This window comes from Lepidochelys olivacea (assembly GCF_965140295.1).
Source record: "Lepidochelys olivacea isolate rLepOli2 genome assembly, chromosome: 11".
NCBI classification, from domain to species: domain Eukaryota; kingdom Metazoa; phylum Chordata; order Testudines; family Cheloniidae; genus Lepidochelys; species Lepidochelys olivacea.
Window position 1 is genome coordinate 16,886,961 of NC_140421.1, and position 1,009,250 is coordinate 17,896,210.

Consider the following 1,009,250-nt stretch of genomic DNA (forward strand, 5'->3'; position numbering starts at 1 on the left):
TTTTGCCTTCCTCACAGCACCATAGAACAGCTCAGGTTGAAAGGAGTAAGAATAGGAACATATTGCATGCAGGAATAGAGGAATGTTCAGTCTGCTGCACCATGTGGCCGACATCCAATGTAGAAGTAGGTTAAAAAGGCCAACTCCCAGCAATAAATGAGACCTGGACTATGGCTGGAGAACCTTTTGACCATGAAGAGAAGCGGAGTCCTAAAGTCTTCACAGACTAAGGTCCCCATTGGTTCCCTCAGTCACCTCGTTGAGGGGGCATGCAAGGGGATTTAGAAGTGAGCTGAGGCCTAGGGGTTAGGCTGAGGAGGATCAACCCCAAGTTGTTGGTTATATGGTGTGAGCCCTTTAAACACCACACAGGACCCAATTAAACGTACATGAGGGGGGGATGGCTAGATAACAATGGATAGGGACACTAAGTTAAATACACTTAAATCATCTGGGTCCATCTTTCATGCACCTGCTTGTCCTGGAAGTCTGGGTACCTGCAATAAAAATCCGATGGCACCGTGTCTGAGCATCAATACTGCAATTTTACAGCCCCACAGCCAGAGCCCCATGAACCTGAATCAGCTGACTCAGGCCAGCCATGGTTGCACCAAGGGTCTTCTATCTACATACCCTAAATCAACTGTGTGATTAATACAGTGGTGTAGGGGAGACCATCAAAAAATGGAGTTTTTATTTAATGTGTGTTTGGCACTACATTTCCTACCTTAAAAGCAATTTCAGATTTCTCACACACACTTTACTACACTGGGTATTAGGCGATGTGTAAGGCACTTGTTGATGAACACATTAGACCAATGGTGCCCAACCTTATCACGCAGGAGGGCCACATAAACCTAAGAATGAGCTTGTGTGGGCAAAGCAAATTCTACATATTTTCATAAAATTTGAAGTCACCTGTACTGATTTATATTTTAAGTTCAGTTTGTTTCGTATGTATTTAGACAGACAATACTGTACATAGGTTGTTTCTATTTACCCTCTTGTGTAAACCAAAATGATGCAAACATTGACACCAAAACACTAATGAATTGGCTGTTAATATAGTGTGTTGAAACAGGTTGCAGACCTTATGAAATGCTGCTCTGGTGTGTCATGTACAGGCTGCAGGTTGGGCCCCCTACATTACACCACTTGTTAGCCTCTTCCTTTTCTCAGGGGGAGGGATTTCTGCTATTTTTCAATGCAGAGGTGTTAAGAAATAGATATTAATTTAAGCAACAGTAGTTTATTTCCTGAACCCAATTCAGGCAGCATATCCATCTTAACAGTATTCTGTTATTGGCTGGATGGGTTTCAGGTAAAGTATCATCCTTGTTTGCAAAATACAGTAAAATAAAGCCTCAAAAGCTACAGGCACAACTGAACTTCACTTTTCCGCCAGACAACAGCACAACTATAGCTGTACATACAGCTTTACCTTCAAGACTAGACTGACTGAAGTGTGCAACTTGCTATTTCCCTGCTGCTGCAGTAGAGAATGCAATTCTAGAACACTTGGCACTCATATGTAGGGCCCTACCAAAATTCACATAAGAACGGCCACACTGGGTCAGACCAAAGGTCCATCTAGCCCAGTATCTGGTCTTCCAACAGTGGCCAATGCCAGATGCCCCAGAGGGAATGAACAGAAGAGGTAATCATCAAGTTGTCCATCCCCCTATCACCCAATTCCAGCTTCTGGCAGAGACTAGGGACACTATCCCTGCCCATCCTGGCTAATAGCCATTGATGGACCTATCCTCCATGAATTTATCTATTTATGAATTCACAGTCCATTATGGTCAATTTCATGGTCGTAGGATTTTAAAATTGTAAATTTCCTGATTTCAGATATTTAAATCTGAAATTTCATTGTTTTGTAATTGTAAGGGTCCTGACCCAAAATGAGTTTGGGGTCACAAGGTTATTGTAGAGGGGGTTGCGGTATTGCTACCCTTACTTCTGTGCTGCTGCTGGCGACGGCCCTGTCATCAGAGATGGGCAGCTGGAGAGCAGCAGCTGCTGGCCAGGAGCCCAGCTTTGAAGGCAGAGCCACCACCAGCAGCAATGCAGAAGTAAGGGTGGCATGGTATGGTATTGCTACTCTTACTTCTGCATTGCTGCTGACAGGGCGCTGCCTTCAGAGCTGGGCGCCTGGCCAACAGCCACAGCCATCTGGCTGCCCAGCTCTGAAGGCAGCACAGAAGTGGCAATATCATGGAATCATAGAATATCAGGGTTGGAAGAGACCTCAGGAGGTCATCTAGTCCAACCCCCTGCTCAAAGCAGGGCCAATCCCCAATTAAATCATCCCAGCCAGGGCTTTGTCAAGCCTGACCTTAAAACTGTGACCCCTCCCGCAAAATAACCTTTCAACTCCCTTTTGGGTCAGGACCCACAGTTAGAGAAATGCTGGTCTCCCCCCATGAAGTCTGTATAGTATAGGGTAAGAGCACACAAAAGACCACATTTCATGGGGAGAGACCAGATTTCACCGTCCATGACGCATTTTTCACGGCTATGAATTTGGTAAAGCCTACTCATAGGGCACTTTACTTCTTGAAAGTGCTGCAGAACATTAATCCTTATAATATACATGAGATGTATAATCCATAATTTTATAGATTGACAGAGTAGTTAAGAGACTTTCCCAAGGACAAACACTGAGTTAATGTAAGAGCTTGGAATAGAACTCAAACTTCCATCTCCAAGTACTATGCTCCAGCCACTAAGTCTACCTTAGAAGCCAAGTGCAATGTTTTTGCACTGATATTAACCAACAAACAAAGCACAATGAAATTATAGCAGTTGTCAGGAGAGAATAGGAATCGCACCTAGAGTTTTATTTAAAAAGATAAAGATAAATTTATATCATGATTGTTTAACAGTTTCTTATTTTGCTTCAAGGTTCTGTTTATTTTTAGCTTCTGCACAAAAAATGTCTTAGTAATAGTTGTAAAAATGCCTTTCCATATTTATCCTCGTTTTCTGGAAAGAATGGTCTCATTTGTCATACTCTCTCTTCTCTTTCAAGTGACTGAAAGATATCACATCTAAACGTTCATCTCTTTCCTCTACCCTTGATTTCTAGTGTCTCCATTTTTCATTTCAGTTGGGGGGAAAACTCAAGTAAAATATCTCCCTCTTGTGGTCTTCTGTGTAAACTGGTTTAACTAAGTTTGTGAGTCCAGCAGAAAATCTCCGGCTGCACATTCTTTAGAAAGATTTCCCTGTATTTTCTGTGTTCAAACATTAACAGCAATTGCAGATGATCACATTAAATACATCCAACTTCTTTCTAGAAACTATAAAAAAAACTTGCGCTTCACTTTACTTTTGCACATAAGCTATGAAAATTGAAAAAAAGGCAATGCTGTCCCCTGCAAACCACCACAGGAACTAAAATGAAAAAAAAAATTTAGTAATAAGCTATGGAGATGAATAAAACCAAATACTGAGATGTATAGACTGATTAATTTAGATGATGCCATACAAATTTCAGTTCTAAAAATTTCACTTTAGTTTGAGCAATGCACATAGCGATCTCTATCTTGCAAACCAACTGAGGAGTGTATGAAGACTTCGTGCAATGTGATCAACAAAGCCTCACACAAATATAAAAAGAAATGGTGTGCCTTTATTGGAATGGTGTTAGGCTTTAAAAATATACCACTTCTGATAATCAGATTATTTGTTTTTTAATTAGAAATGACACTACGGAACTGCAATACTGGTCCAACAGTCTTGTCTTTACTTTTGTTTTTTTAAGCAAGAAATAGAATGAAAATGCACCGAGTAATCAGAAAGCACTAGCAGGCATCGGTTAACCCAAGATACTAGCTTCTTCGTTCCAAAAGCACTTGCAAAGTTGGAACCGAGGGCTTAGACTGGTCATAATTTGCAATAACTAGAGTCACATGAGTAAGTTTCATGTGCCCTATATATATATTTTTTTAAATTTACCATTAAGGTGGTCACTGGTATTTTTTCCTCAAATATTACAGTTTTTCTTTAATTGATATTTTTCCTCAAAGTATAAAAAAGTATGAAATATAAACAAGTTCTTGCGTTGTACACATGTAAGAGTACAATTGAAGCATTAGAGAGCTGACTATCTACACACCGTCAAATCCCATCAAATCTTGGATAATTCCTTAATATACAAAATATCAGGGCACAGAAAGAACTAAAACCCACTTCTTTGTTTTGTTACGCACAGGTTCAAATATTCAATCTAAAGAAAAACACTTAATTATTTTGGCTTTCCACTATATCCGCATATTGAGACACTTATTAAAATATTCCTGTTTAATTGTGTTTGGGCTTTTTCTTATTGTCAAGTCATGTTTGTTATCTTCAATAGCCGCCATCCAGACAAACAAGTAATCAGAAAGACCCTCTTTCCCCCCCTTCCCTAGCCCTGACCCCTCTGAGGTCAGTTTTAAGACATGACTCCAAACACTGGGTTGTGACGACAGATGCTAGGACCAATCTCTTCATAATCTTTTTTGGTGTGGCATACTTGGTAGAACTCGGGCTGGAAAAGAGGAAAACAAAAAGTCAGATGCTCTGCTTGCATTTCAACTATACGTAAATCTCAATAATAACTGGGAAAACAAAGGTTTATTGAATTTGGAAACTCTGTACTTCGTTCTGAATTACTGCTAAACAAATCCATACAACAGACCTCACATTTGGCCATAAAGCCAAATATAGTATTCGATAAGAATACTCATTCAGAATCGTGTAACTATTATAAACAGATACATTTCATGACACTTGGTTGTCATTTGCTCCTTTAAATCTCTAAAGTCTTCATTGGACTCAAAGGTGTTTATATGCGCCTCCCCAAACACATCAATAGGAGTTATGAATGTGCATCAAGGACAGAATAGGATTCCAAAGTGTACCTAGAATGACTGAACCATGTTAAGTTTTATAACCAACTTACTGTGGAAGCCAGCATTGATCCTCCAAACCAAACTGCATATCTTTGCATATGATGAGTAATGACTTGTACATCAATAGGTTTGGGCTACAAAGGAAAACAAAATGAATACAATTAAAACTTGCTATTACTAGTAACACTCAAGAGTGTGTACGTTTTTCTTTACAGATCTAAGTTTAGTGCTCATAATTAAATCATTTCTTAAACACAGCATGTATATTTGCACTACGCTATATTTACACAACTACCACACACCTACTATTCTCCCAAATAAAAACTATTTTTAAAAAGTTAATTTTTAAAATGTCATGTGGTGATTCCACCTACATAAACACAATAAAAACCATGAAATTCCTATCTCAGACGTGTGTCATCACTTCGCAATCTACAACCATAGCTTTCTTTTTCTAAATTGGATCACCTACAAAGCAACATCTTCCTCTCTACATTCACACAAAACAGAAATTGTAACACCAAACTTAGAGTGGTTAGAAATGGATGTTTCCTGACTGTCTGGAGTATTGGTGTTGCAGGCAACAGTGTGTATGATGTAGTTTGATAATGATGGGTATATTTGGGTGTGTCGTGTGTGTTGGGTGTGAGTGCATGAAGTTGACTGAAATTTAGCGAGTGTGGTAGGTAACCTGAAGAAATAAGATGTGTGTGAGGGAAAGATTTATTGGAGGGAAGCGAGGTGCTGTGGTTCTGCGAGTGTTTCAAGCAATCACTGCAGATAAGTTTCATCATTTTGAAAGGTTATTGTTTGCAACTACTAATAGTGTTATTTAAGGTGATGCAATAAGGAAGTCTGATGTGTTTTGATTTTTCAGTAATTGATTTACTGTTGGGGAGAACAAAGGGCCTAGGTAGGTGGTCTGGGATGGAGTCCTGTATCGGTGCTGAGGCAGCCGTGATTGAATGGATGCACTAGGACATTAAAAGCAACAGTGCCATGGGGACATAGGACCTGCAAGATGGGAGGGTCCCAGATCTTGGTCTGCAGCCCAAGTCCTAACATCTACTCTGCAGTTAAACAGCCTCCCGTTAGCCCGAGCCCCAGAAGCCCAAGTCAGCTGGCATCGGCCAGCCGCGGGTGTCTAATTGCAGTGTAGACATACTCAGAGATTTCTACAGCTCATGAGTGCAGCAAGGGATGGGCAGCCCAGCTGTGAAGCAAGGGAAGCAGCACCATAGCGCTCTATTACACAATACTTGTGTTGAGATTATTCTCAGGAGCCCATTACAGTATATTAATCCTTGTTAAAATAATCTAGAAAATCTTTATATAAAAGAAGAATCAACTTTAGTTCAAAATGACAATACAAACAGAAGAGTGTCATTGCAGTAATTTCTTGTTACTTAAGACCTAGAATTTTCAGTAAAAAAAAGCATAATAAAAGAGATATACATGAGTCATGAACGTTAGTTTAATGTATTGGCTAAGGAAACAAACCTTCAGTCTGCCACCACTCAGTTCCTCACTGAGTTTCAGTCGGGCATCAACAGTTCTTTTCAAATCTCGTTGTAAACGGCGACCAAAGTCCCTGAACATGGTCGAACCTCCAGAGAGGACAATATTCTATAATGAATATGCATATACATTAGAAATAGGTCATTAAGTAATTTTAAGACCATCAAAAGTTAGATATTAGTCTTTGACGTAAGAGTGAAGACAGATGCTGATTATTATAATTATATTAAGGGTGCTTCCTGTTTACAAGGACTCAGACCTAAATTTTTGACTGATTAGTGATTTCAGGGGCCTCCATTTTTGGGTACTCTATAGGAGAGACGTTACCGGGGATTGATTTTTCAGAACTTGGATACTTGGCATGACTGAATATCAGACCTCTTCAGGGTTTCAATGTGGGCACCCAATATTGAGGCATCAAGAATTACTAGTCACTTCTAAAAGTTAGCTCCTCAATATTTATTCAGCCCTGGACATGGATATTCAACCTATGGTCACCAATTTGACATGGCATTTTAAAGTTATTACACAGAATGTTCTAAATTATTTAAATTTTAAAACGTTAGATAAAGTACCACACATAATTTGGGCTGTTACTCTTAAGAAAAGTAAATTGTTTACAAAAAGGTTTAAAATTCCCTTTGATCCCTACCATCATCTTTTCTTTCCCTCACAATTTTTCCTCATTTTTAACCCTTTTCCTTTTTTTAAACAGTACTACGGTCCCGAAACATTAAAATAGATTAAAATGTTCAAATTGCAATTCTGGTTAAAATTAAAGGGTTAGTGAAAATTTCTTCACTCTGAGTGCTCTTCTGTATGTTAGACCCAATGACAGTGCAGTTTGCTTTTAATCAAAAATCTACCACCAACTGTATAAAAAGATGACATCTATATCTAGTAAAGGACATACATGTTTGGACCCCACTGAAACAAAACTATTTTAAAATAGCTTCACTGTTACTGACCTTATACAGAGGACGTCTAACATCAATCGGACAATTCTGAATAACTTCATCTACTACTTCTGAAATGGGTTGTGTGAAGTCAGGATTAGCAAACTAAAATCAGAAGTCAAATTGGATATAAAAAACAGCAGTCATTAGGTAGCTAACATCAAGATTTTAAACCAACATACTTCAAACAATCTTGTACTTTTAATTCGAAAAAGAATCAAAGTGCAATTTGAAACAGCAGTAATTCTTTTCTGCGTTTTAGAAGCAAAACCCTTTTTCTTGACCTACTATGCGTACACAGGTTACCCAGGGGATCCCAGGAAAGTGAGAAAAGTAAGAACACAATTAAACTTGAAAGAGAAGAAAGCTCATTAGTAGTAGGGAGTCGGAGTACTTGAGATCAACATGTAATAGAAAGAGAGAAAGGAAAATTCAAGATTAATCCCAGACACGTCCTTAATTGAAAAAACAGTGTTAGTACATGCAGGAGTAATAGGAAGGATGTTCTGAGGGTTTTCCCCCCCTTCCCCCTCTCCCGCACATTCACAAATGGAAAACGGTCAAGTCAAATGCTGCACAGTTTATACCAAACAGAAGAGGGGAGAAAATAAATGAAGCAAGCCACCTTATTGCACTACATGTGCAACCATTAACTAATACTGGAAACAGAAACCTGAGTATTTTAATGGCCACTTAATAATAATCTTAATTATAATGGCCACTTAATCACTTAAAAAGAAAAAAGTGATTAGATTTTTTTTCCCCATTTTGCCAATTGTTCTCTTGTACTGCTTTTGTAACTTTAACGATTCTTTTGCAACAGTTCAAAGACCTCCCACCCTTCTCAGATGCTCGGTACTGAAGCACACAGTTTAACTCAGAATGAGGAAGTGGCCATGACAACAGAAAGAAAGAGAAAGAAGAACGAACGAACTGAGGAAGAAATAGAGTTATTCCTATCCGCTTTTCTAAAATGACCCTGAAAACAGGACTAGTGGCACAGAATTGGAAGTGAGGGGGAAAATTTTTAATTAAATTAAAATTGGTATTTTAAATGACTGGACAGAACCATGCACGACCACGGGGGGGGGGGGGAGTAGGGGGGGAAGAGGAGGAGGAGGAGGAGGAGAGGACCAATAACCCATATTAGCAATACAATTCTTTAAAACATTCTAGGGTTGTACTGTTTGTGTCTGCTCAAGTGCTTTAATTTGTATACTGAAAGGTTACCCAATAGCAAGAAGTAAAACTCACTCGCTTTTTACAGCAGCATTTATCTACTTTAAAATATAAACAGAGAGGCAAGTTTTCACATCTTTCAAATGCATTTAGATTTTAGTGTACCAATTTTAAACTGCTGTTCTACAGCTTGAATTGAAAAAATCTGAAGACCATTATAATTCACACCAATTTACCTCAGGATGAAAGAAGATCTCCGGCCCCAGGAATCTCTCATAGCCAACATCAATGGTGAATTCTTTCTTTGAGATTGCATTGATTCCGGTATACTGTTTAATCCATTTTGTACCATCTGTGTCATACTTGTTAAATTCTTTTACTAAATCAGGGCAGACATAACTAAAGCGCTCCTGAAAAATTAAATACACACATTTGTAGAAATCTTCCCCAAAATAGTAGGAAAATGATGGTATGTACTTACAATATGGAGCTGTTTGAACCCAATTACATATAATACAAATAAGGGGCCTTTTAAAAAAAGGTCCAGGCTCTTGGGAAGAGTTGGAAGCTGGTAAGTAGCTCCATAGTAGAGTACCAAAAAAAAAAAAAAAGTTCAGCTGACACTATGTACAATTAAATAATAAACTTTGCTTCTACAAATCATTTCTATGCATCACTGGGAGCAAGTTGGTTTTGATTCCATTTTTCCCTCAAATTCTATGGTAATGAAAAAGGAGTACTAAATGTATAATGTATTTCATAGATGAACATCCTTCAGTGGATCAGGTATAACAGATTTGTACTGCAGGAAAAAAAAGACAGCTACCTATGCAGAAGAAGTCATAAGGACATAAGAAACGCCATATTGGATTAGTATCTTGACTTCAGACTGAGGCCAACGCCAGATTCGTCAGAGGGCAATTATTGAGTGATCCATTCCCTGTCGTCCAGTCCCATCTTCACAGGCTTTGGGGCAGTCAGAGCATGGGGTTGCATCCCTGACCATCTTGACTAATAGCCACTGGTGGACCTATCCTCCATGAAACTAAATAATTTATAGTTATAGTGTTGGTCTTCACAACATCCCCTGGCAACGAGTTCTACAGGTTGACTGTGCATTGTGTGAATCAAAAAACGATAAGCAATTATGGCTTTTCATTTTACAGATAGCACCAGGAGAGTTTCCAGTTAAGTATTACAATAGTTACTCTCAGGGGAAAAGATGGTTCTAGACGGACATTGGTATATTAATATTATGTTATATTTTAGGTATTTAAATATCAACATTTATAGTCTCATTTAGAAAAAGAGTATCATTAAGAAGGGAGTTATTTTTAATATGATTTTAATATAAATGTATATTGTGGTATAACTCTGCCATTCATGAATTCTCATTTTACCTTCACTGCTTTAGCGGTTTCCAAGGATTGCTCAGGAGGAATTCCTACTTCTCGCTCTCTCAGCAGTTGCTGAATGAAGTATGTTATATCTCGTCCTGCAATTGGAATATGTTTGATACAGCTGCCAATCACATAGCCTTCAGCCTGGAAGTAACATTAATTTGGAGAAGGAGAAAAAAATGCCTTTCATCAGCTTCAGAAAAAAATAGTTACTTATTGAAGCATATAGAGTGCAATTCTGAAAATGCTTAGTCACATCCTTACATGATCGGGTCTTCACTACCACAATTCAGATTTATCAGAGTTACACTTACACACACAATCCCTCTCATAATCTTGCACCCTTGATGGAGTCCTAAGGACATTCCCGTTATTCATAGCTCTTTACGCTCCATTTCTGAGGCCCTGCATTTGGTTACCATTCTTACAGGCAACAGGGACCAGACACATCCATTCTGTCAGCACTTAAACATCTTACTCTCTATTTGCTCCTTAAGTCAGAGAAAGTGAGTGCCATTGAATGATGGGAGGCATTCTCTCATCCACTACTGTTCAATAGCACTCAAGAGTTGTAGGCACTTAAGTATGCAAGAGTTTACAATCTATACGGGCAAAAGAGATGAGAGGAGGAGACCAGCAAAGTCCAGCAAAGTGATCAAAATGGCATTTAGCACATCACATTGGTCCATCATTTTTATCATTTTTCATTCAGCAAGTGGAGTACCCCAGGGGTCGGTCCTGGGGCCGGTTTTGTTCAACATCTCTATTAATGATCTGGATGATGGGATAGATTGTACCCTCAGCAAGTCTGAAGATTACACTAAGATGGGGGGAGAGGTAGATATGCTGGAGGGCTGGGATAGGGTCCAGAGTGATGAAGACAAATTGGAGGATTGGGCCAAAATAAATCTGATGAGGTTCAACAAGGACAAGTGCAGAGTCCTGCACTGAGGACGGAAGAATCCCATGTACCACTACAGCCTGGGGACCAACTGGCTAAGCAGCAGTTCTCATAGAATCATAGAATATCAGGGTTGGAAGGGACCCCAGAAGGTCATCTAGTCCAACCCCCTGCTCGAAGCAGGACCAATTCCCAGTTAAATCATCCCAGCCAGGGCTTTGTCAAGCCTGACCTTAAAAACCTCTAAGGAAGGAGATTCTACCACCTCCCTAGGTAACGCATTCCAGTGTTTCACCACCCTCTTAGTGAAAAAGTTTTTCCTAATATCCAATCTAAACCTCCCCCACTGCAACTTGAGACCATTACTCCTCGTTCTGTCATCTGCTACCATTGAGAACAGTCTAGAGCCATCCTCTTTGGAACCCCCTTTCAGGTAGTTGAAAGCAGCTATCAAATCCCCCCTCATTCTTCTCTTCTGCAGGCTAAACAATCCCAGCTCCCTCAGCCTCTCCTCATAACTCATGCATTTTTCTGCAGAAAAGGACCTGGGGATTACAGTGGATAGAGAAGCTGGCTATGAGTTAGCAGTGTGCCCTTGTTGCCAAAAAGGCTAACGGCATATTGGGCTGCATTAGTAGGAGCACTGCCAGCAGATCAAGGGAAGTGATTTTTCCCCTCTATTCTGCAGTGGTGAGGCCACATCTGGAGTATTGCGTCCAGTTTTGGGCCCCCCACTACAGAAAGGATGTGGACAAATTGGAGAAAGTCCAGGGGAGGGCAACAAAAATGATTGGGGACTAGGGCACATGTCTTACGAGGAGAGGCTGAGGGAACTGGGCTTGTTTAGTCTGCAGAAGGGAAGAGTGAGGGGGGATTTGAAAGCAGGCTTCAACTACCTGAAGAGGGGGGGGTTCCAAAGAGGATGAAGCTCGGCTGTTCTCAGTGGTGGCAGATGACAGAACAAGGAGCAATGGTCTCAAGTTGCAGTGGGGGTGGTCTCGGTTGGATATTAAGAAACACTATTTCACTAGGAGGGTGGTGAAGCATGGGAATAGGTACCTAGGGAGGTGGTAGAATCTCCATCCTTAGAGGTTTTTAAGGCCTGACTTGACAAAGCCCTGGCTGGAATGATTTAGTTGGTGTTGGTCCTGCTTTGAGCAGGGGGTTGGACAAGATGTCCTCCTGAGGTCTCTTCCAACCCTAATCTTCTATGATTCCACCCTCCCTATCCTCACCTGTCATAAAGAAGGATAGGGGAGGCAGGTGTTTAATTCTATCGTAAGTGATAGGATATTGGTGTTCATGTGGATTAACTTGTAAATTGCATATGTTTTAACAGGAGATTAGGTTCCTCAACCTTTAAAAAAGAAGATCAAACCAGAAGACTAAATTATTCTATCATCAGATATACTGTTTGTACAGCATATGCAGTACTCTTTACAGTATTTAAAATATTTGAAAGGTCTTAACTATTTCAAGTTCTGCATGATCTCTGAAATTTTAATAATGAGCTAAAACATTTTGTAAGTAGCAAACCCATACTTAAAATGTGTATTTTTAACTAAAAATGATCAAAATGAATATTTACATGTATGTCTGTCTCATTGCGGAGACTACATTTTCATCTATCAATTCCTTTTCATCTACTTACATTTTTAGTACTTCATCTATTGCATTACATTAGAGTATAGATGGGCATTTGACCCGTCCAAAAATAATTAGTTAACTGACTGGTCAAATAAATGTGAAAACTGTCAAATACTTTAAAGCACTAATTTCTTAGAACAGTAACCAAAAAAAAGAGTAAGACTTTATGGTCGCCAATAGGCTTAGCCTAAGATAGATACTTATGCCTAATTACACACATAAAAAGTACTTTTAACTAAGTTATTTCAACTCAGAGAATTGTGAAACAATGAAATGAAGTTCTAAAGAAAAGTGAAAGAATTACAGAAGTGAGTGATCAAGACAGTTCAGTAGGCTAACAGATGGCACCCTCATGCACCCAAAAACGTAGCTGCTGCCTACATCAGGGCAATTTTGACGGAATATTTGACAAGAGTCAAGTATATGGTCAGCTGACCAGTCAATTGGCTGGTCCAAGCCTACATCCTGGGTATTTGCTTTAGTATGCTAAAGGTTGAAAAATGCTGGAAATAAGAAACTCCTTTGTAAATATATCGTCCCCTAACTGTCCAAGTGATACCAAAAAAAATTACGTACAACCTGTTCATCTATTTAAGTTAAAATATTAAGAAAGTTCTGCTGTCTTTTAATAGCCATTTAAAACCGATTAAGCATAATAAAAATAACCTAACTTACCATTACAAGAGTTGAAATTTCAGTAATCTAATAAGCCTTAGCAGAAAAACACCATCTCTAATAAGAGTCTAATCTGAAATATTTTACATAGTATTTTTCACTGAGCTGAGATGAAAAACTGTAAAGCACATTTAGATCATAACCAATGTAACTTTCCAATATAATGAATCAAGCAAATGAGCGTACTGTTAATTTACAATTAGTAAGCTCATTTACATAGTTCTTTATTTTGTAAGACTGGTCCTACAAAACACCAGATACCCATTTTCTCCTCAAAAGACAGCTATGAAAAGAGATGTATTTCCATTCATCTGGAGAAGAAAACTAGTATATACTCCAATTATAAAACTTTCAGTGTGCAATTCTGTAAATTGCATTGCATGCCTACAGCAAAAACAACACTTTGACATTTAATAAAATTATACATTAGTTATAAAATAAAATAATTATATGTTCTATTTTTAAGATCTTATAAGTCTGTTAACCAACTTTATTATTTGAGTCATGTAGGAATTTTCCTACCTGTTTGATCTTTGCTGTATGATAACTAGAATTGTAATTTTTCTGATTTAACAGTTTGGATAAGTGGAAGTTCTGACCTTAATATAGAACATTTGATGTACATGAATATTAGGGTTCTAGTTTACAGATGACAAAATTGATTCAGAGTAAGGGCCAAGTTCTGTGAGCTTCTGAGGACACTGAACTAACACTGACTTTTAATGAGGAAACGAGAGTGCTCTGCAGTTCTCAGCACCTTAGCATAGGAGGGCTGCAGGTGAGAGTTGCCAGAGGTCATTCAGTAACAGTCATGTTTTAACTACAACAAAAGCCACCCATATCAATGTTCACTTCAGCAAGGTTACAATGCGTGATATAGCATTACATTATGCGGCTTTGATATTTTGATACTTACCACAGGAATTACATGAGTAACACCATCTCCACTGTCTATAACTGTGCCAGTCAATGTCCGTTCTCCTACCTGTCTTGATGTCCAAGATGCAGCTAAGGCAAGGACAGCCTTGCAAAAGAGAAAGCAGAATTTGAACCTTAGTTTTACATTGATGCATAAAGCCTATACTGAGGTTCCTCTACAGCTGATGTTTTATACCCTTTGAATGAAGATACAAAAAAAGCCAAAGTGAGCAAAGTCTATTTAAACACAACTGAAGCAAAATAACCTAAGCCCTCAATATTTGAACACTTTTCATTTTTCCCTTACAGCACAATGGAAACAAAACAAGTACATCGTATTTTGACACTAATGTAGCATAAATTACCATGTACTGAAAAGGGAATTGAAGATGTATTGCATTCTAAACAAAAGTACTAGAATTATTAGAGTTTGGCATTTAGTTAGTTTCCTTTTATAGGCAAATACACTTATAAACTAAGGGGCAGATCTGTGGTTTTCCACCTTTTTTCATTTGTGGACCCCTAAAAAATTTCAAATGGAGGTGGTCCCAAGGGGTCCATGAACCACAGATTAAAACCACTGTTCTATGGTAACAACCATCTTTCACAGACCTCTGAGACATAGTCTGTAGACCCCTAAAACCACTAGGCTAGATCCTCTGTTGGTGTAAGCTGGCATGGTTCCACTGATTTCATTGAAGGATGCAAGTTTAAACATCAATTCTTGTTCGAACCTCCACTTAAGTGATTTACACAAGCAAGGAACATCAGATTGTATTTCTACTATCTGAAGCGTTGGAGGAAATGAACTTCAAACTGTTAGGAGACAAAATACATCATCCTCTGTATTCCTCACACACTAAAGACTTTTTTTTTTTTTTTTTTTAAATGTTCGAATTGGAGAGCAGGACACTACTGGCAGAAAATAACCATATGATAGGTGCCACTTGGAGAGGTCTACACATTTATACAAATGAATGGTAAATGCATGTTTGAATATCAAGGTCGCTGCCTGACACGGTACTAAGAAAAACATCTCTCCAAGGAAGCTTGAATGAAAGAAGTGGAACATCCACTTTATATTTTGGAGGAAGGGGATGGGTCTAGACCCGTGGATGAACAACTAATAGAAAATGTGAAGGAATCTAGATGAACCTATATGTGAGTCAGTATGATTTCTCCAATGGCAAATTAGTACCTATATATTTATTTGCATATTTGATTATACACCAGGATAGAAGAAAGAATTTGTCCAGTAGTAAAAAGCATAATCACAAAATTGAAACTGATTTCTAAAGGGAATCTGCTTAAGTGCTATTGTGTTCCATCTCCTTAAACAAATATAAACTATATCATGCTCCCAAAACAAAAATTCCTAAGGAAACAGCATCAATGCTTTCTAAAAATAAAATTTTTCACTAAAGCTCAAGTTACAAATCTCTCTCTGAATAATCTTCAGTGTAATTCACTAATTTGTGTGCATTAGTACAATTTATGGATTGGAAAGTAACAGTGGAGTGGTGGAATATCTATATAAAACAGCTTTCCCAAAACAAAAACCAACAAAAAAAAAAAGTATTGATAGTTCCTGTCCCTAATGTTTTCTAGCCACAGAACAGGCACAGCACAGAAATACAGCAATGCAAGTTCTGCAAAACAGAGATACTCCCATCCAAAGGGCTACCTCTAGACATGAAAGACAACTTTCTGTTCTTGGCCTATTGCTACTTATTATGGTGTGTTTTCTCATGTGAAACCTGGCCTTCACAAACTGAGTTGAAACCACCAGTTAATTTTACATAATATCATTTGGCTGCTAGCTGGAGTACGTATTTTTGACCACTAGACTGGATTTGAGCCAGTCACCCCATGAAAACCTCTGACCCAAATATCAAACTCCAAAACGTCTTCCAACCACTAGAATTATGCACAATTTTTTCATTGGGTTTAAAGATTATTTAAATTAAAGTTGAGAAAAATCATCCTTCCTTCCCTCCACTTAACAGTTGCCTTCTCACCTGAACAGCAATGTACAGCCCTGGAACGTTGAAAGACTCGAACATTATCTCAGCAGTATATTCCCTATTTTCCGGAGTATTTAGTGGAGGTTCAGTCTGTATGACAGAAGTGATTTTTAAAATCAATTCAAATCCAATAGTTGCATTTATTCAGATTTTAAAACACACCAAGAAAAGTTTTCAGGTTGTGAGCTTAATAATTTACCCGGAGTACAAATAGCAGGCACTCACACTGTGCTTTAAAAAGCAAACTGTTTAATTTAGTAAACCTGTCAATTCCCATGAAGGCTGAAAGACTAATGCAAACTGCACCATAGGGATATACCACTCTATGTGACAATGCAGGAACACAAAGTGATGTGAAAATTAATTCTTGCCGCAATTTACCAAGATATATTGGTGTCCTCTTATCTTGGTTATTTCACTGCAACATTGTATCCATTAACAGAATATAGCACTATCATCCAAAAATAGGACTGTTGTATATTCCAACTGTTTTGATACCCCCAATTACAAAAAGGCTATTTTTTCCTCAGCAATTCATCTAACTGAACATAGATATTATGTTCTATTTTCTTCTCAAAGGCAATATCTGAAAAAGATCGTCTGTTACCATCTGAATGAATTATATTAAAGAGAGACTGGGACAGAATACATATGATGTGCTACTATAGTGAACTTGGACTTATTACAAACTATAGTTCTCTTTGTTCTTTGAAAGTATGCATTCTGAATGTTATATGAGTGAGGCATATTTAAACAAACAAACATAATATTTGTTGCTACCAGTTGCTTTTGTGTAGGCATACACTACAGTTCCAGTAGAGGAGGAATACGGACTTCAACCTGCAACCCTCATTGAAGTGCCACTGATTTCAATGAGATTCAATGTGGTTGGTTAGTGGATGCAGATTCAGGCTCTATATTCATGGAACAAACTACGGTTGTGATACTAAAGCCATTTTCTGCCTTTACCTTTTTTTTTTTATAAATAAGTAGGGGAAATTTTCAAGAAGAGTTATAAATTGGTCATGAATAAAATTTAAGCTGAAAATTAGAAGAAAGTTTCTAACCATCAGAGGAACGAGATTCTGGAACTGCCTCCTACTAAGAGGAGTGGGAACAATTGCTTAGCTGGGTTTAAAATGGAGGTTGATGAATTCATGAACAGGATGAAATAACAGAGCGGCCTGTGATAGCAGGGGACTGAACTTAATGATCCAGAAATTTCTTTCCAGTCCTATGTTTTTAACTTCTATATGTGGACATTTCTTTTTTAAAAAAAAAAAAAAAAAGAGTCTTGTAAAAAAAGACTGAAGTTGTGGGCAACTTGACAAGTTAATTGTAACTAAATTGTGTAGCAAATTCAACTCTCAAAATCCAAGAAAAAGCTTTCAGCAACAGTTGAGGAATTAAGAAGGCTCAGAACTTGCCCCAAATCCAACCATAAAATGTCAACTACTCAAAGCTGCAAAACAAATCCCACTGAATAGACTTACAATCCATGTTTCCACAGGCTCTGTAAAAAGAACGGCAACTGAAATGAAACTTTCAGCAACTGCATACAAATGATACAGTAATTGTTCCGTTTTAATACAACTGCTATTAACACAGCGCACAGACTGCTACTGCATCACTGGAAAAATACTTACCTAAAATGTAGTTTCCATGACATCACTATTCACTTCAATGGAGAGCTGTTGCAACAGAGAAAGTTTGGGGCAATAGAAATAAAAGGAAGAACAGGAGTTTGTAGATCAAACACTCCTTTGCTTTTAAAGCTCATAAAAAATAAAGCAGCAACATATAGAGAAGCAGCCAGACCATCTTGGCTTCAGCCAATGCACATAACCTTTAACTTCCTACACAGGTGGCGCAGCTTAAAGATTTATTTACATAAAAGGATCTTTGTGTAATAAACACAAAATTCTTACATATTCTTTCATAAACAGGAAGTAATTTGTACTCACCAAAAGAAAGTAATGATCTTCTGGTTCTGCTCTTAGATATTTAAAGATAACTTGCTCCATAAACCTCTCCATCAAGTCCCAGTCTTCAACTATACCATGGCGGATAGGCCACTGTTAAAACAGATGCATCAGTATGTATTTGGAAAGTTTAAAATAAGAAGTCTTATTGATTGTAAGTGCAGGAAAAAAAATTCACTGAAAGTGGCGACAAACTACACAGTAAGAACACTGTGCTGTAAGTTCTTCCTACCGCAGAATGATTAATAATTTGAAATTCTGAAGTCTTTCTAAGTACTCATCTATGCTGGAAGATAGACAGTAAACAAATGTGCTTCACTCTCCAGTGTTACTTCAAAGAAAAAAATTAACGTACTTTTTTTCCCAAATGAAGACAAAATGTTTTGAAAGTTACCAGAACTGGTTGACTATTAAATCACATATGAATATCATTTTCTTTTAAAAAGTACATGTTAAAAATGGAAAAATAAAGAGTTCTTTACAGTTAAGGATCAATGAGAAACCATTTATTTTACAGTGGATTTTTTAGAAGTATTAAATTCATAAAGAAGAACTATCCTTTAATACCTTTGTTGCATAAGTTGGTTTTTCTATTGCTTCGTCCCCAATAAAGAAGTCTAAATCATCCACACCTTTTGTAACCCTCCTTTGTGCTTGATCAACAACTTTTGCCGATTCCTTGATTGCAATACCTTTAATAAGCAACAGATATACAAATGACATTGTAGATTGTACATCCTGAAACTTCTGTCATACTTCAAAGCTTTATATTCTGGATTAAAACATTGCCACCTGGAAATAGTTTACCATTCCTAGCTTCGGTGCAGGTACAATGAGTCTGCATAGAACACTTAAAAATCCCATTTGAAAGGCCACCTATAATGAAACACTATTAGGATTGAATAATACAACACAGTCATGAAAAACAAAATATGAACATGGTGCAATGCAAAGCATACAATGCAGAAAGAGAGGTTACTTACTTTGTGCAGTAACTGTGGTTCTTCAAGATGTGTGTCCCTCTGGGTGCTCTACTTCAGAAGCACATGCACCTCTCGAGCCCTTGATTGAAGATTTTCAGTTAGCATCCATTTGGCCCATGCCTCCTCATGCAATATAGGGGTGTGTGGGTGAGCTGTCCTCAGTTCCTTCTCTACCCAAACACCCCTAAGGAACAGTCCAAAGCAGAGGGGAAGGAGGGCGGGTAGTGGAGTATGCATAGGGGGACACACCTCAAAGAACCACAATTACTGTGCAGAATGAGTAACTTTCTTTGAGTGGTGTCCCTGTGGATGCTCCACTTGAGGTGACTTCTGAGGGACGAGGAAGGGAGGGTGTGATATAAAATGTATCGTGTAGCCTAATGCTCTGACCTATTTATCTGAAGTGACCCACCTCCAGGCATGTTGGAAGTAAGCAGGGCAGTCTCCAAAGTGCAGGGAGGTGGGCTAGTAGGAGCAGCTGTGAATACAAAAGTGCGGGAAGATTCAAATCCTTGACCAAGCCAACGAAAATGTTGCTTCGAAGATGGCTAGGTGGTCATGGAAGGCAGTTGGGCAGCCCTCTTTTTCTTAAACTTACGCCTCTTTCCAGGGCGTTTGGTGGATCTATGGGACCTGGAAAACGGAGCAGGATGCAGTCTCTAGGTAGTCTGTGACCTCCTAAACCTTTTCTTATTTGTAGGTGTATATGTGCCCAGGGATTGAAAAGTAGCCCTAGAATTTGTTAGAGTGTTCAAGAACTCATCTGTGGTTTATAAGAACAGCTTGCAACTGTTGAAGAGGAGCTCCTCCCTGGTGTTCTGTACTTCTCTTGGAAACCCCAAGAAATGACCATGATGCCTTGTGCATAACCACCGTCATAAAGATGCAACTGGTAGCAGTGTATGAAGCATCAAAGGATGTTTGAAGAGTGGTTATGGCCACCAACCGCCTTTCTGAGATGGACTGGAATTGCTCCCTATGATCTTGTGGGAGATGCTCAATAAAAGCTGTGAACCGGTTATAATTTGCAAAATTATATGTGGGCATGACTGCCAAATAATCACAATCCTGAACTGGAGGAATGCTGAAGAATAAGCCCTTGGCCCAAAGATATCCAGCCTTTTCTGGTCTGTGTCATATGGAGTAGACTTACTGAAATACTGACTACCCTGCTCATTTACCACATCCACCACCAGAGAATTAGGTGTGGGAGGTGGGAAAACAAAAAGACAATAATACTTTTCATCTTCCTGTTTACATGTGGGCAGAATAATGTCAGGTGTCTGCCATGGAAGTATAGCTGGATCCAGGAGTACCTCATTGATGGGTAACTATTCTGGGGGTGTTGCTGACTGCAGGATAACCATCAGTTTTTGCTGTGAATTCTTGACACCTCTGAGAGGAATCTGAAAAGTGTCAGTCACTCTCTGAGATCATGAAATTACTGGAAAAAAAATCATCAGCTGTGGATGGTGGCAGAACCATAACCATCTTGTCCAGAAGTGAGGATGAAGTAGGAATTTGAGAGGTGGCCTCCTTATCTGCCCTAGCCTCCTGCTCCTCAAATATTTCCTCCTGTCTGGGGCTGGCTGGGGAGGAGAGGGCTATACAACTCTGGCCTCCCTATGAGACGGTACCAGTGGTCTGGTAAATTGTCGCCGATAAGCAGCCCGGGGGGGGGGCGCGGCGGCCTCACTGGAGAATCCTGTGGTACTGGAGGACGGTAGTCCAGAGATCAGAGTCTTGGTACCAAGAGACCCTCAGTACCCATGAGGAGCAGAGACTCTGGTTAATCTGTTATCAAGAGGTCCTTAGTATATCTGAACTCCTGCGGTACTAAATAGGAGATCAGTACTGAAGCAGCAGCTAAGGCCATGGTTGCCGAAGCTGATCATGGGCTCTTATTATACAATTATTAGAAATATAGAAAGCCAAGGCATGCTCAAGTTGGACATACTCGGGCTCAGTCTAAGGCTGAGGCAGTGGAGAAGGAACTGAAGGTGGTTCACACCACACTCCTACATAGCTTTGGTGTCTGGCATGAGGAGGCAAAGGGTGCATACGCAGGTCGAATGGACACAGCTAACTGAAAAATCTCTGATCAAGAGCTCAAGAGATGCATGAGCGCCTGAAGTGGAGCACCCCTAGAGATACTACTCAAAGAAGAAGTTAGTATTTTAGCAGAGTCAATAAACTCGCTGTTAATTCCACCTGTTGAAGACTTGCCTCAACTGGCAATGGACTACTTTACCTCCACATTCAACTAACGACTCAGCAGCCAGAAAGACAGGAGAAAAAAGGAAACATCTGTTCAATGTGCACCCACATTCAAAAAAAAAACAGAGAAGATACTAAAAATGTATAAAGAATGGGATAAAGATATTTTCAACACCATGCCATTATATAAATGGATGTTTCGTTCTGATTGAACTCGAAGTTTAGTTTTAGACACCTCATCATCAAGACATTAACAGACCAAGAAGGGATTCAAAAATGCAATTAAAGTCTGGGGAGAAAAGATTTCCACAAAGAGAGAGATAGGAATATTAAGATTCTTTATCTTTTAGAGAGGGGACATGAGGGAGATATACAAAATAATGAATACTATTGAAAAGATCGGTCAAGTATTCTTCTTTACCTTCTATCACAACACAAGAATGAAAGTTAGGAAGACACTTTCCCTTATAGCACCTTCTTTATTTATTATGGGGGTTTTGCACACTGAAGCTTGAGGTACTGGCCAATATCAAAAACAGGATACTCGGTAGATGGATCATTGGCCTGATCCAGTAAGGGTACCATGCACCTGACCTTCGCCTCCAATCTTTTGCAGCTTGATTTGGCTAGTTGGGTTAGCGAGTGCCTGGTAAATTTTTCAACCCTGCAGATCAGGAGAGGGTTTAATTTTAAAGGTGAAGTCAGGTGTCATATACACTTCCATATGTAAGTCAAAAGGTGTTCAATTATTGGTCAATACCTAGACCTGTGAAGGTATTGACAAATAATAGTGAAGGATGCTGAAGCAACGTGTGAAAAATCCTAATCCAACCACTTGGGGATAGTGACTTTTGCTAATGAACAGAGGATCTTAACTGAGCACTTGCTCGTCATAAAAATCCTAAGCATTTACTACTGAATCCTACTTTGCTCCTCAGAGCAGTGAAAGAAGACAAATCAATTATCAACAGAGACAGCAAGAACCATAGAAGAGCCAAGACTGAAACTAAGAGTGAGACAGAAAGAGATGAATGGTATTATACATTTATAAATTATAGTAGCTTACTCATAGATGGTAAGGGGTACAGGGAGAAAAGCACCCAATAGGAGTAGAACTGAGCAAATAATTCATTTTCTGTTCTGTGGCTGAACTGGGGGGGAGGGGGGGGGGGGCGATCTCTAAAATATTCAGTTTGTTTCAGACCCAAAACGGATTGATTGTTTTTCTTGCCAAATAAAAAAATAAAAATAAAAAAAATATCTTTCAGGTTGAATGAAAGGCTTTGAATTTTGTTTCAAGAGCAAACATTTTATTTCAAAAGTGTTACTTCCCAAAAAAGGGGGGGGGGGCATATTTTTTGGCAGATTTACTCTCTGAAGAAAATTTTGTCCAACTCAAATAGGAGGATGCAAGACAATCTTGTGCTACACATAAAAGGAAGAGTTGTGCCAAGCATTTTTAAGAGCTCTATTATAAAGCTCTTTGATACTTTAGGTTAAGAAGGCTCTTGCTGCCCAGCAGTGACATCTTAAAAACAGTTTTGAGACAGACACCACCACTTGCTATAAACCTCCAGAGTTTTTCCACTTAAAGTGATTTACCATTGCTCCAACCTAAAATAGGATGACTCCATATTTCTTGTTGAATGTGAAACTAGCCTACATTTTGGGCAACATTTGAAAATAAAAAAAGAAGCAATTTACAAAAGCAGCACATTGTGACAATACAAACTGGAAATTAAATCTGAGTAGTGAAAGAACTAGGTTACCATGGTGTTCGAAGATGGGAACTTCTGCAGCAGTATCAGAGAGCAGTTGGCTTTGGTTGTTCAGCACAAGATTGAAAAGCTTTTAGAAGAAAGAGGATGTATTTGTGTCATACTGACTTTTGTGCTCAAAAACTGATGGGGCCATTTGTTTTAAATATAACAACTGGAAAAAGAAGAGAATGAGTCTTTAAAATTTGTGTTCATACAAAAAATATTTTGATATGGACACAAGAAACTAGGAGTGCTTGCTCTGGAGGGATATCAATTACTTGATATTTTGAACATATATCGCACAGTAAAAATTAAAGACAAGAAAGAAGAAGGTTTGCTGGACATTAACAAATAGCTGGGAGACAGCAAAGAAAGAAAATGAACCACTGAACTCCAACAGGGACAAAACAGTCTTCTTGGCCAATGCAGTTGGCCTAATATTTCACATTTACTTAATTTTTCTAGCAAGTTTCCTTGTGCAGTACAGATGCATATTCAGAATTAAGCAGGAAATCAATATAAAGGAACAGTGGGAGAGAAAAATATTCTTTGAGAGTGGGAGATCAGGAAAGAGAAACAACTGATCAAGAGGGAAGGAATGCTGCTCAAACTGGTTATATAGTAAGCATTTTTCCCCCCTAAAGAATCAGAGAGCAATAGCCAATATTTAAAGTCAAAAGAAAAAAAATTAAAATAGCAAAGGTGGAGTGAAAGAAGCTAAAAATATAGAAGCTTTTAAGAAAGCCTCGCTTATTTCAGTATGATTTTATGTATATGTACTGCTGAAATTTATCTAATGTTGATTACTGATTCTATTTTACCCCATTTTGGGTGGTGGATTAGTTTATTATGCAATTAGTGTAATTATTATATAATTTGGCCTAAAGGACAGATGACGAAATATTTAATTTCATCAAATGATAGTGTTGCAGACTAGGATACTTTCAAAAGCAGTCCCATTTAGACTGCAGCTATTTCCACAGTATGGTAATTTTTGTGTTTGATATACAAATAACTGAACTTATTCATGGATATTTAAAAACCATTATTTCCTCAAAGATTTAACATATATATGTGCCACTATCCTCTTTTCTTGATGACCGGTTACATAATTTCCCTGCTTATCTCTTAGGTAATTCCCACTCCAGTATTTAATGTCTAAAGCAGACCATTATGATCATGTTAGAATTACTAGCAAGGAAGAAGAGATGCATGAAGAATAAATAGAAGAAACATCTGAATATCTGGGAGTGTACAAATACAAGTTTTAAATATTCTAATCCATGTAAGTAGATTTATGTCCATATTTGAAGTGAAAAGTCTATCTTTAATATTATAATGCAAAAAGAATGACAAGTGGATTATTCAGTTAAAGGCATTTGTTCAGCAACATTTTCTGTAAATCCAACATTAGCTCCTAAATACTGTTCTCAATGTCCTGTTGAGAAATAGCAATTTCCACAACACACTTAACATTAAAATTCTAAAGGGAAGTAACTGGCTAGCAGTTACTAGTTTTTGGTGAAATAGGCAGTACTGACAAGGCAACATCGAAAGTGAAGGTTTAAGGGGAAAAGCAAAACTGAGGATAGTACACTGGAGAGGATATATCAAGTAAACATAAAAAAAGCAAAAATGATCAAAAACAAAACAAAAAAAGGTGGATAGTTCAAATTAAAAACCCACATAGAAAAGAAATGGATCTATAGTACTGGAGTAAATCAGGGGAACAGTAAGAAATATTAAATGCATCAAGTTTAGTTTCCCATACAAGTATTTTGTTGCCAAAGAAGCAAGACAGCCCAAACTAGCCACAATATTTATTTTGCAACAATAATTTTTAAGCACTACTGCTTCTTATCCTGTTTCCATTTGGTACTCATTCAGTGAAATTCATTTGTGCTGATTAGTTTTTTCTACCAAGAATTGATACTTGATTGATTTGACCCAGGTGATCAATGACATAGTGCCAAATCTTTTAACCTTCTAGATGGACTTCCAAAAGGAAATTAATTGAATTCTACATTCTACTCCAGTTTGGCAACAATCACCGGGAACCCCTTCATGAAGAGGATGGAATAAAGATGTAAATTTTACACGAAAAAAGAAAGTTAAAAAAAATCAGTTTCTACAAGTACCATTTGCAAAACTTAAGTTGGGAAACTGTTAATGGAAACACTGAAAAAGTCTGGGGAAAATACATCAGGTCAAAAGAACTGAAGATATGAAAACATACCAGAAAGTTGTAAATTAGGCGGTTTTCTCCAGTTATATATGGTCACAACTTGAAATATTTACATGGTCTCTTGAAAGGTGAACCATACCTGTGCTACTGTTACTTTAAAGTCAGCCTCCTTTACCAGCCTTTCTACCTCAAAGGCTAGGTTTTGTTTTGCTTTTAAATGAAGCTTACTTTCTGCATAAATTGAGGCTATATTTTCAGGAAAATTACCTAAAGCCCAGGGACAAATGCTTACGTTCCACTTCCAGCCCTGTGCATGGTGATTCTGTATTCCTGGCCACCTTTCTAATTTTAAAAATAAACAGACCATGAACTTTAGTGCATGTGTAAACAAATGCTTACATGAAGGAATGATGAACTGTGGTTCTGTATTTCCAGCATATCCCAGTTTTGTATACCTACAAAACAAAAAGCAAACGGGTTATGTTATTAATATTCCCATCAATAGTGAGTCTAAGATACTATGTGATGATTAATGCCACTGAAATATTGGTTAAATACCTTTCTTAAGAGTAGTCTTAAAGGCACAAACTGAGACTTCCAATGGAGTTGAATCACTTAAATCAAGCCTGAAACTGACAATGTTTTTCTAAAATATCTTACTGTTTAAAGCACAACCCTAACCTTATTTATGTACTTCAGGGAAAAACATCCTCATGAAAACAGAAATATTTACAAACGCATAGCTGTGTGCATGAAAGGAATGTGCAATATTAAACCCCACCCTCCTATGAGCATCAAGAGAGAAACTACAATTTCTTAAAATTTTAACTTTTCCTTAAATTATATTTATCACTGTTGACGAATGGAGTCAGCCTTTCGCAGCAAGTTACTGTAAGTTTGCTCTTCTCTGTCCAACATTCACCAGTTCCATAAGAATATTTTTTATGAAATAAGAAAACAAGTTTTTAGGGCTATGTCTACACTACGATTTATGTGGTATAAGTTACGTCCCTTAGGGACGTGAAAAAGCTACCCCTGAGTGACAAATTACACAGAACTTTTCAGAGTCACACATGGAATATGCAGATTTTAAAATATTTTTACTTTACATAGATGAGGAAAACTATGCATCCATACTTCCCAGATTCAAGCCCTATAGTGTCTTTTGGACATTAACGTTATTCAGTGTACCATACATCACTTATATTATTGCAATATGGTGAACTTCAGATATATCAAATATCAAAATGCCTGAAAATATAATCTGATTCTACTGAGTTCGCGAAACTGTAACAAACATCTTGGCTTAAAAGCATGTAAACGATTTGCTACCACTGAAAAGTTAATTACGATATTCTTACTTTTGATGTATTGGACCAAATGATAACCACACTGTAAAATTAAGACCTAGCTGTAACACAGATGAAGTGTTTAAATTAGTAAACTAACTATGCACTACACCTAAACATTGCAGGCTATGTACCTATTTATCAATATTTAAATAAGGGTGCATCCAAATTTTCTCAGTTTCTCTATACAGTCAGATGGTTTCATTGACTATATAACAATCAGTTAAAAGTATAACACATATGCAGCAGCATACAGGCATCTCTATAGATCTGACATTTCAAATACAGGCAGTGGGGCAGTGGGGCTGTTTGATTTCTGTGTATACTTCTGAGCCTGGAGCCCAAACCCCATGAGCCCAAGTTGGCTAGCAGGGGCCAGATGCGGGTTTTTCTTTGATGTGTAGACATCTTTATTTCCAAAGGGTGTTTGGACAGTGGGTGAGCCTCACTTGTCCAAACACCAAAGTTTGTTGTAAGAAACGTGTGATTCCCAGCATTTATGGATTTTATAACACGCACATTAAAAGATCTTAAAGTTGTGTCTGTTTAGTTTTGTTTTTAAACACAAATTTAAATTACAGAACAAATCTGAACCTAAAGCTGTGCTGTTTACTTCCATATTCAGTTGCTGAGAGTTCTCATGAGTTTCCCAACCACGCTTTATTGATAACTGAGATTCTACTGTATTCAAAAAGTAATGACCACCACATAATTTGTGTGCTTCCTTAGTAACTACCTTGCATACATTTAGCGAATGGTATTCAGTCTCATGGATCTCTTACCTCCAAATGTGAAATTATTTTACAGATGTATTCAAACTTAGAGTAGCATGGTACTCCTCTCTGCATGGACAGCTCTCATTAGAGCAGACAGTGTCCTATCTGTAGTTAACTGTATCCCTATATTCATACAGGTTCCAAGACTATTTTGAGGCTTTTCCCCCCATACCTAACTCAGCCTCATTTCTTTCCTTGTACTATAATTTCTTCTCCTTCAATGTGTCCTTGAGAGTTCAGATTGCTCAGAGATTTACTTTATAGCACAGGTTTCAACTTGAATTTCAATTTCCAGTTAACTGTTTAATACAGAAATTATTTGTATTATACTAGTTTGTGTTATTCTACATTACTACTCTGAGTTCACATGAAGGTATTAATATGATAAGTAAAGGCCTGTTACTGGGACTATATCATTTCTCTCACCTCCAATCATTTTTACATCTTCCCAGTTCCCTTCAGTCTAGCCCTTATGTTCTCTCCTCACTGACCCAAAGACCCACAGCAGCAGTGAAGCATCCATTATGATCACACCTATTAGGCGTTAAAACAACACTACTACAAGAGAAGCACAGGCTTAATAACAGTATCCAAAATTGCTGTAGTGCCCAAATAGGTTGAAATTCACTGTGTTACATTGTGATTTTTTTTTCTGGCTTTGAGTCTTGAACTCAACACTATTTTAATGTAGTTATATTTAATTACATCCAAGCTAAGCTTTAAAGAGAAAATATATATAAAACAGAATAGCAGTATTGGCCTATAAGAATAATAGTGCTGTTCAAAGGAGCAAGTTTCACATGCTGAACAATGTATTCTTAGAATTGTTTAATAAAACATTCTTAAAATGTACATATAGTACAATTATATTGGCCTTTCCGTTTTGGAGCTCCATTCAGGTCATAAAGGAGGATTTATCTTTTCCTAGTCTCTATTTATTAGAATCAGAGTACTCACTCCATCTGTCATGACAGGAAAAAAACTATCCTTAAGAGATGTCCAAATCCAGGTTAGCATGGGTGTTGCTGATCGAACAGCACTAGAAAAGTAGCGCAAGGAAGTTTGTATATTACCCGTCTGACTATGGCTAGTTAAACCTACTGTTGGACAGTCTTTTAGCAATGTTCACTCAAAAAAAGGGAATATTAGATATATGTATTATTAGAAAAGCTAATTAACACTTTAAAGTTAACTGCTAGTATTTTCTAAGGAATGTGAAAATTGTAGGGTTATGCACTAATGCCCAAAACAACAAGTATAACAGCAGTAACCAGCACTCGGTTTTCTTTTAAGTTTTTATAAATTACTTCTGTGCAGAATGCCCATTTTACCCTTGCTTTTGGAGGGCATTCAGGACTTAACCTTATAATTAGCTCATTTTACTTAAAGACTACTTGTTGCTCATGTTTAACTTTTCACATCAAGGATGACAGGTTTCAGAATTTTATAATGCACTTTGAATTACTGTTGGAAGCTTTCATAACTACAAGCGGTAAAAATCAATTAAATGAGTATCTACAGCAGGGGTTCCCAAACCTGATTTGTGGATTGTAAGGGGTACGCCCCTGGCAAGGCACGAGATGTTTTTTTACCTGTACAAGCCTTCTCACATCAGACACTCCTAGTGAATGTCTCATCAAGAAGTGTGGTATGACTGACAACTAAAAAAGTAGACAGAAGAGGCAATGTGTCTACTAGTTAGAGCAGTGGGCTCAGTTCCTGGGATCTAGACCTGCCTCCTATTTATGCTGTGTGACAGGGGGTCGGGCCAGATGGGTACAGGAGAGTAATAGACAGCAGATATATTAGCCCCAGGCTAAGTAGGTCCCTTTTCCCTGGGTAAGATAAGAGGGAAGTTTCCAGAACAATCAGGAACCTTCTGGAGACAATTAAGACAGACAGGATGATTAGAACACCTGCAGCCAATCAAGAAGCTGCTAGAATCAATTAAGGCAGGCTAATCAGGGCACCTGGGTTCAAAAAGGAGCTCACTTCAGTTTGTGGTGTGCTTGTAAGGAGCTGGGAGCAAGAGGCACCAGGAGCGGAGAGTAAGAATGCATACTGTTGGAGGACTGAGGTGTACAAGCATTATCAGACACCAGGAGGAAGGTCCTATGGTGAGAATAAAGAAGGGGTTGGGAGGAGGCCATGGGGAAGTAGCCCAGGGAGTTGTAGCTATTGCACAGCTGTTCCAGGGGGACTCTAGACAGCTGCATTCTACAGGGCCCTGGGCTGGAACCCAGAGTAGAGGGCAGGCCCGGGTTTCCCCCAAACCTCCCAACTCCTGGTCAGACAAGAGTTGACCTGGATTGTGGATTCACTAAAACGGCCAAACTGAGGGCTGCCGTGAAGCTCCAAGGCGAGCAAATCTGCCAATAAGCACAAGACCCACCAAAGTAGAGGAGGAACTTTATCACAGCTGATACCAGAGAAAAAACACAATAGTGGAACTTCAAGGTTGGATACAAGGAAGATTCTTCTAACTGCCAAACACACACACAACCCTGAAACTTGAAATCAAGTCTCTGATTCTAAGTTTTTTTTAAAAATGATTTCACCTGTATGAACACTGGGCAGAAGCTGCACCTACAACTGCAATTTACTAACTAGTCTGCTGGTAACGTGAAAATCAGAACAGAATCCAGCTCACTTTTACATAGGAGAAAAAATGGACTTCTGCTTAATGCAGCAAACTGGGACTCAGGAGAACTTGTTACTATTTCCAGTTCTGGCACAGACTGCCGCTATGGCCAGTTCCCCATTTGTAAAACAAGGAAAATATTTACCTCACTAAAGTGAGGAAGATTAATGTTTGTAAAGAACTCTGAGATCACTGGAAGAAGTTCTGAATAGTAGTACTTCTGGGAATAGTGTCAGTAAGTGCTGGAAAATTATACTCCGTCCTGAAAAAGCTAAAGCCTCATCAAGTGCAACATCCAACACAGAAAAAAGCCAAGAAGTGTCCCAGCATATAAAAAGAGTTAAATAGTTTTATATCAAACTCAGCAGATTCTAAGAAAAACAAAAAGTAAGTTGTTGCAGATAGCAACATGCTGCTTAGTAGTTTTGTGGTGTAGGAAACAGTCCAGTATACACACACACACTCTGAAAACTGAAAGAAAAATATAGCCAGATGAAAGATGTATTTTCAATAAAAAGGCTGCATTCAAAGCATACAGATCAGCAGATCTAAAAATACACAATGCTTATTCAGCTAGAACACAGCAGCCTGACTCCTAAAAATAAAAATAAAGGTTGGAGTTTTGGTTTTTTTAATTGTTAGAACAGAAACATTCATTCTACTTTGGTCTCTGAGGGCATATCTACACTACAGCTGCTACATGTACAGAGCTGCAGTTATGCTCCTGCAGCAAGGTAGTGTAGATGCTTCCTACATCAATGGAAAGGGTTTTTCCATTGATTTAGTAAATCCATCTCTCCAAGAGACAGTTGGTAGGTCAATGGAAAAAGGTTTCTGTTGACCTACTCACATCTACTCTGGGGTTAGGCTGACCTGACTATTGCACTCAAAAGTGCAAAACAGGCCTGTTATCAGATGTACTACCAATGTAGTCTCTTAAAGTGAGGATTCACCTTTAACAAACTAGACTAGACTTAAAATACTATTCTGTAAGCTAACACGGAGTGGTCAAAAATTGAGACATCAGAGAGGAGGGGAAGGTAGAAAAGTGAGGAAGAAAAGAGAAAAAAACAGGGGAAAAAAGTCATAATGAATAAATTTTTAATGATTACTTTTTATATAACTAATAGCACCCTCTAGCTTTGCATAACTATTTTTCAAATTTACCAGATCTACTCATCCAATGCTGATGTTAAAATTGAAAGATTCTACTCACTGGAAAAAAAAAAAAAAAGTGACGCCTTAAGCAAAAAGTGACGCCTTTTACAAATTCCCTAGTGCTGCTCACATAAACCAAGATGTGTCTGACTAATGTATGAATCAATGAAGTATGAGACACACCCTGTCTTCAATCCTATTTGCACTAGCAATTGAGTCCCTTTCTCCATTACTGAAAAGATCCCAATACGAGAAAGATTGCAGAAGAGACTACTGATATAGCACCACTGATTACAGATTACACCCTAAAGTACTTTCTATAAATTTGAAAAACCTTATTAGATTTGGAGACCTCTCTCAGTCAGGACTGACTTACAGGGAGGAAGGGGGGCACTTTGAGTTCTCTTCCCCTAACTTTCCCGAACAGAATTCTGTACTACTAATAGCATATTACACATTGCTCCAATCAAGTTATATTGTTCTATAACATTCTTCTAAGATGCCACAGTACCAAATCCACACAAATGAATGTAAAACATAATAGGGAGGTAGATCACCTTGTATGACCTGAATTACAGAACACTATTATTAATGGTTTTCAAGTTTCTAGAAGAGAAAAATAATCTTATGATCCTCTTTGGTCAAGCTGTCATTAAGATAGTTTTCTCCAAATTCAGCTACCTATTATTAAATGTTCTTGTTGACCTACTTATTTTTCTTCATTAGAAGAAGGGAAAAATACTAAGATCATTCCTGTGAAAGACAAGACGGGTGAGGTAATATCTTTCATTGGACCAACTTCTGTTGGGGAGACAGACAAGTTTTCAAGCTTACACAGAGCTCTTCTTCAGGTCTGGGAAATGAAGACCTTGTCTACACTAGAACTTACTTCAGAATAAATTTAATCACTTAGGGTGTGAATAATCCACACCAGAGTTACGCCAACCTAAGCGCCAGTGTAGACAGTGCTATATCAGCAGGAGAACTGCCTCTTGTGGGAGGTGGAGTAACTATGCCAACGGGAGAGCTCTCTCCCATCAGCTTAGAACTTCCTCACCAGAAGCGCTACAGTGGCGCATCTGCGTTGGTGAAGCTAGACCGCTGTAGCACTTCTAGTGTAGATGCAGCATAACTCAAACGGTCACTGCTAAACATAAGATTTGACACGCTTGTTTACCGTAAGTAGTTAACACATTTCAAGGGACTATTCAAGGTGAAGTGGCCAATTAACACCCGTCCAGTCACAGGGAAGAAAGAGGGTGGGGGGTTGTTAGTGGGTTAGATTGTTGTAACAAGCCATAAATCCAGTATCTCTATTCAGTGTATAGGCTTGTCTACACTGGCAATTTACAGCGCTCCAACTTTCTTGCTCAGGGGTGTAAACAAAAACCAAGCCACCCACCTGAGCGTAGCAAGTTTCAGTGCTGTAAAGCGCTAGTGTAAACAGTGCACCAGCGCTGGCAGCTGCGCCTCTCGTTGAGGTGGTTTTTTTAAGGGAGCTGGGAGAGCTCTCCCCCAGCGCTGCGCCGCGACCACACAAGCCACGTTAAAGCGCTCCTGCAGCAGCGTAGACTAGCCCTAAGATTTTTAGTGTCTAGCAAAATTATGAATTTAAGCTCACAGGGTTATCTTTTAAGGTGTTGTGCACCTTTCCTTTGACGATGAGGACTGAGAGGTCAGGTATAGAATGATCGCTTTGTGAAAAGCGTTCACCCACAGGCGATAGGGTGTTTTTGTCTTTTATCATTTTCCTGTGTGAATTCACTTGAGAATCGTAGTGATTGTCTGGTTTCACCCAGTTGCTATTGGGGCATTTAGCGCACTGGATGAGGAACACTACAGGTTGTGACAGGCATGCGTAGACCCATGGATCTTGAAAAGTGTGTTGTGCAGGGGTTGATAACTGTAGCAATGGAGATTTGTCTGTAGATTTTGCATCTATTGTTGTGGCAGGGTCTTGTACCACTTCGAGTTGGTGTATCCTGGTCTGTAGGGAGCTTGCAAGCTTGTCTTTTTCACCAACAGAAGTTTGCCCAATAAAAGATACCTCACCCATCTTGTCTCTCCAACATCCTGGGACCAACATGGCTACAACAACACTGCATGCAACAATTGTTCCTATCTGGTCATTGGTCAAACTGGACAGTCTCTACGTAAAAGAATAAATGGACACAAATCAGATGTCAAGAATTATAACATTCATAAACCAGTCGGAGAACACTTCAATCTCTCTGGTCACGCAATCACAGACATGAAGGTCGCTATCTTAAAACAAAAAAACTTCAAATCCAGACTCCAGCGAGAAACTGCTGAATTGGAATTCATTTGCAAATTGGATACTATTAATTTAGGCTTAGAGACTGGGAGTGGCTAAGTCATTATGCAAGGTAGCCTGTTTCCTCTTGTTTTTTCCTACCCCCCCCCCCTCCCAGATGTTCTGGTTTAACTTGGATTTAAACTTGAAGAGTGGTCAGTTTGGATGAGCTATTACCAGCAGGAGAGTGAGTTTGTGTGTGTATGGGGGTGGGGGGGATGTGAGAAAACCTGGATTTGTGCAGGAAATAGCCCAACTTGATTATCATGCACATTGTGTAAAGAGTTGTCACTTTGGATGGGCTATCACCAGCAGGAGAGTGAAATTTGTGTGGGGGGGTGGAGGGTGAGAAAACCTGAATTTGTGCTGGAAATGGCCCACCTGATGATCACTTTAGATAAGCTATTACCAGCAGGACAGTGGGGTGGGAGAAGGTATTGTTTCATATTCTCTGTGTATATATAAAGTCTGCTGCAGTTTCCACGGTATGCATCCGATGAAGTGAGCTGTAGCTCACGAAAGCTCATGCTCAAATAAATTGGTTAGTCTCTAAGGTGCCACAAGTACTCCTTTTCTATCTGGTAATCAGAATCTTAGCATTTACTTAAAACAGCTAACATTACCCAAATTCAGTAGGGAGCTGCTACTTACAAAATAATAATTCAGCTATCACTACTCCAGGATGTGATTATGTAAATCTGGCTAGGCAAGTGGAGTAAAAATGTTCTTGGCATACTATATACAAATATTAAGCAAAGCCACAGGGCGTAGATACTAACATGAGTAACTACAGATCAAAGAGAAAAAGAGTACTTGTGGCACCGCAGAGACTAACCAATTTATTTGAGCATAAGCTTTCGTGAGCTACAGCTCACTTCATCGGATGCATGCAGTGGAAAATACAGTGGGGAGATTTTATATACACAGAGAACATGAAAGAATGGGTGTTACCATACACACTGTAACAAGAGTGATCAGGTAAGGTGTGCTATTACCAGCAGGAGAGAGAGAGAGAGAACAAACAAAAAACAAAACAAAAAAAATCCCTCAGCCTGGACCAGTCCACACAGGAGATCCATTTCCTGGACACGACAGTGCTAATAAGCAATGGTCACAAACACCACCCTATACCGGAAACCTACTGACTGCTATACTGACCTACACGCCTCCAGCTTTCATCCAAACTACACCATTGTCTACAGCCGACCTCTACGATACAACCACATTTGCTCCAACCCCTCAGACAGAAGCAAACACACACCTACAAGATCTCTCTCAAGCGTTCTTACAACTACAATACCCACCAGCTGAAGTGAAGAAACAGATGGACAAAGCCAGCGGAGTACCCAGAAGTTACCTACTACAGGACAGGCCCAACAAAGAAAATAACAGAACGCCACTAGCCATCACCTTCAGCCCCCAACTAAAACCTCTCCTGTGCATCAACAAGGATCTACAACCTATCCTGAAAGACGACCCATCACTCACACAGATCTTGGGAGACAGGCCAGTCCTTGCTTACAGACAGCCCCCCAACCTGAAGCAAATACTCACCAGCAACCACACACCACACAACAGAACCACTAACCCAGGAACCTATCCTTGAAACAAAGCCTGTTGCCAACTGTGTCCACATATCTATTCAAGGGACACCATCATAGGGCCTCATCACATCAGCCACACTATCAGAGCCTTGTTCACCTGCACATCTGCCAATGTGATACATGCCATCATGTGCCAGCAATGCCCCTCTGCTATGTACACTGGCCAAACTGGACAGTCTCTACGTAAAAGAATAAATGGACACAAATAAGACATCAAGAATTATAACATTCAAAAACCAGTCGGAGAACACTTCAATCTCTTTGATCACTCGATTACAGACCTAAAAGTCGCAATTCTTCAACAAAAAAAACTTCAAAACTAGACTCCAACGAGAGACTGCTGAATTGGAATTAATTTGCAAACTGGACACCATTACATTAGCCTTGAATAAAGATTGGGAATGGATGTGTCATTACACAAAGTAAAACTATTTCCCCATGTTTATTTCCCCCACCACCACCGTTCCTCACACATTCTTGTTCTTGTCAAGTGCTGGAAATGGCCCACCTTGATCATCACTACAAAAGGGGTTGTTGTTTTTTTTCTTTTCTTTTTTTTTTCTTCCAGTTTCTTCTTTCTTTCTTCTCCTCCTCCTCTCTCCTGCTGGTAACAGTGCACCTTACCTGATCATTCTTGTTACAGTGTGCATGGTAACACCCATTCTTTCATGTTCTCTGTGTATATAAGATCTCCCCACTGTATTTTCCACTGCATGCATCCGATGAAGTGAGCTGTAGCTCACGAAAGCTTATGCTCAAATAAATTGGTTAGTCTCTAAGGTGCCACAAGTACTCCTTTTCTTTTTGCGGATACAGACTAACATGGCTGCTACTCTGAATACAGATCAAATATTTGATCTTCTCAGGTATTATCAGAAATAAATCCCCATGCCAATATGGACTTTACTCCAAAGTATTACCCAATTCCAAACGATAATTGAAAGTAAATGGAAGACAGTATCCTCCTTTTAGCCTATGAACTACTGAACAACCACTTAAAATCATTAACAATTACTAAACAAGTTACCATTATTATATGCCATGACCAATGTGGGAGTGCTTAGTAATAAATACTGATCTGTCCCCCCAAATGTTTTAGGTGTAGGATTTCTGATATTACTGGAATGTCAGGGAGAGTATAGATTTCAGCACATGTCCCCTTAGTCACAAGACTTGCAATTGCAAACCAGGAAGCCTGAATAGGTCTAGCTACCAAATAAGGAAGCAAACATCACAGCAACGTTCTCTCAAATGGCCTGACTAGCCAAGTGGAAAAAAACAGTGAGACAAAAGGAAGACTTCACACCTAGGCCCTGTAATAGAAGCCATTGAGAAAATGGTAACTGGGCTCAGACATACACTGCAATAAAACACCCACTGCTGGCCCATGTCAGCTGACTCAAGCTTGCAAGGCTAAAAATTGTAATGCAGACATTCAGAGCCTGGTCTCCAGTCTGAGCCCAAATATCTATGTTTATAGTTCTGCAAGCCTGAATCAGCGGACGTAGGGCAGCCACAGTTTTATTGTGCTAACAGGGAGTGTGGTTTCCACTGCAGTTAAACCAGTTAATATAGTCTGGGTGGAATATCCCCACTACAAAACTGCTACCTGTGCCAGATTTACATAACTGCATCCAGTGGTGCTGTACTAGTCCGTACGCTGGGATGGAATTCTGATGAGATATCCCATAGTTCTTAGCAGTGCAAGAAACTGGGCTGCTCTATGAATTCATTTGCAGGGTGCTCTCTCACACCTAGCATGGCGGTGCTGTCTGTGGCAGTGACACGAGAACAATACTTCATGTACATAACTTCCAAATGGAGTTATTCATTATTAATGCAGACAATTCTGAAGAAAAAAAGTAAACATTTGGCAACAAGAACTTTTAATGCGAATGTCATTAAGGATTTCAATCTGCAAGCTAAGTGATTTGTGGCACACCCGACTGACTTATATACACCTTTCAGTTTCTTTCCTGTCCACTAAACATAAAAATGTTCTTTTGGGTGTATTCCCCCAAATTATGGGTCCTACTTATATCACACCAGCAGAATACTGGTGTCAGCTTCCAGGCAGCACGAGAAGAGAATTTATTGGATGACACCTCTGTTCAAATGCTGTGGAAGCCCAGCAGAAATGGAGCAGGCAAATCTCGGGTTAAATGCTGAGGCAGCACAGGTGATTCCCAGTGTAGAGTAAGGGAGGCAGACAAAGCGCAGCTCAGGGGGAACTGGAGGCTAGGATTGCAGGACTCATAGCACCTGGGTTTAATTAGCCTAACTCTTCATTCTCACTGCAAAGTAGGCGGGCTGCCAGCCTGGTTGAAGCAAAAACTGACCCCAGCCAATGCCCTTAAACTGTGCTTGAGACTCCCTCAAGCCCCGGCTAAAGGGTTTTCCTGCATGGATAGAAGCAGGGTTAGTCTGAAGCCTGACCTAACCCGGCAGCAAAGACATAACCAGAGAGACTCTGAGAAAAGAAGTTTCAATCAGAGGAGGGAATGGATGAGGGGACACTCTGGAAGGAAAACTGAGACCAGGCTGGGTCCCAAGAACCACCGAGTTCCTGAAAAGAATACAAGTTGGGTCTTTTCTTTTCCTTTAACTCAAGAGAGGAGAGAGTATTGAGAAATTCAACCCAAAGACAGGTAAGGGTGGTAGTGACAACGGAGGCCTGGCAAGCCTACCTCACTAGCAACTCAAGCTGTGAGACAGCAGATAAGTTTATGAAATGTTCCAATTCTATAGAATGATAAAAGCTAAAAACCACAATGCTGCCTGAGCAAAAGAAGGGGAAGGAGTAAGCTTCAACAAAATGGCAGCTACCTCCACCATCTCCAGGGACCCTGAGATCAACTGTGACACCACTATGACTGTCATCCTGATCCTGAGACATATCCTGACCAGACTGGTCCAAGAAGAGGAATCCAGATGACAATGCCACCTCCACTACTTCTAGCTAAATCCTGAACTCCATCTGGGGCGTGAGACTTTGTTGACACTGGGTAGGGAAACAGGACGAGACTTTTCCTTCCCACCTTATTTCTTTTCCCTCTCTTTTTTTTTCCTTTCTTTTTTAAATAAGAGTCTGGCTTAGCCAGCCAAAACTGTATATTCTACAACACTGTTGTAAGGCTGCGACCAAAGAGTCATCTAAAAGCAAAACTCTTAATAGCCAAATGCTGCAAATATTTGCCAGGTCTCAGAGTGGCAGATATTGAGACCAGACGCCACGTCCGCACTTCAACAGTGAGGTTGCAAGTGAAAGTCAACTCCAGAGACAGAAGTGCTTTTTTAAACCTGGGTTGTTGTTCTCTCTCCCCCCTTAGGTATGTTATATCCAGGAAACGGGATCGGACTTTAAAATGGCAGCAATAACTGCTCCAGCCCATCTCACCTAACTTTTTCTCCAAAAAGGACAGTTATCATCTAAGACCATCAAACAAGGGGGTTCTTTCTAAAAACTCTCCCCCGCTAGAGTGAAAGGGAACACAAGGATGTTGTTAAAATGACAAACTGTACTTAACACTTAACATTTCAGATGCTTTAACTGTTTTTCCTTCTTGTCTGTATCTTTATTAAAATATTAAAAAAGATTTTCAATAATGTGGTTGCCATGGTATTAAGCATGCTAGAGGTCTCTGCATAACAAACCCTGAACCTTGTTTAAAACTGTTCAATGTTGGGCAGTTTCAGGGTCATGTTAAACACCTTTAACTCTTTGGGCCCATATATTCCATCTAAATTAATACACCACAGCACTAGACCTAACACCTCAGGGGTGTACTCAGAGAGACCAGAATTGGGACACAGGTCCAATCAGCCATGTAACCGTGACATATGCAAACAGGACATCTTCAAAGGGGTAACATTAAACAAAACAGACAGCAGTTTGAAAATTTTCTTCACCACTTACTTCTCTTAGAAATCACAAGGTTTTACCACGACATGACCAATTGTTCATAAGCGATATGGTAAGTGAATAATTAAAATTAAAGCTGCATATTTTGGATTAAGCGCAGGAGGGAAAGGAACAGAGAATAAAACTGAAGCAATGCCTCATAACTGCATGAAACAGTGAATAATCTGTGTAACTTGCTGCCTCCTACACATGAATTGTCTGCATTACTGTGGCCTGCAGAACATTCTCTCCCTTCCCTTCAAGTGATATCTCTGATACAGAGGTTGTCAATTTCCGCCTTCCTTTTTTCTCAGTCACAACACAGCTGCACAGCTTCCACTCTCCTTTGGATACCAGTCCATCTAGCAACATTTCCAACGTAGGTGGTTCTCTTTCTTCCTCTTCCTGGTTTGCCTGCAATCTTGTCTGATAGTATGAGTACTGAAATTGAGTCACTCTGTGATAAGCGAACAATATGTCCAAAAAGATGATATTCTTTTACACAGGGTCTCTAATAATTATGCTCTTTTTAAATTCATCCTTCTCATCACCTCATCATTCATCATTTTGTTGATCCAGCTAATTTTTAACGTTCTTCTATAACACCACAACTCAAAACCTCCGAGTTGTGTCTGTGTCCTTTTTAAGAGCCCAGTTTCCACATCTGTACAGCAGGGGTGACCAAATGTAGCACATCAGCAATCTAGTACGGATATGCAGTTTTAACTTTTGGACTACACGGAAGTCTTTGTATGTTACTGAATACATTTTAGGTAAGCTGTATCCTGATCTTGGTTTTTTTTTTGTTTAATCGCATCTTCTGTCTGATGTTATTAGACTCCCCAAGTAGGGGAAACTATTCACTTGTTCCACAAAGTAGGAACTGAAGACAAACAGTAAAATGAAAAAAAGAGCGCCATTCAATTACATCACATGAAAGCAGACAAGTAAATATAAAATTTGTCAATAAGTGCTTGTATACAAATGCTATAATTTTAAGTACTATGATAAGTGAACTTGAGTGTGTGATAGTAAATGAGGATATTGATATAACAGGCATCACAGAGACTTGATGAAATGATGATGATGATAACGATAATAATCAATGGGACATGATAATACCAGAGGAACAAAATATATAGGAATGACAAAGTAGCTCGTGCTGGTGGGGAAGTGGCATATATATTTGAAAAAGCAGAAAGTCAAAAAAAGTAAAAATCTCAAATGACAAACTGTATCAGAGAATCTCAATGAATAAAAATTCCATGTTTGAATAAGGGTATAGGTAGTAGGAATATACTACCAAGCAGCTGACCATAATGATGACAGTGATTGTGAAATGCTCAGGGAGATTAAAAAGTATATACTAACAAAGGATTTCAATCATCCCATATTGGCTGGGTACATGTCACCTGAGGATGGGATGCAGAGAATTTCTAGACACCATTAATGACTGCTTCTTGGAGCATCTAGTCCTGGAACTCAAAAGGGGAAAGGCAATTCTTGATTCAGTTCCAAGCGGAGCACAGGATCTGGTCTAAGAGGTGAATATAGCTGAACCACTCAGTAACAGCAGCCATAATATAATTAAATTTAACATCCTTGTAAGTGGGGAAAATACCAAAGAAACCCACCACAGTGGCATTTAACTACAAAAAGGGGAACTATAAAAAAAAGATGAAGTTTGTTTCTTTTAACTTCTATTTAACTATCACAAGAGCAAAATGCCTTCACTCTGCATGGAAACTATTTAAAAACCACCACAATAGAGGTTCAAACTAAATGTATACCCCAAAAAGTAAGAGAACCAAAAACATGCTACCATGGCTAAACAGCACAGTAAGAGAGGCAGTTAGAGGCAAAAGGCATCCTTTAGAAGGCATATCCTACTGAGGAAAATAGAAAGGAGCATAAACTCTGGAAAGTCAAATGCAAAAATGTCATTAGGAAGGCCAAAAAAGAATCTGAAGAGAAACTAGCAAGACACTAACTGCAGATTTTTTTTTTTTTAAGTATATCAGAAGCAGGAAGCCTGCTAAACAATTAGTTTAGCCAATGGATGATAGTGGTGCTAAAGGAGTACTCAAGGAAGATAAGGCCATTGCAGACAAGCTAAATGAATTCTTAGCATTGGTCTTCACTGCACAGGATGTGAGTGAGATTCCCACACTTGAGCCATTCTTTTTAGATAACAGATCTGAGGAACTGTTCTGGATTGAGATGTCAACAGAGGTGATTTTGGAACAAACTGATAAATTAAACAGTAATAAGTCACCGGGATCAGAGAGTATTCACCCAAGAGTTCTGAAGGAACTCATTTGAAATTACAGAAGTACTAGCTATAACCTATCACTGAAATCAGTCTCTGTACCATACGACTGGCAGATAGCTAATGTGAAGTTGAATTTTTAAAAAGGCTCCAGAGACAATCCAATTGCAGGCCAGAAAGCCTGTCTTCAGTACCAGGTAAACTGATTGAAACAATAGTAAAGAACAGAATTATCAGACACACACATGAAACAATACGTTGGGGAAGAATCAACATGGCTTTTGTAAAGGAATATCATGCTTAACCAATCTATTAAAATTCTTTGAGGGTCAACGAACTTGTGGACAAGAGTGATCCAGTTAATACAGTCTACTTGGAGTTTCAGAAAATCTCTGACAAGGCCCCTCACTAAAGGCTCTTAAGCAAAGTAAGCAGTCAAAGGATAAGAGGGAAGGTCTTCTTATGGATCAGTAACTGATTAAAAGATAGGAAATGAAGACTAGGACTAAACGGCCAGTTTTCACTGTGGAGAAAGATAAATAGCGGGATCCCCCAAGGTTCTGTACTCGGACCAGTACTGTTCAACATAGTCATAAACAAACTGGAAAAAGGGGTAAACAGTGAGGTGGCAAAGTTTGCATATGATACAAAATTACTCAAGATAGTTAAGTCCAAAGCTGACTGTGACAGTTACAAAAGGATCTCACAAAATTGGATGGATGGGAAACAAAATGATAGATGAAACTCCATGTTAATAAATGCAAAGAAATGCAGACTGGAAAACATAATCCCAACTATACATACTAAATGATGCAGTCTAGTTAGCTGTTACTACTCAAGAATAATCTTGGAGTCCTCTGAAAACATTTACTCAATGTGTAGCAACAGCAGAAAGAAAAAAAAAGTGCTAACACTGTTAGGAACCATGTATCCCTTTACTAATAAGACAGAAAATATCATAATGCACACTATATAAAGCCATGATATGCCCACACCTTGAAACCTGTGTGCAGTTCTGGTCATTCCATCTCAAAAAAAGATACATTAGAATTAGAAAAGGTACAGAAAAAGGCAACAAAAGTGATTGGGGTATGGAACAGCTTCCATTTGAGATATTAAGAAGAATGGGACTGTTCATTTTAGACAAGAGATAACGGGGGGGCGGGTGGAGACAGAATCTGAGAGAGGTCTATAAAATCATGACTAGCATGAAGAAAGCAAATAAGCAAGTATTATTTATCCCCAAGAACCAGGGATCACCTAATGAAATGAATAGGCAGCAGATTTAAAACAGACAGGAGGAAGTACATCTTCGTACAGTCAACCTGTGGAATTTGTTGCCATGCAATGACGTAACAGCCGGAAGTGTAAGTGCATTCAAAAAAGAATTAGATAACTTCATGGAGGATAGGTCCATCGATAGCTTTTAGCCAAGATGATCAGGGATGCAACCTCATGCTCTGGATGTCCCTAAGCCTCTGACTGCCAGAAACTGGGACTGGATGACAGAATGGATCACTCAATAATTGCTCTGTTCTGTTTATTCCCTCAGAAGCATCTGGCACTGGACACGGTCAGAAGAAAAGTTACTGTGCTAGAAGGACCATTGGTCTGACCAAGTAGGGCCATTTTTATGTTATGTTCTTAACTTGAACATTGAGGTATTGGTGTTGCCTACCTTGTGTGCTACTGTTTACTTAGCATACTCTTTGTCTTTCTAATGTTGATCACCATTCCGTATTTCTTGCTGGCACTGTTCACGGCAATAAGCATGTTCTCAAGTTCTTCCCTTGTGAAAGAGATGGGTAAACTAGGTCATTGGCATATCTAATGTTGTTGATGTATATGCCATTGACTGATATGCCCTGGCTGGTGTCTTCAAAACTTTCCCTCATTATATCTTCTACATATATATTAAATAGCTGTGGAGTAGGATGTAACCGTGGGGTAACACCTTTTGTGATGCTGCCGGACTTAGATATTTCACAGTTCATTTGGATTGCTGCTTTCTCTCCTCATTACAGGTTTTGGAGGTGGGCTTTTTGTGGGTTTTTTTGGACAAATTGTAGGTCTTGAGACAATATTATATTCTGTAGACCATTACCTCCACTATTTAAAATCCCTTTTCAAAAAAAAAAACAAAAAAAAACACCTTACTTCTTCCATAATATCTAGAATAAAATTTACTATTTTGTATTTTTATCTATAGATAATTAATTTTTAAAAATGAAGGAAAACTTCAAGTACTACTCTACTCGAATGCCCCTTCCAAATTGTATCTTATTTAAGTATGTCTCCCGAGCTGCTGTTTGACACACTGACACAAATAATGAAACTAACTTCAGAAGGTTTCAGAGTAGCAGCTGTGTTAGTCTGTATTCGCAAAAAGAAAAGGAGGACGTTCTTGTCAACTGCTGGAAATGTCCCACCTTGATTATCACTACAAAAGGACCCCCCCCCCCCACGCAGCTGATAATAGCTCACCTTAAGTGATCACTCTCATTACAGTGTGTATGGTAACACCCATTGTTTCATGTTCTCTCTGTATATAAATCTCCCCACTGTATCTTCCCCTGAATGCATCCGATGAAGTGAGCTGTAGCTCACGAAAGCTTACGCTCAAATAAATGTGTTAGTCTCTAAGGTGCCACAAGTCCTCCTTTTCTTTATTCAGAAAGCGCCATCAAATACACAAAACAAAATGGATAGAAAATTTTTTTCCTGTAATCTTTTAGTTAATGAAAACTTAAGTGTTACATAGAGTGACGGTAGGTACAAAATGTTAAGACAAGAGTGATTACGTAGCTGTCCTTAATGACTGGTTACACAATGTAAAATGGATAAAACTAATAAGGACATTCAAGCCAACTGGAAGTTTACAGACTAACTCCCTCGCTACTCTACATTGTTACTTTTTCCACATAGCATATATGCAAAATATTATGTGATGCACAATTTATCAGTGAATAAAATCTACTACACATTTCTACAGTCTTTCATCATTAAACTGCAGAATCACCACACTCTGGATGAAACAAGAGTCTTCAACATTCATTTTACAACTGAAACAATTATACTCAAATTACATCTAGTCCACACAAATGCTGCTGCTTTTTACTTCCTTTCAGGTACACTCTCAGTAGCAGCTTTTACAACAACAAACAGCACAAAATACATATGCTAATGTACTGTTTCATTTGTTTCAAAGTTTACAATGATGTTCAATGACCAGCAATATTTGATGGATTAAATCATCCAAAAAATGGCCCACAACTGGTCCTTTCCAGCAAGGAGACCTGGAAAATCTGCAGTCCAGTAATGTCTTATCTACAGTAGAAAATTTTGTACTAATTTTTCATCAGTTGTTCCTGGTGGTATTCTATTTAGGGTTTTCATACTGCACTCAAAGCAGTATCAGAGGTCTTTCCACAGTTAAGGAGGACATTTACAACAGTGCAAGCACTATGTGGACAGGGATCAGCTGTTTTTAAAGCATTACAAAAACTCCTTCGGCACATCACTGCTAAAAAATGAGAACATATTTAGTCTTTACATATGTATGTTGAAGTGACCACAAGAAGTGTGGACAAAGCTGTGGGACTGTTGAAGACTAATTTCAGTCTTTTATGTTGTTGCTGTATTTGATTTAATATGGAGATTCAGGACAGTTGGAAAGCCCAAGAAGAGTATTTTTCATTTCTCCCGAAGAGAAAAAAGGAAAATAAATTGCAAACCCTCTCCTGTAAGACAGATTTTGTGCTACAGCTGGAGCAGATAAAAGTTGGTCAGGAAGCAGTGAAGCCTCTAGAATCCCCTCAATACTTGAATTACTGCGAAACGACATGGGAAGAAAGGGCTGTTCATAGAAGAAATTAATTAGCCTAATATCTCTTCTCAAATGTTCTTAAGAATCAGACATGGGATGATAAGTCTAGGCAAGAACTGAGACCATCAAACTAAAATTCACAATTTGCTGACCAGAAAACTTTCAGTGGGCACTGTTTCTTCAGTCCAGTGCCCTGAAATTCTGTACTAGTGAAGTTCTAATTATTAACTAGTATTGGGACTGGTCTTTATCTTAAGAATTTTGATTTTTTTTTTTTTGGTTTGCAACTACTTTAATCATAAATGTTGGGTTTTAAATAACTTTAAATTCATAGGACTGAATTACTACTAGTCAAAAATGGAAACTTAAAATTGCAACTGAAGGAGAAGCACACAATTTCAAATTATCCCAGACAAAATACTCTGAGGATGCAGACTAGACAAACAGAGACGGTAGTCTAAAAGTGTTTCTAGACACAGGGGATGTTATGGATGGTGCAAAACCAGACCACTGGACCAGGCAACTATTGCAACACTGGATATTTGAGAGGATGCTGTAGAACAGGATGTAGGGGTTTAAAAAAAAAACCCCAAAAAACAAAAATCCCATTTTTCCCCTAAACAGAGACTACTGCAAATTCACTTTGGTGAATATTTTCACTGTGACAATACATACCTGCCTTAAGCCATTAATATTAAATAAGATCCTGATAAAATGTAAAGTGCAACCAGGGAGTTATAGCTGTGTAAAGAGAAAGAAAGCTACCATTTATTTTGACAATTGTCTAGGTATCTTGGAATAGAAAGGAAAAAAAAACTTCTAAACGCTGATTTACATTTCAAAGTATTATTGTTTTTCTTGTATTTAATAAACAGAACTATGATTTATCCAAATTCTGCTTTTATCTGTGTCTTTCTTCCTGAATCTGAGTAAACCTGTACAAATGAAATAGATTCTTAAAACAAATCCAAAATTCAGAAACTTAACTACTATAAAGCATTCGCTATATGGGGAAGTTCACCAAAACATTCCCATTCATTCTACTACCACCAGTTGAACCAGGGGAACCAACTGAACCACTGTGAAAACAATTAGAAGCAGCAGTGCAAGCAAACCTCCTGTGGCCAAATCCATCTTATCACAGTTTCAATTAAAATGGCAATTTTTAAAATTATGGCATAGGCCACCAGAACCTTGTTTAAACTGGGAGCTACAGTATAGACACTCAGCAGAACCTGTGGGACTGTTTTGGTCAAATTTTCCCAGTGTAAACATAGCTAATGAGTCTATTGCTACCATGTTATGATTGATGGTAGCAATAGACTTTGGTAGCTAGCTTATGAATAGTTACTATTAAGGATGCTTGGCATTCACAACAGCATGATAAACCTGTCCAGGATCAACCTTTTTATAATAAATTCAGATATTGAACAGTGTCTTGACCAAAATTCATAGTGCCATGAAGCATCCTCCAGAGACTCCAGTCTCAAAACTCCCACCCTCTTCTGATATCTTGGAGCTCCTAAGATATCAGAAGATGGTGGGAATTTTGAGACTGGAGTCTCTGGAGGATGCTTTATGGCACTATGAATTCCAAACAAATACAAATCAAGCCCACAGATCTGAACAGTTTCTGAACAAAATTAGGATACCACAGTGTTTTTTCTCACTTGATGCTGCTGTTGGTGGTATAGCACTCTCCTAAAAAAAACACCACGAGGAGTGACCTCTAACACAGTCTATGGCAAGGGCGGCCAAACCATGACTCACAAGCTGCATGTGGCTCTTTTACAGTTGAAATGAAGCTTCTTGTTGAATATATCATATCTAGCAGCACTACACAGTCTAAAAACTGTTACCAGAATACAACACGTGGGTGGAAGAAAGTGCTTTGGGAATCTATTTGCCAGTGGCCAGAGGGAAGTTGTTCTTGGGGAACGTAACGCTAGTCAGTGTCTACTATGCTTAAGTTTTCAGTAAATTAAAACCTATCCAATATGCCAGGCTGTCATGGTTGGTAAAATAAGTTTCCTACTGGGAACAAACAATCAGACTGCTGTCTTTGAGTCAGCACACTCAGGTTTTATGTGTGGTACTACTTATGGCTTTGTTAAGCAGCAGCAGAGTGAAATTAACAACTTTCTGGTCAGTCTCACTGCTGCCATTCAGAACCCTCTAGGTAGCAATAAAAATTTCAAGAATCATGTCAATTTCATGGTGCAGCACAGAAAAACCAGAGCAGCAGGAGCCACACACTGGGGTTATTCATAGGTGATAACACAAAAATGGAGACTAGAAGAGAGGTAGAGTAGCTGAGACCTGTTCCTCCTGAAGCAACCAGGAGACTCTGGAGTTAGAAACGTAGTTTCTAGCACCGGGAGGGGCGAAGAAGAGAGAGACATGGTGGGGGAAGAAAGGGAGGATAGAACTCCAAATTAAGATACCTATATTTTGAAGCAGATATTTGTGTGAACACAAACTGTACCTATCCAATTCTTTGGGTGTCTCTGACAATCAAGATACGCTTGTGGGTAAAATTAGTTATTTTCCCCAAACTGGATAAAAATGATTTCCTTAATTTTATATTTCACATATTAAATTAAGATATGCAACAAAATTGCCAATTTTGATAAAGCAAACTAGATGTTGTGTTTTAATTCTCTGGAGCTTAAAAAGTTCAGTAGAAATACTGGAGGAAGCCATGGGTGCTTACAGTTTCTAATGCCGTTGCATTTAAGAAGAACGTTCTGTTATATTGCTGTTGTGAGAGCTGCTAATATAGATTTTAACGTGTCCAAAAAAAAAAGGCAACAATAAAAAGATCACAATTGCTATATCAGCTAATTTTTACTCAGATTTGGGATAAAGATATACAAATGAAAGCCCAATTAAAATCAAGTTTTCCATGCTATGTCATTTCAGCACCTACCTTAAGATCAGGTCAAGCAGCCATCAGCACTATGGCAGCTACTAGAAAGGTGTCTCCTCTAACTGTTCAAACTGGCTTGGGTACCTAAATATAATTTTCTACTAAGTTAAATTCGCAGGTATTCAAGGTTCGTAAAATAACTGCAGTAGTGACTTGACTCTTTAGAAATTGTATCTTTATATTTAAAAGTTAGAGCGGATGATAAGATGCCATTTAAAATTATACCATTGCTCAAAACTGGAACTTACTCAGAATCTCCTCAATTTATAGTTTAGCCATTTCTATATAAAGAAGATAATATCTGTAAATGTTATATCATAGCAGATTAACAAAGCCAAATAGAGGCATGACTACAAGCACTTATATATTACCTTACCACCCTGATCTAACTTGTAATTCTGAATCCATTTGCTTTCTATTTGTGAAACTCCTTCTAAGTAATTATTTTTAAAATGCTAAAAATATATATCTTATTTGAATGCAGTTCTCAAAAATAAGAAATGGCACATGGCTTTGAATGTTTACATTTGTATTACAAATGTAATTTGTGTTGGCATTGACAGAATGCTCCCTTTCTCCTACCACATCCTTTGGGACCTGCACATTCATTTTTGAGTGTCCTAACAGTATGCCTCTGTATTTCAACACACAAGACAGAGCTGGACATATGCTGTATTGCTAATTGGTCATTACTTTCAAATTCATCCACATAATCTACTTATCTTAAAGAAAAACATTAAAATGCACTTTATATTATAGCTAATACATGTGAAAGTGTGTCCAACTAAAGGGTAAAACAAAATGCCCTAGAATTTTGGAAGAGATTTTAGCATACAGGTATGTATAAAATTTCGTAACATACCACTACACAGACAAAGTCAACAAATCAGGCCCACCCCCTAGAATAGGCCAACAGCTTTCCAACATCCATCAGAAGAAGCCTGAGAGAAAAGATTTGTCATCTATTAAGCTCTGAAGTCAACTAGCTAGGAGTCTGCTGGGCAGAGAGAAACAGCAAATTCCAAAGTCAAGTCTTGCACTTGAAGAAAACCCTGCTGTTGGCCACGGGACACACAAGACTACCCCCACTGACTTCTGCTTTTGTGACAGTACACAAAGGAAAATTAAGACACTTTACCCACATCGATCATGACTTGCTAAAGATTTTCCCCAATCTTTTGGGGATGTAAAATGTACAGCTTTTTAACTGCATTTCTTCCATATAATGTGATGCAGGCATTCTGCCCAACGAATAAAAATGTCCAGAGCATCATATGCATTTGTGCTGGTTTAACCGCTTAACATATTAATTTAAGGAGGTAACCAAGTGGTGTTTGTTTGTCAAGAGCAGACTTGCATTAAAATACCAGTTTACATAGTCATGTTGCAACATGTTTCTACTTCAGGATAATGTTTAAATTAGAAGCAGTTGTCTTCTGAAAAAGTATCCTACTGAACTGTAGACAAAACATGCCATTAAATCTTGTCTTAATAAAAGCTAGTCTCATTTAAGATTTTTTTTTTAAAACCACATAGGCTCAAGTCTGACAGTAAATATACAAGGGCAGTGATATTTCTGAAATCTCTTGCAGATGCTGAACATGGAGATAAATCTAAGGCAACTCATGACAAAAAAAACCCAATAATAAGTATGCAACATTCTCAGAAACAAAACAATCAGAGATATTGCATCATCCAAATAATTAAAACTGGAATCAGTCCAGTGACAGCATGCACTGTCTCTCACTCCTCACAGTCTAAGTTAGTCCACATTACGCAGCTGTAAAGTTCTAAGCACCATGCAATGACCACAAGCGGGAAAAAAGGAGCCTCACAAGAAAGGCATCAGAATAAGACACTTCCCACACCTAAACGCTAGTTTAGAATCAAACAAAATGGAGAACCCATGTTCAGATGAGAGAGAAAAATAGAATGGTGTTCCAGCATTAAAAAAAAGGTTCAGAGATTGGTTCAATAACATTTTCAATTGAGGAGGTATCATCTTCTTTGACTTATTCAATTATTTCTCAAAAACAATAAATATTGGCAAGATGTCATGTGTACCACCTAAAATTCTAGTAGTACTTGCTTCCCTTGGTAGCTTATATAAAGATTCCTGAACCAGGTACACATTCCAAGGCCTACTTTCAGACTAGAAACGTTTTAGAAAGGTAGCTTGTCCAAGGATAACTTGCATTTCCTGACCCTTTTTGATTAAGTAGACTTACCATGGCATTCATATAGTCGATTTCTTTTTTCTTTTTCTTCACTTTTGATAAAAAAGAAACTGCTCATACACTAAGTCAGTGGTGTCAAACAGCTGACCCATAGTCCCACCTAACTATTTATCCAGCCCACATGACAGATTAGATTCTCAAGCTTTCATTTTGTTAAGAAGTTAGTTTCTAGCCCTTATGGTTCTGAAAAGAAAACTTGCATTCAGATCATGTTTGGAACTGTGTCTTTCTGAACTGACAACGTGCCAGTGCCCCATATTGATGATAAATAGGCCCATGAGTCAAAAGCCCATAACTGACAATTGCTGCGTTTCTTGCACCTTCCTCTAAATCATCCACATAGCATTGCACTAGACAGACCACTGGTTCTGTGTTCCTAAAAGCCAAATTTTCAACTAATTTTGGTGCCCAAATGTACATCTCATCTGCATATTTACCACATTACCTGTGTGGTGTGGGCAACTCAGATATTAGCATGGGCAAATGGCAAAAAAACCCAAACACCAAAACAGAAGCTGAATAGTACCCCGCATAGTTTCTCTCTCATTGTATTAATATTTCTCAAGTAGGCTCAACTAAATGTTAGTTACTACTATCAGGGCCATATTCTCCCTTGATCTTTGTGCAAGTTTTCCATCTGGCCAGTGGACAATATAAAACTGATTTGATCCTCTTTTTAGAATTAGTTTGATTCTCCAATCACTTTTCTTCAACAGGAGGTTTAAATGACAGTAGCAGATTGAAAAAGCAACTGCAATGGCAGCAGCAACAGAAAAGTATAAATTACATTATTTTTGATGAACTGTGATGTGTATTTCAATGAGACACTTTTAAAAGTTGTGTCAACAGCTGGAGAGCTGTATATTTTAATATTGCAAAGTGGGCTAGGATTCACTAGGCCCTTCTAAAAGTCCATGCAGCTATTAAGTATTCATGGGCAAAAGTTATTTTCAATCTTATAATAAAAAGTTATAAGATTTAAAAATACTTAAAAAAAAACTTTAAAAAAAAGTTTTAAAATTTTCAACTCCACCTCCAAATCTAGCACAGAGCCTATTCACACGTGAAGCATAGAGGGCACCCTTCTGTCCCCACCAGAGTTACTGGCAAGCAGAAAAGCCCTTAAAATCCTGAAATGGTATTTTTCCCTTTTCCATGAATGAGTGGCTCAAGAGATTTTGCTCATGCTTCCCCACACACACAAAAAATCAATTCTAAACGTGGAAAATTTAACCCCAAAAGGAGAATTTTTAATATCAAAGCATATGAAAACTGGGGTTATAAAGAAAGTCTCATTGTAATCTTAACTATTAAAAAATATACTATAATTAACTAAGTTATTCTAAATAATAAAGATGATAGTTTAGTGCAGTAGTTCTCAACCAGGGGTACAAGTACTTGTGGGCGTACGCAGAGGTCTTCCAGGGGGTACATCAACTCATCTAGATATTTGTCTAGTTTTACAACAGGCTACATAAAAAGCACTAGCGAATTCAGTACAAACTAAAATCCCATACATACAATGACTTGTTTATACTGCTCTATATACTATACACTGAAATGTCAGTAAAATATTTATATTCCAAATGATTTATTTTATAGTTATATGGTAAAAATCAGAAAGTAAGCAATTTTTCAGTAACAGTGTGCTGTGACACTTTGGTATTTTTATGTCTGATTTTGTAGGCATGTAGTTTTTAAGTGAGGTGAAACTTGGGGCACACAAGACAAATCACACTCCTGAAAGGGATATAGTAGTCTGGAAAAGTTGAGATCCACTAGTTTAGTGGATATAAATGAAAACTGGCAGGAAGAGTCTCATAATTAGAATGTCAGTACAAGACTCTCTAAGTACATTTTGTGGGGCCTACAAACACCAAAGTATCAAACAAATAGAGAAACAGAACCCTCAAGACCTATACATGTCTTTGCTGAGTAACCACATTACTGTAATAACGAACGGTTTCAGAGTAGCAGCCGTGTTAGTCTGTATTCACAAAAAGAAAAGGAGTACTAACCAATTTATTTGACTAACCAATTTATTTGAGCATAAGCTATGCATCCAATGAAGTGAGCTGTAGCTCACGAAAGCTTATGCTCAAATAAATTTGTTAGTCTCTAAAGTGACACAAGTACTCCTTTCTTTTTGCACATTACTGTAATCCTTGTTCTATATATTCTCTTACTCCCCTATTTAAAGGTAGGCCCCAATAATAAAAAGGGATCCTTTACTCCTGTACAAAGACCTCTATAAAAAATGGAAATTCATTGCAGGTATAAGTAATTCTCTTTACAGGCTCTAGGCTTGTAAACTCTTCAGGGCAGGGGCCATGTATTCCCTTGTAGTAGGTGCTTCACTGAAACACTTCATGCTCAAAAAAAAAAACAAATATGACAAAGCGATCCCTATCTAATACATAAAATGTGATATACAAAAGGAAAGAGTACATTCACACTTCATATAAATTCAAGATATTTATTCCTGCTGTAACTCTAAATGCAACCTTACCTATGACAGGTTTCAGAGTAGCCGTGTTAGTCTGTATTCGCAAAAAGAAAAGGAGTACTTGTGGCACCTTAGAGACTAACCAATTTATTTGAGCATAAGCTTTTGTGATATACAGCTGAATTCCACTGAATGCATCTGATGAAGTGAGCTGTCGCTCACGAAAACTTATGCTCAAATAAATTGGTTAGTCTCTAAGGTGCCACAAGTCCTCCTGTTCTTTTTGCGAATACAGACTAACAGGGCTGCCACTCTGAAACCTGTCACTTAACACAGTCACTTTCCCTAGAGAAGAGGGAGGAGCTAGAACCACTACAAAAAAAATCTTTGGATAGATGCTACAATAAAGCCTTCTGGAATGTTTAAAAATAAATCATTCCATCTTTAAAATCATACACTAATCAGTAGCTCACAGGAGGAAAAAAAATCCTTGCATTTCCTCAGTACACTACTACCATCCTTCCAAGTTCAAACTCAGTCTTTACTTCCTACTTTTACCCACACGGTCTTGCACACAGTGGGAAGACTAGGAGCAGCAAACACAGACAACAACTGAAAGGAATTCTGAACCTCTGTCCCTTCCATGTATTTGCATTCGCTATCACTGGTACTTTCTCTCTACTCCTCGTCATCGGGTAGTTGCTAAATACAAAATAGTTTCTAAAAAGGATTTGGTTCAGGTTTGACACTGAAAACTGCCTTATAAGGTATAAAAGCCTGAAAGCAGGAAGAGGCTTTGACAAAACTAAGGAAGTTCCGCTGCGCTTGCTCACTAGAAGAGGGGGGAGGGTTTCCCCTATAGAGAAGTAATACCGAATAAATTATTTGATCCATATATTAAAAAAGAAAACCCATGGTATTTAGCAATAACCCGTGAGCTCAGAATATTTAATGCACACAATTACATGACTGAACAACAGAAATAATGCTTTTTTTTTTTATCATTTTGCTATCCTATCTGGATTCTGAGTAGGGTCCACCCTAACCTCAGCAGCCCGTGAGCAGGAGCCTGCTTCCTTCAAGACACAGGCAGCAAGCTTGGTCTTGAGAGATTCTCAGTCAAGGGTGGGGAACATTGCTTCCTGAATGACCGAGACAGGAAGATTTCTAGAGCAGAATGAATGAGATTAGGGTAGAGAGGAGACCCTACAAAAAAAAAAAACCCAAGAGGGCGAGGGGAGAATGCTCACCTTAGGGTGTAACCCTGCCCCCAGAGTCAGACTGATTTTTGGAGGGTCAGAGCAGACCCTGCCCCTGCACAGTCAGCCCAAAATAAACTGGGGGCGGGAGACGGTGCTACTTGGGGAGAGGCCCACTCCCACAGGGAGTCGGGGGGTGGGTGCTGAAGTCTGGGTGGGAGCCGGCGCCCACCCAGATCTGGGGGAGGGGGGTGCTCCCGGGGCGGGAGCCCGGGCTCACAAAGCCATAGGCGGAGGAGGGAAGGAGCTGCGCGGAAAGGGGAGGAGGGAGAGAAACGGGGAGGGGGGGCACTTCAACCCCTTCCCCCGCTTTCTAGCCTCCTCTCCCCGCTGACACCCCCGCCCCAGCGGGGGCTATTGTGGGGCAAGACACGTCCCTGCAGCCTCCCCACCAGGGCGGGATCCGGGGGGTGAAGAAGATACCCCACCCCCCACGGGCACCCACACGGGAGGGGGGGCACCCCCCCCCCAGCCCTCGGTGCCTGGTACCAAACTGTCAGCAGTCTCCCTGCTGCCCATTCATCGCCGGCTCGCCGCCCCCGCGCTCACCCCGTGCCGCAGTCCACCACGCAAGCCGGTAGCCGCCCTGCCATCCTCCTCGCTAGAGATGGTGCCGGCCGGGGAAAGGTGGGGGGCCCTGGTCTCTCCTTCTCGCCGCTCTCTCTCCACGACGGGGGAGCGAACGCGGTCACTTCCGCAACCCAGCCAGTCCCTCCCCCGCTCGCTCGCTCACAGCCCGGGCGAACCCAAGATGGCCGACTCCCTCGTCCCTCCCAGCGCAGCACGGCGAGGTGGGAGGGCGCAACAACCGAACCATTCAGTGACGTCCAATTTCTCGTCCTCGCCCATACGAGCGGGTGTGAAGTAAAGCGGGCGGGCTCCTCTCCGCCTACTTATTTTTCTTTAAAGAGCCTTGGTTTCACCACCTGATTCTTCAAGGTCCTTTTGAAGGAGGATCAATTAAAAAAAAAAGATCTGCCAGTTATTTGAATAAAGAGGCAGAAAGAATTATTCGCCTTCTGTTATTTGGGAAAAGACGCAGGGACAACTGAGTGTTGGATGGAGGGAGGAAGAGTTGCAAAGATTAAACCACAATCAACCAAATTCCTGTAAATTTGGCCCTGTTGAAATAGTGGGATTGGGGAGGAGGGCTGCACGCAATGTTCCCTCTAATTTTTGACAGGCTGTGCGTGGAAAAAAATTATTCAGTGCAAATTGTTGTGTGCGCAGTGTTTCGCTGTGTGCGCGGGGTTTAGGATCTGTGTGCGTACCCGCACTGCTTAGAGGGAACAGTGGCTGCAGGCACCACCAAACTCAATTCCCAGTAATTAGGGTCTTTTGAAATGGTGGGATGAGGGAGTACTCAGTTTCCATATAAATATGGATTACGCATTAAATGCAGAAGTGTATACTGCTTGGTTCTGTCTCTGAAGCGTCCAAATGCAAGAGCAGACAGATGTAGCTGTCTCCCAGGAGTACATTTTGTGAATCATGTACTCGTTGTGGTAGCTAGTATATGCATTTTTTTCCATTGGTAAAAAGCAAGTAGCTCTTCTTACAATAAAAAAATCCCCTAAAAATAAGTGGGAAAATAATAACAATAAGACCTGTTTTAAAAAAATTGGCAGTGTCCTTTTATTAATTATTTATAGCACTGAGAAATGTGCCATATGCTTCACATGAGACATAGAAGGACCATTTCCCTACCCCCTACACCCAAAAAAACTGTACAATCTAAGAGGTCGGGGGTCAATTATGGCAGCTTTGCCACAAGCCCTGTGTTTTATCACCATCGTCCGCAAATCCCAAAGGGATGTGGCCTCCTTGCACATTGAGCACCACCTTGATCGATCTCTGGCAAAGTACTTAAGGTGGCCTAGTTGTATATTCAGTTTATAACCATCACTGGCAATTTTCTCACACCACCAAAGCTTTTGACACCCACATGATTGCCAGCCATGTAGACACATTCCTTGGTACACATGCTTTGAAATTCATTGGTCTGTCATTCTAATAATATGTCCACCCCAAGAAAACCTCTAAAACCAAACCAGTGCTGATTAAGTCAGTTGCTGGGTTCGGTTTTGAATATCCTCATTTCTAATCCTGTCCTGCCACTTGATGTGGAGCAGCTGATGAAAATGACAAGAATCATCCATCTGGGGTTCTTCAGCCCTCCTCTGTGCCCACATTTCACTTCTGTACAGTAGAGTTGGTGTAACTGTGGTTCTGCACATCTACAGCTTTGTAGCAAGCTTGATGTCATGACATCGCCATGTGGGAGGAATGTTAACTGGGTTCAAATAACAGTTCTGGGGAGGATTTGGAGGTGGGAGACAGCCTGGCCTAGTTTCTGTCTCATTCAGGGCCTCCTGAAGGTATGGTTCAATGGGACCCTGTGCAGTGGTTTGCGGATGGGGAACCTATCCCAAGTGTCTTTCCTACCTCACTGCTACAGCTGCTTTCATAGTTCCCATGTGTTCTCAGGACAGTGTCCGCTGCTGCTTCTTTAGAACATTTGGGTGCTGCCAACATTTTCCTGAAGAAGGCAAGTAAAGGGAAGGTAAAATTGAAGGTTTTTAAGGGTTAATATCTCAGAAAAAGCAGAATGGAATTTCATGGGATAAAGAAAAGGCACTTCTATAGCCTGAGTGCTGTCCTCCTTCCAAATATCAAAGGAGACTGTGACTCAGGGAGCAAAACAGTATCTCTTGCAAGTACTTGATCACATTTTGCTGTAGGGACTTTTGTCCAGGAAAAACAGCGAAAGCATGATAACTGACTAATAGCTCTCTAGCATCCAATATCCTAACATAATGCTTCTGATTAGTCTACATAACGCACTTTAGAACTACAGCTGAAATGGAGAAGAAATAATAAAAAAGCTGCTATAAGAGTATATTGATTATTTCTTTTCAATAGTAGTGCCATTTACTAGTAAATGTAAAATCAAACCCACAAGCACTTACTTTAATGCAGAATATGGAAAACGTCCAGTAGTTTTCTTCTGTTGGTCTAAGCATTTTCTGTGGGTTGACAGCACAAAGACAAGGAAAAAGTAGAGTAGCTTATGTGGAAAGTGATACAAATGTAGCAAATAATTCCATTGCCGTCCTTTCCTGTCAGTTTATGTGTTGTTTCTCTGGTCTGAGTCTATATTAAAAATGACATTGCAGAAGAGCAATGATATTGCATTTTCCGTTTTACTAAATGACAATGGGATTTACATGCAAAAAGCCAAAAGCACAGATTTGATCTGTGTACTGGGATGTTTTCGTGTTTACAAATAGAGTATGTGTAATTTGCAGCATTTTCCTCAGTACCTTGTGATATATTGTAGGTTCCTCTTTTTGGAATACAATGCAAAGTAGGGGTTGGAGTCCTGCAGCTCTTGCTCAGGCAAAACCTCCATTAAAGCCAATGAGAGCTTTTCCAAGGGAAAAGGCTGCAGAATTAGGCCCTTCAGCTGTGAGTTGAGTTCTCATTTTTTATTTAATCAATTCTTCAAAGTTTTGAGCACTCTGGCCCCAATACAGCAAAGAATATAAGCATGTGCCCACCTTTTCAACTTTAAGTCCTGTATGGTTGTATAGTAATAGCATGATTTTGATGTTCAGTGCCAAAATCCAGACGGACCAAGCAGGACATAGTTGCTGGATATGTGTTTTTGTGGCAGTGTTACGCCATGATACAGTGGTATCTAGACTGCTTTGGTGGACAGGGAGAAGTTACATATATACCAACTTTAGATGGTAAAAATGGATGGTATTTAAACAAAAATTATCCAGATTTAGAGGGATTTTTGATGCCAAATTAGAGATTTTGTATACCAGATGCGTTCCAGACCAGATTTTTGCAATGTAATAGCAGAAGCAACCCTTATTTCTGTTTTGATGGTACAATTTCGGAAGTTTGTCCCAGGATTTTGCAGGATCCAGATACCAGAGCCAAACTTTGGCAGTGTTGATGCCATTACTAAACTGGATGGGATGCTTTTCAGAGTCCCAAACATGCTGGGCCATTCCCCTCCAGCTACTGACCTCCTCTCCCAGATACAAAAGGAGTAGCTATGTGTGTCCAAATATAGATTGAGGCCCAAAGAGCAAAATGAAGAGAAAGATGCAATGAATGGAGAAAAGAAAGGCATTAGAAATGTATTCCTGGAATTGCACTTTGTGTAACAAGGTGCCACTGCTGGATGGTGGGGAAGAACTATGCAGATACACATGAATGATACTTTTTGGAGCACGTATGTGTACCTCTTATGATCCAACAGAGTGCTAGCTCAGAATTTAAGAGGCCCAGGTTCAGCTGGCTCTGCCATTGACTTCCTTTGTAACCCTGGGCAAGTCACTTAGTCTCTTAGGGTATGTCTACACTACGAAATTAGGTCGAATTTATAGAAGTCGGTTTTTTTTAAATCGGTTTTATATATTCGAGTGCGTGTGTCCCCACAGAAAATGCTCTAAGTGCATTAAGTGCATTAACTCGGCGGAGCGCTTCCACAGTACCGAGGCAAGCGTCGACTTCCGGAGCGTTGCACTGTGGGTAGCTATCCCACAGTTCCCACAGTCTCCGCTGCCCATTGGAATTCTGGGTTGATATCCCAATGCCTGATGGGGCTAAAACATTGTCGCGGGTGGTTCTGGGTACATATCGTCAGGACCCCATTCCCACCCTCCCTCCCCCCGTGAAAGCAAGGGCAGACAATCATTTCGCGCCTTTTTTCCTGAGTTACCTGTGCAGACGCCATACCACGGCAAGCATGGAGCCCGCTCAGGTAACCGTCACCCTATGTCTCCTGGGTGCTGGCAGACGCGGTACGGCTTTGCTGCACAGTAGCAGCAACCCATTGCCTTCTGGCAGCAGACGGTGCAATACGACTGGTAGTCGTCCTCGTCGTGTCCGAGGTGCTCCTGGCCACGTCGGCTGGGAGCGCCTGGGCAGACATGGGCGCAGGGACTAAATTTGGAGTGACTTGACCAGGTCATTCTCTTTAGTCCTGCAGTCCTATTGAACTGTCTTATGGTGAGCGGGCAGGCGATACGGACTGCTAGCAGTCGTACTGTACCATCTTCTGCCAGGCAGGCAAGAGATGAGGATTGCTAGCAGTCGTATTGTACCATCTTATGCCAGGCAGGCAAGAGATGAAGATGGCTAGCAGTCGTACTGTACCATCTTCTGCCAAGCAGCCATGAGATGTGGATGGCATGCAGTCCTTCTGCACCGTCTGCTGCCAGCCAAAGATGTAAAGGATAGATGGAGTGGGTCAGAACAAGAAATAGACCAGATTTGTTTTGTACTCATTTTCCTCCTCCCCTGTCTAGATCACACTGCAGTCAGTCACAGAGAAGGCGCAGCGAGGTTAATCTAGCCATGTATCAATCAGAGGCCAGGCTAACCTCCTTGTTCCAATAACAACGATAACTTTGGTGCACCATTTCTTATTGGAACCCTCCGTGCAGTCCTGCCTGAAATACTCCTTGATGTACAGGCACACCCTTTGTTGATTTTAGCTCCCTGAAGCCAACCCTGTAAGCTGTGTCGTCAGTCGCCCCTCCCTCCGTCAGAGCAACGGCAGACAATCGTTCCGCGCCTTTTTTCTGTGCGGACGCCATACCAAGGGAAGCATGGAGGCCGCTGAGCTCATTTTGGCAATTAGGAGCACATCAACCACCACACGCATTATCCAGCAGTATATGCAGCACCAGAACATGGCAACGCGATACCGGGCGAGGAGGCGACGTCAGCGCGGTCCCGTGAGTGATCAGGACATGGACACAGATTTCTCTGAAAGCATGGGCCCTGCCAATGCATGCATCATGGTGCTAATGGGGCAGGTTCATGCTGTGGAACGCCGATTCTGGGCTCGGGAAACAAGCACAGACTGGTGGGACCGCATAGTGTTGCAGGTCTGGGATGATTCCCAGTGGCTGCGAAACTTTTGCATGCGTAAGGGCACTTTCATGGAACTTTGTGACTTGCTTTCCCCTGCCCTGAAGCGCATGAATACCAGGATGAGAGCAGCCCTCACAGTTGAGAAGCGAGTGGCGATAGCCCTGTGGAAGCTTGCAACGCCAGACAGCTACCGGTCAGTTGGGAATCAATTTGGAGTGGGCAAATCTACTGTGGTGGCTGCTGTGATGCAAGTAGCTCACGCAATCAAAGATCTGCTGATATCAAGGGTAGTGACCCTGGGAAATGTGCAGGTCATAGTGGATGGCTTTGCTGCAATGGGATTCCCTAACTGTGGTGGGGCTATAGACGGAACCCATATCCCTATCTTGGCACCAGAGCACCAAGCCGGCGAGTACATAAACCGCAAGGGGTACTTTTCGATAGTGCTGCAAGCTCTGGTGGATCACAAGGGACGTTTCACCAACATCAACGTGGGATGGCCGGGAAAGGTGCATGATGCTCGCATCTTCAGGAACTCTGGTCTGTTTCAAAAGCTGCAGGAAGGGACTTTCTTCCCAGACCAGAAAATAACTGTTGGGGATGTTGAAATGCCTATATGTATCCTTGGGGACCCAGCCTACCCCTTAATGCCATGGCTCATGAAGCCGTACACAGGCAGCCTGGACAGTGGTCAGGAGCTGTTCAACTACAGGCTGAGCAAGTGCAGAATGGTGGTAGAATGTGCATTTGGATGTTTAAAGGCGCGCTGGCGCAGTTTACTGACTCGCTTAGACCTCAGCGAAACCAATATTCCCACTGTTATTACTGCTTGCTGTGTGCTCCACAATATCTGTGAGAGTAAGGGGGAGACGTTTATGGCGGGGTGGGAGGCTGAGGCAAATCGCCTAGCTGCTGGTTACGCGCAGCCAGACACCAGGGCGGTTAGAAGAGCACAGGAGGGCGCGGTACGCATCAGAGAAGCTTTGAAAACCAGTTTCATGACTGGCCAGGCTACAGTGTGAAAGTTCTGTTTGTTTCTCCTTGATGAAACCCCCCGCCCCTTGGTTCACTCTACTTCCCTGTAAGCTAACCACCCTCCCCTCCTCCCTTTAATCACCGCTTGCAGAGGCAATAAAGTCATTGCTGCTTCACAGTCATGCATTCGTTATTCATTCATCACACAAATAGGGAGATGACTACCAAGGTATCCCAGGAGGGGTGGTGGAGGAGGGAAGGAAAATGCCACACAGCACTTTAAGCACAGCACTTTAAAAGTTTACAACTTTAAAATTTATTGAATGACAGCCTTCTTTTTTTTGGGCAATCCTCTGTGGTGGAGTGGCTGGTTGGTCGGAGGCCCCCCCACCGCGTTCTTGGGCGTCTGGGTGTGGAGGCTATGGAACTTGGGGAGGAGGGCGGTTGGTTACAGAGGGGCAGCAGTGGCAGTCTGTGCTCCAGCTGCCTTTGCTGCAGCTCAACCATACACTGGAGCATTCTGGTTTGGTCCTGCAGCAGCCTCAGCATTGAATCCTGCCTCCTCTCATCACGCTGCCGCCACATCTGAGCTTCAGCCCTGTCTTCAGCCCGCCACTTACTCTCTTCAGCCCGCCACTTACTCTCTTCAGCCCTCCAGCTCTCCTCCCGGTCATTTTGTGCTTTCCTGCACTCTGACATTATTTGCCTCCACGCATTCGTCTGTGCTCTGTCAGTGTGGGAGGACAGCATGAGCTCGGAGAACATTTCATCGCGAGTGCGTTTTTTTTTCTTTCTAAGCTTCACTAGCCTCTGGGAAGGAGAAGATCCTGTGATCATTGAAACACATGCAGCTGATGGAGAAAAAAAAAGGGACAGCGGTATTTAAAAAGACACATTTTATAAAACAGTGGCTACGCTCTTTCAGGGTAAACCTTGCTGTTAACATTACATACATAGCACATGTGCTTTCGTTACAAGGTCGCATTTTGCCTCCTCCCACTGCGTGACTACCCCCTCAACCTTCCCCCCTCCCTGTGGCTAACAGCGGCGAACATTTCTGTTCAGCCACAGGCAAACAGCCCAGCAGGAATGGGCTATACTGAGTGTCCCTGAAGAAAAGCACCCTATTTCAACCAGGTGACCATGAATTATATCTCACTCTCCTGAGGATAACACAGAGAGATAAAGAACGGATTTTGGTTGAATGCCAGCAAACATACACTGCAATGCTTTGTTCTACAGTGATTCCCGAGTATGTGTTACTGGCCTGGAGTGATAAAGTGTCCTACCATGAAGGACGAAATAAGGCTGCCCTCCCCAGAAACCTTTTGCAAAGGCTTTAGGACTACATCTAGGAGAACCGCAAATGCCAGGGCAAAGTAATCCTTTCACATGCTTGCTTTTAAACCATGTATACCATTTTAAAAGGTACACTCACCAGAGGTCCCTTCTCCGCCTGCTGGGTCCAGGAGGCAGCCTTGGGTGGGTTCGGGGGGTACTGGCTCCAGGTCTAGGGTGAGAAACAGTTCCTGGCTGTCGGGAAAACCGGATTCTCCGCTTGCTTGCTGTGAGCTATCTACAACCTCCTCCTCATCATCATCTTCTTCGTCCCCAAAACCTGCTTCCGTATTGCCTCCATCTCCATTGAAGGAGTCAAACAACACGGCTGGGGTAGTGGTGGCTGAACCCCCTAAAATGGCATGCAGCTCATCATAGAAGCGGCATGTTTGGGGCTCTGACCCAGAGCAGCTGTTCGCCTCTCTGGTTTTCTGGTAGGCTTGCCTCAGCTCCTTCAGTTTCACGCGGCACTGCTTCGGGTCCCTGTTATGGCCTCTGTCCTTCATGCCCTGGGAGATTTTCACAAAGGTTTTGGCATTTCGAAAACTGGAACGGAGTTCTGATAGCACGGATTCCTCTCCCCAAATAGCGATCAGATCCCGTACCTCCCGTTCGGTCCATGCTGGAGCTGTTTTGCGATTCTGGGACTCCATCATGGTCACCTGTGCTGATGAGCTCTGCATGGTCACCTGCAGCTTGCCACGCTGGCCAAACAGGAAATGAGATTCAAAAGTTTGCGGTTCTTTTCCTGTCTACCTGGCCAGTGCATCTGAGTTGAGAGTGCTATCCAGAGCGGTCAGAATGGAGCACTCTGGGATAGCTCCCGGAGGCCAATACCATCGAATTGTGTCCACAGTACCCCAAATTCGAGCTGGGAACGTCGATTTAAGTGCTAATCCACTTGTCAGGGGTGGAGTAAGGAAATCGATTTTAAGAGCCCTTTAAGTCGAAATAAAGGGCTTCACTGTGTGGACGGGTGCAGGTTTAAATCGATTTAACGTTGCTAAATTCGACCTAAAGTCCTAGTGTAGACCAGGGCTGAGTTTCCTGTCAGGAAAATGGCAATAACAGTACTTTACTACCTCATGAGGTGTTGTGAGGATAAGCACATTTAAGATTATCTGGTGCTTAGATACTATGGTGATGGAAGCCAAATAAGTACCATATGTAGATTTTGAGAGCTACTTCATACAGGTCCAGAATTTGTCCTCTTTGTAATAAAAATAAAGTAATTAGCAGGAAGGAGAGCAGTTATTAACTTTATTATTGGTGTGTCCACATGTGGAATATTTAAGGTGTATATCATTTTGGTGTCTAATCATCATTTAGTAGTTTGTCTTGGATTTAGAAAAATCAGTTATTGTTTAATTCCATCAGAAATACATGCAAAATTTTTACAACCCACAAATTAACCTTCATGCAGGGATATGTTCCCAAAAGACGACTGAATAAATTTCCTTGCTAATCTACAGCTTTGCTGTTTGTATTATTCCTCTGCAAGCTCAATGATTTGCAATAGTGGAGAACTGCTGGGGATCGGTTTGACTGAGATCTCCAGACAGAATGTGCAGTTTGTGATCACTGAAATCAAAGGAACAATGTCATTGGGTTCAAATGCAGTCCTAAAGACAGGAATATTTCACTACATCAGCAAAGCAGAAATATGTTCTTTCTGTTATAGAACCTCACTTTTCCTGGAACATTCGAAAATAAAACACCTTCCTTTTTATTATTAGTTTATAAGAAAACATGTATATACAGCTAAATATTTACACAGTGCCATGTGCATTTTGTCTTTCTAAAACAAATGTTGATGAAGCCAATAGATTATTTCTTCCAAAATATTTAAAATTAAAAATGTTTAGTGTGTGTGTGCATACATTAGAGAGCAGGGAGGGTGTGTGATCAAATTTTACTGAAATTCATACTATTTTAAAAAAATTGAATCTCATTTTAATATACTTCTTTCCATAGTTGCTTGCCTTTAGTGACGGATTGGACTCTTTAGAAATCCCCATTAGTTTTCTGATCATACCCACTTTGAACTAAAATTCCAAAGGCCCAGATCCTCAAAAGTATACAGGCATCTGACTCCAATTGAAATCAATGGAAGTTAAATGCCTAAATAGAGAATCTGGGACAGATTTCCTATATGATGCAAGCAAAGTCACTTAATCCAAACTTTTCACAGGTGGTCACTAACTGAGTATTCCTGATTTTCCTGGGTGTGTGATTAAGATACACTGGGGTCTGACTGGCAGGAGTGCTGAGCACTCACAGCTGTAAGTGAAGTAAACAGAAACTGTGGTTTGAACATATAAAGGATTAATGTTAAGTCTTCTGAAAAATCAGATCCTGTACATCTCACATTGGGCACCCAATATTAGGTGGATACTTTGGACCTTAATCTTTCTCTATCTCAGTTCCCCTAATCTTGCAAGGGCATTGTGAAAATGATTGCATTAATATTCGTGAAGCAATCAGATACTATAGTGCTGAGAATCACAGAAAAGCCCATAAAGGAAATTAATAATTCTTTCTTCAGAGCAGGGTTTGAACAGTAAATAAGGCACTGGGCCACATATTGCCCAATTAGGAGAAAACAAAATATTGGATTGCTGAGCATTAAGTGAGCACTGTCCACTCTGCACACTGAATGAGGTAGAGGTTTGTGGGGAAAAAAACAAAATGTGATCATGTAATTAAAGACTGCATCATAATACGTGTGTGCAAGGGAGGGGCGAATTAAGGTTGCACCGGTGACCTTAACTCTGGCATTTCCCAATTTTTGAGTACTTGACTTTGCATCCTTAATAATGTTCTTTTAACATAGATTTGTGTATGTACGTGTGCATAATTGCATATCATCTGGACATTCCGAATATAGGAACATAACTGTTTCTAGACTATGAGTTGTAAGACATGCCATATATCACTCAAAAGATAATTTCCCCTAGATTTACAATAAAGTCTAAGTCCTAAATTTGTCCTGTCACAATGATTTTCTCTTTCTTATTGTGCTTTCTCTAGTCTGTGAGTAAAAATACTTTATTAACAAAGCTTATTGGAAATTAGGCAATCTGTAATATCATGAAGAAGCAGAAAAAAAGCAGCAACAACAGCTAGAGTTTCAAGCCAGCCAACATAGGAACGTTAGCAGCTAGAGGAAAGTGAGAAAAGGGCCCAAGCCCTTGTCAGAACTTCTGGCAGAGGAGAATCTAGTACATTGGACATTGTCATTGCTATTGTATCAAAAATTGTATACTTTAAACAGACGATCAATTACGTGCAGCCTGGAATTTCAAATGTGATTGCTTCCTTACATGGCAAGAACCTAAAAAATAACATGCAAGGTTTATGTTACATTTTGCTGCAAATACTACATGCAGGATAGCTAGACATCCAATCGTGAGTTTTGGAAGAAGTCCAAAGACCCCAAATAGGGAAGTGGCGAAGAAGAAGAAGTTGATGATACACTTAATCATGCAAACTTAGAAAAACTACATGTGAAGAGAATTTTCTTTTCACTTTATTCCTCATGCAATCTTCTCTCCAGTTAATTTCACAGAATATTTAAATAGCGAAGTTTTAATGACACTGTGCTCATGATTCACATGTGTGTTTGTTGAGACAGAAGGAATCTGCATGCCACTATATCTTTATTCCTTTAACAATGTTGTCAGCTAACAGATAAGCCTGGACAATTGGGATGTCCCAAAATGGCTATCAGTTCTTCTCCCTATCTCTGCAATTTTGCTGGCTGTCATGTGGTATCCTTATGGACCCTATGTGGAGCTCTTTGTTCTGTACATGGAGTTCCTTCTGTGTCAGCTGCTCAGACTTGCAAGGGAGAAGAGAGAAGTTCTGTCTTCCCTGATCACCTCCTCAGCTGCACAGACCTAATGCTACTCTCTTCTCTCCTTGGCCTGCAGTTCCTACCCTGACACTTTCAGTGGAGCAATGGTAAAATAATATGCCATTTTGAGTCCTAAGGCATCACAGCAACTAAAGATACATCATTACAGCATGGAGAATGAGAGACACAATGGTACACATAGCGCCTTGCACAACCTCCCTCAATTACGCTCCACTCCTAAATTTAAAATCTGGAAAACCCACAAAACCTTGTGACTTCCCCAGTCTTGGCATAACACCACTAGATTCAATATTGTCCCACAATTAATTCCTTTTTAAAGTAAACCTTTCTCTTTCCAATGCTAGGAAACCAGTTATGAATTAGCTGATACTCTATCCCAGGGGTCAGCAAACTTTGGCATGCAGCCCATTAGAGTAATCTGCTGGCAGGCCGCAAGATGCTTTGTTTATGCTGATCGTCTGCAGGCACAGCCCCCTGCAACTCCCAGTGGCCGCGGTTCACCGCTCCCGGCCAATGGGAGCTGTGGGAAGCAGCGGCCAGCACTTCCCTGCAGCCTGTGCTTCTTCCCACAGCTCCCATTGGCTGGGAATGGCGAATCATGGCCACTGGAAGACCGTGCTTGTGGACAGTCAGCGTAAACAAAACGTCTCACGGCCTGCCAGCAGATTACCCCGATGGACCGTGCTGAAGGTTGCCGACCCCTGCTCTATCGCATCCGCAACAAAGAACAGAGACCCTGAATTAGTGTCCAAGTATGCCCCTTTCCTGAGATTGGCCTTTATTGATAACCAAAAAAAATAATAATACAATATAACCCCGGTCTAAGGTTCCGCCCCAAACTTGTTTTATTGTGAGAAAGTAAGGAGTATCTACTGCTACTGTTATGGTACAAATTTGAAAATTACATAAGTCAGAGCTGCATTGGTCAGCTCTGACTTTCATCGCTGATATTTATGTGACATTTGCTGATTTTTCCAAGAAGAATGCACCTGCAAAATGCTGAAATGCTACTGGTTGATCTGGGAATAACTATAGCAGCAGTCACAGAGAAGGCATATGGTTTAAAGGTGTTGTGGGTGGTAAAACAGCGAGGAATCCTCGGGATCTCATTCAGTATGGTCATGTTCAAAGTGCTCACGTTTAGAGCAACAATGCAACAAATAATGAACACAAAGATAACTAGATTCCTCTCTGTCGTGTCCTTACAAAGGGTAAAATTCACCCCTGTGCAGAGAGCCAGCACAAACACTGTGTACCACCTAATTCCCACTTAAGACTTCAAATTTTCATTCCATTTCATTAAATGTAGTGCTTTTACCTTTATGCTGCCACCCTGTGATTGCTCATAGCAAATATACTGTTTGTTGCTCATGTATAAAGTTCCTGTCAGTGAATAAACAGAGTTGCTGCTGGAATGCTCCCAGCACAGCAGAAGGGTGCATGTCTCTTTGCTTTTGGCTGTCTCCTATTTATAACAAATAGACCCCACTCTGTCCACACTGGGAGCAGACTCATATTAGTAACAATCATGTTTACAGTTTGGCTGTGATCAGACAATCGACATCTTCTTATGCAGCAGAATGGCTCCTTGTGAGTATTCCGAATTATGTCTTATTTCACTGGCAAAAATAAGCTTGCACTACTACTTGCCTGGTTAGTCTTGCAGAGCCTAAACAGCTACGAAAGACTGAGCTAGATACTATTGTCACCCATGCATCAACAGAATTGCAGAATCTTTATTACTAGTTATGATGCACAAGCAAGCAAGGCTACATCTTGACTTTCAAGATACTTTCAAGTTTCCAGGTAGAGCTTCCAGATCTGGCAGTCAGAAAAAAATGATTTGGCTTGTAAAGTGAGCAAAACTGACATAGACTCATTAAAGGACTAGAAATATATAACCTTATGATCAGGGCCGGATTTACACTTTACATGCCCACAGGCACAGCATCTTCAACAACCGCCCGGCCTACAGCAACCTTTGTGTTTTCCATAAAAAATGAAACTCTCCCCTGCCTCTGCCTCCCCAGCCCCAGAACTGGCCCTGTTCCTCCCCACAGCAGCCCCTCGAAGCAGGGATGCCCGCCCCTAGCCCCCATCTCCACGGGTGGAGCAGCCCCAGAGCAGCAGGAGTGGCCAGATCACAGCCTCTCCAGGAATGCACGAGTCCTGCCACATATGGCGCTCCCAGCCCTAGCCGGGGCACAACCCACCTGCCCCAGGCAAGGCGCAAGGGGAAGACTGTACCTCTCCCCATGGCAAGCTGTCCCCAGGTATCTTCCGTCCCTCCTGCAGCCTGGCACAGCAGCTGCGCTCCGGCTCCGCTTCTGCAAGTGAATGGCTACACCTCTCCCTCTAGCTTTCCAGCACGGGGTGGAGGCAGCAGGGTGGCCGAGATTGGGAAGGGGCTGGGACACTCCCAGTATCTTCAGCAGCCACCCCGCCTGGCTGAGACTTACAGTGCCCCCAGGCAGGCTGACTTGGATGCTCACCCTGCTCCAGCCCCACACACTGGGCAGACACCAACCCATACCAGGAGCCTGGCCAGGCCGCCCACAGGGGAGCTGTGCCCCCCTGTAAGGCAGTATGAAGGGACGTAGCAGGATGAAGGGAGCATCTCTTTCCCAGGGAAAGTCACTTTTAACTGCATATATATTAACTTTTTAACTTTTAACCTAACTTTTAGGTGCCCCTAGAATGCCAGTGCCCCTAGGCACATGCCTACTGTGCCTAATTGGAAATCTGGCCCTACTTTTGAAGGTATTTTTAGTGTCAATTTTCAGAATATAATGTCAGCGTTAGCATACATGCTCCTGAAGGATTCTAGATGGTTTCTCTAAATGGTGTTACCTAGGTTATTTTGGTGATTAACTGTGTAAGAATATTTCATAAAATCATGCTACACAGTACTTAGAAAGAAGTAGCCTATGGCATAATTGGGCTAGGACAGTTCTCAGAACAAAATTTCTGGTGGAATTTTTTTTTCAGGGAAATTGTGCTAATACCCTTCTAGCAATAATTGTATTTAAATATAGTTGAGGCTAGAATAGTTTTGCTCCCAATCTTAGCAAGATCTTAGAAGTTCCCTTTTTATATTGGTATGATGATGAGAAAAGAAAGGAAGATACATTTCAAGGCTGTGTCTACACTACAAAATCTAACCATATTTGGCAATGGGTGTCAAACTTGGCTCCCAATTATCCATGCCCTAGCCCCCTTCAATTAATGTTGACAGTACTGTAATTGTATTTCTGGTGAGAAAAGTTCAATCAAGTTCAACATCCATTGTAAGAAATCATAGTTAACCCCGATAGAAATGTTTTGTCAAAACAGGAGTTGAACTCAGTTTATCCTGTCTACATCAACAGGAAAACCACTGTCTGAGTTGGTTGGAACAGCCATATTTGATTCTAGTTGTGAAACACAGTAGGATTTTCTAATGTAGCCTAAGCCATATTGTTGAGGCCTTTTAAAAATTAGATATTCTAAATCGTATTCTTACATGCTGCATGATAAAAATAATGTTAAATACCCACAATAGAAAGGGTTTGTATCCCCACTTGTACCAAAAATAAATCCAAAAATAAAAGGAAATCCAAAAGGATAAAAGATATCTAAAACAAAGTTAGATGTTTTTAAACTTCAGGAGCAGTCATTTACCATAAGAAAACCTCCATTGCATGTTGTGTTGTTACAGATTGTCATAAATAAAACAAAATAATGGTGTCTCCAGACACAATTTACCATTGTCCTATTGGGGCCTGTGGTGGGGGGTGCCCCACCTCCCAGGCAAGATTGGGCTACAACAGGCCAGAGAGGCTGTGCGGAACGGCAGCCAATCAGCGAAGACCTGTGGGGGAGCCAATCAGTGCCGAACTGAGGGCAGCCAATCAGGGCCAGTCTAGGCCCTATATAAAGGCTGTCCAGGAAAGACACAGTCAGTCTTTCCCAGATCTTCAGAGGGGAAGGTCTGTCGCCTGAGCACAGCACAGCACAGCACAGCACAGCACAGCACAGCACAGCACAGCACAGCACAGCACAGCACAGCACAGCACAGCACAGCACAGCACAGCACAGCACAGGAGAGGAGAGGAGAGGAGAGGAGAGGAGAGTTCCAGCCTGATACCTGTTAGACTGCAGGCCTAACAGGAGGAGTGGAGAGGCTGCCACTAGAGGGTTCCTGGGTTGGAACCCAGAGCAGTGGGTTGGCCTGGGTCCTGCCCTTTCCCCTTGTACTGCACCTGGCCAAGGAGGAGTGGCCGTGATAGACTGCAATTGGCCCTTGAGCAGAGGAGCTAGACTTTAGGGGTTGTGGTTGGCCACTGCAGCAGGGGTGAGTTGGAAGACTGCTGTTTAACCTGCCCCCCCCCACACACAAGGGGATGAGGATGGACTAAGGGGTACTGTCAGAGGGCAGTGACCAGAAACAGCTGTTGCTGAGCAGGGAGCAACGCGGGTCCCAGGGCAGCAGAGCAAACGATGAGGCCAGACACCATGCATTGAGGGTGCTCCGCAGCGGTCGAGAGCTAATTCCTCGAGTGACTGGTAGGAAGTGCCAGTAATGTGAGTAGAACCCTGTCACAGGGCCCAATAAGTGAATGACCAGTTTAATTAACTTTAGAATGTTCTTCACTAATGCCCTACATCTCTTTATAATAACTCATTGCTGGAGCTGTGGGAATAAACATAGAAGTGTGTATTCCTTTGTTTCTCGTGTTTATAAGCCTTCCTTCTGAGGATACTTAAACTATCCTGAAACATCTGCACCTACACCAGGGGTCAGTTACCAATAACTGAGGGTTCAGATTTTGATTCATTTTGAGTAATACAGTATTTGCAAGTAGTCCCAATGGGACTAATCAAGGAGTAACATGCTCTTCATCATGAATAAGGGTATAATAATCAGGCCCTCCAATATGCCTCAGAAATATAAGGTCAGATTCTGCATCCTTACTTATCCTGTAAATAGCCCCATTCACTTATATGGGGCTAGCTACAGAGTAAGGTACTCAGTATGAGTAAGAGGATCAGAACTGGCCTCTAATCTAAGGCCTGGTCTAAACTATGGGGTTAGGTCGAATTTAGCTGCATTAGGTCGATTTAAAAATGACTGCGTCCACACAACCAACCCTGTTCTGTTGACCTAAAGAGCTCTTAAGTCGACTTCCCTACTCCTCCCCGACAAGGGGAGTAGCGCTAAAATTGACCTTGCTGGGTCGAATTTGGGGTAGTGCAGATGCAAATTGACTGTATTGGCCTCCAGGAGCTATCACAGAGTGCTCCATTGTGACTGCTCTGGACAGCACTTTGAACTCCGATGCACTAGCCAGGTACACAGAAAAGTGCTGGGAACTTTTGAATTTCATTTCCTGTTTGGTCAGCGTGGTGAGCTCAGCAGCACAGGTGACCATGCTGTCCTCCCAGAATTGTAGAGCGTAGAATGTTTTTATGCTCCCCCTATCATCTCCATCCCTGAGGTTATCGCAGATTAGAAGGCGAAAAAAATGCACTCGTGATGACACGTTTTCCAAGCTCATGCAGTCCTCCCGCACTGATAGGGCACAGCTTACTGAATGCCTCCATGCATTGGCAGAGGCCAGGAAAGAATTAAGTGAGCATGAAGAGCGGAGGCAGGACGCGATGCTGAGGCTAATGGGGAGCAAACCGACATGATGAAGAGTCTGTTGGAGCTTCAGGAAAGCCAATAATAGCACAGATCCCCACTGTATAACCACCTCCCCATGTTCCATAGCCTCCTCACCCAAGAACATGGCTGGGGGAGGCTCTGGGCACCCAGCCACTCCACTCCAGAGGATGGCCCAAGCAACAGAAGGCTGCTTATTGTAGCCACACTAAAAATCAAACTGTTTGAATGACCATGTGGCCTTGTCCTTCCCTCTTCCCCCCGCCACCCCACCCAGGCTACCTTGTCAGTTATCTCTCTCTCTCTCTCTCTTTTTTTTTTAAATTAATAACGCATGGTTTCAAAAAAAATTGTCACTTTATTTCGAAGGGGGGAGGGTGATTGGTTTACAGGGAATTAAAATCAATAAAGGGGGTGGGTTTGCATCAAGGAGAAACACACACAACTGTCACACCAAAGCCTGGCCCATCATGAAACTGGTTTTCAAAGCCTGTCTGATGCTCAGCACGCCTTGCTATGCTCTTCTAATCACCCTGGTGTCTGGCTGCTCAAAATCGGACGCCAGGCGATTTGCCTCAACCTCCCACCCCATCATAAATGTCTTCCTCTCCCCCCCTCCCCGACTTACACTCACAGATATTACAGAGCACACAGCAAGCAGCAATAACAATGGGAATGTAGGTTGCACTGAGGTCTGACCTAGTCAGCAAACAGCATCAGCGAGCTTTTAAATGTCCAAAGGCACATTCTACCACCATTCTGCACTTGCTCAGCCTATAGTTGAACTGTTCCTTACTACTGTCCAGGCTTCATGAGCCATGGGAGCAAGGGGTAGGCTGGGGTAGGTGCTGACTGCACGGTGCTGCCAGCTGGGAGAGCAGCCTGAGGCAGAAGCTTCCAGCTCGCATGATATTCCAGGCAGGACTGAATTTTCATGAGATGAAACTTAAAGAAGAGAATGACCTGGAGTCTCTGGCTCCCATTCGGTGCTCTAAGACGAGAATAGCCATGTTTGTCCAGGCACCCCTGATCGACCTCACCGAAGTCTGCCAGGAGATGTACAATGGCTATCAGTCCTACTGCACCATCTGCCGCGAAGGCAAGGAGCTGCTGCTGTGTAGCAATGCCAGCAGCACCCAGGAGATATACGGTCACCATGAGCTGAGCGGACTCCATGCTTGCCGTGGTATGGCATTTGCACGGGTAACCCAGGAAAAAAAGGCACGAAATGATTGTCTTCCATTCCTTTCACGGAGGGAGGTAGGGAGGAGGGCCTGACGACATGTACCCAAAACCACCCGCAACAATGTTTTTGCCCCATCAGGCATTGGGAGCTTAACCCAGAATTCCAATGGGCAGCGGAGACTGTGGGAACTATGGGATAGCTACCCACAGTGCACTGCTCTGTAAGTCAGTGCTAACTACGGTAGTGAGGACGCACTCCGCCGACTTAATGTGCTTAATGTGGCCATACGCAATTGACTGTATAAAATCGGTTTCTAAAAATTGACTTCTATAAAATCAACCTAATTTCGTAGTGTAGACATACCCTGAGACCAGATTTTTCTCAAAACAGTGATCCGTCACTCATGTGAGTAGTATCATTAGCTATAATTAAACTACTCGAGTAACTTTTCACCAATGTATGCAAGAGACTTAAAATCTGGCCCACAGATTGTAGGTAGCCCAATTTTATGCTCATTCCCACAGACTGTGGTTTTTACAGATAGCTTTGTAAATTCTGGATTCAAAGTATTGTGAATGTCTGATTTTTTTTTCATTCATTTTTAGTTTTGCATGGTTAAGCTTTTGGTTGGTTTTTAAAGTTTTTTATTTATATACTGAAAATAATTGGATGGCAGCAATGTCACTATATTTTCAGTTGTGGAAAATCCATTACCAATTAGGATACTTGTTTTTCTTACATACTATAAATCAAGAGTAAGGAGACTGAGGCGACAAGTGTGATGTCGCTTTATAATAATACTATTGACTAATGTTTGTTAACTGTGTTCCATAGCATGCAGCACAGCATAAAACACTCTCAATCCTAGTTTCATTTTCTACAGTTATGAAGATTGAGTATCAAGAAAGCTAATTTTGTTTACTAATCCCCATGCTTTATGCCTCAGAGAAAGCTACGTAGCCAAAACTGTTTGCGTTGCTTCTTGTGTGTATTGTAACATTTTCCTTTGTTGCATTTCATGGTGAGCATTAGTTTTATTTAAAAAAACCCCCGCCCACACATTTTTGAGTAATGATGTTTCTTACCACTTTGCAGTGTAAGGCAAAACAGATAACCTGTACCCAATTTAACACAAATCAGAACCTGGGAACTCTGAAAGGTATACCAAATCACCTGCAGTTTTTTTTTCTTTTTCCATTAGGGTTGATAGGTCAGTGGACGTTAAGCACATATTGAAGTGCTTTACTGAACACAGATGGAATTATTTACATGCCTTTTCCACAATTTCCCGCAAAGTACAGAAAAGTTCTTACACAATTGACAGGGAAAGAATCCTGGAGTGCATCAGTAGAAAGAACCATGGGATATGTCCCCAGACATATATGGACAAGTGCAGAAACAGCAAGGACACAGGAACGGCTTTGCTGTGGGGATTCTTACATCTGGGCTAAGATATCCTGGGTGCTCAGACCTGACTGCCAATCACCCAGATTAACTATGCAGGGGAGATATACCTTAATGCCCTGATCCAACTCCCACTGAAGACAACTGCAGAACTCTCATGAATCGAATCAATAGGAATAAAACCCATCACTTTTTATTACTATTAAGATAAAATTTTTGTCATTCCAGTTTCTAAAACTCACTCTTGATAAAGGTGTTTCCATTCATACAAGGATTGTAGTGGTGTTGTGATGTAGAAATACTTTTACCTTGGCTGGATATACAGTAGTGTTTTTGTTTTTATGTTTATCTCTAAAATGTAATCAAATGTTGTTCACAGTTAAATACGAAGTACACAAAAATGCAGTACAGAAAATACTTGGAATGTACATGAAAGGAGGGCAATTTCGCCTCCCAAGAATGCTATTCCCCAGTCTTTAATTCATACTCGGCTAAAACTGAAATAATTTTATAAAGAAGAAATGAAGCATTCAAACAATTTTAATGCAGTTTAGACATCATGTGAGATTTTATGATGGAAAGCCAAGAAGCTAAAAATGCAGCCAAAGTCCTGTGACCTCTCGCCGGGTCAGCGGGCAGTGATCGATCCAGCGGGGGTCAATTTATCAGATCTAGTCTAGACGCGATAAATTGACCCCTGAATGCTCTCCCGTTGACTCCTGTACTCCATCGGCACGAGAGGCGCAGGCGGAGTCGACGGGGGAGCAGCAGCAGTCGACTCACCACAGTGAAGACCTTGTGGTGAGTAGATCGAAGTATGTCAACTTCAGCTACGTTATTCACTTAGCTGAAGATGTGTAACTTAGATCGATCCCACCCCCCTAGTGTAGACCAGGCCTTAGTTGCAAACAAATGCAACAACCGTTTGACCCATTTTTTTTTTTCAACCCCCTGAAGAACCACAGCTTAAGTGTTTCATCCTGTGAAGGGGAAAAGTTTGGCACTGCAACTCAAACTGTAGTTTTCTACTCTTTGCATGCCTCTCAGACAGAGTTGTTTTAAAACAAAACATTCACAGGTTTGTTTCACCCCTGCTGCTGCAGGGCAGTGCAAATTGCATACCCTTCTGAAACCCTGACAAGGGAACACACATCTGTGGAATGACAGGTGTTCTCATCATTGATGCCTCCACTGGGATTTCTATTATGAGAAAGGCAGCTTTAATTTATGGCTGAGGTTCTGCAAGGTGGCTAATCAGAGGATGCTGAGAATACGCTAGAGCAACCTTCTCTCCAGATGCCTGGCTATGCCCTTGTACTTGCCAGTGCCACTCAGTTTAGCCACTGTATTCACCAACTGCAGGGCACATGGCAGAATAGTACCTGTGGATCTTATGCCATGACAACTCACCTTCCCCTACAGGTGAACTTTCCACCACCAAAGTCCAGGGCACCGGGGCCTTCCACCACTAGTGGTCAGCTATGGGAGCTTCAAAACAGTGGTACAAAGCTACTGCAGTGCAGCTATCTGGTCCCCTACTCTTCTTTCTTAGAGTGTATGCACCTTGATTGTGATATAGTTGAAATATTCATCTATTGTTTTAATAGATATTATGAGTAATTTCAAAGTATCTATAGTATGAAATAGTAAAGATGACATTAGGCATCACTATTAACAGGCAGTATGTCTAGTGATTAGATCAGGAACTGTGAATCTTAACTCCTTGGCTCTACTCCTGGCGTTGCTTCTTACTAACCTTAGGTGAGTCATATGCTTTCTGAACCTGAGTTTTTTTCCTTCTCAGGTTCCTTCTCAGGTTCAGGTTCCTTCCTTCTTTTTTCCTTCTGTAAAAAGTTGTAAGGATCTGTGCAAAACTGGGAAAAAATGCTTTATTAAAGTAGATGCACATTTTTTGTCAGCTCATTTTACATTGTTTTCATGTTCTCACAATTTCACAAAAAGCACCTTATCAGGAGTCCACACTTTTTCCAGATTGCCTTGGGAAATTCACTTCTAAATCAGTGTGCATGCAAAATTTTGAGCGGTCAAAATTTCATGTGAAAGTACCATCCCAGTCATTTTTGGTAATTGTGTCTTGAAGGAAGAACACAGTGGGGGATGGAGCAACAGACAATCATTCAGCCACACATTTTAACTACTCAGATTATAATGACTGTGGATGTAACTGAGAACATAATTTGTTGCATTTATCTCTATTATTTAGATTGTAATCAATCAGGGACTGTCTCTTGCTATGTGTCTGTATATCACCTACTACAATTGGGTTCTATCTTGTTTGGCACCTGTTGGTGCTACTCTACTACAAAATAATAAGTTCAGAAGTTTTTCCTAAGTAGGAAATAAAGGATCAGGTGAATAAAATGACAGTTTGACTGATACTGAAACTTTTTAAATGTCATTTCTTTTTCTTTTTTTTCTTTCTACAAAGTGGTTTTAGTTTGTATACAGGAAATCATTCAAGGTCCACAATAACATGAATCCAGGAGGCTATTTTGATCAAATGTTACTTTACATCTTTTAATTTAAAATTTGTATATAATTGTAATAGTTAAACTGTAGGAAAGACAAAATAGATTACTATTTCAATAGCTTGTGAAGTGTGGATGATCTGATGTTCACTTTTACCACCATGCAATATGCATGAAATTAGCTTTTTGAAAAATTGTCAGTAGCAATTCCTCCCACCCATGTACCAAATTTGAAATGATTTCCTAGAAGATTTTACAGTTGCCTTTGCCTTCCCACTCAATTTGCTATAGTTAAATTTTTTAATAAATTACATTTTTTTAAAATAAAACTAACATCTTGTTCAGGATTCCATTAGTCACTTTCCAATCCAACTGTGTGAGGTTATCACAGTGTACATGCTGTAAGCCCAGTTCCTTTCTACAGTAAACCAGTAATAACTCATTCTAGTCATTGCAGATTATCTATCGAGAGAAGAATCTGGCTCTATATCTAACTCTATGCTGGTGTACTTTTTTTAAAAAGGACAGACACTTTGTATTTTTAATAGTTTCTGATGTTTCCTTTTGTGTCTTGTCTAGAAGGTGCATTGGCTAGTGGACAACTATATATATTTGAAAGCTAAACTTTAGGTTTCGGGCACACTGGCATTTGTACTGATAATTAAACAGATGAGTCCTGTAATATTTTGAGGGGGGAGTTGTTTCTTTGGTTTTTACATTACTTTAAATGTGTGGTGACTTGCAGCTCACACACACATTCAAGTCCTATCTTTCTTCTCTGGTCCTTCTGTCTGTAAACTGTCCCGCTTCTCTGAATTTTCTGTTACCTCTTTTATTTCCCTCTGCTTCTCACTCATCTGTATCTTTCAATATAACACTATTCTGAAAGGATTATGAAAAGGACCCATGTACTGGTTCCCATCTCTTCCATCAAAGCTACTTGGTTCATTCTTTTGCTGAAAGGTGGTCAAAGCAGACTAAAGAGCCGGTCAGCTTCTACTGGGAGCCAGAGGTATTGCTGCTCTGTGGGAGTTCACAACACAACAGTGCAACAGAAGCACAGGCAGCTGACCAAATCTCCTAGAACTGGTAGGAATTATAAAACTTTCTCTCCAAACCAGGACACTCCTGATAAATCCGGGCTATATGGTGTCCTCCTAATTCAGTTTCACAAACTGTCATAAATATAAAGGAAAGGGTAAACACCTTTAAAATCCCTCCTGGCCAGAGGAAAAACCCTTTCACCTGTAAAGGGTTAAGAAGCTAAGATAACCTCACTGGCACCTGACCAAAATGACCAATGAGAAGACAAGGTACAATGGGGGGGAGAGGACAAAGGTTCTCTCTGTCTGGGTGATGCTTTTTGCCGGGAACAGAAAAGGAATGGAGTCTTAGAATTTGGTAAGTAATCTAGCTAGATATGCATTAGATTCTGTTTTGTTTAAATGGCTGAGAAAATAAGCTGTGCTGAATGGAATGTATATTCCTGTTTTTGTGTCTTTTTGTAACTTAAGGTTTTGCCTAGAGAGATTCTCTATGTTTTGAATATGATTACCCTGTAAGGTATTTACCATCCTGATTTTACAGAGGTGATTCTTTTTTACTTTTTACTTCTATTAAAATTCTTCTTTTAAGAACCTGATTGCTTTTAATTGTTCTTAAGATCCAAGGGTTTGGGTCTGTGGTCACCTATGCAAATTGGTGAGGATTTTTATCAAGCCTTCTCCAGGAAAGGGGGTGTTGGGTTTGGGGAGGATTTTGGGGGGAAAGACGTTTCCAAGCGGGCTCTTTCCCGGTTATATATCTGTTAGACACTTGGTGGTGGCAGCAATAAAGTCCAAGAGAAAAAGGAAAATAGTTTGTACCTTGGGGAAGTTTTAACCTAAGCTGGTACAAATAAACTTAGGAGGTTTTCATGCAGGTCCCCACATCTGTACCCTAGAGTTCAGAGTGGGGAAGGAACCTTGACACAAACATAGAGGGCAGACTCTCTGGTCCACTAAAGCCCCCTTTTTCCCTGTAAACATTGTAAACTGGCATTACATTAATGGATAGCCTGTGGAGAATTCTCCCAGCACAGGGGAATTCTTAGATTCCAAGGCTAGAAGGAATCATTGTGATAATCTAGTCTGACCTTTTATATAACATAGGCCATAGACCTACCCCAAAATAATTCCTTGACCAAATTTTTTAAAAACACATCCAATCTTGATTTAAAAATGGTCAGTGATGAAGAATCCACCTCAACCCTTGGTAAACTGTTCCAGTGGTTAATTACTCTGTTAAAAACACACAGCTTATTTCCTGTCTGAATTTGTCTAGCTTCTACCACCTGCCATTGGATTGTGTTATACCTTCCTCTACTTGATTAAAGAACCCATTATTCAATATTTGTTCCCAATGTAGGTATTTACAGACTGTAATCAAGTCACCCCTGAACCTTTTCTTTATTAAGCAAAATAGACTGAGCTCCTTGTGTTTATCGATGATTAAAGGATTAGAAAGCATGCTTTACATTCTTGTGGCTCTTCTCTTAACCTTCTCCAATATATCAACATCCTTCTTGAATTGCGGACACCAGAACTGGACACAGTATTCTAGCAGCAGCTGAACCAGAGCCAAATACAGAAGTAAAATATCGTCTCAACTCCTGTTTGTGTCTGAGGATTGCATTAGCTCTTTTGGCCACAGCATCACACTAGGAGCAATGGGAACTTTGCCAGCAGAAGCAACTCTATTGATTCTTGTACCTGCCGTCCCCCTAGCTGTCTTAAAGATTGTGTCAGAGGGAGACTGTTGGCAAGACTGGTACTAGGGCGGAGGCATGGTGGATTAGAATTCCACTACACCTAATTCTAATCTAGCATGTCATGGTTGACTCTGAAGTTCTAACTTGTGCCGGGCCAGGCAGCTCTGAATCAGGGAACTACAACTGTTCCTCTGTGGCTCTCCCATTCAATTCTGCCTGGAGTTTGGAGAGGAGAGAAGAGGCTACATCCTCTAGTGTTTGAACTCTTGGAACTAGTCTTCTAATAGATGGGTAAAACTGCTGTTTGCTACCATTTCCCATTTCAAGATTGTCTAGATTAGAATTTAGGCTCATTCTCATTGCTAACATTTCAGTATAGTACTGAAACAGGGTGTAGAACTGCTGGTTGACACAATAGCTTTCAGAGAAGATATTAAGTCATTGTTCCTTTTGCCTATCTTAGTTGGCATCCAAGTGGAAATCACGGATCATATGAAACTTGAGTAGGAGATAAGACTAATGTCCTGGCCAACTTTCCATCTCTCAATAAGAAAGGTTCTAATGTTCCTGCTTGCATGAGCTGTTGCTGAGTACATAAAGATTGCTCCACTTGTCAACATGACTGTTGCAGTACTAGTATTTAAAGAATTGAAATATCTTGATTACAAAAAGTGCTATATCAGTGGGTCAGAAAAACAAATTTCAATTTTTAAATCTCTTACATTATGCTATTGTTTCTGCTCTCCCTACATCTCTGACTTGTTAATACTCTATTTCCTTGCTTGGTCAGAGGACTTCTAAGTACAAGGATTGTTCACCATTCACTAGTTTAACTGGAACATCTTTTATTAGGGGATTCTCTTGCTATATGCTAATAGCCCAGTTTTGCAAACGCTTGATACAAATTAGGTCTTAAGTACGTTAAAATCAGCAGGACCACTCAGTCTTAAATCCCTAATAAGTATTTTCAGCAAGTTTGTAAAGCACATTGACTGAGTAGTATTCCTGATACCATAAAACAATGCCTTAAAGGCAAAACTTTTATTTATTTAAATTTATAAAGCACCTATCTTATAAATCTAGTAAAGTTATATTGCTGAACTAGGGTAAGGACTGAGTTATGTGTTTTGTACAGCATCTAGAATAATGGGAGTGCAGCAACATAAAATTAATAATGAAGGTAGAGATTGGAGGGAAAAAAATGATTCGGTCATCTAGTCTATCTCCCACATATTGCAAGGAAGTGCATAAAAGCATATGAACTGAAGTTGTACTGTATCTCAATTTTATTTTTATTAGACTTCGGGTTATACTGTTAATATTTTTTACATTTATGTATTTATTAAGCTGCTCCACTACAAAAGCAATGAGCAATGCCAGTTGCATTCTTAAACGCCACAATACATAAAGAAATGGGCACGTTTTAACAATAAAATACAGTTCTTCCACATATTGGGCTGTAAATGAAATCTGACATCAAATTGCAAATTACCAGTATAGTTGTTTGTAGTATAACCATTTGATCCTGTTATAGCTAGTCTTTGTAACTTACACTACCCTTCCCAACAAACTTTGTCTACAGTGGACGTATTTTCTTAAGATCTCCCACCATGGTCACTATACATTCAACTTTCCTGGAGTTCGCAACAGTAGGAGAACTAGCTTTTATTGGAGAGCAGCACAATTAGCAGCTCAGACCTTTTCTGAGCTGACAGATGCCATGGTGACTTTTAATGCAGGTGGTCAGATGTGCCATTGCTAGCATCAGTGCAACTCCACTGGTGGTAACAATAGTGGAGAACTATCAGGAAAAAGCCTACTCTAGATGTCCAAAATATCTCTGTGTAGTCATCTTCACAAGAAAAAAGTAATGGCATGATCACACAACAAGGTAAATTGTAAATAATGTTTCAGAGTGGTAGCTATGTTATTCTGTATCAGCAAAAACGAGGAGTCCCTGTGGCACCATAGAGATTTAACACATTTATTTGGGCATAAGCTTTGAAGTGGGTTTTAGCCACAGCTTATGCCCAAATAAATGTGTTAGTCCCTAAGGTGCTACAACTACGCCTTGTTGTTTTTGTAAATAATATGTGCCCACCAAGCAGCAGAATGAAAAAGGATGAGCTTTAGCTAGCAAAAAACTGTGAATAAAAAAATTATTAAAGTCTCTCTTCTTTTCAAAGGGATTTTTCTTTCAGGCCTCAGGGGCTGCCCATAAATTACAGAATTTTTTATGGAGGTGGGGGGGGGGGTGAGTTTCAAGGCTCGCGCCCACCTTGGCCATAGGGCCTAACGCTGAACCAAGCACACACCGCGTTAGAGGACACCCCGCCCCATGCCTTACGTACTTTACAGCCCGCTGAGCGCAGATCTGGCCTGTGCTCTCCATGGGCCCGGGCCTCCGCCGCCGGCGAGTCACTCGCACCCCTCCCACGCTGCCTCCCTTACTCCGCCCCTCTTTCCCTTCCCCTCTGCACAGCCCCCTCCGGCGCGCGGCTGCCTCTACCGGCGCGCCCCCGGCACCGTCCCCTTCCCCGCTCCCTCACACCCTTCACTCGCCAGCCGCGCCCCTTCCGCCTTCTCCTCCCCCCACTTCCGCTCCTGCCCCGGCCGCCGCCAGCGCCGCCTCTCGCCCCCCGCCGCCGCGTCGGCGTCTCTGGGAGCGGCCGCAGGCCGGCGAGTGGCTCTCCGAGCAGATCGATGGAGGCCCGGCGCGGCTGGCCGGTGGGGGGCGCTGGCTCTCACTCGCTGGCTCTGGGATGGATTTGCCGCGGCCCAGCTGCGACTCCGGGCCAGCCACCATCTTAGAGGAGAGGAGCGGGCCGCGCAGCGGGACGGAGGGGTCCTGGGGCCGGGCCCTGCCGCACACAGGTACCGGCGAGACCCGAGCAAGGGCTTCCGGCGCGGAACCGAACGGGGAACTGATGCCTCGTGTCCGGGGCGCCCCGACTAAACCCTGGCCCGGGGTGTCAGTGGGGGAAGGGACCAGCCTCTTCGCCTTCTCGCCCCCCTCGTCCGTGAGGGAGGGTGGGGGCGGTGCCCAGCCTGCCCAGGTCGTCTTCCCCTGACCAGCCTCCCTCTCCGTGGGGGGAGACTCGCCGCCTTCCCCCACTGTCACCTGCGTGTGAGGGGGGAAGCCCTTCCTTCTGCCCCCGGGATCCACTGGGTGGGGGGCTTAGCTTCCCCTGCACATCCACTTTTCGTGGGGGGGGGGGAGCTGTCTCCTCTCCCTCACCACCAGAGTAGGGGGTGGGGAATGGGGGCCTGTCTCTCTCTCCCCCGCATCCTCGGGGGGGGGGGTGCGCGCGCGGAGGAAGGGAGGCTATCTCCCCTCCCCCCATCCCCAGAGTGGGTGGGGAGGGGGCGGAGGGCTGTCTCATTCTCTCCCACCTGATCCCCAGAGTTGGGTGGGTGTCTGCCGAGGAAGGGGGCTGCCCCTGTCCCTCTTCCCCATCCCCGGAGTGGAGGAATGGCGCGGGGGAAGGGGAACTGTTGTCTTTCTCTCCCCGTCCCAGCAATGTGTGTGTTGGGGGGAGGGTCTCTTCCTTTGCCTCCCAACTGTAGAGTGGGAGGTTTTTTTTTGGGGGGGGGGGAGGTGGTCTCCTATTTCTCTCCCCCATCCCTAGAGTGAGTGGGTGGAGGGGGAAGGAAACAGAATCCAACCCCTACCCTGGAAGCGTCTCTCTAGAAGTGCAGCATTGTGCCTGTTCCCGAATGTGTAAGGCTACCGCAGTTATGAGGGTGAGGAGTACTTCTGGAGACTGTGCTGGACTTGATCTCACCACTGCTGTGTAGTTGTCTACCCCGCTGCAAGCTGATTTCTTTTGATCTCCTATTAAGAAGGATTGGACAGGTGATTTCCAAGAAATGCTTATATGTTTCTGATAATTCAGTAGCTGATATTCTTCCGTGTGTGTGTATTAAATGCATGGTCCAGCATGTTATTCGGGGACACCATTGATCAGATGAGAGGTAAAAGTGAGGTCCTGAGCGGTTATTAAAGATTCCCTAGTACTTTTCACAGTTGTGGGTGAAACTGCCTGATGTTTGGGCCAAATTCCATTTGGGTAATTTATGTTCTTCCTAACTAAAATTCCTCTGTATTAATTTTATATTGTACATGTCATATTCAAAATTGTTGTGTAATGTTACCAGTTGTCTGTTTTGCCGCAAAGGTGTCTGCCCTTCAGTGGTGGGTGAAGTTATATGTGTGTAAGGTTTGTCAGTTAGACAGTAAAGTTTTAGGATTCTTCCATATGGAAGATGCTACGTAGACACAAGTGTTCTGTGTGATCTCTTCGTAATGTTTGAACTTGTGGAGTTCATGGTCGGTTTATTCCAGTAATTGTCAGTTAATAGTTAAACACACCATGTAATATATCATTTCTATTCACACTTGCAAATTACAATATAGCTGAAAATTTATGTTTCTGACACTTGTATGAGAATTTAGATATATATTTTTTTCAAGTATTCCTCTTATTCTTCAGATCCTGGGAACCAGCTCTACTATTATTTATATACAGAACATTTTGATGTCATGGAGGTACTGTTTTCAAGTGAGTATTGCCTTTTGTTGGACTCCACATGTCTCATGAGATAAAATAAATGAGATATTTTAGCTAATTCAAAACAAAATGCTTTCTGTGTGTATTTTGGTCTTCTATTTTTTAATTAATTTTTATTTGGGCTGGTGTGGTAGACTAGTGACAATACTCAGCACCAGCATATGAGACTTGGGTTCGATAACCTGTGCTTTACTTCATGATACGGGGATTTTTGTGGAGGAGTCTACTCTTTTTATGGAGTTTTCTTTGAGTAAGGACTGTGGGATTAGACCTTGAGTGATGGCAATATCGCTCGGAAAGTGTGCCACCCATCTGATTTAAAAATTGCCGTTGTCTTATTTGAAGGAAGTCCTCACCACCCCCACCTGCTATTCCTATGTAGTATGGTGATTAATTGTTATGGAAGTGAATTCTTGAGGTAGTAGAAAGGACAACAAAGAAAACCCTATATGTTTTCAAAATTATTTGCACAAAATGCACCGGTTTGTTTTGCTTTTGACTTTTGTGCCATCAAATGAAAAACAGTGAGACACGAGTTAGTCAATACAAAGGCTGACCATTTCTATATAACCTCCCTGAGATTGGTACCCTCATATTTTTTTTATACGTTTGTCCTGGCTGACTAATAGGTATTTCTAGAATTGGAAGGATGGCACTAAAATGATTAGTCAATCCACTTCTATTCATTGTCTGGTTGTAACTAAAACATAATTTCTGTGTCTTCATCATATGACCCATATACTTCATGGGTGTGAGTGAAATAAGAATCCACTGAGGCCAGTATATTTCAAGTCTCTTTTGACACATTCCCTTATGAGAACAGGCAGTGTTCAATTAGTCAGTACATTTTAAAGTTGTTTTCATGTTGGCCCAGATTGTGGTGTGGGTGCAGAACTGTGAAGACTGGGAAAAAAAATTCAATCTGTTGTGATTGAGCTGCTGTCCAGGTGCCTTTGTCATGGACTAGCTTTTACATAGAACGTCTGCAGTATATACACTGGTTTAGCAATTTTTGTGTTCATAAAGCGGTTTCCCTTATGATCAACAAGCTATTTGATTACTTCATATTCTCAGAGATATCATATTGTCTGCCTTCACTATTAAATTGTATTATAAATTGAGAATAGTGATAATCTGTAGAGAAACATGTGGTGCTAATGTGGCTTTGCTGTCAGAGATGATTGGACTTCTTGCAAATGGAACGACACTTGTAGGATTACACATACTTACTACCCTTCTAAATACACTTTTGGCATATGTATCTTAGTAAAAATGGTGTTCTACATTTTGTGAATTAGCATAAGGCCATTCCAGCCCATTGATCCAAATGTAGGTAGCCAAGTGAAAATACATGTGAGATCATTTTAAACGTCCAGGGATTGGGGTAGTATCTTTTATTGGACCAACTTCTGCTTAAAAGTTTCTCTCTCTCACCAACAGAAGATGGTCCAACCGAAGATACTTCACCCACCTTGTCTCTCTAATATCCTGGGGCTGATGCAGCTACAATAACACTGCATACAATAAAGGCATTTATGTCTGGGAATATCAACTGTTAATGAAGAGTATCTCTACCTAAAATTAAGTGATTGAGAATAGTTTAATGTGGGTGGGAGGGGGAAAGACACCACAGAGTTGGGATTTTCACTCTTCACAAGGTGTTGGAAAGGGGTGTTCTAAAGTTTTCATTCCTTTTTGGCTTTCTGCAGAAGGCCTGCACGTAACTGGCTGAAAAAAAATGGTTCCACAAGATGACAATCTCAGCCCTAATATGGTCTAAATGGTAAGGAAAACTATTTTGTGTCTAGGCTACTATCAGCCTCTGTTGAAAAGTGTTTATTAACAAAGGTGGTTTTGAAGCATATTTAACTGTTATTGTAAAGATGACACATAAAGGAATTCTGATTTTTGTTGCTGATGCAATGAACCAATGTCTGGAAGTTGAAAGCTAGACAAATTCAGACTGGAAATAAGGCGTACATTTTTAACAGTGAGAATAATTGTAACAACTTACTAAGAGTCATAGTGGATTCTCCATTACTGAAAACTTTAAAATTAAAATTGGATGTTTTTTCCAAAAGATATGCTCCAGGAATTATTTTGGGGAAGCTCAGTGGCTTGTGTTATAGACAGATGTTATACATAGATGATCAGTGGTCCCTTCTGGCCTTGGAATCTGTAAATATGTCTTAGACAAGCAGTACGTTTTGCCTCAAATAACAAAGAAAAGAGGGACATTCAGCACAATTTTGAAGTATATCTTTTGTTTAATTGTGTTCGGGTTTAAAAAAACAACCAACCAGACAAAAACCATATGATCTGTTGCATGCTGTCACCTCCATCTCACAACATGCATACACCACAGGAGCTTGCACATAACCGGGCAGGAATGTCAGACACATTCTGTGAGAGGGCTGCAATATATATTTAATCTTTGTTCTTGGTCCTGATGTTCAAAGGTAGGATGCTAAATTGTCTTCAGATTCCCACTGACGATAATAGGCTTTGAATGGAGTTGTAAGTGCTCAGAACCTTGTAGGAACCTAGCTCAAAGGCAGGTTTGCACAGTGATAGAGGGTAGAATACGGTCCTTATGCAGTAACTAAATTGTAGCCCAAATTCTGTACTGTAGTACATGGGGTACAACTCCTATGCACTTAAATGAGAGCTAAAGCTGTATAACTGAACAGAATCTACCCTTAGAAAAGTAAACTGTTGCATTCAACTTCAATGGGTTGTGGATGGAAATGATAGAGGGCAGTTTTGGGACCAGTGTCTGTTTTCCCCCTCTGTTTGGTCGCTGGTGTGTTCAGTTACAATTACTGCTATTGTGTGCGTAAATCACATAAACATAAAACTGCACCTGTATTTATTTAGCTTTAAAGTAGTAGATGTATCATCCTAGCTGTATAAATGAGGCAGTTCACACCTCTCAAATTTATGTAAGGGGTCCATCCACAGTGCAGCTGAGAGGTGAATTCTCATCTTGGGTAGAAGTACATGCACTAGTGTTGCAGCGATGGCGTGGGTGGTGACTTGGGCTACCTGCTTGAGTTCAACCTGAACCAAGATATGCACTTGGTTGGCTAGCTAGAACTACCACCTCTGCCATTATGGCCTCACTGCTATTTTTAGCATGCCAGCTCAAGCAGAACTGGGGTGTTTACTTCTGCCTGAACTGGGAATTACACCTCCCAGCTGCAGTGTAGACATAGTCTAAGACAGGTATGTCAAGTCATGTTCTGCAGAGTCTGACTTTGTTATGCGTCTGGAAAAATACTTAAGGTGGGCAAGATGTTTGATACCAATAGCATAGGTTAATGTAGTTCCTGCGCATGTATATGTGTATAATTATTTTAACCTATTAAAAAGATTTTGCTTTCTGAAGTGCCAGCCCCTGTCTGCCACAGGGTTTCATAGTAAATGTAAAGTGATCAGCAAGTATAGTGTGCATGCTAGGTCACTGTGGGTAGCAACCTACAGTGGATCTGGACTCTCTGACCTCCAGAATGCATAAACAAATAAGGCTTTCATCTTCAAAGTATGCTGCAAGTGCCTCTTAGCCTGGCTTATTAGAGTGATTCAGCATACGTTGCATGTCTTATTCCTGGGGGAATTCTGTGCCAAAAATTAAAAATTCTGTGCACAATATTGTAAAATTCTGCATATTTTATTTGTCAAAATAACAGGACAGTTTCAATTATTTTGGTATTTTATTTCAAAATATCTGTTAGCAAGTATGTCTGTAACAATACACACAACAAAAAAGATTTAGGAAATGTTTTTGACAAATAGATTCCTTACTGGACATACGAATACAGAACTTTGAGTAATAATTAGGGCTGTCAAGCCATTAAACAAAGTAATTGCGATTAATCACGCGATTTAAAAAAAGTAATGGAATACCATTTATTTAAATATTTTTGGATGTTTTCTACATTTTCAAATATATTGATTTCAATTACAACACAGAATACAAAGTGTACAGTGCTCACTTTATATTTATTTTTCTTACAAGTATTTGCACTGTAATAAACAAAAGAAATAGTATTTTTCAATTCAACTAATACAAGTACTGTAGTGCAATCTCTTTATCATCAATGTCTAACTTAGAAATGTAGAATTATGTACCAAAAAACCCTGCACTCAAAAACAAAACAGTGTAAAATTAAAGCGCTTACAAGTTCACTCAGTCTTACTTCTTGTTCAGCCAACCACTAAGACAAACAAGTTTATTTCAAGGAGCTGACTGAGGAGATATCTGAGCAATTATCCCTGAGAAATCGTGGAAGACCGGAGAGATTCCAGAAGACTGGAAAAGGGCAAATATAGTGCCTATCTATAAAAAAGGAAAGAAGGACAACCCAGGGAATTACAGACCAGTCATCTTAACTTCTGTACCCAGAAAGATAATGGAGCAAATAATTAAGCAATCAATTTGCAAGCATCTAGAAGATAATAAGGTGATAAGTAACAATCAGAATGGATATGTCAAAAACAAATCATATCAGACCAACCTGATAGCTTTCTTTGACAGAGTAACAAACCTTGTGGATGGGGGGAAAGTAGTAGATGTGTTCTAACTAGATTTTAGTAAAGCTTTTCTTACTGTCCTGCATGACATTCTCATAAATAAACTAGGGAAATGCAACCGAGATGGAGCTACTATAAGGTGGGTGCAAAACTTGTTGGAAAACCGTTCCCAGAGAGTATTTATCAGTGGTTGAGTCATGCTGGAAGGGTATAACGAGTGGGGTTCCCCAGGGATCAGTTCTGGGTCTGGTTCTTTTCAGTATCTTCATCAATGATTTAGATAATGGCATACAGAGTACACTTTTATAAAGTTTGTGGACCATACCAAGCTGGGAGTGGTTGCAAGTGCTTTGGAGGATAGGATTAAAATTCAAAATGATCTGGACAAACCGGAGAAATGGTCTGAAGTAAGTAGGATGAAATTCAATAAAGACAAATGCAAAGTACTCCATTTAGGAAGGAGCAATCAGCTGCACAGATACAAAATGGGAAATGACTGGCTAGGAAGGAGTACTGCGGAAAGGGATCTGGGGGTCATAGTGCACCACAAGCTAAATATGAGTCAACAGAGTAACGCTGTTGCAAAAAAAGCAAACATCATTCTGGGATGTATTATCAGGAATGTTATAAGCAAGACATAAAAAGTAATTCTTCTGCTCTACTCCACTCTGATTAGACCTCAACTGGAGTATTGTGTCCAGTTCTGGGTACCACATTTCAGGAAGGATGTGGACAAATTTGGAGAGAGTCTAGAGAAGAGCAACAAAAATAATGAAAGGTCTAGAAAACATGACCTATGAGGGAAGATAGAAAAAATTGAGTTTGTTTAGTCTGGAAAAGAGAAGACTGAGAGGGGACATAAGTGTTCAAGTATGGAAAAGGTTGTTACAAGGAGGAGAGAGAAAAATTGTTTTTCTTAACCTCTGAGGATAGAACAAGAAGGAATGGGCTTAAATTGCAGCCAGGGAGGTTTGGGTTGGACATGAAGAAAAACTTCATAACTGTCAGGGTGGTGAAGCACTGGAATAAATTGCCTAGGGAGGTTGTGGAATCTCTATCACTGGAGAAATTTTTAAGAGCGGATTAGACAAACCCCTGTCAGGAAAGGTCTAGATAATACTTAGTCCTGCCACGAGTGCAAGGGACTGGATTAGATGACCTCTTGAGGTCCCTTTCAGTTCTATGATTCACATTTGCAGGAGATAATGCTGCCTGCTTCTTGTTTACAATGTCACTTGAAAGTGAGAACAGGCATTCTCATGGCAGTGTTGTAGCCGGCCTTGCAAGATATTTATGCGCCAGATGCTCTAAAGACTCATATGTCCCTTCGTGCTTCAACCGCCATTCCAGGGGACATGCACCCATGCTGATGATGGGTTCTGCTCTATAAAAATCCAAAGAAGTGCGGACCGACGCATGTTCATTTTCATTATCTGAGTCAAATGCCACCAGCAGAAGGTTGATTTTCTTTTTTGGTGGTTCAGGTTCTGTAGTTTCTGCATTGGAGTGTTGCTCTTTTCAGACTTCTGAAAGCATGCTCCACACTTCGTCCCTCTCAGATTTTGGAAGGCACTTCAGATTCTTAAACCTTGGGTCGAGTGCTGTAGCTATCTTTAGAAATCTCACGTTGGTACCTTCTTTACGTTTTGTCAAATCTGCAGTGAAAGTGTTCTTAAAATGAGCAACATATGCTGGGGTCATCATCCGAGACTGCCATAACATGAAATATATGGCAGAACGCAGGTAAAACAGAGCAAGGGACATACAGTTCTCCCCCAAGGAGTTCAGTTACCAATTTAATTAACGCATTTTTTTTAACAAGCATCATCAGCATGGAAATATGTCCTCTGCAATGGTGGACGAAGTATGAAGGGGCATATCAATGTTTAGGATATCTGGCACGTAAACACCTTGGAACGCCAGCTACAATAGTGCCATGCCAACGCTTGTTCTCACTTTCTGGTGATGTAAATGAGAAGCGGGCAGCATTATCTCCCATAAATGTAAACAAACTTGTTTGTCTTAGTAATTGGCTGAATAAGAAATAGGACTGAGTGGACTTGTAGGCTCTGAAGTTTTACATTGTTTTGTTTTTGAGTGCAGTTATGTAACAAAAAAAAATCTACATTTGTAAGTTGCATTTTCACAATAAAGAGATTGCACTTCAGTACTTGTCTGAGGTGAATTGAAAAATACTATTTCTTTTGTTTATCATTTTCACAGTGCATATATTTGTAATAAAAAATATACACTTTGATTTCAATTACAACACAATACAATAGATATGAAAATGTAGAAGAATATCCAAAATATTTAATAAATTTCAGTTGGTATTCTATTAACAGTGTGATTTAAAATTGTGATTAATTGTGATTATTTTTTTAATCAAGGTTAGGTTTTTTTTAGTTAATCGTATGAGTTAACTGCGATTAATTGACAGCCCTATTTCATAATTTATTTAAACTACAACACAGAAAAAAATTCCTGCACCCATCAGAAGCCGGGCAAAGGCTTAGTAGTGTCAGGAGTAATGGAGGAGCTGAGGGAGAGGGAAGTAATTGCTGGAAAGGAGCCTGGGAGTGAACCTGGAGGGCAGTTGGGTATGGGTGGGAAAAAATAAGGAACAGTTTTTCTGGGGGGGTAGGGGAAGGATTGTTAGGGAGTTGGGGACCCTCCCCCATGCTGACCCCAGCCTCTCCCATTTAGTGCCTTTGTGTCCCTGCACCCCCACTCAACCACTCTTCTTCCCCCTGCCCATGTGTCCCTGTACCCTCTCTCAGCCACCCTGTCAACATGTGACCCACTCCCATTCAGCTCCGCCCTGTCCTCCCACTAGCCCTTCTGAACTCCAGTCTGTGACCACCCCATGTGACTCCCATTCACCCCATGTGCTCCCCTTTGTAGTCTCTCCCCCCCCACCCCCCAATATTCCATGCCTCCTCACCCGGATCCGCTGTCATGGCGCTGTAAGGAACGCAGCCTCTCTTCTCTGTCACCTGCTACAAGGAGTCCGTTGCTGGTCTGCTCTAGTGCCACAATAGTCCCTGGTGGGGAAAAGGCAGCTCCTCTCCAGCAGAATGTATTTTCTGTGGAGGAAAAGAAACCCTGCAGGTCTAAGAGCCTGAACTTGCACAGTGCTGGGCAGTCAACTTCGATGAAGTGTACTGGGAATTAAAGGTGTTACTTGCTTTGCAGGATTGAGCCCTAATTTGTGTTGATTCTTCTTTATTCACTTTTAAAATGTAATTTAGAGTGCTTGGAGAGCATCAGTTAAACTGCGAACAAGAAAGAACAAAAGCTAGTAGGCCTTGCTAGCTAGGGGGTACACCCTTGGCAGGTATTAAAGGTGAAATGTAGAGTTGGAGGGAAAAGTTTGCTCTTCGCTGCTCTCTCTTTTTAACACACAATCGGGGACATTCATTGACACAAGGTATCATTGAAGCCAAGAGCTTAATCGGATTCAAAAAAGGATTATGCAGTGACATGGATAAGGAGAGCGTTAGGTAGGATAGAAATACATATCAATACAGTCTCTGCACCAAATGTAAGACCCAAAAAACAAACCCCACTAGGAGAACCAGAGGAAGGAGCCAGTGTAATTAAACTTTTTGAGAAAACTGAGGTATTGTTTCATGGTCTCTGTGTGTATATAATGTCTTCTGCAGTTTCCACAGTATGCATCCGATGAAGTGAGCTGTAACTCATGAAAGCTCATGCTCAAATAAATTGGTTAGTCTCTAAGGTGCCACAAGTACTCCTTTTCTTTTTGCGAATACAGACTAACACGGCTGTTACTCTGAAACCTGTTTCCATTTGTGGATCATTAAGAGAGATTTAAATAAGCGAAGGGTTGTGCTCCCACACCTGATGCTGTTTCACCTTTATGCTCTATATTACTAATGATTTTCAAATAAATCATTAAAATATGGACTGAATTGTTAAGATTGTTTATATTTGCATCTGTAACATTTAGGCCTTGGGAGTTTTGATATTGCAATATAATTTATTGTTTTCTGTTTAGGAAACTTATTGAATGAACATGTATATATTACACAGTATTTCATATTTTATTATTTTTTTTTTTTTAGGAGACAGATTTCATCTTGACAATGGCAGCTTGAAGTCTATTAAAGTCCAAGCATTTATTTTGTTTTTAAAAATTACTGTGCAGGTATGTAAAATATAAATCTCGGGAATTATTTTCTCAATGTTCTTCTTTATTTCAGCATGTTGTTCTCAATGTGGGGAAACAAAATACTGCATATTTTCACTTCCTTTTTACAAATATTCATGATTTAAAATCTGTTTGCATATTGTGAAAAAATTGAAATAGTACAACAGTTTAAGATATCCAGAATCCTTATTTTCTCTTCACACAGTTTGCATTCCATATTAAATTTTACAAACTTTAATAATGCTGTGATACATAGTGCTATAAGATGTCTTATACCGAAGATTTAGAGAAGAATCATGGGTTTGATATTGAGGATCAGAACAGATACCCAGGACACTGTCAGCTTTCAGTCTAGTCAGTATTGCACCTGTCTTGTGTGCAAACTGAGACTTCACAATCACATTTTCCTATTAAGCTTTTTTTTCTTGTTGCAGCCTGAAACACAGAAAACAAGAAACTGGCCATATAGGGGAAGTGGAGATGATAAATACACACATTGCTGTCAAATGCACAAGAAAACTGAAAAGATAAATATTTTTTCCTTAATTTCTTAGTTATGGTGATCTTGGCTGTTACTTTTAATAAGTATTGAAAAAACCCTTCAGACATAAGTGGTTTTTTAGTTGGTGTCAGTTAAAATGACTAACCATGAGTAAAAAGCAGTATAATATGTATTAAAATGTATCCATAAAATATAAACCAATTCAGAGAATTTGTGATCTCTGAAATATTAGATGAGTAATTTTAGGGGGAAATCCTGCCCTCTATTATTCTCTCCATCAGATTCCAGATGCAGGAGAAGTGGGGTGGGTCTGATACGGAAGAGTAGGGCAAGAGGTCAAGAGACTATAGGATGATCTGTTCCAGCTGTGTGCTTTGGAGCAGCAGGGGGATCTGGGATATGACTAAGTAGTATGATGGCTGAGGGGTCAGTGGCTCCACCATTTAGTGGATTTACTGGTTGTTCCTAACCCCAGCAAAGCAGGCATGTGGGAGCCTTAGGCTACAATAGCCTTCAGGCTGCACTAGAAGCTTGAGAGCCACTCTTTTATTAGTTGTCAACCTGGGTGTGGGAGAAAATTCCTTCCCTCTGGCTTCCTTGAATTCTTTCACACACAAGTCCTGTTTGGCTTATCCATTATGCAAAGGGCTTGGCCCTAGAATATTATTTAAGATCATCTTCTTGGCCCAATGTTTTCAACATGTATTGTTTTCACCTCTTTGAATTCCTCAATTATTTTCTCCTTCACCACCCACATTTAAATAAAAATTTCTGGCCCTCATCAGGTCCTTTGTAAGTGGGTTCCTACCTGCTTTATCCACATTTTCTCTCTTTTGTGTCAAGCCCTTCCTTCCATCAACCATTCCATTCTTTATTGTCTTCCAGTTTGCTTCCATCACAAACAACTGCATGCTTTTTTCAGCCATCCTTTTTGTAGAGAACACCTATCCTGATCTTCCCTGGAAATTCACTGCATATCTCTTGGATCCTTCCTCAAGGCCCACTACTTATGGGGAAATTGTCAGTTAATAATGGCTACATGGATTGCCATCAGGGACTTCTGATATTTATCTTAATTAATTGTCTGTCTTAAATCAACAAAAACATAACTTTCTGGCTGGGCACATATCTGATCTATTTAAAAGCATGTTCTTACTGCATCATCTTCACTTCCTTATTACTTCTGCTTATTTGTTACACCCATTTTTTGCATATTAATTAGATGTTAAGCTCTTTGGGGATGGGAGAGCCTTTTATTCTCTTCACCTTCTAATGTGATGAGGCCCCAATCCTGACAGGAGCTTCTAGGCATTACTATAATACAAATGAATGTTTTTAATTATTTCTGGGAGCACTAAAGTTGACTTTCCAAACAGGTGAAGAAATGATCCATGTCTTGCTGACAGTCTAAAGACAGACATACAAACAGAGGGTAGGGGAAAGGTATACAACTTGTGCTGGCAACAGATACAGTATAAGTGGGGCTGGTAGCACTGCTTGTTGTTTAAGTTACCCAGCAATTCCCGTTATTAGACCCTGGTTTCAGTTGCTAGGTCTAGGAGCCGGTGAAGGAAGAACAGGGTGCGAGAACAGGGGATTGGGAGAATTCAGATTGGATGAGGATTGGAATGGGGGAGACTGGGACTGGCAGGACAAGAGTAGAACTGGAAACCAGTGGGGTAGAGGCAATATATAGAGGTGAGGGAAGACAGATGTGGCAAGGAGCTGAGATGCGTGGGAGAAATGAAACTGAATAGGCAAAGGGACTGGCATAAGTAATCAGGGAAGCTGAGGACACTGAGGTTGGGTGGGAAGCCTGGGGAGAGGGAGCCAGTGGGTTGGGGGAATGTGGGCAGGTGATGGGAGGCCAGAGACAAGGGGGAGAGACCAGGAAGTGGGGGAGGAAACTGGACTGGCTGGACAGGAAGACTGGGAGCAAGGAATTGGGATGGGAGAAGATTGGAAATGCCTTGACAAGAAGACCTGGAACTGACAGGAGTTAGAAGGGTGGGGCTAGATTTACTGGGAAGGGCGATTAGTATCAGAAACTTGAGGAGTGGAGACTCAGTATAGCTTCAGTGTCTCTCACCAAACCTCAGTCTCTGGCCTCTCTAGCTGAGGTTTTTTTGCCCTGCTTCATTATCAGCCCTCACCTGGAGACATCAACAGGGTCACCACTCCATCACTCTCAGCCTTCAGCTCTCTTTGGCTCTACCGCTCAGAGAGCCAGGAGACATCTCCCTTGGCTAGTGTCAATCTTCAGCCCTCTCTGGTCATGGCTCTTACAAGTTTTGTAAGTGACCACCCAACTGCCTTCCTGCTTTCTGCTATCACAAGCCTTATCGGGGTCCACTGCACAGCTTGGGAACTCTTTCTAATCCGTCTTTCAGGGATATTCCCTGCCTCATTCCATTTAGCTTTGCTCTTCTCCTGAGTGCTGTCTCTAGAATTTGGATTCTGAACTCTTGCCTTTGGCTGTCACTCATTTAAAACTTCCAGGGGCATCCCTGCCCTCCTCATCACACCAAATTAGGGCACAAGGCTGGACTGAAATTGGAGAGGGGCCAGCTACCTTGTTTCACTATTTCTTTCAGCAAAGCAGGTTGTCTTGGTTTATTCCAGAATCAGGATTTGCTACATAAAAGTTAATGAGTTGTTAGATGAGTTCAAGAAGGAATCCTTACTATTATAGCTTTTTATTCTAACAAATAGAAAAGAATTTTAGGTATTCCATGACTAAATCTCTTAAATACATTTATTTTCAGAATATGTGTATATAGAAGTGCAAGTAGAAGCATAAAGCTTGCTAAATCAATATCTCTTACCAAGGTCCACTGGCAAGTACTTAACTTCTTTCTGGCATTAATAGCCTGTGGTATTAGACTTCTAACTTCCTGTTCAGAATCTAAAGAAAACATTTTGTCATCCTAAACTAATACTTTTTTTAATCATAAAACTTAAGGTCTTGCTGAATTTCAGGTCTACTGATGGGCAGTCTTAGTGCCCCATATGACTATAGATTTAGTTGCATAATAAACTTGAGTCCCCTTCTGCTCACCTTGGTGAATGTACAAATGTGTGTGTATTGCTGGCATGGTCAAGATAAGACTTTGTTTGGAGTAAGACTAATGCAGCTTGTGATTTCAAAGGCATCTGGAGCAAGGTTTAGAAAAGGTGGGTTGATTTCACTCTCCCTGCCCTTTAAAAGACATGTATGATATTTTCCAATATACCTTCTTCAACTTCAATATTTATTATATACAGAAAAACTGTTAAAAGAATGTTTCAAGGGCTTGACTGTGAAAGGTAAAGTTAGGAATTCGCAATGACAGCCTGGGACTGGCCATGCAATATTTACTCTGTTGCCATGTATGTCTATCCTGTGCACTGAATGAGGCAGGGTATTGTGGGGGGAAAAATAGTATGTGATCGTGTAATTAAAGATGGTACAATGATGCATATGCCCAGGGCAGCAGAAATAAATTTGCGTGGGCAGCTGTATATCTAGCATTTTCCGACTGGATTTTGCAGTCTAGATAATGTTTTTAATGCCCTTATTTGATCAGCATGCTCCTTCCTGTGCATATGAGCAAGTATTGCCATAGTTCAACATTTTAAACCCTTTTATACTTTTGGCATTCTAGTAATTTGATCATCTCTTCCTTATACTTAAGTCCTGATAAGGTAGATCTTGTCAGTACCAACTTGGGTAGGGACTTTTAAAATTGCCAGAGGTCCTCTGTGTGTTAACCTAAACTTTGTCTTGAAATTTCTAGTAGACATGTCTGCATGTTCTCCCGTTGATTTTTATTTTGTTTTAAATACATCTGTACATAAGTCGTCTTAATGTCCTTTTATATTACACACCTAGCTGAAAGCTAGGACACGTCTACAGTACCACTGAAGTCCATCTAACTTATGTCACGTGGGTGTGAAAAAGACACCCTTCTGAGCAATGCAAGTCACAGTGACCTAAGCGCTGTGCATTCCAGCGCCATGTTGGCATAGAGTGTCTTCACCAAACGTGCAGCTGTGCCGATGTAGTACTTCTTTCTAGTGTAGACCTGCCCCATGTCTACAGTGGTTGTTTTGATAGCTAGGTATTCAGTATTCATGCCATATGAATAACTGACTTTTTTTTTTTTTGGTTCCGGGGAAAACCCAAACTGGAATTTTTGCTGCATTGAAAAGTTGGAGGAAAAAAAATACAGTTTGGGTCAATTGAAACATTTTGTTTAGATTTGGGGCATTTTCAACTTTTTGTCTTATTAAGAGCAAAGGAAACTTAAAAACAAAGGGTCTAGATTCACAAAACCATTGAGACTGTGGGGCCCCTCTTATACCTTATAAGCCTAGGATCTGGGAAACCTGTTTCAAGTCCCTGCTCCAGAACAGTGACTGTAACCTGGGTCTCTCAATAGCATATTACACACACTTAATGTCTGTTAAATGCTACTGATGGCTTTTTTCTTACTTTCCTTTATATTGATATATACTATATTTATAGTCACTGTCTATAATCTGTATTTTGTTTTCTTTATTGATGTTTAATAGGTTACAAATGGTGTGGGTTTTTATCATGAACCGAATGAGCTCCCAAAGCAGTTCCTCCACTCAGCGTAAGCGAATGGCTCTTGGAATTGTCATTCTTCTACTTGTTGATGTGATATGGGTTGCATCCTCAGAACTCACTTCAGTAAGCATTGTTTTATGCTTCTTCTTTTTAAAAAAGGGGAGAATAATATTACATTTATACAGAGTTTTACTTGACACATTTTTTTTAATCTTAAAAAAGGGCGAAAAATATCTGAATCCTCCAGGTAGCTAATCAATACTATAAGCTATGTGAACTGAGAGCCATGAGCCAGCATAATGTAAGAGCTATTATTTTAACTATGGAGGGTATTGTTTAATCTAGAAATTGTCAGTATCTTGAACCAACAATCATCAGAGGGGTAGCCATGTTAGTCTGGATCTGTAAAAGTGGCAGAGTCCTGTGGCACCTGATAGACTAACAGACATATTGGAGCATAAGCTTTCGCGGGTGAATACCCACTTCGTCGGATGCATGACTGCATGCATCCGACAAAGTGGGTATTCACCCACAAAAGCTTATGCTCCAATACGTCTGTTAGTCTATAAGGTGCCACAGGATTCTTTGCCACTTGAACCAACAAGTATTTTTATTTTTTAGTTAGGGAGTCAAAACCTGACTTCTTCTTATATCAGTGAAAAGAAAATGCCAAGTGTTGCCACAGGGAGCAGTTATATCCTTAAAAGTTAGTCTGTATAATGAACCTGTCATTCTAGCTTTACATTTCAGATTTTATGAAACTACTGCCTGTAGCCTGTTAGGGAAAATTATTATGGCTATATTTGTTCCCATACTGAAAAATCAGCAATGTTGCTGTTAATAGACTAAACACTAATATAAGTAGTTAAAGATCACTATTGCTTAATTGTGGTTTTTAAACAATGCCAGCATGTTTACAAATGAAGATTGATTTAATAAGCTTTGAAACTTTACCATGAGGAAGAAAAATGCTGCTTTTAACCATCTTGATTTAAATGAAACAAGCACAGAAATGGTTTCTTTACCTTGTGAAATCTTTTTTTTAACTTTTTCTTTGTTTTAGTAGTTTAACACAGTACTGTACTGTATTGGTGTTTTTGTTTTTTGTTTTGTTTCCTCTGCTGCTGCCTGATTGTGTATTTCCGGTTCCAAATGAGGTGTGTGGTTGATCGGTCAGTTCATAGCTCTGGTGTTCATAATTCTGAGATTCTATCGTATGTGTTTTGACTTCAAGAAGACCTGCTGGGCTGATTTGGACTTGAAAAGCACTGATTGAGAAGTCACATGACTCATTAGTAATTATGAAGACTGTAACTATTTATTTTCATTCCGCAGTACGTTTTTTCGAAGTACGAGAAACCTTTTTTCAGTACCTTTGCAAAAACGTCCATGTTTGTTCTATACCTCTTGGGATTTATTGTTTGGAAACCATGGAGGCAACAGTGTACACGTGGGTTTCGTGGAAGGCACGCAGCTTTTGTAAGTATTTTTCAATTTAATAACCTAAATATACACAATAATTCAAAGTTTTAAAGGGGGGGAAATTGAGGGTTAGTGTATATTACTTTGCTGATAGTGATATTGGCAAGGCCCCCTACTGGAGATGCCCATTATGCCAGAAAATATTCTTTACCCAGCGTAGTTAAGCCACCACCCTGAACATTAGTTTTACTGGCAGAAATAATTTTGACATTATAAGTTGCATCTACATGGGGTTATTTTTGCTGTCATATCTGTGTCAGTTAGAGGTTTGGTTTTGTTTGTTTTTCCTCTTCTCCTTGTCTTCCCTGTCAACATAGCTTTACTGGCAAAACTTTGTAGTGTAAACCTGGCCTTACAATAACATAAGCTAAACTCCAGATGTTAAGTGAATCAAATACTGATTTCATTAAAATACCATTACAAACTGAACAGACAGAAATGGTAATTACAGGTTGTACAATTGAGTCTAAACCTGGAACTCTGTACTCTAACATTATGATTTGTCACTTTTTATATCCAGTTTCTTCAGATTAATTCTGACTAGCATGTTTAGAGAGACTACAATCACTCTCTTTTTTTTTTTTTTTTTTTTTGAGATCACGTTCAGGAACTTGTTAGAATGAGTTTTAGTTTTGTCACCAACTAAATGTATTTGTAGGGTTTTATGTTGTTAAACATCTTTGTGGACAAAGACTCTGCTCACATTATGATGGGCATATTCTACACTCAAATTTGGTGTTTGATATTAAATTCAGTGTCTAAAGCAGGGGTGGGCAATTTTTTTGGCCCGAGGGCCACATCAGAGTGCAAAACTATATGGAGAGCCAGGTAGAGAAGGCTGTGCCTCCACAAACAGCCTGGCCCCCACCCCCTATCCGCCCCCTCCTACTATATGTGCCCCCCTGAGATCCCACCCATCCAACCGTTTCTTGTCCCCTGACCGCCCCCTCCCAGGACCCCCGCCCCTAACCACCCCCTGGGATTCCACCCCCTATCTAACCTAACCTCCCATGCTCCCCGTCCCCTGACTGCCCCCCACACCCCGAACCTCTGCCCTATCCAACTGCCCCCTGTCCCCTGATGATCCCCCCCAGGACCCCACTCCCTATCCAACCCCCCCCTTGCTCCCTGACTGCGCCCCAGGATTCCCTGCCCCTTACCAACCCCCCGGCCCCCTTACCATGCCACTCAGAGCAGCATTTCTGGGTGCCACACCGGAGCCAGACACACTGCCACGCTGCCCTGCATAAGCGCGCTGCCCGCGCGGCGGCATAACTACAGGGGAGGGGGGACAGCAGGGGAGAGGCTGGGCGCTAGCCTCCCGGGCCAGGAGATCAGGGGCCGGGCAGGACGGTCCAATGGGCCATAGTTTGCCCAACTCTGGTCTAAAGACTCAACTCTCATGAAAGGCTTGGAACTAACCTCATGTTACAGAGGCATAGAAGCAATTCCAGGGGAAATTTCAGAAGACTAGAAGAGTGCTAAAAAAGCAGGCAGAATCACCTGGGTAACTGTATGTCCATTAGCCTGACATCAATCGGGGCAAAACAATGCAAAAGCAATACAGGATTCAATGGATAAAGAATTAACAGATAGGAATATAATTAGTGCTAGCTAATATGGTTTTGTGGAAAATAGGTCTTGTGAACCCTGATTTGAGTCTTTGAGATGACAGATGTGGTTGATAAAGGTAACAGCATAGATGTAATGTACTCAACTTTTGTAAGGTGTTTGACTTTTCATGCAACCTTCTGATTAAAAACAACTGTACTATAGCAAGAGAGCACACATTAAAGAGATTAAGAACTACTAACTGATCTCTCAAAAAGTAGTTGTCAATGAGAATCATCTTTGAATGGGGTTACTTTTGGTGGGGTGCTGCAAGGTTTGGTACTAGGTGTGACATTATTCAACATTTTTTTTAAGTGATCTGGAAGTAAATATAAAATCACTGGTGATAAAATTTGTGGATGACACAAAGATTGGCAGAGTGGTAGATAATGAGGACAAAGCAGTCATACCTATTCATCCGGATGGCTTCGTAATCTGGGCCTGTTCCAAAAAATGTATTTGAATATGGCCAGATGCAAAGTTATGCACTTAAGAGCAAGGAACACAGTCCATAACCTGCACAGTGGGGAATGGTGTCTTGGAAAACTGATTCTGAAATGGATTTAGGGGACATAGTGGACAAGCAACTGAACACGTGCTAATTCACGTTAGATCTTTTTGCCAGATCCGTGACTGTAGGAACAGTGAAGTGACTTTACCTCTGTATACAGTGTTGGTGAGTCCTTAATAGGAATAATACATACCATTCTGGTGTCAACATTTTAACATGTTGAAAAACTAGAGAATGCTCAGAAAAGAGCCACAAAAGTGAAATGAGAGCTGGAAGAAGTGCCTTCCTTAAAAATCTCAATCTACTTAGTTTATTGAGAGGAAGATTTGAGAGGTAATTTGTCTATGGTGTACTTTCTTGGGGAGAAAATGCTGGATCTGAAAAGGCTCTTCAGTCTCGTGGAGAAAGGCATAATAAGAACTAATGGATGAAGCCAGACAGATTCATTTTTAACAATGAGTGTGATTGATTATTGGAACAAACTACCAAGGGATGTTGTGAATTGTTCATCTCTTGATGTTTTTCATATCATGACTGGATGCCTTTGTCGAAGATACGTTTTAGTTCACTACAAGTTAGTGGATTTAGTGCAGCAGTAACTGACCTTTGATACACAGGACATCTGACCAGATGATTTAATGATCTTTTCTGGTTTTATAATCTATGAAAGAAGTAAAAATAGTGCGTAAATCTCTCTCAGATTATGTAAACTTGAAGAGTAGGATTTGGTGGAATAGTGTAGATCAGGGGTCGGCAACCCGGCACGCAGCCCATCTGGGTAATCCGCTGGTGGGCTGTAAGACGTTTTGTTGGCCATCCACAGGCACGGCTCCCCGCAGCTCCCAGTGGCCGTGTGCCAAATGTTGCTGACCTCTGGTGTAGATCTAGCTAGAGTTCTTCAGTCTTTCTGGCTGTTTCCTCTTAGATATAGGGAGGGTCCAAGAGAACAATTTCATTTATTTGTTAAAAACACAATAGATTTTTATTAGTTAGGTAAACAATACTTTCCATTGAGTCTGGGAAATATAATGTCTTTTCGGGCTTTTTATGGTTTTAAAAAAATTGGTGAAAAACATTCAAAAGTTTTGACACTTGCTTTCTGGGTGCTTTTTTTGAAATGTGCTCTGTATACTGTAACTATTCATTTTTCATCACTCATTTTAATAATGTGTAGAAAGGATCTAGTGCTTGGGAATTAGTTTATACTTGAAGATAGGATAGACTTGATACTCTGAAGTGAAAAATGACTTGGCTAGTTTAGAAAGCCATTGGTGGCAGCATATTTCCGAAGTACAATGTAGAGATAGGATTATTGCATTAAGTTGGGGGTGAGGCAAGTTTTTTCTTAGGAGCAGGGGAAGAAGGTTGTTTTGTAACTGTGTAATTCCATATAAACATCTTGTTACCAGGGTGGATTTGATTTAAATCAAATTGATATAAATCACTAGTCAGGAAGACTTGATTTAATCATGGATTTCTACGTAAAAGTGCATTCTTGTCGGTTGTTATAACCTTAATACATATTCTTCACAACTCAGAGATAGCTGTAGATTTCATTTTTAGAAGGTACCCACTATACATTTTCAAAGTGATTTATTTTGAAAATTTTTCAAATTAGTTTTACAGCTATATCAGAAAATGAATGATTGTTTGGTTATTTCATTTACCAAAGGTAATTGAAGCAGATAGTTCACCTCCCAATGACTTCATAAATATCTCCAATTCAGTAGTCATTATTTTGGAGGATTTTCTTGCCTTCCTGTATTAGGAGGAGAACATCACCAGACAGACATTTAAATTGTTTATTTAACGATAACAACATTATGTATTCTGGATTTTTTTTCTTCAACAGCAAACATAATATTTTAATAAAACAAGCATATGAATTTAATTAAACATTAGTTTTTTTTTTAAATCAGGGTTGTTGTTTTTTGTTAAAATTGTTTTTAACTAAAACAGTTAAATGAAATTTAAACAAAAATTAAATAGACTATGTCAGCCAGGTCAACATGAAAAATTTAAAATATTGGCTTCTGCAGCAAACTTCACCTTCATTTTCCTGTTTGTTGATAATCTGGAAAAGAAGAACAAGCTTTCCTGCTTTTTCAGGTCCCAAACGATTTCTCAATTTGGAATTAATTAATTAACTAATGGGAGCTGCTGGAAGTGATGGCCAGTACGTCCCTTGGCCCACGCTGCTTCCAGCAGCTCCCATTGGCCTGGAGCAGCGAACCGTGGCCACTGGGAGCAGTGATCGACCGAACCTGCAGACGTGGCAGGTAAACAAACCAGCCCTGCCCGCCAGGGGCTTTCCCTGCACAATGGCGGAACAAGTTTGGGAACCACTGTTCTAGACTGAGCACTGAGTCCCATTGGGTAGATAGAAAGATTAACCTAAATAATCTCTATAGAAGCCCGTGGAACCCCCTAAGATTGGGTCCCTAATCCATGAACTATTGGAACTCGTTTACAAAATTTTTCTTAAACATTACGTGAATATATTGTCTCATACTATAGAATTAGCATTCATAATCCCTATTCCATGATGAGATATCTTTGAGCTATAACGTGTCTTAATTAAAGCTATCTTTAGATAGGTTTTTTCCCTCAAAAAGCATTTTATCAAAAAAAATCCAATAAATAAATAAAAATCTGACTTTTTTTTATTTTTATCCACCCTGCTAAAAGATTACTATTAGACATTTGAATGTTTACTGTTACTAAAAGATGTGCTATTAGACATTTGAATGTTTTAAAACAATGTTTTAATGTTTAAAACAATGCACCAACCTTAACCAATCTAATATATTTATAGACATTCAATTCAATAATTCCTTCAGCATTTCTGATAATAAACAGTTATATATAGATTGTGTGTTAAGCCAGTAGGGAATTGCTCTTTGCAGAACAAGACCTGGTTTTACTGTTGCTGATCTTCTCTGCTGGCTTGTGAAATATTACTAACTTTATACTTATTTTTCTTTTCAGTATTTTGTGACTAAACTATGGTAGACTACAATGTAAACATTTTTTACTTAGGATTTTATATAATATTTTACATTGACTTGTTAAAGTTTTAAATGTAAAATCTCTAATTAGTTTGCAGATGCTGAAGGTTATTTTGCTGCTTGTACAACAGATAACACTGTAAACAGTTCTTTGGTAAGTCCCTTCATTTTTTTGTATGATTAAGACACCACTATGTTTGTCAATTATTTCCATCCTATTCTGAAAATTGTACACTTAAATTTGCAGGCATCCAGGAAATAAGATGAGTTACATTTCTCCTTTAATCAAAATGACTGAAAAGCATTTAGTTAAAATGGCAGTAATGTGTCATGCAAGAAATAGTGCTACTCACAGTGGGAGATGTGGGATCTCTCTGAAATAAAACATATTAATTGAATTTAGATTGGACTATGAAATAAATATCAGTGTGTCATACAAGGGAAACATTCCCAGGTTCAGCTCAATTTTTGCAAAGCCAAATGTGGAGAGGCAGTGATAAATCCAAACAGCCTTCAAATCCAAGGCCCGTACAACAGTGATTCAGCTGGAGGTGAACACATTAACATATCATGATCTCATCTTACAACTTGAAAGAGAAATAAACTCCAGCCAGGTTTACCATACAAGTGATTTTTGTCAGTCTTCATTTTTAAATCTTGTTGGGACATGCATGGTAGTTGCTATATTTGCACTGGTCTAAAATATTAACTTGTTAGAAGATTTAAAAAAAAAAAGGGGTTACTTAACGGATTTAAAATATATTCTAAAATAGATTGGTCATGTATTTTTATATGTGTACTAGAAAGTTGAAATATCTTAGTAGTAGTGAAGAGACTTGGTAGAGCGATCGTGATACTGCTTAAAAATTCTGACTGTCTTGCTATTTCATGGAACTTGTTTTTCCTTTAGTATTTTGTTTCCAGGTATCCTAAGATAACAGTTTTGCTGACAGTTTCAATGTTCTTTTTAACTGCATATGCTACTTGTCCTGCTGCATTTCAGAGTGAACCTTTGTATGTTCCTGTAAAGTTTCATGACTTACCAAGTGAAAAGAATGGCAGTGCTAACAGTGATACTGAAAAAAGTGAGTAAAGACTTCAGAATTTCAAAATGCTCTTTGGTACAGGGACTATTTTTGTGTCTGTATTGCCCCTGTTGTGGTTGCAGAGCTAGCTCCACCACTATCCTGTTCCTGATCTCTGTGAGCAAATCCCCTCAGGTGTCTGGCCTTATTCCTTGCCTTTCCTGGGATGGAATTTTGGGATTTCCCCCCACACTTTTAGAGTTGATCTAAACTTAAAAGTTAGGTTAACAGCTACATTGGTCAGGGTTTAAAAAAAAAACAACATTTTAATGGATAGCTGTGCATATTGTCACTACTACAGTAATAGGTGCTATAGAAAAACCTAAGACACTGTTATAATTAGTATTGTTTTTTTTTGTTTTCATTTAATAATCTAACTCTTTTTTGTATATAAAAGTTTCCTGTCTGATGTAACTATTAGATTCTTTGACCCATTCTCCAAACCTGAAAAATCCTCCAGATTCCTACTGAAACTTTGAGGATCTGTGTAACGCTCCTACCCTCAGAACGCTATATTGCAACCATCCTTTTCTTACAGTTTAGCATAACTGTATGGTGTACTTTTTACTGAGAAACACTAGCCAGACTCTTCAACAACACAAGATAGTTTCTCTTGCCTAGGGACTGTTTTTGTTGCCTCTGTATTCCCTGCTTGTCTAAAGAGCAAGAAATCAGGTGAAATCCTGGCCCCAGGGTGAAGTCATTGACTTCAGAGGGGACAGGGCACCATCACAGGACTGGAAAATGGAAGTTCAAATCATTATCACTCTGTCACTGAGCTAATTCTTTTGTTGTTAACTTAACCACTACTTGTGTTGTGGAATCTTTTTATTAGTTTAAATTGGTACAGGCAACATTGTAAGATCAAAAACATAACTTTAATTTTCCCATGTATGCAAATTTGTGCAACTTTTAACATCTGATAATTTCTTTAAAACAAAATCATTAGAACTTGAGCTATTGTGCATTATTAAAAATACAACGTGCATACAAAGTAGTGGGGAAAAATAAAGTAACAGGCTTCATTGTCAAGTTTCAAAGGAGTCACTCTGAACAGACCGTAATAATTATTTAAAACAATTATGAGGTCCTTTTTTCATAAGTACCCTATCAAGTGGTATAAATACTATTTTGTTAAAAAAAGAACTAAAGCAAATCTTTTGTTGGAGGGAGAAGCTTCATGTCATGATTTGTGAACTGCTGTAATCAATGGGATCAAACATCACTTCTTTTTTTTTCTGTGTAATAGAGTGAAAAGTTGAATGATCATGTGCCACTTTGTTTTTTCCTTAAGCTCCCAAAAAGCCTCGTGTAAGGTTCAGTAATGTTATGGAGATTCGACAACTCCCATCGAGCCATGCACTGGAAGCAAAGTTGTCTCGCATGTCATATCCAACTGTTAAGGAGCAGGAATCAATATTAAAAACTGTAGGGAAACTCACTGCAACTCAAGTAGCAAAAATCAGCTTTTTCTTTTGCTTTGTGGTATGTCCTTTGTTCTTTAAGAAAATTATTATGTATAGCTACAAATATCGAACTGTTTTACATAGTAATGAAAATGAACTTGTATTTAACGTTGGAGTGTGGTCTGTTTTTTCAGTGTTTTTCTCATTTTATGTATATGCTAAATACAGTATAACCTCTCTGATCTGCACTTCCCTAAAACGCAACTCTGAACAGTACACTGGGTTTTCAGTGGCTTGCATTTAATTGTAGCAGAGGTTCTACTGCTGGCAGGGCCATTGTAAATTATGTCTTACTCCACTCTTCAGAATGGATGTGGTAAGTCACTCACTAGTCTTTCCCGGGCAGAAATCCGGGGTTACTTAAACAACAGCTGTTGTTTCTTCCTTGTATAGAGGAGTGGGGCTGAGCCCTGACTGTACCCACAACTTTGTGGATATAGCATGTAGAACTGCCTTTCAGTTTCAGGGTGGAGAAGGAGAAAGGACTTATAAATGCAGCTGTTGCTCTGCTCTTTTTGTGGAACCTCTTGAAAGCTGCCACCACCTTGTCTGTCTCATCCTGTGGCATTATACACAGCCATGCAGTGATGTGAAGATGTTTGGCTTGTGACAGAGGATATCCTCAACTCTCCCCAATGAGAATAGATAGGGCCGCAAGATGTCTTTATCCTCATCAGCAGACTGGTCATCTTCACATACTTCTGCAGCAGTTCTCAATGTCATGGAAACACAGAGGTGAGAGTGGCATGTTTCCTAAGAGCCAGCACTGAAGAGGAGGGTAACAAAGCAGTGGTGGCCCTTCCAACAGTGGCCCCACTGTACTGCTAGAGACGTTTTATTTAAATTTAAATTAATCTGGTTAAGAGCAAGCCACACATAGCTCTTAGGCCAGCAGGAGATACTTCATGGGTATAGCAGCTCAGGAGGTGGCTTTAACTGGTGCACGGACCAGAGGAAAGTGATCTGACAACTGGAATTTCTTGAGATGGATGCATATATTGAGAAGATGTCCACAGAATTTAAAGGAAAACTAGTTGTATATTTCATGTATATGAAGGAGATTATAAAGTAACAATCTTTTTTAGATTTATTTTCTATTTTTGCACATGTACTTAAAAACTGTCTGGAATAAGATTATTCTTTCCTTTTTGTTTACAAACAAATTAAATGATACTGCTCTTGCTTTTGCAGTTGCTTCTAAAAGGTACCTTGGCCGTATCTACTTCTGTATTTTTCTTCTTGGGCATCATTCAAAAAGTAAAATCTTTTTGAAATAATTTTTGGGAGAATGGTAGCTTCACTAAGAACATCTTTAGGATAACATTATTAATGAGGTCTTGCCCAAGACATGATCTAATATTTACTGTTTTACAAAGGATTTTACAAACATTTAATCCTCACAAAATACCTGTGAGATAATTGGTCTATGCATTGTATTATCTCTATTTTGGAGATGCTTGTTTGTTTATGTACTTAAGATGTTTTAAGACTCCAGTATATGAATCCGTTTAAGTGAGATGATGATTAATTTAACCTTTTGAGATTTATGGAAATAAGTAGTTTCTCTTAGTTTTTGAAAACCGTTTCAAAATGATGACTTCAGACTAAGTTGTTAGCTTTTTGGTTGTTGCTGACTTGCAGTTGCCATTTCACTGATTATCTCTAGTGTGCATTTTTTTAAAGTCTGCAGTAATTACTTTATTGTAGACACCTCTGAAACTGTTCATTTTGCCTGTTTCACCTCTGCTACTTTATGCCTCTGTCTCTTCTTAATAACAATTAGAAAATGATATTGTTATTTATAAGGCAAAAGGACTTGTGTGAAAGCCTTGTCCTGATTGATTTTTTTGTATACTGGTTCAAGTGATATCTCTGGTAAATATAAAAAAAATCTAAAAATTGTAGGAATTAATGCACAGGCAAAACAGACTGTTTTAATACATTTTGTGATTATCCATTTATTCATTAAACTACTTTCCTTGTTCTGCAGTGGTTTTTGGCAAACTTCTCTTATCAAGAAGCACTCTTAAATGCACAAGTTGCCATAGTTAATATCCTATCTTCAACCTCTGGTAAGATATGAAATGTGCATTGTAAGAGCTAGTGAAATAGCTGTTTATAAATTAAAGCTCTTTTTGTTATGCTAGCACTAGTTCATTAAATTGACTATTATGTGTATCTTTGAGAAGCGTAAAGTTTAAAAAACAAACATGATAGCTTAGACACATTCCCTATATTGTTGGAAATTATTTTACTACCCATGTCTTACCACTTTGCAACTTGCATTCTTTTGTCTGTATATAGCTCTGCAACTACATTACATTTTTATAGTTAGGATACTTTTTGGACTTTAGTAGTTGCAAGGAAAGCTGACCTTTTAGGTGGCTGCAATTTACTGTTTAAAAAAAAAAAATCCTTCACATACAGAAGAAATTTTTTGTTTTAAAAGTGAGCTACTTTTCTAGGATGCTCAGCCATACCTGAAATCGATGTACTGAATGCCCCTGACTATGAGAGGGGTATTTTTAAAATTTTAGATTTATTACTTTTTTCTTCAGCAGCTCTTATGAAATCTAAATTTGAAATAATGCATTGAACAGAACCTCCAGCATGTGCTGAATCTGAAACCAGCAAAATTTCCTTGGGTTTTTTGTCTTTAAGCTGATCATGATTGCAGTTTCTATACAACCTTAAGTTTTAATTGGTATGAGAACAATAATAAAATTTACAATGTATTTTTTTTTTAAATGGGGAAGGGGAAAGCAGTATGCCCCCGTAGACTATATGTAGTGAGTATTGTGGATGTGATCTGAACCAAATGGCACAGCTGCTGTGCTGCAAAGAGCTGGTGATAATATGAGAGGTCTGGACTACAATAACCCAAAGAAGGGTGGGAGTGAAAGTAATTTCAATGAAGGCTCTGCTGTATACCCTGATACTGGTCACTGGAAGCATTAAGGACATAAATCTAATTTTAGTTTTGTGAATTTTACACTTGCAGATCTCCTTTTAAGAAAAAAAAAATCCGCTTTTGAACTGCAAACAAAAAAAATCTAGCACCCTTTCAAGTTTGCAACATAAAAACAAAGGTTTCTTTTACACTGGAAAATTTGCAGGGGATTTCATAATTAGAACCAATCAATTCCACTGTTTGAAGGGGTGAGAAGAAGTACCAAGCTACAGTGTTTTTAGGAAATGGTTAGTTCCGCCATTGAAGTGTCTTAATTTAAAACTATATGAGCGCTTTTTTTGTATCTCATATTTCTGTTGACCCAAAAACCATAATCTGTCCCTACTATGGACATCAAGTTCTCTAAATAGGTTTTTTTTTAACATGTTCAGTGAGACTGTCTAATTTTATCAGAGCATGGCAGACACTAATTGCTCCCCAGTTTTGCTTTAACATGTAATTAGACTTAGTCTTTCAAAGTTGATGCTTACATTTATCGCAACCCAAAAATAGCGCACTGCTTTAGTTACTGCTATTTAAAAAGTGTAGTTCCAATATACACTGGTTTTGGCATGGGCTGATATTTTTTTTTAATATATATATATATATATATATATATATATATATATATAAAAAAAGACTTAACAGAGTTTATTTCCTTTGCATGTTTAAGTTGCAATCTTCATTTTTGTTAAATGTATTTTTACTTGTCAGGGGCATAGATTTTGAATTTCAATTTAGACACTGTCAACATTTCAGCAATACAAGAAAATTAGAAACAAACTGACATACCAATTCGGTTGCAAAAATTCAGATTAACAGTATGGAAACTAAGCTGAAGTGAGCAGCCAACATTTAAGTTAAATCGAGGTAGTGGTATAGTGGTAGTACAGTTTATTGAACAGGGGAGTAATACAGCTTGAAAAGATATTACACCTTTTTATTTTCTCTTACAGGACTTTTTACCTTAATCTTAGCTGCCGTGTTTCCAAGCAACAGTGGAGACCGGTTTACCCTTTCCAAACTGTTAGCTGTTGTTTTAAGGTAGGCCTATGAACTCTTAATCTCCAGCACCCCTTCTCTGACCCTATCCCTAAACAAGCTGGTATTTTTTTAAACTGTTAGTTCAATTTATTTGGTGAAGAATGTTATTTCAAGAGTAGCAGATCTTGGCAAGTTTTTTAAAGAAAATAAAATGTAGAAGAGTGCCTGCTTAAAATTTCACTTTTTTTGACAACTGCTCTGACCAGGAGTCTCCTCCCTCTAAATCAGTGGTTCTCAACTCTGGTCCACCGCTTGTTCAGGGAAAGCCCCTGGCGGGCCGGGCCGGTTTGTTTACCTGCCATTTCTGCAGGTTCGGCTGATTGCGGCTCCCACTGGCCGCAGTTCGCCTCTCCTTTTGCAACTTGCATTCTTTTGTCTGTATATAGCTCTGCAACTACATTACATTTTTATAGTTAGGATACTTTTTGGACTTTAGTAGTTGCAAGGAAAGCTGACCTTTTAGGTGGCTGCAATTTACTGTTTAAAAAAAAAAAAATCCTTCACATACAGAAGAAATTTTTTGTTTTAAAAGTGAGCTACTTTTCTAGGATGCTCAGCCATACCTGAAATCGATGTACTGAATGCCCCTGACTATGAGAGGCCAGTGGGGGCTGCAGAAAGCGGTGTGGGCTGAGGGATGTGCTGGCCACCCTTCCCGCAGGCCCCATTGGCCTGGAGCGGCGAACCGCAGCCAGTGGGAGCCGCGATCGGCTGAACCAGAGGACGTGGCAAGTAAACAAACCGGCCCGGCCCGCCAGGGGCTTTCCCTGAACAAGCGGTGGACCAGAGTTGAGAACCACTACTCTAAATATAAACCTTTCGTTAATAGAATTCCCTATATGCTAGTTGCTGAAGACTAAGTAACCGAGGATTAAGGTTAAAACACTGCTGGAGCCTTGTGGTGTTACTACTCTGCTGTGGAATGACTTGTTTTACTATATATTTTCACTTGAACCCATTTTTGGGTCAGATGACTTTGGTGTGCAGCATTAGGGAGCTAATTTGAGGTTCAGCTAATTTTGACTTTTTAATGTTTGTGTCTGAAAGTTGTGTGCATGATACTTAAGTAACTTCTAAATATTTAGATGGGTTAGGAAAAAAGATGCTATGATATATGGGTAATCTGGTTAGTTTCACAGTTTTGTTCTGCTATCATTCAAAACTCTCAGCTGTCAGCTTTTATAGATCTGCTCTGAACTCACCCCTCCCCCCCTTCTCCACTATGTCAGTGGAGTTTTGGGAAAGTATATAATGTGTATACAACAATGATGATATGCTTCAGATTCTTTTGTTTTATTAGTCAAAGTGAATCTCAACTGTAATGGGCAGGGCATCTTTAAGCAATTATATTTTAGTGGTCATTTTAACCTAATTTAAGATATAAGTATAGGATTTGGTTATAAAATTATTAGATAATAAATACTAACACTTTTCTTATTGCTAGTTAATTTTAGATTTTGTTTTAATGCAGATGGAAAGCATTAGATGTTTAATGAAACTTAATATCTCATGTCAGCTTTGTTCTCACAAAGGCCTGATCCATAGTTCAGTGAAGTCAGTGCAAAGAATCACATTGATTTAATTGAGCTGTGGAGTAGGCCTTAAAGCACAGATTCACCAAAAGGTGGGTTCAGTCTAATTACAGATATCTAAAAACTGGTGTCTTTATTTGTTGTTGTGCGTGTGCGTGAGATTTAATTTAAAAAAATAAATCTGTGGTATGCCTAATAGTTGATGATGTTTTTTCCTAGCATTGGCGGTGTAGTTCTTGTTAATCTCTCTGGGTCTGAGAAATCTCCAGGAAGAGGTACAATAGGTATATTAAATATTTTTAAAATTTTATTCTGTAAATTGAAATACCAAGATAAATGTAACATGTTGGGGTTTTTTTTTAACTGCTCAAAACTACAGGGTGGGAGAAGGAAATGTTGTATAAATCTGTCATGTATTAGACTCTGTAAGATTAACTGCTGAAAGTGGCTTGTTTTGAGGAATGCTTTTTATTAAATACCCTTTCAATATATGCATGTAGAGGGTCACATCTTCATAAGTTTAATTCATTTTATATAATAATGGATTCTATAGTAAACTATTACAATTAGAAAATTGCCCAGTAGAGGGAATTAAGTATGATAGTCAGATTGATAACACTATGCCTAACCCATTTGTCTTAAAACAATATTTTTCATCTTTTACAGGTTCCCTGTGGTCTCTTGTAGGAGCAGTGCTGTATGCTGTCTATATAGTTATGATAAAAAGAAAAGTAGACAGAGAAGATAAGCTTGATATACCAATGTTCTTTGGTAAGAACAGCAATATTGTAATATAGCAATGACTATATTGAAAACAAAACTTTCATTTACAGAATGACTAAATTCCTTGCTCTTCAGGCCCCAATCTTGTAAACACTTAAACATGCATGTAAAGTTAAGCATATATGTGTCTGCAGGTTTAGGGCCTTAATCTTTGAGTATTCTCAGTACTAGTCCATTCTTAGGTCCTGATCCTGAGGAGTATTGAGCAGCAGCTCTCACTGTAGTCAGTGGGAGTCTCAGGTGCTTGACACATCTCCGTAAGGCCATCAGTGACACAGTGACCCTCTGTTGATGATTCCTTTTTGTGATGTATTTTTATATTGAATAAAAACTGGATGGGTATGCTGAAATTTTTGTTGTAGTGCAGGTTTTGTAGTGAGCAGTTCAATATGGTGTCTCCACTTTGCAATGCCATAATTTCTGAAGTCCAAATTGTAAACCAGAAGCCATATATTGTGCCATAGAGCCTTACTAACCTTCAAAAATGTAGTGTTCTGTCCCTGCCTCTGAGCAGACTTAATAGCAAAGTGCTTCTGGGAGTTTTCATATTAATAAAATTTCAAATGTACTAGTATATCATGAAATATAAATAAAACTAAATGATGAAATAAATGACCATAGTACAATTATGTTCAGTTGCTTGCTAATTCACAGAAATCAGTAATTTGCAGTGAGTCTTCCAGTCTTTGTGCTAATTAGGCTTTAAGAAACTATCTGCAAAATCAGTAATCTGCAAAAATATCTACAAAAAGTGGAAACATGGATGAATTACAAAGGAAATGGACAAAAGAATGTTATAAGCATATGGGACAAAATTAGAAAAGGGAAGGCACAAAATGAGTTACATCTAGCAAAGGACATGTGGCAATAAGAGGAGGTTCTTTCAGTACGTTAGGAGCAAGAGAAAGATGAAGGAGAGTGTAGGTTCGCTACTTTGAGGGGAAGGAGAGCTAACTAATGCCATCAACAAGGCTGAAATGTTTTATGCCTCTTTTGCTTAGTCTTCATTAAAATGGTTAATTGTGACCAGATACTCAATATAATCAATATTAACAACAAGGGGGAAGGAACGCAAGCCAAAATAGGGAAAGAACAGGTTAAAGAATATTTAGCTAAGTTGGCAGGGCCTGATGAAATTTATGGTAGGGTACTTAAGGAACTAAATGAAGCAATCGCAGAATTGTTAGTAATTATCTTCAAGAACTCATGAAGGACAGTTGAGGTCCTAGAGGACTTCAGAAGGCCAAATATAATACCTGCCTTTTAAAAGGGGGAATAGAGAGGTCATGGGAAATACAGACCAGTCAGTCTAACTTTGATACTTGGAAAGATGATAGAACAAATTATTAAACAATCAGTTTGTAAGCACCTAAAACAGGGCTAGTCAATAGGCAGATCGTGGGCCAAATCCAGACCATCAGATGCTTTTGAACGGACCCTGAAATCATTTTACTTATTATTTTTTTTATTATTATTATTTTTCTCTGGGGTCTGGACTGTGACTATACGTTCACCAAGAAATTTGGACCTTCACTAAATATAGGCTACTCCTGCCCTAGAGGATAAAAGAGTTAAAAGGTATAGTCAACTTGAATATATCAAGAACAAATCATCCCAAGCCAAGCTAATTTCCTTTTTTCATAGTGTTACTGGCACAGTGGATAGGGGGAAGCAGTAGATGCGATATATCTGAAATTTTCGTAAGGCTTTTGAAATAATCCCACATGACTTTCTCATAAGCAAACAAGGGAAAAGCAGTTTAGATGAAATTACTATAAGGTGAGTACATTTAGCGGGGTCCCAGAGTCTGCTACTCTGCTACAGTCCTGGGTCTGCTACTGTTCAATATTTGCATTAATTACTTGGATAAGGGAGTGGAAAGTGTGTTTATAAAATTTTTGGATGATACCAAACTGGGAGGGTTTGCAGGCACTTTTGAGGCCAGGCTTAGAATTCAAAACTACCTCACAAATTGGAGAATTTGTATGAAATTCAATAAAGACAAGTGCAAAGTAATTTTAACAGTTGGAAACAAGTAAAGCCAGCACCATGTGGTCATCTACTTTTTCCAGACCCACGAGCAAGTTGTTGATTGACCAAGTTCATTCAGTGGTTCATGCACCATGGTTTGAAACCCACAGTAGTAGTGCTTAACCTGGAATTATTATTATAAATTCCCGATCTTTTTTTCCCCAAAGTTTGATCTTTTAGTTCTCTTTTCACATGTAGGCACTGACAACCTATTTTCTCTGACCCATGTTTTCTTTTTATAACTCTTGTGTAACTGTCCAATGCATCCCTGTTTCAAATGGACAGTTGGATTCAGGCAGGAGCTCTTACTGACCAGTGTCACTTTTAAAAAGTCCATGATAGAGCTTTGTTGTTGTTGTTGTTTTTTAAAAAAAACAAACATGTTTTATGCCTTGTTACTAGTCCAGCTTTCATACTGTGACCCTATGTTGGAATTGAAAAAAGCTTCAGGAGTCCCTCCCAATAGTTCTAGGACCATCTAGTCATTAAAGATGATGGTGGTTGTGACACCCTGGATTCCCTATGCTCTAGATCATCCCTATTGCTAGTGTAAATTCTTTCTTGTTGGAATCTTTAAAATGGAAGATTGCTTTACTTGTGGAAAGCCAAATACGCATTCTGAACTTGGGGAACTACTAAAAGCCTAGAAGTGTCACATATTGTAAATATTTAAAGTATTGCTTGCCATTTTCAGTTAAAGATTCCTGTATTCCTTTCCCCAGGAATAGGAACAGCCTATTAAGATAGTTTTTCTGCAGCTTTTGCCAGACATTTAGACTTTAGGGGAAGCCAAGTAAGGGGAGAAGGAGGTAAATAAAAAATTATGATGAAACTGAAAGGAAACCAACATTAATTTGATTTTTATGTTCAGGTTTTGTAGGCCTCTTTAATCTGCTGCTGCTTTGGCCAGGTTTCTTCCTACTTCATTATACTGGATTCGAGGCCTTTGAATTTCCCAATAAATTGGTATTGATGTGCATTGTCATTAATGGCCTTATTGGAACAGTTCTGTCAGAATTCCTCTGGCTGTGGTATGTACTGTTTACTTCATATAAGTTGTCCTCTGATACATTACTTAAAGACTGTGAGCTGCTGAGGTGTCAAAATGATTAGGCTGTGTTTTTGTTTTACAGTGATCTGTAAAGGCAGTCTGAGTTGGAGGAAGTCATCTGATACATCATAAATTATGGTTTAAGAGCAGTTAGCCTGATAATTGTAAAGAGAAAATGGCTCGAGATTATAGAAAGAAACAAGTGTACATATTATTTAGAGCTAAGAAGAATAAACTCGGTAGTTATTAATTTTGTATATTGTTCGCCAATTATAAAACTATTAGAGGAAAGATGACGAGATTTTGAGGATCCTGTTTATCCTGAAATTGTAGTTTTCTTGTGCTGATTTCTGCTGAAACAATACACTTACCAAAAAAAAAGGTGAGCATTAATCATCTTGGATTATGAGTTTACATAAAAACTATTATTTAAATTCCAGACTCTTGCAATATCCTGGCAATGCAAGAATCATATCCAGTAAATTACATACTTCCATAGTTTAAAAGTTTAACTAAATTAGATTTTTGAAAAATGATTGCACTGGTATCTTATTAGCTTGCATTAATCACTAGGAGATGAATTACGAATTAGCAAGTCAGTAAACAAAGGAAATCTGGGATAATGTGTATTATGGGTGAGTAGCAGTAGGAATTGGGTCAGTAACAGTAGGAATTGAACCTGAGACTTCTGGGTTTAAGACCATGGTCCTCTACAGCATGAGCAGAAGAACTAGGATCAGAGGTTCTTCTTTGAGTACTTTTTCATGTCAATTCCAATTAGGTGTGTGCGTACCACATGCACAACAGAGGGAAGATTTTTCCCCTAGCAGAATCGGGAGGGTTGGCCTGGGCACGCCCTGGAATTGCGCCTTCATGGCACACAATATAGCACCCTGCCAACCCGCCACCCCCTCAGTTCCTCCTTACCGCCAATGATGGCTAGCTGGAACTTCCCTCACTCTTGCTTCTGCAAGCTAGTGTCCCATTGTATTTTGTATATAGTTAATAGTTTTTGTCTTAAGTTAATACTAGTAGTGGCGTTACTAGGCTGTTTTCTTTGTGGAGGTCCCCCCGCTTCTTTTCTCCCCCCACGCCTGGGGCATGCCTCGGACTCTGGGGTTCGAACCATGTGAAGTCTGCGGAAAGTTGATGCCAAAAAGTGGCCTGCACACTTCTCGTTTGAAGTGCCTTGGTGAGAGTCACCAAAAGGACAAGTGCCGCATTTGTAAAGCGTTTTGGCCAAGGACCCTGAAGGATCGCGAACAGAGACTCGGACATTTTCCTCATAGAGGCAGCCCTCAGCCCGCAATCCGACCCTGGGTCAGCGGAGCCCATGGCAAGCTCCGCCTCTTCTGTGTGCAGCACACCGATGGTGCACAAGTCGGCTCCTAGAAAGGAAATTAAGGACTCCCGGCACCAACACAGCGCCGCACGTAAGACTTCTGGTAGGTGCCGATATGTATTCCTGGTGACCCAGAAGAAAAAGAGGCAGGAGAGAGGACGCTCTCCCCGTCCTAAGCCTAAGGAGACAGCGGCAGGGAGACCTTAGCACACCCAGCCTACTTTGGGTCTGGCAGCTCCCAGAGTCCCAGGGGCTTGTCGACTCAAGGCACTGGTAATAGCCAGACCGCCTGTTCCATCTAGAGGCAAGCCAGCAATGATGTCATGCTGCTCACCATCTCCAGCACGCCACTCCCCGGTGCCGGCCGCCCACGGGGGGAAATTGCATCAGTCTCCAGAGGCTTGGCACCGCTCTTCGGCACCATCCAATACTGTTCCTCTGTGGTCTTCTTTTTTGGAGACCTCGGAGTCCAGCAGCAGGAGGTCTAGATCTAGGCAACACCGCCAGCCTCCTCCGGCACCATGGCCACCTCAGTGGCAACCACCAACTCAGTAACTCTTTTGGGCTCCCTGGGCTAACCATCAGGCTAAGGGTCAGGACCAGGCATAGAGATCCAAATCGACATTGATCGCGACGGCAACTGGCACCGGGTCCATCTCCAGCAACGACTCCTGCCTGCCGCTTTGAGCTCGGCGCTGGCAGCCTCAGCACCATTCACACGAGGACTGCCACCCTCTTGGCACCGAGGGCAGTGATGAGGGCCATGGGCCAGTGTTTTCGTCCTCGTCCTCCCCAGATGACCCTGTTGTGGGCATGTCAAAAGCCCCGGCCTTGGAGGATAGTAGGGTCCTGCAACAGCTGTTGCGCAGGGTGGCCCAGAACCTGGGGATCCAGGCAGAGGAAGTGGTATAGGATGAGGATCCCATGGTGGATGTCCTCGCCCCCTCTGGTCCCTCGTGTATCGTGCTACCACTTATTAAAACTATAAGTGACAGCACAAAAACTTTGTGGTAGACCCTGGCCGCCTTGCCCCCCACTGCAAGTAGGAATGAAAGAAGCTATTTCATCCCCTCAAAGGGGTACCAGTACTTGTACGCTCACCCTCCACCCGACTCCCTGGTGGTGGATGCTATGAACCAAACGGAGCGCCAAGGGTTCCAGGGACCCTCTCCTGAAAACCGGGAGGCCAGAAAGGTTGACTTATTTGGGAGGAAAGTATACTCCATCTCTGGTTTGCAGCTCCAAATTGCAAACCAACAGGCCTTCATTAGTAGATAATCCTTTAACACCTGTGGAGCGATGGACAAGTTTGCTGAGCTGCTACCACCAGACTCCTGTTCTGAATTGAATGCCTTGGTGGAGGAAGGCAAACTCATTTCTAGGGCTTCCTTGCAGGTGGCTCTTGATGGCTTGGATGCAGCCCCCGTACCATGGCTATGGAGGTGGCCATGAGGAGGTCCTCTTGGCTACAGATCTCTGGACTACCTCACGAAGTCCAGCAGACCATCCAAAACCTACCTTTTGAAGGTCAGGCATTGTTTTCTGAAAAGACAGACAGAAGACTGCACAGTTTAAAAGACTCGAGGGCTACCCTCAAGTCCCTGGGTATACACACCCCCACCACACAATGCAGGCATTTCAGGCTGCAACCTCCTCCGCGGTTTTACCAGTAAAACTGACAGGGTGGTTCCTGGAGGAGGAATAGAAGCAGCAGGAAGTGGCCGTACCTGTCCTCAGGCCAGGGCTCTGCCCAAACCAAGCCTTCTGCGGGCCAGAAACAGGCCTTTTGAAGGCGCGCACGAGGATGTCATACCAGATCAAGAACTGGATCTGCCCCGCCTTACCTTTTCATCCCAACTATCCCCTTTCTATTGTGCATGGTCCCGTATCACTTCAGACCTCCGGGTGCTCCGCACAGTAGAGAGGGGATACTCCCATCCAATTCTGTGCATTCCCACCCTTCCACCTCCCTTCCCCATCCCTCTTCAGGGACCCTTCTCATGAGCAACTCCTTATACAGGAGGTGCACTTGCTCCTTTTACTAGGGGCAGTGGTAGAGGTTCCTCAGGAGCAGAAGGGCAAGGGCTTCTATTCCTGGTATTTCCTAATACTGAAAGCCAAAGGAGGGCTCAGGCACATCCTAGATCTGCAAGAACTCAACAAGTTCGTGAAGAAACTCAAATTCCACATGATCTCTTTAGCCTCCATCATCCCTTCACTGGATCCAGGAGACTGGTATGCCGCCCTCAACTTGAAGGATGCTTACTTTCACATAGCGATAACTCTGTCCCACAGAAAATACCTCAGGTTTGTGGTGAACAACACCCACTACCAGTTCAGTCCTTCCATTTGGCCTGTCAGCTGCACCTCGAGTATTCACAAAGTGCATGGCAGTCGTGGCTGCATTCCTGCGCAGGCGACAGGTACAGTGTTCCCGTACTGTAACAACTGGCTGATTAAGGGTTGACGCAGGGCTCAAGTAGAGAAGTCCCCTTCATAAGAGCATCTTACGATGAATTGGGCCTGCTACTGAATGAGGGGAATCAAAGCTGACCCTGGTTCAGAGGATAGAATTCGTAGGGGCAGTACTGGACTCAACACAGGCCAGGGCATTCCTTCCCGAAGTGAGATTTCGAGCCCTAGGTGATAGCATTCAAGGTCGCAGGCAGTTCCCCACCACCACAGCACAGAACTGCCTGAAACTTCTAGGACACATGGCTACTTGTACCTACGTAGTACAGCATGCCAGACTCAGACTTCGATCTCTTCATATCATGGCTAGCGTCAGTGTATGAGCCAACCCAGGACAGTTTGTCCAGGATTGTAACCCTGCCTCCTCCAGTACCCCTGTGGTGGCTCACCCTGCAGGTAGTATGTGCAGGGATCCCCTTCACCAGCCCTCAGCCATCCATCAGAGGTGTCAGACTTGGGCTGGGGGGCACATTTGGGAGACCTCAGAACCCAAGGCCTTTGGTCTCAGACAGATCTCGCTCTACACATCAACGTCAGAGCTGAGAGTGGTACGCCTGGCATGCCAGACTTTCCAAGCCCACCTAACAGGTAGATGTGTATCAGTCATGACAGACAACACCACAGCGATGTTTTATATCCACAAACGGGGGTGCACGCTCCTCTCCCCTGTGACAGGAAGCACTCATGCTGTGGGACTTCTGTGTAGAGCACTTGATACACCTGCAAGCATCGTACCTCCCTGGAGTTCAGAACGAGTTGGCAGATCATCTCAGCAGGTCATTCCATCGCCACGAGTGGTTCCTTAGGCCGGACGTCATGAACTCAATCTTCCATCAGTGGGGCTTTTCCCAGATAGACCTGTTCACAACGTAATGTAACAGGAAGTGTCAGCAGTTTTGCTCCTTCCTGAATCACAGCCCGGGGTCCATTGCAGATGTGTTCCTCCTCCCCTGGGGAGGCCATCTCCTATATGCATTCCTGCCCATTCCTCTCATTCACAATGTACTCCTTGAGATGTGGAGGGAAGAAGCTTCAATGATATTGATAGCTCCAGCCTGGTCCTACCAGCATTGGTGCACGTCACTCCCGGAAATGTCCGTGGAAGCTCCAGTTACCTTGCGGCTTTTCCCGGACTTACTAACTCAGGATCATGGCCGTCTCTAACATCCGAACCTTGAGTCACTCCACCTCACAGCATGGAAGCCCCTGTGGAGCTTTCTTGCTCTGATCAAGTCAGACAAGTTCTCCTTGGCAGCAGGAAACCCTCCACGAGAGCTACCTACCTTGCCAAGTAGAGGAAATTTTCAGTCTGGTTGGCGCAGCACCATTCGGCTCCGATGCTCGCCTTGGTGCTACTTATACTGGACTGTCTGTGTCGTCAATAAGGGTTCACTTGGCTGCCATCTCTGCCTTCCACCCAGGCTCAGAGGGACACTTGGTCTTTGCCAACCCGTTGGCCAGCCATTTCCTTAAAGGTCTCAACAGGTTATACCCGCAGGTCTGACAGCCTGTTTCAGCTTGGGACCTCAATTTGGTCTTCTACAGACTTATGGGGCCGCCATTTGAGCCTTTGGCGACGTGCTCCTTGTTCTCTCTCTCATACAAGGTGGCGTTTCTGGTAGCGATAACCTCAGCTAGGAGGGTGTCTGAGCTCAGGGCCCTAACATCAGAGCCTCCTTATACTGTATTCCATAAGGACGAGGTTCAGCTCAGGCCTCACCCGGCTTTTCTCCCGAAGGTTGTCTCCCAGTTCCACATCAACCAGGACATCTTCCTCCTGGTGTTCTATCCAAAGCTGCACTTGACTGGCAGGGAGCAAAGGCTTCACTCATTGGATGTCCACAGAGCACTAGCTTTCTACATCAAGAGAACTAAACCATTCCAAAAGTCCATCCAGTTATTCGTGGTAGTGGTGGACAGAGTGAAGTGTCTTCCTGTCTCTTCTCGAGATTTTGTCATGGATCACATCCTGCATCTGTGAGTGCTACAACCTGGCAGGGGTGCCTGTCCTTCGATCACTGCGCACTCCACCAGAGCTCGGGCCTCTTCAACAGCATTCCTGATGCAGTCCCCACCCAGGAAATGTGCAGAGCAGTGATCTGGTCCTCCATACACACTTTCACCACATGCTAAGCAATTACCCAGCAGGCCAGAGATAATGTGGCCTTTGGAAGAGCAGTGTTCCAATCAGTGAACTACTCCACCCCACCTCCTGAACTTGGGCTTTGTGAGTCACCTGATTGGAATTGACATGAACAAGCACTTGAAGAAGAAAGAATAGCTACTCACCTTCTCGTAACTGTTCTTCAAGATGTGGTGTTCACGTCCATTCCAATACCCATCCTCCTTACCCCTCTGTCGGAGTAGCCGGCAAGAAGGAACTGAGGTCGGTAGGGCCCTCTCTTGGGAGCCAGGAAGTTGCGACTCCAGGGGGCGCCCAAGCCAACCCTACGGATGCTGCTAGAGGAAAAATCTTCTGGCTGTCGTGCACGCACCTGTTTGGAATGGTCATGAACAACACATCTCGAAGAACAACAGTTATGAGAAGGCGAGTAACCGTTTTTGTGTCAGGCTTCTGAATTGAGTGGCCTAGTCACTGGACGGTGACTGAGCCACACTGTGAAGGTTCACCTGCATCACAGAGTATAGGCTCTTAGTATTTTGATAAGTTTTAGTTTTAATTGACAGGATATTTTGGAATATTATACACCATCTTGCTAATAAGAGACATCTCTCTAGTGACGCTATTAAATCATTTGCTGAAAAATGAAGCAAGATTGCTAAATTGGAAAAAAATAATAATTGCCAAAGTGTAGATTAGAAAAATATTCTTGTTGTAACACTTGTTTGAGCTGAAACCATTTAAATGTTGAGATCCCAGCTCCTACATTAAGCTAGTGATTTCATGGCTATGCAGTGAATGAGAAATCTCATTTTGTCCCCAAACTCTCCCTAAAATATTTCTAAACCCAAAGAATCATAGGATTCTTTGAGTTAACATCAAACGTCCTTTTATTCATGCAAATAGTCCCAACAAGACCACAGTTGTTTTTTGTTTTTGCTTTTTTAATTACACTTTGTGCGTACAACGACATAAAAGCATAAGCTGAAGAGCCAAGTGGCAGATTTTGAGTCTTAATTATTTGTTTCTTCATATTTGTAAGTTTGAATTAAACTTTGTACTCCTAAATTTCTGTGTGGTTGAATTACTTCTGTATTTGGAAGAACTTAAAGTGGGGTCATAGAAAATACCTACCAGTTAAAAGTGTTGTGAACGGGAGCTGGAAATTTGGATTTGTGCATTTAATTCTGGGGGAGTGGAGAGTGCTTTTTTGCTGCTTTTGCTCTATAAATAAACAAGGCCTAACATTTGTTTGCTTCCTCTCTCTGCCCCCATCACCCCTGCTCAAGTATTTTTTCTGCCCCCCCCCCCTTTTTTTTTTTTGGGTAAAGTTTACCAATATAATGTCCAGTCTAGTCTTTGTTTTGCTGGAAGTCTCTCTGAGAAGGACCCAGTGGCTTGGATTGGGGGTTCTCTCATTCCTTAATTGAAGAGGCATGTGCATTAAATCTTTAGCCAAAAGACTTTTTTCCAACTGTTTGTTCAAACTGTTTGTTTTATTTTTGTTAACACCTATTAAGTTCAATCTTGTGATGTGAATAAAAATCACATCCCCTTTCAGTTAACTAGGTTTCATGTGCATAGCTTCTGTGATGTCACTCCTACTAATTCTCTAGTTATCCATATAATTACATAGGAAAGACTTAACTGAATTTTTAAGAATAGAATAAAAAAATTGATATTCTTAAATTTAAGGTCTTGTTTAAAGTTGGTAATTAGTATTGGTCAGATAACTGAGGGAGAGGGGGTTGTTTTCTGTGGAAAACTTCAACATTTTGGCCAAAAAACTGAAAATCTTAAGCTGAAAACAGAAAATTTTGATTTGGTAATGTCACTATGGTACATCGTAAGAGATGTAGTCTGTCTAGTAATCTGGCCCATAGAGGAGAATGGGGTGGTGAGGCACTTGGACTACATCTCCGTTGAGGTGATGTGGTAGCATTTCTGAATAAAATCTTAGCATTTTTCAACCAGAAACTTTATTGGCGTAGAGATTGGTTGGTTGTGGGGTTTTTTTGGGGTGGTAAGGGTAAGGTGGTTGTTGTTTTTTAACAGGTCAGTCTGTGGAAAGTTATTGGGGTTTTTTTGTTTGATATTTAGTAGAAAGGTCAATTTTCTGTTGAAACAGTTTTGATGGAAAATTTTGACCAGCCCTAGTAATTAGGAAGTTAAATTAAAATAGAAAAAATATATCTGGTGCCCTCTTTGTTCCTTGATGATGGAGATAAAGAAACAAAAAAGGGGAGTAGTTCTGTTTTTTGTTTTTTTTCCAGATTACCTGTAAAACTTCCTAATTACTGATTTTGATGGTCCATCAGCATCTAATACCATTAGACTCATGAATAAATAGGTAATTTAGTTTAATGAACAGTATTGACTGGAGTAGGAAAATAAGCATTTACAGAGTTATTAAATCAGTGATTCTTTACATGACAAAGCAGAATACCTCTTAGGAAGGTATCTGTTGTCAAGCCTGGTTTTACATTTGGGATCATTGACTTGATGGATCATAGTGTCTAACTTACAGCCTTTCTTAATATCTTAGGTGCTGTTAACTTGATACCGAAATGGCTCACACTAGGCAAGCCTTACCGTAGATCTTTTGTTGGGCCAATAATTCGTGAACTAAAGAATACTTCAAATTCACAGTAATTTCATGAAATGTCTTATTTAAAAAATATATATATTGTATGGCTCAGTCACTTTCACATTGAAGGTGTCCTGCAAAGAACTTTTGAAAACAAACCTTATGGCTTTACACTTAAAACAAACCTTAACTAACAGATAACCTTGATTAAATCTCTTCTGTACTTTAAAGTATTTGTCTTAATTTTTAAATAAGACTTTTATATTTTTTAGGGGCTGCTTTCTTACCTCATCACTGATAGGCACACTTGCGCTAAGCCTTACAATACCTCTGTCCATAATAGCTGACATGTGCATGCAGAAGGTAATGTACACTTGATTACTGATAAGATTTGAGCATTATTAACAGGCCTAAGTAGGTATCTTTTAATGCAATGCCAGTGTTAAAGCTGAATGTACACAATGTACAGTATTTTCCTATTACTGTTAATTATCAAGACTGAATTGTCTGTCATCCTTCCTGTATGTATCTTAATCTTGTTTGTTACTGCATACTTTATCTCACTGAAATACAACTTCAATGAAAAGTAATTTAAATCACCAAACTCTCCCACTTCAGTTCCCTTACCTGGTCTAATCATTTAACTAAACCTGTAGAACATCATGTAACAGCATCCTTAAATAGCAACTTAATAGTGTAAAATCCTGTATGTGGCCTGTATATTTTGAAAATATTCGGTTAGTGATGTAAAAAATCTGTAGGTTAATGTTTGCAGAAGATGGACAATTTAAGGCTTAATCCTAGATTTTTATGAATACAATAAACATTAAATTAAATTTGTAAATGAAGCGGTCCCAATTAAAAAAAAACACCTTATTTCGATGGATATTGTCATAGAAGTTAATAACTGTGAGAGAGCACTTCATGTGATTAAAATAAATATCTGAAAATAGTGTGTTTAGAACAGAAATGAGCCACAATTTTTCATTTATATTCCCCCTCAAACTAAATTGTCTAAATTTTTGTTGAATATTCTATTAAAATTAGATCATTTTTGTCATGATTTTCATATAAAATTTAGCTGTCTTTCTGAATGTTTGACTGTAGTATTTTATCAATGGCAAGGAACCCCAAATTCTTAATTTGTTTATATGAATTATAATCTGGATTTAGTGTTCTCATAACACAGGAATGAGGGGTCACCAAATCAAATTAATAGGCAGCAGATTTAAAACAAACAAAAGGAAGTATTTTTTCACACAGTGCACAGTCAACCTGTGGAACTCCTTGCCAGAGGATGTTGTCAAGGCCAAACTGTAACAGGGTTCAAAAAAGAACTAGATAAATTCATGGAGGATAGGTCCATCAATGGCTATTTGCCAGGATGGACAGCGATGGTGTCCCTAGCCTCTGTTTGCCAGAAGCTGGGAATGGGCGACTGGATGGATCATTTGATGATTACCTGTTCTGTTCATTCCCTCTGTGGCACCTGGCATTGGCCACTGTCGGAAGACGGAATACTAGGCTAGCTGGACCTTTGATCTGACCCAGGTATAGCCGTTCTTATGTTCTATGTATAGTAACACATAATACATTCATACATGTTGAGTACTACTTTGTCTTCATTTTCATTCTTGCTTTAATTGACTCAAAGCTCTCCGTCTTACAGGTTTGTTTTTCTGTTTGCTAAGATCATGGGCTCTTAAAACTTTGCTGCTGCTCCTAATGTTGGAGCAAATAATTATTCCGTTTTGCTGCAAAGTCTAACTATAGCAACTGAGATCACTTGATCTGTCTCTACAATACCTGTTTAACTTTTTGGAATCGCTTTCAAAACTAGCACAAGTACTGCTTGTCGGGGGAGGAGAAAGCATACATTTGTGCATAAGTGAGGTGCCTCACAATTTTTGAAATTAGTGTATATGTTATCTTTCTCACCTGTATCGTTAATTCTTCTTTGTATTCACCAAAAAAAAAAAAAAAAAATGGATATCGATCAAGTGCATTTTGTACTTATCAAAGGCAAATCATGAAAGCTTCCTTTATGTTCTGACAAATTTAAACAAATGACAGCAATGACTAATAGTTAGTTGTATGTTGCTAAATAAATCGGAAATCCTCCTTTCCCTTAAATAATATTGAAATGGTTAAAGTTCTTTGGTTTAGATGGTAAACCCTAAAATGGATCAGTAAGCAATACAATAATTTAAAAGCAGCTTACACTTATAGCAATTCGCAGCTTAGAGGATCCGGACTCACTTTGTAGACTGGATTCCCTTCACCCATTGATGGCATGCAGCAGCTGTTAAATGCAACAAAATAGTTTGGCAGGTCAGGAAGTGGACGTATACTCTATTCCATGGGTGGGCAATCTTTTTGGCCTGAGGGCCACATCTGAGTACGGAAATCGTATGACGGGCTATGAATGCCCACGAAATTGGGGGTTGGGGTGCAGGGGGTGAGGGCTCCGGCTGGAGGTGTGGGCTCTGCGGTGGGGCCAGAAATGAGTTCAGGGTGCAGGAGGGGGCTCCGGGCAGGGGGTTGGGGTGTGAGTAGGGGGGTGAGGGCTCTGGCTGGGGGTGCAGGCTCTGGGGTGGGGCTGGGTATGAGGGGTTGGGGATGCAGGAGGTTGCTCCAGGCTGGGACCGAGGGGTTCGCAGGGCAAGAGGGGGATCAGGGCTGGGGAAGGGGGTTGGGGTGCAGGAACGGGTCAGGGGTGCAGGCTCCGGGTGGCGCTTACCTCAAGCATCTCCCAGAGGCAGCGGCATGTCACCCATCTGGCTCCTACGTGGAAGTGCAGCCAGACAGCTCTGTGTGCTGCCCTGTCCGCAGGCGCCACCCCTGCAGCTCCCACTGGCCGCGGTTCCTGGAGCGTGAATTGACTTGCACAAGGTCAACCAGCAAATTAGTGGCAGTGCCAGAAATTAACTCAGTCTGCCAGTTGCTGATCACTCCCACCACTCTCAATGGCATTTCTTTTCTTCTGAAGTGGGGTCTTTAATCCAACTTGACTCTGGGTAGTTTGTAAAATCTCAAAAGATCAAAGCTCAAGCACAAAGATGATACATAAAAGTACACTAACAATTCCTTATGGACCTCACAAGAAATATTACTTGGATCAATTTATACATCATGTAGATGTCTTGAGTGAACACACAGGTTTCAGGTGTTACTTATGGTTGTTCAGTTTACACTACATTTTTAGCGCAGGCTTATTTTAAAAAGTAATTAGCTCATTAGATAACTTATTACAGTAGTTCATTAAATTGCAGTTTTTTACATTACTTTTGAGATATTCTTTTACTTGCTTGTAGAGGGTCTGTCCCCATTCTGATACTTAAATGTGGGGAGACTAAAGCTGATCACAAATTTTTCACAGGGAAAATTTCCATTCTGATGAACAATTTTTTTTTTCTATGTGCATTTTTTGTGCATATTATTGTTTCATTTTGATTGAATGTCCCTTTGGGATTTTTTAATACACTGAAAAGCTTTGTTTTTCTTTTTTTGGACTTTAAGGGTTCCCCTTCTCCCCCCCCCATCTTCTCACTTTTCCCCTCTACTGAAAAAAAGGGGTAGGAGTATGTTGGTGGAGCGTGAGCCAACTTTACCTGACTGTGTTTGAACACTTTTTTCCCACTCTTTCCAGTTGGAAAACGAAGTGGAGTTGTCTTTTCCTGCTGAGGAGGGAAGAGTTCTGAAATGTGTGCAACCTTTTGAATATCACAGTGCTGTCACCTTGTCTTCAGAATAATTACGTTGTCACTATAGTCTTGGCAGACCATTCAGGTGCACAAGGATACGTGCTCACTCCATCTTTATGCAGAACACAGCTCCACATCTCTCTGCTGCCTCGGACACCCCCACTCCTTCTATCTCTGACTCCCTCATTTCCCTGGTCTCCATGCAGAGCACTCACCCTGACCCCACTAACATGCTGACTTGCTTCCACTCCACAAGTAGAGCATCCAACCAAGCACTCCCTCCTGTGCCTGAAACCCTGAGGGTAATCTTGCCCAAGGACAAAAATGTAGTTCTCAGTGAAGTTTGTAGTTTGCTCAGTACAAACAAAACTTAGAGGAAACATTGCTACTGTCATGTGTCTCGTTAAAATGCAGGTCTTCGCCTGGCTTTCTTGCCTTATTTTTATGCAATTAATGACACTTTTTAGTGGTTATTTCCCAAAATACAGTATCTTCTGGAAGCTGCTAAGCATTCTGAAGACTGGAATCAGTTTTTATTTTGTTGTTTTCCATTATATCACGTAAGGCTGACTTTTCCCAAATCTTATTTTTTGGACATTGGGTTCAGCAACATCTGTATGTGTTGTGAAGTCTGTTGTAGTGACATTTTATGTGGGCCACTGTTTTTGTGGTAAGCTATTTTTAAAAGGCCTTTCTTCATGTGAAATGCCAGTCGCCACAAGAAAGAAAATGACAAGCATTAAGATGGCTGAATTCAAACCTGAATAACAGTAGTGGAAGCAGACATGAAATATGATATATTTTCTATTTGGTAGAAAGTGAAAATGTTTTCAGCTTTAGGTGTACAGAAACTACAACTAAAATAAATTATTTCATGCGAATAAGCTAAAGCTTAAACAAAACAAGCCTAGTTGTCTTGGCCTTGAAACTTAAGCAAGTCATATAAAAGACATAAACATTGTACCAAGAATATAAAAGTAAATAAAAAGTTCCTCAGTGAATCAAAGTAACTCTTCTCCACAAAAACAGGAAGAATTTCACTCCAGTGCATGTAGGCAGCGATATTTATATCTTTGAAGTGCAAACGGCTCACAAGCTTTTTTTTATTATTATTTTTCATATTCTGAGGCAATTTGTTTAAATTTAGTCGCGGCCATGGTTGAATGAACAGGAATCCTTTTTCGTAATTCCCAGAAAACTGGAACGGTTTCTTCTCTGAACTATAAACCCAAATAGACTCTCAGCCCAGTCCTTTAAATAAATAGAATTTATTCTGTATAAGCAAAAAATACACAAAATCACTGCAGCATCTGAAATGGAAGAGACAGCATTAAAGCAATGTTGTGTGACAGATGCGAGGCACACTAATGCAATGGCAACACAGTTTCTTTTAACTTGCTAATTATTTTTATGGCACTCATCACAATAATCGGAACACTTGTACTGTATCTGTTTGACATTTATTATAATAATAAGCCCAAAACATTTAATAACAAATCTCATTTATTTTACTCACTCTCATCTCACTTGCTCTTTCTTCTTTTCCTTATTTTAATAAATCTTTATCTACCTCTGCTTTCTCCGCCTGTCTGCTGGCAACATCTGTCTTAATCCTAGTCCTCTGCACATATCCACTCCTTTCCTCCCTACCTTCCCTAACCCTTTTCATCCTTCAGGCACAACACCCTCTTACCTTTTTCTTGCTCTTCTTTTCTTACTCCTTGTGGATTTTCCTGTTGCTTTCATTTCTGACTATTATCTCTTCACTCTCACTAAAAACTGCTGCTGCCTCTAGAATCTGCCTTTGGTTACCCTTTTATTAGCAATCTGTCTCCTCCTCCACCTCCCCATAGACATTGCCACTGAGAAACGTGGTAATGGTGTAGGGGTCTTTTCAGCTTCAAATTGCACACTTTCTGGTTCATTTTCTCTTCACATGGCTGTCATCTACCATCCAGGTTTCTGTCTGCCTGTCTCTTTCTCACACTAATTAACACCATTCTGATGTGACCTAGGCAGGCTAGGTCTGTCTTTGGTTTTGAACTTGTGGCTGGATGAGTGCTGAATTCTTCCCTTCCTTTCCCTTCAGTGCCTTTTATAATTGAGCTGGTCTGGATAGAACTAATCAAGGGAGCATTCCCTCTGAAGCTGGGTGCTTCAGGTTGGCTGTGTTCCCCAGGAGATTTGCCTCTTCCCCTAAACACAGAAGCTCTGAGGAAAAGGGAAAAAAAGGGAAAAGTACTAAAATATAAGACATGTGCATGCTTTAGACCTTACAAGTCAAACTTGTTGCAGCTAGTAATACTAGTTAGTATAAAGCACTTTTCATCCATAGATCTCAGTTTGCTTTAGGAAGGAAGTCGGTATCATAATCCCCATTTAACAGATGGAGAAACTGAGACACGGAGCATGAATAGACTTGCACAAGGTCAACCAGCAAATTAGTGGCAGTGCCAGAAATTGAACCCAGGTCCTCTTAGTCCTAGTCCAGGTGGCTGTCCCCCATGTTTTTAATGCACCTTTTAAGCTCATTTAAACATTTATTTCAATTGTTTGAAGCTAGGCTCAGTTAGAAATTAATGTGGACACTAATCAGTTCTAGTAACTGCAGATACAGATTTCTAAGAATGAGGTGTTGTCCATACTCATTAAAACCCCAAGATTTCCTATCACTGTATAAGACTTTATTTTTTTTCCACAAGGGGGAGCCTTGTCTATGGTTAATCAGCTTTTTCCAGCTAAAAAGAAGCTTTTTACAGACCTTGTAATTTCTGTTTTGAAGCTTTACATATGTAGTAGACATTCCAGATGCTCAGGCTAACTGTTACTATCCTAGAGTCAGGTAAAATCTCGTTCATCTAATTTATGGCTCACTTTCAAAACAGGTGAGCAAATAACTTAATAAAAAGTGCTGTACTTCCCTCCCCACACACACACAACACACACTCAGGAAGAACAAATTCTTGTTACTTCCAAAACTATTAGCTTCTCCATATGCTTTATTTGGCAGACAAAAATCAGAACTTCTTTGCTAGGACCACGTCCAAGGATTTTTCTCTTCAAATATTGTTTGTTTTTATTTCTTTAATGCACACATCTCTGAATATCTCTTTAAATGAGAATTTGGGGGCACAAATTGCCCTGAAATATTTGTGTTTTTTTCATCTAAACTGTTGGTCAGAAATTCAAATCTAGGTGGAGTAGGTATGTTGTTTTGTGACATTTCACTTGGGTTGTCCATACAGTTGTTTCAGGGCTTGGAAAATTCACTTGCCTCCTCATCTTTGGAAATTAAACTTTCATGGATTAGTGCCGTCAACTTGTACAGGTGGGTGGAGAAACAAAGAAAGTGCTTCCATTTTTCAGCAACCAGATGTAATTTAGGAGAGGGGAGATGCATGCGTATTTTCCTGAGACTGTTATGGAAGATGAAGTCCCCAAAAGAGGGTTTAAAGACCGTACCCTAGTATGAATCCCAGCGCATCTCTTTCCATGCCTGGGAGGAGTGTTGGCTTCTCACCTGAATGTGGATCCACATCAGCTTTTAGCTAGAAGATGTAGTCTCTTGATCTTCTGTACCTAGTAATCCTTCTAAGGTCTATGAGTGAATGAGTAAGGATGAGATCATTTGAGAAACTAGAAAAGAGAACCATGTTACCGGGAAGAGAAGGGGAGGAAAAACATAGGTCCCAATGTAAGGAGGTAAGGAAAAAAGGGAGTTGAACACAGCGGATGACTGAGGATACGATGAACCAAGAGATCTTATAGAAAATGTTAAAATGCAAAAACTGTAACATTGTTCAGCATTCAAAGGAACTGAGACCCAACACAGTTTACAAATAGATTTTATTTTTTTTCTCCAAGTGGAAATGTCTCTTAAACACATATCCTAACACTATTGTAGCAACAAAGGAGGTAATAAATTACAAATTCAGTTATCTTTACAATCTTGAAGTTAGACACTTTTAACAATAACAAAAGTAGACACTTCTCAATTTTATGGCAGTTGTCACAAAAGAAAAAAGTCCAATGTTAAAAGAAATTACTATTGCACTTTGTTACATGATAGATAAATTATATTCATGCTCTAATTCCAGGTGCAGTTTTCCTGGTTATTTTTTGCAGGGGCAATCCATGTATTTTTCTCATTTTTCATTGCAACTTGCTTATGCCATTACAACAACTGGGATCCAGTGATGGTAGGAATCAGAAGAATTTTTGCCTTTATCTGCAGAAAGCATCGAATTCAGAGGTATGATCACCTATTGTAATTTCCCTAACTTTTCATTCTATCTTCCCTATGTATCCTACCTATTTCAGAAGCCTCAGAACTCTCACCCAGGGTTTTTGGCTCCCTCCCTTCCCCTTCTTTAAGAGCACCTCATTGACTGTTTGATTAGGTACCAGTGTAATTCTTTATCTCCATTCTTTGCCCTAATATCCAGTGAGGGCAGAGACAAAATTATAAAAATCCCTGTGACAGGATTGTCTGTCCTTTAAGGGCCAGAGGTCTGGGTCCTGCCAACCCTATTCATTAATCAGATGCAGCTGAAGGGTGGACATGTGTTCCTTATAAAGAGCTGGGCCATCAGGAAGGAAAGGTCGGCAGAGCCTGTAGGGAGTCCATTGGGGGGGAGGCAGTGGGGGGAAAAAAGCCTCCTGGGAGAAGCCCTGGGAAGAGGTGCAAGGAACGAGGAGGAATCCTGCAACAGGCCTTGAAGCAGGACGGAATGAGAGAGGCAAAGGGGAAAATCCCCTAGTACTTGTAGCCCCGTGGGGGTGGAAGAACTGGTTTTGTTTTGTTTTTTTATCTATGTTTGGAAAATAAAACTATGCCTGGAAAGAGACTTTGGGTATGGGAGTGGGGTTTTCATGGGCCGGGGGACAAGCCACCATCTTAAAATCCCATTGTACTAAAAAAATTTTCTGCAGTGAATATTCTTTACAGTTTTGGTTTTGCCTAATTATTGTTACCATAGTATTTGCTGTATTGCCGAGACACCAAATGGCTATCTATAGATCTTAATTATGACGACTCTAGTACAGTATATGTAATTCACTTAAGTATTTAGTTTTTTAATGAACACTTCTCAAGAGACTACGTAACTCTTTTATATAGCATTACCATCCTTACTATTCATGTCTCCATGTCACAATATAACCAGTCTTAGCTTTTCTGTAATTACAAAATGAATTTGATATCTCTTTCAGAATGCCAGAGGAAAGTGAACAGTGTGAAAGCCTCATCCCTATGCATAGTGTTTCTCAAGAAGGAGAAAGCTGCTGTTCATAGGCAATAGGTATGTCTAACATGTAAACTTCAAAAGATAAAGTGAATACATTCAAACTCTAAGTAAATTTTTTCCCTCTTGAGGTTAACACCTTACAATGGACTTGCTAATTATTCCATTACTTTCAGTAGCTTTACCTGTTTTATTAACTCTCATTTCCATGAATTAAAGAAGGAGCTCATATATGTTAGCAGTCTGCCATAGAGTCATGGAAATTTACCTGTGCAGGCACAACATTTACTCACTTGCCCTTTATCATGATTGATACTCTCCCTTGAAATAAATAAAGCTGCTCTCCCTGACGAGGGAGTGTGGAGAATTTTGCAAAGCTAAAATAACTAGAAATGCAAGACTTAGAAAAATGTGGTCATTTTTTCCATAGTCTAATAATACCTGTTTGGCCTCGAAACAAAATATAGCCCAGCTCTATAATATATTTGCAATCCATTTTTCACCATTCTGCATGCGCAATTTCAAATACGTTTAATACTAGGACTGGAAAAGGTATGGAAAATGGGAAATATAGGATCAAAATCAATACAATTAATTCCTAATGCATAGCATTAATAATTCTGTTTTCATTTTTTTCAGTTTAAAGATGGATTCATACTCAGCAAAGAGACAATCTCCTGGAAAGTCCATAAGGAACCATATTTCAGTGCCTATTCTACATTTGGAAAAAAAGTTTCAGTTCTTTTGAAACTCCTAAACTTTTATTTTCCCATAATTGCCTGTCTTCATCTAGTTCTATCAACGAACAACTTCACTATGTGCATATCACTACAACTATAGGAAATCCCAGTCCATCTAAACTACCAACCTGCCTTATAGAACTCAACTTGAAATTACTTGACATAATCAAGAAAGCAAATGCTGGTCTGGTGATTTATTTTTTGTTTTTGTCTTCACATTTTTGTTAAATGCTGGACAACAAGTTGTTCAAAAATTACTTTAAAAAATGAATACGTTAATAAGTCTGCAGGTTGTCATTTCTTACAGGCTTTCAGATTGAAAAAGCTAAATATGTAGGTTACTTGTAATAGGTACGGATTAACATTTTTGTTCTATAAAGTCTATTTGCATATTAACACATAAAATTAGAAAAATATCTTAATTTATTAAATAAGTACATTCTTGCAACTGTCGGAGCAAGACATATGCAGGTTTCTGGAACACTGCGTATATTGCTTTATCCCATTTTAAAAAACTTTGTAATAGGAAAGGGTGCTTTGTGTTTAAAAATCTGTTATGACCTAACAATCTGAAACTTTTAAAGAAGTGTTAGTATAAAAAGGTTATGTATTTTTAAATTTGGCTGGACAAGCACTTGATGTAAACGTTCATAATTCAGAATCAGTCTCTTTTTGAAAACTTAATAGTCAAAATTATTTAATATGTAAAATTGTAAATAATTCCAAGATGCCATGTGCGCAGCTGCTTATTTGAGGGGGGAAAACATCAAGTAGAATTCTAAATTTTGTAGTTACTATCTTGTCTCAACTGAAATCTTCCAAGCAATTTTAAAGCTAGAGATAATCAAGTTGACTTGGTTTTCCTAATGAAATTATTGTGTAATGGCTAACTTTCACTGTGACCTGAGTTTTCTTCCCTACTGCAATGCTGCTGTTCTGTTTGATGCTGCAAGGTAATGAATTAATAAATATATTCACAAGAATCCTGCCAATAGTCATTGCCCTCTTCAAAAAGTAAAATTTGGTAACTTTGGCCCAGGGGTATTATTTACTAATTCATTTTGTCTTTTAGTGAATTGTAATGCTTATAAAGAGTACAGATGGACTTTCAGTCAAGGTGACTAAATCCTCCAGATACCTACAAAACCTACAGTAACATTGCAAGCTTTCTCCTGCTGCTCTGCAATTTGTCTCAACCCTGTTCTGGAGGAACTGACATTTTTCTAGGGATAAATGTCCATTCAGTCTTTGATCTCTATATTACTCCCACCAATAAGGATACTAATTGTGGAAATGGTGGTGGTGATTTGGTGATGTAAAGAAAAAACTAGTCTAACTAGACTAAACATTTATCCAAGTCTGTGGTCTTAATATAGAAGGATTAGATTTTAATTTATTCAACCCCCAAATCAGTAGATGTAGGGAGAAGTCCATTGTTAATTGAAATTTATGGAGGGTAAGTTAAAACATAGGCTATTGCACTTGCAGGCAAATATTTATTTCTTTGTTCATTTTTATCAAATACAAATATTTTTCTGAATTTTATATCAACGATTGGTCACTAAACTATGAACAAAATTTATCTGAGGCCAACCTTTTTCAAAGTAGGGGCATGAAGATAGGACCTGAGGTTGGGATTTTCAAAAGATTTATAAGCACAGTCCCATTTGAAGTCACTTAGTTACTTTCAAAAATCCCATTTTTTTGGTCTCAAGTCCATATTTAGTCACCTGTCCTTTATACTCCTATTTTTGAACACTTAAGCCAGAGTTCCTGATCTCTTGTAGAAATGGAGGTCAATAAAAATTGGAAAGAAATACTGATGATGTACATCAAACTGAATGAAAAATAACGTTCAGTTCTACCAAACTGCATTAGTTTTAAACGATCTTAACTAAAAGTGAATGTCTCTGTCTGTCGATTACTTCAGCCGTCAAGTACCCATGAGAAGACAGGAACTTTAAATGCCGCAGTTGAACTATTTTTATATCTGATCTTGGGTATAATTTTTTGGCTGTTTGGCAAGAGGAGAATTCTCCTGATAAGGTTAAAAATGGTTTTTAGGAAGCAAGGTAACTCCGGAGAATTTAAGCAGAATCCTTACTAAGAAAAGCCATTAATTAAGGCATAGTGGCAATGGAATGCAAATATTTGTTCCCTTAAATAATTATTACATCTTCAATTAATATTTGGCTTCTGTCAAGTTTGCGTAATTAATGCTCAACACTAAATCATGTTCTCTGTAGTAGCGAGAAGGGTAAGGATTGTGGCATCTGCAGAGATAAGCCTAGCAAAGCTAATTTTGCTTTCCAACAGGCATATTGCCCTGTTTTCAGAAGAAAACTAAGGTTCACTTTTGAAATCGATTGCCCATGACCCATAGTTGTTGTAGTACTGGGCTGTAACATGTAACTGTGGACCAGAATCCTTATTTAACATTACAAAACATGACAAAGATGTGTGATCTATCATCAAATCCTTGGTTAGTTTATAGAGTTTTACATAGCAGTTTTAAATTGTGTAGAGAAATACATTGTGCTGGAAAAAATGAACATTAATACATAGGAGAACATCTTATCTCTATGCCTCCGAAGGACATTCAAATAACTATATGTGTAAACAATTCAGATGCTGGGACCTCCTCACTAATTTTCCAAAAAATATATATATATATATTTATATTTATATATATAAATAAATATTTTGAGAAATCAGATTTGTTTAGTGTCATGATATAAGTGTTAGATACCATAAATGACTTCAGCAATCTTTTTATTAATGTGAGGCATTCGGGAGAATGGAATGTAAAATACAAAACATATTATTTCCCTGAAAGGCCTTAAATTTTTAAACAGTTGTGCCCCAGCATTACAAGAGATATATGTATTAGAGTATTAATTACTAAAGTTATATATTGTCATATTATACCTGCATTTAATAAGAGGTAATGAGGTTTTTCTATACCAACCTGTGATTTTTAGTACAAGAACATCTTTTATATCTTTTTTGTTAGAAAAGTGATTCATGGAGCTTTCTATAATGGTTGCTAGGTAAAGGCACAAGAGATTTAGCTTTTGAATCTCAGGTACCGGTGCAATAGTGGCAACATGTTGAATATAATACTTTTCTTGTTTTGTTTTTCGGTTTTGTTTTTTTTCATGACATGATGTGCAACTGGAATCAGTTTCTTGTTACAGTAATGTGAAGAAGCTATCTCTCCTGGTAGAATTCTCTTTACTGATATGTGCTACCATAACTTGTTTTTTTACTCTTTAATTGGAATGTCTTGATTTTGATTTATTTCCTGTAGGAAGTGTGTACACCATAAAAAAAAAAAAATCTTCTCTAACTTTTAAATTAATCATACTTTGAATGTTGTTTCATATTTAAAGAGCAGTGATTTACCACATATACCTACATTATAGAAAAACAATGCCATATATATAGTGTTGTCCAAAAATTAGCTCATTTATCGCAGCATCCTTATGAGGCAGCTAAATAGTTATCCTCATTTTTACATATGGAGAGACTGATGCAGAGCAAAGTTAAGTGCTTTTCTGACTGCCCCAAAATAAGTCTTGGAACTCAAGAGTTGAATGGGAGTAACAATTAGTCTGCTACACTATACTGTGCAGTCCAGTAGACAGTAAATAAGGGTTTAATTCTGGCTATATTCAACTGGATCTGTTAAATACAAAAAACTGCATTAACCCTTTTACTGCTAGTGGCTGCTGCAAACTTTAGCCTAAATCCAGAAAAGCACTCAAGCACTTAACCTCTAGTAGTACTCTAGTAATCCCATGATAGTTACACACAGATTTAGGTGCTTTGCTGGATTGGGGCCTTCAGCAGTATTTTCCTTAGAAATGCTAAATGCCCTTCAAAGGACAGTTCAAACCAGGGTATTGCATGTGATGGAACAAGGTGAAAGTTCTTAACTCCAAGGTGAGTTTATGCAAAAAAACGGTGAATAATTATTTTTGCTAGGCATTTCTTTAGGTGTAGTGAAGTAGTGGCTATTTGAAAATGCCATTTGAAGAAGACCCTCCTGGATCTTATGTAGCAACCTGAGCAGGCTGTAAGCATAGGTGGCAAGTTTATATGGGCCCACGTTGCCCGTGCTCCACCAATATTCAGGAACGTGGGTCCGGCTCTACCAATGTTTGGGCTTATATTTTCAGAACCGTCCCGTCCATAGGACGGACCAGGGCCCTACACTTCAGAGGGACGCGGAGTCCAGAGCAGCCTGGGGGATTAGTGGGGAGCCTGGAGCTGGCAGCAGTGAGTGACCCGGCCCCAGCCTGTCCTGCTCTGCCCTGCCCCGCCTCTTCCCACCCCTACTCCACCCTCTGCTTGGACCCATTCTGGGCACCACCAGAAATTATACAAACCTGGCACCCATGGCTGTAAGTGCATGGCATGCATCTGTGCACATCTGCATAATTATACAGTTTTCTTTAACAAGCATTGCTGGTCACAGACGGGCTAGTGTCTCTTAACTCGTGATCCGGAAACTTTTCTGTTTTCTGAATTTAACACAAAGAAGACAGGCAAATGCAATGCAATCCCACCCCACCACCGATCATTAACGCAATGCTAGTACTGAGAAATAAGATACACAAAAATCAGAAAATAGCAGAAGTTAAGGTTTCTTTTGCACAACTGAGTTATATGACCATATTGTGGTCCTGTTACTTTTTCTCTCACTTCCAGTGTAAATCCTCACTCTATTGTCAGTTCGGTTAAGTACTGCATAACTGAATATATAGTTGTGCAACTTGATAAGAGTTATTGATGCAGCGAAAACCTTACCTTTTGATATTTCTTTGGGAGGTTTTTTGCCTGTTTATGTTGTATTTTTTGTTGGTTTTGGTTTGGTTTTTCCAACCTTGTGTTGCAATAACACTAGTTCTTCGCACTTTATATAATATCGTAGCATGATTTCTCAGGGAAATGTGGATGATCTTAAGCAGTTTATATCCAAGGAGGTGATTTGAAAATGAAGCAGCAGCCCTTTGTAGGCTTTTATTTGAACATGAAATATAGTTTTCATATTTTGTTTCCTTTCACTTAGCTCCTTCATCCTGGTTCTTTGGATAAGGATGACATTACAAGTATACTTCCCTATTGCTCTGATTTTTCAGAAATATAATTCCTCTGTTATACTTACCCAGTTTTCCGACATAGTTATACTGTGCATCATCTTTACTGTATGAAATTGTATTGAAATAGGACTCTTGCTCTGTTGATTTCAAAGCTGCCCTTTTATCCATGGTAGTATCGTGATGCCTAGCATTGAGGGTTAAACAGCTCTACTGTATCACGTACCTAGTTGAGTTTTGTGCTCTGATTTCAGTACACAGTGCTAGCATAACAGTATTTCCATGAATATGTTCCCTACAGTCAATGGGGTTCTTCTTCAAGTGCTTCTTCACGTCCATTCCACATTAGGTGTGCATGCGTTGCGTGCATGAGCGTCGGAAACTTGTGCCACGTGCCGGAAACCTGTGCCAGTTAGTGACCCCCACGACTCATGTCTATGTTGCTTGGGGGACGGACATCAAACTGAACAGTGTAGGATTTGCAAGGTGTTTAAGCCAAGGACAAGGAAAGAGACTTCCATCTAAAGCAACTGTTGATGGAGACCGCATTGCAGCTGCCAGGCCCGGAGTGCCCGATGCTGGCTCAGGCTTTCTCGGTGCGTAGTGCCCCGGAGCCGTCGAGAGACCCGGCACCGGCTAAGCACAGTAAACTGTCGGCCCCAGAGTGCTAGGCTGGGCCCTGGCACCGCTCGTCCTCCCCGGTGCGGCCCCCGGCGCAGCTGAAAGGAAGGCACGGTCATTCCCTGCACAGGAAGCTGGCGCCTCCCAAGGCCCCGAGCGCTGATAAGAGTGGGAAGGCTGCGGTCCCAGCAGCACAAGCCCTACCGAGCCCAGACCTAAGCGAGCTCAGTGCAGACTATGGGCTCGAGGGCATAACGGAGCAGCTCTCTACGCCTGGCACCTTTTGAGGCTGCAAAGGACCTCATCGAGCTGTCGGCGGCGAGCCCCTTTCGTATGGGGAGAACCCTCCGACACCCATGCCTTGGGTGCTATTGAGGGGTAAGCCAGCAATGGTGTGCTGCTCGAGGACACCATCCCGGCACTGCTCCCGGAATTGGTCCCGGTTGAGCTCCGGCGCCTCACACTTACCAGCGGCCCAGAAGGAGATTGCGGCACCGGCAGTGGGTCGGCGCGAAGAAGCACCGGAAAGGGCATGCCGCTCTCCGGCACCACCCAGAGACTGGCACCGGGAGGAGTTGAGACGGCTCTCGCCAGAGGACTCCCGCAGACCGTCCAGATCCCGGTCCCGGGGATACCAGTACCGCTCCCGCTCAGCCAGGAGCCGCTCGGTCTCCCGCCGGCGCAGATCATTGGCACTGCCATGGCCTTCGCGATTGGCGTCACTGCAGTCCGCCGCTATAGCTACCTGCACCGGGCCCCGGACAGCAGGGACCTTTAGGGGAGCTGGCAACCCCAATGTGGGCTGCCAGGCCATTGGCTCTTCTGGACCCCCAGACCCATCAGGAGCGCCAAGGGGCACCATCCAGGGCAAGTTACTCGGTGCAGGGGTCCCGGTCCCTGCACCTACGCCAGACGGTGCCGGAGGTTACAGTATCCAGGCCTCCAGTATCCCCCCAGCATAAACCGGAGAGACCGGCACCGAGCCCGGTGCTGTCCCACGGACTCCCACCCCGGCCTGAGCCAGAGGCCCCTCCCATGGGAGAAGGGGAACAGGAGGACCAACCACAGGGGGTCGAGCAGCAGCTAACTTCCTCGTCTTCCCCTGATGAGGTGGTGGAGGGTACAGAGGTGTCCGGTAATTTGCCGATAGACCATAGAGCCCACCAGGAATTGCTGCGCAGCGTCACCCAAAATTTGGGGTTGCAGGCCTAGGAGACAGTTGAGCAGGAGGACCCCATGGTGGACATTTTGAGCCCCGAAGGTTCATCCAGAATAGCGCTCCCGCTCATTAAGACCATTCAGTCCAACTATAAGGCTATATGGCAGACCTCGGCCTCCTGTGCTCCAACGGCCAAAGGAGTGGAGTGTAAATACTTTGCCCCATCTAAGGGCTGTGAGTTCCTGTTCTGTCACCCGAGTCCATGCTCCCTAGTGGTCTCAGCGGTAAACAAAAGAGAGTGCCAGGGACAGCAGGCCCTGGCCCCTAAGGCCAAGGAGGCAAAAGGCTGGACCTTCTTGGCAGAAAGGTGTACTCATCTGGGGGCCTTCAGTTGAGGATTGCGAACCAGCAGGCCATCCTCAACAGGCACAATTTCAACTCCTAGGTGGTGGTGGGGAAGTTTAAGGACAACCTACCGCAAGGTTCCCAACAGGAGTTCACGGCCCTGGTGGACGAGGGCAAGGCAGTAGCCAAGACCTCTCTCCAGGCCTCCCTGGATTTGGCAGACGCGGCGGCTAGAACAGTCGCGTCAGGGGTGGTCATGAGGTGCTCAGCGTGGCTCCAGGAGTCAGGCCTGCCGCCCGAGTTCCAGAATACACTCCAGGATCTCCCCTTCGAAGGGTCCGGGCTCTTCTCGGACCAGACAGATACAAGGCTGCATAGCCTCAAGGACTCGCTAGCTATGCTTAAGTCGCTGAGTATGCACGCCCCGGCGACCCAGAGGAAGCTCTTTAAGCTGCAACCTCCCCCTCAACGCCAGTACTAGCCTCGCCATAGGCATGAGCCTTACCACAGGCGAGGCAGGGATAACAGGCCACGGCACAACAGCAATAGTAACAATAATGTGCGAGGCCAGAACCAAGGCCAGCACAAACCCCAGCCGGGCACTAAGCCAGACTTTTGAAGGTGCGCTTGAGGACAGCGTACCAGACCAGTCACTGGATCCATCCCTTTGTTTCCTGAACTGCCTGTCCCGTTTCTCCCGTGCGTGGTCCCCCATTATGTCAGACCATTGGGTCTTATGCACGGTGCGGAACAGGTACTCGCTGCAGTTCACCTCCCTCCCCCCCTTCCCACCCCTCTTCCCCGTCCCTCTTCAGGGACCCCTCTCATGAGCATCTCCTAGAGAAGAAAGTCCGCTCGCTGCTAGAGGTGGGAGCGGTAGAGGCTGTGCCACACAGCCTGAGGAAGAAGGGGTTCTACTTCCAGTGCTTCCTCATCCCCAAGGCCAAAGGGGGCCTTTGCCCCATCCTAGACCTGTGCGGGCTCAACAAGTTCCTGATCAGGGCCTGGTTCCGCATGGTCTCTCTGGGCACCATCATCCCTTCTTTGGATCCGGGGGACTGGTACGCTGCCCTCGACATGAAGGACGTGTACTTTCATATCGCCTTCCACCCAGCACATCGCCGGTTCCTACACTTCACCGTGGGCCGAGAACATTACCAGTTTGAGGTTCTCCCGTTCAGTCTAGCCGCGGCCCCAAGGGTGTTCATGAAGTGCAGGGCAGTGGTGGCTGCCTCCTTACGGAGGCAGAGAATCCGGGTGTACCTGTACCTTGACGACTGGCTCCTGGTGGGCCGATCCGAGGCGGAAGTGCGGGGCCATGTGGAGGTGGCCCTGAGATTGTTCTGCGAGCTGGGGCTCCTGGTCAATGTCCCCAAGTCCACGCTTGTACCCACGCAGAGTGGAATTCATAGGGGCGATCCTGGACGCGGTGCAGGCCAGGGCAAGCCTTCCGGTATCCCGATTCTGGGCTATCCAGCAAGCCGTGGCCTCCCTGCGCCAGTTTCCAATGACAATGGCCAGGTGCTGCTTGCGGCTGCTGGACCACATGGCAGCGTGCACGCATGTGGTCAGGCGTGCCAGACTGAGACTCAGGACTCTGCAAGCATGGCTCACTTGGGCGTACCGCCCAGGCAGGGACCCCCTGGACTTGGTCGTGACAGCCCCAAGGGACGTGCTGGACTCCCTGCTGTGGTGCAGTCCCAGCCTGTGGTTTGCGAAGGCATCCCCTTTGCCGCCCCACAACCGGAGCTGACGCTGGTGATGGACGTGTCAGACCACGGATGGGGGCTCACCTGGGGGACCTCATGACGCAGGGGTTGTGGTCCGGAGCAGAGCGGTCGCGCCATATCCATGTGAAGGAGCTCAGGGCGGTTCGTCTCGCCTGCCAGACCTTTCCCGCCACTCTGAGTGGTCACAGCGTGACCGTTCTGACAGACAACACTACTGCCATGTTTTATATAAACAAACAGGGTGGGGCTCATTCCTCGCCACTCTGTCGCGTGGCTCTCCTCCTCTAGGACCTTTGCATAGCCCATGCAATTCACGTCGAGGCGTCCTATCCCCTGGGGGTACGAAACGAGCTGGCGGACTCCCTCAGCCGGTTGTACCGCATGCATGAGTGGATGCTCAGGGCAGACATGCTTTTGCTCTTCCACAGGCGGGGGTTCCCCCGGGTAGATCTGTTTGCCAATGCCCAGTGCCCACGGTTCTGCTTGTTCCAGGGCCACAGCCCAGGCTCGCTCACGGACACGTTTGCGGTCCCATGGAGAGGGGGCTTGATATATGCCTTCCCCCCACTCCCCTTGGTGCACAAGGTCCTACTCAAGGTGTGCAGGGACAGGGTGGTGGTGATCATCACCCCAGCCTGGGCCCACCACCACTGGTGAACATCGCTCCTAGAGCTGTCGGTGGAGGCCGCAGTAGTCCTGCCCCTACACCGGGACCTCATTACACAGGACAGTGGATGGCTTCTCCACCCCAACCTACAGTCACTTCACCTGACAGCGTGGAGGCTCTGTGGCTAAATGCCCTGGAGAGCCAGTGCTCCCTTCCAGTGCAGCAGATTCTGCTTGGCAGTAGAAAGCCCTCTACGAGGGCAGCCTATATGGCCAAGTGGAAAAGGTTCTCGTGTTGGTGTGAACCCCGACAGGTGCGGCCGTGCCAGGCCCTGGTGCAGGCAATCCTGGAGTACCTCCTGCACCTCAAGCAGCAAGGTCTAGCCCCATCCTCACTCAAAGTGCACCTGGCGGCCATCTCCGCCTTCCATCTGGGGTTCTCGGGGGGCTCGGTGTTTTCCCACCCAATGGTGGGATGGTTCCTTAAAGGGTTGGAGAGGGTGTTCCCCTACTTCCGCCCACCAGTCCCTCCATGGAACCTCAACCTGGTCCTCTCTAAACTCATGGGACCTCCTTTCGAGCCCCTCGCTTCCTGTTCCCTCCTCCACCTTTTCTGGAAGATGGCATTTCTGGTTGCCATTACCTCGGCCAGAAGGATGTCCGAACTGAGGGCCCTCACCTCTGAGCCACCGTATACAGTATTTCACAAGGACAGGGTGCAGCTCCGGCCATACCCCAAGTTCCTCCCTAAGGTGGTCTCCCAATTCCATTTGGGCCAGGTCATTTGTCTGCCAGTGTTGTTTCCGAAATCCCATATGGACCCAAGTTACCGCAACTTGCACACCCTGGATGTGCATCGAGTGCTGGTGTTCTATTTGGAGCGCACCAAGCCCTTTTGCAAATCCACACAGCTGTTTGTAGCTGTAGCCGAGAGGATGAAAGGCCTCCCAGTATCGGTGCAGCGGATTTCGTCTTGGATTGCAAACTACATCCGGGCTTGCTATGAGCTTGTTCCGGTTCCGGCCCCGGCGGTCATGGCCCACTTGACCAGGACACAAGCGACGTTCCTGGCACAGGTCCCAATCCAGGAGATCTGCAGAGCAGCCACCTGGTCCTCTGTGCACACTTTCACGACCCACTACGTGGTCAACCAGCAGGCTGGAGAAGACGTGGCAGTTGGCAGAGCGGTCCTCCGAGCGGTTGTTCCGTGACTCCTACCCTTCTCCAGAGGTAAGCTTGTGATTCACCTAATGTGGAATGGACGTAAACAAGCAATCGAAGAAGAAAAAACGGTTACTTACCTTCTCGTAACTGTTGTTCTTCGAGATGTGGTGTTCACATCCATTCCACCACCCACCCTCCTACCCCTCTGTTGGAGTTGCTGGCAAGAAGGAACTGCAGGGGGTTGGGCTGGCGGGGGGTATATATGCATGGTGGAGTGGCACCATTTGGGGGGTCCTGCCAGCCCGACGGGAGCCGCTAAGGGAAAAAGTTTCCGATGCTCATGCACGCGGCGTGCGCACGCCTAATGTGGAATGGACATGAACAACAGTTACGAGAAAGTAAGTAACCTTTTTTTTGCAAAGTAAAGTACAGTCAGGTTGTACTTTCAATTTTTCCTTCAGCAAAGTTTCTTCCCCAACTAATTTAAGCCCTCTGAAGTAAATGGCAGTCTTTCCATGGTTTTCCAGTGGGTTTTGAGTCAGAATTTTATTGAAATAAGGCTCTTACAAGCAGCTTTATCTTTCTTAGTACACAGTATTTACATGTGTAATATTGTTGGATCATATTAAAGAAGTTCTGTATTAAAATCACAAATGAGTTTGATTCCCCAGAGTTTAAATTCCAGGGTATTACTAATTAAGAGGTCTCTTGGTTTTCGGTACTGTTTCTCTCCCTCTATGTGTGAAACTTGCAAGCTGCTAATTGTGTTAGTACATTCTAAGACAGAGTCTGTTCTCGAAGCAATTCACAGAGAGAGAGACTCAAAGCAATACTCTAACAACAGAAACAGCACCCAGAAACTCCCCACCCTTTTGTTGTATTAACAATTGTGATTAAAATAGAGATAGAGGATGTTTGTGGATGGATGCTTGGTGTGGATAATAACTGAATGATCAGGGAGGTGCCAGCCTAAGAATCCAGTGTCCATTGGCTGAAGAAGGCGTCAAGTGGAAATAACCAGAGGACCCCCAGAGGGCAGACTGGAATCCACCCAACAGCCTCAAGGATGGGAGAACCAAAGAACAAGATAACATCTTGGAGCCGTCAGGAATGTGCTATCTGCTGATTGATTCAGCAACAGCATGATGAAGCAATTCCCATAGACTGGCATAGGAAGAAATTCCTATAAAAATAGACTCTAAAAAGTGAGAACTTTGGGGTCTGATTCTGCAAACCAACTTCAAGGAACATCAGATGAGCATCTGACAAGGCCCTGCTCCCTCCTCATGTCCAGGCCACCTGACCAGTGGCTTGGCATGAACAACTCTAAGGCTGGTAACTATGATAACAACCTTGCAGAACCTGTGTGTGTGTGTGTGTGTGTGTGTATGAATGAATGTGTGAATAAATATGAGATTGAATAGAATGTTATGGCTGTAACTAACTGCTTACTATGATTCTTTCTGTATTCACAATAAATGTGGTATTTTGTCTTTTTCCCTTTAATAAGATCCTGCTGGTTTTTAATTTATTGGTATAACAATATACCTCTGGAATAGTCTTACTTTAATAGGATTTTGCATAGTATCCGCCAATGGGACTTGATGCAGTAAAAAATGTAGTGACCCTAGCATTCTAACTGTTCACTCAAGCCATTATTCTCTTGTACCCAAGACAATAGCAGTTTTATTATTTAGAGTCTTAGGTGTCTTTGGTTCCAGTTGTTATAATGTCGGGCTCTAAATCAGTGGTGTAAGGGATTCTATCCATTTCAGTAGGATTTATCATTTATTTTTAGAAGGATTAATTGTCAGCATCAACATCAGTATATGTGCGCTTGTGGACTTGAGCTTCAAGTCCCTCTTAACAGATTTCCCAGTATGGCTGCTCTGTTTGCACTTGGGTCAGTATGCAGCAGGAAGTTTGCTCGTTGGTTTATGCTACTGAGATTGTATTGTGCCTGCAGCTGTTATCTTTGCATTGGCTGCCTATAGCAATGTGACTGACTGACGCTACTGGGGTTCTTTTAGATTTTAATCGTGTGACCCTGGTTGCATTCAAGTCTTGACCAGATGAACATCTGCATTTGCGCTACCTGCAGTTTAAGGATCCCACCTTTGCATGTGATGTTGTGCTTTTCTTGTGATGGAAAGGTTCTTATAGAATGGCAAATGTTAATCCTACATTTATTACTTTCCTTACCAATCCCTGTATTTCCCTTTTAAAAATTACTCGGTGTATTCTTTTTAGGGCCTTAAGCATATTGGCAAGGAGTGTGGTATGACGTAGTTGCTGAATATGCCATAGAGTAAATATGGCTGTCCATTATTATAGAATGGTCTCTGATATTAGAATGAAGGGATGTTTGTACAGTTACTGATCCACAATCCTACAATTATTTCTCGATCATACAAATACCTATTCTCAGTCTGAGGGGAATTAGCCAGTCAGCATAGTGTTACATCTACAATATGCAGTCCTTGTGTTCTCATTGCCATAGCTCTCAACATTTTACAGCTTTAGCCAACCACCTTGGCTGCTTCCTTTTCCGATCCCCTCCATTCTTTTATCCTACACACTGCTACTCTAGTCATATAGCCCTGACCCACTGCCTATTGCTTTAGAGAAAGGCTTGAGACTCTTGCACAATGAATAATTGAATAAAAATATTAAATGAGGTTGGATAGCTTCCTTTCCTTCAGCTTGAGAAACAGCGGTGCTAACAGTAGAGTGGAAAGTCTCCTTCTGGATGTTGCAAAATGGGAGAGAAGGAATGAAGGTGATCATTTAAAATAATATAAAAACAGCACATTCATTGGAAGGAGCAAAACCTTGTTGAGCCGCGGGAGAGTTAGGGCTAGAAATTTCATTTAACTAGAAAATGTACATGGGAAGTTTTTTGTGTTTATCTGATTGAATATGAAATGATTAGGATATAAAACTGTGATCTAGTTTCTAATAAATACCATGCATATTAAATTTAGAAGTTAATTGCCAGTTGTGATGCAATCTAGACACAGCTATATTAAAAGTAGTCATTTTTTGGTCACAGTGTTGCATTGACTTCTGCGTAGAACATATTGAGTTCAGTGGGGAGTTATGATTTTAAAATTCACACAGTATAGCACAATGAGTCTTGGAAGAGATACTTTGATACCCGAGGCTTTTGGGGTGGAGGTTTATGGGGTGGTCTTTAAACAAAAATATGTTTTGGAAATCATTATTTTGTCTATAGAGGTTGGTAGGTTTTAAAAGTTTAGGATCTAAAGATGAGAAAAACCCAGGAAATTATTAACTGTAACATATAATGTTAATGCTCATTAGAGCATTAACATTTTGTACTAAATTTCAGCGCTCTTCATCATGAAATGAATTCAGAAACCAGGATTCTAAGGCAGACAGCCCTGCAAAACTATAGTGAAACCACTAGGTGTAACTGATGAAAATAGTGTATACTTGTACAAAAGTGCTTAAAGTTTCCAGACTCTTTCTAATAATTCAAAGCACAGCAAGTTCCAGGGATACATCTTGTATGAAACATTTATGTGTTGCAAAATTTTTTAACCCATTTTCCTTTGATGAGACTAGAGCCTCAATTGCTGATCACTGATGCATATTGCATTTGCACATAAATAAATCCCGGTTTCAAAGGGTTTTAAATCTTGATCTGTTTTTGATAAATAGAAGTGTAGCATTTTATCTGATTTCCATTCAATAACAAAAATATGCATGCAGAAAAGAACATGTAACCATGATTTCCTGAGTGATTATAAATCCAAGAAAACATTCTAAATATTGCCAGCAGATCGAGGGACGTGATCGTTCTCCTCTATTCGACATTAGTGAGGCCTCATCTGGAGTACTGTGTCCAGTTTTGGGCCCCACACTACAAGAAGGATGTGGAAAAATTGGAAAGAGTCCAGCGGAGGGCAACAAAAATGATTAGGGGACTGGAACACATGACTTATGAGGAGAGGCTGAGGGAACTGGGAATGTTTAGTCTTCAGAAGAGAAGAATGAGGTGGGATTTGATAGCTGCTTTCAACTACCTGAAAGGGGGTTCCAAAGAGGATGATTCTAGACTGTTCTCAGTGGTAGCAGATGACAGAACAAGGAGTAACATTCTCAAGTTGCAGTGGGGCAGATTTAGGTTGGATATTAGGAAAAACTTTTTCACTAGGAGGGTGGTGAAACACTGGAATGCGTTACCTAGGGAGGTGGTGGAATCTCCTTCCCTAGAAGGTTTTAAGGTCAGGCTTGACAAAGCCCTGGCTGGGATGATTTAGTCGGGGATTAGTCCTGCTTTGAGCAGGGGGTTGGACTGGATGACCTCCTGAGGTCCCTTCCAACCCTGATATTCTATGATTCTGAAATGAAGACGCATGTCTCCTTAGTCCCCTACTTTAGCACCAACTTGTGCTTTTCATTTCACTAGTATAAATCTGGAGTAGAAAAGACCAGAACTCAGTCATTTGTTCATGGCAAGCAAATATTAGCTTTAACATGGAATTCCATAGTCTGACACTTTATTCATTTTCTTAGGGGTTTTGGTGAAGTAAAAAGTATAGCATAGTATTTTTTAATCCACAAGAATTAAAAACAGATTAAACAATGAAATATTTTAGAACTTGTACAGGCCTAAAACACAGACATTATTGGCATATATTAGGAGTTTCAGACACTGCTAATATATTTTTTAAAAAATCAGTACATGTGTGATTATTTGAAATATATATATTATGATGAAAATGGGAGAAAATAGTATTGATAGAGATTTACATTTGGATTCTTTTTAATATCCAGTACCAAACCTTATAAAAGGGCTAATGAAAAAGAAAAAATCATGTATTCTAATGAACTGCTTATGTAATACCATCAATTGGTGTGAAATTTTTGTCTTGTATCTTTCATATTTATTGTATGTCTGTAAAAACAAATTAAAAATTGTCTTGTTTTCTTAACAGAAATAAGCATTTGGTTACAATTTGCCTTTAAAGCCAGAGTTCCCAAACTGTCAATGTCCATGATCATGGACATCAGGCTAGTCATATGATGCTAGCTCTGCTTTTTTTCCCTCCCAAGATGTCAAATCGCATTACAAGTATCCACATTAAAAATTTGATAATACTGATTTTCCATATAAACAATTGCTGTGGGTAGCACAGGTTGTTTGATCATTACAAGAAAGGAGGTAGTTTTCCCACTGATAAATGGGAGGGGGAAGGTAAAGTGGTCTGTGAGATGTAACTTTCAAGGTGTGTTCTAAGTCTTGAATAAGCTTAATAAGCTCTCCTTAAATGTGTTTCTACAATCTGAATCTCTGGATGAAAGTTACATTGCTGAATTAGACCCTTCCATGGCAGTTGTTCCTTAGACCAGGCCTGAATTTGACACATCTTGGTTAAAGTTTTATAATAAGGAAAATTGGCACCCATCTTAATTATCTATGTACCATAGTCTGGGTTCCAATATAAATGATTTCTCAAGCTTAATAACACCTTTATCTCTAGAATTCAATATGACCTTTCAAACCGCAATTGACAGTATTTACCAGCAGTAAATTAATAAAATTCCAGAGTCCATTATGAGTTTTAATGGGTCTTCTTTGAAGAATATCATAGTGAAAAGTTGCGGGGCAAACTATACATGTCCACTTAATTACTTTTTTTAAAAAAAACAAAGTGAATCAGAATGTCTTGATTTGCTCTGAGTCAATCAGGATCCCATATGCTTGTAATTGGGTCTCAAACTGGACTGATAAATCAGGTAGCAGGTAAATTGTTACTTTCTCAAAATTTTAGCCAGTTTTCTGTTTATATCATGAGATGGAAGTGCCCCTTATGCTTTCTTCAATATCATGGTTGGTCAGCAGGGGGAGTTACTGTAGTACATATCCACTATTTGTTCCAGTTTTCTGAAAGTCACCTACACAAGAAATTAGACAAGGTGGGTGAGGTAATCTTTTATTGGACCAACTACTATAGTGCATACTACATAAATGACATTAGCAGTACAAAGATCATGACTCATCTGTTTCTGACCCTTTGTTTTGAAATTAATCAGCACTACATGCTGAGCTTCCTCCACGGAGTTGAGCTTTCATAGATTTTAATTATTTCTTAAATCTTTTGTGGATTGTAGGCTTTTACCTAAACATACTAGAAAAATTAATCATTAAAACTGTTTGCTTTTTCTAAACTTACTGAAATACTCAGGGCTGAATTCAGGCTTCTGATATTACCTGTACCTGCACTCTTCTGTACCTGAAGTCAATTTTGTTGCAGATTTTGGCATTAAGATTAAACCGGCGTGCTGGAACGGGAGTCCAACAGGCCATGGCTCTCCCACTTTTTGCCACAGGCCCAGCCCCCTGCTCCTCCTCTTCCCCCAAGGCCTTGTGCCCCCCCCCCCCCCGTAGCAAGGCCAGAAGCTGGAGCCCAGGCCAAGTAACAGTGGCTTGGGGAGCTGCAGACCCTTCATCTGCCCAGGGTGGGGTGGAAGGGCTGAGAGCAGCCCCCGTCTCGTGTTCCCACTCCCTGGGTCTCCCACCCAGGGCAGATGGAGGATCTGCAGCTGACCACAGGTGACCAGGCGGCTCTTTGGCCCCCGAGCCTCACCCCCAGACTGGAATCTGGAGCTGGCTTGGGGTAAGAGCCTTGCAGGCAGCTGTGAAGAGCTGCAGACCCTCCACCTGCCCTGGGTGGGTCCTCGGGGGCCAGGGACACAGGCCAGGAGCTGCTTGTGATAGGTTCAATCACAGAGACCCCCCTCCCCCCTTGGGACTGTCACCTGATGTGCAGAAACTACCTCTGAGCCCGTTTTCTTTGCCAGCTTGGGACTCCAGAACCCTGTCTTGTTGAGCCAGACACACAAGCCTGCTGCAACACAAACCCAGGGTCTGAACCATGCCCCCAAAGTTGCAGACCTAACTGAAAACAGCTCAGCAAGTACTCCTGTCTCCAGCATCCAGCTCCCAATGGGATCCAAAACCCAAGTGAATCTGTTTTACCTGTATAAAGCGTATACAGGGTAAACTCATAAATTGTCCGCCCCCTATGATACTGATAAAGAGATATGCACAGCTGTTTGCTCCCCCAGCTATTAATCACTTACTCTGGGTTAATTAATAAAAGTGATTTTATTAAGTATAAAAAATAGGATTTAAGTGGCTTCAAGTAATAACAGACAGAACAAAGTAAGCTACCAAGCAAAATAAAACAAAACATACAAGTCTAAGCCTAATACATTAAGAAACTGATTACAGGTAAATCTCACCCTCAGAGATGTTCCAAATAAGCTTCTTTCACAGACTAGACTCCTTCCTAGTCTGGGTCCAATCCTTTCCCTGGTACAGTTCTTGTTAGTTCCAGTTCAGGTGGTAAGTAGGGGATTTCTCATGACTGGCAGCCTCCTTTGTTCTGCCCCACCCCCTTTATAGCTCTGGCACAAGGCAGGAATCTTTTGTCTCTCTGGGTCCCCACCGCTCCTAAATGGAAAAGCACCAGGTTTAAGATGGATTCCAGTTCAGGTGACATGATCACATGTCACTGTAAGAGCTTCATTACCTAGCTGGAAGAAATGTACCGAGAAAAGCTTGTAGGTAAATAAACCCATTCACAGTTCATTGATTCTGAAGCACCCTTAATGGCTTCCACTTAACATGTTTACATTATTCAGAGGGGTAGCCCTGTTAGTCTGTATCAGCAAAAACAATGAGGAGTCCTTGTGGCACCGTAGAGACTAACACATTTATTTGGGCATAAGCTTTTGTGGGCTAGAACCCACTTCATCAGATGCATCCAATGAAGTGGGTTCTAGCCCATGAACGCTTATGCCCAAATAAATGTGTTAGTCTCTACGGTGCCACAAGGACTCCTTGTTGTTTTTATGTTTACATTCGTAACACGTTTATCTTATTCTTCTAACTCCAGACATAGAAATAATACATGCAAACAAATAGGATGAACACACTCGGTAGATCATAAGCTTTGTAATGATACCTTACAAGAGACCTTTCGCATGAAGTGTATTCCAGTTACATCATATTCACACTTATAAACATATTTCCATAAAATATATGGAGTGCAACGTCACACTGCTCTTGGAGGGGCCCCCACCCGAGGCAGGTGGAGGGGTCCGAGCTCCCCGGCTGAGCTCGGGCTTCCAGCTTGACCAGGGGGCAAGGCCTCAGGCAGAAGGGGGGGGCAAGGGTTGGGCCACAGTGGGGGCAGGGCCTCATGGTTCCCTCACTTTGAGGAAGAATCCATCGCCCCTGGATTAAACTATACTTGCTATGCCATAAATGCGTAAGTATGTATTGCCAAAATTCAACATAGATGGCACAGATAGCAATGCCAATAGTAAGGGCCTGACATCTTCCATTATAAGACCCTATTGTCAGTTGTTTGTCTCTCTGCCAAACTTAAATGGTTCAGGCTGAAATTTTCCAAGCCAGGTGTTTGTTCCTGGAGCCTTAGGGTGAAAAGGTGTGTATTTTCACACTTCGTCTTGAAGGGTAAATTAGCACTGCAGGAGTTTTGCTTTCCCCAAGACCTTGCTGTGTCCAAGACACCCAACTCACCATTGCTCACCCACTGCAAATTCGTGGCCCTACCCAACATATTCAACACAATCCAGATCAGCCCTCAAACCCCAGTCAAGAACTGTCTTCAGCTGTTGAGGCATATGGCAGCTTGTACTTTCTTATAGACCAAGCAAGACTGCAAATACATTACCTTCTAGAGTGGCTCAGGACTGTTCTGTTCACCTAACAGACGCAGTCTAACTACTATTTTCCATGCCCACCTTCATAAAGGAATCTCTCAGGTGGCGGAAATACTCTCACAAGGTTTGTGCAAGAGTCTCTTTTGCCTGCCTTCTCCCAATGTCATAACGACCGCTGCATTCCTGTAGGACTGGGGAACGCAGCTAGACACCCACATAGCCCAGGGCAGGTGGATGCCTCAAGAAACCATTCTGTACATCAACCTCCTGGAACTCAGGGCAGTCAGATACACCTGTCTCTCATTTCTAACGTTAGTTGGTAGCAAATACATAAAGGTTCTGATGGACATGTCATGCTTGTTCTATATCAACCAGCAAGGAGGGGCAAGATTTCCCTTCCTCTGTACTGAAGCTGTCAAGCTTTGGAACTGGTGCACACTTGATCAAATTGTCATTACAGCTGTGTACCTTCCAGGAGTTCAGAATGTGTGACCATGGACATTCAGCAGGCACGTCTTTCAAGACCACAAGTGGGAGATAGATTCCATCATATTTTACCACATATTCTAGCAGTGGGGCACCCCTCGAATGGACCTGTTTGTCACGGTGATAAACAAGAAATGCACCCAGTTCTGCTCCAGAGGTGGTCAGGGTCTCACTGATCCGTGGAAGATGCCTTTCACTTTCAGTGATTGTCAGATATACTGTGTGTTTTTCCCCAGACTCCTCTAATATCCAAAGTTCTACTCAAAATATAAAAGGACAAAGCCAGAGTTGTTCTTATAGTTCTGACCTGGCCTGGACAAACCTGGTTTCCTTACCTGGCCATTTACTCACCAGTCACTCTTCAGACTGCTCCTCATCTCTCTTCGGAAGGCGGGAAGATCCTTCACCCCAATCTCAGAGTTCTTCCCCTCAAAGCATGGCTGGTTGATGGTTCACGGGATTAGAAATGACCTGTTCAGAGGAAGTAAAAAGAGTGCCATTACAACCATCTAGACTCTACAATTACTTACAAAATGGACAAGATTTGCCTGCTGATGTGACCTCAAACACATTCCACCAACCTCATTGCTATCAGATATGCTGGACTGCATTTTATAACTAAAAATAATTCTGGGCTGTCGCTGAGCTCCATTAGAATCCATCTGGCAGTTATCACAGCTTTCCATGCTCCACTAAAAGGTTATTTCATATTCAACCATCCAATGACAATGAGGTTCCTCAGGCAGCTCAGAAATCTTTCTACCACTCAAATGTCCTACCCTTGTTTTGGAACCTCACTCTGGTTCTTAAATACCTTAGCCATCAGTGCAAATAGAGATCTTGATCTGCTCACTCCTCCCTTTATTGATGAACACGGCATTTCTGGTAGCCACCACGTTGGCTCAAGTAGTTGGGGAAATAGGGGCCTTTATGGCATATCCCCCCTTCACAATGTTTTTTTAAATGTTTTTCAAAAACAAGGTCCTATTACAACCAGACCCCAAGTTTTTACCGAAGATATTTTCCACTATTTCCAGTGTCCTCTTGTGAAATCATTTGTAGTTGTCGGCACCCTAGTGTTTACCCTAGTAAACACGTATGTTTAAAGAGACAAGGTGGGTGAGGTAACAGCTTTTATTGAGCCAACTTATGTTGGTGAAAGAGACAGACTTTCAAGCTACATGTTTAGACACATTTTAAAAGTTTATCTCCAGCCTGTTGACTCTTACAAGAGGTGTATAAAAACTAGCAACTGGTTACCTAGCCCTGCGTCTCTTTCTCTGAGGCATCTTCTGTCTCCCTGTTGGAATGAGGAGGGTTCTCTCATCTTTTCACTCATCCTCCACCTCTGTGAACCACATTTCATCCCTGACACTACTTCCTTTGCAAGAGCCAAATGGCCTTTGTTCATAGGTGAAGTTTTCTCAGAACTTTAAAACCTTTAAAAAATATATATAGGGGTTCTGGAAGAGAGAATATGTATAGAAAACATTCTTGTCAATTTTTAGCTATATTTATAACCCAATAATATCACATTATATTGATTAAAAAACTTGGCAACTCTTAACATTTCTAAAATAACTGGTTTATTGCCTTGGACTAAACTGATTTTTTTTTCTTATTAGAAGCTTCCACTTAAAGTAAAAATCTAGAGCTCTGTTTAAAATTAATTTAGAATTTCCTTTTTGTAATTTTATCTAGTACATTACAATTTTGCTGTGACATGAAGATGGTTATACCATAAAAATTAGTTGATTACTTAAATTAGCTATACTTTGTGGGAAATGTGCTGCATCATTTGCTGGGATTATTTGGCTTAATTACTAGAATTATGCTGTTAACGGTGATGAGTAAACTCCATTATTAAACTGTGCAACTGTAATGTGTTTGTTTACACAATGCAGGGGGAGTATTATTTGCGTCATAATATGCTAAAATGTACTCTTCCTCCCTGTAACATTCAGCTTTCCCACCCAGAAGGCCCTCCAGAACTCAGGTACAAGTCTACTAGTCGAGTTCTTTTGTTTAATGTATCTTTCAAACAAAGACCTTCACTCTGATCTGCTGGAGCTGTGTGTGGTGCTAGCTTGTGTGACTGTGATGAGGATTCAAGTGTGTAAGAGAGAGACTCACACAATGTCGGGCCTGATCTCTTACTCACTTGAGTAACAGCTGCAGGATCAACTCCATGATATGGGACTGTGGTGTCTGCTGCTGTTGGGTGTGGACTGATCTGGAAGGGAGGAGGAGGAAGCGATTTATCAAGGGAAATCAGCAAATGGATCCTCTTGTGGTACACCCTAGCCTCTCAACAGGCTCTCCTGGCCTCATGTACACTTCCCTACCCTCAATTAACACATCCAAAAGGAAAGTACAGTAAAGCATCCACACCCCTCTTTCTCCATCTACAACATTGGGGCGGGGGGGAACCCTCAGGGCTTTTGCCCTGTGGTGGGGCTAGGGGCTTCTGCCAGAGATGACTGGTGCCTGTTGAGAGTGGGGAGACACAATTTGAAGATTTGCCCCCGCCCCAACAGCTTGAGGCATGCCCCCCGCTTACCCTCAGCAGTCCCTCCTTGCAGCTCCCAGCTGTTTGCTGCTGCCTCTCCTGCAGCTCCCAGCTTGCTGGCTACAGCAGCTGCCACGCAGGGACGGGGCCCGGTGGTACCGAGCGGAGCCAGCAAACCCGGACAAAAATTGGGGGTGGGGGCCACTTCTCGTGCCCCTCCACATGTCTTCTGTGGCTTCTTCCCAGCGGTGAGGTAGCTCTCGGGCCTTCAGCCCCACGGGGCACACCTGCCAGGGCTCGGGGCTTTAGCAGGAGCAGGGCTGAAGCCCCGAGCCCCAGCAGGCGCTTCCCACAGGGATGAAGCCCCAAGACCCCCCTCCCTGAAGGGCAGAAGCCCCTAGACCACCACCCTGCCACAGGGCTCAAGCCCTGAGTTCCGGCAGGGATCTCCCACAGAGCTGAAGCCCTTAGATCCCCCTCCTGGCAGGGCTGAAGCCCCGAGCGCGGGCAAGAGCGCCCCAGCTCTCAAACTTCTGAAGATTGTCCTATGCAACTGGCGGGGTCAGTACGTTAGGCCACCCCGGCCTATGGGGAACATGCAAATACGTCATTCCAAGAAATGAGAAATTCCTGCCCTCTGCAGGAACCAGCCTCTTAGTCAGACTTAGATTGCTGCTATTAGTAGGGAACACAAAGGAAATGATGCATAACCATTAAGATCCATTCATTCATTTGTCAGTGCTGGAAAGTGTGAAATGAAATGTCTCCAGCTACAGAAAGGGTCTGAATGGCCAAGCTTAAAGCAATTGCTAGAGAGAGAGTGGAAAGAGACACTGTCCACTATAGGCACCTTTTCTAAGGGAAAGGGTCTGAGAGGAACACTTACTTCGTTTGGAATAGAATGGCTGGGAAAATATGATGATGTGATGGAGGTTGGACACACACCAAAGTAGGATAAGGTGGATGAATCCTTCCGGTAGCTTGCCCAAGCTGCTGTCATCCTGTCTAGAGTGAGGGAGGAATAGCTTTTCAAAAACGTGAAGAGAGATATAAAGCCAGTTTTCAGAAGCCAAAGCATAACAGAGAACCTGAGCTGTTTGGGGAGGAGGCAGCCCAGGCTCAAGATGGATCCAGTGTTGCTGCCTGTCATGATATTTGGTGATTGTCTTAAAGCCCCAGCTCCTGGGCTGGGATGGTTCTGAGAGAATCTTCACTTCCGTTTTAAAAAAAAAAAATCTAATCCTTATGGTTGCAGAGCAAAATGTGGAAATGTGACTCTTAAAGGCTCAAATGCCAGAAGGCAAATAAAAAGAACCTCAGTCATTGTTTTTAAAAAAATGATTTTTACACCTACATCAAGATTGGAGGGGGGGAGGGGCTGGCTCATTATTTTGAACGTTTTGGGTTAGTGATCCTGAGATTCCTTCTGCATGAAGCAGTGTCAGCAGTGGCTGTCTCTCTGCCAGGGTAACTCCTAGAGATGGTAACTTGATGCCTTCAATATTTCCTTCTCGTATCTTGCAGGTGCTTTATAAAAATGTCTCATGTCTCCTTTTATAAACACTTTTATTTTTGTTTTTTCTGCTCAGTGTAAATGATATTGTTTCAGTTCTGATTATGTGCTAATGCTAAGCACCGTACAAGTTCACAGATACAGCTAACCCCTTCTCCAAAGAACTTACAATTTGAAATACAAAAAGAAAAGGAGGACTTGTGGCACCTTAAAGACTAACAAATTTATTTGAGCATGAGCTTTTGAAAAGTCCTCCTTTTCTTTTTGCGGATACAGACTAACACGGCTGCTACTCTGAAACCAATCTGAAACACAGACACACATAAGACAAACACTGGGAGACCTCGAGAAAGGGATTCATTTTGAATATTTCTCTCATCCCTGCATGCAGTTTTGGGGCAGGGGGGCAGTTAACTGATTTGGGTTGGTGTTTGGGCTTTCAGAAGTGAATCTTTAAGAAGGCTTTTAAAAAGGAGACAGATCCCTCTTGTTTTCATGATCTGGCTGAAACTATGCTGCTCTATATAAAACTGGAGACCCACAGTACTAGTCTTGATTGCCTAGCTCTAGTTCCAGAGTTGGAAAATAAGGGCTGCTATGTGGCTGCTTGGAAGAGAAAAAGGACTCTGGGGCAGAAATAGTCTTAGAGCAAATATTCTGGTGTTGCCAGTGAAAAGGACACAGACCAAAGGCCAGATACTGAAACATTTTCATACTGACGTTGCTGATGCCCCTTACCTGCACAATGTCAATGGGCAAGTCACTTCACCTTTGTGTGCCTCGGTTTCTCTAGCTGTACAATGAGGATAATGATCACATTCCTTTGTAAAGTGCTTTCAGCTCTGAAGAGGAAAAATACTATAGAAAAACTAATTACTACGACTTTCTATTAGAAGGACCACTGTATATGAAGCATTTGGGACTGTTTTCAGCCCACACTGCCGTAACCTGTGCTGACCTCTGGTTGTCTTGTTTCCTGGATTTCTCTCCTGCATCCTGCTATTCCTCTTCTCCAATCCCACCTGCATTTCTTGGGCAATCAGCCCAGTTCCCAACGTTCTTAATGAGTCCTGACTGGAGATGCCAACAGTAATACATCTCTGCTGTAGCTGCTCTCACTGCTCAGCCAGGTCCTTTAATATTGATGTCTCTCTGGTGGCAGCAATGAAGATTAACTACCATTTGTTACTTTTAAAAAATAAGCTTTCTAGCTATGTTGAGGCAGAGTGGCATTGTTCCAGATAGCTAAATGACTTATTTTTTCAATATAACAAATGGGCAGTTTATCTTCATTGGTGCCACCACAGAACCATGTCAGTATCAAAGGGCCTGGCCCAGCAGCGGAGAGGTGTTTAGGGCTAGGCCTCAAAGTGCTTGGAGAATTGGGCTGTTTGCCCAAAAAATACACGTGGAGGAGACCAGAACGAGGAGAGGATAGAGCAATAGCAAAGGCAGAGAGAGTAAAGTGATGAGCAGGAGGTGGTCAGGGCTGACTGTGGACGCAACTAAAACGGTAATGCAGGCCCCACCCATCCTCTACTCTGGTCTTGCTTCTCAGGGAAAGGCAGTAGCGGCACTGCGGTCCTGGAACTTAGGAAAAGATGAACAACTGTCTACTTGCTTTAAACGTACAGCTGTTCAATTTAACATACAGCAGCACAGAACCCAATCTACCAGCTGAGGACCACTTTGCCGCTCGTGGTCTGTGTACAAAGACGATCCGTAAGCAAGGCACTGCCCGTTTGGGGAGAAGGGGTATTTGACCATGCTCTAATATATAGCACTTGCCTATTGCCCTAAGAAGCCAATCAAGCACCTGGGAATGTTAACCTGCAAAGAAATATTAATCACAGACCTTTTCCTCCAGTCATGTCCCTAATGCCAGTGACCTAGAACCTGTAATGGCAGTTTCACGACCGTGAGACTGCATGGGGAACCCTTAAATGTTTGGATCTGCCAACCTCTAGGTAGCAGTGCAAAGCTGTCCTAACATACAAGAGAACCGGACCCAGCACTCACACAAGATGCTTACATCATCCATTCCTTCTAAAAATTAACCGTTTCTTTTAAAAATTCAATTTTTTTAAAACTTCAGTGGCATCCTCATCTGATGCATCAGCAAACTCAAGTTTTATCGATGTATTTTTCTGACTTATAAAATACATCCATCCTAAATCCTTGGTGCACATACTGTATAAACTAAATAGGTACAAAACCAACCCCTAACAATTACAACATTTCATCACCCTCCCAATCTACCAAGGCCAGCAATTTCTCCTCCCACTTAGCCACCTGTACCCTCCTAAACACATCCATCTGCTTCTCAGAAAGCCTTGTAGCACTGGTCTAGCAGTTATCAAACTCAGGGATTGGTCCAACAGAGTCTCTATCAGTAAATATCACCCACTTCTGTATTATTTAATTCACATGGTGCCTATTACAATCTCTTTCCATTCCTCCTCCTCCCCCACCCCCTGCCCCATACACATACCCTCCCCTCCTCCTTAGAGAGAGATCCGTGGGGCTTTCTCTTTCTGGTCCCCAAGAGTTGAGAGTCTGCTGGGATGCATATCTCCTGAGAAGAGATAATTACTTTCTTGTAATTGCTGTTCTCTGAAGATAGACATCTCAAAGGATTACCTCTTGCCCACCCCCTCACCTCCCTACCGAGCTGCGATTTTTGTAAATTGTGTATGTGTTTGTTAATGGTTTTCTTCTTTTAATTTGAGGTGATATAGGGAGGATTTTCATCTTCCACTACAAAAGGAATGGATGCTTGGAGAGTAGAGGACAGCTGAAACCTCTCAGCAGGTGTAGCATTAAATGACTCCTGCTATGAACAATGGCTTACAACTTTGAGATGAGAGAGGTCCCACTGAAACTGTTTGCAGGTGCACAAATCCCTACTCCTTCCAAGAATGGTACAGACCAGATTGTCATCTGATGTAAACAGGCATAGTTCTGTTTGCTGTATGGAGCTATAACAACTTTCATCAGCTGAGAATCTGGCCCTATGGGTAATCTTCAGTTAAACACAATTACAGGTAAGCAGTTTCCTCTAGTATTGCCTTTTTTATTTCCTATCAACTTCATCTCTTAACAATTTATTGGGTTTTTGCTCAGCACATAGGAAGGTGTTTGGGCATTCTGATCAGTCCAAAAGTTAAGTAAATCAGCAAGGAGCATGTGGACTGTGATTTTTGGTGCATCAACAATTTTTACATCCAGTTTAGCTTTTTTATCCACGAAAAAAGACACTCATATTGAAAATTATACCTTTTAAATCTCTGTATATTTCAATTAGTGCCTCAACTCTGTTGTGTTTTGTATTTGGAACCTTCTCTTTCAAATCTTATGTAAGAAAATTGTTTGTTCGTCAACAATTTTCTTTAAATGTAGTAACTAAATTATACTGCTCCTTGTTCTTAGGAATACTGTAGTCTATATACTTGTTATAAATTTCAAGATGCAGCTTAGTAAAATATACCAAGAGAGCAGAAGGGCAGATTACACTTCACCTCTATTAGTATTATTGTCAGTTTTTCCTGTAGGGGCTTAAATTGAAAAGCCATCCTCTTTATCCTTTTGTAAAATAAGTGGACATGTGCTGCTATTTTTGACTTTCCTATCAGCACAACCTTCTTTCAGGAAGATTTACTCAGAATCAGAAAATTCTATTTGAAACAGTGTTTACTCTTAATTAAATGTGCTAACTTAGTCAGGGCGATTACTAATGATCCCTTTCTTGAGAGTCTACTCTTTAAATTCAAATCCAAGGTTGGCTCGATTTCTTTGCCTGTGGTTATTTGAGACAAAGGTATATAACTAATTGATCCCCATGGCTGTAGTCAGTGACCTATAAATTTTGTATCTTACTCAAACATAGCAATATAGGATTTTCTTCTGCTAATAGCCTTGTCCAATATTTAGATTCTATCTTTATTCAGTCAACTCATTTACCGTTTGTCTTAAATGCGGGAAAGATGAAGGCATCACCTTGTAAGAAATTATGCCACAAGATTAAGGATGCTGATGTATTGGGTATTAAATTACAGTTTAGTTTGACTCTTTCACAGTCTGACATTTCAGGTTTAGTGTATAGGTTTCATCCAGAGATTATATGATCAAGCATATAATGATCAAGCATACACTATTTGGGCCTGATATATTTAAACAGTAATTAGTATGTGCAGTATGCACTAATGTTTGATAACCACACAAAAGCTCCATTGTTCTTCTGGACTTTTTACAATAGAGAGTATGATCCTCTCTTAACAGAGAGAAGTTGCATACATTATGTTAACATAATCTGTAATACTGAAGTACAGTTGATGAATAAACTGTTTATAGAGAATTATGTAATGGTATATTGGCAAAATAAATATTTTCCTAATGGCATGTGATATTGGTCAGTGCTGTAGGATTAAATGGTTTAAGATATAACTAGGGCTCCATGATTTCTATGGTGACCAGTGTGGCTGACCCGAGGGCTCCCAAGCAGCTGGCTATGGGGCCAGCTGCTCAGGTGGCCCCCGGGACAGCCACACCAGACGCTGCTGGAGCAGCTCTGCAGCTGGATGCTCAGGTGGCGCCGCAGCTAGCTGCACCAGCCGGGGGACCACCCGAGCAGTGGCCGGTGTGGCTGGCCCTGGGGACCGCTAGGAAGGGTCCCAGGGGCAGCCAGAGCAGCCGCTGTCAGCAGACTGCATCAGCAGTCCTGGGGTGGCCAGAGCAGCCACTGCTCAGAGGCCCCCAGCAGCAGTCCCCTGGAGCAGCCACAGGCAGCAGCCCCTGGCAGCAGTCCTGGGGTGGGCAGAGCAGCTGCTGCTCAATGGCCCCCAACAGCTGAAGCCACTGCCCCACCCCAGCAGCAGCCCCCATCCAGCGGTGCCAACCCTCTCCTCCCCCTCCCCCCCCCAAGATTTAGTCAGGGGGTATTTATAGTATAAATCATGGACAGGTCACAGGCCATGAATTTTTGTTTGCTGTCCATGACCTGTCCATGACTTTTACTAAAAATATCTGTGACTAAATTGTAGCCTTAGGGATAACACGTGATTGTGCTGTGTTAAATGTGCTATGGCAAGTTCAAAAATATCTTTCCTATTGTTAGGGTATGTAAACATTTTCCCTCCAGAAACACACTCCTATTTTACCCCTTTCAACAGCCATGTTGTCCTATGACCCTGCAATCACAGCTGTGTAACCGCAACATGCTTTGCCATGTTTTGCCTATCACCTTGACATCCTAAAATGGTTCCCAATGACTTGCCAAGACATCAGTTTCCCTTGACCTTGCAATCCTAATCTTATTAACATAAGTGCATAATGACACTGTTTCATTTTGATCCACTATGTGGTCTCCACAGACTTGCTTTGACATTGTATTGCCCTCATTTGGACATGGTAATATAGGCCCTTAATGAAATTATTTTACCATTAACTTGCGTGTAGTGCCAGCAATGTACAACAGGTACCATAACATCATTTTTGATAATCCATAGTCCCACGCAAACAAATGGGAGCCAGCCTGGCTGGAGAAGTACCATAAAATGATTTGTTCCATTTACTGTGCATCTCTCCTTATAGGTAAGGAGCTATACTCCATCCACGCACTTGGCAGTGAATGGTTTTGATTCAGTGGGGAATGTGTCGACTGTCCATGCCTTGTCAAGAACTCTCCTGACCTAACTGTCAGTGGGCTCTATTCCCAGTGTGTCTCTGGCACATCGCTTCTTGACCATTGTGCAATTTGTTGAATTATTTAAATGTTATTAGTCTAGGAGCTGCTGAAGGAGATGAGTCTGGCATTCTGCTCCAAAGGTTTTAAGCCTCAGCCTGATCAGAGAGAGCATTCAGCCACTGAGAATGCCTCATCCCCAAGCCCCATGAGTCTGAATCTGGGCTTGGTTGGTCAAAGCATAGCTATTAAATGAAGCTTCTATTGTGGCATAGGAAAAGGCAGTCCCTGAGGTAAGCAGCTGAGGTAGGCACAACTGCAATTGGATTATTAGGGTGTCCTCTGTTTACCCTGCCTAGTAGTTAGTTGGCTACTTGATGAATCATTTGTAGTTGCCAGATGACTGCATTAAAAAAAAATAGGATGGGGGGGGGTGGAGGTTGTTTGTTTATTTACTTATTTTTGCAAACTTTTGTTGGAATGTCAAAATCTGAAAATTTTACTTTGAAGTTGGAGGGAAAACAGAAGGAAACATAACTGAAAATGCAAAACCTTCAACCAGCTCTACTTCTGGGTCACTTTGTATGTCGCAGCAGCCTAGCCCTGAGGTGAGCAAAGCAGGTGGTCAGTTAGCGTCAGAGAGAGAGAGAGACTAAGGGTAAAATCCCAGATCCACTCAAGTCAAAGGCAAAACTCCCATTTACAAAAATGGGCCAGGAGTTCACGTCAAGTTTCCTGACAAGGTGGAGATGAAAGAAGGAATTGCTGAGCACCCATGAGTAGGAATGAGTCCATAAGTCTCTGTGGTTGTTCATCTCCTTGACAATTGAGAAACCCATGCAACTGAATGTGAACACAGTTTCTGCTAGTTCCTTGGAGGACTTCCCCTTTGCAACTTACATTAAAGTGCCTGTTACATGATTTTGGAATGGAATTAAACATCATACTCTTTAGAAATTCTGTACTGTTTTGTAAAGGGACCCATGTTTAGCTGACCTTTTAAAACTATATATTATACGGTTAGCCCAGCCTAATGTGTAGGTTAGTCTTTTTTACACCAGTTGTTCTGGCAGTGACTAACCACCTTACACTTAACAGTTGCTGTGGTTTTCATACAAAGCAATGAGCATGCACATTTCATTATCATACAGCATGAGCACAGCTTTCCTTATTTATAAGACCTTTACTAAGTGCCATAATTGTTTTTGTAATTATTCAGTCCTTCACTATGTACCATTTAAACAAAAGAACCACAGAAGGGTGGAATCAGAAGCACATTTGCTAAACACTGAGCATGGAAATGTCCTCCTAAGCTGTTTTAATGTCAATTCTGGTCCCCTCTTTAGTGCTTAGGCTTTAAACATCACAACCATGAAAAGAAAGAAGGAACACAATTAGAAAATGTACAGGAGCCATGTAGATGAAATTGTGAATTGGCATTTAATCATGGAAAGGGATTCTGTAACAGGGCCTTTTTGTTTTTTTTTTAAATTGGTGTGAGTCAATGAGCTTTTATGGTAGCAAAATTGCACAGTAGGCTTTAATTGTGCATAATTATTGCACTGCATGGTGCACAGTGATATATTCAACTGAATTCCATTAAGTATTTGATTGAACTCCAGAAAGGTGTGTACCTGACCGTGTTTGGAATACACTTGTTTAATCTGCAGGTCCTTCCTTGTTTTAGAAAAAAGAAAATAAATTTATAAAAAAGGGTGGGTTTTTTTTCCATTTCTCCAATCTCTATATGATAAATAGTCTCCATGGGCTGCCACTTTATCCTCCTGAAATTCTCTTGAGTTTTGCTTCTGACTTCAACCAGAGCACAAGCAGATACTACACAAATTATAACATAACTCTTACATGGCTACGAGCTGGTTTAGGTGTGTAACTTTAAGTTCCCAGGTTTGAAAATTTGACAAATGGCTCATCCAAGGTCACACAATGGGTCAATTGCAGAAATGGGACTAGACTCCCAGTCACCCAAATATTAATAATTAGGCCAGAGACCTAAACAATGTTTACAATTATTTGAATATATAATAAAGATGTTCTACTATATATTTCAGCTTAAAGTGGTGGAGTGCATGTCTGAAGCTTGGTGACATAATGAACTTAAGGGGTCTTCCACAACCTTCTCACTTGATTGATTTACAGCCATTTCTAACTTGTGCACATTCCCTTGCTGCATGATTAATTCCTGCTGATTCAATCACTTTATCTTGTAGTCAATATTGTAGAAACATCCAGCTTCTGATCCAAGACTAAGAGAACTTGACTTCCTCCGCTGTAATTATGTAAAGAATGTACATCATTGTAGCCTTAGCATTTGAAGCACCCCAGTGTTCTGTTGTTTGTTTGGTGTGTTCAGTTCTTTCTTTCTTCCTTCCTTTCTTTCTTCAGACAAAGCCTACTGCTATGCTTTCAAGGCTTCAAGAATGATCTGATTGTTTCCCATCTTTTCACAAGTAAAGGAGCCAATGCCTATTGATCTCCTGTTCAGTATCACAGCTCTCATTCATCATGAAGCCCAATTATGATGATTGTGGGATGTGACATTTCCATAGAAAAACAGCTTTGGGTTTGGGGTATTTTTCTGGGGGGTGGGGGATGAATTAATTGAGGCTGAAAATATTGTAATTACTTTTCCACAGTATTCTGTAGCCCTTTCACTCTCCCAGAGATGAAAGTACAGTGTAACAAACAATAGCTCTAGCAAAGCTTTCTCCTGTTTGTTCTGATGACCTTGCCATCATTATAATGTAGACAGCAAACCTTACAATCATCCTCTTTTTCTCAGCATCTTCCAACATGTAAGCCTCTGTCTGTAACCTCAAAGCATACGCTAAAGGAAGAATGAGTTTTGACTACTCCTGAGCAAGGGTTTTTTTTATGTATTATTCTAACCATACAGCAGTAGGAAGAATAAGCAGAGAGATAGTCTGTGTTGTTCCAAGAGGCTCAGAAAATGGTTGCTGGAGGAGATGTAGCTGAAGTTAGGCCAGGCAGGTATTTTTATCTCTTCACCCAGTACAGAACCAGCAATAGTTTTATTCACAGGGAGCAGATAATAATTCTGTGATTACTTTGCAGTTTTTCCCATGGACATTTGAACCACTGTATTCTGCCACTAAGAAAACCAGTCTCTTTAGCTATGGTGATTTCTGCTCTGCTACTTATAGCTATGGGAAGTAACTGTAGAGACACAAAGTCCTATCTAAATCCTCACTTTCTTGAGATTTCAGAGGATAATGCAGACAGAATAGGAGAATCCTTATACGGGGAAATAACTACATTATAAACTTAAAAACAGGAATTGTGACGGGAAAAAATTAAACACACTGTAGATGCTCTTGTTGACTGGCATTTGACTGAACAATTTGGGGCTGATTCTGACTTACAGTAAGGCCCCTTTACACAGGGTTGTGTAGAAGCTTATCTACATGCACTTTCTTGCACTTCTAGCATGGTGTGAAGGGGCCTTACTGTAAGTGAGAATCAGGCTGTTTCACTGTATGCTATAAAATTAAATCAACTGTGAATCTTTTATGTATAAAAATGTGAAGAATAAAGTACATATTTCTTCTTGCTTTAGGTTTTTAATAGATCACTGCTACCAGCACAATCAGAAGGAAAAAACCCACACACAAAAACCCCCTCCATTGAGTGCTTCACTTTTTTAGAATCTGGATATGTTCCCAGATTATACATCTGCCCCTCAATTTCTGTCTGAAATAATGTAAATACCAAATCGGACAGCTGTGTGCCAGATAGTTACAGCGGCATGCCCGTGTGCTACTTCTGCTGGTGCATTTACAGAAACCAGCATGAGCTTGCTCCTCTACTACTTAGCTTGGCAAGGGACGCCCATTAGCAAGAACAGGCTCCAAGCATAATTAAGGAAGCATGTGCTTTTTCCTTTCTTGAGATTTTTAACTCCTCTAGTTCCTGGCTTTATTTTTTCTCATTCACATTGTAGCAGCAGCGGTGAAAAGGCTATGTTGCAACCAGTCAAGTTATAATTTGGTACTATGTGGGTAGCAGGTAATTAATACTGGCAAATATCCATTCCAGACACCTCTTCTTAACCCTTTATTTTTCTCCCTTTTAGTGTTTCTTTTAAGGTAGTGGTAAGGAGCTAGGTTGATTTGAATAGAGGTAATGCAGAAATGCTCTCAGGTGTGACATTTCTTTCATAAAGCTTTGGGTCTCTGGCCAAGTAGATCCTTAATAGGACATGACATCTTTCACCTTGAGAGGTATGTCTACACTGCAGGGTAAGCCCAGGGTTAGTGGGACTTGAGTCAGCAGATAGAGGACCCAGGGCTTGAGCTTCTACACTGATTATAAACCCTAGGCTGAGAATTTTCTAGTCCAGGCTTGAACTCTGGGGCTCTGGTGTCCACACTACAGCATGCAGACCTGAGTTCAACCAACTCGATCTCAGATTTTCTAGTGCCCTTCAAAATGTGGTCATTCTAACCCTTTGACTGTGGTGCAGTTTGGGAAATCTTGACTTTTCCACCCTGCATGTTACAGGCTGTTTGAACAGCCCACCAACACAGCCTGCCAAGCACTCGTTTTGGTCTGTGTGCTCCCAGCAACCAGACCCAGAAACATAGAGGAGGTGCTTTTTGAAGAACTTCTCTTGCTTGTGCTTTCATACCTGTATCAGGAAATGGGCAAAGCTTCTGTGAGACGCTGGTGGTGTTTTCTGACCCACTGAAGGCGCCTGAGAGAGCTAATGGCCAGAACCAGGAGGAGGAGGAGGTCACAGACATGGCCAACTTGAACTGGCTGTTCATGACACTCGGTATAGCTGTTGATGCCCCCTACATAGAGTGGCACTTCAGGAGCAGGGACAAAAGCACAGACTGATGGGATCATGCAGGCCTGGGATGACCGGCAGTGGGCCCAGAACTTCTGCATGAAGAAAGCTACATTTCTGGAGCTTTGTGAGCAGCTTGCCCCCAAACTCCGGTGCAAAGACACGTGCATGAAGGTGGCCATCCTGGTACAGAAGCAGTTGCTATAGTCATCTGGAAGCTGGCTACCCTTGACTGCTACAGGTCCACTGCCAACCAGTTTGGTGTTGGAAAGTTGACTGTGACTAAAGTGGAGATGGAGTTTTCTGAGGTAGTCAGGCATGTGGTTTACCACAAGGTGGCAGACATAAAAGATATTCCTGAAGTAAATGCTGGCTTTGAGAGAATGGAGTTGCCAAACTGTGCCAGGGTCATTGATGGAACTCATATGTCCATAGTTTGCCCTCCTCAAGGAGCACATAGGTACTGCAAAGGGTAGTGCCCCATTGTTATGCAGGTCCTTGTGAACCTCAGAAGCCGATCTATGAATATCAATGTGGGCTGCCCTGGAAAAGTTCATGACGCCAGGGTTTTTCACCAATCAGAAGTCTACATTCATGGACAGGCTTGGACACTATTCCCACCAAATGCCATTGTTATAAATGGAGTTACTGTCCCCACTGTTATTCTGGGGGGGTGGGGGCGCAGGTATCCCCTTTTATGTTGGTTTATGAAACCATATTCTGATTTCAGAAGCCCTGGCAAAAGTCAGTTTAATTACACCTCAGCAGGTGTAGGACGTTTAGTTAAATGTGCTTTAGGGAGATTGAAATCCTGTTGGAAAGTCTATAGACTCTGTCTGTAGACTCTGCCAGGATGGGCAGAGATGGTGTCCCTAGCTTCTGTTTGCCAGAAGCTGGGAATGGACAATGGGATGGATCAATTGATGATTACCTGTTCTGTTCATTCCCTCTGGGGCAGGGCACCTGGCATTGGCCACTGTCGGAAGACAGGATACTGGGCTAGATGGACCTTTGGTCTGACTCAGTACAGCCGTTCTTATGTTATCAAGGCTGTCTGCACTATTGTGACTTGCTGTGCTCTTCACAATCTTTGTGAAGCCAGAAGTACACCATTTCACCCTGAATGGACCTATGACAGCAAGAGGCCACTGAATTGGTACACTCAGTCTGCCTACCACTGATGGAACTGGATACATCTGGGCAACATAAGTCAGGGATTCTTTGTGCTCCCACACTATGGGCTTGCATAGCCCAATGTAAGAGGGAGGAATAATACCTTTCTGAATGTGCTTGTGGGTGGGTGGGTGGAGCTGATTACTTGTGGGGAATTTGAGGGAGGGATGCAGGGGTTGCTTGCCATGCAGTGTACTTAAGAATGACCTGACTGCTTATCAAATTGGGGGAGAGGAGCTGATTCACAATATGGATTGATGTAAGGAAGTGATTCATGTAGTTAACTGTAATGAGGAATAGTGTTTGCATACAAATTCCCCATTGTCCCTGATCATGTGTTTACCTTTACTATTTGAAATACAGATTGTGTGATAGGAATCAGTGATTATAAATAAATCACTTTCTTTTATCCAGAAAGTTGATTGCTGACACTTATTAGAAAACTACAACATTAATCCATTTCCAGACAGGCCAGCAGCCATTACCACAAGAGAACCTTAAAAAAAACAAACCTCAAAGGGCATGAAGAAATGCCAACAGTGAAACTATGTACAAGACAGACATCCCCTACTGTTGCATGTCCCCAGGCTCCCCATTCTCCTTTCCCTTTTTTCCATGTTTGCTGAGCACTTGGTACTGGGGCACGGGGACGGAGGCATCCATGTGGGAAGCGGTCAGTATGGAAGACTGCATGGGGCAAAGTTACTTTACTCAGCTGCTCATGGGTCTGATTGCATGGGCCACCCAGCCATGGAGTCAGGCTGTAATGTGGGTTCATCAGGAGCCGGTACTCTTGTGGCAATTAGAGGTAGCAGCTGCTCAAACAGTTCTTTCTGCTGAGCTCTGTGCTCCTGCCTTAGCTGCTGTTCCTGTTCCAGGAACTGCAAAGCAAGTGCCTGCTCCAACGCTGAAACCTTGTCTTCATGCTGTGCAGCCAGTTGGAGCCTTTCCTCTTTCTTTCCTCTAGCCAGAAGTCCATCTGTCTTTGGTACTAGACCTGCTGGTTGGCTGTGTCCAGAACTTCAACCATAAGTTCATCACAGAAATGCTTCCTCTTGGAATGGTCTGTTGGCCCAGGATTCTACTACAATGTGGGTGAGCTGTGAAGGTACTGTAACCTTTAGAGGACAAGGGGCCTGGAACAGGACAAGACACAGGGTTAGTCGCTCAAATAGCTCAGTGCAGGAGTACAGAAAAAAATCTTTGTGGAATTTCAAGGACATCAAGTTTTACTTTTCCAAACTGAACTTATATTGAAAGCAATGTTTCAGACTCCAGAAGCTCCCTGGACATAGCAGGATTAATTGCAGTAAAAGAAGGTTTCAGAGTAGCAGCCGTATTAGTCTGTATTCGCAAAGAGAAAAGGAGTACTTGTGGCACCTTAGAGACTAACCAATTTATTTGAGCATAAGCTTTCATGAGCTACAGCTCACTTCATCGGATGAATTCCTTCCAGTTTTGAGAGCTCATTCTTAATCTTTCCCTGTTTGCTGTAGAGGATGTTGATCAGGTGGTTCTGTAGTTTCTTTGAGAGCGTGTAGCACAAGCTGTCAGCATAGTCTGTGTGGTATGTAGATTGTAATGGATTTTTTACCTTTAGTCCTTTTGGTACGATGTCCATCTGTTTTCATTTGGAAAGGAAGATGATGTCTGTCTGTATCTGTACGAGTTTTTTCACGAAGTTGATTGACTAAAACATAGCCTTAACTACATAGCCTTAGACTGAAATGGACTAGATGTGTAAATGGAGCGTATTTTCACCTGCTTGCTCACTCCCTAGTTCACTGTTTCCAGGTGGCTTGTTACACCGCTGAGTGGTTAAAACAGCAGAGTACTTACAGCGATGGCAATGGAAGGTTATTATTTTTAAGTAACAGGAATGCCCTAAAAAAATCGGCACCTTTCCCATAAATATTTGCTTTTCAAGGAGCTTTTTTACTGTTTGCATTTCCTGGTTGCCATTTTGAACTTCACTCCACATGCATGGGGGCGTGGGGGGGCAGGAAGGGGAGGAGCAGGTTGTCAAGGTGCTGGCATACGATCTGCCATTAGTGGACGCATACCGCTAGCCAGGGCTTCTAATAACTTTGGCACTGGTTCATAGAATGGAATTCCCTCCCATTCCTATATTAATGAACATTAAAATGGATCCAGAAACTTACTAGTCTCTAGGGCACTTCCGTGCCTTCCGTTTCTGCTGCCAGTTCCATGGTGGGCTGTTCGGGAGTAGGAGGGTGGCATCAAAAAGCTCCTTCAAGTATGCCCCACGATGTACTGCTGCTGTCCGGCTCCAAAGCCGCCTCTGGGACTAGTGTCTTCTGTCAGATCTCAACTGGACTCTGGGGCCAGCTGGTTCCATTTCAGCTGACCAGATCATCATGCACCATCGTTGGCCCCATGCTCAGTGCAGTACCCAGCACCCGGTCAAACTCCTCATAAAATGGCCATGATGCTGGCGAGTTGCCTGAGGTGAGGTTCTGGTCCCTGGTTTTCCTGTACTCGGTCTTGAGCTGCTTAAGCCACTCCCTACACTGGTCCCCAGTCTGGTAAATTTCCAGGGCTGCCATCTTCTTCTCTATTTGCTGGAATGCATGGTCATTCCTGATCCTCTTACTAAAATCCACAGTTTTGCTGGCATTGCACCAGAGATTAACCAAAATCTGGCTGTGCTTTTGTGTCCGTGAAGCAATGCTCTTTGTAAAGGACTTCTTCTGGTACATCTCCACTAGAAATGCAGAAGGTTCTCCAAAGGCGCGTTTGCAGCTCACCGGTCAAAAACAATGGAAGGGTTAAACTCTCATTCGCTGCATTGCTGGGCTACAAGGTCAGTTAATTCCATTTTCCTGGAGTCGATTAGTGATTCATGGGATGGAGAGGACAAAAGAAGTTGGCCCATGGGATAGTTCTGGCGGAATCCCAGGACCCAAGTCGGGGTGGGGCTGCATCTACACTGCAAAGCAATAGGGCCTGGGTCCCAGCTTGACCAGGGCTCGAGCAATGGGAAGTAACCACACAAACACAAGGTCCTACCTAAAGCCTTACTTCCTGTAGTACAGTTGTCAAAATTCAGTGGCTGTTTGGTGGTCTCAAGCCTATTGTTATGGGATGAGTACATATCACCACAATCCACACACTCTGTATTACTGCAGAAAAAGTCGGTAGGCGGCCTGAACTACTATGGTCATTGAACTGCTATGGCGGTTTTCACTGCAAAGATAACTCAGGGTATAGCTCAGTTGATCCTGTTGACTTGACCCGGGAACATAAATCATCAGCTGCTAACATGACCGCATTGTAGGGTGGACAAAGACTAGTAACGTTTCAGTACCGCTAGGTCTCCAATGCCATCCACAATTCCCCCTAGGCTGTCTCATCTTGTCATCTACCAGTTCCCTGCTTGCTGGACTGGAAGTCCTCTAGCAATTCATATAGGCCAGTTTGGCATTTGAACCTAATGTTTACACTCAACTTCCGAGACCAGCAACAACATTCTCCAACTCTGCCACAGAGCTCTGTCTGATTCTGTTTGAGAAGGGAGACCAGGAAAAGACATCTCAGCACACTGTCATCTGGCCCAAGGCTGACACCAAAGTTCTGACAGGTCTCTGGTGTGTGGCCATGAGGGACCATGATTTTGGGACCAAGTCCTGCAATGCCAAACTTTATGCTGATCGCTCCAGAGCAGGGTTGAGTCACATAGGTGAGGTATGAAGTAGAGAAGCTTGCACTGTCACTGCCTATTCTGTCTTCGCTTTTCCAGAATTGTCAGGCTAGCTTCTCTACTACTTTTAATAAGCACTGAATTCACTGAAGGAAGATAGAAAATATTGTTAGTCTGTTAAAGAGAAGTGAAGCTCCCGAGCAAGTAGTGTGAGTTGACAGGATTGAGAGAATGTTTGTTACCATTTTAATTATATATAGATTTTACTAACTTTTCTGACTACAGAAAAATTCCAGAAGGGAAAAGCCATTTATATTCAACAGATCATTCAACAAATAATCTCTTTTATAATGGAGCGAGAACACTGTGAAAGACATTCAATAGGTTTATCCTTTTCCAAAACAGTTCATTTATAGGTTGCCAGGTAACCAGAAGTCTTTGACTTTAAATAATTACTTCATTGGGATACAAAAAACCAGATCTCTCAGGAGCGGAAATGGCAGGAGCTATCTAAAATGAACAGCAGTCTTGCCAAATGCCCACTGAGTTGATCGTCAATACGCTCCCCCACAAAAGTGAAAGAAGGGATTTGATAAAATCTTCATTGGCCATATGAACCCAATTTCAGATACACACAGGAAGTATTTTGCTAGCAGATTATTAAATTGAATCTGCATATTCTCACTCAAGGTCACCCTGTCACTCAACAAGTAAATCATACTCTTGAGCTGCTTCAGGAAAAACAAGTGTACAAAGGAAGCGCTGCAAAGGAAAACTGTAAATAGGAACTATTGTCAAACTATTATCTGCTACTGAATCTTCTCTTTCTGGTTAATAATTAACTCTGCTGCATGAATTGTCCCTTTAATATTCAAAGGAGGGAAAGTGTCATTGGGCCATGGTATTTCCCTAAGTAGTACAACTCTTGCGGGCTAGGGATGCTCTGTTTTACAGTACCTGATTCTCTTCTCACTTTTAGATAAGTATATCCCCATGGGCTTCACTGAAGTTACTGCTGATCAGACTGTTTAAATGCGATCAGCCTTGGGTCCAGAGGACTAGATTCACAAGGGGATTCAGATGGCTCACTGTTGGGCACTTAACTCCAACATTTAGATGCCACTGGCCGATCGTTGACCTGCTTGACACATAACTCATGTTTAAACTCCAGGGGGATTCACAAAGTAGGCGTGCTCAGATTATGCCAACTCTCCATAGAAGACAATTGAGGAGGAACTGATAATGATGGAGATGCCCTTCTTAAACACAAATAGCTCAGTGGTTTGCACACTCACTTAGGATGTAGGCACCCCAGATCCAAATCCCCGTTCCGAATCAGGTAGAGTATTTTCCCAGCCAAACAACACAGAACCTAGCACAATGCGGTTCTGGTCCATGACAGGAGCCTTTAGGGGCTATGGTAATGCAAATAAATAAAATGTAATCTTATACCCATGTTTTCAGATCATGAGGACAAGAAATAAGGGGGCAGATTCCCCAAGGAGCCAGGGCAGTGCTTGGCACACCTGGAGAAATGGACCAGCACAGATGGCTTTATGCCACCTGTCTGACCCTAAGATTCTGGGGGCTGCCAAAGAATGAACCAGCCCATGATGCCATTTAGAACAGGCTCAAGGCCACTTTGACATGCACTGATGGATAGAAGCTCCCAGCGAGCTGCTCCACAAACCAAGCTTACCCCCAATCACCACCTAGACTGATGTGGGGTGGCGGCTATGCCAGCCTTACACCTGCTGAATCCTCCATGACTACCATTTTCAGTCCACTTTTGTTGCTGCAGTGGTGCAAAGGGGACTGACCAAGGACAAAGGATCTGGTTCAAGATTTTCTTTAGTTAATTTACTGCTCATAAAATGTTTGATCAACAGGTCTGGAGACCTTGAGGGTGTAGTAAGTTCTCTAATCAGAGGACAGGGACAGCATGGTAAGAGTCAGGGCAAACTTCTAGGTCTGCTGGTGTGCCTTTAATCTTGACTCTCAGGGACCAATCTAAGGGAGTGATAGTAGCTCAGTCTCTTTTTCAATTCAATTCTTGGCCCCTCCTGCCATTTACCAACTAGGGTATCCATTGCAAAGCAGAGTCCTGTCAACTAGAGACTGGGCTGAGACCAATGATTTACTTCATAGAGCCTCCACAGCAGTCCTCAGTGGGAGCAACTTTCAATCACTACTGGACTAGGTTTGTGTTTTTGTTGCAGACCTTTCCTACCACAGTCATAGTTTTAAATGTTCTCTTCATTTGAACAATATTTTGCTGCCATGACTTTTCCAGCATCACTATCTGCCTTTTCTAGCCAAAATGCTCAAACACAATTGGCTTTGTTTCCAGAGTTTTGTCACATCACCTTAGCACTGTGTTATACTCAAAAACACTTTAATAATAAGGTCAACCAATGTCCAAAGTTCACAGTAATCTGACAGTTTGCAACAGTGTCTATCGGAAAAGTCTTATCTACAACTCTGCACTGAAAGATGACCATAGTAAAAAGTATACTGTTTGGAATTCTGCTACACAATTTGAAATCCCATTTTGTTATTGTTTCAGAATTTGCATTAACAACTTCATTAGCATCAATATGAGAGACTCTTGTTTGTCATGCTTCGGGCATTCCAGTGGTTCAAGATCAATACTGATACGGAATATGCAACGTCTTGCATACTACCAAGACAACATTAATGATTATAGTAAAATGATAGGATGGCAAATGGAAGTGATTCAGTTCTTGGAGGTACCAGCTCCCTACTTGGAATTACCTGCAAAAATATGGATCAGATGTCTACTTACTGGAGTGATTTGTTGTCTTTAATTAATCACTTTAGAAGAGTGATGAAGGTGGGGAGGGTAGGAGCATCTGAAAAAGCTCCTCAGGGTAATCCGTAATTCAACGGGGGGTCAGATCCAAAGCCCAGTGAAGACTATGGAAAGATTCTCATTGACTTCAATGACTGTTGATGAAACTCATACTATACACAATTTCTATAGAGATGGAGAAAAAGGAACATAGAAATGTAACACTGATCTATTTGATAGCAATTAATTTTCCAGTTGAAGCATGAACTAAAGCTTACAGATCTTTTTCAAGCATTAGGCCCATTACTAGGGAGATGGTAAAATTCTTAATAATAATGCAGAAAAGTCAGAAGTGTTTGATAAATACTTACATTTTGTATTTGGAAAGAAGCAGGATGCTGTACTCTTTTCACAGGAAGATGATGAAGTACTTTCCAGTCCCACTAGCACCTGAGGAAGCTGTTAGACAACATCTATTAGGGATGAATATTTTTAAATCAGTAGGTCTACCATTCCATAGGAAATGACCCTTGAGGTTTTTTTTTAAAGTGATTCTTTTTTAAGTGGGACAATGTTAGCTAACAAAAAAATTCCTAAAAGTACTGAGGAGCTCCCTGGTCTGTTAATGTTGTGCCAATATTCAAAAAAGGCACGTGTATTCATCCAGGTAACTACTGGCTGGTTAACCTGACATCAGTCCCAGGCAGAATAATGGAAAAGCTGATATGGAATTCAGCGGATACAGATAGGGATATAACTGATGCCAGTCAACATGGTTTTTTGGGAAATAGGTCTTGTCAGACACACCTGATTTCATTCTTTGATGAGATTAGAAGTGTGGCTGATAAAGGTAATTGCATACATGTAACATACTTAACTTTTATGAGACATTTGATTTAGTATCACACAATATTTTAATTTAAAAACCTAGTACTATACAATATCAAAAGATTTTTGAGTCAAAGTGGACAAGCAACTGAACTTCCAGGGTGACGATGTGTCAAAAAGGGCCAATGTGATTCCTGAATGTATAAAGAAAGGAGTATGAGTAAGAAGCAGATTTTACCTCTGTGTATGGCACTGGTGAGATACCAATACTAGAATGCTCCACCTATTTCTGGTGTCAACATTTTTAAAAAGGCTGTTGAAAAATTGGGAGAATTCATGAAGAGCCACAAAAAATGACTGGAGGACATGCCTTACAGTGAGAGGCTTAAAGAGCTAAATTTGTTTATTTTATTGAAAAGAAGATTGGGAGGTTAGTTGATTACAATTTATAAGTACCTTCATGGTGGGGGAAGGTATAACTAGAATCAAATGTTGAAAACTGAAGGCAGACAAATTAAAAGTGTACACCTAAATTCTAACGTGAACAATGAGGGTGATTAACTATTAGAACAAACTACCAAGGGAAGCTGTGGATTCTTCATTTCTTAATGTTTTCAGATCAAGACTGTTTTAGATGTAACAGTCCCTTCTAGCCTTAAATCCTATGAATGAAAAAGTAAAACGTCCTTTGAAAACAGTTTAGATACTACTTGAGTGACATCTGCAGCATTTGGCTTTGTGTATGTAACAGGATATATATTGTTCTTGCTTTCTGGTACAAATCCTGCCCTCAGGTGTTGCTGTGTACATGCATCATATAATTCGCAAGCTATTTAATCCTTATTAGTGCACTATTTCACATTATGAAACCACAATATGGAAGAAAAAGAGAGAAAATTAGACAAACCTTTATGGGAAGAATCTTATGGAATTTAATAGGCAATTACATTCATGCTATAGAACTTCAAAACAACATGTGGAATTCTGTGGCAGGTGTATACGTCTCTGTTAAATTCCATCGGTTTAAAATTCTACAAAAGGATTTCAATCTCTATTTTCTGCAATAGGTTTTTAGAGTAATTTCCATGGAAATGCATGTCATTTCTAATCCTGGTGTATTGGTTTCATCCATTTATGTTCCACAGGGGATTCTAGTAGGGACAATTTTTGAGAATCATTGAGCTATTCAGCACTCACTGTACGTGGGGAAGAATTTCTTCTCTCCTCACCAGAGTGTCACCTGCAACATTAAATCTTTATTAGAGTACAAAATAGTAAACACTGAAGACAGATCTGGTGCTACAAAAGCTTTTGATTTAAACAAGAGAAGGGCAATTTTGTGAAAAGAATCCCATCTGTAGAAGTGAGCAGTAATTTCCAATGTTTGAATTTTTCCACAGGAAATGGCCCTGGTGGTTTTTTTTTAAAGAGGGACAATGTTAGCTAACAAAAAGCAATAGCACACGGGGCCCTTCTTGCACAGGGACTCCTTTGAGGTACGATCCTGCTCTGATGGAAGTCCTTGGCAAAGCTCCTATTGACTTCAGTCGGGGCAGGAGTATGCTACCTAAAGCAGCCGCAGGAAGGCGACTGCTTGTCAGTCCCAGCTTGGGCACTCTGGTTTTACAGCTTAGAACAGAGGTGGGCAAACTACGGCCCATAGGCCACATCCGGCCCACGGGACCCTCCTGCCTGACTCCTGAGCTCCTGGCCCGGGAGGCTAGCCCCCAGCCCCTCCCCTCCCCTGCTGTTCCCAGCGGGGGGCAGTCAGGAATAAGAGGAGGGATTAGATGGGGCTGCGGGGGGGGGGCAGTCAAGAGACAGGGAGGGGTGGATGGGGCAGGGGTCCTGGGGGGAGCCGTCAGGGGGTGAGAAGCAGGGTGGGGTCAGGCCACGCCTGGCTGTTTGGGGAGGCACAGCCTTCCCTAACCAGCCCTCCATACAATTTTGGAAACCCAATGTGGCCCTCAGGCCAAAAAGTTTGCCTGCCCCTGGCTTAGAACAAAAGGCTCAAATGATGTAGGGGACAGCAAGCTCATGAGCACTGCAGCAATCAAAAGAGAAATGAAACAGTGCTGCTTTGCACGTTGTGGTAATGGAGAAGGGTAGAGTCACAACACTGTATTCTGAAGCGTTTCCATGTGGGAGGCATGTTACCTCAGTCACAGCAAAGTGAGCAAATGAAACTTCATAATTTCACTTTGCAAGAGGAATTGGCTGCTCTGACCACATTCAATCACAGTTCACAATCCTCCACTGGCTTTTTACTGTGGTGTTTTTCTCCATAAGGATTGAAGAGCTTATGTCTAGCACTTAAAATTTATTTTTACTTAAACGTTGCATAATGCTGACACAGCAACCACAGCTTGATGTTAACTGCAGCCTGTAGCTCCCTGCTGTCTTGAGTCCCCCCCCTTGCCAAATTGGAGGATGACTGTCGGTCTTTGCAGCCATATCCAAGGACCTACCCAATCTCAATCTGATGTTGACTTTCAATAGAATTATTAATTATTATGATTAGTGTTGTCACTTCTCACGATTTTCTTGTAACCGAATTTTGGCTGGGCTAGAGCCAGCCTTATGATGATGCAAGAAGCTCTCCCCTCATAGGAATCTGAGCCCTGTCGGGGCAGAACTCCCTCTTGTTTGGCTGCTTGCCCCCCAAGCCTACCATCCGGGGCTGAGCAACCAATCAGAGCTGCTGTCTGAAGAGCTCTCTCCCTCTTCCTCAGCACCCTGAAGCCACTCTTACAGGACCGGGGGTGGGGGGAGAGGAGAGGAGGGAGCCGCAGAGGTGGTGGGTTTAATAGGCCAGGGGAGACTAAGCCTCCCCTGGAGCAGCCGCCGCCGACACACAGCTGGGCCGTGGTGGCCCTGTCTGCACTCTGCCTCTTCCTGTCCCTGGTCTTCCCCTTCCCTAAACCTCCACCGCCTGCCGCTGCCTGGCGGAGTCCCTCCGCTCCTCTCCTCTCCTCCAATCCACCCCCCGCCCCGTTTCTGGAGGTCCTCGCTGCTCACCGCGTACCTCCTCTCCTCCCCCCCCCACCCACGAGGCCGCTCCCACCCACTGCTCCCTCTGTGGGGGGGTGGGGGTGTCGGGGGGGAGGAGAGAAGGGACGCGGAGGGCAGAAGCGGCGGGCACCTCGGGGGAAGGGGTGCGTGGTGGAGCGGAGGGACGTGGGGAGTGGCGGGCAGCGGGGGCGTTGCAGGGGAAGGGAAGAGTCGAGGGGGCCAAACGGGGGAAGAGTCGAGGGGGCCAAACGGGAGTAGGGGCGGGACCCGGGGCGGAGCGAGGGTGGAGTATGGGCAGGACCGTGGGCGGAAGAGGCAGGACAGGGTGCTAGCCTCCCCGAGGGGAAGTTTCACCTGCCACCCATGGCAGGAAGAACCCAGCAGCTCCAGGAGGCTCCATTTACCCTCCCCTCCCCTCCCCTCCCCTCGTAGGAGCAATGGGGACAGCTCCTCTGCTCCTCTCCCTCCCTTCCTGCAGCATTTAACTTGGGAAGCGGGAGAGGGGGCTCAGCCCCCCTGCAGGCTTGGGTGTGGTGAAGAACACAAGGAGAAGCAGAGGGGAGGCTGGAGGGGCTGGGGCTGAGCCTGAACTGGTGGGGGGGGGGTGTCAAATTGATGTGGGGACAGGATAGATTTGTAGAGTGGGGGGTTGGAATTCATTGCTGGAGAGGAGATGGGCAGATGTGGAGGTGAGAACTCCTTCAACAGGGGCCGAAATCACCTCAGCCAATACATTCGGGAGGCTGGACAACACGAAGTCTCTCTCTCGCACGCGCACACACACACAATGGGCAGGGGGAGGTCAAACATTCGAGAGGGAGGGCATTGTCTGTCTTTTTAATGTTTTTAAAATATCTCATGGTTTTTAGGATCTGACTCATGATTTTTTATCTCTTATTATTTATTATTGCTATTGTTGTAGCACCTGGAAGCCCCAGTCATGAACCAGGACCCCTTTGTGCTAGGCGCTGTACAAACACAGAATAAAAAGACAGTCCCTGCCCCAAAGCCTTAACCTACTTAAGTGCTTGTGGAAATCCCATTGGGCACTTATCTGCATCTTTAGGCATGTAAATGCCTTTGTAAATCTCACCATAAGTTCCTGGGAGCAGTGACCTTGTCCTTATAGCTGTCTAACGCATATAGTATACTGTTGGATTGTCATTATACAAACAATAAATAACAAAGACAGAAACAATTGAGAGAAAGCAAGAGGCACAGAGAGCAGAAAGTGAGAACAGAGATAACGTAGAGGATTTCCACATGAACCCTGTGCAATTTATCCTACAGAAGTTATACAGTCCTAATGGTTTTGCTACAGCTGGTGTCAGTTTCTGTATCATTCCTACATATGGTAAAAGAGCTCCACTTCCATGGTACGTGAAATTACTACACCTTGCCAATCCCAGAATCTGCCCCAACAGCAAAAGCGTGCTATTTTTATTCCAGTAACTACCAGGCCTGGAAATGGTATCAAATATAAGTACGTATAAAAGCAATGTAGGGTTACATACCCAGTCACTGGTTGTGTGGGGCTTCAGCTTATTCAAGGGTCAGTTTAGTAGGCTAGTACAGTAACCAGCTTACTGAATCAACATTTAGGGGGAGATTTTCAAAGGCATAAATGCCTGTTAGGCACCTAAGGTCTCTGCAGGCAGAGAAAGTGTGATTAGCCACCAGTCAGAAGCAGAGGCTTTCCAGGGAAATATGACATACCTACACCAAACATCTTAAGTGCCAGCTCCTAGATAATGAAGACACACAGTGCTCTGAGTAGAGACTGGCTTACTTACATGTCTGCCTGCTATTAATTTACCTGTACTGACTTGACTCCCAATTACCAGTGTAATTGGTAATTAGGAGTCAAGCCTGTCATTTCCCATTAATAACATTTGCTTCTACAACTACATGTATAGTCCATGTTAATGTTTGCATCATTTACCTGAATAACCTTAAATATAGGCTATGTACTCAACTGCCTTCTTAACTGTCTTCCTACAACTCTAGTATAACTATAGTTTTACAACATACATAAATAGAGGGATTCTTTTTTAAAATCTGCTTATGATGGGGCCAATGACCATTCCCCTTTCTGTACTATGATTCTCACAAGCTAGTCAGGCTTCTCTGAGAAATCTCCATGGAACACTTCAGTGTTGCAAGGAAGGAAAGGGCACTACTCCTGTTACACCAGAACTGAACCAATGTTCCAGTTTGACAGTAGGAGATACATCTTCAATTCAGAGTTAACTCAGGTTCTTACTCAAGTGTTACCCCTAACTCCCCTCCCATTCACACATAAAAAATCTGTCACCCAAGTTGAGTGATGCTTTCAGACCAGGATATCTGGCTTTTCTGGGACTGTGTGTCTAATAGGCAGCAGGTTTAAAACAAACAAAGGGAAGTATTTTTTTCACACAACACACAGTCAACCTGTGGAACTCCTTGCCTGAGGATGTTGTGAAGCCCAAAACAATAACTAGGTTCAGAAAGAACTAGGTACATTCATGGAGGATAGATCCATCAATGGCTATTAGCCAGGATGGGCAGGGATGGTGTCCCTAACCTCTGTTTGCCAGAAGCTGGGAATGAGCGACAGGGGATGGATCACTTGATGATCACCTGTTCTGTTCATTCCCTCTGGGGCATTGGCCACTGTCAGAAGACAGGATACTGGACTAGATGGACCTTTGGTCTGACACAGTGTGGCCGGTCTTATGTTGTAGACGAGAGCTTGGGTACAGCTTTCATTCAGGCTGGGCACCCTCCTTGCCCCACTTTGCATAGAGGACACAGGCTAAACCATTTGAGCCCTGATAGTCCTCCAGTGTCTTCCCACAATTCCTCCTGTGTTCCCAAAAAGACAGACAAGTCCCCCCACAATTCACTGGGAAAGAATCATAGTGTGGCTCAACTTACAACAGCACAATGAGCCATGGGTTATGTTTTCAGAAGTTCTAGCAACATATGTGGGTGAGTATAGCATCAGTAAGGACACAGTAAGTAGGGCGAGGCTTTGCAATGTGGTTGTTAACACCCAGGCTAAACTAACCTGAGTGCTTAGACCTGGGTGATGAGCACCAGGATTAAGTCTGCAGTGAAGACAGACCCTGGAGGGTTTGTCTTTGGACTAAGACATCATTAATAATCCCATTGTGCTTTTTACAAGAAGGGTTGTACCTTCTTTGTTCTGGCCAAATTTCACCTCAGATATTTACATTCTTCTACTTAAGTTTCCCCAACAGTTCGGTTGGATATGGTATCCTCTACATGTGTAGAATTGCTGAGTTAAACAGCTGCTGTACTATACCCCAAAAGTGGCTGCATTATTTCTGCGGCAGGTGAAGCAGTCCCTATATATCCCTTACTTATTTCATAGGAGAATTTAATGTTTGAATTAGTCAATGGTTGTTAAACCTCTTGAAAGGAAAGATGCTATAAAACTGTAAAGCATTTCATTTAAATGAGTGGCAGAATATTTTGAGTGTAGAGATCTGATATTTATTGTAAATGAGAAACAGGTAAGATGAAATGTCCCTGTTAAAGTGACACAGCTGACATGATTCGCTTTCAAGTGGGCTAAAGAGCATCCTTCAGAATAAACCTTATCAGCTGAGTATTGAAATGTATGCAAAATGGCTGTATAACTACTCAGCTGGGCACATGAATTCAAGTACTGAAGATGACAAGAGGACAAATATGAGATGGACTTAGCAAGGATTTCATTGCTTCCTGTGGCAGAAAGCCAACTTAACACTGCAGCTATTATTTCCCCCCAAAAAAGCAGAGATCAAAGTGGACAATTTCCAGAAGTTGCACAGTCATATCACTAAAAAACAGAACCACTGGCAATTGTATGAATTGGAGCATTTTGGCAACATGGCTGGGAGGCTTGTATCCATGGATCTTCCAAGGAATTGGAACATTAATCCTGTAGTTTCATAAATGCAAGCTGTGGAGATGCTACGTCCTGCAATGATGCATTTTTGCAATGGTTCTATTATGTCTTGTAAGCTGAAGCCAGTCAGAGGAAAAAAATTCTGAAGTCCTGCATAGAGCTATAGTGCTATATGCAAAAGGATGAAACTCTGTTATAAACACTGGCCAAAACCAGTATTTTAATGAAAGACCTGCCGCATGCTCAGATAGGGGATGTTACAGGCACAGCTAACTGATGGGTTAAAAAACTGACAAAAAGCCTTGTATTTGAAAGCCATTAAATATTCATCTTGACAGACAGTTCAGAAAACAGGCAGTGATAAATGTGTCCTGCATGGGTGTGCCTAAGTTTGTGTTCCAAGGCTAAAGGTGGTAATTTTCTGTACTCTCATGACACTGTGTTTAAAGACACTTGGGATTCCATACAGATGATTTCAGAACAAACACTCTCTGTGCGGCCAGCTCACAGTTATATGGGACTAGTGGGGGTGGGGGGAGTATTGTTTTTAAGTTATAAATATTTCCTTTATCTAGAGGAAGGATATAAATAAACATGGTCCCTTGATGTTAGGGGGTAAAAAGTCCTCTCTAGTCCAATAGAGAGACTGCTTCTTGCCTGTCTCAACCACCAAACCCAACCCATCTTGTTTCAGGTTTTCTCTTTAATAAGTCATAGCTGAATGCCCTTCCTTCCATACATAGCAACTACTGCAGTCTCTGCGAGATGACACAATTCTCTTTCCTTGCTCCAGTGAAGGAGCTTAACCCTTTTACACACCGATGAGGGAAAGGCACACACAGCCTGTCACAATGATGCCTAACTCACTCCTCTTGTCAGGGATAAACACACTGGGTGTGCCCCGGGCAACACTGACTATGAAAAAGGAGGCTGTATATAGAACAAGAATATTTAATGTTCTCACATGTGGTCAGAGAGCAGGATTTGCTTTTTTAAAAACATAATTCCTGACAGCTATAAACCAGAGTAAAATTTGAGTCAGAGTAAAATGTGAATGTGTTTTGCAGCCATAATTGTATTTCAACTCTTATTAATTAATAATAAATATAACAGTCAAGGCAACTTCTGTGGAGGGGTGAGCTTGTTCCTCTTGAGTTTGTAAAGCTACAGGTTATTCTGTTGCTAATGTGAGAGTAGGAGAAAGAATAATCTTATAGGACAGGCAGCTGGCTGGAACTCAGAAGATCTGTGTTCAGTTCTCAGGTCTTCCATAGATTTCCTATGTGACCTTGTGTAAATTTATTACTGCCCAATCTATAAAACAGTTTGGGAGAAAAGAAGTTTTGTTATTCCCTTTTCTGTCTTGTCTATGAAGACTAAGTAATTTGGGGCAGGTGCTGTCTTTTATTATGCAACATACAATCTTGAATGGGGTTTCCTGATGAGAAAAAAATAAAATAATAATTATAATACGGCATTCACGAGATTGATATTGCATGTGATACTCTGACCTGATGGCACCACCCCAGAAAACACTGAGTAAATTGGTTATATTATGCTTCCCATGTCTAGCCTATTTCCAGAAAGGAAATCATCTAGTAGTCAATGGCAGAGCAGTTGTAATATATTATGGAAGACCTAGCCAAAAGGGTATTTAAAAAGCAAACATACAGTTTTAATTGTTTGGGGGGGAGGGGAGGAATCTTAATGATTTATTAAATATCTATTTTCTATTGTTTACTATAACTTTTTTTTTATTGACACAATAACATTAAGGAGGACTAAATAAACTGAGGTCAAAACCAGTAAGGAATGAGGTTATTAGATCTGAGAAAACTGGAAGCCCCCTCCAGTTACTGAGTAAAATTTTTAGTAGATATTTGAATTGTTAATGAAAAATAACTACAAAAACCAACATGAATTGTTGAAATCAATTTGATTTTTAAAAATATTTGAAAGCCTTTTGGTCTTTCCCCCATTTTCTTTGCCATTATTTCTTTATTCCCCCTGAACCCTCTCTGGTGTTCCACTCAGTGCTTTATGTTCTTGCAAAAGCTCTGCTTTATACTATGTCTGATTCCAGCTGGCTGTGCAGAACATCAAGAGCTTCACAGCGCTCCACTATTTTGCTCCAGGGGAGCAATTTTTCCTGTGCCACCAACAGGGCTCTTTCACTTGTTTTGGCCTGTATGTTTGTCATTTGCAACAAGCATTAACAGCTTCTTCAGTGTCACCGTTTATTTTATACCAGTGTAAAATACTGCTGGCCCGTCTCTTAGATTTTTCAATCCCTAAACATCTTCCTGTATTCTTTGTTACATATTTTTGTGTAGCAGCTTAGGAAACACCATCTTGGTGCCTTTCATCTAGGACTGAGAACTCCCGCTTCTATTGATTGTACTGTAAACGGGGAATATGCCATCCGAGTGGCACTGTGCTAACAGTCTTAATTACTTTCTGCAGGGTCTCCTCTTGGGCAGTAACTCTCGGAATCACTGTCCAAATTTTCTCTGAGACCAGAGAGGTCTCCGTTTTTTTGTTTTTTAAATCAGATTGATATGTACAACATCTATTTTTGGACTTTGCTCCACTGCACTTTGGTCAAACGCTCTAGACTGTGTATTTACAACCACCAACATAGGTGCTGAAACTAGGGATGCTGGGGAGTGCTGCTGCACCCCCTGGCTTGAAGTGGTTTCCATCATATACAGGGTTTACAGTTTGGTTCAATAGCTCTCAGCACCCCCTCTATAAAAATTGTTCCAGCATCCCAGGCCACCAAATCTCTCCCAGGTTGTGTTCAATTTTCAGGTCATGCATATCCTCTGTATTGTTAGGGGGCAGGTGAGTGAGGGGAGCTTTCTTACGACAATGACAATAAGTGGCTTATGGTCGGTGGCAGTTAACACACGAATCTCATAAATGAAGACGTGACACTTTTGACATCCTTAGACTAAGACCAAAGCCTCTTTCTGAGTGTATTGGCACTTGGTTTTTGTTAGCTGTTGGTCTCCAATTTTGACCATATTGCTTTAAGAGGACTGCGCTAATACGTTCCTGGGATGCACTGTGAACAACTTAGTATTGCACTTATTGTCATAGTACTTGGGCTCTTTAATTAACTGCTTCAGTTTCTCAAGCTCCTGATTAAGATTTCCATCCCAGGACCATTAGGCATCTTTGCACAGTAGCACTCTCACCTTGCTGGTTTGGGAGGCTAGACTGGGTGGAAATTTCCTTACGTAATTCACCATGCCAAGGAATCTTTGTACCCATTCCTTGTCTGCTGGGGTAGGAATGTTGCCAGTGGCCTCAAACTTATTGCGCTCTACCTGTACGCATTGCAGTGTTAACTTCTCTCCCAGGTATGTTATTTCCATTACACGGTATTTACATTTTTGTTTGTTTCGCTTTAGCCCAGCCCCTCTGCTTCTTTCCAAAGCTGCACGGAGCCTCTGGTCGTGTTCTTCTACTGTTTTTCCACTAAATCAAAACATCATGTATGTAAAACCTTAGTGCCCCCTGTGCCATCAAAAAATGTTGTATTTTGAATATACGCAGATGTGTGCTCTATTTTCCTAAGGGCACCTGTGATGCATCAACTCCAATGATGCATCAGCCATTTCCCCCAAAATTTCTCCCTTTGTAGATCGTGGGAAATGTTCCCTTTTTACATATGCGTATACAAAAAAGGAATTAAATAAGCAAAGAGTTCTATTCTCCCCCAGTCCCATACAGTGACCAACAAGGATACCCACTCTGTTGGTCCTTCAACTTGCCCTATGATTCCCTGAGCAGTGGGCCTATCCAGCTCAATCTTTTAGGGCACAGAGGAACTTTCCTAGAGTCATGAATAGTGGTGTGGTTTGTCTCTTTCACCTCTATTCTGTACTCTGAGAGTTTCCCTATTCCCTGGAAGACATCCTGAAACTCTTCCTTGACTGATTTGATTCCCCAGTCCCTCCAATGAATGCACCACCTTGATAACATCAAGGGCTTGCCACACTTTTAACTCAGTAATTGTTGTTTTTTCCCCTGGTACGATTACAAATTGTATCTTTTCCAATTTATTACCTATACATTCTGTTCACATACTCGCTTAGTGAGGATACACTCACCTCTATAAGCCCTGAGTTTTATCCATTTACCTTCTTCTACCCGTGGCATTTCTTTTAGTGTTACTAACAGCGTTTCTGGCAGCACATTGGCTTGTGCACTGGTGTACAATCTAAAATCAATAAATGTCCCATTTGCTTTCAGATTAATAGTCCAATCATCCTCTATTGCCATGTTGTCCGCTGCTCCTAAGAAGAATTCTTCTGGGGTAGTGGTGCTGTTGTGGTCCTCTTTGTCCATGCTGTGCACACTACGCTGGTATGTGCAAACTCTTGCAAAGTGATGTAATCTATTGCACTTTCTTTAGGGCTGTTGATTAATTGCAGTTAACTCACGCGATTAATTAAATTAATCGCAGTGTTAATCACAATGTTAAACAATAAAATACCAATTTAAAATTATGAAATATTTTGGATGTTTTTCTACATTTTCATATATATTGTATTCAAATTGTAATTGAAATCAAAATATATATTATTTTTTATTATAAATATTTGCACTGTAAAAATGATAAACAAAATAAATAGTATTTTTCAATTCACCTCATACAAGTACTGTAGTGCAATCTCTTTGTCATTAAAGTGCAACTTACAAATGTAGATTTTTTTTGTTACATAACTGCAATCAAAAACAAAACAATGTAAAACTTCAGAGCCTACAAGTCCACTCAGTCCTACTTCTTGTTCAGCCAATCCCTAAGACAAACAAGTTTGTTTACATTTACGGGAGATAATGCTGTCCACTTCTTATTTACAATGTTACCTGAAAGTGAGAACAGGCATTTGCATGGCACTTTTGTAGCTGGCATTGCAAAGCATTTACATGCCAGATATACTAAACATTCGTATGCCCCTTCATGCTTCGACCACCATTTCATCCACGCTGATGATGCTCGTTAAAAAAAAACGCGTTAATTAAATTTGTGACTGAACTTCTTGAGGGAGAATTGTACATCCCCTGCTCTGTTTTAGCTGCATTTTGACATATATTTCATGTTATAGCAGTCTTGGATGATGACCCAGGATATGTTGTTCATTTTAAGAACACTTTCACTGCAGATTTCACAAAACACAAAAAAGGTACCAATGGGAGATTTCTAAAGATAGCTACAGCACTCAACCCAAGATTTAAGAATCTGAAGTGCCTTCCAAAATCTGAGAGGGATGAGGTGTGGAGCAGAAGTCTTAAAAGAGCAATGCTTTGATGTGGAAACTACAGAACCCGAACCACCAAAAAAGAAAATCAACCTTCTGCTGGTGGCATCTGATTCAGATAATGAAAATGAACACGCGTCAGTCTGCACTGCTTTGGATTGTTATCTAGCAGAACCCGTCATCAGCATGGATGTATGTCCTCTGGACTGGTGGTTGAAGCATAGAATCATAGAATATCAGGGTTGGAAGGGACCTCAGGAGGTCATCTAGTTCAACCCCCTGCTCAAAGCAGGAGCGATCGCCAATTAAATCATCCCAGCCAGGGCTTTGTCAAGCCTGACCTTAAAAACTTCTAAGGAAGGAGATTCCACCACCTCCCTAGGTACCGCATTCCAGTGTTTCACCACCCTCCTAGTGAAAAAGTTTTTCCTAATATCCAACCTAAATCTCCCCCACTGCAACTTGAGACAGTTACTCCTTGTTCTGTCATCTGCTACCACTGAGAACAGTCTAGAGCCAACCTCTTTGGAACCCCCTTTCAGGTAGTTGAAAGCAGCTATCAAATCCCCCCTCATTCTTCTCTTCTGAAGACTAAACATCCCCAGTTCCCTCAGCCTCTCCTCATAAGTCATGTGTTCCAGTCCCCTAATCATTTTTGTTGCCCTCCGCTGGACGTTTTCCAATTTTTCTACATCCTTCTTGTAGTGTGGGGCCCAAAACTGGACACAGTATTCCAGATGAGGCCTCACCAATGTCGAATAGAGGGGAATGATCACGTCCCTCGATCTGCTGGCAATGCCCCTGCTTATACATCCCAAAATGCAATTGGCCTTCTTAGCAACAAGGGCACACTGTTGACTCATATCCAGCTTCTCTGTAACCACTGTAACCCCTAGGTCCTTTTCTGCAGAACTGCTGCCTAGCCATTCGGTCCCTAGTCTGTAGCGATGCATTGGATTCTTCCGTCCTAAGTGCAGGACTCTGCACTTGTCCTAGTTGAACCTCATCAGATTTCTTTTGGCCCAATCCTCCAATTTGTCTAGGTCCCTCTGTATCCTATCCCTACCCTCCAGCGTATCTACCTCTCCTCCCAGTTTAGTGTCATCTGCAAACTTGCTGAGGGTGCAATCCACACCATCCTCCAGATCATTAATGAAGATATTGAACAAAACTGGCCCCAGGACCGACCCTTGGGGCACTCCACTTGATACCGGCTGCCAACTAGATATGGAGCCATTGATCATTACCCATTGAGCCCGACAATCTAGCCAGCTTTCTATCCACCTTATAGTCCATTCATCCAGCCCATACTTCTTTAACTTGCTGGCAAGAATACTGTGTCAAAAGCTTTGCTAAAGTCAAGGAACAACACGTCCACTGCTTTCCCTTCATCCACAGAGCCAGTTATCTCATCATAGAAGGCAATTAGATTAGTCAGGCATGACTTGCCCTTGGTGAATCCATGCTGACTGTTCCTGATCACTTTCCTCTCCTCTAAGTGCTTCAGAATGGATTCCTTGAGAACCTGCTCCATGATTTTTCCAGGGACTGAGGTGAGGCTGACTGGCCTGTAGTTCCCCGGATCCTCCTTCTTCCCTTTTTTAAAGATGGGCACTACATTAGCCTTTTTCCATGAAAGGACATATGAATCTTTAGCGCATCTGGCACATATAGTTCTATGCAAACACCTGTTCTCACTTTCAGGTGACAGTATAAACAAGAAGCGGGCAGCATTATCTTGTGCAAATGTAAACAAACTTGTTTGTCTGAGCGATTGGCTGAACAAGAAGTAGGACTGAGTGGACTTGCAGGCTCTAAAATTTTACATTGTTTTATTTTTTAATGCAGTTTTTTTGTACATAATTCTACATTTGTAAGTTCAACTTTCATGATAAAGAGATTGCACTACAGCACTTGTATTAGGTGAAAAATACTATTTCTTTTGTTTTTTACAGTGCAAATACTTATAATAAAAAATAAATATAAAATGATCACTGTAAACTTTGTATTCTGTGTTGTAATTGAAATCAATATATTTGAAAATGTAGAAAACATCCACAAATATTTAAATAAATGGTATTCTATTATTGTTTAAAAGCACGATTCATTTTTTTAATCACGCGATTAATCACGACTCATTTTTTTAATCGCTTGACAGCCCTACTTTTCTTGCAGTTTTTTCTCATATGCTGGGCACTATCGTGGCTTGTGTGGGTTGCCACAGTGGGCGCAGGTCCATGTACTGTTTTTGCTGGACTCTGACTTTAAGCTCTGCATACCTTTCTGCCTCGCATCTCTTTTCTTGTAGTATTTTGGATTCTCAATCATGGCTCCCGTGTGAGAGCACTGTCCACCGTTCAGAAGCTTTATTTTGGACAGGATGGCTTTTGTAGACAAATTATAAATGCTTTGCTAAGGGTTAATTCTATGTCTTCCAGTAGTCTCCCTCTAAATTTGTTTGTTTTGTTCTAGAATCTGGTCATGAGCTAGTCTCTTATCAGGGACAGAGTTACCGCCCCCCCCCCATTGCAAGATTTTTTTTTTCACCCCCAGATCAGTCACATGCTGTACTATAGTTTCACCTTCCTGTGGTACCCTGCGATTAAAAATTATATGTCTCATTTTTCAATACACCTCACATTTCTGTACTACAGGTCCATCCCCTGCCTGAATTAACTGATAACTATTTAAACACAACAAATGCTTCAGAACCAGACACTGTCAATAATAAACTTCTTTCTGAATGTCTTCCTTTTTCTGGCACCCCTGGTTTGCAGATACAGAGTGAAGTGCTGTTTGAACTTTCTCCAATTGTCTTCCACGTGTCCTGAGAGTTTCAGCTTTGTTGGAGCTTTTAACTGCTCAATTTTTCCACTCAGAGTATGCTCTTAATTTCTTTTTACTCCTGGTGCCATGTAGGCAGTAATTACTCAGCGCTCAAGTTATTTGCAGGAGAGATTTAGTTTATTCTGTGTCTGGCTCCAACTGGCTGTGCATAACAACAAGAGCTTTATAGCACCCCATCCAGAATCTTTCTGGGAGCCTTAGCCCTTAAAGGCATAGTCCCTAATACCACACCCCCATTTCCTGCCTAGACAAGCCACTAAGACCTGGTCTACACTTAAAACTTAGGTCAACATAACTAGTGCTGATGGGTATAAAAAATCCACGCACTTGAGTGCTGTAGTTAAGGAAAGCCAGTCTAACCCCCCCAGTGTAGATGCAGTTAGGTCAATGGAAGAATGTTTCTGTCAACCTAGCTATCATTGCTCAGTGAGGTGCTGTTCCTACAGTGACAAAAAAACTCCTTCCTTCAGTGTAGGCTGCATCTACACTATGCTATAGTCCTCTTAATGTAGACATGGCCTATGACTTGCCTTCAGATTAACTCTAGTATCAATTTGTTTACCTTCTGTTTCAGAGGTGAACTGGGGAAGGCTGAGATTCTGCCTCTGCAAACAAACGAGAGACAAATGCATGACAATTATACTGGAGGACAAGAGGCCTGCTGTGATGTGGAGAGAAAACATGTGGTGGGAGAGGGACATGGGTCAGAAATATTTCTAACTTAAATAAACAAAAAGACTTTCACACCCTCGCTTTCTTTGCTTTTGAGCTTTCATTCAAGTTTTGGAGTTTTTCAGCCAGACGAAGTGAGGAGATGAGGTGTTTCTGCCAAGCACCTTGAACATGGGAACCAATCATAGCAGAGTTATTAGAGTCATTTAGGGCAGATTTGCATATTCACAACATGGCTATTGAGAAAAATTCTACAGAGAGATTGCAAATCTAATAATGGCTGTCAGCTATTCAGAACACAGTGATTAGCATAGTGTATGGTAATTGAGAAATAACCATATAATTATTATGCAAATTGGGCACCCATAACCAATCAGTGTGCCTGGAATTACACAGCTGGGAAAAAATGTACTTATGAGTCAGTAACTATATGGTATCCCTGCACACTGAAAGAGGATAATCTACAAATAATTTACATAAAATGTGATGGCATCTGTCAGATGAGTTTGTTGTTCCTAGATCAGTTCCCATTTACAATTTTTACCAGCTACCACACTGAGAGGTCTGATCCTGTGAACACTTTGTAGGATGGCCCCTTAACAAGACAGCAGATTGGCCAAGAACTGAATGGCATGGAAACTGCTCTGTCCTTGCACCTCTTAGATGCGTTGCCAAGGCAGCATGGGGGAAAGGTTGCACTGCAACTACCTGTGCAATACCTGTTATGTGGGAGAGAAGACTTTGCTTACCCGAACTATCAGTCACTCAACTTTCTCCAGAACTACGCCCTGCTCTACACGACAGTTAGGTTGACATCAAGTAGTTTATGTTGCCATAACTCATTAAATGTCTACACTCGAATGTAGCTCCCATTGATGTAACTCACCCACTGTGACACCAAATCCCATATTCTTCATAGAGATATTGTTATGATATGATTGATATGCATAACTATGATGTATTTTATACAAGATAGGTCATGTGAGATATCATTAAAAAGGTTATGATCTACTGAATATGATTATCCTCTTTGTATGCATGTAGCATTTTGGTATCTGAAGTTAGGAATATTGTCTGTGCATCTATTACAAATGTGCTTACACCTGGGGAATGTCCACTAGGCAGAATTCAATCAGTCTAGATGGCTGGCTGGGAAGGGCCATTACAGAAAACAATAGGCCTTCGAAGAAGTTAATCTCCCACTGGGGAGCCTTCCTGAGGATGCTACAAACAGCCTTCAAGTCACGGCTGCTATAATACTACAGGGGCATGTGACCAGATCACCTGGTACTGGACTCCATCTTGGAACACAAGTGTTTTTCCACTAAAAGGTGTGGGAAGCTTGGAGACAAAGGGTTCCCGCCATATGCAATAGCTATTTAAGGCAGGGGAGTGACATCACTGAGGTTCTTCACTGACTCCCCGCCCAAAGGAGACTCTTGGAAACACATGAGGAACAAGGAGTGAACTGGGGGGAAGTGCTAGACCCAGGCTAGAGGGGTTTCTAGCCTGTGAGAGGAATACCTGGGGTTTTTAAGCTGCAAGCAAGGTCAGCTGGCCCCTTTAGAATCTCTGCAACCTGCTTAAATCATCATTTAGGGTGAGAAGATGCTACTCATATTCAATCTCTTTAGTATATTAAGCTTAGATTGTGTTTTGTTTATTTGCTAGGTAATCTGTTTTGATCTGGTTGCTATTCCTTATAATCACTTAAAATCTATCTTTTGTAATTAATAAATGTGTTTTTGCTTTATCACAACCCAGTGTGTGGGAGTTATAACTTGGGGCAGAAAGCTGTTGTATATTCCTCTTCACATTGAGGGAGGAGGCGAATTTCATGAGCTTATGCTGTTCAGTTTCCTGTGCGGTGCAAGAGGGTATAATTTTGGGTTTACACTCCAGAGTGGGGTGAGTGTCTAAGTGGCTGGGAAGTTCCTTAGCTGAAGCCTTTCCACACAGAGCTGATCACAGCATCTGTATGTTTCTTCAGCTGGATGTGTCCCTACCCGTATGTGTGCTGGTGAAGGTGCAGACTGGAGCCTGGGAGAGGGCGTGGCAGGCTGGTCATAGCAGTACAGTGTAAAGGGAGCCCAGGCTGGTGGGTCAGGTGGACTCAGTGGTACCCCGGTTCCAGGTAGCACCCTGGGGGGAACCTATCACACCCACTACACCAACTTGATAATTTCACCTCTGCAAGAGGTGTAGCCTTGATGTAGTTAGGTCGATGCAGTGTCAGCGTGGACATTGCATTGCTTACATCAACTGTTGCTGCCTTTTAGGAGTTGTCCCACAATGCCCCACACTGACTGTTAAATTGGTGCACACGCTCCTGGTGAAGAGTGCACCACCAATACGAGGAGCATAGTGTGGATTTGCAAAAGCGATGTAATTATTGGGGTGGTGGTACATTGATGTAACCTAGGTCGACTTAATTTTGCAGTGTAGACTTGCACACAGAGTCACACAGAGATTAAAGCAGAAAGCTAACCATAGAAGAACTATTTACATAAGCATTACTCCAGCCACAATAATCTGTATTACCTATCTATGTATTTGTATGCCCCCGCCCCGCCCATTACTCGTAGTATCTTATCAAACAAATCCATGATAGATGACTTGTGCCTCCCCATAGTGGGGGGAGGCAGAATCTAAAGGGGAGGACATGTGACCACCCCATGTGTCTTCCCTGCCCAGTGACACACCTCCTCCAGCTCCCAGCCTGGGGCTACCACTCTGTCCCTGCCCCACATTGCCTGGGGGGGGCGGGGGGAACTGGGACTCTGTCTTTCTTTCCCTGCACCTTCCCCATGTGTCACCTCTGAACATTGCAGGAGTTAATGTTACCTGGCCAATGGAGAGAGCAGGCTGCAGGTAGAATGTCAGATCTGCATCTACCTTGCCTGCACTTAATATTTTTTTTTGAGCTTTTTTGCATTACCGTCATTGTCTGGTTGATAAAGTGCTGACTGCAGCCTGCCAGCACTGCTGTGTGCTATCTTACATATGTGGGCTTCTCCACAACACTGATGACTGGCCCCCAGTATGATCAAACTCAAGACATCAAAAATCATGAGTAAGACCCTCAAAAATAATCAGATTAGCCCAAAAAAATCATGACCAAAAAAAATCAAATATTTGTAGTCTGTCTTTTGACTTTGTAACTCCCCTCTATTCATTTGCCAAAGCATGCGTTATAATTTCAGATTGAAAAGTCAACCTTATTGAAAACAGTGGGAGGTGGCAGACAATTTCTTTATTAAGGGCAGCCTCACTTCCCTTTGCAGATAGACTGTAAGGAAATGGTGACCATCTTGCTGGCCTCAGTCCCATTGACAGTAACAGAAAATTGTGGCCATTTTGTGTAAGGGAAGATTCATGAGTTTCAGCCTTTCATCATGTTTTCATTAGACAGGTAAAAAAAAACCCCAACTCCCCTACCCCAAAAGCATAAGAGTTATAATAAAATTGCAAGAGTTGGTGAACTCTTGGTGACCAACCCATAGATCAACTGGGTGCTGTAAAGAACCATTTCTTCTTATACAAGAGCAAGGGTCCATCCATGGAAATTAATTTTAAAATAATAGAAAATTTGGAATACAATAAAAAATTGACCGGTGGAACTCATTGCCACAAGATATTTGTAAGGCAAAGAGCTTAATAAGATCCTCCAAAAGATTAGACATTCATGTGAATAATAATAATATAATCTAGTGTTACACTAATTAGGATAAAATATATGAGAGCCTTCAACCTTCATACTGCAGTCAACCATTAACTATCTGTGGTTAGGAAGAATCTTCCCATATAGGTATATTATTGCATAATTACCCACGATGGATATTTCAGACCTTCCTGAGAGGATCCTGGACTAGATGGACAATCATTCTGATCTGATATGGCAGTTCCTATGTACCTTCTTTTTTATGATCTCAGTTTATGGGCACTGAAATATTCTCTTTCCACTCTTATTCCCCCTGTGGTACTACAACTCTAATAAAGGGAATTAATAAACATTGTGTATATTCTAAAGATAATATTGAAAGCTGCAAAATTGCATATGCATTTTATAATTGGTGTGGAAAAAGGGGGAGATCTAATCCTATTGGACCCCCCCCTTTCTTCCCTTTGATAGCAAGCAGCAAATTTTAATTAGCTTCAATTCCATGATTCAGTCATGCATATGTAATCTTTGTTCACACTTTTATAAAGTAAAATTAAGTGAAAGAAATTGGGTAATAATAGAAAGCTTGTCTGAGCAGAACAAATTTGAATTATCAAGCATAAGGAAAGATGACTGGGGCTACAGGGCTTGAAGTTCTGCAAGGTTTGAGGTGGTTTCTCTGAAACAGAACTGCATAAATAATCCATTGAAACAGGTGCTGATTATCCAGTTATTGGCATTCTTTGTTCATTATGTACTTGGGCTGCCTAGGTGTAGAGATAACCACTGAATATGAGGAGGCTGCTTAATAATATTTTTCTAATGCTCCTCTTATCTTGAGATAAAATGTGACCTGAACTTTTCTAGTTAATAAAAATTACTGTTTGAACCCACTTTTCTTGGATTTAGTATTAGAACAGCTCATCATACAGGACCTAGCATGATTACAGCTGCTAAAGTTATTCTGCCATTTGGGGAAAAACAACTTGCATTGTACTGTGAAGTTCTCCTAACCCATACAACCCCCCTAAATCAATGGGCCCAGGGATTACTTCAGGAGCCTTTAGTGTCCTGGTGTGAAACTAAAACTAAAGAGAGTATTAAATTCAGTCCCTCTGGAATGAGGCAGGGAAGAGGGAAATACAGTCTAATCCCTGCCAGTCATGATTATTGGAAGGAATGAGCGTGATTAGGATTGCTATCTGTATTATTTTTATCTAGCAGGGGAAAAATGGAAAAGTAAAGAGATACTTTTAATCTGTTTATGCTCAGAGTCTGACTTACTTTAAAACTTGTTAGAATACCCTTTACATTCTAAATATGTATTTTATATGTCCATCAGCTCATCAACAATAATTTATTTACATTAAGAAACCTATTTGTCCATATAGGGCTGCAATCAAAATATTGGACTGGCTTCTCAGCTAGCATAAATCAAGCCAGCCCCCTTGAAGTCAATCAAATTATATCTGAAGCAAGGCTTAGGCCCACTTTATTTTGCTCTGCTGCATCACAACCATGCATGAGGAATGTGCTGATTAAAGGTAGTATAAAAACAGAGCAACAAAGGAGGTTAAAGTCAGCATAGAGCAAAAGCCTGAATCCTGCTCAAAGGAAAGCTACTGAATGAATCATCTCTCTCCAGTATCTGCCTTCCACACCAACCCCACCTTTATTTGTCTACTGGCTGGCAGGTTCAGGGTAAAGGCCTCTTACAACGGTAGGTATCTGATTTCAGGAAGTGGAGGCTGTTTGTTTTGAAAAGCTATTGCACTTTTTCCCCTACCCACCTGACTGCTGGTCAGTGACCATATCCTGTCTCTGCCTCAGCCAGTTAATGTTAAACGAGAGCAGCTGCACAAACTCTTATCTCATCCCCAAGTTTGCGGCAGTGAAAGCTTGGGTGCAAGGTGTGCTGCAAAGCAGTAGATAGCAGCAGTGAATGGAAGAGGTACAGCTCTGCAGTTCATTGCCTGGAGTGTCTGAGAAAACAGAACTGATTTCAGCAGAGAAGAGAGAAGGAACAATGAAAAGAAATTTGTTTCATCCATCATAAGAAAAGGGGAACGTATGCTGAGAACTACCCTATCTCCTTCCCACCACGCCTGTGCTGAATTATGGACGCACTCTCTGTAACTAACAAACCAGCTTTGATTCAGGTCAGGTGTGCCTTGTAGAGTCCCTTTCACTGCAGCCTGTTTGTACAAGCTTGTGACTGTGAAGGGAGGAAGCGGGATCTATTTACTTCTTTACTTAGAATATTGGAGGGAGTTGGTAAGCAGAGTCTTCTTCCTTGTTTTTCTGTGGACTTGGTCATGGCTCAGCAAAGTGGCCAGGCAAATTGCTCTCATGTGATTGATCACAGTCATGTCCCAGAGTTCGAGGTTGCGCTGTGGATCAAGATCACTCTTGCCTTCGTCTACATCTTTATCTTTGTTGCAGGGATCGTGGGCAACAGTATCACTATCCAGACCACCAAAGTGCTGCAGAGGAAAGGCTATCTGCAGAAGGAGGTCACTGACCATATGGTGAGCTTGGCCTGTTCGGACCTGCTAGTCATCCTGCTGGGTATGCCTGTGGAGTTCTTCAGCATTATCTGGATCCCCTTCTCTACCCCAAACGGCAACGTGGCCTGCAAGCTGTACTGCTTTGTCTTCGAGGCCTGCAGCTATGCCACCATACTTCACGTGGCCACCCTCAGCTTCGAGAGGTACATTGCTATCTGCCACCCTTTCAAGTTCAAGGCTGCCTCTGGACCCCATAAGGCCAAGATACTCATTGCCTTTGTCTGGGTCATCTCCATCCTGGTGGCCCTTCCCCTGCTCTTTGCAATGGGCACTGAATACCCCCTAGAAGTTGTCCAGGGTCACCGAGGAGTGACTCCCTGCATCACGCCTACCTCCAGATACCACTGGCCTAACCTGATGAGCAATGTCACTATATGTACAAATCTTTCTTCCAAGTGGATTGTCTTCCAGTCCAGCATCTTCAGCGCCTTCATTGTGTACATTTTGGTGCTGACATCAGTGGCCTTCATGTGCCGCAGCATGATGAAAACTCTGATGATCCTCAAGAAAGGGACTGTGATGGTTCAAGGGGTACAAAGTCACCAGGAGCAGTATCTAAGGAAAAATCAGAGTATGGAGGGCAAGAACTCCAGGAAACAGACCATCATCTTCCTAGGTAAGGGCATGTTTTATTTGTAGGGGTTGGGAAGAAACTTAGAGGTATCTCGTTCACCCTGCTTAGGCCCATGTGTTGCAGTATGGGATGCAGGTCCAAAATGAGGGAGGCCCTGGAATTTAAGAAAATTATTCATACAACTAAATAATTCTCTCTCTCTCCTCACTTTTGTGGTTCTTCATTCTTGATGACAATAACTTTTTAACAATTAAAGTGGTGTGGAATGTGGGACTGAAAATGAATAGCGTCTCTCAAATGGCACAGCTGAGGGCCGCGCCCAGAGGAACTGTTCTCATACCATCTGCATCCTCTGGCTTTCTACACAAAGGCGAAGGCTGGGTTTTTTTAGTTTCATTCCAGTCACCCCCCCCCCCCGCCATTTTTTTAAAGGGACCCTTTAAATTTTAAAAAATATATTTTAAAAAATCTGATTACCTGAGCTGTGTCTTATTAACATTCTACCATGTTAAAGCAATGGGGAGGGAGGTCACTAAGTAAAATCCAGTTTACTTTGTTATTTATGCTGCCTGGTTACACTCTGTGTTTCTTTCCCTGTGGACAAATGAAGCTGGCCTCACTGTGGCATACAGTGTTAGTCTGGTAGGCAGGGCAAAGAGATAGTGACTTGGTGTCAAACTGTTCCTGCTGGCATTTTTTCCCTTAAATTCCTGACTATGTGGCAGTTGCAAAAATTTGTTGTCTCACAAGATCTAAATCTCAGCCAGTTCTGATCCATGTCCTATTCAGAATGTTACCTAGCAAGTGTCCTGTGCTGAACTATGTCAATTGTTGCTATATTTAAGTTGAATGATTGATTGAAACTGGGCTGGAGAGTTCATTTGGTCTCACAGGTTGCTCTTGCCCATGTTTGTTTGTTTTTTCCTCTGGTCTTATTTGAAGGCCCATAACCTTGGAATTATGTCTGATTCTGATCTCTCTCACCACATTTGTCAGACTAAAACTAATCAAGTTGTCATTTCACCAACCCGGAATCTTTCCAGGCTGTGATCCATGTAGCCTCCACCTCCAGTTGAGGGTCTTAGAGGTGCTCTTAATCATGTCTTGCTTGAATTACAGCAAATCCTTGTTTTGCTGGCTTGCTTAATACAGTAGTGGCTACGGTAAATGAACAAGCTAGTGGATGAATGCATAGACAAAATAGGATTTCAGTGCAGCTTTTTGGCACTTCGATACCTCAGGGAAGGGGTTGACACAAATAGGCTCTTCCACTTAGAAAACCTTGCAGAGATTAACGCTAACTGTCCCATATTCTCCTAGCTAGTCATATTCTTACTATTATCTGCAACCCACCAAACCTTTTCTAGAGGCCTATGGAATAGGGGGAAAGAAATGGATTCCTGAACCAGGAATTCTAGCTATAGTGAAAAGAGACCTGGTCTTTCTCTGGCCTCTTCTGCATTATGTCTGGGTCAGAATTGCGGACCCAGTTAAAAGATACCATGTGGACAAGATCTAACCTTACTCCTGTAATTATGTCTCAGTAACCAGATTAAAAGTGCTGGATAACAGATGTGGCCAAATACATGCATAAAGTGTTCTGCAGGATTCAAAGGTGAGAACTGAAGGTTCAGGTCATACGCTTTACTTTGTCAAAACACTTGTCTGGTCCTTGTGTCTAAAGTGCATTTTTTGAGAAGAAACACTCTGGTTACTGTGGTTCTCTAATGATACTGCAAACCATTTTGAGATCATTTGGAATGAAAGGCACTGTATAAATATGATGATTTACATTTCAGTGGCACTGTATCTGAATTGCCTTCTGGGATGGAAGGCAATGACTAATGCACTTTGCACAGAGCAAGGGAGAGAGACTGTTTTGCTGTTTAAGGTCTTTGCTACAGTGGGACCTTTCAGATATCTGTGTAACTTGCTCCCCTCACAAATTGTCCACATCTACATTCAAATCCAGCTTAAGGCCCCAATCCTGCAATGCACTCTACGTGGGTGCAGAGGGGAAACTACTGTGCTTTTTCTTCCCATTTATCTCCTGTCACTCTGTCTGGAGTGGCTTACAACCTTGAGTGCCAACCTCAGGGCAGACTGTCAAGAAGGCAGGGCAGACGCCTCAAATGGGTGGTATGTTCTATTATTAGATTTCACCAACTCAGTAACAAGTGTGTCCTTCTAAAGCGCCATAACAACCTTACTATGGAATCGCAAACAATCCCATTGGACACTCCAGTCTATCTTGCCATCAAGGCAAGCTGGACTTAGCAATGGTTCATTGGTGTACACCAAAGGTCACACAATATTCAGGTTGCTGCCAGTCCCAAGAGACCAGTCACTCACCCCCATGTCAAATTTTACCTCTAATCTCACACCGAAGACAACACATTTAGCCAATCCTATAGTACACTAGCTAAGGATTAAGAAAAGAAATGAGAACTTTATTCCAGGTTAAAGTAGGCAAATATATATACACACAAATGAATTAGTGTATAGTGCCAAAAGATGACCAGGTTGTAGTAATCTGTCAGCACTGAATGTCTTTTAGGGCTAACCCAGGTCGACCCTGGGGATCTCTGTTTCTGTTTCATAACTCTAGCCCTCTGAGGGTCTCAACAGCAAAAGAGAGATGAAAAACTTCCTTCTTAGCTATTTTTAGTTCCTTCTTTCAGAATTCAAAATGAGCTCTTTTGTATATAGCCTCTTTGTGGTTGTGAAGGGGCAATTAACAAAGTCTTTGTATTGTAATATCCCACAATGGCCCCTTTAGTTTTGGTAGCCTTGATGAACAGGAGACAATCCCTCCTGACAGGGCTCACGGTTTCATAGCAAATACTTTTTTTACAGTTATGAAGCAAAAACTTAAATATTGCCTTATAGCAGGTGATACAGATATTACTGAGATTAATGCATGCAGCAATTTACAAGCATTTCGTAAAGTCTAAACACTAAACCCATGGTTATAAGCTCAATGCCCATCTTAACCATGCTGATACACAGCTGAAACAGACACTGTTCCAGCAATGAATTTGTCAGTGCTTGGCCAAGGCCTAAAGCCTTGGTAAGAGCTGGCACCTGGTTTGCCAGCCTCACAGCCCATATCTCCACTTCTTCATTTTCCTTTGACTGCCCAGTTGGAAGTGGGTCAGGACCAATGCTAAAAGCTAACTGAAAGCAATTGTCTGGTGCTTAATATTAAAGGAATTTGCCACTGATATCTAACATTTTCTGTGTGCGACCAGCATGCTGACAGTGTGGGAAAATGCTTTCATGAATTTCCTGAAACGATTTTTACAATGTATTTCAAATGGCTCTTAAAAATATGAGTCTCACTAATTAACTTGGGTTAGGAAATAAATTAATGAACTGAAGAGGAAAAAATCATGGCCTGCATCCATAAGAATAATACAATGCAATTTAATATGCGGATTTCATAAGAATTATGCTTGAAGGCAATTTTAACCAAGAAGAAACAAACATATAAATTGTTTACAAATTGCTTAATTTAAATATGTTGATTTAGCAGCCCTCTTTGTATTTCATTTAACAGATGGGTCAAATTAAAACAGATATTTGCTTATTTCCAACATATTTCACATTAAATGTGAAATGTAAATGACGGCGTATAGCAAGATGTCTTTGAGCATCTAACAGCAATAAAAACAATCTAGCATTTTCTTCCTCCAGTTGTTAAGTGATAACTTCTACAAAACAGAAATTCATAAATCTACCAAAGATGAGAAGAACGTAAGTAGAAAAACACAGAAGTAGAAACTGATGGTTTGTTTGTTTGGTTTTTTTTTGTTTTGTTTTTTAGTGCCTTATTATTGTGCCATGTTTGGGAATAATGAAAACAAATTGGGAAAGTTGACAGTGAGAAAATATTTCCTGCATCATTTCAGAATTCAGTAGATAGTTTACGGGAAGTAATCAAGATGCAGATGGGAATGGACAGTCATAGTGTAGAGAGAGCATGTGTTTGAGGGAGAATACAAAGGTAGATGCTACTGAAATATGTACAGAACCAAATTCTTCTGTTAGCATAACGGAGAGCAGAAATTTGGTTCATATTGTCAAGATGCTCATCTGATTTCCAGTCTGATAGTCTATAATATACTAATGTAATGGACCAGATTCTGGACTGTGACTGAGGAACACTTGATGCAGCTCTTGGGGGTGGTGGTGGTGGTGGCGGGGGGAATAGATGGTATAAAGGTGTATTTAAACCACTTCCCCAGTTCTTGTGGTGCTGGTCTAGTCCCTAGCTGGGCTAGTCTGAACCCCAGTTCTTCAGACTGCTTTAATTTACTCTAAGATCCAAAGGGGCTGCTCAGGCATTTGGAAATTTGCTGGGGTGCAGAGATATCTGGCCACACTCCTCTTCCTCCAGACCCAAGAACTATGCTGGCAGCCTGGAGGGGAGAGGTGTGGGAACCACAACAGCAATGCTGGACCCATAGTGCTGGTGAAATCCTTCGATATCTGGGCAAGCCAGATTTACGGTAGCTCTACACCAGTGGAGCTGTGCAAAGTTGCCCCAGTTTATTGGGAGATTGACTTGTAACTGTTAAGTGTAATGCCCTTCTAAGTAGCACAGTGCTGTTCCTTTCATATGTTACAGTGGATATAAGTGCTGTTGTACCTCATTGCTTACACAGCTCAAATTTAAGTGTCTTGCACTTCAGATAGACACACTTTAGGGGTTTTTGCAAGCAACTTTTCTTGTCCTTGCCTCAGTGTGTGTTTATCACTTGGAAACTGAACCTGCTCTTCTTAGTTGTATGGGAAACTGCATTCCCTGCAATGGGACTGCTTGTGTGAGTAAAGCAAGTAGAATTTGGTTTGATATGGTGTGGGATTTGCTTAAATGACTCATAATTGACTGTGCTTCCTTGTTCATTGCAAACATCATTCTATGGGGGAGGGATAGCTCAGTGGTTTGAGCATTGACTTGCTAACCCCAGGGTTGTGAGTTTAATCCTTAAGGGGGCCATTTAGGGATCTGGGGAAAAAAGTTAGGGATTGGTCCTGCTTTGGGTGGGGGGTTGGACTAGATGCCCTCCTGAGCTCCCTTCCAACCCTGATATTCTGTGATAAAATGTATATTGGGGCTGTTATCTCAGGCTGGTGTTATGAGCAGTAAGGCAAATCTATCTATTGTCATTTTGTCAGTGTAATATTGTATGATTCACGCTTGTGCAGTATTTTCTGTTTAAACTTCTTGCTTCATCTACAGCAGCAGAAGTTAGTGAAGTGTTACATTTTCAGACCTGTGCCCAGGAAAAGTGCTGGACTGGTAGAACTTGGATAAATGGAGGATAAACCTGGGCAACAGCAGTGCAAGCTTCCCCACAATACTCAGTCCTTCTGTGATCAGGTGGGATTGACCCTGAAGGTGGGGATCTAGCTTGTTCAGCTCCTGGCCTTTCTGCCAAAAGCTAAAATGGTGATAAAAGACCATTTATTGTACACTTGTCAGTATACACTCTGTCTGTCTTTGTCCTGAAAACGTTGAGATCTGTGGTCATCCTAACCTCTTATCTACTGTGGAAAGGAGTATCGAAGTGATGGGCCAGCTGCTGAGAAATCTGTATCCCCTGTTTGAAGCATGAATCAGCTATGTAGCTTCTCAGAGTATGTCTACACTGCAGTTAGTTGACGTGGGCCAGCAGCAGGTATCTGACTCAGGCATGCCGGGTTCAGGCTAAGGGGCTGTTTAATTACAGTGTAGATATTCAGGTTCCACCTGGAGCCTGAGCTCTAGGATCCTGTCAGGTAAGAGGGTCACAGAGCCCCAGCTTCAACCCATGCCTGGACATCTACACTGCATTTGAACAGTCCTGCAGACTGAACCCCGTGAGCCCAAGTCAGCTGGCATAGCCGATCAGCCGGTGTCTAATTGCAGTGTAGACATACCCTCGGTAGCTGCTGCTCCCAGTTGTTTGGCTGGAGTAGGGGCTGCAGCTCTCCCTCCCTGACTGTAAAAGGATCTGTGTTTACCCTGCCCCTCTCCCAACTCAACACAGCCAGGTCTGCTGTATGCACAGGGTACAGTGCCCCTGGCAGGCTGACAGCTCGGCTGTCTCCCGCTTTGGCAGAAGAACCGTAGTGTCAAATAAGCAGGAATAGGAACTTTTCATACAAGCTTTGTGTAGCTTCTCTATTAAAAGCAGTTACAATTTGGTGGCGTTTTTAGGGTTAATTTGGCATAGTGCTTACACAAATAGAATCATAGAATATCAGGGTTGGAAGGGACCTCAGGAGGTCATCTAGTCCAACCCCCTGCTCAAAGCAGGACCAATCCCCAATTAAATCATCCCAGCCAGGGCTTTGTCAAGCCTGACCTTAAAAACTTCTAAGGAAGGAGATTCTACCACCTCCCTAGGTAACGCATTCCAGTGTTTCACCACCCTCCTAGTGAAAAAGTTTTTCCTAATATCCAACCTAAACCTCCCCCACTGCAACTTGAGACCATTACTCCTTGTCCTGTCCTCTTCAAATATGGAGAGGTCTCTCTACTCAGCACTTTACAATGTACCAGATTTAGTGTTCCGCCACAAGATAGAGTTCACTTTGATCTTATTTGTATTCCAGCAGCACCAAGATTGTGCTGTATAGGAAGAGACAGTCCCTTCCCCAAAGAGCTCACAATCCATATACACAAGACAGGGGAAGGGGTGGGAGAAGAAACAGGCACTGAGAGCAGAGGCAACTTCCCAAACGTCACCCAAATCAGTGGCAGAGCCAGGAATTAATTGAACACAAGTCTCTTGAATATCACACCAGTGTCCTATCCCCTGAAAAACACTGCCTCTTTGATACCTACTGTAAAACTCAATACTCAGTGGGGACACACAGATGCCTAGCCCCACTGTGTTAATTAAAATAATCACAAAACATACTGCGGCCCATGTTCACGACTCATTAGCTTGGCAGTCGTTAATCTTTTAATTCTACACAATGCCAGTTTTAAACAAACAGGCGTGTGAGCTGACCTAAACAGTCAATTAAAGCTAAATATAACTACAGTGACCAATGCTAGCACTTTTCTTTAAATCGGAAATTAAAAAATGCCCCCCAAAACTGGAAAAGGGCACCTGATTTCCTCCCCTCCCCCCCCCCGTTTATGAACCATCTAGTGTTGGCAGATTAATGTGTAGCTCAAAATAAAGATACTGTGTATAGAAATCGCCTTTCAAAAGATCACCAAGGAAATATATTTTGTAAGGCACTTGGCAAATGGATTTTCAGGAGAACCGATTACTTCAAGTACTCTGCTAAAAATATGTGGTTGTCATCTAGAGATGACTCAGGTGCTGCAAAACTTGACAATGGTAGGACTTCTGTTACAGAATAATTAGACATTTCCTCATGGGCTGGAAATTGTCTGCTTCTTTTCCTTACAGCAAAAGGTTCAGCTTGGAGACAGAACAAAAACTGAAAGAACAACTTGGTTGATTAGGTTATAGTCCCCTTAGACTTTATTGGACATGTGCTTAAAGATGAATATGTTGTAGATTGGTGGTTATTTTCATGTGTGCTTGTTATATAGTTCCCCTTAACCATATATTTCCTGATGGGGCCTTCTTTGGAGAGGGCTATGATTACACAAGTCAATAAACTATATGTATCAGTAACACCTGGTGCTTAGATATTGTCAGATATCTCATAAATTTAGCAGGGGCAGCTGGATGAGTGTTTGGCTGGAGAATTTAAGGGAACACCTGGATAATCCAGGAAGTTGTGCTGGTGGCATCCACTTTGCTGTGGCATTGACTCACTGTATTGATGCTGTCTTTTGAATAAGACATAAAAGCAAATGTCTTGCCTGCTTGTTATCGCTAAAAATGCCTTCATTCATTCCACAAGAGTAGGGGGTGTTAACCCTGGTGCCCTGCCCAAATCTGGGTAATTGCATTCTGATTATCGAAAACTCCCCTATGTGTTCAGATGAATATGGTTCCTTCACTTCTGTCCCAAATAGTTCTGTAGTATTGCCATGTTCTGTCACACAATACTGGATTTCACCCAGAGGTAGCTGCATCTCATTGGAGGGTGGTTGACTCCTAAACAGTTCCTGAGACACTGTGGTCATTTTAGGTGAAAGTCTTTAGATAAAATATTAAAGGAACCATCAATCACCCTCCACTGAAATACAGCTACCTCTGGGTTGGAATGTATCATCCATTCTGTATCATCAGAGCTCCACGTTAATGATGGGAAGTGATTTAACATCTCCAAACAAAACTACAGCATGAACTTTTGCTGGATAGAATGTTGTTTCCCAGGGTTGAATTTGGGTTGGCAGTGGGTGGGAGAATCGGGGTTGACATATTCACAGTGCTGCTAAATATACTGATCTGGATGTGTTTACTGGCCAGGAGTAGTCAAAGCCTTTTTTTAAAAAAAAAACCTCAACAACAACACAAAGGAGCATTTCCAGCAGCGCAGTACTGGGCACACCACTAGCCAAAAGGGACGATTACACCTTTTTATATGAGCCTCCTTTTGTTACGGTGCTAGATGTAATAATTTTATTGCACAAACCTCAACAAATGGGAATTTAATAATATAGTGTTTAGGAGAGAGAAAGGTAGATCTGTGGTAATAACACACAAATGGGAACAAACTTTGGAATCTTAACCATACAGGGGGAAACTATAGCCACCCATAGCAACACACTGGAAATCTGGAATGCAAATACCTCTTACTGTTAGTCGGAACCCCAAATGGGTCGCAAGTTTGTTTTAACGGGGTTGCCAGGGCTGGCATTAGAGCAGACCCCTGCCAGTGTCCCTGCCCCCCGGACTCCCTGCCCAGGGCAGAGGGAGGGTCCATGACTCCCCACAGCTGCCTGCATGGCTCTTATTATGGCTTGGCTGTGGCTTTGAGGGCCCTCCTCTCTTCCTCCCCCCCGCCCCACCCCACAACTAGAGGCAGGTCAGGGACAGAGCCGGCATGGAGTTGTGGACCCTAGAACTCCACCTGCCCTGGGCGGGGATATGGGCTGGGCACTGCTCTCAGCCCCCACACACCGCAGGCAGATGGAGGGTCCATGCGGCTCCCTGTCCGGCCTCCAAGCTGGCCTGGCTGGAGGATGGGGCCTTGGTTGGGAGGAGGGGGAGAGGAGGAAAGGGAGTGGGGTCCAGCCGGGCAAAAAGTGTACTGGCCTGTCCCGTCCACTTTCAAAAAGTGGGAGGACCATGTTCCTCCCCCCTTTCCCAGTTCTAGCACCACTGTAATGGGGCTCAGGGCAGTAAACTGAAGCCCGAGCCCCACCATGAGGGGCCGAAGCCAAAGCCCAAGGGTTTCGTCCCCACGGGGCTTGGGCTTGGGCTTTCTGCCTTTGGCCCCGGCGAGTCTAATGCCGGCCTTGCCGAAGCCTGAGCCCCACCATGTGGGGCTGAAGCCCAAGGTCAAGCAACTCGCCTTCATGGGGACCCCTGTGGTGTGAGGTCATGTAGTAATTTTTGTTGTCAGAAGGGGGTCGCAGTGCAATGACAGTTTTCGGTTGGAGATTAGAGTGGGGATGGTGACTGAAAGATCTGTGCAGAAATTGCCTCTTAAAACTCTAGAAAAGGTAGAATAAAGCGTCCTAGGACAGCACCAGAAGGGAATTTTATTCCCAATATGGAGCCAAGCAGATGTGCCTGGGAGATGATTGTTGGGATGTTAAGAAATGTATCTTGTCTGAGATGTCTCAGCGTTCATGTGGCAGCCTGTAAACTGTTTCATGCTACTACATACAGCATGATTTTGGGAGATTAATTTTTAGATTACTAAAGATTAGTAATTAGTAATCTTTCCTTTTATAACCAACAAGTGCACATTTTGTGTGGGAGGAAGAATACAGTGTGTGTGAAATTCCGAATAAATATTGTGTAATAATAATCATTCATAAAATTAACACTCACCTCCTTTAAAAATTCATATGGACAATGTGAATGAGAATGGCTTTAATAATAAAAAAGGGGTGAGCGAAAAGTGTCAAACATGGGGCCAGAGAGAGCATTCTAAAACCCAACTTTGGGGGGAGCGAAAAAGTTGGCCCATGGATTTCACGTTCAGAAATAATGCTAAATCTATGCTTTTTCTCAGTTCCTCCTTCCTTTGTAAATGGTTATTTATACAAGTAAGAAACTATCAGCAGGCAGGTTTAGTCTAATAGTCAGTTGACCTTGATGATATGTTACTCTTGCGTCTGATTTAAAGGATCAGAAAGATTATCTCTTTCCCTCTTGGTAACCATGCAGATGAAGCCTAGCAGTGTAAATTGCTTGGGTTACCCTTGAGGAAAGTCTGAAGGGACATGTTAGAACTGTTTTTGTCTAGAAGGAGGGGGCTGTGGCACAGTTACATATTGAAATCTAAACTGGTGGTCTGCAGTGGAGATCATTGTTTTGAAATTTCTCCTGACTAGTTCTGCAATGGTATTAGCTGCCCAGTAAGACTGCAAGTCTAGGAATCCACTTGTCATAATGGAAGAAGAAGAATATAAGCTTTAGCCTGCTGGTTGTTGCTGTGCATTTAGTGCTGAGATTCTAATAGCTGCCTTTAGGAAGTCAAGGAGTTATGTACGATCAAATTGAAAGCTCCAAATGACTCATAAATTCTCTGATATTAGAGCTCTTTCATTAAAATTCACAGACTAGCAATTATTGTTTAAAGATAATGGTCTTGACATCAGCTAGAAAACAAAAGATTTAATTTTGTGAAATGTGGTATAATCGGAATTCAAAACAATAGAAGAATAGATAATGCACTTAATTTTCACAGGTGAAGACTTTAATAAATCATCTGTGAACTTGCCACAAATGAGTCTTATCTATTGAAACTGGGAGAGAGATGTGAACAATCTATACATGACTTGGAGCCTGGCTCGGGGGGTGACAGCGAGAAAATATTGCCAGAAGGGAATACTAATGCCTGGGATCATGGTATATTGTCCCTAGGAAGAGAATGGTATTCCAAAATTCTAGAGGTTGTCTTACTTAATCTGAGTGCGCTAGGTTATTACTGGAGGCACTGTGTTTTATTATTAACCTTCCTCAGCTCCACACACACCCCCAGATTGACCCTAAGCTACCAGCTCCTTGGAAGAAGTCCTTGAGGCCTTTTTTCCTTGCTCTCAGGAGCTATCTTTGGAGAGAGTGACACAAGATTGGAAGATTTCTGTCTACCCACAACACTTGAGCAGGGGTAAGCTTCAGAGATGGATGTTGGGTGGGCTCTTTCTTTCCTCCTCTCTGTTAAAGAACATACTGAGGGAAAAGTTCTGGGTACCAGCAGGCGCACTGACCTCTCAGCTAAAGGGAGATGGAGAGGAGGGTAATGAGACCGCCTTGTTGCTATTTTTTTTTTCTCCTATGTAAGAGTGGGGAATAAGAGGCTGAGGTTTTAAGGCCAGTGCTAAGAGTATTCTTAATGCTGCTGGCATTCTGAGGGGCTTTGGATTGGGAGAGAGCCAGAGCACTAAAGAAATCTCTGTAGTGCAACTGAGGGCTTCCTTGTGATGTTAGTGTTACAGCATGGAGGGGAAGAGGTGGGCATATCCTAGAGCTGTTTGTCTGGGTGGGAGAAAAGGTCAGGCTGATATAGGTGTCCTCAACATGTACTCTTTCTTCTGCTGTAACTGCTGTTTCCTTTTGTGTATCAATTGGAGGGCAATTGTGTCTGGATTCTCACTAAACCGAGGACCGGTGAAATGAACGGAGGATAAAGCATTCTTTAGAAATTCACAGATTCCACGGCTAGAAGGGACCATTGTGATTATCTGGTCTGATCTCCTGTGGAATTAGAATTGTCAGAGAATTGCCCCAAAATAATTCCTAGATCATACTGTTTTAGAACAACATCCAAATTCTTATGAGCCCTATTAGTGTATGCACATAAAGACAAAAATAGTTTCACCATCATCACATTTTGAGCTGACGCCACTTTGTTGGGATGGCAGAGGATGTAAATTAGTGATGACTCTAGCTTTCTGGCTAAATATTTTTTGGGCTACATTACTTTTAATACCCTGAACTTTTCACTTGAAACAACTTTAAGCACTCTATTGCAGTGTAATTACATTTTGCATGTTTTAATGAAAATGTAATAACCCCTTTAACACTTCGGTGACCTTTGGCCTCCTTTAGACTCTAATCTATCTAATCTTGTTTTCTGGGTTCCACTTTTCCATTCCCAGTGTAGGAAAAGCAGTCTAATTATGCTAAAAGTAAAACCTTCAATCACTTGAGAGGCCAATTAAAAGTGACAGTATCTGCAATAGTTGGTAAACTGCTTGCTGTACAACAGGGAAAAAATTACACTGGATTCTGCTTATTTCAGCTTTAAATTATAGCGTGGAAAGCCTAAAAAACCCATAAAAATGTAAACCATCTAATCTCTAGCAAGTACTAGTGTGTCTAAATATATATGTTCAACAAGAGTCCAACTAACTTTTTCTGAGGGTTTTAAATGATCATCCATAAAAGATAAATACTTGTATCATATTTTGCATCCTCAATACACAGCCTTTCCTCTCACCTCTATTAAATGGTGGATATAATTCCTTTGTTATTAGCATTGTGTTATTGGTCAAATTCTACACCGGAGCTCAGCTAAAGACATTGGATGGTATACAAACATGGGTAAACATTTTCAAAAGTGAAAAGCTGGTTGGCACTTTTCAATTATTATTTATTTGTAATTTGAAATAGTGGTTGTGGTTGTTTGTTTGTTTGTTTTGTTTAAGGCATGTTTTTGTCAAAATGGAATCTTCCATGGGTAATGTGTGTTTTTTTTTTTCTCAATTAATTCTAGATTTTTTGTCCCCCTCCCTCCTCCCACCAAAAACTGAAACCAGAAAAATTTGGGCCAAAATAAAAAAAACAAACAAACAACCTTTTGGGGGAAAAAAAATAGAGAAAACAAAATTCACGGTCATCAAATATTTTTGCAGGACCAAAACAACATTTTTCCACCCAGCTCTAGTGACGCATTTTTTTTTTTAAAAAATGCTTCAATTCTTGGATGCCCAATTGAGACACCTTTTGAAGGGCCTAACTTTCAGAAAATGTTCCTCTGAAAACCGAACTCTTAAAATATCTGAAGTTGGGCATGTAAGAATTGAGGTGCTCAGATACCATGGTAATGAGCAGAATATCAGAACCCATACTGAATACAGTAGAAGCACCAAAAATTACTAATTACTATTGAAAAATCTTAATCTTAGATAATTAAAATAGTGAGACTGTTTATAAAATTCTTCCTTTGCCCCATTCTGTGAATGGGTCCAAACCACATAATGCTAGCTTAGTACTAGGCTACATTGTTCATGTATCAAAGCAGGTTGACTGTGGCTTCTAATGTGTCAAATAAGAACCAAATCCTTGGTGGTTTGTCAAGGATAAATAGAAGTCAAGGGCAAGTGCAGTTGCCCAGCTGAATTGATTAGATTAGGCTTAAGACTCTGAAATAGCATCAAATGGTCTTTAGACTTTTTCACAACACAGCTTTATTTTCTTGATTTTTGTCCAATGAGACCTCTAAAATAGATTTAGGGCAGATTTTTCAGAAACACAAAGGGCATTTAGGTACCCAGATTCTATTGAAAGCCGGGGAGTTGGTGCTTAACTCCTATTTGTATAGCTAATAGAATTCTTATTTGGTCATAATTACTGTGGGTTAGATTATGAGCCGCTTTTACTTGCATTGGTGAGCAGTTAAACAAAGGAGTTGTCTCATGGTGCCAGATTTTCAAAGGTATTTAGGTACCTAAAAATGCAGATGGTGTCTAATAGAATTTTCAGAATTATCTGCCTGCATCTTTAGATGCCTGAATACAGACTTTTTTTTTTTTTAAAAAAAGGTAATGGCTCACCAATGTGAATAACCCAGCCCTATGCAATTGCATTGTTTGTATTGAAAACCTAAGCTACACATTCAGGTTTCTTAAACTAGACCATTTCTATCTGACTATAGTCAGATGTTTCACAAAGCAATTGAAGCTCAGGGCTTAAAGGCCCTCGGATACCATTATGATGAGTATGGTATGAAAACTTAGAAGCTGCCTCTAGGAAGGATTGGAGTTTATTGCTCTTTGATTTATGGCATTGTGTCAGTTTTTTTTATGGCTGACCCAGCAATGAGGTTGTTTCCTCTGACTGGGGACGGTGCGTGCAGTGTGGGTGTTTTTTATACTAGCAGAAACAGTTGACTATTGAGGTGAACTGGCTTATATATGTCATTTTATGAGCACTATGTGACTGCATGAACCCCTGCGGTGGGAGAGTGCTGGAGCCAGTGAAGGTGCAGCAGACTCTCTCCAGTGACGCTACCTGGCAGGCAAATAGCTCAAGTTTTCAGAAGTCAGGATAGGAAGAGATCTATTTCCAGCTGAAATACACACACAAATGGTTCTCTGCCTATGAGCTGCTTCCCATACAAGTTGCTTTGTGTCCTGAGAAGAGTAGGAAACGTTCACCAAAAGACCAAGGGTACACGAAGTTTGATGTGCTGCAATCCCTGTTTGATGTGCACTCGACTCAATTTGTCTGCATCCTGGATCCAAGACCCACCATAAAGTGTTCATTTATTTTCTACTTCCCTAGTGTCCCAGCTCAGTCTATGCCTTGGATGTACTAATCCATGACCTACTCAGTTGTGAGTCTCCTTGTGCCCAGTGTCTGGTACTTAAAAGCCTGTGTTGTGAATGCTTTCTTCCAAGAGAGAATTGGTCTAACCTTATCAGACTGAAGTGAAGTTTTAAAATGACTGGATGTTTGTTTGCTGACAGGCAGATGATGTCCTCTAGACTGTCACAGTGTGAACAAAGTGCTGTGAAACCAAATCATAACCCTTTGTTAGGCTTCAGTCAAACCACATGAAGCTTTGGCAACAAGGTGGTGTTTGAGCTGCCTTGGCCTTATGCAGAGCATTCTCATTTTGAAATCTTCTATAATGAAGAGATTTTGATATTTGCATAATTCAAACATGAAATCCTCTAACAACCACAGAAGACTTGATTTAATTAACTCAGGGCACTGCCATTCCCAGTCTCAGGCAAATGGCAAATACCTTTACTGTAAGTATACTTAAAGATTTACTTTTTTCTTTAATCAGGCAACAAAATCTTACCCAAGGGAACCTGAAATTGGCTTATCTTTTCCTCAGACTGAATAGTACAGACACCTTTTGGGTTACATGTAAGGTCAATCCTTCTTTGTGTTACAAATTAGCTGGAGGGGGAGTTAATACATTCTGCTACAACCCTTTGAAAACCTGTGCAATGTGTATGGTTTGCAAACAGGAGAAGCTAGATCCTCAGTGGCGCTCTGCCTAGTTATACACTGATTTCATTGGAACTATGCCCACTGACATCCACTGATGATTTGGCCCTAGATTTTTTTTAATCTCCCTTTAGAAGGTGTTGAGCACTGTAACTTGTGACACCCACTCTTTGGTAGAAAACCTGTCTCTTAGGTAAGTAATTATAACTTCCTTTAACTCTTTTCTCAATGTTGCAACCCCCGGGTGGAGGGAAGGGAGTTATTGGGCCAGATTCTCAAGCTTGGCTACAGCCTCTCTGTACAACACAAGTAGTGTAAAGGGGCAATATTCCACCCTCAACTCTGTAGCACAAAAATTCCACAGTGGAGGGGTCCTCCATGTTTGTGCATGCATGCCATTGCCCTTCGGGTGAAGGCATGTGTCAGGGCATGGCAAAGCTCCACCATACCAGTCTTCTACTGGTCCATTGAGGTTCCTGTGTCAGAGAGGCAAGTTAGAGGTATCTGGTGATAGCTCTAAGTGGTGGTGTGGCTGGACTTCAGAATCAGGAACCACAGCCAGGTGCCTCGTCTTCCTCTCATTCCCTGCACTGAGCGGAGCTCTGGTGCTGGGGTGAATCCTCCCCACTTTCTCCCCATTGTCAGACAAACCCTCATGTGTGCGGGCGAATGTGTGATGGTGGTTTTTGTTTTATATCCAAACGTGCCGTCTCTGTATCAAAGCTTTGGAGTTCATTCTCTCCCCTTCAAATATGTTTTCATTTTCCATTTTCTTATATCCGGGTAACCTGACCTCTTACCTGTTTCTGCTTCTCAGAAACATTCCCCTGAGCTTTATCAAAACCAGAGCACTCTCTACATTCTCATGGAGAGCTGAGCCTCTATATTTTAATATCTATATATTTTTTCTAGAGCTGAGTCGAAACACTTATTTCACTTTTCTGCCTCTGTTTTAGAACACAAAGCATTCATGGTGAGGGTTTCTTTCTTCAGGTCACTAATGAATTTAAGAAGTGCTCTCTGCCTCTATTTCCTGTCAGCTTCCCTGCCAAAAGAAAGTCACAACTTTTTTTGAGGAGAACTCTCAAGGGTACTCGGAATGTTGGGGTTTGACCTCTGGAAATGAAGGTGTCTCTATTATTGATTGTATATATTAAGTGACTTTTTTTTTTAATAAAAAAAAAGCATACATTTCTTGGCATTTCCCCTGCAAGACACTATGCTTGCCTTACTGTCCCCATTTCAATATCCGTTGTTGGCTACCTTTTACTAGCCTGCTCAAAGAAGGCTTCTAGTTCGGCAATATGGCTCTCGATTGCTGTTAATGAAGCAGCTCTAAGAAACAACTTACTCACGTAAGGTTAAATCCTGTACTTCCCCTTCTCACTCTTGAGTCATCTACTCCCTGTAGATATGGAAGTACCTACATTCAATTAGTAAGTCTCAGACCAGGCTCTGAAGGCACTATAAAGGAAGATTTTGTACATCTGCTTGCTGTGGGCTTTTCAATGGCAGTGGAAAAAGGTGGTTGTGAGTGTGGGAAACATTATCCACAGAGGCAGACACCCCGATCCTAATGCCCATTTATGGACAGGAGGTCAAACAGTAGCTGCTTGGCACTCTGTGCCTTGATGGAAGATTCTATCTCCTTGCAGAGATCATCTGAGTAGGGATGCAGAATTTGACCTATAGATATGCATAAGCTACATCATAGACATATTTGAATTAATTATGATACCCTTTGCTACCTTGAAAAATTGGTGTAGTCAACTTAGACTTACAATAAATGCCAAGAAGACAAAGTAGTTGCATCTTGGAAAAGGGACAATAGATAGAGTATTGAAATGAAGCAGTGGGGAAGTCCCAGAACAAGTAAAATCTTGTGTACCTAGGAAGTTTTATTGGTGCCAATGGGTCCATCAAGGATAAGATTAAAAGAAGATGTGCTTTAGCTATATGTGCTGCACAGAAGTTGGTGACAATATGGATAGATAAAAACATTGTTTGGTACCAAAGTGAAAATTTGTCTAACCAGTGTACTAACAGAATTACAATCTGGTCTGGAAGAAGCTGCCTTAAATGAAACAGACTGCTCCAGAAGGCTGGAGACAGTTAGAGATAAGAGTTCCTTGGAAGATGACAAGTGTAAAGTGGAATGATTTAAAGACAGATAGATAGTGTTAGGAGAATAGAATGTGAAATCAGGGTACAGGATTGGCTGCAGTTAAAAAATATTATGATGGCGTGGACACTGTAGAAGACAAACAGCTGATAGGATGCCAAAGATGAGAATGTAAATGCAGCCAGGGTCAGTCAGACTCTAGAAGCCAACCACTGACAAGATGGTGGGACATCAGACACAGGGACGTGACTAGGCTGGGCTTCATGGAGGAACAATTCATGGGTAGGAATGAATGGCAATACTGTGCTCCCCGTGTCTGTTAAGATGCTTTGGGATGCAGAGAGTGTGTGTGTGTGTGTGTGTGTATGTGAAAATTAATCTGGAGGCAAGGGGCAAGTCTTCTATCATTCTAACTGGTGTCCTGAGCATTATTCCACGGGCTGCAATTCAGAAAAGCATGTTAAGAGACGCTTTCCTGAATTGGGACCATTCTTCCTCATTCTCCTTCTTTCTCTTCTTATGTATCGACTCCACCATCCTCAAATCATAAGAGGAAGAGATGAAATTCCCTTAATGGTACTGGCTAGTTAGCAGTGACCGCTTTGCTGAGTAATGTAACTACTCCTAACTCATCTGGGGGAGGGTGAGCACTTTATGCTGCACTCCAATTCCTGTTGCTTTAGGAACTGAGAGTCTGGTCACATGGCAGCTTGGAGCCCTATGAGAAGGCAACGTGTTGCATTTTGCCTCATGAGTACCAGTTCATTTATCCACAAGTGTCACAGTTCAGGGCAACTGCACCTGTATTTCCCCCTTTATGGTCCAGCAAGGGCACCTGCTCTAGACTTCTGGTTCCCCAGCCGTCACCTTTCTTGGGTGGAGAGACAAGTGGCTCTCCCTCCTGACTGGGTATTTACAGCTCCCTGCCTAACACTCTGAAGTCCCCAGCAAAATCAGAGTGCCTAAACTTGCCTGCTCTACTTTTCAACTTAAAGGCTATAAATAGCGTAACTGCCCACAGTTATAAAGAGCTGTGTGGTAACTCATAAGCAAGCACAGTTAATTTTAAGGGCAAAGCGCTACAAAGAAAATGAATTTTGAACAATGAAAGAATGAATGCCTACTAATAAGCTTATCAGAGATCAACCCTCCCCCCTACTATGTAAAGCCTCTGGTTGGTGTCAGTCCTTCTAACTCTTCCCTCAGGATTGGGGCTCTCCCTTTGGAAGAATGTCTTGGCTCTTGCGGGATCAGAACAAAGACCCTGAGTCAGTTTGAATTCAAGCTGTTTAACAAAAAGTTTTTGTTGGCTGTAGAGAATCCAGTTTGAATCCGTATGTGTGAATGGTACTCTCCAGAACTGTTACAGCCTGAGTGAATTAGCCTAACTACTCCTGCCCCCCCCACACTGTTTAGGTCCAGGAAGGCTGTTGTCCCCCTTCTCCCACAGAATTACATAAAGTTTGTCCAGGAAATTGCCCTGTTATGAGGAGACCACCATGTCTTCATGTTCCTGGAAATTTGTGTTTGCTGAACCTGCTTGAGGATTCAAAGGTGACTCAGCTCTGACCCTCTAGCAATGGCAGCTTCATTCAATGAAGGTACCAAGAATTAAACAGATCCGGAGAGTGAATCAAGGTGCAAAGATGGCACTTATAGTGGATATCTTATTATAATGCCCACTAGGAAGTGGAATTAGTTCTTCAACGCATTTGAACAGCAATTAAACCATAATGACTCTCAAGCCATCCGGGGTCAGAAATAATTGAAATAGGCTCCATATCCTTTTATCTATCCCTGAGAAATCCAGTCTCCCGGAGCTGCAAATGCTCTTTAGTAACTACTTGGCTTGGTTTTCTTATTTTTAATAAAGTACTTTCAGATCACTTTTGTCCAATCTATTTTTTATGAAAATTAAGAAGAGCCAGGAGAACAGTCTTTTGTTTTCAAGTGAATATTGATGGTTTTTGATCTGAGGGCTGATGTTCTACAGGAATAGTTGAAACAATAATCTCACGATAACACCTATGGTAGCTTAAAATAGAAAAGCTCCCTAGTTAATGAATATAAATGAATTTACATTCACTTCCATTTTTATGAGGTTACTAAAGCTGATTAACGTTAGGTACCACAAATTTGTTTAAAGAAGTTGAGTAATTGTTCTGATTCCTATCCCAAGAACATGCAATTTATTTATTACTCTGATTTTTGACAGGTTTCAGAGTAGCAGCCGTGTTGGTTTATTTGAGCGAAAGCTTATGCTCAAATAAATTGGTTAGTCTCTAAGGTGCCACAAGTACTCCTTTTCTTTTTTCTGATTTTTGAATGTCCTTGAAATCACAGTGAGTCCATGGGTTTGTCTTTGGCAGAGTTTTACAAGAAGTAGTTTTATCATAGAAGGAGAGAGGCAAACATGAGTAACATTATACAAATTAAAGAAATTGTGGTGAATTGTTTGGCTTCGCGGTAAGAATTAGAACTGCTCTTGAGTGAATTCAGGTATCTACAATCTTGCTTAACATAAATGGAATTCTATATCCAGCACACATTAAATTAGACAAACTGGTATAGTTTCATCACAACAGAACAATAACTCTTCCATTAGAATATTTAAAATAAGTTAACTTGCTACATTTTTATTGTGATTCTTTCTGAGTTAGGGCCAGACTGACTTCAGTGAGACTACCTGTGGGTTAAGGTACTTCTTGCTATAAGAAGATTGCCCTTAGTTTTTAAATGTTGAGGGTCAAGACTAATTTTTTTTTTCTGTCTCAAATTTTTTAGTAATTAAGTGAGCTGGTGTGTGTGTGTGTGTGTGCGTGTGTTAAGGCTCCAAACTTGATGCTCTATAAACAGTTATGACCTGCTTAAAGGAATTCCCTGGATTTGAAATATCTAACTTTCTCCCCAATGATGTAGCCATGTTTTAACTGGTGAATGAAAATTGGCCTCTCGGGAGGCCATCAGAAGTTTTTTATCTCCCACCACAATTGCGCTCCTATCAGAGTTCTGCTGGTCTTGTGTATCAGGAGATGTTTAGCAGACATTGATCTGAATTGCCCTCTATGGCACATGAATGGTTTTCTCCCCTCCACCAGCCTACAAAATTGCCTTTTAAACTTATCTATAATTTTGCCCATAGATCTTCATGATTTAAGATATCCTTATTTGTGGTTAGCGTATTACAGCATTACCCACTGGAGTCTGTTTATGTATTTGGAATGCTTTTATTCCCTTTGCCTATTGTTGCCTCACCAGGCCATGTAAAATTGGTATTACTACAATTCTGACATCATATACAGAATTCTTAAACACTTAACATAATTTAGAGGTAAAGAGACAGTTTTAACTCCCGATTGCATATGAAAATATTTAAGGACAAAATGATAAGTGATACGCCTCTCTAGCCAGTATAAATGAAACTATCAACATGATTTCAAGCAGACCAGAGAGTTTCTGTTTTAGGGCTGTCCTTCCATTGGAGCATATGTGTAACTTTCATTAATATTTTGAATTCTCTGTGCACGGTAATAGGCGAACATATGCTATTTAAAAACAAGTTGGGGAAAATCAAAAAGCTCTTGCATTTGAAATTTCTCCCTTCAAGCAATTTAACTTATTATGGGCCAGAAAAAAGTTATGCATATGATGAACTTTATGGCAAAGTTACTTTTCATAATCAGTGCAGCTATAAAAAGACACTTTAAAAAATCCCTTGCACTCTGAAAGTCCTGTGACAATTCATGACTCAAAATTTGATTCTGTGAGTAACTTATTGGATGGCTGTATTAATAGAAAAATATCCAAAACGTATGTATACTGCTCAGTTAGGATTACGAATTTCTACTAAGGGTCTCACAATTGAAAAGACCATTGGCAGTTGGACATACCAGATGCTGGACTGTGAATTCACAACCCAAAATATTATTGTATTCCAGTAGAGCCTTGGATCCTGAAATCAGGACCTTGTTGTGTTATGCACTGTATAGACACATATGAGTTGTTGACACAAACAATTGGTTTACAGTAAGCTGGGGTGTGAATCTAACTCACACTAGCCTCCCATGCTCTAACTGTCCCTCTGAACCCTGCTGACACAGATTAATATTCATTAGTGCACTTTGATCTAGTCCTGTTTCAAAGAGGATAAGAAACAGTCCCTGCCCTAAAGAATTTACCATCTAAATCAACAAGACAAGCAAAGAATGGGAAAAATGAAGTATTATTACCGTTTTCCAGATGGGGAAACTGATCTTCTCTTAGCTTTAATAAGACAGCTATTGCGTATTAAAATAACTGTCTATGTAAGAAATGTCCTCGTTCATTGAAGTATAGTGGGTTAACTTCATCTGAGAACTATATAACATTTTACCTAACAGATTATGAAATATTGTATATCTCTTTTTTTAAAATGCATGTTTCAAAATTTTCCTTTAAATGACTGACTTTTCTTTAGGAGTTCATCTATCACTGTTTCCTAGCAAGAGCTCCTTTAACTGTTTTTAATTTTTTTTCCATTTTCAGTGCAGATTAGCGGAAGAAAATGAAGTGCATTCAATTGGTGGCTCCCCTCCCCCCTGTCTCATCTAAGTAGAAATATTGCTTGCAGACTCGAATTGTGAGACACACATTCAGTTAGTAATAGAAACTGAAGTGGATATTTAAATGTGTTAGTAGCTGCTCAGAGGGAAATGTACCTCTTCCTACTTGTAAAATAAACTAGGATCAGGCTGTGGAAAGCTATTTAACTTAAATTTGACAGGAATACAACTTAGACTGCTTTTCAGTATTTATTTTCCCCTTGACAGCATTTAAATATCGTAACTCCCTGGTCTATCTTTTGAAACCTTGTTGAATTCTTTTTATATTTAGTTCTTTCAGTTGCTCTTCGGTTAAGATTCTATGCTGCTTTTCATACTCTCGCCCTCTCAACCTTCTTCCCTTTCCACAGCTTCATTTAAACACATTTTTCATCTTGGGAGACTGTTGCTGCTGGTAGTCTAACTGGTTTGCTTTGATGCAATGTTTTCTTTTATCATTCATGTGTAGCTGTATCTCCAAATAAACTGAATAAAACTTCCCTATGGGGAAGAAGGGTGCATGGGGTTCTTTGCTTGTTGTTTGATTTATTTTAGTGCATTGGAACAAGAGCCTGTAGTGATTTCTTTGTAGCCCTGAGCATTCAGAGACAGCTGGTGCATCAGTTCCTGCACTTCATGCATTCAGGATGGCAGGTTTCCGGTGATATGTATGACGAAGGTTTATAATTTCTAATGAATCTGCAATATCATGGGCAAAAGAATTATATGGAGTATGGAAAGACAGAGAGCAATGAAGCTGTACAATTTAATTCAGGCACAGCTCAGTCCACAAGAATTATCATCCGAGTGACAGAAGTGTCATTTTTAATGCCTGCTGAACACACAAACAAGCAAACATTTTGGACATTTTCAAAGACCAATAGCTAATGCTGATAATGGGATACAATTTTGCAGACTTTTCTGAAGTCACTGATATCCAGATAGATTTTCATTGCTTGCATCAGGGAGGAAATTGTAGGAACGAGGAAGTGAAGTTGTGCTTTTTAAAAAAATAAATAAATTACTCAACCCTTTCAGTCTGTGCAGCCTGAAGTCCTCTGATATGTGTCTGGCGTGAGAGAGCATGCTGAAAAATTCAATCCAGATCCAAGTTTCAGGGCTGCTCCAATCTGGGACTCTGGTTTGGATCCATCTGATAAATAAGGCCTAAATTTCCAAAAGTCTAACTATGCGTGGGTGTTAATTTCAAAGGGCAGGCAAAGGATAAATATATGTAGGGTTTTTAACGTGGGTTGTTTTTTCCCTTGCATGTCCTCAAGACTTTACTTAGTCCAGAGGCAATTGTGAGTATCCTCATTGTTTTACCCTCTTAAGACCACTACAGTTTATAGTGCTCTTTCATAACTTCTTTACATTGATAAGCCTGAAGTGCTTGTTTGTCTCATGTTCACACAAGCTGCATCACTCCCTTGTACCCTAGCCATAATCGGCTCAGTTAGGGAGGACAATTGTCTCCTAGGCCAGCAGCAAATTTATCGTCAGGAGGCACTTGAATAGCATAATTGAGGACCAGCTCATGTTACCTACTGCTTTACTTAGGAGATTGGCCTAGTGCAGTGGTTCCCAAACTTTAACAGCCTGCAAACCCCTTTCACTAAATCTGTGAAATCTCGTGAACCCCCTCCTAAAAATGAATATTTCCAAGGATTTAAGTTTAAATTTTCTCCGCACTCCGTGGGGCTCCTGCTGCTGGATCCCGTTGACCGCTCTGGTCAACTGAGCTCCCCTGAGCTTGGGCTGCTCGTCCTGCTGACCGCCGAGGCTCGGGCTGCCAGCCCCAACTGCCCGGCCCCGCTCTCCCTGGGGCTTGGGCTGCCAGCCCCGCATGGAGCGTTGGGGTTCGGGCTGCCGGCTCCCCCATTCACGGGGGCAGGACTCGGGCTGCCAACTCCCACTGCCCTGCCCTGCAACCGGGTCCCACCTGCTACCTCCAATGCCTGGGGTCCTCTGGCTGCCACGAGTGAAATTTTTCTGGTGAACCCCCTGTAACGTTCTGCAAACCCCCAGGGGTTCGTGAACCCCGGTTTGGGAACCGCTGGCCCGTGAGAGAACTTTAAGCTCCCCAGCTCCGGGAGGAGCTGGCAGCATCAGAAAGATGCATTACTTGACTAATGTTGTGTGTGAACATGAGCTGCAAAATAACTATTGATGCCAAAAAGACATTAGGGTGGTTTGGAGGAACTATGTAGAAAGTTGCCTTTTCAGAATTAGTTCGTGATTGGTGGTGGGGTCTTGTATTTACTGGCTATGACACACCCAAATTTTATAATGTGGTTTAAACTCTGCTGAACTTTCTGTCTAGCTGTCCATCCAGGTTTCTTTTGTGGTCAGCCAGTTCTGCTTTCAGTTGTGAAAATTCTTTTCCTTGCTTTAGATTAAACACACAGTTTTTTACACACAGATTAAGATTTTCAAAAAGTAGCCTGCAGCTAGGTTCCTAAATAAATGAATGGGTGGGTGGGCTTGAGTGTTTTCAGAAGTACTGAGCAACCAGTTCCGTTGCAGTAGCTCAACGTTTTATGAAAACCGGCCACCTGCTTTTTTGAAAAATTTGGCTTCAGTTTGCCTGCAGTTCAGTGGCATAATTATAGTGACTTTGTGTAACAAGATTGATTCCTTGTACCTCTTGAAATGTTCGCTCGTCGTGGCAAAGCTGCCACCTGCTTTGTGAGTAGCTGAAAGAATTTTTCCTCTGTTGATGCGGTAAAAAATACACAGACTTCAGGCTGGAGGGGAAAAGCAATCACAGGAGGCAGCAATGACAGCCCTTAACACAATGGGTCCTACTCCATGACCAGGGCTCCTAGGTGCTATCAAAATATAAATTTATTAATAAGGCGTTCATTTGTAAGATTAAAAAATAAATTGCAAGTTCAACTGATATTGTTGGCAGATGAAATTTCATGTTGATAAATGCAAAGTAATGCACATTGGAAGGCATAATCCCAACTATATGTATAAAATGATGGGGTCTAAACGAGCTGTTACCACTCAAGAAAGAGATCTTGGTGTCATTGTGGATAGTTCTCTGAAAACATCCACTCAATGTGCAGCGGCAGTCAAAAAAGCGAACAGAATATTGGGAATCATTAAGAAAGGGTTAGATAATAGAACAGAAAATATCCTGTTGTGCCTCTATAAATCCATGGTACACCCATATCTTGAATACTGTGTGTAGATGTAGTTTCCCCATCTCAAAAAAGATACATTGGAATTGGAAAAGGTTCATAAAAGGGCAATAAAAGTGATTAGGGGTATGGAACGGCTTCTGTATGAGGAGAGATTAATAAGACTGTGACTTTTCAGCTTGGAAAAGAGACGACCAAGGGGAGATATGATTTGAGGTCTATAAAACTCATGACTGGTGTAGAAAAAGTAGATAAGGAAGTGTTATTTACTTCTCATAACACAAGAACTAGGGGTCACCAAATAAAATTAATAGACAGCAGGTTTAAAAAAAATAAAAGGAAGTATTTCTTCACAGAATGCACAGTCAACTTGTGGAACTCCTTGCCGGAGGATGTTGTGAAGGCCAAGACCATAACAGGGTTCAAAAAGGAACTAGATAAATTCATGGAGGATAGCTCCATCAATGGCTATTAGCCAAGATAGACAGGAATGGTGTCCCTAGCCTCTGTTTGCCACAAGCTGGGAATGGGATACAGGGGATGGATCACTTGATTACCTGTTCTGTTCATTCCCTCTGGGGCACCTGGCACTGGCCACTGGGCTAGATGGACCTTTGGTCTGACCCAGTAGGGCAATTCTTATTTTCTTATGATGGTGTGCAGGAAGCTTCTTTCAGGAGCATTAGTTTTTCAAAGCAGCAACAGTACAGATACCATTAAAACAACAAATACTTTAAGATGTACATTTCAAAATTACTATAAAATGTTTTTTGACTTCTTTTTATAATAGGTTTTAAGAGACAAATTTGTGTGAGCAGGCCTATCTATCCGTGCTGCTGCACAGATTGATTGATATGCTTGAGTAATAGAAATCTATAGGTAAATGCATTAAAAAGCAATGACAGTTCTGTAAAGCAATATTTCTCATGGAAAACATTCTTCGTTAATGATCGCTATCAAGTCGACTATCTTTAATACATTAGGTCTGAGTTCATTTTATTGCTCCATTGAAAGGAGGACATGTTATTTAAGACGTTCTTTCATTTTGGAGCAAACTTGGAAAGACAGCACTTAAACCTAAAGCAATTTACTGGGCTAGTCACTTTCTATATTCCCTTTGCTAATAAGGCATGGAAAAGACCTACTGAATCATGCAGGGCATCTCCCTTCCGATGCAAGGTTATTCTCTATGACATGTTGTCTAGTCTGGTTTTATGGGCCTCATCCTGGAATGAAGTCAATGGGAAATGAGGATATTTGGCATTCATAAGCACAAAAGTGAGGGGATGCTCAGCTCTAGAGCTTTTGAAAAATAACTTTTTTTTTGGTGGGGAAGAAAAATCAAAATCTCTTCCTTTTTTTTTTTTTTTTTTTTTTTTTGATTAAAAGAACAAAATCTTGACTCTTTTCCCCCTTTTCTCTTCTTTATTTCTTTTTTCCATTTTGCGGCATAAGGAGGGATGGGAGGGGTGGACAAATAAACTGAAAAAGCAATTTTTTTTTTCATTTGTGCTTTCAAAACTGAAACACTTTCCATTTTTCCTCAAAAGTCAGAAAGTCCAAAAATGAACTGTGCTCCCAAAAAAATCACTTTTCACTGAAAGTATTTGGGAATGAAAAGTGACCTTTTCTGCGCCGCACTTTGCAAGATCAAGCCTTAAATATCTCAGGATGATGGGAATTCTGCTCCCATCGGTTTATTTCACAACCTGCGAGATCTTGCCCAGGGAGAGATCCTGACATCTTTACTCATGCTGAGTGGTACCCTGGCTCAGAAGTAATTCCATGGATTAAGGTTAATTTGGCTAGAAAACAAGAATTCAGTTTTGTGAATAATTTCAAGGTCTTGAAATTTTAGGTTTTGTTCCACATCAGAACTTCTGGGGAGAGAAATCCAGCCACCCAGAATAGCTGGTCAATGCAGAGACCCAGTTTGAAGTCCCTGCTCTGCCTGATTCTTGTCTCCCACATCTCAGCTGAGTGCACGATCATGAAAAGTAATGGGATGTTACGTGCATTGTTTTCATTTACCTGTATCCCATTATAACATCGTAGCAAACATTTACATTGTACATACCCCTATAACTAAATAAGCCATCAAATGAGAAAGAAGCCTTGTGTAATGCAAATTACTCCTGGGAGAGTTCTGCACCAAATAATTAAATTATGTGCAAAATATTTTTAAAATATGCAAAATTCTGCATAATCATGCCAACTTCAATTATTTTAGTACTTTTATTTCAAAATACCTGTCAGCAAGTATGTCTGTAACAATACAGACAACAACAGAAAGATTCAGGAAATGTTTTTTGATAAATAGATTCCTCACTAGGCATATTAAGAGAGCACAAGAGGGGAGGGCTCCTGCCTCATAATGAGAAAGCGGGACGATCAGCGAGTTATCTTAAGTGCCTATACACAAATGCAAGAAGCCTGGGAAACAAGCAGGGAGAACTGGAAGTCCTGGCACAGTCAAGGAATTATGTGATTGGAATAACAGAGATTTGGTGGGATAACTTGCATGACTGGAGTACTGTCATGGATGGATATAAACTGTTCGGGAAGGACAGGCAGGGCAGAAAAGGTGGGGGAGTTGCATTTTATGTAAGAGCAGTGTGACTGCTCAGAGCTCCAGTATGAAACTGCAGAAAAACCTGAGTCTCTGGATTAAGTTTAGAAGTGTGAGCAACAAAGATGATGTCATGGTGGGATTCTGCTATAGACCACCAGACCAGGGGGATGAGGTAGATGAGGCTTTCTTCCGGTAACTAACGGAAGTTACTACATTGCAGGCCCTGGTTCTCATGGGAGACTTCAATCACCCTGATATCCGCTGGGAGAGCAATACAGCGGTGCACAGACAATCCAGGAAGTTTTTAGAAAGTGTAGGGGACAATTTCCTGGCACAAGTGCTGGAGGAACCAACTACAGGCAGAGCTCTTCTTGACCTGCTGCTCACAAACTGGGAAGAATTAGTAGGGGAAGCTAAAGTGGATGGGAACTTGGGAGACAGTGACCATGAGATGGTTGAGTTCAGGATCCTGACACAAGGAAGAAAGGAGAGCAGCAGAATACAGACCCTGGACTTCAGAAGGGAAGACTTTGATTCTCTCAGGGAACTGATGGGCAGGATCCTCTGGGAGAATAACATGAGGGGGAAAGGAGTCCAGGAGAGCTGGCTGTTTTTCAAAGAATCCTTATTGAGATTACAGGGATAAACCATCCCGATGTGGAGGAAGAATAGTAAATATGGCAGGCGACCAGCTTGGCTTAACAGTGAAATCCTTGCTGATCTTAAACACAAAAAAGAAGCTTACAAAAGTGGAAGATTGGACAAATGACCAGGGAGGAGTATAAAAGTATTGTTCAGGCATGCAGCAGTGAAATCAGGAAGGCCAAATAACACCTGGAGTTGCAGCTATCAAGAGATGTTAAGAGTAACAAGAAGGGTTTCTTCAGGTATGTTAGCAACAAGAAGAAAGTCAAGGAAAGTGTGGGCCCCTTACTGAATGAGGGAGGCAAAGTAGTGACAGAGGATGTGGAAAAAGCTAATGTACTCAATGCTTTTTTTGCCTCTGTCTTCACGAACAAGGTCCGCCCCCAGACTACTGCACGGGGCAACATAGCATGGGGAGGAGGTGACCAGCCCTCTGTGGAGAAAGAAGTGATTCGGGACTATTTAGAAAAGCTGGACATGCACAACTCCATGGGGCCGGATGCGCTGCACCCGAGAGTGCTAAAGAAGTTGGCGGATGTGATTGCTGAGCCATTGGCCATTATCTTTGAAAACTCATGGCAATCGGGGGGAAGTCCTGGACGACTGGAAAAAGGCTAATGTAGTGCCCATCTTTTAAAAAAGGGAAGATTGAGGATCCTGGAATTACAGGCCAGTCAGCCTCACCTCTGTCCCTGGAAAAATCATGGAGCAGGTCCTCAAGGAATCAATTCTGAAGCACTTAGAGGAGAGGAAAGTGATCAGAAATAGTCAGCATGGATTCACCAAGGGCAAGTCAGGCCTGACTAATCTAATTGCCTTCTATGACGAGATAACTGGGTCTGTGGATGAGGGGAAAGCAGTGGACGTGTTATTCCTTGATTTTAGCAAAGCTTTTGATTTGGTCTCCCACAGTATTCTTGCCAGCAAGTTAAAGAAGTATGGGCTGGATGAATGGACTATATGGTGGATAGATACCTGGCTAGATCGTCTGGCTCAACGGGTAGTGATCAATGGCTCCATGTCTAGTTGGCAGTCAGTATCAAGCGGAGTGCCCCAAGGGTTAGTCCTGGGGCTGGTTTTGTTCAATATCTTCATTTAATGATCTGGAGGATGGCGTGGACTGCACCCTCAGCAAGTTTGCAGATGACACTAAACTGGGAGGAGTGGTAGATACGCTGGAGGGTAGGGATAGGATACAGAGGGACCTAGACAAATTAGAGGATTGGTCCAAAAGAAATCTGATGAGGTTCAAGAAAGGCAAGTGCAGAGTCCTGCACTTAGGATGGAAGAATCCCATGCACCACTAGAGACTAGGGACCGAATGGCTAGGCAGCAGTTCTGCAGAAAAGGACCTACAGGTTACAGTGGATGAGTAGCTGGATATGAGTCAACAGTGTGCCCTTGTTGCCAAGAAGGCGAATGGCATTTTGGGCTGTGTAAGTAGGGGCATTGCCAGTGGATCGAGGGATATGATTATTCCCCTCATCTGGAGTTCTGTGTCCAGTTTTGGGCCCCACATTAAAAGAAGGATGTGGAAAAATTGGAAAGCGTCCAGCGGAGGACAACAAAAATGATTAGGGGATTCGATCACATAATTTATGAGGAGAGGCTGAGGGAACTGGGATTGTTTAGTCTGCAGAAGAAAAGAATGAGGGGGGATTTGATAGCTGCTTTCAACTACCCAAAGGGGGTTCCAAAGAGGTTGGCTCTAGACTGTTCTCAGTGGTATCAGATGACAGAACAAGGAGTAATGGTCTCAAGTTGCAGTGGGGGAGGTTTAGGTTGGATATTAGGAAAAACTTTTTCACTAGGAGGGTGGTGAAGCACTGGAATGCGTTACCTGGAGAGGTGGTGGAATCTCCTTCCTTTTTGAGGTCAGGCTTGACAAAGCCCTGGCTGGGATGCACTCCCACTGAGCCGTCCTGCTAACCCAATAGTCCCTGCACCCCCACTGCCATTCAGCCCCCACTCCAGTCTGTCCCCCCCCACTAGCCCTTCTGAACCCTAGTCTGTGACCCTGCCCAGAAGCCTCATGTGCCTCACGCTGTTCCCCCCTCCTTCCCCATACCCTGTGCCTCCTGACCTCGTACCACAGGCAGGGCACTGTGAGGAATGCAGCCTGCTCTTCCCCATCCACAGCTGGGGCTGTTCTGGCGCCATAGTGACCTTCTGTGGGTGAAAGACGTAACTGCAGCACTTCTCGACAGAATGTATTTTCTGCTGAGGAAAAAAAATGTGCATGGTGTATGAATTCTGCATGTGTGCAGTGGCGCAGAATTCCCCCAGAAGTTGCAAATGAAGATCTTTAGCAGGAAAGTGCTAATTCATATGGATTGGAAGGCAGGTGGTCATTGTGTGAGATTATCAGAGATCCAAGACTCTAAACACGCTCCTTTCTATCCACCAGTCACAAAAAGAGCCCACGTGGGTGGTGACCCTCTCAGCTTGTTTTCTATGAGAAGCTCTAAGTATGGACTCAGGGAGAGCTGCTGTATCTCTGGACTGTTTGGATTTTTACAGACCAATGTGACACACATGCGATTGGCTCTTCAGGGCTGGGTGTCCCTCTCTCTTTCTCTTTTTCCAAAAAGCCACGCCCAGCTCTGGAGCTGCCCTGCTTTGGCCCAGATATCCTATCAAGACACTAATTCCTTTTCTAATGAGCACCTCCCAGTCCCATCCCTGGAGACTGCCCAGAGCAGTGGATGGTGAGCAGGGCACCATTGGGTGCATTCCTCTACCTGTCCAGCTCATCTGAAGTCTACCAGGTTCTTGTCCTGCTGCTCAGGCTGGCCCTGCGTTATAACTGTAAAAATACCTGCTCTGAACTTGTGAACCCAGGCAGGAGGAGTAGTTCCCCTGCCCATCAAGAAGGACAAGCAAAATGAAGTGGGCCATTGTGAAACATCACGGTACAAAGACTGAGTTAATGGCCGTCGCACACCCGTGAAGATGCTACGTGCAAGGGAGCTCATCCCTTCAGCCTGAATTCTGGAAGAAGGCAATAAAGATAGCTGACATGAAAATTCTTCATCCCTTTGCTGTTTGGACTCTCGCAGGGCTGGAGCTATGAAATAAAAGCAGAGATCCTCAGGATAAACTGGGTTTGCACTAAAAGACAGTCAGTACTGACAGATTACCACATCAGTCACCATTTGGAACCATAGACTGTAACTCATTTGTGCACACGGGCTGCCTGCTTTAACCTGTAAATAGGTGTCTCATTTTTTTCACCTAGTTAATAAATCCTTTGTTAGTTTATTATACAATTAAATACAAGTGTTGCCTTTGATGTGAGATCTGAGGTACACATTGACAAGGGTGAGTGACTGGTCTTTTGGTACTGGAAGCAACCTGAATTTTTTTGTGATCTTTGGTGTAAGTGACCATTTATCACAAAGTCCAGCTTGCCTGAGTGGCAAGATAAACTGGAGTGTTGGAGAGAGAGTCTGTGACTTCCCTCGTATGACTGTTATAGGGCTTCAGAAGTTTGCATTTGTTACTGTGTTGGTGAAATCTGCTGGTATGTTCCAATTAGTTTGGGGGGTCTGACCTGCTTTTTGACAGTCTGCCTTGAGGTTGACACTCACAGTTGAACCGCTCCAGAAAGGTCTGACCACGATGGGGCTGCTACACTATCTCTCTATTTATTAACACAGCCAAAAGCCCATGTGGGTGGGGAGCAGCAAACGTCATGTTTAATAATGAGATGTGGTAATACAGCTAGGGAACCATATAACAAAGTATTGTTTACACTCCCTCTCTTTCAGTCTTCCTCGCCCTTCCCTTCTTCCCACAATTCCTTCCTGGGCCTAAAATATATTTCCATGAAAGCGTCTGGTTGTGAATCCATATTATCCAACATGAATCCATATTATCCAACGGCAAAAACACTTTGAGATTTCTACACAGCACAGAAAAACCCACAGCTGGCCCGTACCAACTGACTCGGGCTCCGGGGGCTTGAGCTGCGGGGCTGTTTCATTGCTGTGTAGACTTCCAGGCTCGGGCTGGAGCCTGAGCTCTAGGATGCTGTGAGGATGCTCTAGGATGCTGGCCCCTAGTTGGCTGGCATGGCCCCGCTGCGGGTTTTTCCTTGCTGTGTAGATGTACTCTGAATAATTGCTGACCAGCTATATTATTTAGTACTAGACCCATCTGACATGTAAACTGAATTGCAAGAGGCTAAATGGCTTGTCCATGGTCTTACCTAAATTGTTTTTAGCTACTATTGTATCCATCTTATTTCAGACACAATTTTTCACAAGTGCAGCAAATCCTGTACTGTGCTGGTTACCTTCATTTCCAGGCAGACAAAGTGGAACAAAGGTAATCTGATTTCTCCCCCCCCCCCCGGCCTTAATTACACACCATCAAATCCTCTTTCTATGAGGACCATCACAATAGCATCTTAGTGCTTTTTTCTATGAGGGCTACTTTTAATTATGGGTGTTAAGTGACATACTTAGGCTTGGGCTACATGTAAGTTTTACAGGCATTGTTATGGCAGCAAGTGTGAATCTCTTTTACCGACACAGCTAGGTTGGTTCCAGTATAAGCACTCTGACACTGATATAACTGTCTACACTAGGCTTTTTGCCACTTGAACTATGAAACTTTAAGTGTAGATAAGATCGTAATTTTTTCTGCCTTTCCCAGCTTATCATCCTGAGGTAGTGTGGCCCAGTGGATAGGGCATTAGACTGGGACTGAGGAGACCTGGGTTCTGTCCCTAGCTCTGCCACTGGTCTGCTGTGAGTCCTTGGGTAAGTCCCTAGCCTCACTGTGCCTCTGCTTCCACACCTGCAGAGAGGGGATTTCTGGCTCCTTTGTAAAGCGCTTAGCATTTATTTGATACAATGGAGTGACTTATTGCGAACTACAAGTGTGGCAATAGAGCAGGGCGCACTTGAGCGCACACACGGGCATTAGCATGGATTTCCTTGCTTCTCTTTGAAGTCGTGCCCTTAGGAGTAAATTTTTCAAAGTGGTGTGTGAGATTTTTAGCTGCAAAATGCCTATGGAAAATCAGCCCCTCGACAGTTTGATGAAAAATATCCTGCTTAAAGTGAGATTAGTGTAGGGTTTTTTTTGTCCTTCATTTCCATGGGATTCTAATGGCAGTCTGCAAAAGAAAGAGACTCTCCCCTGAGAATATGTAGCATTTTGGGTTTCGCATCAGTGTAATCCAATTACCCAAGCGTAGGCCATGCAGAACTATTTTGTCTGAGGTATACATCAATCCAGTACTAGTACAATATACTGAAGAGAAGGAGAAGCCAGATCTGGCATGCTTCTTAACGGCATAACCCAATGCATTTGCCAAAGGAAAGGCATATGTTTCTCTTCTGTGTTAAATAGTGTTTGATCTGAGTAATTTGTGGAGAGCGGGGGACAAAGCCCATGCATGGGGGCTCAGAGGTATCCTCCTGAGGGAACAGTTTTATAAGACACATGCCATGTGCTACATTCAAATGCAAAAAGGGTTTGCTCTTCAGAAGTTGGATCTAGGGATAGAAGTCCATCCCTGCCAGAGTTGGCTTAGTGGTATCCAGATGGGGAGAATGATGAGTTTCATCATAGGCAGTGAAATTCACCTCCACGCTTAGCTTCCAATTCAAACATCAAATAGACTGATCTGACTGTAGTTGGTAGCTTCTTTAATGAAAGTTTTTCTGAAGTCCTCTCATGTTGAGCAGCATGCTTTGAGCTGTTTCATTACTGTTCTTTCTGGTCTGCTTCCAGGCATCTCCGTTTTACATATCGGTCAGAAGAGGGGTAAACAGTAAGTGGTGGTTACTGTCTCCTAAGCAAGGAGACCAAAACTAGGGAGACCAAAATTCAGATCATCATCATCATCATATGACTGTCGTCTGTCTTGCATGCTTTGATCATCAGTTAAATGGCTACTGGTGGCATTAAAGTTGTTGTTGTTGTTAGGTTTCAGAGCTGACACCCCTCAATATGAATTGGTGCAGGTCACACTGAGCTATTGGTTCAGACTCTTTGCAGACTCAGGTGTTTAATTCTCATTCTGAAGGTAATCTTTGCAATTGAAAGGGCTAGAGACAAAGGCCACATTTTTTTATTAAGGGTACACCTATAATTAGCTTATAAAGGACTTTTATAAATGGTTAAGCTTTAATCTAACAAGTCAGCAGGCTGCTTCTAACCATCTGTAATACCATCCATTGGTGTGCTTACGTGGCAGTCACCATATTGGCCAGCACCAGGGATCTCCACACCTAAATGCACAAGTGTGTACAGCTTGAGCTACAGAGACAGAATTGGAGGCTACAGAGGTTTAACAGACTCTTATCCTCTGTGGATTGGTAACACATAACACACACTGACCAGTAGGTTACACTTTTATAGCAATTCGTAATTGTATCATACTACTCACATCTGATGGCTGGCTGAAATCAGTTTTGAAAGTGGAGATCTTGGCTTGATTCACACTGGGGATTAGCCCTGTCTTCCTGTAGAAGTTTTGCTCTATCCAGGCATAGCAAGATCATATAGCACACACTCCCTCTTCTTACTGTGTGTTTATGGAAATTCCTCTCCATTGGTTGCTTATTATTGTTAGGATTCACAAAGTGCGTCTTCTTTTAATTAGTCATTTTGTCTTTAGTTTTTCAATTTACACCTCTGCTTGACATAGATGGCACATGTAAACAGCTGGAGATGACTGAAGGCAGTAAAGCTGCCTTTGAAATACAGCTTTTCTGGTGTAAGAGGGAACAGGCTAATTTTAACTTACTCAAAATGTACATTGTGCAGACTTTTCTTGTGCTAGGAAAAACACAATGGTTAAAATAGGGACCTGCTAAGTCTCATCTTCCTGCATGCAGTGTGTCTGTAAAAGCACCTGTTACAACAAAACTATATGTGAAAACTATTTATACTACTTCTATTGTGTCTCCATGTTTATGGATAGGCATAGCATGGCACAGAATGAAATGCAGATGCCCGGAAGACTTTAGAATGCCAGGCGTTTAATGCGTGGCGTGGTGGAGCTGTGACATGCTGTGTTCATAATCTTGCAAGTTTACAACATCCAGAATGAAGCTACCAGGCATCTCCATGAACTCTTCTGTAACTTGCTAAATGTTTGAATCCTATATCCAGATCACCCCCTCTTGAGGTGCCACTTCAGTTCCATGCTCCTTTATTGGCTGCTTGTCAGCCTGTTTTCTTGGGGTGAAATTCTCTCTCCACTGAAGTCAATGGGAGTTTTGCCATTAACTTCAATGGGGCAAGGATTTCGGCTTTGGTGAGCATGTCCCACCTACTTCACAATCCCTCTTGCTCTGAGCGTCTAGTCTTGCCCTGCCACTGTTCCTCCCTTTGATCATAGCTCTTTTAGCCTTTTTCCCAATATAACTTGAATTCTTTCTGTTCCTCTTTCCTGATGTGTCACTTTCTCACCTGAAAATCCTCCTGGCTTCTCACTGGTGATGGAATTTCTCTAAAGATTTTTGTTGATGATTTGTATTGAGAGTAAATATACATCTGTATTGCATTTCTTGATCTCCGTACTGTAATAATGATCAGACATCAGTCCTACTCTGGAGGAAGGATTAAGATTGAATAATCCAGTTGCGAGGAAATGAGTTGGGCTTGTTCTGAGTCAAACAATCAGACAGGTGTAAATGAAACCCTCTGACACTTCCCGCAGCCTCCTATCTGCCCAACTCATCTCCACAAAGAGGCAGGAAAAAAATAACCTAAAGCAAAAATGTTCTTTGCTTAAGTTCCACCAGTATGAAGTTTAATAGTCATGTAAAGTAAAACCTTCCAAGAATGGGGAGGGGGGGGGAGTAAATAATGAACCCTTTACATCATTCTTCATAGATGGCTGTTATAAATAATCCACTGCAAACTAAATAAAAGGCTTCAGATTAGTTATGCTTGCCTGCCTGTTCCCCTGCCACTTAGTCTCTCTCTTCTCCTGTTTGTTTTTCCTTTTGTTTATGGAGAGCCCCAGAGACATGTAATGCATGGAGCATGTGCATCTATGCTTAAGTGAATGTAATTTGTATGTTAGAGTTAAAATTCCTTGTGTGCTCTCCCATTCATCTTCATGTCCACTAAACCTGGATCCTGGTATTTGGGACAAATATAGCAGAAGATTTTTGTGTGTGTGTGAATGTAAATTAGGCCAAAGAACCATGGTTGCTACCTGATTTTAGACATTGTATATGTTAGGCAGACTGAAACTGTATGGAAGATAAACTATGAATTGGGATTGCTCTTTGTCTACTTACTTACTTTCTTCAAGCTCCTTTCTACCCACTCATGTAATAAATGCAACTCAAAAGTTCTCCGGCCCAGCAGAAAAGGATTCCAGGTGGAAGCCAGCACATATTACAAAATGAGTTGTACTGAATATTTCAGTTGTGCCACAAAAATGTTTTGCCATTAAGGCAAAATGCCAGAGTATCGTCCGCTGCCATAAACCCCCTATTTATAATAATAATACAGGATTGGTTAGAGCAGTTAACAGTAATTTGTCACATTAAACAAAGAATGTGTGTTTTGCTGTCACCTTGAATAAGGAGGCTGGAGAGATTCTTGCTCTGTACAACCTGGCTGATAAATGGTGAGATGACAAAGGGGGGAAGTGGCAATGGAAACTGTTGCTCAGATGAACTGTACTGAGCTGTCTGCATTAAAAGACAGGGTACTAACACTATATAATTTAGCGCTGAGAAACCACCTGTAGTGATTTCCCAGTCTAACGGAGAGCCAGGTTTGCACAGTACATGGGCCTGTGATTCACCAGTATCATGACACTCCAATCTGCTTTCCATCATCCTGCAAATAGCACGACCAGAAGTCATTGACCTGTTGTTGGCAATGACTGGAAAATGAGTGTTGCCTGGTGCTTTGGCCTAGATTCCAGTCTGTGATAATCCTGGGTTTCTTTGTCTCGTCCCTCCCTCTCTCCTTGGAAGCCAATATTTGAGACAGCCCAGACGCTTTAAATGTGCTGTAATTGAAGGTATTCAGCTTTTAGTTCTGCTTAAATCTGTGGTTCAAGTGTGCTGCAGTTAAATATTGCTCTATGCTTAGTTATGGTTCTGCACATATAAACTCTGCTGGAGCTTATTCAGCTATAAGTAAATCTAACATGTACGGATCGTAAGAGGAAGTATTGAGCCATTTACTTGTAGGATAGGTATAGATTAACCGGGGATGGACCAGTGCACTTTTACCACATGCCATCAATTGAAAGACAGAAGGATTTCTGGGGTGGAGGGAAGGTGGTATTAAAATGGCTAAAAATCAGGCAATAGAGAAATTCTTGGGAAGTGGGGTTTCCGATCCTGTGTGGAAATGTCCTCAATGGAAATTCATGTTTCTGTCTTGCTTAAACCTGGCTCCTAACTTTTATTGAAAGTTTGTGAAGTACAGAATGCAGAAGGAAAGGCAGGGGTTGGCTTGGTGTGCCGGTCTGCAGTGTTTAGTGGGAGGAGGACCATGTCCTAGTTCCCCCAAGTAATTGCATCTCGTGCCCATGTGTGGCCTCCTTCAGAGCACCCGACTTAGCTAGAGGCCTGAGCCCGGTCATCTTTCTTATGGTGTTCTGCAACTCTCCTTCTAAACTGAGGATTTAGGCTGCAATTCACTGTGGTTAGTCCAGCATGTCTAAGATTTTTAGTTTGGCACCTGAAATGATGTTGCCTCAGAGACAATGACAGGGTTAGTCAGTGCCTAGCCAGCCTTCGTAAAGTATTGTAATGTAATCATTATTAAGAACAAAAACATTACAGAGGAAACATTTCTTGAAAACAGTACACTGTTTACATGCAGGTCTTAGCTTATCAGGTAGTCATTCATCTTCTACATGGAGACCCTGAGACAGGGAGAGAAATCTTTCAACTCCTTCCCACAGGGTCTGTCCCTCTTGATCTCGGTGTCATGGCAGTTCTTGGATCATGTGAGAGTGACCTCCTATCTTTTGTCAGCCTGGCCACTTCATTCAGTGCTGTGTTTAGTAGCCTTTTTTCACCAGGTCAAATAAATATATGCAAGCTTCTCCAGACTAGTTACCGACCTAGGGATTTGCTTTAATCATCTTCCCCACTGATGTTAGTTCCTGCGGGAAACTTGGGTAACACTCCCCTATAGAGCCAGAATACAATCATGCCCATGTAGCATTTATAAAATTGATTCCATAGTCTGGATATTCCAGCTGTCCATATTATCTGTAAAAGACTTCCTTAAGAATCAACCTATCACTTCTCTGACCACTGCGGGCATCAGTTGTTTCCTAGCTAGCCCTAAGCATAAGTTTTTCAGATTTTGTGTTTAAAAAACAAAAAGAATTAGACATCAGAACAAAAATGAGACTTTTTCAAAAATTTTTTGCAGGATTTGGAGCAGGGCCTTGAAACTTGGTTTCTTACATCCCAGGCAAGTGCCGTAACCACCACTGACTATTTTGGTGGGTGGGGGAGGGTCGGGGGTCTCTCTCGTTTTGCACAGAGATTCTGTCTTGTATCTAAGACACCTGCCCAACAAAAGTTTAACGGAAACTGATATGGTTCAGTGAAAAGTTTTGGTTTTGTTGAAAAATTCCCATCACTCGCAGTTGCACTACAGTGATTAATGCAGCCTAGGTTCTAGGCAGGGGAGAGCAGTGAGATCTGCATGCTACGGGAGTGCCTCCCACTGGTCAGTCTATGGAGATTGCTTTGAAGGCAGTTTTTTGTCCCTCCTCCTGTTAGGAAGGATGGAGTGGATTCGTGGCAATTTGCAGAACCCTTAATCACTGCTTCCAGGAGAAGCAGTAAATGTACCTCTGAAACTTCGTCTGCACCCAGATCAAGGACTTGTCCAAATGAAGTGTTGAACACTCTGAGTTCCAATATGCCAGGAGGGAATGCTCCAAAGCAGAAGTAATTCCAAGAGTGAGAATGTACCTTTTTTCCCCCAATAGACTGCCAGTATTTCAGCAATAATTTCTACTTCACGCGTCAATGTAAATTATCTTGCTGCATCTGTCAACAGGCACCTAAAGCAAAAATAAAGGCAGAATAGCGCCTCATAAATATCCAATATCCTAATTATCAGAGCTTGACTTAACCAATGGCAGTGTAATAAAATAAAATTTAAAAAAAATCTTTTGCCATGAAAAATGCATGCTTCATTCGTTGAAGGCTGACTGCAGTGTCACAACTTTGGTGGCAAATAGTGCATGAAGCATATGGTTAGGGAATATGAAGCCACTAAATATTTCATCTTGCTGGCAAGGTACTTGGAGAAAAAGTATAAACCTTAAATCTATCAGATTCTTCCTCCCAAACTGTTTTAATAATATAGAAATCTGAGTTCTCGAGAGAAATGCAACACATCCATTTTACAGTGTGCTTAGGTGTAGTGAATAGCATAAATTATGGAGTTTAAAATGTCATTGCTCTCTATTTCTAAGAATTGTTTGGCAGTCTTGCTTTGCAGACTTCCATTTCTTTTAACAACAAATCATTCTAGCCAAGATAGGTCAGAACCTGGGATCCAAACTAATTTTGAATTAGTGGGGTGTTACAATTTGAATCCTCTTTCTCTGATCTTGAGCCTAGAGTTCTGGTTCTGGGTTGAATTCAGACCTGAGGAGGGAATCTTGGAACATTTCAATGTCTTCTAATATGAGCCAAAGCATTAAATCTAATGTGGATGTGAACAGCACCTTATTGGCTCATTTCTGTATTAAACAAGAAGTATTTTCAGTTCATTATAATATTCTTTAAAAAGTGAAAATTACACTGAGGTTGTGCACACAAAGTTCCAGTTTTGTTTTTGTTTTTGTTTGCCGGGGGGGCGGATTTTTTGTGTATTATGGTAGGCGGCTCAGTCAGTAGTGGGAACTCGCTGAGCTAGGTACCGTAGAAACTTGTATTAAGAGTCAGTCCCTGCAATCGAACTAGAAAAATGAGAGGAAATACTTGGTGGAATTGAGGCACAGGGTGGATCAAGGGAGTTTCCCAATGTGAAACAAGGAGTTTGGGGCAGGGCTCGAAACCGAACCCACATTTGTTGCATCCAACTCTATTGCCTCAACCAATGAGTGTGAATGGCTCATTAAAGAAAAGATAAAGAGTGAGTCTGCAGGATGAGATCAGCTGGCTGTTTTGGCGAGTGACACATATCATGGATGGTGGTTTTGTACAAATCTGTTTTTTAGGTATGGTCCTGTTTAATTGTAGACTGAGATTTGTGCAAGGAATTCAGGAGAGGGGCCATAAAATGGAATTCTGCCCCATCTCCTCGGGCTCTATTTCTCCACAGCTGCTACTCCAACCCCTGGGTAAGAAGAATGGCATGGGGGGCAGCAAGTGACAGCAGCTGTTTTTATCAGATGGTGACTCTTCTCATCTGCATGAAGTCTGCACAGATTTTTCTCTCTCTCTGGCACAAAGGGAGGTCCAACCCCATGTGGTGACTTCCCCAGTCTCCTCCCTTGCTACTCAAGTTCAACATTTTTAAATCAGCAGGCCCGGATAAATTGCATCCAAGAGTTTTAAAAGAGCTGGCTGATGAGCTCGCTAGACTGTTAAAGTTGATTTTCAATAAGTTTTCAGAATACCAGGCAAGTTTAGGAAGACTGGAAGAAAATGTTGTGCCAATAGTTAAAAAGGGTAAATGGGATGACCTGAAAAATTCTAGGCCTGTCAGTTTGACATTGATCCTGGGCAAGATTACGGAGTGGCTGATACAGAACTCCATTATTAAAGAATTAAAGGAGGGTAACTAATGCCAATCAATGTGGGTTTATGGAAAACAGACCCTGTCAAACCAAGTTGGTTGATTTTATGAGCCTACAAATTTGGTTGATAACGGTAATAGTTTTGATAAAATATACTTAGACTTCTGTAAGGCATTTGATTTAGTATTGCATTACACTTTGATTAAAAAACCAGAATGATATATTATTAACATGGCACATATTAAGCGATAGATCTAAAAAAGTAATTGTAAATGGGGAATCATTGAGCAGTGTTTTTAGTGGGTACCCACAGGAGTCTGTTCTTGGGCCTGGTGCTATTTAACATTTTTATTAATGACCTGGAAGAAAACATAAAATCCTTTCTGATGAAGTTTGCTAGTGACATAAACTGTGGGGGTGGTACATGAAGAGGACAAGTTGTAGATACAGAGCTGTCTGGATTGCTTGGGAAGCTGGGCTGAAGCAAACAATATGCATTTGAATATGGTTAAATCCAATGTATACATTTATGAACAAAGAATGTAGGCCATACTTTCAGGCCAGGGAACTCTATCCTGGGAAGTAGGGATGCTGAAAAAGATTTGGGGGGTCATGATGGATAATCAGCTGAACAAGATTTCCCAGTACAATGCCGTGACAAAAAGGCTAATGCAATTCCTGGGTGCATAAATGGAGGAATCTTGAGTAGGCAGAGAAGTTATTTTACCTTTGTATTTGTTACTGGTATGACCACTTTGGAAATACTGTGTCCGGTTCCAGCGTCAACAATTGAAGAAGGATTCTAATAAATTGGAGAGGGCTAAAAAGATCCATGAGAATGATTAAAGGATCAGAAAATGTCTTGTCTTATGATTGAGGTCCTTGAGTCTATCTAGTTAACCTAGGGTTGCCAGGTTTTCGACCGGAATGCCCAGTTGAAAAGGGACTGTAGGGGCTCTGGTCAGCACCACCGACTGAGCCGTTAAAAGTCCGGTCAGTGGTGCTGCAAGGCTAAGGCAGGCTAGTTCCTACCTGTCCTGGTGCTGTGCCGCACCCTGGAAGCGGACAGAGGTCTGGCTCCTAGGCGTGGGGAGCCACGGGCTACCCCTACCCCAATCATCAGTTCTGTACTCCCATTGGTCGGGAACTGTGGCCATTGGGAGCTGGGGGGTGGGCGTGGCGCCTGTGGGCGAAAGCATCATGTGGAGCCTCCTGGCCCCCATGCCTAGGAGCCGAACCTGCTGGCCACTTCTAGAGCACAGCACGGAGCCAGGACAGGCAGGGAGCCTGCCTTAACCCTGCTGCACTGCTGACCAGGAGCTACCTGAGGTAAGCCCATGCCCCAACCCTGAGCCCCCCCCAAACCCGTAGCCCCCCCGTACACCCAAACCCCTCATTTCCCCCATACCAGAGCCCACACCCCCAGCCCAGAGCCCTGACCCCCTGCCACACCCTAACCCACTTCCTCAACACGCAGCCTACTCCCGCACTCCAAATCCCTTGGCTCCCCACCCCAGAGCCCACACCCCCAGCCGGAGCCCTCACCCCCAACTCCCTGCATCAGCCCGTCCAATGGGAGTTGCAGAGTCAGCTTCTGGTTGGGGCAGTGTGAAGAGACACCCTTGCCCCCATGCAGGGGCTGCAGGGACGTGCGGCCCGTTTCCGGGAGCAGCACAGAGCCAGGGCAGGCAGGACCCTGCCTGAGCCCTGCTGTACCTCCAGAGGGGGAGGAGTTTATCAGCGGGGCCCAAGGACCCCCCAGAGTACCCTTGGGGACCACCAGGGGCCAGCGGATCCCAGTTTGTGAAACTCTGCTCTTGGAATAATTTGGGGAAAATTCTATGGTCTGTTCTATATAGGTCAGACTAGATGATCACAATGGTCCCTACAGTCCTTGGAATCTATGAATATGGGTTTTTGGCTTCGTGCTTGCCTTTGTGCTTGTATCCACAAGACACTTACAGGCAGCAATTGGTATTCTGCTCCATAACTCTCATGGTACATACGGTAAGCCTAGATAAGGCTACCACTGTTTATTTTGCACGCTAGATTATGGAAATCAGAGGCTTATGGGGTCTATAGTTCCACTAGGGTAGAAAGAATCACGTGCTAGTTAGGGCACTAGACTGGGACTTCAGAGACCTGGGTTCAATTCATAACTCAGCTACAGATCTCCTATGTGACTTTAGGCAGGCTACTTAAGCTCCTTTGTGCCTCCATTACCGATCAGTAAAATGGGCATATTAGTACTTCTCTGCTTCACAAGGGTGCCCTTATCCTAGATAAAATCTACTCATGAGTGAGGCACTCAGATATATGTCCCTCATCACTGGAATAAGTATTTGGATAGATCTTTGTTCTTTCCCTGTATATGCCAACGTGTGAATACACTGACCACAATGAATGCTCCTCATTAGGTGCTGTGTAAGTTGAGGGGAGGGTTGGATTGGGGTAGGTAGGAGGGCATGAAACACTATAGTAGACTGAGTGGACTTTTGGTTGGCTGTTTCTGCTAGTGTCATTATCTTTATGAAGGTCTCTACAACAAAGACACTCCCTTCTGTCACTCTCTGTGACCAACATTATAATAATCAAAAGTTCTCAAGGGAAGAAGCAATCAGTGGGGAGAAGTGGTAAAGGTACCCCTCTCCCTTGAGGTCTGCATTTTTTCCATACGCTGAATGAAGTACAGTCCCTTCATTCCAAGTACAGCTGTAGCAAACAAGAAGCCTGGGGCTGAATCCTTTCATGCCAAAGTAGTAGTCTGGAAGTGTAAACTAGTGACTATTAAAAAGAAAAGGAGTACTTGTGGCACCTTAAGCTCAAATAAATTTGTTAGTCTCTAAGCTTTTGTGAGCTACAGCTCGCTTCATCGGATGCATGCAGTGGAAAATAAAAATAACATGGCTGCTACTCTTTTTAAAGTGACTATTAGAGGCTTCCAATGTAGACAAAGGAGTGATAACTCGCTAACTGATGTATGGAAGCTGGTAGAAAACTGTTAATTTATTATTTTCAAAATAAATAGCAGGAACTGAAAGCTAGTGAAAAGACTAGAGAGAGAGCGCGCTCTCTGTGCACTGGTATGATGGGAACAATTGAACACGGCTCAGTGAGATGGTGGAAAGACATAGTGTTAAACAGGAAATTTCTGAAGGCTGCTGTGGACAACTGATAGGATAAACTAAGACAGCAAATGATTTAAAACGCAGTTATCTGCTAATCCTTCAGCTCTGTGGTTTTTGGAGATCAGGGGGCCACGTTTATATTTATTTAAAATACTTGAGCTGAATAGTATAATCATGATACTCTTTTATGCTTTTGTGGCAAAGCTCTTGAGGAACTTCACAAATTGCTAAGCCTTGCCTCACTCCATGAAGGAGGTAAGTACTATTATTCCTGTTCTAACAGATCAGGAAAGTGAGGCACAAAGTTGACATAATAGAATTGTCCTCTACTATGGGGATCTGCATAATGTTGGGGAAGGAAGAAGGATACGTATATGCAGGAGGAAAACATTCAGAGACTCATTCGTACAGCTAAGTATTTTATACTCTCTTGTCCCAGAGATTGGATTTTCATATCTTCATCGCAGGAAACATGATTTCGGGGGAGAAATCAATTACAGGAGTCTTTAAACCTTTTTCTCTGTTTCCTTGAAGGTGCCAGTTTCAAAGGTTTTATATCTTAGCTTTGGATAAACTAGTAGCATCTATCGGCGAGAAGTCTAAGCAGATGTAATTGGACTGTTGACTTGCTTTCCACATAGACTGAAATAGAGTAATTTTTAGTCCTATTCAGGTCACAGTCAGGGTGGAAATTTTTGAGAACACTTCAAGTGCCAGAGTCTTAGGCTAGATGGACTTCTCTGAGAGACCTGGAAGTACACAGGCTTGACGTGTGTGTGGTGTTGGCTAACTTATCTTTTGATGTAGGATCCTTGATTCATCTATCCTATGGTGATAGCATAGAAATATTTTCTCCATTAATTTCCATGCTGTTTGAAATAAACAAGGACTGAACATGTAGTAAATATTTGGCTGTGTAGTGCATTCTGGGGCAGTTCATATCAGGGAGGGACTGCTGTCCTTTTTGATGATAAAAAGCTTACAGATTGATGTGAAAAATTGGTCTATGGTTATGCACAACTCACAAATTTCTAAAACTTCCTTTGGTAACCTTACTGAAGTGTTGAATGTGTGTGAGCTTCTCTATTCAAAAGGATATAAATGTGCAATCCCCGGCATGTGGAGCTGAGTTTACATCCTTTTAGAAAGGGTAGTTTGTCATCTTGTTTCCTGCTTTGTACTCCCTGTTGAACAAAATCTGCCAACATGACACTGGATACTGATTCACAATTTGTATGGTTATAAAAATATTGGCAGAAGTCCATTGTTTTGCTATGTAATTCTTAATTTACATTTTTAATGTTCTGTGTCCTCATTCACATTACTGGTTTTACTCCTCTGTGTACATGTATAATAGAATGGATTTTTTTTCCTAAAAATTATGAATACTAAAAAGCGTGTGTGTGTGTGTGGTTTTTTTTTTTTTTTTTTTTAAATCAAGGAATGTCTTATGGTTTCTCTCTTAGGATAGGTTTCCTGCTATTATGTATTAACCAAAAGGATTTTTTTAAAACAATCTGTTTAAAAATAAACACCCCAAGTGTTTTGGTTAACACAAGAAAATCTGTTCATTTTCCATTATTCTATGGTTTTTGCCATTGTGTAACTAAATGATAGAAGCCTGAGAACCATCCTTCCTGAAATGTGTCTCAGTGGTTTTTTTTTAAATCATGAAAAATGTGGGTGTCCCTGCTAAGTAAATAGAAGATTAACAATGCTGTGACCAAGCAGCATTTTTAAATGATTGTGCTGAGTAAAACTTTTTTTTATAACCAGATCTCTGGCTCCATCAGCACTAGAGAAAGGAACAGGTGGGACTTTGCTGGGGTAGACCCCCAACAATGCAGTTTGTCTGCAGCAGCTCTCCTACTTTGAGTATATTTCCATTCTGCATCTGCACATGGCACCCTCGTACTCCAGTCTAAGTGTTATAATTGAACTACGCTCTGTGTGCCTATCTCACAAACCTTCATAACCACTCCTTGAATAGTGGCCTGTGGGAGATTTGGAAAGGGCTTTTTGGATCCTGAAGGGGGACAAACTCCTGGGAAGCTCAGCTACTTCTGGTCTCAATTTTGCAAGTATGTCCAAGAAGTATTGATTGGAGTTTACCCTTTGCTCAAACACTTTCTACTGGAGTTCCTGAAAACTAATCATCAGGCCTCTCAGAGGTGCTGAAGGAGGTACCAGCAATATCTGTGCAGAGCTAGAGAAAGAGACCAGCAGGTTGTGGAAATCATGCTTCAAGGCTTGGGTTCTCCCCTCCACCACCTTCTCAATTCCTGAAGTAGCCAGCTACTTCAAATGGAAATTCATCATGTGAAGTGCTGCTTTTGGGTCAGCCTACAGCTGTGGGGCGGGGTGGAAGGTTTCCAAAGGAAGAAGCATATGTGACCTGCAATAAGCAGCGTTAAATTGTAGCACGCTCTTCCATTAAAAATATTTGTTTTTTTTCTAGGGTGACATTCAGCTCCGTAGCAGTGAAATGGCAATTGTACTGATAGTAAATTAATTACACTTTATGGACTAATAACAGAGAAATGTGGTAAATTAACTTTAATAAGTACACAAACTTGTAAGCCAGATGCTACAAATAACCAGTACAAAATATGGAAAAATAAGTCTCTTCCTTCCCCCCTGCCCCCACAGTGGTAACCGGGTATTGCTGTTTGATCTGCACGGTTCTGTACAAAATAGCATTTACATGTATATACAAGTCTTTATACAGAATAAACCACCTGAAGAGAACAGTGTCTTTCAGCAGGGGCCATCCTGGCCTCCTCCATGAAGGCGTGAAAAGAGAATGAAACTGTTATGTTCCTGGAGAGCCTGAGCGCAGGCCAACCACATCAGCTGCCAGTCTCCAGGGACCCTCAGCCACAGAAGGATACTGAAGGCGCAGTAACCCCTCCAGGCGGGAATGAGCTTACACATGGGCTAGAAACCGCTCTGAGCATGTAAGGCAGGGGTCCGCACTTAGGTGTGGGAGGTGTCTGACTGGATCCCCTAGCTGTGCTGGTTTCCAGCAGCATCTAGGAGGAAGTTTAAAGCTGCCATGCATCCTGCAATGCAGAGTATTAGTGAGCATCGTACTTCCTGAGTTGTAGACACTGAGACAATGGAATACAGCTGGGTCAGACTGCAGCAGCAACAGTGCTGGGTTTGGCTAGACCCTTCCCCAGTAATCCCTGAAATTATGCAGGAGATAGGGTTGGGAAGGAAGGATGGGTGGAGCCTGTCCGACATGGGACTCTCACTGAAAAGAGCATGCACTAATGCCGTAGGAGACTTGGGGCACCCAGTAAGAGGTGCTGGTGTTGTGGACCATGTTACTGAAAGTAGAATGCAAAATGTGCTGGGAAATAGGAGTGTGTGCACATACATGTTTTCAGCAGGTCAAGTTAAACTCTGTTGGGGATAAATGGAAAGCATATTGTTTGTTCGAAGGAAGAAATGCAACGCTGAATTGATTTTGGACATGCAATGGCCATTTCAGAAGACTGTCATCTTCTCCTTGAGAGTGCTGCTGGGTAAACCCTCTCATGGGTGGGACTGGAGGGGTAGATCAAAGTACCCTGGAAAATATATCTGAGGGTACTCTGGGGAAGTGGGAGGACACCTACCCAAGAAACTAGAGGCTGTCTCTCTAATGCAGTGGTGGGCAACCTGCATCCCGTTAGGGTAATCCGCTGGTGGGCCATGAGACAGTTGTTTACACTGACTGTCCGCAGGCACAGCCATCCGCAGCTCCCAGTGGCCGCACCGGGAACGGTGAACCACGGCCCCTGGGAGCTGCGGGTCGCCGTGCCTGTGGACGGTCAATGTAAACAAACTGTCTAGTAGCCTGCCAGTGGATTACCCCCATGGGTTGTGTGTGGGCCGCAGGTTGCCCACCAGTACTCTAACGTGTTGCCAAAGGGGCAGAGAGACTAAAGGGACAAGCTGGGGGAAATAGAAAGTGCTTTCTAGAGTGGAATACCTTTTTTGTATCTTTACTGCACCTACTCCAAGGTTTATGTACCTGTCTGAGCTCTTGCAGAGTTTCAGGCTATATTATATCCTTCCTTTTTTTGTCTTGATTTTGATTTACTTGCTCTCCTTTTAAAAAAAAAAAATGTCAGATGAGTGTTTAAGCAGTTTGAGAATTTTGTGCAGATCGTCTAGAGATGGAATAAGCTTCAGCCTCTAAGATAAAGTCCCAAATGAAGGGCATCTGGAGCATGCCCCAAGTGAGTCTGTCAAGAGGGTGCAGTAAGGAGTCCTCTCCCACAAGGTGTTGTGCTTGTGTAAGCCAGGCCTGCTTGGAGTGGCACTCTGTCCCCCTCTTGTGGCGGCTAGACTATCTAGCGATTGATGAACCTGCTACAGCCTTGGCTAAGAGACACATGCATTTTCGCTCATGCAGTAGAGGCTCATGCATTAAGCTCCAGAGGTAACAGGTTTGATCTCAGCTTCTGCCGACTGGAGTTTGTTGGCATTATGCTTGCTGGGCCTTGATCCACTGGATGCATGGAAATGCATAATCACTGATGAGAACTGATTTTAAGACGCTTATGGTGACAGTATGACTTGGGCGAAAGTGTATTAGGAAGGGACCGCAAACATTGAAAAGCTGCCCTGGGATACAAACCAACCCCAACCCCTTGCAGGATTGAATCTGATTTGTTTATAAAGTCAGAACAGAAAGCCCTGAATGCAAGACGGATGGGAAGGGAAGTTGGAAGGTGACTAGAGAGCTGTGTACAGATAGGTGAGTAAGAGAAAAGGAACGTACGCTTGACTCAGAACTTGCAATTCTTCTTGTTACTACCAGTATGGTACATTCAGGGAAGATCATCCACTTTTATTTGAAGTGCTATAATGACTAATGTTGAGTCAGTCAGGCTCATGTAATGCAAACTTAAAATAGCATGACTGACTTTGCAGACCTCTGATAACTTTGTTCTGTCCCTGAACTCCAAACATTTAGTCAAACCTGGCTTAGGACAGAGTGGAATTGTAAGGCAGTGTCCTCACCATCCATAGCACCTCCTCATGTCAGGGTGAGGTGCTGCCTGGGGGTCCTCCTCTCCAGCACCTCCTGTTGGCCCTCTGCTACTCACTGGGTTTTCCATGCCTTGCTCCTCCTGGCCAAGTCATAAAGTTCAGTCCCCTTTTATGGTAATAATGTCCCAACTCAAAGGAACAAAACTTATCCTTCTCAGAACCAATCCTCCGCATGTTGTTTGCCCCACTCCCAGGCTCTCCCAGGACAGTTCCTCCTCACTCTATCATGGTTTTTCTATCATGGTTTTTTATCATCTGTTTTTCCAAAGAGCACTCCCTGTATTAGATGATCAACAGTCTCTTTAACCTCACGTATGTTATATAACCCAGCTTTGTCTATTCACTAAATATAAATTATTATTTTCAAACCACAGAGGCCAGTTAACAATCTAAATATGATCCACTTCACTGATCCTTCCATAAATTTGGGCTAGCACCTTGTCCTCTATTTTGGCAGCCCCTTTCTGCTACAGACTTCACACTAACTAACCAGCTCCAGTCCAACTGGGCTAGCCTACCTCTTCCTCCAGGTGCAGCCTGGTATGTTAATTGTCCTCTCATGCCCACATTAACCGATTCAGAGCCAGTGGCCAGGGTACACACCCCATCACAGGAATGCACGACTGTACAGTTAAAACTAGATTTTAAAAAAGCACCAGGGAAACCTTACCATTACATGCATTAGGACTAGCTTGTGTAGTCAACATAATGCACCTGCACATTATTTTACTACCCACTGTGCATTAAGCCATCAAAGTTTTACTGTGCTCTCAAGGTAGAAGAATGTCTGCAGAGAGCTGTCTGATTGTCAGTTCACACCATGTTTAAATGCAATTTTCCATGCCCGTCTAACACACTGTTTCCAAACAACGCTTTCCTAATAAAAATAAAAATAAACCCAGATAAACGTTTGGTGGTGGCAGTGGAAGTCGTCCAAGGGCAAAGGGTAAAATAGCTTGTACCTTGGGGAAGTTTTAACCTAAGCTGGTAAAAGTAAGCTTAGGAGGTTTTCATGCAGGTCCCCACATCTGTACCCTAGAGTTCAGAGTGGGGAAGGAACCTTGACACACACGTTGTAAGGAAGGGTGGTGTATAGACTTCTGTTTTATTAGACTTCCCCAAAACATGCTACATTTTAGAGAAAATGTTGCTGTAAAAGCAAACCACTTTTTGATTAAGTGGCAATGTTATTAAATATTGAATGTGTGTGTGTGAATTGTAATGGAGAGTGCTTTAAAATGGTGTAGATAGGAAAGAAAAACCCTGACTTTTGTCACGAGCAGCCTAAAGACCATTTATTGCACAGGTTCCTATGCAAATTACTCCTGGCAAAACATATACTAATGGAAGAATAAAATGGGGTGTGTGTGTGTAATATATATATATATATATATTCAACCGTATACTTGTGTGGGGACATACTGCACATACAAAACAGGAACCAGTGGCTGGAAGTTGAAGCTATGCAAATTTTAGATTAGAAATAAGACAAACATTTTTGAACATTGAGGTTAATTAACCATTGGAACAATTTACCAAGGGTTGTGGTAGATTCTCCACCACTGGAAACTTTAAAATTGTCTGTTTTTCTGAAAGATATGCCCTAGCTCAAGTATAGCTATTAACTTGAAGCAGGGATCAATACAGGGAAACCTTATGGTCTGTATTTCTGCAGGATATCAAAGTAGATGATCACACTGGTCCCTTCTGGCCTTTAAAATCTATTGAGTACAGTACATCCATTCCTAGTGGCATATATCTGGTTCCAGTAGTGTTGCCACAAGACTGTACAAGGCACAAGAACCAGAAATCTTATTTAAAGGAACTAAAAGATGATTCCTAAGTAGAGCTATACAAAAGTCAATGGCTTCACTACATTGATTTTGGTTGGTGTGTTTGTGCCTCTTCACCCCCAAATTCCTGTATTTTTTGAGTCTTCAGTTAGAACAAATTCTAAAATTAATGGAAATCACTCATTTGGATATCTATTGGAAACCACTAAGGCCAGATCTTTGCCATCTGGCATAGTTCTGGCTCCTCAGAGTACTCCCATTGAATCTCATGTACCAAGCACTAGGTTTGGTGCTAGGCATTTTGTAGCATGAAGACCTTATTTGCAAGCTCTTTGAAACAGGGATGTGTCTGCAACGCCAAAGCCATCTGTTGATGTGCTCCGTTTACTTAAGGGGATTGTAAAAACTTAATGAAGCTACTCTGAGTTTTTGAGTTGGTGACACAATGTGAAACCAGGAGAACTGTGCCTGTTTCTACAGGGCTCTGTTGGACTTGCATAGTGTGGGTCCTAAACGCTCATTTAAAATACCTGTAACCAACCACTTGATGTTTTACTTCCCTTCCTATTTTCAGTGTTGTCACTTGTTTGTTTGTGGCTCTGTTTGCTGTCTGTGTTGCTTTATTATTTATGTTTGCTGTTCTTTGTATATGAAGTATTAATCAAATTAAGAGTTGCCATCCCATAGAAATTGTAGAAGCCTGAGTGAATGCCGTTTTACTCTCCTTTTCAGTATCAGAAAATACTGTATTAATATTTGCAATGAGAGCATGACCATTTCTAGTTGACTCATAGATTTGTTTAGCATCTTTAAAGCTGAGCTGTGTGTGCAGGTAATATGCATGCAAGAGGGATAGTTTTTTGAACTGCAAAAGTCCGTAGCATGCTTGTGTTTTGGCAGCTGCTTCATTTTTCGAGAGCAGCTTTCCCTGAAGATTTAGTGGTCTATGGTAGGAGTAGGTTATTAAATTGGGCCTCTGGTGCATATTTTTTATGCTTTCACTTAATGGCCATGACTTTGTTTTATTTATATAGCTGTTTTCAGTATGCCACATTTTGGTGTGTTTACTAGCTTGAGAGTTGTTAGAAAGGATGATAAAATACATGTACTCCAAGGGATACTTAGTCGGCTCCTCTCGTAAGATAGCATGAACTATAACTGAGGCGGGGTGGGATATAATTTAGAATGAGAGGGCCTGGAGTTCATTTCTAGAATCTTTGAAGGTTAGAAATCCCTTCAAACAGAAGGGGGCAGCAATGTACAAAAGTAGCAAGGTTCTTGCGAAACATACATTTAGAGAAGGCCAAGAAATATCCAGGGTAGGCTAGGAAGATTTTATAATCTTTACCTGGGATTTCTCAAAGGAAATGTATTGGAAATGCCTCTTACTGTTCCCTGCATGCATACTTTCTTCAGCATCCTAAATGCTACCACGGATATAATAAATGATTGCTGTTGAGGTATACTGAGTTCTTTAATCTCTCTGTTGCTTTGTGTAACTTGTAAATTACACAGCCCTGCAGAAAATTACGTATAAACCAGGATTATGATCCTCATTATGAAAATTGGCTTTTGATGGTAGACTATTTTTAATTGTCATTTGGTTAGTTTTCCTTTCACTTAAGTTTTTAAATAAAATTAGTTGGGCTTTGTAGTACTTGAAATCTAGCCAGATATTGTAACGTCTTGGACATTTTGAATTCATTTGCAAGTTCATCTGCAAAACAAATACCAAGAAATACATGTATAGACATAACCATATTAATTAGAGATCATGAAAACCCTACTAGGTCATCTATTGTTTGTATTGCGATTGGGGCGGGACCATCTAAACTCTCTCTGCTAGACACTGTACATGCACACATCCTTGCTCCACAAATTATGATTTCTGTATAAGGTGAGACACTACAGGTGGATAGGACAAACACCAGCAGGTGTGCCAGAGTATTAAAATAAGACGATTGTAAGAGTCCTAAACAATGGTCACAAGACCATCAGCCTACCCATTGTCACGTGACTCCAAAGTACTGGGGAGAGATTTTAAGGTAAGGTAAGGTTAGGAGGAGAGCAATGGACTGGTCTTGCAGACTCTCATGAAGAGCTCCTCCAGTCAGTAGGAGTTGGGAAAAGAGAAAGTGTGTTGACGCTGTCAAGTTTTCCATTCACTGCTCAGGGGTCAACTGCTCTATACCATCTAAGCTTATTTGGATCCTTTCCAAAGTTCCTTGTTATCTATTTTCATCATTTTGTTCAGCCCAGACTTAAATAAATAAATTTTAAAAAAGTGGGGGGACCTTCTGCTTAACTTCCTGCTTAAAACCCTTTCCAGTCGCTTTTTTCTGTGCCTCATCTTTGTTGGTTAAATTTTCCTCGTAGCCAGTTCCTGGTTGCTAGGGGAGTAGAAGGCCGAGGGCTGCGTGCTAGGTGAGTAGGAAGGGAATTGGGAATGGGGAGAGAAGAAAGGAGGGAGGAATTTATGAAGATGAAGAGGTCTAGAGCAGAGGTGGGAAAACTACAGCCCGCGGGCCACATCCAGCCCATGGGACCATCCTGCCCAGCTCCTGAGCTCCTGGCCCAGGAGGCTAGCCCGCGGCCCCTCCCTCGCTGTTCCCTTTCCCCTGCAGCCATGCTGCCGTGCAGCGCAACACTCTGCAGCCCCGCTGTTCAGAGCCCAGTCTGACCCGGTGCTCTGTGCTGTGTGGCATGGCTACCTGTCCTCTAAGGGGGCAGGGAGCAGTTGGATAGAGGGCAGGAGAGTTTGGGGTGGTGGTCAGGGGATGGGGGTGTGGATAGCGGTTGGAGCAGTCAGAGGGCAGGGAATGAGGGTTGAATGGGGGTGGGGGGGCAGTCAGGAAGGAGAGGAGGGGTTGGATGGGATGGTGGGGGGCAGTTAGGGGTGGGGGTCTGGGGGCGGTCGGGGACTGAGAGCAGGGGGATGGATGGGGCCATCGGGGAAAAGGAGGGGTTGGATTGGGCAGGAGTCCTGGGGGGGCTGTCAGGGGGTGAGAAGTGGGGGGGTCGGGCCATGCCTGGCTGTTTGTGGATGCACGGCCTCCCCTAACTGGCCCTCCATATAATTTCAGGTTTCAGAGTAGCAATTTCAGAATTCTGATGCGGCCATCAGGCCAAAAAGTTTGCCTGCCCCTGGTCTAGAGGGAAAGGGAAACAAGATTGGAAGAACATAGGTGAAGTAGGAGGAGAGCATAAAGGAGAAAAAGAAATAGATAGAACGAGAAGGTGTTCCTATTTCCTCTCCCATTTCCAACTAACTAATTGTTACAGAATGTGCCCCATCATTCTAAGATGGGGCAGAACGTGCCCCTTCAACTCTCATTGGAGTCATCGGAAACCTTTACATTGACTTTGAGTTTTAGATTCATTCCTAAATAAAGACCATGTTAAAATAGTGTATATGGATAATATTCACTGGTAGTGGAGGCTCTGGTTAAGGCTGAGAGAGGGTTTCCATTCTAACTTTTTTTTCCTAGTTGCTCATTAATTTCTCATTCTTTGTGGGCTGTATTTCCCCATGCCTGGTTGGTCGGTCGGTCTCTCTCTCTCTCTCTTTAATTTTAAACAAAATTGGTTTGGCTGTTTTTGATTTATGCAAGCATGGGGAAAATACAATTCTCCCATATCTTCAGAGTCTAAATTATATCCCACCCCGCCTCAGTTCATGCACACGTAACTCAAAGCTGGCTGAAGCTAGCTATGTCAAATTAGCTTGTTTATAGTTCTCACTGGGGAGTTCCTAGTTGGGGGAAAAAAGGTTTAGTGTTTTAAGTTCTGAATGTTTAGCAAGTCAGCATTTTCATGCATGCACGCTAGAATTATGTTTCCAGTGCTTTTAACGTAGATCAGCTTAGAGGATTTAAGGATGCATTGGCTGAGAAGCCTTTCTTTCAGTTAAGGTTGCTCTGCTAAAGTACTTCGATCATACGTAGATGAATCTTAAGTATGAAACAGCATCTTTTCCTTTATTTCTTTTAAACAAACACATGAACCAAAATACAGCAGGGAATCTTAAATAATGCAAGACTAGTATGTAATGCAATGTTAAGACTGGGAAATCAAATCCTTAATTTTTAGAATTATGGCTCTTAGATTCTTAACACAACATTATGGCAATTCAGCTGCATGTCATGATATGTATATATACTATTTTCTACTCCAGTATCCTTATATAATACCAACCTTTTTAATGGCTGAAGGCTTCCTTTACCAAATATCAGAAAATACAGAATAGCTGCAGCATGGCCAAGTTGCTCCAGAAACCTTAATTTCTGGGTTTCTTTTGTTTGTTTGTTCTTTCTTTTGAACTTGAATTGTGCAATTTTATCATTCTGTCAGTATGATTTTGTACTCAATTTACCTAGTGTTGCCAATGCTCAGTATTTTAACCAGACTCTCATGATTCTTAAAGACCCAGCTCCTCGATGCATGTGATTAAGTGAGAATCTCTGCTTTCATTTTTTAAAAAGTATGTTTCTAGCACTCATTAATGCAGCAGAAAGCTTAAAACCTGACATAAGTGCACCCTAATGGCTCAGAAGGCAAAGAGCCCAAATTTATTTTTAATCTAATGGATTTTTTTTTATCCAATCATGATAATATGGGCCTAGGTCATGATTTTTCAGTGCTTGGGCTTACCAAAACTGCATATTAGAGTTTTTTATTTTTAGAGCTAGGGGAGGGAAAATAAGGAGAGTGAGGGGAAGAAAGCAAATAAACCCCTCCAACACACATGGCATGTCTTGGAGGACCAAGTTTAATTTTTTTGCATGTTGTATGCATGCCTTTGTTTGACTACTATGCATGCAAAGTCCATACGTTCCTGCTTTAGTATCAATTGGATATAGAATTCTTCATTTGTCATCCCTAAGCATCCCTAACATGTGAAACAGTTGTACTGTTCGGCCCTGCAGGTTGCTGCATTTGAGTGGTTAGTGATGTGATCTCTCTACATTTTGCCTTTTACACGAGATTGTGTTATATCCATATAGCATGTAAAACCAATAGCTCTAGAACGCTTTTAAGTTACATGGTTTTATTAATGCAGGATATATTAGTCCGTTAGCATACCCTTCTGCTAGGCAAATTTATCCAAAGTCCCATTCCATGGCATATTAATCATCATTAACTAAATTACTTAATCATCTTAACCTTGATTTTCCCCTAGATAACAGACCCATGATATATCTGAACAGGAATAACTAAACAATAAATACAGTTGAAAAGATAGGAATAGTTTGTTTTTCTTGGATTTACAATTAGCATGCCACAGCATGAAGCTCTCTGTATATGCTGTGTTGTATGTTGCTTATGTTCCATAATACAAATAATTGAGCCCCTACTCCCATCGCATTCACATTTCAGCGCTAGGCATTATTTTAAATAAAAGTTAATGATACGTGCTTCCAGGTGGGTGCCCTGAATGCCTCCTGGCAGATTCCAGGGGTTGTTTCTTGATCATTAAGCTTGAAGGGTTCCAAAACTTTTGTGTCAATACTAAATATATGTGTACTGTTGAACAATTAAAAAAGGGAGCTGTACAGCACCAGCTGCTTGGTTTCTTGTCCCTGTTGTGATGCCTCATAGAAGAGCAGAATGTCCTGGGAGTCTGCGCTCATGAGTTATCTTGTGAAGATGTTTAGCTGTGATTATTACATAGAGTATGGGAGTATATGAGTTATGTAGAAGGAGAAACAAAAATGGTCTGATGGCTCTTTGAGACAAGGTGAGTGAGATAATATCTTTTACTGGACCAGCTTCTGTTGGGGAGAGAGACAGAGTTGTGTGTAAGCTTGAAAGCTTGTCTCTCTCCCCAACAGAAGCTAGTCCAATATTGCCTCTCCCACCTTGTCTCGCTAATATCCTGGGACTGACATGGCTACAAGGTGGGTTTTTTGGCATGCCAGATACCTACTCAACCTAGACCCTGAAGAGCCTTATTAAGAATTGTACATGCTTCCTTCCTTTTTCAAAAGCTACAGCAAAGTCTCTTTTATCTGGCCAGTAGAACAGTGTACTACAATCTAAAGAATATGTAGACGCAGGGATGAAAGCTCTGCTATTTGTACTCTTGTGCTGGGTATTTTTAAGGCTAAGCAAGCTTCAGAAAGAAAATTTTGGCCTGTTAAAATTAATTTCAAATCTGCCAGCCAATGACCATCAATCTTGACCTGGACAAATTTAAGCTACTTGGGGACAGGCATATGCAGTACATTCTTGTGCTGCAGAAAAGACTGGATAGCTGAGAAAGAAAGGGGTGAAGAGTTACAGTTTCACATGTCAAACTACCATTAAACTCTATAGATGTTGCCAAAGTATAAACATGACACATACTTCAGCTCTTTGTCAGAGGTAGGGACAGTCTACCCAGGATGGGGTTTTAGCGTGTGTGAAGTTTTACCCAATATGCCCATATGTCATTGTCTTCCATTCCTGAGCTAATTGCTGGCTACTAAATAGTATGATCCCATATCTGACCTTTCTCATAGGGTTAGGCACAGTTTTTCCTCTCTCTCCTTCTCTCTCTTAATCAAAAAAAAAAAAAGTGTTTTCTCATTCCTGATAATTTGGGAAAATATTTCTTGGCCTTTCAAGGATTTTTGGACATTTTTGAAGTAGGAAGTGCATGTCTATCTCCATCTTGCCTTCTCTTCTAGATCATGTTGGTTACATGGTCACTTCTCTCTGGATTAGACCTTGCTTTTTATCTTCCACATTCCACTTTTACTCTATGATCATTGACTCTGTCTCTTTGGTGACAGTCTCACTTAATCTTGCACGCTTCACTACTGTGAACTAGATGGGTGAATCTATCCTAGTGGCTTTATATGGTGTAGAAGATTCTTAGCTTTTTCTTGTAGTGTTTTAATAGCTATCCTGAAGCTCCCAGATTGTCATCTTGTGAACCCAAGGATGGTTGTGTGCTCAGTTTCCATATTACCATACTACAGCGTTATTCTGTGTTGGGTTTTGCCTTTGAGATACCATTTTTAATTTGGCTCTAGGCTGATCTTTATAGCACTAGATTTCTAGCAGGTATCAGTGGTTTGAGCATTGGCCTGCTAAACCCAGGGTTGTAAGTTCAATCCTTGAGAGGGCCATTTAGGGATCTGGGGCAAAAATTGGGGATTGGTCCTGCTTTGAGCAGGGGGTTGGACTAGATGACCTCCTGAGTTCCCTTCCAACCCTGGTAGTCTATGATAAGACTAATTGTTTTATGCCCAGACCATCAGTATATATGTAGGTATCTTGTCTGAGTTGTTCACTGGTAGTCTGGGATCCTAGCATCAGTCTGAGGTGACACCCCTCTTGTACTCTTTCCTTGCTGAACAGATGCTTTCCAGGTGTTGAGTTTTGGTCCTATATTGGCACAAACATGTAATAATGTCCTCTTTGCTATGTTTCTTACCAATTTCACCTACAGCAACTTCAGTTTGATTCCAGGGTGGCAATTGAGTCAAATTCTCTAATATGAGCCAGGCAAATATTTATTTACACTCCTTCCCCCCCGACAACCTGCTTCTTTCCAGGATAAAATGTGATTAATTCCATGTAGTTGCATTATATTACAGTCGGTCAGCTATTGCAGCACTTTTATTGAGGACACAACAGGCTAGTTTGCTGATACTGCTGCTGACACTGATCTCTTGGCAGTTGATAGGAGTGAGCCTTTTGCATACAGAGATAATTGGGTCATCTGACCATATCTTAAGGAAGTGCCTGTGTAATTTAAGTATTTTTGGCTGAAGCCAATGAAATAAGAAAAAGAAAAGGGGACAGTTGGGGAGGGAAGATCTTTTGATCTAAAACATGCTGCACTGCTTGTACTACGCTCAATGGTGAGACATTGGTAGCTCTCTAAATTCCCTAGGGAACAGAGACTCGGGTACAAGGCTTGAACTAGTAGGTGGAATCTGGATCCATTGAAGTACATGCCATTGGTTTCAATGAAGCCAGTATCTAACCCACTGTTTTTGATTTCCCTAGATATCCAGGAGAAGTAATTCTTCCACTCTGATTAGGCCTCACTAGTGTATTGTGTTCAGTTCTGGGCACCACATTTCAGGAAGGATGTGGACAAATTGGAGAGAATCCAGAGAAGAGCAACACAAATAATGAAAGGTCTAGAAAACATGACCTATGAGGGAAGATTGAAAAAATTGGGTCTGTTTAGTCTAGAAAAGAGAAGACTGAGAGGGGATATAACAGTTTTTCAAGAATATAAAAGGTTGTTATAAGGAGGAGGAAGAAAAATTGTTTTTCATAACCTCTGAGGATAGGACAAGAAGCAATGGGCTTAAATTGCAGCAAGGGAGGTTTAGGTTGGACATTAGGAAAAACTTCCTAACTGTCAAGGTGGTTAAGCACTGGAATAAATTGCCTAGGGAGGTTGTGGAATCTCCATCATTGGAGATTTTTAAGAGCAGGTTAGACAAACACCTGTCAGGAATGGTCTAGATAATTAGTCCTGCCACCAGTACAGGGGACTGGATTTGATGACCTCTCGAGGTCCCTTCCAGTTCTATGATGTATGGAAAGCTACTTGCCTGGTGTCTGGGGGGAATGGGTAATCCAGTCTCTCTTCCTCCTCCTTGTCCTTCTTCCATGAAGACCACCTGAGTGTGTGTTTTTAGGGGAAGAATGGCCGGGTTTTTTTTCTTTTTCAATCGTGGATGTTGTATTGTTGTTTTCCAATGATCTGTTAGATACAGACTTTAGAGTCTATGTAGATAAGTCAAGAGGTTTCTCAAAGTCTTTATCAGGCATTGAGCAGCTTCTTAAAGCTTGTTCTTTTGGACTGGAAAATATAACACGTGGGGAAACAAAAATCCTATCCACCTGTCTCACTTGTACAGGGATTTGGGTTTAGCACACAAACGAACAACAACATTTGGCTCAGATCTTGTCTTCAGACTTGGGTGCTCATAGGGTTCCTCCCTCAAGACTCTAGATTATTTTGTTTAAGGTGCTTCCATGTGTGTCATACATGGGTGGGATAATGAGCCACCTGCCTCACTGTGAGGAGAATGCACTTAATCCTTTCTCAGCTGAAACACCACCTGCTAACAGGGTGGGATATTTTAGGTAAGGGACGCCTTATGTTATGGAACATGTAAAGGAACCTATTTTGGTGTGAAACTCGAAACAGAAATGCATCCCTCCCACTGGATGAAGGAAACAGCCCCTCCTCCCAACAGCAGTTCATAAATGAGCAGGAAATATAAACTCAGGATTTACATTGCTAATAGTAACGTGAAATGGAGTTCATTATCATGTTGATCCTTGAAATAAAGAAGGGGTAGAGAAATTGCCACAGGCACTGACCCATACGTTTATTATAATTGAGTCCATTAGCCTTAATTTTATAATTTGTAAAGTAACTTTTCACATTTACAAATGGCTTTAATTGCTTGATGGAAGGAGTTAGGATTTAAAAATGGGGAAAAAAACAAACCCCAAATCTGGCCATTTATATCAATGGGTTCATTTGTACAATAGTGCTGACAATTTAGATCTAGCAAGAGTTGCAGTTGTTTTTGTTGGGCCATCAAAGGCATTTTAGGCCAATTAGGGGTATTAAAAAAAGAAAGAAAGAAAGAGTGCTTGCACATTAGGGCTTCTGTATGTGGCTAATGCTTTTTTTGTTTGTCTGTTTTGGATACCGGAGGGGATGAGGGCTCTGGCTAGGGGTGTGGGCTCTGGTGTGGAGCTGGGGATGAGTGATTTGGGGTGCAGGAGGGGACTTTGGTCTGGGGCAGGGGTTGGGGTGTGGGGGTGTGTGAGGGCTCTGGCTGGCGGTGCAGACTCTGAAGTGAGGCTGGGGATGAGGGGTTTGGGGTGCAGGAGGGTGCTCTGGGCTGGCACTGAGGGGTTCGGAGGGGTGTGGAGCGTGGGATGGGAGTTGGGGTGCAGGCTCCAGGTGGCACTTACCTCAAGCAGCTCCCAGAAGCAGCAGCATGTCCCCGCTCCGGCTCCTATGCGGAGCTGCGGCCAGGTGGCTCTGCACACTGCCCAGTCTGCAGGCACCACCCCTGCAGCTCCCATTGGCTGTGGTTCCTGGCCAATGGGAGCTGCAGAGCTGGTGCTTGGGGCAAGGGCAGCATGCAGAGCCCTCTGGCTGCCCCTACATGTAGGAGCCGGAGGTGGGACATGTCACTGCCTCTGGGAGGTGCATGAAGCCACGGCAGGCAGGGAGCCTGCCTTAGCTCCACTGCACCACCGACTGGATTTTTAACGGCCCAGTCAGCAGTGCTGACTGGAGCTGCCAGGGTCCTTTTTCGACTGTGCATTCCAGTAGAAAAACGGACACCTGGCAACCCTAGGTCAGCCTGTGAAATACTTGCTGTTCTGGTTTCAGAACCTAGTTGGGGGGTGGAATCTGGGCATGAGTTGCTGAAACGGTAGACATATATTGAAGAACTTAGTAGACAAAACCTTGAAGAGAATGGACCACAAAAGTAATCACGTATCTTGTTTGTGCTGGGGTAGCAAAGCTAGGGACCCTCACCCTTGCTCCAATCTCCCAAACCACATAAGCATGTACAGTTAAGCATGTGAGTAGTTCCATTATTCCAATGTCCAATGCTAGGTATGTAATTTAAGTGCTTTGCTGATCAAGGCCTCTGTGAGGACTTGATTGAGCCACCTCTAGGGGAAGACCAGTGGTAATGTAAGAAAAGGAGCCAGTTTTCAACTTTTTTTTTTTTTAATGTGTGTCTAGTATTAAAATCTAAATGTTTAATTGCAGCTAATGTGGATGCTTCAACAGCTTTAAACTCTTCAGAAGAGCATTTCACTTATTGTATGATAAGGCCAACATTCTGATTTAAGTTCAGATCCAGTTTAACAACTTTTGCTGTTGTGAAAATGGATGGCTTGTTGGCTTTAATTTGGAGATGTTTAGAACGGTCTCCTAAATACCTAGAAATAACACCGATTAATGAAAATATTTATCTCTGTCTTAATGACCACAATATGGACGTGTCTAAGGGTTTGTCCCAGAAACTTGCACCAGCTGCAGTTCTGGTGCGTAACTCGCCTCCCTTGCATTGCAAAGTGCAAGCGGACTGACTGGAGAATCTGCATAGCTTGGCGGAGGGGGGCACATAAAATTAATGCTGGAATTGAGCCTCTGAAACAAAATTATGTTAAAAGTGACATTTGTTGCCCATAAAACAAAAATATTCTAAAAATCAGGTTAAGAATTAGATGCTAAGGTTCTCCCGTCTTTGCAAATGATACAAGAGGTTTCAGTGAAGTGGAGGGCAAAACAGAATGCAAGGGCAGTACATTACTTTATTCAAAAGCAAAGAGAATGCTATGGTTGGGTTATTAGTATTCAGAGGCAACAGCTAACCTCAGGAAGAGAGAGAGATGATCATTCCAAGTAGAAGACCTCTGCAGACAGGTCTAGCTTGCTGCGTAGCAGCATGATATATCTGATGTCAATAAAACCGTAGTGAGTGATATCTGATTAGCACAGACAAGACTGCTTACACATGCTTTATTTTAAATCCACCAAACGTTCCTGTAGCTTAGAAAATGAAAGCTCTAAAGAGCATAAAAGCATGCAATGCTTAGGAGAATCTTCATTACAAGACAGCGTTGGCCGGGAGAACAAGTCACAATGTCGGATTCTCTTCAGCTCTGATCCCATTGAGACACCCTGAGTTGTGTCTCAAAGTGGACAAAAGGACTCTGTCACCAACCGTTGTGTTGCTTTTTTAGCAATCAGATCAGTGCTCTGTTCACCCAATTACAAATCTCTGAAATATCACTCTTTTTTTTTTTTTTTTAAGGAACAAGTATATGACGAATCGACTATTTTAGAAATATATACAAAGTATAATGGAATAACAGCAGCAGGTGACTTCCATGCAGCCTTTTATCCTCAGCCCAGGCTCACCTTCTGAGCTTCTCCCCTGCTTCCTGTTCCTCCCACTTGCATTCTCCCAGTTGTCTCATTAGCCCAGCAATTGCCACCTGTGTCAGTAATCCTCAGCAGAGGCTGATAAATTGACTTCAGGTTTCAAAGTAGCAGCCATGTTGGTCTGTATCCACAAAAAGAAAAGGAGGACTTGTGGCACCTTAGACGAACAAATTTATTTGAGCATAAGCTTTCGTGAGCTACAGCTCACTTCATCGGATGCATTCAGTGGAAAATACAGTGGAGAGATTTATAATGTTATAATTCTTGACGTCTGATGTGTGTCCATTTATTCTTTTACGTAGAGACTGTCCAGTTTGGCCAGTGTACGTGGCAGAGGGGCATTGCCCCATGAGCCCAAGTCAACTGGCATGGGCCAGACGTGGCTGTCTAATAGGGTTGCCAGGTGTCTGGTTTTCAACTGGAACGCCCAGTCGAAAAGTGACCCTGATAGCTCTGGTTAGCTCTGCTCACCGGGCTGCTAAAAGTCTGGTTAGCAGTGCAGTGGGGCTAAGGCAGGCTCCCTGCCTGCCCTGGCTCCATGCGGCTCCCAGAAGCAGCTGGTATGTCTGGCTCCTGTGCACAGGGGCTCTGTGTGTTGCCCTGCCCTGAGCACCGGCTCCACAGCTCCTATTGGCTGCAGCTGCGGGGACGGCACCTACAGGCACGGGCAGTGTGCAGAGCCACCTGGCCGCCCTTGCGCCTAGGAGTCGACATGCTGACCGCGTGAGGTAAGTGCCACACAGCTGGAGCACGTACCCCAAGCCCCCTCCCACACCCCAGCCCCTACCCCAGACCTGAGCCCCCTCTTGTGCCCCAAACCCCTCATCCCCGACCTCACCCCAGAGCCCACACCCCAGCCAGAGCCTGCACCCAAACCCATTGGCCCCAGCCTGGAACCTGCTCTTGCACCCCAAATCCCTCATACCCAGCCCCAACCGGAGCCCTCACCTCCTCCCACAGCCCAACCTCCTGCCTCAGCCTAGAGCCCCCTCCGCACCCTGAACCACTCATTTCTGGCCCCACCCTGGAGCCCGCACCTCCAGCTGGAGCCCTCACTCTGTCCCACACCCAACACCCTGCCCCAGCTTGGAGCCCCCTCCTGCACCCTGAATTTCTGCCCCTTCCCCAGTCCGTTGAAATTGAGTGAGGGTGGGGGAGAACGAGTGACAGAGGGAGAGGGGATGAAATGAGCAGGGCACAGGGGAGACGTGAAAGGGGTGGGGCAAGTGCGTTCAGTTTTGTGCAATTAGAAAGTTGGCCACCCTACTGTCTAATTGCAGCGTAGATGGCCTCAGTGATGGGGGGTGTTGCTAATAGTACCCTGTCACGGGGTGATTTAAATTTTCCTGACAGATAAAGGGAGGAGAAGCTTAAATGCAGGAAAGATGAAGAAAAGGAAACATGGTCTGCAGAGCTGGGCAAAATAGGGCTCCTTGTCCAGACACGTTTCACAGAGCTGTATAACTAATAATATAAGTAACCAACAGAGGTGAGAAAGAGAGTTGAGGGTATTAAGGAATTTTTTATGCCAGCAGGTAGCTCTGCTATCTAGGTATAGAGCTGTATAGATGACCCTTGGTCAGCAATACATGCTATGGTCAGTCCAAGTAGAGTTTAGCCAATATTTCAGTGTGCAAAGTTGACTTCTTGAACCCAGAACCCATAAAGCCGTTCACTCAGTCTCTTTTTTACAGTATCTGGTAGTGAGACTGTAGTCAGGGTTTTTGTTAAGTCTGCTGCCAGGCTCCTAAACTATCACTATCTGGAGGAGGAGAAGAGTGATTCTAAACTGTGTATTATCCTTTGTCTTGATTGGTCTTATTTGACCTGGGCCTTGCTCTGCTGTTTCTGAATATAAAAGTTAAGGGGTTAGAAAAGTGGGAAACTGACAAGATGCTAAAGGTTTTGTAGATCTGTGCAGTACAGAGAGTCAGTTTTCTTCCTATTTTATCTCTGCTTTGAAGCAATTGGGCAATAAAAGTACAAAGATAAATTTCTCAAAAGTTTTATTGTCCTCATCCTTTTGTATCAGGACATGTGAGAGTTACACGTTTTGGACTTTCTGAATAAGAACTAGGAAAAAGGAGAGAACCCTTTTAGATTTCACTGATTTTTTTTTGTTGTTGTTTTTTTTGGTCAGGGAGCCTGCAATCTGTTCCATTTGGGATATTTAGCTTGGTTTTCAATGTGTTCTGTTTATCACTGATTAACACTTTGAATGCCTTGAAGTACTATGAGGACAGAGAGATACCAATTTTTAAGTCATATTTCAAACAGCATGTCCGATCTTAGGCAGACTTCAATGAGGCCAGTTTAGTGCTAGTCACCCTCTTATTTTAACATACTTAAAAAAAAAAAGTCTTAGGGCTAAATGAGTTAGTCTCCAAGATGACTTGTACTAACACATCACTCGCCCCTCCCCCCCACTTTAATCTTTTGTTTCTAGACACAATTTGAAATGTTTGGGAGTGTTGGAATATTCAGGACAGTTGTATGATTAAAGACAGCACATTACACATAGTGGGTATGCTGGCTAGCATACCCTTACCCACAAAGTGACAAGAAGCTAATCATTGCTGTTTCCCACTTCCCATAGTGGTAGACGCTTGAAGCAGTAAAGAAAGCAATTTCTTACCTATAAATTGTTTTTCTCTTTTCTTTTGAACATCTAGACCTATCAGTCTAAGGTCCCTCCTTTCTTATTGATTGATTGACAGTTTCAATGGAAAAAGCAGTTGACTGCTAAAGAAACACTCTAGTTTTATACTTGAGAATGTGAGCTTTGTAAAAGGAATTCTGTGAGACTAATTGAACACGATTGGCATCTGCCACTGATACAGTGAAAAGAGGAAAAGACCGACATTCTGGACTCGTGGGTATCAGATGCTTAGAGAAAACCAATATCTGGTAAAAAGCTGCTTCTTTCTCCTTCATTCATCATCTTTTAGAGTGCACAGCAATAGTCAGATAACGGCAAACAAGGTCCGATTCTCCTGGCCATTTGAAAATCTAAAAAGCACATTAAAAATGCATTCTTTCCAAGTTGAGAGCACTCAGGAAATTTAAATCGGTTATAAACCTAATGAAACCTAGACTTCCTAGTGGTCACTATAGGTGTGTCTACACTGCAGTTAAACCCCCACAGCTGGCACATGCCAGCTGAGTCTCACTCATGGGGCTCGGGCTAAGGAGCTGTTTAACTGTGGTGTAGGAGTTTGGGTTCAGGATGCAGCCTGAGCTCTGTGATGCTCTCACCTTACAGGGTTCCAGAGCCTGGGCTAAAGCCCCAGCCTGAACATCTACACCACAATTAAACAGCCCTGAGCCCGAGCCCTGCAAGCCTGAGTCAGCTGGCACGGGCCAGCCGCGGGTGACTAATTGCAGTGTAGCCGTACGCTATGCAGACTCTGAGACACGTTCTTCCTTCATTCAATTTAAATAAAGCAACAGCAGTAAATGAAGTTGCATGAATGTAAAAGAGGACAGAATCTGATCTGTGCCTGCTTGGTCTCAATACTATTTTATTTTATTTCCAAGGTGTGTTAATCAAAAGAGCACATTAAATGAAAAAGCATATGGAGTGGAGTGGAGGGAGGAGAGGGAAACACTGAATAAATAAATAAAACAGAATGCTGAAAGTGTCTGCAGAAATGAAATGTGTTTTAACATGGTGCAGGTTCATATTAATGATGTTTTGCAAGACTGAATGTGATCTGTTTTTCTGTATCTTGAGCACTAGATTCTGTATTTTGAATTACTCAAATAAGCATACAGGAAAGAAGCAGGTCTAGTGGCTAGAGGAGGGGGCTGGGAGCCAGGATATCTGTGTGGTATTCCTGACTCCTCACCCATAACTCAGGTGACATTGGGCAAGTCACTTAACCTTTATCTGTTTCCACATCTGAAATGAAGATAACACACTAATCATGTGGTTAAGTCTGTAGAGGTTTAATTCATCAGTGTTTGTACAGTACTTTGCACTTGTGTAAACTGCCTTTCATCTGATGATCTCCAAGTATTTTTTGTTATCTGTTGTTGTTTATGTGGTTTCATTATTTTTTTTTTTTTTATCCATAGTCAGGAGGACAAGGGAAGAATATTTCTAGTTCTCCTGGCTGTGGAGAAAAAGTGTAATTCTGATCCCAGTGTACCTGAAAAGCTCCAAATCCAGAAGGCAAATAAAGCCTCAAAATGAATCTTTCTCTTAAATCCCAGGATTTTTAAGCCAATCTCGTCACTTTTTTTCGAGGCCAACTCATGATTTTTGATTTGGGTTGGCAATGCTGGTAGTGGACTCTCAGATTCTTTAATATCTACTTTGTGCTCTGTGAAGCCTCACAGTCACCGCTTGATGATGATAAACTGGCATTGTAAAAGGATCCAGCAGAGGAATTCTGATGCAAGAGGATGCTCCGAGGTGGATGATGATCTCCAAAAACAATCTTTTACATTGTATTGGATTTCCCCTTTCCCACAATCTGGATTGTAGGGAGGTGCAATTAGGAGAGAGCCAGGGGATTTGAAAGTGTTCTGGCATGTGGTACAGCTGGCGTAGTCAGCTCTAGGTTGAAAAGGTACTGGTAGGGGTGGCTTTGACTGCAGGAAAAGTGTGCTGTGGTCTTACCTTGCTAATATTGGCACCCGAGTGCTCAAAAATCATGAGTCAGGACCCCCAAAATCATGAAATTTAAAAAAATAACAACTTGGGGTTTTATTGGCCTCCTGGTTTCTGCCACTTTACTGTTTGCTCTGTTCATGGTCTCAAGATTTTCCCCACAACTACAAGGGCTAGACACTTTCTCCCTTTAGGGAAGGGAAGCTGAGATTCTCACCTAGTCACATGCTTCCAGAAGCTAGGACTTTAATAAAAGCACCAAATATCCTGAGGTTTATGAGAATTGGGAGAGTGCCTTGTTCATTCAGATAATCTTGTTGCTATAGTATTAACTAATGTAACATTGACCTTCCAGAAAGCAGCATAAGTATGCTTCATATCTGGTTAGTCCAAGCCAGGATAAGATTATCACTTATTTGTTTTTTAGGGTATCTCTACACTCTGATAAAAGACCTGTCGTATGGCTAGGGCTGGCCCAAGTTAGCTGTTGTGGGCTCTGGCTGCAGGGTTATATAATTGCAGTGTCGGGTTCAGGGTGGAGCCCTGGTTCTAAAGTCTATACTGCAATCTTATACCCTCAGCCCCCAGCCTAAGTCCTCTGAGCCTCTGTCAGCTGACCTAGGCTCTGAGACTTGGTGCCATGTTTTTTTTTTTTTTTTTTTTACGGCATTGTAGACACATCCTTGGTAGCCTCAGAAGGCCAAATCAGGACACAGTGATACCATGCCGGGCTGTCTACACAAATAAAATAAGAGGCAGACAAATGGGGAGAGGACAAGGTAGCTATACAGCTTTCATGCTGTGTGTAATATTCAGCTGCTACAATTCTGTGTAAATTCAACAAGCAAATTTCTAAATACGTGAACCAACAACATGATCTCAAGTCTGCCTTCATATTGACTGGATACTGATCATGGGTGTTTGTTTTTTTTTTAATTCTGTGTCTCTGAGACCCTTCTTACAGTGAGAGTCACAATGCTCCAATTCATATGATGGCTCGAGTAGGAATTCAAAGAAATATTCACTGCCCTGTTGGTGTGCAGAAAATCCCCAAGCAATGGGACTGACTGGTGGCTGGGTTTCCCTGGTGAGAGAGGATTTCATTTTGTTCACATGAAGTTTCCCAAAGGCCAGTGACAGCCTGCATTGTGCAAACTCTATTTACTCCATGCCTTTTTTTTTTTTTTTTTACTTTTATACAGTTGTGATAAATTACTCAAAAATTATTAAACCAGCGTAATGCAGATGGCCTGCTGGCCAGAAGGCAGTTGGGTGCTTTCCTTTGCAGAATGCATGCATCTGGCAGCAGCCTTGATGATGGTGCTCCCTGAGCCAGTGGTGATTAAGTGACAGATGTATTATGGATGTGACAAGCCTGAAATCTTAAGGGCATAATTGGTTCTGGCTAAATCACTCCCTTCTTTTTGTCTTTCTGCAGCAAGGAGAGCTGCTTTAGGGCTTAAATGTTGGTGCAGACCCCAAACCATTTATGATCACTGGGGGGCGGGAAGAGGAGAATAACGGAGTTGAATGGATATGATAAGATATTGTCCTTTGCCTTTCACTGAGACTGCATGGTGGCACTTCCTGCTACAGACTAAATGTGGAGTATTGGAGACTGAGAAAAGTAAGTGGAGGCTGAGGATGAATTCCTAGACAAGGCTCTTGGACCGCCGCACAGTTCAGAAGTGATAGGTGCTCTCTCCAATAGTCACTTTTCCTGCCAGAGACTGCGGGTGGAATCCACAAAGCAAGTTACCCTCCTAAGTCCCTATGTGTGGTACCACTGCAATCCCTGAAATGCCATTTGGCTGCTTCCTAACCCTGTAGGTGCCTAAACTCACTTGGCCCCTAAGTTTCCTCTGTAAAAGTCTCCTGGGCACCTAAATTTTAGACCTCAGGGTATATGCACTGCTGCCTCCTTCTAGGCATCCAGATGCCTATCCCCTGCGTCAGCCCCCGGGCAATTCACGAACCGGTGAAAGAGGGATGCATCAGCCAATGTTGCATGCAAGTCAGGTGGCCTGTGAGCTGGCCTATTGGATTGGGCCCTATTCAAATCCATTGCTACAGAATCACACTCTCTCTCCACCTCCCTCCCCCCACCCCAGCCCCTCCAACCATATGACTGTTTAAGTATTTACCCACCGTGGAACAATTATTGGGCCAGAGGAAGCGTAAGGATGTAGCCTGGTGTTCAGGGCACCTGCCAGAGAGGTGGAAGAGCAGTCATCCAATCCCCTTGCTCCAGTCACTCTTTCGTTACGTATCCACAGCAGCACAGCTCAACAGGAGAGACTGAGGGAGCCCCCCACCAGAATCTCCCATAGCTTAGTGGTTAGAGCCCTCTCCTAAGAGGTGGCAGACCCCTGTTCAGATCCTTTCTCTTGGAAGCAGGAGGGGAGATGAACCTGGGTGTCCCGTATCTTAGGCAAAATGTTCTCACCACTGGGTTAAAAGTTATGACAAGCAACTTTGTGTAGAATGAGCTAGGCACCTAATGTATCCCTTTAAGAAACTAGTTGGGTGCCTAAGCCACCTGACTCCAGGAGATAGGTTCCCATTCATGGATTGCTAGCACAGATGGGGCATATGTCTGGGCTGCAGGGAGTGTCTGATGTACAAGAGAGAGGGCTGGGGATTACCAGACACTCCTCTCACGGGCATCTCCCATTGACTAGTGTAGGCAGCTCTTTGCCTAGCATGCTGGCTTTTGTACATTACATTCTAGGTGCCTATCTCTCCCCATTCATTGTATAAGGAGCTTAGGTGTCTAACTTGGCTTCGTGGATCACGGTGGTGTTCTTGTGTTTTGGTTTTTTTTTTTTTTTTTGGTGGTGGTGTTTAAAAGTTAGCGCAGCAATGCCTAAGTCCTTTTATGCATCCCACTCCGAGGGAAAGTTGGTCCTACAAAATTGAATCGACCTAAGTTATGTCAATTTGCAGCCAGTACCATGCTTAACTTGTTTTTGCATGTCCACACTATGCTTCTTGTGTCGGCAGTGCGTGTCCTCACCAGGCTCGCTTGCGCTGATTTAAACTGTCAGCGTGGGACAGTGTAGGGCGGCTTCTGAAAGGCAGCAACAGTCAATGTAAGCAATGCAGTGCCTACGTGGACACTGTGTCGACCCAACTGTATCGACCTAAGCACTACGCCTCTCACAGAAGTGGAGTTAAGTCAGGGCAGTGGGCGAGTTACATCGGTGGGAGCTACGCTTCAGCGTAGATGCTTACAGAGTTAGGTTGACGTTAGGTAGCTTACGTCAACCTAACTCTCTCTAATGTAGACCCAGGCTAAATGTCTCAGCCTTATGTAAGTTCCTCTTTAAAGCAACAGATCTCCTTGGTCCTTCAACTCTAAGCAGATCATCTGTTACAAGCTGAGATATATAGAATCATAGGACTGGAAGGGACCTCGAGAGGTCATCTAGTCTAGTCCCCTGCACTCATGGCAGGACTAAGTATTATCTAGACCATCCCTGATGGTGTTTGTCCAACCTGCTCTGAAAAATCCCCAATGATGGAGATTCCACCACCTCCCTAGGCAATTTATTCCAGTGCTTAACCACCCTGACAGTTAGGAAGTTTTTCCTAATGTCCAACCTAAACTGCCCTTGCAGCAATTTAAGCCCATTGCTTCTTGTCCTATCCTCAGAGGTTAAGAACAACAATTTTTCTCCAGTTTCAGAGTAGCAGCCATGTTAGTCTGTATCCACAAAAAGAAAAGGAGTACTTGTGGCACCTTAGAGACTAACAAATTTATTTGAGCATAAGCTTTTGTGAGCAATGTATTGCGGTACAAATCGTCTGTAATAACCAGCCAAGCCTAAGAAGGATTGAACCTGGTTCTTTGACTTTGGAACAGGCCACTTTACAACCTTTTCAGAGCTATTTCTTAGAAGCAAACAAGGCCTAGAAACCCAGATGTCTGCGTGCAAATCATCCTGCCAGAGAAAAACAGGAAATAAAATATTGGTTAAGGTTCTCCCTCTGCCCCTATTCCTTTATTCCAACATCCTCATTTGGATTGGCCACAAGGAGCTGGTCCATCCAGAGGTCGGTCCCCTTGCTGCTGCCACAGTTTCATCCAGTATATGAACCCATATAATCAGGCTGAAGTGCAGTACTGACTAAGTGCTGCCAAACTAACTCTATACCATTTGGTTTCCCAGGGAGAGACGAGAGGAATAACTGTGAAAAGCAATGACTTCTCTGTTGGATGACGCTGTATCAAGGAATGGGGGGAAACCTGAGTTTATTAACCTGACGGCTGTAGTGCTGAAAGCCTGCAGGGTTTTTCTATTAGTAGGCTTCTATAGCGATGCTAGCTATCCTATTTATTTATGATATTTTGATTGATTTTTTTTGATGTGTGTATGTGTGATACCACTTATTACATATATTTTCAAAACACAAATGAAGCTGTAACTAGCTTGGTTTCCAAGACTCCATGTGGGTTCATATTTCGAGTTTGTGTTTGAGTTCTGTGGAAAAAAAATGCCTGCTGCAACCAGAGGAATTTTTAAAATGACTTTCCCTCTTCATCCCCAGTCAGTTTGCTTTATAAATATATATATTTTTTTTCTCCCCTGCACCAAAAGAGACAGCATTTGATTTATGAAATTTAGTTTAATTAAATTGCAGAAACAGAATCTCGTCTCTGGTACTAACAGAGAGAGACTACATTATTAAAGTAATAAAAGGGGAAGAAACAATTTATTGAGGACAAACTCAGGAAAGCAAGAGCAGACAGTTAATGAAAGGCGAGCAAGGGCTTGGCAGCACTTTACAGGGCAGAGTGGAGCTGGCAAAAGTCCAGCTGGAATATGTTTCCTAATTAACTCTGATTCTCTGCTTTTGGATTCAGACTGGATTGCTGTGTTGTCATTTCTCCATCCTGGGCATTCCTCTTGCTGAATCCCCCTTTTGAGTAGGAATTTACGCTGAGCAGTGAGCGAGTAAATAAATAAATAAAAATCAACAGCTATGAACCATCTTAGTTTTCAAGGGTAGAGGAATATGCTTTTAATGCCGGTCTCCAAGCTACACATTCCGCTGCAGGAACTTCATTAACACACTCATTAGTGTTATCTGATTCACTGCTGTAGCCTCTCCTTGGGAGTTTGGAACAGCAGCTGGAAGAGCAAATCAGCTTGAGCTAATGCATATGTTAATAACACTAATGTTGTAGCATTTGGTGTTGCTAAAAGAGAGAGAGTAAAATATCTATGCTGTCCCCTACACTTAAAAAGAAAAAAAGAAAAAGACCAGTGCAGCATAAAATAAAGCTATCCTCTAGGAACATTTATAGTCCGTATTTATAGATTAGTGCAGTATGTTAGATATCCGACAGTAAAATACCCACACAAAGACCCATGCAATGAATTATTCAGCAAGATCTATTGTAAACTGGTCTACTGACAAGGAAAACAAACTAATGTTTCAGTAAGTTGAAATGAGTCTGCCACATATGACTCTCCAGCCCTGCGTAGTCGATAGACCTCTGCCAGCATAAACTTAGTACTCCATCTGCTTTATGTTCATAATTTTTAGTGGCACACAGAATGCTCCACTGTCTCAAGTTCCACTGAAACCCCACAGTGAAAGTCTTGAGTATAATCAAACAAATTAGCAACTTCACTTCGTTGCTTCAAGGGTAGAGATTAGTCAGTTCGCGCTACACAAGGAGTAGTTGAATTAGGTAAAATGAGCAACCTGGTCCATATTTCAGCAGCACTGCAGTACTCCTCTAGCTACTAATTAGACATTTCAAGATAACTAATTTCAGGTATCTAATTTGTGCCTTTTTAGGCCCTGTGTGCCATGAACTTCAGTATTTCTAACATGAGTGATGCTGAAAGGGTCAAAGTGAAAGCAAAAGTAAAGGTGACTGTATTCTCTGATTAGCATTCATGTGCCATGCCTGTTGATTTGCATCCCTTGTCTACGCTCTTGAAAATGTCATAGAAGAGTCTACATCTTTGGTGTCAGGAACTGCTGCTGGTATCTTCATTTTTGGCTTTCTCTTAGTAAAACATAAGTTAGCTATAATACATCGATACTATATTAAAGTACTATGTATGCAATTGTACAGTATTAAAGAGGACTGTCAATAGTGATGCAAAGAGAAAAGGAGTACTTGTGGCACCTTAGAGACTAACCAATTTATTTGAGCATAAGCTTTCATGAGCTACAGCTCACTGCATCGGATGAAGTGAGCTGTAGCTCACGAAAGCTTATGCTCAAATAAATTGGTTAGTCTCTAAGGTGCCACAAGTACTCCTTTTTCTCTTTGTGAATACAGACTAACACGGCTGCTACTCTGAAATAGTGATGCAGACGCTGATAGGGACTTCTTATGAAAGGTACTGGATCAACAGGGATGGAAAAGTAGATACAGTCCAGGCATCTACCACACACTGTCCCACTAATGTACCTCAGTCCTGATGTGGAAGAGCTATCTCTAGTGATAAGGCAGCCTCAGTGTGTGATCTCTTTGCAAAATCCACCACAGCTGGAACCGTATTAATGTGAAACTTCCCAAAGAGGAGCTGAGACCACAAAATAATTCCTCATGGGCTACTTAAAGCCACAGTAAAGGTTTTTCACTATTCCTAGCCTTCAAATGTTTTTCACTATTCCTAGCCTTCAAATGTTTTTCACTATTCCTAGCCTTCAAATGTTTCAAATGTCAACTGGTGCCATAATCTAGTCTGGTCTCCCCACCTCTGCCATCTGGTTCCCCTTCTGATCCTGGTGACACCCAGGAGCCCAATTCTCTCCTCCTTATTCACACTGAGTAGTACCTTCCTAGGTAAGTGATCTCATTGAGTCCATTTCCATTTGATGTGAATAAGGATGGCAAATTTGGATTTGGATTTTTGGATTTGTGAGGTTGTCACATTTTATATCTGAATTTTGTTTTCCTGTACATAATATCTGCTAAGTGGTGATGCAATTTCAATCTGATACAGGTTGCAGCTAATTTCACTTAAGCTAATAAGCAATTTTCCTTCCCTCTAAACTGTATTTCAGAACTTTTATCTGGAGTCCACAGCTTCATTGGGCACTCTACATTTTGCACATCAATAGAAGTTCTGTACATTGAACTAGTGCAGAACATGCTATTGCAACTCATTTGCAAATTTGAAAAAAAAATTGGCCTGACACTGAGTGGCTCTTTTTCTGGCAATATCTTTATATTTTAATTTAATAGATATTGCCTGTTTATCTTAATAAGGCATTTTCTCACACTCAGCTCTAAGCACTTTAGTTTATTCTGTCTAAAAAATAAGAATAAATCATCAAGGTAAGAAAAGCTTGCCCTTTATCTGAACAAAAAGCATGTGGCCCATACATTACTTCTCTCACACCCCCGACCCATATGCACATCATGATAAAAATAAGAAATAAAGATAGACAATTAAAATCCAGGACGTGAACTAGTGTGATCAAAATCTTTGGATTTAGGGGGCCGTACGCAGTATTATTAAACTGGTGCCCCTAAGCCCGACAGCAGCCCAGGCTCGCAGTCCCGGTGGGGGAGGGATGAGACGGCAAAGGATACCAAGTCTCAAGATGAGGGAGAGTCACAGTTCCCCACAGAGACCCCGCACCTTACCTTCATCCTAGCTATTATGGCAACTTGCCTCTATTGATTTATACATTTAAAAAAAAAAGCTCTCTTGTAAAGTCTGTTCTGAGGTTACTCCAAATACTTAAACAGTATTCAAACTTGAGCCTTTGATAACTTTTAACATCCATTTATTCTGCCTCTACAGGAGAGAGGCAGGTGAAGTGTTAAAGACTAACATTTTTGTAGTAGAACTGATATTCTTCATTACTGGAAAAAGTAGAAACGGCAATTAACAAAAACCCCATTCTGTTTAGTGTCAACATTTTACATACTAAGATATTTGGAGTTACTTCTTCAAATAATATTAACCTTTTCAGTAGGATTTTGCATATATCACAAGAGGAAAGGCTAAAAAGGAGATCATTGTCTGCAGACCGTAATATACAAGTAAAAGCCATAATGAGAACCAACAAAAGGAGCAAAACTTGGCTGTAATGGGGGGAGAATAATTGTTTTGAGTTCCGCCCCCACCACTTTCCTGCCACAGGATAACAAGTGGAAAGATGATAAACCCATTCTGTATGCTGTAAATATTTTACAGTACAGATATATTCTGGTTTTAATCTTTATGGAGAAAGTGTCTTCTCCCAATTAAGTCAATGGGAAAGCACCCATTGTTTTGAATGTAATGAAATCTGGTGATAATGGGTTACTCCTAGGTGATAAACAATTTCCATTCAGTGGTAACGTGGATAATTAATAACTGGAACCCGAAGTAGTACAAATCAAGCAATTCTAAATGTCTGTATCAACATGTAAGACTACTGGGTACAACTTTCAAAAGTGACTATGACACTCAAGTCCCAAATGAAGCCCCACTGAGACTCCCTGGGTCATTGAGTCCAATCCCCTGCTATCGCAGGCAATGCTGTGATATAATCCCTTGGGTGCTTTAGAAAATGCTACCCAGTATCTCTAAGTGGCATTCTTCCTCCTCAGACTTATTCTGACATCTTCCCACTGTGCCTTAATTGGAAGCCTGGAAATAGTATTTACGTGCCAGGTCTGCCCTTTTTATAAACGTTCACATTTGGCTGGATAGAAAATCATTGCATGGGTTCTTTCTCTTATAAACCGTTGATTTTGTTTCCTTTCTCTGGCTCTAAGTCAAGAATAGATAACCAGCTAAAAGATGGTTCAGACCCATCCACTCTCTGCATGCTAGATTAACAATATTGGAGACACCAACTTTGTAACCACATTCATGACATTGTGGTTTGTACAGTGTATATTGGCCCTTGGTATTTAGGGGTTCTGGACCTGTTCATCATGTCAAAACTACAAGAACTGGGAACAGTAGTTCCAGTTCCTGTTAGAATCTTAACATTATACAATACCCACTACTAAGTATTATAGATGCCAAATGCATTAATTTTTTTTCTGAATCAGGTTCTTAATATGTGTATACTTTTGGCTGAATTGTTAATAAAATCAACAGCAATTGTACAGTATTATGAATGGCCTAGCGTTGGTTTGAAGTCAAAGCTATTTTTGACACCTACAGAGTTATTGCGTGGAAAATATCAGTGCAGAGTGAAAATTTACAGTTGAGTCAAACCCCTTAGAAACCAGTTTCTAATGAAAATTATAATGAAACTTTAATTCTAACCGGGCTAGTCGAGTCCCTGAGTATACATGTCCCATTAGATCTTTTCCACTGAGATAGTGACATCTTTTACTCCTCTCTTCCAGGAGTAAAAAATCAAAGCAAAACGCAACCTGGGTTTCACATGTGACCAAAACTGTTACAATAGCTTCTATTTTGTGGGTTTATCAAAATCTCATTACCACTAGCTGGAGATGTGGCCAGAGAAGAATAAATAGGCCTTCAATTTATAAAGTGGAAAGAAGGATTTGGGCAAAACGAGCACTTTTTTGCTTTTTTCCATATAAGAGGGGACAGGTTTGTTTAATGTAAAATGTTGTATCCACTTTCAAGTTGCCACACTATATTAGAGCTTTTATAAACCACTAGTCAGATAATACACAGTATATTGAATGAGCTCTGTTCCTGTGCTATGTATGGAGTTCTCTGATTCCTGGGGCAACAACTGCAGTGCTCTTTCCTCCCTCCCCCTTTGTTTGCATAGTCTCCTAGTCCCTGATCCTGCAACTGCTTACTCACATGTTTGTTTTTAAGCAAATGAGTTATTGCATTAGGCCTGGTCTGCACTAACATTGTAAGTCAATCGAAGTTTAAGCTAGTTCAGTTACATAACAGTTGACGTAACTTAGGTTGACTTACAGGGGGTATCTACACCGCACTATGTCAACAGGAGATGCTCTCCCATCAGCATAGCTTCCGCCTCTCGGGGAGGTGGACTACAGATGTCGATGGAAGAGCGCTGTCCCATCGACTTAGTGTATCTTCACCCAGCCTGCTAAACTGAGACCACTGCATTAATCACAGCAGTGCCAATTTATCCAGTAGTGTGCACATGGCCTTAGCTTCCATTACAGTACCTCTAGGCGAGGCTATGCCTTAAATCAATCCAGAAACTTAAGATGGTACTGAATGTGTCAGCCTGCTTATCGATCAGTTCTTTTTTATGGTAGCCCTCCACATCTGTTTGCCATGCTTGAGACTGGCTGCTTATTGGTTTCTCAATTTAAATCTAAGGTGTTGGCTTTTGACATCATGCCCTCAGTAGGAAGGTCCCAAGTAACTTGAGACCACCGCCCTTTTCGTGCCGTAGTGCCACACTGTGGTCAGCAGAGGCACTCAAGTTGCGTACCTCTCATATAAAAGAGAGGCAGCTGGCAAAAGTGTTTTTTCTGTGTGAGCGAGAGGGGGAAGGCTCAGTTCTGGAACTAGTTCCCCACACTGGAATTCTGAAAGACATTTATTTGCACAGGGTGCAGGTGAGGAGGAGATATGTGTGAAGCTTTGTAGAGGGTCCAGTGCTGTTGATGTGAAAGCTGCTGGTTTTAGTTTTTATCTGTGTAACTGGTGCTGGGGACACTTAAGAATTTTTGGACAGGTGCCCCTTTTTATTACTGTAGAAATCCAAATAAACCATTCAGAGGCTTTGATGTTATATAAATGAGAACAATTCTGTTCAGAAAAGCACTCTCTTGAATGCCATGCTTTAGAATTGAAGTCTGTGTTCCTCAATATGTAACTTCTGTAAAATTTGAAAGGCAGCCCAAACTTCCTGAGACTGCTGGCTAATGGGGAGGTGAGAGGCCTCCCTATTATTATAGCACTAAAAAGTTGGTAGACATTCTTCACAATTGACTTTAAAAGATAGCTCCTGTGTAGGAGGCCTAGCAAAGGCCCATGTTCTTACTTTAAAATAGCCCCAAAAAGCAATTACCGTTCTTGAGAGTGGAAAGTATAGGATTCCTGGGTACTGCTTAAGCCTCTCCTGCCTGTACAACATGCCTTTAAATTTAACCTGAACTCAGACACCTCCTGGGAGCTTCGTTTTTCTCTCCTTAGCTTTATTGCTGTAAGTCCAGTTTCTCTGGGCGCACAACACCAGGTTGCAGTAAAGAAAAGTCAACTTTACAAATTGGACTAAGGCCTCATTCCCCTTTGTAACATAAAGGGCGTGTTTGTAAGAGGCAAGGAACTCTTCCAGTGATACCCCAGAATCAAAAGATAATCTAAGGACTTCCAAGAACTTGGAACTCCAGTGATGTAAACTCAAAAATTATGAGGGCTGAGGGAAAACCCTTTTCACTTCTGGAATTCCAGTAACAAGATGGTGAAAGGCATTGGAGTGCTCTGCTCCTTTTGACATGATCGGCATAAATTTGGTTGTCCAACAGCTCAAAGCTTCTTTGATTCCCAGAATACCTTGGAAGAAAATTTGGCTGTTACCTTGACTGTGGTTTTTTTTAGGGGACGGGGGCGGAGGGGGAGGGCAAGAGAGGGAAATGTGGTTAATGCATTCTGAATATCTTGCTGTGAAATAAACATAGTGTAAGCTAGAAACTTTAAGCAGCACACAGATTCTTTATTCTCAACTACCCAAGTAATAAGATTTTCAATTGAGCAACATGGCAGAGTTGTGGTGTGAGTTTGGATGGACTACACAAACTACAGGGGAATGTAGACTTGAGCCCAGGGAAAGGAAGCTGGGTCGCAAATGCAGGCAGTAGGCGGAGGTAAGACAGAGCTTTCCTGGCTGCAAAAATGGCCGCTTATCTCAAACCAGCACTGATAGCAGTGAATGAATGAAACGTGACTCTGAGATTTGAGAACATTTATATAACTGATAGCCACACTAAATTCCGAACAAAGAAGGGTGCTGTGCATAACCCAGGCCAAAGAGGACCAGGGGAACCTTTTTTTTGGTGGTTGCTAGAGCCCTGTGAATGGCAAAATCCTGTTTGTAAATCTTTCTAAATAAAGAACTGACTGTGGCTCCAGGAGGAAATACGAAAGTTGCTGCTCCTTGACAATTCATACTTCATGTTCAATATATATATTGTATTTAAACCGCACCATGGATGAACACGGCCCCGTTCCCTGAGAAGCTTCCAATCTAGGGCCCTTGTCGTACAGTTTGATGGCTGTGGGTGTGAATTCTTCTGACCATGCAAAGCCCCAGGACTTCATGGAAGATCACATGAATGCAGATGTGCGCTTGTGTGAATCCAGTTGCAGGTTTGAGGATCTAGGTTATGTATGATGTGAGGACATGGAGAGAGAATGGGTTGGGGTGGGAACTAGATGGAGGCTTATATAGCATAAAGCAACTTGTTTGCATTGTATGTGTAGTCTTAGAAGTGGAATTCTTTCTAAATATACTAGGTTGACATGGGTTAGTGGTCCAGCACAGTCACAAGAAATCTGTTCGGAGGAGAGCTTGGATGGGTGTTGCATGGCATACGGGATCAGGGAAGCTTTTCAGCCCACAGGCAGGCAGTAAGCAGTGTATGGCATCGTTCCAAGAGTACTAATTGTGCAAAATGTGAGAGTATAATTTGACAGATAATGAGGGGAGTGAAGCAAGATGGAGGCATTAAGAGAAGAATTGGCCATCAGTATACTCTAGGAAAAGACCCCATGTGATGTACTCAAGAAAAGGACCTCAAACATTTTCTTGCAACTTTTGCATGAGTTTTTTTTTTTTTCCCCTATCCATACTCACATTTTAATCAAAAAGTGTTCTGGTACATTGCAATGAGTTGTGTGAAAACCAGGTTTTTGCACTGGGGATATTTTTTCTAAAAGTATAAATTGGTACTGTACATAGTTGCATTGATTACAAATGCAAGATGGTCTTGGACTCTTCTGTGTTTGTTAGAGGATTTCTCCTTTATAATTTGCCATTGGCATGGAACTACTCAGTTTTGCTTCATCATCTTCAACTTGATTGTTCCGACTCTTTTTATGGAGGACCTGTTTGCACAGACCCCCTAAGTACTGGCTAGAAATATACTGTGGTATCATACCCCTTTGGGAGAGTCAGCAGCTGAATGCTTTTTGTTTCTTTCCAAAGACACCTACCAATAGCAGGATTTACTTTTCTCCCTTAAACTCAAGAGCAGTATCAGCCCAAGGGTTTTTAAAATATGGATGCCTAAAGTTAGGCTCCTAAATCCTTATTTAGAATCCTAAATATTTTCATGTTTTCAGCTCCCATTGACTTTAATAACAGCTGATGGGTGCCATTAATCTTGAAAGTCAGGCCACTTGTAGAGGGCGCGCTTACAGGTTCTAGAGAGATCACCGGTTCTAGCGTTATTCCCATTTTAAAGTTAGGCAACAAGGCTCTGGGGCCAGCGAGGCCTTAAATTCCCTAATGGAATGTGCCTATTATATTATGACTCTCTTTAAAAATAATCTGGCCTCCACTTGGATTTCTAAAATAGATATTTAAAGACTCCCTGAAGCCCTTAGGAGGGGATGTACTTACTGGGCATTGAATTTTTAACTTCAGTGATAAAACGGGAGAAATAGAAAAATGTCAGAGGAGCGTGAGTGTGAGGTGTTTCAGCTTTCTTAAGACTTTGGAACTCAAGTATTTTGCAGTATTTTCCAGGGAGAGAATATGGATGGCTGAAAAAATTGTAAGTTCAGAGAAACCATGCTGGGAGGGGAAGTGATCCTTATTCCAGCAGTTTATATTTTGTTTTTGTTTTTGTCTGTAATAGTGATTCAAGTCCTTGTTTAGGCATTTGAGTTAGACACAAAACAAAACAAAAATGCTTTCATTCTGTCTGTAAAGATGAGTCATCCCTGCCTCTTCAGTTCAGGGCTGACAGAGCTCCCAGCCCCCATGCCTGGGCCCAACAAAAAAGAAGCCCAGTTTGACACGACATTGCTGATATTAGCAAAGTTTAAAAAATAAAAAACAAGATGGAAAATAACCATCTTTTGGGAAGGAGAGGTGTCGAACCTTACAGGGAACCCAGGGCCGGCTCCAGGATTTTTGCCGCCCCAAGCAAAAATTTTTTTGCCCGCCCCCACTTTTTTTTGTGCCCCCCCCGCCCCCCGGCTCTGCCCCTTCCCAACCCCTTCCCCAAATCCCTGCCCCTGCCTCCTCCCCCGGGCGTGCCGCATTCCCCTCCCCCATTGCTTCCTGTGGCTTCCCCCCCGCCCTAGCTCACATCCGCTCCGCCTGCTTCCGTGAACACGCCGCCGCTCCGCTTCTCCCCCCCCGCCCCCCCCAGGAGAGGAGAGGCAGCGCGTTCAGGGGAGCAGGCGGAGTGGAGGTGAGCGAGGGTGGGGGGGGCAGCGCGGGAAGTTACGGGGGGGGTAGAGGAACTGCCTCCCCCGAGCACGCCGCCACTCAGCTTCTCCCTCCCGCCCTCCCTCCCAGGCTTGCCTCATGAAACAGCTGTTTCGCGCCTGGCAAGCCTGGGAGGGAGGGGGGAGAAGTGGAGTGGTGGGAGCAGGCGGAGGCGAGCTGGGACGGTGGGGGCACATTTCTAGGGGTGGCATGGCCAGCGCCGGAATGCCGCCCCGAGAAATGTGCCGCTCCAAGCACCTGCTTGTTTTGCTTGTGCCTAGTGCCGGCCCTGAGGGCACCCACGGGTGCTGACTTCCCCTCTTTCCCCTGAGTGCTCGACCTCCCCCGGCCCACCCCTTCCAAGAGGCCCTGCCCCCATTTCAACCCCTTTCCCAAAGTCCCCACCCCAACTCCACCCCCTCCCTGCCCCTATTTCAACTCCTTCCCCAAATCCCTGCCACATTCCCGCTCCTCCCCATCCTCCCAGAGCATGCTTGAGGGGAGCTTGGCTGCCTGTGGGTGCAGAGCACCCACTAACTTTTCCCCATGGGTGCTCCAGCCCCGGAGCACCCATGGAGTCAGCACCTATGAGGGCACCCTTAAAACGTGATTAAAGGGGAAAAATGGGTGACTAAACTAATTTTAAACATGATCTGCAAAGGGAAATAGTTTTGTAGCTCACCTTTATAAACACAAGAGATTTGTGTTGTGTAACTATAGTTCTTTCTCTAAACTGTTTTTGACCAACTGGATGACAGCATTTCTTTAACCCGCCTCATAGTGGGAAGATTTGAAGCACTGCGATCTAGTCCCTTTCCCCACACCAGTGGACGTTTGATCACAGCCTACAACAGTCATCCCTTTTGGGGGAGACTTCACCATGAAACTGCAGCGTAAGAATGTGTGGGTGGAGGCAGCAGGTCAGGATCGACTGCAAAGACTCTAACCCATGCTGTCAGGACCTCACTCTCTTACACAAGAACTGACCATACTAAAACTTCATCCAGTTTCCAAAATTAAACAATGAAAGAACAGAATGAAGAAGGCTGTGCATTTGGAGGTTAGGGGGTAAAGGAGAAAGCTGGGGCTCTGGATATGCACTATAGAATGCAACAGGTTAATGGATCAGAAAAACCCTTTGCTTCTATAGACCGTCGCGATCCTTCTAGCCAAGTGCAAGATGCATGGGACTCTTCAAACCATTTAGTGGTTGGCTGGAAGAGATTGTTTGGCTTCCCAGTTGTAGGGCAAGTGTACCTCTTTGAGCAGAGCAGGTAAAGCTGTAATATTGGAAGGGATGTAGGAATAAATGAGAAGGCATGGGGGGGGAAGGGGATAGGATTAAATTGAATGAAAACGCATTTATAAAATCTCCTGCTTGAACTGGCAACTCTTCCTCTCTCTGCTGCATCCTCGAGTGGGTGGGATGAGAGAATCTACATTAAGATGACCAGGGGCTCTCACCTGCTGGAAAGAAGCAGAGATTAAAGGGGGAAGGACACGGAAGGCATGCAAAGCACTGGCACGCATGGACTGTAAATCCTGCTCTCAGCTGGCTTGTGTTTCAAAGGAAAGCTTTTCAAATGCTGAGAGAGATGGTGCTGTTAGCCGGTGATGCAATTACATGACTGTGAGCTATAGAAACTTTTTCTATGTGGCACATATTAAACCTTTCAGAGGTAGCGCTTTGATTTTTAATGTTATGCTTTTGGCAGGCAATCAGGGTCTTTAATAGTATGGGGGCCAGAGGGAAAATGTTTCAAAACAGTGAGGATCTTATCAGTGTGCAATTAATGAATAATGATTAAAAAACCAGAAGTAACTGGAAGAGCGGGCATGAGCTGGCAACGAAATTCTCTGGTTTCATGCCCATAATGAAATCTCAAGGGAAGAGAAATATGATATGCAGTTTCATGCAATTGAATCTGGATTTCCCCCCTTCTCCCAGTTGAAAGATAATAGATCTTGGGGGAGGAGGGGAACTGTCACTTCATTTTATTTTAAGTCACTTGTGAGCTGTAGCTCATGAAAGCTTATGCTCTAATAAATTTGTTAGTCTCTAAGGTGCCACAAGTACTCCTTTTCTTTTTAATTGTTGTTAGGGGGCTTATTCCTTCACCCGCTTACTTCCCTGGTCCTTCTCGCATGAACAGAGAGCAACAATACCCGAAGTCCAAAGGTGCAAACAATTCGATATTTATAGGTGTGAACTTCCAGCAAGCATGATTCCAGTTTCCTTCCTTAGTGTCCCCCTTCCCAGCTCTGACACCACAGAGCCTTACCTGTGTCTCTGTTCCCATTCCCCTCCTTAGCAAAACATGATTCAAATCTCCCCACCCCCATTCCCTGTTCCATTTCCCCCACCACCACCCACTTCCTGATTGACTGCAGACTATACAGTAAAACTTGAGTTCTGCTTCGCTATACCTTAACCAATCATTTTCCTGAAATTTAATTAACCAATCCTAACATATTGTAACATGATTATGTAACCAATTATATCCCACCACCTTAATTAGTTTACATCCAGCAAAATTAATTATACAGCAGACAGAAATAATCACAGAACCAGACAGAGACCATGCAAATAAACAATAGCAAAATGGGAACTATAATGACAAAACAATACAGAAGTGAGGATTTCACAGCCCAGCTATTGATAAGTGAGTTCTTGCCAGACAGAATACTCTCAGACTAAGTTTCCTTTTACATCTTCTAGGCACTTCCCTTTCTCTGGAGGCGATAGGCATTATCAGGACAGGATTGTATTCCTAACAGCCCAATAGCACCTTATTTCAATGTGACTAGTTTGGAATGTGCGGAACTGATCATTCGCTTCCCAGCTTATGGCCGCCTCTGCTGCTTAGCCAAAGATCTTAGTCTGAGGCCCTGTGCTTAGGCTATCACAGTAAGAGAAGGCCCTTACACCGGCAGACAGTGATTTTGATTCTTTCTTTTATACCTCTGTAACTAGCTAAGTGATAAGAATACACCTAAATTCTTAGCGTATAGGCCTTTACAGACAGGCCTGAATATCTATATCCTAACAATTGTCATGGTGAAGCATTTAGCCTATTTAACTAGCAAAGTGATATTCTTCAATACTTTGAAACAGTATTTTGAATTGTTGAACTATTTTTAAAAATATTGGTGTGAATTTAGGTAAGAGTGTCTGTCTGATAGCCCTAGAGACTGTAAGCCATCTTCAAGTGGTTGTAAATGTGTTTTCCACATAGGTGCGCAGGTGCTCAGCACACCAAAGCCACAGAGCTTTGGCTAGCAGTACACATAGGTGTGTCAGCTTCTGAGCCCTCTGGCCCATCCCCTGGCTGTTTAAGGGCTGCCCTGACCCCCCCGTCAGTTCCTCCCGGCCTCCTGTAGCAAGAGTCAGAGCATTCTGTGTGGTATTTTTACCTCATAGTTCTGTCTGTCTTTTTCTGGGATTTTACTATATAATTAAGTTTAGTATTACCCAGAGGTTTAGTTTATAGTAGTTAGTTGAGATATGTAGTTATCCTGGGTGATGCCCTATCCCGGGTTTAAACCTCGGGAGTGGGGGAGGGGCTATCCCCAGAATTGATCCCCCACGCACAGTGGCAAATCATTCAGGAAAAGAACTTGGGTGGCAAGGGACTTGCATTTTGAAGCAACAACTTCTGGGGCAGGCCATGAGGCTAACTAGAAAATTTATTCTACCTCATCCTTACAAATGCACATTGCCAGTGAGCAGGTGCTTTTACCAATGTATGACTTTCTAAATTGGGAAACAATAGTAATATTTATGGATTGGTTGTTCGCATCCTCCAGAGAAGAGTTTGACTTTCATTGTGGAAGGCGATCTAGTGCAGGGGCGCTCTCAACAATTTTTTTGATGGCTTCAGAGTGCGGCCACCAACTCTTGCTGTTGGCCGCTTGAACGGTTTTTCCTAAAATACTTATTTAACTTTTGGAAAAACAAACCAAAAAAAAATGCACATATATAGGTCCAAATCATTGTAATTTATTAATCAGGGGTGTTTTTTTGCAGACTCGATTAAAAAAACATACAGTTGTCTCTATTCTTTACTGGATCTAAATAGAATACAAACACAAAGACGGCACTTTGCATGTTTTTGTCTTTTTGTTTGTTTTTTTGGTTGCTTTTTTTAGACTTGCTAGCTAGTAAGTCTGCTGCTGTGAAAAGCGATACTTGTTTGTTAAGATCACTTATCATTGCCTCCAGACTAGCTACTAAGTTTACTGTAAAAAGTGACATGAACAAACATACAAATATCACTTTTCACAGCAGACTTACTCAGCCCCTGCAAGCCTGGGGAAAAATTCAGCCCTCGATAGGAAGGCACTGGGGACCAGGGGAGATGGGAAGAATTGATAGGGGGCCGAGGGAGGCAGCGGGGGGCCAGGGGCGATGGGAGCTGGATCCTGGGGCTGGAGCCCGGGGGATGAAGCCCAGGGCCGGAGGAGGGAGCAGGGGTCAGGAGTAATGAGGAGAGAGGGTGAGCCTGCAGACAGAGCCACCACCCTGTGGCTGGCGGGACGGAGCACAAAGTCCCACAGCTGGCATCTACCACCCCAGAACTGAAACCTGACCCTACCGCCCTTGGGAAGGTGGGGAATTCACTGGTTGCCTGCTCCTCCAGTGTTTGTGTCTCCAGAGGAGGACAGGGCCCAACCCCTCCTGGCAGCCCCAGGGGAGGGGCTGCTGCTTTGCTCTCTTCCTCCCTCCACCCCCAAAAATACCACCCAGGAGGCTGTGGCATCAAGAAAAGGTGATGGCCACGTGCAGTCATGGTGGCCGCATTTGAGAGAGACAGGCCTAGGAGCAAAAAGTCACTGCAGTGAACTTAGGACATGGCTGACACTTCCTCTAGAGTTATGGCTGCTGCTGTAACAATGAGAAGGGCTTCATGGGTGCAGAACTCTGGTCTAGCTCCTGAGGCCCAACAGACAACTGAGGCCCTACCCTTTGACAGTCAGTTTTTGTTTTCAGAGAAAACCTGCAAAACGTTACATGCCTTTAAAGACTTGTACTATGTTGCATTTAGAGATTTTTACCTTGGTGATAAAGAGGCTTCACTTGGGGCAGGTGACAAGAGCAGCGATATTGCCCTCAGCACTTCTTTCATTTGAATTATCCCACTAGACAGCAGGACTTCTCTAGAAAGGGGTACAAGTCTCATAAGAGAAGTCTTCTGGTCCCAGTTTCAACCAGTCAGCCCATCCTTCATCAGCTTTGGGTAAGCATCCAATCTGACTCTCTCTGAGTTTGGCATTCCAGTCATCGCACTTCAAGCCATTTCTTCTCCATTCTGGGACAGGCTATTCCACTTCTACAGGTCTTGGGAGTCAACAAGGATAGACAAGTGGGTCTTAAGCACTATGGGACAAGGTTATGCCATTCAATTACTGTCCATTTCCCCCTTCCCAACCTCCTACTCTGTTCCTTTCTAGGGACCCCTCTGATGAGTCTATGCTACTTCAGCAGGTGCAGACTCTCTGGGCTTCTGGGGTGATAGAGGAGGTTCCTATTCAGAATTGGGGAAAGGGATTCCATTCATGGTACTTCCTGATTCTCAAGCCCAAGGAAAAGATTAAATCTATCCTTAATCTCTACATTCTCAACAAGTTCATCAAATACATGAGATTCCACATGGTTACACTAGTGACTATTCTGCCTGCTTTGAATCACAGTGACTGGTTTGCTCTCCTCAGTCTTCAGGATGCTTACTTTCATGTGGTGATTTCTCCCAAGTCCCAGGAAGCTTCTGAAATTTGTAGTAGCAGGTCAGCATTATCAATACACTGTGCTTCCCTTTGGCCTGCCCTGCGCTCTGTGGTTATTTACCAAACATAACTAATAGCAGCATATTTCAGAAAAAGAGTAATTAATGTCTTCCAATATCTGGACAATTGGTTAGCAAGAAGCAAGTCCTCTGTTATGTCCAATTCACATTACGTCTCTTCAATCATCTAGGCCTGATTTTGGAAAAAAAAAGTTGACAGTAATACCAAATAAAAAAACCGTGTTCAAGGGTGTTTCTGCTGAACAAATTATTTCATGCAATTAGTCACCTCTGTCTGGCATAACAATCTCAACTTTCAGCTATGGTCCTTGTATGCATGGAGTTATTAGGCCATATGGCTGCATGCACTTCCGTAGTCCAGCATGTGAGATTGTACCTTCATCCTCTTGAAGCATGGGGTTGAAGTTGGTCAGTCACCCGAATTGTCAATCATTAGACAGGTTTGTCTGAGTGTCTCTAGAGATCCTGGACTCCCTATAGTGATGGGCAGTTCAGATAAATATATCTCGGGGTGTTCCCTTTGCTCAACCTTCTATTGTTACTGATGCTGCTCCAATAGGTTGGGGAACACTGAAAATTTAGGGCTTGTGGTCAGAACAGGCGGCTTCCTTTCATATCAACGTTCTGGAGCTTTGAGCCACTTTCAAAGCCTGGCAAGCCTTTTGCGATCACGAGTGGTGCAGCAGTTCGTATACTTACTGACAATACCACCTCCATGTATTGTGAATAAGCAGGGAGGTGCCTGCTCTAACCAGCTTTGTCAAGAGGCAACAAAATTTTGGCAGTTCTCCATTAAGGACAGCATGGTTCCCACAGCTGCTCATTTACCTGGGGTCCAAAATCACTTGACCAATCATCTCCTAGGACCATGAGTGCTCTTTCAAGACCCAAGTCCTAAGGTCCATCTTACAGAATGGGGCATCCTGACAACAGACATGTTTTGTAATGAGAGATGGCAAGAAGTTCCATCAGTTTTGCTCTCAAGTAGGTCTCAGTCCAGGCTCCTGAACCAACACCTTCCATCTGAATTGGGGATTGGTGGTGATATAAAGCTTCCCTCTGATCCCAGTCAACCCACAAGTCATCCTTACATTGAAGTTGGATCATGCCAAACTGATTCTTGCCACTCCAGTGTGGCCAACACAATGTTTGTTCTCTGACCTACTCAGTCTATCAGTTTGAACACCCATATCTCTTCCTCTCTATCTTGATGTACTGACTCAGCATGATGATGAGTTTTGCACCCAGTGCTCAGCACTCTGGCATAGATGCTGCATGGCTAGCTGAGGAGGAATGCTCTTTGGGAGCTGTTAGGCAAATACAACTCAATAACAGAGCTACCTATTCAGCCAAGTGGAAGCAGCTTTTGATTTGGTCGCTAGCCTGGGGACTTCAACCCAGGCTAGCCTGCATTCAAAAAACTTTGGAGGACCTGCTACAGTTTCAATCCTCTTGCCTGTCTCTCAGCTCCTCCGTGACCTTGGAGTTTCATCCTCTAATCCAAAGGAAGTAAATTTTTCTCAAACTGTATTATAGCAAAATTTCTAAGAGGATTACTCCTCTCCACCCCCCCGTGAAAGAGCTGGTTCCCTTGTGTGACCTTAATACTGTTAGCTTCCCGTATGGGGCCTGTGTCTGAGCCCCTGGCAACCTGTTCTGACACAGAAGACACAGTAGCAGACTTCCTTGTTTCTATAACATCTGCAAGGAGAGCAAGTGCTGTAGGCCTTAATGGCCGAGCCCCCGAATATGCAGTTTTTCCAAAGACAAAGTGGCCCTACAACGTCATTCAAAACTCTTGTCGAAAGTGATTTCCCACCTGAACCAAGTAATATACTTACCAGTGTTCTTTCGTAAACTGCAGTCAAATGCAGATGAACAGCCACTTCATTCATTGGATGTGAGATGATGCTCGGTGTTTTACCTGGGGAGAACTTAAGCCTTTCTGTTCATCGCTTCGCCTTTTGTCTCCTGTGCAAATTGAATGATGGGTCAGGCAGTCTCTGCATGCCTGATTTCCAGGTGGATAACTTCCTGCATTATGACTGCATATGAAGAAGCTCAGCCATCAACTCTGCAGAGATTATAGGTTCATTTGACAAGGGCCCAAACTATGCTGATGTTTTGATGTTGGACATTTGCAGGGCTGCTACCTGGTCTTCTGTCCCAAGCACTATGCTGCTACCACAATGCTGCATTTAGGTCAGATATAAACTTTAGGAAGGCAGTTCTGTAGCCTGTTAAGTGGGCTCTGAGTCCCACCTCCTTTGAGGACTGCTTCAGAGCCATCTGAAAAGAATACTCATCTGCAACCACTCGAAGAAAAAATGGTTACATACCTGTACTGCAACTGTTGTTCTTTGAGAGGTGCGTCCAGATGTGTATTCCATGACCCACCCTCTGTTCCCTCTGCATCCATCTCTACTCTCAACATCTGGTGCAAAGGAACTGAGGATGTTGCCCTTAAATAGCCAGGAGAGAGGCTAAGGGCCAGAGGGTGCAAGTGCTGCCCTACTGGTACTGCTAAGAAAAGTTCTCCAGCTTTGATGCTCTGGGAGTGCATACACATTGGCACCCACATTTCAAAGAACAACAATTACAGTACAGGTAGGTAAGTGTTTTAACTACAGAGCAGGCACAGCTTGGGCAATGATAGCCCAATCTTCCCCACACCGACCCGCCAATGAGCTTGAACACTGAGCTGAAGGACAACTTCTTGGTGGGGAAAAGGGTAACTGAGGAGACCTGGGTATACTTCTCTGCTCTGCCACACACTCTGTGTGACCGTGGACAAGTCCCTTTAATATAGCTAGTGCTTCAGTTCCCTGTCTGTAAAATGGAGACCATAATGCTCCCCTTTTCTGTCTTGTTTAATTACAGGGTAAGCTCTTTAGGGTATGTGTGTGCACGCACTGATCTCTGTTGATGTACTTAGGCACAATATAACTAATAATGATTTGCCCTTGGTGCCTCTGCCAAAGGTTCCAGTTGTGGCAGTGGTTTTTGTAATGTGGGACTGGACAGAGGCAACCAAACTCATTTAGCACAGGGCATATAAACAGTCATCTGTTTGGTGCCACTTCCAAAGACTAACAACAAGGACTGGGTTTGAACTAGCAACTGAGAACTGGAGAAACTGAACAATACCAAAGGCCTCTAGTGCTGTACCTTGAAATAATTTAATTACATTTTTAACCAACTTTGTACAATAAACCACAGTTACAATTAGCCCTGGCATAACTCACATTCCTTTATGGATCTAGGACCAGTTTATGGTAAAACAGAATTACATATCTCATCATATAGTGTTCACTGAGAAGACCTTTAAATGTGTCAGGAGTGGCAGTGACTTCTCTATTTCAGGCTATGTAACAGTTTTCATTCTAAATCCCAGTTAGTCAAACCTTCCATGCTGATTCCCACCCCACTTTGAGGCTTCTTTTCCAATGTAAAGAAAATGGTTTTTTGTTTGTTTAGTTTAGTTTTTGCAATTCACATACCATTCAAGTACACAACTTCACATTGTTCTGTTTCAAATCTAAGTGAGTTCAGGCTTATAAAAAATGTAAAAAGTGTATACTTCTCTGAACTTTGCTAAATGGAGAAAATAGTCTGGTGTCTTGGAAAGCTTTCTAGCTGGAAAAGACCTTTAATCTATTTATTTTTTTAGACATTTTGATTTCTACGGAGCACTGCAGCTCGGAAGGACTTCAGAAGCTGGAAAGCCTTTAAAAAACAATTAGATTTCCCAGTCACATTACTTTGAAAAACAATGGCACATACTGAAAACACTTGGCCAGATTGACTTGGGGGGGAAGGAGATTAAATTAACATACGGTAGATGTGGCATTTTCCTGGAATCATTACTAGGAGACAGAGCTCAATCTTTGCTACTTTGACTACTTACCCTGTGATGGTTTTCAAATTTTAACTGTCTTCCACAGCCTCTGGCTCTGATTCCCTTCTGCTCTAGAGAGCAGGGGAAAGGGTTTAAAGCAATTTCATGCCTAAGGAAGAGGGCAGCAGACCCATACAATCACCTTTCCATTCTTGCATCTGCAACCCCCCACACCCCATACCCATGAACACCATGCAGTGTAGGCTTGATAGGCTTCAGATGGGGAGCAGCTCTTCTGAATAGCATGTTCTCCTGTGAAACAGGTGGTATTTCTGCTGGGCTTTTAGGCAGAAGCTAATAATGCCACAAGCAGCACTAACTTCAAGTGCAAGGTAGGAGAGCCATCATGCTAGGGAAGAGGACGAGATGGTGACAGGGAGTGTATTAATCAATTTGGAGATCTTACCTCCTCCATTAGGACACAAGCTCCCTTCTCCCCTTCCCCTCCTCCCTGCATCCCTCAGTCCCAGAGAACATGCAGCAGAAAATATACAATGTTCACCTGAAGTATCTGCAGTCCTCTCCCTCTCTTCCCCACCCCGCCAATGGCTCTTACCACAGGAATGTCCAGCATGATATTTTGGTGACTTATGTGAATTGTATTTGAAGCAGCTTTAGATGCCTTTTATTCAAAAAGATGCTTGGAACTTGGAGCTTTGTTTCAGAACCTGTATGGAAGGTAAAATGTGTGAGCCAAGTCTGATAATATGCAACCACCATGCTGGCAAACCTGTCTTGTACTCTCTTTGACAAAAGTGAGACGGGCAATAAGCTGCAGGGGGAGAATGCAGAGTCCTTTCCTAACGCTTCCTTCCTCACCCTACTTCCAGGAGGATGTGGTTCAGGCCTGGGGCTATCCATGTCAAAACAGTGCCTCAAAAGCAATAAAAAGGAGAAACGTTGTATGCAGACTTGTGCTTTGTCAATTCTGTATTCAGAGTGGTCTATTCTGTGCTTGTCTCTGGTTGCTGAGGATGATCTGTGTCCAGTTCTGGGCACCACACTTCAGAAAAGATCTGGACAAATTGGAGTAAGTCCAGTCAAGAGCAACAAAAATTAATTAGAGGTCTAGAAAACGTGACTTTCAAGGACAGATTTGGTTTGTTAGTCTGGGGAAGAGAAGACTGAGGGGGACATAGCAGTTCTCAAGTACATAAAAGGCTGTTATAAAGAGGAGGGTGATAAATTGTTCTCTTTAACCACGGAGGACTGCATAAGTAGTAGTATGGGCTTAAATTGCAGCAAGGAAAAACTTTCTAACCCTCAGGGTAGTTAAGCACTGGAACAAATTACCTAGGGGAGTTGTGGAATTGCAGTCACTGGAGATTTTTAAGAGCGGGTTAGACAAACCGCTGCCAGGGAAGGTCTAGATAATACTCAGTCCTGCCTCAGTGCTGGGGACTGGACCAGATGACCTATCAAGGTGCCTTCCAGTCCTACATTTCTAAGATCTCTGTGGTTCCTCAGCTTTATGTCTTGCCTTTAAGATGCACTAAAGTGAATGATTGACTGTGGATCTAAATTGTCTTTTTCAGTTTTTGACAGCTGTCCTTTCCATTGCATGTCCTTAGAAGAAGTCTTCTCTCTGGTGGTTGGAGGCATACAAAGCTCAAACCTTCTCAGCTGGCTTCAGTGGCAAGGACAATGTGTTATGTTCATTTTGCAGTCTTAGTTAAGCTGTTAAGAGCAGGGTTGTTGTTCTATTGTGAATTCTTTTGGCATTTAGCACAGCCATGTGACTCTCCATTGCTAAAGAGGGCTTCTCTTTATGCAAGATGTGCTCAATGCCCCAGTAAAACTTGATGCCACTGTTAAGCCGTTGCAGTGTTACCAACTAAAGCCATTGTTTTTTTCCTCCTTTAAAAGTTTATGGACTCAGCGCTTATGCCAACAAAATTTGGCAAAATGTCTTGTCCAGCTTTCGCCACTGTCATTAATTCATAATCTTGCCAGATCTGCTATAATTTAGTGCCAGCTCAGCAAGCTGAAATTAGCTCTTTTGTGTAATCACTTGATCAGTTAATTTATCTCTTATTTCTATGTGTGGAACTAAATGTAAACTGTCATTGTAAATCACTAACTCAAGTAATAGGAGAAGAGTGCACAATTTATATATTTCAATACCACTCAATTAAAAAAAATTCCCATGTAAATATACTATGCAAAATCCTTCTCCTGAATTCTTCAGACCTTATGGGTAAAATGTCCTTTTGGCCCCATGTTTCTTGCGCTACTATTATTCTGGCCTTTAAATTGATAAAATATTTAGTTTAAGATTTCTGGCCTTGGGAGCAAAATTAAGTCCTCTTGGATCCCAGACTAATTTGTTCCTCATAGGTGTCTGTCTGTAGATCTGCCTATTGCCCCTGTCAGAACATAAAGTTGCAAGAATGCATCTTTAATTTGACCCTGCCCTGCTAATATTTTTATTGCAATCACTTAGTATCTCTACTACTGCAATTATCTCTTCTCTGTTCAATCACAGTAGTTGCAGGTGACAGTCTGGGTATGCTTGTACTCCAACTAGTTGTCTGCCCCAGAACTTTCTTCAAGTCTAGGATTGCTTTTATGTGCCCAGTTTTCCTACGTCCAGCTCTCTACTTAACCCCCGTCCAATCCCATATCTACCCTCTCCAGTCCACTGAAATTGTCTGGGCTAACTTCACTAATGGCCTTCTCCTAGTTAAATAGAAAAGAATTCAGGTTGAAGCATCTGCTACCTTGAACAGTGCGGTTCATTCTTACTCTTCCACTTTTGCTCCTGGTTCTCCTAATCTAGCTGACTGCACCGTCATCATTTTGCATTAACAGCTGCTCCTCTGGTACCTTTAGAACCCTATTCCCTGTATCCGTCTCCCTCTCCCTCATGGTGACCTAAAGTTCTCCCATAGTTTCATAATTTTGAACTGAAATCTTTTTGCTACATTAGCATATCAAGGGAACTAAACTTGCTCCAGAGCAATAATACTGGAAATATCCACTCAAGTTCTGGCCCTCCAGCATCTCTGGAGCACACTGTGCTTCCCACATTGCTACATCTACCAAGGTGTGAAATGGAAATGTTCAGTAGAAAATGAATGGTAATGAAATTCTTCTTAAAGGAATATTATTTTCTCTTTTTTTCTCAAAAACAAAAATTCTGCATTTTTGTCAGTTGCTCTTCCATAGATTCTAGGACCAGAGGGGATCATCTAGTCTGACCTCCTGTGTAACACAGGCCAGAAACTCCCCCAAAATAATTACTAGATCATATCTTTTAAAAACACATTCAACCTTGGTTTAAAAATTGTCAGTTTTTGTTTAAATCCAAACCCCAAATCTGTATATGTATTTAGTATAATGAAAATGAAGTATTCTGCCTTAAAAGAACAAACACAATTAAGTCTACCTTTTTGTTTTATTGGTGAGGTTTTTTTATTGAATTGATCTGTTACAAGGTTCTCCATTGTGGCTAAAATATTACATTGTACATAACGTTTTCCTGTTTTAGCTCAACTTGCTCAATTTTCATTTAGTTTCAAGGTGGTTCATTCTGTTGAAGCCCTGTTTTGTTCAGACTAGCAGCTCAAGAGGCTTCCTGTAGCTAAGAGATAGTTTTAGAATTGATACATTATTCAGTCATGAATTTCTTCTTTACTGTAGGAGCGAGTGTGTGTGTCTTATCACAAATATGAGTTTGAGTTCAGAACAATTGCTATTTTGACCAAATATGAAAAATGTAAAATTAACTGTGACACTCAGTAATATGTTGCGATGCCCCTGTGTACTGCATGGATTTGAAAGAGAAAGTCCTTTGGGAAAGAACCTCCTATGGTGTGTAGTAATAGGATTTACTGCATTTAGAATAATAAAATATATTGTAGAAATACAGGTGTTAGTGAGGAATGAAACTATATTTCATACCATCAAGAGATGTAATCAGAAACATGTTTGGTCTTGTTGATCAGCCACTAATTAAGTAAATCTTTAATAGCATTCAAGATCTGACTCTGGTATAATGTTCTAAATTAATTTATTATGAGATTATTATATTCGCTAAGGGAATGAGATAAAAACAGAAAGCAGCAATTTTAATATTCCACTAATCTGCATTTTTGAAAATAATTCCTTCGATTTGTTACTGCCCGTTGTACAGTACAAGATGTTTTCCACTTTAGGTAGATTACTGCCTTATATGTTTCACTTACAAGTTTTCTGTCATATAAAGTTAACTTGGATAAATGTAAGACAGTAGGGGGAAAACAGTATAAGCTTTCCATACACACTGTCTCTGAACTTGTAAGATGTTCTGAAGGGAAAAAAACAAACAAACCCTGGGGACCATTGTGGTAAATGGGAGGAAGATATTTGCCTAGTACATAACCAGTGGCAGATTAATGATTTTGCCACTCCTAGGCCCTGAAATAATTGCCCACCCCATATGAACTTGTTTTAGTTTCTTTACAAATTCATTTGAACTAAAATGAATCTAAATATCATTAAAATAATTGAACATTTACAAGTGTTGTTATAAATAAAATTACACAGCGGGCCCTCCCTTGAACGCGTGTCTGTACAGCACGATTTCGCTTATAGTGCGGGACCGTGCATGGATCCAAAACCCCACGTTCAAGCGGGGGTCCGGTGTATATCAAATATTTATTTTTTATTTTATGTAGATACAATAAAAGAAATAAAAGTATGTGAATAGTAAGTAATTACATTTGTTTACGCCTACACCTTTGACCGGCAAACTTATTAATTAATTCTGTATAATCCAGAGAAGTTGTTAGAACCTTTTCAATTGTCAGGAGAGAAAGTGAGTTTACTTTTTCTTCACTGAGATTAGCTCTCAGATAGTTTTTCACCCTTTTTAATGCCGAAAATGATGGTTCCGCTGAACAGTTTGTAGCAGGTGTGCAAACCAACATTTGGAAGGCAATATCAATATTTGGATATACTGAATGAATGTTTTGATTTCGAAGAAGGCTGCAATATCTTAAAATTGACTTCTTTTCATTTTCAGGAATTTCGACACCTTCCAAATACAATTGAAAATGTAGACACTCATTCACGAATGATTCTTCTCACTCTCTTTGGTAGCATAGCTGTAATTTTTTAGAGTGAACTGTTATATCTGTTGTTGAAGTATTGGTAATGTTAGAGAGAAACTGAAATCTGCCATAAATTTCTTGATACACGTTACTTCTGCGTTTCAATTCGGAGCATACAAGGTCTAGTATTGTTAAAAAGGTATCTACTTTAAATTTAATCTCTACCACACATTTCCACTTCAACTTCGCGTGTCTCATCAGATTGAAGTTTACGCTTTCTTTTTCGCCTTGTGTCAAATTTGTAGTCTTCAATTTCAGATTTTTCTTTGGCTGTCTCTTCGTACATATCAAACAAGTCCCGTGTAGAGTTAATGTATCCTCTTTGTGAGTTGTAGAGTTCTACAACTGTCTGTATATCAATATAAACATTTTGCAGTTTTTGGCTAGTTACATGAAATCTTTCCAAGAGTGAGCTCCAAAATACAGCCATAAAAGCTGCCTCAAGTCGATGGAGTTTTCGCTTCAGGCCTGCAGCTTCATTATGTGTAACAGGTTTCTCAGTAGCCTCCTCCTTTATTGTATTTAAGGCTTTAATTATAGCATTCCAGTTTTCACTCAAATTATGACAAGCTTCCACTCGATGACCATTGGGTCTCGGAAAGTCTTTTTGTTGCTTTACTGCCTGGCTTCAAATTAGATAGTAAAATCTCCCACTGGTGAGTAGAGGCAGAAAAAAATGAATAAAGATGTTGGACAGTTGAGAAAAATGAACATGCTTCTTGACAACTTTCTGCTGCACATACTCCAACCAGATTTAAAGAATATGCAGAGCAAGACATACACAGCATAAGGATTTCTATTCTTTATTCTTGCTTGCAACCCGCTATATACACCAGACATATTAGTGGCATTGTCGTACGACTGGCCATGGCAGTTTGCGATATCTAATCCGTAACAATTCAAAGTTGAAAGTACAGCATCGCTAACTGTTCTGATTTGTGGCCAGTATTTGGTAAAAAAACAAAGGAACTCTCTACTGGTATGCCATCATCGTTTACATTTCTCAGTATAAAAGCCAATTGATCAACATGAGATATGTCAAGAGTTGAGCCAATGCTTATCGAGAAATATTTGGCTTTTTTTACTTCTTTAATAATATTTGAGATCACATTTGAAGCCATCAATTTTCTAAATTAATTACTAGATAGGATGAAAGATAAGATATGTTACCTCAACCTTCATTTCCGTAACATGCAATGTAATTTGCTAAAAATGGATCGAATTCTGTGACAAGCTCAAGGGCCATCATGTAATTGCCGTTATAAGGTGATCCAAATTTTTCCACCTTACCTCTAAATGCAAGTCCTCTGCTTGAAAGTTTCTTTAGCACTGCTACAATCCTCTTCAACACATTTCTCCAATAAATAATGTCATCTTCCTTTTGAAATTTTAAATTCGTATCCATTCTTCCGGATATCTCGCCCCTCTTCACCATTGTCAGTTCACACGTTTTATGTTCAGTTGAATTTTCATGTTCACGTAGTTGAGCTGATATGTTTTTCCTTCATGGTATCCACTCATCACCAGACTAGAGATCTCTCCGAATAACTGACATGGGGCACAATACCTGGCTCCTTTGCTCTCCGAATATACAAGATATTGCCGTGGCTTTCCTTCACCGTTTAAAAGATGTCGTTCAAACACATTTTTTGTTAGAACATGCATTTTATCAGTATATTGTCTTTTTGAGTTAGTAAAATCACTATCAATATTTTGTTTAATACCATGCATTGATAAATACTCAATTGTAGTATCATTCAGTATCCAGGTTTCAGAGTAGCAGCCGTGTTAGTCTGTATTCGCAAAAAGAAAAGGAGTACTTGTGGCACCTTAGAGACTAACCAATTTACATCCGATGAAGTGAGCTGTAGTTCTCAAAAGCTTATGCTCGCATAAATTGGTTAGTCTCTAAGGTGTCACAAGTCCTCCTTTTCTTTATTCAATATGCATTGGGCCGGGTTGTCACTTATGGTAGATATTTCAATGTCAGATTGAATTTCTATTGACATGATTCCCAGATCTCTGCAGTATTGTCGAAGGTATCCAGATCAACATGATTCCCGGTAGTCTCTGATATGCTAGTATTTGGAGCATTTTCTTCAACACTTACTGCAGCCGGAATTTCCTCATTAAGTTTCAATATGTACTTTTAATTACATCAATATTTTCAATACCAACACCAATGTTTTCACTTTTTACTTCACTACTTCTTTCAACTATTTTTTTCTGTCTCACTGTCGGCACTAACTGATACAACAAAGGAATCAATTTTGCGCATTTTTCCTATCATTTCATTTTCCCTTTCTTTTGTATAGCATTTTTTTTAAACTGAGAACCGTTTAATTTCTTTCTTCCGGTCATAGTGTTAATGCTTAGGATTGTCGCGAGCATGTTCTTTACTAAATGGTGTTGCGCCATCATGGGTGGTTTCAGTACGCGCTGTGATTGGTAGAATCGCGGCGTGCGTCACTGGTGCTGCAATTACAAAAATGCTGCCTTTATAAATTTGCCGCCCCTGCAAATTTGCCGCCCTAGGCCTGGGCCTTGTCAGCCTAGGTGATAATACGCCGCTGTACATAACATAACATAGCCAAATTATGGACCCATGGCTTCCATTTGCCTTCCTAATGTAAGATTTGTAACATGTTAAGAAGGGATCACTTTCCTTCTTGGGTTGGAGCAGTGCTGCAATTGCTGAAGTGGAGGCTCCACTGACTCTCACAATACATCTTCTTTGGAAGCTAGATTTAATTATGAACTAAGAGGTCTCTTGCAGCCCACTTACCAAAAGCAGAACAATTCTGCATGCTGATAAAAGGCTGGCTTAATATTGCTATTGTGTTATCCTTCTGAAGAAATGTGTCTGCTGTATAACTTCCGGTGTCCAGAGATTGGCTATGGTAGAGTTCCAGGGTCATGTGCAGGAATTTAAATTTGACCCCTTTTTTAAGGGGCACAGAAGCTCACTCTTCCCCTTCCCACCCCCAGTCCCATGAGTAGCTCGCTGCTCCCCCTCCCCACCCTGGAGAGGAGCTTGCTGCACCCCCCCTCCCCACCCCACCCCCCGCAACTCCCGGAGGGAGAGGACTCCCCCAGTTCCGGGGCTGCAGCTGTCTCCCCGCCGTAGCCCCAGGGCTGGGGGCATACTGTATCATGGGGGTGGGAGGGGATGACCCATGCCCCGCCCCTGCCCCTGCCCCTGCCCCTGCTTGCCCCTCCTTGCACATGCCCCTGTAGACTTCAAATTCCTCTGAACAAGGAGGTGGGAGTTGCTTGTATTGTGACTGCTGGAAAGAAAAAATATCCCTATTTGAAGAGCTTACTTGGGGACCATGAGCCATTTCACCCTGTTCAATAGATGGGAGTATGTGTGGGATTAGAGACTGTAAAAACTCTGACAAGGCATATGGAGGCATGGGAAGGCTAAAGTGAAAAGGTAATTAAAGAGAGAAAAGGAATAAGCAAAAATGAGAGCTTTGAAAAAAGGGGAAATATACTCTGTGCCACCTCCACATTCAAGGTGGAACAGATTGTTTAGCATAAGGAGCTACCATGGAAGAGATCATTCAAGGTGAAGTAGGTCCCTCATTGAGTATTGGTTGTAATTGTTTAATGATATCCCATATGGTTTCTAGTGTAGGGTGGTAGGTGACAAATAGGGGTATGTAGTCAGACTTGTGGTTTGTTCAGGTTTTTTCCCTGTATTGATGCAGTTTCTCCTGGGGTATTTGGTTCCATGATGCGATCTACTTCTCTGGTAGAGTGTCCTTGGTTGGTGGAGGCAGTGTCCTTAAGGTGGTTGTGTATCCCGGATATTTTTCTTGCAGCATATTCTGTGGTACCTGAGTGCCTGGCTGTAGATAACGGATTTGTTGGGATGTTTGGTGTGGTTACTAGATCTGTGAAGGCACATGTGTGGTGATCCAGGGTTGTCTGTAGAGTTTGATTGCTGAAGATGATCGTGGTGTCCAGGAAGCTCATGCTGGTGTGGGAGAGTTCTAGAGATAGTTCCTTGGATGGATGGTGGTTGAACTGGTGGTGCAAATCTATGACAGAGTTTTAGGTCATCTGTCCAGAGCAGGGGCGGGCAAACTTTTTGGCCTGAGGGCCACATCGGGTTTCAGAAATTGTATGGAGGGCTGGTTAGGGGAGGCTGTGCCAGGCTGTGCCCCCCCCCCCCAGGATTCCTGCCCCATCCAGCCCCCCTCCTGCTCTTTGTCCCTTGACCGCCCCCACCACCCCATCCAACCATCTCTGCTTCCTGACTGCTCCTCCCCAGGACCCTTGCCTCCATTCAACCCCCTCCCCCCGTTCCCTGCCCTCTGACCGCCCCAACCCCATCCACACCCCCACCCCCTGACCACACCCCGAACTCCCCTGCCCTCTATGCAACCCCCACTGCTCCCTGCCCCCTTACCACGCAGCACAGACCACCAGTGGCTGGCAGTGCTATAGCCATGCCACCCAGAGCACTGCCCAGCCGCCCAGAGCGTTGCGCCGGTGTAGTGTAGTAAATTGCTCTCCGTAACTGCTACCAGTAGCACATTCCTACGCAGAGCAGTTTAATACACTACACCAGCAGCATGGCATGCTGAGGCTGCGGGGGAGGGGGGCCAGTAGGGGAGGGGTTGGGGGCGAGCCTCCTGGGCCAGGAGCTCAGGGGCTGGGCAGGAGGGTCCCATGGGCCAGATGTGGCCTGCGGGCCGTAGTTTGCCCACCTCTGGTCCAGAGGATGAAAATATCAGGCATGTATCACAGGTGTAAAATATTGATTTCATAGTGCATCCTTCTTGTGGAGCTTTTCTTGTGTACATAGTTGCTGTGAAAGCTTTTCCATTACAAGAACAGTCCGTATTTTACTATATCACAATTCCATAGGAGTCATCATCACATTTTCCCAATAGTGTGCAATACAGACTCTAGCTGCAAACAATAAAAAAATAACAATTTGTTTTTCTGTTTAAAATGCAGATCCTTTACTGAAGTGGTAAGTAAAGAGGTCAGAGGTTCTTTAGGAAGCCAGAGTTTTGTTATAAGATGAATCCCTTTAATAATTTCCTCCCAAAGCCACCAGATGTGGAAGTATAATTTCCTCCTGGACACAACCACCCCATGTGGAAGTATCTTCCCCTTTCCCTGCAATCCCTCCAACAGAATGCCTATATAGTAGCAAAAACATGATGGATCTTAACTGGAGTCAAATGCAATAATTGATTAAAAAAATGTATTTGAGCTATGCAAATTGAAGATGTATATACTCTTTTCCATATGAAGACCCACTCATCCAGGTCAATTTCTTTGTCCAGTTCCCTCTCCCATCTTTTTATCTGTCTAATTTTAAGTTGCTGGTTATGCATGTTGTAGATTTAGAACATAGATCCATAACCAAAAAATTCAACAAGCCATCCTATTAGGTTATGTATAAAGTGTGTTTCTTATGCATGACTAGGATTACTATTAGGATGGTGATTTGAGGGAGAAGATGTGGTGGTGGTCTTCACCCTCCCTAATTTGCAGTATCTTGTGCACCAAGTTTGGGCCGGGGGCTGCACCCACCTATGAGAGAAGACGTGTTTAGGAAAGTAGTGTCATTTACAGTGATTCAGAATGAAGAGAATCTGGAGAAGGTAGGTGACCTCATTTAAATGTCAGACATCATGCATGACCTCCCTGTGCTCCCCATCCCTCCCCCCCAAAAAATCCTGCCCGACACTGGATTCCTGATTTTCCACTTAAGAATTGTAATATGTTTGCATAATTAGATCAGATGCACTATCATATAATTAGAATCATTCCTGATCTTCTCTTGCTCATTAATATAATTTTGTTCTGAACATCACTGTCTGGTTCCTGTCTTTCTTAGCCTGGAATTAGTTACACTGAGTGGAGAAACGTGGCAGATAGCGGGGGCTCTGGTTTAATTACTTTTCTCAAGTTTCCATTATCATCTCATTGCACTTGGTATTCATCAGAAAGGTGCTAAAAAAGATAGAGAAAACTGCATGGTCCAGCTCCACCTGGAATACTGTAGTTAGTTTTGGTCTCTACTCAAGGGTATAACTGAGAATCAGAAGGTTAACAAATGTTTGAACCTGGTGAGACTTGCATAGAAAGGAGTGAAATTGCTTCAATTGTTTAGTCTGTAAAACAGTAAAAGGGATTTGATTGACTCTTGTAAAAACAAATTATGAAGGAAATTGTCAAACTGATCAGACTCTTTCCTTTAGAGCCTAATCTGATGGTATGAAGTTGATACTTGATGGCAAGAGAAAATGCTCATTTATGAGATGTATATTCAATCTGTAGATATTGCTGTACGCTGGGTAGCTGAGATATTTATAAGGGATCTAATACCTTGTTATCTCATTGCTGAAAGTATGTAATATGAAGAAGCAAAAGACTTTAGAGCAAATGGTATTTACTCTCTCTCTTCTCTCTTGAATTAGAAGGGAGAGTGCATCCATAATAAAGTCTCTTTAGGGTACTGTTTTTCCAAAGCACTCTGTATTGGTCTAATGGTCACACTTTTGTCTATTATCAGACTCCTATTAACATCAATGGGAGTGGAGTTAGGCCAGTGCCCACAGCTTTTGAAAATCCTATCCTTATTTGCAGGATTCCTTAGGAAAGGCTTGAAAAAAGTGACATTCATTAGCACCATGTGGGCCATTTCTGTGGCAAGTCCAGCTCTGAAACATTGATTAGGAAGGATACAGGATGTTAAGAGAAGATGGGTTCTGTTGGAGTTCAGATGTCACCACTTTCTCAGTGACCTTGCCCAGGAAAGGGAGGCTGAAAACTGGGGAATGATTAACCAGATGGTTCTTGTTTAAATATGCGTATGGTAGCTTGACTGCTTTGAAGAAGACTTTCATCTGAGTTATCACAGGGGTCAGCACATCTTTAGTGGAATACATCAGGCGTGAAGGGCAGGGGATGTTGTTACAGGTGATGGACAGTCAGTCTTCAGACAGGATGGTGTCCGTTCCTGATTCTGGGGTAGCTCTATGCATAGGCGCTGACTTCCCCTCTTTCCCCTGGGTGCTCGACTCCCCACTCTTCCCCCGCCCCCACTCCATCCCTTCCATGAGGCCCCGCCCCTGCCCCGCCTCATCCCTGCCCTGCCCCCATTCCAGCCTCTTCCCCGCCTCCTCCCCTGAGTGCGCCATGTTCCTGCTCCTCCCCCTCCCTTCAGGAACATGCTAATGATGCTAAACAGCTGTTTGGTGGCCGCCGGGCAGTAGGCGGAGGAGTGGGGACATGGAACACTCGGGGAGGAGGGGGCAGTGGGAGGAAGGGGAGCTTGGCTGCTGGTGGGTGCAGAGCAACCACTAACTTTTCCCCATGGGTGCTCCAGCCACGGAGCACCCACGGAGTCTGCACCTATGGCTCTGTGTCTCAGCAAACCCCTCTCTGATTTTGCTGAATTCCTCAGCAAATAATGAAGACATATCTGCCTCTGTGTAAGCGGACACTGTTAGCGATTGCCAGTAAAGTCTACAGCTGTTGTGTGCAAGCAGATAATGTTACCACACTATTCCTGGTTAAATATACATTAAGGATTATGGGATTAAATTTTCAAAAACACCGAAGTCCCACTTTCAAAAATGATTTAGGCATTTTGGAGCCTAAGTGATTTTGAAAATTTTACCCACTGAATATTGTGGTAACATTAATTAGGTAAAACTGTAATTTGAAGTGAAAATCGAAGGTATGGCAGAAGGGTATTCAAACCTCATGTTTCAGTAAATCACTTGCAGTGGTTGCACAGGAAATTTAATTTCATGTATACATATATGGCATGCATATATCTCGTAAACTAGCCAGGTGTGTTAAAGGGTCTCTTCACCTTCTTCTAAAGCACTGGGTATTAGCCACTGCCAGAAGAAAAAAATTGGATCAATGGTCTGTTTTTAATGAGACAGTTTCGGTATTCTGTATCTCTTCTACCTTCCCCTACACAAACACACTTTAAAGTAATCCTTTTCAAGGAGGTTTGAGGGTAGATTTGAGTCTGTATTCTCCTGTAATTTTCTGGGTTCATTACTTTAACTAACAAACGCTGTTAGAGGTCACCTAAAATGAAGATTCTACTCTTCTTTCTGGAAAGAGGCAGCTGCAATATGAAATATTTCACTTTCTTTATCTTGACTGATTATGATTGATTATGGTATTTCCAAGCAAGCACTCTTTCTTCTGAAAACTCCCAGACGGGTTATAAACTTCTGGATCTTAAAAATTAGTCCTGGAGGAAAAACCTGAAACATCTGGCTTTATAAATTTTTTTCCACACTTTTTTGGCCACATTGTTTCCCTTCCCCTCATAGCGACTAATCTAACAGAAGAATATCCATTCTCTTCAGGCCAAAGTGCTAAGGAAGCTGGCTCAGCATCAGGCTAACGTTTCCAGGAGAACTTGGATACATTGTGGAATCCAAAATACCCAAACCCCTCACTTCCATGCAGCTCTAAAGCTCCTTCTGACAGAGGTGGAAAATTTTTGCTACTGTATATTCTCTGGACAAGTACGCTTTCCACATGGGGCTGCACATCTGGTGAGTAATTGTAGCACTCCGGCTGCAAGAAGTCACAGGAACTCTTCCACCTGACCCTTGTGGGAGCATTTCTAGACTGTACAGAGGAGAAGAACTCAATGGAGATGAGTTGAATTTACCCATCTCCACTGAATCTTTCCTTCCCTTCCCTACAGGTTCTCAGTGGGTGAAAAATAATGTTTGGACTGCATGGACGGTCTTTCAAAATTTTTCTGTAGTTGACTGACTTGGTTAACCAAATGGGGAAGAGCCCATTCCTGCATTAAGGTGTTGAGAAGGCTGAGTCTCTTCTGCATGAGCCTAACTGCTGAGGTATATTGGACTTCATTTCCTATCAAGAGACAGCCACAGAATGCCCTGGTTCCTTTCTCACTAGAGGGGTTATTAATCCTTCTGTCTCGTTTCATGCACATTATCACTCTAATTGTGGACACCACACAATGGGAGCAGGAGCAGGCTGCTGATTTTTGTGTTTGTAGTATTAATTTATGAAAACAAGTCAGAGTTCATTTCTCCCTTAACTTGGTGCTATAGTATTGCATTTCTTCTCATAAACTTTGCAATAGTTTCCTCTCAGCAACTGTGTGTGAATTATTTCTTCCTTGAGCTAAATGGTTTTGAATTTTGCACTTGGTATTTTAATCTCATTTTCATTTCATCTCCAAGCACTTCACGTATTACTGAATTAAACCTCATAGTATTCCTTGTTGATATTTTGAATGACTTTCCTAAAGTTACAGTGGGTCAGTGACGGAGCTGGGACTAGAACTGAAGTCAGACTTCTAGTTCTACACATAAGCAACCAAATTATCCACTTTTTTCCACCAAATTTGTGAATGGCACATTGAACTTCTGTTCTTTTCTCCTCTTCGTTTGGACATTGTTACTGCTGTGCACTTGGATGCAAGATTTAAATGGCTGCACACCACTTTTTTAATGGAGCTTGCTCTGGTTTCTCTTCTCACACAGTCTGTTGTACATAAACTCCACTTGCCCCTGAAAATCAGCTGGCAGTCATGTTTTTTGCTATGATTTCATTTCCAACTTGTTAACTACAGAGCAGTAGGTTTTCTTCGTCTGATGGTTTTGAATGCAAAAGCCATCTTAGGAGCCTGATCATATCTCTCCAGTTTGGGAGAGCTTTGCTGATTCCCACTGTGACAATTGGTTCTGTATAAAATATAGTTCAGACTTGTCTTTCTGGCAGAGCTCTTCAGTATCTCTCATATCTGCTGATCTAATATTTTGCCTCCCTGGATTTATATTCAGCTGTTAACTGTTCAATGAATTCAGCAGCTAGCTTGTGCTAGATGAGACTCCTGGTATAGGTGTCTAAAGCTGCAATGGCTAATTCTGTAATTTTTTTGAAAAATCTAAATTCCAAATTGCGTTTGCTGGTTGCAACATTGAATTTAAATGAGAGTTCTATGGAAACTGAATTTTTCAGTGGCTCTCTAACACATAAAGAAACAAGTCTTCATTCTTTGTAAAAGGAAATCAAAGGGAACCATTCCAGAGAAATTGTTCTGAAAGGGAGAAACATTAATAAAAGATTCCATTTTTTTTCCTGTACTCCTCCTCCTCCCAAGTTTGTTTACACTCCAGCGTTTAAACTACTTTTTAAATGAAGACTTTTTTTGTGTGATATGTACATTATAAAAGACTATATTATTTGACAGCTGTTTTATTTTATAATTTATTTTATTTTATAATAAAATAAATCTGAAATGAGACCACTGTGGAAAATCTAATTAATAAATTTTAGACCATTCCTCTTTCATATTAGCTGAATATGGAAGTGCAGTGGGTTGTTTTTTTTTTAAAGTAGTCTTGAATTACAATTTGATTGATGACAATTCTATGATTAGTATATATTATCAGCATTTTTTGTACTGATTGGGAGTGGACACCTCTGAGAACTGATGATGAATCATAGAATATTAGGGTTGGAAGAGACCTTAAGAGGTCATCTAGTCCAATCCAGTCCAATCCAATTTATAGCGTTTCATCTCTAGGCTAAGTACAGTAGTATGTGAATCTAAAAAGAACTGTCAATCCCTGGTTCAAATAAGTACTAGTGTCAAGTACTATATGTCATCACTATCTAATAATGACCTCACTGCATACTAAGTGGTGTGGGGATAATTGTCTGGCTTGTAGGGAAAGGTGTGTGGCTCTTTTAAGGGCTAGAGAGTCAGAGTGACTTGCTGTGACAGGTTCAGATCAAGTGAGCATGGAGATACCATAGGGAAGGGATACAGTGATCAGATAAAATTGATTGGGAAAGCATTTAAAGGCGGTATTTTTTTAAAGAAGCAGAAATGTGAGGGTTGGAGCTTCTATGACTTGTAGGCCTGGAAGCCAACCCCCCATTTTTTTACAGCCTCCCCCTTAACTCTCATTGGAAAGTGGGGGAGAGGGGAGAGTAAAGGGGCAGGGCTGACAGCAGCTCCCTCCACCCCTGCCCTGGTATATGTAAATGATTAGGGAATTACTTGCACTGTAGACTTTTATCTGCCTATTACTCCGACACCTAGGAATGAAGCTGTAGCCTAATTAAACCACATCCAGTGTCTCCTGTCTGTCATCCAGCATAGCCAGACAATGACTGTTTACTAGCTTATATGAAATGAGACAGGTGTACGTCCGGTATCAGACTGGACAAGCATACACATCAAATGCCCCATTAATTCTCACCCTTCCTACCAATTTTCCTGAGACTGCCAAGGGTGGAATGGTCATGGAGAATGAACTACTGTCTCATCCAGAGAGGTGTGATCCCTTCCAGAGAGGTGTTGAGGCAGGTTGGCATAGCATTGTGGGAGGGCTGAACTGTTGCATGTTGTGTGGAAAACAAGACATCAGTCCAGTGCTACGAGCCTGATTCTAGATTGTGAAAGAGAATTATGTAGTTGTGGCACTCTGTATCTCAAAACAGCACTCTGGAACCCCCATATTCACCCTTGTCATAGAATTATGATATATTTCATACAAAACATGCCATGTAAGATATCATATGAAAGGTCATGATCTGCTGAAACCCATTATTCTGTCCAAATATGTATATCATTAGTGTGTGTGAAGTTATGAGATTTTGCTGTATGGTTGTTACTGAAATATGTTGTAAGTTTGAGAATCTCTGCTAGTTCCTCAGTGACGACAAAGGTGGAGATCCACTCCCAGGAGGGTGTCAAGTGACCATTAATCAGCAGGGGAGTTGTGAACAAGGGATTCTGTACAATGCTGTAAGAGGGCTGCATAAGCGTCACACAGTGGGAAATTGCTCAATTCTGTGACTCGGCAAAGCCCACCAGGATGTCTGAGCTAGAATTTTCCAAGCACATGGACTGAGGGCATAAAATACGGGACACTGATATCATGCCTTTGCCTTTCTCCTCCACAACCTATACTGGAAGTTACAGGAATGCTGGGAAGACAGACTTGAATTGAGGAGACTGGTCCCAGGCTTAAAGGAGAAGGCTGTGTATTATTAACTATAACCTACCTGCAACATCCAGTGGGGTGAGAAACTGCTTGATCCAAATACTGCCTAATGTAAGAGAGTTTAGGGTTTAGACTGTGGACTTACCGTGGGTTTTTTTTTTTTTTTTTGGTAACTATCTCTGACCCTTTATGCCTACCACTTATAATCACTTAAATATATATCTTTCTGTAGTTAATAAATCTGTTTTTATATTTTATCTAAAACAGTATGTTTTGGTTGAAGTGCATCTCAGCTCAGGTTGAAAAGTCTAGTGTGTGTCCTTTCCAAATCATAGGAGGGGTGAATAGGTGATGAACTTACAGTGGTCAGCCTTCTGACCAGGGCAAGACAGTATAGTCTGGGGGTGCAAAGCTAGGGGCTTGGGAGATTTGCTGGTGCCTTTCTCTGTGTGATTCATGAGTGGCTCGGGGATCATTCATGCAACCTAGCTGGGTGTGGGGCTCCATATGCTGTTGTACTGAGTGATAACAGCACCTGGAAGGGTTTGCTACTTGTCACTAGCAAAGCATTGTGAGAGACAGCCCAAGCTGGAGAGTTAAGGGGCACAGCCGTACCCTAGTTCCAGGTTGCAACCCCAGAATCCCATCACAGGAGTAAAAATAAAACATCAAGGATTAAGCAGTCAGTTCTTTCTCCTCAAGGCTCCATAGTTATGGCCTGGTTCACAAAGTATTCATGCATCCTTCATATGGAAAAAATTTGATAGATATGTGCATGATTAAAATGAATATGGTTGAATGATGAGAATCATGAATAAGTTTGCAGTCAATGGCAGTGAATCTAAGACATTAAAGTAGAATCACTTGTACTAGACAGATAAGTAAAGTTCTATGTGTATCTGAATAGGAAAAAGTGAAGAGGAGTAATTTCTTTTTTAAACTTTTAGAAGGAATTATATAGGAGAAATTTTGGGAAGATTTTCAAAGACCAAATGGGAGTTAAGTGCCAACTTGTGCCTTTGAAAATATTCCTCATAGTTATTTCTAAAAGTTAGGCATTTTAAAAATGTTAAATTATAAGCACTTCTCTCCACTGGTGAGATATGAATGGGACTTATATAATATGTAGTTTTTCATTTAGAAGCTGACCACCACTTGTTTGTTGAAAGAAGGTTGCTCTTGTTGAATAACTGTACTTTTACTGTGCATCTTTCTTGTACAGGCCACAGGTAGAAGAAATTGCAATATATAGTATCCAAGGGATTCTAAACAAAGGTTTATGCAGTGCTTGTATGGCAAATTAATGGAATTTTGTAGCAGCACTTTCATGCCAGTAAGGGAGACACGCCGCATGCAATAGAGCAGACATGGGAGAGCAGCAGAACAATCAGACTTTTCAATGAGGGAGGAGGGAACTGGAGTCACCTGCACTCTGTTACCTTGCATCATTGGTTTCATCCAAACTTGTCAAACCCCTGATCACCATATTGCTACAAATGACCACCTGGGAGCAAAAGAGAAGAGAAGGTGGCCTCATTTGTGTGTGTGGCCAGTCATTCAAACTCTTCCAGTCCTTCTGTGCTCAGAACTAGAGGTGCATTGGCAGTGAGATGTGGAGAATCTTGTACATAGGCCTTGTGCTCACTGATGCCATTTATCTCTCTCACTGCCATTGAAATCACCCAGGATCCCTTTTTAAAGGGGTAAACATAAATTCAAGTTTGCCAGTAATTCCATACTAGACATACTTCAGCTTTGAGAGAGGAACTGCTGGAAGCACTAAATGTGTAATTTGTAAGCAGACTGCACTAACTGCATTAACATCTGTGATTTACTTAAGACAGTAATAGCTTCTCTGATGGAGAAAAAGGCAAGTTGTTCTAGAACAGTGTATTCGGGTATTTAGCTATTAAAACTTTGTAGTTGAGCCTCCCATTTCCTGTGCTCAGTGACAGAACAGTTAGGCGCACCTGACATCTTTGTAATACACAACACCTGTTGCTTTCTGTACACCTGACTGTGCAAGAAGACTTCGATTCACCTATAAACTGTTAGAGCTCTTCAGATTGACATCACAGGTGAATTTAATAAGAGATTGCCTAAAATGCTTGATAACACATCAGTGGCACAGTAAGGCACACAGCTGTGTGTATGTGTGTGTGCAATTTGTCTCTCACAAGCATGCACAATGCGCACACACCCTATTTAGCTGTTATATTTAACAGTAAGCTCTCTGGAGCAAGAACCCTGCCTAAAGCTTTTCTTGTAACTAGCCCACTGGGTCCATGATCCTGACTCAGCTGCTGCTATGCAATATAATTACTGCACTCCTTGTCCGGAACTGTGATCCCTTTGCTGAGGCCATATTCATTTTGCTTTGAACATCAAGCAGTGAAATGTCAAATGGCTACATTCCATCGCTACATACATGAGAGAAATCCTAATGCACAATTAGCCCAGGACAGTCATATGGGACACTAGCCTACGAAGTGCTAAATGTACTCAGCTCCCAGTGACAGCTATGGGAGTTAACAGTGCTCAGTACTTCACAGGAGGCTGCCTCACATGTGCCTGATGCCATCAACAATAATAATTGTTTACCCAAAATTAACCATGTGGCCTGAAAAAATGTTAACCAATTAGACTGCATATGAAAATAACTGATAAGTTCTGCTCTGAACTGCTGGGTAAAAAAGGACAGTTTCTTGTTCAGCAGGGCAGCCCCTTGTGTGTATTCAGACATGCCTGCCTGCATTACTACCAAAATATGCTTTTGCTACCTTTTTATTCCTATTAGCCCCGCAGAGCCAGCACAGCTAAGAGAGGGAGCTGGATTCTATTCACCCTTGCATGTGATCAGCAGACTTGTTTGTTCCATTCCAATTATAATGTTACATGTGTGGAAACCCACCGATGGCAACGGTGACAAATAAACGGTGACAAAAAACGGGGCTGCGCAGATGGGGAGGAGCTGGCTCGTGGAATCTGTTCACTGGAGATGGTGCACAGTTAGCAGCCAGTCTAACCTGATTTTCAGTTCCCACGTTAAGTTTGCAGAGCTGGCTGGTGTGAATGGAGCACATTTTGATATGGAAATCATTAGCACCGTCATCCCACCCCTACAACGTCACTTTACAAGGCAGTGCCAAGATTACACGATTGAGTGGTAGCCGTGTTGGTCCGTATCAGCCAAAACAAAACAAAACAAGGAGTCCTTGTGGCACCTTATTCTAGAACATTAGGGTTATTTTGTTGTTGCTGCTGTTTTAAGGGGAAAGAGTGCTTCTGAACCTTGGGGCTTGGAAGAGATTTGCCGAAAAACTTGATGAGCTCATTCAAACTGTATGTATGGACTTTATAGAGCCCTGCCCAGATACAAAATGTATATCTACAGATGCGAATATCCATGGATATAAAGTGGATAGCTGCAGATTTGCAGGGCTCTAGCAACAACGAGCGAGACCAGCAGGGCCACAGCCAGCAACCACGCCAGAAACGGCAGTGGCAAAAGCAGCAGCATGTCTGGCCGCCACTTGCAAGAGCCAGCGCCCAGCCCGGGCACCTCCTCCAGCATGGCTGTACCACCTCCAGCCCTGCCCACTGGGGTGGGCAGCAGGCTCACCAGCAGCTTACCTGGTCACCCCAGTATGTGCAAGTGGCTCATGTGCTCCCAGACAGGAGATGAACACCGCTGCCTGGTTGCTGGCCAGGGCCCTGATGGTCTCGCTCCTTGTCGCCAGAGCCTGCAAATCCACGGATATCCATTTTATGTTCTCAGATATAAATGTTGTATCCATGCAGGGCTCTGTGTATGTAGCAATGCATATATTTACATGTTTCAGTGAACATCAAAATATATTGTCCTCTGAACTAAATATTGACACAGCCAAGGCAGAGATCAATATATTATCTCTTGGATTAACAAGCTTTTATTTTCACCTCAAGAGACATCAATATCTGCTTATTATTATATATTATGGTGTTTGTCCTTCTGCAAAGAAAGCTTACATGTGGGGGAGGGAATGGGAGAGATGATTTGTATGCTCCCCATGCTTTGATTTCACTCGATACTTTATGTTGTACCTGGAGCGTAATTGTACAGTCCGTATTCAACAAAACTCTTATTGATGTCTATGATACTTTCTGTACTAAGTAATTCAGGGTTGGGCAATTGATTATTGGGAAATATAAAGTTAATTACCACTAGCAAAAAGGGCCATAGTATCCATCTTTTCCATTGTGCAGACTACAGTTGCCTTCTGATTTATGGTAACAGTGTGTGTTTGACAGTACACTGAAGCTTAGACACAGAGCTGACTACAGAATGCAAATTCAGACCTTCAGGTGTGAGTAACAGTAGGGGAAAAAACAAACATGGGGAAATAGTTTTACTTTGTGTAATGACCCATCCACTCCCAGTCTTTATTCAAACCTAATTTAATGGTGTCCAGTTTGCAAATTAATTTCAATTCAGCAGTTTCTCGTTGGAGTCTGTTTTTGAAGGTTTTTTGTTGGTTGCTTTCAAAGTAATGGGCAGTAGAGGAGACATGGGAGCTGCCTGCAGATTCTGGGAGACAGCACTGCATTATCCTTCCAAACATTGATCATCTTGGCAATCGTAAGAGTGAGAAAGCAATATTTTGTTTTCTTAATAAAACCTTAAACTCTGCAAACTGATGGCTTAGATTCCCAGAAAACAAGTAGGTTTTCAAGCCCATATTAAATCAATTTAAAAACACAAACTGAAGGTGGCGTTGTATGAAATTACTGCTAGGTATGTGGTTTTTAAAATGTGAGATTTTTTTCACAAGGGTTAACTATGAAAGGTTTCACAACCAGTTAGCATTAACTTGGGCAGTTAACTTGACTCCTCTGCCAAAAAAGTAGGATTAGTGGGGACAAAAGTGGCAAAGATATATTTTTTTTTAACCAAGGCAAAGTCTGATCTGCAAGACTGTGGGCCCATGGCAGTGAATTTAGAATTTGTAAGATACAGGTTTTACTGAATATTTTCCTCTTCTAGAATCTGATGTAGCTAGCTTTACAAAAAGATGATTTAAATCTGGTGGGTTGTGGGAAGGGTCTGCATCCCGGGTACAAAGTAGGGCACTAATGTCACATTATACCCTGAATTGGAGTATAAAACCAGGTCTAGTGTGAAAATATAAAATATAGAAAGCTAAGAATGTCCTACTGAACCAAGTGCATTTCTGTCTGCACTTGACTCATAACTCAGCTAACCATATGCTTGTAGTCTACTGACAATTGCCATTTAAATGTCAGTTTACAAGCAGATGTTGAGAACCCTCTTTTGTACCATTAATTTAATCACAGAAAAATAAAGTTTAGGTTTTAACCCTGCTGCTGCCAACTGTGAGCCAGCCTAGGAGCAGATTCCTATACACTATTAATCATCAGGGCAAATAGTATAATTGGAATAGACAAGGAGAACGTACTTGATGTGACAATGACCACGGAAGTGGTTAATAGAATAGGGCATCAAAATAAAAAAATGCATTGGAGCATCCTACTGACTGTGTTTTATAATTTCATTAGATGACTCCAGGTTCTGTGGATTGGTCTGGCAGCGCCTAGTTGTAGGGTGGAAATAACATACTTTGACAACAAAGAAAAGGGGGAAGGAGCCATCAGGCACATTCTGGTCTTTTCAACATTGAAACAAGTAAAACCTGTAGAAAATCCCAGTGTGCTCCCCCAGACTTTGGACCCTGCTAGCTGGAATGTATTTAAAATCACCTAGTAAAGACAGTAATGAATTTAATTTAGCATTCTATAGCTCAGGGGAATGTTTTGAGTCATAAAAAGTATAGTTAAGAGAAATGACTGCCAAACTCATTCTATTCTGTGCCAATGATGCATATTTATGTCATTAGCTCTTAGGCATTAGGTTTGCTTTATTACAAAGACCATCCTTTATCACTTATGAAGATTAGATATTGTAGCTTCCCGAAAGAAGCTTTATACTCACAATTATTTTAATTTAAACTAGCAACCATTTGTCAAGATACGTACAATGAAATGCACAATTTTTAAAAAGGAGGGTTACATTTTAAAACTAAATTTCTAGCAGAATGGGCCACTTTTGGTTGGGGCAAAGTGTTGTGTAGTTTGCTTAATGTTTAAATTTTTTTGCCTTTCATCCAAGGATCTCAAAGCACTTGAGTTACATGAGTTTTGTTAAGTTTGCTGAAATAACTGAGTCAATGTAGTTACTCTTACTTAAAAACTGGCATGTATTCACTAGTATGCATTCAACCAGCTAGTGCTAAGCCTCCAAGCCTCTGATTGCATGGCTTAATGAACTTTTGAATATTAAACCATGCATAATGATTCTAATGTTGTTGGAAATTTCAAGCATCAAGTGCTACAGTTTGTTGGACATCTGCATTACTTTGTTTTTAAACAATACTGAGAGGATAAATCTGTGTCCTGTGCTAATGTCTTTTGTCATTTTAGTACAGTAATCAAGAGGAAAAATGACTTAGGGGGCTTGCAGATCAGGTGAAACATGTAAGGTTATAATAGACAGCAGGTGACTGATCTGTGTGCATAGAAGTCACAGGGAAAAGATGTATCAATTCTGGTATAAAATACAGTTTGTTTTACATGTGAGTTATTTTCACTGATCTTCATTAAAGTTCATACACAAATGTATGTGCATTCTGCACATTACATATCAAATACTATGCCCTCCTTCACCCCGAGCCTGTGTACAAGTTCAGATTGATTGCAGCAGTAACTCAGTCAACATATTTAATACATTATATTAAGGCCTGAATGAGAATGTAAAGCTTTTCCTTGGAGGTATGAAGTAACTCTAAGTGTATCTGAACAAAATGCAAACAGCTAGAATAAAACACGATTTTTTTGTCAGTATATTTATTCACGTGGTGCTTCTCTGCTAAAACAATGACTCTTTTTTTAAGTGTAAAAATGAATAATTACTTGTTCTTCTAAAAATGACAAAGTTTACAGAGAAATTACTCTCCTCCCCCTAAAAAGACTAACCACCGTGGTACTGCACAAGAGCACAAACAGCTCATTTTTCACTTGCTGTACACATGCCCAAATAGTCAATTCCCCCAGAACAGACATGTCTGAAGAATATAGGGAGGAATCTTACACACTTGGCTGTTTAGACTCAAAATAAAGGTCAATGTCAAAGGATGCAAGATAAAAATGTGAACACTCAGGGCATTATGTTAGAGCTTTAAAAATGGAACTAAAACACTGGTTTTAGAAGATGAGATCTTCACAGTAGAATTTCCATCCTTGGTCTTTATATAATCTGGCAAGATAAAATAACTTGTAATTTAAAAAAATGAAACACAAATTGATTTACTCTATAGTAAACAAGCTTTCGTAGCGTGATAAGAATTTGGTTGCAGATACTATGTGTAAGGGGACTGTTGCCGCCTTACTAGCATTCAGTGGGGGTGTTTTAGTTGCTAGCTCCCAGTACTAAAAGGGGGAAGGGTTGATGGTGAAATAAGGACCCTGAGACTGACAGTCCCTAGGAACAATGGGGAGAGGCCTATGCTCCAGGTCAGCCTGAATGACAGGGCGGCAGGCTAATCGGGGAGTCAGGAGGCCAGGGAGGTCCCGTCCTCTGTGTGAGCTGGATTTGACTGGGTCAGACAGAGTTGGGGAGCAGAGCTGTGCCAGATCCAGAGAGACCAGAAAAGCAGCCCAGAGAGAGCAGACCCTGTCCTGGGAGCAGAGCTGCAGCCCCAAAGCCAGAGGCACAGCCCAGAGAGAGCAGACTTGTCCTGGGAGGAGAGCTGCAGCAACCAGAGCCAGGGGGGCCAGAAAAGCAGCCCACGAAGCAGGTCAGTGCTGGGAGCAGAGTCACAGAAGCGGCCTGCAGAGCAGACCTGTCCTGGGAGCAGAGCTGCAGCAACCAGAGGCAGAGAAGCAGCCCAGGGAGCTGGAGGCGGAGCAGCAGCCGTGCTGAGGCAGAGTGGAGCTGGAGCAGTCCGGAGCCGGGTGTCGTGAGCAGCTGGGGAGAGCAAGGGGGGACCCTGGGCAATGGGCCCAGCACAGGGAGACGCCTCAGCCAGGAGGTTCTGCAGGCCAGAGTCGGAGGGGGATTGGTAACCCTGACAGGGCGGGGGCAACGCTGGGAAGAAGGGCCCTGCCACCTAGAGCCTGAGAGCGTGTGGCCACCGCCAGAGCGAGTGGCCAACCGACAGCATCCCTGCAGCACAGCCAGAGCCTGGGACTTACAAGGACCAGACTGTGAACTGCCCTGACATTCCAGAGACACTGTTTGTGATGTTCCCTGCCACAGAGCGGGGTGATGTGTTTCCTTTAACCTTTCCCATTTTCCCTTATTCTTTTTAAAATTAATTGTTGATTACATACAATTTTAAGCAAATGCAAGTTATTTAATGATCAGTGGGTCAGAGAAGTGCCCAGTGCAGAGAAAGTACCCCAGAGTGGGGACACCCTAGCCCCTGTCTTAGGTGACCACAGCAGGGTTGGGGGTTGAGCTCCCCAGGAATCCTGGGCCCAGCCTTGTTGGGGTTACGAGCAGTGATGAGCTGCCAAAATCTTAACAACCAGTTCCCTCCATACCCCATGAGGGGGTCGTGGCTCGCCCCCGCCACCCCCAGGACTCCTGCCCCATCCAACCCCCCACGTTCCTTGAAGCCCCCCCCGCCCCATCCACACCCCTCCCCTGTCCCCTGACTCCCCCTGGAACTGGTCAGGAGGGTCTCATGGGCCACCGTAGTGGGTGCCCACCCCTAAGAGCCAGAGGGACCTGCCAGGGAGTGAGGTGGGGAGTCCTGGTGCTTACCTGGGGCGGCTCTCGGGAAGCATCCAGCAGGTCCCTCTAGCTCCTGGGGTGGGGTAGCGTAGCTGGGGGGGAGCAGGGGGAGCGGCCTCTCCCCCCACTGATCACATAAAAAGTGGCACCTGAGGCATTGACTCCATGGGCGCTCCGGGGCTGGAGCGCACCCAGGGGGAGAATTTGGTGGGTGCAGAGCACGCACCAGCAGCTCCGTGCCCGGCCCCAGCTCACCTCTGATCCGCCTCCTCCCCTGAACGAGCCACCCCGCTGTGCTTCTCTACCCCCCTGCCCCCGCCGGCTCCCCGCGAATCAGCTGTTCGCGCAGGAAGCCTGGGAGGGCTGAGAAGCAGGCGGTGGCTTCGCACTCAGGCCGAGGGTGGTGGAGGTGAGCTGGGGCGGGGAGCAGTTCCCCTGCGTGCCCCCCGGGTTACCTGCTGCGTCGCGGGCGGCCCTCCTCGCGCTCGCCCACCCCAGCTCACCTCCGCTCTGCCTCCCTAGGCCTGAGCATGAAGCTGCTGCTTGCTTCTCAGCCCTCCCAGGCTTCCTGCACAAACAGCTGGTTCGCAGGAAGCCGGGGGGGGGGGGGGGGGGGGAAGGGGAGAAGCAGAACGGGTCAGAGCGTAATTCAGGGTCAGAGGTGGAGCCGAGGTGAGCTGGGGCTGGGGGCGGGGAGCTGCCGGTGGGTGCTCTGCACCCACCAAATTTTTCCTGTGGGTGCTCCAGCTCCGGAGCACCCATGGAGTCGGTGCATAAGGTGCCACTTTTGGCTGGTTGTTAAATTTAGAAGCCCTTTTAGAACCGGTTGTCCCACGAGGGACAACCGGTTCTAAAAGGGCTTCTAAATTAAACAACCAGTTCCAGCTCACCACTGGGTTACGAGGACTCTGCCAGACAGGAGAGTGGAAGGGGAGTCCTCAAGGGCAGGGAAGCCACTGACTAAAGGAAGTGGGAGCGAGGACTCGGATCCTTTCACTAGCCCACTTCACCGGGGTAGTGCAGAAGCCAGGAAAGTTCCCCACAATAGCAGGACTATTCCCCTGCTTACATATGGTAATGAGGGCCATATAAGTACTTAGATTGCAGAGTGCAAAAATCAGCCCAATAACCTACCTTTGCTATTCTATAAAAGGTGCTAATTAAGTAAATGATCCATCAGAAAAGTTCTTACCCAGGATGCTTGTTTTGCTTCTCTCTGCCATGGCTCTTTGACATTTATAGTGCTGGCAGCAAAGAAAACCATTAAAGTCTGGAGCTCTGCACAAAGCTCCTGTCATGGCACAGAAATGCAACACAAATACTGAAACACAAATGTGAGGTGAGGGACATGCAGTACAAAACTGTTACAGGACATCTACAGAGAGACTGGTGGGTGAGGTATTGAGATAGCAGAGAACAGAATGAAAGGTGATGTGCGGAGAAGCAAAAGATGAGGCCACACTGTCTCCTCTGGTCACTTACCTAATCAAGCAAGTTCCTATTTCTCCTTTTCCCAGCCTCTATAAATACAGTAATGTTGATATCTGAGATACCAACCCCTCCTCCCCCCCCCCCAATCCTTCAGGGCAGCAGTGTCCTTGAAAATTAAATTTAATTAAAATGTTTTTTGGGGGGGAAATTCTCAGAAAAGAGGGTTTTCAATTGATCAGTATGTGTCAATGAGAGAAGAAATTTGTACAGTCCTTGTACAACAGAAGGGAAACTGGTCTCCCATTAAGAAAATGAATCTCTTTATTAAAGAATCTGGAAAAAATAAAATTAAAATGTGAAAACTGCAGTTCTTGGAACACTGAATACACACACTGCTTGTTTCTGAGTCCTGGCACTTCCAAAGTGGTGAAAGCCTCATATCTTTTTCTTTACATTCATAATTTTGACTCTAGTAAAATACTGGTTTTCAAGCCAACAAATGTTATCTAATGCACTGTTTTAGAATTCCATGTCTCCCTAAAGTGATCTCATCCTTTCCAGTCAATTATTCTCTTTTGCTTTCTATGTTTTAGAATTAACAAGACGTGGGGTGTAGTTATGAAACCAAATTTACTGAAAGGCAGCAGCAGAATTCTTGTTTCTGTTGAGAAGCAGGTTGGATTTCAGAACTATAAAATCAAAGGTAGAAAAAATCTGGTAAAATGTGCTGCCTTGCACTACAGAGCTCTACAAGACTATTCTAACTGTAGGGGAGGCAGACTCTGCTGCTACCATTGTGTTTTAATACAAGGCACCTTTGATGAAAAGGGAAAAATATAGTGGAAACTGTAAAGTTTTCAATTTTTAGTACATTTTCTTGGAGTATTTATATTTGAATTTGTTTCATCGTCAAATGAGAAGTTAGGATTTCCAGCATTTGTTTCCATATTAGCTAGAGGTTAGTAGTTTCAAAACTCAGACTGCATTCCCTTCCCTGCCTCCATATCCTTGTGCTACCACTGTGTGAAAAGTACTCTGATAGATGTGTTCTAATGCTACTGTCACAAGAGAGACTCCATTATTGCTGTTTCTCTATTGAAAGCTTCTCCATAAAGACAGAATCCTCAGATATCTATTTAGATAATGTTTTCCTTTAAAAAAAATGTCGATAAGGTAGCGTGATGCAGCGACACATTATATGTAAATATAGAATGATCAGATACCACATTTTGGAACACATTTTGTATTATCTCAAACTGCTTACATTTCTGTCTTTCCTGTGCCATTTACATTCATGAATTTAATTCCCAACATATATCTTCTTAATTACCCTAAAAAGATCCATACATACTTTACTTAAAAATATCTTCTGTAAGAGGAAAGTTACCAAAAATAATGCCTAATATACTATTATGCATTCTTTTTTTTTTTTTTTTTTGGTAAAATACAAATAGTCTGATCTCTCTTCTGGGTATTGCCTGCACTAATATGGCTATATTTTTTTAAAAAAAGGAAGAAAAGGGAAAACACAAATGTAGGAACAAAAAAATTCCCATTCTTTCTAAAGATACAAATATCAATGAGAGAACATCTGAAAATTAACAAGTGCCAACAGGTAGAAATAAATACAATCTTACACAATCTTTATCCAATCATATACGGCAATGACTTTGAACCTGTTAAAATATTTGCTACTGGCAGAAAAAGCTGTCGTGCAAAACAGTGAAAAATCAGTACCATTTCCTACCCAGTAAGTGCAAAACTGAGAGACTAAGTATTGTATGATTTGTTTCACATGTTTTCTCTTTCTCCCCCTTTGCTCACAGGACTGATTGTTGCCACTCTGGCAATATGTTGGGTTCCAAATCAGATTCGAAGGATCATGGCTGCTGCTAAACCTAAGCAGGACTGGACTGTGCCCTACTTCAGAGCGTATATGATCCTTCTTCCCATTGCAGACACCTTCTTTTACTTCAGTTCTGTGGTAAACCCACTCCTGTACAACATCTCTTCTCAGCAGTTCCGAACCGTATTTCGACAGGTCCTCCGTTGCCATCTGACGATAGAACATGCCAATAAACAGAAGCTTCTGCGAGCCAATTTGAATTCTCGAACCAGCACCGGCCATTTTATGCGTCCATTGATCTTCCTTTCATCTAAGCGCAATTCTTCTAGAAAGAGCCCTGTTTTCTTAAGTACTTTTCAGAATGAGACCAGTCCATCAAAATTGAATCTTGAATCACTGGAGACCAACTTGGAAATAATGCCACTGGAGACTAATTTAGAGTCCAGTCCAGCTGCACAGAATGGCCTTCATGAACATGAAATGTGACTCCGTGTAAGGCAAAGTTAGATGATTAGCAATAAACATAACATGGAAATTAAAATAACTGAGGATCTAGAAACTGAACAATCAATTATACCTTCTTTGAGTGCTGTTTCTGATGGACTTGTTTCCAGTTACACAAATGGAGCATGAATTTGTGCGCCATTTGTTTTTTAAAGTGCACACTAGAAATTCAATCAGACAACTGAATTTATTACTTGCTGACCAAAAGAAAAAAAAACAGGGAGAGGAAGATGGTTCTTGGACCAAACTCTTCTTTAGCAGGGTGGCAGCAAAAGAACAGCGGTGTCTTTGAATAAAGTGGGATATCGGGATATGGAACAAATAATACCAGGACAAAAAAAAATCCTTTAAGTTTAGCAATGCACTGATGATAAAAGAGCCAATTTTAAGAGCAAAATAGTAGTTAATATGCCTGCCTTGGGCACTGTGCCAGAATTCCCCCTCTTCTTGGGCCGGGGTCCATTGCAGAGTGGAGTATTGCAGCAGCTGATACAAACAGAGTTCATTTTCCCTGGGGAGCAGAAAGACTGGTATCCAGCAGAGGCTATGAGACAGGCTGCAGAGGATGCGCAGGACTTGCGATAGAGGATTCCTGTGACACAGAACAAAAGTTACTTAGCTTAATATGAACGTGCTTTTGGTGTATGTTAGAATCCTGTTTGAAAATTCTGACAGACAATTGGGAATGCTGGTTAAAATTTTCAAATCAATATTGGGGATTTAGTCTCATCACTTCCATAAGTTAGAATAACAGATGTGTGACTAAAATCCCTGCATTGCTATGAAAATCTCAGCCATTGTTTTAGATTTGTTTTAATGTTGTAAAATATACAATATGCATTTTAAAGCCATACATTTTACAACCAAAAATGTAATCCGATGGAGTGCCTGTTAAAAGGTTTGAAAAGGAAATCTAGTCAATTTCAAAAGGAACTCGAGTTTCAGATACTTTACTGGCCTGAGTCGTCTGGCACAATTTTTGTAGCTTTAGAATTACTTTTTTTTTTTCCAATGTTTTAAAAATGTTGCTTTTGCTTGTTGCTTTGTGGGGAAAAAATATGCAAAGATGGGTAAGTGACTGACTTTGGGAGGGGGAAATGACTAAACACAAAGCACTGTTCAATGCACAAGGAAAACCAACAAATAGATTTCTCTAGTTTTGTTCAGTTCTTGTTGTTGTTTTAGGAGAGGGTAAAAACAATTTGAAGAGAATTTTTTTTTAAAGTTGAAGGTGTTCGTTTAAAAGCTAGTATCTCGAACTGTTTTTAACGGAATAAAACGCAGTGCACTCTGCATTCTAATGTACACAATCCTAAATTTTAAAAATTTTATAAGGTTGTAAAATAAACAGTTATTACCACTCAATACTTCAAGGGTCTTTCCTTTACGTGATATGACAGAAATTTGGATAGGGCACATAATACAGCCGTGAATCCTTGGGTTTTTTGTTTTTTTTGCCCAATTTACCTGGGGGAAGATTAGGGAGAGGGAGGGGTGGAAGTATAGTAAATGCTTAGTAAGTGTTACATGCATTCAAGATTAATAAAAACCTCATTCCTTTATAGATATCATGAGTAGGATTTTAAAAAGTGCTCATGTCAGTAGGAACAAAGTGAGGCCACTGATGAGTGCTTTTTAAAATCCCACCCATAACCTTTTGATTTTTATGTTCACGCTAATAGGCCAAGACTGCCTGTCTGAGAGGAAAGGGGATGCCCTAGCCAAAGAAGAAAATGCCCCGAACGCGCATTCAACTGCTTACTTCTTAGTTTCTTTACTCTGAAATAACATGCCCACCAGTATAGTGTGTTGGCTTCTAAGTAGGGCTGTTGATTAATCGCAGTTAACTCATGTGATTAACTCAAAAAATTAATTGTGATTAATCGCAGTTTTAATTGCACTGTTAATAAAATACCAACTGAAATTTATTAAATATTTTGGATGTTTTTCAACATTTTCATATATATTGTATTCTGTTTTGTAATTGAAATCAAAGTGAATATTATTTTTTATTAGAAATATTGCACTGTAAAAATGATAAAAGAAATAGTATTTTTCACCTCATACAAGTACTGTAGTGCAATCTCTTTGTCGTGAAAGTGCAACTTACAAATGTAGGGTTTTTTTTGTTACATAGCTGCACTCAAAAACAAAACAATGTAAAACTTCAGAGCCTACAAGTCCACCCAGTCCTACTTCTTGTTCAGCCAATCGCTAAGACAAACAAGTTTGTTTCCATTTACAGGAGATAATGCTGCCCACTTCTTATTTACAATGTCACCAGAAAGTGAGAAAAGGCATTTGCATGACACTTTCATCGCCGGCATTGCTATACATCCATATGCCCCTTCATGCTTCGGTCACCATTCCAGAGGACATGCTTCCATACTGATGACACTTGTAAAAAAAAATAATGCAGTAATTAAATTTGTCACTGAACTCCTTGGGGGAGAATTGTATATCCCCCTGCTCGGTTTTACCCACATTCTGCCATATATTTCATGTTATAATAGTCTCTGATGATGACCCAGTACATGTTGTTCGTTTTAAGAACACGTTCACTGCAAATTTGACGAAACACAACGAAGGTACCAATGTGAGATTTCTAAAGATAGCTACAGCACTGGACCCAAGGTTTAAGCATCTGAAGTGCCTTCCAAAATCTGAGAGGGACGAGGTGTGGCACATGCTTTCAGAAGTCTTAAAAGACCAGTACTTCAATGCGGAAACTACAGAACCCGAATCACCAAAAAAGAAAATCGACCTTTTGCTGGTGGCATCTGACTCGGATAATGAAAACGAACTTGCGTTGGTCTGCACTGCTTTGGATTGTTATTGAGCAGAACCCGTCATCAGCATGTGCGCACGTCCCCTAGAGTGGGGGTTGAAGCATGAAGGGACGTATGAGTCTTTAGCGCATCTGGCATGTAAATATCTTGCGATGCCAGCTACAACAGTGCCATGCAAATGCCTGTTCTCCCTTTCAGGTGACATAAACAAGAAGAGGGCAGCATTATCTCCTGCAATTGTAAACAAACTTGTTTTGTCTTAGGGTACGTCTTCACTACCGACCGGATCGGCGGGTAGTGATCTATCTATCAGGGATTGATTTATGGTGTCTTGTCTAGATGCAATAAATCGATCTCCAAATCGACGCCTGTAGTCCACCTCGGCAGGAGGAGTAAGCGGAGTTGATGGGGGAGCCGCCGCCATTGACTCACCACCCTGAGTACAGCCAGATAAGTTGAACTAAGATGCTTCAACTTCAGCTATGTGAATAATGTAGCTGAACTTGTGTATCTTAGTTCGAACCCTGCCCCCAGTGTAGCCCAGGCCTTAGCAATTGGCTGAACAAGAAGTAGGACTGAGTAGACTCGCAGGCTCTAAAATTTTACATTGTTTTGTTTTTGAATGCAGTCTTTCTGTACATAATTCTATATTTGTAGGTTCAACTTTCATGACAAAAATTGCAATACAGTACTTGTATTAGGTGAATTGAAATACTATTTTTTTACAGTGCAAATACTTGTAATCAAAAAAATAAAGTGAGCACTGTACAATTTGCATTCTGTGTTGTAATTGAAATCAATATATTTGAAAATGTAGAAAACATTCAAAAATATTTATATAAATGGTATTCTATTGTTTAACAGTGCAATTAATCACAATTAATTTTTTAATCACTTGACTGCCCTACTTCTAAGAGGTTTTTTTTAAATATTATGCATTAGTCGGTAAAACTCAAAGCACTTTACAAAGGCAAGTAAGTATCAGCATCCCCACTTTCCAGATGATCCACAGAGAGGTGAAGTGACCTGCTAAGGTTCACAGAGCAGGTCAGTGACAGCTGTGGTTAAAATTCAGGTCTCCTATGGAGTTGACCATGCTGCTTCCCAGCACAGAAACTGAAGATGTCAAAGCTGTGTCTCTGGGTTGTTGCTTAGCCTTGCCTACCCAAGGCCCCCTCAGTAATACTAGAATGACAGAATGCTCATTATTAAGCTTTTGTGCTAACCATAATGTACAGTTCTGAAGCATAAACCTTTATGTATAGATTCATAGATACTAAGGTCAGAAGGGACCATTATGATCATCTAGTCTGACCTCCTGCACAACGCAGGCCACACCAAATTAGCTGACAGGAAAGCACTTAAGTGATACTTAACTTCCACTGACTTGAAAGGAATTAAGCATAGTTTTAAAATTAAATGCCTTCATCTTTAACCCTCTCTAAATCCCGGCCCCTGTGGGTGGGTCACTAATAGTTGTGGGGAAGTTCCTTCTTAGGTGAGCTGAGATAAGGATATGAGGATTCACTGGAAGAATTATGTGCCCACGTACACTATGAATCACAGCTCAACAAGGGCTCCTTGGGGCCGAGCACTAGGAGAGCAGAAGTTTGGGGAGGAGGCCAAAGAGGTGGGGGTGTGGCTTGTGGAAAGCCAGCTATGATATGTAGGTCCACTGGCTAAATCCCCTTTGAACGGGGGGAAGAGAGCAGTGCACTAGTTCTACGGTCTAGTAGAGACCTTAAGCAGTAATAGCTACGGCAGAACAAAGCCATCTTCCCCCCCCCCCCCACTTGCTGTGAACCTCCCCCAGTGCACAGTCTATTTGGTTTGTGCCCTGGGGGAAATTTCCTATGCTCAGCAATATTGCTTAGAGAGGAAAAGCAGCTGTTGGTCTTTTTTAATCAATTCCCTGCATGTTGCCCCAAAACTGGTACTGTTCTAGTGTTGTGGAACTTTCAGAATCGACGCCAATATAGAGTTATCTACAGAAAATTCTTATCTTCTTATCCTGATCTTAATTAAATCAATGACCTGCTTGGAGCCAAGATTTCACCCACTATGTTGGGTTCATCTTTGACTATTGATGCTGCCATGGTATCTTACCTTAAGGACAGACGTTGATCCACCTTATTTTGGGTAAACTTTGTTAACAAGGGCTTTTTTTTCCTTTCACAAACTGATGTCAAAGTTTGCATTCGGGTGACCCTGGAAATAGACTATTCCGGTCCAGGAGCTCTAACAGTGTTACCCCTGATAGGTTCGTGATGCTGGCATCCCAATGTCTGGGTTGCTTTGTCCAAATTTATTCTCCAGCATTTGAAGGGCAAAAGCCCTGTCCCAGCCTTGCTACTTGCATGGCCATTGCTAGAGCTAATTTTCTCTAGTTCTTGAGAAATCACTGCTTTTGTATAAGAGTTAAATGAGAACAACCATACTGAGTGTTTCCCATTTCTATTCCAGAAGATCAGACCTCGGTGATGAGTCCTCTTCCTCCTCTGCAGGCTTCTGGCTCATCCAATCATCTCTATTTAGAACATGTCAAGAACATTGAAGCTGATTTTTCCCTGCCTAACTATTAAGCTTCTAGAATGTTAGTAACAGAGGTGCATGATTTTGTTCTGTTTATATATAGTTTTTCTTTCGCTGCTGAGCATTTTTCTTTGACTGAGATGGTTCTCCCCATTTCATGTGATTTGCATCCACAGTGATTTATGGTTTAGGTATCTGATGTGACGGAGCCTCCAAGCCGTGTTGCTTTAACTGAAGGACTGTGTTCATTACTGTGAACAGTTTGTTCATAGCCTCAAATGGAAGCATCCTGATTTTCACCAGGGAACTCTGAAGACCTCAATCATGATGATCATATACGCCTACAGCCTTAATTTCAACTGCCATCAATGGCTTTCTTATCTCCAGCATGATTTCAGTTGCATAATAGAGTTCCTGTAAAAACAAACCCTAAATTCCTGCAGGGAAGGTGGAATTTTAAACTCTAGTACTGTAGTTTCATGCACAGATGGAACACATTCATGCTTAAGTAGAACGAATGATCTGACTGGCAATAAAACCTCATTGTAACATTCATCTCTTGTAGTGTCTTCATGATTGTTTCTTCCAATAGAAAATTCCATTCCCCAATGAGTGTTTATTCCCATTTCCAGCTGCAGTAGCAGTAATCTGAATTAGACTCAGATTCTTCTTTAGATAATTAAAACTGTGCAGCATTCTTATAGTTGGGTTTGTGGCAGTTCTTTGGCTTTCTTAGAACTCTCCACATCCAAGATATCTTTTTATAATCAAAAAAGTACAGATGGATCTGCGTTCAAAGGACCTGTTGTTACATAGAAATTATCTGCATTTTCAAGATGACTCTAGGAGTTGTCAGGTAGCAACTCAACTTACATGGAAAAAGGTTTTTACTGTGGTTGGCATGCTGTAATCCTTCACAAGGTACAATAAAGATAAGCAAGCAGGCTGAAAAATAGGAAAAATTGATGCCAATCGAGGCGATTTACTTTCTTCTTGCTCAACTTCTAGTCAAATACGACTCTTATTTCCCCATACCTTTTTGGTTCAAGTTGGGGCAAAAGCTATGAAGGCCTGAATCACAGAAATCTTAGAGATGGTTATTATAGAAGACTAGCTCATACCTCTTTGGTCCTGGTTTCTTGAGGTAGTAGAATGAATATAGAACAAATGATTGCCTCCAAACTTTGATTCAAGGAAAAATTATAACCCTCCTCCAGAAAGGTTAGTTTCCAGGTCCAACAACACAATAAAATGTAGAGGGGAAAACCCATTCAAACAAACCTTTGCATACATCAATGTTGCATGTACCATTCATATAGTAGACTATGAACTAGTTGGGGGTTTTGGCAATCATGGAATGCCATATGTGGGAATGCAATCTTCTTCTGGTCTCTAGAGCATGGTGTTCCTGTCGTCCTTTCATACAGCAAGGGGAATTTCCACAGGGAGGCTATTTCATGCCCTATACACATCTTAGCCTAACTACATTGCATAAATTGGACTGTCTCCCCTATCACTGAAATAAATGAATGCCTATTATACCACAGTAGCTGCACGACCACATTTTATGACTGAGTAAAGATGCTACTTTTCTTGCCACAAAATAAGGTAAGCAAAACATGTCTACCCTAAGGACTTCATATGCTGCATATGAAGCACCCAGTGAGCAACATAGAGCAAAAAATATAGTATATTCCAGCTCTGTGGAGGCATTTTTTTAGTACCGCTATTATATTAAAAATAAACTATCAAACACAAGCCAGCATAACAAAAAGTACTTTGCATCTGCAGGAGCACAGAAGGAAGCTTTCTATGTCTTGTTCTTTGCTGTATCACTAGTTTCTGTGGGCCTTTAATGTACCTTTCTTATATTTATTTGTCTGGCACAGCCCAGAATATGCTAGTCTTTTGATACATAATAGAAGTTAAGGCTCCTGCCTAAAGAGCTTATGGCAGACCAGCTCAGTCACAGCATAAAGAAAAGCTCATACTCAATAACAGAAAGTAGCAACAGGACAACCAAAAATTGGGAACCATTCAAGTATAGAAGAAGACCAGTTATAACATTGAATTTAAAACAATCCAGCATTCTACCACCACACAGCATTCTGAGAGCACAGTTGGGCCCAAACGTGTGTTCATTTTAGCCTACTGAATAGCAATGATTCAGAACGGTTTCAAGAAACACAGTGTTAGATTCACAAAGGGGATTAAGCAAAGCAATTCCTAACTTTCAGGTGTGCTGATACCAGTGGAATTCACAAACCCTGAGTTAGGGGCCCATGTGCCCTCTACACTGTGTGGGGAGAATTAGATACCTCAAAATGGGGTCCACAAAACACAGCATGCTGAGCTAGGAGTTGCCTAAACTAGCCAATAGAGTAATAGAGCCCACTGTCAGTAGCAAATGCCAAGGAGAGGGGTGTGTCATGAGCCCTGCCCCTCAAAGGGAATTAGATGCCTAAATCTGGGCTGGATGCTCATTAGCCAAGTGATTAGGACACTCACATGGGATGAGATGCTAAGAGTAACAAGAAGGGTTTCTTCAGGTATATTAGCAACAAGAAGAAAGTCAAGGAAAGTGTGGGCCCCTTACTGAATGAGGGAGGCAACCTAGTGACAGAGGATGTGGAAAAAGCTAATGTACTCAATGCTTTTTTTGCCTCTGTCTTCACGAACAAGGTCCGCTCCCAGACTACTGCACGGGGCAACATAGCATGGGGAGGAGGTGACTAGCCCTCTGTGGAGAAAGAAGTGATTCGGGACTATTTAGAAAAGCTGGATGAGCACAAGTCCATGGGGCCGGATGCGCTGTGCCCGAGAGTGCTAAAGGAGTTGGCGGATGTGATTGCAGAGCCATTGGCCATTATCTTTGAAAACTCATGGCAATCGGGGGGAAGTCCTGGACGACTGGAAGAAGGCTAATGTAGTGCCCATCTTTTAAAAAAGGGAAGATGGAGGATGCTGGGAACTACAGGCCAGTCAGCCTCACCTCAGTTCCTGGAATAATCATGGAGCAGGTCCTCAAGGAATCAATTCTGAAGCACCTAGAGGAGAGGAAAGTGATCAGGAACAGTCAGCATGGATTCACCAAGGGCAAGTCAGGCCTGACTAATCTAATTGCCTTCTATGATGAGATAACTGGCTCTGTGGATGAGGGGAAAGCAGTGGACGTGTTGTTCCTTGACTTTAGCAAAGCTTTTGACATGGTCTCCCACAGTCAAGTTAAAGAAGTATGGGCGGGATGAATGGACTATAAGGTGGATAGAAAGTTGGCTAGATTGTCGGGCTCAACGGGTAGTGATCAATGGCTCCATGTCTAGTTGGCAGCTGGTATCAAGTGGAGTGACCCAGGGGTCGGTCCTCGGGCCGGTTTTGTTCAATATCTTCATAAATGATCTGGAGGATGGTGTGGATTGCACCCTCAGCAAGTTTGCAGATGACACTAAACTGGGAGGAGTGGTAGCTATGCTGGAGGGTAGGGATAGGATACAGAGGGCCCTAGACAAATTAGAGGATTGGGCCAAAAGAAATCTGATGAGGTTCAACAAGGACAAGTGCAGAGTCCTGCACTTAGGACGGAAGAATCCCATGCACTGCTACGGCCTAGGGACCGAATGGCTCGGCAGCAGTTCTGCAGAAAAGGACCTAGGGGTTTCAGTGGACGAGAAGCTGCATATGAGTCAACGGTGTGCTGTTGTTGCCAAGAAGGCCAATGGCATTTTGGGATGTATAAGTAGGGTCATTGCCAGCAGATCAAGGGACGTGATCGTTCCCCTCTATTCAACATTGGTGAGGCCTCATCTGGAGTACTGTGTCCAGTCTTGGGCCCCACATTGCAAGAAGGATGTGGAAAAATTGGAAAACGTCCAGCGGAGGGCAACAACAATGATTAGGGGACTGGAACACATGAGGAGAGGTTGAGGGAACTGGGATTGTTTAATCTGCGGAAGAGAAGAATGAAGGGGGATTTGATAGCTGCTTTCAACTACCTGAAAGGGGATTCCAGAGAGGATGGATCTAGACTGTTCTCAATGGTATCAGAAGACAGAACAAGGAGTAATGGTCTCAAGTTGCAGTGGGGGAGGTTTAGGGTGGATATTAGGAAAAACTTTTTCACTAGGCGGGTGGTGAAACACTGGAATGCGTTACCTAGGGAGGTGGTGGAATCTCCTTCCTTAGAAATGTTAAAGGTCAGGCTTAACAAAGCTCAGGCTGGGATGATTTAGTTTGGGATTGGTCCTGCTTTGAGCAGGGCATTGGACTAGATGACCGCCTGAGGTCCTTTCCAACCCTGATATTCTATGTAAGAGATCCTGATTTAATTTCCCCTTCTGCCTGATGAGAAGGGGCATCCATCACTCAGGTGAGTGCCCTAACCATTGGACTACGGGCTAATCTGATGTGGAGCTCTTCGGCTGAAGCTGTTTCACGGTTATAAATAATTAAATAGCCATTGGGCCAGAGAGAGGAAGCGTGAAATAACTATAGTCCAGTGATTAGAGCACCCATGTTTAAATCCCGGCTCATTAAACAGAAGGAGGACTGAAACTGGGGTCTCCCAGATGAATGCTGTAACCACTAGGCTGATGGGTATACAGGAGAGGCTCTTTCCCTCCTTCCCCAGCAAGAAGGCTGTTCTACGCAGAGTTAGGCAGGCACTGAGCACACCTACCTGATCAGGTGCTGCATGGTAATGCCTAATTTGAGAATCCTGCAGGGGCTTCGGCAATAGTTAGATATGCAGGCACCTGTCTAAGATGCAGTGTGCATGCCCAGCGGCTGGAATCTAGGCATCTAAGGCACTTTTACAGGAAACATTTTTGGTACTTAAAGAATTTATGCAGAAACTGATACATCAAAACTTAGATGGCAGCTGAGTGAGGGGTTTGTAAATGCCAGTGGTGACTAAACACTGGTCTTAGGCACCTGAAGTGGGAGTTTGTGGTCTTAAGTCCCTTTGGGAATGTGGCCTAAAAACAAAGATGAAATGGCCCTAGATTAAATATGTCCTAAAAGAGACATTTCTATCATTCCAATTCATGTTTTGCATCATAATGTTTCTGATTGCTGGGCTATCAAATAGTATAGTATAAAAACTTCTCCATGGCCCGAGATAACTATTCCTCCAATAGGCTTTCGTAAAGAAAAGAAGACACAAGGAAGCAACACATGGAAAGTTGCTGCCATATTCTTGCATTTGGTGCTTACCAAAAAGGCTGCAAATTAGTTACTGCTTCAGTCAAGCTCATCTGAATCAGCTGCACGCGCACACACTGTGTGAAACCGGTAATAATAATTAGCCTCACTTTAATGACGCACATTCATGATTAATTAAGTCTGTCTTGGATGTTATTGCATTTGTTCATAAAGACAAGATTTAACACAGTGTATACAAGTTGATAAAGCATTCTTCTGTCACCTTTGTTATACCAGCCTCCTAAATGGCCTCACCTCTTGTTCCTCTGAATTTTTTAATTTTGGGGGTCTTGGGAAATCTGTACGGTCATGCTTTTTTGAAGCACTCAGGCTTGATGTCTTGTCTTTCTACCTACACTTTCTCTGCAGTTTTAACTGTATATATGGTATTCTTTAGTTCTTGCCCTACATTGCGTGACCCCTGCTAAACAGCTCCTGCGTTTCAGCCTAGCGTCGGCTGCATTTCGGAATATACAACTCTTGAGTAATTATTGCAGTAAATATTGGTCTTCCATAGCCTAGCTAAGTGCCCTAATCACTGGGCTATGGAGTCAATGTCCCGCTCTGACCTACTGACCATTTAAGTAATGTATGTAAAGTGAAACAACTTCCACAGGCAAGACCCTGCCCACACTAGCCATAGCACTCACTAGGAGACTGTCTTCAGGTCCCTGCTTTGCTCACGTAGAATGCAGATTTGCACTAGGTATTAAGGGAGCCCATCACCATATCCTAAGTAAGTGCTCTACCTGCAGGCCCAATGGGTATGAAGGCCCTACTGCCGGAGTGGTTCTTGAAAAAGGGCCGAACTGGCTTAGGCCCTGAACGCCAGGAGACAGTCCATGACTGTGACTTTCGAGTGTGGGGAGTTAGGCATCCAAGATCCTTTGAGGGCTGGGTTTAGGCAGCTCCCTGCTCAGTGTACTGACTTCTGTGAATCTCTTTTTTAGACACCTAACTCTCCCCATGCATTGTATAGGGACCCTGGGCACCTAAGTCAGGGTGATGAATTCCATTCGATGGCAGGGAACCTAAAAGATAGGCATAGCAACACTCAGCCTATGCACCTCCTCCTTGTGAATCTCACCCTTCTTGTAATGCCAGAATAATTAAATATAATCTTTGATGTATATCATTTAATTAAATATGATTTTTGATTTATTTGAAATATAGGACTTGAGTTCAGATTTTTTGATACATCCACAGATGGTCAAAAACAGACTACAAAGCCACAAAAGGATTAGGGTATAGGATTATCTTGTTCTAGTGGAGGATCTGGTACAGATTAATTAGGACAGCCTTTGCAACAGACTAAGTGGCTTTGACATGTGCCTTTTCCTCCACTCACTAGATTGTAAAGCTAAGTGTAACACCAACAAACCCTGGTCATCAGCGGGAGCGATCGAACCTGGGATCTCTGAAGCTTAGTGCATGATTCTCTGCTGCATGAGCTAAAAGCCACATGCCACTTAGTCAAGGCTGTAGCAGACTCATTACTCTCTAGGTGGTTTAAGTGCCACTGGAAGGGGACAGAACACCACACCCAGCAGGTATTAGTCACATAAGCATCCCTGTTTATCTAGTATTTGTTCACAGGATTCATTATGCAGCGATTTGATGCCACAAGTCTTTTTGAGATTTTGCTCTCCGATTTATAGAAAAAGTCTTTATGAATATTTGATCCAATAAGGTCCTACACGTATTAGAATGTGACGCATCTTGCAGGTGGAAAAGGAATGTTTCCTTGCATTATGCTTTGAAAAAGAAATCATGTATTCAAAACTTGCTTATGTGGAACTAGACTAATATTCAAGAAGCTGAAGTTGTTACAATAACTTCATATGAAAGACTCAAACCTGTGCTCTTGTTTTGTTTCTAATAAAGAATAACCTGCTTGGAAGAGATGAAAACTGGGCATGCTTTTAATTTTACACACAGGCTCTTTAAATTGTGCTGTTTCATTTTAAACTAATTTTGCTGTCCCTACTCTCTCAAAACTCACACTGAAGTTAATTAGGTTTCAATAACAATTGTACTTATGTACTACCTTCCATGAGAGAATCTCAAAGTGATTTAATAAACGTCTAATTAATCTTCACTATATTTAATTGTGATCCTCAATTTATAAGGAGGCACCTGAGGCACGAGGGTAAATGATCTGAAGTCTGCAGCATAACCAGAGACAGAACTCAACTCTTCTATCGCCAAGACCTATGCTTTAGAACCAAGGCCCTGCATCCCCCCTTTCATTACACTCGTAAGGATTCCAGAATTGGACCCTATAAATATATTAAGGAGCAAGTATATCCATGACAATTAGATTCTGAGATAGTGTAGTATAGTTATGAAAACTACATCCATTTTCTTACTGTTTTCTTCCTACGAGCTTGCATGACTTGAGTCTTAATTTGGATTAAGGCAGGGTATGAATTTAAAGAGCAATAGCTATTTCTGAATAACTCCAAGTGTGGACACTCATTCCAGACTTATTCTCGACTGTGTCCTGAATAACTCCAGGTGTAGACAAGCACTAAATAGTTCTTCATATACAATTTCAATTTATGCTTAGAATGATTGCAGCAACAATTTTAAAAATTCGTTTAATCACGGCCTTGGTTTTTAAATCCTTTGGGCAAATACAGTAATAGGTGGTTTTGAACAACACATCTTTTTTAAAAAAGATGCTTGATTACCTGCTTTCTGACCTCTCTGCCATGACCATGTCATGTAGGGCTGAAAGTGTTCTTAGATGAAAACAGGATAATTGCTGGATACAGTGAACAAGGGACTGGATTACTGTGATTTATTTTACAATACTGAAGAAGAACATGGCATCAAATTGTGCCTTCCAATTATGGCACTGGAAGTCTAAAGCAAAACATGCTTGTTAATATTGTTTTAAATAATGACCCAGGAAAATCCATCCTATTGCTTGCAGCTTCACAAAGCACAAGTGAGGCATTAAACTACTAAAAATATGCATTGATTATCAAAGTCTAAGAGCAGCATCTGGTTTTTCTGTATTACCAGACAGGTTTTTTTTTAGTAAATGCCAAGTATGGATTAAAAACAATTGCATTCCAGTCAAACCTCAGCTTTCATTTTCCAATCTTAACCTTTTATTTTCTGCTGTTGTATCTATTTCGTCTTTACAATTTGCTGTGCACTAGCAGTAAAGTAGTAAATTGTACAACTTTTCAAGTACAGTTGGCTTGTGCAGTTGTCAGCTGTCCTTTCTTTCTACATGGTAGGGAAGTGTCATGGATATTGAGATCAAAATGTATTCCAGTTTCCAGTACTGGACATTTACTCAGGCTTCTGACCTTTCAGCATCAGACTTTAGTATTTTACTTGCAGGTATTGATTATAGTAGTAATTCCCTGAAATGAATTAGGGAGCCATAGTCCTTATGCTATTTTGAGTGTTAAATCGCCCCAATCCTGCAAACATTTACACACATAAATAACTTTACGCATGTGAATAGTCCACATATTTTTCAAGAGCCTTATTGAGTTCAGTGCATCTATTTGCATGTGTACAGCTATTTGCCAGTATACATATTTGCAGGACTGGGGCTAACGTCGTCAGCTCTTGCAAGTTTAACATAGAAACCTACATTCAAGTCTTGATGGAATAAAGAAGGACCTAATTTATTAGTATTTTGTTGTTTAAAGTATATATTTATGGTTTAAATCTAAATATATATTCTGCTATTGATTTTGGATATTTAACACTTTAGAACCCGATCCTGCTGTCCTTGACTTCAATGTGAGCAGGATGAGGCCATTGGTTTGGGGGTTTTAAAATGATTTTTAGTTCACATTGAAAGTGTCACTGGTAATACCATCATTAGAACGCCACGTACTATGGATGCAGCATTTGTGATTACTCTCAATTTCGCCAACGGATGCTATAAAACGAAAATAACTATATTGTTGTAATTAAATATACTTGCTTGTGTTTAGCTCCCCAGGAGTTAGAGAAAAATCTGGGCAGGTCACTGGAAATTGTTTTTGAAATTCAAATTCATTTATATGTGAAATGTGGGGCATGATATCGTACTCGATAAGGGACAGAGTTCAGAGATACCAGCCTATGGGCACCATATCCTATCATTGTACACATATTTTTCAGACAAGCCCAGAAATAGAAAAACATAAAAAGCTATTGTCCATGTCCTGTGAGAAATGAAATTCACTGGACCAGATATCACAACCTCCTTAAAATAATACAACACTTCATCACTTTTGCGTTTGGATCCTTTTCATGGTTTTCAAGTCATCAACTACTTGAAGTCCACAACTAGCTCCACCATTACTTTACTGTATTTAACACACACACACACACAAAGCAATTTATTATAAACTCTCCATACTTTCATCTTATCTAATGCACTTAATTCAGTTTATCTCCTGCTTGTTTTGTAGTGTTGTAGGTAACTGATAGAAAGCGATTTATTAATAAGAGAACATGCCCTACAGTTTCGGCATCTGAAAACAGTTTCTGAATGGTAATATATCCACCCCTCGAAGTTTACAGCATATAGTGAAAGTTAATGACATATACTATAATTCTTTTATTCATATGCAAGCTTTTATTCACACCCCAACAAAAAGCATCCAGGTGTTGTGAATATTGGTTACTATGCTTTGATTCTGTTCAGCATCTAACCGTGCAGAACAAGATGCTATTTGCTAACAATGTCATGCACTAAGTTACTTTATACACTTGAAAAATACTAATAAAATATATTGTCTTAAGTGTTATATTAGTTTTGAAAATGATCAAAATAGATATGTGCATCTCTTCATTCCCCTCCTTATTCCCAACTCCACTGAGTTATTAAAACAAAAAGACTTTTGACATTGTTCTTAAACAAAAAATAAAACCCACAACAGAAAAAACAACCCCCACACCCTGAAACCACTGCAGGAATTGGTACATATTCCTTTCTGTAAATTTTTAAGTGATAAAGATGAAGTTGAAGATTTATAGCTATTATCTATAAAACCGTAATGTCTAGAGAGATTCCGAAGGTGTTAAACTTTGTTGGCTATGGTAATCTTTTGTCAATAAATATATGCAGGGCACACTGTCCCCTTGATGCCAATGTGTAACTGCTGCTTGAGTCAATGGGAGTTATGCGGTAACAGAAATCTGTCAATCTGCCTGAGGCATCACGTGATCAGGCTGAGGCCACAGGATCATTAAGGGAGGAGATGATGTAACACACCAAGTGCCTAAATTTTAAAAGTTTATTGATAAAATAATAAAACAACAGCGGAGAGTGATGGGTGCTCCCCACATCACTCAGAGGAAGGAAGAAAGCGTTAGTGCTCCAGCCCTAACCCACTTTCATACTCGCACACATTCTACCTGAGGCTGGCCAAGCCTGGGTGTAATGTGAGCAGAAGAGAAGGAAGGGTGGACGGGAGTTCTGTCCTGGGCCCAGGTTGTCCCGGGGTCCGCTATGATCTCCGAATTACTCCAGCTCTCAGGAGGCTTTTAAGTCCTGGTTTCCTTTGGGGGTGTTCCATTCCGTGACCTCTGTTTCTGGTGCTCTTGTGGCAGTCCAAACCGGCTTTCTGTGGTGGTCTTCGCTTTACCAAAACACAACGGCTCCAGGGACGCGAAGCTCTGCTCCCCCCCCCTCATTGTCTCGCCTGTGTTTTCCATCTCTGCAGCCCTGGTTCAGTGTACTTTTTCTTTCTCATGGCTGGCTGTGGCTGGGTGAGATAATTTTTCATCTAGCGCCGTGACCTTGGACTGGGGCCAGCTCTTATCATCGGACTGAGCTTGCTAGCTGCAGTGTTGAGTTAACCCATTCTCTGCTTTTTTTCTCCTTCCCTCTTTGGCCTCTTGTAGCCTGAAAATGAATCTTCTACTCCCCACTCACACTTTTGACCCTCCCCAAAATGCTTTGCGATGCTTGCAACAGCGTTAGCAACATGCAGTGCTGATCTGCCTTCCCCAGGGGAACCCCTGAGGTTGTGACAGTTATGCATGTGCAGGAGAGGAGTATATACTTGTTTAGCCCTTAAGAACGACATATATGGTGCAACTTGAATGCGGCAGCAAAGAAATCAGAGGTGAAGGTGTTAATGTAGGACTAGTTGTGGTAGAAGTTTAACATCTGCTTCTCTCTGCTTCATAAAAGGAGGGAGTTGGAAATCAGTATCATGAAGATCCTTAGAAACAGCAATTAAAATTCACCAGTGAAATGATTATCATGTTCCTAGGCACTACTTTAAGTACAATTACAGGAATTGCTTTAATTATACTGCAGTATTCTATACAAGTGCATGCATGGGAAATGCCACTGTAAATTGAAAAAAAAAAAAAAAGAGAACCTTTTATTGCAGGTGTATTGAATTGATGAGGTTGTAGGTGACTTCATTTACAGGGAAACTTTATAAATAACCTAATTTTCTCTAGATAGCGAGATGAGTTTTTAGAAACTTTTTTTGGAATGCCTATTGCAAAACTCTTTTTGCCTTTTGCCAAACGGCATTTCTAATGCAGATACTCGGTGAATGGTAACAGAGATGGTGAAAAAAAGATTTACAAGCTACATAACAGAGGAGTAGTAAGAGCATGAAGCCTTGTTTTAAAAATTCAATAGCCTGTTACAGCTACTGAGCATTGAGATAGTCTAAGAATTTTACATTTTCCAACTCTGTCCTTTGATTTTTCTCCCGTCACACTTGGTTTCCGTCTACTCTGTTCATTTTCTGGGTTTATTCTATTTTTAAAAACACCGTTATTTATAGTGATAAGAAATTGCCTTGTACCATTTTTTGATGATGGTTGTACGGTTTTCTCCATTTGGAGATAGATTGGGTTCTGTATTTGCTGCATTTCTGTATCTTTCTGCAGACTATGGGCCTGATCCAAAGCCCATCAAAGTCAGTGGAAAGACCAACTCCCCTTGCATTCAGTGGGTTTTGCATCAAGTCCCAAGTGGTCAGGTCACTCGTCACCAATAGAAGAAAAGTTGTATTTCTTAGAATTTGTTTTATTTAAATATAACAAACACACGAATAGCCGAAACATCAGTCCAAAGAAGAGAAGTGTGCATTTAGGTTTCTTTGTTCTTGTATTCACTTTCACTTTGACAAGCAGCAGCTTTGTAGATTCAGTGCTCAAAAATCAGCAAAAAAAATAAATAATAATAATAAAAAAAAATCAGTTACCAATGTTTTCCTGAAATAGTTGCAAATGGAATTAATATAATGAAGAACGCTTCTCATTCATCAAACATTTCATCTATGTAATCTGCTTGCAAACATCAGCTGCTTCTTCAGCTAGAAGGCTAACCTTAAAAACCTATCCCTTATGTTAATTTCTATGGCACCAAAAGTATTTGATATGGGCTTCAGTGCCTCCTCCAGAGCTCACAGTTCTTCCCTATAAAGAAGAGAAGTATTGATGCTTTTTAAAAACTAGGTTACATAATTAGTTGGCAAAGTGCATTCCTTGTAGTGAAATATGGTTCTTTTGCATCTCCCGTTGGAAGCCATCTCCCATTACTACCTAAAACTTAGTCTTGAAAAATGCATAAATAATGGTACTGAAACTTGGAACATTTTTGTCATTTACTTCATGAGGTCTCCAATTCTGTACATTTTGGATGGGTTATCTAGGTTCTATTGTAATACAAACTGATATAATAAGAGAACATGTGTGTTGGGGGGCGGGTGGGAGAAGAGGGTATATTCGCTCAGTATAGTCGCCCATCTTGGTACATGCTTAACTGCTTCCCCCACCCAAATACATCCCACTTTTATTATTATTGTTTTAATTAGGAAATAGACTATTTGTGACATTAGTCGAACCATCTGATTGGTACTGCTTAAGTTGATCTGATTTAAATATGAATGATTTCAATATCTATTTTGAAAATCCAAGATACTCATAACTGTGCTTTTTTAACTTGGATTTTTGTAAAATTTCATATTTTACATAGGATTGTTAGAATGTCTTGTGTAGGGATGAAATACATTTCAGAAAACTGGTTCTAGACCCAAATTCTGCGAATGCTTTGACTGAGTAGAGTAAGGTTTAAAACATAGCTTAAGCTTCACTTTACCTTAATTAAACACGAATGGTTTGTCTTGACTAAAGTAAGGCTTAAGAAGTATTTACAATATAAATGAACAAAGCTTAGAATTGCAGTTCTCCTTTGTATTATTGAGGAGAGAGCTTAGTATAGAAATAAAATTGAACCACTGAACTGTCATTGTTAAACTTAATGACCACTAACAAATATGTAAGAAAATAGCCATTGCCTACATGCTCATGAGTAAAATGTATACAAGCATGTAAATCAGTGACCCCCTTGACTGCAAAATAGACAACTAGATTAATGTATGTTGCATAGGACGGGTGACAAGGTTCATTCGGTTACTGATTCAGACCATGAACTTTATCTCAATATACTGCATTTAACTTTTAAATAAGGTTTAGGAGAACATGAAACATTTTGCTTACTGACAGAGCTATATTTTACTAGAGGCAGAATTTGGCTAGCCTATAAAAATTAAATTATACTCCTTTTACTGTATCGAGTCGAGGAAAAAACTAATTACAAGATCACACTGACAAGTAAATGCAAATGCATATTCTTTATATACTGGGTTAAAATTCAAACTCAAATATTATTATAAAATGAAAATCAATATTTGAAATACTTTTCAGTTTTCAATGATAAGCACATAAAACTGAGTTTTAAAATGGCCTGATAAAATAAAGGTTGAATTATTAAATGAAATTTTTGAGAATGAGCCATTTTATTTTACACACATTTAAACAAGAAAAAACCCCAATAAGAGATGATTTACTGAATCCTCCTTGCTTTACTACCACCCTTTTCTCGAACTGACTGAGGAAATAGGAAAGAAGCTTAACTTGTACTGCAAATCTCACTCAATTTGGAATAGTTAAGTTAAAAATAAAATTTACTTCTTTACGGGAACTTGTAACTCTCTAACTTAAAACTAATAAGAACTGCATTTACAGAACAAAGCCAAATAAGACTGAACTGTAGTCTGCTATGCACTGCATGATAGGTATCTATGGGAAAATTCAAACGTCAGTCCAGAGACTTTCATTATAGGCAATGTAATATTGCCCAGGTAAAAGAATAGAAAGAACATTTCATAAAAATGTTTCTCTACCTTTATTTAGTCTATTGCAAACCAGTTTCTTTGTAATGGTGAAGACAAGTTTATGCAGCCATATATTTTTAATACCCAATCACAATCATTCATATTTTCAATATAACATAGTCACAAAAGCTTAATCAACCAGTTTGCAAACTCAGTTGTTAATCTGATTTTTTTTAATCTGAACAAGTCAGTTGTACATACATGCTATGTGAGTGGCTTCCACTTAAATCTTTTGGATACCTATACACTTAAGTAAACCATTCCTTGTGTAAGGAGGTCTGACTGCAAACACTTCTTTGTCTAACATTCATCCGGAAAACAAGATTACAGATGTTTCTTTGAAGGCTGTTATAGTTTGAAATTGTACATTAGAATAAAAATATTGTGCAAAGGGAAGGGGATAAAAGGAAAGAAAGTAACAAGAGTTAAATTAGGATAATTTACATGTTTTACTGGGAGGGATCTGATTTGACTATATAGGATTTTTATAGCACTCCACATCATTCATTCAAACCTATTTAAAAGCTTATAGAATATTTGGGGTGCATGTGACACAGCCTTCAAACTGCATTTCAAATATTTGTCTAAAATTATGCATAGGTTCAAAGCACCTCACAACCCATAACTGTCTCAAACCTCCACCATCTTCTCTGAGTAAATACTCCTTTCTTGAAAGAAGATACTGTGTTTGAAATAAAGAGAAAAACGTGTTTTTACCCAAAATATGTTCACATTTTAAAGTTGAATTCTCTTACTGAATGGCGACTAATCTTCCCTTAAGTATATATCTTTTTCTGTCTGTTCAGAACAAATCCCAAATACTTTACAAAGTAGTTATAAGTGCAGTACTGTGTGTATGGTGTTATCTGTATTGAGGACAAATGCCAACAATGCATTCTCTATTTACTAAAGAGGCAATTTTACCACTTTCTCATGATTTGCAGGGCGTTAATCTATGGTTAGCTGTAAGATCAGAGTTGCTGATAAATACCTTGGTAAATATCATTTAGGTCTGTAGAAGATTTTAATAGTATTAATCATTTTTGTTTATGTGGAAACATTTCAAGTCCTGTAGCTATACTTATATTTCCCATTAACAGAGGGAATCTGGTATTGTTGGAAGGAGACAGGCTGTGGCTTTATTTGCATAAACACCCAAACAGTCCTATATACCATCCTTAATCAACAGGCATGTATAAATTGTTGCCCTCAGCTGTGAGCCACTATATCCATCCAAGATCCTTTCCCTCCAAACCAGTGGTACTACATACTCCCATCTATGTACATCTTCTGGATTCCTGCCTCTTGTAGATGAGTTTTTCAATCGGAAACACCACTCATCAGTGTGCAGATCATATCTAATTTGAGGAACTCCTGAGAGCCAGTACTATCCTAACTCCTTCTGCCCCTGCAAACATCACAGGTGGAGGCTATGATAGGAGCAGGAGGCTATATGAAATAGCAAACAGCCAAACACTTTTCCTCTAGCACAGAGCCCAACCCAAAAGTCTCTGATAAAGCTGGAACATTTAATCCAGTTAGATGACTATGATGGGTCCTGAAGTTTAACATACAAAACACCTGCTCCCAAAATCTCTAAAAATATCTTGAAGTATTTGATGTAATGGATTGATTTACAGCCCAGCCCAGAGATGATTTAGGGAGAAAAGAACAAACATGGCTGGCTTCCTCTTGAAAATATTAGTGATCTTTGAATAAAAAACTAAAAGCAGTGCACTGTATTCTAAAATTAATTAGAGCAGTGACAGAACCCCTAAAGAATTTTCAGAGATAACATCCATATGCCCAATACATTCTTTCAGCCATGCCCACTTGAATTCCAATATCTTTCCCTGCTCACTGTCTTCTGGATGAAATCCCATAGCTCAGCTTCCTATCCCACGCGATCAACCTTTACTTTATGTGAATTGCTGGAGTAAATAAAGAAAAGAAGGAATTACTAATTTAATGCACTTTTCCTCCATCTCTTGGGAAAGGCCCAACTAATTAACTATAATGAGATTAAACTAACTTGTTATTAATTTTCCAGTGCAGTGAAACTAAATTTGACCATAAGACCATATTTTAACATCTTTATTAACATTTGTCTTGTAAGTTTCAATATTTTCCATTTTAAAGGAAAATTATTAACCTAAAGTATCTGAAAAATACAATAAATTTGAGATAACAAATTTGGTAATAATATAATATGCCTTAAGCTAAAAATTCATAGTAGAGAAAAATGAACAAATGCAGCTAAGAGCACCAAACAATACCAAATAAACCTGGAAGAGTGTAATTATTAAGTTCTTACCAGAACTTTTTTCCATTACTTCTTTCTGGCACATGTCTTGAACATTCACTGTGCAGTTCACAATGAACTCTGGAGCAGAGCAGTCATTATTTAGCTGGAATTCTTCACACTGGTAACACTGTATTTGCAGACCAATTCCTGGAACAGACAGAGTTTTGCTCAGAATAGATCTGCATATGCCAAAAATGCTACTTATTTTTTCTTCACTCTGCTGTTCCTATCTATTTACCAGCAAAGCAAAAATATGGGTTTGTCAAAAGATTTGTCTACAACTCTGGCCCATTTAGCTGAGGCTACTCCTCATAGGATCATAGAATATCAGGGTTGGAAGGGACCTCGGGGGGTGGGGGGGGTGTCACATCTAGTCCAACCCCCTGCTCAAAGCAGGACCAATCCCCAATATTTGTGCCAGATCCCAAACGGCCCCCTGAAGGATTGAACTCACAACCCTAGGTTTAGCAGGCGAATGCTCAAACCACTGAGATGCTCAAACCACTGAGCTATCGCTCTCCCCTCATAATTACCCAGATTCTTATAATTAGCTAACTAGGTACAAACGGGGAGTCTACATCAGCGAAGCAATCCCTAGCCAGCTACTCAACTTTTTTGAATTATCCGAATTCCCTGGGGAGCAACAGCAAACGCTGCAGCCAGCAGGGGGCAGAGTACAAAGAACAGGACTGAAACAAAACTGATACCACTTACCCACCGACCCGGCACTCTCAGCTCCCCCTCTACCGAGCTGGAGTCCCCTTAAAGCAGTGGGATAAGCACTATCCGTGCTTGGGGGACAGTATCCGGGCTAACAGATGCGCTTCAGCTCTTATCTGTGCCGTCGGGTTTACTTAACTACTAATTAATTACAAATGATTTAATTACTATTTTGCCATGCACAATTACAGCTGCAAAGCCGTCTTCGCTTCCCTCTTTTATCATGTAAATTAGGTCCTTCTCCAACACGAAGTGCAGGAAACTGTCACAGGCCCTCCATGCTGGGCGGGGGGCGGGCACTGCTCGAGGTGAGCCGCTTCTCCACTACGTCGTCACCCAGAGGAGCTGTCCCCGGGCATGTCAGGGAACTGGGCGCTGCACGAAGAGAGCCCGGCTGTTCCCTATGCAGCTCGCTGGGGACTCCTGGCAGAGCTGGTCCCTTGTGCATCTCACAGGGAGCAGCAAAATGCCAGCGGGGACCCCGAGCCTGGCTGACGATGCCGATTCAGTTCACACCGGCGCTACTCCCAGGACGGAGGCTGGTCGAAGGGACCCAGACCTGAGCGATGCTGTTCTCCAGGCAATCGCCCACAGACGCTGGCCTCAGCCAGTGTTAGGATCGCGGGGACAGGGAGGCGAGCGCTGCGCAGGGACCTGGCTCAGTGCTGGAGACTGCGCTCAGCGAGCGATGCCCCACAGCTGAGCTGATCCTCGCGCACCCGCCGGCGAGAGGAGCCGGGCTGGTGCATTGCCCGGGGGAGGGCGGCCAGCGGGGCACGGGCTGGCCAGAGGCTCCCCTCGGGAGCGCTGGGCGCAGTGCCGGGGGAAGGGGCCGCCCCGCCAGCAGCTGTTGAATAGCAGCGCGAACTTTGCAGAGTGGCGGGGAGCGGGTGGCAGCGGGGAGCTGCTGCGGGCGCCGGCCGGGAGAGCGGCGCGGGAAGCGGCAGGTGCGAGAGCCGGGCGCTGCCGGCGCCGCGCCCTGCCCCGGCCCCCAGGGGCGCGCTGCCCCGCGTCGCCTACCTGGAGCCAGGACCAATCCCCAGAAAGTTGCCGCGCCGAAGAGGAGCCACATCCTCGTGGAGCCGGGGCCCCGGGCTGCGCGGCGCCCGCCGCGGCGCATCAGAAGCAGCCGGGCAGCAGAGGCGCGGTGCCGCCGAGCCTCTTCCCCGCACCGCTGCGGCGAGCAGCTCCCGGAGCCCGCATCGCCCGCCCGGCTCCGCGCTCCCTCCAGCCTCCAGGAGTTGGGAGCGGAGACTGGCCGGCGCTGGGGGAGAGTCGGCGAGAGAAAAGTCTCCCTCTGCCCCCCCCCTCCCTCGCACCATGTGACAGGGGAGGGGAGAGGGACCCCTCCCGGCACACTCGGGGAAGGGAGAAAGTTCGTGGGGGTGGGGGAGGGAGGGAGACCCCCCCCTTTCCTCCCCTCCCCCCGCCGCCTCCGGCCAGGCAGTAAAGCTGGGCGGGCTTCCCAAGTTAACCCAGCCGCCCCTCTCCCGGGGCTCCCTCGCCTGCTCCCAGTGTGTGGGGTGGGGGGTCGCTGGCGAGCCGAGACCCTCCCTCCCCAAGGCGGTGGGGGCTCAGGCGCTGAGCTACTGCTACACAGTGGCCGGTGAGTCGGGCTCTGCCCCTAACCCCATCCCGGGCTGCGGGGCTTTGTCCGTGCACGGCAGCCCGACGCGGTCTGGGAAGGGTAGGGAGAGCCCCCCCCCCCCCTCCGGTGTGTGTCTGCAGGCAGGGCTCTGTCCTTAACCGGCACGCACCTCCCGGGCCGGCAGGGGCCGAAGGGCTCCCCACACAGCGGGGACCCGTGGGGACAGACGGGCGGGCAGTGACCCCGACCCCGACCCTGCCCGGGCGGAGCGGTCACGAACCTTCAGCGTCTCACCCCCAACTCTTCCCCCGGCATGGGGGAGGGTACCTGTGTGTGTGTGTGGGGGGGGCTCGATCCCTAAGTTACCTAGGGGTGAGAGTATGAGCCGGGGGGGGGGTCTGACTGTAACCCTTTATGTGGGGGGGGCTCTGACCTTATCCACCCACCTGTGTGTCTTGGGTGGGGCTGACCCTAACCCCCCCAGTGTGTGTGGGGGGGTTAACTCTAACCTCCCCTAGTGTGTATTGGGGGAAGGGGCTGTAGAAGGCGCTGCCCTTAACCCCCCCCCTCCAACCTGTGTTTTAACGGAGGGGGCGGCGCGCTGCCCTTAACCCATCCACGTGTGTGTGGGAGGAAGGGGCGCCTCTGCGCTGTTTGCAGGGACGCTCCCCCGCCGCAGGGCGTTGGTCCGGGTTAGTCTCGCCCTCGCTAATGGCCCGGGGGGCACACAGCAGCGTGCCCGTCGAGAAGGAGCAGGAGGCCTCGGCCGGGTGGGAGGCGAGCGCACGCTCATTGCTGGCTTGCGGAGCTGTGACCCAGCCCGCGGCTCGCTCGGCGCAGGGGGAGGCTCGCCCTCCCCCCGGGGCGGTGCCCCCGCGCAGTCCTTCCCATGCCACGGTGGGCGCGTGTTGACTCCCTGGGAAGCGCTGCCGGGGGCAGGACCCATTCCCTGCAGCACCCCCCTAAAGGCGCCGCCACGCGGGCCGCAGCTAGGAGCGTTTCCGTGGCTGTCCCCGCCGTGCGGGGCCTGGCTCTCGTCTGGCCCAGAGTGGAGGCTACTGGGGCCACCCCACATCACGGTGCTTTTCATTCCTGCAAGCCGCTGCGGCCTTCATTTGTGAGATGAAGAACTAGCTGAAGGAAAATGATGGTTTTCATTGTACAGCCTATTACAACTCCATCCCCAGCCTCATCTTTCGGCAACCCACAGGCTTCCCTTTGATCAGTCACACTCTTGTCTGCAAGCAGAGGGGTTTGAATTAAGCTTAAATTACTTTTTAGTTGCCATGTCGAGAATTCATTTGAATGATTGAATTCCATCTGCACGTTTATTATTTCTGGGGCACCCAGGGCTAGTTGACTGGAGAAGGGAAATGGTTTGCACAGTGTTTTGCATGCATATGGTATCATAGAGATGGTTCTTTAAAATAGTTTTACATTATTTTATTTGCTTCCCCTCTCTTCTTTGATATTTTCTTGGACAATTAATTCCTAAATCCATCTCATTAAACCAATTAACTCCAACATGGACGACTTGTCCTTGGGAAAATATATATCTTTAACCATTCCTATAAATGTGATATGAACTTTATTTAGAAATAAGTTTCAAAAAGACAATGCAAGTTTAAATCTGACATCATTACTTAAAATAACAAAATTAAAATGTAACAAATTGCACAAAGTATTAACAAAATAACACTGATCATACAATATCATAAAGATTAACAGGTATTTGCTAAAGAAACAGTAGACCCTAGAAATATCCCAAATATACCTAGTTTACAGATAGATTGCTGTACAAAAGCAGTTATAAATACTTCACAACTAGCAAAAATACACATAAATAGACTTCCCCTTACATATAAAGTCTTTATAGGAAAAAGATATGTTGAATTAAGAGTTAGCACCAAAAACATTTTTTTTTTAGTTTAAAAAAGTTTATCACAAATATGAATTTTATTTCAGTTTTCCAGGATTCCTAGATGGAGTTAAAACCAAGGTGGTCTGAAGGGGAAAAATCAACATACCACATTCAGAAATTCATATTAAATGATTACAGAGGAAGGAGAAGTAGGTAAACTATAAAAGTAAATACTGCAGTGAGCAATAAAGGCCAGATCCCGCAATCCTTTACTCAGGCAAAACTCCCATTGAAGTCAAATGGCAAATCACTTTGACCCTGATCTTCCAAACACTTTTATGCACATGGTTTATGAACTCAGTGGGGCTGCTCAGATGCACAAGTAGTAGTAGGATCTGGGATTTGATTCCAACCATTCTCATACTGTCTCAAACATCAAAACCCTCTTGAAGTATCAACAGATACATGTTAAGGAATTACACCTACTAAAATGCACATACCCCTGGAGAATCTTATGTGAAATTGCACTAAAATAAAAAAAAAATTACAAAGTGTACGTTGTAAAATGTGGTCCAAGAAGGTTTATTTCAGACAATTTGGCGGGCTCAAGTTTATGTTAAAGCAGTGTTTCTACATACAGTTTTAAGACTAGTACAATTATAAATCTTTCTTTAAAAAATGCACTAACTCTGCTTGTTAATATTAACATCAACTTTTAAAAGTTAGTAATCTGTCATTTCAGGAGCATGGCACCATTTAATATTTATTGCTTTTTTTCTACAAATATATTTTTTCAAAAATTTTTACAACTTCTGTACAAGTATTCATAAAAGTGCAAAATTAAGACATTTTGTATAACAGCTATTGTGTTCAATTTTCAGTCTCATGCATCACAATAAATGCAGTCTTGTCTTTCCTTATTGCTGTGTCATGAAAATAAGTCAGGAAATACCCTGCTGTGAATCCAACAATTTAGGATGAAGTTTTTCAACAGTTGTTCCTTTCTTTTTTTCCCCCTCAGTTCGTTAAGTGCTCCATTCACAACCCACTAGAAAGTCTCTTTATACATCATTAGAGCCTTGGCTGGCACAGGATGAGAAGCTATCATATAAAGAATCACTCAAGGATTCTAAATTGTCTACAACATGACTATCAGAGCTATTTAAAGAAGCTTCTTCATTCTTTCCATTTTCTTCCTTTTGTCCTTCAACCTTGTTCAGACAATTCTTCTCTTTTTCTAATAAAATGACATTATTGCTGTTAAATTTATTGAGAGACTCCAGGGAAATTTTAGATAATCTATTCTCAGAATCTTCCCTTGTTTTTTCAGCTTGTTTCAATTTCTGTAATAAGTAAGGAAAATATTAGAAACATATTTCTTACAAAAATAAAGCTATCCTACGTATATAGTCAAATATTTGTTTGTCCAACATTCACAGTGTTAAAGGAATAAATTGGTAGAGGCTTGTACCTAAATCCTCCAGTATAATTAAATGGAATAATAAAGCCCATTTTTGGGTTAAATCATAGCTTTAATGATTCTGCTGAGACAAATAGGACTCAATTTGCAAAACAGTTAAGTCCCATTTACATTTTAAGTGGCAGATTCTGGAATTTGTATGTGTAAAATATCTTCAGCCTCTTCATAGTAATTTAAATTTTCCCTCGTCACTATTTATTTATTTATTGTAAGGGTAAATGAATATTTGTCTATGAGTTGACTTTGGAGTCTGCCAAATAACTAACATGCAGTGCACATATTCTGAGGGGGAAAATATATTTTCTGTATGATACAGGCACAAATGAAACTTACTAAAAAATAACCTAACATTTTGCATGTATAAGGTTATCGATTTCCATGAACCAAAAGCCTCCCTAATAGAAATGAAAGCAACAAGAGAGGAAATTACACTGAACTGATCCAATCCCCACAGACCAGAATCAATCAGATATTGGCTAGATCTACTTTGGGAAGTGTTGTAATTCTGTTGAAACTGCACCAAATGAAACACTGGACAATGTATTAGCACATTATATTAAAAAAAAAATCACAGTAGTATTAAACAAGTGTAATTGCATCCCTTTGTTGGCTACAAAGATCTTTTCAAGACCAGTTTATCAGCTGTTTAGGGAGAAGTTCAATAAAAATGACCTGTCTTTCACATACAGTCTTTTTTTTTTTATCATGTTACCAACTCATATTACAGATAATATTATCAAAAAATAACATTCCACATTTGATGGGCACGGAGACCTAGGGAGCCAAGTTTTTTAAATACGTATTGGTAAATGAGGTGTGCTATCCCAGTTAGGGTCATTCCGTATTTTTAGTAATAGTATTAAGCAGCAATGACTGGATCAATATACTATTGGCAATCCAAGAACAGTGTTACTTGGTTTCGATGGATAGTTTAGGCCCACCCAAGAGTACAGCTCAACCAGAACCAGGAGATCCTGAGTGATTAAACACACAATTTTAACTAGTCATCAGGGTTTGTGGAAAATATTAAGGTTAAAAATATATCAGGCTTTCTTTCTGCCATGTTTATTTAACCCTAGAGATCTTGGGCAATGGGAAGACAGATTAGGTAAAGGAGGGTGCTTATTTTTTAAGGCTAAATATGTAAAAAAAGGGGGGGCATGAAGCCATGCCACCTTAGATTGTGAACTTGTTAGATCTTACAGGCTTAATGTGGCTGCCCAGGTTAGAACTTGGATGAAACCTTTCGGAAAACTTTAAATGACACTAGAAGTAATGTTGGTGACACAGTAGGTGAGACTCTTCTCTTTGGTCCAATAGTGAACGCATGCCCCGACATATTTCAAGGGGGAATTGTATTATTGCAAGTGCCATTTTTCTAGATGAGACAAAACTGTGATCCTTACCACTGATCTCACAGTACTTTCTGAAAGAGGAGGGATGTAATCCCCAGTATTCCAGACAAATTCAAATTTTGGAAGTTACAGTTGACAGTCCACCCACTTAAAATTCCCTGTAATTTCAGTTTTCAAAGTTCTTCCCTTCCCTTAAACAATGCTGTATAGTGTATACTGACACAGAACAGGAGTACTTGTGGCACCTTAGAGACTAACAAATATATTTGAGCATAAGCTTTCGTGAGCTACTTCCGATGAAGTGAGCTGTAGCTCACGAAAGCTTATGCTCAAATAAATTTGTTAGTCTCTAAGGTGCCACAAGTACTCCTGTTCTTTTTGCGAATACAGACTAACATGGTTGCTACTCTGAAACCTGACACAGAACAGATGCCATATTTCAGTGTAGGCTGAATGAAATGATCCGTATGCGTAACATCTTTAAAACACTTACATAGTGCCTTTTATCCTACAGACTAGCAAAATCTTAAATATTTTATTAAATGAACTATTGATTTTTAATTTGAGTCACATGGCTTTTCTTTGGGGTTTTTTTCTTCCAACTTTCAGCTTTGCTTTGGATAAATAAAATGGGGATGTTTGGGCATAGACATGGAGGGATAAACATGGGGTTTTGGGTGAAATCCTGGATCTGTTATGTAAATGGCAAAACTTCCATTGGTTTTAATGGGGGATTTCATCCTTTATTTTCTGACAAGAGCTAGAATGTATGTATGGACTGACTGCACAGGGCTATTTCTGATAGTATATTGTACACTGTTAAAATAACAACAAAAACTCTGGCTGGGCTGAAAGACAGCGTAAGTCACAGGGGTGGACACGCAGTTAGCTGACTAGTATATTCTATGTACCTGGAACCTCAATAGCGTATAACCTCATGCAAGTCCAATATAAAATAGTACATCGATATAATCACACCCTTGTTAAGGTATTTAATATGGGGGTTACAGGAAATAAACTATACTAAAGAAATTATTGGGACGAAAGGTATCCACACCAAATTTTAACTAAAATCACTGAACCAAATGAAACTGAAGTGTCCAGCATTGAAAACTGAATATACTGCATAGTAAACACTGCAATGGATGGATGCTCATAATTCTAAATTTGATACACATAAGTCTTATGTGGATACAGTACCTGCTCTCCTACAACGGGAAGTAGGAAGGGTGGAAACGGTGTTTCATGTGTTCCTGGCAGTGGGAACACGTGTGATCAAAAGGAATGGGAGGTCATCATTGCCGCACTTAATGTGTATGACTGAACCTGAGGCAAAGGCATTTGTTTTCAGGAATAAGTTAAAGATATTTTATGATATATGATTGCCTTTTCATATACGTATTAATGCCAAGGTCAATGGTTTCATCTGGTAAAAGACAGAAGATGGTCTGGGTTTTCTTTTCTCTAACACACTACTACAATACTGTATGAGCAAAGATGTGTGATTTATTGATAGTGTTGGGGTGAGATGCAAAATATTTTTTTCCTTTTCCTTTTCAGCTGCTGCTGATGTACGGTTTTCATTTCATATGATACATAATGTCCCCCTTTTCTGGGTTTCTTTCTCCTTTGAACAGTGTTCAGGATTGCCAACCCCAAGCAGTCAACAATCATGAGTCAGACTCCAAAAATCATGAGACTGGCTTAAAAAAAGCCCCCTCCCCCCCCCTTTTTTTTTTTAACAATAATACGTTTTGTGTTATTTTTATTTGTCTCTGGATTTTGTGCTATTAGGGTTCATGTTTACAAGCCTCACTCTGTAACCATGAGGGCTAGAAACATTTTTAGAAAAGAGAGAGGAGAGATTCTCATGTCATACCATTGCTCCAGGAGCTGGAGCTTTAAGGAAAAACACCAGATATCCCCAGTCTCCTAAGACAATCTTCAGGTAACAGCAAGTATATAAAGGAAATGTAAATTGGGAGGTTTGGGAGGGGGAGTAGGAACAATTAAGGGAATCATACTAATGTATTAGACAAATTCATTAAGAAGAACTTCCCCCCACAGTTTAATTTGCAAGAGAATTGTGTTTGCATATCATATTAATACATTATGCTGACCTTGGAATAAGAAGTCATGTAATATAATTCTTAATACATGTGGGCAAAAAGTTACAATATGATATTTCCTTAATTATAATTCTGGAAGTAAATTCAATTACATCCAAAACTCCTCCACACAGAAAAGGTTTAAGGACAATAATTTCTGTGAGGATCTCTACAGACAATGCACCGTTCCTGTCGCATGATAATGAAATAACTTACATATCCACTTCGTAAAGGCTAACATGCATTATTTTATTATCAAGAAAGAATCCCCTTTGTTCTTTAACAACCTATTCAGTAGTTATGGAAGGTGAATACCAGTAGGATACAAAATATAGACTATTTGGATACAGAATACATTATATTTTTTGGTTTTCATGGCAGTTTACAAAAGCTGCTGTATGAAACAAAAGGAAATCACAAAATAATAAATATTATTAGGATATGTTGATAAATTATAGACATAGTTGGTCAAATTCTGTTCTCAGTTACATGCATTTAGATCTATTACTGACTTCAGTGGAGTAGCACAGGTGTAACAAGGAACAGACTTTGCCTCAAAGATGTTAGCTTTACTCATGTTTAAGTCATTAATTTACTAATGCACTTTTAGTGTCAATTCTCACATGAAAGAATCAGTATCTTCTCCTGACTATAAGGCCCTTCAGTGGGATATAGTATATTGGGAAATTGGATGGCTCAGGGATTTGGTAATGGTATATTAGTTCGTATCAAATCTGGTCCAGGTCAGTAGTGACTGAAAGTCATTACTATCAGAAACATGTCAACCTAACTGTGGTCAACCTAACTGTCAGGGAACAAGCATTCCTATCACCACAGTTGGCAATATGAGCAGAGGAATGGAAATGGAAACTGAACTGCATTCTCATTTAAAACATGGTTCCACAGGAGCAGTGTGCCCTTGTTGCCAAGAAGGCCAATGGCATTTTGGGATGTATAAGTAGGGGCATAGCGAGCAGATCGAGGGATGTGATCGTCCCCCTCTATTTGACATTGGTGAGGCCTCATCTGGAGTACTGTGTCCAGTTTTGGGCCCCACACTACAAGAAGGATGTGGATAAATTGGAAAGAGTCCAGCGAAGGGCAACAAAAATGATTAGGGGTCTGGAACACATGACTTATGAGGAGAGGCTGAGGGAACTGGGATTGTTTAGTCTGTGGAAGAGAAGAATGAGGGGGGATTTGGTAGCTGCTTTCAACTACCTGAGAGGTGGTTCCAGAGAGGATGGTTCTAGACTATTCTCAGTGGTGGAAGAGGACAGGACAAGGAGTAATGGTCTCAAGTTGCAGTGGGGGAGGTTTAGGTTGGATATTAGGAAAAACTTTTTCACTAGGAGGGTGGTGAAACACTGGAATACGTTGCCTAGGGAGGTGGTGGAATCTCCTTCCTTGGAAGTTTTTAAGGTCAGGCTTGACAAAGCCCTGGCTGGGATGATTTAATTGGGGATGGGTCCTGCTTTTGAGCAGGGGGTTGGACTAGATGACCTCCTGAGGTCCCTTCCAACCCTGATATTCTATGATTCTATGATTCCTTGCTGGGGGCCAAGGCACAAGGCAGGTTCAGTGGGGAGAACTGCTGCTGACCATGCCATACCTATTCTGAGGTAGACGGACTGGTCTATCCTTCAAGGTGGTCAACTCAGCACCTTTTCACAAACATTAAATTCACCCAGATGAAAATACAAGTACAGATTATGTCCTGAGCCAAGATACAATCAGTACAGAAGGTGCCATCAGGGAGCAATTTAAGCCTTCTTGATTCTTATGGTACCTCTGCAGCACCAAGGCTCAAGGCTCCTCTAATTAATGCCAACTGGCTATGAACTCAATGGGACCATACTACAGTTGTGAATTGGTGTTGTGCATGCATGCTATGCTCCACCCCAGGAACACCCCATATTAGTGTGTGTATGTGTGTAGGGGGGGCAATTGCCACAGGAGCTGGCTTTTCCACTTTACATCAGCTGAGTGCTCCCTCAGTCTGCAGGAATCCTTAGGCGGCCACCACCTGAGAGTGGTATACAGTTGCCAGAGGAGGAGGAGGAGAGAATCTAGTCCAGATACTACACACATTAATTAGGAATCAATTTACATTGATTGCAATTTACATTGATCCTCTGCAGCATGGGGCATGGGTCACTTGCAGGTTTTAACTAGCGTAAATGGTGGATTCTCTGTAACTAGAAGTCTTTAAATCATGATTGAGGACTTCAGTAACTCAGCCAGAGGCTAGGGGTCTATTACAGGAGTGGGTGGGTGGGTGAGGTTCTGTGGCCTGCAATGTGCAGGAGGTCTGATTAAATGACCATGATGCTCCCTTCTGACCTTAAAGTCTATGAGTCTATATGGAGATATACTGAAGTCATAAATCAGAATACTTTTTCATGTTGGCAACATTCTAATGGGTTTAGTTAAGACCAGAACTAATGTAATAAAATACCTTAGTGCAACAAATTCAGAAAACAAAGCTAACCTACATGCACATTTAAGAATTGGACATACACATTGAATATTTCTACTTTACTAACAAAGAATTTATGATGCACTTTCTAATTAAAAAGTCACAGGGCCAGATTATGGGTGGGCAGTGGTGCAAGGAGCCTCTTCTCCTTGTGTCTGATATGCTCAGGGACAAGCCACAATTGCAGTCCTAGTGCTAACCTGAACAGCACCAGGACTAGGGCTAGCAAACAGGGACAGGGAAGGGTGGGGTGACGGCAGAGCTATGGCTGCTGAGGAGAATTCATGCTGAACCCCCTTAAGGACTGTAGCCGCATGTCCATTCCTACCATATACTGGTGGAGCTACCATTGTGTAATGTAGCGAGACACTGCCTCCTAGCCAGACTGAGCCTGTAAGGTACACCTGAGCCCCAAATTAGCAAGGAAAATACTGTAGTGTAAATGCATTTTGCATTCTTCTACGTTTAGTTAAACAGTAGTTTAAGGGGCTCAGGGTCAGTTACACACTAGAATAAAATAATTTTGTCTCGCATGCACTGAGCAATTTAGTTTTTAGATTATCACAAAAGTAAAAGGAACATTGCTCCAAGTGAAGTACAGCTGCAAAACACTCCTGTGTAAAAACAACTAAATTGCTATGAGAATTAAATATAGATCAACAAAATCAATACTTAATTGTATAACTCAAGGTCTTTCATTTCAGATCTAATCCCTAATAGGAGATATCAAGTATGCTTGCTTTTAATTTTTTTTTAAAAATTATTATTTAAAACTACACCACAAGGCAAAACAATTTTCTAGCTTTTTACATTTTTTAATTCCATAAGTTACTTCGCCTGTGTGTATCCAAGGTCATATTGATCTCACAGTCTGTAACTGTTTTATCATTTTAAATTCAGAGTTTTATCAATCTAGATGTCCCGTAGTTGTTAAAATAACTGCTTTGCATTTATTACACACTAGGATTAAGCAGTAAAAGACACAGATGCACTACTGTATTTGTTACAAACTACCATATTGCATGCTCAGTAGGACACCTTTAATATATATGCAGTGTCCTCTTATAAAAAAGGCGTTTTGCAGACACAGGGCTGGATTCTGATCAAAGTTACACTGATGTAAATCAGAAGTAACTCCACTGACGTCGATGGAGTCACACTACTGTAACACCCTGGTAAGTGAGATCGGGTTCAGGGCCGTAGCATTTTGTGTTGCAGAGCCAAGCGTGGTATGAAAAGGTTCAGTATAGCTTTGAGCTGAGGTACAGTAGTTTTCCATTAGACAGACAGAAAGGGACAGAATGCAGTGGTAGTTTCTCAACAGAAAGTGAACAGTCTCCAGATCTCATTTAGCCAAATGGATGAGAACATTAGGTGGACAGGTAAAGCTCTACGGTGAAAATAGTGGTACAATCACATCCAGGAAACTACAAAGGTGAAAGCTGTAACTGCATGACCTCTGTTATATTACAGCAGAGCTAAAAATGTAATGTTTGAACTTTTTTCTCTTTAAAGTGTAACCTTAAATAATAAGTTAAGCCTTGTTCTCCCTTATATACTGTCAGAGACTTTCATCTATTTTCTAGACGGACGGTAAAATAATTTTTGAAATAATGAATCATTTTTCTTTTTCCTGCTTGAACAGAAATCCCATGATTATTTTGCTGTAGCAGACAATGACCTTCTCAAAGGAACCCCATCAGACTTTCAAGATAAATAATAAAGAAGCCTTCTATTTCCTGCCTCCAGGAAAAATTGCTTTGACATAGAGTATTTGTGAAATTATTGATCTGTTCATCATTTTATGAGAAAACAATATACACTTAGGTGAAAGTAATCTACATATGGTATTATGTGTAGCTTGATGATACTGTCAACAGAACCAGAAACTTGCATGCCATTTCTAGGACAGGGGAGTAACGTTCTACATAAATATTTAATTTTTCGTGACAAGGAGAATATTTTTGGCCCTTCTAAATTGTAAATAAATTACCTAAGGGGAAATAAAGCTCATTAGCATGAGTTCTGCATGACTCACACCTGCAGACCTGGACAAAATGGCTATTGATGAATAAATAGCTTGCTGTGGAGCTGAGAGCTGTATTATCGATGGTTTGAATTCTCGTATGATGTGGAAAGTAAAAGACACTGCCTAGTGAATAGAGCTTTATGTGTCTAAAAGCACAATTTTCATAATATGGCTAGATATATATCTGCTTTTAAGAAGGGATTAAGTGGATTCAGTTACTCAAAATGAATACTGTGCCCAGTATGATGTTGCACCTAGAAATATAGGCATTATAACAGCAATAATTACATACCAGTATTACCCTCACAGTTTAGCACGCAATATTATCCCTTTGGTGATACACCAGACTGTTTACATATACACTAGATTAGATATTCTCAACCTTTCATTCTTGCCTCAAAGTTTTGCCCATTTTTAGTACCCAAGATTTTCAAATTCTGAAATGTTCCTGATCAGGTAAGAAACTGGGTGTGCCAAAGTATTATAAGGATGGCTGTTTTCCCATGGCACCATATGATGACTGAGAGGGGACGTGATAACAGTTTTCAAGTTTAGAAAAAGTTGTTACAAGGGGGAGGGAGAAATATTGTTCTCCTTAACCTCTGGGGATAGTACAATAAGCAATGGTATTAAATTGCAGTAAGGGCAGTTTAGGTTGGATATTAGGAAAAACTTCCTAACTGTCAGGGTAGTTAAGCACTGGAATAAATTGCCTAGGGAGGTTGTGGAATCTCCATCACTGGAGATTTTTAAGAGCAGGCTAGACAAACACCTGTCAGGAATGGTTTAGATAATACTTAGTCCTGCCATGAGTGCAGGGGACTCGACTAGATGACCTCTTGAGGTCCCTTCCAATTCTATAATGGCTATTGGATGCATGAACTGTACATGAACAAAGTGTGTTTGACAGTGGTTGAGGAGAGAATAATTTGAGTGGAATTTAGTAGAAAAAGATGGCAGCAACAACATAACAACAACCAGACAACTGTGACCAGAGAAGTTAAAAAAGCTAAACACTCCTGCTTTCTCCAGAGAGTAAGCAAGGCCACAAACTGTCAGCAGACATGGAATCACCAATTCTGCTTCTCATGGAAGAAATCCAGTAGACAATTGCTAACTTCAATCACTTCACAATCACAATAACTTCAATAAATATTTGTTCTTTAATTCTGGTGATGAGTCTGTGATTGAAGGAAAAGGAGGCTGAAACTTTAGATTTTAGCGTTGGAGAGAATGACAATTAATACGAGACACACAGGGTAAACTTTGCATTTCAGAAATCAATTTACTGTTGTTACTCATGGGGAGAATTAAGTAATAAAATTATTCTGATTTTCTAGTAAAGGGAAAAATTACAGTAAAACATTTCAGACTGAAAGGCCAAACTAAGTTGCTGACAGTTATCTTACTCTACAAAACCATATAAAGTTTAATACTGCCTCTAAACGTTAGCCTTACGTTGCCAATGATAACCCACTGAACACCATTTTAGTGAAAACCATGCACACTTAAACTAAATGCTTTTACTCTTTACCTTCTTAATCAGTTTTTTATTCAATGTACAGTATTTAAATATCCAGGGTTCTTTTCTGTAGAGGTGGATATGCCATGAAAGTCTGTTTGTTTGTTTGGTAGTTTAAACAGGGAAGGGATAAAATGGGGATATCCTGGCTATTTAATCCAAAATTAGCATTTGTTAAAATTGATTTCTTTTTAAAACCTGGAGATCAGTTAGAACAGAATGAGGAATGAAACTGTAAAAACTAGTTCAAACAACCAAGTTATTTTCACAAGATAATTCACAATGCGGCTCTTAGGGAGCCTGATTCTGCCACATAGACACCAATGGCAAAACTCCCATGGAATCCAATGGAGGCAGGATCAGGCACATACAACATATAATCTTTAATGACTCTCACCATGAGAGTAGTCATCTTTCCATAAGGCTGACCTGTTCTCAAATGATTTTTCATAAGCATTAGTCACACACTTGCCTGTCTTCATGTTCTACCTTTGACTTTCTATTTATTTTGGTAATTACAAAGAAATTTCTCCCCTCACTCTCCAGTTATGTCCGAGTCCCTTACTGTCTCAGAGTTAGTAACGCAGTGTACTGATGGAAAATGGGATTCCAGTGCACAATGTCTCCTTCAAGACTCAGTAGTGGAGAGTAACTGGGGGGTAGATAATGATTTTCTGCTCTAGTAACCCTCCCTATTGGGCATCTGAACTAGATTCTCTTCATGTTAGCCTGTGAACACCCAGAGTGCACCACCTGACCCAACGGGAAAAGGGCAGAAGCAGATGAGGTAGAAATAGCATTTTCAAGTGGCAGCATCAGTAGCAGTCAGCACAACGAAAAAACCCTCTTCTCCCTGCTATGAAGAGCAGCAGGTGTTTATACACACAGGGGGACATCCCCACCCCAGTATCCAGCACAAGTAGCTTGACTAGGTTGGGAGATTTGTAAAGGGAAGAAAGAGAACATCCTTCCTCACATGGCTGTAGAGACGGTTCGCAGGAGATACTGCATTTAAATTGCTGGAATAGCTAGGGTTGCCAACTTTGTAATTGCAGAAAACCGAACACCGTTGCCCTGCCTGTGGCCCCAAGGCCCCACCCCTTCTCTAAGGCCCCGCTTCTGCTCACTCCATCACTCACTCTTCCTCACCCTTGCTCTCTTTCACTGGGTTGGGGTGCAGGAGAGGGTGAGGGTGAGGGCTCTGGCTGGGGGTGTGGTGTCTGGGGTTGGGCTGGGGATGAGGGGCTTGGAGTGCAGAAGGGGGCTCCCAGCTGGGGTGAGGGGTTCGGAGTGTGGGGCTCAGGGCTGGGGCAGTGGGTTGGGATGTGTGAGGGGGTACAGGCTCTGGGATGGGGGGTGAGGGATCCAGGGTGGGACCAGAAATGAGGGATTCAGAATGTGGAAGGGGGCTCCGGGATGGGATTTGGGAGGGGTGCGGGGTGTGTACTCCGGAAGGGAGTTTGGGTGCAGGAGGGGGCTCAGGGCTGGGCAGGAGGTTGGGGTGTGGGAGGAGGTGTGAGCTCCTAGTAGAGGCTCAGGGCTGGGACGGGGGTTGGAGTACAGGAGGGGGTTCGGGCTCTGGGTGGAACTTACCTCAGGCGGCTCCCGGGAAGTGGCCACATGTCTCTCTGGCTCCTAGGTGGAGGCACGACCAGGGGGCTCTGTGCGCCCACAGGCACTGATCCTGCAGCTCCCATTGGCTGCAGTTCCCGGCCAATGGGAACTGTGGAGCCAGTGCTCGGGATGGAGGCAGCACACGAAGCCCCCATGGCCACACCTCCACCTAGGAGCTGGAGGGACATGCCGGTTGCTTCCCAGGAGCTGGGGACAGAGCTTGCCAGTGCTGCCAACAGGACTTTTAATGGCCCAGTCAGCAGTGCTGACCAGAGCTGCCAGGGTCCCTTTTTGACTGGGTGTTCCGGTTGAAAACCAGACACCTGGCAACCCTAGGAACTGCCTCTAGGGTCCTTGCATGCTCTCTGTCTAAGGGGAGTGGGGAGGGAACACAGGGTCTGTTCATATCCACCAGTTCCCCCTACTTCATTTCCAAACACCTTCTTGTGTACTGCTGCACAGGAAACCGCTGCAGAATGAGACTCCATGTCATACAGGCAGTATGCATATACAACACGGCTTCCCTAACAAACCCTACCTTCCTTGGGCAGCAGAATTACACTGGTTTCACTGCCAGCAGGCCTTTCACACCTGCACTTGTGGAAGCAGGATTTGCCAGTAAGGACTACTAAGTCAAAATTAAGAGGCTTTTTGTGTGGGTTGTTCATAGGAGTAATAATCTCCTCACTTCCTCTCCACCTCAGGTCTTAAAGTTACAATGTTCAGGTAAAGTCTGCATACTCATGGTTCCATTGGCCAGGTTCCCATATCTCCCCCAACTGGCTACACCAAAACCTCAATGGAGGTGTATCCCCTCAGCATATGCACTCTCTTAAAACTTGTCCTGATCTGTGCAATGGAAAGGCAACATTGAGGAGAGATTAGTAAGACTGGGACTTTTCAGCTTGGAAAAGAGACGACTATGTTATGTTATGGGAGGATATGTTAGAGGTCTATAAAATCATGATGGGTGTGGAGAAAGTAAATAAGAAAGTGTTATTTACTCCTTCTCATAACACAAGAACTAGGGGCCACCAAATGAAATTAAGAGGTAGCAGGTTTAAAACAAATTAAAGGAAGTATTTTTTTTCATGCAACGCACAGTCAACCTGTGGAACTCCTTGCCAGAGGAAGTTGTGAAGGCCAAGACTATAACAGGGTTCAAAAATAACAAACTCTAGTTCTTGTTAGCCTGTGAACATCCAGAGTGCACCACCTGACCCAATGGGAAAGGGGCAGAAGCAGCAGAAGTAGAAATATCAGTTTTCAAGTGGCAGCACTGAGAATAAATTCATTGAGGATAGGTCCATCAATGGCTATTAGCCAGGATGGGCAGGGATGGTGTCCCTAGTCTCTGCCAGAAGCTGGGAATAGGCAACAGGGGATGGATCACTTAATGTTTACTTGGTTCTGTTCATTCCCTCTGAGGCATCTGGCATTGGCCAGTGTCAGTAGACACGATACTGGACTAGATGGACCTTTGGTTTGACCCAGCATGGCCATTCTTATGTTCATCCACAACGGGTCAGGGAAAGACTGAGACCTAAATAGTGATGTTGGTTCAGTGGCTTTTCTTGCCACTTCAACTGGCATTAAGATCAGATCATTTTTTAGAAATGACTGAAACCAAACAAAAACAGGAATCAATCTGTCTGTATTGAAACTTATGTTTCATCCATCAGCAATCAAACCCTGTACATAAGTATATTTCACATACACTTTTTAAAATTCCCTGCAACCAATTTACTTGTTCTTTAGCCCAGAAATTTTGTAGGAAGGGAGGGGCAGAAGCCACAAAGGCACACACACAAAAAACAGAACAGCACACATACAAAAATCAGAACAGTCAAGGCTGGGAAAAAATACCCAGATTTAAGTAAGGGGAGAATTACTCTTGCAATTTTTAAAGTATATTTCAGTCTAGTTGGTTGTGTCAATAAAGAGCTCATAGTATAAGCCAGCTAGAAAATAAATGCTATGAAGGATGTTCCATTTTATGTGGTTTGAATTTGATTAGTGATTAGTCTTGGTGGTTTAAGTCACATGGGAACAATAATCAAGGTTTCTCTACTGCAGCTCTGTAACAACTGGAAAACACTCTGCTGGCTCATGTCCCATACTCTGATGGGATATTAACCTAAAATCTAATTAATCTATGAATGAATTACGGCTCTAGAAATACACTGATTATAATCAATATTAAGTGAGATCCTAACAGAAGACAAGATGAAGAAAAAGCTGTAAAATTAACAGAGGTTGATAAATTCTGTTTACTATGTCTGATGATTTTTAGGGGGATAATTTTACAATCCATCAAACTTTTGTCAGTTCAAAAGTCACACTGCCAAACGTATGCAGTAAATTAATTTTTAAATTTACATATCTATTAAATATCTTATTGAAAACAGCATGAAGCAAGTCCGGGTTGAATAATAAAGTAACTTGTTATTCTAGCAAACAGGAAGCAAACAAAAACCCCACAACCCTCCTATTGAAAAAGACTTTATACTCAGGAAATAATCATATAAATCTCTATCTGAACTAGTTAAGTAAAACAATGTATTATTAAGTCACGCACCAAGATTTACATTAAGAATTATGGCACTGATGAAAAACAATCAAGACAAGAAAATTCATAATTTAAATGCCAAGAAATTCATGGTTAAGGTTGAAATTTTCCATAAGCGTGTTTCTCATCTTGGGCCTGGGCTCCATTAGTGGTGCCAGACAAGTATGGGAGTGGGTGTGGGAAACTGCACCCACTCTGACTTGGCACCGTGGGGAGCTCCTTGGAACCCATCTTCCCTCCCTGCACCTGCAGTAACCCTGAATGCCATTGCCACAGAAGCAGCTTAAGTGTATAGTGGTACCATCTCAGGAAGTAGCTCCCCTACCCAAAGTTTGTTTCGCACTCACAACACCAGAGAGGTCAGCTGCCAAAGGATGTGTTCCAGCTCCATTCTGGACACCTCCCACCAGAAGAAGAAAGAGAACCATGTAACTTGATGAAGAATGAGGAAAGGAGCATAGGGCTCAATCAGGTGAGGGGAATGGAAAAAAGGAAAGAGGAAAAAACCCTTTGAAATCAAAATTTAAAAAAAGAGAAATAATCAGGTGGAGGGTGAGGTGGCTAAGAATGTGTTTGTGGGGGAAGAGAGAGAGAGGAGAGAGCAACAATTAGAAACCCTGCCACTGTGGTCGGGCATGGCACAAGAGGTTACAAAAGAGGAGGGTAAGAACACACCAACCTGTCACAAACTCCAAAAAAGGTGGATGGGGAACCATTCTGATATGTTTTCCTAGGCACACTGGAAACATCAGAGACCAGTCAAGGAGAGTTCCTGGCAGGAGCCACATTTCAGCCTTATCTATAAATCATTGCTGCTTTAATGATTTTCTGTTATAACTTTGACATGTCCTGGACTCCCACTGCTGTTTCTCCTGTGTTATGTCTCACTGATATGCTGCTGAAATCAATGGAACGTCAGTAATGCCTGTCCTAATGTCCCCTTGATTTCCTTTTCTCAATATCATCTCCATGCCTTTTCTCACGCAACAAAAACCCTTTCCAAACCTGGTCCACCAATTCATTACCTTCTACTCATTCCAATCTCCCCTAAACAATCATTTCTTCCAGGCCCTCTACAACAGGTGATTTGATCTAAACAGACAAAACCAAGTTTTACTTTAGAGAAACCATCCAGGTGTGCATGCATTGTAACCACATCACCATAACCCTTGTGGTTTCTTCCCCAATCCCTGCTCTCATTAGCTGCTATCGCTCACAGTATCATCTCCAATATTAGAATGCAAAATGCTTGGGTCAGGGACCATGTCTCTTCATTTAATCTGTACAGTATCTAGCACATCTCTGGATGCTAAGGCATACTTTATGCATGTTGCAGAAGAGAAGCAATGTGTTTCTGGACTCCTTCCACATAGCAGTCCAGTAGAAAAATGGAGTGTATTTGTGGTGGCGTTGGTTAGGGTAGTAACAAGGTAAAATAAAACTGAGTAGTGTAGTCTGTGGCCTAAAATACATCTGGGCATATACAAATATAGATCATAGACTAATCTAATATTTGCCAGGAAACTCAAGGATCTAGTCCTGTGATGTGTGACTCATCTGGCTTACTCCACAAGGAAATGACAGAGACATACAGGAAATAGGTGAGTCATGTCAGACACAAAACCAAATGGCAGAGGACACCCTTCACTCTCTGCTGTGGAGAATCATCATAAAGAAATATCAGTAGGAATAAGCAGAGTATGTTGGCACCGAGAAGTGGACTGCAGGTTACACAGCTAGAAAGCTATGATACCTAAAATAGCTGTTAGATGTTGTATGTGACAGACTCACTGAGGGGAACCTTGTGAAGTTTCTTGTCCTCCCTGTGGGTTTTCTCCAGTGACAGAATGATGCAACTCATAGTGTGTGTATTTAGTGATGTGTAATTGGTGGGGTGACCCGACACTGCAGTGAACGTGTAGGAGAAATATGTTTAAGATTTTTTGTCTTGTCTTATGTGTTTTAGAAATGTTACTGCATTATTAATTCTGTCAGCTGTTCTGAGATGTGTTATATGCCTCATATTCCTGTATATAAAATAAAGGGGACATTATTGTTATTATACAAGGCCACTAGGAGGGCTATAATACAACTGGAATACGTGCACACATACTGTAGCCTATTCGTTAATGTGCATCAATTTTTTTGAGTGATCAGATACATGCCAGATGATGCACAACAACAAACTCATTGGGAAATAATAAAAATCAGTAACTTAAGTTATATTAGGAAATGAACAGTTTGAAAAGTTTTGTTGAAAAACAAAACAAATCTATGTTTGATAAATATTGGAGCCTAAGTAAATCTTTAAAATATTAACAGGTTCCATGTTTTGAACCAATCAAATGCTTATGAGGATTTAATTAAAATTGCCCCAGTGCACAGACACTGCAATGAGATCAACACAGCAGGATTCCCGAGCTGGCATGAAGCCCCACTGAAGTATGTAGGGCTCTGTGGATGCTACCATAAAATTAACTAATAATAATAATGATTATTTACTTAGCACTGCTATAGCAACTTTTTATGAATTAAACCCCAAATACACCAGGGAGGTATTATTTTTATCCTTAGTTTCACTGATGTGGAAAGTGAGGCAACAAGAGATTAAGTGATTTGTCCGATATGTCACCCAAAAAGCCAGCAGCAGAACTGGGAGTAAAATCCTACTCTCTTGATTCCACAGTGCTGTGCTTTAACTACTAGCCCATGTAGAAATATTAGAGGATTTTTCTCCTTCAGCGAGGAAATTCTCTATACAGACATTAAGGACTGGATTGTACTCCTCATTAGAAGAGATCCTGAAATGCTATGTCAGAACAGCAGACCTACAATCTGATCCAAAATTGATTGAAGCTAATGGCATAGTTTCCATTGACTTCGGTGAACTTTGGATCAGGACCTTGGTATGTTAGAGATATAAATAGGTTAATTTACCCAACTCCCCTAGAAACAAAATTTTGAGCTGCAAACTAAAGCTAAAAAATACCAAATGGAATGCCATCTGCTGCAATGAACAGAACATGACCAGTTCCCAAATGCTTGAGATTCTTTCAAAATAAAGTTTGAAATGGTTTTTGTTATACTCCCGACTGCTTCATAAAAGTTGACTTAACTCAGGTTAGCAAACACTGGTGTCACCAGCAACTGTAAACCAGATTCTGATGTATCATTTGGAGCTGTCCAACATTTTAATCTTATTGGTTTGCCCTGTGTAAAGGTTTGGTCATTTTCTACACACACACACTGTGTACTGGGAGCTGTGGAGGCAATTACTGTCTCTGAGCATATATGGCTGTTGGTTATCCAGTAAATGATCCAAGTCCTCCCATTTGGCACACAGCTCAGATTCGTTTCCCCTTTCCCCCTCAGGATGGGAAGCCATTTCAGGATCACTACTGTAGCCCTGACTGAGTCTGCAGCATTCTCCCCAGCCTGCCTTAAGGCACCCCAATAGGAAGACAGTGATGGAAGACATGTGGTTCTGCTCCCCACACAATGGCACAAAAGCCCTACAGAGCTGAGGCGTGAGCCACCCAAGGTGCCTGCATCACTGCATGGCTCCACCAAAGCACCAGTTCTGCCCCCTTTCTGCCCCACAGAGGAAGGAACATAATTTTCACCATGGAGCAATAGAGTAGACTATAAATTATGCCTTCATATTTTAAGTTTCTCCCTAACCAGACACCACTACCACCAGCCCTACCCCAAATGATAGACGTAATCATTAACAACTAACAGAGTTTTGGTCCTTATCAGATAGCTGGAACAACCATCATCCTCCATGTTACTCAGCTATTTTGGATGGTTACTACTGCTCTTTGACTTACTACCCTGCCTCAGTGTTCCTTCTGGTTCACTGTTGTGCTACTAAAACCCAGCATATGCTGGCACAGTACAGATTCCCTTTCTGTACCTAACATTTATAGGAGTACTCGATTGGTAACACTGGAGTCTTTAGTGCTACTGTTTGGTGTGGCAGGTTTTCAGTGTCACGAAAAAAAGAAAGAGGAAATTTAATATAAAAAAAGCCTGTAAATGACAGATCTGGTTCTGGCCTTTGCTGGTTGCCAGTGTTATAATGGTAATGGAAAATGCTATAAAAATTAGCTTCAAATTAACAGGAGTTTTATTATGATACAACCTTTTGTATAGAATCATAGGTTCTCTTTCAAAAACACAGTATTTAGTCTTCCTTTTGGTGGAAACCATAGAAAAATGCCTTTTGAGGCTTCTGTGATGTCACTCACACTACCCCAGTACAAGAGTTAGACATTATAGGTTAAATTATAGGTTAAGTTCACCTAAAGGTAAGTACATAAATCCATATTTGGGCACCTAAATAAGAGACCTGATTTTCAGAGGAGCTGAATACGTAGAACTCTCTTGGATGTTTCAGCACCTCTGAAAATCAAGGCATTTGTTTAAATGTCTAAACATGAGTTTAGGTGCCTAACATTAAGAACCCAAGCTTGAAAAAACTGGCCAGTGTTTTTACCGATGAGGGCCCATGAACAGGACACTACGGTTAGGCTTTGCAGTGTTATATAACTCTTGCAAAAATGACCACGAACAAAGTATGGTATGCTTATTTGGTTCTACTCATCAGTGTCAGGCAGCCTAATAAACGTACCTCTTGCATTTCAAATCCATTTTGTGGCTTTGTGCATGTGTAACCTCTCCCTCTCTGACAGCCATACCCGCTAACTTTGCTGCAGATTCAGTGTCTCAGTGAAGTTTAAACACTCCTGCCATAAAAAGTCATGTACTATTAATGCATGGTTAACATTTTAATTTTAAAATACTCTGCAATATAATTTATTCATATTTAATTTCCTCATTGCCACCCACTTGTGTTTTATTCGACATCCACTGAAATTCATTTGAGGCCTTGTTTTATAGTATGCCTAATAGTGTATTTAATTTTACAGACAAGATGAGTTCATGTTTAACAGGATATCAGAGGGATCACTTTTAAATGCATAGCAATTATTCAAATAATTCTTCAAACAACCACCTGGTTTCTTGTTTACTAAGAATAACAGAGTAGTTAAAAAAAATCCCTGCGGCTATAGGCATTTTATAATTAGAGAAGTTTTAGCAACCTTTATTAATGATTAAGCAAAGAATGGAGTAATCCACAGAAGGCGGCAGTACTTGGAGCTCAGCTGTCAGGATGCCTCTCAGTGACGAATAGAGGGTAGTTCAGGCTGGGAGGACTCAGATATGTGCCACTAAAGTTTACATCACTCTTCTGAGCTTTTGTGAAATGTTATTAAATACATTTAAATTACTCAGGTGTATCTTACAAACTTCTCATATAATCTTTGTCACTCATTGCTATTAAGTTTGCTGAGTCCCCTGTTGATTTATTATACTAGATACAACTATTGCTTTTCATGAGTGCTGCATGGGGACTGAAATCCAAGGTCTTAAAAAATTTGTTAGAAGACAAATATTTTATTTTGGGGCTGGGGCCAATCAAAAATTAACAGGATGGGTGCACTTCCAATTCCCTAATTAAAAGCAGTGTACTTACAGTGGCATTTTCTCCTACCTCTACTCACAGGACATAGTCAGTGTTTTTGTCAGGTTGCAGATGACTTTTCATTTAAATAAAAGTTGAAATTTTTGGGAGATGAAACACGCAGACTTAGTAAATGGCTGGACTGGAGCAGACTATAAGATAAAAAACAGTCTTCAAAAAGATTTTAACATGTAATTTTAAAAAGATATTAGCAAGAACTTTCTGTCCTCTTAAAAAAAAAAAAAAGGGTGATGGAGCATTTCTTCCTGTCTACATATGAAGGAAAAGAAAGAAGCAGGCTACAGGGCTCTCCTAAAAAAAGAAATGGCTTGGCAGTACATTTTGTATGCAGTGCATAGCCCCTATTAACGTGAGCTACGAAACTTATTCCTCATGCATCGTGCTGAGAACATAACTCTGATATTAAAATATCAGTCATTTCCTGCCCCTCCCTTCATGATATTCAACTGCTTTTATGCAAGCATATCACTGTTATAGATGGTGGAGGCAAATTTCAGCTAGAAAAACAATTTGCAAAAATGCTGTCCTATTATTCATCTCATTTAACTTTGCTAATCAGATGCTCCTCTGGAGTCAAAATATTTTCCAGACTCACAAAACAAAGAGCTCTTTTGAACAGCTCTCTGCTCCTATTCCTCTTATTGTGAATTGAGTCAACTCAGTGTTTATTGTATTCAATTTATTTTTATCTGTTTCTTTTATTACTAATAACATTTCCACCATTATAACAATTACATGATCTTACAAACTTCCTAATAATATTTGTCATTTGTTGCTGTTAATGTCTACTGAATTCCATGTTGGATTATTGTATTAGATTATAATATTCCAATTCATGGCAACAATATGAAAGCAAAGGGAAATAAAACCAAAAGCTTCATTTCCAAAGTTGCAAGATTGAAGAGTGTAAGATGACAAATGGCAGAAACATTATTGCACTTTGAGTCATGGTGCAAATCGCAATGGCTACATCTGTCAAGTTTTTTGACAAACGGCTTAGAATGTTCTCCAATTAAGGGAATCAGCTAGTAAATTATATTTTTATTCAGTGTATGCTCTTGGTTCTAGCTATCTGTTGACTGAAGGATCTATCTGCTTATGCCTATTCACCATGGAATCTATTTAATTCTTAAATATTCTTCAGTTATATAGGGAAATAAACATTTACTATCACTAACAGACATGTGCTGTATCTCTAAGGACTCCAAAATGATATGAGCGCCAAGACATTTTATATTTGGACCAATGAAAGATACAGTTATATAACTTGTATACACCAAAAGTACCGTGGTTGTGTGATTCAAATAGTTTAAAAAATGCTCCTTGGGTGGGAAAATAATGTAAATTAAGACCAGTAGGGGTCTGGGCTACATTAGACAAAATAGGGAATGCTTCTGCTCCAGTGGGCAAGTTTTCCTTAGTCAAAAAGGGCCAGATTCTTTCACCCTGACGGAGAGGAATGGCTAAGAGCTCAGTGAGCAGTCCCATTGAAATCAGTGGGGCATCTTATGGAGCAAGACATTGCTCAGTGTGAGTAAGGGTGGCAGAATGTGGCTTACAGGAAAGAGAGGGCCTGAGTCTCCTCTCAGTTACACCAGCATAGGACAGGAGTAACTACTGCAATCCATGGGCTACAGCGGTGTAAAATGGATGTAAAGTGAGAGGGTAATCAGGTCCAGGATATTTTTCAACCATTCAGCCAGTCCTGTCAAGTTCTAGCCCCTTACACACACCTACAGCCCTCTTGTCTTCAGCCTTCCCATAAACACTCCGTCACCTGCATTCCTTTGTTAGACCTTCCCCCCACCCCTCTACACTCCCATTTCCTGTCCTTACCCTTCCGTCAACACGGCAACAAAGACAATTCTTATTAAGGAACACACATGAAGAAATATCAAAGGGAGTAGAAAAAAGAAGGGTGACATCCTCAGCTCCAGTCCTTTTATGCCATGTACAAGGGTTGGAGTGGTGTAAAATGAAAAGCCTCTTATTTGGACTGGGTAAAATTCTGCAAGTGCAGGAGTTGAGGAGACAGCTCTAAGGCTGCCCTCAAGGATCCTCTTGCAAGCCCTGACAGAAGGATTGGGCCCTGGGTGGGGCCACAGCATACAGTGCTGAAGCTCAGGGCAACCCAAAGAAATGGCCATAATTTAGGCAGGCCCCCACACTGCACAGGCACAGCAAACAATCTCACCCTAATAGTTGAAGCACAGCTCTGATGGTGTGAATCGTTTGGAGATTTGCTCTGAGTAGGATTAGATGGCACCCTGGCAAAAATGCCAAAGTCCCATCTATACCACGGTCTCCACCTGTGGAAAACCAGAGATTCCAGTTTTCCTAATTTAGATAGAGCCTTTCATTTCCTCTGCCTCTTCTCTCAGTTAACATAGAAATTAAGTTCTCTTGCTCTGTTATTTCACTCACCACAACTAAGCAGGGAGCTGTCTCCCTGCCTGCTAGTCACAGCCCCTTCCCATAATCCAAACCTCCTCTTACCCCTCACCAACTCCTCAAATGTTTCTGAAAAATCTAGTGAACCTTGGATGAAAAACATTTGGTTTGCTCAAAGTAACACGCCACCTACCACTCCAACTTTATATTGGGACAGGTACATTGGAGCAAATATAAAATAAAGAGAACATTTATACAGCATGGAGGGCCAGTCAAAGCTGTGACATGCTAGTGAAAACGCCAGAGTTCTGTCTACACTACAGCCTTCATCATGGCTGCCACTGCTGTGGAGGATCGCAAGTCTCAGTCTTCCCCATGTAGAGAAGGTCTCTGGACATGAAGCTTTACACTAGCTGCTAGAGAACTAGGTTGTAGCAACAGTTTTTTTTCTGTTGGACCCTATGTTTGTGAAAAATCTTTTGTTTCTTTCCTATTATAACTGGTCCCCTCTTAATTAAGCCTTGGAGAAAAAGCTTGTTTAGTGACGGATTTTTGTTGTTGTTGCTGTACCTTTCTAGCTATCTGGATCATGATAGAAAATCCACCATGACTCTTGGCAAATTATTCCAATGCTTAATTACCCTCATGGTTAAAAATTTACACCTAATTTACAGTCTGATTTTATCTGATTTCAGCTTCCAGCCATTGGATCATAGTACACCTTTTTCTGCTAGGCTGAAGAGCCTATTATTAAATAGTTATTACCCATTTAGGTTTATGCAAGACTGTAATCAAGTCACCTCTTTACTTTTCTTTGTTAAGCTAAATAGATTGAGCTCCTCGAGTCTATTACTATAAGACATGTTTTATAATCCTTTAATCATTCTTATGGCTCTTCTCTGAACTCTCTCCAATTTGTCAACATCCTCCTCACATTGTTGACACCAGAACTTGACACAGTATTCCAGCAGCAGTCATACCAGTGTCAAATGCAAAGGTAAAATAACTTCTTCATTGTATTTAAGATTCCCGTTTATGCATCAAAGGATCACATTAGCCCTTTTGGCCACAGTGGCACATTAGCCCTTTCGGCCACAGCGTCTCACTGTGAACTCATGTTCAGCTGATTATACAGCATAACTCCCAAATCTTTTTCAGGGTCACTGCTTCCAGGACAGAGTCCCCCAGCCTATAATTATGGACTACATTCTTTGACTATATTTACATTTAGCTATATTAAAACACATATTGTTTACTTGTGCTCTGCTTACCAAGAGGTCCATATTGCTCTGTATCAGTGACCTGTCCTCTTAATTATTTACCACTCTCCCAATTTCTGGGTCATCTGTCATCTTTATCATTGATGATTTTATGTTTTCTTCTAGCTCATTAATAAAAATGTTAAATGGCATAGGGCCAAAAACTGATCAATGACAGCCTGCACTAGAAATATACCCATTTAGCAATGATTCCCTATTTACAATTGAATCATAGAATCATAGAATATTAGGGTTGGAAGGGACCTCAGGAGGTCATCTAGTCTAATCCCCTGATCAAAGCAGGACCAATCCGCAACTAAATCATCCCAGCCAGAGCTTTGTCAAGCCTGACCTTAAAAACTTAAAAGGAAGGAGATTCCACCACCTCCCTAGGTAACACATTCCAGTGCTTCACCACCCTTCTAATGAAAAAGTTTTTCCTAATATCCAACCTAAACCTCCCACACTGAAACTTGAGACCATTACTCCTCGTTCTGTCATCTGCTACCACTGAGAACAGTCTAGATCCATCCTCTTTGGAACCCCCTTTCAGGTAGTTGAAAGCAGCTATCAAATCCCCCCTCATTCTTCTCTTCTGCAGACTAAACAATCCCAGTTCCCTCAGCCTCTCCTCTCCTCCTGGAATAACTCGTGTATTCCAGTCCCCTAATCATTGTTGTTGCCCTCTGCTGGATGTTTTCCAATTTTTCCACATCCTTCTTGTAGTGGCGGGGGGGCCCAAAACTGGACACAGTACTCCAGATGAGGCCTCACCAATGTCGAATAAAAGGGAACGATCATGTCCCTTGATCTGCTGGCAATACCCCTACTTATACAGCCCAAAATGCCATTGGCCTTCTTGGCAACAAGGGCACACTGTTGACTCATATCCAGCTTCCCGTCCACTGTAACCCCTAGGTCCTTTTCTGCAGAACTGCTGCCGAGCCATTCGGTCCCTAGTCTGTAGCAGTGTGTGAGATTCTTCCATCCTAAATGCAGGACTCTGAACTTTTCTTTGTTGAACCTCATCAGATTTCTTTTGGACCAATCCTCTAATTTGTCTAGGGCCCTTTTTATCCTATCCCTACCCTCCAGTGTATCTACCTCTCCTCCTAGTTTAGTGTCATCTGCAAACTTGCTGAGGGTGCAATCCATGCCCTCCTCCAGATCATTAATGATGATATTGAACTAAACCGGCCCCAGGACCGACCCTTGGGGCACTCCACTTGATATTGGCTGCCAACTAGACATGGAGCCATTGATCACTACCCGTTGAGCCCGACAATCTAGCCAGCTTTCTATCCACCTTATAGTCCATTCATCCAGCCCATACTTCTTTAACTTGCTGGCAAGAATACTGTGGGAGACTGTGTCAAAAGCTTTGCTAAAATCAAGGAATAACATGTCCACTGCTTTCCCTTCATCCACAGAGCCAGTTATCTCATCACAGAAGGCAATTAGATTAGTCAGGCATGACTTGCCCTTGGTGAATGCATGCTGACTGTTCCTGATCACTTTCCTCTCCTCTAAGTGCTTTAGAATTGAGACCTATCAGTTAGCTGGTTTTTACTCCATTTCATGTGTGCACTGTTAATTTTATATATTTCTATTTTTTAATCAAAATGTCACATAGCACCAAATCAAATGCCTTACCAAAACTATTACCTTTATCAAGCTAATTTGTAATTTCATCAAAAAAGGATATCGAGTTAGCTTCATAGGATCTATTTTCCATAAACATGTCAATTTGCCTTAATTATATTACCTTGCTTTAATTATTTATTAATCAAGTACCATATCAGGTGCTCCATTATTTTATCAGGATCAAGGACAGGCTGACAGGCTTATAAGTATCCAGGTAATTGAATTTGCCCTTTTAAAATATTGGGACAATGTTCACTTTCTTCCAGCCTTCTGGAACTTCTCCAATGCTCCAAGACTTATTGAAAATCAACATTAATGGTCCAGTTTGTTCTCAGCCAGCTCTTGTATCTTGGACGTAAGATTATCTAGTACTGCTGATTTCAAAATGTTTAACTTTAATAGCCGCTGTTTAACATTCTCCTGAGATACTAGTGGAATGGACAGAGTGTTATCATATGATATGATTACATCATCTGTTTTTCCCAAATATAGTATAAATATTTATTCAAAATGTCTGCCTTTTCTGCATTATTATAGATAATTCTACCATTTCAATATAGTAATGGACCAGAGTAATTGTTAATACACTTAAAAAGCCTCTTTCTTATAGTCCCTAATTCTGCTGACCATAATTTCTCCTTCTGCCCCTTTGCTTCCCTTATCACTTGTCTACAATTCCTACCTTCTGACTTATACTCATTACAATCAACTTCCCCTTTCTTCTATTTATTTATAGTATTGTTTTATAGCTGTGTTCACTTCCCCTCTAAACCACATTTTTTAACCAATATGTCTCCTTCTCAATTGTGGCTTTTGGGCATCTGGTAAAGTGTTCTTAAACAATTCCCATATTTTAAGCGGTTTCTGGATCTGATTAGGGATAAAAGACTGAGTAGCATAGGAGGGATATTGAAATGGGAACTCACCCTATTAAACATGTGAGATGTCGAATTTGTTGATGTCCAGAGACCTCCTAATTTATTTCTAATTTAATGTTTCCTCATTCTCAAACAAATTAAATTTGAGGCTAGATGACACATTTTTAAATTCTGCAGTACTCCCATGGGTGGTACAATAAAGTCCATTATCTTACTGGATCATGCTCCTGTGTTTTTTTCATTGAAGTTGTCACTCTTATGAGACTCCCAGGACAGTAGACTGGACATTAAATTGTGTAATTATCCAGACTCTATTGTTCCTTGATGGAACAAATATTACATTATTCATCTGAGATTCTCAACACACTCGTTAAACATAAATTACACCTCACACTCTCCAGTGAGGTAAGTAACTGAAATTATACCCATTTTATTAAGTAGAAGCAGATATAGATTAAGTGACCTGACTAAGATAACACAGGTGTGACAATGGCAAAGACAATGATAAAATGATCAGACAAGCACCAATGCTGAAATTAAGCTACATTTTTGTAAGCCTATTTTTGGCTGTGATGAACCAGACTACCATTATAAGACATTACAGGCCTGATGTTCTCTGTGGGTTCCAGAGGAGGAACTCGGGCTGTGAACTGCCAGAGCAGTAAAGTCTGCCTGGGCAGGGCCAGCACTAGCTGCACAAGCTGCTTGCAAATACAGCTCCAAAGGTCGGTCTGGAGGCAGTTGGGGCTGCTAAGAAAGTGAACAGGCCTAGATGCCAGGGGACCTGGGAGATGTGATGATTCAGTGAAGTCTCCACCAATTAGACTCGGATGGATCCCTGGCTAGAACCTAAAGCTGCTACCTCTCGAGGGCTGCTAGGGCAGGCAACCACGGTACCCCATTTGCCCCCCCCCCTTCCTTAGTAATGAATGTCTCTAGTGGCACAGCTATCACTCAGATTTGCAGAAGTGCAAATTGTACCTCCATGTGCCTGCAGGGCTGAACTGAGCCCTATCTTAAAATTTTTACCATATTAAGGAACAGCAAATTGCTGCACACCGAGTTGTACAGCAAGCACTTTCTATTTCCACAGGCATTATGAAGTATTTCCTAACTAAAGCTACCTTTAAAAGACACTAATATAAAACAATGAGAAAAGGAGGGAAGAGAGGCTGGATGGTTCAGGGGATTGTTAAGAGGATACAACTACTAGGTTGCTGGTTCAAATCCAGTTCAAGTCAGTAATGAGCAGTGGATGCTTTGTCCCATGATTGTTTAAGGACTACTTGAACTGGTGGTGAGAGTTAGTTCCTAAGTATCCATGTGAGAACACCACCACCATGATTGCCAGTCTCAGGAGATAGGATAGGGATTGAATGGCCATGGAAAATGAATTATGCTCTCCTTCCTAGAAATGACAAGACTGGAATGGGTCAGGGTGGGGGAAAGTTGGTACTACCACTTCCCATACTGTACCATTCTGTGGATAGGTAATGAGCCTCCAGAGTCAACCCAGTTCCTTTCACAAGCACTGAATATTTTAAAATAAATACATTCATTAAAAAAAATAGATGAAGTTGATATCTCATCATCAAGGCTGCCAGAAGGGATAGCTTATTGATCTAAATGTCTGGTGTGAAATAGCTAGGTTCCCTAGAACCACAGATTCCAGTCCCATCAGAATCAGCTCAACCTTGCATCCTCATAGAATCATAGAATATCAGGGTTGGAAGGGACCCCAGAAGGTCATCTAGTCCAACCCCCTGCTCAAAGCAGGACCAATTCCCAGTTAAATCATCCCAGCCAGGGCTTTGTCAAGCCTGACCTTAAAAACCTCTAAGGAAGGAGATTCTACCACCTCCCTAGGTAACGCATTCCAGTGTTTCACCACCCTCTTAGTGAAAAAGTTTTTCCTAATATCCAATCTAAACCTCCCCCACTGCAACTTGAGACCATTACTCCTCGTTCTGTCATCTGCTACCATTGAGAACAGTCTAGAGCCATCCTCTTTGGAACCCCCTTTCAGGTAGTTGAAAGCAGCTATCAAATCCCCCCTCATTCTTCTCTTCTGCAGGCTAAACAATCCCAGCTCCCTCAGCCTCTCCTCATAACTCATGTGTTCCAGTCCCCTAATCATTTTTGTTGCCCTTCGCTGGACTCTCTCCAATTTATCCACATCCTTCTTGAAGTGTGGGGCCCAAAACTGGACACAGTACTCCAGATGAGGCCTCACCAATGTCGAATAGAGGGGAACGATCACGTCCCTCGATCTGCTCGCTATGCCCCTACTTATACATCCCAAAATGCCATTGGCCTTCTTGGCAACAAGGGCACACTGCTGACTCATATCCAGCTTCTCGTCCACTGTCACCCCTAGGTCCTTTTCTGCAGAACTGCTGCCTAGCCATTCGGTCCCTAGTCTGTAGCTGTGCATTGGGTTCTTCCGTCCTAAGTGCAGGACCCTGCACTTATCCTTATTGAACCTCATCAGATTCCTTTTGGCCCAATCTTCCAATTGGTCTAGGTCCTTCTGTATCCTATCCCTCCCCTCCAGCGTATCTACCACTCCTCCCAGTTTAGTATCATGAGTATCATGAGTCAGAGAAATTGAGTTTAATGAAGTTTACTGTGTTTGTCTCTTTCAGATCTTAAAAACTGAAGTCATGTCAACTCAACATGGATGTGAAAGATCTAATGACACTTTTAATAAGAGGAGGCATTTGCCTCCGAGTCCTTGGACAAACTGTCCTCTCCCTCTACTTTTGCTTCTACAGTATGCTTTGCAGTGGTTTCCCGCCTACATGCTGGATCGCACGACCAGGTACGGCTGCAATTAAGAGGCACTGGATTATCTTATGCATTGCTCGTAAAATGCTTTTGGCTCTTTGAGGATGGCAGGCATTGTATAATTACTAATTATCATCATTTTGTAAGTCCTTGTTTGGATACTCCATTGTGCTAATATGATACTTTAGAAGACTCACAAGTACAATGAGGCATACATTAATTCCCATCAACTCACTCACTTGTAAAATTTCTTGAGTTTATCTGGGAATGTCACCATGTTGATTCCCTTCATAAACATAGCCAAAACAGCACTGGTTTCTCTGTTGATATATTTGTTTTTCCTCTGCCCATATTTTCCAGCTAGCTCTAAAACCTATTTGAATGGCAAGACATGGTGATTTGAGCATCAAATCTCCTTCATGAATCAGCTGTACAATACACAGGCACTCTGCTGCATAGAAAAAAGGGTATAACTTCACTTATGCACAAATAAGCCTCTTTAGTTAATTGGGTCTATAATTAAATCATTGATGTAGTAAACACTGTAATGTGAGGTGAAAAGTCAGTGTTTACATGTAAATCATTGTAATTGAGGAAAAACAGATTTCCAAGCTTGCAATGGATACAAACATTTCACTACTCTTCTTCTACAAAGGAGCCTATCCTTTCTGCCCTCACCAAGTCATACCTTGAAATATAAGCAAGAAAAAAATCTTGAGAATTCTAACTGAACTACATATAGGGAGGAAAGGAAAGAAGAATGACTTTATTTAATAAAAACATGTGACTCCATTACATAGAGACAGAGAGGAGCATATATTTTTCATGAAGCTTTGGGGTCATAAGGATGATGAACTAACTGGCATGCTTTTCTGCAGCCAGAAAGAAGGCAGTAAAAATAATTATTTATTAGATGTATTGCCATAGCACCTGAGCCCTAGTCATGGACCAGGACCACCTTGTGCTAGGTGCTGTACAAACAACATGGGAAAGTGATGAACAGATGTCTTGTTTTCTGAGTTCTTTAAAACATGCTGTGATTTATTAATTTTTATAAAAAACCCACTGAGATAATGCAAATTGTGAAATAATATTTCCATCTCTGACTTGTCATGATTCAGATTTCTGTGTAACTGGAGCACAGATCATGATGTCAGCAAGTGGTTTAGGGCATTATCAGTTATTGCCACAGGCAATAGAAGCAATATTCGATATACTATGGGCCTAATCTAAAGTTTGCGAAATCAATGGGTGTTTTTCTATTGACTTTGATGGTCTTTGGTACAGGCCCAGTAGGAGTTCATTAAATTACATCAGTTATTGTGTAATTAAAATCAAATTTAACTGCTGCATATAAAAATAATTGTGTTCCCAATTTTAAAATACTGCAATTAGCAAAAATCATGTTAGAAAAATATATTAATCCTATTAATTTAGATGATTGTTTTATCCACATCCTTCAGTTCACTTCAATTATCTTCTATTTGAAATCATGTTTTCTTTGTATAAAAATGGAGACTTACTGAAGAATCTGAGTATTTCAGAATTTCCTGGCATGCCTACATTTTCCTAGTTGATTTAAAACGATCTCTTACTGGTGAGCAGAAATTTGAGGATATTAAAAATAGTTTCCAAAACAGAAAGTTTAGGATATCTCAGATCAAAGATGGGATCGAGGAACATTAAAAATGTATTTTACATCCTCAGAAACAATGTATAATTTCTCAAACATTCTGTTTACTTTCTCTTCTATAAGAAAGGTATTTTGTCTATTCTGAAGCCTTGCTTTGAAGCCTTTTGGTGACTGAATGTATTTGTGTGTGTGTATTTTGGGGGTAGCACTGGTGAATGTGTACTGGGGGAGGAGAGACAAATCAAACTACAATAGTGCCAGATTAGCAGAGCTTCCTTCCAAAATGTCTCATTACAGCACTGAGCCTGTAACCACCATCTTACTAGTGGTGCCTTACAGTCCAATTTAATTGAGCTAAGGTACTGCCACGGCACACTGCTCTTTTGACAAGCATAGTAAACTCATTCTGTCCATCATGACACTTTAAAAAAAAAACTTGACATACATCATTCAAGAATTAAATTCAAGGCACGTACCATCTTCTTTTTAGAAGGCCACATTATAGATCACAGTTCCTTTCCAAAATTTGCCTGATTTTTCAGAATCGTTGACACAGTCCTCGTTGCCAGGATTCCCCATTTTTTGTGAGTAATGTTCCAAGCCACACAAGTCTAATTTAAACAGACTACGGATCTTCTTGTGGTGGACAAATTACAGCTGAGAAAAAAATTGCTGCGCTGGTTCAAACAAGGAGTTCAGGGGCAACCTGCTTTTCATGGTCACTGCTCCTCATTTGTCATTCTGAAAAGTTTAATACTAATAGGCAAATCCCTTGTGTTTTATTGAGCTTTCACTGTTCACCAAGAGGTAACACTGGTTTTGAGCACTGTTTCAAATCTTCAAAAAGTCATCTTAACCCCCCCCCCCAAATTAATGCATGATAAATGCTGGGGCTCAGATACACCTGCTGTTTTCTAGTTTAATGATGCAGTGTTACAAGGTTCTTAAGGCCATGTCAAAGAGTTTTGTTTATTTTTAACCCACTGCTGATTTTGCACATTATTTAAACATGAAAAAAACTATAATATACCAGTAAAAATTAATTAAGTGCAAATGCTACCTTTTTTAGCCCATTTAATTAATACAACCAAATCTGATTGCTCGATTAATAGCAAAAGACCTTGGCCCTGGCAAAGGCAGAATTGTAATATTTGTTTTGAGACAATTCATTATCTCTACATAATTCAATTGTGAATCTCTAAATGTTTAAGGTGAGGAATTAAATGGTTGTTTCCCTTCATTTATCCTTTTTAGTATAGTTCTAGTGTCATTTTCTTTTCCTCGTGTTTTTCTAATTGTAAAGCCAGAGCATAGTCTAGTCATTAGATAAATGTTGGTAGATGGTGAAACAAAGTAGGTACATGTCAGGATTTTTCTTTCTAAATTTGTGAGTGAATGTAGTGTTCAGTAAAGTCCAGGTTTCCGAGCACTGCCGTGAAGGCACAGTATAAGTAATAGCTGTGAAAGCTTCTTCCATGTCATTCCGACTGTGCACTTTGGTCCTAACCTCCAATGCTCTCTGCTATTTAACAGATATTGCCAACTCTGTGGAACTGTATAGTGATTTTCTTAAGTGCACAAGTGGGGTCAAGATGAAAAATGCATTTTTTTCTCTTGTGATCTAACCCACTGTGCCACACACAACAGCCCTTGCATTATCATCTATTATCGTCCTCCTGTATATTTACAATATTGTGCTCAAAATGTGCTAGGTGCTGTACAGCGACAGAATAGAATGCAGCCCCTGCTGAGAAGAGCTTACAATCAAAAAGAGAATGGCTGCAGAGAAGAGATTCAATATGCAAAATTAACAGAGCAATGACATGGGACAGGTTTTGTTAGTTCAGTTTTTTTTAAATGAATATGTTCACTTAATTTCTGCTATAATCTTTTAGTTTTAGCTGTTTTTTCAAAGGGGCAGTCAGGGTTGAAGTGAGGGAGAGGAATGGTGGGAAGGGATTGTAGGACTGAGAAGAGGAAGAGGAGGAGAGTAAGGGGAGAGAAGCACAATAGGATGTGAATGAGGGATTTGGCAGATGAAGGGTGGCAGAGACAAGGGCAATGGGGGAAGAAGATGGACCAACCACCAATGACAATTCAACTAATGAGAAGATAATGTGTCCAAGTCCAGATCTCAGAGGTTAGCGAACACAATGATGTCAAGTGGCACCGAGCCCCATGGAGGGAAGCAAATGGATAGATAGCAAAGAGGAGGCATGCAAGCTGGAGGCTAATCTTCTGCAGCACCAGCTAAAGCTGAACCTGGATGCTTGCCAAAGTCTGACCCCTGCAAGTGCTTCTTGGCTATTGCTGCTCCTCATTTGACAGCCACTAGGACCAGTGTCCCAGGAGGGTATGGTTGAGATTAAGGGGCACTGGGCCTGAAGGACCCTGATTTGCACTCTGTGCCCTCAGCTGTAGCTGGTGCTGGCTTCTTTAGAGAAGGAACCCTGAGGGTTGAGAAATTTTCCTAAGCATGTCCCCTCCAAACTCCGTGAGGCAGCTACTGCTCAAGTGGAATTTCTGGGCCTGGTTGCTGTGGGTCTGGCAGGCAGGGTAGAAGCAAGGCTGGAAGTCCTGGACTTGACAGCTGGTGCTGTCTGCTTTGGGATCATTAGCTCCAGGTTCTAGCCACTGATTCTCTGTTAAGAAACTACTTCTATTTGTGATTCACTGCATTTCAGAAATAGAGGTAAAAAAGCCCCAGCAGGAGAAGAGGTGGGAGAATGAAAGCACATGCTCACCCGTAGTATTTTAAGGGGCAATGGGCAGGGTTTAGCAAAAAATACTTCACCTCTTCACACACAAAATCCAAGTAATCCACCTTCCTGCAGGGAACTTTTCAGGGATGGTGGGGGAGGTGGTATGAAACAGGCTGTGGGTAGCACTGTAGGTCCACTACAGCTACTATTCCAGGACTATAGTCTGAAATATCTGCCAGTTTACCTGTGCACCCATAGGCAGAGATTTGGAGGAACTAGATCCATGTAATCATGGATCCAATAGTCCATCCTTTAAGCAGCCACCAATGGCCTCTCTATACCACCTACTTCAGGGCTAATGTGGACCCTCCCATACGCTCTGTCTGCACTTCTCAGAGATATGGTATCTTAGGTATTAAGTGGTGCAAAAGTCCATCGTTTATGGATGATATAAATTAGCAAGCAGGTTTATATCTACTATGGGGAACATGCAATTTTCTGTCCATAAAGCACTGAGGTTCAGAGATGAGAGTTGTGTGGGACCTTGATCAGTGTGTTTGAAGCCATCATTTGCTGCATCCCCAGAGCAGAAATGACATATACTCCAGCAGCCTTGGATACAAGTCACCTCTCAGTTTCTTCCTTAAATCTAATTCTAGGTTCTTTTAATAAAATTTATACTTACAGAAACAGATTTGGGTTTTTTTTTTTAAGTTTACACATAAGAAAAGATTCTCCGTAAAACAGGCATTAAAAATGTATTGCACCTGTGACTGCTTGCTATAGAATGTATTTTCCCTTTTAATACTTGGAATTGTGTACCTCACTGAGAAAGAGAAAGAGAGAATATTGGTGGTGGTGGGGGAAGGGGGGAATGGACAGAAAACAAGAATGTGTGTGTGGGAGGGAGAGAAAGCGAAAAAATGTGGTAGAGTACATTATTTCAGAAGTACTGTGCGTTCAAGGTGGTAGAGACTCCCATAGTAAGGGTCATACTCTGCTACTAATCTCTTTGTGGAACTCTTGATTAAGTCAAATGAAGTTTGCACAGAAATTGGTGGTAAGACAGACCTAGTCTTAACAGAACTGTGTCTGACTATATGATGGTATTTTGGGGAGCCCACAAAACAGTTGGTAACCACAGCAGACTTCCACTTCAATTGTTTTTTAAATACCATGTAATAGGCCTATGCTGCACTAAATAAAATGCAACCTCTTGTAAGCTGACTCAGCGTGGAGCAGCAGCCACAAATGTTATGTCTACACTGCAGCTTGGAGCGTGGGTAGACGGACTTGTCTCTGCTCAAGCTAGCATGCTAAAAACAGCAGTGTGGATGTCGCAGCAGGGGAGGCAGCTTGGGCTCAATGCCCAAGTCTAAGCCTGCCTGACTCCCTGGGGGTCTGAGCGTAGGTGACTAGCCCGAGCCATTGCTTGTGCCTCAATGTCCACCCTGCTATTTTTAGAGCACTGGCTCGAGCAGCGCTGGCCTGTGTCTATCTACCTGGGCTGGGAGACACTCCCCGCTGCAGCGCAGGCATTTCCAAAGAGATATCACGGGTTTTACTGCTATTCTTAAACAGAAGTTTACCATGAATCTTAGGGCTCCAGATTGTCTCTAATGGTAAGTTTTGGAAGTCTGTTGTAAGCTAGAGCTGACGACAAGATCACCACACTTATGCAACCTCCTTTAAAAAGGTGCTTAGTTTGCTTTACTCCCCCTAGCAACCCATGCCATATTTTCAGGTGTCTTTTTGGTTTCTGTAAATACTAATGATGAATGCAGAAAATGAATATAAATGAGACAGATATATTCCTGGGTTAAGTAAGAGGAATATCATAAAAAGCAAGATAACTCACACTAGGGATCTCTTTGCTCTTGCCTTCTTTACTGGAAGCTCCACTCAGTTGCTCAATAAAACTGTAATGTGTTAATTGTTCAGGCCCATCCTCTCCATAATGGCCATAGAGACTGTGTTGATATAAATCCAAGATTGACATAGGGCTCCCCATAAAGGACTTTCTCACAGTATTTTCTTCTTGCTCAGCTATGGAAAGATTTTTAAAAACATTGCACATTTATTTGAGAGAAAGTTCATGTTCAGCTTAAATGGATGACAGTGTAATTTTTAATAGCAATACAGATACTTTAAGACAACTGGAAAGGTCAGTGGTTGGTAATAAAAGCATAACAAAAACTATGTGAAAGTTAAGGGTATGATTTAAAACTACTGAAAAAGGACATTCAAAGTTAATACTTAAAATTCAGGATGACTTTCCATCCTTAAAGAAGATACAATGGTCTGAGATAAACAGAGGGGCAAATCCCAGATTTTTAATTTCCTTTCTTTTGTGACTTTAGATGAGATTGTTAATTTGACTTCAGTGTAGAATTTTTTTTTTTTAATATTTTTAGTTTAAGTTTTTATCTTCAGCTGTTAATAGCCTTCAAGCCTGAACTTCCTTGGGCACATGCCTATCTTTCGGTTGGCTTGCTTCTGAACATATTTTTTCTTTTATCTACTTTTTCATTTGTTTTATAAATCTTAAATCCTGACTGGCTGGCAGTGAATAGAGTGGTGTAGAACCTATGTTTGTGAGATCAGAATCAAGCTCTATTAACTTGTTAAAGATCATACAGGAACAGTGTCCTAACAGGACAGTGTTAGGAATAGACCTCAGGACTCCCTACTCCTAGACCTGAAACCCATGTTAAAAAAAAAAAAAAAAAAAGCAAAGAAACCCCCTCTGTAACATTGTGAGACAGCACAAGGGAAGGATGTTCTAGATTGGGCATTTGTTTCTCTACTGGCTCTTGCTGTTACACACATTTGAACGCTACCTGACAGAAGCACTGTATATCCAGTACCTTTTGAAAAAACACTGTCTCCACTGCCTTCAACAGAGTTACACTGATGTAAAATCCAGTTGAGATCAAAATTAGGGTGGTCTGGTACTTGAGGCATGGGGCGAAGGCTCAGAATACCTGGGTTTAATTCTTAGTGTGCCACAGACTTCCTATGTGACTAGACAACTCATTAATAGCCTGATCCAAAGCCCATTGAATCAATGAGCCATTCCATTGACATCAATGGGCTTTGCACCAGACCTTTAGTCTCCTTGTGCTTCAGTTCCTTGCCTGTACAATGGGAATTAAAATACTCCCCTACCTCATGGAGTGTAGTCAGGATAAGTTCATTAATGTTTGTGAGGCTCTGAGGTAATACAGTAATGGGGCCATATAAGTATCTAGATCATCTCTGTGCCTCAGTTTGCTCATTTGTAAAACGGGGATAATACCTCACCCCCACACAAGTGTTGTGAGGCTACATCAGTTAATGTCAGTCAGGTGTGTCGAGCTCTTTGGATGCAAGTTGCAATAGAAGCATAGCGTTATTACTTACCTGATCTGGACAACTGTATTTAAAGTGACCAAGGCTGAAATGTTGATCCATAGGAGAAAAAACAACCACTCGCTATACCAACATTTTAGGATTTTTTTTGTTTGCCTCAATTGCAGACCAGAATTTTTGCATCCATTTTGGTTCTCTCTGTCCCAACCCCAATGAGCCAGCTATGTAAAAGTAACAGCTTACTAAGTAAAGTGGTGGTTTTATTTCACAGTAGATGTCACAAAATTTGAAGGCTGCTGTTATTTAATGTGCTTACACATGATAAAATCCTTTAAAACATTTGTTATGGATAAAGAAATCATTGCACATATGGCAACACCTATTTAAGAAAGTACAATTCTCTCCTGTTACAAAATCATTTTAGAAAAATATCAAATGTCTCTTTGATTTAATCACTTGCAACATTTCATATATAACCAAAGATTAAAAAAATAGGAGCATGCCCTAAATAAAATAATCAACCTCCCACACTCTCGCTTTGGGTTGCCAACTCTCCCGCATTGTCCTGGACTCTCCAGGAATTAAAGATTAATCTTTAATTAAAGATTATATCACGTGATGAAAACTCCAGGAATATATCCAACCAAAATTGGCAACCCTACTCTTGCTGCTGAAAAACACCCAAATGGATTATCCTTGCAAATGCCAAACATTCAGTCTAGCTCCTGGTAGACACTAATGGCACCTGGGTGTCTATCTGCAGTATCTATCTGCCTGTGGCATTTTTAGGCACTTATCACTGTAGTTTCTACTGTATGTGCTGGGTAAAGTTCACCCACTGTGCAAAGGGCTGGCATAAAGTCTATGCATCACTGAAGTCTCCCTTAAATTCTCATGAAATGCACAGGGCCTCAGGGCTTGAGTGGGTTCATTGGTGCACAGCTCTTGTGCTGGCCTATACACTCCCTTGAATCATTTGTAGCAGGGAAGCCAAGGATGGAATGGGCCTGGACTTTCCCACTGCAGACAGTCTTCTCCATAACACAGCTAACATACATTGCAGGATGGTTTTCACTGTTGCCACTGCTCATGAATTACCTATTCTGGTGTTCAAATGCGGACAGCAATCTTCTGGACCACCAATCCAGCGGTCAGTTACCTCAAAATTTAGAAAAATTACCCCAAGGAATTCACTGTTGAGCTTTCATACTAGATTTCAATTCAGAGTCGATTCTTGTGACCTAATTTGATCCTCAGAAAAGTGGCAATATACACTGGGAAGGCTGACAGACCCTTAACTGTAGCCGTGTGAACAGTACCACTGTCATAAGACAGTTAGAAAGCTATGGCCATGGCTCATTGGGTTATTTTAACCTACTACTATACTATGTAATTAAAAAAAAAGTTATCTTTATAATCACCTTTTTATTGCTGCAATAATGCAGCTAAAGACTTTTTAGTTCACCATGGGGATTTATGAATAAAAGCCTTAGAGTTATGCCCATAGTGGCAAGAATGGTGTTCCAGAAAACAATGACGCGGATATATAATAAAAGATACATAATGGAAAATTATATCGAAGAAAGATAGAGTTAAAAAGTGGAAATAATCCCACAATGAAAGACACAATCAGCGGCTGTCAGGATGGAGATGGGAACTATACATTACCACGTACACATTTTCAATTACCTTGTTTGGTCTTTGTTAGATCTACTAACTTTTCCCCTGCAGTTCCAAAGTCGTTTGTTTCATACTCTGGCTCCATCTCAGTGTCGCTACTGCTGCTAGCAGAATACGTGCACACTCGCAGTGCCTTGTCCTGCACCAGTAACAACAGCACAATGAGAATGACTCATACACTAGGGCAGAATATTTTATTAGGGTATAAAACATTTTGCATTCATCAAAGAAAACCTTGGATTTACTAATTGAACTACAGCAATTATCATTCAGCTTCTAATCATAAGTTTGACAGTATGGGAAACAGCCACTGTTTATTGTCCAGATGTGTCCCAGGAGTTAGTCCTGCTTATACTGGGCCAGATTCTGCAACTTTATTCACATTGTGTAGTACCATACTCCTCACTTAGTCCCACTGGTTTAAACAGGACTCCGTGAGTGAATAACAGCTTAACATCAGTAAGAGTGGGAGAATCCAGCCTCTTTCCCTCTGTAAAACTACTTTAAGGTTGCACACTTTCCTCAGGTAATATTTATTTATTTATTTGCATTTATAAAGTACCCTTCATATACAATTTTCAAACCTCTCAAGTATTCCTAAGATAGCATGTAGGGCATTCACACAACAAATGATGTGTAGGGCTGTGTAAAGGTTTTATCAACACTTGGTTGGAATGACTAGCATAAAACACTCATGGCTTTACCATCTGTGAGCAATTCAGCCATTTTAATGTCATGCCCCCCTTCCTATCTTTCGGCAGAGTGGTAGGGAAGCAATACACTCCACAACTGGCTCCTTCTCCTCTGGACTCCATGGGGAGGGGCACAGACAAATTCATCCCTTCCTCTGGAAGTGAAAATCCCTAGTAAAGAGCAGCCCTGGTCCTGATACCCCACTCCATGGACGCAATGAAGATTTAGGAGTTCAGTGGCAGCAGAAAGGAGAGGGGAGGAAGTAACATCTGATATTCAGAATAGGGTGGTATTTGTACTTGGTGTTCAGATTATCAACCAGATAGCAAGGTCCACAAGTACAATTATCACCTGGACCCACTTTTAAACTTTTTTTAATATGAGAAATTCTTACAGCAGTTTTGGAGATGCTGGTTTTTCCCCTTGTATTCCTCAATTCATCAGAGATTTAAAATGACAGCTGCTTATTGGGTAAGAGGCATATTCCAACAACAGGAGTATGGGAGCGAGAGGCAGCAGTACTCTAATCAGGATCTGCCACAGACTTGCCAATGTGACATTGGGCAAGCCACTTAACTTATCTGTGTGCACCATGGAGAACAAGAGTCTGGGCCAACTTTATAAGGGAACAGCCCTGCACCAGTTTAAAAAAAAAGCATAAAACAAAAAGATTAGCATAAATTACAGCATTAGCAACGTAAAGATCTTAGCTCACAATAGTGTGAGGCTTATGTGCTAACTGTAGATCAGTTTCCTCGTTAAACCACCCCCTTTCTTGAGGAGGTTATTTTTTTAATCACCCTATGTATCCTATATCTCAAGGGTTCCCATTTGCTAACCTGCTGCACCTGTTCTTCCAGCAGGGCTTGACTCATCTTGCACTTCTAATCATTCATAGCCCTCCAACCATCAACAGTAGCTTTTACACAGGTGTATGCATTTGCCTATTTGTCCTTTTCATTGTTTTCACGGAAGGATTGAAAGAGAGACAGATCATTGTAGGGATTAACAAAATGACACAAACCAAAAGAAGATTATTTTACCTTTTACATTAAAATTATATTACATCCACTCACACATACCACACCAACAGCAAAACCTAGATCAGGAAAGAACTGTATCTCCAAAGGGAAAAAACAACAAAAATCCCAAATCTCTTGTAAAGAAAGACCATCAGGTAACAGCAACTCAATTTCCTCATCTATAAAATGCCTGGAGATAATAATATTTAAGTAATTAATGTCTGTAAAGCATGAGACAAAGTACCAAGCATACCTGTGGGCACTGTATTATTAATAAATAATAACATACCTTTTGTCAATGAATGTTATCCAGTAATCACAAATAATTATGCATTAGATTGTTAATTATTCTTTTCATTAAAGTTAGGACATTTAGCAATTTTGACTCTTTACAGTTAAGTATGGTCTTTAGACTAAATATATATCCTAGTTACACCACCGGCATTTTTCTTTCAATTTATACCTTTGTTTTTTTAGTGGCTTTCTTGCTGCCCCAGTCTGGAAGAATCTTCTTGTTTTCCACATTTTTTTCAGTATGCTCTAATGAAACAGAAGTCACCAGAACTTGTTCATGCCCACTTTGCTTTGGAGGGTTAATTATTCCTGAATTCAGAAAGAGATTATGCAATTTATGGATCTCATCATCATTACACTAACAACAGCTTTTGATTGTGTTTAGGAGTAATCCAGTGTTCAGTTATGGGTCGATTCTTATACTTCTTTTCACGTCAAAGAATCCCATTCTTCAATGGAACGACTTGTATAGTAAGGTGCTGTTCAACATAAGGGGGAGAGAATCTTGCCCAAAGTACTTCCCAAGGCACAATTTAAAATCAGTCTTTGACTCTTAAAATGTAAACTCTTTGCAAATGAGAAACAAAAGTTTAAAAATGATTTTTAGGAAGCAGTTAGAAAAGCTGTACTGTTATTTTATATTCTGGTGGAGAGAAACATAGCAAACTCAGTTTGTTGACAAAGACATAAATAGGAAATTATATCTTACTCCAGAAATGTTTTAGATCAAATAGTTCTATTTATTTACTACATGTATGTTATGTAAAACCAAAATCTAAGAAAATAAACAGTGCTTTGTAGAATAAAATGAAAGTTGTGTTTTTGGTGAAGTAGGGTAAAGAAGAAGGGTCAGATGAAAATATTCCAGGAAAGAATGAGTTGACCTCACAATCTGATGTATTCTACTTTTTTTGCATCTCTTCATGACAATTTAATTAAGATACAAACCTTACAAGATTGGTGCAGTGAATATTACGATTAAAATCAGTGCAATCTTACTGCTACCAACTTCTTATGAAGCAATTCAATGCTTGCAGTTTCTATTCAATTTGTTATAATGACAGTGTTTAATCATGGAGTCTACTCTATAGCACACTGCTGAATTGAGGTCACACATGTGGCTATTCAAGCATGTAGCATATAATCTATAACTAAGATCTCTCTTCTGAATCTCTTAGCTGTGCCATTAATTAACAATACATTTCTTTTGAAAATAATATGTATTAATATATATTTTATTTAGTTTTGATTCAAAACCTGCAGGGGAGTTTGCAATAAAGGCCACAATATGTGTTTGTACTCTAATATACTGTACTGGGAATATGGCTAAATCAACCACATTCCAATATGTTTAATTAAAAACCTTCTCATATACATTCTGATGAAACACCAGTCTTAGGTTCAATTTAAATAACAGCAATTTGGCAAAACATACTTTGGTGGCCTTACCCTAAATTTAAACCTGATGTCTAGCTCTAAATCCCATTACATGGGATTTCTTGTATGAGGGCAATGTGGTACAGAGTCATGCAAGTTAAATAAATCAGTGTCATTTTTTTAGTTGCAATAAATATTCTACCTTGACAAAGTGTTAGCAAAAAAGTTTCAGCCTGTAGATTTTTTGCTGGTTTTTTAATAGCTCTCTTTTTAGAAAGTAAACTCTTTGGGGCAGGGACTGTCTCTTAGTATGTGTTTATATGTGTTAATCTAAGGCTAGATCCACAAAGGGATTTAAACATTTAATTGTCACTTTGGGCACCTAAACCCAAAATGTAGATCCCTCAATGCTGCTGCTCAAAGGCTACCTAACCATGTAGAAGCCCACATTTCCACTGGAAAGACCCCATGGCACCTACACTTCTGCTGGTGAGCATGCACAAAGCTGCCTAAGTCCTGACACCCTCAGCTAGCTCCTACTTAAACTGCAGTGGGATCCTCAAACTAGATGTTCCCCCGCCTAGCTCACCTTCAGAGCCCGATCAAGTGGGCATTCTCAGAGGATACCTACTAACACAGAAGAAAGTGGTAGTGTAGCCCTAGTGGCTAAAGCACTTACCTGGGATGTGGTCATTGGAATAGGGGCTTGGCCCAGACTCTCCCACATCCCAGGTGAGTGCACTAACCACTGGGCTACAGAGTCACTCTCTCACACTCACTCTCTCTGGCCCAATGAATATTTAAAAATTTCATACAAAGTGGAACAGCTTCAACAGGAGAGATTTAAAGCTGCAACCAGAATACTATGTAGCCCAGTGGTTAGGATAGTCACATAAGAAGTGGGAGACCTGGATTCAAGTCCTTTCTCCAAATCGGGCAGGACAGATTTGAAGCTGCATCTCCCATTGGGCTATAAGCTATACAAGGGGTGGAATAGCTGCCCCCATTTTTTTTGAGAGAAAGGGCTGAGCTGATTTAGGTGCCAGAAGAGGTTTCATGGCTGTGAATCCCAAGTGGAGGGAGGTGGCGGACTCCGTTGGAGAGGTGGAGCTCAGGCCACACCCCTGTCCTTGGCACTAGCTTAGGCAGTTCCCTGCTCAGTGACTCCCATTCTTAGGCACCTAACTCTACTCAAGCATTGTACAGTGAGCCTGGGTCTCCAACTCAGGGCTGTGGATTCCACTGTGCATCAAGGAGCCTAAACATTAGATGTCTGTCTGCCCTTTGTGGATCTAAGTGCACAGTTTTTAACAGCAAAGACCACCAATCCTAATAGGGGCTTTGGGGCATTCCCATAATACAAAGAATACATAATATTGAAGTAGGAACAATTAAAATTTGTACACCACCCAAATCAGTTTAATTTATTGTGTGATTTGCAATATTTCCCATTTTAAGTACAGAAATTACTCCATGATAAAGATAAATGCTGTGGTGCAATTAACATCCTTTTTTTTTTTTACTGGCACTTGTACTTTTAGGCCACAAGCCTGCAAACACGCATATACACACATACCTTTACACACTGGCAGTCCCATTGAACTCAGTGGGACTATATTCAATTCAGTTTGTATATATAAAGATACTCATGTGTGTGTTTGCTGGATTGGGGCCTTAGCATACGTCTTTCATTCCTTTGTGAGCTCTTGTTTCATATGTGATAGTTAATGCACATTCTGCTGATCCATCAAAATAAGTGTTTTTTACTACTGTCTATAAGTACATTTGTACAGTGCAGTAACATATCAAAAGACTTATGTTTACAGTTGAGGCAAAATATTCATTGGTATAGAATTTATGCACCGAGTCCAAATTACTTTGTATTCCAAGTTCAGTTCTGAAAGCAAGTGTTTATGAATATGTCATTTTAACATTTAATATCACAATAAGGCCACTGACAGCAAATTGAGAGCCTGATCCTGAAAGTTGCTGAGCACATGCAACTCTTATTCAAGTCAATGGGAATCAACAGTGTTCAGCATTTCTCAGGGCTGGCCCTACTTTTCTCTCAAATACTGTTTCTTGAGGAATGGATTTAATATTTTGCACAATTTTTTTGAGATACAGATATGCATTATGAGCAACCAAATTTCCATTTGACTCACGTCACCAACTTGATAACCTTATATATTCACATAAGGAATCTTTTCTGCTACATGCTTAGCGTTCTCGTTATCTAACGTCATTATTACAGGGCTTCTGTTAATGGAAACAGACATTAGGGCAGAAAGAATCTAATTTCCAGTGTAATTGGCACTTTACCTGAGGAGACTGGTTTTGGAAGGCGACTTTGAAAAGGTTGTACAACTTTGGCAGTCATGGCAGGATCAGATGTTGAATGACTAATCATGCTTTCCACAGATTCTGGGCTCTTAGCTGTTGAAGGCACTTCTCGCTCAAGAGTTTTGGCTTTTATTGAAGGAGGTGAAGGAAGGGCTTGCTCAGGAGACATGAAGACTTCAGTTTCTAAACTTGATTCTTGCTTAGAAACATATCGTCCAGTTGACCGGTTTCCTGAGTCTGGGAGAGGGAAGGTTCCTATCCCACTGTCCAATGTTCTCATCTGGCAGCAAGACTCTGAGATACAGGAAGATTGTGTGATGGGAGTGGAGCTAAAGGAATCACTAGTATTTAAAGACAGTGAAAGGGTCTATGGGGAAAGAGGGTATCTTGAAAGGAAGGTTTTAAGGAAAGAAAAACATTTCACATTTAGCAAGTGTCAATTGCAATTGCAACTTCTAATATTTCACGTGAAACATCTTTTTCATTAAACACAACAAAACATCACATTCAAATACAGTAAACCACAACAAAAAGATAAAAGACAAGACATTCTAAGTTGCATGACTTAAACTCTTGTTATGACAATGGCTAAAAAGGCATGTACTAGAAACTAATTACTGCTCTTAATGGTTGATACGAATTTCTTTGAGCTACATTATATTTTAACAGTTTGGAGAGAATTCAGAGAAGACCATTAACATGATTAAGGGCTGGGGGTAGGCTTACAGGAAAAAGTAAAAGAATTAAGAGTGCCGTGCTCTCCTTCCCATGTGCAACATGTACAACAGGAGCTTGTTCTTCCGCGAGGAAGGAAAGGGGTGCTAATGTGCCACTGCCAGAAGTCATACCACCAATTCTTGCAGATGACCAAGATCTACAGGGTTACCTGGAGATATCAGCCTCTGAGGGTTCCCCCACAGGCCTCCCATAGCAATGACAAGACAGCTCACATCCCTGCCTTCTTACACTTTGGCTCAGCTGATGTTATCTAGTCACACATGCCCTATGCACTGTTTATTCAAATTGCAGAGGAGCAGTTACTGCTGATCAGGGAAGCAAGTGTTTTAGTTGGTAAATTCCTGACAGGGGGACATGACTCAAAGCCTCACACTAAATCCCTCCCCCTGTGTCTTCTCAAATGAGTGGTGTTCGGCTCCACCATAGCAGTCATGGAGTGGAGATAAGGGATGCAACTGTGGCTCCCCTACGTGGTGGATGGGATGCAGCTGCATAATCCTATCCCCTCCCTCTCTATTCACTCACATAGTCTTCCCCTCTGACATACCTAGCTTGGCCAAACAATCCTGAGAGGGTATTATGGCAATTGACCTATATTTTAAGAGCGTAAATACCGAGGAGGAAGCTTTAGGACTAATGGCTTGAAACTAAGCAAAATTTAGGTTAAATATCTGGAAACATATCCTGACAGCAAGATCTATCAGGCTGTTGCAGATACTCCCCAAAGAAGTGGTGGAAGTCCCATTGCTTGAGCAATTTAAAACCATACTGGAAAAGGGACTTGAGAGTATATGGTAGCAAGCAACTGTGCTCTGGTAGGACACACAGAATATGACTTAAAAAGAAAAGGAGTACTTGTGGCACCTTAGAGACTAACCAATTTATTAGAGCATAAGCTTTCGTGTAGCTCACGAAAGCTTATGCTCTAATAAATTGGTTAGTCTCTAAGGTGCCACAAGTACTCCTTTTCTTTTTGCGAATACAGACTAACACGGCTGTTACTCTGAAACCTGAGAATATGACTTAATAGATCTTCTCCATCTCTGTTTTCTATGCTCCTATATACTGATCTTTTTATGATATTCCTATTTGCTATTTAACACCATCATAGTTAGCAGTGCTCTGTCAAGTCATGTTCTGTTATTTTTCCTCTGCAGCATTTCTACTATTTGAAAACATTTCTCCCTTACACATTTTGCCTGTCTGCTTCTGCAATAATGGCTGTTTTCATTTACTATTTTTATCTTAACTTGATATTGGTATAAGAACTTATCTTCACCTCCCCTCCACTCCCCCAAAAATTGTTAGGTGGCTATTTATTTTTTCAGTTTCTTGTCAGAGAAGTAGTAGTTTTATCTATCTGTCTCAGGTACTTATATGCCCGCTAATTACTGTAGTATATGAGTGCATCACAGTCTTGAATGCATTTACCCTCAGAACACCACTGTGAAGAAAGGAAGTATCATTATCCGCACTTTACAGATGGGGATTTGAGGCACAGAGAGAGACTTAGGACTTGTCTACACTTAAAATGCTACAGCGGAGTAGCTACACCTCTGTAGTCCTTCGGTGAAGATGCTATATATGCAGACTGAAGGGGTTTTCCCATTGGTGTAGGTACTCCACCCCTCTGAAAGGAGGTAGCTAGGTTGAAGCGAGAATTATCCTGTCGACCTAGCACTGTCAACACTGGGGTTAGGTCGTTTTAACTGCATTGTTCAGGGGTGTGGATCTTTCACACCCATCTGCAACGTAGTTATACTGACCTCTTTTCCTAGTGCAGACCAGGCCTTAGTGACTTGCCCAGAATCAAACAGGAAGCCTGTGACAAGGCAGGCAAGAGCCTTAACAATTGATCCATCCTCCCTCTTTTTTAGTTTTAATTGCTCTGTTTTTTTTTTAAAGCCACAATAACATAGCTACTTAGAATTCTGTGGACTGTTCCTATCAGATTGTAACAGTGTTCAGGTAAGTTACATTCAATGAGTCAATCCTGGTAACATGCTACATGGACTAGCAGGGGTTAGAAACCCCATGGATAATAAGCAGACATCATTTACTGACAGGTCTCCTACCAACTAAAGAAAAACAGGAGTGAAGAAGCGATTTCCATTAATTTCTACTTAGCTGGAAGGATGGTGACTAATGTAGGCATCTTAGTTTGGAGAGGTATAGATCAGATAACAATGGAAAGAATTCCAGGGCTTCAGCAAAGACATGGGATAAACTAGGAGGGATAAAAAGAAGACCATATTTTGGACCCTAAATATCTTAACAGCATGCCTTTTATGGTCTGCAGTGTTATTATCGGGCCTGATCCTGCTTTCCAATTTCATTGGGAATTCTGCAAAAGAAGAGCTTGTAAGATCAAGCACACATCTTGTAACGTCTTTTCCATTTACAGCCATTCTTTTCCATCACGTTGTTTTAAAAATATTCTATATTAGAAACAACAGTCAGTCCTTCCTAATTACAACACACCGATGTCTGGTACTTGACTCAAATCAAACAACGGATGCTGATCATGCAAGAAAGTAGCAGTGGCCTTCAACACAGGAAAATTGGAAGTGAAAGACTATCAACTCTTTTTGGAATAGCTTCAAGAAAGAACACAACTCGTGCCAGAGAATCCCTCTTCCTCATGACTCATCTTTACAAATCCTAGGAAATCTAACATCCATGAAAGATAGAGCTCATAATCAAGATAAATGACTAGTAAGGACTGTGCTGATTGCCAAAAAAGATTCTTGAAAAGTGGAAGTCCCCAACTGTTTCTAAAATAATTGATTAGATGAGAGAGTGACCTGGGAGCACAAAGTAAGTCCCACTTAATAAACAAATACTTTTAACCAAAATAAAATCTTCTGTAGAATGCTGTATCTGGCTAACCATCTTTGTAAAAGGAAAAGATGCTATGTTGTAAAACAGATTTTCAAAGGAGCTCAGTGCCAGGTTTTTAGTGCAGAGCACCCACCACAGGATCTTGGTTTTCAAAAGGGCTCAGTATTCAGAAGCTCCCACTGTGACACTGGTGGCAAGATTTTCCAAAAAGATGTGAACTCAACAAGCTATAATCTGTCCCTAGATCTAAACACAATGAACATCACAACTTCCTATGTAGTGTGCTAACTTTTCAATGTGCATTACTGCTTTATACCTGAAAGCTTATTTTATTAATACAAATAAACTATTGTTCATAGATGTGTGGGTTTTTTCCCGAAGAATGATTTGCATTATTAAGTGAATGAGTATTAAGTATTCCTGTGTGCTGGATTTTAACTTCTATGAGGCAACTGCCAAATCAAAGTATGTGGAACACTCATCAGGGATGGCTCCCAAGCCAAACTGCTTAAGCACAAATATGACTCCTTTAGGTTCTCTTAGCCCTGTACTGGGGTTTCAGTTGGACTACTTGCATTACTAAGTGCTGGTCAGTATGTGTAAGGTTACATAATCAAACTCAAAGATATAAAATGACTCAGCAGAACATTCATGTGCCAAAAGGAGTCATATTTGAGCTTAATTGCTATGGTTAGGGAGTCTTCCCCTCTAAGGAATTTGGCATACTTGCCAGGGAGGCGGTGGTGGTTTGTTTTATTTGTATTTTTTGCCTCAGGGAAGAGAGGCACTGTTCCACAGGCATGACTTTGTTATAGTGATCACAGACTTACCATCTGCCATACTACTGACCAAATAGTCAAGAATCAGTCTCTGAAATACTGAAAGAATTTTTCCTTTGCCTGGAGTTGATTCTGCCTACAAAACAAAAGTCACTATAACTCCTGTGCAGATGCATTCTTCCAAACTGAAAACAGAAATAGGCCCATGACTTTGAGACATTTACAGGAGATCACAAACCTCCTCACTCCAGAAGGGGACCTTCTGACACCTTGTGACAGGCAGCAAACAATACTATCTCCATATTTCCCTATGGATGGCACAACTTGAGGAATACCTCTGGGTTTAGCGAGGCTTCCTCCCACAAGCTGTTACTTCTACATAAGGCATTGGCCATTATGCTCTCTGATCTAAGAATTGACTGAACAGTTATGCATGTGTAGGAATTTCAGTCTAACTTCCACATTTTCATAGATAAGATGATCATCCAGTCTGGTCTGGATTCCCCTAGTTTGGTAAGGTAGACATCATGGTACTGTAGTCTGACAAACCTTGGACTTTAGTGTCCTGTGGTAACAGCATTGAGACCTCTGCAGACAAAAAGCAACTGCATATTTTATAGTCTGAAATAGGTCTCTGAAAACTTAGCAAGATTTAAAGAGGGACTGGATGACTATATTGATAAACAAGAATATCTAGAGTTCTAATGTTAATGTTAATAGAAAAATTTTGTAAGGGATATAAAACATGCTTCAGGATTTACACCAATCTCTTGCTATTAAAATGAGACCTTCATGGGGGCAAATTATCCCACATCTACCTTCTATGGAGTCCTTCAACTTCCTCTGAAGCATCCGGTCACTGTCAGAGATAAGTTACTGAAGTAGATGGATGTCGGGTTGGAGCCAGTCTGACAAGTCCTGTGTTCCTATGGTATGCCCCGTACACTGCTTACTTAAAAATCAGACGGTAGAATCCATGCATCTCCCTAAGTAAGGATTAGTCAGGGTAGGTTGGCAACCATGGACAAATATTTCATCTTGTTAGGACACCTCATCCTGGTATAGAAATGAGGCCTGGTGTAGGATACATTAAAATGATTAGATTTTTTCTCTTTAAAATACCAGCAACACATTCACAGAACTCATCACTGGCCAAATTCCTGGGTTGTTTTAAAATAATCACATTACATAAAAGAAGGTTCTTACATAAGACACCTCTTGTTTCCGGTTTCAGATAATGTGCAATTTGGGAAATCATTATTTGAAAAAAGAAGACAAGATGAACAGTACAACAAGAAACCCAGAGTGCCTGATGCTTCTGTCCTTTCTCAGGTTAAAATACCACATTGATGTAAATAGGGGAGTTTAGCCCAAATAAGGACTCCTAAATGAAAAAAAAAAAAATAAAGCATGTACATGGAGGAGCCTCTTCACAAGGCTTGGCTTTGTCACTCTTATCCATATGAATAGTACCTTACTCTGCAAGTACTGATTTCAATGAGGCTGCCTGCAAAGTAAAGTACTATTTAATGTGAGTAAAGAGGCAAAATCAGGGCCTACATAACTTTGAGATTAGGTACAAAGAAGCACTCTTGGGTTGAGCTTCCACAAACCAGAGTTCAACCTTAGAGAAGGCGTGAATCTCTGAAAATAGGATTTTATAATGGAAGTGATGACATAGCCTTTCAGTACAGCTTCTTAGATGCACTGCTCCAATAATTTACAAAAATATTCTTATTCAGAAAAAAAAAGGCATTGGCAATGTATTCTCTTCTTCTGGATTCTTGGTAGAGCTTTCCAAAACATCTGATTTGTGAAAATAGTGGATCAAAGACTCACTTTCCACTCATAAATTCTTACCAGATGTTTGGTTTATTGAGGAGTTAGCCAATAATCTGAACAGATCTCAATTATTCCTTAAATAGGAGTCTAATTCCAATTAATTAAAAATATTTGTAGGGTTTTTAAAATATAAAGCAGTGTAAGTTCTAAATATTACCAAGTTTGGGGATGCATTTACATGCATGCATATATAATAATGATTAAATAATCCTTAGAGTGCCTTACATTTGAAATAAAATGAATGAGCCCCTGATCAGCAAAGCAATTAAGTACATAGCCATATTCAAAATAATGGGACTATTTATGTGCTTGAGGGTAAGTGTATGTCTGTGTGTTTGCTGGATAAACAAAATATATGTTTCTGGACATGTGTGCAGACAAGGAGTTATATCTCTCTAGTTTTAGATTCCAGCATGCCCTAATCAAAGCATTGTCTTGTATTGACCTGTGCTAAGATTGACAGAGGATGGTCAAAAGTCAATCCCACTTCTCCAAACATGTCAGGATTTCTGGAAACTTTGCTAATCACAACAGCTCTGAATCAGAGGGCATCACAAGGTTAACACAAACATTTTTGCTGGTTACCTTAATGTAAACAAACAACATTACTTCTATTTCAAAGCACAGAATTCCTTTAACAGTTATAACTGTAGTAGAACTAGGAAAAGTGTATACTATACTGGCTACCAGAGCTAATTTTAATGGCAAGTCATGTAGATTGTCACATTGGCTATCTAAACTTAAAAAATAACAAAATGTTTTTAGGGACATAGAGAATCTGTGTTCAAACAGTATATAGGGAGCTCTCATTAAACCTGGCTTCCTGGATAGTGTAACCACAACTATCCTTGGCCCACAGGGTCTTAATTTCTTTCATATTAATGGTTCGCTTTATGTAAAAAAGGTTACATTTACCCTTGAGTAGAGGGCACACATCACTAGAACTAGTGGGGAAAAAATCACACAGACATTTTTGAATTTTTGGCCAAAAACCCAAAAGTGTTTGGTGGAAATCCTTTGGTTTTTGGCTGAAATGTTTTGACAAGAAACCCAAAATTTTTCACAGAAAGCAGACACTTTTCATAATCAAATTCATTTAGTCAAAAACCTAAATTACCACTGAAAAACAGTTTATGGAAAATTCTTGACCCATTCTGCTCACCACTTAGCCCTCAAAATAGTGTTTAAAGTGATACATAACTCTTGTGTGGGCTGTCTTCACAGGGGTGAATGACTGCACTGAAAATGAAGGAGACATATTCAAACCACTAAAATGAAGCCCCCCAAAATATTCTGCAAGTGCTCTTTCTTTGCATGAGAAATTCATCCTGTCTCTAAAAGTTACACTGGCATATGCAGCAGATGATATGATGTGGCTTTTGAGCCAGATATGAGCACAACTAATTTTTTTGGTATTTTGAAACATGCCAGATTATTAATTATCACTCTTTCTTCTTTCATAATAATATCTCCAGTGTAAATAGATCTCTGCAAAACTGCTTTACCAGTTAATAAACATCTTTAAACTACATGTGGTATTGGCAAGAAGAATTTAAACTACAGATGGCAGAACAGATCTCTTTATTTGCACATCCTTCTCTTCATCTGCAGTGCTAACGTAACTACAAAAAAAATGTACATAATTCTGCCAAACTGATGTCAGTTTTCAAGCAGATTATTCCTTTTGGGCTTATACTACCATTTGATATAATTAGTCAAAGATGAATGCATCAGTTGTTTACTGTCTGGATTAGAAGCATGACCAATATGCACACCTGAAGAAGCTAAGCCTACTGTAGGTAAAAATCAGAGGAGAATTAGAGGTAACGATTTGTATGAACATGATTCTCTTCTCACTTACAGTAGTTTTACACTGATGTAATCCTATTAATTGCAATGGAGTTTTTCCTAATTTATACCAGGGAACATGAGAAGAATCAGGCCCTGTATCTTCAAACTGATTAATCTAAATATGAGCTTTGCCCAGACTCAGGGTTGCTCAAATCAGGGTTGCAGTTCAGATCCAATTATAATTAAAATTTTTCTATAAAACTATGTTGTGGTCCTTATTTGTCCTTCCCCACTTATCCAACCATGCCTCTTATTGTCTCACCCCTTCTCCTGCCTTTCTGCATTCCATCCAACTTCAATACCCTTACTGTACAATTCTCCCACAAATATCTGCATGCTCTTTCCCATGACACCCCTATCCATGGAACTTCCAGTCTGAGTGGAAATACCAGACCACTACCCTCTCTTTGTTCACCTACCTCTCCAAAGACACACTTCTGCCTACAACAATAAGTCAGACACATTTATTTGGAATATTGATAGCAAGTAATAATAATAATCTTCTGCTCTACCATATTGTATGCTGACTTTTACCATATACTGTTATTCCTGTCCATCTTCCCTCTCCCATTTTGTTATCTCTCTTCCTGCATTATGACAAGACAGATTGTAAGCTTTTTGGGACAGGGATCATGGGTGAAATCCTTGTCCCTATTCAAATCAACAGAAGTTTTGTTAGGATTTCATCACATGTATTCTCATTTGTGATTTACCTAGGGCATTTTTGGGCAATGTCAATTATTTTTAAGAACAAAAGTTGTAAAAACAAAATTATTTATGGACACTTGCACTTGTTCCTTATCTTTCCCAAAACATTAGTTGTTCCTCCAATTTGTTATAATTATTTACTGGGAAAAGATTTACATTTTATCCAAGAAAATTAGACATTAGGATAACAAGTTTGATATGCCTTAACAGGAATAGTAGGGCCTTTAATTGATGTAAGGTGAAAATTCTAGCTCTGTGTGTAAGACTCATTGTGAATTTTTAACAAAATTGAATTGCACCTACAGGATGTGAACAGGGTCAGGGTAGAAATGGGTTTGTTTTGGAAGGGATCAGACTCCTCCTTTTTGACTATACATAATTTTGGCTGTACATTCTCACCTGCCAATCAGCATTAATGATTTGCAAGTGTGCTTAGGCACTCCCAACTGATGAATAATAGATGAAGAGAAGGTGAAATCCTCAAATCAAATGTACAGGATGAATCCAAGTTAAGCAAAAGAAATGATAAATTATTGCTGTAGCAATGCAGAAGTGTGGCTATTCCTGATGCTTCCATAGTTCAAACGTGTAGTACCGCAGCCTGAGAAAGGATAGTCAGCGTATGTAGGTACTAAACTGGGACTCAGGAGATTGGGGCTCAGCCACAGGCTTTGCATGTGACCTTGGGCTAGTCACTTAGGCCAGGAATTTTAAGGGATTTAGTCACTTAAAGATGCACATAGGCGCCTAGTGGGACTTTCAAAAGCACCTGGGCCTCTAACTTCCATTGAAATCAATGCGACATGGGCACTAGGTGCTTTTGAAAATCCACTAGGCACCTAACTGTATACTTAGGTGCCTAAATACCTTTAAAATCTGTTCTATAAAGAGCCTGAGACTTAGGAACCTAAGTCACTTTTGAAAATGAGACTTAGGCATGGCAACGCCAAGTGGAGCAATGCCTCAATACCTTTACAATCTGGGACTTAATTTCTCTGGCTCAGATTTCTAAAGCTATTTAGGCCCCTAACTCTCATTGAGTTCTGTGCCATTGGTTTCAATGGGAGTTAGGCCCCTAAACACCTTAAAAAAATCTTGCCCTTTGTGCCTCAGTTCTCCATCTTAAAAATGAGACTATCAATACTCCCCTACTTCCCAAGAGAGTTGTAAGAATAAAGCCATTCACGTTTAGCACTCAGATACAATAGTGATGGGGCCATATCTACATAGATAAACAGAGCGCCACTGACATAGAGGCCATGAACTGAATCCTAGCAAATGTTTTCTGGTTTTACTCACATTCAGTTGTGACCAGTTCAAACCTCAGTCTCAACCCTAGTACCACTGAGGGTGGAAGTCAGAGTTCACTGACTGGTATTGCTGAAGTCTTAGTCTAGGATAAACCAGGAAACTTGACTGAAAAGGTTGGGAGCCACTGATAACATGCTCTTGCAGGAACCTTGTGTAACTGGCGCGTGGTCTCATTCACGTTAGGAGAGCCTCCTTCACTTTTCTGCTAGTGAACAGACAAGAGCAGTGACAGAGCTCTGAGTCCATACATTTTGTCTCAGGCACTATGAAGTCATTTATAAAAGATGTGCACAAGAAGCTCTGTATATTGCAAATGCAAAAGAGAATGTACTATATTTATTTTAGTAACATCACCGATTTGTTTTTAATAGCACAAAACAGTGCTAAAATAAAAGCTATATAAATATTAAATGAGGCTTTAAATAATTTATTAGTTATGCCCAGAGGGTGATTTTACTTAACCGTAATGTAATAACTATATATACACACACACACACACACACGTGCAACTAAATGGCTTTATTTCCCAATTAATGTAGTGAAAACCTGTTAACAGACTTTTCTGGGTGACTTTCAGTTGAGCTATAATCTTTCTTATTTCAGCACACAAGTTCAGTTCCTCCAGACCAGATGATATTCTAATCACTGTATCTGAAAGCTAACTGTGTGTAAACAGAAAGCAGCAGTTGGTGACAAATTGTCATGATCTAAAGCCAAAACAATGAATACTGATTTCTTTCAGAAAGTGTTTTCCCCATAACAAATGTCTGTAATATATATGCTAGGTGGTGTTTCAAAAACATCATTAACATGAGTGGTTGGGAACAGCATACTGTACCACTCTGCCTGCTAGAGGCTGGAGAGAGACAAATAATTAATGAAAAATAAATTTGATTTTTTTTCTGTTTATGAATGGTCCTCAGATTGTGAAATTCTCAGATATATTCAATATTCAAAGTGACGCATGAATTTCTTCAGCGAATATTTCATGCTCGTGGAGATTACTGTTGAAATTGTGCTATGCTGATTAAAGTCAATGAAAAGACAGCTACTGATTTCAATAGGCTTTGGACAGGCTTGAATGAGTTATGTAACTAACTGGTAAGAATGTGAATTTTGAATTACATATTAAAATAAAAAATAAAAAAATAAAAATTTGAAATTCATTTTTTGCACTTCAAGCATATTTCAGCATTCAAGATTAAAATTTGTTTTTCAGGAACATACATGCTCCTAAAACCCATTCCACCATTTGTACAAACAGAACAGAAAATCAGTGTGTGCACAAGTGAAGTGAATTGGAAAAAAACCCGAACAAACATCAATAGAAAATGTTTTGTAATATTCCCTCTGCTCCACTACAGACATGTGAAGTAGCGTTAATGGGAAACGCATGACCAAAGCTCCATACAGAGAGACGAAGATGTGTCCGTCCACAAGTGGTTTTAACCAAAATATGTACTAACCAAAAGCAATAATCTCTAAAGTGAAAAGTCTAAAATATAAGGAAATCATATTTATATGGAGAATAATGTCTTATACTACCCCAACTAATTGGGATAAGTACTGTATTCTCTATATGCATGATATAAAGTAGGATAAATCGGGCCAGATCTTAAGCTGATGTAAATCAATATAGCTCCAGTGACTTCTGAACTATGGCTCTGGGCCAATGTGTTTAAATGGTATTTTAAATCCTGAAGAATAGTAGATTTTAAGTATCCAGAATACTAATCAGGGTATTACCTGCATATAACTGTAGGAAACATCAGGTTTTCTATCATTCCAATTACATAATTTAGTACTTCCAGGTGGATAAATGTAATGACAAAAAATAAAATGAACAGCAAATCATTGTGACTAACACGGAAATGTTGATCCAAGATATTAATATTCTCCACAGAAAGGAGAGCTAAACAGTATACCATAGCGTTGCTGCAGGAGACTTGGCAATTATGAGCTGTTATGTGTATTATCCGTTTGAAGTAGGAATAAATTATTTGTCTTTGCCAGACTGTGAAGAAGGTAAGTTGACATAAATTAGGAGATACAAATTCATGCTAGTTTCTTATTCACAATAAAAGATTCTCCACCATCTTCAAATGTACACATAAAATTACATTCCATTATTGCAGACTCCTTCATACCATCACTTCAGAAATACTTTTCAGAAGACACTCAATAACCAAACAATAGTTAATGGCCTAGGCAGCACACAGTATCTGCAGACACACTTTCTAAAGGCTCTGCAAATTGCATGTTGATCCCAAGGATGGGAACACTCACATGGGCAGGGGAGTCATGGATAGGCAGAGATCCCTTGTACACTGGTCACATGCATGACAGAGAGGGAGATAAAGGAGATTTTGGAGACAGGAAGAAAGGGGGAAATACAGGGAATGCTGGCTGGGTGAGAATATAAGACACTTGTGGGGGGGGGCATGAAGAGCAACAGGCACTGAGATAATATTAAACCTGTTCTGGGATGGATCTGAGAGGGAGGAAAAAAACTACAGAGAGACCACTGGAATCCACCAACTGTCTGCACACCCATCCCTTTTGCGTGGCATATTTTGCACTGCTGCTTGGCACATAATTAGCATATGTTATTATTAGCATATGGAACATGACAGCTCCCCACCTGTCTGCATAGCCAAAAAATTCTGTGCCTGTAGACTGAGTGGTGCAGAGATTTTGAAAAGTGCCCTCTCATGGGGGAACACAGAGCAAAGGAATTGGCAGGGACAGTAGTTGCTTTTGTAGTATAGTAGCAGGTGAAGGTACTAGTCTGAATGGCTTCTTCCTGTAATTAGTTCTGTCCTTTCTGTAAATCTGTGCATGAGTCCATAGGGCTACCCTTTCGTACTATGCCAAATGACTGAGAGAGCATGAGGCACCCTGCCACATCATCTAGAACGTATGTAGGTCTGGTAGGCTTTGATGTTGCAAGAGGTAAATAGTTTATTTTTAACATTTATTAATACTCAACCTGCTGAGGTACAGTGGCCGAGTAGGCTGCAAATGTGGCTGATAAGCTGTAGCCCCATTACAAAGTCTCAGTTCAGCGAGCACTCGCATTAAAACCTGTGTACAAACTCACAATGGTTGGGTTCTTGTAAGGCTTAATTGTCAACCATGTGTGCGCCCTTAGGGCTTTTGAAAACAGGTTGCATTCTGGGTGTGCAAATAAGTACATGACTACAGGTACCACTGTTCACATATAAATGACTCATTGAACATGTGACCCCTTACTATTTCTCACATTAAACATAACACCTTCAGAGTACAGATTCCAAATACATCAGAAACAGATTGGAAATTGATTCAATGCTACCAGTGTTGTTACAGCCAGTAACCTAGCGCTCTCTCATCTGTAGAGACTTTTAGGTATTCAATCGCCTTACTTGAGTGCTGAAAGGGAAGATAAAGCAAATATCATTCCTTTATCTGATCATGTGTAAAATGAATCAACCAACCACTGTCTGTGATAAGATGATTGCTAAATGATTCTTCTCAAATTCTATCAATGGACTGACGAAAAAAATTAAGACTGACATTGATAAGTTACTTTCTCAGGCATGGAGGTTTCATGACGAGAGGATTTCTTTAGAGCCCAACACACACCTTAGCAGAGGAGTCCCAGGATCTTCCCCAAATTTGAACAACTTCTGAATGACTGTACCTATTCCTAACCACATTTTAATTTCAATCACCTTTCTTTACTAAATGGACAGCCTCAATTTGTTCACTGTCATTTGTTTTGTTATGTGATTTCATTTTATCTTGATAATTCATTATTGCCCTCACCTAATCTGCCCACAGTTTTTCAGGACTCTCTAAAGTAAATGTATTTACTCAAATATGTCAGACATAATGGGCATATTACAGCATGACATGTGTCAGACTTAATACATAGACCACATTAATTGAGTTTGTTTCCATCATGTCTATCTTCATATTCTCAGAATGGAAAAACATGAAACCAGACAGTTACAACTTACTTAATATCAACATAACAAACTACCCAGCTGCAGCATTTTTAAAAATGGTGAATGTTGTAATGTTAATTAATGATTTGCTTGGTAGGAAAAGAGAATAGTGGGATAATTTCATGCATATTTACTAATTATGACAGAGAGACCTTGATAGTACCATTAGGTATGAGGATGGAATAACACTAGAAAGGAAAGCATATCTCCCAGCCTACCTACAAAATGATCCATATTGAGTTCTGGGAATTTGCCTAACTGCTGAAGGCACTTAAAGACCTACAAGCCATGAAAAAGCAGCCTCTAGTGACTTAAAGGGCTCAGTTGGGAAAATGGGCAGAGCAGGAGCTATTCTTGGGAACCTGCTCAGTATATATTAGGTTTCAGGGCAATGTGAGCAGGAAACCAACTAGGTTCACTGATGGAGGCAGCTGATGAGAAATGATCTGAGGACTTATGCTTCTCTTGCTGGATAAGAAGGATCCATTGGAGGAGCAGTTCTGAATAGGGGCTTTACAGAGATGCAGTTTGAATGTCAAGAGACTGAATTGGAGAGTAAGACTGTTTTAAAGGCCTAGATTCCAGAAGGAAACCTAGCGTCTGGAACAAAGGCACATTGAAAAGAAGCAGCAGAAACAATATCTGTGGAGCCACATAAAATGTATGCTCAAACCCATGGTCTGATCAAGAGTAAAGAGCAGGTTTGGGGTTCTTTTGATGAGAGTGAAGGTGGGATTTGACAGACAATTTGGGGCAGGGGAGGTGATGGGAGGAATAGGGAGGGAGAAAATTGATCCCTCCTACCGCCAACATTTGGTTATTACATAAAAACATAACAGCTATACTGGGTCAGACCAAAGTCCATCTAGCCCAGGATCCTGTCTTCCAACAGTGGCCAATGCCAGGTGCTTCAGACGGAATGAACAGAACAGGTAATTATCAAGTGATCCATCTCCTGTCACCCAGTCCCAGCTTCTGGCAAACAGAGGCTAGGGACACCATTCCTGCTCATCCTGGCTAATAGCCATTGATGGACCTATCCTCCCTGAACTTATCTAGCTCTTTTTTGAACCCTGTCATAGTCTTGGCCTTCACAACATCCTCTGTCAAAGAGTTCCACAGGTTGTCTGTGGCACTTAGGCACATTTGATTGATAACCTAAGAATTTTTAAGATGACCCTGGTCAGGAGTTATGGCACTGTCTCCCCACACCACTTTGTCCTTGCACCTCAGTGAAGCTTACAGTGATTGCCATTTTTACCAAAGTGGCTTTCTATTTAGGTGATGTGAATGCACATTTATCAGGAGAAATCTGCTCAAAGAAATAAGCCAAAGCTTTGTCCTACAGCAGAAAGTAAGTCTGTGAGATACAACACTTAAATACCAAGGTGATTGGTGACTTATAAATACCCTAAATAGATGGATACTGTAGGTAAAAAAACTAATGCATTCATTTATAGCACTCATCTGCCCCTCATTTTATATAGTGTATAAAGCTATTGTAAGTACTGAATCAGACAATATTTGGATGCAGTTTTGGATAAGGATATTATGCGTAGATTTTTGATACCACAACAAAAACTTTTAATGCTGACACTTCACTTTATAAGTCAACCCTATTCACCGTCAACAGTATTTTACATCTAGCTAATTTGCTATCAATTTATCTGTTAAACTTGCTATCCAGAGCATTCCTGTTTCCCACTGAAATTTAATTTTGATCACGTGTCTTGTTTCTTTTGTGTAAAACTTAAAGGTGTACACCTATAAATACAATCCTTGCTGCAAAAGACCAATAGCCCAAAATTTCAGGAGCATTAAAAATGCCACTGAATTCAACCAAACATTCTTTTAAAATAAGGAAATCTACAAAAAAAGCTATGTGAAAAACAGACCTTCCTTTTTGGATCAGATTGCCTTTAAATTAAACTGCAGAACCTTTCTGCAAGGTTGTTCTTGGAAAGCAAAAAACGATGGTATAGGAAAGTGTCTCCTATAAGGTAGAGATGATTATCGAGAACTTTAATGGAATTGAGCACCATAGTACAGCAGAACTATAAAAGAAACCTTGACCTGAGTATATTTTTATTCTGTCACAAAAAACCTAAGTCTACAATGCATTTTTAATATTACTTAACAGTTTGGATGCCTGACCCTCTGTCTATTTTGAGACTTCCTTAAGCCCCTTTCAATCATTTGTTAGCTTTTCCCCCCTCTGCATTATTGACAAATCAACATCTCTAGAGTCTGCCAGTTAACACTGGATGAATTTATCTAGGAAACTGACCTGAGCCTTTCGCCAAAACTTTTATCTTCTTTATTTTTGCATGGTTCTGCACTTCAGATCAAATACTCAACATAAACAATAAGGGCCACTGCTGTAGTAGGATAATGCCTCCCCAAGAGCTTGACTATTATCTCTGTGGCACTTCAAACCCCTGCTCACCTGGGGAAATTAAGCCCTGAACACAAATATCAAACCCATACATCCCACCTGGTAGTATCTTATGCTTTCAAAAGACCAGCTAAACGTCTAACTCCAACAGTAAATCCTGAAACATTTTGGATCACTATCCTAATCCCTGTCCTATCAATAATTTGCTTAGCATGCCATCCACAGTGCTGAAACTAATTACAGTGCAGTTAATATGAACTGATTTTTAACTCATTTTACCAGCATTTCTTGGGCCCAAACTCTGCACACAGTGCTCTCACTGATTTCAAGTCACTGTATGCTTTCATTTGACAGCAGCCTTTGTCCCGCAATGATTTAGCCCAAGCAATGGCACACTGGAAATAAAACACAGAAACAATTACATTATGCAGGCTTGTGAGGTGCTGTGCTTTAGTTAACTTAAGAGAAGGCGCAAGAACTCCTAGTTAGAGAAGGGGATTGAGCGCTAAGAGTTCTGGATTCTATTCTGTGCTCTGTTAATCACTAGCAGACTGACCATAGCTTTATTATATCTTATGCCTGTCTTGCAAATTACCCTATTAATAAAATAGGCATAATAATACTTATCTACCCAAAAGAAGTGTTAAGAGTCTTAATTAATGTATGTAAAGCACTGAATGGTCCTTGGATGCAGGTGCAATATAAAGAGAAAATGTTCTAACATTCGTCTCTTTTTTGGCTAACCCAAAGAGTCTATAATATCTTTAAATCTATTTAGATCAAATGCTTAATAATAAAACATTAGCAACTGATAGTTTACACGTTATTTGTTTAACAGATTCAGGAGGATGTAATTATTGAAAAATGATGAATCAGAGTTGTCTTACATGGTGCCAAGTTTAAAGGCTGTAAAATATTATCTGACTTACATATTAGCTAATTGTGCAGAACTGATACCAATTTAGGCATTTTACATTGACAACTATAGTCAAGAATGTCTTTTTTCTTCAACTCATTCAGTTCTGTTTTGTAAGATTTTAGTTCCTTCAGTTAGAGCACAGAAGAAAAATGACAGTATGCCAGGTTCATTACAATGTAGCTACACAACAACTCACCATAATAAACTTTAAATTATGGTTTTGAAATGACTGCTGAGAAAGTCAGAAATAGAATGTATTTAACGCAGACCGGCTGGAGTCTGGTGTCCATAGAGAGTCATGCTGAGTGCTGGCAGCAAAAATACCAACATGGGAGCAGACTAGCATAAGAGGAGCATAAAACACAGCAAAGCCTGATTCAGGTAAAAGCATCTCTGTTCAGGAAGGATGTTTGAACATGTCTTTCAGTTGGGCTTAATTCCTACGAAGTAAATGAAACGTAGCATGTTTACGTTCTTTCCTGAATTGGGGCCAGCTTGCTAACACTAAAAAACAAAAACATTGCTTAGGGCCCTTCTATGTACTCCATCTTTTATGTAACAATGACACCTATACAGTGCACTGCCGTGCATCTTCTAAGACCTCTATGACATTAAGTGATGAAGCCTCACAACAAACCCTGAAAGAAAGGTCTGTACATTTTAACAACAGGGAACAGACAGAGGGTAGATTCTGTGCCAGAACTCTCAGCCCAAGGGGAGGAGGTGCTAAGGTGGCTTTAAGCCACCTTTGCACACCTGGATCCTCAGCTGTGTCAGGAGCCTCATTTACGACAGATTCCCAGGAGTGCTCTATGAAATGCAGGATTGGCTTGGAATCACTGCAGTGCTGCCTGGAATCTCCACAGCACCACATACAGACAAGCCCTCTGTCACTCTTGACATACCCCCTATACCAGAGCCTATGAAGAGGTCCTCAGAAGGCTGCCTTACCATTGACCACCACAGTGCCTGTATTGAGAAAATCCTCCCCTGGGGCAGATCTGGGTTTTTTAGAGCCCCTTTATGCTGCTCTGGTGCTTTTACCCAGCACTGAAGGACCAGAGCAGGGGTGCCGATGTCACCCAGATAATTTAAGTGGCTTACTCATGGCTATACCATGAAACTGAGGCAGAGCCAGGCTTCCCGTTCAGGAGTGCCTTGAGACGGAGTCCCATGCCGCCTATATACCGTCAGCAGCTTATTTACATATAAGGTGTATCTTCGCTGCAACTGGGAAGTTTGATTTCCAGCATGGGTAGATGGATACATCCTACATCTGCTCAAGCTAGCTTGTTAAAAATAGCAGTGTAGCCACAGTGGAACACTGGCAGCCTCTAGGGTACAGACTTGGGTGTCTAGCATGAGCTGCTGCAGCCGCACAGCTAGTTTTAGCTCACTTGCATCCGATGAAGTGAGCTGTAGCTCACGAAAGCTCATGCGCAAATAAATTGGTTAGTCTCTAAGGTGCCACAAGTCCTCCTTTTCTTTTTGCGAATACAGACTAACATGGCTGCTACTCTGAAACTTGCTCAAATAGAGCTAGCATGTATCTCTCTCCCCGCACTGGGAATAACACTTCCCAGCTGCAGTGCCTTCACATAACCTTCAGTTTATATGGAAAAAAATAAAACAAATTCTCAGACTCATAGAAATGTAGGGCCAGAAGGGATCTCAAGACGGCATCAAGTGTAGCCCTCTGTGCTGAGGTAGGACCAAGTAAACATAGGCCATCCCTAACAGGTGTTTGTTTCAATCTGTTCTTACAAACCGCCAATGACAGGGATTCCACAAACTCCCTTGGAAGCCTAGTCCAGAACTTAACTACCCTTATCAGGAAAAAACTTTCTACCTATATCACACCTAAATCTTTCCTGCTGCATTAGTTCCATTAGTTCTTGTTCTTAACTTCTATGGGCACAGTGAACAATTGATCACCATCCTCTTTATAACAGCCATTAGCATATTGGAAGACTGTTAACTGGTCTTCTTTGTCATTGCCATCTCATGAGCAGCCAGCCCTAGTAGTCTGAGCCAGAGTCCACAGTCATGAGACAGGGGTCAAGAGTCAGCTGGGTCAGTATACCAGGAGGTCAGAGGCAAGAGACAACTGGAGATCAACACCACAAGATAGATGCCAGGAGTCACATGGAGTTGGGATGCCAGGAAACCAAGCCAGGGGAGCAGCAGCAGGAAGCGCAAAGCATACAAGTCCAGAGAAGCATAGAGGCCAGTGGTTCAAACACTTTCCTGTTCTTGCTGCTGGCTTAAATAGGGCCAGCGGGCCAATCTGCTGATCTGGGACTCTGCCAGTTGGACCTCATTGGTGGAGCCTCACACTGGGTCTGGGTGTCATTGGTCCCAGGTAAGCAATTGTCAGCGGTCTTCCTGGTGGAGGGTTGGAGCATGACTGCTCCCATAAGCCTCATTGGCTCAGGTTTGAGACCTGTGGGGTACGACATAGCCCCTTTCCCTACAGGTGTGGTCCAGGTTTTTCAGGGTATCTCCTATGGCAGGGGTGGCAAACTATGGCCCGCCAGCCGATTTAATCTGGCCCTCGAGGTCCTGCTGAGGAGCGGGGTCTGGGTCTTGCCCTGCTCCCGTGCCCCAGCCGGGGAGCCGAGTTAGGAGCCACTCCACATATGTGTGCTTCAGCTCCACATGGCTCCCAGAAGCAGCAGCATGTCCCCCGTCCAACTCCTATGTTTAGGGGCAACCAGGGGGCTCCACGTGCTGCCTCTGCCCCAAGCATTGCCCCCGCAGCTCTCATTGGCGGGAACTGCCTGCAGATGGGGCAGCACGCAGAGCTGTCTGGCTGTGCCTCCGTGTAGGAGCCACGGGGGACATGCTGTTGCTTCCGGGAGCTGCTTGAGGTGAGCTCTGCCCGGAGCCTGCACCCCTGAGCCCCTTCCATGCTCCCACCCCCTGCTCCAGCCCTGATCCCCCTCCCATCCTCCAAACGCCTTGATCCCAGCCCTGAGTACCCTCCTTCAGCCAAAGCCCCTCATCCCCAGCCCCACCCCAGAGCCTGTACCCCCAGCTGGAGCCCTCACCCCCCCCCACACACCTCAAGCTCCTATCCCAGCCTGGAGCCCCCTCCTGCACCCTGAACTCATTTCTAGCCCCATCCCAGAGCCTGCTCCCCCAGCCAGATCCTCACGCCCCTGTCAAGGTTCCTCCCCCACTCTGAACTCTAGGGTACAGATGTGGGGACCTGCATGAAAAACCTCCTAAGCTTATCTTTACCAGCTTAGGTCAAAACTTCCCCAAGGTACAAAATATTACCCCCGTTATCCTTAGACTGGCCGCTACCACCACCAAACTAATACTGGTTACTGGGGAAGAGCTGTTTGGACGCGTCCTTCCCCCCAAACTACTTCCCAAAACCTTGCACCCCACTTCCTGGACAAGGTTTGGTAAAAAGCCTCACCAATTTGCCTAGGTGACTACAGACCCAGACCCTTGGATCTTAAGAACAATGAACAATCCTCTCAACACTTGCACCCCCCCCTTTCCTGGGAAATGTTGGATAGAAAGCCTCACCAATTTGCATAGGTGACCACAAACCCAAACCCTTGGATCTGAGAACAATGAAAAAGCATTCAGTGTTTTACAAGAAGACTTTTAATAAAAAATAGAAGTAAATAGAAATAAAGAAATCCCCCCTGTAAAATCAGGATGGTATATATCTTACAGGGTAATTAGATTCAAAAACATAGAGAACCCCTCTAGGCAAAACCTTAAGTTACAAAAAAGATACACAGACAGAAATAGTTATTCTATTCAGCACAATTCTTTTCTCAGCCATTTAAAGAAATCATAATCTAACACATACCTAGCTAGATTACTTACTAAAAGTTTTAAGACTCCATTCCTGTTCTGTCCCCGGCCAAGACGACTACAGACAGACACAGACCCTTTGTTTCTCTCCCTCCTCCCAGCTTTTGAAAGTATCTTGTCTCCTCATTGGTCATTTTGGTCAGGTGCCAGCGAGGTTACCTTTAGCTTCTTAACCCTTTACAGGTGGGAGGAGCTTTCCCCTGGCCAGGAGGGATTTCAAAGGGGTTTACCCTTCCCTTTATATTTATGACACGCCCCCCAAATCTCAGCTAGGGTGAAACACTGGCTGGGATTTCTTCCTGGAGCTCTAGGAAAACAGAGTTAATAAGACACATGCATCTCTAAATATACTACCAAGTACATAAAGACTAACAATATTTTCCACATCTCAAGGACGATTTTAACCAGTTGATTCTGGGAAACTTTCACGGAAGAGTGCATCAGCCACTTTGTTAGAAGCTCCTGAGATGTGTTGGATGTCGAAATCAAAATCTTGGAGAGCTAAACTCCACCGAAGAAGTTTTTTGTTAATTTCTTTGACGGTGTGAAGCCACTTTAGTGCAGCATGGTCGGTTTGCAGGTGGAAACGCCGTCCCCAAACATATGGGCGTAGCTTTTCCAGAGCGTAGACAATGGCATAACATTCTTTTTCAGTGACTGACCAGTTGCTTTCCCTCTCAGACAGTTTTTTGCTGAGAAACACTACAGGGTGGAATTCTTGATCAGGTCCTTTCTGCATTAAAACTGCTCCCACACCACGCTCGGATGCATCTGTGGTTACTAGGAACGGTTTGTCAAAGTCTGGGGCCCTTAGTACAGGGTCAGACATGAGTGTCGCTTTAAGCTTGTTAAAGTCCTTCTGACACTTTCCGGTCCACTGAACAGCATTTGGCTGTTTCTTTTTGGTTAGGTCTGTCAGTGGGGCAGCGATTTGGCTGTAGTGCGGTACAAATCGTCTGTAATAACCGGCCAAGCCTAAGAAGGATTGAACCTGTTTCTTTGACTTTGGGACAGGCCACTTTTGGATAGCATCCACTTTGGCCTGTAGGGGGCTGATAGTTCCTTGACCCACCTGGTGTCCAAGGTAAGTCACTCTGTTTAGGCCTATTTGACACTTCTTAGCCTTAACAGTTAGTCCTGCCTCCCTTATGCGCTCAAGGACTTTTTGTAGATGTTCCAGGTGGTCTGCCCAGGAATCCGAAAATATGGCCACATCGTCAAGGTAGGCGACTGCATATTCTCCTAATCCCGCTAGGAGACCATCTACAAGTCTTTGGAAAGTGGCGGGTGCATTTCGCAGCCCGAAAGGGAGTACATTAAATTCATACAGCCCGAGATGTGTGATGAAGGCTGACCTTTCCTTGGCAGATTCATCTAGCGGTACCTGCCAGTACCCCTTGGTTAAGTCCAAGGTAGAGATGAACTGGGCCCTTCCCAGTTTCTCTAATAGTTCATCTGTGCGTGGCATGGGATAGTTGTCTGGGCGAGTTACAGCATTTAGCTTACGGTAGTCCACGCAAAAACGTATTTCCCCATCTGGTTTGGGAACTAGAACCACTGGAGATGCCCATGCACTTTCAGAGGGGCGGATTACACCTATCTGTAACATATCCTGGATCTCCCGTTCTATAGCAGTTTTAGCTTGAGGAGACACCCGGTAAGGTTGGACCCTAATTGGGTGAGCATTACCTGTGTCAATGGAGTGGTATGCCCGTTCAGTCAGTCCTGGGGTGGCTGAGAACGTTGGCGCGTAGCTAGTGCACAGCTCCTGGATCTGCTGTCGCTGCATACGCCCAAGGGTCATGGAGAGGTTCACCTCTTCCACACCACCAGCACATTTCCCTTCGTAGTAGACACCTTCAGGCCACTCAGCGTCGTCTCCTCCCTGGGCTGTAAACTGACAAACCTTTAATTCTCTGGATCGATTAGAAGAGCTGAGAGGCGGTGGGTTGCTCCGTGCCGCCGTCCAAGCTCTCTGGAGGCTTTCATCTGCTTCCTGTTCGGTCTGGAACTGTTCCCTTGATGCTGGAGACATCAGTTCCTCATGGGATTGTGGACCTAGGCTTGGTCCCTCTGGAAGCGATATAGGGGATGGAGCTGTTTCTGTTGACTGTGAACCGCTCTCCGCTGGTGCACTATGTTGGGATTCAGGCTCCGGCTGAGCCTCTTGTGTAGGGTTATCGGCTGCTGCCAGTTCAGGTTCGGTGGGGCCCTCTGGTGTTGAGGTTGCAAGTACTGGATTCAGTGCTGACACGGGGTCTGGTGTTGGTTGTTTGGCTGGTTCCGGTTCTGGGACTGGTTCCGTCTGGGTCTCTGGGACTGGATCCACTACTGCTGTTGCAGACATTGGCCTGGGGTCCAGGTCCATCACCTCTGACTGGGTCCTGATAGAAGTTTCCGGAACAGAGCTAGGCCTCACGGCTTGTTTAGCCTGGTTGCGGGTGACCATTCCCACCCTCTTGGCCTGCTTCACATGATTGGCCAAGTCTTCTCCCAACAGCATGGGGATGGGATAATCATCATAGACTGCAAAAGTCCACATTCCTGACCAGCCCTTGTACTGGACAGGCAACTTGGCTGTAGGCAAATTGAAAGAGTTGGACTTGAAGGGTTGAATCGTCACTTGGATCTCTGGGTTGATTAAATTGGGGTCCACTAAGGAAGCATGGATAGCTGACACTTGTGCTCCGGTGTCCCTCCACGCGGTGACCTTCTTCCCACCCACACTCACAGTTTCCCTCCGCTCCAAGGGTATCTGGGAGGTATCTGGGCCTGTGGACCTCTGGTGTGATTCCGGTGCAATGAACTGTAATCTGTTGGGGTTCTTGGGGCAGTTGGCCTTTACATGCCCCAGCTCGTTACACTTAAAACATCGTCCAGCTGACGGGTCACTGGGGCGAGGAGGGTTGCTGGAGAACGGGGTGGTGGGACGATAAGGGGTCTGGAGGGTTCTTTGGGAGGTAGGTGGGGCTTTGGGCGGCCCCCGGTAATAGGGTGTGGTCTGGGGTGGTCCCTTCTGGTCTCCGCTCCAACTGCGACCAGTTTTCTTCTTCTCTGCCACCTCCACCCATCTGGCTCCAATCTCTCCTGCCTCAATTACAGTTTTGGGTTTCCCATCTAGGATGTATCTTTCTATTTCCTCAGGAACACCCTCTAAGAATTGTTCCATTTGCATTAGGAAGGGCAAATTTACTGGAGATTCAACACTTGCTCCTGATATCCAGGCATCCCAATGTTTTACAATGTGGTAGGCATGTCGGGTAAATGACATGTCTGGTTTCCACCTTAGGGCTCTGAACCTCCGACGAGACTGCTCGGGTGTTATCCCCATTCTGACTCTCGCCTTGGATTTAAACAGTTCATACTTGTTCATGTGTTCTTTAGGCATTTCAGCTGCCACCTCAGCTAAGGGTCCACTGAGCTGCGGCCTCAGCTCTACCATGTATTGGTCAGTAGAGATGTTGTACCCAAGGCAGGCCCTTTCGAAGTTTTCTAAGAAGGCCTCAGTATCATCACCTGCCTTGTAGGTGGGGAACTTTCTGGGATGGGAAGTGGTACCTGGAGAAGGATTGCTAGGGTTTGTTGGTATATTCTGCTGGGCCTTTATCCTCTCCATCTCCTCCACATGCTTCCTCTCTTTTTCCTTCTCCTCCTCCTTCAGCCGCATGAGTTCTATCTGTCTTTCATGTTCCCTTTGTTTTTCCTCAGCCTGAAATTTGGCTAATTCCAGCTGTAGTCGAGCTGAGGATTTGGCCATTCTAACCTCTCTGTTTTTAACTAACTTTACACCCGAGGTTTAGAAATAAACAAACAAAACTTGGCTGTAAAATTTTGCTGTGCTGGAATAGAATACCTATTCTCTGATAGTGATTGTCAGCCTACAGAAAAAGACAATTCCCTTGTCTCTGCTCTGGGCCCAAATTAAAGCAAAAAACCTCCAACTACTTGGAAACCTGCTTACCCAGCCCAAAGAAGAAAAAAAATTTCTTTTCAAACCTGTGCTCCTTGTAAAACAAAAAAAAAATCAAAATCCTAAAAAAACCCTGCCACTTTTGTCTCCAGGCAAATGGGTAGAGCACACACCCCCTATTTACTTTTAGGAAGAAAAGAAAAAAAAACCTCTGGGTTGGAAGACTGTGAATTTCCCTGCAGGAGTTAAGTACCCTGCCTCCAGGCAAAGAAAACCTGCAATTCACAAGATAATCCCCTTTTGTCTCTGCTTGGCCACAAAGCAGAGAGAAACCAAGCTGCTTTCAGTTTCAAAGCTGCTTCCTGGACTTCCTAAAAATTCCTTTTTAAAATCTGTATTTCTAGTTCAAAAAATCTCAACTGGATCTCAAAATGATTTCAGGTTAATCCCACCACTGTGCCACCATGTCAAGGTTCCTCCCCCACTCTGAACTCTAGGGTACAGATGTGGGGACCTGCATGAAAAACCTCCTAAGCTTATCTTTACCAGCTTAGGTCAAAACTTCCCCAAGGTACAAAATATTACCCCCGTTATCCTTAGACTGGCCGCTACCACCACCAAACTAATACTGGTTACTGGGGAAGAGCTGTTTGGACGCGTCCTTCCCCCCAAAATACTTCCCAAAACCTTGCACCCCACTTCCTGGACAAGGTTTGGTAAAAAGCCTCACCAATTTGCCTAGGTGACTACAGACCCAGACCCTTGGATCTTAAGAACAATGAACAATCCTCCCAACACTTGCACCCCCCCCTTTCCTGGGAAATGTTGGATAGAAAGCCTCACCAATTTGCATAGGTGACCACAAACCCAAACCCTTGGATCTGAGAACAATGAAAAAGCATTCAGTGTTTTACAAGAAGACTTTTAATAAAAAATAGAAGTAAATAGAAATAAAGAAATCCCCCCTGTAAAATCAGGATGGTATATATCTTACAGGGTAATTAGATTCAAAAACATAGAGAACCCCTCTAGGCAAAACCTTAAGTTACAAAAAAGATACACAGACAGAAATAGTTATTCTATTCAGCACAATTCTTTTCTCAGCCATTTAAAGAAATCATAATCTAACACATACCTAGCTAGATCACTTACTAAAAGTTTTAAGACTCCATTCCTGTTCTGTCCCCGGCCAAGACGACTACAGACAGACACAGACCCTTTGTTTCTCTCCCTCCTCCCAGCTTTTGAAAGTATCTTGTCTCCTCATTGGTCATTTTGGTCAGGTGCCAGCGAGGTTACCTTTAGCTTCTTAACCCTTTACAGGTGGGAGGAGCTTTCCCCTGGCCAGGAGGGATTTCAAAGGGGTTTACCCTTCCCTTTATATTTATGACAGCCCCCATTTCCCAACTCCCTGCCCCAGCCCTGGTCCCCCTCCTGCCCTCTGAACCCCTCAGTCCCAGGGTGGAGCACCCTCCTAGATCCCAAATCCCTCATCACCAGCCCCACCCCAGAGCCTCAGCTCCAGCCAGAGCCCTCACCCCCTCCTGCACCCCAACTCCAATTTCTTGAGCATTCATGGCCTGCCATACAATTTCCATACCCAGATGTGGCCCTCGAGCCAAAAAGTTTGCCTACCCCTGTACTATGAAAGGCCCGAAACAGGGCCGGAGCACGAATGTTTTCAGCTGGCTCTCAAGTGTGTTCCTCTGGACTATAACCTTTCCTGTCAATCAGGTACCCATAATTTTTCCTACTTGACTTCATGAGCAATGGATTTCTCTTGTGACCCAGTGGGGGCGTTGCATAGTCTGTATGTGGAAATGTGTTTCTGATGTATGGTTTTAGAAGTGAGACATGGAATACCGGGTGGACTCTAAGAGACTGAGGGAGCTGGAGCTGCAACGTGATCAGGTTGATTAGTTGCCAAACCCAGTACCAGCCAAGGAGATGATAGTCTAGTTTCTGGCATGGTCTATCTGTGTGGAGGTATTCTGTTGAAAGCAAAACCTTTTCGTCTATGGAGTAGGAAGGGCCCTGTTGCTGACGCTTCTCCACATGTCTTTTGTAGACCTCCTTCGCCTTCTCAAGGTGTCCCTTCATGTCCTCTTGAATGTGATGGATACATTGTATTAGGTCTGAGGCAGATGGGTTGGGTGAGGATGTAGGTAGTTGTGGGTGGTACCCATGGTTGATAAAGAAAGGGTTGTGGCCAGTGGATGCATGGTCTGCACTATTGTACAAGAACTCTGCATATAGTAGCAGTGACCCTAGTGATGGCTGATTAAGCATCTTAAGTATTGTTTGGCTGAGGATGGTAAACAAAGGACAGCTGCATGTGAACTCCTAATAACACAGGGCCTCATGCCAGAAGCAGGCAGTAAATTGTGTCCTCCCAGTTGGAGATGACATGATCTGGGAGGCCATGAAGATGGACTACGTTGTTTATCCAGAGCTGGGTGGTTTCCTCTGAGGAGGGTAAACCTGTGCAGGGAATGAAGTGAGCCATCTTAGAAATGTGATCTACCACTGTCAGGATGCTTGTGAAACAACTGGATTCTGGTAATCCAAGGAAATGGCCTCCCAGGGCTGAGATGGGGTGTCCAGACGTTGGATGAGACCATAGAGTTTCTGGTGAGGAATGCTGGTGCAGGAAAACACCTACAAAGGTCTTTATTGTGGGGTGCATTTGGGGCCACCAGAAGAAATGGGACATTAATCGGTTTGATTTTGTATTGCCCTAAGTGTCCTGCCAAGGTGGAGTTATGGCACAGTTGAAGAACCGCCCTCTTGCTGATCCTTGGGGAACACAGATGGGGTCCCTCAGAAATAAAATCCCCTGCTGGGTGTCATGCGGTTCTCAGCTGATAATGGCCAGCTGGTTGGGTGGAATTCTATAGACAGAGGCAGAGTGGATGACCTCAAGCAGGTCTTGGTGGCTAGCTGCATGAAGGAAATCCATGGGTCTTGAGAATATGGGCTGATTCCAGCCTGGGGCCTTGTGAATCAGAAGCATATCTTTGGGTCAAGACATCAGCCTTGCTGTTTCTGGTTCTAGGGCAGTAGGTCAAGGTAAAGTTGAATTGGGAGAAGAATAGGACCCACTGGAGTTGTTGATAGTTCAGGGCCTTAGCCCTGCACAAGTATTCCAGGTTCTTGTGATCAGTAAACACTTGGACCAGATGACAGGTCCCTTCCATGAAGTGTCACTACTCTTCAAAGGCAGTCTTAACTGCCAGGACCAGCTTGTCCAAGATCTCATATTTTCACTCAGCAGCTGTAAGCTTCCTTGAGTAGTAGGCAATGAGGTGCAGTATTTGCTCAGGTCCCTGCCTTTGGGACAGGACTGCCCCAATCATCGTACTAGAGGCATCGACTTCAACAACGAAAGCTTGCATCTTGTCAGGACGGGCCAATATTGGAGCAGTGGTGAAGGCAAGCTTCAGCTCCTCAAATGTGTACTGGATCTCGTGCAACCAATAGAACTTGGCGTTTTTCTGGAGTGAGGGGGTTGGTTTGTTTGAAAAATTTGAAATGAACTTTTGGTAGATGTTTGCAAGGCCTAAAAAACATTGTAAGCCATGCTCTCTGGCTGTGCCTCACTCCGCTGTCTCCCCTGCTTTTGAGGGAACTGGTAGTCTATAGTCCAGTCACTCGCCTCAGTGGCCTGCTGCAGTCACCAGTCTAGTCCCTTGCTCCAGGGGCAAACTTCAAGTCTGTGCTGGCCACTTCCTTCAGGGCAAATGGGGGCAGTGCTAGCATCTAAATCTGCCCTTCCTCCAGGGCCTCAGTCTGGCAGCGGTCAGCCAGACGCTCCTTCTGCTCTGCCCAGCACTTCTCTAGCCCTGGTGCTCCTAGGCAGCCAGTCCTTCTCCCTAGCAGGCCAGGGAGAGACTTCCCTCTGCTTTGTTGAGCAGCCCTTTATATATGGCCCCTGCTGGCCCTGATGGGCTGCTGCAACAAGGCACCTCCAATTGGCTCGCTTAGTGAGCCCTCCTCTAATTAGAGGGTTCTGTGCAGGCTCCCTCTGGCCTGCTTTAACCCTCCCTCTTCCTGGTGTGGGGCAACCGCCCCAGTACACATAGGTTTGGGGACACATCAGAAACGGAATGTTCCCATTGAACCATTCAGGCAAAGGTATTCCCGGTCCATGTTCAGGGTAAGACACTGCAGGCCATCTTCGCAGCACTGTGTTCTCAGCTGTGAGCTGCCTCACTTGCTCCTGCAGCCATTGATTGTCTAAGGTCAGCTGCACAACTTGGGCCTGCAGGACTTGACTAGCCTCCTGGAGGTGGAGGGCTCATTTGGGTGAGTTTGATGCTTCTGGTGGCCACAGTAGTGTTGCTGGGTCCATCCTTCTCACATCAGTCTCAGTCTCGCAGGACTACTATGGTCCAAACAAGCTCTCACAGCCAGGCTGTGGGCAGCCAAACCTAGTAGTCAGAGCCAGGGTCTGCAGTCGTGAGACAGGAGCCAAGAGTTGGCTGGATTGGGATACCGAGAAGTCAGAAGCAGGAGACAAATGAGATCAACACCATGAGTCATGTGCTTGGAGTCTTGCCAGGTTTGGATGCCAGGAAGTCTAGCAGGAGGAGCGGGCGGGCGGGGGGGTGGGAGGGGCAGGTGCAGGCACAGGAAGTACAAGGCACACAGTCCAGAGCAGGATGCATCCCAGTGGTTTGGACAGCTTCCTGTTCCTGCTGGTGGCTTATGTATAGCCAGCAGGCTCTGGGACTGTGCCAATTTGATCTCAGGGGGCAAAGCCTCATATTGGGGCTGGGCTCCATGGGTCACAGGTAAGCAGTTGTCAGCAGACTTTCAGGTGGAGTGTTGGCGCGTGGGCACTACAATGAACCATTTGACCTGTGAGTCAGTCTTTTCTTAAGACTAAACATGACTAATTTTTTTAATCTTTCCTCAGAAGCAAGACTTTTTAAACCGTTTATCATTTTTGTTGTTTCCCTCTGGAGTTTCTCAATTTGTCCATTTGCTTTCTGAAGTTTGGCACCCAGAACTGGACACAGTACTCCAATTAAAGCCTCACCAGTGCCAAGTACGGCAGGACAATTACCTCCATGTCTTACATACGATGCTCCTGTTAATACACCCCACAATGACATTAGTCTTTTTTCACAACTGCATCACACTGTTGATGCGTAATCAATTTGTAATTCACTATAACCCCCCAGATCCTTTTCAGCAGTCCTACTGTCTAGCCAGTTATTCCCCATTTTCATAGAATCATAGAATATTAGGGTTGGAAGAGACCTCAGGAGGTCATCTAGTCCAATCCCCTGCTCAAAGCAGGACCAACACCAACTAAATCATCCCAGCCAGGGCTTTTAAAAACCTCTAAGGATGGAGATTCCACCACCTCCCTAGGTAACCCATTCCAGTGCTTCACCACCCTCCTAGTGGAATAGTGTTTCCTAATATCCAACCTAGACCTCCCCCACTGCAACTTGAGACCATTGCTCCTTGTTCTGTCATCTGACACCACTGAGAACAGCTGAGCTCCATCCTCTTTGGAACCCCCCTTCAGATAGTTGAAGGTTCCTACCAAATCCCCCCTCACTCTTCTCTTCTGCAGACTAAATAACCCCAGGTCCCTCAGCCTCTCCTCGTAAATCATGTACCCCAGCTCCCAAATCATTTTCGTTGCCCTCCGCTGGACTCTCTCCAATGTGTCCACATCCCTTATGTAGTGGGGGGACCAAAACTGGACACAATACTCCAGGTGTAGCCTCACCAGTGCAGAATAGAGGTGAATAATCACTTCCCTCGATCTGCTGTCAATGCTCCTACTAATACAGCCGAATATACTGTTGGCCTTCTTAGCAACAAGGGCACACTGTTGACTCATAACCAACTTCTCATCCACTGTAATCCCCAGGTCCTTTTCTGCAGAACTGCTCCTTAGCTAGTCAGTCCCCAGCCTGTAGCAGTGTATTTGATTCTTCCTTCCTAAGTGCAGGATTCTGCACTTGTCCTTGTTGAACCTCATCAGATTTCTTTTGGCCCAATCCTCCAATTTGTCTAGGTCACTCTGGACCCTATCCCTACCCTCCAGCGTATCTACCTCTTCCCCCAAGTTTAGTGTCATCTGCGAATTTGCTGAGGGTGCAATTCATCCCATCATTCAGATCATTAACAAAGATGTTCAACAAAACTGGACCCAGGATTGATACCGGCTGCAAACTAGACATTGAGCCATTGATCACTACCCATTGAGCCCGACAATCTAGCCAGCTTTCTATCCACCTTATAGTCCAGAATTCTATCTAATGTAACTTTTATGGCCACTTTGTATAACAAAACACCCAGAAAGAGATAAAGCCTACTTTATAGGACTCCCACAGATGAATGTCCAAGACCTGGGACTAATCAAGGCAGAGGCACTATAGGCCCACACCTAGGCCCTGGAGTCACTTGGTGAATGCATGATCTCATCTTTCATTAACAAATAGAAATAGATTTCTAGTGCACATAGTTGTGAGAAAAAGCTTGAAAATGTGATCCATATGTAAACGATGCAAGGACATCTGCCGAAGTCTGCAGGTAGCTTGAAAAAATAGCTCAGAGGTGCGAACATCCCCATGCATCTCAATGAGGTGTTAACTAACTTCTCTGGGAGCCCCCCCCAAAAACCACCTTAACAGAGAATTGTGCATATGGCAGGAAAGTTGAGCAGCAGGCCCAGCCAATGCATGTAAGGGTTAAAAAGTAATATAACTAGGAGCTGGAGTAAACACAGGGGTGCCCCCTGCTGCCACACCTGCCTCTTCCAGGATGCTGAGGGACCACTGCTGCCATCCTTGTGTGGAACCTGCTTCTCTGAAAGGGAAAGGAGCCTCCCCTTCCCCAACACTATCACTCCATGGAGTGGGGATGAGAACCACTGGGCAGGGGGAGCTGGGGCCTGATGGGTAAAGTCATAGGGGACAGGTTGTGGTGTGCCTAAGACCCCAGGTTGCCTTAATCTGTCCCTGCCCATGGGCCAAATGCAGTTGATTGAAGTCTGATCTCAAGAGTTATTACAATTTTGTTTAGTAACCACCAAGCTCACAGCCTTGCAAACAAGTAGAGAGTCACAATATTTAATCCCACAAACCTAGCAGCATGAATTATCATTATCATTAGAATCCACATATCATAGTGATGATAAAAAAAAACATTTTTAAAGAAACCACAACCAATTGGTCCTCTGCCATTAATGGTTGTAATCTACACCTGCAAGAGCCAAGGGAGTCTTGGAGTCTCTTAAGTATTAGTCTCAGGGCCAAACTGTGTTACAATCAGGGCCAAATTATGGCTGGCCCTGCAGGCGTGCATTAGAGAGGTGAGAGTTTAAAGAGCCCCTTCTGCCCACCCCAGCATAGCTGCAGAGAAGACAGACAGTTTAGAATTAGTGTTACAGCATGGCATGATCTGATGACTTTGTCACCCCCCAGGCTCTAAACTTTGTGGGGAATGGGAGCTGTGACATTGGCGGACCAGGTGCCAGCTCATGCCAAGGCCCCTAGGTGTCAGCTGAACACTGACTAATATATAACTGGAACCAATCTGGCTCACCTGTGTGTTGGTGTGGTTACAACAAGTATTAGGGTTATACAAATGTGTTTAGTGTTCAGAGTTCATGAAATGCTTGTAAATTGCTGTATGCATTAATCTCACTTACAGTGTCCCATGTTATAAAGTAATATTTAAATGTTTGGTCTGTCACTGTAAATCATCCAACAGGAGAGAAGTATTAGGCAAATGTAAAATACTAGTTTGCCACAGGAGGTGTTATCTCATGCCCAACAAAAGAAGGTCCACCAACACCAGACAAATTGTTGTGGAACATCAGAGGACAAAAGACTTTATTGATTGCTTCCCCCTCCACCCCCACAAAGAGGAGATGTGCAATTGAATTCCTCTCAGCAGCTGAACTTGTAACTCAAAGCAGAGGGGAAGGAATAAAAAGCTCTAACAAGGAGAAACTGTATCTTTTATGCTGTTTGGACTCTGAAGGGCAAGGATTACTAAGCATAAGCAAAAGCTCCCCAAAAGTTGGCCTGGGTTAGCCCTAAAGGACATATAAAGCTTGCTTATTATAGAAGCTTCTATTATGTTTTGAAAGTTAAGACTGGAACTCATTTTTGTGTATATATGTTTACCTGCTTTAACCTTGTAAATAATGTTCTTATTTCCTTTTCTTAGTTAATAAATCTTTAGATAGTTTATTACAAGATTAGCTACAAGTATTGTCTTTGGTGTGAGATCTCAAGTGCAATTAACCGGCAGTAAGTGGTGATTTTTGGTGTAAGGGACTATTTATCACAAAGGCAGGCTTGCCTAGGTGACAAGATTCATAGGAGTGCCCCAGGGGACTGTCTGTGACTCCATGTTAAGGCTGTTGTAGTGCTTGGGGAGTCTGCACGTGATCCTTGGTTGGTGAAATCTAACGATAGAACTCACAGACGAATTGGAGTTTGTGCCCCGCTTCTTCACAGTCTGCCTTGAGGCTGGTCCTCATGCTCTTGAGCTACTGCAGGAAGAGCGTGACAGAGCAACTTGAAAAGTGCTTCCTCCTGGCATAATCCCCAACAGTACACTGGAAAGACTAAGTCAGATTCTACCCTATGCTGTGGTCTCTGGCAACACAGGGGGTTGAAATGGCCACTGCAGAATCCTCCTGTCCCACATAAAGCGAACATAATGGCTCTTTGACATCCCCTTTCACAGGGCCATATTTTGTCCCTTATTGCATCAGAGCTTATGGGAACAAATAGTTTAAGAAATGTTGACCATGTATTTCAAATTAAAAAGTAGTACATGCTAATCAAATCGCAAGCAGGAGGAATTGTGCTAGTCCACTGAAGAACACATAGTGGAGGTAATTCTTTTCTTATTCATTTAGTAAAACCTTTTAGTACCTTTCCTTAAATAGGGGCAGTATCTGGCACTCAGTCTGTGCTAGATTGTCACAGCTATTACTCTGCCGCACAGAGTATGACTTTGCTACTCTGGCTGTGGTGAGAAGAGCAGGGTCTACTCATCTGATAATCCCTGCTGTGAGCAAATGGTTAGGGAGGAAGGAAAGAGGAGCAGAGTGGGAGGAGCCATGGATTTGCTACTTCTACTCACTGGCCAGAATAGATAGCTGGGTGCTGAGATGGGAGTAAGCTGCTCCACAAAAAGAGATGAAGTAATTTTCTCTACCAGAGCAAGAGAGGAGTAGATGAGGAACTGTGACCCTGAGTCATAACTCGATCCTTGCTCTGCTCCTGAGGTGACACAGCTATCTGCCATCCCTTATTCAAGGCAGCGTGTATAGTTACAGATTGTACATGGGTTGAACTCCTGAGAAAAGCCAGGGCAGTTTTGCATGAACAACTACTACAAGACCAGGACATAGTACATGGAATACTCCAGTTGTAACCTCTGGGCCAGGTTGTAACACCCTTACTCACATCGAATAGCACCTTGCTCCACAATTGGCGTCAGCATGGTAGAGCACGGTGTCAGTATCTGTACCTCTGGACTGGCAAACCAATGCAGAAAAAGTCCTTTTTTAAAAAGGACAATTTAGTAGCTAGGTTAGCTACTGAGATTAAACATTGTTTTACCAGGGGAAAAATGCCTCATTAACACCCATATAAAATATAGTTTTGTACCTATTACGTGACTCTGACATGTAGTGCTTGTGATGGTGTCCTCTTCATCTTCTTGCTGGCTTTCTGTGACCACTTTAGTCTGCACATAGTACAACAAAAATCAAAGTAAAGAAAATATTCTTCACGTGTCTGCTTTTGGTAGCATAGACCAAAAATGGTGTGAAGCCATAGCACTTTTGTTTTATTGTTTTAGCTGATTATTTACTTTAATTATCCTAATATCCTTTCAGAAATGTTTAGCTGCTCACGTATCAAAAGTAGGAATATATAGTATGTCTCATTCCATGAAAGATGTCTAAAGATAACAGCTTTGATTCTAAATCCCCTAATAAAAGCCATGATATGTGGCTGTCAAGAAAAATTAAGACTTGGGGGCATGTAATTCCTCAAGAGGAAATTACTTCTGCTACTATCCATTTTAATAAGAATACAGAAATACACTCAGGTCTCATGACCCTGTATTTGTTTCTCTCCAGGAATACCACATGTCATTCTTTATGCTAAGGAAAATATGAGGTGAACTTAATGTGTGACCTGGTATCTCCTCATTCAATTTGCAATCATTTAACTCTGGTGTCTTCTTTTCCACCTGTTAAAAGGCTAGCTAGAAAGCCAATCATAATTTTTAAAAATGCATCATGCACCAAGATCCCTATACTGATCTTTTCTATAGCACTGTAGTTAAAATGTGTGATTCTAGCCTCATGGATTTTCTAGGTGATGCTTGAGAGGACTGCACAATTCACACTTTTTCTTCTCTCCTATTCCCAAAAATGGGTGCACAAATAGTTAAGCTTCTTCCTCGCATGCATTCTGTCAACCTGCTTCTTACACGTACAGAGAAAAACCTCTTCAGTGTGTACCATGTGTGGCTATAATTCAGATCCAAGGGCATATGTTTTTTCTTACACCATGCTAATACGTATAAGTCAAACAAAGGAAAATACTTCCTCAGGCTGTCCTGAAAGAGAACAAGCCCTGAAGAAAAATTCACTCTTTCACTGCTTAGTGCTCGTGCTCTTATTAATACTTGTTAACTGACCTCCGTTGGCCAAAGCCACTTCCAGGATCTATTGTATTTTATATACATTCAAAGAAGTATTAAATATGCTTCCCAATCTAAAATCTTAGGATTATTATTTGCAAAACTATTAATTTTTTTTAAAAAAATTATCATAGGCCAGATTCTGCTGGTCTTACTCACACAGGTAGTTCCACTGACTTCTCATAACTACCATTAGTAAGTCAAGGATTTGGCTCTACAAATTTGCAGAAGTCACATATTCTTTGAAGCGGAAAGATTTTATATGGACCTTTTTTTGGGGAACAGAACTCTTTAGGGCATGCGGAATAAGAGAAGAATATGTGCATGGTTTGACTTAACTGACTGATAAAGTAATATTTTCACATTTAGGGATTGTACCACAACCAGGACATGGGCAGCCTGACACAGCAATCTGAACCAGATTCCACAGTGATGAGACAGAAGTCAGCTGGGTCAGGATATTAGGAGATGAGAAGCAGAAGACAAACTGGAGATCAGCACCACAAGTTAGAATCAGGGTCAGGCTGCGTCAGAATAGCAGGAGGTCAGAGGCAGGAAACAAACTGGAGGTCTGGACCCAAAACTTGGATGCCAGGAAATAAAGGAGCAGAGAGGGAGCAGGAGTGGAGCAGAGCTGTTTCAACAGCTTCCTGTTCCTGCTACTGGCTTAAGTAGGGCCAGTGGATCAACCAGCCACCCTGGGGCTCCAACAATTGGACCTCAGGGGTGGAGCCTTACACTGTATCTGGGCTTCATGGGTCCCAGGTAGGTCCTTGTCAGCAAGCTGGGTTCAAGACCCATAGGTCATGAGGGATTGTATGTGTCCTGCTAATTTTATTAAACTTCATGATAGAAGTCTATGTCCTTGGGTATTCCAAAATGCACAGAGTGCAATTCAAGGAGCTGTATGCAAATCTGGCTCAAATTTCTCACTTGCATTGCCCTGATTCTAGTGCTACTCTGTCCACTTCTCCCCCCACACTGTTGCACCTGACCTGAAGTAATGGCCAATGGTCTGAATAAGTTGAGGTCTGTGTCAGAAGAGAACATGTGGGGTGTTATTGTTTTGTGCCTATGGGAGTACATGTGTGAGTGAGCAGCATTTGGCCCAAAAGGTACCTCTTTTGATTAACTTAATCATAATGCATTTGGTGGCTGTGTATCCCTCCCAAAGGTGTATGCCCAAGCTTACTGTTAATGAGATGCTAGTTTTATATCTTTTAAATATGAGAGCCAAGTAATGGTGTTCTCTAGTATAAGTTGCACAAAAATTAGGGATAAGTGCTGCATAAGGGATGGCATAATAGGCCCCCATACCTTTAATCAGAACTTGGAAAGAGAAAAGATTTAATTCTATGAAGTATAAGAAAAAAGACTTGAAAAAAAACGCTTTCTAGAATGTTAATGTTTAAAAGAGCCTCACGTTACTGTCAGGTTTTAAAAAAGCGGTACATACGATATGAGGTTTGAAGAACAAGTGTCAGTTTCAGTGTTGACCCTCATTACTGAATGTACTTTACATTGTTAAGAAAAGAATAATCCTCTTAGTTTAAGGTTTTTTAAAAGATTTATTCTGTTTTCTCAAAAAGCATTTATTTTTCCTTTTTATAAAAAATACACAATGGTCTATGCTCCCACATGCTAGTGTTTTCAATCATAGATATCTCTCCAAAGAGAATCCGTTGCAATCTTCTTCAGAGAAAGCAGGCACCAAAGAATAATGGAAAGAGCTAGAAATAAGATGCATGAACTCTGAATTTAAAGAGTGTCAATTGTTTCTCTTGTGTGAATTTGGAGGACAAGCTGAAATTCCACTTAATTTATAAATCCTATTTAACACCATATTTCTTTCAAAAATTAGATTTAAGAGCACAAAGTATGTGCTTTCATTCTCTTTATTCTAAATGTTCTCAACATGTTGGCACTAGTTATTTCATGTAGGAATTAAACTCAACAAAATTCATAATAAGGAATTCACAGCTGAAGCAACTTGAATCTTCAAAAACAATATAGTTACAATACTTTGATTTCCAGCTTAACAAAAGGGATGTATGGTATAAGATAGGTAATGTCTTTTCACCATGACTAATTTGTCCTTAGAAGCTAAATAGGATAATTAGCATTTCTCCATTATTTATGTATATTAAGGACAATCTTTGTACTTCACTGATAAAATGAAGTGTGTTTCTTGAAGATATACTTAAAGTCCTAAATGACTGTTATTGTTACATTTTAAAAGACTTTACAAAATGAGACACAAAAAGCACAGCAAATTATTGCAGCATTAGAAAATAATAAGAAAGCAAAAAAGAAATTGTAGAAGCAATGGTTCAGAGCTTTTTGTACTTCTGTACAGTGACGATATACTCTATGCTGTCAGGACCATATTAAATGGGACATCGTTAAATTGAGTGGCTCTGATAAGGGGCTCCGCTTTGCTATCAAAGTTCTAGATCACTTGGATTGAATTTCCTGCATATTGCACATTTCCAGACTTTCATTCTCTCTCTTTCCTTTCAGTGACATTACAAGGGCAGCCTTAGATATGCTTATAATTTGTGGTTTTATAATTCAGGGGACATCTACATTTTCAGAGAAGAGATGATACCACAGAAGCCAGGAGCAAAAAGTTTTCCAAAGCATTCGTTCTGCCAACGCTTTCTGAGAGAGTTTACAAAATGACCTTGTATATCCTTTTAGTAAAGACATTATTTGCATGAAAATAAAAATACACATTTGCCTGGACTTGAAAGTGTGTCTGTGATAACTGTAACCTTAAGCACTCTAACATCAATAGTAAACTAAGAGCTTTTCCAATTTCCCTTATGAAGCCTTTTGAAACTTGCTTTACCCTTCAAACATAACCCAGAGAAATATTTAATTATTTCATATTTCAAATTTTCTCATACAAAATGGCAGCATGTGCTGTATTTTAATAACCCATTTTGTCAGAACGAAAATGGTATGCTTAAATTAATGCTGTATAGTGTACACATTTGGTGCAAGCATTCAAATTATTTTGCAAAAAGGGAAAATAATATGGTTAACACAACTATGGAGAGTGTAGAAAGTTTTTATGATACAAAATTAAATGCTGTCAGAGTTCAAACATCTGTATGCCACTGGTATTTGAACTTTATAACATCCTGGGAGAAGCCCACTCCAAAGGAGAAATCACTGTCAGCTGAGTTCTAAGATTAATTATTAAAAACTTCACAATTAAGGGTATCTTTAGAGTAAGATCTTAGGTCACAATTCTGCAAAGATTTACACATTCTTAGCTTTATTCATTTGCTGCACAGCAAACACTACTCACAATGTGTAAAGCTAAGCACATACATGTATTACCTTTGCACATCAGGGCCTAAGAGCTGACAGTGCTTAAAACAATTTTCCTTAGGAATTGTAATGCTTCTGCTCTCTGGCTAAATTAAAGTATCAGATCCAGTCAAAACTGTAGAGAAGAACAAAATTCACTCCAAGGGGGAAATTTTCAAAGGGAATCTAAGGGGCTTAATTCTCATGGAAAGTCAAGTATCCAATTCCCACTTGTGTATTTGATAGTGACAAACATCCCTAAATGTGGTTCAGTGCTTTGCTTTTTTTTTTTTCTTCATTGAGTTTTACACTTTTTACTTTTTACTGATTTCAATCATATCAGAAGAATGTTTGACACAAGTGTATAATTTTCAGGGGAAAGTAAAGAAGAAAATAAAATGATCTCATTATTTCATCGTGCTGCACTGTGATTATGGCATCATCGTGCAAATATATTTACAGAAATACAGTTGTCGGTAAAAGCAGTACTATCTTCATGAATAGTCGTACAATCTGGCCCATAATCAAACTGTCAGATTTGGCATTAATTCATAGTTCTCTAGTTACAAAATTCTTTCTACTATATATAAACAATTATTGTCTTGTTTGTCTGTACTGAAAATAAGGTACAAAGCACATCCAGATATTAATAAAAAGGAAATAACGTTTTTGTGCACTAAAGAACTTACCAGTGTCTCATGCTGCATTTCCATATCAGCTTTTGTTTTGCTATTTTTCTTGTGGCTTCCTTGAGTGCTGATAGAGTTGCTGGGAAGACAGGAGCCCTGGGAGCTGCCCTTCGACACACTCCTGTAGGAAACATTATTTGATCCACTTTCTGTCTGCTGAGCTGCTTTCTTATCAACTCTGCAGGTAGAAAGTGATTCCTCTAATAAATTACATTGCCCTTCTTCAATCACTCTACTTTTCCCATCCCTTTAATGTTTAAAGTAACCTCTCTGTATCTTTCTGTCTCTAGACCTTTGAGTGATAAATGTTTCTAACTAGTCTTGATCAAATCTGTCACTTGCAATTTCAGGTAGTGTATCAATTTAGTCTTTCACATACAAGGATTTATTTTATATTTGAAATTGCTGTGCGGCAAACTGGGAATCACTGTACAATGATTGTTGAGTGTCTTTGTGGCCTAAGGTTATGGTAGCTGTAAATGTAATTAATTCTGGCTAGTTACCAAATGCACATTTGCTGGTTACAATCACTGAGAATGGCAGAAATAAAAAACACGTACATAATTTTCCTCTGTGTCACACCAGATGCCTACATTCCTGGTTTCTGGAATAGTTTGAATTCCTATAATCTTTGATCAAATTTACCATTCTTTAATTTCAAAGACCATTGGTTTGGTTAACAAACTAACATGAACCAGATTATTGTTTTATTGCTAGCATTTTCCCCCAGAGATTAAAATCTTGATATGTACAAAACAAATGCTGCTACTGTAACACTGACAGACCCCGGTCGTCATCGGGTGGGATCGAACCTGCGACCTCTGGAGCTTAGTACATGAGCTTGAACCGCATGACCTAAAAGGCTACAGAGCAGACTCATAATATCTCTCTCTTTCCCTCTCTAAGTGGTCTTGGGGCTACTACATGGGACAGAACACACCCAGGAGGTGCATGAGTTACACTATGCATTCCTATCTAGAAGAAACATGCTTGCATTTTGTTTAATACTGAGAATGCACATAAAGCTGCAGAGAAAAAAAAACTGCACATCCCAAATTGTTTCATAAAGTAATTACCTGTTTAAAAGTTCTTTCATAAAACTCTCTTTTGCTGAATATGTGATGGTGGAGGAACCACTCTTTTGATAATACCTAATCTGGCCAGGGATGTCTTGTGAAGCTCTTGTATTCTTTTTGCCTTTCAAAACATCATCTAAAATGTCACCATTTTCGGTTTTCTTATTAAATTCATTTTCTGCTTCATGGTGTTGGTCAGTTTTCTTTTTATCTTTTTTTTTCTCTGACTTTGCCTGCTTATTTCCAAAACCTGAACCTTTTGCTTCTTTCTTTTCTACCTTTGTTTTAGGAACATCAGTTTTTCTACCATTCAGGGCTGGGAGTTTACTCTTACGAAAACCAAACCAGCTAGCTATAGAGGGCCCAGTCTTTTGCTTCATCTCAGCAGTGGGAGGCTTGTTTTGCCCTTGACCCTTCTGCACATTTTCCTGGATACACAACATGACTTTTTCTTCTATTGTAGGTTGTACAACAGATGAACTTAAAGCACTGGGAACCTCACAGTTTTCTGATATCTTTAAAGAGGTTTCTTGTCTCTGTGACTTGCTTGCTTCAAGTTTACGAGGATATTGTATTCCATCCAAGTTTTGAAATGATGAAATTTGTTCTGTTGGAATAGTTGGTGATGACTCCAACTCCAATTCTGCTTGCATGATACTTTTTTTGTTTAGTGGATGCTGTTTAGAATTCTCACTGCTTTTTTCATTGTGGACAAATATACTTGGTGTATCTTTCTGAGAAGGTGATTCGTTTCCCTCACATTTTGAAATGCTGTGAAACAAGTCCACTTTTGGAGATGTTCTGAATGGTAGTCTGCTTGGGCTACCATGCTGACTATTGGAACTACTCATGCTTCCATCAGAAACTTGTCTAGAATATAAATTTTCTGGGACTTTTGAAGTATCTGAAAGGGTCTCTGATGCCATTGCTAACCCAGGAGTGGCCTTGATTTGGAATCCTTCCATGGTAGAGTTCTGTCTTGTTAAAGAATTTCCTCTTTCAGAAGTGTTAGTAATAATCTGAGTCCGTACTTTTCCTAGACCTTCTGTCACAGGGATAGCTGGCTTTTCCCCTGTATGAATGCTGAAACTTTGACTACGGGCCTTTGCTCCATTCATTCCCAGAGCCGGTTTTAAGTATGCTTTGTTACTTGAAGAAACAGATCTCTTAACTAATTTGTTTTCTAATCCATCTCCTCGGTCTACCATAATGCTGCAGTTTTCAGGTGAGTGAGGAGATGCTGTATCCATAGTAAGTCCCATGGAAAAAATATCTTTTATTTCAGGATCGGCCTTAGTGACTCTTAATTCCGTACCCATTGTTTCCATGGTGGTTAGACACATGGATTCATCCTGCTTGTACTTACATGAACTCACATTGCTTTTGGAAGCTGCATTTATACTGTCTTTTTCTTGTTTTCCTGGTACAGTAGAACTCTTCCTGAGGAGTTGGGGAGATTTTACAAGTTGTTTCGGTCCTACAGGGAGACGGGTTTTCAGTCCTTTCTCATGAGAGTTTTGGACAGCATTTGTCATGTCACTGCCATGAAACGATAGTGGCAATGAGGAACGGTTAACATGAGATAGAAGAGGCTCGCTACTACTTGCTGTGTGACATTGTGGAGATGTGGGCAGACTGTTTGGCATTTTTTGTGGCTGAGGCACTCCACTGCCATTGTATAGTCCTTTTTTGCCTGAATACGTGCTTTGTGAGGAAACCGTTTCCAGTGACACACAAGCGAGAGAGAAAGTCTTAGCTGTCCGTAATCCTGGGTTAGAAAACTCCTGATTGCTGCAGAATACTGCCTGATTAGAGGTTTTTGGGCTAGCTCTTTTTGTGAAAACTTTGGAAGGCCCCGGAGAGTTTCCAGGGGAGCTGTGGGACTTTTGAAGCATGTTTTGTGTGCTCATTTGTCCATTCTCTTGAAGGTGAACTAATTCAATTTTGGCCATGAGAGGTGTATTTTTTGTTAGCATTTCACGATTAGATTGATTATGAAAAGCAATAGGGTTTGCAGTTCCTTTTAAGGATGATGATTTAAGAATATTTCTTGCTGTTTCATTGGGAACAGTTGCTCCTGGCTTTATGGATAAAGGTGGAGAATGTTCATAATTTGGTTTTATCAACAGTGAAGTTGACCGGCCTGGAGGAGGGGGTGGTGATGGGGATTGGGTTTCTACAGTTGCTAAATCACAATGAATATCTCTAGTTGGGGGCTCTCCATAGTCACTGTGTTCTATAAGGTGCTGAGGCAATAATGGCGATCCTGGAACTTGACTCTTTGGATTCTTTCTCCACTCACTTCTGCCTGGATTTTTAGAATTTTGAGGAAGATGGTGCTTTGGAATTTGTATGTCTATTTTCGAATCCAAATTATGAGTTGGACTTTGTGCCTTTTTGAATCTTGACAGTTTCATAGGCGGCAAAGCTGGTGATTTTTCTAGGGTTGTTGGGCCAGATGATGAGGCTGCAGCAGACTCACTATCTGTCATCTTAATTTTCTGTGGTGAAAACTTATTTCTGCTGGGTATTTTAGTCAAGTTTTGCTTTTGATTGATACCTGCATGAACAGTGGAGATGGAATTGGCCTTATATGTTACATTGTACACTGGCTTCACTAGCTTTTGTCGTAGAGTATTTTGCAACAATGCTCTTTCAAAGTGTAAAGATTCACTGCATGTCATGGGGACAACTGTATTTTCATTCCCTACATTGTTCTGAAGAGTCTTTTTCTCTATTTCATCTTCAGGTGTTTCTAAAACAGTGTAGTTTCTAGCATCAGTTCCTGTCTGCGAATTAGTTATTCCCTGAGGTATAAATTCAGTGTATTCTGCATTGCGCCCACTTTGTGGTCGGTTGATGGAAAGTTCATTTCTAGTCACAGTGACTACTCCAGTTTGATGTGAACTGAATTCAATAGGCTCACCATCCTCAGCATCAAATATTACAGTAGTGCATTCTTCAGAAGAAGTCTTTTTAATAAGCTTTTGTTGTTTAATAAAATTACATGTCTTTGGCCCAATATCTGACTGAGCAGATACTTGTTTTTCCTCTCCATCAGTAGATACAAACTGAGAATTCTCCATCCCTGCAAGCATGTCAGAGCTCTTTGTATGCTTGTCAGTAAAGGGAGTTAATAACAACTCTGATGAACTTTTTTCATCACTGCTTTCTATATGTAATTCATCCATGACTTCATTGTCATCAGTATCTGAAAACTGTAAATTAAGGTCCTTCCAACCCAGATTAGCAGTGCTTTGATCTAGCTGTAGTACAGGCAGTTTAACATTTGTGCATGATTTTACCTCTGACTGAAAATCATTGACAAAACTAGTTAGTTTTTCAGGTCTTTCCTTTGAATTAAAATATGAACCTTTTTCTGGTAAACGTTTCCCGTTAGGCTCCCAACCAAATAGACTGTCAGAAATACTGTGGGTTAATTTATTACAATAGAGCCTGCCACCTTTGCTTGGTACTTCATGCAGCAATACTAAAGATGAAGATTCATCATCTGCATCATCATGTGAATCTGAATCATAAGTGAAAGTTTTGTTGTGCTCGATGCAAACGCTCCCTATTTCCATTGGCTTACAATGAGTTTGTTCTTCATGGCTGCCACACTTAATTCCAGGGGAATATATTCCTTCATTGGAGTTCATGCAATCTTTGTAACCCCATTTTGATATTACTGAAGATGGTTCAAATAATATTTTTCGTTTCTGTAACTTCTTCAGCCCTTCCAAAATGTGGTTTTCCTTGATACGAGTTGGAGGTGGATCATCTATAGGACTAGAGAGGTTGCTCGGTAGTGAAGAACCAATGCTTATTCTTTTATCCCAGCTTACAGATGACTGTTAAAAAAATAAGAATATGCTGGTAAGAAAAAAAGTAACACCTTTTATTTAATTGGTTATAAATTGCATATAGTATTAAGTCTCATCTAGACAAACTGCTATCTTTGGAATGGATGCCAATATTATTTCTTAATACAGTATTTCATAGTAGTGTGAAATGGGGAGTGTGATTGGCGTGTGTAAGAGAGAATGTGGGTAATGAGTAAGACAGAAAGAGAGCAGAAGAAATTTGAGTGTGAAAGAGAAAGGGAATGTCTGAATGAGAGAGAGATTGGGAAAGCAGAGGGAGATAATGAGGATAGTTGACCTGATTTAGGGGAAAGAGGAAACGGGAATCAATGAGGTAAGTGAATAAAGAGTGAGAACAGAGGATAGTGAAGGGGCTGCACTCATGCATGCAAACTTATGGTCAGGTGATCTGCCATTTCACATATGAGGGAAAAAAATAAAGGGAAGACTACACAGCATATATAGTAAATACTGCATATTTACATGAACTCCAGCACCACTATGACATGCTGGGCCCTGGGAGGAAACCCCATGAACCCTACTTCTACATTGAAGTCTGTGAGGTAATGGGGCCCTATATAGTACCTAAGACAGAGGTTTGTTACTATTGTTATTAGTAGTAGTAAAGAAGTGGGGTTGTTAGGCAAGCGGGCTTTGTATCCTGCAGATAAGAACTGTATTAGCAGCTCTTCTTGCCTGGATGTGACTCAGGCAGCTTAGAGACCCACCAAGCAGCCCAGAAGACAGCTAGGAAAGGTGATTCTTCTGCATTATGGACCATTTATGGGTCTTTTCTTATAACTGATGCTTGGATTTGAGATAGGAGAAGTCTATAGTAGGTCTTATGTTTATTGTTTGGTTTAATATGCTAACAACCAAAAATAAATATAGCAACCCAGAAAAAGATTTTATTTTTGTTAACCAGAGAGTTTGGTGTCTATTACTGAGGGAAATCCTTGAGCTCCCATACAGTCCCCAATAGTTTTCTACATGGAAATCTCCTCTTTTTGCCTTTTTCAACTTGCCTTTTTGAAAGGATAGGAAGCACAATACAACAGAAAATGCTTGAGTATGAACAGCAAACAAAAGTGCAAATTGAGCAAACTGTGATTTGCAAAGAAGAGCTAGAGATAGGCATAGCTAGAAAAGAAAAGGCAATTTTCTTACGGTGAGACAGTGTGACTGTGGTACTTTACTAAATTATAGCAAATGTATCTTTACGTTAAATATTACAGAAATTTCCTACCCTTCTGATTGCTTTGACTGTGCTCCCTGTGTCAAAGCCACATTTCTAAAATATAATTGGAAAAATTATTGAAAAATATACTATAGGGAAATATCTTCCTCCAGCAAGTTGATGGACTAGTTGTGACTTCACAAGAGTCTATGGATTCTACGATTCTAAATATAAACCATATTCACAGCGAAGGCCAAACCTTGATGTGATTTGCAAAACTTGCTTGGAATAGTTCTTGTTAAAATGTTTTGCATGGTTTTAAATGACTGTGATGCTTGCGAAAAGTGCTGGAGTGAATGTCCTGAGAAAATAAAACAATCCATTTAACAGTGGTAGAGGCAGTGGCAATGTGAGCATCTTTGTGCCTCAAGGCCACATCGAGAAGGACCATCTCAAAGAACGAGCAGGTAATTCTGGGCCAAATTCTCTTCTGTGTCTAGCTTCTCTGCCTGGCCCCAACCCAGGGCACAGTTTAGAGCAGTGTTGCTCTAAGATCTATCAGCGGGAAATGATTTGCCAGCTGAGGATAGCCAAAACGTAGAGTGGTCCAGCCATACCTCTTCCCCACCAACACCACATCCTTTCTAACCTCCCTGAGTAGGGGGCTGCAGGGAGGGGAGCATAGGAGCCAGCTATACTGTTTTTGTTGGCATTGAGGAGCCTTCAGCAAAGGTAAATAGCTAGGGTGATGCTCCTTTTGTGCTGCTTGAGTAGCATAAAATTAGCAGAGCAGGACTGAGAATCTACCTCGCAGTCTTTGAACTCTAGAATGTTAAGTATGTTGGTGGTTTTTCTGAGATGATCAACTGTCTACTGGGTACTTTACTCACACCACAAACTTCTTCCACTGAACATATGTCTGATGGTAACTTTCAGTCACTATTTACCAGGGTTATATCTAGGGTCCTACCAAATTCAGGGTCCATTTTGGTCAATTTCATGGTCAGAGGATTTTAAAAATCGTAAATTTCATGATTTCAGATATTTAAATCTGAAATTTCAAGGTGTTGTAATTGTAGGGGTCCTGACCCAAAAAGGAGTTGTGTGTGTGGGGGGGGGAGGGGCGGGTCGCAAGGTTGTTGTAGAGGGGGTTGCGGTATTGCTACCCTTACTTCTGTGCTGCTGCTGGCGATGGCCCTGTCATCAGAGATGGGCAGCCGGAGAGCGGCAGCTGCTGACCGGGAGCCCAGCTCTGAAGGCAGAGCTGCCAGTAGCAGCAATGCATAAGTAAGGATGGCATGGTATGGGATTGCCACCCTTACTTCAGGGCTGGGCGGCCGGAGGGTGGCGGCTGCTGGCCGGGAGCTCAGCTCTAATGGCAGAGCTGCTGCCAGTAGCAACACAGAAGTGAGGATGTCACGGTATGGTATTGTCACCCTGACTTCAGAATTGGGCCCTTGACAGAGGTGAAAGTAAGCCGGTCCAGTCCGACATGGTGTACTGGTAAGAAAGCCGCTGATAACGGCAGGGGGAAAAAGGGGCTGCTACCCTGGGGCTCCAGCAGTGATTTAAAGGGCCTGCGGCTCCCGGCCACCACTGCTCCTGTGGCTGGAGCCCCGGGCCCTTTAAATCACCATGGATGCCCCAGGCAGTGGGGGTGGGCAGCGCTGAAGGGCTGGCTAGGGGATTTTGGCCCCTGCCCCGCCCCTTCTGCCAGAGGCCCTGCCCCTCCCAGGGCCCAGAGCTGCCCCCGCCCCACCTTGCCCAGGACCCCAGCCACCCTGCATACCAGTAAGTCATTTAAGTTACTTTCACCCCTGGTCCTTGGTCAGCAGCTGCCACTCTCTGGCCGCCCAGCGCTGAAGGCAGCAGCGCAGAAGTAAGGGTGCCCTGGTATGGTATTGCCACCCTTCCTTCTGCGCTGCTGCTGGCGGGGCACTGCCTTCAGAGCTGGGCGTCTGGCCAACAGCCGCCGCTCTCTGGCTGCCCAGCTCTGAAGGCAGTGCAGAAGTAAGGGTGGCAATACTGCGACACCCCTAAAATAACCTTGCAGCCCCACCACCTGGAACTCCCTTTTGGGTCAGGACCCCCAAGTTGAGAAATGCTGGTCTCCCCTGTGAAATCTGTACAGTGTAGGGTAAAAGCACACAAAAGACCAGATTTCATGGGGGGAGACTAGATTTTTACGGTCTGTGATGCGTTTTTCATGGCCATGAATTTGGTAGGGCCCTAGTGATATCTGAACCTAAGAGTTGAAAGTTTCCATTTCCCAAATCCTTCACCCTTTACCTCCCTATTCTAGCGCCGCTCAAAAAGCCTACTTTGAAGTTAGCATGCTTACAAAAGGAAACTAAATGAAACATTCTTTCTGAGAAGAAACCTGGAGAAAATCCAAAACTGCCAAGAAGTTGCTGTTCAGAGAAGAAGCTTACCATTCAGTATGCTCAGTTAATACAGAGACAGGGAGAATAGAAAACGATTAAAAACAATATGAGCTCAACTTGCTTAACCCTTTGGCACTGGTGGTGGTGATGCTCCCAGTGTTGTGTGCTAATTCATCATGCATTAGGACTTTGCATTGAGGTAATTCAACAATTAGCGTCATGGGGCTAAACTTCCCTATATGATTCAAGCTGAAATCTCTCCAACTCTTCTATTTAAGGCCATTAGATCGCATGAGACCTCCTTTCCGATGTATTTTTTTTCTATGCATTGCAGAAGCAAACACTTTCAGTTCATAAGCCTCCTGCCTCCTAAACCATAACAACATTTTTTTTTAAATCTGCTAAATCTACCAAATTTTACCCTTGATTAAACCAAGGCAACCCAAATGAAGCCAGTGTGGTACAGCTTGGCCTCATGTGTAAATGCATAGACTGGTTTTGCATGTTGCACTCTGTAGGCCCTTGTGCCAGATAGCTTAAAGAGTTAAGGAGGCCTGAAGTTTGTTCGGACCTCTCACATCTGCACATTTGCCCCCACCAGACTCTAGCAAGTTCGATAATCATTTAAAGGGATGGGGGGAGAAGAGGAAGAAAGGCAAATTGTTCAGAAATTTCTGACTGCTCCATCTTGTTTCAGATGAATTGAGTTAATAAATGAAACAAATCAATTTGCTTTACCCTTTTACTGCACGTCTTTCCATCATTCCAAGTGTAGGAGGAGCCACTGGAATATTCACTGCAAGCACTTGATAGAGAGAGTTCACTGCTACTGCAACTGCTCCGGGGATATAGGCGACTGGGCCCTGTCATATTTATTTGACTCTGGCATTTCAAGGCAGGTATACTGGATTTCACATTCTGCTGGCATTCCTAAGACACAAGAAGAAATGCAACAATCTTATGGGTAAAAACAGATCACTTTCTCTTCTACCTGATTGATTTAGTTAATTAGTTTAGTTAATGCAAGTGTGCCATTTATACTTGCATAATATTCCATTAGGATCTGGTAATATTAATGAATAGATATAAAATAAAAAAAACAATTTAATGTTTAGCTTTATTAGAACAGAAAAAAATCTCAATCCCTCCAATTATTTTTATTTACTTGCTATGGCTTCAGCATTCTGCTGGTCTTTCTGCAAGAGTATTTTGAATCTGTGTGAATTATGCTGTAGATATTAGCAGCATGCTCCAGTAAGATATCACAAACTAAGTTATAAGAGTACAAGTACATCTTGACAACTGCATTATAGCCCCACAATGTAACAGATGAGGCTCCACCAACTGGACAAGGTAAATTAATTTAGTGTCCCAAACAGAATGTCCATTGAGAATGGAATCTCTCCATTACAGTCTAATTCTGGTTTCCTATCTAGTCCAAACCTTTGTCTAAGAAACTCTCGGATGCAGGACAATCCATCTTTGTGTCACTCTCAGACAGCTGAAGCCTCTTACTTATGCAATTTATTGACACTTTATGGCTGCCTTTAGTACTTGGGTAGTTATCGCCCCTCTCCAAATGCAATTTCAGCTGACTGTGACTAAATGCCAGCTTTGAGGAAGAGAGTAATGAAGAGCAGATAGCACGTTAGGTAAAATATTAAACCTTTGTAGGAGTATCTAGGATGTGTGTAATTTATATTCAAACTAGTTCTCTTGTGCCTAACAATGCTAGACTTTCTTTAACGTTAAGTGCCTGTACTGTTATGCTGTTATGATGATATCCTTGTCTGCCATATAGAATCAGAAACTTTTTTAATTACCAGGAATACCAAAGAGCAACATGACTACATTTTTCTGAAAGATGGCTTAGAATTTCATTAAAACTAGAAAATAACCTCACAACCAAGCCTTAAGCAATATTTATTGATTTCCATTCTTGTTTATAGCCTGATGTAGTTTTGCTTAGATGGGTGTTTTCACATTTATATCCCAATAGGATACAAACAAATCTAAGGTTATATAATACATGAGCGGCTGGCAAAACTGTCAAATAGATTCAATGGATGTATAAAATGTTTCATGGAAATCTTTGGAAAATACTCAATTTAGAGACCATTCTCCATATACTCTGTTCCATGCTGGGTTGCTTTTTGTGTGTGTGATTTCCCCCCATTTATTACTACAAAGGTTGTTTGGCTGAGAACAGGATTTTTATTGCTGAGGAGTTCCTCAGCGACTGCTGCTCATTCCTCAAGTGACATCATAATACTCTGTCTGTAACAAACCTAATTACAGGGCAAATCATCGCTCCCTGTCATGGACAAAACCCCATGATCAGAAAAATCAGTCAGCAGTAGCAACAGAGAGTTTCACCTCATGTCCTCCTAAGCAGTGAAAGGGGTGTAGAAGAACTGGTCTCCAAAACCTCTGGAGTGCCAGGTAATACACAGAGCACAGGCTTCAGCATTTCTGCAATAGAGTCCCTTGGCTTTCACCACTGGCATCATTCACTCCCTCTGCTGTCACTAGTTCCCCCTGCTATGCCTGTGTCCTCCCCTGCAGGTAGAAGGCATGGAGGCCAACAGTAGCATTGATTTCTGCTTATTATGGTATTTCAGCTGTGGAGCTAGATAAACATACAATGTTCGGTGACTGCACTCTGGGTTCCACCCCACATAACAGGCCAGACATGTCCAAAGTGCCTAGTGCCTGCCTGGAAGGACTGCTGTAGATTCTGGGGAAGGAGAGCACATAGCATGGTGCAGAGCCCTCACTCCCCTCCCCCCACCTTCTGCTGCTTTGGGAGCCTTCCCATCCCATCCCCTTTTCCCCGTTGTGCCTTAAGGAGGAGAGGGACATCAGGTCCTATGATTTCAGAATAAGAAGCAAATGGACATCTAAGCAAAAAGTATTTTCATGTAAATACTATTAATATTTACAGCAAGTAAGAAAACATGGAAAATATAGTGTGCATCCCGAGAATTCTCTCTGAACAGAACGTTCTCTCAACTTCCTCAATTTTAAAAGGAGGCTGGGTTTTTCTTCTAGGAGTTGTCTAATTTTTTTTTTAAATTCTGTTTAAAAAACCTTTAAAGATTATATTTATGACGCATTAATTATATATAGTTAACTTGCACACTGGTTAATTAATTTGAATTGCATAATCTGAGTTTTTTCCCCTAATCATGACTTCTAAACCATCACCTTTAATGAAATTAGAGTACAAAAGCTGTCTGTATGAGTATAATTTAAACATGTAATTGTTGTTAGGAAGAAAAGACAACTGACTGAATCAAACAATTGCAGAGAGAAAACTGCATACTTAGAAAAATCTAACCTGAAAGCTAAATTACAGATTGTATAGAGGGTCATTAACATCTTTTTGAACCTTTGAAACAATGGCTTTCCACTAAAATATGTATCATTATAAAGCGGATTACATTTCTGATGACACTTTTATACTTTAAGATGAAAGGCATAGAAAGGCTCAGTTTTCTGTTCTCATCTGCTTTATTTCTCTCTATCTTCATGTGACTTTTGTTTTTAAAGCTACTTTTCTCTCCGTCAATGAAACATGAAAGCCCTACTGGTTACAGTTTTGCCAAATAAGCACAAAGCTAACCCCCAACTTTAATTAAAAAAAAACAAAAAACTGCAGAGACCATGAATTTTTAAAAGTTCATACATAATATATCATAAAAGTAGGAAGAATAACATGGTACATGGGCTTTAATAAAAAGCTCCTTTAATAAAAAGCTCCTTGACCATTTCTCAGAGATTTTGAGATGTAATCAATACCCAAAAAGGTATATTGGGGACATTGTCAAGATTTATGCTTTTTTTGCACAGAGTGACACTTTCTGTGTACTATATCAACCAGAGACATGATATTGAATTTCAGAGACCAGAAGAAAGGAAAGTATTGTTATCTGTCTCAACAATTGCTCACCCATGACATCGCACTTCACAGACAAAAATGAGCGCTCCAAATGAGGCACTTAAAGACCGCACAAAGACTCACATGAATCTGAACACCAGTAGTTCGTGATTGTATCAAACTTCTGTTCCTTTCTACATCTGAAAGCAAATCCCCAGACGAGAGATCTAAGATGCGTGAATGCAGTTTCTGGCGGAAGAGAATGACCAAAGCATAAACATTTGACAAATATGCAACAGATCAGCATTTTAAAAATTCCAAACCGTGCAGTTAAATTTCAAAGGAGAATAAAACCCTGTGGTAAAAGAGCACTTGTCCTAATTTGAAAGTTTTCCATTTTACTGCTTACTGAGTACAGGACTTGATGCATGAAAATTTTTCATCCAAAGAAAACTGAACTTTTTCTCCCTGCGACTGTTTCACAACTTATCATGATTTCACATGTAATAATGACAAAGTAATATGACCCCAATCATATTTATCCATAGAGTTTGGCAAGTTTGCATTAAAGAAGTATAAAAATGAATGATTAAATTAACATTTATAAAGCAATCAACACATTAACCTTGTTTTATTTAGCAGTTGCTACAGCTTGAGTGAATGATTATAAAAGTGACCCTATTTCTAAACGGCATTGATCTTGTGAAGCCCTGCCTTGCACACATTTTAACTCAAAGTCATTAATGTCATCTGTTAGGAACAATTAATATGAATAGAAAATAATTGCACCAGGGAGCAAGGGACTCAGAGGATTTTGTGCATTAATATTCACATGCTGTTCAATTACACACTCAGTCCCTTATTTCAGTTTTGCTTGGAAGGCCTGCTAACCTGATGCCATTTCCCCCATATTAATCTGTACACTAATTACCAAGGCTTTCTGTATAGAATAAGTCTGACCTGTTTTAATTTCAAACGTATGATTTATTTGAATGCTGTTTCTTGACCAATGACTTCAAAAGAAAAAAATAGCTATATCTGCTCTCCAGCTGGTCATGTGAGCTAAGCTTTTTGATTACAGATATTTGGGATCTGATCCGCAGTCCACTGAAATATATGAAAAGGTTCCTGTTGACTTCAATGAGCTTTGGGTCAGGCCCTCTGGTAAGATCCTGCCACCCTCCCTGCAACCACAGAAGAATCAAGACACTGGAACTGCTCAGTTCATGTTGTGCATGGCTGTGGGTGTCGGAAAGGGGTGAAGGGGAAGGAAGCAAACCTGCCAAGAAAACTTGGAACCCTGGGTTACACTGTGCAGGACACACCCTATAGGAATGTGGAGACGATGCAGTGGGGCAAGGCAGTGGGCCCGGAAACTGTTTATCCATTTGTCCACAAATATTAGTGTGAGGGGGAAGCAATAGCTTGCAACCGCTAATCTTACCGCAGGCTTCTGCAAGCTGGGACTGAGGCTTCAGCTCAGCACTACATGCAGTGAGTGCTCAGCCTGCTTATCAGGCACTCACCTCTACAATGTCTTCCTCTGGAGAATGAATCATCCAGAAATAGACATCTCTTCTTCCAGCCTTTGCTGGTCACATCCAGAATTGCAGACTGACTTCTATTGCAGGCAATTTAGTACTTTTAACCATTAATTATTAATTGGGGAATAATTTTGCAGGAGTTACATATTCATCTAGTTTTCATTCAGTGTTTTGTTTTAACCTGTGCTATCCTGTTTCAATAAGACTAGGGGAAACTGTTTGAATGATGAATGCTCTGTATAATCATATTTCCTATAACACAATGTTGAATAGATGCCACATACACTTTGCATTCAGTATAGTTTTCATTATAAATATTTACTACACCGAGTGTACATGTCTTTTAACACAGTGTCAGTTATATCTATTCTCCAGTTATTGAATGTGAACCATTTAAAATATTGTTATTGTAATTGCAGGCTGATGTTTGCCCAAAACTTAAATACTGCCTAATTACACCTTTCCAAGCTCACAGGTTTACAATGAACTCAAAATTAGCCTTTAACTGAAAGTCTCCCAACTGTATAGTTGAGCCACCAGAAAATTCAAATTGATTCAGACACAGGAATCTTTGATGCGATGCAAAGGCGTTGTTAGGAAGGGCCCTTTGAAAAGGACGGTCTTTCCCCCAAAAAGACCAACTTCCTGCTCTCTCCTTGCAGAGGATTTTTAGTGCAAGTTTCTGTACTTAAGCCATGCATTAGACTGGAAAATTGAAGAAGTGTGAAGGGAATAGACACTAACGTTTATTTCCCAAGAAAACATACTGGAAATATTACTTCAGGAGTTTTACATCTTGAAGACTTGCTTCAGAGTTTGTCAGTCCCTAAAAATGTTTTGAAAATACTATTTTATTGTACAGGAGTTAGCAATATAGATGGCCGTAAATAAAGAAGTGAACAATATAATTTGTTATAACAATAACAGTTACATGAAACTAAGTACACTGCTATATCATCCTTGTGAAACATAATGCCAGCTCACTCAGCATACTGAGTCAGCAAGAAGAAAATAAAATCAGGAAGGAGAAAGAAATAATCTCCCAAATAACAACCTAAAATTAATTAAAAATAGTAAATTGTTAAAAGTTATATATTATTGGGCTCAATACAGGGGTAAATGGATGACATTTAACAGCCTGTGATATACAGGAGGTCAGACTAGGTGATCTAATGAATCCTTCTGCCTTAAACTCTATGAGCCTATAAATAATAAAAGTAAATCAGCAAAATATAATAAGAATAATAGAGAAGAAAGGAAGATCTATAATATCTCAAGATCTATAATACCATTACATATCTGTATCCAATAGACCAATTAAGTAATCATCATACTGGAAACGTTCACCATCATACAAATCACAAAAGGATGTGGGGGTTATAATGGATCACAAATTGAATATGAGTCATCAATGTGATTGAGTAGTGAAAAAGGCCAATATCACACTGGAGGGTACTAACAGGAATGTTGTATGTAAGACACAGTGGGTAACTGTCTCACTCTTCTCAGCTGGAGTATGTTTCCAGTTCATGGCGCCACACTTTAAGACAGATGAAGAGAAATTGAGAGAGTCAGAGGAGAGCAACAAAAATGATGCAAGGTTTACAAAACCTGACTTGTGAAGAAAGGTTAAAAAACTAGGTACGTTTAGTTTTGAGAAAAGAAGACTGAGGGGGTAACAATCTTCATATATGCTAAGAGCTGTTATAAAAAGGATGGTGATCAATTGTTCTCCATATCCATTGAAGGTAGGACAAGAAGTAATGGGCTTAATCTGCAGCAAGGGAGTTATAGGTTGGATATTAGGAAAAGCTTTCCAACTATCAGACTAGTTAAGCACTGGAGTAGGTTTCCAAGGGAGTTGTGGAATCCCTCTCATTGGAGGTTTTGAAAAACCAATTACAAATGCCTGTCAGGGATGGTCTAGTGTACACAGAAAGGAAGCTTGACTAGACGACCTCTTGAGGGCCCTTCCAGTCCTACATTTGTAGGATTCTATGAAATCAGCTGTAACAGATACATATCCAGCAGAATGACCTACATTAACAAAGTTTAAAGAAACAGAACAAAGTTTGGATTAAGATAATTAAGGAAACAGAGCCACACAGCAATGAAACAGTAATTATAAAGTAAAATTGACAGGAAAATAATTTCCCCCCACATTCATTTATTTTCTCTAAGTGATAAAGTCAAAAAATAAAGAAGTATAATGTTGCTTATTAAAAATGTCAATACATTTACAAAATGAAAAAATATTCTACAAAATGTGACATCCCCCCCCACCGATGACTTTATCTCACAGAAGCTCCAATGACATGATGTAAACTATACTGTACTGATCACAGATGTTCTCACATGACACACTTGTTTACATCACAGCATCTGTGTAATGATACCTCTGTGCTGAAAATAATTTGGTTTTTAAAATATTGTTGATGCCCTTGGGGTTCAGCAGAGCAAAATAGAGTACAGAAGGAGATTCTTCTTCTTGAAGTTTGTGTAATGTGGATAACTTCCATGCATGAACTTCCCTTGCCTGAACAGAAGAGGCCATCAGGTGTACACATGGCATAACCCTTATTGTCCTTGAACTGCTGTGGATCAAGGCACATGTGCATGAGAATGGAGCAGTCCTGAGCTGGGGAAATACATGTTATCCTCTCACCAGCCCCCATGCAGAACACTCAGGAAAGTTAATACAGCCTAGGCTGTATCATTTTTTCAGAAGTTTTTCTCTTTTTGGTTCCAAAAAGCCTATAGAAATAATACACCGTGAAACAGTTCTATTGCCCCATACCAGATAATGTTATAACCCCCCCAACCCCGCCCCCCAATAAACACTATGATTTGGTATCTAGTTTATTTAATAGGAGTTTCTAAAGATAATGTCTCCATTATGGAATTGGATCCTGTCGTCTTCTGGGCATTGAACAGAATGCACAGAAATGTTTTCAGGGAGACAGGGGACATCTTATACCTGTTTCTTGCAAGATTGGTGAGAGTTCTAATTCAAGCTAAATACTACACAACCAATATATTAAGCATGTATTCTTCATATGCTTAATTCTCAGAATGAAGGGGCAAATTATGTGTATGGAAACACTGAAAATAAAAAATGTAACATGGATTTCAGCTTTACACAAATTAGAGTTTACAAACACTGGCATATGGTGAAGATTGCCTTCCAAAGAGACCTGCAAAATTGGTCATGTATTGGAAGTGGGCTTTAACTAAAGAGCAAAGAAAGTGCACTGAAAACCTCAAAGATGCTTTAAAGTGTTTTCTTACGAAGTGATGCTATTGGAAATGGTTCTTACTGCAGATCTCACTGTACTTAATTATAATATTATAAAATGTTGGAACATTTCTGAGAACTGTACTCTTTTTTATCTACAAAAATGTATGAATTTATTATTATGTATAATTGTTAGCTATACTTACTTATTTCAGATCTTGGAAGGTATAAATATAATGGAACATTGAGAATTAAACTCCTGCTTTTCTACTAATTAATTACTGTGCTATAAACAGAACTTTATATCCATTGCAAAATACTGTTTAATCTAACTTTTCAGCACACAAACAACAATATTTATTTATTTCCTATTTTCGTAGTTTATAATGGCAATACTGACCTCCATGAATTTCCCCCTAGTTAATCAGGTGGGTTAAGGATTTGCATTCACCTCCTCTCGCTGTTTATGAATTGCCAGGAAATGCAGTGTCACAGAAATGCTGTTACGTTTGCATATGCCTTTTCACCATTCTTTTCATACTGACTACTGATATTACCTAGCGTCGTTTCAAGGGCAATGCTTGGTCCAAATTTTCAAAGTTCTTTTCCTCCCAATTCCCTAACAACTTCTTTATTATTTATCCTGACAATCTACCCTTACCTCCGACATATGCCATACCTCTTAATGATTTGGATCTGTGAAGGGTCCAGCTTTGTAGAGGCCCTTTTCCAGATGCCAGAGTGTCCACTGTCCTCTTTACCACTTTTCAGAGATCTCTTTACAAGAGTTGAAGCTCCCCAAAGAGTATTAATGGCACATGCATGTCTATTTCATAAGATGCCTCATCTGCTTTTGCTCCAAAGTGGAGACTGAAGTAATGCGACAAGTAGTTCCAATTTCTGCGGAATAAAATTTGGTCCTATCTTGTAGGCTGCACAGAAAAGGTCCAAAGCTATATCTCCCTAGTTTCTGTGTAACGAGACCATCAGTAGAGGATGAGGAAATAACAGCATGGCTCTCAGTAGCAGAAAAAGGAGTTCAGTTTAAAAAAAAAGAAAAAGCATTTTCAGGAGAATGAACATGAGGATTGGAAACTAACTTTTCTCCTGATCTTCTCTGTTAGGTGCCTGTAGCATTCTGAGTAAGTGTCCACATTTAGGATAGTTTCCAGCCCATATTTACTGGAAATAAACCATGAACCTCTGAATTCTGCATAATTGGAGTTAGATCTTTGCTTTTAAATGTTGGCTGGCTGGGTGGAATATTGTCTACAGACACCCTTCAAATGGCATAGAATACTTTGTAACAAACATTTGGACACACACAGCACCTTGGTCCTGAGGACACACAAGACAGAGCCGGATGCCAACCAGTCAATCTGCAGAAGTCTCCCTGTCCATCCCCATCTTGCACCCATCGATTGCCAGGGGAAAAAAGAGGATGGGGTACTTGTAGTTAGAGGCCATGGCCAGAGAAGTGCTGAGCCAAACCCTATCCTGGCCCCCTATTTGGGTGCAGAACAACCATGGGGCTGAAAAAGAATGACAAGCTACTCACCTGAGGCAGCTGACAGAACATATGATAGGTAGTAGATCCACCAGGGGCTCAAGTGGATAACTTCTTCAGCTCACACGTGCATAGCAGGCCCAGGTTTAAGCAAGTACAGTAAAAAATAGAGTAGGAACCTTATGCTATCTTAAAACAATTCTAATATTTGCTTGTGACTGTTTAACAATAACACCTTATAATATTTGTAAGGCTGACTAAACCTTTAGATCATTAAAAGCCATTAATAAACCTTTACTCTGAGTCCCCATTTTTGGGCATGCAAACTTTCGTAATCTTGTATGACTCAAAGGCACCATAAAACTGATCATAAAGGGAATGCAAAATGCAAGAAAAAATTGATGAAAATTAGCTCCATAATGTACAATCTTTTGTTCTTTCTGCTGCTCTGAGTATTGGTTCCAACAGGACAAGTAGCTAATGACAATATTTGGTGATACTTCTAAAGGTCTATTATGTGGAATCTGTGTCTTGAAAATGCAATGAATGTCTGTAGCCTTACCTCCCATGATATTTAATACTAACATCCACCTTATCAGTGATTCAGGTTTATTACTTTGTTCTTCTCTATAACCTAACTGGTAGATTTAATAAAATTAGCTTGCCTTACAGTTTGTATCTGCAGAGTTGCATCCTTATTTTCCCGAAGCTTCAACCTTATAGTTGCTGTTTTGTTTTCTATCCTACAGTAAATGAATCCCAAGATATGAAATGCCTCATAGTGATAAAAGCAAGCAGTTGGGGATTGTTATTTATTGGTCTTACAAAAAGCTGTTTGAAATGTAAGGAACAAAATTACAAGCTTACAATATTGCTCAATATTAACAGTGGGGAAAGTTATACACAAAATAAATAGTAAAGGATTAACTCTAAAACATAGTTCAGTAAGCCAAATAATTTCTTAGTATAAAAAAGAGCTTCTAGCTATTACAGAGAATTCATTCAGTCAAGTGGAATTTATTTTGATTTTCTATTAATCTAGCAAAAGTATTTCCCTGGTCAAGTTTTAATTTGTTTATTTCTGATTTTTTCCCCCTCCTGTCAGGATAAAGCTGTTAAAAGCTAAGTCAGGAGATACAAAAGATGCCAGACTTTAAATTCAAACCCACCCTTAATAGTGGCTTGTCAGCTTTGCTGGCAAATCCTACAGGCGAGTTTACTGAGACTTAACTGACAACATTCAAGACAAAGTACAAGGATGTGATATTACAAACGTTTGTATGGAAGATTAGGGAGTTACAGCTACATCAGAAAATCTTGTTAACAAAGCAAATCCACCACAAAATATAAAACAATAGTTTTGTGTCTGCTTCAGATTCTACAGGCTTGTTACACTTTGTTGTAATCAAGCCTTTCAAAGATAGGCAGAAGCAGTGAATTAGATTCCAAAAGTACTGAGAAAGTTGAAAGCAAAAATTCCTAAATGTCCTAGAGTGTAAATTGTGAGGTATTAAGCACATATTTGATGCATAAACATAAATAGCATAATCTCTCTGTATTCTTCAGTTACTATAAGACTAAAATTATTCCTCTTTCAAGTCCTCCTAGTTTTATTAATTTTTATAAACTGCTTTAAATAAAAGCTACACTGACAGATTTAATGTAATCCTCTCTGATCCTTGCTTTCATTTTATAACTATATCAGTGTTTTCAAGTCTTGAGAACTCCAAAATATTAGTTCTTATTTTAATAGCATTAAGTTAGGAGTGTGTAAATACTGCAGCAACGATAAAATCAACTAATTTGTTTTTTTGGGAAAAATATGTATAAAGTTCCCTATGGTTTATAATTATTGTAGAGTCAACATTTTACACCAATAACCTGGTAATCAGCTAGCCAGAAGGTAAATGATTAATGCAATTAATTATTTCATTAAGCTCACTGAAGACTCCTTGCGTATTTCATGACACCATCTTTCCTGCAAAATGCATTCTGAGGTGTTCAACCCTCCTATTAAATATCAATCTTCACTTTCTGTGCTCATTTGTTTCACATAAAAAGCAGTAAATACTTTTCATAAATACTTTTCTATTGATCTAAAATGAATGAAGTAAATTTTCCTCCCACTTTACTATGGGATGGCCAAAATCACACAGATACAGCAAGTTATGTGTATATGAAAAATTGTAACACAGAATTCTGCAAGTTATGACACCTTATCTTTTTTATTAGTCAGTTTCAAAGACTTTTCATTTACATTTCAGCATGGTCAGAATCACTCCAGAATACCATTTTATACTTCTAACTTTTATGACAAGGAAAATCTATACCATTTATCTTTTATGACCTGCCTCACAGAAGATATTTGTACTTTAACACAAAAAGGCAGGCCTGCCTTTTATTCTGTCAGGGTGCCCAAGTGCAGTACTTTAACATATGAATGTGAACAGCTATGCTATTGCTTAGGTTCCATCTATAAAATATGCACTGTATAATATAGAAGTTATTTGATTACATACTATTAATTAATTTCATCATGTGATTAGGTAGCTTATATCAGGATAGCCAGTAATATATCATTTATAGTATAATGTAGTGTTGGCCTCTGTCTTTGTGATTCTTATTGTTTTAAACTTCTTTTCACATTCACTTCCTGACTCTGTCACTAGAACCAAAAATCATCTAAAGGAATTAGGCAGACCTCAATACGATCTTGTTATTGACATTTATGTTGATCGATGTTGGCTCTTACAGAATTGGAATCTGCAGATCAATTCTCTTATTAGATTCTTTCTCACTGCTGCCATGATCATTTTATCACACAAGCTGCTGCTATCAGATGCTGTTTTATCACTTTATAATGGGATAAGCTAAAGCTTTCCTCCAGCCTAGAGTTAGAAATGAAAACGGTCTTGAATCTCAAGATCACTTATTCAAGTGTTCAGAAATATCCTAATCATTGTGTATATTTTAAAAGTTAATTTAAACTAAATTCACATGACCCCCACAAAATTATTTCCCATGCTAAAATTCCAACTTATTTCCAAGGGGGAAAAAGGTTAAATAATAAGGGCTTAGAGACTGGCACAAATCTCCCCACCTCCTCTTCTGTATTTTGAGTCAAGGCAGTAAGTGAGCCTAGGAATGAAGGAATTTTCAGGAGAGATATCAGGAACAAAAACTCTGATGTCTGGAATGAAAAGAAGCACATAATTCTCTTTCTCTCTCACCCACACAAACAGAGCACAGGACAAAATGTATATACAAGGATTGTTGCAGTTTTACGTCTTTAAAATTTGTAAGGATAATTATACAAAATGCACATGTGGCTCTGCAGGAATGGCATTCCAGCTCCTGTTAAGAGAGGAGTTCCTCACATTAATTTAAATCTCTGATAAAATAAATTAGCTTTTTTATTGTAGGGTTAAACTATGAGACTATGATTGTTATGTATTACTTCAATCCAGGCCTTAATGGTATTTTAGCCCTGTGGTGGGCAAACAGAAACTATTTCAAGCCTTCCAAAGGCTACTAAAACATGTGCAGATGTCTGGAAAATTAATACTATTATCTAACTCTAACCTTTTGCCTGTAGGAGGAAAAGGAGAGACAAGGCTCATGGAAGATATTTTAGATCAATACATGGCAACAGAGGAAGGTAAGCACTGCTTTGCTAGGAAGTTCAGAGGCAACAAGCTGGTGTCCCAAATAAGCATTATATTACATATTTTCAATAGATTCCTTCTTGCATAGTTTTAGCTGAAATAATTCATTTATTCTATAAAAAACCAGAAGAGATAAGCATCATTTTCTATAATCTTCTTTCACTGCAGTTTCTCAAAGTCCAGCATGTTAGACACTGAAAAGATTAATTTATTTACATGACAAGAACATGAATTTGTCAGCGTTAATGTTGAACAAGCCATCTTTTCCTTTCCCAAAATGTTCTGTATTTTGAAAGATGTTTTTGTGTATCTTATAGAAATGTCACAGATGGTGGGGCAGGTTGGGGGTGGAAGGCAGAGTAGTAGCAGGATTTACACAAAATGTCCTCATTCCTACTTTCAAGACTTTCATAACTTTTTAATAAAAGTTCTTTCTCCAACACTGATCAAAATGCAATGTTTTCTGCTCTGGAAAAGCAATTCCAAATTTTGTACATTTATAAAGGTTCTGTTAAAAAGCCTTAGTGGTCTGGACGGAAGGTGTTTTATTGAACACTTTTTCTTTAAAGCGTCTTTTGGAGGATGGGCAAACTGGTTTGGAAATAATCAAGGGCAGTCACCCAGCTGGTGTAAATTGTCAGCTTCACTGCTCCTGAATCTTTTTGTTTATTTCTATAAATGAAGATTCTGAAGTATTCAATTAACTCTTTTCTCCCCAACTTTTTGTTAATGTCCTTGAAGTCCCAACATAGAGTGAGAAAACCTAATCTTGTGGAATTTCCAGCCCAAGGCTAACTACCTCATGAAAACACTTACACACTTTCCCAAAATTACAGGACAATAAACATGTGCAGGGTTGAACCATAACTTTGCAAACCCAAAGCCTTGAATAAGCACCCCAATTTTGGCTGTTTATCTGAGCCAGACCCAAATTCAGCATCTTTAAGATTTAATTGTCCTGTTCCAGTGGTTCTAACGAGAGATTTATTCTATAGATTACAGGTCTACTGGATTAAGCAAAGAACTGGGACTCAGGAATTCTTGATGTTTAGGCTACCCTTGTTTCAGGCTGCTGTATGGACATGAGTATGTCACTTAACTCTCTGCTTTCCCATCTGTAAAACAAATATAGTGATACTTATCACAAAGGAGTGCTGTAAGTAGAGCTGGGAAAACAGTGGAAAAAAAACGATTTTCTAACTTGTTCCCTAAATCTGATTCAACGAAGCAAGGTGTCTTTTTAAAATTCCCTTTTCCATGAACATCCAAATAGCTGGGGTTTTTCCCCCCTCAGCTTAACGATGGAGTTTCTGTTCGTGTCCACAAGTGTATTCAGATGCAGATATGCACACTCACACCAGAAGTCTTTGCTTGATGACCCCATGTATAAAAACTGGCTTTGAGGTTTTGGGCGCGAGAGTATTAGAAGGAAGAGACTGGGGGTTATGTCTACATTTAGAATGCTGCAGCAGTGTCTCAGTGGAGACACTACCTATGCTGACAGGAGGGCTTCTCCAGTTCGTGTAGGTAATCTACCTGCCCGAGAGGTGGTCGTGAGGTTGATGGAAGAATTCTTCCATTGACCTAGCACTATTTACACCAAGGGCTAGTTTGATATAGCTTCCTCCTGCAGGGGTGTGGATTTTTCACACCCCTGAGAGATGTAGCGATACCGATGTAAGTTACTAGTGTAGACCAGGCCTGGGAGAGTGAGAAAGCCAAACCAATCATTTTTAATAAAGAGCGTAATCACCTAGCAAAAGGAGAAGGATGAAGAAAAGCATAAAGGGGCATAATCTAAACAGCAGGTTTATTTTTTGTTTTCTGAAATCTTATTTCCTCCTCTGCTGCTCTCTTTAAACTTGCCTGGAGATTCTGAACATGTTTCAGATTCTGGAACAGAGATTGTGCAGTGTGACTAGCTACTGAGGTGGAACAATTATTCTAAGGAACTACAACTGTACAAAGCATAAGATCTTGTATATTTTACTGGAGTCATATGGAAGCTCCTTGGCATGATTGGGTGGGTCTGCTGATCAAGAAAGGGCTATCCAGACCCACTCCTGCTCTCAGGAGGGAATGGGGGACGAGTAAGCAGGGGTACCACTTGGTGTAGAAGGGAAAGCCAAAGATTAGCCACCGCAATTACTCGGTATGATTGTGACAAGAGAATACTGAATCTAAAATCTGCTGAACAGCCAATACATCTGACTTGTCTTCCCCATCTTCACTCAGGAAAGATTCTAGATATTTTTAAATCTGAGTCCATGTAAGCAGACAAAAACAATCATCTATGTTTTGTAAAGAAAAAAGAAAAATATTCAAACAAGATATATTTATTTTCTACTCTGCTTTTCTCACTAAAAAACACTCTCCACTCCCTCCCTGAGAAACTCAGCACCCTCAAGTCATTTGTCCAGGTTCTTATTTATGGATGACTAGGTCATTCAATCAGAGAACAGACAGCATACCATAGTTGGCCAATCACACAGACTGAACACAAACCCCCATATATCAAATACTCAAGGGACCATTGACATGGAAGAGTTCACAAAAAAAAAAAAAACCCACAGCACAAAATAGGTTCCTTAAAAACTATTTACAAAACAATTCTGAATTATGAACAGTACAAATCAAAACCTGTTCCCTGACAACGAAAAGGCACCAAATCAGACAATGAATTGATCATAATAGTGTGACCAGATCTATTGGGAGGATTAACTAAATGGTTTTTCATGGTGATCTGAAGACAAGTGTTAAGCACTGTTATTGAGTCAAACTGTGGTCTTACAGTAGCATGGCAATCAGCTGCACAGACATGGACCTTGACATTCCTGAGAACAGCCAGGCCAGGTGTGTAAGGGAAAGGGGAAGACAGTCTCTCTGCCTACGTGGTGGTTTGGACCTGTGCTCACCACCCACAGTGAGGAGCTTTGTGCTGTTCCTGTCTCCCCTGTCTCTTTGTGCTGGGCTTGCAGAAGTCAATGCGATACTAAAGTTGCAGATCTGCCATAGACTTGGCTTGGGAGTAGACAGAAGGACCAGGATTAGTTCCTAAAACTGATATCTTGGCACAGAAAGAGGATAGTGTTACAGGAGTCAGGTGTTTTCCCTTTCTCCCTCACACTGTGCTTCTAGATGACTGATCCCATTTTGGAGCTGTTGTGAGATAACCATCTCCAGGTATGCGGCCTATTCAATTTCACAGTGTTTTGATAGCTGGGGCAGCAGAGAAGCAGTGTCCCTCCACAGCCACCTTAGGGCTTAAGGGAGTCACAAACCTGCCTATGGTTGTGGAGCCTTATGAATCTATTCCTGAATGGGAGGAAAAAGTGCCAGGTTTTGCTTAGGATTCTGTGGCCTTGTACCTCTAGCTAACTCTTCTCTGTAGAGAAAAGCAGGGCCAAGATTTGGTCCACGAAATAACATTATGTTGACTAGATTTTCAGAAAAGATCAGCTCCCATTTTGGGATCAAATAAGTGTCCAGAATTCCAAAGGTGCTCAGCATATTGACTGAGGACTTGAAAATCTGGCCCTGAGCTCTTCTGAAAATCTGGTCCTACGTGCTATTATATGGAAGATCAAAATTAAAGGTTATTTCTATTAGTTATTCCCTCATGGGCTGGGAATGACTCGTAATATTGCAGAGGCAAGCTCTGTCCCTTAAGGAAGGCCATATGTCAGGTTACTGTCAAGTAACTCCCAAGGACTGGTTTACAGAACAGCATTTAAGGCGTCCTTTAAAAAAACAAGGTTATAATCTTCCTCAGGTTCATGTACAATATCTGAAGTCCATAGACAAATGTACAGTATGCACAAGTCTTATGTACACTGGAGGTGGACATATCAGGAAGAATTTTAGTCAACAGAACATAAGAGGAAACCTGAAAAGAGTATGTATCAGTTTTTAAAACAATAGAATATTAAAGTTTAAAATTCAAACTCTACAAAATGGGTGTAGAATAAAAACAATTCACATCAATGACTTTGTAGTTGAGAAAGACTAAAGAGTGGGCATCTCTTTGAGATTTCTAAAGTACTGTTATTAATTCAAGATGTCATTATCCTGATATGCTGGTTTCCATACTTCAAATGCAGTCAGCGAGAGTTTAATTCATAACGTTAAAGATGCCCTTGTATTCCACACAGGACACAGACAAATCACCACTCCTCCCAGTATCCTGAAAAAGGTGAGTGACTAATGAAACATGGCTTGCTCACGTTTAGAGACAAATTAATTTTAATACCATCTAAAAATGCAAAAGAATTAGAGTTAAGTCTAGCAATATGCTGCAAAATGTTTAACAACAAAGGTAACTTTTCACTTCAGCCTGCTTTTATCAAGAAAGAAGACAGATGGTAATTTAAGAGTTAAAGCACTAATGGACTCTTCAGTTTCATTGAGCATCTATGTGCTGATTTTATCTTGCAATACAGTATTTCACATCCTCAGCAAAGTCAATAGAGATTTAGTCAATAGTGTCACAGCCTTTGGATGAGGATCTGAATTTTACCAGTATCAAACCATCATTGCAGAAGATAGGTCATATGGGAAAGAAAGGAGCACATTAGTAAAATTCAATACAAAAAGATTGGGTTGTTTGACTAGCTGTTTCATGACTCATTATGGATCACATTTCACTTTAACTACTACCCCCATCTCCTCTTACTACTGTGCAATATATATATAATAGTATACAAAGTATATATACCAATAGTATACCAGAATATATGCCAGGGAAATTATTTGTTTTGTAATAGATGGCAGCACAAAATCTTATAGAATAACCTTGTTTGCTAAAATCACTTAACATAACGTTAGTTGGAGTCATCTGGTGAGAGTCCATGAAGTTTAATTTAAAATCACTTACAAATCACACTGACTTGATAAAAGTTTAAAAATCTTACAATGTAATCAAGTATAACCTTTACAGGCATAGACAGTTTTAGATAATAGAGCCATAGGTTTGATTTTGTTTCACAACCCAAAGTTCTATCACCATGCTATATAAAGTAGTAATGGGAAAAAAGAGATGATAAAATAAGTGAAATTTTCAGGGAGTTTCACATATTCATTTTAGTGATGCTACAGGTAAATTAATCCTCTGTTTTTATTACATCAGCCATTAATTTCATATAAATACATATACACACATATTACATACTATTTTTTGAGCAGTAGACCTTTGTCTAAATTTCAGTCTTTTAAGATAACCAAAATAAATACTTCATATTTAGCAACATTAATAATAATGTTTATACTTCCATACCGTTTTAGAATTTCAGTAGATTTCTCTTTTACAATAAAGAACAGAAACCCTCTAAATCTTTGAATCATTTAATCTTATGCATTGTTTTGGAATTTCATTTGGGAGTTATGGAGTGTGAAATATTCACCATGATGAGAAAACAATTATCTAGCACACCTGTTGCTTATGCACTTTGTGTTTACGACAGTCCTGCAATGGCTATTATTTTATTCCACTGCATAATTTCAATGAGGGGGCTTTAAAAGTTGATCCGATGACATGAAATTACACTTTTATATGTAACACATGGCTAGTGCTTTGCCCATTGTGATAACACTAGAATGATGTCTGTTTTCCAAGTCAAACTAATTTTCCAGTCTGCACTCCAGTGAGAAAGATTTCTCAGTTTTAATGGGAAATTGAAGGAGTCTTGGCCTAAATATACAAGTTATATAACAAACAGGATAATATACACTGAACACAGAAATGCATCAACTGCAATATATTTACATCTACTGAATCTTTGATACTGTCCCTGTCATAAAATTGATGGTGATAAATCTTTGTATCATCTAGGCTGCATTCATTAAGAAAATTCCCCACACTGTTCATGTGCACTTTATGTAAACTTAAAAAAAAAGTAAACAAGTAAATGCCACTGCTTTCTATTTAATTAAACCCTACCCCACCCCACCCTACTCCAAACAAAGAGCTAATTCAGTACCACATCCCCAAAGAGTAAATAAATGGTCTGGAGCTGGTAATAAAAAATACAAACAGAGCTCAGAGAATTTTCACACAGTTCAGAGCGTAGAATAAAGGCTACCTATAAACAGCTCTCACTTATACTTTGACAATTTACCCAGGGATTTACATGACAAGCTGACATCTTATATTTATGTTCAGTAAATACAGCAGGTTGCCCCTGAGTCAAGTGGTTGCTTCTCTTTAAGGAAGGTGTGATTATGAGGAACAAAATACAACATTTAAACAAAGAAAAGTGTATCTTTTTAATGCTTTTATAAAAAGTTTAAAGTGTAAGGCTCCTCTGAAAAGCAACTGTAAAAATGGTAGCGTAGGCTTCCTTGTTTCTTGCCTTTCACTGATTCCTACATTTAAAGTGTTCAGTTTACAAGTAGAATGATATTTTTTCCCAATGATTATCTCTGCATACTCACCTTGATCTACAAAAGCAAAATTGGATTTTTTCCATTGCGCACATCCCCATCAGTAATAAAGGTCCTTACACCCAGGCAACCCCATTGTCTACATGCTATGGCCTCAGTGTATCCTCACTGACAACAATTTGCCCCCATGGAACTTAGTGAACAATTCTGGTGAGGATGATGACGCATAAGATGGAACAGAACCTACAGCTCACTCAGTCTCAGCTGTATGTATTTTTATTTTTGTCACTAAGAGCCTGGCGTAAGTGTTCTCTTGATCCACACTTCCCCTGAGTAAAATCCATCTTCATTCATCAGGACGATGCCCACATATATCTTTCAACTGTTATAACAGATTGTATTCCTATTTCAAAATAATTTATAAATATTACACTAAAGACCATTTATATTTTGCCTCAAAACCATTTACTCAGTTTACTGTTGGTAGTCTTTCCCTGGCAATTTATTGTCAGTTGAGCAGAGGACAAATCTTGCTTTCAGAGGTTGGATGTGAAAAGTGCCTCCATAAGATATCACAGAACCTCATGTTTGTATAGACATGGAAAAGCCTTTTAATGCTTTTATTTGGCAGTCCTAAAGGCTAATAATCTGTGTTATAAGGACTTGAGAAGTGCTGGCTGCTGAGGGTTATTTTCACTTAAAAGATTTGTCATGTTCACCAGGATTATATGCTTGGTGAGCTTTGTTCATTTTGAGGGGGTGGGAGGGGGAGATCAGAAAGACTCCAGATGCTGAACTAGGAGAAGCCAGACATGACAAGTAGGAGATCATAGAAACATATTAGAGATGGAACTGATCTATTAGGTCAGTTAGTCCATCATACTGCTGATGAAAGATTGTTCACAATTGTGCTATATCCAGTTTAGTTTTCAATGTCCCAAATGATGAGGCTTCCATCTCTTCCCAGGGGAAACTATTTCACAGTGTAACACAACTCATTATCAGGAAGGTTTTCCTAATACTGAGCATATGCCTATATCAATGTGAATATGACTCTGATCCAGCAGGGCACTTAATTTTAGGTACTCAAGTACTTAATTTTAAGCCTATGAGGAAGATTCACTGGGTTCAAATGCCCAGAAGTGTGACTAGTAACAGTCAACAGTGAGTGGGCAGGATACTGCTGCTGGAGAAGTTGGTCATTGACTCTCTAATCTGTTCCTTTTTATCTGAGAGATCTCTCAGGATTGAATTGGTCAGTTGTTCATCTGATTAGTGGGCTGTATTGCAAGGAGGATGAAAGTTTCAAGGCAGGAGACCATCAAGCTGGAGCAGAGGGAAACAATCCTATAGTTGGGACCCACCTTCCAGATGAAGTCATGATATCCTCTTGCTTTGAGGATATCCCTCCAGCCATGGGGACTCCAGTTATTATGAAGGGATGGGCAATAGTAGTAGGGGATTTGATTATTAGAAACATAGACAGCTGGATATGTGAGAACTGTGAGAATGGCATGGAGAACTGGCTGCCAGGCGCGAAGGTAGCAGATCTCACAAGAGATCTAGACCAGTGGTTCTCAAAGCCGGTCCGCTGCTTGTTCAGGGAAAGCCCCTGGCAGGCTGGACCGGTTTGTTTACCTGCCGTGTCTGCAGGTTCAGCCAATCGCGGCTCCCACTGGCTGCGGTTTGCTGCTCCAGGCCAATGGAGGCTGTGGGAAGGGCAGCCAGCACGTCCCTTCGCCCGTGCCGCTTCCCGCAGCCCCCATTGGCCGGGAGCGGCGAACCGCAGCCAGTGGGAGCCGCAATTGGCCGAACCTGCGGATGCAGCAGGTAAACAAACCAGTCTGGCCCACCAGGGGCTTTCCCTGAACAAGCAGCGAACCGGCTTTGAGAACCACTGATCTAGACAGCTTTATAGGCAGTGATGGGGAGGAAATGGTACTAGGTAAGAGATTAAAGTCCAGAACCTCCATGGTAGCATTCTTTGAAATTCTTCCTGTTCCATGTGCAGGGACACCAAGACAGAAAGCACTTCAAGGTCTAAATGTAAGGATGAGGGCATGGTATAGGGAGGAAGGATTTAGGTTTATAAGGAACTGAGGAACTTTTGGGGGAAGCAGTGGCCTATACAGGAGGGATGGGGTTAAACTATCCAAAATGGAACCACCAGACTGCTTGCACATAAAATAAAAAAGATTACTGAGGATTAGAGATTATGGGAGCTGGGGGAAAATTGACAGGTGAGGAGGACCACCTGCTTTGGGCACAGACATCCCTTGGGGATGAATTTATTAACGGGGGGGAACACAGTATAGTAGAGAAGGTAGGAAAGAAGTAGGTAAAGTACAGGTAAGAGCTAATAAGGAACAATCACATGTTAAATCCCATTTAAGCATAACACATGAAGGCATGCAACTAAATATGGACAAAATGCACAAGTGCTTATATATAAATGCAAGAAATCTAAATACGAAGAGGGTGAACTAGAGACCTTAGCATTAAATGAGGATTTTGATATAACAGTCATTTCAGAAGCTTGGTGGAATAAGGATACTCAAAGGGACATGGTAATACTTGGGCACAAAATATATAGGACTGACACAGTAGGTATTGTTGGTGGGGGAGTGGTATTATAGGTTTTAAAAAAACATAGTCAAATAAGGTGAAAATCTTAAATGAATCAAACTATATCACAAATCTCTAGGGATAGAAATTCTGTGCTTCAATAATAAGAGTATAGCAGCAGAAATATACTGCCAACCACCTGCCCAGGATGCTGACGGTGATTGCGAAATGCTGAGAGAGGTAAGAGAGGCTACAGAACTAGAAAACACAATAATAAAGGGTGATTTCAACTATCCTTATATTTACTGGGTAAATGTCATCTAAGGGCATGATGCAGAGATAAAATTTACAGACACCGTGAATGATTTATTCTTGGAGAAGCTTGTCCTAGAACCCACAAGAGAACAGAAATTCTTAATTTAGTCCTAAGTAGAGCACAGGACCTGGTCTAAGAGGTAACTATAGTTGAACCACTCGGTAACAGTGACCATAAAGTAATTAAATTTAGCATCCTTGTAGAAGGGAAAATACCAGCTCAATCCACCACAATAACATTTAACTTTAAAAAGGGTAACTGTACAAGAATGAAGATGCTAGGTAGACAGAAATTAAAAAGAGCAGTCAGAAGGGTAAAACGCTGCAAGCAGCATGGAGAGCACTGAAAAACACCATAATAGGGACTCAGACTAAATGTATACCCCAAATCAAAAAAGACAGTGGGAGGACTACAAGAATTCCATGATGCATAAACAAAATAATGCAAAAAAATGGAGGCTGCTAGTGGCAAAAAGGCATCCTTCAAAACTTGGAAGTCAAATCCTATTGAGGAAAATAGGATGGAGCACAAACTCTGGCAAGTGAAATGTAGAAGTATATTAAGGAAAGTCAAAAACGAATTTAAGAAGAAACTTGTTAAAGATGCAAAAACTAACAGTAATTCTTTTTAAGTACATCAGAAGCAGGAAGTCTGCCAAGCAGGCAGTGGGGCCACTAGACTACAAATGTGTTAAAGGTGCACTCAATAAAGACAAGGCCAATACAGAGAAGCTAAATGAATTCTTTGCATCAGTCTTCACTGCAGGTGATGTGGGGGAGATACCAACATCAGAGTGATTCTTTTTGGGTGACAAAGTTGAAGTACTCGCCCAAACTGATGTGTCAATAGAAGAGATTTTAGGAAAAAAAATTATAAACTAAACAGTAATAAGTCACCAGGACCAGATGATCAAGGTGATAAAGTGTACTTAGATTTTCAAAAAGCCTTAACAAGGTCCTTCGGCAAAGGCTTCTAAGGAAACCAAGTAGCTATGAGAGAAGAGGCCTTACTAATCTATTAGAATTCTTTGAGGAGGTCAACAAACATGGTGGACAAGAGTGATCCAGTGGATGTAGTGTATTTGGACTTTTAGAAAGCCTTTGACTAAGTCCCACACCAAAGCCTCTTAAGAAAAGTAAGCAGTCATGGATAACAGGGAAGTTCCTCTCATGGATCAGTAAATAGGTGAAAGATAGGAAACAAAGGGAAGGAATAAATGGTTGGTTTTCACAGTAGAGAGAGGTGAACAGCGGGGTTATACTGCAGGAATTTCAGAGCCTTGAAATGGCTGAAACTTAAAGTTACTGATCTTGTTCCTAAATATGCCTTTAGAGTGCAGATATGCATGAGGTGTGGTCTAGACAGTTGGCATGCTATCCAGTCTGAATTATGCAGCTTTCAGCACATATTGGTACAGTTATTTAAATGAATGGTTAACTGTTGACATCCTTTTCTACCAATATAAGATGATCTTTGGGTTTGTTTTCTCCTCCGCAATTGCTTACTTTTTGGAGTACCTACTAATTCTGCATATTCAACTGGTAGAAGCCAACGTAATGTCTCTTTTAACCATCTGTATTCAGAACATCATGATGTCTCAAGATATCTGAAAGTAAGGTCAGATTTTGGACCATTCATTTCATCCACTTCTGTCAGGGCTTAAATAATTAATTGTCCTATCTTTCTTCACATGTATAATAATGTTGTTGGAGCAATTTACCCCTTTCTGCTAGGTTGATAACTATTTCCATCTAAGTAAGTGTATTTCCCTTCAAATACATATTTTAGAGCACACTCTTCAAATAGTTATAGAAGTCAATACAAAAATAGTTAATACCTACATTAAGATGAGAATTTAGCAATCTGGCCACAGCAGTATGGACAAATTTTAGGTACACAATTAAGCAATACTGGAGATCCATGGAAAATGAATTATACTAATCCAGCCAAATGTACACAAGGCATAATTAGACATTTTAAAAGACTTCCTGCTTTGTTCTAGAGCTGCTAAAGTGATATTTGTAGAGATAGTGATAAAATGACAATTAAAAGAGAGTTTGGGAACAGAGATGCCCTCGGTCTTACGATTAGTAATATTATTTTATACTTCCCACACTCTATGCAAATTTCACTATGTAGTTGATGTAGTATGATGAAATAAATCAAATCAATGAACAATACTACTACCACTTTGCACTTATTTAACACCTTTCACCCAAGGATCTCAAAGTGCTTTAATTACATCAATGATAGTAACTCTGTTTATGAAGAGATAGAACAACATTCTTGAGAGAATTCAGCTAACGAATTTATATATATGCACCTTCTCATTTAAAATTGTTATTTATTTATGCCTTTACTTGATTTTCATGGTATTTCCAACAGGAGAGTGGGTTTGCGTGTGGGGGGGAAAACTGGATTTGTGCTGGAAATGGCCCAACTTGACTATCATACACATTGTAAGGAGAGTGATCACTTTAGATAAGCTATTACCAGCAGGAGAGTGGGGTGGGGGGAGAGAAAACCTTTTGTAGTGGTAAACACCCATTTTTTCATGGTTTGTGTGTATAAGAAGATCTTCTGTACTTTCCACAGCATGCATCCGATGAAGTGAGCTGTAGCTCACGAAAGCTTATGCTCAAATAAATTGGTTAGTCTCTAAGGTGCCACAAGTACTCCTTTTCTTTTTGCGAATACAGACTAACATGGCTGTTACTCTGAAACCTGTCATCTTTATACCAAACACTCACGTACCTGCCTCTCCACTCATTTAGTTTCTATGCACTGGCTTTGTCTTCCTTGAGTGCTCCTTTTCATCCAACCTCAAATCTCAGCCTGTCTAACATTCCCTCCTGGTGTGTGGCTCACTGACAGAATATATGTAACATGGCTAGCTAAAACTGAGCTCCCGATCTTTCTTTCTATACTCTTCCCAAAAGGGCAGGTACTTTATTTCTCCTCCACCCCCACCCTCCCGCAGGGGGTCAACTGGACAGGAGCTCCATTAGTGCCACAGATCCTGGCCTTCGCTGTTGCTGCTTTTCAGGTGGTATTGAGTTGAAGGCACCTCCACAAGATCTCCTCCACAAAACTGTCCCAGTGGGTCAAGGAGAAGGATGGTTAGATAACAGCAAAAATTAGGTGCCTTAGACACTTGCTTATTTAGCCTACACCTAATGCCAACTCTATACATGACTTCCAGCAACAAGAAAGCATGTCTCTAGAGAATCTCAAAACAAACTCACCTTCCATACAAATTGGTGACGGAGCAGAGACTGAATTACCTCCGGCTCCCGGAAACTCTGGTCTTTTATGTCAGGGTTTGGGTTACTTAATCTTTTCAAGATAGGAATGAGATTTCCCCCGTGTGACATATACTGCCAGCAATGGACGCACCGAAATTTCAAGTGCCAAAGAATTAATGTAGCAATCTGCATAATCAAATCCCCCAGATAAACACAGTAATTTCTTGTTCAGTACTATCAGTCCCTTGGATTTAATGGATACTTATATTTATCTAAAATTCATGAAAATGTAATACTTAATAACTGTTTTACAGTGAAGGCTTCTTATAGTTGTCTTTTAAACCTCCCTTGCATGAAATTTGCTAAATCTGGAGTAATCAGTTTTTCTTTTTGATCTGTGTGCGAAACATGAGGGAAAACAGCATAGTGCATTCAGTATTATATAAGGAACATGTTCTGCACTCTAATTTAAATCACATCCTTAAATGATCACAGTGTGTTATGTTCTCCTTTTGTTTATAAACCAAACAGATTGTGAAGGCTTTGTTTAAAGTCAAATGCACTAAAATAACCTGTGATACTGGTGATTCATTATTTTGAAAAGCATTTAAGCTCACTGAGGCAAGATTTCAACACCACTGAAATGGAAGAAATCCATACTTTAATACAAATTTGGTAGGTCAAGAAATTCATATATAGTTTTTAAAGTACATTTAAATTTAGATAAAAGAATTTACTCATGTCTGGTTGCAGAATAATCTGCTGGTAACATGCAATCAAGTCACTGGTGATAATGGTATACATGATAACTACAGAAGAAAACAACTAAGATTAACTCAATTTTCTTCTTCCTCTGCACTCACTTATTTCAAATTTGTAACTATTTAATTGTACACAGAATTTTAGGATGAGATTTGTATGAAAATAACATTGTACTGCATTGTATAAATCAACAATAAATAAATGATGATATTTTCACACATGTTTAAGTAAATGAGTAGCACAAGTACAACTGACTTTGAATAGGGCTTATGAGCCTTGGCTGCGATTTTCAAAATTCTCAGAGTTAGTCTCCTTTGAAAATCCCATCCCTAAATTATAGGACTCATGTTCCTAAGTCATTTAGATGCTTTTCAGAATTTATAACTGGGTACACAACATGTAAAGCAAATACAGTTATTGACCATATAATTTCTCTAAACTCAACTATATCTTTAGAGAATAATTCAACTGGGGAATAGTTCTTAGTAAATGAAGGTGGATCTGGGACTCCATTCTAAAACACACAGTCACACACCCTGCCTTAGAACAGTGTCCCCCAAAGGGTGGGTCTCGACCTACCATGCGAAGGTTCCAAATGGGTCACAGGCGGCAGATCACTTTCCACCATCCCCTACCTATCCCCCAAGGGTCTCCCCTCCGCATTAGGCCAGGATTAGGGTTGCGGTGTCAGGGTGGAGGGTGCATGTACATTATGGTGGGTCACCAAAAAAACACAAAATGCAGTTGATAGGTTGCTTTAGTAAAATGTTTTGGAATGTTGACCAATATATGCTGGCTAGCATGTACATATATCATATTAGTCGTATGTATATTATCCACACCATAGATATATATTACTATGCATTAAGCACAAATAGCATTAAGCACAAATATTATAGCAGTTATACAGACTAAACTAGCCTAGACCTTTACTATAATCCTGCCTATTCACTTATGCTGGTATCCCATAACATCGTGCATTAGTTGAAGTAAGCTTTGGCTTAAGTAGATAGGAAAGTTGTCAGGATAAGGACATATGTGTATTTTACCCTAGCAAGAGATAGGGAGTTATTCCCATAGGCCAGTACTGGAATATCCCAAAGGAAGACGACAAGATATGATTGTTCTGACCTGGTACAAACCTAGAAGGTACCTTCAAACACCAGTACCTGGAATGCTAGTATCCAAAACAAAGATAAGGAAAGGAACAGAACAAGTTAATGAACTGGGACAAACTGATGGGCTGAATTTTAGTAACATGTAAAGAAATGTGTACCTTGTAAAATCATCTGATAAATACTACCAGCTGAAATGTGTAACTTTGGGAGCACACCGTCCGTGTAAGGTGAATGTGACAACGGTGCATAAGACAGCTTTCCAGAGACTGGTATTGTATAAAAACTATTTCCTGTACTATATTATTACTGGCTTATAGCAATAAACCTGACTGACATTGGTTATTTGGTCTATTGAGTATATTTCATAATGAACCAAAATGTGGTCAAAGAATTGATTATACAATTTATCAACAGAAACCACTGCCTTAGAACGTCCAGGTGCAGCTAAATGTGCAGAGATTCCACTTGGAAGCTGCAAAGTGTCAACTCCACAAGTTTTGAGAGAGTTGTGGTCTCCTGGTTGCCTGTGTATGTAGAAGGGACCATCAGAACATTTAAGCAACCACCCTTTCAAATAATTATGGTGTTTGGCCCCAACTCAAGAAAGCATTGTGATTCAGGCATGTATTTAAGTACACACTTGAGTACATTCCTGAATAGGGGTAACTTAAACAAGTGCTTAAGAGCTTTTCTGAATCTGGGTTTAAGAGTATAATCCAAAGTGTCCATTAATGTGGCAACCCCGATGGCAGACATATTATTAGTTGCCTAATCTAGCAGAATTCAGTAATATCATTTGGAAATATCTCTTTGAAAATCTTAAAAGTCTCAGATGATGAATTAGATTCCATTGGGCAAATTAATTTAGAAAATGAGTTAAATTTTGGTAATTCTCAAATTTACTGTTCTGTTTTTCTGCAAAAAAATATTTGACACTGATCATCTTTATCAGAAGTCCATCATTGTCTGAAATACAGTGACACTCTTCTTTTGATTTTTCACAAGGGCTCAAAATACGTTGATGAGCTAGTTCAGTTGCACATCAGCAGTACATTTTGCTGTCAGATTGGCGACATGGAGTTTAGGAATAACAGTGATTCCCCTTCTCACTTGGCCAATAAAGACTAAGCAGTGAAGTCAGAAAAATTCTGCAGATATGAAGAGCCTGCCTGCTAAACCATGGAGAGGCAACAAAGATAAATGTTACAAATTCATACAAGCTGGAAATAAAAAGACTTACTAGATCGACTCCTTCCTGCTACCAATGCAAGTTCATTCTTTTCAGTATATTCCATAGCACTTGGTGCAGTCCAGTTTCAAATAACTTTAATCATAGGACTGACACCAGTTCCTTTGAGAAGATATACGACATCCTAAGGGCCAAATTTCACCATCATATACATGTGTGGAACACCTGGTGATTTCCATAAGAGTTTCATTCATGCTCTTACATAGGCCAAATTCCGTACTCTCATGTACCTTTCTTTGATCTCAGTGGCAACTGTATACACACAAAGGGCAGAATTTGGACCATCTTTAAGCAGCTTCTCAATCTCAACCTAAAGTTACCTTCATTTAATTTCATCCCAGCTCATGGTCAGATTTTTGCTGCTAGGCACTTCTAATGGGAAGGGGAACAAAGAATAATAGGGAAGATAAAAATAAATTCATATTAAGGGAAATGCCACATCAAAAGAAAATCTGAAGCCTTCCTGATTTTTCCAAAATAACAAGGAAAAATGGGAAACAGGTCACTCTACATCTGAGTTCTTGACTGTCTTGTCCCAGAAAAGGTAAAAAAAATATTGCTCTGGGTCTATGTAATATATTGCAGCAAACATGGAGAAAGCTAAATAGACTGTTTTCCTTCTCACAGAAAATTATGCTTTGTTTACCATCAAATGGAATATTATGGAATTATGTATCCACAATTTTTGCCCCCCAAGAGGAATAATGAACCCATATGTGATCCCATTTATCATCCTGAGGAGGCACCTCAAAAAGTAACTTATTCCTCAGATAAACTTCTCTCTCCACATCTGCACATAATGCGCAGCTAAAGTTTGGTGGTGTACACTTTCAATTTCAATGCCACCAGATGATAGATAGATTTTCTTCTAATATATTATGTCTATCAGTTGTCACTTCTTGCTTGCTAACATTTTCTTAAGAAGATTAATATTATGTAAATGTACTGAACTTAAATTTAGCAGATTCTAGAGGCAAAGGTTTCTTCCTACCTGGAGAAGGAGGTCAGAAGCTGGTTTGACCCTTTGTTGGAAAAGCATACTTAGCATTCGATTCTGTTGTTCCAAATCAAAAACTCTTGTTTTCAGCTTTACACATTCTTCCCTCAGATCCTACAGCACAGGAGAAAATAGGAGGATTGAGGAAAAATGCAATGAAACTCTTGAAAATGCTTTATGGAATAGGAGGCTTCAGAAGAGAAAAATGAGCAAAATTTTCAAAATAGCACAAATAAATCAGAAAAAAAGATACTATGCCATTTCCCTGATTATTTGCTCATCAAAAGATAATATTTAAAATGCATGAAATCAGAAATATTAGTTACGGTACATATACTTTTGGAGTGCGATGTCAGTTAAGCCTTAGCAGCAGTGTGATTCAGTGTATCGATATGGTCATAAAATCTATCAGAAAACATAAGAATAATTATGTTTTCATAGAGCTGGACTGTGTCTTTAAGCACAGCCCTAAAATACAAAGTGCTTAATACATGCAGTGCTTTGTAAGTTACACCATTATAGAAGTAGACCAAGGAGGCATTATACCTTGGAGATGCTCCTCCAAAATCCCCTCCCTTCCCTGTTTCTGCTTGCTCTGGAGTAGTACCAAGAGCAAAGTATACCACCACGCATACTGGCTCAGCTGTGCTGACTGTTGCATCAGGAAGGGGGGGAAGCTTGGCTCTTCACTTTCCATTCCTCTTCCTGTCCACAAGCTCTGGACTAGCTACTCTAGGGGTATGTCTACACTACAGAATAAGGTCGAATTTATAGAAGTCAGTTTTTTAGAAATCGGTTTTATATATTCGAGTGTGTGTGTCCCCACAGAAAATGCTCGAAGTGCATTAAGTGCATTAACTCGGCGGAGTGTTTCCACAGTACCGAGGCTAGTGTCGACTTCCGGAGCGTTGTACTGTGGGTAGCTATCCCACAGTTCCCGCAGTCTCCGCTGCCCATTGGAATTCTGGGTTGAGATCCCAATGCCTGATGGGGCTAAAACATTGTCGTGGGTGGTTCTGGGTACATATCGTCAGGCCCCCCTTCCCTCCCTCCCTCCGTGAAAGCAAGGGCAGACAATCGTTTCGCGCCTTTTTTCCTGAGTTACCTGTGCAGACGCCATACCACAGCAAGCATGGAGCCCGCTCAGGTAACCGTCACCGTATGTCTCCTGGGTGCTGGCAGACGCGGTACGGCATTGCTACACAGTAGCAGCAACCCATTGCCTTCTGGCAGCAGACGGTGCAGTACGACTGGTAGCCGTTCTCGTCGTGTCCGAGGTGCTCCTGGCCATGTCGGCTGGGAGCGCCTGGGCAGACATGGGTGCAGGGACTAAATTTGGAGTGACTTGACCAGGTCATTCTCTTTAGTCCTGCAGTCAGTCCTATTGAACTGTCTTATGGTGAGCAGGCAGGCGATACGGATTGCTAGCAGTCATATTGTACCATCTTCTGCCGGGCAGGCAAGAGATGTGGATGGCATGCAGTCCTTCTGCACCATCTGTTGCCAGCCAAAGATGTAAAAGATAGATGGAGTGGATCAAAACAAGAAATAGACCAGATTTGTTTTGTACTCATTTGCTTCCCCCCTCCCCTGTCTAGGGGACTCATTCCTCTGGGGTCACACTGCAGTCACTCACAGAGAAGGTGCAGCGAGGTAAATCTAGCCATATATCAATCAGAGGCCAGGCTAACCTCCTTGTTCCAATAAGAACAATAATTTAGGTGCACCATTTCTTATTGGAACCCTCCATGAAGTCCTGCCTGAAATACTCCTTGATGTAAAGCCACCCCCTTTGTTGATTTTAGCTCCCTGAAGCCAACCCTGTAAGCCGTGTCGTCAGTTGCCCCTCCCTCCATCAGAGCAATGGCAGACAATCGTTCCGCGCCTTTTTTCTGTGTGGATGCCATACCAAGGCAAGCATGGAGGCCGCTCAGCTCACGTTAGCAATTAGGAGCACGTTAAACACCACACGAGTTATCCAGCAGTATATGCAGCACCAGAACCTGCCAGAGCGATACCGGGCGAGGAGGCGACGTCAGTGCGGTCCCGTGAGTGATCAGGACATGGACACAGATTTCTCTGAAAGCATGGGCCCTGCCAATGCATGCATCATGGTGCTAATGGGGCAGGTTCATACTGTGGAACACCAATTCTGGGCTCGGGAAACAAGCACAGACTGGTGGGACCGCATAGTGTTGCAGGTCCGGGACGATTCCCAGTGGCTGCGAAACTTTCGCATGTGTAAGGGCACTTTCATGGAACTTTGTGACTTGCTTTCCCCTGCCCTGAGGCGCATGAATACCAAGATGAGAGCAGCCCACACAGTTGAGAAACGAGTGGCGATAGCCCTGTGGAAGCTTGCAACGCTGGACAGCTACCGGTCAGTTGGGAATCAATTTGGAGTGGGCAAATCTATTGTGGGGGCTGCTGTGATGCAAGTAGCCCACGCAATCAAAGATCTGCTGATATCAAGGGTAGTGACCCTGGGAAATGTGCAGGTCATAGTGGATGGCTTTGCTGCAATGGGATTCCCTAACTGTGGTGGGGCCATAGACAGAATCCATATCCCTATCTTGGCACCGGAGCACCAAGCCGCCGAGTACATAAACCTCAAGGGGTACTTTTCAATAGTGCTGCAAGCTCTGGTGGATCACAAGGGACGTTTCACCAACATCAGTGTGGGATGGCCGGGAAAGGTACATGACGCTCGCATCTCCAGGAACTCTGGTCTGTTTCAAAAGCTGCAGGAAGGGACTTTATTCCCAGACCAGAAAGTAACTGTTGGGGATGTTGAAATGCCTATAGTTATCCTTGGGGACCCAGCCTACCCCTTAATGCCATGGCTCATGAAGCCGTACACAAGCAGCCTGGACAGTAGTCAGGAGCTGTTCAACTACAGGCTGAGCAAGTGCAGAATGGTGGTAGAATGTGCATTTGGACGTTTAAAGGCGCGCTGGCGCAGTTTACTGACTCGCTTAGACCTCAGCGAAACCAATATTTCCACTGTTATTACTGCTTGCTGTGTGCTCCACAATATCTGTGAGAGTAAGGGGGAGACGTTTATGGCGGGGTGGGAGGTTGAGGCAAACCGCCTGGCTGCTGGTTACGCGCAGCCAGACACCAGGGCGGTTAGAAGAGCCCAGGAGGGCGCGGTACGCATCAGAGAAGCTTTGAAAACCAGTTTCATGACTGGTCAGGCTACGTTGTGAAAGTTCTGTTTGTTTCTCCTTGACGAAACCCCCCCGCCCCTTGGTTCACTCTACTTCCCTGTAAGCTAACCACCCTCCCCTCCTCCCTTCGATCACCGCTTGCAGAGGCAATAAAGTCATTGTTGCTTCACATTTATGCATTCTTTATTCACTCATCACACAAATAGGGGGATGACTACCAAGGTAGCCCAGGAGGGGTGGTGGAGGGGGGAAGGAAAATGCCATACAGCACTTTAAAAGTTTACAACTTTAAAATTTATTGAATGCCAGCCTTCTTTTTTGGGGGCAATCCTCTGTGGTGGAGTGGCTGGTTGGCCGGTGGCCCCCCCACCGCGTTCTTGGGCGTCTGGGTGTGGAGGCTATGGAACTTGGGGAGGAGGGCGGTTGGTTACACAGGGGCTGTAGTGGCAGTCTGTGCTCCAGCTGCCTTTGCTGCAGCTCAACCATACACTGGAGCATACTGGTTTGGTCCTCCAGCAGCCTCAGCATTGAATCCTGCCTCCTCTCATCACGCTGCCGCCACATTTGAGCTTCAGCCCTCTCTTCAGCCCGCCACTTACTCTCTTCAGCCCGCCACCTCTCCTCCCGGTTATTTTGTGCTTTCCTGCACTCTGACATTATTTGCCTCCACGCATTCGTCTGTGCTCTGTCAGTGTGGGAGGACAGCATTAGCTCGGAGAACATTTCATCTCGAGTGCGTTTTATTTCTTTCTAAGGTTCACTAGCCTCTGGGAAGGAGAAGATCCTGTGATCATTGAAACACATACAGCTGGAGGAGTAAAAAAAGGGACAGCGGTATTTAAAAAGACACATTTTATAAAACAGTGGCTACACTCTTTCAGGGTAAACCTTGCTGTTAACATTACATACATAGCACATGTGCTTTCGTTACAAGGTCGCATTTTGCCTCCCCCCACCGCGTGGCTACCCCCCTCAACCCTCCCCCCTCCCTGTGGCTAACAGCGGGGAACATTTCTGTTTAGCCACAGGCAAACAGCCCAGCAGGAATGGGCTCCTCTGAGTGTCCCCTGAAGAAAAGCACTCTGTTTCAACCAGGTGACCATGAATTATATCTCATTCTCCTGAGGATGACACAGAGAGATAAAGAATGGATGTTGTTTGAACGCCAGCAAACATACACTGCAATGCTTTGTTGTACAATGATTCCCGAGTACGTGTTACTGGCCTGGAGTGGTAAAGTGTCCTACCATGAAGGACGCAATAAGGCTGCCCTCCCCAGAAACCTTTTGCAAAGGCTTTGGGAGTACACCCAGGAGAGCCGCGAATGCCAGGGCAAAGTAATCCTTTCACATGCTTGCTTTTAAACCACGTATAGTATTTTAAAAGGTACACTCACCGGAGGTCCCTTCTCCGCCTGCTGGATCCAGGAGGCAGCCTTGGGTGGGTTCGGGGGGTACTGGCTCCAGGTCCAGGGTGAGAAACAGTTCCTGGCTGTCGGGAAAACCGGTTTCTCCGCTTGCTTGTTGTGAGCCACCTACAACCTCATCATCATCATCTTCTTCGTCCCCAAAACCTGCTTCCGTATTGCCTCCATCTCCATTGAAGGAGTCAAACAACACGGCTGGGGTAGTGGTGGCTGAACCCCCTAAAATGGCATGCAGCTCATCATAGAAGCGGCATGTTTGGGGCTCTGACCCGGAGCGGCCGTTCACCTCTCTGGTTTTCTTTTAGGCTTGCCTCAGCTCCTTCAGTTTCACACGGCACTGCTTTGGGTCCCTGTTATGGCCTCTGTCCTTCATGCCCTGGGAGATTTTGACAAAGGTTTTGGCATTTCGAAAAGTGGAACGGAGTTCTGATAGCATGGATTCCTCTCCCCATACAACGATCAGATCCCGTACCTCCCGTTCGGTCCATGCTGGAGCTCTTTTGCGATTCTGGGACTCCATCATGATCACCTCTGCTGATGAGCTCTGCATGGTCACCTGCAGCTTGCCACGCTGGCCAAACAGGAAATGAGATTCAAAAGTTCTCGGTTCTTTTCCCGTCTACCTGGCCAGTGCATCTGAGTTGAGAGTGCTGTCCAGAGCGGTCACAATGGAGCACTCTGGGATAGCTCCTGGAGGCCAATACCGTCAAATTGTGTCCACAGTACCCCAAATTCGAGCCGGCAAGGCCGATTTAAGCGCTAATCCACTTGTCAGGGGTGGAGTAAGGAAATCGATTTTAAGAGCCCTTTAAGTCAAAATAAAGGGCTTCATCGTGTGGATGGGTGCAGGTTTACATCGATTTAATGCTGCTAAATTCGATCTAAAGTCCTAGTGTAGACCAGGGCTTGGGGTGGTTTGGCCACAGACAGAGGTTGATGAGCCTACTACAGCCTTGGCTGAGGAAGCTCATCCCAAGTTTTAAAGGTTTACCTAGTTCAGTTGCCAATAAGGGCTACCACTTGTAACCTTATGACCCTGGATGGGTTGTCTGCAGCTGAGATTGTACTTAGGATCTCTGGTTCTTAAAGCATGAAGCCCTTCTGTCCAGGTCAATTAGCCAAAGGTTGCAGGTTCATTAACCTTTACCTTTCGCCCAGTCTCCTGTAGAAGGGGACAGAGTGCCAATTTGTGTGGGCTACACCCACTCCCAAGGGCTCGCACAGGGTTGTAAAAATGATTCTCATTCCCCTTTATCCACTTAGGCGGCCACAAAGTCCAAATCACAGTTCAGAACAGAGTGAACATAGGTCTGATAAACTGAAGCCGAGTATGGGTTTTTTTTTTAATATACCCAGCATGATTCCATACCATACACTATTTCAGCTGTCAAATTTGATGATGCAGTTTTGTAACTGAAGGGACCTATGATAACTTTTTAAAGAGAAGCTGCTGTGTAATTTAGCCCAATAATTTTATCTACTTTACAATTGTTATAGTCTAATGGGAATTGTTATAGTCTTAAGATTTTTAGAAAATGTCTCTCACCTCAGCATCTAAGACCCCAGCAAAGCACTTCAAGCATTGCTTAAGTTTAAATACATGAGTAGGCCTACCGAAATTAAGCATGTGCTTAAGTGCTTTGCTGGACTCAGGCCTAAGTGCAGATCCTAAAAGTTTGGGTTTTTTTGCAGTCACCATTCTGCTAGCAAAATATTAATCAAAATAAAGCACTCAACAATACCCAGTGTTTATGTAAGAACTGTTTTATGCCTGCTACCCAGATAGCTAAAGGAACATAACCTAATGAATGCTTTATTCTCAGAGCTACAGTGGCATCTTTGATGCTGGTGGTACACAATCCATGAAATAAACGTTAGCCATCTTGGTGGTTATTCCACCACAATTACAAGGGTCGGGGGAATCAATGCAGGCACATTTATTCCCACAAAAAGCATAACCACTCTTCTCAGTTTTTTTTAAATTTAGAACAGCTGCTACCCACTGGCACTGCCTAACTGGTGGAGAAACTGGCCTCTTGCTCCCAATACGCTTTGTCCATCAATATCATTGTCATAAATATTAAGAGAAGGGTAAACCCCTTTGAAATCCCTCCTGGCTAGGGGAAAACTCCTCTCACCTGTAAAGGGTTAAGAAGCTAAAGGTAACCTCGCTGGCACCTGACCAAAATGACCAATGAGGAGACAAGCTACTTTCAAAAGCTGGGAGGAGTGAGAGAAACAAAGGGTCTCTGTCTGTCTTTATGCTGTCTTTGCCGGGGATAGACCAGGAATGGAGTCTTAGAACTTTTAGTAAGTAATCTAGCTAGGTATGTGTTAGATTATGATTTCTTTAAATGGCTGAGAAAGGAATTGTGCTGAATAGAATAACTATTTCTGTCTGTGTATCTTTTTTGTAACTTAAGGTTTTGCCTAGAGGGGTTCTCTATGTTTTGAATCTAATTACCCTGTAAGGTATCTACCATCCTGATTTTACAGAGGGGATTTCTTTACTTCTATTTACTCCTATTTCTATTAAAAGTCTTCTTGTAAGAAAACTGAATGCTTTTTCATTGTTCTCTTATCCAAGGGTTTGGGTCTGTAGTCACCTATGCAAATTGGTGAGGCTTTTTATCCAACATTTCCCAGGAAAGGGGGGGTGCAAGTGTTGGGAGGATTGTTCATTGTTCTTAAGATCCAAGGGTCTGGGTCTGTAGTCACCTAGGCAAATTGGTGAGGCTTTTTACCAAACCTTGTCCAGGAAGTGGGGTGCAAGGTTTTGGGAAGTAATTGGGGGGAAAAGACGTTTCCAAACAGCTCTTCCCCAGTAACCAGTATTTGTTTGATGGTGGTAGCGGCCAATCCAAGGACAAAGGGTGGAATATTTTGTACCTTGGGGAAGTTTTGACCTAAGCTGGTAAAGATAAGCTTAGGAGGTTTTCATGCAGGTCCCCACATCTGTACCCTAGCGTTCAGAGTGGGGGAGGAACCTTGACAATCATTAACAATGTATTGACCTGCAAAGGTGCATGAACCTGATGAAGTAGCAGCTCAGAGTGGGAAATTATAGTCAGAAGTAACCAAAGTGCCTGTCTACATCAGTGCCAGTTCTTATCTAGAGTGTACTGTAGCCAGCACAGAAAATACAAAAGAGGTCACCACACAATGAGAAAATCTTGCCCCAAGATCATTGCAAACATGCTGAAATATCTTTAGTTACAGAGGTATCACTGGATGAATTATGAAGTTATTTCCCCTGGATACATTACCAGGATAGTGCTTATTTTAAGTGGTTCTAAAGCTGTCCAAGTTCTATATGTGGTGCCTTCTGAAATGACGAGGCAATGATATCTATTTGAGGTGTAGTGAAATCCTAAAGCTTTAATTCTCTGAGTGAAAACCCCTGCTAAAAACTCTCATCTATTACCTTATATGGGACAGTGTTTCTCGGCAGGGGAAGCACAACACCAAAGCTCCTCTTTACATGGCTTTCACAAATTATCAAAGAAATTAAAACTGAGACCTAGCTGCTACAATGAAGTTTAAATACTGAGTTCACTGAAGAGGAAAAACGCTTCATGGGAACTGACAATTTAAAACAACATTGCAGACATAGCAATATTGCCTCGCAAACCTTTCCTTTTAAGAGCTAAACACTGGAATTTTATATCCCTCAAACTTCAGACTTTTTGCTCAAGAGCAAGAGTAAAATTCTCGCATGTTACCAACCAAGATGCAGTAAACTGTTCCAACACTAATGCCATTCACAGTAAGGTGAAAAAAAGCACTAACAGGAAATTAACATAAGAATATTTATGTAAAGTAGCAATGCCTGGTTATATTAAATCAAAATAGTAAAATGATCAGTAGGCATGTTGTGTAATAATTAACAAAACCTGAAGTATCTCATTATGCACATTCCTGAATGTAGGACTAATGGGTATTAAAAAAGCCATACCACAAATATCTATCTCAGGACTGTAGTATCTGAGTGTCTCACAATCTAAGGTGTTTATCCTGACAACACCCACTGCACTATTCCTCGATACCAGAACTATTTTTCCCCCAGCTGGGAAATGATGCCTTTCCTTTAAATTCTGGAAATCCACTGCCTTTCCTTTGAATCCATTTCCTCTGTTGTAATGCTCAGTTCCTGTCCACACATTCACCATACACAGCACTGAAGATCACCTGTAGCACCAGATAACAGGTGGCAAGATTTAAAAAATCAGAAAGGGAAAAATTAAATGATCACACGGATCCTAGAGCAGAGAATGTGGGTCAGCACTTTCCTGAAAGGACTCAAGTGTAGCAGGGTGACAAGCAAAGGTCAGATCTATGGATCACTCAGCAATTCCATTATGCACTATAACTCCGATGTTACAATGTTGATCCAGATCTTAAGGAAAACTTAGACCCAAGCACGCAGCTGCACTTTCTCAACTGGGCACTAGGGATCTCTGGAGAGGCGATGGAAACCTCACACCGGCTGCAGAGATATTCCATGCAGTTTATTCCAGCCTTCTGTCTGGAGCCTGCTTCTAGGGTGTTAGCACAACCAATTGAACGGAAACGCTCTCTAGCAGCAGTTCCCCACTGCCTACCTTTTCCCCAGCCCCCTTCCCATGTGTTGCCACAAAGCAAACCCCAGCAGTGGTAGGTTACAAGCAGTGCAGGGGATGTCACCTCCTGTGTGGAGCTTCAAAATACTGCCTCCCTCTTTACCCAGGGGAATTACCCAGGTTTAATTCTGCCACATAGAGTTAAGCCATCCATGGATACATGAAGAATGATGGTTGATGATCTACACAGAAATCAATGGGACTGTGCAACAAACACACAAAACATATTTTGTGGGTTTGTCTCAAAATCATTTGCTGATTATCTGACTTCTCAGATTTTCCAGAGGTAAAACCTGCTGTTTGTAAGTGGGGAGAAAACGCAAACAAATTTTCTGCATAAAAAGATGAAATTTTGCTCTGGGGCTAATTCAGGAAAAATCCCAATTTCACATATTTTCTGCAAGCGCTTGGTAAAAAGCCGGCCATATCAGAGTAATTCAATATGTATTATAACAAATGATATACTCCAAAAGTGTACATTTAAGACTGTAATTCCATCTCAAGTTTTCAATGACATTGATAAATCACTCAAGCTTTGCTCTCTCAGTTTATCTCATCAGAATTCCTCAGTGGAATCACAGTCTTCTCATATACTAGTGGGTATACAGTAATTTATCCCTTACGTTACAGCATGTACTTAATTTGAACAAAAATTAGCCCTTGCTGAGCAATTTCAAATTCACAATAAAACATACCCAATATAGGTTACTGTGCAATATTACTCTTCTTGAATCTTTGAAAGCTCTCAGCTTGTCTTCATGCCTCACTATGCCCCAGAGGTGTGTTATCTCACTGTGGCATGACTTGATGTGTCTTGCTGCTTAGCTGCAGTATGGTAGATTTATCTGTTTACTAGTTATTACCTGGATTTGTATAACTACTACCTTTTGTGATTGACCTGAAGAGTCCAATTTCCTACACTATTGTTTCCCTCTTCTTTCTTATAAATGATCTCAGTATGAACAGAGGTAGGAGTACTGTAACAGTTAACATTCATTAGCATTTAGAAGAGTACCCTCTCCATTTCATGGACATTAAATTAGCTGGTATTACTCAGCAGTTGGTAAGCAGCTGTTAAATCCCATCAATACTCAGCAAATTACTTTATTAAATGTATTGAAATCCATTTTTATTATATCTGTACAAACTCCACAGTTCCTACAAGTTTGGGTGGGTCCATGATTGGGAAAGTATATTGTCATAAAAAAATCTGACTCTCAGTGCAAAAGGATTCAGAGAGCTTCTCTCTGCTTTTGGAAAACAATCACAACATTTCCCGAATTATAGCCTAAAATATGGAGACTTAAACTCTAGCAAATATGTTACCATTATAAGATGTGAATTTGCTTTATGTACTCAAGGACCAGTTCTCTGATTATATGTAGAATAGATATAACAAGAACAGCAACAGTGCAAGCTTCCCCACACTGCCTTGCCTCATGTCTGACCTGCGTGGACCACCACTAGGCTTGAGTGTGCTGTGTCATTTCCAGACCTATGCAGGGTGGAATTGTGGGTACAGAGACAAAGATAGTGTTCTGAAGATGTGGAGGTGAGGAATGGAATATTCATCCCCAAGTGACAGTGGCATCTGTGGAGCCATTTTGTGGCCACAATTACTGAGCATAGGGCTTTAGAAAACATTAATTGCCCCCTCTATATGCTCCCTCCACAGATCTTCACAGTACGTGAATGTGGTGGCTACACTCCAGGATATTCCTGCATTGCCTACCTACAAATCCCTCTCTACACAGCTGTCATATAGCACAGAGGTGTTAAAGAGCAAAGTTCCATAGCATGGGGCTGAAGTGTCCCCCTTACATCATCTTCACTACTCAGCCTTAGAATATCCATTCCTCCGCTGTGTATATGGGAGCCTTCCATTGCCACTCAGGGAGGCAAAGGCTTTCACCTATAACCCTTATATTCTGCTGTCAGCCAACAAGAGTGCCAAGTGTGACGGTGTTTTCTGATGTCCAACAGGAACCGGATTGGGAGACAGAACCAACTAATTTTGGATAGGACACAAAAAAGCCAAGAGATGGAATGGACTGTCAGGCATTATTTACCTTAGCCAGGCCTACCCTAAGTATCAAATGGGATGAGGCTATATATTCCATTACCAATCCTCTGAGGTGTCCAGAAATTATTTTTCATTTCTGTTATTGGTAAAACACTTGTCATATTTTGACATTTTGTGGTTGCGTTAGTGAAATGTGTGCACAGCATTTGAAAAAACGTATCACACATAAAAACATACATTTTCTAATTCAATGGTTTGCATTTATAGCCTTTAAAAATATGCCAAAAATCAGAGAAACAATCTTACCTTTTGAGTAAGTAGAGCTTGAACAACCTGGTTGGCTACCTGTAAGAAATAAATAATAAAATAACTGAGCAGTGTATTAGATTGATTTTTTTTGGCAGAGGAGACCCTTTTCTGAGGGATCCCACTATAAGCTATTTCCCCCCTGGAGTAACTCCCCGAACCCACTCCCTAAATCAGATAGTGACATAACGAGCGTACATACAATCTAGGTTCTAACTTTTGACCGGTTCCCAATTTCATACCAAACATATACACCCTAATAACTTTAGTATGACATTACAAATCTTTGTTTTGGTCTTCTAGTCTAATACAATCAAACAGAATACAATGTAAGGGTCAGATCTCTCACTGATGTAAATCACTATAGTTCAACTGACTTCAGTACCGCTACACTGCTGAGGATATGATCCTGAATGTTTTGATGAAGCTTAGTTGTTTGATTCAATGCTGGCAAATGGTACATCTATCATGATAGGCAGGCAACAATAAAGTGCCACAGAAAATTAAAATACCTAGAGTAATCAAAATATGGTTGGTTTCAGAGCAGCAGCCGTGTTAGTCTGTATTCGCAAAAAGAAAAGGAGTACTTGTGGCACCTTAGAGACTCACCAATTTATTTGAGCATAAGCTTTCGTGAGCTACAGCTCATTTCATCAGATCTGATGAAGTGAGCTGTAGCTCACGAAAGCTCATGCTCAAATAAATTGGTTAGTCTCTAAGGTGCCACAAGTCCTCCTTTTCTTTTTGCAAAATATGGTTGGAAGCATTCACACAATAATGTGTAATTGCCTTGAATCAGATTACACACCATTGATTAGAGGAACTGAATACGTGGGAGGGAATTTTTAAATTTATTTTATATAAGTGTCCTCTCCTTAGTTACATTTTTGACATGGGGGAAAAGTAAGTATTTTCTGCTGGTGATACTTTAGAATGTTTTTGACAAATGTTTCATTAAAAAAATGTATTACCATAATCAAATGTCATTTTTGAAACTATACATGAACTGTCACATTTTCAGTGGGTTTGTCCTGATTCCATTCTGTATAAATAACAATCTTAGGCTCAACTCTCTGTGCACAGAGTCTAGTTACGAGTTCGAGTTCATTTTAGCTTTCTAAAAGTTAAACAATACGTGAGGCTGTCATTTGGAAGTACAAATCTGCCTTGCCTCTCTTTACTGTTAGTGAATTTAAAATAAAAATTAAAAAAAACAGAGCGTTCAAGTGAACTAAGTCATGAGCAAAGAGCTGAAGCTAATTCATTTCGGCAAATAATTCAATTCTCTAAAACCCAAAACTTTGATTTGATTCATATTCTCATAAAATTGCCTAGTATCTATTTTTTCCCCCAAACTGGTCCCTAATTTAAGGCAGCCTATGGAACAATGGTCACATAAAATAGCTCTATACATGATTTAACAGAAGACAGACTAATACTGGAACTGTAATAACCCACAGGAGTAAATATGTTATATTTCTGAAATCCATGTGTTGCCCCACAGGCTTTTAGAATCTACATCTGACAGTGTTCCTTCTGGCATGTACTTTTAACGTCTGTTTGCTCTACCTGAAAATTGAACAAATCACATCTAATACATTATTTCTTTACTTCCTGACATACAGTTACTTTACCAAGGACTAAAGGGTTCTTTGCAATGTGTACAAAGCACTTGCAACAGCATTACCTGTAAAATTATTCTTACAGCTTTATAGACTGTACAAAGAAGTGTAAATGGAATAATCTGCCCATTGAGGTGGAGGGGTGAGGGAAGAACTTGCTGATGCACACTGGACAAATTTTCTAACTTGGGGTTGCATGAAGGTAGGTACCTAAGGGTTTGTCTACACAGGGACACAGGAAAGTTAATCTGAATTATTTATTATTATTTAAAGGTGTGAATTTGAAGTGAAGTGGTTTAGTTAAATTACATGAAAAGCCTGTGTGAACATCTTCATTCAGAATCAAAGTGGCCTTAATTCAGTTTAGTTTCATTCACTTCCAAAGTGATTTAAACTATATCAAATTAAGGCCACTTTAATTTTGAACAACATCTTCCATATAGGCATTTACTGTGGTTTAACTAATCCACTTCAAATTCACACATTTAGTTAATTTGGATTAATTTTCCTGGATGTCCCAGCATAGACAAGCCCTAAATGAATGCTGCTTGATTTTCACAGATGCTAATGACCAAAGCTCCCATTGACCCCAGTAGTTTTAGGTACCCAAGTCTGAAAATTATGTCTCCTGTCCTGAGATTTTCAAATCCAGTCCCTTGACTGGCATGTCCAGAGAAAACTGAGAATTCAGACTGAGCAGGAAGCCTGCAGGATAGTATTTGGAGTAATGGTGGTTCATTTAGGCTTCACACAGAAGGGAATCACCAAATGGAGTCACATCCAGACCCCCTCAGCTTAAAGGTGGTCATAATTATGGGAAATTCATTCCTGTGGTTAACATTCCTGTTCCTGTTTGTGGGAAAGTGAAGTAACTGCTAACTAAGACTACTTTACACCTATACCATGCCACTCACCTGAGGATGTCAAAAGGCTTTCAGACATTAAGCCACACAACACTCCTGTGTGGTAGGCATTGTCTGTGGTGTATTGAAAACTGTGTTAAAATTGCAAGCTGAACACTTTACATTGTAAGAGCGTTCCTGGTTCGGCTTACAGGCTAGAGGGCAAGGACCACACAGATGTTTTTTGGGACCCAGAAAAAAATCTGAAGGTGAGGCCCCTCATCATCCTTCTAAAAAATTATCATGGAGACAAAAGAGTTTAAGAAGAGGAGAAGGATTGAAGGAGGTTAGAGAGAGCCAGGTCTTTGGGGTTGCTGCCTGCCTTGTGCTGCCTGGGGGGCTAGAGAGGGGATGGGGAAGACATTGAGGGCCCAGGTGGTTGGAGTCACTGCCTTCCCTGCGGAGCTAGGGAGGCTCTGCCCCGCATACAGCTGGAAGGCCACTCCTGATCCTGCCTCTCCCTGAGTTCCAGGCACGCTAGTGGTGGGAGAATTTTCCCTGATTCTGCTCCTAACTCCAGGTTCTCAGCCTGGTGGGTCACCTCAGGCCCAGTGCAATGATGCCAGCAGCAGCCACTCTGAAATCTGAGTCACTCCCCACACTATTAATGGGGGGGAGAGGGGGCGGGGCGGGGGGCATTGCCAAACCTGAGTGGTGCTGGATATCCTGAACCAGACTGCAACGCCTCTCACTAAAATTTGGCCTAGATACTTGAGTTCTGTATGTGAAGTATTTTTTTACAGAACTGTATCTTTAACATATGGCTTTGTGTAACATTTAGGATTTTCTAATTAATTAAACAGAAGCTCTGAGAGATATTTTTCTTTCATTTTTTTAAAAAGTAAAATGCATATTGAAGAAGCCTTTATATGTTGGGGGTGCTAATTGGAAATGTATTATAGTAATATTAAGATGCAATCATTTTAAGATTTCATCTATCACTGAAGCAGTCATTTGTACATTTTCCTCTATATCAGTACAGTCAAGCTTGACAGAAATCTTAGCTGGCACAATAACGTGAATAAACATTATACCACTTCTTGCCAATAAACTGACAGTCAAATTCCTGAATAGGAAACTAGGATTAAGCATGTAACCTCAAGCCCATAAGGTACAGGAAGATAATCCTGTTTCTTGCATTATGTTTTCTAGACAGAGAGATAGGTTTACAGTATATTTTTGAATTTTAAATAAATGAGCTCCTTTTCTGGTTTGTGTAGGATTGGGCAGTTCAGTGCTATTTACTTCCAAATATTATTCCAGAGATGTTCATATGTCAACTTCAGATAAAATAATAGAGACGGGCAATTAATTTTAAAAATCTGTGAATATATTAATAGACTTCATAAAGGATTTTGCTTCAGTCATGTTCATATCCCTTGTATGTTTTCTGTCTATGAATATTTGAGTTTGATTGAGTTTTACTGGTGAAAATGATTAGAGAACATGAAATTTTAAGTCAGAGGTACAGTATTCACTCTTGAATAGTGATGGATGGGCATGGAATGAATGAGGAAGAAGGAAGTACAAGGAATGATGGAATGAAGAAGGAGACAAAGAAAGGAGGAGGAAATGGAAGTGAGAGAGGCTGTACTCATAGGTGTCAAACATGAGCTCAAACAGCTATTTGCTCCTCAAAGAAAGGAAATAAGAGGGAACTGTCATACCTTCACCGCTTTAGTTTGTGCATGTTGCGGGGCGGGGTGGAGGGGTGGGAAGTGATGAGATGTTGTTGCCAACCCATCATGGCTAGGCTGGGATGATGCTGGAACTTCTTCCCCAGGTAGGAGCCCCACCCACCATGAAAGTTTTGCTGAGGTGGCATGTATGGCCAAGCACAGAATCCACTTATGGGGTGGCAGGTTTACCCTCTGCTTGGGACAGACCCTGGCCTTCCTGGACAGGGAGCCGCGGTTTGGGAATGAAGGCCCACAGGACAGTGGCAGATTCCCTCAACCCTACAACCATCATTACCCCAACTAGAGGCAGGGTGGCGTCACAGGAGCACAGGGGCCCAGGAATTATGAACTGCCTTGAATCCAGCTCTTGGGTGTGCAAGACATGAAGAGGATGAAATGCACCCTTGGTTCATAGCATTCCCCTTAATCAACAGAGGTCAGAACATGACGTGACCATGCATAATATTGATCATCTCTGGCTGATGCTGTGACCTTGTATGGCTTCCTCTGCAGTCTGACAGGGATGGGACACCCCCTTTTGTGTGGGGTCCAAAGATCATGATTCATGATTGATTTGATTGCTGGTAGGAAATTAAAAATAATTATTGTAATGGACCCTGAAACTCTCTTTTAGAGGGCTGATCTACTGCAACTCGGGGACTGATCAGAGCCTGCTGTTCTGAGGGACAACTGAGTCCCTTCCCCTCAGCCAACCAGGTCATTTTGGTGGCAGAAGTGAACATGTGAGACATCCTGGAAGGAAAGAGAATGAGGCAGCTGGTCTCTGGTCCTGAAGATTGCATAGGAAACTCCTAAAATCTGGATCAAACAAGAAAAGGACCAGGGAAGGAGCTCCTGCCTGGGAGAAGTGGAGCTTGTACCTTGGGCCTAGAGCCTTAAAGAACAAAAGTTTTCTAACCAAAAAATGGACAATTTTTCATAATTTTTTAAAATGTTTTTATTTTTTGACCAGCTCTGCTGAGAATCCCTGGTTAGGAATAACTTTGTATCAGGGTATGCTTGCTCCAGAGGGATCCATGCGATTCAAGGCAATTGGAGCCACAGGGTCCCAAGGGCATTAATGGATTATTTCTTAATTGTGTTTATGTCAGATCATTAATTCTGTTTATTGTTTCTTTACTGAATTCACTGAGATTATCTCAGCAGAGTGGAAGTAAAGGTCCCTGTTTATTTTGTGAACCCTTCCTGTGAGTGACATTCCTGTGTGAGCCCACTCAGTGTTAGATGCCCATGTGGCTGTCATAGTTGGAACTCACAGTGCTTGTCTCCGGGTTTGTGGTGAGGTTGTCATGGCTGCTGAAACCAATTTATGTGCATCATTGCTCACATAGGTCCAGGCCTATTTCAGCTGAGATAGGGCAGGTTACAATATCACTAGGAAGAGAGAGGTCAAGGCATTGGAGGTGGGGAAAGAGATGAGAAATATAGTGGGTAACAGGTGAGGCAAAGAAGAAGAGAGGTGATTAGAAATAACAGAGGTATAAGAAAAAAAGAAGGGAACACAGAAAAAATGAGAGGCAAGACACAAGACAATGTACCTTACTGGAAACAGCAGCCCTTGTCACTTACAGACAAGAAACATTGCCTCCAGGAGAGCATTCACAGAATGGGAAGGAACAGATATGCCAGCGGAAGACCTGAATCACCTGACTGAAGCACTGAGAAAATAAAATCTGGAGCACAGTTTTAAAATGACTATTATTTGTATTGCAGTAGCACGTAGGAGCCACAGTCATGGACTAGGACCCCTTTGTGCTAGGCACTGTACAAATACACACCAAAAAGAGGGTTCCTTCCCCCAAATGCTTACAGTCTAAATATGTGGACCCCTTTTATTTTCTCAATGGTGGGTAACTGTCTCACTTAACCCAGTGCTGAAATGACTTCTATGGCCACATCATATCCAAGACAAGCAGATAATAAAAAACAAATAACTTCACAATTTCCTATTAAACGTAATTAATTCTTATATTCTATCCTAACTAGGTTCTTACACCACCATAGTATCTGAGCACCTTCCACCAGTGCGTTAAGTGACGTGACTAGTATCTGTCATATGCGATTTGTTCTTTCTGTCTTGTCCTTTCTCCAAGGGGAGAATTCTGTGTGTAGTGTAGTGTTTTGCTTTTTTAAATGCACAGGCTGCTGTGTGTTGCTATGCCGCAAGGTGTAAAGGCTGCCGTTTATCTGAGTTATAGTTATATATATAGCAACCACAGATCTGGTTCAAGCCAAACTAGACAGAGCATGCGATGGTGGGTGCAGACAGCCACAGAATCCACTAAAACCTTTGGGTGGGCCATATTTTATTTATTTGTTTGTGTTTCAAAAAGGCTACATACCCTTCCATAGGGCAACAACCAGTAACACCAGCTCTTACATGAGTTAGGCAGCGGCAATAGCCTGAGCATGCTTTGCTTCCAAGTAAAAAGATCCCAGCGCGGCTAGCCCATGCCATCCACTATAGGCACAACAGAGCACTCTCACAGCAGCGGTGGCAGCATGCCTTCTGTGGCCAGCAGCAGGTCACAGCACTGCAGTGAGATCAGGAATTTGGGGAGGGCATCCTCCCTTTCAGCACAAGGATTAATGTAGTGGGCAAAATAAAATGCTGACAGGCCAGTTACCCATCCCTTTTTTTCCCCCCCAGTGGTCACCAGCCCTTCTCCCCTTTCCCTCCAGCCCTCCTGAGATGGTGGCCCTGTGCAAGGGCACAGAGTGCACATTGGTTAAGCTGGGTCTGGTGCTAAGCACCCTTCTTTCGAGCTAAATGGAAGAAGCCGTTAAGTCCTTTTATGTAATGAAATCACTGAAAACAACAGAAGCCATCACCCAAGGCAATGGGCTGCATGGCGAGGCCTGAGCAGATGCTAAACTAAGCATGTGAGCTGAGGGCTCCCTGATTGTAAACAAAGCACTAAAGGATTGTTTGGCAAGCTGAGTATGTGCTAGAGGAGGGAAAGTTAGCAGACAGTGAGAGATACAGTCATGAGGGTGACCCTGAGAGCAGAACAACAGAGCTTCCAGGGCTGGGAACCTACTGGAAAGGCAGGCTTGGGGAAACTGCCTGTTCGTTGTTCATTACAGTCAGCAAAACTCAGTCACAGAACCTTTCTTAAATCTACATTACCTCATCGAGGCACCTTTCATACTGTTCTCTTTGATTTTCATTTTCCAGAGCCAATGCTGAATTCTCTGCCTGCAGTAAGATGCAAATATATAATGCAAATGAATCATTGGGTATTTTGTGCTACATGACAACTTATTCAATGAATTTACTGCACATACCTTCTCAGGATCCAAAATAATTTCTTAAAAATACACAAAACATATATTTCCTTTAAGTTACTGTTATAAACAAAACTGAAATGTCATCAGTTTTATGAAGTTATCCACAAAATACATTACAATTTAGAGAAATACAAGCATTGACATTCTAAGTATATCTGTAACCTAGTCTTGTCAGGTGCAAAGATAGTTTGCATGTCAATTTTATTCCTGGTACTGTACATTGAAACTGACACCCAACCTGCATAGAGAAAGTATCTGGTGGAAACGGAATCTATCCCAAGCTTAAAGCAACAATAAGTCATTCCAGGGCACTGGAATTGAGTAACAGTGGATATAGTGGCCACACAATAATTGATGGGTACATTACACTCTAATCATAAAAAGTATTTTCTTAATCCACCACATTAAAAACACATGCCAAAGTCTACCATTTCAAGAGTGAAAAGGAATTATATTTTACAACATCTAAATAAAATCTTAAAGTCAAATAGTAAATTTCATTCTAACAAATGTCAGTTTAAAAATTAATATTTTCCTGTATACTAATGGCTTTAATCTGTCCTTAATTATCCACTGTTCTGAGATTTTTGCATAATGCACATGAAAAAAATAGCACAAGCTGGTATTAAAATTTAAATTGTGTTAAATCACTGTACTCTTCTATATAATTTTGCCTTTGCCTTGGGAAGCTCCTTTGTTGCAGAAATTCCCCAAAATATAACAGAAACAAATACATCATTTTCAAATAAGAGCAAGTTTCACCTATATTCCTCTCAAAGACTGAAAAAATAAAACAAAATATAAAAATGTGCAAATTAAAGCTGGCCTTGGGAATCTATGTGTTGTCCCTGCTCCCCACTCAGACCCTTCACATCATGCAACCATAACATCACAATCAATACATTCAGATAATTACAACCATTAAAAAGTTTACATTACTCACCTCCCTTTTACTGCACTGACAATCCATAAAAGCTTAATAAATGAGGTCTTTTAACCACAATTATTTTTTGGAACAATGGTCACATGTATGGTTAATGTTTGCAATTCCAGACCGAAAAGTTTATTGGTGTAATCAAACACGTCCTAAGGGAAGATTTTGCCTGGAGAGAGCAACAGTTATCTCTTTATAGTTAAAAAAAAAAAGAAAAGAAAAGAAAAGAAACCTGAGCAAAATTGCAATTAGTTAATTCACCGACCTTTATTTCAAATTCAAGATTAACCTAAAAATAATGTGTTGGGAGGAGAAAGGGAAATATGCCCATAATTAGCCAGTATTTAAGAAGTATAGAGACAAGTCAAAGGGTGACAAGAGCAACATATGGAGATTACTTACCTTTCTAAACAAACAGTTTTATAAAGTCAGCAGTACACTCCAGAGATATCTATCAGCAAATGTTATGAATTTCTCTGCATCATATCTGCGCCATACAGCACACCCATAGATTCAACATTTGGTTACAAGAGAGTTTCTAAGTGTCCCAGCAAAGTGGCAGAACATATTGCAGGAAAAGGTAAAGGTGCAGTAGTAAATTCAAAGCAGAAGCAAAGATAGAAACAGAGGTCAGAATAACAAAAGCAGTAGTAAGAGTTTGGGAGCTGGATGCTCAAATATCCAAGAGGACATCATACTTGCACATTTGCACCGGAGCTAAAACAGAAGTAGGAGCACGTAAAGTATCTGTAACCCAAGGAAAGTGCCAGTCCACTCAGGAAACAGACACTTGTTATCAGTTTGGAAAAGCGTTCCATGCTCCTGGTGATTGCTGATTTAAAGATGCACATTGCAGAAGCTGTAATAAAAAAGGTCATAGCCAGTTTGTCACGCTATAAGAAATAAGGAAGAGACCAAATTAGGATATAGAAAAAGGAATATCAAGGTACACTCTGTAGACAGATTTCAGAGTAGCAGCCGTGTTAGTCTGTATTCGCAAAAAGAAAAGGAGTACTTTTGGCACCTTAGAGACTAACCAATTTATTTGAGCATAAGCTTTCGTGAGCTATAGCTCACTTCATCGGATGCATTCAGTGGAATTCACCTGTAGCTCACGAAAGCTTATGCTCAAATAAATTGGTTAGTCTCTAAGGTGCCACAAGTACTCCTTTTCTTTCTGCAGACAGAGGCAATGGTGACACAGACTGTGAGAGTGGATAGCCAGCTGTGGATATAGTGTAAGCCAAAATCACAAGTCAGCAATCGGGTTGACACCCCAGGTGGAGGGAAAAATACTTGAAATGGAAGTGGACACTGGCTCCATAGTCTCATGTTCAGAATATATGAAAACTTTAAAAAATAACTAACTGAGGGAGACACTGATGTTACTAAAACATATACGGGAGAAAAGATAGCACCAACTGGAGTAAAACAAGTGAATGTGGAGTATAACAATAAGCAATGTTTATTAGACTCTCATATCATTGAGAAGGGGGGCAAAGCCCTCTGGGGCGATGAATGGTTATACAATGTTCCTCTGGATTGGAAATCTATAAAGATCTCTAAAGTCACTTTCAGTATACCCCACTAAAGCAGCTGAACAGCAGCTGGAAGGGATATTATGTCAGGCATTGGGAATAATCAAGGGGGGCACAGGAACTCTAAACCACATGAAGGCTAAAATGATCCTAGCCGAGAAGGCACAACCCAAGTTTCACAAAACTCAACCAATACCTTACAGTAGTCGCTCAAAGGTAGATGCTGAACTGGAATGCCCAGAAAGAGAGAGCATGCTTTCAACAGGGGCCTGGAGCAAGAGGGGAACTCCTATCAGCCCAGCTGTGAAAAATGTGCTGCAGTAAGGGTTTGTGGATATTTTAAGGTCAGTCTGAAAACACTTACACATGGAAGTTCAGGAAGAGTCTAAAGCAAACCTCACAATCAACACACAAAAGGCTCTCTACCAATACAGCAGGCTAGTGTGTAGCATTGCTTCAGCTCCTGCTATATGGCAATGGATCAAGTTTTGCAAGGTATTCTGAGCACACAGTGGTATCTGGATGACATGACTGTGACCAGTAGAGGAACATCTGGAATCCTGGAAGGGGATAGTGAAGTGTCTAAAAGAATCTGGGTTACAAGCCAATTGCATAAAATGTGAACTTTTCAAGGGCTCAATAGCTTATTGCGTGCACGTTACTGATGTACACGGCCTACATAAATCTCAGGAGAAGATTAAAGCAGTGCTGGAAGCTCTTCTGACAAAGAATGGTTTCAGAGTAACAGCCGTGTTAGTCTGTACTCGCAAAAAGAAAAGGAGTACTTGTGGCACCTTAGAGACTCTCACGAAAGCTTATGCTCAAATAAATTGGTTAGTCTCTAAGGTGCCACAAGTACTCCTCTTCTGACAAAGAATGTGTCATAATGTAGAACATTTCTAGGATTTATTAACTACTATAGCCGATTTGACCACACCTAGCAACTGTATTACATCTGCTGAACTGTTTGCTGCAGACTGGTCAAAAGTGGGTATAGTCATGTAAGCGTCAAAAAGCTTTCCTGGAAGCAAAACAATTGGTCATATCAGACAGTGAGCTAACGCATTTTAACCCACTGTTGCCTGTCAAGTTAGCATGTGATGCTTCTTTATATGGAATGGGGGCAGTTATATTGCACACAATGCCAGATGGCAGAGAGAGATCCATAGCATTCGCCTCCAGTCTCTCACAGTGCCAATATGTAACTATGCACAAATAGACAAAGACGCTTTAAGTCTGGTATTGGGTGCAAAGAAATTCACACCTGTCATAGAGCACCAAGCCCTAGTATCAATCTTGCATCTGAGGAAGGGAGTTCCTGTGACAACTGCAGCATGTATGCAATGCTTGGCCCTCTTCTTGGCAGGTTATATCTATAGCATCGAATTCAAAAGAACAGATGCTCACGCAAACCAAGATAGGCTCCCCTGTCTGCCCATGCTAGTTGAAGGGTAACCTGTAACAAAAACAAAATCTATTATATTTGTAAACTTGTTACAAACTGAGTGTGCCCCAGTGACTTGTAGTTTGTTCGAGCAAGAAACCAAGAGGTTTATGAAGCCACTCTGAAGGGCTGGAAATACACTGAGCACCCTAATCTGGCACCCTTTTACACTGGCAAAGTTGAATTTATGTTACATCCAGGAATTCATTTATTATACCTAGCAAACTGCATATAAGAGTCTTAGAAAAGATCCACGTAAGTCACCTAGGAGTAGTACAAATGAAGGCATTTGCCAGAAATTTTGTATTGTGGTCAGGCATTGACTAACAAATAGAGCCACTTGCTAAGGAATGTTTAGAATGCCAACAGGTACCAGACATGCCTAAACCAGCACCATTACACCCCTGAGAATGGCCCTCAGCACCGTGGCAGGGTCTGCATATTGATTTTGCAGAACCATTTTGGGGAATAATGTATCGAGTAGTGGTGGATGCCCATTCCAAATGGTCACATATTTTTTGCATGAAAACCACCACAGCTGCACAGATGGTAGAAAAATCTTTGAATTTTGTTTGCAAGAACTGGGCAGCAGGAACAAGCTGCGAGTGACAACAGCTTTCAGCTAAGTTCAGAAGGGTTTCAGTAGTTCATGAAGAAAAATGGTGTTAGACATGTTATCTCAGCACTATGCCATGGAGCCACAAATGGTTTGGTTGAAAGACTTGTACAAACTTCTATACAAGCTCTGTGATCCATAACAGATGAGAAGGGGTCATTATAGCAGAAGTTGGCATGCTTCTTACTAGCATATCAAAATGCATAACATGCCATGATGAACCAAACATCTGAAATTCTGTTTATGGACTGAAATCTCAGGTCATGCTTGGACTTATTAAAGCAAGATCTATGTCTACAAGTCAGAAATAGTCAAATAAGTTAAGCAATTGGAGAGAGCGCACCTTGTAAGCTACAAATGGATCAAACAGCAATCTCTAGCACACAAATGGGTACTTTGTCCTATCGAGTACACGTGGCACCCAATATATTCTGACACTGCCACACTGACCCACTTCAAGATTTGGGGGTGACTCCATGACTGACAAAAGACGCAAACTTGGGAAGCCATCAATTGTTCCGACACTGGTGCCCCAACAAGAAGCAATAACTTTAAACCAGAAAACAGCTGCATTGAACCATCAGCATCATCTGAGCGACATCCGATTCAGACATTACTGCGGACACACCACTTCCTCAGGGAAATGTTCAAAATGCTGGCAGATGCAAAATACAAACCACCTAAAAGATCTGACTTGTAACTGAACCTTTGGTTGTTCCCCCCCAAACACTTCTGAAGGTTTTGTGCCCATTTGATTTCAGGGAGAGGATGGATGTGATATATTTGAATGTATTGAGCAGTGTTGAATCTGTTTATGTGAATTTGCAATTACAGTTTTATTTCTGAGTCAGTACTCACCAATGTGAATAGGTATTGTACAATCTAGCCCTAAAATAGTAAGCTTGAAAAATATATATGATACAGCCTGCTCCCATGTCCAAATGCCTAAAAGATCTGCTAACAATATATGGTCATTTAGTAAACACACAACTACAAAATATCAAACTTGAGTCCTACATTTCTTGCAGTCTGTCTTATTTTGACTGCTGTGATGTAGTAATAAAATGGAAGCCGAATCTAAAACTGCATGTGTTTTATTGCCTAATATATGACTTCAGCAAGCTATTCCTTGGTGAATACACTGCCAAAATTAGGAAATCTGAGCGTGACAGCATTAATAATAAATAGTACATTTTCCCTCATTGTCTGCCACAGTGGAAATAGCTGTATAATACAAACTTTTTCACACCAGTGGCTTTGAATGTGTACAGAAAGGATATAATCCAGTCTATGCTAGCTTGCTTCTTGATTGCTGAGCAAATCATGCCCATTTATTTGGTATTTTTGAAATGGGGACTGAGCAAGGAAGGGAACACTTCACAGACTTCATTTAAGACCCCGGTGCCAATCCCTGAAAGGTTGACAGACCTATACAGGGATCAGTATGTCACCCCATATTGCAAAAGAACACTTACAGTAAACCACAATCACCCCCATAATATTTACATATATATAAACTTGGGAACAGTGTTGTAGTTTAAAAAAAAAACACCTTTCTTTAAAAGAGGGAAACCAAAGTAGGGATAAGTGAGACAGGCTAAAAGTCAAGTAGAGTTGGACCTTGCAAAGGGAATTAAAACCAACAGTAAAAGGTTCTATAGCCATATAAATAAGAAGAAAACAAAGAAAGAAGAAGTGGGACAGCTAAACACTGAGGATGGAGTGGAGGTAAAGGATAATCTAGGCATGGCCCAATAACTAAACAAATACTTTGCCTCAGTCTTTAATAAGGCTAATGAGGATCTTAGTAGCATGACAAATGGGAATAAGGATATGGAGGTAGATATTACCATATCTGAGGTAGAAGCGAAACTCGAACAGCTTAATGGGCCTAAATCGGGGGGCCCAGGTAATCTTCATCCAAGAATATTAAAGGAATTGGCACAAGAAATTGCAAGTCCATTAGCAAGAATTTTTAATGAATCTGTAAACTCATGGGTTGTACCGTATGATTGGAGAATTGCTAACATAGTTCTTATTTTTAAGAAAGGGAAAAAAATTGACCTGGGTAACTACAGGCCTGTTAGTTTGACATCTGTAGTATGCAAGGTCTTGAAAAAATTTTTGAAGGAGAAGTAGTTAAGGACATCGAGGTCAATGGTAAATGGGACAAAATACAACATGGTTTATCAAAAGGTAGATCGTGCCAAACCAATCTGATCTCCTTCTTTGAGAAAGTAACAGATTTTTTAGACAAAGGAAATGCAGTGGATCTAATTTACCTAGATTCCAGTAAGGCGTTTGATACTGTGCCACATGGGGAATTATTAGTTAAACTGGAAAAGATGGGGATCAATATGAAAATTGAAAGGTGGATAAGGAATTGGTTAAAGGGGAGACTATCACAGAGGGTCATACTGAAAGGTGAACCGTCAGGCTGGAGGGAGGTTACCAGTGGAGTTCCTCAGAGATCGGTTTTGGGACCAATCTTTTTATTACTGACCTCGGCACAAAAAGTGGGAGTGTGCTAATAAAATTTGCAGATGATACAAAGCTGGGAGGTATTGCCAATTTAGAGAGAGACCGGGATATCATACAGGAAGATCTGGATGACCTTGTAAACTGGAGTAATAGTAATAGGATGAAATTTAATAGTGAAAAGTGCAAGGTCATGAAATTAGGGATTAATAACAAGAAATTTAGTTATAAACTGGGGACACATCAATTAGAAGTAACGGAGGAGGAGAAGGACCTTGGAGTATTGGTTGATCACAGGATGACTATGAGCCGCCAATGTGATATCGCTGTGAAAAAAGCGAATGTGGTCTTGGGATGCATTAGGCAAGGTATTTCCAGTAGAGATAAGGAGGTTTTAGTACCGTTATACAAGGCACTGGTGAGACCTCACCTGGAATACTGTGTGCAGTTCTGGTCTCCCATGTTTAAGAAGGATGAATTCAAACTGGAACAGAGAAGGTACAGAGAAGGGCTACTAGGATGATCTGAGGAATGGAAAACCTGTCTTATGAAAGGAGACTCAAGGAGCTTGGCTTGTTTAGCCTAACCAAAAGAAGGTTGAGAGGAGATACGATTGCTCTCTATAAATATATCAGAGGGATAAATACCGGAGAGGGAGGAGAATTATTTAAGCTTAGTACCAATGTGGACACAAGAACAAATGGATATAAACTGGTCATCGGGAAGTTTACACTTGAAATTAGACAAAAATTTCTAACCCTCAGAGGAGTGAAGTTTTGGAATAATCTTCCAAGGGAAGCAGTGGGGGCAAAAGACCTATCTGGCTTTAAGATTAAACTCTTAAAGGAGTTGGTATGATGGGATAATATGATTTTGACAATTAATTGGTCTTTAAATATTCATGGTAAATAGGCCCAATGGCCTGTGATGGGATGTTAGATGGGGTGGGATCTGAGTTACTACGAAGAATTCTTTCCTGGGTATCTGGCTGTTTAATCTTGCCCATATGCTCAGGGTTCAGCTGATCGCCGTATTTGGGGTTGGGAAGGAATTTTCCTCCAGGGCAGATTGGAAGAGGCCCTGGAGGTTTTTCATCTTCTTCTGTAGCATGGGGCACGGGTCACTTGCTGGAGGATTCTCTGCTCCTTGAAGTCTTTAAACCATGATTTGAGGACTTCAATAGCTCAGACATAGGTGAGAGGTTTATCGCAGGAGTGGGTGGGTGAGATTCTGTGGCCTGCATTGTGTAGAAGGTCAGACTAGATGATCATAATGGTCCCTTCTGACCTTAATATCTATGAATCTATGAATGTGCTTTTTCTCTTTGGAAGACCAGAATGGTAGAGAATTGTGGAAGTCTTTCACCACTCTTATCACCCAGACTTTTTACCTCATGGTGTTCTCTGTTGGTAATCCTAATGATCCTTGTTTCCTCTACCCCCAAGAATTCAGATTCCAGCCATCTTCTGATTGGGAAACTCTTGCGGGATTTGCATGGAGTTAAAAAGTATCACTCCTTATAATTATTTGAAAAGGTGGCTGTTAAGCAAAATAGGTACTCTGAGAAACTGTCCCTCTGTTACACATTTTTTGTGGGAAGTGGGAGGACAGTATACTCCAAGCTGTATCATGTTTACTGACCCTCAGAGGCATAATAGAGAAATAGAAGTTACACACCTGACATAACCTAGGAGGTGAGTCCATAAATCAAAAGGAAGAAAGCTGGAAGATTATTGATGACGACACTTTCTTAACTATCAACTGTATGGTTTCTGCAGTCATTCTGGTTTTAGATACAGTTGTACTTTTATTCTAATTCTAATGGATCTGTGCGCATCTTTTTTCTTCTGTGTTTTCTTATGTCCCAATACACACACAGAACGTAAAAAACTAAACAAAACAACCTAAAAGCCAAAGCAGTCTAAGCATGGTAAACAGTCCCGGGGACCATGGATATGTTTGGTCTGTCACTAGTGTTTCAGCAGCTCAGACTGTCGGTAAGTATTTCTCTGCTAGGGTCTCAGCCCTCCTCCTATAGTATCATTCAGTCAGTTGAACACATGTTGCAACATAAAGCTTGCCATTAGATGAGTCATTACATACTGCTTTGCATGCTATTAAGGCACTATCATGCTGATGCCAAGATAGAGGCTTATGTGCTTCATATCTTCAAATTGGAATGAAAGGTTTCTACTGTAGAAGAGACTCTCCAAACAGTTAGTGAGAAATATAAGGTTTTAAATCAGTAACTGGATAATGCTAAAGCAGCTTTCAGCTGCCTTAATTAGAGACAACTTTGTTCTAAACCGTAAGACTGAATTTATGGAAAATCAATTAGAAAATGAAAATTTAAGATTACTTTGTATAAAATAGGGTTTTCTGGCATTGACACCATCACCAAGATACAGTCATTACTAGATACTTATTTGTTTCTTAGTTTGATCCAGTTTTCAGGGTGGAAAAGGCAGATTATATCTCCAGCAAAGTTATAAATATTTTCAGGACACGTTAGAGCTGGGATAACAATCTTTCCCACTCTCACGCCGACAAGGGTCTTATGAAACATAATGAATTAGTTCATGATAAGTACTTTGAGATCTTCAAAAGAAAAGTGTGATACTGTATACTGATTGGAGAAAGTCTTCAACACTTTTATAAATACGATGGAAGAAAAAAAACAAAACCCACTGAATTTTCCCCAAAAAGACTGATTTTCTTTCAAGAACCAATTATTGCAGAGTCAAGATATAAAGCAAAGGGATATGGAGGGCAGGATAGCAGACATGTATTTGGCACTAAGGCGAAAGGAAATGAGGGTTTAAAGGTTGTATGTCAAGTTAGCAACTCAAAATTCTTTGAAGGTATCATTGATAAAGGTCAAGGGGAACAGAGTTATGACAGTGAACTTTAAAAGCACTGACAGAATGCTAGAACACTGGTTACTCTGTGCATTTCCTTGTTATTCATAATAAACCAGTAGTCCCTTTATAGAAAAGTTTATTGATTTACACAGACACTCATTTGTGTAAACCCTGTATAGTACATTAAGAGCTGCCCAAGTACTTCAAATGCACTCAGCAATTTTTTTTTCATGTTTTTAATCTATGATTTCACACATTTTGTGCGCAGAGCTGTATAGATTCCACCATTTATAGCTATCCAGAAGGGGCTGGTTTGAACCTAAGAAGAAGTTTGTAGACTGTGTAGATGTAGGTAATGGTTCCTGGATCCCTTATGTCCTTTGGGATTTTTTCCAAGCTACTGCTCTAGAAGGAGCCTGCCAACTCCATGCCTTTGACCCTGGTGAACTGTTTACCTCCATCTTTTTCTGCATGTCTTGATGAGACAGAGACAACATACCTTTTGAAAGTAAGGAATTACATAAAAGTTTTACTGGCATAGTTACGTTGGTTAAGGGGTGTGATATTTGTAATGATAAAACTATTCTAGTAAAAGCCCTAGTGTAGACATAGTTACATCACTATAAAACTGTTTATACTGGTATAACTTTTGCTGGTTCCATGTTTCCTTTTATATTGATATAAATGCTTCAATGTAGGAATTATACTGCTATAACTGCATCTCCAGAGTGTCATTCACCAATACAATTCTTTCTCTTTCTTCAATCCCAGCCTCATTCACTACACAGCTTCTGACTTCTGCAACAAATGAGGCAGGGGTCCTACGTTCAGCAGCTTCATTCACTACACAGCCTTGATTCATTCCATAAGCACTGTTCATCTATACCCTGAATGAGGCAGGAGTCCGGCAGAAACAACAGTATGCGTCCATGTAGTTTAAAACTACTATAATACATACATACAAGGAGATCACTTGTGCGTATGTATAATGTGGGGGGGAGGGAGGGATAGCTCAGTGATTTGAGTATTGGCTTGCTAAACCCAGGGTTGTGAGTTCAATCCTTGAGGGGGTCATTTAGGGATCTGGGGCAAAACTTGGGGATTGGTCCTGCTTTGAGCAGGGGGTTGGACTAGATGAACTCCTAAGGTCCCTTCTAACCCTGATATTCTATGACCAAACAGAGGTTGCAAAGACAATATTAACATGGGTATTTCCTTACTTTTGAGTGCTTGACTGTGCAAACTTAACGTTCTTTTACTGTCTCTTGCCCTTCCCCCCCACAGCCCATCTCCTTCCTTAGAGGTTTTTAAGGTCAGGCTTGACAAAGCCCTGGCTGGGATGATTTAGTTCGGGTTCGGTCCTGCTTTGAGCAGGGGGTTGGACTAGATGACCTCCTGAGGTCCCTTCCAACCCTGATATTCTATGATTCTAAACTGCATATGTGCACATTATTTGTATGTGGACCTAAACTTTAGCTTTAAAAAATTGTGTGGATTTAGTGCTGGAGAAAGACTGGAGTAAGGAAGTCCTCCATTTATCCACAATCCAGCAAGAGAACAGGGGAAGTTGTTACCCTCACGCATTGCCCTGCCAATATACCTCCACTGATCTATCATAGACTGCCCCTAGGCGCCAACAAAGGTAGCATAATTTAAATGGTCCATGTAGTTCTAACTCTCTCTACTGAGTCACAGTCTCTGACTGCTACCGAGAATAACTAATGATGAAGTCAAGTTATCCCACTCATTCATCTGTTAGCAAAAAATCAGGCATAACTCAGACTTCAACTAGGCTTCTCAAAATGCCCCAAGACAATTAGATACATTTTTTATTTTCTGGTTAAAGTCGGAGTTCTGCCTTGTTTTGTCGTTATTCATTTCTTTTCGCAAACTGGTGAATGAGTGGGATAACATGACTTTTAACCTTTTAACCTTCTACTTATGTTGGATAAGAAACTGACCTTCACAAGGCTAAGCCAAACAAACCCAAACTATCTGAGGTTCACACATTTTACTAGAGATGAGGCTGCTTCTTAAATATAAAATATAAATCAATTTTTCCGGGGCTTTGCAAACTATCTTTGCTGCGTTTTCTTAGGATTTTTCCAGAGAAGCTATGGCCTGATATTTTTAACTGGCTCAAGAGTCACAATATTCCTCTTTCTTATTTCTGTTGACTATATGGTAGTTAAGAACAACAAGCCTTTAAAACCTTCAACATTTTCCCTCCTGATACCATAGAAATGTCTGGAGCTGACATTTTAAAAGAAGCTTAGGAACAGGCTCTAGCACAACAGAATACACTATAACACAAGACTTATCTTCCAGCAAATAAATACCCAGGCTATAAACAGATATATCAGTAATAGCCATTTTTTAGCAAATTCTGGTGTACGGAAAATTTCAGCATCTCTGACATATACTGTTTGTATACATACACACACAGAGTATAATGTACTTACAATATAATCACACATACAAGCATATGTAGGATACAATTATACATCTCTATATGTCAGATGTAAAGGGTCTCTATTCCATCATTTTTTGACATGGTCAGACAGTATACTTTTGGAGAAGAGGAGAACGGTGACAATAAATTGGACAAACCGACAGTGCTGTACATCATATGTGTTGTCTCTGGGGGTCACAGATCTAACAAAATATCAAAGCTCTGACATTGCCTAAAGAAAGGGGCCACTGCTAGTGAGGGGAACTGATGTAGCCAAATCCGAGAGAATGTTTTCCCACTGACTTCAGAGCCACCACCATACAGTATGGAAAGCGTAGGGGACAATTTCCTGGTGCAACTGCTAGAGGAGCCAACTAGGGGGGGAGCTTTTCTTGACCTGCTGCTCACAAACTGGGAAGAATTAGTAGGGGAAGCAAAAGTGGATGGGAATCTGGGAGGCAGTGACCATGAGTTGGTTGAGTTCAGGATCCTGACACAGGGAAGAAAGGTAAGCAGCAGGATACGGACCCTGGACCTCAGGAAAGCAGACTTCGACTCTCTCAGGGAACGGATGGGTAGGATCCCTTGGGGGACTAACATGAAGGGGAAAGGAGTCCAGGAGAGCTGGCTGTATTTCAAGGAATCCCTGTTGAGGTTACAGGGACAAACCATCCCGATGTGTCGAAAGAATAGTAAATATGGCAGGCGACCAGCTTGGCTTAACGGTGAAATCCTAGCGGATCTTAAACATAAAAAAGAAGCTTACAAGAAGTGGAAGGTTGGACATATGACCAGGGAAGAGTATAAAAATATTGCTCGGGCATGTAGGAATGAAATCAGGAGGGCCAAATCGCACCTGGAGCTGCAGCTAGCGAGAGATGTCAAGAGTAACAAGAAGGGTTTCTTCAGGTATGTTGGCAACAAGAAGAAAGCCAAGGAAAGTGTGGGCCCCTTACTGAATGAGGGAGGCAACCTAGTGACAGAGGATGTGGAAAAGCTAATGTACTCAATGCTTATTTTGCCTCTGTCTTCACTAACAAGGTCAGCTCCCAGACTGCTGTGCTGGGCATAACAACATGGGAATAGATGGCCAGCCCTCTGTGGAGAAAGAGGTGGTTAGGGACTATTTAGAAAAGCTGGACGTGCACAAGTCCATAGGGCCGGACGAGTTGCATCCAAGAGTACTAAAGGAATTGGCGGCTGTGATTGCAGAGCCATTGGCCATTATCTTTGAAAACTCGTGGTGAACGGGGGAAGTCCCGGATGACCGGAAAAAGGCTAATGTAGTGCCAATCTTTAAAAAAGGGAAGAAGGAGGATCCTGGGAACTACAGGCCAGTCAGCCTCACCTCAGTCCCCGGAAAAATCATGGAGCAGGTCCTCAAAGAATCAATCCTGAAGCACTTACATGAGAGGAAAGTGATCAGGAACAGTCAGCATGGATTCACCAAGGGAAGGTCATGCCTGACTAATCTAATCGCCTTCTATGATGAGATTACTGGTTCTGTGGATGAAGGGAAAACAGTGGATGTATTGTTTCTTGACTTTAGCAAAGCCTTTGACATGGTCTCCCACAGTGTTCTTGTCAGCAAGTTAAAGAAGTATGGGCTGGATGAATGCACTATAAGGTGGGTAGAAAGTTGGCTAGATTGTCGGGTAGTGATCAATGGCTCCATGTCTAGTTGGCAGCCGGTGTCAAGTGGAGTGCCCCAGGGGTCGGTCCTAGGGCCGGTTTTGTTCAATATCTTCATAAATGATCTGGAGGATGGTGTGGATTGCACTCTCAGCAAATTTGCAGATGATACTAAACTGGGAGGAGCGGTAGATACGCTGGAGGGCAGGGATAGGATACAGAGGGACCTAGACAAATTGGAGGATTGGGCCAAAAGAAATCTGATGAGGTTCAATAAAGATAAGTGCAGGGTCCTGCACTTAGGACGGAAGAACCCAATGCACAGCTAAAGACTAGGGACCGAATGGCTAGGCAGCAGTTCTGCGGAGAAGGACCTAGGGGTGACAGTGGACGAGAAGCTGGATATGAGTCAGCAGTGTGCCCTTGTTGCCAAGAAGGCCAATGGCATTTTGGGATGTATAAGTAGTGGCATAGCGAACAGATTGAGGGACGTGATCGTCCCCCTCTATTCGACATTGGTGAGGCCTCATCTGGAGTACTGTGTCCAGTTTTGGGCCCCGCACTACAAGAAGGATGTGGATAAATTGGAGAGAGTCCAGCGAAGGGCAACAAAAATGATTAGGGGTCTGGAACACATGAGTTATGAGGAGAGGCTGAGGGAGCTGGGATTGTTTAGCCTGCAGAAGAGAAGAATGAGGGGGGATTTGATAGCTGCTTTCAACTACCTGAGAGTTGGTTCCAGAGAGGATGGTTCTAGACTATTCTCAGTGGTGGAAGAGGACAGGACAAGGAGTAATGGTCTCAAGTTGCAGTGGGGGAGATTTAGGTTGGATATTAGGAAAAACTTTTTCACTAGGAGGGTGGTGAAACACTGGAATGCGTTACCTAGGGAGGTGGTAGAATCTCCTTCCTTAGAAGTTTTTAAGGTCAGGCTTGACAAAGCCCTGGCTGGGATGATTTAATTGGGGATTGGTCCTGCTTTGAGCAGGGGGTTGGACTAGATGACCTCCTGAGGTCCCTTCCAACCCTGATATTCTATGATTCTATTACCGCATATGCTTCTTGTTCTATTCCGGACATGATGCTACAGGCAGTGGTGCCAAAACACAAATGCAGGGCAGAATCCTGAATGCTCCTGCAAGGGAACATTTGTGCATGTCACCCCAAAAAGGCAACTGTAATTACTGGTGTATCTTTGCTTTCTTGTATTCAAAAACTTGGGTTTGGCAATCCATCTCTTTGCAAATTGTGAAGCACCTCCCCAATCTCTGCTATGTTTCATCTCCTTGTCCAATCCTGTAAATGAGCTGATGCCATAATGACACTCTCTCCAATTGGTATCCAACAGAGCTTCTCATCTTGGTGTATTTATTTTGCTTCTCCTACCTGGTATTAACAAATATTTGCATCTTTCTCAAGGAAATAAACATTAATCAGTCCAGCAGTACTGAAATTGTAATTGTTATGAACTAAGGAAAGGCCATAAATAAGAAATGCAATCCTAATGCCAACTAGACACATCTTTAAGAACATTTTCTCCCCCCCCCCGCACACATTTGCATATTATTTAAATATACATAAACACACTCACTTATAAACACACAAAGGATTCACTTCACTCACCACTGAAATGGATTTTTTTTGTCATTTTGGTTTACAGACTTCTTTATTTGTTTGGCTAGCTGCATTTGCTTTCACTCTTTTTCTCTGCTTCAAGCAACAAAATCTCCAGAGAAAATCCCTGAGACCAATTTTTCAGGAATTCAATAAAGTGTTCACTATGACTGTTTGGCAGCTTTGTGCCAATATGTACAGTGATAACTAGAGCTGGTTGAAAATTTTTCTGTGGAACACTTTTCTGTCAGAAAATGCAGTTTTGTCAAAATCAAAACATTCATGGGAACGTGTAAATGTAGATGAAAATTTCAAAATGGTTCTAATCAAAATGGAGTATTTCTTTCTGACTTCCTTGTTTCAATTTGACAATTTTTAAATGTGTATTTTCTTATATATATATTTAATATTTATACACATATTATTGAATATATTTTAATGTTTCAACTTTATGAAAATAAAACATTTTGACATCTAAAAAATGTTTTGATAAGATCATTTACATGTTTCAGAAACTAAGTATTTTGGAATCTTCAGCCAATTTTAAATTTCAAATTTTCATTCCAATCAGGATGAAAAAATTTTTGAAATGTCTGAATTTCCTCAGGATGAAAATTCCATTTTCTAATGAACTCTAACCATCCCATTATGACTTAGAACCTGATGCGAAGTCCACTGAGGTCAGCTGGAAGTGCTCCTATGACTTCAGTGGGCTTGGGATCTGGTACTTAAGAGCTTTTTGAAAATGATGAGTGTGACGAATCAGCAATTTTGTTTTTTGAAAGTAGAATATTGTAGGATTTTTAAAAAATTCATAACATGACAGAAACTACTCATATGCTTAAAGTTAAGCATGCATGCAAGTTTTTGTAAGGTGGGAGGAATCTCAAGTTGAAATCAAGTTATAACATCCTTTCCCTCAAACTTCTGTAGTGATGAGCACCTCAGGGAGGGAGAAGACTTTATCTCGAATACTAGCCCGATTCTACTGGCCAGGTGTGCATCATAAGATAAGAGAATACTGTTCCCCCTGACCAAAATGTCAGTTGGCCAGCAGCAAAGGGGCCCCAAGGCACCCTTGATCCCTCTGCCTTTGATCAAGATGACCTTCAAGAGAATTGGTGTGGACATGGTTGGACCCCTAGCAAAAACTACCTCGGTGCATCAGTGCATAGTAGAGATTGTTGACTATGCAATCAGGTACCCAGAGGCTGCTCCACGAAAGCTATGGCAATAGCTCCAGAGTTCCTGAAGCTCTTTTCATGCATGGGATTTCCCCCAGGAAATATTAACAAATCAAGGAACTAACTTCACCTCCCAGCTGATGAGTAAACTATTCTACCTTCTAAAGGTTATGTTCCTAAAAACCTTGGTGGAACAACCATAGATTGATGGCCTAATAGAGTGATTTAATAAGATACTGAAAGGAATGTTGAAATGCTTTGCCAGTGACTACTCCAAACAGTGGGACCAGCTACACCCATCACTCCTGTTTGCCATGAGAAGTACTGCAAGACTCTTTGGGGTTATCTCCATTTGAATTGCTTTATGGTCGTCAACCACGGGGAATTTTGTATTTGCTCTGTGAAGGGTGGGAGGAACAAGACGTAGGTAGTGCCTTAAGCATGACCCAATACGTCTTGCAACTAAGGCAGTGGTGGGCGAACTATGGTGACCATGTCCTACTGTCCTAAATGTAGTCTGTAACCTATCATTTAAATCAGCTTCTAAACCAAATGACCGGAGGATAGCCAATGTGATGCCAATTTTTAAAAAGGGCTCCAGAGGTGATCCCAGCAATTACAGGCTGGTAAGCCTGACTTCAGTACCAGGTAAACTGGTTGAAACTATAGTAAAGAACAAAATTGTCAGACACATAGATGAACAAAGTTTGTTGGGGACGTGTCAACACGGTTTTTGTAAAGGGAAATCATGCCTCACCAATCTACTAGAATTCTTTGAAAGGGTTAACAAGCATGTGGACAAGGGGAATCCAGTGGATAGATTTTCAGATTTAGATTTTCAGAAAGCCTTTGACAAGGTCCCTCACCAATTGCTCTTTAAGCTGTCATGGGATAAGAGGGAAGGTCCTCTCATGGACCGGTAACTGGTTAAAAGATAGGAAACAAAGGGTAGGAATAAACGGTCAGTTTTCAGAATGGAGAGAGGTAAATAGTGGTGTCCCCCAGGGGTCTGTACTAGGACCAGTTCTATGCAACACATTCATAAATGATCTGGAAAAAGGGATAAACAGTGAAGTGGCAAAATTTTCAGATGATACAAAACTACTCAAAAAGAAAAGGAGTACTTGTGGCACCTTAGAGACTAACCAATTTATTAGAGCATAAGCTTTCGTGAGCTACAGCTCACTTCATCAGATGCATATCGTGGAAACTGCAGCAGACTAAATATATACACAGAGAATATGAAACAATACCTCCTCCCTCAAACTACTCAAGATAGTTAAGTCCCAGGCAGACTGTGGAGAGCTAAAAAAGGATCTCTCAAAATGGCAACAAAATGGCAGATGAAATTAAATGTTGATAAATGCAAAGTAATGCACATTGAAAAACATAATCCCAACTATATATATCAAATGATGGGGTCTAAATTAGCTGCTACCACTTAAGAAAGAGATTGTGGAGTCATTGTGGATAGTTCTCTGAAAACATCCACTCAGTGTGCAGCGGCAGTCAAAAAAGCAAACAGAACTTTGGGAATCATTAAGAAAGGGATAGATAAGATGACAGAAAATATCATATTGCCTCTATATAAATCCATGGTACGCCCACATCTTGAATACCGCATGCAGATGTGGTCACCCCATCTCAAAAAAGATATATTAGAACTGGAAAAGGTTCGGAAAAGGGCAACAAAAATTATTAGGGGTACAGAACAGCTTCCATATGAGGAGAGATTAATAAGACTGGGACTTTGCAGTGGTGAGGCAGGTTGGGCTAATGGTTTGTGAGATAAAACTGCCAGGGAGGAGAAAGGAAATCAAGATCTATCACATGAATCTTCTCAAACCTTGGAAGACATGGGAGGCCCTGATGATAACTCCCCATCTTCCAGAACCTGAATTAGGACCCCAACTACTCAGCAGCCAAGAACTGACAACAGTATAGGAGGGTGAGGGCTCTCCCCTGGGCAAAGAAAGCAGCTCCACCAATTGATTAAGAACTTTGCAATTGTATTCTCCATCCACACAGGGAGAATGCAGTTGGTTCAACACCATCTGGAGACCAACCTGGGCCAGCTGGTCAGGAAGAATGCTAGGTCATTGCCATGGATGATGTGGGATATAGTCTGAGGGGAAGTACGGGTGATGTGGATATGGGAGTAATTGTCCCATCCAACAGTGAATGGACAAGCTCCATAATTCTCGTTCCCAAACTGGACAATTCAGTTCTGCACTGACTTTAGAAAGGTTAATGCCATCTCGAAATTCAACACTTACCCAATACCAAGCGTAGATGAGTTACTGGAGCAGCTGAGACCAGAGAAATACCTGAGCACTACTGACTTAACAAAAAAGTACTGGGAGATTCCTTTATCCCCTTCTTTGCAAGAGAAAACAGCTTTCTACATCCCTTTTGGGCACTTCCAGTTCAAGACTATTCCTTTCAATTTCCTTGGAGCTGCCATGACTTTCCAAAGGCTTATGAATAGGATCCTCAGGCCCCACCATCAGTATGCTGTGGCCTACACAGACAGCATCATTGTCTATAGTCCTACCTGGGAAGACCACCTACTGCACCTAAAGGCGATGCTAAAAGCCCTATGGGATGCGGGGCTTACAGCCAACCCAGTAAAATGTAAGTTAGCCATAAATGATGTAGCCTACTTGGATACTGCATAGGAGGTGGTCTGATGAAACCAGTGGTCAACAAGATACAGGCCCTAGCAGTATGTTCCATTCCCAAGACAAATAGGCATGTAAGGTGTTTTCTCGGCCTGGTCAGTTATTACTGGAGGTTTATACCTGGTTTTGCCTCAATTGCGGCCACCCTTACAGACTTAAAAGGCAACAACACAAAAAGATCCAATGGGATGAGAAATGCAAAGTCAGTTTTAATGAGCTGAAAACACAACTGTGCCAGGCACACCCATGTTCTTCAACCTTGATTTCTCCTGGGAGTTCATGCTGTGCATGGGAAGCCTCAGATATCAAGCTCAGCACTATATGTTGGATCATATTAAAGAAGTTCTGTATTAAAATCACAAATGAGTTTGATTCCCCATAGTTTAAATTCCAGGGTATTACTGATCAAGAGGTCTCTTGGTTTTTGGTACTGTTTCTCTCCCTCTATGTGTGAAACTTGCAAGCTGCTAAATTGTGTTAGTACATTCTAAGACAGAGTCTGTTCTCAAAGCAATTTTTTGTAACAACAACTACTCACACAGAGAGAGACTCAAAGCAATACTTTGTAACAACAGAAACAGCATCCAGAGACTCCCCACCCTTTTGTTGTATTCATCTCGCTTTGTTAACAATTGTGATTAAAATAGAGTTAGAGGATGTATGTGGATGGATGCTTGGTGTGGATAATAACTGAATGATCAGGGAGGTGGCAGCCTAAGAATCCAGTGTCCATCGGCTGAAGAAGGCGTCAAGTGGAAATAACCAGAGGACCCGCGGAGGGCAGACTGGAATCCACCCAACAGCCTCAAGAACCAACAAACAAGATAATATCTGGCAGCACGGAGCCGTCAGGAATGTGCCATCTGCTGATTGATTCAGCAACAGCATGATGAAGCAATTCCCATAGACTGGCATAGGAAGAAATTCCTATAAAAATGAACTCTAGAAAGTGAGAACTTTGGTGTCTGATTCTGCAAACCAACTTCCAGGAGCATCAGATGAGCATCTGACAAGGCCCTGCTCCCTCCTCATGTCCAGGCCACCTGGCCAGTGGCTTGGCATGAGCAATTCTAAGGCTGGTAAGTATGATAACAACCTTGCAGAACCTGTGTGTGTATGAATGAATGTGTGAATAAATATGAAATTGAATGGAATGTCATAGCGATAACTAACTGCTTACTATGATTCTTTCTGTATTCACAATAAATGTGGCATTTTGCCTTTTCCCCTTTAATAAGATCCTGCTGGTTTTTATTTTATTGGTATAACATATACTCTTGCAAAACGTTGAAGGAGAAGAACACCCAGTCCTATTCCTGAGTAGGAAGATCTTTCCCAGAGAAAAGGCTTACTCCATTCTTGAAAAGGAGGCATTGGCGATTAATGGACCATGTTTTCCTTTGGGTATTGTCTGAGAGGGAAGCCCCTCTCTCTGGTCACAGAACATGCCCCCCTACATTGGATTCACACCATGAAAGACAAAAAAACCCACATATAATGAGATGGTAACTTGTGCTACAACCCTACAGTTTCAGAGTACAGCACTAGGTAGGAAGGGACCATAACACCGATTTCTTTTCATGGGAGATCGGGGATGGTAACAAACTGCCCCAGTATGGCTTCTTCAGGTTGAGAGGTGAGGTACGTAAAGGGACATAGCCTCATACTGACATTGAGGACACTATTGAGCGCCTATGGGCCTGTCCAGCACTAATAAGGTGCACCTTCAAGGCTTGTTCTGCCTGGAGAACAGGGAGCTTAAAAGGGAAAACCTATCACAGGAAGGGGCAGTGAACAAGGAGAAGGCTGCCCTGCCTCAGACAGTGAGACAGGCCCACGGAGAAGAGACAGCAACAAGCCGCACTGCTCCCAAAGCTGGACAATCCAGCCTCAGAGCAACACGCCTCATGAGGAGTGGCTGGAGGTGGACCTTGTGTAGATTAAGCCCAAAGGGCTGACCCAGGAAGACTGCCTGAATTGTTTTGCCTTGCGTCTGTTTGATTTCCCATGTGGTCCCCTCTCCCACAGGGTACAAAAGAGGGGGAGAGGACTTTTCTTTTGTTTGCTCCAAGAACCTCTTGGGCATCTGCTGGAAAGGGGGAGAGTACAAGAACCTGCAGTGGGGTCTAGAGGGGACTTGTAGGGACCCTTTCCCCCCACAACTCCCCAAAACACAAAAACAAACAAAAACAGATAATACTTTTGTTTATGACATAAAGCTTGATATTTTACCTTGTCCCTCCCAAATTTATTTTTCCCTGTCTGTCTTTTAGCTTAGAAATATGACTATTGTCAAGTCTTCTCCTCCCTGGTTTTGCTGGCTGTGTCACTGGAAGGCTAGAGAACTGGAATAGATGCTTTCTCTATCCTTAATTGAAGAAGTAGGGTGTTGAATCTTTAACAGTGATCTTTTCCCCCAACCATTTATCCAGTGTTTGGAATAAATAGGTGTTTTAAAAAACAAACAAAAAATAAAAAGTCTTTAACACACACACAGCCTGACCAAATATTGCTTCTTTTCTTAATTGCTCAAATTTCACATCCTTGGTATGTCTGATGTAACAATCCTCAGAAATTTCCAGACATCCATGGAGTTTTCATGGTGAAAGGTGATACACTACACTGGAATGTACAGGTAAAAATAAGCAGGAACTTTTCACCTCCCCAAAATGTTGAGGCCTTTTTTAAACATCTTAAAGAAACAAATAAGACATCTTCCCTCCCTCCTCCCCACACACACTTTTTAAAAAAAATTTGCAAATCTCCTTTTTAGTTTATTGTCCTTTTGTGTTTGTATATGTGAAAATGGAATAATCTCTTTTGCTTTGCTGTGTTGTACAATAGAAACATTTTAAGTATAGTATGGTGCCATAATATTATACTTTAATTGTATCACAGAATATTAATTTTTTCATGAAAGCTAAAATCTATTTACCTTCCTTCCCCTACAGTGTATAAACTTTGTTTTATTCCACACCTTAAAATTATTGACTTTCATCACAATTTAAGCTATTAACGTCAACTGTTTCACAATTCCTAAAAGAAACTTCTAACATGTTTCTCTATATTTAACCACACAGAGGTTCCTGAAAGGCAGTGTTAGCTGCAATTTCATTTTATTCAATTCCATAGAAGTGCATCCATAAGTCAACTGTCCCCAGGGATTTCAAAATGACCTTCTTCTCAAGGATTTCATTTGCTTCCCTCTCCCCTCCAGGCGAGGAGTTAAAAAAACACCACCACAATTCACAACCAAGCACGGTAGGTATTTGGTCCATTGTGCACTAGACATGACACAATGCCACATAATGCGATGAAGTTTTTTCATAGCCAATAGCTAACTTCTCATAAGTGAACCAGCAAAGTATTGTTTACTTGCTGCCAAATGAAATAAAACTCCAGTGACAAACATCTTTCTTTCCCTTTTGAATTTCATCTATTTTTCTTCTTACAGACACAATACGCAGCAAATAACATCCTGTAAGTCACTCTGTTTACATCATGATACACAATAGGTTAAATTAAAAATGAAGTTGCTTTTTCAGTGCAATTTTACTTCACCCATAACAGAACAAAAGCATCTGAAATTTAGTATCTTTTACAATCTGAAGCTGCCTTTTCCCAAGTTGTGCTACCTTCAGAAGGGATGGATGCCCTTTGCTGGGCGATGGTGGCCTTAGAAGCAGTCTATCATGGCAGCATACCATGGTTATTCTAAACCCTCCTTGAGGTATGCCTGATGCAGCTGCAACTTACTTACCAGGGGCTTGCCCCTATGGAGTCATCACCTACATCAAGGTAACTTCCCATAAACCCAAACTGAAAGATAGGACAAATAGGATAGAAAGCCTTGTTTAAAACACAGAATGGCATTCTTCTGTATAGCTTAGAATCAATCCAGAGGCCTTCTGTGACAAATGATTAAAAAAGAGAATTTTCAAAAGCTTTTACAGGGTAAATGTTGTGAATTTACATTTAATGGAAAACAGAAAATGTGCAACAATATCACAAAAAGTGTATAAAAGGAAACTAACTGTGTGTGAAAAGTATATGTTTATTTGACATAGTCATTTTTTGGAATCAGTATAGTACCACAATAAGTATCTTTATTTTTTTAGCATGCCCCGTGTTGAAGGACACAATATAAATTTTGGATTCCACATGTGACAAAAACATCCCCAGTTCGCACTGAGATTGTTAGTTACACATGTCAGGGATGCAACTATGGAACAAAAACGATGCCACTTGATATCTTGTATCTAACCAACCTAGCGAGATTCCGCATTCTAAAAATTAGCAACAAAGCTTCGGCGAGCAATAATTGCTGAAGGATTTGATGACCAATTTCAAAGAAAGAGAACGCTCACAGATTTCTCAAACTATCTGTGACTAAATCAAAAACAGAAGAAAGAAAATGAAGTGTTTTGAGTTATGTGCCTAGCTCTAATCACATGTGTTAGGCTAAATTCTGTGAGATACCTTGGTGCTATTTACATTGATTTCACATGAGATGCACCTATGAAAAGGAGAGCAGAATGCATCCTGTTATCTGATTTATATAAGTAACCGCAAATAATGGGCAAAATCCAGACTAGTGGTATGTGCAACTCCACTGCAGTCAGTGGAATTACACCCACTTATACCAAGTTCGAATTGATCCCAGGGAAGTCAAATACACAAACATTACTATTGGCCATGAGGAAATGTTGCCGTTATCTTAATCCCAACTGCTACTCAAGAGCAATATCAATGATTAATTGATTGGCCTAGGGGGAAAATGTGTACAAGAGAACACAAATAAATCAATGTGTGAAACACTATGCAATGTAATATATACCTGGGATCGATCATATTACTGCTCACTCTGATAGGCCTGCAACTGAGAAATAGTCCTGCTCACAAGAGGTCACCAGCAGGGCAAATTGGGTGCTTAACAAAAGAAATTTTCATCGTTTTATGCATACCCTATTTCTCCTGGGGAGGGCAAAAGAGATGGGTGAGGGATAGAAAGAATCACGAAAATGAAAAGAAAAATAGTTTTGATAAATAAAGGGTAAGTGAGAGAAAGACACAGTCTGTTTCATAAGCAATAAGTGATGCAGCAAAGAGGCTAAGTTGTAGGAAAGACATGATTCAGTGATCATGCATGGAGGCTACGTTACACTGGCCTGTCTGTCTGGCAGGAACATGGCCCCAGATTGAATTCTCAAGACCCTTCTGTAACAGCAAAGTACGTCCTTTCTGAAACCTGACCCCCCTTTCTCCAGTTCCTCTCACACTACAGAGTCAGTGGGTATTTAAGTGAAGTTATTGAAATCAGGGAAGTTATCTCAAAACAGAAGTGTTATTCTGGCAAAATATTCAGCATTATTTTAATGTCTGTCTGATAAATTTATTGGTTGGTCTTAAAATAAATGGGCAATTACATTTTAAAAATGAAAACAGGATTGATTAAAGAACATGGCGGTGTCCCTAGAGCTTGGATTTATTTTATAGAAATTTAGAGACATAGCAAAATAATTACTATTGTGACGATGTAGGTTGGATTTAAGGAAGAATTGACATTGTTTATTTAAGAAAATGAAGAATATAACTTCCATTGTTCCTATTAGAGATGGTAGTGATTAAAATGTCGTGAAATAAGGTATGTCTTCACTAGCAACGTTAAAGCGCTGCCGTGTGGCTATGTAGTCACAGCACCACACAGTTGTGGCTGTAAAAAAAACCACTCCCACGAGGGGAGCAGCTCCCAGTGCTGGTGCACTGTCTACACTGGCACATGACAGCGCTGAAACTTGCAGCACTCAGGGGGGTGTTTTTTCACACCCCTGAGGGAGAAAGTTGCAGCTCTGTAAATTGGCAGTGTAGACAAGGCCATAAAATGAAATGACAAAACCCTCTGTGATAGTGCTAAGCAACAGGCAATGGATTTTTGCTGAGAGGAGGAGTTTACTGAGCTTGTGCACAAAAGTCGAAAGAGGTCTGGATATTGCTGGGGACGGAGAACTCTGCATGCAGCAGAATGGAGAGCAAACACGTAGGCATGTTTCAACTGCAGAACAGAAAGATTCCATAAGAATAAAAACAGCCTTTGATGAACCTCTAGAGCAGGGATTCTCAACCATTTTCTTTCTGAGCACCCCCCCCCCCATGCTATAAAAATTCCATGGCCCACCAGGGCCACAACAGTTTTTCTGCATATCCAGTAAAAGCCAGGGCTGTCATTTGAGGGTAGCAAGCAAGTCAATTGCCTGGGGCCCCACAAAACTAAGTTGCTCGGTCTTTGGCTTCAGCCCCAGGCGGCAGGGCTTGGGCTTTAACTTCATCCCCAGGCAGCAGGGCTCTGGCTTCAGCTTTCTGCCCTGGGCCCCAGAGAGTCTAACGCCGGCCCTGCTCTCTGGTTTATTTTGGCAGCTCTCCTAAAACCTGCTCATGACCCCTCAGGGGACCACGTACCTCTGGTCGAGAGCCGCTACTCTAGAGAAATGGCAGGGAGAAATTTTTTGCACTCCAACCAGGTCAGTTTTTCAGGGAAAACCTCTTCCAACTGATTTCCAGATTGCCACAGACTGTTAAGAGAAATGCTAACTGTGCATTTCAAATAGAAGTGCCACAAATGAGCAAGACTCTACTGCTTAAGGAGGTGTTAGGGTGACAAGAGGTGTTTTGGGAGTTGAATTTCAGGGATGAGTTCAATATAAGGCCAGGATGAAAGATTAGATTTGACTGTTGAATAGACAGAGAATATAAAGTGCAGGCAGAGTCCTCAGAGGTTTAACCTAAGCATGAAGAAGACAACAATTTCAAGGATATGAGGGTAGAGTTAGATTAAGTGGGGGATTCTAGAGGTACAGAGGTGCTTTGAGAGAAACTGTGAGGATGACTGTCATTGAGCACTTGGAAATGAGAGAGGCAGGCTTGACTGAGAAGACAGGGGGACTCATGTATTTGCCTGATTAAGAAGCATGATGATATTACATTTCGTGTGCTCTTTAATTTTTGGACATGATGCTCAACTGTCAGACTCAGTTTTTCATCTGACCCTAAACTGCTGTTGGAATAACCTCATCAGAGAATTTTACATAGCAAAACAACTAACCTGTAAGACCCCTTCTTTTTCAGCAGATTGCAGCAAAGTGGAGTGAAAAAACTAAAAGCTCTTGTTGTTACTCTTTCCGGAAAAGAATCTTGTCTCTCATTAAAATTTCAGATGAAGTGAATGAGTGTTAAAGTCAGCAAAGACTGTTTTGGAAGCACTGACTGAGGGCTTGACTGGGGATAACAAGGAGTTTACATATTAATTAAATAGGGAGAGTTGTCACTCTCAATAAATGGGCATTTCTATCTTCTTTTCTGAAATGGTTTTCCAGTTTGGGCCTTGCATGCAGTGTGTATTAATGAGGACAGGAATATGGAGATATTGAATTGCAAAAGTGTATAAGCACCATTATGATATACAATGGAAAGGGAGTGTTATCTCATGTCCTTATGCAGAAAAGGAAGGGACTATGCCCTCTAGATGGCATTATGAACCTGCATATTTCAGATTTTAATGGCTCAGAATGTCAGGCACACTATTTACCCTTCCACCTATGTAGGAAATTTGTGTACGTAAGTCAAAAAGATCAGATGGCCCCTTTTGGTCTCTATGGGATGGAGACAGCTGCTCTCTGTTAAAATGCAGAAAGGTTGCTGTCCTGGGAGAAAGCCACTTTCCTGGCCATTTGATTAGTACTCCAGGTGCAAGGAGGTGAAGAAAGGATGCTCCAAAATCTCAGGACAGAAATGACTGAGGATCTCCAAGACACCATCTGGGCAGATTCATTAAGGGTAACCAGACTTGATAGCGTGCCAAGGATGGATGAGATGAGATATCAAAGCACGAGAACAAACATAAATATAACAAATCTCAGGCATTACGAAAAATGGGGGGAAATGTCTGCAAAAATAGTTGTCTTTTTCTGTAAAAATCAAACTCTTCCTTCTACATGCTGTTTAATACCATTGCAAATCTTAATCAGGCAAATATATACTGACATAAAATATACATATATTTTGTGGCTTTTTTTGGTTTTACTGTTCAATTGAAAGCAGGTATTTGTTGCATAATACATGCTTGATTTATTCATTCTATTTATGTTTTTACACATATTATTGAAATTATAACTAATCTTAAAGTCTGCAAGTACCACACTGACATGTTAAACTGACTTTTAAAAATTAGAATAAATATTTAGGTTTTAACTGCTGTGGACCAACAAAGAACTTTATAAAACAAGGATACTGAAACAACGATCTTCTGATTATGCAAATATGTGCATGTGTGTGTATATATGTGTGTGTGTGTGTACTCCCCCACCACCCCAAATACTGGGGTCAAGAACCTCAGTTGACCTAAGTCAGCTAAGGATCTGGGCCAGCTGGGCCAGATCTGGGATGTGGGTGTCTAGTTTGTGGTGTTCTGCAAGTTTAACAAAAAGAAAATCATTATATCATTTTTTAAAGTTGTGTTACTCTCCTAACCTCATTCATGTTTCATCATCTTCCAAAGCCCATAGAAGAAAATGAATTGAGAGAAATTATTTTTGCTATGTGAGAATCAAATACCTTGCAACTCTAACTGCTAAAGTAAATTAATGGGATTTCCTCTGCAGCCAACAAAGAATGCTGATGGCATATGGGATTTTCCTATTTAGATCAATTTGACATGAATTCCAGCTACTTACTATTTTAAGTCTATGAACTATTTATTATTGGAGACTTGCTTCATTGGATCACAAAAAGCATTGCATTAGTATGTAAATTAGAAATGTAGGGCCTGATCCTGCAAAACCTCTCTCAGACAAAAAGCCCTTGCTCCATAAGAAGTCCCTTGCAGACTCACTTAACCAATGACAGGTTTCAGAGTAACAGCCGTGTTAGTTTGTATTCACAAAAAGAAAAGGAGTACTTGTGGCACCTTAGAGACTAACCAATTTATTTGAGCATAAGCTGTAGCTCATGAAAGCTTATGCTCAAATAAATTGGTTAGTCTCTAAGGTGCCACAAGTACTCCTTTTCTTTTCACTTAACCAATGGTTTGCAGAATCAATTTCAGAATTTATCTAATAGAAATTATATATACATAAAAAAATTATTACGACTTACTATTTTAAAATTACAAATAAGAGAGTGGTACAGTAAGTGAAAGCACAGAGCTTTGTTTGGCAAAATTTTGTCTCATTTGAATAGGATACTGCATTTTCAATTTTTTTGCATTTTTGATTGTTAAGAAGCTAAGTTACATTACTTACTGATGATATGCAGTGAGGTATTGTACACAGTGTGATCCAATGATACTTAAAGTGATTAACAATGGAATTATAAAAGTCTTTTAAACACTTAAGCAAAAGCACTTGAGATTCAAAATATGAGATTATTTACAACCCAGCAAGGATTCATGGGGTGGAATATGAAATAGTTGTTATGGAAGGCCTGCAAAATGGAAGCCTTTATATTTAGTTATAAACTATTATATTTAGTTGTGTTGCAGACAATACAGAAAATGTTAATCTCTGTTCTCCAAGTTTTTCTGTAAATTCAGTAACTCAACACATTGTTTAGGAGATCCTCAAGTTCAAATACAGTTTCCATTGTTTGTCTGCATTATAACAAGCTAAAACATTAGTAGAAAAATAAAAATAATATTTTTAAAAAGGACATTTAGTGCACATAAAAGGAGCTGAACTGACAGCACTGAAAAATCAAACCCCATGTCAATCTACCTTGAGTAGACATAAATAGGTAACAGTGTAGGTTATCTGCCTTATCAATGAGCCTTAACCTGACCTGGACAGTGTTATGTTTGTAGTAAGAGCATGCAAGAATCTGAAACCAAACCAGCAAGTGAACAAAAACGCTATTAAAAACTATATTAATTGCATGAGAAGGTTGAACAAGGAGAATTCTGGCTTATGCAAAAATGATCTCCCATCTTGGTGAAGGAAGGGAGTGCAGTCACAGGCCACAGTGCATAATGGGACGTGAAGTCAACCTGGAGAGTCCGACCTATAGTGAAGAGTGGGAGCATGAGTCACCTGAACTACAAGTACCCTGAGAAACTATGGCAGCATTTTGGAATTTAAATATTTTGAAATTTTAAAATTTGGCACTCAATTTATCTATCAAAATTTTCATTTAGTCAAAACCCCTCCAATTTTTCATCAAAAACAGTTTCAGCAAAAATTTTCTACCAGCCCTCAAGAGCATACCTAAGGCGGTAGCATGTGTTACATGCCAATTCAATCCTTGACTTCTTTTCTGAGTGTAGCAATAAAGGAGCTATTTAGTACTAATTGTGCTTGATAAAGCCATTTGTAGATATGAACGTTTCTTTACCAGAAGCCCGACTGATATCGATTGACTGTTGAACAGTCTGTTAAGTGTAACATTCAGCTATCCAGCACAGATTGCATTCAGCAGTGACCTAGAGGTGAAGGGATTTACCTATTACTATTATTAACCTATTATATCCCCCAAACTCCCAACATCCCAACTGAAAATAATTGCACTCAATTTAAAACTGTAAGAAAAATAAATTGAGATACTGTATACAGCATTACTTTTTCCAGATATCAAGAAATCTGGAGATCATGAAAATGCCACTAAGTATGGACATGGTTTTCATTAAATTTCTTATGCTCTTCAGGGGAGCAAAATAATTTTAATCTGATTAAAATGTCAGTTCTTTCTAAAACAATTTTAAGGTGTAAATATTTAGGACACAGATGCATGTTTAGTCCAAACTCATTACAAGGAGTCTGCCGGGAGAAAGGAAGTGTTTTCAATGGTGTGCATATTTGGCGGTGTGCAGTTTCATTTTAACAGCATTTATTATCCTTAAATATGGCTTTATGATAGCTTTGTATTGTTAAGTACATTTTCAATGCCATACGGGGCATTTCCATCACTCATTCTTATTCCCCCCACTTTTTAATATTTAACACTTTTTAAAAAGCTCTTGTAACAGGAAAGGGGTTTAATTTAAAAATCTGAAGCAAAAAAAATACATATCCATAGACAGATGTATGTCCCCACGTCACCTTCCACCAGGTGATGGCTATTTATGCGTATTTATATTAAGACACTGTTCCATTTGAGGGGAAGGCTGTGCGGTGGACTGTGCACCTCCAGCCAGTCCCAAAGATGAGCACAATGGTTTCAGCAGTGATAGGGGAGTGAAACCCAAGTAGTTCCTCCTGTATCCAGAGGGGAGGGGCAGGACTATCTTCATCACCTTTAGGGAGACTAATGTCCACACTAGACATTCTTTGCCTTTGCATGCCAAGAGCCCTGGCTTCTCTGCAGGACTACAAAAAGGGAAGATGCTGGATAGAAAAGATCTTGTACCTTCTCCATGTCATTTTCTAGCCTTATATACTGAAATATACTTTATTAACTTTGAATGTAGCCAATATGTTCATGTCACAGGTTCACCAGAGCCAAGGGACTCACAAGGAAGAGCCCTATAATTTTACAGCAGTCAACTGATGTTCAGCTCAAGGTGGACACCTCAGTTTTATATTCCACAGCATAAAACAATCTTTCATTGACTCAATCAGAAACATGCGGAGTTAGCCAATGACGAGACTGGGCTTCGGGGTTAAGAGAGGTGTAGATCCTTCCTCCCCTAACTTCACCTAGAACCGTCCCTGGGAGGAAGCATCCAACCCTTTTTACATCACCTGTTGGGCTCTGATTGGCTTTTTGTCTGCTCCCAACCTTTCTAGCCACCAAAGAACTATTCTCATTGGTACTGCCTGCAGCTGACCCTGGGTGACCTCTCTATGCAGCTCTTGGAGATCTAAACTCACTTCTTTTTTCTCTAAAAGGAAATCTTCCTTGGACAAGGTGCATCAAGGCAGTGGGACTTCCAGTAAGGGGCAGTAAACCTTGGTATACACCATCACAGTCCAACAGATATTTTCAGTAGTCCAGGTTCTTTCAAGTGAATATATAACCTTTATTCACATTCTATTTACATTTTCATACTTTTAGTAAGAAAATAATAATACTTTTAATACTTAGTTTTCAGTAACTAAAATAACTGACATGTAGTTCTTGTAATGGTTATGTAATCTAGCAGTTTTATCCATTAATTAATTTGGTGTGTGTGGGGGTGGGGGAATAGATTTTGAAATGGATTAGCCATAATGGTATCAATTACAGTAGATTTTTTATTTGAAAACTTGCTTAAATCCTGAGAAGTAAAAGTTTATCATCATTATTACAAGCAAACAACATTGTAGTTTGGAGACAGCATGCTGTCTTCAATGTAAGGGCAACAAACTGGAGAGTTTGTGAAATCCATGGTATGTGAAAATGTTGGTTAAATATCAGGCATTGGTCCACATTATGGAATTTGGACTCATTCAGCCACCCCCCGCCCCATGACTGTAAGGGATCTGGTTCTTCCACATGGCTCAGAATTGAATGGTAAAATCTCCTTGGGAGAAGAAGGTTTGACAGTAAAGGGGTCAGATAATTTGGATTAACTAGCTTGACCTACGGTGACTAATTAGATAATAAATCTGGTCATGTGAGTGAGAAAAATGTATTGAACAAAACATGAACCTGTTCAGTGTTTTCATCAATCTGACAAAAGCATTTGATACAGTCAATAGAGAAGGATTATGGATGATCCTCAGCAAACTTGGTTGCCCACCAAAACTGGTAAAGATCATTTGTTTATTTCATGAGGGGATGCAAGGTCAGATACTTTTTAATGGAGATCTCACTGACTCCTTTCCCATTTCAAATGGAGTCAAACAAGGCTGTGTCCTTGCCTCTGTACTCTTCAACCTCTTCTTCACCCAAGTTCTCAACCATGCTACAGATGGGCTCAAGAGAGGCACATACATCAGACACAGACACGACAGCTCAGTCTTCAATCTTACAAGGATTAAAGCAAAAACAAAAGTAACAGAACTACTAATAAGAGAAGCGCTCTTTGCGGATGATTGTGCCCTCCTAGCACACATAGAGGGAACTCCCCAGTGCATCCTAGATCGCTTTGTTGAAGCATCAAAATTGTTTGACGTTTCAATCAACCTGGAGAAAACTGTGGTGTTGCACCAACCATCTTCACCGCTCTGTGCCCTATTCCCGGGCACCTCCATGAGTGGAATCCAGCTAAAGCAAGTTGGCAGTTTTACCTATCTCAGCAGCAACATCTCCCATGATGGATCTCTTGACAAAGAGATCACAAACAGGATACAGAAAGCTTCTCAGTCATTAGGAAAGTTACATAACAAAGTCCTGAAATCCCATAACAATAACCCTCTCAGCAAAAATAAAACTTTCTAATGCTCTTGTGCTCACATCTTTTCTCTACGGCTGTGAGACCTGGATACCATACAAATGGCATATCAAACAGCTAGAGGCCTTCCATATGTGGTCTCTGTGTACCATTATGGGGATCCGCTGGCAGGACAAAATTACCATCCTGGAGGTTCTCCAAAAGTCAAATGCCATAAGCTACGCTGGGCTGAACACATCATTGGGATGCCTGAACATCGACTCCCCAGAAAAATTTTCTATGGAGAATTGGCACAAGGACACTGAAACCAAGTCCACCCCAGATAGTGCTACAAGGACAGCATCAAGGACAGTACATACTTTGGTGCAATAAAACCAGATGATCTTGAGAAAGCTGCATTAAATAGATCAGCATGGCAACACACAACACTCAGAGCTTTTCAAGCCTTTGAAGAGGACAGCAATAATCAATTGTTAGCTGCAAGGAAAAAGCGTCATACTACTGCTATAGCTACCAAGATGCTCACCAATGACTTTCTCTGCCCGATCTGCTCATGAGCATGTGTGTCACGCTTTGGACTTCAGAGTCACTCCAGAATCCACAAAAAGAGGGAGAGCATGAAAATGTCATCGTTGAACCGACAGACTACACACACACGAGTGGCCAGGGAATTGGGGAGAGAGGCTGTTTATGGATGAATCAAATTAAAAAAGTGGTGACTGAAGGGGGACTATTTGCTGTAGATTATTTTTAGGCAATTTAGTGATTATGTCACAATTTTAAGTAATGGGATTAAACTTTCTTGTAGGCAACAACTGCAGATGAAGCAGTTCACTTCTAGTATGTAAGAAGTTTCTTCTCCTTGTTACTAAAGGGATTTTAGACTCCTTGATGCTTGACACTTTCATGGGTGAAAAACTTCTATCTTCTAACAAACAAAAAATTTATTCAATATACATCATAATCCATATGGAAATATCTGTTAAAAAAGGAAGCCCAGAATCTATAAACTGCAACGTTAAAGATTAAAATGAAGTTGCTTTCTCTTTGAAATTTCAGTTCACCCAAAGGAAATAAGTGTCTTCATAAACACTGTCTCTCTCAGCTATTTGGTTATCAAATAGTCTCTCTCCATAGAGTAATAAAAGCATAATATAGGAAGTATTTGACATACTTCCTCATTTGTTTAATGGTGATGATATGGGGGAAATTACCCTTTTAATACACTGGAACATTTAGCTTATGATCCTAAGTGAACCTTATCCCATAAGCTCAATTTATTAAAACAAAATACATTTTCCCATGATAAATTGCAAAGAGTGAGAGTGAAAAACACTATAATTAGAATCAAGGGGAAGGCTTTTTGTGACTCTTCTCTTCTCAAATAGAAACTAAGTCTACTATAGTTCAGTTTACTGAAACTTTCATTGAGTTTCACTCACCCGCGAGCAATGAGATTTTCACACATGAATTAGGCCTTTCATTGGAAAACTTCAAGATCACAATTTTATGCTACCTCAGTCGCTTGCTGTTTTGGTGCAAGAAAGCAAGGCTGACAGCAGCCTACAGTCACCAATTTCCCCAGCTCGTGGAACTGATGCAAACTGCAGAATTTAGGCGCTTGAGGCAGAAGGGCTGGTTGCCTGCTATCTAGGTATGTAACAACCTGTAGGAATCACTGATTGGTTACCAATATCCATCTTAACTGGAAGTTATGTTGTACATTTAATACAGAATGTGGGTTAGAGGTAGAAAAAAATAAAATGGTGGCTTTGGGAATGAACTGACTTTCATTCAGGGGCAGGGCCAAGTAGTAGTATTTATTATTTGTATTACAGTAGCCCCTTCAAGCTCCAGCTTCCAACATTCTAGGCACTCTACAGACACACAGAAAGAGGCAGCTCCTGCCCTGAACAACTTACAGTCTAAGTAGACAAGACAGAAACAGGATGTATTACCATCTGTCACAGAGCCTCAACAGGCATATTAGTTTGTAAGTATCACACTCCGGATGGTTAGATGAAAAATCAAAGCCCCATTTTATTTATTTTTTCCTTGCCCGTTTTGGAGATGAATCATAGAATATCAGGGTTGGAAGGGACCTCAGGAGGTCATCTAGTCCAACCCCCTGCTCAAAGCAGGGCCAATCCCCAATTAAATCATCCCAGCCAGGGCTTCGTCAAGCCTGACCTTAAAAACTTATAAGGAAGGAGATTCTACCACCTCCCTAGGTAACGCATTCCAGTGTTTCACCACCCTCCTAGTGAAAGAGTTTTTCCTAATATCCAACCTAAACCTCCCCCACTGCAACTTGAGACCATTACTCCTTGTCCTGTCCTCTTCCACCACTGAGAATAGTCTAGAACCATCCTCTCTGGAACCACCTCTCAGGTAGTTGAAAGCAGCTATCAAATCCCCCCTCATTCTTCTCTTCTGCAGACTAAACAATCCCAGTTCCCTCAGCCTCTCCTCATAAGTCATGTGTTCCAGACCCCTAATCATTTTTGTTGCCCTTCGCTGGACTCTCTCCAATTTATCCACATCCTTCTTGTAGTGTGGGGCCCAAAACTGGACACAGTACTCCAGATGAGGCCTCATCAATGTCGAATAGAGGGGGACGATCACGTCCCTCGATCTGCTTGCTATGCCCCTACTTATACATCCCAAAATGCCATTGGCCTTCTTGGCAACAAGGGCACACTGCTGACTCATATCCAGCTTCTCGTCCACTGTCACCCCTAGGTCCTTTTCCGCAGAACTGCTGCCTCGCCATTCGGTCCCTAGTCTGTAGCTGTGCATTGGGTTCTTCCGTCCTAAGTGCAGGACCCTGCACTTATCCTTATTGAACCTCATCAGATTTCTTTTGGCCAAGACAACAGACAAACAAACAAAACACATAAAGGGGCTATCAATATTAATAGCTAGAATAGCCAAGTCTAAGACAGTACTTAGTAACTAGTCTCCCATCTCCTCTCTGACCTTTGTCTCCTCTTAGCCAATATGCACCATTTTCAGGTACCTTAATGAGATAATCCACTGAACTATAAGTCTCTATTTTCCCAATTGTGATCCTTGTGTCCCAGTGGTTCCCTGATTTGTGTTTCTGGGTCAAATCTGTAAAATGAATCCTGAGGAAAGAAAGCCAGCAAGCCAAACCCAGGCACCCTCTCCCCAAGGTACTTGACTGCCCTCTCACATCCCCGTTCTTTACAGATGAAGAATTGAAGCACTGAGAAATTAAATTACTTGTACAAGATACAGGAGGTCTGTAGCTGAGCTGGGAACTGAACCCGGATTTTCTGAGTCTCAATCCAACCCCTAACCACAACCTCATTCCTCTTCAAGGAAATGTGAGGACCCAGAGCCTAGTGCATGAAAGAAGGCCATCACACACAATGATTTGAGTATTTTACAGAAACCTTTTAATAAAATCTATGTTTACTGTTTTAAAAAAAATTGTCTTTCATTCAGCATCCTTTGGTTTATTCCCTCAGGCTAACACCATTTGACAGAAAGGTTGCTTTCTTCCTGACTGCTTAGTCAAAAGCAAATGGTTTTTAGAGAGTTGCAATGAGAAAACTTAAAAAAAAAAAAAAAAAAAAAAAGGGACAGAACACTTAATACCGTCAGACCTAATTATTTCATGCTGAATTCTCCACAATGTGTAAATGTCTGTCTATCGGACAGATTTTAATAAGCCTTTAAAAGCTGACACAGTATTTATCACTGATTTGTTAATTTAATTTTTTTAAATCAAAATGACTATTGCTTTTAGGGCTAGATTAGGGACCGAGCCCTGTGTAGCGTAGTGAAGAGCTGCACCATTCCGGGAGGACCACCAAAGAGATTGTACTTTGGACAGATAGGAACACTCCCTCCCAGGTGATCCCTGTATACACAGGAAGAGTGAAAAAACTGCTCTATTCACATATCACCCCACCCCTCCCCACTCCATCCACAGGCTGGTATAGAGGGGACAGAGCTATGAACTAGACTGTCCCCTGCCCCTTTTTGGGGGACTTTCTCTTTGGTCAGGGGAGGTTGTGAGAAGCAAGCAGTCCTAGGGTTCCCCAGAGCAAAGGAATTGCTACTGTAGGAAGCCTTTCCTTGCTGCATAGTTGGAACAGAAACTTCTTGCTTGATGGGTAGGCCAAGCCCTCACAAGACTAAGACCTTTTTGGTATTCCTGCATGGCCAGGGAAGATATACTTGCTAAATAAAGCCTCAAAGGACTTAAAGTGAACACAAAAGTGAAATTCACAAGTAATCCAAGTGATTCAGTAGTAATACATAATGAGAATCCTTTGCTGCTCTTTAGCATTTTATGTGGGGTTGTTAGCACTGTCTGTTATTAAGGTTGCCTGAGACTTCCAGTGATAAGACCTAGTTTTCAGTTGCTCTTCACTTTGCCAAACTAACTTTCTGGGCTGAAGTGTGCTTTTTGTCATCCCTGTAAAATTTCACCCAAATCTGGCCAAGTTAGAAGCCCTTTGAAAATCACAGTTTAGATTTTGGTCAGTAGAGACATGATAGTACTTTGCAGCTAAATTCCCCCAAAATTCCATCGACACTGGGCATGGCCCATGCTTGGGGTTAAGCAGGATTTTCCCTGCAATTGCAATTTAGAGATGCTGCGAGCCAGGGCCAGGCACCAAAACTGACAGCAGGAAGCTTCTCTCCCCTGTGCTTTCAGTGTGACCCTTCAGCTAGGCCCAGGAAGCATGGAGAAGGAAGCTGCTTTATTTGAATGGGGAGAGGACAATAGCTGGATGTGAGGAGAGTGGGACAAGTAGATTGGGTCAAAGAGCCGGAGAGGATGTGGGACTGAAGGCTGGTGGTGGGGAGAGGGAAACTGGGCCTGGGAGTTAGAGTTAGAGTAGGGGGGAGACTGGGACTGGCTGGGCAAGGAGACTGGAACTGGGAGTTAGGGAGGCTAACAGGGTTCATGACTGGGACTGCCTACATAAAGAAATTCAGACTTAGAATCAGTGAGGCAGTGGAGAAGTAGTCAGGGGTTCTGTTGAAATAAACAGTATGTGATCATGTAATTAGAGACTGTATCTTAATGCATACACACCAGGGAGTCAAATTAAGGTTGCAAAGGCAACCTTAATTCTGGCATTTCCTAACTTCTGAGTGTTTGACTTTTCAGCCTTTTTCACATAGTCTGTGTAATATGTAGCTATACTGGGGGTTGATGCATTTTCAAAACATACTATGTTGTGCAGGTTTTCCTGACTGCCTTTAAAAATCTCTCTCTCCAATCACTCTTGTGCTGAAAGCAGACATGAAAATGAAAACCAACCAAAGAGTTGCACTATTCTCCTTACATCATTAATCTTTTATCTTTTTCAGAAGTCCACATACACAATGAATTTACCAGTGGAATCACTTTTGCTTCGTAAGAGCTATAAGGTGTTTGATCATAACCGCTGGAGTAAATTAAGTGGATTTCATGAGCAGCCAACTAAGAATGCTGATGCTACAAGGGAGTTTTGATATCCAAGAGATCACAATTTTATATCAATTCCTATAGAGTGGGATATAATAGATTTTGAACCATTTGTTATTTGTCATCTGTTTCATTTGATTACAAATGTGTGGTATTTATAGGCTTGGAAAGATTCAATTTAAATCATGACTCATCAGTAAATGTCAATTTCACCTGACACACAAAGTGAGGGAAAAAATGTCCACTGAAAGCAGTCAGTGAGTGCAGCCTCCCCAACACTTAGCAGCTTCAAGGATCTGGTATCACAGGACCTCAGCCACGCAGGACGCCCGTTTCCCTGCTGTCATGGCCCTGCTGACTCATTCACTGGCCAAGAATGGGGGGGTTACCATGGGCTGGAGATGTTCAGCAGTGAGGTGGCTTCCCCGTCCTCGTCATGTGCCTGATCGCAGCCTCCCACACACAAAAAGGCCTGAGATCTTTGTTTGTTTGAGCTTCAACCTCCTAGCTGTGAGAACTGAAGACTTTATGGGTAAAATTCTATAATTTACACTTTTGAATTAGGCTTGTACAAATAAATAAAGCTTTAACTTTTTTAATCTCAACATCTACTACCATTAAATAATTATTGCCTGCCACCTTCATGCACCTAAGAAAATTAAAATAATTAAAAATAAAAACATGCTTAAAATTCATATTCTCCATCACAATTAGAAAATAATAAAAATTGAATTCTGCCACACCTAAGAGTATTTATCAGTCAGTACGTTGGAAAGAGAATTGCTATGACTGATAAAGGATGTAGAAAGATCATCATTAAAAGGGCAAATGAGGGAATACTAAACTTTGTCAAAGGGCACAGAACACCTCATCGGGGAAAAAAAATTTTTCAGTAGGCTGACAGTAAAAACACTTTACTAAATTGCTCTTCATTGTTCACTGAGAAACCATCTATACTAAGATGCAGTGTGGTGGTTTATTTGGCAAAGTACTCAACAGTTAATGAGAAAAATAGTGCTAAAAACAACTGCACTGTTAAAGTCATTTTCTCCCTTTTAACAATGTATTACTTGAGAATAAAATGTATTACTGTTTTTACTCTAGAATGGATACTGTGCAACATTCAGTTCAGCATCAGTTTGTACTAGCTTCATCATATTTGCCATTTTTGCACCAGACTATTCGTGCAGAAATCTATTACTTGCCTCCCAGCTAATGCGGTGATGTTCAGTATTCCAAATACTATTAGCATCCAAAGAATTCTCTTCCTGTTATGGAGCTAGAACATAAGATTATTTTTTCCTATATAGGTAGCATAAAAATATAAGCTGAATAACCCGTTGGTATGCTTCTTTGGGGCTAGGGTTTTGATAGTGGGTAACTCCTCTGCTTTAGTCTGCTGTTCCTCAAAGACATTTAGTATATAGCAAAACCTTTTTTTTTTTCTACTAGATCAAATTCTTCCCTAGATTAATGATAAATATATTACTGTCTTTAGTGCAGGGACAGCACACTCCAGCAATAGGATGATGAGGAAGGGCTCGGAAGAGAAAGGAAGGACTCTGTGTACCCTGGAAAAGGAGTACTTGTGGCACCTTAGAGACTAACAAATTTATCTGAGCATAAGCTTTCGTGAGCTACAGCTCACTTCACGAAAGCTTATGCTCAAATAATTGATTAGTCTCTAAGGTGCCACAAGTCCTCCTTTTCTTTTTGCGAATACAGACTAACACGGCTGCTACTCTGAAACCTGTGTACCCTGGGAATCTCTTAGGTGTTGAAATTGTATATTTGGCTAAATATGTGAAAACTTTCTTGATGCAAATGATCTCTTCTCTTAAAATATGTGCTGAATTCGTGAGTCAGTGTCAAATATTCATAGAACGAACATGTGTGTGGGGGAGGAGGGAAGCGTGATGAGGAGTATAAATCCCACACTAGAGTGGAAAGGGTTAAAGAGCAGTTCTGGGCCGCGGTAACTCTGCACTCCCTCTTTTCCCCAAACCTACAGAGCATGCTCCAGCTGGAGGAAGGACTTTAAAGGGAGCCAGACAACTCAGATGGGGGAACAGGAGAGATCTACCCTGAGTGCTCCAGTCCAAAGCTGCCACAAAAGCCTCTGCTGGGGAGGAAAGGACTATCAGGTGTCTCTAGCCAGGCTGAAGGTTCAGTTACCCCTTTCCCCCCTTTGCTATAGTAAGTTGGACTTTGAGACTGTAGAAGGGGGTGGATAGTAGGAAGTGGTCGAAGGAGGCAGTCTTGAGGCAAACCCTGGTGCCTGACTTTGTTTTCCTCTCATAGGGCCCAGAGTAAGAGCTCAGTGGAGTGGAAAGGTCCAGGCTCCTTTATCAAATGCCCTCGTCACACAGGGATATAACTGTCACTTCCACCCCTCCCAGAAGTAAGAAGAAGATGGAGATGCTGAAAGCCTCATGGGAAGGACCATCCATCTGCAGGGGCCAGGAGATAAACTGAGGATCCTCTCCTGTCAGAAGGACATGGGACCCTCTATAGTTTGTTGAACGCTGCTGCCCCAAAAGGGGGGACGAGCTAAAGTGGTGACCCAGCTAGAGGACTGAGTTGATACACACCAAAAGGCAGGTCAGCCCAGTTCTGGAGGAGTTGCTGACAGGAAGCACCAGAGACAGGGAGGGGGAAATTGAGGGCCCAATGACCTAACTACTAGATGATGCCACCGGTAAGCCCAGCTCCCGGCAGTACATACATACATGTGTACATACATATTTACACAGACATAAATTAGCAATATTTGTGAAAATATTTATATACTGAAAATATTTTTAAATCACACACGTATGATATATTTCTGCCAACTTTTAAAATTAAATTTCAACTGGGGGCCAACAATTTTGACTAGGATTTTTAAGAGTTGGTGTTATGACTAGGATGGCTTCCAAAGGAAGTAATACAGTTGGGCAGATACACAAGGCTTGAAAAGACATTACAAGTCTGTGATACAAAATTATTTATAATCAGATGCTTTATTTCAGCTTTTATTAGTTTGATGAGACTAGGTGCATCTTGCAAATTCCCATCTCAAACTGTGTCCAAGATTATCTGCTCTTATTTTACTACCTGGTATACATATACATATGTCTACACATACATATGTCTACGTAAAAGGATAAAAGGACACAAATCAGATATTAGAAATGGCAACATACAAAAACCTGTAGGAGAACACTTCAACTTTCCTGGACACACAATAGCAGATTTAAAGGTAGCCATCCTGCAGCAAAAAAACTTCAGGACCAGACTTCAAAGAGAAACTGCTGAGTTTCACAAAAAGAAAATGAGGACTTGTGGCACCTTAGAGACTAACCAATTTGCAAATTTGACACCCTCAGCTCAGGATCAAACAAAGACTGTGAATGGCTAGCCAACTACAAAAGCAGTTCTCCTCCCTTGGTGTTCACACCTCAACTGCTACAAGAGGGCCTCATCCTCCCTGATTGATCTAACCTCGTTATCCCTAGCCTGATTCTTGCTTGTATATTTACACCTGCCTCTGGTGTAATATACACTCCATCCATCCGACGAAGTGGGTATTTACCCACAAAAACTTATGCTCCAATACATCTGTTAGTCTATAAGGTGCCACAGGACTCTTTGCCGCTTTTACAGATCCAGACTAACACGGCAACCCCTCTGATACATATACTTAGTATCTCTGTCTATTGTATTAATCTATAAGGCTATTTTAAAGTACCAGTTCTATTTGAAATGAGTGTTGAGGGCCTTTATGTTCCTTATATTTGGAAATGCATCCCTATTCGGGAAAGTCCTTGGGCAGAGCCACTGGAACTTAACCACTTAAGCAAGTGCTTTCCTGAATGGAGGCCTTAGTCCTAATTCTCTACTACAAGTAACAAGCAGTTTTGTTTAGAACAATGTATCCTGCTCACAAAGGAAGTAGGAAATGATATTACTTCCACACAACCCAAACGATATACTTTACTAACAGAAATGTTATACATGCAATTAATTTAATCAAAAGTAAGTATTAAGACTTGGAAAGAGAAATAACTGAGAAAAAAATTAAGTGTTTTGGATAGTTGGTGAATGGAAATACTCTCTAGCATATAAATAGTGTGCTTACAGCAGTGTTTACACTTAGGGGTTTACCATGGTTTTTAAATCACAGACTGAATGTGACATGTGTCCCATTGTGCTGGGGTTCATTGCATGATATGCTATGTTACATCTAACTATATATTACATTATTTCTTGATGCCTTCTTCTGATATTAATGTATGCTAATACCAGCAATCCACTACTTGTAGAGATAAATATATAATGAAAATATTTTCTTGTAACAATTTGTTTCCCCCAAAAAATACTACTGCTAAAAACATGCACTGGGCCAACAAATAATTTTTAAAAAGGAATCAGCTCCTCCAAATGGTCTTCCATTGATCAAAGGCTGGTCAAAACATTTCCAACAAAACTGTCTCAGTGAAAAATTGAGTTTCCAATGAAATAACATTTTTCATTAAAAGAGTCTGCTTTCTGCAGAAAATTTTGAATTTTCATCTTAAACACTTCGGCCAAAATTGCAAACTTTTCAGCCAAAAACATTTGGGTTTTGGCTGGCTGAAAATTTTCCAGTTCCAGTTTTTCCAAATCTATCCAGAGGAGGAAAAAATTTCCAAACAGCTCTGCATTGGTCACCATACAGTGGGCCAAATCTTGCTGTCAGTTACCTCCATGCAAATGCTAATGATAGCACAATGTGGTCCTGAGACATTCATGAGTTTTATTCACGAGTTTTGCTTAAAGGCATAATCTTAATGCACAACACTGCACAGATGGATGGACTAACTTTCATATGTGCTTTATTAGACTTGTTAATTTTATGAATCATGTCTGATAATTGTAATAATTTGAATACTCAAGATGAAGGAATCTGCTAATTGCTTTACTGTGGATTTAATGTCAAATACCCATTTTCTGTTTTTTTAAATACATTAATGAAATACTAAGATTAATTACTCTCAGAATACTAAAGGATGAGAACTGCTAATTGCAAGTAACTGAGAAAATGTATGTCTCTTGATTAATAAACCAAAGAGCTTTCACCCTTTGACATAAAAATTTATACCCTCCAAGAAAAAACAAGGGCAAGGATATATACCATTAAACCAACACACAATTAACAACACTTTGTTTTAATTATCTTTGCGCGCAATTAATGTTGGCCCTGCAGTTCATTTTTCTTCTTTGACTGCTCATTAGACTATTTATGTAGATTAATTCTTGAAGTATTGGCATTTGCTAATACATGGTTTTTTACAAGCTACTGCACAAAACTGACATCAGTGAGGAAACCTATTGACTGACCTCCCAGAGACAGAGTCTGTCTGTCCATAATGTTATGTTTTCTTCTTTCTAGGCAGTTTGCCATAATTGATAAAAGGTTATGACTTTATTGAATGACTTCTTATCAGCTGAAAGGCCATAAAGGACTGAAACAGTCATGTAGATTGACTAAAAACAAGGCCAAGGGAGCTCAAATTATGCATATTTGGAAAAAGAAATGTACAAGTAACCTCAACTCACTCAACATCAATGATAAAATTAAAACTGAATAAGAGCTTTTGTTTATTTCAAGTTCTAAAGACCTAGGTAAAATGCTTACACATTATGAAGCAATTGTTCTATGTAGGATTAGTGAGAATTAACATTTAATATGTTTATTTTAGTGATATTTGTGTGGGTCTTTAAAAGGAAAATATATTTACAGACAATTATAAAGACCTCGTATCATTTTAGGTGAGGCCTGTGCTTAGATCTGAACACACCTACCACTTTTTGTTTTCTTTTTGGTTTACAAAATCTTCCAGGACACTAATATTGAATTTGATTTTTAATTGAATTGGAGTACAAACCAAGTGATTATGAAGCAGAAGGAGAATTTTCCTGTTTGCTTAAACCAGAAATCTATAGCCCTAGTGACTGAATCTTTATTCCTTGTTTTTCTCAATCTTTACTCAGGCAAAACTCCTGCTGAGATCACTAGAAAGCATTTTTATACGGTACTGCTGAACCACTATATAAAAACCTGAACAGACTACAATGAACTGAGCACCGAATAAGAACTTCAGAATTTGATTCTATGTTGGTCCAGTCTTTGGTTCTGATCCTTGATGTTATTACGGCATACTTAAGTACATACACATTGAACTCAGTGCAGTTACTCAGGTGCATTCTCCCTGGGGGTCTGTTAAGGACTGTGAGATTTTCCACAATAAGTACACCAAATACTGCAACTTCAGCAGTAAACACCAGAGTGAAGTAATGCCATTTTTATGATAGTTATTAAATCACACGATTTAAAAAATTAACACTTGAAACAAAGTCAGAATGACACAAGTTTTATCAGATAGTGTCAGTGGGTGTCATTGAGCCTATAGCTTGAACTGAATTAAAATTATTTATGAAGTACTTTTTAAGGATAAATGATCCTTGACATTAAAGAGAGTTGTTCCAAGATGGAACTTTTTGCTCATCCTTGATAAATGAATCATGATAAAAAATACAGTTACATGAGTCTAAGTGAACTGAGAAAGACAGGATTTATACCACACTGATTCAGTACCACTACAAGAAGTGGTATACTTTTATGTGTAAAGTTATTTTATTTCTTACCTCCAGAGCTTTCAATCGTTCTACTAGCAATTTTGTCTTTTCTTTTTCCTCTTCAGTACTGCTACTTTCACTTCTTGAATCTTCGTCTACTGCCATATGAATGTGTTCCATAGTTTCTTTGCATTTTCTGTCCTCTTCTGACAGTTTTTCCTAAAACGATTAAGAATTTTTTTCATTACACACAAGAGTAGATGAAATTAACTATGTAACAATAAATGCCTAGGAATCTCCTTTGAGAGAGAATGTGGGTGAAGTGATATCTTTTATTGGACCAACTTCTGTTGGTGAAAGAGACAAGCTTGCGACCTACACAGAGCTCTTCTTCAGGTCTTCTCAAAAGCTACCTCTTTCACAGAAGACCCGAAGAAGAGCTTTATGTAGCTCAAAAGCTTGTATCTTTCACCAAAAGAATATGGTCCAATAAAATATATTAGCTCACCTACCTTGTTTCTCTAATATCCTGGGACCAACACGGCTACAACAACATTGCAAACAACATAGGAATCTCCTTTGCACATGCGAAAAAAAGAACATGTACCTTGTTTGTGATCACAGGACTCATGAAGATTCTGCTGAACATATTATGGCCTCAGTCTCACAAAAGGGTGTGCATGGGTGAACCTTTATATCCTTCCTGAATTCCCAGTGAATTTAATGGGATTCTGTGCAGGTGTAAGAGTCTGTCTTTTGCAGGTTAGAGACCTGGATTATCATTAACAAAACAACTTTTGCATTTTCTTTAAAAGTTGTTGCAACAAAAACTTGGCTTCCAATACAAGTGCTCTGCCACTGACATAAAAAGACAGTTTACCTTGGGACAACCAACATAGAGACTTATACTTAATATATGACATCCTTCTTCATCTAGCGCTTATTCATGAACTATCATTTAGTAGGCTCAGAACCTATTATGTGACTACTACTTGGATATTGATTTCAGCGCAGGATATAAACTAATGTATAACTAGAGATAACCAAAGTAACAAGAAGTTTTCAAAAGTTTCTTTTGAAAATAAGTGAGGCTTAGGCTCCGAAGTGACAAAGGAGCTTTTTAAAATTTTGTTCATAATCCAGAAATTTTGCATTCAATTAACTTAACTTGATACATGTGTTTTGCGGTTATAGCTTTTGATAGGCAGACTCATTTTTGCTTAATTTCAAGTCCCACTGAATGGCATCATCATTATTTAGGGCTAGATTGCCTATTACTTCTAGCCTAGAGAAAAGGATTGCATGTAGCTGAGCTGCCCTAGGAGCAATGTAGGGAAGGAACTGTGCTACAGTTCCTCTCCTGCTCTTCCACTCTGTTCCCAGGAAGTAGTAACTGGATACCAATCTTTACCGCTCGCAGATTACTACTCCCTTCATACTGGGTCAGCTGTGCTGGTTGACACATTTAGATACAGAGCCAAGGCTCCACCCATTCCATGACCCTATCAACTTAATCTGCCCAACTGCATGGTGGAGGAAGGCAGATGGAAGAAAATACCAGGCATGTGGCCCTGCTTCTCCAAATACATGTAGCAGAAAAGTGGACAAGCCATGGAGGAGTATGGGGAGGAGGGAACTTTTCTCCCCATCGGGCCCCTGTGCAGTCATGTAGGCAAGACCACAACTGGCACTAATTGCTTGTTGAGAGTAAATAGTGTACTCTATGATGTAAATAAGAAACAGAGGGCAAGGACTATCACCTCAAGAAATTTAAAATCTAAGGCCCCACAAAGACTTCTCCACATGTATAACTTTACACATAAAGACAATCCCATTGAGATTACTGGGATTGTTCACATGTGTTAAATATATGTGTAACACCAATGGACCCTGGTTGTCGGCGAGCGGGATCAAACCTGGGACCTCTGGAGCTTAGTGCATGAGCCTCTACTGCATGAGCTAAAAGCCATATGACTGTTAGCCAAGGTGGTAGAGCAGACTCATTCATTTCTCTTTCTAAGTGGTCTTGGTGCCACTAGAGGGGACAGAACACCACACCCAGGAGGAATGTGGGTTACATATGCATATGCAGAAGGGTTTTGAGGATTAGCACCTAAATAGATGAATAAAATGATGCACACATACATTTTACTGAGAGTGGAAGTATCAGTGGGTGACTCAGAAATTTTATTTTATTTAAATGTTGTTTTTGTTAAGTGATTAAGGTTGGTGAGTTTCACAAGAGACCTGTAGAAAACATGAGTTTGAATGTTGAACTGTACTAACTCAGTAAGTTATGGATCTCATTCTACAATTAGAGACAAACAGGGTGGCAAAAATGAACTGAGAGCAACAAATCCAAAGGAAAAGTATACTGCATGTGAGATATTGTGCAAAAGGAGGAAAGGAGTAAGGAAAAACAGACACACGCACACATACAATGTTATTATTCATAAGACACTCATGGTGGATTCCACAAATCAATGTAGTCTCCTAACTTCTACTGAAATCAGTCACTGAAATCAATGGAAGTTAAGGTCCTAACTTCTATCTAGGCACCTAAGTTGCTTTGTAGATTCCACCCTCAACACAGACAATAAAAAATACACTGTCCCTACCCTGAAGAGCTTGCAATTTAATTGTGAAAATGATACGAAGAGTGAAAGTAACAATGGTGTCCATAGGAATGGGAAATAGGAAGAAAGGAAGGACAACAACTATAAAAAGGTAAGATGGGGATGGGTGACCTTACAAAAATCTAGACAGATATATAAAATCACTTGGATATGTAATGTGCACTTCATGATAGTTCTGATATACAATTGCATATATGTGCACACTTACAGGTATTTTGTACCAGCCTATAGTTTGAGAGGTACGCTGTTATTTCTAATATATAGCACATGCTATGTAATGATTTAATGGTTTGAACAATGCATTCAAACCATTTTCCCTTTTCAAGTTGTCCAATCAGGAAATCCATGTAAAACTTTATCAACCAATTCAGAGAACAGTTTATTACAATGACTCATCTTTGATGCAATGCCAGCATGAATGACTCTTTTAAAGACAAAAATACAACACAAATGAATGAAGTCTAGTAATGGAAGGACATCTTAACACCCATACAAGGGCATCCTAACTGCCAACTTCATAAGCTTGTTACAGGAGATTATATAGGAAAGCATGACCCCAGACACTTCACCACAGAGGTGGAAACAATGTGATTCCTCTCAAAGTAAATTGCAGAAATCAATGACTCTATCTAATACAATGCTGAGAACAAAGATCAACTTCTCACTCTTCTCTGAATTACAAAATTTGAAGTCGTTGGGAGACAAGGTTGCATTACCGAAAATTCACACTGTCAACTAAAATAGAATTACATATTTGAGCATTGTTTGCTCAAAAATGAAGCCTCAAACAAAGATGCTTAATAATGTTACCCTGTAACAATATATACATGCTAAACAGAATACAGTCAAAGATCAAATCCCATTATAAAGAAACTAGGTCTCCTGCTCCCACTGAAGTCACTGGGAATTTAGCAGGATTGGCCCACTGTATCAGATTCTCAAACTGGTGTAAATCAATGTAGCTCCACTGAAGTCAATGAGGCTATACACATTTAAAATCGTTAATGATCTGGCCTACTATCTCTACATATACAGTATGTTCTATTAAAAAAAAAGACATAAGTAGTACACTAATGATGCATCTTTTGGTCTATTACCTCAATTCCTATTGCCAATAGAGCCAACAGCTGAAGCTAGACCCAGTGCAGCCTCAAAGTGGTAAGAGCTCTTGAATTAATGTGAAGATATAAATCACTGAAAATGCTGATCTGTGAAACTTCACAATGCAACAACCTCACTGAGATTTGTCTGAAAGCTGGATTTCAAAAAGATGAACTAAGAGGGAGCAATTTAATTTCCCCTCCCCACCAATACATTTAGATGAAAATGACAAACTGACATGGGATGCAATCTTGTTGAAATTCCATTATTTTCATTATGGTGAAAAGCTGCTTTCCTTCCTAGTATTCCCTGTGAGAATATTCTCATTAACAAAGAGGCATTCACAATCATAATTATAAATAAAACAACAGTAACAATATCTAGAGAAGGAAACCTAAGGGACATTTTCAAAAGGTCATACTTCCTTTTTTGGTATGGCACTGGAAAAGATCACATCTAGGAATTATACAATTTCATGAAAAACATTTGGAAAATAATCAAGTTACTATTAAAATATTTCATTTAATTACAAAGACATTTCAAAACAATTAAACAAAAGGAGTGAATGGTTAGAAGACACATAGTAGCAAATTCAGTTAAGAACAGCCCCTAGAGGCTCTGAAGTAGCCACAGGTGACAGGTTTCTTCCAGTCTCTGAAGCCTGAGACGAAACATGCCCAGATTGAAAAAGAATGCCTGGCAAGGAAACAAATGCTTGATTTCCCGCTGTTATTATTTATATTACACTAGTGCCTAACAGAACTGGGGCTCCACTGTACCACATGGTGTACAAACATATAGGGTGATCAGATGTCTTGATTTTATAGGGACAGCCCCGATATTCAGAGCTTTGTCTTACATAGGTGCCTATTACTCCCCACCCTGTCATGATTTTTCATATTTGCTATCTGGTCACCCTACAAATATATGCCATGAAATGGTCCCTACTCCATGAGGCTTAAGGTCCAATTTGGGATCTTATGACCTAATTTGGCAGTTTACAACCTAAGTGTCACTTGCACTGACTGGGAATCTTTTTGTCTGTTAACAGAACACAATCCATTAGCGTCACTGCTCAGCTGTCAGGCATTAATAAATAGAGCACTTGCCTGTCTTAACATTAAGCCACATGAAACATATGAAGAACCATGAACATCATAGTACTTTCCAGGATAAGAGCTGTTAGCAGTAACCAACAGCTATCAGCGTGTCTTGTGACAGAGGCCCGTCTGAAACAATAAAAGTCATTTAAAGGGGGTCAAAGCTGTTTGTGTAACTGGAATGGCTGGTTTCTTTATTAGCAATGGTTGGTGATATGACCCACTCTTGGCCCTGACTGCACTAAAAAAAAAAAAAGTACCTGTTTTACAGCTACCCCAGTGCTACAATGCTGTAAGTGCTAAAACAGGCAGTCGTGGGTGTTTTAAACACTCAGTCATGCACATCTGCTTAAGTGGTAAAAATGCCAGAGCCCTGTCTATAGTTACTGCACCATTGTTGGCGGCTGCTGCTTGTAATACAGGTGCTAATTTTGCCAGCACTCATGCTGGGGAAAACCAGCTTACTAGATAGATGTCTCACCTCCTCCCACCAGGTAACATTCAGAAACACAAAGAAAAAGCAATAGTCCATTTCTGGTACTTGTTGTTCTGGCTACTAATAAGGAATCATTAGAAAAATTACCCCCTCACTCACAGAAGTTGGAGCTTATCTCCATGATTATCACAGCCAGATTGTGCTTAATATGCATTTATGTGGAAAACCAAACCAGTTTCATTTTCAGACACAGTGAGGGTTCTGCAGATGCAGACCATGTCCTTATATCAGCTTCAGCTGTTGGACTATGAAATGTCAGCTTCTCCTTTTTTGGTTATAGTCTCTTTAATTTTTAAGTCACTGGACTTTGTTAAAAATAGTAGATTGATCACTGATGTAAACTCATGCTAAGCAGAGATCTGATGTGGGAATACTGCTTTGGAAAGCAGTATTCCCACATCAGATCTCTGCTTAGTATGAAACCTAGAATGAAACAGACAAAAAAGCAGGAACCCAGGAATAAAACAGACAAAAAAGCACATGGCATGGGATAACTTCAACATTATTTGTGAGGCAGAAAAGTACCTCTGCTATGTTATAATCATTCATACACACAGCTCCAATTAAAAAACAAAAAAACGAACAAACCTCCATGCCGTATTTATAAACGCATAGTCAGCAAAGGTGTATATATTGTAAAGTAACATTAATACTAGCTCCTAGTGGGTATTTGCCCCCAATTAGTTAAACTGCAAATTTCTTCTCTGGAAGCTATCAAAATGCACTGATATGCCTCTGAGGCTTCCATAGGTTCAGCTCTCCTTGAGCCTTCTCTGCTATTCTAAATGCATAAACTTGACCTCAGTACTCTCTACATTTCAGTTTACAAAACAATATACAAGATAACTGATGCAATAATAAATTCTGAAAGTTGTTTCTTGCAATGTCGCTATACAGTCTTGATATATTCCTATACAAAGTACATTAAATGCTATTTTCTCTGCAGAACTCCTAGTGTTCAGCACTATCCCTCATCATGAGTGCGTGACATGAAAGAAGAATTTTCACGCTGTAGATATGGATAGTGAATGTACCTGGAGTTTCTTCACAGGAAGTCTTCATGCTGGCATGACACAGACAGTCAGGGCTGTGCACAACTCACTCAAGTAATATGACTAGACAAGTAGAAAAAATGCAGCAAATGCTCCCAATGATATTTGCTTAGAAATTCCAACAAGCTTGAGGATTCAACAATCTCATCTCATTCTCAGTGGCATCCAGTTTTTCCCCAGGCCTTATTGTCCTAATCATAGGATGAGATTCTTTCATCCTAGCTTGCTACAACATTTTCTAGCTCAGTCACTCTTAAATGTGCCTTTTGAATTTTAATAACAACCTCATGTATTTTTTGGAACCTATTATACCCAACAGAACCTGAAGTGCATCAAGGCATTTATATACTAAGTCCAACCCTCAGGACAGTGAGGATCTGGTGAATTAAAGACGTACCTCCACGGAGATGGCTTTTTAGAGGGGCAGATGATGAGGTCCTAGTGACATCAACTTTTCTGCTCTCTAAGTGGAATTTTTTTAAACTCTCTTTATTTGTTAATGGGAATCCTTTCAAGCTATTAAGCTCTGTGACCCAGCTCTGGACAGCTTACTGTACTAGGCGAAAGTAACTATGAAAAAGTAACTAAGCAATCAATGTAGAATGCAAAAAAGTATAACGAGAAAACGAGAGGTTCAGTATAAATTAGCTATCAGCTTTGAAACCAACACATACCTCCTATAGGTTTCAGAGTGGTAGCCGTGTTAGTCTGTATCAGCAAAAACAAAGAGGAGTCTTTGTGGCACCTTAGAGGATAACAAATTTATTTGGGCATAAGTATTATTTATTTGGACATTATTTGGGCGGGCGGGTCACTATAAAAACTAATTTCCCTCTGCTGATACTCACACCTTCTTATCAACCGTTTGAAATGGGCCACCTTGATTGCATTGGCCTCATTAGCACTACAAAAGTGATTCTCTCTTGGTATTCACCCTTCTTGTCAACTGTTGAGACTAGGCCACTTCCACCTTAATTGAATTGGCTCGTTAGCACTGACCGCTCCCCCCCACACTTGGTAAGGCAACTCCCATCTTTTCAAGTGCTGTGTATTTGTACCTGCCTACTGTATTTTCCACTCCATGCATCTGATGAAGTGAGTTTTAGCACACGAAAGCTTATGCCCAAATAAATTGGTTAGTCTCTAAGGTGCCACATGGACTCCTATAGTTTTTTCTTGATTTGAAATATATTTATTCACTTGTTTTATTTTCTGGTGGCAGTGGGGTGGAATAGAATCATTGCTTTAGACATCATATTAACAAATGCAATAATAATGTTTTCTTGTATAGCTAACGTTTTTTCTTCAGTACAAGCTGACCAAATTTGAAGGAAAAGAAAAGAATTCACATAAATCAGAAGCAGAAACATCCCAAACTGTTCATAGTTTAACATTACTGCTGTCAGGCAAAACATATAAAATTCCTCTTTTTCATCTCTGGATTTGACTTACAAAGCGAAGAGAGTGAGCAGTAGAATCCCCTAGATTAAATGTGTATGATGGATAAGAGAACAAAGGTGTTTTCTTTATGTCTCTAATATGAGCCCACGACCACTCGCATATCAATCTAAATCTACTACACATTATTCTTCACTCAAAATACTCCTAAATGTTGCAAGCTTTCATCCTTATTGAACATTTCTGCAGAGTTACGTTAATATATTTTCTGATTATGCTTTTATTGCCTGTTCCATCTATCAGCAAACATTTATTTCTTTTGAAAAAGTTCTGATTTAGAAGGCATGTAAAGTAAAAGGAAACTGCATAGTGAAATGAAAAATGGAGAAAAACTTAAGACTAATCCTAATTAAATGGCTAAAGCGGAGAAAATAGCTTATTAGATGGATAATGGAATATGGAGTCTTTTGCCACTAGTAATGTAGTCTGTAATGACCAACAAGTAGAATAGCTGTCCAGTGACACATATGAAATGAGTTGCCGTTGGTCTCATCCAGTCCACAGTAAACAGATATCTACATTGCAAACACCGCCACTGTATCTAGGACTTTTGTTGTCTGCATTGATATCAAGGACTGCATAGACAAGGGAACTGAATGACCCTTTCAGCTTTGAAGGTAGGTGACCCTTTCAAATCAGGACTGCGACATGCTGGCAGGGCAGGAAGGGAGTAGCTTGCGGCATCTGGTATTACAGTGATGTGCGTAGTGTGTTGATAAAATGGAAAATTTCAAATTCATTCTGTGGCTATGGAATTTGCACAGTAAAATGATACTAAGGGGCAAATTGCATTCCGTGGTTCCTATTGATGTTGCATGCATGTATACATGGGCAAAATATCCACTGCATTTTCTCATGTACATTGTAATCTAATATGAAATGGTTCATTACACTACTGAAAAATTAAAGCATTTTTCTTTTCTCACAAGGAAACCTATCTTAACCTAAAAGGAAACACAGCATTTAATGTGGCTATAGGAATTTGAGAGTATTAAAATATCTACAGTTAACTGAAGCAAGATAAGACAAATTCTGCTCGCATTTAAATTTGGGGTTTATTTGATGAAACTGCAGTGAAGTCAATGCAATTACTCCAGATTTACTTTGGCAGAATTTGGCCCTATTTAAAAAAAAAAGACTGTATTCTCACTTCCCAGATAAAGGAGGTGAAAATGCTCATTTTGATCAATTAAAGAACTTTAAGATAAAAAGTTTCCCTGCCATGAACCTCATTGTTGGTGATCAGAAACACCAATGTATTAAAGAAAAGGAGTACTTGTGGCACCTTAGAGACTAACCAATTTATCTGAGCATAAGCTTTCGTGAGCTACAGCTCACTTCATCGGATGCATACTGTGGAACATACTTTCCACAGTATGCATCCGATGAAGTGAGCTGTAGCTCACGAAAGCTTATGCTCAAATAAATTGGTTAGTCTCTAAGGTGCCACAAGTACTCCTTTTCTTTTTGCGAATACAGACTAACACGGCTGTTACTCTGAAACCAATGTATTAAAGGTCCTTACTCAAGCTTCACAGAGCTGTGCTACTCAATTTATTCTGCCTGTTCTTCCCTTTCTAGGGATTACTACAAAGAAGCTACAAAGAACATAGCTCAAGAAAGGCATTAACTAGTATTTTGGAATGCCAGCATATTAGCTGATTAGCTCTCATTGGAGACAATGTCGGTGCAAGCACAGAGACCAGAGCCAACTATGCCTCATGTGGAATTTAGCTACAAAGCAAGTATAGTACTATAACTGAGGTTCTCTTTGGCAGATGCCATGAAATATTTAGTTGGCTGTAGAACCAACCAGAGATGCAAGCATGGAATGTATTTTTTGGATGGGATTCTCAACTGTCAACACCATTTCGTGGATGGAATCTATCAGTGATATGGCTTCAAAGATTTGCTAGACTAGCTAGATCTAAGCATTCCATTTGTCTTAACCAAGAGATGCAGGAACTAGAGGTTGCTTTGTTGGTTTTGCTAGGCTGCAGGGGTAGATGGCTATTAGGAGAAAGTGGTTGTAGATTTCATACATAGAAATCTAGCTAACACAATAAGAATTTGTCTATGAGTGATAAGAGGATAGGATTTTTTACATTTCCTGCATTTAGTTAGTTACTTTTACTAACTACAAGTTACTTACTTTTCCTGCATATAGAAATGTTGTTTGTCATAATTTTGGTTAGAGATGAGCCTGAAACAAACTCTCGATCTCACTCTGAAGTATACAGCTCTATAAAGGGCCTAACCTAAATCTGAATATTCTCAAATTTGAGAGTTCAGTATCCTGATTGGAACCTTCCCAATTTGAGTGATAAGTATGAGCTGAGACTTCAGATCCAAATCTGTGATTCTAATCTGGGATGTTGATAATTACCTTAGAAAGCTTGGTTATGTTTTTATGGCTGTATTGTAGATATCTGACTCACTATACCATCTCACTTGTAAATAAATCTTTGTTCTTCCCTTATCTCTTGGCTGCTGTTTTATCTCAGAAGCAGTAACTAAGAAAGGGGGGAAATCTAAATCTAATTTGGCTGCTTCAGAAATATGGTCGAGAACTGTACATGAAAATCAGAATGACAACCGTGAGCCTTGAGACAGGTCTTTAAGAAATATGTGGATTAATTTTATGGCAGTGGTTCTAGTTCATATTACAGCCTTTATTTTAAAATAAAATCCTGCAAATTCCCTTATCATGAACAATAGATCTGTAATGCAAATGGCAACAAATTATTTTCAGAACAAATAATATCAGTATAGGGATGTTCAGCCTGTAAAATGATAATATACCAAATAAAAAAAATTGATGTATATATCGCTTCTTGCTATTTTGCTAAACAAAAAATGTATAGCATAACTTTGTAAACTTGTTAAAATATTATATATTTACAAATAATAATATTTTATACTTCTATAGCACCTTCCATCCAATGATCTCAAAGTGCTTTACAAACCTTAATAAATCATACCTCAAAAACATAGAAAGGGTAGTATCATTTAGTTGATGGTACAAATGGAGAAACTTCTGAACAGAGAGGTTAAGTGACTTGACCATAAAGGAAACCCATATTAAGAATCCATACCTAGGAACAGAACCCAGGTTCTACCAGATTCCCACTCTCATGCTTTGGCAATAAGACAATCCATCCTTCACAGCTTAGAAGCGCTTCAGGAACATCGCTGCTTTTCAGCTAGGGTGGAAACAAGGGATGTAAGACACAGATGTTGAATGATATAAGGGAACAAGACTGCAGCCTGGGAAAGGCAGACAGCTGATTACCATATCTGGACTTGATTTATCACCAGCATTTGGGGACATGACCCTCACTCCAGAATCTGTAGGCTATCCCTGCACACAGGAATAATATCTGCAGGCATTAGGGCAGCATGAATCACCCTAGGCAGACTGTGAATCTGGCTGTAGAATTTTTCTAAGCTCTTGTGTCAACATCTCTGTGTTATGGCTGTATGATATTCATAGGTACCAAGAAACATGGATAGGCTATCTTTTTTTTTTTTGAATGATTCCACAGAAAAGATACAGAAAGACGGTATGATTGAAAGGAAATATCAAGACGGTTTAGAGGAAAAGTAGATGTGGGAGTCAGATCTGTCCAATATAGTGCTACAACAACATGTTACTTGGAATGTGTAGATTGAATGTTTTGGGAATAAGAGAATAATTTATTTTCTAAGAAACAGGCATATAAACTGCATATTTTTAATACAGAGATAGGCGTATGCTGTTAGACTTCACTGTTGTACGTAACTCTACATGGTTGTTGCTCTGTGATACTGAATGATAAGCAGACAAGAGCAATGAAACTGGAACGCTTGTGCAGGTATGTTCTTTGATATGAAAATTTAGTTTTGAATTATGTACATCAGCATCATCATTCTCCCTTTTAGATACAGGAAACTAACCTCTAGGTATGTAAATGTAAGGACAGATTACACAAAGCCTGCACCAGAAGCTAGAACAGAAACTGATAAAGGGCTCCCAGTAGCAGAAATTACCCCAAGGGATATTTGTGGCAGAGGAAGACACAGGTTTCTATTCTGCTTAGTGGAGTCAGGGTAGCTCCAAAAGTGGACAGAGTTAGCCAGGGCAATCTGGGATCTCCTGTGGAGCTGCCAGCAGAATGTAAAGTTGCTCTCTCCATCCTCCTCAGGAAGGAGGTGGCAGGGAAAACACCACTAGGCCTCCCCTACTGTGAATCTGCTCTGTGGAACAGCTGGTCAGGTTGGTTCAGCTCCTCACTGCATCAGGAGTAATTCTGGGACTTTATCTTTCTCTATCATCTGATATAGACCCTATGACACACCTTACCCCAGTCCAAACATGTGAAAAGAGCCAGGATGAAATAAAAAGATGTTTCTGACACCTCATGCTATCTTGACCTTATAAATGAAACCAGTTTAAATATGTGCATATTCCTTTAATATATGAAAGTTACAATGCTGTACCATTGTCTCAGGTGTGTTTCCAGGAAGAAGTCAAAACCAGGTGCTTTCTTCAGTGCCTTTAAAGCCCTCAATATCTACGTTGCCCTACCAGCAATCCATTTCTAATCATAGCTTCCCTTTGAAATCAAAGCATTTCAGGAGCTCTGTTACTGAAACATTATAATTTAATGTCACGCCATAATTTTATATAGATATGACACTATACAAAAAAGGATGGAGACAAGTTTATTTTTTGATCAATTGGATGACCTGACCCCTAGCTGGGGTGAATGCCTTTGAATCAGAGGCAGCTCAGACCAAAGTTACTGCATTAAAAAAAAATCCTGTTTCATTCCAGGGCAGGTTTAGACTTTTAAATTTAACTAGAAGCCTTTTTTCAACATCATAATCTATTTCAACAGCTGCTTTCACCCAAGTCGAAGACAATGACCCTCCACCTCTTCCTCTGCTTCTCCAGGGTCCAGGTCTTCTGCCAGGCAGCAGATTTGACACCAGTATCAAGAGCCCAATAGAACCACCCTAGGATTATAAGCACTTCTATCCAGTTCCAGTTCTTTCCTACATTTCCCCCCATTCCCAACGCTTTTTAGGGAATCTTCTCAAAAGATACTGTTGAAATAAGAGGTTCACTTCCTCGTATAACTCACAGCAGTAGAAGATGTTCCTTTAGAGTTCAGGGGAAGGGAGGCTTATTCCCATTATGTTCTCATTCCAAAGAAGAAAGGGTGTGATGTCCCATTATGGATCTTTGACATCTCAAAAAATTCATCTACCATTTCAAGTCCAGGCTGGTGACTCTGGCTTTCATAACTCCCTCATTAGCATCTCAAGACTGGTTCACAGCTATTGACCTACATGATACCTATTTCCATGCATTTATTAATCCAACCCACAAGATTCCTAGTGGGAACAGCATTTGGTCTTCCCACAACAATGAAGGTATTCACCAAGTGCTTGATATTTGTGGTAGCTCATCCAATGACACAGAGAATCCAGGTCTATCCATAACTTGATAGCTGGCTAATCCAGGGAGGATCACCCCAACAGGTGACCAACTCAATTCATATAACCTTAAAACTCTTTGTCACTCTGAGCCTCAAAATCAACAGAGAGAAATCCACACTGATTCTGTCTCAGAGCACAGAGTTCATAGGAACAGTGAGATTCCAGATGAGCAAACGCTTACTTTCCACAAGAAGGGTTACAAATTATATTGAACTTTCTCAACCAACTTCAAGCCCAACCAAAGAAATCAGTTAAAATACACCTCACAGACTCTTGGGACACATGGTCTCATGCACCTATATGATGACACTTTGCCAGACTTCACCTACACTCATGAAAGAGTGGTTGAAATCAGTGTATTTACTCACCAGACATCACATAGGCATAATGGTCAGTCCCACAAGTAGTCCTCATTAAACTGGTGGAAAGGCCTTCTGCAGGTGTGCAATGGAGTATCTATCTCTGCCCCTCTAGCTACCAAGACACTAGTGACAGACACCTCCTCTCAGGGATGGCAGGTTCATCTACATTACCTTCCATTTCAGAGCTTATGGTTCTCTCAGGAAGTCTGTCTCCACATAAATGTTCTAGAGCTCAAAGCCATCCACCTGGCCTGCAAGGAATTTTTACCACTTTTCTAGGGATCCATAATCCAAGTATTCAAAGACAACACCACAGCCAAGCATGATGTGACAGACCAGAGGGAGCAAGATCATCTCTGCTCTGCCAGGAGGCCTTGTGGCTCTGGAATTGGTGCATTCTGAATCAAATCATGCCTGTGTCTCTGCACCTTCCTGGCCTTCTAAACACCCTGGCAGATCAACTCACCAGACAGTTCCCAGACAATCATGAGTGCGCTATCAAAGACTGAGTCCTACAGAATATTTCTTTTTGCAAGTGGGGATTCCCAGATTCAACCTGTTTGACTAGAACAACAACTGCCAGACATTCTATTCCAGTGGGTCTCCAGCCCACGCTTCCTGACAGATGCCTTCCTCTTCCTCAAAACTGATGCATGCCTTTCCGCTGATCCCCATGATACCAAGGCTTCTGAGGAAACCAAGGCAAGATGCAGAATTGATGATTATGATACTCCCAGCATGGACCAGGCAGTTCTGTTCTCTCTCATCACAGGCCCCCCCCTCCCCCACCGCCTTACTTGCCCTCAACTGTGTTACAGCTGACAGTCTAAATGCTGTCTGGATGATGTCCACTGAAAGAAACCATTCAGCTGAAGTTAAGAACATTCTGCTCCAAGCAGGAAAACCCCACACAGACAGATTTTTAAAGCTAAATGGAAGAGGTTTGCTATTTGGGCATCTCAGCACCAGCTGTCTCCCTTGACAGTTCCCATTTCAGCAATACTGAACTATCTGCTAGTCCACAAGCAATCTGGATTTTGTATCAGTTCCACAGGGGCCCATCTAAAAGCAATATCTGCACACCACTCTCCTATTCAGGCCCACAGTCTATTTTTCCCTCTCTACCATGGCTAGATTCCTTGAGGGCCTTATTTATGTTTTCCCACAGTTTGGGAGCCCCACCCCACTTGGAACATCAATATAGTATTGGCAGAGTTGATGGGTCCTCCCTTTAAGCCCTTCGCAAACTGTTCTCTATACTACTGATCCATGAAGGCTGCCTTTTAGTGGCCATTACATCACCTTGAAGGGTAGGGAGATTCAGGCCCTCATGGTTGGTTCCCCCTACATAGTGTTTCAGAAGGACAGGGTCACTGTCAGGCCTCATCCCAAGTTCCTGCCTACAGCTGTTCCATGTAAACTTGAGGGAAGATAAACTTCACACACAGGACATAGTAAGGGCACTGTCCTTTTACACTGACAGGAAAAACATATTCAGGAACACACCTAAAAGGTGGCCTTTGCCGTGAGGGCTAAGGGTCTGGCAATGACCTCACAGAGACAATTTAAGTGGGTCTCCAACTGTATAAGTCATGTTATGAATTGGCCAGGTTAGATCCACCTAGCCACATCGAGCTCATTCCACTCAAGTTCAGGCAGCTTCTACTGCCTGTTTGGAGAATGTCCCTATTTCTGAAACCCGTAGGTCAGCTGCGTGGAGCTCAATCCGCTCACTCATAACATCCTACTCTTTGGTAGAAGCTTCAGATTGGATGCCTGCTTTGGTAAAGTGGTCCTGCAGTCACTGGTTAAGTAGAATTTATACTCCTACTATCCACTTCCAAGAAAACAGACAGCCACTTTATTAGTCATCATGAGTGGAATTTATGCAGAATATCACTTTAAGAAGAAAGAACACTCACCTTACAGTAACTGTGGTTCTTCGAGATGTGTTGTCCACATACGTTCCAGGACCTTTTCTCCCACTCCATTACTACACAGACCTAGTCATCTCAGATTCTGTGTTGGCAAAGGAATGGAGGGACAATTGGGACTGCACTACCCTTTATTCAAGAGGAAGGGGCAAAGGCATCTAGGACATAGGCACAGTTCCAGTGGACGCTGCTAGCAAAAGAATCTCATCTCGCACACATGGGATGCTTGTGAACAGACAGTGGGATCCATGTAGAGAACACATCTCAAAGAACCACAGAAACTGGCACAGGAGGTAATTTCCCCATTTTTTATATATGAAAGAATAGCTTTTCCTTGAAAACTGTCCCATTTGCACTTGAAATTTGGTCCTATTTTTTTAAAATTGTATATTTAGCAAACTCTTTTGTGAAAATGAGCCTATTTTCTAGTACATAAAGAAATGTGAAAAGCCTTGTATTTTTCATGTCTACAGTGCAGTTGAGATCATGCTTTTCAGAATGGGTAAACAGACTCCTGCTAGCTTTAGCAGAGTTAGTGTGCTAAAAATAACCATGTAGCCGAGGGTACACAGGTAGCACAGGTGATGCTTAAGCAGACCTACTATGTGTTTATCTATCTGCACTGGGAAGCATGCTACCCGATGCAGTGTAGACATAACCTATGTCTATATTTTATCTGTCCATATCAGTACTTTTATGGCTCCCATCACTGTGGTTTCTGAGCAGCTCACAAGCACTGAGGAGTTTATCTTTAATGTGAATGTGAGATAGGGAAGTATTATTATCCTCATTTTACAGATGAAAAACTGAAACAAATTAAGTGACTTGCCCAAGGTCACACAGGAAGTCTGTGGCAGAGACAGGAACTGAACTCTGGTCTTCTCAGTCCTACTGCCTTAAACACAAAATAATCCTTCCTCTCTGATAACCTACATAATGTATTCAAACAAGTTTATGTTTGTCTGTACTGCACTTCAGAGTACTTGTCTGGCAAATTCTGAACTGTGATCAACTGGGATTTTACAGCAAACTCTTTGTCTTCTTTATCTATTCTGATTGCCAAACTGGCAGATAAAGTCAAAATAAGCTTGAAGGAAACCTGAAAGACTCTATTTGCCTGTGTGATCTTTAATCAGATGATGCTCTCCCTGTGGCATATATGCAGTAAAAGGATCAAGCGAATAAGAAAGAATCTATTTGCAGATTTGTGGATCACAGGAATAAACATATGGAAAATGGCGTGCAGAGTCCTTGCTTTTACAAACTGGATTAATCCATTTCTCCTGATTATTCACAGTGACCATTTCCCATTTCCCATAAATGAGGCATCTTGAATGGGCAAGCCTTTGTTTGGCCTTTAATATACTTAGGCTTAAGTGGCTCATAACCCCAATAAACTTCAGATAAGCTTCAGAATTCTGCAGTCTTTAACAAAACTTAACTTCCAGCTCCTTTGAGTGCCATCCCTCATCATTTAAAACACACATTCTTTATTCTGTATTATGGTCTCAATTTATGTGAATATTCATACTCATAGCCTCAGTTATTATTATGTAAAAACCATGCACTATAATTGAACATAATTTTATTTGCATTCCAGCATCTAAATTCAGTTACACTGTAGAAGGTACTTAAGCCCAATTTACTGAATTCCCCCAAGGCAGTTCCCTCTACTATAAGGGTGCAGAATCTTCATTTCAAGTGAGAATTTTGACAAGGCCTAACACAGTTTAATAATAATAACGCAAGCTGTGTGCTGTACCATATTACTATTCCACCAAAACGACCAGGTATGACCCGAACCGATCACCAGTGACTACAGGACTCGGAGTGAGGATAAAGGAGTCACGGGTGCAAGTTGGGTTCTTGTCCAACCTCCCAGTTGAGGGTAAGGGCCAAGGCAGGGATACGTGCATCCTCTAGATTAATGCATGGCTGGACAGATGGTGTCAACGGGAGGGTTTTGGTTTCCTCTACCATGGGATGCTATTCTGGGAAGAAGGTTCTACTGGGGGTTCACCTGAGATGGGGTTCACCTGACCAAGAAGTGGAAGAGTCACCAGCCTACTGAGCCTTTAAACTATGTTCAAAAGGGGCAGAAGAAATAAAAAAGCGACCTTAACAAAGGACTAGATGTTGGTGAGGACATGGAAAATTACAGTGGGGCCACAGAAGCAACAATGGGAAAGCAATAAGGGAATCTGCTCAACCTCTGAGATCTCAATATACAAATGCAAGGAGTATGGGAATAAACTGGAAGATTACAGTGTATTGTATTAGTACATAAGATAAATTATGACATTTGGCATCACAGATACTTGGTGGAATTAATCTTATGACTGGAGTACTGGTATTCCTGACAGGAAGGACAGGAAGGAGTAGGTGCTGCATTATACATCAAATTACATTACATTCTATTGAAGTCCAGAAGGAGATGAAAGGCAGACCAGTTGAAAGTCACTAAAAGTAAGGGAAAAAAACCAGGAGTGACATCATGGTAAAGGTCTACTATAGATCACCAAATTAGGAGGACTACGTAAATGAGCCATTTCTAGAACAAATAACAGAAATATCCAAAATATAACCCCCAGTAGCAGCGGGGGGCTTTACCCAGTCATTTGTTGGAAAAGTAATACAGCAAAACACAAAATGTCCAATAAGTTATTGGAATGTATTGGTGCCAACTTTTTGTTTCAGAAAGTGGAGGAAGTAACCAGGGGACAGCCATTTTAGACTAGATTCTGACCAACAGGGTGGAACTGCTTGTGAATCTAAAGGTGGAAAGCAATTTGGGTGAAACTGAACATGAAATGATAGATTTCATGATTCTAAGGAAAGGAAGGAATGAGAGCAGCAGAATAAGGACAATGGACTTCAAAAAAATCAGGCTTTAAAACACTCTGAGAACTGGTATGTAAAGTCCCAAGGCAGAAAATTTAAGGGCTAAAGGAGTTCAGGAGACCTGGAAGACTCTCACGGTAGGGTTGCCAACCCTCCAGGACTGTCCTAGGGTCTTATAGCAGGGCACGGCAGGGGCCCCTTGGTTCCTGCCTCTGCTAGGTCCACAAGGTCACTCTGAGGTTAGTAACCACTGGTGAAGTTTATTCATAGGCTTGTTCCAACCACCATTTTACCATGTACATTTGGCCCATCACCGTCTGCAGGCAGGCGGGAGGAAGGAGTTACCTCCCTGCTTCCACTCCCTACTTTTTCCACTTTCTTTCAACTCCTCCCTTAGCTTTCTTCCCCTTTTATACAGCCCTAGGCTAACTGGGTGGCAGCTGTCTCTTTCCCCCCTATCAGGGCCAGGTTCTCTCTGGCCAGCTCTAATGTATTCGCCTAAATGGGAGCTGGCATGACAGAGGGCTGAATCAGCAACCCTTTGCCCAGCACCCTGTCATACGACTCCAGGAATTAAAGATTATTTTGTGTGACGAAACCTGCCGGAATACCTCCAACCAAAATTGGAAACCCTATCTCAAGAAGACAATATTAAAGGCACAACTGCATACTATCCCAATGTGAAGGAAATACAGGAAGAACAGTAAGAAAACAATATGTTGCCATCATTAATGACCTGGAAATCAAAAAGGAATCCCACAAAATGCGGAAATATGGACACATTGCTAAGGAGGAGTACAAAAGAATAGCATAAGCATATAGAGACAAAATCAGAAAGGCTAAGGCACAAAGTGAGTTACACCAAGCAATGGATATAAGGCAATAAGAATGGGTTCTATTAATATATTAGGAGCAAGAGAAAGATGAAAGAAAATGTAGGTTCTCTCCTTAGCAGGGAAGGAGAGCCAATAACTGATGACATCAAGAAGACAGAAGTCTTTACTGCCTATTTTGCGTCTGTCTTCTCTAAAATAGTTCCTGGTGACTAGATACTCAACAACATTAATATTAACATCAAGGGGGAATGAATGTAAGATAAAATAGGCAAAGAACAAGTTAAAGAATATTTAGACAAGTTAGGTCTATTCAAGTCAGCAGAGTTTGATGAAATTCATCTTAGGATACATAAGGAACTAGCTGAAGCAATCTCAGAACCGTTAGCAATTATCTTTGAGAACTCTTGGAGGATGGGTGATGTCCCAGAGGACTGGAGAAGGGCAAACATAGTCCCTATATTTAAAAAGGGGAATGAAGACCTGGGGAATTATAGACCAGACAGCCTAACTTTGATACCTGGAAAGATACTGGAACAAATTATTAAAACTATCAGTTTGTAAGCACCTAGAAGATAATGGGGTTATAAGGAATAGCCAGCATGGATTTGTCCAGAACAAATCATGCCAAACCAAATTTATTTCCTTCTCTGACAGGATAAGTGGCCTAGTGGATAGCGGGGGGAGCAGTAGATGTGATTAATCTTTATGTAGTAAGGTTTTTGATACTATCCTACATGACATTTTCATGCTCAAACTAGGAAAATGTGGTCGAGATAAAATTACTATGAGGTGGGTTCACAACTGTACTTAAAGACTAGTTATCAATGGTTCACTGTCAAACTGGGAGGGTGTATCTAGTGACGCCCCACAGGGGTCAGTCCTGGGTCCTGTACTTTTCGATGTTTTCAGTAACGACTTGGATAATGGAGTGGAGACTATGCTTATAACATCTGCAGATTACACCAAGATGGGAGTGCTTTGGAGGATGGGATTAGAATTCAAAATGACTTTCCAAAATTAGAGAATTGGTCTGAAATCGACAAAATGAAATTCAATAAAAACAAGTGCAATGTACTACATTTAGAAAGGAAAAGTCAAATGCATAACTACAAAATGGGGAATAGTTGGCACTGGTACTGCTTAAAAGGATCTGGGGTTATAATGGATTACAAATTGAGTATGTATCAACAGTGTGATGCAGCTGCAAACAAGGCTAATATCATTCTGGGGGGTAGTGACAGGGCAGTCTGCTCGTTAAGGGTTGCCCTGAGTACTCGTCAGTCCACCCCATCACCTGACATGACTCTTTTGAGTTGAAATGTCTGAATATAGATGCAAGATACCTGGGAGTTATCAGGAGAGAAGAAGCAGTTCCAGGAGTAAGTAGGATTTGGGAGGAAATCCTGGTACTGCTTCTTTAAGGGACCGGAGCTCAGAGAAGTTGGGGCAAAGCTTTCTTCTCTATCAAGAAGGGCACCAGCATAAATGCAGTCTCCTCCCCCATAGCTGGGCAGATGCCTGTAGACACCACAGGGAGTATGACAGCTCCTGAAGGGCCCTGTGTTAGCAGAAAGAAGACAGCAGCCGGAGAAGGTCTGCCTGCTGAACTCTCCTAGGCTGAACCCCCACAACCAGCTGAAGGACTGATCGTGAAAAGGGCCAGCTGCAGGAGAAGCTGCCTGAGGCTCTACAGCTATAAAGTGTAACTCCAGCTCCAAGGAAGAGAAATAGAGAGCTCCTATCCTAAGGAGAGGGACAGAGGGATTGTCCAAAGTACAACCCAGCTCTGGAAGAAGATTTGGGACAGGGGAGAAAACTGACCAGGACTCTTACATGGATCCAGAGTGGGCATGAACTTGTACAGCTAAATAAGTGAGTTACCTTCTTTACAATAAATAAACTGCAAGTCCAGATACTGCAAAGAGGCATTGGACTAACCTGGTGTGGGTGATTGTCTAAAAAGACCCAAAGGACACTAAGTGCAGCATGCCTGCAGGGCCACAACGGGGCACAAGGGGGTGTGTTCGAGAGAGATGCCCTATGACAGCTATTCTAACAGGAGTGTTTCATGTAAGTCATGGGAAGTAATTGTCCTGCTCTACTCGGCACTGGTGAGGCCTCAGCTGGAGTACTGTGTCCAATTCTGGGTGCCACACTTTAGGAAAGATGTGGATAAATTGGAGAGTCCAGAGGAGAGCAACAAAAATGCTAAAAGGTTTAGAAAACCTGACCTGTCTTGAGAAAGGAAGATGGGGGGAGGGGCTGATAGTCTCCAAACACGTTAAGGGCTGTTATAAAGAGGACTGTGGTCAATTGTTCTCCACATCCACTGAAAGTAGGACAAAAAGTAATGGGCTTAATCTGTAGCAAAGCAGATTTAGGTTAGATATTAGGAAAAACATTCCAGCTAAAAGGGTAGCTTCTGGAATAGGTTTCAAGGAAGGCTGTGGAATCCCCATCATTAGAGGTTTTTAAGAACCCATTGGACAAACACCTGTCATGGATGCTCTACAGTTACTGGGTCCTGCCTCAGCTCAGGGAGCTGGACTTGATGACTTCTCCAAGACCCTTCCATCCCTACATTTCCATGATTCTATGATCTGAAGTTAATTAACAGCAATATTTATTCTGGAGTCAGGCATATTGGTATTGTAATAAATACTCAGTTTTATATGTCCCAGAACAATCATTAGGTTTGCAAAAAACAAATGTGTCCAATAGTCAATAGATCAAAAGTCTTTAGTGCACACTGTTTTATGACTACTCAAATATTAATTTGAACAGGCTGCACACAGTGAAACTAACTTACCATAGGTGTCAGGGAATATGGGACATGGTATCAACAATTCCTGTTAAAGAGCCACTCTAGAGATCTCCTTCTATATTTTCTGATTTGTTCCAAAATATAGGATTTTATTGTGCCAAAAAAATTTCTGGATAATTGATAATTAAACTCACAGGTGTGTTCTGCTTTAGAAAAATAGTACCAACTGTACTTACACATTTGAAAATTGCACTCAATAAAGCATTAGGAATGAGAGCTATGTGACTAACTGAATTTTCAGCCTACTAGCAATTCCAAAAAATGGGTGCAAAAATCTTTTCACGTTGAACAAATTGGTTTGTTCAACCCAAAATGAAATATTTCAATTAAATTTTGAGCTCTTTTTACATTTTAAAAAATAAAATTGAAGGAAACTTCAAAATGAAAAGTCATTTCAAATTTTAGAAATTGAAACTTTTGTTCATAAATGTCTAAATGAAATGTTGCAACTCTTTTGGAATTTTGGGTTTTTTCCCCCCTTCAACTTAAACAATTTGGCAAAACTGACACAAACTCATGAAACATTTCGGTATCACTACATTTTCATTCTTCGCCAAAGCATGTTTCGAACTAAAACTTTCCCCCAGTTTATTTGGAATGTACAGTAAGTGTGACACTGGCAGACCAAGTGTCAGCTCATGCCAAAGCCCCAAGCCAATTCACTTGTGGATTTGTATAGATGAAAGTGAGTGTTAAATGTATCAGAGTGTATTTGGTGTTTAAAGTTAATGAAAACTAATGGAATGTTACTTGCATTGTTTTACTTATATGTATCCTCTTATAATGTAATAGCAAACATTTATATTATAATTAAATAACCCATCAAAGGAGAAAGAAGCTTGTAGGATGCAATGAAGAACTCTAACAGAAAAGAGCTAATTGCAAAGCAAATGCTCACAGTGAGTGATGACTGGAGGTCAAAGACTCAAAATGGATTCCTCTCTCTCTGTCATCAAAGGAAAAGCTTATGTAAGTATTGACTCTGTCAGCTTGTTTTCTGTGAGAAGATATAAATATGGATTCAATGAAAGATCCTTCGTCTCCGGCCTGTTTGGACTCTTACAGGGAAGTATGCCAGATGCAAAGCGGAGATCCCCAGAGACAATCTAGATATCCTGAAAAGACTTTTGGGAAACTGACAGTTTATTACATCACTGCTACCATTTAAATTTATACACTGACTCACCTGTGCATATATTTTACCTGCTTTAAGGTTTCAATAACTCTCATTTCCTTTTCTTAGCTAATAAAGCTTTAGTTAGTTTACTATATCCCCCCAAGCAGTTGCCTTAGCAATGTGAGCACAGACCAAATCTGAGGGGGGAAGGATTTGCTGTTGTTCTCTTTGGTTGTTCCCTCTCTGGACAGAGGGAGAAGCCAAGCAGGTACAAAATCTCCTGAAAATATACCTGGAATAATCCATCTAAAACCACAGAAATTGTAAGTAGGGCAAGGAAATGCGTTAGGTTATCTTTTGTTTTGACTTGTGAATTTTCCTGTGCTACAGAGGTAGTTTTATTCCTGTTTTTGTAACTGTGAAGCTGAGCCCAGAGGGGAATCCTGTGTTTTAAATCTCTTTATTACCTTGTAAAGTTACCTTCCATCCTGATTTTGCAGGTGTGATTCTTTTACTTTTTTCTTTATAAATAAAGTTCCTTTTTTAAAAAAGAACCTGATTGATTTCAGTGTCCTGAAGACAAAGGGTCTGGTCTGTGCTCACATTGCTAAGGCAACTGCTTGGGGGGGATAGGGATTCCAAGTGACCCTTCCCTGAATTTTTGTGTAAACCACTTGGTGATGGTAACAATACCATCCAAGGACAAGGAAAGGAATTTGTGCCCTGGGGAAGTTTTAACCTAAGCTGGTGGAATATAAGCGTAGGGGGTCTTTCATGTGGGTCCCCACCTCTGTACCCCAGAGTTCAGAGTGTGGGGGGGAACCCTGACAACATGGCTGAACTGAAAAGCAATTCAGAATAAGTAAAATGTTCAAGAACAATTTTCCTCATTTCTCACTCCCTCTGTTCATCACTGTCATATGATGCAGTAGGCTGGCCATTCTTTCAGTAAAGAAGAAACTGCTTTGAGCACATTTTTTGTATAATAAACAAATTGAACAATTAAATGCATGTTGTAATTATACAGGACTTCCCATAGAAGAATCCCAGTGTTAAATTATTTAAGTAGCAGAACAGCACTGTGTGAGGTTAGCTACTATTAGTATCCCCAGTTTACAGACAGGGAAACTAGAGCCCAGACAGGTTAACAGGGACATTAAGTGGCTTGTCCAAGATCAGACATGATAGCAGCAGATCCAAAAAATAGAATCCATGACAGCTGTGACTCTTAGTCATGTACCTTAACAACCAAATCACACAGTGAATCACCTTCACATTTATTTCCACGTCAGTTACTTGAACATATACATAATCTAAAGTCTTAACTGCCTACGATTCTGAAGCTCTGATCAAATGTAACTGTTGTTTGGCTTTGCATTTTAGTCTGTCCTCATGCTCTGGTTGTAAGAAGGGACATGAAAGTATACACTTTTTTCACAAGTGTCTCGTTATCTGGAGAACTGCAAAGTAGGTCACATTTCAATATTTTATTTCTTGTAGGATTGTTAGTAAAGGTATGAATACGCACTTAGGCCTTCTCTGTCTGACCAAGGAAATGCAACTTTTAGAATCATTGGGACTGTCCTCATTAAATATTTAAATAAGTGAATTTTCAGAATGTCACTGTAAATGGGCAGAATATATCTCAACATCCTCAACAGAATGTAAAGGCCCTCACTTAGCTCAAATCTCATGCTCTTCTTGGGTAAAGGAAAATTCTAATAAATCATAAACCACAATATAAGCTTCCTCCCTCAACTTGGTTCTCCCTCAGTTTTTCTTTCCAGAACCAACTCTGTTCTAGACCCTTAGTACTCTCTGTTCAATGGGATGCTCACCTTCCCTGTATTCTAGGTTCAAGTGACAAAGCACACCTACCACACAAGTCAGACGAATTTTTGCAGCTTTCTACAGGGTTCTTTTACCTCTGAAAATATGGGTTGACAGAACATTGCTGTGACAGTCTTCTGGTAAAATCTTGTGACTTTGGCACTTTGGAATATTTTACCATAAATTTCATGTTCTTTAATAAGGCTTAAAATTTGGTTCATGTTTCCCTTCTGAAAGGTAGATGCAACAATCAAAATAATAAAGCGAAGAGTTTCTTGGGAAGGAGCAAGAAGATAAAAATGTAATTATGGAAGTGGAAAACCTTAAGCAGTAGGGGGAGAATACATGGAGAAAGGAAGGAGGAACAGGTATGTTGAATTATTTAATAATAATAGATTACCAGCATTCATAATTCAAAGACAGAACAAAAATACTTGGACATGGATGTCGGAAATATAGAGCACTGGTTAGATTTTTTTAAATATGTAAACAATAGAAAAGCTACCAATACCTGATACACCTTCATGATATTAACTGTTCCCGCTCCATTCTGGTCTGGGGATCCTTGATTCTGCAGAAGATTTCTCACCGTCTCCTCCATCCTGGAGGATGAAAATACAAAAACATTTTAAAGGTCAGAAATCTCTGTATGTGGATAAGACATGTAGTCTTAGAGTCATTTAAAGAACAAAATACATAATTCTACTGGCTACTAGCAAATGAATATTCATAGGATATCCTGGGCTTGGAACTTTCTTCGCTTCTATACATAAGCCTATGATTAACACATTTAAAGCACTTCTTTACCTTTTACACATGTAGGGTAGTGAGAGCTTCCTTTTTATCTGCGCTACAAAGGGAGTTTAATAAACGTCAGACAACATATGCAGCTAGCAGGCATCTTCTTGATGTCAGTGTTGTAGCAGCAGCAGAATGATAAAATTAACACCATTTAAAAAAACATTCATAATTTTCCAGAAAAGTGTAATACCATAACTTCTTTTGAGTACCATTGCATTTCTAATCAGTAGTGTATAATGTGGACAGTTCATCCCCAAAGAAAATTCCTGGCTTGACTCCTTTATTCCCCAGGTATGTTCCAGGATAATTGAAATAAAATGTCTTATAATTTTCCCACTCCATGTATGTTTGGTTTGTATTCAAAGAAAACATCACAACTAGAACTCTGTGAAAATGTGCCTAAAATTTACAACTGTGATGATGACTCGCCTTCTGAAGGATTGAGAAAGTGGGCATACCTAATTGCTCTGTTTTTCCCCCTCTTCACTTCAGTCCAGTACAATCTGTGGCCACCAAATTAAAAGTTGAATGTTAATGCAGTAGCAGTGGGAGCAGGATCCTTTACGGTCCTGCTGCAAAATGGGGTTGAGGTGAGCTGTCACTCATAAAATATCACCAATGTAGCGAAGAGATCAAGATGTAGGAGTGGGGAGCAAACTAGTTGACCTCGAAGGCTTTTGAGGTGTTTGGAATAAAGTAACAGCCAACTTGATTTCCAGCTTGACTTCCTCCTGGCACTCAGGGTCGAGGATGAGCTGCGCTGCAGCAGGAGTGCCTGAAGAAGTTCTAGCCAACTCAACCAGAATGTGGAGAGGCTAATTCAGACACAGTTCTGTGAATGGGTCCATTATGTGCTCCCTCCTAGCACAGCAATGCTAGCTAGTGTGGAGGGAGGTAAGAGTGCAAAGACTGGGATCATGGTTCATTCTGCTATAGAGGCACAAGTGCACTGCCTGGTAACCTTTTCCCCACTTACATCCCATGCAGGGCTGGCCACAATCTGGCACTGTAACATCATGAGAGTTTAGTTAATCTCAGCTCAGACATTAAAAAAGAAAGAATGTTTGTGCTATTACGCTGGTAGGTATTAATGGCTGCCATCAAGCATGCCTTTGATGGATCTGCAATCACAGAGCTTGTTAAAGCTGATGGGCATGCTAGCTACTCTTAATTCAGGCTGAATGGAAGAAGCAATTTGGCTCCTTTATTGAGTAAGATAGCATTAGATAATGGAAGCCACTGTCCAAGGCACTAGGCCACATGCAGGGCTAATCAAAAAATCAAGCCATATGGGTAAATGGGTTCCATGGGGACTGATTGCTAGTGCAGGGGCTAGGGCTTTGATTGGTTGAAGCTGTGTTTGTCCAGGTGTGTCAGAAGCAGAAACAACCAGAGAGCCAGAGAAGCTGTCATGAGAGTGACCTTGATAGGGAGTAGACAGAGCTCACTGGAGTACAAGACTGGCTAGAAAAGCAGGCTTGGAGATTGTGAGTAAGGAAACCACCTGCTACTGTTTGTTCCTACTAAGTTCACAGAAACAGGACGTTGTGAACCTTTTTTATAAATAAAGAGGACTGCACCAAAGAAATACCTGATTCTCTTAATCAATTTTTACTCCAAATGGAAACAACCCAGTAAGGCCCCAAATGTTAGCTACCCACACCGGACAAGGGGCAACGGTACCATCCTTACATAACCTTTGTGCATCTGGTTGTCATTCGAGTCTTTCAGTCTGATCAGAATCAGTAGTTACTAATCTAATGACAACATTCCTGCTTGCTTAGTTCTCTCTTTTATAGTCAGCCAGCAACATCCTACTTCCTGAGAAGCAGGCATTGTGAGGCATTCATCCTAGTCAGATGCCCAGTGACATTTCCCTTATTTTTATTATATTTTTTTAGTTGATGTGCATGTTTTTGCATTACCAGAATACACACGGAATAGTTGGACCATCTGTTGACCAAATGTGAATAAGAATAAGCCAGCTCTAATCTCCAGTGCAGACAGTGGTACATAGTTTTTCAGTGGCAGACTGGAACCATTTCTGCTCATCGGCTGACCTTAATCAGAGCCTTTTTACTCAGGAGGCAAAATCCTTTTGCTTCAGAATATAATCCATAAAAGACGACATATATTTTAATGCCTAAAATGTGAACCCCTAATTTTTAAAGTTATTAATATAGCAGGGTCTCTTTCTACTGATATATATCTATAATATTATGAAAAGCCCATGCAAATGAATAAACATACTTAAATCAGGAAAGAAAATGAGGAACAGATCCACCTCTCACTGAAGTTAATGGGAGTTTTGTCATTGAATTCTGTGTTAGCAGGATCAAGGACAATAATATGAATGAAAAACAACGTAGGTGCAAAAAACTAAGCCACCTATGAAAAAGAATTGTGAAAAGCCCTATAATAGAGATCATTAGTTGCATGATAGCTTCTCTTAGCCTATTTTCTGTGCACAATTAGGTTGACTTCCTGGATTGCGTGTGTGCGTGTGAAGCAGAAACTCATTTTGTCTAAGAGCTTTGTAGGGATTGATTGTACACTGTTCTACATGGAGTATAGTGATCAGATACTCCTTCTAGCAAAACTCCAGTTTACACTGGCAAAACAAAATACAGAATGTGACAAACTCACCCAGACGACAGGCAGAGTTGTTCTAACTGGAGGTTAAATATATTTTTTTTGTTTGTTGATATTAAAGAAATGTATAAAGACAAGCTGATTCAGCATGTACAATGAAATTTACTTTAGATTTCCAAAGGTCCTGATTTCCCTTTAATCAGGTATCAGTGGAAGAGTACAACAAGGAGAAAGAATAAATAGACATCTGCCAAAAAGGCAAGTCAAATGCCCTTAGATTCAGCTTTAGCAAAGTTTGTCAGGCGCTGCCATTGTGGTTTATAGACTGCTATTGCTAGCATTCCTTTTTTATTTGAATCCCGGTCTTCCATTTTAGGAGGAACTGTTTAACCAAACATGCTGTACCACAATAATTTAATCTGCTTCCTCATTAAATCAGCATTCAGTGCTTCTAATTTATGAGAGCATTAATAAAATTTAATTGTTATATTATAATCTACATTAGTCTGCTCAATTAAAGTATATACCAGTAAAATTTAATACACTATTTTAAAGTTTGGCCAGGCCCTCCCCCCAATCCAGTTTGAGAAATAGCCTCTTGCCCCCAGGAATTAGTCCTCTGGTGAAGCCTTCCCCTGGCAGACTTTATCTGGGAGATAGCATATAAATTTTGAACCAAAGTGACATTGATGAACTATATAGTAGTCAGTCGTGTCTGATGATCACATCACGGCATCTTGTGTGTGCTCTTGTGGCTGTACAGTCCGATCTGCAAGGAGCACGGTCATGGTAGGTGTCACACAGAAATGTCTCCCATTGAAAACATGGCATGATGCTCGACCCTTTTTTCAACCAATTTTTCTTTCTCAAAGTGTTCACAAACACTTTGCTCTCCAAATTAGTTGCTCTCCATTCAAGTCTGCCTGTGGCTGTGTCTTCTAAGTGATCGATATTTATGCTGCATGAGTTGAGATTCTGCTTAAGGATGTCTTTGAATTGTTTATGTTAGCCACTCAGTCCAAGTACGCTTATGCCAAGGATTTTCATTTTTCTGATGAAAGCATTAACCTTCCCTATCCTTGTATTTTCCTGTAAGTTTCACTTTCTTTTCAGAGCCCTATGTTGCTAAAAATATGTGCATTACAGCACCATATGGGACAAAGTCCACATATACACAAACCCATTCAACATTTCTGGAAACAAATCTCATAAAGAGAGAGAGAGAGAGAGCGCACGTGTGCACACAGATACAAAATGTCTTCTATTCGGTTCATCGGTACTAATGCTTGCCAACTGGGAAATGCCAGGTCAGAGTTCGCTGCATCACCACTCATAACATTCCATACATGGCTCTGAGCAAATAATTCAGCCCTGCAGCATTCCCCAAAAAATAGAATAGACCTTAGTATCCATTCTGGTCTAGCACTTAAATCCTCTTTTGCATCACCCTAACCAACACCGCCCCCCCAATAAAGTAGTAATAGGAGGATGCATTCATTTATTATTTGTATTATAGTAGTACCTAGATGTCCGAACTGAGATTAGGGTCCAATCATGCTATTGCAATGAAGTAGACAAAACAGCAAAGGATGAGACAGGAAGCAGAGAAACAGCAATGTAAAGTAACTTGCCCAAAGATCCCAGGTAATGCTGGGAGTAGAACTCAGGGGTGAAATTCTGGCCCCACTGAAGTTAATGGCAAAAAACTCTACTGACTCAGCTCCAGTCTAATGCATTGTATATTGGAGGGAGCTATTTCCCCCCCATTAATGTGTTACAGATTTTAAAAAAACATACACTCTCATTTTTTATAATGAAATACAAATACACGTGTAAAGAAAGCTTGTCCTCAGGTCAGATTTAGTTTATGGTCTTAAGTTTTATCTGTACTCCTACCCCATGCATCACATAAAATTACACAGTAGGTCAGATATCTCAAAACATCAATAACACTGAAACAAACTATACATCCTTGCTGTAAAAGTAGATTTCTAATTTTTAAACACAGATATGTGCGTGCGCGCACACACCCCACAATATATGACAGAGTCTTTAATTTGGTAAAACTACTTTGGCAGAGAGAGAGACTGACTGACTGACTGCAGGCTTTAATTCACTTGTGGGTATGTTATGCCATTTAAAACCAACCAAAAGTGTTAGTCTCATTTTGAGTGAAGTTTCATAGCCATTCCAAGAACATCTGTATGTGTGGACACAGAAACATCTATGCGTTTACTATTAATAGTGATGGTGTGTGGGACACAACAACTTTTGAAAGGATGAAGTGAATACAGAGAAGTGCAAGGTGAAAACTAGGTCTGTCATCGATGACTATTTGTGGAAATTTCCTGAAAGTTAACAAACTGTTCTCATGTGTTTTCACACCACACTGCATGCATCATGACATTTTCAGGCTCATACTCTATAGTTTTCTAGTAGACACACAAGAGTGCTATCCGCAGAACTGATGGCAGGTGGAGCAAAGTAAAGAACAGAAAGGGTATTTTATTCTATGAGGAATTACCATTATTTGTTTTCAGTCTACAGGTTTCCTGCAGAGTTTTCTGAGTCTATCAAAAGGTTTCTCATCTCATAACGGAGATTACATCACCTACATTTGTTTGATTCCTGATGATTATGTACTCAAGAATTATTCTTTATCTGGAACCATCTCTATTCCAGTAATAACTTCCTCTTATCATGGCATCAACACTTCCAAAAGTCCTGTGATTTTTGAGGTAGTTTTAAGGGCTTTAGAAATTCCCTAGAGCCCTTTGAAGTTGGCTATATATAGTTTTGCTTGAGTAGGACAGACTTCAGCAACTGGCCAATAATTAATACTATTACTAACAGTATTTTTCTATGGTGCCTTTCATCCAGGGATTTCAAAGTGCTTTACAGTCATTAAAGACTAAATTCTCCCAGGTTATACTCATGTAACAGAGAACAGTAGGAGTTGCCTGTGTATCTGATGACAGATTCGCCCTCAATTAATCACAACATCCCTTTGATTACTATTATACCAGAACTTTTGTAATTCACACAAATGACTGAGAGACTGAGAGACCCAAAATTACAGAATTTTGCAAATTAGTATGTGCATAAACAAAGAAGCGGAGATGAAGATTACGCACCACAAAATATACTTTGTTCATTCAAATGCAGTGTATCAATAACTATAATAATTCATTGTATACTAGGAAATATGATGTACAGTTTGTAAACATCAGCAAGTGATATGTATGTAAGCAAGCATGTATTAAAGCTTTTGCTAAGAAGTGATCAGAGAATGATGGGGTTTTGGGCATACAATTATGATTGGGGAGGTTAGTATAATTCTACTGTATACTCATTTTACATTTGAAAACTGAGGCTCGAAGTAGTAAGTGACTTGACAAAGGAACAGAAGCTATCAGTCACGAATCCTCGGTCTAAGCAATACATGGCAAGACATATTCTCTGTTTCTATTTTATATCGTTTCATTACTGTGACTGAGCAGACCTAATGCTGTTTCCATGAGTTATCGGACTAAGTTGCATACAGTAATACATATCTAAATAACTTCATAGTATCATAACAGTATAGAGACCGGAGAGCTGCCAATACATTTGATGTACATTTCATATCAATAGCATATGATCCTGCTCACATAATTTTAAAAACAGACCATTTGATTTGGAATGAAGAATGGTATTGAAGATCTTAGTTCTGTCTTTTTACTAGTTTGGACAGTTTACTACTCATACTATGGACTCAGAGTTTAAAAAGGTACCTGGCAAATGTTTGTGGGGTTAAAAAGAAAAAAATATTTCCACATTTTATAGTTATTTTGCAATACAAAAGTAATAGTTAAAATATAGAATTATTTTGATTAAGTGGCTACTATGCATATTATTAATATTTAATGGAAGTTTTATTATATTAAAGTCTACATAAAATACCCTAACTCCTCCAGAACTAAAAAGTATTACATTTCATTGTTTCTCCTTTAATTTTTACTTGTGATTTTAATGTCCATAAAAGTAAGGTGCTAATTGTGCTAACTAGCTATTTAGTGAATAAGGACCTCAGGATTTGGTCCCATAAAAAAAGTTCTTTGTTAAAAATATAATTCTCAATAAAGGGCTGGTGTCGTGACACCCCAGAGCCATGTATTGTACGCATACCCCTAAGGCCAAACCTCTGCAGTGCACTGCACATAAGGCCTGTCATACAGTCTGTACAAATAGGAGTGTGGGGTGGAAGTTTCCCCCACACTGAGCTCGTCTCCCCACTAAACCCAAGAAAAGGGCGCTCTTTAGGCCCTCTGTAACATCCACAAACCTGGGAGTCCAAAAATCATGACTCAGGACCCAAAACATTGCAGAATATCATGAGTTTGGCTTAAAATAAGTTTTAAAATAATAAAGTGGGGGATTTGTATTTTATGATTTTTGATCCTTTAAGGTTCATCTTTTCCAGCTTTTCTCTGAAAATATGAGGGATAAGCATTTTTTTTAAATGAAAACTGAGATTCTCATGTAATCACATGACTCCAGGAGCTGGGGGCTTTCAGAAAATCAAATATCATGAGACACACAAAGTCTCATGAGCCAACAACACTGCATGAATAATGAATAAATATTCCAAATGAGTTCTACAGTAACAAAAAGCGTATTTGTGGCACCTTAGAGACTAACCAATTTATTTGAGCATAAGCTTTCGTGATCTACAGCTCACTTCATCGGATGCATACTGTGGAAAGTGTAGAAGATCTTTTTATACACACAAAGCATGAAAAAATACCTCCCCACACCCCACTCTCCTGCTGGTAATAGCTTATCTAAAGTGATCACTCTCCTTACAATGTGTATGATAATCAAGGTGGGCCATTTCCAGCACAAATCTAGGGTTTAACAAGAACGTCTGAGGAACAGTGGGGGTGGGAGGTAGGAAAAAACAAGGGGAAATAGGTTACCTTGCATAATGACTTAGCCACTCCCAGTCTCTATTCAAAAGCCTAAGTTGATTGTATCCAATTTGCAAATGAATTCCAATTCAGCAGTCTCTCGCTGGAGTCTGGATTTCAAGTTTTCTTGTTGTAATATTGCAACTTTCATGTCTGTAATCGTGTGACCAGAGAGATTGAAGTGTTCTCCGACTGGTTTATGAATGTTATAATTCTTGACATCTGATTTGTGTCCATTTATTCTTTTACGTAGAGACTGTCCAGTTTGACCAATGTACATGGCAGAGGGGCATTGCTGGCACATGATGGCATATATCACATTGGTAGATGTGCAGGTGAACGAGCCTCTGATAGTGTGGCTGATGTTATTAGGCCCTGTGATGGTGTCCCCTGAATAGATATGTGGGCACAGTTGGCAACGGGCTTTGTTGCAAGGATAGGTTCCTGGGTTAGTGGTTCTGTTGTGAGGTATGTGGTTGCTGGTGAGTATTTGCTTCAGGTCGGGGGGCTGTCTGTAGGCAAGCACTGGCCTGTCTCCCAAGATTTGTGAGAGTGTTGGGTAATCCTTCAGGATAGGTTGTAGATCCTTAGTTTTAGTTGGGGGCTGAAGGTGATGGCTAGTGGCATTCTGTTATTTTCTTTGTTAGGCCTGTCCTGTAGTAGGTGACTTCTGGGAACTCTTCTGGCTCTATCAATCTGTTTCTTCACTTCCGCAGGTGGGTACTGTAGTTGTAAGAATGCTTGATAGAGATCTTGTAGGTGTGCGCTCCTTATGCGCTCAAGGACTTTTTGTAGATGTTCCAGGTGGTCTGCCCAGGAATCCGAAAATATGGCCACATCGTCAAGGTAGGCGACTGCATATTCTCCTAATCCCGCTAGGAGACCATCTACAAGTCTTTGGAAGGTGGCGGGTGCATTTCGCAGCCCGAAAGGGAGTACATACAGCCCGAGATGTGTGGTGAAGGCTGACCTTTCCTTGGCAGATTCATCTAGCGGTACCTGCCAGTACCCCTTGGTTAAGTCCAAGGTAGAGATGAACTGGGCCCGTCCCAGTTTCTCTAATAGTTCATCTGTGCGTGGCATTGGATAGTTGTCTGGGCGAGTTACAGCATTTAGCTTACGGTAGTCCACGCAAAAACGTATTTCCCCATCTGGTTTGGGAACTAGAACCACTGGAGGTGCCCATGCACTTCCAGAGGGGCAGATTACACCCATCTGTAACATATCCTGGATCTCCAGTTCTATAGCAGTTTTAGCTTGAGGAGACACCTGGTAAGGTTGGACCCTAATTGGGTGAGCATTACCTGTGTCAATGGACTGGTATGCCCGTTCAGTCAGTCCTGGGGTGGCTGAGAACGTTGGCGCATAGCTAGTGCACAGCTCCTTGATCTGCTGTCGCAGCATACGCCCAAGGGTCATGGAGAGGTTCACCTCTTCCACACCACCAGCACATTTCCCTTCGTAGTAGACACCTTCGGGCCACTCAGTGTCATCTCCTCCGTGGGCTGTAAACTGACAAACCTTTAATTCTCTGGAATAAAAGGGCTTTAGAGAATTAATATGGTACACCTTAGGCTTTCGGTTGGAGGTAGGGAATGCTATGAGATAATTAACAGCTCCCAGGCGCTCCTGGACCGTGAATGGCCCTTTCCACGACGCTTCCATTTTATGGGCCTGGAGCGCCTTTAAGACCATGACCTGGTCTCCTACTTTGAAGGAACGCTCTCTGGCATGTTTATCATACCAGGCTTTTTGCTCTTTTTGAGCATCCTGTAAGTTTTCTCTAGCAAGGGCTAAAGAGATTCGGAGGGTGTTTTGTAGGTTGGTTACAAAGTCCAGAATGTTAGTTCCTGGAGAAGGTGTAAATCCCTGCCATTGCTGTTTCACCAACTGCAATGGCCCCTTAACCTCACGGCCATATACAAGTTCAAATGGGGAAAACCCTAAACTGGGGTGTGGTACAGCTCTGTAGGCAAAGAGCAACTGCTGCAACACTAGGTCCCAATCATTGGAGTGCTCATTTACGAATTTACGTATCGTGGCCTCCAAAGTCCCATTAAACTTCTCCACCATGCCATTTGTTTGATGGTGGTAAGGAGTGGCAACCAAGTGATTTACCCCATGAGCTTCCCAAAGGTTTTCCATAGTTCCTGCCAGGAAATTAGTCCCTGCATCTGTGAGGATGTTGGAGGGCCAACCTACCCTGGCAAAAGTGTCTGCTAGTGCCTGGCACACACTTTTAGCCCTGGTGTTGCTTAGAGCTACTGCTTCCAACCATCGGGTGGCAAAATCCATGAAAGTCAGTATGTACTGCTTTCCTCTGGCTGTCTTTTTCGGAAAAGGACCCAGAATATCCACAGCTACTCGCTGAAATGGAACTTCAATGATGGGGAGTGGCTGGAGAGCAGCTTTGACCTGGTCTTGGGGTTTTCCCACTCTTTGGCACACCTCACAAGACCAGACATAGGTAGAAACATCCTTGCCCATTCCCTCCCAGTGGAATGACCCCCCCAAACGGTCTTTGGTCCTGTTCACCCCAGCATGGCCACTAGGGTGATCATGGGCTAAGCTCAAGAACTTGGCCTGGTATTTAGTTGGAACTACCAACTGTCTCTGAGGATGCCAGTCTTCCTGGTGTCCACCAGAAAGAGTTTCCTTGTATGAAAGTCCTCTTTCTACAACAAATCTGGATCGATTAGAAAAGCTGAGAGGCGGTGGGTTGCTCCGTGCCACCGTCCAAGCTCTCTGGAGGCTTTCATCTGCTTCCTGTTCGGTCTGGAACTGTTCCCTTGATGCTGGAGACATCAGTTCCTCATTGGATTGTGGACCTATACTTGTCCCTCTGGAAGGGATGTAGGGGATGGGGCTGTTTCAGTTGACTGTGAACCGCTCTCCGCTGGTGCACTATGTTGGGATTCAGGCTCCGGCTGAGCCTCTTGTGTAGGGTTATGGGCTGCTGCCAGTTCAGGTTCGGTGGGGCCCTCTGGTGCTGAGGTTGCAAGTACTGGATTCAGTGCTGGCAATGGGTCTGGTGTTGGCTGTTCAGCTGGTTCCGGTTCTGGGATTGGTTCCGTCTGGGTCTCTGGGACTGGATCCACTACTGCTGTTGCAGACATTGGCCTGGAGTCCGGGTCCATCACCTCTGACCGGGTCCTGATAGAAGTTTCCGGAACAGAGCTAGGCCTCACGGCTTGTTTAGCCTGGCTGCGGGTGACCGTTCCCACCCTCTTGGCCTGCTTCACATGATTGGCCAAGTCTTCCCCCAACAGCATGGGGATGGGATAATCATCATAGACTGCAAAAGTCCACGTTTCAGACCAGCCCTTGTACTGGACAGGCAACTTGGCTGTAGGCAAATTGAAAGAGTTGGACTTGAAGGGTTGAATCGTCACTTGGATCTCTGGGTTGATTAAATTGGGGTCCACTAAGGAAGCATGGATAGCTGACACTTGTGCTCCGGTGTCCCTCCAAGCGGTGACCTTCTTCCCACCTACACTCACAGCTTCCCTCCGCTCCAAGGGTATCTGGGAGCTAACTGGGCCTGCGGACCTCTGGTGTGATTCCGATGCAATGAACTGTAATGTGTTGGGGTTCTTGGGGCAGTTGGCCTTTACATGCCCCAGCTTGTTACATTTAAAACATCGTCCAGCTGATGGGTCACTTGGGCGAGGTGGGTTGCTGGAGAATGGGGTGGTCGGATGATAAGGTGTCTGGAGGGTTCTTTGGGAGGTAGGTGGGGCCTTGGGCGGCCCCTGGTAATAGGGTGTGGTCTGGGGTTGTCCCTTCTGGTCTCCACTCCAACTGCGACCAGTTTTCTTCTTCTCTGCCACCTCCACCCATCTGGCTCCAATCTCTCCTGCCTCGATTACAGTTTTGGGCTTCCCATCTAGGATGTATCTTTCTATTTCCTCAGGAACACCCTCTAAGAATTGTTCCATTTGCATTAGGAAGGGCAAATTTACTGGAGATTCAACACTTGCTCCTGATATCCAGGCATCCCAATGTTTCACAATGTGGTAGGCATGTCGGGTAAATGACACGTCTGGTTTCCACCTAAGGGCTCTGAACCTCCGACGAGACTGTTCAGGTGTTATCCCCATTCTGACTCTCGCCTTGGATTTAAACAGTTCATACTTGTTCATGTGTTCTTTAGGCATTTCAGCTGCCACCTCAGCTATGGGTCCACTGAGCTGCGGCCTCAGCTCTACCATGTATTGGTCAGTAGAGATGTTGTGCCCAAGGCAGGCCCTTTCGAAGTTTTCTAAGAAAGCCTCAGTATCATCACCTGCCTTGTAGGTGGGGAACTTTCTGGGATGGGAAATGGTACCTGGAGAAGGATTGCTAGGGTTTGTTGGGATATTCTGCTGAGCCTTTATCTTCTCCATCTCCTCCACATGTTTCCTCTTTTTCCTTCTCTTCCAGTTCTTTGTCCCTTGCTTCCATAACTCTCCTGTGAGCAGCCGCTTGGTGTTGTTCTGCCTCTTTCGCTGCCTCCCTTTCTTTCCCCTTTGCCTCCATTGCTCTCCTGTGAGCAGCTTCTAGAGCTTTTTCAGTTTCTTTCAATGTCTCCAGTTTGGCTAACTCCAATTTGTGTAGTGCCTTGGTGCCTGACATCTTTACCTCTCTGTTTTTAACTAACTTTACACCCAAGGTTTAGAAATAAACAAACATAACTTGGCTGTAAAATTTTGCTGTGCTGGAATAGAATACTTATTCTCTGATAGTGATTGTCAGCCTACAGAAAAAGACAATTCCCTTGTCTCTGCTCTGGGCCAAAATCAAAGCAAAAAACCTCCAAGTACTTGGAAACCTGCTTACCAGCAGCCCAAAGGAAAAAAAAATTTCCTTTTCAAACTTGTGCTCCTTGTAAAAAATCAAAATCCAAAAAAAACCACCCCTGCCACTTTTGTCTCCAGGCAAATGGGTAGAAATCCCCCCCCCCCTTACTATTTACTTTTAGGGAAACAAAGACTTTGGGTTGGAAGACTGTGAATTTCCCTGCAGGAGTTAAGTACCCTGGCTCCAGGCAAAGAAAATCTGTAATTCACAAAGTTAATCCCCTTTTGTCTCTGCTTGGCCACAAAGAAGAGAAAAAACAAGCTGCTTTCAGTTTCAGCTGCTTTTTGGACTTCCTTTCCAAAGGAAAAAAAATTTCCTTTTTTAAAATCTGTATTTCTAGTTCAAAAAATCTCAACTGGATCTCAAAATGATTTCAGGTTAATCCCACCGCTGCCACCATGTCAAGGTTCCTCCCGCACCCTGAACTCTAGGGTACAGATGTGGGGACCTGCATGAAAAACTTCCTAAACTTATCTTTACCAGCTTAGGTCAAAACTTCCCCAAGGTACAAAATATTCCACCCTTTGTCCTTGGATTGGCCGCTACCACCACCAAATACTGGTTACTGGGGAAGAGCTGTTTGGAAACGTCTTTCCCCCCAAAATACTTTCCAAAACCTTGCACCCCACTTCCTGGACAAGGTTTGGTAAAAAGCCTCACCAATTTGCCTAGGTGACTACAGACCCAGACCCTTGGATCTGAGAACAATGAAAAAGCATTCAGTTTTCTTACAAAACTTTTAATAGAAATAGAAGTAAATAGAAGTAAATAAATCACCTCTGTAAAATCAGGATGGTAGATACCTTACAGGGTAATTAGATTCAAAACATAGAGAACCCCTCTAGGCAAAACCTTAAGTTACAAAAAAGATACACAGACAGAAATAGTTATTCTATTCAGCAAAATTCTTTTCTCAGCCATTTAAAGAAATCATAATCTAACGCATACCTAGCTAGATTACTTACTAAAAGTTCTAAGACTCCATTCCTGGTCTATCCCTGGCAAAGACAGCATAAAGACAGAGACCCTTTGTTTCTCTCCCTCCTCCCAGCTTTTGAAAGTATCTTGTCTCCTCATTGGTCATTTTGGTCAGGTGCCAGCAAGGTTACCTTTAGCTTCTTAACCCTTTACAGGTGAGAGGAGTTTTCCCCTGGCCAGGAGGGATTTCAAAGGGGTTTACCCTTCCCTTTATATTTATGACAGAGGCAGTAAAAATACAGCTTCTATACATCATAACTGAGCATGCCCTAAAGATGGCTGAAAAAGCCTTAAATAGATCATACAGGTCTGGACATTGATATACAGTAGGTGTAGAATTTCACTGTTTGTGAAATTGACTACAAAAGAATTTTTTAGACAATATTTTGTCATTAACAGTTTTAATGCTGCACATTCCAATCACTCAGACCAGGAAAAATTATGTTATACATTGTTGCTCATATCTTCCTAATTATGCTGCTGTACCACAGCCATTATCCTATTTTATCAGGCAACAATGGAAAAAAGAAAACCCACATTAAGCTTTAAGGGCCAAATTCATCCAGGTGGTAACCCCATTGGCTTTTATGACATTTCCCTGGGGAACAATTGGACTCAGTGCTTTAAAAATATTTACCATTATAATTAAAAAGCAATTGCTCTTTAGTATAATATTCTCTACAAGTGTGTGGCGTGTTTGATTGAGACACTTGAAAAATTAATGACAAATATCTAGTAATTGGTAATGATGGGCCAGATGCTATTGCTCTTACAATGAATAGTGCCTTACTCTGGGAGTATCCCTGTATATTACAGGGCTTATAATGGTTAAAACACAGAAAGAGGGGAAACCAGACTATGTGGTGGTCTTCACAAGGCTTGAATTGAGATGCTATAGAAAGGATACTAGCACTTTATTTCTGTCTCCTATACCAACTATTCCAGCTCTCTCCTTTGTTGCTGAAGCTGTGCAGAACACTTCCCCTCTCACAGACATCAGGTCCAGCCCACACCCACCCACCCACTGATTACCAGGGCCAGTAGTATGAGGCCAGTAAGCAGATGGGGATGGGATGAGGGAGCTCTGTCAGAGGTAACTAGTGGCCAAAATGCAAGAGAAAGAAGAAGAGAGGGAAAGGTGAGAGGCCCGGAAGAATCACACTCCATGGATCAGGCCCACCCAGAAGCACAGCAACAAGGCAGACCAGGATAGGGCAGGGTGGGGGAAGAGACAGACATTCGGCGGGGAATAAAAGAGGAAGACAAAGAGATATACTAGTGTGAAAGGGATTGAGAGAGAGAATGAAGGGGAAGGTGAGAATACTGAGAAGAGGTGGAGAGAAAACAACTTGGAGACCAGGGAAGAGAACAGAAAAAAGGGAGAGAGAAGAGAAGGAAAGTGGAAATGAGATGGGAGAACTGAAAGAAGAGAATATGATGGTACAAATGAGATGCCAGGAAAGAAAAGGAATAGAAAGAGAATTAAAACAAGGAAGTAAGAAATGAAGACAGACACCTTTATGGTTGTTTTATTTATTTTCAGCATGTTTTATTATACTTCCTTTGCAGGAAAGGGAGAGTCATAAGGCTGAGGACTCCACTCCAATGGAAAATCATTTAGGTGGAAGAGGATTTTTGGCCCGATTGAAGAGTGAAAGCCATTCCATCACTTACTCTCCCCTCTTCAAGCACTTACTCTTTAAGCATCTATCTTCAGCACAGCACGAGGTACATTTTCAAACTGCTGTGTGGGTTTTTAGCCATGCAGCTCCCATTGAGTTTAATGGGAGTCCTGTGGATGAGCCCTCATTTGAGGCTTTCAAATTGTACTCCAAAATGTCTAAATAACGTACTATTTGAACATTAACTTGTTACCTTTTCATATGATAGTAGTGAAGTAAAACAAGGACAGAAGGATTTTTAAAGTTATATTATTCTGTTTTGCAATATGTATTGGGAAGCTCACCAGGGTTTAGTCAAAAGGGGATCTTTCTCCATATAAATATTTAACACAAGCTTATCAACCTCTAGGATTTAGTTTTCATAATGATTAAAATAAATTACTCGCATGTGTTTTTAAATGGGGAACATAAATCAACCCATGCTGCATGTCTCTCACAGAGGAAAGATGGTCCAGTGGTTAAGGCACTAGTCTAGGACTTGGGAGACCTCTGCTCAAGTCTCTGCTCTGCCACAGACTTCCTCTGTGACCTTGGGAAGTTATTTAGGCTCCCTTTGCCTCAGTTTCCCATCCGTAAACTGTAGATGGTCATAGGTGCCTACCTCCTAGGGGTATTGTGAGGATAAATAAATTTAATATTTGAGGTACTCAGATACTAAAGGTAATGAAAGCCATAGATATACCTGAGGTAAATTTATTCAGATATGGCAAGAATGCAGGGGCATTCACTTGCCAAGCAAAATGCTTTCATTTTCTTCCCTCTGTAGGAGGGGGTCTTCCTCATGCCTGGGACTGAAAAACATACGTGAGGTAGTCCTGGATAATTTAAACCACCACTGCCCATGTTCTTCCTGTTCTACAAACAGAAGACAGTCTCTAATACAGTCATCTTTCAGGAATACTAGAAGATTATTCAAAATAAATCTAAGCAGGTACAATTTTTTCTGATGTTTACATGTCCACGTAGTTGATGATCATATTCTGATACTCCATTACTTGTGAATTAAGGTATTATTCAGCACCAGTAAGCATTATTAGAGGGTGGCCCCCAATTAGTATGCCAATGAAGAAAATGAGTGAAATGGCATTTATGTGGGGCCAGATCCTCTATTGCAGGCAATGGAGCTATGCCAATTTACACCAGGTAAGAGTCCAGCCCATGAACGTCTGGGGAAAAAAAAGAAAAAGAAAAAAGGAAATTGGCTTACATTGGAGCCATTTCACTAGACTGCTGGCAGACAATGGGATTGATACAACTATCTCAGCGAGTTCCCCACATACTTATATAGTTCACGTCTTACTTACGTAACTTATGCTATCATGAAAATATGGGAATACCTTTGGGCATGTCTAGATTTATGCCAATACCTGTGCTTAGATGACTCTGAAAATTAGGCTTAGCAAGCAAAACCCTTAAACCATTACTGGTTTTGGTTTTTTAAGCTTTAACAAACCACTATTTGGATATTACTTCATACCTCTATTGTTGTATGGTAGATACAATATTTCAAAAGATTCTGAATCTAGGCAAATGGGAAATAGAAAGACTAAAAAAGCGACATAGCCACCTGCTTTGGGCCCCAACCCTGCAAACTCTTCCACATGAGTAACTTAGTGCAAAGTAGTACCACTGACTTCAATAGGATTATCCACATCTTAAAATGTCTGCAGAATCAGGACCTTGGTAAGTTACTTAGTGAACAGATAGCATGTATTTTACCCAAATCTGGTGGAAACAAAGCCTCAGACGAGCCTCCTAACCCAGGGGTGGCCAACCTGAGCCTAAGAAGGAGTCAGAATTTACCAATGTACATTGCCAAAGAGCCACAGTAATATGTCAGCAGCTCCCCATCAGCTCCCCCCTCCTGTTCCCAGCACCTCCCACCCACCAGCAGCTCCACCGATCAGCGCCTCCCTCTCCTTCCCTGCACCTCCCGATCAGCTGTTTCGTGGCGTGCAGGAAGCTCTCGAGGGGAGGGGAAAGGTTGGGCACAGAAGGCTGAGGGGAGGGGGCGGGAAGAGATGGAATGGGGACTTGAGCAGCGAGCACCCCTCAGCACATTGGCTTGTAACTCCAGCCCGAATCGGTGCCTATACAAGGAGCTGCATATTAACTTCTGAAGAGCTGTGGCTCCGGAGCTACAGGTTGGCCACCCCTGTCCTAACCTAAGAAATAATTTAGCAAGAACTCAGTTTGTTGTTCTGTAAGCAAGTATCAACACAAAGAAATTGATCCTTTAAAAATCTTAATTAAATATTACAAAAGCTGAAAAGAAGCAATCATTGCCTGATACTACTTCATTACAATGCAAAGCCCCGAATTCTGAAGAACCCAATTTAGATATCAATGTCCAGCAAGGAAGAAGGGCAACAACAACAAAAAAACTCCCTGAAAGAGTACCTGTGTATGACAGATGCTTTTGTATCTAAGAATAACTACTGAACAGCAGTAACCCACAGTTCTGGAATATTAAAAGTTCTACCTGTTCTGCAGGAAGGGAGTATGCTGTGTCTTCAACAGGAACTCAGGGTTATACACTGGAATTAGCTTGCAGGCCAGGTGAACCCATGCAGGGCAGATGGAGTTCTAAGGCCTGGTCTACACACCATTTTTGTATTCATATATCTATATTGGTTAGGGGTTTGATTTTTAACTGATTTACTTATACTGGCATACCCCTAGCGTGGATGTGATTATACTGGTGTTAAAGGTGCCTAATACCAGTGTAGCTTATTATCCTTCCCATATGGGAATAAGTTATACAAGCACCTTTATACCAGTATAATGATGTCCACATTAGGGGGTGTTTACATCTGTAACTAGACCAGTATAATTAAAGTAATACAAGCCCTAAGACTCCCTGTCTAATTATCTTTCTGTATAATCAATTTAAGCTAAGGCTTGCAAATTGTGGAATATATTTAATCAGGTCTCAGTGTTATCTGTGGGGGTCGGGGGAATCAAGTTCATTACAGAGACAGATAGAGGCTAGGTATAGACTACAAACTTTTGACAGAATAGCTGTCAGTGAGGAGATGCCATTTGTGACTGACATAGCTGTACCAGCAAAAGCCTCCAGTATGGATGTAGTTATATCAGCAAAATTGTGCTTTTGCCAGTTATGCATCCAAACACAAGTATAGTTCGACCAGCAAAGCACTCTTAGTTTAGACCTGGCCAGAATGTTTGTAGACTTCAAGACAATTAAAAACACTCTGGATATATAAAATCTCCCCACTATATTTTCCACTTTATGCATCCGATGAAGTGAGCCGTAGCTCACGAAAGCTTATGCTCTAATAAATTTGTTAGTCTCTAAGTTGCCACAAGTCCTCCTTTTCTTTTTACTGGATACACATATGAATTGTGCCATCTTGCGAATAAAGTCTGATATTGTGACTAACTGTAATATCAAAAGACAAATACAGGAAAATGCATTATTTTATCATTCAAATTTAAAGTTCATATTCGCTCCAAATTATCGCCACTGCTTTATTAGCTTTCTTCCATATAGCAAGCATATTTTTGTACTTATGATAACATTTCAATACCAACATAAAATGAAGCTGTTTGCAGTATTTTTATAACAAAGTACTAGCATAATACGCTTCAACCTATGTTAAGCCATCTGTTAGTGTCTCATTTCAAAAGCAATTTCTTCCAGCCTATCAGTTTACTGAGTGCAACTGTCATACATTTTCTTAATCCTAGCTATCCTAAACCTTTTTATACATTCCTCTCTGCATTCCTCTAACATATCATGTGCTTGGAGAAATCCCTTGGCATGTAGACTGAGTTTCTAATCCTGTTCAACAAAATAAACGGTCATTGTTTTGGAAATGTAAGATTTTTGCATTTTAAAATATACCACTGTGCAGTCTGAGATTGCTGGAGGTTTGTGGGTAACTCATTTTTTGATTAAGGCTATGTATCCTTGTGTCATAAATATAAAGGGAAGGGTAAACACCTTTAAATCCCTCCTGGTCAGAGGAAAAATCCTTTCACCTGTAAAGGGTTAAGAAGCTAGGATATCCTCGCTGGCACCTGACCAAAATGACCAATGAGGAGACAAGATACTTTCAGAGCTGGAGGGGGGGAAAAACAAAGGGTCTGTGTCTGTGTGTTGCCTTTGCCGGGACCAGAGCAGGAATGCAGGTCGGAACTCCTGTGAAGGGCTAATAAGCAATCTAGTTAGATATGCATTAGATTATGTTTTGTTTAAATGGCTGATAAAATAAGCTGTGCTGAATGGAATGCATATTCCTGTTTTTGTGTCTTTTTGTAATTTAAGGTTTTGCCTAGAGGGATTCTCTATGTTTTGAATCTGATTACCCTGTCAGGTATTTAACATCCTGATTACAGAGGTGATTCTTTTACTTTTTCTTCAATTAAAATTCTTCTTTTAAGAACCTGATTGCTTTTTCATTGTTCTTAAGATCCAAGGGTTTGGGTCTGTGTTCACCTATGCAAATTGGTGAGGATTTTTATCAAGCCTTCCCTAGGAAAGGGGGTGTAGGGTTTGGGAGGATTGGAGGGGGAGGGGGGAAAGACATTTCCAAGTGGGCTCTTTCCCTGTTGTATATTTGTTAGACGCTTGGTGGTGGCAGCAATAAAGTCCGGGGCAAAAGGTAAAATAGTTTGTACCTTGGGGAAGTTTTTAACCTAAACTGGTAAATATAAATTTAGGGGGTTTTTCATGCAAGTCCCCACATCTGTACCCTACAGTTCAGAGTGGGGAAGGAACCTTGACACCTTGTAAGATGAAACACAAGTATCGTTTACTAAATCAAGAGGTGTCCAATTGGAAATGAATCCATTAGCAGGAGAGATATCTGTATCTAATGTACTGAATGTTCATTTTCAATTGTGACTCTTAAAACTATTTGACAATAATTTGAATCTTTCTAATTTGAATAAATACCTGTAGGTTTAATCTTGCAGATATATCCATAGGCCTTTGGGCAAATGGAATGCTCCTGGATTTAGTTTTTTTAACTCCCTCAGGGGCAAGTATTTCAAACTGCAACTGATGAGGAATTACAGAGGATTTGGAGAAAAAAGCTTATTAACTTAAAATATAAGCAATTGCCTACTACTAATTTTTCTCTAGGTTTAAGATTGCTGTTTAATCAACAGGATGAGTGAGATGTTTTAAGTATCTTCTTTACACATAATGAAAAGGTGAGTACAACATGGAGGGGTATGTATATTAACGAGCAAGTCATTGTGCCTGCAATTCTGAATACAAAAACACACTTACTGATTTGTATTTTTTTTAAATCTGATGATCCTTAATGCACACACATGACGTCTCTAACTTAAGTGTGCAGTTAGAAAGCCAAACCACCATTTTTCTGTTGCTCTAGGAGCCAATATATAGTGACAAGCGTTTGCATTTATACTGCACCTTCCACCCACTTTAACTTACACACATTAGCCAAAATTGTCAGAAGTGACTAGTAATTTTAGGTGCCTTAATTTTTTGAGCATCTACAGTGAGACACTTCAAGAGAGCCCACCTTGTACTCCCACCTTCTGAACATAGCTTGCTTTAACATCTCATATTAGACACTCAAAAACAGAGACAACCACAATCACTAGTCATTTTGAAAAATCTTGGCCACTAAACCCCAAACACCCCCATCTGACAGGTTACCACACCCATTTTAAAAATAGGTAAACTGAGGACTGGAAAAGTTAATTGACTTATCCAGGGTCACACAGTGAAAGCCCACAACTGCTTCAATTACTTCAATGGGAGCAGGAACTGGTTGGTTAACTGATAAAGCCACAGACAAAACCCACCTGTCCTGGCTTATTCACCTGCTCTAACCACAAACATCACACCAACTACTTCTGTCATTTTTGTGCATCATTTAGCACTCTATTGCCCCCACTTGTTGACTTAAAATGTGTTCCTTAAGAACTTAGACCTAAATACTGAGAGTTTTTAATTGCTGTTTTACTGTAACTCTAATATTAAAGGAACAATACAAAACAATACTATTATTTTATACATTTGGGGGTAAATGTTAAATGTTTCTCCTCTAGCTTTTCTAAATGTCTGAAGAGCATATTTTTGTGCCCTGGCAAGGGTCAGAAAGAATAACCAAAAGAAGAGTGTCTCTTTTTGGCTCCTATTTGATATGCCTTGTTACTAAGCTAAACATACAATCACAATAGAAAGAAAAAAATTATGTAAATTAAAACATAGGAACCAGTTAACACAAAAATATTCTACTTCTAAAATTCATTTTTTCAATTATATCCACAAACAAGTGTGATAATCCGCTGAAATATTAATAGCCTTTTTACACACATGAATCTGGCTAGTTACTCCTCCAACTGAAGCTTGCCTCAGTGTGAGTATGCAGCTCAAATCCTATCTCTCCTTGTCTTTATATTGCATAGTACTGTAGAATTCCTGTTACACAGAGGAAGAGAAACTACAGCTCGATGTGAGGTTTGGCTGCAGCTTTAATTGCCTGATTTATTTGCAAACCTGGTATCTCTGTTATATTTAGTATTAAAAATATATCCGAATAGTAAACCTAGCAACTTCACTAATGGTTTTATGTGGAAGGTAATGATGAGCGGCAGTATAAAAGCGTAGAGATAAGCCAAAATATACAGCTGTATCACACAGTGCCAGACATCACCCCAGTGGCCAGAATGAAAGAGGCAGGATTCCATGCCAGTCCTTGTGCTCCTGGATGAATCTGGTGCCACTCCTAGAAACACTGCTATAGTAAGGCAAAGTTAGGAACAGGAGCCCAGTCTTCCTTCCAACTGAGCCAATTCACTGGTATGGAGCAGAGGAAGAGGAAAGGGAATATACTGCAGCCCTACAAAGACAGTAGTAATTAGAGGTGGTTGAAATTTTTTCCAACAGAACTATCAGGCTTCAAAGAATCTGGGAGCCTGGAATCTCTGATAGCCCCAGCTCTGCGCCAAGCAGGCTGCCAAAGAGCCAGAGAGACTTATCTCAGAAGCCAAGGTGCCAGGATCCTGGGCAAACTGACAGGGTAACAGGCAGGTTTGTAGGTTTTCATTGGGAACCTACCTGGCTTCCATCAGAATTTCAAAGAAAGACACATTCTTGTGGAACATTTCAATTCTGTCAAATCAGCATTTTCCTATGGGAACCTGTTCAGTGGGAAAATTTCTGATCAGCTCTATCCAGAAGGTTTTCAGTTCCATCTCCAACAGATAAACATACCCTCATTTCATCACACTTGCACTCTAATACAAAACCTTAACACAGGACGCATATATGCTTTTAAATCAACAGATCAGAACACAAGAACTTCTATGTAGTTAGGAAGTTATTTTGCCTTCACACTGCTAAAGTCAGTGCTAAGGTTTCACATTACAGTACTAATTTCCTAGGGGTTTACATAGCTTTTATGTTCTTCACTATATTGCACCCCAGAGTCAGGGAGACAAGAATCTGCACCTGCCTGGGAATCATACAGAGCAACTGGGATGTGGAAACTTCTCCTGAATATGTCAATCCTGCTGAAAAGTGTGAGAAGCTGTGACGTGCTTCTGTAAACAGGATGTGCTTCGTGTAACATTTTATCCCTATTTAAAGCATACTTTCATTACGTACAGCAACAGCAAACCCTCTATGTTTACCAGTGATGACCTGTCAGCTAGACAGAACTTCTCAGAAGGAGTCCAAAACTCTTGATAGTCTCTCATGAGCCTCCAGAAATTGGACACAGCCACAATCAGGTGCCATAGCAGGGTGTGCCTGCGTTACACAAGTAGATTTGCCTACTGCTTCTGCTTCTGTCATTACGAACTGTACTGTTCCATGTCAATGTGAGACATCTGTAAGTGTGAAGGCCACCACCTTGGTCAACATCAATGACCTCTAGCACTAAAAGAATGAGTCTTTAGAGTTTGTGCTAAAGAGCCAGACTCTCAAGCTAAGAATTGTCACAGACACTTTGAGGCATCCTCTGTGGATTGGTCACAGAATACAGCCCATAACACAGATTCTGACCAGTGATTACACAAGCAAAATGTGAAAAATGACTGAAATGTGAAGCATGCATATTCTCATGGTTCACTCCATAATTTACAGATTTTCATAGTTTTAAGGGGGAAAACCAATTTTAAGGAGGTCTGTTAACTAACTGTAAAAATATTTACCTTTGAACCAATAGTGTACAAAATGGCTACCCAAAGGAAGCAGGTTTTCTACTAATGCAATTTGAGAAAGACAACAAATTACAAAAGGTATTGTTTACTTTTAACTAATCCTTGTAGAATGACTTGATATAATTTACATTATTTTTCGAGGAATGGTATGAAAATGTGTCTATATTCAGTATTCAATATGTATTCAGTGTCACATAACAGAATTGGAATCACATTGATAATTTGCTTGAAAATTATGTAAAAAAGTGTAGTATTGGATATAATTTCCAATGTATAAAAGATATACCTCTTTCTTCAAATAAAAAAAAAAATTACTACAGAAACATCCTTTACAAGTAAAAAAAAATCTTTATATGCAGTAACTGGTATGTAATAAACTTGTATTCTTCTTTATTTTAAATATAGTTTTCTGAGCACTGAAAACAGATGTGCATGAGTAATTAACATGATTTACTACATCTAACTGGTTCTGAAATATGTAAGCAAGTGTGTGTTTTTGTGTGTCTGTTTCTGACTTGAACACATTAAGGATTCTCTTTTGTTTCAAGCTGCCGATTTTTCTATCTTCATGATGAGCTTTTCATGAGTACAAATCCCCATAATTTATAAAGATAACTTTATGATCATTTTCTCTGTTTTCGGATATCATTCCATACAGATGTTTTGTATTATTATTCATGGATCCACGAACAATACTAGACAGATCAAGCATACATCTTCTTAAAGTGATAAGATTATTTGACTACACTTCACATAAAAAATGATCATGGGGTCTGAAAAACAGCTAAGTCTTGTTTTAGTCTAGTTTTCTTTAATACATATCTTTCTGGGAGTTCTTCAGTTTCTATATCACCCTAATGATAAATGCCCCCTTTTTCTTTGTATGTAATAATATTGTTTCGTAGTTTATCTTTGTAGTGATAAAAATCAGGTGAAATTAAAAAAGATAATTTAAATCATATAGGGACAGATTAACTTCTTACCAGCCAGCGTCTGCTTACCAATGAGAGTAAGGAGTTCACAGTCTAGCTGCCAGTAACTAAGGGAAGGTAATTAAATCTCTGGAGCCAAATCCTGGGCTCCACTGAGCACATATACGATGGCTAGACTGTCCTTTTAACTTTTGCCCTGATTAAAGGGAGGTGCTTAAGTGTGTTACCCCAGCACATCCCAGAGAAAGAAGTGGGTCTTGTACCACATGAACGGCAGATGTAGGGACACCTACGTTCTACAGAGATTGGTGCTGGAGATTCACAATGTCAATTCCCTTCTTTCTGTCAGTTCCTTCCAAAACCCTCCCCTTACGCTTATTCTGAACCAAAACCCAGCATGACATTAGGAGGCACCATTTTTGGCAAGACATAAAAGAAGGTTTTCACTCCATGTTATTACAGTTATAAAGGCTTCCATATAATCTGCTACTGGGTAATTATTTTATATTTGCAGTTTCAATTGGTGATGATATTTTTCACTACCTAATCTAACTTGTTGAATGTTGCTAAGAGCTGTTAAACAGCTTCTGTATTTTATTCAGGGGTTGCTGCATTTGTTTGGTAAATGGAACGATCCCTGTGTATGAACAGAATGATCAGTTGATGTCAGTAAATTGATTTGGCGTCCTCTGGAATGAAAATTATATAAAATGTATAATCACATTAAACTGCAACAAATGTATAACTTCACTAAACTGTGGTTCACTAATTTCCCATGCCATGTAATATGCACACAAAAATAGTAGTCTTTCTTCTCAGCTAAGATTTCAGCAGTGAGGTCTAATATTCTCAAAAATTCATTATTTTTACAATATATTTTAGATTAGATTAGTATATTATGAAGCATTCTCATAAATAATTAAAACTAAAAAATGTATTTTGTGATGCATTCTTATTCAGTTTTCTCACTTATAAATTCACAATGTGCGGTAACAGGCTATGGGTCTCCCAATCATTAGCGCAAACTAGCACAGGGTAAATTGTATTATTGTAAATAAAGCATTAGAAAAAGAGTGGAGGCCCAAAATTTGAGAACTATATTCTGTGAAATGGCTTTGTTCATAAATGGGCCTTATAAACCTGACAAATTTTTAACTAGTGGCATACAGAACATTTTTTTTCACTTATTTTTTTGGAAGGGAAAATATTAATGGATAGAATTCTTAAACCCATTTGAAAATTAAACCAACAAGCACTCATCTACACTTATATTATTCACAACTGGGATCCATATTCAAAACAAGAATAAAAACTGCCTAAAGTCCTGTCTGTGTAACATATAGAAAACTGCAGAAAGTATTGAGCCAGCAATTGTATGGAAAGTTCTATTGGATGACCCTCATCTGGATGAGATACTAAAAGATCAAGAACATATAATTTCCAGAGTCATGAGATTACTAATAGCACAAGAACTTGGTTTTTGATGTTGTTGTTGTAAGTGATTTATGAGGGGAAAAAAGAGAGAGAGCAGAGATTTAGTGCATGCTGTTTTAGAGGACATGCTACTGCACAAAACAAAAAAAAGAGAAGGTGGTTACCATTATTGTTCATTATGGAATTATTTTAAGAATAAGATCAAAGGGACAATTCAAGGGACATTAAAAATTCATAATAAGAAAACTCTGGACACAAGGCAGATCATCAGATGTACTTTTCATTACATAAATTCTTACTAAATCATTTGTACATTTCCTTATTCTTAAAACACTAATCCACTTGGAAAGGGTTATATGACATAAGGATGGCTCATTGATGGAGACTCAGTATGTCCTCTCATTAAAAAAAAACACAATGCAGAGGAGTATAACAAACGTATATCTGAATCGTTAACATTCTAATTTTTGTAGGAATGATTAGCATCTTCTGCAAGTGAAGCAGGAATGTCTCCTCCAAAAGGTGCTAAGCATAGCTGCTTCGTAAAGTGATTTAAAGAAATATAGTGAGGAATTAATAATGGTTTCGATCCCTTCACACTGGGTGGCAGCAAGAGTTGTCTTCATCTTCACCGTCACTCTTGCCAACTGTCCCTTGGGCTATTCTAACACTTTGGGAATATACAATACATCTACTGAATGCGAAACAAGAATGAAAGTACTGCTTTCTGTATTTCTTCTGACACTTCAGAATTAATTAGAAAATACACTGGATTTTCTTCCTGTTCATTTCAATGGTTTCCAGATCTAGAGTTTGTACAGTGTATTCAATATGAGTTAACACCACACCAAATCTGTAGAGGAAAAACGAACTAACAAAGGAGTTCTAAGAAGTTACGGTACTTCCCAACTGTAGTGCATATCATCCCCTTCGCATGTTAAAAGGATAGCAGGGAGGACAAATATGCAATTTCTAGGTCACAGAAACTTACATGCATCATACTCTTCTAGAAGTGGACCAGGCTGCAGAATGCATCATCATACAGAAGTCAGAGGGCCCATATTCCCTGGACGGACTGTTATTGAGCGAATACCATGGAAACAGGGAAATTAGACTAGGAAAAAAAATCAGCTAAAGTAGTACACAGGGTTTAATGAAGTTCCACTTGTTCAACTTAACCGGCATTCAGCTTCACCCTTTGCAAGTGATGGGGGCTGCCTTTCCTTGTAGGCAGGCCAAAATCTCTGGAACATGCCCGTCCAAAGGATCCTAGCTTGTGCCTGCATACGAAGCATGTCTATACTACAGACTTAAGTCAACCTTTGTTAAGTCAACTTACAGCCACCACAGTGTGTGTCCACACTACACCCCTTCTGTCGGTGGTGGGCGTACTCACCAGGAACACTTCCAACTGAAGAGGAACAAGCGTGGGGCTAGGGTTGCCAGGCATCTAGTTTTTGACCAGAACACCCAGTCGAAAATGGACTCTGGCAGCTCCGGTCAGCACTGCTGACCAGGCTGTTAAAAATCCAGTTGACAGCACAGTGGGGCTAAACCAGGCTCCTGCACCCCAACCCCAGCCCTGAACCCCTTCCTGCACTCTGAATCCCTCAGCCCCAACCTGGATTCCCATCCAACACCCCAACCCCATTCCAGCCTGGAGCCCTCTCCCGCACCCCAACCCCCTGCCCCAGTCCTGAACTCCCTCCCAGAGCCCGCACCCCCCACCCCCTCCCGCACTCTGAACTGCTTGTCCCCATCCCAGAGCTCCCTCCTACACCCCAAACCTCTCATCCCAGCCCTATAACAGAGCCCACACCCCAGCCAGAGCCCTCACCCCCCATGCACCCCAACACCCTGCTAGGAGCCCCCCCATACTTCGAACCCCTCTGACCCCACCCCAGAGCCCACACCCCCAGCCAGAGCCCTCATCCCCTCCCTTACCCCAACCCCCTGCCCCAACCCTATGAAAATGAATGACTGAAAGAGCGTGGGGGAAAGCGAACAACAGAGGGAGGGCGGACTGAGTGAGCGGGGGGCAGGGCTAAGGCAGGAGGTAGGGCAAGGGTGTTCGGTTTTCTGCAGTTAAAATGTTGGCAACCCAAGTCGGGGCCTGAGAGCCCAGGCTCTCAGCCCCACGCAGCTCCCCGCCAAGAGCGGAGCTGCTAGCCATCTGGGCTTCTCACCTCCCTGCTCCCCGCTGGGGAGGGTGGAGGGGGGGCAGCCACTCTGGCTTCTCAGCTTCCTGAGTGGGGAGTGGGGAGCCCGGCCAGTTGGCTCTAGCTGCCTAGGTTTCTTGTCAATTTCACGGCTCAGCAGGGAGCCCTGAAAATTAACAAGACAGCCAACCACCAATGTAAGTAAACACACAGTGTTACACAGACACTGCCTTATCCTAACTACACTGACATAAACCCTATGCCTCTCATGGACGTGGAGTTACTATGTTGGTGAAGAAGGGCATTTACATCGGCGGGACAAGGCTGTAGTGTAGACACTACATTAGCTGCCTTACATCGACCTGTGTAGTGAAGACCAGGGCTTAGTTTTGCCATGGGAATGAGAACACCGTTTTTATGTTGTGCTGCCAATGGCCTATCATCAGACAGTGGTCTGCCTACACCCTGTCGATGTTGCAGAAAAGCCATGGAGTGTCAAGTTGGTGCTGCTCAGGGTTGCAGTACCATAGTTTCAAATTGAAAACATACTTGTTTGCTGGGAGAAGATAGTCTACTACATTATAATTCATTTTCATGGGAATCAAATGTAAACATTTTCTCATTTATTATGAAATATTCATTCATGGCTTTAAAACACAGTTCTAATATCATTTGGCCATGCTTTCAATGGCTGGTGAAAGCATGTTCGAAATCTGTTTCACTGCATTGGTGTTTAAAGCAGTTCCTTAACTTTGTCATAGGCCCAACCTTAGACTGCTATACTGCTTCATAAACAAACAGTACCAGTAGTTGATCTGGGATCACCTGCTTTGATACTAACTGGCTTGGATAAAAGTCTCAGCTGAGTTCCAACTTGATTCCACAGCACTCGGTACCTTAAAAGGCACAAAAACCCTCTTTGGAAATGATACAACATTGTTTCAATTAATCAAGTCTAAAGAGGATTTTGAGGACCTTCCGAAGGAACTCGCAAACAAAGCTACAAGGTCACCCACTGCCACATAATAGTCAGTGTATTGTGCTGCAATGCACAAAAGAACAAAACAATCTGAACTGCTCATACATATAAATCAAATCTACATATTAATTTATAATCATCAACCATGGCCTCTCAGAAAAAAAGGTGTCCTTTTAAACAGCTCATTGAAAACATCTGATCAAAAGTCTGGTGGTAAAAGAAGCAAACAAGGTATTAGGCTATATTAAGAAAAGACTAGAGAAAAAAATACAGAAATGATAATAATTCCATTACAGAAATCAATGGTAGGACCTCAAGTTGAATACCAAGTTCAGTTTTTGTTACCTCATCTCAAAAACTTTATAAGGGAAATCAACTTTCAAGCTTTTGGACATAAATTAATTAGTAGGGGCTTAATCCAAAACCCAATGAAGTTAATGGAAAGACAGATTAAGGACAGGGTAAATAGCAAGATACCCTTGCAGTTTATGTACTTACACGTACACGTACACACACCCCGAAACATTTGAAATGCAGAAGTCAAGCTGATCCAAATTAAAATCAGTTGCATTAAAATTTACCTTAAAATCAGGTACACAAATATCATTAGTACATTACACATACATGGCAAATTATAGAAGAGTTTCGTAATTATTCATGACAACAATGAAAATCCAGTATGAAACGCTAGTAACTCACTAATTTTGCTGAAACTGATTTGAAAATCTTTTGAAAACCATCTGAGGTTAATCAGTTTGAACTGAAGCCTTGCAGAAGAATACAGTGTGCTAGCTATTCATTCTTTTTAATACAGTATGGAAGAAATGTTATAGATATTTGTTGTTATTAATTTTACTGTTAACTTTTGAATATCCACATTTTCTTGAGATCTTCATTTGAATCACATACTCTATAAACTGCAGAAATAGAATTGAACTACAACACTGATACTTCATTTAAACAATCAAATGTACACCACACACTAAGGAAAAGGCATGTTGTACAAAATGTACATATTTGGGACTACACTTTGCATACATTTACAATGAACTCTTTTCGTGCTGTATATGCAATGTAATGATAGCTATAGATATGTGAACAACAAAAACAAGGTCAGCAGTGCCTTACTTATATAAAAATAAACTCACAACTTGGGAAGTGTTGCAAATTGCAACTAACTAGCAAGCATCAGCTGGAGAATCCGAGCTACATATTGTTAAAAGCCTAGCAATTTGCTCCTATCTGGACTTCCTCAAGGGCTCCTGGAGGCATTATGTCTTATAGAGGCCTAACACTTCTCTCTTCTACTGCTGGAGCACTAGAGTAATATTCCAGTACTCAAAATAGTCGCAAAGCCATTGTTTGGCCCAAAGACGTGGGGGGAGTTGTTTTTTGTTTTTATCATTTACTGTAAACACACTTTTTCAAATGATCTCTCTGCAAAAATTAATCTGATGAAGACCACAATTTTAACTAAGCACAACAGTGCATAACACCATGGAAAGGTATTCTTTTCTTTAACCACCAAATAATGCTGTTTGCTGTGTACTGTAGTTAAATATTAAAATGAAAGAGCTGTGATATTCTGAAAATTAAACATGTTTCTTATTATTGATAATCTAATATGTCAATATAAATAGAAAGAGCTGAGCATTTAGTGGAATACATTTTAATGTTGTTTTTTTTTTTTAATTGTGCATCTCTCTTTGTACTCCGGAACATACTATAAAGTTAGAGAAGTTACTTATTCTCTTGTCCCTCTTGTTACAGGAGTTTGAATTACAAATTAGATAGGGCAGATGGCTTTTATACATCTACACTTCGGAGGTGTTCAGATGTGGACCCAAACTTTCTAAAAAAGGGACCCTCATTATATTTGTTAGTGCTAGTGACAGGATCATCTCAAAGAAATAAATGATATAGGCGTTGTCACTGTAAAGGCAGCACTCACCAAGAGTTATCAAAACACAGTCTCAGTTGTACCTCAGATACCTCCTCTATTTTGAATATGAAGAAAAAACTGCTGTGGCTCAAATACCGTGGTTTGGTGACTATTGGCAGATGCTGACACATTAAATGGCAGTCATTTTATCCATCCATATTTTACTTAAAGTTTCACTGCCTTTTTGGCTGAAAATTATTTATATCATTACACTTGTGTTTTATGGAGTTTGCTCTGGAGCTCTCTTCTTAGTACTATTGTTTTCAGTTTTGCTGAAAACTTAATCCCAATATTTGACTGCAATGTTTTTTGTTGCTGCTGTTATGGGCAGGATATTCAGATTTATTTTAGTCATATCCTTAATGCCTTGAATTTGAAAATGAACACAATGTTCAGCTGAAGGAATAAGTGACAAAGAAGAAATATTTTATGTTCCACCAGAAATGGAAACGTATATAGTTTGATGGGCAATTTCCTTTAAATATTTTGTTTGCTTCTATTTTTTTAGTTAAGAAAACGTACATTATCCTGGAATTAGGAACACGTAACTGTTTTTTGTCTCATCTAAGGAACATTTCTGAAGTGTGTTTTTAAAGAATAAATTTGAGGACTTGAACGTGTGCTGTTGTAACTTTTAGTCTAGATAATAGAAATTCATTCTATTTAAACACATCCAATAAAAGTCTATTTGTAAGATTCAACCAACACAAAATTCTCCCAGCAATGTCCAGTCAGCCTATTCTGCACTATCCTAGAGATTTATTTTGATTACTAGTGTGTTGAGTAGTGCATCATGACAGGCCCAATCCTTCAAACATTGAACTCTAAAGCAAAATTCCCATTGGCTACCCAATAGCTGCATGCTCAGACCTATTGATTTTAACAATAATTTACTACATTTTAGGGCATTCATAGCACCGTTTTCCTTATATTGTTGACTTTTTCACCCCCATAAGTTCCATTATGGATAGATGCACTCAAGTCGTATGGTGATGAGCACCACCAAAGTGACTATAAATAAATAAGATGCTAAGGATTATCACACACACAACTTCCACATTCATCAGAAACACAGATTTGCTGATTTTAAGATAAAATAAAAACTCTTTTCCTACTGGCTTTAAGCTTAAATGATGCTGGATCTTCAAAGCTCTTTGTGACTTCATATAAAATACTGAATTTGCATGAACAAATCTATATAAATTTAGCACAGTGCATTGTGTTATTAAACAAGGAAACAATAAAATCCCACAGATACGGATCCATCCCAGGCCTATCACATAGGTGGAATCCAACCTTCCCCAAAATATCTACTTCTCTCTCCCAACCAGCCAATCCTTAGGGCCCTTCCTGTGAACATCAGAGCAAAGAGAGGGTAAAGCTAAGCTGGAGTTAACTGGGTATTGGTGAACACTGTAACAGAGGTGAATGTCAACACTCTGGATGGTACCTCTCATGTCATGAACTCTTGCAAAGAGACCATTCATAGAGATGTACAGTCTGAGATTAAAAACCCCACCAATATTTAAAATAACTGAACTTCCTTCTCTCTCCGCCTTGCAAGGATAACTGTGTAATTTCAGTTGTAATTACAGTGGACTCTGATTGAATTTAATTTAAAATTTGTACACACTCCAGAAAAACCTCATTAAGCTGGATCAGCCAGTTTGTTTTCAAGTGGGACCTGAGAGTCAACATTTACAATCATCCATTACAATATTCATTCATTCACTCTAACGATTCTGATTAATCAATTCAAGCAAGTACGTAATGGTGGATAAAATCATTTTATAGTTGTACAAGGAAGATGTGATTCAAATAACTGAAAACTTCAGGCTGTTGGTACATAAACAGCTGACCTTTCTTATTCTAATAAAACAAACTTTCAGTTTACAACAAGCATTCCTCTCAATATAAAGAATGATCACTCTGCGGTTTACTGAAACAACACAGATCGTAAGTACTTTGGACCACTACCAAAAGTGCAGCAATGTAATAAAGTAGTAACACGATGCTGTTAAATTAATTTTAATGGCAATAAATCTATTTTAGCACATGGCACATCAGGCAGTGGCGATATTCTTACTTAACTGAACCCACAGCAAATATAAAAGCAAATGCAGTTTAATAGTTTCTTCGGGTAAGAATCAGTTGTGCCTGGCCCCATGTAAGAGCATCCACACTCTTTAGAGTCCATGTGCAAAGACAGAGCACAATTTTATTAAGGATCCCACACACTGATTCTGGGATCTAGCTGCCCAAAAAAAGGAGTGCACAGAGGGTAGTATCCACTAAATTTTCAGAAATTTTCTTCTGAAATATGTACTGACCCTACTGTAAGAGGTGCAAGTTTTAATCCTAGGATGAGTGAGCTTGTTTGGCTGTTTGTTTTTTTCCTCTTTCTTTCAGGTTACTTGAAGTTACAGCATCAGCTGGGATTGTGCAGTTGGGGACTGTTTGAGCCTTTGTTCCCTTGATCATCTTTGATAAGCCTCAATCAGCCTTGAGATCACCCTCCCCTGTTTCATTAATGAGGGGGTAGAGCTGATTTAGGAGAGAAGGGTTTAAAAGCCAGAGGCTAAGAAACCAAGGGGAGCTACCAAACAGGGGACAGCAAACAGGGGAGTTTGAGATGGTGTTTATGGGAGGGCGATGTAATATAATCACCATGGTTAGGAAAGGCTGTATTGCCTGCGCTGCGCCTGTATCCAGACAGAGAACCTAACCATGGATGCATCTTCTCACGTCCTGGTGAAAGGGAAATGCAGGCCACAAAGCCACACTGGGGAGACTGTCCAGTGTGAAAGGGATCTGCTGGTGGAATCTCTCAGGAAGCCAGTAGGAGAGCTACGAGGAGGAGGTGGCTAGGCTGAGAAGCATCCATGAACACAAGGAATTCATCTAGAGTATTCATATTGTAACCTCCAAGGCTGAGGAAACTATCTAGTTAGAGGACAGTTGTCAAACCACCAGGAGAAGGAGGATATGGCTCTGTCACAGGGTGGTAGGCAGTGCTCCACCTCTGGTCCCAACTCACTGGTGATAGTGATGAAGAACTATTATGCTGCCTTGGCAACAAGGGATGAGAAATCTCCCCCAAAAGGTGGAGGAGGAGAAGCCATGTGCCTCCAAGGCTGGGAGGATTGCAGCCACCACTCCCAAGAGGAAATATAGCATAGTGGTGGTCGATGACTCCCTTCTGAAGGGGACAGAAGCACCAATCTGTCAGCCTGACATGGCATCGCAGGAGGTGTGCTGCCTGCTGGGGGGTCCGTATCCAAGATGTTACGGAAGGAATAGTCAAGGATCATCCAGCCCTCTGACTACTTCTCATCCATGTGGGCACTAATGCTTCTCATCCATTTCGGCACTAATATGATACTGCAAGCTATGACCCTGAGCAGATCAGAAGTGAGTAATGGTCTCTGGGAGTAAGGGTGAAGGAGCTGAGAGCACAGGTGATGTTCTCTTTAATCCTTCCCATCAAGGGTAGGGGTCCAGGCAGAGATAGATGCATCCTGGAGGTGAACGCATGGCTGTATGGATGGTGTCTCCAGAAGAGCTTCGGCTTCCTTGACCACAGGGTGCTGTTCTGGGAAGAAGGACTGCTGAGCAAAGATGGAGTCCTCTTATCGAGCAAGGGGAAGAGGATCTTTGGACATAGACTGGCTAACCTAGCGAGGCTAGCTTTAAACTAGGCTCAATGGGGACAGGAGACAAAAGTCCACAGATAAGTCAAAAACATGGAGACCTGGGTGAAGGGCTGGAATCCAGGGGGAACATAGGCAATTATAGCAAGGACAAAGGAGAGACAAGAGGAAACACAGAGCAGAAATCAAATCAGTATCTTAGAGGTGTGAATAGTAATGCAAGAAGTATGGGGAATAAACCAGAAGAACTAGAAATACTAGTGAATAATCACCACTAACTCACATGACTGGAATATTGGTATAGAAGGGTACAGCTTGCTCAGGAAGGACAGACTAAAAGGGAGGAGGTATTGCCTTTTATATCAAAGATGTATACAGTTGCACTGAGGTTGAGATGTAAATAGGAGACAGACTTGTCGGAAATATCTAGGTAAGGATAAAAGGGGTAAAAACAAGGGTGATGTCATGGTAGGGGTCTACTACAGACCACCTAACCAGGAAGAAGAGGTGGATGAGGCTTTTAAACAACTAACAAAATCATCCAAAGCACAGGACTTGGTGGTGATGGGGGATTTCAAGCACTCAGACATCTGTTGGGAAAATACAGCAGAACACAGATTACCTAATACATTCTTGGAATGCATTGGGGACCACTTTTTTTTCAGGGGAGGGGCTTTGTAGATTTGATTTTGACAAATATGGATGAACTGGTTAAGAATTTGAAAGTGGAAGGCAGATTAGGTGAAAGTGATCATGAAATGACAGAGTTCATGATTCTAAGGAACAGTACGAGGGAAAAAAGTAGAATAAAGATAATGGATTTCAAGAAGGCAGACTTCAGCAAACTCAGGGAGTTGGTAGATAAGATCCCATGAGAATCAAATCTAAGAGGAAAAACAGTTCAAGAGAGTTGCAAGTTTTTCAAAGAGACATTATTAAGACCACTGCATAGGAAAGACAGGAATTATGGCAAAAAGACCACCCTGGCTTTACCAGGAGATCTTCAATGAACTGAAAATCAAAAAGGTCCTACAAAAAACTAGAAACTAGGTCAAATTATAAAATGAGATTAAACTAGCAAGAGAAAGGGTAACAAGAAAACATTCTACAAATACATTAGAAGCAAGAGGAAGACCAAAGACAGCTTTCAATACTATTTTACTGACCTTCTCATAAACAAACTAGGAAAATAAGGCCTAGATGGAGCTACTATAAGGTGGATGTATAATAGGTTGGAACAAAGTTCCCAGAGTGTAGTTATTTGTGGTTCACAGTCAAGCTCGAAGGCATATCGAGTTGGGGGTTTCACAGGGTTTGGTCCTAGGCCAGTTCTGTTCAATATCTTCATCCAATGATTTAGATAATGGCATAGAGAGTACATTTATGAAGTTTGAGGATGATACCAAGCTGGGAGGGGTCGCAAGTGCTTTGGAGGATAGGCTTAAAATTCAAAATGATCCACCGAAACTGGAGGAATGGTCTGATATAAATAGGATGAAATTAAATAAGGACAGATGCAAAGTACTCCACATAGGAAGGAAAAATCAGTTACACACATACAAAATGGGAAATGACTGCCTATGAAGGAGCACTGCAGAAAGGGATCTGATGGTCATAGTGGATCACAAGCTAAATATGAATCAATAGTGTAACACTTGCAAAAAAAAAAAAAAAAAAGAAGCAAACAACATTCTGGGATATATCAGCAGGAGTGTTGTAAGCAAGGGTATTTCTACACTAGAAACGTAAACTGACCTATATAAGGTTGACTTATAGCCACCGCAGTAATTACTGAGGTGCTTCATGTCTACACTACCCTCCTTGGGTCAGTGGTGCTCATCCTCACCAGGAGTGCTTCCACTGACATAAAAGAGGCAGTGTGGGAAGCTGGCAACTCAACTCCGCTGGCAGCTCCCTACTGGGACACCAGCTGCCCCCCACTCTCCTCGCTCCACATTCCCCACCGGAAGCTGGGTGGATGGGAAGCTCTCCAGGACTTCTCACCTCCCCAACCCCCACCATAAGCCAGGGGAAGCCACCCCATCTTCTCACCTCCCTGTTCCCCGCTGGGAGAGGGGAAAGGAAGCCACAAGAGGCTTTTCAGCCCTCCCCATCAGGAGTTGGGCAGCCTTGTCAATTTCACAGCTCAGAGCCATAGGATACAGCCACCCAGGTTTCTCACCCTAGCTCCCAGCCTAGAGAGGGTCCATTCTCATTCTGGCAGACAGCTGTCCAGGGAAGCGAGGTGCAGCTGAGCTCTAGTCACCCAGCTTTCTTGTTAATTTCATAGCTCCTGCTGTGAAATTGACAAGACAGTCAACAGGTGATGTAAGTAAGGCAGTGTCTACACAGACACTGCACTTCCCTAACTACACTGACATAAGCCTTACACCTCTCGTGGAGGTGGAGTTACGATGTCGGTGTAGTAGGGCACTTACATTGGCCAGAGAAAAGCTGACATAATTAGGTCGATGTAAACTGCCTTATGTTGACCTAACTGTGTAGTGTGGACCAGTCCCAAGATACGAAAAAAGAAAAGGAGTACTTGTGGCACCTTAGAGACTAACCAATTTATTTGAGCATAAGCTTTTGTGAGCTATGGCTCACTTCATCAGAAAGCTCACGAAAGCTTATGCTCAAATAAATTGGTTAGTCTCTAAGGTGCCACAAGTACTCCTTTTCTTTTTGCGAATACAGACTAACACGGCTGTTACTCTGAAAGATACGAAAAGTAATTTTTCCACTGAACTCTGAGCTGATAAGGCCTCAACTGCAATACTGTGTCCAGTTCTGTGTATCACAGGAAAGATGTGGACAAACTGGAAAAGTCCAGAGGGCAGCAATGAAAATTATTAAAAATCTAGACAACCTGGCCTATGAAAAAAGATTGAAAAAATTGGATTTATTTAACCTGGAGAAGAGAAGACTGGGGGTTGGGGGGGGGGCGGTTCGAGAATAGTTTTCAAGTACATAAAAGGTTGTGACAAAGACGAGGGTGAAAAACTGTTCTCCTTAACCTCTGAGGTTAGGACAAGAAGCAGTGGGCTCAAATTGCAGCAAGGCAGATTTAGGTTGGACATTAGGAAAAACTTCCTAACTGACAGGATAGTTAAACTCTGGAACAAACTGCCCAGGGAGGTTGTTGAATCTCCATCGTTGGAGGTTTTTAACAGGACAAACACCTGTCAGGTATGATCTAGTTATTACTTAGTCCTGCCTTGAGTGCAGAGCACTAGACTCGATGATGTATCAAGGTCTCTTCCAGTCCTACACGTCTATGATTCAATCCCAAAAAGAAATATTACTCACTAAACAAAAATTCTATCATGGATATTCTACACCACCCAACAGGCCACAAATGCCCAGATTTAAAGATCATAACCAAGCCCACACTGTATTGTATAAACATCTGAATAATAATAACATAGTAATTTTCTATTCGAGTTTTCCTAAGAAGTCCTCCTAAATCCAAGGTCCTTACATGAGGTCACTATGAGTTTGGACAGAGCAATTTTAAATGAAATTTAAAACAAGTTTTAAAAAGGTCAACTGGTAAAATACCACATTCAGTGTCCATTCTTCTCTGACTTCATCCTACTGCAACATTTTATAAAGTTCTTCTGAATTGTTTCTTTTTTTGTTCTCTTTCCATTTCTCCCCGCCTCAAAATTCTCCTTCTTCTCTCTTTACTCCCATTTATAACAGGTTTCACTAGGCCATTCTTACAATATTGCAAGACAGAAGCAAACTACAAGATCTGTTGTAAACATGTTTCCACAGAGAAAATGGCAGGTTTTAGTGACATTCTGTAATTGTGGTTACTTAGTTTGAGCAGTAAAAACAGTTTTCTAACCTTGTCATCTGGAGAGGCAAAAAGTACTTCCCACTACCTAAGAATATGCATTGGACCCAAAATCAGCAGCATATTAGAGTCAGCAGGATTTAAAGCAACAGGAGTGATAACAATTGGAGCATATTATACGGAAGTTCTTATGTGAAGCCAACCCATGCCAAATTCTGAGTTGGTAGGTCAATATACAGTCCTGTATAAACAAAAGATAAGGGCATTTCCAGTCCATATGAAGACAGACAGATTTACTTTTCTTTGAAATCCTTATTTAAATGTGTGGTTGACCCAGCCAAACCTAAATATGTTAATGTGAACTCAGTTATTGCCAACGGGTACATTCACCTTAAAACCACACATATAACTCACCTCTCTGTAGAATAAACCTACCTTCATACAGCAAGTCTGAAATAAGACCCTTTGTTATTTATATTAAAATATAATTCAGAACATCTGATTATTGGCCACACTCATTTCCTAAAACATTATTTAGAACATATTTCTTTAATTTTAATGAAATTGTACTGTAAGAAGACATTTGTTATTTAAATCTCAAACTATGTGTTATGGAGCACTACTAAAGTGAAGCTATTGATATGGATTTTGGTGCTACAGCCTACCATTGGTGTCTCCAACTCATTAGCTCCATAAGCATACAAAAACTTAACGAGCCAGAAATAGTGAAATCCAACCCCTGGATCTCATTTTGGCAAGTTCCTGCTTGAAAATACTCCAGCTCATTTTCATGTTCTCAATATTCATCTTTTATTAATAGATTCATTGTCTAGAAGTAATTTTTGAAGTCCATTTTTGCCACTCATCCTAAGCTATATGTCAGGGAGTTTATTTCGTGTCTGTGAAGATAGCTGTCCAGAAAGCAAGACTGATACTGCTGATATCAGCTGAAGAAAATGTACAGTATATGAGTGAGCTCTGTGGGAAAGGATTGGGAGTGGGCAAAAAGGAAATTCAGTGGCATATATATTTATTCAAACAAGTTTCTGGCAATATTGTGAGAAGAGGAGAGAAAAAAATATGAGGTTACCTCTATACTGTCTGTATTATAATACTGCAATAAAATTTTCTAGAGTGTCATCATATTTACTTGAAGCTTTCCAATTGCAATACATTATGAATTCAAATATCAATGCTGCACCTTAGCCAGATATCCTAGATAACCCAAAAAAGGATGTAGAAAATATTCCCACGTCTGTATACATACTAACTGTTAAATCTGAATATTTTTAGTAGTTTTAGAAAACAATGTATTTTTAATAGAATACAAGAGTTGAACACCTTTAATTTTGTTCCATAATATCTAAGCATGTTCAAAGAGTATTTTATGAAGCATTAGTATTACTCCAAGTAAATCATTACTGGAAAATAAATGTTAACCATGTACTTGAGCTAAATAGACTAACATTCACAGTCAATCAGGTTCAATGGTTAAGCAAGACTCACTTATCTTTTCACTGCACTAATCTTCACTTGTTACTATTCCCATCATTACTTAGCTCTAACTTGTTTAAATTTCTTTTCATAGAGGAACATTACAACCTGGAAGGCATTTGAAACAGTTCTGATAAAACAAAAGGTTAATTGTACATTTTGTCAGGATCACATAGCATCATGCATGACCATCATTTGACTGGTAAATCTTATCTCAGTTTCCCTTACTATTTAAGCTCTCCTTGGCTGAACTGTATTTCATTTTTGCTATATAAGCTGCCTACAGGGTAAGATTTCAAAGTAAAGTTCCAGTTTCAAGGTCCCTCCCTTATGCTTAGGTTTTAGTTACTAGGGAAACTCATTTTTTCATTGCTCAGTATAATCTTTTAATTCCCTTTCTCCTAATTCTTAAATAATCCATTTAAGCTACAAAAGCAAACAATATGAGACATGTTTGCTAAGTACCTAAGTGACAACTGAATGAATAACTGCATAACATAAACTTAGGAATTTGTATGCCTTCCCATCAGAAATTAAGTTACAAGGGGTTTCCTTGTATAATACAGTACGGAGAGATAAAGAAAGGTGAAATATTTATGTCAGCAATAACTTTTGACTCATGGGGCCAGTAGTGGGAGTATGTCAGGAATGAATTTTCCCATTATCAGAATTCAATGGCATGGAAACAAGACCTTCTATTTATGTTTTTGGATATTTACAACACTTTATATAAGCTTGCAATCAGATCCACTCGTGTGGAATTTGAAATAATGATACTCATTTCTACAATAAAACAACAACAAAAAATAGTGAACTGGCATAATATTCACATTAAGAACAACACTTTTTCCAGTTATCCACACTATATTCCATACGGTATATCAGATAGGCATTGATCAGAAAAGGTGAAACTAGGTCCAAATGCTCTTTAAAGTAAGTCAATGAACACTCATATAATGCCCTTATCTTTTGTCTATACAGTAGCAACCAGACAAGGGCATTAAAATTATTAAAGTGTTCTGGTAATAGATGGTAATTTCATTATTCTCTCCCAACTATGATAAACTAGAAAATAAATTTTGTTCCTTGCTAATGTCACCTTTTCCAGTTTGTGAAATACTAATGGGAATGAAATCGGTACAAGACTTTGACAGTGACATTGTATCAAGTCTGAAGCTCCTTCAGACCTAATACCAAGCTTGTATGGTGCCATTAAAAGTCACCATATATCAAATGTATTAGAAACGTCTAGCAAAACTTTAGAAAGCATACAGCTGAATACTGCAGTTCAATTACATCACGTTAGTAATGTCAATTATAGCAACAAACATATTAATACAAGTAGTTACTAGAGAGTCCAAATAAATTTTTCAGATGTGAGTATAAAATCTGTCTTAGCTGTTAGTTTTTCCTCCCAAATAAAGGCATATCTCCTGACACTTAATGATCAGTCAACCCCCTTCCACTGCTGTTTCAGAGGTAGCTAGAGCTATCAAACAGGGCCAACCAAGGAACAAAAACTCATCTCTCAACTCACCTCTCCAGAAGAAATTCTTCCCTATATAAAATTACTAATGAATACATTAACAAGAGAAATATATAACATAACTGAGTGCCCTGAACTATATACATAATATTTCCTGAGGATACTTTCCAGAAGGTTTCTCACTCAACCAACCTATTCCTTGTATAGAACAAAGAGGATCGGTGGATATACCTATTTTATAGGGCAAGAAAAAAAATTAGATAATAGAGACATTTGTCCCGATTGCTTTTCTTCAGTGAACCATGCTTAAAACACTATTTGCTAAAGAGATACTAGGCGTAGACAGAACCTTTTGAAACTGGGTTGTCTTTGTTAGAATGAAAGGAAGCGTCTGAAACTAAAAAAACCTACTGTTATGGGACTGATCTATAAATGAAAGCCATGGACACAATCAAGACTGTTAGACCCAAAATGTGACCCTATATTTTTCTTCCTATCCGTATATCGGCTTGAAAAATACATGTATTAACCCATATCCTCAAGTGGATTTACACCAGCCAAGAATCTGGATTACATTTTTTCAAAGCTATCAGTTGCCCTGTGCACATGAGCAGCCTATAACAAAGCAGTGAACATGCACAATGGAGGAAAAATTAGTAAAGAAGCAGAATTCTGCCTTATGCTTTCAAGGAGTTATTATAAAACAACAGCAAGTAAAATAATGAGTTTAAAAATTATAGATAATATCTCAGCAGTATCCTTTCAACTATTTTTATTAGAAATAAAGGCACATGTAGGTTGACCATATTCATGCAAAGTTGAAGCCAGATGTAATTTAAAGCAGTTGAATTATCAATCCTTGAAAACTGTGGAATTTAATGGAAAAACTGAACGATCCTTAAAGAATCATTGCTACTGATTTCTGTAGTGTTGGTGCTAATGCTTGCAAGCCAATGAGATTATTAATGGGAGTAAAGCAACGTCTGCACATAAGTGTCTGCTGGATTGGGGCCTTTGCTGATATATCAACTTGTTCCTCTCACTTATTTCCTTCAATCCAGAGTTTGACATTCCCGGCTTGAAAATGACTGTAATATCACAAACACTAGAGCAAGGCATCACTGAACAAATCTGGCTGATTGGAAAAGAGCTTTTATTTAGACACAAACACTTTGAAAATCCTCAGTGATGCATTAGATCAATGAGGTGTTGGAAAATATTTACTTGATCAATAAAGTAAAGGCAGTTTGGGTAAAATAAACTTAAATAGCTCTACCTGCAATGTCATAAACACTAAAATTAAGATAAGCCAAAGAAATAAAGTACATCAAAGAAATCTGAAACTATTACTCAGGGGAAAAAAACAAAACAAAACCCATTCAAGTCAATAGGAGGTTTTCCTGGGTACAGTAAGAATGGAGTAGAAACTGAGTGAGGCTATCAGAATCTGGACTATTGTAAGAATATAGAAATGATTCTTCAGAAATGATTTTTTCTTGCATATTGTAAAACTTTTGTGTAGGAACATTAACTGGGCGGACACTAGATGGCAAATTAAATGCTAGCTGTTTATATAGCATCACCTACTCCAGCCCTAGCCTACTCACTAGCCCAAAGTAGGATGGACGTGTATTTTCCCCGCCTACAGTTTCCTCCCCTTAGTCACAGCACCACAGATTATTACAATCCATACTCATGCATTTTTTTTTAGTATACAGACAGGATTCTAAAGTATCATGCAGGATCTTATTTAATGGGATTGATTTTGGAGGCACTTCTAACCATTCTGTAAGCTCTCAGGAAAGCCCCTAATGCATATCCATAAACATACCATACAGTATCGACTGCCTATCCATGTACATATCTGTGTCTGCATTTGTTTTCCAACAGTGTAGTCTCATGGCCAGGGGTTTAGAGTCAGAACTCCTGGGTCCCAGCTGTGGCTTACTTTCTGACGGTAGGAAAGTAACTGTAGTCTCTGGTTTCCATATCCATTGGTAGAACAGATGTAATATCATTATCCTGTCTCGTGGTGGGGGCTGTGAAATGTAATTAATGTGTATAATGCACTCTGAAAATCAAACACCAAATATTAAAGTTGCTATATAAATGTGAAGTTGTATTATTTGTGCTTACTGCTTAATTGCCTTGGTTTAAGAATTCCATAGCAATACTTAAACAGTCTTTCAGACAAATATTTTCCTGCATCTGACTTTTTTGCACATTTATTGAGTGTTCTTTTTGTTCTCATCAGTTCCATTATTTCCCCTTCCTGGAGATTTAAGAGTCCAGACATCTGTCTGTCTTTGGCTGAGATTATAATCATACATGAAATCCAAATTCCTTAGAACCTTGCTAATTCACACAGTGCTAAACTTAATAATCCATAATTTGCACACATATAGAAATGGTGTATGCGCAGTTCTGAGCAAAGATTTAATTGCAGAGTGCCATGTGAGGTCTTAATGTTGAGACTTCATTACATTTACAAATGTATTACAAAACATTATGCATTATCACTTAGCATAAATAACTGAAACTAAATGGTCAGTTATATAAACAAAAGATATTCTGTTATGCCTTTTTCTTATTTTTTAATTTGCATAATTCAAATTGCAATAGGTCTCTGGATCATTGGGGCAAATCAGCGACGTTTTGCTACACGGAATAGCCCTCTGACATGGATGTGAGGACTTCCTTTACTTGTGCAAGTTTTCCCATACAATTAACATACCTCCCGAAATGTCTCCAACACCTGGTTACACATACTATATTTGCGCACTTAGACAGATTTCTAAATCAGTCAGCAAAGTATTTATACAAGTAACTTTGATTAGCAGTAATGGAGATTACCTGCATAGAACTCCCCTTGTATCAATGGAAGACCAACAGTTTGGAATTAGCTGTAAAGTCAACAGCCAATCTCCTACATTTGTAGTTGTAGTGTAACAACTTTGTAGACCAGAATATATTCAGGCAACTGTGCCTTTAAGAATGAAATTCATTAACTGCACTTCGAAATTAGTAACTCTATCAGTGCTGGGGAATTCTACAAGTGATAAGTTTCAGTCAGACAAATGAGTTCCTTTGACTGAAATGTTAAATTATGATTCAGAGAACACTCGCAAGCTGTGAAACTTAAACTCAACAACTCAAGCACAGGAAATTCATGTGATATTTTAGAATGTGGGGGGATATCAAAAGGCTGTATTATTTATGATTGTTTGAGTTGTAAATAAGGATAAGTTAATTTCCTTCAGACCTGCAATTCCTGCATACAAAGGCTTAGTACATAAATGCTCAGTCTGAAGAAAACAAACCTACATGGCAAATCCTGTCAGGAAGCATTAATTTCACACAGAAAAAAAAACAACCCACTGTTATAGATGAAATAGTCTCAGAGAATGTAATTCACCGATACTCAGGAAGAGTTACACACTTATGTGATTTTTCTGCAAGGCTTTCGTGCAAAGCTGAGATATGTAGAAAGCAGCCAGGTCAGAAGTGTGTTTACAAATGAAGGCTCCAATCTTGCAACTGTATCCATCCACATGGGAGGATGTTTATGCCTGACTGAGGAAGCACTATTGGAGCCCATGCAGAGGGGCATTACTAGGTATCTGCTGCTGGGGTCCAGCTACAGGATCAGGACCTAAAAGTATTGATGAAGGGGAACACCCATTTGAGAAACAGACTCTATTATCATTATTTTTTGTATCATGGTAGCAGCTAAGAGACCCAGCCAGAGCTCAGGGCCCCATTGTGCTAGGCACAGTACAAACACAGTGCCCCAAAGAGCTTACAATCTAAATAAATCTATGATCAAATGATCACTATTAAATGTATATGAGACAAGATGGCTGGCAACATTATACAACAGAACACTGGAGAGTACTTCAGAACACTTGGCATGAAATTTACTGTATCCCTCGCCACACTTTCATTACATACGGTTGAATTTGTTCTGTTAACTTTTATTCATAAAGAAAACTGTCATAACTAGATCAAAAAAATAAAAACAAAACCAATGCCTGGTAACTGCTCGCTTCAAAGGCAACAGCTAGGTGCAGAGCTCAAATCTTTTCGTTCCCATCAGAGTTCTAATGGGAGGAGGAGATATCAATGAGGAGCCATATTCTGCACCAGCCTGCACGTGTGTGACTCCCAATGAGGTCAACGCAATGGGAAAAATAGATCCATCCATCCAAAGCAGAATTTAGCCTGAAGAATGTAAATCTAATCTTCAAATAATTTTCATCTATGCAAGGATCACTATAATCAGGTAAATCTACACCAAGTACTAAGAAATATTAGATTGGCCTCAAAATTAATTACACTTAGCCAGAATGACTTGATTCATCCAGATTAGTTGCTAAAATGCCTCGAGGGAATAGAACAATCATTTTATTCCTCAAGAATGAAATGAAAATGTGATTCCAAATGTCATAATTTGGGCATATAATCAATATTTCCATTGTCCAAACATCCACAATAAGTGTCTTCACAGATATGAATGTTGCCCATTGTAATTTCTGTAGGTTCACCTAAACCTATATATAAAATTACATTAGAACACATACATATTGGTTGTTCTCTCTTAGTAGAAGTAGGGTGACCAGATGTCCCAATTTTATACGGACAGTCCCAATTTTTGGGTCTTTCTTATGTAGGCTCCTATTACCCCCCACCCAGTCCTGATTTTTCACATTTGCTGTCTGGTCACCTTAAGCAGAAGTTATATACCATACAAAGTGCCTCAAAACACCAAAAGACTTGCAAAAGATTTTTATTATCTGCAAATGAGCACCCTATAAAGCTCCATCTAAAAGCCACAATGATGTATAACTAAAACTAAGTTTTTCAAGATTCCTAAAACTACTTGCACAATAATAACATGATTTCTAATGCAGTTGGCTGTGCATTTAGCTCAATAACCATTTTCACCACTCACTTCATACCTCTTAGACCCTTCAGAAACTATGCCACTGATTTAGTCATGCATCCATGGCCAAATAAAAAAAAAAATGATGAGCAAAATGCATGCCATCTTCTGAGTCTCTGGCCCTGGTTATGCTTTCAATTGTTCATGAAACTTAAGGCCTATAACATGAGGGGATGTTAGAGGTAGTTTTTTTAAGCTGCTGACACTTTAGTGTAAAGAGAAAATCTTCAAGATCTATAATTTGACAAATTTTCAGCAGTTCTTTTCTGCCTACTGGATACACTGTACAGTGCAGTATATACAAACTTATACTCTGGGAAACTCTTCCATGCTTCACAAACCTTTGTAATGTCTGTTCTTTGCCAACAAGGCTCTTTCTATATATACAAGCTTAATAGCAAAGAATTATTTTTCATTTTTCTTTTATAGCTTTTGACGACTTACTTATAGCTTTTGAGCAACTTCAGACAGTAAATGGAAGGAATTAAAGAAAAGATGCCTACTCTTTCTAACTGTATACAACTCTAATTTCCTTTTATCACAGTTCTGACTGCTAGTCCCCAAAAGAAAAAAAAAGTTATCAAGAAACATATGTGCAATGTAAAAATTAACCATGCAAGTACAAGAAGTTGAAACTTTAGAAATGCTTTAATGCCTGGCTAATTTTGCCTATGAAAAGCAACACTTAAAAAAATAAAAGAGCTACAGGAAGTCAAAAGATGCAAGAGAAACTGAATGGCTTTTATGTATAGACAGTTCCTCTCAGTGGTCACGGGCAGGACAGTTATACGAAAAGTGGAAAAAAAATTGTGGAGTGAAAGAAAAAGAGTCTGCAGAACTGAAATGAATTTCTAAAATGATGGTGCCATTTTCAGAACTGTAAAAATAGATTAAGAAAGATTACTAAACACTTTTATTGCAAGAGAACTAGCTCAAATACCTGATGAATATACAAAACTGCTGCAAACATAACAAAAACTTCTCAACTGGTAAATAAGGACACTTACAATTGTGGCTTGCATAAGTCACACATTGTTACAGTGCACATATTTAATGTGATATAAGGAACAATTAGATTTTACATAAAACACTGAAAGAAAACAATTCCTCAGATCAAAATTTAAATAGCACACAGTCCTTCTAAAGCTACTGCTTCAGATATCTTCAAACTGATCCTCACAAAGCTAAAGCTAATAAACTATTAGGTATATAGTCTTCTTTAAATATGTTATACTATTGTTCATATTTAAATTCTTCCAGATATAAGTTAGGCAATAGGAAAACTTTCTCCAAAAGGACTTAGTACCTGCAAACAGCCTCTCTTAGCATCAGATTAAATTCAGGGTCTTCTGAATAGGATCTCAGAGTGATACTCCTCTTGTGTGTGTTCTGGGACATTGTCAGTTATAGTTCCTCTTTCTGACTAGGATAAATGACTTCTCTCAAAAGGCTACTCAGGAACTGGGCTGCTTCTTAAAAAAGCATTAGCTTGGCCCCACACTGTTGTCAAAGGCTCTTCTGCATGAACCCTTCATTACTCATACGTTTCAAATCTGTTGCACAGTACATGGGATATCAGATTATCATTTTGTCCAGTCCTCTATTTAAAATCCTTACAGTTACACTTTCCACATACTACTGGGAAGAGCGACCTTTCTTTCTCGCCACATGTTGCTGGTGTCTGACCTACATCATGAAGATGACTGAATCTCCTACTAATCCACACCATAATAGCCAGACTTTCAACTCTTAAAACCCCAAACAGGAAAGCCAGTCACATGACAAGCAGCAGTTTTCTTTTTTTTTTTTTAAATGTTAATTGTTCTCCCTGCAAAGTTATTTCACCATGTGAAAGAATTCTTTGAATTTATAATAATCCAACAGATGCATAATTTACAAATTTAAAACATGGGTTCATCTCTGGAATATAGTTTGATGAAAGATACTGTCTTTTTTAATTTATTTATATATATATACATACACACACACACGTATTATTTATATATATATAAATAAAATACATGTATATATATATATATACACACACATACACAATAAACCTTTATAATCAGTTTTGATAAAGCGCAATTATAAGGTGCTTATAATGAATAATGTATTATACTGTACTTACTATTTGTGTTATTCATTAATATATTAGTTTAATTTACACAATTTCAACTGCTGAAAAACACTACTGAAGAATGGATTCTTTTTCTTCTACCAACGTTTTAATGTTAACCTGATTGGGAATCCACAGACTGTTAAACGACAAGTAGCCAGGGTTTTCATGTATTGAAGTAGAGGGAGAACAATGTTTGACTACAATTGTGATTCACATTAAAATATTTATCAGTTAAGGCATATATATTTTTCTTTCTGTAAAAGAAGAATTATTTTAATAGAGGCAACATATTGATGGTTAGACCAAATAGCTTGGAAATACAGAAGTAAAGTCAACAATTCCTTGATATTTAGAAATATTGCTCTCTTCCCCACCACAAACCTTCATGTATAATTGTCATACCTATTCCTACAACTATAATTTTTTTGTTGTTGTTTCTTCATCTTCTTTGTCACTTTGATGTGTTATTCTCGCTCTATTCTTTTAAAGTTCACATCTTTCCTTGAATTAAATCAAAAAGGCATCTCTCTCTCTCCCCTCCCAGAAAGTAAAGCATGTAGAAGATGCTTAGAGAACATAAGTGTACAAATAATATACACATTATAACATATTTCAGTGATAACATCAACTTATTTTTTTAATCTGTGTATGTTTCTTAGGGTTCGTACTGGTTCCCAACACTACAGCATCTGAATGCCTCTGTCATCAACATTATGTGCGATGTGTACACATTAATCCCACTAGCGGCAATGCAAGTTACACACGTGTACCCAAGGAAGACCTAAGCAACCTAAAAGTATATTGTATCATAACACAGCAAGATTTACCTGCTATTTTGTGGTTTGCTAAGAAGACTTTGATCTCTTCAGTGTCTGTGAGTAACAGCAATAACGAGAGCTATATACATGTATCGAACAAACCTTCACAAAGGTGTTTAACAGTTTAGTATCTGTCAAAGCAACATTCAGAAAATTAAATTGAAAGGACAAATAAATAAGAATCTGGGATTGAACCACACAATCTAAATTAGAAGTTTTAAAATCATGAATTACAAAACAGAATACTCTTATTTACTCTGCTTACTGTGTTGGCTATTAAATGTTAATGATGATGATGTACAGCAAAGTGAGCAGAGAGAAAAAAATTATTAAAGCTTACGTTAAAAAATTATATAGTACACAGGTTAAGAAAAGAGCATCTGTACATCTGGTTATAGTACTTAGATTATCCACAAATATAAAGTTTATTTCTAAAGTCATAAGATACATATAGTGCACAATCAGCAATAACCCCAATTCTGGTGAATAAATTCAAGAATACAGTTTAGATATTTACATCCAAGTATTCGGATACATCACTCATGAAAAGTTGTATAGAGAGTTGGTTGTGGAAAGCAAATATAACAGTGAGTGAAGATTGTCCCTTACTAATTGATTTACTAAACCAATATTGCTGTGAAATATGTAGAACCACAAAACACAATTGAAAAAATACAACTGTTCCTGTTCCCATCCACTGGAAGATGGCTCTACAAATCAGAAGGCCAAAAACTGGATCCTCGTAATTCAGAAGTTCTTACATAACCACATTCAGGTTAACAGGAGTTATGCATGCCTGACCCCATTCACTTTACCAGGTGCTTGCATGTACAGCAATGAGAGATTAGACTCTGAGAACAGCAAGAAAACATGTATATTCTTGTATGTTATGTATACCTTGACATAAGTTCCCCCATGGTTCTATAGCAGAAATAAGAATAATTAGCCATTACCATAACAACGATAATATGTAGGTAGCACTTTTCAAATATCTAATTAAGCTCAATATGGCAGAGATAAATTTATGCTAGTGACTGGAAAATGGTAATAAAGCTGGAGGCAAGGCAAGATGATCAGAATAAAATAAACTCTTATTTACTATATTTATAGGATCACAAAAACATTGGACAACTGGAATTTAAACAAGAGGAGATGAATTTGCGTTCTCAAAGGAATTAGTTAAAAACAGTCCTAATCCTTCATCTTCTAAATCCAACTCTACCTTTGATGCAGTAGATTGTTTAATCTGAAGAATAAGCAGAACTGTCATCCAGTTCTCTCAACTCCATGATAACTCACTCTTGCAACATGAAAAAGTAAGATGCAGATTGAAGACTCAAAGCAATTAGGACCTGTAATGGGGTCCCTACAGGGCCCTCCTTGCTATTGCCCCTGCTGGGCTGAGAAAGTCCTGCAGAGACCTTGGTGCAGTGCTCACCTGTTACTTTTATTTACAGGTTGCGTTCCCATCACCTTTCTACCATGCACATGGTCCCCTTCTTACAGTCCACCAGCAGGAGAGAGGGCGGGCGGGCGGGCGCTCGTGCTCTCTCTCTCTCTCTCTCTGCACTTCCCCTCACTGCCTTTCCTCTAATGCAGCTTACAGCCTATCCAGCTCCCACCCCAGCTTCCTTCCCCTAGGGCTTTTATCCAGCCCCAGCCTGATGAGGCAGCAGCTGTTCCAGCTTCCCCAATCAGGCCCAGGTGATCTACCCAGCTCCAATTCACCTCCCTTAATTGGAGCTGGAGTGACAGAGGGCTGGCTAAGCAGTTTTCTGCTTAGCACCCTGGCACAAGACCCCACATCTGACTCCTTGCATTATTTTAACTAACAAAACTGTTTATTTACTTTGATGCAAACACTTGTACGAATGAAGTTTTGGTCATGTGGGTGTTAGAAGAAAATGAATTCAGGATCATATCTGAAATCTCTTTTCTTATAGAACTACATTTGTTTAATCTGGAAACAGAAGTACCATATTGGACAGCCTAGAAATTCATTCTGGTGTTTGTGAATGAAAGAGAAGATCAGGGTCGGCAAAAGATGGAGGAGAGGATGAACAAGACAAGACATATGGAGAAGGATCAGGAGAGCAGAAGGATGAGGTGCAATAAGGATGAGAAAGAGGGAGAAGAAAGGGAGACAGGGCACAGTGCTGGGACAACTCTTCACCTATGGGGATCAACTTCATTGAGGTTTCTGGGAACATGACCTCTGCCCCCAGCAATCCAGGAGAGCATCAGGTAAGCTAAAGTGCATCTAAGAACAGATGCACTTTAGTTCCATGGGCTCACCTGAAGGTCTACCACAGAGTCCAGCTCCATATCCTGTTGTCAGCAGTGGGTAATTGTACAAGCTGGGGAAGCAGTATCTGCCCCAGAGGAAGGGGCAGCAGGATGGAGAGTAGCCTGTAGCAATCCATTGCAGACTTCTATGTCCATGGAGTAGGACATACTGCTTTTCTTTAAGGCCTCCAGAACTGTTGATCCACCCATACCTGCAATGTGATAGCGGAGAACAGCATGGAGGAGAGGTAGATCCTGGCAGTGCAGATGAAAACAGAAGTCACATGGAGCCTTTTATAAGTGGCTGTGGGAGATGGGTCTTCCCTGAGCCTACGTCCTTCTCCACACCTTCTGTCAGCTTGTCTCACCCAGCCCATTAGCATCTTTCCCACAGTTAATATCACTGAGTACATACTAGAGTGCCAGAGTAAAAACGTAGTAATACCTGCTTCCATTTAAGTAGAGAACAGAAAATACCATATGACTTAAGCGATCGGTCACACAGTTCAAAGAGTGAATCATGAATACAGAACACTCACAATGAATACACACTGTTTGCAAGCAATCCACAATTTCAATTTTTGAGTAAAACACAGCTGTCAAACAAATACAAATAGCAAACCAAAATAAAGAATCTAAAATCATTGACAGTAGTATGCATTACAAATTGTTTGCCCAATATACACACATATGAATCTTTGTATTGTAAAAGCACACATATCATATACATTTTATTGTGTCAGATCACTATAATTATTTCAAATTTTAAAACTACATATTTTAGTTACAAAAATCGTTAACTTTTCAGTATCTTTCATTGTTATTTTGCTAAATACCTTCAGATAGATTAAAAAAACTAAAGTATTGAGTTTTTCTGTTCCTGTGCATAATATTTCTCTTCATTAGAATTTTTCCAATGTCAGCACTGTTCCACTAACATGCCAACCTAATGACAAAAGGTTGTTCCACATCTTGATGTTCTCCAGATGGCAATGGTTCAGGAAGAATCTCTTTCCTTAGTTCCGCAGGATTAGGAAACCTCTTGCAACCACCTCAATTGACGTTTCTCACTCCACCAATGCTGCAAGGGACCGTGATGTGTGTGTTCTACATACCAGTTGCCCCGTATAACTGTCCCATTACAAGCTCACTGATTGAGAAATATTGAAATAAACGCTAACTGTGTCAGGAAATATGCAATTTGATGTTCAGAATGAACAGTGGGCAGGTCTGGAATGAGAAAATATGGCTCATTATTTTACCGTACCATAAACTGCAGCAATTCAAGAGCGGAACAAAAGGCTGAATATTTCATGTAATTTTTAATAAGAATGCTCTCTAGTTAAAATATAAAACAAAAAGAGTTTCCTTTTTTGTATCCTTTAGCATTACCTCAAAGAAATATTCCGAAAATTTAAACAAAAGAGCTGCAATCAAACATACACATTTTAAGTAGACATGTATCTATAAAGAAATTTTTAGAAAATATTCTGGGTGATGGAGCCGTTCAGACCAAGCACTACAATGTATTCCACATGGTCAGTACTCACAGAGTATTAAATTGGCCTTGGGCAAATGTAGCTTTTATTTTTCTCTCTGAGAGGGACTTAGATCAAGATATGATCATTGAATCCGGTAGCACTAGTAAGAAACAGCAGTGTCACAGTACCATATGCCATTCTGCTAGTTGATGCCCACTGTTTTCCAACAGAGAATCAAATGTTGGCATTAATCTCTACTGACTATAAAATTTTGATGAGCAAAATAACACCCAGGAGTAATATTATTAAATCAATTGTTAACATTTTTAGGAGCAACAGATGGGATTAGAGGAGATTATTTATAAAATGACCAGTTCATTCCAAAAGTCCCTTAAGGCTAATATAGTATTTTGTTAGGAAAAAGTCTTAATTGAACAAAGCTCGCTAGAGCTAATTGAAAAGCAATCTTATCACTAGCATATCCCAGATAACACTTTAGGGCTATTTAGAAATAAATCATCAGGACAGCAAACTAAGACTTCTACAACCACTTCCAAATATTCTGAGGACCATTATACGTGGATATCGCATTACTATATATGGTCCTTTATCAAGTAGTTCTTGAACAGTAGGTGATCTTATGCATTTTATCAAGCCATTAATCTAACTTAAAGTAACATGAAGAGTTTCTTACACTTTACAAAACAGGAAGAAATTCAGATTGTGTTTCTGATTCTATTGTCTTTATTCAGGCAAAACCCGCACTGACGTCAGTAGGTGTTTTGCCCAAGTAAACAGCAGGATCGTGCCCATGAGGTTGAAAATCCATAACAGCAACCCCATCTTAGATTCACCCTTAACTCTGCATTGCTTAACAATTTCTTGGAATTGATTTCATTCACTGGATAATTTTCTAACAGTCTGCCTGAATAGCACATGTCACAAAACACATGTTACAGCACATTGTATTGAAAGACCTGGTGATTCATAGAATACCGGGCACTTAAAGAATGCACCTCCTACATACTACACCATTGGTGTCAAGGTAGAGTGCTGCTGTTAAGTAAACTGCCAGCATACCAGATAAAACAGAGAGGAGATATACCAGCCAGAATACAGGGGCAAACCCTAACTCTTATGAAAAATGCTGAGAGATCTTTAATAATGACACAGCAAAAAGGAGCTTGATTGTTAGCGTCTTATCTGTGAATGTGAGTATATTTCAAGAGTTCCTGTGCAATATATTGACTACAAAATATTTTGCTGGTCTTAAGTAGAAAGTGTTTATTCTTGAACTACATAATAATGTGACTGACAAGCAAGTCAGGGATACATACCATTATTTAACACAGCTCCACTTAGATCTATTAGAACTCTGACTTTAATTATTTTAAGTCTGAATCGATACTCTGCTTCCATATCTGGTGCTTTACCTCACTCTGTTTTGGCTGGTCTGCTGGAGAGAGTGCAAGTGCTCAAAGCTTGCCAGTTGTATGCTAATTTTTAGCTAGTCAAGTAGAAAGGATCGTGCACAAGGGCTTGTTGTTATTGTTACTGTTGTAGCAACCAGGCAAGGTACTAACAAACTTCAACACGACTTTATTTTTTAAAGTGGAAACCTCTTTACCAAGCTGCTGCTGCACCCTCAGTAGCTCTCACTCCGCCTCTTCAACTCTCCCCCCATTCCTGTTTCCTGTCCTTTCAGGCTCCCAACAGCCAGTGCTCCCAGTTCTAATAATTACAAGCAGCATCTAAACACCACAGTTACTTAGTTTGTCTACCACACGACCATGATTAGCACTTGTATATTTTATAGGTGTAAAGCAAAAGACTGCTGAAAGAGTCTGCAAATTAGCTGACAAGTAAACTGAAGATAAAAGGCACGGGCACACATGCACAAAACCAGCCACTTCTGCCTTTTCAGTCTTCATGATTAAGGATGAAACCCCCTGGTAGAGACAGAAAAGTAACCCTCTGTCGAGTGAGATGGTATGTCAGCATTCACCATCCTCATTCAATTAACAGACTGCTGCAAACGTTGATAAATTGGCAAAATGTGCTACTCCTTAATGATCTAATCTGTATTCTCAGAGAATGCAGACTGAGCTACACACAAACAGCTCACTGGGATTTCCCAGAGAATGATGCTTCAGAATGCTTCAACAGTTTATTTTGCTAGTATGGCAAGATGAAGACCTCTGATGCTAAATATAACATGCAGTACCACTCAGAAATACTATGCAAACATAAATGAATTCTACTGGTGTCTAAATTAGTATGAGCTACATTAACAGAAGATGATTGAAAACACTTTCTCAGGAAAGTAAATGAGACACAGCAGAAATATTTGTTGCCTTGTATCCACCGGCTTAACCATCTTCTGCCTCCACCCAACTAACTTCCCTACCATTAGACTCTACTCTGTGCTAATTGCTGTGTTGTGTTCTGGTGATGGAATGGAAGGACACCGCTACTTCTCTTACCTGGTTTTCTCTTCACTGGGAGGCTAGAGAGATCATTCAAGTGCAGAGGGACCCAATAACTTCTTTGCTTATTTATCTGCCTTTCTAAGTTGTATTGGAACCCTGAACTTTATGTCCCACTGTGCCCTGCAATTCTAAGCAATCTCTGATCATGTAAGATTTTTTTTTCCATTCTTGAGATTAGTGGTTTTGACTGGCTTGCTGCCAAACACCCTAATGAAGTCACCATTGTTCTGATGGTTTAGATAATATTCAACATGGTGCCTAAGCTATGTGGCTCAATACCCTGTGTCTGAAGTGAAGGGTTCTTCACTTTCTTTCCCCCTTCCTACTCAAAAATAAATGGTTACAAATATGGAAACTTACTGCTCAGCACTGTAAACCAACAACTGATGCAAACAATGGATCGAGGACTTTCCTGGGTTCCTCAGAGGTAGAGATCAAAGGGCCAAACACATCACATTCCAAGATTTAATGCAGTATGTATCCCTTATCTTTAAAATGATTAAATTACAATTTAGATATTTGTTTATCATGAACTGAAAATAAACCACAGAAAATCTCTTTTGCGGCACATGCAAACTAAGAATTTATCTGGCAACTCATATAATCAACACTCTCTGTGGGTTAAATTTAGTTTCTTCTACATCCATTTGCAGCATACACTTTGGTATTGTATTCTCTAAGGACAAGCTCCAAGACTTTGGGCAAAGCAACATACTCCTGACATCCTTAAGGATATATTTGCAGTACCCAGAAGTTACTATACTGCATGCTTGATGGATAACCTAACAATTTAATATTTAATTAATGCTATTTAATGAAACATTATAATAGCGAATAACATGCCCTCATTTGTATTGTTTCTGACTACAGAGAGAGCACCACAAGTGGTACAAATGAAATTGTTTCCCATGTAATATAGTTTTAATCACTCACATCAATCTACATTTTTTGCAATATCTGCAAACTGGAATACACTGTATTGTGTGACCAAATCTAATCACATTAGTGTTTTTTGGCAAAATTTATAATAAGTGAACAGTAATTGTTGCTAAATTTCAGCAGAATCTCTATGGAATTAGATATTACGTCCATATTAGGATCAAGTGACTTCAGGATGGTTAATGACACTGCAACAAATATCAAGGGCATTTAAATGATTAGCCACTTAAGGCTAGATGTTGTACTCTTTATTTGGGTAATATTCTCATTTAAGTCCATTGGTCAAAGCATATGGTACTTATTCAGGGCCTGATCCTGCAAACCCTCACTCCGAGGAATCCCTGAAGGGTTCCAAGAATGCTCAACACTCATTAACTTAATTGGTCATTGAGAATATTCACCGTTTTTCAGGGAATGCTTAGAACCCTGCAGGATCTGGCCCATGGTTAGTCCTTACACATACAAGTAGTTCCATTCACATCAGCTTACTTAAATTGTAAAGCAGCATGGGACCCTTAATTGTTTTTCTCCACCCTTACGGAGAGAAACTCCCATTGGCTTTAGTGGGAACTTATCTGAGCTAGGACTGTGTAAAAACTGAATAAGAACCTTGGGAGTTGTCATTACTCCTATGGATTAGCTAAAAATTGTGCTCCATCATCCTGTTACTTTTGTTACCCCATCCTCCCTGCTCTCCCATCCATTTGTCAGTTTTGTGCATCTGTTATGTCTTGTCCTCTCACTTTGGAGCAGAGATTCATGTTCTATATGTCTGAACAGTCTCTAGTATAATGGGACCTCAGCTTGACTGAGGCCTCTGGGTTCTACCACAATATAAATGAGAGAGAAGAAGAAGAACTTGGCCCAAGGGTAGTGCTGCCTGAGTGAGTAGGGAAGGTGCCATCCTTTTGCTTTACTCTGTTTCACAATTACTCTATATGCAAAATTTTGAATAAGTCTCCCTGCTGATGGCCTCCAAGCTTTATATATGTGCATTGCAACTTTTAATTAAAAATATATTTAAAATATTCCTGTAAGAAAAAAAATCCAAAACATTTTGCTATGAGAAAAAAGGTTATCTAAATTTTCTAAATTGCACTGTCCAAATTTGAGCAGAGACAACAAATGAACTGCTGTGTAGTCCATTACATTAAAACAACAGTATGGAATAATTGCAAGTTCCTAGATAATATTAAAATTACCATAATAATTATTCTGTGAAACAATCTGATCTATGCAGTCTACAAATTGCTACTAGGTTGAAAAAATATATATTACGACCTCAGGTTAAGCAGAAATATTATTCAATTTCCATTAGTTATTGTAGCTATTTAAGAGGTTATGCAGTCTAAAATGATAAACAAATTATATTTACAACTTATGTACCGTTACATTTAGGGACCAGCTCTTTTATTTGCCCTCTGGTATCAGAAAGCAAACAAGGCAAAAATGTGACCAAAGACCAACTTTTATAATAGCGTCCAACTGATTTTTAAAAGAAAAATACATCCGAAGGAAGGTTCTGTGGGCTGCAGAAAGTCCCAGTGCCACAGTCCCCTGTGGGACGGCTGGAACTCCAGTGGGCATGAGCAGGTGGCAGATCTTAGACCTGGAAACCCAGTGTCCTCAGGTTGACTGGCATTTGTGCAGCAAGGAGCATGGAGGGACTCCTTGGCCCTCCCTGACCCTACACGCCCATGTGGTCCTATGTGGTTTGCCCATGGTCATACAAGGCAGAAATGCAAGTGGGAACATAACTCAGGCATCCTGACTTCCAGCCCCATCTTCCATTTGCTAGAAAACACTCCTTTCATCGTTGAACCTTGTATCAGTCATGTCTATTGGGTCATACCCCAAGGTCCACTTGTTATTTTGGCATCTGCCATCACCAGAGCTAAACAAAATTTTTCAGCTGAAATTTTTCAAGAGAAAAAAGAGAAGATTCAGACTCAAACTTTTCAAAGTTTTTAAAAAACTAAAAAATTTCTGAAAAAAGGAAACATTACATTTCAACAGTTTTCAAATTAAACGTTTTGATTTTTTGATTTGCAACAATTTAGTTTCAAAGTGTTCTATAATTTTCCTTTTGAAAATTCAAAAATGTTCAAAAAGTGGTCAAAATGAAAAAGGAACAGTTCAATTTTGTCAAACAAAATGTTTCATTAAATCCAAAATGAACATTTCTTGGTCCAACCCAGAACGTGTATATATAAAGACATCAGCAAGTCTGCCCCAACTGCTAGCTGTGTGCATACTGTACTTTCCCCTATTCTTTCACTAACTGGTGAGCAGGTGAAAGCAGGATATTAGAATCCTGACCTCCGAGATTTTGCTCTTGAAAAGATGACAACAGAGAGGAGGATCAGCAATATGGGCAAGCATGAAATAAATTACATTCCCTGGGTTTGTTGTAGAAATGACACCTAACAGAAAAAAATCATATTTCTCTTAAATTTGCTGCCGTTATTTTATTATACATTTTTGTAGGATGATATAATTTCACTGGATAAAAGCATGTGTCCCCAGGCCTAAATTATGCCTCGAATACCTTATGCAGTATTATCTCATTACTACATGGACCCTGAAACCAGTCCAGGCAAATAGTTGGATAAATGGGAGGCAGCGCTCTATCAGCTGGGAGTTTAAAAGGTGATGGATAAACAAGTCACACATTTCATATTCCTCTTCCTTTTGGAGAGACTATCAGAGCTCCTTATCAGGAAATGAGAGCATTGCTACAGTAATAAGTACAGTAAATCTATGTTCATGCATAAGCTGTTTATTGTCATATTATCCTTTTCCCTCACTTTTGCATTTGTTTACTGTTAAATTCTTTGGGAAAAAAAACTAGGAGGAAACCTTCAAAGAGCTAGATAAAGCACTGTGCACACCTACAATCATACCGTGGCAGCCAACACTCAGGATTATATGGTTTTTATTCCTTGTGAGATGTATCTGTACTCTTTATGGGCTCAGTCTTGCAAGGTGCTGAGCACCCTCAAATCCTACTGATTTTAATGGAAGTAGAGGGCACTCTGTCACCTCAAAAGGGGGTCAGCACTTCGGTGGATCATATTTATATTCCCTTGCAATTAAAAAGTGTTTTTTAAAAGTATGCAAAATTTAGGACCTGTCAGTCTTATCAGTATCCCTTTAAGATTATGATCACAGCTCATAAAAGAAAAGCAACTTTGTGTCCCAAACTAAATAGGTTTAGTTTTGTAATGTCACCTTTTTAATCATAATATTTCCTTATTATTTACTTTAATCTATACCTATTACAGTCAATCTGAATATATAGTAGTGTTTTTAATGATACCTTTACAGTTGTAATACAAAGTATACAGTATATGGGAATTATTAATATGAACTTCAGCACACTACTACAACCACTATACAGAAAAATTGTCTTTACAAACAGAAAAATTCCTGATCCTAAACTCAGATATTCATATCCACACTACATAGAAAAGTGGAATAAATCTATGCATCTGAGGGTTTCACAGAAGCCTGTCAGCTACAGTTGGTCTTCAACATTTACCTGTACCTGACAAAAGGAGTCACAAGTATAGCATAATCCAAAAAGTAAACAGGGAGGCAAATCCACAAAGTATCTTGCAAAGGAAACTGGATTCACAACTTTTGCGCAATTGCAAGACCAGTATTAACAGATTACTACATAGTGTTGGACTTTGTATTTTATTTGTTTGTACTGTATCTCAAATATGTAACAGTAGGAAAACAAAGCACTGCTGAAGTAGGAGGACTGGCCTGGAGCATAACCACCTTTGAAAGGTTTATACACAGAGGGGGGGATCTCATTTTTTCTGCCATTTTCAGTAACATTCCTCCACTATATAAGAGGGAATTCCATTGGAAAGATAGAATCTTTCAAATTGGAACAAAATTTTAAAGGTGACCACTGTGCAGGATTACTAGCGGGATGGAAGACTTAAAAGAAAGTTATCTGGTCCCCTTAATGGTCTGGGAAACAACCACTGTTGTATCTTAAACCAATTGGACATTTGGAGGGGGGAGGGAAGTGGGAGCATTAAACTCATCTCAGTGGTCTGTGGGCAAATCTTTAAATCACATCTGTTTTCTCCTATCTTTTTTCCTGTTCTCCCAATCTTATTTCTGTTTCTCTAAGCATTTTAGTGTGACATCATTTCCATTTAGACAGATCCCTTTGTATTTTTGGATTCAGAGATATAGTTGACAAGGCTGTCTAAAAGGTGATTCTTCGTAATATGTTTCACTGTAAAGATTCAAGACCTTTATCATCACATTGCCTTCGTCTCGTAGGTGTTCCTTCCAGGTTCCCCCACCCCCTCTTTTTTTTTTTTGGTCATTTGTTTTACAGCTATCATATAACAAAGAAAATCTTTTAAAATAACAGAGGTACGTATTTAAATCTGAAGAGACTTGTGCCATATTCACAAGCTCTGGTAGAGGGATATATCTGACTCTGAAGTGATAAATAGAGTAAGCTTTCAAAAAAATCCACATCACTGTGGACCCTAAAGAAATTTAAAGGAAAAGGAGACTATTTCCACCACTTTATTTTCAATGTTGAACAAAGGCTGGAATGAGGGAGTAGTTTTTAACATTTTTTTTCAAAAATAGGCAATGACATGAATAGTAACAATCTTTTCTGGAAGCCAAGAATTTTCAGAATGATAGAGTAACAGTTAAATATAAAGATTCCCTGATTTATGTGAGAGTCAGAGGCTATTAGTGAGACAACAGATGGTAAAAATAGTTGGAAAAGAGCTACCAAATCTTATAAATTAAACTTCCAGTTTTAAGTCTTTTTAAAAGTCTGTGAATATTTAACATGTGTTTGTATATCTTAAATCGGTTTTAAAATAGTACAATTACACTCTAAACACAAGAATGTTACATTTAAATAAATTGTCTTAATTTCTGCAAGACATTTACTGTAAAATTCGTATAATAAACTGTGTTGGAAGGAGCCACTAGTGGGTCAAATAAGGCATAAACTCCCTCAAGCCTCAGGGCATAAACAAGCCACTAACTACATGGAGTTTTGTTTCATTTGAATAGGAACAGTATTAAACTAAACCAAATAACCCACTCAAACCAAATAAGATTGTTCACACAGCCTTTTGCACCAGTTTACTTATATTGATGAAAAACAATAATGTAAGTTACTCATGTAGACAAGCCCTTTAATCTCTCCATGCTTCATTTCCCACCCCTCCCATCTGTAAAATGATAGTAATAATACTTCCCTCAGAGAGGTGTCCTGAGGCTAATTCCATAAGAATACAATTCACTCCTGTGCAGCTGACCAGCCAAAAGCCTAAACACCATTTAAATCCTACTAATATATAATTGTGTGCAGTATATATATGTATATATATAGGATGCAGTGTTGGTTGCACCATCTCAAAAAAGATATATTAGAAATGGAAAATGTACAGAGAAGGGCAACAAAACTGATTAAGAGTATGGAACAGCTTCCGTCTGAGGAGAGATTAAAAAGAATAGGACTGTTCATCTTAGAAAGGAGATGACTAAAGGGAGATATGATAGAGGTCTACAAAATCATGAATGGTGAGAAGAAAGTGAACAAGAAAAGGTTATTTATCCCTTCTCATAATACAAGAACCAGGGATCATCCAATGAAATTAATAGGTAGCAAGTTTAAAACAAATAAAAGGAAGTACTTCTTTACACAATGCACAGTCAACCTGTGGAACTCATTGCCAGGGGATATTGTGATGGCCAAAAGTATAACTGGGTTAAAAAAAGAATTAGATAAATTCATGGAGGACAGGTCCATCAATGGCTATTAGCCAAGATGGTCAGGGATGCAACTCCATGCTCTGGGTGTCCCTAAGCCTGTGACTGCCAGATTCTGGGACTGGATGACAGAGGATGGATCACTTAATAATTGCCCTGTTCTTTTCATTCCCTTTGACGTATCTGGCACTAGCCACTGTTGGAAGACAGGATACTGGGCTAGATGGACCACTGGTCAGACCCAGTATGGCTGTTCTTATGTTCTACTTAGGTTGTCAAAACAGAGCTCAACTGATACCTAAGTAGTTCAAAAGTCTAGTACTAGCTCTCTGCATTGGGATGACTTCACCCCACGTCTCTGCAAAGCACTTTGAGACCTTCAGATTGAAGGTGTTACATAGTCAATTTATTATAACACCTCCATTGATGGTAATTGCACAGTCTCCCTTGTAATTATTCTCTCATTTGTTTAACAGTCCTTTTACATTTCATCTTTGTATTTAAACCTAAATTAACCCTGCTGCAGTTTATGTCCATTACTTATTCTGTTAGCAGTTACTGAGTGTCAGATTAATCAACCAGGCTATGATAATGTCTCTTGCTCTGTCCCTGAGAAACATTGTCCCACCTATAACTTCCCTTCCCTTACATTTTTGTTTGTAATTATGGCTTTTCTCAGTCATCTTCAATGCAGACTAAACGTTCCCCATCCTCTTAACTTTTCTTCCTAAATCATATTTTTCAAATTTTGGATTATTTTTGCTTCTGGTCTGTGAACTCTCCCCAAACTATGGCCCTCTCAAATCAAGCATCTCTTATACAGGAAAACCTTATCATGTTTCTTCTGAAATTCTCTCTATGAGGAGTCAGAGTAGGCAGGAGGTTAAAGCCCCTAAACCAGAAGGATTTCCCAAAGATCTATGCTGACACCTGAGATTGGTTGGAGGCCAGGGCCATGTGGGCAGATGCAATGTACCTCCACATTGCTCATGAGTTTCCCTGGAACCCCACTCTATGGATGACTAATGCCATTGTCCCTACATCACCCCATGAAAGGGGTTTTTCCTCACAGTGCACAGGGGGGAAGCATACAATGATAGTGTCACAGAAGTACACTTTAAAAGGGAGCAGGGCTAGTGCATCTGTGATTGTCAGCTGATCTCAGTTGAGCTTTCAAAGAGGGCACCTGGGCTTACACAGAGAGAGAAAGACTTGGTGAGGGGAAGCCAGGGTGAGTCAGGCTGAGAGCCATTCATTAGAGGGGGAGAGAGAGTGGACAGGGGGCTCTCACTGCCTTCTCTTTGGGAACAGGGAGCCCTGTAGAGCTAGGACCGCCAAAGTCCCCTAGGAGGGGAGGCAGTCACACCCTGAGAAATAAAGGCGTAAAACCTCCTGGGAGTTGTAGCCCAAGGTAGGGTGGCCAAATGTCCCTATTTTATAGGGACAGTCCTGGTTTTTGGGTCTTGTTCTTATATGGCTTGTATTACCCCGCACCCTCTGTCCCGATTGTTCACACTTGCTGTCTGGTCACCCTAGTCCAAGGTGAGTTGAGGCACTGTGCTTTTGCTGATCTGCCCTGCATGTGGACAGATACACTGCCTGGAAGAGAGACTGTGGGTGTGGCAGTGAGTCTTTAGCAAGCTGGGGAGAAGCCCCTCCTTGTTACGAACAGTTAATATTCACTCAGTGGGGGAGATGATTGATGCAAGCAAGTAACCTTGATTCTGGCCCACTCGCAATGCTCTCAAGGGAAGGGGCCTTAGCGACAGCACTCTCCCCATTTCAATGCCTCCTGACTGGGGATCCATAGAAGCGGAGGGAACAGTTTGGGCTTATGTGTCTTTTCTAATCTGTAACACTCAAGGTCTGAAACCTATCCAGAGCTAAGCAGAGCAAAAATATTATTTCCTATGTGAACCACTTGACACTGGTTTTCACTGCATCATATATGATTGATTTTACCCGATTTCTGAAGAACATGCTGTTTCTGACCATCCAAAACTCTGGAGTGTTTGCATTCCCTTCCAGATTTGCATCACCTGCAGATTTGATAGGATTATTCTTCACCCTCCTTCCACCTGCCTTTATGAAATGTACTCTACAGAAATGGCTGCAAGTGTCTACAGCGCATCTACTTTTGCAGTAGTTTCAACATATTCAGATTTCCCTGTTTCCCCATGAGAATGTAAAGTGGAACTGTATCAAATTCATTAATAAAGCACGATATCCTAAACCCATCACATTTCCTTTATCCATTAAGCTTGTTATCCTATCAAAGCGATTAAGCTGGTTTGGCATGATTTGTTTTTGACAAATCCATATTGCCTCTTACTATTCATCTTATTTTCCTCTAGGTAATTGCAAATCAACTCTTTTATCAATCTTTAACAATTTACCAGGTTCTGAAGTTAGACTTACTGCTCTGTAAATCTTCTGGGTCTTATTTCTCAGCCATCTAAAAACAGGCATCATGTTTGCCATGTTCCACTCCTCTGGGACCTCACTCATCCTCCATGTAGCCTGCACATAAAATTGCCAGTGGTTCTGCTACTACTTCAGCCAGCCATTTTGAGTACTTCAGCCTTGGTGATTTCAGTCTCGTTCTTCTGCCTTATGACCTCATCCTTTCCTTGTTAATTATTATTGCATTAAGCATCCTATCACAATCATCCTTTTAGGGAAGATTGAAGCAAAGCAGCAATTAAGCATTTCAGCCTTCTGATCTGTTGGGTGGTCCCTTGGCAGTCAGTGGCAGATCCAGGAACAGAACACAGATCTGAGTCACAGTCACAGCGCTCAAACCCTAGGCCACACTGCTTCTCTCCCAGCAGAACATCTGTTTGTGCCTTTGCATTTCTGCCTTTGCCCATACCCCATGTCTCACTCTTATTACTATTGAGAGACAAGGTGAGCAAAGTAATACCTTTTACTGAACCAACTTCTGTGGGTGATAGAGACACAAGCTTTTAAACCACATAGAGCTCTTCCTCCTGGGACTCTCATGGCTACAACACTCTTTTTAGTATCATCATTTTATTACTATTATCCTCTCAGATTTTCATCCATTTTTTTCCTGTATTTTTTTCTTTTTTCATGTAAATATTACTACAGTCCTGTGATGTAACCAGACCTCAATTCAGAAAGTCCTTGGGCACAGGGCCAGCCTTAGGGAAAATGGCACCCTGAGTGAACTTGCATTTTGGTGCTCCTAGCTCCCATGGGTGCGGTACACCCCCCCATAGCGCCTGGCACCCATGGGCTCCCCACCCTCCCTTGACCCCTAACCCCTGCACTATGTCCTCTTCACCTAATCCCTGCACCCCCTTCACTCCTACACCTTGCACCTCCCTCCTACGCCCCTTCATTCTAACCCCTTCCCCCTCCTGTGCCCCAACTCCTGCACCCCAACCCTTTCACTCCCCTCCTGCACCCTAACCCCTGCACTGTGCCCTCTTCACCCCCACTACTGCTTCCCCTCCTGTGCCCCTAACCTCTGCATCCCCCTCCTGCACCCACATGGGAAAACTGACTTGGATGCAGACAGAGCAGCTGGCATTGCTGCTTGCTCCCACCACCCCCGGACTGCTGTGACCCTGTCAACTTCAGACCCGTACTTTTCCTATCTGTAAAGTGGAGAAACCAAAGAAACCAAACTATGACAAATTCCACAGGAAAGAAATATTGTCAGTATTTCTTTTATTTTCCACATTACAAATACCATTTTTTAAAAATATATCTATGAGACTGGTACACCAATAAGAAGCAACAGAAATGTATCCTTATGACTGAAGGACATACTTCCTGTAAAAGTATCTCAAAATGAAGGATTGTAAAATGTCAAGGCAGGTGTGTGTTTTTTCAAAGGGATCCATAATACTTAGTTCTTCTATTAGCACTTTTCTGTCCCTGATTTTCAAGGTACTTTACAAAGAAGGGTGAAGAAAAGTTGATTTGTGGTTAGGGAAAGTAAATGATATTAGCTCTGACAATGTGCCTATTTTAGAGTGCAAAATAAATTGCAAAATGCCTTGAATTTTGATTGGTGTAACATGTCATAGTACTGTGTACTGTCACATTCAGTACAAGGGCCCCAGTCTCCTTTGCTAGCAATAACACAGATAGGGCAGTGGAGGAACTGCAAATTCCAGCTCATGGAGTTTTTTTCACTGTTCTGTGGCAGTGGTGAAGAATTCCACCCTCTCCACTGCTTGTGCATGGAGAATTTGTGTCCACAATGCCACCTGAACCCTGCAAAGCAGCCCTTACTGCTTGCCTCCCCACACTGCAGAACTCCTGCCGGAGATATGCTGTCTGGAGTTTCTCTGGCATCATCTGGAACCCAATTTGGTGAAGGAAATGCACCAAACTACAGATGGAGGAGAAGTGTAAGTAGTTCACAGTCTAGTGTAAATTGAAACATTTTGCTCCCAAGACCTGTTATGTGTGTGTAGGATTCATTGTAGACCAGCCAGAACTACTTTCCCATCCCTACCCTCTCCTGACTGACAGAAGCCAAACTTTGTGGAGCCTTTCTGGAAGAGATAACTTCCCCACACCATGTCCCCTAAACAGGAGTATGCTCTGTGCATATACCCAAAGGGCAGTATGGGAACCTAAGCTGGGATTTGTCTGTATTTTTGACGTACCCAGAACCTGTAAGTAACTTAAGCACCATTTTGTATGTGCTCAAAGAAAGCGCAGCCAAAATGAGCATAGACTAATTCTAAGGTTATTGAATTATATTAAACAAAGGAAAAGAACCACCACATTGTAATGTTAGCCAAGAGACCTGAGAGAGCTCTGTGCTGGTTAGTGTTCTGATACAAAGATGATGGGCATGTTATAGATCAAGCCTGCCAGAAATGCACGTATGTGGTCGAGGCACATATAGAATTACAAAATAGCCAATACATACACACAAAGTAAAACTGTGAGCATCAGAATAAATAAATTAGTCTGATTTTGCCATGGCAGACACAAATTACTCATTTCCTGGACCTCTTAAAAGAAGTATTCACAGCAAATAAGAGATTCAACAGAACAGCAATGCACATTATTCACAAGTATGTCAGGATATTGAGACAGGTTTGACTATTACTGCAGCTTTAGTGCCTCAACAACTTACAGGTGTTCAGGAAAGATATGCATCCTTAATAATGCCTGGGGCTAGTCAATTCAGTGTTCTCTACAAGTGTTACATAAACCAACAGGTGTCATACGAATGTAGCCAGTTATAACCTCTCTTCACTGAATAACTTCTGACACTGTTTTGGAGTGTACACTGATTCTATAGTCACTTTAAGCAGCGACAACAGTGAGGTATATTTTGATAATGACAATATGCAATCTCTCTTTTCACCAATGCCGATGAATCCCCTACACCATAACAGAAAAAAGACCATGGAGAGAAAGTCCGGTTTTTAAGAAAACCCACATTTAAGGTATTTAGGCATGAGTACTCTCTAATACAAAGAAATTATTTCTGAACTACAAAAGAAACACAATTTATGCGAACCACATTCACATCTGGAATGGAAAAACTGATAAATTTAAGCCGGATATAAAGAGGCCATCTTTCTCTATTTTTTCCTTATTAGAATATAGCTCAGAGCCTAGAAGGCTGGTCCAGACTAGCACATGAATTGAGAGAAATAATACTGTTAAATCAAATTTCATCCTTGGGGAACTTCCTTCTAGGAGTCTGGACCACAGTTACTTAAGAAAAAATTCCTCTGTCCTGCTGGATAAGACTCCAAGAGGTAGGGTATGGAGCTGTTCAAAATAGAACCTGTTTGGTCTTCCTTAACATGCTATCTGCCATTTCAGTTTCACCTTTGTTTATTTAGGTAAGTCACAGTAGTGGTGGTGCCCAATCATATTCACACATCCTCCTCCTGACTTTTATCTATTTATTTATTTAATAGGCAGCAGGTTTTAAACAAATATAAGGAAGTACTTCTTCACACAATGCACAGTCAATCTGTGGAACTCATCACCAGTGGATGTTGTGAAGGTCAAAAGTATAACTGAAACAAAGAATTACATAAGTTCATGGGGGATAGATCCATTAATGGCTATTAGCCACGGTGGTCAGAGAAGCAACCCCATACTCTGGGTGTCCCTAATCCTCTGCCTTCCAGAAGCTGGGACTGGATGACAGGGGATGGATCACTCAATAATTTTCCTATTCAGTTCATTTTCTTTGACACATCTGACACTGGCCACTGTTGGATACTGGGCTAGATGGACCACTGGTCCGAACCAGTGTGGCCGTTCTTATGTTGTGTTGTTTAAATATGCCAGTCACATTGTCCATATGCACATGTATGTAAATAAATAAGAACAATACTATGTTCCACTGACCACTGTAACTAAAACTAAAACAAACCTCATCTCTCCACTGTCAGCTCTAAGCAAACAGACACCCACCCCCCATTCAGGCCAAAGACCCAATAAGCAGATGGGCTTCACACTGTGCCCTGAAGCTCAGAAACTTGACTCCTGTCAGACCAATGGGAAAAGTGGGTTCTGCAACCGTTCACTGAAAACACTGCCCCCAGGACCCAAATAGCCAAATTAAGTGCTATGAGCTTTTGCCCATCGGCTGGCCCCCAATGTCTCTAAGGTAGTTACCACTCAAATCATTTAGGGCTTTCAAGATCAAAATCAACATTTCAGACTGTAGCTGGAAGCAAAGAAGAAGCCAGTGTAGTCTTTAGCACACAAGCACCATGTGCACCATTCAGTCAGCACTTCTAAGTAAACGGGCCATTGCATTCTGCACCAGGTCTGTGGCTTCTAAGTGGTTTTAGCCCCAAGTAATTAAATCTGGAGGTAACTCAACCATGGATACGTGTTTCAAGGTCAGCTTCAGATACAAGTTCTCTCCATTCTTACAACAAGCTGCCTCCCACAGGGACATCACATGCAGGTTGAACACAAAAGGTGTTAGGATGGGTCCCTGAAGATCTGTGCAAAAGACAGCCCTTGGGGAGAAAGGAAAAATCATAAACAGACACCATCTGAAATCTCTCTGAAAGGCAGGAATACATGCAGTTTTGTCTCCCTCTCCCCACTAGGGTCTGCAGTAGAGTCAACAAAGTTATATTGTCAATTATATGAGAGGTTGCCGACAGACATAGCTGATTTTTTTGCTCTATCACTAGGAAGAGATAATCTGCAAATGAGCCTGGTGAAGCCCCTACACCTGAACCAGCCAAATCATAGAGTCATAGAAATGTAAGTCTGGAAGAGACCTTGAGAAGTCATCAAGTCCAGCTCCTTGCACTGCGGCAGCACGAAGTAAACCTAGACCATCCCTGACAGGTGTTTGTCCAACCTGTTTTTAAAAACCTCCAGTGATGGGGATTCCACAACCTCTGTTGGAAGCGTGATCCAGAGTTTAACTATCGTTATAGTTAGAAAGTTTTTCCTAATATCTAACTTAAATCTCCCTTGCTGCAGATTAAACCTGTTACTTCTTTTCCTACCTTCAGTGGATATGGAGAACAATGGATCACTAGCCTCCTTATAACAGCCCTTAATATATTTGCAGACTGTTATTAGGTTCCCCATCAGTCTTCTTTTTTCAAGACTAAACATGCCCAGTTTTTTTAACCTTTTTTTCCTTTTTGTTGCTCTGCTCTGGACTGTCTCTGTTTTATCCACATCTTTCCTAAAGAGTGGACACAATACTGTAGCTGAGGCCTCACCAGTGCTGAATAGAGTGGGATAATTACCCCTCATGTCTTACATATGGGACTCCTGTGAATACACTCCAGAATGATATTAGCTTTTTTCACAGCTGCATCACATTGTTGGTTCATATTCAATTTGTGATCCACAACAACCCCCAGATACTTTTCAGCAGTACTGTTAGCTAGCCAGTTATTCCTCATTTTGTAGTTGTGCATTTGATTTTACCTTCCTAAGTACTTTGCACTTGTCTTTACTGAATTTCATCTTGTTGAATTCAGACCAATTCTCCAATTTGTCAAGGTCATTTTGAATTATAATCCTCTCCTCCAAAGTGCTTGCAACCCCTCCCAGCTTGGTGTCATCTGCAAACTTTATAAGCGTACTCTCCTTTTTGTTATCCAAGTCATTAAATGAAAATATTGACTAGTATCAGACCCAGAACTGACCCTTTTGGGACTCCACCAGATATGTCCTCACACTTTCACAGTGAACCATTAATAACTACTCTTTGAATATGGTCTTTCAAGCAGTTGTGCAGCCACCTTATAGTAATTTCATCTAGACCACATTTGCCTAGTTTGCTTATGGGAATATCATGTGAGGCTGTGTCAAAAGCCTGAGTAAAATCAAGATGTATTATATCTACTGTTTCCCCCACCCACTAAGCCAGTAACCCAGTTGAAAAGAATGAAGTAAGTAATGATGCCAATTTTTCCCACCTCCCACCTTCTCAACAATCCTGACCCAAAAGGACAGTTTGGTCACCATGGCCTCTCCCTTCCTCTGTTTCCTTTTTGTGGATTTGGAGGTTTAGGAATGTTCACCAAACTGTCTCTAAGTACCAAGCCAAAGAATCTTGCTGTTCCATGGGATTAACCTGCAGATCCATTTGGCCTGGAAAGGATAGGACCCTCTGAAAACAAGAACTGCCACATCCTCTCCAAAGGGGGAAAATTGTCTGAGCTTTGGAGGAGTCATATTTATTATCTAGATAGTCTTAAACAGGGGAAGTGCCCTTTGTCTCCACAGTGGTTGAAGAGAGAAAAATCTATTGGAATTGTTACTCCAGAGAACTAAAATGGTAATGGAGCTACAACGCAGGGTCCTACATAGTCTCTGGACTGTTTATATATCCTAGAAAGATATTTACAGCAGTGCAAAAAACAGCTTTTAGGCTTTGACCATTGCTCATGAAATAGCTACTGATTTTTCATTATGCTCATTTTACTTCATGCATGTTTGAACTTTACTAAACATCTTATTTTTCCATTAAGTAATTCAAGAGAAGGAATTCTAAATCGCTGAGTACACAGAAAACATCTTAGCAGGCTTGCAACTTAAATCTAAAAATGGTTCTGACACAAAGAGTGCCTGATCCTAGAAAAGGTTCGAAGACTGACTGACTTGATCAGATTAATCATGTTAGTTTTGAAAAAGGTAAAACCTTTACAAGTACTCCTTTATGATAGTACTGCTCCTTCCTAAAGATGCAAGGAAGCCATGGAGGTTCCATTCAAACATACAGAAGGAGAGGAGATTGCAGTAACTCAGAAATCTGATGGCTTAAACTCAGAGGAAAAGCCCTTCCCCTTATCATTATTATGTTCATATGGCTCCATCAGAGATGTATACTTAAAGCAGTTTTAGCTATTTGGTAATCTGTTGACCAAGAGATTCTAACCTCAGATTAATGATAAATGGAGAAGGGGAAGCAAATTTACAACCTCTTCTCCATGAGCAGGAGAATGTATCTACATTTTAACATCCAAAGATGGTTTAGAAATAAGATTAATAGTCTGACTGGTGTTAAATGGACATTAGACAAAATGACCCCACCACTTTAGGCTATACAGGTGTCCCAAGGCTTATAAATCTCTAAGCCATTCTACCCAAGATTCAGTCTGTGCCATAGTGGATTGTTGTGCACTGCAATAAAGCTTCTCTGGGGAGTAAGCAGGTTGCAATCTCTAGGTCAGTTTGACGTGATTAAATGCAAAATATCCCTTTATCCCCAGTGGTAGGCAATTATTTATCAATTCTGGTCTGCTCTTCTGACAACACATCACCAACATCACCAAATAGAATACAGCAGGAGGAATCAAAAACACCAGGAGCAAGCTAAAGAATACATGTTTGTACCCACTAGAGAGACATACTGTCATCTTATGCAAAGTGTTATTGGATTTGTCATGGTCATGTTCCACCTGTTAGAAGTGACAGATATAACCCTATCGTCAATATTAGCATGAGGGGAATACTGAAACAATGCAATGAGAATTATAAGACATCTAATTTGTCAGATTCCTAGAGCCCCAACCTGGATAAACTTCCTACTTTTCCAGCAGCATGTGTTCTTAAAAGTCAGCGTCAGTTTTGCAGCAACAGATGTAGACATCTGTAACCAAGGCCATCTTAAGGTGAAATATGTTGTGCAATGTAAATAAAGTAATTTTAAAGAACTGATTCTTGCAGCTTCAGTTACTCTTAACAGATTCACTATACAATCGTGTGTTTTATTAAACTTGTTTTCTGTAGATTACATAGTAATCAAAATAACTTAAGACAGATCTACTTCTATTACTGCTTCAACATTTAATCCCAGCATGGATTCCTATGTACTGCATGCACTCAAACAACATTTGGTACAATATGATGATGTAGAGAAGACAGTGCGATCAATTTATATTCTGTACACTACTTAATGTATCTTCTGGAATGATACTATAAATCACACCTACTGTTTTGATTTTTCTTGGGATCACTGCACATATTGCTACAAGAAGTTGATGAAACTATCAGACATAAAGCACAGTCCAAGCTCAGAGCAGCCAAGAAGAGACTGCACTTTCTACTCCAATGTCCAAAATACAAGGAAATACATGAAAGAAATCTCAAATTGTAAGTAATCATAAAAGTCATTTAAGCAAAAAGGAGTAATGAAAACTGTATCTAACTCTGGAAGAAAGGAAAGACAGCAGAGATGGCTTCACACGATGTAGCAATCTGCCAGTGGATCAGGAATGGCCATTGCTGAAACAGGAAATAAATCCTAAACACGTTTACCCATATCCTGGATGGATATTACCCAACTCTGATAGATACCTGAAGGCTCAGTCTCTTTTATGCACTCTAGTAACACTTGTATGGTTAATCATGCCAATAAAGTCTCGTGGAATTTAATTGTTACGAACAAGCAACAGACTTCAATGGAGTTGAAGGTGAGAGTACAGTATGTTATGCTTTGTAAAACAACACAAGAATCATTGTACACGACTCCAATGTAAAGATTTTGGATTTAAGACTAAAGTGTTTTTCTGCGGCACTCTGAATACTTTAAACACATACTACATCTAATAGTAAAATTGCTCCTATCTGCACAGTACACTATATAATCCAGGTACAGAACATACGTTTTGTTAAAAATCTTTTCCTTCTTCCACAGTAACTGTCAAACATTTACATTAAAACTGTAGCCACTGTATCATTTTAAGGGTCTAGATTTTTACAGATGTTAAAAAGGAGGACTTTGATTTGCAGGGGAATCTCAGCCAGAAATATTGCTGACTGAGTAGGTGTTAGGACTTAATCAATACAAAAGAAAGCCTGCTTCTGGAGTCACGCACAGAGGACTGTGCACTCAAAATTGAATGCTTATAAGGCAGGTTAAAGTTTTCACATAATTTAAGATATGAGCACAGCTTTTTGACGCTGATTACAAAAGGTCAGTTTACAGTGTCATGTTTCATTCTTCTAAAGATGAGGAGAAAATATTTTTATGAGAGGGAGACAGACAGATTGAGCACCTGCTCCAAATCTCTGTTTAAGTTACTGTATTGCATGGAGTGCATATGCACGAATGTATACACTGACTCAGTAACAGAGATATGCAGACTTCCAAAGCTATGATGTGCTACCTGCTTTTCTCTCAGATTTTCTGTTCTCTTTTGAAAGCCAGAAGATTTGGGTGCAGAAAATCCTTTCCCAGTTCGCATGTATGTACTGATAAAAGTGCTTTCCTTTTCCCCTTCACTTTCTGCCCCCATCACTACACACTCTTTTTTGGTCCAGTGTAATTTGTTTTCCTTTCCTTCAGTTCCTCAGCTGACACAGTATCACTGTGGAACAGTAGCATAGTTAGGAAAAAAAGAAATGGGTAAACTAACCTAAACTAAACTTCATATTCCTCAAATGAGAAGTAGATAATCTCCATTTACCTGAGTTTCCTCTCAACTATACAACTGCCCTGGGGCACAGGATTTTACCAGCATCAGTCTTCTTATTTCTTAACATGGGGCTGAAAAATTCACTTGTCCAGAGATAAATCTATATGATGTGAGTACCATAACCTGTGAGCACCATAATCTTCTGCAGCAAGAAAACTGTCACTAAAAAAGAGGGAAGTTCTCAGCCCTCATAGTTACAAAGGTGACATTCCAAATGGAAATGGAGTTTAAAACAGTGTAGTGCTGTCTTCCAAAGAGCTGGTCTACATACAAGTGATAAAATCCTGGCCAATGAAATCAGTGGGAGTTTTGTTGTTGACTAAAACGGGGCAAGGGATTTCACCCAAATTCACACTAGTTTAGCACAAGGTGTGTTTTAGTTAAACTGGTACAAGACTATGTGTTGATGCTCTTAAAACAGTTTAATACAGGTTTATATTGGTTTAGCTTGCATTGGAAAATGAATACGTCCAAAGCAAATTTAACCACTTTTAAACCAATATAAATGTGTCCAGACAAAGGTTTGCACCAGTTTAACTAAATCAGTTTTAAGACAGCTACACTGTGATGAAGAGGACATTGTGAAAAGAAATGGGAAGGAAAGAAATAGATTAATTTGCCATACAAACATGGATTTTCATTAACAGCAAAGGTAGTCATTTTGTTGAGCTATTGGAGATTTAGTCAAATATTTTTGCAGGAATGGTAAAGAGATCTGTGCATGAAACACTGGAAAATTTCAGTCACAACATCCAGTTACAAATTTATAGCAAAAAGACACAAAACAAGCTAGCAGTACTGCATCAGTTTAAATAATTCAGGAAGATTTAAATTTAACAAAATTATTGTTTTATAATCAGGAGCTAAAGCACTTTTTCCAGAAACTAAAATGATTAAAATGTAACAGGAAAAAAATATCCCAACCAACTACGTTCAGTGGATGGATTTGAGTTATTGTGAATCATTCAATGGGACTCATCTAAAGAGAACATCATGCTGGAACCTCAAAAAAGGTGAGACGTGTTTTCAATATTTTTCATGAAAAGTTGTCGTCAATTTTTGACAAAAACAGAAATTTATTTTCCGAGCATTTCCAAAATTTTGGCCATCTATAATTGTATTATTTATTTGTATTGCCTCAGTCATGGACCGAGACTCCATTCTGCTAGGTGCTAAACAAAAAGACAGCTCACTTTTATTGTATGAACAAAATGGAACTTTGCGAGAGAAACAGTTAATACTCAGACACTGTCTCATTGGACACCATACAATGTGAAACTCCGTTTTCAGTTCTGATTCTGCTTGCTCTTCTCCATGTGAATAGAAGCCACTCAGAATTGCAGTAAAAGATGTCACTGTGCATTACAAAAACCATACAGCACTCTATTCCATGTCTCAGCCATTTCATTTAAGTATTTGACTATGGAAATAACTTAAGGACCCAATCCTGTAATGACATCCATAGCACCATATTCCATTAAAGTCAATGCAGAAACAGTCCTAAAGCATGCTGAAACAGGAAAATAGCCTGCACCCTTTAGGATATTATATATTTGACAATGGATCATAAACAAGTAGAACATTTTATTAAATTATTTAAAAAGCATTATTTTCAATTGGTGATGAAGGCACAGTGTTTTTTCATCATATCGAAGAATAAAGAAAATGTAACCTTGATTTGGCCATGGCATGCATTTCTTGAGAAATGTGAAGCCCTGTGATCTTCCAGAAAAATAGTAGGGAAATATAACAGATAGTAATTGCATTTCCACAGATTTTGTTTACACCATCCTATGGAATTCTACAACAAGGTATAATCCTCTTAAATTCTATAGGCTGTATAAATCATTTACCCAGAAGCATAATGGGTTTTCCCAATTAATTATATGAGAGGTTTTCCTCCTTTCATGCTGACCATGCTGCCAGAGGGTTTCAGGCACTTTTGTATCAAAGCATTCTTTCTATATTGTGAATAAAGTTTACAAACACAGCGTACCTCGAAAACTGCTCCTGCAATCCACGCATTTGAGCTCTGCTACGCTCCGACTCCAACGTCACCTCCCGTAATCTTTTTTCACTCTCAAGTCTCAAATGTCTTTCTTCCTCCAACTCATGTATCAGCTTCTCGCGCTGAAAAATATATCACCAGAGGTTATATATTAGTTGTATGTGTCCACATTTGAAAAATAAAGGTGCTTCCTTTTGAAGATAAAGATAGCAAAACTTATGAAATGCCATAAGAAAAATGTCAAGTGTGTTTGATTCTGATATGTAATCAAATCAATACGACAATTAGAATAATATAAATTAGAGATGGAAAAGACCTAACACAGTAAGTTATCTAGTCCATTCCCCTTCTAGTAAAGGGATATTCCCTATAATATGATTTCTAAGTTCCTACTTGTGTGTTAAACTTCCCAAGCAATATGAACTTTTACTTTTCCACTGTTCCACATTCCATATCCAATATCCTACACTGAATGCACATCCACACACAAAAGGATAAAAGAAAAAAAATGTCTAATTTTTCCACTTGTTCTGTGTGTTCAGTTTGTTAATGCAAATTACTATAGAGACAGCAGATTTTAGGATTTGGTAGGGTCACAAATCTGTATAAGACTGCTGTAAAGTATCCCTATCTGAGCTGCTCTACTTTGGCTCACAGACTCATTGAAATCAACAAAACAGGCCTTTAAAATTAAAAGTCTCTCTCCTCCTCCTCCATTTGAAGCCCTCACCTTTACATCAATGCAGCAAAGTTTATTTTATTTTTATAAAATACAATAATAAGAATCTAGCTTTAAAAATCCAGGTACCCAGCCAAAAAGAAAGAGAGAGAAGTTTCAGAAATTTAATAAGAACACCCTCCCCTATAAAGACATATTTAGGTAAAGAGTTTTGGAAACACAGACTAAAAACAGAGCACCTCCAGCATACTGTACCTACTGTACATGTCAATTATGACATGCTAATTCTTGTTTCAGAGTAACAGCCGGGTTAGTCTGTATTCGCAAAAAGAAAAGGAGGACTTGTGGCACCTTACAGACTAACCAATTTATTTGAGCATGAGCTTTCGTGAGCTACAGGTGCCACAAGTCCTCCTTTTCTTTATGCTAATTCTTATAAGCCTCTTAACCTCAGCTCCAAAAATTAGTGAATTCAAAAGCCTATTTCAAACAAAAGGTTACACATGACTTGCAAAAAAAAAAAAAAAAAAAACACAAGCAGCAGCTTCAAAACCCACTGTTTGAACCATAAAATACATACGCTATCCATGAGATCCTACAAACACAGAAATTAAATTCTAATTGTATTTGATTATACTACAAGCATCTAAATGAGACAGCATCAAACAGGTCAATAAGAAACTGAACAACTGATCAATGTTCTACTAGACAGAGAAAGAGCTCAGGCATCAGTTGACTATGAAAAGGCTAAAGCATCATAAAATTACATTACGTACACCATTTATATATTTTGAAAATCACTGTAAACATGATGTGGTGCAATTTGTGGCCTGTCAAAGATTTTGATGTAGGTCTGCTACTGACCTAATTTTTTTGACATACCTGCAAAAAATGTATCAAGAAATTATACATATGGTTTCGTTACAAAATAACAAAGGTTTCTTACTGTTAAGTCATTAAACAGAGGAGATTATTTATACAAGTCTCACAGCTATAAATCTTACTGGATAATAATTTATAATAGCAATAACCAAGGGACCAAAAATATGAGCATTACCAAGTGGATAAGGGATCTTAAAGACAGTGATAAATAAGCAGATGCCACAAAGGAAGGCTGGCAAGGAATTAAATGAAATATCTATATACTTGTGGGAAAATATGGGGAATTGTAGAGAGAATACAGAACTTCTGTCTAGCTAGCTATACCTAGTATCTCAAAGATGGAAATTTTCAAAATAGGAAATAAATTATTGGAAAATAAATTATTGTTCTAATTAAATTATCCAATTAATATTCTGCCACAGACCCCAGTTCTCCAAGATGCTGAATGGTACCATACTCTCATCTGACTCCATTGGGAGTTGAGAGTGCCCAACATCTGGTAGAAGGTGCTCAGCACCTCACACTACAAGAATCCTGAATATAGGAGAACATGGAGGAGTAATTCACGCTTAAAAATACTGAGTGGGATTTTCAAAAGTGCTCGGTATTTGCCTAACTGTTCTTGTTGAAGTCAATGGGGAAATGTCCAATGATTCCAATAGGAGAAGAGCTTGGCCAATGCTGAATTCTTTTGACGATAGCCTGAATTATAGATGTAGATCCCTTGCCATATGGGGGGCTTAAGAGAGGCAACTCCAGGAGCCAGAAGGCAGCTGTGAAAATGAAATGAAAGAGAAATGTCTGGCTGCTTAATCTGCATGCTTAAGACCCAAATACCCAGTGGGGGCTCATCCAGAGAAAAGGAGAAATTATTGGGTGAAGAGCTGAACTGTCATGCCCGTACAAGGCAAGCACATTCAACCCAAGCAAGCACATGGTTCAGGCAAAGTTAAGGGAGTTAACTCCAGCAGAATGGGGTGCATTTCATGTATTGCATGCAGAGTAATACTGTAACATAAAAGAATTCCATGTTTCTAAAATTAAACTGGTTCTTTATTAGGAAAACTATTTACAGAAATACTGCAACTGCAGCTAGAATTCCAGCCGTGTGTACACCTACTGACTATCTGGTCCCTTCTCCAAACTCTTCCCCCCTGAAATCTGTGCTCCTCCCTCCAAGTTCCAAGCAGCATCTTTCCTTTTAACAATTTTATTGTGTATCATGTGCAAGCATTTGCTGACTTGGTGGGGCCAGAGGTGACTAGTATATAGCTTACCACAGAGACATGGCCTTTGCCACCAACCGTAGTCCTGGTGTGCTATTCCTCTAACAAGTCTCCCACTTCTTGTTTGTGTTATCACTGTTGGTGTGGGACTTGCTTCCTCTCCATTGCTGCCTTCATTCTGATGGGTGGCATCCTGTTGTCCCTGTGTTGTCCATATACCTTGTTTCTTCTGACTTCTACATCAGGACAGCTGAGGCCCTTTCTGAGTCTTTCTGGTCTTGACCTTGGTCCTGTTTGTCTGGGTGTACCAGCTGTCTGCTGCTACTCTGCAGTGGGTCTTCGGTTTTGTCTTCACTGCTGTCCTGAGTACATAGCCACATCACGTGACCTGTGACCCACTGCAATTTGCACTGCTGCTTTTGCAATTGCTTTATGTGGCTATTTGAAGGTTGGAGTCAGACCTGATCACCTCTGTACAGTGGACTCAGGTCTTGACTCCACTGTAGGAGCAAGTTGTAAGCTTATCGTGGCATTCTCCTAACTGCATCTGTGTCTTGTCCATTATTCCTTTGTATGTCTCCACAGTCTGCTGCAACAGACTACCCCTCACGGGAAGCAGTCTTGGTTCTCTGGCCCCATACCCATCAGTCCCTGTGCTAGGCTTATACCTAGTCCCTAAAAGGGTGTATCGCGATGGTCCAACATTGTCAGCAATTTCTGTCTGTTAAGTCAGTCTGTTCAGTCTCTTGGCTAACTTTACTACTGACTCTGCCTTCCCATTGCTTTTTGGTTACCCAGAGGAAGATATCTTGTGTTAAAATTCCAATTTGATGCTGAATCATTCTAATTCTGATGCAGAGTACTGTGGCTCATTGTCTAAGTATAGCATGTTGGGTATGCCATATCTTACCAAATGCACCATCAGTTTCCAGATCACAGTTCTTGCCTGAGTGTCCTCCATACAGTCCTTCTCCCAGAAAATGGAGTAGTAACTTAATGTAACCATGTATTTCCTGCTACTAACAGTGAATAGATCTGCAATCCAGCCTTTTTCCAGGGTCAGGTTCAGATTTCATGATGCAGTAGAGTCTCCTTCTGTGGTTGATCCCTGCACTCTTTTCTCCCCTCGCCCTGTTCCATGTCACTCTCAACTGGGCATTTATGCCTACCCTACATGTTGTCACAGAGTCCCCAGGCGATGCTCTGGAACTGCTCCCCATGAAGCCAGTCAGGACTCTGGGGCAGTTGCCTTCCTGTGAGCAGCCTCTCTTCAGGACACACAGCTCACACAGCTTCCACCTTCCTGGGTCTGACCTCGGAGCATTCAGCATCCTCTGCCCCTCTGTGCGCTTCCCACAGCGAGTCAGTCCAGGCGGGGCTCCTGGGGAAGCCAGAGGGTCCTGCATCCCAACTTCGCAGTCAGACGTGACTCTCAGCCAGCCAGTAAAACAGAGGTTTATTAGACGACAGGAACATGGTCTAAAACAGAGCTTGCAGTGCAGAGAACAGGACCCCTCAGCTGGGTCCATTTTGGGGGGGCAGTGAGCCAGACAACCACGTCTGCACTTCACTCCATGTCCCAGCCAACCCCAAACTGAAACTCCCTCCAGCCCCGCCTCCTCTGGGCTTTGTCCCTTTCCCCGGGCCAGGAGGTCACCTGATTCCTTTGTTCTCCAACCCTTCAGCTCTCACCTTGCAGGGGGGAAGGGCCCAGGCCATCAGTTGCCAGGAAACAGGATGTCAGCCATTCCTTATGTCCGGACCCCTGCACACACCTGCCCTCTAAGGCTCTGCAATGACCATACACTCTTATCCCACCCCCTAGATACTTATGAACTGCATAGGGGAAACTGAGGCACCCCCACACTATTCAGAGGAAACATTAAGAACAGCCCCACCTCGTCAAACATGTATACACCCTTTACTAGAGGGGCCACTGAACATCAGGCACCCAGGCACACAGGTGAGTGTTGCCTGCTCCTGAGCAACCCAGAAAGGAAAGGGGGGCTACGAACAGGTACACTCCCTGGTTCATATCATGCACACTTCTATCCCCAGGTGTGAAGTGTGTATCCATCTCATGATGTCAATTTTTAAATCTGCTCAGATTACTGCTCAGTTCCTTTTAAACAAAATCCCCATCTTGTGCACACAGCTCATCTCTGATCTGGTAACATAGGGCAACCTCCTGTGGGATCTCCTCCTTGAGATCTGCCCAGCTCTTCAGTATGAATGTTTTTCTGCCTGTAGCATCCCAGCCTGGGGGGTGCTGTTTTTGCATTGCCTAGAGCCTCCCCTCAGAGATATGACGGTAGTCTATCAACCTGCTCCACAGATCCATCTCTGTTGTACTTCGGAAGGTAGCCCTGATCACTGTATTTGCCACCAGTCATGACTTTCCTGGGCAGTACCTTATCCTCACCTCATAGCACTGATCCAGTAATATGCATTGGTGTCACTTTGGTGTATTCAGGAGTGGTTCATGCTGCTTTCTAGTGGCTGGTGGTCCGCCTGCTCATCTACCTCGTGCCCAAGGGTGAACTGATAGAATTGTTCCATTCCAAAGACAACAGCCAGCAGCTTCTTTTCTATCTGAGTACATGTACGGGCTGCTGGCTTTGCATCAGTGTTGCTTTCCACAGTATTTACACTGAATCATGTCATCTGCATTCATGATCGGTCTGTCTCTCTCCTGATTCCTGGGTTCCTTTAGCTTGAGCCTCTAAACTTGTTTTCAACCAGTGGCTGTTATTGTTTTGATCCTTTGCTTGGATGGTTTAGCTTTCCTTGCTATTTGGAGTCCTTTGCTGTCAGATCTGTTACTCTCAACAATCACTCTTGTAAGCTGGAATCACATTTCCCACAAAGGCTCCTGTCTCTAATTAAGGAATCTTTAATGTCTCCCAAGTTGCATGTGGATGTCAGAATTCCCAGGTCTGTAAAGTTAGTACATTCCTACTTCTACATCTTGGAAGTGGGTTAAAAAAATCCAGTCTCTCTCTACTGTCTCATTCCATCTGGGGTCACAGTACTCATCAAAACACTCAACAGCTGTTCCAGTGTTTTGCTGGCTACATCTCATCCTTTTCCCAACTCCCCCCTCCCCAATGAGACAGTAAAAAAGCTTTACCTTCATCTTCTCATCTTTATTCCCCACATTAAGCTCTGAATATAGATTCAATTCTGGCTTCCATGTTTGTGCAAGGTTTTCTGTCTGGAAATCCAGCTTTCCTGGTGGTCTGAGCCCCTCCCTCCTGATTGGTATCAATAATTCTGTGCGCTTTAAAGCTTTTATTATTGATCAAAGCCTCATACCCCTTCATTAGGTAGTAGACGAGTAAGTATCATTCCCTCCATTTTACAGATTTGATAATTGATAGGTTCCACGAGATCGCTTCAGGCAAAGCAAAGAATATAACCCAGGTTTCGGCTACTCAGCCACACTGCCTTACAGAATGATTGTGTCGGGTCCATATATGTGGCTATGCTTCCACTAATCACCAAATCACACTCCCCCTTCCACAGCAAAGAATAGAGCCCAAGATTCCTGATTGCAAGCATTCCTCTACTGTCCAATGAAGAGTTCTGTAAGCCACGGGCAACGTGTGTCATGTCCCCCACAAATGGCTGGGACTCATACAGGATCCTTTAACTCATGTAGTAGAAGTATGTATTATGGAACTAAAGGTTCATATCCTGCTGATGACCAATACCTGAGGATCAGTATGGCTCGGCATGACAGAATTTCTGTTTTGTCAGCGTGCTTTTTTAAAAAAAAAACTTTTAAACTATGGAAGTACCTTAAAAAATACATTAAAAGAACAATGAGGTTGCAATGAAAATGCACAAAGTTAGGAACCATCATACTGAAGATTTCCAGAGCAAACTTAATTCAGCTCCATTGTGAGTATACATTATGATATAGTTTTTAATTACATGATTACGTACTATTAGTTGTGCAGGACACGTACTTACTTCAGTGCACATGATGGACAGCGAATGAGGCAGAGGAATACAAGCACAGAAAGGATGTTCTTTTGTATGCAAAGCACTGGACTGGGATCCTAAACAGCTGAGTTCTTTTCCTGACTTTACCACAGATCTTATGGAATGTTGGACAAGACTTTATAAATGCATATATGCAAGCAGGCTGAACTAAGGTTGCACTACCAACCTTAATTCCAGCATTTCCTAAATTATGAGTGCTTGACTTTGCAATTTTAGTGTTATTTTATTGGGGGGGGGGGTGCACGCGGGTGCGTGTGTGTGTGTGTGTGTGTAGTTTATCCAAAATTAGAGACGCAAAGGACTCTGGAGACAAAAATAAGAGTATGAATGTGAAACTCCCACAGCTAAGGAGTCTGCAGAATTCAGGATATAAAATCACTTATGTGCAGTATACAGCAATACTAATCTCACCTACAAAAATAAGGACAATATTTTCATTCTAAACAAAAAGACAACAAATGGTGAGACAGAAGAAGCAAACCCATCCCACAGAAAGGCTAGGACAAGATAAAGAGGTTTGTTTGTGATGAAAATAGAGTCAGAATTCCTGAATCACCTACAAATTCTGGTGTTTGTAGCTCTCTTTTTAAAATTTACTACTAAGCAAAGTGATTGGGTGAGAACAGAAAAGCATTAGCCAGTTGCATGTTTAAGGTTCCATAGTGGGTATAAACTTAATGAAGGAGGATACGTGAGTGCAACAGGTTTGAAGGAAAGTTAAGAAAAATGAAAATAGAAACAAAAGTCATATTTTTTCTTAAACACCAGGCAACCACGGTTATCTTGTCAATGAAGTTATCTGCACAAACTCTTGCCACATTTTTCTCTAGTTGTAGCTTTCCTGCCTTCTCTTCTTACTATTTTCCTCATTATCGGGGGTTCCTCTTCTCTGCACTCAAGAATGTGCTATCACCCCCTCTTTAAAAATAATCCTCACTTCACCTACTTGCTTTCTAATGTCTATTCCATCTCCAGCTTCCCTGTCATCAGCAAGCTTCTGAAGAAAGTGTTCTGACTCATCTTTGATCATTTCTTCTTGCAAATTCACCTCCATGGTTTTCAGTCTGGTTTTGGACCCAAAAAGAATTTGCTCTTTTTCATGTGTTTAGAGACTGGTTGATCAAGTACCACAACTATTTCCCAACTATGAGTCAGAATTTTAAAGTGAATTTATTTTGCACATGTTCTTGGCACTGTTTGTATTCACGCTCTGTGAATGTTTGAGTGATCTAGTTTTACGGGCTAGATGTTGTGAACAAAACTGAAGAGCTACATGCATGAATATTTGCAAAAAATCCTATTTTAAATTTGCATGTGTAAACATTCTTGCCAGAAGTCCTCCAGTTCTCTTCCAGTCCAGGAATAGAAACAATCCTATGTGACCAATCACATCTAAGCAACATAATTCCAATCTGGAATATTCATGATCAATACAAAATTTGAGAAAAATGTTTATTGACTACATTCAAATGGTGAATACATTTGCAGAAATTCTGACCTCCTCTTTGATATCCCACAAAGAGAAAGACAGGCTAAATTTGTTGTGTAAATTATTGACTGACTATTATGTTCTCAGTTGTATTAATGACCAAAGACCCAATCCAGTGAGATGATGGTGTGTCTCCCAAAAAGTGCTCAACTTCTCAAATCCCACTGAGCTCAATGGGAGTTAAGACAATAAATTGTTCTCTATGGTTTCCTTACCTGTCACACTGCTTCTACCACTACCCCATCTTGTTTAAATCTACTATTTTAATCTTTATCCCTTGTACAATAAGGCTCTGTTGGACATCTCTAGGTAAACGTAAAGGGGCTTTAAAGTGGGCATAAGTGTAATTTACACTACTAGAGTAGGGAAAGAGGGGCTCAGTATATATGAGAATTCAGTCGTTTGTTTTCCTGTGTTTATTTCTTTTCTGAATATGTGTAACCTGAAGGAGAAATTAGACAGTGGATTAGCTATGGTAACTATTAATTCTCCTAAATACAAGAATAATTATGTCAGCAATAGCCTGTGAAGTATTAAAACACAAGTTAAGGTTGTTTGATAAGGCTACTAACCCTACTTAATTAATCTTAATTGTTGACATGTTTTTAAGCATTTTGAAAACAAGGCCACAATTTCTTTGCAAGTAATACTGATTTCTAGCAAAAGCTTTTCTAAAGGTTTTAAACTAAGGCAAGAAGATAATTGTCTCTCAAAACTATTTGTCTATGTATAAAAAAGGGTTTTTTTAAGTCATTGCAATTCCAAATTAAAAGTTGTTTATAGTAGTGTATATTCAGTGTGTACATATGTTAAAGAATTTCTGAAGTTATGCATTTAACAATTCTCCATAATAACCATGCCATAATAAAAACATTGCCTGAAGTAGTGGTTAAGAGCATAATAGCCTAACAACCAGAAGATTCACACTGAAGAGTGAATATTAGATTCTTGCTTTTAGTAACCTCCAGGAGCACTTTCAAATGTCCTCGGTCAAATTTTCAAATTGACCTCAACCAGATTGCCATTTGTGCACACACACAAGAATGCACATTCAAATCACTGGACATACTTCTTTGTGCAATATCACTTGTGCACACAAATGATAAAATGTACATGCACAAAAACAGCTTGCAGTCAATTGTGCTAGATTTGCATGGGGAACGTTTGACTGTGTAAATTCTATGCTTTATATGCAAAAGTGGTAGAATTACACAAATACATAGCAAGAAATTTGCAAACAAATTTGTGTATGTACAAATGTAGCTTTTGTTTGGACAATTTAGACCACAGAATGTATGGGAAGGGGGTTGCAAGGAGGTTGGTTTATACTGGAGAAAATACAAGAGCCACATTAAAAATTAGATTAGAAGCAGATATTAGTTATGAAGGCAGCCAGGAATGATTGAACAGAAGATCTTTACCTACACCTGTCCTACACATTCTATAGCGCATAATGGTTATGGGATTCACCTGGGAGGAGACCCCCCCTCCCGGTTCCAGTCCCCGCTCCAATGACTATTAAAGTATTTTACACAAACTGAAACAGCTTCCACAGGAGAGACTGAGAGAGATTTACCCCTGAATAGTGGCTAGGACAATCACCCACAATGTGATAGACCCAAATCAGGCAGAGTGAGAACTTGAAGATGAGTTTCCCATATCCCAGCTGAGTGCTTCAATGACAGAGCAATAGAGTATAAAGAGGCGGCAGCCACTGCTACCACCACTACACTAGTTTGGCAATGGTGTTTCCAAATGTCCTTGACTTGTAATTTAAAAAAAAATAATCAGTTAAACATGCTCAAAAACTAAATGAAACATTTATTTTCAGGTTGAATGAAATATTATGTTTGACCTTTTTTTTTGCACATGGGAGGAGTGTTTTGTTTTGTATTTTTTCCAAGACAACAACAAAAAATTTATTTTGGGTTCATTAGTTTCAGCCAATGAACCAAAAAAAAAATCAATTATTTACACAGCTTGAATAATAATAGTAATTGTGTATATTGTGTCTGTATTAAGCACACTGTTAAGTGTCTGTGTCTCAAATAATGGGGGAAAACACTGTGACCTTACAAAAATATATCTCATTTTATTATTTAATCATAAATTACTCTGGGTTGTGTGTTTTAGTTTAAATTTAAAATGATTCAGACTTCAGAATGTCCTTTGTCTGTTCCTCATCGATTGCTGTTAAACTAAATGTTTCTCATTCTGTAATCAATACTTCTTTACGAAAATAAACCCAGGCACTGACAAACAGCTATGCAGCTTATTGCAGCTTTCCTGGTAGTGGATTTTGACAGTATAAAAAACTACTACCCCCAATGAATTAAAAAAAGATATGCACTGGGTTTTGTTTTCACAAGCTGCTTACATCTGAGTAATTTTCCTGTAACAAGAATATTAAATTAGACAACTGTTAAGTCTTGAATTTACCGACTAGTGATTAATATGCCTTTGTTCTGTATTACGGTTTTAAACTGTACTACTAATGTTGGTAGTATTTTTGAAGCTTTTCCAGTGATGAAGTTATAGATATATTTATATCAGTGTGACGCTGTAGGATAGAGACAGTAACAACCAAGTTCTTCAGGAATTTAGTCTTGGAAATCGGGGGAGTAACATGTTATATATAGTGCTATATATCTTTAAAAATGAGACTTTTTAATTTTGTGTGGTTGCTTTGCCATCAACGTGAAGTAGGCCTTTATCTGATACAGATGTACCCTAGTAAGGCTCAAGGAGAGTGTTTCCTCCTTCATTCTAGCTTTTTTCTTAACTTTTAACATTATTTCTTAAAGTGATAATCTCTCCGAAAATCTATTCCCTTTAAGGCTCCAGAACAGCAGGATCTATAACTACAGCATAGAGAGCAGAACATGAGAATATAAACAAGATTACCAGTGGCTGATGCCTTCTATCTCACCCTAATCCCTTTATTCCAAAAGGGGAAAGTTCTAAAGAACAATCTTCTGGCTCCTCCATGAATACCGGGAAAACCTAGAACGTCCTAAACCGTTTGAATGGTCAAAAAGTATTTTCCAGTACCGCCCTATTATGACCTGAGGACTAGGGTGCATAATTGTCACAGGGATCCCCTGGATCTGGTATTTACATTCTAGCTCAACAAAAAGTGTCCTTTAAGGTTTCTGCTGAAAGCCTATATCACACTGATATCATAATCTTTGCAAAATGTATGTGTGGATAATATGTAAGGAGATATATATACATATATATTGGACACTGTGTTCCTAATGTAAGCGGGCTCTTGGTCCCTTACTGAAATATAGTGGGTTTTTTGGTTGGCCCTCTCCTAATTCCATGAGAAAGGGGAAGGGTTTAAGAGGAGTCAAGATCCTAGGACCCCAGAGCTGAGCCAGGGAGAGTGCAGCAGCCCAGAGGCAGTGAAGCCAGAGCAGCAGTCCAGAGCCAGGGAGCTGAGCAGCGGAGAGCAACCATGCTGACGGTGAGCCAGGACCGAGCTTCAGTGTGGAGCCGCAGAACCAGAACCGGGATAGTGGAAGGTCTACCATGCCTCAGGTAAACTGGAGCTGAGAGCTGTAAGTGGCTAAAGAGAACAAGGTGGGGATCCTGGGCAAAGGGGGCCCCAACAGAGGGAGACTTCACCAGACAAGGCTAGACTCGGAGGAGGAGATGCAAACCCAACAAGAGGGCCAATACTGGGGAGAAGGGACCCTCCATGTTGAGTCTGAGGGCGTGTAGCCACCACCCGAATAGGTATCTTACTCATGGTATCGCCACTGCACATCCAGGTCCTGGGAAGGAGGCCTGGGACGTGTGAGGAATAGTCTGAGTTCCAGAGACCACTGTTTATGGTGTTCCTTATGCCCACAGTGCAGGGTTCCATGATCTTTCAATCTTTTCAGTTTTTCCCTTATTTGTTTACAGTTGCTGTTTAATAAATAGCATGCAGTTTAAACTTCATGTAGTGATCACTGGGTCAGGGAAGTGGCCAGTGATGAGAGAGTGTGCCACGGAGTGGGAACACCGTAGCCCTCATCCTGAGCGGTTCATAATGAGACTTGGGGTTGAGCTCCCCAGGGATCCTGCACCCAGCCTTATCAGAGTTATGAGGATTCTGCTGCATGGAAGAGAGAAAGAGGAGTCCTTGAGGTCAGGAAGGCATCCAGGTAAAGAGAGCTGGAACAGGGATTTGGATCTTTTCATGATCTGATTCCAGTGGGGGTAGAAAAGAAAGCAAGAAAATTTCCCACAATAGTGGAACCATTCCCCTGCTTACACTAAAGGCGGATCACCCAGTCATAGCATGCCTTATGTCAGGTTTCACCAGACAGGATATGGGAGACATTTATCTCTCTGGCTGCCCATTGCATATTGTGTGTCTTACAATGGAAATCTCTTTGCACGCTGAGTTAAATACTAATGAAGGGATTGTGGGAACTTCAGAAGGAAAATTAACAGGAAGAGGTAAACAAAGGGGGGGTTGAGGAGACACTTTTTTAGACTTTTTTTTTTTAAGAGATGAAGAACAAACGACTGGTTTAGTGTATCTAAAGGTGAAGAAGGACACCGTGCCTTTCTTCAACTGGGGAGATAAATTTCCAGCAGGCTTGATCTCATGAAAGGAGAGTCTCTACAGTCTTAGCTGAACAACACTGAGAGAAGGACTTTGGGGTACGCAGAACCTTATAAGACAAGAGGGCATACTGTGAGTTAAGTTTAAGCTCTAGAATGCATTATTTTATTCTATATGTAAGCCTTATTTCCAATAGTTCTGTTTACTATCATTTGAATCTCTGCTCTTTGTTAAATAAACATACACTTGCTTTCTCTATAAACAAATCAAAGTGCTAAGTGTAAAGTGGAACTGTGTTCTCAGGTGTACCTCGTGAGCTGTGGTGTACTGTTCCTTTGGGAACAGAGGATCTGGTAATTCTGTGAGTGTCCAGTAGATAAGGGGCTGGACCCCTCAGAGGGTGATCAGAGCACGCGGGAGTTAGATTGTGTCTATTGCTAGCCTGCATGAGGGCCAGCGAAGCGTGCACAGGCTGAGAGGGGAGTGCTGGCATTGCCTGTGGCTGGGAAAATCAGGGAACTGACCCCTGGTAGGCACAGATAAGGCTCCCTCATGCTAAGAGCAGATGGTAGCAAGGTGCTTTACAACCTTGGGTATCCCCAGGGAGTGTCACGCCTATAAATGACTAATAAATCAGAACAAATGGTTTCAATTTTTTTGTTTTAAATTTGGATAAGCTAAAACATATCTCCATCTTCTGTTTATTAGCAAACACCAAATACATTTGTTCAGTGACTAGTAGTTACAAACTCTAAGTTTTGAATAGTAAGAGGAATGTAGAACTTTTATTATTACTGGTTGATATTTTAGTGACATTAGACTATAGATTGCAAGGTTTATATTCTTACAAAATGGCATTATTACAAACCAATTCAAGTAAATTTAAAGGGTTTTCTTGCTACAGTTACTACTTCTGTATAAAATAGCATACTAGCTCTCACTAGGCAATAGCTCAAAATTGCCACCAAGTGGCAGGACAGCAACTTAATTTAGCTGTATTTATACAGCACTGGTATAATTTTAATTGTATCTCTGCAACAAAATAACTGCTGTTCAGAAGCTCCTTTTTCATTATAATTGTACAATTAATCTGTATTTAGAAATTTAGAAGGCTGCTACATATGCAGTACTGTATATACAATTGGGCTTGTGGCAGCATTTGTTTTAAAAGTGAAAAATATTTTAAATAATTAAAAACAAACTTTCAGGAAAGAGCTAGGCAGTTAACACTATTTTCTTCCCGTCTCTCTCTACAACTGTGGTATACAGCCAAAACTCAGGTTGGTGGAGGAGGAAAGGGGATAGCTCTTACTGCCAAATAGCCATTTAATAATGTGAAACAGGCAATGCAGGTCACATAAAATTGGAGTCACCACTGAAACCACTCAGTCTTCCAAAGACTAATAAACTGGAAGTTATTATGTGGACTTCTTTTACAATCTTTCTTGGAGACACTGCTCTAGACATACTAGTGGTAATATATAATCCACTACAGAAATATAAACCATTTACAGGTATGCAATATGTACACAAAACAAAACATCGGAATCCCTGGGTAGCCATCCTCTCATTTTCACTTACTGAACTTTTCAAAATCTGTCTAAATATTGTATTTTCAACACTGAATGAAGGAAAACAATAAATATATTTGTCAGCCCTTTCTCTTTGTGGAAATATTTATTGTTCAGTGTAGCTCAGAGTAAAGTTTTAAGTCTTGAATTGATCTTCAGTTTCTAGCATAATTAATTTTGCATTCAGAGCAGTACATTTTTTCCTTGATGTGTGAACACCATTGGGGGAGGGTGGGGGGAACTTCTTAGTAAACAAGAAAGTCCCATATAGTCAGATCGTGGGATTTTTATCTTAAAACCATAAAGCTTTTCAAAAACGAATTTGAAAATGTAATTGAGCTTCTAATAGCTTCTACAGACAGTAATAAAGGAAATCTCATTTCCTTAAATTAAACATAATGAAATGTTTTGCGAGATCAAATAAAAACTTAGGAATGATATTAGGGCAGAGATAATTTGTATGAAAATCTAGTATTCAAAAGTTGTTCAGAATAAGCCTAAATCAATAGCAAAATGAGTAACTGTAATAAGTAATGCGTAAACCCTTTTTCCCTGCATCATGTTAGCTTTTATTTGCTGATGATTACTCTAATCGCTTCACCAGACATCGTGATTGGGAGGTGACTTGTTTCACATTAAGACAGCTAAGCAAGCACAACAATTCCTTAAAACTAATCACTTACCCCTTTTTCAATTTAAAAAAGTGAGTTTTCATTTAACTAACATAACCTGTTTCCATGGCAGGTTTATGAATTCTGAATTCACGTGCAAAAATCCATTCAGTGTTAAAAAGTTTTTTATTTCCCATTTGTCTGATTTTAGAGAATTTACAATGAGAACAAAGGAATTGCGACATACTGGCATTTAATTAACAACTCATGACTCAGTACAGCCCAGCAAATCACTGTCTTAAGAGCCAAACTGTGGTGTACCAGCACAGCACCAATAACTTGGTGGTTAAACCACTCCTTGGGCTGACAAATGTTATTGGGTGATACACAGAATTCTTCTATACCTCAGAGAATGAGTTGCAGATCTGGTATAAAACAAACACTAAGATTTCCCAAAAGGGATGGTTTGACCAAGATGGGGTATTGATGTGTTTCATTTACCACTTGCTGGGTAATAACATAAAAGGACTCCATGTTTCCAGTGTCATCAGCTACATGCCTGGGAGTCCTTCTAGTTTCTGCTAACACTGGAACATCTCTGATATCGGGCTGATGCCCACAAAAAAAGTAAATGTGACAGACATACTTTTCCCTTCACTGACAGTAATGCAGCAATCCACAAAACTCTGTAACATCTACTGTATTCCTCTCTCGGTCTAGACATTTAAACCATGCTCAACACCATAGTTAGCATCCAATTACAGCAAACCTAACCGCTTGTTCATAGCAAATCTGATGTGTCCAAGGGGTCAGCTGAGGAATTACAGGATCTCTGGACTTTTTGAGATAGGTGAATCATTTGCCACATAAATTGTCTGGAATAATCCACCATGAACAAGGATTGAACAGTAAAAGGACTCTTCCATCCACTAATGGAATACATTCTTTGGCAAGTGAGCCAATGCTGGTGGCAAAGGAATGAATCAAACTTAAGATGTTTCTTTGCTGCTGCCTCCTTTTCTCACCCAATTTTTGAGAGTTTCACTGTGCTGCTCAGGAACACTATTATGCAGCAGCTGCAGCAGCAGAAACTCAGTCTTCCCTTCTGGAGATGAAGAGATCCCAGCCACGTCCGCTACACCTATTGCTGCACACAGTGCCCCTGAGAAGCCCAGTAAAGCTTGTAAGAATCTGGTTGGTGTCATTGCTGCTCAGAGCCGTAGGTGCCACCAATTAAAGTGATCTGACTTTTTACAGTCTCACTCTGCTTCTGAAGAGGGAAGCAGCGTACAGAATAAAGAGATGATGAGATCAAGGGAGTAATGTAGCCTCACCCGCTCTTTTTCCATCACCCAATATGGGAAGGAGGGCAAGGGAGGTGGGCTCTCCTTGCACACAGCAATAAAAGCCAGACATGGAGATATTGTTTGGACACTATCCAAGCATGAATGGAGGGTTGGTCCTGAAATTCTCTAACTGGTGTATCTTCACAATGAGATCCATGTGATAGGCACAGAAGGATTCAAATTGATTTCACATATCTCACTTCTGCACAAAGATCCACATAGTAGAATTTAGCCCAGGGGTGGGCAAACTATAATCCAGCCCTTGAGCTCCCGCTGGGGAGCAGGGTCTGGGGCTCACCCTGCTCCCGCCGGGGATCATGGTCGGGGGCCTCTCCGTGTGGCTCCCGGAAGCAGCAGCACGTCCCCCCTCCGGCTCCTACATGTAGGGGCAGTCAGGGGGCTCTGCTCCGCATACCACCTCCACCCCAAGGGCCTCCCACTGGGAACCGCAACCAATGGGAGTTGCAGGGGTGGCACCTGCGGACAGTACATTGTGTAGCAGAGCCGCCTGGCCGTGCCTCCGAGTAGGAGCTGGAGCGGCGGACATGCTGCTGCTTCCGAGAGGTGCCTGAGGTAAGCACCACCTGGAGCCTGCAACCCTGAGCCACCCCCCACACTCCAACCCCCTGCCCCAGCTCTGATCCCCCTGCCGCCCTCCGAACCCCTCAATCCCAGCTTGGAGCACCCTCCGACACTCCAACCCCCTCATTCCCAGCCCCACCCCAGAGCCTGCACCCCCAGCCAGAGCCCTCACTCCCTCCCGCACCCCAACCCCAATTTTCTGAGTATTCATGGCCCGCCATACAATTTCTATACTCAGATGTGGCCCTCAGGCCAAAAAGTTTGCCCACCCCTGATTCAGCCCTTAACAGAGCAAGAGAGGAATAGATATCTGCTACAAGTCTGGATAGAACTTTAGTCAACATAAGAAAAACTGCAGGAAATAAACATGGCCAAGCGAAGAGTTGCAGTGAAGAGCAAAAGAAAAAACTTTAAAAAGGCTAATTTAAATCATGTTCATTATATATTTACTTTCATTAGATATGCATTTGGCAGCAAATTTTACAGGCCATCTGATATCAGGGGAATTTCTGCAAGTAGTGGACAAAAGCAGTATATCGCCCATGTAAGTCTGTTTCATTTCTTCCTCTTTGTTCCAGATTCTATATAAATAGCTCTTACTTTTCATATTATAGTAAAGCCTCAAGGCCCTAATCAAAACTGAGGCCCCACTGTGTTGGGCCTTGCTCTTCTAGTATAGCAAAATATTTGCCCGGGAAGGGAGAGCAGTACTCATTGCGGTTACTCAACTGTTTATATCACCTCAATTATACAGCTTTATACATGTAGTCTTCACTGGTACAATTCTGACTTGAACTTACTATATAAGTATTTCAGCCTACAGCTCAGAATGCAAACTGTAGCCAACTCTGACTGACAAATATTTTTATTTAAAATGTAATGTTTGAGCACTAAATCCAATGGCGTTTACATTCATGCTGCTTGGATAAACTAAACCTGTAAGACTAAGCTCAGAGAGGCCCATCTGGCGTAAAAATGTTATCAGAAGGAAAGATAGGGGAAAAAAGATTCCTCAAGCTGCTGTACAGTCACTCAGTATCGCAGCCAGTATTCTTCTCTCATGCAAGATATGTTTTCAAAATGTGAATTTAAGAGGCAGAGTATTTCCAGAACTTGAGAGTTATTCTCCTAGCAGTTAATCATACTATTCAAAAATAAGCCCGCTAGCCAGGGCAGCACAATTCTGAAGTGTGGAAATTATTCAGACTGATTTTAGGTAGGCTGTCACATTGGTACCTTCTATATACTCATTACAGCAAAACAGTATTTCTTAGTGTGCTTGCAGTACAGGCATCAAATGTGGAGGAAGGGCAGGAGGAAGAAACCACGGTTTCTGTAGATATTTAGGGCTTGATTCTGATTTCTGATCCTTCAGTGCCTATTGCCTCAAGGTGGAATTTCATTTAACTTCTCTAATGGGATAATGCCACCTTCCAAAAGGTCCATTAGGACCGATATGGCTGTCCAGTGCACCTGCTCTCACAAGACACTAGAAGGAGGACGACGGTTTGGAAAAAAGTGGAGTGGGAAAGGAAGGAAGAAGAAAAAACAGTTACAAACCTTTCCGTAATGGTTATTCTTCAAGATGTGCTGCTTATGTCCATTCCATGTTAGGTGTGCGCGCACCGCATGCAGTGTCTCCGGAGATTTTTCACATAGTGGTATCCATCGGGCCAGCTCTAGCACCCTCGGGTGCCATGTGAGCCTCTCCCAGACATTTCAGACAACTGGTGTGTGGGTCACTCACTGGCATAGGCTTGCTGCAAGAGTCACAAGGTTTGAAGCCCAAGGACCAGGGCATGCTCAGACCGAGGGGTAAAGGGTGCCCCCCTATGCTAAGAGAGGGGGACTAACTAGCTATTTACACTACTACTGACTATGACTAATAAAACTAAGCTGAATAGAAAACCACTGAATAACGCCTTGCAGAAGCAAGAGGAGCTGTTTGAGCGCGTCAAGGATGGTAAGAAAGAACTGAGAGGGTGCAGGGCGGCAGTGCACCTTATACCAGTGCATAAGCATGCAGCACAAAAGGGTGCTAGAGATGGCCCAAGGGACACCACTGAGGGAAAAGTCTCAGGCAACAGTGCACGCAGCATGTTCACACCTAACGTGGAACAGACATGACCAAGCACTCTAGCAAGAAGATGCATTTAGCTTGACTGAGCCTTTGGGAGCTACCACAACATGAATATTAAATGCAGCATAGGCTCCTGGCCTGTCCCCTCAAGCCCAGGAAGGACTAACACCATGCCCAAGTCATTTTCAGGTCCCTCCCTCAGACCATGGTTTATTAATTCAAAAACACGCCAAGGAAGACAAAACAAACCTATTCCCCTGACCAACACAGGCTGAAGAGGCCCAGAAGCCTTGGCCTCCCAGAGGGCCAGTCACAGAAGCCAGCTTTCCTTCCACAGCTCCCCCTCCAACTGAGCTTTCCCAGCCCTTTATAGGAATCACTTGACCCCCCCTCCCAGCTGGGTCTGATAATCCACTAGGGCTGTCTGGCACACAGAGGGGCAGACCACTCTGTTACAACCACTACCTGGAATAAACAGTAAACATGAGCCCCTTCAAGGTGCATCATGCAAGACAGTGTATCCCCCTCTACGTATACACACTGTATTTTCATATCATGTTGTCTGACATATGCAATGAACAAACATGTTCTCCTACCATGATAGCATAAAGTGAATGGTTTTGCCATAACCAGTTGGCATATCTCTTAGATCAGATAACTGTATTTGGGCTGAACCGTTGCAGAGTAAAATGCAAGAGATCTCCAAAAGGAGCATTCCCCTTCAAATTGCCTCACTACCTTGTCTCAGCTGCAGCTTACAGGTCATATATAGGACAATACTGCAGGCATTCCTTCTTGCTGGTACAAGATACTTTAGATAAACCAAAATAGTTCCATGTCCTGAATAATCCTATGATTATTTCCTCGTTCCATTTGCACTCAGTACAAACAAAAGTAACCCTTATATGATGTTGATTACATAAATGAGGTTGTGGTTAGTACAGATTCCTTTATTCTTGGGATCTGTACAGGTGAGATGGGAGCTGGCAACACACTGTGTGTGGTATGCACACAATGGGAACGACATCAGGAATATTATAAGGATTCTAGTTTATTTAAAAGGGTGGACGTGTAGAATTCTGCATCATTCTGACAGGGAGATTGATGAATAGAGATTCTTACAGAGTAAAAGCAGCATATGTTTGCTGCCCTGATGCCACACAGAAATAGATGTAATGCAATTTTTGGAGTTATTTCCTTTTAATATAAACACATGCAAATCCTGCCAATAGAGACACTACCAAGCAGATAACTGAGCTATAACGCTATGCAAGCATCAAGCAGTTCTGAGGTTATTGTGCCAATCACAAGAAAAAAAAACCTAAAATGATTTCCAATGCTATCAGAGACAAAAGATTTTGAGGTAGTCTAATATCACAGATTTCACATTTACATTTCTATGCATCATACTCAGATGATATATCAAACGATAGTTTGCTACCTGCCACCTCCTCACATAGCCTCTTACAGGCTCTTCATGGTACTGCTTCATGATACTGTCAGTTTATTAATTTTTTCCTGTGTTCATTTGTAGAGTCCTTTTAGGCTTAAAAAAGTAATTGTAAAAAATGGCACCATATTTACTCAACTGATCCATTTATGGATTCAACAGTACTATCTACTTAATTTTCTGGGAAAAAAACCCACCATTTTACAGTTTTTCACTCCTGTGAGCACTGCAGAGCCATCGCAGCTATGGACAATGGGGAAATGTGAAAGATTATTTTCTTGTGCATCTTCAACAGGATTTTTTAACAGAGTTCCTATTGCAGAATCTTTACTATTGCTGAAGATGCATGCATCAGAAAGAATAGAGCTTGACTTTCAGGGGTGTGTGTGAGGGGTGTCAGGGCAGAGGGCTGGGGTCGTGGAGTGCTCACGGCAGGGGACTGGAGGGGGTATTCCCCGCTTCCACCATCCCTCCTCTCCAAGGCCCCGCACCCACTTCTTCTCTGCCTCCGCCGGGAGCAGCGAGCACGCTGACCCCACTCCTCACCCACCCCCTTGCAAGGGCCATCAGCTGATCGGCTGGCAGGGAGGGACAGAGAGGAGGTGGAGGGGCGGAACCCAGCACACTGCAGGAAAAGGCAGGGGAGCCGGCAGGACCAAGCTTCTGCCCCTGCCCCTGCGGAAGGAAGGGGGCGGAGAAGAGTGGGCCAGACCAGGCCAGGCAGGGCAGGATTTTTAATGGCATGCTGCTGCTGCCCCGGCAGGCAACAGCGTGCCATTAAAAATGGGCTCGCGTGCCATAGGTTGCTGACCCCTGGCCTAGTGATTAAAACATAGGCATGGGTTTCAGGAGATCTGGGTTCCATTACTGGCTCTGCCACAGATTTCCTGTATAACCTTGGGCAAGTCACTGCATCTGTCTTTATTTGAAATTGTAAGCTCTTTGGGGCAGGGAATATCTCTTACTGTGTGTCTGTACATTGCCTAGCACAATGGGGGTTTGAACTCAGCTGCTGTAATATATAACAACCCAGATCTCAAATCTGATAGCAAACCCCTATAGTGAGAAAATAACTGAAATATTAAATAGATTTTTCTTAAGACAATAAGTTAACAGAAATTTTGTCAAATTCTTCCCTGTATCAATCCTAGCAAAAAGTCAAGTCAACAGAGAAATACCAGATATATGTCCAGGAAGCATTTAGCCCATTTATTTAAATCTTTGAAAAATCAAGGACCAAAAAGTATGCTCATTTCTAGTCATCTAATACGTGCACTGGGGCTAAGAAAACTCTGCTTTCTTGCTGTATTGGCCTCTGGGCTGCACCTCCTCCCTTATCTCAGGAGACTATGATATAGTCATGATTTTTCTGGAGGCTCATTTTGACTAAGTTTTTCTGTACCTTTTGAAGAGACAGATTGCACCCAAATGGTAGGTATTAGCCAAAAAAATGTCCTACAGCAAGAGCTTTATTCCCACTCCTACAAATTATTTAATGTGAACACTTATTTTTCTTGTAGTCTAATATGTTACATCCAGTACATGAAAGAAATTAATTTAAAATACCTGCAAGATTCAAGATGTAGTTAATCTGTACCTTATTCCCTGATAACCAGAAATTTCTATGCTTAAACTCTGTACCATTTTCTTTTTACTTCAACATTATCTTAATAAAATTATTAAATCAGAGATTCTTCAGCTTTTGAGTTAAGACATATATTCCCCCCCGCAACCCCCATGAAATCTCTGGCAGTAAACTGCACATATTTTCTCTTTTGCTGTAGTTTATCATCAACAGCATAAGGAACCTTACATACCACTACATTTCCAGAGACAATCACACGATTAGGTCTGGCTCTCATTGTGAAGTCAAGAACGAAGTTGCTTAAATGGGAAACTAGGCCAGTCACTGGTCCAGGGCTGAGGTAAATAGGTGCCAAACTTAGAATGCTCCCGAAGGAGGATAACTTCTCTCCTACCTTGAGGCATAGCTTCTAAATAGGTAGGATCACACTGTAATGCTATTCACAAACTCAGAGTATAAACAGCCATTACAAACCTGTTCTTATGAAGGCTATGCATATTGAGTCATATCCACTCTGCAATGCCCAACCTTAATAACTGGGCTACAACCATCTATATTACAGTATCACCTAATGGCCCCAAATGAAATTAAGCTCAGTTGTTCTAGGCACTGTATAAAAGCCTAGTAAGAGACAACCTTTGCCCCAGAAAGCTTATAGTCTAAACAGACAAGACATACAAATGGTGGCAGAAAGGGAGTATCATTATCCCTGACTTACCGAGGGGGGAGCTGAGGCATGAAGATTAAATGACTTGCCAAGATCCCTCAGGAAATCTGTGGCAGAGCTGAAAGCTGAACCCAGAACTCCTGAATGAGGTACAAACAAGCAACAAACTGGGAAGAAGGGAGAGGGAGGAATCTTTTCCTGAGGCTGCGGACTTTCTTCCCAACCCTGCCAAATGCTCAGCATCCCAACCTCGCATGACAGCACGGAAAGGGACAATCGTGCAGCATGTGTGCTCCCACCTAGTGGTGTTCCCAAGCCCTCTGTACCCCAAAGGGGTGGTAAAACTATACCCCATTGTGACTTTTTGATAAGAGTACTAAAAACACTACTATTTAAAAAACATTTTTGGTAGATGTCTAAGACATGTTAAGACATATGCCATTATATTGTACACACAAAGCATTGCTTGTTGCTATGGTTTGGAATGAGGGAGGAAGTCACTGTGGTGGCAGATTACAGCCGGGTAAGGCACTGGGAATTAGACGTATGTAACATGGTACTTTACTTTTTATTAGAGTTCAGAAGAATTACAAAAGCACAGTGCATCACGACAAGCAATATGGAAATAATACAATTCAAACATCAGAGTGTCATTCCCACAGTCTAAACATAATCAATGTCATCCCACAGGGCACACCAGAATGCCTCTGTCCCAATTCCAGACCTGGAAACTATGTGATGAAATCTTCATTGTAACATATTCAGTGGAATACCAAAGGATGCATTATCACATTTACTGGAGAGGCCAAGATTTAATGGGCCATGGAACATGAACTACCCTCTCTCCGTACAGAGAGCTGCAGAGCTGAGCCTTGGACAGGGCAGTGTGATAAAGCTTTTATTTCCACTGTTTGTGCTTCACTTGTTCTTGGGTAAAACACAGACTTTCTGTTAATCTGGCACTTTTTAACAATGCTCCATTCATTTAAAGATATAGGTTTGGATTTATACATTTAATTGAACCAACAAGGTGTGCCAACACCAAGACTGAATAATCTTCTTACTCTGACCTTTGTTCTTCCACACCCCACTTCCTCCATACTGTTCAATATCTTCTCTTTTTGGGTCACATTTATAAGACTAAAGGTTACCTCTTTGGAAGAGTGAGCATTAGGTTAGGTTTGCAAGCACATATTAAATAAATAGTCAGCAAAACAAGTTTGGTTCACCTTTAGCTGACAGGCATGGAAAGGAAACAAAAGATCTTGTTTCCTATACTGGAGCAAATCCTGCTCACCTAACCAGATTTCAATGGGACCTCTTGCTTAGTTTGTAGAGCAGGATTTATTCCATTGTCCTCTTCTCTGTGTTGCTCTTGTCATGCATTATATGATAAATCAGTAACCAATTCAACTCACTATGAAGTAGTACTGATATAAAAAACACAAATATGACAAGTGTTAGTACATATATTATTGTGATAATCAAAAGGTCTTGCATTCGCTGAGATAGAAGCTACCAGGACATTAAGGGCCAGATCTTCAGCTGATATAAATCAGGATATCTTCACTGATTTACAGAGCTTTAAGTCAACAGAGCTACACAGACTTACACCAGCATCTATTTAGCTCAAAGAGTGTGTGAAGGCTAAAAAACAAGAAATTAACAGTACCTGTAAAAAGGTTTGTTTTAAAATAAATAAAATGAATGAACCCTTAGCTAAAACTATAAATTTAACTGATTTTCTGTGTTCTCAGCATTAAAACAGTGGACACATTATTCTGATTAAAGCAATGCTACTGTATTAATATAAATGCTACAGAAATATTCTGGCAATTAACCAAGAGAACAATCTGGTTAATTTATCATATTAAAAGTATAAGAATTTTCCTAGAAGATCTAAAAAAAGTAATCCCAAATATGCCATAGCAATTTCACTATTTATCAGTAGATTTCTCTTTATATTTTGCATCAAATTCAAATTGTTATGCAATTTATACATTGTTTTTTTAAGAATTTCAAGAAATCTTCTGATTAATAGAGTTCCATTAGCAGCACAATACCCTAGTATTCTATCAAAAACATGCTTATACATTTACTTTCTCCTTAGATTTCAAAATAGTGGCTATTTTCAGGTCATCCTTTGTAAGAATATTAACCCAATAATGCTGATGGGCCCCATCGCCAATCCATTGCATTGCCTGAGGGTGCTCCAGATTGCAGAGCTTAACCTTTAAAATATTAAAGTGGCCACAGTTCACTATTAGTGTGTATTAGCCAGTGAGGTATTGCCTAGAGCAGCATACATCTGTTTCTAGCCATAAAATGGGATTTGCTCCATGCTAAAGACAACTTCTACTCTGATATTAAACATACCCAATGGATAGTTTTCAGAGTAGCAGCCGTGTTAGTCTGTATTCGCAAAAAGAAAAGGAGTACTTGTGGCACCTTAGAGACTAACCGATTTATTTGAGCATAAGCTTTCGTGAGCTACAGCTCACTTCATTGGACAGTGAGAGACTTCCTGCACTTTTGATGCACTGCCTGGATTGGCTCCTGCATGGGTTATCTAATGTGTAAATGCCAGTTTCCACCCAAGAGCAATTTACTTTACATACTGTACTTTTACAAATTGACTGTTTTCCATTCAGGCCTTATAAAACATGATCTTTTATACCAAAGCTTGTTTTTCCTTTTTCAGTACTATATTTTGAATAATCCTATTACCTACCACCTCCGTTTCCCTAACCAAGACTGAAAATGAGGATAGTGTTTTATGCTCTACAATTGGGAATGTTGAAAACAGATCTTTAAATATTGGGACTTTGATCTGCTAACAATACAAGGCCAAATCTAAGTCCCATTGAAGTCAAATGTGACTAGGATTTGTCCTACGGTGTTTTGAACTACAATGTCACCAATACTCAACCTTGAATATGCTGAAGAAGGTTTGTAGTTTAAACTGAGCTTTGGTTATGGATGTTATTTTAAATGAATGTAGCTCCCTCTTCTGGTTGAAAGCCAGAATCAGTAACTGTAGGAACTGAAAAAAAAAACAACAGGGATATTTTCCTTCCCATATGTGCTCACATAATTCCTATTACACTTAAAACAATAATAGATTGAAAGTAAATTAATTTATAATCAGCATAATCCTCACATTCTTATAGAAGAATGTGATGAGTAAATCAAATTCTGAAGTTAATTAACTAGGAAAAGCTAAAATTGGCTTTGAAGAGCAGAGGAACTCAGAGACTACACAACTATCAAGTGTCCAATAGGTTAGTGTCAGGAAAACTCAGAAAACTGTGGCTATTTTATTTTATGTTGTTGCTGTTGTCAAATGAGTGCTGAAATGCCAGAAACATTCTGTTTTAGATTATGAAGAATATTCTTCTTAAGAAACTACCAGTAATAACAAAATGTCTGCTCCAAATATTCAGATGTACAAATAAAAAGGAACATATTTAACATGAAGAATTAAGGGGCCAAATCCTTCTCTCGGTAAACATATTTGAAACCTCACTAACAACAATAAGGTTGCAAAGTTGTAAATTAGGACATTTGGCCCACTGAAGGATAGAATTTAATGAGGTCCAGGTGCATTAGGCTAAACTTCTAAAGAAACTGGTCAGTCATTATCAGTGATAATAACTATCATTAAAGTCACTGAGTTTCTACATGCATGAGGACTATGTGATGTAGCTCTAATGAGGAGGTAGGAAGTAGTGTAAATAGACCATCTAACAGAGGAAAAAAAGAGCAAGATGGATGGATGAGCAGGTTTCATCTTGTTTTTAGGGTGTTTAATGTTCAAAGGGATACATTTAAATATGCAGCTATTCCCTGACAAAATACAACATGCTGAAACCTGAAAGAATAGATGAATAGTGAATATAGCTCAATTTCAAGACAGGGAACTTCAACGGAAATAGTGAGTCTGCCTCATTATGTGCTACTTTTTTAATTAAAGCACAGATAGCTGGGTTACTGGATGCAAGGACATAAATGTTGGTATTGCAAAAAGATAATTTAGCCTCTTTTAGCTCATCTTTTAACACTTCATTTACTGCTAAACAACATCTATATTTGAATGACCTCAATGCTTCTGCATCAACAGACTTTCCAGTAGCTCAAGGCTATTGCACAGATTTATCACTTCTTTGGTAGAAAAGTGTTTCCAAGCTGGAGGCAGCACATTACGCTGCCATGTGTAAAAGACCCAAGTTCAAGTGCAAACTCAGGACTCCCACTCCTTGGTAAGCACCAGGCACATTGCAGATGTCACATGCTGGCTATCTGGAAATGCTGACCACACAGGTTTTAGAAGCATTACCTGCTAGTTGATTAATGGAGCAGCATTAATATCAGCCTTGGTGAAGGCCACATATTCAGTTCCCTAGCTGGAGCCAGTATAGTGATAACAGCTGGAGAGAGGCACAGGCAGCAGGGAGAGGAAGGAGGAGGAGTAAAAACAGGAGCCTCCATAATGATGGAGTGAGTTTAGTCCATACTGTAATGTCTTGGAGCAATAAGTGTCTCTCTATAGTTAGGGAACAAGAAATGCCGAATTTTAAAAAATGTTTACAGGGGACCTTTTCTGGAATTTACTTTAAATTTCCAGTTTTATTCCCTGCTACTGTTATTGGTCCTGAATGAACCTAAAAAAAGTATACAGCATTATCTGTTTTGTTTTGAATTTTCAAATGAACACAGAGTTTGAACACAGATCTGAGCTAGCATGGACGCAACCAACCTCTCCCTGAAATATGAGGGAGTTCAAACCATGGAGACATCCCACTGATTTCAGTAGGCTTTGGATCATAACCGCTCTCTGTACTTCAGCACTTCTGCCTCCAAATGGAACAGACAGGTTCAGAGTCACATGAAAATGACAAAGATTTCACAGAGTTAGTCAAACTTTTTCAAACTTGAATAAGTAATTAAAAGATTTGGTTTGAGTTTTAGGCAAAGATCCAGTTTGTTTTATATTTTATCCTTTTTCTCTCATCCGTGACTCCTGTGTACACACAAAGAACTAATGCAAGGAAGTTGTAACAAGAAAGATAAAATTCAACTCAGTTTAGGATAACAAATGAATTGTTTTCTGGTAGTTCACCCCTCCCCCCCCCTTTTTTTAAACTTACAGTGTCTACTAGTTTATGCTAAAAATTCATTGTAAAGCAATAATAGCGTGGATCACACAAAAACTCATTAATATAACTTGTTTTCCCATTATTAGCACCATCTGAGCCTGTTGAAAGTCTTAACCAGGGCTTTAATTTCTCCACAGAGGGCTTTAAATTAATTAGTGGTTTACATGCTAACAAAGAATCTGATACATTCATAAATCAATCTAATGCAGGAGGATTACAGAAGAGTGGAAACCTATTCAGTGGGGACCTCATATTCAGTTAACATGGTGTGTTTCTAACAAAAGGGTGCAGGTGTGAAATAGATGGATACAAGGAAGAAGCCATGATAATCACTTTGCATTACTTAAATCCACAGCAGGAAACATGGTAAATCAGCGCCTAAGGCCCACCCTTAGTGAGACCCATGTAGACATAAAAGACAGTATCGTACCACTTTAACTTTCATAAATACATTGAGTATTAGGATTTATTCTGTGTGGGTTACTGATCAATGAACTAAAGAAAAGTTGGTTAAAATTATAGTACTTAGATGCAGGAAACTAATAAAAATGACTAGTAAACAAATATATTATAGTGCATGTATATATAAACAGATGCAAAAGTGTTTGAAGTTTTACTTGTCTTTGAATATGAACGGGACTGTGGTGCATTTTGTATAGTTTTAGTACACTCTAGGTTTTCAATTCCAAAACAACTGTTTTATAATTAGAACATTGCTGCAGTGACACACACAGCTGAGAATGCATTGTCATTGTAAATTCCTGATTCTAGAACTCAGTGTTCAAGAAATTTAGTCTTGTGCTGAGCCCAAAGAGATGTTTTCTTATTTTTGGTGTTTGATGAAAGTTTGGTAAAATATTATTTGGTTATTTTTAAGTTACATGAGTCTGAGGAAACAACTTCTTTGATTATTTCAGATGTTTCTATATACTTCTGTGTTCTGGAATAAACTCTTACTTGGATTATTTTTAAAGTTCGTACATTTGAAAATAAAAATTCTGCCATCACAGATATTTACACATTTCTCATTGGCTTCAGACAGAGATGCACATACTTGAGGGTATAATGTAGCTTTTTGTCTTTGGTGAAGGAAAATGCCTTTGATATCCTAATTTTTTAACTCAAAACTTCAAATGTGCATGGTTAAAAATTATGCAGTAAGGGTCAAAGTGCAGCCTGGATATATATTCATGTTTTCAATTTCTAGATACATTTCTAGGGTCCTTTCTAGAGGATCTTTGGACATTCAGACAACTTTTCACAGCTCTGCCTGGATTTCTCTGCCCTATGCTGACTAGCTGTTTGTTTCTACTCTCTTGCTCCCCGTCCCTCAGTCTTTTCATCTTCGCTTCACACCACACCTGCCCCACTTCTCCCTTGCCCGGTCCTCCTCACTCCCTTCCCTTTCCGTTTAGTTTATCCCCTCTTACGTAAACCCACCCACCTCAAACAAACCAACACATGGAATTAATGTTTGCTACCATCAAGTAGTTCACTCTGCTTCTGTGTTCCACCCTTTCCCCTACCCTAACCTGCGTCTGTCTTGTCTGTTTAAACTGTAAGCTCTTCTGGGATGGGACCATCCACTATACTGTTTGTACAGAGCTTAGCACAATGGGGCCTCCTTTCTTGGTTGTCCCTGAGACATTATTGTAATAAACATAATTAATAATAAAGTCTCTGTGCAATTTGACAGTTCTACAAATCAGAAATTATTTGTGAAGATGGTCCAGTAAAAAACTGTGAATAATAAATAAATCTAAGCAAATCAAACTGTTCACAGATAAGTTTAGCCTATTTTTCCGTTTCATATGTATCATAGAATCATAGAATCTCAGGGTTGGAAGGGACCTCAGGAGGTCATCTAGTCCAACCCCCTACTCAAAGCAGGACCAATCCCCAGTTTTTGCCCCAGATCCCCAAATGGCCCCCTCAAGGATTGAACTCACAACCCCGGGTTTAGCAGGCCAATGCTCAAACCACTGAGCTATCCCTCCCCCGCCACATAATAATTTATTCCCTACATTATCTGAACTCTAGTTGTGACACACAAGTTTTTATAAAATTGTTTAAAAACTTATTTGTTATATCAGTAAAATGTATTTTTTGGTAGAGACGATTTATCTTGTGAGAAAAAAAATCTTCATTTTAATCCTTTCACCTCAGCATTTCCTGCTATATCTACTGCCAGGAATAAATTGAACACTGAGATAGTGTAACTCTGGGAGCCAAAGACTTACAAAAAATGCATTTTCTATGTGGGTCTGATAGTTTGATATCATAAACTGTTTCCTCCTGATCTCTTCTCCTGCAAAAAGATGAGATACCTCACCGTGAGTGGCACTCAACATTCTCTCCTCGTAAAGATGCATTTCATTATTGCTTACCACATGTGTTATTTATACAGATGTGTATAACTCATATTTTGAGCAAAGATATCACAGCTTAAATCGGATCTAAAACACATGCTTAATGTTTACTTTTAATTATTGCTCTGTCTGAATAATCCCCACTGCAGCGATTCCTGCAACGGTGGGTGGACGAGATAGCGCAACAGGTCTTTCCTGTCTATAATTCCTTGGGCCGTACATAGGAGACAACAGCTGGTCATAAGTTATGGCTGCAATTAACTAGCATCCCCCTGTGTAGGGAAGCAAATCCTAAATAGTGTAGATTTTCTACCTGATGTAGGATAGGCATGCTCTGGAATCACATGTACACAAAAGCTATGTATGTCAAGAACTGGGGCGGGCAAACTTTTTGGCCTGAGGGCCACATCGGGTTTCTGAAATTGTATGGAGGGCCAGTTAGGGGAGGCTGTGCCTCCCCAAACAGCCAGGCATGGCCCGGCCCCCCAACCCCTATCCAACCCCCCGCTTCTTGCCCCCTGAAAGCCCGCCCAGGACTCCTGCCCAATCCAAACCCCCAGTTCCCTGAGAGCCCCCCGGGAACCCCTGCCCCATCCACCCCTCCTGCTCTCGGTCCCCTGACCACCCCCGGACCCCCTGCCCCTAACTGCCCCCGGCCACCCCATCCAACCCCCCCTCCTTCCTGACTGCCCCCCCCCGGGATCCATGCCCCATCCAACCACCCCTTCTCCCTGACTGCCCCCGGACTCCTCGCCCCTAACTGCCCCCTGCCCCTAACTGCCCCCCACTACCCCATCCAACCCCTCCTCTCCTTTCTGACTGCCTCCCCGAGACCCCTGCCCCCATTCAACCCCAGTTCTCCGCCCTCTGACCGTCCCAAACCCTATCCACACCCCCTCCCTCTGACCACCACCCCGAACTTCCCTGCCCTCTATCCAACTCCGCCCCGCTCTCTGCCCCCTTACCGCGCTGCCTGGAGCACCAGTGGCTGACGGCGCAGCTGCACCAGGACAGGCAGCCGCGCCGTGCCGCACAGCACAGAGCACTGGGTCAGGCCGGGCTCTGCAGCGCCGCCACTCAGAGCATTGCGCCCCACGGTGGTGTGGCTGCGGGGGAGGTGGGAAAGCAGGGGACGGGCCAGGGGCTAGCCTCCTGGGCCAGGAGCTCAGGGGCCAGGCAGGATGGTCTCGCGGTCCGGATGTGGCCCGTGGGCAGTAGTTTGCCCACCTCTGGTCTAGAAGGTTAATATTATTTATTTAAAGAGCCTTGAATTATCCCACAAGAAGGACTTCACATTTAAGAAACTGTATTAGTTCTATGCCTACAAGGAAAACTAGTTCATAAAATTAAAGGAAACATTTCAATCAAGGTAACAGCACTTTGTACTTTTTTAAAATTATTTATACTGAAAAGTAATACACACAGTGGCAAACCTGAGGCCTGATCTTTGCCATCTTTCCTCAGACAAAACTCTCTCTGAAGCCAGTGGAAGTTTTGCCTGAGTTACAGACTCCTAGATTATGATTTAACACTGGACATTTTTTTTTCTCACCTTGTATATGAGCTCTGCTCCAATACATACAGTAGAGTCATAATTTATAAGGACAGAAGGGACCATTGTGACCATCTAGTCTGACTGTCTGCATAACACAGGACACTGGAATTCCATGAATGAATTCCTGTTTCGATGTTTTTTTCTAAACAATACAATCTAGCCCAATCTTGATCAACAAATTGCCAGTGACGGAGAATCCACCACAACAATTTGGTAAGTTTTTTCAGTGGTTAATTGCAGTGTCAGTTACACTGTTAAAAATGTGCTCCTTGTTTCCAGTTAGAATTTGTCTAGCTTCAGCTTTCCATTAAAAGCTGTAGCTTCAGAATCAAACTCATCTTTATCTGCATGCTGCCAATTATGCCTTCCAAATCTCTCATTTTATTATACTAGTCATTAAATGTGGCTTACATATATTTTTAAAAGGGAACTGTTGAAATTTTAAGGTTTTCAAGACTTTGCATCACAAGACTAATGGAGTTTTTACATGCTCACATGCACTCCTCATATGGTCACTATTTCAGACTCTCTCCACTTAGTTTAACAAACTATGGGCCAAATTATGCCTTCAGATTCAACTAGATGACTCCATTTTAGTCAATGGCAGCCTCACGCACATGTCCACGGGAACTGGGTTTTGTTTTAGTAATTCTGAACATATCCGCTTTATCCCTTGCATCCCCCAGACTTTTCAGGTGAAGAAAGGGATAAATAGAATCCTTCTCAGATGGGAAAAGTCCTCTGGATTTCAAATAAATTAGGCAGTGTTAATAAATGGTTGGGAAAAAATAATGTTGTTTTAGTGTGATAATGTAACGCCGACAGACCCTGGCCATCGGCAGGTGGGATAGAACCTAGGACCTCTGGAGCTTAGTGCATGAGCCTCTATAGCATGAGTTAAAAGCCATATGGCTCCTTGCTAAGGCTGTAGAGCAGACTTGTAAATCTCTCTCTCTCTCTCTCAATGGTCTCCGTGCCACTAGATGGCACAGAACACCACACCCAGGAGATGCGTGGGTTACAATAAGGCATGCTATCAATTGAAGTTATAGTTAACTAAAACCAGCCATGCCAGTTTTTAACTCACAATCTTCATCCCACAAGCTTGATACATGGAAAACAGACAACCAATGGAAAGCAAAAAATAAATTAAGAGCTTAAAATTTATACAGTTATCGAACTGGTCTTCTTTTCTTTCTTTAAGCTTCCTTACTTTAATTTTTCCATTTTTTACAGCTTGGGAGGGGCAACTTTTGACTAAACAAACCTAATTTTAAGGAATCCTTATTGAGGTTACAAGGACAAACCATCCCAATGTGTAGAAAGAATAGTAAATATGGCAGGCAACCAGCTTGGCTTAACAGTGAAATCCTTCCTGATCTTAAACACAAAAAAGAAGCTTACAAGAAGTGGAAGATTGGACAAATGACCAGGGAAGAGTATAAAAATATTGCTCAGGCATGCAGGAGTGAAATCAGGAAGGCCAAATCACACCTGGAGTTGCAGCTAGCAAGAGATGTTAAGAGTAACAAGAAGGGTTTCTTCAGGTATGTTAGCAACAAGAAGAAAGTCAAGGAAAGTGTGGACCCCTTACTGAATGAGGGAGGCAACCTAGTGACAGAGGATGTGGAAAAAGCTAATGTACTCAATGCTTTTTTTGCCTCTGTCTTCACAAACAAGGTCAGCTCCCAGACTGCTGCACTGGGCAACACAGCATGGGGAGGAGGTGACCAGCCCTCTGTGAAGAAAGAAGTGGTTTGGGACTATTTAGAAAAGCTGGACGAGCACAAGTCCATGGGGCTGGATGCGCTGCATCCGAGAGTGCTAAAGGAGTTAGCAGATGTGATTGCAGAGCCATTGACCATTATCTTTGAAAACTCATGGCGATTGGGGGAGGTCCTGGACGACTGGAAAAAGGCTAATGTAGTGCCCATCTTTAAAAAAGGGAAGGAGGAGGATCCTGGGAACTACAGACCAGTCAGCCTCACCTCAGTCCCTGGAAAAATCATGGAGCAGGTCCTCAAGGAATCAATTCTGAAGCACTTAGAGGAGAGGGAAGTGATCAGGAACAGTCAGCATGCATTCACCAAGGGCAAGTCATGCCTGACTAATCTAATTGCCTTCTATGACGAGATAACTGGCTCTGTGGATGAGGGGAAAGCAGTGGACGTGTTGTTCCTTGACTTTAGCAAAGCTTTTGACACGGTCTCCCACAGTATTCTTGCCAGTAAGTTAAAGAAGTATGGGCTGGATGAATGGACGACAAGGTGGACAGAAAACTGGCTAGATTGTTGGGCTCAATGGGTATTGATAAATGGTTCCATGTCTATTTGGCAGCCGGTATCAAGTGGAGTGACCCAAGGGTCGGTCCTCGGGCCGGTTTTGTTCAATATCTTCATAAATGATCTGGAGGATGGTGTGGATTGCATCCTCAGAAAGTTTGCAGATGACACTAAACTGGGATGAGAGGTAGATATGCTGGAGGGTAGGGATAGGATACAGAAGGCCCTACACAAATTAGAAGACTGGGCCAAAAGAAATCTGATGAGGTTCAACAAGGACAAGTGCAGAGTCCTGAACTTCGGACAGAAGAATCCCATGCACCGCTACAGACTAGGGACTGAATGGCTAGGCAGCAGTTCTGCAGAAAAGGACCTAGGGGTTACAGTGGACGAGAAGCTGGATATGAGTCAACATTGTGCCCTTGTTGCCAAGAAGGCCAATGGCATTTTGGGATGTATAAGTAGGGGCATTGCCAGCAGATTGAGGGATGTGATTGTTCCCCTCTATTCGACATTGGTGAGGCCTCATCTGGAGTACTGTGTCCAGTTTTGGGCCCCCCCGCCACTACAAGAAGGATATGGAAAAATTGGAAAGAGTCCAGCGGAGGGCAACAAAAATGATTAGGGGACTGGAGCACATGACTTATGAGGAGAGGCTGAGGGAACTGGGATTGTTTAGTCTGCGAAAGAGAAGAATGAGGGGGGATTTGATAGCTGCTTTCAACTACCTGAAAGGGGGTTGCAAAGAGAATGGATCTAGACTGTTCTCAGTGGTAGCAGATGACAGAACAATAAGTAATGGTCTCAAGTTGCAGTGGGGCGGGGGTTTAGGTTGGATATTAGGAAAAACTTTTTCACTAGGAGGGTGGTGAAACACTGGAATGCGGTACCTAGGGAGGTGGTGGAATCTCCTTCCTTAGAAGTTTTTGAGGTCAGGTTTGACAAAGCCCTGGCTGGGATGATTTAGTTGGGGATTGGTCCTGCTTTGAGCAGGGGGTTGGACTAGATGACCTCCTGAGGTCCCTTCCAACCCTGATATTCTATGATTCTAATATCTCAATCTGATATTGGCTATTTTGGTTCAGAGTGATGCTTGCCTGAGTTTCAGGGTGAATTCCCATCACCAGGGAAAAGGAGACTATTTCTCTGCCTAACACAAGTATTTCCAAGACAATGGTGTTTCTGGTATAACTGAGTTTTTCCAAAATCATCACTGGCAAAAACATCATTAATCGTAATGCAAGACTAATATTTCAGTGGCCACCCTCCGGAAGGTGAAATGTGTCTAAGGCCTGAATAGAAAGGGTACAACTGGAATTGCAAAACAGATATTATCCAACACTTACCATTGTCCCTTCACTCTCACTTCGCGCAACTTCCCGCTGCAGCTGAGCCACAGACAACTTCTCCCTATGGAAAGAGAAGCACATGAAAAGCAGATCATTTTTCACTAGTTGGGAGAATGCTCTGCTCGCATGTCACTGCAGCATTCTTCGACATTGCCGTGGTAACCGTCTTGGCAGAGCTCTCTCTCTCTCTCTGCCATATTTCCTAAAATGTTTAAAGGAGTTGAGCTTTATTGTTGCATTTCATGACAGCCTGACACCGTGTCAGTGAATCAAATCAACCTATGCATCAATTGTCCCATTGAAACAAGTAGCAAAGTAGCCCATGATCTTGGCTTTATGGGAAAACTTCACCTAAATTATGTTGTCCATCATTTTTCTGTAACCTTGCATATCAACTTTATTCTACTATATGGCAGCTCTGGTTAGAAGGTTGGAATATTTAAAAACATTTGTTACTATATTTGAACTTTATAAACTAACAGAAGAAGCTGAGAACCCATTACCAACCGTATTCATAAACACATTCTGTAGCATTTTGTAATTCAGTATTACTTACAATTTTAGACCCCAGTCCTGAAACCCTCAGTCACATGAAATCCTCATTCAGATCCTTAGCTTGACTTCATGTAGGCCTATTTGCTTTATTAAAGGGGCAGGGGGTGGTGGTAAATCAAGCTCTTATTGTGTACAGTAAACAACAACAGAGAGAGTTTCTCCCCGAGAGTTTATGCAAGGGATAAAATATATGGTTTTAGAAGATTTGAAGAGAGATTGGGCAGCAGATTGTCAGTTGGTGTACTCTGGTGTAGCACCACTGACTTCAGCTGGAGCAATGCCAGTTTACACCAGCTGAGGATGTTGTCCTAAAAGATCATGGAGTGGAAAGATCCTGGAAGGCCCTGGAGCGGAGAGACATAGTATGCAGGAGGTACAGAAGAGAAGTGTAAAGGGAACAGTGTAAAGGGAAACAAAAGACACCAGTGCTAGTTAAATAGAGTGAGCAGAGAGAGGAATAAAGAGACAGGAAATAACCTTTTAAAATTATTTTAAGAAAGGCAAGATGGGCATTTTTCAATTGGGTCCAATAATTATTGGGGAATATTCGTGATACAACCACATTAAAACAAAAAAATGTGTGGAGAGGAGAACACACTATTCATATATCCACCCTGAGGGGCAACATCAAAAGGACAGTAAAACTTTAGGAGAGGGGAAGCATATGACCCCCCTTGCACCTAATGCTTAAACCTATGAGGAACAGAATTTCAAGAAACCTAGATTGTCACAAAAAATTCCATGCAAATGGTGAGAGAACAATAACACATATCATACACCCCACAACAACGCTCTCACTTAGAGAGTTCTACTCACTTAATTTATTCACTTCCATTCAGCAAACACAATCTAGACCTAAAAATACATACAGTGATAATCCTGAGGAGGGAGTAGTAGTTAATGTAATTCCCTGACCACAGTTTCAGTTCACACATCAGTCCAAGAACTTTATCTGCAATTAAATAAATGGCACCAACAATAGACACACCATCCCCATAGTAATTCCACAGCAGATATCACTTGTCCCCCTTTCTTGATCTGCTTTACAATACATGAGCAGTTTTGAGCAACTAAAGCCATCATGATGGATAAATCTCCTCACTGTATTTTCCACTGAATGCATCCGATGAAGTGATCTGTAGCTCACAAAAGCTTATGCTCAAATAAATTGGTTAGTCTCTAAGGTGCCACTAGTACTCCTTTTCTTTTAGCTTGCTGAAAGATGCCTTACTTCCTTTGCTTAAGTAAAAAACATTTATCAATTATTCAACTCCAACACCTCTCCCACCTCCTTTGCACACCTGAAGCACTGTGTTGCACAGCATAATACAAACTGTTTAAAATATGCTTTTTAAAAATCACGAAAATAAAAGTTCACTTTTTAAAAATTTAACAAATTAAATCAGTCAAGGGGTGAAAAAGAAGGGGTAAAAGGCAGTAAGAGTAGGCAAATATGAAAACTAATAATGCTCAATTCATATGTGTGTGTGTGTACACAAATACACACGTGTGTGAATACACATGTTGTATGAAACAAAACTTTTTTTAGAGGTTGAGTTTCAGCATGGGCAGAGACAGATCAAGATGAATTTAGAAAAGAGGGAGAGCGAAATAATTCAGTACCCATGAGCCCATCAAAGTAAAGTCCCAATCTCCTACCAATTTAAGAAGCAATGGAGGATTCGTTAAAACAGTAAGCGTCGCAAGTGCATAGACCAAGGCTCACGGAAGAAGCTGGAAACAGACAGATACTTCAACTCTCCATCCTCACCAATGACTGGCTACCCTGAAAAACATGTTTTCCAACTCCAGAACAAAGGCTGAAACTCAGACTGCATCATTTCATTTGGTCAATCGCCAGCCTAAAAGGGAAGACAAGATTGACTGGTAAAAACATGACGGTGGGGGCAGGTGAGAAAGGAGATGAGAGAAATCTAAGAGGAAGTATTCTCTATTTCCCTAAACCTGTGGAATCTCTGTCCTGTCAAGGCTCCCACAGATGAGAAGGGAGACGGAAATGCTCTGTCTAGCCCTGGGGAATTCTTTCCGCAGAAAACAATGCTGACACAGTCAGCATCAGCTCCCTGGAGAGCCTACTCCATGCCATTGAGAAGGGCTGGCCCAGGCACAAATGAGAAGACTGTGGCAGCAAAGTTATTTTCAGAACAATTCTGCCAGGACCAGGAGATGTTTCAGAGTGGCCCACCATAGATGTGTGAGTATCTGTAGGATTCCACAAGGGTTTATGGCACTGGCTTGGATGGCCCCAAACCACACACATATCTTGGGCCAGCAAATTAGCCCCCTCCCCTCTCAATGATGGGATAATTAGTCGGGAAACTTAAGTTGAGACTGAGTTTTCTGCTTAAATCTGCCCAGACACGGATATTGCCATGGCAAAGCATAACCTGACCTATATAGCTTTTAAAAATCTCTAATATTATATGAAAGTTGAAAATTGTCTGTTCTTACATCCCTGTGTGTTTGTGTGTGCTCGTCTGTAGACGGAAGCTACTTTCAAATCATATTGTGTTACGTTCCATCTCAAGTTACTTTGTACTGTTCAAAAATGGGTTATCTCTTAAAGGTTAATATGCTGCAAATGCTTTATATTACTGTAGGCCCACGGAACAATGAGGTCATTTTTCTGTACTGGCGTCTGTCTGATGATGAAAGTCATATCCGAGAAGCACATTTAAAACAATGTTAAACAGAAGAATGGTCTAAAAGATAGGATGCTGGACTGGGAGTCAAGAGACCTGCATTTGGTTCCTGGCTCGTCAGAGACTCCCTATGGAATACTGGGCAAATCTCTTAGTCTACCGTGTGCCTCAGTTCCCAACCAGTAAAATGGGGATGATACCTTCCTGTTTTCACATGTATTGTGGATAAAATCCACTAATGCTTGAGAGATGCTCAGATACTACAGGGAGCAGAGCCATATAAGAACTTAAACAAACAGGATTTGTTCAAAGGGAAAGTTAAATTGGGAAGTGTACTTCCAAATTGGGCCATTAAGGTAACTCATTGTGGCTCTCATCTAGCAAACCAGGGGTCTCAAACTCCCGGCCTGTGGGCCATCTGCAGCCCCAGAACCTCCCCAATGTGGCCCACAGGGCTCCAGCAATTTTGGGGCCAGATCTCTCCCTTGGCTCTGCCTGCTGCGTCTGGGCGCTCCCCGCCCCCACGTGTCCCCCAGGCGATTTACAATGGCCCAGGATCCTGCCCACCACCGGCAGCACAGAGGAGCTGAGCGGCTTCTGCGTGCTCACTCCACATGTCTGCCGGCCCCAGGTCGAGGCAGGGCACGGCAGGGCTGTGCCGCTGCACACTGCCCCCGCCCCGAGCGCCCCTGCAGCCAATGGGAAGCTACAGGGGCGGTGTCTGGGGGCAGCAGTGTGTGGAGGCCCCCTGGCCCACCCCACCTTGGAGCCCCAGGTAAGCACTGCACCTCCTGACGCCCTCCCAGAACCTGCACCCCCACCCCTTTCCCACACCCCCTCCCATCCCCAAACTCCCTCCCAGAGCCTGCACCCCTCCCCTAGCCCCAGCCCAGAGCCTGCCCCCGCACCCAAACTCCATCCCAGAGCCTGCACCCCAGACCCCCTCCCAGAACCCAACCTCTCACCCCTTCTGCACCCAAACTCCCTCCCAGAGCCTGCACCCCAACCCACTACCGCAGACCTCCTCCCCCATCCAAACTCCCTCCCAGAGCCTTAGGCAGGTGGGGTGCGGCGTTTTGGGGACGGGTTCTGGGCGGCATGAGTGACATTACTGGCCCACTGGTAGGATTTGAGGACTGGCACTGGCCCTAAGGTAAATTGAGTTTGAGACACCTGTAGCAGACCAATGCCACCGCTTTGGGAAGTACAGTATATGAGAGGAAAAGCTGGCTCAGAAAGAAATAAAATAAAAAGGACTAAGCAAGAAAGTACAGATGTGAAAGGGTCCCTTCAACTTGACTGGGGGACTCCTCTCTTTTCGTGGGTAAGTTGTTGTGGAGTTAGAGAAGCAAAACACAAAGGGGAATCAGGGCAAATCAAGGTTTGGAGTAGAGCCGATCAGAAAAAACCTCTGCAGAACAGGTTTTCATTGGAAAGTGCAGTTCCATCAAAATCGAAACTCTGAACAAAACTGTTTCTACATTTTCAGATGATGTCTTAATTTTTCCTCCAAAACAACTTTTGGTTTGATTGTTTTATTTTGTGTTATAATATAATTTAAATTTTTTAAAAAGTCAAAATTGAAATGAAATATTTCAAACAATCCCAATAATTTTTTTAGGAATATTTTTTCAGAAAATTTCAAAATTTTCAGGTTTTATTCTGGATTGGAATAAAAACAGTTTCTAAATCTTGAAATCCTGTGTGAAACAGAATTTCCATTATTTACATAGCACTAATTTTCAAGAACTCTGTACAGAAAGTGACTCCTACCAGAGAAGTTACAGGATTACCTCTAACCTATTGCAATCCAGCTTTTACTTAAGCATTTATAATCATAGGCATTTTTGCCATGTTCCTAAACTATTTACCAATCACAAATTTAATCAATTTAACTTCACTCAATTTCCATTCGTTATGGTACCTACCTATCAAATAACTTAAGGTATTACTAATCAAGCATTCATATTTTTTAGAGTACTTTCATATAGCTAATATTAGCAAAACCTAAGTAAAGTATATCAAAACAATTTGGGTCTTGCATTTAATCTAATCAAATTTTTGTTTGTTTTATTTGTTTTTGTTTTCCAACTTGACTATCAGAGCTCTAAACATCTATTGAAAATGCACAGGTAGAACAAATACACTAATAGCACCTTTCATGCAAATATGTAGCTTTTAAACACAGCCCTTTTTTTAAGGCCCTTTGCGTAGATGCTACTGTAACACCGACAGACCCCTGTCGTTGGTGGGCAGGATCCTACCATAATCAAATTACAAAATTGGTTAATCCTGTTTTAAGGATTTAGCTCATCCACTGGAAATAGTCAGTTGCTTGTTTGCATTGCTTCACTGCCTTAATATGCTTTAGTGGAAAAGCTAACATATGCTTTGAGGGGTTTTGACTTTTTAATTGCAAAACAAATGCTTAAGGATATTTCATGAGCAAAGCACATAAGAGCTGTTTATCCATATTTACAGTCTGCTAGAAAAATCAACATTAAAATACACAATGAAACAACATGGGCCCCCCCTGTATCTACTTCAGCTGTCTGCAAAAAAAAGAAATTTTCTCTCCCTATTCAATCTTACATCTGAATGCAGAACAAGCTATAAGTTCCTGAAGACCTTGAGAACCCAAAAATCCCATCTATGCTTTCACTAATAAAAAGATTTCTCTTTCTGGTACATGAATCTTCTGAGTACTACCAGCAAGAGTCTTGGAGAAATATTAGAAAGAGAGCTTCCTTGAGGGATTTCCTAAGGAAACAAAGCCAGGATGGTCACCCTTAAAGAATCTGCATGATGCAAGATGAAAGATGTAATATTTGAAAAATTCTGCAATGAAAACAAAACACAAAAACAAAAAGTAGCTTGTTATGTATCACCAAAAAAAAAGGTTAAGAGCACTGCACAGCCATTTGTTGCATGGGTGTCTAAAAGAACGTTTATCTGGAGGCAACCCAAGTTTATGTTTCTATTTTAAATAGGCCCCGCTCCTAGAAATGAAGAAATTGTGTACTTCACTCCAAGCAGATTGTTACCTTCACTTACTAGGACACATTAGTGAGGCACAGCAGTGCCCCTGGACCAAATCAGTCCATGGTGTAATTTCATGGCATTCCATCAGGGATTAATTTGACCCATTGGGTATGGTAATACATTGTTTTGCACCACATGTAATCATATACACCAGCAAAATGATTGCAAAGTGCATACAAAGTGCTACCATTCTGAGTTGGTAGCATTTTGCACACAGTTTGAATTATCGTAAATTATTATACAAGCTGTATAGCAAAGGGGAATGAGGTCCATTGTGTTTAACTGTGACCAAATAAGACTATCCATTAAAAGCCAGTGTCTGACGAAGTTAATCATTGACAAGTCTGATTAAGATATAACCTGTAACAGTTCTCAGCCCAGATTTTTTTTTTTTAATCAACACAGTGTCAGTTGGATAAGATTTTTTATTATGACAGAGCTGGAGAATAGAATAGGTTTTCAGCTGCTTTAGCCTTTCAGATGTTTTGAATGTGTAAGAATATTGTGATGAGCCTTCAAAGTTAACTTTTGGTTTTAATATTTTTAATAGGAAATATGCTTAGCTTCGCTGTGAAGTTACACGGTTTTACTAATTTTTAAATCAAGTATATTTTATCCCTATAGTTACTACAGCAGACCTGAACCAGACAAAAAAAAATTTCTGCAAGGACTGGACAAAATATTAAAATAAATTCACTTCAGATGCACTTGTTGGTACTTTTGGAAAAAACATCAAATGATAAGAGGTTTACAAAATGCTGTTAGAAAGCATATTTTGTGCTTTTGAAATTGATTTGCACTGTAAGTATATGTTGTAGAAGATGGGTCACAGGCCGTAAATACAACAGGGGACAGTGTTCCTAAAATGCCTAGCCAGAGACCCTTTATAGAGGTAACTGAGGGAGCCCGATAAAGATCTGAACATATACCCTTGGCAGACAGGACCAAACATACACATGCAATTGCTTTGTGTGAATACTATGAGAGGAAAATACATTTAAAACTCTTCCCACCACTAATATCTCTCACAATAGTCTACCTTTCTGTGTAATGATGGGATGGGCCAAGTAAGGCATATTTGGCCCACAAAGGATGTTCTAAATAATCCTGCCTACATTCTAATGTCCCCCTAACTACTACTACTCCTTCAAGCCATCTTCCTCATGAGTTAGACTGAAAAGAAACTATGCCATGTGACCAGTCACAACTAACTGCCAGAGCTCGGATTTTCAATATCAAACACTAACTTTTCAAAATTCAGAGAGACAAAAATAACTGGACTGATTTTTTTTTTTTTTTATAAAAAACACCACAACTTTGAACAAGAATGTTAGTGTATGTCATGGTCTGCTCAGAGACATTCCAGACACACAAAAAAGATGCTATCTTTGTTGTGTAAATTATTCATTTAAAAATCCAAGTATATATTTTCTAATCCTATGTCCTAATTTTAAACAGTCATAGCTCCAAACTCTCTCTATAATGGGCCAAACCCTAACACTGAACCTGAACCTCCCAAACGTTATGTTAAGATTCTGATCCATATTTTGAAATCTCAAATTCTGGAGCTTTTAGATAAATAATCTTGGTTCAGCCTCCTACATAGGTGAAATGATGATATACCTTTCCAGCATAAGAGTTCAGGCTAGGGTTGCCAACCCTCCTGGGTTGTCCTGGAGTCTCCAGGAATTAAAGATTAATCTTTAATTAAAGATTATGTCATGTGATGAAACCTTCAGGAATATGTTCAACCAAAATTGTCTCAGATGGAATCTCATCCTAATTTTCAAAGAAGGTTTAGGCATGCACAAGTAGATTAGGACACATTTTCAGTGCTAAGAAATAATTTTTTTAAAAAAAGCTTTGTAATAGAAAAGTACTTTGGCATCAATCAAAACTCAAGGAGATTTGAAATGTCTGGGTACTGCACCTAAAACTTGATGTAATGCTTCACTGAATCCAGTTGCCCAGGTTCCACAGAGAACACAATACCCATAAAAAAACCGGACAAAGCCCTTTTTTCCAGTCTTAATCACACATCAGTACACCCACCATGTGTGCGCAGAATGTGTGTCTTACACTCTTAACACTTAAGCAGCTTCCAGAGTTTCCCTTTCATACTGAAATGATCATTTTCCGATACAGCTGTACCTCTTCTTTATTTAATTCCTCTTAAGAGTCAGTGCTCATGTTATCCAGACACTAGTTTTTCTATAAACCAATCTTAACCTGAGAACAACAAAAAAGAGAGACTGTTTTTTCATGTATGTTTCACACTTAGCTTTGTAACTTTCACACTGTGTTGAACTTGCACAGTTCTGCACAAAAGAAGTATTACTTAAAAATCTAGTATTTTCCTTCATATAGTGAATCATTTGTAACACTGAGCTCTTGTCTTCCTGTAAAAATACAAGAGATGACTTGGCAGATTGAAAACCATGCTTTGTAAAAAAATTATTTCAAACAGTGAGACCACACCACACTAGCCAAACTGTATGTTAGCGAGCACTGTTTTATTATCGTATGGGTGTATCAGTCCATACAAGTGCAGATTCCTTTGCCACAGGAAAATAAAAACATCTTGACAGCAACATTACACAGTAGAAAGACAGGAAGTGAAGAGTACCCAACTGAAAAGGCAATAAATATTTAAGCAGGCAGGATTCGAAATCTGAATTTCAAAAGCGCACATGTATCATTAACTCTTTCAAAACACTTACCCTCACTTTCCAAAAAAGCTGTGGGATGTTAACTAGGACCTTGTTCTTCCAATGATCCAGAAAATCAGTCTCTAAAATCCACTAAACCAATGCTCCAGCATGGTGCCAATACAGACTTATGGTGAGGTGTACTATGCACAGAATTACAAGCACCACTTCCTTCCACACCCTTGTTTTCCATGGAGGTTTCCCAACCAAGTACTAACCAGGCTTGACCCCATTTAGTTTATGTGATCTGACAAGAGCACAGGCCCAAGGTGATTGGCTGTAGTGAATTAATTTAACTCAGTTTTAACTGGTGTTGTGATCACTGCGGTTAGCAGTGCTGAATACTTGCTTTCTATTGTAGGAGATTATGTATAATGGATTTGATACTATTAAAATGGCAGTTCCAAACTGAATTTTTGAATCATTATTTTGGAATCATGACCATTTTAATTGGATCTGGCAATAGAGAAATTTAACTTGCATGGAAAAACTAAATGAAAATATAAATATGATGGCTAGACACAGTAGAAGAAGCTTTATTTAAAGGAATACTTTAATTTACATCGTCTGCAGTCATTTTTGGTGTATTAACCCTGTTAAAAAACCATCAGAATAATTCATATATAGAAAATGGCACCAGTAATGCATAGTTTTCTATTTATCTGTAATTGTGAATACTTGTCTATATTATAATTGAATAGAATTTACATAACAGAAGTAAGTATAACTGAGATCAGGGCCCTATTGTGTTAGGCACTCCCCAGACACACTGAGAGTCCATGCCCTGAAGAGTTCACAATCTAAAAAGACAAGACAAACAAAAGGGTTGGAGAAAGGATGGATATCAGCAGTCCCCAATGACTCTCTACCTAGCAATCAGTTGGCAATTTCCCACAGACATCATATGAAAGTCCTTAGGAAAAATTGGAAACAGGACAGGGTAACTGCTGTACAGAATAGTTTAGACAAGATACAGAAGGAATGGGGGAGGAGGGTGAAGGGGAGAGAGCATCAAAGGTCATTGTGAATGACAAATGAGTGTTTGAGGCAAGCATCGCTGGTGTAATAGAGGAGACATGGAACACCCCCCAAAAGATTCAGGAACAGGTATGTATGGTGAGGCAGAATCATGAAAAGGTGATGACAAAAAGGTTGAATCTGATGCAGAGAAGGAGGGAGAGTCTGTAAAAAGGTTGAAAGAGAAAGGGTAGCATGGTAAGGACTATAGAACAGATTATGAGAGGATAATTTTTCTGGGAGACAATTATTCACCTGAGCTGCTGCCATGGTAGCTGAGACCAACTGGAGGAATTCAGCTAAAAGCCCCTTGATTTAAACATCTGGGTGCCAGCAGCAGTAGATTTTCAGATGTGGTCTCTTGACTCAAATTCACTATCCCTATGAGTTCAGTAGGGTCTGTACGGGTCCTCTGAGCAATTCTCAATGCAGGATTCAGATCTTAATGACCTGCTGTGGTTTTAGTTTACAGACAACTTTTACACCTTTTGTCATTTAGGGGAAAAACTGCTTTAAACTTGGGTTGATTCCATAGCACTAAGAAAAGCAGCATCTTTATGCTCATGCCAAAAAATGTATCTCAAATCATAACCTATTGAAAGTTAGTCACAAAGTTTACAATTTTGAGCTCTGATTTTATCACATGATTTCAGGATAACTAGGTCAAGAGTCAGTGCTTTTTAAACGGTTGACCATTAAACAGTTTTCCTCAGCAATAGCCAATAGTCAGCAGGATACCAAAAAGGATGGCATACGCAGCCTGCTGCTCTCATGAAGTGTACCTGTACTTGTTATTCCCCTGATTAAGCAGAGATAAAGGGAGTAGCAGGCAGTGTGCTGTAAGAGCCATCATGTTCCAAAATGCATAAAATTATTGATGAGGCTGCTTTTTTTCAAGAAAGCTAGTGACGTTGGGCCATCAAACTTTTCACAGCTAGTGATGTCTCTCTATCAGGAGAAGAGACACTGACACTTCATCACCAAACTTGCCTTCAATTGTAACATAAGGAAAATCTTGTATGGCATAATGTTGAATCGTCAGGATTGAGCAAGGATTTACAAACCTGTGACAGGTTTCAGAGTAGCCGCCGTGTGAGTCTGTATCCGCAAAAAGACAAGGAGTACTTGTGGCATCTTAGAGACTAACCAAGTTATTTGAGCATAAGCTTTCGTGAGCTACAGCTCACTTCCTCGGACGCATAAAAGTGGAAAACGCAGTGAGGGTGTTTTTATACACACAGATCATGAAAAAATGGGTGTTACCATACACACTGTAATGAGAGTGCTCAGGTAAGGTGAGCTATTACCAGCAGGAGAGCGGGGGGTAAACCTTTTGTAGTGATAATCAAGGTGGGCCATTTCCAGTGGTTAGAACACACACTTTGCTTCTCTACAAAGAAAAAAGACACTAAACTATCTAAACTACTACATGCCACAAGGGGCCACAACCGTGGTTCCCTTAACCCACCCAGCAATATTGTTAATCTATCCAACTATATTCTTAGCCCAGCAGAAGAATCTGTCCTATCTCGGAGCCTCTCCTTCTGCCCCTCCATCCCCTCGAACATGATATAGTTCTGGGGTGACCTAGAATCCTATTTTCGACGTCTCCGATTCAAGGAATATTTCCAACACACCTCTGAACAACATACTAACCCACAGAGACCTTCCTACCAACACTCCAAAAAGAAGGATTCTGGGTGGACTCCTCCTGAAGGTCGAAACAGCAGACTGGACTTCTACATAGAGTGCTTCTGCCAAAGTGCACGGGCTGAAATTGTGGAAAAGCAGCATCACTTGCCCCATAACCTCAGCCGTGCAGAACACAATGCCATCCACAGCCTCAGAAACAACTCTGACATCATAATCAAAAAGGTTGACAAAGGAGGTGCTGTCGTCATCATGAATAGGTAGGAGTATGAACAAGAGGCTGCTCGGCAGCTCTCCAACACCACTTTCTACAAGCCATTACCCTCTGATCCCACTAAGGGTTACCAAAAGAAACTACAGTATTTGCTCAAGAAACTCCCTGAAAAAGCACAAGAACAAATCCGCACAGACACTCCCCTGGAACCCTGACCAGGGATATTCTATCTGCTACCCAAGATCCATAAACCTGGAAATCCTGGATGCCCCATCATCTCAGGCATTGGCACCCTGACAGTAGGATTGTCTGGCTATGTAGACTCCCTCCTCAGGCCCTACGCTACCAGCACTCCCAGCTATCTTCGAGACACCACTGACTTCCTGAGGAAACTACAATCCACCGGTGATCTTCCTGAAAACACCATCCTAGCTACTATGGATGTAGAAGCCCTCTACACCAACATTCCACACAAAGATGGACTACAAGCTGTCAGGAACAGTATCCCCAATAATGCCACGGCAAACCTGGTGGCTGAACTTGGTGACTTGGTCCTCACCCACAACTATTTCACATTTGGGGACAATGTATACCTTCAGATCAGCGGCACTGCTATGGGTACCCGCATGGCCCCACAGTATGCCAACATTTTTATGGCTGACTTAGAACAACGCTTCCTCAGCTCTCATCCCCTAATGCCCCTACTCTACTTGCGCTACATTGATGACATCTTCATCATCTGGACCCATGGAAAAGAAGCCCTTGAGGAATTCCACCATGATTTCAACAATTTCCATCCCACCATCAACCTCAGCCTGGACCAGTCCACACAAGAGATTCACTTCCTGGACACTACGCTGCTAATAAGCGATGGTCACATAAACACCACCCTATACCGGAAACCTACTGACCGCTATGCCTACCTACATGCCTACAGCTTTCACCCTGACCACACCACACGATCCATTGTCTACAGCCAAGCTCTACGATACAACCGCATTTGCTCCAACCCCTCAGACAGAGACAAACACCTACAAGGCTCTATCAAGCATTCTTACAACTACAATACCCACCTGCTGAAGTGAAGAAACAGATTGACAGAGCCAGAAGAGTACCCAGAAGTTACCTACTACAGGACAGGCCCAACAAAGAAAATAACAGAACGCGACTAGCCATCACCTTCAGCCCCCAACTAAAACCTCTCCAACGCATCATTAAGGATCTACAACCTATCCTGAAGGACAACCCATCACTCTCACAGGTCTTGGGAGACAGGCCAGTCCTTGCTTACAGACAGCCCCCCAACCTGAAGCAAATACTCACCAGCAACCACACACCACACAACAGAACCACTAACCCAGGAACCTATCCTTGCAACAAAGCCCGTTGCTAACTGTGTCCACATATCTATTCAGGGGACACCATCATAGGGCCTAATCACATCAGCCACACTATCAGAGGCTCATTCACCTGCACATCTACCAATGTGATATATGCCATCATGTGCCAGCAATGCCCCTCTGCCGTGTACATTGGCCAAACTGGACAGTCTCTACATAAAAGAATAAATGGACACAAATCAGACGTCAAGAATTATAACACTCAAAAACCAGTCGGAGAACACTTCAATCTCTTTGGTCACTCGATTACAGACCTAAAAGTGGCAATTCTTCAACAAAAAGACTTCAAAAACAGACTCCAACGAGAGACTGCTGAATTGGAATTAATGTGCAAATTGGATACAATTAACTTAGGCTTGATTAAAGACTGGGAGTGGATGGTAAAGTAAAACTACAAAGTAAAACTATTTCCCCATGTTTATTCCTTCCCCCCTCCCCCGCTGTTCCTCAGGCATTCTTGTCAACTGCTAGAAATGGCCCACCTTGATTATCAGTACAAAAGGTTCCCGCCCCCCCACCCGCTCTCCTGCTGGTAATAGCTTACCTTACCTGATCACTCTTGTTACAGTGTGTATGGTAACACCCATTGTTTCATGTTCTCTGTGTATATCAATCTCCGCACTGTATTTTCCACTGAATGCATCCGATGAAGTGAGCTGTAGCTCATGAAAGCTTATGCTCGAATAAATTTCTTAGTCTCTAAGGTGCCACAGATCCTCCTTTTCTTTTTACAAACCTGTGACAACTTCTCTATTATGGCCACTAATCAAGAGCCATGGTCTTCAGTTGCCAGTGGTTCTTTAAACCCAATATGACGGGGGGAAAAGAATTTGGAATAGTAATAAGTCGGCTCAGACCAGCTATCTTAACAAAATGACTGGTTTGATACAGGTATTAACACTTCTATTAGAACTAATAGATCTAGCAGATCAGGTAGGATGAAAAGGTAAGTCAAGTGGAGCAGTATAAGGTCATATAATTACAGTGATTATTTTATCCACAGTTGAAAAATCAGGAAAACTCTGAGGCTGGAAAAAAGTTTAATTCATGATCATGAAAAGTTTGGTTAATACTATGCAAGGTGTTCTTACTATACTAGCCTCAGACAAGACCCAAACCAAAAACCAGGGTAACAAACAATAAGGTTTGACACCTATGGAGCGAATGGACGTCTGTCTAAAATCAAAGTTTTAAACCCCTTTACTCAGCATGATCTACTTTCACAGTAGGTCATTTTGCTCAATATGCAAATGTATTTTTTGGCATTCAACATAAGTAAATGCTGAAGTTAAGATTGAGATGCAGTTTCCGTTCTACTTTCCTCCTCTCCTCCATGCTATTTTTAGTTGCTCATAATTCTCTCAAATACATGCCTTTCATACTTATTTTAGGACCAAAGACAATACATGGGGGAGTGGGGAAAGAGAAGAGGAACTGTTCAGCAAAAGCAAAAGCAAATGAGCAGTTTTTTGAGTTATAAAAGTGTTAGAAACATAAACCACACCCATTCTCATCTTCCCCTTCCTGGTCCCCCAGGTGCATGCGTACATATAAATTATGTATTATGTATATATAGTCTACATAAGTGTTTGTGCCTACATAACAAACAGCAAACCAAGACATTTCCAGCTTGGCTGTTTGATAGTTGTAATTGAGGGAGGATAAACAATCAAGTCTAAAGAAAACCGTATCAGTATTCTTAAAGTTTTCAGTCCCAAATCTTGATCCCACTTAAGTCACTTAAGGTGTTTTGCTATTATGTTTCAAAACCAGAATATGCCATGTCAATTTTTTAGGTCACTGTTCTCTCACATGCAATTTACAACATAAGTTCAAGTGTTTTTTATTGTAGGTCCTGATTGATGAAAGTACGTGAGCATGTGTCTAACTTTTAACTCAGTACTCTCATTGACTTCAATGGACAACTCATGTGCTTAAAGTCAAGCATGTCTTGAGTACCTTCCTGAATCAGGGCATTGGAGTAGTTTAGAATATTGATTAAGGGCACCCCAGTTAAAGCTGTGTTGCTGAAGTGACCTATGAGCACTATGGTAGCTCTAAAAACTTTACCAATACTGAATCATTTCTAAAGTACATTATGTGGCACCACAGCATCTTTAAGGAGGCTTAGTTTAAAAAATACACATAACAAAGCACCACTCCTCACAGCGAAATCACATCCAAGTACTCACATTAATACAATGTCAAGTGTGAGAATTCAAGTACTTAAATGTCAGGAAATATCAAGTGTTCTACAGTAGTACCAAACTCTGACAAATCGTGCCTACATATGAAATGTTATGAACCTTAAGTAAGCTCTACATTTAATGAGGACTCAATATGGTTGAGTTAACATTTTAGTAGAAACCTTGGGCCAAATTCTTAGCTAATGTACACCCTGCTTAGCCCCCACAGTACTGAAGCACAGTGAGTATAAATCAGCATGGAATTTAGGCCATCAGTTTTACTGCAATATTAAGACATCTATATTGCACATGTTGTATTTTCAATTCCTCAGCCCTTGTTAAATGTAAACCTTAATGCTTCTGTTGTGCAATGTATACCATAAAATATACAGGAAGAGCAATTTGGCAGAGTTCAACATTGTGTCAGGAACCTTCAGAATTTCCTGACTTAGGTGATTGATTTATCTTTCTCGATGCTGCATTAACATTAATATTTGCATTTAATATTGTGTTCTATCTGCAATCCAAAAAGCATCTGGAAGGAATTTATACAATGAGGCAAGCTGCCAAATGTTCAAAGACTCTATTATCATCATCATCACCATCATCATCATGGGAAACCTCAACGTTAAAATGAACAAGAAAAAAGAATTGAAGGACTAAGAGAAGTCATTTTGGAATACTAACTAAGCACAGGAAGGTTTAGATAACAATGAGGCAGGGGGTCCATGTAAATCCAGCACCTTCTCTTTGTGAATGGTTGTTCACTGACTTCAATGGTCTCTGAATAGGCACAGGGATGTTTTGGGGCAGATCTATTTGCAGGATCTAGCCCATAAGATCCAAACCTGCAAACACACACACACACACCCCTCAGTGAAACTACTCACTGTACTGTAAAATTAATCAGATTCATAAACCTTTGGAAGATTGGGACCATCTCCAACAATGCTGCAAGGAGCTGAGCACCCTTAAGATCCATTGAAGTCAATAGGAGTTGAAAGTTCACAGCACCTTGCAGTATAGGCCCCTTAATTTAAAAAACAAAACAAATCCTAGGTTCTCTAAACTTTTTGACCAACAAAAGGCCCAGAGCCCCTGTATCAAACTCATGACCTTCCTGTGTTCTGCACCTTCCCCATTGAGTGCCAATATAAAATTTGCTTTCCAGACCATTACCTTTCTCTTCCAGTCCCCAGAAACCCATCTGCTCTTTCAGTAGTAGTTCATGGTCCAACAACTTGATCTCTTTTATGAAATATCATTTGGGCTGTTAAAGTCTCTGTTTAGCTTTTGCACAGAAAGCAGGTTAAAAGTGGAGGAAAGGGCCACAAACAGCTGCTAAAGCGGCAATGTGGCCCTTACAGGGAGGGGACATTTTAAGTTGTCACTTTTTATCTCCAACCCTCATTTCCCACCATATGAAATAGCATCTCATTGCCACATATCAGCACAGAATGCTTATGGGGACCACTCCTCAACCATTTTCCCACTCTCGCTCACAGAGTGCAATGGGGATACTTATGAGGTCCTGCCTATGCACCAGAGGGAGTTGATAAATGACTGTGACATTGCTAAAGCCCTCATATCAGTTTTAGTACACACAGAGTAAGGTTCTGATCTCACCTACTCCTGTCTAAATCCAAAAGTAACTCAAGTGAAGTGAATAGAGCTATTCTGGATTGATAATCAGCGTAAGAAATCAAAATCTTTTCTGATTAATTTTTTATGCTCAGTCCTTAGGAATTTTCCTTCTAGTTACTGTTTGCTACTGTAATTTGCAGTTGAAGTGTTTATATTTTTCATATGGTGTTATTTCAGCATGTTGTCACATCCAGCAATTCTACTTTACTCTATACTTAGTGGAAGAGGCCATATTTGCAGACTGAGTATTACTATCATTACATGGGTAATTGTAGATGTTTCTCCTTGGTTTAGTAGAGATTGCTCTTAACAGTTTCTTTCATCTAACGAATGTAATTCAGCTTCTGACCTCTTATCTGGTGTGTGTGTTTATTTCTAAGCTTGACAGAGCAGTTCTCCATACAAAATGGATTCAACTTCTTTAATGATGTGCCTATCTCTGATTATCTGTTTCTTTTGTGAAGCTTTAGAGTATCACAACTGTGTTGTGTATAGGTTTATCATAACTTTTTTTTTCCTACTGATTCCTATTTCTTCCCTTAGATTTAAACACAAGAAAAGTTTGAAAGCCAAAAGATCACAGAAAACACATGAGGACTTTTGAAGATTCTGATCAAGACAGTACAAGCTGTCAATCTGGGATAGTTCAGCCATTAGCCAGTAGTAGTGAATTCTTTTTCTTCACAGTCTAGTCACTAGAAGACAATTTTGAGACAAGCTGTGAAGAAATGTTGAGAATTTCTCTTTTAAAAAAACAGCCGAAGTTGAAAGTTTAGTTAATAAATCCCTCGACTAACGATAGTTTATATGTATTTTCTCTGGAGATTTGTCATATGGACAAGATGTTTAGTGGAAAATCTTTTGAAAAACTCTTTTGCATTTCCCTAAAGGATTATTAATGAGAATTTAGTGCTCCTGAAAGATTCAAGATTGACAGCACTGGAATCTCCAGTCCTCTATTAATATAACGTGCAGCATGGTTAGCAACAGTGTAATTTTCCCAAGTAGTGTGTTTCAATCCAAGCTCAAAAGACAATACAGACTCGGCCAAGGTCGTACTCTCTACTGAGGCTGCCTGCACAGGTGCTAATTAAAATTTATAATCTTGTCCACTAAAAAATAGAATCAGACCACTAATTTCAGAGATCTGTGAACTATGACTTTGCCACAGTTGAAATCAGTCAGATATAAGCTACTGGTGAAAGGCAATGACAAGCTGCCTGTAGCATTCATTCTCTCTTATGGTAACCTCTGATCGATATCTGATCTTTTGCTTAGTTATAATCCATTTTTTAGATCAGTCGGCTCTTTAGCTCCTCAGTTAAAATTTAGGTTTGATGCTGGTCAGTGTGTAATTCCATATGTTTCCAATATGTCACCAAGTTTTGAAACTTTTGTCCTCCTCATAATATTTGCAGAGAGTCACCGAGATTAAAGATCATCTGAAGCTACCAAAAATGTTGGTCGCTAAACCCATTCATGTATTTCCAGGGTATATGGGGGAGAGCAAAGTGGGCGGTCATGACATAGCAAAATTTGGGGGTCTTTTTGGAAACACCAGGCCCTAAATCGACTCCCATATTTCTAAGGGAATGGAGTGGCAAAATTTGTAGGCCTCTTTGGAAAGAAGACCCCAAACATACTTGCAAATTTCTAGGAGGGTAGGGGAAGAAAGGAAAGTAGGGTTTAAAAAGCAGAATAAATTAGGTGCTTTGGAGAGAGAGCCCAATCTCAGCCAAATTGTTATATCCAGCCTTCATGGACCAAGGGCTCTTTGCATCTTATTTTACTTCTATTTTGAGTTTACAAAAGGTATATTGATCTGCCTGTTTGTTTTCTGTTTCTAATACCCCTGGAACCAACTAGTGTTTTCAGGACTGCTTAGACATACTACTGCAGATTTTTGCTAACTCTATATACTGTATCTGCTGTGTTGTTAGTGTCCAAAGAAAATAGCTGCTCATTTCATTACTAATTGACCTTTTCATTTCCTTAAACTCCTATTTTCCTTGAGAATATCCTGGATCATTACAACATGTTTTTGATACTCTTTGCAATCTTTCTTTTCAGCTTCTCACACAATGAAATGTGTTTTCATCCACCTATAAACTCTCCAGCATCAAGACCTTTGTCTTTCTTATAGAGTCTTGCCTGCCAAACATCATGCCTTTTTCCTTCTGAAGTTTCAGATATTGTGTGCTTTGTTGCCTTCCGGCTCTCATTCAAGTCTTGTTTTAATTGAACACTACAATACCTTCAAAAAAAATTTCATTTTTTTTCTTTGTAAAGGTGGACAGGGGACAGAGTGAATAGATGGTTTCACTCTTTGTTCACTCTTGACACCTGCATCCACTTTCCGAACTATTTTTTCTTGTACAAAGTGTTCATGCCTTATATACTATGCTAGCAATTTGCACTCTCTCTTCAATCAGTGAAGAGAAAGAATATAGAAGAGAAATGAAAAGCGTTCAGAGATATTTAGCTGCTTATAGCTGAGTGACACACACACTAATATTAAAGCTGAGCACACACACACACTAATATTAAAGGCTGGTGTTGCTAGAAGATGAAAAGTTGTTCAATCACAAGAAAGAAAAGGTGCAAACTCACAAATATCGGGTGCAAAGAAGACCCAAGGACCAAACCTAGCCATTGCTGAACAAACTTCTTCTACCATAGGCGCAGACTCTGTGGGTGCTCCGCAGCTGGAACACCATGGGGAAAAAAAATAGTGGGTGCTCAGCACCTACCAGCCACCCACCACTCAGCAGTTCGGTGGTGGCAGGAGGTGCTGGATGGAGGGAGCAGGCGGAGCAAGGATGGGGCCTTGGCAGAAGGGGCGGAGTGGGGGCGCAGCCTCAGGGTGCAGAGGGAGTGAAGAACAAGAACACCAAGAACAATAAAGGTCAGCGCCTGTGACTTTGGCTGGGACTCCCACTAGAAATGAGCCATCCAAATCATTTTTTTTATTTTAGATGTACTTTTAATAAAATTTATAAATATGAAAATAACATTCAACCATGCTGTGTGCATACCATTGCTGAGCACGGGCCCGATCTTAAAGCCCATTGAAGTCAATGGGAGTCTTTCCAATTGGATTTGGACTAGGCCTTAAGAGTGTTATTTTCATTGTAGGGTTGCCAACTTTCTAGTTGCAGAAAACCGAACACCCTTGCCCCGCCCTCTTTCCACCCCTTCCCGAGGCCCTGCCCCTGCCCTGCCCTATCCCCCTCTCACTCCATCGCTCACTGTCCCCCACCCTAAATCACTCCCTCATTTTCACTGGGCTGGGGAAGAGAGTTGGGGTGCAGGAGAGAGTGAGCTCCAGCTGGGGGTTCGGGCTCTGAGGTGGGGCCAGGGATGAGGGGTTTGGAGTGCAGGAGGGGGTTCTGGCTTGGGGAAGAGGGATTTGGACTGTGGGAGGGGGCTCCAGGCTGGGGCAGGGGCTTGGGGTGTGGCAGGGGGTTCGGGCTCTGGGCTGGGGGTGGGACCAGAAATGAGGGGTTCAGAGTGCAGGAATAGGCTCAAAGTCAGGACAGGGGATTGGGGTGCAGGAGGGTGTGCAGACTCCGGGAGGGAATCTGAGTGTGGGAGGGGGTTCTGAGCTGGGACTGGGGTGTGGAAAGGGGTTCAGGGTGTGGGCTCTGGATGGCACTGACCCAGGTGGCTCCTGGGAAGCAGCAACCTGACTCTCCAGCTCCGAGGTGGAGGGCTGACCAGGGGGCTCCACGTGCTGCCCTCATCCACAGGCGCCGCCATGCAGCTCCTATTGGCCATGGTTCCCAGCCAATGGGAGCTACAGAGCTGATGCTTGGGGCAATGCCTGCAAGCAAGAGCAGCACGCAGAAACCCCAGCCACCCCTATGCCTTGGAGCCGGAGGAGCATACCGGCCACTTCCCAGGAGCCAGGCAGACTTTTAACTGTTTGGTCAGCAGTGCTGACCAGAGCTGCTGAGGTCCCTTTAAAACTGGGCATTCCAGTCGAAAACCAGATGCCTGGCAACCCTATCTTATTGCCATGACCCCCCTTTTTTTTTTTTAATCCTAAACTTGTTCAGCTGAGGCTTTTCTTTTTTTGCCCCTTTGTTGTGTCATGTGTGAAATTAAAAAATAACCTGTGGCAGAGATCAGGTGTAATCTATCTGTACTGAGCACACTTTTGAGCACTGTAAAATAGTAATAGCGTAACTCCATTGACTTCAGTGGGGTTTACCTACATATATCAAGGCTTAATTATGTGGTATTAAGATGATACAATGGAAATTCTGAGTGCTGAGAGAGCGCACGCACAAGTGAGAGAACAGGATTTAGAACTAAGTAGATGGATGCGTAACAAGTTGAGACAAATAGAACTCTTTTCCAAGTACATATTGAAGAAATAATCAATGGGAAAGACAGAACACTGCTATCATGAGATAGTCAGCCACATTAAGGGGTGTTTGGGCCCAGGCTACCAGTGACAAGCTAATTTAAGTACATAGATGTACTTAATTGAATAATGAGCACCTAGGCCTGATTAAATGACAACAGGGCTCAGTTGCAGGGTGGTGCTCACAGAAAGAAAAACTTGCTTAACAGAGAGGAACTCCTAGAGACCGCAGTTTTCAAGGAGGAGAGCTGTGTAACTGCTAAATCACAAAATAAAAGTCATTTTCTATGGGCTCAATTCTGCACCATTCACAATAGGCGTTTTTTTCAATGACATGAATGGGAGCATGATCAAGCCCTGTATGCCTACAGTATTTATTATTAAACAAAAAGGGTCTGATCCTGCATTAATTACTTCAATGGGAGTAATTGAAAGAGGCTAATTCTATACTTTCTATAAATCACTGTAAATAGCTACATATTGTATCATATAAGAAGCCAAGTTTAAAAGGCAGTGAACACAGGTCAGAGTTCTGAAAGGAGACATTTTAACTGAGCTTTAGGAAAATTCATCAGCAGTTAGAATTTTCTTCCGTGGGCTTGAGACCATGCTAACTGATGCCTCAAACAAAATATCGTTTTCTAAACTACAGAAGAAGATTTGGGGGAAAAAAACTGAAATACTGACTGCTGAGGCTCACTCTGAAGTGTCCCTCTGCCACCTAGCTGGTAAATTCATATTCATACAGCCTTAAAGCATTAAAATCAATTACATTTTAATGACATAATTGTTTCTCCCATCACTCTAGCTAAAAAGACAGACCAGCTGAAGTCAAAGCCAGTGGCCCATGGCTGATTATATGTTTTGAGAAATTAGATGATTACTAGAACCATCAAGCTCAAGCCCACTATGTCTCTACAGACCTAAGACAGAGGAGAGGGAAAGGATTGCTTTTAAATGGACATATGTCCAGAGCGGGCTTCCAGAGGATAAGCTGACAGACCACATGGTCTAAGCTCTCCGGACAAGGTTCTAGAAGATCTGTAACCCAGTGTGCCTACAGACTTCAAGATAGGGACAATGTCTGGGCTCTGTTCAGGCTGAGACTGACTTTGTTCAGGATATGGAGACTTAAAACAGGATCCAGCAGCTGGGTCCCCTCACAGCAATCTGCTAAGCTTCGAGCAGGGGGCACTGAACCAGAACTGTTACACAGCCATGCCTTTAAATTCACTGAGGTCAAAATTGCAGCCAGAAAATACACACTTCAAGCCATTTAGGAGATTTGCTGCTTAATCCAAAATACTCATGTTTACTCTTGCATGGGTTCTCAAACTTCATTGCTCCGCAACCCCCTTCTGACAACAAAAATTACTACATGACCCGAGGAGGGGAGAACAAAACCTGAGCTCACCTGACCCCTACTGTCCTGGGTTGGGGGGCCAAACCCCAAGCCCCACTGCCCCAGGCTGGGGGGCCAAACCTGAAGCCCAAGGGCTTCAGTCCCAAGTGGCAGGGCCTGTAACCTGAGCCCAGCTACCCAGGGCTGAAGGCTTTGGCTTTGGCCCCGGGCCCCAGCAAGTCTAACACCAACCCTGGCTACCCAATTAAAATGGGGTCATGACCCACTTTGGGGTCCCAACCCAACAGTTTGAGAACCACTGCCTAGACTCAAAGGATCTCAATAAGGCCTTTAATAATCACCAACTTAAATAAATTACCAACCAAACTATCTTTAAGCCAAACACCACCAATAAATAACAATTTCCTAAAAGGAAACTGGACATAAGTGTAATTTACTGTACATCCATAGTCCATTACCAACAAAAGCTGCATCAGTAGGTGACATACTGTTTTAAAGGAATGCAAAAGAAACTATTCAGTACTTCGGTATTAATTTAGTAACATGTATTAATTCTGGCTTTAAATGTCATGAAGTCATTATATAGTATCTTGGAACTTTTCCAAACTGAGAAAGAAAAATACCTAAGGGATGTTCACATCTGGTTTCCCTTTTGAAAAGCCTGATGGCAGATTTCTTTTTTTCTTTCTTTTTCCCCCCCATGGAAGAGGGGAGGAAGGGGGTGTTGATCTGCACACAATAGCTTTAATTATTTTGCAAAAACAATCTATTTTTGATACACTGAAATATATGAATGTTGACACATTTTTCTAAATCCCCTTTGCCAACAAAGTAAGACAGATCACCTTGCAATAACCAACAAACATAAAAGACTTCTATTAAAGACTAAAATTTGATTGTAAAATAAAAAAAATGCTTTCAGATTGCATATTGCCCCTTTCATTACAGCAAATACTATAAAACAAGTTTTCACAGTTCAGAATGAAAGCTATTATTATCTAATTTCATGTGGAAATGAGATGTTTTTATCCACTCAGAAGTATAAAATATGCCCTTCATGAATATGGTAGATGAATGCATGACCAGAATGCAAAAATTCTTTTTCTGCACAATTGGCTAACAAGCATATTGTTAACCTAGGGCTTTATAAACTAGTTCTCTTTACTGTGGACTATACATTAACTTTTATAATTATTTCATTTCAACAACTTTTAGCTGTATTTCTAGTTAATATATTTTGTGTTCTAATTCATTTTTGGATGTAAGACCATTAAAAAGTAAACTCACAGAACATAAAGCTTCCATTATGTTCTTGAAATTACAGTTCCATTTTGAACATTTTCAGACTGTTTTGCTCTTTTCCCTTCTCCCAAAATATCACCCTGGAAATATAGCATTTTTCATCCTTTATCATAGAATCATAGAAAATTAGGGTTGGAAGAGACCTCAGGAGATCATGTAGTCCAAACTCCTGCAAAGCAGGACCAACACCATCTAAATCATCCCAGCCACGGCCGGCTGTCAAGCTGGGCCTTAGAAACCGCTAAGGAAGGAGATTCCTCCACTTCCCGAGGTAACCCATTCCAGTGCTTCACTACCCTCCTACTGAAACAGTGTTTCCTAATATCCAACCTAGACTTCCCCCACTGCAACTTGAGACCATTACTCCTTGTTCTGTCATCAGCTACCACTGAAAACAGCCTAGCTCCATCCTCTTTGGAACCCCCCTTCAGGTAATTGAAGACTGCTATCAAATCCCCTCTCACTCTTCTCTTCTGCAGACTAAATAAGCCCAGTTCCCTCAGCCTCTCCTCAGAAGTCATGTTCCCCAGTCCGCTAATCATTTTCGTTGCCCTCCACTGGGCTCTCTCCAATTTGCCCACTTCCTTTCTGTAGAAAGGTACCCAAAACTGGACACAATACTCCAGATATGGCCTCACCAGTGCTGAATAGAGAGGAATAATCGCTTCCCTTGGCAATGCTCCTACTAATGCAGCCCAATATGCCGTTAGCTTTCTTGGTAACAAGGGCAAACTGTTGACTCAGATCCAGCTTCTCGTCCAATGTAATCCCCAGGTACTTTTCTGCAGAACTGCCACTTAGCCAGTCGGTCCCCAATCTGTAGCAGTGCATGGGATTCTTCCGTCCTAAGTGTATGACTCTGCACTTGCCCTTGTTGAACCTCATCAGATTTCTTTGGACCCTATCCCTACCCTCCAGCACATCTGCGTCTCCCCACAGCTTAGTGTCATCTGCAAACTTGCTGAGGGTGCAATCCATCCCGTCATCCAGATCATTAATGAAGATGTTGAACAAAACCGGCCCCAGGACCGACCCCTGGGGCACTCCGCTTGATACCGGCTGCCAACTAGACATTGAGCCGCTGATCACTAACCACTGAGCCGGACGATCTAGCCAGCTTTCTATCCACTTTATAGTCCATTCATCCAATCCATACTTCTTTAACTTGCTGGCAAGAATACTGTGGGAGATCATATCAAAAGCTTTGCTAAAGTCAAGATATATCACGCCCACCACTTTCCCCACATCCACAGAGCCAGTTACCTCATCACAGAAGGCAATCAGGTTGGTCAGGCATGACTTGCCCTTGGTGAATCCATCTTGACTGTTCCTAATCACCTTCCTCTCCTCCCATAGTTGTTTATAAGCAGTGATTTCTACTTTATACATCTCTAAGAACTGCAATTTTATGCAAGGGACCCAGGGCACGTCATTCAGGAAGAACAAACAGTAAGATGGGAAAAAATAAATGCTCGAAAACTGTGTCAAAGACATCTAGCATTTTAAATAGAAGGCCAGATCTTCAGCTGGTATAAGTCAACATAGCTCCATTGAAATCAATTTAATCAATCGATTTACACCAGCCAAAGATCTAGCCCAAAATCTTAAAAGGGAAAGTTTCACAAAATTAATTACATCATTGGAGATCAATGACTTCAGAAATGACTTACCATTATCAATCACCAACATTTGGCCTAAGATTTTGGGCCCAGTACTGCAGAATGGGTGAGTAGGGCAATCTGAGCACATGATCTTGAGCTATTAGATTCCTCCAGCTGAATCTTGATTACTACTAGTATCTGTTGCTTGCTAATGGCCTCTGTCCATTTCACCATTAGCAATAGTAACATCATAAACCCTTTGCTTGCCCCTAAACCTAGATAGCCAGCTGCAACCGGCTGACCGTTTGCAACTAGAATTTTCACTAGAAGGTGAAGGAAAGGAAAGGAAAGGAAAGGAAAGGAAAGGAAAGGAAAACTCTGTCACAGTTATGGGACAAACTGCATCTCTATGTACAGTATTCAAGGTTAAATGTACAGTATTCAAGGGTAAATTCAGAATAGTGGGAAGACCTCCACATTACTGCTGCCTCAGTAGTTTATGTAACACCTGTTCATTTCCCCAGAATGAAGAGTTGCATACTACATGCTGTACTGAAAACTTTTTTAAGTGAACAATATACTGCAGTATTGTCATTTATTTATTTACTCCTAGATACAAGTTTCAAGTCCCATGCTTTGAGAAGCACGAAAAGAAGTTTTTGGAAAGTTTTGAACTAGTGAAAGCAAGTTTAAAAAAAAAAAAAAAAACCTTAAAACCTAAGCTATAGTATTCAACATGTACCAACACTGAAATCCATTGTCAGATTTGCTTATTCTTTGGGAAAAAGTTAGAGGAAACCTCAAATTTTAGAAACTTATCTTTTTAGCACAGATTGTAGTCTGGTTCAGTACAGATGGCTGCAGGGAAAAGATTAATAAATTTGAAATACATTGATGTGTTTTGAGGAAAGAGAAATTTTCTATCTTACATTTAATTTAAAAAAATCAGTTTAAAGCATTTCTCACAGTTTTGTGCCCACCCATGCTGCCTGCTTTCAACAACCTAATAACTAATAAATCTGATGAAAATTAATTGTCTTGACAGCTAGCATAAAAACTGTAAAGGTACAAAGGAAAAATGCTGAGGCAGCATTTTCTGTCTGAGCAGGACAGTAGCTATGGAAACTATCTTTAGAGGCCAACTGGCCTTCATCCCAACACAACATATAAAATAAAAATGCTACTTACACTCAGTCAGTGGCAGCAGCCTTAATTTTCAACCATTCCAACCTTACTAAATATTAGTTGAAACTAAATCTTCAAAGGTTTAATTAGAATTATAATCTGCCATAGTAGATATCTTACATATTTAAACAACATAAAACATACATGAAGATGCTTTCATGTTTCTATTTATTACAATGACCTGATATCAGGGAGTACATAAGAGATTGTAAAACCATCAGATACAATCTAAAAAATAATCAGTATATAGATTCTTAACTGAAAATGTATTTTACTAATCACTAAATAATCTAAATGTTTTCATCTTATCCTGAGTGCTGATACTTTCAACCAATGAAAACGAAAAATCCAATCTCACTTAATTCTCTACTTGTCACATTTGTTTTATAAATGAATATACTTCCACTGATCCCCTAAGAACAGTTTTTCTGCTATAATCCCATCAGAACCCAACCTGCTGCACAAATGCTGTAATATCAATTACTAGTCTGACAGAACCATAGCTTTTCCAAATGGTGATGGCCTACCTTTGGAAAATTAGACATAAAATAAAACACAGATAATCTGTACCAGAGATCTATTGAGGCAAATGTATCTGTGAACCCCAATCTGCCCACAAAACAGTTATTGTAGGACAGTAATTGTAAACGATTAATGATCCACTTAAACTTTTAAAGAAAGATGTTTTCCTTGTAGAATAGTATTTTGAAAGTAGTGAAAGATTTCATTCGTTAAGAAGCCTAGCAACCTGGAAGTAGGCAGGAGTGGAATGCTTCAAGTATACATACGTTTCTTCCTTTGTATTTCACTAAACTGTACTGTCTTCCGACATTGTGGTATTCAAATACTATTTTCCATCTCAGACACTCTGTGCAACACCTGCTACGTGTTTTTTGTATTTTTAATGTTTCGGCCCAATCCTGCAAACCTTGCTTTGCCTCCACTGCAATCCACAAAACACCCACAAAATTCTATAGGTGCCTAAGTTTCTGCCTAAGCACATGTTATGCTACCTCCCTCTATGTATCCCAATACCTATCTCCTGCTTAAGCCCCAAAACAAATCACAAACTAGACAAAGATAGACATTCAGCCATAGAATCATAGAATATCAGGGTTGGAAGGGACCTCAGGAGGTCATCTAATCCAATCCCCTGCTCAAAGCAGGACCAACCCCAAATAAATCATCCCAGCCAGGGCTTTGTCAAGCAGGGCCTTAAAAACCTCTAAGGATGGAGATTCCACCACCACCTTAGGTAACCCATTCCAGTGCTTCACCACCCTCCTACTGAAATAGTGTTTCCTAATATCCAACCTAGACCTCCCCCACTGCAACTTGAGACCATTGCTTCTTGTTCTGTCATCTGCCACCACTGAGAACAGCCTAGCTCCATCCTCTTTGGATTTATTATAATTATAATTTATTATAATAAGCCACTTATCTCAAGAGGAGCAGCTTCAAAAGGAGAGACTGAGGGAACCCCATATCAGAATATTCCATAGCTTAGTGATTAAAGGAGGGAGACACCTGTTCAAATCCTCTCCCCACCTCCAGCAGAGATGTGGAAATTGTACCTGGGTCTCTCACATCCCAGGTGAGTGCTCTAACCTTATAACTAATTCCCCCAGACTTAGGCACCTATCTCTGGGAGAGGGGCGGCTTAACACATATCCTTCTCCTTAGCGTCTTCCATTGGCTAGTTTACGTGGCTCCCTGCCAAACACCCTGGCTTTTGTAGATCGTGTTCTTAGGCACCTCTCTCTCCCCGCTTTCATCGTATAGGGAGCCGAGGTTCCTAACTCAGCTTTGATTGCAGACCTATTCCTGTGACTTTCTAGGCCTTGCAATGGTCAGTATCACAGTGCATAAGCCATCCTAAGTGGCTTCACTTGGACTACTCATCTAAGACAGACTTGCATGATCAAGTCTACATAAATTAAGGTCCCAGTCCTACCAGCTGCTAAATGACCTATGCTAGGTGTTGTGTGCAACCAACCCCAGTGAGCTCAGTGGCATTCAGCACTTTACAGAATTGGACCCTCAATCAGTAGCACTTTTTAAGGTCACTAAAAACACGGCATGAAGGCTGAGAGTTGATAAAGATTTATAGGTACGTTAATTCTGTGTGCCAATGAGGCTGCATATCAATAACTGTAAATAACTGATTAATTATATTTCTGTTAAGGTACCCAAGCACAGTTGAGGATTTGTGTCCAAAAAACATTTGTCTATTTGGCAGACCAAAATTGACAAGTAAGCTGTGTGCTCAAAACATAACACTTACACAGGGTTACCAACCCTCCAGGATTGGCCTGGAGTCTCCAGGATTTAAAGATTAATCTTTAATTAAAGATCATATCATGTGATTACATCTCCAGGAATATATCCAACCAAAACTGGCAACCCTACACTTACATTTGGTGTGTATGGACTGCTAAAGCTGACTCTAAGGACTGGGATCATAGCGTATGTCCTTAACTCTAACATGCTGGTTTCATAGAAAACTGCACATCATATCCTTCTGTTACTTCAAGATGAGCTGTAGTAAAAGCATATGGACTAGTTTCTCAGCTGTCATAAATTGGTGCAGCTCCATTTTGATCAATGCAGTTATGCTGATTTGCACACACTTGAGAATCTGGACTCATTTTAAACAGTTTAAACGGTGTGTCATTTTTATTCCATTAAGTCTACAGGAATTTTGCCATTAACTTAAATGGGTGTCGGATCAGGCCCTTAGCCTGCCACATGTTTTCTTTTGCCTCAGAAGCAAATGAGCAAATTACTACTTTTGTATATTCCACGTCTGGAAGTTAAACCCATCCCCTTCCTGTGAATAAGGACAGCTGCTAGGAAACTTCTTGATTGGAGTGCCTCTGTATTGATTCCTAGTCGCTGTCACATAGCAGCTATTGAGACCATGATAAAAGCCCTGTAGCAGTGTGTGGTGTTTAGATGTTGCTTGTAACTATTAGAATTGGAAGCACTGGCTGTTGGGAGTCTGAAAGGACAGGAAACAGGAAGGAGGGGGGAGGAGTTGAAGAGGCCGAGGGAAAGCTACTGAGCGTGCAGCAGCAGCTGGGAAAAAGAGGTTTCCACTTTAAAAAATAAAGTCCTGTTGAAGTTTGTTAGTACTTTGCCGGGCTACTACAACACAGTGTCCAGCCACACCAGCCTGCCTTTTCACACTCTTATCCGTGACCTTCAATGAACTTCCAGGTGGACTTCTCATAATACATCATTTTCCCCAACTAAAATGTCCCTGTGAAGCCTCCTTCTCAATATAAAAAGGAGAGCTTCGAGCTAAATTTACTAACGGTTCTAATACTGAATACATTTCCTTATTTATTTATAAATTAGCATGTTGAGTCAAGTAACTTTCTCTATCAAAATATTTGATGCAATTTCTCAGAAACATGTACTTAATTGCAGTACATATTAAAACTGATGAATGATTTAAGATCTTAACAAATAATTTGCTTTTTAAAATCAGAAATGTTTCACAGGTTTCCGAGTCACACTGACTTCTAAAACGTGTTAATGATCAAAACTAGTGGGCCAAATCCAGCTCACCTGGCTTGCATGAACAGCCCTGCTACTATTTACATGAGCAGGACAGTAGGATCTGACTCCAGGGTGATGTACATTTATATCTATCCTGAAATAACTGTGGATGTGGCAAGTCTTTTTAAAGACATTAAAACAGGCATATCAGTTTCATTATATAGGTTATATATCAAAAGCTCATATCTCTTCCCAGTTAATATATTTCACAGTATAATTAGAAAGTCACACCAGCGGGAGTGGGACGTTCTTCAAAATGGCATCCACTGTCATGCAAGTCATGCTATTGGGGGCGGTGCAGCACACTTTTCAAAAAGATATCCTCCATGCGGCATGACCTCGCACACATGGTGCACATGAGGTCATGCTGGCAGAGGCAGGCTCATGCCGTTCCCGAAAGTACCAGAATGTCCAGTATTCTGGGAATGCGGCAGTGGCCACCCACTCCTCACCAGGCCAGGATTAGGGATGCAATACAGGTGCCCCCTTGACACCAGCGGTGCAGGCTGAGGGATGTGCTGGCCATTACTTCCTACAGCCCCCATTGGCCTGTCACGGCGAACCACAGCCAGTGGGAGCTGCAATTGGCCAAACTTGCGGACGCTGCAGGTAAACAAACCGTCCCAGCCCACCAGCGGATTTCGCTGGCGGGCCACCTGCCAGAAGTTGCTGATCCCTGGTATAGTGCATCCATTGAATTGGGAGGCAACATCCACATTGCCTCTGGGACAATGCAGATCACAAAGCCCAAATACAGGACATGAGAGCTGGGGTCAAAGCGTTCTTCATCAAGGGGATGTGGTAATGGAATGACCTTCCAAAAGAGATCAAGCAAACCCAATGTCTGAGCACCTTTAGGTAACATTGTGAAGCCGCTCTCTTAGAAAAAGTCTTTCCACCATAGTAATAACAACAATCACAACAATAAGAAAAGGAGTACTTGTGGCACCTTAGAGACTAACCAATTTATTTGAGCATAAGCTTTCGTGAGCTACAGCTCACTTCATAGGATGCATACTGTGGAAACTGCAGAAGACATTATATACACAGAGACGATGAAACAAATACCTCCTCCCAACCCACTCTCCTGCTGGTAATAGGATCCAGACTCCAGCGAGAAACTGCTGAATTGGAATTCATTTGCAAATTGGATACTATTAATTTAGGCTTAAATAGAGACTGGGAGTGGCTAAGTCATTATACAAGGTAGCCTATTTCCCCTTGTTTTTTCCTACCCCCCACTCTCCCCCCCTCCCCAGGCGTTCTGGTTAAACTTGGATTTATGCTGGAAATGGCCCACCTTGATTATCATACACATTGTAAGGAGAGTGGTCACTCTGGACAAGCTATTACCAGCAGGAGAGTGAGTTTGTGTATGTGGGGCGGGGGGGGGAGAAAACCTGGATTTGTGCTGGAAATGGCCCAACTTGATTATCATACACATTGTAAGGAGAGTGATCACTTTCGATAAGCTATTACCAGCATGAGAGTGGGGTGGGAGGAGGTATTGTTTCATGGTCTTTGTGTATATAATGTCTTCTGCAGTTTCCACAGTATGCATCCGATGAAGTGAGCTGTAGCTCACGAAAGCTTATGCTCAAATAAATTGGTTAGTCTCTAAGGTGCCACAAGTACTCCTTTTCTTTTTGCGAATACAGACTAACACGGCTGTTACTGTGAAACCAATCACAACAATGACATCCATCTACCCAAATAACATTCCCACCCCCAAAAAATAAAAATAAAGATGTCTAACAAGCCATCAACCAAAAAGAAAAAACACTCCGAAAATTACCCCACGCAGATTTTTTACCCCACAAAGGGAGAAGAGCACAATACTCCATGAAGTCCACAGGGGATCTCACTCTTGCTATTTAGATTGTAGTATATGAGCTCTCTGCACATAAAGTGATGGATTGCAGTATGATAGATAGTAAATTTAAAAAATTCAGAACACGAAAATGATGAAGAGTTTGATGATTTGTTTAACATATATGACTTCACTCACATAAATAATCCTTGGAAAAAATGTTCTGGCCACCCATTGTATGCAATATGTGTCAAGAATACAATGCAAGTCAAGAAGAGCTCGTTTTTCCATATGAAATATTAGGAAGTATATAATATATAGTAATTTCAGAAGTTTTGCAGGAAAATACCAATAACAGTGAGAATTTGTTTGTTTTGACAAGTGTAAAGCTTGACATAAATACAGTAGTGTGTGGTATGTGAGCATGATAAAAATTCAGTTTTCTTTTGGCAGCTACTACTTTACTCATCAATAACCACTGAGTATTAAATTGTTACATCTCACTCTGTAACCATCTACAAAAGACTATCCATGGCAACACAAGCAAAGCCAATATCACATGAAAGAACTGGCTAGTCAAGCGTACACTATGAAATGAAAGGTTTCAGAGTAACAGCCGTGTTAGTCTGTATTCGCAAAAAGAAAAGGAGTACTTGTGGCACCTTAGAGACTAACCAATTTATTTGAGCATAAGCTTTCGTGAGCTACAGCTCACTTCATCGGATGCATACATCACGAAAGCTCACGAAAGCTCATGCTCAAATAAATTGGTTAGTCTCTAAGGTGCCACAAGTACTCCTTTTCTTTTTATGAAATGAAACTAAGAGCTCTGCTTCATAAGCTACATATGCTGAATTTGAGCAGCCAAGATCAGAGGCAATCCTAACATTCCCATGTACACATGCTATTTATATTTTTTAAGTGTACAATCTTTTTATATACATTCATCTGTGTGTATGCTGGCCTGCAAAATCCCATTATCATCAATGGGCATGATTCTGATCTCACATTCAGTAGAAATCAGGAATTGCTGCAGTGGAGTTCTACTGGTGTGACATAAAAGCCAGGCACAGTGTGTTTTGACTATGGCTCAGTTGATAGGTGTGGCTTTGATAAAATGTCAACAGGAAAGAGTCACTTACTCCTCAGGGCTTTGGGTCAGCCCTACATGTAGGAAGTTGTATGTATTGTTATATACTTACACATGACACTAGAACTGGGCTAATAACTTTTTTTTTTTCTTCAGTTTGCTGGCAGTTCGGGGGGAGGGGGAGGGCGGGATTGGTTCAATCTGAATCTGAAAATTCAGAAAAATTTCAGTAAATTGAAAAAGTTAACAAAAAGTTCTTTGAATGGTTGAATGAACTGTTTCATTTCAATTTCTTTCCAGGCACTTCTTAAACATAAAAGCAAAGGAAATGAAGGGCTAGATTCACAAAATATGGAGAGAGAGAGAGAGGAGGAGGTCATGATGCCCATTTTATAAGCTTTTAGCTTAGTGGTTAGGGCACCCAGCCACTTTAATTCTCTCCTCTGCTTGATGTGGAGAAGGGATTTGTACTTTACATCTGGGAGAATTCTGCGCCACTGCACGTGTGCAGAATTTATTTCCCCCACAGATTTCTTTGCTTCCCCGCAGAAAAATAAATTTCTGACAGGGAAGCAAAGAGAAGCCACAAGAACAGTCATGCGACCCTCCCCAGCAGTATGTTTCAGGTGCCCAGGGCAGCTGGCAGAGAGGTAAATCACTGTGGGGCAGAGGGTGGGACTGAGGAAGACCCAGCTAGTGGCTTCTATCCTGTACCAGGCTCAGCTGCTAGTCCCAGCTGGGCTGGGGAGGATGGGAATTCCCCTTTCCCTGCATGGCATCTGGGACCATGCCAGGCCCATCCTCTCAGATTTCTCTCCCAACTGTAGGAATATCTGAAAACTCTCTTGCCCACCACCTGCTTCCTGCACCCATTGCTCCTCAGCTACAGGGGGAGGGATCCCTGTAGAGGGACCTGCTCCCCAATCTGTCCAACTCCCATGCATCCAGACCCCCTCATACCCAGACCCTCCTGCTGAGCCTCACCCCCCCACACACACACACACTCAGAACCCCCACACAATGATCCCTATTCCCCCTGCACCTGGACTACCCCAACTAGCCATGCACACTTGGATCCCCACCTCACCGAGCCCCACTCCCCCAAACCTCTCTGCCAAGCTCTATTCCCCACACCCCTCCGCTGAGCCCCAACCACCTTCACCTGAACCCCCGTGCAGAATTCCATTACCATTGCACCCAAACCCCCCCCCCACAAGCCCCCTGCATCCAGATCCCCCACTGAGCTGCCCGCACCCAGACTGCCCTGCACAGAACTCTCTCAACCCAACCTGGATTTCCCACCCCCTTCCCCACAAATCCCATGCACACACTTGGATCCTGCCTTGCTGAGCCAGCCTGCCCACACCTGGTGCACCTGGCATGGAGAGGTAGGGCCCTGGGGTGTTTCTGGGGCAGGTCTGTTCCTTGCGCTGTGTCAGGGTTGGGTGCAGCCTCACCACTGAGTCCATGTTCTGTGGGGGAGCTGCACAGTGATCTCCCACCTCCGTTAAGCCAGTGGCCTGTGCTCCCCACTACCATGCCTGAGCCTCCACATTTATTTGACAAATAAAATTTGCAGAATTTTAAAATATTGTATACAGAATTATTAATTTTTTGGTGTAGTATGCCCTAAAGAGTCATCCTTGGATCTCCCAGACTGCAGGACAGCACCCTTGCCACCAGGCTAGAAGGTAGACTGAGGTCGGGCTTTCTCAGTCTCTCCTGTTGAAGCTGTTCCACTTTCTCTTAGGCTATGTCTACACCACCACAGTAAGTCGACCTACGCTATGCAACTCCAGCTACATGAATAACGTAGCTGGAGTCAACATACCTTAGGTTGAGTTACCACGGGGTCTACACCACGGGGTTTCGACAGGAGAAAATCTCCCGTGAACTTACCTTACTCTTCTCATAAGTGGTGGAGTCCCAGGGTTAACTGGAGAGCAATCTGTTGTCAATTTGGCAGGTCTTTACTGGACCCACTAAATGGACAGCCGGTGGATCAATCTCAGAGTGTTGATGCCCGCTGTAGCGTAGACCTGCCCTCAGAGCTGCCAACCCTCCACAATTGTCCTGAAGTCTCCAGAATATTAATCTTTAATTAAAGATTATGTCACGTGATGAAACCTCCAGGAATATGTCCCAATCAAAATTGGCAACCCTACATTCTATACAATACTTTAATAGTCAGAGAGAGAAAGTACAAAGAGAAATGACACTATGGCCTGGTGGTTAGTGTGACACTGGCAGAGCAGGTGCCAGCTCATGCCAAGGCTTTAGGCCTCAGCCGAGCACTGACAAATTCATTAGTGACAAATTAATTACTGGAAACCAGCCAGTTTTACCTGTGTGTTAGTATAGTTAAGATGGGTATTGGACTTATAACTGTGAGTTTAGACTTTATAAAATGCTTGTAAATTGCTTCATGCATTAATCTCACTTATAATATCTTTATCACCTGCTATAAGGTAATATTTAATTTTTTGCTTTTTACCTGCTAAAAAAATGTTTGCTCTCAAACTGTGAACCCAAGATCCATCCCCTGTCCATCAGGAAGGCCTATCAAAATTAAATGGGTCATTGTGGGACATCACAAAGACTTTGTTAATTGCTCCTACACACCCAGCAAAAGGGCTCCTTCCATCAACTTGAATACGGGAAGATTCTGAAAGAAAACTTTTAATCTCTTTTGCTCTGTGGACTCTCACAGGGCCAGAACTACGAAATGGAAGCAGAGATCCCCATGGTCAACCTGGATTATCCCTAAAAGACATTCAGAGGTGACAGATTACTACAACTCTGTCACCTTTTAAAACCATAGACTATCTCTCCTTTGTGTATATATGCATGCCTGCTTTAACCTTGTAATAACTCTCTCATTTATTTTCTTAGCGCTTGTCTACACTGGCAATTTACAGCACTGCGACTTTCTCACTCGGGTGTGAAAAAACACACCCCTGAGCGCAGCAAGTTTTAGTGCTGTAAAGTGCCAGTGTAGACAGTGCACCAGCGCTGGGAGCTACGCCCCTCATGGAGGTGGTGTTTTTAAAGCGCTGGGAGAGCTCTCTGCCGCGACCACACAAGCCATGTTAAAGCGCTGCCACGGCAGCGTGTTAACATTGCCAGTGTAGACTAGCCCTTAGATAGATAGTTTAGTACAGGACTGACTACAAGAGTTGTCTTTGGAGAGAGATCTAAGATACAAATTAACCTGGGTAAGTGGCTGTTCCTTTGGGACTGGGAACAATCTGAATGTATTGTGATCTTTGGAGTATAGAAACCATCTATCACCAAGTCCAGTTTCCCTGAGTGGCAAGATAAACTGGAATGCTCACGGGCACTGTCTGTGACTCTCTGGTAAGGCTGCTGTTAGTTTAGGAGTACACACTTGTTACTGGGTTGGTGAAATCTAATTATAGAACATACCACCTGTTTGGGGTCACTACTTCCTGACAAAAAGAAAAGGAGTACTTGTGGCACCTTAGAGACTAACAAATTTATTTGAGCATAAGCTTTCGTGAGCTACAGCTCACTTCATCGGATGCATTCAGTGGAAAATACAGTGGGGAGATTTATATTCACAGAGAACATGAAACAATGGGTGTTATCATACACACTGTAAGGAGAGTGATCACTTAAGATGAGCTAATACCAGCAGGAGGGGGGGGAGGGGGAAGAAAACCTTTTGTAGTGATAATCAAGGTGGGCCATTTCCAGCAATTGACAAGAAAGTCTGAGGAACAGTGGGCGGGGGGGGAGAATAAACATGGGGAACAAGTTTTACTTTTTGTAATGACCCATCCACTCCCAGTCTTTATTCAAGCCTAAGTTAATTGCATCCAGTTTGCAAATTAATTCCAATTCAGCAGTCTCTCATTGGAGTCTATTTTTGAAGCCTTTTTGTTGTAATATTGCAACTTTTAGGTCTGTAATCGAGTGACCAGAGAGACTGAAGTGTTCTCCGACTGGTTTATGAATGTTATAATTCTTGACATCTGATTTGTGTCCATTTATTCTTTTACGTAGAGACTGTCCAGTTTGACCAATGTACATGGCAGAGGGGCATTGCTGGCACATGATGGCATATATCACATTGGCAGATGTGCAGGTGAACGAGCCTCTGATAGTGTGGTTGATGTGATTAGGCCCTATGATGGTGTACATTCCTGACAGACTGCCCTCAGCTTGGCACTCATGAGCCACTCCAGACAGCGTGATAGTTAGGGCACTCACCTGGGCCATGGGAGACCCACGTGCAAATCCCTGCTCCAATGACTATTAATATAGACTAGCACATCTTCAACAGGAGAGTTTGAGACACACCACTCCTACAATCACACCAGAATATCCCACTGCCCCATGTCCAGGTATCTCTGTTACAATGTGGGAGACTCAAGTTCAAATTTCTTTTTCACATCTAGCAGAGGGGGGAACTGAACCCAAGTCCCCCATCATAGGTGATTACCACCAGGCAAAGAGTTTAAAGGTCCCCGTCACCATCACTGATTTGTGAGTGGTGCCTAAATCGGGGGGGGGGGGGGGGGGGAGGGAGAGGAAAGGCCAAAAACTATTCAGTGAATTGGTGTCAAATTCGCGAATAGTTTGGGTTGGCAAAAACTGCATTTTTCTGTGAACAAATGTATTAATTCAAAACAATTCATACAGCTCTACATGACAAAAACACCCTGAATTGTAATGAGACTTCTGGTATTTGCAATGTCACATTCCAGGATGCCTTCAGTGAAGCAAGATGTACCAAGCGGAAAAGAAAACATACATGCATGGAACCCTATTGAAGTCAGTGTGGCCCACACTTGTTTAACAAAGCACAATTTGGCTTTTAATTCCGAGGCTGGCTAACGTACATAGGCATTTCAACTGGGCATAAGCAAAAGGTCATTGTATATGGCAGTAGCTGAAAATACAGAGACGCAAATAGTGGGAAAGATCAGTGGATGCTGCTTTTCAATTGGTTTTGATTATTATGACCTGTAGCAAAGCTGTGCCTACATTTACTATATTTGATGATGACAGCAAAGCTAGAATTGTTATTCAAGCCTTAAGTGACATACCTCATCTTCAAAAAAAAAAAAAAAAAAAAAGTACACTACAGAAGTGGCATATATAATGGCTGGTAGGGTTTCACCTTAGCAAACGTATAGTGATTTTATTTATTTATTTGTTTATCATGTGTGTTTCAATAGCCCAGAACAATATACATTACTTAATAAAATCCTGGAATGCACTGCCATTGAAAGGGTTTTAGGGATTCAAGTTTGCATATTGAAGAAATGTAGGTATTGTCCAATTAGAACAAGAAAGGCCAGCAGGATCTGAGAGTCCATCAAAAGGGATACTATAAACAATATAAGAAAAATTATTATAAGACTGAACAAAGACAAGTAAGGAAAACAATTGGCAGGCATTTAATTTGGTTGGAATAGTCAGGGAGTGCACAGATTTAAAAGGTGACCTAGAACAGAGAGGAAGAAGAGGAGTTTATGCCCTTTTTTGCTTCTTTATGATGTACAAACAAGTCCTGGAAGTGCTTTCCTAAATCAGGATCTTTGAACTCATGAGTCTAGTCAAGCGAATGAGTACTACAATACTGTATTTCAGTAGGGGCTGCAGAGCCAATCCCACAGCAAGCGAAGTGCACCACTTTACGAAAGCACCTCTGAAAATCCAATAGCCCACAAACAAATTCTAGAACTACTTTAAAATCTTGAGTCTTCCAAGTTCATGGGACATTTCATAAAGTGCTGGGTATGCTGGACGATGCTTTTCATGCACTTACAATCTGTAGTTGTAAAATAGTTACCTTTTAAAAGAAAAGTCTATCTCTGGGGCAGATGATGACCTCAGTTCCATCACAGACAATCCAGAGAAACCTCAATGGAGGCAAAGGAAGTAAAACTCCAGTAGAGTTACTCCAGATTTACATTGATAGAACTGAGATCAGATTCTAGCTCAATGACTAGATTAGAAGTTCTGTGCACTTGATCCAAAAGCTAACAGTAGGAAATTTATTTAATTTCTGTAATTTGTTTTCTCAATTAACCAAGGAAAATAAGGACAGCAGTCTAGATACTCAGGTCAGAAGAAATGTTTTGATTTCATTGTTACATCATTATCACCTGCATTAAAATTTCTACTAAAATAATCCTACAAGTTTTGAATATTAGATGGTATATTCCCAACTACATTTAAAAACAGAACTTGTCAGCTCTGACATCTCAAAGTAAATTTTATTGACCTACTAACCTGTAACTCTGGGAAGCCTTGAACTAAAAATGCAATAATGGCTAGCAAATACAAGTCTCCAAACAAAGTGTAATAACCTTAAGTAAACTACTGCCAAGCAAAAGTCCTGCAGATCAAACAGTTCCCACGATGCCTTGTTATATTAACTTGTGAAAAGGTCCCGTGATATCTCCACACTCATGCAGAATAACAGATCACTGCACTTTTGTTTACTTACATAGCTTATCTACAATCCAGAAATGTATACAATCAATCCCTCAGATGTAAATCACTTGCCTATGAAATGTTACCTTGCTTGTTAAAAACTTAGCAAATTTTACAATGATAAACAATGGTTTTATCTTGAATATCATTCTTTTTAAAGCACACGTCTACAATGACTAGGCTTTAAACCATTTCAACAATTAGCCCATAAGTATTACATACAGTTATGAGAACAAAAGGATTACCTAAAATACATGCTGAAAGTAGAATATGAAGTTAGCAACAATGTGTCAACTGTGAGGCCTCCCTCAGAAAGTTGTTATAAACTATGTTTGATTCAAGTGGATGATTCTTAAAGCAAGCTGCAAGGTCAATTTCTTACTTTGTGTACTTTAAGTTTTCAGGAAAACTTTCACTTCAGGAGCAACTCACATATTGGATGATAGGTCTAATACAACTGAAAGGTTTTTTGGAATATGATGAACAGCAACTCATGATTTCACACTTTATTTTTCAGTTTATTTTACATTCTCCTGTCCTTATGTATTTGAATATAAACTAAGTGTAGCTCTAGTTCATTTCCTTCTGAATTAGTTTCTCTCCATCAATATATGATGTGATTACTTATGCCAAGTTTTGTGTCTGTTTGTTTTTTAAACCTCTTCACTTCAACATGAACAAACACTTAGGGTGCTTCTTAATGAATCAAAATATAACAAGAGAGAAAACCTGGCTCCTCTGAAGCAACAGGGTTGAAATGTTTACTCTAATGAAGCATTAAACATTAAAAGCATACAGCATAAAAAGCAAACATCATATTGTTTATCATATTGCTGCTCAAGACAAAATGCTAAGCATATTACGTTCATTAGACTTCCCACCCCCATCCCTCAAAAATGCACAGCCTCTTATAATTCGTATAGTCAAGATTCAGAGGATTTTTTCCTAAGGAAACATAATGTTTATAGACTTTATGTAAAGTATTTGTAAACACTTTACAAGGAAGGAAAGAACTGCTCAGCACAAATTAGCATAAACACTAAACTAAATATTTGATTAGGCTAGGTTTCTCACCCAGAGCATTGGAAGTGATTCCAATCTCAGCCAACCAGACAATTTTTGGATCATTAGGTAAAACAGTTTTTGTTCATATTAAGTGCACAGCCACACACAGAAAATACAGAGCATTCTTCCCTTTTAGTTTGTTACCTGTACTGTACTCCTCTGCTTAGGAAGACGTAAGAGAGTGACCAGCTTTTATAGAAGGGGGGGGGGGAATGGAAGAAGGGAAAATAGATATTTCTATTCTCTGCACCGAATTGATTTCTTTAACAAATTGTTTCCGGAGAGCTTTCAAGAATCATTCTGGGTCAGTAGGACAGGTCTGTTTCAAATGATCAGGCACTGAAGTAAAATTACATGAAAAGCTTCGTTTATCTGAATCAACAGAAGCATACATAATGAAGGGTAGGAATGAAAGCTCTGCAGCAGTCACACAGAAAGCCTAGATAAACCAGCCAGATCACAAGAGGGAAGGCACCAGGATTAATTTTAAAGATTAAAAATTCTAATCATTCTAAAATACACAGGCACCCCCATATCTATGTATACACACACATACAGGGTGCATAGAAAGCTTAGGTTTCTCACTCTCACTGGTCATCTTTAAAATATCATATTTCTGGGCCATCAATCAGAATTAAGCAGCTTATGGATGCGTAGCAATTCGGTACATGTAGTTGCCAGTAGCAACAGGGCACACAATTGTGCAGCTTTCCTCCCTCACACAGGAGCAACAGCAGCAGCCGAGGGAGGAGCAGCGGCAGGAGAGGGGGCAGGGGCAGGAGCAGAAGCAGAAGGGACAGCAGAGTAGGGGCAGGGTCCAGACGGGCGAAGGAGCCAAGGGCCGGGGCAGGGAGAGCAGCAGGGGACGGAGGCCGCGGCAGCATCAGGAGGGACAGGGAGCCTGGGGCTGCAGGGAACTGGCAGCAAGAGAGACAGGGGAAGAAGGGGCAGCAGAAGCGGAAGCAAGACCTCTCACCGGGGCAGCCGCGGAGACAAGAGAGGAGCAGGTGTCCCCTTCACGGCACAAACACGCCTCCCCAGCCGGACCCCCTCCCCCAGCCCGCGGGGCGGCAGCAGCTGGCTGCCCGCCCTCCCCTGCCCCGCGCGGGGACCGGGGCTGCTCCGCCGCGCGCCGCTGTTGCTCCCGCCCCTGCGCGTGGCCCCCCCGGAGCGCGCACGGGCCGCCCGCAGAGCCGGGCGCGGGGCCAGGGGCGGGGAGCAGGTGAGGAGACAGGGCGGCGGCGGCGGGGTGGGGGGCTCGGCTCCTTACCTGGCCTGCGGCGGCACATGCTGGAGCGGGGCGGGGCCGCTACCACCTTACCGGGGCGAGGAGCCGGCCGGGATCCCCCGAGCCGATAAACTTTCCATGGCCCGCCCGCGCGGCCCCGAGCCGCTCTCCCCCGCCGCTGCCGGGGAGCCCCGCGCCTCGCCCGCTCGGTTGCGCTCCCGCGGCTCCTTCCCTGCTGGCTCCCCGGCGGGGCGGCGGGACGCGCCGCATGTGCCCGGGGCGGGCCGGGCCGGGCCGGGCCGCGGGGGCGGCGCGAGGCTCCGCGGGGAGAGTAGCGCGCGCGCGGCCGGGGCGCTGTGTGCGACCCCGCGGCGCGGCCGGGGCCTGCTAATTCCCCCGGCCCCCGCGGAACTGCTTCGGATCGGGGCTGTCAGATCCAGCCCATCTGCTGCAATCATAATCAGTCTCAACTGAATGGCTCTGACAAATCCGCGCCTGCAGCAGGGGTTAGGCGAGCCCGGGGAGGGGAGGGAGGCAGGGAAGAGTGCGGGCTTCTATTGTCTGCTGCGAACTGGGTGCCTGACAGGCAAGACACTTGGACAGGCAGGCTCCGGGGGAGCTGGGAGCCCTGCCCATCCCGCGGTGTACGACAAGGGAGCCCACCCTTGCCCTTGGTCCCCCTGGCCAAACGCTTGCTGCTAATCAACTAAACACGCAGTTGCCTTAACCTGATTATCAGTTCGCCCTGAACGAGCAGGCCAGCGTGCGATGTGCCATTCCCTCCCTCCCCTCGGAGAAAACCAAAAGTGTTGTAAGTGGCAAGTTACACATTAAAACTGTCAACAGATCAGTGACACTCAGAACTAGCTTCAAGTCGGTGCATTTTTTTTTTTAAATCAATATGTTTCGTTTGGGTAGTCAAGGCTTTAATAGGTGACTTTGGCTACAGTGTTAAAGTTGGGGAAGATGTAATTTCTTTGAAGAAGCACTTTAGTATATACACTCGAAATACACTTGCAAAGCCAATATTTTCTTAATAAAGAATATAAAACAAGTCCAGTATCTTCAGGCTTAAAGGGGGAAATCAATGGTGCAAACTATTGTGCTTCTGTACTTCTTAAAAAAGAGAGCTACACAGTTTGTCAGTTTGGTTGTTTTGTTAAACTACTTTGTAACTATACAAGTGCAAAGAATAAAAAAATGTAGTCTTAAATATTCAGAAATATATAATGAATAAATAGATGCCTTTCAAAATATTCTGAAAAGTTGGCAAACACTCACCCAGGTAGAAAGTTCTTGGCCCATTCTGCTGGAATTATTTATCAGAAAAGTGATAAATGGTTACAATTATGCCAGATGGGATCTGTGCCAGTCACACTACTGGATGGATGAGTTACTCCCTTACAAAATTTAGACAACAAAAAAACTTTAGACTATTGTAATACGCAGACAACTCCAATATATGTTTAAAACTCCAACCTTTATGAATAAATTCTAAAAGTTATTTAAGGTAGATGTGGTATATCGCAGTACAAAAGGCACAATGGTCAAATTTCAGGGAGAAAGACTGATTGTAGGGAAAGCAGGAGAAGTGGGGTAGATTTTCTACAGTTTAATTAGCTAAAGTGTTAGGTGTCACAAAACAGGGAGAACTGATGGAGCTCGAGATAATCAGAAAACAACTAGAGAGGCAAAAAGAATGGTACTTGTGGCACCTTAGAGACTAACAAATTTATTAGAGCATAAGCTTTCGTGGGCTACAGCCTACTTCATCGGATGCATAAAATGGAACATATAGTAAGAAGATATATATATACATACACATACAGAGAAGGTGGAAGTTGCCATACAAACTGTAAGAGGCTAATTAATTAAGATGATCAAACACAATGAGACAGGGAAGCTGTTCTAGCCAAACCCCTGGTTTGGTGAGCTTAGCGGTCAGTATCTCATATATCATCACAATGGAACTCATGGTTTTGGCATTTTGGTAAAGGCTGCTTTCCTTACAAATTAGAAAGATATCCTTTTTTGGATATACTAAGATGAAGAAAGCTATGATGCAAGCAAAAGTTAATGAAGCAGTAACAGAATGTGAGGAAAGGGCTACCAGAATGAAGGGGACAGAAATGTAGGTATAAACTGAACAGAATCCCAAATTTGAAGTCAGAAAGGAAATGGCAAAGGACCATTAAAAAGATAAGGAAGCAAGTTCTGGTTTACTACATTCTAATTGGTTTAGAGACATACATACTGTATGTGTTTGCTAGTCTGTAATGTCCCAGACAGCCACTATTCAGCAGAACATGTAAGCATATACATAATTGTAAGTACATGAGTAGTCCCATTGAAGTTAAGACCTAGGTACCCACACTGAAGTCATGCAGTTGCTTAATTGCGAGCGGAATCACAGTGAACAACTTTCCCTGTATTCAGTCAGTAACCATCAATTTTAATGACTGAACATAAAGTATCTTAAGCTTTTGATATAATAGAAATAACATCACTGCAATAAAATGCTATCACAGTTACCAATGTCCCTTGCTTGAAAATAAGCATTTCAGTTTCACCTTGACATTATACTTGCCACATATGGTTTCATCTCAGCATGTAAGTGACAGCAGAAGACCATATACTCATCTTGGTAGCATTCGATTTTTACATTTTTATATATAATTTTAGCAAATAAGATCAATGTTTATTTTAAATGATTTTTAATATTTATTTAAATTTTCACAGGTCTGGGAAATTATCAGGGGCTCAAACAATAACAGGAGAAATTCAGATTTAAAAAATTAAAGCTCTATAAAATGTTAACACATAAATTGTCAACATCACATCAAAATATACAAAGTAAACATCTTTCACTCAAACTCAACAGGTAGTCGAGCAGCATTTTTCTTACTTTGCCTATCTGTAAATTTTGATTATTATCAATGCAAATATTTTTCCATCACTTTGTGTGTGTGTGTGTGTGTGGTGAAGTAGACTTTTACTGCCATTTACTGATAAAAATCTAATCCTTTGAAGTCAGGTGGCTAGTATATATGTTCATTTAAACTATAGTATCAGCAAAAGATTCCTGTATAACTGCATTGATTAAAATTACAAAGCCCAATTACTTTTGGAGGTTTAGATGTGTATGCAAGATGTGTGTGAGAGAACTGCTGTACTAGTCCACTGACTTTATCTCTAAATTATGGATTGTTAAATACAGTGTCATAGAGCATGGAACTTTCTTAGTTTGCATTTCTTTCCAAGCTCTGCCTACATTTGCCCAATCCTGCTTTCCCAAAATTCCAGTGAAGCTTCTATATACCGGTAGTTCATACCAGTATTTGGATAATCTTACAGTATTGCCATCCACAATAAAAATCTAAATAAATCTTTGCTAAGTGTTTAACTATTTAGAGCCCAATCCTGCATCCACTGAAGTCAATAGAGGAGGAATGGGCTGTTAATCTATGACCACAACATTTCATAACTAAAAACAGAACTACATTATTTTTCTACAACTTACAACAATAACTCAAAAATATTTTTCTGCAAATTAAACTACTTTGCTCCTGATCACTGAGCTGCTGTTCTTCCTTGTCTGCCTCTTCTGTTTGCAAGACTAATAGTTTATCTGAGTTTCATGTGTATATGAGTTTGTGACTTTAGGGCATATAGATGCATATACCACATCTTGAATTGGTTCTTGCCCCTGAATCAATTTATTATCTAACATAAATGTTTAGTAGATCATAGAGCACACTTTTTAAGAACATTGATGGCAAAGCTCATATTTCAGAACCCTTTAGACTAAATGTAAAACCAAGTAACTCTAGTTTAACATATAAGGAATAAGAAAGATTTCAGATAGAAAGATACAACTGTTGATAAGGATATATTCAATAATTGTCCAGTTTAGGATTTTTGTTCCTTCCTCTGAAGCACCAGGTCACCATTGAAGACAGGACATTGGACTTAGATGGACCATGGGTCAGTTCCAGTGTGGCCCACCACTATGTTCCTAAATTTCCCCAGTGTGAAATCAGCATCAGTGAGATTGGAATCAGGCCTGGTGTTTTTAAATTCAGCTAACTGTCATCCACAACTCATTCTATACCTCTTTCAAAGTAGAAATACTTTGAAAATAAATCCAATAGGCAGCCAGATCAGGAATGAAATAGTTCAGTTGTAATTAATAATATCACTATAACTATTTAATCATGAAGAAAGGCTGCACGGAGGGGGGGGGGGAAGAGAGGGGCAGCTGAAACATACTTTTATTAAAAGTCTGAAAAAACTAACAAACAGTTACTAAATTTAACACACTCCTTGTCCTTTTTAACAATGATTTATATACTCTACTTACACAGGAGTGAAACAGAATTTTCGTTTACTGGACTTTCAGGTATTATGCCCACAGGTTACTAACAGTTAATTCCTAGAACTCCAAAAATTAATTATATTGGAGTAGATTAGAAATCTCATATAGTGAAGTCATTGGGGAAATAAATTATTTTCACTCTGAGTCTGAACCTGAGATATGTAGGAAGTCCTTACCACTCATTTAGTGGGAACTTGGAGAACAGAGCACTCTCTTGGTTCAGACCTCATATGCACAGGTTCGCTATGGACTTGTCTACACAGGGGAATTGACCAGCATACCTATTGCAGAATAAGCTATTCTATAATAGCTATTTTGGAATAGGTCCCACTGTGGAGACTCTGTTCTGGAATAAAAGTCACTTTTATAAAGTGTCCATAGGGAGAGCTATTCCAGAATAGATGCTGTGGAATACCTTATTCTGCTATAGCTATGGAGGTCAATTTCCCAGTATAGACAAGGCCATATATAACTAGAATTGCAAGGATTTGAAATCTTCCTATTGATTTCAGTGGACATTGGATCAAGCCAATAGGCACTATCCTGCTCCCATTTAAGTCAATGGGAGTTTTTATATTGATTTTATTGGGAGTTGGAGCAGACCCTACAAGTGGGTTCCAATTGTATTTTCAAAAAATGTCTCAGTAATGGCCCAAATCCTGCCAAGATCCACATTCAGAGAATATAAGTGAAGGGAAATTCTGCATGTCCATGTCTACTAGAATAGAAGCATTTGGCCAATAACTCAGGCATTTTAACGAAGTATTCTTTGCGGAAAGGAAAGGAGAGTTTCAAAGTGCTTGAAACTTTGTTAATGGATCTGGTTCTCAGACTACATCTGAACCTGGGGAGCAATTTGCAGTTCATGTAGACATACCCATGCTAGCTTGCTAAAAATAGCAGTGAGGACCTAACAACACTGGCTTTGGCGCAAACTTTACAAGCATGCCACGCCTACTGGGTATGTATTTGCATTGCCTGGGATGTGCCACATGCCTCCACATCCTCACTGCTATTTTTAGTGAGCAGGCATGGTGGATATTTCTACACAAGCTGCAAATTACATCCCCATTTGCAGTGTGGATATAGCCTCAGAGGGCATGTGTTGGGAGATCTCCCCTCCCTAGCTACCCAGAGTGGAATCATTTCTGGTCACCCCAGAGTGGAATCCATCAAGTCTATGCGGGACCTCACTACACAGATTTAATTTACCTTAGAAGCACTTAGGACAATCTTGCATTGCATGAGCAGGGACTTATTAGGATATGTCTGCATTGCAGCTGGGAGGTGTGATTCCTAGCCCTGGTAGATAGACTTGTGCTGGCTCAGCTTGAGCTAACATGTTAAAACTAGCAATGTTAACATTATGACACTGGCAGCGGCTCAGGCTAGCCACCTGAGCTTGGACCCAAGTGGCTGGGTGGGCTTGGACTCAGGAACTGCAATGTCCACACTGCTATTTTTAGCACGCTAGCTGGAGCTGAGCTAGCATGAGTCTGTGGTTTCCATTATATACGGGGTTTACAGTTTGATTCAATGGTTTTCAGCACCCCCACTATAAAAATTGATCCAGCACCCCTGTTCACATGAGCAAAGGTTTGCAAATTCAGGACCAAGGTGAATCAAACAGAAAAAAAATTGCTCACGTTGTTAACACCCTGATGAATACGGCTTTATAATTGAAACCTTGCCCCTTGTGGGATCAATTTCAAGAATGTTTACACATGTTTGCACTATCAGTCCATGAATTTTTCCCCCTGAAGCAGAATCTGTTGGAATTTATTCCTGATTTTAAAAACTTGAATAGCAAATGGAGCCTATACCCTGGTATGAGTTGCCACATGCATGACAACACCATTTTAATATTAAGCACAGTCATGACAAATATCATTCCTTAACATAAAAAGGCCTCATACAACACACACAACTTATAGAAGATGTACCTTGGGTCTAAATATTTAACATGTGGAGGCAGGAAGTCAGCCAAATTCTTCAGAATTAAAGGAAACTTGTATCCAGAATAGGATAATGATCTTAAATCATCCTGAGCCAAGTTCTCCTATCCCCAAATTCTCCTATCTCCCATTACACCCAGCAGCGAAGCTAAACAAGACACCAGATGAGTGACCTGGATGAAGCTAGCAACAGATCAGAGGGTATGTCTACACTTTAATTAAACACTCACAGCTGGCCCTTGTCAGCTGGCTTGGGCTACAGAGCTCCAAAATTGCAACGTAGACATTCAGGCTCAGTCTGGGCTCTGGGATTCTGCCCCCTCTCAGAGTCCCAGAGCTCAGGCTCCAGCCTGAGCCCAAACATCTAAATCACAATTTTACAGCCTCATAGCCTCAGCACCACAAGCCTGGCTCAGCTGACATGGGCCACCTGCAGGTGTTCAATTGCAGTGTAGACATACCTTTGGGTATGGCTACATTGTGTTTTAAAACCTGTTGCAGAGACTCTCAGAGTCCAGGTTACAGATTCAGGCTAGCAGTGTTTCCCCCAGGAATTGAAATTAATGGGGGTGTTCAAATTTACAGAGGGGGTGAGGGCCAACGGGGTGAGACTGTGTGGCTCCACAGTAAAAACTGAAAAATGTTTTATGACCATTTTATTAGATTTAACTTATGTTTTTAACTCATCACACAAATTAAAGTTGGCTACTCAAGCCTACCATGAAGTACATTGGTACACTACATCCTTCATGGTTTCTTGTTATAATTTTGCACAACTCTGTTAATGAACTTCTCGAATGCAGTGCATTCATATTTGGTGGCTTCTTGTGTGTCTGTTACTTCCAGTCCTTCATGGTATGTTCATGATCAAGCAGAAGATGACTTATTTCAGAGCACAAAATTCTATTCAATGAGGAAAAAGAACACTCAACTGTAGCTGCTATGACTGGGAGTAGCAATAGATGAATTCCTATTTCTTTCATCCTAGGAAACACAGAACAAAGATTGGATCGAACCACGAGTGATGATAAAGAAGAAGTAGAAGTTAAATCTTCATCCGTTCGTGGTAGGATATTCCACTCTGTATTCAAAATTCTCTACTCTCTCCTGATCACATAGCAGCTCCATTGCTGGTAGTGCCTCATTCTACTCAACTGTAGGTGTTTTATAAGACGTAGTGGTTGAGTAGAACCCAGAAATCGCTATTGTAGATTTATAAGCATCAAGTCTGTGTACTTTTTCAGCTGGCTTAACAAACTCTTCTTGTCCTCTCCACTTAAGGATTCAGTATAAGTGCCTTCATTTGTCAACCTCTGGGTTGAAGTCTTTGCTTCTTCCAGTACGTTTTCATTGGATATCTCTCTGATTGATCCAAGGGTAGCTTCTATTGCTGGACAAAGATCTACTACTGTTATAGCAGATTTTTGGATGGCATTGTTTAATGACCCAAGTGGTTTTAACGGTAGACTTGCAAGAGAGAGAATGGCAATAGTCTTCTCTGAACTTTGTAGCAAAAGTAGTCAACCAGCTGCACTACTTAGATCTGTCCTATCTCCGTAGATATTTTCTAAAGCCAGTAATAATGGTGCAGTAATTTTGAGACAACAGCCAAAGATCACTCATGAGAAAGCCAGCAAGTTTTCCCAGGTTGGACTAATTTGAACTTCAGTCCCAGTGTATCTTCTGTTTGTTTTCAAGACATTCAGTCCTTTTGGACTCTTGCTGAAAAAAGAGTATAAAAAAGCCATTCAATTTATCGGTTTTTAAATGTCTTTTGAAGATTCTGCAGCTCATATTAGTGCTAGTTGGAGTAAATGGTCTCTGCAGTGTGTTTAGGAGAGATAAGGTTACACTTTTCTCTGAGGAAAGTTTGTACTCCACTATGTCTTCCAGAGAAGTTTGCAGCTCCATCAAATGCACAAGTGGCCATCTGTTTGGGGTTCAATTTTCAAGCATTTAACTCTTCTAAGATATCACAGATGCATCTGATGTGTCTTCTATAACCTGAACATCTAGAATGCTGGCCTACCACGGACATTTACTGGCCTATCACGGACATCAAAATAACATACTCAGTGACTTAATACTTGATGTCTATTTGCACTAGTACATTCATCAGCCACGCATGCACATTTTTTGAATGTGGTGAGAGAGTTGCTTTCTCGACTGCTGAGTCTTTCACTGTTGTGCCACATGCGTCTAGCCAGTCAGTTGAGTTTCTTGCAGAAAGACAGGGAGCATTTGCCGGTCTTGTTTGGAATCAGTGTCCAACTTCAGGATTAACAAGTGACCATGCACTTAACATTGGCCTCCAGTTTGTAGTGTGTGGTATCTCTTGCTTAAACAGAAAGTATGATGCGACAGCCATGTTGGTTCACATAAACTGAGTTATATCTCCAGCATTCTTAACAGCCTCATTAAGTACTTCTAAAATTTGCTTTGGCAGTGACTGGCTTATAAGACTTTCTGCATGTTGATGCTGTCCAGAGGCATGGTGCTTTGAAGCCTTTTCATGTAGGTTGTCAGTATTGGCTTGGCTGATCAGTCTGGCAAATCAAGCTCCTCCACTTTTACTATATAAATCCATGATATGCCCACATCTTGAATACTGTGTTCATTTCTGGTCACCCCATATCAAAAAAGATATATTGGAATTGGAAAAGGTACAGAGAAGGGCAACAACAATGATTAGGGGTAGGGATTAAAAAGACTGAGACTTTTCAGCTTGGAAAAGAGACGACTAAGAGGGGATATGATAGAGGCCTATAAAATCTTGACTGATGTGGAGAAAGTTAATAAGGAAGTGTTATTTACCCCTTCACTTAACACAAGAACCAGAGGTCACCCAATGACATTAATAGGCAGCAGGTTTAAAACAAACAAAAGGAAGTACTTCTTCACACAATGTACAGTCAACCTGTGGAACTTTTTTCCAGGGATGTTGTGCAGGCCAAAATTATAACAGGGTTCAAAAAAAGAACTAGATAAGTTCATGGAGGATAGGTCCATCAATGGCTATTAGGATGAGCAGGGATGCAACACCATGCTCTGTTCACCAGAAGCTGGGAATGGGCGACAGGGGATGGATCGCTCAATGATTGCCTGTTCTGTTCATTTCCTCTGGAGCACCTGGCAGACAGGATACCGGGGTAGATGGACCACTGGTCTAACCCAATATGGCTGTTCTTACATAAAAATGAATTATAATAATAAAAAAGTTTAGTACAGAAACTCCCCAAGATAACAACCTCTTGCGCTAGTGGCAATGTGAGATAACATCATTGGCAAATAATGCGTTTTTAAAATGTTAGCCCCCTAGGAAACATACATTTATATAAGTTTCCCAATCACAAATCTAGCATTCTGGAGCAAAGTCACTAAAATATAATCCAACAAACAAATGCTCCTTTGACGTGTCCCTCCCTTCTCCCTCCACCACACTGTACTCATAGTTGGAAGCTGCGGGTGGTGGGGAGGGGCAAGGAAGAAGGCATCTTGCTCGTTCCTCCAACCGCTCACCACTCACTCTGGCTGCTCACTCTGGCTGATGTTGTTTGTCGTCCCACCATTTACTCTACTGCTCTGTCCCCAATGGCCCTGCACCATCACCTCCTGCTATCACCTGCCACTGTGACCTCTGCAAGTTGGTCTCTTGAGGTTCCACCCAGCTCTCAGTGAGGAACCTCACTGCTACTGCAGGCTGGGCAGTTTCTTCAACAGAAACACTGTCCCACAGCAGGTCTAAGTACTTAGACCTGATTATCAGTGAGTTCAGCTCTAGTGGTCACTTAAACCAAAAGACTCCCTATGGAGCCTAATCAGCTCTATCTTTAAACAGGGGAGAGAGGCAGATCAAATAGTGCCTGTGACTCTTAGGCAGAGCCCACACCACCAACCAAAACACCTGTGCCCCACCCTCTCTCTCCCCACTGGGATCTGGCATCCAACCCCCCTGCTTAGTGAGGGGAGTTCAGTTGAGGGTGACCATTGCTTATTTTGTAATGAAAGAGGTACAGGAACTCAAGCAAATTTGTTACTTTCATAACTGATGTGGCAAGCCCAGAGGTCCCAGGGCTCAGCTCTGGCAAGTCGTAGCACAAATTAAGCACTGAGAGAGACACCCACTCCCTCCCCCGCCATTCAGGCAGGCTAAGCACAGTTCTGAAATAAGGATAACATTTGATTACCCCAGCATTCAATACTAAAGTGATTTGTAACCTGGCACCAGCCAAAATTGATCACTTAGACAACACAGCTCTGTCTGCCGGATATCTAGGAAGAGTAGGTGTGTTCATGTAAATACAGTCAGGTCCTGAAGCCTTTCCACCTACCCCCTTGCTCATCACTAGCTATCAGGGGAGAGCTCATTCAGACCTTGCTTACAAATCGTAATTTGAAATTATTAGGTTGGACAATGTAGCTGAAACAAATGCACTGACATTGTCATAAACAACAGCTGTATGAGAAAGCTAGTCTTTGTTCATACTTTTCAAACACATTATGCTTTCTCAGGTACACATATTTTATCATATGCTGTATATCAGTGGTGGATGCGGCCCATTAGGCTAATCCACTGGCGGGCCATGAGACAGTTTGTTTACATTGACCATCCACAGGCACAGCCACCCGCAGCTCCCAGTGGCCGCGGTTCACCATTCCCAGCCAATGGAAGCTGCAGGAAGCAGTGGCCAGCCCATGCCGCTTCCCACAGCTTCCATTGGCCAGAAATGGTGAACCGCGGCCACTGGGAGCTGTGGGCGGCCATAATGCAGACCGTCAATGTAAACAAAATGTCTTGGGCCCGCCAGTAGATTACCCTGATGGGCCGTGTGTGGCCTGCGGGCCACAAGTTGCCCACCACTACTGTATATGCTTTCAAAGTGTGTATTAATGTTTCAATTTCTATTCAAATTTCCAACCAACGACTAAATTGGCAATACTGTATGTAACTGGTTGACCACTGGGTGTGGGGGGTGTTGGGAAATCCCTACAGGCTAGCACTATGACACTAAAAATAGCAGTGTAGGCATTCAGGCTTGAGCTGGAGCTCAGGCTCTGAAGCCTGAGCACAGGGTAGTCTTCAGAACCCATGACCCAGCTCAAGGTGCAATGTCTACATACACCACTGTTTTTAGCACTGTAGTGTGAGCCCTAGTCTGTAGATCTGGGCTCTGAGACTTCCTGCTGTGTGTTGTAAAATGAAGTATAAACATACCCTTAGGCCTAGAAAATTTAAAAGTGCTACTGTCATAAATATAAAGGGAAGGGTAAACCCCTTTAAAATCCCTTCTGGCCAGAGGAAAACTCCTCTCACCTGTAAACGGTTAAGAAGCTAAAGGTAACCTCGCTGGCACCTGACCAAAATGACCAATGAGGAGACAAGATACTTTCAAAAGCTGGGAGGAGGGAGAGAAACAAAGGGTCTGTGTGTCTGTCTATATGCTGGTTTTCTGCGAGGGATAGACCAGGAATGGAGTCTTAGAACTTTTAGTAAGTAATCTAGCTAGGTATGTGTTAGTTTATGATTTCTTTAAATGGCTGAGAAAAGAATTGTGCTGAATAGAATAACTATTTCTGTCTGTGTATCTTTTTTGTAACTTAAGGTTTTGCCTAGAGGGGTTCTCTATGTTTTGAATCTAATTACCCTGTAAGGTATCTACCATCCTGATTTTACAGAGGGGATTTCTTTACTTCTATTTACTCCTATTTCTATTAAAAGTCTTCTTGTAAGAAAACTGAATGCTTTTTCATTGTTCTCAGATCCAAGGGTTTGGGTCTGTGGTCACCTATGCAAATTGGTGAGGTTTTTTATCCAACATTTCCCAGGAAAGGGGGGGTGCAAGTGTTGGGAGGATTGTTCATTGTTCTTAAGATCCAAGGGTCTGGGCCTGTAGTCACCTAGGCAAATTGGTGAGGCTTTTTACCAAACCTTGTCCAGGAAGTGGGGTGCAAGGTTTTGGGAAGTATTTGGGGGGAAAGACGTTTCCAAACAGCTCTTCCCCAGTAACCAGTATTTGTTTGGTGGTGGTAGCGGCCAATCCAAGGACAAAGGGTGGAATATTTTGTACCTTGGGGAAGTTTTGACCTAAGCTGGTAAAGATAAGCTTAGGAGGTTTTCATGCAGGTCCCCACATCTGTACCCTAGCGTTCAGAGTGAGGGAGGAACCTTGACAGCTACATATTATCAGTGTAGCTGATAACTAACCACATCCTCTAAGATGAGGCAGACAGGGCACAACACTGTGACTTGAAGGAAGGGATGTTCTTGAGGTTAAAACACTGGACTGAAATCCAGGAGTTCTGAGTTCAATTCTTGATTTAGCCACAGATTTTCTGCATGAATTCGGTCACCTATTCTCTTTATATGACTTAGTTGCTCATCTGTAAAAATAGGCATACTACTATTCCCTTCCTCCTGCCCTTTGCCTATCTAGCTTGTGAGATCTTTGGGGCCAGGGGACATACACTGTCTCTCTCTGTAAGTATGGACATGGCCTAGCACAATGGGACCCTGATCTCAGCTGTGATCTCTAGGTGCTACTTTCATGTAAATGATAATCAATAATAATGATGGAGCAAACTTTATCAATGCTGGTGCAATATAAAATCAAACAGATATGCTAAGCTAGGTTATTGAATTTATCTTCTATAAATGAAGCCAGTTTGCAGGGAAAGATGGGTAGATCAAAGTCCTGTTTACCCAATGGCCTGGTAGCAGCAGTGCTAGCTTGTCCACATAGCTCAGAGAGTGTGATTCAATATAGCCTTGGAAGGGCTTTCTGGGTCCTTCTCCTCCTAGAGATGATTGAATTATTCTCCCTCCATGCTCGTTCAGTCATTGGCCTCCTTCTGAAATGGCGAAAAAGGGTGCCATGAGGCAGTGCAAAATTTGATGGTGACCAGAAAGGCGGCCTTGTAGATCCTATTGAATTAGTGTTAATGACTTATAGCTTGCAGAGGGAAAACTGGGCTGCACTGGGCTCTTCAACTTATTTCATAAGTTTCTTGAGTAAAATGACTAATTTAGGATATTTCCTCAAAGAATTCCAAAGAAAACAACACATCTAAATTCACGGTAGACAATACACGTGCTTTTCTGCAATCCTATTCTCACTTTTATGTATTCTCTCCCCACATGACAAGAAAGGAGAAAAAAAAGCCACTTGAGGTAAACCTGTCACTGAAGTTTCCACAGACTTAGCCTATCTGCCACACCTATTTCTATACTATACTACAATATAATAGGCTGTTTAGATAGGTCCAGATTCTGATTCTTTTACACTTATAAATCTAGGGTAATTCCACTGGGTTTAATGGAATTATTCAGATTTACACCAGCATAACTGAGACCAGAATCCATCCCACATGCTTTATATGTAAGAGAGAGTATGTACGTTTAAAGAAAAGGAATATTTGTGGCACCTTAGAGACTAACCAATTTATTTGAGCATAAGCTTTCGTGAGCTACAGCTCACTTCATCGGTAGCTCACTTCATCTGTAGCTCACGAAAGCTTATGCTCAAATAAATTGGTTAGTCTTGAAGGTGCCACAAGTACTCCTTTTCTTTTTGCGAATACAGACTAACACAGCTGCTACTCTGAAACCTGTATGTTTAAAGATACACTTGTTTAATCTGAGGCTCAGACTACATAATTAGGCAAGATCTTGGGTCAGGTCCTGTCACTCACTGTTCCTTGATCAATGGGACTATTTGAGGAGTAAAGTACAGTTCAGCATAAAAAAAGTATGGCAGAAGATAGCCATTAGTGAGAATGGAGAAACAAACATTTCTATGTGCTATTTTGTATTTAATTTCCACTTGCCTTGAAATAAGTTTGGAGAGCATTTTATTTTTTAAAAAAAGAGCTTGCTAACCTGACAGAAGCCTCACAAGCTCAACATGTAATGCAGCATCTACATGTATTGTAAATTGTCGTTAATGACCTGATTCAGTACCAGAACCCAAAGCTGAGACAGATTTTCAGATTAGCATGTGCTCCAATATTTTTCCAAAGGGGACATTCCTCTTTGTAGACCTACATTTCACCCATGCAGTGATACAGTTATATATATATACATGCTGTGCCTAGTGCCCTCCAACTGAACCACAGTGCATAGTTCAGGAGACCCAGACAATAACCATCTGCCTTAAACAGATGGGATCAGGTAAAATGAATTCCCAAATTCTTCTAACCCTAAATACCAACTAAAGAAAGAAGCCCATCTGAATACACAAAAAGTTCATTTTTATAAAAATGTAAAATAAATAGTGAACCATTCCAAGATTATACATTTCATTTCTCAGCATATAAATGGGGAGCATTCACTCTGGGCTGTTCATACATTTTACATTTAACAAACATCCATATGTCAAGTAGACCTTCCACACTCTTCCCGGCTGGAGTTTTCTTCTTTCAACTGAGTAGGGAACATTTATGATCTTTATTCTGCCAAATAAATCTAAGGAATATATTTTGCTCAAGGCCTCTATTTTTTAATTTCATAAACGAATCAATTCATGGTTCAGGCAGTCTTGTTATTAAGACAGCCATACGTCTGTGCAAAAAACCCCAACCTAATTCATTATACAATTTTCTTAAAATATTTTTGGATTAAGCACTGGCTAATTTCTTTAGTTTTAGAATTGTGAACATATGGAACAATTACATAGTGTTCTTAAGATCTTTCTGTCAAATTTAACATTTTAAACTGGGATTGTATAGTATACATACAGAGCAATTTGATGATATGGAAAATATTTTGTACAGAGAAAGCTCAAAATCCCTTTCTTAATGACTTAAATACTTCACTCCTTATTCAGGCAAAACTCTAGTTGACACTGCTATTAGCCTTCCCTGAGTGAGGAGTGCTGGACAAGATCTACAGTCTTTTAGAAATTAATATTTGCTTTGCATGTATTGTGTAATGATCATAGCCACTGCCTCATATTTCTTATGTACTACAGAACATCAAGCTGTGCTTTGTTAAAATAAGTAAAATTAATTTAGAAAACGCTCCCTCAAAACCAGTATAATTTACTGTAACAATTTCTTGTTGGTTTAAAGAGAGATATTAATTTCTTAATCTGATACAGTAGTTGCACTTAAGTAAATGACTAACCCGGTAGCAATTTTTTATCAGTTTGTGAGATATTTCCTCTATATACAGTACACGAAGGAACACTGATACAATAGTAACATCTTTTGAATAGGTGCTAACTTTTCAAAAGGTATCCACTGTAATGTTGTTAGTTTAAATGTGATTTAAGCGGTACTTTGAGACAAATAATATTAATATTAAACAAGCACTGAACTGTTTTTCCTTACCCCCTTTAGCCAATACGTAAGCATTCTAGTCGTCTTCATCAGACTAATGTTGTTTAAAGAGTTCATGTTTATGTACTGTATAGGATCTGTGTAGTTTGGTACATTTGTAATCTTTAACCCATTACCTATTTAGTGCGGTCACTGAATTTATTTTTACAGTCTCCTATTGTGTGTCTTGCTTTTCAGAGAGCTGTCCCCTTTAATGTATATCTCTGTAGGAGAATGGATTATCTCACTGCATTCTGTGATCTCTTAGGTCATACAATAAGATGTAGCCAATAAAATGCCTCCTTTTTCTATCTGCCAGTTATCCACAATACCGACCTAACTAGTTTAAAATCATGGAGAAGACCCTTTTTAAAACTATGGTATGACACAGGGCTTTGTACCAGAGATTGAAAGGAAGAACGCCTGCTTAATTCACAGATAATGCAATAGTAGTGCTTTTTAATGACCTAGTGGCTACATATTCCCTGTTCATTGAATCATCCAAATTTACTCTGATCTAGAGAAATATACATTTGATCAAATATTAGACATGTTCTCAAAAGACTTTCCCTCTCAAGCCCACATTTCAAATGCTGGTTCATGGAAGAAATGAGTTCACATAATAAATGAAGCATATGGTGTATTTTAGGACTGAGGCATTATCAGCTGTGTTGGAAAAAAACTGCAAGATTTGTCTGCTTTGTAAGTTTCATTCAATCAAGTTCTGTTAGTTCATTACTATAATGAACCACAGAAACCACACAAAATGTAAATAGAAAAAAATGTTATTTTAATTGGCAGCTACCCAGATAATGCAAATGAATACCAAGAGCCAAATTCTTCCCTCAGTTACAGTCTCACACCTCACTGCAGGATTGTAAAGGTTTCCCTTAAAAAAAAGGAATGTGTCAGTGTTTGTACCACATGATCTTCAGATTTACAAATCTAATGCGTTCTCAGATTTAGCACTGTCCTGGACTTGAAGGAACATGGCTATTAAATAATTTGACAAAAACAAGCAACTTAGGTATATGTGCCTGGCATCTTAAAATTTCATTTTATTCTGTCTTTATCCACTGGCAGGTGTTGGAAGCATGAGTAGGTAGAATACTGAGCCACTAACACATAAGAACAAAAATGGCCATAATGGGTCAGACCAATGGTCCATCTAGCCCGGTATCCTGTCTTCTGACAATAGCCAACGCCAGGTGCTTCATAGGGAATGAACAGAACAGAGCTATTTATTGAATGATCCATCCCCTGTTGTCCATTCCCAGCTTCTGGCAGTCAGAGGTTTAGGAACACACCGAGCACGGTGTTGTGTCCCTGAACATCTTGGCTAATAGCCATTAATGGACCTATCTTCCATGAACTTATCTAATTCTTTTTGAACCCAGTTATACTTTTGGCCTTCTCAACATCCCCGGCAATGAGTTTCACAGGTTGCCTGTGTGTTTTGTGAAGAAGTACTTACTTACGTTTGTTTTAAAGCTGCTGCCTATTAATTTCATTGGGTGACTCCTAGGGCCGGATTAACTGTCCTGTGGGCTCGGGGCTAATAGATTTTGTGGGGCCTCTGGGAGTTTGAAGTGGGGGAGTGGGCTCAGGGCTGTGGCAGGGGATTGGGGTGGAGGAGGGGGTGCAGCTTCATCTGGGGGGGGCCTCTGGGGTGGGGACAGGGATGGGACAGGGGGTTGGGGTGCAGCAGGAGGTTCGGGGTGTGGGCTCTGGGTGGGAGTTTGGGTACAGGAGGCACTCAGGGCTGGGACGGGGGTTGGGGTGCAGGTGGGGGTGTGGAGTCTGGGAGGGAGTTTGGGTGCAGGAGGGAGCTACAGGCTAGGTAGGGGGTTGGGATGCAGGAGGGGGTGCGGGGTGCAGGCTCCAGCTGGGAGGCGCTTACCTCAGGTGGCTCCTGGTCGGCGGCACAGGATCCTTGCCTGCCCTGGCTCCACGTTGCTCTGCTCCCCAGTGTGGCCAGCATGCGCAGCCCCTAGGCAGAGATACCTGGCCAATGGGACCTGTGGAGCTGGTGCCAGGGGCGGGGACAGTGCTCATAGATTCCCTGAATGCCCCTCGCCTAGGGGCCACAGGAGCATATCAGCGAGCTGGCACTCGTGGCTCCATCCCCCCGGGGGGTGGGGCTCGGAGGCTCAGAGACCAGTGTCCAGCCCATGGCACAGACAAAAAGAAGCAGCGGGCCTCATTCCCCAGTCCCCTTAGCCCGCCGCCCTGGGCTGCAGCCCCTAAAGCCCCTGCATTAATCAAGCCCTGGTGACCCCTAGGTCTTGTGTTAAAAGAAGAGGTAAAAAACACTTCCTTATTCAATTTCTCCTCACCATTCATGGTTTTGTAGACCTCTATCATATCCCCCCCTTAGTCATCTTTTTACTAAGGTGAACAATCCCAGTCTTTTTAATCTCTCCTCATATGGAAGATCTCTGCCAGATGACCAAGGGGCAACAATGATGGATTCCAGAGGAAATCCCATTCAACATCACTGGCTGGAAGATATAGCTATCATTTGGAAATCTTACAGGAAGAGTTAAAGTGGAATTAAAATTATGAAGATCCCCAAGATTTTGTCTGCTTTAATGTTAGTTCTACTCAGCCAAGCTATAGGGAGACCCCACAGGAAAAGAAATGTGTGCGGAGTATGCCTTTGTTCCGTTGCTACAGCATTAGATATTTTTGTCAAAGCCTGCCCTGCCTTAACATCAGACAGTACACAGGGTTTTCCATTTGTTTGCCATGCATTATATTCCCAAAAGATTAGTCCTTTTCTAGTCAAGCAGTTTAAAACGAATCACGGTTGTTATTTTAATCTGTATTCACCATTAAGAATTCTTGCAGAGCAATTTTACTTGTTACCAATTAAGATCTCCCAGTGGAAGTTTATGATTACAGCAAAAGCAACCTGATGAATACTTGGCACCTCCTTAGTTTACAAGCATTCAACCCATGAGCACAGAGACGTGCTAATACTTTAGATGAAAGCATAGCAAAGTTATTTAAGAAAGCCTTTTTTTTAAAACTTGTACTTAGAAAAATGTCATGGAGTCCATATACTGTCTGTCTCTCCATCTCTCAGGGTTTTACATCACTGTAGTATATATGTTTGGCTTTTGTTTTGTTTCCTGATTGTACTCTCTGAAGTCTAGAACATTCCAACACTACCAAAAATTCCAGGACCAAGGTCCAATCCTGGTTCCATTGAAGTCAATAATAAAATTCTCCGGGACGTTAGCAGGAACAGGAGCAGACCCTTTTATACCTGGAAAAGCATACTATGCTTCAATACCAATTCTTTTTTCTGTTAAGGGAAAAAGTGAATTACAATGTCAATAATTTAAAATTAAGATCTACTGTTGCAATCATTACATTGATGTTACTGAGGCAAACCTCCCCACTGAGGTCACTGAGCAAAGACTGCAGGAGCAAACCCTTACTTTTCCAATTATTTCTTCATATTATTCTGCCCTTAAAATTATATAGAGTAAATAAAATTTAGCCAAATATGAAACAGCACTGGTTGACTACGTGAGAAAATACCAGTGCAGAGAAAAAAATCTTTTCTGTCCAAACTTTTGATACTATTTATAGGACCATGACGGAGTGGGGGGGGGAATAAACCCTAAAATAATCCCAAATGTTCCAGTGCATGTTGATCTACTGAGACAAATTCATTACCGTGTAACCACTAAAATAGCTTCAATGGAGTTACATCAGCGTTGAATTTGCCTTACTGTCTGTTCTTTTCCCAAATAAGCCAGAGAAAAGCAAAAACAAAACAAAAAACCATAAAGATTTAAAAAAAAGAAAAGAAAAAGAAACCCCACCTCAAAAAATAAGATTCCAGGGTTGTCGTTGTGTGTGTCACTCTGAAGACTATGATGTCTGTAGCATCACTGTGAAGCCATGGAATCAGCGATAAGCATGGTGGAGGGCTTTTTTTGTTCAGCACACCACCAGACTGAATCGTCACCGGGTTTTGCGATCTGTTACCATCCAATTTTTAAGTTCTCAGTCCTTCTGATTTATGAATTACACCTATGCAGTTGATGTAGTCCCGTTTCAAAAAGGACTGTGTTTACGCACCCTAGGTATCTTTTAGAGCACGCCAACAGGGCCTACAGGAGGCAGTGAGTGCACAGCTCTTTAGAGGACTCTACTCGTCCCACCCTTTCAGTCCAGGCTCAGAGTTCAGGGACCAGTTTTCACATACCCCAGCGGCGCAACTGCCCCCGACTCCAGGGCCCAGGTGGATTACCCAGATGACCAGGCATTTTCTATTTTTTCCCCCCTTCTCAGGCCCACTTGCCCCAAAGTTCACCCGCTACCACTGCAAGCAGCAGACACTATAAGCCCATACATACATAGCTCCTCTCCGCAGCATATACTGCTCATTCAGCACCTGCACAAATCAACACAACTCTCCCAGCACAACAACACAATCAGCACACACAGAAACCTCAAGCATCACACTGAAGAATGTCTGAGTCAGTGTGAAGAGCTGGAAACAGCTACAAGGATGATAGTTTTTGTTCAGAATATCACCAGGTTCAATCATGACTTGGATTCACAGTCTGTTACTGTGTAATTTTTAAGTTCCCAGATATTTTTGTCTTTTTTTACGCACGTGACTTTACAAATTACACCTGAGTGACAGCGCGGGCTTTCAGCTACTAGTGTGTGAGTGTGTGTATGTATCTTGCTTCAGACAGTGAATTTCTACCTTTATTGCTGTCTTAATTCTTCATATAACAATAAGCCGTCTAAGGTTCTTAGTGTAAGAAAACCGTGGTGGTCAAAAACAGCTGTACTTTCAGACACTGCTGTGGTAGCTGTGCTTATGCTTCTGAAGTTCTTTAGAAACTGAAAATCTGGAGGTCTATTGTAGTAGCATGCTATGAAACATGACCTAAACATAACCGGTCCTCTTGGGAGTATGATTACAGCAATAAATTTCTATGTTCCACAACAGATGGCTGTGCCACATGAAGAAAGTAAAATATATCAAGCTCTGTAAAATGAGAAGAAAAAGAAATTTCTGCTCCCACATCTAATTAAGTGCCTTTTAGTTTGCTGTTGTACATGTGGTACCGTAGACATTCTATAGGAGCACCGTACCATCAGTTTTAGTCTCTTCTGTCTCAGACTGGTTGCTATAAATTAGCCCAGGCTGTAAGTAATGTTGAAGGAGCTAAATGTTCAGAATTTGTATCTGTCTTTTTTATTAGCTAGCCTAGAGTAAACTGGGGGCTATTGTTCAATGTCAGGTTCAATGCCCAATGACCCAATAGGTTAAAATTGTGGCAGCCACAAATCAAGGGCATAATGAAGTCTAAGAAGTGGTCTGTGCTGATTTATTAGGGCATCTGTCTGACTCTAGACAATCTAGTACTGCTCTTATATAGCATGAGCTATTCCCATGATCCTGAGCATATTACAGATTTCTCTCTTTTAAAACTATAATAAAGGCATTCAAGATAGTCTATTGAAACCAGAGAGGATTTTTTTATAGTATTCATTGTCATTCTTAAGTTTTTATCCCAATGTTACTCTGTAAATAATAATAAAAAGAAAGTGCTGACTTTAACTCTGCAAAGAACATTCAGTTTTCAGTACTAGCTGAATGTCAGTTCACAATTCAGTAAAGTCCTTATATATTTGCTGGTTTTCAAGGAGTTTTTCCATTTTCTTTATTCTACTATTCATTTCCATTTATTCACCATATTATTATTCAGATATAATGCTACTATTAACTTTCATTCTTAATCAAATGCATTTTACTGAATACTGTAATTTTACATGAAAACCCTTGTTTCTTCTGGTATAATAATTCAATTTTAAAAGAAAATGGGAACTAAATGTCCATAAACTTTTGTAGTCTAGCTTTAAATGAGGCTAAACCCATGTCAAAAATGTTATTTTAATCCAATTTTATATCCCAGAGGACAGGAATGTTCATCAGAGCTATATCAAGCAATGTGAAAATCCATCTTTTTTGAGTATACAGGGTATTCAACTGAAAAATCATAAGAACTTAATTATTCCTCTCCTGAGATCAGATCTGAGGTGCATTGGTTTAACTAATTTGAGAAAATTAAATTATACTTGTCTGCAAACTTAATGGAGGACTTCTCAGATTCACGAACCTTCTATATGCAGCAAGAAAAAATAATCAAATATTGCATACAAAAATATACGGAAGGTAAATATTCCATCAGTTTCATCCCTGGTATAATTCCAGTGGCTTCCCAGTAGAGTTACGTCAGATATTAAATTTGGTCCCTATACCTATAAAAATGTGAGATAATGTATGCTCAAAAACTGTACAGTGAACTGCAAAGTGTTTTCCTATAGCTACTTAGTTATTGCATGTAATGTGTAACAACTACAAATCTACATAAATAAAAAAACTGGTGTAATTTCACAGACTAATAAAAATCTGATCAAATAAGTTATCCATTTATAGAGGGAATAAGTCATCTAAAGTTAAATAGGATTTGTTGAGACCAAAAAAAAAAAAAATCAGAGAAAAAGCCTTTTGAGATGTTTGTACCATTTCTTACCAGAGCAGCCCTGGGACAACCTGCAGAGCACAATTCTTCAGAAACAACAATACAGCACCAGAACCATTCATGTTGCAAGTTGTCACTTTTATGAATGACATTTCCATAACTTTAGAGAGATGCAAAAAATGCACAGTAGTACGGCTTACATAATGGGGATGGGCCATGGAATCTGGCATCATTGGGAATGCTTCAGTAAAACCATCCAAGTAAAGCTATCTAATCAAGTTGCAGGCACACATAGGGAAAATGTATTTAGAATTGAATAGCTACTTTATTGCAGCAGGACTAGGTGAACTGATAACTTATGAGTAGATTACATTTGATAAGGCAAACACATGCAAGGGAATTTTCAAAGTTCTGCATCCAACTTGCCTAAGAACACAGAATTCAATGGGATTTTCAAGTGCTCGTGTACATTTCTCAGTTGATAAAGGTAGAGCAGAAATCCCCGCTAGGTATATATTAGCATATGTAAATAATCACTTTATAGATATGCAAATTGGGTCTGGACATCCAGTGGTAATGATGTGAAAGCAGGAGATATGAAAAATACTTACTAGAGCATCAAGACTGCCTCTTTTTCATTGAAGAGACAAGTTGGGTGAGGTAATATCTTCTATAGGACCAACTGCTGTTGGTGAGAGAGACAACCTTTCATTGCAGCAGGCTTGTTAACCATTGCTAGTTTGGGTTTTAAAACTCTGAATGTCATATGTTGCCATGTTATCACCACTTCATGGTCACTTATGTTTCTTCCTTTCACATTCTATTTGAAAGAGACCCCTATATTCAAGGAGACCAAACTGCCTGGTTCACCCACTCCAGTGAAACTGACAATAATTCTAAGCAGGGATAAGCGTAGCAAATGCTTGAAAAACAGAGTATTTCCACACACAGGGATACCTGCAGACATATTTAACAATCTTGACAGGCCACGGCTATGATTCCACTGCTAGAGTGACGACTTTCTGTGTGAAGAGAAAAGGAGTACTTGTGGCACCTTAGAGACTAACCAATTTATTTGAGCATAAGCTTTCGTGAGCTACAGCATCCGATGCATCCAATGAAGTGAGCTGTAGCTCATGAAAGCTTATGCTCAAATAAATTGGTTAGTCTCTAAGGTGCCACAAGTACTCCTTTTCTTTTTGCGAAGGCAGACTAACACGGCTGTTACTCTGAAACCTGACTTTCTGTGTGGTGCACTGTTGAGTTATTTCATCTGTGGTAAAAGTCATGTGAGAGTTTAATATTTGTGGGTGGGTATTTTTGGGTTACGTCTCAACAGAAGTGCAGATTTGGAAGTTCAACACCTGTCCATCTTATCTAAAGTCAGCAGCAAAAACTATGGAATATCATATCTCTTTCCAAAACAAATATATGCATATAAATTGCACTTGCCTCCATAGGTTCCAGCGTTGCTCTTCTAGCTGAGTTAATAAATGCTCTATGTATTTATTTGAGTCCATATATTCCTAAAAAGAAAAGGATCAAAATATTTTTTCATATTTATATTTATTTATTTATTATAACATTTGTAAAATGTTGATTAACTAACAGATATTATGTGAGGGTTAAGGACCAAATGGAAACCTACAACACATAAAACTTACATTGACATAAAAAAGCAACATTAATGGAGGTTTATATTCGAGCCAGAATATATAGTTTATATTCGAGCCAGCCTTTATAAAGCCAATTGTTACATGCAGAAATTATTGGGGAAGATGCATAGGTGTCATGGTAGGCCATGGTATGTATATGCATGCACCTGCACACTATGTCCAGAATTCTCCTCCAGGTCTCTTGGTGGTAGATTTTTGGTCAGAGTGGGGGTGGATAATGTTATCACTTCAGGTCTTGTGGTTTCTGGCATAAATCTATGTCTGCTGGGCAACCATGATTTGACCCAAATGTTTATTTTGTTGCTTGCATCACAGTTTGGAAAAATATTACCTCAAAAACTGAATTTGAATATCAAAACAATTCAGCTCCAGGATCCTTTTTCAGCTCAACTTTTTCAGGTGCAGTAACAGTATGATATTATCAGCCACACGAAAGCTACTGTACTTTTCATCAGGTGGAATTTCAGATACAGAACAAAAATCACTGATCAATTATTTTTCTATTGCTGAAAGAATCTTGTCTGTTCTTTAAAGAAATAATTTATTTCTCTAGAGAAACACTTACTTCAGCAATAGAAAAATAACTTTCCAGGATGAAAGTAACTCTAGAGTGATACTTATATAAAATGTTTCAGAAAGATCCCACAGAATAACATATAGCATAATATGCTGTGTTATTATGGCAGTGGCTTCAGTACAGCCATAGTACTTTTAATTTAACAGACTATCAACAATATCAGAGGTGTAACCATGTTAGTCTGTATCCACAAAAACAATGAGGAGTCTGGTGGCACCTTAAAGACTTACAGATTTACTTGGTTTTTACATAAATTTTTGTGAGTAAAAAAACACTTCTTCAGAGGCATGGAGTGATTTGGTTTTTGTAATTTTCACTCCACACCTCTGAACAAGTGGTTTTTTACCCACGAAAGCTTGTGCCCTAATAAATCTGTTAGTCTTTAAGGTGCCACCAGACTCCTCATTGTTTTTATCAACATTATGATTCACGGGCAACATCTAATGAAAATTCCAACTTGGGTTTCTGGAGACAAAGGTTCTTCTTTTTATGGACTCACTGGCAAGCCCCATCCTAGACTATATCCTTGTGTACTATGGTTGCTTGTCCAGTATTATTTGCTTGTGTGTGTCTGTTGCCTAATGGCTGGTCTTTGTTCAGCCATTTATCTTAATAATTCAGGAATGGAAGGTGGTATTACAATGGGGACAGTACATTATCCCATCTCTCCACAAGGTGACAATAAATGTCACAAAAACTCAACCATCATATTTTATGTATCTAATGTAGTTTTTATTTTCCAGGACTGAAATTATTCTAAGCAATTGTGTAACATTAGAGGGCTTAGCGTTGGGTGAGAATAGACTGTTCTCAGGAATACAGCTAAGCTTTTAATAATTTATGGATTTAAATGACAACAAAAGAAATAAATTAAACTAAAAACAACTTAATATACAATTACAGCTATGTAAGTATAAAAATCATGATCCACAAACACCTATTTCTGCTTGTGAAAAACTGAGTAACATACAATCAAAAAGATAATCATGTGATTACCAAAATAAATTTTGCACACACTACTGTACATTTTTAACTGCAATTATGTCTACAGTAAAGGAGGTTTCTTCAATTGCACCTCTGGCAACACTACAACATAGAGTGGGCCTGATGGTTAAGTCAATTGGAATAGTATTATTGGCAGGATTTCTACAATGAGGATATGATGAAATGTTCTAGCATATGTTTCTGCCCATGGTAATTATTTTGTTGTTCTAATAAAAAGCTACATTCACTCTTCAGAGGTTGGTTGATAAAACCACAAAAATTCCTCTTATAGAAATTCTCTGAAGTAGGTAGTAGTAGACACCTGTTCCATGCAAATGGAAATAATCTCAGTAATATTTTGTTGAAAGTTAGCATTGTTTGTAAGGAACTGAATATTATGAAGCTTTCCAGTAGTTTCCTTATCTTTCCCAAACCCCAGTAGTAGATTCCAAATATAAGGACAGATTATGCAGTCTTTACTTAACCAAACTTCCCGTGAACCAGATTTTGTGCTTTGTTACAATAATATAAAACTGGAGAAACTCCATCAACTTCAGTGGCATTAATCTGGGTTTTACATCACTGCAATGGAAATCAGAATCTGACCCGTTGGCTTTATCTTGGGTCCGTAAAGTGTCTGTTTTAATAGATTGAGTTAAATTTTAAATCATGTAAATTAGATAGTGAGCTTTTCTGAAGCTAAACTGAGAAAAATCATTGTGCAGAATGGGTATATTATGGCTTAGAAAAGCTACACTATACAATTGCATAATGATTACTTGTGGTACCAAGTTGTTTGAAACAAACTTCCTTGTAATGAATAGCTTTTACTATTTCACATATAGCAGAAATTAGTATTAATAACCCCTTTATATCTTATTTTACTGTAATATGAATCACTCCTGGTTTATACTTGAGTGCACTTTGCCCTGCAGCCAAGAGAGTCAATAGTTTTATTACACACAATTCTACTGCAATAATGTGAACAGTTAATTTTATAGCTATTTTTGTGAAAAATATGGTCAAGTGCACAAAGTCAATTGGGAAAAAGAAAATATATATTTATTTTGTATATTTTCTGCCTTAATGTCAAGTTCTTCCCATGGCAAACCTGACAAATTATTCAATTTCTACTTAGAGGTCTGCAAGCCAGCAGCAGATGATTTGTCAGTGTGGCGTGAAGATCAAGCACAACTCAAATATAAATTTTGTTGTTAGCACAAACATCTCATCTGTGCTGTGACTAAAAGGTACAATGCAAGATTTGCTGTTTCAAAAGCTCAAGTACTGTACTTCCAGACCTTGCCCACTTTCCTACCTGAACATGTGAAAGCAGCTGGATTTGGTCCCTATCAAGTACTAATCCATCTAACCCCTCTGAACTGCTCTGGGATAGCAGTAGGAGTCAGCCTTTAAAAAGGTTTCACTTGAAAGGGAATAATTTCCAAATGCCATAATCTATTTATGCAGTGTAATTGTAGCTGTTTTGGACCCAGGACATTAGAGAGACAAGGTGGGTGAGGTAATATCTTTTATTAGACCAACTTCTGTTGGTGAGAGAGAAAAGCTTTCGAGCCACAAAGAGCTCTTCTTCTTCCTGTCTGGGAAAGGTACTCCAAATATCACAGCGAAATGAAAGGTGGAACAGATTGTTTAGCATAAGTAGTCAGCACACAGGTATAAATAATGGTGTGCATAACACCTTCAAAAGATGAACCTGGAAGCTTAAATACATAACTCTGCTAGACACTAAAAATCATGGATTGAACAGAGACACTGGATTTATGGTTTATTACAACGATACATAACGCACTAACCCCTTCTTTTTTGGTTTATTACTGCAGACGTGTTAACAGGCCTCTCTACCTTGAATAGTCCTTTATTATTATTTTTATAAGAATGTATTTACTGTTTCGATTTTATGAAATGCTTGTAGGTTGCTGAATGCATTAAGCTCACTTGCAATGTCTCTATTACATAGTATAAGAAAATATATGTTTTGCTTTACAACTTTGAAAATGTTTGCTCCAAACTTGTGAAATCAGGCATGGGAATAGTTTCCACCAACCCATCCCCACCAATCCAGGACTATCAATGTCAGACGGGCCATCAAGGAACATCGTAATAAAAAGGATTGGTTAACAGACCCATCTGCACCTGCATGCAAGAAAGCTGAGTCCTGTAGGCTTGAAGGCTGAATGAAGGAAATAAAACAAAGCCACAGGAAAATTTCCCATTTTTTTTTGGTTGTTTGAACTCTGAGGATATGTCTATACTGTAATAGAAGCCCAGGATTAGTGGGACTTGAGTCAGCCTACCTGTGTTAGGGAACCCTGGGCTTGAGCGACTACATTGTATTTTAACCCTAGAATTTTTTGACTCATGCTCTAACCTAGGGCTCTGGCATCCACACTGCAGTGCACAGACCCAAGTCAAAGCAACCATATTTCAGAGTCCCTAGCGCCCCACTCTCAAAATGTGGCCACTCTAGCCCTAAGATCATAGTGCTCTGTGAGAAAACTTTACTGCCCACCCTGCACATTACCAGGAATCAGCTTGCTTTGCAAAAGGCTTGATCAGCTCGTTCTCCATTGCGAGAGGGTCTCTGATAGTGTGCTTGCAGATCGGTGATCAGAACAGAAGGAGTTAACACAGACCTGAGTTGCTGCCGTTTGCAAAGGGGATGTGGCTTCCATTTTCAATAGAGTGGACAGCAAATTGTTGGGATAGAGAGGACTAAGGAAGTTATTCCACGGAATTGTGGGATACTTCCAGATGACTCCCAGGAAGTGAGTCAAGTGGGGCTGCGTCTACGCTGCACAGCAATAAGGCTCAGACCCTGCGAAAAATATCCTTCCCATAAACACTAGAGAAGGAACATCCAGTTACTGAGTAGCGACAAGAACCATTTAGATTAACATTACTGCTACAAATACTATTGATAACCATTTTAGAAAAGTGGAATAGATAGTAGAGAATGGCCTGTAGCACTTTGATTTAATTTTTAAAAAGTAAGCTGTCCAACTGCATTTCAGAGATGCTAAACACCCCAACTTTAAACTGAGTCAATGGGATCAGTAGCTGCTCAGTACTTTTGAAATTCAGTTATTAACTGTCTAAAGCTGGCAACCTATCTAGTAGTGTTATATCACAACTTTGTTGGAAGGAAATTTTTGCTTATTTGAAGCATGATAGAGCCAGGATTTCACTCACTGAGTAAATTCTCATATGATGGCACAAAATCACTTCATTTTAAGGTAACACTTTCACTAATTGTGTAAAAATAATAGAAAATCCAAATAAAACTTCCCATTATCTAGTCTAGATTATGTGGGTAATTGGGAGAAAGGGGTGTAGAAAGTGCACAGCCACCCACAATGATGCCTTGTGGTCAGGCAGGAATCAGCAGGTCATCTCATTGGAAACTGGATCCTGCCCTTCAGCACCACTGACCCCAAAGATTTCCAGTCCTCCCCTTCTGCACAGGATCCCAGAACAGTCAAAGTCTATTCCAGCAGACCTCTCAGCTTAGGTGAAGGCCCATAGCATTGTAATGTCCTCTGGGAGAGGGTAGGGAAGCCCCAGGCCTGCCCTCTCCACCAGGCTCTGGTCCAGGGCCCAATGGTGGGCAGCTACCCTTGACACATTAGGGTGCTAAGCTGGCACCCTCCCTGGATCACTTCCTACTGATCGACTTTAGTTTCAGAGACTATACTACTTCTACCAACTCTCTGACCTGCACGCTCATTCACTTGGCTTCTCTCTCTCCTTTGTAGCTTTTCACTGATCTGTGAAGTCAGGCCTCAGGCAGGGAGCTCCTGGGCAGTACATCCCCCCTCAGAGCTCAAGGTAGCTGTCTGCTCCCTTTCATTACTTCCCTTTGAGCTGCTCTCCTCTCCTTTTTAAAGCCCTGCAGGTGTGACTGGGTGGGGCTGCCTGCACCCAGGGCTGCTCCTTAACCCCATGCTCTCCGTGTGGTTTTTGTAAACTCATCAAAGGGAAGTATACCAAACCCATATAGGCACTAATGCACAGTTCTATAAAAGCCTGTAATTTTGTTGTGTTGCCACATAAGCCTATAAATGAATCTAAGCATGTTTGTTCATAGAACAAAATATGAAAATTCCTACTGTGCAGCTGTTTTCCTGTAAAAATGATAATTAAATGGTTGTTAGATAGCAAAGCCATCTAAAACATTCCTTTTTTAAGAAAATAGAAATTAGTATCTCACATGCGAACTCGGATCCACCATCCAGTGTTTTGATATACCAGATGTGTATTTGCGTTGTGCTAGCTAGGACATAAACAAAACAAAAAACGTCAGGAACACAGGACACTGTGAACACTTTCCCACTTATTGTAATGCAGCAAACGTAGGACATCCTGGTCCCAGAATACAAAGAGTGAAAGCTAGAGGTTAGAAACTAAAATTGGCAAAATGAAATATATTCTATGGATCATTTAATAAGTTTGTAGAGGTCACAGTCAAATATATTAATGATCTTTGCAAAATTGAGAAAAGGATTAAGATTATAGGTCCTGATCTTGCAAATTACTAATTACATGCTTAGCTTTAAATCAGTGGTATCAATAATCAGGCCTAGTGGTTGGAGTGTAAGTCACAGCGAGGCAGGGGGTTGGGCCTGGGCCACGGGTGGTGCTGGAATCAAGAACCAGGACAGGCTTGGGTCAAAACCTAAGTCAGAGTCTGTAAACAAACCAGAATCAGAACTGTAGCCAGAGGTCAAAGCTGGGTGGTCACAGTCCAAAGACAAGCCAAGTCAGTATTCAAGCTGGAGTCCAGATACAGGCCAAAGGCCAAAGCTGGGTAGTCAGAGTCCAAGGTTTTGGGAAGAATCAGGAAGCAGAGATGAGGCTGGAGCGGGTCAGTGATGAGGTTGGAGCAGGGGAAGGAAAATACTGGGTCTGGGGTAAAGGTAGGGGCAGGCTGGGAGTCTCTGGAGTCTGGGGCGTGGCAAGGCAGCGGGACAGTTCCTGGCCAGATAGTGCTGTTGCTCAGACTGATCAACAGCTCTGGTGGGGTTGTGGAAGTAGCTGAGCCTAGCGTCATGTGACTCAGGCTCTGCTTAGTGATAGGTTGCTGTTGCTTGCCAGAGGGCTGAGTCACCGCAGACTCTGTTGAAGTGGTAAGTCAGTGCCGCTGGGTTGTTGCTGCCTGAGTGCTGACTCACCGCAGCACCTACTGAGAGTCTGGGGATGGGCGGGCACAGGCCCGCCCACATCTAAAGGTCCCTCCACTCAGCCTAAGGGTAGGAGCTACTGGGACCAGGTCTCAAGTAAATATGGGGGACAACAAAAGATAAAACAGGAATGGGAGTGAGGGTCATAGGGTCAAAAGCGGGGAGTCAGAGCGGGACAATGAGCAAAGATCTCTGGACAGTGCCCGCTGCTCCTCAAAGGCCTTCAGGGAGCCAGTGGACCATGGGCAGCGGGTATAATAGGCCAGGGTAGGCTAAGCCTCCCCTGGTGCTGCCACAGCCACTGGACTCCCACTTGTGGGATTTTGGGGTGAAGTTTTTGATTTCTTATGCTTATTTCTTATTTCTTATATTCTATGATTCTGTGATTTCTCATGCAGGTTCTGGGGCAGCTGAGGAGGCAGTATGTGCTATTCAGCTTCCCAGGTTTATCAGTAATCTCCCTGGAGTCCAGGGAGATTACTGAGAACCCAGGAAGCTGCGTAACACATACCACCTCCTCCGCCATCCTGGAACCTGCAAGGTGGATATCAAAAGCTCAGGTTCTTCTCCCAGAAAAGAAGAAACAAGAGCTTTTCCTGTGGCGTGGCTGTGGGGAGGCTTCCGGCTGGCTGGGGGCTCCTCTGGCTAAATGGGGGCAGGCTTGAGGCTCCTCTGGGCAGGGGTGGGGTCTCGGGGCTCCAGCCACAAGGCAGAGGTGGTAGGGGGAGGCTAGGGCTCTGGCCACGGGAGGGATGGGGGACGGAGGTGGAAGGGGCAGAGCCGGGGCCTAGACTCCCAGAAGGGAGGATCTGCCCACCATTCATGCAGTAGATATGGCCCAGAGGAACTCTGCCCTGGAGACGTGGTCTCACCACAGCAGCTGAGTGAGGAGCCCTGGTTTGGCTGTGAGTTTGCCTCACAAATGGAACTACTCATGTGCTAAAAGTTAAGCTCATGCTTAAGTGCTTTGCTAGAGTAGGGCCAGTGGGCTCTGACCAATGTGGCAGTTGGGGTTGAGCCATCCCACTCAGTCAGGAACTCTGCCGTCCAGAAGCAATCTGGCCTAGCTACACTCTTTAAAGTAGTGCAGTGTGTACTTCAGCTGTGGCAGGCCACAGCTGTGCTCACCAGTGAAGAAGGGAACAAGGATATAACTCCGTCTTCTCCATGCTTCCTAAACGACTTGTTGTGACTAATCTCATGCCATTTATTTCCCTGTGCACCCACCTGAGCACAAGGACTCAAAACTGTGATTGTCCCCTCTGGGGTTTCAGGCATGGCCCCATCACTGCCCTCCAGAGCAGCCCTAAGCTGGGCCAGAATGGCCCCTCCAACATAGCTGCTCCACCAATAACTCCACCAGGAGCATAAGTAGTGCAGACAGCCTTGTGTTGGTACTCTGCAGCAGGGTGAATTTCACCCAGTAACATTGCCTTTTAAACAAACTAGGATAACTTCACAGTCGATCCAGACCTTCATGCCTCAGGGTATAAGATGTTTGTCACCTGGGTGTGGGAAAGTTACATAATCAACAATTGTCCAGAAGACTGGTGGCTTCATTTTCCTCTGAACTGTCAGGCAATTGTCCATTATCAAATACATGGTCCTACACTAGACACACTAGTGGCCTATTCCAACATGGCAAGTCCTAAAAGTCCTATTTTCTTACACTAGGAGTTGAGGTCGAATTTAGCAGCATTAAATCGATTTAACTCTGCACCCATCCACACAACAAAGCCCTTTTTCTCAACTTAAAGGCCTCTTAAAATCGATTTCTTTACTCCACCCCCGACAAGGGGATTAGCACTGAAATCTGCCTTGCCAGATCGAATTTGGCAATTAGACGGTATTGGCCTACGGGAGCTATCCCAGAGTGCTCCATTGTGACCGCTCTGGAGAGCACCCTAAACTCAGATGCACTGGCCAGGTAGACAGAAAAAGGTCCACGAACTTTTGAATTTCATTTCCTGTTTGGCCAGCGTGGCAAGCTGCAGGTGAGTGCAGAGCTCTTCAGCAGAGGTGAACATGATGGAGTCCCAGAATCGCAAAAGAGCTCCAGCATGGACCGAACGGGAGGTACGGGATCTGATCGCTGTATGGGGAGAGGAGTCAGTGCTATCAGAACTCCGTTCCAGTTTTCGAAATGCCAAAACATTTGTCAAAATCTCCCAGGGCATGAAGGACAGAGGTCATAACAGGGACCCGAAGCAGTGCTGCGTGAAACTTAAGGAGCTGAGGCAAGCCTACCAGAAAACCAGAGAGGCAAACGGCTGCTCTGGGTCAGAGCCCCAAACATGCCGCTTCTATGATGAGCTGCATTTTAGGGGGGTCAGCCACCACTACTCCAACCCTGTGCTTTGACTCCTTCAATGGAGAGGGAGGCAACATGGAAGCAGGTTTGGGGAATGAGGAAGATGATGATGATGAGATTGTAGACAACTCACAGCAAGCAAGCGGAGAAACCGGTTTTCCTGACAGCCAGGAACTGTTTCTCACCCTGGACCTGGAGCCAGTACCCCCCGAACCCACCCAAGGCTGCCTCCCGGACCTGCCAGGTAGAAAAGGGACCTCTGGTGAGCGTACGTTTTTAAATAGCATACATGGTTTAAAACAAGCATGTTTAATAATTAATTTGCCCTGGCATTCGCGGCCAGTACAGCTACTGGAAAAGTCTGTTATTGTGTCTGGGGATGGAGCAGAAATCCTCCAGAGACATCTCCATAAAGCTCTTCTGGATGTACTCCCAAAGCCTTTGCAAAAGGTTTCTGGGGAGGGCAGCCTTATTTCGTCCACCATGGTAGGACACTTTACCATACCAGGCCAGTAGCACGTAGTCGGGAATCATTGCAGAACAAAGCATTGCAGCGTATGTTTGCTGGCATTCAAACAACATCCATTCTTTATCTCTCTGTGTTACCCTCAGGAGAGTGATATCATTCATGGTCACCTGGTTGAAATAGGGTGCTTTTCTTAAGGGGACATTCAGAGGTGCCCATTCCTGCTGGGCTGTTTGCCTGTGGCTGAACAGAAATGTTCCCCGCTGTTAGCCACGGGGAGGGGAGAGGGGTTAGCTACGCGGTGCGGGGAGGCAAAATACAACCTTGTAACGAAAGCACATGTGCTATGTATGTAACGTTAACAGCAAGGTTTACCGTGAAAGAGTGTACCCATTGTTCTATAAAATGTGTCTTTTTAAATACCACTGTCCCTTTTTTTTCTCCACCAGCTGCATGTGTTTCAAGGATCACAGGATCTTCTCCTTCCCAGAGGCTAGTGAAGATTAGAAGATGAAAAAACCCACTCGCGATGAAATGTTCTCTGAGCTCATGCTGTCCTCCCACACTGACAGAGCACAAACGAATGCATGGAGGCAGACAATGTCAGAGTGCAGGAAAGCACAAAATGACCGGGAGGAGAGGTGGCGGGCTGAAGAGAGTAAGTGATGAGCTGAAGCTGATAGGTGGCGGCAGCATGATGAGAGCAGGCAGGATTCAGTGCTGAGGCTGCTGGAGGATCAAACTAATATGCTCCACCATATTGTTGAGCTGCAGGAAAGGCAGCTGGAGCACGGACCGCCGCTACAGCCCCTGTGTAACCAACCGCCCTCCTCCCCAAGTTCCATAGCCTCCTCACCCAGACGCCCAAGAACGCGGTGGGGGGGCCTCTGGCCACCCAGCCACTCCACCCCAGAGGATTGCCCAAGCAACAGAAGGCTGGCATTCAATAAGTTTTAAAGTTTTAAACTTTAAACTGGTTTTCAAAGCTTCTCTGATGCATACCGCACCCTCCTGTGCTCTTCTAACCACCCTGGTGTCTGGCTGCACGTAACCAGCGGCCAGGCGATTTGCCTTAACCTCCCACCCTGCCATAAACGTCTCCCCCTTATTCTCGCAGATATTGTGGCACGCACAGCAAGCAGTAATAACAATGAGAATATTGGTTTCGCTGAGGTCTGAGTCAGTAAACTGCGCCAGCGCGCCTTTAAACGTCCAAATGCACATTCTACCACCATTCTGCACTTGCTCCGCCTGTAGTTGAACAGCTCCTGACTGTATTGCTTCATGAGCCATGGCATTAAGGGGTAGGCTGGGTCCTCAAGGATAACTATCAGCATTTCAACATCCCCAATAATTATTTTCTGGTCTGGGAATAAAGTCCCTTCCTGCAGCTTTTGAAACAGACCAGAGTTCCTGAAGATGCGAGCGTCATGTACCTTTCCTGGCCATCCCACGCTGATGTTGGTGAAACGTCCCTTGTGATCCACCAGTGCTTGCAGCACTATTGAAAAGTACCCCTTGCGGTTTATGTACTCGCCAGCTTGGTGCTCCGGTGCCAAGATGGGGATATGGGTTCCGTCTATGGCCCCACCACAGTTAGGGAATCCCATTGCAGCAAAGCCATCCACTATGACCTGCACATTTCCCAGGGTCACTACCCTTGATATCAGCAGATCTTTGATTGCGTTGGCTACTTGCATCACAGCAGCCCCCACAGTAGATTTGCCCACTCCAAATTGATTCCCAACTGTCCAGCAGCTGTCTGGCGTTGCAAGCTTCCACAGGGCTATTGCAACTCGCTTCTCAACTGTGAGGGCTGCTCTCATCTTGGTATTCTTGCACCTCAGGGCAGGGAATAGCAAGTCACAAAGTTCCATGAAAGTTGCCCTTATGCATGGGAAAGTTTCGCAGCCACTGGGAATCGTCCCAGACATGCAACACTATGCGGACCCACCAGTTTGTGCTTGTTTCGTGGGCCCAGAATCGGCATTCCATGGCATGAACCTGCCCCATTAGCACCATGATCCCCACATTACCAGGGCCCGTGCTTTGAGAGAAGTCTGTATCCATGTCCTCATCACTCTCGTCACCGCGCTGATGTCGCCTACTCGCCCAGTTTTGCTTTGCCAGGTTCTGGTGCTGCAAATATAGTGCTGGATAATGTGCGTGGTGTTTAATGTGCTCCTAATTGCCAAAGTGATCTGAGCGGGCTCCATGCTTGCCATGGTATGGCGTCTGCACAGAAAAAAGGTGCAGAACGATTGTCTGCCGTTGCTCTGATGGAGGGAGGGGCGACTGACAACATGGCAAACAGGGTTGGCTTACAGGGAATTAAAATCAACAAAGGGGGTGGCTTTATATCAAGGGGACACAAAAACAACTGTCACACAGAATGGCCCCCTCGAGGATTGAACTCAAAACCCTAGGTTTAGCAAGCTAATGCTCAACCCACTGAGCTATCCCTCCCCCCAGTATTTCAGGCAGGACTGAATCTCCATTAAACTTTTCAAGGTGCCCCTCACTGAGACCTCACTGAAACGATTGTCGGCCGTTGATTTCACAGAGGGAGGGAGGAAGGGAAGGGGGAGCAAATGAATACAAAACAAATCTGGTCTATTTCTTGTTTTGATCCACGCCATCTATCTTTTACATCTTTGGCTGGCAGCAGACGGTGCAATAGGACTGCTAGCCATCCTCCTCTCCTGCCTGCTCGGCAGAAGATGGTGCAATAGGACTGCCGGCAGGACTAAAGCGAATGACCTGGTCGAGTCACTCCTATTTCAGTCCCTGTGCCCATATCTGCCCAGGCGCTCCCGACCAACCTTACTGAGGGGGCCAGGAGCACCTCGGACATGATGACAATGGTTTTCAGGCCTATTGCACTGTCTGCTGCCACAAGGCAATGAGCTGCTGCTGTGTAGCAATGCAGTACCGTATTTGCCAGCACCCAGGAGACGTAGGGTGACAGTGAGCTGAGCGGGCTCCATGCTTGCTGTGGTACGGCGTCTGCACAGGTAACTCAGGAAAAAAGGCGCAAAACGATTGTCTGCTGTTGCTTTCACAGAGGGAGGGAGGAAAGGAGGGCCTGATGACATGTACCCAGAACCACCCACGACAATGTTTTTGCCCCATTAGGCATTGGGATCTCAACCCAGAATTCTAATGAGCGGCAGAGACTGTGGGAACTGTGGGATAGCTACCCACAGTGCAACGCTCCGGAAGTCAACACTAGCCTCGGTACTGTGGAAGCACTCCGCCGAGTTAATGCACTTAAAGCATTTAGTGTGGGGACACACACAGTCGACTATATAAAAACGATTTCTAAAAAACTGACTTCTATAAATTCAACCTAATTTCGTAGTGTAGACATAGCCTTAGGGAAATATTTAAAAAAAATAATAATAAAGTTAGTCAGTAAACTCTGTTGAAACTAGCAACCTACAGTAGCAGAGACCAGAAGTAGCTAGTGACGCTGACCAGAGAGATGAAGACCTAAGCTATGATCCCATGTGGGGAGGCACTAGTTTATCTTTGAAGGACTTTGGAAAGCTGCCCTGGGGTTAAGCTTTAGTTCTGGAGAGAGCTCCTCTGGAGAATATTATAATGTTTAAAAAATATTTATTTTTCATTATCATCCTGCTACATAACCTTCTGATGGAACAAGCTTTTTCCAACAGCCCCCGGGGAGATTATATATATATATATATATTACATAGTACATAGCCCTGTCTGAACTGTGTATTTTACATGTGTCCAAGTGTTAGGAGAATTGGGGATTTAAGTGAGCTATCTGTTATCCAATATTATTCAGCAGTGCACTAAAAATAAAACACATGGAAAAATATAAAAGCTCCTTGTATTAGGTATTTCTGTCACTTCCTTCAGCACTGCATCTGGTGCCAGACTGCCCACCTTTAGAGTTAAATAACTGCTATTGCTAAACAATGCAAGCCAATGAAAGGAAGGTCTTTTAAAACAGCTCTTTTCACCAATTTACTATTTTCTTACATGATTTCAACATGGTAGTTTCATTGTTAATTTTATTAGCAATTAAAATCAAACTGCACATTTTAAAACTCTTTCAATGGAGCAAAAAATTGGCAAGAGCCTTCTTCTCATGCTGTGTGCATTATGAACATTCTGGTGAAAACAGTAATGATGGCTTTAACAAATATGTTGAGCAGATTTCTTAATTGTTCAGAATTACTTAAGCCTGAGTGAACAGTTCATATTACATCTCAGCTGAAGTGATTAAAGCTGATTTACCAACTCTTCTGAAGCCAGTTATTTTCATAAAAATCAGCTGGGTCTCATTTCTGCTGCTGCCTAGTTTTGGCTTTGCACCCATTCAAATGTCACTATCCACATATATGAGAGTAGAGTTTAATAAAGCCTGAAACAGCACAAGACAGTTAAAGAGACTGATCCTGCAACCCTCAGTCTTGATGAGTAGACACAGTGAACTCAGTGGATCTACTCATGGAACTACAACTCAGCATGAATTAGGGTTGCAAGACAGGGGCCAGATTCTCAGCTGGGGTAAAACAGTTCTGTGGATTTATGCCAGTCTACATCAGCTAAGGGTAACAAATTGGGCATCTAGCAAGGCAGGTAGCTCAAGCCTGGACTCTTGCTTCCAGGGCTGGTGGAGACTGGGCATTTTCTAGAGGCACTTTGTCCTCATGTGCAGAAGTAATGAGGCAGGTGAGCAGCATATGGCTATGCACTGGCTAATCTAGGAGTGATCATGACAAATTCTATCCAGCTCTCTCACCTGGAGGAAAGTTGTTGGAGAATGAACATGCTTTTTTTATTAAGGGACACTGCCAGGGTTTTTTTTTCTCTTCCTCACAGGCTTCATCTCTAGATAATATGTCTCTGAGATGGGCCTTGTCATGAAAGAAAAACCACAGGAGGTAGCTGGATAGCACTGGTGTAGGAGTAAGATGATCTGAAAATGGAGGAGGAGAAGGTAGCCAAAAAGGTAACATAATTTGCCAATTTATTCTGCTCACATTCACCAAATTAATTTCAACTTGATGCTTTACCTTACAAATCCCTTCTTGCCCTCATCCTAATCGTCAAAGAGTGTGATTTAAAAAAACCTCATAAAAAGCATTTACGTAAGACACAGAACAGAGTTTCCCTACTGGCACTACAGTGTGAAAGGGAGAAGCTAAAGAGGAAGGAATAGAAACATTTCAGCATCCCCAGGGGAATCCTGTTGCCATGGCTCATCCAGATGAAAAACAGAGGGCCAGCTCTTCAGCTGCGCTAAATAAGCATATCTCCCTTGACTTCAAGTCATAACTATTTTAATTGTTATTTATTGAGTGCTATAAGTTTGCATAGTGCTGCACAAACATAGAACAATAAAATGAACATGTTGCCTCTAAGAACTTCCCTGTAAGAGCTGACCAAGACATTGTTCATGCCTTCCATTGAAGTGTTACAGCCCTATTTAAAGTTCTGGTTTTTTATTCCTCGCTAAATCTGGAGGACCAAGTAGTGGCCACACTGATCCATGCATGTGTCATCCCCACTCTGGATTGCTGCAACTCATGGTATCTGAAGCTGAATGTGAAGACAATGCACTGGCTCCAGCTGGTACAGCCTTCTTCTCCCTGGCTTAAGCTTTTGTGAGCATCGCCTGATGTGCTCAAATCCCTCCGCTGGCTCCTCGTCAGCGTTTGATGCCAGTATAATGCCTTGATCCTAATTTTCAAAGCAACTAATGGATCAACTCCCCACTACATCAAAGACCAAATTTCAGTCTATGAACCATTGTGACAGTTGCACTCCTCTGGAACATACAGATCACAAAGCTCACAATGAAGCACCTGAGAGCTGGGGACAAAGCATCCTTGGTCAAGGACTGTGGAACCATTTCACATAGGCGATAAGGTGAATTCAGATTGTCCGTCTTTAGGAAATGTTGCAAAACCTTCCTCTTTGAGAAAGCCTTTCCTCCATAAGTGATGCTCACAGTGCAACATCTCTTCTATTCCCAAACCACTACCAGCTGCTCCCTCCTCAAAAAACAAACAAAGAGCAGAGTTTTGATCCCAAGCAGGAAACAGACTCCATAGAGTCCACTAGGGACTTTACTCTTGCTATTGATTTAGGTGGAAGGTGCTCAGATACTATGGTGGTGGGTGGCAGTATAAAATCCCAAAATGACTGAGCTGGACAGACAGAACAATTTTAGAAGCAAGATGCTGGGGGGGGGCACAATATGCCCATAGTCCATTTAAAAATGTACATAACTATTTTAATATGTTTATCTGATGGATTATTAGTGGAAGATTTTGCAGAAGAAGTGGACAGATAGAGGGGATATGAATGAAAGGAGAAGGGGGGGGGGATCAATTCCCAATGGAAGGGATAACAAAGGGTGGGGAGGAAAACAGGAATGAAAAAGCTAAATGAATGTGTCTAGAACTTAGTTTTCTTGCTGGCACAAGCATCTAAAAAAGTTAGCAGTCAGCACTCCTTCTGGGCCACAAATCTCCCTGGTGGTGGTTGCTTGCGGGAGTGGTATCTCTTCCTCTTAAATCTTGAGCAAGCTATTCTGTTTGGCTGCATGAATAAAAAAATGAAGTAAATGTGTTTTGTCTTGAGATGACATACCAACTGTATTTAATTCAAGACACAGAGCTGCTTGCTTGCTTGCTTGCTTTTCTTGCGGATGAAATACATCAGGGAGAGTATGGCTAATAAGAAAAATAGAGTACTTTAAGCCTTTACTGGAATTAACCTGAGATGAGACAGAATGATCGATATAATGCCAGAAAGTTTGAATTTTGAATTCTAAATGAGTTAGTTGCTGAGTATTAGTAGCCCAGTTTAGGAGAACAGTGTATCAGATATATATGCTGTCAATGTGATTATCAAAACTAGACCTTATGAAGATAAATAGTATTGACAGCATCATAATCATGTCTCCTTTATAGAAGTGGATATCCATTTTTCATTATTATTAGAGGTCAAAACTGGACATCCTCTCTCACTTTGTATTCAGTCCTTATTCAGACGAAACTCCCGCTGATACTAATATGAGATTTCTCTGAATAAGAACAGAATAATAAGTAAATCAGGATGTGGCCTGTTATGAATTAAGTTTAAGCAGAGTTTTTTTGCCCTGATCCTCTGTTGTAGCCAAAGAGTATAAAATGCAACATAGGTGGGGAAGGAGGTTTGCAAAGGCAGCTTTAAGCATTTCCCCTTATTTGGGCTGATCTCCGGTATAAGTGAAAGTAGTAGTTCTAGGACTCTTCTAATCTGCATTGGGTGACGAGACAGCAAATGTGAAAAATCGGGACAAAGGGTGGGGGGTAATAGGAGCCTATATAAGCCCAAAATCAGGACTGTCCCTATAAAATCGGGACATCTCATCACCCTAAATCTGCACCAACTGCCAAAGATCCCAAAGGCCATTACAGCAGCCACAGATAGCTGGGTGAGGGAAGTTCTGAACATACTCTTAGTGCCAGCCAAAGGAATGGCAATAGGTGCTGGTCTAGGAACTACTGTGCTGTCTCTATGTCACCATAGGGTTCCCTTACAGCAAGATAGTTCAGTCATGCCAGGTTGGCTTTTTTGTGCTGAGTTGTGGTGTAAAGTGGTCAGACAGAGGAGAGAACCTGGTCCTTTGTACGAGATCTCTACATAAACAATACAGTCCAACTGAATCTGGCATCATTTTTTTTTGAATGATCTTAGTTTTAGGAGCTAAGGAAACATTCAGATATTTCTAAATTGCTAATGACTAAGTGTAATTTTGGAAGGGGAGAACTATCTGACAGAAACCTTTGTATCTTAAAGATGTCATAGGTGAAAAGGTAGCCACTGAAACTGAAAGAAGTTTACTAGATAGCAAAAGCAGACAGTCAAGTAAATAAAGCTGTAAAATAAATACTGTGCAACATGTTTATGAATTTATCTTACACAATATATATATTTTAAATGAAATAATTAGCTATAATCTTGTCTGTCAAATCCAATTTACATTAACAAACATCACACAGTATAAGTACTGATGCCATATGTCCAGAAATGTTAACAATCAGAGAAATGCAACATAAAAATTGAAGCCTTTAATTAATCAACTTCTGACTTTCTCAGATAATTACAATTTCTGAATAATTTTTCATTGTTTTTATGAGTATAAATCAACCAGAACACACTGAAAGTAGGTATTGGTTGGAAGCATCAGATTTGTTTATACATATGGTACTTGCATGTGACTCATGGAAGTGATGGATTGAAGGAGACAGGGAGCTATAACATGGATGGAAAAGCATTCATAGAATCCATCTGAAGGTTTGGGGAAATCCAGTGAAGAGTTTCTGTGGCTGTCACAGATGTGGAGTGTTCATTTGCAAAGACTACTCTGGTTGCATACATATAGAGGGCTACTTAACCTGTGTATTCACTCAAAATAACCGCAGTGTATAGCTTAAAATTGTCATCCATGTGAGAAACATGTAAATCCCAAACTGGATATTTTTGTCCCCTTTCCTTCCTCTCACTACCATGACCATCCTCACATACACATTGCAATTCCTGGCAGAGTGCTACATTATAGAAATATATTAAAAATACTTTATAGTGCCTTTAATGTGAAGCTTACAACATGCTTTAGAAATGCTACATATGCATAATCACAACAGCCCTGTGAAGGAGATAAGTACCATTATGTTATCCATAATAACTGAGGTACCAAGATTTTAAGTGTAATACCCAAGGTTGCCAGAGTGGCAAAGCATGAAAAACCAGCCAGGATTCCCAGCTTTCAGCCACTCAGCTCTAATCACTAGGTTAGTCTGTTATCTAACAAAAGCAATACTGATAAAAAACAGCTGCAAAGCCATATACAGTAGCTACTGGATGTTTTGGCCTGTCATAAAAACAGAGAAGTGAAAGACTAGCAATGAAAGGGCAATGTGAGTGCAGCGGTGAGGTTTCCTTGACTCCAGACATCCTCCCCCCCTTGCCTCCCTTTTGCTGAGACTGCTGAAAGGAATCTTCCTTTCATTGTTTCTTGCCGTCACTCTGTCTTTCTTTCGCCTGTCTGACAGGACGCTTTGCTCTAGCCACAAACTTTTTGATTGGCGAACTGAACTTGTTAAGGCAGGTTTTTGAAGTAACATCTGCTTAACTGTGGCCAGCTCGGCTGGAATGGCTTGCACATGCATAATAGCACTCCAGTTATTTTATAAATATTGACTTCAGCACAGCTACATCAATTTGCATCTGCAGAAAATTTGCCCCCCCCCCAGTGTAACCTACTATATATTCCACTGTACATATATTAGATACAGTATACACAGAGAGAGAGAGAGAGAAACAAAGAGTAAAAAAGCAATATAATCCAAAGGGAGTGTCCTAAAAAATATTTTCTTTACACTTTACAATCTATTAAAAATAGAACAATAAAATCCTAATAAGTAAAAAAAAATGTCAAATTTCTCCTAGAATTTATTTTATTTACATGCACATGCACACACAAACACACCATGACTTTGGTTCTGCTCCTAATAGGGTCCACTGAAAACCCCTAATTTAAATGGGAGCAGGATTCGGCTCTAAAGCAAAGGGCCATATTAAATCCAGCTGCCCCGAGGGTGCTCAAGTTGAAGGAAGTCATGTAAGAAACACCCCACTCTGTGTCCCTGCATTCTAGCCACACCTCGGAGAGCAGGAATGCTCCCCACTAGCACCCTGACAGTGGAAGCACTTTAATAGCTGTGGGGAGTTGTTAGGTGAAGATAGAGCCATGTCCTCTATTCTTTCCTGGCCAGCTGATCTGGCTGGAGACACAAAGGAATGCAGTAATGTGTATTTACCCTGCCTTCAAGGAGCTCTGAGAGGTATCTTTCTTCCACAGGAAGATTAAGCCCTGGTCTACACTACAGAGTTAGGTCAACATAAGGCAATTTACATTGACCTAATTATGTCAGTGTACCACTATAGCCTTGCTTCCGCCTTTGTAAGTGCCCTACTATACCAACATAATAACAGCACCTCCACAAGAGGCATAGGGCTTATGTCGGTTTAGTTAGAGCAACGCAGTGTCTGTGTAAACACCGTGGGTTACTTACATCGGCTATTGGCTAACATTGGTGTCAGCTGCCCCTCTTCCCCCGACTCCTGGCTCCCCATTGGGCTGCTGCATCCTGCCTCTGCTCCCACCTCCCTGCTTGGAGCCAGGCTGCGCCCTGGTGGGGAGCTGGGAGCTGAAAGCGGGGATGGGAGCCAAGCTCCTGGTGGAGAGCTGCATGGAACTGACAGCCCGGGCTCTCAGACCCCCACGCTGCCCCGCTAAAGAAGGTGGAAGCAGCAGTCCTAGTGAGGATGTGCACCACAGACAGAAGAAGGGTAGTGTGGAAATGAACCAGTGTGGTGGCTGTAAATTGACCTAAGTTTTTAGTGTAGACCTTACTCCCAAATGTCACCCGGGAGTGCTGGAGTTCTTCAATGCACTCAACACAGGCTAGTGACTATGGGATATGACTGAGCCTAAAGAAAGGATCAGTGCTAAAATGTGGGCCAAATCACACTCTCCTTATTAATTCAGAATTCCCACTAACTTCAGTGATAGTTTTAAGTGAATAAAACCCAGTAAAGATCACAGGATTGATCCGTGTTTTATTTGTTTCCCACAAATGGAAAAAAATACTGCAACCTATAATGCACTTTCTTATAGACAGCAACTAAATTATGCATCTGGGTGAGGAAACAAATTTTAATACTTGTTGCAGAACAGGTTTACAAATCACATATCTGATAACCAGCTCTAATAGCAACACACTGCAGTATAGCCAATAAACTAACCCTGGACTCCACGTTATAAAGAAATAGTTTACATTTCCAGCATGAGACAATAGCATGTACCAGTGTAATCTAACCCTCTCTATTCATGGGATTAATCATCTGAAGTCTGGCAATTCCTAAAGATTGTATAGGCTAGACAGCATCATGTGGCCTTGGCTGATTTAGGACAGATTTAGGACAGATTTAGCAAAAGGAATATGCCAAATTTTAATGTCAAGCTATAATAAGAAAGTTCAACAAAATCCCAGACAGATCTGAAATTAAAACTGAAATATTTGTGCCTATGTGCCTATTAAACACTTAATAGGTCAAACTGTGCTCTTTGTTACACCAATTCAATCCCGCTAAACTCAATGAGTATAAACAGCGGGCACTGGGATGTGTCACTGGGATACAATTCACCCCATTGCATGGGTCTTACACAAGACACTGTGCTGCTACAGCACTCCAACAGCACTGAATAAGGGATAGATGTGTTGCAAGGAGCCATGCCGGGATATATTTCTGTGTGCTGGTGAGGTGACTATGAACCACTTCATGATAGGTAATTGTGAAAGGTTGCTTTGGTGGTAAACCAGGAGAGGGACAGTTTGATCCATGCTTATGACGACAATAGACAGTGGCTTGGAACGTAGAAGAGGTGCAGAGGGGCAGCAAACACTATTATCAGCCTATAGTCAAAAGTAATGGATGAAGAGGAGCTACACTGCAGCTCCACATCCTCCCCTGTGGTAGGATGGGGTCAAGATGGCTTTTGATAGATCTCCCCTAGAACACTTACAAAAAGCTTAATCAGGTTTTACATGTCATTGTAGAAAAAAGTGGAAATGAGTAATTTTTCTCTCTGGTTGATAGTTAAATAAATCACACAGTTCCCCCCTCACTGCTTGCACATGAGGGTTGTATTATTAATCATTATCGTCATGTAATTTTATACAGAAAAGGACCAATGCATTACTTATCCCCAGTGCAGCCTTGCAACTTCTACAGGTGGTTTTCATTACACATATTGTAGATACTGAACAAGTCATAAAAAGTAATAATGTTACACAAGTTAAATTAATTTTGTTTCCTCTTTAAAAATCGTAAACTGAAAATTTTAATGTAGCTCAGCATTTTTGTATCCACAGATGCAGTAAGGTATAGGACTAGTACATAGTAAGAGGATACATTCTCAGCTGAAATCATGAAATTCTAGCTGTTCATCTCTTAGTAATACTAATGAAAATTGTGTAGTTAAATCCCTGCATACTGAGTTGAAAACACACCCCTAAAAGCTACATGCCTAGAAATATTCTTTAAGAAGGTATTGCAAAATATTCTGTTTATTCTAATAAGACTGAACCATACATAAAACTGTAGAAAAGAAGGCTCAAAATATTCAGAAATATAGGCTTAGATGAGTATTTGTGAACTGACTGCAATTCAAGATATATGGTGACAATTCAGATTATCCTTACATGTTAGCTTTTCATTTTTATAATACATATTGCAAGTGAACATTCCAAAAATATATCTTTACAATGAGTATCCCTTCTACGTTATGTCTAAAATACATCAGTATAATACTTACTGTCCATTTGTCTTAAATATGATCCTTTCAGTCTGCAGGAGATTTAATTCTGACTTAACGTGATTTATTTAAACAGTGAGCGAGCAAGCATTAGCCTTTAGGCTTCCACTAGACTTGTTCTCATCACTGGATCTGACTCACTGGAAAAAATGCTTGTATAATATTTACCTGAATTACAGCACAAACATTTTAAAGATCTTTATCATGATCAACTGGAAAATCTAGGGCTATAGGTTATGAGTCATGTTACTGAACTGGAGGCTCTATTCTAGACTTCGAGAAGTTTTAGTCACTTGAATTGTTCTAGTGTGGGAATACCATCAGACTTTTCTGCAGCAGCTGTGGTTCTCACTGTTCAGAGACGGAGAGGAAAAAAAGGGACACTTAAAAAACAACAACCCTGAAACTGTTTTAGAATACATTAACCATGTGCCCCAAAGCCTCTTTTTCCACATCAGAGTGATGCCATATGCTGAGTGTGGGCAAGAGAATTACTACTCAGTTTCACCTTGAAGTCATTTTACTCTTGACCAAATTACTCAGATATCACTCCAACATGAGGAAAGACTTCTGGGGTATCTGAAATTGCCAGTTTCCTTCTGTAGTTTTAATGGCAGAACTTTACAGTAAATATTGATTTTAAATTATTTTTAGTGTACTGTTTATTGTACATAACCATTCTTTGGACAGTGGTCCATTAGAAGCATCTAGCATTTGTAAAGCTACTCTTGTGCTTTTGAGCACTCAAAAATAATGGTAACTAACAAGTTGCATATGTGAGGTCAATGAAATGTATTTGATCCACACATATATCCCGTGCCTGGATCATGGGCAATATACCGTATGGTCCTCAAAAGGTTTGAAGATCAGATGCATATGCAAATTACATGAACATTCTGAGGCTTAAATTAGCTTTAGTGAGAAACTCCAAAGTGAAACATACTTTTTTCCAAATATTTCAGAAATTTCCAAAAGATTCCCTCCTAGAAACTGGTGGAGATTTAAACCTCCCCTTACCCTCAAAAAACTTGCTACTATGCATTATATATTTCTATAGAAAGGGCTGGCTTGTATCTTACAGGCTCTGCCCTGCATTGTGGCTGGAAGAGTACCTCAGTGCCCTAGCAGGTGCTCAAGGAGCCATTGTGTACAATGGCGTTCCCTAGCACACAAGGAGAATGTGGTCTGTGCCAGGACATAGGGAGTATGGTCCCCTCTGCAGATTCCCTTTTGGGATGGCCCACACCACAAACTATGTATAATTCTTGCACTCAGGTAGATGAAAACACTACAATTGCAGGGCAGAGATAAGAGGAGACAGAAGGATCCTTTTACCACCTCTCCCCCCCACAAATATACACTGTGCACCATGGATAGGATTCTACTCCCACCAAAGGGAGTTATTTATCCAATTCCCACTAAAAGCCACAGGGAGGTTAGCCCTTTATCAAAGTCTCACCTCTTACCTATAAAGCAAAAGCCTACTGCACAACAGACCTATGGGTAACTATACAAGTGAAGCCATTGCACTTGCCCAGTTGCACTTGCCCAGATGTCCATGGAATCTTATATGGCTTGATTCTGCAAAGTGCTAAACATCTATCTGCATCATCTATCTCTTACAATTAAGCCCAGTTGGGGGAAAAAGCCATTTTTAAACATTAAATATAGTACTTAATCATTTGTTTAAAAAGCACTTCCATTGTCATCAGCTTGACAGTATTTAAATGAAAAGATCCTGAAAAATCACTGCTTGTTTTCAAGCAGGAAATGTTTTTAAAGATTGGCATTTCTCATGTATAGAAAAATTTACAGTAATCATGTCCTGATGACAACCCCAAGAGAGGACTTCTATCTAACTGGAATAATCTAATTTATCTTTCATACAATAATACCCAGTGGCTATTTCAACATTTCATTATCATGGAAATTAAAGACAACACAGGAAATTAATGTTTTAAGAGAACTGGGTATGGTCCACTTAACTCTTCCTTTGACTGGCCACAGAATGTAATAAGATAATTTGCTTCCTTGTATATATGTCTGAGTAATGAAATAACACTTTTTCATAAATTACATGCAGAAGCTTCAAGAGAAAATCCAGGCTAGTCAGTATAAAGACTTTCTAATTATTACATATTTCTACATAAATGCATGTCATGCATGTTTCAGAGTCTGCCTCAATAACTCCCCGCCAAAACAACGCATTGGTTTCAGGATGTAATATGCTCATGACCCATAGTGCCAACTCCTGCTCTTATTGGAGTCAAAGGGATTTTTGTCAATGGGAGCAAGATTTGGACCTTTAAATGGAGTCAGCAGTCAACTATGAAGTCAAAGTCCTTCCTTAGAAAGGAAATGGGCCACAATGTTCTCTAGGGCCTGAGCCCTAGAGAAGAATTGCAGTTGAGCAGTCACTTGTCTTTGTCTCTCCCTACTTTCTTCCAAACATTATGGCCCTGTCTCTCACTTATCCTAAGAACATTTTACACAGCTGTAGCCATGAAAAAGGACCTTAAGAAGGGTGCAAAAATAACTGATGCACACGTTAAGGCCACTTTATAGTGCCAGAGTGGTGCTAAAATGGCCTCAGTCTAAATGAGAATCAGGCCCTAAGTCTCTGTAACAATGAGCTTTCTGACAGTTATTGTTCCTACTGTGCTTGACCCTGCACTTCTTACTCAGGCAAGTCTCCCATAGAGGTCACCATGGAGTGAGACTATTAACACAGGTTCCCTTGCTAGGCATCCCTACATCAAGAAGGAACCAAAAGAACACAGGACCAGATTGTTAAAAGTATTTTTAGGCACTGTTTGTATCTTTAGGCACCTAAATACCTTTAAAAATCTGGCCCATTGCTACTTCTTGTGTGTCAGACACTTTTTCTTTGATTTCAAGGGTTGGAGGGGAATAGAGGAGGGCAACATGCAAATTCTTTTTCTTTGATATTTACATTTCTACCTTGTATGGTAAAACAAAACATCCTAAGCACATATTTGAAAATCATGATCATTTATGTGGATGACTGAATTCCACCCCCATGCTAGCATGCGCTCATGCATCAGACGTCTGGGGCCAGAAAGGCATGCTGAATATGCAGGTGTCTGTCTAGCCACAAAGAAAATATGGAGGAAGAAGAGGATAAAAAAGAAGGCAAATGGAATCCTCAAACTATCCGTGAACAATGCACACCCTAGCTTTACAAAAGTTCACAAATGCTTATTGATAAGATCTTCTGTGACACCATAAAAAGAACAGGAGTACTTGTGGCACCTTAGAGACTAACAAATGTATTTGAGCATAAGCTTTCGTGAGCTATGGATGCTGCATCTGATTAAGTGAGCTGTAGCTCACGAAAGCTTATGCTCAAATACATTTGTTAGTCTCTAAGGTGCCGCAAGGACTCCTGTTCTTTTTGCGGATACAGACTAACACGGCTCCTACTCTGAAACCTGTGACACCATAGTTTCCAAGCACCTCAGAAAGACAAATTATTTTATCCTTACAAATGGGAAAGCACAGAGCCACAAAGTAACTTGGCTGAGATCACCCAGGAAGACTTGGGCAAAGCCAACACTAGAACCCCAGATCTCCTGAAACTTGGTCTAGTGCCTAAACTACAGCACCATTCTTCCCCTTAAACAGGTATCAAAAAAACAGATATATTTGTGTAATATTATAGAGAACATAAACCAATGAAAATAATTCAGAAAACACTTGTTTATCTTTAATGTTCACCTTAGTAGCAAAATTATATTCAGGGGAGCCAGAATGATCCTTCCTCTACAACACAGAGTTACATAGCCAGCTTAGTTTACACAAGTTTCAGATACTAATGAGTTTTCTGCCAATTATTAGTTTACTGACAGATCTAAACTCTTTTTGTGGCTTCTGTATCTTTTACATATGGGTGCCTAGATTCTCCAGATTGTCCCCTATCAGGCTTTTTTGATTGAAGCTACTTCTTTCAGATCTATGCCAAGCTATTAATCAAGGCTGAGATTTCTGCTTTCAACAGTAATGTAATTAGTCTCTTAACTATGATCAGTGCTACATGGTGAAAGCACTGTTTAAGAAAGTCAGCATTCAGACCTGAACTGATACAGTACTCCTAAACTTAATTTGGGAGTTGGAGTAATGCTGAGATGTACTATTTTGTTGAGAGTTGTGAGAATCTATTGCCAGTATTCGCAAAAAGAAAAGGAGTACTTGTGGCACCTTAGAGACTAACCAATTTATTTGAGCATAAATTGGTTAGTCTCTAAGGTGCCACAAGTACTCCTTTTCTTTTTGCGAATACAGACTAACACGGCTGTTACTCTGAAACCTGTCAAATATTGCTAGTATTTACACCCCATAATGTCTTTATGTGAAAAATAGCCTTTGGTTACATGCACCCGTGTTTCAGTACACATTCCAATAATCACCTAAACGAAACCCTCCTGGCACTCACATTCTTACAAAACACAAAGGGAATTTACGGACATGTAATCTTTAGAGAAGGACTAACTAGTGCCATGATTATTATTTGCATTCTGGTAAAGTTTTTGGAAAGTTCATAATATATATAGTCTTCCAAAAGGCAACACTGTAATTCCAGTGGAATGGTAACATTGTGATGCATCATTCTTACTCATGTAATAGTCTCAGAAGATCAGACTTCATCGAGAATTAACCTATTTGTACCATCCATATACATCATTATTATTAAATATTTATATTATACTAGTTTCCAGAAGCCTGATTAGATTTGGGGTCCCATTGTGCTAGGCACTGTATAAACATATAGTACGATGGCATAGTCCTTGCTCTTATGAACTTACAAGGCCCTGATCCTGCAGTCAGATCACCTACATCCATGAAAAGCCCCATTAACATAATCAAAGCCCCATATGAGTTCAAAAGTCTGATTACAAGATCAGGGCCTTAGACAGCAAGACTTGAGGGTCGTGCAAATGTTCTATATACATTTGCAATTTTCTGTCATTACTATTAACAGTGTATGCACATGTGAATATATTAATTAGGAGAAGTTATTATTCAACTGTATTAAAATTACAGAATAGCACATATGCTAGTTGTCCTTGCAGAATGTAATTGATGTTAATACTGTAACTGACGCATTTATGCTGTAAGGATTAGCCCCTCAAAGCTGTTATAAGTATTCATAATTTCAACCTTTTCACTGCCAACTGTACGTACAGCTGCCAGGGAACAGACATGAGAAGACAGAACAGTGAACAGTTGTTTCCACTTTGGGTACTTTGAAAATTTTGAATTAGTGATTAAACATGATCTAATGACTTTCCTGGCAGCTTTACTAAATCTGTGAATTAACAGTTTCATTTTACATACAGAGCTTCATGGATCTGCAAATGGAATTCCAAATACCTAGCTCTGTGACATTTCCTGTTTCCTCATGTTTTTTTCTCCTGTTGCTCCTACTATGACTTAAAGCAGCAGGATTATATTTTCCTCAGTGGGAAATGCATCACCTGCTGTTAAAAGGAAAGCAATTATTGTGTTCTCACTAAACCTTGGCCCTATTTCTGTACACTTTACTACTTAAATATATAAACATCATGCTCTGTGCCAGTTTTAAGAGGTTAAACAGGTGGAAACACCAGCTGGGATACCAGTGGGTGTCACCTTAGGTGCCTATTAAGAGTAGAGAGAGATGCCAAACTTGCACACCCTTCCAGTAACTATGACTAATCAATCAAAAGTAAACGTGAATGATGTGCACTCAGCTTCTGCATATCTGACTTCGTGCTCTAAAAAATTAGATTCCTCCTCTTTCTCCTCCAATCAGATTATATTTTTTACTCTTACTCAAGCAAGATTTGTGTCTGCCCTGATTTTTTTTGTTTGTTTCTTGCTTTTATGTGTTTTTTTTCCCTATGACTGTAAACCTGGCTGACAGAAGAACAGGTATTTTATTTGCACATTGGGTCAGATATTATTACTCAATGGAATCTACTATTGTCAAACAAAACAACTCATAATCAAACTGGGACTTAACACAACATGAAAGTTTACATTTGCTGGTAGTGGCAAGATCCCTCAGGCAGCAAGAAGCAATAAAAGAACCAAAGGCATATTTAAATGTGTGGATTGGCATGCACACAAATGAAAAAGTATATGGATATATGTACAAAGGAAGTCAGATTTCAGTATATACATATGTCACAATGCACTTTAACAGCAAAGCAGTATGCAAATAAAAGTATGAATTGTGCATATTTATGCACACAAGAGGACACACATGAATACAGGACAGGGAAATAAAAAAAGATAGAATGTCTGAATATGAGAAAGATCACCTCTAGGCTATCCATGAAAGGACATTTATAACATTAAACAGCATTCATCTTCAAAAGGTCTTTTGGAGCTCAGGAGAAAAAATACCTACCCTTTCTATAAAATGACCTAAAAATACCCCTATTGACAGAAAAGAGGTACTTGTCCCAATCACAACTAAAAAGATTTTAAAGTTTAAAATAGTACACTCTATTACAAATGGTAACCTACAAATATATCTAGAACACTCTGCCTGAGACACAGTAGGAAACTGCAAATAAATACTCTCTAGTTACACACACACTCCCAACACAGCACCAGGGACAATACTAACAATAAAAATGTGAATAGATAATCATAAATGGTGCTCTTTTGAAGTGGTGCTGGAACAACTTTTATGGTAGGGCTGCTGAGAGCCAGTGAACCAAACTGTACACCCTGTATATGATGGAGACCACTTCAAGCCAGGGGGTAAACCACTTCAAGCCAGGGGGTAAACCACTTCAAGCCAGGGGGTGCGGCAGCACCGCCAGCACCCCTAGTTCCAGCACCTCATTTGTAATATATAAAGTAATGGTAAATACAAAGAGTGTATTTATAGAGGACTATCTATTTAGAGGCATTTCTAAAGCATTTCCCTGTGGTATCTATGTACTGATGTTGGGTGGACTGCAAAATTCTGTATGTATGGATCATCATATGGATATTTTCATTGTCTTCAGTAAATAAGTTCTTTAAAAATCAGCATCAGAGGAATATAGGAACTGTCATACTGGATCAAACCACTGGCCCATTTAATCCTATATCCTGTCTCTGTCTTTGGTAGCCAAAACCAGTTGCTTCAGAGGAATGTACAAGAACCCCAAAACTGGATAACTATAGAATTATCTGCTCACAGAGAAGTTTTCTTTTGGCTTATGCCTAAAGAATGAGAGTTTATGTTTAGTCCTCAAATTTTTTTATCCTACCTAATGTAATTGTAGATGTACTTACTATCCATATAAATATCTAAATCATATAAAGTTCCTGGCCTCAGTGATATTTTGTGGCAATTAATTCAACAGGCTAATTACGTGTTGTAAGAAAGCATTATAACGTTTTCAGAATGATTTTCGACCCCATTCTTTATAGAGCCTAACTAGGACGGGTTGAAAAATGTCAGTCAAAACTGTTTTTCAATGAATAATTGAGCTTTCAACGTTTTTTGACAAAAAGTCTAAATTTTCCACAATTTTTTCCCAACAGGCTTTCATCCTAATTTTTTTCACTGTTTTTTGACCATCGTTACACAGTAAGCAAAGATTTTCATTAAGCTCTCCACATCTCCTGATGCCTCTTTCTTTTGTCTCAGAATTAGAATGAATTCAGACCCCCAGATGAATCAGCGATGCTTATCGTTAGAAAATATTTCTGAAACATTATTTTAATAATTTAGCAACTTTCTGAGATACATCCTTGCATAAAGAGAAATTCTTCCTGGCAAAAACAAGCATCTATGCTGCAATGCATTTTATTTTCTGTGGAGCTGTTAGGACAGAAGGTTGGCAAATTGCCATGTTGAAGAGCAACCTCATGTTCTTCAATACATTTGCCTCTCTTCTGTTTCAGTGATTGTCATCTAGTTTCCTAAAAAATTACTGCTCAGGCGGCCAGAAACAGATCAGTAGAAACATAGTCTACATACCTACCACACTTCATTTTTTCACATGATCTGCTAGAGACAAGGGCTTTTAGCATTTTGCCAATTTCAACCATTCTGGCATATGCATTGGTAGCTGTCCAAGACTACAGCCTATGAACTAAAGCACTATTCTGCAGCTTGATCCATAAACTCTTTTCCTTTCTTAAACCATGACTTTGAAAATAAGTAGAACATATGGTCTTAGTTGAGACATACCAAAAGGTTCAGTGGTAATACAAACATGACCAGTTTGGGCACTTCACCCCCCTTCATTTTGTAACAAGAGTAGCCAATTTATTGTTTTGCTTTTTCTTTCATTTCTTTCATTTGCTTTTTCTTTCATTAAAATGCTCTGGATAAAGTTTATCATCCAATATTCATTATAGCTTTACCTGCTCTGAAATGAGAATTCTAGGCACTTTGGTAATTGGATTGAAAATTTCACTATTTTCACTATAACTTTACTATTTTCACTATAACTCTTACAAATACCACTGTACCTTTTGCTTTGTAGTCTCTTAGAGGCATACCTCATAACAAATCAGAACAGATATCACTATAATACCCATGACAATTGTGATTGGGAGACTATAGAAAGAAATTATTGTAATTTGCTTCTTTTCCTAGCAGCGGATGACAAATGGCATCAGGCCACTAGCCCTTTCTGTACTGATACCATTAGTCTAACCTTGGCTGGCTGTTTTTCTCATATAGTTGCTCCCAGATGAAATGCACAATTTCTATAGATTTGTAATTTTGGCCTCTATTCATTTAAAATCAAAAGTGTAAGTAAGAGGAATCCTATTATACTTTCAGTTGAACAGCTGATTTCTTATGAATAACAATGCTAAGTACTTATACAGCTCTTCACATTTTTAAATTGCTTTATAAACCTCATGCCACCATCAAGCCATTGATTTCTAAGCAGAACTCCCTCATTGGAAACAACGTCTGCTTTAAAAAAATAAAAAATCACTGGCACAATATGGCTCAACAACTAATTAATCCTCATAAGTAATATTATCCCCAATTTATAGGTGAGGAAACTAAGACAGAGAACAGTTAAGTGATTTGCCCAATGACCCGAAGTGAGTCAGTGTCAGAACCAGGGCAGGAATCTAGGAGTTTCTGGTTCTCAGTCTAAATATGCTAAAGTATAGTGCATGCTTCTCCCTAATGACACCATCAAGAAGCAAAAATCAGGATTTACATGGGATGAGCATCACCTATTGCAGTTTTCTGAATTTCAGCTCCATAAATTCAGACTCACTCCTTTGGACAGCGAGGTGTATAATTTGTACCCTCCCTGCCTTGTGTGTGGGGGAGCAGCTGAGCCACAGATGAGAGTTACCACTGAGCATGTATCACTGCTGCCCTCCTCTCAGGATTCCACTAGAGCTCCTCCTGGACAGGGACTACAAGACCCTCTAGTGAAGGTTGCCCAGCAGAGGCACTGAATTGGTGCATCTTGCACCAGGCCCCCACTAAGGATGGCTCCACATACTTTTGGGAGTTGCACCAACCAAAGACCTCCAATAGGAATGGGACATGGGCAACTTGGACTGCTGCACCCTCTCTACATACAGACTTACTGCTGCCAGGGATCTGCAGCCTGGCATTTGCTGGCTTATGCTAACAGAACTCAGGGTTAAATTAAGTCTGTAACTGTACAAATAGAAAAGGTTCACTTCCTTAGGCTACATAGCTCAGACCCCTTTCCCCCTCTGTGCAGGACTTCTAGACTCACCTAATACACACAATGGCCATGAGTAATGATGTCAGATTAAGTCAACAGAAATTGCTCAAATAAATTCACCCACATCAACTGAATGTTAAAGTCTGAAATCAGAGACATACTAGTAAAGGCTTTGATCAAGAAGAGAAGCACTAAAGTCCATATAATACTGTAATGCAATGCGAATGTTATCAGCTGGATTCAGGCATCCAGCTGGCAATCTGCATCTGTGGGGAGTGGATTTAGAGATGGATTAACTTTCTGCTGATAAAACTGTGTCGAGCTGCTGCTGAGGGATAGTTTTTGTCACTCCTGGGTCAGCCATTAGTTTTGGAAGAGAGAGGGAAAGTCAATGACATGAAATCTATATGACTGCAATTTCGCAGGAGGTGGAAAACATGGAATTTGTCCAACACAGTTACAGCCTGCTGAACAGGCCTTCTATATGCGGCAACTTTCTCCACTCCATGCAGAACAAAAATATATGGCAACTGTCAATTCTATATATTTTGAATGGCATATGTTTTATATATTGGACTTGTACAATAACACTCAAAACCAAACTACTATGTAAGTGGCCCCTTTTATATATGGCAGTCCACAGAAATATGTAACATCTATAATAGACAATCCTTTCCATAGGGAACTAAACATGTCTCATGCCAAAAGCACAGCGAGAGGGTCCAATGAAGGGCTACTGGCCGCAAAAGTTCCCTGAGTAGACATGGTTAGGAATTTTTTTGACAAAATGGTTTTGTTTTTTTTTTTCTGAAAATCCTCATTCGTCAAAACAAACTGTTCACAGGACACCATCAGTTTCCGCTACACATTTCTCAGGGTCCTGGATGGAATTTTTGAGAGAGAGGGTGCCCTCCCCCAGAGCAGCAAAGAGCAGACACCTGGGTTCAAGTTCTGTTCAGCCCAAGTCAGAGCAGGCCTCTGACAAAGCAGAACCTCCCTTTCTCATAACACAGGTAAGTGCCCTGACTACCCCACTAGTGGGTGGGCAGGCCTCTCTCATACATTTTTTATTAAAATTTTTGAAAGATGTCAGCTCTGTCCGTCTGCAGAATGAAGCAAAAATTTGAAATTCATTCCCCCCCGGCTCTGCCCCTGAGCTTGCTTAGTTCCACAGTCATAAGGGCTATGCCCTATTTTGATGAAGTACAGTAGCAGGAGTACACCTTGATAATAGTCATATTATGCTTGTTCAGACTGCAGCCATCTTGTAAGTCTATATGCCAGAAAAAACTGATTTTTTAAATATGTCTTCGATTGAACTCAGATTAATAAAGGTATTCAGGTGCCTAAGCATTTGCCAGCCTGAAATCTAAATTGATATAAATAATATCTTGCTTATTTCTATTATTTATGTAACCAATGTTTTACCAGTCATGAAAATTATTGAAAACTCTAAGACCTTCTTTGCTAAGTTTAGTAATTATAAGAAATATTTCTAGTTCAATGACAATAATGGCTCCTGGGGGTTGTGAAAAACAGGATAGAAATCTATTTAAAAAATAAATGGGATGCTCAACTTCAAATTCTTTGTTAAATGTTGTGTGTTATTCAACACATGTTGCTAGACTGTATATGACATTGTCACAGGAGTATAATTTCTGTCATTTTCATTATGGGTTTGGAAGAACCTTTCAATTAAATAAGGAAAACTGTAAACCTTATGCTAATAAGTGTAAATAAATCTCTTCAAAGATCTATTACTGCACATGGCTGCAGTTGAAGGGCTTTATTTATCCTTTGGAGACACTCAATCTGGCTAAAGTTTGAATTAAATGCAGATGCCATAGTGTCAGCATACCATGGTTTTCACCTACTGTGACAAGTATAAGGATAATCTGTTATTACTAAAGGTTAAAAGGCAAATTGGAGGAATAAACATAAAGATCCTTCCTCATACTGACATCCTTCAGAGAGTGTTTCTTTTTAGTCTGTGTGGAACCTGGTTTTCTTTGAAACCCATTGACAAGTTCTGTGCAAAAATACAAAAACAAAGTGTTTTGCAGGAAGATTTGTATTTTCTGTAGATTTTCTTTCTGTTGTATTCTGCAAGTGTTCATAAGATCATTTTACTATGCAAACGTCTGCAACCTACCAAACATCACATTTTCAAACCAAGCCAGCAAAATTTGCCTATGTACCAACTCTGTGCAGAGAATCCTTGCATTTGAATAAGTAAACAAATATTTTAATTCATTAATGAGGGATTTGTATGTGCAATTGTGCATATCTGCTAGTGAAAATGCAGGTTTTTGTTTGAGCAAGTTGCAGTAGTGATTTTTAGAAGTGACTGGGGATTTTGATGTCTCCATTTTTGGGTGCTCAGCTTGGTACACCTTAATTGCATCTTATTTTTAGATGATGGTTATCAGCACTTTATGAAAATCATAAAGGGGTCTCAGTTTGGGCATCCAAAATGACTAGTCACTTTTTAGATTCTTGGCCCTGGTCACTGCCCTGAGGAATGCACAACCTCAGTTCATAGAGCCAGAAAGGTAGAGGATGGAGGAGATAGGGGAGACGTGGAGGGTTACAATAATATGGTTGATTCACAAATTTACCCCCGATCCTCAAAATGAATCCATGCAGATGGATCCTTGTGTGACGTCCCACTAAAGTCAGTGGAGTCTGCACAGATACAGGGGACCATCCATGGGCATCCAATTGCAGGATGGGTGCAAATTTAGAGGTCCCTTGGAAAATTTTCCTGAAGACTTAAATGTTTTCAAACACTTTGGATATACTGCTGATTTCCCTCTATTTTAAACACATTTTGTGACAATAAACATTAAATATATGAAAGTGGTAATGTGGGTTATAAAGCCTATCAACCAAAAGCTGAAGGAAAACTAAATTCATTTTACCATGGTCGTTCCTTGTGCTATGTTAAATATGTTAAATAAAGACTAAGTACAAATGTTTTAAGCAAAACTACATAGAAAAGTAGTAATGACATAATTAATAGTAAGAAATCAAGGGTCTGTGTTTTGCATTTTGTTGGTAGAAAATCTGGTCATTAACTTCCAGTACACTAAGAGTCGTTCCACACCATGGCTGAAGTAGCAAGCACAGTAGCAACAGTTTCAGTATCCATCTGTGCCATAAATATTTCAAAAATCTACTGTGCAAAGAGAAAACCCTTGATTAATGAAAAGTAGTTTCATTTTTTTTAAAAAGTAACCACACAATTCATCATTATTATAGTTCAAGTGAGTGTATGAGATCACTGATGAGAAAAGGTTGGATAAAAGTGAATTAACAAGCCACCTTTAACTTGCTTGACATGTTTAACACGTACCATCAATAGTGCAACATAGGAGAGTCCTCTAACAGTACAGAAATGATAGATATTTTGGCTCCTGTGCATTTTTTAGGTTTTGTTTTAAAACTGATCTAACAAGCTTTCAAGTATAAAAAAAAATGAATATACTGCTCTCCTTATAAGTTATAAATAAGACCAGGGCTAGCATAGGAGTTCTGGATTCTGAAGCTAATGAAAAATATCCATGACTTTTGACATTTTGGAATTTTTCTGCATGACTGCATGGAGATGGATGGGCGGGTTGGTGTGATTGCAAACAGTTGAATAAATTTCACTGTGAGCCTTGGTAGCATCATAGGAAGGTGATACAGGGCAAGCACTTGGTAAAAACACTGAAAGCAGATCAGCCAAGATCTCAGGGAGAACTTTTAATGATTATCCAGGAGAGGTGGGTGCACCCTTCAGGCTTTGTTTCTCTGAGCAGCCCTTAATGCCAGGATGCCCCAAAATTTTCATTTATTTTCTTTTTGGGGAGTAACCTGACAATCTTTCTGATCAGCATGGTTACACTGACTCTAGGGCTCACAGAGAGACTCATAAGTCTTAGTACTGTAGCTAGGGAAACCCCTAGGGTCCTTTAGCAACCACACGCTAGCAGGTATGGCATGTAATTCCTAACACACAATTGCTAAGAACCCCGCAAAGTTCCCTAGCTACTTCACCAAGTCTTATGGAGCACCTAGTCCCTGCAGGCGGTGTAGCAACTACATTACAAGGAATTATTCTCAGTTCCTGCTGCTTTATGGGAGAAGATGTCAGACGGTTTTCTCTCGCCAAATTCCTATGTGGATTTCAGAGTCATTGGCCCTTTGTTTCCTGGAGCTCCAAGAAGGTAAAGGACATGGACAGCAGTCTAAGTTCTGCCTGATGGGGACAGTTAGTTTCAGGAGGGAATGATTTGGGATCAGGCCATAATTCCACCTCACAAGAGAACAACTAAGGAAAGTTTGGGAGGATCCTGGAGTGAGAGGGCATTTTTAGCAAAGGATGGGAGTGGGGGCCTACATTTGAGCCAGCTGTATTGGACAAAATTCGGATCCAATTTTTCACAGGTAGCATCTGAACCCACCCTGATGTCAGCTGGCATCAGGAACCTAGCCAAATACGTCATACTGACTTATTCATGATGAGTCACTCATATACACAAAGTAATGGGGTGGACCATCACCAGGGATAAGACCCTCAGAATTCCCTATCCTGTAATCTGGGCAGGAGTCATTCTCCAGAGATAGAATCATGTTATTATATATTAATTTTTTTTAATAAGAAACCTGAACCAGGCAACAAGTGGGCATGTCTCATCTTCCTTAGGGCTGTAGTATCTGCCGCTGGTTACATGGCTGTGGTGGGAGGGAGAAATGGGGCCGACAATGAGCAGAAGGCTCATTTAAATGAGATGCCTACCCCACAGGCAGGTTTTCACTTTTTGATCATGGAGTGGAGTTGCTTGGGATTTTTTTCTTCCTTTGGTTTTCTTCCTTTCCTTTTCCTTGTCTGTGAATAGGTAGTTGAACCACTGGCACACACTGTTTGTGGTGGCTGTGTGTGACTGAGAACGCTTCATATATTTCAGAGACCGTAGGACCTTTCATAAGAAATTAAAAAAAAAAGTAGAAGTCCTTGGAACAGTGTTTGCTAACTTCAAATCTTTCTCTTCGCTGAAGATCACCTAAACAATGTACTGTTAGTTCCAGAAACAAAGTCCATGATTACAGCTCTACTGCTATCTTGAAAGAGTTCTCTGCCATTTGAATGGAGCAGTTCTTATTACCTGCCTGGGATATCAATAAGTTTGCATTTAACAGAAGCAGCTTTCTGGTCACAATTGCCAAGTCACTGATTTTTCCCGGTGACCATTAGGCCACTGCTGCTCCTGTCATACCGCAGACAGAAAGCCTCCTTCTGAGACAGCATTATCAGTACAACGAATTTGACTTTTGCTCGAACTTCCACTGAGATGGAGAGATGGGGCTAACCGAAAACTCAGTTACTTTTCACCCTGTGGTCTTCTAATAGCTTCCACCACTGCATTCCAGCTATGTCCCAGATATGTCCAGGACCTGTGGAATAGGCAGGTAAAATGTTGCTCTACCAGAATAGAGAACTAAAGAGGCTGTAATGAGCTTTAATCATCATACCAGAATAGTAGAATCAAGAGCTATATCATGGCAGCATACCTGTTTTTCAATCAAGCATGATGAATATTTATTTCCACCATCTTTTGAGGTATACATACAGTCCTAGGACAAACTTCTTTAGAGTTGCGAGAGCCTGAAAATCTCACAGGGTAAACAAAATTACATTTTTAAAAAAAGCTTTTATAACTTAAGAACTTGAAACCAATATCCAATGTAAATACACAATCAAGGTGTCCTTTCCTTTTGGTTTAGGATCAAAAGTTCTTTCCCTGCTGCTAAGTCTGATAAAATAAAACACTTTTTCAAAGACAATGGATCCACCCATCAGACACATAGATTTAAAAAGTGCAGTCTCATTCCAACCTTTTTCTCCCCTAATTCTTCTCCTCTCTCTTTATGAAATCCCCTCTTTCACTGATCAAAAGCCTGACCACTACGTAACAAATCACTCCTCTACACACTCACATAGGCACACAACCATTCGTGAATCTTCCTCTCTGTCTCTCAAGCTTTAACTGAGTCCTGCTTTCCCCAAAGCTGAAGTGCATTGATAATGAGAGCGTGACAAATTGATCTTCTTCTTCAGCAAGTCCTTTGACTCCTGCACTTGGAACAGTTTGAATATTCAGGCAGCATGAGATTAAAACCACTTTGATCCTAAGTTTAGATATCCGAGTTTGAAACTCTGATGAACAGCTTTCTGTAGCTGTAACATCCGCATGATTTTCATTTTTGAATGGAAAATTGACAATAAGAAAAATATATGTATTTATTTTCTTCAGCTACTTACAGAAATAAACACTAATTAAAAAGTATGATACTCTTTTTGTCTCTCTCTCTTCCATTTGTCTTACTATGAAAGATTTGCATAGTAATGCAGATTGGTGATTTCCCATTGTTTTTTAAATGTTACCTTTGTGATCAGTATTGGTCTATGTCTTTTTCAATACACAATATGTCATCATGTCATAGTACAAACATCATCATAGTACAAAAGCATGTTCAAAGTCATTGTACTTGCTGGAGATCTGGCATTTCTTAAATTGCTATTTTCCCCTTTGACCACTTTCATTTAAAGTACTGTGGAATTAAGAATAAAAATCAAAATATTTATATAGTACTTTTTAAATATAACATTTACGAAACTAACAATTACCTATGGCCAGATTGTGCCATCATAAATATCACTTATTGAATTTTATGAGAATTGAGTGAAGGGTAGTTTGCCCCCTAGTTTCTAAGTGAAAACAGAATTCTAAGTCCAAACAAGGGATAAAATGACATTATTGTCATTAATGTCAACATCAAGCACATGCTTAAATCCCTCCCTATTCAACAAACTACTTTAAGCCTGTGCTTAAGTACTTTGCTCTGCTGGGGCCTTTGTGAGTCAATAGTACTATCTCTATTATCTTCCAAGTCAAAATATTACCGAATTGCCAAGATATGTGTATGCATAAATTGAGTTGCATATGATTGCCCTGCTATAATATTGTCTTTACTCAGCCTGTCCCCTGCCTTCCATGGTCATCAAGTTGTAAACTCTTCAGCACAGGGACTGGGTCTTTTGGGAAGTGTCTGGTACAAATTTGGTAACACCACCACCACAAATAAATAATTAACAAAGATCAACTCAGGGCAGTCTAATGCAGGCTTTCCAAAGATCATACATTTTGTTGCAGTGGCCATGCATTGTATTTCATTGTGGGAGACCTGCATTGGATTCTTGTTCTTATGACTGATAGAAAGTGAAAGCAGAACAGGAAGGATGTGCTCTATCACCATTTGGAGAGATAGCAGCCTTGTGGATTAAAGAGCAAGTTGGCTGACCTTCAGAGAACTGCATGACCCTCAGAGCCTGTCACTCTTCTTCCCTTTCCTACCAGAAGTTAAATTACTGGTTGTAGATCAAGGTGCTGGGGATTAGGTAAAGGGTCAGAAGTTAAAATCAGGGCTCAGAATAAAGCACCCCTCCTCTTAGCAAACATGGAAAATGTGATATTGAGACAATCAATCAGATTCAGATCTCATTTATGCTGATATATATCTGGAGCAATTCATCTAAAAATCAATGAAGTTCATCCAGACTGTGTAAGTGCAATCAGTATCCAGCCCACAGCATCACATGTTATGATGTATCTGCTAAGGAAGAAAGGAAAATTCCACACCACACAAGAAGAGGTTAAGGCATTACAATGGGCCAAATTCTATTCTTAATTACACATTGCCCAATCCAATTAACTTCATTGTTTCTTCTCCCTCTTTCACCCTGGGGTCACATATGAAAATTCTGAAAAATATTGAGATCATAAAACTTTACAAGAAACAGTGTAATAAAAAAATAAAACATCATGAAAATGCCTTAGGAACATGCTACGTATTTGGTCAGACCTACTAAAAGCCCTTTAGAAACATTAGAATAATTAATTAGCTTTATTATAATCAGTTTCTATATAATGCAGTCATTATATTTGAAAAATATAGCAATTTCTCTGTGGTTCACACAGTATATGACATAATATTATCACAAACATAATATATGTATCCTTAAAACATAGAACCATGATGCATAGTCAGGCATAAAAAGGTAGAGAGCACACTGACCTTTATTAACATGATTTCTAAAATGGTTGATACGGAAAAGATGAGCTTGGGAGTTTATATTCATAACTTTGCTAAACAGTAAAAATCATGGACTGAATAAAGACACTGGATTTATGGCTTATTACAACAATCTATAACCCACTACCCCTCTTCCCCCAGCTTTCCCCCCGACCTTTTCCTCCCTCAACGCTAGAAATGTGTTAACTGGTCACTTCACCTAGAGTGGTCCCTTGAAATATGTGTTTACTACTTATGCTAAACAATCTGTTCCACCTTGTATTTAGTTGTGACACTCTGAGTACATTTCCCAGACCTGTATAACCTCAAAAGCTTGTCTCTCTCACCAACAGAAGCTGGTCCAATAAAATATATTACATCATCCATTTTGTCATACAAGGAAAATATAGACCTTTCATTAAAATAAAATCACAAATTTTTTGCAACTTAAGTATTTCCTGGCTCCGTTTTGTAATATTAAGATAATGTACATGAATGATTATGAAGCTTGTCCTAAATGGTTGCCCACTGCCCCAAAGAAAATATTTATAACCGGAGTAGAATAATTATATTCTCCTATTAAATATTGCTCCTTCAGGGCTAGTTATTGTGGAGCATAAATGTGCCACTTTATATGCAAATAAAATATACTGAGAGTTGAATAAAAAGTTCAGCATATATCTACTGACAAATTATCTTATTATGTTCTATATTAGCAGAGAGAACATCTTGTGATATGAAATGTTAATAGAGTTCAACAGGATGCAATATTTGCTTCCTTGTTTCTATGAAATCTTAGTCATAGCTTCATTTCTTTTATTTTTCTTAACTACATTTGTTTTATTTGGAAGGGAATTTTAATAATGTAGTTCAATCTATTACATTTCATACATGAAAATATGTAGATTTTGCAACCATGTATTAATAATGTCCGCTATTTGTAAACATTTTGAATGATGATCATTATCTGAACAAAAAAATAAGAGTATACTAAAATAATGCTGAGACTTTTACGAAAGATAATTCAAAACCATTAGTGCATTTTAGGACAAGTTCTCAGAATCAAAAGCTATTATATCTCAGGAGAAAATTGGATTGTGGTTCACATAATTCATTATGATATGTCAGAGGATATCCCACATTATTTAGCACAATACACATTGGTCATCAACTGTATTTAAATTCATGAAGGAAGTACAAAATCCAGGCTTAAGCTTTGTCCTCAATATTACTTATTGTGCCTAAGCATTGGCTAATGCGTGATATAATGGATCTGATGATAGCCACAAGGTAATAAACTAAGGATATTTGAAACAGTTCAAATGAAATAAGAAACCACCTAATCCTTCACTCAGAATTGAACATGAACTCTACCCACCCCTTTTATGACAGACTAGAAAGTTTGTTCATTTGTTTGTTTTGTTTTCACACAATTCACTCCTCTCTGGTTTTGGCAGGGACTGGTAGCAAAAGTAACTGAAATACAGTGTGAAAGTGGATTCTTTCTGACTCATCTAGAACCAAGACTACTATGGACCTGACCCACTTTATCCATATAAATCAGGAGCGACCCCAAAGAAGTCAATGGAATTATACTGGTGTAAAGCTAATGAAAGGAGGTAAGAGATAGGGTCCTAGAAACTTCTTTTTGCTATTTTCCAGGGGACATCAAGGAGTCTCACTGAAATCAGTCTCCTAAGGCATGCTCTTTCCTGCCCCATTCCTACTCAAAAAGGGTGGAGTGCTGGGCAGGTTGCCAGTCCCCAAGAATATGCTGTGGTGTTTGCGGTGTAGTGATCCTCCTTTCTGATGCCCACAATGCAGCAGATGTAGGACTAGGCCAACTGTCCGTCATCAGATGTAGGGAGAGACGAGAGAGGAGTTTTCAGGTTTACAAGCCCCCTGAAACACTAAGAGGTAAAGAATGGGGAGAGTTCTAAGGCCTGTTGGAGAAAGAACCAGAGAACCTATGGGGGGAGAAAGGTACGTTCCAGGTAGGCTTTGAGATGGGGAGGTTGGAGTAATTTGCCAGTTTGTTGATGAAACTGGTGATTCTCATCAAGTTTGCTTGAAGTTTCACATAAGCCTGGTCTACACTGGGGGAGGAGGGGTATCGATCTAATATACGCAACTTCAGCTACAAGAATAGCGTAGCTGAAGTCGAGGTATCTTAGATCGACTTAGAATCACTTACTTCGCATCCTTGCGGCACGGGATCGACGGCGGCTGCTCCCCCGTCGACTCCACTTCCGCCTCTCGCCGTGGTGGAATTCCAGAGTCGATGGCAGAGCGATCGGGGATCGATCACTAACCACCGATCTGGTGGGTAGTGTAGACATGGCCATAGAGTCTTTGGGTTCATAGTGTATGAACAAGTAACTTAAAGAAAACCAAAATGGCTAAGTATGCTGGTAAACTGCTAGTTTTTGTTCACCTGTGGACCAAAATGGAGGTGCTTCGATAACCTAGCTTAATGTCCCTTTTTGTCAGTGGGTGTCTCACACACAAAAACAGAGCCCACAATGCGAGAATAGCACACTTACCTGTCCCACACCCCCACCTTAACACATGGTCACAATGAATAAAATTATAGATGGGGAGGAAATTGAAACATGGCATAAATATGTCTATCTACACTGGAATTTATGCAGTTTTATCCACTTCCATCAGGACTTAAATTTTGCTGGATTCTTTACCTCTGAATTTTCTTGCATTCTTAAGTTTAAATCAAGTATGCAGCAGTAGCTGAAAGTAGTTTTTATGCATTAGTTTATTTTGTCGTTTTAACTTTTTTAAAAACAACACCACCAAGATGTTAATTGGAGTTAATTGCAACATTCTGATAGGGTTTGACCCAGAGGCCACTGAAGCCCCACTGGAGAATTAGTCTGAAATCTACAAGATGAAATTCAATAAAGACAGGTGCAAGGTACTACACTTAGGAAGGGAAAACAGAATGCACAAATACAAAACATGGAATAACTGACTAGGCAGTACTATTTCTGAAAAAGATCTGGGAGTTATAATGGATCACAAATTGAATATGAGCTAACCATCTGATACAGTTGCAAAAAAGGCAAACATCTAGCTGGAGTATATTAATAGGAGTATCATGTGTAAGACACAGAAGGTAAGTGTCCAACTTTACTCAGCACTGGTGAGGGCTTAGCAGGAGAACTGTGTCCAGTTTTGGGTGCCACACTTTCGGAAAGATGTGGACAGATTGGACCAGAGGAGAACAACAAAAGTGCTCCAAGATTTAGAAAACCTGACCTATGAGGTTACCTAGGAGGAAAGGTTACAAAAACTGGTTATGTTTAGTTTTGAGAAAAGAAGACTGAGAGGGGATCTGATCTTTCAAAATGTTAAGGCTGTTATAACGAGGACGGTGATCAGTTGTTCTCTGAGGCCACTGAAGGTAGGACAAGAAGTAATGGGTTTAATCTGCAGGAAGGGAGATTTAGGTTAAATATCAGGAAAAATTTCTAACTATAAGGATACTTAAGTACTGAAATAAATTACTAAAAGAGATTGTGGAACCCTATCATTTCAGATTTTTAAAGACAGGTGAGACAAATACCTGTCAGGGATGGCTGTATACTCAGTCCTGCCTCAGTGCAGGAGCTGGATTAAATGACTTCTACAGGTCCCTTCCAGCTCTACATTTTAAGTCAGTGCCAAAGCTCGCACTGTCTTCAGTTTAGAACTCAACCAGCTTGCCAGATTAGACACTGAATTTTGGATCAGACCCAGCATGATTAAATCCTTGAGACGATAGATAATTTTTAAATCATAGCAATGTATTAATATAGGAGCATTAGCCTTTTGAGTGCCACTTTGATCCTCAAAACTATTGAAAATTCTCAACTGCTATAGAAGTAAATGAAAGTTGAGAGGCTTAGCACCTCACAAAGACAAATCCCTCAAGGATTTGTTCCTATATTGGGTTCATTGTGTCACGAGTATTGGAACCTGCAAGCAGATTCTGTGTAATCTACGTTTTTATCTGTATTGCTAATGCACAACACCTACACACACTAACCACGCCCCACATGAGGACTGGATATTAATACACGGCACTGGGCAATGAAATCCCACTTGCATGCTTTGAAGTATTACTGTACATTTTGTGAATGAAGAGTAGTTACTTTTAACCTTTAGATATGTCACTTTTTTGTGCAAGCTGGGTTTGGAGGAGAGAGACTACTGAAAGGTTCTAGTCTTCTTTTTGAGCTACCACTCTGCACAACGTACATGTTTTAGTTACAAACGGTCTTTGAATTCTGAAGTCTTTAAAAAAAAAAGACAACAAAATTATACATATTATTTTTGCACTCCCATTAGTCAAAGATTTCCAAACAGATTGAAACAAGATTTGAAAATATAAAACTGCTGCTGTGTTTAGATCTTGGATGCCAAGTTACAACCTGGAGAAAATTTTTATAGCATCATAACTCCGTGAAAGTAGTATTTATAATAAAAGGCTGGTGCCATTGCACTAACTCTCGTGGCACTAGCAGGAACCTCTGTATTACTAGCAGGTATTTCAGCCCTTGGTATCCAATTCCCAGATAATGTACTGACTTAATGACACCACTCTCCAAAACACAAAGCAGGCAATCTTTTTTGTCTATTGTTCATTTTCAATCTTAGAACAGTTGCTTTTCAATCTTTCTATACACCATCTACCCCCACATCTGTCTCACCCTATATAGCTATTCTTTACAATTCCTGTCATGCATATTTTTGTTACTACATTGAAATCTTATGCATAATTATGTGAGGTTGCTATGGAGATTATGTGTGATTTGTCATGAGGAAAATCTATTGTGTTTGAGATAATTCTGCACACTAATGACCTTAGAATCTTTTTTCTTTCTCCCTCAGGGATTAGAAGAAACTAGCTGCATAGCTAGCTAGCTAGCAACAAAATAAATTTTATAAACAGCAAAGTTAGTGTTATTGACTTCAGCTCAGAGGCCAAGAACTTCCCTTCATTTTAAACAGATAGGATGTGAACTTGTATAAGATAATGATTATACTACATAATAATTATGCAAAATTTAGACACCAGCATCTCATATTAAATATAACAAGTGTCTACACAACTCATTATTTTCCCTGACTGAAATGTCTTCAAATAATGCCCACGATCTGACATTATCTATTTTTTAAAAATATATTTCTGATGAAGGGATAGATCAAACTAGACACACTTTATTGAAGAGCTCTTGAAAAATATCAAATCAGCAGTGCTCTGAAACAAGTTACTTGTCTTCTTTGCTACTTGTGTATCTTTTTATAGCAGAAAAAGCATGTGGTTGATTACTGCATGTCAGTCACAAGCAATTCAGGCTATCCAGTTCTGTCTGTACAATAGCTGTAGGTCTAGCTTTAGCTCCCAGCAAGGTCATGGGTTTATTCCTTCTTCATCCCACCTAACAACTTCCTCGGACTCAGGACAATCCAAGGGAGCATGCATATTTACACAGAAAGCGTCCATGAGAACACAGAATCAAACTTTTCCACCATGGAAGATCTGACTAAAGAATTCAACAGAGATTATTTTGGGGGGGGGAGGGGGAAAGGGGACCCAATGCTCATGTCAAGTGGAGGAGATAGAATGAAAGTGTGAGAATTCCTGGGAATGAAAAAGTTAGCTAGGAGGAAATGTGTGTCCATCAGGTTAATATAGCTCAGAAAGCTCAATCTCAGTCAGAAGCCTATGTGATAGCTCCAAAGTCAACTACAAAGTTATAAAGCTCTGCAAAGATATAATCTGTAGCGTGGTTCATGGATCATGTGGCTGCTATCAAAGATAATGCAGAGGTGCTATCCTTAGCATCCACATATTACTGGTGGGAAAGGGCAGAAAAGAAGTGCAGATTCGGAAGAACAATGAGATCATCTCTAAAGATTCCAGCTCCATTTCTGTATCTTACATCACCTCTTTTATTCCTCATGTAAGCATGCCTCATCACTTTATTATGCTACTTCAGAGCACTTTTACCATTTATATTTTTAGGGATCCTTGCTTTGCTTAAATATCCCTGAAACCACCATTAAAAGTAAAAGAATCATACAGTGTAACCATGGACAGGTGCACCTTGGGGTGAATAATATAGATAGAGGTCTGTCATCGCAACACACAGAGTCATATGTTCACCTTCGGATCAATATTCTTGATATAGATCTGTAGCCTTTAAACAGTACACTTGGTTGAATTTATGGGAGTCTCCTTGATAGTTGATGGAAGATGTTACTATACACATACCCTCAGCTCCATTCCTTTCCAGTCAGCCACTCCACAAAAAATAACACAGAGAGCACCAATCACATAGTGTCTGTAGACTCTGAATTATGCTTCCATAGTTTCCATTTCCACCATACTAAGCAATTACCATCCAGGTTAGCTGACATTTGAATTGCTTTGACTCTCTTCCTCCTCACCCCAACCCCCTCCTGGCCCCTGCTACACACTGGAAAGGATGATCTGCCCCTAAGGCTATATAATTTGATTGTGTGGCTTTGGAGACATCAAAAACCACTTGAGTTTGCTCTCATGGTTTATAATATTGCCAGAACCCTTGATGGAATTTACAACCCCATTATGCACAGCTGGAGATACATTATTCTTTATATTGCTAATGTTAAATTTGTACTGAGAAATAGAGCTTTACAGTGTTTGTAAAGCACCTCTATGGTCCTTCTGGAGGTAGTTGATGAAATATGGTCAGATGAAGCCAACTATTGCCCTCAACAGGATTATTGTATTACACTATGAAGTTTTAAAACTTTTTTGCAATATGAATTTAGCACCTGTAAAAGCCTTTGTTTTAATAAGTGAAGGGGAAAGAATGGTTGCCAAACACTGAGGTACATAGGGGAATCAAGGGAACTCATGCATAGAGCTTCTGTGATTTTCTGTCTAAGAAAACCTGGGAAATTGCACTCTGTCCCTGATTTATGCCAAAGACGTTCTCCAAACATAAAGGGTGAGTGGAGGTGATGTGAAAAGGGCTTTTAATCTGTGTGATAAATTGTCAAATTCTATTATGTTTAATGAATCTCATTAATACATAGCTAGAATAGCAAAAAATATAATAAGTATCCTATCAAATACTCATATAAACAAATTGAAGGAATTAATAATAAGAATGCTATTAATGTCTACATAATTTAGAGAAGTTAATGAAATCAATTTTAAGTTTTACTAAGGTATACTTAGTAGTAAAAAGAAAAACCAACCCAAAAACCCCTGATGTCTTATACAGATCTTAATGTTCCTTTCCCCTCTCCATTTCTCCCCACCCTCTATTTAAAGAATGAAACTACTATAAAAAATTCTATAGAATGTAATGGACTATGATATTCTTTCTAATCTGAAAGAATTTAATATGAATTCTATTTTGCTATAGAGTTCCATAAATACCCTATTAAAGGGATATAATTCTTTATTACATTCTGTAAGATCTGAGAGTAATTTCAATAAAATTTTATTAAGTTTGTATACATGAGGAAAACTGTCATATTTGGTCAAGTATGTACATAAAGGATCACATTTTTAAATCATAATATATGTTCCAAAGAAAATACTGTTACAAATTAGCAGCTGAATATATAAAATCAGATCTTTGTTGATCCGAAATGAACAAATGAGATTGTAAATTAAATTCTATTGCATCCTTGTAAAAGTGAATAGTAATTGTGAGGCCATGAGAGACAACCAGTCTTCAGTCAGTTTATGGTTAAAATCATGAGTCTTCTGGTTTTTAACAACAATAAGAAGTGATCAAGGAATTAAAGACATGACTAAGAAACATCTACAAATTTTTGGAAGCAAAGATGTTCAAATCCCCTTGACTAAATCTATGGTATTCTAATGAGAAGAATCTGCTGTATTCAATCAATCTTTCGGCGGAACATACCATTAGTAATTTATTAAAAACAAACTAAATTACTTTCCATACACTGGTTGTGGAAAAGGTATGTTTGTCCAAATTCCAAAGAGTACCAGGGAGTCACCACTCATAGTTCCATGACCATTATGAACTACTGAGAGCCACCCTGCTGTTCAAAAGCAAAGGACATACCTCAGGGTGAAATCCTGACCCCAGTGAAATCAGTGGCAAAACTCCCATTAACTTCAGTGGATATGACTACACCACAGTTGGCAGCATGCCTCCCAGCCCAGGTAGATAGACTCAAACTAGCATGCAAAAATAGCAGTGTGGATGTTATGGCACAGGCAACAGCTGGGGCTGGCCACCTGAGGATGGACCCAGAAGGGTTGGGTGGCTAAGCACACTAGTTTAAGCAGAACTAATGTGAGTCTGTCTGCCCTGGTTGGGAGGCATGGGGCCAGCTGCAGCGTAGACATGCCCAAATGAGACCAGGATTTCACCCCAACATTTTAAGGGCCCCTGCCAATCAGGTGGCTCAACTTGCTGACCATTCCAAGGCCTCTTTTTATAATATCACTTTCATTCAATAGAGCACCCAGCAGATTGGGTATACTGCAGGGGAGTGATCACTGCCAATGGCTGCACTGCTGATGGGAGTATGCATATGCTATATTTTATTGTATATCCTCACTAAACCCAGCTTGCAGAGTGAAGGGCATGGCACCCCAGGTGAGGACCATCTCCAGTGCCCTCCCTACATTTGTTAAATTTTTGAATACCTTATTTTTATGGCGTTTGTAGCCCATTTCACTACTCTGATGCACAATATGCATGCATGATTTATCCCTGTCACCTAAGATGATAAATCTGCATGCTAGGATCTGTAAATCTGTGTTTATTCATGCCATATATAAGCAAATTAAAAAATTATTTTCTCTAAGCTTATAGAAACTTTTTAATTTTAAGAAAAACTGAAACGTACTAAGATCAAGAAATTAAACTGTGCCCCAACACTGGGTGGACCAGTATTAAATAGTGTTACAGTAAGTGACAGCCTTAGAATATTAATTCTAGTCCTTTGGTTCAAAAGGTCCTTTTTCTTGACTTTGCTCTTGCAAACTGAAGCACAGTGTCAGAGAGATCCAAAGAGTGTCCAATGACATTTTCAAGCAATAAAATAGCAAGTAATGTCAGTCTCTTGTCAATTGAAGAGATGTTTTAATGAGCCCGAGCTTTGAAAAGCTGTGCTCACCACTTGGGACTATGACCAGCAGCATAAGCACAATCCTCAAAGCTATTCACACATTAGGAAATGTGTCCTTAAGCTATGCATCATGAATGAGTTGGAGAACTTAGAGTGGAGAGTGCTTCCCATGTTGAAAAATGAAACAGATGATGTCCAATTTGACATAGAGGTCTTTATCATTGATATTTGAACATTCCCCATGTGTCAGCATCCGGTGAAGGTCTATACTATTGTTCAAGTATGTTTTTCTGTTGCCAGGTCGTACACCCCACTCCCCAGAGTTTTTTTGTGATACTTCATTTGTCCACACCTTTGTTTGATGGACACTCAAGCAGTGTCAATGAGCAAGCAAAAAAACTCCCTCTTGAATTTTTTCTTCCGAGCTTCCCATCACCTCATCTCTACCCTCACAACAAAACTGTCTCGTCTTCCAAAGGATATGAGCTTTCTTTAGCTAAGTTTTCTACCATTTCTTTGGCAGCAGTGATAGCATCTTCAAATTCATTGTCTCTGTAGGCACCAATGAAATCAAGTCAGCTTCTCATCAAAGTAGTAGATGTCACGATTTCCATTGACTACATTTGTAAAGTCTCACTTATCATGTTTACTTGGAACAGAATATCATGCCAAACCACAACTGAGTCCAGAAATTTGAAGTCAGTGATCTGCTTTGCCAGGCTTTGTGCCTTCTGTCAGATTCTGGCCTCAGTTTTACTTGGCTGTGTCAGTTTCATCAGGGCATGGTAAACCTCAGCCACTTGGTACTTCACTGGCCCCAAGCAGTCAATGCTGCTCTCCCAGCAAGTGTCACTTAGTGGCTTCATGGTCAGATTTGTAACATTGTCCGGGAGGATCTTCTGAGAGCTGATGCTGAAAACAGGATGTATCTCCTTTGCAATACTCCAAAGAGAGATATTGAATCTAAAGCAGATGACGCTGCATCTGACATAAAGAGGTTGAGGGAATGGCAGCCACAAGGCATGAAGAAAGCTCTTGGATTCAGTGCAAGAATCCTTGCCTGGATGCCACGGTTTCTTCCCTTCATGTTTGCACTGTTGTTGTAGTCTTGGCTGTGGCAGTCCTGAAACTTTATTTTATTTTCATTCAAGATGTTCACAGATAGTTCTGTTAGGCCTTTCCCAGTACAGTCATTCACAGACCAGAAAGAGATAAAGTGTTCTTTTACTTGGATGTAGCAATCCTCATCAACAAAAAAAATCTTACTGTAAATGACATCTTTTCACAGCGTGACTAATGTTGGGAGTCCAGTTCATTATTACTCCGTAGTGCTTCACTTTGCTGAGGCACATCAATATGTTATCAAGCACCTTCCTTGCCATACGGTCAATCAATTTGTTTTGAGTTGTTTTGCTGCAGTAATGGTACACAGCTTCTTTACGAACTATCCGACATAGGTGCTTACGCATGACATTGTCTTATTTCCCAAGGAGCTGTACCAAAGCTGAGGAAATTACCATTATGTTCAGTGAACAATTTATCTGACAAGCCCCAGAAAGCCAAATTATTCTTTGCAAGTCAAAAGAAATAACAGTATTTCTTTTATATTGTTACGTAGATAGGGGTTCAATCGATCTTTGGCATCTCATTAAATACGTCCTTTATTAGTTGCTACTTACACACTTCAAGTCTTAAAACACAAGTACACTTTCGTAATTACACAATAAAACAAGGCTCAGTATATCGCAGCTAGGCTCTCACTTCATTTTTATATCTCACTGACTGGCTGGCCATGCTTAGGCATGGCTGACAACATTCTAGGAGGTTCAAGGAAAATATAGTTTTTAGAAAGTCTGAAAGGTTCCATGAGATTCTACAAAGGTCCGGAACATTCTAGGAGTTAGTGAAAAATGAATCCACATACAGAATACCTGAAACATTTTACTTCAAACATTCTATTTTCCCTTTTGTTGCTAACAACAAAAACAGCCCCCAGAGCCTGGTGCTCCCCAAGCCCAGCATTCCAGGCAGTTGCCTGGGTCACCTGCCCCTAAATCTGGCCCTGGCTCTGTCCAGACAATAGTCCTTATCTTTGCCTGGTCCCTCCAAGGCAAGATTGAGGATAGCCAGTGTTGAGACAGTTCCTGCACCATCATCTAGGTATTTATACCATGCTCATAAGCTCAGTGTTTACCTCTTCTCTGAACAAGGAAGTTCAATCTTCAGAGCAGTCCCTCTGGCAACTTTCAAGAGCACTAAATTCATCAAAGGATCTTTTTTTTAAGCAAAGTAATTTTGGGTACCTGTGCCTAAGAAATTTATTGTGTGTGACATGTATATCTTTTATTTACCATTCTATAAGTGTGTATGGTTTGAATAAGGAAGTCAGATTTTAACTGCCTAAGATTTCCAAGAGCTACGCTGGAAGAGTGCCTGTGGTGAATTAAGAAAGCAGCATTTTATTCTGTGATTCACTAGGCTTCATGAAATGACAGCAGTAAAAAAAAAAAAAAGACATTTGAAAGCTGCTAATGAAGTCTGTTTACTTTAAAAGTTACAGTGCAGTTGGCAGTGATGATAACAGCTGATATCAATCATACATTTAAATTCTACTGGCTGAAGGATTCACAGTTACAGTTCCTTTTGAAACTGTATTACCAATGGAACTGTAGACCTGACTTTTTTTCAAGTGGCAGTACTAACTAGTAGTTGGAAACGCTTATGTTCCACTTCAGTAATGTATCACATCCTTTCCCTTTGGCTGATAAAGACCACCCCAAAAAGGACAATTAAAATAAATACAGAATAGTATGAGCATCTGCTGATTAGAGTAGGCCGTCTATTTACATTTACAATTTCAGCAAAAATACTACTATAGAAACAATTAATTAAAAATGAGGTAGACAATGCTTTGGAAATACTATGTGAGAATCTGACTTTCCAGAGCACATTGTCCAAACACCTAGAACCAACCTAGAATCATATTATTTGGAAATACAGTGTGCTAAAATAGAATGGAAAGTGTTGGAAGGGTGGAGTTGTTTAGCAAAGCTGTAGAGCAATATAAATCTTCAATAAGTTCTTGGAATGTATCAGGGACAACTTTTTGTTCCAGGAAATAACCAGGGGAACAGCCATTTTAGACTTGATTCTGACCAACAGGGAGGAATTGGTAGGGAATCTGAAGGTGAAAGGTGATTCGGATGAAAGTGATCATTAAATGATAGATTTCATGATTCTAAGGGAAGGAAGGAATGAGAGCAGCAGAATAAGGATAATGGACTTCAAAAAACCGGACTTTAACAAACTCAGAATTGGTAGGTAAGATCCCTTGGGAAGAAAATATAAGGGAAAAAGGAGTTCTGGAGAGCTGGCAGTTCCTTAAGGAGACAAGATTAAAGGTACCACTGCAAACTATTCCAATGCAAAGGAAAGATACAAAGAATAGTAAGAAGCTAAATGTGATTCCATCAAGAGCTCTTTAATAACCTGAAAATAAAAAATAAATCCTACAAAGAGTGGAAACACAGTCAAATTGATAAGGAGGAATACAAAAGAACAGCACAAGTATGTAAGGGCAAAATCAGAAAAGCTAAGGCACAAAATGAGTTACACCTGGCAAGAGACAAAGAAAATAAGAAGCAGTTCTTTTAATATATTAGAAACAAGAGAAAGATGAAGAGAAGTGTAGGTCCTTTATTTAAAGGGGAAGGGAGCTAATAATTGATGACATCAAGAAAATTGAGGTGCTTAATGCTGATTTTGCTTCAGTCTTCACTGAAAAGGTTAATGATGACCAGATATTCAACACAATTAATACTGACAACCAGGGGGAAGGAATGCAAGCCATCACAAGGAAAGAAAAGTTAAAGAATATTTAGATAAGTTAGTTGTATTCAAGTCAGCAGGGCCTGATGAAATTCATGTTAGGATACTAAAGGAACTAGCTGAAGCAATTTCAGAGCCATTAGCAATTATCTCTGAGAACTCCTGGAGGATGACAGGAAGACTGGAGAAGGGCAAACACAGTACCTATCTTTAAAAAGGAGAACAAGGAGGACCCAGGAATTATAGACCAGTCAGCCTAACTTCAATACCTGGAAAGACACTCGCACAATTATTAAACAATCCATGTATAAACACTTGGAGGATAATAGGGTTATAAGGAATAGCCAGTAAGGATTTGTCAAGAACAAATCATATCAAACAAACTTTATTTCCTTCTTTTGGTAGGATTACTGACTTAGTGAATTGGAGGGAAACACTAGATGTGTTATACTTTGATTTTAGTAAGGCTTTTGACACAGTTCTGCATGACATTCTCACAAACACAGTCAACCTGTGGAACTCTTTGCCAGAGTATGTTGTGAAGACCAAGACTATAACAGGGTTCAAAAAAGAACTAGATAAATTCATGGAGGATAGTTCCATCAATGGCTATTAGCCAGGACGGGCAGGGATGGTGTCCCTAGCCTGTTTGTCAGAGGCTGGGAGTTGGTGGGAGGGGATGGATCACTTGGTGATTGCCTGTTCTGTTCATTCCTCCTGGGGCACCTAGCATTGGCCACTGTTGGAAGACAGGGTACTGAGCTAGGTGGACCTTTGGTCTGATCCAGTATAGCTGTTCTTATGTTCTTAAGCAAACTAGGGAAATGTGGTCTACATGAAATTACTATAAGGTGGGTGCACAACTGGTTGAAAGACCACACTCAGTTGGCTGAAAGAGTAGCTATTAATCGTTTGCTGTCAAATTGGGAGGGCATATCTAGTGGGGTACTTCAGGGGTTAGTCCTGGGTCTGGTACTATTCAACATTTTCATTAAATGACTAGGATTATGGAGTAGATAATATGGTTATAAAATCTGCAGATAACATCAAGCTGAAATGGGTTGCAAGCATTTTGGAGGACAGGTTTAAAATTCAAAATGACCTTGACAAATTGGAGAATTAGTCTGAATTGAACAAGATGAAATTCAGTAAAGAGGAGTGCAAAGTACTTTACTTAGGAAGGAAAAATCAAATGCACAACTTCAAAATGGAGAATAACTGTCTAGATGGTAGCACTGCTGAAAAGCATCTGGGGATTATATTGGACCACAAACTGAATATGAATCATCCATGTGACGCAGCTGCAAAAGAGGCTAATATGATTCTGCGGTTTTGTAACAGAAGTGTTGTATGTAAGACATTGGAGGTAACTGTCCCTTCCTACTCAGCACTGGTGAGGCCTCAGCTGGAGGACTGTGTCCAATTCAGGGCACCACAATTTAGGAAAGATGTGGACAAATTTGAAGAGTCTAGAGCACAGCAACAAAAATGCTAAAAGGTTTAGAAACCTGATCTCTGAGGAAAGATTAAAAAAATGGGCATGTTTAGTCTTAAGAAAAGAAGACCAAGGGGGGACCAGGTTATAGTCTTCAAATATGTGAAGGGCTGTTATAAAGAGGACAGTGATCCATTCATTTTGAATTTTTCATTAAAAATTGAAAATTCTGTAATAAAACTGAACTATATTTGTGAAACACATTGATTTCCAAGAAAAACACACTTCCAATAAAATTTTGGCTGAATAATCATGGCCAGCTGCTAGGTCAATGAGGAGAAAGCCTTAAAATGTAACATTGGTCTAAGACAGTATAATAATTGGTTAAGACAGTAAGGTCCTGCTCTCAACTTGATGGCATTTCTCTGTTCATGGTGGAGAGAAATAGGGAAATGCTTGGGGATGGGGGACACACAGAGCCCCTGGAATGGTAGGGGAGAGGGTGGAAAACCCTGGTATGGAGAAAAGGGAGAATGCAGGAACACAGAACCCCTGGTCAGTGGGGAAATGGGGGAGCCTGATATGGAGGAGAAAGGAGGGAATCGGTGACATAAAAAATCCCTGGCAAGGGAGGAGAGGACATGGGGGACATACAGAGCCTCTAGCATGTGATGGAGGAGGAATTATGTGGGCACTGAGAGTCCCTGCCATAGGGGAGAGAATGGAGGATGATGGTATGGGGGAGTAGACTTGGGACAAACATAGAGTCCCTGGCATGAGGGGAGGGTGGGAAATGGTGAATGAGGAGACACACAGAGGCCCTGGCATGGGGGGAAGGATGAATGGGCATAAGGGAGGATGGGGAAGGGGTGATTGCAGACAGTCCCTGAAATAGAGAGTGATGGGAGAGTGGCATACAGGGAGCTTATTGAGGGGAACTGGAGGGATGCAAAGAGCTGTGGTGTGTGCAATTAACTTGGCCTATGGACATTACGAAGTGTGTGACCCCCTTGTCTAGGTCAGAGAGTCTTTACCACATATTGAAATTGCCAGATAGACAGAATTCACCTGTGCTATGTGGAATAGGAACTTTTCTAATTAAAATGTTCCTGTGTGGATTTGCACCAACCATATTAGATCATTACACATATCTTTGCTCAAAAAGAACCCAATCCTACAGACTGTCCACTTTAGTGCCTGTGGCTCTCCACCTTCAGAAGTGGAGCTCTGACCCCTGAAGAAAAATAAGAGGCTGGTCACCAATAATTGAAATGGCTGGGCAGCCATAGGAATGACCAGGGATGATCCTACCATTACAGTGTGTTTCTGCAGCATCCCTATTCCTAGAGTCAGTAACATGGCTTGCAAAGATGCTGCACTGCAACTAGTTAGTCCCTAGTCCATTGCATTGTCATACCATAAGCCATGAAAGAGGTCAGCAACTTTCTGAGATACTCAACTCCTTGCATGTCTGGGCCCACAGTGTCTAGCAAGGTTTTCTCTACTGAGTATTTTTGTAGGTCTTTGTAACAAATCTTGTTTCTGTCGGTCTCTGCTCAACGCAGTTTACAAGAGACTTGCTGAATAGCCCTTTGCAAAGGGTTGGAGCACAGGCTAAATTGTTGCTTTGTTCAGTTGTGAACTTGATATTACAGTGGCCAAAATGTCCTGTACTACGGAAGTTACTTCAAAGAATGAAAATTTCATCATTCAGTATCATGCCAATATGCAAAGAAAACCTTCATTTCAGATATATTTTCTCTGTCAGTTGCCTCTGAAAGCTATGGTAGTTAAGCTCATTATGTGCTGTCCAACATTCATCAGAAGATTATCGTGTATTAATTTTAAAAACCATTTCTTCTTCATGATAAAGTTTTTCAGGATAGAGAGCTGGAATGACATTAGAGTGGCAATTTGTAAAGGAGATTAGTTTGGCAAAGTGGATCTGAGCAATTTGTTTCTAATTATTTCAATAAATGAGCTTTGCAGGAAATTCCGATAATCAAGCAATTTATGCCAAAATGGAAAAAAAAAGTAAGTTATAGTATTCTCCAGTTCCAGATACTGTCATTATGCTATTAAGACCTATGGTACCTTGTGAATAACACAGAGCACTTGAGTAATAATGAGCATTTATTTCATTATGCAATTTATAACGTACACCCATCATACAGTTGCTATTTGCATTCTATGTATATTGTATCTTATTCTGAAAAATACTTTTGTCCCTTTATCTGGATTGTGTTATGCATCTGTGATCGGCCTTTAAATATTATTTCACATGAGTGTTTTGCACAAAAAAAGGAGGAACTTGCAGGCTTTACTGTCATTTCAACTGTGTGTTCATATTGCACTGGTAAGTAATACATTGTCTGAATCATACTATGCAACTTCTGAATTACTTAGATTACAGTAGAGAAGGGAAATCACTTTGGGATGCAACTTCTTCCCCCCAATGTCTCAGATATCTCTCAATGGACAAAAGTGGGCACAAAAAAGATTCAGTATATGTGCAGAAATGGGGACAACCTGGATCACACAAACCTCTTCCCCTCAAACCTGAGGCGTGTCCAAAATCTGAACTCATGTCTGAATTCTGCAAATGGCTCCTCTCCTTGCAACCCAGTTCTGAACTGAAGTTTGCAGTGCTTGATATGCATACCCAAACTGAAGTTTGCTGAACTGAAGTTTGCTTCCTCTGAAGTTTGCAGTGCTTGATATGCATACCCAAATTTTGATTCTTGTGCCTCTCTCACTTATCCGGATATCTCCATTCTATGGAAAGCTCTCTTAATCCATTTAACACTTAACTCTCCCTCTTCAATCTCTCCTCTTCCCCCCTCCCCCACCCCAACATGAGGTTTAGCAGGCAGACTTCTCCAAAGCCCAGGTCCATGATGGAGCGGAGGTTCATGTCTGGTATTAAGTGCCTAGAACCATTTTTCGCTCATAATATCTGGCACCATCATCCAGGAAATAACAGACCTGCTCCCTGTTTTATAGATTCCTAGACGAGAAGTATTCAGGATAATGAACATATAATATCTCATTGAGGCTATCTATATTAAACATGCTCTAAATGACTGTGAGGGGTTTGGGGTTTTTTACTGCTCAGCCCCATGGAGTGTCTGTTTATTGAGTATTCTAAGCTGAATGCCACCAGGAAATAAAATACTGTCATTCCTTATTTCTGTCTGTCAGAACAAGTAGTAATATTCAGTGACTATATCTATTAAGGGATTTTCTCATTCATTTGTAAAGCTTAGTGTTTCTGTCTTTGGCTCCAGTGTTTCTGTCTTTGACTCAGTGATGCAACCAAGACAGGTTAAAATGAAAAAGAAAATGACTGCACAGTTGAGCATCATTAGCAATGTCCCACCCTTCCTATTCATGTACATGTACCTACACAGACACACTTTGACAAATGAAGCATGGGGGAGGTGGGAGGGCTCGCCAAACCACAATACTTTAGATTAGTAGTTTTCAAGGTACTTATATGACCCCCTCCACTGTAGTAACTGAGCATTTCCCAAGTTTTTAAAAATAGAAGCAATACATGTCTCTCTTTCTTTTCTTCCCAGCCCATAGGAAAAACAGCCTCATTCATTTATACTCTTCTAATTTGCTTATGTTTGTGTGTGTGCGTGAGTGGGGGTGATGAGTGGAAAGAAATTACTGAGAGAAAACTATTATAAAAGAAATGAGTTTTGCTTTTTGTTCTGAGAACAGATAGTTTTGGGGTCATCCTTATATCTTTTAGGAGTGAGCTCTATAGTCTAAATTTGGCTCCTGAAATAATTCTGTAACCTGCACTCAGGAACCTCCTGTATTCATAGGCAGTTTCATTACTTTGTTGCAATGTAGCAGTTGCAGACAACCAGGATTATTATAGAAGGAGAGGTGATCTCTCAGGTAGCAAGGACTTTGATTATGAGGACAGAGATCTTGAACTAAACTCTGTATTCAATGAGGAGCCAATGCAGAGAACGGGGCACAAGGATGACGTGATTACAGTGATCTGTGTTACCAGACTGAAGCTACCAATTGGAGCTTCTTAGGGCATGTGGCTTCATTCCTAGGTATAATGATCAGTAATAATCAAGGCTGGGCATCCTGAATGTGTTGCTCTCCAAGGCCAACTCCATGTCCAGAAATCTGGGGTGCAATGTTCTGGCCAATTGCCATTGAAGTTTTTTGCTGTCACTCACAGGGCTCTTCCAGCTGATGCACAGAGCTGCTTCCATTAAAGTGAAGAAGCATATGCAATTGAAGTAAGTAGCAGTCATACTGTCCTAGAAAGTATCAATTATGCATTCATCAGTCTTCAAACAGAACCCTGCCAGAGCTTCCTTGTATACTTCTGTGTATTTGGATTGCTGCATGGAACTTAAGTCTGCTAACAAGTATTTCTTTGTCAGGTGTATAAATTCTACCAATATCAAATTTGCCGACAACACCAAAGCTGAAGGGTTCATAAACACACAGGAGAAGGGAACAAAACTGCAATGTTACAGGAAGTGATTAGAGCACGGGGGGCATCAGATAATGCAGGGAGCTTTCCTATTAATAAATGTAGAGCCTTACACTCAGGGGAGTAAATTAACAGATACAAAATTGATGGGGGAATGTAACTAAGGAATCATAATCCACTGCATGACAATGAGTTTAGCTGTATCCTGTCTTTGTTATATTGTCCAAATATTACGTATTTCTACAAAGCCAAGTACTACAATTGCTGCAGGCAAGGTGTGGACTTGGGATATTGCGTCAGGTGTCCATGAAAAGACTGGCATTAAAAAGCAGTCCACAATATTAAAAAGGTGCAAGAACCATTGCAGTAGATGTCAGCTTCAGTAGTCAGAATCAGGAAGTAACCACTGGCACTAAAGGAAAAACTGTATATATTTATTCATTTATTCTAATAATTTACAGTGCACGCATTACCATGGCCTTTAGGCACAACACACACAAACTCTCAAATCTTTTAATAAACAGAAAAGAGCTAAAGAATGCAGCCTAGCACTATACTCAGAATCCCTGAGAATAGATATATTTTATCAGAAGATGAAGAACTAGAAAAACTCCATTTTCTTTAGTTCAGAGAGATTTGATTATTACTGTGGAGCTCTTTTGTAATAAATTCAATCTCACAAATGTCTGAAGGATGTTAAATCTTGGTTTTCAGCAGGATTTCTAGGACCAGGTACTGACTGCTTGTTATAATTATTTGACCTTCAGTTGAAAATGCAGGAAGCTCCAGTCACCAAAAATGTGCTTACACAGGCACACCGTTTATAGGTTTTCTGTGCGGGCATCTAGCACACAGTGGCACAGATGTTGGAAATAGTCAGAAAGAGTGAGGTGATTTTAGGATTGATCCAATTATTTTTTTGCAATTTCAGTATGAAGAGAGGGCCAACATTCTCTTTGCCCTTCATATAGTGAATATAGACTACTTAAGAGTTTTGGCAGCCAATCCACATTTTGTTACTTTCTTCCTTAACTCTGAGGAAATATGTAGTTTATCTCAGTGCAAGTGCACTGTAGATTACGACTGCTTGAAATTTATATAATCAAAAACTCGAAACCAGACTCAGTGCTGGCTCACTGAAGTTCACAAACATTTTTGAGAACACTGCCTAAGCTTCATTAAAAACTATGTTGGATTCCAAAGAAATCCGGACTGAGTTACAGTATGGTTATGGATGGAACCCATGTGAATTTTGGTGGCTTCAAATAATTTCAGCCAATCCTAAACCAGGGAGAACTTTGTGGGCTTGGCTGAGCTTTGCAATGTTATTGGACTTGTCCAAACCCGAAAAGCAAAGTGAAACACTTAAGAAACAAGGAAAAAGTTCACAAGAATCTCTACTAATTAAATCCACATATTTAACACAGTTGTAGTGTAGATTTAGGACCCTTTGCCTTTCTGAGAGCAAATACCAGTGATTAAAATATAACAAAATATCTTTGTTTATAAGGCATATTACATCTTTTCTGAATTAGTAATGTAGTATGACTGTGAGCAGAATATGGAAACAGGAGTTGAAATCTATTCACCAAATACCCAATTTATCTTTAGTTAAAGTGGACTCAAATATAACTTTGTAAGTCTAATGCAATGTGCATCTGATTGTCACAAACTCTAATGTAGGTTATGGCAGACTTCTGGGGCTATTCATTATAGCATTTGGCTTAGATTGTACCAGTATAGCCTCAGAATGACAATTCAGTTACAGAGCATCTTAATCTAATCTATTTATTCTAGAGATAATCTACAATGGCTGACCCAGTAACACAGATTACAGCCATTTACGTATGTTTGGAAGATTGCACACAAAGGTAAAGAGATAGAAATAACCTTGTATATTGACCATGTTCTCTCCTATTATTAATTGTATTACATAATTTTTTTGACCAAAGAATCCACAAGTGCTCAAAAGCAGTTAGCAAACATCCATTCTTGGACCAGATCAGGAAGGATTTCAAACATTCCCCCATTCAGCTGATCCTTCCTTCTGGCCACTAAGGCCTACATGTGGTTACTTCTCAAGTCCATCAATGCCACTCCTGGGCTGACACCATAAAGGACTATTCAATGACACAAGTTGCTTTTTGTCTTGGAGTTGAGCATGCTGCTTCTGGCCCCTGCTTCGTGTCAGACTGTTATTTTGTAATTATCCTCAAGTTTTAAAGTTCACAGAGATTTGATTCTTATTTATTGATTGTTGGTATTACAGTAGCACATGGAGACTCCAGATGAGGATGAGGGCCCCATTGTGTGTGATGCCCTACATATATATGTTGGAAACTGTGGTCCCTGCACAGTCTAAATATGAGACAAAAGTCAAAGGGTGGATACAACAAATAGATGGTGGGGGGGGCGGAAGCACAAGATAACAGTAGACCAAGTGGAATTAGCAGTTAAAGTAATACATAGCAATGTTCTATGGTTAGTAATAAAAAAGAAAATAAAGGGACCAAGCTGAAGAAGTCAGTTGAAAAACTTTGGATTGTGTCCAAAACATCCTATGCTGTTCAGTAATGTACACTTATGGGAACTTCTGCAGTAAACAGTTATTTATAATAAGGGCCCACTTCTGTAGCCTCTCTGTGTCTGTATCCAAACATAACAATATACTGTATAAGTGTGCCAAAGAATCCAGAAATATGTATATTTACCTCAAATTTCTGAGCTAAAGAAGAAAATCTTCCAAGCAAAATCTGCTTCCTATGCACCCTCAGATATACTGTTAGGCCTCAGGCTCCTGCTCGAAAGAAGAGAAATTTAATAGCTTTACAGACACTACTGTTCACTTGCTAGCTGTTTCTGATAGTGCATCAAGGTGTAGTTTTCGTAGTTTGGAGTTGAAGCACTCCTGACTATAATATTAAAAATGCCATAATGGATTAACATAATATTCATTTGAATCCAAGTTGCAGGAGAATTTGTCCTGTAATAGAGTTCTTTCACCATTGCTTAAAATATCCAAACAAATGAAAATCTTAAAGTTTTATTTGAATCCCAAAGTGAATATTATTCATTATTTTGGCTTCATGGCACATGGTATTGTATTTCTTCCAATACAATACCATGTAAAGCGGTCAGTAAATTTCCGGTATAGGGTGGTGTTTATGTGACCATTGTTTATTTGCACTGTAGTGAAATGGTTGTGGGGGAGGACAAAGTCACAAAGTTCAGCCACCAGGTTTGTCATGACATTATCAGGGACACTGTTCCTGACAGCTTGTAGTCCATCTTTGTGTGGAATGTTGGTGCAGAGGGCTTCTACATCCATAGTGATTAGGATGGTGTTTTCTGGAAGATCACCAAAGGACTGTAGTTTCCTCAAGAAGTCAGTGGTGTCTCAAAGGTAGCTGGGAGTGCTGGTAGCATAGGGCCTGAGGAGGGAGTCTACATAGCCAGACAATCCTGCTGTCAGGGTGCCAATGCCTGAGATGATGGGGCATCCATGATTCCCAGTTTTATGGATCTTGGGTAGCAGATAGAATACCCCTGGTCAGGGCTCTAGGGGTGTGTCTGTGCAGATTTGTTCCTGTGCTACTTCAGGGAGTTTCCTGAGCATATGGTGTAGTTTCTTTTGGTAACCTTCAGTGGTATCAGAGGATAATGGCCTGTAGAATGTGGTGTCAGAAAGTTGCCTAGCAGCCTCTCGTTCATACTCCATCCTATTCATGATGACTACAGCACCTCCTTTGTCAGCCTTTTTGATTGTAATGTCAGAGTTGTTTCTGAGGCTGTGGATGGCATTGTGTTCTGCACAGCTGAGGTTATGGGGCAAGTGATGCTGCTTTTCCACAATTTCAGCCCATGCATGTCGGCAGAAGCACTCTATGTAGAAATCCAGTCTCTTGTTTTGACCTTCTTCAACAAAAAAACTTCAAAACCAGACTTCAACAAGAAACTGCAGAACTGGAATTAATTTGCAAACTGGACACCATCAAATTAGGTCTGATTAAAGACTCGGAGTGTCGGGGTCACTACAAAAAGTCCCTCTGTTGATACTCACACCTTCTTGTCAATTGTTGGGAATGGGCGACGTCCACCTTGATTGAATTGGCCTCGTTAGCACTGACCCCCCCCTTGGAAAGGTAGCTCCCATCTTTTCATGTGCTGTAACATACATATAATGCTTACTGTATTTTTACTGTACATGCATCTGATGAAGTGGGTTTTAGCCGACAAAAGTTTATGCCCCAATAAATTTGTTAGTCTCTAAGGTGCCACAAGGACTCCTCGTTGTTTTTACCAAAGAAAATGTTTGTCACACCACTATTATGGATCCAAGTGCTTCTGTAATCTCAGTGCAAGCTAGAGTTCTTTTCTACAAGCTCTACTTGGGCTTCTCAAGGCTACTAGGGAGAGGTCAAGGAAAAGAACAACTCCTGAAAAATGTCAGACATGTGGTAACAAAAATCCTTACAAGCAATCATTTGGAGACAAATTTCCAAAATTACACAGCACCCAGAAACTCAAAGTGAGAATGTGTAGGGAAGGAGGAAGCATTGCTTTAGAGGGAGAATTCCCACCCAACCCTCATCCCATCACCCTTTTTGCATGAGAGCATGTGTCCTTTAACATGCTATTTTGGCCTGGCCCATGGATCTCCTTTTTGCACCTTCCTTGCTAATGCTTTCGTTTCCTCTTAGCTTGCTGTGCTGGTTATACTGTTTTTACAATTTTGTTTGTGTTTTAACTTCCTCTTCATTACAATTTACTGGACACATGTAAATTTGCACTGACGCGTTATTCTACTGGGTGAACAGCACTACAGTGGAAAGCTTTGAAGGACTTACTGACAAACAATTGAGGGCAAACAATTGAGGGCAGCTCTACTTTAAACTATATTTGTTAGCTATCCACAAGATAATATCAAACTCTGACTTAAATGGATCAAGATGGAAAATCCAAAGTCCTTCATTAGAGGTGCTTGCCCTGTTCTTCCTGAAGCCAGCGTACAAGAGACAAAAATTTCAGAGCTAATGAATGGAATCTCAAAGAGCAGCCCCTTGGTGGATAGCTTTAGTGGAATTCTATCATGAAAATAATGTCTGTGCATTCTGAATCCTGGATAAACAGAGCTTCTACCTGCTGGAAACCCTGTCCAAAATTTTAATAAGATTTGCCACCAAATGTATTTACCGGCACTTCAGAGTTTATTCTGAAAGTGCATATGCTTGTAAAGGCCCAAATTACATTGTTGGGGGGTGGGGGGGAGAAAAGTTGAAGCGCTGTGATTATTTTAAATAATTAAAGCAGAACTGAGGAAACTATTAATAATGTTTAAAACACATGTATTATTAACAACAATACTCCTTGCATTAAAACAGGCAATATCTTCAACACTGCATAGCACTTGAAGATATTGAGACGTGGAGCTGCTATATAAATGGTTCAAAAACTATTTATGGATTCATTTTGCCAGCAAGATGTTCCATAACCAGTCTGCATTCTGCTTCTTAAATATACAAGATTTGTCTCATTTGATCTCAAAATTCAAGCACACAAAAATAATTGAGAAACTAACAACAGCAAACCTATGTAAAGTGTAAATTAATGCCGGCCAAGAATGGAAAAGTTCCAGTGATATTAACCAGAATTTCTGTTCCTATTAAATCTATACAAGAATATGAAACCATTGTACAACACATCTACAAAATACACAGTTTTGCCAAACAAAAGATTTCCAATTAAAATCTCTTCACTCTTCCTTCTTACAACAATCACATCTGTCCTATAAAACATGATTTTATGATGGATAGTTCAATAAATGCTTTGTATTCGCTTTAGTTTTGTGTTCCCTTATCCTTTTTTGAAATCCCCTTTCTTTCTACTCCACAACAATTCCTATTATAAGGGACCCGACTCTGTCTTACACAAGCTGCTCTCCCACTGAAGTCAATGGGCAATTTGCCTTCACAGAAGCTGCAGGATAGAGGCACAGACTGTAGTGCCTTAGTGGGAGCTGCATCTGTATAACTGGGATAAGAATTTAGTGCATAATGCATGTCTCCATTCACTGCATTCTAAGTGATGCCATTCATTAATCTGCCCGTGCATTGTAGCTTAATGAAGCAAGATTGCTGGCAAAATGAATCCATCAATTATTTTTGTCCATTTATGCAGCAACTAGATTTAGAACTCACTGCTAAATCTTTAGCTGGGTGTTACAAGAAATTATTCAACTCAGTTGGCAATGAAGGTAGAAATGATTCCTCTTGTAGCAAAGACTTGTTGCATGATCGGTTTGTATTGCTGAACACCATACTGCAGAAACATCTTGAAAATGGTTAAAGTTAATATCACAGAACAATGGGTTATACTCTCCCCGTAAGGTTATACTTTCCCCTTAGGCCACTGCCAGTCTGGTTCTTCAGGCTGCCCTGAAGCTTGTCACACAGTCATTCCAGGAATAGGGGGACACAAGATGGCTTAAACTGAACTTGACTTCCCCAGCTAAAGCATAAGCTTCTGTAGTTTGAGCTAAAGGATGCAGGGCCACATTTTTAAAGATATTTAGGCATCCACATCTGTAGATAGGTGCCTAGTGGGATTTTCCAAAAGCAGCTAGATTTCAGAGTAGCAGCCGTGTTAGTCTGTATCTGCAAAAAGAACAGGAGGACTTGTGGCACCTTAGAGACTAACAAATTTATTAGAGCATAAGCTTTTGTGGGCTACAGCCCCCTTCATCTATTCGACATTGGTGAGGCCTCATCTGGAGTACTGTGTCCAGTTTTGGGCCCCACACTTCAAGAAGGATGTGGATAAATTGGAGAGAGTCCAGCGAAGGGCAACAAAAATGATTAGGGGACTGGAACACATGAGTTATGAGGAGAGGCTGAGGGAGCTGGGATTGTTTAGCCTGCAGAAGAGAAGAATGAGGGGGGATTTGATAGCTGCTTTCAACTACCTGAAAGGGGGTTCCAAAGAGGATGGCTCTAGACTGTTCTCAATGGTAGCAGATGACAGAACGAGGAGTAATGGTCTCAAGTTGCAGTGGGGGAGGTTTAGATTGGCTATTAGGAAAAACTTTTTCACTAAGAGGGTGGTGAAACACTGGAATGTGTTACCTAGGGAGGTGGTAGAATCTCCTTCCTTAGAGGTTTTTAAGGTCAGGCTTGACAAAGCCCTGGCTGGGATGATTTAACTGGGAATTGGTCCTGCTTTGAGCAGGGGGTTGGACTAGATGACCTTCTGGGGTTCCTTCCAACCCTGATATTCTATGATTCTATGATTCATCGGATGCATAGAATGGAACATATAGTAGGAAGATAGATATATACAGTGGTGAGCTGGAGCCGGTTCGCACTGGTTCGCGTGAACCAGTTGTTAAATTTTGAAGCAGTTTGAGAACCGGGTGTTAACCCGCTTCCCTGCAGGGGGCGCTGAGGATTTGATGGGCTCCGGCCGGGAAGCGATGTAATTCCTCCTCCGGCCGCCGGGGGCGCTGCGCTGCGGGAGCCACGTGGGCTGCCGCCTGGCCCTGGGCACGAGCCCTGTTGCTGCTGCTGCTCCCCGGCCCTGGGGCTCCCGATGCTGCCTGGTGGGTCCCCGGCTGCTCTGCTGGGCCTGGGCTGTGTCCTGCTGCTCTCCCCGTGAGTACCCACCACCCTGCCCGCAGCCACCCCCTGCCGCACCCCCTGCCCTGCCTCCAGCCACCCCCGCACCCTCTGCCTGCAGCCAGCCCCTGCCGCACCCCCTGCCGCCAGTCACCCCCGCACCCCTGCCTCCAGCCACCCCCATCCCCTGCCTGCAGCCAGCTCCTGCCCTGCCTCCAGCCACCCCTGTACCCCCTGCCCTGCCGCCAGCCACCCCCACACCCCCTGCCTGCAGCCAGCCCCTGCCTCCAGCCACCCCCGCACCCTCTGCCCGCAGCCAGCCCATCTCCAGCCACCCCCTGCCCTGCCTCCAGCCACCCCTGTACACCCTGCCCTGCCTCCAGCCACCCCTGTACCCCCTGCCCTGCCGCCAGCCACCCCCACACCCCCTGCCTGCAGCCAGCCCCACACCCCCTGCCTGCAGCCAGCCCCTGCCGCCAGCCACCCCCACACCCCCTGCCTGCAGCCAGCCCCTGCCTCCAGCCACCCCCAACCCCCTGCCCACAGCCAGCCCCTGCCTCCAGCCACCCCCAACCCCCTGCCCACAGCCAGCCCCTGCCTCCAGCCACCCCCGCACCCTCTGCCCGCAGCCAGCCCATCTCCAGCCACCCCCTGCCCTGCCTCCAGCCACCCCTGTACCCCCTGCCCTGCCTCCAGCCACCCCTGTACCCCCTGCCCTGCCGCCAGCCACCCCCACACCCCCTGCCTGCAGCCAGCCCCTGCCTCCAGCCACCCCCGCACCCTCTGCCCGCAGCCAGCCCATCTCCAGCCACCCCCTGCCCTGCCTCCAGCCACCCCTGTACACCCTGCCCTGCCTCCAGCCACCCCTGTACCCCCTGCCCTGCCGCCAGCCACCCCCACACCCCCTGCCTGCAGCCAGCCCCACACCCCCTGCCTGCAGCCAGCCCCTGCCGCCAGCCACCCCCACACCCCCTGCCTGCAGCCAGCCCCTGCCTCCAGCCACCCCCAACCCCCTGCCCACAGCCAGCCCCTGCCTCCAGACACCCCCGCACCCTCTGCCCGCAGCCAGCCCATCTCCAGCCACCCCCTGCCCTGCCTCCAGCCACCCCTGTACCCCCTGCCCTGCCTCCAGCCACCCCTGTACCCCCTGCCCTGCCGCCAGCCACCCCCACACCCCCTGCCTGCAGCCAGCCCCTGCCTCCAGCCACCCCCAACCCCCTGCCCACAGCCAGCCCCTGCCTCCAGCCACCCCCAACCCCCTGCCCACAGCCAGCCCCTGCCTCCAGCCACCCCCGCACCCTCTGCCCGCAGCCAGCCCATCTCCAGCCACCCCCTGCCCTGCCTCCAGCCACCCCTGTACCCCCTGCCCTGCCTCCAGCCACCCCTGTACCCCCTGCCCTGCCGCCAGCCATCCCCACACCCCCTGCCTGCAGCCAGCCCCTGCCTCCAGCCACCCCCAACCCCCTGCCCACAGCCAGCCCCTGCCTCCAGCCACCCCCGCACCCTCTGCCCGCAGCCAGCCCATCTCCAGCCACCCCCTGCCCTGCCTCCAGCCACCCCCGCACCCCCTGCCTGCAGCCAGCCCCCGTCTCCAGCCACCCTCGCACCCCCTGCCCACAGCCAGCCCCTGCCTCCAGTCACCCCTGCACCCTCTGCCCGCAGCCAGCCTGTCTCCAGTCACCCCCTGCCCTGCCTCCAGCCACCCCCACCCCCCTTGCCCGCAGCCAGCCCCTGCCGCACCTGCTGCCCTGTCTCCAGCTAGCCCCTGCCTGCAGCCAGCCCCTGCCGCACCCCCTGCCCTGCCCGCAGCCAGCCCCTGCTGCACGCACCTGCTGCCCTATCTCCAGCCAGCCCTGCACCCCCTGCCTGCAGTCAGCCCCTGCTGCACCCCATGCCCTATATCCAGCCAACCCCTGCCGCACGCACCCCCTGCCCTGCCCACAGCCAGCCCGTCTCCAGCCACCCCCGCACCCCCTGCCCTCAGCCAGCCTCTGCCGCACCCCCTGCCCTGCCCACACCAGCCCCTGCCCACCCCCTGCCCTGCCTGCAGCCAGCCCCTGTCTCCAGCCAGCCCTGCACCCCCCTGCCCTGCCTGCAGCCAGCCCCTACCTCCAGTCAGCCCCTGCCCTGTCTCCAGCCAGCCCCACACCCTCTTACCTCCAGCCAACCCTGCACCCTCCTGTCTCCAGCCAGCTCTGCACCCCCTGCCCTGCCCACAGCCAGCCCTGCACCCCCTGCCTCCAGCTAGCCCTGCCCATGCCCCTATCTGCAGCTGGCCCCACGTCCACTGGTGCCCTGCAGTTCCCAGGGCAATAACCCTGCACACCTGCTTCAATGAGGGGGGGCAGGGAGCAGCTGGGACCCACACATGTGCACACCCTAGGGTGACCAGACAGCAAGTGTGAAAAATCAGGACAGGGCGTGGGGGGTAATAGGAGCCTATATAAGAAAAAGACCCCAAAACCGGGACTGTCCCTATAAAATCGGGACATCTGGTCACCCTAGCACACCCCCAGGGTGTGGCGGGGACCCACACACGTGAAACGGAGCTTATTTCTAGTTCAGGCCCATCTTTTTAAAAAAGAACGTTAGGCAGGGTTAACACACATCTGTATTTTCCTGGACAGGTCAGGCTTTTTGGTTCTTAAATTGCCGTCCGGGAGGAATTTTTAAATTTTAAAATTCCTCCCGGGAAAATACGGACGTATGGTAACCCTGTAGGTACAAAAAATACATACTGGGGCACATCCCTTAAATCAGAACTTTTTATAGGGAACCGGTTGTTAAGATTTTGGCAGCTCATCACTGGATATATATATATATATATATATATACAGAGAAGGTGGAAGTTGCCATACAAACTGTAAGAGGCTAATTAATTAAGATGAGCTATTATCAGCAGGAGAAAAAAGCTTTTGTAGTGATCATCAAGATGGCCCATTTAGACAGTTGACAAGAAGGTGTGAGGATACTTGACATGTGGAAATAGATTCAATATGTGCAATGACCCAACCACTCCCAGTCTCTATTCAAACCCAAGTTAATGGTATCTAGTTTGCATATTAATTCAAGCTCAGCAGTTTCTCGGTGGAGTCTGTTTTTGAAGCTTTTCTGTTGCAAAATTGCCACCCTTAAATCTTTTACGGAGTAGCCAGAGAGGTTGAAGTGTTCTCCAACCGGTTTTTGAATGTTATGATTCCTGATGTCAGATTTGTGTCCATTTATTCTTTTGCATAGAGACTGTCCAGTTTGGCCAATGTACATGGCAGAGGGGCATTGCTGGCACATGATGGCATATATCGCATTGGTAGATGTGCAGGTGAAAGAGCCCCTGATGGTGTGACTAATGTGATTAGGTCCTATGATGGTGTCACTTGAATAAATATGTGGACAGAGTTGGCATCGGGCTTTGTTGCAAGGATTCCTGGGTTAGTGTTTCTGTGGTGTGGTGTGTAGTTGCTGGAGAGTATTTGCTTCAGGTTGGGGGGCTGTCTGTAAGCAAGGGCTGGTCTGTTTCCCAAGATCTGTGAGAGTGAGGGATCATTTTTCAGGATAGGTTGTAGATCTTTGATGATGAGCTGGAGAGGTTTTAGTTGGGGGCTGAAGGTGATGGCTAGTGGCGTTCTGTTATTTTCTTTGTTGGGCCTGTCCTGTAGTAGGTGACTTCTGGGTACTCTTCTGGCTCTGTCAATCTGTTTTTTTACTTCAGCAGGTGGGTATTGTACAGCAGGGCTTGATAGAGAAGTTGTAGGTGTTTGTCTCTGTCTGAGAGTGTTGCAATACTTTTCAAATTTGATCTAAATTTCCTAGCTTCAAGTTGTAAAAGAGTCACAAGCCATGAGTTACATACTTCCCCTGGGATGCTCACCCCACATGTCAGACCCACAATAATTCTAATCCTAAAGAAGCCACCACTTTCATAACTATCATCATCGCAGCTACCACCGGGGATCAAACCAGAGACCTCCATGACAAAAAGCACAATTCTCTATTACTTGAGCTTAGTCCCTTACCTAGGAGCTGTAGCAGAGCCCAGATCCTTTGAGGACAAGGCACAAAAGAGGCTGTGTAACACACACTGAATGGTGGTGGCATTATAAAGGCACAGCTCTAAGTAAGGATGTAAATTAGTATTGCCCCAGCAGAAGCATTGGGACGCACGGTGCTTAACATGTTTTTCCTCGGACTGTGTGTTATAGGCTTGAGAGTTTGGAGAACTTTGCGTTTACTCTCCCCCCATCCTCTCCCACAAAATATCCTAGTTCAATTATCAAGTAGATTTTCTCAAGTTAATCAAATTCTAATGAGGACACTTGATTAAAAAGAAATAATTACAAGTATTAATTAATCTGAAGTCTGTATCTATCACTAAGAATCTCTCAATATAAAAATCACACAATGAAGTATAAACAGCAATGTAATTAATTGTCTATTTACCTTAGTCAGCTGAAAGAGTATAGATGGTCATTACATCTAAAATGCCATTGCATAAATTCATCATTCAGACAGACAATACAATGGCCAGACCTTACCAGATTTACTAGGTTTTGCAATTTCTTTTTGGAGAACGAAATGATGTGTAATTACCAGAACAAGGCATACAGCAAGACAAGTTGTGCACAAACATTTTGGTGACTTCTAAATAGAAGCTGACTTCAAGCCATAATTGAACCCTATATTATTATTATTATACAGTAGTAGTAGCTGAAAGCCAGTGCTGTCGCATGAGCAGAATTTGTAAAGGCATCTGTGTCAAAAAGCTGAAAATGGGAGCTCTTGTTTCCATGTGTCGTTCTGTAGTGAGAACTGCTCCTGTTTGTATTTGTTCCCCAAAATTTGTGCACACCATTGTCCCTTGATTGGAAGCACAACCACTTTTGTTAGCCCCCATAGCCATTACTTCCACTTCTCTGATCAACTGTCATATTCCAGTCTCCCCAGAATCTGTGGACCCCTGCATTCCATTGGGTTCTCTCAAGGCCCAGTGATCACTGAATCTGGTGATACTTTAAACAAAGGAGAGCTTGTATCTTTCCATTCCTTCACACTAACTCAACAGACAGAACAGTAGTGAGCAACCTGCAGCCCATCAGGGTAATCTGCTGCCGGGCCGCAAGACAGTGTTTACATTGATCATTCTCAGGCGTGACCGCCTGCAGCTCCTAGTGGCCGTGGTTCGCTTTTCCCATGAAGAATATATGCTTGTATGTCAGTACCAGACCTGGAGACAGGGAAGGAGAGATTGCCCTGTCTGCAATGGACTTTATCCCCATGCTGTGTGTTGCACTATAATATTTGTCAGCAAGAACTTTTATTCCTAGCTCATAATAAACATATTTATTGGGGATATTTTGGAATACAGCAGCTTGCATCAAGTGATAGGTGTTTCCAAAGCAATTTCTAAGACTTCTGAATAGGGGATTTGTTTCTCATCACTCCCCTTCGACTTGCAAATTACATGGATCCAAATTCTGTGGTTCTTAGTCAAGCAACTCTTATGTCCACTGATGTCACCAACAACATTTGGTCCTCTGTGTTTTCTAGGTAACTCAAAATATATTTTCTGCACTGCTTCTACCCACAGTCTGGGTTCTCTGGGGGAAAATAAGCAGCTGTTCCCATGAGATTTTTACCAGTTTGATCCGTAATCTCTCAAAAAGTCCTGATCTCACATTTGACCACACTGAAGCTGGACCTGAAAAATAGAACCCTCCCAACCTCGGATCTGACTACTACCAAAACCTAAGCTACCACTACTTATTATTCATATGCCTAAAAGTGTGCTAAGCATTTTACAGACATGTGAGAAGACAGGTCCCTTCTTCAAGTGACTCAGACCTTTCTAGACAACAGAAAAACAACAAGCAAAAGGCAAGTGAGAGAAATGCAGCACTTTCATTTTTAATTCAATCTATTCTTTTTGTACTTTTTAAATTCTTAGGTTAAAGGTCACTTTGTTCTCTGTATTGTCAGTTTTCCTGTATAGAGATCTTTAAACTTCACAAATATTCCTCTCTGTTTTAGGATACCATGTGATAAAACCCAACTACTCAGACTGAAACTGAAAAATAGAGCAACAAAACTGCAGTGACTTTTGTACAGATATCCAGAAAATAAAAATCACGCCTTGTCCAAATTTGTCTAAATTTTCACTAATTCAAAAGTGATGTAGGAAATGCTACACAAACACATACAAGCAAATTTTGAGAGTATTCAGTTTTGAGTAAAGGATGACACAGAGCTCAAATGTAGATGCACTTATGTACATACACTAGGCCCAATTCTGGTATCACTTATACTAGTATAATTGCATTAGACTTCCTCTGAGTTACTCTTGATTTTTCACTGGTGTTAGGCCTCAATCCAACAATTCACTTAAATTCAGCTGGGCTGTTCAAATGGTTAATGGAAAAACCCACATGCTAGCAGTTGCACACATTACTCAAGCGCTTTACTCAAGCATCCTTTTCTGTTAACTAATCAGTTTTCAGTATTGGCACTGCCTAATAAATATTTAGCCAAACAGATGTTTATCTAGTTTATAATTATATGAAAATATGGTGATTTCTGTGCTTTGCATTCTGTACCCTGTAAACCATTTCTGGTTTTGAATGTTTTTGTATGTAAAATAATAGATGAGCAGTATTTAGAGATAAGGATAGTAAATTCCTATATTGATGAATGTGCAGATTGTCAAAAGCAAACTTGAGGCAAAGAACACTGAAACAGCTTTCAGCCCTTTTGAAACAACTGGACACCACTGCAGTGGATCTAACGACTCTAGCTGGCCTGTCATTGTGCCTGATTCTCAGTATTTCTTTCCCATATGTCTGGCAGCCAGCTGGTAGACCAGATGGAGTCACAGCAAACTATGATAGCCAAATGGCCATTACTATCTTGGATGATACATTGAAAGGTCAAAGGGGCTTTGGCTACTATTTACAAGAAGAGAATTTTACCTGCAGGGGGCTCTTTGATTGTTTGCAATAAAACATGCAAATAATTTACAGATCCAGTGTTTACCTTTTCGTTAAACACAAAAGAGCAGAACCCTCGAACAATAAATTTGATTTATTCACCACCAAAATCATTTGTTCAAATCTTCCATTCTTCTTTATTGTTGCGCAGTAAATTTCCTTTACTAACCTCTTGCCCTCAGAGAACAAAGACACTTTCCAGGGCTTATTTTTTCTTGTCAAAACATTCAATATTTTCTATCTAATATACTTCTTAAAAAAAAACCCCAACTTTTAAACTTATAATTCTGTGTTAAAGATGGAAGGGTGAGATTAGCTGAAATGGACATAATAAATGGCTTGAATTTTTAAAAAGGATCAGTGCTCATTTCAAAATTAAAATCCCCAAATTGTATCTGGGATAATAGTCTGGCCTTAAAATAGGTCCAAGGGGTGTAGTTCAGATCCAAATCTGGTTCCCAATCCAAATAAACCTAAAGGCTTTGCAAGTAAAAGTGGAATTTGATTCAGGTCTAATTGTGAAGGTTAATTTTGCAAAAATTCATAGTGTTAGTTTGAAATGTTATATAACCGATGAACATTCTGATTACATAAAGAAAATTCTAGAGTGTTACTGGAATATCAAGATTCATATTTAGGTACATGGAGCTGCAGGTGGTCAGTATCCCTGAAAGTCAGGTCAATATTGTATTCCAATGGCAGAATGCAGAACATTAATATGTGTGCATTGAGAGGAGACTAGTTCTAATCTGTATGAGAATAGCACACTTTATTAATGACAAAAGAGCCAAATTCTGCAGTTCTTTATTCAGCAAAATCCTCATTGATTTTTATGGGAATTTTACTGGATTAAGAAACACATAATTTGATCCAAAATTGCCAAAGATTCTTTTCTGTAACACACTGAGGAGAGATGGGTGAAACTTCTTGCACTTGGGCAAAATTTGATTATGTTATTTTGCCTGGTTTGGTGAATGGTTGTTAACAATCAATCGTTTTTCAAGTCATCTTTGTGGATTAAGCCCAAAAATCTGTTTTTATAACATTTTAAGTGTTCTAATTTGTCCTGTGTTTATGACAAAATCTTGAGAATAATCACCAGGGATGTTTTTGTGTGCTTTTATCAAACCCGCACCCAAAAAGCCAGAAGTTACCAGCTCTGCTTTATATTGCAAACTGTACTTTTCATCCATTAAATCATGAAGTAAAACACTGTTCAACACAAGCTTCCGTTTCCAAAGTTAAACAAAACCAGACTCAAAAAGGAACATCTTTTAATTTTGAAAACTCTACTTCTCTGCCAAACATTTGCTTTAGATAAATCAGATGGAATAGCTTCAGGGTTTTCAGGGCTACAGAAAGGAACAGGAATATGATACTCAGTGACAAGTGACTAGAAAATAAATGTTAAATTTGATTATTTAAAGTTATTTTTCCCACTGAACCACAATACTTCCTTACTAGTTTCAGAGATGTATATTATATATATTTCTTTATTTGTTCAAAATATTTCAAGTGCCTATGTAAGCAAGTATTTTCTGTGACTAGAGTGAAGCAAACAGAAGGACTGACTCAATTCCATTTAATTTATTTTGATTTACAACTTCAGGGCCAAATGCAATAAAAGCTCTGGATGATTATGTTCCACAGTAGCCTATACAAGGTTACACTGGATAGACAGAGGTTTTATATAATTTAGCACCATATGATTTGTGAACAACAAATGGTAATTTCCTTTAAACTCCTGCTTACCATGACCCTGCACAGCGGGGTGACACTTCAAACAGGTATGTCCATAAAGGTGTCAAAAGGATAGTGATCCGCTCAGAATTTAGTAGCAAAAGAGGGCTAGGAATGAAGATGGGATGAAGGAGGCAATCTTGGGATCTGGATTAGATTTAGGATAGTGTTCAGGTTCAAAGCCAAACTAGGGTTAGCTTTCAGATACAGGTGGCACCAAAATCTTACAATGCTGTTACTGCAAGATTTCAGCCCCAAAGGACACAAGTCTCTTGATGTTTCTGCTTGGTTTTGGCCAATGTCTTGCTGGCAGTGTTCTTGTGAGATTTTTGACTCTTTCTAGTTTTGGATTCAGGGATTCTAATCCTAATCCTGCATTTTCCAAGGGAGTTTGGATTTGATGTTCTATTTTCGTCTTGTATCTAATAGGATTGAGCAGTATTTGGGTGGGAGAACTCCAGGGAAAATAGATGCCATAGAAAGTGGTATTTGTGAATCGTTAGATATCACTTTCCTTCTGAGTTAATCATGAAATAAGGTGCTAGTGTGGTGTTAAGGGGCATCATGCTGCTAGAGATGCTGTCTTTAGATGAGAAGTAAAGCTGACATCACAAATCATCCACTGTGATGATTAAAAATATGTAAGCACTTGGTTAAATCTGGTCTCCTGGCCAAATGCCAACCTAAGTCATTACAGGCCAAGGTCTATATACAATTCCCCCTGCATTTTCATCTGATCACAGTATAGTTCAGCTGTTGTGTGGTGCTCCTGTGTTATGTTGGATATGTTACATCTCTGGGGTGGGTTCTACTGGGGAGAGAAACAATCACTCCCACAGATTCATCACAACTTCTGTTGATAGGCTGAGCTGGGGAAACTGCAGTGCAAGTGGGCCTCAAGGACTCAAAACTGGGTATAGGGCTTAGCTGCACAAGAATACACACTAGAGGCCCTATCTCTCTATGTCAGTATTCTACCAGTACCTCACTCCTCAGCACTAGTAGAAGAGTTTAGCAGTCGTACAGCCATTAACTGTCTCACTCTGCCCTGGGACTGTAGCAATAGGGAGTCTCAGAGCACATAATTCTACTTCAGCCTGCACCTGCAGATTTTCTGCTCAACGCTCCTCCTTCCAGAAGTTTAGAGGTGGGAACCTGAGGATATTCCTAAATTTCTTTCCCCGGCTTGACCCACAGGAAGCTTCTGAACAAGGGAAAGTGACATCCAAACGAAAAACTGGGAGAGCAGATATAGCCTGTGTGTTGTTCCACAAAGTCATTGTCCCTATTAACATTCTCAAGTGTGATCTTCATAGTTTTATTGCCCTCTGTCTGAACATTACCACAAAGTGGGAGCATATGGGCCATTATCATTAACTTCATCTAAAGTGTGGACAGGACCCAGTGGACATTTGGCCCAGAGGGATCAAATTCAATCTGAGTCTTAATTTTTAACAGAATTTTTACAACTCAATTAGCATGAAAATGTCTTTATATTCCCCTTGATATGCCGTGGTTTGGCTAAGATTTACATACTGTCTTCTTGAAATCTTTTCTTTAGGCACAGCAGAAAATTACAGGTCTTCTCAACATTAAAATTAAAATCCTCTCTCTTATGTAGCTTGGGCTAAGTTTACAACCTTGCTTTTTCTCATTATAAGATACCTGGAGATGATTTCCACTTTATAAAGAAGATTTTATATACTTAGTTGTTCTTTGCAGTGGGTTTTGTATGGCGAGCATGAATTGCATCACAGATTTTTCAGTGTAACAGATACAATTCCCTTCCCTACCATATAAGATGATGTGCGTGCTAGCTAACCTCATTTCCTTTTATTGCACTGGATCCCTGCCCTCATATTTCCTTTCTTAAATTGTATGTCCAATCTTGCAGCCTTTCCTTGTGCAGAATTCCCACATAACCAAGAGGGCCTGATTCAACTGTATGTAACTTTCTTTTAAGCTGGTGTAACTCCATTGATATAAATGGAGTTTCATCAGCATGATACTGGATGACAGTGATGATACATACCCAGCAAATTCTGCATGTGGATGAATTCCAGGCAGGGTCCAAACAATAATTAGTGACAATTTTTCATTATTCACAAAGTGATACCGGTTTAATTAGAACACATTTCATAACACCCAGGAACACTTTTAAAGGAATTTACAAACACCTTCACAAACAAACAAAAAGCTCAGGATGTTGTGTCCTTAGTGATGTACATTTCCAAGACCTAAAACTAATCAGAAGAGTAAGGTAATCAAGCTAGCCTACAGCAAGACTGTAATTTGGGAACAGAGCTAGCTTCATGCCATTATCAACTAAAAATATTTAGCCAGCTTTGTATATAATCCCTTTTCTTCTGCTAGTTGGTTGGTTTATTCTCCAATTAATCTTGCATATCTTACACCACATAAATTACATATTTTTCCAAGAATATAGCTTTGGTAATTCATCAACTGCTTCTGTATCAAATGAAGGTACAGCATATCACTACCAAAGCAGGATATACCATATATGTTTTTATTATCATACATTGCACACCTTAGGGTAATTATTGTGGGCAAAATCCTGAGTCTTACTCAGTCCTCACTCAAAAAACATAAGTGATTTCGATGAGAAAATTGCCTAAACAAGAACTAAGAACTTTAGGGGTCGGCCATGCATAAAACGCTCCCAGATCTCCGCCAGAATGGACAATGTTCCAAGTGGCTAAAAAACTGTTACCTCTAAACAACTAAGAGCATCACATTCTATAAACGAGGATTGTTAGCCAAAAAGGACACAGGGAAACTGCTGGCTCTAAAACATATAGAGACATCAAATTTAATATGCATTTCACAATTCTCTATAAAGCTTTTCGCAAATGAGCCAACAAGCTACTGTCCATGAGCTTTACATTCGTGTTTCCATATTTCAATAAGGTTCCATACATCAAAAAATGTTTGCCAAGAAGTGCATGGTATGTATAGGCCATATGACACATTGGAATTACACAACACAGTGCTTTCTGGAAAGGAACATATAACCAACAATGCATTATATGAACATCATATTTTAAGAGGATGCTTCCCAAGAATAGTCCTGTTGAAATAAACTATGAGGGTTTTATTGCTCACTCTAATATTTTCTTCCTATTCTTTTTTATTTCTCCTTTTTCTTTTAAAAAATAATTTATGAAGAATAATCCAGAAGATTGAATGTTTTCTGTACTATTCTGGAAATAAGACTGAAGGTGACTGGCCATTGTTATTTAGTTTTAAAAGGTAGTGTGTAAATTCCAGTGCTGATTATTTAATCACCTTTTCTGAAAAGCAAATATGGTAGTTTCCTGAGTCTCTTCTATGTTTTCTAATTTCCAAATGTGGAACTACCAAAACCTAAAGCAGTTAATATGTCAGTTTTTATTTATGTAGCTCTTCAGTTATCCTTCTGGGACAGCTTCTCTACCCAGTCTGCCAGCTTATAAAAGGATTTGGTGCAATAATAGAATGCCACACCATTTTTTAAAAAAAGCAACACACTGTATCCTTTGACTACCTCTGTGCATTATTTTAAATGAAATAATAATCTCATAATACTCTTAACATACATGTCTCTCCATTAGTAAATAGCCCTTTTTAGATGCAGTCTTATGGAAATACTATCAACAAGATAAACATTTTTAAATGGACACAAAAAATCATCATTGCAAAAGGTCAATTTACAAGCTATAAAACATGCAATTTTTTGTGTCACTAAAGGACTTTGCTTATTTTTCATTCATTAAATTTTGAACAGTATAAGCCTGTATGTAACTGCGCAATCAACAATAAAATTATCTCCCTGAAGTTAAACCATCTTCGAGGCATCTGCACAATTTACTGCTAATGTGCTGTACCAACCAGAATAATTTCTTCCGAGCAAACAGACCTACCTTTAACAACTGAAGAAAAGGTAAACTATGCAGAAGACTATACCCAGGTGAATCATTAGGACCACTCCAGCTGTTCATTTTGGACTGAAAAATCCTGGATATGTTGAATCACAAATGCCAGACCTTACTTTTCTCCTTCAGCCTGAGTGCTGCTGCTCTTCCGCTTCTTGTCAATATTTAACTAGTTTGTCAAGTTAGATTATATCACCTGTTCTAAATCTTACTCTTGTAGCTCCAGCTTGGGTGTGCTTCTAGTATTGCATCTTAGGCAAATATTAAAATCCTATCGAAACATTACCAGGACTCACAATATTTGTTTGACCTAAAAGGAACAGAGATTTCTTCCTGCGCACACTATCACATGCAGAATATATCTTATATTTTGTGAACCATTTGAGGGGAGAAAAGCAAACAGTGTGTAAATTAACCACAATGCTTATCTATGTTCCATGGCAACATGAAAGTAAAATCTGTAGTTAGATGGCGTTCTGATGCCCCTTGATGATTACTTATTATAGCATTTAATAAATATAAAGATACCATTAAAAGGATGAAAATAGCACCAATAACTAGAAATTTAAAAATGAGCAGGCTCTTCTACAGATTATGTTTAAAGTAACATTATAACAAGGTTTTACATAGTTTGGGTTTAAAGGTCAAAGAAAACACAGTTTAAGGGCCAACTGTAGCCATCAAAAAGTCTTAGAATGTGGCCTATGGATGCCCTTTCCTTGTAAATACATGGCAATGACAAAGCTGATCAACTGCTGGCCTTTATTTCTGGGGATTGCAAACAAGCAATTTCTATTTGACCCTCAATGAAGATGCAAGTGTAAGCTACTGTTAGGCTTGTGTGAATTTATCTTTTGATACATTTTATGTACATTTATATGCAAAGTATGTGTGTCCCTCAGGCTCCAGGCAATTTTCCAATGCAGCCCTCAAAGGTGCAAAGTTTTCACTGCAGGTTTAAATGGACAAATGATTTCAGCTAGCAAAAATTATTATGCTAAACCCATACGGTATTTCAAAGGTCAGCTGTTACAATTAAAAAGTCAACTGTTACCAACCAGCTGTATCTGAGAGACTAATATTTCCTTACAATAGATAACAACGTTTTTATGGAAATATAACAGTATCTCAGATACCACCTGGAGGGAACTCTCATTAAAAGTTGACCTGTTAATAATAAACACTGTGTGTTCCCACAGAGGATGGGATGTGTATGGGGAGGGGAAATCCAAAATGCTTTGGGGAAAACTCTGCAAGTACCTTCTCAGCCCAGTCTGTCTGGGTTGCTGGGCATTTTCATAGAGGATGATGCTTAAAGTCAGTTATATCAGTCAGGCCACATGTTGGAAGTGATGAAAGTCTCATTGCTTAGGGACATTTAAAACTAAACCCCACAAAGTGTTGAAGGCAAGGAGACAGACTGAATGACCTAATGGTATTTCCCATTTCTAATTTCCTTGAGTTTATGACCATTGGGCAAGCCTCATGTCTGGGCATATAAAAGGGACTATATATACATTTTTAGATATCTCTGAAGTTAGAATAATTAGGACCAAATCCTGCCTGCCTTTCACTTCAGCAGGACTTCCCATGTATAAGAGACCAGGAGTATTTAACTCTTAACAGAACTGCGTGTGTGTGTGTGTGTGTGTGTGTGTGTAATTTTGATTGTGATAGGAGCTCAACTCAAAACACTGGAGACCTCTATATGAGCTCTGTATGGTCCCTGCAAACTTTTCTATTGACTATGCTGAACTTTGTGTTCTGGTAAAAGAGGGCATGCTCCATACAAACTCAGTTGCAGTGCTAACTTACCATACCTCTGACCTCAATGGGCCAACCTCAGATTTGTGGTGAACATTGTGGTGGCAGTTTTCCAGGTGTGGGCCCTTTTATCCATCATGAACTAACTTGATATCACCAAACTTATCTTGTATATGCCAACAAATGGCCACTACCATAAGATCACTATCAAGGTTGTCAGGTCAATGCAAATCTGGGTGGGATACAAATGGATATTCCAGATATAAAGGGCTTTACAGCCTACTTCCAATCCTTTGAGCCATCTAGTCCCCTCCATCTGGATTTTTGCTGCTTTCTGAGGTTCTGAGACGCTGCAGAAATAAATGTTAGCTTTTGACTATTTAAGGGCTATTTTGTAACATGCTTCACATAGTGTTTCTCTAGCTGAGACCAGTGGACAAATATTACAAGAAGATATTTTTGTCTTTGATAAATGTTAACTGATATGCCATAGTAAAAAGAGCTGACCCATATTTCACAACTATTGAAAGTCTGAAACAAGGGAGGTTTCTTTGACACTATCACGAAAACCAGAACACTTAGTTGCTATAAGCTGGGTCCCTAAGCAAGGCTTGATTTCTGATTGTGGGATACAAGTTTACTACATGTGGAATGAATACAATGAAATGGAACAGAGAACAGGTGGCAGGAATAGTTTAATTTTTGTTCATTCTTTGTTAAAGAGACAGGAATTCCCACGAATAATCTATTTAGTAACATATTTTTGATTGGGGTAAATGAGTGGTCTCATCACTAACGCTATAGAACTGCTTCTATTAATCACAACATGGCAGCGGATTTTTTGTCTAATTATGAAGGATAATTGTGTTGTTGATATAATCTATCCATTAGGATTACAAGATGCCACATGTCATTTTGTCAACCAGGCATTTTTTTTAGTGAATTTCAGTTGATACTTTCAAATTCCATCAGTGAATATAACACTGGTCATGATAATCTAAGATCCGATTCCTAACAATCCACAGATAAAGACTGTAACCATTGTTATTAATGGGGGCGGGGGGAAGCTCATAGGCAAGCAGTGACACAAATACAAGACTTGTGCTAGACAATAATCCTAGAATATCGGGGTTGGAAGGGACCTCAGGAGGTCATCTAGTCCAACCCCCTGCTCAAAGCTCAAATCCCCAATTTTTGCCCCGGATCCCTAAATGCCCCCCTCAAGTATTGAACTCACAACCCTGGGTTTAACAGGTCAATGCTCAAACCACTGAGCTATCCCTCCCCCCTAAAAACAACTGTCACACAGAAATGGCCCCCTCACAGATTGAACTCAAAACCCTGGGTTTAGCAGGCCAATGCTCAACCCACTGAGCTACCCCTCCCCCTCCACTGAGCTATCCCTCCCCCTAATAATGCGAATGCTAAACATAAAAAACAAACAAAACATTTAAAAATATCCTTAGAAGGAAGAACAGATCTGAGCCTAGAGTGCACATTTCCAATAGGGATGTCCCAAAGCCAGGAGAATGCTTCATAGTTAGTTATTTCAAATTTTGTTTTTTGATACTACAGAATTTGATTCACAATTTGCACACAAAGGGAAAAAAATACGAGACAAGTCTCTCATACACAGGAATATTGCCTAATATTTTAACTTATGCAAAATACCATAAGCCTTAGAATGACATACTACAAGGTCTGGTCCAAAAAACCTGAGCGCACTTAATGTAATTCTCTCTCTCTCTCTCTCTCAATCTCTATCTCTTTCCCCCCTGCTCCCTGTATGTAACCCAAACAGCTTGGCTGGGGAAACTAATTTGAATAGCTTTCCACAGCTGCTGCCAATTAATGTATCCCCAATGGTGTTCAGAGCTGATTACCAAAGTTTCAGATAGTGAGAAGTAGCTCTTCAGCTAAGCGTGCAGACTGATTTCAGTCTTCTGAAAAAGAAACAATGAAAAAAACCAAAAACCTGTTGTATGGCTTTGTGGAGTTAGTTTCCAAAGTCTGCATTGTTTCTAAACATTCATGAAATATGGAGGACCTCAATAACAGATCACATGTATATTACAGCATCTAGGCCAAGGGGGTATAGTTAACAGTTTTCAGCATTGCAATTATAAATCCCTTTTTTAAAAAGTATATTTTATATATTTAACTGAAAGGTGAACCATAAAGGCTGTTTTTGTATCAGTTGGAATTCCACATAGGTAGAAAAAAACATATCACCACAATTGAGTACAATCTGGTCAATATGAGAGGAGAATTTTGACCTTTTTCTTATGTGCACATACCCATTCTTTCACATGCACATAATGGCCGTCAGTCTCTCGGTACATAACACTCCCAAATTTTACCCTCAGCTGCACTTGTTGCTCTCACTGACTTCAATTTTCTCTGCTGAGCTATTTGCTAGATATAATGGGCCTAATCCCAACTTCCTTACACAGGTCAAATGCCTATTGTTATCAATGGGAGCTTGGCCTGAAAGAGTAAGAAAGGCTTGGATCAGGTCTTGTGTCACAGTGTAGGAAGGAAAATGAATGGTGCTGATGGTACTCATTTGTGGGCCAGAAAACATTGGGTTGGATTTTCAAAAACACTCAGAGTTGGCCAAACTCTGCTCCCACTGAAGTCAATCAGAGATAAGACTTTGATTGTCTTCAGAGGGATCAAAGTTAAGCTCGTGTTCAGCACTTTGAAAAATACAATCCCTTAGATTCAAATCCCTAAAACAGGCTGCACAGTCTTTATTTGTTAGACTACAAAGTACAAACCTTCCCTTGCATCATTTTGAACGACAAATCTATTGCACTAAGTTCCTGTGCAGTAAGTGGATGTCAAAAGATGCTGAATATACGTAATTGTTTTTGGTACTTGCTTTTAATAATGGCCTATAATGCCATGGGCTAAGTAAGGAAAGCCAATTTGTGTTACACTCACAAAGCTGTCCTTCATCTTCGTGTGTGCTCATTAAACTTTGAATACTGTACATCACACAATATCCAGTATAATTGCAAGATTAGTATCCCCACATTATTTACATCATGCAACAAACTGAACAGCATTACTTTTTCATGAGAAACAATAAAAAATTTTAATCAATTATTAAAGTTCTCTTTTCATCATATAAGGCTGAAAAAATGCATAAATGAAAAGGAAATGCCTCACCTGCATACATACTAAATAATTTCTTACAATAGACCCAGCTATAGTAATATGATGTATTGTTTAATGCATTGATAGGTATCCATGTTTTACTTTGTTTAGGCACATTGTTCAGAATATTAGGAACACACATTGCTGTCGTCAGATGTTTGGCTGTGTGTGTGTTCTGCCATGTGTTCTACTGTGTGCTGTCCCAGCTCTGCTCAGACAGCTGGCACAGCAGACCTCGAGTGAACCACCCAATAAATCCACAGACTTGGCTCATAGTGAAGGCACTTGGTCAGGTTTATTGCCGACAAAGCATGGCGCTAATGCCCTGGCTCAATGGTTACAGGTACACTAACACATGTATGCTCATGACAATGGACCGTCTCAGTTAGTGGAGGGACTTTCCACTATCCCCTATGCCAGACAAAGACACTCCCTCTGAGCAATACCTTTATACAGCAATACAAATAAGTTACATGTCATCCGTGATGTATCAGGGTGCCACCCTCTAAAGTATTAGGGCGGCACCCATTGCCTTGTACCTGCAGGTGTGATCAAAACATCTCTATTCATCATCCTTTCATCCTGACCTTATCCTTAAGATGGGTCAGCATGTTCCTGTTATCTTTGAGGAATGTGTTTATTGGGGTGCTCTGGTACCACCCGTCTGGAATGTGCTTGCATGAGTATTTTGAGCCTAGCATCTCTTAGGAATATTGTTTTGCAATATCAACCTTATGCTTGCCAAATTAGGTGAGCAGGGCCTGCCTTTTGCTCACAACTTGACCTTGCTTCATATCAGTAAGGTTTTAACTACTTTAGCCCCTCTGATACATGGGCTTATCTTTCAGGCCCTCTTCCTACTACATTTGCTATCAAACATGTAATTAAGTCCACTTCACAGGCTTGAGAAACTAGAACAGTTCTTAACATCTTGAGGAATAAAGAGGAAATTCCTCCTCTATCATTCATCCCCTCACAGAAATTAATACAGTGCATAGCATCTCTAGGACTAAAGAGGAAACTCCTCCTCTGTCATTCCTTCTTTTCAAAGACAAGGTGGGTGAAGTAATATCTTTTATTGGACCAGCTTCTGTCGGTGAGAGACTCACGCTTTCAAGCTACACAGAGCTCTTCTTCAGGCCTGGGAAAGGTACTCAGGGCATGTCTACACCACAAAATTAAGTTGACTTAACTTACGGCAGCATTCAGCTGCCACAGTATTTACATCGCTAGTGTGTGTCTATACTTTGTGCTTCGTGTGAGCAGTGTGCATCCTCATCAGGAGCACTTGTACTGATTATACTGTCAGTGTCGGGCATTGGGGGATGGCTTCTGAAAGCCCGTAACAGTTGACGTAAGCAACAAAGTGTCTGCACTGACACTGCCTTGACCTAACTACATCAACACTGACTCTACACAGTGGTAGATTTATAGTTAGTGGGGCCCTGTGCACAGCTTCATTTCCCCCCCCCACGCCCCCGCCCAGAACCCAGCCAAGAAAAAGAAAGCCAGATCCCTGTTCATCCCAGAAGTGGGTCCAGACCTGGGCGTGGGCTGTGGGGCAGCAGCCAGGACTATAGGTGCGGGAACTAGGGGTGTGGGCTGGGCTGCCGACTGAATTGCCGGGCCCCTGGGCAAGGTGGGGAGGTCAGCTCTGGGCCCCCAGAAGGGGAAGGGCCTCGGGCAGAAGGGGTGGGGCTGGGGGCTAGCCTCCCCCAGCCAGCCCTTCAGTGCTGCCTGAGCCACAGCGCCCGTGGCGCCAGTGGTGATTTCAGCCTGAGGTTCCAGCTGCTGATGCTGTTGCGGTAGCAGCAGCCGCAGCCGGGAGCCCTGGGCCCTGTTAAATTGCCAGGCCCTGGGGCACCTGCCCCTTTTGCCCCTCCTCCTGTCGGCGGTCCTGGGTGCAGGGGGTGCTGCAGCACCCCCCACGTTTAATGCAGGGCTCTGCTGCCGCCCCGTGCCACTTATGTTAGAACATATCATTAGGAGCACAGAACCGCCCGGGCTCCTGAGGAGACAGGGAGGTACCCGAGCCTGGCCATGGGGGCTGCAGCACGGCCGCAGTGGCTAAGGGGGACCACAAGGACCCAGCAGCCAGGGGAGGCGAGCAGAGATCAGCACGTGGAGGCAGCGGGTCGCCCAGGTGGCTGCCGATGGAGCCGTTCCCCCCCTCCCCACCTTCAGGTGGGTGTTCAGCCCACACGGGTCTCTGCCCACTTCTCGGGGCCAGCCAGTGGGGCAGCAGCGGAGCCCGCAGAGCTCAGGGCATGGGGTGGCAGCCGGGATCCCAGGTGCCCCGGAGGTGGCACACAAGTGGAGCTGCCATGGAGCTGGAGAAGGAGACAGGAGACAACAAGATCTTCATGGCCAAGAAAAGCTTCAGATGCCCTTAACGCAGTACTGCTTTACCCCTACACATTCCACACTTTCCTTAAAGGGCTTATTCTCATCTCCTCTGAGAGATGGCACCTAAAATGGCACAGGGTCCTCATGCACTATTCTGGGGAGTTTGTTCAGCACTGATCGAAAGAAAGAGTGCTACCTAATGAATTACCAACAACAATTTTTACAGTGGTGGGGATTTCCTTGGAGAGCGCACATTCAAATACTGGCCAAACCCAAATTTTGCTTTGTTTATGGGAGCAAAAGAGATCACAGCCCAAGGAAGTATGGCTGCAGGCTATAAATATTAATGGATGTGGGATCAACAATGTTATGCCCATAAAACTGAAACCAAACTTTGGGGACAGTTAAAGGTCATTCACCCCAACCGTTCTCTTTTATCCAGTACACAAAGACCAAATATCAATCGCTGGGGGTCACAGAGACTAGGAAAGCACATAGTGATGCTTTTTAAAATAAAAGGTTATTATTGCAAAACTAAGCGAAGAGATAGGGCAACTCTGAAATGCTATGTTGGGTGTAGCTTGTGCAGGCAAAGCAGTAACAATTCATAAATTTCCAGGCAAAATCACCAACCAACTAAACAAACAAACAAACATTTGTTAATCTTAAATAAAGATTATTAATACCTATCACTTCACACTTTTAAAGGAACACTAAAAACATCAATGTTACAAAAGCCTACACTTCTGTCATTGCTGTGGATGGTTTGCTAACTCTGACAAGTATGGTTAGGGAAAAAAAGTGAATGTACATACTGTCAAATGAGTGCACTGTGGAGGCAGTCTATTCACTGCAAATAATTACTTTTTACCAGCAATATCAGGGGACTCGAGCGCTGCTGTTTGAATGATACTGTAAAGCAAAGCTCCTCAAAGCAGCATTAAAGGCTTGGCATAGCTAAACGGTTTTACGATAAACTCTGCAATACACCATGCCACTATTATGCAAAATAGCTTTAGATTGCACCATATTTTCAGATTCTTGACGACATTTCTACTGTAGTTGCCAACAGTGTCGATGTCATCCACAGGCATAAGGCTAGATTTTTTCATCTCATCTCTATTGTTTTATTGAATCCAGTGAAGTTACTCTGGATTTACACCAGTTGAAGAATCTGACTGTTAATCTTGGGCAGAAATGCGAATGGAGTGATGTCTTCTGTGTCTATATCAAATCATTTCACAACATCGTAAACGAAATGGATGTTTTAACCAACCAGTACATTTAAGAAATGCAAAAATATTTAAATTGGTTTCAGCATGGTAAAGTTGTAATCAGAGTTGCATGATCAATAAAATGGCTATGGGAAATGAAACTCTGATGAATATTCAAATAGCTGGAAGGCAAGCTAACTTGTTTGGATGGTGTCTGATCTTATGACTATTTGTCATTTGAATACTTTGATTTGTGCAAAGTTAGAGGACCCATTTACTCTAAAGCAAAAACAACGGATAGTATCAATAGGAATCCAGAACTGACAGCTGAGAGGCTGTTTTACTGCTGATCTAGGCATATTACTGCAAAACATATGAAAGAGATCAATAGAACTGAAACCTTACACTAAAATTATAAAATTCAGTACATTCATGTAAAAAGTATTTTTTTAAAAAACTTGCTTAACTTCATAATGAAAATAAATTATGATTAAATTACTTAGAATCATAGAATCATAGAGTATCAGGGTTGGAAGGGACCCCAGAAGGTCATCTAGTCCAACCCCCTGCTCAAAGCAGGACCAATTCCCAGTTAAATCATCCCAGCCAGGGCTTTGTCAAGCCTGACCTTAAAAACCTCTAAGGAAGGAGATTCTACCACCTCCCTAGGTAACGCATTCCAGTGTTTCACCACCCTCTTAGTGAAAAAGTTTTTCCTAATAGCCAATCTAAACCTCCCCCACTGCAACTTGAGACCATTACTCCTCGTTCTGTCATCTGCTACCATTGAGAACAGTCTAGAGCCATCCTCTTTGGAACCCCCTTTCAGGTAGTTGAAAGCAGCTATCAAATCCCCCCTCATTCTTCTCTTCTGCAGGCTAAACAATCCCAGCTCCCTCAGCCTCTCCTCATAACTCATGTGTTCCAGTCCCCTAATCATTTTTGTTGCCCTTCGCTGGACTCTCTCCAATTTATCCACATCCTTCTTGAAGTGTGGGGCCCAAAACTGGACACAGTACTCCAGATGAGGCCTCACCAATGTCGAATAGAGGGGAACGATCACGTCCCTCGATCTGCTCGCTATGCCCCTACTTATACATCCCAAAATGCCATTGGCCTTCTTGGCAACAAGGGCACACTGCTGACTCATATCCAGCTTCTCGTCCACTGTCACCCCTAGGTCCTTTTCCACAGAACTGCTGCCTAGCCATTCGGTCCCTAGTCTGTAGCTGTGCATTGGGTTCTTCCGTCCCAAGTGCAGGACCCTGCACTTATCCTTATTGAACCTCATCAGATTTCTTTTGGCCCAATCCTCCAATTTGTCTAGGTCTTTCTGTATCCTATCCCTCCCCTCCAGCGTATCTACCACTCCTCCCAGTTTAGTATCATCCGCAAATTTGCTGAGAGTGCAATCCACACCATCCTCCAGATCATTTATGAAGATATTGAACAAAACTGGCCCCAGGACCGACCCTTGGGGTACTCCACTTGATACCGGCTGCCAACTAGATATGGAGCCATTGATCACTACCCGTTGAGCCCGACAATCTAGCCAGCTTTCTACCCACCTTGTAGTGCATTCATCCAGCCTATACTTCCTTAACTTGCTGACAAGAATACTGTGGGAGACCGTGTCAAAAGCTTTGCTAAAGTCAAGAAACAATACATCCACTGCTTTCCCTTCATCCACAGAACCAGTAATCTCATCATAAAAGGCGATTAGATTAGTCAGGCATGACCTTCCCTTGGTGAATCCATGCTGGCTGTTCCTGATCACTTTCCTCTCATGCAAGTGCTTCAGGATTGATTCTTTGAGGACCTGCTCCATGATTTTTCCAGGGACTGAAGTGAGGCTGACTGGCCTGTGGTTCCCAGGATCCTCCTTCTTCCCTTTTTTAAAGATTGGCACTACATTAGCCTTTTTCCAGTCATCCGGGACTTCCCCGGTTCGCCACGAGTTTTCAAAGATAATGGCCAATGGCTCTGCAATCACAGCCGCCAATTCCTTCAGCACTCTCGGATGCAACTCGTCCGGCCCCATGGACTTGTGCACGTCCAGCTTTTCTAAATAGTCCCTAACCACCTCTATCTCCACAGAGGGCTGGCCATCTCTTCCCCATTTTGTGATGCCCAGCGCAGCAGTCTGGGAGCTGACCTTGTTAGTGAAAACAGAGGCAAAAAATCATTGAGTACATTAGCTTTTTCCACATCCTCTGTCACTAGGTTGCCTCCCTCATTCAGTAAGGGGCCCACACATTCCTTAGCTTTCTTCTTGTTGCCAACATACCTGAAGAAACCCTTCTTGTTACTCTTAACATCTCTGGCTAGCTGCAGCTCCAGGTGCGATTTGGCCCTCCTGATAACATTCCTACATGCCCGAGCAATATTTTTATACTCTTCCCTGGTCATATGTCCAACCTTCCACTTCTTGTAAGCTTCTTTTTTATGTTTAAGATCCGCTAGGATTTCACCATTAAGCCAAGCTGGTCGCCTGCCATATTTACTATTCTTTCGACTCATTGGGATGGTTTGTCCCTGTAACCTCAACAGGGATTCCTTGAAATACAGCCAGCTCTCCTGGACTCCTTTCCCCTTCAAGTTAGTCCCCCAGGGGATCCTAGCCATCCGTTCCCTGAGGGAGTCGAAGTCTGCTTTCCTGAAGTCCAGGGTCTTTGGTTTCTTATCAAATGGGGCTAACCTCACATTCTGCTTCTTCCACTTTTGTTTTTCAGACCTTGCCAATATTTATCCATTTATTATTAAATAGAAATCTTCTGCAGATATAAAGTATTTGTGGTGTCACACACACCAATTTCTTATTAGATCAAATCCAAGTCTCTTCAGACAGCAGATAACACAAAAAAGAAGCAGTGAGATTAACTAGCACTAGAATTAGAAGGAAGGAGTTAAAGTTAAAGGGTTTGAGGGAAAATATCCATTATGATACACTTCAGATTCCCCATTAGACTGCCCTTGGGAGGGAGAGAATCAAGAGGCTGTGTAAACAACTGTATGAAATTTGCTTCTGGGGACGTGGAGTCAGGACTCTGTAGCCTTACATTACATAGAGTTTTTGAAGAGTCTCCAAGTTAGGGTATTCTGTATCTAAAAATAAAAACAATTCTAGCTGACAGGCTAGCACAATGTAATGAAAGACCACTTGGAAGACTTAACAGGCTTTGGATCCAAGGCATTTTCCAAAGAATGCTAAGCACACAGTTCAGATACGTTATTATTCTTAGTCTGAAAGTGAATTAACTGAGGTAAGCATGCTGCCTGCCAGTGTGTCCGCACAATAGATCTGTGTGGTGGAGACAAGATAGATAAGAAAAATTCATTAAAAAAGAAAGGTTTGATAGCCCTACTCGTACTTCAACAGTCTCACTATTGATGCATACTCTATTCCTGCAATCACAGTGCTACAGCATATTCACTATGATGGTAAATCTTTCTCTTCACATTGCTGCCAACTCTCACTGTTGCACTGAGAGTCTCACAATATTTGGTGTTTTCCTTAAAGCCCCACCTCCTGGATTACTGGGTTTAGGTGAGAATCTCAGTTTTCAATATTGTTTAAAAAAGTACATTTCTAGCCCGCAGGATTGAGTAGAAAAACTTGAGAATGTTACCCAAGGAAGACCTATAAAAGATCTAAAATCAGAAGACAAACACATCAGACTGCAAATGTCTTTTTTAATCTCATAATTTTTAAACCAATCTCCTCATTTTCTGGGCCTGACTCATGATGCTTGAACATTTGGAGCTGGGAATACTGCTTTAGCTAATTCTGTGTAACACTGAGCCACATAAAGGAAGGAAATCTAACTTTTGACTGTAGAAAAATCAATGCTTTATCTCCTCTAGGAAAGAGGTTTCATAGTGACATAGAAGGGGCAGGGAACACAGCCTTCTAGTTTCACAGGGTTTGAGGAAATTTCAGGGAATACACCCCTGATATATTGGAACTTAGGACAAGCATGCATAGCTATCCCAGATATTGTCCTTGGCTGCCCTGCTCGGTGGCTGCAGACCCTGCTCAGTGGCCTTACCACACTGGTTCCTCAGTCCATAGCTTCACACTTCTACCCTCTCCACGGGAGTGGATTGAAGCTGTAGGTTAGAATTAATATTGAAGGGATGAGGATAAACTTGCACAAGGAATTCAGCCTCAGTCGTGCCAGTTCTGTATGACAGTCTACTGCCAAGTCTACAAAATATCACTCCGAAGTGCATAAATGCTGACAATCCATTGTGGGTAAAGGGCTTCATTGAATGGGGTAGGAGAGAAACAGCACAGAGCTGCAAGCAGATAGAGTGGACGTAGGACCCACTAAGTCTCTGTGATAGGATGAGGTTGTGAAGCCTACTCTACCCAGATGGCTACCCAGAGCCACTCATGGTTTCTACCCTCCTAGCTAAGCTCAGGATCCTGGCACATCTGAGGAGGACACGATTAGGCATCTGAAGAAGTGGGGTTTTTTACCCACAAAAGTTTATGCCCAAATAAATCTGTTAGTCTTTAAGGCGCCACCGGACTCCCTTGTTGTTTCTGTGGAGACAGACTAACATGGCTACCCCTCTGATATGATCAGACAGTCTGCCTGGCCTGACAGAAGTCTCTCTTTTCTTCATCTCTGAAGACCACATAACTGGTATACACCAGTTTAGAACCCTTGTACCAGAAGCAGGGATAGACACTTGCAGATGCAAAGCTGAGATCTCTGGCTGGGCCTTCCAGCCCCTCAGAGCAACCCATCCAACTCTCCCAAATTTCAGTGCTGCTTCTCTTCAGCCTGTTAATACCACCCCCTCCCCAACTTCCACACACACTCCCTGTCACTTGAGGAAAACTTCTGACTTTTGATTCATTCTAGCGGCTCTGGTGACCTTTTCCAGTTTTCCTGTGACTACTTTGTAAAGAGGTGTTAGGATATGTATACTGTTTCTTTAAATCTGGAGAAGGAAGACAGGCTAAAGTCAGGGAGACGAAGGCTGGTTCCAGGGAGAGAGAGGCAGAGAAGCTTTGGGGCTATTAATTTTTGCCTTATTCTAATAAAGTTCCTTGTTCAATGTTAAAGGAAAGAATCGTTATTCTTTCAGTGCCCCATTACCATTATGTCACAAAAGAGTTTTATAGCTATGCCAACTGGACACAAAGCCAGTGCCTTGGGCACAATTTTTCTCCTTGGGTCAGTGTTGAAAGTGGGGCTGTATTCTCATGAGCCCGCTGGCTCTGCATGGAGAGCCTGGCAGAGAGGAGAAATACCTTACACTGAAAATCAGTTCTTTATTATTATTATATTGACAATTACTTACTACATACCATGGAATCTGGGTGCCTTGAGTAGATTTAAATTCGGGAATGTAGTGATCTTACTCAGAGCAATCTATTTTACCATGTTTATGCTCATTCTTATATAGATTTGCATCTGCTGATATCCATTTAATCAGAAACCACATTCTCATCCCCAAAATATGTTTAAACTGGGGGGAATGTTACATGCATCACACAATTTAAACAGAAGAATATTTCAAAGTCAGGCCACCTGAGGTGATACTATATATTTCCCTGGGCGTCTATCTAACTAATGAGAACATATAAAACAGGACACAATGCCTTAGACCTGCCTGAAGATAGGTGTTGACTGTTGTGGTACCCTGTTTTCAGGCAGATATTTAATGAAGTTGCACTATATGCTGGAGGCCTTTTATGCCAGCCAACATGGCAGTGGCATGTATGATGCAGTATGTCTGTACTCTTTAAATGTACCATTTCTTAGTAGAAGTTGCACCTGTGTTTCTTAGCACAGCTTCAGACCTCCAACATCTATGAAATGGAGTGGAAAGGTAACAAGTTTAGTAACAAATTTCAAGAGCAAGATGGTACAAAGAGGCACTGACTTGGCCACCTCAGAGACCTGAGTTGTACAAATCACAGCTTCAAGAGCTGCCATTGGGTTAAGGCTGATCATTTTGCTAGACTTCCATATAGTCAAGGCATTGGCACAAGGGTACAAGTAGGAGAGAGTGTTTTGTTTGTGAGTAAAAGAAAATATTTATTCTCCTCCCAGTACTGCAGCTGCTCCAAGGTTCATGAAAACTGCCTCTTGGCAGCTTCAATTGCCAAAACTTGCTCCAAAATAAATGGGCAACGGGGCATTTTTTACTCAAAGCAAGTCTGTGTGTAGTGAGTCATGATCTGTTAACTGAGTGTCCTGCAGAACTGAATTGGAAAACAGTCATCGGAGACAAAAAGAAAATAAGAGGAGCATGCACCAGAGATTGTCAATCCCCACAGAAACAGACAGCTCAAAAAGGAAACCACTGTATGATTTAGATAAAGAAAGAGTTTATTTCACTCCCTCTGACTAATATTCCAAGTCAGAGTCTCGCTGGTAAAAATCAAAATAGCTCCAACCGACAACATCAGAGTTTAAGGCTAGAAGGACTCACGAGATCACCTAGTTTGACCTGTATATCACAGGCCTCCAACACCACTCAGCACCCGCACACTAAGCCCAACAACCAAAATTAGACTAAAGTATTACACAGTATATTATTGACAGTGCTCCCCCCACCAGAAAAACAGTAAGAGGACCAAAACACTGCCACCTAGTTAAACAGTAGAGAAGAAGAGTCAGTTAGAGGTAAAAAAGACATCCTTTAAAAATTTAAAGTCAAAACCTACTGAGGAAAAGAGAAAGGAGCATAAACTCTGGGAGTCAAGTTTCAGACTCTATTGAGGCAGACCAAAAAAGAATTTGAAGAGCAACTAGCAAAAGATACAAAAATTAACAGCAAAAACATGTTTAGGTACAGCAGAAAAAGGAAGCCTGGCAATCAATCGTTGGGACCACTGGATGATCAAGGTGCTAAAAGACCACTCAAGAAAGACAAGGCTATTGTGGAGAAACTAAGTTAAGTCTTTACTATGCACAGGACATGAGGGAGATTCCCACACCTGGTAACAAATCTGAGGAACTATCCTAGACTGAGTAGTCAATAAAACAAATTTTGGAACAAATTGATAAATTAAACAGCAAAAAGGTCACCAGGACCAGATGGTATTCTCTCAAGAGTTCTGAAGGAACTCAGATATGAAATTGTGGAACTACTAACTGTGATATGTAACCTATCATTTGAATCAGACTCTGTAATAGATGACTGGAGGATAGCTAATGTAACATTGATTTTTAAAAAGGCTCCAGGGGCAGTCCTGGCAATTACAGGCTTGTAAGCCTAACTTCAGCACCAGGCAAACTGGTTGAAACTGTAGTAAAGAACAGAATTATCAGACACATAGAGGAACACAATATGTTGAAGAAGAGTCAACACGGCTTTTGAAAAGGGAAATCATGCCAGGAGGATGACCCAGTTGGCAGAATGAGCTTGGACTTTTAGAGAGCCTTTGACAAAGTCCCAAACTCAAAGCTCTTAAGGACAGTAAGCAGTCATGGATAACAGGAAGTTCCTCTCATGGATCAGTAACTGATTAAATATAGGAAACAAAAAGTAAGAATAAATGGTCAGTTTTCACAGAGGAGAGAGATTAATAGTGGTGTGCGCCAAGGAGCTGTACTGAGACCAGTGCTGTTCAACACATTCATAAATGATCTTGAAAAAGGGGTAAACAATGAGGTAGTAAAGTTTGCAGATGATACTAAATTACTCAAGGTAGTTAAGTCCAAAGCTGACTGCAAAGAGTTACAAAGGGAGCTCAGAAAATTGGATAACTAGGCAAGAAAATGACAGATGAAATACAATGTTGATAAATCCAAAGTAATGTACATTGGAAAACATAATCCCAACTATACATACAAAATGGTGCAGTCTAAATTAGCTGTTATCATTCAGGAAAGAGATCTTGGAGTCATTGTAGATAATTTTCTGAAAACAACTGCTCAGTGTGCAGCAGCAGTCAAAAAATCTAACAGAACATTATTAAGAAGTACAAAGGGATAGATAAGAAGACATAAAATATAATAATGCCACTATATAAATCCATGGTAGTACATCTCAGAAAAGATATATTAGAACAGGAAAAATTATGCAGGAGGGCAACAAAAATGAATATGGGTATGGAACATCTTCCATAACAGGAGAGATTAAAAAGACTGGGACTGTTCAACTTTAAAAAAGAGATGATTTAGGGGGATATGATAGAGGTCTATACAATTATGAATGGTGTGGAGACAGTGAATAAGAAAGTGTTATTTATCCTTCATATAACACAAGAACCAGGGTTCACCCAATGAACTTAATAGGGAGCAGGTGTAAAACAAACAAAATGAAGCACTTCTTCACACAATGCATAGTCAACCCATGGGACTCGTTGCCAGGAGATATTGTGAAGGCCAAAAAGTATAACTTGTTCAAAAAATAATTAGATACGTTCATGGAGGACAGGTCCATCATGGCTGTTAGCCAAGATTGTCAAGGACACAACCCAATGCTCTGGGTGCCCCTGAACCTCCAACTGCCGGAAGTTGGGACTGGATGACAGGGGATATATCATTTGACGATTGCCCTGTTCTGTTTATTCTCTCTGAAATATCTGGCATTGGCCACTGTTGGAAGACAGGATACCGGGCTAAAGATGGACCATTGGTTGGACCCACTGTGGCCATTCTTATGTGCCACAGGCAGACAATAGGAGGGATCAAGGTGCACCAATACCTGAGGACCATGAAATGGCAAGGAAATGATTAAATGACTATACCTGAATAGTCCTGGCAAGTGACCTGCACCCACACACTGCAGACAAAGTTGAAAACCCCCCACAGCCACTGCCAATCTAACCTGGGGAAAATTCTTTTCCAACCCCATATATGGCGATCATTTAGATCCTGAGCATGTGAGCAAGAACCAGCTAGACAACCACCAGAGAGAGACAAACCTCAGTGCCACCTCAGAGCCATGGCCCAGCCTGTCCAATGTCCCATCTCCAGCCATGGCCATCCATGATACTTCAGAGGAAGGAGATTAAAAAAATCCCAGCCCCAGAATACATTGTGTGGTGAGAGGTTGGGAGGGATTGGGGGTGGAATCCCTTCCTGACGCCTGCAGGTGCCTTGCTGAAACCTTGAAGCATGAGCTTTTAGGAATATAAGACATAAACCAGAAGTGAGCCCTGTCCCCTACTATCACAAGCAATCCTGTCATACAATCATATTAAAAAATTGTCCAACTCTCTCTTTAAAACTTATTAAGTTGTTTGCCCCCACAACTCTTGATGGGAGGCTGTTCCAGAACCTCACTCCTCTGATGTTTAGAAACGTTCTTCTAATTTCTAGTCTGAATTTGTACATGCCCACATTATATCCATTTGTTCTTGTGCCAACACTGCCCTTTAGCTTAAATAGCTCTTCATCCTCCCTGGAATTTACGTCCCTGATGTATTTACCCAGAGCAATCATATCCCCTTCCTGCCTTTTTTTGCTAGACTAAACAAGCCAAGCTATTCCAGTCTCTTCTCATAAGATAGGCCCTCTGATCATCCTAGTTGCTCTTCTCTGCACCTGTTTCAGTTTATATCATCTTTCTTTAACACAGGTAACAGAACTGTGGACAGTATTCTGAGTGCAGTCTTATCAGTGTCTTGTACAATGGCATTAATACTTCTCTCTTTCTACTGGAAATGCCTCGCCTAATACATCCTAGGATCGCATTTGCCTTTTTCACAGCCGCATCACACTGGTGGCTCAGTCATCCTGTGATCTACCCATAAATCTAGATCTCTAGCCTTCTCTGTTGTTTCCAACTCCTGAGCAGAAATTCTTATTACTAGACCCTAAGTGCATGATCCTGCACTTTGTACGACTGAATTTCATCCCATTTCTCTCACAACCATCTTCAAGGTCATCTAGATCATTCTGTATAATATTCCAATCTTCTGGATTGTGATGTCTCCCAACATCAAAGGAGCTACACTGATTTACACTAGCTGAGGATCTGGCCCTCACTCTAAATATTGGTCAGGAGTGGTTTGAAAGAAACCTGCTCTGAACACATTCTGGCAGTGGGGTCCTCAACCCAATTGAGTTTCAGTGGTTTGCGACTCATGGCTGTGCTTGGGCTCTCATGACGCAGAAACCTGAAAGACTTTTTAGATTGACTCAGGCCTTCAACACAGTGTAAATATTCTCACCTGGTGGAAGACATTTTAATTAATTTATTTGTTTGTGGTTGCATCAACAATACACTGGGTGCTATCCATGCATTCCAGAAGGACCAGTCCCTGCCCTATGGATGTCAGAGTCTTAGGATGCTCAAAACAAATGTTTCATGCTTTTGGGAGGGGTGAAAAAGTTACACTTTGATGGGTGATTTTCTGAAAGGATTCAGGAAAAGGAAAGGTGGGTTTTTCAGTCTTGAAAATCAGCCTTCACCCGTGGAAAGTGGCAGCTGAGGATTGCCCTTTCACCCTAATAAGGGCAAACATTTTGCTATATCGCACCAGAATCTCATTATCCACTGCCCTATGCTTGATTAGCAACATTTTGTAGGGTTTTTCTGACCAGATAAAAGCTGTCGACAGATTACAAGCATTACAAGACTCAAATTTTTCCAAGTAGACACAAAAAGCTCACAAGGTTTGCACTTGAAAATTGTTAAATTCCTATTTGTAATCAAGGCAGAAAAGGCCAAATTCTGCTTTCTTTATATCTGGCTGCAGAATTTAGCTCATTGTGTCAGATCCTGATTTACATTAAGGCCTGGTCTCTTTACACTGAAGAGTGGTATAAATAGAGATTAGTGTAAGTGAGATCTGGATCACTGAATTTACTTTTCATCTGAACAGCTGCTGGAAATGTGGGTTACTTTCTTTGCATGTCTTCACTTTGGGCCAGAGCCTGCATTCCTGGCACACTGATTGCAGTGGGAGTTTTGGATACTGAAAGGATGCAGAATTCAGCCCTTAATGAATGAAGCATTGTAATACTGTCCTAAACTGCAGTACTCATGTGATCGTGTGCCCTTCTACAATAGCCATTTTGATTGGCCCTTGATTTATGTAAGATACTTTTCTATGTTGGACTCTGCTCCTATAAAGGATCTCTCACTCCTCTGCTAAAAGGCTTTTGTGCTGCAGTATATCCCATCCAAGTGTCACCTCCTGTCTACATCTTTCTTGTTGTCTTTCATCTGTTTTGAAAGTCTCTTGAAGATTTTAACAAAGGACAATAAATGTGTTGCTTCTATCTCAAAATGCCTGGAATTCCCCATTTTGGGGAATTATAGCACTATTTACAGTTGTTGCTCTTCCCTGTGGCAATAGTTCTAGTGTTTGCAGGTGGAATTTACCCATGTTGGGTCTTCATTTGAATGACAGTCACTATTCTGCTATACCCTAGTATGCAGAAATGCCAACCTTTGTGGCCTGAGGTAGCCCTGCCAGCACCCTGCCCTCAGATCCCTCTTAGTTCTTTACTGTCATTTATACTCAGATCAGAATACTTAAAATAAGTTTCCCCCTCCCCTGCCTTTGTGTGGTTTTATTTAGTCCTCTCCCAAATATAGGTCTGTAGTGGTGTGGCTGGAGCAGCTCCCCTTCTGGCACCCTGAGGCAGCCAAGGTCTCTCAGGTAGGGGAGGAAAGAAGTCTCTTTTTCCAGTGTCCACTGAGGCAGGACTCTCACCTACTGATTAATTTTCCCATCAGTTTTATCCTCTTCTGGGTGGGTTTGAGGGGCTCTGCCCCAAATGTTCTACAACAAAAAGCAAACATAACTCAATATTAGGCCATCCCCAGTCTTCTGAGGTGGGACATTCCTGTCCTTTCCTTTGGGTTTGGTTCCCAAACAGTCTCTGACTATAGCACTGTTCACTCCTTGGGGTTTAGTTGTTCCCCCACTGGCTGTTCCAGCTAGCAGGCCTGTCTCTGCAACTCTACAAGAGACGCTCTCTTCAGGCAGAGAGCCAGAGTCCCATTCTCCTTCCCAGACAGTAAGCCTTGAACTGAGTCAGGCTCTCTCCTTGTATTCCCCCTCCAGGCTTGACATTGGCTGCATGTATAGTGGGGTGGGGCTCAATGGCTCTCCTTAACCCCTCTTTGCTGGTATGATGCTTCTCTGCCCTGCCACAGAGTTTTTTGGTATCTCAGGCCAAACCCTTCTTCTCCCTAGTTCAGAAGTCTCCAAACCCTCCTTCTGGGAGTTGTGTGGCAATTCAAACAGGTGTCCTCTTCCCAGCCCAGGGTTCCATAGCATCCTTCTTGGGGCTCTGTTGGTTCAGGCTAGCTGAAGCCCTAAATTGGTTTCTCCCAGGTGGCCCCTTTTTACTTAGACCTTTTCCTCCCTGGTAGGAGAGAGGGCAGTAGTCCTTCCTTGCTGGTGTCTCCTCCGTTATGAGGGAAGAGGCAGAATATACACTGCCTTCTTTCCCAGAGCTTGTTCTGCTTAGCTGGATGAGAGAGGAGCCCTGACCCACCCTATGCTACATGACTCCTATTCCTGGGATCTTAAAGATAGTAGTCTTGGTTTTCACCACACATTGACTATGCCCTGGGACCCACTTCCTCTCTTCCAGTACCTGCCTCTTGCTGTTTCCTAGATCTGTGTCCACTCCTGAAGTCCAGGAGCCTTAAAGCCAGAGATTATGACCTATTACAGGAGTGAGCAGGCAAAGTTCTGTGGCTGTGACATACAGGAGATCAGACTAGACGATCATGATGGTTCCTTTTGACTTTACAGTCTATGAATCTATAGAGACATGACCTGGAGTAGGGATTGCCTGACTTTGTCCATACTACCCTAAAATGAGACAGCTTCCCCATGACACCCAGGAAATACTGGGACAAAGAAAACGGTCACATCATACACTGTCCAAGTATTCACCTTCCCACCTTGCACAACAAGTTTTCTCTCAGAAAAATATTAACCTTGAGCACGTCCTGGATTTTTCACTGTAGTGTATAGGAATAGGTCGGTATGTCTTTAAATAGTTTGTGAGCCTTCCAGTGCGGCTCATTGTGTTCTATGTTGTTACGCTGCCAGAAACCAAACAGAGCAGCAGAATCTATAAAGCCAAGCCTTGCGTGTTAGTGTATAGTTAGTAAACAGGATTACTTGGAACGTAACTGTGCCCATGTGATTTCTTTGGATTATTATTGTTGTATAATGAGCAACAGACAGAATATTTATTCTTTTAGTATCTTCTAATGGAACCGTGCAAAGCAGAGCTACTAGTTGTTTATCAGGGATTCAGATGCTTTCCGTAATAACCCTTGATGGCATCAAGTCCACCATGGGAGGAAGGTGCAGCACCAGAGAGAGGCTGCTATCTCCCTAGTGGGTGGAGAATCATAAGGGACAATTGTGCCGCTAAAAGTGAACAGAAGGGGTGCAGCCAGGGTGGCTGAGAAGTGCATTAATTTAATGTCTCCCTTCAGCAGTTCCTACCTGTAGAACTGCTGTTGAGCTCCAGCATGAGTTAGAGACTTCTTCCAAGGCTCCAGGAAAGAATGGCAGTAGCCAGCATCTGCCTGCCCTCCATTTGAATCCAACTGGGCACAAGGTGCCCCAGTGCTGTGCAGAGATGTGATTAACACTTCCTTACACTAACTTTAGTGACACTGGTCCACTGATTTCATGGAGCATTTCATCATAGTGTTGTCTATGCAATCCCACAGTTTGGAAAACTGGAGTTTGAAGAGCAGTGCACACCAAAATGATGTGCTGTAACTCCCCCATGTGGATGCCACGGGTGCCAACTAAAAGGTTCCTTGGGCTGGTTAATGTGGTGCTGTTTGAAGGGGACTACGTTAACACAAACTAGGAACCCTTCAGTTTGCTGCCCTGGTGTCACTATGGGGAAGTTACAGTGCAGCACTCTGGGGCATACTGCTATTCACAGCCCCATAGTCTGAACTGTGGAGCCGAGTAGACATAGCCTAAGTGTCATTTCCAAAAGTGACTTTAGAGTCTGTTCCATTGGAAATTAATGGGATGTAAGCACTTTTGAAAATTTTGCCCAACATTTAAAAGAATGAGCAGCAAAATCTAAGGAAAAATTTTAACCTTTTAAAAATATGCCATTTTTCTTTAAACCACTGCCAATGTTTCAGCCTTCTCTTGACAAGGGCGTGTTTGCTGAAGTATGTGTTTTGATTTCCAAAGAGCTGTGGAATAAGTAGTATGTATGATAGGACATGCTTTGCGGGTTAGTAAAGTCAGACATTGCAAAACAGTTTAAATTGGTGAGGCCACAAGTTAAGACACGTTCCCCAAACAATGGTATGTTTTCTACCATCTTGAACTGTACGTAATCTATATTAATGGAAAGTCATAACCTTTTCCCATAACATTTACAGAGTATTAAAGAAGAATTCATTAGAAGGCATATGAGGGGAGAAGGCAGAATGGATATTGATACACTCCTTCTCATCGGAGGATCTGTCAGTGCTTCACAAACATTAAGCCTTTATCTGTGAGGCAGGTAAATGCGGTTAGCCCCTTTCTCCCAGACCTGTAAAGTAAGGCTCATAAATGACATGTGGTTCATAAGGTCAGTGGAAGAGCAAGACAAGAACCTATGGAGGCCTGACAACCAGCCCCCTGCTCTAACAAATAGAATTCATTCACTCCGATAGAAAGTTAATCCTATGCTCTGGTAGTAAAGGGCCAGATTCTGTCCCCACTTCCAGCAGGAGTGCTAGTAGGGCGGTACCCGCCAGTATGCAGTACCAGCAAGAGATTTTTAGTGAGTACGGGATACCGGAAAAACTTGGGGCTAGCCCCCTCCCCCCCCGGGGGGGGTGTGGGCCTGCACTCTGCTCCTTAATGGAGCAGAACGCAGCTAGGGAGAGCATTCATTCTTTAAATGGCTTTAACAGCACAATACATGCGCTAACAAACTTAAACAAAGGCTTTGTTTAAATTTGTTAGCACATGTATTGTGCTGTTTGGTCAGGAGTCCTCAAGAAGGGGAAGGGTGGCGCGGATGGAAGTGTTTTTGATTCTGTTTCTCCACATTGGTCTGAATTATCCATGACATTCATACTGCATCACATCAAGTCCAAATCATTAGAGGAATGCCTCTGCTTGCACTGACCAGAGGATGTTTGGATTTTGACGTCAGGCCAGTTCTGCAGCCTTACAGGAATCAGATTGTGTCCCCAGTGTACACAGAATTATTCCTTGCAGCCAAACTAGTCTAACATGCATTTTGTTAACTGGAACTGGAGCAGCAAAACAAAGAAAACAAATGTCTCATTTTGCTGCTTTGTCGGTGAGAGAACTATAAGTGAAGATTATAATGCCAGACACTGATGGCCTTAAACCAGCTGCCTCAGGAATCTGCCAAGAACTTAGCTGAAAATATGTTCCTTATTTTTGCACTTTTAAATATGTTCCTCGTCTGCCCACCTTTATTCGAACGAAACTCCTTCTGATCTAACAGCTCAGAGATTGTCAGTTTCATCCAGAACAATTTACAAACTTGAAACCTAATCCTGTAAACCATTAATCATTTGATCAATCCAATTGAAGACAATGGAACTATTTGCATGACTATGGATCATTTTTGTGGACTAGTAAGAGTTTCAGGAGTCTGTTCCTATAAAGGAAGTTGAATCCCCCATTGAAATGCAATGTTTGGGTACAATACCATAAAGCAGTTTAGGATACAGTTCTACTTAAAATTTCTCTTTTAATAAGTCAAATATATGCTGAACTGGCTCCTCACCCAACTGCCATATTCCATATAAGCAGACTGAATACTACATATGTGGAGGGAAAGTGAGTAGTTACGCATGTTGATGTTTGGATATTCAAAGGGGGGTGTCGGAGGAGATGGGGAGAGCGTGGGGGCTCCAGGCTGGAGGCGGCACTGGAAGGAGTCACATGGAGGGTCATGTGGGGAGGTGATGTGCTCCCCCCTTGCATCCCTCTCATAAGTGCAGTACCGGCAAGAAATGATTTCTACTTGCACCAATGCCTACCAGTGATAGCAGAGCCTCTAAAATATTCACATAACTAGAAATGCTACACTGTACATTTTCTTTCCAACCTGTTCTAGCTCAGAATTCCATCTACGTATACAGTCTCTCGACATCCATAGGTTCAGCCATTTATACTTGCAGCTATTTCTTCCCTTCCTTCCTGCTTCTTTTCCTTTTTCCCTTTGCCATCCAACCCCTCCATTTGTGTTCTTTGGCTCCTGTTATTCTGAGAAGGCTTCTGCAGAAAACTGGGCTCTGAAAACGGTCAGATTAGAGCTCGCAGTAGGGTGAAAGTCACCTCTATGCAGAAAGCCAGTTGGAGGCCTGTGCACTATTTAAATTCCACTTAATCCATTAAAACTGGGTATTAGTGGAATTTAAGTGGTTCACAGGCTTTGCACTGGCCCTCTCAATGGGTCAAATTTCAGCTGGTGCAGAACATCATATAGTCAGCTAATCTACATTTTGTAGGCTGAGGCTCTTTTAGATATACCACAATATATTTCTGCAAATTCTCAAACACAGCTCCGTAACTCATAAATAATAGGTACTGTATCATAGTAAATGTCATGATGCTAAGTATTCCTAATATGTACGATCATGTAATAAACACTCAAAATGGACTTTAGCAAAAGAAAAAAAGCAAAATATACAGAGCTACTGCAGAGTACCTGCTCAATTATAATATATTTGTATACTGTCTGGAACAGGGGGCTTTTTTTGTTCTATGTTTGTTCAGTGTCTAGCAAAATGGTATCCTGGTCCATGACTAGGGTTCCTAGATGCAGCGGTAATACATATTTTATATAGATAGAGATATTGATACATATAAATAAAATATTGTTCTTTCTGTAACTTATCAAAGTTAGCCAGAAATTCAGTAACTACAAAAATAATTTAAATAATCCCAACTGCTAAATTCACTAACAAGTTGCCCAAGATACCAGTTTATACTAGATGTGTGGTTATACTCAGAAACAGGACACTACAAGGTGCCACCTTCTTATTCAGTGTATCTACTCATCCAGTATTTTAAGGTCAGGTCTGCTTTCTTCACTGACAAAAACAATTTTTTTTAACTACAATTAATTCTCAAGAACACTATGGCAGAGCAAGCTGCTTCCTACAGTGCCTTGCACATTATTAACTAATGTGTCAGCTAAATTCTAATTGCAGACTCCTGGTGGTGATGCAAGGAATAGAAAGATAATCACGTTTTTGATTTTTAGTGACCAGCATGGGTTTTTCATTGCTGGTTGTTAGAAGAATCAAAGGAAAAAAGGAGTGAGTGACAGAATAAATATGGAACCTGACATTTTTACAAATTGCTTTTCTGAGTGTAATGTACTACAGGCTCTAGCAAGCACCGAAGTATTGTGGTCAGAACCCAACTAATTGGATCAGCAACTTTCCCATTCACTTCTGAACATAGCATACCAAATTCTACACTCAGCTATATAGCTTCCATTAAAGTCCATAGGAATTCCAGGTTTTTATTTGAGGGCAAAACATAGTACAAGGTGGATAAAGTCATCTCTTATTGAGTGGATAAAACCCCATCATCGCTAATGAAGTAGAAGACTTAACTGCAAAGAAAAGACCCCCATTTCGTTCTCTTGAAAGCAGGTGATCAGACTAAATAGTCTCTTGAGCTGGAACGACTTACTTAACTCCACAGCATTAATATTAAACTGCATCAGCTTCAGAGGAAAATATGTTAGCCAAAAATAACAAGGGTTTGGCTTGACATCAAGGTCTGAAACCTGCAACCTATTAAATGACAGCTATTCGTCTTGAAATGCTTCCTGTTTTCATAAATACAACCTGCAATTCAAGTGTTCTCATGTTTCCAGTACAATATGACATTTGAAAAACAAAGCCGTGAAATACAGCAAACCAGAAACCTGAGAGCTTAGAAAGAAAAAAAGCCTGTTCATTCCATACATTGTACAATGGCAATTTTCTGAATGTGCACATTAGACAAAGGGGAAGATTGCATTTAGATTGTGCATGGGTGGGAGAGGGGGGAATAATAATTTCCAAAACTCTGAAGCATCCATAGATTTGCAAGGATGAAAATCCCAGTTCCAAAACTACAAATTGTTGTATAAATTAGGGTTCAGATTATTCAAATAAATCATATTTTGGGATCTGAACCAGTGCATTGAGTCTTATTGGGGAATGTTTCTGTATAATGTTGACCATACCTAAAATATGTTATTAATTGCTAGTGAGGCATTATATAGTGTTATGCAGATTTTTATAATATTGGTTCAACATTACACCTCCACTAGAATTTGGTTTTTGTCTTTACCTGTGTTTGGAAAGCATTTCTATTTTGGTTCTAAATATACATGCATATGTTTGAATACAAAGATGTTTCATGAGAGCAAAGAACTCAACATCAGAACACCTGAGTTGTATTCTCAGCACTGCAACCTACTTGATGTGCAACTCTAAAGGACACTTAACCTCTCTTTCACTTTATCAATCTGTGAAATGAATCTCCTAACAATGTTTGCTTAATTCCACAGTGTGTTGTGAAAATTAATTAAAGCACTTTGAGAGCCTCAGATGAAAGGAGTTGGAGGAGTGTCAAATATTATGGTAACATTACTTTTTCCAGGGCTTAAATGTTATTGCAGATGGACACATCTATATGAGTTATTCCTTTATTAAGCCTTTACGTTTACAGGATTCTAAGTCTGTGCCTTCACTGACAAAAAAATAAGTATGTTTTTAACCATGTGTTTTACCAGAGAAGCTTTAGCAATTCTGCTGAAAAAACATATAGTGGAGACAAGGCACTGTAGTTTTTGCATGAAGTAAAGTAGGCCCGGTCTACCATGAGTGGGGGAGTATAGTGCTTACCGACATCATGGCTAACACTGGAAGTGACTTGTCTCCACTTGGGATTTCACAGGGAGATAGCAATTGGCATGTTCATTTCACAATAAAAAAAAAACTTTGGGTCAGTGAAGTCAAAGCCTAAAAGATTAAGAGTAATCCATTGTCCATGGTCTCACTGAGCATCAATTTCTTGCAATCACTATATCTTTGTGTCATCAAATCATAGAACCATGGGGTTAGAAAGCACCACAGGAGTCATCTAGTTTAACTCCCTGCCAAGAGGCAGGACTTGTTGTCCATCCAAGACACATGGCTATCCAGTCTCTTCTTGAAAACCTCCAGTGAAGGAGCTTCCATGACTTCCTTAGGCAGTCTGTTCCACAGTCCAACTGTTCTTTGAGTTAAGAAGTTTTTTCCTGAGATTTAATTCAAATCTGCTATGCTGTTGTACTGCCCTCTGTGGCAAGAGAGAACAACTTTTCTCCATCTTTTTTATGGCAGTCTTCAAGTATTTGAAAACCGTTATCATGTCCCTCCTTAATCTCCTCTTTTCCAAACTAAACACACCCAGTTCCATCAGCCTTTGCTCATATGGCTTGCATTCCATCCCTTTGATCATCTACATTGCTCTGGAACCTTTCTACTTTCTCTACATCCTTTCTATATAGTGGTGACCAAAACTGGACACAGTACTCCAGCTGAGGCCTAACCAGCACCAAGTAGAGCAGTACTATCATCGCTGTATAGAAAGGATGCTTTGTTTGCAACAGCATTACATTGTTGATTCATGTTGAGGTTGTGATTCACCGCAACTCCAAGATCCTTCTCTGCAGTGCTGCTGCCAAGCCAGTTATCCCCCATTGTGCATTTGGTTTTTCTTCCCTAAGTGTAGCACCTTATATTTCTCTTTGTCGAATTTCATTTTGTTGTCTAAAGCCCACTTCTCCAATTTGTCAAGATTCCTTTGAATTTTAACTCTACCTCCAAAGTGTTTGCAATCCCTCCTCTCTCCCTCCCCTCGCTTTGTGTCATCTGCAAATTTGACCAGTATGCTCTCTACTCCTACATCCAGGTCATTAAGAAAGAGTTAAACAACACCGAACCCAAAACAGATCCCTACTTGAGGCCTCCATCTAATATGATATAATTCCATTAATAGTTACTCTGTGTTTGCAGTTGTTTGACCAATTATGTACCCACTTATACCCGCATTTCTCCGGTTTACTTATGAAAATGTCAAGTAGGACTGTGTCAAAAGCCTTGCTAAAGTCCAGGTATATTATGTCCTCCTATCCGCCAAACTAGTTACCTTTTCAAAGAAGGAAATCAAGCTGGTTTGGCATGATTTGTTCTTAGTAAATCCATGCTGGCTGCTAGTGATCACCACTTCATCCTCCAGGTATTTTGAATATTTTACATATTATGTTGTGTCATACTAGCAATGCTTGCTATTCCAACACGAGCATCAAAACTTCCAAGAAGTTTCTGAATAGATTAGATGACTCCAACAGTTAAAGTATTTGGAAAAATCCCATAGGTTTCATCCTATGTGACCTTACTATCTGAGCTCAGTTTGATAAGAGTATAGTAGCATTTGGTCACATCCTGTAGCTTTGCTGAAACCTGCTAGCATGCAGGGAAGAAATCAGCTGGCTAGAGTGGAAGAATGGGTCTTGTGGTTAAGGCACTCAGTAGATTTTGGTTCAATTTTCTGCTTTGCCCCAGACTTCATTCATGACATTGTGTAAATTACTTAAATTTCTCAGTACCTTACCATAATCTGAACATAATACATCCTTTGACTATTTAGGGTGTAATCTCTTTGGGGCAGAGACTTACTACGTGACTGTAGAGAGCTTAGCACAATGAGATTTCTAGACCCTGTTATACACATAAATAATAACCACATTAAATCACTAGGTCTGTGGTGGGTGGGAATACCTATACACACCAAAAGCAAAACCCCATATTTCCAAGACACCCCCACCAATTTCAAGAAGTTATAGGCCAGATCTTGAATGTTTTGAAAAAATGCGACTATTTTTAATTCAAACCCCAAATATTTTTGCACTGTGAAAACTGAAACTGCCTTCCGTAAAATCACCCTACATTCTCTTGTTCATATGCCCAAGCTTAAAATAATTCTTTCAACTCTAATGGATGGCTAATAAATGACCAAAGAAGAGAAAAGTATGGCACTGACCCCTGTTGACTTGGACTATATCCTTCAGTAAATTTAAAGGGAAAAAACATTGTCGCAGTCAAGTTTATCTACTTTACTCTTTCTTGTTCAGGATTACAGACAATTGGTAACAGTCTACCATGATATCTGATCCTTGTGGACCAATAAAAACCCTTATGACTTCCAAATGAGACTACTACTGTTTAAAAGTCAATTCACAGATTGCTAACAAATTAGCATGCTGAGAATAACTTCTGGGGGTAAATTGTATGGCATTTCAGCACAAGCCTAAGCATTAGAGCACATAGCGGAAATAGTTTGAAATGCTTTAGCAAACTTGCAGCAATGTAATAAATCCCAAGTTATTGAATTAAATGATTAAATTAACCATACTATTTATTAGCAGGCTTCTATCCATTTCTAAACATTCTGGCATCAATTAAACTTTGATTTAAATCATACACCTAGCACTAGCAACTCCCTCTCTCCCCACTCCTCCCTGATGTTTACATGAAGGCTGGCAAAGGTGCTTTAAAGGATAACAGTACCATCGGTATCTATATGTTCTCAGAAGAATTGTCATGTTTGAGCCTGTTCTTCCTGTTTGCCCAGAGAAAGAGTCAGAGGAGCTCATCCCACACTTGGACACAGGCACATGTAAGCTGTACATTTTCTGTTGCCGCATTCTGTTTTTAATGCTCTTCAATAGCCTAAGGCTCCATTTGCTCTAAAGTCTTTTTCTCTTTGTCTTGCAGAAACGTATGTTTTAACAGAGATGCCCCAATCAGTGAACACCTACTGTGAGACACAGCATTTTAATGACAGGGGTTACTTACAATACCACTCCTACGGCAAACACAAACAAAAAACCAAAAGAACTAAAAAAGTGGGTATGTGGAGCAAAGATATTAATAACGCAGAAGTATCCTAATTGACAGTCTATTGGCCAAATTAGGTGAAAATTCTATTGTTTATTCAAATGTCTGAAAAGACATAAAATGAAATAGCACACTGAATAAAAATGCAAGAGTAACATAACCTTCACTATGAGCTACATTCACAAAAGTACTTAGGCACCTAAACCCCAGATTTAGATACCTAATTTAGCTACCTAAATCCCAGTTTTAGGCTCCAATGCAATTCACATAACTGCTACTGAACACTGTAGGCATCTAAGTTTCTGCCTCTGGGCATGCACAATGCTACTACAAAAGTTTTTTTTTCTCCTGCTGATAATAGCTCATCTTAACTAATTAGCCTCTAACAGTTTGTATGGTAACTTCCAACTTATCTGTATGTGTATGTGTATATATCTATCTATCTATCTTACTATATGTTCCATTCTATGCATCCAGTGAAGTGGGCTGTAGCCCACGGAAACTTATGCTCTAATAAATTTGTTAGTCTCTGAGGTGCCACAAGTCCTCCTGTTCTTTTTGCGGATACAGACTAACACGGCTGCTACTTTGAAATCTTTCTCATTGGCATTTCCCACTGTTTAGGCAGCTCACTGCCTAACATGCTGGCTTTTGTGAATCCCTGTCTCTCTCTCACCATTCATTCACTCAATCAATCGTAGTGATTTTCTAGGCACCTAAAAGTTAGGCGCTGTGACTCTCAACATCACAACACCTAACCCCTTTTGTGCCTGTATCGTTATTTGGTCTCTTAATCTGAGTTTGATCATTTCTGCATTAAATGATCTTAATTTCATACCTATTTTATACCTCGTCAAGCACCAGCTATCTACTTGGTTCTCGTGAAATGCATCACTATAAGGAAGAACTTTTGCTCACTGTGTCCCAGTTCAGCAATGTTCATCCACTACCACTAGGCTAAACTGTGATGATAATTATTAATAACAACACATAAGAGCACCTAGAGGACAACCAAACTGGGTTCCCATTGTGGTAGGTGCTGTACAATCCTAAATTTGTTCATGGGAAATCTCTCAGTAAAGCGGTCCTCTCAATTAAGTGGCATATATTATAGTAAATGTATAATTCTTTTTAAAAAATCATGATTTAAAATTGCTGGCTAGACAATTCAGTCTTTTCAGACACATTACTCTTTTTCACAACTGTCTCAGTTGAATCCAACCCTTAAATATAGATTTTAATGTTTTGAACATTTACCCAAAAAAGTAACAAAGAAATGCAATTTTCAGACCCAGGAAACTTTATCTGGTGGGATACCAATGTTCTCCCTTTAATTAGGTAAATCACTATTTAGTTTTCTTGTAAATCAATATTTTCTCTGTTTCATAGAAAGCTGAGGCAAACAGCAAGGGTCCAGTTATGAGAAATACATCCAACCAGTATTCTACCTTTGGCTGTGAAGTGTTACATTCTTCTGTAAGTCACAGTGAGCAAGTTTATTTATGGTTCATTAACCCCAAACTCAATTTCTCATCCCCTATACCCAATGGGCTTACATCAAGTCATCTGTCATAACCCTTGGATGATTTCCCTAAATCTTATTTTTTATGTAGGCATACACGTATATACTGGTTCCCTGGCATTTGTAAATGGAAATACAGCCTATTATAATGAATCATTTCAAAAGTTAGTTTTGAAGAGAAATAAACTGGGATTATCAAATCTCTTCCCTGAGGATAGCGACATTCTGCTTAAGCGCTTCACAAAGTTCCTTTCTGGATATTTTTTACAGAAACTGCTCCTGCTGTGTTTGCCCTCTGCTTATTGGTTTCACCTGTAAACAGTTCACTGGCACTGCTGACTCCACTAAACATCTTTGTACTTCAATCTGCATTTTATGTGAACTCTGGAGCTATTAGCCACTAATATCAACAGCATTGCACAGTCTAGGAACATTTATTGCTCCCCTGCTTAGTTTAATGTTCCTGCCTTAGTACAATAATATTATTAATAGTCACAGAGTACAATAAAAGAAAATTAAGTGTTTATTTTGTTTAGGCTTTAGCCACTTTACCTGCAGCCTTTTTCCATTGCATTTGCACATAAATGAGCATACGCTACATTTTTTAGATGCAAATCAGGCTTTAACTTCCCTAATCATATTGTTCTTTTTCCAGTCATCTTCCAGGCCACTATATTTGTTATTGCAAATGCATGTATATATTATGGCAAATTAAAAAAATGTGCATGAGATAGCTATTCACCTCTCTAATACACTTAATTTACATATTTTCCTTTTAAGGAGAATTATTTTCCAAAAAGTCAGGCTGTAATATATGCATTCAGTAGACTGCAAAACAGCTTCATGTTACATAGACAACACTACAGCCTGTTTGCATCTTACAGTGTGGGTGTGGTTTTTTCCCTTACATTACGCTTCTCGGTTTTTTCCGCACTTGCTAGATATATTTTCACAATAAACAAATAAGTGCTGATTTAAAGTTCCTTTGCAACAGATTTGAATGATACCTGAAAACAGTTGTCTCTAAATATACCAATACAATCTGAAATGTCCATTTACTAAAGAAACATCAGCCCTCAATGGTTCACGTGCAACTAATGAATAAACCAAATACTGGCTGTCCCCTAGGAAATGGACTAATGTATCTTGCAAGGAACACACGACTGTACTGCGGAACAGCTTTAAGTACATTCTCACCAAAGACCAGCCCCACTGCACAACATAGTCAGTGTATGAACTTGAACATGCTAATTACACATCTGGCGCCCAAACCACCATCTATAATTCCCCTTTTAGGCTCTTGTCATGTATCAGTCTCTCTTTGACATTATGCTGGAGCAAACCAAGACAGTCCCCTTCCACCATACGCTCATGTTGCTTGCAATCCTATTGTTTTCTGGCATATCTTGCTCTTTTCTTTTCTTTGAATTCTTTTACCCAAAATATGTTATGTCACAAGGATTGGGTTTGAGACTAATTTAAATCCTCTCTCCCTCTTCCATGTGAGAAAGTGTGCAAGAGCAGGAGAACTAGGGCCAAGCCCTCACCTCGTGAAATCAGTGGGAGTTCTGCATTGGACGTCAGTGGGACCCAGATTTCAACCTGGACTTTAGCAGTCATCCTGTAAGGTTTCAACAAAGAACTAAGATATAAAGTAACACTTTATTGGGACCACATTAAAATTCAGCATGGCCCCTGACCCATCCATGCGAGACAAACTAGTCAATAATCCTCATGCCAGCCATCCTCATGTGTGTCCATTTTAGCACTATACAACCCATGGGGAGTGATATTTCCCCACAGGATTAATCCAAACACAATAAAGGTTTTGTTGAAATTAAAAAAAAACCAGTGAGGCCTTATGGGATTCTAAAATTGCAGATGCAATTCTATGTACCCAAGTTTTTCAGGACCAACTGTTGGGATACTCAAGTCATGTAGTTTACTTGACCGGCTTGCTCTTCTCTGAGTTCCCTCCAGTGCATCCCTTTTTTTCTCATATCGAAGTTTCCAGACCTGAATATAGTATTCCAGGAGCAGTCTTACTATAGCCATATGAAGCAAGGGCTATCACACCTTATTCTTTGACTTGATGCATCTGGGTTTATAGCCCTAAATTCCCACTTTCAGATGCAGTGTAAATAGCAATGCTTTGGAATCTATACATTTGTTCAGAAATATTCTTGGTTTACTCCAATACAATTTGTATTATATTGACACATCTGCGAACAGGGAAGGAAAGGAGAGACATAGTGATTCATTACTGTGACTAAGAGAATTAGCATTTTCTTATCACAAATTCCAGGTAATCTTGTTTTCTTTTGTGTCAGTGTAATTAATCACCATGTTTAGCATTCAGAGATAACAACACCTTGTATATGTTTTGATTAAATAGACACAAATACATTTTGCAAAATACTTTGAATCCAGGCCCATCAACTGTTGTATTCATATTTGGCCCTTTCTGCTACTGGAATTGACTCAATGAAATTTAAACACTTGCCTGTCGACCTGAATGCTTTGGCATTCATCTATCCATAAACTAATGATGGTGCACAAAGCTATATATTACTGCCAAATTATTTCTTTATTTGCAGTTATGTAACTCCACTGAAATCAATGGGATGGTATGGGATGTAAATGAGGGCATAATTCTGCTTATTATAATGAATGGTTGAAGAAGTGAAAATGCTTTCAAATTTGCCCCTTACTTCACTGATTGTCTAAAAAAACCCTCTTCACTGGATGGAAGGCAAAAGGATACTGCACTTTGATCTTTAACTGAGTAATAAAATAAAATTTAAGAAACCTGTTATCAGTTAATTGAGATTCTCTTCAATTATATAATGCAACTTACTAACCTGTACAGCTTTTCATTAACAAAGGTTCATCAGTTGTAATTATTTGGCACTCAAATATTTCAGCTAGGCAAGCCAATATAATTGAAGTTGACAATTTTGCTGACAGATTTCTTAAGTTACAAGAGCAGTTGTCAATGTTAGATACTAATTTGGTATCGCACTGATTTCTCAGATACAGTACTATCACATTAATGCCTTAACTGGCTTTACTGGAGAAATTAATTTTCAAATATGTACTCATTCTTTAAGCTTTTGGGCTAGACCAGGAAGTTCAAAGTCACATGTGGTATGTTATCATAGTGAATAATACATACAAGACTCCAAGGAGAATTAATAATCCTCTTTAATCAAGCCTTTTAATAATTAAGATTATAATCTTCAAGGGTACTTTGTCTGACCCCTGAAAACACATTCCTTATTACTCTACCATATGGATTTTGTGTTGTGGATAGGTGGAGACTCAATGATACTAGTTCAATAATTTGTTCAGAAGATCCTTCTCACTGAAGAAATTCCAAAGTATTAAAGTGATAATATGCCTGCTAAAGATTTCAACTTGTAGTGCAGGAAATCCGGCATGATTAATTCATTTATCTACTCTCCACTTTACAAGCACAAATAAAATAAAATAGTATATGTTGTAGAGGTATAGCACCTTTTCCCAGAACAGTCACAAAGCATTTCACAAACTCTGGCCAAGATCATGCAAACACTTAAGCATGTGCCTAACTTTATGCACAGGAATAGTCTTATTGGGTTCAACAGGTGTATGCATGTGAGTAAAGTGCTCACACGTCTAAGTGTTTGCAGAACTGAGGAAGGTGAGGGGCTTGGAAACCCATTCAAAACTCCTCATTCATGCAAAACTCCTACTGGATCCGAAGAATCATGCACCTAGCTCAGGTGTGAAGGGAAACAAACATATGACACACTGGTCAACAGTGGTAGGAAAGGGAAATTTTTGCTGAAGATATCATGTTCTGTCCCTACTCTTTCTAAAATTGTCATGGTATCCTTAGGAGTAAATTTTTAGACATTTTAGTGGGTCAGGTGCTAGCATTTTTGTACTGAATTAAATGAGTTGCAGGAGCAAATCTTAGTACATGTGATTAGAACAATTTAGAATATCTGATTACTGTCCAAAAGCTAATTAGAAAAGACAACTAGATTTCCAAATAAATACTGCCTGTCGAATATCCATGTCAAATTGGCAGTCCACATAACAAAAACAAAGTGAAAAAATTAACCGAGTGTATCTGAATAACAAATACCTTTGAGGAACGCTCAATTTGCTTGCAGACATTCCATAGGCAGAAAAGAGGCAAAATTAATCAGATAGAGCACTGTTGCAAATTATTCTCTCCATTTTAGTAAATATTAATTCAGAGCCAAATCCTGCTGTCCTTACTCAGTCCCCACTTGCCATCAGTGCGAGTCTGTGTTGGAATAGGAATGGCAGGATTTAATATATATAACAAATATATAATTGTATATAATTTTTTCAACAATTAATTGTTAAAGGATGGTGAAACCCCTACTGAAAGCCTCTGTTGGATTATTTAAGGCCTATTTGGTAGATACATGGAGAAAAAAAGACGCTGTAGAGTCATTTCCCCCCCCCCCCTTAGATTAGGAAGTGATTCATAAAGTTCTCTTTGACCCAGGGCCAAATCCTGCTCTCAGTTATACCTGCACACCTGCACCGAAGTCAGTAAGGCCTTGATCTTGCAAAGACAATGTAATGGGACTACACACGTTATGTAACATTATGTATATACACAAATATTTTCCGGATCGGGGCCTACAGGAGTGTCGTTCAACTCAAGCAGGATCTCAATATTTGCTGGAATATATATTTCCAAGTATAGGTCAGGGATGATTGGCTCCTTGTAAACCATGATGTCCAAACAGAAATGATAAGATCCACTGTGGTAATTTGCCAGAAGTCCAAGGTGCCACAACTGATTTGCATTTTATCATGATTAATTATTTGCATTACAGTAGAGCCAGATGTTCCCATCCAAGATCAGGCCCTATTGTACTGAGCCTTGTACACACAACTACTGAGAACAGTCCCTGTCTTGAAGATCTTACAAGCTAAATAGACAAGACAGACGACGAAGAAGAAAAAAAGTAGTATTATCCCCATTTTACAGGTGGGGAACTGAGGCATGGACTGAAACATTAAAAAGAGCAGACCAAGCCTATGACAGTCAGAAAAAGAATGAAAATCTCTAGTCCTACTCTAGTGCTTAATTTCTTCTTGTCAACTTAACATACATTTTAAATAGGAAATAAACACAAAATATCTATTTGCTTGAAATTTTCCCATCCTCAATTGGTTCTTAGAAATTACATGATAACTGAATTCACTAGCACTGAAAACAAAATATCAGGGTATTTGAGAGCAAAATAGGGTAAGGTTACTATGTGCTCTGACTTGCACTTTTGATTAGATTTTAATTAGTCTTGCTCAGTTCCCGTTATATTAATTGTCAATATCTATGCTTTGGAATTATACGCTTTACAGCATGATCATAGTCAGACAAAATATTTTTCTAATGACTAAAGGGAGGAGGAAATTGCAGTGAGTCCAAGAATTATATTATCCATCTGATTTGTTATCTTTTAAATTATAAAACACAATGCTTTTTAAAGGCTTTGATTTGAAAATGTGGTAAATGACAGGAGAGTATTTCCCTGGGTTTTGCTGCAATCAGTTCTAAGGTTGTGTTCCTGCAGTTGTAACACCCACTGAAGACTTAAGAGTTCTCAGAAGTGATCTAATAGTCTCGGAAACATTCAAAAAAGTTTGAAGGGCTATGGAGAATCTAAAAATCTCTATTTGCTAGTTGAAAGCTGAAATTTTAAAATAAGTGCATTTGTATTAATGGTTGGTAGATGTGCGCACTTAGAGACAGATTCTGATAATCTTGAGTGGCAATTTATGCCACAATAAGTCCCATTAAAATCAATATTTCTAGATTCTAAGGGCAAGATTGTGGTTCCCTTTAATCATGTTGGAATGTACATTATTCCTCAACTACTCCTGCTGATTTCAATGAGAACACTTGAGAAGTAGAGTACTACTTTACGTGAGTAAGGGCATCACAATCCAGCCCTGATATATCTGATCGAGGACAAAGTGCTAACACTCTTGTTAAACAAAGTGATTCGCTGCAGTGCTGATCTACTTATTTTAACTGTGCCTGTTTTTTTCAATTAGCAAGATTTTTTTTAACAATTTACATGTGTTTACATTCGCATGGAAAATGTCATATTTAGCACTCAGCTTGTGATCTTAGCTTATCAGCCTCTGGGTAAATAATCCTGAGATGAGCCATCATGATTTAACAAAGGATACTTGGGAGAATAACATGTCAAATCTTCTGGTCTTCTCAAGATAGTTAAGTCCCAAGCAGACTGTAAAGAGCTACAAAAGGATCTCACGTGACTGGGCAAGAAAATGGCAGATGAAATTCAATGTTGATAAATGCAAAGTAATGCATATTGGAAAACATAATCCTAACTATACATATAAAATGACGGGGTCTAAATTAGCTGTTACCACTCAAGAAAGAGACCTTGGAGTCTTTGTGAATTGTTCTCTGAAAACATCCACTCAATGTGCAGCGGCTGTCAAAAAAGCGAACAGAATGAGACCGAACATATCATATTGCCTCTATAGAAATCCATGGTACACCCACATCTTGAATACTGCATGCAGATGTGGTCGCCCTATCTCAAAAAATATATACTGGAATTGGAAAAGGTTCTGAAAAGGGCAACAAAAAATATTACAAATATGGAACAGCTTCCGTATGAGGAGAGATTAGTAAGAGTGGGACTTTTTAGCTTGGAAAAGAGACAACTAAGGGGGGATCTGATAGAGGTCTATAAAATCATGACTGGTGTAGAGAAAGTGAATAAGGAAGTGTTATTTATTCCTTCTCATAACACAAGAACTAGGAGTCACCAAATGAAATTAATAGGCAGCAGATTTAAAACAAACAACCAAAGAAAGTATTTTTTCACACAACGCACGGTCAACCTGTGGAACTCCTTGCCAGAGGATGTTGTGAAGGCCAAGACTATAACAGGATTCAAAAAAGAACTAGATAAGTTCATGGAGTATAGGTCCATCAATGGCTATTAGCCAGGATGGGCAGGGATGGTGTCCCTAACCAGAAGCTGGGAATGGGTGACAGGGCATGGATCACTTGATGATTACCTATTCTGTTCATTCCCTCTTGGGTATCTGGCATTGGCCACTGTCAGAATACAGGATACTAGCCTAGATGGACCTTTGGTCTGACCCAGAATGGCTGTTCTTATGGTCTGTTGTAGCAGAGCTGTTTCTTGGTCTTAGAGAACTTACAGTCTCAAATTCCAGTTGTAGCTTGAATTTTCTAAATTAATTTTTCAAGTTGCACATCAATCTTCCCCCTTCCTGTGGCGTGCTGTATATATTTATAAAGAAAATAATGCATGTGGTAGTACTGTACGGGGCACCTGATTTAAAGTACAGTAGCAGCTGAGCACACATACATTTGTAGAACCAGAACTGGAGACCTTACAGTGTAAAACAGACAGAACACAGGGATGTTAACTAAAGGATCATCCAGAGAAGCTTTACAGAAATACTGAACTTACAGTCCCTTCACTGAGAAAATGGGGCACCAGAAACAAACCCTATTGCTGGGGACCCTTAGGAAACACACCATAGGGAACAATCCTGCAATGGCAGGCCAATGAACTGGATGATCCAAACAGGCCTTTTGGTATCTAACATCTATAATTCTAGGTTTCTTGAATAAGAAATATGCAGTGAATATTTTTCATTTTCATTTCTTGCAACCAGGTTCTGAAATCACTTGTCTGAGATTCTGCGTTTGCCTCGTCACTGTTATATTCAATTAGACCAACGGTCATTTATAAAGACCTAAAAGTGCTCTTTGCCACAATGAATAGAAGTTTTCATGAATTTTAAGGAGAGATATTGCACTAATTCCTTTGAAAGACATTATCTATATTGCATAGTTACAGAGGGCCAGACTCCCATCCTGAATCTCAAGATAAAAGAAGGGGTGGAAAAGACAGAAAGTCCTATCTGAGCGTCACTACATCTGCAGAAACATGGCTTTTTAGAGAGATCCTCTACTCTTAGTGGCAGACCAAACCAATGCTACACATCATATGGAGGCTTGCAGCCATAACTCTGCATTGAACTAGCACGCTCATGAAGAAATTATTTACCCAATATCACTATGCTTGAGTGCAGAAACTTGTCTGTCCTCATAACCTATAAACCACTGTCACTTTCTAGGCCTGTGGCCAAAATCAGTGCTTAGGAGGATATCCAGTGAAATCTCTCTTTTGTGACAACTCAAGGGATCAACAACATTTTTTGTCTAGACATTAAATACAGTTGTAAAAAATAGTACTGGGAACCTTTGGGACAAATGTGTTACTTAAAAAAGGGAGCTGCTTCCTGGATAGCAGACCAGACTGTATGTTTCACTGTATATGCTAGCAGTTTTCAGAGGGTTAATCACTATATTCTTCTGTAAAAACGAAATCATATGATGCGTACTCCAGGAATCACTAATAGATTCATAATTAATTTCATAGGATGTGAGTTATGTAACAGTGTACAAGAAAAGAACATCATTAGGAGATGGTTTGTGTTTATTCAATACGTTTATGAAATCTCAAGCTTGACTGGAAAGCCTTTCCTCTGGGATATAAAAACCCATTTAGAAAACAAAACCTTGTCCTCTCATGGCTTTGCTTATCAATGCCATTGAGAAATCTGTATACTACAGAGGCCAAGTCCTGAAATCCGTGAGAGATTTCCTGAGGAAAGACTGAGTGAGAATGCAGTAAGAACCTCAGAATTTGTCTCCATATTTTGAAGCAAACAAACAAATCAGAGAAAATTGCCAAGGGGACGTTAACTCGTCTGCAAACTAGGAACATCTTTCTAATCAAAAGGATTTATTTCAGAGGCTCATGGAATGCTAGGGCAGTAACTTGCTTTATCCACCCACATTTTGTGTTGGAAATTAAAATGGTACATTTATTGCATTTAGCTTACACCATGGTGGCAAGAGTAGGGGACAGAGGCGGCAACAACAAAACATTTTAAAAAATTATGTGTATCCGATATAGAAAAGTTTTCCATAAAGAGGGTTAAACTTAAACCAATAGTAAAACAGTCATGTTCAGGAGTACTCACAGGCACTTCAATGAAGAGTTTAGACCAAGTTTACCTCCCTAATATTCACAGCACAGATTGCCTCTGAAATGCTGAGACTTAGAATGGGACCCTTCAGCTCTGCAGATTGCTCCATTTCCCCTAACAAGGAAAACCTAGAAACACTGGCAGCAAATCAGGGGTTGACCACCTGGCTGGTGGAGGGGAGTTTTGTCTTGTTGGAGTCAATAGGAGTTGTACTCAGCACTGTGCAGAATGTAAACAAATGTAGATGGTGAGTAAAATTTTCAAAAGGGTCTGAATGTCTTAGGATCTGAGGTCCCATGGGAAATGAGCGAACCTAGGATATGTCATCATAGGGTAAGATACAGTGTGTCCACTCATTTCATTCCCAGCAAGCAAATCACCCACTCCTGGAGTCCAGTCTTTCTTAACCACTTGGAAGATATGACACCAACTGCGGGGTGGAGGGTACCTAAGGGCTAGATTTACCCAAGTACAAAATGTCCATGTGTAACACTGACAGACCCCAGTCATTGGTGGGCAGGATTGAAGTTGGGGCCTCTGGAGCTTAGTGTATGAGCCTTTACTGCATGAGCCAAAAACCATCTGGCCCTTAGCTAAGGCTGTAGAGCAGACTCATTAATTTCCCTAAGTGGTCTTGGTGCCACTAGATGGGACAGAACACCACACCCAGAAGGTGTGTGGGTTACACATGCCAGGCCTTCTGGATCACTTAAGCTTCGAAGATGAACAGCCTGATATAAGTTATAGTCATGTAGGGAGTCATTACAAACTCAGATAGCAAACTTCAATTATTGTATCAATATCCTCCCAAGCCTTCTCATGGCCTGTAAGTGTTTGACCCAGTTTTAGACACTCAGGCAGCTGGCAGTACAGAGCACCACCTGTCACCTGTGCAGCCTGAGGAATGTAGTCTAAACACTTGTGCCTCTTCAGTGCCTTTTGACACCCTTTACTTTCCATGCAATGGTTGCTGGATCCTTACTAGATTAAAGATCATTAGAGAACCATAGAGAACCCCAAGTGGTACCTTATGCTCTGTGTATTATAAAGAATGCATAACAAATATAACATGTGGATTTAGGCTTGATCCAAAGCTCACAGTCAATGGGAGGCTTTTCACTGACTTTAATGGACTTAGGACCTGGTCCTTAGCACTTTAGACATGACTGTAACTGAAGCACAAAGAGTACAATAAGATAGTATCATTTTAACTGATATAATGATAAAAATAAAAGTGATATTAAAGCAATGCTAAGGGGGCAGATAAATACATGCTACCTATGCTCCTTTGCTGGACCATGGTGGGGAGGACATATTGAAGCAGCGATATGTACAATGGTCCTCTATCTTATGATGCTGTATTTGTCCCCTCCACAAATGTTTGGGAAAAAGATATGTAATCCAGACAGAGAAGAGCAGGGGAGAGCAGCTCTAAGCGGCTCTGAACTCCATGTGGACTGAATGTCACCTGAGAAACAGGATTAGTTAATGCTGAAGCAGCACTCAGACTCCTCTCAGCTGCCATCTCAGACTCTCAGCCTGAAGCTCTGCAACTGAAAGGCAGCACAGCTAGATAAGTATGCTGTCAGAGTTTGGATGGGGGGAGGTCAGTGGCATAGTGGTAGAAATAGAAATGGGTGAACTAAACTAAACTCAACTCCATATTTCCTAAATGAGAAGTGGATAAACTCCATTTACCTGTGTTCTTCATCAACTGCACTATCCGGTCTGGGCAAGAAGTAACACAGAAGGAGTTCCCTCTGTGTTCATGACCAAGGATCTGTGAGACTGAAGCCAGAATTTCACACAGAGACCTGACATTCCCTAGGTTTGCTTTACTCTACTGTCACCATATTCCCAACAGTCCCTTGCACAGGGAGAAGTACGGAACCCATTGGCCACACATCAAAACCCACATGGGCTTGGTATCAGTGTGTCGCCCTCTGCACATTCTTATCCTGAAAGACAACATAGAGGACATAAAAACCAAGAAAATTCTCAATTAAAGCTGCTATAATCTCTTTGAAATCTCCTTTTATCTATACATTTTAGACCAGGGGTTCTCAAACTGGGGGTTGTGACCTCTCAGGGGGATCACAAGGTTATTACATGGGGGTCTTGAGCTGTCAGCCTCTACCCCCAAGCCCCGCTTTGCCTCCAGAAGATTTTTGGCATGGAGGTTGGCACAACTGATTAAAAGAGCTTTAAACTAGGAAGTCGGGGGCGACGGTTGGGAGATTTTCATGTAATCTCCATGCCTGATTCTAACATTGACTGGGAGGAAAATCAAGAAAGACAATGTATAGCAATGGAGAAAGGAACTGCAGAGGGTAGGAGAATGGACACTAAGAGGAAAGATAGTGCCAATGACTGCTAGGAAGGAGTACAGTGGAAAGGGATCTGGGGGTCATAGTGAATCACAAGCTAAATATGAGTCAATAATCTTAACACTGTTACAAAAAAAGCAAACTTCAGTCTGGGATTTATAGCAGCAGTGTTGTAAGCGAGACACAAGAAGTAATTCTTTTGCTCTACTTCGTGCTGATTAGGCCTCAACTGGAGTATTGTGCCCAGTTCTGGGTGCCACGTTGCAGGAAAGATGTGGACCATTTGGAGAAAGTCCAGAGAAGAGCAATAAAAATGATTAAAGGTCTATAAAATATGACCTATAAGGGAAGATTGAAAAACTGGGTTTCTTTAGTCTGGAGACAAGAAGACTGAGAGGGGACATGATAAAAGTTTTCAAGTACATGATCAGTTATTATAAGGAGGAGGGAGGTAAATTGTTCTCATTAACCTCTGAGGATAGGACAAGAAACAATGGGCTTAAGCAAGGGAGGTTTAGGCTGAACATTAGGAAAAACTTCCTAACTTTCAGGGTGGTTAAGCACTGGAATAAAATTGCCTAGGGAGGTTGTGGAATCTCTGTCATTGCAGAATTTTAAGAATAGGTTAGATAAACACGTTTCAGGGATGGTCTAGCTAATACTTAGTCCTGCCATGAGTGCAGGGGCCTGGACTAGATGACCTCTCGAGGTCCCTTCCAGTCCTATGATTCTATGATAATAGTGTTAAATACATAAAAAGTGTTTTTAATTTATAAGGGGGCATGGGGCTGACACTCATAGGTTTGCTGTGTGAAAGGGGTCACCAATACAAAAGTTTGAGAAACATTATTTTAGACCATGCTGCATAGGGGATGCTGGACAATTTTCAGTAATACTAGGGAGAATCTGTATGGTAATTTCCCAGTATGCAAGATATGACTATATCTTTAAAGATACCTGTAGTTGTATATGTTTATATGTATCTAACCAGATAGGTAGGTTTGCACGATGTGCCATCCCTTAGATTGTTCAACACTGCCCCGTGTTACAGAACGGTCTGTTAGGTAAACTGTGTGAGCAACAATCTCTTGTCACACAGACCCAAGGTAAGGATTTGGTGGCAGAATTTCCTTGCTTTTGTGCATTAAAGTAAAACCTTTTAATACACATTTTTGTACATAAATGTCACATTCGAGCTGCTGAACGAAAATACATACATCTCCTTCTGGCTTTTGGTTTGTCAGTGCCTTTTGCTTTGTCAACAGTGTGCACCCTGACTGGTGAGTGAAGGATAATCTAAACTATGATTTTAAATTTCTAAGCCTTCAGCTTTCCTAATTGATACAGTCACTTCAGTCACGTCTCATTTAAGGATGCAAGAATGTAAATGTCTATGTTCTGCCAGAGGGGGAAAAAATACAGTGTTTACAAAATGTTATAGCGATTAGTTTCACAGACATACTATACCTAACTCGCAGCCAAATTCTGCCCTCAGATAATGGTGTGTCATCTATAATTATGTGGGTGTAACTGAAGGGATAATTTAGTCCTTTAGTATTAAAAAGGGTGTGTGAATGCATGTGTTTGTTTTTAAATGTTACAATAAGTGTTGTCAACAAAGTTGGTTGAAAAACAGAATGATTTTTTTATGAAAATTTTGTTCCTTTTTTTCCCCCTCAAACATTTTTTTACACAATTTTTTTTTTGTCAACCAGCTCTAGCTGCCAAAAACAAATGAAATAAAGTAGTCAGCAAGGAGATTTGGGCCTATTTTTAGCTAATTTCAGATCACAGATCATTTATCACTTCAAAAATGCTAAAAGAAACCTAGAATAAACCTAATAATAAAACATAGCAATCATTTTGCAAAGCAAATTTTCATTCCAAAATGATTTTTAAATTCTGGTGGAGTAAGTAGCATTATTCCCATTTTACTCAAAGGAAAAATGAGACAGCAAACCCAAAGCGACAAAGGACTCAATGTCAGACTGGGGTTAGGCCTGGTTCTCATTTCTGTGCTCATAAGAACACAGGGCTATAATCTATATTTGTATAAATCTCCCAATTCAGAATGCAATCACATGATTCATATCCATATTTTCTCATCGCACAACAGTTTCATTCCAGTTAAAAACTCTTTTCCATCCCATCTCACATCAGTGACACAAGTTAAAATCTTACAACCGATGCAGGTGTTGACTGTACTGCTGGGAGGAAAATAGCTCTTATGCCCTGTCATACATATAAAGGGAGGAGTAAGCACCTTTAAATCCCTCCTGGCCAGAGGAAAAACCCTTTCACCTGTAAAGGGTTAAGAAGCTAAGACAACCTCGCTGGCACCTGACCCAAAATGACCAATGAGGAGACAAGATACTTTCAAAGCTGGAAGGGGTGCGCGGGGGCGGGGGGAACAAAGGGTTCTCTCTGTCTGTGTGTTGCTTTTGCCGGGACCAGAGCAGGAATGCAGGTCAGAACTCCTGTAAAGAGTTAGTAAGCAATCTAGTTAGATATGCGTTAGATTCTGTTTTGTTTAAATGGCTGATAAAATAAGTTGTGCTGAATGGAATGTATATTCCTGTTTTTGTGTCTTTTTGTAACTTAAGGTTTAACCTAGAGGTATTCTCTATGTAGGGCTTGGGGGGACTTTGGGGGAAAAAAACATTTCCAAGTGGGCTCTTTCCCTGTTATATTTGTTAGACGCTTGGTGGTAGCAGCAATAAGGTCCAGGGACAAAAGGTAAAATAGTTTGTACCTTGGGGAAGTTTTAACCTAGGCTGGTAAAAATATGCTTAGGGGTTTTTTCATGCAGGTCCCCACATCTGTACCCTAGAGTTCAGAGAGGGGAAGGAACCTTGACATACCCCATGAAAATTTTCGAGATTTGAACAACTTTTCCCATTATGCATTAGGACTAAACCAAGACTTTTCAAAATGTTTCATACAAATCAGACAGAATACACATCACTCCAGAATAGGCAATAGCCCAATGGTTTGGGAACTCACCTGGGATATGGGAGACGTGGGTTTAAATCCTTATTTTGCCTTACTCAGAGCAAAGACTTGAACCTGGGTCCCCCACAACTTAGGAAAGCATCATAAATGCTGGGCTTTTGAATACTCTGGGGTGATGTGTGTTCTCTCTTTCTCCCTCTCGTTTTGACAAGAAATTCCATCCTTAAACATGAGAAATATTCCTGATAAACCTCCCTGCAAAAAGTTTAGGTTTTGACAAATTGGCATGTTTCTACAAAAAAACATTTCAGCAAAAAATTCCCAACCTAGTTCTAATTGCCAGCTATTGTTTCTGTTGGAATTTATGCTCTTGGCTACTTTAAAGGATGATATACTGGTCCCTACTACTAAATTCTTTGACAGGACTGTATATTGGAAAAGCAAATAAAAAAATCAATAGAGTAAGGGAGATCCAGGCCTAGACACACATCAAATAGCAAAAGCAAAGTTAATAACATGGCTCTAGCAAATGCTACAGGATCAGCATAGTCGTGATCAAGTGGTGAACAGAAAGACACACATTCCTAAAGATTTCATTAGGTCAGTCCTACACTAAGAGCATGAGAGAAGCAAGACAAGTCACATTAAGTTACCTCATTTAGCATAATCCAACACTATTAATGCAAGCAGACATGACAAGTCACAACCTGATGTGTCGGCACAGAGAAAATAGGAAGAGACATATCTTTCTGCAAAACCAGTCTAACACAGCATCATTTTCTGAGAAGGTCCCCTTACTCAGAAAATATTTCACTAGCTGGCTGCTATTTATACTTTCTTAGATAATTCTTGGTGTTAAATTAGTTTATAAAATGGAGCCGTTTCCTCGAGCCAAAGGGTCAGAAGAATTCGAAATCTAGCCTGTTTCTATTTAAAGCAGAGGCACTCGCTCATCTGCTGTTCTCAGAACGTCAGTGACAGAAGAAAAGCACAAGGCAATTGGCCGCTGGATGCACTGAGCATTAGAAGATGGCAAATCACCTGTGACATTGCCATGTCTCTAACCTTGCTGTACCTCTCCACGTGCTTCTCCCAGTGGAGCTGAGGAGAGGTTACCCTGGTATTAAATTACCTGCCTGCTAGTCAGGTCTGCCCAGAAGATAGATGTGAGATAACATAATACTACTTTGTCCTTAGAAAGCTCTGATTATCTCACTCAAGATTGCAAAGCATTTTAGGAAAATGGTGAAACTGAGGATATGTCTGTGCTGCAGCTGAGTGTGTGCTTCTCAGCACGGGTAGACCAACACACACAAGCTCTGCTTGAGCCAGGACACTAATAATAGCAGTATAGCTGGGGTAGCATGGCCAGCCACTTGGGCTAGCTGCCCAATTACATTCGTGGGGGTCAGACAGAGCTAGCACATGTCTGTCTACCCTCATCAGTAAGTGTCCTTCCAGCTGCAGTGTAGAATACCCTGAGAAACAGAGATGAAGCTGCTTGTCCAGGGTTTTGTTTTAGCCTTGCATACTGATGAGGACCATTCTGGAGCATTTGAAATTCTGGGTACTGAACAGTCCCATCTCTAATGTAAAGATGTAAATCAAGTTCATAGTGGCATCTCCCTCTCTAACTGCTGGAGGAAAGCATGTATCCTACTAACCCTACTGCACCTGCTCTAGTGATTACTTTTAGCCCTGCTTTATAAAGGATCATTCAACGGCGTAATGGCAGAATAAGAAAATAAGATACTACTACTGGCATCAAATTTACAAAAAGCAAGAAGCAGAAGTCACAGAGAACAATTAATAGATTCCAAAGCTGAAAGGGATCACTGTGATCACTTAGTTTGACCTCCTGAATAACACAGGCCGTAGAACTTCCTGAAATAATTTCTGTTTGAATTAGATGTCTTTTAGAACATCCAATATTAATTTAAAATTTGCCAAGGATGGAGAATCCACCACAAGCCATGTTACACTGTTCCAGTGGTTAATTACTCTCACACTTAAAATGCCACAGTTTCATTTTCTTTCATTAGGCAAGTGTGTATGCAGAAGCACATACACTATACATTCCAAAACCTGATCAGTCCTAATGACTGTTCATATTTATCTCTTGCTCCCATAAATAAATTAAGCTCAGCCCCCTGCCACATTGGATTGTATGTGAAAGAAACCTCCCATAGGAGGCAGGAAAATTCTGCTAATTTCCACTTTGGAATTTCCTCTGAATCACTTCTTGGTGGGAAGGGCTGGTAGGATTTGCTTTTATTGGAGTGGAAGGGGATTCCATTTCCTAACCTGTGGATAGCCAACTTCTACAAAGATCTTGGGACCCCTGCATTTAGCAGAGCATCCTATTGGAAGCCAAATACCTCCACACAGCACCCTTGGTTCCTCTTCCCCTCACAGTATAAAGGCTCCCAGAGAAGCTGTGCTTTCTTGCAGCACCACCTTCCATTGACTATATCAAACCTGTCTACCACCCCTACCTTCTCAAAGTACCATACAAGAAATATACTGCACACCTGACATCCAGATGTGTTTTCAACTGGAAATCCATACATGTCTGAAGGAATATGCCACAGAAAGTAGCTGCTCCATGTTTGTTTTCCACTCCCAAAGTTGCAGAACCCTGACCCCAAAGAAAGGCCTCCATGATGGCTGGTCATTAGTCATGCTCACCTCCACCTCTCAGACCTCCTGATCTGACTGATATATTGCTACCTCCCATTGTACAGTCACATGTGATGAGTCATTCATTGACTATGTAGCAGAGCTGTTACCCTGAAATGTACATGTCCCAAAAATTACAACACCGAGATACTACAGTTATTCCCTGATCACAGTGTAGGGAACTGTTGTGATATCATAAATACCACTGAGCAGTGACTTTACTTTGGATGCACCTGGAAGGTGGTGTAGGTTGAAGAGCAGGGATATACTACATCTGATGATGCTGGTGTCCATTTGGCACTGTTCAATCCAATTCAATGATCCATTTAGTCATCTGTTTGTTTTTTAAAATAACTTATGGTATTTTTTCCCTGACAATTTACACATGTGGGACCACAAGGCTGGCAGTGACATGCTGAATTATAAAATGAAGATGGGACAAAGCTAAGTTCCTGTCTAGCCACCCCACAGATGCGTTCACATAATTGGTTGCTTTGGTACTATTGCTTGCACCTCTTTCATCTCTGTTATTTCCGCTAGTATGCAATGCAAAATAGTACATGCTTTAAAGTGCCAAATCTTCACCCATTCACATCCTTTCCCTTTCAGAATCAGGCAAAGGCCTTTTTTGAACAAACTACTTAACCTGGAACTTAAGTTTCATAAAATATCAAGAAAATGGGGAAATATTGCAAGGCAAGAACTTTTTCCTCTTGAAATTTATAAATTTTAATGGCATGTTACATGAATGTGCATTACTGCCCTCTACTGGATGGATGCAGACATACAAGATTTATTATTATTCATTATTATTATTATTATCATTATTATTATTCTCTTGCCCTCTAGTGGCTGAGGTACATAGAGACTACAAGTCCTGTTACTGACAACATGAGAAGAACTCCTTTAAATCAAGTGTTATAGGCTTTAGTTATAAGCCTTTTAAATCCAAAGTTCACAAATTCTATTTTCCACACAGAATTAAATTGTTTTAACTGGAAGTTTGAGTACTTGTGCATTTGTGAAGAATTTTTCTTTTTCTCAACCAAGTTTAAAATTTAACTTGGGCATTGATTTGATCTTCAGAGGCAAAAAACTATTTTAAAAATAAACAGTATTTTTCTTGAATATATTTTGCCAAAAACATACATTTCAAAGACAGCTGCTCACGGAGTCATATGTTCGGTGTGATTCTTCCTTTTGCTATTTCATCTTTTGTGAAGTTTGAGCTATAGCTTTTGCATCAAGTATGATTACATTTTTGAAAAACTCAGAATTCAGGCATTGACAGCTTTGTTACTTGTTTGTCTCAGAAATATTTGCTAGAATGGACAAGACTGCAGCAAAGAAAATTGCAAGGGAACCAGAACATTCAATATGTTTTTGATTGCTTTATATGGAATGCTATATCTGGAGTGAGCATTTGATAAAACAAAATTCTGAAGTCACGCTCCCCAGAAGAAAGCTTCAGTTCACTAACAAACACTGGATCTTATCTATTTTCTGCCAGTGTTTTAGGATGTCTAAAGAAAGGCTTGAATCTTCTTGACTCCATCATTTCATTGTATCCCAACAACTGCACAGAACTCAACAATACTCTTTGCTTTGACAGTCAATATTGTTAATTGAAAGTTTACAGAAACCAGGATTATATTGTAAATTTGACCACATTGAAGGATAAAGAAATGCTGCGTTCAGACATATCCCTCAAAGTGCTCTCTCAAAACAGCAGGATTAGGGAACAAGGTCAAGTTGCTGACATCCATAGTCAAGTTGTTCAGATCATTTAGGGAAAAAGCAGCTGTGAGACTTATTATACTCACCATCATTCAACATTGTAATGGAATGTTATGTTGAAAAGATAAGACCGGTTCCAGAGAGGAAAATGAATTTAATGGTAAATATTATGTATGGTATGTGGCAAGATTTCAACCTTTAGACTCTGCATATTCAAAGAGCTAAAAGCTAATCGCTGGCCTTTACCCAAATACTGATGCACCATGCAGTATGAAAATAGCTTCTCTTTGTGGCATCTCTTGCCCACACTAAAGTAGGGAAGAAAAATAGAAAATTTAAACAGCCAGGAGATTCTACATGGATGCAGAGAAGTTAATTATCTATTAGAAACTGAATTTCCTTGCCTGGCTCTGGAGGAGAACAGAGAAGAGGCTCAGAAGCATACAAATTAAACTTGAATGAATTGTTCTTGTAATTTAATTCACTTATTTATTGATGAATGATAACTTCCCCAAAACACACACTGACCTCCATGGGAGCAGGATCAGTGCTATGTGTTCCCAATAGAGTTAACCAGAGCAGAGTTGAAGCTTCTGATTGAAAATTAAATATTCGACTCCTCTCCTTGATCCTTCCTTCCTTGACCTCTAACATCCTATATAGGATGAGCCTCAATGGACATAGTCATCCTTGCTTCAACAACAAACATTAAAACAATCAGTTGTATTTACTTGTTACTTACAACTGACCAAACAGTACCATAGACTCTCTATGGACAAAAAATCCAAGTTTGATTAATAAAAGGATAGCAGTAGGAATATACTACTGACCACCTGACCAGGACAGTGATTGTGAAATGCTCAGGGAAATCAGAGAGACTATAAAAATAGACAACTTAATGATAATGGGGGATTTCAACGATCCCCAAATTGACTGGATCCATGTCACCTCAGGACATGATACAGAAATAAAGTTTCCAGACATAGAAATCATAGAATCATAGAAGATTAGGGTTGGCAGAGATCTCACAAGGTCATCTAGTCCAACCCCCTGTGCAAAGCAGAATCAACCCCAACTAAACCATCCCAGCCGGGGCTTTGTCGAGCGAGACCTTAAAAACCTCTAAGGGTGGAGATTCCACCACCTCCCTAGGTAATCCATTCCAGTGCTTCGCCACACTCCTAGTGAAATTTTTTCACCTAATATTTAAAAAAAACTATTTCACTAGGAGGGTGGTGAAGCACTGGAAGCACTAGACATCATTAATGTCTGCTTTTCAAAGCAGCTAGTCCTAGACCCCAGAAGTGGAGCACAGGATCTGGCCCAAGAGGTGATTATAGCTGAACTGCGTTTTAATACAGACCATAATATAATTAAATATAAGATCCTTGTTGGGGGTGGGAGGGGATACCAAAGAAGCACACTACAGTAGCATTTAGCTTCAGAAAGGGGAGCTACACAAAAATAATAAGGCTAGTTAAAAGGAAATTGAAAGGAACAGTCACAAGAGTGAAATGCCTGCAAGCTGCATGGAAACATTTTAAAAACACCACAAAAAGAGGCTCAAATTAAATGTATACCTGCAAATTATAAAGAACAGTAAAGGGAGCAAAAAAATGCCACCATGGCTAAACAGAGTAAAAGAAGCAGTTAGAGGCAAAAAGGGATCCTTTAAAAATTGGAAGTCAAATACTTCTGAGTAAAATAGACAGAAGCATAAACTCTAGCAAGTTAAGTGTAAAAGTATAATTAGGTAGGCAAAAAAGAACTTGAAGAGCAACTAGCAAAAGACTCAAACACTAACAGCAAAAAAAAGTCTACGTACATTAGAAGCAGGAAGCCTGCCAAACAATCACTGGGGCCAATGGACAATCAGGGTGCTAAAGGAGCATTCAAGGAAGATACGGCCATTGTGGAGAAGCTAAATACTTCTTTGCATTGGTCTTCACAGCACAGGATGTGAGAGTGATTTCCAGAACTGAGTCATTCTTTTTAGGTGCAAGATATGAGGACCTGTCCCAGATTGAGGTGTCAGTAGAGGTGGTTTGGGAGCAAATTGACAAATTAAACAGTAATAAGTCATCGGGACCAAATGGTATTCACCCAAGAGTTCTGAAGGAACTCAGATATGAAACAGCAGAACTAACTGTGGTATGTAACCTAATGCTTAAAGCAGCCTCTATACCAGATAGCTAATGTGACACCAATTTTTAAACAAGCCCTCAGAGGTGAGTACAGGCTAGTAAGCCTAAATTCAATACCAGGCAAATTGGTTGAAACTATAGTAAAGAATAAAGTTATCAGATTCATAGATGAATATAATGTGTTTGGGAAGAGTCAAGAGTTGGGGAAGGCTTTTGTAAAAGGAAATCATTCCTCATCAATCTATTAGAATTCTTTCAGGGGATCAAGAAATATGTGAACAAGGGTGATCCAGTGGATATAGTGTACTTGAATTTTCAGAATGCCTTTGACAAGGTACCTCACCAAGACTCTTATGCAAAGTAAGCAGTCATGGGATAAGAGGGAAGGTCCTCTTATGGATCAGTAACTGGTTAAAAGACAGCAGAAAAAGGGTAGGAATAAATGGTCAGTTTTGAGAATGGAGAGAAATAAACAGCAGTATCCCACAGGGATCTGTACTGGGACCAGTATTGTTCACCATACTCATAAGTGATCTGGAAAAAGGGGTAAAACAGTGAGATTGCAAAGTTTGCAGATAAAACAAAATTATTCGGGATAGTCAAGGCCAAAGCAGACTGTGAAGAGTTACAAAAGGATCTCACAAAACTGGGTTACTTGGCAAGAAAATGGCAGATGAAATTCAATGTTGACAATGCAAAGTAAAGGACATTGGAAAATGTAATCCCAACTATACATACAAAATGATGGGTTCTAAATTAGCTGTTATCACTCAAGAAAGAGATCTTGGAGTCATTGTGGATAGTTCTCTGAAAACATCTACTCAATGTGCAGTGGCAGTCAAAAAAGCTAACAAAATGTTAGGAATCATTAGGAAGGGATAGATAATAAGACAGTAAATATTACAATGTCATTATATAAACCTATGGTAGGTCCACACTTTGACTAGTGTGTACAGTTTTGGTGACCCCATCCCGAAAAAGATAGATCAGAAATGGAAAAGGTAGAGAGAAAGGCAATCAAAAGGATTAAGGCCATGGAACAGCTTCTATCTGAGGAGAGATTAAAAAGACTGGGACTGTTCATCTTAGAAAGGAAATGACTAAAGGGGAGTATGATAGAGGTCTATAAAATCATGAGTGGAGTGGAAGAAGTGAATAAGGAAGTGTTATTTATCCCTTCACATAACAGAAGAATCAGTGGTCACCCAGTGAAATTAATAGAAGTGGGTTTAAAACAAACAAAAGGAAGTACTTCACACAATGCACAGTCAACATGTGGAACTCGTTGCCGGGGATGTTGTGAAGGTCAAATCTATGAATGGATTAAAAAAAGAACTAGGTAAGTTCATGGAGGACAAGTCCATCAATAGTATTAGCCAAGATGGTCAGGGATGCAACCCCATGCTCTGGGTGTCCCTGAGCCTCTGATTGCCACATGCTGGGACTGGATGACAGGGGATGGATTACTTGATGATTGCCCTGTTTTATTTATTCCCTTTGAAGCATCTGGCATTGGCCACTGTTGGGAGAGAGGATAATGGGCTAGATGGATCTGATCCAGTATGGTCATGAGGTTCTCCGCCTACCCAAAGGTACACCCAGGCAACCCAGTAGGGTTTCAGTGGGGTTGCACAGGTATACATGGGCACAGAATGTGGCCTTACAGTTTGACCCAGTCTGCAGCAGTTCTGCATGTTAAGCTTCCAATGAAGTCACTGGGAGTTGTACATATGAAACAGCTGCAGAATCAGACCCAGCACTGGGAGCCTATAGCAGGCAAAGAGTTCCAAAGAAGCAGCTAAAGGCAATACACAGATATTGAGGAGAAAAGTCTCAGGTGGGAAAAGTTAATGAACTTAGTTCAAAGTCACATTGAGAAATAACAGTACCTGACTTGTAAGGAAATGCTTGTTCATTTTTTTTCTGGAACTTGTAGCAACCTGACATTTCTTAAAGGTGTAAAATGCAAAGTGAATTTAGTGTAAAAATGTACATTTAAATAATGCCAAGACCATAAAATAAGCCAGCTGCAGCTAGGAAATTCAAATTAACAGTGACATCTCCAACCTTAATCAACTGTTGGTTGGTTTTCTTTGCCAGCAATGGTGCAAGGTGAAGCTGGAGGCATTTGTTCTTCTCTCAGTAATTGCATGCACGTAGCTCCCACCTACACACCTTCTTCTCCTTGACACAAAACTAACTTCTGAAGGCCCACCTGTTCCACAAAGCATTCCAGCTAGAAAGGCCACCCATCATTCTGTTTATTCACTGTATCATATTCAGGCCCTTATGTCTATAAGCTCCTTAGGGCAGTGGTTAGTTTTTTATTTAGCACATTTTACATTATATAATATGTAGCGTATGCTTACGATGCTGTATCCGTTGTAGCAGATTTGTGTCTGGTGGACCCAGCCATGTCCTGCTCTTTGTTGTTTCTATCGCATGCCGAACATTATTTCAACGTAATGAGCCACATGTAGACTTTGTGTAAGTAGGTGCACTTCCCAAGAAAATTTCTGGGTTAAATTCAGTGGTGATGTAAGCTACATGTCAGGCATGACTGGGTTTGAAAACTACTGTATGTGGCAAAGTAGTGTAACTTGCACTGCCTTGACATTTCTTGAGTATGCAAAATAAGTGCAGTTTGCTGTTAATCTCAATCTCCAGGACTTTTCCCTCTACTTGCCTTTGACATGGACATTTCACAAACCTATCTGCATGTTTAACACCCACTGAACAACAGATCTGTGCTAGTTACACTACTTTAATACTTATACCCGCCAAATAAAATTGAACCATCATTTATGTCACCGCTGAATTTGGTCCTGTCATTGGTGTTATTTCTCTCTCTTTCTCTCCTTTAAAAAAGAAACACATTGTGGGAAGTGCAAAGACACGTATTACTCCTCTAAGAACTATAAAGCAGCTCCTCTCCCATGTAAACCCGGGATGAAATCTATATTTTACAAAAAACAGGTCATGATGTCTGTTTAGGTCCCCACTGCTTCCTGTGAACATTTGAGCCAGAGTCTCCCTCTGCATGGACCAGGAATACGGAGGCAGAACCCTCTCCCGCAACACACACACACAATCCAGTGGCAAGTCAGGGAGGCAGCACCACAGCTTTCTTTCCCCATCACTAGGAGTCTGAGGAAGCCCCGCCGTGCAAATAGGGCTCTGTCAGTTCCAGCCTGAAGGGGAAGGTGGCATGCTGTAGGTACATGCCCCTCCAGATTCCAAGTTGTAACCCATTTTAGTGAATGCTGTCTCCATCTCTGCACCTTCTGCTCCCAACAGATAGGAGTTAGGAATCGCTTGCATTTTCATGATGGAACTTCAGGCGCTGTGGAGTTTGAATACTGCACAAAACAAAAAACCCTTTTCCTCCAAGACACGGCAACAGTAAATCCACCAGTGTTTTTCTACAGGAGAGGAATAATTTCCCGTAACAAATACTATAACCTGCACCTGTACTTTGAATCCCTATGGTAGGTAGAGGCATATATAAGCTGAAGACATTTTTAAAAAAAGATACTCAACAAGCACAGTAACCTGTTTTCAAAAGTTAGTATTAAATGCTCAAGCCTTTATTTATTTATCTTATAAGGATAAAATAACCACAGACAGAGGGACACTGCCAAGATTTCACCTCAAGAAGAAAGTGGCATTATTGGGCTACAAGGCCAAGACTCTCCTCCGATTTACATCAGTGTAAACCTGGAGTAACTTCACTGGAGTTAACATGCAGTTTAAAGACAGGTTAAGCACCATGTTTCTGTGCTTCTAGTCTGTGGACCTGATTCTAATCTTACCTGACTTTTGCACCACAGTAATTCCAATTTATCCCATCGACTTCAGTTATTCCTGATTTACGCTGGTGCAGGTGAGAGCAGAGTCAGGCCTTGTGTCTTCTCTATGTCAAAATTCAAGCTGAAGTAATTATTCCCATCATGAGGTATATACGAAACATTGCAAGATTAAGGCATTCTAAAGGAAGTGGTCACAGAAAAGTGCCACTGTAATATACAGTTTAGTGAGGCAGAAAATGAGCAGTAAATAGCATTCAACTGGGCTAACTGGATCCTATTCCTTAGACTTGTCTTCATCCACCATATAATTTAACCTACTCTAAATAAACAAGAACCGGTTCAGTGAGCATATTTCCCTCTTACAGTTGCTTCTGGGTGCTCAATAATCACATTAAAATGGTTTAAACTTTAAAAGAAATAATCTTGCCTCTAGGGATTTCTACTTTCCAGAAATGTTACATATTATTATATATGAAAGAAAATAAGACAGAGTTCAAAGCTAAGCTGACTGTGCTACTATATAAACATTGGACTTTCTATTTTAACTAGTGTGACAAGCCATGATAGGTGGCTTTATCAGTCAACATTTCCAGTGGAATAAAGGGGCAGAAATCTCAAACCTAAACACTCAAAACAAGGTAAACAGGAGTTAGAAGATATTTTCCACTCCGTTTTCAATGCAGATTCTGTTTCTTCTGTTGTTTTGATATTTGAAACATCCATCAAGGCTTCAGTGAAAAAAAAAATCTCTCAAGACAGAGCTGTATGGTTATTATCCTTAACATTGAAAATAGCAACTAAGGGATAGAATAGAGTAGTGTTATAAATTCAAGTAATTCTATTTTAAATACTAAACCCAGACATCCCCAAACTCTTCTCGAACCCTTGCTTCAGTATTCATTCCATACCAACATACCGTATGATTTGCCAAACCAGATCAGACTATTGGTCCTTTTAGTCAGCTGGCAATCCTCTCTCTGGTAATGGACAGCACCTCATCAGAGAAAGGCAGGCGCTTTTCTATCCTGCCCAACCAACTGTGTAATCCATCTGGGGCGGGTATGAAGTCTGTCCTTGCTCTACAGGTGATTACTTTATCCCCTGAAGCAAGAGATCAGATTACACTCATCATTACTTTAGCTTGCAAAGCTACAAACATTAGAGGTCATAAAATTACCCAGCCCTTTTACAAATCCAGCCACAGTATTTATCACAATGACCTTGTGCAATCCTGATTTTCACCGGCTGACAATACATTGTGTCTTCATTATTGCCTCTTATTAAAGATGGGCCTCAAGCCAAAACATTGAGGAATGTTTGGATCCAGGGTTCTCGGTTTTCCTGTCTCTATTTCTTATTAGTTCTTTAGCTTTAACAACTGTCTACCCATTTTGTTTTCATAACACTAAAACACATGCTTAAAGTTGTGCGTAGTGCCATTAACTTCAACTGATTATACCTACTGCCTCAGGACTGCAGAAGATCTTTGAGATAATTTATGGAGACTGTCTTTGTAAATTTTACTGCGTCTAGTACTTGCAGCTCTGCAAGCTAAACTGAGGGCTCTGATGGGAATTTCAAAAGCACCTCTGTGAGTTAAGAGCAGCAATCCCATTGAAGCTGGTGCATTGGTTCAGTATTGATTGAGAGAGAAGCTGACCATTTACTTTATCACCAACACACTTCCCGCAAAACTTGTTGCTTAGAGATCTCCCATACCACAACTGACATAGCAGCATGGCTACTAATACTCATACAAACAGATGTATAAAATTCCTAGGCACAAAAAAACACCTTAACTTTGCCTTGCAATGACACCGTGCATAAATCATATGTTTATGGTTAGCAGTAAACCATCTGTAGCCCCAGGTTAAAAAGCCACATTTGATTTTTTTCCCATTTTCCCCTCTCATCATGTCCCTGTAGGTCAGGACATTGTGCTGTCAGGGGCCACCATCTTCTTTGAAGGCAGCTTTGCTTCATTCTTATATTCCCAATAGAATGCAGTGGCCATTTTGAAAGAGGGCATCTTAATCAAAGGCACCTGTGGTCTCAGTCCTATTAAAAACAATTGGAAATGACAGAGATTTTAAAAGGGGGAGGTCCGTTGTAGACTTTTCTAATAATGTCCTTCTATAATAAGTCTCTGCTGAAGAAGAAACTTTCCACTATGTAGAAAAATGGCAAAAAATACCATTAATCCTACCAAAAAATTTTAAGTAATCAGATATTTTAGTTAGTTTAAGTATAAGGAAAGTTTGAAGAGTTTGCATTATTCCAGTATTAAGATAATTCAGGACAAAGAAATAGCCGCACACATGGTGCTAAATTTCTTAAAAGACTAATTTTAAAATTAATTTTAACTCAAATTAATTAACTAATATACTTGCAAATTTGCAGAGATTCATTCTGTACTCAAAGAGTGAGTTCGGTAGTTCTGGGGAAAGATACACTGTATTCTTGATACATAATCCAATGGGTGAATCTCTGCTGTCAATGCGAAAACTCAACTAACCCCTAACTATGAACCACAAGTAGCACTACCTTAATATTTGTTTTTCTTGATCAAAATATAGATATGAAATTCAGCAATGGCATGGTAAGTATGGCTTGTCTTTCTGCAGTGTTCAATTCACAGTTTTGAATACATCCTTGAAATGAATGGAATGACACCAGCGATGAAGTTGGCAAATGGCCAAGATTTGCAAAGTGAACAGTGATTCTGGATGCCTCACTCTTTGAATGCTCAATTTAAGACTCCTTAAAGGGGCTTGGTTTTCAGAAGGAATTTCAACACGTTTGGAAATGAGGTCCTACTCGGATGCCCAAAGTTGGGCACCCTAAAAATGAGCCACTCAGAATCCACAAACACTTGAAAATCTTGGCTTGTGGGTTTTAAAGATGGGATATAAATAGGTTTGTAAGGATTAGATTTTTATCTGTAAATGTCAGTAAGCACTGATTATACTCTACACACACAAGCCAATCAAAACATTTCCAGTGACAATAATCAAAATTTACAGTTAGGAAACATAAGAAAAATGCTGCTAAGAACTTAGAGTTTGATTTAAGGATATTTACTTTGTATATGTTGATATGTGATGTTGACGATTTGTGCTTTAATGGTTACAAACCTTTAACTTTTTGAGTCTTAAAGTCCACTGTCATTAAACGGGTCCCCCTATAATTTCCCATAACTGTGAACATTTAAATTGATAAAAATCTAAAATGTGCTTAAATAAACATTGATATTATCCATCAACATTATAAAAAAAAATGAACTCTGCCAAGCCTAGACATAAAAAAATTAATGTAAAGTATATTAATCACTTCATCAGCTTTTGGTTACATAGTGTCCTTAATAAAGCAATATTTCAGATCATTTGATATAAGTTAACTTGAAATTATATATAAATATCAATTTTCTATTATTGAAGGAAGAGGAGACCAAGGAACTCCTATTGTGTCAGATTCCCTACCTTTCAAGGGCAAGTGGTGAATACAGATCACAACCAAACAAAGACACACACTCTTGAACAATATATGTTGTAAGCATACAAGCAGTGGGACAGTCCTAGAACATGAGAAACTGATACTTCATGAAGATGTGGAGAAACAAGCAAATTCAGAGCTTTATAGGTTTAAGTGCGATAAAATGAATATCATATTTGAAAGGAATTCAGCATATAATTCCTAGTACAGGTGTGGTATGTTGATTGCTGGAAACATTGAGCTGTGTGTCCTCTAGCTGCTGAATTTCACACAAGCTGGAGAAGTAACAGCCACTTTGGGAGGTCTGTGAACCAGATATGGCAATAATTCAACCGTGCTGTTATCCAGGCATAAATCAAAACCTCTGCAGCTTGCTGAGGCAGCAGTGGCCTGAGCTTTGCTAAATTCCTGTGCTGATAATAAAGTCTTGACAATGTGGTTGATGTGGCACTCAAAGGAAAGCTTCAAGTCACAGATGAAACCAAGATTACAAGCTGGTTAGAAAGTAAATAACAGTCCCATCAAATGGAACCATAAATGAAAAAAATGCTTCTCAGCCAGTGATGGGAGCCAACTATAATTCAAAATTATTCAAAATTCAGCCAAAGAGTCAGTATCACAGTGCAACCCATATTACAAAACAGAACATGTGGGAAGAATTATACTCAACCCTAAGCACGTATAACAACAGGAGGAGGAACAGGTATTTGTTGGTAACCGAATGCATATGTGACAAAGTACCTACAGAATGGGCGTACACTTGGTATCTGTTTCTGATATAAGTTACACTGGTGTAAATCAGGAACTACTCGATTAAAGTCAATGGAGTTTAACTGGTGTAAAACGAGCAAATGAGATCAGATTCAAGCCATCACAATGGTCAGATTCTGCCACTTTTACTTATGTCGAGCAGTACCTTTCTGCATGATCAGTCTCATTGAAGTTATTGGGACTACTCATGGAGTAAGGTACTACAAAGCGTGAGTAAAGGTGGAAAATTCCAGCCCACTATCTTTAGTAGAGCTTGTCATGAGTTTGCCATTTGAATAGATTGTCTATGGAAAATGCAGTTTCTGCAAAAATCAGAGTTTTCCATAGGAAAATTTCAGTTTTGCCAAAAAAAATTCAGTATTTCACTGGCAAAGTTTAAACAAAATAGTTCATTTCAGGTCAAGTTGCCCTATATAGCAAAGTTTCAAGTCATCAAAACAAATTAAAATGTTTTGTTTTGGGTCAGTTTGACATTAATCTGTGTCCCGCTGAATTGCCATGATGCCTCAGTGGGAGTTATTGTCTGGGTGCCCCCATTCTCATCTGCCAGCCAAGCTCCCTAGCTGGATATTTCCCTGGATGCCCCACAGTTTCCCTGGTTGAGCCACCTTGGTGGATCATGTGAGATGTAGTCCCACCAGAGAGCTTGACCACTGAGGAAAATGGGGGCATGAGGTACTCAAACTACGACTCCCATGGGCATCACAGCAACTCATAGGAACCGATTCAAACCAAAAAGACTCAATTCACTTCAACAAAATGAAATGTCTCAACATTTCTAAACTGAAATTTTTTTATTCAACTTTCAATTCTATGAACATTTTTGTCATTTCATCCCAACAAATTAAAAGAAATCTCAAAATATCAGAATTCCCCACAGGATGGAAATTCTCATTTTTGTCCAGCTCTAGGGTTTAAATCTCCAAGGAACTTCACAAAACACCTAAATGGAGCCACAGAGGCATCATAGTCTGTTATTCATTAGAGTGCTTTAATTAACATGGACATTTCAACCTTCTAATAACGCGGTACAATTTGTTCACAGAACAACTTTGTTAAGGGCCAAATCTTGCTCCACTTACTTACACAAGTCATCCCACTGAATTCAGTCCACAATGAATAAAACTGGAAAGATTTGTCCTAGTACGAGGAGAATCCTTACAACTGGAACTGCAGTTTGCATGATGCAAGCCTTTGCAAAAAACTGGGACTGTCTTATTATTTCAGTATAAACAATATTACATTGTATTACCACTGCCTGGAGGGACAGAGTGGAAGGATTTCTCTTGGTATATATATATATATATATATATATCGCTGAAGACACATAGGAGTGCAATGAACAGTTATGAGATGGTTTTGGATTCAGTCAGAGAAGCCATTAACCCTGAAATGTGATCACATTGTCAGTTATCTTTGTCAAACTAGAGTTTCAAATTAGGAAAAAATATACTGTGTGCTCATAAACAGTAAGAGGTAGTTTTTCCTCAGCCCTACCAAAGATTTTCACTTTTAAGAAAATCTCTAAGGTATGACAGTGAAAACAAGCTCTTTGGAAAACAACTTGGAAACTGTCTCAGGCCAAATTACCCTGCACTGTTTCTACACCAGGGAAAACATTCATTGGTGTCATGAAGACTGCCTGGATTTATAGAGACAGTTGACCAGAAAGCCAGTTGCTGTTGCTACTGGGGAATCTGAATGCTTCATAATTATCCTGATTCATTTCTTATCTGGGTCAAATGGACCCCTAAAAGGAGCATGGATGACCAGCTTGTGAGGGTCAGAGAGAAGGCAACTGTCAGTTATTCAAAGTAAATGGGCCTTGACAAGCATTTTAAGGAAACCTACAAAAGTAATCTGTCTGGTATCCCAAAGACCCCTGGCTCACATGAGTCTTAGTCGATAAGTATGTTCCATGTAAGCTGTATAATTTTGACTAGGACTACTAACAGCATAAGGCAGATTACAGCAGAGTTGGTTGAAAGTTTTCCAATTTTTAAATCTCAGAATTTCTCACAGGATGGAAATTCTATTTTTAACCAGCTCTAAAATACAGTTTGTGACACCAGATGCTACTTTCATTTTGAGACCCAAGTTAGAATAAATAAAGTCAAAAACTCTAAAGAAGCTTTTCTTTCAACCCCAGCTATTTATGAAATGAATCTTTCTGGTTCTAACTATCTAGAACTTTTCCACAGGTATTTTCTCATTTGTGTGTGTGCACAAACACACATTCAAAATAGAATCTGCATCCACCACTGAAATATACACTGCTCTGTGATGCAACACTATCCAACATATCAGGACAGAAAATTTGAAAGAATACCATATTCAGCTGGACTGCAGTATGGAGATTCATAGCGACACAATGTAGCAACCCAAACTGGATTATGTCGCCCTTTATCTGCTAAATGACAAGTGAAAAGTGGCATGATCCTTAAACTTCACAAGTTTTCAACTGGTTGTACATATCAGGTAAAAGATAATACTTTGAACAATACAGTGCTAACAGCTTGGGACATTGGTTGAATTCTCACACAGTAGGAAGAATCCCCTTCTAGATTCACCAACACTGCTTTCTGTGGAGGTTTTTATAATACTTTGTATATGACACCTTTCATCAAAGGTCTCAAAACACTTTACAAGCACACACTAGAAACTCAAGGCTCACAACATTTAGTGACATAGGGAAGTATTATCATCTCCATTTTACTGTGAGAAAATTGAGGAATAGAATTTGAGAGAGATTTGATCAAGGACACAGAGCCAGGATTTGAACCCAGAACATCTGACTTTGAGTCCTGTGCTCTAATCATTAGAAAACACAATGTTCCTTCCCAGTAGGTCTCCTAACCGACTATTGACTAGACTGGCCTTTACCTAGTGTTTGACTGTAATACAATCTGAGGAGGGGTGGGTGGGTATAGCTATTACTCTCATTGTGAAGTGCAATTTATTATATTATAGTGCTACCCTCATTACAGTGTAGTGGTGTCATTGAAGTTAATCCAATTGAGAATCACAGCAGTGTATGACTAGGTTGAAAGTATCAGCTCACAGTTCACGAGCCACCAAAGAAACCATTTACTGCAGTTTGCTCTTAAAAGTAAAAGCCTCCTTTTTAAAGTAAGTGAAAAACTTATTTTGTAAATGCTGGCTTGCTTGAAAAGAAACTATTCTCAAACTTCCTGCTCAGCTAAATGCCATCACAGCTGCAAATGCTAACCAAGCACACAGCCGGCTTGTGAATTATTCACATAAATAAAGAGCACAGCTTGTAACATTGACTTTTTTTGATCAGAAAGTGTCCTGGGGACAACTGAACAGTTTGGATCAGGCAAAGGCTAGACTTCTGGTGAGCCTTTTATTATTTTCACAGAGTATTAGACCTCGTGAATACACAGCTAGTTGTATTCAAAGTGATAATGACACATTCTAATAGTCTCTCTATCCCACAGATGCTTCTTGAAAAGTTGTTTTATTTACTTACTTTGGGAAGAAGTTCTCTTAGGACAACTTGAAATACAATCAATCCTTTCATTAGCTGTTTTAATAGCATCCTCAGGGCCAACATCCCTCACCACTAACAAAATAAGTCAGAGGTGCTGGAACAATTTGTATGGTGGGGGTGCTGAGAGCCATTGAACCAAACTGCAAACCCTGTACCTGATGGAAACCACTTCAAGCCAGGGGTTGCGGCAGTACTCTTAGTTCCAGCACCTACAAAATAAGTTGGTAATTATTATTGGATAAAAGGGATCTTGCCAGGTTAAAAATACCCTATTAAAAAGTACACTGATGCTAATAATATCTTTCCCTTATTCCAAACTGAAAGAATTATTTAAAAGCTAATGTATTCTTCATAGTCTGCTCTTTAGTTCTGTTTTGCATTCTAACTCAGATTGGAAAAAAATACAGAATAGCAAGTTTTCCTTTTATTTTTTTCTCCTTGCATTTTTCATTTGCTGGTTGTCATTTACCAATACAATGTTTTGGTTCCAAATGTCAGAAGGAGCAAAAAGCTTTTTGAAAAAACTAAAAATCATGAAACATTTCTAATATTAGATTTGTAAAACTTAACAGAACTTAAATTTAAGGCCTAAGCTACTTGATTTTCATTTTATATTGAATCAATCTTATAAAGTTTATTGTAGAAAACTACAAACTGCAGACCAAACCAACAGACTTCTACAAAGCTTGAGTCCCAGTTCTGTCTCCTTTGTTTACCAGGGATCATATCCTGCCTGAAAAACTGTACAACACAGAGAAATACCGAATGGCTGAATAATATATCGCAAAGAACCTTATTCCATTGACATTATTTCTTTTGCATTTTATTTTAGTTCTAAATTGAAGTACCTTCAGTAATCACAGCATAACCCTGATGTGACTGTGACCCCCATCCTACAAAAGCAATTCACAGTGATGTAAGAGCTCAGTAAACATATTTTTGTTATAATTTTTTGTGAATTTCATGTTATTTTATTTTATTCATTTTATCCACAAGTATTGCATCCTGCCCACAACATGTGAAAGACTCTCTGGGTGATGGGGTTTGCAGAGTGAGCCTGCCCCTCACTCACCATGCAGCAGTGGTTTCTGACCTGTGAGGCTGACTCCAGCTCTCCATTCCAGGCACCTGGCACCCAGGTTTGCAATACCGATCAGCTTTGGCCCATCTGCCCCTCCATCATCATGAATTTGTGAAAAATATAGGGCTCTAGTTCCATGTAGGTGGATGGACTTTGTCTAAGATGTCTGAGAGAGTTTGTGTTGTTTCCATCTATTGACTGGCCCACAGACAGAACAGAGGACCCCTATTAATAAGGTCATCTAAAGGAGCTTTCCTTTATCTGAAGTGACAGAGGCCTGTTTTTTTTTAAGATGAAAATCAAGAGTTCTAATCCTAGCTCCCCACATGTGTCTCTGATTTAAATAATAATCATGTCTTATCTGTAACATATAAACACAGATTTTCATAATAGAAAGCTTCCCAAGAGCTTAATAGGGATGAAACCAATACAGGTTATAGAAATTATTCTAAATTCCTATACAAAAACTATATCCTTATTACAGGTGGGTGGGGAAGGTCAACCATCAGATAGAACACTGAAAAGGGTGGTATTATTCTGAAGTCGTATAGGGATTTTCTATAAGGGTTGTTACATCAAGTTAAATATTTTGTCATTCATTTCACCTGATCATGGAACTATAAATATCATTGTCATTGCTCTAAAGGTTTGCATGCTTTGTCTATAAATATTAATTAATAGCCTGTGCATTGAAATTCTCAGTTGTTGGCAATAGTGGAGACCTCTAGTTGTTACAATAATAGCAGTAATCATATGACCATTTAACCTAAAAGTGATCCAGTTCCCTTGAGGTCAATTGTAAGACTTCTCTTGATCTAACAAGAGTTGAACAGGGCCCTCAGTGGATATTTTGCTGGTACTAAGGGCAAGAGGATTCTTAGTCTCCGCAGAAATAAACGGATTAAAATATATCTGCTTTTGGTAAAGTATTCAGAAAAATATTCATTCGAACTTTTTAATTAGTAGAAAATCTCATGATGCTTCACAGTATGAATCATCCTCATATTTTTGTGTCTACATTTTTTCTTTGAGAAAAGCTTACCTGGCCTCATTTTCAAGCTCTTTCCCTAAGGGTTTTCAGCTGTGCTAAAGGTTATGGCATGGAGGCGGAAAGCAGGTACCACCACTATCCCCACCTCCTTCGCCTCCTCCTCTAGCCATTTTGTGACTGGCCAGAACTATTGGTGTCAAATCCATACATAGTTTCAGGTTGACCTGAAACTGCATTTTTTGTCAACTAAGCTATTTGTCTGAAAAAATTTGCTCAGCTCTAGCGGGGCTTAAATACATTTGATTTTTCCCCTTCATTCAGGGGATCCAAGAAGAAGCGACTCTGTTCTGTGCTATGAGGAAGAGTGTTATGTGCATGTGTCATTTGTCACTACTTCATTGTTTGTTGTTGTTCATTGTTTGTTGTTGTTGCTCCCACAGACATGTCCCCTTTCTACATTTGTTTCCCTGAACAGCTGACATTACCAGTCAAGCAAGACCCATCCTTTTCTGCATTTATACAATGGAGGAGACTCACTAAGCATGCCAGCCACTTCCCCAAGCATCATTCCCAGGAGTCTCATTACTCTGAGAAGGCGGCAGATCTGCGATCACCTCCAAGGAAAAAGTTCCCTTCTCAGAATAAGGAGTAGCCTCTGCAAAAGTCACAGTGGTGAATGTGGGCAGGATGAGACCTCTCAGTTTATTCAGTTTCAGCATACTAGTTGTAAACACATATTTCAAGTATTTTCCAATCTGGGCATCCATGATATGTCTGTAAAAGAATTCTTTGTTTATTCCACTCAGCAGCTAAAACATTACTTTTTGAACGCAGATTTGGGGCCAAGATCATGCTCTCATTAAATTCAGGATCAGGTCCTTGGTATATCAATAATAATTCATCCAGAGCATGTGCCAGATGATGCTTCCTTAAATTAAAGAGCAATACTTTTAATGCCAAAACACACAACAGTAAATGAATATTTTAGTCCTTACCACAAGACTGCTGTCCAGAGAAAGTCTTTTCCCAAATTCCCTTTTCTGCAGTTGTTTTTTTCTCTCCATGGCTTTGGTGGTTTGTTTTCCTTGCAATCTACTAGAAATATCAGGCTGTTTCCAGTGTCACTGAAATAAATAAATGCACATTTCAATATTCAAGTTAACAGTTTCTGTCTTTCATCATTAACTTTCTAATAATCCAGCAGTTAATAACTTTGTGAATCGAGTAGGCTGTGTTCCAGGAACAAGTTTTCTGTTCCAAAAAAGTTGATCTGTCCAGAGAGAAATGTAAACTGAATATATTGAGGTGATATCTTAAAAACAAAAAATAAACCACCACCACCCAGCTGTTGATACTGTCCTTGGTTGGCTTTATCAGGGCCCCCTGTGTTTGTATAGTCTTTTACTAACAGATCTGGGAAATGGGTTTGCAGAGCTAGTAAGCTGTCTGAAAAAATAAACAGTTCATTTTGCTCACACTCCCCAGTAAACCATGTTTACAGGCATAACTCCTTTTTATATTTATGAGGCACAAATATTGAGCCCAATCCTGCAATGTTCTGGGAGTTGAAAACCCTGAGCACCTTTCATAGATTTTTAAGGCCAGATGGTACCACTATGATCATCCAGTCTGACCTCCTGCATAATATAGGCCATAGAATTTAATCCTGTGAAATTCTGGTACTTCTGCAGTGGAGGAAATTAGTGGTGTCATTATTGGTGACCTTTTCTATTAATTCTAAGACATAACTTGCATCACGTAAAAAAAAATTTCCAAGTGTCCAGGATAACGGAAAATGTCTTAAAAGGTTCACATTTCTAAGAGAGGTATATTGTGCATGCAATGGTTTGTCTAGTGTGCTTTGGAAATGTAGGTCAGATTTTTCTCTCAGCTGCACTTGTGTAAATCTGAAATAATGTCTTTGATGTTAATGAGGATGTTCTGGATTTATAACTACGTAACTGTGATCAAAATCTGACCCAAATAGAGGCAAATAAGTATGCACATAAATGTAGAGCCAAGTATAAGAAACTTCTACTGCAACCAACATTGAGTGCATCTGTAAATGTCAAAGGGCAATGTCTGCAGCTCTTACTCTGGGCTAACTTCCAGCAAGGCCAAAGGGAGCTTTCCCTGAACAAAGATTGGAGGATTTGGTCCAAAATCTTTAGTCAAGACCAGTTTTAGAAAGAAAACCATTAAAAAAATAATGGTTTCAGCAAGGTTGCAATCCTCCTAGTTTCACTCAGTGCCAAATCCATTCTATTTAGTGGAAAACCAGACTAAAATAGAGCAGAATCTGACCCTACATGTATAAGAACCAGTTTCTAACTCCTTTTACTTATTTTGAATAGTACCTTGAACCACAAATAGCCCTATGACTTCAGTGGGATTACTATTGTAAGAAGCTATTCAAGGTGACTAAGGGGAATCACAATCTGTCCTGATAGCAATATATCCAGTGTCAGGTTTCCCATTCTACCCAACTTCAGACCTATCTGACCTCACTTATACTGGTTTTGTTCTGGTGTGAGATCAAAATTCAGCCAGTTTTCTATATAATACCTGTAAATTAGTCTGTAGAGAGATTAATCGCTATAAATGAGCTCAGTGAGAGAATATTTAAATGTGCGTGGCAATTAATCAGTGAAGAAATCTCAATTATTGCTCCAATCACTTTCTTTTTCCATTTTGTGCAGTGCTGTTTACAGTAAACCTCTGCTTCCTTTGCTACCAATTAAAATGTTAAATGTGTTATTCACTTGAGATAACGAGGGAGCACAACGGTGAGTTACTACGTAGTTAACACTGTTTCCAGATGAATTATCACAGTTCACGTGAAATACCACAATGGATATTATTAAAGGTGCAACGGCAACTCAATACAATGCTGTTCTCCTCTTTATAAAATGCCAGACATGAGAAAGAAAGGGTTAACTTTTGTCATCTTTGCACAGTATCTCTATCCATTCATCATCATACCAGCCAAGCATAACCTTCCCTAAAATACATTTCTATTGACCAATAGGCTCACCTTGGCGTGAGCTAGAGGTAGTCATAGTTTGGAGGCAACCACCCCAGTGGAAGGGCATGATTTCATTTGAGTAAGTGCTTTGATTGTCCTGTCTGCAGACACTTAGCAGAAACCATTCCCAAATCCACTACACAAATAATGAATGTAAGACTATCTATCAATTATTTGTACAGTACTGACACTGAGCTACTATGGACATTTTACACATATATGTGAGGACAAGGCTCCCAAAAATGTTATAGTCTAGATTTATCAACAGTTACAAATCTAGGTCTAGCCCTACCCTTTTCCAACTAGGAAATAATAGCCCATGACACATGGGTTGAGTTTTCAAAAGTGATTAGTGATTGTGGGTACCTCAGTTCTTGGGTGTGCAACTCATGACACCTTAAAGAAGCCTGATTTCCAGAAAGCAAGTACCTTCTGAAATATACATTCTGAATATCTCTTCCCTTTATTTTGCCTCCAGCTGGGCACCCTCAACTGAGGCACCTACAATTACTAGTCACTTTTGAAAATCTTGCCCATGAATCTTAACAAACAAAAATATTCTAATTCAGACAAGCCAAAGGCCAGTTTGAACCTCAAAATCAGACTCTCTCTTCAAACTAAAGATAAAAACATTGGCTAAAATGTTGAAAAACAAGCTTTTATCTCTGAACAGATATTTCTGTGCAACATATTTCCTGTCCCAAAGAAAGAGCTTTATCTGGTAGGCTTCTATCTCCTAGTGATCAACCTACAGGCCAGCTAAGAGACCTACAGTAATTCAAATGGGAAGAAATGCACCTCCTGAGAGATTCCACCTTCTGAGAGAGTGGCTGTCTAGCAGGAATAGACCTTAAGTGTTGTACCACTCACTAACAGTTTGCCCACGTCATGAGGAATACTGTACCTACATATCAGGATAAAACAATTTACCAGCCTTCTCTTTTCAGTTTATCATCTGCTGCCTGATGCTCCTGAGGGGATTTCTTCATTGAAGAATTAACTCAGGTGATCAGCACCAAGGTTAGCCTAGGCCAGGTGTGAGCAGCCACACTGCAAAACCATACCCAACTCCATGTGTCCTCACTGGTGCTGCACTCACCTACTGGTGACACTAGGACTTCTGGCGAAGGGCCCAGGATTCTTTGTGCTGCAGTAAGCTGAGCTGCTTTATGATTCTTTACCAATGAATAAGGCTAAGATTTTGTTATGGATATTTTTAGGAAAAGTCACGGACAGGTCACAGGCAATAAAGAAAATTCACAGAAGCCTGTGACCTGTCCATGACTTTTACTAAAAATATCCATGATAAAATGGGAAGCTGTGGGGTGGCTGGGAGCTCCAGGTCCCCACCTCCCTGGTGGGGAGCTGCAGGGTCCCCATGCCCCCTGCCCTGTGGTGGCTGCGGGGAGCTGCTGGGGTCCCCCTGCCCTCCTGTGGTGTGGGCGGGAAGCTGCCAGGGGTCCCCCGCCCTCCTGTGGCAGCAGCCAGGGAGCTGCCAGGGGTCCCCCTGCCCTCCCATGGTGGAGGCCGGGGAACTGCGGGGTACTCCCCATGCCTGCAGCGACTGGGTGCTGGGGGAACCTCTGCTGCTTATGTCGGCTAAGAGCTTTGGGGCTCGCTACCTCAGGCAGTGGGGGTATGATACAGCTCCCTGCCACTGCGGGAGGCAGCAGAACCCTGCAGCTCCCAGCTGCCAGGGCTGAAGTTACGGAGGTCTTTGGAAGTCATGGATTCTGTGACTTCCGTGACCTCCGTGATAAAACCATAGCCTTACCAATGAATTGTGGAAGTGTTTGTTTGTTTTTCTGGGCACAACGGGGAAATTGTGGGAAAGCACTGTCGGACTATCAGCACTTGAGTGGTTTAGCCCCTATCCTCACTGCAAAGTCAGTAGGTTACCAGCCTGAGTAACTATGGAACCTGTATTTTAGCTGGCAGTCCAAAGCAGGCCAGCTAGCTTTGGCTGAAAGTACCACTAAATTTGGGAGAGAGGGTTGTGTGTGTGGATAGAGGTGGATATGGTGCAACACCCATGAAAGAGCCTGGATTAACTGCGCAATGAAGCCATACCTTTGGATTTAGGAATTTTCAGGGTAAAAGCAATCTTCAGTCCAGAGGTATTACACACTTTGAAAATACACTAATTTTATAATGGAAAGAAATGTTCGGTACACTGGGAGATGGACCTAATAATCCGCATCCAGGAGAACCAAGGTATTGTTATTAACATGCAGAAATTCCACCTGTAATCCACATATGACATTTTCTGATTCATATTGTCTCCTTCAGAGAGAAGGTTATACTTTGATGTATATATCATGACTGCTGGAAAAGTGTAAGATTATTTTACCAAGATAAACATCCAAGATCTCTTCATACAGTTTAAGGGTACAGGGTCAGAGTTCAATAGAGCTATGCCAATTTTTGCTAACCAAGGATTTGGCCCAGAATCATATATTTTGGAAACGTGAAACTGATTATATTTGTCTTTTTAAAAAATGTATATGAACATAGCAACTGTGATAAGTGTCAGATTGACAATTCTAGAGACTGAAGTCTTCCTGTTTATCCTCAGAACAGGTACAATTCAAACATTCCCACCACTCCACATACCTCAGTACCAACAGGGCAAGCATCCCTGGGGCAATAGGATAGTTCAGTCTCCATAGCTCATTCATTCTTTGGCCTCCTCTACTGAGATTGTCAACAAGAGTGCTAATTATGGGGATTTTTTTGTGATAGGATCATGAGCCTACTAGAGACTAGAATAAAATTGCCAAAGATTATATATTGGTCACATTTTAAAAGTTTCTTCCATCTAGAAAAATTCAGCCAGTTTGAGAGCTATCCTTCATACCTGAAATGGAGAACACAGCTGGAACTGGTAATATCTCTGAAAATTGGGGGGAAAATGTTTTAAGTGCTGTCACTAGGATAGGACATCAAAAAGCCATCAGATAGGAAAAACTTTCAGTCAGTGTAGACGTTGACTAGAATTAAACAGGTGACCTAGAGGTGAAAGTCTCTCTATCTCATTGTGAATCCTTTGAGTCACTCAATCCCCCTGGAATCGGTTTTCTAACTGAAATTTTATCTTCCAATTTATCATACACACTAGTCTGCTATAGTACAGTAGGGTTGCTTTTGCAGCTTGTGCTGGTGACACTGAAGTTTATGGGTTGGCTTTGCATGTGGTTTCTCTAAGACAAATGAACACAGAAGCATTTCAAACTTAAGTATTATGAAGAATTGCATGAGCCTTTGCAAAACAGACATGAGGTGGAAAAAAGAAAGCATTCAAAATCGTAGAGCTTATTACTACAAATATTCAATATAATGAAGAATATTCATTACACACCAAACAGTGCTGTTATATTCCTAGGTCTGCATCAATCAGAAACCCTTACACTGATTCTGTGTCCTTTTTCTGTCCTTCCAAACACTTCAGACTGGGATCACCACAGAACTCCACCTCTGCAAAGCATTAAAAAAATTTCCATTATGATTAAAAGCAGGTCATTAAAATGGTTTCATTAACACACCCTCCTCCTTCCCTCCAATGGTGTTCAGCAGGCTGATGTTGAGGATTTAAATACTGACAAGGAAAAATCATTCTGGAATTCTCTTCTGAGCGGACGTATCAAACAGCTGTCTTCAATACTAGTGATTAGGGAAACAGAAGACTGCATTGGCACCTGTGTTTATGCATCATGAAATTACACACTTTCTGTTTCACCGGCAATATGCTCCACAGCAACTCTATGAGCACAGATCAGCCAGATAAAGCTCAACACACCCAGGCATTTGAGTAGACTGGTCAGTAGTTTGCTAGCACGAGGGTACACATTGTCCACACACACACACACACACTGGATTAGGAGACTATTTGGATAAGCAAGCTGCATTTTTGCAGAGAGAAAGAGAAGAGTCTTAGCCTGGGTCATGTGCTAATATGAGTGAATTAATTAAATCAGAGAAAGTCTAGTGCCAGACACTAAAACACCTAGCTAAATTGAATGCTATGGGAATGAAAAGGAAGCAAACACGGCACTACTCCATGCCTGCTGCCCCTACATCTAATTTTTTTCTGATTGGCTCTGGAAAGTTACATCAAAACAAAAAATCCAATTTCGAGAAAGTCAGTCAGGAACTACTGACAAAAAAGGATCCTGAATCTGATCTCCCTTACACCAGACTTTCAGCAGTGTAACTTGTTTTGCCAGATTCTGACCCGGCTTAAAACCCCCTACTGCTGCTCCTGGGGCATTTAGGAGTAGTGGTAGGTGTGCAGCAGCCCCAAGGGCCGCCTCTGAGTTGCTCTGCAGCCTGGAGCATCCCCATCTACATTCCTAATCTGTCCCAGCAAGTCCCCTGGCTTGTGAAGTGACCAATTTAGAGTCTAGAATAGCTCTATGCATCGCCTGCCTTGGAGAAATTATCCCAGCGGCATTGAAGAGTTTGGTTCAGGCAGGCAGACTCCTACGCAATGTATCCCAGAGAGAGAATGAAACAAATCTGCACAGCTACTGAACTTTCACCCTGTCCGCAACACAATTTTGCCATCTACCTTTAAGCTTTCTTCACACAAAGCATTCTCCCCCTGCTTGTCAAACCAAACATCTAGAAACCCGCCTTACAAGACCACTTCTAAGAGCCAAGCAAGTAAGGATTGGGGGATTAAAGCAAACAAACCTACTAATGTACTCAAAATAATACAAGGAATTCAATAAACCATAAAATACAGATATGGCATTAAAGATGTTTCAGTAATGACAGATGTCAAGATGAAACAGATGAGAAAAGTTTAAAAGATTTGCATCTCAATATCTTATCAGGTTAATTTTACATGGATAACTGGATGCATTTAAAGAGAAAAGGGTTGGTTGCAATGACATAAAATGAGAGGCCACAAGATTACCATGTTAATGTGTTAAGGAGAATGGGTTATGTTTATATCATTTCCCTATTCCATAACAACTGTGATTCATCTGATGCCATTTTCTGTTCTTGTTAAAATCTTTCCTCGTAAAAATACTCTGAACAGTTAATAGACTTATAACCAATCCAAAGGCTGTAACCTTTCCAGCATTTCATATTTGGACTGTCTGTCCATTTTTATCGTGATTATAAGGGCCATGCTGTAGGGAGAAAGTGAGCAGTCAGTAAATTACACCAAAGAACACTGAAAAGGTCAAAGGATTACACTTTGTTGTTTGCTTTTATGGAATATATGAGGCATTTAAACTGTGAAACTAAATTATTTGGACAAAGATGATAACAGATAAAAAGTAGGAAAGCATGAATGGGTTGTTGAGACAATGACTGATGAGAGTAGTGAGAGGGATCTGTTGCAGTGTTCTGATCCTCAGAAGACTGATCCTGCAAGATGATGTTGCATGAGCATTCTTAGCTCCTCCACAGAAGTCAAAAGGGATTTGAAGACAGTTGGTATTAGAGCTTGTCAGGATTTTTTGATGAAGTATTTTCTCTCTGGAAAATGCCAGTTTCTCAAACCCGAAACTTTTCTCAGGAACACCTGGGTTTAAACATGGATTTCTGTTGGGAAAGTGTTTCAGGTCCAGGATGGAATTTCGGGTCAAAATTAGAGATACCCATCCTGATATATCCAGTAGCCTAGTGATTACAGAAACAGACGTGCATGTGTCAGACCCAGAGATCAAGTCTCTACTTGGCCTAATTCAAAGGCTTTATCAGAAAGAGACATCTTTCTTAGGAAGCCACTGAAGATAGCAGGCCAAATCCAAAGGAGCTGTGTAATGTGATGCAATTCACAGATAAGTGAATGTGAGTAGGTCTGAAAGAGTGCCAGTTGGTAAAACTTGTTTCGGCAAAAGGAAGATGTGTACAATAAACTAATCAAGCGTTCTTCATAACCACCAAGTCTGGATCTTTCGGACCGATTCTCATTTCTCTTACATCAGCATCAATCAGGAGTATATTTATGAAAGTCAATGAAGTATGAAACCAGTGAACGATAAGAGTCAGGTCTTGACTCTCCATAGTAAGCAAAATGTGATTGGTCAATGGGCTGTACCAATTAAAGTTTTTGAAGACTGAATTTAGTGCTTGTGAAAGATACCACATAGACGATCCTAATGACAGAAGACCTGTGTTTTTCCCTAGAATAGATGTAACACAGGCAGCATCCTCTCTGCCTCCCTGCCAATCCTGTTCCAGCGAGATTGCCAAAAGGCATTAATTCTCCATGAATCTTCAACCTTTTCTAGCTCTACTGTGGCAGCCAACAAAAATAACGGCTAGTGTTTGTTACAGTGTTGGCTTTGTAATCTCAGTCTAGTTCCTGATGGTCCTATAACAATTTTAGGTCACTATCACCCAGACAGAAATACCTCATTGCCAAACCCCTGAGCAATTCAGTCTTCTGACAAATTTTATCTTTACATCAGTTTGGCAAAAATTGACTATTTTAATGGCACAGTTTTTGCCCACTTCTTTCTAGAGCAGAGGTGGGCAAACTATGGCCCGTGGGACCCTCCTGCCCAGCCCCTGAGCTCCTGGCCCGGGAGGCTCGCCCCCGGTCCCTCCCCCGCTGTTCCCCTCCCCCGTAGCCACGCAGCCATGGGGGCAGCGGGGCTGCGAGCTCCTTCTGCTCTGAGTGGCATGGTAAGGGGGTGGCAGCAGTGCTCGCACGCATGCAGCAGTGAGGGGGTTGGGTAGGTAGGGGGTCCCGGGGGCTAGTCAGGGAGCAGGGGGCGGTTAGGGTCGGGGGGTCCCGGGAGCACTCAGGGGACAGGGAGCAGGGGACAGTTGGATGGGGTGGAGGTTCTGGGGCAGTCAGGAGTCGGGGAACAAGGGGTTGGATAGGGCATGGGAGTCCTGGAGGGCCTGTCAGGGGGCGGGGGTGTGGATAGGTCAGGGAAGTCAGGGCACAAGGAGCAGAGGGGGTTGGATAGAGGGTGGGATACCTGGGCGGGTGGTTTGGAGCAGGGGTTCCCAGGAGAGAGCAGTCAGGAAACAAGGAGCAGGGGGGATTGGATAGGTCGGGAGTTCTGAGGGGGACAGTCAGGGGAAGGGAAGTGGGAGGGGGCGAATAGGGGGCAGGGGCCGGGCTGTTTGGGGGCACAGCCTTCCCTACCCGGCCCTCCAAGTTTCGCACCCCAATGTGGCCCTCAGGCCAAAAAGTTTGCCCACCCATGTTCTAGAGACACAAAAAGAAACATGTCGCTATGCACATTTTTTATGACAAAAATTTAGTGAATCCAAGCAAGGTTTTGCTAGATGAAGTGCCATCTTAGAATCATAGAATATCAGAGTTAGAAGGGACCTCAGGAGGTCATCTAGTCCAACCCCCTGCTCAGAGAAGGACCAATCCCCAATATTTGCCCCAGATCCCTAAATGGCCCCCTCAAGGATTGAACTCACAACCCTTTGAGGCCAATGCTCAAACCACTGAGCTATCCCTCCCCCCATATGACCTGTAAGAGCACAACTTGATTTGGTTTTATCAATAGCAGAGCCCAGGAGAGTGAATGATTATTTACTGGTGAATTCTAACTCATGGACATGAGAAATTATAACCCAGTCTTAATTTATTCATAGTTTTTGAACATCTGATTTCATTCTATGAAGCATGCTGGGAAGTTATAAAATATTATGTGGCCTAAAGGAAAATTTTCAAGATAAAAGTCATATCTTGAAAAATCTTTTCCTCTGCTAACTAATAACACTATAAGGGACGAACCTCACATTGCCTGCTTAGACAAAGTAACAATCCGCTGACTTAAATGAGAATTTTCCATTTTCATGAATAAGGACAGCACAATTTGTTCCTAAATTACTCGAACAATTCTATGACCACGGAGGATGTCATGGTCACCTGCATTTTGCACAGCTGTTACTTTGTCATTTTGACCCTCACAATAGACTAGACTGGAACTTTACAGTAAGTGGCCTCAGGAAATTGTTCCACCCACGGAGCACGCTGTGATGGGTTCAGTCACAGAGACCCCCTTGGGACTGTCACCTGATGTGTTGAGACTTCCTCTAAGCCCATTTTCTCTGCCAGTTTGGGCCTCTAGAACCCTGCCTTGTTGAGACAGACATGCGAGTCTGCTCCAACACAGACCAAGGGTCTGAACCACGCGCCCCAAAGCTGCACACTTAACTGAAAACAGCTTAACAAGTGTTCCTGTCTCCAGCACCCAGACACCCAGCTCCCAATGGGATCCAAACCACAAATAAATCCATTTTACTCTGTATAAAGCTTATACAGGGTAAACTCATAAATTGTCCGCCTTCTGTGACACCAATAGAGAAATATGCACAGCTGTTTACTCCCCCAGGTATTAATTACTTACTCTGGGTTAATTAATAAGCAACAGTGATTTTATCAAGCACAAAAACTAGGATTTAAGTGGTTCCAAGTAATAACAGACAAAACAAAGTAAATCACCAAGCAAAATAAAACAAAGCACACAAGTCTAAGCCTAATACATTAAGAAATTGATTACAGATTAAATCTCATCCTCAGAGATGTTCCAATAAGCTTCTTTCACAGACTGGACTCCTTCCTAATCTGGGCCCAATCCTTTCTTGTTAGCTCCAGCTCAGGTGGTAACTAGGGGATTTTGCATGACTGGAAACTCCTTTGTTCTGTTCCACCCCCTTATATAGCTTTGGCACAAGGTGGGAATCTTTTGTCTCTCTGAGTCCTCACCCCTCCTTCTAAATGGAAAAGCACCAGGTTTAAGATGGATTCCAGTACCAGGTGACATGGTCACATTCCTGTGAGACCCCAAGCCTTCATTCTTCCTGGCCTGACTCACAGGAGGGTTTGCAAGTAAACAGCCATTTACAACAAATTGTCTTAGTTGATGGGAGCCATCAAGATTCCAAACCACCATTAATGGTCCACACGTTGCATAATTACAATAGGACCTCAGAGTTATATTTCATATTTCTAGTTTCAGATACAAGAATGATACATTTATACAACTAGGATGACCACACTCAGTAAATTACAAGCTTTGTAATGATACCCTACAAGATACCTTCTGCATGAAGCATATTCCAGTTACATTATATTCATATTCATTACCATATTTTCATAAAATCATATGGAATGCAACGTCACACATGCATCTAACAACCTGTGATTCTGAGTCATAATCCCCAGACTCTGAGGAAGATGATAGCTGCTTTGCCCCTTTTTGTGGAGAAACTTATTCTCCACTGTGTACCTAGCCAGCAAGTAAGAAGAGGCAGAACAAGGGCTTCTCCCACTTCCTGCCCACTTCCCATCTACTTGCTCACAGTGCAGAGGGTTGAGTGAATAGCCCCTATTGAAACCCCATAGCTAAAGTCACAATTTGAAGGGCTCAGAAGGGGAGAAAGGTCTGGGTAATCTCATCCAATGGCACCAGAGAAAGAACTCAGCTTCTCCACCTTCAAAGGACAAGCCCCTACCACTTTTGGGCTGCTACACCTTACAGCCTGTAACACACAGTTGAATAGTTCTCATTCCAACCCCTAGACGGCACTGGACACTTTATTACAGGCCAGATTCTGCCATCCTTACTCACATTTCATAGTAATTTACTCCACAAGTACATTCATTCATTTCAGAGGACCACTTGAGGGGTAAATTATCACTCAGTTGCCCCATTCTCCATTATTTCCAATATGTGCTCAGTCATAGCCAACAGTGGCAGCCACAGGGAGTCAGCTGTGACTCCTTGATTCCTGACTATTTGGCCCTAGCAGAAGTTAGAGCAGAAGAGGTCTAATCTTGCTTTTGCCAAGCTTATACCACCAAGGGATCAGTCAGAGTAGAACCTGGCTCCACCTCCCACACCTCTGACACTCATTGGTGGTAGGAATATAGCTAGCTAGCATAGGAGGCAGCTAACTGATCTTCTCCAGCTATACACCAGCAGGGATTCCCTCTAAACAGTGAAAATTCTCCAGTGGCATTCTTCAGCTGCTTTAAAAATTTACTTTGTGCTTCTTATGCAGTGTAAATTGAATTTAGTTGACTGGAAAATCTGGCCCCATGTGAACAAGAGTGGCACAACCTGGTTCGTCCTTATTAAAGATGAAAAAATGTTAAAAATTGATGGGTGTGATTTTGGAGACATGTTGAACACAGTTGTTTGTATCAATTTTTTTAATATATGCTTAGATGATAGAATGACAGGGCAATCAATGAAAATAGGGAAAAATTCTTTTCACATTCGTCCAACTTCAGTTTAGTTTATGGTCAAGAAAATTGCAGTGAAGAAATTAAGGGGTAGATTGTGTCTTGGACTATGCACACACAGACAAGAGAGGGAAGGGGGCCAGGAAGAACACCCCACTCCCTCACAGGAGTAAATGTAGCCATTCACCTGTATTCTCCCTCCCCAGAGCAGCTGAGGCAGGACTGAGGCAGGGTAAGGAGTTAACTCTACCCACTTACTCAGTGGCCCAAACCATAAAAATGATCAAATGCAGGTTGGGGAAGGTAGTAATTTACTGCTGGCATCACTACCAACCCAGATTAAGCAGGGGGAGACTTGCATCTCAGGTGTCTCTTTGAGTCACATTTTCTCTTGGACCTATTTTTAGAAAGATACTGTTTTAGTCTGTGCTTAAAGTCTGTGCCCTAAGTTTTGCAACAAACTCAACACCACCACAATCAAAAAATGTTTTTGCATAAACACACACAAAATCACAGGAAAAAATACAATATTTTAGAAGTAAATACAGGACGATTAGAAAATAGAGTTGTTCATCTTTGTGATTCAGGAGAGGATGGGATAATCTTATGATGGAAAAGCTCATGAATGATCTGAGATGCAGATTTGGTCTCTATATGATAGTCTTACAAGTCTAGATATCATTTCTAGAATATGAAAAAGATAAGAAGAGAAAGAGACATCTGGAATGTAAAGAAGTTTTATTTTATTATAAAATATTGATATGTTTAGCCACTCTTCAAGCAATATATGGAATTAATAAGAATTGTTCAGTTTCTGCTCCTGTATCAGCTTTTATTTTTTAAAAAATCATACCTCTGCAATATAGTTTGCAGCAATTATTATTCCCTTGTAACTGCTTGAAGTCTGCAACATTAAAACAAAAACAGAAACCCAACAGTACCCGGGTCAGTGCCTCCAAAGCACCACCTCATGGCCTGGAGATACCTTGCAGTATCCCTGCCTCAGTTTCCTTCTCTTTAGGGTTTCTTGGGAATTTCACAAAGGTTTCCTGCCAGCCAACAATGCTCCTATTTGGGCTGGTTTATTATAATAAACAGTTCCAAAATAAAGTCCTTCAAGTTCAAAATTCAGTTATTTATCCTTCATCAAGCCTTGCTCAGACTCTTGAAAGTCTTTCAAGCCTCTCCCGTGTCCTCCTGCCCAGAGCACTTTGCTGCTTTAGCAGGCCACTCCTAGCCCTACCTAGTTGGAGTCTGTGACAGGTTGGGTCACAGAAACCCCCTTGGGACTGCCACCTGATGTGCTGAGACTACCTCTGAGCCTGTTTTCCCTGGCTGCTTGGGACTTCAGTACCGTGCCTTGGTGAGCCAGACACACTAGCCTGCTGCAAACACAGATCCAGGTCTGGACCATATCCCCCAAAAGGTGCAGGCTAAACTGAAAATGGCTTAGAAAGTACTCCTGTCTCTAGCACCCAGATACCCAGTTCCCAATGGGGTCCAAACCCCAAATAAATCTGTTTTACTCTGTATAAAGCTTATACAGGGTAAACTCATAAATTGTTCACCCTCTATAACACTGATAGAGAGATATGCACAGCTGTTTGCTCCCCTAGGAATTAAATTACTTGCTCTGGGTTAATTAATAAGTAAAAAGTGATTTTATTAAATATAAAAAGTAGGATTTAAGTGGTTCCAAATAATAACAGAACAAAGTAAGTTGCCAAGCAAAATAAAACAAAAACACACAAGTCTAAGCCTAATAGAGTAGGAAATTAAATGCAGGTAAATCTCACCCTCAGAGATGGTCCAATAAGCTTCTTTCAAGACAAGACTCCTTCCTAGTCTGGGTCCAGCAATCACTCGCACCCCCATAGTTACTGTCCTTTGTTCCAGTTTCTTTCAGGCATCTCTTTTGGGTGGAGAGGCTATCTTCTGAGCCAGCTAAAGACAAAATGAATGGGTTTCCAGGGCCTTTTATATTCTCTCTTTTGTGGGAGGAAACCCCTTTGTTCTCCTATGCAAAATCACAGTAACAAGATGGAGTCTGTAGCCACCTGGGCAAGTCACATGTCTATGAACGATTCAGCTTTTTGCAGGCTGACACCATTGTTTACATGTTAGTTTGAATGTTCCCAGGAAAGCTCAGATGTGGACTAGCGTCTCCCAAAGTCCATTGCTAGTTAAGCACTCCCAATTACTTGAATAACCCCTTCACACTATGTTGACCAAATCTGCCTTATGTGCTTCCTACAGCAAACACTTTAAATACAAGCATAGAGCCAAAGCTCATAACTTCAGATATAAAAATGATACATGCATATAAATAGGATGAATATATTCAGTAGATCATAACCTTTCCAAAGATGTGTTACATGGCATATCTAGCATAAAACATATTCCAGTTATATCATATTTACACTCATAAGCATATTTCTATAAAGCATTATGGGGTGCCCTTTACCAAATCACATTACCAATCAATCTTTTAGGTGAGATGTGGGCACTTGCCCAGAGAACCCAAGAAGTGACTCAGATCCACCTACTTTTGATACAAATCTGAAATGCACAATAGTTTCAAAAGCAAATGTACACTCCAATGTATTTATAACATTTATCTATTAATCAAATTAAAAGGTTTGAGAGGCTGGAGTAGAGGAAGAAGGGAATCATCATGTCTTACATGATGCAATAATTCCTCTGAATTTAGGATGTAATCCTGGCCCAATCAACATCAAGGTCAAAACTCCCATCAACAGGGCCAGGATGTTACCCTTAGAAACCAAAATACTACTGATTGCGTTCACTGGGCTTTTGTACAGCAATAAAAATGATTAAGGCTCTGGCTTATGTGGAGAAAGGTTAACAAAACTGTACATCATTGTTTTAAACAATTACGAGAGGAGGACGGGATGGGAGAGCATAACTATCTACACATATTTGAGAGAGGTATACAAACATCAAAGACAATGAGGAATTGATTAGGGTTCGTACACTGAGATTAAACAGAAAAAAAAGGGGGGGAAAGACACTGAGTAGTTGGAGAAAACTACCTATAGTGAAATCCAGTATAGACTATGGTATCATCTTCCAAGGAAATTGGTCAAATGCTTGTGATACTAAAAACGAGACAGGATAAGAGACAATTAAATATACTATCGGGAACAATGTTACAGTGACAGGGTGGATGACAGAGCCTGATAGGATTTTTCCATTTCTTTCTTCTATGATTCTCTTTTTCTACGTTGTACTGGCTGATCTATATTACAGTGAGAGCTTAGCTTTGGAAAAATATAAATAACAGCCCCTCCCTTTCCCTCCAGCAGTCAGCTGCTGCCAGTGCCTTACTTCAACTTCTCTGTGAGAGCACTGGCTGTCACAGACTGACTTCCATTCTTGCCATCTGCCAGAAACTTAATAAAAATGTAAATTTTAAAACGCTCATGAAACTCCTAGTTAGAGGCTGATAACTCTTCCTTGTTTATGTCATCCTACTGATCCCTTTCACGAGTCTGCACTCAGTTACTTCAAATGACACAAAACAGACATGTAGACTATATGGCAGACTACCATTAACAATAACACTAAGGTAATGGAGAGAGAGGGGACAGAGGTAAACAAAGATTAAGTTTTTATTTATTTTAAATTTCAAAGGTCACTCACCCACTGATGTTTGAGGGACATTTGTATGTCTTGTGGTGGTGGGCATATTAGCATGAGATAATGCAGTCTCTCTTTAGTGTGGAAGCAGTGGCTGCCAGTCTGATGTGACTGTTTTCCAAGGTGATTTTTCAGGGGTAGAACTACACCCTACAACACACGATCAGGAAAACAACAACATACACAAATCTACATGAAGTATAATGGTAATCTTCTTTTTCTTAGGAAGGTGGAAAGGGAAAAGTGTGCTATCAGCATGAAAGTCAAAAACTCCTTGGACTTGATCACACTAACTGTTGAAGCCACTCGCCCGTAACTGACCAGATGATCAGGACCCCAAGTTCTTATCCCAGCTCTGACAAACTAAATGTGTTACCTAGGGCAAGTCACTTATTTTTCCCTGCCTCAGTTTCCTTTCCTGTACTGTGAGGATAATAATACATCTCATATAGGGTGGTTTAAGGATTAGTTCATTTTTGTCAGTGGCTTTGATGAAATATGCTCTGCAAATGCTGTTACTACATCATAGATTCCAAGGCCAGAAGTGACTTTTTGTGATCATCTAGACTGACCTCCGGTATAACACAGGCCATAGGACTTCTACAAAATAAGGTATTGTTATTCTTATCTAGCCACCATTTGGCTTCCCCACTGTCTTTTTTCCCAGCTATAGGTATGATTCTGGAAAGGGTAGGGGACAATTTCCTGGTGCAAGTGCTGGAGGAACCAACTAGGGGCAGAACTCTTCTTGACCTGCTGCTCACAAACCGGGAAGAATTAGTAGGGGAAGCTAAAGTGGATGGGAACCTGGGAGGCAGTGACCACGAGATGGTTGAGTACAGGATCCTGACACAGGGAAGAAAGGAGAGCAGCAGAATACGGACCCTGGACTTCAGAAAAGCAGACTTTGACTCCCTCAGGGAACTGATGGGCAGGATCCCCTGGGAGAATAACGAGGGGGAAAGGAGTCCAGGAGAGCTGGCTGTATTTTAAAGAATCTTTATTGAGGTTACAGGAACAAACCACCCCAATACGCAGAAAGAATAGTAAATATGGCAGGCGACCAGCTTAGCTTAACAGTGAAATCCTTGCTTATCTTAAACACAAAAAAGAAGCTTACAAGAAGTGGAAGATTGGACAAATGACCAGGGAAGAGTATGAAAATATTGCTCGGGGATGCAGGAGTGAAATCAGGAAGGCCAAATCACACCTAGAGTTGCAGCTATCAAGAGATGTTAAGAGTAACAAGAAGGGTTTCTTCAGGTATGTTAGCAACAAGAAGAAAGTCAAGGAAAGTGTGGGCCCCTTACTGAATGATGGAGGCAACCTAGTGATAGAGGATGTGGAAAAAGCTAATGTACTCGATGCTTTTTTTGCCTCTATCTTCACGAACAAGGTCAGCTCCCAGAGTACTGCAGGGAGCAACATAGCATGGGGAGGAGGCAACCAGTCCTCTGTGGAGAAAGAAGTGGTTCGGGACTATTTAGAAAAGCTGGATGTGCACATGTCCATGGGGCCGGATGCGTTGCATCCAAGAGTACTAAAGGAGTTGGTGGATGTGATTGCAGAGCCATTGGCCATTATCTTTGAAAACTCATGGCAAACCGGGGAAGTCGCAGATGACTGGAAAAAGGCTAATGTAGTGCCCATCTTTAAAAAAGGGAAGGAGGAGGATCCTGGGAACTACAGACCAATCAGCCTCACCTCAGTCCCTGGAAAAATCATGGAGCAGGTCCTCAAGGAATCAATTCTGAAGCACTTAGAGGAGAGGAAAGTGATCAGGAACAGTCAGCATGGATTCACCAAGGGCAAGTCATGCCTGACTAATCTAATTGCCTTCTATGACAAGATAACTGGCTCTGTGGATGAGGGGAAAGCGGTGGACGTGTTGTTCCTTGACTTTAGCAAAGCTTTTGACATGGTCTCCCACAGTATTCTTGCCAGCAAGTTAAAGAAGTATGGGCTGGATGAATGGACTATAAGGTGGATAGAAAGTTGCTAGATTGTCGGGCTCAACGGGTAGTGATCAATGGCTCCATGTCTAGTTGGCAGCCGGTATCAAGTAGAGTGCCCCAAGGGTCAGTCCTCGGGCCGGTTTTGTTCAATATCTTCATAAATGATCTGGAGGATGGTGTGGATTGCACCCTCAGCAAGTTTGCAGATGACACTAAACTGGGCAGAGAGGTAGATACACTGGAGGGTAGGGATACAATTCAGAGGGACCTAGACAAATTAGAGGATTGGGCCAAAAGAAATCTGATGAGGTTCAACAAGGACAAGTGCAGAGTCCTGCACTTAGGACGGAAGAACCCCATGCACAGCTACAGACTAGGGACCGAATGGCTTGGCAGCAGCTCTGCAGAAAAGGACCTCAGGGTTACAGTGGACAAGAAGCTGGATATGAGTCAACACTGTGCCCTTGTTGCCAAGAAGGCCAATGGCATTTTGGATGTATACGTAGGGACATTGCCAGCAGATCGAGGGACGTGATTGTTCCCCTCTATTCAACATTGGTGAGGCCTCATCTGGAGTACTGTGTCCAGTTTTGGGCCTCACACTACAAGAAGGATGTGGATAAATTGGAGAGAGTCCAGCGAAGGGCAACAAAAATGATTAGGGGTCTGGAACACGTGACTTATGAGGAGAGGCTGAGGGAACTGGGATTGTTTAGTCTGTGGAAGAGAAGAACGAGGGGGGATTTGGTAGCTGTTTTCAACTACCTGAAAGGGGGTTCCAAAGAGGATGGATCTAGATTGTTCTCAGTGGTAGCTGATGACAGAACAAGGAGTAATGGTCTCAAGTTGCAGTGGGGGAGTTTAGGTTGGATATTAGGAAAAACTTTTTCACTAGGAGGGTGGTGAAACACTGGAATGCGTTACCTAGGGAGGTGGTGGAATCTCCTTCCTTAGATATTTTTAAGGTCAGGCTTGACAAAGCCCTGGCTGGGATGATTTAGTTGGGGATTGGTCCTGCTTTGAGCAGGGGGTTGGACTAGATGACCTCCTGAGGTCCCTTCCAACCCTGATATTCTACTATGATTCTGCCTCCAGATTTCATACAAAGTAGATAGCAGGCCAAACTCAACCCTAATTTATACCTATGCCATTCCACTGAAGTAAATGAGGTTGCATGGATGTAACTGGGAACAGAAATTGACCCAATACATAGTGTACATAAAGACTCTTCTAGATTTTCTACTCAAGGAAAATTTCACATACAAATAATATGGCACAATAAAGAGCACTTGCTCATCATTATTTTAAATGGTTGGTTATAGGATCTCTCAGTAACAAAAGATACAACCAAACGGTTAGATTATGACTTGGACAACACAGCCATGCAAGGGAGCAAGAATCCTCCCGTGTCCCATATGTAGGCAACTTAGACCTTGAGTCTGAGCACACAAAAATAAGCAGAGCTACTTGCCTGCTTACTCCCCTCCCAAAGCAGGTGGGTGGAGCATGGGGCAGGACCTTGGCTCCACACTATTCACTGGCCAGAGTAGCTGAGCCAGTAGGGGACAGAGAGACTGTAGTAACTTACTAGTAGTATGGATCAGCTGTAAAATTCCTTTTCCTCCCCTCTCCCCCGCACACACCCAAGAGAGCAAGGAGGAAGCTAGGGAGGAATTGTGACCCAAAGGTGTGTCTGAGTCACAATGCTTCCCATGGCTACCCCTGGAGCAGTACAGCTTATGCACTATACCTTGCCGAGGGCTGTGCCTAAAGTCAGAATCTAGCCCACAAATTTTCAGTACTGGCTGGTTAAAGCTGGGTTTTTTTGTGACGATGGAGAAGAAACACAATTCACTTGATTAAAGACTGGTAAATGGAACTGAGGAAATTGTTTCCCATAAACATCATGATGTTAGATACACAACCAATAAAAACATGACAGAATTTGAGCTTTGGGTGAACTTAGTTTAATATAAGAGAACTGTAAGGATTCTTGAGTGGAATGACAAGGAGAATGGCCAGACTGAGACTTCTCATGGTGTTCTATTGTTGTTTTTCCTTGTCCAGTCCATTTTGCATTTTCCTTTGCTTGTGCAGTTTTAGGACATAGTTATGAAACATCTTGGAACAGAATGATTCCGAACATTCAAAACGGTGACTTAAGGGAGTTAGTGATTTAAGCTGATCTTTTAATATGTCATAATTTATAAATGTTCCACAGATATGAAATTTAGGACTTCTAGCACCAGAGTAATAGGGGGAATTGGAAGGCTCGGAGTATTGGTAATTGAAATTTTAGCCTTTCACCTCTGGATCATGGTTTCAAATTCACACCAGGATGATAGTGAATGAAAGTGATTACCATCATCTGGCTGCTCAGTGACCTATAGGAAACACTATAAGTTGGTAGTGGACAGGTGTCTGGGGAATTAAAATACTCTGCACAAGCACAGTTGGCACGCTACAATTTTTTTTAACTCATCTAAACCTCCAGTTTATAAATGGAAAGTATTCAGAAGTAATGAGATTTCAGATGTAAGAACTGGAAGGATACAGTACTCTTAGTAAATCCATAAACAACATACCCCGGTTTGTAAAGCACTTTGAGATCCCCAGACAAATGGTATTGTACATTGCCAAGGCAAAGTATTATAGTCCAGATCAATACAAATATGTTCAGAGCAGTATTTGATAAAACCTACACTGATGTGGGCCATATTAGGCGAGTTCAGTGTCAAGATTACAGCAAATGTTATGAACTAGACTCCACAGATACTGTAAGATATTCCAGAATAATAGGAGGTGTCTCACTAGAGTAAAGTTGCAGGAACAGTACAAAACTGGCATTATAAAGTCTAAATTTCCAGATGGGCTAGGACTAGTGACCATGAATGGGGGAGGCAACCTAGTGACAAATGATGTAGAAAAAGCTGAAGTACTCAATGCTTTTTTTGCCTCAGTCTTCACAGACAAGGTCCCAGACTGCTGCACTGGGCAGCACAGTATGGGGCAGAGGCAAGCAGCCCTCAGTGGTGAAAGAACATGTTAAGGACTATTTAGAAAAGCTGGACATACACAAGTCCATGGGGCAGGATGAAACGTATCTGAGGGTGGTGAGGGAGTTGGCTGATGTGATTGCAGAGCCATTGGCCATTATCTTTGAAAACTCATGGTGATCGAGGGAAGGTCCTGGATGATTGGAAAAAGGCAATTATAGTGTCCATCTTTAAAAAAGGGAAGAAGGAGAATCCAGAGAACTACAGATTGGTCAGCCTCATCTCAGTTCCCAGAAAAATCATGGAGCAGGTCCTCAATGAATCCATTTTGAAGCACTTAGAGGAGAGGAAGGTGGTCACGAACAGTCAGCATGGATTCACCAAGGGCAAGTCATGCCTGACCAACCTGATTGCTTTCTATGATGAGATAACTGGCTCTATGGATATGGGGAAAGTGGCAGACATGATATACCTTGACTTTAGCAAAGCTTTTGATATGGTCTCCCACAGTATTTTTGCCAGCAAGTTAAAGAAGTATGAATTGGATGAATGGACTGTAAGGTGGATAGAAAGCTGGCTAGATCGTCGGGCTCAACAGGTAGTGATCAACGGCTCAATGTCTAGTTGGCAGCTGGCATCAAGTGGAGTGCCCCACGGGTCGGTCCTGGGGCTGGCTTTGTTCAACACTTCATTAATGATCTGGATGACGGGATGGATTCCACCCTCAGCAAGGTCGCGGATGACACTAAGCTGGGGGGAGAGGTAGATGCGCTGGAGGGTAGGGATAAGATACAGAAGGACCTAGACAAATTGGAGGATTTGGCCAAAAGAAAGCTGATGAGGTTCAACAAGGACAAGTGCAGAGTCCTGACTTAGGACGGAACAATCCCATGCACCGCTACAGGCTGGGGGCCTACTGGCTAAGCAGCAGTTCTGCATAAAAGGAACTGAGGATTACAGTGGACAAGAAGCTGGATATGAGTCAACAGTGTGCCCTTGCTGCCAAGAAGGCTAACGGCATATTGGGCTGCATTAGTAGGATTGTTGCCAGCAGATAGAAGGAAGTGATTATTCCCCTCTATTTGTCACTGGTAAGGCCGCATCTGGAGTATTGCATAAAATAGTATGTACTGTTCATGGTTCTGCTATAGCATGAGGGAAGCCCCAGGTGGTGGAATTAATGCTGGACACTAGCTCAACAGTTTCAATACGACCTGAATTGATTTATTTGCAATATTTTGGACATGTGCCACATGTTGAACCAAGCTTATGTTTAGTGTGGAACTTGATGAATCACATTCCTGTACTCTTTTGATACATACTCTGTACCAGTGAAATTCGATATCATCCATGGGGTACTCCTATTGTAGGCAGATTTGTTTGCTGCACTAAACGTGCATGGATAGTCAATGAGCGTTGCTTCTGCCCCACCTGACACCACTAAAACCACAAACTCCAGCCTCTGCTCTTAACAAGGATAGTTCAGAGGAGGCCCTTGGCTGTATATTTGGATTTGTTCACAAAATTACACTTCGACCTAATATGACACCTGTGCAACAGAAGTTGTACCATCTACCATTCTCAGCCCGGGATGCTGTATCACAAGAGCTTAAAAAATTAGTACAGAATTGTATTATTGAAGACCCTGCATCATCTGAATGATGGCCTGGCGTGACAAAGCCCTGGCTGGGATGATTTAGTTGGGGTTGGTCCTGCTTTGAGCAGGGGGTTGGACTAGATGACCTCCTGAGGTCTCTTCCAACCCTAATCTTCTGTGATTCTATGAATAGTTCTGTTAGTGGTGACAAAGGAAAAGGCTGGAAGTATTCATCTTTGTGTAGACTTAAGGAATCCTACTAAAGCCATTGTGACTGACAGCCATCCACTCTCACAAACAGAAGTGTTCGTGCAACTTCATGGCACAAAGATCTTTTCTACTCTTGATCTACAGAGTGCATATCACCAAGTTATAAGACAGGAGGACAGCAGAGATCTCACAACATTTAATTCTATATGCTGAATTATTCTGCTTTACACCTTTACCATACTGACTTGTATCAGCACCCAGCACTTTCCAAAGAATGTTTTCATTGATTCTAAAGAACCAGCCTGGAGTCCACAGTTATTTGGATGATATTATTGTATTCAGGAAGACTCCTGAGGAACATGAAAAATATCTCCTGAATCAGCAGGGCTGAAACAGAATTTGGCCAAATGCCACTTCAGAGAGGCTGACTTGTTATTTCTGGGGCATATAATTTTGCAAACTGGACTGAAATCTGACCTGAACCATGTCATGGCAGTTACAAAAGCACCACGTCAGAGAGGCTCACAGAGCTCATGTGCTCTCCTAGGTCTTATGACATGATATATCAAATTTATTCCAAACTATGCTTCAGTCATAGAACTGTTACAAACACTACTCCGGGGAACCTCAAGTTAGTTTCAAAGCAGTGAAGATTTGATTAAACAGCCCAGCACTTGCATGGTTACCCACAACTGTGATGATGGATGCCTCAGACTGTGGACTCGGGACAATTCTTACATAAATCCATGATGACAACATCAAGAAGACAGTTGCATTTCCTTTGAGAACACTTACAGAAGCTGAGAGAAAGCATTCAGCTGTTGAAAAGGAGGCATTTACTTGCATATGCGCTACAGAAAAATGGAGAACTTACCTTTGGAGCCGTACTTTCACATTGCCTACAGATCACAGCTCTTTGATGACACTATTAACACCTAAAAGATGTAAATGAGCAGGAAGCTGAATTGCTAGATGGTCAGCGAGACTCCTGTCTTTCACATATGACACAGACTGGCTGGGAATTAAAAATGTGATGGCTGATTGCTTGTGCCACGTGCCCTTGCCTTCATCTGACATCCAGATTCGGGACGATGAAGAAGTAGTTGCACCTACAACAGGTACTCTCACAGCCATAACAATTCAAATCTACTTGTTTAGCATGCCCAATTCAACAAAAATTGCAGGAACTGCTGATGACAAAATGGTTACAAAATTCCAAATGCCTTGATCCATCTTTGCTATCTTGCTTTAGAGCATGCAACAAACTTTCTCTTCAAGATGGATGCATGATACAAGGTACTTACCAGCTGGTTGTGCCAGGTGAACTGCAGCCAAAATTCATACACCTGGCACACGACACATCATCTTTAATTCAGTAAAGCAGCACCTACGTATTGGTGTCTGAGAATGGATGCTCAAGCTGAAGCACGTACAAAAACATGCATTACTTGCCAATTACATGACAAGATGGTGGTCATGCATGTGCCCCCATTACAATCTGTTCCTCTTCTAGATTCAGTGAGGGAAAAGGTTGCCATCAGACAATGCACCAACTGATTGATGCTATGTCACCTATATCAACTACTTCAGTAAATGGCTAGAAGTGGCATTTATGTCACAAGTCACCTCTGCCACAGTGATCAAGTTCTTGTCAAGTTCTTCCCTTTAGCAAGAAAGGGAACCTGAAAGAATTAGTATTGGATGACAGAATGCAATTTGCCTCACTGGAATGTCAAACTTTTCTGGCAGAGAGGCATATTAGACATAGAAGATCATCCATGTATCACCCTCAAACAAACGGAGACACTGAACAATTCAACAGATGTTTGAAAGACCATCTGCAAACAGCTTATGTTGGCAAGAAAAGCTCGGGTGACTTTCACTACAGATTTCTTACAAGTCTATAGGGCTATGCACCAGGCCACAACACAAAGGTCATCTGCTGAATTACTGCATCGATTATAGGGACCTACATCTGATATAGCTGTGTTGCTGGATAGAAGAGAAACAGCAAATATATAAATCTATACAGAAACATTGTGGGGCCCAGGAACCAAAAATTTAATTTGGTTCATTTGTAAGAGTATGAAAACCTGGAATCTTATGAAAAGAAGAAACCAGGTTCATGTTTCCACTGAAAATTGTTGCGGGGTGGGGAGGAGGGCGGAGGAAAGGACTTTACACTTACAAACTGTCAGATGGTCAGGTATGAAATGCTGTTTATTCATCTTGCACCTGTGCAAAGAGCAAAGCAAAGATGTTTCAGACCATCTAAGTGGGGCCGATGATTCTACTTTGCCACGGACAGTACAGGATAACTGACAGACCATTGGGCCTGACAGACGTGCTATCAGAGTCAGACAGCTACCTGCATGGACTAAAGACTATGTTATGTAATTACTACTGAAAAAGGAGACTAGTACTCAGTTATAATTAGAAGATTAATTCAAGTTACCTAACCATTTATTCTTAGCTATTGTTTATTTATTTGCTAATTACTGAATTGGTGTTTATTAATATAGTAACAAGCTATTGCACTATTACTGTTGTTGTAAGATAGGGTTAGTTCTTAAGATGGGGGAAATGTGGTATTGATAGATCCAGTATTGCATGCTGGGAGTTATAGTCTTTGAGTTAATTTTTTCTTAACAGGAAGCAAGAAGTGTAAGTGTGTGAGTGTGTGTCATGGCTGGAGTCAGGGACTACTACTGCAGCTGCTTCTGGAGCTGCCTGCTGGCTGTCTAAATAAAACCTCGTTGGATTTCACCCTTTTGGTCTCAACACAGATTTCCATAGTCTTGGCTTCCTACATACTACTCATTGGCTCCATCAAGCCCTATTTGGGGTTGTACGTTGGTTTCATAAACGGGGATGGGAGGGCAGCAAACCATTGTTTCCTCCTTATTGCCTGTTTTCAAAATGTATGTTGGTCAAAAACCCCTCCAAAAAGTCCACACGTGGGCTGGATATATGGGTCGACCATGTGGGGGAGGGGGAGTAGAGGCTAGAGAGACACCTGACAGGGTGAGGGAGCAAAAAGGGCTGGGCACCCCCCACCCCACCCCCCCCCCCCGTGCCAGCAGTAAGAAGGAAGGATCGGGGTAGACTGGATGAGAGACCAGAGGGGTTTGCAATTACAGCATCTACTGACCCAACCCCCAACTGCAGATGCCACTACAGCTGCTGGCTAGCGAATAAATTCTACTCTCTCCATACCCGCTGTGAAATACATACGCATGAAATGAATTTTATGCAAATTTATTTCATGATCACCAAAGAGCCATAGATGATCATTCCTTTCGGTGATTCCAGAGCTCTATCATCTTTCCTCCAGTAAAGCAGGGTGAGAAATCCATTCAGTGCCCCCATGAGTGCAAATTGCTCCAGAAGGGATGAGAAAAGGTGGGATCATGGCCACTTCCCCCCGCACATTAGTCCATGACACTGACTGGGCATGCCATGAAGGAAGGACAGGTCCCAGCATCTCACGGTTTACCAAGAGTGCCCTTCTGCAGGCAGGGGATCTTGGTGAAAATGTGTCCTTTCCAAGACATAATCCTTCTTTGAGCTCACCCTGACATCACACCACTATCAGTGTAGACTTGTGTCTATTGGGCCCAATGCAGCCCTAAGAATACAACCAAAATTGTTCAATCCCCCCTGAAGAAATCAGTAAAATTTGCAAGACAGAGGACAAAAATCACACAGATAAAATCAGATGGGAATTTAACTGAACTGTTTTTCTCAACTGGTAATTTCTTTTGCACTCATGGCACATGATATGTGCTAATGCATATGCTGTTGAATAACCTCAGTTATTGTGCATTAGAAACAGTAGATTCTAAGTGCAAGAGGCAAATTCATTCAAGCGTACATTTGCTAATCACAGTGTTTTTGTTCCTTTCTCTTGGTCCAACAGTACATAAAAATGTGTTAAATATTAACAATAAAAACAAAAATCACAAATTTGTAAAAAAAAACAAAAAAAACAACAACCACTGCCAACAAACTGAAGACACACGTGAATTGTCCAGAAAGACTTAGAAACTGGGGAGGGGTTTCTAAGCAAATCATGCAGAAACTATTTAATCAAAGAGCAAAGACAATTATAACATCTGTTAAGCTTTTGTGTAGGTTATAATTAGATGCTGTGGAGGAGTAGCCTTTAAAGGGGGATCCTTTAACATCTGCTGTAAGGACAGACAACACTGCACAATGAATGACCCTCTAAATGCAATCAGCAAAACATGAGCTGTGCAGAGTTCACACAAGCTGCATATAAAAGATTGAGGACAAAGTATTTTGCCAAGAGTCAATTCCTGCTGCACTTATTCAGGCAATATTCCCACTGGGGCATCCTGGAGTTTTGCCTATATCATGACTGCAAGTTTTGGACCCCAAATCAAATGCAAGCATAATTGTACTTCTGAAAAACAATATTTTTCTCATTTGTCTCATTGTCTTGAAATCACATGCTATTGCTGTATATCACAGCCACTTAATGACTTATTGAAGCTGTATCTATAAATTTAGAACAGTCTCAAATACATTTTATCCACATGTTGATTTTTTAAAAAAAGGGAAGAATTTCAGTCTAATTAGTCCCATATATAACTGCATTGTGCTGTTAGAGGGAAGTGAGTCTTATTTTAAAAAATTAATCATTCAGTAGCTTCCAAAATAAACCCCAAATTTTGCCCTTGAAAATGTCCACATGTTTTAAGCAGCATTACTCAGTGAAAATGTCAGTCCAGCAAGCAATTATTTTATTCCGTTTAAGAGGGCCCTCTACTGGCAAAAACACCGCCCCCCCCCAAAAAAAAATTATCAGTGTGAACCATTTTGTAAGATTCCAGGAACTGAGTATTTATTATAAGCACATGTTATAGCCAAGTTATTTCATATCTTAAAAAGATACACCTGGGAGCTCTGGAAACTAGCAAAAAGAAAATAATGAAGGAGAAGAAATTGGGTCATTATTTTATCCCATCCAAAAGTTGCTTTGCCAGGAATACTACTTTCTTTACTCTGCAAATGCAACTCTGGATATCAGTTCTGCACTGAAGATAAAGACTAATTGAATAGAACAATTCATCGAGGGCCAAATTGTGAGACCCTTATTCATTTTGAGAAGTACCTTACTCCGCAAGTAGTCCCACTGATTTCAGTGAGACTATTCGTGGAGTATAGTATTACTTAGCATGGGTAAGGATATCAATCTGTCCCTAAGTATGAGAAAGGCAAAGTATGAATGCTAATTACTAACAACAATCAGCTAAGCAGAGCTGTTTCTGCCTCTCTCCTTTCCCGAATATCCACACTCTCAGTTCAGTGCTGCTGCAATCAAAATAAGGCAAGCAATAAAATTTGCCTCTATTGTTGCATGCAGTAATTAAGTCTTCCTATTTGTATTATGTGTGAGTGACAAAGAAAGAAAAGGACACGGTGAACTGTTGTATTTAACAATTTAGATAAGGATGAATTATTATAATCAATTAGTGTGATCAAAGAAAATAATGGGTGATGTATTTGATGCTGCACAGACCTATTGTATGTGCACACCATCCAAAACTAGGCTGGCTCTGGAAAAACAAACAGTATCATTTCATGGCAAGCCTATCAAACATGCCGTTCAACAACAGCATTTGTTCTCTCGGCGTCTCAATGCTAATAGCCCATCTTTCAGCAACATAATGTTTATCCACTGTTTTAGTATCCAAGCTGCTTTTCACAGAGTTCACATCATCCATAGCCTATAGACAATTTTACTGACAACTATTAGCACCTTCTGCTGCGATACAAACCATATTAGCATGACTCACTGAATGCCAGTCAAAGAAATCGCAGTGAGATTTCTAGGTAATTTTCAGATTATAGCGAGCCCGTTCCTCATCCTGAAAATACCTTGATTAATTTACTCAACCACCAGGAAATATCTAAAGTAATCAAGGTTTCTGCATACCACACATCATTAGACACGTGTGGATCAGGGTATTGTAGGCATTATGACTAATGTCCTATTTCTATTGTAAAAGTATTTTATTCTATGTAATAAAGTCAGCAGAGCTTACAATAAAACTGCATTTTAGAAGCTCAACACTTCCACAGACAGATTAGCATTTTTGTTTTACCGTGGTCCTAATCCAGCAAGGTGCAGAACTCCCTGAACCCCCACTGAAATCAGTGGGAGTTGTGGAGCATCTTGCAGCACCAGTCCCTGTAACAAGAGTGCTTAAGTCTTTAGATAATTCTGCTGCTCCCTTTGCAGAACTGTACAGTGTTTTTGTCCAAAATTAGTCCCTCCTGTCAGGTTGACTGGCTGAAGTCTGCACTTACTGCATTTCTTTTCAAATTGAAAAAGAGCCTGAAGAATAGAAATGTTGCTGGCAATTGTCCACTTTCACACCATACTAAAATGATAGATGATTATGCATATGGCATCCCCGGGCACATTTTCAGGGGCCAACCCTGCAGTCCTTACCAAGGCAAAAATCCAACTAATGTTGTATCTACACGATTGGGAGTCTCTTGTGTATCCTAATTTGGTTTAATGAAATATAAAATAGGACCGTATATTATGTTGCCAACCTAAGGTAAGGAAAATGAAAGAAAAATGGCCCCAAATTCTCAAGGCTTTTAGCGTCTGATCCCGCTCCTGTTGAAATCAGTTAAGAGTTCTGCAATTGACTACAATGGAAATAGGATTGGACCTCTCGTAAGTGTTGATGAGTCTCAGTTTCTGCTCATTTAAACTCCAATCGTCTAAACACTTGCACATAGGAGTGATTTTATGTGGGTGAGTAGCCCCATAGAAATCAATGGGGCTTTTCATGTGCACTTATGCATAAACCCACACAAAAGAGCCAGAGGAAGAGGGGGCTGGTGGTACCCCCTTGTAGCTTTTAGCCCAATGTTTAGAGAGCAGTGTTTCTCAACCTCTTTGATACCAGGGAACAGCTTGCTGAGTTCCTAAACTGTGTCAAGGAGATCTCAGTGACCATGGACTGGTCGTTGAGAAACACTGGGTTAGAGCACCTGTCCCAAAATACCCCAAAACTGAGTAGTTAGGGCACTCTCCAGTGAGGGGGGGACCCATATTAAAATCTCTTCTCCACATCAGGCAGAGGGAGGAATTTAAACTGGTTCTCCCACATCCTGAGTGAGAACTGTAACCACTGGGCTAACTGTTATAAAGGGAGGGGAAGTTACCACTTGCTTCTTCCTGGAGTCTGTTTGCTTGTTTTTAATAAACATAAGGAAGTGCTTAGGTGCTTATCTGCAGGAGAGGACCCATGGCTGTGAATCATGACTGCAGATAGGTGCCTCCCTCCAAATCAGATGTAGATGCCTAACTCTTTCTGAGGGTTGTGGTGTAGGCCATACCCCTCTCCTCCATATTTCCTACCGTCTAGTTTAGGCGTCGTCCTTCTAAAAGTGCTAGGGAGCCTGGATGTCTAACTCAGGGCTATACATTCCAGTAGGTGGCAAAGCACCACAAAACTTAGGTCCTGCGGTGCTTAGTGCTGCAATGCCTATAGCCTCCTTTAAATCTAGCCCTAGGATAACAATCCTGAGCATGGATCCAGCCAGCAGGGGTGAAAGTAAGTTGGAATGGGTCAGTACAGCATACCAGTACAGTGTACCGGTACAGGCCAGGGCCACCGACGGGGGGTGGGGGTGGGGGCACGAAAGGGGCAGCAATGTTAAAGCACTGCCATGGCAGCGCTTTAATGTCGTTGCCCCTTTTGCCCCCAAACCCCGGCCGCCAAACGGGGGCGGGCAGGCAAAAGGAGCAGCTGCCCCAGGGCAGGCAATTTAAAAGGGCCCGGGGCTCCGGCCCCCGCTGCTGCTACCAGATGTGGTATATGCTGACCTACCCTCAGATGTTTAACAGCAGGAGCTTCCTTCCGCCTCCTCCTGCAGGAAGAGTGCTTTGTTTTCCCAACGGAGATACATCATTAAGTAGAGGAAAGTAGTAATAAAAAAAAGATGTCTCCAGCTTTTTATGGCCAGTATTGTGATCAGGTGGCTCTTCTGGAGAATAGACAGTATATCTGAAATTACACTAAATAGGGTGGTCTTCTGCTTAAGGCAGGGGACAGGGAACTTGAACATCTGGGATGTGTTCCAAGCCTTTCAACAGAGCACCTGCGCAGTCTTTGGAAGGTCACCTCTGTGCATCAGTCCCTCCTCTGTAAAATGGGGACAATGCAATTCCCAACTCACAGGGTTGTTTGAAGCTGAGTTCAGTAGTGATTGTAAAGCACACTCTGATCCTTGGATGGAAGGCACTAAAGAAATATAATGTATTATTAATAGCACTTAATAGGGCAGCCCCTTTCAGTAGCGGTTCAGTTATTTATCATTCGTTGTTTACAGCTAACAGAAATAAATAAAATAAAAATGCTACTGTCCCTGTTGTAGTAGAATACATCTCATTTTACATGAATGGTTTCAATGGATGATTTACAAACTTTTAAACTTTCTATGCTTCCAGAGCCAGTACAGAGATTAAAAGTCAAACCAGACTAATTTTGCCCTAAATGTAAGTATAGATGAGCAGGAAATACAACTTCATAAGGAAACTATGTTAACTATTTGAATGAATTTTGATTGTCCTAAAATGACACTAACTTGGGAACCACCATAAAAACTTCATCAGCCAACTGATGAAAAATATTTATGATTTTTCTTTGTTTTCTAATCCGAGTGTAATTTTGCAGTTACACTGAAAAAAGTCAAGTTAGCATAACCATCACATGCAAACATAAAATTTAGAATTAAAGTTGTGATTTTTCTATTACCCTTGCTATATGGGACTATTAGCCACACTTGAAACGGATTCAGATGTCTGACTGTAATTCCTGCTATTAACTGCGTACTTGCTGCTGTTATAAGGAATCCTTTACCACAACTAGTAATACTGAAACACAATGCAATATTTTTTAAAAGAAAAGAAGCTTTGCAGATATGATAAAACACTAAAACAGCAAAAGCCTTACTTGCAGTTGTTCAATTAAAACATGCCACAGTCCTAGAGAAATGAGAACCATAAGAAGTCTTTGCAGTCCAGAAATTCTCTTGAGTTTATCCAGTGGTTATTTACCAAGCTTTAAAACTCTGTGGTCAGAAGAACAGGGTTAGCTTTCTAGACTATCCACAAAGTCCTACAGTAACTGCAGACATGAAGTTTGCTGGTAGTTGGCTTTTCTGCTGTTATGTAGTTGCTCGGTACTTGTAAATACAAGCTCTGTGGACAAAGTCCCAAATGACATCACTGGCAGCTGCTTATTGTTGAGTCTTTATTAACTGACTGTCAAAAAAGAAAAGAGAAGGGGAGGGAAAAAAGCACAACTATCTCCCCTGCAGCACAATTTGCATCTTAGTAGGAGCTTCAGTTCTACATAAGTAAATACTTCTAGTTACCCAAATTACGATTTCTTATGACCAGTAGTCAGTGTGTGCATGAAAAACAGAAAACTGAGTACATCCTAATCAACTTACACAATGGAAAGAGAGAGATTTAAATGAAAGCAGTACTTTATCAGGATTTACTTCTAGTATGTGTGTGCATATATAATTACACACAGGCACACATATAAAAGGAAACCTAGAGTCCATGTCAGTACTGGGCTGAAATGGAATATTCAGCTAAACTCTCATTGTAGAAAAATAACTTTCATAGTCAGCCCTGATGTTTTCTTTTATTTATCACTTATTTTGATCACACCATGACTTACAAGATAGTTTCATTTGTAGTTTCATTGACTTTTTTAAAGACTTCATAAAATCCTATTTAATCTCTCACTTTTAAAAGGTGAAAATATAAAGAGCAAGGAAGTTGAATGGCAAAGGCAGCTAGTCTGTCAATACTAGGTGGTAAGGACCTAAAGTACTGACCTTTCTCTCCGGGGACTGTGGTTTGGAACAAAACGGTGTTTTAAAAGTGAAATGAGTGCGACAGATTCTAGTCAGTCCCCCCCAGTCTGTAGAACACACATCACAAAACTAGCACTGACGTTACTTTGGCCAAACGCCTTTTCCTTGGGAATTCCTGCTAAAGGGGAAGTCTAGAACAGGACTGGCAGGAAGTTTGGACCTTGACTCCTGTTTCTCAGAAGTTGATCTTTTCACGTCAGAACTTAGGACACAGGAAGGGCACTGTGTAAGAACTGCATCTGTCTACACTATATCTGCAATCTGTTTAGGTTTCAACAGGGAGGAACTTCAATATTTGGAAGTATACATTGATTCTTCTTCAGAAAACAAAAATGCAGATTCAACCACAGACTGAAAGATTGAAGAACTGTTTAGAACCAAATTAAAGGAGTATTTTTGTTTGCAAATTTCTCAGCCATGATTAGTAGAGCAATCATCCTACACTCCTGCATCTCTTCAGAGACTAAAACTTGGGTCAGATCCTCAGCTGGTGGCAGTTGGTATAACTATATCAATTTACACCAGCTAAGAGAAGATATGCCAATTTATACCAGCTAAAGATCTGGCCCCTGGCCTGCCTTAATGATGAAAGGGCTCTCTCTTGCCAATATTTACCCCTGGGTTTAGTGATTACACAACAGCAGTGTATCTTGCTATCTTGAGTAGAAGTCAAAGGGACTGCTCACAGAGGTAAGGACTACACCTGGTAAGCTCTGTTGTCTGTTCTAATGCACCGTTTTACCTAGGACAGAAGATCTGGAACAAGAAGACAGGGTGGTCTCCTCCTGAAAATGGAGGTGATTGATGTAAAGTCTCTCTAGAATTTCTCCATGTGTGTCTGTACAGCTCCTTACCATTCAAGGCACTAGCAGTTCTACTACGATGGTATTACTTACTGCCTACCTCACAGTGGTGTCATTGCAAGCCTGCTTCCATTAAAGTCAGGGAGCAAAATTCCCATTGACTTTAATGGAAGGAGGGCGGGTCCCAATTTGAAATAGTGGGCAGGGAGTTACACGAGTAGTCCCACTGAAGCCAATGGAACAATTTGCAAGTGCTCACCAGTGCAAAGCCCGCAATCTGACTCATAATATTTGCAAAGCACTTTGAAGATGAATGTGCTTCAATGAGAAGTGTTACAACACAACATAATTAAAGTACATGGATTTCAACTCCTAAGACAACTTTACACCCCAGCCCTGCCTGCAGGTGGTATAGCAAAGAATTCCACTGAAGCATATGTTAATAGGACTCTGTACGGCTGCATGGGTCTGTTAATCAAGGCCTTATGTTGTTCTAACAGGAACAAACCCATCCGTAATCTGGAGGGGTTAGATTTACTGTAAATCTGATGCTAATTTACAATGTGATTTTCTCCGTTACTTGGCCCTTCCGTTGCAAAGATTTATATGCATTAATAAAATTGTAAAACACATGTTAAATTCCTACACATTTGAAAACAAAATCAGTTTGTAAACTGACACAAAGGGGGACCAATAGAAAAAAGAGGGAATCAGCATTTCATAAATTAAGACTAATAATTTTCAAATGCTTATTCATCTAAATGAAATGATCAAAAACTTATATTTTCTCAAAAAGAAAAGGAGTACTTGTGGCACCTTAGAGACTAACGGATACAGACTAACACGGCTGCTACTCTGAAACCTGTCATTATATTTTCACGATACAGTTACAATCTCATGAAACAAACAAAAAACCACACACACACACAAAAGGCAGCACTTACAGAACAAGACTCTGTTCCCAATGAATATTTATGTTGCTCAACCTAGTTCTTGTACATTTTACAGTATGGAAATTTGCAACTCACTAGGAAATTTTAGAGCATTTCTAAGTCAGATACTGGCACACATGACCAGATCACTTCCCCAACTAGAGCAGTGCAGAGGATCCATTGGTCAGATCCTCCCCGTTCCACAGGAATAGGTTGGCCCTGGCAGAACAGGACCCCAATTTTTTTAGACCCTCCACCTCAACATCTTTCACAACTGGACACTACTTGACTTGCCCAAGATAAAAGCCAACAGCAGAGGTGAAGCCTGAACATAGATTTCTTTATTCCTGTGCTCAGCTACCAGACTATCCTTTCTAAATAGACCAGGAAGAGATTTTCCATGTAAGTTAGGGTTGTGCATGTTTCTGCTCCAGGGGAGACAAGCTAGACCTCTTTCTAGGGGAGTAACCATTAAAAATCATTTTGCACTGTCACAGCATTTATCAATTTAATTTCTGTTCTATGACGCCACAAGACACAGCCATCTAAGCTTGTTTGGGTGCAAAGGCAGCAGGATTTGTTAGAGAACAAGATTCACAGATTAAAATTCAATCACTAACTAAACATTGGCTACCAGAAGATGAAATACTTAAGGTCGTTAAAAAATAGTGGTCCCTACTGGAACCAATACACCGTAGGCAGACTCTATCCACACATCTAAGAAGCAAATTTATTATAGCTTGCTTTGTAGGGAGCCAGTGGAAATGGGGGATTTATGTACAAAAAACTGGTGAGACAACAAAATTACTCAATTCACACAGGTATTAGGCACTCCTCATCAATTATGTTTCCCTATCACAGTATACTCAGCTTCTGTTACAACCCATGTGTGTTCTGATAAGCCCTTATATCTCACTGACTGTGTTAGTTTTAAATTCAGGAAGCCCTTTATGAAGCCAAAATAAAGCAAAAGCTGGTCTTCACATTGTATTGCCACCATTCAGGGACTGGAATACCATGAGAAGAGCAGATCAAGATGTTTTAGCACCACAAAAAGCTCCTGAGGCATTATGAAAGGTCCATGTAACCACATACACATTTAAAAGGCCCAGATACCTAACACATCAGTACTAAATTCCATACATACACCCATTTTCTACCAACACGTCATCCCCAATGGTTAGTTAGGTATCCATCTTTTCTCCCAGTGCAGTACCCTGACAGCTGAGATTCCCTGGTGGTCAAACCACCAGTAAGAAGACTGGACAGAGAGCATTTTCAGTGAGGTATCCTCAACCATGGCACATGCATCCTGCTTTGGTTCATTAAAGCCTAAATTTGTTGACCTTTAGGTCACACTGAGAATCTTAGGGCTTGACTACACTACTACCTAAGTCCAAGTAAGTTACATCACTCAGGAATGAAAAAACCACCCGGTGAGTGACGTAACTTACATCAACTTAAAGCGGTGTCTACGTCATGCTATGTTGGTGGGAGATGCTCTCCCATCAACATAGCATATCTTCACCGGACATGCTAAATTGACACGGCTGCATTGATACAGCAGTGCTGATTCAGTGTGGTAGTAAAGACAAGCCCTTATTTGTTCCCCAGGCTATTCCTGGGGGTGAGGCAGGACAAGCAGATCAGTGGATGCAGTAGCAGCAGTTACGTTTCAGAGGGCTACGCTGCTGGACATTATTCCTAACTGGCTGCATTATTCCTAACTGGCTGCATACAAAATGTACATTTACCGAGACCACTGAATGGGTGGTGCTTCTTTCTTAATTGACAAAAGGATTCTCCTGAATATGTCAAATTCGGCTCTCTCATACACTGGTGGAAACCTGGAGTGCCTCCTGGAAATCAAAGAACTTTCCCCAGATTTACATGGTAGCATCCGAGGCCAGAATTTGGTCCTACATTTTAAAACCTTTTGAACACTCACTTTAGCCAACATAAATAAGTCCTGAACAGCATGACAATACAAATGCCTAAACATACCTTGGTTCCTAGCACGTTCGCACAGTAAATATTTTCGGAGCCTACTAGCTGGGGTGTAGCAAGCAGACAGGACAAACAAGGGAGTGAAAATATGTGAAAAAGGTATGTGGGAGTAGGATATGCATCTCCTTAAATTCTCATTGTTAACACCTGATCTTCACTTGAAACAGTATGATCAGCCTTGGAAGCTTTTGATCACCAGGACAGTTTTGTTGTTTTCCCTGCTGGGTGATTTTTCAAAGCTCACTCTACCTCCCTTGCATGCCAAGGAAAGTGAAGAGGTAAGAGACGTCTTTAGCAAGGCAATGCTTTCTTGCTGTAACAAACAATAGATTTCTCCTCAGACTGCAGAGAAAGCCGCTAACAATATTTAATAACAGTAAACTGCCCTCTGATTGGCTATTCCACAATCTAATGGAGTCATAGTGCAGCATAAATCTAGCTTGTCTGTGGTAAATGGTCTCAAAGTGAACTCGGGGGATAAGTACATGCACTTAGAATGGCATCTCCACAGTCTTTCCAGTACTTGATTGACAGCTTTATGGGATGACCTGTGCATTCCCCAGATCTTTATTAACCTCTCTAGTACCTTAGAAGGTGATTCAGCATAAAGTGCATCATGCAAAGGTGCATTTGTGCAAGAATATCTCCTCCAACTCAATTCCTGCACCATCCAAAATCTTATCCTTAATTACAAAGATAAAGCCTTGAAAGCAGATACTGTCATGAAACATAAAGGGCTAATATGAAAGATTTCCTCCAATATTTTTAGCCGTTAGGGAATCTAAAATGAACCTATTAGTTCTGCCAGCTACAACAGTGATATGCAACCAATTTCAAACACTTCTGTGAGGCTCCCTCACCACTGCTACCATAGTATTGTGCTGAGAGCCTTCCTGTTTGTGACAGGGATCGTCTGGCTCAGAATATCATGACCATTACCCTTAAAGAACATTTGCTTTCACAATAAGATTTTTTGTGAAGCTGCCTCATTGTAAACTCACAACAAGAATATGCAAGTTTTAAGCCAAGCTTGAGAGTTCTATTTGTGTCATGGTTCATGACAGTGGCAGTGAGTGGAACTTTCAATTCCCCCCTCCACACCCAACAGCAATCAAAAACTTTTTTTTTCATTTTAATGTTTAATTAAATGCAGGTAACATACAAAACTGGTTTGGGGTAATTTAAAGGTTTAAACCCTCTTCTTTTCCTTTCCGCCCCATTGTCCCTGGAACTATTACAATTATTCAGACACCAAGGGCCTGATCCACAGCTCATTGAACTTAATGGCAATGACTTCATTAGGCTTTGGGTCAGGCCCAAAGAAAGAACATTCCAAGGCCCAAATCCTGCAAAGGTTTATGCCCAGGTGCAAAGTTAAGCACACGTGAAAGTCTTTGAAGGTTCAGGACCCTGGCTCCAGTCCTAAAATGAGTTAGGCAGAGCTTGACATCTGTCACACACAGGAGCAGTCCCAGTGGGGCTGTTGTAACTGGTCTCTAGTAAGCCATGAGTCTTAGAATGGTACCCGCACAGTCTGTTTCCAATGGGAGTGCTGAGATGCCTACAGCTCAGCATGTGTTTAAGTGACAGCACAACTGAGGCCTTAATGAGAACACTGACTGATCTGAGCTCACACTCCTCCCTTCTGGATATATCGCTCTCTGTCAAAAAGCATAGGTGTTACAGTGCAAAACCCACATTCCTCCAGATGCAGGCATCTGGCTTCTTGGCAACCCGGTTGTGACAGGTTCCACAGCAGCTGTGATGGCTCTCTGTTCTTTCAGGTGACTAAATGGTCTTGCTGTCTGGACTACCCTGTATTCCTGGATGAGAGCCCATTTACCTTTTTACTCAATGAACTGGACATTGGAATGGAGTTAATCACTTGCATTTCTCTATGTGTCTGAGAGCAGATTCTTACACATGGTCCTCCCACCCCACATCCCTACACATCAAACTCATTGTTTAACATGCTCAACCCAATCCTGACACCCTTACGTAGGCAAAGCTCACGGACCCCAACAATCGCCTGTAGTGGTGGGAAGGGCCATCCACCCAAATTGGGAATATTTGCTATAACATCTTTCCGTGTCTGTCCATTGGAAACTTCACTGCTCCTTCATTATTAAAAGAGAGTGATTAGAGCCGCTCACAGCAAACAAGGAATTTATTTTATTCAGACAGCTTTATGCACAGTGTCTTCCCACACGCACACACCAGATGGAGATGAGCATCAGGGTGGAAAATGCAGCCTTACAATGTGTTTCAGAGACATAATTCCATATCAACTCATTAAAAAAATATTTCTCCAGAGGAAAGTGGATTATGCTAATAAGAATTAATTTTGCTTAGATTGGTTTATTTTATGTATGTATTTACATAATATTTAAAGGCACTGATTCCTTCCCAAAACCATCCACATACATACACTGGCATAGCACAGTGGAAGAACGAGCCTCTCATAGAAGACTAAAGAAAAGATAAAGCCATCAGTGTTACTAACCTCCTGTCTCCATCCACCTGTGAGCCTCTCTCTTCCTCTATTCTTCCCTTCACTGCTTGGAGGAAGAACGGTTTCTCCCCTCTTCCTCCCTCCCTCTTTTGTCATCCATCATAAAGGGATGAGGTGTCTCTCTCTCTCTCTCTGTGCAGGAGGGGAAAACTGTTGTTGCCAACTATACATGTTTAATTTCTCCCTTGCTGGACTTGTACTCCATTTGGCTCCTTCACAAACCTCACAGCCTGCCTATTTCACCATGCAGCATCTTCCCTCGGGAAGGAGCCAGTGACTTTCACATCTCCAGGCCCATTTGTTCAGTGCTTCCTATTCTGCCCACTCTTGTTCCAGCCACAATGTGGATTTCCTAACACAATCACTCCACCATGATCCTGACCAAGGACAACCTGCCATGGTACTTGTTCTCATTAGCTTCTGTGTTTGTACGATCAGGTTACTGTTTGATCAGTCACAGTACGCAGGCAATCTCATTAACGCACGAGAACACACCCACCCACACCCACACACACACACCCACACACACACACCCACACACACCCACCCACACACCCACCCACACCCACACACCCACACACACACCCACACACACACACAGATTCAATCAAGATCCAGCAGCAGCTATGACATTTTGCAACATTGTGGCTGCTGACTGCAGTAGTCCCAGAGAAGAACCACTGCATCCATTGGAAATTGTCACTACAGCTACTCATTCCCGCAGCAGTCAAGAAGCATTGGGCCTGATTCAGATCACTATACACCAGCAAAAGTAAATGATTGCATCAGCAATCAAAAATCAGAGCCATCCTTTCCCAAGGCTCTACAAATAGGGCATGTTAAACAGCCCTAGAGCCATTGACAGAGACTAAAGTCACTTGTGCTCCTCCTCCTATCTCCCAGCTTTCTCCTATCTTCACCAAGATTAGTGAAGAGCCAATACCTGTGAAGCATCTACCACCTTGCTGACACTATTTAAGTGATCAAAAATAATAATATGCATCATTTTAGAAATATCGAGAGCCTCTCTTCCGTAATGTATTCTTGTTGCAGTCAAAGCTTCCCATTTTACTTCATGTCCACTTATACAGCACCCTATAACACCTCTGAGAGCCTCTCAAGGTACTTCACAGACATGAATATGTTATTCTCATAACAGCCCTAAGATATAGGGATGACTTTGCTCCATGCTACAAATCTAAGACACATAGAGGTTAAGTTACCTGCCCAAGGCCAGAGAAGGAGTCAGTGGTAGATTAAAGTCCAGGAATTCCTACTCCCAGTCTCAACAACTGGGGAACACCATTTTCTCAAATGCTTAAAAAACAGGCTCTTCAGAGCAAGTCTCCAGGGATCCACCCTGCAGTCCTCTTGGAAAGTGTCACAGTGTCATAGATTCATAGATTCATAGATATTTAGGTCAGAAGGGACCATTATGATCATCTAGTCTGACCTCCTGCACAATGCAGGCCACAGAATTTCACCCACCACTCCTAAAAAAGACCTCACACCTATATCTGTGCTATTGAAGTCCTCAAATTGTAGTTTGAAGACCTCAAGGAGCAGAGAATCCTCCAGCAAGTGACCCGTGCCCCATGCTACAGAGGAAGGCGAAAAACCTCCAGGGCCTTCCAATCTGCCCTGGAGGAAAATTCCTTCCCGACCCCAAATATGGCGATCAGCTAAACCCTGAGCATATGGGCAAGATTCATCAGCCAGATACTACAGAAAATTCTTGGAAATATCATGGAAATGCAGTGATAAATTTTTGCACACAACCACTGACAGTCCACTTCCCTGGGAGGTGCTCAACCCCCCACTCTGCCCCAGGCCCTGCCCCACTGCACCCATACCCCCAAGGCCCCACCCTGCCTCTTCCCACCCCCATTCTGCCACCTCTCCATAGCGCGCCCTGCTCTCACTCTCCCCCTTCCCCAGTGCCTCCTGCATGCTGCTGAACAGCTGGTTGCAGTGGGAGGGAGGAAGGGGGAAGTTCTGATCAGCTGGGCTGCCGGTGGGTGCTGAGCATCCACTATTTTTTTCCCGTGGGTGCTCCAGCCCTGGAGCACCCACAGAGTCAGTGCCTATGCACACAACAGAATTTCAACCATATGGCCTAATTATTTTGTATCTGATTGATTATATATATATATATATATAAACACTCCTCACAGCAGCTGGTTAGAGACTCTTCATCAAAAAGGGAAAATTGACCTGTACCTTTGAAACAATGTTAAAACAGCTCTGAAATTATTATTTTTGTGAAGAGAAAACTTCCCTAGTCATCCTACTTCAAAAGGTTCAAAGAATCTCCCCTCCTCTTGTCTTGGTAGAAAGTACCCAGTGAAGAGATGGTCTGTTCTGGCTTATCATACTGTTCTCTGCTATATTTCTTGAAGATTTTACTGAACACTATAAAGAAAGAGAAACTCCTTGTGCAGCGATATAAATGCACTGAGCAACACGGAATAAACATCAAATGCCTTTGCAAGTTTCAGTGATCATCTCAGCCCTGAAGATACAATTTCAAACAACATGATAAAGACTTCAGTTAGATTAGAACCATCAAACGCAAACTAACATTCAAAACAAACCACGCAGTCTCAGTGTAGATTTATTACAATACTTTTTCTGAATTGGCAGATTTCCCTCCTGGCTGTTCAGCTGTCTCTTCCCCACATGTAAAGTGAGTCAATCTGCTTGAGAGGACAATTTGCCCCCCCCCCCCCCCCCGCTTACATAAAGTTGTACATTAAAAAACACCACTGAACAATTCTGCTGCCAGAATGTTCTTGTTTTTTGTTTTGTTTCTTTAATCCATGAATAGGTATTAAACAAAAAACAAAAGAGAAAAATATATGTAGATGTAGTTGGCTCCACAATAATTTATTAGATCAAAATAAAATTACTGACCAAACTTTTGTTCTGATGTATGCACATATTTTCCACCAAAGTCCTCCCCTGAAATTATTCCACTGCAGCCAATGGCAGTTGTGTGCATGTCTTTCAGAGAACACTTTGAGCCCACGGTTCAAATTTTGCTTGGTTATTCTAGTGCAAATACAATATAACTTAAGTGACATCAAAGGCATTATATTAGATGTACATCAGTGTAACGGAGACCAGAATAATATCCTGTGGCTCTATTCTGCACTGCCCTGCACTTACACATGTGTAAAATGGGTATAAACTGCTACCAAATCAGAATGGTAACATTTTACAGCCACTTATCATGAGTTTAATTGATTACTCAGCGTGCAAGGCATTGCTTGGAGAAAGAGGAAGGAAGAGAATGCTTTATCTTTATATTGTAAGGGAAAACCAGAACAAGCTGGCAAAATCATATGGATGAAAGCCTAATATAACCCACTCAATTCAAGCTAAACAAAATCCTTAACACACATTATAAATAAAAAGAAGTTACCGGTATATTACCCAGCATCTCCAATTATGAGAAATCAAGGAAGACGGGAGAGATTCCAGAAGACTGGAAAAGGGCAAATAGAGTGCCCATCTATAAAAATGGAAATAAGGACAACCCAGGGAATTACAGACCAGTCAGTTTAACTTCTGTACTTGGAAAGATAATGGACCAAATAATTAAGCAATCAATTTGCAAACATCTAGAAGATAATAAGGTGATAAGTAACAGTCACATAGATTTGTCAAAAACAAATCATGTCAAACTAACCTGATAGCTTTCTTTGACAGGGTAACAAGTCTTGGGGATGGGAGGAAGCAATAGACGTGGCATATCTTGACTTTAGTAAAGCTTTTGATATTGTATCATATGACCTTCTCATAAACAAACTAGGGAAGTGCAACCTAGATGGACCTACTACAAGATGGGTGCAAAACTGGTTGAAAACCATTCCCAGAGAGTAGTTATCAGTGGTTCACAGTCATGCTGGAAGGGCATAACAAGTGAGGTCCCACAGGGATCAGTTCTGGGTCTGGTTCTGTTCAATATCTTCATCAATGATTTAGATAATGGCATAGAGAGTACACTTATAAAGATTGTGGATGATACCAAGATGGGAGGGGTTGCAAGTGCTTTGGAGGATAGCATTAAAATTCAAAATGATGTGGACAAACTGGAGAAATGGTCTGAAGTAAATAGGATGAAATTGAATAAGGACAAATGCAAAGTACTCCATTTTGGAAGGAGCAATCAGTTGCACACACACAAAATGGGAAATGACTGCCTACGAAGGAGTACTGTGGAAAGGGATCTGGGGGTCTTAGTGGACCACAAGCTAAATATGAGTCAACAGTGTAACACTGTTGCAAAAAAATTGAACATCATTCTGGGATGTATTAGCAGGAGTGTTGTAAGCAAGACATGAGAAGTAATTATTCCGCTCTATTCTGCACTGATTAGGCTTCAACTGGAGTATTGTGTCCAGTTCTGGGTGTCACATTTCAGGAAGGATGTGGACAAATTGGAGAGAGTCCAGAGAAGAACAACAAAAGTTATTAAAGGTCTAGAAAATATGACTTAGGAGGGAAGATTGAAAAAATTGGATTTGTTTAGTCTGGACATGATAACAGTTTTCATGTATGTAAAAGGTTGTTACAAGGAGGAGGAAGAAAAATTGTTTTTCTTAACCTCTGAGGATAGGACAAGAAGCAATGGGTTTAAATTGCAGCAAAGCATATTTAGCTTGGACATTAGGAAAAACTTCCTAAGTGTCAGGGTGGTTAAGCACTGGAATAAATTGTCTATGGAGGTTGCGGAATCTCCATCACTGGAGACTTTTAAGAGCAGGTTAGATAAATACCTGTCAGGAATGGTCTAGAGATAATTAGTCCTGCCATGAGTGCAGGGGACTGGACTAGATGACCTCTCAAGGTCCCTTCCAATTCTATGATTCTATGATCACTGAATGTGTTTGAAACATTGAATAATAACATGTTTTGTAATTAACTGAAGATTTAAGTCTCAGGCTAGTTAACTGACTGTTGTTATATCTGCTAAATATCAAAAACCTTTTCAAGTACACACTGAGCAGTGCAGCCCACCCCACTTTCCTTTGATCTTAAAAAGTCACATGAATGTTCATTGTGCTACTTCCACCTTAGTTCAACCAATGGGATTTTTTCTTCTTCGCACTCTTTAAACACACATGCACACACTCTCCCCTTTGTATTGTATGTAGATGTTCATGAAAGTAGGGATTGGATATCATTGGCTAGAACCAAGTATAACCCACTGGTCAGTGTTTTTTACACATCCTGATCCACAGAGAATGTGAGTCTATTAAAGGCCCCAGATTCAGAGCGAGCCTGGTTCTTTAATTCAAGCTGTAGAGTTGATGCTTTTAGCTCTGGAACTCCTTGCGCTCAATCCCTGGTTGACTAAAATAACCCAAGCATGCTGCAATCTTTCCAGCACACCTCTGCAAATGTCCCTGACCTCTGCACTGCACCTTTTCCGCTTTGCTAGCACTAGGATTCTTCAGAGAAGAGAATTTCCATCATGCTGAAATGTTTTGTATTGTGTACGATGCGAATTATTAATTCATGTTATATTTATATGGTGCCATAGGGGTATGAATGCCCCCTAGGGATCTGAATGAGGCCAAACACATTTTGTTTGCTGCTTAGAGTAGTACTGTATGAATCCATGTCTCTAGACGTGCAAGGTATTAAGTCTCTACCACCTCTTCCAACCATCCCAACAATTTGAAAGTAGTTTATTTCTCCAGTGTCCCTGACTTTGGCATGTGTAATAAAACAAATGCAATTTACTGTTTTGCAGCCTTAGGATATCTAAATAACTCAAGAGCTCTTGTTTCTTCTGCAATGACATCCAATTAATAGCAGTGTTTTTTCTGCCACTGAAAGACTTTTAAAATATCGGGACTGGAGCCAGAAACATGGTGTTGATTTGCTCATTTACAACCTAATCTGAATATAACTGTATACTGAATGTAACATAATCTATCCAAAAATACATTAAGTGAGCCATTCTGGTGTATTGAATAAGGTTCTTGGTTTTTTGTAGTGTATTAAAATCTCATGTATTCCTATAACCTGTTTTACCTTACATGTTCAGTGACAACACCAAGACCCCCATATTTTTCAAACCAGAGTAACGTTCCTGCACTAGGTGTCTGTGCCTTTAGCAACCTCATTTTTTGAAGATGGCTTTTATTTTAGAGTAACATTTTATTTATTTTTTATGAAGCAACATGAGTCAAGCTCAGCCTACTCAGATATCCCATTAATTCAATATGGCTACTCATGTGAAAATGGAAGAAAGGTAACATCTCAAACCACCTAAAGCAGGTCCACTCCATTAAGTGCTTTAGGTGTTTGTGATAATTCTTGGACTGTGACTTATTCATGAATTGTTTGTAGAAAATATTTGATATTTTAAATGATTTTGAGTGGGCAGGTGGTGACCTGAGATTTCCTCCAAAAGAGTCCCACCATGTTTATCTATTTAGTCCCTCGATTGCAACCTGTCTGACTGTTGGACTCTCTGGAGCAGGGACCATCCTCTGTGATTTTTCTGTATAGTGCCTGGCACAATGAGACCCAATCCTTGATTTTATTATGGGAGCACCTACGAACCACAAACAGTGATTTACAAGAGAAAATCAGATCTGTGCAGACTTAAGAAATATATTTTAATTTCCTTGAAAATATATTAATGTTTAGGCTACAGATGTATTCAGTTAAGGATTTCTTGACAATGGCAATATGGGGAAGGTTATAGAGGTTTCTTTAACACATGTCTTTTAAATCTCGAAAGAAATAAAAGATAGGAGATTTGTGTTCAATGAGATAATGTTAATTAGGGGCCAGGACCTGAATACTCTGCTTCTAGCAGTAAAGACTTGGGGACCAATCTACAACATTTAACACCATGATTAAATATTTGATTCTACCCCTCGTGTAACAGAGTTCAGAATCAGGCCCCAAATTTCACTTGTAGTCATTCTAATAAGCATCTGTCGAAACACAGATAACAGACTAGAAATATTTTCCAAACAGGAATAAGCTGAGTCAGTAGCTATTAATGTGTGGTAAAGACAACACTGGTGAACTGTAAGCAAGCGAGCTCCTTATTTGCTTTCTTTAAAAAGATTCAATGGTTCACAGTAGCTGGCAAGATAAACAGTAATTATAACTGTAATTTGATGTGGATTATGTACACAGAAAGCAGAAGTGGTCCATATAGTGCCAGATGTTGGTTTATAGTTAAATATTATAACTTTTTTTAAAGATAATGCGATTTCTGACAACAGTAATTAAATAAAAGAGAGGGTGGGAAGTTGAATTTTGTTGGGGTTTTTTTTGGAATGACGGATAACTCCAAGAATGTATTCACTATAACTGTTTGCATTAGGGTCTGCACTTCCCTCAGCACATAAAGAACTGCCATTGCATTAATGGGAGTTGTACAAATGTATCAAGGGCAGAATAGACACCAAAGGCTGTAAACACTAGAAAATTAAAATTAAATGTAATTACATTCAAGTACACCTAGCAGGGGCGCCATTTCAGATTTTGGGTCAGGGGGGCAACTTTAATCGTGATTCCAAGGGCTACTTAGGCACCTGAAAACTCTAGGGGTTTTTTTGCAGATAATAACTCAGAAATTAGCTGATAGGAGCACTGTATCTAATTTCTATATTAAAAAAGAGAATTAAATAAATGTTAGACCCACTCAGCTCTAATACTAACATGTTCTCACATCTTGTGTCAAGTCACTTAAGGGATACTGGTTAGATTTAAAATTTTAATATATGTTCTTATTTTGTTACTAACTCTTGAATACCACAATTGAAATACTTGTAGAAAAATCTCGATTACTTTCTATCACTTTTTTGCAGTTCACCAAGCTTGGAATAGATCATTTAACTTTTGGAAACATCCTACTAGGGCAAGGCCCCATGAGTTTATACTGCAACTGTCTGGGGCTGTAGGGGTGTTACCCCACTACAAAAAATAGACTAGAAACTGACATTAAACAAGAGTGAAAGTGACACTTTAAAGTCACTTTCACAGTATTGCCAATCCCAAATGTTCAAAAACCATGAATCAGGCTCACCAAAAATCATGAGATTGGCTTTAAACTCATGAGATTATGTAAAAATAATTGATTTGGTAATCTTTTTATTTGCATTCTGCTTTTTGAGCCTTTAGGGTACACTGGAGTCACATTTTGAAGCTTTCTCCACAGCCACTAGGGCTAGAAACTTCATTTTTCTTTAAGAATGAAGGCTGAAATCATCATGTATCCACTTGACTCCAGGAGCTGGGGCTTTAAGGAAAACAATGATCATCATGAAACACATGACAAAATCATGAGAGTTGGCAACATTGCTTTTAGTTCTATTTAAAGGCTAGTTACTTTCCAGAAAGCTCCTAAACACAACACTACAGCGATTGAGTTGCAGTTCTCACAGGAAAATATTTAAAACCAAACATCAAAAAAATTCCACATTTTAAAGCCGAGGAAAAAAACAGAGACTTCTGAGGTATATCAGGGCCACTGCAGGCAGGAAAGGAAAATAAACAGGCACAGGAGCTCTGAGCAGTTTTTCCTCTTGAAAGAGAGTTGGAGGGTCAAATCTTCTAGTTCTTAATTAAGTAAAACTTCTATCGCCATTAGTGATAGATATTAACATCACAGTGAACACGTGATAACATGTGTGGTCAATAACTATACACTTCATACTTAAATATCTGAGCCATCCTATCCAGGGCTACACATTTTATACACATTGGCCCAGGAACTACATTCTCTGCCATATTCTGAACAGTGCTGAGCACACAGATGGTGCCCAGTGACAAATACATATAATGTCAATAATCGTTGACTCTATGGACTCGGTGGATGCAATTTCTATTCTTTGTTCTGGAATTGGCCTGGATACAGATGAAATCCTGAGAATTTGAGGCATAAACACATCTGATACTCATATGACACTTTCTTGTTCCTTCCTTTTCTAGAACTCAGAACAAAAATGATGTAAAATTGCACAGCAGCTATTGCTGTACAACCCAGCCTGGGGCAGAACCTGCCACCCCTAGGGAATTAAGTGATGTCTTCTCATCTGACTCTCATTCTCCATCCTTCCTGACTTCTGTGCTGCTTTTCATACAGTCAACCATGGCATGCATCCCAACTTCCTGGGACTGTTTGCTGGCATCTCAGAGACCTAGCCACCTTGGTTTTGCTCCCATCTATCAGAGTGTTCTTTTTTTTCCCCCAGCATGCAGCAGAGAGAGAAGCTGGTCTGTTGGATAGGAAGCTAGCCATGAGAGACCTGTGTTCTACTCACTCCCCCCGCACTGCCCCCCATGGACTTCCTGTCTGACCTCAAGCCATTGCCTTATGGACAGAATTTCAAAATCTTTTAGGCACCCAAAGATGCAGCTAGGCATCTAATGGGGTTTACAAAGCATCTAACCTTCTTGGCAGTTTTGAAAATCCCACTCAGTGCCTAAATACCTTTGAAAATCTGGCCTTTAGTCTGTGTGTGCCTCAGTGCCCCCACTGTACATTGTGGACAACAGCCCTGCTCTACCTCAGCAAGGGGCTGTGAGGAGAAATAGTTTAGACCAGGTGTCGGCAACCTTTCAGCAGTGGTGTGCCGCGTCTTCATTTATTCACTCTAATTTAAGGTTTCGCGTACCAGTAATACATTTTAACATTTTTAGAAGGTCTCTTTCTATAAGTCTTTAATATATAATTAAACTATTGTTTTATGTAAAGTAAATAAGGTTTTTAAAATGTTTAAGAAGCTTCATTTAAAATTAAATTAAAATGCAGAGCCCCCTGGACCGGTGGCCAGGAGCCGGGCAGTGTGAGTGCCACTGAAAATCGCCTCACATGCCGCCTTTGGCACGCGTGCCGTAGGTTGCCTACCCCTGGTTTAGACCTTGTGAGGTGCACAGATACTATGCTGATGGGGCCACATAAGTACCACAGTAGAGTGGGAACTTCTCTGTACCACTGCTATCCCTTCCCTGGGTTTTGACCCCTTCTTTTCACCTATACCCCCAAACCTCCCCCTTTTCTGAATGTAACCTTGGCTCACAGGGCTTGGCTGTATTTTTTGAGTCCCCTATGTTCTCTCTAAAATAACCCCACCCCCCACCCTACCCCTCAGGGATTCCTGTTTTACAGGCTAGACTTCCAGATACTTAATCACCAACCCTTTCTTATCTTACTCACCCTGCCTCTGTTTGTAAACAAAATACTGATTCCCGCCCCAGGGGCACCTCTTCTCTGCAGAACTTACATTTCACACTAATGCTGGGCTGTAGTTAAGAGCTCTACCTGGGAGCTTGCACACCTCCTGTACAAAACTCAGGGGCAGGGGGAGGCCTCCCACCCTTCCTGATCCCCCCCCCACCCCCCCACAGAGCACCCCTGACTAGGTGTTATAGGCAAACTGCTCTTTCTTCCTGCCAAAAGTGATCTGTGGCTCACGAAAGCTTATGCTCTAATAAATTGGTTAGTCTCTAAGGTGCCACAAGTACTCCTTTTCTTTTTTCTCTAATCTACACTTATTCTCATTCCTCCAATATTTCCCCTGCAGCGACAGCAGCCTTATACCCACAGGCCCTTCCCTACAGTCCTGACTCAGACTAAATTCTCACTAAAGTCAGAAGAGTAGGATCAGACCTTACAAAAGGTAGGCAAACTTTTAAAATTATAACTCCAAAGACCTGGGACAAGCTGCCTGTTCCACTGAAACAGGCACCTACATACTTGGTTTGGTTTTAAGAAATGCTCAAAAAATGAACTGAATCTGACTAGTCATTATTCTTGTCCGCTGAGTTAGAGTCAACACCCAACTTGCGTTATGTTATTCGTATTGTACATAGGTATGCTGGGATATGATTGTATGATTGCCATCCACATCAGACCATCATATAAGGGAGATGTGTGTGTGTCCTAAAGCTTTTCCAGTCAGTACAGTTTTAAAATTACACAAAATAAAGGTCATGCATCATGCACATACATGAGTGTATTTTCAGTGGTGCTCTAGTGTTCCTCAAAGGTTTCTTCTCCCTTAGGCAAAACCAGGCATTATGGGGATGCTTATGCAAATCAACCCAGCTGCAGTTGTGAAGCTGACTCACTTTCCATCAGCAATAGTGCAAATAGGCCATCAGCCCAATTTGTTCAAGTTACTCTGTATCTGTTCTATGTGGGCAAAAATTGGAGAATCTTTGTCTTGTAGGGAACTGGCTGGGAAGTCTGTGTGGGCAGAGCAAAGCAGGTTTAAGGAATAGGAGAAGGTCAGAGAGGCTATCAGGGAATAAATGTGAGTCTAACATGGATTTTCTACCCTATTGAAATGATAGCATAAGCCACAGAGAAGCCTAATGGGTCACTCACGTGAGCATTAGTTTGATGATCACTTCATAAACTGGGCCTCTTATATGCTGGAATTGCACAACTGTTGAATGTCCACCCCTTGTTACAGAGCTGTGCTCCACAATTTAAGCTTACATTAAAAAACAAAACAAACAAAAAATACATTTCTAGCTATTATGCTTGAGAAGAAAATTTGCCTAACATTGAACAGAAAATATTAGCCAATGAAATGTTTTCTTCTTGAATCTGCACAAAACTTGAGAAAATAGCTCCGAGACAAAGCTCTGTGGGGATGCCCCTATTCTTCTCAATGGGATGTTAACTCTGAAATTTAATAATTACATTTTGGAATGCCAACTTTCCTACTATTAGTGCTAGCCAGCAACTCTGAAACTGAATGTATGTATTCTCGATACAAAATTCTGAGACATTTTGAAAATTTAACATGTAGTGACAGCATAAAATAAATGTAATGTAATATCAATTTATAAGATGAGTTTTTCAGAAATCATGGAAACAGGAGAGAGGAGCACAGGTTGCAGGAGGGAAGAGTTTGGAAGAGGCATCAGGAAGTCAATCTGTGTGCACATGACTAGAATGCTGGCTGCAGTTGCGGCATCCCTGTAAATTGTTCTCTTAATAAAGAACCAGTTTAAATTTACAAGCCTGGGGTTCTTTTTATTATTATTATTATCATTACCTAGCATGTGGTACCTGAAACAGCTTTCTTATGTTATCATTCTTGATGGTATTTATTTTTATATCTAAATAAATTTTAAAAAACGAAAGTTTTCAATAATCTGAAGTTGCCACAGAATAGCCAAACTGCTGTAGTGGAGTACCACAAAATGCAAGAGCCTTGCCACAGAACTGAAATCAAGCTTCAGAGAAGTACACAGAGACTTGTTTATCAATGTGTGACATCATAATTATTCAGAAACTAGCATTTGTCCATATAGTCCAGGTCCAGATTCAGGGCCTAATCCAAACATCATTAATGTCAATGAGAATCTTTCTAATGACTTTAGTAGACTTTGGATAAGGCCAGAAGTGGGGTCCATTGTGCTGAAAGCTTCCAAGAGAGAGTTCCTACATCAAGTATCCAAAACCAAGACCAAAAACCACAAGGACCAGTTCTTCCCTGCTTGTGGCTAATCCATTGCACACAGCTGTGCCTCAGACAGCAAGCCTCTCAGCCTCTGCGGAAAAGCAGACAAACATTTTAGTGATGGCATATTGCAGAACGCACACAAAATCCGTTTTGTCTCAGGACAAAACCACAAAACCAATGAACTGTGGCAGTGCTTATTCAAATCCTCAGTCACTCATGGAGCTGACTGAGTTTCAGCTAGGGGATGCCAACTGTTGCCCATAAAATGATGCAAAATGAGTTCCAGTCTACATCATTCTCTTAGAAGGGACAGAAATACATTTGTGAATAGGAACTATCAAGTTTTAATTCCTCTTCCACACTGTAAGCTACGAGAAAAATAAAATTATCTTCTTTTTTGAGTCCAAAATAATTGTATGTACTTCTGTTTTATACACGGAATCAAATTCATCCCTGGTTTAACTCCACTGAAGTCAAGAGAGTTACATTAGGCATGTATTTTGCATATTCTGGCTTATAAACTAGGACACTTCTTACATCTACTGTGACAAATCCACCCAGCCTCCCTTTACTACTCTCCAACACTCTTAAATCACACAAAAGACCCCTGAGAGAATGCATTGATTTACAGAAAGGACTGCAGATACATGCAGTAAACACTGTATTTAATCCCATCTATGCTTCTCCCAGGTCAACCAAATTCTGATGATTTACCTTATTTTTCTTCTTTCTTTCATCCCCCTCAAGGTGGTACATCATGGCAAACATCCCTCCAACAGAGGAAGGTTGGCAGGGACTTCTAGCAGACAGCAAGACTGCTCCTTTAACAGACTGGCTCCCGGACAATTATATGAAACACACCCAGCTCTCCAGGGCTAAGGATGAGCTTTCAACTCTCCCAGCTCCTAATGGCACTGGAGCAATGAACCAAGCTTGACTCTCAGACTACACATGAGGGTGCATAACATTGACAATACACCCAAAAATCTACAAATCCCATCAATTTTGAAGTAAATAAATCTTCAAAAACACCCTTTAAAATGGGTATGTGTTGTACGGATGTGTGGGTGAGCATGCGTGCATATGTCATACATACATACATAAGCACTGTCATAGATACTGGACAAGGAGTTAAAATAAACCTATGTTTAACAAAGAATGGCTGTCACCTAAATTTGCAAAACATGAGGGCAAATCACAGCTGCAGCTGTGGGATTGGTATGTTTACTCTAGGTTTACTACCCAACAGAGGGTTGAGAAAGATTTTACATTATCCCCTTCTGTAACACAACTGGCTGCATGCTGCGCGAGGCACACCTTTCTAAGAAAAAACAGGCCCAATACACAGTGAGTGTCAGGACACACCTTATAGAGTACATTAACACCCCTTTCCAAGATGTCCTGCTGTGAGCACCAAACATCCAGGGGACTAAGGAGTTATTAAAGATCTAAAAAAAAAAAAAAAACACATAATAATATAAAATATAACCTGTCAATCAGGTATTGGACATGGACTATGAAGATGCCAGTCTAAGTGCATTTACTTATACCCTGAGACCACTAGAGGCCACTTAGAAAAGACAAGCATGATTTATACTACACTGAGGCAGTCACAAACACCATTTCTGATGTTCAAGAGCCTATCCAGGCTGTCACTTAAAGAAATTTCTAGTTATTTGCTATTTTGTAGCTCTGTAAATCACATAAATGCTCATATTAGTACCATGTGCGCCAACGGTTTGCATCAACAGATCATCTCAGAAGAATTAGGATGATGAATTATTGATAATGCCTCACGTAGTCTCTAAGGTGCCACAAGTACTCCTTTTCTTTTTGAGAATACAGACTAACATGGCTGCTACTCTGAAACCATTTTAAATTCAGGCTTTTGTGATATGGAACATGTTTCTTTACAATCTCCAAATCGAACCTAATGTAACTACAGCAAGCACAAAATTAAAAAATATATAGATCCTAGCCCTCAATTCATTTTCTTATTTCATGATTCCCATGAAGATTGTTTATTATTGATGTGAAATGCTGGAACTGAAATATCCTGTAGCTGCAAGTTGGAAGTCTTTATAACTGAGTCAGTGTCTCTCTGTTGGCTTCTTCTCAATGTGTTTTATTCCTTCTACTGAATAAACAAACAGTCCCATTCTCTAATAACAAACCAAGCCCAAGGATTTTCCTGCATTGTTTAGACAGATGCTGTCAGGGATTGATTACAAAAACGTATATGCTTAGTTCTAGCAGATATGTATTTCTATGATTTTCCATAATGCAATAGAACAATACACAGATTAAACTGATGTTATGGGAAGCTGTGCTAATGAGAAGCCTCTAAATATAAAAATTAAGCTGCCATTTAACTTTCCCAGATGCTGTGACATCCAGTTATAAAGGAACCGACGAACATTCATGTTACCTTGCACTTAGGGCACACAAGAGACTAGATGGGACATGAAGAGCCAGATTTTTCAAAAAAATCTCATCATTCAGCAGCTCCTATTGAGAACAGCCTGACAAACCTTTTGGTTAGATGGTAGTCAGCAAACTGAATCCCCTGTCTCCGGTATTCATTAGAGATTGTTGTGTATTAACACTTATTGGACAGTCAACCAGTTCTATAGCTAGTCAGATAATATTCAGCAAATATATTTGTGTTGCTAGTGGACCACGGGCCAGCTCATGCCAAGGCCTGTAGGCCTCAACTGAACACTGACAAATACATAGCTGGAAACCAGTCTGGTTTCACCTGTGTGTTGGTATTGTTAAAACAGATATTAGGTTTATGAAAATGCGTTTAGATTTTATCAAATGCTTTTAAGTTGCTACATGCAGTAATTTCACTATATCTGTATCCCACATTATAAAGGTAATATTTAAGTTTTTGCACTATAAAAGTTTTTGCTTTGAAACTGTAACCCTCCCCCGCCCAGTCAGGACAGAAGTATTAAGCAAGTGTGAAATAATAGTTTACCACAGGGGGTGTTCTCTCTTGCCCAGCAAAAGAAGGCCCATAGACACCAGACAAACCATTGTGGAACATCAGAGGACAAAAGATTTTATTGATTGTTCCCCTGCACACATGACGAGGAGATCTTCATGGAGACTTGTCTCATCTGTTTGAACTCTGGGGGAAGGGAATAAAATTCTCTGACAGGAAGAAACGGCATCTTTATGCTGCTTGGACTCTGAAGGGCAAGAATTATTAAGCATAAGCAGAAGATCCCCTTGCTTGGCCTCGGTTAATCCTAAAGGACATATAGAGCTTGCTTATTATAGAAACTTCTATTACCCTTAGGAATTTAAGACCATGACTCATTTGTGTGTGTGTATGTTTACCTGCTTTATCCTTGTGAATAATTCTTATTTCTTTTTCTTAGTTAATAAATCTTTAGTTCACTTATTTCAGGATTGGCTACAAGCGGTGTCTTTGGTACAGGATCTAAGGTACAATGGGTAAGTGACTGGTCTTTTGAGACTGGAAGTAATTGTGATTTTTGATGTAAGGGACTATCTATCACAAAGCCAAACTTGCCTGGGTTGCAAAGTAGATCACAGTACCCAAGGGGACTCTGTGACTCCATATTACAGCTGTTTTAGTGCCTGAGGAGTTCAGACTTGATACTTGGTTGGTGAAATCTAACTATAGAACTCACAACCAATTTGGGTGTATGCCCCGTTTCTTGACAGTCTTCCCTGAACTTGGTAGTCACAGTCCTGAACCACTTGAGACAGCTTGACAGAGAAAGTAGCATATTAACACTTATTTTATAGTCACCCAGTTCTACAGTCAGTCAGATCTTATTCAGCACATATATTATTAGATTACTACTAGTAGAATTCATCAATTACATTAAATGACTATTTTTTCTGCTATTTTACTGGCCCCAGTAGTAAATTATCTTACAAGAAACAGATTGATAATACATTACAATTATATACAGTACGCAACTATCATTCTTTGAAATGCAGGGGCCATGGCCTCAGAGGAAATAGGGTCCAGCCTTTGTGAGGAACAATAGGCCAAAGATATTTCCCTGGCTAGTAGTTTGGGCCCACAGGAGATGGCAGATTTTTTTTCAAGCCCTGGTGACCAATCTCCCTAAAAATAAATATGTGTATTTTATATAACTTGTAATTAAAAAAAAATTCATAGCATCATTTTAGCAGTGCAGTACGAAGTAACATACAACACATACAGATGTGTGTATTTAAATGTAGAATAGCACTCCTCCAGGGCTCTCAGTGCTTCAAGACTATTATAAATCAGTAGAGAGAGATCCTGGATTGAAAAGATAAAGCTCAGAGATAAAAGGAGCACAGGTAAGTTGACAGCTACACAGCTGGCCCCATGGGTCATTGGATGCAATAAGAACATCAGAATGGGATACGCACCAAAACAATCCCCACAGTTCAGTTTCAATGCTTAAAATTGTACACCTCCCTCTGAAAGGCAAGGAACTATGGTGAATGAGAGGTTAATGTTTTTTCATGTCCTTAAATACAAATTGATTAGAGGAACAAATGAGCTACAGCCTAGGATCCCCAAAGATTTCAAAGAGAGTTAGGTTTCTAAATACCTTTGAAGATTTGGGCCTACATACTTTTAACTCAGGTAGTAAGGGCCCAATCCAAAGCCGAATGAAATCAATGAGGATCCTTCTATTGCATTCAATCGGCTTGTGATCAGTGCCCTAACTGAATCTAAATCCTCAAACATGCTGAATAATTTCTTAGCCGTTTTTATTCTGGCGCCTTTTTTTCCCTGAAGACAGTTGTCTCTTTTAATCTGAAAAGTCACTTTTCTCATTACATGCAATACCACCGAATGAAAAAAATACACCTTCCTGTTTTTCTAAGCTCTTCCACCACTGGGCGCTAATAAGCTTCATTGATTTTAGCAGGACAAACTCATGCCTGTTCCCATGCTGCGAGAAGTGTTGTAGGTCATTCCTCTCCCCATCAATGTCATGAGAAGTTACAGTACATGATGTTTTCCGTGCAGGATATTAGAGTGGGCTCCTAGCTGGTACAGTTGTGATTTCTTCTGTGGACAATAACCTTCCTTGCTGATTTCCTAGTAGTCTGAGAGTGCTAAAGTGAGAAGAATTAGATGTTCATAGGAGTATTATTGAACATCTTCTACTTCTAGCAAGGGCTCAAGCTGACATTCTGACATTTACTGGAATTACCTACCCTCTGTTTTGTTTCCACTAGATTCTAAAGGGGTTATGTACTGAATGGGAATTCATTGGGATCTGGACATTTTACTCCCTTAGGTATGTTTGAAAATCCCAGCTTAATGTAATGTACTTTCAGGGCAGAGGGAGAGAATTTTGCTTCAAGGGCCTTACTGATGTCAGTGGAAAGACTCCCATTGATTTCAATGGAGTTTGGATCAGACCCTAAGGACCGCATGTCTTGCTGAAGTAAATGGAAAACTTCAATTCAATTAAATCAAACTTTGAGCCTAAAAGAGAAAAGGCAAGTTCTTTGGGGGACCATATTACAGAGCTACGGAACTAACTCATAAAGCAAAAGCAAAAGCAGCTATAAATTGCATTTGATGATAAACAAGGACAGGTTTCAGAGTAACAGCCGTGTTAGTCTGTATTCGCAAAAAGAAAAGGAGTACTTGTGGCACCTTAGAGACTAACCAATTTATTTGAGCATAAGCTTTCATGAGCTACAGCTCACTTCATCGGATGCATACTGTGGAAAATACAGAAGATGTTTGTTTTTATACACACAAATCATGAAAAAATGGGTGTTTATCACTACAAAAGGTTTTCTCTCCCCCCACCCCACTCTCCTGCTGGTAATAGCTTATGAAAACCTGGATTTCTGCTGGAAATGGCCCACCTTGATTATCATACACATTGTAAGGAGAGTGATCACTTTACATAAGCTATTACCAGCAGGAGAGTGGGGTGGGGAGAGAGAAAACCTTTTGTAGTGATAAACACCCATTTTTTCATGATTTGTGTGTATAAAAACAAACATCTTCTGTATTTTCCACAGTATGCATCCGATGAAGTGAGCTGTAGCTCACGAAAGCTTATGCTCAAATTAATTGGTTAGTCTCTAAGGTGCCCAAGTACTCCTTTTCTTTTTATGATAAACAAAGAATTTCATTCAAAACACTTGAAATAATGCTTTCATCCTCTGATCATATCAAAATCAGTCATGCTTCCAGCCAAAAGTGCTGTAAGTATAAGCGATAGGTGATAATACTCATGGTACTTCTAGCTAAAGATTATATGAGGCATTTGGAAAAATAAGAATTAAACTAACTCAGAAATCTGGTTTACTCTTGTCTATTTGAACTTTAATTACACAGCAGTTGTAGGATGGCAATGAAGTTCCAAGTCTTGAGATCCTTGAATCAATATTTTAATCATACTTGAAGCCTCACACGATTCTTATCAGTAAAAGAGGCTTTTAAATTTTTTTTCCTTACTCTTAACTTCTTCCCCTGCTCTTACACTGGATGCCCTTGGCAAGTATACAATACCTTTTAAAATCATCACCTTAATATGTGCAACTCTCTGTGATCTTGGTGCTTGCTGATCACTTAATGTCATAAACTTTAAGGCCAAAAGGAACCACTGGATCATTTAGGTCTGGTCTACACTACAGACCTATAGTGGTTTAACTACGTCGCTCAGAGGTGTGAAAAATGCAGACCCCTGAGCAACTTAGTTATACCGACCTAACCTTCTATGTAGACAGCACTTTTCCCGCCGACATAGCTACCACCTCTCGGGGAGCTGGATTACCTACACCAATGGGAGAGCTCTGTCCTGTCGGCATAGAGTGTCTTCATTAAAGTGCTGCAGCAGCGCTGATGCAGTATTTTAAGTGTAGACTCAGGGCCATCCCTACCCATACGCAAAGTACACAGCTGCACAGGGCACCAGGAAATTTGGGGCACCTGCACTGCTGCGTGCTGCTCCTGCCTCTTCCCCAGGGCCCCTGCTCCGCCTCCACCCCGCCTCTTCCCACCCCTGTTCTGCCCCAGCCCTGCCCCCACTCCACCCCTTCCCCAAAGCCCCCGCCCTGCTCCGCCCTAGCCCCGCCTCTTCCCGCCCCTGAGGACTGCAGCAGGACTGGGCCTGCACTCACCCGTGCTCAGCTGTGCTGCTGGTGAGTGCTGGGGGACGGATCCCCCCTGCCCCCCAAGCCAGCCCCCCCCCAGCGGAGGCCTGGGGCCAGCTCCTCCCCGCCCTGCAGAGGCCTGCCCCCCGTACCTCCCCCCATGGAGGGGCTGCGGAGGGCCCCAGAATAGCTAGGGACAGCCTTGTGTAGACTTGCGCTTAGTCTGACCTCCTGTATAGCACAGGCCAATAACCCCCCCACAAACACACCCACATCCACACACTAAACCCAACAATCAAAATGAAAACAAAGTATTTCACCCACCAGAGATTAGACTATTATGTGCCACAGACAGTGACTAGAAGGAACCAAGATGCACCAGTGCTTGAGGCCCCTCTCAGTGACTGTGAAATAATTAAGTGAGATATATCCAGATGATGCTGGTAAGTGACTCGCACCGAAATGCTGCACAGGAAGGCAGGTCTCATCAGTCCCCCCCACCCACCAAGGTCACTGCCAATCTGGCCTGGGGGAAAATTCCTTCCTGACCCCTGGCGATCAATTAGACCCTGAGTGCGTGAGCAAGAACCAGCCAGCCAAGCACCTGAGAGAGAGAATGCCTGGTGCCACCAAAGAGCACTGGCCCACCCCCACAATGTATCATCTCCAGCCATGGCCATCTCCTGGTGCTTCAGAGGCAGAAAATCCCACCCTGACCCCTGCCAGTGGCCAGCTGAAACCTTGAAGCTTGCACTTAGGACATAAACCTGAAATGAGCCCCAGGGCTGTTGCGGCCCGCCGCCTAGCATCACAAACAATCCTGTCATACACTTGCACTCATAATATTTGTCCAGCTCTCTTAAAACCAAGTAAGTTATTTGCCCCCCTATGACTCCTATTGGGAGGCTGTTCCAGAACGTCACCCTTCCGGTTGTTAGAAACCTTCTTCTACTGTCCAGCCTGAATTGGTTCGTGGCCAGTTGAGATCCATTTGTTCTTGTGCCAACATTGTCCTGTAGGTTAAATCACTCTTCACTCTCCCAGGTATTTAACCCCGGATATATTTATAGAGAGCAATCATATCCCCTCTCCGCTTCCTTTTTGCTCTTCTAGTCTCGTCCCGTAAAAGAATCCCTCCTTTCCGCTCATCATCCTAATAGCTCTTCTCTGCACCTGTTCCAGTTTAAATTAATCTTTCCTGAACAAAGATTACCAGAATTGTACACCGTACTCCAAATAAGGTTTTACCAGTGCATTGCACAATAGCATTAATACACCTCTATCCCTACTAGAAATACCTCACCTAAAACAGCTTAGGTTCACATTTGCCTTCTTCACAGTCACATCACGTTGGTGATTCATAGTGATTGACCCACACCCAGGTCTCTCTCCTCTTCTGTCACTACGACTGGGCCTAGGACTGATTCTCAAGGAACTTCACTAATAACCTCCCTCCATTCTGATAATTCACCTATCAGCACAACCTGCTGCCTTCGCCCCTTTAGCCAATTCCTTATCCACCGTACAATGCTTGTATTGATCCCCATCTTTCCTAATTTACCTAATAATTTCCCATTTGGCACTATGTCAAAGGTTTTACTGAAGTCCAAGAATATTACATCTACTGCATTTCTCTTGTCTAAAAAAGTCTGTTCTCAAAGAAGGAAATCAGTCTGGCACGTTCTACCTTTTGTAAACCAATGTTTCATTGCATCCCCCTTTACCATTTACGTCTCTGAATTTAATTGTTCTTTCCTTCACAATTTGTTCTAAAACCTTGCATACTAGTGAGATCAGACTAATGGGTCTATAATTTCCCCCTTTCTTAAATATAGGTACGGCATTAACTATTCTCCATTCATATGGTACTACCCCCGAATAAATAGTTTTATTAAAAATCCTTGCTTCCAGACTGGAAGTCTCATGGGCCATGTCTTTCAGCATTCTGGGGTGGAAGTGATCTGATTCCTCTGATCTGAGCACATTAAGCCCTTTATGTTTTTCTTCCACTTCAGATGTGGTCATTTCCATTCCTAGATACACATTACCATCAACCATACTGTATCTACATAGACTGTTTCTGCTGTCCTTCTCTAATATCGAAGGCCAAGATTGCCAAAGCTGGGTAAGCTCTACAGATATAGAGCAGGTTGCACAGAGGAGCCAAGAGGCCAGTGAAGAAGCTTGGCAACATGTGACCTCCAGAAGAGGTAAGCGGAATGTCCGGGTTCCAGTAACACAGACACAGGTAACTAACCGCTTTCATGTTCTCTCCACAGGTATCGTTGCGGAGAGTGGACCAGATGATATGTCTGGGGCGAGAAAGCAGAAGGAGACTCCGCTGGTTGGAAGGCATGAGATGTGCTGTCCTGAGGTTGGGGGTTCCACGACCACCACCCCCAAGAGGAGAAGGCGGGTGGTGGTGGTCGGGGACTCTCTCCTCCGGGGGACTGAGTCATCTATCTGCCGCCCTGACCGGGAAAACCGAGAAGTCTGCTGCTTGCCAGGGGCTAAGATTCGTGATGTGACGGAGAGACTGCCGAGACTCATCAAGCCCTCGGATCGCTGCCCCTTCCTGCTTCTCCACGTGGGCACCAATGATACTGCCAAGAATGACCTTGAGCGGATCACTGCGGACTATGTGGCTCTAGGAAGAAGAATAAAGGAGTTGGAGGCGCAAGTGGTGTTCTCGTCCATCCTCCCCGTGGAAGGAAAAGGCCTAGGTAGGGAGCGTCGAATCGTGGAAGTCAACGAATGGCTACGCAGGTGGTGTCGGAGAGAAGGCTTTGGTTTCTTTGACCATGGGATGGTGTTCCATGAAGGAGGAGTGCTGGGCAGAGACGGGCTCCATCTTACGAAGAGAGGGAAGAGCATCTTTGCCAGCAGGCTGGCTAACCTAGTGAGGAGGGCTTTAAACTAGGTTCACCGGGGGAAGGAGACCAAAGCCCTGAGGTAAGTGGGAAAGCGGGATACCGGGAGGAAGCACAGGCAGGAATGTCTGTGAGGGGAGGGCTCCTGCCTCATACTGGCAATGAGGGGCGATCAACAGGTTATCTCAAGTGCTTATATACAAATGCACAAAGCCTTGGAAACAAGCAGAGAGAACTGGAGGTCCTGGTGATGTCAAGGAACTATGACGTGATCGGAATAACAGAGACTTGGTGGGATAACTCATATGACTGGAGTACTGTCATGGATGGTTATAAACTGTTCAGGAAGGACAGGCAGGGCAGAAAAGGTGGGGGAGTAGCACTGTATGTAAGGGAGCAGTATGACTGCTCAGAGCTCCGGTACGAAACTGCAGAAAAACCTGAGTGTCTCTGGATTAAGTTTAGAAGTGTGTGCAACAAGAGTGATGTAGTGGTGGGAGTCTGCTATAGACCACCGGACCAGGGGGATGAGGTGGATGAGGCTTTCTTCCGGCAGCTCACGGAAGCTACTAGATCGCATGCCCTGATTCTCATGGGTGACTTTAATTTTCCTGATATCTGCTGGGAGAGCAATACAGCGATGCATAGACAATCCAGGAAGTTTTTGGAAAGCGAAGGGGACAATTTCCTGGCGCAAGTGCTAGAGGAGCCAACTAGGGGGGGTGCTTTTCTTGACCTGCTGCTCACAAACCGGGTAGAATTAGTGGGGGAAGCAAAAGTGGATGGGAATCTGGGAGGCAGTGACCATGAGTTGGTTGAGTTCAGGATCCTGACGCAGGGAAGAAAGGTAAGCAGCAGGATACGGACCCTGGACTTCAGGAAAGCAGACTTCGACTCCCTCAGGGAACGGATGGCCAGGATCCCCTGGGGGACTAACTTGAAGGGGAAAGGAGTCCAGGAGAGCTGGCTGTATTTCAAGGAATCCCTGTTGAGGTTACAGGGACAAACCATCCCGATGAGTCGAAAGAATAGTAAATATGGCAGGCGACCAGCTTGGCTTAATGGTGAAATCCTAGCAGATCTTAAACATAAAAAAGAAGCTTACAAGAAGTGGAAGGTTGGACATATGACCAGGGAAGAGTATAAAAATATTGCTCGGGCATGTAGGAATGTTATCAGGAGGGCCAAATCGCACCTGGAGCTGCAGCTAGCCAGAGATGTCAAGAGTAACAAGAAGGGTTTCTTCAGGTATGTTGGCAACAAGAAGAAAGCCAAGGAATGTGTGGGCCCCTTACTGAATGAGGGAGGCAACCTAGTGACAGAGGATGTGGAAAAAGCTAATGTACTCAATGCTTTTTTTGCCTCTGTTTTCACTAACAAGGTCAGCTCCCAGACTGCTGCGCTGGGCATCACAAAATGCGGAAGAGATGGCCAGCCCTCTGTGGAGATAGAGGCGGTTAGGGACTATTTAGAAAAGCTGGACGTGCACAAGTCCATGGGGCCGGACGAGTTGCATCCGAGAGTGCTGAAGGAATTGGCGGCTGTGATTGCAGAGCCACTGGCCATTATCTTTGAAAACTCGTGGCGAACCGGGGAAGTCCCGGATGACTGGAAAAAGGCTAATGTAGTGCCAATCTTTAAAAAAGGGAAGAAGAAAGATCCTGGGAACTACAGGCCAGTCAGCCTCACCTCAGTCCCTGGAAAAATCATGGAGCAGGTCCTCAAAGAATCAATCCTGAAGCACTTGCATGAGAGGAAAGTGATCAGGAACAGCCAGCATGGATTCACCAAGGGAAGGTCATGCCTGACTAATCTAATCGCCTTTTATGATGAGATTACTGGTTCTGTGGATGAAGGGAAAGCAGTGGATGTATTGTTTCTTGACTTTAGCAAAGCTTTTGACACGGTCTCCCATAGTATTCTTGTCAGCAAGTTAAGGAAGTATGGGCTGGATGAATGCACTATAAGGTGGGTAGAAAGCTGGCTAAATTGTCGGGCTCAACGGGTAGTGATCAATGGCTCCATGTCTAGTTGGCAGCCGGTATCAAGTGGAGTGCCCCAAGGGTCGGTCCTGGGGCCGGTTTTATTCAATATCTTCATAAATGATCTGGAGGATGGTGTGGATTGCACTCTCAGCAAATTTGCGGATGATACTAAACTGGGAGGAGTGGTAGATACGCTGGAGGGGAGGGATAGGATACAGAAGGACCTAGACCAATTGGAAGATTGGGCCAAAAGGAATCTGATGAGGTTCAATAAGGATAAGTGCAGGGTCCTGCACTTAGGACGGAAGAACCCAATGCACAGCTACAGACTAGGGACCGAATGGCTAGGCAGCAGTTCTGCAGAAAAGGACCTAGGGGTGACAGTGGACGAGAAGCTGGATATGAGTCAGCAGTGTGCCCTTGTTGCCAAGAAGGCCAATGGCATTTTGGGATGTATAAGTAGGGGCATAGCGAGCAGATCGAGGGACGTGATCGTTCCCCTCTATTCGACATTGGTGAGGCCTCATCTGGAGTACTGTGTCCAGTTTTGGGCCCCACACTTCAAGAAGGATGTGGATAAATTGGAGAGAGTCCAGCGAAGGGCAACAAAAATGATTAGGGGACTGGAACACATGAGTTATGAGGAGAGGCTGAGGGAGCTGGGATTGTTTAGCCTGCAGAAGAGAAGAATGAGGGGGGATTTGATAGCTGCTTTCAACTACCTGAAAGGGGGTTCCAAAGAGGATGGCTCTAGACTGTTCTCAATGGTAGCAGATGACAGAACGAGGAGTAATGGTCTCAAGTTGCAGTGGGGGAGGTTTAGATTGGATATTAGGAAAAACTTTTTCACTAAGAGGGTGGTGAAACACTGGAATGCGTTACCTAGGGAGGTGGTAGAATCTCCTTCCTTAGAGGTTTTTAAGGTCAGGCTTGACAAAGCCCTGGCTGGGATGATTTAACTGGGAATTGGTCCTGCTTTGAGCAGGGGGTTGGACTAGATGACCTTCTGGGGTCCCTTCCAACCCTGATATTCTATGATTCTATGATTCTATGATTCTATGGTACGTAAAGTTGAGCTGAGTGGCCAGATTCAGAGGTGCTGACCACTCCCACTCTGCCATTGGCTTCAACGGGAGTTGTATGTGCACAGCACTGCTGCCAAAAAAAAAAAAAAAAAAAGAAAAGAAAAAAGAAGTCAGGCGACTAAATCCATACTTAGGCAACTAAGCAGAAGTGGTTTGATTTTCAGAGCAACTGAGCATTGTCTTGTCTTTCTCTTCCTCCTCCAGCCCCCACACTGATTTTAACACAATGATATACCTCACCATTATATGGTAGAGAAGATCATTAAAAATAAACCACGCAACTTGAACTGCATTGATCACCTTCAGCATTCATGACTTGCTGTCAGTAACCAGAAGAGTACACTCTGCAGCCATGGAGCAAAGGCAAGACACCAGGGGAACAAAAGAAATCAAAAAAAAGGAAAGAAAAAAATATCCAGCTGAGCAAGACACATCCATGCACTTTTTCTTGAGAGAGAGAGATGGCCAGCTTAGGAGATGCATTGCGTTGTAGGTATGGTTGAAGACAAGAGAATAGAGCATTACTCACCAAGCCAGTCATTGTGTTAAACAAACAAGGGCTGGCACAGCTGACTGCAAATAGGTCTATCAATGGCAATTAGCAGAGCAGACACACACAAACCAAAAATGAGTGTGTTTAGCCGGAAGGTTGAATGGCTGTGCAAGAGTAGAGTCCATCTGACTCAGAGCTGTCACTCATATGCCAACGTTTCTAATCTTTTTATTTTATCAGGTAAGCTTAACACTCATAGTGTGCACCACTGTTCATTCACAGTCATCTCAGTGAATTATGGCTTTTTACTTCCTGTAGTCTGAAAGGGATTTCCAGAATCTTGGATGTAAGCTCCATGGAAGCAGACTCTTCCTGGACACCACAGCAGTAAAGCTGATCTCATCAGCAAAGAAGAGCTTATGGTCTGAACCACTGCAATCATGTCAGTCGGAATAATACATACTTGTAAAGGTTGGATTGCCATCTGAACCTAGAAAGGGTTCTTCTTGTTCAGTCCATTAAAAGCCTCCCTCACTTTATAGACAGAGCCCTTAGAATTCATAGATATGAAGCTTTATGCTACTCATGTAAAGCTGTCAGGCAAGACTATTTTCAGCATAATATTTACAGAATAAATAATGAGAAGTTTATTGCTGGGGGATTCCACTTTGGGTTGCCAAAAGAGCTCAGTTTAGTTGTTTATAGTAGTAAATAAATGTTATCAAAGTTCATGGAGAAAGTATTATCCACATTTCTAAACAAAAAACAAAACAAAAAGGCCACCATTATATTCTAGGAATGCATTTCTGGCACAGAAAATAGAAGTTTGTATACAATGTCTTTTTATAGATTGGTCAGGGAGAAAAGGACTGCATTGACTGGCTGCAAACTGTAGCAATTTTTGCAGAAGAATTAGAAGTGACATCAATTTTCGTGACATCTGAGAAGAACAGAATTTATTTTGTTGAAAGAATTCCATCTTTTTCCACTCTGGTTAGTTTGGTTATGGAGACAAACTTTCCTGTTGTTTATTGTCTGGCAAGTTGTATAACTGGTAGCTATATTTAAAAATATATATGAAAGAGCGTCTCAAAAATCTCAGATATTTTTTCTGAATAATTATTGAACTGTTGTCTCTCTAAAGCAGGAGTACGCAAACTATCAACTTAGCTTTGTTGTGAGCATTTGCAAAGGACTTGAAGCCTGCACATAAAGCAGCTTCTGGAAACAAGTCAAAATATGTAATATTCTGTCTCAACAGTTCTCAGATTGTAGTCCAACAACGGTCCAAAGATCCCTTCTTGGTGGCAAACAGAACTGTCTTTTTTAAGTAACAAGTATTGGGGCATTGGAGGATGAGAATCTGTCTAATGAAGTGGCTTGCAGCACACAAAGTGTATAGAATCCCTGATCCAAAAAGCCAATATGCTTGGACAAAGATGGAATATTCTAAATTGGATCCTGTAGGAGACTCCATTGGTTCTCATCTTCCATGTTATTAAATAAGGTCAGCTTTGGACTGCACTGGTAGAAGTTCTGGGGAATATACCTCAGTGGGACACTGAAGCTATGCCAAATATTTAGAAAAACACTCTTCACTCAGTAACAAGAATTTATATTCAGCTCTTACTAATATCAATGGAATTTATGCAGATAAAACCTCATTCCACAATCTGGATTTTTGTGTATAGTGGTTTGTCAATACAGCATTTTCTTAATTAATCTATGTGAATCAAAAGCGGGGTTCCAGGAAGTTTTGCCATTAACTTCAGGGGGAACAGGAACACTACCACATTATGAAGCTGGTGAGCTAATACAAACTGATGTCACATTGTCAGTAAGATACCATATAGTGACATGGATCCAAAAAGCTATGATTTGGGCCCACTGCTGAAAGCCCTTCCTCATGTGGGTAGATCCATTGACTTCACTGGGACTACTTGTATAGGTAAGGACCCAATCCTGCAAGACCGCTGTATCATTCCAAACAAATAATTGCTTCAAAAGCATTATATTTTACAGCTCAGACGGTCCTATGTGCCGTACATAATTCTCTGACAGGAATACCAAGCTAAAAGAAATTACATTTTAAGATGAGTCAGAAATATTATCACAGAAGATTCTTCCAGTATTTTTCAATGAAAAGACATCTAATCCAGACGAGTGGCTCATTTCTTTACAAGATAGGTTTCCTTTTTATAATAAAGAATGTTAAGAAAAATCAGCACTGCTCCGTACGCACTTCGATGGAGTGATGGCAAGTTACACCAACTGAGGACCTAGCCCTTACTTTTAAACCTTATCCAAATATTCAGTTCTAATAATATTAATAGTTTTTTTTGTCAATTTTTCTATACTGGTAGCAGTACAACAGTAGGTTCTGTGTTTATACAACTCTACTATATTTACAGAAGAGTTTGGGCTTTATACACATTTCTTCATAATAAAGGATACCAAAATGGCACTGTCTATTGATCTATGCAGGTAATTATATGACCTCATCACCATAGTATCTTAGCACCTTTGCTTTGCAAAAAGATATTAGGTGATAGTAGTGTAGGGAGAGTCCAACAACCATGTGTTCTCAGCAATAGATCTCACAGAGTTTGGTTCTCAAAACTCATTTTGTTGACAGAGTGGTCTTCAGCCAAGTGCTATGGGGTATTCTGTTTCTTCAGTAAGTATCCACTCAGACTGGCATTAGTTTTGCATCTGCGGTGAAATCCTGGCCACACTGAAGTCAATGGGAATAACACACCCCTGGTCCTGAAAGTTGTGATCATTTCCCTCCAAAATTGAAAGCATAAATCTCTTCTCAAAGGTGAAATTAACCCCAAATTACTTAATCACTTACCACGGGGCGTAAATAGGAATTCCATGGCGCAAAATAAGTTATATGGGCTGTTTGCACTGTGGCAAATGCCAGACTGAATGAACATTTTTTTCTTTAAAGAAGTGCTTGACAGAGCACATTAACGGGGGTGGAGGTGAGAAAACCTGGATTTGTGCTGGAAATGGCCCACCGTGATTATCATACATATTGTAAAGAGAGTGGTCACTTTGGATGGGCTATTACCAGCAGGAGAGTGAGTTTGTGTGGGGCGGGGCGGAAGGTGAGAAAACCTGGATTTGTGCTGGAAATGGCCCACCTTGGTTATCATACACATTGTAAGGAGAGTGATCACTTTAGATAAGCTATTACCAGCAGAAGAGTGGGGTGGGAGGAGGTATTGTTTCATGGTCTTTGTGTATATAATGTCTTCTGCAGTTTCCACAGTATGCATCCGATGAAGTGAGCTGTAGCTCACGAAAGCTTATACTCAAATAAATTGGTTAGTCTCTAAGGTGCCACAAGTACTCCTTTTCTTTTTGCGAATACAAACTAACACGGCTGTTACTCTGAAATCTGGGTCCTGGTTATTTAAACTTCATTGTCCACTACTTTTAGCTTGACTGGTTTAATCAGAGGCATACAACTATACCCAGCATGCAACCAGCATTCCCTTCTTGAAATTCTTATTTTGGAAAGCAAAGGTCTTTACAGAGCAATTTCCATGAATCTTATCTAAAAGAAAAAAAAATCTACCCAACTCTCAAAAGACAAGATCATGCTCATCTTTTTAAAAAGATCCAGGACAACATCTGTCACCTGCATGTTAAAGATTAGTTAAGAGCCTTCACAACCAGGGCAAGGATTGTTCTGTGGTTATTAAGACACTAGACTAGAGCTCAGAAGATCTGGGTTTGGTATCTGGCTCTGCCACTGCTTCCCTGTGACATCTTGGGTAAATCACTTGTCTGCATTTCCGTTCACCATCTGTTAATTGCAAAAATGCTCCTTTTCTGAGGACCCTTTGCCCATTTTGTCTATTTCAACTGTAAGTTCTTTGGGACAGGGACTATCTATAACTATGGGTCAGATTCCAATTCCCTTCCACCAGGTATAATGGTGCTATTGGAATGAACAGGACTATTTGAGGATTGAGGTACTAATTGAGGAAGAATATCAGAATGGGTCCTATGTGTCTGTACAGGACCTACTGAATGGGGCCCTGATCTTGGTGCTACCATGATCCCCACCCCCTCCTCCCCTGCCCGCCCAAAAAAAGGAACAACAATCTCTGTGGCTTGAGTCAGACACCCTAATATTAACTGAGTAGTACCCTATTTCTCATTAAAACCAGAGGGGCAGATCCTCAGATTATGAAAATTGTCATAGTTCACTGAAGTTCAAAAATTGATTTTAATAGAGTGATGACAATTTACAACACCGGAGGATCTGCCCTAGTGAGTCTATTTGAAGACGAAAGCACTACTCAAAGTGAGTAAGGTGAGCACTAAATTAAAAGCATAAAAATGGCAAATATTGTGGGAGGCTCACATTTGTTCTATGTGATTTTTTTTTAAATGGGTGCATAAGGAAGCTGTTTTGAACAATCACAAGTGGAAAGTCATGTTCAACAGACTATTCTACTGCTGAAGGGTAGGGCCAGCATCACTCTCAGTAGGCCCCAGTTTTACCAATAAAGAAACTGTTTCTTCAGTCTGGGTACAAATATGTAAAACTCTCACGAGGCAGAGGAAAGGGTTGCCTCTCATTAACAATTTCCTGTAGGCAGATGGAAATGGTTATCTTGAAGAATGAGGCTGGAAGGAAATTATAGCCCCTCAGTTTGATGTGTTCTTGGAGAACTTCTAGTGGAGACCTGTAATGGTGGGTACTTCTACCAAGATCCTTTTCTAGTACATGAGACCCCTGCACAGTCCTTGTGTTACACAAAGCCATGACATGTCAGATCTAGCCTATAGATTTTTCCCCTCTGTCTCCTTTTAATAAACAAAGAACCCATTTACAGACACTTAGTTTCAAAATTACTCACATATGGCTCTTGTTCGTGCTTTCCTCAGCAGCCAAGTAGGGTACAGGGCGATTTGCCACTTTCTGCTCTCTTATTGTTCTATGGTTCAGAGCTACAGCTAATAAAATATCCACTCAATTGTTACTATTAATTGTGATACCTTATGTCTGCATTGCACATTTCTTGCCAGAGGATCACAAAGCACTTTAAAACACATACTTTATATACAGCTGTATATACATGCCCCCATATACCACACTGAGTTGGAGGGAAAAGTGTCTCGCCCTGAATCGCAAACACCATTACTCTTAGCATCCTAGGTAATCCTTGGAACCTCCCGTTACAGACCACAACCACCGCAATTTAGCTTGTGAGATCAGGTCTGATTACAACACAAAACAATATTGCTACAAGCTTTTTTAAACCAGGAAATCCCATGCTTTGGGCTTAAAAATACCTGTGCTATAGATACACATTCAAAACCAGAACCCAGCCCTTATTTAAAAGCCATTGTACATTGTTTTCTATATACAAATGATAAAATTAGCAGAATACAGAAGAGACTAAACAGTGCTGGTGCATTTCACCATAGCACTAACACGTGAATAACTCTTTTTAAAAGACAACAATCCCACACTTTCACAGGCCTTGGGAAGCAGGCCAGTCCTCGCGCACAGACAACCCGCCAACCTGAAGCATATTCTCACCAACAACTATACACCGTACCATAGTGCACCATAGTTAGGTAACTCTAACTCAGGAACCAATCCATGTAACAAACCTCGATGTCAACTCTACCCACATATCTACACCAGCAACACCATCACAGGACCTAACCAGATCAGCCACACCATCACCGGTTCATTCACCTGCACATCCACCAATGTAATATACGCCATCATGTGCCAGCAATGCCCCGCTGCTATGTACATCGGCCAAACTGGACAGGCCCTACGTAAAAGGATAAATGGACCCAAATCAGATATTAGGAATGGCAATATACAAAAACCTGTAGGAGAACACTTCAACCTCCCTGGACACACTATAGTAGATTTAAAGGTAGCCATCCTGCAGCAAAAAATCTTCAGGACCAGACTTCAAAGAGAAACTGCTGAGCTTCAAGAAAAGGAGGACTTGTGGCACCTTAGAGACTAACCAATTTATTTGAGCATCAGCTTTAGTAAGCTACAGCTCACTTCATCGGATGCATTCAGTGGAAAATACAGTAGGGGGATTTTATATACACAGAGAACATGAAACAAGGGTGTTACCATACACACTGTAATCAGAGTGATCAGGTAAGTTGAGCTATTACCAGCAGGAGAGAAAAACAAACAAACAAAAAACCTTTTGTAGTGATAATCAAGGTGGGCCATTTCCAGCAGTTGACAAGAACGTGTGAGGAACAGTAGGGGGGAAAAATAAACATGGGGAAATAGTTTTACTCCTGCTGGTAATAGCTCACCTTACCTGATCACTCTCGTTACAGTGTGTATGGTAACACCCACTATTTCATGTTCTCTGTGTATATAAAATCCCCCTACTGTATTTTCCACTGCATGCATCCGATGAAGTGAGCTGTAGCTCACGAAAGCTGATGCTCAAATAAATTTGTTAGTCTCTACGGTGCCACAAGTCCTCCTTTTCTTTTTGCAGATACAGACTAACACAGCTGCTACTCTGAATGCTGAGCTTCAGTTCATTTGAAAATTTGACACCATCAGCTCAGGATTAAACAAAGACTATGACTGGCTCACCAACTACAAAAGCAGTTTCTCCTCCCTTGGTGTTCACATCTCAACTGCTAGAAGAGGGCCTCATCCTCCCTGGTTGAACTAACCTCGTTGTCCCTAGCCTGATTCTTGCTTGCATATTTATACCTGCCTCTGGGCATTTCCACTACATGCATCCGACGAAGTGGGTATTCACCCGCGAAAGCCTATGCTCCAATACGTCTGTTACTCGATAAGGTGCCACAGGATTCTTTGCCGCTTTTACAGATCCAGACTAACATGGCAACCCCTCTGATCCTTAAAAGCTAGTCTGTATAAACCAAGGCTACATCTATACTTGGAGCTGACGATGTGATTCCCTGCTTGAGCAGACAGAACATTAGCTCTCTTTGAGCTGAAAGGCTACAGAAATAGTAGCCCAGCCACAGTAGCACAGGCAATGGCAAGCAGTGGCATGGCCTGACCGCCTGCCCAGCCCCTGTAGGCCATGTCCTCAGAGCAATTAGCCTCTGCTGCCACTTGCCGCTACCCACGCTGCTGTGGCTGCCAGTACTATTTTAGCACGCTAGCTCAGGCTGGGAATCACACCCTCAGCTCCAAATGCAGATGCAGCTCAAAGTTAACAGCTGCTGCTCCTTATACTTTGCCATGACATAAAGTGGTCACACAGGTTAAGAGCATCGTTACTGGAAGAGCACACAATGCTGACAACACATTTTGTTCCTTGTTCCAACAACCAAGTATTGCTATTTGCAAGGGGTCAACTTGTGGCCTGGCCTTACACAGCCTTACAAGGGCAAAAGAGTGGTAAGACTCTATGTACACACAATTCCCTGTATTGTGTTCCCATATCTCAGCTACTGATATGTTGGGGGAAAGCAGGGGTGGCACAGCTGGTATCCCCTCCCATGAAGGTGGGAAGGTAATGAGCAACAAACAGGTGGATCTTTGCCTCTTCCTCCTTAACAAACTGGCTAGCATAGCTGGGCCAGCATGGGTGAGAGGATGGAGAGAAGATAATCTGGTAAGGGCCAGTAGCAGATTACTTCCCCATTGAGAACATGGGGCAGGGGGTAGCAGTTCTTTTCTGGGGCTCCGTCTGGGGCAATGCAGCTACAGACATCACTTAGATCAGGGGCGGCCAAACTTACTGACCCTCTGAGCAAGACACACACAACATGCCCTGTGTGACAGTACCTGCTGGGGCACGGGGCTAAAGCCTGGGGGAAACAAAGCTCACCGTAATGTGGCCAGCTGCAAGATCGAGTGTGGATTCATTTGGGATAAAGTGACAAACCCAACATTCATGTGGGTTACCGCGGAAGTAGTCATTTTAAAAAGATTCTGTATCCCTATTTTGTGGTTCCCACCACAGAGAAAAGAAAAACTTTTTGGCTTTGGGTAGGAAAATAACTATGGCAGTGTGGGCAGGGCACACAGAGTAAAAACAGTAATTTCATTAAAGCGTGAGTATCGTTTAGCAAACCACAGTAATGTGCACTGATTGCCAAAGCTTTTCACATTCCTTTAATTGATATGCCCTCTCATACATCAGTGTTTGTTACTGCTACCGGAAAATACTGAAATTTCAGTACACCTGTATTGTTTAAACCACAAGATTTTCTAGTGTAGACAAACCCTTTGTATCTCACTGTGATTCCATACACAATTTGCTCCATTTAAAACCAAAAATATATTTTTCCAGACTTCTGGAAAAAACACCCTGAATATGAAAAGCAAGCCAGGTTCTTTCCTTATTCCTCAGAACTACCAGTAGTAAAGGTTCTATAGGCCAAATGATACTGCCATTCACACCTAGGCTGTGTGAAATGTAATTGATTATGTGTGAACAGGAACACAGTTTTATCTCACATAGATATATTGGCTCCTTAGTGATAATATACGTGTTACTAGAGTCAGAATTTTGGACTCAATACCACACGGGGATGGGCCTAGACAAAGGAGGCGACATTTCATATAGCCATTTTTCGGAGTAAAACTGCATTTCAAATTGCTTGTATTTCCATAGGAGGCCACGTGCTCATTGGTTCCCTGAATTTGAAATGGTGACTGCCTTGCCTTTATAACTTCTACCACAACCTAAGCCACAGTGTCCTAACAGAACAATTTGAAAAATATGGGAGGATCTGAAGCAGCTACCAAAAATTCAGTAGAGAGCAGGATTGTCAGGGGACTAAGAGGTACTCAAAACTAAAATGCTCCGTTTACAAGAAAAATGTTGGATACATCAATGTGTCGATTATAGGTTAGTACTGGTGCACAACTAAGGCGATCTATGCACATAACCTATCTTTATGAAATGCTGTATCCTAGCGGTGCTGTAAGTGAAATCACATCCAAAAGTTTTTCTAGCAATCTATCCCTCTAGAATGTACAATTCAGCAGTTGCACTTTGTTTCAATTCTGAGTTTCCAGAAGTATCGAATTCTCATGGAGTAAGCCTTTGTTACAAAGTAGAATTTTGCCATCTTTCACCAAACACCACAGATTTTTACACCTTTACTTTAGAAAAAAATATAGCAAAACCTGGCCAGTTATGGTGGGAAATTTTACTCTAACAATAGCTTTTCTGCTCTCAACACCATCCTCTTTCCTCGTTATAAAACAGAATCCTAAGCACTAAAGAAAGTAAACAAAAGTCCATTAAAAAATCCCAAAATGTATTCCAAGTTAATATCATCTTCTGGGTCTCCCATTTCATCTCAGTTTATTTGTTTCTGGCTTTGAACCTATAAGTGTATGGACCTTCAGCATGAGTCATCTGCAGGGTTTTGAACCTAGCACATTCAACAATAAAAGCATAGGCCTCAATCACTAGAGCTAAAGAAGCAACTCCGTTAACTACTAGCAGTTAAGGTGAAATCCTCCTTCACCAAAGTTAATGTGTGTTTTGCCATTGATTTCACCCTTATCCTCTAACATGGACCAGCCATTAGAAGGGGATATGACGCCCATAGTGCATTGTTTTACATAAGATCTTTGGTGCAGGGCCTGTTTATCTGTGTGCTGTACAATACCAAGAATATTGTCAGCATTGAAATACTAAACAGATGATAAAATAAAATAATAACTCTTGATTCTGAATAATGTTTTCCTTTTCATAATTATGAAAAGCAGTGCATCTGTCCTGCTGCAACGTGACCATTTTTTCATAGCTCTAGTCTTTTGATAAAGGAAAGGAAGATATGTTCGCACATGAGGGCTTTCATGTTTGGTCTGTCAAAGACATGAAGAAGTAGTGGATAAGCTCCAGAAAGGAGTAAGATCACATCTGCTTGCTATTATAAACATAAGATCTGATTCCACAGTCCAAATTCCTATTGGAGTCGGACCAAGTCTGAGGTGCAGGATCAATACTAGCATCTACCAACTTCTGCTTCTCTGTACCTCTTCATGCCTCTGCTTCTCCTTCTGCTCTGTGTCTGTCTTGTGTATTAAGATGGTGCCAGTCATGACTCCATAGTTAAGGATGAGCTGTGTTTTGCATGTAAAGCAGGGATTCAGCGCCTAAGTTATGCACAAAGTTACACTGTGTCCCCCTCAAAATTACAACATGCACTCTTGAGTTCAGAATAAGTTTAGACTGTAAGCTCTTCAGAGCAGGGACTGACTTGCACTTTGTATTTGTACAGTACACAGTACAATGGGGCTGTCATAAATATAAGGGAAGGGTAAACCCCTTTGAAATCCCTCCTGGCCAGGGGAAAGCTCCTCTCACCTGTAAAGGGTTAAGAAGCTAAAGGTAACCTTGCTGGCACCTGACCAAAATGACCAATGGGGAGACAAGATACTTTCAAAAGCTGGGAGGAGGGAGAGAAACAAAGGGTCTGTGTGTCTGTCTATATGCTAGTCTTTACCGGGGATAGACCAGGAATGGAGTCTTAGAACTTTTAGTAAGTAATCTAGCTAGGTACGTGTTAGATTATGATTTCTTTAAATGGCTGAGAAAAGAATTGTGCTGAATAGAATAACTATTTCTGTCTGTGTATCTTTTTTGTAACTTAAGGTTTTGCCTAGAGGGGTTCTCTATGTTTTTGAATCTAATTACCCTGTAAGATATCTACCATACTGATTTTACAGGGGGGATTTCTTTATTTCTATTTACTTCTATTTTTATTAAAAGTCTTCTTGTAAGAAAACTGAATGCTTTTTCATTGTTCTCAGATCCAAGGGTTTGGGTCTGTGGTCACCTATGCAAATTGGTGAGGCTTTTTATCCAACATTTCCCAGGAAAGGGGGGGGTGCAAGTGTTGGGAGGATTGTTCATTGTTCTTAAGATCCAAGGGTCTGGGTCTGTAGTCACTTAGGCAAATTGGTGAGGCTTTTTACCAAACCTTGTCCAGGAAGTGGGGTGCAAGGTTTTGGGAAGTATTTTGGGGGGAAAGACGCATCCAAACAGCTCTTCCCCAGTAACCAGTATTAGTTTGGTGGTGGTAGCAGCCAATCCAAGGACAACGGGTGGAATATTTTGTACCTTGGGGAAGTTTTGACCTAAGCTGGTAAAGATAAGCTTAGGAGGTTTTTCATGCAGGTCCCCACATCTGTACCCTAGAGTTCAGAGTGGGGGAGGAACCTTGACAGGGGCTCTGATCTCTGATACTAATACCATGGCCAATGGCTAGTATAATATGAAGGTAGAGCAGGGAATGTAGAAGTAGCAATAGATCTCTCTTACCTGTTTGTCTCTACACTGTCTAACCAACTCTTTCTGTTTTCCCCTTGAAGGAAAAAATATAGTATACAGAATCAAAGCCAGAGACACCAATGACTTCATATGTGTAAGGGAAATTTACAGAAAAGTCCAGGACAAGAAAAACATTTACATAGAAAGGGCTAAATTCAGTTCTTGGTTTATGCTAACTGGATCAAGCCTCTTTTTCTGGGACAAATTCTCAGTTTGAAACAAGTCTTTTCTGAGACTCCTAGTAAAGAGAATAATGACAATCCAAGTGTCAGAGGAATTAACCCATTTTTCAGGTATCCATGTACTAGCTTCTCAGCATCTTTCCTAACTATCCTTCATAACCCCCCTAAAAAGTTGCTTTTTCAATTTGTCCTTTAACAATAACCATAATCATATTTAGCATCTCAGTAGACTCTAGGGAGGTGGGTAAATATGGAAGATGGCAGCATGTAGTGGCTTTTGCTGTGGTATTAGAGATCTGGGTATGCTGGTGCTACCAGAGGTGGGTTTGGGTTTTTGTTTTAAAAAATGAGCTGCTGACCCATTCCCCCACCGACCCTTCCATCTCTCTCAAGGCTTTTCAATTGCATTTTATCTTCAAAAAGACTTTCACTCAATCCCGCAAAGACTTGCCTAAAGTTAAACATGTGCACTAGTCTTTGCAGGATGTGGGGCCTTGTGGGTTTTTTTAATAGTATATATTTCTGCATCGCACTATAGCCCATAACTACTATTATTTACACACATGCTTTGAACCCCAATTCTGTAGTAGTTATTAATGATGTGTTGTACCTTGCCAAATAAATAGTTCCATCCACTTCAATGGGACTAGTTTCATAAGTAAAGCTTGAAAAAACAAGGCCCTTAATGTAGGGAATTTGAATATGTATTTCTTGAATGTACTTGATTTTTACTTCACCAGACTTATTTTCCTGTGATAGCTGAACTCATACATTGAAGTTTGTTGCAAAATACATTTAAACTATTATTCCATAGACTAACCAGCATTTATTTTGTCAGTAGGCACATGAAGCTTTTCTTAAAGTCTCAGCTTGGCATGTGCTCAGCGCTACTTGCACATTAGCAATTAACAAGGCACATTTAACGAATCCCTATTGCTGAAATATGATTCCGTACCATGAAATGTGCAAGATTCTTTGCTCATAGTTAGCAACAGCGAAGCCAAAGAGTACTGACCACAATGTGTTGAAATAGGAATCATCAATCTGTAATTTCAGATGATTTAAAGTGCCGAGATGAAATGACGGGTATAAACCAATACTGTCTGCAGGAACTTGAAGACATTCATCTTTACAATACATCAGAATGTAATAAATGAAATCAGATATGATGTATTATGATTTACACATCTTAAATTGTGTAATATACACTTTTCATTAATGCAACTTCAGCTGTTTCTTTTAAAATACCAGAAAAGATGAAGACGATATTCTCAGATAAAACAACTCATTAAAGTTAAAAGAAAGAGCACGTGACACAGTTTTAGAAGTCCTTGGTTTGCATTTGAAAACTAGAATGACAATGATCAGTTACATAGCAGAGAGAATAACTTTTCAAAAGTACGGTACATGCAGCAAATTCTGAAATCCCCCTATTAATACAACTAGAGAGAATGCAGCTGGGAACTTGTCAGGAAAGTACCAGACATTAAACTATAAATGTATATAAAGATGTCTGTAAAGATTCAAGCACCTTTAAGACACTGGAACAGTACTGAGAAAAAGGTAACATGAATGCTGATGGTACGTAGTTACTAGGTAACATCTTCTGTTTACACATACTGTCTCACAGCTTCGTCCCAAATCACAGGATTAAATTAAAAGTGCTAACAGCACCTTTCAGTGTGCTAAATGTAAGCGTTTTTTATAAAAAGATTTAAAAGAAACAAAAATCTGTCCTTACCTACAAGGCAAAGCAGAAATTGAAGGTCAATGTTTTCAATTTACCAAACTCAGTATTTTCTCTTTCATTCTGTAAATGTTATAACTTTATTGAGGACAAAAAATGTCTGAGGTTCTCAGATCTTCCTTCAGAGTTTTAATCACTCGCTTCTCAAGAACGGGTTTAACAAATACCACTGTGTTCTGTCAATATTTGTATGCAGCACCACATAGGGCAAGCTGCCAAACTTACATGGTTTAAAGAGCCACGAGTAGAAAACTGACACCCTAACAAACACACTCCCTGCTTTGTCTCTTTTAAGGTAGTGCTAAAAGTGTCATCGTTGCTTCTGACTGGACCTTAGGAGAGCTCTTTGTTTGGTTTCTCCACTTCTACAAAAATGCATAATTTAATAATCTTGTTAGCCAAACTTGGGGATTTTATCTCAGTGCCCTAAAGTTTCTTGCACAATTGTAGGTCTTTTGCTTTCCACCAGCTGCACTTTAAATGTATTTTAATTGGCTGGAATTTAGAAAGAATGCATTTGGCAGTAATTTGCATTTGAAGCACGCCCATAGCAGCTGAAACAGGCCCCAGAAGCAGCCCGATTACTTCATCAAAAGATGTCGTTTGAATACCATTGACTCCTACATTACTACAGTGAACTCTATTATATAGATGTGATGATGTAATTAATAATTTTCTGTTAAAGGTCTTAATTAATCTGGAAGCAAAAAAAGTCCTCATCTGGAAACAAATTTACTGAAAGGGCTGTAGCTTTACACTTCTTGTTTTCAAAGACAATTCGATTTTTGGAGATTTCAAGAGGTGCTATGATGAGGTGCTTAGAAACTGACTGTCTCCCCATTTTTAAGTTCTTTTGTGAGTCACTTGTGCGATTCTGTGCATATTTACGATCAAACAAGACTTATCCATTTGAATTTTGGTATGATATACTCTAGTACCTAGTGTGTGAGATACTACAGAATACAAGTCTATAGTAAAAAACAAAAGTTTGAGTCTCCATTAGTGTTGTTAACATTTGCTTATTTTTCTCCTTTTCTTTATGTTTTGTTACCTAAGGGTATGTCTACACTATGAAATTAGGTCGATTTTATAAAAGTCGATTTTTAGAAACCAATTTTATCCAGTTGATTTCGTATGTCCACACTAAGCGCATTAAGTCGGCAAAGTGTGTCCTCACTACCATGGCTAGCATCGACTTACAGAGCGGTGCACTGTGGGTAGCTATCCCACAGTTCCTGCAGTCTCCGTTGCCCATTGGAATTCTGAGTTAAGCTCCCAATGCCTGATGGGACAAAAACATTGTCGTGGGTGATTTTGAGTACATGTCATCAGGCCCCCCTCCCTCCATGAAAGTAATGGCAGATGGTTGTTTAGCACCTTTTTTCCTGGGTTACCGTGCAGATGCCATACCACTGCAAGCATGGAGCCCACTCAGCTCACCGTCACTGTATGTCTCCTGGGTGCTGCTGGCAGACACGGTACTGCATTGCTACACAGCAGCAGCTCCTTGCCTTCACTGCAGATGGTGCAATAGGACTAATAGCCATCGTAAGTCTCCTGGGTGCTCCTGGCAGACTTCGGTGAGGTCAATCAGGGGTGCCTGGACAGACATGGCTATTCTCCTCTTAGGGCACCGAATGGGAGCCAGAGACTCCACGTCATTCTCTTCTTTAAGTTTCATCTCATGGAGATTCAGTCCTCCCTGGAATATCATGTGAGCTGGAGGCTTCTGCCTAAGGCTGCTCTCCCAGCTGGCAGCACCATGTGGTCGTACCTATCCCAGCCTACCCCTTGCTCCCATGCTCTCATGAAGCCTGGACAGTAGTAAGGAGCAGTTCAACTATAGGCTGAGCAAGTGCAGAATGGTGATAGCATGTACCTTTGGATGTTTAAAAGCTCACTGGCGCTGTTTGCTAACTAGGTCAGACCTCAGCGCAACCAACATTCCCATTGTTATTGCTGCTTGCTGTGTGCTCCATAATATCTGTAAGAGTAAGGGGGAGATGTTTATCGCAGGGTGGAAAGTTGAGGCAAATTGCCTGGCACCTGATTTTGAGCAGCCAGACATCAGGGCGATTAGAAGAGCACAGGAAGGTGCACTGCACATCAGAGAGGCTTTGAAAACCAGTTTCATGACTGGCCAGGCTTCGGTGTGACAGTTGTGTGTTTTTCTCCTTGATGCAAACCCACCCTGTTTGTTGATTTTAATTCCCTGTAAGCCAACCACCCTCCCCCTTCAAAATAAAGTAACTATTGTTTTGAAACCATGCATTCTTTCTTTATTAATTAAAAAACATATGAGTTAACAGACAAGGTAGCCCAGGTGGGGTAGGGAAGGAGGGAAGGACAAGGCCACATTGCTTATTGTAGCCACACTAAAAATCAAACTGTTTGACTGACAGCCTTCTGTTGCTTCGGCCATCCTCTGGAGTGGAGTGTCTGGGTGCTCGGAGCCATCCACTCCGCGTTCTCGGGCGTCTGGGTGAGGAGGCTATGGAACATGGGGAGGAGGGGAGGCGGTTATACAGTGGATGCAGTGGGGGTCTGTGCTCTTCTTGGCTTTCCTGCAGCTCCAACAGATGCTTCATCATGTCTGTTTGCTCCCTCATTAGCCTCAGCATCACATCCTGCTTCCACTCTTTGTGCTCACTTAATTCTTTCCTGGCCTCTACCACTGAATACCTCCATGCATTAAGCTGTGCCCTATCAGTGTGGGAGGACTGCATGAGCTCAGAAAACATATAATTGCAAGTGCATTTTTTTCGCCTTCTAATCTGCAATAACCTCAGGGACGGAGATGATAGGGGGAGCGTAGAAACATTCTATGCTTTACGATTCTGGGGGTACTGCATGGTCACCTGCGCTGCTGAGTTCGCCACACTGACAAAACAGGAAATGAAATTCAAAAGTTCCCGGGGTTTTTCCTGTGTACCTGGCTAGTGCATCGGAGTTCAAAGTGCTGTCCAGAGTGGTCACAATGGAGCACTCTGGGATAGCTCCTGGAGGCCAATACCATCAATTTGCATCTGAACTACCCCAAATTCAACTCAGCAAGGTTGATTTTAGCACTACTCCCCTCGTTGGGGAGGAGTACAGAAGTCAATTTTAAGAGCCCTTTAGGTCGACGGAACAGGGTTGGTTGTGTGGATGCAGTCATTTTTAAATCGACCTAACGCAGCTAAATTCAACCTACCGCATAGCGTAGACCAGGCCTAAGAGGTTAAATATGTACATAATAAGTGGACTCTGCAGTTTTATTTAAATGAGTAAGTTCATCCCATATCTAATTGTGCAGCGTGTATTTTCTAATTCTGTAATATAGAGATTTAAGGGCTCACAGCAGCATGGAAAAATGGGAAGACATTAAAAACCCACAAGAATTCACACAGTAAAATACAATATTTAGACTTAATGTAGAAACATTAATAAGTCAGGTTTAAAAGCACTGAGACACTTCCAAACTCTGTCTGACTGAACACATGGCATCTGAGAAACTCAGTGTTCTGCAGCCTCGGAAAGCGCCTATGAAATTGTAACTGCTAACAGTTTGCTTATCACCAATGTATCAGTCAGGATAAAGAGGATTATTCTCGAGCAGGAGAATAATGAAGACTGTTTAAAGGTGAACAGTTCTCAGAGGAATGATGATAATAATTGCCACCTACAGAGAAAAAACAGCATTTCAAGAGCACCATCTGAAAAGGAGAAGGACTAATTATACCAACCATGAGTCACATGGTTTCATATTTTGACTCCATACAACATTTTGGAAATGTGCACCTCTGTACCCTAAATCTGTAAGGACAGAGGGCCTTGGCCTGCCAGCCCTCAGTGCCCTGAACTTCTATGGAATTCAGTGGAAGTACCACATTCAGAGGGAATGTAGATTTGAGCTCTTAATGATACTCCAAATATTGTGCCCAATTTTTTGTTCCACCTCAGCCCCTTATGTCCTCCAGAGGTGTAAAGGGATCCAAAAGGGATAGAAACTGCCCCTGAGGTTTACTCCTATCAAGGGACCTTCCCTGAACAGCAGAAAGCTGCCAACACAGCTCTACCCTGGCCCCCTCCTAGTCCGCACAAAAAGAGGTATACATTAGAGAGGCTTAGCCAAGTAAGCTGCAGCCGATCTATCCTGGGCTGGTTGACAAACCCTATCTAGGTGCGAATACAGCGCTCATCATCACAGTATCTGAGTGCATCACTATCACTCATGTATTTTACCCTCACAGCATGTCTGTAAAGAGAGAAATTGTTTCTTGTTTGTTTTGTTTTCATAAAACCAAAAGGGAGCTGAGCTACTTGCTTAAAGAGGGTGTCTGTGACCAACCTGGGACTTGAAACCAGACCTTCCTAAGTCCCATTGCAACCCAGACATCTCCTGGGGGTGGTGTTCTGTCCCAGATAGTAGCACCGAGACCACTTAGAGAGAGATTAATGAATCTGCTCTGCAGCCTTAACTAAGAGCCAGTTGGCTCATGCACTTAGTTCCAGAGGCCCCGGATTTGATCCTGCCTGCTGACGACTGAGGTCTGTCAGCGTTACAAGTGGGGTCTCGTTGGGGATTTCAACTGGGAAGTCTCTGAAGCTCGGGATGTGCTTCCTCAGCTAGGGGAAGTATGTAACCCACACACCTTCCAGGTGTGGTGTTCTGTCCCATCTTGTGTCACCAAGACCACTTAGAAAGTGAGAGAGAGAGAGAGATTGAGTCTGCTCTACAGCCTTAGCTAATATGCAGGTGGCTTTTAGCTCATGCAGTAAGCTCCAGAGATCCCAGGTTCGATCCTGCCCGCCGACAACTGGGGTCTGTCGGCATTACTCTGACCATCACACTAAGCCACTGTTGCTACCAGAACATCACTTAGAGCAGTTCTGAGACTTGTCTCGCTGATGATTGGCAAGGGCGAGGCAAGATCATTCAACATCCTGAAAACACAGGCAGCAGAAAAGGTTACATAAAGCAACATTTGTCCCACCCGCTGTCCCTACATTGCAGCCTACTGAAATGCATGACAAAATTCCTGAGACCTTCAATGTCATCCATTCTCCTACTGAAATGCATGACAAAACTCCCAAGGCCTTTAATGGGTCATCTCATGAGTGGTATACGTAAGAGAGAGCAGCATAGCTTTTTTTGGCATCCATACTGTAAGTGAGAGGATATTCCTAAACCATCACAAGTACCCTGGATGCACTGTGAATATCATTATTCACACCAAGCTTGTAGTTTGTTTGTGGGATTTTTTTGTAAAATGGGAAAACTCCCTGGTGGAACTGTTGCACTGTAACCTTCTACTGGGGAAAAACTAATCTTATCAGCAAAATATGAAGTGGGTGGCTGGGTGAGAAGGCTTGGAGGAGGGGGGTTGAAGATAGCTAATGGCAGGTTGCACAGCACCCCAGTTCAGCCCTACCTTTAGCTCAAGTCGTCAAGGCCTGTGCTTTAGCAGAAGGAAGATCAGAGTTCTAATGTCTGCTGTTCCTGGGATCACGGTGCGCAGTGTCATGAATGATAACCTGAAGTCCTAAGTAACCTCTGATTTGTTACAGGACATTGGGGACAATCAGCCTTTATTTCCATTCAATAGCTGCCTTTAAAATGAATTAAATTTAAGGCACTGGCTAAAATTTCCAAAGGAACAGTAAGAACAAACTTTCACAGAAGGGTCTGGTTTATTCACGAGCCTTATGGGAGATTCAAGTCACAGCCCCAATAAGCCTCAGAAAAGCTCTATGCTAACTGATTTTCTGATAGCTATTACACAAGAAGAATCTTTGCACTGACAAAATGTAAGCATTTGAAACGCTTCCTATTAAGCCAGTTAATAGCCCTGAGCACAGTGAGAAGGAAAAGCATTACTTCAAAAACAGAGAGAAAGAAATATGGGCATTATCAAAGAAAAGATAATCAATCTTTCAAAAGCAACAACAGCAACAAGCAAAGAATACTTCCTCCAACTCTAATGGGAATTCTTCACTGCCTTCCTGCTGTTGGCAGGAGACAGACAGACAGACACAGATGCACAGAATAGACGATAGCCCAGTAGTTAAGGCACTCATGTGACACATGGGAAAGTTGGGTTCAAGTCCAAACTCTGCTAGTCTGGGGTGGATGAATTGGTCTCTCTCAAACTTCCCAACAAAATGATCATCAAAACAGATGTTTCTGCAAAACATTTTGATTTCAGGACCCCCAATTTGAGAAATCCTAGTATCCCCCGTGAAATCTGCCAGATTTCAGGGTCCTTGACGCATTTTTCTTGGCTATGAATTTGGTAAGGCCCTACTTATAGAAGTTTGCCTCTGCACCCCCTCCCCATGCTGTGGCTACCCACAGCAATCTAGTCCTAAGCAAGGTTGCCAAGCATGATAGCTATCGTTTGATAAACACTCATTTGTGGGAAGCACAAGGACTTGTATGCAATAATATGCAGAAACAAGATGTCTGAATCTAATAGAATGATTCATAATTTACAGTTACACTGAACAATGGTGGGATTGCCAAGGAAGACGCTAGCCTTCCTTAGACACTGGAGCTGGGCCTGAGAAGTATTTCCCAAATACCCCATTTTATCTAGTGTCTCATGTTGCTTCCTTCTAGTTAGCTCCAAACCGTCTGACAAGAAACAGCACCCTGAGAAATATGTCTCCACGTCAGTCAATTCCATTGAGAGTTCAAATATCACCCCCTGAAGTATCGCTTTCCTGGACCTACCTTCCTGGAGCAATGTCTCTGAATACAGGGCTGCCGCATAGGACACGTTACTGAAATACCAAAGCCGATAGACGTTCTTTGACATGTTGTACCATTATCTATCACATACCTTCCTGTTCTTCTGGTATTTGCAGTGGCATATGATTCTTTATGAGTAGGCCACACAACACTAACATCTTTATGGAGGAGAAACCTTTTCAAAAAATAAATGAGTATAGTCTGAGTTTAAGGCCAAATTCATGCCCTGAGCAGATTTAGCTCAGGCATGAGAGCACATTAATCTGCATTAACATCAATTTGCAAGTTCACTGGGGTATAATGCCCTCGGACTTATTAACATCAGTTTGCAATTTCTCTCATCAGATATTATGTCCATAAATTTGCACTGGCATTGTTTTTCCTTTTCCTCAAATCAGATCAAAAAGGGGAAAAGCAGTTTTAAATAGGGATCTGTATTCAGATTGGCTGCAACCCCAAGTACTCTCTCCTATGCTGATTATTTCTGCCAGGGTCAATAGTAATCTGCCTGAGAAGTGGAATGGCCAGGACACATGCCATATGTCCCTATTATCAGCAACATTATCCTTCCACAGCTGCATAGTAACTCCTGGCCAAGCCTGAGGAATGGTCCTTAGAAGTACCTTCTGTGTGGCACATAATGCCAATTGGGCTCCACACATCCATGAATGCACTAGTTCTGCTCCTGGATTTTTACACTAAAGACCCTGATGCATACCATTCATGTTTTTTCACCCTGGTGGGTGTATAATTTGCAGAGGGAGTCTCACTTCAGTCACGCTCTGCTGGAATAACTGCATCAGACTGACAGTGTCCACCAAGATGGAAGAAAATAGCTTACCAATTGTTTTGCTTTGCTGAACTAACAAATGAGGAGGGTAGAAATTTACATAAATGAGGGATCAAGTTTTCAGGGCAGAAGACGAAGGATTAGTAAACACGCAGAGGGCACTGAAGATTACAGGAGAATGAATCAGCTAGGGAACCCATCCAGACAACATAAAAACAAGAAATCAAGGGTGGAATCAAAATAGTCTAAAATCATCTACCTGCACAAGATAAACATCACCCCTCATGTGACTCAGAACTTGCTACCCTGAGGTGATGTTTTCAGCTTCAAATGAGCACTTGGATGCACCAGGACAAATATGTCATTTTCAGTTGCTACATACTTATGGCCAGTCTGATGAGATGACATATAACTGGACAGTATATGATTTGTGTGTCATGCGGTAACAACTCTAAAGCATGCATTCTTTAAAAAAAAAAAAAAAGGGAGATAAAAACGTGATGTTGTGCCAGTCTTTTCCAGAACATGTAGCTAAGGTGTTGTATCTTCATGTAGCAATTTTAAAATATTTCATACCACTCACACAGTCTCGCTTATCTGGGAGAGAGTGGAAGTAAAATAAATAAATAGTCTGTTAAGGGAACTCAGTGTGAGCTCTGCAGATTCTATAGCTTCGTTTTCCCATCCTACTGTAGTTGTTAAGGTTTCAGCTGTGCATGCAACAAGGACTGGATCAAGCAAGGAAACCAGGGATACCAGTGGAGCCAGAGCCTTGGGGCCTGTGATAAAGCTGAGTATTTTGTTTATTCAGATTCCATTCAATCTATTGGGCACCCAGAGCCTGTAAGAAAGCCCTCCTGGGAAGTCACTGCAAGGACAGCATTACCAATTATAACGTATAACCGTGGAATTGCCATTAGTTTAATGAAACTCATGACAACTCTCACGCACTTGGTTTTCAGTAACCTTTTAGATCGTCACTGTACTGTCTGTACTGCCTAACACTACCCATGAGACAGTGCAGATTAAAGTTTGATTTTTGCTAACAATAGTATAGTGATACATGTGGCCAGATCCCGCCACAGAGCACCATTTATGTCAGTTGAATTCTACGTGGACACAGGGGTTCCATTTTCAGGTTGGGGTTTAAATTCTGCCTGTGTACACTATCCTTCTTTTAACGATAATTGCTCAGCAATTATTATTACAATGTATTTATTAAAAAATTTGTTTCACATTTTCTTTTAATAATGGTATTCAAAATTCCATACAGACATTAGCAGATCCAGCCTCTAACTCCTCCCATAAAGCAGGTAAGCATGATAAGTAAGAAATGTTATCATCTCATCCTGCATTTTGAGGTACAGTGTGCATGGGACATAATTAAACTGAGATGTAAATTAAAGCTTTTCTTCCACAGAGATAGACAGGTAAAACATAACTTACTGTACACTTAAGCCTGAGTACAAAGGAGTCTAAAATTGTCTTTACTTTAAGATTGCACAACTTAATATCACTGTACGGCAGAAGAGAGAAAAGGAAATACTTTTAGTAATGTCTTTCAAAAGACTAATATCTATTATTACTCTGACTAGAAAGAGTACATTTCAATTAGCACATGTGGGGCCAAATTCTGCATTTACACCACTATGAATCCAGCTATTTGAATTTATTTAAGCTGAGTTAGTCAGGATTTACTCTGGTATAACCAAGAACAAACCATGGCCTGTTGGTTAGATCAGAGGACTGGGAGTCAAGAATCCCATTTTTCTCCAGAAATACCAGCCCTAATCCTACAATCAAATTAGCATGGACAGATCCGTGAGCCCACATAGATCTATGTTGACTGTAATGTAGTTTTGCATAGACACAACGATCCATCTGCACAGCACCAACAGCAGGATCATGTGACCTTGGCCAAGTCACGTAACTTCTCTCAGTCACACTTGCTTACTTGTAAAAGGGGTATAACACCCATTGCCTAACATCTGTATGATTTAGAATGTGGGCTCTTGAGTCAGAGACTGTGTCTGACTCTGTTTTGTACACTGATAAGCAAATTTACAGGATGGGTGGGGGAAACAACCCTGTACTTTGTTTTTTTCATGTGTCAACTAAAAATAAAGAATTCAGGGAGAGGAGCTACCAACTAGTGTTTTCAGCACTGGTAATAAGTCAATAATAGATAACTAATCAAACAGTTTAGAGAAAATGTACAGCCTTTGCTATTCAGAATCTCAAACTTACCTACGAGGAGCTGAACAGCTGCTGCCATTAGAAAGGTCCCTCTGGTGGCCACGACACTCCCTGTCCCAGTTTTACCACAGCAAAGAGCTCTGCTACTCCCAGGCAGAGGCACAATGACAGGTTCAGGCCACCAAAGGTAGATTGAAGAATGAGCTGCTTGTCCCAGAAAGCTCTTGTTTTAGAGGTTAAATTTCCAAGAATCAGATCATGGCTAGCTCTAATTGTTCTCCAGAAGTAGGGAAAATCACTTAATCCCATTTATGCATTAGTTTCGCGGTCTGTAAAATGGGTATCATGCCACCTACCTTACAGGGTTACAGTACATAGTAGTGAAGCTTAATTAATATTAATAATGAGCTTTGAGATGCCAGAGATGGATGTCACTATAGAAGTGAAAAAGTGCATTACTATATTAAATGTCATTATGAAAATATGTACTAAGGGCACTAAATATAGTACATTTTATTGAACTTAAGTAATGTTTCAACAGTATTGTCTTTGTTTGTAATGTATGTGGAGATATGAAAGGGACCAAGGGTTACAGTGTTATTGGTGAAGCAAGTTGGAGTTGAGCTAAGGTCATGAAGATAAAGCAGGGCACAGCCAGACATAAGCTGCAGGATCTTCCAATTGATCCGCTCTTTTACCAGAAGCCTGTAAAGCTCTTTCAGTACAGAAGACAGTGATATGGTCAATTATCCTGCATCAAGTGAATAATTAAGTGGCTGAATTTTGTACAAGCTGAGAGCATAGCTAGGATGCAGCAGAACAGAGGTAGTTACAGTTACGCAAGTAAGTGATAATGAACACGTGTATAAATTAGGGATTGGGGAAAGTAGGGCAAGCCACCCAGAATAAGGGAATTTTGGTCACCTTAGAACTGAACAAGGGAGGTAGGGTGGAGGAGAAAAATGTTGCAAGCAAGAAGAAAAGTTTGAAAAAGTTTGAGTTGGGGGGGGGTGGAATGGTTTGTGTTTCAGCATTACAGATGCAAGTGGAATGATTGAAGTGTGGTAATCCCCAGGTTCTGAGGAATTTTTTGCAGTGTTTGAGAGTGCTGTGTACGGCTGCAAACTATTGCTTCAGAAGACTTGCTAATGCAGGAGTCTTACGCTGGCACAGACTCACAGTGAATATCGCCCTATGTGTTTTCATAGACCTTTGGACTATCACCATCATTTAGCATTTGAAATGTACTCTCCTACTAGGTCTTATTAAAATTAAATGAACTGCATATTTGAGGCAAAGAACCCATCTGTGTAACACATTCAGGGTGTTGTTTTTCTGACTTCTAAATAAATCTCTCCCACTCTTGTTTGGCCTAAAGTCTTGCTGTAAAACTTTAACAACAGGAATGATGATTCATCACAATTATGGTGATACATGTGCAGTAACTTTGCATGGATGCTTGAATGCTCAACACACCCAATGATGCCCTTGAAAAACAATCCATAAGAATTTATATTTGCAAAGGGATCAACCACAAACTAACTAGGATGAAGGAATGCCTGGGAATTAGTTGGTTAAGAACAAACATTTCCACACTGAGCAATTACAATCACAATGAAATTTCTCTCTCTACCATTCAGTAAATGATTCTCATAAAGAAATAGCAAACAATCATCCTGTTAGCTCTTAAAACACTGAGTATAGTCCTAACAATTACTATCAGTCAACGGAAAATGTCAAAAGAGCCCAGAATCAGGCTTGCCTCGAATCACTCATGATGATTGATTGTTCCGCAGCAACTGCAATAACTAGCATTTCAATCCATGCACTAGGCCTCACTTGAAGATAACTTTAAAAAAAGCAACAATAGAGACACTACTGCTGATCCAGGAAAACCACAACGTGATCCCTCTGGGTCTCCCTGATGCTAGATGGATTGTTCTTGATGGATTGACTCATCTAATACCACAGAAGCACATGGGGGGCATGTCATTGTTCTTTTGCTGCTGACTCTTTTCTTTGGACCTGTACACCACCCACACCTGCAGGTAGATGGGTGGTGTACAAGTCCAAAGAAAAGCATCCTAAAACCAGGATGCTTAATTTCTGAACTTCCAAAAATTAGGTTAATGCTCTGATGCCATTTTTGCAAGGAATAGCAAAAAACCCCAAAACAATAACAAAACCCTCCCATCTTTCATCACACAGAGAATGATTAAAAACAAAGCTCTTGGCTACCAGCCCGAAGACTCCTAGCAAGTTTGAAATATTTGGTGTCCTATTGTGATTTTAGAGCCATGCTGTAACTTGTCAATGAAATAATAAGAAAGACTTTTCCCCAGTTAAAAATCTCCACATGAGCACTGAGAGGAAGTCCTGACACAACCCTCTGAACTCCAAAGGGCAAACTATACTAAAACGTAGAGGGAATCCACCTTGGTAATGTCAGTAAATCAGACTGTAGAAGGCAAAGGAGGTTTCTCCTACAGTGGGGAAGGGGCTACAGAAGGCCCAAGGTATAGCAGAGCTCTGAGCAGCTGAACAGTGTGAATGCAGGATTGAGCAACCCTTGTGTGTGGAGAAGCCATGTTCCATATCAGCTCTATATAGGACAGAGAGGGTTTGGAAGTGGGATCTTGCCACTGGGTCCATGCTTATGGAGATCTAGGGGCTACAAACCACCAAGTACGTAGTGCAGATCTTGCAACTTTATTGCAGATAGAGCTGGAATATTGGCCAGGGAGGATCTATGGACTGTCTTCATGCTTGTCACGTTAGGGGGATGGATTCCATCCACCATGTAGTTTCCCACATGATATCTGTTTATTCAGACTGTGCAGAATGGAAGAAAAGGAGATGAATTTCACCCAAGTGTTTATTCATGTCATGAAACTCATTATATTATGATTTTATAGAAGAACAAGAGGCAGAAAAGCGGTTCAGGATTTAGAAATCAGAAATGTGAGTTTAAAAAAAGCAAGATTCATACAATAAACATGGTGAAAGTGGCAAAACTTTAGAGTCTACTGGCTCTCCATTCAGATGGCTCTCCATTCAGACTGTGCAGGCCTTGGCTGCTGAGTGGAGGGCACTTGAGCTGGAACCTGGAGTAGAGAGTGGACCTAGGTTCCCCTACCAGTCACTGCGGACATGGCATAGAGCAGGTAAAGGACAGTGGATTGCCTGGGACTTTTTGTTCCATGGAGACCTTGTACCCCTCCCCTACTCCTGGAAGGGGAAACCATGCAGCGACCTGGCCAGAGGGCTGAGTCACAAAGAGGAGGCTGCAGAGCAAAAGGGGTCTGCAGGCCAAGAGGATAATGGGAGAGAAACTGCCAGAGGAGAGCACATCTGGCCAGAGCTTATCCCCAAAGTGACCAGGAGGAAGTGCCATCAGAGAAGAATGGGCCAAGTGACACCCACCAACAAAATGGAGTAAGCTGTGGTCTCAGAAGAAACTCACCTATGTTAGATGAGTTGGGAAGGAACATAAGCTCTTTAACAATGGCTTCATGATGAAGTTAGGAGTAACAAGAAGGGTTTCTTCAGGTATGTTGGCAACAAGAAGAAAGCCAAGGAATGTGTGGGCCCCTTACTGAATGAGGGAGGCAACCTAGTGACAGAGGATGTGGAAAAAGCTAATGTACTCAATGCTTTTTTTGCCTCTGTTTTCACTAACAAGGTCAGCTCCCAGACTGCTGCGCTGGGCATCACAAAATGCGGAAGAGATGGCCAGCCCTCTGTGGAGATAGAGGCGGTTAGGGACTATTTAGAAAAGCTGGACGTGCACAAGTCCATGGGGCCGGACGAGTTGCATCCGAGAGTGCTGAAGGAATTGGCGGCTGTGATTGCAGAGCCACTGGCCATTATCTTTGAAAACTCGTGGCGAACCGGGGAAGTCCCGGATGACTGGAAAAAGGCTAATGTAGTGCCAATCTTTAAAAAAGGGAAGAAGGAAGATCCTGGGAACTACAGGCCAGTCAGCCTCACCTCAGTCCCTGGAAAAATCATGGAGCAGGTCCTCAAAGAATCAATCCTGAAGCACTTGCATGAGAGGAAAGTGATCAGGAACAGCCAGCATGGATTCACCAAGGGAAGGTCATGCCTGACTAATCTAATCGCCTTTTATGATGAGATTACTGGTTCTGTGGATGAAGGGAAAGCAGTGGATGTATTGTTTCTTGACTTTAGCAAAGCTTTTGACACGGTCTCCCATAGTATTCTTGTCAGCAAGTTAAGGAAGTATGGGCTGGATGAATGCACTATAAGGTGGGTAGAAAGCTGGCTAAATTGTCGGGCTCAACGGGTAGTGATCAATGGCTCCATGTCTAGTTGGCAGCCGGTATCAAGTGGAGTGCCCCAAGGGTCGGTCCTGGGGCCGGTTTTATTCAATATCTTCATAAATGATCTGGAGGATGGTGTGGATTGCACTCTCAGCAAATTTGCGGATGATACTAAACTGGGAGGAGTGGTAGATACGCTGGAGGGGAGGGATAGGATACAGAAGGACCTAGACCAATTGGAAGATTGGGCCAAAAGGAATCTGATGAGGTTCAATAAGGATAAGTGCAGGGTCCTGCACTTAGGACGGAAGAACCCAATGCACAGCTACAGACTAGGGACCGAATGGCTAGGCAGCAGTTCTGCAGAAAAGGACCTAGGGGTGACAGTGGACGAGAAGCTGGATATGAGTCAGCAATGTGCCCTTGTTGCCAAGAAGGCCAATGGCATTTTGGGATGTATAAGTAGGGGCATAGCGAGCAGATCGAGGGACGTGATCGTTCCCCTCTATTCGACATTGGTGAGGCCTCATCTGGAGTACTGTGTCCAGTTTTGGGCCCCACACTACAAGAAGGATGTGGATAAATTGGAGAGAGTCCAGCGAAGGGCAACAAAAATGATTAGGGGACTGGAACACATGAGTTATGAGGAGAGGCTGAGGGAGCTGGGATTGTTTAGCCTGCAGAAGAGAAGAATGAGGGGGGATTTGATAGCTGTTTTCAACTACCTGAAAGGGGGTTCCAAAGAGGATGGCTCTAGACTGTTCTCAATGGTAGCAGATGACAGAACGAGGAGTAATGGTCTCAAGTTGCAGTGGGGGAGGTTTAGATTGGATATTAGGAAAAACTTTTTCACTAAGAGGGTGGTGAAACACTGGAATGCGTTACCTAGGGAGGTGGTAGAATCTCCTTCCTTAGAGGTTTTTAAGGTCAGGCTTGACAAAGCCCTGGCTGGGATGATTTAACTGGGAATTGGTCCTGCTTTGAGCAGGGGGTTGGACTAGATGACCTTCTGGGGTCCCTTCCAACCCTGATATTCTATGATTCTATAAGTGACTGGCTTCATATACTGGTCCATTCCCACTCACTTCCCAATGCAGTCCATGAAGTTTATGTGGGTCACTGCAGATTTGTTGACAGATGTGGTTTAATAATTAGAACTGAAGTCTAAGTATTCAATTGCAACCAGAACATTTACCATCTGTTACGTTTCAGGTGAAGTTTACTCATCTTTCCTCAATGCAGCAGATCCACCTACCCCACAGGCAAGAAAATGAAAGAAGAAAGAAATCAAGAATGAACTTGCACCAGTGGAGAGGAAGGGCACATGCTGCATATTTAGGCTCAGGCACTGAAAAACAGCTAGAGGGGGGCCAAAACAAAAAGCTTTTATCTTCTCTCCTCCTTCTAAACACCTGCAGTTTTGGTGTTTGGATAAAATAGGGCCCTAATTTGCAAAAACCCATAGCATCTCGAGTTGGGCTCATTTCCAAAACCTTTGTGAAATCTCACAAGTAAAGCCAGGATGTTTTTCAACATGTATGTTTTTTGTTGTTAATTTTTGCCATGTTTCATAAAAGAGCAGAAACATCACTTTTTAGGGCAACCTTTCAGCTTTCCCTGTCTCATGTTGAATAGCAAGTTGTCACCTCAGACTCCACATGACCAAAGCTGAACTAAAAATCCTACCTCCCAAACCTTCTCCTTAATCTCCAGTCTCTGTAATAATCAGTTATGACATCTTCATCCATGTCACGTAGGCCTATAACCTGGGGGTCCTCTCTGACTCCTCCCTCTCCTTCTACTCCCACATGCAACCCATGACCAAGGGTGGCCACTTCTACCTACAAAACACTTCTAAAATCTGTATCTCGATGACTAAATTGTTCATCATAGGGTCATAGATTTTTTTTTAAGCCGAGAGAGACCATTGTGATTGTCTACTCTGACTTCCCTGTATGAATCCCCTGTATCACCTTTCTTGACTACTGCAATATCCTCTTCTTTATGCTGCCTAACCCTCCTCCAGTCCCTCCAGAATAACAGTTATTGCTGTAGCAGTCAGACCCTTCTCTGAGTCACTTCACTGATTCCCCATTGTGCCATGGATCGAATTTAAACTTACTATCTTTGCCTTCATGCCAATACATCAGGCATTGTCTACTTCACTAAACTATTTTCCTTTCATATTCCCTCTCATCTTCTCCACTTTTTAAATGATGCAGCCTTGACACTATGTAGGTTTCCTCTGACAGGTGTCTCCATGCCCTTTCTATGATCCTCCTAGGGTTGGAACATCTTCCCCAGACACATTTGTCAAGACACGTCCCACACCTCATTCAAATCCCTTCCAGAAACTCACTTTTGCCATGAAGTCTGTGAAAAGAGAGGAGGAAGAAAGCTGACTTAAAACTTCAAGATGTCTGTGACTTACTAGGTGAGTTAATTATGCCACCCTTGTACTTCCTTTCCTCTTCCCCTCTACCTTCTGGTTGTCTTGTGTCAAAATTAGACTGTCCTCTTCACAGCAAGGATTTTGTTGTCATTTGTTTTGGGAGACACTTACCACAGTTGCAGGAACCTGCCATAACAAAGTAAGGAAAAAAAGAATTTTCACTAGTGAACAATGGAGTTACTCACATGTGAATGAGATCAGAATCTGGTCCAAGACTCCAATACCTTGCTGCAGGTGTAGTGAGACTGAAAATTACCAAGAATGCTTCCATATGAGCTTCATATATGTAAAGGAAATCCAAATAAATGGAATGATGCTATTGGAAACTTTTTCCACCCCTTCAAGTGCCTGAAAGTGGAGAAGGTAAGAGAGACAGACACAGTGATAGCTTAGAGGAAGGAGGAAGAAAGGAAAGGGAGAGGAGATAATTATTAAATAGAGCCACAGAGACAAAATAAGCATAGCAGAATGTCATGATATTGCATTGTGAATAGAGATGATCAAAAATCAGAATTTCCATCTTGTGGGAAATTCCAATATTTAGATATTTGTTTGCATCCTGAATTGGGACAAAAAGTCAGAATATCATCATTTTTCATCAAATGAAAGTGTCCAAACATTTAATTCAGAAATGTCTAAATATTTATTTTCTGCTATTTTTATTTAAATGGTGTTTTTGACTTTCCAAATGGAAATGTTTCATTTGTTTGTCATGACAAACCAAAATACTTAGTTTCAGCTCAGTTTAATATTAATCTCTGCTTCTGCTTGAGCCACCATATCGCCTCATGAGAGTTGTAGTTTGGTTGCCTCACATCCACCATTTTCCTATGATGCACCTGTGATGCCAGCAAACCAAGTGCCATCTTATGCAAAGGCCCCTAGATCTCAACTGAACACTGACAAATACATAGCAGGAACCAGTTGGGCTCACCTATGTGTTGGTATTGTTAAAATAGGTGTTAGAAACACATAAGAATATGTTTAGTGTTTATGAAATGCTTGAAAGGTGCTGCATGTATTTATCTCATTTAAAATACCTGTATCCCATATTATACAGTAGTAATTAAGTGTTTGCTCTGTAAATCACCACATAGAGAAGCATTAGCAAGTTTGAAATACTAATTTCCAACAGGTGTTATCTCATGCCCAACAAAGGAGGCCATCAACACCAGACAAAATATTGTGGAACATTAGGGGACTGTAGTTTGCTCTGCCCTGGACATGATGAGGAGACAAGTGAATTCCTCCCCACAGCTGAATTTGCAACTGAAAGCTAAAGAAGGGAAGGAATAAAAAGCCGTAAGAAGATGGAACTGTATCTTGTATGCTGCTTGAACTCTGAGGGGCAAGAATTACTAAGCATAAGCAAAAGATTCACAGTGCTTGGCTTGGTTAGTTCTAAAGGACATATAGATGTTGCTTATTATAGAAACTTATCACTTTTTGAAACTTAAGATTGGAACTTATCTGTGTGTATATATGTTTACCTGCCTTAACCTTGTAAATAACGCTCTTATGTCCTTTTCCTAGTTAATAAATCTTTAGATAGATTATTATAGAATAGGTTATAAGCAATGTCTTTGGTATGACATCTTATCTTATCCAGGTGTCAAGATAGATTGAAGGACCTATGAGGACTGTCTGACTTCATGTTAAGGCTGTTACAGTGTTGGAGAAGTTGACACTTGGTTGGTGAAAATAAGTCTAGAACCCACAACCAATGTGAAATCTGTGCCCTGTTTCTTAACAGTCTGCCCAAAGATTCATGTAGGACAGCTTGACAGCACTGTAATTATAGAACTCCCATCATACACTACAGTGGATCAGCAACCAAGGAGACAGCAATACATAGACTAAATCTTCTAAGTAGGGAGTCTAGCCATTGGGAAGAATGGGGGAATGAGGCATCCAAGGGCGGGGACAAGGGGGTAGAAGCAGGGGGGGCACAGAACTCCTCCAGCTGTAGGGACAGGAGGAGAGCAAGGTCCTCCCAGCCCTGGAGCCACAGGGGAGGGAGTGAGCTCCTGCTGGGCCAGGATGGGGGAAGGAAGTGCGAGCTCCTGCTGAAGCCAGGGTGCGGGAGAGAAGGAGGGTAGAGAGAATTCCTACTGGGCGATGGGGAGGAGGGAAGAGCAAGCTCCTCCTAAGGCCAGGGCGGACACCGAACATGCTTCCCCCACCCCAAAGGGGTCAATGTTAAATTTCTGCAAACACCCCTGGAGACATCTGAACTACAATCCCCCTGAGACACTGTGGTAGCTCAGGCAGACACTGATTAGTGTCAGAAGGACTTGAAACAAAAACACATTTAATGCAATTCAGCAAAACAAAATGTTTCAATTCAAGTTGATCTGACCTAAAACAAAATATTTCATTTTGACTTTCCCAACAGAAAAGCAAAAACTTTTTGAAAAACCTACGTTTTCCCATGGAAAATTTTAATTCTATGGAAACAAAATTTTCATTAAAAATATTTTGACATAAAATTCCCAACCAGCTTAAATAATGAAGTTTGCACCAATATAGGATGTTATTGTCAAGGTCACTCTCTGCTGTTATTTTGTGGGTCTCTACAAGGTGGTTTAATTACAAAGTGAGTGTCCAGGTCTCCTAGATTCCACTGAGGGACACTACATAACAGGAATAATCTAATAGTATGGATATCACAGGACAGGAAAAGTAGTCTGACATTTATTCCTCTGAAATCAGCAAAGCTTGTCATACTTGACTTCTCATAATACTGCATCCAGCATCCATCAGGTAAAAAGAGAGTCTATGCAAGTAAGAAATATATGTTGATACAAAATAAACAATCATGGAATTATTTCATTTAATCATTATTAAAAACTTTTTAAAATACATGGATCTGAACAAAAACATTTTCCCTTTACATATGTGAGTTACACAAAGGAAAAACAACAATGATTTAGGTGTCCAGTCAAACAAACAGTACTTTTATATATATTACAGGCCAGAGTTCTTCACATTTCAGAAAACAAAACAAAGTATGATGTTAAGCGATTTAAACCATAATAAAGGCTATAGATCTGACTCTACAACCAGCTGTGAAAAGAGCCAGACTCTGGATGAAATGGACTGTAACATATTTATAAAAGAAAGCAAAGAACACAACCTTTGACTTTCCCCTAGGCCTCATAACAAGATGCAGTGGTGATTTAAGAGACCTGAAACATGACGCTATCAGAGTGCATATTATATTCATTTGGTTATAGAAATACTATAGTTGTTTAAATGTCAGTATATAGCTTATTTATAATCATGGGGAGTGGGGGGGGGGAGTACCACAACCGCTTACCATAAATGGCACTTCTCATGCATACCAAGCCCATGCAAACAATTTGTAAAGAGAAAACAAAAATCAGCCTACATGTCATACATTTTTTGTTTATTTTTAAATCTTTACACTGAATAGTCCTGAAAGTTATAACAATTAATGGCAGGTCTTGCTCACCTTTACATCTTTTAGTGCCCAATTCCACTCTCATTGTCCTTCAATGGGAGTCTTTCCATTGACTTTCAATGGGAGCAGGATCACATATCTAGTTGTTCCCCAGCCAAAATGTTTTTCAGACTGATTAAAAACTAGCGTGTCATCACCATGTCAATTTTTACAATTTTTGCCTATTTCCTTATTACAATGGAATTTATGGTATTCTCTGTCCTAATAAAGAAATAATGAGGTAATATAAATGACTAACAATCGCTGGAGGCTAGAATATACAATGATTCTAGCCTTCAGGAATGGGACGGGCAAGGCTGTGGTCATGCACAGGCCAGAGGAGGTAAGCCAGGGAAACTGCTTTGCTTAAGCTGCATTGTGTAAGGCTATGTCTTAACTCAGGTTAACTCTGCAGTGATCTACATTCTAGTTACTTCTCTGAGTTAGCCTAGCTTGAGTGAGAGCAGCCACACGGCAAATTACTACATCCACATTGGTGCTGCACTCATGTCAGTGACACTAAGACTTTTGGGGGCATATCCACGCCCTTTTCCTGTACTGAGTGCCTAAGTTCAGGCGACTGAGAAGTTTTCATTTAGCAGTGGTTCTCAAACTTTTGTGTTGATGACCCCTTTCACACAGCAAGCCTCTGAGTGTGACCACGCTTCTAAATTAAAAACATTTTAAAAAAATATTTAACACTATTATAAATGCTGGAGGCAAACTGCGGTTTGTAGGTGGAGGCTGACAGCTTGCAACCTCCCATGTAATAACCTCGTGAACCACAGTTGGAGAACCCCCAAATTAAGGAATAGGGACAGTGCATTTGAGTGTAGACATTCTACCCTGAAACAAGGGCTGAAGGGATTAATGATCTGCCCTGGAGATGGTCTAAAAGTGCATTCACCAGCAATAAAAGGCCTGGAGAGAAGGCCCTTGTGCTGGAGAAAGTGAAAAAGGAGAAGCAGGCTTCCTAGCTATGCTGCCCTGATAGAGAGATCTTATGTCTGAAGTAGAGAAGATCGTGCATGGAGGGCTGAACTAGAAACCCTGGGAGCAGCCAAACTGAAGGAGAACTTTTGGGCTGGACCATACGTTGTCTTATTTGTTCATTAATAAATTCAAGCCCCAAGGAAGGGGGTGAGTTTTCAGCCCTTCACAGGGTTTGCAGACAGAGTTTTAGAGCAGGTAGGAAAGTTATCATCTCACGTCAGGAAAAGACACAGCAGGATAGTAGAAATAAACAGGATAGATTCCCTACATGGTGGTGTTTGGTTCTACTGATTATTGTCTGTAGTTATCAGTGGACGATGCGTATATAATCTTACTTTCCTACACCAGTTTTCATTTGTGCCCAAATGTTTGCTCGTAACTTATTCTGCAGCAATCAGATTAGACGTGATTTTATTGCTGCTTTGGTTTTTCAAAAACAGGGGACAATTTTGCTCTGCATAATTTGAGTGCTACCCAGCTGCAGGTAAGCAGTCACAGTGTTAGGCCATGTCTACACTACAGACTTAAGTCAACTCAAGTTATGTCATCATACAGTTAGTTACAGTTAGTATATTGCTTGTGTGCATGCATACTTGGCTTCTTGTGTCAGCAGTGTGCATGTGCACTGTGATTGCTTGTATCGATGCAGGGTGTGGTGCACCACAAGTAGATATCCCACTGCGCAACTCACCGCTGTCAGATGCACTGTCTTTTGGGAAGTTTTGGCAATGCATGATGGGGCCAAAACAAAGCACAGAGGGGTGACTGGGCACATGGGGTCAGCGGTTTGCAACTATCTCTATCCCATAAAGTTCATGCCTTTTTTCTCCAAATCCCACAGACGCGTGCAGCCCTTCTCGCTGTCTGCCATCTTCACAGAAGCATGGAGCCTGCACAGCTCTGCACTATTATGAGAATTGCAAGCACAGGACGCATGATCCTGGAGTATTTGCAGAGCTACAAGTAGCACTGAATGAGTGGGAAGCATAATGATTCCTTGGAGGACAGACTGCTGTGGGAAACAGTGAGAATCAATGCAAGGATATTAGGGGCATTCACAGAGCAGCTCCAGATGATGGAGCACTACTTCTGGGCCTGAGAAACAAGCACTGACTGGTGGGATCACATCATGATGCTGGTTTGGGGTGATGAGCAGTGGCCGCAGAATTTTCAGATTTGCAAGGCCATGTTCCTGGATCTGTGCACTCAGCTCACACCAGGCCTCCAGCAGAGGGACACCAAAATGAGCACTGCACTGACCATAGGGAAGCAAGTGGCGATCGTACTATGGAAACTTGCAACACCAGATTGCTACCGGTGAGAAGGGGAATCAATTTGGAGTCTGGAAATGCACCATGGGGGCCAATGTCATGCAAGTATGCAGGGCCATTAATCACTTCCTGCTATGCAGGATTGTGACTCTGAGCAATGTGCAGGACATAGTGCATCGATTTGCAGCAATGGGGCTCCCAAATAGCATGCATATCCCTATTTTGGCACCAGAAACCCTGCTGGTGCGAACATCAACAGAAAGGCTACTTTTCTATGGTTATGCAAGCACTGGTGGATTACTGGGGGCACTTCCCTGCCATCAACATGGGCTAGTCAAGGAAGGGCATGACACTCACATCTTTAAGAACACAGGACTGTTCCGAGAGCTACAAGGAGGGACTTTATTTCCCAACTGCTGATTACTATTGGGAATGTTGAAATGCCAGTAGTTATCCTGGGGGCCCCAGCCTATCCCTTGCTCCTCTGGCTCATGAAGTTGTACATCAGCCACCCCAACAGCACCAAGAAATGACTCAACTACCAGCTCAGAGGTGCAGAATGACAGTTGAATATGCTTTTGGTCATCGGAAAGGTCACTTGCTTTGTTTACTCACAAGATTAGACCTCAGTGAGAAAGAGATCCCAATGGCTATAGCTGCCTGCTGGGTCCTGCATAATATCTGTGAAACAATGGGGGGAAAGTTTCCACCAGGGTGGAGGGCGGAGGTGCAGAGGCTGTCTGCTGAATTTGACTAGCCAGATACAAGGGCTGTTAGAAGAGCTCATTGTAGACTATATGGCTAAGGGTGACTTTGAAAGACAATTTTAACAGAGAGCCAGAGTATTGTGTGTGTTGTTGTAGAGTGCTGTACCTGTCCTTGCTCTTTAGAGGCCTGGTAGGAATCGTGTGGTGGTTGTGGTACATGTAGGAATATAACATTTTCAATGCATTTGCTAATTTTGTTAGTGAAAGATCCTATGAGTTGTATGACATTGTGCGGTAATTGGTTGCTTTCAGAACTGCTGAGTACTCAGCAGCATATGTTGTGAACTAATAAAGATGAATTATGTTCCATAATAGAATTTTATTCTGTAACAAAATCAGTGTACAAAAAAAAAATCCATGCAATTTAAAACAAATACATTAAAAACTTAATTCATTAAGAGAACAGAATTTACGCAAAAGAACATTCATGTCTATATATACTATACATACTCCAACCACGGCTCTCACAGGTCAGCGTATATAAAGTTGTGATTGTCTTTAATGTTCCGTGGGGTGAAATGGCAGGGGTAGTGAAAATACTCCTGATGCCCTGTGGAATGTTGCGGGGGAAGGTACAAGGAGGTCCCCATATTGAGTTTTCAATGGCTGCAGAAGGAGCGGAGCCTGGGATTGTTGAACTTGCAGGTCCACCAGAGTCTGCAGCATCTGTGTTTGTTGCCTGAGAAGCCCCATTATGTCGTGGTGCATCTTCCTCTCCTTTTCCTGCTGGGACTTTTTCCTCTTCACTCTTCTCGAGGCTGTCTGCAGTGTTCACCCTCCAGGCCCTGTGCTCACAGTCTGATGCAGCACTGGCTTGCAGGATCTCATTGAACATGCCATTCCAAGTCCTCCTCTTTGTCCTCCTTATCTGGATCAGGCATTCCACAGGTGTGGAGGAGGAGACCCTGAAGGCTGCAAAGGCAGCATCTGAAGATAAAATACACGGTGGTATCCCTGTCGGCGCATTCACTACAGAAAGCAAAACAAGATGCTGAACTCACTCCCCTTGCTCCCCTAAAGTTTTAAGCACTACATTCTCACTTCTGCTTGGGATTGCTTGTGCACTGCCGTCACAACACTGGCCAAGGGGAGTATGACCTGTGGGAGAAATGAGGAGGGAATTGCTTGGTTGCATGGATTCTAGTAGTATAGAGCATTGGGACTGAATACTGGCACCATTTTCCACAGGTGGTAGTGATTTCAGGGGATCTCACTCCTGAGGGTAACAGAGGCAGAGAGCACAGCTGCTGGTGGTGTCCTGACACGACCCGGGCCCATATGCTGCTAGCTTGTATACTGCAATGGTGCCTGCTAAAGTTATCGCTGAGTGGCATGGGAAAGTGACCCACTGCGGAAGAAGAAATAAGACATCCCTGTATACATAAACAAAGTGCTCCGCAGGCCCCCTACCCCCTGCCTAGCTCTAGAGGGGAATGAAAAGCAGATAGAAACTCTCTGTCTTCTGGTTGTACCATTATGTTTTCTAGTATGAGTAAATTAATGAAAAGTCAAAAGATATGGCCTGCTACTTTGGGGGTGCCATTCCTGTAACTGAAAATCTATCCGCACTGTTAGGATATAGATATTCAGGCCTGTCTGCAAAGGCCTGTACTTTAAGAATTTAGGTGTATTCTTATCGCTTGGCTAGTTCTAGAGGTATAAAAGAAAGAAATCACTGTCTGCTGGTGTAAGGGCCTTCTCTTAGTGTGACAGTTTGTGGCCCTGTGCTTAGGCTCAGGCCTTTGGCTAAGCAGCAGAGGCAGCCATAAGCTAGGAAGCGAACAGTCACATCCTCACATTCCAAACTAGTCACATTGAAATAAGGTGCTATTGGGCTGTTAGGCACTATCAGGACAGGATTGTATTCCTATCACCTCCAGAGAAAGGGAAGTGCCTAGAAAATGTAAAAGGAAACTTAGTTTGATAGCATCCTGTCTGGCAAGAACTCACTTATCAATAGCTGGGATGTGAAATCCTCGCTTCTGTGTTGTCTTGTCATTGTAGTTCCCACTTTGCTATTGTTTGTCTGTATAATCTCTGTCTGGTTCAGTGATTGTTCCTGTCTGCTGTATAATTAATTTTGCTGGGTGTAAACTAATTAAGGTGGTGGGATATAATTGGTTACATAATCATGTTACAATATGTTAGGATTGGTTAGTTAAATTTCAGGAAAATGATTAGTTAAGGTATAGCTAAGCAGAACTCAAGTTTTACTATATAATCTGTAGTCAATGAGGAAGTGACTGGGTGGGGGTGGGGGTGGGCATGGGCATGGGGATGGGGGTGAGGGAAATGGGAGCTGGGAATGGGGGTAAGAAAATTGGAATCATGTTTTGCTAAAGGGGGAAATGGGAACAGGGAATGGGAGTAAGGAAGTTGGAATCATGTTTGGCTAAGGGTAGGAATGGGAACAGGGACACAGGTGTAAGGCTCTGTGGTGTCAGAGCTGGGAAGGAGGATACTAAGGAAGGAAACTGGAATCATGCTTGCTGGAAGTTCACCCCAATAAACATCAAATTGTTTGCACCTTTGGACTTCGGGTATTGTTGCTCTCTGTTCATGCGAGAAGGACCAGGGAAGTAAGTGGGTGAAGGAATAAGCCCCCTAACACGCACCCTCACCCGAGGTTCTTCCCCTGCATCAGCCTCATCCATGCTCAACTGGCTGGATTGCTGTAGAGTCAAAAACAGGTCCTGGCTCACGGCACTGCTGGATCCCCCGGTTGCCAGTCCCCCATCCACCACCTTCTCCTCTCACTGTTCACGCTGGTATCCCTTTTCCTGTATCTCCTGAGCAATCTGCCCGTAGATGTCAATGTTTCTAAGGCGGTTTTGGAGCTGGACCTGCACAGCCTCTTCTCTCCACATTCCCAGGAGATCCAGTATCTCCTGTCTACTCCTAGCAGAAGCACGTCTGACATGGTCAGCTGGGCACTTGCACTCAACAATGGAGAGCTGCTAAGGGTGCTCGCCAAGCTGGGCACAGGAAAAGGATTTCAAAAATTCAGAGGGCGTTAAGGGGAGGGGGGCACTGTTCCCTCTATGCTGTGCGCGTGTGCACACGCACACAGATCCTAAACCCCGCACACACGGCAAAACACCACATGCACAAAAATTTGCACAGAAGCACAATAATTTGCACAGAAGAAATTTTTTGTGCACACGACCTGTCAAAAATTAGAGGAAACATTGGAGGGGGGCTTCCAGTCTCAGTGACCTGAGCAGTGGAGTTCACAATGATGACCAGAGTGATCAGTAGGGGACATTGTGAGACAGCTGCTGGAGGACAATTAGGGTTGACATAAGTAATGCAGTGTCTACACTCACACTGCATTGCTCTAACTTGGTAACGTATACTAGGCCAGAACAATTAAAACTACAGGCTTCAAGCTCTACCAAGTCTTCAAAAACTGTCAAACACAACTCATTCTGTCCTTGTGAAAATGAGGACGTTGCTTCCATGCAGATGTCTAGACCAGACAAATTTGCTTTCTTATAGAGCTCAATGTAATGGTCACTTGAATGCAGTGATTAAAAGAAGGTTTCCCCATAACTGATCCTCATTAGAAAATGCTCCTAGTTCATTCAGAATGTCACTGTGCTAATAATATTTGCAAACCTCAACCAAAAGAGGGGATATAAAGCTGAAATGAATACAACAGAATATCATCCATGTCATATGTTTTCCCTCACAGATATATCTTGAACTGAAAGTCCTAAGAACTCTGCAGATGTTCCATTTGGATTCCTGACAGAAGATGAACATCTGTTGGGGGCTGATTATGAAGCAAGGAGATAAACATCTCAGGCTGAAAAAATCCAGAGATTCCAGATGTCTTCAGTCCCTATCTGGACGCTCTGGACCTTGAGAAGATTATACCAAGTGTCCATTGTAAGTTTAAGCTATTTAGTAGACCTGCAATTTGAGACATTCCCTATTCTTTTAAATTGGTAGCTCCCCCAGACAGCCGATCTTCTGCTTGTTTTTCAAGACTGGAGTAGCATATAAAAACGTGACATGTTACTTTTCCTTATGAGCTTGCCCTTGTAAAGATTTCCAACAGACTGTGCAGGAGGCAATCTAGAGACTAATGAGATCACTATACATAGCCTTTGAATGTTGCTGCAGTTGTAATCCCAACAAGCCATATCGCATGCTGTATATCATACCTTAATGGCATCTGTCTCTAAGAAGGACAGTCTCGCTCAGCAGCACCTATACACTGGAGACCCGATCCTATCTGTTGTACGAAGGAGAAAAAGCAGACTATTCATAGAGCTCAGTGACAGATTGAATGACACAGCATGCCACATTGTACTGTCTCATGCAGAGCTGATGTATCATAATCAGTGGACCGGCTCATAAGCAAAGTATTTTCCAGAAAGCTATTATCAACTATAAATAATAAATGGTTAAAACTGAGTAGGAGGTTTACAAACCTTTCAAATGTCAGCGTTGTTACCCACAAGCTGTCCTACATTTTCCAGATTGCTTTGCAGATACAATGCCAGCTGGCTCCTGTGCCAAGCATATACAATGTATTGTGTAATACTTGTTATCTGGCAAGCATATATTTGATGATTTATCCATGGTTACAAATCACACCATTATGCTGTGCTACTTTTATAAATGTTTCTAGGCCTGTTCTTAATAAGGGTGATGATCTCCAAAAGTGAACAGTCAACAATCCTCCAGTATGAACCAGAGATATCAAAAGTGCAACTTTGACTTCCTCCATGTGTGAAAGTTTTGCTGACGAGATGAATGAATTCAAATTAGCTGGAAACCATTGATTCCAAGAAAGGTGACATAAGACAGATGTTAGTCCCATCTCCCTAGTATCTTTTCATAAGACATGCAAATATAAAGTCAAAGGTTACCTCAGCAGTGCAGGAATACAAGCATTCCCACTTCCCCTACTGTGAAAAAATAGCTATCCATGTTCACATATAACATACAAAATATACAAAGAAGTTGCCATACAGTTGGCATACAGGTACCTATAACAAAATTTTAAAAGATGGTTCAACTAACAGGCTTTCACTCACCCCTGCATTGAGCTCAGTAACTTGTGTTTAACTAAAACATATCATCCAGAAAGGCATTCGGTCTTGATCGTGAGACATCAAGAGAGAGAGAATGTATTGCTCCACTTAGTAGTGTTCTACCACCAAGCCCTTCTCTTTTATCTGTCTAGAAAGATTAGGCTGTAGAGCACAACAAAGACTACTGTGAAAAGACCAATCCATATTCTGGTGCTAATAAGTGTGTCTTTCGGTACTGTCACAACACCTCTTCCTAACTTGGGACTGTTTGCCATAAGTAGGATGTGTTTGCAATTTAGGTGCCAATGGTGGTGTTCATTGTGCAAGGTATATTTTTAAACTTAGGGAGAGATCTGCAGCTGGTATAAATTGTAATAGCTCCACAGTATACAGCTGAGAATCTGATCCCAGATGCCCATACTGAGTTGAATTTGTAATTAGGCACAGTGTCACCCAGTTAGATTTTGGGATGCAATTCAGACTAGTGAGAGCTTGCATCACTGCTCATCCTGTAACCCTGGGTATCTTAAAATGCTCTGCTGCTATACCTCCCCTTGTCAATGCTCCCAGACAGCATCTAAGCATGCGCTGAGTGTTTTATGTGTTGAGCAGCCCTGTTTCAGCAACTCTGATACCAGCAACCTGCTTGTTATACCATAGTCACACTCTGGTCTCCACCAGCGTAGGTTATTACTAGCCAAAGGACCCCAACAAACTCCCAGTCCTGAATTTCCCCAAAACCATCTGCCCTGAAATGTCCAGTCCTCTCCTGGAACATTCAAAGGTACAATCAAGTCCACTGCTCCTTTAAAGGGACAACAGCTGGTTGCTTTAAAGCCACAACAGCGAGTTGCTTCAACTGGAGTTAATCACTTCAATTCAAACACAGCACTAAGTTGTTTTAGATTAAAAGTAAAAAGTTTTTAACAAAAAGAAATCAGCTTTAAGTGAGTTCAAGTACAAGGGATAAAGACCAAATGGCTACAACCAAATAAAAGTAAAATACGCTTTTTAGTGGCTAAGACTTAACTCAACAAGCTACAGCCTTAGTTTAAGGTGGATTTCTTATCAATCTTTTTCTTTCCAGCCATAGCCGAAGTTCTCTTAGTCAGGATCTTCCGCAGAAGTTTCCCTTGTCTTCCTAGGTAAAAGATCATTGCCTAAGCAGATTTTTCACTTATATTCACTTCCCAAAGACTTTAACCACTTTGCCTGAAGGGCCCATCTTTCTCAGCTTGCAAAATCTCTGGCCCCTTGTGTCTGTCCAGTGTTAGATGCTAAGAGAGCTTCTTCTCTCCCTTTATATGTTCCCAAACTCACTGTTTTGTCCCCAGTGTCAGGATAACCTCATGCTGTTCTTCCCTTCTTCTGGACTTCCCAACCCCTTGCTCATTCATATGTAAATGGGTCTTCCATTGTTTTTGTTCACACTTTGCTTAAGGTCATTGGAGAAAGGAAGATAACTCCCTTCCATCCTTTGTGGGGGAAAACCTGTCTAAGGCAGACTGGGCTTATGTATTACTTGCCAAATACATTTTAACAACATAATTTAGCACATATCCATAACTCTATGTACTTGCCCTGTACATACATCAGGCAATAATATTCATGATCGGTGAGCTATTAGTGTTCCAGTGATATATTACATGCCACCTTTTGAGTATATATCATGACAACTGTGTGTTAGGAGAATATTAGGCCTGACAAGAATTGCTGACACCTAGCAGTTAACCACAAAAGTGTGTCCATATCACACACTTTAACATATGAATCCAGGGGCCAGATCCTCCTTCAATGAGCTATGTTGTTTCACACCAAATTATCTTTTGACATAATTTCAGTTAAGTATTTGGATCTTGATTCCCATCCTAGGCTATTAATATGTCAGTCTGTGCAGAATTTATGCACTGTGCATTCTGGTGTACACAACATCCATGGCATCTTTCTTGAGTGTGATCATTCTAAAGTACTCAGAAAAATATTTTAAAATGCAAGGGAGAACAAGGTTAAGAAAACATATTTTGGCTGTATTTTATTTATCAAACTATAGAACATTTTAAATTTATAATCAAATTTCATTTTAATTTATCTATTCTGTAGTTGTGACCAAGGCATAATATTTTAAAAGAGCATTTATGTTAATGTCTTACATATTTTACATGATATCACATTACCAAAGGGTTTACCATCAGTTCAAATGTATATCTTGTGACATGATTTTTGTCTACCCTCAGTTGCCGGAACATTAAGAATCCCACTTTTGGGAAGAATTCCAGATTGGAGTTATTTGTCCATGAGGTAGTTTAGATCTCTATACATCAGCGCATGATTATTTTGGCTATGGCTTTGCATAACTATGTTGGTTTCCTGTAGTATAAATAAGAGGACAATTTAGAATGCTCAGGCTTTTGCCTCTCTGAGGGAAAAGTTTAATAAAGACAAGGAATTACACCCACTGCCATATCTAGTGAAAAAGGATTCAGCCAAAGCAAACAAGATAAGCAACAAGTTAATTAGAGATGGGCTTAAGCCATGAAGCTTTGGATCCAGATCCAAACTCCTCCACTGTTCAGGGACATGGTGTTTAGATTTGGTCCCATTTTCTAAATGCTGCCAATTAGTCTTAAAATTAAAGTCAGTGCTCAGTATGGCCTGATCCTGTCCCAATGGCCTCAATTAGAGTTTTGCCATTGACTTCAATGGAGCACAATCCAACCCTTTTAGGTTGTGTCCAACAGCACTAAGGGCCTGATCCTGCAAACACTTCCTATCAATTGGAATTAGTATTCACATAAATCACACTATGCTTTGTAATAAGTGTTTGCAGGATCGGGCCCTTAAGTACTTTCATATGTTGAAATTATGTACATATCTGTGTTATGTAATATCATATTGTATCTACTCTAATTGTTCATGCCAGAAAAAGTACAAGAACACCAGGATAAATCTTCCTGAAGTTGCATCGTTGCCTGAAGAATAGGGGTGACACATGGTGATATTATGTTGCCTGTGTACATAGTTAATTCTAAAAATTCCATATTAAACAAAAATTATTAGTATTTTGACCTTCTATGGCACTGTTCGCGCAAGGATATCAAAACACTTTGCAAACATTGACTCTTAATAACATGAGCAAATAAATTCAGGCTCATAACACCCTTCTGAGGTAGGTAAGGGATATAAAAAGATTGTTTGTCCACCATTGATATATGCAGGCTTTTTTGAGGAGAGAGAAAGCAGCTTTTCAACAGTACCCAGCAGTTCCCCTATTCTCTGCATAGCATCACCATGGACTTCCTTTTGATGCAGAAGGCTCTGTGAGGCCCACTGCAATAGGCTGGGTTTTAATTAATTTTTATTTATTTACTTTTTCATCTAGAAGTGGCTCTGTTTTCACTGAAGTCACACTACTGCATAATTAGAAAAAAAATCTGCAACTGTGTTTTCAGGCACAATCCCATTGAGACGTGTCCTTTAGATTTTAGATAAGGTGCATGTCTGCATACCTCCAGTAACGAGAGAGTCCAGTCTCTTCCAGTAATTTCAAGTGAATACAGTGGGCCAGAACTGTAGGCCCATTAAATTGTCCTAAGGTCCTGGTTCAGAAAAGCTATTTAGAAGGCCATATAAACACACTTAAGAGCTTTACTGAATCTCTGAGAATTCCTATGGCATGAGTCTGCTCTATCTGGGGGCCAATCCAGTCTCAAGAATCAGGAAACTACCCAGCTGGCAGACCCTATTCAGATCCTTCTGGGCCTAGTCAGTCTAGTTCTAAATTTAAAGCTGCCTGCGGGAGATGGAGGCAGTTTGCCCCAGACCCCCTTTTCAGATGGTCCCCGAAACCAAGTGGTACTGCGACCCAACCACTTAAATTTGGCCTGGCAGTTCTGTCATGAAAGAGGGGCAGCTGGGCTATACCTGAGCGGCACTGTGACCCCACACGCCAGGTCATAATGCCTGGAGCAGGGAGCTGGGTACAGTCCTTCGGAATAGGAGTTGAGGAACTACTGTGGGGAGAGTGTGATGCAGGTTCACTCTCCAACACCCGCTTTCTCCTGGCCTCCCCTCAGTGGTAATTTTTTTGGAAGGTCAGGGGGCATCAGTTTCAGATTTTGCCTTGGACCTCCTCAAAACCTCTGTGCAGCCTGGTCTAAACTATGTGCCAGCCAGGAAGAAAACAGGTGAATACTCCACCTGGGCAAAGCTGTTGAGAGACACTGTGGTTTCTCTAATGATTCTAAAAGATCGTTCCTGTACCTGTTCTATAAACAGAACTCTGTATTGATATTTCATTGTTTTATGCATCAGACAATAATTCAAGCCTCTCTGCCTTCCATTGAGAGCAACTGCAAGATGAAGAGAGAGTTAATATATTTTCTATTCTATATAAATTCTTATACCATGGTCATACCTACAATATCTGCGCACCTTCCTGTAGCGTATTAAGGAACTTGACTACACAACTGTCAGGTGTTGTTTGTTCTTTCATCCTGTCTCTAGTGAGAGAAGTATGTGCAGTCAAGTGTATTGTGTTGGTAGAATATAGGGTTGTTTTTGTTTTGTTTTTTAAATATACGTATTTCTATATGTCGATGTTAGAGAACTCCAGGTCAAAAAACCATGCCTGGCACTTGGAGCAGAAAGTGGTGAGATTTGTGATAGTCCTTAGTTCATTCCATGGTTTCAGACCAGCCCCTAGAGAAAGTGTCATTTCCATCACAGACAAATTTTACTTTTATTGTAGAGAATGCCATATTGCCAGAGGATCAAAGTTGTCAACCATGGTCTTCATCCCAGAGCATCAGACAATCTTTTATCTTGGGCCCAGGCCATGGAGAGCTTTGAAGATAAGAACTGAGACTTTGAATTTAAATTTAAATTTGATGGGAAGTCAGGATAGAGAGAAGAGGACAAGTTTGATATTGCCAGGATGGCACTGGCAACCGACAGGGTCTCGCAGTGCATTGCATTGTCAGGGAGGAGAAATGATCTCCTCTGAAGACTGGTGCTTGTGTGTCTCAGTATTTTATTTTCCTCTGTGATGTGGCCATGTCCAAAAGGTTTTGTTTGTTTGTAGTTTGGGGCCCAGGGAGTTACTCAATCTTAATATAGTGCCATACATGGGGAAACAGACCTAAATAAAAAATGAAACCACCACCCCAAAAGTTCCCTGTCAGGACAATTTTTCCTCCATTCAACTGAGTAATCAAGGGCTTATTGTTCTCATGCTATTTCAATATTTATTTTCTTCTATATGGGTATCCTAGGAAATTACTGTAGGAGAGAGGAATATTATCAATTCAAAGAAGGCTTAGCAGCCCACTAGGTCCAAAGCTGCTACAGCAGCTAACTAATGAATGGGTGGTTTATTAATGTGCCTGTCCAGTTCTCTTTGAACATGACTGTGAAGTTGTTTCTACTGTTGTGCTTGTTAACCTTATGCATAAGTTTCCTTTACAATGCTAGGTCAAATGCCTTTCAGAGAGCATTAGATTTTGTCCACTGCCTCATTCCCCTCTGCATTATCTCCTTTAAAAATCTATCAGCTTTGTCATACAAGATTTAGCCTTTATAAATCCAAGATGGCTAGTTTTTGTAAGCTCATATTTCTCCAGATGTTTTGTGATCTCATCCATTATTAATGTCTAGAACCTTGCCTACCATAAAGGTTAGGCTCACTGGTCTACAATTTTTTGTCTCTTGCCCCTCTGAATGGCTCCCCAGCTGACTAACAGGCCCCTATCAGCAAGTTCAGCCAGAGAGAACCACACACACACACAGAGAGAGAGAGAGAGAGAGAGCATGCAGGCATCTAGCTGCTCACAAGTAATATTCAGTGCTGTTTGATTCATTTAGTATTCAAGATATTTGAAACCATTTATACCGAATAAAAGTGTTCTACTGGGCAAGTTCCACAGAGTCAATTGTGAAGTACAGTTGGAGAGGAGCTCATAAAATGGTTATTTACAAAACAGAATGGTAAATCTTTCCCACACCTACCCTTTGAGATCTCATCATTAGGAGGAAATATTTCTTCTCTCACACAAATGCACTTCCATGTCCAGTGTAATTTGAGTTGCCGTTAGTTTTCTGGTTATGTCCTGCTCTCTCTCAGTGCAATGAACTAGAAATTCAGGAAAGAGTAAGGTGTAACAAGAGAGCTGGCAGCACCCAAAAGGTACAATTTGCCCAGTATAGAATTGGGACAGCCTTGGTGTGAGTATAATCTATCAGGGCTTCTGGACACAGATCTTAAACATTCAAGTCCTGTCAGTGATGTGTGGGCGTTAAGGATCTCATATCCCTTTTCATAATAGCAGTATCCTTGGCATATCATCTTTTGCTCCATGGGAGATGGCTGCATTTCAATGATGACAAGTATGCAGTTTGTTCCGCTTTTATATCCTTTAGACTGAAAGATGCTATGTAAGCATACATTTTTATATCAACAGGAGAAAGATTGAGGGTAAATTATCCCCTGAAAAAATATATTCCTGAAACCAGATATAACAGGAGATTTTAGACTAACTAGCTCTGCTGTTATTAGCAAATGTTTACGTTTCACATGGTTCTTTTTAAACAACTTGGATCAGACAATGAATGAAAGCGAGTCCCCATTCAGTCCACAGAAGGGACCTGTCAGTCACAACTCAACTGTTTTGGGCAGGTCTAGAAAACCATTTTTGTTACCCTCCTCCTTCCACGTATAGACAGTTTCTGTCCACCATGGTACCACCACTACACAAGAGGAAAGCCAAAAGGTTTGGGGTTAGTAAGCATGTTCCTTTCAATTCCAGAGATCCATTTACATACGCAAGGCCATTCGCACAAGGACTGGAAACCTACTTTATTTAAAGAAACAGAAATTGGGAAAAATTTCAAAAGCAGGTACGTGATTTAGGAGCCAAAAATCCCTAAGGTGCTTCAGTGGTAATTTTAATGGGCCTTCAACTGATTTTTAAAGATATTTTGGTGCCTAACTCCAATTGAAACCAATGGCAGATGAGACATAATTTTAAATGGTAGTCAGGCACCTAGGCACTTTTGAATATGTATCCATTCTCCTTTAGATTTAAAGTACCTCTCTAACCAGGCAAGCCTATATATGCAAAGGCCCACAGCCCAGCTGCTGTCAGGTAGTTTTGGAAACCCAAAGAGAGAACTCATGGAGCATGATGAATACACCTAGAACTTGTATCGCCCGCATTACTAGTATCAGAGCACATCCTGAGTGACACCCTCTGATGAATGGCACTGAGCTTTAATGTATTACATATGGCAAGTACGGTGGATATATGAGTATTTTGTGCACTATAGAATTTAATCATTTGCCATGTCTGTCAATATTAGTTTTTTGGCATTTCACTTAGACTCAATAGGACATATTCAGAGGTGAGTTTAAGGGAAACTAAGTTGGCTTAATATATATCTTCTTGCTCCTCAGCACTTAAGCTACACCAACTTATACTCCTTTATGCCTCACTATACCTGCTTAACAGCATGTAAGTCAGGGCACTGACACATGATCTCTGTGTTTGGCCCAGTGGTCTCAGAGAACAGGAGATTTATCAGTAGGAACCTTTGGGAGAAGGGGAGTATAAAGGTCCTTGCTATTCATCACACCAAACTACTTGAAAAAATTTTCACCCAGGAGAGGCCAAAATTCTCAAATACACTGTAGAACTTACACGATTTGTGAAAGTTTGGCAATATGCACATATGGATACAATTACCCATCTCCAATACTTACCAGCTAATGTCTGAAGCTAATAAACGGTCAGATGAGACCATAACAGGTGTTGTGCATACACCTTCTCTGATATATGTATTTTTAACTTCGCACAACACATGCAATTATTCTTTTAATAATAGTTCTTTCAGTGCGATTCCTGTGCACTGTACAGGGAGTGTACGTGGGAGAGTCAGGGTTTAATAGTTCTGTTTTTGTTCTGCTGCATACTTTGAAATTTTACTAGCGACTCAGAGCATATTAAATGTGTTTATAGGAGCCACAATCAGAGTTGATGTCCTTGAGGGAAAGAAAACTGAGGTATGAATAGAGAGAAAGAGAGAGACTGAGCCAGGACAACTGCAACCTGATAAGGAGGGTTCCCTTTCCACCCAAAAAGGAAATACCAACATACCAACTAGGAAAGGGTAGCAGGAACAAGGAATAAACATCACAAGCCCCCATTCAATACTAAACATGTTCTTTCTCTAGGTTTCCAAAACCAAAGAAAGGTAGAGTGGCTGGAGGCCCTGTCTATTAGCTTCTAGTTATTTAGAAAATGTGGTGATCATATCATCAATATTTCTCTTACAAATTTTAGGCCCAAATACTTTTTGCCTTACTCCTACAAGTAGTTTAATTGGACCAGATTGTGATCTCAGTTATATCAATTTAAATCCAGAGTAGTTACACCAAAGTAAGGGAGTTACTCTGGAATTACACTGGTGTAAGTGAGATCAGAATCCATCCTGTTATTGACTTTAATGGAACTAGTTGCATGAACAAGTTAAATAGATTGAATTCATAGATTCATTAGATTAAGCCCAAAAAAGAAAAATCAAGCAAACACTGAGTTTACTGAGAGGGAGTGTGATCTAATGTGAAATCCTAGATCCATTGAAGTCATTGGCAAAGTTTCCATTAACATCAGTGGAGCTAGGATTTTACCCACAGATAGTAAGGTCACAAGGAACCATTATGATCATTTAGTCTGGTGTCCTGCATAACAAAGACCACTTAATTTCACTCAGTAACTCCCACATCAAGCCCAATTGCTTGTGGTCAAGTATATCTTTTAGCAAGACATCCAATCTTGATTTAAAGACTTCATGTGATAGAGAATCCCCCATATCCCTTGGTAAACTGTTCCAGTGGTTAATTACCCTCACTGTTAAAAGTTTGCTCCTTCTTTCCAGTTTGAAATGGTCTAGTTCTTATTTGTTTTACTAAAAATATATATTATATAATAGTAACATTTATTTATAAACATCCTGGTGGCAAATATTCTGCTTTATTTTGTTACTTACAAATTTGTAATTATTCACTCTTTAAACTTTACACCAGGTGAACTAAAACATTCCCCCACCCCACCCCCATTGATTCACAGCTGATACATGCAGGAAGCGGTCTTGGCTAATTCAAGCCATTCTTGAAATAGTCTCAAGCCAAAATGTGATCCTACAAATGTTTGCAAAATATTTTTTAAATGAGAGATGGTTTCTGGTCTGGGTTCATCAATATACAATATTAAACAAAGCAGATAAAGGTCACCATGACAGGAATGTTTGCTTAAAAGGAGGAAATTCCATTTTAAAGCTACATGACTCACAGTCAACTCCAATGATAGGGTCAGTAATTAGCCCAAACCTTTATGTGACAGGCATCAGATGCAAAGTGCTGTGTGTACAGTTTGTGAAGTATGATTAGCATTCTATAGCCATATCTCTGACTTTATGATAATGAAGGCAAGAGTTATCCAAACAGTCTCATAAGCACTCAGGTTCTTTGCCCAACTAGTCAAAGATCAGTTTGTTTCTGATAGATACAATGTGTGTGGGGGAGAACCCCCCAGAACCATGGACAGTCTTTGGTGTATTGGCACCTTAGCTGAAATCAGGATTTGACGCCAGCTCCTCCTACATGATATTCCTCATACCTTCTCCCTCCTTCATGGTCATAATATTCCCTCTCCCTTTTCCCTTCTTCTCACCCAACACATAATCCAGCCAGTCCCTTGACTGCATATTTTCCTTCTTCATAAGGGTGGTCCTGTTTCTGCTCATTGGTGTGCAATAAGAAGGAAATTCAAGGTTAGGTCTGGTTAAAAGTGGCTAGATTTTATCTGTAGTCCAGGCAAGTGTTATGCAAACTTCCCCATACAGCTCTGCCTTAGTCTAGTTCTTACCCATATCAAACAAGCTAGTGTAGCTGTAAGGTTCTAATGAGATTGAATCCAATGATTATTGTATGTACAGGTTTCAGAGTAGCAGCCGTGTTAGTCTGTATTCGCAAAAAGAAAAGGAGTACTTGTGGCACCTTAGTCTCTAAGGTGCCACAAGTACTCCTTTTCTTTTTATTGTATGTACAGACAGCATTATCTCTGACATGTAGACTATCCACTGACAGAAATGTGATCAAACGGTCTTTCACCTAAGTTATTAATTAAACCTAATTTATTAAATAGAAGTCTCTATATGCAGAAGACTAGAATGAGTTAATCTACTATCACCTTCTGAAGTCTGCACTTTGTTAGTCACATATATTCTTCTATAGTTAAATATAACTTGTGTAAATACTTATCACATATGCAGCTTTTCCATTATCATGATTTATGTTACTAATGTCTTGGCATCTGTTTTACAGTGTGAATCAGCCAATATATAAAAATTATTGGCAAAAGGAAATATAAGATTTATGCACACTAGTCACACAGCCTAACTGCACAAGATGTTCTCTAAGCCATTTAAGATACATCTACTTTCCCATCCCAAAGTTTTTAAAATATAGCACTAGACATTAAAAACCTATTCACATTAATCTTTAGAGACTGCATCTAAAATCCTCAGCTAATTTATAATATAAAAATAAAGCATGCCTCAAATCGTCAAATGCAAACTTTAGTCATTTTCATGCATTAGGATTCAAAAAAATGTAGACAGAAATTGTCCAATCAAGGATATTCATCTCATACCAGCACCTCAAATTCTTCATCATCCATTACATGTTCCAAACTGCTGGGATGATCTATTGTTGATATTACAGAGATGTAAACACTTTCAGAACTGCATTTGGATTTGTAAGTGAAGTCTGTAAATGTATAAGATAAATCCATCCCCGTCTACCACTGAGTTATATTAGGATATGGTCTAGTCTAATAAAATCTGATTTGTTAGTATGAAAGCTGGTCAAAAAAAAAGTGGGGGGGGACATTTTCATGAAAAACCTTAAAATATCAAAGCTGCTTTCACTTTGAAGTGTTCAGAATGAAAAGTACGTTTTTTCAGGGGTTGTATTTTTGTTTTTTGTTTGTTTGTTTTTTAAAAAAAACCACACAGCTGTGGCAGATTTTCTCCCTAATATTTTATTGAAAAGGCTAACAAAAGAAGAAAAAGAAAAAAAACTATCAAAATCAAGAACATTTTAAACAAATGAAATATTTCTGTAACATTTTCAATAATGTTTTGGTGTTTTTGAAAAATAAAAGACATTTTTTTCAAAATGAAACGTCAGCAATTTTTCACCAAAACGTTTGTTTTTGAAAAGTGTTTTCAGTGAAAACATGTTTGCCCCATTTGAAAAATTTAAAACAACTCTAGTTACCAGCGACTGAATGGAACTGCATTGCAACTTTATGCAAGATATTTCAATACTACTCATGATTTAAAACAAAAGTGTAAGAGGTTAAGAAAAAGAAGGGTAAAGCTCTCCCCTTAGTCCTGTGGCTTCACTGTATTAAGCGTAGGATTCACTGCACCAATATAAAGCCCTTGTAATTGGAAGAAGGATGCAGGAGTCGGGGGAGTAGAATGCAACCCAACCTGTGGCCATGCAGCTCATCAGCAGCTACTATTCCAGTTTATGACTGAGAATACCTGCCATTGCCCCTCCATGTCACTTGCTCAAAGTGCTGGAATATGGATACACAATCATAAATCCTTTGGTTCTTTTTCTGGATCCCTTCAGCCCAGCCACCCATCAAAATTGCCACCTTTTCCTTGGCCCATATGGGGACATCCCCTCGTTGTTTCACATGAACTGTGGAGGGTTCCCAGCATGCACTGCTATAATCTCCACACACAACTCAGTACAGGGTTTAGGAGGTGCCTATAGCCAAGTAGAATTCTCTCTTAGGGTGATTTCAAACTCCTGTCCCCTTGTAAATGTCAAGTTGTTTTTCATAAGGTGGCATTGATGTCTTTTGGCCCTGATCAGTCCTTTGATTTTTCATAGGGAAACATAAGAATGATAAACTGTCTAATAATTCCTCTGCTAGAGATCCAGAGACAGAAGAGAATGAAGAATTTGAAACTTGGAGATGCAGTTTAGTGGGGAAATGGTTTTGTTTTGGAAGAGGGTGAGAATGTTACCATTGGCTGCTTTCCTTTTTAAATGGGACACTTAAGTGAAGAATATTTGTTCAATGCGATCATGAGATATGAAACCCATTCTACGAATTTTGGTGGACTTTTCTTTCCTTTATCTGAGTGTGGAATGTGACAGCAGGGATCACAGCCTTATAGGGTGACTTGGAGAAATTTTGTAATGATTATTTCATATTTCTTGTCATTGTCACATGAATATCCGTTGTTTCCTCTGCCACTTGGTAAGCACGTTCAGACAGATCCTCATGCAGGTGCCCAAAAAGGGCATGGCACAAGGAGTCTTATCTTTTATGCTCTCATACAGGGCCAGGTATAATTGTGGTCCCTGGGTACCCCAAGAACAATCTATAAAACAGGTGAAGTATTTGTGTACATACACAATTGTATACGTATAGTGGTGCACCTTCTTACCCCACATCTGAATTTGTTTAGCTGACAAGACTAGTAAAAAGTTGTAAAACACTATGGGTGAAATCCTTGCCCACTTAAGTCTGTGGCAGAAACTCCCATTTGACTTCAATAGAGCCATCGTGAATCTCTCATTGAGACGGTGACCAAAAAGCCAAGCAAGGTTTTAATTTTTTGTTGATCTACAGTATTTAAAATGAAGTTGATTTTCACCTGGAGTGTATCAGACACAAAACATGAAATCAAAATATCCAATCCAGGCAAGACACTGATACCATGGAGGCTTCAGAGAGTGTGAACAATTCACAGTGAAGTGTCCTTTCTTTCCTGTCTCACTGCTTAACCTTCTTAAGCCCAATTTGTCACCTCAATTACAAGAAAAACATTTTTCATATTGAAATTCCTTCTTTTGTAACCAAGATGAAATGTATTCCAGAACCAAGTATTTTGTATGACTAGATTTATTGCAGACAAAAAGGAAATAATGAAGAGAAGTACTTTAAAATTGCTTAATTTATTTCAACTGCATAGGTATTAAATTAAGCCCATGTCATTTGGTTGGTAGTACCCATTAGCACCCACACACAGAAAAATTGGGTTCAGAGACATTGTTTGTCCATGTAGCAATATCATATCTCGGGAGAAAGGGTTGAGAAAATTATTGTCGGTTCATCAGAAGAATTAATACAGACCCCATTCTTCCTCCTAAGGAACTGAATCATTTTACTCCTCATTTTCTAATCATTTTAAGATTCTTGCACAGTACAGAAGAGGTTTGAATTCTGCCTTCACAAGTCATTTCTCCCAGAATGCTGAATGGTTCCATGGTACACCACATTATTTTAAACCTAAACCGTTATTGGGTTTTTGTTTTTGTTTTTTTAAAAAGTCTTTCAGGCAGCGATTTCCAAAGGCAGGAATGGGATTTAGGCATCTCACTGCCCTTTGGGCTTTTGAAAACCTCCCCTCTAATCTTAGGCTACTTCTATGCTTGGAGACTGGGGTGTGATTCCCAGTTCCAGTGGACACCCTTGTGCTAGCTTTTATCAAGCTAGTGTACTGAAAATAGTAGGGTAGGCACAGTACAGTGGGCAATGGTGAGTGGTAGCACAGGCAATCCTCCCTGAGTACAAAGTCTTTTGGCCACTTGTGTACATATTCAGGGTGGCTAGGCGACACCACTGCCGTTAGCATACTAACTCCATGAGAGCTAGCATGAGTAGGTCTACGTGAGCTGCTAGTCACACCCCTAGCTCCATGTGCAGACATTTCTATAAATAAGGTGCTTGATCCTGCAAACTCTCCATGCACACCTCTCAACGGCCTCCCTGGTTCAGGGACATCACACAGTTAAGTTGCAAAGAAACCTATGAGCCTCAAAAATTTGGTGTTCCTCCTCTTTTATTGTTGAAAATTATTGGCACCTGAAAGAGAATTATGCAACTCAAGTTACAGGCAGTTATTTACTCTAACGGAGAGAATCCTGCATCATTTTATGTTTCCTGCAAGAATGCCTGTGTGTCCTTTATTTTGGGTCAGTCTCCCACATCTGATCCTGACTAGTGTCACATGACCTTTTGTAACTCTGACACATGCAGGTCACTGGGGCCAAGACAGAGAGAGTTCAGCCACACTTAACTTGCACTCCTGTGTGTCACACTTTTGTTATACGTATGGCTGGCAATGGTGAATCAGGCCCTATCCATCCAGTTTTTAAATAATGTGTGTATTTTAAAAGTAAAAACTTGAGCTGTGCTGCGGGAGGGATGAGAACGATGGTCTGTGCATTCAAGCTGTTAATGGTTATTAAAAAAAAAAAACCACACCCCACCACACACTGGACTAGGTATACCTATTAAATGATAGGTATTTCTGATAAGCACCATAGTCAGATGTACTTCCCCTTTCTTTGGCTGTCCATTGTCAGATGATGTTTCAGTGCACAGTGGCAATATCAGTTCTGACTGAAAAGCTCTGTGTTGGGATTTTAAAAGATAGCTGAGGTTGTAAAAGGTCTGAAAACTCTGGGAAATTTGGGAACAAATTGATTTTGAACAAGTGTCTATTCAGGCACTAAGCATAATGCACTGACTGACAGCTGGTACAGAACCTGGCATACATCACAGAAAGAAGAAGAAAAGAAAAAACTTAGTCTGTGATAAGCTTTATGATGGGCCAGTAAAACCTTAATTGAGGCATGCTGAACCATACAAATAAGTTTGTAATATATGATAGGGGCTTAAATGAATAGGCATAGCCAGAAAAAGATGAAAGAAACTTACCTTAATGACTGATTTGCTGAATTTTTAGAATATTATTTTCCTAATCCTTGAATTTGCTGATTTCTTACATATTCTTGTCATTTAATATTGTGCATGAGTGGATATAGCCCCATACTGTCATCTATATTTTAATTATTTTGGCTAACTTTAATTGCACTGCTCGGGATTAATTTTCTTTTGAAAAAAATTTCAAAGCATTGTCTTAAAATTGGCCCCACCGAAACTGTATTTATAATATTTCCATTCAATTCCAGCACAAATCTAACATATGTGTGGGGAGAGAATAATGGTAAAAGCTAACTTTTTTGCAACCCCACTATAGACGTGGTGCGGTAGTGCAATGTTTTTGGTAAACATTGTGTGTCAGCTATTGCTATAAGCCTAAATAAACAGGAAATTTCAGGCCAAACTGGACCCTCACATGCACATGCAGCCCATACTTACCGCAGAAATTATTAGTGTCAGTAAAGAAAATAAAACTAATAAATACATAGCTGAAGGCAGAATTGGATCCTATTTAATTTCTTGAAACACACATGCCTAGGAAGCTTTATGAGAGAATCTTGAAGAACATGGGCCAAATGTGGCTGTCATTTGATCCCCATTGACTTTTACCTGAGGAAGGGTGTCATAAATATAAAGGGAAGGGTAAACCCCTTTGAAATCCCTCCTGGCCAGGGGAAAGCTCCTCTCACCTGTAAAGGGTTAAGAAGCTAAAGGTAACCTCGCTGGCACCTGACCAAAATGACCAATGAGGAGACAAGATACTTTCAAAAGCTGGGAGGAGGGAGAGAAACAAAGGGTTTGGGTGTCTGTCTGTAGTCGTCTTGGCCGGGGACAGAACAGGAATGGAGTCTTAGAACTTTTAGTAAGTAATCTAGCTAGGTATGTGTTAGATTATGATTTCTTTAAATGGCTGAGAAAAGAATTGTGCTGAATAGAATAACTATTTCTGTCTGTGTATCTTTTTTGTAACTTAAGGTTTTGCCTAGAGGGGTTCTCTATGTTTTTGAATCTAATTACCCTGTAAGATATATACCATCCTGATTTTACAGGGGGGATTTCTTTATTTCTATTTACTTCTATTTTTTATTAAAAGTCTTCTTGTAAAACACTGAATGCTTTTTCATTGTTCTCAGATCCAAGGGTTTGGGTTTGTGGTCACCTATGCAAATTGGTGAGGCTTTTTATCCAACATTTCCCAGGAAAGGGGGGGGTGCAAGTGTTGGGAGGATTGTTCATTGTTCTTAAGATCCAAGGGTCTGGGTCTGTAGTCACCTAGGCAAATTGGTGAGGCTTTTTACCAAACCTTGTCCAGGGAGTGGGGTGCAAGGTTTTGGGAAGTATTTTGGGGGGAAGGACGCGTCCAAACAGCTCTTCCCCAGTAACCAGTATTAGTTTGGTGGTGGTAGCGGCCATTCCAAGGATAACGGGGGTAATATTTGTTACCTTGGGGAAGTTTTGACCTAAGCTGGTAAAGATAAGCTTAGGAGGTTTTTCATGCAGGTCCCCACATCTGTACCCTAGAGTTCAGAGTGGGGGAGGAACCTTGACATGGTGGCACAGTGGTGGGATTAACCTGAAATCATTTTGAGATCCAGTTGAGATTTTTTGAACTAGAAATACAGATTTTAAAAAGGAATTTTTAGGAAGTCCAGAAGGCAGCTTTGAAACTGAAAGCAGCTTGGTTTCTCTCTGCTTTGTGGCCAAGCAGAGACAAAAGGGGATTATCTTGTGAATTGCAGGTTTTCTTGCCTGGAGGCAGGGTACTTAACTCCTGCAGGGAAATTCACAGTCTTCCAACCCAGAGGTTTTTTTTTTTCTTTTCTTCCTAAAAGTAAATAGGGGGTGTGTGCTCTACCCATTTGCCTGGAGACAAAAGTGGCAGGGTTTTTTTTTTAGGATTTTGATTTTTTTTTTTTGTTTTACAAGGAGCACAGGTTTGAAAAGAAATTTTTTTTTCTTTGGGCTGGGTAAGCAGTTTTCCAAGTAGTTGGAGGTTTTTTGCTTTAATTTGGGCCCAGAGCAGAGACAAGGGAATTGTCTTTTTCTGTAGGCTGACAATCACTATCAGAGAATAGGTACTCTATTCCAGCACAGCAAAAGTTTACAGCCAAGTTTTGTTTGTTTATTTCTAAACCTCGGGTGTAAAGTTAGTTAAAAACAGAGAGGTTAGAATGGCCAAATCCTCAGCTCGACTACAGCTGGAATTAGCCAAATTTCAGGCTGAGGAAAAACAAAGGGAACATGAAAGACAGATAGAACTCATGCGGCTGGAGAAGGAGGTACAGGAGGCTGCCCACAAGAGGGAAATGGAGGCAAGGAAGCATGTGGAGGAGATGGAGAGGATAAAGGCCCAGCAGAATATACCAACAAACCCTAGCAATCCTTCTCCAGGTACCACTTTCCATCCCAGAAAGTTCCCCACCTACAAGGCAGGTGATGATACTGAGGCCTTCTTAGAAAACTTCGAAAGGGCCTGCCTTGGGTACAACATCTCTACTGACCAATACATGGTAGAGCTGAGGCCGCAGCTCAGTGGACCCTTAGCTGAGGTGGCAGCTGAAATGCCTAAAGAACACATGAACAAGTATGAACTGTTTAAATCCAAGGCGAGAGTCAGAATGGGGATAACACCCGAGCAGTCTCGTCGGAGGTTCAGAGCCCTAAGGTGGAAACCAGACATGTCATTTACCCGACATGCCTACCACATTGTGAAACATTGGGATGCCTGGATATCAGGAGCAAGTGTTGAATCTCCAGTAAATTTGCCCTTCCTAATGCAAATGGAACAATTCTTAGAGGGTGTTCCTGAGGAAATAGAAAGATACATCCTAGATGGGAAACCCAAAACTGTAATTGAGGCAGGAGAGATTGGAGCCAGATGGGTGGAGGTGGCAGAGAAGAAGAAAACTGGTTGCAGTTGGAGCGGAGACCAGAAGGGACCACCCCAGATCACACCCTATTACCGGGGGCCGCCCAAAGCCCCACCTACCTCCCAAAGAACCCTCCAGACCCCTTATCGTCCCACCACCCCGTTCTCCAGCAACCCTCCTCGCCCCAGTGACCCGTCAGCTGGACGATGTTTTAAATGTAACGAGCTGGGGCATGTAAAGGCCAACTGCCCCAAGAACCCCAACAGGTTACAGTTCATTGCACCGGAATCACACCAGAGGTCCACAGGCCCAGATACCTCCCAGATACCCTTGGAGCGGAGGGAAACTGTGAGTGTGGGTGGGAAGAAGGTCACCGCGTGGAGGGACACCGGAGCACAAGTGTCAGCTATCCATGCTTCCTTAGTGGACCCCAATTTAATCAACCCAGAGATCCAAGTGACGATTCAACCCTTCAAGTCCAACTCTTTCAATTTGCCTACAGCCAAGTTGCCTGTCCAGTACAAGGGCTGGTCAGGAATGTGGACTTTTGCAGTCTATGATGATTATCCCATCCCCATGCTGTTGGGGGAAGACTTGGCCAATCATGTGAAGCAGGCCAAGAGGGTGGGAATGGTCACCCGCAACCAGGCTAAACAAGCCGTGAGGCCTAGCTCTGTTCCGGAAACTTCTATCAGGACCCAGTCAGAGGTGATGGACCTGGACCCCAGGCCAATGTCTGCAACAGCAGTAGTGGATCCAGTCCCAGAGACCCAGACGGAACCAGTCCCAGAACCGGAACCAGCCAAACAACCAACACCAGACCCCGTGTCAGCACTGAATCCAGTACTTGCAACCTCAACACCAGAGGGCCCCACCGAACCTGAACTGACAGCAGCCGATAACCCTACACAAGAGGCTCAGCCGGAGCCTGAATCCCAACATAGTGCACCAGCGGAGAGCGGTTCACAGTCAACAGAAACAGCTCCATCCCCTATATCGCTTCCAGAGGGACCAAGCCTAGGTCCACAATCCCATGAGGAACTGATGTCTCCAGCATCAAGGGAACAGTTCCAGACTGAACAGGAAGCAGATGAAAGCCTCCAGAGAGCTTGGACGGCGGCACAGAGCAACCCACCGCCTCTCAGCTCTTCTAATCGATCCAGGTTTGTTGTAGAAAGAGGACT

At 41.1% G+C, this 1,009,250-nt stretch overlaps 6 protein-coding genes and 1 long non-coding RNA gene across 11 annotated transcripts; 3 read left to right on the top strand and 4 right to left on the bottom strand.

The window, feature by feature from the left end:
- Positions 1-3,731: 3,731 nt before the first annotated feature.
- Positions 3,732-54,711, bottom strand: ACTR3 (actin related protein 3). 2 transcript variants are annotated; one of them, XM_084642545.1, is made up of 12 exons: positions 54,508-54,711; positions 25,649-25,704; positions 18,672-18,796; positions 18,087-18,197; positions 16,117-16,212; positions 14,097-14,204; positions 9,958-10,101; positions 8,794-8,967; positions 7,391-7,483; positions 6,405-6,530; positions 4,955-5,038; positions 3,732-4,540 (listed from the first exon to the last, which is right to left on the bottom strand). In XM_084642545.1, exons 1-12 carry the CDS (start codon positions 54,549-54,551, stop codon positions 4,445-4,447), a joined length of 1,257 nt encoding a protein of 418 aa, XP_084498671.1. In that variant the 5' UTR covers positions 54,552-54,711; the 3' UTR covers positions 3,732-4,444. The 2 variants fall into 2 exon arrangements, with proteins under 2 accessions (XP_084498671.1, XP_084498672.1); XM_084642546.1 differs by lacking the exon at positions 54,508-54,711 and adding an exon at positions 19,088-19,166 and having other exon boundaries at positions 25,649-25,680.
- Positions 54,712-54,861: 150 nt separating this feature from the next.
- Positions 54,862-81,930, bottom strand: LOC311528104 (uncharacterized protein; the record flags this gene model as incomplete). The annotated part of the gene is made up of 6 exons (XM_084642728.1): positions 81,870-81,930; positions 76,037-76,154; positions 62,270-62,873; positions 61,391-61,682; positions 56,404-56,497; positions 54,862-54,900 (listed from the first exon to the last, which is right to left on the bottom strand). Exons 1-6 carry the CDS (start codon positions 81,908-81,910, stop codon positions 54,862-54,864), a joined length of 1,188 nt encoding a protein of 395 aa, XP_084498854.1. The 5' UTR covers positions 81,911-81,930.
- Positions 81,931-82,170: 240 nt separating this feature from the next.
- On the top strand, positions 82,171-137,349 carry SLC35F5 (solute carrier family 35 member F5). Of its 4 annotated transcripts, none has more exons than XM_084642550.1 (19): positions 82,171-82,392; positions 83,245-83,374; positions 84,012-84,080; positions 85,799-85,872; positions 92,711-92,793; positions 97,853-97,994; positions 99,207-99,350; positions 104,575-104,637; positions 105,487-105,568; positions 106,863-107,053; positions 109,025-109,106; positions 110,941-111,028; positions 112,780-112,835; positions 113,227-113,331; positions 116,246-116,405; positions 125,221-125,311; positions 132,750-132,904; positions 133,864-133,952; positions 134,535-137,349. In XM_084642550.1, the coding sequence occupies exons 6-18, from the start codon at positions 97,860-97,862 to the stop codon at positions 133,943-133,945; spliced, it is 1,434 nt and encodes a 477-aa protein (XP_084498676.1). In that variant the 5' UTR covers positions 82,171-82,392; positions 83,245-83,374; positions 84,012-84,080; positions 85,799-85,872; positions 92,711-92,793; positions 97,853-97,859; the 3' UTR covers positions 133,946-133,952; positions 134,535-137,349. The 4 variants fall into 4 exon arrangements, with proteins under 4 accessions (XP_084498676.1, XP_084498675.1, XP_084498673.1 ...); XM_084642549.1 differs by having other exon boundaries at positions 82,177-82,392; positions 83,210-83,374; positions 112,780-112,844; XM_084642547.1 differs by having other exon boundaries at positions 82,177-82,392; positions 112,780-112,844.
- Positions 137,350-198,767: 61,418 nt separating this feature from the next.
- Positions 198,768-321,339, top strand: GPR39 (G protein-coupled receptor 39). Its single transcript, XM_084643961.1, has 2 exons — positions 198,768-200,119; positions 320,829-321,339. Exons 1-2 carry the CDS (start codon positions 199,252-199,254, stop codon positions 321,332-321,334), a joined length of 1,374 nt encoding a protein of 457 aa, XP_084500087.1. The 5' UTR covers positions 198,768-199,251; the 3' UTR covers positions 321,335-321,339.
- A 366-nt stretch (positions 321,340-321,705) lies between these two features.
- LYPD1 (LY6/PLAUR domain containing 1) lies at positions 321,706-345,428 on the bottom strand (the record flags this gene model as incomplete). Its single annotated transcript, XM_084643962.1, has 3 exons — positions 345,085-345,428; positions 343,354-343,491; positions 321,706-321,944 (listed from the first exon to the last, which is right to left on the bottom strand). Exons 1-3 carry the CDS (start codon positions 345,182-345,184, stop codon positions 321,706-321,708), a joined length of 477 nt encoding a protein of 158 aa, XP_084500088.1. The 5' UTR covers positions 345,185-345,428.
- Positions 345,429-347,362: 1,934 nt separating this feature from the next.
- On the bottom strand, positions 347,363-916,165 carry NCKAP5 (NCK associated protein 5). The gene is made up of 21 exons (XM_084643960.1): positions 915,979-916,165; positions 889,737-889,852; positions 884,349-884,477; positions 737,827-737,900; positions 672,082-672,145; positions 636,625-636,758; positions 560,485-560,575; positions 534,972-535,121; positions 489,959-490,027; positions 482,605-482,643; positions 471,055-471,174; positions 444,624-444,728; positions 441,338-441,529; positions 433,176-437,026; positions 432,100-432,277; positions 427,048-427,126; positions 392,251-392,565; positions 388,721-388,860; positions 386,552-386,681; positions 383,370-383,557; positions 347,363-348,856 (listed from the first exon to the last, which is right to left on the bottom strand). The coding sequence occupies exons 3-21, from the start codon at positions 884,415-884,417 to the stop codon at positions 348,575-348,577; spliced, it is 6,270 nt and encodes a 2,089-aa protein (XP_084500086.1). The 5' UTR covers positions 884,418-884,477; positions 889,737-889,852; positions 915,979-916,165; the 3' UTR covers positions 347,363-348,574.
- Positions 714,124-751,241, top strand: LOC311528668. Its single transcript, XR_014713660.1, has 3 exons — positions 714,124-714,202; positions 721,527-721,604; positions 748,039-751,241. It is a non-coding gene; the product is annotated as an uncharacterized lncRNA (long non-coding RNA).
- Positions 916,166-1,009,250: the final 93,085 nt, after the last annotated feature.

Excerpts from the sequence above, each read along its gene's own strand:
- ACTR3 (XM_084642545.1), bottom strand. The coding sequence starts at position 54,551 with ATGGCAGGGCGGCTACCGGCTTGCGTGGTGGACTGCGGCACGGG. Across the intron at positions 10,102-14,096 it reads TTACTCATGTAATTCCTGTG|GCTGAAGGCTATGTGATTGG; the intron begins GTAAGTATCAAA and ends TGTTACTTCCAG. Across the intron at positions 8,968-9,957 it reads AAACCGCTAAAGCAGTGAAG|GAGCGCTTTAGTTATGTCTG; the intron begins GTAAAATGAGAA and ends TTAATTTTTCAG.
- SLC35F5 (XM_084642549.1), top strand. The coding sequence starts at position 97,860 with ATGGTGTGGGTTTTTATCATGAACCGAATGAGCTCCCAAAGCAGTTCC. Across the intron at positions 112,845-113,226 it reads TCCAGGAAGAGGTACAATAG|GTTCCCTGTGGTCTCTTGTA; the intron begins GTATATTAAATA and ends CATCTTTTACAG. Across the intron at positions 125,312-132,749 it reads CTGACATGTGCATGCAGAAG|GTGCAGTTTTCCTGGTTATT; the intron begins GTAATGTACACT and ends CTCTAATTCCAG.
- GPR39 (XM_084643961.1), top strand. The coding sequence starts at position 199,252 with ATGGCTCAGCAAAGTGGCCAGGCAAATTGCTCTCATGTGATTGATCAC. Across the intron at positions 200,120-320,828 it reads ACAGACCATCATCTTCCTAG|GACTGATTGTTGCCACTCTG; the intron begins GTAAGGGCATGT and ends CTTTGCTCACAG.
- NCKAP5 (XM_084643960.1), bottom strand. The coding sequence starts at position 884,417 with ATGGAGAGAAAAAAACAACTGCAGAAAAGGGAATTTGGGAAAAGACTT. Across the intron at positions 560,576-636,624 it reads TTGCAGGAGCAGTTTTCGAG|GATGGAGGAGACGGTGAGAA; the intron begins GTACGCTGTGTT and ends TTCATCCTCCAG. Across the intron at positions 432,278-433,175 it reads ATGAAAGAACTTTTAAACAG|AGTTGATAAGAAAGCAGCTC; the intron begins GTAATTACTTTA and ends TTCTACCTGCAG.